At 37.9% G+C, this 1,153,433-nt stretch overlaps 2 protein-coding genes and 3 long non-coding RNA genes across 11 annotated transcripts; 3 read left to right on the top strand and 2 right to left on the bottom strand.

The window, feature by feature from the left end:
- Positions 1 to 58,145: 58,145 nt before the first annotated feature.
- Positions 58,146 to 312,277, bottom strand: SUCLG2 (succinate-CoA ligase GDP-forming subunit beta). Of its 3 annotated transcripts, none has more exons than XM_072785456.1 (11): positions 312,150 to 312,277; positions 260,986 to 261,127; positions 184,673 to 184,772; positions 183,735 to 183,825; positions 178,995 to 179,147; positions 177,160 to 177,249; positions 168,481 to 168,577; positions 155,922 to 156,083; positions 153,561 to 153,703; positions 77,910 to 78,030; positions 58,146 to 59,216 (listed from the first exon to the last, which is right to left on the bottom strand). In XM_072785456.1, the coding sequence occupies exons 1-11, from the start codon at positions 312,231 to 312,233 to the stop codon at positions 59,101 to 59,103; spliced, it is 1,299 nt and encodes a 432-aa protein (XP_072641557.1). In that variant the 5' UTR covers positions 312,234 to 312,277; the 3' UTR covers positions 58,146 to 59,100. The 3 variants fall into 3 exon arrangements, with proteins under 3 accessions (XP_072641557.1, XP_072641556.1, XP_072641558.1); XM_072785455.1 differs by lacking the exon at positions 312,150 to 312,277 and adding an exon at positions 311,421 to 311,525; XM_072785457.1 differs by lacking the exons at positions 260,986 to 261,127; positions 312,150 to 312,277 and adding an exon at positions 214,591 to 214,630.
- Positions 312,278 to 312,361: 84 nt separating this feature from the next.
- LOC140611297 (uncharacterized) lies at positions 312,362 to 329,975 on the top strand. The gene is made up of 3 exons (XR_012012576.1): positions 312,362 to 312,508; positions 317,071 to 317,139; positions 329,218 to 329,975. It is a non-coding gene; the product is annotated as an uncharacterized lncRNA (long non-coding RNA).
- Positions 329,976 to 353,862: 23,887 nt separating this feature from the next.
- On the top strand, positions 353,863 to 426,707 carry LOC140610016 (uncharacterized). 5 transcript variants are annotated; one of them, XR_012011799.1, is made up of 8 exons: positions 353,863 to 353,992; positions 354,078 to 354,146; positions 355,012 to 355,109; positions 370,251 to 370,484; positions 372,425 to 372,534; positions 383,142 to 383,290; positions 424,324 to 424,511; positions 425,888 to 426,707. It is a non-coding gene; the product is annotated as an uncharacterized lncRNA (long non-coding RNA). The 5 variants fall into 5 exon arrangements; XR_012011802.1 differs by lacking the exon at positions 370,251 to 370,484; XR_012011801.1 differs by lacking the exon at positions 424,324 to 424,511 and having other exon boundaries at positions 353,864 to 353,992.
- Positions 426,708 to 565,648: 138,941 nt separating this feature from the next.
- Positions 565,649 to 575,963, bottom strand: LOC140611296 (uncharacterized). Its single transcript, XR_012012575.1, has 3 exons — positions 575,919 to 575,963; positions 572,651 to 572,725; positions 565,649 to 565,769 (listed from the first exon to the last, which is right to left on the bottom strand). It is a non-coding gene; the product is annotated as an uncharacterized lncRNA (long non-coding RNA).
- Positions 575,964 to 605,686: 29,723 nt separating this feature from the next.
- On the top strand, positions 605,687 to 1,100,406 carry TAFA1 (TAFA chemokine like family member 1). Its single transcript, XM_072785454.1, has 5 exons — positions 605,687 to 606,133; positions 608,081 to 608,201; positions 986,681 to 986,821; positions 1,092,621 to 1,092,745; positions 1,098,324 to 1,100,406. The coding sequence occupies exons 2-5, from the start codon at positions 608,084 to 608,086 to the stop codon at positions 1,098,339 to 1,098,341; spliced, it is 402 nt and encodes a 133-aa protein (XP_072641555.1). The 5' UTR covers positions 605,687 to 606,133; positions 608,081 to 608,083; the 3' UTR covers positions 1,098,342 to 1,100,406.
- Positions 1,100,407 to 1,153,433: the final 53,027 nt, after the last annotated feature.

The raw sequence follows: 1,153,433 nt of genomic DNA, 5'->3' as shown, positions 1-1,153,433 counted from the left end.
ATAATGATTCCATCGCAACTTATTTGCTTTATGCCTTAAATCTGATTACTACATATAACAGAGCATTTCAGTGTTCATAATGGCCCTACAGCAACTGCTGCCTAACATCACAGTCAGAGTAGAGAAGACAATGGTTTTTGATTAACTAGCACATTTCTTCCCAGAGCAAGTCTTTGGTATTCAAGAAAAGGCTTCCAACAAGTTGGGCTTTGAGCTCACTACACACAACAGTAATAGCGCAACAAAACTTAAGGACGCTTTCCCAAAGTGCCTCTATCAGAATGGACTGGCCTTACTCCCAATAGAGTAAAGAAAAGCTGATGAGACAGGATCCTTAAGAACCTCTTAGAAAACCTCTGGATTTCACTGCTTGGCTAGACCCGTAGAATAGCAGATTTAGGGTAACAAAATAGGAAACAAAAAAGATCTAAAAAATCCCTCCTGAGACATGCAATGTCCCATAGCAGATTTAGGGTAACAAAATAGGAAACAAAATAGGGTAACAAAATAGGAAACAAAAAAGATCTAAAAAATCCCTCCTGAGACATGCAATGTCAGCCAGAAGCTCAGTTAGATCACCTCCACTGTTAAGAGCGAGTGGTCTTATTGCCTACTACCATCCATTCTTCAGGATTACCGGGGCAGCGAGAATAGGACAACCAATCCTTCCATTGTCTGATACTGTATCCTCAGTATTTGCCTCTAAGCCTTTTGGGTGAAGAGGTCTGTCTGGGATGCCAGGGAAAGCTTCCCAGCACCTCGTGCTTTCCAAAGTGACTGCTGTGATGTTGATAAAAACATGGAAGCGACAATGTCCACACTTATCTAGGGGGAGACAAGAGGAGAGAGAAACCCCTATCAGACAACAGAGAAGCTGTCTGCTGCTCCTTTCAAAGTACAGAGGACACACTCCCAAATATTCAAAAGCATTCTTCAAAACTCTAATTTCTATTTAAACCCACTCTCCTCATCATTTTTATTGAGATACAAGACATGTCCTCATTTGCACAGTCACAGGCACTTGTTGCAAAATCAGCTCAGTCACAAAATAACACCCGTGACATAGTTCAGAGATTAAACTTGAAATTTCCCAGGACTACAAAGCACCAAAGGGTTCCCCCCTTTCTGAGGCCCCATTTCCAGCTATTCCAAGGTGTAATGTTTCGGTGCATTCCAACAGGATGTGCTGAATCTCATTCATGGAAGTCATGGAAGTTTGGCCCTCAATATGAATATAAATATGGGTGAAAGATGTAAGTATATTGAATGAGAGGGGAAAACCACATTAACTCTCCGACATTCTTTCCAATTCTCATGGATCTTTTCCTGCACCTGGCACTGTAGACAAGAAAGTCCTTTTGTTTGTTTACTGAAACATAAATCTGCCAGGAAAGCCGAACTTTAAATTATTGTTGCATTTCTGATGGAAAGCTGCCACATAATTTAAATTTCAACAGCTCTACAGGTTTCCATATTTCTTATTTGTGGTCTGCCTCCTCACCAACGAAGTGCATTGTACTATCATTTTAATAAACAGTTTCTGAGTGAAGGTCGTTTTTCTTTGTGTTCGAATTCCATCTGTTTATTTATTTTTCTTTCTTTTTACTGACACATCCTGAGATCCAATAAAGGGCTTTGAAAAGTCATTTCATTTCAATGGTAGCCATCGTGTTTCAACAGCCGATAAAACAAATGACCAAACAGAATGATGCCTTCAAACTGCCTAAGAGGGAAGAGGCAATGAGTGAGTGACAATTCTGGTTTGTCACTTCATCTAAAGGGAAAGGATAGCATTGCTTCCTCTTGTTCAGCCAAGAAGTTGTGAGTAAACATTATTTTTTAGAAAATCAGTTTTCTTGGATTTTCTCATCAATGAGGTATTTTCCCCATAACGGTAGATAATTACCTAGTATAGTTGGGAAAATGGAATCCGTCTTCATGATAGAGACGGTACTTAGATACGGATTGAGTCCAATTGGATTCACGGTCCAAGCTATGAAGAGATGGGTATCAAGCGACTTTTAATCTTGTATGAAACAAAAAGATTAAACTGTCAATATTACGATGAACTGCCGTGACGAGCCCTGTGATAGAACCACACACTCTTAGAGTTGCTTCTAATGATATGTATGCAAGGAGTAGATTTTTCCTGATAACGCATGTAATTAGAGTACAGAACAAAATGTTCTGTTCAAATTCATGACATGCCCAACTAATAAAGGAAGAGACGATAAGGCCCTTGTTATTTATTTGCATGAAAAAGCTTCAATATAGGATATATTTTAGAGAAATTAGTTTTTAATCTAGGTGACCAGATGAGATTTTGACCCTGAACTGTTTTTTGAGTTGACCTGTGAGAATTTATGCAGAAATGAGACTGTGATGCTTACAAGTCAGACAGGCATCGCTTTTTTCATTAATTCCTGAATGTCTCATATAGCCAAGAGAAGCAGAAAATTGGTCCTTTTAAAAGCCCACCATATGAGAATTTGCTTTTATGAAACATAATCAGCAAGAGTTGATAGGAATCTTAGCAGGAATGTATTCTTTTTAAATTTAGACATTCAAGAAGTTAGATACATTGATTCAGCAGTGATGGTTCTCCACTGACCTGTATAAAACAGAAATCTGTGGTTGTATATTGTTATGAATATATTTGAGAAGTCTCCTGCTATCATACCACCAGCCTTTTCAGGGTGAATTATGGGTCACACAATGGGTACTTGAAAGAAAGCTTTACATCAACTCTTGTGCTTATTTTTCCATGATAAGGGTCAGTGTCACATCTACAGGATATATGCAAGAAATTGCTTTTAAGGGTTTAAGTCTCTTCCTTGTTTTTAAAAATAGCTAATATCAACATTTTCCATGCAATATATTATGTAACTGTAGAAATCTACACTTAGGATGCAATGAAAAATAGCTAAGCACAAGATAAAAAGCAAATGTATCATGTTGTGTGGTTAACACCACTTGAAACACTAACAAGTAAGAATAATTGTTATATTCCTCAAGTGCATACCAAATATGAAAGTACTCTGGCCTCCCTCCATTAGTAAGAGACGCCAAGTTGCTCTACCATAACATAAATGTTCAATTCTACCTAATTTTCACAAGTTCCAGTCAAATGCTCAAGCCAAAAACAGAGGAGTCATCTTCGCTTCCTCCTTTTACTTCTACTTCCAAGCCATCAGCAAGTTCTGTCAATTCTCCATTCCAACCTGTATCACAAGTGATCAATCCTTTCTGGCTCCATCTGGGCCCAGACCATCATCCCTGGTTACACCGTCTCCTTAAAAAAGTCTTTGTTCTGTTTTATTTTGTTTTATTTATTTATTTTTTGGCCAAAGTTATCTCTCTGTGGCCCCCTTTTATCCATCTTCCACAAAGGAGAGAGAAGAATCAGATTAAGCTGACCTAGCTTCAAATCCTTAATGTCTTTCCTTTGCATTTAGAATAAATCCAATGTACTAAAATCAGAACCACTGCTTCTCAGCCTACCCTTGTTTCCCATGGAGCCAATAATAATGTACCCTCTCGGCCATCCTCCAGTTCTGTCCTATTTCAAGGCCTGCTGTTCTATCTGCTGGGACTGCACTTCATTCTTCTCATTTCCTCATTCTTCAGCTAAAATAGCCTCTCCTTAGAAAGATCTTCCTTTATTGCTATATCTGGAGTACCCTGTTTCATGATTGTTTTTGTTGTGTTTTTCAAAATTTGCGGTGATTTTGTTTGTTGACTTTTTTCTTTGTCCATCTCCCCATGAAAATGTCAGTTGTGAAGGCAGGGACAATGTTTCTCTCAGTCACTGTTGTATTTACATACTAAGCCCTCCCTCAGCATTTGCTGAATGAATGTATGAACTTATTACAAATCTGCTTTTGTACATAGAGGCTGCAAAAATGCAGAGATGCAGATAAATTCCAGGGGGAAAAACCTGTCCTTGATTTGGTTCATGTTCAGGAGGCACAGATTTTCCTCTTTCCCTACTGTAACATAAATGTTCAATTCTACCTAATTTTCACAAGGGGAAAGTAAAAGTAGTAGATATTCTCACATATCACAATCATAAAGCTCACTCAAAGTGCCTATATATTTTTTATTCGTGAGTGGGTGAGCCAGATTTTTCTCTGGAAGTGAGATAAACCCTTTTGGAAGTTTTCTGTCTCTTTTGGGCCACTTAAGTAACAGGAAGATACTAGAGTCGTTAATGGTCCCAAAGTGCCACATTTATTGCCAAAGAGTATGTAAGCTGATTATACCCACTTGTGTCTATTCACCGTACAAAACAACTCTTAACAGCCTTGTGAAAAAGTTCTTGCTTGACATTATTGAAATCTCTTACATACCAAGCTACAATAAGAGAGCTGAAGAAAGCATTTTAGAACAATGAATAAGCTAAAAGAATTTTGTGGGGGCACCTGGGTGGCTCAGTGATTGAGCATCAGCCTTCAGCTCAGGTCGTGATCCTCAGGTCCTGGGATCAAGTCCCATATCGGGCTCCCCGCAAGGAGCCTGCTTCTCCCTCTGCCTGTGTCTCTGCGCCTCTCTCTCTCTCTCTCTCTCTGCGTCTCTAATGATTATTTAATCTAATGATTAAATAAATAAAGTCTTTAAAAAAATAAAAGAAAAAGGATCTTATGGACAAATGTTTAAAGGGAACAAAATATTTTACATTGCTCTTCTAACTTAAGTCCTATTTTCTTATTATTCATTGCTTAAAGGAAAACTGGAAAACAAGTAAAAAATAGTTAATGAATGAACTACCACTATACTTATTAACCTGGAAGAATTGCCAAAGGTATAAATTTTATTTCATGTAATTCAGAACTTCAAAACTTTGCAAGCATGGACATATTAAGGGACATAATCGAAACTTCATGGAAATTTTCAATACAAAATGGCTGATTTGGGGAAATATGTCTAACACCAATTGTTATAAGTATGTTCTTTCCTGCAATTAAGGATAATTAATAGCAATTTTTGTAAGCATGGCTAAAATATAAGTGAGGGGAATGTGCTTTCATGTAACCCAGGGGCAGATACTGTCAAATATAATTTATCCAGTCTATTCATATAATAGTCTATCCAGTCAAGATTAAGGCACCAGGGAGAATCCAATCTCATCAGGTAGATCTCCAAAACACTGGTCGCCCCACATGGAGGGATTCTGACCAATCAGATGCAGTCTAGCACCGGTGGACACAGAAGCATCGAGAGGGCATCTACGTTCACCCACTGGTGCTTCCCTGGCTCTGACGTTGTTCTGTAGGCGCACCATGAACCTGTGAATGTGTGGGTCCATACATCCATGTGCACACATTTTGCTTTAATCAAGGTGTCAGAGGGAGTACCGGGAGTAATATTGCGAAATTCTGGGCTTTAATGGCACATAGAGGTAGAGAGTCACCACATCTCTTTCTAGACTCAAGATCTTGGACTTAACCAGCTTGTCTCCCACCAAGGAAAGAGGTTTGAAAGTCATCCTGGGACTGCAGCTCAGGAACAACAGATGAAAAGATCTATGGGGACAGACAGATCCAGAGGACAATGCAGTCAGAAAGAGAAGTCCTCTTGCAGAGTCACAAAGGCACCTTCCTAATCATGATGGGGGAAAATCCTCCTACTTAAAAGCTAATCTGCACCTGAAACTAGAGCTCCTCCTCCTCCTCCTATTCTCCTCTTCCTTCTTCTCCTCCTCCTTTTTCTTCCTCCTTTTTTAAAGATTTGTTTATTTATTTGAGACAGAGAGAGAAAGAGAGAGAGAGAGAGAGAGAGAGAGAGAACATGCCTAAGTAGGGGGAGGAGTTAGCACACTCCCTGCTGAGCACAGAGCCCAATGTGGGTCTCAGTCCCAGGACCCAGAGGCCATGACCTGAGCCAAAAACAAGAGTCAGACACGTAAGCAACAGCCGCCCAGGCGCCCCTGGAACTCTTCTTGTGAAGCTAACAAGATTACTCTTAGGAGGAATTGGCTACCCCCGCACATCCCAGGGTGGGACAAGAATGAAAGACACTTAAAGAAGATTAGAGCTAGTGACCAAAGATCTTCAGCAGCTGCTCAGAGAGGAGAAATGAAATACTAGAGCCTCATTGTAAGCACATATGCACATGGACAAAACACATATGCACATGCACTTGCACAAACACATATCCCCACCCCTGCACACACCCACAAATATGCATACACATACACAAACATGCATGCGCACATGGAGATACTTCACACATTCACCATGCACACACGTACACATCCCTGGATGTGTGAACTCAAGCACACATGCAGCATAGTTTGTTGCCTTTATAAAATTTTGCATTCAAGAACCTCCGCAGGAATTGTTTTGGATCAGTGCTAACAAAATAGATGGTCCATAAATTGAGTCCATTCCATAGACTGGTTTTATTTGGCTCACAAAGTATTTAAGACACACTGAGTTGGTTGCCAACATTTGTAAATCAAGAAATTTTATATAAAAATCAGACTCTCATATTCTTTTGAAGATGTAAGAGGTCTGGTAGGACTGGGCCCACAGTCCTGCAATGATAAGTGGCTACAGCCGTCCCTTCAGCCTGAACCTGTGCTCTCAAAATGTGCAGTGTCCACCTCCTTCAGTCTGTTGCTTTTCAAATGTCAATGTATGTGTGCATCACCGGGAGAATCTTGTGGAAATGCAGATCCTGATTCAGAAGGTCCAACATGAGGCCTGATATTCTGCATTTCTAAGAAACTTTCAAACACTGCTGCTGCTGCTTCTCTAAGGACCACACGTTGAGGTTCTATTCAACCACACTCCCATCCCATATAGGGTTGTCAGGTGCAGCAAAGAAACAGGACACCCAGTTAAATTTGAATTTCAGGAATATGAAGTAGTTTTTAAAGTATAAGTATGTCCTATGCAATAATTGAGATATACTTCTATCAAAAAACAATTATTTGTCTGGAATTCGGATTTAATTGGGCATTCTGTATTTTCTCTGGCATTTCTACCTCCATTTCTATCTATTTTTCAATTCTAGTCCACTTTGCTGGCTACTATAGAAATTTAAATTCACCAGATCTTGAGACAAGGATTCAGCGGCACATGATTGATTGAGAAGGCTCACAGAAAGGGAGCCAGGGAGAGGGGAGACCAGGGCAGAGCTAAGCAAGGCCATGTTCTCAGCAGGACCCTAGCTTTAGCCTCACCCCAAAAAAAGCTATGAAGCCCAAACTGGACCAAGTAGTCGGTCCCACTCTGAAGCAAGGAGGTGTGGCCTTTTGTAACCCATGTTAGACATTTCCTGTCATAGTTCGCAGAGGTGGGAATAACCTTCCAGATGAGACCAACCTGCTTCACTTAGAATTGTCTGGTGAGGAAGAGAAACGTCAGCCATCAGCAACAACAGCCATCAGAGCAGGTGGGAGATGAGGGAATTCCTGACAAGAGGATCTTGGCATCAACAACAACTATAGATATCCTAGTTATAGGTAGCCTGTTGGACTACATATGGACCATCCTTCCATATTCAAAATTCACTCACGATTTTGAAATTCTAAAATGGCAGCATCATTTATTGAACTCTGCCTGTGTAGGACTTATTCTGTTTGGATGCACTACACATCACAAACACAGCAACAATAATACCTCATGTTATACATTTCTTTAAAATATATGCACAACCTTTTTCTGTGATCCAGTCGCATTAAATCCAGCAGCAGTTACTGAGCACATACTATGTGCAAATCGTGACAACGTAACACTCCGTCTTCTTCTCACGCACATCGTGGCATAAGCAGTCCAGGGCTTCTTAGCTTCATGCATAACACAAAGACTACCAAGTATTCCATTACATATCCTTGTGAGCCTTCAGAGAGGTTCATTTGCTTTCCCAAAGTCACAAAGTTGAAATGTGGATAAGTTAGAACTTGAAAACAGGTTTTCTGATACTTCCTAAGTTTTGGGGTAAGTATTCAAACCAAAGTGTTCCTAAGGGGGCATTTGCAAATAATAAACATGCATGGTCCTAGAAATGTAAAAAGAAATTCATCTAGTAAATTTTCTTTGAGACTATAAATTTGGAAATAACATTGGATTCACAGGAAGTTGTAAGGACAGTACAGAGAGACCCTCTCCATCTTGCTTCCCCAATGGTTCTATTTTACATAATTACAATATCAAAATAAGGAAACTGGTAAAATGTGTATGTTCCATCTCATCTTATCACACGTATAGATTAATGTAACCACTGCCACAATTAGGAAACAACTCTTCTATCATCACAAAGTACTCCCTTATGCTACTCCCTTATAATTACACTTAGCTACCTTTCCACCGACCCGAACACCTGGCAAATACTAATCTTTTTTTCTATCACTAAAATTGTCATTTTAATCTTACATAAATGGAATCATACAGTTTGTGTACTGAGATGGGCTTTTCTCACGTAGCATAATGTCCTTGAGTTCCATCTGAGGTGATACATTAACGGTAGTTTATTCCTTTTTATTCCTGAATGGTATTCCTTGACATGGGTACACAACGTTTTATTTAACCATTCACTTGCTAAAGGGTATTTTAGTTGTTTCATTTTTATCTATTGTTTTGTTTTCAATTTTATTAATTTCTGTGCTTATATTTGTCATCTCTTTGCTTGTGTTCCCTTTGGGTTTAACTCGCTCTTATTTTTCTAATTTCCTACATCTTTTCTAATACCACGGGTTATTTAGAAGTATGTTGTTTAGTTTCCAAATGTTTGGAGATTTCCCTGTTATCCTTCTGTTTTTTCATTTCTAGCATGAAAGACATAGTCTGAATGGTTTTAATTCTTTTAATTTTTTGAAGTTTGTTTTATGGCCCAGATGATGGTCTATATCAGTGCTATCCTGTGAAAACTTGAACAGAATGTGTATTCTGCTGTAGCTGGGAGGAGTGTTTTATCTGTATTAACTACATCCTGTTGGTTGATGGTGTTGATGATATATCTTTGTTGTTTTTTTCATTCAGCTGTTTTATCAATTGTTGAGAAACAGATATTGAAGTCTCCAGCTATAATGGTGAGTCTGCCAATTTTTTCCTTTCATTTCGTTCCATGAGTTTTGGCTTCACATATCTTACAACTGTAGCATTTGGTGCATACATGTTTAGGGTAACTGTATTCTTGGTGGGTTGATTTTTTTTTACATATACCATCCTTCTTTGTCCCTGGTAATTTTATTTGATCCAAACTCTACTTTATCTGCTATTTATATAACTAGGCTTGCTTTATTTTCTTTTCTTTTTTCCTGAAGCTATCATATCATAAAATTCACACTTTTTAAGTATACAATTCAGTGCTTTGCATTATAATCACAGAATTGTACAACCATTACCACTATATAATTTTAGCACATTTTTACCATCAGAAAGAAGCCCCATAACCATTCTTTCCTCTTTCCACCCCCTGGCCACATTAACTTTCTGTCTCTATGGATTTGTCTATTTTGGACATTTCATATAAGTGGAATCATATAACATAAGCCTTGTGTAGCTGACTTTATTTCACTTAGTATGATGTGTTCAAAGTTCCTCTATGTTATAGCATGCATCAGTACTTCATTCCTTTTTATGGCTGAATAATAATACTCTGCTATATGGATATATCACATTTTATTTTCCATTTATCAGTTGTTGGACATTTGGATTATTTGCCCCTTTGGATATTATGAATAATACTACTATGACCATTAATGTATAAGTTTTGTGTAGACATATGTTTTCATTTCTCTTGGGACTATACCTAGCTTTATAAATGGTGGATGGTACAGTAACTATATATTTAACATTTTGAAAAACTGTCCAACTATTTTCCAAAGAGACCTCACCATTTTACAATCTCAAAAGTTATGTGTGAGGATTGCCATTTTTCACATTATTACTAATGCTAGTTACTGTCTGTCTTTTTGATTCTGTTATCCTAGTGAGTGTGAAATGGTATCTCACTGTGAACATGACTTGCAGTTTTCTGATAACTAACGATTTATGTTTAGTATTTTTTCATGTATTTATTGGCCAATGGCATGTCTGTTTGGAGAAACATTTACTCAAATCCTTTGCCCATTTTTAAATTGGGTTATTTGTTGAATTGTAAAAGTCTTTTATGTTTTCTGGGTAAAAGTTCCTTATATACATGATTTGCAAATATTTCTTCCATTCTGTGAACTGTCTTCTTACTTTGTTGATGGTATTCTTGAGAGAAAAGTTTTTAATTTTGATGAAACTCAATTTATCTATTTTTTTCTTTTGTTGCTTTTGTTTTTGGGTTATACTTAAGAAACCATTACCTAGGTCACAGAAATTTACTCCTATGTGTCTTCTAAGAGTTTTTTACTTTTGTCTCTTGCATTTAGAGCTAAGATCCATTTTGAGGCCATTTTTATATGGTATGACTGTTTGCATGGTAAATATTCATCCTTTTACTTCCAATCTACCTATATTACACGAATTGAATTGAGTTTCTTGTAGAAAGAATATAGTTGGGTCATGGTCCTGCAATCCACTCTGCCAATCTCTCTTTTAATTGGTGCACTTTAGACCATTTGTATTTAATATAATTATTGATATATTACAGATTAAGCCTGTCATTTCTTGTTTTGGTTCCTGGGTTTTTTTTCTTTTTTTTTTCTTTGTCCTTATATTTCAATGGGCTACTTGAACATTTTTTTAAGAATTCCACTCTGATTTATCTACCTTGTTTTTTAGTGTACCTCTTTATCTGCATAGCTCTTTTAGTGGTTGTTCTAGGAATTATATATAAGTTATTGCATAACTTATCACAGTCTACTGGTGCCATCATTTTATCAATGTGATTGAAGAGTAAAAATCTTACCTCCCTTTACATTGTATCACTCTCTCCCATTTAGAATATAATTGTCTTAAATATATCTGAACTCTTCATACACTGAGTTCCACATGCAATTTTGTTATAATTTTTGCTTCAATTGTCAAGTGTAATTTTAAAAAGGGAAGGGAAGATGGGAAGGAAAGTCTATTATGTTTTGCCCTTTCCATTGTTCTCACTTCCTTTCTGGTATTTCAAGATTCCTTCTTTTATCCTTCCCTATATTTTTATAAAATTTCCTTTGGCCATTCTATTAGGGTAAGTCTGCCAGCAACAAATTCCCTTAGTGTCTCTTTATTTTAGAATGCTTTTATTTTCTCTTCGTTGTTGAAGGATATTTTCATGGGATATAGGATCCTGGATTGATAAACCTTTCAGCACCTTCAAAATGTGTACCACTTCCTTTTGGCTTCCATGATTTCTGATGAAAAATCTGCTGTTAATTGAATTCTTTTCCACAGTTAATACGTCATTTTTTTCCTCACTACTTTCAAGAGTTTTTCTTTGTTTTTATTTTTCTGAAGTTTGAGGATGATGTCTTTTGGCTTGAATATCTTTGGGTTTATCATGTTTGAGATTTTTTTCAGCTTCTGGAATCTGTAGATATATACCTTTTGTCAAATTTTGGAAAATTTCAGGTATTTTTTTCTTTGAATACCTGTACGCCCCCTCGCCCCAATCCCCACCATCATTCTCTTTCCTTTTATCTGAATTCCAAAGACACGATATCAGATCTTTCATTATAGTTCCTCGGGTCCCTGAGTTTCATATCTATATCTCTAGCTATATCTAAGTTTATATATCTGTGTTGTTCAAATTGGGTATTTCTATTATTTTCTTTTCAAGTTCACTGATGCCTTCCACTGTCCTCTCCATTCTTTTGTTGAGCCTATTCATTTTTTTTATTTCTGTTCTAGAATCTATATTTTGTTCTATTTCTTTGCTAAGACTTTTTATTTTTTTCATGTATTTCAAGTGAATTTATATGTGCTCAGTAAAGCATTGTTATGATGGCTGCTAGATCTTTGTCATAATTTTCAAATCTTTGTCATCTTGGTATCAACTTCTATTATCTTTTCTCTTTGAAGTTATAATCTTACCACTTCTTGGTCTGATATGATTTTTTAAACTGAAACCTTGACATTTTAAAATATTATGTTGTAAGATCTGCATCTAACTTAAATGCTCTGTTTTGGTAGGCTTCCTGTGACATTGTTCTGGGAGGGGAATGAGATACCACCTCATTGTTAACCAGATAAAGGTAGAAGTTCAGGCTCTTGAAAAACATTCTGGCACATTCCTCACCATCTCAGTGGGGAAAGGGAGAGTCATTTCCTTATGAGAAGATAATGGTAAGGATGAAGTTTTTTCATGGTGTGTGGCTAAAGTAGTTTTTTTTTGTCTTGTATGGCTTCCCTTTTCCTGATCCTTCAGGTAGAGAAACCAGGCTTTTGTTGGGGATTGTTTTGTTTTACTGCTGACGTATCTGGGTTGCTGGCTTCTTCATCTTCAAAATGAAGCCAAAAAGAAAACTCTGGGAAATCATCCCCACATCATTCCTAAATTTCAATGTCCCTAGCTGATTTTCCTTCTTTTCTCCAACTTTCAGAGTCTTCTTATATTTGTTTAGCCTATAGTGCCCAGATATTTTAGCTTACTGGTTATATATATGAACATAACATAATCTCCCTAAAAGCCAAAGTTCTCATGCAGAAAAGTTTTTAAAGCTCTGTTATTCAAATCTACACTGGCCAGATTTGAGTGGGACTTAGGATTTTTCTATGATGTCATTATATTTCCTTGTTCTAAATTCCTCTTCTACCATGGTTATAGTCATTTCACTGTAGTGTCTCATAGTAAGAAACACTCATCTCTTTTGTGGGGATCCAACCAGCCTTTGCCTAATGATTTTTTTTTTTTGCCAAAATTAGGAGCCAATTACAAACTTTTTTAAAGCCTCTCTCTCTCTCTCTCTCTCTCTCTCTCTTTGGTTCTCAAATTGTTTCAAGTTTTTGTTTATCTCTTAGTTAAGTTTAACCTTGAATATTTTATTCTTGGTCTGTTATTTAATGATTTTCAGAGTAGCAAAACTATGCTAGTCTTACATAAAATCTACATTTCTAAAATAACCTTATTTGGTAATATTAAATATAAGTCATATACAACAACCCATAATAAGTGTAAGTCTATGATAGGTGAGTTGGTGTATCCATAGGTTACCAGAGGAAGGAGAAAGCATACTCAAATTAAGATAATTAGAGTATAATTATAGAAACTATTTATGAAAAAACCTATTTGCAGAAAACTACTTTAAAAAATGATATTGCAAGAAGAAAGTGTTAATGGCAGCACAACTGACACCATACACAGGCTGCGAGGACAGAGAGAGTAGTTACCACTACCTGGTAGTGGAGACTCATGTGGAGAAGTCTGCTTTGAGAACAGCTTAGGGAAAAATGCAGGCAAGGCGACCTCAGAAGGAGGAAGAATAATTATCCAGATCTCTCTTTTCCTTCCAAGATCCTCTCAGGGTTCCTAATGGTTGAACTCCAAAGGAAGCCAGAGGACAAGGAAGTTGATGTCAGTCTGTTCAGACAGAAAGCCAGGTTAAAAAAAGGTACATGAGGAATCTAGAAGCATAAAGGAAGGTATTCAGCCTAGGTAGCTTGTTTATTGGTATCCAGGCAGGAATCAGAGCAGAGTGTTCGAATGCTGTCAGAATGCTGAAAGAATACCAGAAAATCAATTCTTGAATCCTATAAAATAGTCAGGCCAGTATTACCAATTTAAATACTTAGAAAATCATAATTTTTATAAAATTCATGCATATGAAATACTGATGATAGTTTTTATCTTGTGTCCCTAAAATCAAAATATATGAGGTAACTGAGGCTCAGTTTTTCAGAATCCTCTTGGATACATTTACTTGAGAAGGTGATGATAATTGTCAGATAGAAACCACTGAATAGCTTTTAGTCTTCCAGTTTCTCATTCTCTGCTTCTGCCATGTTTTCTGGCACCTAATACCTATCTCATACTCACTCATAATATAGAAGAGGCTGGAAAAAAAAAGGTGAAGAAGGTAGTATGTGACTGCTTTTACAGTCACACTTTCTCAGCAATTTCAGGTGATTAACTGAGTATTTGCATTCTCCAGCATTAACATTGTAATGTTTTTAATCCCCTAATATAGTGCATAATTAGGAAACCCTTTTTATTTTCAGCTTCCTTGAGCTTGCAGAACTTTAGGATCTCCTTTAAAAGCAGAATGACTAGGGACACCTGGGTGGTTCAGTCATTTAAAGCATCTGACTCTTGATTTCAGCTCAGGTCATAATCTCAAGGTCATGAGATGGAACCCTGTGCTGGGCTCTGTGCTCGGTGTGGAGTCTGCTTAAGATACTCTCTCTCCCTCTCCCTGTGCCCCACCCCCACTTATGTGCATGCCCCCCCCAAAAGATAAATGTAAATAAATAAATAAAAGCATCATGACTGCATTTTAAGTATTCAGTATGATTTTTCAGATTCCACACACTTACCATAAACTTTGAGATACAGGAAGCATCTCAAACCCCCAGATCCATGACTGATATTAATGCCAATATCTTCCCATGGAATAGAAGGACACTGAGAAAAATAGGAAATGGGAAAAGAAGATGGATTGGTGATTACAAAGAAAGGCAACAGACTATAGAATCTCTGTTTTCTTAGGGGATGCGCCAAAGTCAACATACTTGATGAGATAAAGTGTTCCAGAGGGGAAAGGCGGGAGGACGATAGGGAGAAACAACAGCCTGGAGCACGGACTTTACAAGAAAACAGAACTTACAGAGAATAAAGTGTCAGGAGGATACCATTCAGTACCAGCTGTCAGCATGGTGACAACAGAGAGGAAGCAGAGAAACGGGGTGATTTTTCAGAGAGTATTGAGCAACCAATTGAGAAAATGTAGTTAGCTACCAAAAAGTACTGATCATGAGACAATTTTTGTACTTCACTGAGGAGGCTAAAGAAACTATTGACATTTTTAGTAGATATGAGACCATACTGCATACTATTAGCATATCAAATCAACTTTGTCAGGTAATTAACTCTGGTGGAAGTATTTCATTTCTAATGTTAGACTCTTCTCATTAAAAATATTGTCTTAAGTAAGAAAAGATAGGTGGTACTTCACTCTAGGTTCAATTATTCTAAATTCCAGTCTTGTCTAATATGTCTCTTTATTGGTGGATAAAGCACATTACTATATGTTTTTATAGTGAAAAATAGATACTTTTAATGAGACATAGCAGAGGAAATTCTTGAAGGTTTTATAGTTTCCCATGAGTCTTTTAATATAGCATATTATGTTTGGTGGGCTAACAGAAAAGACTGTTATTGGAAATAAACTAAAAATATTAAAACGTTTTCGTCATTGCACTCTATGTGAAATTGACGTATAAATACAATGTTAATAGAGGTAAGTGGTTCTAGTCAGAATTTCCCAACTAGTGTACCCCGGATGCATTAAAAGTATGCAGGGATATTAATCCTTACAAACTTCAGGGCTGCAGGTTAGGAGGCCTCAGACCATAAACAGCCTCTGGTATCTTGTACACACAGTCTACATATGTCTTGACATGAAAATATTTAGAGATCACTAGTCCCTGTTATAGATTATTACATCCATAAAGATATACAATTTGTGATGTATATGAAGCTTGACCAGGACACTAAGAAATCAGGTCTGTTTATAAAAGTCTTCTTCACAATCACATATTCCATTTGAAGGGGAAAATACATTTTCCCCTCAAAATTTGCATCCAAGTTTGGAAAGACAGAGTCCACTTTCAGCTTCAGGGTGAAACTTCCCATCTGGTAGAATGCAGTGAGGGTTTGTAAATGATTCCTTAATGTGACCAGCAGAGTCAGAATGGCATTAATTTCATGATGATCTAATTCCTATGCAGCTTCGCGTCTGGAGCCTGGCAAAGATGTTTAGATCCTTGTGAAGATGACTGAAAAAGATGCCTTGTGATATATGATCTTGATACGTTGCATTCCTCTTCACCTGGAGAGCATCACTTGGGACAAGCTAAGCTACACAGGCTTTCCAAGGGAAGGAGCTTGAAAGGCACCAGAAAATCTAACCCTGGATGAAAGACATTTGATGTTAATGGTAGTTGGCATCAGTAGTAGAGGTATATACGTTTTCATTCTAAGCAATGGGAAGAATGGGGTGTGGTGGTGGGGGGAAGAATATATAGCTTTTGAAAATATAAGGCCAAAAGAGGCCTAAAATCTACACCTCTCTCAAAACTGTGGTTTGGAATGGTCTGGATATTTTCCTTCCCATGAAAACACTCACTGGATTAAGCAAAGAAATAAAATCTATCCCTTTTCATGAGGGTATTCAAAAACCTATGCAATGTTTCTGAAAGTATGCTACCTACTGCTCAGAGAGCTTCAATGGTAGCCTTATTTGTTTCCTGACACAATCACCTCAGTTCCCTGTCATTCATTGTCTTCAGCACTTGTGCTATCTGGCTCTTTAGTAACTGCACACAGCACAGTCATAATAGGAAGAGCTGAAATGACTGATGAATTCCACAGAAATAGAAACGCGTTTTCTCCTGGTGCAACTTGTCTTCAAGCAAAGTTCTATGTCCATGAAAAAAAATGTCATTAAGAAAACAGCACTACTCATTTTAATTGATGCATTTTCTCTAAGTAATCATTAAAAAGGCCAGACGATTCAGTGTTTATAAATTCATATTTTTTAGTAAGGGTGTTTGACTACTCCATAGATCTTGTCCGCTGCCTAATTGGACCTTTACAATATTTTGATTTAGTATGATTAAGTGAAAGCTAGGGTGGAACCATTAATTGATTACAAATAAATCTAAGCAAACCCAGATATTAATAACATTAGAAAAAAATGTCTTGGGTCTATATTCAAAACAGAGAACCTCTGATATGAAGTTTTACCTTTTTTAAAAGATTTATTTATTTATTTATTTATTTGACAGAGAAAGAAGGAGACAGCATGCAGAGAGCACAAATGGAGAGAGCAGCAGGCAGAGGGAGAAGGAGAGGCAGACTCCTTGCTGAGCAGGGGGCCTGATGCAGGGACTCAATCGCAGGACCTGAGTCAAAGGCAGACTCTTAACCAATGGAGCCACCCAAGAATCCCAAAGTTTTACCTCCTTGAAGCCAAGTACATCAGAAATTAAATTAAAAGAAGTAGCTCCGGGTTGAATTCAACATATCTAAGTGTTTTCTTTGGATTGTATAGCATTTTTAAACAAATTGGAATTAGTGCTTAACATTTGTAAAGCAAGAGATTTTATATTAGATCAAGGTCATCACTGGTCCACATAAAACATGGAAGTTTCCTGCAACATTAGTCTCACACCACCTCTGGCAACAGTGAGGTTGTCACCTGCAGGGACTCGTCATCACTGACCCTTTAAGCATATGTGAGCTATCTACTTTGTAAAGTTTCCTACCCAGCTGAATTCACTCATTCATTCAAATAATAATTCAGGGGCAGCCTGGGGGGCTCAGCGGTTTAGTGCCACCTTTGGCCCAGGGCGTGATCCAGGAGTCCCGGGATGGAGTCCCACATCGGGCAACCTGCATGGAACCTGCTTCTCCCTCTGCCTGTGTCTCTGCCTCTCTCTCTCTCTCAATTTCTCTCTCTCTCTCTCATAAGTAAATAAAATCTTAAAAAAACAAATAATAATTCAGACATGCATTCAATAAATATTTCCAGAGGATCTACCATGTGCCAGAAGACACTTTGCTAGATTCTGTGCTCCTAGAATATACAGTCTAAGGAGAAATGGATAGATAACAGTTTCATAACATTATGCATTTAAAAGAATGCTATGAATTAAAATGTAGAAGGGGCTATAACCATTTGCCAGAGGGTCCTGAAGGGTGCTGGGGGTAGAGGAAAAAATTTCAGAGGTTTCCTGAAGAAGCAAATCTCTAAGCTGAGATGTGAAAGACCAGAGGGGTTAACTAGGACCGGTGTGTTCTAGGGAGCGGGAACATGAGGAGGGGAGATGAAGAAAAGGGCAGATTGTTCAAGTACTTTATGAGGGAATGGCTGGTACAGGACAGCTGAGGCAAGGGTACACAGGATCAGACCAAGAATCTTGTGGGTCATGTTAAAATCATTGGCCTTTGTCTTTAAGAGCAGTGGGTGGACACCGAGGGCTTTTTCAACAAGTACATAGCAGGACTGTTTTAAAAATAACATTTAATGACTGGGAAAAGGGCTTGTAGGGAGCAAATATGGAAGCAAATGCGAATGATATGCACTAGAGTTGACCTTATAGAAAAAGCTTCACAAATTGACCTGGATGTTAAAAACCTGAATGACACTGGAAATGGCACAGGATCATAAGGAGAGACCTTTGATTTGCTGCTCCAGATCTACTTTACCCTGCTGTGTACTCGGGAGGCTGACCCACATGGACTTCATCCGCAGGCTCCCTCACCTGCTACACTCTGATTATATTCAGAATATGGGTACCAGCAGCAGCAGGAGATCAGAGAGTAGCATGAGAGAGGTCAGGGCACTTACTTACCCAGCTCCCTCTCTGCTGGATTGTTAGTGATTGTGTTCTTCTCCCAAAGGGCCTGGCTCTTGTTGGACTATATACTCTTTCTGCTTTCCTTAATATCTCCCTTTCTTTGCTCTTCAAGCTTAGGAGCAGTGATCGCTTTCCACTGTTGCCCAAACAAGGATTCCATCATTCATTGTTAGTTTCCCTTAACTTCTGCCCACACATTTCTAACTATTCTTTTCATTTAAAGATTTACTTTATTTATCTGAAAGAGAGAGAGAGAGATGGGGAGGGGCAGAGGGAGAGAAATCCCAAGCAGACTCCCACTGATTTGGGGCTCCGTGTCACCACCCAGAGATCACGATCTGAATGGAAACCAAGAATCCGACACTTAATGGACTGAGACACCCAGGCGCTCCAACAGTCTTTTCATTTAAACTCTCCTTGGTTACCCCTATTTGAATATGCAATTTGTTCCCTGCCAGAATCCTTGGCCTTAACCCAAATTATGAGCGTTAGTTGGAAACCAGTCCAGCTAGGTGCTTTTTAAAAACTCCCAATCCTAGGAACCCCTGGGTGGCTCAGCGGTTAAATGTCTGCCTTCGGCTCAGCGTGTGATCCTAGGATCCAGGGTCAAGTCCTGCATCCGGCTCCCTGTGAGGAACCTACTTCTCCCTCTGCCCATGTCTCTGCCTCTTTCTCTCTGTATCCCTCATGAATAAATAAATAAATCTTAAAAAAAACCCTCCCAATCCTAGTATCTTTAAAAGTAAGGAGACAAAAGAAATGATAATAAAATCACAATGACAAATCAAAAAAAAAAAAGCGTTTATGGGAAGGGGGATTGTAGCAGATGCTGTTTTGTAGCGGATGCTGTGGGGTGTTGCATAGATACCCTCTTCAGGCCTGCCTCCTTGGTTGCTGGCAGTGTTCAGGGCTGAAGGGTCTCTGCTGCATTGCACTCCAGACCACTCCTTTCCTTAAAGAAAGCCTGCATACAATGATTGGCACCATTGAAAGGTCCAAGGAAGTCAACTCCAAATGGGCAGCCCAGCTTCAGGCTAGCATTCCATTGCAGCTCCAAAACCCTCTCTCTGTGCAGTCCTGCTTTCCCAGCCCCTCGCAGATGTTGATCCCAGGGGCATTCCTCATACGTTTTCTACATGCTCATCTCTATTTCACAGACTGCTTTCAGGGCAACCTGACTTAAGACAGGTATTATGAACCATTTTCTTACATGGATGTAAAAACTTCAAATGTCAGAATTGTAAGTTGAGGTATCACAATAAAAAAATTGAGTTTTATAAACATTCGTACAATGTTGATACTTTTAATATGGATTTCTAAGCTAGTAAGTAGAGGTGGCCACTTGTCTTTTTATGGAGGTTACTGACACACAAATCCTGTGTTAGAAGAATAACATGCATATGGTTTCAGAAAGTAGTAGTATTTTAAGGCTGATTAAGATAAATGCCTTTTTGAGAACTGTGCTCCATGGAGCTCTATCTATCTCAGTAGGTATGGAAAGGGGCAGACAAGGGTATCTGGCATGGTATATAATTCCCCAGGATATCTGTAAGTTTAGCTACTGTTTTATCAGCTCTTACTCCATACCAGGCTTTGTGCTAAATGTCCCATGTGCATTGTCATAAGTAATACTCAAAATAACCACTTCAAGTAGATGATTTTATTATCCCTACAAGTATAGTAGAGTAGCACCAAGCCAAAGTATGTCATTGTGGGTTCAAGTCACTGACTCACCTGGGCAGCAGCTTCCACAGCTGAAAATGGGCATGATAACTGCCTATAGATGTGTGGTGAGTTCTAAATGAGATACAACAGTTGTAGAGAAATGTATCCAAGGTAAGTTGTTATGCAAAGATTACAAGTGATGATCAGTGTACTTTATGTAGGTGTGAGCGAGTGTATATTCAAGAAAGGGAGAGAGAAAGAATTGGTATTCAAGAGATTAGCAAACTGGCACAGGGAGCAACAGGGACACAGGAATCACATTTTCTATTTCAAATAATTCATTTGGCGTGAACAAGATGATCATAGGCCATTAGGAAGAAAAAAAGTGAGGCATCAAAAGGAAAAGTTGAAACACATTTTAGAGAACATTATGCTAAGTGAAACAGGTCAGTCAGAGAAAGACAAATACCATATGATTTCACTCCTTGGTGGAATTTAAGAAACCAAACAAATGAATGCAGGGAAAGAGAGAGAGAGAGAGAGAGAGAGAGACACCAAGCAACAGACTCTTAAATATAGAGAACACAGTTACTGAGGGGACATGAGTTGGGGAGTGGGGGAAATATGTGATGGGGATGAAGGAACAGACTTGTGGTGAGCTCTGGGTATTGTATGGAATTGCTAAATTGCTAAATTGTGTGCCTGAAACTAATATTGTTCTTTATGTTAACTGCAATTTAAATAAAAACATTTAAAAATAAAATACAGAACATGCTCTCTGCTGCCCCCTTTTCCTCTTAAAAACCAGTAGTGGTAATTATCATTATTATTCAAGGAAAAGTGTCATCATTTCTACATTCTATTGAGTAAACCGGTCCCTATGCTCCCTGCCAGTCAAGAGTATGTTCACTTGACAATATCCCACCCATTCTCTTAAGAAAATTTACCTGATCAGAGGAATTTCAAGCCCTTCCAGTTCACTGTAGAGTGATAAAACACTAGTCACAAAGTCAATGCATTTCTCAGCCGTGTGCCCTGGTGATTGGAGGGATTCATGTTAGTTTTGTAAGAAATATAATACATTTCATTTCTGTCATTTCGAGTGCTGGTTCACTGGGAAACATTTATAACTAAAGCCAGTGTTCCTATGTAGGCTATAGAAGAAGAAGGCAGCTCCAAAGGGGAAATATGCTGAAAACCTGCCCGCATAAATTTAAGTTAATGTTACTAACTTGGGTGGATAGATCATTGTTCACAGGCCTGGGTGAGAAAAATCAGTGTCTTAGAGCCTGAATTATAGGGAGAGGAACATTGGTTTCTAAGAAGACTTCAATTGCAAAAACAATACAGAAATTTCTACAGATTCTGTTCTGTGATAAAAAGAGATGGTTTTTGAGAGCCTTAGAGAAGGCAATGTATGAAGCTGTAAGGTCTGCATTTCATATTATACCAAGAATGAGAAAATCTCAAAGATGATTTTTCAGGAACCCCGGGGGAGTTTTTAAGATTTTTGAGAATATGTTAACTCCATAGTTTTGTCTAGATCTAGACTGAACCCTCCTCCTCAAAAAAAAAAAAAAAAAAAAAAAGAAAGAAAAGAAAAGAAAAACTTTCTGATCTGGGGATGGCCCAAATCCTTAATCATTCACTGATTTGTTGAAATACAATCTCCAGGGCACCTGGGTGGCTCAGTTAGTTAAGCATCTGCATTGGACTCAGGTCATGATCCCAGGCTCCTGCTCAGAAGTGAGTCTGCTTCTCCACTTGTGCTCTTCCTCTCTCTTTCTCTCTCAAAAATAAATAAATAAAATCTTCAAAACCACCACCAACAACAACAAAAAGAAATACAATCTCTAAGCATCTACTACATTCTGGGTTCTGTGCATAGGCTGAATACTTAATTAATCAGTTTATTAATAGAATAAGGCATAATTTTTTATTCTCAAAGTGTTCACAGACTTGAAAATCATGATATTAAGAGAAATGAGTCTTCTTTCTCTTTTCTGGACAATAGATATTTCTTGACACATGATTGTGCATTTCTCATGACAGTTACAGTGGGAGAATGGAAAGGAATTTAGGAAGGATGGAGGGAGGAGAGAAGAAGACAGAGAAGAAAAGCAAATCAACATCATCATGGCTGCTTAAATGAAGCTAAATCTTGATCCAGAACTGGGCTATGTTTGTTCCAGAAGTGATGAGCTCAATAACATTGTTGGATCTATGTTTTATCTTCTCCCACCTATAATCCTCTCCCTTGGGATAATTTCCAAAAATAAATGGCTATATGCAAGCCCTTCTCAAACAGTGTTTTTTTTTTGGGAGGGAAAGCTAACTTAAGTATCATTTAGACAAACTTTAGCAGAGACTGGGTTCATATCTATTGATCCCTGGCTAAAATTAAACTCACAAATATGTAGCAGGTACCATAGCCTCAAAAACCTACGTCTATGGGACCGGCTCCAGCCTCCTCCGAAAGTAGTTTTAATTTTTTTAAATTTATGATTCAGTGTGGTCTTGTGCACCACTCCAGGTAACACGTTCAACATTATGTCATTAGGAAAATTCAAATTTATTGAATTTCACTAGACATCTAGTAGAATGGCTAAAATAATAATATAAAAATTCTGAGAATATCAAGTGTTAGTGAAGATACACAGCAATTGCAGTATGACTGCTGAGAATGCAAAATGGTACAGGGGCTTTGAAAAGCAGCATGGCAGTTTCTTTCTTTCTTTCTTTCTTTCTTTCTTTCTTTCTTTCTTTCTTTCTTTCTTTCTTCTTTTTGAAGATTTTATTTATTTATTCATGAGAGACACAGAGAGAGAGGCAGGCAGAGAAATAGACAGAGGGAGAAGCAGGCTCCATGCAGGGAGCCTGACGTATGACTCAATCTTGGGACCGTGGGATCACGCCCCGAGCCAAAGGCAGACGCTCAACCACTGAGCCACCCAGGCGTCCCAGCCTGGCAGTTTCTTATAAAGTGTAACATACATTTTTACCCTGTAATCCAACAATCCACTTGGCCCAAATATTTTTCAGTTGATGATTAAATTAAAAATCGTGGCATATCCATACAAACATCATTCAGCAGTAAAAAGAATGAAATGCTGATACATACAACATGATGACTGAATTATACCAAGTGAAGTAAGTCAGACTCAAGACTATGTACTATATGATTCCATTTATATAACATTATTACAAAGGCAAACAACAGAGAGAGAAAACAGATTAATGATTTTCTGTGGCTGAGGATGGGGGAGGTATCAATGACAAGGGGAAAGGCGAACTGGGAAATGCTATAACTGTTCTGTCTTGATTACAAATGAAGGCAACAGAACTATATTTGTTTGCAAAACCCACTGAAATTTACAATAAAAATGATTCTGTTTTATTCTATATAAATTACACTTTAACAAACCAGACGTAAGTAAAGAGTTAGCAAGTACCAAAAACATTCTTGAGAGTTTCTTCTATTTCCACTTTTATCTGAGCTCCAAAGATATAGTTAGTTCTTTTCAGGTAAATATAGTTCAGAAGTTTATTTTCTTCTAGTATTATTAATATAGAGTTCACAGTTACACCAATGAATATACCCAGTGGAGAGCAAAACATAATTTTCATTGAACAGGAAGAAAAAAGAAATGAATGTGAAGTATGAAGCCATGAAGTTGACCAAGTTAATAGCAAAATGCCTTGATTTTCTTACTGACTAGGTATGTTGAGAAGAAGTGAATGATACAAATGGGAATAAGATACAGATCTGAGGAAGAAAGGGAAAACAGCATAAGTCAGAATCAATAAAAGTCTAAAAGAAGGTCTAGCATGAAGAATCTAGATAAATTAGCACTAATTATAGGCAGAAAAAATACATACAAGCTACATATACTCTTTTAATTCCAGTTCTTCTGATTATCTGGTTAGACAAAACCACTGTATGCCATGTATCTCTCTCTCTCTACTATAGCTTCTAAAGACTAAGAACAACCTGCAAACTGTGTTCACCAGCAGTTGTACCAGTTTTCATTCTTACCAAAGTATCGTTCACTTTTTTTCCACATCCTTACCAAAAGGTATCTCTTGAATTTTGGTGATAGTCATTCTAACAGGTGTGAGCTGACATATTACATACATAGGTGCATCAAATCAACACACTGTACATCTTAAACATGCATAATGTTATATTAACTATATCTCCATAAACCTGGGGGGGGGACCTAATAAAAATCTAGACTAGTTTTAACATCAATGGGCTTATGGGTTAGCATCTTATGGATGTACGTGCTATGACTTCAGCTTCATGGTTCTCAGAGAGGCTGCTTTGGTCAAGGTCTCTAAGCCACAATGGCCAGGTTACCAGTTTTCAGGAAACAAATATTTGCTTGAGATAGATATACAGGAATATAAACATAAATGTGTGTGTGTTTATTTTCATTCTGCTGAAGACACCATTCCGTTATCAGTTTGTTCTTTAGGGATAGCAGAACTAAAAGACTCTTTATAGAGTAGAAAAGGCATAATGATAAGCCCAGGATTTATTCCAGAGAGGAAAAAATAAATGTGATTGATATAACAATCCTCAAGATAACACATACAAGTATTTAGCAGGACTCAAAATACAAATTGAAAGAGGCCTTCAACCATACAACTCTGTTCCAATTAAACTAAACACATTTCCTAAATTAGCTGAATAGAAAATTAAACTATATTACAAGTAAATGGAAACTAGAACTCACATTTCAGTAATAGGTAATCCACACAGTTATATGAACAATTACTCATATACAAGAGTGATTTAAAATAGCATTCCTAGAAGAAAATATGAATCTTTATATTTGTAGAGTATAAAAGGTATAGAGAAAAAGTAATGTCCTGTAACCTACTGATATTCAAATGCAGCTTTTAAGCCTTAATTTAGAAATAAAACAAGCATTTTTAAGAAGCGTATCTACATTTATTTTTCAGTATTATAAAAGCAGTAATTTTATTTTAAATTTCAAAACGAAAAAAATTACTTTGAATTTGTAGTTAAAAGCCTTCCCACAAAGAAAACTACAGTCTTCACTACTGAATTCTACTACACATTTAAAGAAAATAATAATACTAATCCAGATAAGCTCAGGCAGGAAACAGAAAAGAAGGAAACACATTTGAATTCATTTCAAAAGGGCATCATACCTGATATTAAAAGCAAAGACATTATAAGAAAAGATAAATCCAGGTGAACATTCCTTATGAGCACAGATACAAAAATATTTAACAAAACATTAGTGAATTGAATCTAGCTATTTATAAAAATAATAATACCTTGTGGCCTAGTGAAATTCATCTTAGGCAAGAAGATATTTATTATTTATTTATTTTTTTATTTTTTAAGATTTTACTTATTTATTTATGAGAGACATACAGAGAGAGAGAGGCAGACACAGGCAGAGGGAGAAGCAGGCTCCATGCAGGGAGCCCAATGTGGGACTTGATCCTGGGACTCCAGGATCACACCCTGGGCCGAAGGCAGGTGCCCAACCACTGAGCCATCCAGGAATCCCAAGAATGGTTTAACTTTAAAAAATCAGTGTAATTTATAGTACTTATAGACTAAAAAAAGAAGAAAAGTCATGTGGTCATCTCGATAGATGCAGAGAAAGCACTCAACAAAATTCACCATCCAATCAGGATAAAAATACTCTATAAATCAGGAAGAAAAAAGAAGGATCTTCCTCAACTTGATAAAGGGCATCTGCAAAATAGCCTTCAGCTAATATCCATATATATTTTGTTTCCCCTAAAACAGAACAATTCAGGAATTTCCTCTCAACATTTTTGTCTAACATTATATCATTTTATTGTAGCTAGCACTATAAGGGAAAAAAAGAAAATAAAACATACAGATTAGAAAAGGAAAGCTGAACTCTCTTTATTTGCAGATGACATGACTGTCTCATAGAAAATCCTGAAGGGTCTACAAAAATGTTATAAGAACAAATAAATGAGAAACTTTTAGAAAAAAAATATAAGAGAAAAAACTTTGTAAATTTGGGTTAGGTCAAGTTCCTAGGACACAAAAACCATAAAGCATAAATGAGAACTTTGATTAACTAGATAACATCAAAATTAAAATATTAAAAGACAGTTTATGAAGTTGAAAAGGAAATCACAGACCGGAAAAAAAATACTTGCAAAAAGTGTATCTGGTAAAAAATAATTTTATCTAGGATACACAAAATAATAACATTAATAACATTATGAAAAATATAATTTAAAAAATGGAAGATATTTTAACACTTAACCAAAGAAGAAACACTAAGGCAAATAAGTACATGAAACAATAATCAACATCATTATTCATTTGACAAATGCAAATTAAAACCACAATTAGATACCATTACATCTCCTAGAAAGTTAAATTAAAATGATTAACAACACCAAGTGTTGGCAAGGATGTTGAGCAGATGGAATCCCATTGATTTACTAGTGGGAATGCAAATGATACAGACACTTCGGAAAAAGTTTGACAGTATCTCACAAATTTAATTATACACTTATCCTATGATCTAGGAGTCCCTTTTTTGGGTATTTTCCCAAGAGAAATAAAAATGTATTTCCTCACAAAGTTTTGTATGCAGATGTTCATATCACATCTATTCCTAATATTCAATAACTAGATATAAACCAAATCTCCATCAACTAGATAACAGGTAAACAAATTGTGGCATGCCTATGCAATGGAGTATTATTTAGTATTAAAAATGGATTTACTGATAAATGCAACACGTGAATGAATCCCAAAGCATTGTGCTAAAAAAGCCAGAAAGTAAAATTATTTACTTCCAATAAGGACCATACACTAGGTCCTATAACAAACCTCAACAAGCTCAAAAGGATAGAAATAATATACAATATGTTCTCTGACCATAATAAAGCAAAATTAGAATAGGGGAAATTTTCTAAATATGTGGAAATTAAACAACACACTCCTAAATAACCAGTGGATCAAAGAAGAAATCAAAAGTGAAACAAAATATTTTGAGGGATCCCTGGGTGGCGCAGCGGTTTGGCGCCTGCCTTTGGCCCAGGGCGCGGTCCTGGAGACCCGGGATCGAATCCCACATCGGGCTCCCGGTGCATGGAGCCTGCTTCTCCCTCTGCCTATGTCTCTGCCTCTCTCTCTTTCTCTCTCTGTGACTATCATAAATAAATTTTAAAAAAATTAAAAAAAAGAAAATATTTTGAGATGAATGAAAATAAAGGCACAACTTACTGAAACTTACATGATGCTGCTAAAGCAATGCTTAGAGAAAAAAATTATTAGCTGCAAATTCCTATATTAAGAAAAAAGAATGATGTCACACCAATAACCTAATCTACTACCTTAAAACACTTGAAAAAAAGACGAAACTATGTCTAAAGCAAGCAGAGGCAAGGAAACAATAAAGAGTAGAGCAGAAATTGATAAAATAGAGAATAGTAAAATAATAGAGAAAACCAATAAAACTGAAATCCAGTTCATTGAAAAGATGAACAAAATTTACAAACTTTTAGCTAGATTAACCAAGAGAAAAAGGAAAAGTCTCAAATTACTAGTCAGAAAATAAAGGGATATTACTCCTGACCTTACAGAGGTAAAAAGAACTATAAGAGAATGCTACAAATAATTACATGTCAAAAATTTAGACAGTTTAGGTGAAGTGGATACATTCCTAGAAAGATAGAACTGAAACTGACTCAAAGTGAAATAACCATATTTCACTCAAAGTGAAATAACCATGGACCTATATATAACAAGTGAGAAGACTGAATTAGTAACCAAAGACTACCACAAGGAAGTAGACCTGGATGATTTCACTGGTGAATTCTACCAAACATTTAATGAGGATCATTTTTTCACAAACTCCTCAAAAAACTGAAGAGGAGGGAACATACCTCAAGTCACTGTATGAGGCCACTGTTATCCTGATATCAAAATCAGATAAAGACATCACAAGAAAACTATAGTCCAGTATCTTTTATGTATATGAATGTAAAAATCTTTAACAAAATATTAACAGATTGAATCCAGCAACATCTAAAAGAATACACCGCAACCAAATCTAGTACACATAAAGAACACTTGGTGTTCAATAATAAAAAGACAACCCAATTTAAAGATGGGCCAAGGATCTAAATAGAGATTTCTCCAAGGTAGAGAAACAAATAACCAATAAGCACACAAACAATTGGTTAATATCATTAGTTATCAGAGAAATGCAAATCAAAACCACAATGAGATACTACTTCACATCCACTTGAACAGCTAAAATTAAAAAGTCAGATCGTAGCAGGTGTTGGAAAGAATATGAAGAAATTAGAATCCTCATATACTGCAGGCTGGAATGTAAAATGGTATAGATGCACTGGAAACCAGTCTGTTTTCTTCTCCAATGGTTAAACATAGTTACTATATGACCCAGAAATTCCACTCCACCCAGGAGAAATGGAAACATGGGTTCAAACAAAAACTTGTAAATGAATGTTTCTAGGAGTATATTCATAATAGCCAAAAGGAGAACATAACCCAAATGTCCATCAACTAACTGGTGAGTGGATAAACAAGATGTGGCATATCAATGCAATGGAACGTCATTCGGCCATAGAATGCTGTGGAGTGGAAACATGATATCCATATATTCATGTAGCTGATACATGCTATGACATGTATGATCCCTGAAAACATGTTAAGTGAAAGAAGCCAGCCACAAAAGAGTGCATCTTACAGGATTCCATTCCCGTGACATTTCCAGAACAGGGAAATCTGTGTAGGCAAAAAGTAGATTAGCAGCTGGTTGGCTCGCAGGAAATAGAGAGGTAGAAGAGTGATATCTAAAGGATACAAGCTTTCTTCTTGAGGTGATGAAAAGTTGCTAAAATTGACTATGGTGATTGTTGCCAGTACTGAACACACTAAAAAACCCACACAACAACACTGTATACTTTATATGGTGAATTCTATAGCATGTAAATTACAGCTCAATGAAGCTGTTAAAACATTTTAAAATGTATATTTTCATTTATATGAAATTCTGGAAAAGGCAAAATTATAATGACAATAAGATCAGTTACCATCAGTCACCTGAAGTGGGAAGAGAGGTAGCGAAGGGGCCCAAGGCAAATGTTTGAGGTGATGGAAATGTTCCATATCATGGTTGCCTGGTGGCTACGTTATTGCATACATTTGTTAAAACTCATCATTTGTACTTTTAAAAATGGAAGACTTTTAACGTATGTAAATTATACTGCAAAGCTGACTTTCAAAAGATATGTTAAAAAAAGAAACACCAAGCAATGTAAGTTTTTTCTAGGCTCTAATTCTCCTACATAAAATATCAATGCAAAGTAATGGCGCAAACATTTTGGTAGCCTTGCGAAACACTAAATACTTTATCTGTTTCTTTTAAAAAGCAGATTAAAAATATATTGTATTTATTTATTTATTTATTTGAGAGAGTGAGAGAGATCACAGAGGAAGAGGGAGAAGCAAACTCACCACTGAGCAGAGAGCCCTTGGATACTAAGGAATTCATTCCCTAGAATAATTCTTCAGAAACAGGGAGTTTCTGGAATGGTAACCAGACAAAATTGGTTCTTTTAAAAAAAAAGAAAAAGAAATTTCACACAGATTTAATTTTGTTTGTTTGTTTTTCCTGGAGAACTGACCTCATTGTAGCAAGCCTGAATGTCACTGTAAACAGGTTTCTAATTAAACAATCTAGAAAAGTGCACAGCCCAGGTGGCTCAGTGGTTTAGTGCCATCTTCAGCCAAGGGCCTGATCCTGGAGACCAAGATCCCTGCATGGAGCCTGCTTCTCCCTCTGCCTGTGTCTCTGCCTCTCTCTCTCTCTGTCTCTCATGAATAAATAAATGAAATTTTAAAAAACAAACAAACAATCTAGAAAGTGATTACATTGTGGAGATCAGGACTATAAACCCATGGGACAAATGACAACCCTCATTTACTTGTTTGCTCTAGCAAAATTAATATACTAAAGCTGAATGGGGTGGAATTTTAACATTTAACATTTGGGGTCCATGTGCAGCCACCATAGTTATCGCTACCAGGCAAATGTACAGTCATGCTCTCTGAGTCTAACTTCCTGGTTCTTGCTCTGCCTCAGGAGACACTCAACAGACCAACAGATATGCCAGAACTAAATAGGAAGCTGCATATCTGGCTTCAAGTCTCTGACTTGGGACCAAGACATCTGCTCATCAGAATGGCTGCCAATTTCACTGTTACATGTGCAATCTTCACCATGGACACTTTGAAAAGTCAAAAACTGACCATTCGTTTCCCAGAGAATGAACAACAAAATTAATACAGCACAATTTTAAAGGTGGTAGTTTCACATCGTGAAAATGTTATTTTCTACGATAGAGGCCAACTAGCATAATGGTTGTGAAGCCAGACCACATGGGTTTGCATTCAGGATCTACCATTCACCTATCTGTGCCTCAGTTTCTTTTTCTGTAAAATAAAAATGTTAGTAGTATTTATCTAGAGGGTTGTTGTGTGGGTTAAATGAGTTAGTAAATGTAAAATGGTTAGAACAGCACCAGGCATGAAATAAGTGTCATTTACTTAAGGTAGGCCAGGCAGGTGTCATTATTCTCATTACATAGATGGGAAAATGCGGCTTAGAAAGACTAAATGGGTCACAGAGCCAGCCAATGGCTGAACTAGAACTAAACTCTCCAACTCCTTATTCTAACTTTCTACCTTTTCTACAATATATCCTTAAATTTAGAATCAACAAAGATGGGCTTGACTCATTCAACACTAAGGAAAGCAATTACCAAACACCTGTTCACTTTCTATGACATTCTGCAAACTGCAAGAAATTGTTTAGGCTATTAGAATAGTGCTTTCAAAATGCTAGTAGTAACCTACCAGTGGGCCGAAACTCAATTTAGTGAGATTCAAACAGAATTTTAGAAAATAGAATAGAATAGGAATATCAGCATATATCAAACACAGGGCAATCATTAATTTGTAAAATTCTGGTTCACTTATATCGTTACTCATATGTGTACACATGTAGTGGGCTTATTTCCCTCTCCCACCTCCATTCCCTTATTGAAGGACTATTCATCCTTGCCCCTTACCTGTTGACATGCAGGGCTCCTAAGAGAGGGGAATGCTTCCACATTGCATTGATATTTGGGAAGGGCTATGGGACCTACTAGTCGATGGAATGTGATATATGCCAAACTTGACCAATAGCTTTCAGAACAATTATGCAATTTGGCTCAAAGGTTTTACTCTTTCTCTCTGCCATTAGCAAATATCACGATGAGGCTGTTCCTTTAGCCTGAACCTCGGAATAACAAATTACTTGGAGCAGAGTCGCAGCCTCCCTATAGCCTGGAACAGAGAGCCACAACCCAGAGCAGAGCCACTGAGAATGCACAGCCCTCATGTAACATAATGACAAAGGAAAAAAAAAAAACCTTTGTTTTGAAGTCACAGAGATTGTGAGCGGTTTCTTACCATAGCATAATTTAACCAACGATGACCAATAAAGATGCACATATGTATGGGATTGATGAGATAAATGTATTTATATATATATATATATATATAAAGATTTTATTTATGTATTCATGATATATATATATATATATATATTTAAAGATTTTATTTATTCATGAGAGACACAGAGAGAAAGACAGAGACACAGGCAGAGGGAGAAGCAGGCTCCCTGAGGGGACTCCAATGCAAGACTAAATCCTGAGACACCAAGATCACACCCTGAGCCAAAGGCAGACGCTCAACCACTGAGCGACCCAGGTGCCCCCTAAAATATTTCTTACTGAGGTTGATGGTCAAAAATTTAAAAATCACTTCACAGAATGACCATTTGGGAACCTGATTCTTTAAAAGATAAGTTCAGCTCCCCTGTTCCATTAGGTGTTTCCCTGGATTTCCCATAGATTTATGCTTCACTTTTATTTTTGTCTGCTTCACTGGACAGACAGACTCAATCTATCCCTTAAGACTTAAGCAAGTGTTCCCCAAATTATGGCATTCATAGATGAAGGGTCTTTGAGACAAGAACATCACTTCATTTAGTAAATTAAAATATGTAAGAATGCGATTGAATTTATTATTTAATGAAAATAAAACAAACATCAATGAGAGAGATGGTTCAGTAATAATAATAATAATAATAATTTAAGATATATATACTCACTTCTATAATAAGCAACATTTACCTATAGGAGAGGTGCCTCATGCAATCCATCTATTTTTAAATCTTTTATTTCTAAAAAATGATATGTGATCCTTTCTAGAAATGGTATATGGACCAACTGTATACCCATTACAGGGAGATTTCTCGGAGACCGTGACAGCTCAGTCTGATACCGGAGATAATAACCACATCACATATCCTACTAAATGCTCAATATTTAACTTCAAGGATCACAGCAAATGGAATCATAATCCACTCTAGAAAGTATTTGTTCTTTCTTGTTGTAGTTTTTGGATGGCTTTTTAAACATGCCCAGTAATATATATGTCCTTGACTTCTTTCACTGATAAGTGGGGAGGGGGACACACCAATCATTTGAAAATAATTAAATTTGCAGACTGAGATGTTTGCTCAATAATTTGTTGTTCTTAGGAAATTCTGATGTCATATCTTCAACAATAAAAAATAATGATAATGTTTCCTTGAAGTGATGGATGCATGGATTCAAGATCCTGAATAAATCAGTAAGATCTGTCATTTGAGCAACCATCTGAAGTCATAGAAATAGTTTTGACTGGCACCATGAGTATAATAAAAAATGCATTTTAAAAATCTCATCTCTCATTTTAAAGTTCATGTAAGCCTCTTCCTCCTCAACAGCAGTGCAGAAAAGTAACATTTTGAAATTGCCACATAATCTGCAGTACTCAGTGAAAAGTTAAAATCAATTGCTATGATTTAATAGTATTCCTTTTTTTTAACTGTTTCTTCAGTTATAAATCAAGATGCAGTGACATATGATTGACTACCAGCTATTTTCTGTATATAAAGTCGTGCTGGGTTGATAATCAAGCACAATCGTTTTCATTCAAAGACCTTCACTGCTTCCTATGTAGTTGGTGCCCTAATGGTTCTGATTAGAACATACATTTTCTATTCTACCTCATAGCTTCTGAATGACCATCAACCAAATAAAGTATCTCTTCTCTCATTGGTAAACAGAACAGAAAATCATCAAGCACTTCTCTCTTAGATATACTATGCATATACTGAGAAATCTTAGCCTGTTATTTAATTGTGATCAAAGCACCTGCCAGCTCACAGAAACAGGGCTTTACATTCCCCAATGTACAGCACCTGCATTATATAATGGAAGTCCCTTGGTGAAGGAATTGTGCTGGAGGTTCACTCCACTCTCCAAGTACGCATGTCACAAACTCAGGTGTTTTTTGCCATGAGGATGCAATTCCGCATGATGTTTCTGCAGTTTCGTTCCCTTCTCCGCCCTTATCCACACAATTGATCAATTTCTGGAATGGTAACTTCATGTTCCATTTATTTTTCTGACAAAATAGTACTAGTTTACCAGCATAGTATTTGAAGAGATAAAAAGCCTAAAATACATTATTGGATCATTATAAAAAATTGAAAACACAGTGAGCACTGGGTTCTCTATTGCTCCAATAAAGTCCAAGTTTCAACTGTTTGCTGTTGTACTTCTTTTTTTCCCCTTTTTTTCATTTGTTTTTATTGAAGTTCGACTTGCCAACATATAGTACAACACTCAGTGCTCATCCCATCAAGTGTCCTCCTCAGTGCTCATCACCCAGTTACCCCAATCTCTCACGCACTTCCCCTTCTGCAACCCTTTGTTTGTTTCCCAGAGTTAGGAGTCTCTCATGGTTTGTCTCCCTCTCTAATTTTTTCCACTCAGTTCCCCTCCTTTCCCTTATAATCCCTTCCACTATTTTCTTATATTCTGCGTATGAGTGAAACCATAAGATGATTGTCCTTCTCCAATTGACTTATTTCATTCAGCATAATACCCTCCAGTTCCATCCACATCAAAGCAAATGGTGGGTATTCGTCCTTTCTGATGGCTGAGTAATATTCCATTGTATATATAGACCACATCTTCCTTATCCATTCATCTGTTGAAGGACATCGTGGCTCCTTCCACAGTTTGGCTCTTGTGGACATTGCTGCTATGAACATTGGGGTGCAGGTGTCATGGCATTTCATTACTCAGTATCTTTGGGGTAAATACCCAGTAGTGCAATTGCTGGGTCATAGGGTAGTTCTATTTTTAACTCTTTGAGGAACTTCCACACAGTTTTCCAAAGTGGCTGCACCAGTTCACATTCCCACCCACAGTGCAAGAGGGTTCCCCTTTCTCCACATCCTCTCCAACATTTGTTGTTTCCTGTCTTGTTAATTTTAGCCATTCTGACTGGTGTGAGGTGGTATTCCATTGTGGTTTTGATTTGTATTTCCCTGATGGCAAGTGATGCAGAGCATTTTCTCATGTGCTTGTTGGCCATATCTATGTCTTCTTTGGTGAAATTTCTGTTCATGTCTTCTGCCCATTTCATGATTAGATTTTTTGTTTTTTGGGTGTTGAGTTTAATAAGTTCTTTATAGATCTTGGATACTAACCCTTTATCTGATATGTCATTTGCAAATATTTTCTCCCATTCTGTAGGCTGTCTTTTAGTTTTTTTGACTGTTTCTTTTGCTGTGCAGAAGCTTTCTATCCTGATTAAGTCCCAATAGTTCATTTTTGCCTTTGCTTTTGTTTCCTTTGCCTTCATAGATATATCTCGTAAGAAGTTACTGTGGCCAAGTTCAAAAAGCGTGTTGCCTGTGTTCTCCTCTAGGATTTTGATGGATTCTTGTCTCACATTTAGATCTTTCATCCATTTTGAGTTTATCTTTGTGTATGGTGTAAGAGAATGGTCTAGTTTCATTCTTCCGCACGTGGCTATCTTTACTTTCTTTATTTCTCCTTCTATTCTGAATGACAGCCTTGCTGGATAAAATATTCTTGGCTGCAGGTTCTTCTCATTTTTTCTTCTAGATTCCTGAATATATCCTACCAGCCCTTTCCAGCCTGTCAGGTCTCTGTGGAGAGGTCTGCTATTAATCTGATATTTCTCCCCATATATGTTAAGAATCTCTTGTCTTGCATTGCTTTAAGAATTTTTCTCTTTATCTTTGAAATTTGCAAGTTTCACTATTAAATATCAAGGTGTTGAATGGTTTTTATTGATTTTCTGGGGGCTTCTCTCTATATCTTGATCTGAATGCCTGTTCCCTTCCCCAGATTTGGGAAGTTATCAGCTCTGATTTGTTCAAATACACTCTGTGGGCCTCTCTCTTTCTCAGCCTCTTCTGGAATTCCAATTAGATGTACATTATTCCTTCTCAAGCTATCATTTATTTCCCTAAGCCTTTCCTCATGGGCTCTTAATTGCTTTTCTCTTTTTCCCTCAGCTTCATTCCTAAGCACACCTTGTCTTCCATGTCACTCACTCTCTCTTCCACCTCATTAAACCTAGCAGTTAGAACATCCAGTCTGGATTGCATCTCATTTAATCTATTTTTAATTTTGATGTGATTAGATCTCAATTCTGCAGTAATGAAGTCTCTAGATTCCTTTATGCCTTTTTCCAGAGCCACCAGTAGCTTTATAATTGTACTTCTGAATTGAATTTCTGACATCATATTGAAATCCAAATTCTGTATCTCTGTGGTAGAGAGTACTGTTTCCGGTTCTTTCTCTTGTGGTGAATCTTCCTTCTAGTCATTTTGTTTAGTGCAGAGTCCTTGTATGAGGGGACTGAGTCAAAAATATCAACCAAGACCTAGTAAAAAACACTCTAGATGATTCTGAAGAGGTCAGAGATCAGAAAATAAAAGAAGAAAAATACAGAACAAAATAAAACAAAAGGACCACTAAGGTGAAAAACAAATTTTAAAACAAAGTAGTACAAATAAAAACCAAAAAACAAAAACAAAGAAGAAGAAAATAGAAAAAGAAAAAAAGTAAAGAGGAAAAAAAAAGGGGGGGATGGTGGTGGTGAGGAAGTGGTAGTGGAGAGAGAATGTAGTCTATCTGAGGGGTCCTAGAGGGTGATCATCTTGGATCTTAGCGTATTTTATTCTGTATGTTAGAAGATGCTCAATCCCAAATCTATATAAACCAGCAATACTTATATAAAGCCCCAACATTGACAACCAAAGCATAAATAAGATAAAAGAGGGGGGTAGAATGGGAAGGAAGAGAGGATATAATCTCACAGAATGAACCAACACAGTATTCCAATTGGTTCTGGGTGTATGTTAGTCATGTTTTAGAGGGTACTAACTTCCACCATTGTAAAACAAAATGAAGCAGAGAAAACAAAAAGCAAAAAAGAAAAACCCATATCTCATATATCTACCAAAATTAAATTGAATACATTGAAGGGAATCCAGAAGTGAAAACTATATCTGAGACATGTAATTGTAGAAATATGAAAGTCAAAAAGGAAAAAACTTAAAAATGAAGAGCTGGTAAATTATTGCAGTTAAGGTGGGAAAAGAGAAAAAATATTGGAAATTTTTAGTCTGATATAAAAACAAGTCATAATAGAAAGAGAGAGAGAGAGAAAAAAAAGGACCCTCTAGTTCTATATACCATTTTCCCTCAGTCCTGGAGCTTTCCAGTACTGCTTGGTCAATAAACTTGCTTCTCCCTGGTTATTCCAGCTGGTCTTCTGGGGAAGGGGTCTGCTGTGCTGATTCTCAGGTGTGTGTACCTGGGTGGAGATGTCCTGCCCCTTGTCAGGTGCTGGGCTCCATGTGAGCTGTTTACCCTGTGAGGCTTCTGTTCCCTGGCGGCCCTGCCCCTCCCAGACACAAGGTGACACAGGAGGAAAAACAACAATGGCGGTGGCCAGGTCTCCAGCTCTGGAGTCACTCCCCGGGAGTAACTAACCGCAGTCTCCCAGTCCACATTGGCCTAGACGCTCCTGGGGGCAGGTGCAGGTGCGCTGATCTGCACAGCTTGGGGGCGCCCAGTGTCAGGAGAGTCCTTGCTGTCCTGTTCCCTCCCTGTTTCCACCTGTCCCAGGTTGTCTGCTTGGCGCCCTGAGATCTGGGGCCCTGTGCCACTGGACTGGTGCTCCTGGGGGCTACCTCTCCTGAAGGGAATGGGGTACGGCCACCTCTTCCCGGAGCTGGCCCGCCTAACCAACTGGCTTCTTCCAAATGCCCTGGTGGGCTGTGGGCTCTAGCCCTTTATCGAAATCGGACCGTGGTTTGTGGTGCACTTTCCCCTGGGCGCACTTCCTCTTATAGTGACTCCGGGAACCTGGAGGCTTCACTGCCCCTCCTGCGATTCTGCATGATTTCCCTGTTAAGCACTTTTCTGTCAGGGAAAACTCCTGCACGAATTTTTAAAGTTCCTGCTTCTCCAGGGCTGGGCTTTCCTGTCCCGGAGGGTTTTGCCAGGCTTTAGTCTGCTACTCGTGGTTCCCTTCCCCCACTTTTTTTCTTTCTTTCTTTTTTTTTTTTTTCCTTCCTACCTTATTAGAAGCAAAAACTTTTCTCTTTTTAGCATTCCAGCTGTTCTCTCTTTAAATCTCTGGTTGAATTTGTAGGTGTTCAGAATGTTTTGAAAGTTATCTAGGTAAGTTTGTGGGGCCAGGTGAGTTGAGGACCCCTACTCTCCCACTGTCTTGCCCCCTCCTCCTCGCTGTTGTACTTCTTAGACATATTTTGCTGTTTTGGCTGTGTGAGCAATCTCACACCTGCAAGTCTCCTCGTGCCAGCAAACACAGTCAGATTCTGTGTTCGGTCCTTAAACTTTGAACTTCATCTGAAGCTGCGGTAAATAATAAAAATGTACATAGTTTTACTTTTCCTATCACTATTTTTAAGCTTGAACTGTTTCTAGCCATTTACTCATTTTAGCCAATTGGTGGAACAATGTAACAAAATAACAGGAAAAATGCACACTTCGCAATCACAAACAATAGCAACCAAGCCATAAAATTACTTTAGCTGAAATGAAATGAACCCTATTATCCACTTGCAAAAGCATTTTTAAAAATGCTTTCACGAGGGCATTAAATGAAAAATCACTGCTGGCTGATCCCTGTTGACTAGTGTTCTCAATCTACTTTCTCACTTTCCTAATTCATAGCCTTTCCTTAGAAAATCACATCAGGCTCTTTCATACAGCCTGATACTAATACTAACACTTTGTTTATCATTCTTCTTGTTTGAAAAACTGGCAGGTACCAAAAGATCAATTAATTTTTCTCTATCATAAGGACCAGATTTTACTTTTGCTGATGGTTTATCTGTCCAAAGTCTTACAATCAATATTCTTAAAAAGTTATTGGTGGATATTCTGAATGCTGTCACTTTCCTTGTTTATAAAGAGGTAGTTTTGTAAAGTGAAAGACTCATAAAGGAGTACCTTTATATATCTTATGCTATAGAAAACCAGATGTGCCTGTTTTTAGAGGGGAAAAAAAAAACGTTGACAAAAATCCCAACAAAGATCTCCAATGCCTGTGGCCGGTGGCCATCAAACCTTCTGCATTCTTTCTAATGGAGACCATTGTGATTTAATGCTTCTCAATGTTTAATAGAATGATGATTAGGCCAAGTGGCAATTTATATTAAAATAAAAATTTACCATCAGGTATTTTAACCTTAAAATACTGTTATGTGAGAGATTTTCCTCTATGACTAAATTTGACACATGGATAGTTTTAGTATTTATATAGCTACCTAGTTCAATCAATAATGTGCCATTTAAAATATTTATCATTATTGGGGCATCTGGGTAGCTCAGATAAGCAATCAACTCTTAATTTCCACTCAAGTCATGATCACAGGGTCTTGAGATTGAGCCCCGCATCAGGGTCTGCACTGGACACATACACACACACACATACACACGTCAATCTACTCATGTGTGTGCTCTCTCTCTCAAAAAAAATTATCATTACTAAAAATACAATATGTAGTGGTAAAATTTAGGCTTTGATGTAGGATTGACATGGATTAAAATCCTGGGGTTTTGCAAATCTTGATCAAGTAACTCAATTTTTAGAATCTCAATTCAAACTGCATAATACGGGTAAGGATCTCATCATCTCATCTGCAGACATCATAATTTTATCTCCAGCATTTAATACATTCTCTGGTACATGGTTGGCATTTAATAAATATTCATCTATTGAAATAATAAATTTAATAATGGGGATAGCCCTGTATTTTATCTCATAGGGAGGATGTTGAGAGTGACACAGGATTAAGCAGGTAAATATTGAACACAGATCTAGAATATAAACATTAATAATTATTATTAGGGTAAACAGAATTCATCATACTCCTCTGTACCCCTCTGGAGGCTTTTGAAAGTCATAGGGGTGTGAGCAATAATTACATAGGGACAAAACATGTAAACTAAAACTTTACAAGTCAAACCAAGGTAGGTAGTCACCCTACCTCTTGGTGCTTTTAGGTAGTATAGGAGATCCAGAGTAGGGGTGAAGAGGTAATGAGAGATCTTTGAAAATATTTGCCATGAGTACATACATCCTTCCTTTAGGGCATCACCCAACCTTCCCATGGGCAATTCATCTCATGGGCTCTATGGTGTTCTTCCACAATTACTCACTTCCATCTTACTTACACTTTCAATAGTTCCATCTTGTTAAGATTCAGAAGTTCAGATCTCATGCTCCAGAATAAAAAATTCAGGTTCATTTTTTTGGCTTTGCAGTGTACTATTGGTGTGATCTTGAGTAAACTGCTTAACATCACAGAGTCTCAACTTCTTCACAGGTAAAGTGGTCATAATAATACTTCCCATAAAGCATAGCAGTGAGGATTAAATGAGATAATGCATAGAAAATGTTCAAGGGCCCTCTGGGCAAGACAGTGCCTTAGATTGAAGCACTGGTACACTCATTCTCCTTAATTGCTCTAAGCAATTAACAACGACAGGTGGAATACAAAGAGAGAAAAGCAATAAAATATGCTGTGGCTTGAAAATAAGATAAGCATGTCTTGAACCAAAGAGAGAACAAAAATACAAAGTACTAAATGGAGTTGAAACTGCAGGAATGTTGGACTCTGTATCTGAAGGTGGGTAGTGGCTGCCAAGAGCTAGGGGACTAAATGATATGAACAAAAGAGAGGCAGTTAGAGTCAGGTTCATTGCTAGAAGCTAGGGATAGGGCAGCAGGGCATGCTATATCATTGGTTTTGATGAGTACATGAACCTTGTATTAGATGATGCCGAAGAGATTCATTCTAAAACAAAGTCAAGAAAACAACTGGGTTGGATCATGCTAAAAGGAGATATTACCCTGCTCCAAAGTGTCTCCAACTAGAATGATCAGTGAAGTGAGAAATTCTTGAGAAGGCCACGTAGTTTGTTTTTTTAAGATGTCCTTTGTTGGGAATATAGTTCTAAAACCCTTGTTTGTATTGTTTTGATTTCCTTTATGTTATTACCAGAGGACAATAAATGCTGTGGGACTGTTTTTATTAAAAAAAAAAACAAACTGCATACCACTATGTGGGATTAAAGCTTTTAACAAGCTGGGAACCTCAGGAAGCAGCAGGACAAAGACAGGGCGTGTGAATGGAGACCAAATCAATATTCCCAGTATCAATGGAGAAGAAGGAGCCTCAAAGTGACATCATGAAGACTGCAGGTCCAGTTGTCTAATGTCAGCCATTGAAGGAGGGAAGGAGAGGGGGAAACAGAGGGAGATAGAGAGGAAGAAATAAAAAAACAAAATGGAACCTAAATCCAAAGCATTATTGGAGATAAAAATAAATGATTACACAAGGAATGATTTCCCCAAAGATATAATAATAACCATTAATTTATATACATCTAACAACATAACCTAAAAATATATAAAGACAAATTTAAACTGAAAACTTTTAACACAGCTCTATTAAAAATGGATAGATCAAGTTAATGGATAGATCAAGAAAAACTTAAGGATAGAGAAGGCTTGCAAACAAAATTATGTTTTATTTAACAGCAATATATTGATTCTGTACCAATGTATTCTTTTAAAGTACAAATGTCCCATTTATAATAACTAGGTCATAAAGAAATATCAACAAACTTAAGAGTTTCACTCTCACACAGACTATGTTCTCTGATGGTAATTAAACTAGAAATCAAGAAGTAAAAGGCAGCTAAGAAGACCACATATTTATAACATTGAAAAATCACTCTTATGTAAATCATGAGCCAAAAGGAAAATTACAGTGAGAGAATTATAAAATATTTAGGGCAGAAAACCAGTGAAAAGGCAACATAAACTAATGGGATATAGATCTTAAAAATACTTAACTATAGAGAACAAACTGATGGTTACCAGAGAGGAGGTGGGTAGGAGGATGGTTGAAACAGGTGATGGAGATTAGGTGGGCACTTATGATGAGCACCAGGTGTTTAGCTTTAACTGTTAACAGTATACCTAAAACTTACATTACACTGTATGTTAGCTAACTGGAATTTAAATGAAAACTTACAAAAACCCCAAAGTTTAAACATATATGCTCAATATCAAAAAAGGCTAAATATAAATGAATTCAGTATTTACACTGAAAACCCAGAAAAATATTTTAGAAAAAACTCCCCACAAAATCAGAAGCAAAAGAATAACAAATGTTATCAAGAAATGAGTAAAATAGAAAACAAAAATACAATAGGAAGGGTTAAAAAGCCAAATATCGGTTCTCTGAAAAACTGAAAAATCTCTAGGAAGGCTAATAAAAAAATGAAAGAATGCGTAAATAAAGAATAACAAAAAGGAGACACCACAAGTATTAAAAATTTAATCTGAGGATTAAGATAATTCTATTACCTTGGCTAGTAACTGAGGTAGGCTTAGACATATGATGACTCCTGGTGGAATGGAAAGGAAAAGGTGAAATTTTGCTCTAATTCTTTTAGGAGAGTTCTCCCCAACCTCTGTCCACTGCCCACCAGGACCTGTTCCCAAACAAGAAACTTCCCTTTCTGCCTTTGGATGTTGTAGTCTGAAGAAGTGATGCTAGGTGCTGTGGTAGCCCCAGTGGCATGAGGACAAAATTAAGGGAATCAGAGGAGCTAACAAGAATATTGCTGAGCCCCCAGAGTGACCACCCCCAGAACTAACTTTGGATTCTCATCATGTGAGATAAATACATTCCTTACTGTTTAAACTAGATCTTCTAAGAGTATTGTACGAGTTGGAGCCAAAAACATCCTGATGGACACAGCATTCTGAAAGTAGTTTCTTAATTTTATTTTTGAAATGGGAATTTGGTGCAAAATCCACAATTTTTCTTCCCGAACAGAATGAAATAATCTGAAGGGGCTTCTTTCTTCAATAGCAAATGTGCTCTGGGAGCCAGGAATGGAGAGAAGCTGCTCCAAGATGACAGCTGTAGAATCTTCTTAACCCTCTGCCTCCTTCTCATCAAAGTACTGAACAATGAGCAGGATTTACAAGTGATGTCACACAAGATGTCTAAAGAGAAAAGATCAATGGCCCATTCTCCATCTTATTAAGAAGCCAGGACTCTTGGAAAATCCAATCACAGTTCTTGATTACACATTCCCTTCTTTTCCATGGTTCTTTGAATTCCTAAATCAAAGAAGTACATTTCTTCCACAAATTCCCTATTTAGACACATCCTAAAATATTCTTGGGAAACTGAAGAGGTGTAATTCATGCTCTTAAATTTTTCAATTGCTTTACCAGGTAGCTGAACTTAAGCGTTAAAAAAAAATTTCCGACAACAGTCATTACTTGATGAAAAGCACTTTTAGCAGAGGTTTCCAAGCAAAACTAACTTTTAACATAAAAAGATGCCAATGGCATGCTTATTCAGATTTTGGTGAGTGACATGTTCTTGGAAAGTAGTTATATTCTCATTTGAGTTTTCTGTTTCTTGCTTTAAGTACATACAACTTCCTTGTTTTTCGTAACAGTACTTGAAATTGTAGTCATAGATTCTTAGGATTTTTATCCTGCAATGTGTTTAGACACACAGAATATGGGATCTATAATGCCCTGTTATTCCCACTCACCGGTAAAATATAATGTATTGCTGGTTCTTCTCTTAGTGGAGGAGCATGGTATGGAAGACTGTACTTTTTTTCCCCTCTTGTCTCTCCCTCATTTGCTAGGAAAACAACCCCATGGTCCCCTCAGATTGCTGACATTTGGTTAAGGCAGCGTGAAACAGATGAATTTTCCTATCTCCTGACAGAAATAGAAACTACATACAAGATTTTCTTTAAAAAACAGAACAGAGTGACTATAATAGAGCCTAGACTAGAAGTCAGGACTCTGGAGTCTAATTGTTCAGTCGTAGACTTCTGAGATACTGGGGGAAAAAGAATCACTCAAGAACCTCCTGGCACCTCTCTGGGCTGCACCTATAAATGGTAATTATGCTTTTCTATTATAGAACTCTCTAACATCTATTGTGATACATAACTATCTCAAAGGAGTAGTTGACAGCTTAGTTAATGCATGGAGTATAAATCACTTTGAGCTTCCGACAGGAATGTAAAATGTACATTAAATTACAAATCTAGTGGTACAGGAAGGGAAAAAGAAACCATGAATCATGAACAAGGCATGAACAGATGCCTTAAGATAGGGGTTTTATGGAATAAATGCAATTGCAACCTATAGTTGGAAAAGGAAAGTGATGCAACTGATGGAATGGGTTAATTCTAAGGCAGAACTGAGGAGACAGAGATGTCAGATTTCTGCCACAGATTTGCAGAAGGGCAGTGGTGTGGGCCCCAGAAACTCTGACACAGACCATAAGGTACGAAATGGTCTAGCCACTGCCCATTTATCTGTTACTAGATTCATTCCATTAATGATCCAATTCTTCATGCTTTCCTCTATCTATGTCCTTTGCCCATGGGGTTTTAAGCAACTCCCATCAAGAATTGGAAGTTTATTTATGGTATCTAGAGTCTGAGATGGGTCGTGTGACTTGCTTTGGCTAATGGGATATCAGCAGTTGTGATGCAAACAGATGCCTTAAAAATGCTTGCTTGTTTTTAGTTTTGTTCTTGCTTTTCTGTGACTGTGAGGACATGCCCCAGCAAGGATGCTGAAGGATGAGACACGTGTGAGGTGTCCCAGACAAATTTAAACTAGAATAACCAGCAAGAGTACAATGTAAATCACTGATTCGGCTCAGGAGCAAAATAAATGCCTCTTATTTTATGCCACTGAGTTTTGAGATGATTTGTTATACAGTATTCTTGTGGCAGCTGATTGGGTAAAATCAGCAACACTCTTCCTATCTCTCTGTACTTCAGCAACATTAGACATACCTATTTAAGAGAATGTCCCAGCATGGGATCTTTGCATCACAGTTCCCTCTCTACCTGGATTGGCCTCCTGTGCTTCTCTCTCCAGTCCTTTACCTTAGTCAGTTGCTTAGTTGAGTATATTCATTCATCATTTCTAAGCTCAAAAGCTTTTCCTTCTATCCTGGGGTAAGTAAAGTTTCTTTACAGTATATTCACGTTACTTTATACTGCAGCACTTTCTACTGATACGTCTCCTGCGAATCATTACATTCTAATTTTTGTGATATTGATAAGTCTGTCACCTACACAAGATTGCAAAGTCCATGAGTTTACCTGGTTCTCCAATGTACACTAACGCAGTGGACAATACCAAATATAGTCACTTGCACTAGTTTTTATTGAATAAAGACAGAAGTGTAGCAGATGCATCTATCCTCACCTTCTGTGGGTGGTGACAGTTAACAACTTACATCTATATCCTTCTCTAGAGGCATGGCCTTATGTGACAGTTGGTTCACTCAGACAAACCTTAGAAATTACCCAAACTAGACTTCTCCACCAAGGGAAGCCAGTAACCAATGACTGGCTAATGCAGGTATTGAATAGTCCAGCCTGCTCCTTTCTGGGTAAGACAACCTCTGTGGTATAATTCATGCTCTAGAGCTCCCATGGAACCATGCTGAGCTAAACCTCTCCTGAAATCATCTTTGTCTAGTGGGTTCCTTTGTACTACGCTATTCTTCTCAGCCCCTTATGCTTCTCTGGAAAACCTGACCTCAATAAATCACTTGCAAAAGAATCTTTGTGTCGAGTTCTGTTGCCAGTGAAACTCAATCAAAGACATGAGTTCAAATTGAACATTTCTTGCTCAGCCAAGAAGGAAAACTAAGTTAGAACTCTGAAATATCATCCACTGGGATAAATCTTTGGATTGCACCAAGTAAGAGCTCATTTTTTCTCAAAGGGTCTAGAAATTCACCGATATCTAATTAATGTTAGGGTACACTAGAGTCTCCATTGTCATTAATACTCATTCCTTCAATACAAGATTTTATTGAGTAATTAAATGTGGGAGCATATATAAAGCTTTCTCCTTCCTGGAAATGTGTATTCCCATTACTGTGCCATTATATAATAATACATTTCTCAAGAGACCAGGTAGAGAGCATGCTGCATATCTGACTAATAGTATTTTTGGTTTCACTTCTATTATGTGGGTTGCTAGTTTCAAAAGATAATTAAAAGAGAGATGCTGGTGGCTACAAAAATGCCTGTGATACAATGTTAAAAGAAAAATGGGGGCACCTGGGTGGCTCAGTGGTTGAGTGTCTGCCTTTGGCTCAGGCCATAATCCTGGGGCACTGGAATGGAGTCCCACATCAGACTCCTTGCAGGGAGCCTGCTTCTTCTTCTGCCTATGTTTCTGCCTTTCTCTCTCTTCTCTCTGTGTCTCTCATGAATAAATAAAATCTTAAAAAAAAAGGAAAAATGATACAAAACTATGCATAGTAAAATCCTAAACAGTACAACAAATCTGTCTCTCTCTGTATGCATTGAAAAATGAAGGAAAGGAAGCATACCAAGATTTGAATATTAGCAGTAATGAAAGACTTTAATTTTTAAAAAGATTTGTTCATTTATTTTGGGGGCAGGGAAGGGACATAGAGAATCTTTAGGGAGACTCACTGTTGAACGTGGAGTCCCAACACAGGGCTCCATCTCACAACCCCTGAGATCATGATCTATGCTGAAACCAAGAGTCAGACGCTTAACTGACTAAGCCACCCAGGAGTCCCTAAAATATTTAAATTTTTATTTTTTTTACATTTTCTTAAATGTCTATTTTTTAAAAGATTTTATTTATTTATTCATGAGAGACACACAGAGAGATAGAGGTAGAGACACAAGCAGAGGGAGAAGCAGAGGGAGCCCGACTTGGGACTCGATCCCGGGACTCCAGGATCATGCCCTGGGCCGAAGGCAGGCGCTAAACCACTGAGCCATCCAGGGATCCCCTTAAATGTCTAATTTTTAACACAAAGCACGACTGAAATTTATTTTAGTGGTTAAAAATAAGTAACTTAGCAAAAAATTAGAGAACTAGGGCATTTTTTCTTCCCCTAAATGAACTCAGTTGAAATGGTTAAGAAATGGTTTCCCATCTTCCACTGATGGGAAAATGGAGTAGATAGATGCACTTTTCTCTTTTTCTCCCAGTAATTACAACTATAAATCTTGCACATTATGTATTAAACAAACATAAGATGACTCTTACAGGTGAAGAAGAAAAAGAAACAAAGAAGAAAAAGCAATGCGTTTCCTGTTTTTTGTTTTTGTTTTTGTTTTTTTTACCCCACATATTCCAGACTTGGAGCTGGCAAAGCCAGCAATGTGGAAAAGCCTCAACAGAAGCCTGTTCTTTCTAGACAAAGGATAAGAACAAGAATAGCCTATTAAGTCAGAAAACACTCAGACTGCCACTTCTCTACTTTGGCCAAACACTGCAGATAACCTGTGGCCCACCCCTAGCCAAGCCAGCAAATGATGAGCAGGGAGTCTAAAATGAATTCCACCTTCACCAGGCTGTAAGGAAGCATCTCACCCTCCTGTGTCCAGGCAAAGTGCCTAGCTATTATTACAGCTGCAGCTAACCCAGGAAGACTCAGAGTTATGCAGAGAAACGTTTAAGACACTCAAATATTCAATACATTTGTGTGAAATATGGCGTTTTGTGCACTATTATGTGTAAGAAATGTTAAGGTGAACAAGTTAGCATCATGTTTCCAATCTAACACGTGTGAGTCAACGCTTGATAAAGACAAGATTTTAAATTGAAAACTTACTAAGTACACAAACCATATCAGTACGTTTAAGATAATTTAAGAATGACTATTTTTAACTTTATTCAATTTATGGAAATTACTTAAGTGCTTAGGATGGCCTGTCATAAAATGGAGAATGCTCAAAACTAAAATAAAATGTATTAAATTTGTACAGTTTGAATGTTTAAAAGAATCTTACTCAGTTTAAAAACAGATTGAAGCATGAATCAAAGGCCCATTAAAAGTGATTTGTTAAACTGGATGGATTTATAAATAGAATAAGAAGATCTATAACTTTAGGAAGTAGGCTTTAAAATTTATAACTCAATCAATTATTAACTTTCATATCAATTTAAATCTTTAAAAAATCTTTTGAATCCATGAAATCTTCCCCTAAAGACATAAAATCCCTCACATTGACATAAACATTACAAGAACACGTGGTATGCTTATCATCTATGGGAAATTCTTGCCAGGTTTTTCTAGTGTTTCATTTTCCAGCACGTTCTAAAAATCCTGTCAAGTTCCAAGGCACAGTTCTAAGGACATCTGGATTATCCACTCCTTCAGTAGAGGGTCCCTCTTTATTAATTCTGCCTTCTCCCAGCAGCTGCCATCTTGCCAGGGAAGAACAGATGTTAGATAAACATTTGTCTGAATTAAATTTAATTAGCTACATTTTTCAAGCTCTATTTTAAAATGGCGTATGCTGGGACAGTGATCCTGAAGAGGTTTTGTGTTCATGGCACACTTTCAAGTACTAGAATTTTAGATTCAGGATGAAAAGCCTCAGAAGAACCTGAAACCCACCAGCCATATTTACAACGTGAACACCAGGGATGACAACACCGAGCAGCATTTGGTCCCATCCAGCACTCTGTTGCAGTTTGGGAAGAATTGTGATGGCCTTGAACATGCTTTTTTATACACACAGGAGGAAAAAAGCTCTACCCTGTTTTTAAACGAGTCATATTTCTGAGGTCCTGGCTGGTCCTTATATTACTTTTTTTTGACAGTCATAAATTACATCTTAACAGAGGCAAGTATGGTTGACCCCGAACAACACAGGCATTAGGGACAGTGTTTTATTAATAAAAAAATCCAAGAGGGATGAAGAGGGAACCCAAGCAGTTCAAACCCATGTTGTTCAAGGGTCAATTATCCAGTTGTACATATCAAAATATAATCACTCATTTCTCCACGAATGAACACAAATGCTGAATAACTTCTTACAATCAAGTCAATATGTTTTAAAACATGCAATTTAGGCCTTAGTGGATTGTTTAGGAGCTGGTCCTTTTTAAAGACTGAAGAAATCTGCTTTACACCAGATAACCTCTCATTTAATGAAGGTGACTAGGTATTTTATAATAGAATAAGCTCTTTTTCCTGAGTTCTCATTTTAACTTGGGAAGAATGCTGAATTATTTTCCCCATTCCATCTCTCTCAACATTTTTATCCTGAGAGCCCATGTTAAAAATCATCTTTGTGAAGGAATCTTCATGCAAGGTGCTTGCAGGTCATGAAGACTCTAAGAAACAGATTAAAATCTCATTCAGGCTTGTCACATTTAGGTTCTGCTTCTTCCTAAACAGCAAGGTTTAGCCCCACTAAATGCCTTGACATAGGTCCACATACTCCTTGGCATTCATTGACAGAACACTATGTGGCATAATTTCAAATATTAGAATTTTAGACACCACACTTCAAAGATTTAAGGGGCTTCAAACAACATGCAATACACACCGTTAATACATCATGACTCATACTGTAGCAAAAAACAATTTGTGTATTGAACAAAGTTGGGGGGCATATCCATGAAACATGTACTCGTTGAGAATCACTAATTATTCCAATCCCTATTGGAATATTCTAATCCAGGCCTATAACTAAAATCAGCATTTATTCTGAAACACTACAACATAAAGTTAATGAAGAGACTTTTAAATGTTATTTAAATAGACCATTTTCGAAACCAATTTTTACTTACAGTCTGTATTGACCATATTTTCTTTTCTTTCATAATGTAATATATATGCTCCCTGAAGAGAAAGTTATTTAAAAGAACAGTATAACTTACATAAGTTTGCACTCTTATAGAAGATTTGCATTGCAAATTAATCCAAGATCCCTAACTAGAGACTGAATAAATTAATTTATATCCTTTCAGTTGAATACATTCATCTACTAAGCAAACTCTTCTCCATTTGCACTTTAGGTAGTAATTTTCTCTTGGCAACTTCATTTTTATTATACCAATAACCCATATTTACTACAATAAATTCATAAATACAATTAAATAAGCATTTCTCAATCTTAGCATTATTGATTTTGGGCTGAATACGTTTTTTGTTGTGGAGGGCTGTCCTGTGAGGCTGTTTTGCTGCATCCTTGATGCTATTGGAAGTGACTGGCATTCTCCCAGTTGTAACAGACAAAAATGTCTTCAGATATTGCCAGATGTCTTGAGGGGGAGGAGGAGCAAAACTGCCCCCGGCTGAGAACCATTAAGTTAAATAAAAAAAAAAAAACCCCACAAAAAAACAAGACACCTATTTTTCTAGCAAACGTAGTTTATATCCTTATGATCAGCTTTATATATAAATATATATATTTATATAAACTTTATATATACATGTATATATATATATACACACACACACAGATTGAGAGAGAGAGAGAGAGAGAGAGAGAGAGAGAGAGGAGAGATACATGTATAATGGATAAATTGTTAAAAAATGATCATATATAATGTTTTGTTACTGTTCCTCTGCAGCATAAACTATGAACACTATTCCACAAACAAGCCTGTCTACTTCATCATTCTTAATGGCTACGTAGCATTCCATTGCTTAGATAGAATATAATTTATTTGTTCAATTCACTACTTTCACATACTGAAGTTATACCCCAGTCTTTCTCTCTCACAGACAATAATATGATGAAAGTGCTTATTTCACTGGTTAAGATATTCTTGGGTAACACTTTCTTTCCCTAAGAATTTTAAAGGTTTTTGTGTTTCACTGTCTTCTGATACTAAAGAAGAGGCTGGAGAGAAATATAAGTCCAATATGTTTTCCTTGTGTATTTTCTTCTTTGTGCGATCAGATGGGAAGGATTCTCCTTTTATCCTCAAATTGGGAATTTCTGTCTTTAAAATATCAATTTTTGTTATTGATGCTTGCTGAAAAACAGTGGTCTTTTTCAGTATTTAGGCACAATTACACACTCTTTCCAATAAGATTTTCTCCTATTGTATTTTTAGCATGACTCATTTTCAGTTGTGGGTTTTCAGTTGTAGGGCTATCCAAGAGACCTGGATCATCCTTATGTTGGATTATCCCTAACAGTTTCTCGTAGTAGCTTTTATTTCTTCATTCCTCCCTGCATTCATTGTGAATCATACAATCTTTCATTTTACGTGTTTCAGTTTGTTTTTCAATTCGGTACCTTCTTTTTTATTGTTTTGATATTTTCATTTTAGTTACACCAATAATCCACTCTTACTATGGTATATTAACAAATGCAGTTAAATCAGGTTTTTCGGCCTTGACATTATTGACATTTGGGGCTGGAAAATTCTTCCCTATAGGGGTAGGGGTCTCCTGTGCATTGCAAGATATTTAAAATTCATTGGTCCTTGTGATTTATTAGTTCTTGAATATTGTGCTGGTCCTCAATTGGTTTTTCTCAGCTGTCTTTTCTTCCTCTAAGTCAGTCTGAGCATATTTGTGTTTATTAACTGAATTAATATTCTTCTCACATTCTTCTACACCATGAAGGTCTTCCAGGGATTTTTTTTCTATTTCTTTAATATACACTTTTCCAAAAAAAAAAAAAAAAAAGATTATTTGTATGTGTGGTGCTCTTGTCCCTCTATCCCTGTTCCTCTCTCTCCTTTACCATGTGGCAAAGACATCCTACTTTCTTTTAATCTTGCTCATGATTAACAAAAATCACTACATCTCTCTACTCTTTGTTCTTAAGTTGCAGGTGCAAATTCTCTTTGATTCTCAGTCCACCTTATCAGAGAGCAGTTGTCTACCATTCTGAGGGCTGGGAAGTGATGTTCCAACTCCTTTCCTAAGTCTATGTGCCAGTGGTAGGAATGCTGGGGATGGGTGGTGATGTGTGTACCATAACCAGGCCTATCTGCAGTCTTGGTTAGAAGAATTATGGCATGCTGTCTCCTCTGACTTTGTTACGCATTCCAGGACACGGTTACCTTGAGCTAGTTGGGAGTGTATGCTGTCATCACAATGGTGGTGAGGAGAGAGACCCTTTCGCGTGAGATCATTTCTGCTTTCAACACAGAGCTTCTAGCTTGTGCTTCAGTCAGACAGATCAGTGCAGGTGTTCTCTCTTCCTGTTTCACCTGAGGCCATCCAGCAGAGGTGCAACTATGAACATTTTTAAGTCTGTTAATCTGTACCAAAACTTTGCCCTCCAGAAAAGTTTTACCAATTCCTTAGCGATTGCCAAACTAAAGAGAAATATCTATTCCCCTATGTTCTTGCCAATCTTGCTTATTAGAATGCTTATTGATAACACAACTGGGTTTTTTGTAAAAATTAAAAATAAAACTATGGAAAGATATAGTTTAATGCATTTCAATGCATTCAAATATCTTTAAAAATGTTTTTGAAATCCACAGGAAATATTCTGAAAGTTTATAAATATCAATGTGTTCACACAAACTGTGTAACACTGTAAACCACAGAAAGCTAGAGTTCTTTCTTAAAGTGTATGCCTATGAAAGGCATCTTTCAAAGGCAATCTTTAAAGCAAATATATAAAGCTAGGGGTTATTTAAAAAAGAAAAATTAAATATTCCAAGACTTAGTTTCTTAGGTGGGAAATAATGACTTTTTTATAGACAGAGGTTCAGATTATTTTCAAAACTAATAGATTTTTCATTGAAATCCAGAAAGGAAGGTTACTACTAGTCTTTCCATGAGCACATAAAAAAAAAAAAAAAAAATGAGCACCAACTGGTAGAGTCATCTGACTATAATCATGAGATAATAGATACCAAGACCTGGAAACAAAACTGAACCTATGCTTTTATTAACACATGAAATCCTAATACAAAGTCTTCCATCTATCTATCCATCATCTATCTAAAATGATTAGAGACATAGTTCATATACTGTAAAATTCACCCTTTAAAAGTATATAGTTCAGTGGTATTTAGGATGGATATTCAAAAAGTTTTGCAACCATCACCGCCATCTAATTTCACCCCAAAAGAGAACCCTAAACCCCTCAGCAGTCACTCCTCACTCTCCTCTCCCCTCCACTCCTGGAAACTACAATCTACACACTGTCTCTATAGATTGATTTATTACCAGCATTTCCTGCAATGAAATCATACAGTATGTAGCCTTTGTGACAGGATTCCTTCATCTAGGAATGCTTTCAAAATTCACCCATACTGTACCATTTCTGCGCTTCATTCCTTTTAATGGCTGAGTAGTATTCCCTTGTATGGATATACCCTATGTTATTTATCCACTTTTCAGTTGGTAGACATCTGGATTATTTCCACTTTCTGGAAGAGTTTTCTGCAATTTAAAAAAATTTCAATGAAGTACAATTTAGTCTTTGTTGTAATATGTGCTTTTTAATACAAGGTCTTTAAAAAACTCACCCCCCCCCTTTTTTTCTTGCTCAGGGCAAATAATTATAAGGATTTGGAGCACACAAATATCCAGCACTAAAAGAAAATGGAAAACAAACTCCAAGTAAGAATCTTCAAAACTTTCCATTTGTCCTAGGCTCTGAGCTCAGAATAGATCTCTTGATTGCTATATTAATGACTTGACTTCATTTCTTTCTCCCTGAGCTGTAAGAAGAGTTAGATAAAGGAGCTCCCAGTTAAAACATCATGTCTCCATGTACTCCCTCTGTACATATAAGGGAGGAACAAGAAAAAAAAAAGACTATTTTTTCCATAGTTGGCATATGAAATCTAATTAATTTTGGACTTATTAAGTTTGACATAAGGTGCCTAAGAATTGCAACTGGCCTATTTCAAATGTCAAAATATGAGACAAGATTTCTGGGCCTAATGTTCTCCAGAAGAAAGGTGATATCGCTAACTAAATTTCCTATTGCTGTGATAATACTGTCTCCAGCCTTCATCTCTCCTGCCTTTTGTCTTATTGGGCGATCATGGTTTTGTATATTGGGGGAGGCAATGAATTAATGAAAAGGGACTTGGAACTAGTTCCCTAGAAAATAGCTCTTGCCTTATGTACTGCGTGACACCTGGAAGGTGCCATTCCCATTGTAGTCCATACAACTTGTCCAATTGCATAAGATATCTTTGAGTTTTTAAATTTTGTTTTTCAAAATATGGGGTACACTAAGAAGAAAACTGATTCAAGAACCTAGTTTGCTCAATGTCTTTGCCTCAAACATTCTTTCAAATTATCTGTGATTATAAGCAGCACAACTATTCTGAACTGGGGTCCTTATGGGTTTAAAACCAAGAGCAGTGGCTTTGGATTCAGAAGATCAGAATTTCAATCCTGATCAGTCACATACCACTTGTATGGTCTCAGTCATGTTCTTACCTTCCCTGGGAGACAATGTTCTCATCTGTAAAACAAGAATGCTAGACTCACAGTGTTGCTAAGGGGATTAATGAAGGCAGCACAGGGAAAGTTCCTGGCAGACAGTCAGCACTGAATCAGCATGAGGTTCTCTGATGTGAAAGTGATGCGTTCTAAAACTCATTAGATTTAGATTGTAAAGCTGTGCTGTCCAATATAGTAGCTACCGACAACATGTGGCCATGAATTAACTGAAATTAAGACTTCAACAAAATTCAGAGTTCAAAAGTATCATGTGGCTACAGCTACATATTGGCCAGCATCAATACTTATCATCGCCATCACTGAAGAAAGTTCTATCGGGCAGTAATGCCAGAGAAGTGATAAGATCACCAGAATTCCAGAAGCCTGAATTTTTGCCACTATGTAACTTTAGCAGAACAACTTTTATCTGATTATGTTACTATTTCCTCAATGGTGAAATGGAATTAATGCCTCTGCAGCAGCTGTGGGCATCAGGTGCACCGAAATCACTTTTCTCTTGCTTTCTTATCATCCCAGGACCTCAAGATTAAATTATGCACAATAGTCTCTAGCAAGGATCACTTTGAGGATGACTCAAGAGGTAAACTCTTTGGGAGTTCAATATTCATAGCCATGATTTGATATTATTCCAACACACCTGTAAGTAATTAAGAATAGCATATGTTCAATAGCACACCAAGCTACCTGCAGGCAATTTTGGTGGCGATGAGAAGGCACAAATTAACATAATGGAGTAAGTTTTCATTGGTAAATGGCCTTTTGTACACTGCTAAGTTCTTCCAAGGTTTAAAATGGAAAGATTGGAGATCCTATTTCCTACTTACTCACTGGTTTCACTTTAATGTCTAAATCTGTCTTTCCCTGGCTTGGAAGTAGTAATGTGTTGCTGTCATTTTTGGAGTAATACTGTATTTTTAAAATTTATCTATATAGATAGAATTTATCTGTATTTTTCTATAAAAAAACAAGTAATAAGTATTTTAGGGTCATAAAGTCTCTATCACAACCAGTTAACCTCTGCTGTTGCAGCATGAAAGCAGCCATTAATAGGAGCATAAATAGGCATGGTTGTGCTCCCAATAAAACTTTATTTACTAAAATAACCCCTCAGGTCTTAACTTGCCAACTCCAGATCTAGAAGAATATGTAAGAACATATTCTTCCTTGCTCTTCCCCACACTTTTTTTTTTTTAAAAAAAAACAAATACTACATGTTTTTCATTTATTTTAATTTTTTGAACATAGATTGCATCCTACAAATGATTACAGGCTTTTACATGTTTAATTTAGAAATGCTAAAACATAATTTTTCTTCTCAGTTTTATTAAGACCTTGAATAAAAAACCAATATAATTCTTTAGGATAATATCCTCCCCTCAGACAGCAAATTGAGAGAGATGTATATAGTATATAAATCACAAAAGAACTAATTAAAAATGATTCACAGATCTAGTCAGATCCTTTAAAGTTTCCTGGTTATTTTACTAATGTATGGATTGAATTAAAACTTAAATACAAAACCAAAATTGAGCTAAGTGCCATAATGTTGTTATTTCTTAGATGGACATTACTGTTCAACTTAGATTAAATATTTAGATGACTCAAGTAACATCTATACAAAAAAACCTAGAAACTTGTATGCCTAGGTAAAAATGTACTTCAAAGAACCAGTAAGAACTTAATAAAATAGAACCATGAAATTCTAGAGTTGGAAGCATCTTTAGAGTAATTTTTTCAGCCTCATTGCTTCATGGTTGATGAATGTGGTTGTCATCTCTTATTTTTCCTTCCCTGAAAATATTGTACTTATACATCTCCAGTTTTCCTTATGGAACTACTCCTCCTTCCCTCACACTCAGCTCTGGTAGTTTGGGTCAGGGTGGTCTCAAGTCCCAGGCCAAATCTCTGAACACAACCTCATCAGAGCCCTATGAACTCCTGGCCAGAAAGACTGATTCAGGGACTGTTTCCTGGCCAAAAATAGTCGGTCATCTTAATCCTGCTATGTTCCTTACAATTACCAGGAGAGAGTAGCTTCCCTCCTTCGTTCCTCTTCCCTCCCTTTTTTCTTTTTCTTTTTACTTTTTCTCTTTTCTTTTCTTTCTTCTTTCTTTCTTTCTTTCTTTCTTTCTTTCTTTCTTTCTTTCTTTCTTTCTTTCTTTTTCTTTCTTTCTTCTTTCTTCCTCTTTTTCTTTCTTTCTTTCTTTCTTTTTCTTTCTTTCTTTCTTTCTTCTTTCTTTCTTTCTTTCTTTCTTTCTTTCTTTCTTCTTTCTTTCTTTCTTTTTCTTTCTCTTTTTTTCCTTTCCTTTCCTTTCCTTTCCTTTCCTTTCCTTTCCTTTCCTTTCCTTCTTCTTTTCTTTTTTCATTCTTTTCTTTTCTCCTTCCCCCTCTCTTCCTTCTTTTCATTTTCTTTCTCATCCCCTCTCTCTTTTTCTTTCAGGGATGCTAAACTTGAAAAATATATACCAGGGCATGAACAGCTGCCATTTTGTCAGCTTGTGGAAATGGGCTGAGAATGAAGCCAACATCAGACAAGCTGCTCTGAAATGCTAAGTCCAAGTTCTGAGGTTTTGAGTCTTTGGATCCAACCTTAACTGTAACCAGAACCTCCGTCTTTTATAATCACAAGAGCAAAACAGTTCTCCCCCATTTTTCTTAAGCCTGAGTTAGGTTTTTGTCATTACAAGAGTCTAGACGAATATCATAGGTTAATCAATTCAAAAGAAGTGAATGTTGGTTAAGTGGGAGGGTCAGGACTTTCATCTCTAAATCTGATGCTTGTTTCAGGAGAATGATGCATAGACTAGCAAATCATTAAAATCTCATGTGCAAAGCAGTCCAAGTCAAAAGTGTATACTACTCTGTAAGCTTCTTGCATACTAAGTACTATGTTTAGACTGTCACCTCCTTTCATGATATTCTTGCTTAGAACAGGGCCAAGTTTAAAAAAATACTGATCTGATTTAAAGGAAATTACTGTTCATACTTATATACAGTACAGGAAACAGACTTAAAGGGGATCTGGAAGGTCAGAAATATAGGGAATGCTGGTACAGGTAACGTATGGAGGACTTCAGATCCACCAACTCCAATTGTCCCCAATTCTACCCCGTGTCATCAGTCATAATTTTTGGGTCAACACACATGTACCAGTGATTCATTCTACAAATACTTATGGAAACTATGCTGTTGCTCAGCACCAAGATACCATGTGAGCAACATAAACTCAGACACTTGGATCTTCCAAGAGATGAAAAAAAAAACACCTCAATTCTGACAAATAACTGTGCATTTGGAAATAAAGGGCTGTTTGCTTGTTATTAACCCTTTATTTTATTAAGATTTTACTTATTTATTCATGAGAGACACAGAGAGAGGCAGAGACATAGGCAAGGAGAGAAGCAGGTTCCCCTTGGGGAGCCCAATGCGGGACTCGATCTCAGGACTCCACGGTCTCGACTGGAGCCAAAAGCAGATGCTCAACCAATGAGCCACCCAGGTGCCTGTATTAACCCTTTTAGAAAATAATCACATGGGTGACATGATTCCTTTACCTACTCCTCCTAAGTCTTCATTAGACAACAGTATAAATAGCTATGTGAACATAGGCTTTTACAAAGGGCCTGATTTTTGTCTAATTGACAATGTATGTATTTCTTTTACCATACTAATTGGTTATCAAGTGATCAAGAACCAAATAACATCTAAAAAGACACTGTTAATATTTTTCATTCATTGCATAACGATTAAAAAAGGACATAGACTGATCAAATGTTTTTTTTTCTCCACAGCAAATATGAAGCTAGAAAAAATGACTTCTTAACTGTTGTCCATATGTGAAATTTATGAGAACAGTGTAAACTGATAACAACAACAAAAAAAAACAACAAATAGAAAAGTCTGGTCTGCTAAACATTTGTACACTAGGAGAAAAACCTTTAATGCTGGCAGATGAGCCTCACTAAATAGGATAAGTTTACACATATGCATTTCCTTTAGCATTGCACAGACTGAAGTCACATTTTAACCTGTTAGACATCTGTGACACTTACCTGGATTTCTGGTTTACATAAAAATGTTATTCTTTCCTTGCATAATCTGCTAACAGAAATGGCTGTTGACAAAGTTAAATGGAACTAAAATAATCCCAGAATAACTCAAAATCTCCAATTTTGGAGTCACGCCTAAGAGTAAAAGAGAAATTGTCTGAGGAATGAAATTGACCAAAATGAGAAATACACAAACCTTAGAGCTTACAAAACAGAGGATTTTATTTAAATTTGTGTACAGATAAAAATTTACCCAAATTTAAACATAGACATAATTCAAATTCTTTCCCACCACAAAAATGGATATTATGAGAAAAAGACACATTTTTCCCAGCTGGTAGATTCTGGAGGCAACAGGGAGGGGAAGAAAAGATACTGATACAACATAATTTGATCTTCAGCACTGTTTCATCTTGAAATGACTTAATTATGGAGATTTCCATAAGAATCAGCATTCTTTGGTTTTGACTTTGAAATAGAATCTTCTCTGACAAAATCACAAATAAGGCTTCTGGCTTTATTTTTAGTGTGAGGTAAACAGTATATTCAATATTAAGGCAAATGGTAGAATGCACGTGTGGGATATTAATGTGCGTTTTCCACTATAAAATAATATGTTTTGGAACATTCATGGATTTTCTAAGCGTGCTGGAATTAGAACTTGTAAAAGCTGTTGCAGTGTGCAATAGTTTTGAATGTCTTAGCTGTGCCTTTTTGATAATCTGCTAAACGTAATCTTTTTTGAGTTTTTTACAGTATATGATTCTTTTAAGATTAAAAATTGTTGTAAAATCGTTGTAAATGAACCAGGGTCTGATCTCAAATTCCATACATACACACTCTGTTTGGCCAAAGAGACTGCTCCCCTAAAGTTGGCAAAACAATGCCTAAGAGCAGGCTTACCATGATGGAAAAGTATGAGAACAGACATTAATAAAGACTCTAATATGTGAAATCAGATTATTTAGGCTATCTAGCTGTCTTATTCAAGAAGATGCAGATTTAAGATCTTTCATACAGTGATTCATCCCCTGGCTCATCCCCTCTCCCTTTTTTCCCAATGGGATAACCATTTCCTTCACAGTGATGAGAGAAACATTCCTTTTTTATGGCAAAATGGACTTCTTCCTCTACGGTGTCAGGACAAAGCTGTCATTTCTTAGCCACGCTGGCCACAGACTTCTTGGCTGCATCCTCCAGGTCGACGGCCGAAGTAATGGGGAGTCTGCTGTTACTGAGAATGTTCCGGGCCTCGTGGACATTGGTTCCTAGAGGTTAGGGATGGGGTGAGGATGGACAGTCACTGAAAATGAAACAGGAGGTGGTGCCCTGGGTGGAGAGTTTCATATGATCTGCAATGTCCAGGTCTCATAAACACAATTTAATTACAACTCAGTTTCAGCTTTTTATCTGGATTTGGATAATTAGATATATTTAGATGACAAATTCACTTTCTTTTTCTTTTTTTCACCTCGAATGTCTGGCATTATAAAGATGCTACCTATATTTTTTCTGGCACTTCAAAAATGCAAACAACAGTGTTCTTATAAGACTCTGAACAAAGAAAGATTAGCAACTACTTGGCCAACTGGTTTGAAAGAGGAAAATCCTCTGAAATGCTTAAATAATCTGAATACAGAATCTAAAGAAAAAACTATGTATAAAACATGTGCCAGAGAATGACAAATTGTTGTGATGTGATGGTATAGAATACTGACAGTAACACATGGAGATGCACAGACTAACTAATCTCTAGCTTTTCACCAGGAAATGAACTAAATATAAGTTTTAATCAATGTCATTGACAGGGAAGATTATGTGGCAAGATTTCTATCAAGTGGTGGTCTGACTAGAAACCAAGATGAAAGATAGGAATTGGCTGAGACTAAAAGACATTTTATTTTTTAACTGATAAAAGCTGAAATTTCTCCTGACAATCCACAGTCAAGTGGATTTCATGTGGTTCTGGCCCATGCCAGAAGTCATTCATCTTAAAGACTTATTGAAACTAAGGGTCTGAGTTGTGTCCTAAAGTTCTGTGAACCTGCCTGCCTATGGCCACAAATCCACTGCTTTGGAAACACTGATAGTATTCTACACGTCTGTTTTTGCTTCCTCCCCACTCTGTATGACAGAAAGGGCAGAGGACCTGAAAAGAGCACTGCAGCCTCTGAGGATACGTCTTGGTGTCCTACTCCTACTGGATTTACAGCATTTGATGGCCAAGCTACCCCACCCAAAGGTGTGCTTCTGCAACTGACTGCTTAGCATGCAAACTGCTTTTCTGTTCTTTTAGAGCAAACAAGCCTGTAGGAGAAATGTGATAAAATTTAAGAGTCTAATGAAATATCTCATCTTACATCATTTCCTGTGCTTCTATCTAGTTAGCAAGACAGAGCCTATTTATAAACAAAGACCTTGAAATATAGGCCTTGGAGGACCTATGAGTACAAATATAAAGGAGGCACTCAGTCAGCGGGTTTCATACAAAAAGGCAAAGGTGGAATTAAAGAGGAACAGCTGTGCTAACAAGGTGACGCAGCGTTGATTCTCCTGGGACCCTGGAGCCATCACACTGGTGGGGAAGGGGACATTTGGCACAGTGTCTTTAGTTCAGGGTTTACTCACTGCTGTTTTCCATAGCAATCTGCAGAACGGCCTCTGTAAAGCAACTTAAAAGGGAGGGAAGTTGTTACCTAAAATCCCCAGCTTCCTCATCCTGGCTCTCATCTCATGTATTAGTTGGATAGTTTGGGGTAAATCATTTAACATCTTTTAGCCTCAACTTCTTTATCTTCAGACATGACATGATGATTATCTGCCTCATACCTAATACTCCGTAAGCACTTACATATGCCAGATGTAATGCTAAGTGACTTACAAGCAGCATATGAAATCTTTATGACGACAATGCCTAGATCTTACTGTCCCCATCTCACAGATGAGACAACAGAGGCATGGAGAGCTTAAATCACTTTTCCATAGTCACAGATTGTAAGCGGCAGACAGGAACTTGAACAATGTTCTAATTATACAACCCTAAGTGTTCCCAAGATATGCCAATCTGTTACCCTGTCTATACAATGAGAATAAGGGGGTGCCTGGGTGGGCCAGCTGTCTAAGGGTTCAACTCTTGATTTCAGCTCAGGTCATGATATCAGGGTTGTGAAATCAAGTCCTGCGTCAGGCTTTGTGCTGGGCATGGAGCCTACTCTGCCCCCTTGCCTTGCCTCTCCTTTAATATGAGAATAATAATGCTGATAGCATAAGCTATGATGAAAAGTAAATGAAATAATGCATGTGAAAGGATTTCATAAATGTCTGCACATCTGTGGCAGACCTGGCTGGCTGTCCACCAAAGATTCATGCTTCTTTTCTATAGGGGACAGCTGTTGTTGGGAGGTAGCTGCCCAACCAGGAACTACATTTCCCAAGGCCCCTTGCATCTATGTGGTGTCATGTGACGGAATTCTGTCCAAAGGCATGTGCGTGGACATGAAACACAGGCCCATAAAAATTGCCAATGTGAGTCTCCAGTCACTTAGATTTCCCTGTCTGCCTTCTGGAACATTGCCAGCCAAGACAACTCTGTAAGTTATCTTTGTGCAGATGGCAATGACTCCTTCAGCATGGATACTAGCATAATTCTGTAGAATAGAGCAGCCCACTCACTCACCCTTTATATGAATGAGGAAGGACCATCTATTACATTACGGCTCACATTTTAGGATTTATCTGTTGTCACAGGAGCTAGCTAGCATTACTTTAACTGACATGTTACTTCCTAAGTGTGGTGGGCTGCTTCCAAAATGGCTCTTAGATGATCAATCCCCACTTCTGGGGTTCATGCCCCTGTGTAATCCCTTTGGCTGTGGGTAGAGCCATCTACTTGCTTCTAATGAATAATAGGGCAAACGTGATGGAATGTCATTCTAAGACTAAGTTACAAAAGCCAATGACTTCTTTCTTGCTTCTTCTGACTCTCTGTTCACTGATGAAGCAAACTGCTATATTGCCCTACAGAGAAGCCCACAAGGCAAGGAACTCAGGGCTGCCTCCAGTCAAAAGCCAAGGAGTAACTGAGGCCTTTAGTCTGACAACCCATGAGGAACTGCATCCTGCCAACAACAATGTGAGTGTGTACGGAAATACCACTTCCTCAGTAGAATCTTGACATGACCTTAGCCCTGGCTGACACTCTGAGTGCAGCTTTGAGACCGTAAGCCAAAGGACCCAGCTAAGCCACACCTAGATTCCCTACCAGAGAAACTGAGATCAACAATGTTCCTGGTGTTAAGTTGTTAAATTTTAGGGCAATTTGTTACACGTTGGCTATTTAACTAATGTAGATATAAAGATTTATTATTTCATTAATACAACCTCAGTGTTCATTTTGATTTATTTGGTAAAGTTTCAGACAAAGTCCCAGAGGTTGAAAAGTAGGACAGAGGATCAGACTGTGGCAGGTATTAAATACTGGGCTAAGGAATTCTGACACTAATCTGTATGTAGAACCTTCATAGAATCATGACACAATGTGAAGCAAAGTCCTGACTGACACAGAATGGAATTGGTCTTTGGACCAGAAGGTCAATGGAAGTTAAATATGTAAATTTCTATCTCCTTCAACAGAGACATGGACTAGAGTTCTTTGCCAGGGAAGAAATCTAAGTTAGGATAAAAAAGGTTCTTCTCTCTCTTTCCTTTCACTTCAGAGCACCTCCAATCTCAACAGACAGCCCCCAAGAACCCCATGTAGCAAGAAGCAGATTCATCTGCCTGAACATTCCTCATCTCTGACTCTGCCTTTCTTTGGTGAGAGTCCTTCCTCCTATGGACACAGATCTTACCCAAGCCTGTCAAGCTCTGTGTAACTGGACTGATGCAAGAATAAGCAGTGCCAGTAGGAGTGATAACAGTAACAAAAGCAATAATAGCAGCTATCACTTAGCAGGTGTCATACATTGTTCCAGGGTCCTAAGCATATTAGTTCATTTGCTCCTCAATGGCAACCCTGAGATAGCTACTATTACTATCTTCCTTTTACAGAAGGGATGACTGAAGCACAAGTTAAACATAAAAGTCTAGCTGACATGGCTAGTAATAGCTAGGAAATAGTGGAATAAACACTGAACTTGATCTTTCACTGGCTTGAATGATTGGCTGAACCATGGATGATCCCTTCTTAACAGGTTTTATAAATACATGATATCATTATCATCATAATCATACTGACAATAATAAAAAAAATCTCTGTTTTTCAGACATCCCACAATACTTTGAGCCTATGAACTTGTGAGTTTGGGGTTTCTAAAAGATCTTGTGAGTTGAGTTTTTGTAAATAAGTTCTTTTTATTCATTTATTTATTTTTTTGGCCAAGAGCACTGAGGCTTAATGATTGGCAGGATTTAGCCTCAAAATCCTTTGTTCTTCCCACTCGGTTGTGATTTCCCAGTGACTCTTGTATGACATTTAAAATCTGTAGCACTTTCCCACGCATGAGATCATTGAAACTTCAACGATGCTATAAATTATTTAAGAGCGAGGATCAGGTACAATTAGGGTGTCTGCTTTTTCCAACTTCCCTGTCTAGCTATACTTATTCTACCCAGTGTCTTCTGCTGGAGGAGGGACCACATTGTGATCTTTGCTCAGAGGCAGATATGGACTGTTTACAAGGCACGACTACACCTGGTCCAAGAGTGGTCCAAATACAGACGATGGTCATCAGCTCTTAGCTTCTCTCCTGAGAATCTGAATGGGTAGTATATATGATATAGGACAGAGTAGCATGAATAGGATTTAAATAGCCCTAGGTAAGCAGACAAAGGCAGCACACACATGCAGCGAGGAGTGCTGTCAAGTGCACTGGCTGCTGGAGTCATGCGCTGGAGGATGGCCTCCACGCTCCATCTTCCTCTTTCTGAGGGCCAGCTTCATTCTGGCTTCTGTTCATCTGAGCACTGCTTTTGTTTTCAAAAATTGTATTTATTTATTCATGAGAAACAGAGAGAGGGAGAGACATAGGCAAAAGGAGAAGTAGGCACCCTGCGGGGAGCCTGATGCAGGACTCTATCCCAGTACCCCAGGATCATGAGCTAAGCCACAGGCAGATGCTCAACCACTGAGCCACCCAGGTGTCCCTGATTCTGAGAACTGTTAATGCAGTTTAACTGCATTCCTTTCCATGGGTATAGATGAAATAAGCTCTTAACCATTTTAGGTCCTAGAGACTACTTGTACGAGTCACTCTTCTTTGCAACTAAGAAGCTTAAATAAATCAGTTCCTTCTTCAGGAACTGACACCTTCTTCAGGACTTAACTTAGCACCAAGTATTCTCTAATGGGGAAAAATGACTGATTTAGATATCTATGAACCTGCAGAAATGCTGGGCCTTTGGCACTGAGTCCTCCCCCAAGAACTCTTGCCTTTTCTCTGCTAGATTGACACGCAAACATTCCGAGATAACTGTTTAAATGGCATTTTTTCAGGGATGCCTTCCTTGTCACCACTCCCCCAACCCCCAAGCTAGAGCAGTGGCTTCTAAATGAGCTTCTAGAGTACCTTGTACTTCCAGAATTATAGCACTACTGGGATTGCTCACTGACATTTCTCTTGTCCCCACCAAACATAAGCTTCCTGAGGGGTAAAATTGTCAGGCCGGCCCACCAGGATCTCTCCAGACTTAGTGTAGTATCTATTATGTAGTATGTACTTGTTTGTGGACTAAATGACGATGGATGCACTCATACACAGCAAGTGTGCTTGAGGAAGTGAGATGTGGGAGGGTGCTTTTCTGATCACTTTGCTGGCCCCACATCCCCAAATAACCCGTTTTTTTTTTTTTTTTAATAGCATTAAAAGAGAAGCCCCAAACAACCTAAACATAAGGAGTTCCTGAGTTTACTTGGAGTCTTCAGGGGCTTTTCTAGTGGCCTCTTTCTCTAAGAAGGGCCGAACAGCAGCTGGCTGTGTGCAGTGCCCCAAGGACTCCAAGCTGCTGCCACTCCTTTGGCCCAGCAGCTCTGCTTGCCACCCTGCCCCAATGCCTTGCTCAAGGTTAACAACTAGGGGGGTGGGCTGGGAGGGAGAGGGTGGAACAGCCCTCAAGAAAACCGGCCCTTTTCTCCTTCCAGCTGTTCCTGCAGGGCCATATCAAAATGCCTAATTGCTTCACAATTCCAGGATCCATTAAAGTGAATTTTAATTATGCTTGCAGTTACAGTTTAATTACAGCCTTAATTATTAAGCACAGGCTAGGCATACTCAGAACCCCAGGATGAGGGAGGGAGGGAGAGGGAAAGGAAGAGAAGGAGAAAAAGGAGAGAGAGGAGGGGGAGGATGAAAGAGGGGAGAATAAAAATGAGTTGGTGGGGGGGGGGAGAAGAGAGAGAGAGAGAGAGAGAGAGAGACAGAGACAGACAGACATGAGGAATAACCCAGAGGGACAGACACATGAAAAGAAAGAGGTATAGACAAGAGTCAAATACAGAGAGTGAGGGCAAAAAGTGAGCCTGTCAATTCCCACTGCATCAGCCTCTGCCCTGATCCTGCCAGCACTCTGTGCTGGCATCCAAGGCATCCAAACTGGTTTCTCCCTGGACTGTTCTTCTGTGGACAGACCCTACTTCCTCGTTCCTATGGAGAGAGACGCTCCAAGGGAAGTGGGAACACTCAGGGAAGAGGGTCAGAAAGAAAACCAGTAGCCCTGAAAGGAGGTCACTGGAAAAGAAAAGAGAGACAGGGGAAGCCTTGGGCAAATGCTTGCTGGTGTGTGGGTTCCTTTCATTAACCCTACTCTTCGAATATTCAAGGTTGGTTTCTTCTTGATCCAGCAGGTGGCTGACACCTGCTCCCATCCCCTTCCTTGCCTTTATTTCTAAATAGAAACCATCACAGCTGCTTTAAACTCTGACATGGAATTAAGAGTTCCAAAGACAGTGTTTATGCCTGCGTACTCAATTACAAAGGAAATTGATCTCTTCCCCACATTTAAATAGTGTTGCTGACATGTTATAATATTTATTAAATGCTGCATTGCTGTTTAATGAGGCTGCAGGACAACAGTTTTAATAACCACCTGTACAGATAACTGATTGACTCACGCTGGTTCAACTTCGAGCACTTCTTAATGTCGGCTTGCTGAAAAGCTGCTAAGCTAAATGCTTATCTACCCCGATGCATGCCACAAAAATGGCAATGCATAGAGAATCAAAGGGGAATGGTTTGATGATGAAATCTTGCTCTACTGCAAGAGAATATTATAGAAAGAGTAATTACTAAATTTTTAAAGGTCTCCTAAGGTGCATGTTTTACCAACTGACTTCCTGCCACCAGGTGGAGTGAGAGAGCTGTAAACAGAGATGCAAAGCTAATTTATCAAAATCTGTTTGCTTTCAATACCTGCTAGAGAAGGCAACCGTAGTGGACAGAAATTACTGGGTTTTGTTCAGAAAGTGTGGCCCCTTCCCCCCACCCACTCAGGCCAGCCTTGTATCACAGGGCTGTGAAGAAAATTACTCTCCAGTCTGTGGGAGTATATGGGAGCTGGGTTTTTTTTTTTTTTTTTTAAAGGATTATTTTAATAGGAATTCAGGGTTTGTTTTTTTTAAAATGAATGCAATAAATTGGCACTTATTGAATATATACTAGTTGCAATCAATTAATGTCTGTTGGGTACATGAGTTAAGGGGTTCACAATTACAGTATCACTTCAACCTTCATAGCAACCCTAAAGAAGACATAATTTTTATCCCCATTTTACAGATGAGATAATTGAGGAACTGGGGAAGCTTAGGAACTTGCCCAATGTCCCCCAACAAGTCAAAGGCTAAGCCAGGATTAAGAATCCAGGTTTGTCTGACTGCAAAGCCATATGACAACCACACAGCCTGGCCTTTTAGTACTAGAAGGAATCCTAGCAATCTTTTAGGATATGTCTGTTTCTACTAGAGGAAACTGAGGCTCAAAAGTGTTAGATGATTTGCTCAGATCAAATAACCAGTGAACCATAACAGGTCTGATTCTCAGTCTGGTGTTCTAAGTCAGAGCTGTTCCAAATCAGCTAAGAATAGTTCTTACATTTTTAAATAGTTGGAGAAAAAAATCAAACGGATAATATTTTGTGATACATGAAAATTACATGAAATTCAAATTTCCGTGTCCATAAATAAAGTTTCACTGGAATACAGCCAAAGTGATTCATTTACAGGTTGTCAAAGGCTGCTTTTGTGCCACAAAGGCAGAGCTATTGTGACAGAGTCAGTATGGCCCATAAATTCTCAAATACCTTGACCCCTGCTCTAAGAAATGGAATCTCTCCCCCCTCCCCCTGAGGAGAAAGGAGGTCAGTGGAAAGAAACTAAATTCTACAAAGCAGCAGATTCCTCCTAAAATGTTCACTGTCCTTTTGCCCTTGATCCTCTTTCATTATTCTCCTTTCAAGTGACAACCAGATAGAAGAGGTCCATTTTCTTGGTGACATGTAAATTTAGATAACTTATCACATCTCTTTTGTCTTGTTATCGTACTGTTAAAATGGAATAATTTATTGAGAATCAGAGGTAAAAGTCCTGCTGCATCAGCAGTCCTCACTTGTTTGAGGCGATATGCATCCAGAACCTCACACCTTGCTCGGCACATTGTTGCCAGCCCCCAGAGGCCCGGCGTCAGCGGAGTTAGGAATGAGAGCTCAGGTAATAATGGTAGCTAACATTTACTGAGCCAGGGACCATCCAGGTTATTTTAAAACTCATCTGCTCCTACAACAAACCCATGAGACTGTCATATTTTTATTCCCATTTCACAGATGAGAAAACTGAGCCTTTTCAATAACTGAAGTTATTGTAGTTGGAGGAGTATCTTACAGAAATGCCTTGTACCTCACAGTTTAGAAAAATTAAAAATGACATAAAATATCCTACAGGGTTATATCCTGTGCACACCTATTTTCCTCCATAATTTCTTCTCCCATGGTAAGAAGAAACCACTGCTGAGGATGTGAGCATGACAGGTATTCATAAGATGCCAGCTGGAGCCACCACCTGAAGCTGATGGCTAGGATGTTGTGCATGGACTTAGGATCATGCCAGCAAGGCTGAGGACCAAGTCTAACACATATCCATTGAGGGACTATGTGAGTTGCTTACACTTTTGCTTTTAACCCTCAAAAAAAAGCATCATACATGTTATGTTAAACTGGGATAGAATGAATCCTCTGGCAAGCAAGAATGTTCTAATTCTGCACCCACTAGGAATAGGGCTAGTCTTGTAAAGAAAGGATGCTTTATACGCCTAAACATCTGCATAGACTTCATTTTCATGCCTTCCTTCAGCCTATCTCATGGCTTTCAATGTGTGTGTTTTCTAACACATGGGTGATTTCAGGAATTTTTTCAAAGGTAATTTTGGTGATGTGAGACTTCTGTCTGGAATCCTGACTCTGGAACTTTACTGCTGCCTGAAAAGGGACATCACTGCATCGCTGCTTATGATTCTACACTTCTGTGGGGGATGACTGAGAGATCTCACTGCTAATCTGTTCCTTGAGAAGTTAGACTGTCAGAGCTTAATGTCACCCAAATCTTTTTTGACTTTTACAAAACCTTTTAAAGCTGAGGCTTTAGACTCAAATTCCATGGGGAGTTTCCAGAATTCTAGGTCTCTTGCTGCTAGCCCCTTCTCTACCCACACTAGGCTGCAAATTATGCCCCACTGTCTCTCTTTGGAACGAAGATGTATCATGGCACGGCCATGCCCATTCCTTTCTCTATTGTCTATACTGCTTCTGTGCCACAGTGGCAGAGGTGAGTGATTACAACAGGGAATACATAGCCCACAAAGCCTAAAATTTGGCCATTTATAGAAAAAGTCTGCAGACCTTTGCTCTATACAATCCACAATTTTGGCCCTGTGGCTGTGGGAGGGTAAGAACTCAACTTCATCTAATGCTTTTTCGGCTTGCAGCCTCCACTTCCTGCTTCTTATACAGCAGGCAGCTGTATTTCCAGGATAACAGTGGCCAGTACTTGGCTCAAGTGCCCCCACTCTCCTTTCCCACATCTGTGGAACACAATGACCACAGAGCTCTTTTCCACTGAGCAGGGATATAGTCTCAACATCTTTCTTAGCACAGCACTGCAGGCAGCCACTGCCAATAAATAGAAGGTGGTAGGAGATGAAAGCTATTTGTCCTGCCCATTCTTGTGGGATCTTTCCTCCTAGTTAGCTCTGTCTTTGGACAGCTTCAAGATGGCACTCTTTGGGAAAGTCTTTTTTTTTTTTTTAAAGATTTTATTTATTTATTTATTCACTCATTCACTCCCCACGGGGAGCCTGATGTGGTACTCCATCCCAGGACCCCAGGGATCACAACCTGAGCCAAAGGCAGATGCTCAACTGCTGAACCACCCAGGTGTCCCTGGGAGAGTCTTATTAAAAGGACACAATGGCCACATATAAAGCAGGACAGAGAATCTACCAGTGTGTCCCTTTCCTGATAGCAATGTGTTCTCTTTCTCTTTGGTGGCTGATCAGATAGGACTTCCAAGTGTTATATAAGGAAACTGAGGCATGAAGAAATGGACTAACTGACCATTCAGAAAACACTCACAAAGCAGACAGTAGTGATGTGATATACCGAACTTATGATGTACCAGCACCAGACTGGCCATGCCCTAAAATGCCTTCCTTATTACGAGTGCCCCAAGGAAACAACTTCGGGCTCCCAGTTTTGAAGAAAGACCACTGCCTAGACTGAGGTGATAACCTGACCAAAAGGCGGCCCATGCCCAGAGCAGACTCATTACAGGGATATGCATCAAGGGGTATTTCCTTCCACACAGAGCAAAACACTCCCAGTCTCACCTTTGACTACCGTTGGCTCTATGTTGACAGTGGAGACACTTCACTGACTGGGATGTTTGAAAGAGAAAGATAGCAGATGTAGCACTGCCCCTTCGGCTGCCTTCCCTTTGGACTGTGCTCTCACAGGGAGTCCCTACTGGCCCTCTGGGTCCCTGGGGGCCTGTGACTGGGTGTGTGCCAGTATATGATCAGGTGTATCCTTCATCTTCTTCATCAGTAGTGCAAGTGATCTTTTGGTCTCTTAGACCTTTGTGCTATTTCTCACCAGATTCCCTGCATGGGGAAGGATCTGCTGGGTCCCCTGAAAGACCTCAGCAACATGGACTGGTTAAATGAGTACTTCCCTAAGGTGTGCTGAGTAGCTTTTTCTTTTTCTTCTCTGAGTAGCAGTGGATGTCCATAATGGGAAAAATTTCAGTTACTCACATGAACCATCTAGGAGTAAAATGAAAATTCAAAGTGCCAAATATTGTGGATTATTTGTCTGGAAACTTAAATATTCAACCTAAAAAAGCTTTCACTACCCTAACACTTTAGGTTAGGTCCTGTGAGACATGGGGTAAAGCTTAAGTGCAGCAAAGTTTAAGCATTCAGAAGTGTGTATATCAATTTAGGCACTGAGAAGATTTAAGGGTTGATGACAGAGCAGGATTGTCTCCAGCATGTCCTCTGGTTTAATGTGGGGAGGATGAATTAAACACTAAGGAGGGTCCTCAAGGAGAAGATGCCAGTGATGGAAAGGAGGAGAGGTGACAGACATCAAAGGAAGTGAAATCAGTCCCAGGAAAGGAGCATCCATGGGCAACAGTGAAGGAAGAAGGAGTAGAAGAGAGGCGAGGGGGCATTCATGAGGCAGAAAGCAAGGGGAGTAGAGGGGTGTGCAGACAGTGGGGGCCAGTAGAATGGGGACAGAAAGGATGACGAGGACCAGGCACCAAGAGGAAAAGAGACTTGCACCAGCACAGAATGTGTGACTCCTCCTCCTGGAGCCACATTTCCAGTGACTGCAAAACAAACTGAGAAGTGGAGAGTGGGGAGAGGAGTGCTCCGAGAGCCGGGGTGGAGGTGGCAAATAGGTCCACCTTGCCTTAAAAGGCAAAAGGGACTGAGCAAGGAAGAGCTGATGAAAAACTCGGTACAGAGCAAACGTTGGGAAATGTGCAAAGAGACCAGGGGATGTTAAAGGACACAGAGCCAATCCCCCCGGTGCCACTGCGCATCCACCTTCACTCCGCCCAGGATCACGCCCGCACTCAGCCAGGGGGTCTCTCATTCTCTGTTGACTCCGGGGGTTATCAGTAAACCTGGGGTTCAAATATCCTGAACGAAAGCTTTTTCCAGCCAATCAACCACAGTCAGTCTGCCAAGGCTGCCTTTTTGACGGGAATCAGAGGAGTAACTGCTGCCTTCCTCTTAGTTTCACACCCTCACACCATGGAGGACTCATGGGGCCATCAAGTGTGTGGAGACACAGCTGAAAACTCTGTGGCTGCCTCTGAACACTTTAATCCTCCAGGTTTCTTTTCCCCTTGAGCAGACCAAAGCATCACGTAGCAACTTACTGTGTCTGTGCTAGGAAGGATACTTGATGTGCACTTCTCTGGCTGTGGCTCCGATTCCTCAGTATTGCCGAGAGCAAGAATAAGGACCTGTCCACACAGAAGAGGCACTAGTGCCTTGGTCAAGACAGTGAGAGAGACAGGATACAATGTTTCTGACTTACAGACATTTATGTTCTCATCAACTGAAATGAGACTTAAGGGCACATGTTGAGGGATTGACAAGGATAAGGAAGGGGATTGCAGGGATTCTTGTTTTGAAAGATATTTGTAAAAAGAGAAGCAAAATGTTTATGTTCCTGAAACAAACTTTTGGTACAGAAAAATCAAACTGAAAAGATTTGGCTAAGAGAGAAAGGATCAAATCTACCAATCACATAGGCTCAGTGTTATTTATAGCTTAACTTGGAATCACAATGAACACCTGAGAGAAAAGCAAATTCTTTTTTAGACTTGAGATACAGAAGTTTGCTGCAGATTTAAATGGGACAATAAAGAAAAATGAATTCATTTTTAAAAAGCTCTTTCAAGATATTGGCAGGCCCTGATCCAGAGCAGTAAAACTGACCATACAAAACTTGAAGCTTTAGATAAATACAAAGGTGTTAATAAATATCTGTACATTTCTCAACAATTCATGGGTCGAACTTAATTAACCGCCTAGGGGACTTTTGTGCCAGGTATGTATACATGTCAAAGAGGAAAAAAAATAAACATCTCAGATAATTTGTTCTTTATTCACACTAGAAACAACTATGTACAAAAACTAAACTCCCTCATCAAAATGCAATTTCCTTGATTTACCTAGCAGTCTTCTAAATAAAAACAATCCTGTGTCTCAGCTAGTGAGTTCTGCTGTGGTAAGGCAAATTAAATACATTTAATACATTAAATACATTAAAGTTAACCATTTTCAAAGAGGAGAGTAATCCTTTTCTTACCCACTGGTAAAACAGCTAGTACTTATTGTACAGCTGACAACAAAGATTTGTCCATAAATCCTACTAGATCAAGCCTGATTTTATTAAAACTTTCCTCATCAAAATACTTCTAATACACTGTCTATGGCAATGGAGGCTTGAAAATGTGGGTCGCAAATTAGTGAGAATTATGGCATGGATCTTGGATCTTCCAAATGGCCACTTAACAAGCAAGCGAGACTAACTTCTTTATTTATAGGAAGTAGATACTACTAACAAAACCTGTTATTGGCTTTTGAAATGCCTGTTATCTTGGTCATTAAAATCTGACATCTGTTTAGTCTATACAGCCCTGTGTCAGAGATCTGAAACTTAGCAAGTTAACAAATGTTAGCAATAATAATTATTTATTATTGTAATTCAGACTCCAGTAAAATTTTTCTACCACACTTTGTTTTTACATGTCACTAAGCTTTATCACAGATGCTGGGATGATGGACACCTTTTCCCATCTTCCTTTCACTAGCTGGAAGATGGGGCACATTCTGGGAACATAAACCAGTTTTAATATGAATATGAATAAATATAATTTTAAAATTCATCAATTAAAACACAGTATATGTTGAATCAAGTTAAATAGTAACTACCAAAAAAAAAAAATAGTAACTACCACTCAAATTATCCAAAATGTTCCTGCCTCTTCATTCCAATTTGTCTTTCTTTGTCAGCACAGATGAAGAGTTGCTAGTTTAGAAAAAAAAAGTAGCATTTTTAGAAAAAAGAAGCATTTTGTTCATGCTCTCTGGTTGGATAAAATATGACTGGATGCACAGAGATTTGTGGGAGGAGCAGAATTTGTGTTCTAAACCAGAGAAAGCTAATGAAAGTTAATATTGAGTACAAGAGAAATTCCGTAAAATGTCCTGGTAGTTAGCAACTGTTCCCCGTCCGAAGCACTGAGAACCAGACTTTCTGTGACAGGAGATTTTTAGTTTTCGTTGGTTTCTCCTTTTAACTGAGCTGTACTGCAAGCAAACAATTTCAAAGGCAGCAAGACCTGAGTGTAGTTTACTGGGGGACTACAAAATGGGCTGACTTACCCATTTTTCTATCACATTACTCCTCGGATCATTTCCTATATTCCTTCATCTCTACCTCCACACGTGTTCTGATGTTAGAGGTTCGTCTCAACCAAGGATGACTGTTCTCCAAGGTAATACTCTCCCATTCTCTCTAGCTAGTTCCCACTGCTGACTTTTTGAAGTCTGCCAACCATGCCATCATTCATTCTCCTGGTCATTAGATTTAAAACCCAGTTTCCCTCTTTTTTCTCTCATTCCTTTCCTATTTCTGCTGTTGTCTACTCTACTTTTACCTCTATGTGGTAATCCTGCCTAGGTTTCTAAATTCTACCTAATGTTGTAGACTCTGCAGACTGACATGATTTTCCCACTTAGTTTTTTAGCCATAATATGTTGCTGCAAAGCCATTACTCTTTCCATGACAGCCTTCTGATCTACCACAGTCTTAGATTTCAGGTTTTACCATTATTACGGTGCCAGTTCCAACTGCCAAGTATGGAACAGATCTGATGACTTGTTTCTGATCCTTTACCAAATTCCCTCCCCCTTCCTTTCCAATGATTCAAATCTTACATATTTCCATGCTCAACTTGGAAACTCTCCTTTTATAATATTCCTCTGCTAACTCACATCTCTAAATGTACTATAATTATAGTAGTCAATGTTGAGTAAGCTTAAAAAGCAGACTATGCCAAAGAAAGTGGGCTGAGCTACACGGAATTCTGCTTAAGGGACAAATACTTTATAGGAGTCTGCATTCCCTTAGCATAAAGAGCCCTGGCTTGGTTTTTATGTAGTTCCTTTTACAGGGCCTTTATGGGTAATACCATCACGGATTTTTTTTTTTCATTTTGTTATATAGGATTAGTGCCAAGAGCAGAGTTAAAGCAGAATTCTTCACCCTTCTCTTATTTATTATGTAGTACCAACACAACACAGGACAGCCCTGATTTGGTGTGGGGCTGCTACTTCCTAGAAATCACATATAGCTATTAGTATCCTTGGTACAAAACATGTGAGGGTAAGACACATTTTTCATACAAGAGACTAATTTCCTACAAGAGGAAGAAAACACTAGCTAGGATCCCAGAAATGTCAAAAAGCTTTCCTGCTTTTTCCTCTCGATAAAAGGCCCTCGATGCTTATTATAGGATAGGAACTATTCCAGTGAAGATTAGGAGTGGCAAAGAGGTCATCATGGATATTTTTAGTCTACATAAATTTGGGGGACATATCCTTTTTGAGTTCATCTTGAGTCATCACATTCAATTCTCTATGGTACAGTGGACATTGCCAGGTATCCATATTTGGAAAGATTCCATAAGCCATGCTGATGCTTCAATGCCTACTGCTACTAAGACAGAAGCAGAGTCTATCAGGACAAACACTTGTTAACATTTTGTATATATTATTTTGTATTGTTAATTTTCCTTTTTCTTTTTGTTGTATTTCCCCATTTATCTAGTAACTGACATAGCTTTTTATTTTTCTATACATCCTACTTAATATCTAAAGCTCAAGGACCTGCACATAGTATTTATTATTTTAACTAGTGAATTAAAAAAAACCCACAAGCATCTATTTTGGAAGTGCATTAACTTAAAAGATGCAAATCTGATGATCTAACAAACTGAGAAATTCCAAATCTTCTTCCTTGTAGCTCAGGTAGACCTCTGATGCAGCCAACAGAAATTATTATGGGAGAAGACATCAGACGTGGTATTTCACATAGTTTAGCATGTGTATTATCCAGATACACATGATAAGGATAAATGAGAGGGATCATTTAACACTTCTGGAACACTAAGTGCAGTGTGAAAACAAGTGCTACTTAAAAAAAAAGTGAAGTAAAGAAGTAAAGTGGGTAACTCTCTTTTCCTATGCACATACTCACAACTAATAATTATGGGCCTCTGCTGACCACTCGGGCACACTGGGAATCACTAGAAACAATGAGCCCTCCATGGTAGACACTCATTTCTAGTCATTTCTAAGGAACAGACATGAGTCTAATCTGCTTATAGAGACTTGCTCCCGTTTAAGAACACAAGCAGAGCTGACTTTTAAAACCTGAGGACCACTGGTCATTTGGATTCTGAAAATACTGTGACATCCACATTTTAATCAGAATTATACGTATAAGATGAACCCACTAACTTCTTGATCAGTGTTCTTTTCATTGCAGACCGGCCAGTAATTTTCCTTTTATTGAAATTATTTGTATAGGGATCAATTATGTCTCATTTGCATTTTTAAGAAGATTTATTCATTCATAGGTTTTAATGTCCACTTTAACTTTGCCAAGTGCTGCACCAGCTATTTCCATTTTTCTTTGTGATTATATTTCTTTCAATACGATTTCTTTCAATTTCTGTCCATATGGTGCAGATCTACATTTGTGAGGCAGAGTGTCTCAGGAAGAAAAGACAGTGTCAGAGAGTGAAAGAAAAAAGAAATAGAAAGAGGCAAAGAGAAGAAAAAACAAACAAACAAACAAAAAAACAGACTGCAGCTATTCTGGAATCTTGACCTCAAAGGACAAGGATACACAACAGAGTCAAAATATCCCTGGACTTTATCTTGAGGAGAAGAAGGTAATTATGGCACCAGCATAGAAGTTGGGGAAATCAAGCTGTCCCAAGAATAGTATGCAGAAATCTAATCATGGGGCTGCGTGGTCACTGTAATCTGAATTTGTGGATCATATGGATGGGCCTTTTGCACAGGTTCTCACACTGAAGTGCCTGTTTTTGCTTCTCTACTAGAGTGGTTTTCAAAATGTGGTTCACCGAACTCTGGGGGAAGTCCCTGATGTAAAAACTATTTTTATAATAATAACAACAACAAAAACAATAATACTCTGTTGGCATTTGCACTGATGAAGCAAACATTAAGAGTGGATAAAATGACTGGCTTGTTACCATGGAATCAAAGCCCTGGTCCCAAGCTGTACTAATGGCCACTGTATTTTCACCACCACACACTTATAATAAAAAGTTGTCACTTGCAGGTAAGAATGTCCTTGATGAACAGTAAAAGAATATTAATTTTATTAAATGTCAACCCTTGAGCATATGTTTTTTTAATCCTCTGTGTGACCAAGTGGCAAGTATACATAAAACAAGTATGCTGCATCCTGAACTGTGATGGTTGTTCTAAAAAAATGTGCTTGTGCAATTGTTTGAGGAGCTAGTTAAACCACCCACTTTTTCATGAAATATTGTATTTTCTTGGAAGAATGATGGACACACTATGGTTATCCTGACTTAGTAACATGGTACACATTTTCTCTAAAATGAGTGAAGTGAGGCTGTCCTGACAGCCACTTCACAGAAAACATCTGATCATTGTGTGGCTGATGATAAAATTTATACTTTAAAGTGAAAATTAGATTTCTGGAAAAGTTGCATCTACTACCTTGACAGCATCCCAGTATTTAAACGTTTTTCTGATGAGAATGCTGTGATTTGAACAAATGTGAACTTTTTAGTATTGTGTGTTGAAATGTGCCAATCTTTTGAAGATCTGCATAATCCAGTATTTTCCATATGGATCAATGCGTGGCACTGCGAACCATACATGTATAAAATCCATTTAATGTGCAAGACAGATCAATGGATTTTAATATAACAGTATGAAAAGCCCATTGAAATAGTTTCAGATTTCACATGATACTAATCTTTAAAAAGAAACTACTACTCATTAACTTTAGTGTAGTACAAAGAAAATTTGCAATTATATGAAATGGTTATTAAAAACCCCTCCCTTTTTCAAATAGAGATGCCTATGTGGCCATATTTTCTTCACACATTTCAACCAAAACAGCATATTGCAACACATATAATACAGAAGCAAATATTAAGCTCGATAGTAAAGGGATTTGCAAAAATGTAAAACAGTGCTGCTATTCTTATTAAAATTTTTAAAAGACAGTTCATTTTCATAAAATATACAGCATGTGTATTTATGTGTAACATATACAATATAAAAATTATTGTTGAAGAAGTATGTTAAAAGTCCAAAGTAGTTATACCTCTTATCAAATTTCATTAATTAATTATGTTATCAATTAATACAGTGATAACTCAAAATAAACCCAAGCTCTTTAGGGTACTCAATTTTATTTTTTTTTATTTTTTATTTTTTTGGTGGGTACTCAATTTTAACAAGTAAAGGAGTCCTAAGACCAAAAGGTTGGACAAGCATTGCTCCCCCCATGATGAATAAATCTTGGAGTAACATTTCTAAGTGTTTCAATAAACTCATCTCACAAAGTGATTCATAATCAAAAGGATCCACTCTGGAATGAGTGTGAAAAATATGGAGAATCATAACAAAGGCCATTCTTAGAGAGTGGTAGTACTTACCAGCCTGTTAGGGACTCAGAGAGGTATTGCTATAGAGCATCTGTTTCATCTTATTTAAAGCCAGTGTTTCTTTATGTTGTCTTAGGAAGTTTGTACGTGCAAAACATGTCGGGCACCTGATCTTAGAGGAGGGGTACTGGCACCGTGGAAATCTATCATAACTCACCTTCCAGCCGGACCACCAGGGGCACCTTGAGTTCCAGCTCCTGACAGGCTTTGGTGATCCCATTGGCAATAATGGCACAGTTGACAATTCCAGCAAAAATATTGACAAGGATGGCTTCCACCTGAAATAAAAAATAGGAAGGTGCCCATCAAAACGCTGTTAGCCGACATTCTCAAAAATAACTGCCTAAGTAATAGAGATGATTAGAATAAGACTCCTTGTTGTTATTGTTTTTAACACAGCATATGAATTACAAGACAAAAGGCCCACAAAATGTCAAAAAAGTTAAAATTTAGTACTGAATTACTAAATAGCAATATAAAGCCTTACCATATTAACTCATATTCTCCCATCACTCACTTCTGGGAACTCAAAATGAAATCAATCACCACTCATTTATTACATATTCTATTCTGGCTTTTCATATATAATTGTCTAGAATTGTTCCTCTATGAGTAGTGTCATTTAAAATTTTATGCACTTATTTCTTTCCCTCCCTCATGCTTTACACTGAAATTTTTATCTGTCATAAGTGCCTTATGGAATGTTTCAAAAGTAGGAACTTAGTGAAGTGATTCTTTGTTGTTTTACATTAGTAGTAAAGATTCAAGCTTTTCCATCCTTCCTTAATACCTCTTTGATATGCTAGAGGTAGATTCTCAAAATCCAGAAATAGTTTAATTATCTTAGATAACAACCTTTTTTGATTAAAAAGAATGAGCCCCAAAAGAATGATATACATGATATACAAGCTCATACCACAAGTAAGGATCTGAGGAAAGTCAAGTCAGTGACTGGAATTTTTCAGAAATGTAAATTTAAACCCATCATCTGAACCTGTTTATATGCATTCCATATTCAAAGGCATGTGGACAAAAAAAAAAAAAAAAGATTCATCCTGACTTGATAAATGGGTATAAGAAAATCCTGTATAATTAACATGAAGAACAAGATAATGAAGAGAATTCATTACCTAGATTAATTGATAACACCCCCAGAAAATGGCTATTCATCAAGCTAGAGTTATCAAAATTCTAACGATGGCATCACAATTATATTAGGGTACACTAAAGCATGTATGTGTGTGCTGCATGCCATTTTAAAATCCTGTTATTTCATTATGCTAAATGAAATACACAAAACATATGAGGAGGGACAGCTGGGTGGATCAGCCAGTTAAGTATCCAACTTTTTGGTTGTTTCAGCTCAGGTTGTGATCTCATGGGTCGTGAGATTGAGCCTTGTATTGGGCTCCATACTCAGTGTGGAGTCTGCTTAGAGAGTCTCTCCCTCTGCTTCTTCCTCTACTCTCTCTCTCAATTAATCTTTAAAAAAATATGAGAAAAGAATGCCTTATATTGTTCTGCACTTCACTGTTTCAGAAAGTACCCATTGCATGAACCCTTATTTTAAATTTTGATTTTTGCCTGAACTCCATTAAGGAAGCACAGTAAAGATTAGCTTTCTGTAGCTGAAACACCTACACAGAGAATTCACATGATGTGCTCTGAGGTTACATAGCTAACATGTTTCAGTGAGGTTCAAAGTCAGTTCTCCAGTCTGCCTGCTGATTCTTCATTCATGCCAGATACTAGCATGGGCATCCTGGGCAAATTATATACCCTGTTCCAAACACGGTTTCCTCATCTAAAAAACAGAGTAACAGGATCTAGTCCATAAAGGTTGCTGAAAGGCCTAAATGAGATAATACACGTGAAATGCTTGTAAAATACTTAACGGTAATTTTATATATGTGTTTATTTCAACAAGCAATGATGAAAGAGGAGAGGTTACCTAGACAGCATGTTAGAAATAAGAAAACCTCTTTACTACAGCTATATTGAATTAGAACAGAATAGAGGCACAAACTTAGTGAAGCTCAATAGAAAGGTAATGTCTTAAGAATAAAATAAATGAGCAATATTTTTCAAGCCAATTAAAGATTGGGGCCACTCCCCAAACAGAAACCTCCCATTACCATTCACAGCAGGCTGACTGGTAAGCAGAAGCTTGCTTTCTAATGACAGCTATTAAATGCTGTTAGCACTGAGGCTTCGTACAGCAGCAGTTTCCAAATAGCTGTGGGATGGAGAGGAACTTGCCAAAACAATGGAATAAAAAACACTCAAGAGCAATAATGACTCCACGGTGTCCAAGAGAAAAACTCAGGAACTGCTGAGGCTCACTTGGGTTTGTGCAGAGAGACTAAGCTTTTCTAATAAAGTACACACTGGCACCTGTACACCTTGCCACATTTCAACGTGCACATTCTTTAAGGAAGAATTCAGATGTCAACAATTTCTTGCCTCATCAAGTTAGGGTGAATTGCTTGGTTTCATCTATCTTAAGGTAGTTATATCACACACACAAACTTATGTGAATTCACCCAAAAAGGCAGGAGTAAGGGAGCAAGAAGAAGGGAAGATCCCCAGGACCCCATGACTCAATCCTGTTTACTGGGTGCCTGCCCTGCAGTGAGTGTCAAATGTGAGCTCTGGATCTGGTAGTACTCAGTTCCCATGAGGCTCTCATATGTCAGTATCTCATACTGTTGAATGAACATCTGGCATTAAAAATACTCTTCATTTAACAACTTGTACCTAAAAGTAAGCCAACCACATGCACAGGTGCAGAACCCAAGGAAAACCCTTTTTATCCAACAGTGGAGGAATGATTAGTTAGTTGCCATTGTTAGACTCACTGAGAAATGGACTACTGTTCTTCTATGGAGTTTATTCACCTCTCATCCTGTAGCCAATCGCTTCTGTGCTCCTCCACAATAGGGCCATGTAGTTTTTCCATATGCACCTAGCACAATCCATGACATGGCATAATCATCTAATAAATAGTGGTTTCAAGAGTAAATGAATCAAATTAATTTCAATAGATGCTTAATGACCATCTTCCTTATAGCAGGTATAGACTTAAGAGCTTAGGATATGGAGATGAATAAGATATTATCACCACTATCCTCAAGGAATTCAAAGACCAGTTTGAGAGCCAGACCAGTAAGCTGGTGGTGACAATTCAAAGTGTACAGATGCCTCACAGAACTAACACCAGGGCAGGACCATCGATGTAGACTGCTATCATGCGAGAGGCTTTTTGGAAGAGGTGATGTTTTAGGTCAACAAAGAAAGGGAAAGAGCAGGAAGTCAGGTAGCAGAGAGCAGCCAGGATGCAGGTAGAGCAGTCACCCAACTTAGTTCATTTGGGACCTACAAACTAAATGTGAAGTAACCCAAGATGGTACAGGTTACAGAGTTGCAGGTGCCAGAAGCCAGGGATGAGACCTTGGCTCTTTTTGCTTATTCCTCCCCTTTCCAGAGCTGGGTAAAGGCAAGTGTTGAAAGCAGCCTCCCTCGGCGTGGGCTAGAGGAGCAGTAATGGAAGATGCCAGGAGGGACAGAGAAGATGAAGAGGGAGCACTTGAGCAAATGTGAGCTGAGAAATACAGTCCATATGAGAGCATAGAGAGGGAGGGAGGGAGAGAGAAAGTGGGGGAGAATGCAAAAGGGAGAGAAAGAGAAGAAAGAGAGTTTAACCAATACTAACAATACAGTTAGGACTTTTATAAGAACAAGGCACACGGGTACTCACAGGCTGCTTAGCTCAGGGAGAGGGGATTGTTTAGAAGCCATGCTGTGCCACAGCGCACTGAGAGGAAAATTACCACCGGGCTGGTAGGCAGACCCCACTCCATCAGAGATGATGCCACACTCTTCCACTATAAAGTAATTTGCTGCAGTCATGCACTTTAGTGGAAATCTGATTTAAGGTTTCACTCTGGGCCAATTTCTATAATTAACAACTGTAATCTGCAATCTCAAACTGAGAATGAAATTAAGATGGTCTGAAAATGAAAGCCTCGTGACATCATTATTATTATTTGGCATTTATAAAGCATGTCCAATTTTCAATGTGTGCCTCACATGTCCGTTTGTTATTACAATCACTAATTGTTGTTTCATGACAATGCCAATAGCAACTTTAAGTAGCCTTCTTGTTTTGTTTTGTTTTCCTGGCAAAAAGAATGTTAAAAAAAAAAAAAAAAAAGTTAGTGGTTAGGTCTATTTAAGTACCAAGAGACTTTCCCGGAAGATTCCTAAGTGCTTTTACGAACAGGCTTTTCCAAATTCTCAGGTGAGAATTGCAAGGGTTGCTATTTACAGTTTCAGAAAAGTTAAAGATCATCTAGTGAGGCAGATCCGGTGCCAGATACACTGCACAGGTCCCCAGGCCCCAGACGGCGACTCCCATGGCGAGGTCTGCGGCGGCTCTTGGCAGCCATACAGGTCGTCGGGCAGGCCAAATGCAGGTTTCTCAAGTGTCTGTGTGTATTTTGCTTTGCAAAGTATACTCTGGCTGCAGATTTTAGCCCACAATTAAAAGTAAAGAGTGAAATTCAAAAGAAGAAAAGCTATATAGCCTTTGATATTTATCAAGCTCCTTTCAACCCCAAATAAACAAATCAACCAAGAGAATCAGTACTAAAACCCTTTTTGGCAGAAATAATCTTTTTTGAGTGTCTGAAGAACATTAGGGAAGCCCAGACAGATAAACTCACACACACAATTATATTTTTGGATAATTTTAGGTAAGTCCTACAACCAAACTCTTCTTTGGGATTTGGTCTCAAAGGCAGCTAATGGTAAAGGATAACATAGAGCCTATGTCTGTACAGTGAAGAGTAGGAGTTTCAGGGGAATTGTGAGTTCTTTGCAACTATTTACAATATACTGTTTGAAAGTGTATTGAATGTGTACTTTTCTGGGAAAAGTGTCCATAAGAAATTGAGAGTAATAATTACAAACAATAGCTAATGTTTACCAGGCATTCAGTAGATAGGAGATGGGATTCTAATTATTTTACATATTTCAACATGTTTAACAAATGACTAGTATATGAGGTGGGCATAATTATTTTTCCCAGATAAGGACACTGAAGGTACTAAAGATTTGGAGAATCACTAGAGCTATGACTTTATCTACTATCAAGTATCTTTCAGAGCTAGCAAACCTATAGAGGGGCTACAATATACCATACCACGTTTACTATTTCACCCATTCATTTCACCCACAGCTGACTTCACCACAAGCATGGGAAGTAAGGACTACCTACCCCATTTACAGATAAGAAAAGGCAGGTTCAGAGAGATAAAACAACTTGTATCAATGATGCAGCCAGCATGTCATCAGGATAAAAGCTCAGTGTTCTTCAACATTATCCTGACTTCTAACAAAATGCAAATATTGCCAGACTGCTCAACGAAAAGTGAGGCATTTATTCAAAATATATTTTTGAGGGTCTACTCTTAGCTGGGCACTCATTCTAATCATTGAGTGGAGCCACTAACTAAGCTGGCAAAAGAGATTAAAAAAAACATGAAAATGTTCTATATTTATATCTAAAATTGCAAACTGTAGTAACAGTTATCAAGGGGAGGGAAATAGGGGGTACTCTGAGATCACAGAACAGCATCCATGTTACACTGAGTAGTCAGGTAAGCCTTTCACAGGCAGTGACATTTAACTTCAAATCTGAAGAACAGTCAGGAGGAGACTATGGAAATTGAGAGGGACAAAGAATAAGTATCTCCAGACAAGAGGTTATCATAGGCAAAGATAGATGGGTGGAAAAGAACTTGATGGATTTGAAGAACTGAATAGAACCCACAGTATCATGTGCTTGTAGCTTGAGAAGTGGAGTGGTGGGAAATGAGACAGACTGCTCTGGCTGGGGCCAAATGATGCAGAGTGTTCACTTTGTGAGAAGAAGTTTGAAAAGTCTTTTGGTTTAAAAACACCTGCACAGCCTTCAGGGATACTGGAAGGGAATGATCATTCATTCATATTTATATTAAGTTTATAAGATAGGTTTAATGAACTTCATTTTATGAATTAATTGACGGAGGCTCACATATATTTAGGGTCTCCTAGCTGTTAAGAAGTCACAGTTCAAACCAAGGTCTGTAATAATAGGTGGGCAATCTTAGGGGTGCCACTGTCATATACCACACATACAAGGGCTGGCAAACATTCTCTTAAGGAAACATCAGTAAGTATTTTAGGTTTTGTGGACCAGTCTGTGTCCCAAATACTCAACTGTGCCATTGTGGCATGAAAATTGTAAATGAATAGGTGTGGCTGTGTTCCAATAAAACTTTTTTTTACAAAAACAACAAATGGGCCAGATTTGGTCCTTAAGCCATAGTTTGCCACCTCCTGATACAGGCATGATTTGATTCATGGCTAGCATCTAGTTCACTGCAACCACCACCCCTCCTTCTTTGCATCATTTGACATCTCTTTCATATAACTTTTCATATTTTAAGTTTTCTTCCTTTGTTGTACCATGTTCTTGCCCATCACTGTAGTAGTGGCTGATTAAATGAATATGTCTATGACAACTTTAATATCATCTCTCTGAATCAAAGTCTGTACCTTTAACAAGTTCATAAGATGTCTTAAATGCCTTTTCTTTATTTTCTTTCTCTCCTTAATGTTGGCTGGAAGCAAACAAATAAGACTTCAACAACAAGCAAGACATTTTGTAATGGTTATTGAAAATAGTTAAGGACTGTACTGAGTTTAAAACATAGTGTAGTATATACATTAAGCACAGTCAGTACAACTACTGGTTTTTGCCTCTGCTTATTCTAATTCAGCATGCTAACTTGTCCCATTCCAGTAGGCAATGCTGATAAAAATCAAGCAAGCATGTTTATATTAGGCAAGATAAGGACATTTTTTTTAATCACAAGTTATTTTAATTCTGGATGTTGTTGTTCTTGGTTAAGCATCTGTTTTTGTTAAACTGCTTTTCTCTTTTTTGTTGTTTTTATTTTCCTGTTGAATTCTAATCATGTCTTCTAATCCATTGGCAGCCAACGAAGGAAAATAAATGGTGAAGGAAATTAGATGCAGCTTGGATAATTGATGTTTGTATGCCTGGCTTTAATAAAAATACTCTGCTAAATGAGAGGGGAGTCTAAATGGATTCAGTCAATAAGGAAGTGACTCAGGTGAGGAATTCAATCTTGGGTTTTGTTGTAAACTTACAAATAAGCCAACAGCTCAGTTCAACTGGGATGAGCTGCTCTGGCTTGCTTTTTCTACTTGTCGTTTGTTTTTGAAATTTGAAATTATTTTCTTTTGTGTGAATTCAAGCTCTAGGATTCGCTAGGTTAAAGCAAATGACACATCCTCCAAATTGCTAGGAATGACATGAGAACAAGAGTATTTCTTGATAAACCTCACCCTCTCACTCTGCTCTCTTAATTTCTTAGTGAGTTCACAGAATTCAGTCTGAACAATCTCAGAATCAAAATAAGTATCTTAAACATTACCCTTCACATCAAACGATATTTTGGCATTTTAAATTACTCAATCAAAATAAACCCAATCATTTTATTCCAGCTCTGCAATCAGTTATTACAAAACTGATAGCATGGAAATAGCATGTGTGGATGAACAATATTTGGATGGATGGAGAGCCAAGTTTCCACGAGGCATGACATTTGAAAACAGCCAAAATGAGCTGAGGGAAATGTGTCTAATTTTTTCATTATCTACTTTCTTTTTTCTGAATTCCTTCTCTAGTTATATCCTGCAATCTTTTCCTCACTAAAATAAGTAAAATGGTATTGAGAATCAACATGTAGTGCATGCTAATTTTCCTAGGTGCTAGTAATTATGTACTACAACTTCTAGTAAGTAACCTGATGCTCAAACAACTTCAGATAACTTATTCTAGGGCACAGAGCTCAGAAGCCAATGGAGCCATGATTTGGACCAAGCTAGTCTGACTTCAAAGGCCATGGTTTTTCTCCTCCATTGACTTTCATGATTAGTCAAAAGCCCCAGCTCTACTTTGTTTCTATTCTAAGTTTCAAGGGCACATTTCTGAGTCCTATATTCTGGTGCCCACATATTTCTTGCTTTCAAATCTCAGTGCCTCATTAAATGGATTTGAGGTAACATACCTTTTATGGTTTTGTGGACCAATGGGTTTCGGGTCTATAGAACCCAATGTTTCCTGTTTACTGATAAAAGAGTTGTCCAGAGCTTGTGGTATGCAATCCCTACTTAGATGGGGTTGTAGAGTAGTGATGATGATGGTGTATGAGTGGATCATGACCCTCAAAACCTAGAGCCTGTCCTGAAATAGATGTCTCTGTAAGACTCCTCTCTGCAGACTGATAAGCCCTCTTGCTCATTTCTGACATGTTGAAACTTATCCCTTTGCCACTATTATTATAATAAATATTAATTATTTTTAATCATGATCAGTAAAATTCTAAAGGAGAATTATGTCATTTGAGACATCGTTGTTGATACAGATTTTAAGTATTAGGTGATGGAATGGTCACTGGCAGGAATAGTAACTCTGTGGGGCTATTTGGAGTATGGTGTTGAGAAAAAGGTTAGGGCCATGAGGGAGGGATTCAGTGGGAGGGATCTGCCACCTATAAACAACGTCTGCCTTGGTAGTGGAGGGGAGAGGTAAATCAAAGAGTTATAGGTTTGTCTAACTTTGGAGCCCTATAATACAAATTTTGATAACTGGAATTGAAAGATTTAGTCTATCAACATTGCCATTCCTTTACAGAGAAAATATTAGACAGTAATGAAATCTAATTCACACCCAGCATAATCCTAGAATTTCATTAATTATGTATGTTTAAATGTATGAAAACAAAAAAAAATGAGCATCAGCTCTCAGCACTAGATAGGACAAAGGTAACTTTCATTACAAAATCTGGTTAATTTAATTTAATTTAATTTAATTTAATTTAATTTAATTTAATTTAATTTAATTTAATATTTATTTGAGGCCGAGAGAGAATCTTAAGCAGGCTCCATGCCCAGCACAGAGCCTGATGTGGGACTCCATCTCACAACCCTGAAATCATGACCTGAGCCGAAATCAAGAGTCAGACAATGAACTGACTGAGCCACCCAGGTGCCCTGGTTATTTTAACAGGCTAAAAAAATACTATAAATACTGCACCATGGAAATTATAAAAGCTATACTTTCTCCCCAGATGAGTGGCTATTAGAAGGTGAAAGCTTTCCAATGTATGTCCTGAGAAGCTCGAGGCTTACGTAATTTTATGAAAAAACTCGTATGATCAGACAATATGGGTTGTAGCCCATGAGAGCTTTAGCAAACAACCTGTGTTCTAACTTGTAACGTTCTATTTTAGTCGTTTTCTGAAAAAGACAAAGGGATGGAAATTTGATCACCAGTGAGTTCAGGAGCTGGTGTATTGAGTGTTTGGATGGCATGGGGACCTAGGGTCCTTATCCCCAAAGATACCAATCATGTCAGTATTTGGATCATTTTTATAAGTAAGTGTCTGCAAAACTTGAAGGCTTTTGTAATCAAGAACACCAACCATGAATGCCAAGGCCAGTCCAAGGATGAGATACAAATGTTTCCCTACAAACACTGGCTGGAGTGAAGTGAGCTATTGACAGGAAGCAGGAAAAAGAAAAAAAAAATATCTAAAGATGGAAATACTGGTTGTCATTATAAGCAGGCACAGGAGACAAGAAGTTAAAAGAACTGAAGAACACAGATATTTGAGGGAACAGTCTAGACATGTTTTTTATTCTTTGCAGAGACATTTCCCACATCCTTTTGAACTGAGAAACAGAACCATTGTTAAGATTACAAAAACCACTTGGACACCTAGAATGGCAAATGTAAGGTTCTTTTTGAGTGTCATGTGTTCAAAATAGCTCTTGCAAAAACTTCTATGATGTGTAATTTGGCCACAGAATTATCTGAAACTAAGAGAAAAAAATAAAAATTAACGAGGAGGTTTGGTTTTACCTGTTCACCAGGAAGCATCAAAAAGCTTAAAAAAAAAAAAAAAAAAAAGAAGAGGCATAAAATTCTCACTTAAAAGATCAGCTATTAGAATTGACTGTTAAGAAATATTTTGGTTACAAAACTGCTTTCCAAGCTTAACAGATAATTGCTTTCAAGGTAGGATACTTATTGCTCATAATGTAGTATCTATATATTATTTGTAATGGAAGTTACATTGGTGCAGATTAAGAATATTTATTGGCACATTCTTTCTTAGTAGTATTTTGTCCAATCATCTCAGATTAATGTAATGTTGATGAATGTGAATATGTATACTCCATCATCATTCATTAGAGAGTTAATATAGAGAATACCCATAAAATTGGCAACTTGGTGACTCATTTATTAATCTATAAACAGGATGTCGATCTATCTATTGTTGCCACAAAAAGTCTTCACAGGGTAGCTCTTCCTACAGGAAAGGGGGGAAATGTTTCCATGGGTGATTTCTTTGCCTGTATTCATGACTGACATCAATTAAAAAAAATTAGCTAAGCAGACAGAGCCCAAACTTAGGACCACAAAGATTCACACTTCACACCATAGAGAAATGAAGATAAATTTAGTTAATAGCAAAACCCACTGTTTCTGTAAATAACAAGTCTAGTGTAAGATGAAGGTGGCATATGATGATTCTGTGACACTTCATACATCTGTTCAGATAAACCTATTTGATTATTTAGTTTTCTGGAGAAACAAAGGATTGACAAAAATTTATATCAAAACCCCTAATGGATAAAAATGTAACTGGGAAGTCAAAATATAAGCTTCTAACTAAGATCTTAATAAGTTACAAGCTATTTACTATGTACTAAAATTTACATTAAAATTTTTTAATAAAAATTGTTAACATTTTTAAGTAAAATAAAACACATTTTAAAAACACATACATATGTTTCTTCTTATAACAGATCTTTCCAATATATTTGTGAAAATAAGTTTACTGCCAAAAATTTTGTCTGCAAGTACATGCTTCCAGTTTATGCTAAATTCTTACCTTTTGTTCAGCCCAGTAAAATGACCTCAACCCCAAACTTCACACCCAGAATCTTAAACACAAAAAAGTCATTGAAGATAATATTTCTTTGCATCAAAAGTTTAAATTCAGGTAAATTAAGCAAAACAAAATTAAACAAAAAAACCTCCAAGAAAGTTACCCATTAAAACACCTGTAATTATAAAATCAGCATCCCTTTTGAATTAGGGTTCCTCTAAATTGCCTGGGCAGACCTCGTGCCTTGTAATATTTAATATCAGGAGGAGGGGAATCTACAGAAATCATTTTCCATTTCCTAACAGCATCCGATATCATCGTCACCAAAAAACATCCTGAGCTATAGACAATATTCTAAGATTACTGATATCACTGTCTGACCTTGCTGTAATCTGTTGTGTGGAAGTCTGATTCATTTATTTAGCAGTTCAGCAAATGTCAGAATAGCATGTCTGGAGCAGATTATTTCCCACAGCCTGCTAGAAATGAAATTTAACAAAACTCTTTCAACTCAAAGTGGTCTAAATCATTGGTTGGCCACACCCTCTCCAACCTACAGTTAACCTTTTGTGGACTTCAAGGAGTTCTCCAGTTGTTAGACTTTCTCTACTAAAGGAGTCCCAAATATTCTATTCCTTGAGGGGCATGTTTAACCAACTATCAAAAAGATGTTATTTGGGACCTGTGTTATAGATTCCTGTGTCTCTCCTGACCCACCTCACCCTTTTCCACCTTGCTCCTCTAGGTCCTAGAAGCCTGATTCTAGGGACCACAGGAATGGGCTCCTTTCTCTGTCTGGCATCTGAGAAGCCTCTTCAGGTGCAGGAGGACCTACAGACAGCATATTTACATTCCTCCAGGTCACTCCCAGTGAGGTTGTCTTGAGTGGGTGTATCCTTCCAAAAAAGTCTGTGATCATCATGAGAAAGCCTTCATTACAGACTTTTTATTCTACTTAAGTAACCACTCCCTTCTCTCTTCTTTTTGTTGTAGGGATCTAAAAGGTCCCAGGCTGCTAGCCCCCAGTCTCTGTACTTTCTCTTATGGTTCTTGTACTCTCTTCCCATACCTTCACTATCTATCCCTTTGCAAATAAATTCTCCTTCATATACCATGAGTTGAGTGAATCATCATTTCCTAGTGAAATTGATAACAACATCCTATTTTGACCAATCTAGCTTGAATTTGAGAAAGGTTCATCTGAACCTTCTAGAACTGGAGGGTTGTTTGTCTAGTTTTCCTTTCTCTATAACATATCCATGGTCTTGAGTTAAATAATGAAATAAAAGTAAAAACCAAAATTGTGAACACTCTCAGCTCAAGCCATTTTAATGAGTATTATCAAATACTTCTTTCTCTGGTTCTTTTTGGGAGATGGCTAACACCTAAGAATCTGAAATTATTGCTCATTAACTGTCTGGATCTACACCCAAGGTAAAGGGATAAAAAGGAAAACAAGCCAAATGCTTTATTATCTTGGGTCCTGTCCATTATAAATGACAAATGATAGCTTGTTAGGTGAAAACGACCTTCTCAGCACTGAAATGGCTTCATTTGGTTTATTAGCTACAAACGAAAACTAAGGAAGGACCATCTAGAAAGTGACTTGCAAACCTTATTTTCAGCATAATGAAAGATAGGCTCAATAAGCCTGAATCCCCATGTGGCCTCCCAGTCTGTCTAAAAGAAGAACACAAGTAACATGAAGACAAACCTGAAAAGATGGTTAGTAAGTAAAAATGTAGGTCTGTAGCCTTGGAAAAAGATGATGTTTAACTTGCATGAAACTACACTGACCCAGTTGTAAGCAGTGGCCTCACATTTATCTCAAAAGTCACATTATTCTGCTTTATCATGTAAATAATCTGTGTCATTGAACTATTAATAGTCAACAATAAAATGTACCCCAAGGGAATACATACTGGGTTGCTTAACAACCAAGAAAAAATGTAGGCAAGGAAAGAGAAACTCCCAAACTATGTAAGATCTATATAGCTTTGCTGGGAAGTGAGCATCACCTAGTAGGGCCAGACATACATATCTACTACTGGAATCCATATAATTCAAACAAGTGCTTATTTTCTTGGCAGATTAGAGCTTCCTTTTCTCTTCCCTATACATGGACCTGCCCTTAATACCCTGAAGCATCTGGACAAAAATAAAAATCCCTTTGTTTGCAGAAGCCCATCCTTCCCCCTATATCCCTCAGCATGGACTTATTTCATGAATGTATATTTTCTTATGTGCTAAATCTAAAAGGTAGTCTTGTATCTATTTAAAGTCTGTTCACGTCCTACTAAAGTAGAAACTCCTTGGATTCACAGATGCATTTTTGTAAATGCCTTTAAGTGACTTCTTTTTGCTCCTTTTTAAGAACATCCTGAACATCATGCCAAAGTTTTCACTCTAGAAACCTTGCAATAGTCTTCTAAGTTGCTCAAGACTAGCTCAGGTCAACTCCCATTTCCTGTTAGCCTTGACTAGGTGACAGCTCCCATAATGTCCACTCCTGCCACACATGTGACCTGTCAAGTTTCCTTTCACACCATGCCATCTAGCTACCCTCCAAAGTTCTCATCAGCTAGTTGGTAAGACAATCTCTGCCCAGTCAGGTCTATCAACAGGAATTCCTGCTTGGTTTCATGCTGTAGTTCTCAATGACCATCTTTATAGTTGGATTGGGTATCATGAAGGTGGAGGTCCCTCTTAAGAAGATTATACTGTGTGAATAAACTGGAGAATGCCAGACTTTACCTGGGGAGAGGGGTTGCAAATTCAATGCCCTCCAGGGCCATGGAGGTGAAGAAATGAGTCAGGAGGGCCTGGGTTAAGACAAGAGATTTTGACTTATTGGAAAAGACAAGCTTTTTCTAAAGGGGCTGTTGCGACATAATCCATTTGATGCTGCCATGGGAATGTAGGCCTGGTATGCTCAGATCTTTGCAGTTTCAAATGACAGGGATTTGGATTTTTGAAAGACATTGAGCTTACTAGCTTACTAAAATGTATGTGAGATTTGCATCTGGCCCCAGCACTTCACCACTGGAGCTGCCTCAGTAGCCAGTCAGTCCAATGTTCTGGAAAGTCCTCCCCACACCATCATGCTTTCTTCCTGCTGTCACAGCCACCCTCTTTGAAGCTTTCTGAGTCTTCCTCTCTCCCTAATGATTTTCACATCTCTGGATGCTAAGAAATATTCTGGGGGACAACTGCTGCTTTTGTGAATGGAGGGATGTAGAATACAGCTATAAAGGGAGAAAAAAATTAAGCAAGTTTGAAGATGAGATCCCAGCAGGATTTCTTTTCTTTTTTAAAAACATTTTATTTATTTATTCATGACACACACACACACACACACACACAGAAAGAGAGAGAGAGAGAGAGAGAGAGAGAGGCAGAGACATAGGCAGAGACAGAAGCAGACTCCATGCAGGGAGCCCAATGTGAGACTTGATCCCGGGACTCCAGGATCATGCCCTAAGCTGAAGGTAGATGCTCAACTGCTGAGCCACCCAAGTGTCCCCCCACTGCAGGATTTCTTAGACTAACAAAGAGCAGAAAGAAGAGTTACAGTGTGAATCCACATATAGTAACAATTGCTAATGCCAGAAGCAGTGGCCAATAATTATTGATCACTTTTTAAGATGCCACATGGTTTTCTAAGTGTTTTAATGGGCTAACTTCTATCTTCCTATGATCCTATGAGGGAAGTGATGGTTTTTCCTCTTTAACAGATGCTACCTCAGCACAGAGATGTTAGGATCCTCCCCAAAGATCATACATCTGAAGAGTGGCAGGCAGCAGCATGTCTCCAAAGCTACTATGCCATATTCCCTGCCTTACACTCTTTCCCCACAGCACCTCTGTCACCCCACTGCAAAGTCTTGGCTCAAGTCTTTGAGCCAAGTGTTTCAAAGCCTGAAACACCTTTTCTACATATACCAATCCAACCCAAAGGGCTAAATCCTCCCATGAAGATTATCTTCTTGTGGCTTTAAAATGTGTCCCTAAATTCCTTAATATCCTCCCTTCAACATGTAGAGCTTTACCTCCTCCTGACTGAGAGCTAGCCTACGTGATTCACTTCAAATAAGAGAATATGGTGGAAAAAGCAGCTTCTGAAATCAGGTTATAAAAAGTACTGGGGTTTCTTTCTCTTTGCTCTCTCTCTTTCCCTCCCTCTTTTTTCTTTTCTTCCTTCCTCTCTCTTTCTTTCCCCCTCCAGCCCTTCCCCCCCTCCCTTTTTCTTTCTTTGTTTCTTTCCTTCTTTTTTCTTTCGTTCTCCTTGGTTGCTCACTCTGGGGAAAGCCAATGGCCATGTCATAAGGACACTCAAGCAGTCCAATGGAGGGTTCTATATAGCAAGACTCAGGACTCCCTCCTGTCAATGGCCACGTGAGAGTCACAGTGGATCCCTCTGCCTAAATTAATCAAGTCTTCAGATGACAGTAAACTCAGCTTACTTTTTTATTACAATCTCATGAGAGATCCTGAGGCAGAACCACTCTATAAATAAAACTATTTATCAAATAATCACAGGTTTGATTGCTAGCTCATAGGCAATCAAGGGTAGACTTCAGTAATGGTTTAAGCAGCTTTAAAAAAATATTATGAAACTGAGTTGTTTCGACAGAAAATATTTAACATTTTAATTTATGGCAGATCCCCAAATAAATATGGATGTAATTTTACCACTTACTAACTGTATATTAGAGTGAAGACAGTCATCCTCTGTCATATTGAGATATACTTGCTGATATGCAAGTCTGAGGAAATGACATGGGTTTATATTCAGTAAGAGGATGATTTTCTTAAATTTTATTTGAGGATAAACTCCACTGTGATGATATTGTTTTAGAATGTGTCAGCTATTTTTTGTTTTATGGATATAAAATAATTTGATATACCATTAATAACTTATTTATCTGAAAAGAGTATCTGGGTTGTTTTCTAAAAAGCTGTTACAAATGTCTTAAGTACAATGTGTGTTAAATGAGAAGTACTATGGAATTAATATCACAATTCCATCTTAACAAAATTCCAGTAAATCATCTAGATTTGTTAAAAACATTGACAAGTATAGGACTATCCACATAAAGTTTAATCAATTGCATGATGAAATCTACTTTAAAACACTGATAATTTTGATTGTGCTTAGTATAGATTCTCAAAAATGATTAAAATATGCAGTATAGTGTTACATAAGTGAAGTAAGGCAAGATCAATATGAAACATAATTATGACAGGTATCCACTAGAGGCCAGTATAATTCAGCAGAGAAGGAATTTATAATCAATCCCTATGGAAAAACTAACATTATTTCTTCCACTTTAAAGTGGAGCTCTTGTGAATTGGAGGAAAAAAATGATGAAGAAAGCTTTTCTGATTCTCTGAAGAGGAAGTTTCAAAGGATAAGAAAGATGAGTTGAGAAAGGATGAGTCATGAAAAATTGGGGAAAAGAGAATTCTTGTCTCCAAAAAAACAAAACAAAACAAAACAAAACAGTACTACCATAAAATTTTGATGTTTCAACAATGTAAGCATAAATTTTCAACATACCTGGTTTAACTATAAGCCTTTCCATAAGTGTTTTATTTGGCAATGATTTTAGAAATAATTAAAGACCTAAAATATCTATAAAGTGCCACAGTCATCTTATTTTCAGAGCAACAACCCTTGCTAGCCCCAGACAACGTCAAGAGTTTTGAAGAGGGGTGGAAAAACTGTACATTTGCAATTCCTTTCCCTTAAACAATTTTATTCAGAACAAGTACCTCCTCAAACATGGAATAATTCACATAAACTCATCTAGCACTACATTCATACTATGTAATACTTAATAACAGTACTACATCATGCTTATAATACTTTTTAACAAGAAACTGAACCAGCTTCTCAAAACTAAGAACGGGAGTAGAAATGAAAATGTGCTTCTTTAGTAAAGCTTAGACAATAATAGTGGTAGGGTCTCACGTAGGAGATTTAACTTTAAGACTGAACCATTTAACATATAACCCACAGACACGTTCTCTTCCCCCTCTCCTCCAGCAGAGGAAGGCGTCTTATATATTGTGGACATGCTGAGGAGATTAATGAACCATAAATGAGCCACTAGAGCTGGACTGGACCTGAGAGGTCAGCCAGCGACAGCCTGGACACTTTCAAAGAGAAGGAGTTTCTTCCTTTGCATGGTGGCCCATTATACTGTCAAGGCTATAATTGATTCAAAATTATTCTTTGATCCTTATATTGGGGGACCTCACTCAATTTACAAAATGATGTTTTGGTTCCTGAGGTTTAAAAGAGGGAGAAGACACAAAGATACATAACACATAATCCTGACTTTGAGGAGACATAAAATTATACTCATGAGAATCTGATTTGGACCTCTAACCCTTAAGCACTGGTCCTACCAGTTATTAGCTGTGTGAATTAGTTAACTTCTGTGGGCCTCACTTTCTTCATCTGTAAATGGGGATTACAATAGTACCTATCTCATATGGTTGGTGGCAGGATTAAATGTGGTAACTCAAGTAAAACATTAAGCTTAGTACCTGGTAAGGTAAGTACTCAGTAATTGTTATAAGCTATTATTGCTAGACACTATTAATAAATAAATTATTTGATCTTTACCAGACTCCTACGATGTATTTGTTACACTATTTTTAGAGACAGGAGAGTTGATTTGTGAAGTGCCCTGCAAGGATCAGCAGCTAGTCAATGGTCACACTAGGGTTTCAACACAGGTCTGTCCCACTAAAAAAAGCTTTATTCTGCTACAAAAGCTTTTAAACTGAGTTGCTTCAATGAAAAGTGAGGTGAACTCCTGTTCCGTATGACAGTCCATATTACCCTTTTCTGATCTAAATACAGTTAGTGCCAACAGCTAACCACAAGACCCCTACATTCCTATCCACAGTATAGCAAGGGGTCCTGGAATTGGAGATAGTGGCAGACTTTGAAATGTGAAGCCCCCAAGTGGAAACCCCCATCTATCAGTGGACTATCTCTTCTGCTCTCAGACCTCTCTTCCTGGAGTCCCAATTCCCAGTTAATTGCCACCTCTGTAGAGGCAGGGCATCCCTGTGCCTTCAACTGTACCATAGGGGAAGCCTCAAAGGTCTGTTACAGTGCTACAACATGACCTAGATACACGCTAAAGGGTTCTTTTTATATTTCCAAAAACAACCCTCCTTTAGGCAGGATGATATAGTAAAAACCAAACAACCACAGAAATAGCCACACATACACACACACTGGCCTGTTGTGTGTTCCAACTGGAGATTAATAAGAATCAAGGCTATTACTGCTTCCTGTTCCACTGCAGTAAGCCATTTTTTATCTTCAGACACCTATGGGTTTGTCAATAACCATAACTGAGATAAACATGTAAGTCAACTTTCTGTTAAAGGCATGATGCTGTGCTGGGTATTACACTGAGCACATCATAGGTATCAGGTCCTTTCATTCTCAGCACAGTTCAGCTGTTGACATTAGAGGGCCTAGAGGTCACTACCTTGCCCAAAGTCCTATGGCTGCTTGACATCTGAGAGTTTCAACCCAGGCCTATTTGACCATAAAGCCCCAACTCTTACTCAACATGGTACACGGCCTACATCCAGAGCCCCACTATTCTTCCACCTTGAGGGTACGTGAGACTTCACTACTATAGTACAATGTGACCCCAAACCCATGCTAAAAAAAAGGCCTTTTATATTTCCCAAAACAATCCACCTGCAGAAAAAACAAACAAACAAAAAAAAACCCAAAAAACCAAGCAAAGAAATAAGCACATAAAACATTTCACTGGTAGTCAGGAGGCGGACTTGGGTCTTGACTCTGCCCCAAATTAGATATGGGACCTTGGAAATGTCTCTTCATCTGTCATGGCCTCAACTGCGTCATCTGTTTTGGAAACCCCAGAGAAACGTTCCTGCATAGATGCACTAAATGTATACTTGGGTAATACATGCTAGTCATGGTGGACACCACCAGCTCCAGGCTTTTGTTCCACTGTGACCTGTTCCTGTAAACTTTGTAGTGTTGCAACAAGGAGGGATGATAGAGCTACATGGAAAAGAATGGGGATTAGAAAGCCAACATTTGGTCATCCACCTCTATGTCAAATTTGGCTTGCATGGATAAATGAAGACTGAGAAAAAGAGTTGCACACTGAAAGAATTTCACTAGGGTAGAGAGACACTGTCAGAACAGAATTGCAACTTTTGGCACAAATAGGACTGAAAAATAATTAAAGTTGGCTTTTAAAAAAAGCCTCTTTGGGTTATGTTTAGGGGCTGAATATTTCAGTAAGAAACATTTCCAATTCCTAGAATTAAAGCAGTGAAGATTTGCACATTAATCAGCTTAAATGTATGTACATTTCTCCAAGGTAAGAAGAAAAGTTTACTCAAATGAGGCAAGTATGTGCAAAACAGGAGGGTCTATCAGCTCCACCTGACTCTGAGACTAATCTTCAAAACTTTTTTTTTTTTAATTTTAAATAGTCTTGAGAATAAAGTATGCCAGGGATATCTGAGGAAAGAACATGCAACAGAAATTCACAGAGATCCTACAATGTGTCTAGCACTGGGTTGAGATGTGGGGATAGAGCAGGTTGGTAGCCAGAAAGTCACACTCTGCTGTTACTCATTTTGTAACCAGTGGTGAACTTGATCTAGAGAATGAGAAAAAGACTTCAAAGGTATAGCTCAACTAAGAATATCTCCTTATAAATGCTAAAAATCCCCATTTAACATCTACTTCCCCACCGATTTAGAATGATATCTACAGGATGACCATGTACATTTTATTGTCTGTGCACCTTATTAAAAGGGAGGGTAGCTAACACATAAAGCATCTGCAGTGTTTACAATGAAGAAGCTTCTTCATCTATACTAAGAGGGATGGTCAAAAGTCAGAAGTTCATGAGGACACCCGTGACATCAAGCCTCTAGAACTGAGAACAGGAGATAGGGCAATGTGGCCATTACCTTTGGAGACAGACTGATTAGGCTGAAGGTAGGTTTCCTTGCACTGGGCTGCCAAGGCTCACTGGGTCTTATTTAAGGATGGTTAACAGGTGTACCCTGAAGAAAGATTTCATATAGTCTCCTTTAAAGGTTAGGCTGAACTGGTAAGGATACCCAAGTCCACACACTAGAATTCTACTAACTTCATCTGGGCCCTTTCTATGCCTGTCCTTTGATTGTCTCTCCTTCACCTCTTGAAGTCCAAATACCCACAAAATAAACTGCCTTTGTCAATATGTCCCTTTACAAGATTTTGTAAAGACTGAGGTGGAACTTCCTTCTTATTTCCTCCACCGTAAGATAGACTCCTTTAGATATTTTAACATCTCTGACATTGGAATCCATCTTGGAGGGGACATCCTCATGTAGTAAAGGTGTTTTGTTCCTGAAACACTGCTATTAAAAACAGTACTAACATCTTGCAATAGTTGAGATTCTACAACAGATGAAATGCTGCATTTCTGTCATTTAGGTCTTGATCAATAGCAGGACTAATACTAATACTAACCATATACTAGCACTTCTTTTTCTTCTCCAAATTCTTAAAGACTCTGAAGGATCACTTGTGTTTGGCTCACAATTGATAGATATCATTATTTTGTTTTCTCTGTATGCAATCTTCAAGGAATGCTTGAGTGGAATATAAAAGCAAATACTGTCTCATTCAAAAAAGACCATTGAATATCTCTTAGGAAGTCTTTTGCCACTGGTAAACACAGTCCCACCCATTTGGGATAATCATGTAACTTGCCAAAACATTTCTACACAATTCCCCAATCTTTATAATATATAATGGTGAGGGAACTCAGACCACTGGGACCAAAGAAGAAGCAAACAAAGCCGGGTTGAAGGCCAAATTTTATCACTTTTTCTCACAAACTTGATTATCTTCTTGATTTCTCTTTTCTCTTCACAGGGAATTCAGGGATTCATCCCAATTACCCTTCTTTGGATGGACTTACTAAAATGTAGGATGCTGTCTCTGAGTTGCCACTATACAGATATTTATTGGTCAGTGGGATATAGGGAAATATTTAAAAGTATGGCCAATGTGTAAAATTGCCTGGGTTCAAATTCTGGCTTTATAACACACTAGATCTGTGGTCTTGGGTAAATTATGAACCTCCTCTAAGCCTCCTTTCCTTGGTTGCGAAATGGATTATAAGAACAATGCCTACAGGTAAAATAGCCCACAAGAAATGCAAGAGGCTGGCATATAATAAAAGCTCAAATAACTGTTGGGCATTGTTAATATCACCATCCCACCACCTCAGCTCTATCATTGCTCTTGCTGCTTAGTAAAAAAAATTCCAAATAAACCTCACTTCAGTGCAAGAGCAGGTATTAAGGTGATTGGAGTTTTCCTTAGCTTCTTCTTAACTAGATGATCTTAGTTATCACTCTCCTTTTTTCCAATCTGAACAATTTTTTTACCCTCTTTTTGCTGGATCATTCAGGCTAAAAGGCCTTTATTCTCTTTTTTCTACCTTTCCCGCACTTTCCCTGCCTCCAAGAATATGCTCATTATGCCTATCCAGTCACCTCTCTTTCCTCCTCACTTTTCGTCAGATAATCATTTCACATCTGATTAAGTGCTCTGTTAGTTTTAAATTTAATGCCATATAAGATTACTATGATCTATGGCTTCCTAATTGACTCATGAATTTAACTTGTCTTTCTAATTACCCAGTAAAGAGTTTCCTACTCTTATTTGGTATTGCCTTCTTGCACTGAGCAACATTGTGGGAATCCAGAATAAGTGACTGTCACTGAATTGACTCACACCTATTGCTTAACTGTATTAATTATCCCTAGAATTACTATCAGGGATCTTGAAATGAAGTAAGTCTCCACCATACACAGCAGGGCACTACTTGACATTAGGGCTACCATGGGGTTTCATACAGCCTAAAAAAGAACTTTAGTCTCAAAATGAAACCTGTAAAATGGAAATATGTAAGCTCAAATGGAGTTGGATGTATCATCAGAGAGGAATTCTAGTTCAGGAAGACCCTGCCTTCCTGTAATCTAGAACACATCACCTTTACTAACTGACTTACTTAAAATAAGTGACATACAGCTGCTATGTGAAAAATTCTCAACTATAGGATAGTAGAGAATGTTAAGGAGGTAGACTCCATTCTTGTCCAGAGGGATGGACAAGAATGTAAGACTGCCAGATTAGTATTTAAGCATACATTTTCCCAAGCTAATAAACAAATAACCAAAACAAGCAAGGAAACAAACATTAAAACCCCATCATCACTGATTTCACATGTAAAACCTAGTACCATGTTAGGTACTGATTATCACCTATGATCATTAAGGTTGGTTTATATATATATATATATAAAAGGTTGAATGGGGCGCCAGGGTGGCTCAGTCTAAGTGTCCAACTTTTGGTTTCAGCTCAGGTCATGATCTCAGGATCCCAGATGGGCCTGACAACCAGCCTCCTCACTCAGGAGGGAGTCTACTTCCCTTCTCCCTCTCCTTTTTCCTCGCCCCTGCCCCTCCCCCTGCTCTCTCTCTCTCTCCCTAAAATAAAATCTTAAAAAAAAAAAATGTTGACAGCAAATAGACACATAAGAAAGGACGTGTTGGCTGACAGACTGCTGTTGTTATTATTCACAATGCTAATAAAATCTCTGCACACAAACAGCTAAAAGTCATGTCAAACACCATTTGTTCAAAATGTAGATGTGGACTTATCTGAAATTTACTTTTGCATTAACTAAGAAAAAGAATTTGCTAAGTAAAGAAATATTGAAGTAAGATTACAAAGAACATAGTTCATACACTTAGGGAAACAAATTTTTCTCTAGCATCAAAATATCTCATTTATAAATACTTGACTCCTTAATAATAGGACATTCCTTAATGTTAATTTTATTGATTGATTGATTGGTTGACTGCTGTTTGGGATGCTTTATTTCACTGCAAAAGATAAACAAAATAGGCTATTAAAGGGAGCATTAGAGATCATTTGTAATAAAAAGGGTTATTAAATCTGACATTATTGAGAAACACTGTTATAGACAATAAATGCCTCATAATTAGAACTTATTATAGTATAATCAACATATAACATTATATTAGTTTCAGGTGTACATATAATTCAGTATTTTTATATATTACAAAATAATCACCAAAATAAGGTTAGTTAACATTGTCACCATACATAGTCCCCCAATTTTTTTTCTTGTGATGAGAACTTTTAAGATCTATTCTCTTAGCAACTTTCCAATATACAATACAGTGTTATTAACTATAGTCACCATGCTGTGCATTACATCCCCATGATTTATTTTAACCAGAAATTTGTACCTTGTGACCCAATTTAACCACCCCACCTAGCCAGTTCCAACCTCTGGCAATTACCAATCTGTTCTCTGTATCTACATGCTTAGAATTTTGGTTTTTGTATTTGTTTTCATTTTTAGATTCTACATATAAGCAAGGTTATGTGGTATTTGTCTTTCTCTGACTTATTGCATTTAGCATAATACTCTCAAGATCCATCCATGTTGTCACAAATGGCAGGATTTCATTCATTTTTTGGCTGAGTTATATTCCATTGCATATATACACCACAGTTTCTTTACCTATTCATCCATTGATGGACACTTAGGTTGTTTCCATATTTTGGTGAATGTAAAAATGTTACAAAGAACACACGAATGCATTTATTTTTTTGAATTGGTGTTTTTGTCTTCAGATAAATACCCAGAAGTGGAATTATGAATCTTATGATAGATTTATTTTTAATTTTGGAGGGACTCCTCACACTACTTTTCCCCAGTGACTGCACCAATTTACAGTGCCACCAACAGCACAAAGGTTCCCTTTTCTCCACATCCTTGCCAGTATTTGTTATATCTTGTCTTTTTATAAGACCCATTGTAATAGGTGTGAGGTGATATCTCACGATGTTTTTCATCTGCATTTCCCTCATGACTAGTAATGTTGAGCATCTTTTCATGTACCTGTTGGGCATCTGTATATTTTCTTTGGAAAATATCTATTTTGATCCTCTGCCAATTTTCTTTTTTTTTTTTTTTATTTTTTTTCTCTGCCAATTTTCTAATTGGATTGTTTGGGAGTGTTTCTGCAAATGAGTTGTATGAGTACTTTAAATAATCTCAACATTAACCCCTTATCAGATATATGATTTGCAAACATTTTCTCCCATTAAGTAGGTTGCCTTTTCTTTCTTTTTTTTTTTTTTAAGGTTTCCTTTGTTTTACAGAAGCTTTTTATTTTGACATAGGCCTACTTGTTTATTTTTGTTTTTGGTGTCAGATTACAAAAAAATCATCACCAAGTTCTGCATTAAGGAGCTTACGACCTATGGTTTCTTCTAGGAAGTTTGTAGTTTCATGTCTTATGTTCAATCTTTAATCCATTTGAGTTCATTGGGTGGAGGGGGGGTGGACATATGTGTGAAGTGGTTCAAAATGTAAAAATATATATGTAAATAAATAAAATAAATTTTCCTCTCTATAGTAAGTCAAGACCCAGGATTCTCAGATTACTGCAATTACTCATTTGAACAACAGAAATTGAATATACACTAAATGCTGGTGCTGGTATATATACCAGGATCCCTGTTTACCAGTAGAGATCAGACATTGAGTAAATATAAATACAAGTATTGTGTTACTAAGAAAAAGGGTAGGGCACTAAAAGTGTTCATGGGATGGTAATTTATAATTTAGATTGGGCTGGTCAGAGAAGGCAGTGGCAGTGTTTGAGCTCAGTAACAAGTGGGGGAAAATTAGATAAAAATGCATGAATAAATAAATAAATAATAAAATAAAATAAAATAAAATAAAATAAAATAAAATAAAATAAAATAAAATAAAATCAGTAGCAGAAGAGGTCTACTTGACCAAAGATCATCTGCCCACCCTAAATAATAAAAAATAATAGAATGACATTTGGTATGTAATTCACAATAGGATCTCTTCCTGCTTACTGATTTTATTTTATTATTTTATTTTATTTTTAATTTTTTTAAAGATTTTTATTTATTCATGAGAGACACAGAGAAAGAGGCAGAGACACAGGCAGAGGGAGAAGCAGGCTCCATGCAGGGAACCCGACATGGGACTCGATCTGGGTCCCCAGGATCATGCCTTGGGCTGAAGGCGGCGCTAAACCATTAAGCCACTGGGGCTGCCCGCTTACTGATTTTATTATAGTAAGATTGAACAAAAAAGTTTTGTCTTTTATCAGAGAAGACAGGATTATTTTTCTCTAAATAATACTTTGATGACTAGTAATAGTTGCAGTCACCTAAATCATAGATATGTATTTTATGTTTTTAGTACTCTTCTCTTTCTAGCAAAAATTATTTTCCCTTGGAAGGAGCCTACCAATTCACATGTGAAACTAAATCTATTGCTGTGAGATCAGATTTTAAAATAACTTCAAGGAGGAGAAGCCCTTAACAGGAGAGTTAACAATAGAAACGAGGTCACCAACTTAAGACCTAGACTTTTCTTTATTGTTCATGGACACAAATGCTTGGTTTCCGAAGTGCATTGTTATCAAGGAAGCAACTGGACAGAACTATTTCTTTGGGAAAATTATATCCCTGACACTAATGCAGTCAGTTCAACTTTCAAACTGAAATTACTATAAACAAGTAATAATCACTTAGGGGTCAGCAACTGGCGGCTCGGTTGGGCAGTGGAGACCAAGTCTGCTCTCCCTGGGCGGTATGTTGAGGGCAAGTGACCTTAAGAATAGCAGAAAGGGATGATGGATGGTCAGCTCAGACTCCCTTTGTCCCAATAGCATTTTTCAGCTGTCAAAAAGCGATCTAGCAGGGCCCAGAGTTAACAATGGGAGACCACCTGGGGGGCTAACTACCTATTCAACTATATCCTTTGCAGATGACAGCAGCATCTTTATTTTTATATCTGGCAATACTGAGTTGCTAGTCATTGTTCTGTTAGTTTATTAAACTTTTTAAAATAAACAAGCAGCAAGTAATTGGCTACATGGTAGAGGAGGCTGAGAATTCCTTATAGACAACAAATGATCTTAATAAATGCTAAATCCCAGGTGCTTGGGTCAGTGCTATAGGTGATAATGCTCATTTTATGATCACCAAAACCTACTCTTAGAGAAAAACTTCTACACTATGGTAAAACTATGGGCAAACAGTTGTGAAGGGAACTTTCTGTGGTCAGTTGTGAAGGTTTAGCTACACAAATGATTTATCTATTCCAAATCCGTCTAAGGGCAGAAATAGAACTGTGGTTATTTCTGTAACCCTTCCACCTTGAAGCCCCTTCCCATAATACCAAAGTCAGAGTTTGAAAAGGAATGGTATCTTGATATGCATTTATTGAACTGAATTAACTTACAAAGGATGTCAAATATCTCCTGAGTTTGCTTCATAAATTTTCAAATGGGTAAGAAATAAAATTGAAGTGGTACCTTATCATGTTGGGCAGTTGTGCTCTGAAGAAGAGGACAGTCTGTGTGTACTGTCTGTCCATTTCACTGTATTTCTAGGGGGAAATTGCTGGTAGCCATTTCCTCAAATAAAGGTTCAAAATAGCATTTCCATAAAAGCCAACCACTTTATAAAATACTGCTCTATAATCATATTAAAAATCCTAAAGTTGACCTCCAAGAAAAGCCACTTCATACCGCTTCCCCAAACCCTTGCTTAATGAGTTCATAAAAATATTTAGCTGAAATGTTACTTGAAGTTTATTTTCTTATTCCACTGACCAGGATGAAAATAACAAATTTCATTCAGTTAAAAGGAATTTTGGATGGAAGGTATGATGCTCAACGATGAAAGGTTGGGGAAGTAGAGGACAGGTGCCAATGGTGAAAATATTTTCTAGGTATAGAAGAGAGGAGAGAATGACCTGAGATGAAGTTATCGAGTGACTTTCTATGTTTAGCCACCGTGTGGAGAAGAAAGGCTATTTCTTCCCGAAGAACTGGTAAGTGAGATAGAAACTGAGTAGTGAGGTGAACTGAACTTAACATGTAAGCTGATTAAGCAAACTGCATGAACACCCAGAAGAACAGACAGTTCTTCAGGGAATTAATAATAAATGCAGAGATTGGATAAATTAAATTTAAGGTCTAAAGACTAAAGTAGGGTCTTATTAGCCAGGGATTGTAAGGTGCAGGATTTATCGAAAAGGGAATTAATTTGCAGTGAGATGCTGTTAAGTCCAGCTCTACAAAAAACATCTATAACACACACCTTTTTAACTATCTACTTGCTGGTTTCATAATTAGTTTGACTTCTATTCATAAAAAAAAAAAATGTCATTAAGAAAGCTTTCTAGGGGCACCTGACTGGCTCAGTCAGTAAAGCATCCAACTCTTGTTTTCGACTCAAGTCATGATTCAGGGTCATGGGACTGAGCCCCAAGGTGGGCTCCCCACTCAGTGGGGAGTCTGCTTGAGACTCTCTTCTCTTTCTCTCTGTCCCTGTCCACATGCATGCATTCTCTCTGTCTCTAAAATACATAAGTAAACAAATCTTTAAAAAAAAGAGAAAAAAGCTTTCTATACCTATGGGAAGTCTGTCTAATTGAGCAATAAGAACAAATCCACAAATGCCATTACAGACCCAGAGACTGACAATGTACATGGGAAGACACAGGTCTCAGGAGTGCTGATTTCACATCCTCAAATCATTAAAGAACAAATAATTGCTACATATGCAAATTGGTCACATGAAACAATCAGTTTAAAAATGTCTTTGAAAGGTGACAAAGTACACACACATACACACGTGTGAAAGATGATGATCATAACTGTTGAATTACAGAATCATGAAACTAAAATAAGTTCAATACTGAATACAGGGTACCAAATAAGGAGATATCCAAATTATTTTTGAACACTTGGGCAGGCAGGAGAAAACCAGCAGTGAAATTTTATAATGGTTGGGGAGATGGGTGATGGTGGTGAAATGTGAATACAAAGCAAATACTTCAATTTAAAAAATGCATTCCTTCTTTACTTATTATTTTTTGCATATATGGGCATATATGCCATGTGTCAGGATGAATGAAATGCAGAGGTTTCCTTTCTTTCCTCTTTCCATTCCAAATAAATGGGTAAGATAACTATATTCAGGAAGGGCTGGGTCAAGTCCAAGGTCATACATTATATTGTTCTCAAACATGCATTCTTCATGTGTCCCATCCATTGTGGGTCCATCATAACTAACTGATAATAGTTAAATATATAAATGTATGAATAATTCACTTGTGTTTCTAAATGAAGTACAAAAGATTCAAGGTCAACCCTATAATGGCTATCTTTTCTGTCACTTACCTATAAATTTGCTTGAATGGGGAACTACAATAACCTCTCTCCTCCACTGGGTGGTGTACCTACAGCTGATGCAGGTTGGAGGACCAGCTTCCCTATGATTCTTAGTAAATCACAAGTGTACTTGAATTAGCACAGTTTGCTACCTTGTAATATTGACGTCGACCCAAACAATGTACTTTCAGGATCTTTTAACAATTATTTTCCAAACATTGTACAAAGCATTGAGAGAATAAGTTTAAAAGACTATATATACATATATCCTTCAATTCTTTGCTTCAAATGCAGGTTGCACTGGGATGCAAACATTGAGAGAATAAGTTTAAACAAAACATTGAGAGAATAAGTTTAAAAGACTATATATACATATATCCTTCAATCCTTTGCTTCAAATGCAGGTTGCACTGGGATGAAGCAGAAAATATGTATTATTAACATCAGCAGTTGTTAATGGTAGTAATGATAATACGTTATCTCTATCACACAGCGATAATGGGTTTTTTATTATTAAAGTAAGTTTCAGCCTTTATTTATAGACATCAGTTAAGTGAGAGAAAATGAAAATGCAAAATTACTACACAGCTCAAATTGAAGCAGCTCTTAAGACTCAGTGGGGAAAATGTATATGCATCATCATACAGATTAAAAAGAATACACAGTATTTTAGCCCATTATAATGTCCACACATATGGGCTCTAAGGGTATAGGAATAGAAAGCCTAGTCAAAATAAAGGAAACAGTATTTTATGAGGTGACTTTTTAAAAAGGAAAATGGATTCTAAAAGCAATTGGTTTTTTTAAACTAAGTACAGACAAGAGAATACTATATGCTATTTTCAATTAAATAACCTTACTTCGAAACAAATATGCACATGGCCAAATAGGATTTACACTGACCATTTAATATAGTTTAATATTCTCTTCCTCTTGAATCCTAGAAGCAAAGCTCTACTAATATTGTCTGAAACACGACTGTATGAAAAATGGTACCCCCCAAAAGTGGCATCTGAAATTGTATTTGCTGTCAGAAGATGCATATGCTCAACTACAGATGTATTTTTGAAAACTTGGAGTTCTAATAAATTTGGTACTCTGAAGACTATTCCATTTGGTTTGACCAATTTGGAAAATAAAATAAAATGCAAAGAGTGAAGGTTAGTTTTAAGCATCACAGAAACACATGTAAGTAAACTCCTATCTTAGCAAAGCGTTTCAAGTAATTTTAAGAACAAAAGGCTCAAAGTGGGGATTAATCCCTATTTTTCCAAACACAATGCCACTGCTAATAACAAATGAACATGAGAAAAACAAAACAAAATTAAACCCCAAATCTTGCTTTGTTGTAGTTCTTATAGGAGAAAATGTGTACAGTTCTAACTAGCCTGAAGCAATTTAATGTCTCTGCTCAACAGCCCTTGTCTAGACACCCACACTACAGTGACCAGGAGCAGAGGCCAAAAGAGAGCCTCATAGGAGATAGTATCGACCACCATGGAAGGCATCAACATACTACAGAAACGACCAGAAGAGAGAAGGTAAACTGACAGTGAGAAGACAAGACAGCAAAGCAACACTGACTGCGTTTATAAAAATCTTATCACCAAATAAGACCAACAACTCAAGTCTTCACTAGTTGAAGTTTAGATCTGGGGGAAATGAACTAGCAGATATATCCTAGTAAAGTCTGTTGCCTAAGTTACAGGACTCATACTAAATTGTTACTAAATTGTCATCAATAATATTACTATGGATTAACATGGTACTTTGCCCCTGCAAGTACCAGGTAAAAATTCATCAGTTTTTATTTTGTTATAATGATATACAATCACTATACAAATTCTAAATATGACATAATTTTAAATCAAATTATTATTTTCCTTGGAAGTTTTTTTTTTTTTAATTTTTTTTTTTTATTTATCTATGATAGTCACAGAGAGAGAAAGAGAGAGAGGCAGAGACATAGGCAGAGGGAGAAGCAGGCTCCATGCACCGGGAGCCCGACGTGGGATTCGATCCCGGGTCTCCAGGATCGCACCCTGGGCCAAAGGCAGGCGCCAAACCGCTGCGCCACCCAGGGATCCCGGAAGTTTTTAATTACACACACACTCACAAGTTTTTCTCCTTAAATAAACACTTCTCAAATGCTACATGTATTTAAACACCTACATATACTTTGTCCTTTTCCTTTGTTTTTTATTTCTCTTGCTCTTTCTACTGGTTTCTCCATTATAAAAAAATACAGAATATCAGCAGGAAATAGAAAAACACATAAAAATAGACCAAATCATACATACTCCTAACACTCAAAGACAAAGAGTGTCATTATTTTGAATATTTCAAAGAGAAGACTGATGTCAGGTGTAGTTAAAATCATACTTACTGTGTGTTTAAAAAAAGAAAAGAAAGAGAGGGAAAGAATGAGAGTCACCAAGACAGAAGCCATAGCCTTTTCATAACCGAATCTTTCATTTCTCTTTGGTAAAAATGAATAACTGGGTTCAAGGAGGGTATTGCATAAGAGCATGAATATCAGAAGATGGGATCAATCATTAGAAGCCATCTTGGAGGCTGTCAAAAGCAACACTATCTTGTGCTAAACATCTTTTTAAAAAAATTAACTTATTTGTTTTAGAGAGAGAGAGAGAGTACATGAGTAAATGTGAGTAGGGGGAGGGGCAGAGGGAGAGAATCTTCAAGCAGATTCCCTGCTGACCCAACATGGGGCTTGATCTCAGGACCATGAGTTCATAACCTTAGCTGAAACCAAGTTGGACACTCAATTGACTGAGCGACCCAGGTACCCCAACATATTTTTGCATCAAAAATTGGGCACTATTTCTTAAGACCAAATTGTAGAGATGGGTTATGGGGCCAAATGGCATAATAATTTTTAAGGTACTTAATGGAGTCACCATCCTTCTGTGTTAGAGGGATACACTCTACCTGGTAATACAACTTATTCTTTTAACCATTGTTGAATACTATTCAATAATAAGTTATTATAGATGTTCTTATCCATAATAATAATGGTATCAGTCTACAACTTCTTTGTATTAAGTCTGGTTTTATATCAGGTGTAGATACTTCATTCAAAAAAGGAGGGGGATTTTACAAAACGTGACAGTTTGTAAAATACAGATTTGAGCAAGGAAAATTTTACACATCTGATACTTTGGTTGGGTATAAAGTTCTTAAGGAAGGATGATGATGAAATTCAATTATGATTATCATAACTTAATCACTACCATTATTGAGCTCCCAATGAATCCTACTTTTTCATTTTATGGATGAAGAAATGATGCTAATATATAGTATGAAGATTTTAAGGATATGTCCCAAACTTCTCTGATATTCCCTTGGGGAGATGAGACTTACTTAAGACTGGGCTGGACTTTGTGACTCCAGTAAGCATAAATGTCCCTTCTGAGATTAGATTATTAAAAAAAAAAAAAAACTGTGGCCTCTATCCTCTGTGTGCTCTCTTGCCATGTCACAAGCAGCCCTATGGAGAGGGCTGGGAAGGCAAGGAATTAAAGCATCCCACAAATATCCAGATGAGCTTGAAAGTATATGTTCCAAATACTTCAGGGCCTATAATCTCGTAAGAGACCCTGAGTTAGAACCATTCGGCTAATTTACTCCCATTTTCCAGCCTGTAGAAAATATAAGTCATAATAAGTGTTATTTTAAGCTGCTAAATTTGTATTGTCACAAAGCAATAAAAAGTAACACATAATGGGATATGCCTAAGGTGACACAGCTGAAAGTGGTAGAGTTCAAGCTTTCAACCACTTCGATACACTTGCTGTTAGGGAAGCTGGACAGAGCATTAAAGGAGTTAAGAGAAGCTTTTAGAAGTCTTCCCCTTGCTCTGAATGAAAAGAAGAGAAATAGAGTGGCAGCCACTGGCATTTTATTACTTAATTGTATCTTGGTCTGAAATATCTGAAACATTTGTCAAACCGAAGTGTCTTTAAAGGTTTGGTTACCAAAAAACCAAAAACCATTAGAGAAGATCAATCAAGTTTTTGTTTTGTTTTGTTTTGTTTTGTTTTTTTTCAGTTGTCTTCTTTCAAATCCCAACAGAATCTCCTGGTCCAGTGGTTCCCAAAGCATGGTCCTTGGACCAGTAGCCTGAGTATAGGCCTGGTTCTCCTTTGAAAGGCCCCAGAGCAGGCCACTGAACTGGAATTTCCTGAAGGTGGGCTCAAGAATCTGAGTTTTAAACAGGCTTTCCAGGAGATTTTTATGCACCCAGCAGTTTGAGAAGCACCACTCTAGATTTAAGATTTGTGAAAATGGCAATGGCTCCCCTACAGCTTTATGCCTGTTATGGCTCAAAGCATTTTCAAGATGAGAGCAAAGGCTTTGGGTGGCCTTCAGCCTAATTAAAATGTTTAAAGAGATTTAATTACTAAATGCCAACCCATACAAATGTAAAGAACTTTCCTACGGAGACTGTATGATGAATTGAATACATTTTTTAATCAAGTGCTTGGCAAGCAGTATGGGTTTTCTTGTTTGTAAACAGCTATACTAATGCTAAACATATTTATTCACAACTTGACAAGAAATATTGCCCTGTAATTAATCATTTCCCAGTCCTAATTCAGACTAAATAAAAATACAAATCCAAAATGTGTATCCCCTTCTCAATAGAAGAATCACATACATAAATAATAATTAGATATATCTGGTATATACATATGTGCAGGTCTTTTTAGGCAAAACAATGTCAGATACTGAAAGCACATTGGTCATGAAAAGGACATTTTGCATTTTTATAAAAAGATATGTAGCTAAGAAAATTACTATTCATTTTAACTATTTTTAATTTTAAGTTCGTTTTTTTAAGATTTAAGAGAGAGAGAGGGAGGGAGAGAAAGAGTGCTCACAAGCTGGGGGGAGGGATAGAGGAAGAAGGAGAAACAAACACCCTAAGCAGGGAGCCCTACAGGGGAGTGCCAGGGCCTGAAGGCAGAATCTAACCAACTGAGCCATCTGGGTACCCCTTCAATTGTAAGTTTTTAAAACCCAGATTATCTATTAATTACAGACTTCCATTAGTGGTTTTTTAGTAAGAGGCAAAAATTTAAAGAATCACCTATGTTTGATTAAAGCTAAAGATTAACATTAGTTCTTCAAACAAGTTTTAAAAATCATCATTAGCAATTAGCTACTGAAAATACATTGTACTTTGGTTCACTAGTTTTATTTAATGTATATTCTCAAGATGCACATGTTCACAGGAATTGCTCTCAACTGGATAGCATGCTAAAATTCAAGGTCTATAAAACTGAGTTAATTCTTAAAAAACTGTTTTACTTACTCCCTTCTAAGGATTTCTACCTCATTTCCCAAGTACAATAATACTAGAAGTACCATAATACACTGCAATTAAATACAAGATGCACCAGAAAACTGAACGCCAGCAATGAGGAGAAATGTTATCAAGAAAAACAATTGTTTGAATATAAAAAATAGTATGATTTGGGGGCATCTGGATAGCTCAGTCAGTTAAACGTCTGACTCTTGATTTTGACTCAGGTAATGATCTCAGGGTCCTGGGATCCAGGCCAACATCTGGCTCCTCATTCAGCGGGGAGTCTGCTTGAGATTCTCTCTCTCTCTCTCTCTCCCTGCTTATACAGGCTCTCTCTCTCCCTCTCTCTACCAGGTAAATAAATAAATCCTTAAAAAAAATTGTATGATTTTGTAAGTATGTATGACTGGGGCTTTCCCCACAATCTTTTCAATAATCATTGAGCAGCAAGTATTAATGGCAGGCACTAGGACAGATAGAGTTCACTAAAAAAGTAAATAAACTTCTGTTTTGAATGTAGGGGTGGGAGGGTAGTGTGAAGGAATGTGTGTGGGCTGGGAAGGAATACAGACAAAGACAAGCAAAAATAAGCAAGATAGTTGAAGAGGAAATCTGAACTCCCACCACTGGAATATTAGGCCACTAATGAACTATATTACAAATTAACATATTTGCCAATACAGAAGAAAATTCATAAAAACTTGAGACAGTTTGTTTTAAAAAGTAGCTAAAGTTAAAATATTCATATATTCTTTTAGTAATTTTACTTCTAATAACTTGTCAAAAATATATAAATTCATAAAGATGTAAAGTTAGTGATGTTCGCTGGAAAAAGAAACTATGGAAAACTTAATATCCATCAAGATAGGGCTTTGTAATTATCAGATATTCATTTTACGGAATGAAAAGATGCAGGCATAGAAAAGAATGAAGTTGTTTCACATATATTAACATAAAAATATCTCTATTATTAGGTAAAAATGTAAGTCACAGAAGAATATATTTAGGATGGGCCACTTATTTAAAGAACAGTTAAGATAGACACACAATATATTGACACACAAGTAAACACAGCAGTGTGTAGACTTGAGAAGATGTACAACTAAATTCTGCCTATAACTGGTTCAGGGAAACAACATACTTTTAAATTGTTTAAATGGCACATGAGAATACCACATTCCTGCATATGTGTAAAAAAAGTTTCCTCTTTTAGTGGGTAAGCTACAGTCATTCTTATTGCTTGTCTTCGTTCCTGTAGATTCTGGTGGTGAAAAAAACCTCAAATTCCATTGAGCTAGTAATGAACATAAAATCCTCCAATAGACAGATGGAAGTAATATAAAAACACTGCTTAACTTGTTGAATATTTCTTGCTTTTTGTTTTCACAGAAACACATTATTGTATATTTACTTTATAGAAGTGATGTACTTTATAATATATTCCAAATTCTATTAAGAAAATAAAATTCAATGAAGAAAAACTGACTGTGACAAACAGATTAAAATCTAATCCACAGCTAGCCTAGGTTGGTGTTATCACTCTATTATGTAGCCCCCTCTTATTTCAGGAAAATATATACATAAGTAGATATAAACATATACATACATATACTTTTCTCCCCAAAGAACTATGTCAGTGTTTTCTGAAAGCAAGTAAAGAGTACCATATCTTAAGCACTAGATGACCAAAAAGCCCTCCCTGAGAAGTTAGCTTTCATAGGCTTTTGAAGAAAATCTGAACATGGGAGAGGCATATGTGGAAGTTCAATAGTGGCCACAGGAAGCCACAAACTATGTTCATTCTGTGGCCAAAGAGCAGAAGATGAATTATTTCTAGAAAATTAATTCAGACGCTTAAAATTCTTCACTAACCAACCTTTTCCTAGAGCAGCTCCGTGTATAGTACCCCTACAATTTTTTTTTTCTAACATCAATGCACCATCTGTCTACTCTTTACTCTTTATTGAATATTTTAAAATCTAAATACATTACTCAAAAAGCGAATGGCATCACTATCAATAATAAAAAAGTTGGGGATCCCTGGGTGGTGCAGCGGTTTGGCGCCTGCCTTTGGCCCAGGGCGCGATCCTGGAGACCCGGGATCGAATCCCACGTCGGGCTCCCGGTGCATGGAGCCTGTTTCTCCCTCTGCCTGTGTCTCTGCCTCTCTCTCTCTCTCTCACTGTGTGCCTATCATAAATAAATAAAAATTAAAAAATAAATAAATAAATAAATAAATAAATAAGTTGTATGAATTACCATGAATTAAAATAATAAAAGAAATGGAAAAAATACAGTATTTTTGTTAAATTCTAGCCAGATATAACCTGCCACTGGCTCTGAGCCAAAGCAAAGTGTTAGAACCATAGTAGCACAGGAGACCTTCTTGAAATTTTCAAGAATTGAAAGGGAAATAAAGAGTGAATAAACTTTCTCATTTGTTTCAATACAGTGCTATGAACATTTTCAAGCATTTAGAGAGGTTGAAAAAGTTGAAAAGAGAACACGCATGTCCCTATCACACTGGAGACCACCAATTGGCATTTGCTCCATTTCCTTTGTCATCTGTCTTCTACTCAGGACTTGTGATTATTTAACACTGTTATTTAACCACCCAGATTTTCTCAAGAATCACCACAGGTCCCCACCTACAATTATGGAAATTCTGGACCATTCCTTAACTCCTTTGCCTACCCAGACAGGCTTGTATCATATATCCAGATGCTTCTTCAGCTTCCTCCCAGTCTCTAACTACTCCCGAACACACAAGTGCACAACTGAACTGAACAAAGGATTGCAGTTGCCAATATTTATAGGCCTTTGTCTGCTAACCAGCATGATAAAAGGTCAATGGTGGCCTGGCTCTAATGCACCCATTTGACCTCACGGTAACTCCAGAAGCTGGATTTTTGAGTACTAATTATATGCTAGGTGCTGTCCCAAGGAACTTCCCTTGCCTATCTCCCTATTTCCCCAAAACAGCTCCAGGAGGAAGGACTTCATATTACTCTCAGTTTATGAGCAAGCAAATGGTAGCAGAGAGAAATTTCTCACGTTCTTTCACTGAACCATTCTACTCTCTGTCTCAGTATGCCAGCAGCCTTGATGAAGCACATGTATGTTTCTTCCAACACCTTTCATGATTGCATGCTTTGCAATCTGTGGTTTCTGCTGCTTTAATTCCCTATACCTCTTTTATCCAAGCCTTACTCATTTGTTGAAATACAACTCAATGTCACCTCCTCAGCGACAAGTGCTCAAATATTTTAATAAGTGAGTTAAATAAATGAGTCAATACTTACAAGGTCAAGATTTCTATTTGATAAACTAAGTAAAATGCTAAATCTTTTGGCAAGCATGTCTTTAAACTGCCAAGATGAAAATATTTCTAACATCCAATTTTAGAAAGGAATGATAAAACAAAAATTCAGCAGATCCTAAATAATCTATAAGGGAGTACCTTCAAAAATGTTAAGCTAGGTACTAGCACCTTCATATTATGTTTCCCTCATGGGCAACCCCTTGCTGGTATCCTTGAATTCTGTAGGTTCTTGACACAACAACACAAAGATACTCTATTAAAATGACTCCTCTAATAGATACAAAGTTTTATTCTTTTCCTTATAGTTTTTATTTCTGGGGACAATTATATCATGGAATTAATTTAAAATGGTGGTGAAACCTCTCAGAATGTCTATGATATAAGACTACTTTTTAAGTAATGGATCATAGATTCATAGAGTGTCTGAAAAGACTTTAAAGATAGTATAGTTTGTGGTGTGCTAGTAAACTGGCTCTCTGGAGGGGTGGCAGTAGTAAGCTCTGATATGTAGTGCCTGCCAATTTCCATGGTATAAATAAGCCCACCAGGGCCAATTTCAGGTTACTAATAGTTCAACAATCTGTTCACAAAACTCCTAAATACTTAACACTACTCTTATAATCCAACTCTGTTACTGAAAGGGTAAGGAATCTAAGGAATAAAGAGGATAACTAAATGAATTGTTCAAGGTAGAGGCCCCTTCTCCTCCATAAAACCCAAAACCTCTCCAGGTGCTTCTGATATAAACACGTTCAAGAACCCCTATAGTTCATTCCCCTACTTTATGTTGCCTAGGAGGAGATCTCCATTCCTTCCTATGAACTTGGGGAATGATCAAAATATACATCGATAAATAGCACAAATTATTGTAATACTTTTATTTTTTATATATTTTAATATAATATTTTTAAGCACTGTAAATTTCAAACATACACCATATATGACCATGAATTATACCTGCTTGGACATTTTCAAAACTTTTAGGCCTGCTTTCACAAAGATGAGACTGATATGTAACTAATGCATTGATTTATTTTATTTTTTTTATTTTAAAGATTTTATTTATTTATTCATGAGAGACAGAGAGAGAGAAAGAGAGAGAGAGAGGGGCAGAGACACAGGCAGAGGGAGAAGCAGGCTCCATGCAGGGAACCTGACATGGGACTTGATCCCAGGTCTCCAGAATCACACCCTGGGCTGAAGGCAGCGCTAAACCACTGAGCTACTTGGGCTGCCCCTAATGCATTGATTTTATGTAAATAAGTGCTTCTATGTTGATTAACGGGTAGGCAAGAATTAATTCTCTTAACAGATAAAAAATACTTTTTCTTTTGTCAGTTCATGAAACCCTTTCTTACAGGTAGAAAAGAGGTAACCTTCAGTTAGTCATCTAAATTAATTATCACAAGTTCCTTATCAAGCTTCCTAAATAATTCCACATCCAACTGAGTTCCCCCTCCTTCCTTCTTTTCATCCCTTCCCACTATATTCAGATACTTATAGTCTACCAAGTAGAGACTACTACATCCCACCCAAGACATTCCTGTGTATCAGACATAACATCTAATGAATTCATCTAATTGTCATTCAGCAGCTGAAATTCTATTCCAGTCTGTGTTTTTAAATTATAGTTCAATTAGTAGCTTTGTTTACAAGTCATGAACACCATTTTAATTTTGCAGATCTCATGGATATGCTTAAGAGTCTCCTAGCCAAATCTGTGGCAGTTTACAACTGTGTGATCTCATGTTTTAAAGGAAGCATCTGGTATCATTTCCTTTTCAAATGCAAGCAGAGATCAAGGTGTATAGTAGCCCTCCTTTTCCCTTTCCTTTAAGTTCCTTAAACCTATGACAACCTAGAAATCCATCATTTTCTTTCTTCTGCATTGCCCTTCATCCTCCCTATGTTTCTTTAGTTACTTCTCAGCTTATCAGCAAGGACTGCAACACTGGATTTCAAATGTTACAATGTTTGAGTTATGTGAGCATTTTCTTCCTCAAAGGAATAATGGGAAGAAAATGTTGAATGTGACAATGTTTTTTTTTCTTTTTTTCTTTTTTTTCCTTTCTGGTCAGCTGGCTACAAATTAGAAAGCAAGGGAAAAAGAAAAAAAAAATCTTTCAACACGGTTATCCTCAGGTAGTGGGAAACTCCTAATATTCTTTGATAGAGGACGTGTATCAACCACTTGCCTCCTCAAAAGGCTCTGCCTATCAAAAATTTGTGTTTGCTGGTCACATGTACATTGGTTACAAATGGTACTTCCCAGTTCAAACACAATTCGTGCTGTGAATGTGAGAAATATGTCTAGACACACCCAGAATGCTGTAATGTACTTAGGCAAACTCCCAGGGTTGTCATGGTTACACTTTTATGTTCAGACATGGTAAGCATGTCCATAACTGCCTATTGTTCTTACACAAAACTTATTAAAAAAATAAGATCTTACAGGGCTGACAGCAGCCTTAGAATCAATACACATTGCTTAAACAAAAACCTTAGGCTTAAGCAGATGCAAATTTTTATTTTCATTTGCAAGATTTTATAAGAATTGGCTGAGAACTGAATAAAAATAGCAAAAGAAACATACCATATTATGAGCTCGTGAAGTAAGGAGATAATATCTTACTCACTTACATATCTTTAGCACTTGGAATGGTACCTGGCACATGTAGCAGATAACTTGAAGCCGAGTTTTGTGGATTAAGAGAAAAAAAGGACACTGCAGAAATCTCTGGCTCATCCTTTGAGTAGCCAGAGATCATTTGGTCCATTCCCCTGCCAGTCAGGCACTACTGTGCTTTTGATATATACTTAGGATTTGGGGTATAAATCATTATAAGCATCTTGCATGTCTGCCTAATCAACCTAATTTAAACCCACTGACTAAAAAGGCAGCTTACTTTCCAGAATCAGATTGGAGGAAAAGAGAACATTTTTTATTTCTTCCTGCTCCTAAAAATGGAAAAATACTCTAAGGTGATGTATACTAATAATGTGAAATACTTTGGTAGGGAGAGTTCGAAGAAATTAACTTTCCAACATGAACAATTTCAATGTTATGATTCTCAATGTTAGGATAAGCACTGTAATCAAAATACACTATAATGAGTTCCAGGTATAGGGTGAAGAAAACCACAGACAAGGGAGAGGTCTTGTTATGGAATGTGGCAGGAAAAGCATAGAAAATGAGGATTAAAGATTTCAAATATGGGTACTTGAAAGGGTGGACCTTTCCATTTTTGTTCCAATCCGACTGGAACTTCACAATATTCTAGGACTTCACCATACATCCTTCTCTCTGCCCTGGGCATATATGGACTACACAGCACAGTTTTGTCCAGTGCTCTTCAAATTTAAGGGGCCATTACCACTGTTAACAGTTTTAGCTATACTTCTATCATTGAAAGTGATAAGACCTCAATCAGGGATGATGATTTACTACCAAGACATCAGTTGGTACGTGGTAGAGCTACTGCAATACCAAGTAGTAATTCCTTGTTTCTTCTTTTGTAGCAGAATCTCAACAGGATCTCAATTTTATGATGTTTTTCACCCTACTTTTCAAGTTGGATTCATGTGACTGCTTTCTGGCCAGTGAGATGTGGGCAATTGTATACTAAGTATGGTGAGGGGCTTCTGGTATCCCTTTGCCCACAGTGTCACTCTTCCCCAATATCTGAGCATAAAACTCATGCTGTGTTACCAATCAAGCAGCAATTCAATGGGTCCAAAAATGTATGGCCCATTATATGCATTATCCATAATACGGGCAGATTTTAAAGAGGGAGTAACAGAACCACAGGAAAACCACATTTTCACAGATGAAATCAATGTTCCTCAAATATTACTGAACAAGTATGTGCCTACTCAGTCCCAGCATAAACTCTCATTCAAAGGTCTTTTCCGGAACACTGGATTGTATATGGATAGTAGGGCAAGATAGAGCTGGTAACAGGAACAGGGCTGCGGTGCTGTCCATGGTATGTGAGGGCACAGGAAAAACACACTCAACTCAAACAAGAGTATGGTAATTTCAGGCTTCATTAGAAGCACAGGGAGGTGAAATCAATGCAAGCCAGACAGGAAAGAATCAAAATCGGTATGGAAAGAAAATTTAATTTCAAGCTTCTAAGGAGAGACTATAAATAATGCAAAGTTTAAAACATATTAGCAAAAATAGATCATGGTATCTTTCTCTCTCAAGCAAAACAGCTAAACTTAAAAGTTGCTTGAAGACTTTAAGTTGTGAATATTTAAAAGCAAATGCACATATTTGCCAGGGAGGAAAAAGTGTCTGGAGAGAAAATATTAAAAGGAAAAGTCTGCGATGATAGACACCAATATATTAATGCTGACATGAATGGCTACAGGTGATTTTTTTCTTACTTCTTTATACCTCTATGTATTCCTTGAAAATTTAAAATCATGAATATCGAACTTTTAGAATTAGAAAGACAAATAGCCTTTACAAAAAGAAAAATATTCAACCAGTGTTACAATAATACTATATAAACACTGGACATGGAAGGCTCATCAAATTCAAACATTTCCCAAATATCCTCCACAAAACCATCTAATAATTTGCTCTTAATGAAGGATGGTGCCCTCCCAGTGAAAACTATTTTTGGATATTGCTATTGAGACCAGGGCCTCTGAGTTGTAGACTCCAGCCTGGCTTCTCAGAGTGTAGCTCTCTAGATCAGCAGCATGAAGATCACTTGAATACAGGTGAGGACTCACAAAGGAAGAAAAGAGATTTTTAATTTCTTGCTGGTCTTAAAAATGTAATGTTCTAAAGTGATATACATGGGAACTGTAAAGTAATTTTAGTGGAGAGAATATGCAGAAATAACCTTTTAACTTGAACAATTTCAATTTCATAATTCTCAATGTCATAATGATTAGAAATACAGACTCTCTAGCTCCAACCCAGTCCTTCCTAAATGAGAGGATTGAGGAATTTCCTGGAGAAATACTGAATTAGGGGCATTTCTTCTATGCCCTACTGAAAAAAAAAATGTTTCCAGCTGTTAGCAGATATCCCAGAAGTTGTACATAGTGAGGTCTTTAAATGAAGATATCTAGAAATAAAATTATTTAAATGTTCATAACTTCTATATGAAATATTTTCCATCCATGCCTACTTAGTACAATGACAACAGAACAATAAAAATTCTTAGAACTACTACTATAACAAAAGACAGCAGATAACATTCATTGAGCTTTTATGGTGCACTAGGCACAATGGGAGATGTGTGTCTTACTCTGCTATACTGATGTCCCACATTGAACCACATCACCATTTCCTAATGGCCTACTATAGTCCCTCGAGTTCTGGTTGAGTTTGTAACCTGCACGAGAATGTGGTAGAAGAGATGCTACACCAAAGTCCTGGCAGTCTCTGATTTTTCCTTCTTGGATGCCTTGAGGTGTCATGTAATAAGTCAGGGTTTCTCTGTTGGAAAGGCCATAAGAGGAGACCAGTGGAGAGACCATGTGAAGAGGTAGTGGCCCTTAGACATGATATAAGCAAGAGTACAGGGGCCCCAGCAATCACAGCTGAATCGAGCCACCAATCAACCTGCTAGCTAAACTACAGTCACAGAGTAAACATCGAGACTAGAAAAAAAAATGTTCACCTGATCACAGCTCAAATTGTTGAATTATGAGGAAACAAAAATAGTTACAGTTTTAAGACATTAAGTATTAGGGTGGTTTGTTACACAGCCATAATAACTGAAACAGTGGTTTATAGATACTCATTTCATTTCGATCTCAAAACAACCCTACAAATGAGCTATTAACAATATCCTCCTGTTTATCCTCTAAACAGAAGGGTTTATCTAATGTGAACAATGCATTTCATCAGTAATTGCAGAAACAGAGGTAGGGATTCCATGTATAAGAACAATTCTATATATTATGCAACACCCAGCAGCACAGTTTCTGATCTGAGGACAGATTATGATCAGACTCTGACTGGCAGTGTGTCTTCTCACCTGGAAAGTAAGCAAACTCACTGGATGTCTAAGGTCCTCTTCAGATCTGAAATTTCATGGCTCCACTTTAAGTAGTAGTTCTGTACTTGTAGTTCTGTATTTGCTTACATATAGCATGGACTTCATCACAGCCTATCTCACACATGCATGTGTCCTTAGTTGAACAAAGGTCAGAGTGCAGAAAGCATCCTGAGACTATCACATCCCAGCTGCCCAGGCAACCAGAATTATAGAAGCAACCCCAGTGAAGGCTAGAAGGGAAGGGTCAATGCATATTAAAACATTCAAAGCACACAGCCTCTCTAGAATGTCTTTAAACCATCCAGTCTGTCATATAGTTCAAGTCCTTTATTTTAAAAAGAAATTGCACATGTAAATATTACCTACTCCTTTTTAGTCTAATTTGTGTTTAAGAAAGTCTTCCAACATGAAAAACATATGGTTAATCACCTTTGAGACCCAACACAACAAAATAGCCTAGAAAGAGGAAAAGGCTTTTTTTTTTTTATGATTTAAATTGTTATGTGGTCAATCAAATCTAATCTATTCTAATTTATTCATATGGAAGGTCAATTATCCCAAAACTCTTAATACAGCCAGCACCTGATCTTGGTGGCCAGTGAACCATTCAAAGGGCAGCTGGTGTGTGTGTGTGTGTGTGTGTGTATGTGTGTGTGTGTGTGTCAGGGGAAGGAGTATTAATATGAACTAGTTAGCACATTTTTATCTTTTTCTCTATTTCTACTATTTAAGCTAACATGGTCTGCTTGACAAAGTACATTTAAGTAGAGGGGAAAGACACTCAGCATTATTTGAAAACATATTCACTATGGCATTTCTCTAGTTAATACATATGAAAACCCCACCGGATTCACTGTATAACCACCTGTTTGAAGGAAAACATCACATCACAAGGGCTGTAAGGTAATACTGGTACCACCTTTAGAAAAACCCAATACTGAACAGCAGAGCTCACACCACATACTTCTACTGGCACTGAAGTAGCATCAACCACAAGATAAGCAACTGGACCAGAAGTGCATCTGCTGATGGAATGCAGGCAGCAGATCTACTTCACATGCCAATCATTCTTTCCTTTGAAACAATTTCATCTTCAAAATAAGCCTAAAATGCATGTTGAGGAACAAAATACATTTGTGTCTTTGCACTTATTATGAAGGCTTTTGTTTGTGGATTTGCTCAAGGATCCAGTTTAAATTTGAGACAACTTATTTATGTTATACTAGAAGAGGAATTTACCAGAAAAGAACACAAATATTGGAAGTATTCCATGGTAAGTGAGAAGAAGTATGCCAAAGCCTTCAGTGGTAAGACTGGATCAGTCAGGAACAAAGAAATAGAGGAACATGAACATACGAGTATTTATTCTCTCATACAAAAGACAGGTGGTATGTAGGCCAGAACTATATGTCACACTCAGACACTTGGACCTTTCTCCTCTACCATGCAAAGCTACCAGCTAAGGTTATCTCTTCACGGAAGAGGTCTGGTGGAGCTCCTGCCATTACAAAGGCATTCCGAGCAGCAAGAAGGAACAGGGAAAAAGTAAAAGGCTCCCTCCTCAGCTGCTTTAAGCTTTAAAAACAGCCAGAACAGAAGTCCCTGTCTTACTTTGAGGTACTCCTTACTGGCCAGAAGGCAATCACAAGACCCCACCTAGAGGAAAGGGATGGTGAAAAATATCACAGAATTGACATTCTGTTGAGATTCTGCTACTAAAGGAGAAATACGGATTTTATACTGGATATCCCAGTATCAATTAATGTGTCAGTTAACATCTTGGGAGAAAGTCATCCCTAATCGAGGTCTAGTAATTTCCAGTGTTAGAAATACAGCTAAAAACAATGACAGTGGTAATAATATCTTAAATCTGAAGAACTTCCTTATAAAAGTTATTATATCTGGTTCACACAATAATCACATGATGGTAACAATAAAAGTGACCATAATAATTAATACTGATATCAGAAATTAGTAGCAGTATTTGTCATGCATTGAACACAAGATTTTTTATCACACGCTCTAATAGGATATTTTAACCAATCTTTATATCGACTTTGTGAGGATTCAATGAACTCCATTTCACAGAAAAGTCACTGACTTCATAGATAGGAAGTGACTTTTCTAAGGTTCTACTTCACTGGAAAGAGGAAGAAGTGCGATGGCACAAAAGCCCTCTTGATCACACTGGTAATAATCATGATCCTGGTGGGGTCATTAATAATCCCATTTTACAGTTGAGAAAATAAAGGTTGAAATACAGGAGTGCTTCAGTTTACTATAATTGTACTATAATTTTGAACCAACGGTAGGATTCTGTTTGTAAAAATGATTTTTTTTTTTTTTTTTTAAACCCACAGGCTCTTACGAGGCCCAGAGAAGAAGAGAGAAAATCTAGCTTCTCATCCTAGCTCTGTAAGTTAACGGTGATTCTGGTCTGATTGCAAAAATAATACATGTCCACTGAAAAGGAAAAATTCAAACCATATAAAAAAGAAAGAAAGGAAAATCACCCCTGATAAACCACCAATCTGAGAAAATGCAACCAATGTGAACATTTTGGTGAGCATTCTTTTTTTTTTTTAAATCTTTTTTTTTTTTTTTAATTTTTATTTATTTATGATAGTCACACACAGAGAGAGAGAGAGAGAGAGAGAGAGAGAGAGAGGCAGAGACATAGGCAGAGGGAGAAGCAGGCTCCATGCACCGGGAGCCCGACGTGGGATTCGATCCTGGGTCTTCAGGATTGTGCCCTGGGCCAAAGGCAGGCGCTAAACCGCTGCGCCACCCAGGGATCCCCATTGGTGAGCATTCTCTAGGGTTTTACTCATCCGGATTCATCGGTGCAGGTGGGAGGGAAGGACTGAGTCATTTGCCTAAAGTCTCTGAGCTAGGAACCTGGGCTCAGATTCCTTCTGCCCAAGTCCCCAGGATGTCCTCCAACCCAGGATTGTCATGAGTCTTACCTATCCCGCTGAAAGGTGTTCCTTACACAAGCATTCCTGAAAATTCGATGACAAACAGATGGTCCTGTTACAATGGACTTTTAAGAAAATTCCATTTTATGTTTCTCTTCTAAGGACCAAGTTGAAGACAAGTAAAATGTAATCATTAACAAACTGCCCATGCTGTACATGAGTCTGACACAAAACAAGAAAACAAGACTCAGGGTTTCTGAACACTAACAATGCATGGAAGCGACCTCATTTCTCATTTTCTTTTGCCAGCTCCATGAATCTGCTTGAAATCTGAAGTGGAGAGATTATTTTTTTTAAAGGTTTTTTTTTTTTTTTTTAATTTATTTATGATAGTCACACACAGAGAGAGAGAGGCAGAGACACAGGCAGAGGGAGAAGCAGGCTCCATGCACTGGGAGCCCGAGGTGGGATTCGATCCCGGGTCTCTAGGATCGCGCCCTGGGCCAAAGGCAGGCGCTAAACTGCTGTGCCACCCAGGGATCCCATGAAGTGGAGAGATTATATATGTAAGTGTCTCTGATATTTTGGCCAGTAAAAACATAAAATGCAATTAGGTTTCCACACAACTATGACAGAAGAAGCACAAAGGAAGATGGCAGTCTGAGAGGAAGGGGTTCATTTCAAAATGTTTTTCATCATATACTATGTATCCGGCACAGAGAAATAAGAGAATAAAAAAGGAAAGACCTTCCTGTAAAACATTTCTCAGTCTTAGCACTGTCATCATTTTGGGGCCGGATAACCCATTATGGCCTGTGCACTGAAGGGTGTTCAGCAACATTCCTGGCCTCTACTCACTAAATGCCGGTAGCACACCAAACTGATAACCAACAATTTTTTGTCCAAATGTTGCCAAACGTCCCTTGGGGGCCAACATGATCTTCAGTTGAAAACAACTGATTTGGTAGATACCCTCCAGTTCACCCATCTAGGAAGATTTCCAAGCAGGTTAGCAAAATTGGGAAGGGGGAGCACATCTGGGACAAGCCCACTCCTTGGTACAGATGGTAACATCATTGTCAGCAGCAGTAAGTAAGGTTTTTTGGGGCCAGATGATATGCACTTTTAAGTCTCTGACTCAGGAGTTCAGAATGTAGTCTGCAGCAAATGAGGATCAGCTCCAGTTTACAAGCAAGAACTGAGCTAAGATGCACAAAAAGCAAGTCTTAAGAGGTGAGCTTGAAGGTGTGCTGCTGTAGCTTCTGCCCTTTTATTGCTTTAATTAAACAAAAGTGGGGGATGATATAATCACAGTCCCTCTCAAACTGTCTATTTAACAAAGTGGCCAAGCAGCACTGAAAAGCTTCTGATTTTTAAGACAAATATTTTAACTCATATGAAGTATTTTGTACATTGCCTCACACATGCAGCACTCTGTCAATGTTAATTCCTCATTGCAATCACCATTGTTGCTATGTTTATTAGAAGAAGGCAGGATCATGATAGCCAAAGTCAGCATTTTTCACACGTGTCCCAAGAGACGCTGGTATCCAGAAGTATTAAAAATATCTGTATAGGTATACAGATGTGCACACAGAATTATTTTCTTTCCAAAATTTATTTTATTTTTTTAAGAAACAATTTAAGAAAAAGGATGTAAAATAGGAGAGATTCTTATCTCCATATATTTTGTTAGAAATGCTTACTTTCCCTAGCTTGTATTTTCCTATAAAATAAACACATAAATGAATTTTTAAAAAAGAGTTTTAATTTACTTATTGGAGAGATAGAGAGCACAAGCAGGGGGAGGAACAGAGAGAAGAAGAAGCCATCACCCCACTGAGCAGGGAACCCAACACAGGGCTCCATCCCAGGACCCTGAGATCATGACCTGAGTCAAAGAGAGATGCTTAACTCACTGAGCCACCCAGACGCCCCCATAAGTGAATTTTTTAATCTTTTCTTAAAGCAATTCATTTGTCTATGAGGCCACTTTTTTCCATCCTTTCTTCATGAGCTCATGTCAGCATTCCACTATACTTGAAGTATTATATAAGTCTGGAAAATACTGACCTAATCAAGCTGATGGGGACTGTTTGGAAAAGACTTTGGCTGTGGGAGCCTGCAGTTAGAGGTGATGAGTGGGGACCATCTTGAAATGAGGAGAAAGAAAAGTATCATCCCTATGAAAAGGTCAAGGAGAAAGCTGCCTTGCCAGCTGTCTGCACACATCACTCCAAAGCAAACAATAGACACAGCGAAATAATCTCAAGCAGATATTAAAATGGCCATCAGTGTTGGCAGGTGGCCAGGAAAACACATCTGCAAATGCCCAAACAATTGGGTGTCATTGGTTAGGAGTTGGAGAGCCATCCGTTCCTGTGCATTTGAGGCAATTTTCTCCCATGACACAGTATGTTTTGTCTTCCCGAACATTTAACCTCGAATTTGGACAGCAGAGACCTGGCCTAGGCCCATTCCTTTAGAGTGTGCTTGAATGGTTACTGAAAGTGACACTTTTCTAATTATTCTGTCAAGCATCCATCTCAGAAGTTCCCAGTTCCTCAGCGCTCTGACTGACAGGGCAATCAGTGCTTTACTTAAAGCATAAGCACTGACTTCCCCTGACCAGCAAGAGCTCCCTACCTGCCGAAAAGAACAGAAAAATCCACAACTGGAAGAAGGGGAGACGTTGTCACAGGAGTGAGATTTTACAAGTGTGGGAATAGCACTTTTCTACCTGGCATCTCTTTGAAGTGGGGACATTCCCAGTTCCAGGGGCATATTTCCACATCTCAACCATAAGGGCTAGGATCTATTCTACATTCACTGTGGCTGCTGCAAATGCAATCAAAAGGCTCAGGAAAAGAACCCCAAAACCAAAAACCAAAAACAGTATTCTAAGGACATTTCTAGCTCCAGGTGGACCAGAATGCTCGGGGTGGAACAGGAGTCTACACTACCATCCTTCCAACTTCCAGTCAAAACTTGTATTTCTACCTTTCTTACACACTGGGCTTTCTGAGGTGGAGGGTGGTACAAGAACTGTCACTACAGGAGAAGTTATTCTTAATTAAATTTAGCCAAATACCACTCATTTGTTCTTCTATAAAAGTTGTCTCCATATATTAACTAGTGTTCTGCTTTGGTTTTGCCCTTGGGAATGTAACTTCTGACACAATATGTAGAACGAGAAGTGAGATTTGTGGATCAGTGTATTTCAGCTGGTTTAAACGTGATGGTTAAGGTCTGTGGGAGCTGCCTTAAAACATGAGGTTGCATGCACAGCCTGGTGTTCAAAACCAAAGGGACACAAAGTAGGTAAACACATTATGTGACAAGTGAGGGCCACCAGGACAAATCAGAAGATGGACTTTGCGAAAGGACTGCCTGAAATATATTGGTGGGGGCAGGGGCGGGGAATTACCTGTAGTTAATTCCCCTAAATATAAGAAGACTACCCAAGATATTCTCAGGATCCCAAAGGCTTGGAGAAAAAGGAGGTAATTCAAAAAGCAGACAGTTGTGTGTTGCCTAGAGTAATACTAACTAGAGTCCAAACTGATCTGTTTTCTTTCTTCCTTTCTCCACAATGTGTACTCCCAGCTTTATCGCCAATTCCATCATCCTGGTGCTTAAAGTCATGCAGAGGTTTCCCATTTCATTGGAATGAAATTCAAATTTCCTAATTTGTCCTACAAGTCCTTCTGCAGCCAGCCCCAGCCTACCTTTTACCACTCACTCAGTTCTCCTCACTGCTCTACTCCTCAAACACTCACTTGTTTCCCACCCTTATCTTATGTGCTTGCTTTCCCTGCTCTTGCCATTTAGCTTCAGATTGCCATAGGTTAATTCCTTCAAATCATTCGGGTCTCAGTTTAAACATCACTTCCTCTGAAAGGTCTTCCGTGGTCATCTCATTTAAAGTAATTACTTCCTCGTTGGCGAGATCTACAAATACAGGGAGCCCGACTGGCTGCATCAGCCATACCACTCCTGGTCTGCTCCCAGCCTGTGACTAGGTGTAGAGGAACACTAAGGCAGGCCCATTCTCGGAGGACCTGAGACATCTATCACTGACTGCAGTTCAAGGACCTGACAGGCTTGCCAAACCTTCATTATTCTGCACATGAGCATGGGACATGTCCCCACCCAACCTTCCTTCCTTCTCTCCCTCATGCAGGGTCAGACCTGGATCCAGCTCAATGGCTCTCCAGCCTCCCCCGGTCCTTTGTCCATTCCTTCTCAAAGGCACCTCCCCTGAGAAAAGCCTTGCATGGTTATCCTAAGGCCCTGACCAACATACTCACTATAAACTCATTCTGTTTTATTGTCTTCTTAGCACTGGCCATTAATGGAAATGGCCTAGAAGGACACCCAACAGTGTGAATCTACCAAGCCCTCCAGGTGGTCCTGGGACATGTTCAAGTTGAGAAACAATGACCTGATATTATACGGCTAATGATAATCAGTGTATGAAGCACAACTCAGCCTTATGAATTACCAATTTCCCAGCAACCAGTAGCCTACATAACACAATCCTGAGATCATAGCTTTGCAGAAGTACTCTGCTTTACCAAATGAATTCAAATCCTTGTCAGCTTCTTACATCTCGTTCTTTAAAAATGCAGACTTAACAAATGGGTATTAACTTACTACGTAAGCTGAAGAAATATCCCGGCCACTGTTCTGACCATGGCTGAATGCCTCCATGTATCCAACAAGCTTTGTAGCTTTTAGGCAGTAAAAATAAACTTCTCAATTTGTACTGCACTCCTGCGAGGAAAGCTTAATCTGATGTTCCGCCATTACTAACATGTGCAAACGGCGGCATTATCAAGATGGCATCTGGCAAGATGAAATGGTCCTGAAGTTTGTCGTTATTGATTTCTATGTGGTAAAACCCGTGTCTTGCTCATTTTTCTCCTTTTAGATCAAATGCTATGATCTCCAGGAAGAAATGCTAACGTTTTGGTGCACAGTGATGTCAATGGCCCAGGCACCATGCAAGCGAGTGTGATAACAAGGGAATGGATTGATTACAGTCAGGGAACTCATGGACGGCAAGGTATGAAATATTATCTGGCTGAACACCCAAAATAGAAGGATGTAGCGTGCTTTACTGCTGAGGAAGGGGAGGCAGCAGAAAGTTTCCTCTCTAGCATAAATCCATAAGTATCTCTTTCCCAGGGGAAAAAGTATATTAAATCAAGTCCATTATAACTTTAGGTACAAGTCAGAATTCTGAAAAAGACGAATACTTAATGTGTTTTTAAGAACTGATAAAAGGAACTTCCACAATAAAATGAATTCAGAGACAAGGACCTTCCTTCCTAATTAATGACCTCTGGCCTGCAAGGCCACATGTAGAATTTCAAAATGTTCTCCACCACTTTGTTTTTCCCTTACTCTCCTGAGGTAGATGGTGTAAATACACTTAACTGTATAATTACCTCTGAAATCTAAGTATTACTATGTTAGCCAGAATCTCTTAAACTCTGCCAATCAAAATAAGAGCTCTGATGTACTTTTCTAATCTAAAAAATGGAGAAATATGAAGTTCTTCAGTTTCTCAGACTTTTCTTAACAGGTGCAAGGGGTTTGGTCAAAGCACGTATTACATACCTGGTTAAGCTCTAGAGAGAACAACTTTGACAGGTGAAGTGAAGAAAAAAACAGTTCCATTTCCTTCCTATGAACACAGGGGGAAGAAAAAAAAAGAGGAAATGGAAAAGCCTAGGATGATAGATTTTTCAAATGGAGTTTTAGTAAAAGGATTATGTCTTTGGGACTTATACTATTATTTTACTTTGACCAAATATAAGGTAGAATATCTTGGAGAGAGAGTATTTGAAAATTATAGAATGTTTATTCACTCAACAACTGTCTACTGAGTGATTTTGTCAGCAGAGCATAAAAGCCAAGAGTTGTTAGAAGTAAAGAATAACTAACAGTGTGTGGTAAAAGTTTGATGTCTTATCAGACCATTTAATACTCTTAACAACCACATGGAACTGTTTCTATTAATATACACATTTTACTGGCAGGAAAAAAAAAAAAAAGAATCTTCGACGAGTTAGGTCACTTGCCAAGGTCACATAGCCAAGAGGGAAAGAACTGGAATTCCATTTGAGGTTGACTAGTAAGGGCCCCCAGGGTTAAATATCACACTCTATTGTTTAACATTGAGCTGAATATCCTGAAGAATAGGATACATGTTCTTGAGAAACGTTATTAGGGAAAACAGACAGGAGGAGAAATAAGTACACTACCCTTGTTCTGCCGAGTACTACAGGAGGGGCAACTGTGTGAGATAAAAGCATGTTGGTTGGTAACAAATTCCAGAAGATAGAGGGTAGAGAAGGTAGGAAATGAGAGTTTAGCCTAAGAAAAAGCAGGAGATCACACTCACTTATATTTGTTTCCTGGCCTGATCTTTGTCCAACACTTTTCCCTGGAGTTATTCATTTATTTGCGTAAAAATATTTTGTTAGTACCTACCACATGCTGATACAATAGAAAATATGGACCCTGACTTTGCGAGGGTCAAAGGCAAACAGGGAAGGTTAAGTATTTTCAGAGATGGTCACACAGTGTCTCCCATCCCACATACTCTTCTGCACTGTGATTCTGCTACTCCCACGTTAAGAGATGGGGTCTGTTTCTCCACATCCTCCCCCCCCGAATCTGGGTAGGGCCTGGATTGCTCTAATTGAATTAGTGCTGGTCCTGATCCAGAAGCTTTCATTCCCAGACTTCTGGAAGCCAGTCACTATACACGGTCATTCTGAGACCACCATGCTGTGGAAAGGCCAAACCCGGTAGAAACAGGAGAAAAGATATGGGAAGAAAGAGGCAGAGACAAGCCCAGGAGGAATAAGGCACCAGACATGTAAGGAAGTTCCCTTGGATGTCCAGCGACCGATGGCTACAGCTGCATGGCAAACTCCATGCAAGAACCATGAAATAGAATCCAGGGAACCCGCAGAATATGAGAGAGAAGAATGAACTGCTATTTTAACCCACTATGTAGGTTTGAGGGTGGTCTGTTGGGAAGCAATGAATAACAGGAACAGAACTGAATACAAAATTACCTATAGGACTACATGATTAAATGAGAAGGAGAATATATTTTGAGAAGTCCAAACAATGAACATACCTTCAGCTTCAGAGATCAGGTCTGAGGGGTTGTGGAAAGCTCTCTGCATAACTGTAATCAGAGTGAGTACTAAAGAATTGAGGACAAGAAGGAAAGACATGAGAGGGAAAGAATCTGGGGCAGAAAGAAGAGGATGGGGGATGTGTTCATACATTCCAGGAAGGGAGAGAAGATCAGTGACCAACTGAGCCAAATAGATTAAAAAAAAAAAGACATGAGGTGGACTGTAGAGTTGGCAGGTACTGGCTCATGTGGAGCCTAGTAAATCATGGTGGCTGGTGGCTACTGTATCCCGAAAGCAATGGGAGCCAAGCAAGAAGAGTGACAAAGATCTGCGATCACTGTGGTTAGCATTGCAGGGTCTCAGGGGAAATCAACACAGGAAATGATTGGACATGAGGCCTTCAAGCTTCAAGAGCAGGGTGAAACTCAATCTTTAGCCTAGGCATCATGTTGCTGTTAGGTTCTTAGCTAAATAGAATAAAAAAATAAATTTTTAAAAATGAGTACAGTGTCCCAGAAATTTAGGGAATTCACTTTCTCAATTCAAACTTTACAATTCACAAAATGAGTTTAAGTGTATAGTCCATACATAAATTTGACCTAATTCAAGGAGTGAAATGCGGCTAAATTTAATAAACTAAAGAAAATAAAAGAAAAAGAATGGCATGGTTTGAAGAAGAAACTTAAATGAATTTTTCACATTTCATCTGGTTTCTTCAGGTCCAAGTTAGCCAAAAATGAGCACATAATGAGCTTCTTATACTTGAACTTCTCTAGCTTTCTGTTTCTTCCCAGTCTATAATTATATTTTCTTATTTCATTTACATGCTTTTCTCAAAACTGCCCATGTTTTCAATGACCACCATTAGAAAGACAGACATGCACTGCCATCATTGCTCTACACACCATCCTCATCTTACACACATAAGACAGGAGAGCTGCTTTCCACGCACAGCTGTTGCCCATCTGAAAAACTCCCTTCCTCTGCCATGAAGAAGCCTGCTGACAGGTGACAGGCTGTGTAAAAAGGAGACCAGCACTTTGCTACCTGAGGCCAGAAACCACAGGAACTTAAAATACTGTGACAAAAAAACAAAAACAAAACAAAACTTGGAGAACATTTATGTTGCTTACAGTGTTGAGATGTGACTGGTCTTCATCTGCTTTGTTTGCTTGCTTTTGTGTATCTTCTAAAATAAAAAACTGTTCAAGAAATAATGATTAAGAATCACAGTACCGGGGGGCCTGGTGGCTTAGTCAGGTAAATGTCTGCCTCTGGCTCAGGTCATAATCTTGGGGTCCTGGGATCCAGCTCCACATCAGGCTCCCTGCTCAGTGGGGAGTCTGCTTCTCCCTCACTCTTTGCCCTCCCCCCCAGTTCATGCTCTCTCTCTCAAATAAATAAAATAAAATCTTAAAAAAATCATAGTACTAGAGTGCTATTATAATGATATTAAAATGATACTTGGCCAGAGCAACCAGGGAAGTCTGAAGTTTCTCAGCTTGGATGCTGAGATGGTCACACAAAGCCAGTAAGGGAAATGATGTGCCATCCAAGCAAGGCAAACCAATGTGACCTCTATAATGAGGTGAGGTCAGAGACCTTAAATCTTATTCAGGCTGAATGACAGGGTTGAGGGCTTCTTTAGCCACATTAAATTCAAGACACTGGCACATCATAATTGCTCCTCCTTCTCCCAGGCTTCTACTCCACTCCTCTCAATCCAAGTTGCTTAATGTAATACTCCACTGAAACCAGAAAACCTCATTCTTCTGAAGTCACCTGAAAAGTAGCCAGACGGAAAGACAGAGAACATATAGTATTTACTCCACAAACGGCTCCAACTGGTCTGGTATATACTGGTCCCTCCTTTTCCAGAGTAGGATACAGATGACAGAATGGTGAAGAAATGAAGAGGAGGAGGTAGAGGAAAAGAAGGAAATTGATGTTACCAGCTTTAGGGGAGAGCCTTGTTATATGTCACACCCAGGGAGGGCCTCTTAGAGGAACCACACCACGTCTGGGCTCCCGATCTTCTGAATGAACAATATGACTCCACCCACCAGGCACTGGCCAACAAAATGTGCTTTAATGAAACAAACCAGATCTGTGAATTTCTTCCTCCTGATAGCACTGTGAAAAAAAAAAGTAGATGCACAGAACTTGTTCTCCCAGAGGCCACAATGTGATTTAGAAAACATCACACACACATATACACACACACACAATCATCCCAATTACTTCCAAAAAATATTTCAAAAAACTTCTGTGTGTTTAGAATGCCTGATGGTCTTGGTTTAAGACATATAAAATGAGGAAACATAACTTAATGTCATATTATATACTGATACTATCACTGAAAAAATCAAGTTTAGTTTTATCTCAACTACCTTTATCCATGAAAATTCATAAAGTGACTCCTTTAATAACACAGCAAATAAGTTCTTTCTTGGCCTCTAATCTGAGGCAATTTTAATACAGTAATATTTATCTCTTCAATAACTGGAAAAATTAAAATCTAGAAAATTCACATATTCATCCTTTACTATTGACATATAAAAGATCATATTTCCTTAATTGCTGCAAAGTTTATAGCAACCACAAAGTGTCATGTATTTAGTACCAGATCTAAAATCTGATAACCACATATTTATTACAAAATATTCTAGATTGTTATGTGACTTTTATACTTTATCACAGACTCTGTTTACTGGGTTGTTTTATAATGAAACATCCTTGATGACAATAATTTGTTTTTGCCCAACTGTCATTATTACAGTAAGATTTATTTAGTTTAATTATATACAGACCCTCTGAAGACATCTGTTAATGTCTGAGCATCTATTTGTTAATTGGTTTTATTTAACATTTGGGATCATTTAGCAAAATGCTTTGTTCAGGGAATGATGGAAGCCAACCAAGCTCAATTAACTAAATGGTCACCAGAGACCATTTTAGGGAAGGACAGCAAAAATATAAAGTGCTTCCATGCATAGGTATAGGGTGAAAAAATTAAATATAATCTCACTTCTCCAAGGGGGAAGAAGCCACCGAAGTTCCAATTCCACTTATAAACATATACCACAAAAATATAAAAAACGATCACATTATGGTGGTAACAACAAAAAAGGAAGCCAGCTAAATGTCTTAACAATAAGAAAATAACTAAAAATACAAGGTTGTATTCACACAATGGAACACAACATGGCTATTAAAAATCTTGTTGTAGAAAAATATTTAATGATATGGTAAAATGATTTCAGGATATCGCTAAGTGGAAAAAATAGTATGATCCCAATTTAAATTTTAAACATATATGTTCTTATAGAGAAAGAAAAAGAAAACACCGAAAGCACACAGTCCAAATTTTAATAATAGTTATCTCTGAGTTAAAAAATTATAGGTGACTTCATTTTATTCTCTATGCTTTTTTTCTATATTCTAAATCTTCCATAACAAACATGTATTAAATTATGGAACTGAATTATTTAGGAAATGAAATAAATCTCATAAGCAATTAATTCTAAAATTTAAAAAAACAGTAATGTAGAAATTATAATTTCAAAAAGAATGAGCATTAAAGAATATATTTTATTTTATTTTTTTAATTTTTATTTATTTATGATAGTCACAGAGAGAGAGAGAGAGGCAGAGACACAGGCAGAGGGAGAAGCAGGCTCCATGCACCGGGAGCCCGATGTGGGATTCGATCCCAGGTCCCCAGGATCGCGCCCTGGGCCAAAGGCAGGCGCTAAACTGCTGCGCCACCCAGGGATCCCTAAAGAATACATTTTAGACATTGTTTAAAAAAAAAAAGGCCTTTTGCACAAAGTTCCCAGGTAATCATTAAGATTCTTTTTTTTTTTTTTATTAAGATTTCATTTATTTATTCATGAGAGACACAGAGAGAAGCAGAGACATAGGCAGAAGGAGGAGAAGCAGGCTCCATGCAGGAGCCTGATGAGGGACTCGATCCTGGGTCTCCAGGATCGTGACCTGAGCCAAAGGCAGACATTCAACCGCTTGAGTCACCCAGGTGTCCCAATCATTAAGATTCTTCACTACAAAGTGCAAAGCATGTAAGGTTAGACATTGCACATTTTATTTATTTATTGGGGTAAGTTTTGTTTTGATCCAATTTCATTTTAAAAGACATTTTGTTTGGGGGTGGAGCCTGGATAGCTCAGTCAGTTAAGTGTCTGTCTGACTCTTGACCTCAGGGTCATGTGTTCAAGTCCCACGTTGGGCTCTATGCTGGGCATGGAGGCTATTTTGTTTTTAATTAAAAATAAAATAAAATAAAGTAAAGTAAAATAAAATAACAATACATTTTATTTGCGAAGGACATGAGGTAAAGGTTTTCTTCAGATAATTCTGAGTATTAGCACTACCAGCTCTGAACTCCTCAAAGCTTGCTAAGCACAGCAATAAAGATGTGAACATTGTTTAATTAAAACCATTTCCTTAAAGTAAACAAAACAAACAAGAGTTCATACTGACAAGTGCCGCTGGACTTATGAAGCCTATTCTGCTACTGGTCGTGTCCTTACTGATGGGAAAGGGTAGAGTGTCATCTTGCTGTGTCCGTTATGTTTTAAGAACCCACTTCCCAGCAGAAATTATGACAAACTCAAGGAAAGTACTAATATACTAAAATTTTCTAGAATTTGTATGCTGTACACATTGAAGAGAAGAATATTGCTGTGTTCAAATGCCTCAAAATAACACCCACGAATGAAGCTCATTTGCTGTGTTCTTGCTGGTCTCACTCTATGGATTTCCATGGATATATCAAGGAGCTGACAGAGAGGAGACAAGACTTGATTTACTTGGTGACTATAAAGGGTTTGGCCCCCTTTCAGAAGAACATGCCAAATCTTGCTACATTTGCTCAGACTTAACTCATCTTATGATATAGCTTTCTTTCATATTTAGAAGGTTTCACTCAATTCTAAGATACTGTTGCATATGAATTTTAAAACTGTTTTTAAAGAAGCTTCACTTAAAATCAGATTTAAACACATATTTCACTGGCTTAATATAGCTTTCCTTTAATTTATTTTTACTGTTTTTGTTTTTCTGGTTTTGGGTTTTTTTTTTTTTTTAGTGCCTCACACAAGCATCCAGGTCACTCACATCCTTACAGGCTTATATCAGTTCCTTTTCCACCAAAGACATCTCAACCTCAGGAAAGCCCCACTCCAGGCCTAGGAAGGGGAAAAGATGCAAGGATGTGGAATGGGAGTTCATCACTTTCTAGCTACTGACAGAGTGGTCCCCACAACCCCACATGACCAGCCTCCATCTTCCCTATCCTCAGAAACTGCTCTCCAATGACAAAATCTAGCTGCAATGGCCAATTTCCTTTTCCAGTATAAAAAGATGAGAGGAGGAAAGGGAGGAAAGGAAATTCATCATACTTATGAATGAATGAATAATAATAATGACAACAACAACAATAATAATAAAGTCCTTAAGACTTAATAGTCATGCCTCTTGCATCAATGCTAAGTAAATGTAATCGACAAAATGTCACCAAGCACATTACTTGAAGCTCCCACATCACGGCTGGGAGTCTCTGACATGGCATGAGCATTTAGCCCCATGTCACAGCCGGCAATCCCTAACATGGCAAGGACATTTAGTTAAGACCACTTCATATTAGCAAAATAGGAAGAAACATGATATAAACCCTAACTTAATCAAGACAGGGAGACTTCAACAATGAACATGTTCTTTCACTTGTAACAAAAAAAAAAAACCAAAAAAAAAAAAAACCAAAAAAAAACTTGATTTCTTCTGCATCATTGTAATAATGGCAAGAGAAACTTCCAGTTTCCCCTCCATGTAACAAAAGCTGTGTGGTTTGGAAACTGATTAAAGGTGGAGACATAATTCAGAAAGTACAGCCCCAAAAAAGGAGTGGAAGAGGAAAGCTTCCAGAGAGCAGTGGGAACGAAACAATTTGGAGGAGGTCCTAGAACATGCAGGGTCCCTACAATCTGTCCTATGATATGTCCTCAGTAAAAAGACAGGCCTTGTAGTCCTTTTTCATTAAGTGACTTGTTTAGCATGAAGCATTCAAGTCCTCCCACCACTCAGGCACATGCATTTCCTCCACGTATCCCCTGAAAACTTTTTCTTTTGAAGGCCCATACAATTATAAGCATTAGATATGGCCCAGAAGGATAACTTCATTGGGGCATGATACACAAAAATCTCTTAGAATCACAGAATTTGAACCGGCATTCTTTGTATCTTTCTCTCAACCACCAACCATACAATGGCCCTTCTGGTTGTAAAGTTGTGTATTTAAATTAAAAAAAAAAAAAAAAAAAGATCCAATATGCAAGACAAAAATTCAATTCCTAAGCCCCTGGTTTTCACTGCTTTCTTTATAATTTCACTAGAGTTTTATTTAGTCTCATCTTATACATCAAAGTCACATCATACACACATTTAATTTATACAAATCCAAATGTACAGGCATAGGAATAGAATAAGCAAGTAAGTGAGAAAGAGCCAAAATTAACGAGTAAAATATAATGGGTGATCCCAATGCTGATCCATTCAAAGAACACAAGTTCCTAACGGGGATGACAAGGAATGAGTTCCTTTTGCACTTAGGGCACTGTATAATCTAGTTGCCAAGAAGAGGGACTAGAGCCAGGCTGCCTGGATATGAATCCTTGCTCTACCATCCAAGTGTGGCCTGTGGCAACTTGTACCTCAGTTTCCTCATCCGTAAAATGGGCATGATTTAGTACCTATTTTAGGTTGTGGTGAGGAATCAATGAGTTTGCATTTGTAAAGCCCTTAAACCAGTTCCTGGTATATAGTTAATACCTATTTAAGTGTTATCTGCTGTTATTAATATTTACTTTATTCTTCAACTTTGGTACAGTTCATTTTTTTTAATTCAACAAAATTAATTATTCATTGTGCACCATATTTCTGCCATTCTGGAGGAGTGGAGCTATAGCGGGCCCAACAGAGACCATCCTCCTTGTAACAAGCTTTACAGTGTCATGGGCCAGACAGACTACAACAATACGTTCCACCAATTGTCTAACCATAGACCGTGGTGGTGAGGAATTACCATGGAGAAGGCTTAGCATCTCACCACACTACTGGGACTTTGGCTTAAAGATACTACCAAAATGTGCTGGTGACTTGAAAGGATTGCCAAAGTTAATTTTGATTATAAATATTTTTTGCCTTCGGAACTTTTTCGAGCCTCACCCACATGTGTGATATGATTCCACTGTGCAGTGGCTGCAGCAAGTAAGAGAAGCATTTACAAAGCGGGGGGGGGGGGGGGGGTGTGTGTGTGTGAAATAAGCTTGCATCCTGTACCTCCTCTGGCCCACTGTCCAAGGAAGATGTGAACACCCAAGAACATGATACAATCCCCAAAGTGGAAGAGACAGCAATGAGGTCTCAGTTTGATACTGAAAATATGAAAGAAAAGCATGCAAACCTCAATTTTTCAGTGGTGGCTGACATAAAGTTGATCCAATAGTTGGAGAAAGATATATGCTGATTCTCTGACCACAGAGCAGTCTGTAAAGAGAGCTTGTACAAAGGGCTATCAAGAGAAAGAAACATCAAATTTTATTTTTTTAAAAGAAGTGATTTTTCATTCCTCATGTATACCAAAGAGAAATTCAGTGAAGACCTTATGTCACATATCATTATAAATCAATTTTCTTGACCAAACATAAAAGTTGATTCAACATCTCCACCTTGAAACACTCTATTATCATGACATTTGTCAAATACTGAAAGATCTGACCACTTCCCTTTTCCCCAAATAGCACAAGGAACCCAGATAACAAATGAAGGTTGTACTTTGTAACAAGAATAGACAGGAGATTGAATCACAGCAAAACACTTACAAATCAAGAGAGGGGAAGAAAAGTACCAAGAGAGATTAAATGTACAGAGAACAATAATAGGAAGGAAATCTCTTGTGAAAAGAAGCAGCTGATGGTAACTTAATCGAGACAAAAATGAATTAGATCTACTTCAGTGACTGAGCTCAAGATGAGGTAATTTCATAAAGTTTATAGAAAGTCGCTTGAAAATTACACAACTTGTTTTTTGTTCTCTACTTTTAGAGAGAAGGGAAATAAGAGTTCTCCATGAGGGAACTGATCTTCAGAAAAAACGAATTTACAAACCCAGTTGATGAATGTTACCTATTAACTAGAAGATTACCCTTAATTCTCATTTGGGTAAAAAATGTCACTTTAGAACTGAAAAAGTCCCTTGCAGTTTCAGGGTGAGATTTTAACACAGAAATAAGGGAATACAAATCTTAAGACACATGGGGGATGGCAAGTGTGTGGAGAAAGAAATTAAAAGCAGAGTTAACAGAATTGAGCTCTGTGCTCCTACTACATGGCACAACAAAGGCAAGCTGGGGCAGATTTTCCGTTTTGCGACAGTAATACACATGGCATATAACACAGGACCTGCTGGGTTGTCAGCGACAGAAAATAAATTCTAACTTAAAGGGTAAAAAAGAATGAAATAGCTCTTAGCTGGGATGGAAGCTGAAGAGGCTACAGAGAGACATTCTCGCAGACATTATCAAACATGAGAATCACCTGAAGGGCTTGGTAACCTGTAGATTGCTGGGCCCCACCCCAGAGTTTCTGAGTCAGTAGTTTCAGCCAGATTTTCAGAATTTGCATTTCTGAAAAGGTTCCGGGTGATGCCACTCCTCCTAGCTCAAGCACACTTGAGGAGGACTTTGCTAGGGAAAGCTAGACTCTAGGAAGCCCTATGACTAGGGGAGTCTCTATCACACAGCTTTGCTCCTGGATCTTACTCCGCTGTCATCAGAGAGGAAGGAATACTTTTATAAGCCTCTTGGGCCACTTTAACTTTAGTTTAGCTCATGATTCCACAGGCAGGTGGCCTTTTTTATGTAAGGAGGAGAGCAGCAGCGAGGCCTCTGACTGGATTGAGGGGCTTCTGTTCGAGAAAACACCCCTGAAAGCAGCCTTATGCTAGGGATACAGCAGAGCAAGGGGCCTGGACCAGGTATAAGGGTTCTCTGCGGGCAGAAGCAGGGCAGAGAGGATCCAAGTGGGGATACAAAGAGCAAAAGAAGGCATCACCAGGATCACAGGGGATCACATGGAGAAGTATCACCAAAGAAATCAGAGTCATGGGAAAGCATGATGAGTAAAGAGCAATATGACAAAATGGTTACCGCAGACCATAAAAAAATCCATTTCAGCATCAAGATGGACCACGTACAATCAAATTCTCTTATGATACTGCTTCTTACACACATACCACCCATCTAAACTCACAGAGCAGTGCTTCTCACATAATCTGTGGTGAAGCACAATTTTTTTTTTAAATGCCCTGACAATCTCTGACTGATGTTTCTGTAAAATACAATCATATGAATTGCTAGAAAATTGATCTTCCACTTACATGTCAGGGCAATGGCAATTTGCAATAAAAGTTTCTACATGCTGATTCTGTCTCTGTACTTATTACAGACCTAAAAGAGCCCACGGACTGGTGTTTCTACACAAGCTGGCACTCCTCCAATACCATACTCTGAGCATTCCTACTCTAGACCACAGGGGACCAGGTCTCTGGGACAATTACCCAGCTAATTAAGGAAATGAATGAGCAAAGCTGTGTTCCTATAAAACTTTACTTATAAAAACAGGCATGAGGCAGAAAAACTGTAGAATGCCTACTCCTGCTATATAGACCAGTGCTTCTCAAACCCTAATGTACATAGAATCATCTGGGGATCCTGTGAAAACACAAATTCTGACCCCATGGATCCAAGGTAGGGCAGAGATCATGCATTTCAAATAGACTCCAAGTTGATATCAACATTTGATAGTCCATGGACCACATTTTGAGGAGTAAGGCTGCACAGACTCTTCTCTGTGAACCCGGAGACTAGGATGTGACATCAATATTAACAGGTTTTTTACACTAGGTCTTCTTTGAGCTTTAAAGGAATGATCATAATCAAAAGAACTTGATAAGGACAGCCTCATTGGAACCGATGACATCAAACACTGGATGCTTTCCCATTCTCTCAATTGGCTCAGGACCTGACACATAGTAGGTGATCAAGGAACAGTCAATGATTGCTCACTGAATGGAGGAATAACAAGCTGTGTCCACTAAGGCAAAGAAACAAGGATGATGGTGAGGCTCTAATTTCTGTCCTCTTGTCTTACCTAAGATGTTTTGCACTGTTTAATGCACTGGTGCAACTTACAGTAGGTGGTGATTTTAAGGTTGTATTTGTATAGGGACACCTGGGTGGCTCAGTGACTGAGGGTCTGCCTTCAGCTCAAGGCATGATCCCAGGGTCCTGGGATTGAGTCCTGCATCAGGCTCCCCGCAGGGAGTCTGCTTCTTCCTCTGCTTATATCTCTGCCTCTCTCTATCTCCGTGTCTCTCATAAATAAATAAAAGTAAAATCTTTAAACAAAAAAAAGGTTTTATTTGTATAGAAAAATAGAATCATTAGAATTTATTCTTTCAGTAAAGGTTCTCTTTTCATATTTCTCTTCTATTCACTTTTGCGGCTTTCACTCTTCTTGTTTGATTATCAAACACATCTGTTTGTGAATTTAGTCAGCAGAGTCCACATCTGGATTAACTATTTGGTAGTTCAGTTTAACGGACAAGAAGATCCACTCATAAAAAGTAACCACCAATCACAGGTCATAAAACACAGAAAAATATCAGAAATATCTAAATTTGGGCATTTCCCCTCATACCTGCTACCTAAATTCCACATTCTTGGATTACAATGACACTCTAAAGATTCTTCATCACTTATATCTCTAACTTAGAGTAATGTACTACTTGGGATTAACAAGCAAGTGAAATCTAGAAGGTCAAGGGTTAAAGCTCTAAATGGATTTTCTGTTCACTATTTACGATCTGAAGGCCTCTGAGAATTAAAGCAGACACCTAAATGTCTGCTCAAAAATATTCTACTGGAGTTCTAATTGAGAAAAAGGGATGTGTCCAGAATGCTTACAGATAACGATTAATGAAAGAACTCACAGATAAGCTGGAAGAAAAATAATTAACTTGGATTTGAGCCAGCTGCCCCTTGGGAATGCTAACTAATATGTATGTTCAAAGTGCTCCATTTCATAAGACCTCAAAGGTGAAAACAGAGCATCCCCAGGAGAGGTTCCTGGATACAGAGATAAAATATCCATTGATACTCACAAAGGACCTCTAATTGTAAGACAGTTGTCACCCAAATTAAAGTTCAGCCATAAACTATTCAAGTGGGCAAAATTTGTTTTTTTGTTTTTTTGTTTTTTTTTTAGTCTATAATAAAACAAATGACATGGCTTAGAGCACTTTGGTAAAGAAGTAGTGAGTAGTAAACACAAAGGAGAGAAGGGCAGCTCCAGTGGGTACAGATGTTGGACTAATCCCCTCCCTGGGAGCATTCATGACATTGCCTACAAACCCAGATTCCACATCCAACACTCCTGACATGACTTTCTCCAGGGTAAACATTTCAGAGAGGTCTTCTTGGACAAACCTATAAAAAATAACACATTTCTGGCATTCTCAGGTCCCCTTTTCAGTTTTATTTTTTAACCTCGTAAGTATCACTACCCAGTATATTAGTTACTTGTTTGATATTATATATTTATTTACTCACTGATTTAACTGTCTATTTTCTCTTCCTCTGAAATGGAAGCTCCAAGAGAACAAGACTTGATTTCACTCACTTGCTCTATGACTCAGCATCTAGATGAATGCCTGGCATGTAGAACATGATATATTATCATTTGGCAGATGTCACTGAATGGGTTTCTGGCCAGTTTAGTCATTCTATGGTCTGGAGAACTAGTCCTGACCTTGTAAAGGGGTTTGAGGAGTTGACCTTAACAAGCTGGGGGGAACCCCCTTCCTCCATAAAGTCAATTCTTACTGTGGGATGAGCTTTGTCAAACTTATGGCTGACACACTGACTTGTAGTATGGCTGAGTTCCTGCTTTAATTTCCTGACTCCAGTCTCCCTAGAACCAAGCTTCTGCTATAGGATGTTTTGCATGAGTGCAGCCTGGCCTCTGCACTACAGCCTGGAAACTATGGTACTGGCTACCTGTAAAATTCCCTAAAGGCTATTAAGAATTGCTTCCCTGTGTTTGTACTCTTGCTATCTTCTGTTAGCAAGCTACTTTTGGGTAAGAGCCCCTGCCCACTCACACTTCTCCCTGTAGAGATATTACCTGCTGCTGCCTGTGTCTGGCTGCTGGACAGGACCTCACCCCAGCATCTGCAGAGAGGACCTTTCATCCATTGCTTCTCTGACCCTAGGGGATAAGTCCAGTTCTAGACAATGGTCCCTACCAGGCTGCCCCATGCCATTGAAGTCTTGCCAGACACATGGCACTGGCATCTAGCTTGGGAAATTGTTTCACAAGGACAAATCATTAACTTGTTATGCTTTTCTTCGTGGCTGAGAATGTTCAGCTATATGATTTACATGGAAATAAAGAGACGTCAATATGAATTTGCTCTAAAAAGACATTTTTGGAGAACCCACTAGGTCCCTTGAACGATTAGAGTGGCTAGAAAGAATGAAGTGTATAATAATAACTGAACAAAACAAAACCAGGGACTGGAAAAAAAAAAAAAAACTCAAGGAAAAGCTATACTTTAAGCTATTTTTAAAGAATATGGAGCAAATGAAAAGTTTAATGAAAAAGCAGTAATAAGTGAGGGGGGAAGAAATAACATTTCTAGGCAGTTTTCTAGGATTTAAAAAGAGAAATGCAAAATGATTAAGTGGCGAGGACTATCAATTGTAAATACCTATAGAAAGGAAGAGGGAGATAGGGACAAATTATCACCGAGGTGGCATCTGATGGCTAGAGATTAACAAGACACCTATTTTACAATTTTGCCTGGAGTGTCTTGCTCTTTACAAAGATAGAAGATGCATAGAGAAATCAATGGATTCTTAGGAAGAATGTTAGCAAGAAAGAGCAAGGAAAAATAAAGATGAGTTTATTCTCCTACTTCTGGCAAGTCTTGTTCTGGACTCGGTGTCCTCTGATTGAACCGCATATATTAGGAGCATATAAAGAAGACCTTGAACTGAGCTGTCAGGAAGGGACATCAGGCCACATTTGGAATTCTTAGGTATTTCAGAATCTGGGCAATTCAGAATGACTGTGTCAAATATTAAAGAATGACCCATTAATCCTGAGATAATTAAAACAAAGTCAGATCAGTAGCCCATTGAGGTAGTAAATGCATAAGACACAAAGGGGTGTCTAGCTTGGCCTTGGAATATGGTGATTTTCTTTTTCTATTGCTGTGAAAGTCTGTTTTGTGCTACAAAGTTTTTCATACTCGTTACTATTACATTTATTTGTTGACTATATTGTACTCTGCTTCAGTAAACCAGACTTACAAAGTTCACACATTTTTCTGAAAGAGATTTTAAATGCCGAGTTTCTTTAAATAACCCTCTAAATAACAAGATGCCTTTAAAACACTGCCCATTATTAACATGCTGGTAGAACTGATGGTCAGGGAGACCAGCTAACAACACTGGAAGGTATGTATCATGTAACACCAGATTTTTATAAAAAGGCCATGGAAAGGAAGGACATTCTAATTATAACTTCCTAAAGAAGATAAGTATAGATAATTTTTGGAAGGGAATTTAACAAAATTATAGTAGTGGTTGTGTTATGGTAACAAAGTTAGGGATAATTTTTTAAAATCTCATACTTTAGTAGGAAATGCAAATTTCTAGAAGTGGAAAAACTAATCAATTCATTTAAAAGTAAAGAAAACTTTCAAAAAGCACAAAGTGAAGAACATAAATGTGAACATAAATGTGTAAGGAGATCAAGTTCTTATCTGAAAAGTGGAAAATTAAGTTAAAATTTTCTCAAGGTTTATTCATTTAATCCTTATATATAAAGGCAATATGTCTAAAAAGCCATTACTGACACATTTTGAAGGTTCTCAGAGTCAAAATCCTTCCCCTTAGGAAGCATATAAAAGGAAATTATGAATAGAAAGATTTTTTTCACTTTACATTCAAGCTAACGGGCTGCTGACTGTCCTTTCTTAGAAAGATAAAATGGAGTAGGTCTTTCATATAATCTCTGAAGAGCTATCCATAATTATCCAAAACATTATTCAGGCAATTCTTATCATCCACAGTAGTCATGGTCTATAACCTTACAGTGAACATGGAGTTAGCAAATACTCAACCACTGCTCCCAAGGAAATGCAGGGTTAGGTTCCTACAAGCCTCTGGTCATAACATTTTCTCAAAAGATCAATACATAACCTTATTTTCTGTGTGTTTCTGCTTAAGGATACCTTATTTAATATATACTATTAATTCATTAGTATTGAATTTATGGCCAATAGCACTCAAACTCACACGTGAACAAAGATGATCTCATATATATTTTCTCTGTGAGGTGTATCACACCAGGCATGACCTAGGAAAATCAAACAGCACTGTAGCACTACATATGGGGTCATTTTAAACAGCAAAACAGGCACTCTTCTTATTGATGATAGTCTTCTACATTCCTTCTACCTAGTGTTGTGATAAATTGGCAAAAGAGTGAAAATCTTAAAATCTGCATACATATTCACCCTCATACATCTAGGAATTCATTGTATATAAATAAACTGAACAGTATGTAAAGTTAAGAACACAATGAAGTTCATAGCAGCATTATTTTAAGTTAGAAGCACCCTGAATACCAAATAACAAAGGACTGGTTAAGTAAATTTATATATTCATACAAGTGAATACTATTCAGTTCCTGAAGATACTGTAGAGGAGTGTACAAGGACAGGAAAAAAGGTATATAAAAGCAGAGAAAGTAGATCTAATTGTGTCAATCATATTGATACTAGTCAAAAATACTACACTATGTGTTCATTTAAAACAGTATATGTAAATGTAACTTGACTTATTTTGGTACTTTTCTATATTTTCTGTTTTCCCTAATTTAATAATTAGGAAGAAAGGGGATGCTATTTAATAAAACACCCTAAAAAAAGACAAAACACTATTTATTTTTGCAAGCCACGATGAGTCAAGCCGATTTCTTCAGCAAGCCCATATGGACATGTTGTTCATTTACGAAAAACAAGACAATCATTCCTAACTCCTAATTCTCTTGCAGTGGGTGGAGGGTAGTGTAGAAGAAGGAAGAAAGGGAATTCACGATGTCTTCATCTCCTGAATGCAGTGGGGCTGAGCTCATCAGCTCTACAGCTCACCCCTGTAGACTAGAAGAATCAGAACCCTTCTCTGTTCAAAGGTCTTCATCTTGTTCTCCTGATTATTTTCCTAAGCTTACTCCCCACATCTAATGATTCCCCTACCAGGCATTCAAAACAATACCTCAAAAATAATACTAGTAAAACTTCTAGATGCTTTATCACTCTACCATTATAAGATAATTAATTCCTAAGACTCAGAGATACATGACATTAATCCTGGCCATTATCTGGTCATCCTTTAGAAAATGCACTATTTTCTAATTGTTGAATTGAACCACATCTTTTCTCAGTGCAATAACACTGAGAGAGAGGGAGAAAAAAAAAATCCTAACTCTTCTAATCATTATCTATTATTTCCAATTTATATGACATTATACTTTTATTAGTGGTTCATTTCTCTTTAATGTCTACAAAGGCTTCTCCATCAGGATTCATAATCAATTACTGAGCATGTTAGGACTAATGATAAAATTTACTAAAATATCCCCAAATCTGTTAAAATTCTTCAAATTACTTACTATGAAACAAAACAAAGTACATTCAAATCTAAATTTTGAGAAGCAGAGAAATGAGTAAAAACCTTTTTTTTTTTTTTATTTTTTATTTCTGAGAATGTGTCCGCAAGGAGTGTGAAAATAGATTAAGAGTGTTTCATTAAGGATGCATGAAAAATGCAGTCGCTATCAGAATCAACTGCCTTCTCGGGACCCAGCTCTTATTGGGAAGTGCTGGCAGGTAAAATGGAATGAGCATGTGTTGGCCAAGGACAGCCAGATATGTATGGAAATTTGGATCAACTGGACATCGGAGAAAGAAGTGCAAGACACGAGGAAAAGCAGTTTGAGGAGAGGAAGAGCAATGAGTGGGGCAGCTGGCTTTCCCTTCTCCAGCTTACATACATTGTTACCCTACATGAAACCAGGCCACAGGTTACCAATCCATAAGCACAAAATCATTTTTATTTTTCTCAAATAGACTGTTAGGTAGCCTGTCACCACAAAGAATGGCTGCCTGGACTTTTACTTCTTCCAACTCCGTGCAAACATAAAATTTTTTTTCAAAGAGGCATGTAAGAACAGGGATGGAGTAGTTATTTCAAAAATAATGTTCATGTTGTTTAAAGGATTGGGCATTATATTTGAAAATTAATCCCTACAAGTACTCCCCAAAATAAATATTCCCTCACAGATAAGGTATTTCAGCAAATATATGTGGTCTGTAATAAAATGAGTTTTGGTTCAAGCCTCTGATATAAACATGTAAATAAGTGAGAAAGAACATACTGTGTTTTTTAAAATATATTCTAAATGTATGATGATCAACAATATGTGTGTGAGGCATTGAGCACATATTAGTCCCAAAGCATATTTATTAAAACTGAAGGCATTTGCATGCTGAAAGGCATTTGCTACTGAAAATGTGGCATCCAGTTTTACTACTGCAGACTCAAATTCGAAAGACTTTTCAAGCACACACCACAGAACCAAAATAGCTGGACTCTTCTCAAACTTATACCAAAGGATATTCTGCAGTTCTTGCACACATGAATTTAATCCTTCCTCGATTAAGTTGTGTTTTCTTGGCTGTCTGAACAGAGAATTACTGTAAGCTACTGAATTGCTGGCTTACACACTTTATCCACTTGAAAAGAAGACACGAGGTAACACTGATGTCAATGAACCTCCCATCCTATAGATGACCATTTCCTCCCTCCTGTTTCAGTAATTATAAATTTAAGCCTTAGAATGATAATGAAATTGAACATTCAAAAAACAACAATACAAATTAAAGTTTTCACTGTACTTTAGAAACATCTGCCAAGTATTGACACATATATGATCTCTGATATTTAAAGCAATGCTTTGGGGTATCATTTTCATGTCTACTTTACAGACAGAAGTTTAAAGAGTATATCCTAAAAAAAAATAAATAAATAAAGAGTATATCCTAACACCTAATAAATATATTAAAAGGTGTTCAACCTCATCAGCCATGAGAGAAAGCCACAATGAATACACCATGTATCTATCAGAATGATTAAAACTGGAAAGGCTTGACTGCACCGAGTGTTGGTAAGGATGTGGAGAGACTGGAATGCCCAACAACTCTGGTGTACACCAGACTGTAAACTGGCACACCTAGAGAGCTGCTTGGTAGTATCCATTCAAGCTGAATACGTGTGTACATTATGACCCAGAAATCCTAGGTCCAAGAATATAACCCACAAAAATGTGGTCCAAAGGCCATGTATGAGAACACGTTCATAGCAATGTAATAGCCAAAACTGAGTAACACAAATGTCTATCAACAGAAAAGGATAAAGTTCTGGCAGAGATAGAATACCATATAGCAACAAGAAAGTGGAAACCACTGCTACATAAAACATGGGCGAATCTTACAAATAAAGGTTAAGTGAAAGACAGCAAACACAAAAGAGTGCACACTGTATGATCCTATTTATATTATGGCGAATCAAATCTAAGACATTAGAAGTTGGGATAGCTGTGTTACCCTTGGGGAGTAAGCAGAGAAGGAGAAGCATGGGGCAGGGGTGAACTACTGGTCTCTAAGATGCTGGTTGCCTTAGTCTGTTCAGGCTGCTATAACAAATTACCATAGACTGAGTGGTACAACAGCAAACATTTACTTTTCACAATTCTACAGGCGAGAAGTCCAAGATGAAGGCACTGGCAGATTCAGTGTCTCATGAGAGCCCACTTCCTGGTACAGAAATGGCCATCATCTAGATCTATCCTCACATGGAGGAAGGGGTGAGGGAGCTCTTTGGGTTTTAATCCCATTCATGAGGCTCCACCCTTATGATGTAATTATCTCCCAAAGGCCCTACCTTCTAATACCATCACATTGGGGGTTAGGATCTCAACGTATCAATTTTGGGGTAACACAAATATTTAATCCATGTTCTATTTTGTGACCTGGCTGCCAGGTACAGGGCTATGTTCACTTTGTGGTAACTCATCAAGCTATATACTTTTTATTTACATACTATTCTATATTTTCATACTTCAATAAGAATTTACTAAGAATTTTAAATGATACTATCATATAAAATTATTCCTCCTTTAAATAGGAAATGGGGTAGCCTGGGTGGCTTAGCAGTTTAGCGCCTGCCTTCAGCCCAGGGCATAATCCTGGAGACCCGGGATCGAGTCCCACGTCAGGCTCCCTGCATGGAGCCTGCTTCTCCCTCTGCCCGTCTCTCTGACTGTCTCTTTCTGTCTCTCTGTGTGTGTCTCTAATGAATAAATAAATAAGATCTTTAAAAAAAATGGGAAATGTATATGTGTATCTCAATTAATATAATAAGCAACTCTCTGATTAAATGGTCTTACCACAAAAAAAGAAATTATAATTACGGAACACAGTGGAAGCTAATGCTATACTGGTCATCATACTGCAACATATAGATATATCAAACACATTATACATCTTAAACTTATATGATGTTATATGTCAATGAAATCTCAATGAAAAAATTTAAAGAAAGTGAAACTCCAAATACTAAAAACAACATATGAAGCAACCCTTTGCGTTAATAAGTACTATTATTATTTCATTTTATAAAAGAGGAACCTGAGATATATAGAAGTTAAATAATGTACTCAAGCTCCCACAACCAGCAAGTGGTAAAAATGTGACTGGAATCTGGGCAGTCTGGTACCAAAGCCCCACTAAGAACCCCTTCCTTTTTTTAAACTAATACTTGGTTCTTATGTAGCACATTTCTTCCTGGATATTTAAAGAGCTTTGAAAAACTCTGTATGTTAATTAGACTGAGATCAAAGAATGATAATATTTAAAGGAATACAAATTTAAAAATGAAGCGCTTTGAAAATATGACTCTAAGTTGGAGCCAAACCAGGAAGCACAGACACATCAGGTGCGGTGACTTCACAAATGTCAATCCCACACCACTGGTTTTGAAAATCAGGCCTCCAGAAGCAACAGATTTGTTTAACTTTGGCCAACAAAGTTGGTGCGACTGTTGAGATTGCTGTCAATGGTCTTTTCCTTTTATTCATTTATGTAGGATATTTTACATACTCCAGATGTCGTTTGTACTCATTTTCTGCACCTTTAGAATTCTAAGTTTAGAATAAGAAATAAAAGCCAAAGCTTTTATTTTATTTATGATTCAGGAAAACAAAAACTTAAGGATCATATTCTTTGGAGGGCTACTCCTTAAGTGTGTCTAAATTCTTTAGAGATTACCACAAAAACCCTACATCTACTTCCTATTTTTGTGATTTTTTACTCCTTTTTAAGTCATAACTTAAAGAATACTAGTGCTTAGAATTCTGTATGTAAAAAATGATAAAGATCAGATCTATTACAGCACCAGAACAAACTCCATTGCCTTTCTCTTGTCTCCAGCCCAACTAGAAAATAAGAGAACTACAAAATATTTAATGTGAATTCAGTTTTCTAAGTGAGCTATCTTGAAAAGATTCTTGTTCTAGGCAGTTTGGTGGAGGAGCTCTGTTTCACATATATTATAAACAAATAAGGAACACATCAGTTATACAGACATTTGTGTTAGGTACCAGTAAATATCGGCATTTGGGCTAATAGTCAAAGAAAATAAATTTAAGTTTCAGCTCCCTGGCTGACAGTATGTGTAGAAATATAGGTTAACCAATAATATTGTTCTTGAATGATGACATTTATAACATTTATTACTTCATCAATAGAATTAGCTCACACATATGACAAACAAATAGTTGTTACTATCAGTTAATTCAAGTTAAACAACAACAGGAGTTTTGCAATTTTGAGTTTCAGTGTATTCAACTCACTAATCCTTACATCTAACAAGAAAATCAATACCTTTGTAATAATTAGCTTTGGGTTTTTGGGATTCTCTGCTTCTGGGCAGCTGAATGGGGTTCTACTTGAAATAATTACTGCCAGAACTACAATCAGTTTTCTTGCAAAATCAAATCAACTCATCTATACTATTTTTAAGGCTCTGTTCTCTGAAACCTGTTAAACAATGCCAGGATTGAAAATACCCATTACATTTCTATGCTTTTTATCCGTCTTTGAAATTTCAAGATTTGGAAAATTTACAGTGAGATGAGCTATGCATTCATTTTCCTGATATAGCATAAGAAAAATAAAATAACTCCCACATATCTTTCTCTACCCAAGATGACAGGCAATCTCAAAAAAAGTTTAAATACTCCAAGCATTTGAAAATATTCCATAGGGTAAAGTCAAAAATTTTTAAGAGGCTGTTTAAAAAAAAAAAAAAAAAAAAATGGCTCTGCAAGTGATTTTTCCTTCCCTTCCTGCATTTTTACAAAATTAAAATTCCAGATCAGCCACTAAGAAAAGATATTCCAAAGAAAATGCAATGATTGTCCTGGTAGATTTACTCCCTCGATAGCTCTCTATTATTCTTAGCACTGAATTTCAGTAGACACTAAAAGTTAGTTTTTTATCACAGTCGCGCTGTTCTCTGAATACTTTGTGGTTCAAGCAGTTTAAAGAGCTGTGTGTTAGTTACGTCCATGGTACTTAGAGATTTTTAACTGATAGGAAACTCTCTGGGAGGAAAATGATGCTTCCTTCAGAAAATAAGAAGGGGCACCTGGGTGGCTCAAGCCTGTTAATAATAAGCAGCCCTTGGACCAGGTCATGACCCAAGGGTCATGGGATCAAGCCCACATTGGGCTCCCTTGCTCATCATAGAGTCTGCATCTCCTTCTCCCTCTGCCCCTTCTCCCACTCTTACATGCATTGTCTCAAAAATAGGTAAATAAAATTTTTTAAAAAAAGAAAATAAGGGATAACTAAGTTAATAGCTAGAAAGCCATTGATAATATTCCTACTTAAGTAGTGAAAATAAGGTACTTATATAAACAGAAAAACCAACTGCAAACACTTTCTTCATGGCTGGGTGACTTTGGATTTTGATGACTTTGCTCTTCCTAGACAGCACTGGAGAACTAAAAATAAGCAGCTGACAATACCTCACCATTTATTTTGTGAATCAGATGGACAAGAGTTAACAAAAGTGTAAGGTTTGCAACCATCTGAGTCACAATGAAAATAGACAAACATACAACTATTACAAAACAAAATTTTATATATGTGAACCAAAAGACTATTGATGGTCCACTTATTAATGAGAAGTTTCCATATTAAGTTCAGATCACATTTCTTTAAAAAAAGAATCTGGTGTCATTTTCGTTTATGATTTTCTTAGTGATGGCTCACATTTCCCATGTCTTCAGATATATTAAGAACCAAGGGAAAAAAAAAAAAAAAAAACAAGAGAATGTCTCATATACTCTAACAGTATCAAGATAATGATTCTCAAAGGTTTTTTTTTTTTTTTTTAAGGTTTTATTTATTTATTCATGAGAGACACACAGAAAAAGAGAGGCAGAGACACAGGCAGAGGGAGAAGCAGGCTCCATGCGGGGAGCCTGATGTGGGACTCGATCCCGGGTCTCCAGGATCAGGCCCTGGGCTGAAGGTGGTGCTAAACTGCTGAGCCACCCGGGCTGCCCATGATTCTCAAAATTTAAAGTCAAATTGTTGTGGACAGACACCACCTTACAGAATTGTTATGAGACTTAAATGACATATATCAGATGTCCAGAACGTGTTAGTCTTTTCCATATAATAAACGTTCACCTAAACCTGTTGTCACAGACAACTGGGTACCCTACAGCTGAAACAAAGCATATGGGTATTTAACTTGAAAAATGTTTACTGAATCTCTGCTACGCACTAGCATAGGTATGATAGCTATACCTTAGACAAGAAGAAAAGAGGTTCATGAAACAACATTCTATGCTGCCTACCACACGTTATGAACTATGGCACAGATGAAAATTAAAAACATACAGAAGAATATGGGGTCATTTCTTTCTAGTGATACATAGTTTTATAATCCTACAATTTTCTTCTGTCTCCAACTGTATGATAATACTTGTAGCATGTATATGGAAGGAATCAGAGACTGAGTCCTCTAAGTCAAGTAAGCTAATCGCTTCAATGTAGGTTACTCAAATCATGTTTCAAGCCAACCAGTGTTTCACCGTCTGGTGCACTCCCTTCTTTTTATTTCCTCAGATCTCCCAGGACTTTGGAAGCACAGCAACTGAAATAAAATCCTGGGGGCACTTATCAGCCTTTCAGCTGAAATGAGTAAATCAATGTATACTCCAAGCAGATATAAAGCAGGATTTGCATCTGTGGCTGCAAAATAAATGTGTTGGCTTATTTCCCCTTAAGGGAAAAGGCAGAAGGAAAGGAGGCAATTCCAGAAGGAAAAGGCAATTATTAATGGTGAAAAATTAGAACATTATGCAATCTCCCTGCAAAGACAGAGGTTACCTTAGGATCAGCTGTGAGCAGTTTGAAAGCTTGATAGACTTGAGCTTCCTTTACACCACCACCAAGATCCAAGAAGTTGGCTGGCTTCCCACCTTTCAGGAGGATGATGTCACAAGTAGCCATGGCAAGTCCAGCACCATTCACTGGGAAATGTAAATGGCACACAAGACAGGATAAATTTAGCAACATGAAAGGGTGCCTGAACTATTTCCCTCCCCCATAATGGCAAAGAGAACCCTGTCACTACAAGGTCAATCTGTCCTGCCTGGAACTATGTTCAATCAGGTAAATTCATAGACTTTTAGGGTAAATCAGGAAATATGCATACAAAGAATATCCAACACAACAACAACAACAACAAACCCCTGGGAATACGAAGACAGGTTTTTTGAGAAATTAAATCAGTCTGGGAAACAGATAAAAGGGGAGAATTTACATAGTTCATTAATTTGGGCTAGTAGTAGAAGAGGGAACTTTGGGTTCTGGAAAAATACAGAACTCAAAAGAACCCAGAAAGAGAGAAGAAGGCTACAAGAATCTGCTTGAGTCTGTGAATTACATTCTTTTTAATATCTTTTAAGAGACCTGGGTAAAAAATGGAATTCGTTTAATTTTTCGCTTGCTGAGAATATGCTCCTTTGAATGTAGCATCCCTCTGGGGTAGAACCACAGGGGTCCCTACTTCAATAGGGCTCCATACTTTTTTACACTCGGTGCAACCAAGCATGTTTATAGGTTATGTGGATAAACTCAGAAAACAAATGAATAAATGAGAGCACCAAAATAATATTCTTATCCCTCTGTTCATTCTTCAATGTAATATAAGAAATGTTCACTAGCAACCTGATCATTAAAACTAGAACCAAAATGTGCTAACATCTTAGGAGCTTTTTTTTTTTTTTTTTTTTTTGTAAGAAGACAGAGTTTAAACACTGAAATTCTTGTTTTTCAGAGCTGAGTTTTATTGACTAATTGTACTTCTTTTGCTTCTTATGCTTAATTACATGAAATTACTTTCCTCAGGTTAGAAAGAAAAAAAAAGCAGACCTCCTGAACACAGCAGAAATTCTCAAGGTAAAATATACTTCACTTTTTCTGACCTTTGAATTCCCCAGGCAAGCCTCTGAACTGTGACTAATTTAATTGAGTCTGGGGCAACTACAATAAAAATGGTTTATATACGATCTTAAAACAATTTGAAATGTGTTAATCGTCGCTTTTGAGGCTGCTAACTTGGTCAAATCATGCATACTCCCACAGAGGCTACAAAGAATCTGTATTTAATTTGTTCTAAACACACCATTATATCATTCTCCTTTCTAAATGCCTACAAATATTGAGAGCGCATTAGCTTATCAAGATCAGAACAATGTGAGTGATTTGGTACATTATAGTTATTACTCCGATACAAAGCAAGAGCTCTTGGTATCACTTGTAATTAGATGTCATTTTCTATTGTATTGCTCAGCAGACTACCAGATGAGGTCTGTTCAGTTCTGAATATAATAATCCTGTTGCTTTAATGAGCTACAAATCTTTTTTATTTTAATTCCATTAAGATTAAGACCTCAGTTTCCAGTGCAATGAATTGGTTCCACCAGAAACACAGATGGGTATAAATCTCAGCTCTATAAGCTGTGGACAATAACAGAAATTATATTGCTTCTATAGACCCATTCTTATCTCAGCTGAATAAGCCATTTCCACAAATTTAGATGAGTATGATAAAATCAATTGTTTTATTAATAAACTGGATAATGGATTAAACATTTTATCATTTGGTTATCATAAAAGCTGAAACTGGAGTATAATGATTCAAGTGTATGTTCTCTTCTACTTCCTCTGAGAAATGTTATCTTAAACCCAACTTTCAGAATAGTTCCTAGCATATTAACAATGACTGGGGCAGCAAAGATTTTGATTTTTATTAAGCAAAATTTAGCTGAGATGCTTTAAAATAGTATTTCTCAGATGAGGTTATTTTACATACCAGAAGATACTTGCCAGTGTTTGGCGACATATTTGATTGTCACAATGTGGCAGGGCAGTGGGGGAGGGAGGTGACACCTAAAGACCACTTCTAAATATCTGACAATGTATAGGGCAGCCTCTTCCCCAGCAAAGAATTATCCCACCCAAAATGTCAATAGTGCCAGACTTGAGAAACCGTGCTTTAAACCAATGATCACTGAGCAAATGAACTTTGGGAGGAAACTGAATTGTTTCCCAAGACTTTGGGGCTACAAAAACTCCTAGTTTTACTGGCTACAGGGAAATAACCATTTCAGAAAGGTTCAGAAATAAATTCCTAAATTCTGCAAAAATTCACAAATTATGCTTTTGATAGAACTACTTTCTTACCAAAGCAGGCAATGTTCCCATCCAGTCCTATATATTTTAGATCATATTTGGCAGCTTCATTTTCAATGGGCTCATTCTCCGATTTGTCGTCCATAGCAAATATGTCCTTTTGTCGGAATTCTGCATTATCATCAAAGTTTATCTTTGCATCAAAACAGACAACTAAATAAAGGAAAAAAGGCACCAAATGAATATCTCTTAAGGATCTATAAATTAGTTCCCCAGGCTGGCAGGCACAGGAGAAAGAAAAATAAGATACTGTCATCTTTTTCATGATATGAGTGGGAGAAGCTATTACAGCTTCCTTGATCTTAAACTTTAGGGCTACACAAATAGAGTGGCATAGTCCCTGTCCTCAAAGGACTTACATTCTAATAAAGAGCACAGTAACGTATGCCTGTTGGTCTCTGTTTAATAAAACAATAATATAAACTGTGGTCATCCATTAAAAGTTATAGACTGCCATATGTACATACAGCTTTGATTTGCCATTTTTATTACATTTCGTATTTTTAGTATATAACCACTAATCATTGCCTTTACCTTCTATGCAAAGAAAAACTAGATTATGACACTTAATCCCACTATCCTCCTTTGTCTTTCTTCTGATGCTGCAAAGTGAAATTTCTATTTAATCAGTATCCTCGCTAATAATTCTGAAAGAGTTAGTGGGAAGAATACCAGGTTACAATCAACAGTTTTTTACTTGATCCTTAACTAACTCTGTAACTTGATTAAAAAAAAAAAATAGCCTACTTCCTTTTTGGGCCTGTTTTCTTATTTGGAAAATGGATATAACAATCCCCAATCTGCTGATAAATTTAATTTGGGGTCTGCTCAAACTGGACCATCATCCTGATGTGTGCAGGATATGATTCTTTTGATTCAGGTTATAAAACACTAAGAGACCAAGACTGATCAGATATAATGGAAGGTGGCCAGGCATTATCATTTCTACTGTCTCTATTCTCTGGTGCAGGTAGAAATCTCTAACTCTCTCAACAGCCAAGAGCCCTGGACACAGTTGAAACTCACTGGGTGATATGAATGGACCATGCAAAGAGAACTTTCCTTGATTTACGGGATATCTTCTATATGAACTGTCAGGGAGAGACTGCAGTGGGGAAAGGGGGCATGCAGGTTTCTGGAATCTTACCCCTTTTATTATATCACTTAGGGTAGAAGTCAGTTGTGTATGATGACATTCCATCCTAACCTCTTGCTTTACTTGAGAATTTGATAGGCAGGGATCTTTGACCTACAACTTTGGAGAAATTACCCATTCTCCTCCAGCATTGCTACAAGGTACCTAGTTCTTCAAAGGGAAACAACCTGTAATAATTCTCTCAAAAGCAATGACCATGGTCTGTTAATCCCATTTGCTTACATACTGTTAACATTACAATGTCCTAGAGCTACAGACCCTACGTAGAGGCTCTATACCAAGGTCTCTCTGCCACAAAAAGCAAACACTTTGATACAAATCTATGCAGAACTGGAATATTAATATCTAAGAATGCTTGGCATACATGAAAGCCCAAACCACAAATTATTTAAAGTAACACTGACTGAGAAGAGAGAGTCTTATACAGAAGTTAATGTCTGCCAGAGTCCTTGGTCTTGCCACAAAATGTCCAACCACTTTACCCACACACTGTGAATACATGGAACAAATGAGTAATTACTGTCCAGAATGCTGTAATCTTAATGATGGAATCCTACAATTACCAAAGGAATTGGCCAACGTTCTCTGCTTGCTACAAGAGCATTTTGTCAGCAGCTAATGACTGGTATAAATAATCAATAGGAAAGCAACTTCATTGTTGGCTTTCCATTAGGCTTATAAATAAATTTTAATTAATTTATTAGTAATTTCAGCTCTTCCATTACTCATTGCCAAGACTGTAACCGACACCTTCAAAATGAATGGGCGAAGGCTATCAAATTGACTTCCTAACTGAAGAGTTTCAAAAAAAAAAAAGAATTCTTGGTCAAGATCAATAAACTAGTAAATCAAAATAGGTCCTGGCTGATCTTTGCCCCTTACAAAGACTATAGTTCCAAGCTCCTTGAGAGAACATAATTAAGGCATATGTATGCAATGTTCAGAAGGCAGCCCACCCCCCCCACCCTCTGCAAAGCCAGATTTTCAAAAGATGCTTTTTCCTGAGGTACACTGTATACGCCAAGAATAGAAATGAGTTCACTATTTGAAGACCACCCTGAGAGAACTTCAGAGTTAAACCAGAGCTTGAAGATGGTGACTGTGGAATAAAAGGGATACCAACAAGTAGAAATAAAGGTGTACCTACAGGTATTAGATTTGTGGGATAAATGGCCTCTCTGCAATGGCCCCTTGCCAGTTCCCTCTCTGGAGAGAAAACTAAATGACATAACTAGGCCAATGTACATTATATCTTAGTGCTTTGGGAAGTTACAGGACTATGTAAATAGGAAGTGAGGAATTAAGAAGCGTGACCTGACCCAAAAATGAAGTATCACCCTCAAAGCCTTAATCTTTTCTGTGGGTGGAGAGGGCAGGAAGAATAAAGCACTTTAAGGAGGTACATGGACTTTTTTTAAGATACATATTTGTTATGCCTGCTTAATATTTTAAAAGGAGTCCCAAACATACAAAGTGCTCTCCTGCCTCACTATCTCGGTTTATAATGCTGTATTGTCTGGATGTTCTTCCTTGAACTTCACCACTTAGGGTACTCTGGCATCAAACACACCTGGGTATGAATTACAACTCAGACACTTTATAGAGTCAGGTAGCCATAATCACCTCTTTTAAGCCCAGTGGCCTTGTCTATAAAATGAAAACCAGAGTATCTTCTACTGCATGGTGTTAGTGCCAGTAGGGACTGTGTGCAAAGCACTGAGGAGCACAGACAGCTGGTACTCACTGGCTATTATACCACCAGCATACTCCACCTGCACAGTTCTTTCTTACACTCAGCTTCCCAATGCCGCACCCCTGGCTATAGGACTCTCCTATACTAAAAATTGCCTGTACGTGGTCCTATTCCCTTATCCTAGACTTCTGTTTACCATGAATCTAAACTAATGCCAACTGGCTTATAGATGCACAAGTTACCTATGATATTCAGAATACATAAGAATTTCCCACAGGAAACATTTTAATAGTTGGCATTTCAGGCTGTGTACCTGATGGAGCAGGAGATTTTAACCTAGTGGCTGAAGGTGGAAGAGATGACTTTGATGACTTTCAAATCACACCATAATTTTCCATAAGGCTGGGGTGGCTAACGATTGGTATAAAATAGCCCCAAATGAGAATCTCAGTCAGGGACTGGCAAAGTATAGTCCTTGGGACAGCTTGCTGCCTGTTTTCATAAATATGGTTGGATTGGAATACAACCACATTCATTCATTTACATATTTCTATGGCTACTGTCATAGACATATGCAGAGATGACTTGTTATAATAGAGACTATACAGTCATTTAAAGAAAAAGGCTGTCAATTCCTACTAAGTCATACATCCCATGTTGCAATAGCCACAGGTATCATACTCATTACAGTGAAAGAGAAACTTTGGAAAGTCCATCTAATGGCATGAAAACAAAAAAAGCGTAAGAGACAAAATAAGCAAAAACTTGCAGCTTGCACAAAAGGAGTGGATTAATCCTTGAATACTGATTGACTCTTATACGCTTATTTCCCCCTGTAAGAACCGTCCAAGTAGGCGTGTGTTAAAAATGGATTGATGGTATGTCAACAGCAGGGCAATAAAATAAACTTGCTTGCTCAAACCTTAGCTTTTTCCTTTATTAAAACAACAAACTACTCTAAAATGTATTTTTTTGAGGTACTGAACTTGGTTCAGACATAAGATATTCAATGTCACATTAATGAAACCTCAATTCTATAGAAAATTCATCTTGAACAAAGGCCATTCTGTGTACAAAGTGGGTGAAAAAACATACCTATTAATATTTATAAAACAATTTTCACCATCAAAAGCACATTGTTACATGCTTGATAGATTATACAAATGAATTTTCCTTCTGAACAAATATCAAAGAAAGTTGCAGTACTTATATTCATAGGGTGTTTTGTTTTTTTGTTTGGTGGTGTGAGATTCTGTGAGCTGCTAATTCACTAACCTAGATGAAGAACCTGACTGGCAGTTAACAGCCTCTGACCCTAGAGTTTTAATGGAAGATTGTGCTACAGAATTAAACAAAAGAAAAATACATTTCAGAGGGGAGACTCACACATAAAAGAAACATAAAAACAGCAGGAAATAAGATTGTCATAATTAGTTTGAAGAATAATCTGTCTTCAAGCAATGTACTGCATTTGATTTGTGATAAATAACCATAATATGCTATTGAAATGCGCCCTGCCAAGATGGCCTTAAAATGCTGATACTTTCAAATTAGTTCCACTTTCCATTAAATATTGATGTTCCACGAGTTGTATACTTTTTAGAACTTTTCTTGAGTTGCTATGAAAGAGAAAATAGATACAAGGCGGGAGGGGGATTTGGGTGAAGGTAGAGAACTGAAAATGTTCTTGAAAATAGAGTCTTGTGTATAAAGAGAGAAACACAGAGAAACACCCACCAACAACATGGGCACTTGCTAACACGAAGCAACAGGGTGGCTATTTAGGGAAATTAATCTGAAGCAAGAAAGGGATCTGATGTGCGAGTTAACTTTGGATCAGTCAGCATTAGTTCACATGGAATCTTGGCCAGGTAGTCACTGTTTTAAATTGGGTTTCATTCCGTTAGCTTGGTGAATGGATCTGGGCTCCAACTGTCAAAATGGCTTAGAGCAGGAATTTTTAATCTTGGGTTAAGTAAGATCATTTTCTATCAGGGGTGGGAGGTGGAGAGGCTGTAGGACAGTAACAACATCCCTGGCCTCCTCCCACGAGAGGCAAGTAATATCGTACATTTCCAGTTGTGATAAACAGAAATGGATGTTAACTAGGCTCAATGTGGTGATTACATGGAATCATCATGTTTTATATAAAATATATATAAAATAATGATAAAGAAAACCTTGCTTTTTTTAAGTTTTTAAATTTTTTTTAAGTAATCTCTGCACCCGATGTGGGACTCACACTCACGACCTTGAGATCAACAGTCACATGTTCTTCTGACTGAGTCAGCCACAGGCCCCAAGGAAACCTTGCTTCTAACTTGGGTCACATGTTTAATAAATCAATTCTGGCAATGCAACCGGACAAGCAAGGAAAAGAGTTCATTTCCCTTTGACTAATTCATTAACAGTTTAATTTCTGTAAAATTTGGTCATTCTGGTGGACACGGGATTCTATCCCTTTTTCTATTGAGAAGATGCCTTTCTCCCATACATGTGATTCCAGCTCAGTGACTGGTCTAGATATGGATATGGTACCCAAGTAGGGCCAATCAGAATCACTTGAAAAGATTGCTGGGGCTGCTGGAGAAGAATGATGAAAAATGGGAACTATCTTGGCTGCCCCTCCACAGAGTCTGGCCGACAAAGAAGCCAATTCAGAGGTAACTGGGCTGGAAGATCAGAAAATCCCTCATTCCCTTCATGCCCTAAATTAGATCGCTCCTTAGACTTCCCTGTTATATGAGGAAAAGAACCTATCCTTCCCTGACCTAGAAGCTTCTTAACAAAAACTAGACTGATGAAGGTTTCTGTCACTAACAGACCATTTTGATTCTGAGTCACTAAATTACATTACAGTCAATAGTGCCAAATTATATTCTTTAAATCAAATTATTAATCACATTGGAAAAAATAATTCTTGGACTGCAGTTCTTTCACCACAGTAAAAACTTCCCATAGGTGACCTAGCAGCATAGATGTTATCAAGATCATTGCTCTTCATTCAATCAGGTATCATCTGTTTTGCAAATATACAACCAATTACCGAAACTTTTAAAACATGTCCATTAACCAGTGGAAGACAGAAGAAATCATCTTACAAAGAAGCTTTGCAAAGGATAAATTTAAAGTAAAATGTTTGGTGTGATGCCAGGCTCCTTAAACTTCTAAATTAAGAGTCATTATTAAATCACAATTTTAATGTGAAACATTATATGCTCTGCTATTACTGATCTAAATGGAAAAAATTAAATATTCACATTATAAATATAAAGATTATTAATATTTCTAGGATATAAATTTTTTTTTTTTTTTTTACATCTCCTAAATAGAGAATTGCTTTAGGGGATTGTGACAATGATGAAGATCAATTTATACATTTGGTCATTAATCACCGTTTCCTAATTGGGTTTAATTTGACTACTGCTCATTAGAGTTATAAACCAACACACTCATTTAATTGTGATTATAATTCAATAGCTGAACTTTTATGGTACAATGAACAAATTAATAGCTAAAGATAATTTTGCTCTTAAAAATATCACATAAGACTTATGCTTTAATGAACTATATACACGGAACGTGTTTTATGATGATTTCTTCAAGAAAGCTCAAGAATTTTCCTTTCTCTTGATAATTAAAAAGAAAACTTCTGATTTCATGAGGTGTTACAAATACACCCTAGGAAAAGTTTCTTGCACCCTTATTCCCTGTATCAGAATGCAATCTGTAACTGACAACTTACCAAAGGTTTAAATGAAAGTAGTATTATAGCCTGATTTTTATCCAGTTCCTTGGCCAAATATTCTTTAAAAAAAAAAAAAAATGAAACAATCAGGTTGCTTATGTATACTAGTTTGAAAAGCAAACCATGACCTTGAAGAACTTGTACTCAACCTCTCTGTCTTTTGTTTCTCAGATTTAATTAACAGCCATTCAATGCAGCATGAATTTTGACTAATATTCTACTAAACTGAAGACTACATCTGGATCACTCTGATAAAAGTAAATTAATAGTTTAAGAGAAAAAAGGTAAAAAAGAAGGCAGTCTGGCATATCAAAATCAACACACACACTAGACTGAGAGAGACATGCGTTCAAATCCCAGCTGCAGGAACAAGCTGCCTATGGAGGAGTCACATTAATTTTTAATCCTCTATAAAATGGGCATAATAACTCTTTACTTTTCAGGTTCCTGTAAGCAATAAAAAAGAATGTATGTAAGAGCTTATCACAGTACGTGTCATATGAGTTCAAAAAAAGTTTTCTTCCACTTTGCTTCCTCTCTCTATAAAATACTAACAATATTATAGTCAAACACAATTTTTGAAATATTTATGAATAAAAGGTAGTTTGATTTTAAATAACCTATCACAGATTTTAATCTAGTGGTCACTGTGTAAACTATGAAATATGTTATTTTCTTTTTTTTTTAAAGATTTTATTTATTTATTCATGATAGACTCAGAGAGAGAAAGAGAGAGAGAGAGGCAGAGACACAGGCAGAGGGAGAAGCAGGCTCCATGCAGGGAGCCTGATGTGGGACTCAATCCTGGGTCTCCAGGATCACACCCGGGTTGAAGGTGAAGGCGGCGCTAAACCGGTGGGGCACCAGGGCTGCCCTAAAAATTTTTTAATTTATTCATTTGAGAAAGAGAACATGCAAGCAAAAGCACAAAGGCAGGAGGAGAGGGAGAAGCAGACTCCCCGTTGAGCAGGGAGCCAGACTATTCAGAACTTGATTCCAGGACCGTGAGATCATGACCTGAGCTAAAGGCAGACACTTAACTGACTGAGCCACCCAGGTACCCCTAACTTTTTTTTTTTTTTTTTTAATGAAAATGGAGAATTTATTAGAAAACTACAAGGGCCTCCACCAGAAATGCCTAAAGACTCATAGAGGGAGATCAGGACTGCCTCTCATAGAGGCAGATCAGGACTGCCTTTTATTAGTTCAAGTACAATTGGTACAATTAGAATTTTAAACAAGGCCTTAATTTTTGTATGACATTTTACTTTACTTTTTTTTATGTTTTACTTTAAATATCCATTACCTTATTTGATTTTCAGAAGAATATGAAATAATACAATAGTAACAGCTAATGCTTTTGTACCTCTTACCATATGCCAAGTGTTGTTTTAAGACATTAATTATCCTCACAACAATCTTGTAAGGTAGGTACTACTACTATTGTCCCCATTTTGTACTTTTGAAAAATTCCAATATAGTTAACAGTGTTAGTTTTAGGTGTACAATATAGTGACTCAAAAATTCTATATGTTGTTACTCAGTGCTCATCATAATGAGTGTACTCTCGATCGCCTTCACCTACTTCACATTACTTCCCTCCTCTACACACACACTTATCTCCCCTCTGGCAACTACCAGTTTGTTCTCTGTATTTAAGAGTCTGTTTTGTTTGTGTCTTTTCTGTTGTTGTTCATTTGTTTTCTTAAGTCCCACATGAGTGAAATCATATGGTATTTGTCTTTTTCAATCTGACTTACTTCACTTAGCATTATTCCCTCTAGATCCATCCATACTATTGCAAATGGCAAAATTTCATTCAGTTTCATGACTGAGTAAATAGTTCACTCTGTGTGTGTGTGTGTGTGTGTGTGTGTGTGTGTCTCTGTGTATCACTTCTTTATCCATTCATCTATGGATGGGTACTTGAGTTGTTTCCATATATCTTGATTACTGTCAGTAATATTGCAATAAACATAAGGGTGCATATATATTTTTGAATTAGTGTTTTTATTTCCTTTGGGTAAATAAATATCCAATAGTGGAATATCTGGGTCATACAGTAATTCTATTTTTAATTTTTTAAATAAACTCTATACCATTTTCCATGGTGGCAACTGCACTTTGCATTCCCACCAACAGTATAGTTGGAGCACCACACCAAAGTGCTCCTTTTTTTCCATATCCTTACAAACACTTGTTTCTTACATTTTCTATTTTAGCCATTCTGATAAGTGTGAAGTGAAATTTCATTGTAGTTTTGATTTGTTTCCCCGATGATGAGTGGTGTTGAACACTTTTTTCATATGTCTGTTGGCCACCTGTATGCCTTCTCTGGAAAAATGTTGTTAATGTCTTCTGCCCATTTTTAATTGGTGTTGAGCTGCAGAAGTTTTTTACATATTTTGGATATTAACTCTCCCATCAGATATATCATTTACAAATATCTGTCCCATTCAGTAGGTTGTCTTTTTGTTTTGTTGATGGTTTTCCTGGCTGTGTAAAAGCTTTTCATTCTGATGTAGTCTCAAGAGTTTATTTTGGCTTTTGTTTCCCTTGTCTCAGGAGACCTATCTAGAAGAATGCTGCTATGGCCAATGTCAGAGAAATTACCACATGAGCTCTTTTCTAGGATTTTTTTATTTCAGGTATCACATTCAGATTTTTAATCGATTTCAAGCTTATTTTGATGTATGATGTAAGAATGTGGTCCAGTTTCATTTTTTTGCATGTAGTTGTCTGGTTTTCCAACACCATTTGTTAAAGAAACTATCTCTTTCCCATTGTATACTCTTGCTTTCTTTGCCATTAATCAACTGACTATATAATCATGGATTTAGTTCTGTAATAAAGATCTGTGTGTCTATTTTGTGCCAGTACCATACTATTTTGTTTACTATTTTGTGGTATATCTTGAAATCTGGGACTGGGATACCTCCAGGTTTGTTCTTTTTCAAGATTGCTTTGGCTATTCAAGGTCTTTTGTGGTTCCATATAAATTTTAGGAATATTTTTTCTAGTTCTGTGAAAAATGCTGTTGATATTTTAATAGGGATTCCATTAAATCTGTAGATTGCTTTGGGTATATGGGCATTTTAACAATATTTGTTATCTCAATCCATGAGCATGGGATGAATATCTTTCCATTTGTGTCATCCTCAATTTTCCACAATGTTTCATAGTTTTTTGAGTACAAGACTTTCACCTTGTTTAAATTCATTCCTAGGCATATTACTATTTTTGCTGCACTTTTAAATGAGATTGTTTCTTAATTTCTATTTCTGCCACTTCATTATTAGTGTTGCACTTATAAATGAGATTGTTTCTTAATTTCTATTTCTGCCACTTCATTATTAGTGTATAGAAATGCAATGGATTTCTATATATTGATCTCATATCCTGCAACTTTACTGAATTCTTTTATCAGTTTTAGTAGTTTTTTGGTGGAGTCTTTTTTGGGTTTTCTATATATAGTATCATGTCATCATACAGTGAAAGTTTTACTTCTTCTTTTCCAATTGGGTTCCTTTTATTTATTTTTGTCTGATTGCTGTGGCTACGATTTCCAGTACTATGTTGAATAATACTGGTGAGAGTGGACCTCTTGTCTTGTTCCTATGTTAGAAGTAAAGCTTTCAATCTTTCACCACTGAGTATGCTATTAGCTATGAGTTTTTCAGATGACCTGTATTTTGTTGAGATATTTCCTTCTAAACCTTGTTTGTTGAGGGCTTTTATTATGAACGGATGCTGTACTTTGTCAAATGCTTCTTCTGCATCTATTGTAATGATCATAGAGTTTTTTATCCTTTCTTTTGTTGATGTAATGTATCATATTAATTGACTTGTAAATATTGAACCACTCTTGCATCCCAAGAATAAATCCCACTTAATCATGGTGAATGATTTTTTAAATATATTGTTGAATTTGGTTTTCCAGTATTTATTGAGGATTTTTGCATTTGTGTTCATCAGAGAAATTGGCCTGTAATTTGATTTTTTTTTTTTTTTTGGTGGTGTCTTCATCTGGTTTTTGTATCAAGGTAATGCTGGCCTCAAAGAATAAATTTGGAAGCTTTCCTTCCTTTTCTACCTTTTGGAATAGTTTAAGAAAAATAGGTATTAACTCTTATTTAAATGTTGGGTAGAGGGATCCCTGGGTGGCGCAGCGGTTTGGCGCCTGCCTTTGGCCCAGGGCGCAATCCTGGAGACCCGGGATCGAATCCCACGTCGGGCTCCCGGTGCATGGAGCCTGCTTCTCCCTCTGCCTGTGTCTCTGCCTCATTCTCTCTCTCTCTGTGTGTGACTATCACAAATAAATAAAAATTTAAAAAAATAAATAAATAAATAAATGTTGGGTAGAATTCACCTGTGAAGCCATCTGGTCCTAGACTTTTGCTTGCTGGGTGTTTTTCCTGGACTACCTGAGATGAGGACCTATATTTTAGGAATGTCAGGGACTAGTCTATTTTGTGTCTGACAGTGGATATTCAGTCACGTTCACCAGTCATGTCACTCTACAAGACAGTTATCATTTTTTTAAATTTTTTTTTTATGATAGTTACAGAGAGAGAGAGAGAGGGAGGCAGAGACACAGGCAGAGGGAGAAGCAGGCTCCATGCACCGGGAGCCCGATGTGGGATTCGATCCCGGGTCTCCGGGATCACGCCCTGAGCCAAAGGCAGGCGCCAAACCACTGCGCCACCCAGGGATCCCTCATTTTTTTTTTAAACATTCTTTTATTATTTATTTATTTATGATAGTCACAGAGAGAGAGAGAGAGAGAGAGAGAGGCAGAGACAAAGGCAGAGGGAGAAGCAGGTTCCATGCACCGGGACCCCGACGTGGGATTCGATCCCGGGTCTCCAGGATCGTGCCCTGGGCCAAAGGCAGGCACCAAACCGCTGCGCCACCCAGGGATCCCGACAGTTATCATTTTTATGATTCTTTTGGATTAAAAAACAAAACAAAAAAACACAAACCAAACTCCAAGGCTTAGCCCAGGTCTGTGGCCAGAACATGGCAGATCCAGAATTTGAACCCAGTCCCCTTTGTAAAACATTATACTATGTTCACCTTGGTCTACAACTTAGTTGTATTTACACATAACAGATCATCTAATTTACTCAATGCAAATCCCTATTTAGACTGCCCACATCCTGCTAGACAGCATACAGAACAGTGGGAGGTGAAATGCGCTAAAAAAAGGACAAGGTTCATAGGACTTACATTTCTGTATCTCCGTCCTGTCCACCTCATATCCCACTCTCTACCTCCAAATACACGCACACTCATAAGCTTTTGCTATCAAATTAGTAAGAACTTACAGAATCCCAGCTGTATGTAAGGCACAGTGCAAAAGGGGTAGGTACTGAGATAGAAAATGTTCCTTTACACTTCATAAGTACCTGGTGGATAGAAAACTCTTCTCTACAAAAATGCCTCCTTCTTCCACCTGAATCAGAAACTGGTAACTAAGTAAGGTGAAAGAGTTAGACAGGATGGCGCTAGGGCTTCACTGTAAGGATATAAATTCATCAGAGGGGCACAAAGTGAATTTGTACACATTTATGCAAACTAAAAATTTTCAAGCACTTCCAGCTCCATAAAATCATGTGCATTCATTACATCCCAATGCAGAGGCTCCAGTTCCTACCCAAGTTTTTACCACAGCATAAGCAAGAATGGCCCTGGAAAAACAAGGGGGTACTGATGGATGGATGTTTCTAAATAAAACAAGAAGGAGCTTCCCCTGAGGCCTGGCATTTGGTTGCAAACAAACTCCAGTGCTGAAGTTCAACGTATCATGGGAGCATTTGAAACCATGGCAGAAATTAAATTGCTGAATGAAATGAATGCAAAGGTGCTGCTACAGTCTTTTGTACAATTTAATTTATAGTTTGCATAAATAATTATATTCATTTGTTGTTGTTTTTTTTACTTTTTTTGTTACCTTGTCCTTCTGGAGTTTCACCAAAGGGATTCACTTCCACCTGAGTAGCATCAATTTTCAGGAAGAGATTGTACAGCTTCTTAATTTGATCTGCAGCCTAAATGGGATTAAGTAAAATGAAATTATACCAAAGCAGTAAAAAAACATTTATTTTGCTGGATTAATGAAACCTTAAAAATAATAAGCTATGTCTTTACATTCAGTTAGGTTTTCTGAAGGGAAAAAGAGAAAAGCATAATTATTTTAATTTCCACTGCTATTCATTAGAAGGAATTGCTCAACCTTCCTCCAAACACCAGGAAAAGACTATTATCAGGAAAACAAAATATTTTCAGTATAGCCTAAAAATGTTGTTAATCTTTTTGTACATTATCATGTCCCTATTAGCCGAGTTACGCTGCAGTATGAGCCACAATCATTAATATAAACAAGCTCCATTTAAGTAAAAGGTAAACATGATTTTGAGAGTTTATAATGATTACATTTTCCTTACTATGCTAGAATAAAACAGTTATTACATTCATCAGTCCAAACCTATAATCTGGGAAATAATTACTGAGTATATAATGGAAACTATGGCCAAAACAGGGAGATGAAAGTCCTACATAGTAAGAGTTCGGGAACAGCACAGTTCAAACTAAACAGTTTGTCCCCAAGGCATAAACCACAAAGAGCAACAATGTCCAGAGTTACCCTGATGTTATGCCCTGATTTCACTCTTCTCATGCTGCTTGAAATTCACTCACTCATTCACTCTTTTCAACCAACTTTTATAAGTGGCCTATGTCACAACATGCTGGCATTTTGTGAAGTGGGCAAGGGAAAGACATCATGAATGGGGCCTTGACACAACCCTGGTAAGCTCACACCTATAGTGAGTACAGCCTGTGATGCCACACAGCACAACTGTGCAGTCATGGCTGAATGCTGGGTATCAGTCTCATTCTTGGCTCCACCCAAAGCCTAGCCATCATTTTCCCTTGGCAACATTCTTGCTCATTGTTCCAGCCATGCATTTTTGCCCCTCAGATCCAGTCCCAGCTTTTCCCCATCCCGACTCTGAGTATCAGGGGAGCTGACCCTTGTAGGCTGAGTTTCCAAGGCTTCTGCCCTGGATGGCTCTCAGCTCACTTCAGCCAAGGGGAAGCAGTGGTAGGAGACAGGAAGTAGTGGAAAGGAGGGGGACTTCTAACCCCGCTCTTTTTGCCTTGCAAAAGCATCTCCTCCTACGGCTTCAGCAACCACCAAAGAGCCACCAGGGTTCTACTTTCTGTCTCCCAAGGTGCAGTAATTCCACTGGCTCACTTAGGTCCTCCAGTGGCAGGGAGCAGCAATTTCCTGTTATGCTTTAACTCTACCTTTCCTCTCTCTATACCCTGAAATTCCTCAACTCTTGAAGCACCATGTAACCAATCCCCTAGAATAAAGTCCCACTGTGGTGAACACTGAGAGTGTTCTCTTTGTTCTAGTATTGACTGAAGAACTCCTGGAAATGAAATTCACGTTGTCTTAATTTATTTTATGTATATTTATAAACTTTCTTAAATCCTAATTTGAAACCCAGTAGCTATGAATAAACATACATAATGAGTAAGACTGAATATTTCTTAATTCTGATTTTTTTCTGGCTAGATAATATATGTATATGATACAAAATTCCTAAGGTACACAGAGTCTCCCTCTAAACTTTCACTCAACTCCCCAGCCACAGAGCTTCTCATGTCTCATCCTGCAGCAGCCACCTTACTTTCTGGCTGGTGCTTCAATGAGAGATAGTCTATATATGTGAAAGCATGCATATTCTCCATTCATCTTTTTCAAAAAAATGAGCTTGGTTCTATACCTTGTTTCTCTACTTAACAGATTCTATAAAGTCTATATCGGCAACACAAGTAGAGTGATCTTATTCTTATAAGTGGCCACATAATATCTTACATGAATGCATCATAATTCATTTAACCTATCTCTTAAACAATAGCCATTGAGTTTCCAATAGTTTGACATTGTCTAAAATGCTGCCTTATATATCTCTCTATGTATATCATGCATGTGACTAAACATCTATAGGATAGATTCCCCAGAATGGGTCAAAAAAAGGAGTATGGAGATTTTAAATAGTAAAATTTTATTTTAAATTATCCCTGGTAGAAACTGTCACTAGTTTCTCAGCCCACAAACTAGTATCATAGAATTTGTTTCTCTATGCACAATCATCTCTACCAATCTTTGCCAGTATACCAGGTAAGAATGGGTATTTCATACAGACATTTAATTGGAACTGCTCTTACCATTTTACTTCTTTATTTTTATTATTTTTTTAAAAAGATTTTATCTATTCATGAGAGACACACACAGAGAGAGAGAAAGAGAGGCAGAAACACAGGCAGAGGGAGAAGCAGGTTCCAGGCAGGGAGCCCGAGCAGGACTCGATCCTGGATCTCCAGGATCAGACTCTGGGCTAAAGGCGGCGCTAAACCACTGAGCCACTCAGGCTGCCCGGAACTGCTCTTATTATTAATGAATTTGAGAATGATTCTATGAGCTTAAGAGACATCTGTATTTCCTTTTCTCTGAATTTTTCTGTTGAGATTTTAATCTTTTTTCTGAGTTATAAAAAGAGGGTTTTTTTTTTTTTTACATGTAGGAAATTAGCTCTTCATCTCATATAAATTGCAAATATTTTTCTCCTTTAACATTTGACTTTCACCCATGTGTTTATTACTTCTGCTACATGGAATCTGGTAGTAGTAATAATAATGTCACTCTCTTCTTTCATGGCTTCTAGCTTCAGGTCAGATTTTAAGAAGGCTGGTCCCACTCTGAGAGTGTTAAAATAATTCTCCAATTATTTTTTCAAATACTCTAAGATTTCTTTTATTTCATGTTTACTTTTTTTTTTTAAATCCAAATGGATTTTATTTGAGCTACAATGCAAAGCTGATAAAAAAAAAAACTCACTGCCAAATAGATTTGTATTTTTAGGGGTTTTCTAGGCCATCAATATGAGCTTGAAATGTAAGCTGTATGAAACAGGCATGCTATCTAACCTGGACGCTATGGCATCCACTGTACTCCTACTACAGCCTCTGCACAGAGTCAACACTCAATAAGCACTGGTTCAGTTAATGATTAACTTAATAATGAGAGACTACATAATAGAAAATAACGCTGGGTACCTGCAGATATAAGATTTTATCTCAGCTACTTTAAAACTGTCTTCTTGAAATGTGTGGGAAATATCAGAAAGGGAGACAGAACGTAAAGACTGCTAACTCTGGGAAACGAACTAGGGGTGGTAGAAGGGGAGGAGGGCGGGGGGTGGGAGTGAATGGGTGACGGGCACTGGGTATTATTCTGTATGTTAGTAAATTGAACACCAATATTTTTGTATAAAAAAAAAAAAAAAAAAAAAAAAAACAAAACTCCTTTAGTCTTTCAACTCAGTCATCCTCAGAGTACCTCCCCTCATGGCCGCAAGATGGCTGCTGCAGCTCTGAGCATCACATCTTCAATATAAATATGGGAAAATAGGGGATCCCTGGGTGGCTCAGTGGTTTAGCGCCTGCTTTCAGCTCAGGGTGTGATCCTGAAGTCCTGAGATCGAGTCCCACATCGGGCTCCTGGCATGAAGCCTGCCTCTCCCTCTTCTGTCTCTGCCTCTCTATCTCTGTGTGTCTTTCATGAATGAATGAATGAATGAATGAATGAATGAATGAATGAATGAATGAATAAATAAATAAATAAATAAATAAATAAATAAATAAATAAATAAAGGAAAACCTAGGAAGGGAAGGTGGGGGTGGTGGTAAAAGGAGTTCTCTCTTCACACACTTCTCTCTTATCATGGAGGATAATGTTTCCCAAAAGCCCCTAGAAGATTTCCCTTTATGGTTCACTGGCTAGAACTGTATCATATATCCACTCCTAGACTAACTATTGGCAAAGGGAATAATGGCCACATTTGGCTTTCACCAGTGATGATCCATACCCTATTGACTTTGCCATTCAAGTAAAATTTCTGTTGTTTTAAGCCACCAGCTTACAGTAATTTGCTATGATAACCTTAGGATACTAATACCAGGGTTACCCCTAGCATGGTATGGCAAAAAAGGGGGAGTGTGCTCGATGCTCGCTTCCAGTGGGTATCTTCCAAACTTTTTGCTAGAGTTAGGTTATCAGACAGCCATAGTTCCTAAAAGAGAGACACATTTGTCATCTCAGGAAGTGCCAGCTCACTACAAAAGAGCTCCAGAAAGTACCTGTATCTCTGCCTGTATCTCTGCCTCTCTTTGTGTGTGTCTCTCATGAATAAATAAATAAAATATTTTTTAAAAAGAAAAAAAAAAAAAAAAAAAAAAAAAAAAACTGTCTTCTTTTTTAAAATATACATTCTATAAAATGCATGATTTCAATCATTTTTAAGTGTACAGTTTGGCAGTGTCCAGATATTCACAGTGTCATGCAACCAAGCTCCAGAACATTTTCATCCTGCAAAGTGGAACTCTGTACCCATTAAATCACAACTCTCCATCCCCACTCCACTCATCTGACAACCACCATTCTACTTTCCATCACTATGAATCTGATGACTCTAGGTACCTCCTATAAACAGAATCATACCCATATTTATCTTTCTGTGACTGGCCAATTTCACTTAGCATAGTGCCCCCAAGGCTCATACATGCCTTGTCACAACCTCCCTCTTTTTCAAAGCTGAACAACTTTCCATTGCATGTATATACCACATTTTGTTTATCCACTCATTTGTCAGTAGATACCTGGGTTGCTTCAAAACTTCTTCAGTTTATATCAACCTAGCTTACCATGAAGCCTGCATTTTCTACACATTTATGCGACTTTCACTACACATTAACACAGCATTTAGTTTGTATTCACTGTTATAACTATTTATTATTGTACAAAGACAGACCATAAACACTTTTTTGAGTGGGACTGAAGCATGATTAGATTTGTGTTGTAAGATCTCTAAGGGATATGTGTTATAAAATATGTGCTGTAAGATCTAAAAGGGAGAACCAGCCCAGCTTGGAGACAGAACGTGCCTTATTCCACAGGCCATCCAGTAAATGACTAGAAAGGCTCGGCAGGGAAAATGTGTCAGTCTGAGCAGGTGTAATAATACAAAATGGCAGGCCCTGGGGCAAGTTGAGGTTAGCTCCCCAGCTTTCTAAAACATGTTCAAATTTAAAAAATAAATTAAACACAAGTCAAAGAAAACATTCTGCTGTTTACCTTACAGTCAGCCAGTTTCCTACTGCCACCTACTTCCTCAGCTCAAAACCACACTATACAGAAAATTTGTTTTCTCTTTCTTTTGCCACCAATTAATGCTATTTTAAGGTTGTTAAGCAATTAAAAAAAATTGAGATCCTAAAATCAAATATCCTTTGAGCCATATGCATAAGACCCTGACAAATTCACAAGTACCTTCAAAAATGTTTTAGCAGGTTGAAAATTTTATTATTTTTATTTTTATTTATTTTTATTTTTTTAGGTTGAAAATTTTAGAAATATTTTCATTTTATTCCAAGAACTAATATCATCAACATTCACATACGGTTCTTGAAGCCAGCCAGAGGCGCAAACCATTCTCAGAGGCATTAATGATCATTTATTAACTGCCCCCATCAAATCTTTTCATTAGCTAAAATACTAAATAAAGATGCATGTTGACAATTCACGGTGCTTGTTTTCAAAATGAACAGTATAGAGGGCAACTAAGACACACTTGAGAGATCTGTGAATTTTTTTAGTCATTTTCAGCTGTTGTGTGGCTTTAGTCTTTTCAACCAATTCTTAATTAAATGAATTTTGTCAGGAACACACACTTAGTAGTTTCTGTGCAAGGTGATAGTTTTTCATTAAGTCTAACATGAAAACCTCACCTTCAGAGACAACAGGCACGAGTTATAGGAAAGATAGTAATAACTTTACAAGGTAATCATTTTATAAGTTGTTCATTCATAAGAGCACTGGCTCCAGATACCTAAACCATGTCCTAGATGAGAATTAAGTGATTTTCAAGGTCATATTGAATCTGAGGGGCCTCAAAGATACTATTTCTTGACCAAAGAATCACTGACTGATACGCGTTTAAATATTTTCTCTTAAAAAAAAAATGTTTTCTCTTCTAGGGGAGCCTCCTCTGCTTATCGGACACTGGTTTTCTGGAATGTTTCACTGACCTCTGTGGCTTGACAAAGCATCCTAAAGCAGAGGTTCCCAAATTTACCACTCCAGCACACATATAGGCTCCTTCTTACTGTGCAAATATAATCAGGTGTCCCTAGATGAACAAATTTGAACACATCTCCGACAGATCACCCTCGCCCTCCTTCAGATTACACTCCCTCTCCCTGTAGTCACTGCTAGCAGCTGACCACTGTTATGTGAGCCCCTGGAGAACAATGGCTATTTCTCTTCATCTCCATTTCCCAGGGTCCAACAGAGTGAGCAGCACCCAGGCAGTGCTCACTTCAACTTTGCCTGTCAAGCAAATGAAGACTGAAAGCCTTTCATTTAGTGGGTGACAAAGAAACAAGAAAAAAAAAAAAAAAAGAAATAAAAAACTTTTCCTTTCTTCAATACATTCTGTTAAAAATATTATAGCTACTGATAAAAAAAATACTATAGCTACTGATGATCTCTGAGAACTCACATGTTCATCTTCCTTCCATAGGTAATTCATTTAAAACCTAGAGTGTTTGGGGTACTGAAAAAAAATGTGATTTAACCATTTAAGAGCTATGACTCTTAAAGTTCTCTTATAACATGGAAGAAAGAGGAGGAAATTATCTTCTGGTGTTCACAATGGTATTACTGCCTTCTCTAGAACTTTCTTTTATGTTCACCTCCTGAGCTGTCAAGTCAAGGTATCAGCAGATTCACCCACTCTAGATTTATTCTCCTGCCTTTACAGCTGCCTATCACCAACTCTCTAGGAATCTTTTCCAAGTGGACGTCCTGGCTGTGTTGTTGCACTTACTCACAAGTATGACAAATGTTTCTAGGGCACCTAATATATCAGCCAAGCACTTTGCTGGCAACAAAGCAGTAAGCAAGGCTGTCCCCTCTGTGGTGTAGATTAGGATCTGCAAAGGTGAATGAAATAAGTAAAACAAAAAGAGATATGCAGAGGCATATAGATGAGGTGAATAGGGTTATGGAGAACATTCTGGAGCTGACTGCAGGGAAGTGTGGCTAGAACATAGTGACCACATGAAACAGTGGTCTCAGTGACCACCACCCCTACATAAGACACCCCACAATAAATGTCAAATGCATGGCTAAGCCAGTTAGTGACCTCATTCTCAGGGGGAGAATCCAACCACTGAAGCCCTCACTCAAGAATCCACCATAACTTCTTTTTAGCAGGTCACTAACTTGGCAACTCTTTGACAGTCTTGGAAATAACAATTCCTCTACCTGTCCACTGAGTCTTGGCTCTTTCTTCTGCTAATGTTTAGTCCCAGATGTTCCTGCCCCTTCTACCATCTTGAATATTCTGCTATCTGAGGGAGTCGTTCCTCCCATGTTCAAATAAGTGCTGTCTTCTCTTAACTTAAACACATTTGTTCAAGTCTTACTCAGCTTTACCCTTCTATGACTGGCCTTATTGCCATCCTTAAATTTCTAGAGACAGAATCAATCAAAAGAAAAAGTAAAGGCAGAAAGAGTGTGAATTCTGTTTTCTTAGAGGAATGTTGCCCAAATAAATGAAAGAAAATGCTCTATAACAATTGGGAGCCCCAGGTGAACACATACATACTCCCACATACACACTCACACACACATATATACATATACATAGGCCATAGGATTATTAAGTTGGTTTCTCTTAGTAGTGGAGGAGTTAAAATAGTTTTGATTTAACTGTGGGACAAAGAAGCTTGCCTATGTAAACGTACAATCAGGGTCTGTGGGCTGGACCAAGGTCAAAGCAGGACTGTGATGCTCAAGACAGATTCTCTCCCTCAACAGCACAGAGGACAACTTCTCTGTCTTTGAAGCCAAAGCATATAATTACTAAATTGGGATAATTTAAGCTGTTTTCAGTGAAATATCACTTTCAGGTCATTAATATTCATCTCAAATCCCATTAGCTATGAAAGAATAGCAATTAGTTAAGTAATGTATATTATTAATAACAATAACAGCTGACCTTTCTGGAGTTCTGAATGAGCACTTCCTCACATCAGCATACTCGATCCTGACAACATGCCCTGTTTCACAGATGATGATCCTGACATTCAGACGGGTGGAATCACACATGCTGGTGGCACCACAGGATTCAAACTCAGGTCTGCCTGACTTGACAGCCTGTGCTTCTAACCACTATGCTGCCTAGGATAATTCATGGGCTGGCACTGCAGTGCTACAGAAAAACATTGAGGCTAACATACATAGCAAAATGCACGTGTCTGCATGCAACACTCACACCCCCACATACCTACACATATATGAACACATCTCATCAACATCCTATTCTGGAATACAAGGGAAATATTTTTCTTCATCATAAACAACAGGGGAGCAAAACTGTGACACAATAAATAATCCTGTATCCTGGTATCCTCACAAATATTAGAGGAAAGTAAGCAAGGTAGTAAACATTTTCTGAAACAAGTCATTCACAGTGGCTTCCAAATGCTCAAGTACCTGGTTTTTCAGAGGCCCAAGGAAGCCTAGATTTTCTGCCATCCGCTGAGCTTGGCTGTCCTTTATCCCTTCCATAATGTCGATTTGCTCCTAGTAAAAATGAATTAAATAAGGATAATTCAGACAAGCAAATGAAAAGATTCACAACCTCGAAAGAAAATGCTTAGTATTTATTTGCAAATGAGTAATTAAAGTGTGGCGCCTTTCCAAAGATCTCTGAGCAGGGCTACTGCAGCTGCCTATAGGGTACATTTTAATTAGCAGACCATCTAAAAAACAGCCTTTCCAAAAACTATATAATTCTTCAGGGTGGCATGCTGACAAGACAATCGGATGCCAGTTTTCACTTTTAATTACTATACAGATGGCACTGACGAATATTTAGTCAGTTAATTTTTATGACATCTTTTGGAAAGCTTCCAAAGTAAGGTTTTCCTGTCTAATATTGCTGTTAAGTTTAGAGCCTGTCATACGTAGGTTAAATATTACCATATGATTTAAATAGTCTATTGATGATGATAATCATTAATAATACCTTAGCTCTACAAAGTGCCTTTCTCTCCAAGATACTAAGTGCTGTTCATATACCTTATTTCATATATTCTCTTTCCAAATGAAGTGACTTGTTTCAATCACATTAATTTTGAAAATGGCTAGATATTACTGGTAAGGCAGCATGTAGTCTCGACTGAACTTCCAAGGTAGTTAACCTAAATAGGTGATATTGGTGAAAACATTCTGAAATCAATCACCAAAGTACTAGTACTTGATTGGAACAAAGAGGTTCAAGAAATAAAATTCTCACTTTCTGAAGGGAAACAAAACCACCTTCTAAAAGAAATAATGAATCCTCCTGCTAAAATTGTTTTCCTTTTACTTTTTTTTAAAGATTTTATTTATTTATTCATGAGAGTCACAAAGAGAGAGAAAGGCAGAGACAGGCAGAAGGAGAAGCAGGCTCCATGTAGGGAGCCCAACGTGGGACTCGATCCCGGGACTTCAGGATCACGTCCTGAGCCGAAGGCAGGCACTAAACTGCTGAGCCACCCAGGGATCCCTCTGGTAAAAATTTCTAACTTGATACATTTTTTTTTTATACTAGGAACCCAGAATTAAAGAACTAGAATTACAGTTCCAAAGACTGCAGATTTTTCTTCTTACAGCTGAGGCAGGTTGAGAAGCACTTTATACACGTCACCTCATTCTTTCTCACAATTCTGTGGGGTGGAAATTACACCCACTTCTACTTTAGTGATTGAAAAAATGAGGCTTAGAAACACTGAGACCCTTGCTGGCTGGTTAGGATTTGACCTCAGCCAGATCTATGGCTAGAAACTAAGGATGAGGTTTAAAGGACTGAAACAAATGGATAGAATCTGGATGTTTGAAGGATTCTGTTTTATATTAGCAGTACTGAGAGACATGGAGGCAGTCTCCAGCTTACATCCAGTCTCCCAGGACAGAATTCCTGGATTCTACATACTGTGACATAGGGTACAGTTAGTTAATCCAGAGGAAATGGAAGACTCACAGTCCTCCCCCATTGGTTAATTCTTGGGCTAGGCTGGGTAGAAGAAATGAGAGAGGAAGGAAAAACAGGAAGGAGGAATAAAGGAAGGGAGAGAAAAAAACAAAGAAAAAGACCTTGGATAGGGAATACCTTGGTTCTAGCCAAGTTTAACTGAGTGCTCAGAAAAGAGAAAGGACTCAACATCTTTGTGCCATAAATCCCAGAAACGAATGTACTGCTACCAGCCTCAGACTGCACATTAAATCTTTAACAGCTTGTGCAACAATAATCAATGAACACAGCATAGGCAGGAATATAAACATACCTTAAAAATAAGTTCTGGATTCGAAGCTGCCACTTCTTCAATGTCAACACCCCCCTGAGGGCTGCCCACCAGTACAGGGCCATTGCAGGATTGGTCCATCAGAATGGCCAGGTAGGTTTCTCTGGAAATGTCCAAGGCTTCAGCAACCATCACCTACCACATTAGCAAGAAAGTCAAATTAATTCAGCATTGAGCTGAGTCCCACTTGGAAATCTATATAAACTTGCCACACAAAGCAAACAGCTTCATTTTCAGGCTCTTTAAACCCAGTGAGCTAGCTACCAGAGATATGAGAGTTCTGCTCTCATGATACAGAATGCCCATTTTCACCTCCTTAATTGATCCTGCTAACTTGCTCAAGTGACAGGTATTTGGTTTGCCTCAAGGAACCTTCCTACTTTAATCTTCTTTTTTTCTTCCTTGAGAAACCCTGACACTTAAGAAAAACTCCAGGGAAGCAGTTGTTATTTTAATTTGAAACATTAACAGTACATACATCTTACTACACAGATTCTTCCCAGATTTTGCACTGGTGGAAAACCAGGTTTGTTGCCAAAAGGATTCTTTTTACAGTATGTCTGATGCTTCCCAGGTTTGTATACCTCTATCTCCTGGATCACTGTATTTTTAATTCAATTTCTACTTTATTTTAAATTATAAGTATACTATTTGCTTGTTCAAAAACAATGCAAAAGGTATCAAAAGTACATAAACGAGACAATGATAGCAGTCCCCTCCTCTGCATATTCCACCCTTGGACCTCAGGAATCAGGGTGATCAGGAGCCCAGGTGGAACCTTTGTGATCATCAAAAAAAAGCAGCACTTTCCTCTGCGCATGCCAGGACAGTGCCTGGGTAAGAGGCAAGTGGGATGGAAGGATTTTATTCTGTGCTCACTGCCTCAGCCAGCTGTCCTTTTGCTCAGCACAACCTCAACAATTGTGTGTGACAGGCCTACCAGGAAAAACCACTACCAACTTCTTATCTCTTTCCTATGAATCTACAAGCATTATAATAGTAGAGACATCCTGCATATGGAAGCATATTATATCTACTTGAATGCCTCTTTTTCTTCTTGTTCTTAATATTACAACTTGGAGATCTCTCTAAGGTCTTCTACTTTGTGACTAGATGGCACTTACATGTCAATATTCATTTAATCATGTCCCTACTGACATTTTTTTTAAAGATTTTATTTATCCTGAGAGACACACACAAAGAGAGAGAGAGAGACAGAGACAGAGACAGAGAGAGGCAGAGACACAGGCAGAGGGAGAAGCAGGCTCCATGCAGGGAGCCTGTTGTGGGACTTGATCCTGGGTCTCCAGGATCACACCTTGGGCCAAAGGCGGCACTAAACTGCTGAGCCACCGGGACTGCCCTACTGACAGACATTTATGTGGACTCCAATTTTTTTTTTTTTTAAATGCTACTTCAGTGCCTATTTTTGTACATATACCTTTGCTCATGTGTTTTAGTATCCCTGTAGATAAGGTACCTAAAAGTAAAATGGCTATGCTTTAGACTCTTCATATTTAAAAATTCAGTGAGTACCACCCAATTGCCCTAGAGAGAGATAGGCTATACCAACTGACATTCCCAATAAAAATGGTTAAAAGGTGTCTTGGATGATTTTTTTTAAAGAAAAGAATATTCATAACTAATTAGTACTAAAAGTGAAATAAAACACACTGCCTTTCCTAAAAGCAGTTCAGTAAAAGATTTGACAAAAAAAGTCAGATTAAACAGCATTACATGTTAACTACCCAGATGCCATAAAACCACTAATTTTAAGTCACATGAAATGGGATAAATATATGATGATCTAAAAAGCCATGAAGTAATGAATACAGAACTTCTTTTCAAACACATCACCAGTTAAAAATAAAATATCTTATAAGAGCCTTCATATTGATTCTCTTATCATAAATGGTAACTCATGACTATGTAAGAAATACTTCTTGGCACACAGTGTTAGGATTTTCATAGAAGCATGCTGTTTTCTAGTTCACTTTCTAATAAGAGCTAGTCTAGAAAAGGAGATTTAATGATTTTCAGCAGTTATTCTGAGAAGCAACACAACATTATAACTTTTTCAGATGTCATTCAAGAGTCCTATTCTTAATCTTCTAAAATGTTGACAGATGTGCTCCGCATTCTATCAAATTTCTATTTGTAAAGACCAGCTGCTATATCAAATGGCTTCTGTTTGGTAGAAATAACGTATCACTCTTTAAGAAAACATTCCCAGGAAAATGATGATTATCAATGGATAATTCAAGATATTTTATTTCAAGATCAGTTTTTTTGACATTACCATGCCCTCCATATAGCCCAGGATGTCAGAATATTTTAAGCATCGTTGTAGAGAGAGTCTAAATGGATTCCAAGAACATTCATCCCATGAGGACCTCAGCTGATATATTTCAAAACTATGACTTCATCTGTGACTGACACAAACAATATCATCAACACTACCTTTTTGTGGAGTCTTCCAGGGTGGAAAGCTTTTGGGAACTACTGGACCACTGAACCTGGTTGGTTGGTTGGTTTTTGTCTTTAATATCATGCCATTGAAACTGTAATCTGTAGATGAGTACCAGTGTACAAACTATTTGTAACAGGACCATGATTAGATAAGATTAAAAGTATACTTGATTTCTGAACTTCTCTCGTTGTAGGGCAGTAACCTTGGCTGGTATTGATTCGTGAAGAACATGATGAGTAGCATAGTCTCATCTACCCTATTATTATTCTAGGGAATACACCAGAAATGCACTGGCACAGACTTAGAAAAAAATATCCAATGTGTACAAATGTATGTATGAGTTTAAGCCACTTCTCAAAAAAACTTAGAAAACTAAAGTTTCTATTCTATAAAGGGAGGAGTTCTGACTGCTGTCCAAGATTTCGTAAGTTAAAAAAATCATGTTCCTTAAAGTCACATAAAAGGGTATTGTTATAGGAATGTGGTGACATAAATTTTACACAGAAAAAGGACTGAAACGATATATGGCATTATTTCAGGGGGGTGAGAAGCCAAGGAACTTTTACTTTCTAATTTTTATATTTCTCTCAGATTGGAATTTTTTACAAGTGTGAATCACTTTTACAATCAGAAAAAAAAAAAAGAATACACTACTTAAAAGTAAATCATTCTAGTCGTTTCCTGGCAATGACTCGGTGTACAAGCATGCACTTATCTCCAGCCTTTCAGAAACCTATCTACAAACTAATTTTATGCATTACCATACAGCATGAATCTGCTGTAGGTATTTTTATATGCTTTAAAAAAGTATCACAAACTCTAATCTAAAAACTCATGGAGCCATATAAAACAACAAATTCCTACAAACAAAAGTACTAATCATGTCCTCTGCAGACAAATTTTGAAGAAGTTAACACAGGTAAAGGCTCATAACCAGATTTAAAAGGCAAATAAAAGCACTGTGTTGGGCCAAACAAAAGTCAAAACAAAATACTTTTGCGTTTTAAACAGCTCTTACATCACAGAAGCCCTGGGAAAGACAAACCAGCATAACCAGTTTTGTCAGTGTGCTATCTTGACATCTATAAAAGCTTTATGTTCTCAGAAGGAGGGAACTAATGACCACCAGTATTTCCAATCTCCTTCTTCCAGATCAAGATAGACCCAAGACAGCCCCTGTCATGGTATACTAAGAACCAACTGGCAATTTTTTTTTTTTTTTTTTTTTTTTGGTCATGTCAAAAATTTTCCACACAACCCACTGTGAAAAATAAAAAACACAGAATACTACCTCAGGTCTCCCCCGCGCCAAGCACGGCACATGGGTGAGGACCATGATCTGGAATGCTGTGTCAACCAAGCAGACAGACGCTCCCCAAAATGCTGGGCCTCCATTCACCGTTATGACGGAGCCTTCTAACCATCTGTGCCTGACAGGGCCAGAGTGTGTGACCTTGTAATCACATAGGGGCCAACACTCACAAAGGTCCCTGTCTTGGTCTCTTGGTGTAATGTTTTGCTATAGCTGACTCGAAATTTGAACAAGGGCTCCTGCGTTTGTTTTTGTACTGGGTCCTGCAAATCAGGTAGCCAGTTGTGGTGCTTCTGTGCATGAAAAGGGCACAGCAAAGATGGACAGACTGATGGGAGCAGAGTTAGGTTCTGGCCTCGGCTCCACCACATAAAATTTTATGACTAAGGCAGGCCACTTTACTTGGGGGTTTGGGCTCTGCGTGTGTGTGTATGTGCATAATGTACACCCTTTGGACACGAGAACCCCAAAAAGATTGCTGAGACACAATACTTGCAGTGATAATAATGGTATTAATCTCAAAGTAGGGGAAAGGGACACTTAGAAAAGCAATCATAGCAAGTAATTCTGATACACAGGATGAAGATGTGGTTGTGGAGGAGCAGAGACTGTCCCACCCTGAGTAATAAGAGCTGTTGTACAAAGCCCTTTCCAGCTTTAAACAACACATGCCAGCGTTCTGAAAGGGAAAGCTGTTGATTCCATCACTCACCTGTACCCATTTTTTCTAAACGCTAATGATAATAAACACTAGTACTATTAAAGACCCCTTTTTACTTCTCCTTAAAGAATACCACAACCTAAACAGATTATATGAGGTTTAAAAAACAAAATAGCATATCACCAAAGTGCATTGCTTCATCAGATTGTCAAAACTGCAATATGATTTTCTCTTCTTTCTAACACATACACAGAAAATGACCCAAAGCATTTGTATTACCTTGTTAACTTTCACACCTTCTTTTGGAGTTTGTTTTGTTGCTAGATTATATCCAATCATCTGTTTAGCCAGCTGTCCTACAACTTGAGGGCTGAGAGAGAGAGAAGAAAAAAAAAATCAATGTCTATGCTGAAAATTATTTTAAAGCAGAGTGCATACTATGTCCTCATGTCCACACTGCACAGGGTCCAGCTCCACCCTCACAGAGCCCACAGGCCTTTCTGTTCATACATTAGGTGCCTAGCACTGTACCAGAGGCTCACCGAGGGAGGGAGGAAGGGAGGGAGGGAGGGGGGAGGGGAGCGGAGAGGAGGGGGCAGAGGGAAAGGGAGTTGAGCGGAGGGAAGGGGAGGAAATTTTTACTTCCCTCTGCTATCCTCTCACCAAAATAAGTTATAGTCACACTGCTGAAATTCATAACAGATTTAGATAAGAAATAAATAACAAAGACCTGACTTGGGCAGTGTGAGAAGTATTGGCCACTAAGAGCATAGGAGGGTAAGATTCAAAGTAAATAATGAAGGTTTGTAACAGGAAAGGAGAGGAAAGTGGGCAGTGCTGGGCCCCTATACAGGAAGGCTCAGATTATTAGACAGGAGGGACAACTGAAACCATTGGTGCTGGGGAGCCACTGCAGGTTCTAGAATAGGGAAGTAACAATATGGAGGCAACATTTGTGTTATCATTCTCAACATTTGCGATGAATCACTGTGACAGAAGAAGTGTTGGGTTTTCACCAATTAAGGAAGAAAAATCCACTTATGAGAGAAAGAACACTAGGGCACTGTAGTGTCCTCTACTTGTAATTCACTTTCTTTATTTGCTACCTCCTGTTCCCACCACATTCCTACCATCTTTCTCGTGCTCCCTTCAATCATGAGCAAGATCTGCCATAACTGCTTAGCCCAAAGACACAGAATTAAAATCTCCAGACTTACTCTTTTGTTAAATGAACGCCTCCTTTCAAACCGCTACTGAAGACACCTTTTCCTCTTCCTCCAGCTAAGATCTGGGCTTTTAAAACAAATTCTTTTGCATCTGAAAAAGAAAACCCAGAGCCGGTAGTGTAGTTTAATTTTTTTTTTTTTTTTTTTTTAAGCAACAAGCAATGTGGAAATACACATGCTTTCCAAAAGTGGTAAAAGCTCTCTTAAACTAACTTTGAAAATAAAGGCATAAAGAACTTCAAAAAAACATCAGTGCACCTAAAAACGAAGTCTTTATCGAGGATATTAAAATATCTCTTGCCAGTTTAATCTAATACTCAACCATTCCAAGAGAAAGCAAGGCATGTGTTCTCTTGCTCTTTTGAGTGTCAAAAGATGCTAAATAAACCTGGGCTGGAGGTATTAATTTTACTGTGCAATAATACTCTCATGTGGCAGAGGCACCAATCTGCTAGTCAGAAGAGCTAACTACCTGTCAGCCACCAGAGATGTCAAAGGGAAGGCTGGAGTACATGGGGGAAAGGTTTAGGACAAGATGCAAAGGAAGTGGTTAATAACTGTATTCTTAGAAACCAATAGATTTCTGAGTGGTTGCTCTAGATATTGATGGGACTGGATAAGGGAGGAGGAAATGGATTAAAACTGAAAGCAAGCAATATTTCTGAAATGTTGGCAGGGTAACAAAATGTCCTAGGGGAAAGTGGTGGTGGAATTTTCATTTCTCGACACACTCAAGGAAATGGGGGAAGTGTCTGCTTTTGACCTTTGAGACCTGAGTCAAAAACTCAAATATCTTATTGGGCCTGGCTCAAAAGTTGCATGTGTGAAGAAGCCCAGTGATGGAAATAAGGCCTTCAGCAAACAGGAGAGCTGCTGTCCCCCTCTGTCCCTCCGCCATGCAACCACCAAAAGAATAATAGGAGAAAAACAAAAAACAAAAGCCCTCAAATAAAACAGATTTCATACACCAAATAGTACACTTCTTCAGGCCACAACTGGCATTCTCTGTTCGTCCTTCATCTTTGTCTAAATTCAGAAAACTAAGTCAATCTTCTATGAGGCTTTAACAGTTTTATGATTTAACACACCAGGTTTAGAATCTGCAGAGTGGGTTTCAATCAGGCCTTCATCCCTTACCCTGCTGTTGACACCGGTCAAGTTACTTAATGTCTCTGATACCCAGTTTACTCAGTTGAGAAAATATGATGAGGACTTTTTTGAGAATTAAGTCATACATGTGAATAATTTACCCCAGGAGCCTGAAAACTCCTACGATTGATGAAAATGACTGTCACAATCAGTTCGTTTATTTTATTACCTTTCTGTATTGTAAAGAATCCAAAGGATTATTTCCACTTGGGCAGATATGAGTAAATAATAATGTTAATAATAATAACTTTGCTGGTGTCTGCCACCATTCATATAAGGTGAGGGCTCCATAAGTGTTGGCTATTTCAGCTATTTCTATCACTGTTCTTGTGACTCAAGGCAAGCAGGCAAAAGTTTGAAGAGAAGGAGCCACAGATGGTTTTATCATGGGAGCTACAGAAAGATTTGACATTATGACAGCATTGGGTAAGACAGTCACTCTAGCTGATATAGTCAGATTATTAGGGCTCATTTTCTTATTGGTTGGTCCTTCTTTCTCCTATATTTGCATAAACTCAGGAAACGAGGTTTCACCTTCTCTCAGCAGCAAACAGCTCCTCTGCTGCCTTGGACGACCTCCGACACTTGTTGCTGCCAGAGAATACGAACCATCGTAACATCAGTCAAAACCATGTCTTTTGATAAACTGGCTCACATAGAACTAGGTAAAAACCAAGATATGATGACAATTTATTATCAGAATCACACCAGGAAAGAAGTCATGCAGAACAAATTTATTCCATCATTAGGCTATTGTATGTGAGGATAGCAGTAAGAGCAAGGACTCTGTAGTCAAACAGACCTAAAATCTCCAACTCTGCCTATCACTTTCTTTGTAGAGAGGAAAAGAAAGAGGCTCAGAAAGCTAAGAGTGATATGCCTGTCTGTAAAATGGTTATAATGAAGTAATCTACAGTGTTAGGATGATGTGAAGAATAAATGAGACATGGTAGGTAAAGTGCTTATCCCTATGCCAGGCACATTACAAAGAAGTCAAAGTATGATAGCTATCATCACTAATTATTTTCAGCAATTAACCCAAAAAATGGCATATAGGAAAACATTTCCTATTTCTTTTCTGAAGACATAAGTGGAAAAATACTTCTTGCTGTCTACTCAGATTTTTAATTGTGATCACTTCAAATTCCTTAAAAAGGATAACCAGCATTCCATTGCTATTATCAATTTTCATATGCTTGTCATCCAGAAGAAAGAGATGCTTTTCTCTACGAGTTTTCCAGCAGCTAAACTTGAAAGCCAAACAGAATACCTAATTGGGCATTGTTAATTGGCACTGCATAGGCTAAATTAAATCAGCCTTAGGCATGAACCATCAAGATAGAGAAGCAGCTGTAGCCTCAATGAAGTGCTATCAATTACATGTGTCACCATTTGACCACTTGTCAAAAGACTCCATGCCACCAAACTGGTAGACCAAACAACTACTTGGGTTCTATGCAGCCAAATTGAGACAGGTAGCAAAAGACAAAGGAAAAGACTGTCCAGGGCAGCCCAGGTGGCTCAGCGGTTTAGGGCTGCCTTCAGCACAGGGCCTGATCCTGGAGACCTGGGATCGAGTCTCATGTCTGGATCCCTGCATGGAGCCTGCTTCTCTCTCTGCCTGCGTCTCTGCCTCTCATTCTCTCTGTGTCTCTCATGAATAAAAAAAAAAAAAAAAAGACCGTCCAATCTACGTACATCTCCTGCCACTTAACCTCAGGCCAAAAATAAGTTCACTAAAATCATCTCTTCTTGTTAAATCATAAGCGCTAAATCAGTGTAGTATGTCAATACACCAAAGAAAATCAAGTTTTTCTCATCGTCACTGAAACTCACATGAAGTAATTTAATTCAGTTATTTACTCAAAGAGCTAAAAATTAAGTGGACAAGTCCTATTGAACAGTATCTAGTCTTTTCATTCAATATTAATCAAGTTGATTTCACACAATGTTTCCATTTTATTTAAAAATCTGACTTCTCCAAATACAAAAGTTTCTGGGTTTTTCTGTTTGTTTTTCACATCACCTCCCTATCCCCAAACAAAATTATAAAAGAATATCCCAGACACAAAATCCAATTTTTATCTAACATAAGATGATTTAACCATACTTTAGGATAACAAGCTAAAAAAAGAGATGGAGAAAAAAAAAAAAAACCATGTATTGCATGGAAATATATTACCACATATATTTTTTTAAAGATTTTATTAATTTATTCATGAGAGACAGAGAGAGAGAGAGAGAGAGAGAGAGAGAGAAAAGCAGGCATAGGCACAGGCAGAGGGAGAAGTAGGCTCCACGCAGGGAGCCCGACGTGGGACTTGATCCCAGGACTCCAGGATCATACCCTAGGCCGAAGGCAAACGCCAAACCACTGAGCCACCCAGGGATCCTCCATATTGCCACTTATATACTGATACTGGACTGGACTTCTAGTTGTTAAAAACCCAGGTAAGTATTAACTCCAACTTCTTTGCCCTTAACAACTATTCTTATATGCAGCAGCCTAAACATGCAATACATTCACTTCAGTTTTTTTTCCTTTCTGGTGAATTTCTGTTAATCCACAGTGATCATGGCTAGGATTCCACTTGGTTAGATGGGAATCAGATTCTATAATGTGTAAATATTTTACGATAAGAAGGACTGTAAGTGACATATTTCATAAGCTTATAAATATGTAAGATTCTCTACCATATCACTTCTGAGAATAACATCTGTAGCCATATAGGAAGCCTAAAAAAAAACCCATGCCATGGTCTTGTTCTCTATTAGCCACATTAAAATAATGCTTTCTCAAATGTTTTCCTCTCATTCCTTACCACAAGTGTCATTCTAATTACAATAACAGTTTTTTTTTAAAGATTTTATTTATTTATTCATGATAGTCAGAGAGAGAGAGAGAAAGAGAGAGAGAGAGAGAGAGAGGCAGAGACACAGGCAGAGGGAGAAGCAGGCTCCATGCAGGGACCCCGATGTGGGATTTGATCCCGGGTCTCCAGGATCGCGCCCTGGGCCAAAGGCAGGCGCCAAACCGCTACACCACCCAGGGATCCCCAATAACAGTTTTATATAAATTTTTATAGTTCCCCAATAGTCCCAGGCTGGATAATAAACATTCTTGGAAGCGTTATCAAATCTAAAAGAAAAAAAATTAAATTCATTAAGGAAAGCATAACCTAAAGAGAATAAATAAGAAACGTTTTTCATCAGGCAAGCTTTGTAAAACTGGTTCCCTGTGCTTTTCAGGGACAGCATTCTGAAAATCTATTTATGCAAAATAATGCTTACAAGAAACAGCTCAGAATTGTAATGCAAAAGGACCTAGTAAATGTCTGAAATGTTTTTCAGGAGTATCAATAAGAATGTTATTTTCCACTATCTTTTTAAAACAGTTTAGTGAATTCAACATTGCTCTCTTTAAAAATATAACAGTTTTCTAAATACAAATGTATCATTGTATACATCAAGATCATGAAGGTGATCATCTATTTTGAGTCAATAACATTGGAGTTGTTGGGGGGGGGAGGACTATGAATTCCATGGTTCACCAACCAGAGCAAAACTGGAATATCCAGTTTTCAGCACAATTGCATGGCATAATTTCCAGCATGGAGATCACCTTTCATGAGGTTTGAGGGGATTCTTAATTGAGAAAGTTACAATGTATTTCAGGTTGATCTATCACTAGAAGGTAAGAAGGAGGAGGAGCGTGAGGCAGGAGAAAAGTCTAAGATATTACAGAAAGAGGAACCTTTATAAAGGACATACAATTACAGGGTGACAAATTAGAGGCCTAAGTGCCAATTTCCCAAAGAAAATGAGTTCATTTCTGTGATTTTATGATGATCCCAGAACCCAAACTTAAAATTGGAGAATTACCTATCTTCAAATATCTCCTGTTGATGGGAGTCCTATTTCCTCAAGTTGTAATGAGGTCACTGGGAATTAGATAATATTCCAATGACTCTTCCTATGTGCTCTGTGGCATCCCTGAGGCTAAAACAATTACTTCAACTTTATACATGTCTGACATGGGCTTGCCCAACACTAGAAAAGAGAATTTCAAATACGTAAGACATCAGAATAAACTATTTCATCATTGGTAACATCCCTTGATTGAATTAGGATTAGAGATAACTTAGCTCCCCATCAGATTGTTACTCATCAAAGATTTAAACTGCACATGCCTGAAACAGTCATTTTTAAAGTAAAAGATGGAACTATGGCCATCTCAAGGACAAGAGTTTTGTGATACAGAATGTAAGTTGTTCAGGGAGAGATTATTTTAGTGTTTTTTTGTTTTGTTTTGTTTTTTTGGTTTTTTTGAGAGAAAGAGAGAGAGCGTGCACGCACAGGGCGGGGGTGCTGAGGGAGAGACAGAATATTAAGCAGGCTCACACCCATCACACCCAGGCTCACCCAAATTGAGCCATGGGGGGCTCAATCTGATGACCCTGAGATTATGACCTGAGATGAAGTCAAGAGTCAGATGCATAACCAACTGAGCCACCCAGGTGCCCCAGGAGACATTATTTTACATTAAGAACTCCTTTACTGATAAAGCTTTTATAGAAGTTTTAAATCCTAAAGTTCCTATCAAATATACTAGTCAATTAATTCCACATTTTATAAGGTAATTATTTCATCTGGAGAATGTAGGGGGGCATGATAATACCACTTGGAGTAGTTTATTGATTATAAAGTACGTAATAACATCATCATAAGAAAACATGCTTTTGCTTTCAAGGGAACACTTTTAATTTTAGTTCCTATAAAAATTCCTAAATTAAAGTTTGATAAATCATTGTTTTTCCATATTGCCATACCTAAGAAATACTGTATACGTATTACTACATTATAGCTCCCATTAAAATCTATAATGAAAAACTAGCCTACTCTTCTGATTGTGTCACTAATGTTATTAATTGCTTTCATAACCATTAATACAGAATTCATTGGTGAAAAAATTTTTAAAGCTAGACAAAAATTACCTCAGAAAGGCTCAATTCAGTTGTAATATCTTACTCTTTCTATAGTTTAAGACTGATAAAACAATCTTACAATTTGCCTATTAAAAGATATATTTCTTTTTTTAAGATTTTATTTATTTATTTTAGAGAGAGAAAGTGTGGGGAGGGGCAGAGGGAGAAGGAGAGAAAGAATCCTCAAGCAGACTGCACTGAGTGCAGAGCTGACACGGGGGTCCATCCGAGGACCCAGAAATCATGACCTGAACCAAAATCAAGAGTCAAATGTTCAACTGACTCAGCCACCCAGGCACCCCTAGAAAAAAATATTTCTATAAAAAAGCTTAAGGACAGAACCTCCTAACACTGATGGCAAAAACACCCATATGATCTTACTTAAAGTAGCTGTATCTTATCAAAGAACTTCTAATACTGTAAGATTGCAACCATAGGACATGAAACAGATCTTCTACAAATGAAGCCATTTGAAAAAAAGGAGAATTTTTTAGAAAAAAGAAAGTTTCTTCAGAAAAAGAATTTCCAGAAGAAATCTCTACCGTGTTCAATACAGATTACAGGACAGATTTATGATATACATTGATAAAAAAGTATCTGTGTAACATCTGTGACTCCCAACAGATCCTGGAAATAGTCATGGAAGATGAAAAGCATTTATGAACACCATAGCATTTCCACAGTATTTTGTAGCATATTTAAAGGGAAAGGATAAAGGGAAACTAGCTATAAAAAATAATTTTCTTTCATATTTTCATAGGAAAGATGTCTTCAATCAGAATTCAATTAGGGAAGCAAAACCACTATGAGTTATGGATAAGGGAACTATCATAGGAACTAAAGCTGACACAATTAGTGGAGATGCTTAGAAACGGAAGGTCAGAAAAAGGGGGTGAGAGGATCACAGAAGTCACCAATCAAGAGAAAGCAGGACATCCAGGATAGGTGAATATGGGACTCATGACAGGTCTGGGTCCATGTTAATCAGTAGGGTTAGCAGATGGGAGACTAGCTAGCTGGACACAGGGCAGAGAAGAACAAGGACAAGTGGGACCCCCTTGCCAGCATCTCTGTATTTGTCCATCTGTACATCACAGAGAAATGGCTGCGTTCCAAATTCTGTGCAAACTCCTCATTTAGCCAACTCTAACTCAAATTTACACATGGAAGGGGATTCTGGGAAATGTAGTTACAGCTTAACCAAGTCTACACCGTAGAAATTACCACACATGGTAGTAACAAGCCATCTTGAAGGCAGAGTCCACAAGTGTTGCAGGGGCAGAATTAACATCTCTAAACTTCTTGGGTGTGGCTTAAGAACCCATCCTGGGCTAAGAATCCCCTCCTGTGGCAGCAAGCAGACAACCAGAAGCTATCTTTGAATAGAGACAAAAACAGACCTCTCATGGATCTTAACCAGTGATGAACAAGAGGAGGGGAAAGATGGCAACATCCAGAACTGATATAAATATAAATTCATATAACAAAATGAAGGTTTTATTTTCTATAGCAACAGGAATGACTATGAAATTTAAAATGTTATATACACATTGCTTGGCTACACCCATATTTAAAGATGTTTCTTTCTCTTTCACAGAAATATTACTAGTATTGTGAGATCTCCCACTTTCTTGATTGGAAACCTTGTCTTTTCCCTATTTTGTCTTGGTACCTCAATTTCTCTATGTGGCCCTCCATTTGGTGAGAGGTGCCATATGCTACTGTCTGGACTCCGCTCAGCTATTTGCTATCATTCTGCCAGCCATGGTCACACTACCACCAGGTTCCTCTAGGCTTCTCCCTTGTCACAACCAAGGAAGATCTTTCAGTTTCTCATGAGTGCTCAAGTAGAGTAGTTGAGTCCCTAGTGACACAGCTTTTCCCTTTACAGGACAATCTCTATTCCAAATGCACACATGCTCCAGGGGACGATGGCACAGTCAGTCACTGCCACACTCTAACCCTAGGACCTCTGTGCCCTCAAAGCTGCCAGGTCACCTCCTTTCCTCATTCACAGAGATCGTCTCACAGAGCCCCTCACTCTCTATCCAACTCTGCTCCCTAGAGATCCTTTCTCCAGACAGGCCTATCTGTCTGATTTCACAGCCAAGGAATGCACTCAAAATCCTTCTCACAGACCTCTGAGCGAATTGCAAATCAAGAAATAGGACTGAGTACCTACCTGATCCATGCTACTGGGAAAGTCACAACAGTTAAGAAGCACCTAGAATGTCTTCAGACAATTAGGAGGTCCACCTACCCAGTCCTCACAGAAAACCAGTCCCACTTCTATGAACATCAACAATGAAATAAGGATTTTTCACTGAAATATAATTAAAATTGTGAAACACTTGAAAACAACCAAAATATCCATCAGCACTGGACATATGGGGTTTGAGAAAAAAATTTTATATAACCATATAAGGAATTAATACAATACTATATGTCCATTAATGATGACTAATATATCTTTATGTGTGAATATGGGGATATATCTACATACCTATAGGCTCTGAATAAATCTTAATGATCAATATTTAAAAAAACAAATACATCTGTGACTAAGTTATGCAGTGATAATGAAGTCTACATGAACACTAACTAAACTATTATGAAGTTACCGTAAGGGGCTAAGGAGTGGTATTATGGGTGGTACATTATATCCTTTCAGTATTGATTTACATTTTTTGGTCCCAATTATCACATGTTGTCCTAAAAACAAATAAAAAATAAGAGTTTAAAATGTGACACAAACATAGGCAGTTATTCATAGTGGTTATTCTTGAATATTCCAATGTTCCCTTCTGTATCAGCCTTTATAACTTTATCATGTGGGTCAGAGATTGCCTATATTTGCAGAGGCCTCCAAAAGACATCTTCAGGAAACAAGGCTCAACATCTAACAACAGGACCTCCAAAAGTGTCATGCAAGAAAACAGAGTGGCAGGAAAATGTGCTGCCCTTTTCAAATATGTACTGAGCACAAACTCTGTGGAAATACAAAGATTAAAAAAATCAGGGTCCCTGCTTTCAAAAACTTAAAATCTCTTAAAGAAAAGAGAGAGAAACAAATAATTCCTGAAAAATATCAGGACAGTAATAATTGTTAAGAACACAGCGCAGAGAAAAGGGGACATGGTTAAGCTAGGCAGGGCCAAGTTAAGCTAGCCATAAAGGAGGGTTGAGTGACATCGCAAGGAAGAGATGGGTTTTCCAATTAGACAGGGCTGGGGAGTAAAGACATGAATGGGTCAGCAATTGAGAAGGGCTACTTTGCTTTTCCATATGTATTTGCTTGGCTTCTTAGTTATCTATTTAAGTTAGAAATCATGAGAGCATCACCTGGAATAAACCAGTAAAGCATGTCAAGATTCAGCACTGCAAATCACTCACATTTGTTATTTCAGATCCTCAGAAAACCTCTCCACATTAAAGTTCATTTACCTATATTTAAGAATAGAAAATAAATAGGAAAACACACTTATGGCCTTTGTTAAATTTAGTTACTTTTGCCCTAAGCGCTTTTAAGATCTCCCATAATTTTATCAGGATGGTCCTAAAAATATAAAAAATAAAAACATAGCAGGTAAGCTAATTCTCAAACAGAGTCCCTGTGAAAGCTCCCAAGGGGTCAGTGAGATTCAAACTGTGCCACGGTTTTAACAGCAGCAATAATAAAGGATATTTCCACCCCTCCCAACCTGCAAATAAACACAACTTTCAGATTTGAAATCTGCTACAATTCCAAATGCCAGAGACACAGAATTCCAAACAACGGCTTGGTGATGTTGCCATAAAAAGAAACCCAGGTTTTTATTTTCCATATTAAGTGGTGTATGACACACTAGAGTTCAACAGAGGCTAGGAATGACTTACCTTAAGAGAGATGAAAGATCTCAGAACCCCTTGTCCATGTAACCTACGGAGGTCCAGCATCATTTGTTATGTTGCTTTCAAATTGTATTGAGTTTTAAATTGCAGTGTCCTGCTCTTTCATTGCCTGTCCTGATCCATTCATTGTGTCTGAAATCTCTGTCTATTGCTTGAATGTTAAGCACAAAGAAGACTTTAGATTGCATCCTGGAGGGTGAAACTTTGCAGCTTCCATAAGCTGGGAAGAGTTTATATTTGGCTGACTTTCAAGGGTTATGAAGACCTGAGAAATACTTACTGTTTCCTTTTCTCTCTAAGACCGCTCTCTTTGGTTCCCTTCCTTCCTCCTTTTGTCCCTCTAATCCTTGTAAATACATCCAAGTCACTCAAGTGCACATTCGACTGTATCTGAGATCACTGACTTTATTTTCAACAGGTCCATTCAACAGCCAAACAGATCAGCATGGACTTCAAATTCCACCTCCTATCACCTCCACCTTAGAGCTACTCTCAAGGGGTGCCTAGGTGCTCAGATGGTTAAGTGTCTGCCTTCAGCTCAGGTCATGATCTCTCAGGGTCCTGGGATCAAGCGCTGCATCAGACTCCTGGTTCAGTGGAGAGCCTGCTTCTCCCTCTGCCCATACCCCCTGCTTTTGTGCTCTCTTTCTCTCTCTCAAATAAGTAAAATCTTAAAAAAAAAAAAAAAAAAAAAAAGGAAAAACTAGTTTTATTTTTTTATTATTATTATTTTTTTTAATCTATGATAATCACAGAGAGAGAGAGAGAGAGAGAGAGATGGGCAAAGACATAGGCAGAGGGAGAAGCAGGCTCCATGCACCGGGAGCCCGATGTGGGTTTCGATCCCGGGTCTCCAGGATCACGCCCTGGGCCAAAGGCAGGCGCCAAACCGCTGCGCCACCCAGGGATCCCGAAAAACTAGTTTTAAATAAGGACTTATGCACTTATATCCCTGGGAATTGCAGTGCTTGATGTATCAACCTTTTCTCTATACCTGACCTCACAAACCACAAACCTAGATCTACTTTCTTGGGCTGTCTTCACAACAATTTTTCTGATTATTTCTGAAGCATTCAAGCTAGAATAGTCTTCTTTGCTAGGACTTCCTGCATCTTAAGAGAAAAAAAATGCCTGGTTTGAGCAAGAATTCATACTAGAGGGGACCAGGTCAAGTGTTACAAATAGGAAATTAAGGAATTCATGAGCTGCTATGCATCTGACTTCCTGGGAAAAATAATAGAATTTTTTTGAGTTGACTTTGGAATCGCAACACTCACAACAACACAGAAAAAAATGCCCAAGGTCTAGCATCCACATCTGGTAAAATTCAAAGAAAATTCTGGCAGCTTTAAAGTAGTTCTCCAATGGTTTTGGTGTGGGCAGAGAAAAACTGAGTCCTGTTTCACACTTGACCAATCAAGCAGTCCAATATGAGGATACCCTCTGAAATTTCAATCATTATAAGACATTTACTCTGAAAATTCACATTTCATTGTTGCAGCTGGAAAACTAACATCTAAGTCTACTCCTCCTACCTACTGACAGCTCATTCTCCTTTCAAAATGTAGCCAATATTTGTTCTATATCCCACATTTACCCTCAACACCATAGTTTTTTACTCTGTTTTCCACCTCAGTTTCCAGAAGCATGGTATCAGACATCCAGAAGTAAACAGCACACCCACAGAATTACCTAAAATATTCTCCTTCCGGCCCCCACTGCTGATGTCTCTAAACCAAGCTGCAGCTTTTTCCAGGTTCCTGACCCTTTCTCCTGGCCTCCCAGCATGAGGATGGTACAGGTGTCATAATACATAAACATGATTTGACTGCAAGGAGGGAGGGAGAGCCTGAATCTCCCAGGACACAGGTCCATAAACCAAAAACAGGAAAAGCCCCAAATAGGAAATAGCCTAGCCTTACACCAAGGGAGTTAAGTTTTATGATGAACAAAATTAACATTGACTTAGGAATGCTACGAAGTCTAACAAAGCAGATGCCACTTCTTCTCTGAAGGGCCTTCTAGTTCAAAGGAGATGCTAGGCCAAGGGCGATCAATGGTGCCAGGGAGTGGTTCTGTCAAACTTAATGAAGCCACTCTCAGTTTTGCTAATCATACTCCTCACACCTTCTCTTTTATGGAAGTCTCTGCTGAAGAGCACACACAGCACGATGCAGAATGAGATCACCTCATTCCCCTGAAAATGACCAAATGACAGTGCCATGCACACAGTGGGCCCTCAGCATATATATGGTCATTCATTTATCCTCTTCACTCCCTTTGCTCTGTGAACTCACAACCATAGTGTTCGTTAGGACTTTTCTATGGAATGAGGTTTGTGCTAAGTGTATATTCATTATCTACATTTAACAAATAACCCAGCTGAGGTTGAGTTATATGGAGTCACACTGCTAGCAAGAAGCAGAGTCAGAATTTTTAAGCCAGAAAGGTAATTCTAGAGACAGTGCCTTAACCCCCTCACCCAGAGCCTCATTACTGGGTTTGTCTTCCAACATTCTATTATAATGATTTCCAAACACATAAAGAAGTTTAACACCAACAAGTAAACATCCACATACTCAACACTTGGATTCGACAACCGTTCACATCTCACTACATTTGCTTTCTCACTTATCTCTCCATTAGATCTGTGACTTGTCAAAGTGTGGAAAAAAGGAATCACCTCCCCCTACCACCATTTCCAAATCAGAACCTCGTCCAAAATGTTCCTAAGTCAGAGTCAGTGATATGCAAAGTAATGATTTCAAAGGGGATTTTTTAAAAATGATGAGCATTTATAACTTTTTGAAAATAACTAATTATTACATGAATTTTTACAGCAGCAATGCTTTGTAAGCTCAGAGAAAACTATCCATAATAGCTGGCACTGAAGCTATTTCCCTGCACTAGGCTGTACTGTTATCTTGATGTGGCTATTCCATTTTGAAAGGAGAAATGAATTCTCCTGGGGATACTTGCACCCTCCTGAAAAGCCAGGATGATACTTGGAGCCTTGGTCCGTGCTTAAGTGACAGAACAATGAAGACGATGATCTCTAACCCAAAGCTTTTCTGTACTGCCAATGTCACTGTCATTTGCCTAAAGTTTAATGTCGTGGGACTCTAGACTTTTGACAAGCCTGAAGGGTTTTTGAAAGAAAACCATCAGAAAGTATTTAGAGGGTAAAATCCAAAACATATCTGTGTCACAAACTAGAGTACATTACCCTTTCCCAAACTTGAGAAAATGCAGATATAAATGCCTAAAGTCTAAAATGATATAAGGCCCAAATAAACAGCAGTTATCTGGTTATCTATACGGCATAAAGGTTCAAATGGTTTTTACTTCTTTCTTTATACCTGCACTTCTTATAATGACTACTTATAACACTTATAATCAGAGAAAAACTACTAGCAGATTTAGATAAAATATATGTTTATTTGACCTGGTAAGAACAGTACCAATATTACTGCTAGGTTGGACCAGGGCTGAGGAGGAAGCTTGTTCTAACCCAAAATATGTAACTTTAAATATATGTTCATGTGTACACACATAATATATACAGAGGATAAATGAGGAATGAAGAAAAGTATTAACTCTGTTTAGATGGGGGTAGGATTAATGTTAATTTTTCCTTCTTTTGGATTATAAATCTGGTAGAGGGAACATGCATTATTTCTAGAAGTAAGAGAAAGTAAAAGCTATTTTGAAAATGCACTTATTATGCACCAGATTGTATCGGTGCCGGAGTTACACACAGAACACTGCCATTCTGCTGTACTGGCCTTGCCACCATTTCATTTCATGGGAGGAATGACTCACGATGGAGGGCAGGGCAAAATACTGCTGCTTCTCATTCTGCAGCTACTGCTCTGGTCAAAGCCAGTGTCAGTATCCCTTGGGTCTTGGGGCCACATATAATCTCTGCCTGCCAGAATTAGCTGCATCTGGTCCATACAAGTGACAGGAAGATTTATTTCTCTGAGACCCAGGAAAAGTCACTGTGCCTCAAGTCCCCTGGTTCCAAAGGGACATAAGGTGGTGCGGTGCCTTCTGGAGGTGCCCTCCAGCACCTACATTCTAAGACATACATGCAGAATTGTTAAATCATCTCCTTCCGTGTCCATAAATGTACTACCCCCCTTAAGTCCCGCCTAAAGAAGACAACACACTGGAGATTATTAGAGTGCAGTGGATAAGTTCATGAGCCATGGGTCAGAAAGTTTTGGATCAGAACTCAGACTTTGCCCCTTACTTGCTAACTGAGTGACCTGGACCAGAGAAGAGAGCCTCAATTTTCTCATCTTTGAATTAAAGCTGGTAAAATTAGCACTTACCTCACAGAGTTGCTGTATGAGTATTAAACGAAGAAAAACAACTGCAAGTTATGTAAAGTATTTAATACAGTGCCTGGCTTAAACTTACTTACTGGCTTAAACTTACTCATAGTATCCTTCCTGGCTCATAATACACTTACCTCTAAACATCAAGTTCATAGCGTGTGATGATCATAATGATGAATATGCTATCCGCTGAGCAAAATAATTTTCATAATAATAAATCTACTCGACTTTTACAAGTGTTAAGAACACATTAAGATACCTATGTCTTGTATGTTTTCCAATCATTCAGACACAATTAATAAAACGTGCTCATAGTTGGTAAGAACTGAAGAGATCAAATAAAAGGGATCAGAGGCCTTCAAGAGCAGCCCAAACTCAAGAGACATTTAGCACTGCCCTGTTTACATCCCAGATGCACTATTGCTTTTGTAAGTAAAACGACTATCTTTGGATCCCAGAAAGCATTCACCTGCCACAAACAGGCACCATCTTTTTATGTTTGTATAGTTTGTTTAGTTCCTAGGTCTCCATGGTTTCTTACTTTTTGCCTGTCTCCCCTTTGATATATCCATGGCTGTTGGCTGGCACAAATGGCCCTGGCTACCCACCACGTTTCCTGGCAGAGAAGGCAGCACTTGACTCCATCTGGAGCTGCTCAACTTCAGGTCTCACTGGCAGGCTGAGGCTTGTATCAGCACATGCCTCCTTCCCCCAACACAGATGCTAGGCCCGCTCCAGCCCTGTGGCAGCCTGCAGGGGAGGGAAACCGAGCTGGGAAGAAAGCTAGATGCCAAGCATGGCGGGCGTTTTGTACATCGGCATTGGGCTATGTGGCTATCTAACTCTAGTGTCCTTCTGGCTATTAAGACTGTAAACCATGGTGGTTGGGGTTGTTGTTACGTGTTTTAAAGACATTACAACATTCAACACTACAACAACTGACTTTGTCCCCAAAACTGTTGAAAGGACTTTATACACCACATCTCATAGTCTTTCCATTAGCCCTTTGCACAAGATACTATTCCAAGAGATGAGGACACTGAAACTCGAAGTCAATCCCTTGTCTCAGGTGACACCATGTAAACTCCAGAGCCAAATCCAACCAGGGCTGAAGCTCTACCCCTGGCAGCTTAGCATAACTGTCCATCACCTTCAGCCACTCAAGTTTGGGGGAGTCAAAGAGCTTAGGAGTCGAGAGAGGTGACAATGGTGAGACAGAAGGCAAACGACCCACTTCCACGTTGGACCTGAGGATGACCTCTACGGCAACCGGCTGCCAATTAAAATGGAAAAAGGATAATGGCCCAATAGCAGCATTAACAACAGAAATGACAGGCCACGCCCATCTGGTAGCTCACAAGGATTAACAGCTTTGAGGACAATTTCTTTTACTGTCTACACAACCAAATGTTTCTGTGACTTACTATACCTGATCATCTTGTAATAAAACATAGCCCCCTCCATTAGAGTATACCCTCAAGACTTTTATTATGCATGTTAAAAAAAGACAACAATCTGATGGACTGCAAACATCAGGGGGTAATTCTGTAAAGTCAAAGGCAAAACCGGCCCTGCCTTCTCTGTGGCATGGTTACAGCATATAGGAATGTTGACGACATAGGAACACAGAAGTGTCTGGACTCCACTGAAGAGCATCAGGGCTCCTGGATCTAAATTCAACTATTTCACATAGCTATGCAGAAGTTTAAAAACCAACCTCTCTAAACCTCTATTTTTTCACCTGCAAAATGAAGAGTGGGGGTGAAGGGCAGAGAGAGAATCTCAAGCCAACTCCCTGCTGAGCGTGGAGCCCAAGGAGGGGCTTGACCTCAAGACCAAGGAGATCAGGACCTGAGTCGAAACCAAGAGTTGGGCCCTTAACCAGCTGAACCACCCAAGCCTTCTGTGCATTTCTTTCAACAAACTACCAGTAGCCTGGCCATGAGAAAAAAATATGAAGGAGAGTCACAGAGGTGACAGACAGATACGCTGACAGTGGAAAATGAAGAGACTGACAAATAATAAAGAAATTGAAGGACAGAAGAAAAGAGAGGTAGAGGAGGGGGGGAGACAGAGGAGGAAGCAGTCAAGCTGTTTTACACAGATGACATTTTATCTTGGAATGTTGAACTTTTTGTGAATTAAGGATTCTTATTATAAGTTCCTCATGATGCAAACAGTAATTAACTCAGTTACCCTCCAAACCCTACATAAATATTTCACAGGTTACTGGGAGAACCCAAGGATGTGATTGACATACAGACTTTGCCCAATGCCTGGCAACAAAGCAGATGACTAATGAATGTAAACTACTATGGGCTTTTTGTCTTACATCCTTTGATTTGGCCCCAAACACTTTTCCAACAACCTATGAGCCTTCACATCTTCTTCCAATAAATGCCACTGTTGTTTGAGCCCCTGTTAAGGGACAATGTACTGGGTACTTTCTGTCTATATCTCTAAGCCTCCCAATAAACCCAGAATTTCGAAATTACTGCCCCCAGTTCATAGTTGAAAACACGAGTTCAAAAGGCAACAAGTGACTTGTTGAGGGGTATGATTTCCAGCCAATGCTTTTTCTATTACACCTTCCAACCTGACCATGAGGGGGATGTAAATGTTATCTTGCTGCCCAGGGCAGTAGCTCATCTGCTAAAGGTGTCGCCAGAAATCAGCTTTGGCCATCAGCCTGGCCAGTCTGTGCCAGCACTGCAATCTTGTCCACTGTAGATCTTTGGTTATAGGCACTGCAACAGAAGAATGTTACCTGTGTCAATGTGTTTGGGAGAGGTTAGGGATTCTTTGCTGCAAAGAAGAGCCCACTTATGGTTTTAAATTAAATATTTAGTTTAATAAAGTGGCACATTTTAAAAAATATGATTTTTTCCATAAGCCTTGAAGTTCAACTTGAAATTCATACCATTCTACTTATAAATTCAGAATTTTAACATTCACTTTCAAGGGAGGGTGGTTATTGATTAAAGTCCAAACAACTCAAGTTAGATACACTAAAATCCCCCTCAGCAATTGGTGTCATTTATGAATTTGAGTTTTTCTGAACATTTGAAACTGAATTTATAAATCAATATATCCATCGTCTTTTCTTTAGCATGTCCCTGGTTTGACCTAACAAGCAAAACCTTCCCTAGTACTAAATTGCACTAGTAATTCCCTGCAAGTTAAAATAAAAGATACAGCATTACAACACTGTTAATAATCTTTGTCAAACACCTTATCTTTCCAGGTGAGACATACAACAGTTATGTCCATCACACAATTAAATACTGGAATTAAACTGGAATCAATGTCGGTTACTTTGTCAAATTCCATTACACATTACAAACATGTCAACTAAGAAAATGTATGTAGATAATTATAAATTGATTAGGATTCACCATATGGGTTTTAGAGATTTTATCTTCTGTTCACTAATTCCAGAACCTTCACAGTCCCTCAACATACCACTTCCACTTCATGGTCAAACTGATTACCAGTGGCCATAACCAAATCACAAGTCTTTAACTTGTGAGGGAGACTGGGAAGGGAGTCTTTCCTCCATGCAGCCATGTACTTCGTGAAAAACTAAGGAGGCCATAGCACCTGAGAACATAGTGTGCTCATGGGATGAAGGGGAAGGTGCATGAAGGTCCTCACAACATGCCTGTCAGAGACCAATACATGGTTACCAAGGTTGGTAGGGAGGTGCCTCACATCAGTGTCTTCTCTGACAGCACCTAAAAACTGAAGATGTTGGGGTGTGTGTGGTATGCAGATAGTATAATTGGGAAATCAGTCACATTGATAGGTTATAGCACACTGATTCAGGAAATAAGTATATAAAATATAAGTGTGAATATATAAGAGGACAATGAGTGTCAGGTTTCTCAATGGGGGAGAAAAGTACTTCTGAACATGGAAAGGTGGGTTGCTAGAAAGAACTCTCTGAGAGATTCAAGGGCAGCCCTGGTGGCTCAGCGGTTTGGTACTGCCTTCAGTCCAGGGCCTGATCCTGGAGACCTGGGATGGAGTCCCATGTCGGGCTCCCTGCATGGGGCCTGCTTCTCCCTCTGCCTGTGTTTCTGCCTCACTCTCTCTCTCTGTGTCTCTCATGAATAAATAAATAAAATCTTTAAAAAAAGAAAGAACTCTGAGATTCAGGATTAAAAGTATTGATATAAACACAATGGTTTTTGTAGACATTGTGTTTATACACATGCAGACAAAGAAATGTTAAGCAAATGTGTACATGTAGAGTAGAATGCATGGACATTTATGCTTTTATCTAGCTGTAGGTGTGTGGACATGTATAAACATATCTATGTATATATACACAACCAACTGTTTCTTCAGATGGCCTAAAAATATAATACCTTAACAATAATGAACACAACCACATGGATGTGTGGTTGGCAAATATGAGAGGAACCTGATTGAGGCAACATCCATGAAGGTCAAGGTTGATGATTTGATGTTAGATGAACATGATATTGGAGGAACATGATATTGGTATAATCTCAGAATACTTCTCCACAAAATTCTAATTAATTACTAGAGGAAAATGTCAAACCTAAGGTGGAGAAACCTGGCAAACACCAGCCTGACCAGTGGAGGGACAGGTCACGCACCTCCTAATATGACCAACTATGAATAGCTGGCTATCTTTGCTATAGCATTTTGACCAAGAATGTAGGACCTGAATTTGGTCACGAAGAGACACTGGACAGACCCAGGCTCAGAGTCAATCTATAGAAGGAAAGGACTGGATGCTTCAAGCAAGGACTTGAAAGGCTGGGAAAGACGAAGGAAATGTTCTGGAGTAGAGGAAATTGGATAGATATGATAACTACATGCAACATATATCCCTGACTTAGATTCTAGTTCAGGACAGAAAAACAGACACTAGTTCAGACAGCTGGTAAAATCTGAATGGGCTTTGTAGATTGGATGGTAAAAGTGCATCAATTCCTGAGTTGGAGGACTAACTGGTGATGATGTAAGAGTTTCCTTGTTTTTGTTTTTGTTTTGTGAAATGCACACACCACAATGTTTAGGGTGATGAGGCACAAGGTCTATAGATTTGCTCTCAAATATTAACAGTTGGGGAACCTGGATAAAAGTGATCTGGGAGTTGTTTTCATGGTAATTGGAATTCTCCATAATTTGAAATTATTTCAAAATAAAGTATCAAATAAAAAAAATTCAGCATTATATCATTAAGGAAGAAAAGGAGCTCTGATAATTGAGAGAGAGAGAGAGAGAGAGAGAGAGAAAGCTCTTGCTTCTACTGCTCAGGCCACAAATCATACTACCATATCTGCATGTCATTCTTGGCTTTGTTCAACTGTACAGTCATAACCCTTCTTTCTCACTGTCTCTGCCCTAGCTGTTCGCCTTAACAACTTCATTTCCTTTCCTCTGGTCCATCCATGAGATTTCCAACCTGCCTTGTGTCCAAACCAGTCTGAGTTACCACAGGAAACACATTTGAGAATAGATAACAAAGTGTTTCTAACACCACAGTACTCACACAGCACTTAAGGGTTTCTCCACATAATCCTACCATGAGGCAGAAATTGATAAGAAGGAGAGTAACGGAAGTAAAACTCCCAAGAAACCTGAAGAACAAACATAATACCCAGGCAATGTAGGGAGCATGAGACAGCACAAATTGTAGAAGATGAAAGAGAAATGAGAGCAGGTTTCTGAAATATACCCTTACAGCACCTTTATAGGATGCACAAAGACCATCCACCATTACCTCAAAGACCTATCTGGACTGGTATTAATCCAAAAAGTTTGGTCAATGAGTCTCTCAACTACAATTCTAGACATAGCCCTTACAAGTATCAGTTAGGTTTGCAGACCTATCACATCTAGAAAAAAGAATAAAGACCAGGAAAAAATTTCCTTCCTAGTTTCATATCCATGGATTCTGTCCTGAATGACCTAGTAGCCATTTTAATTCTGCTCTAACATCAAGTCATGCCAAAGAGCGATTGTGCCTGATGCCTATAATGAAGAGAGTATGATTATTAATTTTAAAAATGAGCAGTTTTGTCTTTTTTACATCAAACTTAGAGTCCATGAACATTTATTGAAATCCTATCACTCTGTGCCTTGAACACCAAGATGTTCACTCAGGAACATCTCACTGAGTAAGGAGACAGGTAAACTAACACATTTCATTCAAAAAGCACATATGACATCAAATTGTTCACCATTTCTAGGTTTACCAAATGAAGTATCAGACCTAAAGTTAGATTTTTGCTTTAACTTATTCTGTTTTATTTTTTTAAAGATTTATGTTAGAAAGAACATAAGCAAGAGAGGCAGAGGAGAGGGAGAGAATCCTAAACAGACTCCATGCTGAGCCCGGAGCTCAATGTGAGGCTTGATCTTACAACCCTGAGATCACAATCTGAGCCAAAACCAAGAGTTGCACACTTAAACTAACTGTCCCAGCCAGGCACCCCAACTTATTCTGTGTTAAAACTGGGAACGAGGGATGCCTGAGTGGCTCAGTGTTGAGCATCTACCTCTGGCTCAGGACATGATCCCAGAGTTCTCGGATGGAGTCCCACATCAGGCTCTCTGCAGGGAGCCTGCTTTTCCCTCTGCCTGTGTCTTTGTCTCTCTCTCTCTCTCTCTGTGTCTCTCATGAATAAATAAATAAAATATTTTAAAAAATAAAATAGGGAACAAAATCAGGGAAACTGCACATAAGCTAGCTGTGGACTGCATCATTTAAATACATTGAGCTGTGTGTGATATGTTACTTAAGTTAGTGGTTCCATGGTTCATGGCTGAGCTTTGTCAGGATCACTTGTAGTGCTTCTTCATAATTTGGAAATCCACAACTGATGATTCAAAATCCCAGGAATTAGATTCAGAAGTCACTGTTTATAAGAGTTCCTCAGCGAATTTTGATGGTGTAGCCAAGGTTGCGAACTTTTCTTTTTTTTTCTTTTTTTTTTTTAAGGTTGAGAACTTCTGATTTAAATTAACTGTCACTGGGATGCCTGGGTAGCTCAGTGGTTGATCATACCTGAGTGGTATGATCCTGGGGGTCCTGGGATCGAATCCCACGTCGGGCTCCCCATGGGGAGCCTGCTCCTCCCTTTGCCTATGTCTCTGCCTCTCTCTCATGAGTAAATAAATTAAATATTTAAAATAAAATAAAATAAATTAACTGTCACTAATTCTACCATGAGTGACCTTCGCATACTACAACATTAGTTGGCAAAATAAAAATCAGTCTCATGGCTGTGAAATTCTAAGACTTCTGATTAATTCATCTGAATATGATTAAACTGCTTCTCTCTACCATGGGTTTGTGGACGGTGAGCAACTGAAATGTTTGCCACCATATTCATTATTAATGCTATTCCTTTCCCAAGCCTGTCCCTTTGACCTCTCTTTATCCCTCCTGGTCTCCTATACAAGTTTATGGTTACTTGTTATGTGCAATTACATCACGCTGTGTATGAGGACACCCCACAAGCTGCTAGCTATATTAACTTAATAATAGATTTCAGGGTGTGATTTCCAATTAATTTCATTTTCCATATGCACATACAGCTCCATGGGAAGCCAGAATTATAGAGTAGCCATATGGTGCCTCATAAGTAACAATTAAAACTAATTTTCTATTCTTTGACACTAAAAAAAAAAAAAAAAAAATCACATGGTTTAAATGCCACAGAGAAAATTGAAACTTCAACAGCATCTGATGCTCTCTAGAAAGAAGATGTCCCACTTTTCTTCACATTTTGGTCCTGATACTCCAGCTTCTAGCTTGGCAGTGGTTGGGTGAGGGCTGAGATCCCACCTGGCTTTTAGCATACTCATTTTCCTCGTGGCTGTTAAACTGGTGAAATGTCTTTGAGCGGGTATGAGAAAATGCTGGGCTTTCTCCTTCATAGTGGTGAGCAGGGCTGAAAGAAGAGCTTCCTTTTGCAACAGATGATTTCTGGTAATAGAACTTTTCTACTGACCCATTTCCAAAAGGCAGTGTCTGAAACAACACTACAAGCTGCCCAAGTGAAGAGAGAAAATAAGCAGTCTCATTGAAAGCATGTCATGTTTTTCAAGGACTGAACATAATTGTTCGAGGCTGGGGAGGGCTGTGGGGAAAACCGCTCCCCCTGGATTGTCTGACTAGTGGGTTAACTGGACGGATGGTCCTTTTACACTCATCATAGGGTATGAATCTTTCAATTTCCAAGGGTCCGGTTTTGGTAGATTCATCACTTGAAATGTTAAAAAAAAAAAAAAAAGCAAAACATATCGATACTCAATTCAGGATAAACAATGTGATGGAAAAAAATGCTCCATTTTATTAGATTTTCACAATTTTCAACTCTAAACTTGTCAAGTTTTTATGTGATAGCAAATATCATAGTGTAGATCTACTCTAAAAAACACCTTAACTGTTTTGCTGAAAACATGACTAAATCTCATTATATTTTATGAACCCCCTCTATGGCTAATATATGCAGGCAAGAGTCTCAGACACACATGGGGGGTTAAGCAAGAGGTCAGAAATCTCTTCAGATTCTTATATGAGTGAGTGAAAAATAAAAACCTGCATGTTTTTTTTTGCCAGGAAAAAGAAAGTGTCAGAGGTAACACTTGGTGAAATCATTATCAAACATTTCACCAATAAAAACTGTAATGTTGTAATGACTATTGACAGATGAATGGATAAAAATGTGAGATATATATATATATATATATATATATACATACACACACATATATACACATACATACACACAGAGGAATATTACTCAGCCATCAAAAAATGAAATCTTGCCATTTGCAATGACATGGAAGGAACTAGAGGGTATTATGCTAAGCAAAATAAGTCAATCAGAGAAAGACAATTATTGTACGATTTCACTCATATGTGGAATTTAAAAAACAAACCAGAGGAACATAGGAGAAGAGAGCAAAAAATAAAACCAGATGAAATCAAAGAGGGAGACAAACTGTAAAAGACTCTTACAGTCTCTGTTTAATTGTAGGAAACAAACTGAGGGTTACTGGAGGGAAGAGGGGTAGGGGATGGGGTAGCTGGTGACAGGCATTGAGGAAGGCACCTGATTAATGAGCACTGGGTGTTATATGCAACTGATGAATCACTGAACTCTATCTCTGAAACTAATAATATACTCTTTGTTAATTAATTGAATTTAAATAAAATAAAATTTTAAAAACTATAATGGCTGTAAAAAAGAAAAATTCTGAGTCTGTGGGTTGAATTGTGTCCCCTAAAAACTCATATATTGAAGTTCTGATCTCCCAGTAACTCAGAAAGTGATCATGGCAGATGTAAGTCATTAAAATAAGCCCTAATGCAATATGAATGGTATTCTTATAAAAAGGGAACGTCTAGAGACAGACACAAACACAGAGGAATGCCAGGTCAAGAGGAAGGCAGGGACTGAGGTGATGGTTGCACAAGCCAAGGAATGCCAGCAAACCACCAGAAGCTAGGAGAGAGGCAGTGTGCAAGGTCTCCTACACAGCCTCAGAGGGAATCAATCCTGCCCATACCAGACTTCTAACCTCTAGGACTGGGACACCACAGATTTCTGTTTTTAAGTCATTTGATCTGTAGTACTATTACAGCAGCTCTAGAAAACTAACACAGTCTACGCAGGGAAGGTAAATAAACAAGACAGCTGAGTGAGTTCAGGCCCTAACTCTCCGATCCTTCAGCTCTGTGACCTTGGGCAAGAGATTTCTCTAGATTTCCTCTCCCAGACAACAATGTGATAACAATAACCTTCTCACAGCAATGTGGCAAGGGCAATACAGAGTCTCAGCATACAGGTTAACTGCCCTGTACCCCCATACCACCAAACCCTGCCCCTAGAGGAAGCTCAGCCTCTAAAAGTATGCAGAGATCTCAGGTCATTTTTCTAGCACATCCTTCTTAGCAGCTTAATATTAACACAGCTGTATTATTTTGCTCATCTAGAATGTCAGGCTTCTAACCCTGCCAGATGCTTGGAGAACATTTAAAACAAATTTCTCTTTGATAGCTAACTTTATTTTCTATAGGGAGCAACACAACCCTCCCAGACATTTAGCATTATATTCACTCTTTTATTCCCAGAGCTACTTGCATCTTGTTTTAATGACTCCTACAAACTTACTGAGCAAAAGTACTGTAATAAGCATTTTGTCTGTTATTTTTCTGTAGTGAAGAGTTAATGACCACTAAACATATCAGTAATTTACACTTATGTTTGTGGACACTGATGATCACAAAGAAAATGAAGAGGGTTGTTTTGATATCTTTAGCTCTGTTGCACTAATTTTTAATTAAATATTGCCAACACTGAGTATTACATGCAGTATTCCACGCTAAGCAAATATTAATGCTCTCAACAACTACCAAAAAAAAAATCCTTTCTTGGGATGCCTGGGTGGTTCAGTCAGCTAAGCATCTGCCTTCAGCTCGGGTCGTGATCTTGGGTTCCTGGGATTGAGCCCCACGTTGTGCTCCCTGCTTAGCAGGGCATCTGCTTCTCCCTCTCCCTCTGTGTCTACTCCCTGCTCCTGCTCTCTCTCTCAAATAAATAAAAAATCTTTAACAACAACAACAAAAATTTCCTCTTATCTGAGAAAAGAATAACAAAAAACTTGGCAGCTGCAACATGCTATCTACACACTAACTAAACAAAAATGAGCTAGAAGATTCTATGCATATTCAAGTTTCCAGTGAAAATAAATATTTGGAAAAACAAACATTTGATCACATACTTCTCCCCTCAACATTCAATCATCATCCAATCATTCCCTCTCAGTTTCTCTTCCCCCCTCACACTATTCCCATGCCCTCCAAGAAAATGATTAAAAAACAAAAATTCTTAGAGTTTCACTTTTCAATGGTGCATACTCAAAACTGAGATGAAATGAAACAGCTGTGAGTATGATGTGCATCCTAGATTTTTGTGCTCCCGTCACTATTAGTTTAAAATGCAGACAAATACACATATGATACACATTGTGTAAACAAATCTAATGGTAGTCTGCTACCACATTACATTAGGAGTTTCCAAAACCCAGCCTTTCACTTTTGAAGTTATCAGTCAACCATGAAGCTTACAGATCACAAAGTTAGGCCCAAAGACTAGGCCAGACCAACATTTGGTTTCCTCCAAACTTTTGGCTCCCTTCCCCCTGCTTCCATTCCTTAAAAAAAAAAAAAATTATCAGAGAAATGAGAGATGAAGAGCTATTGCTCATTTACAGCCACCAATCGCCCCTGCAAAATGCCTCCTGCAGGGCAGATGACTGGAACACATTTTCATTGTGAACTCTTCCTTATGTAATCTGCCCTCGAAGTGGTCTCCCTGCATGCTTGCCCTATATCTGAGAGCCCCAAGTTCCCCAATTTACATATTCTTTAGCAAAACAGTACCCTAATTTTATGTACACATAATAAAGAAGTAGTATGATGTTAATGATCAAGAACATGGCAAATTACATATATTTTCTCACTATCAATTTCCTAGTACATAAGACAGAGAAACATCTCTCATCTCATATGGTTGTAGAAGAATCAAAATGTGCCTGTATAAACTGCCCTAACAAAACATCTGGCACAAAGTAAGTGCTCAGGTGGTTCCTACTATTCCTATTAATAGTATTCTTATTAAGGTTAAAAAGTTTGATTCATGCAAACATTAGTAGGCTGTATATGTATATACATCTATGAAAAATATATATTTAAATACTATGATTTCTAAAATGTATAAATATATAACTTATACTTTATTATTCTTAAAAAGATTTTTTTTTTTTTTACAGATTTTATTTATTTGAGAGAGACAGTGAGCAAGAGAGATAGCATAAGCCTGGGGAGAAGCAGTGGGAGATGGAGGAGCAGATGCCTCGATGTGGGACTCAATCCTAGGACCCTGGGATCATGATGTGGGACTCAATCCTAGGACTCTGGGATTATGACTTGAGCTGAAGGCATATGCTTAAATGACTAAGCCATCCAGTGTCTTATTTATTTGTTTGAGAAAGAGAGAGCCAGAGGGGGAATAAAGTTATTTTTTTAAGATTCATTTATTTATCTGAGGGACAGAGAAAGAACATGAAATGGGTGGGGAACAGAGGGAGACAAAGACAATATCAAACATACTCCCTGCTGAGCATGGAGCCCCACATGGGGCTTGGTCCCACAATCGTGAGATCATGACCTGAGCAGAAATCAAGAGTGGAACACCTAACTGACTGAGTCACCCAGGCACCTCCTATACTTGATTAATTATTAATTGAATTCAAGCAAATTCCACATTCAATATAATTTATAATATATATAATTTATACTTCATTATCTTAAACTTATTTTTATTAGTTTATTATTTATAATCATAATTATACTTCATAATATGTAAAATAAATTTCATCACATGCATTCTCTGATAAATCACTCAATACCACAAAAACAGACTGGAAATGTGTTGGGTATCTGGGGATACCAGATAGGCTCCCAAGAGCCTAGGTCAGAAATCACTGTATCAGGGAACAGTTTTTGGAATTCTGTTGTGAACAGTGAAGAAGACTGCGGTATTGCAGGGAGAACCAAGCCTCTTCTACTTTGAGTGAATTGGGTCATCTGTAAAATGCTCTCTTGTTCCTGACTCCTTGAATTTCAAGTCCTCAGTTACCTTAGGACAGTATTTTTGCACCGTTAACAAGAACAGCTGAGGAGACGGGTTCTGCAGAGATGCTTAAGTTAGTATGGTATATCCACAAACTGGGATGAATGAAGTTCCCTATATAATGAACTCTAAGATACTATTCAGTGGAAAACCACAAGGTATGGAACAGAATGTACAATACATTACTTGCTAAGCTGACCAAGCCTCATCAAAGTTCTTAAGGGACCTATATTTGAACTATTAGTGATTGCTAGAAAAGAAGAAAGGTACTAGATATCCCTGAAGTCCTCTTCTGCCAATTAATTAATGTATATGTGAAAGAATAAAGGGGGAAAAATAAAGTTTAAAAACTTCAAGATGTTTTTCACTCTAGAAAAATTAACCATATTTGCAATAGCAATGTAATCTGAGCAATCTAACATACTCTTTCTTTTTGTAAATAGAGCAGGCTCCCCACATGGGAAGTAAGCAGTCTCCATTTTGTTGGATAGTTTTCTTTCCCTTGGAAGGTTACATCTGAAGAGTTAGATCCTAGCATATACACTTATTTGAGCTGATTTACGGAGCTCACTGAATGATGAGTGGTTTCTTTTCTTCTACAATGTTTATTTCATATGTGAATTTGATTTAGATTTCCAGAAACCTATAAAGCAGTCTACTGAAATAGGGGAGGAAGTAAGCCAGGGCAGCATACTACAATGGTTAAACTGGATGGAAACCGAATGCCACAATTATAATCTCTATGCTCACCACTATAATGGACAAGAGTTCCTAAAGGAAATACTTTTTCCTGGGTGCTTCACATGCCTGTGTTATTATGTGGTTTAGAATCTATACAAAACACTTGGAGCTTGAAATCCTACTACTCTAGTCTGAGAAAAATCTCATAATTTTGTAAAAAAGTCAGTGACATAAACATACAATGTTATTTGTAATCTTAGAACTGCACTTCTCCTCCGCAGTGAAAATAAAATGTACCTTGTGTTGTGATAGCATTTTTATTCTTCCACTGGATTTTTTAAAGTAATGAAGCAGATATGAGATTTTCAATCTGTGGCATACGAAAATCAAACTAGTAGGCAATTCTTGGTCACCTAACAAAATCAATGAATACTTAAGGATAATTTTGAGAGGAATGCATTATTAAATACATGTGCTATGCGTCAGGCACTGTACTAGGTGCTGGGGATACTGAAGTAAATTAACAGGGTCCTTGCCTTCACTGGGCTTATGTCTAGGAAGGGAAAAAGTCATCTACAGATTATTTCATAAACTACTTGATGCAGTCATATATATATATACTCTAAATAAAATCTTCCTGATTTATGAAGAATAGTAATAAAAACTCTACTGAATATGGCATAGTTTTCTTTTTAATAAATGTATAGTGGCATTACAGGATGGCCTGGAGGTTTCTGTGTAAAATCCAGTTACTTTATGGATTTTAGTCTTATCCCAACTCTGCAATCCAGTATTAGCTATTAAAATACAAATGTGCCATGTGTTTAAAAATGTAATACCTTTCAACCAGTCACTGTTTTGAATCCAAACCATATAATATTGGCTACAAATAAATTGCTTCCATAATCTGTCAGTGTGAGAAATGCCACTGTCCCTGAAAAGCCTTCCTAACTCCCCAGGTAAGGTTTGTAAGCTGTCTGTCCCCATAACTTACCTATATTTCTACTACTGTGTTTATCACACTGTACTAGAGTTATTGGTCACCTTCAGTAACCTGTGAACTCTCTGTGTGCATGAACTATGTTTCATTCATCATGTATCATAAACACTCTCCCCAGTGCCTGGCACACTGCAACTGCTCCATACAGCTGAATGCATCTGTGAAATGGGGTGAGCTCAGCACTACAAGGCAGCTGTCTCCCAAAGTCGCAGAGTATATTCACTGTTTAAATTGGAAATGCCCAAAAACTCTTGTCCATCTCAGAAGCCTGCCATATCTGAATATCATTCTTTCCTCTTTGATTTATTGTGTTGTACTCTATTCCAGTTACTGTGGTGGCAACCCAGCCTAATCAGAGAGAGCACAGGACAGTGGAAGGGATTGGACTCACATGTCCAATTAAGACAAGATTTAAAAAAAAAAAAAAAAGACAAGATTTTATACTCAAAGACAAGCATTTGCAGAAGGATGCTTAAGCATCAGGCAGTTGATAAGCCTTTTCTGTGAACTCTTGGTTCTTTGAAGATGGTGAAAATTCCAGTGTATCTTTGGCCTTATAAAGTTATACCTTTAACTTCTCAGGTTGTAAATTTAGAATAAATATAGAAAAATGGTTAAGTCATTCTTATTCATCAAATAAATTTGTTTTAATACAATTATTGCAATTTTATTTGGGGTAATATTTACATGAGAAAATTTTCATCTACTATATTAATGTAAAACAGCAGACTACAACTATATAAAGTATGATCTCACTTTATAAAGTATGATCTCAATTTTGTGAAATAAAGCTATGTAAAAATAGTTAATATATATATTTTCACATAGGAAAAATCAAATAGATGAGTTTTACTTTCTTCTTTATAATTCCCTCTCATTTCAACTTTTCTACTATGACCACACATTACTTATAGAAGTTCTGAAAACAATGCACTTATTTTCTAAAATTAAAAAGCATATTTTCTTCCCAGAATAGTGGATTTTGCAAAGCAAAAACTCCTCCACTATCTTCCACTAATAATACAGTTTCTATTTTTTAATTGAATTGTGTTCATTAAAAACACATATACCAGAAGTAAAGAGAAACCATTATGTTTTTCTCCAAGCAAATAAAATTAACTTCTAAGAAATTTAAAAGATCTAATTATCTAGGATTTTAAAGATTAATGATTACCTTTATAATTATGGATGTGTTCCATTCTCCATTTTTAATGCTTCATAACTGCAGTATGTTTAACCTCCTTTGGAAGGGAGGGGGGAAAATCACTGGAAATTAACACAATATTTTTAAAGGTAAGATATGCTGCATTTTAGTATGGTGGAACTTCTTATATGAAAAATCTCAAGACTAAAACAGGAATCTGAAAACATTTTGGCAATCTTTTTATTCTGTTCACTCTTCTTTCCAATGTCACAGAAGAAAACTCAAGTCTCTGCCAATTTATTCCATTTGGAAAGAGGCTGCTTAAAGTCCACCAGAGAAACAGAGCCTAAATCAGAAGTCCCACCTTGCCCTCTGTTGAGACTGTCAGCTTTTCTTTTTGATCTTTCTTCACACCTGAAGTACATAAAATTGATTTTTTCCCCCTAGAAGAACCAAAGTAGAGGAGGGGCAATGTTTTATTAAAAGGTTCTTCATTCATTCAGCATAAACCATCTTCTTTACTTATATACAAAGAGAATCTGTCTCTTTGTTCTTCAGAAAATGTTTTCAGGCACTATCACTCTAGAAAGTTATTTCAATTGTATGTAACCCCAAAAAGATATGGAGAGGAAAGAAAAGGTGGAGATGACAACCCTATTAACTGTCTCAGCAAAGAATAAAGATGGGATTTGATTAGCTCTCTCAAGAAGCATTGGTAGAAATAAAACACTGCCAAAATGTAAAACACAGGCACTATGGAGGCCAGTCTTACGTGACTTTTGTTGCTCCTAAGTGGTAGGCCACGATGGCGAAAGAACTGTGGTATTACAGTCACTGAACATTTTTCAATTTAAGAAAAATTCACTGTTGAGCTTAAATGTGCCAAAGAAAAGGGGATTCACCTTTACACAAAAGGCAACAGAATAAGGAAAATCTGATATCCTGCAAATGAGGAAAGAGTGATGGGTGTGGTTTTCAACCAAATGGTGAGACCCAGCTGGCTCTAACTCTGAAGGAAGAGCATTAAATCAATTTTAAAGTATAAAGTAAGGAAAGGATGAAAAATAAGTAGAAGACTAAAAAGCAATATGATTCTTTGATCCCATATAAGCCTGAGATTCCACAGCAACATAGAACAAGACAAATGAGAGAAAATGTGAGAAAGCAAAGGCTTTCCATCCTGGTCTTAAAGAAAACTTAAGAGACTTCTTTAAAAAAAAAAAAAAAAAAAAGATTTTATTTTTTGAGACCAGTTTTAGGTGCAGAGCAAAACTGAGCAGAAGGTACATTTCCCATATATCCCAACTCCCATGCACAGCCAGCCTCCCCTATTTTCAACATCCCCCACCAGAGGGTACCATTGGTATAACTGAGGAACCTACAATGACAAAATAATCACCTAAAGTCCACACACTTTACATTACGATTCACTCTTGGTGGTACAGCCTATGGGTTTGGTCATGTATCCATCATTACAGAATCACAAATAGTTTCACTGCCCTAAAAATCCTCTGTCCTCTGCCTACTTATCCCTCCCCTGCCACAAACTCCCAGCAACCAATGATCTTCCTACTGTCTCCACAATTTTGACTTTTCTGTAACGAAAGTTACATAGTTGGAATCAAACAGATTGTAGCCTTTTCAGACTGGTTTCTTTCACTTGCTAATATGGATTTGTTTCTTCCAGGTCTTTTCATGGCTTGATATCTCCTTTCTTTTTAGTGCTAAAAAATATCCCATTGTCTGGATGTTGCAGTTTATTTATCCATTCACCTATTGAAGGATGTCTTGGTTGCTTCCAAGTTTTGTCAAGTATGAGTAAACCTGCTATAAACATCTGTGTGCAAGTTTTTGTGTGGACAAGTGAATTGTTTTTTAAAGAAAACTCACAAATATTTTCTGAACACAAACTATGAATCCTTCAAATTATCTTGCCTCATTCTTCCAGGGGTACGAAGCTTTTAAAAGTAAATATTAAAAGCTCTCAGAACAAATTTAGAGCTATTTGGAGAAAACATTCCGAAATCTAAGCCAAGATTATTTATGGAGGTTAAAACTACATTAGAAATATATTTTGGGATGATGACTACACTGATGAACTTTTCAATTATGACCCCCATTCTATCTAGAACCCTGAAATTCTCAAGCTTACCAAAGCAAATGCATTAATTCTTTCCTTTTAAAATTCATTAATTCAATAATTTCTTACAAGATATGAGGCAACAAAAATTACCAAAAAATCCCCCAGAATATTCCAGATCAAATTTCTAAAATCTTAGAACATAATCTCTCTAGCAATTACAGAATTTACTGTTTATTACAACTATTTGATGATTATACTAGTTTGATGTAACTATTTGCACAGATCTGTTTCCCCAACTTGACTGTAAACTGTAAGAATATGAGGATCAAGCAGGACTTACTATTTCTCTTTCTGGATATACAGATTCAAATCATATTTACTTTGGAAGAGGTGAGGCTGCTATGCAGAGCTGAGGGAGCAACACTGTTGCCCTCTTTGGGCAAAGAAGGAAAGGCTGTCATCCCAGTGGTCTCAGAGGACAGAGTATCATCAAAACAAACAAAATCCATTATTCCCTCAGCTTTAAAATCTAACAGAATTTGTTTTAAACTTGCTTGGAACATGTGACCTCTTTCCTCATTCTGATTTCTCACTTTTGGAATAGAAATTTCTATCCTATGCCTGTCCCCACATTGTACTGTGGTAACAGGTCACTTGTCTGGTTTTGCAGGTTCACAGGTGGAGAGGAATTCTTCTTCAAGATGAATCACACTCAGTCTCACTCATGGCTGATTTATATATTTAGATAAGATTTTACAATTGGTGCTGGAATGGTTCAATACATTTGGGGCTGTTTGGATGGGATGAGAATAGTTTACATGCAAGAAGGACATAAATTGAAGCAAGGGGAGACTAGAAGATGGAATATCATTGGCTAAATTATGTTGCTCCCCTCAATACATATGTTGAAGTCCCAATGAGGTAAATGAAGTAACTGGGGTGGAGCCCTATCCATCATAATTGGTGTCCTGATAAGAAGAGGGAGACACGAGGGATGGATGGGCACAGAAAAAAAAGACAATGGGAGGACACAGAGGAAAGACCCTCATCTGCAAGCCAAGGAGAGAGGCCTCAGACTGAAATGAACCCTGATGACACCTAGATCTTGGAATTCTAGCCTCTAGAACTGTAAGAAATATATTTCTTTTAAGCCACCATGACTGTTTATATATTTAATTATATATAGTAAACTGAGATGCCTCCCATATACATTATCCCTGAATTGTTACTAGCTGAGGATACATGCCATGTTCCATCAACTACAAGTGAGCACCTGTTCTTTTCTCAGGAATTGTATAATAAAGAACATGGCCATGTCCAAAGAGTAGTCTGGACTTTGCCCTCAACTTCTAAAGTAATTATGTCATTACTGATAGAGAGCATCTTTGTTTAGGGCAGAGAGAAAATACCTCTAATACTTCTTCTACCTACTTGAAACATTTAACCATGATTTTCTTCTCAGTGCACAAGGGCACACAGTCCTAATTTGCCTGGTAATTGCAATGGTTACAAGGTCAGGGCAATATTGTCCCTCACAGAATATATGGCAACGTATGGACACATTTTTTGTGGTCTCAACTAAGCACTGCTCCCAGCATATGGTGAGTAGAGGCCAAGGATGCTGCTGAGCACTGCATGATGCAAAGGACAGCCCTATAACAAAAAATTGCTGACCCAAAGTATAAATAGTGTAAAGTTTAAGAAACCCTGCATTACTTGACCATCGCTGGGTGAGCATCTGGATCCGACATGACGTCTCTAGAAAGAGTAGGAGATAGGACCCTGAATTCTCAGGGGGCAATGTTCAAATGCCACATCCACAAAAAAAAAAACACATTTATTTGACACTGAGCAAAAACGGCATCCAAACCTCTGCCCTCAATTTTCCCAATTGTAAAATGAAATGAATAATAGAATTTATTCCACAGGACTGTTTACAGGAAAAATAAAATCACACAATAAAATCAGTCAGCAAAACATCTGGACCAAAGTGAGCACTAGCTGAATATTCACTCCATGCCACTTAATTTTCCTTGCATAATGAAAACCATTTTTAAAAAAATTTTTTTGCACTGACTGGAACACTGGTAAAAACAGGTTCACAAATCAGCTTTTCTTGATTTGTTGCAGAACAGATAGATGACTCCTTGATGTCATATATCTGAGCTGCCAACGAATTAGATATTTCTTTCTATGAATAATTTGTCTTCTGTACAAATAGGCATTTTCTCTTTTTCCTTATCATCACCACACATGGTTGTTTTTGTGCATGTCCATTTTCTACAAAGAAACAAAGTTTATGTCACACATGAGAGTTATGATAGAAGCAATGACAAAAGACAATAAACCAAGCAATCCTGAGCTGGCACTAATGGGCAGTCCACGAACAACAAATTCCTCCAGTATGACCCATCTCCCAAAAGATTACAAAGCCCCAGTATTTGAAATTATTCAGGTCATAGACCCATCTATGCATGTTATACCTGTGAACAGAAAAGCTTTAATATTTTTCTTTTATATCTGTGTCTTCTACCACTTTCTATCCATATGAATTCCTCATGCAAAGGACATAACTTTCCCTCTCACACCCCAAAATCTATCATATGGCATGCTGTATGTGTTAATTCACATCTCTTAGATGGATGGGAGAACAGATGGACAGATGGCCAAATGGATGAAAAAGTATAACAGCAACTGGAGGAACAAATAAAAGAATGAATAAATGAATAATTAAAATGGTTCTTTCTTTAGCTTATAAATAGCAGTACTACCAATTTTTGCTTGAACTTACACAAAATTAAAATATGAGTGTTCTTACAATATATACACAGGACATAACTATTCGACAACAGAACTTGGTTTACAGCCATACTCTGAACAAGGAATAAATGTACTCTCCCTCTTCCTGTGAATGATACAACCCAGAGCAGTAAAACAGGCTTGACTCTTGCTTAAGAATAAGCTACTTTCCATTTTGCAGCACAGGAGTACATACTCCAGATCAAAACACCTAGGAATATAGCAATATTCATACTTAATGGAAATATCCTACTTAATCAATCTCACTGGGCAAAAATCAAAGTGCTAGCATGCCTGTGTGCCTTTCTGAAGGCTGTATACGAGATTCTATGTCCTTTCCCACGTAGGTTATTAACAGAATTCAGTTCCTGGAGTTGTCGTAAATACCTATTTATTTACTGACTATCAGCTGAAAGTTGTTTCCAGGTTCTAGAGACCACATACCTTCCTTGGCTGGTGACTGCCTTCCTTCATCTTCAAAGCCAGGAACAGTGGGTCAAAGTCCCTATCATACTCAAGTGTGTATTTCCTCCTTTCTTCATCTCATATCTCTGACCTACTTCACTTTCAAGTACTTCTATGATTAAACTGAGCCCACCCAAAAGCCCAGAATACTCCCCATCTCAGCATTCATATGTAACTGTATCTGCAAAATTCCCTTTACCATAGAAAGCAAGACAGTCATAGATTCTGGGGCTTAGAACATAGACATCTTTGGGGGTTATTTTTCTGTTTGCTGCATGATATAAATATAGATATATACATGAACGGAACAGAATTGAGAATCCAGAAGTAAATCCTTATACTTACAATCAATTGATTTCTGACAAAAGTGACAAGCCAATTCACTGGGGGAAGCATAGCTTGCTTAAAAATGATTCAACAACAAACACAAAAAGATTTAACTTAGACCCTCAAATTATACCATATATTAAAACAGACTCAAAGAGGATCATAGACTTAAATGTAAATGCTAAAAGTAATAAAGTCTTTAGAAGAAAATATAAGAGAAAATCTTTGAGGCCTGATTATGGTGAAAAACTTCTTAGATATGACATCCAAAACACACAGTTCAAAAAAAGAAAAAAAATTGTTAAGTTGAACCTCATTAAAATTCTAAACCTCTGCACTTCAAACAGCAACATTAGAAAAATGAAATGGCCATCAATAGTCTGGGAGAAAAAAAATTGCAAAACACATATCCAGCAAAGGACTTGGCTCCATAATTTATAAATAACACTGACAACTCAATAATAAGACAAAATTCAATAAAAAAAACTGGGCCAAAGATATGACCACTTTACCAAAGATTTTAGATGAATGGCTAATAAGCGCATGAAAAGATGCACAACATCATGTCAGTAGTAAAATGCAAATGAAAACCACAATGAACTACCATTCCATACTTCCTAGAATAACTATACTATAAAAGACAGAAAATAACAAATACTGGTGTGGATACAAAGAAAATGGAAAACTCCTGCATTGCTGACAGAAATGTAAAATAGTACACACTACTCTGGGAAACAGTCTGGTAGTTTCTCAAAAAGTTAAACACAGTTACCCCTATGATTCAACAGTCCCAATACTAAGTATCTACCCAAGAGTAATGGAAAAATGTCAACACAAAGACCTTAATGTGAATATTCCTAGCAGCGTTATTAACAATGGCCACCAATTGGAAACAATCTATATGTCCACCAACTGGTGAATGGACAAACAAAATGCAGTTACTATGCACTCAATGGAACAAAATTCAGTGGTATAGAGGACACAACTACTGATAGATGCTGTCAGGGATGAACCTCAAAAACATGCTAACCAAAAGAAGCTAGACATGAAAGGCCACACATCATATGACTCTATGTATATGAAATGTCCAGAAGAGGCAAACTTAGAGGCAAAAAATAGATTAGGGGTCACCTATAGCTGGGAGTGGGAATAAGAATTAACCATAAACGGCAGTAGGGATCTTATTGGGGAAGGAAGGATGAAAACTTATGATGATGGTTGCACAACTCAACAAAGTTACTAAAAATCATCAAACTGTACACCTGAAATGAGTAAACAATGTTTTGCAAAACATTTCTCCATAAAGTTGCTTTAATAACAATCTATAAAAACAAAATACAGCCATGAAATCCATGAGAAGTATCCTAGTATGAAGCATCTGATCTTGGAAAATTATCAAAATTATACCACTAACAACAAATTTAAGGATTAAAAAAACACTTAATTTCATCCAGACACATATGAAGAAAATGAATGACATAAAGTCAGCTGTCTAATGGATTCTGGGTAGCTGTTCTCTGTTCTACAATGAACTCAACTACAAAAATAGAGCTTTCCCATCATGGCACTCTACACATGAAATACAGGAATATCCATGAAGAGGGCTTAACTGGGTCTCCCTCCACTTCCATGGACATCTGAGCCCTAAAAACTTACCCTGGCTTTCTAGATAACCACACTGATTGGATATAGTGGAAAAGACATGTTTCCTTGCTATTTTGACACCAATTTGTATGAATATGTTATAACTATGTAAACATAATTATTCCCCAATCAACAGAGTGGTGAACAGAGGATAGAACTCAACATAGGCTCCCCAAGAAATCTTAACCAAGTCTTATCTGTGGGATAAGTGGCATTGAGTTTTCAGAGAAGTTGTTCATTCATAACCCAGAGACCCTCTTTAAAGGCAAAGACAAACTACACTATGATATAATTTGCATAAAGTAAAATACAGTAACATTTCACATGGGCCAGTAAACAATCTGTACAATTTTTACATAAAAAGGTAGACTTAGGAAAGTGTCCTGATTCAGAACCGAACAGTTTTAAGAAGTATTTCCCATTCACAAATGTGTTGAAACATTCTTCTCTTTAAATAGCAAATAGATAGATGAATTTAGATAAACATATTTAAATTCCCAGAGCAATCTTGAGGAGCTGCAACCATTTGGGAAAATGTCAAGAACACCCTCTGCTTGAGAAAACTGCTCTGCTATGCAAGATGGAGATTATTTCAAGGAAAATAGAAACCTTCTCAGAGAACCTTATTGAGTATCACATTTTCCCCAACTGTTGATTTTAGAGAATTTCACTTGAGAGTTATTTCCACTCTGCCAACTAAATATAAATATCTCAGGCCAAATGGATTAGGGAGAAAAAGGAAGTAAGTGGAGAAGACAGAAAATACTACAGGTTCACTTGACTCATAGCTTGAACACTTCAATTCTCACTGAGAATTGGTAACAAAATTGTTCAAATGACTTTTACTATTGATACCAAAACAGTGATTTAAAACAAAAAAAATCTCAAAATGGATTAGCAACCAGAGTGTAAACAACTCTACAGGTTAACCTGACCACGCTGGACAGGATAAGTAGAGAATCAAGTTCAACTACAGCAGTTAAAAATAAAGTTCATTTTGCAATAAAAAGAAGCCGTTGAGAAGAGAATCACAAATTCTATGAGAAAATTAAAGAAGAGTCATAAAAAAAAACCATGCTGAGCTTAAAATAAACAAGCAATACTTCTCGGAGATATCTAAAATCATGTTAGAGTCATAAATAAAAGGATTTTTAAGAATACAATCCATGCTCTTTAAAAAGTTAAGATTGAGAGAACACAGTCGGGTTAAGTCTTAAGTAGAATTATGAGCTGTTAAAAAAAAGGGGGGGATCAAAGAAAGTGAAAAAAAGATACAGAAAGCAATGACATATGAGAAGAAAATATGCTTTAAATATTACCGTTTCACAGCTACTAAATGCTAAATGAAAGACATCTGGTTACTATAATGCAGAGACTTAAAATGTGGTGGCATTTTAACCAGTAGAGATCTTTCTTACAGAATCATTTTTTATAATGCTCTGGACAAAAATCTGACAGCCTCAGAAGCAATCTCAACTGGATCTTCCTCTTCCAGTAATGGTAGGACTCTTCAATGTCTAATTAAGTATTATACAACCAGGACAGCCAGGTACAGCTCTGTTCCAAAAGCCACCTTACAGTCTAGCCAGCCATTATACTAGATATTTTATATGTATTCATTCTTTCAATTTTATCTTACTAGGTAATAGAATCAATCTCCATTTGTCCAAAGATCTAAAGGCTAAGAAGAGGGAAGGAGACTCACCTTAGTTTTTAATCTTAAGAACTTTAGGAGGAAGTGGAAGGAGTATCATACACTTTCAACCAATTGAAGAGAGCTTGGTGAAAGTGACTGGGGTGGGGGAAGGGTAGGGGGTTGTTTTGTATCTTCTTTTTTCTGTATGATTCTCTCTCTGATTTGGTCACAAAATAACATCTTAAAGTCTACCGCTTAAAAAACATCACATGGCTACTTTTCATTGAAATGACTGATTATAGGGTACCTAAGTGGCCCAGTCAGCTAAGCATCTGCCTTCAGCTCAGGTCATGATCTCAGGGTCCTGAGACTGAGCCCTGTGTTAGGCTCCCTGCTCAGCGGGGAGTCTGCTTCTTCCTCTCTATCTCTCTGCTCATTTGCTCGCTCTCTCTCTCTCTAATAAAATCTTTAAACAAAAAAAGATGATTAATTATACATTGCATAATAAATAGTATAAGTTGATTAATATAGTCAACACAGTAATACAGATTTCATATATTTCATATGTATATAAATAATTTAAGTCTAACTTAAATATATGCAATTTATATATATCTATAAAATATAAACTGTATTTTTTTTTAATTTTTATTTATTTATGATAGTCACAGAGAGAGAGAGAGAGAGGCAGAGACACAGGCAGAGGGAGAAGCAGGCTCCATGCACCGGGAGCCTGACGTGGGATTCGATCCCGGGTCTCCAGGATCGCGCCCTGGGCCAAAGGCAGGCGCTAAACCACTGCGCCACCCAGGGATCCCTATATATCTATAAAATATAAAAGGCTATTTTGTACCTAAGAGGTAAAGAAATTGATAAAATTTATTTATGAGGAATCAAGGTTTATGTCTGCTGAATTTGTCTGGTTACCTAATAAATATTTAGAGAAAATAATGATAAAAATATATGTTTTCAAAATGCCTTAGATTGACTTATTTGAAAAATAGCAGCAGGTTTTGTTTTTTTTGTTTTTTTTTTTTTTTTATGATAGGCACGCAGTGAGAGAGAGAGAGAGGCAGAGACACAGGCAGAGGGAGAAGCAGGCTCCATGCACCGGGAGCCTGACGTGGGATTCGATCCCGGGTCTCCAGGATCGCGCCCTGGGCCAAAGGCAGGCGCCAAACCGCTGCGCCACCCAGGGATCCCAATAGCAGCAGGTTTTTAAAGAAGTATATGCCAAGTATATTCTGTATTTTAGGGTAGAATCTCTAGTAAGCTAGGATGAGAGGGACAGGGCAGAGAGGCAGGCAGGAAGAAAAGGAATACAAAGTAGTATGTTGTTGCCAATGTGGCCAGGGCTTTCGCAGAGAGCACAGCTGGTTTGTTGGTCCTGGAAGATGGGATGTCACCAGAGAGGCCATAGGAACCACTGTGTCTAGGAACAACTGATGAGGTAGGAGACAGGATGAAGATGGGAAGGAAAGGCACACAAGGAATTTATAGCTTCAGGGTTTCTGTGTTTTGTCTCCTTTTTTCACAGGTCAAAATTTCACAAAAATTAATGAGAGAAACCCGACCCTCAGAAAGTCTGATGTGGTTCAGCTTGGGCCTCAGAGGGGACAGAAGGTACCCCCCATGCTTGCAAGGGAGGGAAGCCACAGAGGAGACCATGGCTCTACAAGAGGGTCCAGAAGCCCCTGGCTAAACTGTGGTTCATTCCAAAGGCTAAAATTTTACATCATGAAATCAAAAATTTTCTCAAAAAAGTAGTAATCATAAATTTCAGTATGTTATAGGTAATATCAGAATTTATATTAAAATAAAGATGACAATAAAATAGTTTCACTTCCTCATTAACAAATCTTTTTACAATTCCATTTTCAGGATAAGGGGTCCAAGTTCACAATTTATAAATCACAGCAAAATGAAGCAATTACAAGATTAAGAGTAAAAGAATTTAGAATGTCAAGTGGCATTAATTTAAGTGGGAATAAGTTCTCTACACCTAATTTAATTAATGCCAAGTGTTCATAGAACTTTGTTTTTCTGCAGTGAAACTTGAAATTGGATGAGACTAATATAGTAATCATAGTCTAATACTCTGCCCTTCAGAACTACAGGTTTTATTTCTCACCATTAAAAAAAAATCTTATCGCTTACATTGAGTGTAATATAAAATCGGATGGGGGGAGGCTCCAAATAGATCTTAATAAGCATACTGCAGCTAAATCACAAACCAAGAAACCTCCAAAAGGTTTGGTTTGGAAACCTCCAAAAACCTCCAAAAAACCCTGGCCTGGCCTCATTCCCACCTGCTGGGAAAGACTATTCTGGGAGCACAATGCTATTCTGTGCTGCTACTATCTTGATAGAGCACTCCAAGGCTTTCAAACAAACCAGGATGTTGTTAGAAAAATAAAATTTGAACACAGTATGGCAAATGTAGTCTACACCAAGTGTCTACCAGATTTCAAAGCCACCCCCTAAAAACCATGTTAGCACTTTAAAAAAAAAATTGTAGAACACATGACATTGAGTATCAAGTAAAATTGTGCCTAGTATTCTGAAAAAAGCAGATGTATTACAAATATTTACATCATAGGTATCAGCCAATATAACACAAGATTTTGAAAAACCAGGGCAGTAAAAGAGAAAGCATAATGAGGAAGGAAGACAGGCAGGCAGACAGACAGGCAGATGGACAATGAGACATTGAGAAAGAGATGAAAAACAGAAGGAAGGAAAGAGAAGGAAAGGAGGAAGGGAGGATGGAAAGAGGAAGGGAGGAAGAAGAGAGGGAGGAAGGAAAGAAGGAAGGAAAACCCATCAAACTAGACGATGCTCTGGCAAATCTCAATATATTGGATGTTCTATAATTATGTACAATCTTACTTTATTTAATCCTTATGTAATTCCACTAATGCCATATGCCAATTGACCTGTGAACAACATGGAGATTAGGAATACCAAACCTCTACATAGTCAAAAATTTACACATAACTTTGACTCCCCACAAAACTTAATTACTGAAATCCTACTGTTGACTGGAAGCCTTTTGATCACATACACAATTAATTAATAAATATTTTGTATGGTGTACCTAATTAGGTACTGTATCCTTACAATAAAGTAAGCTAGAGAAAGAAAATATACTTAAGAAAATCATAAGAGAGAGAAAATACATTTACAGGACTGTACTGTATTTACTGATAAAAACCACATATAAGCGGACCCACTCAGTTCAAACTCAGGCGGTTCAGGGGTCAATTGTCTTCAAGAGTTTAAAAAACCAAACATCTAGAATAAAGCATATTGAGGTTGAGAAGCAGCCCAGAGAGAGCATCTTTCCCCCTGTCCATGGTAATTTATTCATATCACAGGTAGGCTCTATAAACTTAAATATGAACCAAATACCAGACTTTTCTAGTAGGATCACTGTGCTCTTATTCTATAGAGCACACTGGCTAAGACCACAGGCTCTGCAGCCAAACAGAACTTTGGTTTTTTTTATTTCTTTGTTTGTTTTTGTTTATTTGATTATGTTTGGTTGACATATAATGTTACATTAGTTTCAGATGTATGAATTTCATTTTCATTTAATTTACTTGTTTTTGTTTATTTGAGTATGGTTGGTTGACACATGTTACATTAGTTTCAGATTTACTAATTTCATTTTCAATTATTTGATGTTTGGTGTAGAGCCAAGGTATTTATTTCCTCATCTGTAAGATGGATGCTGTCGAAATCTGCAGAAAATCACACCTTACAGGGCTCTGTTAAGGGTTAAATGAAATAAGGAATGTAAAAGTATATAGTATCTGATAAGTAGAAAGTATTATGGCTCCGTTGACTAGGATGTGGCCTAAGATTTCCCCCCAGGGTAAATAAGAAAATACCATTATTTTTATAATCTAAAGAACAAAATTTTTGTTAAAGATTTTATTTATTTATTCATGAGAGACACAGAGAGAGAGGCAGAGAAACAGGCAGAGAGAGAAGCAGGCTCCTTACAGGGAGCCGGATACAGAACTCAATCCCAGGACCCCAGGATCACACCTTGAGCCAAAGGCAGATGTTCAAACACTGAGCCACCCAGATGTGCCCCTAAAGACCAAGATTTAAATGTCAAATCTGTACATAATCAGAAAATTTTCTTTTATTTACAGTCATTGTCTATAGTGGGTTGAGTGGTGGTAGCTCCCCAAAAGAAGAAATTGGTAAATGCCAGGTTATTTGGAAAAAGAGTCTTTGCATCATGTTGAAGATCTCCAAATGAGATCATCCTGGATTATGCAAGTGAGCCCCAAATCCAATGACAAATATCCTTATAAGAGAAAGGCAGAGAGAGATTGAGGCACAGAGAAACAGAGGTGAGAGCAGTGTGAAGAAAGAGAGACTGAAGTGATGTATTTACAAACCAAGGAATACCCTGATTGCTGGCAGACACCACGAGCTAGAAAAGTAGCATGGAAAAGACAAAATTTCCCTCAGAAAACCTCCAGAAGAAACCAATCCTGTCAACAACCCTCACTTCAGGCTTCTAGCCTCCAAAATTGTGGAAGCACAAATTTCAGTTATTTTAAACTATCCATATTGGCCGTCAATGGCCCTAGGAAATCAACAAAGCGTCCAGGTATACTTAAATCCAAAATGAGTTCTCATCTGACCATATGAACTCAAAGGTAGCAATGTTCCAGAAGGTATCTAATATGATGTCTGGCATGGGAAAGACCCTCAATCAAAGTGAGCTTTCCTTCTACTACCATCTCCTTTTACTAGCCATGTACTTCAACTTCAATTTAGGGTACCCAAACCATGTACTGCAGAGAAAACCAACCATTCCTCAAGAGGCAACTATGCAGACTATCCCTGGCCAGGGCAATATAGATCCAGCCCTTTACCTGACCAAAAGACCACTCTGCCTTGTTCCCCACCGCCCCACCGCCCCCCCCACACACACCTCTTACTGCTTGCAGCACTTCTTCATTAACCACTGCCTGAAACTCAGCCCCCACTGACCCACCCACTGTATCTCCAGCCTTCTGGTTGGCTGCACTCCTGAACTGGCCCCCTTGGAAGGCAATAAAGCCTTTAACTTTTTCTTTACTTTATAGTTCTTTTCAGGTTTTTATATTCATAAAACTTCATTTAATCTTCACCACACCCTGTGAAGTAGACAGATTATTTTACTAATATTGCATAATGATACAGCTTTGAGCAGTAATGTCACTTTCCCAAGTCACAAAGGCACCAGAATTAGCAGGAATCGAAGAAAAATTGTGATTATCACTCCTAAATCCATGTTTTATTTTGTTTTTAACTATGTTATACAGATGCACCATTTGCTGAAATAAGATTCAATAAATGTCCAATGCAAATAAATTACATCTGGACCCTTAGAGGTGGAAAAAAATTTTAAAGAATCAATTCTCCAAAATAGCATAAAATACACTGGAACAAAACAAGAGATTACTAGACTCCAACATATAAAAGGAATTTGGGTAAAAAGTCTAGAACAGCATGAGGAAGCAAGCAGAATCACACAGAGGAGTGCTAATTCCTGATTTTTGAATACACATTGGAAAAATGCCCTTAAATGAGGGTCAAGGGCATTCTCAAGGAGACCAAATTGTGAAATTTCTTTCACTAAAGAAGAAGCCACTGGAGATTGATCTGTGTACAACTTTGCACATATTATCTGTGTGCTGGCTACGATATAAAGGAGGCTATTCATATCTTCAAGGAGCCTATAATCCAAACTCATATGTACAAAGACCTACAATATGCAGCATACAGCTAGGTCTCCAATAATATGATATAAATTCTGCAATATGATACTTCTTGCTATGTCTCTATCAGAATTAGTACTAATCTCCAAAAGACAGTAGACATGCTAGTTAAAACAATTTGAATGACAATACACATCTTCAGAGAAGATGTGGGTAAACAGGTACATGCACACATTCACTAAAAGTGATTCAATTATCACTTTGATTAAGAGTGGACACTGATCCAGGATGCCTGAGTGGCTTAGTCCATTGAGCAACTGACTCTTGGTTTTGGCTCAGGTCATGATCTCAGGGTCATGAGATCAAGCCCTTTGTCAGGCTCCAAGCTGAGTAGAGAATCTGCTTGAGATTTTCTCCCTCTCCCTCTGCCCCTCCCCTTTGTTCTCCCTCTCTCTCTCTTTCTCTTAAATAAATAAATCGTAAGGAAAAAACAAAACAAAACAAAACAAAACAGTGTAGATTGATCCAACCTCTCTTAGGCAGTAAGTCTCAAAAGACTCAAAAGTCATATCCTCAGCAACCAGCAATTCTACTCCTATAAGAATAATCACATCAGTGAAGAAGATACATGGACTAAGGATGTTCATTGCAGGGTGGTTCTATTCTATTCTATTCTAATAGAAGGAAAAATGCAGTCACCTTTAATGTTTAAGAAAACAGGACTGGTTAATAACTAAGAGTGTAGCAAATAACAATTTTATATATATTTGTGGTATAGAGAAGGAAAAAATGATCAGTAAAATGGGTAGGTAAGCCAAACTTTGTGCTTGTTTGTATGCACTTACACATCTGGAAGACCATAAACCAGACTGACAACAGTGGAAATCTCTGGGTGAGATCATTCTAATTGCTCTTTTGTAAAAAAAAAAGGGGGGGGAGTACTAAATAAGTTAATTAAAATATGAGAGATATGGGGTACCTGGTAGCTCAGTCAGTTAAGTATCTGCCTTTGGTTCAGGTTATGATCTCAGGGTGCTGGGATTGTGCCCTGTATCTGGCTCCCTGCTCAGTGGGGAGCCTGCTTGTCCTTCTCCCTCTGCCCCTCATCCTTGCTCGTGATCGCTCTCTCTCTCACTCAAATAAATAAATCTTAAAACAAAGCACAATAAACATAAATGAGCCACTCTCAAAGTGGCTTTATCTATTCTTTCAGCCACTATATGCTGAGTGCATCCTCAGAGCACTGTAGGAGACATACACAAGCTGGCCAAAGCTCTGAGTCTGAATGAATCCTGAGGCCACCAGTGGAGACATTCCCTTGATTAATTAATGATATTATCTCAACTTCCAGGATGAGAATGTTATCCTTGGGTCACAGAATTTGGAACTGGGTCATCTTCTAAAACCTACCATTGGTCAGTTTTGAACACAATCCAGTTGAACATTATAGAGTGTCAATCAGAATTTCACAACTGAGTTGTCAGAAAGAAAAAAAAATATCCATTGCACTTGGAAATGTCAAGTGTAACCCAATAAATGTCAAATAAAATTGAATTGTTTGCAGGAACTTATGGGTGTGTGAATGGGAAGCCCCAGCAAGACCCTCTGAAAATAAGATTCCATGTATTTGGTTGAGTTTGTGTTCCTGAAATCCAGGGATTTTTCTCCCTCCATGTTACCCTGCATAGTCAACTGCTACCTTCCTCTGAAGAGAACTTTATCCTTTAAATACTTGGCTGTCCAGCCATTCTTCTGATAAAACACATTTCTCACACACATATCTCAGTGCAGCAATCCAGGGAAGCAATCCATGCAACCAATGCTGGTTAACACATTCTTAAGACTTTCCTATGGCAGTCTTTTCTCAAAAGCAGACTCCAAAGATGGAGCCAAATTAATAGGGCAGAGGGCCAAAAGTGCTTACTTAGTACATGGCTGTTTTCTTTAAGCTGAAAAGGATCTTGATGACCAGATGTGGCACACACATGTCTTCTTAACATAATGTACTCTCTCTTCTGCCACATTTGTTTGTCAGAAGGACTGGGAAGTCTATCAATCACAAACTTACTTTCCCAGGACTCTTATTTTTTCTCTAAAAGATTAAATATTCAATATGTCTTTTAAAAGAGAAGAGTATGCAATATAGTGATTCTTTGCATTAATGCAGCCAGTATTTACTGAGCACTTCCCTGTGTCAAGTTCTTTGCACCAGGGATGCAATGGCGAATACTGAGCCCTAAGCTTTTGGAGCTCAAAATCAGGTGAAAGAGACAGATGAGAAAGAGACAAAAGACAAAACAGCATATAATAGCTAAAGTGTCTGGTGTGGCAGCATCTCAAAAGGGACACCTAATTTGAATGGGGAAAGTCCAAGAAGTTTCTTGTAGTATAGCCTAAGAAGTGAAGTGAGCAGGGATATACCAAAGGAAGAGAAGAATAACGTGTATGCAAAGACCCAAAGGTATTTAAGAGGCTTATGGGTTCAGTCAGGTAAAGATGACTTGTACCAATATGGTTAACCATCACACATGCATTTAAGATGTCAAAATGGTGAATGAATGAGTCATCAGTTCACTTAAAGAAAACTTAGAAAGTTAAACATTAACTTACAACACCCAGATTAGGAAACCAATTTAGGAAACCTGCTTATCTCTCAAGGTCAATCAAGCTAAGTATGTCCTTTGAAAGTTATGCATGTAATACCTGATAGTAAGTACTAGAGATATTTTGAAACATGCATGACATATAAAGAGCACATATACGTTTTGTGGAACGGCATTCCACACCCTCAAAACCACCTTTTACATGACACATTATGATTCTCCTGTAAGACAGTTTTCTACATCCATTCATTTTGATGTTCATTCTCCTCTGTTAAACTTCCATCACCTTCACTAGCAACTAGACTATCTCAGAGTGATGAATGGGGGATGTTTATTTATATGCAATGATGAAAGGGAAAATATCTTACAACATCCTTCTTTTACCTCTGAGTCCACTGTACGCCTCCCTCCTTCTCTGAGAACTCAGACTCCATCTGAGACTGACTAGTGGTCCTAGGATATTCAATCACCAAGGGCTCGTGGATGCTACCATCACTTCCTGCCATGCCACCTCTCGCCATGCCACCCCAGAAGGTCAAACTGGCTCCAGATGCCTGTCACCCATATGTCTGCCCTAATTCCAACTCAGGCACAGTGACTCTGGTCAGAGCTGCCATCATAGCTTGTCTTGTCTCCTGACTACTCTCCCTACTTCTGCCCTTGGCTTCCCAACAGGCTTGTTTCAGAAAAAACAGGGGATCCTTTTGAAATATCAGGATATTCCTCTGCCCAAAACCACTGCAAAGTTTCTTCAAGTGGAAATTTACCATATAACTCAGTAACTCTATCTTAGGGATCCACTTTATTAGTTTTCTTTTGCTGTAACAGATTATGACAAGCTTGCTGGTTTAAACAATGCTCACTTATAATCTCACAGTGTTACAGGCCTGAGGTCTGGTATAGTGACTGGATTCTCTGCTCAGAGGCTTGCTGCACTAAAATCAAGGTATTAGCCAGTTCTGTAATACCTATTTGGGGCTCAGGGTCATATTCCCAGCTCATTGGTTACTGGTAGAATTCAGTTCCTTACCCCATTGGACTAAGATTTCCATTTCCTCCACAAATGGCTCTTCATCCTCAAGTCAAAAGGGTGCATCAAATCCCTTCCATGCTTTAAATCTCTCTGACTTCTGCTATACCTCTCTGAATTCCTCTTCTTTCTTCCCCTTCTGCTTATAAGGGCTCATGTAATCCCATGAGTCTACCACATTAATCCAGAATAGTCTCCCTATCTTAGGGTCAACTGATTAGTAATGTTACTTACATTTGCAAAGTCCCTTGTGCCATGTAATGTCACAAAATCACAGGTGCAACACTAGGAATGAAAGTCATTGGGCCAAAATTCTGCCTACAATACTACCCAAGAGCATTAAAGATATATCCCATGCAAAGATTTGCACATACATGTTCCTAGCAGCTCTCATCACAACGTAAAAAATTATGAACAACCTGTATGTCCACTGGCTGGTGAGTGAACAAGACAAAATGTGATACATCCATAAAATGGAACACTATTTAGCAACACAAAAAACTAACCACTAATACGTTCAATGACATGAATGAACTCAAAAACATTATACTAAGTGAAAGAAGCAAGAACCAAGAGACTGAATATGTTGTATGATTTAATTTACAGAAAAGGCAAATCTACAAGGATAAAAGGAAATTAATGGACACCTATGGCTGGGAATGGGAACAGGATTAACAGTAAATAGATCTGAAGGATCTGATTGGAGGATGAAAACATTCTAAAACCAGACTGTGGTGAAAGCTGTATAACTTCATAAATTTATTACTCACTGAACTATATACACTTGAAATGGGTGAATTTTATGATATGTAAAATAGGACTCAATAAACTTATTAAAAATATATAAATAAAACCACTGCAAAGCAGTGCATGCAAATTGAAAGTTAGCATCCCTCCAATTGCTTACAAGGTCCTACTTGATCTGTATTTCCCATACCTCGTTGTGACTTCATCTTCTACTGTGCTCTCTTTCCAGTTAGTCACTTCCTCCTATACTGACCTTACTGATTACTCTACACACATTCCTGCCTCAAGGCCTTTCAATTTATCCTATCCACTCAACCTCTGAATTAGCCTGTCAAGGAGGCTTTGGATCCAGCTCTCTCTTGAATCGGTTCTAAATCAACACAGTCTTGACCATGGAAGGAACATGAGGACACTCACTGCTTCCCTCTGCTTCTCTTTGCTCTCCTACAGGGCAAAGAAATGTATAATGAAAAATGACCAAACTGTGAAAACCAGTGCAAGTTGAGCATTGTGATACTTAGCAAGCAAAGGACATTCTTCAGAAGAGGGCTACTCCATTATCTGTCTCCAGCTGCCACTGGATGCCAATAAGCTACTGGAATATAATAGCTGACCACATCAAAAATGTACAAATTACTGCCATACTGAAACACTTTCTCCCTACTGCCACTTTTGCTCTCTTGTCCAATGAGTCCTGGTTTATTTCAATTACTTTCATGATACGTTATCCTCAACATTTGCAAAATAATGCCAACATCAACCAACCTATATCCAAAACTAACAAAAGGTCATCCCCACTTTATCAGAACCACTTGTGCAATGAAATAAATTGCAATGTAATCCCAAAAGAAAACATTATTTCCACTTTTTAAGTCAGGCTTTCTTTTATTTCCTCTCTCTCTTTTTGTAACAAGGATAGAGAGTACTACTTGTACCATTCAAGATTTCCTCAGAGGCTATGACTACTGACCATTAGGAGAAGCTCTTTCCTTCTTACTGTGGCCAAACTCTCAACAGATTCAAAAGACAGAAATAGTACCAGTTAACCTCAGAAAGCTGTTGTACAATTTTTCAACAAGTTACATGGAACAAAATTTCCTTTATGCAAGTGCTTAATTTGCTTTTTTTAAAGTGATCTATTAATGATGAAATTTACTGATTTCTGAGAAATCAGAAATAAGCAAGCTTTGTATCAGAGTCCAATATACCAACCTCAATCCCTAGGCAATTAATCTACCTTCCTCAACTGGTCTGATTTCCATGATCCCAGTGGGGTATTTAAAAAAATATTTCCAATAAGTATAAAGAAGATAAGGATGGGGCTGCCTGGGCGGCTCAGTAAGTTAGGCACCCGTCTTCGGCTCAGGTCATGATTCCAGGATTCCGGGATCAAGTCCTGCATTAGGTTCCCTGCTCAGCGGGAAGTCTGCTTCTCCCTATACCCCTGCTTGTGCTCCTTCTCCTTGCTGTCAAATGAGTAAATAAAATCTTAAAAAAAAAATGATAAAAATGTCTCTGGACTCTCCTATTTTTTATTTGCTCTTTAGATGACCTTTTCAGATGCTCTAGAACATTTTCTGGGGCTTTTTTGTTTTTGTTATGATGGCAACACAGTATGATGATTAGGAACACACGCTGAGACAGGCATAGGTTCAGATCCCATATCTGACATAATGATGCTCAGAGATTTAAGTAACTTGCCCAAGGTCACACAACTAGTAAATGAGCAGGAGAGTGGTTTGAATCAACAAAATCTGGCTCCAGGATCTACGGCCTTAGTCACAGCTCTAAGCTGTTCTCATTTACTACTATGACTACTGCCCTTCTACCAGCACTACCAACATCATCCTCACGGTCACTATAAGAGAGTCACATGATGGACAGTAATTAATACCACTTTTAAATTAATCAAGTCAAATTCCAAAAAGCCATACTCAGCAAATGCCATCTAATAAAGAGTCACTACATGCATTCATTTTTCTAATGCCATTCTGGTGAAGTAAAGAAGAAAATGTCATAAACCTCGTTTTGCCGACTGGGGAACTGAGCTAAAAATGATTAAGTCTTCTAGCATCAGCTGATGACTGAGAGGCAGAGGGAGACTAATGAAGCTCGACTCTATTCACCTAGTATTATCACTCATCTTAAAAATATTTAAGCTTCCCAAATGAAAATAGGGAGGCCTGTTTCCAGCTGTCTGATCTACCTGGAGAAAAACAAGGCCAGGCTGGCTTGCTAAGCACATTGGAATAAATAAAATATGAAGATATGAGTAAAGGCCTATCATAAAGAATTCCCACATTGTGTCTGCAGTCAGCATAATAACTGTGGCGTTTCTTATCGCTTTGCATTCAGCCTGGGTAATTCAGTGACACTTTAAAAGTGACAGATGAACATGAAAAAGAGCTGACATCTCTTGCAAGATTTGAGGAGATGCCAGAAGGACCCTAGCAAAGTACAGTGACAGATGCAAGGGAGGATGACAGAGCTTAAAAAGCAACTAACCATTTATTATTATTTTTTAGGTTTAATTTTTGTACAAAAAAACACAACAGAAGCAACATGAGATGGCATTGAAAGAAAAAAAATTAATACACTCTTTCTTTTTTTCTTTAGAGAAGAACAGGAAAAGGGAGAGAGAGAGACAGAATCTTAAGCAGGCTCCACACCCAGTGGGGAGCCTGATGTGGAGCTCGATCTCACCACCCTGAGATCATTACCTGAGCCGAAATCAAGAGTCCAATGCTTAACTGACTGAGCCACCCAGGTGCTCTAAAGCCCTTCTTAATCAAACAGTTAACATGTCTAAATCTAGCCTAACCAAAATGAATGACAGTCAAATGTGCCAGTGATGTCAGCAGTCTCCATTCTATTGTTCTTTGGCAAATATCTTTAACTATTCAAAACATGTAAGAGAAAAAGATTCTTTAAAGATTCCACTAGACTTTTATTTAGGAAGGCCCTAAAAAGTTCCAGAGCTTTATAGTACTTACCTAAAAGTCTGCTACAAGCTTATTTGCCAACACTTCACTAAAACAAACCTCTTAAAATTAATAAATTACCTGTCAACTCCCATAAAAACAGATGGTCACTTGGAGACAGGAGAAGATGTTATCATTCTGTTTTACACAGCTGTTCAGACTAGGAAAAGATCATTTCATTTTCTATAACACAGAAGAACCTTGCCTAAGATTTCCAATATTATGCATAAAAATGAAAATTTCATGCAGCTGCTTCTATGTTACACATCTGGTTATTGCTGAGGAAACATCTTTAAGAGTAAAATAATGTCATTATAATAAATAAAAACTAAAATTGGTCTGTCTGTTTTCTCTTAACAAACATCAAGTTATTTCTCAATGCTTTGCTATCAAAAGATTTTAAATTACTGGGTATTCCTAAACTGGGACATTCTAATATGCTTGATAACACAATTAAGAACCTATTAGCCATCTATTATCGGTTACAAAGTGTACTAAGACGAATATCTGATACCACAACTGGTTCTTCCTGTTACTCCTTTCAAGAAGGTGCTTTAGAAATTTTATCAGAAATCTAACACATGAAACAATAAGTCAACACAACATTAATGTCACACATCTGAAATGAGATTTTGATTTGTTAGTCTCCAACACATTACTTACATTACTATAAATCGCATGAAGATGAAGACATTTGGCACCTAAGAATAGTTATGAAATAACCAACACCACGAGCATGTCTGTATTTATGCTCCAAGCTCTCTTGGTTCTATATTTTTAGCAAAAGACATGAAATTTGATAGCTAAATATATAGCCACTTTTTCACAATACTTGCCAGGAGCACCAATGCTTAAGTCTTTGAAATGTCCACAAAATATATCTGTGACACTCACTTATTGTTAGAGAAGGGGGATCTGTATGGCATGGGGATTCATTAAGATTGGCAAAATAATTAAAATGGTGACAGTCCGCTTTAAGTTAACTGTTAGGTAGTGAACTCCATCAGGGAATTTTATTTTTATTCCCCGTTTAATATATTTCAAAGGATCCTACTGGAACAAATTCAAACCCCTTACAGGGCCAACAATACCCCAGTAGCCTCCTAGACCCTTCTTTTTCCCCAATCTCAACTAACTTTATCCAAGCCTCCACGGTCATCTTTCTGTGCTTTGAAGCCACCACACTCATGGACATACCTATATGTCCCACCTGCTTGAGACACCCCCCGTAAGATCTTCTTTGTAGCTATACAGCCTTCATATCACAAATGTCAACTTCTGGGACACCTGGATGGCTCAGGGGTTGAGCATCTGCCTTTGGCTTAGGGCATGATTCCGAAGTCCTGGGATCAACCACACCAGGCTCCCCCCAAGGAACCTACTTCTTCCTCTGTGTCTGCCTCTCAAGAATAAATAAAATCTTTTTTAAAAATGTCAACTTCTACTGAGAAGCAAGCCTTCCTTGTCCATCAACCTTGATCTCATCCTTCAATCTCTAGCCTGCTACCCTCTTCTATTTTCTTCACAGCACTGATAACCTTCCAACATTATTTTATAATTATTTACACATTTATTTTCTATTTCCTCCCACCAGATCTTAAAGTTCTTCCAAGAGAGGTCTTATTCACAGCTCTATCTCTGGCACCAAGTACCTACACATAACAAATACATGCTGAATGAAGGAACTAACTTTGTTTTTCACCAAACTGACTAATAATGTGATCAACATGGCTAAACAACCCACTTAAATCCAACTTGTGTCTTGGCCTCATAATTAGATTTAATCATAGGATGGGGTGAGGAATCACTAAACCAAAAGGACATGTCCAGAACCTACTCTATTGCAATTCTGCCCAAATGTTCCCCAGTGTGAGCCTTTTCTCAAGATCTGGTCTTCCAGGAGAACACAGTACCCTCTATGGCGAAGGGATGGCTATTTGCAGGATGGATCTGTACATGAATGCATATAAGGCACGATACTGAATGGCACTGCAGTGACAAGAAGTACAGGATAGGGGCACTGGGCTGGCTAGTCAGTTAAGTGTCTGACTTCAGCTCAGGTCATGATCTCAAGAGTCCTGGGATCACACCCCACATCAGGCTCCCCACTTATCCCTCTGCCCCTCCATCTGCTCATGTGCTTTCTCTCAAATAAACAGAATCTTAAAAGAAGAAGCAGCAGCAGTAGCAGTAGCAGTAGCAGCAGCAGCAGCAGCAGCAGCAGCAGCAGCAGCATAAGCCTGGGTTTAGTAACTCCTATACTGCAAATTTTTGCATGGAACTCCATAAAGTCCAGTCATGGGAAATTCAAATTAGGCCTTCCAGGTCATTATGAAGGTATTCTTGTGAAGGTTAAGACATTTTATTCTATTGTGGACATATTTTAGTCCATTTCATAGACTGTTAGACTGATTTATAACTTTGTATTTGAAACATATGGAATGCAGGCCTCTATGTGTACTATTGTCCTATCTGTACTATTGATTCATCCTACAAATGTTGGGGGTGGAGCTATAGGTCCTTGATCCTGTCTCTTGAGTTATGAGAGTCTGTTTCCTCACTAGAAAAAGAGAAGTAATTCCTACCCTGCCAACACCTCCTATTATGTAAAGAACATATGAGATCATACATAAAAACCTATAGAAAGCATAATTTAAAAATATTTGTATTGTGTTCTTTCCCACATGCCTCACTATATATTCCAGCAAATGAGGACAATGATAACTTCCACTGCCAATCTCAGAGCTACTGTGGCTTTTGAGAAACTTTGGAGCTAGCAAAAGCTTTACTTTTCATTTCTCTTTTTTTTTCAGAGTATTAGGTATTCACAAAATTATTTCTCTAACCTGCAGTTTCACATCCTTCCAGAAGGAAAAAGATACCAGACTGCCTAAGAGTTTAGACATTAAAAGAGAGAAAGAACTTTCTATATAAAAAAACAACTTCTCAAATTATTCATAGCTATTTATAGCTATAGAGGCATGCCAGCTGAAAAATGCCTCTTTTACTATTCAACCCTCTGAATATAGACCTGTTTTCCAGGAAAAACACATAATATACATGAGTGGTGTGTACTTATTGATCTCTAATCAGCTGCTAAAATGAACTGAACATGAAGTATACCCCTGGAGCTGTTTGATTTCTACCAGGACATGAAGTATACCCCTGGAGCTGTTTGATTTCTACCAGGCTGTCTGTCCAGAAGCCTCTCCTCCCATCCCAAAGAAAGGATGATCTCAGAGATTTAATAAATCAAGAGCACAAACAGAACATATAAAGAAGCTAGGATAAATAAAGAGAAACTCAAAAACTTAAAGAAAGCACAAAAATAAGCTGGCCAGAGTGCAGTAAAAGTTAAAACAGGGATCCCTGGGTGGCGCAGCGGTTTAGCGCCTGCCTTTGGCCCAGGGCGCGATCCTGGAGACCCGAGATCAAATCCCACGTCAGGCTCCGGGTGCATGGAGCCTGCTTCTCCCTCTGCCTATGTCTCTGCCTCTCTCTCTCTCTCACTGTGTGCCTATCATAAATAAAAAAAAAAATTAAAAAAAAAAGTTAAATTCTAGCCAACACAGGACAAGGAAAAATGGAAAAAGATTTCAGTGGACTAAGGTCCAAAAAGGCTGCATTTTAGATGATCAAAACCATTTTACCAAATGCATTAAACTCATCAAATGGAGTATACTAATCACTATCAGAAAAATCACAAATTGCCCAAAACTAAATAATGAAAATCTGTATCAAAGTGCCCTTTAGAAGTTTACTACAACATAAATTTTTCAATTCTCTAAATAACCAGGTATTTTTAGCTCATCAGGACTAAAAATCAAGTAAATTCAGCAGAAAATTTGCCTATAAATAATAACAGCAGTATTAATTAAGAAAGTTCAAATTCACTGAGGTTACAATTTCCATGCACTGATCCAACTGTGTTAACACAATGGGTTATCACAATAACATAATGAGGATACTCATAGCAAACCTCTGATGCAAGTAATAGTATTTAGTACCTTTTTAGAAGACGAAACTATGACACAGAGTGGTTAAATATCATGCCCAAGATCTCCTGCCAGCAAATTAGAAGAAAAACCCAGGAGGTCTGGCTTCATAAGACAATCAAGAGTCCAGAGAGGTAAGTGGTAGAATCAAGAACAATCATTAGAAAACTGACACTTTTTCTGCCACAACTTCCACAAATATGCATTTATCACCACCACATACAAGAGTGCAAGGCACGGTGGATGAAAAAAATGAAGCCAACAGAATCCAGGCCTGGAAACTCACTGTCCTCGTGGAGGAGGAAGAGAACCTCATTGACAGGATCCCCCAGAGCACCATGATATACATTCTCTCATGTGATGCTTATAACATCCCAGTTATTCCCCATTCATAGAGAAAGAAACTGAGCCCAAATATGCCAAGCAAGTTATTCAATCACAGAAGTATTTAGTGGCACTGTCCACATGTAATTCAATGTTAATTCACCCAGCACCTCCAAATGGTCTGGGGGAACAGGTCCTCCTGTCATTCAAGATATTAAAATACACAGGTGGGAAAAGGGAGTTGGCAATATATAATGACAAGCATACATAGTGCTTGCTCCCTTAAAGGGAGGGGAGGGTTGCATATCAAAGCCACTGCTGAAGTTCAGGCTCTCTGAATCTTCAGCTATTCTGCCCACCACACCATGTACAATCATCCAAGACACTATATAGGAAACTTACGACATAAATGGAAAATGTAAGCCATGATGGGCACAGCCCTTGGCAAATCAAAATGAAGAGAATCAGACCCATTTTCCAATACTAATGGTTTTCACTGTAGAAACCAAGTGCTATGGTGATGAGCTGAGGTAGCCAATGCTGACTGTTAGGAAGGTTGACTTTGTTAGTGGCAATCATTTTTCTGATAGAACCTGTTTACATTTTTTTTTAAAGATTTTATTTATTTATTCATAGAGATGCAGAGAGAGAGGCAGAGACACAGGCAGAGGGAGAAGCAGGCTCCACGCAGAGAGCCCGACGTGGGACTCGATCCAGGGTCTCCAGATCACGCCCTGGGCTAAACCGCTGCGCCACCGGGGCTGCCCACATTTTTATAGGATTAGGTCTGTATAGAGTAAACTCCACATTTATCCCACTCACTTCTTTGGCAGGATTTCAAAGAGAAATACCATCTTGGGTGATTATAGTCAGGATGTATTTGCACCTACCGATGTATTAGAATATTCTTGCAATAATTATTAGAATTTATTATTCTACTTTATAGGATATTCAGATCATCATGCTCCAGCAAATACCATATTCAACTGGCCTAACACATCCTCAACTCCTTTGTCTACCACATCCCAAACAAGAGCAAATCCCATGAGCTCTACCCACAGAATATATCTCAAAGACATCGTCTTCTCTCTACTTCCTCTGTCACCCTTGTCATCCAAACTGCCATCTTTTCTCATGTGCATTATCACAAGAACAGCCTACCTTTTCCAGAAGCCTTGTTAATCCATTCACCCTGGAACAATCCAAAATAGGAAATAGCTCCATTTCCTTGGAAAATCCGGTTTGCCTTGGATTCTCTTGATTTTAGCAATGAAAGTCCCGTATCACAGGAACCCTCTCATTCCCAGGCAATCCAGGATAGCTGGTCACTCTGGTCTATGGTGAACTTTTTATAAAATAAGTAAGAGCAGGGAATTGTTGTGGTTGAATAAATCATGACCCCCATCTTCACCTTTCCCTGGAGCTGCACCCATAGCCATGTGCCCTTACAACTCCTTCCATTAGAGAGGCCCTTGATCATTTGACTTTGGGCTCAGGCAGTGGAATGTTAGCAGATGTGATGCAAGCGGAGGCTTAAAACCTGCTTGGTTAGGCTTGCTCTCATGCACACTGGCCAATTCCTATGGATATGCCCCACTTAGCCCCTTGGTCCAAGGAAGATAAGAGATACCTAGAGTGGACCTAGACCTCATTCAGTAACTTGCAGCCACACCAAGTGAGGTCCTGGATGAGCCACTATGAAAACGTTTAAGCAAGAACAAATGACTCACTGAGTTTTCTGGTGGCTTGGCATCTAGCATTGTTTAGATGCTTAACTGATAAGGATTTTATAAAATTCTTTCAGCAGCTCTCCATTTCACTTAGAATGAAACCCAAACTACTTAATCTAGGCTTACAAAAACCTGCCCCACAGATCTCACCCCACTGCCCTTCTCTAAACATCAATCACACAGGTCTGCTTTCTGTTTTTCAAACTGACAAAGCTGTCCAATTCAGGATCTCAGCCCTATCTGTCACCTCTGCTGTAAAACCTTACTCTCCATTCTTCTCATTACTGGTTGTTTCTGTTCTTACATATCAATTTTAAATCACCTCGTCAAAGATTTCCTTGACCATCCTTAGTCCTCCATGACTTTATCACTCATTGGTTTCTATCACAAAACTCCTCACAATCTACCAATTATTTGCTAATTTGTTTATTCTCTGTATTCCCACTCACTTCATGTATGCAAAATATGTTCTCAGTAAGTAACTGAATATCAATTGAGTGGTGTCCAATGGTCCAGAAAAATCTATTAATTTGATACTCTCCTGGTCTTAAGTATAAAAGATTTTTATTATTGAAAACAGAAAGTGAAAATCGATAAGACAGTAGAGCTGCAGATGATGTTTATCAATCATTGACACAGTTTTAAATTAAAAGTTGAAAAGGGATTTAACAGGGGGAAAAAGTTAGCTGAATATAAGTTTATAAAAACTGGAAAGAATTACACCAGGCTTTCAGTTGTACCACTCTTTCCAAATGAATAGCACTTAATATCAAACTCCTATAACATCGTCCTCCACTACTACACCACCAAAACTAATTTGCTTTAACCAAAGGAAGTTGAAAAAATAAAAAGTTGTTTGGTCTGGTATGAAACTACAAGCCTTTTAGCCACAGAAGTTAGAACAGAAACAACGAAAGTATCATTCTCTATCACTAGAGATCCATACTATTAGCCAAGTGGAAATTTTTAGCAATCTACCTTCTTCAGGGACATCAGTGTTCACAAAAGACCCCTTTAAATTCTAACCACTGTGAAGTTCAAAGGCACTGGATCATGACAGTGAATGTTTCTATATTGAGAACATCTTTGTAATGTGAAACACAACAGACCTAGATCCTTGTTCAGCTAATGGTTGCTGCTTATAGTATTCATGGTAGGGTAGGGGAAGACACCAGGACTCTTGAAAGTTTGAACTAACAAAATCAAGATATCTAAGAGACAGGATATCAGACAGGTTTCAAGCAGGTCTCACCACCCTTGACTGGTGGGAGCCTACCCAGTCTAGGGTGTTTTGGACTAAGCTTTAGGAAGCAAGAAGATGTGCAGACATGAATCAGAGTCCCTGGGAGAAGGCAAGCAGTTTCTTGAGTAGGGCTACAGATGCTAGAGGCCCTGATTCCTTGGCTTTGGGTTCAGACGTAAAGGCCTCGACTTTGATTTTTTGTCACTCAGAAGGACTCTATTTTTTTTTTCTGGAATTTGTAAAGCACATTAATATAGCTACTAAAGGTCCAACTCAGAGTCCAGTTTGCCTGGCCCTCTTAGAGGACTCCTTTATAAACAGGCATTGACTTACTCTGAAATGTCTTAAACAGACAATGACTTACTCTGAAATGTCTATACGGGAAAAAACAATCAAAGCACTTAACAGCATTTATTAAACATGCATCAAATTCTCAAAACAACGTCAGCCAATATATTTCCCACCACCTAACACATGCATCCAATAAATATTTGCTGAGTGTGTGAGTAAATGAGAGCCTCAGCTTCTGCTTAAGTGTGCTTTTCTCCTTGAAAGGGGGGGAAAAACCCTCTATGTATAGGTAAAACAAACCTGTCTTCTAAGACATCAATTAGGATGGTAGATGTGAACATTCCAGTTACAAGAAAAACATTTCATTTTGTAAATGGGCCCAATGATATTCTGGTTTACACATCATTCTCATGAGTATGGTTGTTAAGTATCTAAATTCTGCAGCCTGATGAATTCTGATTGGGTACCCAAATGTTTCCCAACCTGCAAAGGCAAATAGTGATTTGGGGTTTATTCCAAGTAGTATTGCTTTGAGGAGTTGTCCATAGAATCCCTATGGAAGGTGGCCATGTACACTTCCCATAGGCAGCACGCTTCTCTTTCCCACCAGTAGGTATTTTGCTGATGCCTCTGTTCATGACTTCCCACCTTCCTGCCATGGCCATGGAGCTGCTACTCCCTTAAGTTTTGCCTTCTTCCTAGACCGAGCTTAAGGACATGGCCCAACAGCAGTAGAGAAAACCTAGTGGGTGTGTGCATCAGAAAAGTCTCTCTTGGCCATTATTAAAACTAGATGGAAGGTTCCTAGGGTCGTCTATTCTCTTAATAATTTTTCCAATCTATAACTATTTATGGAATATATGTTTGACGTACTAGGAATGCAAAGATGAATGGGAAACAGCCTTGGGCCTGGAACAGAGATGCAAGCTTTGTTCCACCCAAGTGTTTTATACCCTACTCCCTGTAGTTTAATAGTGTCAGAAAGGCCTGTTCATCATCTGTTCATCCTTCATTTAACAGCTGCAAGAATTAATTATGGGATAATACTCAAAGCTATCATATTCTGTCCTCCTTAACAGGCTTCATATTAAAGACAGTTGTTATCAAAAAGTCTTCCTTAGGGGTGCCTAGGTAGCTCAGTCAATTAAACACCTAACTCTTGATTTTCGCTCAGATGCATGATCTCAAGTCATGAGATCCAGCTCCGTATCGGGCTCTGTGCTGAGCATGGAGCTGGAGCCTGCTTAAGATTCTACCTCTCCTTCTGCATCCCTCCCTGCTTGTACGTGTTCCCTCTCTAAAAGAAAAAGAAAAAGAAAAAGAAAAAAAGTCATCTTTAAAGTTGTTCTTTGAGTAAGGTGACCATATACTTTACTGTTTAAAAGAAGATATTTTGAGAGTGGGATTGCTATTAACAACAGTTCTGGAATAATAGATGTATCTATGTCTGTCCCAGGCAAACCAATAGGGATGGTCCTCTATGCTTAGTGACATGTAAGAAAATTTTAAAAAGATGATTCTTGAAACCTCCTATCCTGATTTAAATACATATAATCTATTTCTTATATGAAAAGTATTTTGTGAGAGATCAGACCACAACTGTCTCATAAGGAATTTGCTGCTTCTGGGCTATAGACCCCACAGGTCAAATTACAGCTGTTCCCCCTACCCTATGCACACTGATATGTGGAACATACTACTTAACATATCAGAAAAAACAGGAATATGACAACATCTGCACTGGTGGAAGGGACATAAATTTGGTGCAGCCATGATGGAGAACAGTACTGAGGTTCCACAAAAAATTAAAAGTAGAACTATCATATGATCCAACAATTCTACTTCTGGATAATTATATGACGGAAATGAAAAGGTATCTGTGCTGCCACATTTACTGCAGCATTATTTACAACAGCCAAGATATGAAAACAACCTAAGTGCCCACCAATGGATGAATGGATAATGAAAATGTGTGTATACACACACACACACACACACACACACACAGAGGAACACTATTCAGTCGTTAACAAGAAGGAAATCCTGCCATTTGCAATAAAATGGATGGACTTTAAAGGCATTACGCTAAGTGAAAAAAGTCAAGACAGAGAAAGACAAATACTGTACAATCTCACTTATGTGTAGAATCTAAAAAACAAAACAAAACAAAGAACTCATAGGACCAGAGAATAGACTAGTGGTTGCCGGAAACAAGAGGTGCTGGGTAAGAGATATAAGTGAAGGAGGTAAAAGGGTACAAATTTCCAGTTATAAAATAAATAAGTCATGCAGATAATGCACAGCATGGTGACTACAACTAATTTGAAAGTTGGCAAGAAAGTCAACTTAGAAAGGTCTTAGAGGAGTCTCCTCACAAGAAAATTTTTTAAATTTCTCATTATGTGTTGGTAATAGATGTTAACCAGATTTAATGTGATCATTTCCCAATATATATACATATTAAATCATTATGTGAAACTAACATAATACCGTATGTCCAGTATATCTCAATTCTAATATATAAATGTATATGACAACAATGTCTACCCATGTTTATCATGAGCCAGACACTGTAATAAGATCTAGGTCATTTCATCTACCAAACCCTACTGACATCTCATGTTTTACAAATGAAGAAAGGGAGCTCTACAGAACTTAAAACCCATCTAGTAAGGGGTTAGAGCAAGCTTGAAACCAAGGCTGTCTCCTACAGAGCCCACCTACTTAAACATCACCACCACATGTCTCCTAGAAGATATCACTGAGAGGTAACAGTTAAACTGAACCAAGATGGATAGGTGATAATGATAATGATCCCAGGTACCCATTATTGAGACTCTGCTAATCCTTATACATAAATGACTTCATTTCACTTTCTTTCTTTTTTTTATAGATTTTATCTATTATTTATTTGAGAGAGAGAGAGCACGCACACATGATTGAGAGGAGGGGCAGAAGGAGAGAATCTCAAGCAGATTCCACACTAAATATAGAGCCTGACACAGGGCTCTATCTCACGATCCTGAGATCATTACCTGAGTCGAAATCAAGAGTTGGACACTCAACCAAATGAGCCACCTAGGCTTCCCTTCATTTCACTTTCCTAGCTACCCTAGGAAGCAAGAATTACTATACCCACTTCACAGAGAAACTGAGGATTCTAGAGTTTAGGTTACTTGCCTTAGCCCACACAGCAAGCATGGAGCAGGCTCATGATGTGAATTTAACACCAAATCCAGAGTGATCTCCCCTGGGTTAGAAGGTATTCTGTGAAGGAAAGAACATGGATGAAGGCAGGAGAGAGAGTGGACACGTAACAGAAAACAAGCAGAAAGTGGGGTATGGTATGGGAAAGACAGGTAGGTCAAGCACAAGGGCCATGTGAGTTTCACCTGAATCCACTGAACAGGGAAGAGCAGTAAGGAATTCTGAGCAAGAGGAAAGTCATCAAGGGATCTAGATTTTCTCATGTTTATGATGCTCGTGTGTAGGTTATTTATAAAGAAAATATATATTTATGTGAAGTTGTTTTTCAGTGCTACATCTAGCACCTGAAGACTGGGAACAGTTTGAGTTTTGCATATCAAATACTTTCAGCACTGTTATTTTTCCCCTGTTATCCACATCCCATCTGCTTCTTTCTCCCCATACTGAAGTGACTGGTATATTCACTCAAAAGCCTGAAGACTAAAAAATATTCTAATACTTGGCCCACATTTAATTTGAGAGAACATACTCAACAAATCCCTTAGCTTGTTCCATGTTGAATGAAAGTCAAAAAATATATATAATTGAGGTAGCTTGTTTACTCATCTGGTTTTCATCCTAAGGTAGATCAAGCAATATATTTTTTTAAACTTTCTCAATTCATTTCCTGACTTTTTTGTAAGTAACCTAGAAAACTCAAGTGGAGCCTTAGTACTATTTATGAACATCTGTTAAACACTGCCAACTCCTGTAACAACTACCTTGGGGAATAGCGTAGCATCTTAAAAGCATAATTCCTTAGGAAATATTTATTCTGTTGCAATATAAAAAAAGAACGGTTTTCATTTTCTTTCAAAATTATACAACTTTTGATTTCACATATACCACCAACTCCCTAGAAATTATCAATCAACAGCATAGAAGTAATATATTCATTATCACATCATCTGACGAGCTGTAAACTAAATATAGTTTAACACTCGGATGTTATTGCAAAATCACTGAGCATTTTTATTTTTTATCTGCTGTTGATGTTTTTAATAACTGTTATTATACTCCTTTTATTATATATCAGAACAGGTGCTTAGTTTGGACCCAAAAAGAAAGAAGGAAGGAAGGAAGGGAGGAAAGGAAGGACGGAAGGGGGGGGAGGGAGGGAGGGAAATTGTTGAGTGCTTCATTTGTATAAAGCATGTGCTGCATTTGCATGCTTTTTATCTGAGTCATTCCTTGAAGTATGTGTTCTTATCCTCAAGTTTATAGTCAACTAAGTTATGGCTGAAGTAATCAAAACAGAGCTGGGGAAAGAGGTCTGTCTGTTCTGAGTGTACAGTCCATGCTCAGTCTAAGCCAGAAAGCAAAGGGACAATTTTCCTCCAAATTTTAAATGCTACAGAGAATGCTACATAATCACCAAATCCACTTTGTCCTCCTCCTAAGTGTGCCTTGAGACTCTACCTCCCAGTCTCTCTTGCCATTCACTGTGATCACCTAAGAAACTTCAGCCAATAGAATATGAACTGATGCAATGTGGTCCATCCAAAATCCCTACATGTGATCCATCATGCTCTTTCTACCTGTTAAGTGGCTGGAATGATCCACAACTGTCAGCTCATGTTTGGAAACCACGTGTTGAAGAGAGCAGAGTGAAATGACAGAAGTTAAGCACTTAAAGGCAGACCAAGAACACCACGTTGAACTTCGACATAATTAAGAAATACCTCTCTATTGTATTAAGCTACTGGGAATTTGGCAGTTTATTGGTTATAGGAGCTAGCATTATCTAACATGCCAAAACAGAAAAAAACAATCAAAATAAGTCACAATAAGAAATAACACAGCCAATCTGGGAATTACCATACAACCATTAAAACATGTTTTTTGAAAAAAAAAAAAAAAAAACACAAAACTTAAATTTGGGTAATGTTCATGTTATAAAATCTTTAAAGGAGAATTACAAAACTATATACACTGTTATTTTCCCAAATTTAAAAACACTGTCTCTCAATTATGTTTATGTACATATGTACATAGGAATTAACGTTGCTGGCTGAATGAATGAATCCATAAGAAAAATGTTAACATTAAGGCAGGTTCCCTCAGATAATAGGTTTTGAGGTGGTTTTTACTTCTTTGTACTTTTTTTTTATCAAAGTCATTGAGCACGTTATTTTCATAATCAGGAGATTTGTCTGTTTACATATAAGATCTCATTAAAAAAGGCGACTACATCCAGACAGACAGATAATACAGAGCTAGTTCCTATGCCCATTTAGCCCATGCAAAATTGTTCTACATTTACAACTCTATAAGCCACCCTCTGGACATTCAGAACTACCAAGCTATATACTGGGTGAGTCAAAGACCCCAGTGAACAATAATTCACAGGAAAATCCTGGAAAAAGAGACCACGTAGCAACATAACTTCTTTGTTCATTCACAATGAAGTAGCTCTAAAAGACAGTTATTAAATAACTCCATTAATGACAGACTGGGAAAAGAAAAAGTGAAATTATGTCAGTTACCGTGGATACATAATCATGGGCATGTGGAGATCTAATGCTATTCAGAACTAGTCCCTAAAGGAAAACATTTCCCTCTGGTTTAAATGAAGATTACATGAGATCATGCTTACTGAATGCTTAACATGATGCCAGGCACATGGCAAGGGGCCAAAGGTTAAATGTTATCACTATTATTTTTATTGGTTAAAATGTGAGAATAATTAATCTTTGTTTTACTATACTGCCAAAACTCAAGTTGAGGCAATGACTTTCAAAGTACTGTTCTCATTTATTTTTAAGGAAAATGACATATGCACTTCCATAAAGCCTGCCTGTCCACAACCTGTCTTCTCTTGCCTTGCAATCTATTGGTCTCCTGCTGTTTCTACCCAGTGACCACCACAGGACAATTAGGGAAAAGATGTTCTAGCACAGAGAAATTCTTAGGAAATGACCAGAGAAGCCCATTTATATTTGCTCAGAAAAAAGGGAAAGGACCATTTTTTAAAATGGGGGATTTCTTTGGAAAAATATGTACAATAGGAAATAATACTAAAAGCTACAAACTGTTGAATGGTTTCCTTTTCATAAAGACAGGTAAGGAAAGCCTTTAATGTCAATTAAGGTGTTTCTTTAAGGATCATTTATAAGTAAACATGATCACGAGCAGGTGAAAATTTTCTGAGTAACGATAATATTTATTGAGCATTTACTAGGTCTCAGGACCTATGCTAAGCACTTTTTTGTCTGGATGAGTTAGAGTTTTTAGCAGAAATCAACAAAAAATAACTCTAGCTGAAATACGCATGAAGTAAATTGCAGAAAAGATATTGGGGAGGTATAACAAGGAGGTGGAAGAATCAGTCTCAGAAAATAGGAAGGCATCAAAGGAGTCTAGCAGGAGGCAGGAACACAGTCAAATCTCACCACAGGAAATCACCTATCTTGTGAGGACACCATCATTATTCCTAGGAAGCAGACACTGCTTCAACCTCTGAAGGACCACACTTGCCAAGATTCTTTCTTCTTTGCATTCCTGATTCCACACTTAAAATAATGAACAGCTGATATGAAGGTAAAATAAAGATTTACTATGCAGAAATCAATGTTATTTTCATCTGCCCTTAAAAGACAATCATGATCATCATCTCAACAAAAAGGACGTGAGATCTTTTTGCAAGATCCTAACCACATAATGTGATATGACAAAACCACAAATCAAGGTTTGCCATAACATTTAATTGCCTGTAGGATTAATAGTACATGTCAATCAGTAGTCAATGGATAGAATGGATAGTCAGTTTTCTTTTTACGTAAAATACAATTCCTTAATGCTGTAAGTAATTCACCAGGTTTTAGGATGTGATTATATAAAACTCAGAGAATAAGTTATCATATTGACAAATGGAAACATGTTGTAGCTGAAAGCAATTCAAAGCTAGCCAAGTTCAATAAAAGCTCCTTATCTCCATTTTAGGATGCATGTCATTAGCTCAGAGAAGATTAATTTTTTCATTCATATTTCAATTTCTTTCCTGGCAAAAAAATAAAACTATGAGTTTCTGAATTACAATCTTCTTGCTTAATCAAATGTTGAGAGTCTCATATCAACATGATTGGAATAATTAATAAATTAAACATATTCCTAAAACTAAACAGTAATGGTGCTAGATAAGTTTCAACTATACTTATACACAATTACACCATTAAGACAGGCCTTTGAGTTACATGAGAGATAAATTCTTTCATTCATCTTTAAAGAGAAGTGAAAGGCAATGTAGAAATTTGTTATGCATACAGTAGGTATTCTGTAATTATCTATTGATTGTATACATTAAATTGAATCCATTGAGGAGGAAAGCATAATTAATAAACCTTCTAAGAAAATTGTATGCTGGGGACACAATGCCCTCCTTAAAGCATGATTACAAAAGGTAGTTCATACAAACTGCTGCAGAAAGAAATATAATAATCCACGTATTAAAAACTTAATTCACCAAACCAGATTTACTGTCTCAATCAGACATAAGTCTATTTTCTATGCAAGAAAATGAGGTCCTCACTCAGTATCTTATCGTTATGAACTGTGTTTCACAAAAAGGTTTGCATTACCCATTTCAAACAAATGTTCAAATGAACAAGTTTTCCATAACTATATGGCAAAACGTTCTATTGCCCAAAGAGATACAACAAAATGAATCATTAAGAAAATATCTGCAGATTACACAGTTTCTATAAATTGTGCCTTAGAACCTGCCACATCTAGTTTTAATTCAATCTTCTAATTTTATTAATATGCATTTTCCATCTTCAACATGCTGACTCACACATAAAAATCTCCTAAGAATATCATCATTAAGTTAGCAGAGGAAAAATGCCTGGGGAGGAGAGTAAATCTAATCTGGCCGAGCAGAAATCCTATCTTTGTCGTTTATTAGCTGTACAACTTTAGCAAGTTTTTAACTTTACCCCTACCTGCTTCCTTGCTTAGCAAAATAACAATACTACACTAACAATGGCAACATTTAGGGAAGGAAGGGAAGATGATGTCTTAGGAGGAGGTTCCCAGGCTTAGGCTGTCCCATGAATACAACTAGATAATTATTTTCTCAACCTAACTATGCCAAGAATCTATCTGAAGACTGGCAAAACAAACTCCACAACTGAGGGTAAAAGGGAAGCCACGTTGAGGAGGGTGGGAAGTGCAGAGAGACACTACCTGGGAGAGAAACAGACTGTGACTGCTGTGGTGGAGGGGAAGCCACAGTTGTAGAGACGAGAAACAGACTAGCACACAGGAAAACACACGGGGAAGGCGAATCCCTAGGGCAATTACCTTGGAGGGTGAGAGAGCCCAAATTTCATGGATGTTTGCAGCCAGTGGGACTTAAAGCCTAGAATTTTAAAGGTCAACATGCTTGGCTCTCAGAGAGCTCAGAAGACACTGAGACTTCTCTTGGAGAAAAGGCAGAGCAATAGCCGACAGACATATAGCATGGAAACAGCAATCTGAAGAGCACCTAGAATACACTGTAGAGGGATTAATTTCTCATCTTGGAGCATGGCCCAGAGGAGCAGTATTTGTGGAGGGACCCCTTCAGGGACAGGTGAGCTGGCGGGCACCATCTCCTTAATGTCACCCTCAGCAAATGCACAGGGCCATCTGTGGGAACGAGCACAGTGCAGATATTCACTACCAAACTTGCTTGCACCAAGCCCTGACTGCCCCCACTCCCTCCCCATCAGCCCTGCATCTTGGCAGAACTGCTCTTCCCAGTGCAGAGGGCCCCGTTCCTAAGAAGACTGGCCCGTACCCCTGCCCACAATACATCTCCCACCCCCAGGAAGTTTGCAGAGCCTTGGTTCTGGTGGCAGCAGCAACAGGTATCATTTCACAAACAAACCACAGTACACCTACTTAAAACTCACCACATTCAGGCCAAGGACCAAACACTACCTTCAACAGGCAAAAAGAGCCTCTGCAGACAAGGGGACTGGAAGATAAAGCAGCCAGACCAAAACAGAGGAGCACATACAGCACACACTGGAGACACTCTCAGAAGCTCCAGACCCTCAGGAACAGGGTATACCACATGGCAAAGCATTACAGGAGCTGATCTTCATAAGGCTATTACCCTCAAGAATAGGCAATATAGCTGACTTTCCCTACACAGTAAAAGAGGCACAGAGACTTAGAGGAAATGGGAAGACAGGAAAATGTATCCCAAAAGAAAGAACAAAACAAAGCCGTAGCCAGAGATCTAAGCAAAACAGAGATAAGTAACAGACCTAATAAAGAATTTAAAGTACTCATCACAAGTACACTCACTCAACTTGAGAAAAGAGTGGAAGACATAAGTAAGTTCCTTAACTCATGAGAAACACACTTGATGGCATGAACAGAGTATGGAAGAAGTAAAGGAACAAATCAGTGACTTAAAAAACAGAGTAATGGAAAGTAATCAAGCTGAACAGAAGAGAGAAAAAAGAAATATGCAAAACAAGAATAGACTTAGGCAACTCAGTGACACCATTAAACATAATAACATTTGTATTATAGGAGTCCCAGAAGAGAGAGAAAATGGGGCAGAAAATGCATCTGAATAATAGCTGAAAACCTCCCTAATCTAAAAACTTCCACAGAAAACTCCCATTAAAATCTACAAAAGTGGATCCACACCAGGACACACTGTAATTCAATAGGCAAAATATATTGATTTAAAAAGAATGAAGTCACATCTACCATGCATGTATCTTTTCCAACTACAATCCTACGAAACTAGAAGTCAACCACAAGGAAAAATCTGGAAAGACCACAAATGTATGGAGGTTAAATAACATGCTACAAAAAAACAAAACAAAACAAACAACAACAACAAAAAAACATGCTATTAAACAATGAATGGGTCAACCAAGAAATAAAGAAAAAAATTTTAAAGTACATGGTAACAAATGAAAATGAAAACACAATGGTCCAAAACCTTTAGGATGCAGCAAAAGCAGTTCTAAGAAAGAAGCTTTTAGCAATACAGGCCTACCTCAAGAGGCAAGGAAAATGTCAAATAAACAACCTAACCTTATACCTTAAAGGCGCTAGAAAAAGAACAACAAACAAAACCCAAAACCAGCAGAAGGAGGTAAATGATAATGATTAGAAAAGAAATAAACGATATAGAAACTAAAAAAAATGATAGATCAAAGAAACCAGGAGCTAGTTCTTTGAAAAGATAAATAAAACTGATAAATCTATAGTTAGATTCATCAAAAATGCTAAAAGAGAAAGAACTCAAACAAAACCACAAACAAAAAAGGAAAAATAACAAAAAATACCACAGAAATACAAATTATAAAGAAATATTATGAAAAATTACATGCCAACAAATTGGACAACCTCGAAGAAAGGGATAAACTTCAAGAAACATATAACCTACCAAAAATGAAACAGGAAGAAATAGAAAATTTGAACAGACTGATAACCAGCAAAGTAACTGAATGAATAATGAAAAGAACCTCATCAAACAAAAGTCCAGAATCAGATGGCTCTATAGGCAAATTCTACCAAACAGTTAAGGAAAGTTAATACTTATTCTTCTAAACTATTCTAAAAAATAGAAAAGAAAAGAAAATGTCAAAATTCATTCTATGAAGCCAGCATTGTCTTGATACCAAAATCAGATAAAGATTCCACCACAAAAGAGAACGACAGGACATATCCCTGATGAACATACATGCAAAAATACTTAATAAAACAACAGCAAACAGAATGCAACAATACATTTTAAAAAAATCAGTCACCACCATCAAGTGGGATTTATTCCTCCAAAGGTAGTTCAATATTCGTAACTGAATCAACATGATACATCACATCAACAACAGAAAGGATAAGAAAAATATGATCATTTTAATAGATGCAGGAAAAGCATTTGACCAAGTAAAACATCCATGCATAATAAAAACGTCAACAAAGTTGGTTTAGAGGAAGCATATTCAACATAACAAAGGCCATATATAAAAAATACACAGATATCATCATCATCATCAATATGGGAACACAAGATTTTCTTCTAAAGTCAGGAACAAAACAACAATGTCCACACCCACCAATGTTAGTCAATATGGTACTGGAAATCCTAGCAACAACAATCAGACAACAAAAAGAAATAAAAGGCATCTAGATCAGTAAGGAAGAAGTAAAACTTCCACTATTTGCAGATGACATGATACCATATATAGAAAACCTGAAACACTCCACAAAAAAACTGCTAGAACTGACACAAGAACTCAGTGAAATTGCAGGACACAATATCAATGTAGAGAAAGCTGTTGCATTTCAAATACCAATAATGAAGTAGCAGAAAGATAAATTAAGAAAACAATCCCATTTACCAGTTGTACCAATAAGATACCTAGGAATAAACCTAACCAAATAAGTGAAAGATCTATGCTCTGAAAACTATAAAACACTGATGAAAGAAATTGAAGACAACACAAAGAAACGGAAAGATATTCTATACTCATAGATTAGAAGAATATTGTTAAAGTATCTATACTCCCCAAAGCAAACTACACAGATAATGCAATCGCTATCAAAATACCAACAACATTCTTCACAGAACTAGAACAAACAATTCTAAGATCTATATGGAACCACAAAAGACCCCAAATAGCCAAAGTAATCTTAAAAAAAAGAAAACAAAATTGGAGGCATCACAATTCCAGACTTCAAGTTATATTACAAAACTGTAGTGATCAAAATAGTATAGAACTAGCACAAAAACAGATACATAGGTCAATAGAACTGAAAACTCAGAAATTAACCCATAGCTAGATGGTTAATCTTTGAAAAAAAAGGAAAGAACATCCAATAGAAAAAACAGTCTCTTCAATGAATGGTGTTGGGAAAACTGGACAGAAAGATGCAAAAGAATGAAACTGGACTACTTTCTTACACCTTAGATGAAAATAAATCTAAAATGGGTTAAAAAAACGTAAATGTGAGACAATGTGAGATAAAAATCCTAGGAGAGAACATAGGCAGTAACTTCTTTGACACTGTCCATAGCAAGTTCTAGATAGGTCTTCTGAGGCAAGGGAAACAAAAGCAAAAATAAACCATTGGAACTACATCAAAATATAAAGCTTCTGCACAGTGAAGAAAACAATCAAAAAACTAAAACACAACCTATGGAATGGGAGAAGATATTTGCGAATGACATATCTGATAAAGGGTTAGTATACAAAATATATAAAGAAACTAAGTCAATACCAGAACACAAATAATCCAATTAAAAAATGGGCAGAGGGATCTCTGAGTGGCTCTGCGGTTTGGCACCTGCCTTCGGCCCAGGGTGTGATCCTGGAGTCCTGGGATCGAGTCCCACGTCAGGCTTCCTGAATGAAGCCTGCTTCTCCCTCAGCCTATGTCTCTGCCTCTCTCTCTCTCTCTATCTCTCTCTCTCTCTCTGTATCTCTCATGAATAAATAAATAAAATCTTTTAAAAAAATGGGTAGATACGGATACACATTTTTCCAAAGAAGACATACAGATCACCAAAGGATAGTCAAGAGACACATGACAACATGTTCATCATCATTTAGTATCAAGGAAATGCAAATCAAAACCACAATGAGATACCACCTCACACTTGTCAAAATGGCTAAAATCGGGCAGCCCAGGTGGCTCAGCGGTTTAGCACCAGCTTCAGCCCAAGGCATGATCCTGGAGACCTGGGATCAAGTCCCATGTCGGGCTCCCTGCATGGAGCCTGCTTCTCCCTCTGCCTGTGTCTCTGCCTCTCTCTCTGTTTCTCTCATGGATAAATAAATAAGATCTTTAAAAAAAATGGCTAAAATCAACACAAGAAACAGCAGGTGTTGGTGAGGATATGGAGAAAAAGGATCCACTGTGCACAGAGGGTGGGAATGCAAACTGGAATAGCTACTCTGGAAAACAGTATGGAGGTTCCTCAAAAAGTTAAAAATAAAACTACCATCTGGTCCAGCAGTCACAACACTGGGTATTTACCCAAAGAATACAAAAACACTAATTCAAAGGGATATGTGGACTCCTATGTTTATTGCACCAGTATTTACAATACCTAAGATATGGAAGCAGCCCAAGTATCCATCAATTGACGAATGGATAAGAAGATGCGGGGTGTGTGTGTTATTATTCAGCCATAAAAAAGAATGAAATCTTGCGATTTATAGTGACATGGATGGAGCCAGAGGGTATCACGCCAAGTGAAATAAGTTAGAGAAAGACAAATATAATCTCACTTATACATGGAATTTAAGAAACAAAACAAATGAGCAAAGGGTGAAAAAAAAAAAGAGACAAATCAAGAAACAGACGGAAAAAAAAGATGATTGAGAGGAATCTCAGATGGGTAAGTAGGGGGAGATAAAAAGAGAAGGTTTGGTACAACTGAGAGTTGACAAATTCCATTTGGACCAGGAGAAATGGAGACATTCATAAACAGATGGCCAACAGGCAACCAGAAAGGTGGGTTCAGACACAAAGAAAGACCTTTGTGAGAAAATCCATACAGATATTCCTGGAAATCATAGGTATCACTAATATCAACATTTTCAAAATATTTTATACATATCACTATATTTTAAACACATCCAAATATGAATAAAGTAGAAAGGTAAATACATTTCAATCATTTACAAACTTCTCAAATTAAAAAATGAACTCTCTTAACACATGATCCAGAAAATGCTGATTATCAAGTGTCCCTGATTTGTCTATGAATTTGAATTATGACAGCAGTGAGTCCCTTGGAATCACATGCTGATAATGATGATGATAGCAATAAACTCTTAGGTAACACCTTAAGCATATTATCCTTCTCTGTAACTTTTCTCCTTTAAAATATAATTGTAGGGCAGATTTTCAGGGCAATCACAAAGATACATGTGTGATCCAGCTTTAACCTTAACCTCAAATCTATTTAGTAAAGCTTTTGCTATTGGTTCTTGTCTACCTTGCAGCAATAAGCAAATCAATGCTATGAAGTTTTGCCAAATTCTTCTTGTTTTGCTCTCTAGCCAATCTCACTGACTTTTTTTATGTTTTCTATCTACTCGTTTCATTTTTAACCAGCTAGACTTGGTACCATCTCTTCTTCCAATACTTTAAATATTCCCTCTGATCAAAACTGTCTATTATACAACAAAAGCCAGAGGAGACCTTCCTTCCTCCAAAACTCCTCACTGAGTAAGAGAAGCATTACTCATTCATTCAGGAAATGAGGGGCTTGGATTAGTTCTCTATAATCCCTAAACAGGATCAGAGAGGCACTCCCACGGCCACACTGCCTAAATGAGTATCACAGGTATGTACAGGCCAAGGTACAGGCACAGCTGGGTCAATCTAATCCTTTTATCCACTTTGATTTTCTTAAAACCACTCCTCAAGAACCAAAATGGCTTTCTGAAAAGTTTACTTTAATGTTTTAATTTTACTTTTATTTAAACTTGCTTTATAGTCTGTCTCCCTGCCTTTACTCTGGCCGCAGCATATAAATGCAACCTTGTTAATTCCTGCAGAGCAAAAATTATGTCTTACAAACATAGTATATAATGTCCCAACTACAAAGCGGTGGCTAAATAAATGCTTATAAAACAAACCATCAACTAAGAAGCCAATTAGTTCAGTAAGTCCAAATTTCCATTGAAAATCAGAACAATAAGCCCTCTTTGCTGTGCTGTGCCTAAGTGGGGAGGGGCTAATAATCAGCTGGCTTCCAGAATTCCCTTAAGGATCCTTGGACCTGGAATGTTAGTATGTCAGCACATACTGGAAATAATGGGGAAAATGAAGACCAAAGACCAACTTGAACTTTACATTTCTTTGTTCTCATTACCCATTCCCTAAACCACAGGAGTATAAAACAAAAATGATCTTTTCATGTATTGGAATACTAACCTTTACTGACTCTATTCCCACACTGCAAAGAGGAGCTCCCATTCAGGTCAAGGTTGAATTTTACCATTTTTTTTCCACCATAAAAACCAATCTTGATAGTTTTTGAAAATGAAACCAATTTCCATTTCTTAAACTATAAGTCACTCTCAATTTCTACACTTAGCATCTAAAAATTACAAATTAACTACCTTCTAGAATGTAAATTCTAAAAAGAAAGAGGGCTTGCTTATCTTCCACAGCTGTATCCACATGCCTAATACATGTGGCTGACAATCAATAAATATTTGTTGAAGGGAAGAATAAACATACTTTTCAACTGACATAACATAGAAAGGATCTGGCATATAAGCATCTGGGGGAACTCTGTAAGGGAGATAAAAGAACAATAACTAGCTGAAGCACCTCATTGCTTACTCTTAAAAGAGCATAGAAAATTGGGAAATTGAAATATGGAGCCTGCCTCTATCTTGTACTCTCAAACTTTTGCTATAGTCGCCTGGTAAGGGCAGTTAGCAGATGCTCCATTCTTTACTTCTAGTGGGAAGCAGCTGTCCTCCAAGGCTGCAAGCAAAGAATACATAGGTATATCCTTCTAGTGTCCGTATCTATGCTGCCCAATATGGTAGCCACTAGCTCCACATGTCTATCAAGCACCTGAAATGTGGCTAGTGTGAAATGAGATGGGCTGGAAATTTAAAATACAAATCTGACTCCTGAAGAGTAGGACAAAATCTGGATGCACACTATGCCATTGATAATTGTTTTTACATTAATTACATATTGAAATAATAGTTTAGATATACTGGGGTAAACAAAATATATTACTAAAATGAATTTCACCCATTTCTTTTTAGTTCTCTTTAAGTGACCTAGAAAATTGTTAAATACTTTTGTGGCTCACATTCTATTTCTATTGGACAGTGATAAACCAGACTGACAGTAAAGTAAGAGAGCCTGTAAACCACTAGAAGGAATATTCATGGAAACAAAGTAAGATCTGATTCCTATTTTTTTATATATAATTGGAAAATTAGTTAGATTTTTTACCACATACCAATGTACAGTCTCCCTTAAAGGCCCACAACAGCATTGGGAGATAACACACTAGCCTTGATTTCTAGATAAGGAAACCGAGGCACAAAAAGGAGAAGGCACTTTTACAAAGTTTTATAGAGTTGGTAAATGGAAGGGCAAAACCCTGACCCAAAGTCAGCCTGGCTTCCAAAGGCATGCCCTTCCCCTTCCTTTCCTCCAGTTACTCAGAAAGAACTTTCTACGTGTTCTAAAGGCTTCAACGAGGATGCCAACCATCTTTCCCACCTTACCTAGCTGTGGACTTCTGTTTGACACTCTATACCCTTTACCCTTATTTCCCCCAGCCACTAAACCCACAGATCAAGAGAACTATGTGAAATGATGGTGGAAAAATTCGGAAAAATTACCAGAGTGACATCCATCCCATACACTGGTATCTCATGAAAAAGAATCACATTTTCCTAATTGGGCTTTTTTGCCTTTGCAATTCAAAAGCTCTCCATCGTACCTGTTGCCATTAGTATAACCTGCTACAAAGAAATTTACCTACGAGTTCACTCCTACCTGTGAAGTCACTAATTTGGGCATGTGTTATTTCACCTGTTGTGAATTAGCTTACTTAGTTTCTTAGCAGCCTCCAGAGCTTCATTTGCAGTATCTGCTACAAAGAATCTTTGAACTTTGACTCCATTGTCAGACATCAGTTTCTTGCTCTGGTATTCCTGCAGGTTCAGCCATCTTCGGGGGGTTAACTGAACTGCCTAGAGAAATTGAGAGAGACAGGTAAGGATACTTAAAAATAACAAGAAAAATAACAGTCCATATATGTAGCCAGTCTTACACTCTCAAATAATGATTAGCAACACAGGTATTTTTAAAAGGAGTAAAAGACTATATAAGTTCTTCAAGCTTAATTCTACACACCCAACAAATGAATGCAGGTTTAAAGAAATAGTAAGAACTGAACAGGGTATATTATCTAGTTAACAGGAATGCACCAATGTTAACTTCTTAGTTTTGACATTGAACTGAAACTATATAAGGTGTCAACATGAGGGCAAGAGGAGGAAGGGCACACGAGACTGTTGCACTTCTTTTGCAGTTCTCTGTGAATCTAAATATTTAAGAATAAAAAGTTATTTTTAAAGATGTTAAGAACTTTATTATATAGGATATGTCTCCCCCTATCCCCGCCCCAAATAAAGTTCATAGCACTATTTTAGTAAGTGTGTGCACATCGCTAATCATCACTGGGTATCTCAGAACATTTTTTAACCTTTTGAAGTTCAATGGGCCACAGATTAGCCCACTTCTTTACCATAGTTTTTAAGGGAATCTAGGCACAGTCATTATGTACTTAATGATATTCTCTTTCAATCACAAATTTGAGGATTGTAACCTGAAACAATCATCATTAATTAAACTATTTCCTAAAAACTATACGTTCTGTATTAAAGTAACTTTCCTTAAGCATTATGTAGAAGTGGTTTTCCAATATGTACTATCAGTTTTTAATCTGTGCTGAAAAAAGTAATCAAAGAGCAGAACATGAACAAATAAACTGTTCTCATTTTATCCAGTAAGACCAACAGCATTCCCAATCAAATCTCTACAATCCATTTTTAAAAGGAAAAAAAAAAGAAAAAAATGAATATACCAAGTTTAAGCTCATTTCCAATCATGAGTCATGATGCAAAAAACCACTACTTACAGTAGGTAAGATAACAATGCCCTGAATGCACAAACCAAAAAATCAATCATGCAACTGATCACAAGATTGGTAGAGGAAAATCATCTGACACACTTCCTAGTGGCTTCTGTCCATAGCCTTGATGGATGGCCAAGAAAATATCACACAGATCATTAACAGGTCCACAGTACTTTACAACATAGAACCATTAGGTTTCAGGACCTCAAATGTGTCCTTAAAATGACCTTTTCTTCTGGAATCTCCAAGCTACAATGCATCCATGGACTTTTTCTGGACGAGAGACATTCTAAGAAGGTTCCAGAACCTTACAATTAAACTTGATTTTACTCAAGGGCAGAGCGTATCTTCAACTTCTTTGTATCTTTAAGAAGAATGTAATGGTGTTTGGCATATGGCAGATACTCAAGAAATACAAGTTAGATGGTCAAACGAATAAACCCTGCCTTTTGTCCTTTTGTTTCTAACTACAGGTTAATTTTCATTTCCAGAAAGTGACTTTCTCTAAAAATAGAAAAGTAAAAGTACTTCAGACCTTAAAAAAAAATTTACACACACTAGTAAAAAAAATTCAAATGTCGACATAATCAAGCTTAAAGAAATCTCTTTGTTCAGCCTTCCAAATACTGGTAATGATATTTTAAATGTTGAAGTTGTCTACACTTCTTCTTCAGAAATTAATAATATTGAGACAAAATAAATTACCAGACAAGCTACGTTCACATCATACACTGTATTATTTATTAATTGTATACGATTTGTTAACCTTATTTCTGAATTTTTTTTCTTACTTCTGAATTTTTAAGTCTTGATGAAACATTTGTAAAAGGAAAAAAACACAAAATTTCACACATGACCATACTCATTGACTTAAGAGTCTTAACACATCACACAATGGACCAAGAAAAATTCAAGTTTAAGGCATTTAGTAAAAGCTCCCTAATGAAAGAAAAGATTAAATGTTAGATATATACTATATTCTGGGAACACTTTTAAAAGATAGATGGGGAAGGATCAATAGATTAAGTCTATGTTGACACATCAACTTAAAGCCATTAAAAGAAGAAGAAAAAAAGAAATACAGTTTGAAAAGAGCATGTGAGAGACTAAAAACAGTGTGGTCTGGTCAATTCCTTTTCATTAGAACGCTCACCGTATTAATTTTGGATATGTTAATGCAGTCTGCTGCAAACTAATTGCAATTGATCCACAGGCCAGCTTCATAGACATATAATACATATTGACTGTTTCTGCATTGACTCAGATGAAAGCCTGCTTAAAGTCTGTTGCTCTTAAACTGAAAACCAACACAGTAAACATAGTTCCAAGCCACTGCAGATACCCAAGCTATCACTTCACAAAGTGATCATCTTACAGAATGATTGCCTACCTTTGTCAAACCTAAACTCAGAAGAGCAGGGTCCTTGACCAGGTCTAAAGCTCCAACTCAACTGCATTTACTAAGAATCTGTGGAACATCCACAGAGGAAAAAAGTGAAGCCTACCTCTGCATTTTCAGGGGGAAGAAAAAAAAAGAAGAAAAATTTACTAAGTAAGTGGATGGTGTAATGTATGCTGGAAATATTATCAACTGCTGAATAATAAAAACAATAATAAGAATAGTTTCCCCTCCTATCATGGCATATTGGCCATGTGCTAGGCATGATAATAAGCATTCATACTATCTAATTGTGAAAAGTGAAGTATTCTTTTTCTCCACAGCTGTCACTAATGCAAACCAACATATACTGCTGATCCTCCTCCTTCCAGGTACTTACTTGCCTTAGATGAAGTTAGGGGTGGCTGTGTAACTAGTTCTGATCAATAACTCATGAATATATATGATGTGTAACTCATCTGGACCAACATTTGATTGTCAACCATTTTCCCCCTAAGTTCTCTCTCTCTTGACATGGGGAATGGAATATTTACCTCGGTACTTATCTACCAGCCAGGGGTCAGTGAAGACAGACACATGAATGTGTAATGAATGTGTAATGAAAAACACTCACAATGAATGTGTAATGAAAAACAAACCTTTGTGGATTTCCTGCCACTGAAATTCTGGAGAATACTTGTTACTGTGGCAGAACGTAGCCTATCTATAGCATCCTAAGAAAACCATCTTACAAATCAGGAAATTCAGGCTGACAGTTAAGTCAATAGCCAAAGATTACAGACAGCTGTCAAGCAGCAAAACTTCTCTAATCCACAATATGGACCCACTGAGTAATACTGTTGGTTCCCTGTGTTTATATTCTGGTCCCACATTCCCAGGGGCCCCTTGATGATAAAAACTGAGACTGGGATAAGTGAGATTGTGTTCTTCTCTTCAAAAGGCCAAGTCTGCCAGGAATGGAATTCTCACAAAACACTGTCATAGTGCTTGTTAGGAAAAATGTAACTGCTTCAGGCTTTGGGAGGGAGGTTGGGAGGAGAACTATGAGTAGAGGCTCTCATAACACACTAGAATGACAGAAGTATTTGAATTCGTATGCAGAGCTACCTGTTAAAATTTTAGACAAATATCTTCCTGGGGAATCCATGTACTCCAGAATATAAACAATTGAAAGGGGTTTAAGGACCACTTGACCCAGTACCTTTCAATTGTTTCTACCAATTATTTGCCTGTTTGCCTTCCAGTCAGTCCCCAAGCTCTTTGCCAACTAGCTTCTTCCTAAATCTGAGACCCCACTCAGAGACTGGAGAGTGAGAAGAAGACCTCAGACTTTGTCTTCAACTTTCTGAGTCGGTCATCAACTCCAGCAGTACTGCCACTCTTATGACGTTTCAGATCCCCCAAGAAAGCCCTTCCTAATTTCAGCTCCCACCATCTGTCCCACCATGACTCCTGCACCCATTGGCTGGCCCCAGACACTGATAACACCATCTCCTTCCACCCCTCAGGCTCAGAGGATTCCGCTATTGCCAATCTCTAGGTTGCCTTCCCAGCCCCTCTTTGCTTGCCAAGGGTTCTAGAAACTTTGTCAGTAATTGTCTCCCCCTGTTAAATCTACTAAACAACCCAGTGCTCCACATGGCCCCTTCAAGGTAGGGGAGTAGAAAGGCAATGGCAGTGGCCCACTCACGAAGGTGACTCTGGGACCCTACTCAGGCAATCATGTTTCATATACTGGAGTTCCAAAGTATGGAAGGGTTAGCGGAATCCAACCTCTTCATTTTACAGTCAGGAAACTTGAGACCTAAAGACAGGAAGCAACCTGCCTAGGGATCCTCTAGTGAGCCAGAGGCAGGAAGATGACTAGACTAACCCCGATTTTCTGTCCTCCTTTCATACAGATTTTGGCAAAGGGACCATATTAGGAATAGCATCATGTTTTCAAAACAGCTGGGGTGGGTGGGCACCTGGGGTTAGTTCCATCTGGACTTTCCTGTTAACCTTCCCATGGCTCCCTTCTCTTCCATGTTTCTTTGCCAGAGCAAGCTTGGAAGGGAAGTGGAAAACACAACTTAAAAGAAGAGCATAGCATAAAGATTTAAGGGCCTGTGGGAACAAGGGAACAGAGGCAGAAGAAAAAGAATGAAAAATGAGGGGAAAGACAAAGAGAACCAAGAGATAAAAAGACAATGACTAATCAGGCAAAAATTCACAAGAAAACTCAAAGCACAAAATTAGACAGCTATATAGAAAAAAATGACACGACCGAAAAATCTTCCTTCGCCCCATGGTTTTAAAATTAGAGGTGTAGAGACTACTGAAATAGCAACACAGGGGAAAAAAAATCAATAAAGGGAGTAGAGAAAATGTCATTGAGCTGGGTACCCCCCAAAGGGAGACTCAGCGAGTCACATCTGCCCACTGGCTCTTCGCACTCCCTCTGTCTTTCTGCATGCAGCCTGATGTTCCACAGCAACACTTCACTCAGGAAGGCAGCAGAGTTGAGCCTTAGGAAGAGCTGAAAACCCACTAGTAATAAGGAAAATAGAAATTAAAACAAAAATGAAGGTTTGACGATGTCACTGGTGAAAGCATGGTGAAATGTGCTTCCCCATATTCTACTCACACAAAGACAACACCAGTACAATAACCTTCAAAACCAATTTGATGGCATTTATGAAAAGTACAACAGCTACCTCCTCTGAACTGGAAAGTTTCCTTTGGGTGCCCATCCTAGTGAAACATATACTAGGGATATATATCAGGATCTTCTGTAAAATGTTGTATATAATAAAGGGTAAAGTGGAAGGTAATCTAAATGCCTACCAAATAGGATATGGGCTGAATAAATCACAATATATCCAAACAATACGGTGCACTCAAAATATCTGTGGTAACACAGTAGCACCCAGTACCCTTGTGGTCCCCTACATCCTCAGTTCTTTTGCAGCTAGGGTACCAAAACTTTTAAGCAACCATAGACAATCCTCCAGGACCCTCTTCCTTGGGTGCAAGGTGCTGAAGCCATGTGTGGAGACAGTGGAGTTACAGGGTTGGAGCAGCCTGGATTACTGACTTACTGTACAGACTGCTGCCTTGGCCCTGGAACCATAAGACCCACATTTGCATGAATGAGAAATAAACCTTTGATGTGTTTACCAATGATCTTGGGAATAACTTGTAATCGCCTCATTGACTAGCCTAGACTGGTAAGTATGAACATCCTAACATTGATTATTCTCCAAGGCACATAACAACCAGTTTCTTTCAATATTTAAAGTAGAATAACATTTGTATTTCTGACACACGTATCTACACACAAAGCAACATTCTCTTTCTGTTAAGAACAGATGTAGGTAGACGTAATATATAGGGAAAAGTCCAGATGAAGTTCACCAACTTAACGCCAGTAAACTGGAGGAGAGCAGACCAGAAAGATGATAATCAAAGGGAGGTTTACCCTAATCTATAATTTTTTAAACACTTCTTATAGAAAAAATTCATTTATTATTTGTGTAATAAATGAAAATCAATCTACTTAGAGACAACACTGAGAGGAAGTAGTCAAACCTAGGCTTTAACCCAATTGCACAGCCTTGAGCATCTATTAACTTGTCTGGGAAATGAAGGGCTTGTACCCTTACTTCAATGTAGCAGAATTCTCCAAATGCGGTGTGAAATCCAGGAGTGGGGGTGGAGTGTGGGGGGACAAAGACTTGCATTCTCTGTTACACAGAACGACCACCCCTAACATAAACTCCTGCTGTGAGATAGGAAGAGGCTCTTAAACCTCATTTCAAGCTCTCAACAGCAATGACGACAGTGGAATACAAACAAGGAATTAGCTGTAAACTCAGAGGAAAATATATTCCCCTTTCGTTGCAAGCATGGCAAGGAAGGCAGATGCTCAGTGGGCTGTGGCAGGCCAAAAGTTGGTATGTGTTTGTTATATTTTAGTTTTTGCCAATGTTGTTCTGTATGTAAATTAGCACCCATAAATCTACCTTAGTCACGTTACCTAGGAAATAGTAGGCTTCAAATAAACGTGTTGGTGCACATGAAAAGACAGATATAACTCAATGTGTCTCAATATAGGTGTCACAAAATAAAAGACCTGCTTGCTTAAAACAGGCTCTAATGAAGAAGCCACTTCACTGTCACCCTATATAAGAGGTTCAGTGGAATCCTGTTTATAGGAGGAAAATTATAATAATGGCAGCAATAATACTAATAAAAATAATAGTACTGTTTAACCCTTGATGTGATTATATCCTCTCCACCTTCAGAAAGGCAACATGCTAAAAAAAAACAAGCAAGGAAAAGCAACATTGTAATAAAAGCCTAAGCCTATGGAAAAGAAGAAAATAATGTCACAAGTGGAAGAAAGCACAGGAAACCAGGTACCAACACTTTGTTACATTTTACTATATGTTCAGGCTAAAGTGTGGGACTTTCATTTGGAGTCACCTTTGGAAATACAGCATTCTCTTCTTTCCAGAACTGGAATGATTCTGACCCTTCTCCATTTAGGTTACCCCTACTTTACATAGTGTAAGGAAATGAATTAACTAATTAATTAGTGCCCTGTGGCTGAGTTCTTATGCTCTAGCAGGTGTACAGAGAGACTATGATCACTTACAAAATGGAGGAAATTAACAGGCTCATCCTCATAGGTTGCTCTGAGGATTAAATGAATTATTACGTGGAAATCAACTAGAATAGTGCCCAATATAAGTACTCAAAAGAATGCTCTGCTATTGTTATTTAATGCAGAAACACAAAGGAGAGAAAGTATAACTTGGAGACACTGAATGCAGAAACACAAAGGAAGACAGAAAGTATAACTTGGAGACACTGAACAATCCCTAAAATAAAAATAGTAGGTGATCCCATAAATGATAAAGAAGTGCCCACAGCGTCCTGCGGTTCCTTTTAAATGCATCTGGGGAAGTATTTTTAAGCTCTAATAATGGAATCTCTATACATAAATCACTCAACAGTCAAAGAAAGAGAAAGGACAGTAATTTACAAAAGGAAGGACCAGACAAAGCTCACATTTGGTAAGCAAATTAAAATGTGCATTTTTACTAAATACATTTACTTTCCACCTCATTTGAGCCAGTGTACTCCCACCTCACAGATGAGCAAATGTGAGGGTCAGAGAGATTAAGTAACTTGTCTAAGGCTACTCAGTGGGGCAAGAAAGTCAGGATTTGAATCCAAGTCTAAAAAAACCCATGAGGTTTCTATCATTTCAAATGATTATTTATTTGTCAGTCTGTGAATCCAAATCAATAAAAAGGACTTGGAATGACCACAGACAAAAACCATACTGCCATTCCTGACCTAAAAATAGTTTTCCATGTGAAAGGAGGGAAGACAAAGCAGCAGGCAAACTGAGAACACTAAGAGGTGGGGTGGTACCTAAACAAATGCTGTAGATAGGGATGTGCGGCTTCCGGAGAGCAGGGGGCTAGAGAAGCAAAGTCAAGTTTATTGATGAAGAGGAATAAGGGCTAGGGTCTTTGTAACAGATCAAACAAGGATCAAATGAGGAGCCTAAGGCCACTTTTGTTCTTCTGGTATGGTCTCTTGCAGCACTACCCCTCTCTAAGGACCCCACAGTGAGGAGGGGGGATCATCTGTAAAGGAAAAGAAAAAAAAAACCTAACAACCTATCCTACCAGGAAAGAAAAGGAAGTTCAACTTTCAGACTATCCAGAAATTGGACCATAGCATTTATTATTAAGATTAATGCTTTGAGGGTACGCTGACAAAATCTTATATTTTTAAACCAAACTGAATCCTAGCTAATACATAGCAGTGCCATGGAGTTACAGAAACTCTACACTTAACAAGCACTACTTCATTTAATTCTCACAACAACCCTACAAGGAAGAAACTAACAGAAGTCCATTTTACAGATGGGCAAAAATAAGGCTCAGAGAAGATAAGTGTTGCTAAGACTAACAGAGATGGTTAAAGGAGGGCCATTCTTCAAATGCTGGTGTGCCTGACTCCACAGTCTACTCTTTAGTGAGACAATGATGGTGAATTCCTCCATTGCCCCCAGTCCACAAAAGTGGGTCCTGAGCAATGACTGGGGCAGGAGGAGAAACAGAAGGTGGTGTACAGATTTCGCTGCAGGAAGGTACAGAGCTGTCCTGAATATGAGGCCGGAGGGATAAATGGGAAGCTCTGAATGAGAGAAAGGTTCCTGGATGGGTTTCACTAAGTCAAAAGAATTAAGATTCTCAAAGATACCGCCTTGTTCTTTTTATCTTAGGTTCAGCAAAAAAGCAGCATGTTTTTTTTTAAGGAGCAAAGAATGTAAAACTCTTTGTAGTAAGGACAAATGCCCAAAGGAGACCTCATTCCATAACTCTGTACTGCTGCCCTGCCAGCAGCAAGAAAGGGGAGGGAAAAAAATACAACCTTGATAAACATTAGCATATTAACACAACAGCAGAAACAAATGTATAAAAGGCACTAAAAATACTGAATAGCATCGTTTCAAAAAATGCCTGCCTGTCCCCTAGTGGAGAGTGTGCCAGCATGACTATGTTGCCGAGGAAAAGTACCTTCGTTTTATATGGTGAATAGAAGTGGGCAAGGTTTATTTATAGGAAGAAAGAAAACAAATTAAGGTAGAGTAAATATATACTTGCATTTAACTTCTACTAAGGAAACTGGGAGAACCTGTATTTTGTTCGTTCATTCGAACAGTTTTCCACTGGGCACTAATAACGTGGCAGCCACTATGCTTGGCATCTAAGGTATACTGGTCAACAGCACAGACAAGGTCTTTGCTGTCAGAGAGCTCAGGTCCTGGGCAGGGGGCAGGGATGAAGGACTTGAACACAAAGGTGGAGAATGTACTGACAGAATGGGAAGTGCTCTGGAGGAAATAATATACACATGGCAAATTATGTAGGCAAAAGGCACACTGTATGACCTCAGAGGAAATGTCATCTGTGCAAAGACCTGAAGACAGAAAGGCAACAAGCATGTAAAGAGCCAAGGAGAAACCTAGCAGACATGGTCCGAGGCCCTGAGGCAGGAAAGGGTTAGTAGGGGCAGGAGCTAGGGGGAAATAGGTCAGAGATGAGGGGAGGTAAGGGAGCAGGGACCAGATCATGAAAGTGCTTGGAATCTGTAGTCCCGAGTTTAGATTTCATTCACTCAGAGTTTTAAGCAGGAGGAGTGAGATCAAGTTCACATTTTGGAAAAGTCACTCTGTTTTCTGTTTAGGCAAGAGAACCAGTTACGAGAGCTGTATTACACCAGACCAGAGTCAGCCACCTTTTTCTATAAATAGCCAAATAGAAATAGTAAAGAGTAAATAGCCAAACAGTAAATCTGCCTTTGAGGCCAGATAGTCTCTGCTGCAACCCACCTTTGTCACATAAAGCAGGCACAGATAATATTTAAAAGAATGGGCATGGCTGTGTTCCAGCATAGCTTTATTTGCAAAAACAGCTTTAGCTGGGAGGCCACAGTATGCAGACCCTCAACCAAATAACAGAGAAGGGCAGTGGAGGTAGAAACAGAGAGAAATGAAGGAATTCTGGATATAGTTTGCTAATGAAGCAAAGCTTACTCATGAATTAGACTTGGGCTTTGAAGCAAAGCTTACTCATGAATTAGACTTGGGCTTTAAGATAACAGAGGAATCTAGTATTAGATACAAACATACACATGTACACACACTTGACACAGTTCACATGAATCTAGTAAATACTATGTACCTGCTAGCTATAAAAAAGCATTTCTTTAGAAACAATCTTAACCTTGAATTTTTTACCCAAACTGGCCTTTGCATCACGCTTAATTTTTCAGAGTCCCATACATCATTCCACCACACCAGAGCTTCTGGGTCTTTGATCTTATAACAATCTTCCATTATTTACTATTAATCCCAGTGGGCAAAATGCATCCCATTCTGCAGCTTCTTCCCAAGATAAAACACAGGGCCTCTCTTGATTAAAGAAACACCATGTAGGAGGAAAGGAAAGGAAAAAGGAAAAAGGAAAGGAAAGGAAAAAGGAAAGGAGAGGAAAGAAGAGGAAAGGAAAGGAAAGGAAAGGAAAGGAAAGGAAAGGAAAGGAAAGGAAAGGAAAAAGGAAAAGGAAAAGGAAAAGGAAAAGGAAGAAAAAAGAAAGAAAAGAAAAGAAAAGAAAAGAAAAGAAAAGAAAAGAAAAGAAAAGAAAAGAAAAGAAAGAAAAGAAAAGAAAAGAAAAGAAAAGAAAGAAAAGGAAAGGGAAGGGAAGGGAAGGGAAGGGAAGGGAAGGGAAGGGAAGGGAAGGGAAGGGAAGGGAAGGGAAGGGAAGGGAAGGGAAGGGGAAGGGGAAGGGGAAGGGGAAGGGGAAGGGGAAGGGGAAGGAAAGGAAAGGAAAGGAAAGGAAAGGAAAGGAAAGGAAAGGAAAGGAAAGGAAAGGAAAGGAAAGGAAAGGAAAGGAAAGGGAGGGGAGGGGAAGGGAGGGGAGGGGAGGGGAGGAGGGAGGAGAAAGGGGAGAAAAGGAAGAAGGAAAGGAGGAATAAATGAAGGAAAGGAGGGAAAGAGGGAGGGAAGCATGGAAGGCGAGCAGGCAAAGAAAGAGGAATTCGTGACATATTCAAAGGAATACTGTAAAATGGCTCAAATCAGGGAGCCCTGGTGACTCAGTTGGTTAAGCATCCAACTCTTGATTTCAGCTCATGTCATGATCTCAGGGTTCTGAGTCTGCACTGGGCGGGGAAACTGCTTAAGTTTCTCTCTCTCCCCCTCTGCCCGCCCCCCCCCCCCACACACACACACACTGGCATGCTCTCAAAAAAAAAAAAAAAAAGGGTTCAAATCAATAAGCCAGTTCTTGAAATATCTCTATGGAGATGTACTTCCAAAGTAAAACACAGGGAAAAAAACAAGTGATAGATAAGAGGAATACATAAGAGTATGCTTACTTAAAACAGGAAAAAAAATTAAGCAGTCTTATAGAGACAAGTGAAGGAGTTCAGGGTATGATACCCCAACATATGCCACTCTGGCAGCATAAGGTTATTTTGAGCTGAAGGTAACTGAAAAGCAGACACAAGAAAAATTCTCTGCTCCCCTTCTCTCTCCACCAGAAAGTGCAGGATGATTCTTAATCATGGGACATAAATCTACAGTCTTAGTCCAGAGACAGCACGATAGAAGTCAACATACCAACTTTACTAATCCTTATCTTCCATGAGTGTCCCTATAGATTTACCTTCCTACAAAGTTCAAAGTTCCTTTCCTCTGCAAATTTACTGTTATTTTGTTAAGATGCAACATAAACCCAAGTTCTGACCACTGTTTTGAGTCATGGATCAGTGAGTGTTCCTGGGGTATGTGCACCTGTTAATAAATTTGTTTTCCTCTAGTTAATCTGTCCGTTAGTAGACTAATTTGCAGAACCCCAGCCAATGAATCTGATATGAGTAAAAAAAAAAAAAAAAGTGTTTTCTTCATCTACGTAATAGAAGTTGTCATATCCAAAGTTTGGAAGGTGACATGTCAAGTTTAGGATAGCAATTCTGTTAGAGTCACAGAGCCATGGGTTTGAGGAAGGGGTACCAAGGGATTTCAACTTTATGAGTTAAACTTTGTGTCTTTTACTTAAAAATGACCTGAGCAAATGTGAGAAAATAGCAATATTTAAAAATTCTTCATACTGGACACACAGATGACGATGTTAATCTCAATATTTTGCATTTTTTCTAAATAAAAATCATTACACACTTAGTGTAATAAATTTAGTAACTACACAACTCCATAATGATGGATTTATTAATAAATAAAATGAAAGAAAGTAAAGTATAAGACACAATTTTAATCAGAAAAAATAAAAAATAAGATCTGGAAAAAAACTGAGATCATTGTGGGCCAGCAGCTCATGAGGCCTCAAGGCATTACTATACCTGCTACCAAGTTGGCACTGCCTCAACAAACCGGCAAACCAGTGTGAAGTGCCTATCCATGTGTTTAGGTACTGCCCTTGCAGCACAACAATGCTACATCTTTGTAGAACAGGTGAGCTCAGGGAAGGAGAGTAGACACTAGTTTTGATCTATGGACTGCCTAAGGTTTCTGACAAGTGTCTTGGTCTTATGACAGTTTTATGTTCACACAAAAATCTGGCTTTTGCTCACTTATGGCAAAAGTGAGAACTCTGGAAGTTACATCTTGAAAATTAGGTCACTGTTTCATCCTATAAAAAGGTCTGTGTGTGTGTGTGCGTCCGTGCACGCACGCGCACACACACACGAGTATGTGATGTCTTCAACTCTCTCAAATGAGTCTTGCTACCAAAGAGTCTCTCCAGTAGCAAAAGAGGGCTTAAGATTCTAAGAATAGTCTGAAGTAAAGTGCTAACTTGAAATCAAATTCAAAAGAATACAATAATAGAACAGCCATGGCCTTGATCAAACTGAGGCCATTAATTGCTCAACTAACCCCAGCCATCCATTTTACACATTTACACATGTATCACAGCAGACTATTATTCTTACTACTTATGAGAGTCAGAAGGAGGAATACTACATATTTTTCCCCAACTACATTAAACAAAAACATCATCAGTATGAAAAAATCTACAGAGGTGTTTTTCCTGTTCTCCACCTGGAATGAGCTTGTGATACTGAGCAAGTAAACCATAGCTATCAGTAAAACAAAATACCCAACCTTCTAGGGTTGCTGGGAGGAAACATACATGTAAGGTATGTGACAGGGCTTTGTCATATGTGTGTTCAGCATAGCCATGACAATGGGTCAAATATGACATCTCAGTGCATCAGATATACAGCACCTTGAAAGAGCCCTGCCCCCTTCCTTCCTTCACCCCCTTCAGTTCCCAGTTTGTTAGCCCTTCTTAAATTACTCCCAAAAGTCCCATCCAATAAATTCAGGGAAAGCTTGTATGGGGCAGACTTTATTTCAATCAACCCACTCATGTTCTTTCTAACAATCTAATAGTGCTTAATAGTTCAGGATACATTTGAGTTTAATGGGATTTACCTGATAGAAATAGACTTCTCATTGCTTCTTTATAGTGGCAGTTTTGAGCGACCTAGCTAACTCAATCTCACAGGTTTGCCTGTCACCCTGGCATGCTGAAGAAATGACTCAGAGAGTAGTAAATGAGCGACCTTTGCTGAAGAAATTCCTGAGACTGTCTCTTTGACATTTTGAAGGTTTGCTGTACAGAATGATAATTGGTGTCTGCAAGGTTCCAAGTCCACTATTTGTGTTTAAAAACTGATTTCATTCTTGTTGATGAATAAAATACTGCCACTATGAAAAGCTAGATCTTAGAATTTTCTATTAAGAAAGATGACAACATTATAGAGAATACCCCTTTTCTCACATTTCCATTGTCAATCCCCATTTACAGAAGAAATCACAATCTCTTGTATTAAATCCCACTGCCCTCCCCAACACTCAACATACAATGTCCTAGTTATGAAAGAAAAGTGAATACCAAATATTTCAATTCACCTTAGTCATCTCTTCTCTGGCAATAATTTGAGTTTCTTTAGCCACAGTGTGGGGCGGGGAGGGAGGATCTTACTTATATCTGTGCTAATAAATCACAGAAGCTAAATTCAAGGAAACCTTTCAGAAAACTTAATAACATGAAAATGAAACTTCAAAATAATCCCTGAAAAATAATTTGTACTATAGTATAGGATATGTGGCATTAACTTTCCTCCAGAAAACTTTTGAAAGAATTACTGTCACTCATTTGAAAAGTCCACTGTAATGACAGAAAAATCTGAAAGGCACACACAGACAAGAGGACAATCTGGTCCTTGCAAAAGAGACAATCTGACACTTTATATCCAAGTAGCAAAAAAATAATAATATTCTAACCATAGCATATCCTCTTAAAATTGGGAGATTCCATAAAAGCAATGAAATTTCCAAAATGTTTAATCCTCATGATTTTTCTTTTAGGAACCTATAACGAAATGCAGTATGACATTACTACAATTTAACAACTGGTCCAAACCAGAAGTTAACAGAGAAAGTGAGACACAAAAGAGCAAAATATGGCATTTGCTCAGTAATGTCCTGATGACAGGTTCAGGAGCCAATAGTGAGAAATGAACCTAAGAGGGAGAGGTAAAGACTTGGGTCATCTTTGCCCTAGCACGTCAGGCACGTGACCTTTTAACCTTGTTTACTTAACATTAAACGAAAGTATCAACCACCAAAATGTTTTAAGGTTGCTGGAAAGTGAAATAAAAGATTTCAGTGAAACTCTTTTTCAATGGGGTCTGAGATTGATGCAAACCCAAGGCAAGAAATGCTACCACAGTGGAAATATGGCTTTCCATTACTTTCCATGTAGCCAGATTCAGCCAGCATCCAAATGGCTACCCAAGGATGAACAGCCTAAATATCTCTTCTCTTAAGGAATTCCTTCTTTGTTTCTATGAAAGCAGACAGTCATCTAAAAATTGATCTCTAAAGATCCTGCTATCTTTCAGGCACTAGACCTCCCCAGGACAGAGAACACACCCCAAGGAAGGCTGGATGATGTAACTTCAGACCTTGTAACCAATGCCCAAAGCAATCCACTGGACAGAAAAAAAATCACCTACTCTACAGGGCCAGGCATAACACTAAGCAAAGAGGGGATACAGAAAGCAAGAACAAGAGATTGTAACAGTATGTCTAAAGAAAATATTCATGGCAGCACTGGGAAAATAATAAAGAAGATGGTGGGTTCCATGGCAAATCAGAAATTGAGAGGAATCCCTGAAGAATGGCAAGCAAATAAGAAATAGACTGAAGTAGAATCCCACAGCAAAGAGTGCAGGACAGGACTGTACCAAAAGTGAAAACAGCTCTGGTTATAATTTAAACCTTAAAGATAGAGACACCAAGGAACCAAAGAGGCACCAAGGAAATCACTAGCATGACAGATGTAGCACAGGGTATGCTCCTAGACAAAAACAGTAACTGTGGGGTAGGGCCCAAGAGATGACATTGTGCCGCAGGCGACCTCTGATACATGGGGTAAAGCTTAGCTACTGGCACCTACCATGTGGCCGCACCCCTGTACCTCTCCCATGGTTTCTGATGTTAGGCTGCTATAAGCACAGTATCATGAATAATCAAACAATGGAGGCCCACCAACATCATTGAAGAGAAGCAAACAGAAGAACTAACACCTGAGGAAAAAAAGATCATGGAGGACACAGCACAAAACCACTTTAAAAAATATAATAAATCACAGAGATAGGAGAAGTTAATATATCCACCAAAAAAATTAACCACAAATCTTAAAAATTTTAAATTAATCACTGAAAGAAAGGGAGAGGCAATATTGAAAGCTTGGGAAATATAATTAGAAAACAGATTAGTGAGCTAGAAATTGAAGAAGGAAGGTTCATGGTCACATATTGAAATATATAATTTTGCTCTCCTTACTTAGAGATTCTCAATACACATCTTATTAAAGGTTCTGAGAAGTCTAACCATTAAAAAAAAATCAATATAACTGTATTTTATACAGTTTTCCCACACTTGGGCCCTATTAGTGATGTGCCAGTTATTAAGCTATCAAGTTACTTTTTAATCAGCTTCAAAGCCTTTCTTCTAGGTGCTTACTCCTTGATGGGCTGAAACTCTGCAAATTACTTTCACCTTTGCCAGCTGGCTTCCCCCTAGGTTCCACTAATACAGGGCACCACTGGGAGACTAGCAGGCTAGAGGACAGAGAAAGCTGCTCCTTTTGGTTTGCCTGGTGTTCTATCATCACAGCCCCAGCCACAGCTCTTCACCCTAGTGAGTAGCAATTGCTTCCAAGAGCAGTTAGGTGCAGTTTATAGGTTCTGCCAAGACTCTCACACCAGCCTCAGAGTCATGGAAACCAGTGCCTCTTCCTTTCTTAATGCTCTAGGTCACCACTCTGCTCTAGGTCACCATTCTTTCTGTTTCCAAGCTCTACAAGAGCCCCATTCGCTTCCATTTTTTCCAGGCATGGTAGCTGCTTCCTGCAGTTACAATCTCTGCTTGAGTCAGAGCTCTTTTTGCCCTTCCAATATTTCCTTAATCAAGTCTCTAGGTTAAATTATCCCTGTTAAAATAACTAGTACAGTTACCATATTTCTGACTAAACCCAAAATGATAAAAGCAGGAGTAGGAAGTATGAATACAGAGCAATTTAGTCAATGCTTCTCCTGGTCTCGCACATTCTAACCTGCAACTAATATTATATACTTACAGAGCTAGGACACCACCTCCATCAAGTAAACACCTGTCATATTCAAGGATGAATGCCCAATACCTAAAGCACTGCAAGACACACAGTAAGTACTCAATTCAGTTTTTTATTGAATAAATGCATGCATGAATGTATAAGATGGACAAAAGTAGATCTACACCCAAATTCTCTCAGGATGACAGCTGGAATATTGTGGTAAGTTATTTGGGATGAATGGATGAGATGCCCAGAAGGGCATGTTTAAGCAGTCACAGAGGATCACTAAACTTTAATCTAAGAGAAGGAAGTCTAGTTGACTACAGGGCTTTTTGATGAGTGGAAAAACAGAGTTTGGGGACAGAGTTAACTGTTGCATGCAATACAGGAGAAGCTTCTCAGTGTGAGGGGAGAAGGCTGAAAAAGAAAGAGAAAGAGAAAAGAAGAAACATGAGACATACCTCACAAGAAGTGTGAGGTAGGCTGTCATGAGCTTGCCAAGCCTCAACATTTCCCTTCAGCATAATCTCAATCACTGACACTTTGGCTTAAGAATGTTCTTCCTGCCAAATATAAAAAGATACTGAGTTCTACAGCGATTTACACATTAGCACGAGCAGATATTATGGTGTTTCCTAACATCAAATACATGTTCTTTCACATCAATTCTCTATTCTCTTACACCAACTAGATGTCTAGCAATTCAACTCTATCACTAACTCCCAGAGGTAGCGCAGACCAGACAGGTTAAGAGCTCAGCCCCACAAGATGATCCCCATTTCAGACACCAGATGCAATGGGGTTCTTAGGCTACCCACACTTCTGCCCAGCCAGCTACAAATGCAGGGGTTCCCATGAACCCCTCCTCAAGTTCAGTAACTCATTAGGATAACTCACAAAACTCAGGAAAGCATTTCACATATAATTAACAAAGATACAATTCAGGAACAGCCAAATGTAAGAAATATTTAGGGAAAATTATGGGGTATGGCACAGAGCTTCTCTGCCCTCTCTGGATACACTACCCTCCCAGGCAGCACTGAGATGTGTTCACCAACCTGAAAACTTCCCTAATCTGTTTCAGAGTCTAAATCAAAGTTTCATTACATAGGAATGACAAATTAAATGACTGTCCACTGCTGAATGAACTCCACCATCTCCAGGCCCCTGCCCATACCCAGAGGCACAGTGAAAGAGGGGATGGAAAGTTCCAACCCTGTAAGTCCCCCAGCTAATCCCCAAAAACCATCTAAGGTGTTTAGAGAGGGTATGCTCCGGTGTGGCTGAAGGGGCTAGTTACAAATAACAAAAGACACTACTACCACTCAGGAAATGCCAAAGGTTTTAGGAGCTCTGTACCAAAGACCAAATATATATTTTTCTATTATGCCATGCATCATGTGATAGAAAAGTCAACCTCAGGGGAATTACAGCATTCCCTTATCCTGTAACCCTGAAGACACAAAACATAAGTGCTGTGATACAGCCATGAAATGTGTATTGTGCTTGTTAAAAAAGGATTCAGAATACTCAAAGTATATAAGGCACAATGTTCTATTTACTATAAAGAAGTGAAACCAATTTTATGAAGCACACATAAAAAAAAATCACTCCTAATCACCCATTCTACATATTTCAAAAGAAAGTTAATACAAATTCTAATTGCACTGTATTGCTTATTTTACTTGTAAGAAACATAAAGGCCTTAGTTACAAATGCAATAAGAACAGAACTAGAGGGGCACCTGGGTGGCTCAGCTGGTTAAGTATCTGCCTTTGGCTCAGGCCATCATCCTGGGGTCCTGGGCTGCCTGCTCAGGTGGGAGTCTTCTTGTCCCTTTCCTTCCACCCCATCCCCCCCAGCTTGTACATTCTCTCTCTCTCCTGCCCTCTCTGTCTCTCAAATAAATAAAATCTTTTAAAAAAATAAAGAATTAGAGAAAATCATGGTGTCAAAAAGAAAGCCAAAGGTCCAAAATGCCATTACTTGGGCTAGCCCAATTCACCAAATCTAGGGTTTAATAACCTAACTACAGTTTCAACCTACCCCACAATAAGTCTTAACCCGTCAATCAGGCATTTTCTGAAAAGCACCAAATATGTAATCTGGACCTTCTTCATCCTCCAAAGGACCATGAGGCATTTTCTATAAACATATCTCCCATCCTTCCCCACTAAGGGAAGGTGATCTTGCCTGAAACAATCCTTTCTTTTCTTTTGCTTATAACTTTCTTGCCCCACCCTCCCATAAAAACCTTCAATTTCGGAGCACCCCTCTACTTGCTAGAGGAGAGGCTGCTCATTCATGGATCGTTTAATACAGGCAGTTGGATCTTCAAATTTACAGACTTTAGTTTTTTAACAATGTAAAAATGTAGATGTTGGTGATTCTGTTACTTAAAAAGATAAAATACTGATAGTCAAAAATAACAAACATAGAATACAATGAATTTCCTTTCTTTGGAAAACCATTAGAGTAAAAAAATATTTACATGAATGCTACAAGTCTTTACTGACAATGACTGTGCAGGATAAACAGTTTAAACATGGTTTTGTAGGAAGATGTCAGGCTAAATTGTCCTTTCATTTGATAAGCCCTTCTTGACTTTTACATATTTTACTGTAAGTATCTGATATGTAAAGATAAATGGCAGTCTTCGTTCCCAAGGCATTCCTAGGGACAAGGATGAAAGATGCATAGCACTTGGATCAGTCTTCCTCGAATCTGAACTTCTGACAGATATCACTAATCAATTGCCTTCACTGACCCAAAGAATAGTCTTGACCTCAAAATCCTCATCAAACAGTGCTCTACTGGATACCATCAATAAGAGCTGAAATGGTAGGTAAAACCTACTTCCTTAGTGTCTTCATCATCTTCTGCTGTTATAACATACCACCACAGATTGGGAGATTTAATAAGAAATATTTTTTTCTCATAGTTCCGGAGGCTAGAAGTCTGAGGTCAGGCTGCCAGCATGATCGGGCTCTGGCAGGAACTCTCTTCCCAGTTTATAGACAACTGCCTTCTTGCTGAGAAAGGGATCCTCTCTCTACTTATAAGGGCACTAATCCCATTCATGATGGCTTTATCCTCATGACTTAATTTCCTCCCAGACGCCTCACCTCCAAATACCATCATATTGGGGATTAGGGCTTCAACATAAGAATTTGAGGGGAACATAAACACTCAGTCCACAGCACCTAGAACACTAAATCTTAATTAACTCCTTGGAAAATACAATATAAAGGCTTTAATATTCTGTCTCCCCACTTATGCATTGTCTGTAGCTGCTTTGTTACTAACAACTGCAGAGCAGAGTAGTCGCAACAGAGACCACACAGCTGCAAAACCTAAAATATCTACTATCTGGTCTTATAAGAAAAAGTTTGCTGACCCCTGTCCTATATTTGAGAGATAGGGAAAAACTCCTTGGGAGTCCCGAGGGGGAACCTGCATCCTTATGCCTCCTACATCAGCACTGAGAGCCCCACACAGGAGACATTTCCACCTTAGTAGCTAAGTGAAAGCATCCAAGTGTAGATACATTAAGACATTGCTTTAAGACAAAACAACCTATGGATTTTGATGAGCTTCTTTAACTGTCACCAGCCCACTAGCCCAAATGCCTTTGCTCATCAGTCCACATCATGGGAGAAGAGGATGAAGAACTTGTCTACTTCAAGAGGCAAAGGACAAAAGGGAAGAGAGGGGAAGATTCTGGTTATGCTATTTTATTTCCCTACTGAGAAGATGCAAAATAGCCCATGGATTAAATCAGTCTGTGATTCCATGACAGGAAATAAAGATGGAAAATTTCATCCAGGGACTGTCCAACCCAAGTTTTCAGCACATGTTCAACAGACTGCCACACACACTTGGCTTATGTGAGAACAGTTCCTTCTCTAAATTACAAAAGTGAAAGCAGCATAAGAAGCTCCAGATTATAAATTTCATTTGTCTAAGCCATTCCATGGCAACTCCAGAAGTGCTCTTTCTCCTCACATTAATATTATTGTTATTATCAGAATATCTCAACAGTAGACACCAATTTTCACAAATCCTCATCTATTTTAAGTACCAAAAGACTGTCCCATCTATTGATGGGGAAAGAAAACCAACTATGAGTAGACCTCCCTAGCCTCATCCCATTAATCAACAGTAACAGACCCAGAAGCAGCAGCAGCAGTTTTTTCCCCATACAACACTTGCCTAACTCAGCTTACCAGATAAAGGGCATTTAAAGTCTATTCACATTTATATAACTTATAAAATAAACTATGCACATACACACTCCACTCAAAACTGGTAGAAGTGTTTCCTTCGAGGAAGGGCATGAGGGTGTGAGAGATGTCATTTTTACTATAATACCCCATGTATCTTTTAGAATTCCATACCAAGGACATAAATTACGTTTTCTAATAAATAGTTTTCTCTGGAAAACCTGTCCAGATTCCCTAAATCAGGGGTCAGGAAACTACAGTCAATTGGACATATCTGCCCACCTGCCTAATTTTGTAAAGAAAGTTTTTACTGGAACACAGCCATACCTATTCATTTACATTTTGTCCAGGGCTGCTTTCACACTGCAATGACAGAGTGGCTACAACAAAGAATGTAAGGCCTGGAAACCTAAAATATTTTCTGTATGGCCCTTTATACAGTTTGCTGACTCCCACCAAAACCCATACCAGCACTTTCCTCCTAAGCTAAACTTACAGTCCATCATATGCCCTCATAGCATCTCTCAAAGTGCAATTATACATTTATGCAATTCATTAATCTAGCACATCCCATGAGATTATAATGGTCTCCAAGGCAAAAACCATGTCCGATACCTTCACAAAGCATCCCCATGCCTTTACAATCCTGGCACATAAGAGGTGTTTCGTAAGTATTCGCTGAATGATAGTATACTAATTAGATGTAAGGACCACTGATAAAATGACCCTCGATCTAAAACTGGGGCCACTGACTTGCTTTTACAGTAGAAGAATAATAGTGGTTCTCATGAAAATGTAAAATATGTAAAGTATGTCAAGGCCAGACACTAACAGTTCACTAGTCATGTTTCTAGACTTATACGGATATCAGCCCATCTGCCCGTCATTTATCTCTTAAACTCCAAAGCTGAGAAGTTTCTCTCTACATTCTGCCACATGTTATCTACAAATGGGCCAACAAACAAGTTCAAAAGCAGACTCTACAGAAGAGTACCTCAAAGCATAAATATTAAGCATCTACTACGTCAGGCAGCATATTGTATGGTGGTTACAGTCATGGACTCTGGAGATACAGACCTGCTTTTAAGCCCTGGCCCCAGTATGATAATGACCGTGGCCATTCTAAAGAAGGGACAGCTCCATCCCAGTGCATTCATTTGGAAATTGCAAGGTAGGAAAAGGATTATCCTCAATTATAAATGGCAAACTGAAGTAAAGTACAAGGAGACTCAGACATTTTTCCAAGAGCTCAAGGATTCAAACAAACCTTGTGGGCCCTCTGACCTTAATTACTATACTGTCAGGTTATCACCTGTCATCAGTGAGATCCATCCTTTGTGGCATATATCATAAAACTACTCACTAAAAGCTTTCATCATTATAACTATTATATCTCTATAATCATCTAGACAGTCAAGCAAAGAACCCAACTGGTTCTTCCCAGATTTAAGGAATGGGTACAAAAAATATTTCATGATCCTTCATATTAAAATATAAATCTGTGCTTGTACAATTTTGCTTTTCTACCACCCTTCTCACTAGAACCTACAAGTACAGAAGGATAAATGTACAGATACTTCATTTTTAAATTAGTGTGCTTAAGCCCAAAACCAAAAGCACGAACGAATTAATAATGAAAAGTAAGATGTTTTTAAGGTTATTCAAAGGGACACAATGATGTTTTTCTGGCTATTTCACAAGCTGATTCAGGTAAAACTTCTCTAATTCCATGCTAGATGAAGTACTTACTAGCAGAATGTATCTATTAAATATTTATTATATCAATATTCAAAAACATTATAATACACTGCAATCAGTTTCAGTAGTAAAGTCATTTTCACAGAGGTCAAACCTTTAAAACATGGAAAAAGCAAATGAATTTTATACATTTTCAAAAACCAGTTTCTAAATCAAAACCCTAATGGTTATATACCCTGATTCTTTCATTCTGTTATTTGATTTCCTCATGTCCCATAACGTATCACATAACGTAAGTGCCCAAGTCTACTTGAAATTAAATAAATATCCCATAATGAAATGTCAAGAAAATATCCAGTTTTGATAAGTATCAACGAAAGAACAATGCTTCCTATCAGTGTCAATAAGTGTTCCTGGCAATGCTAAGGCTTAAACCTCATTAGGCAAATAAGGACAAATAACATTTCAATGGAGAGTTGTTTGATGCACTGTGTGAGTTGGGAAGGGCTCTCAGAGGAAAAGCTGTATAAATGTGGATCTCATTCAGTACAGTTCCTTTCCTTCAAGGACAGACTCCTCTACAATTTCTATATAATTTTGGTTACTCTCTAATACCCTCAAATATGTCAATATTTTAGAGGTTTTGTTATATTTTGCATAATTAGTCCAGAGGTTATCATTGTGCTTTGTGTTATCTGTTAGTCCAATTTAAGTTACTCCACTGCTGGAATAAAGTGTCCATTTTATAACGTGGTGTTCAGGAGAGGACAAATTCCCACGTGTGGTCTGAAGAATATGGAACAGAGCAGAAAGACCACATCTCCATCCTTGGACACTCTCTATACATGACTGAAGCCTAACACTGTAAGAGCTTCCTTTTGTACCCACACAGATCCTGTGGCGTCTATCCAGTATACTACAGTGCTCAGTGTATCATTAAAAGTATGCCGGTGCAACAACAGGAAGCAATTTCTTTTTTCTTTGCAAGTTCTTGACTAGGACCACCACCATCATCAAGGTTCTAGTCAAGAGCATGTAGGACTCTGAGTAGATTTAAGAATTCCAGTCCAAATAAAGTAAACTATTAGTTCTCTAATAAGCAAAGTTTATTTTCACCTTTCAATCTCATTGACTAAACTCAGTAATTTGCTCCTCAACATGAATAAAAATTTCAGGAGTATTTTAGCTACAAGAGTCAATAAACAATTGCCTAGACAGAAACATATTCAGCTGGGATAAGCTAACTACTCACTCATACTTTATCCCTTTAACTAAATTAGGATTCGATCTTTAGGCCTACACTAGTACTTCCTAACCTTTTCCCTATAAAGTTTATGCCAGTAAACTTGATAGGACACAGTAGCATAAAATGGTATGTTTCACATCTACCTTGCTCAGAAGTCTACTGGAACTCAGTGTGGACAACAGCTATTGAGAATGTGCACAGGAGTATATACCATACTAAACTACCCTCCTCTTCCTCTTGGCTCCTGGCTTTACCACTTTATAGCTAGCTGTGCATTCAACCTCTTTGAGCTTTTATTTCCTCAACTGTAAATCAGAAATAATAGAAAAGTTACCATGAGAATAAAATGAGTTAGTACATGCAAAATGCTTACAAGTGCCTGTCATGTAATAGGAGCCCAGAAAATATTAGCTATCATGTTTATTATTACTGTGATTATTACAATATTCAATACTGCTTGCAGTACCACTCTGAAAAGCAAACAAAGCACATGAGGTAAGTGTGACGTTAGGATACATAAGGAGAATCTTCACAACACACCAGTGATTGTTCTGTTCAAACAGGATCTGTGGCAGAACCATCCTCCTTAAAATCTCTTACTCTTAAAATCTCAAACTCTTTCTTAGATGAGGCTTTGCATTAGTTCTAAATATTTTAGATCTCTTGCTGGCTTTCTAGACCCAGTAACTGTGAACAAAGCATATGAAATCCAAACAGGCAACTGAACAGTGGGAAGGCATGTATTTACATTGCACGTATCAGACATAAGTGAAAAGAAGAGTTCTCAATGAGGTATGATTCATGGGTAACACATATTCAGACTCAGTCTCATGGGAAGCACCTCCAGTCTTACTGCTGTTCTTTTTTACTTTGGCTAGGCTGCTTGCAAGTCAGCCTCTTACACATACCCTTCCAAGGATACCTTCTGATTTGGGCCGACTTGACACACCAACTCCAGACACACTCTCTCTGCCTCTCTCCTTTCCCGAGTACCCCCTCACCTTCCAGCTGCCATGGTTACCCAAAGCTCTGTCCTCTGGTGCTTCAGAGCTAGGTGGTTCAGAAACACTAGATTTTTCTCTTGGAATTTTAGACATCACCATGGCCTGCTCTCAGAAAACAAAATAAAACTTGAAACCTGCCCTTTCTAATTCTGACTGCCCTCCAGGATCTTATGCTTTTCTTCACTCTCCAAAACCTTCAAATAGTTGGGTTTTGTGTTTCTGTCCTGAGCATATGATCACTATGGAAAGTTAAACCTGGTACAAGCTAACATGGTCATATTGAAAATACAGCCTGATGCTAATTCAGGAGGGATTCAAGCAGAGATGTCTTTTCTATTCCAAACAGCCAGGAAACACATTCTAGAGACAGTACTGTGAGCATTCATATTGTTAAATAAAAAAAAAAAGAGTTCTTACCTTAAGATAGAAAGTCACTTCCAAAAACAAATTCCAGAGGAATGAATAAAGACTGGTCAAAGAATAAGTCTAGTTGTTCATTGTGTACACACACTATATTCACAGCTTGAAGAGATCTGAGTACCCATTGGAAGTGAGGTACTATACAGAGGCCCCATAAAGGGAAAGATTTTCATTCAAATAGGAAGGAAAATGGGAATCTGAAGCAGAGATTTAGGAAAAACAACTAGCTGATAATGTAACTTACTCAAGAGGTCAAAAGGAGAAATACGCAAGTCTAGACTTATGACAGACAACATCGGGATCAGGGATGGCAAAGAGCCTATTAACTCTGACCACCTGGGAATGGTTGCTTGAAAGCTACACAAAGAAAGTCCCAGAGGCCTTGTTTGGGCTCACCAGAAGAGTGTCATGATTGATTATTGATTTCTGCCACAGAAAGATAGAGGAAAGGGGCTGCATGATCCCACACAGAATCCAGAATCAAGAACAAGGTAATGGAATTTGAGAAGAATAAGATGGGACAGATTCCTTAACATCATCATTATTAATAACATTGAGTATCTTCAGTATGCCCAGATGATGTTTAGAGTAATTCAAATTTAAGTGAAATTAAAAAGGGATATCAGACAGACTAAAATAAAAAAGTGCCTTGAATCTTAATAAGCCCACAGTACATAAACTGCCTCTAATTAGATTCAGGAATATGACTCCTTTTGAAACCAAGCAAGAGAAAACACTTATTCAGAAGATTTCAATGAAAAATTAATAACCACTTGGTTCCACTTTATCATGCACAGACCTCAACAGTGGATTTTAAAAAACGAAAGTACAGTCTGTCTCTTAGAAATTATACTTGTGAGTCCTTCAAGAGCTAGGACATTTTAATCAATAAGGTGTAAGGGCAATTTACTGACTTACATAATGAACAAAACACTTGGTGTTCAAAATGAATGAAGCCTGTCACTGGAATCATTAAGTTTCTATAACCATACTACCAAATTAACAAAAAAGCAAGCAAAACCTGCCCTCCACTCTGATTTTCATTCTCCAGTTAACCACCTCCTTCTCTGGATAATGGTAGTTGAGGTTTTTAAAAGTTATTTAGTGTTATGTCAGTTTTTTTCAAAGAAATGTGACTTGCCCAAGATAAATACAATGACAGAAGGGGAGTATCTATGCCTCTGATTTCTGGTTCGTATAGGTTTCCCCCTGCACCATATCATGAGGATAATTAAACAGGGTATTTAAGAATGTAAATTTCACAACTGAATGAGTACCACAAAAATTAACCTAACAGTAGAGAAATTAAAAATTAACTTAACAGGAGAGAAATTTTCTAGGGTACCGATAACTTTCTCTTTGGGTTCTGGGGAGTAATGTTCATTTTATGATTACATATTAAACTACACATATGTTGTAGGGATTTCTTTTTAGTATTTTAGGCTATTTCACAATTTTAAAAAGTTTGAAATGAAAATGTTTGAAGTCTCATGGTCTCTCATTTACAAATTGGGTGAATTTAGGCAAACTACGTAGCCTCTCTAAGCTTCAGTTTCTTCTTTGGTAAAATGAGAATGATGCCAAATAATAATAATTTTATTATAGACCTCACAGGGTTAATGTGGGTATCAACAAGAAAACATGGCACTTAGTGGGCTCTGTTTGGGCTAGGCTGTCCCTGCAACAGTTCAAAAACTGGCCCCTGCATCGCATCGTTTACAAGTTGACATACATCAACACATTTCCAGGTTGCAGTTACACTTGACATTGTACCTCTTAGCTGACAGTGTGCCACTGTTCAAACTGCCACAGGGCAGCATACTGCTGAATGCAAATGTAGTCCTTTCATTGTGGCTAGGAGCTCAGGTTTGGTCCATAAAGAAAGCTAGCAAGTAGACACTTAAACATAATTTGGGATTACTGGCCATCAAGAAACCAATAAGGAGAAGTACAAGTGGAAGCCTTTATAGCAAACAGAAAGATATTTAGGGAGGCATATGGTATAGGAGAAATCATGAAGACTCTGGGGTCTACAGAGACAGGGTTCAAATCCTAGCTCTGCTACTCACCAGCAATATTGTAGTAGACACTAAGTGATTGCTCAGTATCTTTTCTAAATCATTCAGCAGTCTCAGCCAAATATGTGAACTCCACGTCTTTGACAAGGACTGTTGCAGCATGAGCATATGATGTAATCTTCCCCAAGTACCAAGTGACAAGAATCCTGATAGGAGGTTTATGGAAAGAACTTTCTCCCTCTAGGAGAATAACAAAACAAAACAAAAAAAAATCTTCTTTCTCTAGATGTTTTCTCTCTCCCACAAATGCCCCATCTTGCTTCCAGAGTGAAAGTAGAACCAATACCAAAGCCTTTATAGCAGAGAGAAGCAAAAAATCCTGGGATTTCAATCACATACATGAAGTACTGAATCACCTAACCTGGGGCATACCCTACTTCTGGAGTCCCTGATATATGCAATGATTAAGGCTTCATTACTTAGGCCAGTTTGAGTCAGAGTTTTTACTCATAGCCAAAAGCATCCTAACTGAAAATATCCAGATTCTATGGATTTCAGTTGCCTCACCTAGAAATTAGGTTATTAATGCTGAGCTTTTCCAGTTGTGGAAATTTTAAGAAAAAAAAAAACTATCTTAAGAAACAAAACAGGGCAGCCTGGGTGGCTCAGTGGTTTAGCACTGCCTTCAGCCCCGGGTGTGATCCTGGAAGCCTGCTTCTCCCTCTGCCTGTGTCTCTCTCTCTCTCTCTCTCTCTCTCTCTCTCTGTTTCTGTGTCTCTCATGAATAAATAAATAAAATCTTAAAAAAGAAAAAAGAAACAAAACATATGAACATAGGGGAAGGGAAGGAAAAATAAAATAAGATGAAAATGGAGAGGGAGGCAAACCATCAGAGAACCTAAACTCTAGGAAACAGAGTTGCTAGAAGGGAGGAGAGTGGGGCGATGGGTAGCTGGGTGATGGGCATTAAGGAGGGCACTTGATGTAATGAGCACTGGGTGTTAAATGCAACTAATGAATCACTAAATTTTGTCTCTGAAACTAATGAAAAAATTATCAAAAGCAATTAGGATAATGCCTGGTACATATTAAGCATACAATAAACATTCCCTATTTTTTCAAAACATACTCTCAAATGAGTTCTCATGAGAAGGCATTAAAATATTTCTTTTCCCTTAGTCAAAAATTCATAGACCTGAATGTTTCTTGTTCCTATGCCAGAGTCAATCACTAGATCCATGATTCTTAAGAATTAACATGGAAAATTTTGTCAAGATGCAGACTCCTGGGTTTCAGGCACAGTTTATACACAAGGGGCCCCAGGAATCTGCATTTAACAAGTATTCCCATGACCCTGATGAATAAGTCTAAGAAGCATCTTGGATCTTTCCAAAGAAACTTCAAACAGGGATCCCTGGGTGGCGCAGCGGTTTGGCGCCTGCCTTTGGCCCAGGGCGCGATCCTGGAGACCCGGGATCGAATCCCATATCAGGCTCCCGGTGCATGGAGCCTGCTTCTCCCTCTGCCTGTGTCTCTGCCTCTCTCTCTCTCTGTGACTATCATAAGTAAATAAATAAAAAAAATTAAAAAAAAAAAAAAAAAAGGAACTTCAAACAGCCTCCTAACTCTGGCCTCACTGCCTTCACTTTTGTGGCTATATTCTACTCAGTCCAGTAACCAAAGTCATCTTCTGGAAACTGAAATCTAATCACATGACCTCCTTGCTACAAACCTTCCATTGGTGAAGCTCAATTAAAAGGCTTACCTGAGCAACACAGCACAAAATAAGCTTCAGTCCTCCTCCCCAATCCCAATTATTTGTAAGACACTAAGACCCTGAGATACATCCATCAGGTTACAAAAAATCAACTTAATGAGGAGTTTCATTTAATAAACCTACTTTGATGTACATGGCATTATCTACATTTACAAGGCTCATTTTGGATATCTCATGCCTTGTGTGCAGCTGACAACTAAGAAACAAGACACATCATGCAAGCAGCCTTATATGTGTACATTTGTTCTGTGTGTGCTCATGACTTGACAGTTCCTAATACTGATGATCTCATACATACTTTGCATTGATAAGAGTAAAGAGTAAATCCACACAAAGTGCTTAGACTAGGATGTAGCATATAATATATAATAAATTATCAATTAATAAGAGCCACTACTGTTGCTGTTATTGTTAATCACCACAGGGAGTATAAATTTGTACAGCCTTTCTGGAAGGCAATCCAAAAAAAAACAACTCAAAAATGTATTTGGTTAGTAAACAAAAACTTATGTTCAAGAATATTCAACACAACATTAAAACAGTGCAACATGAGAAATAACATAAATGCCCACTAGTAAGCAAATGACAAAATAAATTAGGACATCTATGTGAGTGCAGCCTCCTTTTTCTCCAAAGTATCTGGCATCAGAAATAATACCTGCAAAACATTTTAATGCATAGGTTAGTATTCCTGATTTGATGTCAAGTGGGAGGGAAATAACAAACAAAATTATCTAATTAGTATGATTCTAATTTTGTTTAAAAGAAAACACATATATATACCTGATGCACACGTGTGCCAAAAAATGAAAAGGTCCACACTATTATTTACAATGATGTTCTCTAGGGCGCAGGTGATTACAGGAAATCTTTATGGCATTTTAATATGTTTCTGTAGTTTCAAAGTTTTTTATAATAAGTGCAAGATAAATTTTCTTATTCAGATATAAATTTAGAAATGGCATATTACCTGTTTAGACCAGACATCCAAAATATTAATACACATAGGCTTTATCCAAGACTATGCTTTTCTATCAGTCTTTGTATGTTAGCAATTTCATGTCTTCAAAATATTATTTTAGTCGTAAAAATAGTTTTTAAAAAATGTTCTCAAACTTTCAACAGAACTGAAGTTTCGGTGTAAAGCCAATTGCTACCTGTCAAGCTAGAAAACATCCTATTTTGAGATAGTTAATAAAAACTTAGCTTAGTGACAGGAAAAGCCAGACTTGGTAGGCAAAGAGACATAAAATATCCAGATGATAACAAAATACAAAGCATTTTTTTAAATCAAGAGAGTTTCTCCCTAAAATAGTTTTCACACCCAAACAAATGAAATATTTTTTAAAAGACTAAGTTTTGGTTCTGCTACCCCCTCAAACAGTTTATCTCACTGAGTCATTCGTTCTTTCATTTTATACCACAAAATAAATGCAAACATCAGGAGCCACCAAGTAAACTCTGAAAACTAAACGAAGTTAGGATTAGGACAATGACATGAACCAAAAGAGGATTCAAATAACTCTGTTCTCTATGAAGCCAATCTCACATTAGAACCAAAGCCTTTTCCAACTATGCTCATGTTTATCTGCAAGGTTGCCATTCAGCATACTAAATTCTAATTCAAATGCATGCTACAGGCTATGAATAATATACAAAAGATGTGTCAACTAAAGGTATAGGACAAAGTTCCCCAGCCCTAAAAATTAAGAACAGATATTAAATATCAACACTTAAGTTCTCCCTTACAATTTATTCCAAATCACACTTACTAAAGGGCTTCTCGGGTAAAAGGATGAAGTAATTGGTTTTTCACATGATGGAGGCAGGGAGAGGCTGGAGGAAAATGTCCGGAAGCAATATCTGATTTTTTTTCTCAAATTTTTATCTGATATTCATGAGCATTTTTTAATTAAATGAAACAGAGTATTATTCTCTCAACTTTTCAAGTTCTGATGATGCCATCAAGGTACCCTAACTTCCTCCTGGATATTTTTTTAAAAGATTGATTGATTAAAGAAAGAGAGAGAGGATGAGTGAGAGCGGCAGAAGAAGAGGAAGAGAGAGTTTCAAGTAGACTCTCTGATGAGCACGGAGCCCAACACAGGGCTTGATCCCACGACCCTGAGATCACGACCTCAGCCAAAATGAAGAGTGGGATGCATAACCTACTGTGCCACCCGGGTGCTCCCCTATTGGATAATTTAAAGATAATAATTATCCATCAAAAGCAGCAAAGTCCTTATCTTCAATTAACTATAAACCTCTGTTAACCAGCAACTGGACATACTCATTCTATAGAACTTCCATGTACTAGATGCTAGAGATACAAAGATGAAAGACACTCAGCTGCTGAAGGGGGTAGGGGAGCAATAATAGTAGTAAATACAGAAGCATTATAAGAAGTACCATTTGGGTTAAATGTCAAAGATAGTAAAGAGAGATGTCAGGAAATGCCCATTTCCAGCTGAGGAAACATAATGTGCAAAAGCATGCAAGCCCAAGGTTTGAGGGGACCTCATAGTCCAGTGCAATATAAACACAGGAGTTTGTGTTTGCATGCTGAGGCCACATACAGGAGGAAAAAAAGAGAATGGAGGCCACAGTGGGGCAAAGAGGAAACATGAAGGTTGTTAATATACAATATAGTACCTAGTTCACTCTCTTAAGACACACTTTTGATGATCCAGAGACAATACAATCAGAATGATTCTTCCTTGCCAAATTTGTATGTATGTGTTATTTATTGTAAGTTATTTAACTTGCTTTTTGAGGAAAGCAACTTCACAGCATGCCCATATGTAAAATGATAAGAAAATGTCCAACTTATTAAACAAAAAGACAAAATGCATTATTATCATTCCTAACAAAACAACTAGTACTCCTAACACCATCAACATCACCACCATTTACTGAATGCTTACTATATGCCCAGCAGTCTTTACCTCTGTAAGTCTTCACACCACTCCAGCCCCCCACCTGTTGTGTGGTTCCTTTATCAATTCAGGTAGAAAATAAAATTTTAAGAGTTTAAGTTCACTGCCTAAGAACACACAACTAGTAGGGTCAGTGTCAGAATTAGAACCCAGGTGCCTGAGCCTGTATTTTTTATTTTATTTTGTTTTGCCTTTTTATTGCTTAATTCTTAATTTTTCCCTAGCTTTACCAAGATCTGACAAAAGTGTAAGATATTTAGAGTATACAGTGTAATAATCTGATATATATATATGTGGAAGGATTCCCCCCATCAAGTGAATTATCACATCCATTTTTTTTTTTTTTTGGTGATAATACTTAAATTCTACCCTCCTAGCAAACATCAATTATAAAATACATTGGTTATCAACTATAGTCACCATGATATAATTAGACCCTCAGACCTTATTCACGTTTATTTTTTCTTATTCATGTTTAAAACTTAAAAAGTTTATACTCTTATATCATCCTCTCCCTAGGTCCCTCATCCCACAGCCCATGGCCTGTGTTCTTCACCCACCAAATTATACATAGAGCTTTGCAGTCTTAGTTACGGTATTTATTACTAAAGGCAAATGCAAAGTATTTAAATAAAACACTAATTTGATTCCATGTAACAGCCATAATCTAGCATAAAAGAAAACGCACAGATTTCTGTTCCAGTGACCATAAACAAGTTTTCACTGCCCATATAAAATGGCTCTGCCTTCTGCATTAAGACTGAATCCTTTTCAAAGTTCCTCCAAGATTCTACAAACCACTTATGTGAGATCCTTTAAACAGTCACGAGAAACTTCAGCACCTATTTTTTTTTCCTAAGAGAACCACAGAAAAGAAGCTAAGAGAAACAAATCTGTTACCATCAACCACCTGAACCCATTTCAGCAACTTTTATTTGATCAACATGCTATAAATGTTACGGAGACTATGACCAATTGGTATGCCTCCAGGTTCCTGTGGTCCATTACACTTCAAACCTGTAAGAAGAAAGCCTCTGAACAAAAAAAATATATAAACTCATTTCACCAAAATACCAAGTTTTGAGAGAAATATCTTCTTAATGAAGATAGACAGAAAAGCTCAGCCAGGATTTATTAGGCCAAAGACCATGGGAATGTTAAACCAAATGTTCAATATCTCTTTGCAGAATCTCAAATGGCCCTTAAATCAGAAAAGCTTAAAAACCAAGCAAGGCCATGTAGAAACACAAACCACTGAGTTCACATCAAAAACAAAATATATCCAAAGACCCAAGTACCTTTACCTCGCCTGAAATAGAAGCTCTAAGTGCCCTAGAATAGGAGGCAGAAGACAAGGGTTCAAGTTCCTGCTATGACCAATGCAGCACAAATGGTCTTCCACATTTAACTTCTCTGCAATGCAGTTGCTCTATTGTGTAAGAGATAATGTCAAAGATGCCTAACGATTCTAACATTCTAGAATTTCATCAGAAGAATTAAATTTTCCTACTGTTATTCTAAACCAGACGAGGAAACCAAGACATGAAGGATTAAACTAAATGTCTAGTGCACAAAGCTAACAAGTGGCTTACATGTCACTTGGAACAGACTCAGAGCAGATTCTATCAGGGCTCCACCCACATGACCTCAGATCCCTCTGCACTGTCCCTGTGTGTTCCTATCCCCAGAAGCCAGCCCCTGTGGCCCTTTGTCATGGAGTGCTGATGCACTTCCCTTGAGCTACAGAGAACCAGAAGTACCAGAATTTACATCCTGATGGGAGGGATGATGATGTATAAATAGCTCAACTTCCTTGCCCCTACTGGGGACAACTCCAGTGTGTAATGTACATACACTATATCCCAATCTGTCCTGGGGAAAAAAGCAAAATTGCCTTCGTTGAGTCTCAGCTGAATAATACATCCTCCTTATCCTTCTTCTCCGACTGGTTCAACTTCTTGATCCCCTTCCAGATATTTCTGGAAATACCTACCCCACCCAAAAAAATCACTTTTACATGAATCCTTTTCTCACTATCTGCTACCAGGGAACACAAACTGAGAGAAATTTACAGGTTACTCTGGTTCAAAGTTTTTCAAATGACAATTGCTTATAAACAATTCCTGCTACGTCCACAAAACACTAATATGATTACTAATTTCTTTATGTGGTTGGTTTTAACTTATTAAGGAACTTTATTTTAAACCTATATTGTTTGCCTAAGTAGATGGTAAAATATCAACACAATCTAAAAATAAAAAGGGTTCAGCTCAGGCTAGTCCAGGTAAAAAGTCCTGGCACAGAACCAAAAACTCTCTTTGACGAAATCTTAAGGTTTCAATGATATTTCAGAGAGACTAACTTCCTCACTATGTGATTCGCAGGTATCTGATGCTACCTCTTTGTATCACCTAATCTTGCATAAGGACCAATGGTATGCTCTCTGCACTCTGGGATGCACTGCTTTAGTAGCCACATTTTATATGCACCTTGCACATGGCGTAATTCCTGACACACAACCAACGCACAATAAATATTAAACCATTTAATGAGGAAACTGAGTCTCAGAGAAGTTGAATATCTTACCTGAAGCCACACAGTTGATGAGTGGGCTACAATCAGATACAACCGAACCCTTTCTCTCCGTGCCACCTTCCAGCATCAAGAACAAGATGTGATTCATTCCTAAAACTCACAATGACTTTTCCTAGATGTCTTCATCTATGGCAGTAAATCTAAACAAGTATATACATTTTTATTCTTATAATCTTTATTGCTCCGATTTTCCCCCAAACTCTTGGAGAATTCCATGGAACATTGCCACTGACTGATTTTCATCCACTATTTGCCTATTAGCATAACCTCTTTTTATTACTTTCCTTTTTCAACTACTGCTATTACTCTTTTTTTTTCTTTCATTATAACCCTCAGAATTGATTTTACTTTTATGTTCATTATTGTTCACTTATAATCAGCTTTTGATTGCATGCTGATTATTCTTAAATTTCAACTTTATAGTACTGAAGAAAAACAGTGCTTGTGTTATGCTTTTGATTGTAAAATCAGCTGGATTAAGTTATGTAACTGTTTTTAAAAGGCCCGTACATGAGTTTTAAAATGTAGTTTTTTGTTTAACCTTGGATGAGCTGTCTGAATAAAGAGAATGGTTAAGAGCTGGGTGAGAACAAAAAAATAATGAGGTTTGTTTTCCACTTAGGCTAAATGAAAAATACCAGAATTGACATATCTGAATAAGTAAAGCTCTGTATTTATTTCAATTTTTTGCTGCAGTTCAAAATATTTCTAGAGTTCCTATTTAGGAAGTGGTATCAGCAGTACCCACTTCTCTCAAATGCAACTCTTCTTGCTTTAAATTGATTTCACTTTCAGAAATCCTCAGAGCTTCTCAAACCAACAATGGTGAATAACGTAGTGGCAAACAATGTTTGGTGCAAAAACAAGTATATGAAGCATAAAGCAAGACGACTTGTATTCATGGTCAATGAGCTGGCTTTCTAAGCCGCTATAAAAGATGTGCATCTTTAGGAAAGCTCAGAGATGCCAAAAGAGTCCAGGTGGAAAAGCTCAAGGCGAATCAAGAAACTTGCATACCACAAAACACCAGAAGGCATTATTACATTCTTTTCCTAAGGCTGCCTGAACAAAGTACCAGTGGAGCTCCAAAAAAATGTATTGTCTCAAAGTTCTGAGAGGGAGGTGTCATCAGGATTGGTTCCCTCTGAGGCTGTCAGGAAGAATCTGTTCCATGCTTCTCCCCTAGCTTCTGGTGGTTTGCTGGCCTTCTTTGGTACTCCACGGCTCATTAAAGCATCACCATTATCTTTCTCCATGTTCAGATGTTCTCTCTACCACCATTTCCGAGTCTAAATTCTCCTTTTTATAAGGACACCAGTCTTACTGGTTTAGGGCCCACTGTAACCTCATTTAACTTGATAATCTCTGTAAAGATCCAATCTCGAAATAAGATCACATTTTGAGGTACTACGGGTTAGGCCATGAAGGCATATATTTGTTTTTGGAGGAGATACCACTCAATTCACGAAAGGCACAAATGACTAGACCAATGCGAGTGGCAACCCAAGGAGTTGCGTGGGACAACAGCTGTGACAACAGTTCTGTGTAAAGTCTCTGAAACAGTTTGCTTCTTTTTAAAATGGGCTTGGTGATGGCAATAAGAATACCTACCTCCCAGGGTCACTATAAGAACTCAAGGAGACAATCTTCTTCAAGTGCACAGCATCAGGCTTGGCCCATGAGTGTCCTGAAGAAATGTCAGGAGCCTCTTCCTACTTGTGCTCAACTTCACGTTATCCAAACAGACACTATGAACAGCCACAGTGTGGGTGAGTTCCAGAGAAACGCTACAGCTGCATTCCAAAGTGCCTGGCAAAACCCTTGGGAACACCAAACACTTCTCCCTATAATTGCCCATTTCTCAGCAGTCTCCACCAGACTAGACTGTATACATTCCTTAAAGGCAACAACTGCCACATAAGCCCAAGCTTCCTGCTAACCCATCATCTCCAGGGCCTAATAAGCATGCCTATTATGCATTTAACAAATACTCACTGGAAGAATAAAAGAATATGAATATTTAATAGAATATTAACAGTAAAGGTATTTCTTAAACATTTTAACCAGGCATGGGAAATAGGAAATGTAGCTCAAACTACACACCAGACAACATTTCTACTTAGGAGAATGTTAACACAAAATATATATTCATTGTATGCTCATGCTCATAGCAGCATTATTCACAATAGCCAGAAGGTGACAGCAGCCTAAGTGTCCATTGATGAATGAATGGATCAACAAAACATTACACATTCATATAAACATTGCATTTTTATACATAAGATTGAATATAATCCAGCCTTAAAAAGGAAGGAAATTCTGGCACTTGCTATAGCATAGACGTGAGTTAAGGGCATTTTGCTAAGTAGAATAAGCCAGTCACAAAAGACAAATATTGTATGATTTCTCTTACATGAGGTTCTAGAGTGGTGAAATTCATAGACACAGAAAGTAGAATGGTAGTTTGCAGGGTCTGGTGGAGAAGGAAATGAGTAGTTAGTGTGTAATGGGTACAAAATTTCAGTTAGGGAAGATGAAAAAGTTCTGGAGATGGATGGTGGTGATGGCTACACAACACTGTACTTAATGTGAATGTACTTCATGCCATAAAAATATACACTTAAAAATGGTTAAAATGACAATTTTGTTACATTTTACCACAATAGAAAATTAAATAATAAAAATTCTTAAATAAAAAGTAAAATGTGTATACATTCATATTTTTAGGACCTTTAGAGACTTGGAAAGCAAAAACAAAGTTTCCAGAGACATAAAAGGCATTTGCAGGGTCGAATTTTGAATCAAAACTGCAGTTCCTTTGCTACTTCCCTAATATCCCAAATTCAATCACAAAAACACTGCTTTGCATTCATAATTAATTTTACTTAAATTATAACAATGTTGCTTATTTAAAACTTCAAAGTTCCTGTAAAGGGATTCTTTTCTGACCTATTAAAAAAAAGACTTTGAAGTTTATTGGGGGGAAATAGATTCATCCTGTAGCAAAGAACAAAATATCTTCAAGAAAGAAATACTGTAACTCATGGATTACTGTAGACATAACATTATTGATATACTGCCAATATTAAGATAAATGAAATGTCATACTCAACTTGCAGCCCTTTAATGAAAAAGGAACTTAATAATTCTCTCATCTGTATCTGAAGTTTAACTCTGTAAGTTTTCCCCCACATTAAAATTATATTTTATATAAAATACAGTTATAAAATCAATTTTATACCACTCATAAAAGCCTCACCATAAACCTTTATTGGATAAAAAAGAAAGCATCCATTACATGCACAATATGCCCTGCTAGGAACTTTGGATCTGGTGCTCCAATCCTAAAAGTACCTTTGATACTGTTATTTGTAATAAGAAACACGTATTTGGTCTTTATCCATGGTCCTAGTATGGAGCTCCTAAAACTCCTGGAAATTCCTAAGTGATGAGAGTGATAAAGGGATCTTCTTGTTATGTGTACAAGGTGACTTTTGGACCCTATCTAGAGATGAGGGCTGGTTGCCCGGGGAACCAAGCAAGTGATCAGAGGGTTGGAGCTTTCAGGCACATCCCTCTTAGGGTAGGTGTGAGGGGCTGGAGATTGAGTTCAATCACCAAGGGCCAAAGATTTAATCAATCATGCCTCTGTCATGAGGCCTCATAAAAATCCCTGACCTATGGGATTCTGAGATCTTTGGAGTTGGTAAACTCACTCAGAGAACATGGAAGCTATACAACTTTACTCACATACCTTGCCCTAGGCATCTCTTCTGCCTGGCTATTCTTGAGTTATATCCTTTATTATAACAAACCAGCAGTAATCTAGTAAGTGAAATGTTTCTGTAAGTTCTAGGAGCTGCTCTAGCAAACTGACTGAATCTGAGGAGGAGGAGATCAGGGGAACCTCCAATCTATGGTCGGTCAGAAGCACACCTGACAATCTGGACTTGAGATGGGCAGGGGGAGGCAGGAGCCACAGGTTTTAGGATTTAGTTCTTAACATGTAGGATCTGATGCTATCTCCAGTAAACAGCATCAGAATGGAGTTGAATTATAGGACACCCAATTGGTGTTGGAGAATTGCTTGGTGGTGTTAGAAAGCCTACATCTGATTTGGTATCAGAATCTAAACCTTTGGCTCAGCCTCCCCAAAGGACCAATCATAAGATTTCTGCCTCCATTCCAAAGGAGCCTATTCAACACTTAGTCATTGAACCCTTCTTCATCATTTTTAAATTAGTGAGGATAATTGGTTTGTAGCTTCGCTATCACAAAATTTATCTAATTTTTCTAATTAGCCAAATAGCACATTTATTTTTCATGCTAATTATAAAAAAGTTAACTGAAAAATTCATTCTTCTTTTCTTTGTATTGTTGGTTTCAAGTTTAATGATATATCACTTTTAAAAGAGTTCTGAACTGTATCAAAGAAACACTCGCCATTAATAGTTTATCCCCTTAATCAAAAATAATTAATAACTTTCAGCTTTCTTTATATTACTTATTTAAAGCCTATGTAAGCCCTAAGAGTGGAATGAGAGTACATATTAAACATAGTTTTCCTCCCCTTTCAAAGGTAAGGTAGCCCAAATAAGTCCTTCAAAGTCCAGGTAGTTGTAACTATAGCATCTTGACAGCAATTAGGAGAGGAGGATCAGAAGACGGTGGCAACAAGCAAAAGATACCAGTTTCCTTATACAAATGTGAAGATATTTCCATTGATCAGGCGAAAACTAATATTTTCTGATAAGGCTAAAAATCTGGTCTCCACTCCTACTCAGTATTCAGGACAGGAAAGTCCTTTTCCCAAGAGATTTCATTTCATTCCTCTACTCCTGAGCACACACAAGGCACCACAAGGAGCCTCTCACTCTTCTTTCATGTTATTGCCTACCTTGATTCTTCTGACTCTCTACTCTGTTTCCATGGCTCAACTTCCTTGTAAACTGAGGCACCAAAGATTTAGAGGGAAGGTAGGGAAAAGATCTAAGTGGGCTTTTTATGAAAATAAAGCCTCTCTGACTATAGTTAGTGATAATAATACCAAAACCAATCACTGATATTTATTGATAATTTAAGACACAGTGCTAAGATGGTGTGCATGAGCTCAGTGAATGCTCAGTGCAACTGACAGGTCAGTATTACTTTCCCATTTTGCAGATGATGAAACTCAGGCACAGGGTAATTTCATCAAATTTAACAACCAACAACTTTTTTGTACCACTTTTATGTACCACTGGAAAAAAACTGCCAATCAATATATGACACAAGTGTAAAACATATCTGGAATTCAGAGATGTTGAAATGTGGGGGGAGAAAAGTGTCTTACAAGTAAAATACATAAATAATTTTCACAAGACCATTGGTTTGAATGAAATGAATCCTTCCCCCTGAATCCCAGCTGACTATACTAGGGACTGATGTGGGACCCAGCAGCCTCTGCAGGTGGCTTAAAAGATCTGCCCAATAAGGCAGCTCATTATTGAGTGGTGGCAAAAAGACCCAAACAAATTCTCTTTGGGAAGCATAAAATGGAGATAAACCAGGAGAAATTGAGTTATTTCAACTCAGAATATTGTTTCAAACAAAGCTGAAGAAGTGTTTTCTGGGCCTGTATGAAGCTTATTGTTCTATGTGTCTTAAAAATACTCATTTGGCTATTTGGATAAATGAGCTGACTTCTCACATCCCATTTTCCCATTTAATTATTCCTTCCTGAGAAATACTTTTCACTTTAATCATAAGAAAACAGCCTAAAAAACAAAGGCCACTGCCATCACCTGCAAGTCTGGTAAATCAGTCCAACACAGATCAAAAAGGTGAATAGTAAGAAAATCTTTAGAAAGTTGGAAATGTGAAAAAGAAAGCAACCATAAACATGTGATCTTAAAGAGAAGATAGGTTAGCAGCAGTTCATGAATGATGGAAAATATCATGATGCTCTAAATGGATCAGGCCACCCCACCAACACTGCGCCTTGAGCTCTGCTACTTGGGGAAGCCATGATGCTGTTCCTAAGAGCTCCCCACATCGGCCATGTGCTGTAGGACGGAGGAAGATACCTTATGCAAAACAGCTGATCTTTCAGCTGGCCCGTGATCCAAACCTGAATACAAAAGGATGCACTAGACAAATGAGATTCTCTTAATAGAAGTATAACATTATGGGAGACAGAAACTGGATAATGTTTTGGGGACAGGAGGCTATAGTGGACAAGGAAATGGATAATCAAAATCATGTGCAAGTACATCAGTGTTTATAGCAGCAATGTCCACAATAGCCAAATATGAAAAGAGTCCAGATGTTCATTGGTAGATGAATGAGTAAAGATGTGGTATATATACATACACAATGGAATATTACCCAGCCAACAACAACAAAAATCAATCTTACCATTTTCAATAACCTGGATGGAACTAGAGGGTTTCATGCTAAGCGAACTAAGTCAACCGGAGATAGACAATTATATGATTTCATTCATATGTGGAATTTTTTTTTAAAGATTTTATCTATTTATTCATGAGAGACAGAGAGAGCGAGGCAGAGACACAGGCAGGGAGAGAAGCAGGATCCTCACAGGGAGCCCAATGTGGGACTCAATCCCAGGACCTGGGGATCACGCCTTGAGCCGAAGGCAGATGCTCAATCACTGAGCCACCCAGGCACCCACTCATATGTGGAATTTAAGAAACATAATAGAGGAGCATAGCAGAAGGGAGGGAAAAATAAAATAAGATGAAATCAGAGAGGGAGACAAACCTTAAGAAACTCTTAACTATAGGAAACTGAAGGAAGTTTCCTATAGTTGGAAGGATGGAGTAACTAGGTGATAGGCATTAAGGAGTGCACATGATGTGATGGGCACTGGGTGTTATATGCAACTGATGAATCACTAAACTCTACCTCTGAAACTTAGAATATACTATATATTAATTAACTGAACTTAAATAAAAATTTTTAAAAATCATGTGCAGGCAGAAGTTATAGAGATGTAACCATGATAAGTGACCAGTTACACTACAGAATAATCACAAAAGAGCCAACACCAAGGAAGATTAGTATTGAGTTCTAGTACACATCCCTTTCAATAAACTTTTATTTTCCTTGAGATATGTCCAAGCAGGTCTCTTTCAACCAAAGAAGACTTAAGAAGCAACAGCACCCACACAAGACTACTAGCACAGAAGGGAAATAACTAAGCCAGACTGCATCCTTTCAATAGGGGCTGGGATGTCCTTAATATCAGAAAAGGCCTGGGACTTGGAAAAGCCTGTCACTGTCACTGTGTTCAGGTTTAGAAACCTGTGCCCAGTAAAGTGGGCAGATTTATGAGGTTTTCTATTTCTGTTTTATTTGCATGTTCCTTTTCTGAGACCATAACAAGGTGTCCAGGGAACACTTGGGCATAGGGACAAAGTACATGGTTCTAGAAGCAGAGATAAGCAGAGATTTTTTTTAACTAGAGTGGATCCTCACACCCTCTCCACTCTGGGATGGTAAACAGCCTCTTATCACCTTTTTTGCTTTCAGCACAGGATAAGAAGCCAGCAATGGGGACCCAGCTTGGAAACCGTGGCTCCTGCCCAGTCTATTGCCCTAATAATGCCAATCTTTCTGTCCTATCCCCATTACCGACATTTAGTCCAATTCAGTTGGTTTTCCAGAGACGGTCTTTGTTTCTGTTACACCTGCTGTCCTAGTGAATTACTCACAAGGCTCACATTCACTCTCAAGTATCTCAATTTGGCAATAAACAATAAATTATGCAGTCAAGCTAATTTTGATTCAAGTGCCCATCTTCTCCCATTTTATGCACCACTGGAAGAAAAAAAAGAAATATGTCAATCACAAGTGTGCAAAAAAGTCCAATTTTCAGAAAAACTGAAACATGAAAAAGTTAATCTTATAATAAAATATGTAATTGTCGGGGCACCTGGGTGGTGCAGTTGGGCAAGCATCCATCTCTTGATTTCAGCTCAGGTCATGATCTCAGAGTTGTGAAATGTCGGGTTTCACACTCAGAGCTGAATCTGCTTGAGATTCTCTCTCTCCCTCTTCCTCTTCCCCTCCCTCTGCTTGCACTCAGGCGCTCTCTCTCTCTCTCTCTCAAATGAATAAATAAAATCTTTAAAAAAATGTATAATTGTTACGGGTCACAAAAATAATCAATGTTGAAGGCAAGACTTAGACTCAGGCAGTCTGATCCCAGTCCTGATTTATGTACAGTCTCCTGACATAATTACTAATGGCACTGAATCAGTGCAACAGTCCCCCAGTGATCTCCATGCTTGGATTTCTCAAACCCTCTTCATCTTATTTGCAAAGGGTACTCTAAAGCATAAAACTGACCCTGTTGCTTCACTATCTAACTCTTCAATGATTCCCCATTGCCCTCAAGAACAAACCTTGACTCAACTACCAGACTCACCAGAATCAGCAGAATGGTGCCTGTCCCTGCTTAGGTTTCCAGCCTCATCTCTGACTTCTCTCCCACCTCAAAATCCACAAGACAGCTCAAAATCCCTCCTGAAATTCCTCAGTGCCCATGAGTCACAACCCTGGGCACAACCCACACCCCCAAAATGGAAATGGATCAAGCACATGGAGAAGTGGAGAAAAGAAAGGACAGATCCACATCCCACCCACACTCACAGGTCCCACACTTACACAGACCTACTCCTAATGCTTTACGATGTCTCCAGGATTGATTTATACATTACACCAAATCACTCCAATATTTTAAAATAAAAATAAATTCTAAAGCTAAACATTAGAAATTTATGCCTTCATGACTGGTGCTTAAAGCGCCTTACTTTTGGAACTATCTCTAGAAAAAGGCAAAAGCTGGCCATGACATCAGCAGACTGACCAAAGTCTGAACTCAAAATACCAGGAAACTCCATCCTCCATAAGCATTCCCCAAAGCCCCGCCTACAAAGGCAACGCAATTTCACAACTTCTCCAGCATTCCTGAAACCTAACAGCAGTGCTTTGCACTTGGGCAGACAGCAAAGGACATGTGCTAGTTGTTCTTTGGTATATGTTTTGACTACGGTCTATTCTTTAAGTGTCCTCCCACATCAAATCTTTGACGCACATCAGGTCCGGAAGCCATCACTACTAAGTCAGCCCCAAGATGTGCAAACATTTCAGGAATAAGCCACATCCAGGATGGTGCAACTGAGCTCCCCATGTGACCTTCCCCACCTTGGGCCTCTACAGACCTTCACTTCATGCCATCGTGCAATGAACAACCTGGGGCGCAGGAAGCTGGCTTTGGATTCTCTGAGCTTCAAGTTCCCCAGATAATCATCTCTATCTCACGTGATTGTTGCATGAATTAAGTGAAATAAAACATATGGAAACACCAAGCCAGTGCCTAACCCTGAGGTGGCAGCAAACAATACAAGTTTATCAGATCCGAAAATGGAAAATGTCTCTAGCTTAATAAAGGTTAAAAAAAAAATGAAAGTAAATTTAGCTTCAAATTCACCGTAAGAGAAATAATCATTGTGAGCCAACTATATCACTACAATGTCAAACATACTCTTTGTAACTATGAGAATTATCCCTTTGCAGAGAACAATAGAGTTTCAGCCAAGTTCAATAATTTGCAAAGCAAGAACCTGGCAGACCCAGCATTTCTAGGTCTATCTATTCAGTTCTATCTGAACACAGAACTCATACCCTTTGCTCCTCTGTTACTGTTTCCCAGACTCTGAAGCCAGGGGAGGAGAGGTAAGAGCCTGGAGAAGACGACCGTGCAGCACTGTTTGGTACACCTGAGTCAGCACAAGCCCAAACGACCAAAGGTGCCTGCCATTCAGGGCAAAGAGATGGGGAAATAAATGTAAGCAATCAGCATAACTGGATGGTTCTACCCAAACAGGATCCTTTAGCAATACAGTTTAATGTTTTAACAGCCTATGTGGTTTGTCAGCATGAGGCAGGTGACTCTCTGGCACTGTGGTTTAAGTAAGTGACTCTGTGACTCCTTTATGACTGTTCCCTTATATGTATCACGAAGACAGTACAATCTACTCTGCAGTAATTTTGCAAGGGTTAAAGAAATAATGGGTAGAGATCCCTCTGCACAGGTCTCTGCACACATGTAGAATGAAGAGTCCTATTATGAAAACCCTTTCACAAATAGACTTTCCACAGCCCCTTCCTTCCTCTCTTGCCTCAATAATCTGCATCACTGCTCAACCTGTTACTTTCCCTGCCTCTGGCTCTTCCGTCCCTACCCTCTCACTGAAACCACAAAAGCTTACTAACTTACACCTAGTCAGGCCAGCTGGGGAAACAGTGGTGTGTAAGAAAATCTTTGGCCTCACAGAGCTTACAATCTTATATTTGTAGCCGAGAGAGGAAGACAGACCATAAATAAATACACAAACAACACGGAGTAAACCATCAGGTAAAGTGTTATAAACTACTAAATAAAGCAAGGAAGGAGCAGAGAATAATCCCCGGGGAGAGGGAGAATCAGATAAAATAAAATAAAAAGCCCTGTCTGGAGATTTAACATTGACTTGGAGAGGTGAATGAAGGAAGGGAACACTGTCTGAGATCAGAGGGAACAGTGTTTCAGGGGGAGGGCACAGCAGGTACCCCAAAGCATGAACAAGCAGTGTCTTAGAAGACCAACAACACAGCTCTACTGCAGCACTCACAATGTCCTGGTATAATTATTGGTTTAAATGCCAATTTTGCCACCAAATGATGAGGCCCCGAGGAGAACCCCCGAATCGTCTTTTTGCATTCACTCAGCCACACAGCATTCATTAATGAAGTGCATCTCTATGCCCAGCACTCTCTTAAGCAGTGGATTTACACTGAAGAGCTGAATCAATATAGTTTCCACCTTCAGGGAGCTTACACCAAATAACACTGGGCACAGACTAATGTTCAGAAAATGAACTAAATGAACAATATTTGCTTTGTTTTTAGTTACAGAGTTCTATGTGTGCTGAGTTCCAGGCTTTGTACGGCTCATCCTCCTTCCTCCTTTTCCTAAAAGATCACCATCAGCCCTCCCCTTCGGTTACTCACCTGCCTCTCTCTTCTCTACACCAAACCGGTGGCAATGAGTCCTCTAATCTTACCGCATTCTTTCTGCCCTCTGCCTTTGCTTGCAGCCCACTACACCTGAAATGCCTCCCCACTTCTTCTTCACCAGACTAACTTGAGTATTATTTCCCAAAATTTCATTAGTATATTGATTTTACCATTTGCTCAAATGTGTACAAATCTCTCCAGTTCTTCAGGCAAAACATTTCCATCGAGTAACAGAAAGCAATAAATCAAGTGACAATTCCACATTGAGTAGTAAAGAGAAGTGAAGGACAAGTGATCTCAGGCTAGTTACATAACTTCTCTTTCTCCCCAAATTATGAGATACTATTTCAGTGACTTTCTGGGCATTGTGCCTGCAGAACTGGGCTAGGATACAGGGGCAGCAAAATTTTCACTACTCTGGGTCTGTGCACTCCATCACTTGCCCGTAAAAAGATAAGTTTCATTTACAGTAAACAAAACCAATTTGGAACACTTAAAGGGCTTTCCCTACACAGAAGGTCAATAGTTTAGCATCTAAATTATCTGAGATAGATTTCCTTTTCTAATGGTAGAAATTGCAACTGTACTTCATCTTGAAAAAATTTTTTAAATGTAATTTTTTTAAATCCTTATTCTTTTAGGCAAGAAGGCACATATACGTAAGTCACAACTTCCAATACAGACTCATTTAGCTGATAAGGACTTGCACAGAACCTGTAGTCCTCCACTTCTAAAAGCCATGCATCCATCTTTCTCCAACTACTTCCTGAAAGAGGAGAAAATCAACTGGAGCCACCCATTTTGAAGTATACAACAGCAGGGGCACAGGTTCAAGCAGATTCCTCCAACAGTACGTGTTCCTCTCTCAGTTCCTGGACAGAAGCTCTGAGCTTCACAGAGAACCACACAACAATTCTATAGCTGGGGATCGGACAGGCAGTGTTTCTCATAGTGTCTCTGCTTCTCTTAAAACAGAGCAACTCCAAGAACTTTGCCCTGCCGTTAAGAGAGGGAAAATACACAAAAAGGCAACAATACCATGTTTAGAACTATCATTAACTATTTAAACTCTGTCCCCTCAACCAAGATTTCGCCTAAGACGTGACCAATGGAATGGGCTCATCTCTGTGCCTACTGTGGCCATGCCTTGCTACATTACACTGCCATGTAACGCAGCACCCTCTTCTCCTGGCTATTTGGACATGGCAACATGGCCTTTATCTGTGAAAAGACCCCTAACAATGGTTAGATCTTTACTGGAGTGTGAATTCATGGAAGATTCCCTCTAAAAGTTTCAAAGCCAGCCTAGGTCTATAATGAGTATACCATCTTAAATGCCTTGTCTTTCTTTAGCAGCCAGGATTGAGGGTCAGATCCAACCATTCCTTACAAACTAGGTAACTTTGGGCAAGTCACTTAACCAGTCTAGGCTCTTAAAAGCTCCTATTAGAGGGGGGAAAAAAAAGCTATTAGATACTGCAAATCCCCAGATGATCTGGCCCCTGCCTACCTCAGACTATTAGTACTATCACTTTCCCTCTTTAACTACTTGAACACACTGAGCTCACTCCCACCTTAAGGCCCTTGCACTTGCTCTTTTCTCTGCCTAACATACTCTTCCTCAGAGTTTCACCTGGCTGGGTACTTGTCAATACTCAGGTCACTTAGCTGTCAAAAAGTCAAAAAGTTACCTCCAGGATCTCATAATATTCAGAATGCAGGTACACATTGCATAATTCCACTTTTTACATAAAGTACAAAAAGGAACAAAACCATGGAATGGTAGTGTAAGTCTGGAGACTGTTTACCCTTTCCAGGGTGGAGGTAGCAATAGGTAGAACACCAGGGGCCCCTCTGAGTATACTGCAAAATAGTTTTTGATCTGAATCTGGTGAGCTGGGCATGTTCAGTTTGTGAGAATTCATCAAGCTGTTCATTTAGAATATGTACATTTTTAGTACATGTGTTATATTGCAATAAAAAAAATTAGGCCAAAACAAAACCAAAAAAAAAAAAAAAAGACAAAACCCACTTTGTCAAATTGGGTTTGCCTTGACCATCTAATCTACACTACCCTTCTTGGCTAAGCTATTCATTCTCCATCCCATGATCCTGTTTTATTCTCTTCATAGCCTTTGTCCTTGGCTGAACCCATCTTATTATTTATGTATGTACAATCTAGCCTTTTCCCACCCCCGTGAAAATAAAGTATGATGTGGTCATATACTCTGCCTGCTTTGTTCATGAACCCCAGAGCAGTGGGTTCTAGAGCACTTAGAGCAGCCCTGTCCTAGGTACAGGCTGAATAAAAAATATATGTAAAATAAGAAATGGCTAAAGGGGGCCCTCTAAAAATATAACATCAATCCTAAGTCGAAACACTAAAGCTAAGAGCAGAGTAAATAAAAAATTTCAATGACATTATACCTCAGGAATAGGTGTCAAATGTTAAATTTAACTACGGGGGGGGGGGTTAAATTATCATTTTTGGGGTACCTTTGTGAGTGATTAGAGTTACTTCTCTAAGCAGAAACTGGACCTTTTACCTCCATACACCCAACAGCTTTGCACAAGGTCCAGGACAAAGTAGGTCTGAGTCAAGAATGACAGGAAATTCCTGAGACGCTAAGGATTCTTAAGTTTTGTGGGGAAAAGGGGGGGTCATGTTCAATTGTAATGTTTGGCACCGCCAAGGGAATATGTAGGCACAATATCAAGAGACGCAGATGGAGCAAATACAAAGAAGTATCCAAGAACTGAAAAGTCCCTTACAAGTCATGAGCAATGCTCACCTATTATTGTCAATTCTAAGATGTTTATAAAGAAATAATGAAAGTGTGTCAGTATTTCGAGGACTTGGATATGATATAGTTGCTACTTGGCATGCAGACTAACCTCTAAATAGTGACATAACACATTTTCATGAGGAAGTCTACACTCACCAAACAACAGCCTCGTGTAATAGAAGCAAACTGCTCTGGAATCGGCTCTGCCACAAACTCTCTTTATAACCTTGAACAAGTATTGAACTTCTTGAGGCCTCGAGGTCTCCACCTGTGAAATGAGCTGGTTGGACTAGATGCTCGCTAGTGCCAAGCTTGCAAGAGTGTCCTGGACACTATCTACTTATCTCTAACAAAAAACTTCTCATCTTTGAAACCTTGTGTTTCCAGGATAACAGGTCAACCACAAGTAATGTAAATCAGGGCACCTAGATGGGAGTGACGTAACTGATCCTTTCACCTAGTTTTCTTGCCAAACCAAGGCTATCTGTCCCCAACCAGATTCTCTAGAGTGTGGCGTCCAGGCTCTCATCTCTTGGTTAGGCAGAAAGCCCAGCCACACCTCAGCTAAATGCTTGGGTTTCTCTGCACAACTACTTGCTTTGCTTGAGTTTTCACTGCCCTGGGCCCCGTGTTTCTCATCAATTCAAGTCTACACTCATAGTTAGCACCACAGTTCTTGTTTTTTGTAACACTTAAATAATGAATAGGACTTGATCACCTGGAGGTATTCTCCTTACTCTATTACAATAGTTATTAGTGATTTTAATTAGACAAAACTGCCATTCCTTTTCGCTATCCCACCATACTGTCAAGTGCCTATTAAGGATATTACAGTAATACCTATTAGCACCTTTTAAATTTACATTAACAAAAACAGAGAAATGAGAAGTCAGGAAATGAAAAGAGAAGGGGGGGGTGGGAAACCTTACATATGTTATAATTAGCCAAAGCTTAGAGTAACTCAAAAAATCATTAGTAGCTATCTTTTCATTTTTTTCTTAAAACTATACTATACATATCCTGGTCAAATTTGCGTGAGTGGGGAGCCTGGGTGGTTCAGCAGTTGAGTATCTGCCTTTGGCTCAGGGTGTGATCCTGGAGTCCTGGGATCAAGTCCCACGTTGGGCTCCCTGCATGAAGCCTGCTTCTCCCTCTGCCTGTGTCTCTGCCTCTCTCTCTCTCTGTGTCTCTCATGAATAAATAAATAAAATCTTTAAAAGAATAAAATAAGATCTGTTACTAGCATCAATTTCCAGTTTATACAAAACTACAGAATAGCGCCTGCCTTCAGCCCAGGGCATCATTCTGGTGTCCCGGGATCGAGTCCCATGTCCGGCTCCCTGCATGGAGCCTGCTTCTCCTTCTGCCTGTGTCTGTGCCTCTCTCTCTCTCTCTCTCTCTCTCTGGGTCTCTCATGAATAAATAACATAAATAAAACAAATAAATAAATTGCATGAGTGATAATTTGCCTCTCATAAATCAAAAACGGGAAAACGAACAAGGACGCTGCTGTGTATGGCTGAGCCCCACACCTGCCCTTTCTTTAACAGGGGAAAGAGAGGGATCCCTGGGTGGCTCAGCGGTTTAGCACCTGCTTTTGGCCCAGGGTGTGATCCTGGAGTCCCGGGATCGAGTCCCACATGGGGCTCCCTGCATGAAGCCTGCTTCACCATCTGCCTGTGTCTCTACCTCTTTCTGTGTGTGTCTCTCATGAATAAATAAAATCTTTAAAAAATAAAATAAAATAAAATCTGTTACTAGCTTCAATCTCCAGTTCATACAAAAAATACAGAATAGTGCCTGCCTTCGGCCCAGGGCGTGATCCTGGAGTCCCGGGATGGAGTCCCGCATCGGGCTCCCTGCATGGAGCCTGCTTCTCCCTCTGCCTGTGTCTCTGCCTCTCTCTCTGTCTATCATGAATAAATAAATAAAAACCTTAAAAATAAAAGGGGAAAGAGATTATTTACGGAGAACCAGAAACCGGGCAATTGAGTGACTTCTCCAAGAGTCAACGCCAACTCAAAACTCCCCAGAAGCCTTCTGAACACTCTTGCCATCCTGCAGAAGGTGAGATCCTGCAGAAGGTGAGATCCAGCGGAAGGCAAGTTCCAACAGGTATGGAGCATCCATCCAGCCGAGGCCTGCAATCGGGGAGGAAGTGGGGGGGAGGGGACGTGCAGGGCTCTGCTCGGCCGCCTCTGTGACGGGAAGCCCTGCTCCCTGCTAGAGGGCGGCGCGTTTCCCACTTTCCTCCCTCAGCCCGTGCGACCCACTGAAGCGCCCTCAAGTCTGAAAAAGCGGTCACCCTGGAGGAAGCTGCCGGGGGAGGCGAGCGGCGGAGCCCAGCCGGGCTGGGGCGGGCCGGCCCGTCACGTGGTCTAAGCCGCGCGCCCCGGGGGCGAGGCGTCTCCCGGGCAGAGCCGGCCACGCGGATGCTAGACCCTCGGGGCTCCAACGCGCCCGAGGCCCGAGGACTTCTCGACGCGCCGCGCCGCGCCCCGCCAGCTGCCGTGCAGCGCCCTGGGCAGAGCCGGGGCACCGGGGCACCGGCCTCGGCGGGGGCCGGGGGCGCTGGGGCAGTCGGCAGAGCGCCCGGGCGCAGCCAGGTGCTGCAGCGCCCGCGCCGCCGGGACGCAGGCGGAGGCAGAGGCGGCGGGGAGGACGGCCGCGGGGCGCCTGCCGCGGGGCGCGCTCACCTGCCACCGGGCCGCCAGCAGCGGGGGCCGCAGCACCAGCTCCCGCAGAAGTGTCCGTGCTCGCGCCGCTGCGGGGGACGCCATCTTAGACAGGAAGCCCCGCGCCCCTGCGGCCCCGCCCCTGCGCCCCTACGCCCCGCCCCCAGCGCCCGAGGCCACGCCCCCAGCGCCCGAGGCCACGCCCCCTTTGTGATCCGAGGTTAAAGACCCGCGCACGTGCCTTCGCTGCCTCTATGTTCCTGCGGGGGGGGGCCCCCCCGGATCTCTCGGGGATGTTGAGAATTTAGTAAAAAAGCACGTCGGGGGTACCCCTTCCCTGTGGCAGGCGCTGCTGAGGACACAGTGAAGGAGGTTGACGGGTTGGTGGGATTGTTTTGCTTTTTGTTTTTTTGTTTTTTTGCTCTCCGAGAGGTCAGAGTCTAGTAGGAGAGGTTAACTAGTAACAATGAGGCAAATAAGGATTTTTTTTTTCTTTTAAGATTTTGTTTCTTGGGGATTCCTGGGTGGCTCAGCGGTTTAGCGCCTGCCTTTGGCCCAGGGCGCGATCCTGGAGTCCTGGGATCGAGTCCCGCATCGGGCTCCCGGCGTGGAGCCTGCTTCTCCCTCCTGTGTCTCTGCCTCTCTCTCTCTCTCTCTATGTCTATCATAAATGAATAAATCTTAAAAAAAAAAATTATTTAGGGATCCCTGGGTGGCGCAGCGGTTTAGCGCCTGCCTTTGGCCCAGGGCGCGATCCTGGAGACCCGGGATCGAATCCCACATCGGGCTCTTGGTGCATGGAGCCTGCTTCTCCCTCTGCCTGTGTCTCTGCCTCTCTCTCTCTCTCTCTCTCTCTCTCTCTGTGTGTGACTATCATAAATAAATAAAAATTTTAAAAAAATTATTTATTTATTCATGAGGGACATACAGGGAAGGGTAGAGACTCAGGCAGAGGGAGAAACAGCCCCTCTCCACCCCCGCCCCGCCCCGCCCTGCCCTGCAAGGAACCTGATGCAGGACTCAATCCCAGGACCCATGAGTGGAAGGCAAGGTGCTCAACCGCTGAGCCGACCCAGCTGCCCTGCAAATGAGGACCTAAGCTACCTATCATGAATAGGCAAAGCAAAGAGGACTTTTAGGGCAGTGAAAGTGCACTTTATGATATGATGATGATGGATGCATGTCAGCACGTGTTCATCCCAACCCATAGAATATAACGACACCTGGAAGGAATTTGTAATATGAACTAAAGGCTGTCAGTGATAAGCATGTGTCCGTGTACAACTACGACACACAATGTATTCACGTGGCCGTTGTAACAAATATACCACCGCTCTGGGGGAGGCTACTGACCAGCGCAGAGGCTCGGTATTTGAGTTGCAGGGAAGGGAAAGTGAGAAGGGAAATCTCTGTACCTTCTGCTGAATTCTGCTGTGAACCTAAAGCTGTTCTTAAAAATATAAAGTCATAAAAATAGTTTTAAAAATACTGTCATGGACAATTGCTTAGTTGGGAGTATAGCAGTTAAAAGGGAGGAATGTGGGGCTCCTGGGTGGCTCTGACAGTTGAGGCTCAGCCTTCCACTCAGGCCCCCATCCCACCCCCTGTTCCGCAGGGAGCCACTTCTCCCTCTGCCCTTCTGTTTACTTGTACGCTCGCTCTATCTGCCTCTCTCTCTCAAGTAAATAAATAAAATCACTAAAAATAATTAAAAGGGGGGGAATGTGGGGTGCTGGGTGGTTCAGTGAGTTAAGCTTTTGCCTTCAGCTTAGAACATGCTCTCAAGGTTCTGGGATCAAGCCCCAAATCCTGCTCACTGCACAGCAGGGAGTCTGCTTTGCCCTCTCCCTCTGTGCAACCCCCCTGCTTTTGCTCCCTCTCACATACTCTTTCTCTGTCAAATAAATAAATGAATTTTTTTTAAAGGAGGGGAGGATCCCTGGGTGGCTCAGCGGTTTAGTGCCTGCCTTTGGCCCAGGGCACGATCCTGGAGTCCCAGGATCAGGTCCCGCATCAGGCTCCTGGCATGGAGCCTGCTTCTCCCTCTGCCTGTGTCTCTGCCAACCACCCCCCCATGTCTATCATGAATAAAAATAAATAAATCTTTAAAAATAAAAATAAATAAATAAAAATAAAAAGGAGGGGGAGAGGGGATGAAATATTTACCTCTAGTGTTTTCTGCATGAGTTCCATTTTCAAATAAGAAAAGAACCCAAGATGATAATGAAAAGTCCATCTTTATAAAGAACTCTTCATAAAGAGGAAAAGAGAGGAGTCCAGAAATCACCAAACTATTATCCTTAAATAGTAATTAATGCAGGCCACATTCATCAGTGAGCAGAATTATTCAAAGGAGAGTTTGTGTGAGACTTGGCAATGAGGAGATCAGGCTGTTAAATCCCTACATCCCTAAAACATAGCATTTTAGTATTCTTGAGGCTAGAAGTCTGAAACCCAGCAAAGCTGCACTCCATTCCAGGGACTCTGAGAGACAATCCATTCCATGCCTCTTTCAGCTTCTGGATGCTGGCCTGGGGTTCCCGGGCCACATCACTCCAGCCTCTACTCCAACTTTACTAGATTCTGTGAGGCTGTCCCCAAACCCCCTCTGCCTCTCTAAATATACATATTTGCAAGTATGCTTGCATTTAGAGTCCACCCAGGTAATCTAGGGTAAGTTCTTCCTCAGATCCTTATATTCACCACATCTTTTGCCACTTTATACAAACTAATATTCACAAGTTCTGATATTTTGATGTGGACATAACTTTTAGGGACCCACCATTGATTCTACTGCATGAGTCTTCAGATGGAATGCACTTTGAAGCACATGGCATCACTTGCAATGTTTTCTTGCCATTAAAGTTATTTGAGTTTAATAAACACTGTGGAATTTATGATCATTTACAGGAATACTGGGGATAGAGATATAACATGAACTGACTCTCTAATGAGGGAAAACCAAAATGTGGAACGGTCTTAGGACACCAGCTATGGGATTTTTGGGTGTAAATCAATTGCATTTGAAAAGGTGAAGGAGGATTGTTCTAGAGTAAAAGAGATTTAAGAACATAACCTTAACTAAGGACATAATTTGTGATCCTTATTTGGATTCTAATGAGATCAAAGCAACTCTAAAAAGAGCTCTTTGGGTCAATTGGGAGAATCAGATTTTTGAGTAGTAGATGATCTCAAGGCATTGGAATGAATTTGATTAGCTGTGGCAATGGCATTATAGTTGTGTCAGGCATGTTTTCCTTAGGTCCTGGCTGTGCCCCCTACCCCCCACCCCGCCCACCCCAGCTCCATGTTCACTCCAGCTGTTGCTGTGGTGCCCAGGGTCCTGCAGGTGAAACCTGATGGCACCTTCCCTAGGCTGCACCACAGATCTCTCACTTTCTGCTCTGGGCTGTTTGGGGCTTCTCTGATGCCTCCTGCAGGACACCAGTGGGAAACTTTCCACCTATTCTGTCTGCTTCTGAAGCATTCCATTGCAAACCTGGCAGTGTAAAAGTGTTAACACCCCCCCCCCCATGTGGCATCCCAGACCATGACATGGGAACCAGTGGACAAACATTCCCCATTTCAGTCACTTAATACACAATTTGAATGAAATCCTGTAGTTCCTCAGAGGTTCACAATCCAGCCCAGGTGCCCACAGGTGCATCCTTGCATTGACTTTGCCTCCTCCTTGCTTCCACCTTCTCAGTTCCACATTGTTCCTTGGGCTCACTTCCCAAAATAACAACTTGCATGCAAGCCCTTGTTTTAGGCTCTTTTTCTGGGAGGGATCCTAGACTGGGAATGTGGTTATGACAGAGAGTGATCATTTAAAAGGCATGCATATTGAAGTATTTAGAGGTGACATTTCGTGATGCCCAAGCTTTATTTCAACAGCATAAAAGCAGGAAGAGAAAGAAAGGGGGAGATGAAGCAAATGTGGTGAAATATTAGATTGTTGAAAGTGTCAGGTCAATAGGAGAATATTCTTGTGACATTTCCTCCGTTAGAACATATCCGTCCTCTTTACTCAACAGACAAAGGAGGATTTCAGTGCTGTGTCTCTGAGTTAGGAGAGTGCATTCAATCTATAATTTCAATAAATAACAGGCCATATCATTTTTTAAAATTTACTTTGCTTTATACTACGTTATTTACAGTAGATTCTTCCATTGATATTGACATTTAATTCCCAAGGATTACTGATATATACCAATACCATGATATGATAGTACCAGGCACATTGAACTTGCTTTATGTTTCTCAATTATACCTCATCACAACCCTGTGACATTATCTGTCTTTCTTCACTTACACCTCTTACATTTACTTTTTTGCACAATCTTCCCTCCTCTCATACTGCTTCCTGGTTGCCCCTTTGCTCCCCCTCCTTTCTCTTTGCATTTATCCTTTAATTTTAAAAATGAAACTGCTAGTTGGTTTACAAGCAAAAATGGGTTTATTCAGAAATAGCAGAGAATGGCAATACAAGGCAAGAAAACTACAGCAAAAATTATAAGCCAGTCCCCCAGACAAAAGAGAGGAACGTTCTTTTATAGAGGAAAGGAGAAGGGAGCTAGGAGACTGATTAAAACAAAACAAAACAAGCATTGGAGTAAACTGGGAGCTGGAATTAGAGTGGCTTCTCATTGGCTGACTTGTGACTATCTCTCATTGACTGGGCTGTTGCCAGGAGCAGAGGAAAACCTTTCTTCCCCCTGCTGGGTAGGAAAGTAGTACCTAAAGTAGTATCCTGAGCAAGGTCCATCTCTTTTGATTTGATTTGCAATTGACCAGGAGTGGTGGGCATGACAGGTCCCTTGACAGCCTCCCAACTATACTTTAGTGACATTTCCTTTTATCAATCCTGTCTCTCTCTTTCTTCCCTTCACTTTCCCCCCTCTTCCTACCTTTCTTAATTGCAACATTTTTTTTTCTGCAGATTAGCTTGCAAATTTTATGGCTCAAATTCAAATCCCCATTCAACCACATCCTATCTGAGTGACCTCAGGTAAGTTACTTGAGCTCTAAGCCTAAATTTGCTCATTCATAAAATGAACAAAGCACTTTAGTAACAGTGCATTGTAGCAGTGAGGTAAGTGCTTGTTTGTTTACTGGGTTCAGTCTCTGGCAGATGGAAAGTAATCAAAATTGTTTTCTATTATTATTATCACTGTTACTTATTACTCTATTATTTTTTAAGATTTTATTTATTTATTCATGACAGACACACAGAGAGGGAGAAAGAAAGGCAAAGACACAGGCACAGTCCTGACGTGGGACTGGACCCAGGGTCTCCAGGATCCGGCCCTGGGCTGAAGGCAGTGCTAAATGGCTGAGCCACCCGGCCGCCCTTATTACTCACTTTATTTTTTTTTATTTTTATTTTATTTTATTTATTTATGATAGGCACACAGTGAGAGAGAGAGAGAGGCAGAGACATAGGCAGAGGGAGAAGCAGGCTCCATGCACCGGGAGCCCGACGTGGGATTCGATCCCGGGTCTCCAGGATCGTGCCCTGGGCCAAAGGCAGGCGCTAAACTGCTGCGCCACCCAGGGATCCCTATTACTCACTTTAAATGTAACAGTGACTATGACCAATGTGATTGCCACATCCATGGTGTTTATAATGGAGCTATTGAGAAAAATGAAACATGAAGCTAGTAAATGGCAGAACCAGGGTTTAAATTGAGACCTGAGGGATCCTTGGGTGGCTCAGCAGTTTAGCACCTGCCTTCGGCCCAAGGCGTGATCCTGGAGTCCCAGAATCAAGTCCCACATTGGGCTCCCTGCATGGAGCCTGCTTTTCCCTCTGCCTGTGTCTCTGCCTCTCTCTCTCTCTCTCTCTCTCTCTGTGCCTCATGAATGAATAAATAAAATCTTTAAAAATAAATAAATAAATTGAGACCTCTTTGTTTCCAGTTTTTTAAGATTTATTTCTTTTTATTTGACAGGGAGTGAGGGAGAGAGTGGGGTTTGGGGTGGGGTCAGAGGGAGAGAGAGAAAGGGAATCTTGAGCAGACTCTCTGCTCAATGAGGAGCCCAACTTGGGGCTTGATCTAACAACCTCAAGATCACAAACCTGCACTGAAATCAAGAGTCAGACACTTAACTGAGTCACCAGATTCCCTTAGACCTGACTGTTTTTAAGTGTCAAATGACAAAACTAAAACTTAGCAATGAGTTTGATGTCTTTTGTTCAAGGGGAAATAATCCATGGATTGAGGGAAAACAGTGCTTCACAAGCAGTGGCCCAAATTTCTCGAAGGGTTTAGGGCAAAAGGGAGTAAGATGTGCTGGGACAAATCCATAATTTCACATGGTTTCTACTCCCCTGAGTGGATAGGTGAATTCTTCATGCCTTTGACAGGAAAAGTGAATGATATAATTAATAATTGCATAATGTCTTGATGATTTTTTGAATAATGCCAACTATTTAGCATGATTTTAGCCAAAATTTCTTTTAGCTCAATAACAGGTAGCATCTCTTCCTGATCTCTGGGTTGTGGTAGGGTATGGTGAATGGGTCGGTGAAACAATAGAAAAAATATATCATTCTCTCCTTTGATTTCTGACACAGAGCTACAAGAACCCATAGGAGAATCTTTTATTCCCACGAGGCAACTCTCGGTGGGCTCTTGGATAGCCCCAGGATGAGGGCAGATCACCAGAGAGATTAAACCATGATTGGAAGCTTGGAGATTTCAGCCCACCTCCCATCTTTTGTGAAGGGGAGAGCAGCTGGAGATTGAGTGAACAATTGATTGAGTCTACATGATAAATCCCTCCATAGAAATCCATATAGTACTAGGTACAAAGAGTGTCCAGGTTGGTGAACATAACCACATGCTGTAGGGAGACACCCCCAACTCCATGGGGGCAGAAGCTCCTTTGCTCAGGCCCTTCTGGACCTCACCCTATGATTCTCTCCATCTGGCTGTTTGTCTGGATTCTTTATCACATCCTTTACTGCATTATATACCAATAAAAGTAAGTAAATATTTCCTTGAGTTCTATGAGCTGTTCTAGGAAATAATCAAACCCACGAAAGGGTTTATGGGAACCTCTGATTTATAGCTGGCTGGTCAGAAGTACAGGTGATAACCTGGGATTTATGATTGGCATCTGAGGTGGGGAGCAGGGTCAGTGTTGTGAGACTGAGCCCTTAACCTATGGGGTCTACACTCTGTTTAGTGTCAGAATTGAATTAAATTGAATTCTAGGACACACCCAGCTGGTTTCAGAAAGAATTACTTGGCATGTGGAAAACCTCAGTCCATTCAAAGGGAGAGTTTGCCGTTCTAAGGAAAATCAGATCAAATTACTAAAGACAACTGACATGGAAGTATGATTTATTATTAAAGTATTTGATTATAACTCAAAATACAAATTATATTTCTATACCAGGGGAAAAAAAGGGAAATCTATTTGAGTTCCATTTCTGAAAGGCAAAATTTTGTGAGTTCAACCTGGGATATTTCCTGTGGCCTAATTGGATAAAAGCAATTCACTTGTTTGATCCAATTCCTTGTAACTTGTCCATCTGACTAATTTCAAATGGCAAGGGCAGAAAGGCCTAGTTTGAGTGTATACCAGGGTTTTTAGTCAGGACTCCTTTTGTTGTCAGAGGCAGAAACTGAAGCCAAACCCATGGTATTTACTGGCTGACAGAAAACACCCCAGAAGAAGGGGCATCTGGGTGGCTCAGTGGTTTAGTGCCTGCCTTTGGCCTAGGGCATGTTCCTGGAGTCCCAGGATTAAGTTCCACATTGGGTTCCCTGCATGGAGTCTGCTTCTCCCTCTGCCCATGTCTCTACCTCTCTCCCTCTCTCTCTCTCTCCCTTTCATGAATAAATGAATAAAATCTTAAAAAAAAAAATCCCAGAAGCAAAGAGTGCCCATTCTTAAAGATAACTGGTATCATGGACGCAAACATCATGAGAAGTCTGTCTCTCTCTTGGTCTCTGGTCTGAGTTTCTCTCAGCTTGGCTTCTTTCAAACCCCCCACCCCTTTTTTTACATGGTGAGGAACTTAGGAACTTGGGGTTCTAGTATCACATCTGTAACTTTTCTTGATTAGATGAAAGAGAGCCCTCATGTCCCAGCTCAAATTCTAAAAATAGCTAAGATTCTGAGGCAGACCATTGGAGTCTCAGTTCCATTCCTGAATAAATCTCTTGGGCCAAAGAGACTTGCCATGCTGCTTTGGGTTGGGTTCAAGTACAAGTGGTTTGATTAAGGAAGTTCTCCCAGTGGGAAATGTTAAGGGAATGGGAGAAAGAAGAAGAGGAAAACAGTCAATTAAAACTAATTTCAGATGAAGTGCTGGCCAACCCCTGATCTCACAGGGAGCTCTGGAGCATATTCACATATCAGAGTTTGTCCCCATCTTGAAAGAAGGGAGCTGGGGTTTTGCCACTGTACACTAGTCATTGACCATAGGTTACCCTGAGGAAATATAATCTTCTAGATATTTTTAGCTCTGGCGCTCTAGAGGTGAGACAGCTCCAGTACCCCAAGGGCAAACCTCTGAAGAAGGTTGCAGGTATTAGCAATTTGTAGCATAGGCCAGGGAAGTTGGGGACTGGGCATACAACATTGACTAGTATTGTCCATATATCCCCATCCCTGAGTGGCCAAAGTGTTGATCTTTGTGATTGGCAGCTCCAAGGAGAACCATGTTTTTGAGTGGAGAAACAACAGTTTACTGAAAGAGGGACGATCCTATTAACTAAATAAGAAAGAGGTGACAGGCAGGCAGAATAATGAATGTCAATTCTGTGTAGCCTCAACTCATTTGGACTCACCAAATTTAATCCCAAACAAGTTGAGTCAAGGTCATATAAACACACACTTGGAGAAGGAATTATTACATTCACTGAGCATGTCACTAACACTATTTTTGTTAACAGCTTCATCAAGGTATAATCAGATACAATAAATGGCACATATTTAAAGTGTAAGTTTGATAAAATCTGACATATGTGTACACCCATGAAACCATCACAACCATCAAGATAATGAGCATCCCCATTGCCCCAGAAGCTTCCCTTTCTTGTCCGTCAGTGCCACCTCTCCTGATTTCCCCATCCTCAAGCAATCACACATGTGCTTTCTGTCATGATAGATTATTTTGTATTTTCTAGAGTTTTACAAAAATGGAACCCTACAGTATGTGCTGTTTGTTCTTGGTCCAACATAATTGAGATTAATCATGTTGTTTTGTGCATCATTCCTTTTATTGCTGAGAAGCATTCTGTTGTAAAAATACAATTTGTTAATCTATTCAACTATTGATGGAATCTAACACTTTTATATATCATATACATTACATTTATATGTCATATTCTTTCATCATTTAGATTTAATGCCCATTTTACAAAAGAGGCATTTATGCTCAGAGAGATGAACTAAGTTACCTGATAAATCAGCTCCTAAGTAGTGGAGCTTAGATCTCAGGTTTTGGGGGGTTCTTTTTGTTCTTTGGCAAAGCCTATGTTTTTTTCCACTCTTTCCATTCATCTGAGAACATAGACACCACTTGATTGTTATTCACTTTAATTGGTAAAATGTATATTTCAGAAGTTTTCCAAGTTTATACTCTTGCATAAGAGCCTTACCTTTAGCTTTGATGTTTCTTTATGCCATAACTAGGAAATAGCTCTCTTCTCTCTTTCCTCTTAAAATTAATAAAATAAAGTAATTCAGTAGGATGCTCCCTAGAGATTGGCAATGATTGGTCATTTTTACTCTACTATACCAAGTCATTTGTCCATTTCATTATTGAGCTAAACAGCTGATGGTTTAAGAAGTCAGCACTAAGTGCATGCCCCATACAGGTGCCTTGAGATTTCAGAGTAAAATGGGAAATAATACTAGACAAAAGCAATGGGAATTTCAGCAGACTTCTCCATGACAAAATCTCACATCTCACTTCTTAGAAAACACCACTGCACCAACACTAGCACCTTAAATTTATAAATTTACATTTTGGACTTGTGAATGTCAAATCCCCCAGTACAGTTGTAAACTCTTTGAAAAGCATCCACCAAACCAACTCTATAAAATCTGGATATCCAAACTCCAAGTTTTAACTTCACTCAACCCAGAGGGTGTACACTCTAACTTGCCAGACCTAAAGTCTTTCGACAAGGAGATGCCTAAGAATACAGTTTGAGAGATTTTACCTATGTTATAATAACCTCATAAAGCAGTGGGAATTGAAGAGCTCGGCAGACAATGAGCCAGAGGGAAGATGAGTAGAGTCTGGGTTATTAAGAATGCAGCAGATTTTGTTAGAGTTCTTCCCACATCTCCTATGTCCTCACCCCTATATTCAGAAGGCTACTTACTGAAATCCCTTCAATTCTCCCTGGCTGAGGTCATTTGTCTGCCTTTAAGAACAGGCTTGGCCAGCATGCAGGATAAGCCAAAAGTGTAGAAAGGTTAATTCCCCTAGAAGCAATCCTCAACAAATAACAGATTATTGATGGATAAATACTCCAGTTCCCTTGTGCTTGGGTGGGATAATTCTAAAGGTATCCTACTTTGTCTCAGAGTTTCTCGCCTGCTTGATAAATCACCATTATTGTCTTCCTTCCCTTCTCTTTCTTACTTCCAACACCTTTATCTGTGCTTCCTGGAATCACTTCCCAAGTAAACTTCTTGCACCAAAATCCTTGTCTAAGAGGCTGCTATTGGGGAAAGCCAAACAAAGGCAGACATTAACTAGAGTAGTAACAGCAACCACTGTAACAAGTCCACAGCATATTGGGTTCAAGGCTTCATATATATTAACCCATCCAATACCCATAGAGAATGTAAAAAAAAGTAGGTGTTTTTTATTCCCCTTTGACTGATGAGGAAATCAAGTCTTTGAAAAGTCAAGAACATTACTCAATTTCATGCATTAAATAGCTGAGTCAGGTCTTCCCCAGGTCTGAGTGACTCCCAACTCTGTTTTATACACTATCAAAACTCACAGGCCAGCCCCCTTAGAGTCGTGGAGTGCACCATAATACAAGCTTACTTTGTGGCCCTCGGAAATGCCAACATCTTTTTCTTATACGGTTGATAGCACCCAGGAAAGGACTAAGTATATTGTAGCTCCCAGCAGAAACTAGTAAAATCAGAAAAATTTTTTTCTTTATTTGTTGTGCATCTTTTGAAGCCTTGACATGCATTTTAAAATGAGCATTAGCTCTCCTAGCTGTGTTTGCAGAAGTAATATCAAAATGATACCCTATTCACGTTTCTGTCTACCATTTATTTTGGCCTCACTGGTGTGCTGATGAAATTACTATAAGTGAACATTCTCATTCTGTGCTTCTCATTATTGAGGAAAGAAACTCAAGGAGTTCCCAATATATTTTATTTTTTTAATATGATAACACACACACTGTTTTCCTTGTTCTTGTATATATGCGATTTATCTATCAGAGCAACTTCTATTTCTTATTCATTCTTATTCTTATTTTTCATGCATATGCCAGAGAGAAGGAATTTTAATCACTGAAGTAGCATTTGTATAATAAAAGTGATCTCCGCAATTCCTTCAGTGAAGAGCAGGAATAAATGATCTATAGATTCTTAATGCATTGCTCCAAATACGAGTTTCAATTTGCGCAGAAGTTTCAATAAATTGTTCTGTGTCCCTAAAGACCTGCAGATGCCTCACGGGATATATTGTAAAGGATTCCATTTAGAAAGAATTTTATGAGTAATATATTCTCTGCACTTGTCTCTCCTCTGTTAATGGCTAACGACATTGAATAATATAAGCATGCTGTTTTTCTTTTCCTTTAATAAGAGGTCTAGCATAAACGTCACTCTGTAGTTTTTTTAATTTTTCAGAATTCAGCACAAACTTTTCCCTTTTTTTATATTTAAATTCGATTTGCCAACATACAGTATAACACCCAGTGCTCATCCCATCAAGTGCCCACCTCAGTGACTGTCACCCAGTCACCCCATCACCCCATCCTCCTTCCCTTCTTCCCTTTTGTTCATTTCCCAGAGTTAGGAGTCTCTCTCATAGTTTGTGTCCCTCTCTAATTTTTCTGACTCAGTTCCTCTCCTTTCCCTTATAATCCCTCTCACTATTTCTTATATTCCACGTATGAGTGAAACCATATGATGATTGTCCTTCTCCGATAGAGTTATTTCATTCAGCATAATACCCTCCGGTTCCATCCACGTCGAAGCAAATGGTGGGTATTCGTCCTTTCTAATGGCTGAGTAATATTCATGTGTGTGTATATATATGTGTATATATATATACACACACACATATATATATAATGTATACACACACACACACACACACGCACGCACCCCACATCTTCCATATATATACCACATCTTCCTTATCTGTTCATCTGTCGAAGGACATTGTGGCTCCTTCCACAGTTTGGCTGTTGTGGACATTGCTGGTATGAACATGGGGGTGCAGGTGCCCCGGCGTTTCACTACTCAGTATCTTTGGGATAAATCCCCAGCAGTGCAATTGCTGGGTCATAGGGTAGTTCTATTTTTAACTCTTTGAGGAACCTCCACACTGTTTTCCAGAGTGGCTGCACCAGTTCATGTTCCCACCAACAGTGCAAGAGGGTTCCCCTTTTTCCACATCCTCTCCAACATTTGTTGTGTCCTGTCTTGTTAATTTTAGCCATTCTGACTGGCGTGAGGTGGTACCTCATTGTGGTTTTGATTTGTATTTCCCTGATGGCAAGTGATATGGAGCATTTTTTTCATGTAGCACAGGATTTCAAAGCACAGCACAACAGGAGTTGAGACCAAATGAGAGCTTACACTTGTACAACAATTAACTCTATACTTAAGAAGTAGCATCACTACACTCAGTTTTTATCTGTGGTACCTTTACAATATGCCTATGGCACAGTATTATTATTATACCCATTTCTTAGGCCATAACCGAGGCTTAGAAAGGGTAAGTAATTTATTGAAGGTCACACAGTTATTACAATGTTTTAATGTTACCCACAAGTTTTGTCATTTTGTACCTTTATAACCCATTCTACTTAGACTTATCATATAGTCACTGCCCTACAGTTTAGTCTAAACATCAAATATTTTGTCTTTAAAACTTGGCACTTGTTCCAAAGGCATTAAGTAGTTTATGCTTTACATTATGTGGCTGAAGACTTTTTATTTTACGTTGTTGGATATAAGAAGTGGTAACCCGTATTTTTGAGACATCTCAATCAATTTTAACCTATTAAATGATAACATCAAATTTTTCATGTTTTTTGTTGTTTGGGTAGTTAAAAAGATCACAGAATTTACTTACATATGCTCATGATTCATTTCTGGCTTTACTGTGGTCTGATAGTATTGATGGAGGACTGTTTAAAACATAAATTAATTATCATGCATAGAATAAAGAACTGTTTTTCCTCTTAAATTTTAATTTTAGATTTTTTTAGCCTAAGGAGGTTACGAAGCTTCATGTCTGATATCCAAAACCTTCATGCAAGTCTAACATCAGTAGAGTATCCTTTTTGAAATTGTTTTTAAAATTTCATATGGAAAAGGAGAGAGAGGAATTTATCACCCATTTTTACCTTGTTTGGTTTCTAACCTGTGCCACGCATGTCCCGGTATTACTTACTTTCATTGTATTGGTGTAACAGCCATGAGAAGCAGATTCTAATGAACCCTAGATTTTTCACCAAGGCTCTACAAGGTCAGGGAACTTGCCTAAGCTGATGCCAATGGGAAGAGGCAGGATGGTGACTGGAATCCTGAACTGCCAAGCTTGATGGCCCAGGGATTTTTCCATTCCAGTGTATCCCAAAGCATGGATGGCCCAGAAAACTAATTTTAAGAATGATGATAAGTATTACATGAAAATAAGGTTTTCATATAGGCCAAATTAATTTGGGAAACAACAAAGTTAGCCAGAGTTCTTCACTCCAGGAGTTTTTCAGAGCCCATTATATGCTAATTCATAAACTCAGTCTGGATGGTGGCAAGCAAAATTCTAAGATAGTCCCCCAACATTACAACCCCTGGGTCCTACATAATCTCCTCCCCTTGAGAAAGTGGGATTTGTGAAACTGATGGGACATTACTCCTATAATTAGACTATGGTATATGGCAAATATGAATAATCCCAAATCAGTTGACTCAGAATTAATTTAAAAAGCTATTTTCCTGGGTGGGCCTGACTTAATCAGGTGAAAGCCCTTTAAAGAGAAACTGGGATCATCCTGCTGACCATGAAAAACAAGTAGGCATGTGTAATTACCTATAGAGAGGGCTCTCTCTAGTTGCTGAGGGCCTGAATCCAAACTCCAAAAGGAACTGAATTCTGGCAGTTAGCACATGAGCTTGGAAGAGGCCTGAGTTCCAGAAAAGAACACAGCTCAACCAATGCTGTGATATTGCTCGTGTGAAAATCTGTGCAGAAAACCCAGCTAGGCCAAGCCTGGACTTCTGAGCCATGGAAGCTGTGGGCCTTGTTTTATGCTGCTAAGTTTGTGGCAATGTATTATGCAGCGTTGAAAACTAATGTGGAGAAATAACACTTAATTGTCAAGAAATCTTTTCTTTCTAACATTTCTTCCCCAGTGTATCTCGTAAGACTGGTGTTTCTTAGGGCTTCTAGGTGATTCAGTCTGTTAAGCATTGGACTCTGGATTTCAGCTTAGGTCATGATCTCAGGGTCATGAGATCAAGCCCCAAGCTGGGCTCTGCACTGAGTGGGGAATCTGTTGAGATTCTGTCTCTCCCTCTGCCCTCCCCAAATAAAAATGATAAAAATAAAAAAGACTGGTGTTTTGTAAAATTAATTTTTAGGAAATGCTGCATTTTAAATGACTTTCATCTCTCCATTGGAGAAAGAGTAGTAGTCAGCATACAACATTTGCTTCCAGAAACAGACAGACTTTGTTTCAATTAAGAGAAGGGACACGTGCTCCTTTAGGGGACCAGACTCTGCAGGATGAGCACTGAAGCTGATAAAATAACAAGTACAAAGGAAAATGGCAAGGTTTAAGTTTTGCAATGGTTAATTTTCTACATCAACTTGACTGGGGCACAGGGATTTGAATTTGGTTAGGCATTATTTCTGGGTGTGTCTGCAGGGATGTTTCTAGATGACATTAACTGAGTCAGTAGACTGAGTAGAGCAGATTGTCCTCCCCAGCATGGGTGGGCCTCGTTTAATCCACTGAAGGACTGAGTAGAACAAAAGCCTGAGTAAGAAAGAATTGTCTGTCTCTACTCGACTGTCTTCAAGCTGAGACATCAGTCTTCTGCCTTTGGCCTCAAACTTACACTGGAACTTACACCATTGGCTCTCCTGGTTCTCAGGCCCTTGAACTTGGACTATAATTTTGTCATCAGTTCTCCTACATGCCCAACTGGCCAACTGCAGATTTTTGCCTTCTCAGTCTCTGTAATCTTATGAACCAATACATATACACATATGTATATATTTATATTTGTAAATATAATGTATAAATATAACTATTCTGTTGGTTCTGTTTCTCTGGAGAACTATACTGATGTGACTGGGTTCATAGTGATGGAGAGTGGTGGGAACCTAGAGCAATGAGTGGCCACTAGGACAGTTCTTCATATGGTGATGTTTATCCTGGGAAATCATTGCAGTTTGAGGCACTCCCCTTTTCAGCCTGACCAGTTCTGAAATCTAAACCATCATTTCCCTAGATTTGATGAGTGATACTTTCCAAAAACACTGTAGGAATCCAAAATGCCAATAATGTACAATGAAAAGCATAAAAGTCGAAAAGACCATTTTGAGTGGGCCTGATTAGGATATATCCCTCTTGTAAAAAAGCCTCATTTGTGATGGTTTGCATATGAAATTAAAGAGAGAGGAATGCCCCGGTAACTCAGTGTTTGAGCATCTGCCTTTGGCTCAGGGCATAATCACGGGGTCCTGGGATTGAGTCCCACATCAGGCTCTTCATAGGGAGCCTACTTCTCTCTCTCTCTCTCTCTCTCTGTGTGTGTGTCTCTCATAAATAAATAAATAAAATCTTAAAAAAAGAAAGAAATTAAAGAGAAAGGGCATATCCTAGATGATTCCTAGGTTTCTGCTGGCAAACCAGATGGCTGGTTGGTGGTAGCCAAGACTGAAAAGGGGACAAAGGTTTAGTAGAGAAGGGTCATTGGTTAAGTCATATTGACTTTAAAAAAAATGTATTTATTTATTCATGAGAGACACAGAGAGAGAGGCCGAGACATAGGCAGAGTGAGAGGCAGGCTCCCTGCAGGGAGCCCAATGCGGGACTCAATCCCAGAACCTCAGGATCATGACCTGAGCCAAAGGCAGATGCTCAACTGCTGAGCTACCCAGGGGCCCCTAAGCCATATTGATCTCAAGATGCCTTTGAGATCTTCAAAAAAGAGATGTCAAAAAAGGCAATTAAATATGTGGTCACTTCTAGGCTAGAAGTATACATATTGTGGAACACCTGCATAAATGTCATCACTGAAGCTATGACCATGGAGGAGATTGTCCAGGGATGGGAGAAAAAAGAAATTCTAAGATTCCAGAGGAATTCCTATAGTTAGTGGGCTGATGGAGGAGGATAAACCTGAAAGGGTGACAAGAATCTTCTGTAAAAGCATAAGATGATGAAGTTTGAGCTCCTACTCGAAGGATAATTAAGCTTCTGACTAAAAATAGTAGGACAGACATTCAGGGATGGAGGGAACGTAATGAACTGAATCACTCAGGACAACGTGAGCAGGGCAGATATACGGAAGAGCAAGTTACACAGTTTGATTGTTGAGCCTGAGAGGGAGACAGAATGACAAAGGAAATGGTTGCCATATGATGAAGAATCTCCAAAGTCGCTGTTAAAGTTTGTATTCACTCAGCAGACATATAGTTTTTAAACTTGGGAGGCTGAGTGTCATGGCTCTGGACATCCTGTCTACACCTTAACTATAGCACCTTGGCTTTTTCTTTTCATATATGGCTAAGACAGTACTTTCAGATATAAATCTGTGGGTTTTTTTCCCTCTGTATATCGTTCCATTCAAATAGAGATTTGCTTTGTGCTCATTGCCTGTTTTGTTTTTCCATTCATAGAGGCCAGGGGTTGGAAACATAAATTGCCTAGAATCACCAGGCGGGTAATGTAAACAGATGAAGTGCATTGGATGCAGGAAAATCAAGAAACGATGAGGTCTGCGGTCAACTGGAGAGCACTTTTCTCCTTTAAAGGATACGGATTTGAGCTTAAACAGAAATACTGTGCAAGCCACACAAAGCTTGTCTGGGCTGTAGTTACCCCAAGTATTATATGTTTATGACCTCAGAATTAAACTTGGAAGAAACAGGTAAAGAAGGTAGCAAAAAATTAAAAGGCACAAAATTTACAGGTTTACTAGAATATGCTAAAGAAGCAAACAAGAGATTGCAGCTGCAACACTCCACACCCTAAGATGGGGGAAATTCCTCCAGACTTGTGGGGGGACACCAAAAGGAGAGTTTAGAGGGTTCCTGAATTCCTCCTGTCTGGGCTGCCAAGGAAGTAACAAGACCTCAAGGCAGTGGCTGTATATGGGCAGACATGATGTCTGCAGACGAGCAAGCAGAAGAGAGCAGAGAGCCTTTACCCTGGAAGGGTCCAGGTGCACAGGGACAGTGAAGCACTCAACAGCAACTCCTTGGGACCCACATATGAATGCAGACCAGAGAACACCCTCTATCCTTAACTTGTTGGCTCTGTGCTCAACCCTGGAAATATAGAGATGGACACAGTTTAGGCTGAAGTGGTTTTCTTGCTTCTAGAAAAGTTGAGGGACTATGGTGCCTGGGTGGCTCAGTCGGTTAAGCATCTGCTTTTGGCTCAGGTCATGACCTCAGGGTCCTGGGATTGAGGCCCATGTCAGGCTCCCTGCTCAACAAGGAGTCTACTTCTCCCTCTGCTCCCAGCTCCATGCACTCTCTCTCTCTTTCTCTAATCAATAAATAAAATCTTAAAAAGAAAAATGAAGAACAGTCAGAAATTAAGCTAAATTGTTTTTCTATTATAAGAATAGTTATGACAAATTTCACCCACCTGAGCCTGAGCCCAAGATTCATATCTGTTTTGTACATCCCAGAGTTTCAGAAGCATTGTGCCAGTGTGCTTAGATAGCCTTCCACCACAAAGAATTATCCAGCCTAAATGTCAATTGTGCAGAGGTTGAGAAAACCTGGGCTTTGTGGAACATCCTGAGAAAAATACTCCCATTACCATATGAAACATATATCCTTAGTCTGTGTAATGATACAGACTCTTCTATAAAATATTTGTAAGATTGGACAGTGAACTTTTTCAAGTCAACTATTTTATAGCTCTGAATTTCTAGAACTCAGCCCATCAAAGATGCTCAATAATTACCCAATGAACAAAAGATGAAACTATAGCTAGCATTTACTGAGCTCTTACCATGTGTCAGGCACTTCTTTAATATCTGACTTCATAACAACTTGAAATTAGATACTATTTTTATCACTTCATTTTACAGATGAAAATAAGAAGCTTGGAGAGGAAAGTCACTTTCTAGAAAGAAAAGGAGCCAGTACTGGAAACCTTATGTATCTGACTCTAATTTTTGTTTTATTTTCCATCACACGGCACCATATCTCTTTTAACATGGACCCAAATTGTGTTGGCCATAATCAAATTTCCAATTACCCAAATGCTGGAATAAATGCCTTTATAAGCTTCATAAACTACCCTACCCCCCTTTTTTGTTTTGTTTATTGCCACTCTCTAAACTTGCTATTGCTATATGCACATTGAATTTATAAAGTACCATATTAGTCAGGAACATTCTATTTTTTATAGCACAAACATTTCCAGATGCATTTCTGGGATTTATGCATTAATATCATCAGTTGGATGGTGTGTTTCATATTATTTCAGTAGATAAGAAATCCTTAAAGGGAGGCTTGATGATAACAGTGCACAAAGATTGCCACTCCTCTCCCCATTTAAAAAAAATCCATTCTATTATTTGGGGGTGAAATGTAAACCAGCACATTTTCATTTCATTCCCTGCTTATATTGTTCTCTCAGTAACTTTTTTCAGGAGGGAAAAAAAAGTTAACTGAGATGGGGAAAATTCAATAGCAATGTACAGTAGACTCTGAAGAATGTATACTGTCACTTACCACCATTTGGCTGTCTGATGGTTGATTGCTTTCTGAAAGCTTTAAGAACAGGAGATCAATATGCTGCAAAAGTCTGTTTTAGCATTGTGAGAACTTTTACCACACTCTGGTGCTATCAGCAGGTGGCTGGAATAGACTAATCCTGCAAATAATTTGTTAAAACAAAAAAAACAACCCTTCCACATTTGCTACCACCTGGCCCCAATCTACCTTTCCCAACTTATCTTTGTCCCCACCTACATGCTGACCTCATCATACCAAATATTACTGAATGAATGTGCCCTAAATATTCACCTTCTAGGATGTTCAGATCTATTGGTCTCGAGTATTCTACTCTCCTAAGTGAAGACCAATTAGTTCTTCAAAACCAAATTTGAATGCCATGTCATCCGTGAGGCTTCTCCTCAGCTGATTCTCTCTGACCAGCCATCATTCATTCATTCAGTCATTCACTCACTCAACAAAGATTTCCTTAGCTCTGTATCAGGTACTGTTGAGAAAGTAGCAAAGAACAGAGATGGTTCCAGCCCTACATGGAGCTTGTATCTTAAGCAAATCCAGGAAAAATTAATTACTGCCTTCCTTGGATTCCCACACTGTTGCTTTTTGTTCTCTACTTGTATTCTATTATGTCATTGTTTTTCACTATGGGCACACCCCTAAACATCATGGGCAATTCAATATCTTATTTGTATTTTTGTTCCCACAGTCACATACAGTCCCTCCTACACATGTTATACTTAATCAACTTGCGTGTGGGAGAATCAGATTTTTCTATGTGATACCTCAGAAAAACCTAGTAGAGGAATAAAAGACTCCTATGGTTTTAAACAATTTCCAATGCCAATCTCTCCCTTTTCTTCAACCATTGTTCCAGATTTGTAGTAGAAAAATAAGGAAACAGAATTGTCCATATAAGAGGACTTACAGTTTTAACCATGGTTCCTTCTGGTTTTAACCACCCCAGGATTTAACCTCATTTCATTCTAGACTGGTGCTATCCAATACATCTGGCCGTTGAGCATCCGAAGTATGGCTAGTCTGAGTTGAGATATGCTGCTGGTGAAATCCGTGGATATCTGATAAATACTTTTGTATTTAATACATATCAATATGTAATATTTTAATCATATTGGATTAAATAAACTGTATTATTAAAATTAATTTTACTTGTTTCTTTTTACTTTTTAAAATGTAAAAGGTTTGCTATTAGAAAATTTTAACTGCCTTTGTGGCTGGCAGTATACTTCTATTGCTATATATTTCTACTGGACAAGATGTTCTAGATTCTTGCCCTCTACTGAGAGGCAATTCTGACCTAGAACAATTCCTTTTGGGAAGCTCCTATATCCTTCTGGTGTTTGGGGTAAAAGTCCTTCATGCTGGCATTTTTTATATCTACCTTGTTTTACCTGGTACCTTGGTGTCCTAACGTAGTATCTACTACACAAAATACAAGGGCCTGATTCTTCCCTTTGTTTTCCCCAAGACTCTTCCTGTCAGCTCTGCAAGGGCTTCCTAGTTTTCCTCTTAGAAATATCTGGTTTTACATGTTATCTGTGTCTTTCCCTGGGGTAGTCTGTCTGTTTTTTCACTTAACCTTAATGGTAGAAGAGCTGCAAATGGGGGAGACCAGCTCCCTCCCAGGAAGTAAAATACAGTTTGGTATTTGAAATAGGTATTTCCTCCACATTTATTAATTGATTAAATGAAAAATTTTAAGACCCTGAGCCATATTGCAGTTCATATCGTGGGAAATGAAACTTGACTTTATTATCCTTCTCATGGCCCAAAAGCATGGGAGGAAACCATGTTTTCTTACTGTACAGCTCCTACTCTTGCAATGCTACAGGATTTTTCAGAGATAGAATGTTGCGGTAAGCCTCACAAGGATACAGCTTTTTTGAAAAATAAGGAAACAGAATTGTCCATACAAGTCCACTCAGTGGGTAAATATTAGTTTTGTGGACCCAGAATGACTTACCCAGTACCCAGTTATTCATAATTTTCCTAGGATTTAAAATCTCAAGCCATGAAAATTCTCCTGCAAAAAGACGAAATGAAGGGATCTCCTGTAGGATTACTTGTTGCACATAATTCATGCCTCTCAGGGGGTTTCAACTCAATACAGTGACACAGGAAGATCCTGATGATTTCCTCAGAAGAAAACCTAAACCTGGCTGAGTGATGAATATACACTGGGTCAATGAGAAGAAAACCACACTGAAGCAAGTAGGAGAAGTTGGGACACACTTTCTCTATTATAGATCTTCTGGGTATTGCAACCCAAGACAAGGAGAAAACTCAAAACCTGGATTTCCTTTCCAAGGACCAAAGGGTTTGACTTCCACATGAAGAACCTCAGCTTTTAGGACCTGTGCTTGAGACATGACCCCTAAAACATCTTACTTTGGAAATGAATAGAATTTGTGTCTTAAGACCTATAGGATTGTAGTGATCTGAGAGAGGTCCCAAAGGGTCTAGGCTCTTGGACTTGCCCTCCCAAGGACTCAGCTCAGTACCTCAGATTGCACCCAGACTTAAAGTGAAGAAAGCTCATCTACTTATATTGAAGTCTCAGCCAGAAGAGCAGGCATCTAATTTAGCACACACATCTAAGAGCCTTATGCAACACTCTGCAGGAGTGGAGACTGGCATTGTCCAACTTGGCACTCTCCCTCTGCTTTATGCCAGTGTCTCCCAAAAAAGAGAGTATATACTTGTCTGGTGTCCCAGTTTTTGCAACTGCTGCCCAAGGGGACACTGCCAGATCACCTGATCAATGGAACTTATGCTAGTGGTCCTACAGGAGTACATATATTTGCATACTTTAAAAAGTTGCTACCTGAGGATCCTGCTTCCAAACAGCCTGAATCTAAGGGCTGAGATAGTTTTCCTGAGGGACACTAACAGATCTTGGCACATCCACATAATTAAAAGCTATTAACAATATAATAGGCCACTTGGACAAGCACAAAGATTTGAGAGATGATGAGTGGGGCAGGGTTAAATGATAAGGATCACCTCATATGTAAGGTCATTCCTTCAAGACTGGGAGAGGTGGTGGTTTTATTTACTGTATAGAGACCTACAGAGAGTCAAGCAAAATTAAGAAATGGAGAACTATGTTCCAAATGAAAGAATAAGAAAAAAATTTCAAGAAAAAACCTTAATGGAATGGAGACAAGTAATTTATCTGATAAGGAATTCAAAATAATAGTCATAAAGTTGATCACTGAACTAGGGAGAAGAATGGGTGAATATAGTAAGAACTCCACAAAGAGATGGAAAATATAAGAAAGTACCAGGTAGAAGCCACAGAGCTAAAGAATACAATAACTCAACTTAAAAATATACTAGACGGGTTCAACATCAGACTAGATGAAGCAGAAGAAGGAATTAATTGACCTGAAGACAAGGCACTGGAACTCACCCAAAGTAGCAACAAGAAAAAAGAATTTTGCAAAGGTAAAGATAGCTTAAGGGGCTTATGCAACAGCTCAAACAGATTAATCCTCACCTCATGAGAATCCTAGAAAGAGAGAGGGGGCAGGGATCAGAAATCTTATTTGAAGAAATAATGGATGAAAACTTGTCTGATCTGGGGAAGGAAACAGACATCCAGATCCAGGAATCTCAGAGAGTTCCAAATAAGATGAAACTAAAAAGACTCACACAAAAAGACATTTATAATTTTTTGAGAAGAACTGCTAATTAAAAAAAAAGATAAACTGCTAATTTTTATTTAATGTTGACTCTAAAATTTAAAGCATGATAAAGAGTTGGAGACTAAAAAGTAAGGAAAGGTTATATATAATTTTATATACTATATCTATCTATGTATCATTACATTACAATAAAACAAATAAAAAGAATAGCCTTCCTATTCTATTCTGATAGTGAAATGGGTGGTCAAAAGGTACAAACTTTAATTTATAAAATAAATAAGTCCTGGGGCTATAATGTACAACACAGTTTCTATAATTAATAACATTATATTGTATATTTGAAAATTGCTAAGACAGTAGATGTTAAAAATTCTTATCATAAGAAAAACTTGTAACTATGTGACATGTGATCATTTAATATATATATACTATATATATATACAGACATATATATGACATATAATAATTAAAATGTCAAAAAGTTAAAGGCAAGGAGAGAAAACTAAAACAAGCAAAAGGCAAACCACTTCTTATGTACAAGGAAACCCCTCAGATTATCAGCAAATTTTTTGGCAGAAACTTTACAAGCCAGAAGAAAGTAGCATGATATAGTCAAGGTGCTTAAAGGAAAACTCCAAACCAAGAATACCTAGAAAAGTTATCATTGAAAATTGAAGGAGAGATAGTTTTCCAGACAAGCAAGAGCTAAAGGAATTCATCACCACTAAATCAGCCTTACAAGAAATGTTAAAGGGTCTTCCTTAAGCAGAAAAGAAGAATTAAAACCAATTACTAATTGGTAATGAGAAAATATATGAAAGAATAAATGTTATTGGAAAGGTAAATATTAGTAAAGGTAGTAGATTAATCTCTTATAAAGCTAGAATGAAGGTTAAAAGGCAAAAGTGGCACAAAGAATTATAAATACAATAACTAGTTAATGGATATACAAGCAAAATGTGACATCAAAAACACAAAGCATGGGAAGGGAAGTAAAAATGTTGAGCTTTACAATGGGATCAAATATAAGTTACAAATTAAAATAGACTATTAGAGATATAAATTGTTATGGATAAGTTTCATGGTAACCACGAAACAAAAACCTATAGCAATATACAAACAACAAATAAAAAGGAATATCAGCATACTACTAAAGAATGTCATCAAACCACAAAGAGATCAAGAGAAAAAGGAATATAAAAGAACTATGGTAACAGCTAGCAAACAATTAACAAAATGGCAATATGTACATACTTATCAATAGTTATGTTAAATATAAATGGATGAAACTATCCAATCAAAAGGCATAGAGTGGCTAAGTAGGGTTTTTTTGGTTGGTTTTTGTTTTTTTGTTTTCTTAAGGCCCATCTATATGTTGCCTATAGGAGACTAACCTCAGAAGTAAGGATACAGACAGAGAGTGAAGGGATGAAAAAAATATTCCATGCAAATGGAAATCAAAAGAAATCTGGAGTCACTTTACTTTGACAAAATAGACTTTAAAACAAATACTGTGATAAGAAATAAAGATAGGCATTACATAACAATAAAAAGATAATCCAAGAAGATATTTGTCAATATTGATGCACCCCATACAGAAGCACCAAAATATATAAAGCATTTAAAGGAAATATTAATAGACTTAAAGGGAGAAATAAACAGCAATAGAATAATTGTAGGATATTTTAATACCCAACTTACATCAAAGGATAAATTATTCAGACAGGAAATCAATAAGGAAACACTAGCCTTAAATAACACATTTGGCCAGAAGGAATTAACAGATGTATATGTAATGTTTCATCTAACAGCAATAGAATGCACATTCTTCTTAAGTGCACATGGAACATTTTTCAAGATAAATCGTGTTAGGCCACAGAAGAAGTCTTAATAAATTTAAGAAGATTTCAGTCATATCAAGAATCTTTTCTGACCACAATGGTATGAAATAGTCAATCATAAGAAAAAAAAACCCTGAAAAAATCATAAATATATGGATATCAAGCAACATGCTGTCAAACAACAAATGGGTCAATGAAGAAATTAAAGGAGAAACAAAATACCTCAACACAAACAAAATGGAAATACAACTTACTCAAATATATAAGATGCAGCAAAAGCAGCTCTAAGAGGGAAGTTCATAGCAACAGGACCACCTCAAAAAACAAGAACATTTTCAAATAAACAATCTAACTGTATACGCCAGGGAACTAGAGAAAGAAAAAACAAAGCCCAAAGTTAGTAGAAGGAAAGACACAATGAAGATTAGAGCAGAAATAAATAAAACAAACTAAAAAGACAAGGGAAGATTGATGAGACTAAGAACACATTCTTTAAAAAGATAAATAAAATTGACAAGGTTTTATCTAGACTCCACCAAGAAAAGAGAGGACTCAATAAATAAAAATCAGAAATGAAAGAGATGTTACAACTGATACTAAAGAAATACAAAGGATTATAACAGACTACTATGAACAATTATACAATTAAGCAAATTGGGCAAGCCAGAAAAAGTAGATGAATTCCTAGAAACATACAATCTATCAAGACAGAATCATGATGAAATAGAAAATCTAAACAAACTAATTAGTACTAAGAAGACAGAATCAGTAATCAAAAACCTACCAGCAAACCGACATTCAAGACCAGACAGCTTCATTGATGAATTATACCAAACATTCAAAGGAGACTTAACATCAATCTTTCTCAAACTCTTCCAAAAAATGAAAAAAGAGGAAACTTCTCCAAATTTATTTTATGAGACCCTGATACTAAAAGCAAACAAGGATGCACAAGAAAAGAAAACTACAGACCAATATATCTGATAAACATAAAAGCAAATCTCCCCAGCAAAGTATTAGCAAGCCAAATTCTACAACACAATAAAATGATCATACACTATGATAAAGTGGTCTTTTTTTTTAATTTATTTTTTATTGGTGTTCAATTTGCCAACATATAGAATAACACCCAATGCTCATCCCATCAAGTGCCCCCCTCAGTGCCCGTCACCCAGTCACACCCCCTCCCCCGCCCACCTCCCTTTCTACCACCCCTTGTTCGTTTCCCAGAGTTAGGAGTCTGTCATGTTCTGTCTCCCTTTCTGATATTTCCCACTCGTTTTTTCTCCTTTCCCCTTTATTCCCTTTCACTATTTTTTATATTCTCCAAATAAATGAGACCATATGTTTGTCCTTCTCTGATTGACTTATTATGCTGAGTGAAATAAGATAAAGTCTTTATTCAAGGGATAGAAGTATGGTTCAACACCTGCAAATCAGTGTCAAATACCACATTAACAAAACAAAGGACAGCAATTATGATCATCTCAATCGATTCAGAAAAAGCATTTGACAAAATCCAACATTTATTTATGGTAAAAACTATCAACAAAGCGGATATCGAGGGAACATATCTCAGCATAACGAAGACCATATATAACAAGATAACATCACACTCAATGGCCTTTCATCTAAGATCAGGAAAAAAACAAGGATGCTCACTCTTGCCACTTCTATTCAACATAGCACTGGAAGTCCTAGCCAGGACAATAAGGCAAGAAAAAGAAATAAAAGTTTCCACATTGAAAAGGAAGAAGTAAAACTGTCTCTATTCACACATGATGTGACGTTATATAGAGAAAACCCTAAAGACTCCATGAAAAAACTAAGAGTGATAAATGGAGTCAGCAAATTTTCAGGATTCAAAATAATATATAAAAATCCGTTGTGTTTTCATGCACTAATAGTGAAGTATCAGAAAGAGAAAGCAAGCAAGCAATCCCATTTGCAAGTGCATTAGAAAGAAGAAGAAGAAGATACCAAGGAATAAATTTAACCAAGGAAGTAAAAGACCTGTATATTGAAAACTACAAGAAATTAATGAAAGAATTTCAACACACAAATAAATAGAAAGATATTTTATGCTCATGGATTAGAAGAACCAATAACATTAAAATGACCACACTATACAAAGCAATCAACAAATTCAGTGAAATCCCTATCAAAATCCCAACTGCATTTTGCAAAGAAATGGGACAAGAGATCCTAAAATTTATATGGAACCACAGAAAAACCCCAAATAGCCAAAGTAATTTTGAGAAAGAAGGGCAAAGATGGAGGCATCATGCTCTCTGATTTCAAACTATACAAAACAATAGTAATTAAAACATTATTGTATTGACATAAAAAACAAAAATATAGAAAAATGGAACAGAATAAGAGGGCCTAAAAATATATTTCAATTAATTTACAACACAAAGGCCAAGAATATGCAATGAGGAAAGAACATTCTCTTCAATAAATTGTACCGGGAAAACTGCACAGCCACATGCAAAAGAAAGACCTGGACCACTGTCTTACATTATATACAAATACTAACTAAAAATAGATTGGGGGCTTACATGAAAGACCTGAAATTCTAAAACTCCCAGAAGAAAACACAGGTGGTAATCTCCTTGATTTAGGTCTTGAAATTTTTTTTGAATCTGACAAAAGCAGAAGCAACAAAAGCAAAAATAAATAAGTGAAACTCCGCATTACTGAAAAGCTTCTGCACACTGAAGGAAACCATCAACAAAATGAAAAGGCGACTTACTTAATGGAAGATAATATTTGCTAATTATATATCTTGTAAGGGGTTAATATCCAAAAACTACAAAGAATTATATAACACAATAGCAAAAAAACAAAAAATCTGACCAAAAAATGGGCAAATTTGAACAGATATTTTCTCAAAGACATACAGATGGCTAACAGACACATGAAAAGATCCTCAACACCATTAATCATCAGGGAAATGCAAATCACAACCACAATGAGATATTACTAGTCAGAATGACTAGTATGAAAAAAAAAAAAAGAAAGAAGTGTTGGGCAGGATGTGGAAAAAAGGGAACCCTTGCACACTGTGGGTGGGAATGTAAGTTGATGCAGCCACTATGGAAAACAGTATGGAGGTTCCTGAAAAAGTTAAAAATAGAACTGCCATGTGATCCAGCTCTTCCAACTTCAGGATATTTATCTGAAAAAAATTAAAACATAACTCAAAAAGATATATGCACCCCTCTGTTCATTGTAGCTGTATTTCCAATAGCAAGATATGGAAATAACCTAAGTGTTCATAAATGGATGAATGGATAAAGAAAATATTGTATATATAAACAATGGAATATGGTTCTGCCATAAAAAAGAATGAAATCTTGCCATTTTCAACAACATAGAACTTGAAGACATTTTGCTAAATGAAATAAGCCAGACAAAGAGAAATATGTGATCTCTCTTGTATGTCGAATCTGAAAAAAGAGAACAAAACAAACAAAACAAAAACAGAAATTAAACTTATAGAGAGCAGAGAACAGATTGGTAGATGCCAGGGGAAGGGAATGAGGGATGGGAGGAATACATAAAGAGGGTACAAATATATTTTAAACATTTTAAAAGGAAAAACAAAACACAATTCAATATGAAATATTTCCTTTATTCAATACTCCACTCATCATGAGGTTATACTGCACACAGGCTGTCATTATTAAAGCTTCCTGGATGAATCCTTTTGAAAATATTGCTAAGAAAAATCTTTATTGTATTTCATAAAATGTCAAATGATTGTCCATAGATGATTGCCTTGCCCTTTTAATTCCTAATGCATAGTACTATCATCAAGCTGGATCCCCCCCACCTCCCCGCCCCTGCATTGTTGTTTATTCCATTTGCCTCCTTGGCAAACATGACTGCTGTTATTTTCCTCAAATGAGTTTAAATTGTGAATTACATCAGTTCATCACAGCCAAACCTCTTCTTGATTGCAGAACTCAAATGTCCCCCCTCTAAATTAAAATGAAATTCGTAAAATGCTGCCAACTGTTTTTCCAACTCTTCCAGAATGGAATATATCCAAAATGCTATGGAGCATTCTGATAGATTACACCACATTAAGATACATAAACATTTAAAATCACTTACATCTTATTTGCTGTTTGGGGGAAACTTTTATATTGAGTCATGGAGGTGGTGGGTGAGGATGAATGTCTATCTGTTGATTGCTGTTTGTGTTCCTTGGAAGGTACGGATGACTTTTGTGAATTTTCAGAGTACACCACTGAGATTTCTGTCAATTGTGATTAGGTACCAGAGGCTGCATTGCCTATGAGAGAGGACAGAGATGTTAGGGATGGCCATTTAAAAATATTAACAGTTTATTTTTTTAGAGCAGTTTTATTCAGAGCAAAATTGAGAGAAAGACACTGAGATTTCCCATATACTCCTTATCCCCACTCTGGAAAACAGTATGGAGGTTCCTCAAAGAGGTAAAAATAGAGCTACCTTAAGACCCAGCAATTGCACTACTAGGTATTTACTCAAAGGACATAAAAACACAGATTTAAAGGGGTACATGCATCCTGATGTTTATAGCAGCATTACCAGCAATAGCCAAACTATGGAAAAGAGCCCAAATGTTCATCAACTGATGAATGGATAAAGAAGAGGTATATATATATATATATAAATATATAAAAAAAAAAAGTGAAATCTTGCCATTTGCAATGACATGTATTATCTAGATTGTATTATGCTAAGTGAAATAAATCAGTCAGAGAAAGATGAATACTATATGATTTCATTCAAATGTGGAATTTGAGAAACAAAACAGATGAACATAGAGGAAGAAAAAAGAGAGAAGGAAGCAAATCATAAAAGACTCAAGTATAGAGAGCAAAGTGAGGGTTGATGAAGGAGAGTGGGGTGGGGGATGGGCAAAAGACAGGATGGGTATTAAGGAGGGCACTTATGATGAGCACTGGGTGTTGTATGTAAGTGATGAATTACTAAATCCTACTCCTGAAATTAAAAAAAATAAGTAAATAAATAAAATACATTTTTAAAAATGTCAGTACATGTCTTGCTAGATTTGGAGGGCAGCCTAACAAATGTAAAGCATTTCAACCAGTCTCTCAACAATGAAACTGTTGTGAGGATCCACAAAACAACAGTATCCAAGCATCACATAAACAAGGTCCATGGTCTTGGATTTCATGAACTAAAAGAAATTTCAAATTTTGTTTTGATGGAGCTGAAAGCAAGCTGACAAACTTTTATCTTGTTAAGTGAAGACAGTGAGGAAGAATGCCAAGCCAATGGTCACTGACTCTTATCATTTCATTTAGAAGAAATAAATTTTGTGACAATAAAAAAGGAAGAGCATAATCTAAGAAACAACACTATCCTTTAATTTTTTTTTTAATTTATTTATGATAGTCACACAGAGAGAGAGAGAGAGAGAGGCAGAGACATAGGCAGAGGGAGAAGCAGGCTCCATGCACCAGGAGCCCGACGTGGGACTCGACCCCTGGTCTCCAGGATCGCGCCCTGGGCCAAAGGCAGGCGCCAAACCGCTGCGCTACCCAGGGATCCCATATATATGTGTATATATATATATATATATATATTTTTTTTTTTTTTAACCATCCTTTAAATTAAATGAATCCAGCTTCGTGAAAAAAGTCCTCACTTTTTTCATTTCACTTTGAATGGTAAACAAATTCATCTGAAGCAGGCCCTGCTTGAACTGATGAATCTTTAGGGAAGCCTGGAACCCCTTTCCTTGTTGATTATTGTAAGCCATGTTTCTCTCCTGTGGCTGGGCTCCTCTTGTTTTCTGAAAGATCGACCTGTCAGTCTTATTAGGGAAATATGATGACAGTGAGGCTTTTTCTTCCTCTATAGAGGTTGAGTTTAAATTCCCCTCTTTCAAATGTGTGCCTGTCAGGCTTTGGTGCTTTTGGATCTATTTTCAGTGGCTTTCCATCTGACCTGAAAACACACATATGGTTGCTTGTTCACTGATGTTCCCATCTGTACAGCTCGGCTTATATTCTCAGATTCAACACACTTTATTTTCTCTTCTCATTTTCAGAATATTGCACATGAACTCCCTGAAAATGTTATCATTTTTAGCTTGTTTATGATTTTTTTTTTAGAAATGATGGTGGCTGCAGGCATTAATTTCTGCTCCACATTTTGCAAGGATTCTCTCCTTTAATTTTTTAGGTAATAAATCCTACAAAGTTGCACCATCGGTTTAGCATATGTATCAACAGAATAGTTCATTCTGTAACCATGGAAAAACACATGGGATTGTCTCCTTAATAGTGGAATACTTGCAGGAAGACTGTCATATTGTTATAGAATTAGAATTCTGTACTAAAAAATAGCCTTCTTGATAATATATAGACTAAGATCCTTAGTGTCAGGTAAGAAAATTAATATCCAAAGATGGGAAAAATTTACCATTGGTCACATGGAGAGTTAGACTTTGGAAAAATGACTCAAAATCATGTTGCAAATGATATTGTTATTGACTGAGCCATTAAAAATGTTTGTTATTCTAGAATTATTTAACTAGTATCGTACTTACGGTTTTGGGTTATGGCCCATCTACAATATAAGTGTGATTGTCCTGAGACTTAAGGATATTGATTGACATGAATCTGGGTTGAGAGTCATAGAACGGAGTCAAGAAGAGAAATAGCCAATGAAACATAAATGTTATATTTGTACCCTGACCCCAGTTCGTGGTTAAACATTAAGCACACACTGGCTGTTCACTGCATAAAGGAGGCAGTATCTGGTAATGGCTAACGTTCTGAACTTTAGTGCTAGAAAAAAACAGAGTTTGAGCCTTAGCTCCAAAACTTATTTGTATGAATTTCAAAAATTTGTTTAATCTCTCTAAGTCTTAGTTTCTAATCTCTGAAATAATAATATTAACTTCAAGGTGTCACAACAGTTAATACTATGATAGTAAACAAGTAGAATGTGAATTCTTATTGGAGTAAGGCTATATCTAGAAGGCTACTGCTCTGAGAAATTTTTGTACAAGCAGGATTCTAACAGAACTTTGTAAAGTGAAAATTAGGTGATCAGATATGACAAAATTGTAGGGAGAATTGTGTAAGAATTGTGAACAGGACGAAATGTATCATGGAACCATACAGGTTGATTTATGACGTCATACATTACAGTATATGGTATTTGAGGATACATGACAGGGCATGGCAAACTATAACCCATGAGTCTGCTGCCTGTTTTTGTGAATAAAGTTATTTTTTAAAGATTCATTTGTTTATTTGAGAAAGAAAGAGAGGGAGAACATGAAGGCAGAGGCAGGGAGCAGAGGGAGAAGAAGAGAGAGAATCTCAAACAGACTCCTTGCTGAGCACAGAGCCCCAAATGAAGCTCTATCTCATGACACAGAGATCATGACCTGAGCCAAAATCAAGAGTCAGACACTTAACTGAGCCACCTAGGCACCCCTTTGTAAATAAAGGGGTTATGTTATTGGAACATAACTATGTCCATTTATTTAATATCATCTATTGTTACACTGCTTTTGTGCTACCAAGGCAGAGTTGAATAGTCATGATAGAGACAATATGACCCACAAAACCTAAAATATTTAATATTTGGGCACTTACAGAAAATGTTTTCCAATTCCTGGTATAAAATGATGCTGATAAAAAAAAAAAAAAAAAAAAAAAAATGATGCTGATGCTACAGGTTCACTTTCTTTTTTACTGGGAAGGCAGCAAAGCAACCAGCATTTGCTCCTCAGTGTTCTGCATATACTAAGCAACCTATACATTCTGTAGTGTGTTTATACTTTCAATTTCCTTTAACTTTAGTAAAAATAAATACAGAGAATAGTAAGGTACCCAAAGTACCATCTAACATGGGTTATGTAAAGAGCCAATTGCATTCCTAAAACCTGATTTGTGAAATTTCTTTTCCAGCACAAATCTTATTGACTTAGCTCAGTGGTTCTCATCCTTGAGACGGCTGGGCCCCAGCACCCCCAGACTTCTGATTCAATACATCTAGTGTGGGGCCTGAGAATTTGCATTTCTACCAAGTCCCCAGGTGATGTTGATGCTGCTGGTTTGCAAACCACCATTTAAGGAATACACATGTGTGGACTGTGCACAGGTTGATTGGATTGCGATCTCTACAAGGCCCTGGATGTATGCATTTTATTCACTGAAGTGTGTTCATCCTCTGTCACAGTGCCTGGCTCATCTTTACCCAGCACTCAATACATGTTTATCAAATGGTTGAGTACAAAGGTACTATCTGTTCTACAACCATTAGGAACTGATGAATCCTTAGAAAGGACATCTAGTAGGAACCTGCTCAGGAGGAAGAGCCTTGTTGAGGTGTCAGCACAAGACAAAATTTCACCTGGATTACATCTGGACACTCATCTGGTGTGTATACCCAAGTCCTTCACAGATATATGAACAAATCTATTGCAAAAAAATGGGCACCCACTTGCAATTTTCCTCTCCATGAATGCTGCTTTGTGAGCTAGACCAGGGGTCAACAAACTTTTTCTTAAAGGACCAGATCATAAGTATTTCAGGCTTTGCAGGCGAAGAGGCAAAATTGAGGCCATTATATAGATACTTATACAAGCATTTAAAGTGCAATCCTTTAAAACTATTCTTAGTTTGAGGACCATTGAAAGATGGGCAGCTGGCTGGATTTGGCCTCAGGGGCTGTACTTTGCCAGTCCTTGAGTTAGAAAAGAAGATGGGAGGGATATTAGGATGGAGAAAAGTTCTGAGGGGTAGGAAAAAAAAGTTAGAAAGGCAAAACCTAAATAGAAATTCATTTTATTCTTCTCCTTGGGCCTGCTGTAGACACTGGCATCTAGTGCTGCAATAAACATAACATTATGTAGCCAATTTCGAGTTTAACTCAGCTGAGCTCATTATCTCAGTTACTGGTCTAAGTAATCTGATACAGCCAACAGCTCTGCTTCAAAGCATGGATGAAGAAAATGCATGCTCTACTTCATTATCACAGATATATCCGGTCCTTTGCATCTGTTTGCAGGCTGCCATGGCTGAGAAAGCTGCCTGGTGTACCTCAGAATCCATTGCGCATGGTGCATCATCCCACCTCAGAGCCTGTCTGTGCCTGGGTGCGTATGCTCACTACTGTTCACACATCCATATTCGCCCTTTTCCCACTCACATCTTTAGTGTCCTGGAAGCACCTGGTGGAGTCCAGCAAAAACACAGGTGGCTGCCAGTCATGGTGAATCGTGTCCAATAGGTGAGAAACTTGGCTCCAAGGCTCTATCACTGGCTAGGTCAGTTTCTGCAAAGATTATTGAAAAACACAAATCCTGCTTGGAACCCCTTGTGGTATGCTCTGAAAGACAGACTCTTTTCACTTTGTTTTTATTATTGACATCATTGCCAATCCAGGTTGGTTTCCTGGGTAAGTAGATTCTAAGAGATTAGGACACAGGAAGTTTATTGGGTGCTACCCTTCGGATCAATACCTGTTAGGTAGTGAAAGAAGTGGGATTGGTAAGAGAATAACTTCTAGAGGGGCTTGAGGAGTGAACAGTCAGTAGCCAACCTTCTCAGCATCTTAAGGAATGAATATTTCAGTTTTATGTCTGGGAAGCACATCACAACCTCCACTAAATATTTTTCTAATTAATTTTTTCCAAAAAATTAAAGTAATATATTTCCACACATATTTCTATATATATATCTCTAAGCAATAAGGACATATTTTTAAAAATATACACATAATACCAAGATCATACTCAAGTTTAACTATTAATAATTCAGGTTCCAATTGTCTTGTATATACCATAACTATATAACTATGCACCACTATATATGCCTATATATCATACAACTATATATAATTGTATAACATATCAGATAACTACATATAGTTACACATAATTAGTTAATTTGCGATTTGTTTGATTTGGGGCTTAAGTAAGGTCCATAAATTATAATCAATTGATATCTCCTAAATCTCTTTTATTTTTTTTTAAGATTTTATTATTTATTCGTGAGAGACACAGAGAGAGAGGCAGAGATGTAGACAGAGGGAGAAGCAGGCTCTCTATGGGGAGCTCGATGTGGAACTCCATCCCAGGACTCTGGGATCATGCCCTAAGCCCAAGGCAGATGCTCAACCACTGAGCCACCCAGGCATCCTTCTTAAATCTCTTTTAATCTGTAGGTTTTCTTTCATTTTTTTCTTAAAATTTATTCGTGGAATAAACTTGGCAAACCTCTGTCTTACAGAGTTTCCCACAATAAATCTTCATTTAAAATAAGACTTCATGATTATGAAAGTAACAAATGTACATTACAGATAATTTAGAAAATACAGAAAAGTATAAAGAAGAAAAAAAATAACCTTCTTGAAACCTTTCCGATGGATTAACACTGAAAATATATGGGCACATTTCTTTACAACAGTGTTTCCTAAAGTCCGTTCTGCTCCCATGATATGCCCCTCCAAAACAGGATCAGCCGCTGTACTGGTTTTCTATTGCTGCTGTAACAAATTTCCACAAACGTAATAGTTTGAGATACCATCTACTTTTTATCCCATAGCTCTTTCAAAACTGCTTCTGGTCAGAAGTTTCATGAGCTGAGCTGGGTCCTCTGCTTAGGGACTCACAAGGTTGAAATCAAGGTGCTAGCTGGTTGGGCTCATAGCTGAAGTCTCTGAGGGTATGGAGTGGTGGGTAGAGGGGGTAGGAAATCTCCTTTTTGACTCACTCAGATTGTTGGGAGAATTCAGTTCCATGTGGTTATAGGATGGAGGATCCTATTTCTTTGCTGGCTTTCAGCCAGGGATCAGTCTTAGCTTTGGGGGAAGGAGATAGAAGAGCTATCTTGAAACATTCATTGGAGTGTACCATGGAAGAAGGCTTATGCTGGTTTTGGAGAATCCTTAAACAACAATCCTTAAACTCTAGCTTTCATTAGCACTACTTGGGAAGATTCTTAATGTAGATAGATCCCTAGGCTCCATCTGCAGGAGATTCCAATTCAGTAGGTGGGAAGTAGGGACACGAAGTTGAATTTTATTTTTTTTTTGAAGATTTTATTTATTTATTCATGAGAGACACAGAGAGAGAGAGAGAGAGAGAGAGAGACAGAGACAGAGACAGACAGAGATAGAGATAGAGAGAGATATATATAGGCAGAGGGAAAAGCAGGCTCCATGCAGGGAGCCCAATGCAGAACTCGATCCTGGGACTCCAGGATCATGCCCTGAGCCAAAGGCAGGCACTTAATCACTGAACCACCCAGGAGTCCCATGAAGTTGAATTTTAAACAAACTGCACAGCTGATTCTGATACATGAATTTCAAGGAACTTATTCATAGGTTTGTTTATACATTTATTCATTAAAGATTCATTGAATATCCACAATACACCAGGCACTATAATAAGTTTGGAGATACAGCAGTGAATAAAATGGACCAGTTTCCTGACCTCAAGGGGCTTATATTCTATTTTATTTATTTATTTATTTATTTATTTATTTATTTATTTATTTATTTATTTATTTTTATGATAGTCACACAGAGAGAGAGAGAGAAAGGCAGAGACACAGGCAGAGGGAGAAGCAGGCTCCATGCACCGGGAGCCCGACGTGGGATTCGATCCCGGGTGTCCAGGATCGCACCCTGGGCCAAAGGCAGGCGCCAAACCGCTGCGCCACCCAGGGATCCCAAGGGGCTTATATTCTAAAGAGGAAAGATAGACTCTGAATAAGTATGTTAGGAAAATATGTAGTATGTCAGGTAGTGAAATAGAGAAAATAAAAAGCAGGAAGAGTGTTGCAGGGAGGGAGATGAAGCTGTTTTTCAAATGGGTGATGTTAAAAGAAACAGCTAAATGAAGGGAGAAGGAGAGCAAGCCATGTGGCTTCTGCAGGAAGCAAGCTCCACTCAGATCAGCAAGTGCAAAAAACTTAGGGAAGTGTATGCCTGGAAAGCTTAAGAAATAATAAGACACCAGGATGACCTTGGAGACTGAGCTGGGGGGAGAAGAGCTGATGCTTTTGGGTGAGTTGAGATACCCCGTTAATACAACAAGACCAGGAGGGAGGACAGAGTCCTTTGGAAAAGCAATGGGTGTACATATTCCAAGAAGAAAGCACTTTTAGTCAATTTGGGGAGGTTATGTTCAAGTATGTTGATATGTCTGTTACAGGGAGAGTTCAAATACCTAACTGGGGATTGAACCAAGCCACTGGGTCTTGAACCTGGCTGCTGAACCTTGGGGAAGTAGAAGTGGACATCTGCTCTCCACCTGTATCCTTGCCCTATTCTCTATTCTTTGTACATGGATTCTTGTCTTTGATAAATTATCACTCTACTATTTGCATTTTTGATGGGATTGATAATTGAATGGTCTGTCCTTCCCTGACCAAAAAGTACGAATGTGACTCGGGTTAGGTCAGTCACACTCTTTCCCAGTGGAGTTTAATTTCAGGTAGAGTGGCACATGCATGGATGACAGTAAGGCCCAATTTGTTCTGTTTCTCAGTGGAGAAACCACCCTTGAGTTGTTGCTACTCAGGCCCTTGGAACTGTCCCCGTTCTTATGGGTTTAAAGGCCTATGTTTTCAGCTTTTCCTTTGATTCTGTAAGCCACATCATAATATTCCAAAATATTTATTTTTCCTTAAGTAAGCTAGAGTTGGTTTTTGTTGCTTGCACCAAAAGAGATTCAAGAAAATACTTATGCCCAGGCTTCGCTCCCATACCACTGAAGAAGAATATACAAGGAGCAAAATTCTAGGATTCAGTAATTTGAAAAGCCTCTTCAGGTAACACAGCTTCAGTATGCAAATGCTGGACTAAGTGGAATTCCAGAGAGGCCTCTGCCCTGAAACTCTGTGCCTTCCCAAGCTTGATCCTGAAGATGTGGATTTAGTTAGCCTAGGGATTTGTATGATGTATTTAGTTTTATTACCATCATCATTATTATTATTACTATAATTATAATAATAATTATTATTACTATAGTGATGGCTGTTTTGAATTGGACTGCCTAAAAGTACTTGACGAGGGGAGACTGGTGCCTTGGTTGTTGAGAATCCCACTCCTGATTCTGCTCAGGTCATGATTTCAGGGACTTGAAATCCAGCCCTGAGTTGGGCTCTGTGCTGGGCATGGAGCCTACTTAAGATCTTCTCTCTCCTTCTCCCATTGCCCCTCCCTCCACTTTCCCTCTCTTAAAAAAAATAAATAAAAGCACTTGATGAGATGATTGCTAAAGTACCCTCCCTCCCTGTCCCCTACATCCTAGCTGACAGTTCTGGTTAAAAAAAAAAAAAAAAAAAAAAAAAAAATCATGCCACAATGCCAGCTGAGCAGCCCTGAGACCTGTTCCTGTCAATGTCTGGTGCTTTTCCCAAGTTCTTGCTGAAATTGCCTAAAATGATTTTGCTTTCTTTCCTTAGGGTTGGCAACTCCTCCCCTCCCAAAAGTCACCCCAAAACACAAAAAACTCCACCAGAAACCTTCGATCACTGCTTTGTGATCAAAGAGAAAGATAGGCAGAAGTGTGTGGGGTGGTTCTACATTCCTCTTGGGACTCTGGGATTTCTTAGGGATAGTAAGAGTTTATTAAAACTGCTTAGGGGCGCTCCGTCCCTGTGGCAGGCACTAGGGATTAAACAGAAGAAGGTTGACAGATTTTCTGTTCTCACAGAGCTTGGAGTCTAATGGGGGAGATAGATATTAATGATGCAAATAAGGATTTAAATTACTATCATGAATAGGCAAAACAGGATTTTTAGGGCAGTGAAACTACTCTTTATTATACTATAATGGTGGATACATGTCACTATATATTTGTCCAAACCTATGCAATATACAATACCTTGAGTGAATCTTAATACAAGTTATGGGATTTCAACTATCATGTGTCAATGTACAAGTATGATATACAATTTATAAATGTGTCATTTGTAACAAATAAACCACTCTGCTGGAGAATATTAATCGGTGGGCAGGCTAGGCATGTGTTGCATAGGGAGGGTAATAGGAAATTTTTGTACCTTCTGCTCAATTCTGCCTTGAACCTAAAGCTGTTCTTAGAAAAAAATCTTAAGCTTAAAAATAAAAATACTACCATGGCCAATTCTTTACTTGGGAGTATAGCAATTAAAAGGGAGAAATGAAATATTTATCCTTAGTGTTTCCTGCATGAGTTGCATTTTAGAGTAAGCAAGAGCCCAAGATAATAATGAAAAGTCTATGTTTATAAAGAACTCTTAATAAAGTGGGAAGGAGTAAGAGTCCAGAAATCACAATTCTGTTACCCTGAAATAGTAATTAATGCAGGCCACACTCATCAATGAGTGGAACTATTTAAAGGAAAGTCTGTGAGGAACTTGACAATGAGGCGATCATACCTAAAATTTCCCATCTCAGAATTCTTAAGACCAGAAGTCTGAAACCCAGCAAAGCTGCACTCCATTCCAGGGACTCTAGGAGATAATCTATTCCATGCCTCTTCCAGCTGCTGGATGCTGGCCTGGGGTTCCTGAGTGAATGGCCACATCACTCCAATCTCTGCTGCATCTTCACTAGATTCTGTGAGGCTGTCCCCAAACCCCCTCTGCCTCTCTAAATATACATATTTGCAAGTATGCTTGCATTTAGAGTCCACCCAGGTAATCTAGGGTAAGTTCTTCCTCAGATCCTTAAATTCACCACATCTTTTGCCACTTTGTGCAAACTAATATTCACAGGTTCTGACATTTTGATGTGGACATAACTTTTAGGGACCCACCATTGATTCTACTGCATGAGTCTTCAGATGGAATGTACTTTGAAGCACATGACATTGCTTAAAATGTTTTCTTGCCATCAAAGTTATTTGAGTTTAATAAACACTGTGGAATTTATGATCATTTATAGGAATACTGGAGATAAAGATATAACATGAACTGACTCTCTAATGAAGGAAATCCAAAATGTGGAACAGTCTTAGGACACCAGCTTTGGGGGGTTTTTTTGAGTGTAAATCAATCGCATTTGAAAAGGTGAAGGAGGATTGTTCTAGAGTAAAAGAGATTTAAGAACATAACCTTAACTAAGGACATAATTTGTGATCCTTATTTGGATTCTAATGAGATCAAAGCAACTCTAAAAAGAGCTCTTTGGGTCAATTGGGAGAATCAGATTTTCGACTGAGTAGTAGATGATCTCAAGGCATTCGAATGAATTTGATTAGCTGTGGCAATGGCATTATAGTTGTGTCAGGCATGTTTTCCTTAGGTCCTGGCTGTGCCCCCTGCCCCCCACCCCGCCCACCCCAGCTCCATGTTCACTCCAGCTGTTGCTGTGGTGCCCAGGGTCCTGCAGGTGAAACCTGATGGCACCTTCCCTAGGCTGCACCACAGATCTCTCACTTTCTGCTCTGGGCTGTTTGGGGCTTCTCTGTTGCCTCCTGCAGGACACCAGTGGGAAACTTTCCACCTATTCTGTCTGCTTCTGAAGCATTCCATTGCAAACCTGGCAGTGTAAAAGTGTTAAACCCCCCCCATGGGGCATCCCAGACCATGACATGGGAACCAGTGGACAAACATTCCCCATTTCAGTCACTTAATACACAAGTTGAATGAAATCCTGTAGTTCTTCAGAGGTTCCCAGGAATACATAGGAACTCATAGGTTCTCTATGTACTTTTAAATGTTAGAACAAAAAGTAAAACATTAACATTTTTGCAAGAGTTCTGAGACAGAAGAATGGAATGTTCTGAGAGCCTATGCAGAGAACTTGGCCTAGGCAGAGGATCAAAAAGACTTTTCTAATGAAGTGGCTTTTAAGCTGTGACTTAAAGGACAAAATGGATTTTTCAGACTCTTTGTCTCAAGGCACTTAACGTACCTGAGTGTACCTTCCCACAGTTTCAGGATGGCTTCTGGAATCTTACTTAGCACTTTGGATACAAAGCCTGCCACCCATGTCCTTCTAGGGCTGCATTCCTTTTTAGCACTTACTCTTTCCAAATGGCCCATTTTCCCCAGTGTTGAATCTCTGCTGTAGGTGGTAAATCATTTTGTGTGAAATATACTTTCATCTGTGGCCACCTACTGCATCTGTAAGTGACTCTTTGAGACATGATTGTTTCTTTTCTTTCTTGTGAATGGTAGAGAGGAAATGGGAGGGCTATTTCAGGGTGGTCCAACGTGGAATGAAGTGCCTGGTAAACCTGACTGAATAAACTGACTTCCTTGGCTATTTTTGTCATTGAAATGATTAGATCTATTTGATGCCCACAAATCAAGCCAGGTCCTCAGTGCTGTCATTTTGTACTTGTGAATGAAGCTGCGGGGAGAAACACTTCCCCTGTTAGAGCACATCCATCCCCTTTGCTCAACAGACAAAGGAGGATTTCAGTGCTATGTGTCTGAGTTAGGAGAATGCATTTTGCCTATAATTTCAATAAATAACAGACTAAGTCATTCTTTTTTAAATTTGCTTTGTGTTATACTGCCTTATTTACAGTAGGTTCTTCCATTGATACCGACATTTAATTCCCAAGGATTACTGATATGTAGCAATCCTAAGACATAATAGTATCAGGCACATTGAACTTGCTTTATGTGTCTCAATTATACCTTACCACAACCCTGTGATGTTTTCTCTATTCTTTTCCATTTTCATTAACTTTTTCCTTCAATTTTCCTTCCCTCACATCCTTCCTCCTGGTTGCCCCCTTCCTCCCTCTTCCTTTTCTTTGTGTCCATCCTTTAATTTTAAAAATAAAACTGCTAGTTAGTTTACAAGAAAAAAAATGAGTTCTGGGAAAGCAGAGAGTGGCAATCCAGGACAAGGAAGCTAGAGCAAAAATCATAAGCCAGTCCACAAAACAAAGAGAGGAACATTTTTTTTTTTATATAGGGTAAAGGAAAGGGGAGCTGGGAGACTTAAACAACAACAAAAACAACATTGGAGTAAACTGGGAGCTGGAAGTAGAGTGGCTTCTCATTGGCTGACCTGTGACTATCTCTCATTGGCCGGGCTGTTGCCAAGAACAGGGGAAAATCTTCCCCTTGCTGGGTAGTAAAATAGTACCTAAAGTAGTATCCTGAGCAAGGTCCATCTCTTCTGGTTTGATTTGCAATTGACTAGGAGTGGTGGGCATGAGAGCTCCCTTGCCAGCCTCCCTACTATATTTTAGTGAGGTTTTCCTTAATCCTCTGTCTCTTCCCTTCATTTCCCCCTCCTTGCTACCTTTTTTAATTGCAACAATTTTTTTTTTCAGATTAGCTTACAAATTTGATGACTTGAATTCAAATCCCCATTCAACCACATCCTATCTGAGTGACTGCAGGTAAGTTACTTGAGCTCTAAGCCTAAATTTGCTCATTCATAAAATGAGCTTAGTAACAGTGCATTGTAGTAGTGAGGTAAGTGCTTGTTTGTTTACTGGGCTCAGTCGCTGGCAGATGTAAAGTAATCAAAATTGTTTTCTATTATTGTTATCACTGTTACTTATTACTCTCTTTAAATGTCGCAGTGACTATGGCCAATGTGATTGCCACATCCATGGTGTTTATAATGGAGCTATTGAGAAAAATGAAACATGAAGGTAGTAAATGGCAGAACCAGGGTTTTAACTGAGACTTGATTTTTTAAAAGATTTATTTATTTTTATTTGACAGAGAGTGAGTGGGGTGAGAATGGGGTATGGGGTGGGAGTCAGAGGGAGAGGAAGAAAGAAAATCTCAGGCAGACTGTCTGCTCAGTGAGGAGCCCAACTTGAGACTTGATCTCACAATGCTAAGATGATGACTTGAGTCACAATCAAGAGTTGGACACCAACCATTGAGCCACCCAGATGCCCCTAGACCTGATTGTTTTTAAGTGTCAAATGACAAAACTAAACTTAGCAATGAGTTTGATGTCTTTTATTCAAGGGAAAATAATCTGTGGATCGGGGAAATACACTGCTTCACAAGCAGTGGCACATTTTTCTGGAAGGGTTTAGGGCAAGAATGAGTTTGACACAGCAACATGGAAATAGGGCTTGGTTGGCTAGGAGATTGGAGATCTCCTTATAGAGCTAGCAGGTCTTACTTTTCCTTATAAAGCTAGTGGGTCCTGTTTTCTTGGGTAAGGTAAGCTAGCTAAAGCTAAGTTGGAGGTTTGTGTTTGGTGTGTTTTGAGCTTCCCTGACTGGAAGATATTTCTCCCAGGAGCTGGCTGCCTTTGGTTTGGATTTATGACATGGGCTGGACCACTGGGGTGGCCTCTGTTTTGTGGGTCCCAATATACAAATGAACTTGATCACAAGGTAAGAGCCTTTTTCATTACTTTGTTTAATGTTTTAGACCCAACTATCAAGATTTCTTTTGAAAGTAGTTTCAGAATTCCCAATAATTGTGTGTTGTCATAGCTATATTCCTAATTTATGACATAAGTAATGTTCCTGCCCTCCAAGAGTTGATTCTAATCAGTTATACTTTGATCATTGAATACAATTCTCTTAGCTACATGTCTCTTTTCTGGAAAGTCTAACTCAAAATAATGTTTTTCCAAGACCTTGAATATTTAATACAAAAATGTGCTGAGACAAATCCATAATTTCACATGGTTTCTACTCACCTGAGTGGGTAGGTGAATTCCTCATGCCTTTTACAGGAAAAGTGAATGAGACAATTAAGAATTGCAGAATGTCCCAATGATTTCATGAGTAATGGCAACTCATTACTCATGGATGAGTAAAGGATGATTCTGACCCAAATCTCCTTTGGCTCAATAACAGGTAGCATCTCTCCCTGTAGCATCTCTTCCTGATCTATGGATTGTGAGGATGTATGACGTATGGGTCTGTGAAACAATATAATATAATATAATATAATATAATATATATATATATATATATATATATATATATATATATATATATATCAGTTTCTGCCTCGATTCCTGGCACAGTGCTCCTAAAACCCTTGGAACTTCTTACTTCCATGTGGTAACTCTTGGTGGGCTCCTGGATAGTCTCAGGATAAGGGCAGGTATCAGAAAGAGTAAGCAATAGTTGGAAGCCTAGAAATTTCAGCCCACCTCCCATCTTTTGGGAAGGGAGAGTGACTGGAGATTGAGTGAACAGTTGATCAGGTCTACATGATAAATCCATCCATAAAAATCCCTATAGTACTGTGTTCGAAGAGTGTCCAGGTTGATGAAAATAACCACATGCTGTAGGGAGCCGCCCCCAACTCCATGGGGACAGAAGTTCCTATGTTAAAGACCCTTCTGGACCTCACTTTATGATTCTCTTCATCTGACTATTCGTCTATATCCTTTATCATATCCTTTATTGCATAATAAGTTGATAAAAGTAAGTAAATATTTCCTTCAGTTCTATGAGTTGTTTTAGCAAATAATCAAACCCAGGAAGGGGTTCATGGGAACCTCTGATTTATAGCTGGCTGGTCAGAAGTACAGGTGACAACCTGGGATTTATGATTGGCATCTGAGGTGGGGGGCAGGGCCAGTGTTGTAGGTCTAAGCCCTTAACCGGTGGGGTCTGTACTCTGCTTATTGTCAGAATTGAATTGAATTGAGTTGTAGGACATACCGAGCTGGTGTCACAAATAATTGCTTGGTGTTGGGAAAACCTCCACACATCTGATGTCAGACGTATAGTGAGTGTGAGTAGAAGAAAAGCACCCAGACTGTTTTCCTACACAGGCTCCCATGGCCACGTCTACACTGTGTTCACACTGCACAAATAAAGATTCACACACATGAGTCACTACTCGCTTATACTTTTTATGCATTCATCTAATATAACACAGCAGTTAAGAATGAGGAACTTAGAGCTACCAATACCCATTCTTTATCTTTTACTAGCTGCGTGACCTTTCAAAGCTCATGTTTATCATCTGTAAAATTAACAATGGTAATGCCTTCACGGTGTGATTGTAAAGAATTAATGAGAAAATTCCCATAAAGTATTTTGTGCAGAGTTCGGTATATAGGAAAAAGTTGTCATTATTCATTTATTTGTTTAATATTTTTTTGAAAACCTAGTATGTACTGGATATAGTCCCAGTAGAGATGCAAAGGCAAGCTCTATTTAATTTACCCTCAAGGAGTTCACAGAAGATTATAAAAATATTTTTACATAGCAAAGCAGAATTATGGTAAAAATGATTATTGCTCAAAATGTCCCCATCTATTGAGTTGTACTGATACATGTCAATTGTGTAGTTTGACAAGGCATTTAATTTGGTCTTCTGTAGAACTGTAACTGGTTGCAAATCTGACAGTTTCCTTTTACATTCCATTCCTGATGCTTCCATTCATCCTGAAAGATTATCTTTCAAGCAACACTGTGCAAATTGTATGTTAGAACATTATCAAATAACCTAATGCAATTAGAGCCAATCGTTGCTGATGTGATCAATTTCAAAACCTCTAGCCTTTGAATATAACACAGAATAATTTATGGTTAAACTCCACTGGATTTTTCAAATTAGATTCTGTGTTATTTTAGCTGAGTAGGAACTTACAGAGCCCCAAGGCGCTAAGAAAATGTAAGCAACTGAAAAAGAGAAAGAATGTAGACTGACAGCTTCACTAAAAAGTGATCTAATATGAAATTTCACGGAAACTGAGCAATCACAAAGTGTTATGATACCACATAATTTCAAATCAATACTGACCATAAACTGGGTTTGTTAATTACTACAATTTCTTTCTGCTGTGCAGAGATCAAACAGGGAAGAGAAAGAAGATGGTCATAAACTGAAGACTCAGAGGGGTGTATGCCAACTTTACTAAAAAAATATTTGCTGGCTTCAGGGAAAAGCAGTCCATACCCCAGGATTAACAGCATCTTTACTCATCAGCAATGTTAATATGAGAAGCCACACGGCTTTCATTTCTTTATTTGCACAAGAAAGAGTATTGGAAAATTATTCTGTACCTTGGATTTAAATATCAAAACCAAAATGGCTTGGCTAATCTGGGTTGGTGCCTCAGTTTCCTTTTAGTGAACACATAAATTTAAATGAAATACTTCATGATACATTTGGAGGTCCATTCATCTGGAAAGCCAAGTAATTCATAAATATGACCTGTGAAGATGGGGTTTAAAGAGCAGAAACCATATGATGCTGGAAATTTGCTATTTTCAGGGATAAACAATATGTGCATCTTTCCTGAGTGCTGGTTTGTTAAACCTCCTTCCTTCCTTCCTTCCTTCCTTCCTTCCTTCCTTCCTTCCTTCCTTCCTTCCTTCCTTCTTTCCTTCCTTCCATTATCTGGGTTACTCAAATCTCCACACCCCACCCCACCATTTTAAAAGAATTGATCCATCTTTATCTAATCTGAGTAGTCTAGCACCAACATACACCAACATTCCAGACTAATTTTGCAGCTATTCCTATTGAACTCATTCTTCTCTCTGGCTCTTTAGGACTGCTTGCTTTCCCCTGATCACATCTTACTGTGATCACGATTTGGCATTCTCTATTTACTTTCTGTTTTTGTTTTGTTTTGATATGTGATAAAGTCCTACTCACCCTCTAAGACCCATCTCTAGTATTTCCTCCTCTCTAAGGCCCTGGCTATATTCCACAGTTACATTTCCTGTTTATGTTATCCTACAGTTATTCGTTTGGTTCAGTTCTGCCCATAAGGACTGTGGACTTCACAAGGGACAGGACTGTATCTCATTCATTTTCATATCTCCAGAGCCCAGTACAGTCCAGGAACATAGTAGATACCTCATCAATGTTTGCTGTATGCAAGGCTTCTTTATATGGTGATTAGCACCCTACATGGAGATGTCTAGCTAAGAGGCAGTGCACTAAAATCCAGCTTGAAATGGTGTGTACCCTGACATAAGCCTGTAACAGCCCTAAGGAGGAACATCTATTTTGTAATTTATTTACCAAGGAGGTCCCATTTTTGCAAGTTCCATAGGGGCATACTATGTGCTAATAGCAGACCTGGTTGGATAAACAAACAAGTAAATGAAATTTCCCATAATCTTCTAGAGCTATTTAAAAAGAAGAAGCAGAAGCAGAAAAAGAAGCCACCAAAGAAGCTTTTTCACTGGACTAAAACTATTTAGTCTGCTTATGAAAACTGATTAGATTGAATAGGTGATTGCTTATTTCTTTATTCTAGTCAATCTCTAACCAATTCTGTGAAAGATTAATCCTGATGTCTGTGTCTTAGGCTGATTACTCCACTGCCAATGGCATGTGAATGATGTTATTTTGAACACGAGTATTGTTTACAATGATTTTGTGTGCACTGTCCATCTCTCCCCTACAGATTGGTGGCAACTCTTGGACATTCTGCAAGAATGCTGAAACATGTCAACCAAGAGTCCATTGGGTGTCATCTAAGTATCTCCACTCTCAGTAAGAGAGGATGGCCCTTAGGTCTAGTTATGTAAGAGCTATTACAAAAAAAAAAAAAAATTCTAGGCAAATTATTGGCTGTTTAGTTGATTTAAAATAAGTACTTTAGAGTGGATTTGTTTCAGCATACTACTCATTTGTATATTGTAATACACCATTATATATTCTAAGTAGACCAGCAGGGAATGTTAGATATGAGTTCATTCTTTCATTCACTCATTCATTTACTAAAAAAATTTACATTTCTGCAATACTTTGTGTATAGTAGGTATTCAGTGAATATGACTTGAACTGAATTTATTCATGTATTCATTCTTGCATTGATATTTATGGGACAGTCACCTCAGGCCAGACGCTCTTAAGTCCTAGGGATATATTGGTGACCTATATATCCGGATAGAGACCAAATAGAGCAAAGACCAGATAGTCTTTGCTCTCATGGTGCTTAAAATAATTGATCTATTTATAGATTCCCTTCTGAATGATAGTTACCCCTGTTCTTAAATGTTCTAGTGAATGAGGCATTTTATGAATAGTTTTCAATCCTTGTTGCACTTTAGAACCACCTGAGATGCTAATGCCTGGTCCCTAACCCAGGCCAATTAAATCAAAATCAGTGAGGGTGGGGTCCAAGCATAGCTACTCTTCAAAGCATTCCAGGAGATTATGTCACACAGCCAAAATTGAGAATGCTTAAGTGTCTCTCTACCTTTTGGTGTTATCACTGTTATGGATTAAACTGTGTCCCTTCTCCCTCAAAATTCATGTGTTTTAGTCCTAACCCCTAATTCCTTAGAATGTGATCTCATTGGGAAAGAGGATCTTTAAAGATGTAATCAGGTTAAAATGAGATAATTAGGATGGGCTCTAATTCAGTAAGTCCACTGTCCTTATAAAAAGGAGATATTTACAGACAGATACCCATATAGGGGAATACCAAGTGAAGGGAAGGCAGAGATTGGGGGTGATACTTTTTTAAGCCACAGAATGCCAAGGATGTCCAGCATTTTAGAGGCTAGAGGAGAGATATAACCGATTCTCCCTCAAAGCCTCAGAGGGAACTAATCCTGATGACCCCTTGACTTGGGCTTTTAGCCTCCAGAACTGTGAAATAATACATTTCTGTTGTTTAAACCCCCCAATCTACTGTATGTTATGACAGTAGCCCTCACAAACAAATACAGTCATTTTGATAACTGGAATGTTTTCACAGAGCTAACTTAAAATTTTACAGTTGCCTTTTCCTTCCTATCCCCTCCTGAAAATGGGCCAGCTCCAGCTTCTGATCCCTGGCAAGATACATGTGTTGTATCTTCTCTTTCTATGGTAGGTAGGTAGGTTATCTTCCTTAAGAATCAAAGCATTGAAATGTAAATGACTGACCTGTCTGGAGCCAGAACCCTGTAGCCTGACTCCATGATGAATAATCAATGTGCAATGATTCCACTTGCCAAGAAAAGCTCAGTGGATGGGAGCTGCTTCTGGCAGATCGATAAAGCACTTGAAGACACTTGTTTCAGCGGCTCTTTACATTCCGCATCATCATTTGATTTGCTCCGACAACATTCAAGTCTTGCCTCTTTAAGTTATTGTTTTAGCAAATTCAATTTACAATTACTTTCAATATAAAAAGCTTAAGAGATCCAGTTTAATGCCTTATTAGCTGTAAAATCAACCACTATTTCAACTGCATGGTATGAGGAGCAGTGAAAAGTCCTCCATTGCCTAGCTAAGTTTCCTTCTGAATTTGTAACCATGACGGCATCTTCAATCGCAGAGCTGTCCTGTTAATGCCTGCTTTCAAAGCTCCAAATCACTGGACCCATATTCGAATTACACTTCCCTCCAGTATCAGGGATTCCTGGGGTAAAAACAAGTTAATTTGAAGATATTACTCCCAGCAGAGAATTTTTGCTCCTCCAGTATGGATCCATGCAACAGAAACCTTCCAGAGCTCATAATGATGCAGATTTTATTTTTAAATCAAGGGATGAAATGGCCATTGCAGCCTGCTGGCTTTACGGGAGCAGGGCAGAGAGAAGAGTTTATTGCCGCACCACTTGAATTATTTACAACAATGTGTTTTTGTGTTTAGGGATAACTAAATGTTAAAAGTGGAGTAAATCCTCTTTAATGGAAATATAACTGACCTTCTTACTATGATGCACAAGGTCCTTCAAGCTCTTTCAGGCACCTGCCCCTTGGCCCTCTTCTTCAGGAACCTATGCCTCGTTCATTGCCCTCCTGCCCCTGAGCTTGCATGGCAAGCTTACTTTGTCTGCCTGGCTTCTTTTCTTTTAACATTCAGCTTTCTGATGAAATGTCACCAAACCAGACAAATCTTCTCTACCCATCTTCTCCCAACTCTGCCCACTTAAGTCCCCCTTCATCCCTTTATCTTGCTCTGCTTTTATCACTGCCCTCACCTCTCTGCATGTGAAATTATTATTTTTCACACTGTTTTTAATCTTCGGTCCTTCCCTTCTCTATCTTCAAACAGTAGAATGTAAATTCCATGCAAAGGGGACCATTTGATGCTTATCTCTGTTTTTCCAATGCCAGTGACACACAGTTGGCACTCAGTAGACCGTTCTTGATGAATAAATAGCTAATGCTGTACTTTACTTATTGCTACATAACAAACTACCCCTAAACTAAGCAGCTGAAACCAAAACCTATGGATCCCCTGGGAGGTCAGGCAGTTCTGCTTTCTGGTTTGGGTGGATTTGGCAAGCACACCTGATGGGGCTTCTTGCCACATATTCTTTTATTTCATATTCTTTCGTTTCTTCAGGCAGGGTGGTCTCAGGGTTTTAAAGATTTTTACTTATTTATTTATTCATGAGAGACAGACAGAGAGGGGCAGAGACATAGGCAAAGGGAGAGCAGGCTCCCTGCAGGGAGCCCGATGTGGGATTCAATCAATCCCAGGACCCTGGGATCATGCACTGAGCCTAAGGCAGACGGTCAACCACTGAGCCACCCAGGCGTCCCAGTGGTCTCAGCATTTTATTTTATTTTTTTTAAGATTGATTTATTTATCTATTCATGAGAGACAGAGAGAGAGAGAGAGAGAGGCAGAGACACAGGAAGAGGAAGAAGCAGGCTCCACGCCGGAAGCCCAATGCGGGACTCGATCCCAGGACTCCAAGACTGCGCCCTGGGCCAAAGGCAGGCGCCAAACCGCTGAGCCACCCAGGGATGCCCGGTCTCAGCATTTTAAAAGGATGAGAACAGAAGCTTCTAAGTCTGTTAAGCTTTGACTATGGAACATGCACAAAGGGTGCAGAACACAACACACTTTTGCCAGATTCTGTTGGTTAAAGAAAGTTACAAGGCCAGACAAAATTTAAGTGAGTGTAGAGATAGGCTTGATAAGAAGAGTGACAATGGAGTGTGGGCATAGGGAACATCATTCATTATGGGGTCATTATGACAATGAACTGCCCCAAACACCAAAGGATATTTTTGTGCAAATCCTCCATCTGACCTCTATGTGAGTACAAGTTTTAGGGATGTAGAATTCATGTCAAAGGCATTCTTACCTTAAACATTTTCATTTGACAGCCTCTCATAATACCCCACAAGCCACAGACACTGAATAAAAGCTTCACTGTTTTCGCTGCTACAGCTGTATTTATGTTGCTGTATTTAGGATAAGTTTTACTTTTTACACTCATATCAGTCATTCTTCAAAGACCTCAGGTACATCATTTCAAGAAAATGAGAGTAGATTCTGGAATAAATTATATTGATTTTAATTTGGACATTTTTTAATTGCTTTGGCAATTGAAGAATTGATCTCAACAAGACAGAGCAAAAGTAGATTAGTTGTACTGAATTTATAGTGACCTTATTAAAAGACATAGCTGTCATGAGAAAAATAATTTTACTTCCTATTTCACTACAGATTATTTTTTCTTTCAAAGGTTTTGTGGCTTAATATAGTAAGTAAAAGAGATAGTGAATTTTATTTAGCATTGTGCCGAATGGCTTGAGGGCATTTAAAAAACACATTTCTTAGAATATTTCTCATTCAGATGATTGTGAAGCTTATTCTGATCAAGCAAGTTTGTGACATTATGTGATGATTTTTATGTTGACTAAGCAACATTCCAGCGGCCAACTAACATTGAAATTGACTTAGATCTTTATTTTCTGAAAGAAATGTTGAAATATAAGTCACTGCTCAAATTCTTAAAACAAAACATAACAAAACACTCAAGTGTGATTTAGAAAATTTCTTTAATACGTGGTGGTGGGGCGGGGTAGGTAAAAAAAAAGAAAAAGAAAGTTTCTATAATGCAGAAGGAAATAGAGAAGAAAATAAAAATCACCTGATCTCCTGAAATCTCATCTTGACTGTTTAAGATATAATATCCAATGTTTAATTAACTTTAGAATTTTCCATTTTTAATTCAGAAAAGAAATAGATTTTGATACATATTCTGAAAATTCCTTCACTATCCAACTACAGCCATCAAATAGACTTGGGTAATACAGAATCCCTTGTCATCTGAATTTGCTGTGTAAGCTCGCAGTAATCAAGAACCGATTTGAATAGTAAGCATACTTATATATAGGTTATTTTTCTCTGAAGAAATTGGTATCCTACTGATCCCATGGTCCGTGTTGCTTCCAAGCTACTTTTTTTCACTGAAGAATATATTGGGAAAGGAGGATTCCAACTGGGAGCATGATTTACCAATCTAAATCCCCCCCCCCAAACACAGAACAATTATATAGCAAAACCAAAGCCCTTGGAGAATACTTAGCACAAAGCCATGCTACATGGTCTCTTTACAAACTTCACGTGCAATCCATAGAAGGAAATGTGTATATGCCAACAAGAACTATGTCATCATAAGTATTCTGTTCTGAGCATTATTAGGTGAGGTTGGGATTCAGGGAGTTCCTATAAATACTTCACAGAGCAGCAAAGAATATATTTAAAAATATCATATCACCTATTTAGGGGCAGCCTTTAGCCATAGCGTTGTCATTCTATATTGCCCACATTCTTTTAAGGTTTAGTTTACTAAACTAAAAAACAAACAAGCCCCCCCCCCCCCGCAAGATTTAGTAATTGTTGAGTAATCTGTCTTTTAACAAGAAAAGATTTATTTATTTATTTTAGTGTGGGGGGGGTGCAAAGAGAGAGGGAAAAAATGTCAAGCAGACTCCCCACTGAGTACAGAGTAGGACATGGGGCTCCAAGATCATGAGCTGAGCTGAAACCAAGTGTCTGACATTCAACTAACTGAGCCACTCAGATGCCCTCCCTTCTGTTATTTCTTTATAATACAAATGATACATGCTAATTTCAGAAAAAAATTAAATACTTACTAGTAAAGGGATTAAGATTACCCATGCTTCCAGTTTTTGGCAAAAATTGTTATTTAATGTTTTGTTATATATTCCAGATCTTTTCTATGCAAGTAGATTATTTTTCCAAGCCACATAATGATTTATATATTGTTGGTAATCTGACTTTGTCTTTTAACAATTTTTTAAAAAGTAATTCTCTACAGTTTTATTTTAAATGGTTTTGTAGTATTTTATTATGTGGATGTGCCATAGGAAATTAACAGAATTAGCTATTCTGATTATCTTCATTTTTTTTTTTTTACTTTCACAAAAACACATCTGCACATTTTTTTTGCTAACTTGCCTAATTGCTTAAGTGAAAGTAATTCATAGACATGGGATTAATGGAAGAAAAATATATGCATTTTAATGTTTCTCAATCAAATTGCTAGTTGCCATTCAAATTGTCCCATTTTATACTTTATTTAAAGCATATAACAATGCTCTATTATCCACAAGTAATGGATTTTTGGTAAGTAATGGATTTTTCCCATTGTTATTTTAACATTCACTTATTATTAATAAGGCTGAGCATGTTTGCTATTTTATATTTATTGTCTACTAATAGACCAAAGGAAGAGTTAATAGTAAATTAAGAGTAGAGCACTTATTAAATTAGGATATGAAGCACTTATTGACTGGCCCTCAACTGATGATTTACTATATTAACAGAGGAATTTAAAAATAAACTTTAGCTTATCTACGTTGGAATAATGTGCAGCTTTGAAAAGAATACAATTGTCTCCTATGTATTAAACAGAAAAAAAATTGTAAGAGACATTGTTAAGTGATAAAAAGCATGTTGCAGAATAATCCATTCAGTAAAATTCCATTAATGTAAAAAAAAAATAAGGCAGAACTTAGTGTTTTTATAATTAAAATTTGTTTATTTAATGATTTAAAATAGAATATATTGTACATTTTATTTACTTATTTAAATTAAAAATGTCCAAAAGATTACCTGTGCTGAAACTCCCTTCTTCCTCTGTCTCAGCCCCTTGATTCCCCTCCCTGGGGATTGTCAAGTTTGTTTTTTCTTTTTAATCTTCTTAGATATGTTTCCCTGCATTTAAAAAAATAAAAATGAAAAAAAATGAATGCATGCAATACACAATGTTCTGTACTTACTTTATAACTTTGATAGTGTATTTGAGACCTGTGATGTATATATATGAAGAGTCCCTGTCTTGGCCTCAGAGATTTCTATTATATGAATGAATCATTTAGTAGTCTCCTAGTAATAGATACTAAGTTTTTTCCTAATCTTTTGCTAGTACTAAAAATGCTGTACATATACTGTATGTGTGTATATATATTTATATTTATATATATTATATACAATATATAAAGTAACATAAAGTAGTATACACCATATCATATAATATCATATATATTTTATATATTTAATTATAGAATTTCAAAATGGATTGAAATATCTGGAAGCTTTAAAAAAAATAAGGACTATTGCTGTGGAGAGAGTGTAGAGAAGGGAGTATGCCAGGGAGGATTTTACTGCTCATTTCATTCACTTTTCTGATTGCCTCATTTTTTTTTCTATTTTACTTCTTTGAATTTTAAGATAAATTTAAAAATCATTAGATTAAAGATGGTGATTTAGACTCAGGATCATGATTTGGATTTTAAAAAATTTTTATTTTGTTTTGTTGAGAGGGAGGGAGGAGGGGAGGGGTAGAGAATCTTTTATTTATTTATTTATTTTTTTAAGATTTTGTTTATTTGAGAGAGAGAGAGGGAATGAGTGGTTGTGGTGGGGGGAGTACAGAGGGAGAAGGAGATTCCCCACTGAGTAGAGAGCCTGAGACAGGGCTCAGTCCCAGGACCCTGATATCATGACCTGAGCCAAAGGCAGATGGTCAATCCACTGAGTTGTGCAGGTGTCCCCAGAGAGGATCGTAAGCTGTCCCAAGCCCAGCACAGAGCCAACACAGGGATAGATATCACCCTGAGATGATGACCTGAGCTGCAATTAAGAGTCAGTCGCTTAGTCAACTGAACCATCCAGGTGCCCCTGGACAAACTTCTTTGGGAAGTTGGCACTGAAAGGAAATTGTAACGGAAAGTCCTTCATTTCCTTTTTTTTTTCCTTCTAAAGATTTTATTTATTTATTCATGAGACAGAGAGAGAGAGAGAGAGAGAGAGGCAGAAACATAGGCAGAGGGAGAAGCAGGCTCGTGCAGGTAGCCCGATGTGGGACTCCATCCCAGGACTCCAGGATCATTCCCTGAGCCAAAGGCAGATGCTTAACCACTGAACCACCCAGCCATCCTGAAAGTCCTTCATTTCTAAACCAGTTCCTCCTCCTTCTGGGACTATTGGTTAGGCAGATACATAATTAGCACACAGAGTTAAGAAAATAAGTTTTTGCCTTTAGATCCTCAGTTTTGGAAAGAAATCAGGTTTAAAACTTATTTCTTTTCTTTTTGACTGTCAAATTCCTCAGCTGGAGGCCAGGATGAGTAAAGGCTAGTGGGCCAGAATTTCTGTAGTTGAGGGAATTACACACATGTAGGCATTTAATATCTATGTAACATAGGATCTAGAGACACATTTGTAAATCAACAAGTGAGTCCCCATGAACATAAAGATAAATACTTTTAAAATGATTAATCTTCTTACATGTTGACATCTAGACTTTTTACTGGATCTTAATATTTCATATTGTAATGCTTGATCAGATTGGATATTGAACATTAGAAAGAGTATGAGCATTTATGAAAAATGACATAATTTATTTTGTGAAACCAATTGCAAATACATGAAAACATAGAGCTTGAATCAATTCATCAAGAATATCAATAAGCTGATAAAGCAGGGGCATTTTCATTTCAATCATAATTTTTAAGCCGTATTCACAGAAAAATTACTTATTAAAGCAGCCATATGTGTGATTAATGGGTTGGTAGTGGTACTAATTACTCATTAGAATGCTAAGACTAAAATATCCTAGGACTTGAAAAAATATAGTGATTTTCATTAAAAGTGTTGGCTAGGTCCCAAAGTCTCAATGGGCTCCTATTTTGAGCTGTAAGGACATGATTTTGATCTAAAATGAAAGACAAATTATCTTAGGAAGATTTAAATTGACACTAACATAATGAAATCCTTCTTTTGTGTATTTTTATATGAGAGATGTATCTCAATATAGTTTGAGATAAATAACAAGTTCGCACTGTTTACATACATTTTAAAAGTTAAATCTTTGGAACGTGTATTTTTTTTAACCCACTGAATGCTTGATCATCTATAGATAAATATTTCTTCATTCTCTGTTTTACAATGGTGGCCTATTTGGCTATTTAAGCAATAACCAAACTTTAAAATTCATAAATTCAATTGAGCATCAAATTAATAGCATTAATCATCATTAGAAGACAAATAGTGCATGTAAGAATGACTTTCTTGCATACTAAAAATATTTTTTCTGTCGTTACAACTGAACACTGCAGCTCAAAGTGTGTATACAGGTACAGGGAAACCTGCTAAGTAAAGGTAAATGTTCTGAAACAAATTTTACAAATATTGCAATCCAAAAGAAGCACCTTATTTTATGTTTTGGATGCCATGATCATGTTAAAATTCTAAGTATTAGCTATAATCTTCACACAAGTAACATCATTAATTTTCATGAGTGAACAAAACATCCACTGTACAAACTTTCATTTTAATTAAGCACCGTAGTGTTTAATAGTGTGCTGTGAATCACAGTGGTGTTTGCTTTTGACGACGGATACAGAGAAGAAAACTTGGTTCTTGAATTTTCATAAAAAATTTTAAGAAAGATTCAAAATATATTAAAGAATAACTTAAAAAGATTGAAACGCCAAGTTAATGTTTTGAGATGTGAGAGAATTTGATCTTGTGAGTAATGGGTCTGGTGAAATTTTTGCCTGTGTAGGAAAAAAGAGAACTTAGCAATTCTAGCACTTCCCTATTCATAAGATATTAGAGAAAGACATCAAAAGCTCCCACCCACCAATAAAGAATAAGAAATAACAGAATGGGGTGCCCCTGGGTGGCTCAGTGGGTTAAGCAACTGATTCTTGATTTTTGGCTCAGGCCATGATCTCAGGGTCCTGGGACTGAGCCCCACATCAGGGAGTCTGCTTGAGGATTCTCCCTCTTCCTTTGTCCCTTTCTTTGCACATACGCTCTCTCTTTCTCTCTGTTTCTCTCTCTGGAATAAATGAGTAAATCTTAAAAAAAAAAACAGTATGATGTGAAGAAAATATGGACATTAATTTGGTTCTTTTGCTATAGATAAATCTAATTCAATGTATACTTTAAAGTAAAATGATTTAGTATAAATAGTGAATAACATACACATTTAGTTGAATGTATAACAATGCCCAGTATCTTTTCTTGTAAAGCTTAATTATCATTTTATTTCCTTTATATTTTAGGGAGCATTTGACTAAAATAATTTGCCATTCTATAGTGACAGTAGGTCAAGATTTCATTGGTAATAGAAAATGGCAATAATTATACTTGAGATCATCAACATTTGACCTCTGAAAGACCCACAGAAGAATCTGTTCATCATGCAAGGCTATTATTAAAACTATTGCAGTACGAGAGAATAGCACCTTTGCTGCCTGAATATGTGAAGTGGCAGGGAGGACATGTATGGGTTTTAGCATATGGGTCAGGTGATTTTAAGGTGAATTGTGGTTGTGATAGCGAAGAACCTATGATGTAATAGCTTTGGATGAGTGGGCATAGTGAACTGAGGCTTTACTATGCCCACTGAGCCTTAATGAGCAAGATGTTAGTCTCTCTAAATAAAGTATCTTAGTTTTTACACTCTTCTCTTCCAGGGGTAGGTGTTTCCTGGAGCTGGCCTCTAAATAATATTTGTTCTTAGTATTTTTGGATGTAGGGAAAGTATGCCCATTCCAGAATTGTTTAACACGGGGTCAGGAAAGAACATAGCGTCAGTACTGTTCAACCTGGGAAGAAGGAATATGTTGTGTGACAGGCAGCCTCTAAGATGACCCCAATGATTTCTGCCTGTTAACTGTCCATGCTCAAAAATAATCTTCCCCTTTGAGTGTGGTCTGGATTTAGTGGCTTCCAATGAACAGAATAGAAGAAAAATGACAGGTTGTTACTTCTGAGATTAGGTTCTAAAACCCCATGATTTCCGTATTCCTACTCATTCTCTCATTCCCACTTGCAGTGCTTGCTCTGTCTGAGGGAAACACACTGATGTGTTACAAATAACCCCAAGGACAGGCCCATGTAGCAAGGAAGGGATGTTTCCAGCCAACAGGTATAAAGGACAGGAGTCCTGCCAGCAGTGTGCATGAGCTTGGCCATGGATCCTTCAATAATGTGTGAGATTACCACACACAGCCTGTGAGAGGGGTGTCTGTGCCCAGATTCCTGACCTTCAGAAGCCATGAGATAATGAATATTTGCTGGTCTAGTTTACTATGTTCAGGGGAAATGTATTATGTAGCAATGGATAACTAATGCATGTTGGTTTCACTTTTCAGGATGCAGGAGTATACTTTCACCTGAAATTTCCACTTATTTCAAAATAAGCATATTTATTAGCTCAAATGTTGGTTATGTTCACTAATTATATTGTAAAGCAAGAGACTTAAGAGAGATGCATCACATATTATGTTCATTACAAAGTTTTCTTCATTCTGCTCTGTAGTAACAGGCCATATTTGAAGTGGATAGTAACTATCCTATGGAGGGACAGTTGCAAGAATTAATGCTTTCTTGATGAGCGCTGGGTTAGTGCTTTGTAAAGAGTCTTGAAGTTTCTGCTTCATCTTTGTCTCTGGCACTTGGTGGGCCTCAAGTCTACTTAGAAAGGCATGTCTGTATGCCCAGGACCTGCTTCAGATGCAGTGTTTCCCAGCCTTCACTTCAAAGCAGCATTGTGGTGAGTCCTGACCCCTCCCACTGTCTGTGGTTGCCCTGCACACCACCACGCAGACTAGGGGCTTGTAGGGAACAATTTTCTCCTCTGCCCAGGGAAATTCAGATCTTGGGAGGTGGACATTTTTTTTCAGAACTTTATCATTGTTTCAATTTAAAAGAAAAACATGTAAAGAGTGTTCTGAGAAATTTACAAAGGGACATATGATCACAAGCTGGGACAAGGAAAACTGGAGTCGAAACCCAGACAAGATAAGACTTCTGGGGCACTTTGTAAAGGGACAGTTGCCAATACTATGCTGAAAAGTTTCAAGACCTCAAGTTTCTCCTCACCACTTTTAATAAGCTAATGAATCCTACCATTTCTGGCGGGGAAGAGAGGCAGGCAAGAGTAGTCAGAAGACGTTTTGCATGTTTCTCGGTTGACTTTGTCTTAAATTTGGATTTAGACAGAGCAGTATCTAAATTCCATTTCTTCCAAATATTCAACTTACTTTGGGCCATACATACTTATTTTGATTCTTTGCTTTTGGGTTTGTGGGGTTTATAAGCTCTTTTCCATCTTTATTTTTCATTACTCTGTCTACCAACATTTGTGCCCATCAATTACCCATCTGTCTCCCTGATTTTGCGATGTCTGTAAACATGTTGAACAAGGAAAAAGAAACTAATAGCCCAAATGACATTGGGCGACTGTCCAAGGATAAATATGTATACAGCAGGTACTATGCAATTAGCTTTGCCATGCACTAGCCCATTTGTCCACATAAGAGCTAAAGGACAGGACAATACTGTCACCCCTTACTACCTGGGTAACCTTGCTTTTTCTACTTTCTGGGCCTTGTTTTCCTTATATGCAGTGTCTTCTGCCAACATGGGGAGCTTAACTGTTATATAATTGACACCGAGAGCCTTTGCAAGTCATTTCTAAGGTCTTTATTTATGAAAGCCAATAGTTCATATGGTGGGGACCCTTTTGATGTTTTCTAATTTGTTATATTCATTTTTCATGAATGGGCTGTTGCTAAGTCTGTTATAAAATACCTTCAGAAAAGCTTCGAACCCCCAAATGTCTGTATTCCCATATTGCCCTGGGGCTGAGGCCTCAAAGCCTCAGTGTGAATCATTCTATCAAAAGGGAAATAAATGTGTTGAGTCTTCATTAGCTTAAATTCTAGTGTTTTAAGAGTCTCCCGAGTAATTCAGAAATTCTAACCAATTTTTTTAGGGGCCAAATTCAGGATGAGGGCATTCCCTGGGGGCAGGATGTATTTAGAAACTCAGCCTTAGAATAGACAGAGTTTTGTGAATGAAAGTTGGTAACCGTAGGCACCTGGGCAGCCAGAGTTTTAATTAAAAGACCAGATCATAGTGCAGTGACTCCCAAATTAGCTGTACATTGGAATTACCTGAAGATCTTTTTAAAAAGACTGAAGCTGGCTTCTACCCCAGACCTTCTGACTCCACTGTGTGGAGTGTAACTGGCATCAAGATTTTTTTTTTTAAAGTCACCATCACTACTAGTATATAGCAAAATTTGAGAACCACCCAGAGTAAGCTCAAGGCTTAAGTTTTGAATTCAAACAGATCTTAGTTCAAATTCCCATTTTACCACTAGACTACATGACTTTGGGAAAGTTATTCAACTCTTTTGGTTTTCTTTCTTTTTCTTTTCTTCCCTTTCTCTTCTTTTGTAAATTAGAGATCATAAGAGCACCGGGCACAGCTATTATTAACATTAAATATATACTTAGCACAGTGTCTAGCACATAGTAAGTACTCAGAAGGTATTAGCTAGTATAACTACTAATAGAGTTTCAGTGTTAGAAGTAGGCTTGCTAGTGGTCAGAGGGGAAGCACACTTAGGAACCAAGCAAGACAGAGTGAGGTGGGGGGAAATGTCACTTCTCTACTAACCTGGCTTCTCCCTACCCCGGTTTCCAGGAATCAAGCAGTGGGAATATTTGAGAAAGCTGTCATTCTCCAGGGGTTCCGACTTGCAAGGGCTCAACAATCAACTCATTTGACTTATTACCAGGATGTATGATTTTGAGGTTTGTGTCAAAGGAACAGCCTTGTTATGGTTGTTCTAATTAAAAGAAAATTATATAATATATATTTATGCATATATTTTTAAAACAGGCTTAGCTTCTAATAACTAAACAAAGGAAGAGAAGGGTAGTCTAATGACTGATTAAATCATTTTCGGTGCATGTTTGACTGAAAACTTATGGCTCCAAATTTTTTTTAAAAGATTTTTAACTTATTTATTACACACACACACACACACACACACACACACAGAAACAGGCAGAAGGAGAAGCAGGCTCCATGCAGGGAGCCTGACGTGGGACTCCATCTCGGGTTTCCAGGATCATGCCCTGGGTGGAAGGCGGTGCTAAACCGCTAAGCCACCGGGGTTGCCCGGCTCCAAATATTTTAAATCTGTGGTTAAAACAGCTGAAAATATACCCAGGACCATCAGGATTTAATTTGCAGATAGATATGTATATTTTAGATTTATTTCATTTTTAACTAGAACCAAGCATTTTGTAGATACTTTCACACTAATGAAGTGTCTTTTTAAATTAAACTTTTTATTTTGAGACAATTGTGATAATCTCAAAATGTAGGTAGATTCACAGGCAGTTGTAAGAAATATCATATACCCTTTACCCAGTTTCTCTCAATGGCAAAATATTGCAAAGGTATAGTACAATATCACAGCCAAGATATTGATATTGATACAATCAAAAACAAAACATTTGCATGACCACAAATTTATTCATGTCACCCTTGCATAGACATACCAACCTTCCTCCTGTTCCTACTCCCTCCTGAATGCTTGGCAAACATTAACTGCTCTCCATTTCTATAATTTTGTCATTTCTAGCATGTTATATGGATAACATTATATAGCATGTGATCTTTTGGAATTTACTTTTTCACTTAGCTTAGCTTGGTATCCTGGTAATACTAGTTTCACAAAATTTTCTCAACAAAAGTTGAGAAATATTTTCTTCTCTTCTATTATCTGGAAGAGACTGTATATAGTTAGTGTTACTTCCTTAAACATTTGATAGAATTCTCCAGTGAAATAATCTGGGCCTGGAGATTTCTTTTCTGGGAGTTTTAAAATTATAAATTCTATTTCCTCAATAGCTATAGGGCTATTCAAATGGTCTACTTCATATTGGGTATGCTGTGGCAACTTGTACTTTTTTTTTTTTTTTTTAAGGATTGATCCCTTTCATACAAATAGTAAATTTAGTTGTTCATAGCATTCCCTTATTTTGCTTTTGCTGTCTGCAGGATCTGTAGGCTATCCCCTGTTTTGTTCCTGCTATTCGGAATTTGTGCCTTCTGTCTTACTCTTTGTCAGCATTATCAGATATGTGATTTTCAGATATAGTCTTCCATTATGTGGGTTGTCTTTTCATTTTCTTGTTAATGTCCTTTGAAGCACGAAAGTTTTCAATTTTGGTGAATTCCAACTCATCTGTTTTTTTGTTTGACTGTTTGTGCTTTAAGTGATGTACCTAAGAAACCACTGCATAATCTTAAGTGATGAAGATTTACACTTATGTTTTTTTCTAATACTTCTATAGTGTCAGCTCTTGCATTTACATCTTAGTCCATTTGAGTAGTTTCTTATGAGTGGTGTGAGTTATAGGGTTCAATTTTATTTTTTGCATGTGAATACCTTTCTTTTGATAAATATTTCTAGGACATACATTTTTCCATAATTTTAATTTCATTTGTCTGCAGTGTTTATAAAGATTTTGTTTACTTATTCATGAAAGAGGGGGAGAGGGAGAGACACAGGCAGAGGGGGAAGCAGGCTCCACACAGGAACCTGATGTGGGACTCGATCCCGTGACCCCAGGATCACGTCCTGGGCCAAAGGCAGGCACTAAACCTCTGAGCCACCCAGGGATCCCAGTAGTGTTATATTTAAAGTGAGCTTCTTGTTCAGCCATTATTTTCTCATGTATTTTGTTAGTCCTGCATCTTTTTCCTATCCTTCTGGGATTCCAATGACATGATCCAATGACTAGATCTTTTGTTGTAGCCCCATGGATTCCCGAGGCTTAATTGATTGATTAATTAATTAATTAATTAATTTAAAAGATTTTATTTATTTATTCATAAGAGACACACACAGAGAGAGGTGATGTGGGACTTGATCCCAGGACCCCAGGATCACGACCTGAGCTGAAGGCAGTGCTCAACCATTGAGCCACCCCCTATTTATTTTTTAAGTCTATTTTCTTCCTATTAAGGTTGGGTAATTTATGTTGCTTTATTTTCAAGTTTAATATTCTTTCATCTATCTTCTCCAAGATCCATCTATTTCACCATTTTCATCCCATCCACAGAGGTTTTAAATTTTGATTATTATGTTTTAGGTTTAGATTCCATTTGTTGTTATTGTATTCAGGTTTAAATTTTCCATTCTGTTTTTCTTATATCTTCTATTTCTTCATTAAGATATTTTATTCCTTTGCTGAGACTTTATGTTACTTGATCACCAAAACATTTTTATGGTGGCTGCTTTAAATGTTTTCTCATGTGATTCTAACATCTATGTCAGCATTGTGTTGGCATTTATTGATTTTTTAATTAAATTCAGGATATTCTTGGCTCTTAGTATGATGCATGGCATTTTTTATTAAAGCCTGGACATTTGGGGTTTTATAAATATTTGAATATTTCCGAATCTTATTTAAGCCTTCTGTTTTAGCTGACTTTTCCTGACATTATTAGGTAAGGTGGGAGTTCCTGCTGTCCACTAGTGTTTTAGTGTGGATCAGGGATGCTTGTTACTAGTCTTGTGGTGATGAAATCTTGGCTACATACTCTACCTTTTGTTACTGCTTTAGCAGAATGTTTGGGGTGTTTTGTTCATCCTGGCAGAGGTGATATCTAGGTTCCCACATCTGCTTTTGCTGTTGCAGGCTGGGAAGGATCCATGGTGGGTTTTTTTGTGATGTGTGGCTGGAGTAGAGTAGTTATTTTCTGAAAGCTTTCTGTCTTGCAAGGCTGCCCTTTTGCTGGCCTTTGTCTGGAGAGAGCAGAATTTAGTTGGAATTTCTTTTGTCTGTGCCTCTTAGAATTTCTGGATTGCTGATTTCTTCAGTCTAGAATATATAAAGCAAGACAACCTCCCCTCCAAACTCACACACATACACACACACATACCAAACTTGAAAATACCCAAACAGAACAAATCCAGAAAACTTATCACTGTGTGTTCCTTAGGTCCAAGAGCCCCCACCCAGCTCATCTGTCTTCTCTTTACCTTTCTGAATTTCCTTATGTTTCCTCCTTATGTAATGCACAGGATTTTTAGTTGTACTTAGCAGGAGGAAATAAGAAAATGTATTTCTACTCCATCTTTCCTGTGATGGAAGTCCCTTGAACTCTGTCATTTTAACAGCTAATAATTTTTTATTCATTATAATGTGCATTTTGGTTTTTTAGAATAGACACGAGACAAACACAAATTTTCTTCTCATGTGTTCATCGCCTAGTCAGGAAAGCCCTCTAGAACATGTATCAAGCAACCTTTGGCAATAAAGTTAGCATCACATTCTTCCAAAAGGAATATGTTGACAGATATGTAACACATACAATTCAAGGCTGGCCTTATACTGCTGCATTTAAATCTGTGCATATTATGCAGTTTTTATATCTTAAATAGCTTGTTAACATACTACCAGCAACCCATTCCATTTGGAATTAAAACCTTTCTGTAGACATTAAGTAGCTATAGAAAAAGCAGAAATCAGCATTTTAAAATTGGTTTATTTTATAACCAAATGTCAACTAATTACTCCAGTAAGTTGAAAATTCTTGCTTATATTAAGCAGGGTTATGTTCATTTTCAGAGAAAAAAAAAAATCCTGTGTCATAAAATCTCTCTCTTTCCCTCCCACCTCCTTGTTATAAAAAGTTAAGTGTTTCCTCATCTGGGTTTTACTATAGGAGTCACATAAATGACCAGATTTATTAAGCATAGACTTCTTGAGAGCATTCAGGAAAGTGAAGATTACAGCCTTCAATCAATGAACAACTCCTTATGGATCTGCAAAGCCTGATCTATTAGCCCTGTCTGGGGCCACTGCCAGAAGCCTCCTTCAGGGAATTGTTTGGCTCTGTCTCTTCTCAACCAGTCTTTCCTTTGACTGGGGTTATATCCAAGGCATGCCTAGATTTCCTGTCTTCTGCTCTCGCCTCAATTTATTACATCACAGGAAATCCCTTTCTTACCTGTCCCCATGCTTTTGTTTAGCACTGGTCCACCATTCTTTTCTCTTCCACCTCTAGTTACTTCAGAACTCCTAGAATCAGTTACTTCTTCACAAATATGGGAGCAAAGATTTCGAGAGACTAAAGTGGTTTCGTTAAGACATACATATTAATAGTGAAACAGAGGATAAGAACTCCCATTCTATAACAAAAAATATTTCTATCTTTGTTACATTTCTAGAATTTCCTCTCTCTCTCTCTCTCTCTTTAAGATTTTATTTATGTATTCATGGGAGACAGAGAGAGAGAGAGGCAGGGACACAGGCAGAGGGAGAAGCAGGCTCTATGCAGGGAGCTTGATGTGGGACTTGATCCCGGAACTCCAGGATCATGCCCTGGGCCAAAGGCAGGCGCCAAACGGCTGAGCCACCCAGGGATTCCCCCCTCTTTCTCTTTTTATTAAATTTCTATAATCTCCCTAGGGGCAGGGAAGGGGGGAATAAAATATCACTAACAATGGGTGATCAATGGTAAGAATTAACCCATATCAAGAAAAAGAAAGCCATACATAGATAAACAAAATATGGCAAAATAGCTAGAGCCTTGTAATTCAAATTCCCTTGGAATTATCTCGAAGCCAATTCACCTGGTGTTGGAATCTGGAGAGAGATTGGATAGGTTCCCCTTGGTATTACCAAAGAAGTAGTAAAGCATAAGCTACTAGTTGACATTTGTTGTAAAATAAACCGACTCTTTTGCTTGAAAGTGACAGAAAGCCAACTGAAAAATGCTTGAAATAAAGAAAAAATCACTGGCTCATGTATTCAAGAAATAGGTTTCAGACACAGGTTTTTAAAAGTTGTGGTCAGGAATATATCTTTGAATAGTCCTTGGCTTTGCCTTGCTGTGTTGACTTAATTTCCAAGTAAGCTCGACTTTTAACATTTATATTATTTATTTATTTATATTTTTAATAAGCAGCACCAGGCTTGCATCTTACAAGCTCAGACACTCTTGCGGAATTAAGGTCTTTTTTTCCCCAATAGTCCTGGTAAAAATCATGCACATTTTCTGACTGGAACTGCTAAGATCAGATGCTCAACTCTGGACCAGTCAATCAGCAGAGGACTGGGATGCTCAGACTAGCTTAAATTCCTAGTGCATTTCTTAACCCCAGAGATGGAATCCGTTCTATTTAAACTACATAAATTCAGAGTAAGGTAGGAATATTTGCTCCAAAAGTATATTGAGATCCATCAGCAACAAAGGAAGGAAGGGATACTATGAAGGTAGATCAACATTTATCTATTGCCCATAGAGGAGATCTTAATATAGCTAGAGAATGAGGTCAGGGAAAATTAATCCCATGAACACCAAAACGTTCCTTGCCATCCCTTGTTTAAGTATCCCTTCTGAGTTGGGGATAGGATACTTAAGATTCAGATTTCTTCCAAAATCTGCTTTAGAATCTTCCTAAACTTTTCATCTATCACATCCGTTTTGTTTTAGGATTTTGTGTGTCACCTTTGCCCAGAGGCCATGCTAATTGTCTCAGCCCAATTTTAGTATATGCACTGTTTTTTTTTTATTTTTATTTTTTTAGTATATGCACTGTTGAAGCAAGCACACACACCCTTTTTGTTTTAAACCTATCCTTTTTCAAAGCATGAGCCTTCAAGACACATTTTTTTAAAAAAGAAATTATTATCCAATTTTATTTCTTCCACTTTGGTTAGTCATGTACATCAAAGCAATATAGACCCTTTGTGAATATACTTTATTTTAGCAAAGTTACTGTCTAGGTAAGTTTGAGAGGATAGGCTAGAAATGTAACCATCTCTCACAAGTATTTTTTTAATGGAAAAATGAATTTCATGTTCCACACAACTAATTTACAAATGAACCATTGGAATACAATCCATTTGCAAGCACATACTGCTAAGAAATCTAGCAGATGCATCAATGAACTTTAATTACATAGGATCACTTGATTAACTTAGTCTTCTTCCTCTATTCCAATAACCAGGTATCTTCCTGGAGCAAAGTTAAAGCAGATATGATATTATATATGAGTTGGGGATAGATGACCTCGATATAACCATGCCTTAAACAGAACTCACTTCCCTTCCTGATGAGTATAGGAAGAGGTTAGGAAGGTAATCTCATGTTAGTGAATTTATCAGAAAATCTTGTTTCCAAACAGATTAAAAGGTTTTTTTTTTTTAATTTTTAAAAAATTTTTATTTATTTATGATAGGCACACAGTGAGAGAGAGAGAGGCAGAGACACAGGCAGAGGGAGAAGCAGGCTCCATGCACCGGGAGCCTGACGTGGGATTTGATCCTGGGTCTCCAGGATCACGCTGTGGGCCAAAGGCAGGCGCTAAACCACTGCGCCACCCAGGGATCCCGATTAAAAGGTTTTAATGACTCTTAACATAAGCATAATTTTTGAGCTGATGGTTTTAGAGGAGCTCTTTAAAGAATATAATTCTCAGAAGAGAACTTCTCAGGGGTTCAGAAAAGCAGTGTTTGTTATTAGTCACTCTCGTGTGCTACCTTTGGCTTCCAGACTTGCAAGACTGATGGCACTAATGTTAACTACATTTCAACCTTTTGGAGAGACTCCATCCATCCATCTATCCACTGAGTATACACAGGTATAGGATTCTGAAAGATGGGGCCAGGCAGGCCATTGGGCCCCAACCCTTAAGCTTAAAGTAAACTTGAATTTTGACAGATGTGAAAAGCTATACATATTCATGGGAGTAGCATGAGGCCTCATCAAAAATGTTGAGCCCAGCTAAAATCTGAGGGGTCCTAGAATAGCTAAGTAGAAGGTTGAAAGAACACCCTCAACCTGAATCTAAAAGTTGCTTGATTTCAAGGGAAATTCTCAGGAAGTGGTATAGATGTTTTTGTGGGAGAAAATGGAAACAAGTAAGAATGAGTCTCAGGACTCTATAGTCCGATGGGGGAGATTGATGTGGAAAATTTCATTATAATACCAGACAGAGAAAAATAGTTGCTATGCCGAAAGTACAAGCTTTGGGCCAAGGGAGGATTCATGAGAGCTATGCCCTGCATTCTTGACCTTGTCTGTAAGCTTGACGGCCTTTGGCTCCTACCACCTCTGTGGTGAATATCTTATTCTGTATGATTCTAAACAAGGAGAACCCCCTTAGCCCAGAGATTCACAAACTGGTTAATGGTTAATGGTACCTCTAGGCCAAAAAAAATGCTCAAGAGTTTTATTAAGTAGTTAGGTCCAAACAATTTAAAATGTATAACGTACTTATGACCTAAGAATTTAGTAGCTGTTTGAAAAAAATACACATACACTGAACAAAAAAAAAATGCCTATTTCATTTTTAAATAGTCACAGCTATTTACTAATAGATGGGTGTGCCTGTTGGGTACTGTACCACTTCTCAAACCTTGGTGCTAAATAGAACACTGCCACCCTTATTTCCTGTTGGATGGTGATTTTTTTTTCCCTGGCATTGGCTTTTTATCACAGAAGCTGCTGAAAACTCAGCTTTGCAAAGGTAGGCTGTCATCAAAAAGAGATGGAACTAATGTTGAAGCTGTGAAATACCACAGCTATAAATTCATGCAATGGTGACAGATCTTGAGGATCTCTGTTCCTTTTACAAATATGAAACACCATGCAGTGCTCTTGTGTTTGCTCTAGTGGCCCGTGCACAATCTGAGAACTCAGACCTTGCCTATCCTTTCTCTGTTTCTCCTAGTGATATCCTTGTCCTCCAATCCCCAAGTCTTATATTTGTGTCTAAACAAGGAGCATTCTGCTGAGTCAAAAATATGGACTCAGAGAGTTGCCAGTAAACTAAATCAACATCAGTTATGTTAAATTGAACTATACCCATGGTGATGAAATATCAAATCTGAGGAGGATAACAGAATACACTTACTACTTAAATTTAGAGTCAGCGTAACTTGATGTGTTTGTAGTTTTCGTGATTCAGAAGCACCTCCAAGTCTTGAGATCCAAGATTATTCATTAACATGGTTTTAGTGAGTTCAGTGGGGCCCAGTTTATAGATTTATGTTATCAGAATGCCAGTTTTATATTAGCTGTACTATGTGCAATATATTATTTCTCTAATTCCAGTAACGTCAAATTGGTCTAGAGCTGCAGATGACTTTAGAATAACTGTGTTTCCTGGCAGCAGTGAAAGAGAGTGAGACATAGGTTTGTGGGAACAAAACATTTTCATGAAAATGGAGACCCAGTAGATTTGCCAAAGTTTGTTTGTTTGTTTTTTTCAGGACAGGATGCATGAAAGGGATTAATGTTTCTGAAACATAATGTAGTTTTTTTTTCTCATTTAAGTAAATCTTGCCCGATGATCCCCATTAAATCCCTAGCATCTGTTGGGTTAGAGAAAGGACAGGTACCAATCAGAGCAAAGACATCATTGCTGGGCTCTGTACCTCAGAGAGAATATTTTGGAGTTCACACAGTAATTGGAAACTTTAGTAAGCATAAGAAGCAATTGAAGGATTGCTAAGAGATACTGAGTCCTTTTACAGAAACCCATTCAGAGTTTCTGGTTCAGTGGATGTTGGGTGGGCCCCCAGAATTTGCATTTCTAATAAGCTCCCAGGTGATATTATCGTTGATTTTCAGACCACAATTTTGAGAACCACTGGCCTAAAGTGACCATAGTTCTTGAAAGTCCAATGTACTGAGAAAAGGGTTTTGTAAATTTCAGAGCCTTCATTTCCATATCAAAAGCAAAGCCTAGAGCTCCAAACCTGGAGTTTTATCACAAATAGATATTAGTAGAAACCACCAGCCATGGTGGTGCTGATGCAGAAAAGTGATAAAGGATTGGGATAGGAGACAAAATGATAATAAAGAGATGGAATATTCTCACCCTCCCCTTTCCCAGCACCACCTTAGAGTCTAATTTAAATGGCATGAAACAACAATCATTACCTAATATGAGGAAATTGAGTATTATCCAAAGATGGTGTCCACTTTCTTGCCTTGACAGGTGTCAGACTGCTCATAAAAACTCTGCTAGGGTGTTTCAGAGTTCCATTCTATTACTATTAGATTTTTCCCTCTGCATAAAAATATTCTAACTGCAGAATCCCAGGGATAGCCTCATGAACAGTTTTGCATACATGGCAGTGAATTCACTGGAGACTTTGAATAAGATATTCTACTGCTGAATGAATCAATGTTTTCCAAAGCATCAGGCATCTCCCCATTCCTTTTTTTTTTTTTTTTTTTTTTGTGAGCACAAGGTTTGACAGGGCTTTTAATTGTTGACAATCTTCCTTTTGTTTCCCACTGAGGACAAAAACTATATCCTTTTTGCAATGGGCACAACCCTGTAATGGCATTCTCTCCTATTTGGATATGACAGATACCCTCGCAGGAGCTAAACTCATTTCTGCACAATGTACTTGAGACTTGGAGAAGTAAACCACAATTTATCTCCTCTAAATAGCACTCCCCATTTCAGAGCATAAGGCAGATAACCTCAACGTGAACTTTGCCTATGGATGTTTATCTGCAGCCTCCAAGTAATATGGATTTATTCTGGTAATATACAGACCATTTTGCAGATAATGTCGAGAGCAAACATTTTATTACTGATTTCTTGTAAATTACACATGGCTGTGTTTTAATGGATTTTCCTTCCAAGCCTCAGTCTCATAACATGAGTAGTTATACAGATTTTTATTATGATCTTGAATATTGACTTTTAATTATGCACTGGTTAACAAAACAAATAAGGCTGTCATTTCCATCAAGGGAGCACTAAGGATAGAGGGTATCTTTTGACATCCCTCCTGCCTTCTCATCCCAGTACTACTCATTTTAACATCACCCACACCAGGCATAAAAATGTAAAAATCTCACATTACTTTAAGAAGACCCTGGAGCAGTTTTTAATTACGTTTATCGCGGAGGATACATGGCTTACAGTAATGATAGTTGAAGGGCACCCTAACAACCATATTCAAGGGTAAAGAAGGCTGTTCCAAGAGGTATATGAGACGTTTCCATCTCAGTGGAAGATTGAGTGGAAAAGAACACATTTAAATTGAAGCCAAGAGGGATCCCTGGGTGGCGCAGCGGTTTGGCGCCTGCCTTTGGCCCAGGGCGCGATCCTGGAGACCCGGGATCGAATCCCACGTCGGGCTCCCGGTGCATGGAGCCTGCTTCTCCCTCTGCCTGTGTCTCTGCCTCTCTCTCTCTCTCTGTGACTATGACTATCATAAATAAATAAAAAAAAATTAAAAAAAAAAATAAATTGAAGCCAAGAAAGGTAGACAATGGAATGAACTTCCTGACCACAAGAATATCTGGGGAAACAAGTCATTAAAAAATCCAAGAACTAAACTCCACTCTTTCTGATACATTTCAGTTCTTAAGATGGCCTTATAGAAGATGCAGCATCTGACAGCAATGGCCCAAGAGCCTTGCACATCTGAAGTCAGCATCTAGAAATGGTGACCCCTCTAACACTGCTCCCATTCTAAGACTCAGTGAGCTCATCCTTGGAGATAAGAAGAGGTGATGAGGAACTTCTATCAGATGTGGTATTTTTAGATTCTGTTTCTAAGTATGAAGAGGGTTAAAGGCTTTTGAATTTCTTTCCTGGCTATTCAGGCAAGAAAATAGGTCAAGAGCTCAGTAAGACCAAGGAGATCAGTGGTTTATTTCTGTATGGCAGTTAGCACTCTCCTTAACCCTTTCTCCCAAAAATATCCTGAAATATATCCTGTGAGGAAATATTAGGAGTGAAGATAAAGTCAGGGTATTGAGATCTAAATGAGTGTTGGTTGTTTAATAAATTGTGGTGAGAGATATGAATGAGAGAATGAAAATGAAATTTTGATAATGGTATAGTTGGGATCAAATCAGGGTAATATATTTTTATTGAGAACTATAGAAAATCAGAGTAAGGAAGGACCTCAGAAATGAAATTTAATCCATTTTTAAAAAGTAAAGGGGCAACTGAATAATGGTTTGTTTTTTTTGTTTTTGTTTTTTTTCTGTTTTTTTGTTTTTTTTTTTGATCATCTGAATAATAGTATCAGAGCTGGGAAGTAAAGCCAGTACAAACGTGTTTAAATTACATTATACTCTTTTGGGAAGCCAATTCTCTCTGCAATTTGTCTTATGGAAAAATCTAGAGGTTTTCCATTTGTTTGCTTTTCATTTGTATACACAACAATAGCCAAAACCCTAAACCGGATATTTGGCTTAATCTGGGAAAAATAGAAACTACTCCATTGTTTTACCTTGTATTAAAAATTCTTCCATTACTTCTGTCAACTTGGTAAGTGAAGTAATTAAGATTGTGTTAATTACTTTAAAATTTTTTCACTACAGAAAATAGTTTTATCACTGTTATAAGGTAACACTTTCTCAGACCATAGCTAACAAGAAAAGTTGTTGCTGAAATACATATCAACTACTCCGTGAGTCAATGGGGTTCTTCAATTTTATCAGTTGACTGTTTCCTGACTTAGTTGAAATGGAATGAAATCTTCACCGTATTGAGAAAGATTGGGAGTCCATGGTCACTTTGGATGGAAAGTACATATATTTTCAGAGCAAAGATGAGAGTGGGCCATTTTTCTCAGCATTAAGGTTGTCTTAACACTTTTGGAGAAAGAAGCAACTGCCCCATAAAATTTCATCCACTCTGGCCAATTATCAGAAATTCTTTGTATCCTGATAATAGAATCAACTCTCCCTGAATAAAAGAACACAAAGAGACTGCAACCTGAGGAAGCTATGTTTATTTCAGAGTCTCGAGGAGCCATGTGTTGTTAAACAAAATATAAAATGTGCAATAAACTTTAGGTATAAAGGACTTTGTTGGCTATAAAGTTTTATTTTACCGCTGTCCTCCTATGGCTAAACACGTTCAAGATCAGTAAAATATTAAAATATTCAAGATGACAGAACATGAAGCCGAATTCCAGAAATGCAGCAGTGAGAAAGGATGACGAGGGGCAGATCTGTATCTGTGGCTACACTGTCATCTGTATAAAGCCCATCACTTCAGCATGTACTTAGTTAAAAAGGACACAGAGCATAGAGGGAGCATCCTTAATTGATCATCTCCATTACTCTTCACACAGACACCAGTTGAAACTGAGAGTGACAATGTTAAGCCAGAATCTTGTTACAGTGAGTAGAATGCAAGCACTTCCATCTTAAACAGTAAGAATGTTGAAGAATTTTCCTGAGGCCCAAATTGTTGTTTGCATAAGTCTGTGGTAGTTCAGAAAAATGCATACTGTTTTTGAATTTCCCTAAATGCTCAGGGAGGCAAGGGTTTTTATTTTTAAATAGAAAACCCCTTACATATTGTCTAAAGAAAGCCTTTGTTACTGAAATAAGTCTCTCAGTGGAAAATTATAGTTTTCACGGGGAGCTATCCCTACTAATCAGACTCACGGCTGGTTTGGACATTGCAAAATTGCATTATATTCCCTGAGGATAGGAATTACTAAGTAAGGGAAGCCAACGCTTAAAAACAAGATGATGGTGTTTTCCACTGAACCACTTGCAAAATAGGAAAATTAGAAAATTCTTTTGGATCTTTTGTCAGACTTGCGAACATGATTAGGATGGCATTGCCAAAAGCCACCATTTTCATTTCTGTTGGAGTATCACTGTTATATTTGAATTTGGTTTTTCAAGTTCTAACTTTCTGGTAGGTACATTTGGTTTATTGAGGTTTTCACTGTTCCTTGCTTATATAGGTATTGTGTGTGTGTGTGTGTGTGTGTGTGTGTGTGTGTGTAGTTCTCATTATTATATCCTCAGCTTCTAGCACAGTGCCTGCCCACAGTAGCCTTTTAATCAATGTATTTTAAGGGAAGACATTTAGACTTCTTACTTTTGTGTCCTATTTATAAAAGTTATAGTTATTCATTATAGAAAAAAAATTAAGCGATAATGGAAAAATAGAAAAAAAACTCACTCATAATCTTACCATCTAATTTGGATTAATTGGTGTTAATATTTTGGTGTGATTCCAATTACCTAATTAGTATTTGTATACATGCACACACACAAATAGACCCAGAAACACAGAATAACATACATATATCCATACATATATACCAGGCACTCAAATTGGTATCAAACCAAATATTTGGTTACATATTCTCTCTCCCATGTAAGTTTGTTTTAAAAGATTTTATTTACTTATTTATTTGTTTGAGAAAGGGCACATGAAAGAGGGAAAGAGAGAGAGAGAGTACAAGCAGGGAGAGGGGCAGAGGGAGAAGCAGACTCCTTGCTAAGCTGGGAGCCCGATGTGGGACTCCATCCCAGGACTCCGGGATCATGACCTGAGCTGAAGACAGATGCTTAACCAACTAAGCCACCCAGGAGCCCTCAATTTAATGAGTTGAGAAAATATTTCATCTAATATAAAATTGTTTATAGAGTTCATACGATCCACTCACTAAACTCTCAAACCATGAACTTTGCAAACTGGAGTTGAAGAAGCTTCCCTGTTTCTCCTACCGGCTAGTAATAACACTTACTGAGCACCCACTAAGAGCCAGAAAGTCTGCTAAGCTCTTGATTCACAGTATCCTGTTTTAATCTTTACAACTTTTTTTTTTTTAAGATTCTATTCATCTATGCATGAGAGACACACAGAGAGAGGCAGAGACATAGGCAGAGGGAGAAGCAGGCTCCCCAGGGGGAGCCTGATGTGGGACTCGATCCCACCACCCTGGGATCATGCCCTGAGCAAAACGCAAATGCTCAACTGCTGAGCCACCCAGGCGTCCCTCACAACTTTTTGAAGTAAATCCTATTTGGATGTACCATCTATCTATCTATCTATCTATCTATCTATCTATCTATCTATCTATCATCTATCATCTATTATTTCTATCTATCATCTATTATTTGTCTATGATTTGTATTTTTTGAAATAAAATTAATATTAACATTATATAAATTTCAGATATACAATAATTCTATATTCATTCCATCTTCATTCATTACACAGTGATCACCTCAAAAGTTGAGTTACCATCTATCACTCATTGCACCATCCCCACTGCCTTCTCTTCTGGTATCCACCTATCTGTTCTCAATGTCTATAAATTTGCTTTTATTGTTTTGTTTGTTTGCTTGCTTTGTTTAGATTCCACATACGAGTGAAGTCATACTGCTTGTATTTTTCTCCTGATTTATTCCACTTAACATAATAGCCTTGGGGCCATCCATGTTGTCACAAATGACAAAATTTCATTCTTTTTATGGTTGAGGAATATTCTATTGTATTTCTGTACTATTTCTGCTTTATCCATTCTTCCATAGATGGCATTTAGGTTGTTTCCATATCTTGGCTAATGTAAATAATACTGCTATGTATATAGAGGTGCATATATTTTTCCAAATTAGTGCTTACATACTCTTAAGATAAATACCCAGATATAGAATAGCTGGACTCTATGATTGTTCTATTTTTAACTTTTTGATAAATCTTCATATTCTTTTCCATTGTGTCTGCACCAATTTATATTCTTACGAACAGCATACATTTTCTCCACATCCTTACCAACATTTGTTATTTCTTGTTTTTTTGATGATAGTCAGTCTAGCCAGTGAGAGGTGCTACCTCATTGTGGTTTTGATTTGCATTTTCCTGATAATTTAGTGATGTTGAACATCTTTTCATGTGCCTGTTGGCTATTGGTATGTGTCTTCTTTGGGAACATGTTTATTCATATTCTCTGTGCATTTTTAAATTGGGTTGTTGGGTTACTTTGTTGCTGTAAGTTTTATGAATTATTTATATATTTTGAGTATTAACTCTTTGTCAGATACGTAATTTGCTTAGGATCTTCTTTTTAAAACCTGTAGAGTATAAGTAACTCACCCAAGTTCACCCAGGGGTAGGTGGCACAGCTGGGTTTCAAACCCAAGACTGTGAAATCCAGACCCTGAGCTCTGAAATCCTGAGCCTAGTATTGATTTGGCTATTACATAACTGTGTTACACATCTGAACACATGTTTAAGCCTCTCTCCCTTTTGATTACTTGGTCTAGTTGATCATATTTCTGAAATATCCCATTTTCCATTTTCCCATCAATGTCTTAATTGTTTTCAATAAGGGACAGTTTGCCCTCCATGAGACATCTGGCATGTCTTTTTTTGTTGTTGGAGTTTGAAGGGGGATACTACTGGCATCTATTGAGTAGATGCCAGGGATATTGTTAAATATCCTAAAATATACCCACAGCAAAGAATTCTCCTGCCCAAGATGTTATTAGTAGCAAGGTTGAGGAGTCGGCCTTAGCTCATTTCCACCTCTTTTGTCTAATGATAAACAGCTTCCTAATTAGTTTCTCTATCTTAAGTTTTGCTCTCACACTGTTGCCACTGTTATCTCTTTGAACACAGATAAAACCATGCCACACCCTTACTCTCTTTGGCTCTGTAGCTCGTGAGGACTGCCTGCCTATGCTCAAATATACATTCAAACAGTTCTAGATTTTAGGGCTTCAGGAAACTGGTTTAACCTCTCTAAATTTCAAATCCATTACCTAAAATAAAGGAAAAAGAGCTACTCCTAACTTTGATAGGGTTCTTGTGAGGTTATCAATATTTCATGGCTGGCACTAGCTAAGTCCTCAATAACTCTTATCCATCATTAAGAAAAAACTGTTGAAGGTTTCCCCCCTCCACATTCATTCACCTATTCATTGGTTGTAATACATAGTAGTTAAGATAACGAGCTCTGGAATCAGATTTCCTTAGTTTAGAATCAGTTTCCCAAATCAAATTTATGTAACCTCAAACAATTTACTTGGCTTTATGAAGCCTTAATTTCCTTGCTTCTAAAATAAGTATAGTAACATACAATTGATAAAAGTATTGTGAAGATTGAATATGGGTACAGTAGCTACCATGTTGCTGGCTATGTATAGGCCCTAGGTAGGTAGGGGTTACTCTCACCTGGCTTGTATTTTCAGAGCATCTACTCTGTGATCGATCCTCTTCACATTGTGTCTGCCTTCTAATAAGTGGTGCAAGTGCCTGAATCTCTCATTAAAGAGCTTGTTTTAGGGCAGCCCAGGGGGGGCTCAGCAGTTTAGTGCCACCTTTGGCCCAGGGCGTGATCCTGGAGTCCTAGGATTGGGTCCCATGTCGGACTCCCTGCGTGGAGCCTGCTTCTCCATCTGCCTGTGTCTCTGCCTCTCTCTCTGTCTGTCTCTCATGAATAAATAAATAAAATCTTTTTTTTTTAAGAGCTTGTTTTAAAAAGGTACTTTTTTAAAAAATCTCCACACCAACACTCCAAATATAGATGATAATAATACCATTTCTGTCAACATCTGCCTGTCTTTCATGAAGTTCTGCTGGCCAGTATTTCTTTCAGAAGATACCATGTATGCATCCGCTGATGTGGGGATGTATGGTCAGTCAAAAGGAATCTGATGTTCTTTTGCAGTGGAAGACTCTCCTCCATTTCAAACGCACCTTTCAAGCTGACTTTCTGGGAATGATACAATAAAAAGAAATCTCTTCAAGATTATGATAATGGCTCTCAACTTTCTCCATTACCCTAGAGCTGAAGGGATGATAGTGACATATTTCTGTTACAGGAGGAACTCAATGGCTGCTTAATTTTACATGTGAATTTTGAATGCTTTGTATTTGTTAAAATCCAGATTACATTCTTCTCACTAAGCAAGTGATCCAATGTGATTAGTATAATACATTCTCCTCTGTTGCCCAACATTGCCAGAGGCAAGGTATTACTTAGGGAACCAGCCCCTTCCCCCCCAACATATACACCCTTAATGCAAAATAAATAGATCTGTAAAATCATTATGGAGCTAAAATAGCACTTAGAAATGTCTTTTTATTGTGAAAAATGGCCAAATAAGAGTTGTTGACTATTTGTAGCCCTGTAATGTAAGTCAGATAAATTGGTGCCCAGAAGTCTGACATTTCAAAAGCCTGAGAATATGTTGCATTTTTTCTGATATGTCATTTTTGTAATTCCCCCCACTATTTTCCTGTAGCAAGAAGCAATTCCTCTGTGCCCAGGCAGTTCAATTAGAGCATTGTAAAAGTTGTCAGAATGACTTCAACATAAGTGCCCCTGAGCAATAGGTATAATTTTGGAGAGGAACAAGTTCTCTTACCACACTGATGTGGGCACTTGTGTTAACTAATTTGGAAAAAGAATGCACCATCTGAATTTTCTCAATTCAGTTAACCTGCCCAGAGACTTAGAAACATTCTGTCTCACCTAGAGTGGGTTCTGTGCTTGGGTCCGCTTAGCATCCTTGTGGGCTTCTTTAGCCAATAGCACCCTCTCTGTGTTCTCAATGTGTATATATTAGGTGGCTCCACCTCTGGGTGGTTGAGAAGATACCCACAAAGATATCCTGCCCAAGCATGGGCAGGCCTTAGAGATTGACCTCTAGTGGATAGAAATGACACAGTGTAACATTTGAGACCAGGTCAGAAGTCAGTGAACTTTTTCTGTAAAGGGCCAGATAGTAAATATTTTTTAATTTTTCAGGCCATATCCATATTGTCTCTGTCACAACTACACAGCTCTGCCTCTGTAACATGGAACACAAATGCTTCCATACCCTGCTCATATTGCTTTGTATAGGGATGGATGTGCATCTCACTTTGATTCAATTGGACTCAATTTCTTGATCCTTACAATGAGAAAGGGTGGAGGAGCTGTCTTTTTGCTTTGCTTCTTAAATGGATGACATGTAAGCCTGGGGATATTAGTGTACATTCTGATACCGTACAGGAAGGATCTCTCCATGACAATAACCAATGAAAAAGACAGCAGGGGAGGGCAGGGAGAGAGTGAATCACAAATGGCATAATTTGAGTACCTGTATGGAACTATTATTGAGGGTTAACCCTGGGAATTTCAGTTATAAGAACCGACTGTTGTTGGTGGTTGTCAGGAATGGGGGATGGAGAGTAAGTGAAATGGGTGAAGGGAGTCAAAAGGCACAAACTTCCAGTTATAAAATATGTAAGTTGTGGGAATGTAATATACAGAATGGCAACTATAGCTAACGATATTATGTTGGATATTGAAAAGTTGTTAAAAGAGTAGATCCCAAAAGCTCTCATCACAAGAAAAAATTCTGTAATTCCATAGGGTAATTAATGGATATGATAATCATTTCTCAATACATATTATATATATAATATATTTATATATATTCACATACCAAATCATTATGTTATACACCGGAAAATAATATAATGGTACATATCAATTATACCTCAGTAAAAAGAGCCAATTGTTGTATTATATATATTCATATATCATAAATGTATAGATTGATGAATTTTTAAAGAAATAGATGCAACCATGGGAGCAAGATCAAGAAACCAAAGTTCACAGCTCTCCCAACCCTGACTCTTGCCTACCTTCAACTAGTCCCCAGTCCCCAGGGGTAATCGCTATCTTGAATTTTGGCAGCATAGATAGTTTTTCCTTTTTTAGTGCTTTGTACAAATGTAATTAGATGCTATATACTCTTTTTCATCTGACTTTTTTTTTAAAGATTGATTGATTGATTGATTGATTTATGATAGAGAAAGAGAAAGAGAGAGAGGCAGAGACACAGGAGGAGGGAGAAGCAGGCTCCACGGGGGGAGCCCAACGCGGAACTGGATCCCGGGACTCCAGGATCGCACCCTGGGCCAAAGGCAGGCGCTAAACTGCGGAGCCACCCAGGGATCCCCTCATCTGACTTCTTTTATTCAATATTCTGTCTATGAGATTTCTCCATGCTGTAGTGTATAGATTCAAATTGTTCATTTGCATTGCTGTATAATTTTCAATTGTGTGAATATTAACACAGCTTATTTATTCAGTCTGGGTTTGGTAGGCATTTCCAGTATTTTGTCTATCATGAATAGTGATGCCCTGAATATCTTTGAACATGATTTTCAGTGGAAATTTGCACACATTTCTACTATGAATGTACCTCATAATGAAACTGCTTATAGGAAATGCGTATGTTAGGCTTTATTAGAAATGCCAAATGGTTGTGCAAAATAGATATTCTTCCAGCAATGTCGGAGAGTTCTGATTACTCCACTTTCTTGTCAGCATTGAGTATTTTCCGTCTTACTCATTTTTATTATTCTGAGGGGGTGGTGTAATATTACATTATGGTTTTTAACCTACATTTCCCAGATGTAAGTTTATAGACCATTTTGATATCTTCTTTGATGAAGAGTTCAAATCTTTTGCCCATATTTCTATTGTGATTTCTCTTTTTCTTATTGATTTATAAGAGCTTTTTATATATTCCAAATTGTGTATTCTTTTTGAGGAAATATAGATATGCCAGTACATTTTAAAATGTAAGCTTGAATTGAGACTTCATTACTTAAAACTGACTTGTTACGAATATGATGTGGCTGAAACATTGTTCGGATACAAGAACAATAGTCTCTTTTCTGTTCCATGAAAGGAAAAGACCAGACATGATTGCTTGGTTGAATGATAGTTAAGAATTATTCTGACTTTCCTAGGTAGATTTTTATTATTAACTAAAACTTCATCACGCATGAACATAGAGTGGCAGCCCATGTCTCTTTCTCTGCTAAAATGGGAGAGTCAGAGAGGAAGGGATATTTAATTTAAGATAGACTGCATGGATAAATTCCCTGCATTTCCTATCTTCTCTATTTGTATTTTAAAATAATTTGCACAAAAAAATAAAAAAAAATAATTTGCACTAGAATGCACTGCACTGTTGCTCTTTGCTCCTGTGTCCATCAGAATCTCTGATGGCCTTCATGTTGGTTCTTAATGGTCCTTCAGAAGCCCACAAGAAAAAAACTACATTTCTGATGGAGCAGGCAATGGAGCTTCTAGGGTATAAGATTCTTCAGGGAGTTCCTAATCTTGTCAGAAACTCTCAAATTCTTCCTTTCTTTCATGATTTTAGCAGCAAGATGTAAATCAAGCACAATACTTCTAATCAGTGGAGGAAAAAAAATCTTTTCTATTCTCTTCAAAAATCTACCTTCATCTCCAGATAGCACATGTATATGTTGGATTTTTGAGGCTTTCTCTCTCTACACAGCCTTATTATTAATTCACCCTTCAAGTTCATGCTGGTAGGAGAGTCCATTAACAACTAAAAAAAAAAAAAAGTAGCTAGGATACTGGGAAGAAATGGAAAATGACAAATCAGTTAAAATGGCAAATCTAAAATAAACATTTGTTGATAAATAAGACCACATCCATCACAGGATTATTAATATATTTGGCTTTTTAGAATTCAGATATACTGAAGGTCTAAGAGATTAGATGATGCACAGGAAATATTTTATTAACCACTTTACTGACTTGCAAGTAGATTTTATACCAATCATAAAAACATTAATCAGTGCCTCCAAAGAGTTAAATTTGAATTTTCTGTTTATAAAAGTAAATAATGAGATAACAATTACTTTCAATACATCAAGCATGGGAACCTAGTTTAATTTGCCTTCTGAACATGTTGTCATTAAGTCTTAAGATCTGTTAAAAGTGGGTTTTCGCGTGGGGTATGGCTAGTATCTTACAGGAAGTGAGGCACAAAGGATTTAGAGATAAATATTAACTCTTCCTTACCCATACTCCCCAGCAGACAGTCTAGTAAAAAATTACAATCTTTTAGGGTTGATGCATCATTCTGAGGAGATCAATTTCATTCATGTAGTTATGCTGATACTGCCTATAGTTTATCAGGCATGGTGAGGTGCCTTGCCTTTACCTTGGTAAAGAAAAACAAGATGATCAGATTGTGAAACCTGTCAACTTTGATATCTGATCATGTCTAGAGAGTTGATGGCCTTGCTTCTTAGGATCATAGTCAACTGCTTTGCATCAATAATTTAATATGGGAGCATTTTTGAGATGCTACACTTTCCTGTCATGCCTTGCTGTGCCAAATATCTATCTTTCCATATTCATTATGACCTAGTAACTCAGTGGGCTTAGTTACACTTGTTTTAATTAAAGTTTCTCAGGAAGGAACTAAGAGGGCTCATCAGCTTAAAATACTATCTGTGGGCAAATTAGAGAAATGTTAATTAAAATTTAAGCATCTAAAATAGTTACCTAATTTGGATTCATTGCAGTAAAATTTGAAAGGAATTTCCACATCTGAATTTAGGTACTAGTTTTTAAAAATCTGGTATTCAAATTTATATTAAGGGAAGGATTCAAGATGGCATCATTACTACTTATTTGGAGGAATGGGAAAGAAGTAAAGAGACAAAGAGCAACAAAAGAAACAGAGGTTAGTAATACTGACCAAAAGGATAATAATCCTGCCACCTATACATTTGCATAAATGTTGATTTACCTACAGACTAATCCTCTGGCATTAGATTGAGCAAACAGTGTAATACCCATTATAGAAAAAGGGATATTAGATGATTTGGCTAAATTATTTTTAATAATAGGGCTAGGCCTAGAATTGAAGTCTCTAAATTGTCTATTTGAATAGGTATTGAAAATACATCAAAACAAAAGCAAAACCTCTAGAAAATTAAAATAAACTTTGAGAAGCAAAATAATTATTATTTGCTTTATTTTTACTCAATTGATAGTAATATCACGTAGAACTAAAGTTTGTTTTGTTTTTATACCATGCACTGTGCTAATGACTCTCTATGAAGCAGGAATCATTCCCACTTTCCAGGTAATTTGTCAAAAGTTACATATGGTGACCACCAGAGGAAATATTATCAATATTCTATGAATATTCTATGAACAAACACATAAACTAATAACAATAAAAGCTCCTGTAAAACCTAGTGCCAAGATCTTGGTTTCTAATACTATTGTCCACACAAAAGAACAAGCATTTTTTAGAAAATGGCTGATTCAGGCACGGGGGTAGGAAATAAACAAGATAAGCCTGGAGCATTTTGTGGAATCAGGTTAAGTAAGTGCCCTGACAAAAGAACAAACCCACAATGATAGAGGTATGTCAAAGAGATATAGAAATTAATTAAAAGAGTTCCCAATGGCCCACAATGTACAATTTGAACAACAAAATAAAGTAATATTGGGTTATAGTCCAAAGTACATGACAAATGTCTATGAGTCTATACTGATACAAATTAATGATTGAATAAATAAATAAATTGGAGGAAATAGATAAATGTCCTGTGCAGAAGATTCTAAATATTATACACAGATACTTTGCTCTCAGTGAGGTAGGTCATAACTCACCACTCTTTAATTGTGGGCCATGCATAGTGATTTCCTTCCAAAGAGTGTGGAAAGAGGGAAAGTAACTTTACAGTGGAGAAACCTGACAGGCACTACCTTACGCTAAGTGATCAAGTTTGACATTATCAATAATAAGTCATGTTGCTGGCATGTACCCTTGGTATAATGCAATGAGAATGGCTTTTTACCTCTGTGGTCTTTATTCCAAAAACTCATAGCCCCAGTTTAATCATGAGAAAAACATCAGACAAAACCCAATGGAGGGACAGTCTACAAAACAAGTGACCAGAGCTCCTTGAAATACTCAAGGTCACTACAAATTTGGCTGAGAAATTGTCCCACTCACAAGGAGCCTAAAGAGATACAACAATTTCAGGGAATGTGACATCTGAGATGGAATCCCAGCATATAAAAAGGATACTAAGTAAAAACTTAGGAAATCTGAATTAAGTGTAGTATTTAGTTAATAATAATACATCAGTTTGGGTTCATTAATTGTGAAAAAAATACCATCCTTATGTAAGATATTAACAATAGAGGAATGATATGAAATACATAGAAATGGCTGTACTATCTTTGTAACTTTTCTTTTTATCTAAATCTATTCTATAAAAAGTTTTAAAGGTTTATTTCAAAAATCCTATAGCCTTGGAATGAAAAAAAATGAGAGGGATCCCTGGGTGGCGCAGCGGTTTGGCGCTTGCCTTTGGCCCGGGGCACGATCCTGGAGACCCGGGATCGAATCCCACATCGGGCTCCCGGTGCATGGAGCCTGCTTCTCCCTCTGCCTGTGTCTCTGCCTCTCTCTCTCTCTCTCTGATGACTATCATAAATAAATAAAAATTAAAAAAAAAAAAGAAAAAAAAAAGAAAAAAAATGAGAACAGCAAACCAGTCAGAAGAAAATTCACTTATTCACTAGTTAATTCATCCATTTACTGGTTTGCTCATTTATCAATATCTTTCATTATTCAACAAATATTCTTTTAGGTATACTTTTTGGCAGCATAGCCCTAGATTGTAAAGACTCCTCAGTTCTACAGTGGTCATCTCCTTTTTCCACTTACTGGCACTACTCTAGGAATAAATTTATTCCATGTTAAGTAGTAACTGTGTAGTACACTGATGCCATTTGGTAGAATCCATGAAAGAGATAAGAGAAGTATTGGAAGTAGGTGGCTACTTGAAGATTACTATGGTTGGAGAATTTCCTATGATTGAGTTCTGAATAAGATTAAATTGCATAGATCAATCCATTGAAAAATGGTTTTAATTATTACCATTATTTTTTGACTACATGTCTTCCAATGCGCTGTAATATTACTCAAAGCTTACAATGATTACCTGTTACTGGTTGACTACGCCATTATCACATTCTGATAGTGGCAAATAATTAAACCACTTTAGAAAGCTCACCTTTTTGGCCTTCAAAATAACTCAACAGAAGTCGATCTCGTTTCTTAAGTCCCATACTTTAAAAGAAATGATTGAATTATTCTCATGGTCACTTTCCACCAAGAGTATATGCTGATCATCAAACTCATTTTACCACCAAAAAACATATTGAAAACAAAAATGAAGTTCTTGAAGCACTTAGACACCCATTCATTTTATAGTGACCACTGCAATGTTGATGAAGGAAAACTAGAAATACATCCTCAACTTGATGATCTAATGGCTATTCTCCAAGTGTGCAGAAAAACCATGTAGCACAAATCTGTTTTTTGAAAATATGACATTGTGTTCTTGAGGACTTAACATGGAAATGATCTCCAGTGTAAAATCTGTCTGAGATGTAGGGAACTCTCTACAAGGAATATTGGATTATTGCACCCTGTAGCTTTGAAAACCATCCTTCTTGGATGGCAGCAGAAAGCTTCAATATACTTGCATGAATTATAGATGATACCCAGTACTCTTGTTAAAGTAGCTACAGGATGCTTTTCTAAGAAAGACCCTTCAGCCTGTGGATATTGTTATGCATCTGTCACACTAAAGATTTTCCTTTGGAAATACCTTAGTATTCTAGACATTTTGTAATAAATTGAGAATAGTACTCAAAAACTGATTTTCTTTTCTAACTCTTTAGTCTTTTTCTTTTAATTCTCAGAGAGGTACAGACATGTATTTAACCTGAAAATGAAGTCATGGCTTTTAAACAATTAGCCCCAAAGAGGAATTGATTTCAAAGAAAGGCTGTCTATGAAGGAGTGGGAGACAAAACCAACATTGATTCTGGAGTACAGCTTTTTAACAGTTCAGACTTTTAGGTGCCTTAAAATGAACATCTTTATAGTCAGTAGAGAAATGGGGTAACACACAGATGAGAGGCTCAAAATCAACAGGCTCCTTTTTAAAGACATACTGCTAGCTTAATTCACACTCTTTTCCATACTTTTTTTTTTTAATTTTTTAAGATTTTACTTATTTATTCATGAGAGACAGAGAGAGGCAGAGATACAGGAGGAGGGAGAAGCCGGCTCTCTGCAGGGAGCCTGATGTGGGACTCGATCCCAGGATCCCTGGATCATGCCCTGAGCCAAAGGCAGATGCTCAACTACTGAGCCACCCAGGTGTCCCTCAATAGCTTTTTTTGATGTTCTGTCTAAATACTAACTACAAAAAATAAATAAATAAATAAATAAATAAATAAATAAACAAACAAACAAATAAATAAATAAATACTAACTACACACATATCCAGCATGGACACTTATACCATGAACTTTTATCATGTTACCTATTTTATTTAGTGACAGACTAAACAAATAAACAGTCAATGGGATTTTAGGAAGTACCTATTATTTAAAAGCCAATGAAATAAAATCAGGGATCTCTGGGTGGCGCAGTGGTTTAGCTCCTGCCTTTGGCCCAGGGCGCGATCCTGGAGACCCCGGATCCAATCCTACGTCGGGCTCCCGGTGCATAGAGCCTGTTTCTCCCTCTGCCTATGTCTCTGCCTCTCTCTCTGTGTGACTATCATAAATAAATAAAAATAAAAAAAAATAAAATAAAATCAGACTCCCTGAGTATTTAAAGAGAAAATCATTTAATGGAAAAATGGGATTTTATACTGTTAATCATACTCATTTTAACTGTAGCAAAGTTTTACTTTTTAAGGCCTTAAAATGATTTTCCCATTAATTCAAAGTTGATAGCATCTCCAAGGAAGGGGATCAAGTAAATGTGTATGACATTAGATCATGTAGATTTACAATGATGGCTTTTTTTTTAAAAAAACAAAATAAAGTATAAATAAAAACTACACTAGATTTACAGTCTTATTAAATTACATTATTTTGAAAGGATATTATGGAACAAAGTTACACATTGGAAGTATGCAGATACAATTAGTTCAGAGAACACTAGAGATTCTAGATTTTTCTTGGGTTAACAAGTTGTATGACCAAAGGTAAATAACTTAGCTTCTTTAGCCTCAGCATTCTCATTTGTAGTTTTTCATAGACTTGTGAATGATTGACTTTTAGAATAATGGAGTTAAAAGAAACCTGAGTTTAATTCCATGGCATTCTCATGAAGCCTTACTATAAATATCAAGAGCTATGTGAATTGGGACCAGAAATATACAAAAAATGATTCCAAAAAGAACTAAAAAATGAATGCTTTAAGAAGGTAATGTATGGAGTTCTAGTTTCAGCTCTTATATACCAGGTGCTTGACAGTCACTTGCCAACCCTCCCATCTCTACAAAAACAAAAAGATGAACAAAATGAAAATCAATAACTTTTCTTAGACTCATCAGAGTATTGAATTTAAGGCAAATCATCATCTCAAAATCTGTAGAGATAAAGGAATACAGAGAATCAAAACCAAGATTGACTTACCTGGAACAGAAGACACTGGAGCCATAAACTGGTAGGAATGAATTTGCCAAAGGCTGAGTGGGGATTAAATTGAAACTTTAGGAGGCCCAATCTTTTTTTTTTATATATAAATTTATTTTTTATTGGTGTTCAATTTGTCAACATATAGAATAACACCCAGTGCTCATCCCATCAAGTGCCCACCTCAGTGCCCGTCACCCAGTAACCCCCACCCCCCACCTCCCCTTCCACCACCCCTAGTTCGTTTCCCAGAGTTAGGAGTCTTTCATGTTCTGTTTCCCTTTCTGATATTCCCCACTTATTTTTTCTCCTTTCCCCTTTATTCCCTTTCACTGTTTTTATATTCCCCAAATGAATGAGACCATATAATGTTTGTTCTTCTCCAATAGACTTACTTCACTCAGCATAATACCCTCCAGTTCCATCCACGTGGAAGCAAATGGTGGGTATTTGTCATTTCTAATGGCTGAGTAATATTCCATTGTATACATAAACCACATCTTCTTTATCCATTCATCTTTAGGAGGCCCAATCTTATGGGAGTTCTCAAACTCTCATGGATTTCACCTTGGGGAAGCTCACCAGATTTTCATGGTGAGGATCCTAGGAAAAACACCCTCAGGTTTTGCTCAGGTGGAAGGGGAAAATTCCTCTTTTTGAAATACTCCCAGGGCATTCTCCATAACAAAGGTTTAATCTTCGAGAGAAAACAACTTTACCAGAACCTTATTTGACCTGGGGGAAGTGGGATTAGACCACAAAGGTATGAATTAGAAATCAGTAAAAGAAAGCTGGAAAATCCCAAAATATTTAGAACCTAAACCACCTACTTTTAAATAACACATAGGTCAAAGAAATTTCAAGAAAAATTTATGAATATTTTGAACTAAATGAAATGGAATATATAATTTACCAATTTGCAGGATACTGTGAAAGCAGTGCTTAGAGCAAAAATTATTGCATCAAAATTATAGCCTATGTTAGAAAGTTAGAAATTATCTAAACTTATACCTTAGGAAAGTAGAGAAAGAAGAGCAATTAAGCATAAAATAAACAGATAAAAAGGCATAAGCAATCAATATAGTTAAAAACAGGAAATAAGTAGAGAAAATAAATGAGACAAAAATCTTATCTTTGGAAAGATCAATAACATTGATAAACCTATAGTTGGACTAACCAAGAAAAAAAAAAAAGAGGGAAGACACAAGTTGCTAATATCATAAAGGAAAGATGGGTCATCACTATCGATACCATGGGCATTAAAAGGATAATAAAGGAATATTGCAAACAAATCTATACTGACAAATTTGGTAATTTAGATAAAACAAACTAATTCCTTGGAAGACACAAACCATCAACACTCATGGAAAGAATAAGATTATCTAAATCTGTATCTATTAAAGAAATGTATAAATAATTAGTATCTTTCAAAAAAGAAAGCACCAGGCTCAAGTGGCTTCCTAGTGAATTCTACCAAACAATTAAGGAAGAAATGGTACCAGTTCTCTATAATCTCTTCCAAAAAACAGAACCACAGAGTATACTTCCTAACTTATTTGATGAGGCAAGCCTATCCTAAACATATCCTTGGTATCCTAATACCAAGAGCAGAGAAAGGTGTTACAAGTAATGAAAACTATAACCAACTACACATTATGAACATAGGATGCAAAAAGTTCTCAACAATATATTAGCAAATTATATCCAACAATGTATAAAAATAATTATACATCATGATAAATGGCATTTATTTCAGGTATGCAAGACTGGTCCATCATTCAAAATTCAAAATCAACTAATGTGATTCATCACCTTAACTACTGAAAAACCATAATTATATTGACTCATGCAGAAAGAGCATTTGACAAAATTCAGCATCCATTTATGATAAAATCTCTTAGGAAACTAGGAATAGAGAGGAGCATCTTCTATTTGATGTAGAACATATTAAAAAATACAGCTATCATCAAACTTAATTGTGAGAAACTGGATGCTTTCCTTCTATGATCAGCAGCAATGCAAAAATGTGCCCTCCTGCCACTCATATTCAACAGCCTACTGGAAATCCTATAGCACAAGAAAAGGAAAAGGAAATAAAAGGTATAAAGATTGGGAAGAAAAAAATAACTTTGTCTTTGCAAAATAACATATAAACATGTCTATTTACAAAAGTCCCAAGAGTCACCAGCAACAAACCCCACCCTCCAAAACTAATGAGTGATATGGCAAAGGTGTAGGATATAAGGTTAATATACAGAAGTCAATTACTATTGTATACACCAGCAATTAACAGTTGAAAATTGAAAACATTATGAAATTTAAAAACTATTTATCAAAATTGAAAAATTATATATCATATAATTCATATTTACACCAAAAGAAAGCAGAAATACTAGATAGAAACCTAACAAAATATGTATGAGGTCTATGCTGTATATGGAAAACTATAAAATTCTTAATACAAGAAATTAAGAAAGACCTAAAAAAATGGAAAGATAGTTTATGTTCCTAGATAGGAAGACTCAATATTATTGAGAAGTCAATTCTTCCAAAGTTGTTTGTAGATACAAGGTAATACCAGTCAATGCCCAGCAAGCTATTTTGTGGGTATCGGCAAACTGATTCTATAGTTTATACGGAAATATAAAAGACAGAAGAGCCAACACAATACTGAAACAGAAAAGAGCATAGTTTGGGGACTGACACTATCTAACTTCAACTGATACTATAAAGCTACCATAGTAAAGACAGTGTGATATTGGTAAAAGAGTAGACAAGTAGATCAATGGGACAGAAGAGACCAGACATAGACCCAAACAAATATAATTTACTAGTCCTGTACCATATGCAAAATTCAATTGAGACATGATAATCTTTTTAATAAATATTCACTGAAAAATTGGACAACTATAAAAATTGGACAACTAAAAAAATTGTAAAAAGAATGAATTTAGACCTTATACTTCTCACAAAAATTAGCTCAAAATGGATCATAAGCCTAAATATAAAACTAAAACTATAAAACTTTTAGAAAATAATATAGGAGAAGATCTGGTTGACCATGGGTTTCACAATGAGGTTTTAGATGTAATATCAAAATCATGATCTAGGAAAGAAAAGTTTGTTAGCTTGCATCTTATCAGATTTAAAAACTACTTCTTTGTAAAATACTTTTTTTTTTTTAAGTTAATGAAAAGCCACAGATTGGGGTAAGATATTTTTAGAACATATATTTATTAAAACATATATCCAAAATATAGAAATAACTCTATGTAATAGGCAAAAGATCTGAACAGGCAGCTTATCAAATAAGATATACGACTGGCAAATAAGCATTTAAAAAAATGCTAATGTCATTAGGGAATAGTAAACTAAGGCAATAATGAGATACTTCTTCAATATATATATTATAATCGTTAAATTCCAAAAGAATGGCAATACCAAATACCATTAAGAATTCAGACCGATAGGAGCTCTCATGCTTTACTGATAATAAGGTAAAAGGATACAGCCACTTTCTAAGATAAGTTTGTCCGTTTCTTATACAGCTAAACGTAGTCTTACCATATAATCTGCAACTGTGCTCTTAATTAAGTTGAAATCTAGTTAAGTTGAAAACATGTACACACAAAAACCAGCATACAAATGTTTATAGCATTCTCCCCAAAACTTGTAACTTCAGAATAATTGTGAAAAAATATCTGACAAAACCCAAAAGAGGAAAATTGTGCAAAATACTTCACTAGTACTCTTCAAAACTATCATGATCATCAAAACAGAGTGTCTGAGAAACTCTCCCCGCCAAGAGGAGCCCACAGAGATAAAATAACTAGCTGTAATGTAGTAGTCTAGATGGGATCCTCAAACTGAAAAGGACATTAGGTAAAATTAAGGAAATCTGAAAAAAAGTATGAGATTTAGTTAATAATGACACATCAGTATTAGTTTTTTAATTATGACAAATGTACCATATTAATGTAAGATATGAATAGTAGGGGTAACTGTGTATAGGACTTGTTGGGGAGAATATAGGAAATTATCTGTACTATCTGCTCAATGTTTCTGTAAATCTGAAGCTGGTTGAAAAATCTATTAGTAAAAAGCCCTTTATTATCATTGAGGAAATTTGATACGTAATAATATTAATTTATGGTACAGCTTAGAAGAGTAATTTACATTTTGGTTGTTATTTTATAAAATTCTTAATTTAAGTACTGCTTCAAAGATGAACTGATCTACCCAGCTCATTCATAATGTTATTTGATTTACAAATATTTTACTTGCAAATATATAATTCTATGGTATTACAGCTGTTGGGCAAATTGAGGTATTCCTGAATGGAAATGATTGATGTACACAGAATTTTTCAAGAGAATCCAGCTAAGTACTTTTTGTGTGTGATGCTTAGAGGACACAATTTATTAAAAATTTAAGCATCTCCTCCCCAAATTCTGTACTTGTAGGTTATTGTAATCAGTGATGAGTACATATACATTGAATTCTACATGGTGGTATAATCAAGACATCTTGGATGAATTCTGTTATGAAATAAGTTATTTTTAAGTAGTGTTATAAGTTTAAATCTTGATAGGCTAATGTACTAAAAATGAATTATACAAATTGCTTAATTTTCATATACTTTCTTACCTATAAAGTGGGTTATTAAGAATACTAACCTCTTTTTTTTCTGTATAAATTAGGACAATCAGTGTAAAGCTCTTAGCACCGAGCTTAGCATTTTTTAATATTAGCTGTTGATACTATTATTACCTTGTAGTGCCTAAAACATGTAAGGGATTAAAAACAGCATAAGAGATTTATAATACTTTACATTTGCAGAGACCCTTTGGGCTTTAAATGCTTGATGCATGGGAAAACACGTTAAAAACCTCTAATGTTCTTTGCAAAGGTAAGAAATTAATATTTTCTTAGGCTTTCTGCAGCTCACATCAACGTCACAATGGTTCTGTAAGGTCTTCAGGGAAAATATTTGTCTTGATCTTGTAGATGAAGCATTGACATTCACAGGATTTGCCAGTGTGGCCCCTCGCCTTGACTCTGCCATCTTGGACAAGTCACTTAGCCTCTCTGTGCATCAGCTTCTTCAATTATAAAATAGAGGTATTGCCATTTACATTTGGGATGGTTATTGAGTGAGCTAATGCACAGTAATTATATATAACAAATATTGCCTATTGCCTATATATTATGTAATAATTATATAATGATTAATAATTATTTTTATTATAGTAATCTTAGAAAGTAAAGCATGAAACTAAGTGCTTAATGTGCATTAGCTCACTCAATATTAATATTTATTATATATAATTTATATTATACAATATGTATTATATTTTTGTTGTCTATTTTTCTACAACCACGTTCAGATTCTCAAGGGCGGGCATGAGTGAATAGATAATAGAGACAGGATTACCATCTAATTTTCATCATGCCAGACTGATTTTGAGCAGAAGATTGGGGCTTCTAGATCTCAGATTTTATTTATTTGCTTTTGCATTTATTGAACACCTTCCATAGCAAGACTCTGGATGAGGTAACAGAGACCTACAGAAAGATGAATACAACCAAAACTTTGCCCTCAATGAGATAACACAGCTCTAAGAAATAACTTAAAGGACATGTAGGGAGAAGATGTAAAAATGTTGTAGGAGCAGATGGGTTCACTTTATACCTGTAACAGGTAAGAAAGCACACTGGAATAGGTGGCCTTTGAATGAAGCTTTGAACAAAGAACAGAAATTAGTGTGGCATGAAATTGTGATTTCAACTGGGTGACAGACCGTATTTCATTCTTCCAATAATTATCAAAGAAATCGTTAATTTAATAATAAGGACAAATGAGCTATAGAGTCTATCCTGCTACTACATGTGTTTCCACAATGCTAATTAGTTCAAATGCAGTTGTAAACAGGGAATGAGGTCAGTTTAAACACGAAAGCAATGCTGGAGTCATATGTGCTTTTTCTTTCGTAAGAGGAGCTAGAACAATGGGAGGGACTGTCCTTTTCAGCAGCAGGAAAAATCTTCAGTTCTATGCTCTGCATACAAGAGACCTCAATTTCATTTTATTTTGCCTCACTTCTTTTTCTTTTTCTATTTCTTTTTTTTCAATTCCATTTTAAAGAAAATGAAAAATAAATGCCTACATCCAATGTCCTCCCCTTCGATCTTGCTGAGCTCTTGTCTTGTAACAGGCTGCCCGTCCTTCTGTGCCCACCTTAGCAGCAGCCCTACTCTCTGTGGGTACTGATTCTGCCCACGAGCCAGCATCGGTCTCATTGAGCTGCCTTATTAAGTTGTTCAAATTCTCTTCCAAGGTACCAATTGTTGTGGTTGTTGTTTTATTAATTTGGTTATGAAGTTGAATAGATTTGAAGCACCCTTAACTATTTTTTTTCCCACAAGCACATTGCCTTTCATTTCTATTTTATAGAAGACAGAAGTTTTGTTCAGAACTCATATATCATGTTCCACCTAGTACCACCCTTAGGTCCTGGTAAGAGGAAACCTCTGGGCCCAAGGTTTTAGAGGCCTACCTCTGGCTCTCCACAAGGGGAGAGTTCTTGTGGCTAGAGGGATGTGTCTCCATGGAGTCATGCACTCTTCGTCTAGAAAAAGCTGTTGGTACCTCACCTAGAACTCCCTGCCCAGATGGCCCTTATTCTATTTACAGAGCCTGCATGAGCTCCTAACTGAATCTCTCTTGCCCGGGATAGACCATGCTGCCAGCAGAGCAGACCTAAACCTGCATAGTATTTGAAGGCAATTACTTGCAGGCAGTGCTGATGGGGTGGGGTGTGAAAGGGGACTTCGTGGGTGAGAGAAGGGTGAGTATACTGATTAGGGCTTGGGAGCTGGAGGATGGCCTTCCTCATGCTACCACTTTCTGCTTCAGAACACGAAGGACTTTGAGAATTCTAAAGTCAAATCTGATCTTCTGGGTCTTTACAAGAATATATTTGTCGATGTAAGAAGCAAGAATGCATTTGTTTTACATTTAGTGTGCTAGGTGAGATTTAAATATTTAGCTATATGATCTATGGGCCTTGATTTGTAATCTTACTCTGGACCCTGTCAGTGCTAGGATGGGCCTTGTTAAAAGCAAAATTACTCTTGCTAGGAAATTGGGCACCAGAGACATGAACTTTCCATCTGGTTTGAATGAACCTCCAACCTGGCTAGTAAAATATAATGGATTTAAAGGAAATGGTAGTGTAAATTAGAATAGTTATTTCCAGTGATTTTCACAGCCCTGTTGAGGGCGTTTTATTATCATTCCTGTTATTACGCTGCTGATCAATATCCCTCACCTCCCATTCTGGTGAAAACAGGGCTGCCATTCCCTTACCAGAGGTTACCTGCAATACTCACTCTGGACCAATCACTATCCAGGACTTTCTTGACTGGGTGTAGCAGGATCACTCTTCCTTTCCCATGGACATTGAGTTATAAAGCAGTGACTCCAGCTCTGTGGGGTTGTGTGCACTCCCAGGTGAATGGCCTGAGAAAATAAGGCCAGCCAGAGAGAAACAAGAAAAGGAGTAAGAGGGAGATCCTAGTTGTCATCTAGTGCCATCCAGCCTAGTACCTGGCTTTTGTGCTTTGTTCTTGTATTATCACATTGTTTAAATTAGTTTCAGATGAAGGTCTCACCAGCCAGAATCTTGACCAGCATGAATACCTATTGGCCATAGAATCTTAGATCATTGCATTGGAAGTAGAAACCTCTCAGTGATTCTCACTCATTGATCATATTCAATAGTGGTTTGACACCACCAATCATTAGTGGGGAAGGGATTTTGCCTCCAGGAAAGGTTTGGCAACTCTGGGACATTTTTAGTTGTCACAACTAGGGAGGAGGACATGATTGGAAAGAGACTGAGGATGTTGCTACATGTCTTAAAATGCTCAGGAGAGGTCCATATGACAAAGAATTATCTGGCCCCAAATATTAGTAGTGCCAAGGCTGAGAAGCCCTATGTTAAAATAAACTGGGAGAGAGATAAGGGAGCTATATTCTAATAACATTTCTGTCCTTAGCCACTGTGCAACCTTGAGCGACTTATTTCACTATTTTGGGCAGACTTCCTTGCCTACATTACTTGAGGAAGGTGAAATGAATGGTTTTTAGGGTTCCCGCATCCCCAGCACTTATTGTGACTTATTATCTTTTACAAAAATGTGGTTTGTTTCTCCTCCCTTGCCCCGTTTTCTATTAGTATAGTCTCCTGTATAAATTTTCATTCCCTACAGTGCTTATTGCATTCATCCTTTTCTTCAAACTCATTGCTGTTCAAACCCAATCTGCAATCTGCAACCTACAGAGTTATCTCGAAGGACTCTACATAAAACAATGTTCAAGAGCTTTAAACTCAGAGTGACATTTAAGGATAGGAACAGTCAGATAAAAAGCTAAATTTCCGTTATGCTCTAAAATGAATTCTCTGAATCTGCATTTCTAAAGTCTAGTGGAAATGGTTGCTTCAGTCATTATGCATGCCAAGGTAAATCTCCACAGCCAGGAGGATTTCATCGAAACCTTTTCTTGTTTCTGTAAGCTACAAAATATTTTCCCCTTCTTTGATGATGAACTTCCCCTTGAAATCTCTTTTTATTTTGTGACAAATATTCTTGGCAACATGCTTTACCTCCCAAGTCAACTAATGACAAGGGCGAGGTGATAGAGTCTTCTGCTGGGGAATGTGAATGGGGTGTGTGTACAAGGTTATATGGTTAATCACATCAGTGGAAAATCTTGAGCCAGCAAGATGGCTATTGGCACTCAATTACATTTGAAAAAAAGACATAATCATTCTAGGATTAAAATGCATTATAAAATAGATATTAAAGTGAGAACAGTACAGGAGGGATCATGAAATCCAGGGATGGAAATGAGTGGAGAAGTATTTATCTCTGGAATACCTTCAGCGTGCTTTGTTCTCTGCCAGTAATGGGGGAGGATTGAAAAACTAGAACACAGCTCTTACTCTTGAGCTTCTAATTTACTTGAGAACACAAACCATATATGGAGCAATTAGAACAAAAATAATGCAGTGGGTGTTGTGGAGGAGTTTATGAATTTGGTGAGGGAGTTGTACATTATGAAAAGGAACAGGCAGGATGGGGGGGGATGTTGTTTAGACCTGAAAGAATAGAATTTTATCAAAAATTTAACCAATATTTCCTGTTATGAAAATGCTGTATTCATTCACTGCAGATTTTTAGTTAGTTTATTCAATAAATACAGGCTGCCTTCTATATCATAGGCAATATTCCTATTATGTCGTGAACAAAATTCACACTTAATGAAGGAGACTGACAAATGAAATAACATAAATAATTTACAGATGACATAAGTTCTGTTGAAAACATAAGTAGGGAAAGGAACAAGGAATTTCTGGTAAGATGATATTTAAGCAAACCCCTAAGTAGTGTGGGAGTTAGTCATGTGGATATCTTAGGGAACAGCATCCCTAAGATAGAAGAAAAGCCAGTGCAGAGGCCCCATGGCATGGGTTTGACTGGCATATTTGAACAGTAGCAAAGAGACCAGCAAGGTTGGAGCTTATGGATGGAGGGAAGGGAAAGTAGCAGACACAAGATCAGAGACGTACAAGAGGAGTCAGATCATGCAGGACATGGAAAGTGTTGTCAAGAGTTTTGACTTCTTCCGTGGTTGAGCTCCTTTGTGTTTGGAAGCTGTTGAGAGGTTTTTAAGGAGAGAGATATCATAATCTGACTTATGTCTTAAAGGATCATTCTAGCTGCTGTGTTAAAATAGGCTGTAGAGGAACAGGGAGGCTGTAGAAGCCATTTATGAGGCTATAAGGCTCATACTCTATGTGAGAGATGATGGTAGCAGTAGAGTTGATGAAAGAGTGGTCATGTTATGGAGATATTTTTGAAGGCAAAGGCAACAGAATTTATTGATAGATTGGGCATGAGATGTAAAAGAAAGATTAATCAAGGAAAACACCAAGATTTTTGGCATGTAAATTTTGGAAAGCCAAAGCATGAGAACAATGCTATATTTCTCCAAATGCACACTATAAATATCTGTACTTCTTCAATTATTCAAATACCAGAGGTCATATATTAATTGTTTTCTGGTATACAGTATGGGGCCAAGCATAAACCACTTCATTCATATTTGCTCACTGATATTAACATCTTATTGGGACCCACCCAGAGTTGGTTGGAATCTGGTTAGTTTTGGTTTGCTTCATTTCATTTTTATGAGAATTCAGCCTTTTATGAGCACTTAGAAGTTGAGGTAGGTCTGTCCACCCACCTTCTTGTTTTAGATGAACTTTTTATTTTTAGATAACCTTAGATTTACATATAGTTTTAAGAAACAATAGAGAGAGATCTTGTATATCCTTTGCTCTGTTTCTCCAAATAGTAAACTCTTGCAAAACTGTCCAGTATCACAACCGAGATATTAACTTCGATGCAGTCAAGCTACTGCATCCAGCACCATGAAGATCCCTAGTTTTGGTGCCCTTTTAAAACTACACCTATTTCCCTTCTCCTGCTTTCTATCCTCAACCTTGGCATTCATAGTCTCTCTACTGTATGCTGTTTATACCACACTTAGAATACTACAATCACTGTAAGAAAAACCCCATGACATTGGAATGTGCTTAGAGAAGACCTAAATAGAATGGGAAGACCCACAGAAGCATGATATATGAGAAAAAAAATGACTGAGAATATTTATCATAAAGAAAATCAAATGCAAACCCTCTCTTTTATAAATTTTGAGGGGTTACCCCATGTTTTGGGGGGTTTTAGAATTTTTTTGTTGGACCAAAGGATACAGCTTCTTTAAAAGAGATTCCATTTTCAATTTTAGGAAGAATTTTTCAAATTGAGGAACACTACTACTGATTACCTCAAAAGGTGGCCAGTTCTCTCTTGGCTCAAGTAAATAGAAGGAAAACAATCACTAGCTAATAATTCAAGATTTTTCTAGGGGTTTGAAGTGTATAATTTCCTTTCAACACTGACATTATGTCAAGTTTTTATTTTTTTTCTTAGAGGCTACATTTAATTTCGTTTTTTTTTCACTCATTTTTTTTCTAATTAAAAAATATTTTACGTGTTATTATAGACTAAGACTCAATTGTAAGAAATAATACAGGAAGATTTCATGCACGTGCCATGCACCAATTGTAACAGTTTGCAAAATTATAGTATGGTATGATGACTAAGATTTTGGCACTGATACAATTCCGTAGCATTGTTCAGATTTCCCATTTTATTTATGTTCATTTGTGTGTTCTATGCAATTTTGTCCTGGGTTTAGGTTCTTGTATTCACCATCACAGTCACCATACTGAAGGTCTCAACACCACAAGGTTCTCTTAGGTTACTCTCTTCTAGTCATTTCTGCTCCCTCTTGTTATCCTACCACTCCACTCTCCCCACCGCTACCTCCTACCCCTATTGCTGCTCCCAACCCTAGACACCACTAATCTGTCCTCCATTTTAAAAATCTGTCATTTTAAGAATGTTACAAAAATGGAACAACCTGTATGTATCCTTGTTTTACTCAACATAATTCCCTGAGAGTCAGTTGGATTGTTGCTTATATCAGTGGTTTGTCTCTTTTATTGCTGAGTCGTATTCCATGGCATGGATGTGCCACAGTTTGTTTAACCATTCACCTGCTGAGGGCCATCTGGGCTGATTCCAGTACTTAGCTATTACAGATAAAACTACTGTGAATGTTCATGTACAGGTTTTTGTGGGTAAATACAAATTCTCATTTCCCTGGGAAAATTCCACAGGAGTATGGCTGCTGGATGTATGGTAGTTGCATGGATAGCTTTTTAAAGAAACTGCCGAGCTCTTTTCCAGAGTGGCTGTACCATTTTACATTCCTGGTTTCTCTCTCTTTTTTTTCTTTTAAATTGTGGTTTACCTTTTGTTTATGGAATTCTAATTGGGCTAAATGAATCACAATGTGGGAAGGATTTTAGAAACCTTGCTGGGACATAAAAAATGTAAAGTATGTTCTGTGCTAATTTGGAGAAAAGAAAATCCTGTTTAACTAAACCCCTCATATAATAAGGTCATAAAAGAGGCTACATAATAACACAGAGTATAGTTCTTTTGGATTTTCAGAAGGCTTTGTTAAAATTCCACGTGACCCAGCTCTGCTTAAAACCAAAGCCATGGGGATTAAGGGGGAAATATAAAGAATCAGAGGTCTAATTGACTATGAGTTGAACAGCCCACTTTATGCCTGGATTCTTGTGTACTTATGGCTGCTTATAGCATACTCCACCTAGAGTTACTGAATGCTCTCCTTGAGGTTGTTAGCTTTCCTGGACCTGCCTTGATGTCCTAGGACAGCTAGTGTGAACAGAATGAGATGGGTTGCAAAGGGAGGTGAGGATATTGAGAAAGAAAGTATCACACTTCATTCATCACATCCTATCAGAGGGACTTTGGGGAATAAAAATAGATTTTAATCATTGTTTTCATCCTGGAAACAGTGAGCATTTATTATTAATTATAATACTTACAATTACAGCCACTATTGTTGAGTGTCTACTATGTGCCAGAAGCTGTGCTAGATAAATTATATACATTATGTGCAAAGTTAAACCTGCAAAGGAGTTATTTTATTTCTAATTTATAAATGAGGGAGCTTAGGTCATCATCGGGAGTTAATCACATGCATTTATTAGACTACTCCATGAAACTGATCCAAGAAATATTAATAATTTCCACATTGCCATTACTCTAAGGACCCTCAACTGCCATTTTCACTTACTCTTAATGACCTTTCTATCTATGGTGACTCATTACTGACTGTAGGGGGCAGGAGAAGAGTTGGGGAATAGGTGGTAGAGGTACAGTGGCTAGGTACACAGATAATAATCGTAGTTATAATAATAATATTCTTATTATGCTATCATTTATTGAAGTTCTGCTATATGTCCTTTTTGTTATAGTATTAACATTTTGCAAGTGCAACCATGAAATCATTTAACATTTACTCTTAATTTACGTAAAATAATGGCATTGGCTAGAGAGTGCCAATGGTGCTTAATAAACTTTTTTTTTTTTTAAACCTGGCTTTCGGGATCCCTGGGTGGCGCAGCGGTTTGGCGCCTGCCTTTGGCCCAGGGCGCGATCCTGGAGACCCGGGATCGAATCCCACGTCGGGCTCCCGGTGCATGGAGCCTGCTTCTCCCTCTGCCTGTGTCTCTGTGCCTCTCTCTCTCTCTGTGACTATCATAAATAAATAAAAATTTAAAAAAAAAAATAAATAAACCTGGCTTTCTGTTATCCTTCTTTTATAATAGGAAACAATGTAATTTTGTGAGGTTTCTGTGGAAATAACCGTAGCTTGCACTTATAGCTTGACAATGGCCTTCTATGGAACAACAAAGGCACTCAATAATTATACCTCAAATGAAAAAATAAAACGCAGAGTCACATGGCAGGGGCAATAAGAATGAGACTTAAAATGGGGAAAAATGAAGATAAAATTCTTGAGTTGAATTTATCGGGCACACATGAAATATGGGATGGCAAATGGTGCTCCACTGTTTTATTACCACTTCTTGGGGAAGGCCTGTGTAATTCATTTGATGCTTCCCTTCCTGTGACTTATGCTGTCATTCTGGAACCATGGTAATGGAGGTTTACAGCACTTTGAATCGACATATATTCTTTCTCCACTATTTGTAATTCTTTCTACCTTTGCTGCTTTTCCAGGGGAGAGGGTTAATCCCCAAAAGGCACCACATAGGGAGATGTTATAAGTGACATCATTCCAGATAAACAATGTTAGAAATACAGTCAACCCAATGTGCATTGCACAGTGAATTTGTGCGTGCCATTTAGCCGCTGGCCTCCAGGAAAGTATGGTATGCCCGGGACTGGAACTGCATAGACCCAAGCTTTGCAAAATGAACTGTATTTGTTTTCATCAGAATACCCTCCTTCTACTCTCTTCTAATCAGAAAAACATTTAGTGAGTACTCACTTTGTGGTCAGATACATGTAACCTCTTTGTCTTCATGATACATTTAATTCCTCCCAGATCCTATTAAGGAACAACTATTATTGTCTCCAGTTTTCATTTGGGGAAAACTGTGTCTTAAGAAACATAAAGAGTTTAAGATTGCATAGCTAGTAAGTGTCGAGGCCTCATTTACACCAAAGACTGTCTGATACCAGCAATTGTACCCTTGTAACCATATAACATGGTCTCCTACATGAAACTGTGCTCAACACCTTCTTACTTACCTGGCAGATTTAATAGTCATTCCTAGTAGCCAGCCACCTAGGGAGTAGTGTTGATCCTATAGAGAAAACGTGGGTAATGTAGTTTATAACTTGAACAGGATCTCTACATGTCAGAGCGAGTGCCAGGGAAATAAGACACTGGTTTATTTCTCTGCTTTTTTTCCAGTCTTTTATTCTGGTCTTAAAACAGCTTGGTTGTAACTAATAAATGTTATTGGGTGAATAAATGTTCATCCAATATACCATTTTTGACATAAATAATGTAATGTTCCAACAATGCAGGAAGTGCCTTAAATAAAACATGTGAATGCTGGGTCTTTCTTGTAATAATTTGAAAAATATCAATAATGTTGTCAGTTTAAAAACAGAACATGCTATCTGGCCTTTTTATCTCCTGGCTATGTTAGAAAAGGAAAAATGTCCCCCTTCGTCATATGAAAAAGTGTACTTCCCACTACCATTGTCTCAAGAGTTGCTTTAGGAGCACTATATTTGATTTAATTAATTTATTTTTGCCCTATATTTAATTTTAGAAATGAGCATACGAATATCTGTGTCATGTTTCTAAAATCTTAAGGAAGGTGATATGATTTAGCCAGTAAGAACACTGGCTGTAGAATCAGTAAGATTACTTGAATTTTAATCTCAGCTGACAGACATGGGACCACACACTTCTCTCCCTCCTATGAACCCCTGTTTTCTCATCTGTAAAGTGGAGATAATTCCACTTACCTCAGAAAGTTGCTATGAGGATTACATAATACATGGGTATTGATTTATTAAACAACTTATATTTCACGGAGGTACAAGCAGGAAAGAGCTTTATTCTTTTTTCCCCCCAACTACAGTTTTTAATTCCTTGCTACTTAAAGGCTACTGAGTTGGAGCCCATGACCTTAAGTAACAGTTAGCGATAAGAATAATTTCACCTTGGTAATTATCTGAGTTCGAGTTTCCCTCACGAAATGACCTTGACACAAGAATTTCGGTGCTGTTAGTCTATCTGGAAAGTGGCTCCAGGTAGTACAAGTGAAAAAATTGGGAAAGAGAGAAGAAAGAAGAGAAAAGAAAAGAAAAAAAGAAAAGGAAAAAAAAAACGTATATTATGAGCAGGTGGCTCTAATGAGTAACTGGAGTTCAAAGTCTCTGAAATACCTCCTGGAACATACTGAGAACATTCTCTTTGGAGGAAGAGGAGAGTGTAGTGGATACTGCTGCCTCCCTACCTGGATCCCTTTACTGGGGCAGTGAACACACCCTCTGGTTACTTTGAGCACTGAATGGCCCAGAGCTGCTGCCAAAACCTCATTTCGGTTTCTCCTGAGAAATGTCCTTGGTTAAGCCTGCCTTCTCATTCCATTTGCCAATAGTCATTGACTAATTGATGTAGGGATAAAAGAAGGGTAGCCCTCTGCCTCATGAGAGAACAATTCTGCTGGGTAGTTTATGCTACAGAGCTCACCTCCATTGATGGTTTACGCCAAGGTTAGACTTACCTGTCTTGCCTAGCTTGACTCTTTTCCTGTCCCTATTCTCGATTGTTTCCTCCTTTATAGGTTTCTCTTGGGACCTCTCCATCCCTGTATTTGAATCTTTGTCTCAATATCTGCTTTTAGGGAACTGACTTTAAGACAGGGACATTCAGGGCAATTAGTGAAAATGCTCAGTTCCCATTGGTGGAAGATTTGGTGATACTGATGAGCTGCGGCCTCTGTGACCCACATACAGCCTTTTTTTTGATGGCTTTCCCTGTTCCACTCATGGAGCAATCTTTGGTGTGGCCCCATCAGGATGGTTTGAGCCAGGTCACCAAGTTATTTGGTGCGTGGAAACCTTGCCATGCTAAATGAGCAGGCTATTCCCACTGCTACTCTTCCCTCTCCATATTGTGTGGTTGGGTCCAGCCAGCCTCCTCTCCCATCTTCAGAAAACTTCAAATAGGAATTGAATATCAGCTTCTTGTTTCACATATGCTACCAAATTTAGGGGTCATATGTGAAACCCCTTTAAAAATCTTGTCAGTGAGCCCTATACTGGGAGGTAGAGGCAGGAAAAGATAGGGTGGTAGGGGAGTGAGTGTCAGAGAACCAGTTCAGCTACCTTTTTTTTGAATAAGGGGTTACCTGCTGCCTCTTGGGACTTTGACACTTTGTTGATTTCAGGAAGCCGCAGAATGCATTCTGTGTAATATTCTTTTATATATTTAAATTAATACTTAAATGCTAAATGGTAGCAGTTATTTTAATTATAAAATCAGTTTTTTTAGCATCTTTGAAAAGCCATCACATCTTAGCATTTATTTTAATGATGTGACTTAGAATGTTTGATAAAAAGACCGCAAATCTAAGAATCAGGAGACATGGGTCATTCTCCTCTCAGCCTTGTGACCTTTCCCAAATCATTTCACTTTCCAAGATTTTTTTTTAAGATTCTATTTTATTTATTTTATTTTATTTTATTTTATTTATTTATTCATGACAGATACAGAGAAGGAGAGAGGGAGGGAGAGAGAGAGAGAGGCAGAGACACAGCCAGAGGGAGAAGCAGGATCCATGCAGGGAGTCTGACATGGGACTCAATCGATCCTGGGTCTCAAGGATCAGGTCCCGGGCTGAAAGGCTGCCCCAAGATTTTATTTTTTTATCATGAGACACACAGAGAGACAGAGACATAGGCAGAGGGAGAAATAGGCTCCCTCTGGGGAGCCTGATGTGGGACTCCATCCCAGGACCCTGGGATCACAACCTGAGAGCCACACAGGTGCCCCACTTTCCAAGATTTTGATTTCACAGTCACCACATTAACCGATTAGGATAATAAAAGATGATTTCCAGGGTTGTCATAAGTCTGAAATGAGGAAATGAGGAGAAACATGCAAAAACATATTTGAGACTGTGAAATAATGAAATATAAGGTAATAATTAATAAAACAACCCACTTTTAAGGGAACCCACCAAAAAGGCAGTTCTGTCTTCCTTTTATATACACCACTCTGACAAGCTGCTGTGGCTGAGACCTGACTCATTTTTGGCAAACAGATGCCATGCTAAATGATGACAAAGTGATAAACATATGTAAATATTTCATATGGAATTGAAGTCAATATGGACAAATGCAAAAGATGTAGCTCCAAGACTGGCAAAGCTGGGCTATGCATAGTTACAGCAGAAAAAGACATGGTTGTCAGAGTGGACCATAACCCAAAATAAGCCTTAGTGTTGTTATTTAAAAGCTTACCAGAATTATTAATAGTCATGGACCATAAATAATTTTGCCATTTGTCTCAGACTCCATGATATAGCTTACTTCAGCCAGTGTATAGTATAGAGGAAAACAGGCTGGTTTCTAATTTCTTCTCCTGGTGACATTGGACTTACCAACCACCTCTTCATGTTCTCTGTTAGTCAAATTGACATGTTTGTATATCTGTTATATATATATATACAGATGGTTACAAATGATGTGAAATTCTGTATGTGAAGGTGTTTTGAGAAGCACAGTTATGCTGTAGTAGTGTACGGTAATAGTTAACAAGTGATTTAAAAAGATGGAAAATCCTAGAAAAACTGAGAAAACAACATGGAAAAGAGAAAATCAGAAGGTATCTTAATTTATGACATCACCATGCACTGTGAAGAAGAACAAATGTCTTTAAATTTCAGAGAGAGACAGACAGGAAGGCAGGGAGGGAGAGAGGGAGAGAAAGTTTGAATGGGCTCAATGAGACAAAAACAAAAAAAAAAGAGTCCCAGTGTTGGACTAGATGAGCACAGGAGACTGTGCACAGTGCAGTTTTGAAAGCATGTTGGGTGTGGTATGGGCACTTACTTGTCTTGTATAAAGATGTCACTTTTATGACATCTCACAAGTATTACCCTTCTAAATAGCCCATGGGCAACACATGAAATCAGCCACTTAAACAAAAATCAGCAACAAGTCACACCATTCCCGAAAAATGAAAAATCTCTTTATTATGAAAAATTTCAAACATAGACAAACAGAATGGAATATTGAACCTTTAATACAGCCATCGCCCAGCTTAAATATTATCACCATTCTAAAAGGACAATTCCTTAAAGAAATATATTCCTTTTAATCTTAAGAATTTTACTTGGCAATGATTTAAAATAAGAACAGTACAGATAGACTAATATAGAACAGTATAACATAAATAGAGTATTTTTAAATAAGAATAATATAAAGAATACCCAGAGACCCTTATCCAGGTTCACCTGTTCATATTTTATTTCTTTTCTTCTATCATTGGCACACGTGCTCTCTCTTGCTCCTTCTCTTTAAAAAAAAAAAAAAAAAAAACCTATTTATTTTTATTTATTTATTTATTTATTTATTTATTTGGGAGAGAACACGAGAGGGGCAGGGAAAGAGGAAGAGGGAGAGGGACTAGCAGACTGAGCATGGAGCCTGATGTGGGGGAATGAGGGCTCCCCCACAACCCTGAGATCATGACCTCAGCAGAAATCAAGAGTCAGACACTTAACCAACTGAACCAGGTGCCTCTCTTTCTTCCTTTTTCTTTAACATTTTCTTTTTCTTTTTCTCAATAATTTTAGCATAATTTATACTTGTCATGGACATTTACCTAAAAAATATTTCACCATGTATTTCCTGAAAATAGAAATATCCTCTTACATAACTTTACACAACCTCTTATATAAGTTATCAATTTCATAAATTTATATTGATATAATTTTATTATATTCCAAGCATATTAGATTACCTTATATATCACATTTTTCCTTTTTCACACAGGACTCAGTCTAGAGTCAAGTATTGCATTTCATTCTCATGTCTCTTCACCTCCTTTATTTTTATGTTTTTTTAAAAATATTTCATTTATTTATTTGAAAGAAAAAGAGTGTGAGCATGAGTTGGGGGAAGGGGCAGAGGAAACAGCAGACTCCCCTCAGAGCAGGGATCCTGATGGGGGCCTGGATCCCAGCACCCTGAGGTCATGACCTGAGCCGAAGTCAGCTATTCAACCAACTGAGCCACCCAGATGCCTTCTTTGCCTTCTTTAATATGGAACATTTCCACAGCCTTTCTTTGTTCTTTTATAATGTTCATAGTATAAGAAAAATCTATAGTCCTGTGATTTTCAATATACCGGAATTTCACCTCCTGGGTTCAAGTTATTACTACATATTTTATTCTTTTTCATTTAAACTATAAATGGAATTTTTAAAATTTTTTGATAATTATTATAATGTATATAAATACAACAGATCTTTATGTGTTGATTTTCTATGCTGCATCTTTACTAAATTCACTTATTAGTCTTAACTTTTTTGGTGGAATCTTTAGGGTTTTCTATATATATATACTGACAGTTTTACTTCTTCCTTCCTTCCCATATGGATGGTTTTTATTTATTTTACTTACCTAATTGTTCTGCCCAAGACTTCTGATACTATGTTGAATAGAAATGGTGAAAGTGGGCATCCTTGCCTTGTTCTTCATCTTAGAAGAAAGGCTTTCAAATTTTCACCACTGAGTGTGCTGTTACCTGCAGGCTTGTCATGTATGGCCTTTATTATGCTGAGATACATTCCCTCTATATCCACTTTGTTGAATTTTTGTCATGAATAAATGATCAAATGTTTTTCCTATACCTATTGAGATTATCATACGATTTTTATTCTTCATCTTGTTAATGTGGCATATCACACTGACTGATTTACAAGTGTAGAACCATCCTTGCATCCCTGCAATGAATCCTACTTAAGACCTTGATGAAAGAGATTGAAGATGATATAAATAAATGGAAAGATATTACATGCTCATGTGTTGGAAGATTCAGTATTATTAAAATGTCCATACTAGCCAAAGCAATTTACAGATTCACTGCAATTCCTATAAAAATTCCAATGACATTTTTCAAAGAAATAGAACAGGTAATCCTAAAATTTGCATGGAACCACACACATACATGCAAAACTCAAATAGTTAAAGTAACATTGAGAAAGAAGAATGAAGAAAGAGGCACCAGGCTTCCTGACTCAAACCATACCACAAACTTATGGTAATTTAAACAGAATGGTATTGACACAAAAAGACGCATGGATTAAGGGAACAAAATAGCCAGAAATAAAACCATGTATATATGATCAATTAATTTACAACAAAGGAGTCAAGAATATACAATGGGGAAAGCACAGTCTCTTCAAGAAATGGTGCTGGTAAAACTGTACAGCCACATGCCAAAGAATGAATCTCTTCTCATGCTATACATAAAAATTAACTCAATATGAGTTAAAGATTTGAATGTAAGAGCTGAAAACTTAAAACTCCTAGAAGAAAACATAGGCACTAACCCTCTTGACATAGGTCATAGCAATGAGTTTTGGAATTTGACACCAAAAGGAAAAGCAACAAGAGCAAAAATAAACAAATGGGATAATCTCATATTAAAAAGCTTCATCACAACAGAGGAAACCATCAACAAAATAAAAAGACAAGCTACTGAATGAGATAAAGTATTTGCAAGAGGTATATCTGCTAAGACATTAATATGCAAAACATATAATAAAGAATTATACAACTCAATAGCAAAAACAAAAACAAAAACCCAAAAACAATTTGAGTAACATGCATAGAAGATCTGAATAGACATTTTCCCAAAGGAGACATACAGATGGCCAACAGGTACATGAAAAGATGCTTAACATCATAATCATGAGGAAAATGCAAATCAAAACCACAATGAGATAACAGCTCACATCTGTTAGAATAGCTATTATAAAAAAAACCAAGACATAACAAGTGTTGTAAGTATGTGGAGAAAAGGGAACCTTGTGAACTGTTGGTGAGAATGTAAATTGGTGCGGTGACTATGGAAAACAGTATGGAGGTTCCTCAAAAAATTAAAAACAAACCTATCAGAGGATCCAGCAATTTCACTTCTGATTATTTACCTAAAGAAAACTGAAAACATTAACTCAAAAAAGATATACACACCTCCATATTCACTGCATCATTATTTATAGTAGCTAAGATATGGAAAATACTAAATATCCACTGGTGGATAAATGGATAAATTGTGGTATACACACACACACACACACACACACACACACACACACACACACAGAGTATTATTTAGCCTCCCAAAAGAAAGAAGTCTTGTCACTTGCTTCAACATGGATGGGATTTTAGGGTCCCGTGATGGTAAGTGAAATAAGTCAGACAGAAATACAAATACTGTATGATCTCTCTTACATGTGGAATTTAGAAAGGAAAAGAAAAAACAAGCTCATAGATGCACAGAACAGATTGGTGGTTGTCAGAGCTGGGGTGGTGGTGGTGGATAGGTATGGGTGAAGGGGGCTCAAAAGGCAAAAAGAAACAAACAAGTAAACAACCTCCCCATCGCCTCATAAACTACAGTCCTCTAACATGTGTGTGTTTTAAAGATTTTATTTATTTATTCATGAAAGACAGAGAGAGAGAGAGGCAGAGGGAGAAGCAGGCTCCATGCACGGAGCCTGATTGGGACTCGATCCAGGGACTCCAGGATCACACCCTGGGCTGAAGGCGGCGCTAAACCACTGAGCCACCCAGGGATCCCATTAATAGAATGCTCCTCATTTGGACTTTGTCTAAGTTTTCCTTATCATTAGATTTAAGCTATACATTCTTGTCCAGAGCACTGCATAGGTAGTGTCTCAGGTATCACAGTGGGAGGCAGGACACTCATCTGCCTGTGTTTGGGAGTGTTAATTTTTATCACTTTGTCAAGGTGCTGTCTGATTTCTCCACTATACAACCGATATTTTTACCCTTGCAGCATGCAAACAATCTGTGGGAGATACTTCAAGAGCATGTATATATTCTTCTCCTCACCACATTATCCCTTTAGATTTTAGTATACATTCATAAATCCAATTTGTAAATGAGTGCAAAAATTCTGGTTTTTCTAACCCAGTGCTGCTTCCAGATTTATTAGCAGCACATGGCATTATGCTATCAGCAAGAACCTTCTCTTTCCATTCATTCATTCATTCCTATCTGCTATCAATATGGAATAGTAAATTCCTTCTTTTTTCCAAAGTGGTTTTTAATTGATTACTATATTTAATTATTTTGGTGCTGAAATTGTCTCATATTTGGCTAGTGGGGGCATTAAGCTAGCTTCAATGTTCTTAGAAATTTTGCCATCAATTCTTTGAGTACTTACTTTCTCACATAATAAGATGTGCCAGGCTCATCCAAGCCCTGGTATCAGTCATTGCTTTAAGAATTCCTGGTTCCTTTCAGTGGGGAGTTATTTAGCTACCTGGCTCCAAGCACTAGGCGTGCTCATTGCTTCTGGAGTGTGGCATTTGGCCTTCTCAATGTACAGAGCTAGGAATTATACGCATGTAACCACACGTTTATATACCAGTGCTCATATTGTACATATGTATGTGTGTATATATATGTAAACATGTACACATATACATGCATATACACATATACACATTCATATACATATCTTTGAAATCATGAATTTCCATCAATATCGTCAATTTCCAAACCACAGGGTTCTTTCTGTCTTTCCCCATTTCATGTATTTTTTTAAAAAAAGATTTTACTTATTTATTTTAGGGAGAGATAGAGAGTGCAAATGGTGGGGAGGGACAGAGGGAGAGGGAGAGAGAGAATCTCAAGCAGGCTCCACACTGACATGGGGTTTGATCTGATGACCCTGAGATCATGGAATAAGCTGAAACCAAGAGTCAGAGCCACCCAGGTGCCCCTCATTTCATGTCTTTATGTACCTTCCTCACTGGAACACCTGGCTCCCAAATTTATTCATTTGCTCAATCTTATGATATGTCTAAAAGAGTTTCATAATTGCTTGGCCCCTACCATTACAAAGAACAACATTTATTAAAAACTGCTCAGGATTTGTTTGCAATTCTTGCCCTCAGCCCACTCCATCCTACCCTATTCTGACACACACTGAAAGTATATAGTTACTTGGATTAGCTTTTCCTTCCTTCCTTCCTTCCTTCCTTCCTTCCTTCCTTCCTTCCTTCCTTCCTTCTTTCCTTCTTCACTTCTTCTCTTCCTTTCTCTCTTTCCATGTTATTTTTTTTAAATTTTAATTCAGTTTGCCAACATGTCATATAACACCTAGTGCTCATCTCATCCTGTGCCCTCCTTAATAATTGTAACCCTCTATGTCACTTAAGAGTAGTTATGACATTCATTTCAAATAAAATTGAATTTATGTGGTTAGGTTTGCTTTAAGTTTTAATCTTCTTCCATCTTCTTTTCTCTTCTTTTCTTTTTCTTTCCTCCTTCCTTTCTTCCTGCTTTCCTTCCTTCCTTCCTTCTTTCCTCTCTTTTTTTTTGTAAAAAATTAAAAGCTTCAGATAGTCTATATACAAAAAGGAATATTCAGAGGTATTACTTCTTTCCATATCTCTTCCACTTCTTTTCAAGCCCAACATAATAATGCATATGAACAAAAATATGCACACTTAACATATTGATATGGTATCATATACAGGAACCAGAAGAGATTGAATGGAGTTAAGTGTGAATCAATCAATTGACCAAGATGGGGCCTTGTATTATGACTTGGTGATGGTGATGTACATGACCTGAGGGACCTGTCTGACTGCAGTCAAGTGCTTAAAGTTAAAATTTTTTTTCCAAAGCCCCAAAGACATAGAGCAGCAGCATTGCCCAATGTATGTTCTGCAGAACACTAGTCTCATGAGACATCCACTAGGGAAAAAAAAGCTCCTGGTCAATTTAAAAATGGGTAACATTACACATTCTGTTCTCTTGGAATTCTTTCACTCAAGAAACTATATTTCTATGAGTTTGACTTTTTTTTGTTTGGTGCACAGGAACAGAGTAGAAAAGTGGTTGCTGGGATCTGAGGGATGGGGGAACAGGGAGAGCTTGATAAGAGTGAACATTTTCAGATGAATAAGGTCTGAAGAGCTAATGCAAAACATACTGACTATAGTTGGTTATGCTGTACTGTATAATTGAAATTTGCTAAGAAAATAGAAATGTAATATTCTCACACACATACAATAAATATGTCAGGTGATGGATGTGTTAATGAACACATAGGTCAATGACCTATTATTATAGGTCATTAATAATTAATTATAATTATATAATTATATTATGTAATTATAATTATATAATTAATTATATCATTAATGTTTATTAAAATAAGCATACATGGAGGATTCTTTTGTGATGTATGTATATATCAAATCATCATTCAGTACACTCATTTATCTTTCAGAAGTAGTCTTCAGGGGAGCAAATTTTGGGAAATGTGGGTCTATTCTCATTTATCTTATAAGCATTTACTGAGCACTACCTTTGTTCTGGGTGCTGTTTTTGATGCTGTGGATAGACAGCCAACAAAACAAATGAAGTACCCATCCTTGTAGAATGTATATTTCAGATGAGGCAGACAGAAATACCACATCTGGCAGTGACATCTAGTATCCACTAATGTATCCACTCAGTAAGGAGAAAAAAAGCCTGCCAATTTCCTTTCTTCCTTTGGGAAGCCTTCAAAATGACTTCAAAATCCTGACCCCAAAGGGAAAAAAAAGTGGAGGAATAAATGCCTCAACCAACCCAGATGCTAAGCATCAGGTCAAGAGGGAACATAGCAAGGGACTTTATCCTATGACTTCATCTGCATACATCTGAGCACAAGCCAAAAATTAAGGCTATAAAATTTAAAAAAAATCGAGGGAAAAATTCTTGAGTTTTTAATCATATTCCCATGTTGATAAAATATTTATGAGCTCTCCTTCAATTAATTAGAATAAACTATGTAACACTGCAGGAAACAAATTGAAAATTTAATAAAGTAAGTTCACTTCCAATTTCTTTTGAAGAAAGAAGCTAATTATATTTAGTTCTGTAATTATAACTTTAATTAAAATATAATGCAAAATATTCCATAAAGTGGAAACTGTGCTGAGTAATAAAATGGGGCCTTTAAGACAATTTGCTCTTTAGATGAAAATTTATAATCTAAAATGAAGCCTTTAGTGTACTATTTTCCAAAAATTTCATCCTTTCAGTATAAATGTAATTTAACAACCTTCCTATAAAGATTAATCAATGTTTATTTACTGTTTTAAATCTGTTGCCTTCTGTTTATTAGGTGCCAAAAATCTTCTTTTCCTTTGTTTTAGCCGTTTTCCTTTGTAAGGAGACACTGCTATTTCCCCCCCAGCACATCCCTTTTGAGTTCAGACAAGGCTTGAAACTTTCAATGACTTGAAACTTAGAAGTGCAGATGCTCTTAGAAGTGCGCTCACATATCAGTCCCCTTCACCTGGCTGGCACGGCGATGATTTGATTGCTCCAGGCAAAAATCCAGGTAAAAGGAAATTTAGATCTTCTGAAATGAAATTAGGAAAGTGATGAAATAACTTTCTAGTGATGTTTTTAATAATTATTTGCTCTCAAACACCTCTCCGAGGAATACAGTTGACTAATAGTGTGCCCAGACATCAGACTTAAATTGCAAAGTCTCCTGGAATTCAGGGCCATTTGCCATGATGTTTCATATCCATTTCTAAAGGCCTGTTTGACTGCTCCTTAATTTGAAAGCTACTCTGCTTTTACCCAAATCACAGAGGTTTATGGAAAGGAAATGCCAAGCTTGAGAAACTCATACCTTTTCAATTCAACATCTCTTTATACTTTAGCATTCAAAGAAGGATTCACTTGGTTTCATCTGCATCGATTTAAAACGACTAAAAAATATTTATTAAGTGCATACTGTATAAAATTGTTACACTTTCTGTGCAAAAATATCTCCCTGAGGAGTTGTTAAAAGTCAGATTGCTAAAAAAAAAAAAAAAAAAAAAGTCAGATTGCTGTGCTACACCGCCTCCCACCCTCATGATCCGAGTAACTCCCAGTGACTTTCATTCAGTTACTTTGAGAAACATTGGGTGTTTACTGGCTTCTAGAGTTGAGTAATACATCCTTAACTCAGAGAACTTAGCACTGTAGTGGCTGGTGTTGAGTGAATGAGGGAGCACCAGCAATCAGTAGTTCTCTCTGCTTTCTGTTGGGGCAGAGCTTGCTTTGCTCTGCGGGAGGAGAGTAGAGAGCTGAATAAGTAGAGACTGAATAGGGAGAGAGGATCGTAGGCAGTTTGCATGTGGAAAATAAAAGACCTGTTGCCTATTATTGGGGCCACGGGAACTTGCAGGTGGCTCCCTTCATTACCAGATATTCAAGCAAAGATGTTGACTGGGGGCTGCTGTCATGCAGGGCAATGATGCCTTCCGAGTTGTTCTCTCTTGCTGCTCTGTATTAGGGCTTTAAGTACCCATCCAACAGCACTCAAGAACATTCCAGAACACTCTCTTGATCTTTCCAGAAAGGACTGGGGGCTTTGGGCAGGGACTTTATGTCTTTCATCTTGATCTCTTTCACCGTGTCTCGCTTAGGTTCTGCACATACTGCTTGCTCTCATTTTTACTGCCTGTTTAATAGTAATCAATAAAACTATTTTGAAATACTATTTGGAAAAGTTTGACTCGTTCTCATAAGTCACACCACAGCAGGAACACGTTTAAAAGTGCTCATCAGCTCTCCTGCTCTTATTCCAACCTACATCCCTTATACAATGAATGTGAACAGGTTGCTGAGCATCTTTTCATATATTTTGCTGCAGGTAGGTTTTAATGTTTGTAAACCAAATGGTATACTAAAGACAACACTCTGTGTCTTCTCTTTCAGGTTTTGTGAAAGCATGCACTTGCCTACAGAGCCTGTCTGCTGTTAGCACAGAAACCTAATGAGGGTGTTCTACTGGAGGTGAAATATATGCCCATTACAGCTCCAGAATATCATGGTTGGAAAAGGGGGATGCTTCCAGGGTGTATTTTACCTCTCAGGGGATAGTTGACAATGCCCGGAGGCATTTTTCGTTGTCATAACTGTGGGGGGTGCTTCTGGTGTCTAGTAGGTAGAGGCCAGGGATTGCTGCGAAACATTCTCCAGTGCTCAGGACAACCTCCTCCTCCCCACAGGCAAAGAATTATCCCACCCAAAATGTAAAAAGTGTCAGGATTGAAAAACTCTGGCATGGAGGAACTTTGAGGACCTTGACCCAAAAGGAAAAAGGAGGGGTTTGTTCTCATGCTTGTGGGAAACCCTGCTGGGGAAGAATATAGAGCCGTGTATCTTGACTACACAGTGCTTTTCCATTCATAACATGCTCTCTTATTATTATGGATTATATGTCTGTGTCCCCTCCCATCCCCCAAGTTAATCTCTTGAAATCTTAACACTCAGTGTGATTATATTAGGAGGTGAGGCTTTGGGAAGTGATTAGGTCAGGAGGGTGGAGCCCTCATGAATGGGATTCATGCCCTCATCAAAGGAACTCCAGAGAGCTCTCGCTCCTGCTCTCTGTCCACCGTGTGAGGACACAATGAGAAGTCAGTGGTCTGCATCCCAGAAGAGTAGCCTCATCAGAATCCGACCATGCTGGCAATTCTGATCTTGGACGTCAGCCTCCAGAACCATGAGAAATACAATTATGTTGTTTAAGCCACCAAGCCTATGGCTCTTTATTATAGCAGCCTGAACTGACAAAACATTTACTTCCTCTCCATTCTGGTGCTTATGAATCAAGTACAATTTATCTCTTTAAGCCTCAGTTTATCGTGGGTTAAAAGGATTTAATAACAGCATCAACCTCACAGGGCCACTGCAGGAACTCAAAGAGATGGTGCACCTGAAAACATAGCTCTTTGCTGGACCAGGACCTGCTCAATAGGCATACGTTGTTTAGGATTCAGGGTTTTAATGGGTAAACAGAAATCATTCCATGTATTCTGGCATAAAAAGACTGAATTCAGAGGATTACAGGTTTGTGTAATTTTTGGCAAGTGTGAGGGAGGAAAGGTCAGGAAAGCCATTTTTTTTAAAATTAAGATTTTAAAAGATTTTATTTATTTGAGAGACAGAGACATAGAGACAGAGAGTGAGCACACCTGTGTGCATGAACAGGGTTGGGGCCAGAGGGAGAGAGAGAAACAGACTCCCCACTGAGCAGATTCCACCGCAGAATCCATCCTAGGACCCTGGGATTATGACCTGAGCCGAAGGCAGACGCTTAACGGTCAGAGCCACCCAGGTGCCCCAGACAGCCCCGCTGAGCTGCTTAGCCTGCCCTACCAAGGGGGAACCCCGGAGTCCTGCAGCAGTGAAGTAAGTGATGCTGAGAGTTTACTCGGAGGCTGCCACCAACATCACATCTGTCATAAGGCCTCTTCACGGCAATTCACTGCTTTTCCCTTCTGTTCCCCACATCTTCTATAATTGATTCTTCCTGGCAGAAGCCAACTGGAAGGTGTTCTGAGAAACAGATTTGGGCAATTGTTCTGGCTTCTTCTGTGCAATGCAGAAGACATCCCAGAAGGGATGGCAATGACATCAAAGTGACAACAGACAATTTGATGGACTTTGTTGGTGCTCTTATCTCTGTGGATCTTCAAAGTAGGTGTTATCTTCATTTTTTAGATGAGAAAATTGCCACTCAGGGAGGTGATATGATTCTTCTCAAAGTCCAATTTATGGCAGACCTGGACTCCAAATTCAATACTCCTCCTATACCATCCCCTAGATGTAGGCCAAAAAAATTAGCTACCATTTTGGAGTCATAAAAAAATGAAAACCTTATTTTTCAAAATGTTTTCCTCTATGGGATTCAATATCTTTATTATTCACTTGGGTTAAAATGTGAAATCCTCTTTTAAAGTAACAATAAAGTAATAGGGAGGAGTAGCCATAAAGACATTATTGATTATTTATACCTTAGACAAAATATCTTCTTCCTTAAATTAGGGTATTATGTCAAAAGACCCTACTGTCCCTGTGGCTGGTTTCACTATAAAGGAATGGCTTGGAAAGAGGATGGGTTTTAGATCTTGACCTGGGTTTTGTGATTTCTTTCTAAGTGACTTTGAGCAAACTATTAGACCTCCCATGCTCTGGTATTCTCATAAATAGAATGTAGATGACATCATATATCAGAGATGTGATAGGAGGATTAACTAAATAGGGTAATGTTAAGAGGGCATAGAGAAAGCTCCTTATGTCTTTCCACACTTGTTTGAAAAATATTTGAGGTGCCTCAGTCTGTTAGCATCACAAGGATAGATGAGATCCTGGCTCCCATGGGGTGTGTAATCTAAGGTGTTTGGTAGGATGACATTATACACAAATAAATAACATATTAGTGAGATAGCACAGATCTGTACAATCACATAGAGAAAAAAACAAAACAAAACAGAGTAATAGGCCAGAGAGTAGGAGTGTAGAAGGGCATTTTAGATGAATTAATCCATCCTGAGGTGGTGGGTATTTGATCTATGACCTGAAGCATTAAATTAATTCTTTCTTTAAGTATTTCCTGAAAGACTTGCTATGTGCTTGGCTGTTTGAGACACGAGAGATAAAGCAATGAACAAGACTGACAGTCTCTGACCTCAGTTCTAGTGAGGGGAGATAAACAATAGACAAATCACCTAAATAATCAATAATCATATATATAGTATCTCAGAGGGTGCTCCATTCTATCAAAGTAAAGAGATAAGTAAAATAGAGTACATGTCACTGCTAAGAAGACATTTGAGCAGACCCTGAAAGAATCAAAGGTGAACCACGAGAATATTTGGAGGAAGAGCAATCTAAGCAGTTGGAAAAGCAAATGCAAAGGCCACGAGGCAGGGCTATGCCTATTTTGTTCAAGGAAAGCTAGGATGCTAAGTGAATGGAGTAGAGGGAACAGGAGAGAGGGTGGTAGAAGAGAAGCTCTGAGAGGTAAGCAGGGGTTCAGACCATGTGTGGCTTTATAGTTTATTGTAAAAACACTTTTTCTTTGAGTGAAATGGATGATTCTTCCTATGGAAAATAGACTGTAGGGAGCAAGTGTGAGAGCAGAAACACCCATTCAGATGCTAGAGCAATTATCTAAGTGAGACATGATGGTGACTTGAGCCAGAATGGTAGTAGTGATGGTGGTGATAAGAACTGGGATGCTAGATAAATTTTGAGGGAAGGCCAACAGGAGGCATATATTGGAAGATTGGGTATTGTATAAAAAATAAAGGAAGACTCATGATTGTCTCCAAGATTTGAGGCCAGGGCAGTTCAGAAGGTGGGGTTGTCATTTATGGAGATGGAGAAGCAAGTTTCAGGGTGAGAATCAGAAGTTCTATTAAGGGGCAGCCCGGGTGGCTCAGCGGTTTAGCATGGCCTTCGGCCCAGGGCCTGGTCCTGGAGACCCCGGGGTCAAGTCCCACATTGGGCTCCCTGCATGGAGCCTGCTTCTCCCTCTGCCCTTGTCTCTGCATCTCTCTCTCTCTGTCAGTCTCTCATGAATGGATAAATAAAATCTTAAAAAAAAAAAAGAAGTTCTATTAAGGTCTTGCTACATTTAAGAAGTTTATTAGACATTTATAAGAAAGTGGAATTCTTAGTTTTATGGAAAAAGTCAAAGATAAAGATCTAATTTGGGGAATTGAAAATATGTAGATGCTATTTAAATCCATGAAACTAAATGAGATCACTTATGAAGAGGTCCTAGATCTAAGGTCTGAGGTACTGCAATTCATGAGTGGTGTAGATAAAGGGAAGCCAACAGGAAGAATCATTAGTAAGGTAGGGGCCTGCCAAGGGAAGGAACAGCTTCAAAAAGGAAGATTGGTTAATTGTGTCAAGTGCTGTGAATAATTCAGGTAAGACAAAGACTGAAAGTCCTTGGATTTAGCCAAGTGAGGTCATTGTGATGTTGGCATGAGCAGGTTTGGTGCAGTGATATTAATATAAACTTGATTGAAGTAGAATTAAGAAAGGGTATGAGAAAAATAATTAAACTCTCTTTGAAGAGCAAAGAAATGGAAAATAACTTGGAGATGGGGGGCAGTTGTGTGGTGAAGAGAGGGTACACTGTTACTTCAGAATCATCAGAAGTTCAAGGTGCAAAGGTGCTGCAGAATCTCCTGGAGGGTTTGTTAAAATGAGATCACTGGACCCACCCAAATTTCAAGAGTGCATCAGAATCTCTTGAGGGGCAGGATGGTGAAAACAAAACACTTGGGCTGACCTCTAGAGTTTCTGATTCATTAGATCAAGGGTGGGGCCCCAGAACTTGCCTTTCCATCATGATTTCAGATGATGCAGATGCTGCCCATCTAGGGAACACATTTTGAGTATCACTGCTCAGGGGCATTGATTCCTTTGCTGACTCTTCCATTTAAAGTAGCACCCTATCCTTCTATGTCTTTTAACCACTCTATCACTATATGATCTGCTTTATTTATTGTTCACTAAATTCCCCTAGGTATAGTCATTGTAGGAGAGGAGATCTCTCTGCCTTGTTCACCATTGTTCTTCCTGTGTATAATGCAGTATCTGGCATACAGTTGAAACTAAAAAAAAAAAAAAAAAAAAAAAATTTGTTTTCTTGGAATATATTAATAAACGAAAAAATGAATAAATGAAAAGTTCAGCATTGATAAGCATTGTTTTATAAAAGTTTGGGGATGTTTAATGTTCCCTCGGAATTGTGTGTAACGAAAAAAGTTTTATTTTTCCAAATGGCAAGTGAAAATATTAAGAGCTAGTTAAATTTCAACCTCTAAGACACCCTGGGGGACCTGAGCTAGTTATTTACATTTCAAAATTCATGGTAACGAGCCCAGAGATCCCTAATGTGGCTATTATGTGACTTTTCAAATATGATCACATAACTTTCAGAGAAAATGCTGCTTGGAAAGCAATGGATCATTTTGTCATTAGCTATTTACATGTAGGTAGCCAACTGTCACCATTTGAGGAACTTCCATAGTATAAGAGAAAACAGTAGAACCCTGTTTGGTCTCCAATGCACTAATTAGCCTGTAAGCCAACCCATTTGAAGCAGACCTCCTCTAACAGCTAGGTTTTGCAGGAGAGACATTTAAGCCCTATTCACTTGGAAGAATTTATCTGTCAATCCAAGTCTCTTTAAAACAAAAAGAAAGACAAGCAAAACAGGGCAGCCAGGTTCCTGTTAAAGTTTTTCTGAAGAGTGTTAAATGAAAACATCTCTGTTTGATATTCATCATTTTGCAATGACCATTTCATCACTCAGACAACATGAATAAAAGATATTACTTTTAGTCATTAGCAACTCGGTCAGGGAAAAGAGAAAAATTGGGCATTTAAGAACATTTTACTTTTCTGTCACTTCAGACTAAATGACATTCTTAAATGATGGCTAGTCAAACCTACAGAATCTATTAGTAACTTGAAAATAAGTGTGAAGGGATGCCAAAACCCAAAGGAATCTTAAACTTACATTTATCAGGCTTGTCACATCATTGCTACTGGTAATAAAAGCATTTTTGTTTTATGTTGCGATGTCTACTGAGAATAATATTTTTTTGCACCAGAGTAAAAAGTGATATTGCAACATTCATCACATTCTTCGATATAAAATGCCCTAAAAACGTTGAAAATTGACATTCATTATTTTAAGGCTAATTTAAAAGCCTGGTACATTTATAGAGGTTGTCTTGGTTGCTTTTTATAAAGTTCCAGTATTCAAGAGTCATTCAATTTTTAAAAGCATTTCCTCACACAAATTTTATGGATTTTGCTGGGTTCCAGCCATAATGCTCAGATTTTAATGGTGGTGGTAGTATCTGATCAATTTAGTGGAGCATTTGTTTTCTTAAAATCACTTAGTGACTGGTCCTGTTACATTATAAACAACAACAACAACAACAACAAAAACCCCACAAAAAATTGTCATTTTTCAAGTTCTATAAGATTTAATCAAAGCCGAAACGACACTTTCTTCTATCTGACCTGCCCCCAACTCACGGTCTCTAAGGCACTGATCCAATGAGAGAAAACTCAATCTAAGAGATAAAAGAGAAACCAAACTCTAGGTACAGTTGAAATGGTTTGCCACATTTATATGTACATTGATTTTTACATGACTGCATTCAGAAACAAAATACCATCTTCTGTGATCAATTCATTCAGAGTTCCCTACTCAGATAAATTAAAAATAAAGTATATCCAAAACAGGAGCTCTCTCTTTTAGCTGGAGTTCTGAAGCATCTCTCAAGAAACAAATGTGGATTTATACCTTCTTCATCTGATGGGCGGTTGGGACAACAGTTGAATTCTCTGAAACTATTGGAAATTTGAATAATAAAGTGGGTGCAAAAAAAATAATAAAGCGGGTGCAATTTCTCATGGAAATTCAGGTTTAAGAAAAATTGCCACATTGAAGAAGGAAAGATTCTAATTCTGCCACCTAGTCATCTTCCAAATGTTAGCAGAAATAGTGAGGTATCAAATCAAATAACTAACATTTTTGAGGGTGCTCTGGGGGTATTCATGTACCTCTCTCCATGATTGTGACCATCACTTGAGCTAGTGTAGTATTTCCCAGAGCATAGCATTGCATATTGATTTAAATGTATATTGATTTAATATACAATATACAAATGTATATTGATTTAAAGAGGTACACGAGGGGCACCTGGGTGGCTCAGTTGGTTAAGTGTCTGCCTTCAGCTCAGATCATGATCTCAGGGTCCTGGGATCAAGCCCTGCATTGGGCTTTCTGCTCAGTGGAGAGTTTCCTTCTTCCTCTCTCTCCGCCCCTACCCCAACGCATGTGAGTATGAGCTCTATTTCTATCAAATAAAGTCTTTTAAAAATAAAGAAAGAAAGAAATGCCATGGAGTTCTATCTCTGCAAAGCCCCAATTGTTATTATTTTTAATTATTTTTACTCCTAATAATTTTTTATAAAGTTTATTTATTTTATTTAGTAATTTCTACACCCAGCTTGGGGCTCTAACTCATGACCCAGAGACCAAAAGTTGTATGCTCTTTGGATTGAGCCAGGCACCCCACTGCTAATAATTCTTTTTTTTTTTAAGGGGGTAGAGGGGCAAAGGGAGAGGGAGATAGACAATTGTTTTTCTTTTGAAGATTTAATTAATTAATTAATTAATTTATTTATTTATTTAGAGTGTGAGCAGGGGAGGGGCAGAGGAAGAGGGAGAGAGAATCTTAAGACGGCTCCCTATCAGAGCCCAATGTGGGGCTTGATCATGACCCTGAGATCATGATCTGAGCCAAAATCAAGAGTCATATACCTAACTGAGCCACCGAGCCATACTGAATAATAATTCTTAATGCTGTTTTAGCAAGAATTATTATAATAAGTAGGTGATATTCATAGTTGTGTGGAACTCTCTGTGTTCTTCCTCTCTCTCTCTCTTTCTCTCACATAAATAAAATCTTTAAAATAATAAAGGGGTACATGAACCAATTTTATTTTACTGCTGTTGGGGAACATGATAAAAAAACATAAATGACTGCTACTTTGGAATGTGGGTTCTGCTTGCCTTTCCTGCCCAGAAGCTGCTCCAAGGACATAGCCTTGAATTAGTGGTGTGAGGCCAAAAACATCTGCACAGTATACATGACTGAGCCCAATTAGACACTCTAGAAATTCTCAAGATTTGGAGGGTGGGTGCAGAGATCCACTCATCTTACTGTTGAACAAGACAAGCCTCCTATGTAAGTTCCTTTTGCTCTTATTGAGATTGCCACCTACCAGCCTGGAGTGGCTTGCCTTTTTTTGCTCTCTGCATGTGGAGGCAGATTTAGATCACCCCAGGAAATCTTCCAAGAAGGTTGTGAACCTACAGCAGGTTAAAGATTTATTTTTATGTGTATTAAAATATTGCTACAAACTCTTTTATTTTGATTTCATAGATAATATTCTTAAGGCAAAGTAAAGAAAAACCTGATTTAAGAGAAAATTTTAAGGAGAATAGTAGAATGGTGTACTCAAGATAAAGAAATGTAAAGGACCAAAGGATAGGAAATACTTGTAAGACATAATTATTTTTCTTTCTCTTAGGATATCCATTAGCTGTGTTTAACATTTATAAGGTATTTGGAGAAAAGGATGAGAGGAAAGAAAGGGAGGAAGGGGAAGAAAGGCTTGGCTATTGGAGAGGTAGAGCTAATGGAATTTCATGGAGTGAAAAAGAGGACACATTAAAAATTGTGAAAAAAAGACAGGCATTTGGGTGGCTCAATTGGTTAAGGGTCTGACTCTTGATTTCACATCAAGTCATAATCCCAGGGTCATAGGATTGAGATCCATGTTGAGGTCTGCACTCAGCAGGGAGTCTGCTTAGGATCCTCTCTCCCTCTCCCTCTGCTTCTCCTCCATCATGTACATGCTCTCTCTCTCTCTCTCTCTCAAATAATAAATAAATAAATATTTTTAAAAAACTGTGAAAAATTGAAAACATGTACAATAGCATAGAGTATAATATACTGAGCACCAGTGTACAATACCATCACCCAACTCAATGATAATCAACTCATGGCCAATCTTGTTTCACCTGCATCCTCTCTCCTCTCAGATCATTTTGAAGCATCCCAGATATTATATCATTCCATCTATAAATAGTTTACAAGTATCTTTAAAATATAGGGACTCATTTTAAAAAGCAAAGTACACTTCCAGTTTCTAGTCTGGAACTTATAAGTTGCCACTCTGTCCTAAGAAGTAAAAAGTCAAATAAACTGAAAAACCAATTATTTTATCTGTGAGAGAAGTGAGGGTACAGGCAAACCACTACCCCAATATTGGAGAGGCAGACAAGCAGATACAGAGAATCATAATTACTGGAGCAGAAACCTACAAGCAAAACTCTCCTCAGGAACCAGTGCCAGGAATTAAAACCTGAACTATTCTTGATGAATTGCTGGAAGCTCAGTGTGGATGACTCTGAGAATTAAAAAAACTCCAGGATGACTATGGATGACAGTCAAATCCCCACATTTGTGTGATTTTGGAATTTGGAATTTTGTGAATTTTACCTCCTCCAATAGCTCTATCAAGTTCTCACAGTAAATATTTGAGAAAAATCCCCCCATACTTTCAGCAACAGGGAGGGAAAAGGAACCATTTTGAAATACACAAGAGCATTCTGTTCTTAACAAAGCCTGCCCTCAAGAGCCTTAACAAAGGCTGTATTTTACCAGAGCCTAACTAATCTAGGCAGAGGGAAATACCCATCCTCAACTGGCTCTAGTTTTCCATTTAAGGAAAGGGAAATACCCAACTCCAGCACCCTGTAGCCATCCTACATCACCTAAGTAAGGGGAAATCCCTGAGAAGCACATGCCCATCAAAAGATTGAGACTACTCATAGGACCATAGAATATCTTCCTCTCCTTCCATTATTTGTCCATCAGTAAAGGCCTGCTTATTGCAGTCTCTTTTATCCAGTACATCCTGTACACTCTTCAATAAGAAATTACAAGGCATACTAAAAGGAGAAAAAAAGAGAGTTTGAAGAGACAGAGCAAACATTAGAACCACAATCAGATCTAACAGGAATATTAGAATTGTCATTCAGGAATTTTAAATCTATGATTAATATGCTAAGTGCCTTAGTGGAAAAAATAGACAGCATGAAAGAATAGGTGGCTAATGTAAACAGAGAAATGGAGATTCTAAGAAAGAATCCAAAAGAAATACTAAATACTGTAACAGAAATAAAAGACACCTTTGATGGCTTCCTTAGTAGTCTGGACATGGTGAAGGAAAGAATCTCTTAACTAGAGGAAATGACAATAGTTACTTCCAAAATTGAAAAGTAAAGAGAAAAAAGATCACTGGAAAGAAAACAGAATATCTAAGAACCATAGAAGATTTATAAAAGGTATAACATACACATAATGGGAATACCAGCAGAAGGAAGAGAAAAAAAGAATAGAAGTGATATTTGAAGCAATGCTGAGTGAGATTTTTCCCCTCAAGTAATGTCACACATCAGACCACAAATTAGGAAATTCAGAGAAAATCAGCCAAGATAAAAGCCAAAAAAAAAACATATACCAAGGTGTGTCATATTCAACCTTCATAAAATGAATGAGAAAAAAAATATCTTGGAAAAACCATAAAAAACAAAAACTTGCCTACAGAGAGCAAAGAGCAGTTTATATCCTGCCACAAGCCTATGGTTTTGCCGTAGCTTGCTTGTCCAGGATTGCAATTTTGTTATTCTGAATAAACCCATTTTTTAGTAAAACAAGCAAACAAACAAAAGAATTTCATCCTACTTCTCAAAAACCATGCAAGCAAAGAGAGAGTAAAATATTTATAGTGTTATCAGAAAAAAAAACCCCATCAGCCTAGAATTCTGTACCTTATAAAAGTATCCTTCAAAAGCGAAAGAGAAATAATGACTTTGTCAAACAAATAAAAATTGAGGGAATTTTTTGCCAGTAGACCTGTCTGGCAAGAAATGCTAAAAGAAGTTCTCTAGACAGAAAGGAAATGATATAGACAGAAACTGGGATCTGCATACTAAAGGGAAGAATATCAGAGAATGAATAAGTGAAGGTAAAATTAAAACTTTTATTTTTATTCTTCTCAACTGATCTGACACATAAGAGTTTATTCAAATAATAATAGCAAATGTATTCAAATATAGATACATATATATTTGAACTATATAAATGAGCTATATACATAACAGTAAATGTATTTTGCAAATAAGTCTAGACAACCATTAAACTATGTTTAAAATAAAAAGTATAATTGATATGCTTAGACAGGAGAGAAAATGAAATCATACACAATCTCCAAGAAAGGACAAATGGCAGGAAAAAAGTTGATAAAAAATAGATAACAAAGAACAAGGGCAACACATAGGAATCAGTAACAAATGTAGTAGATATTACCAACTATCTCAATGCTTGCTTTAAATGTCAATACACCAGTTAGAGATTACTCCTTACTGACCCTGGACACCACGGAGTAAGCATCGTTAAAGTCTCCCCTCCCACCGCTGTCATGTCTAAGTCAGAGTCTCCCAAAGAGCCTGAGCAACTGCAGAAGCTCTTCATCGGAGGTTTGAGCTTCGAAACAACTGATGAGAGTCCAAGGAGCCATTTTGAGCAATGGGGAACACTTACGGACTGTGTGGTAATGAGAGATCCAAATACCAAGTGCTCCAGAGGCTTTGGGTTTGCCACGTATGTCACTGTGGTGGAGGTGGATGCAGCCATGGATGCAAGGCCACACAAGGTGGATGGAAGAGTTGTGGAACCAAAGAGGGCTAGCTCAAGAGAAGATTCTCAAAGACCTGGTGCCCATTTAACTGTGAAAAAGATTTTTGTTGGTGGCATTAAAGAAGACACTGAAGAACATAATCTAAGAGATTATTTTGAACAGTATGGGAAAATTGAAGTGATTGAGATCATGACTGACCGAGGCAGTAGCAAAAAGACAGATTCTGCTTTTGTGACATTTGATGACCATGACTCTGTAGACAAGATTGTCATTCAGAAATACCATACTGTGAATGGCCACAACTGTGAAGTAAGGAAAGTCCTAATCGAAGCAAGAGATGGCTAGTGCTTCATTCAGCCAAAGAGGCTGAAGTGGTTCTGGAAACTTTGGTGGTGGTTGTGGAGGTGGTTTCGGTGGGAATGGCAACTTTGGTTGTGGAGGGAACTTCTGTGGTCGAGGTGGCAGTCTAGGTGGTGGTGGGTATGGTGGCAGTGTGGATGGCTATAACGGATTTGGTAAAGATGGAAGCAACTTTGGAGGTGGCGGAAGCTATAAGGATTTTGGCAATTACAACAATCAATCCTCAAATTTTGGACCCATGCAAGGAGGAGATTTTGGAGGCAGAAACTCTGGCCCCTATGGTGGTGGAGGCCAATTCTTTGCCAAACCATGAAACCAAGGTGGCTATGGCAGTTCCAGCAGCAGCAGCAGCAGCTATGGCAGTAACAGAAGGTTTTAATTACTGCCAGGAGACAAAGCTTAGCAGGAGAGGAGAGCCAGAGAAGTGACAGGGAAGCTACAGATTACAACATATTTGTGAACTCAGCCAAGCACAGTGGTGGCAGGGCCTAGCTGCTACAAAGAAGACATGTTTTAGACAATACTCATGTGTATGAGCAAAAAAGCTCGAGTACTGTATTTGTGACTAATTGTATAACAGGTTATTTTAGTTTCTGTTCTGTGGAAAGTGTAAAGCATTCCAACAAAGGGTTTTAATGTAGATGTTTTCTGCACCCATGCTGTTGATTGCTAAATGTAATAGTCTGACCATGACGCTGAATAAATGTGTCTTTTAAAAAAATAATTAAAAAAATAAATGTCAATACATCAATTAAAAGACAGATATTACCAGAATGGTTCAAAAATATTAGACCCAACTTAAATATAGAGACACATATAAATTTAAAGTAAAAGGATGGAGAAAGATATACCAAGCTAACACTAACTTAAAAAAGTGAGGGTAGCCATGTCAATTTCAGATAAAGTAGACTTCAGAGCAAGGAAAATCAAGAGGGATTGAGTGGGGCATCCTATAATGATATAAAGGTCAATACTCCAAGAGAATATAAGAATTCTTAATGTGTCTGTATCTAAAATCTGAGCATCAAAATACATGAAGCAGACACTCAGAACTGCAAGAAGAAATGGATAAATCCACTAACATAGTTAGAGACTTTAGCATCCTTATATCATCAATGGATTATCTAGCAGGCAGAAAAAGTTGAACTCAACAGCACAACACAACTGGTTATAGTGGACATTTATAGACAACTTCACATAACAACAGCAGATTACACATTCTTCTTAAGCTCATATGAAACATTCACCAAGGTAGATAACATTCCAGGCCAGAAAAGATGCCTTAACAAATTTTAAAAATAGGAACTATACAATGTCTGCAGAATGGGATTAAACTAGAAATCTGTAGTAGAAAGATAGCTGTGAAGCCCCAAATACTTGGATATTAAATAATACACTTCTAAATAACACATGGGTCAAAAAGGCAATCTCAAGAGCAATTTTAAAAATATTTGAACTAAATGAAAATAAAAATAAAAATACAATTTTATAAAAATTGGTGAGATGCTATGAAAGCAGGACTTAAAAGAAAATTTCTAGTATTGAATGCATATACCAGAAATAAAGAAAGATCTAAAAGCAATAATACAAGCTTCCCCCTTACAAAGTTAGAAGAAGAAAAATAATTAAAAAATAATAAATTCAAAGAAAAAATAATAGAGATAAAGGAGTAGAGCAGAAATCAATAAAATTAGAAATAGGAAATCAATAGGGAAAACCCAGAAAACCAAAAGCTGATCCTTTGAAAAGATTGATAAAATTGATAGGCCTCTAGCTATGTTAACTGAGAAAGAAATGCAGAAGACACAAATTACTAATATGAGAAATGAAAGCGGGCAGATATCAGTACAGACCTATGAACATTAAAAAGATAATAAAATAGTATTATGGATGACTCTATACTTATAGATTTGATCATCTGGATGAAGTGGACCAATTCCTTGAGAGACTACAATTTACTAAAACACAAGAGAAACAGGCAATCTGAATAGGCCAACATCTGTCAAAAGAATTTGAATTAATAACTAGTAACATTCCAAAATAGAAAGAACTGGGTTCGTTGCTGAATTCTACCAAACATTTAACAGAGAAATGATACAAATTCTCTACAATCTTTTCCAGAAGGTAGAAGCAGAGTGGAATACTTCCTAACATCCTATGAGGGTAGCACTAACACTAAAATAAACAAAGATATAACAAGAAAACTATGGACGAATTTCTCTTGTGAACAGATAAGAAATCTTCAACAAAGTATTAGCCAATTGAGTCCAACAACATATAAAAAGAATTATACAGCATGACCAAGTAGGATTTATCTCAGGTATGCAAGACTGGTTCTGTATTCAAAAATCAATGAATGTAATCTATCACCTCAACAAGCTAAGGAGAAAAATCATATTATCATATTAATAGATGCAGAAAAACGTTTTACCAAAATCCATTACTTATTCATGATAAAAAATCTCAGTAAGCTAGGACTAGAGGATTGTACTGAAAGTCTTAGCTAATGCAATAACATGAGAAAAGGAAATAAAAGAAATACAGATTGGGAAGGCAGGAGTAAAACTGTCTTTGCTTGCAGATGACAATATTGTCTATGTAAAAAATCTGAGGGAATCTGTAAAAAGCTCCTGAAACTGGTAAGTAATTATAGCAAATGTTATACAGAGGTCAATCACTTTCCTATATACCAGCAATGAACAAATGGAATTTGAAATTAAACACACCAGCATTTATATTAACAACCCTCCAATAAAATACATATAATCTAGCAGAATATGTACAGAATCAATATGAAGAAAACTATAAAACTTTGATGAAAGATACCAAAGATGAACCAACTGCATGGAGAGAGATTTCATACTCGTGAACAGGAAGATTAAATAGTGTCAAGATGCTAGTTCTTCCCAATTTAATCTATACATTCAATATAATCCCATTCAAAATCCCAGCAAATAATTTTGTGGATTTCAACAGACTCATTCTAAAATTTATAGGGAGAAGGAAAGGATCCAGAATTGCAAACTCAATATTGAAGGAGAAGAGCAAAGTTGGAGGACTGACACTACCTGATTTCATTACTTATTGTAGAGGTGTAGTAATCATGGAAATGTGGTATTGATGAAAGGATGGACAAATAGATCAATGGAACACAATACATATGAAAAGATGCTCCATATCACATGGCATTGGGAGAATGCAATGAAGACAACAATGAGATACTGCTACACACAGATTAGAATGGCCAAACTCCAAACACTGACAACAAGTGCTGGTGAGGATGTGAGGAATCAGGAACCATCATCTATTGCTGGTGGGAATGCAAAATGGTACAGCCACTTTGGAAGACAGTTTGGCAGTATTTTACAAAGCTAAACATACTCTTACCATATGATCCACAGTGTATTCCTTGGAATTTACCCAAATAACTAAACATTTATGTCCACACAAAAACCTGCACGTGAATATTTATAGCAGCTTTATTCATAATTCTCAATACTTAGAAGCAACCAAGATGTCCTTCAGTAAGCAAACAGACAAACTGGCAAATGCTGACCATGGAATATTATTCAGTATTTTAAAAAATGACCTCTCCAGTCATGATGCGACATGAAGGAACCTTAAATTCATACCCCTAAGTCAAAAAAGCAAATCTGAAAAGGCTACATATAGTATGAATCCTACTGTGTGACATTTTGGGGAAGGCAAAATTATTTAGGACACTAAAACACACTACCAGAGGACAGGTAAGAGGAAGAGATGAATAGGTGGAGCTCAAGGGAATTTTTAGGGTGGTGAAACAATCCTGTATGATAGTACAATGGTGGATACACAACATTCTACATTTACCAAAACTCAGAGAATGTGCAACAACAGGAATGAACTCTAATGTAAATTATGGACTTTGGTGATGATGTGTCAATGTCGGTTCATCAATTATAACAAATGTGCCACTCTGGTGGGGGATGTGGCTACCAGAGGAAATTGTTCGTGTCTGGGGGTGGGAGGGTGGCTGTATTTGAGAACTCTCTACCTTTCTGTTCAATTTTATTGTAAGTCTGAAACTGCTCTAAAGTTCTGCTTCGACGTGGATGGAACTGGAGGGTATTATGCTGAGTGAAGTAAGTCAATCCGAGAAGGACAAGCATTATATGGTCTCATTCATTTGGGGAATATAAAAAATAGTGAAAGGGATTAAAGGGGAAAGGAGAGAAAATGAGTGGGGAAATATCAGTGACGGAGACAGAACGTGAGAGATTCTTAACTCTGGGAAATGAACAAGGGGTAGTGGAAGGGGAGGTGGGCGGGGGGATTGGGGTGACTGGGTGACGGGCACTTGATGGGATGAGCACTGGGTGTTATGCTATATGTTGGTAAATCAAACTCCAATAAAACTACACATATACAAATATTATTAAAATTTATAATAAAATTATAAAAAATATTGGTTAAGTTATCCAACTATCTTGAAATAAGACATTTGCATAAAAAGAAAAAATAAAGCAGATCTAAAAATAAGTTTATTAATAACTAAAAGTGCTACTGTAAGCCTTATGGCAAATAAATGCAATACTTCTAAATGCCATGAAACATCCACTCAATGTCTCTGACTGTCTTTTGGATTTTTGATTGTTACAGTTTGCTTGAATCGAATTCTAAATGAGTTGCATAATTGCCATTATTCAATTTGTATTGGTTCTTTTTAATTTATGGATAATTCCCTCCCTCTATTACATTTTCCTTAGTATTTATTTGTCTAATTAATGCAAAGTTTCCTTGGTCTGGATAATGTGGACTGTAACCTCATGTTATCATTTGACTGGTTTCTCTGTTCACTTGTATTTCTGAGTGGGTGATGATATTACTAGAATTATAGATCTGATTAGATTCAGTTTTGAGTCAAGGGGAAAGAATATTTGAGATGTATCCTATGCACCCATCAGGAGCCCATAAGGCACAGATCTAGCCTGGTTTTGTGGCATTAGAGACCATTGATGCTTATCGAAATCATTATTTCATCAAATGTTATAAAATGATGATACTCTAATTCTATCATTCCTTCTATAATTATTAGCTAAAATACCTCTATAAAAGGAGCTTTCTTGGGGTGTCTGGGCTCATTTGGTTATGTGTCCAACTCTTGGTTTTGGCTCAGGTCATGATCTCAGGTTGTGGAATTGAGCCCTATGTCGGGCTCTGTGCTCAGTGAGGAGTCTGCTTCAGATTCTCTCTACCTCTCCCTCTCATTGACCTCTCTCTCAAATAAGTAAAAACACAATTAAAATCTTTTTTTTTTTTAAAAGGATTTTCCCCTCATCAATTATTGGTTACCTGGAAAAACAGAAATACAAGAAAAACATACAAGAAAAACAGAATACATCTTTGACTGTTCTCCCCTGATTTATTAGTTTTCAAAATAATGGGACTGCTTCTCTGGCAGTGACTAACAGTGTGAGAGTTATCGCAGCCATTCTGTTTGTGGCAAAATGGTGTCACTGAATTGTTCCTTGAGTCAATTAGTTGTATTATAGCGATGTACTGTTATTATTTATTATTATTTTTATTTTAATGAAAATAAAATTTTTAAGCTATTGCAGAGCCTTTAATATTGGAACTTACAAATGTCTCTAGGAGGCTGGTGTGTAAGATATGAGTGAAGGGGTTCTGGTGAGGGTTGTGGCCCAATGGGAGTACAGGTTCTCTCTGAGTGTAGCAGCTGTGCTCCAGCCAACAATATACTGTGTAGGAAGTTTTGTGGTGGGGGGCGTAGTATAAATCTTCAAAAGAAGCTGATCATCTGAATCTTCAGGTGATGTCCCCTAGCTTCTAAGGGTTGTCAAATAATATAGGATTTAAAAACACCACCACACAAGGTCAAAGAAAACACATCTGCAAATGTATCTAAGCATATGGCCTGCCAACACATTATTTATGCTCTAGGTAATTTTATGTACTGTTTTTATTTCTATTGTCTTCTATACTTTCCTTTTGGAAATTGAGGGAACACATGCCCTGCTCTTTTTTCCCCAGTCTCCCTCCAAATTCTAGATTGTAGTCCTACCTTAAGAAGAGCTGATCTGGCCCAAATTAGTCACTTTCCTGAAAGGATACTGGGGCTCAGAGAGGAGAAATGTCCTATATAGAGTCATCTAATTTTGCAGATGATCTAAACCTTGAATCCAGATCTGACGTTGGCGTAGTGCACCTTCCATTGGGCACCACAGTCTTTTAACAAAGACTCCGTCACCATCACCACCTCTCCCCCTAGAAGCTCATAGGCCTCTCACTGGTCCTGTTGCTTGGAAGCAGAGAAGGAAAAGGACACTGATAGCACTGACCCAGAACCTGCAACACTCTGGACCCTGTCCTACCTATGTTCTATTTGTTACTGTAATAATTAAGCATCACATGAAATCCCCAAGACACAAGTACTATTAACTTTTGGCACTGATGAAAAAAACAGAGACTCAGAGATTTAAGTAACTTTCTCTGGGCTGCAAAAGTACTAAGTCACAGATCCATGTCTGTGTGACCTTCAAACCTGTGTTTATTTCATAACCTCACACTGCCTCCCACCTCCAAGCTCCCAATGACACCCAATGTCATTTGCTTAATTTCTGCAACACCATAACCTAAGCCAGATGGCTTCAGTGGTAGTGCTGCTTTCCTAGAGGACAGCCAAGGACCACAGACAGCATGCTGTCCTGGAGCCTTTTCTCTCATCATTGCTACTAGGCTCTTTCCACCTCTTCAAATTGCCTTCTTGGAACTTGTTTACTCTCCAGAAAAAATTCATGGCCTGAGTTAGTGTCCTGGCAGGAGACAGACAACATTCAAATGGGAAATTATCCCCACTGTGTGGTGTATCATGAGGGGATCATTACATGAGTAAGGGCAGTGTTAGGAGAAACCAGAGGAGATGGAGAAGCACCCTGTGGCTAGCAACAGCAAGGAGCAGCTACTGCCACGCAGTAGCACCAGAAGTCTTGGAAGAATCCGGCCCCTGCTGCCTCCTCATAGTCTAGTGGGGAAGAGCTGCAAAATAAATGCAGTGAAGCCTCTCCCTTCCATCCATCTGACCATCCATCCATCTGACCATCCATCGATCCACCCATCCACCCATCCACCCATCAATACAATACAGGGAAAGGCAGACAGTGGAACTGGAGGGGCACACAAAGAATATCCAGATTACTCCTCCTGTTTTTCTACAAGCTGCTGCCACTGCAGTAGAGAGGAACCCGGTTCTGAAGGGCACCTCTGTTGCAAAAGATCAGAATGCCTCCATCTCATTCCCAGCTTCACTTCTGTCTCCCTGGCTGGAGTCCCAGCCAGCTTGCATCCAGACACACCTTCAGCTCTCTACTGGCAGACGTGAGAGTCTCTACCATCTGGGTCAGGAAGCAGGGCTTTCAAGTTCATCCTCTAGTACCTGGGGTAGAAAAGCTCTATTCTTTCCCAGTACATATGCACTGTTAACATCTGTCCATTGCTCTTCTTTCCAGAAACCTGACCTGTGTTTTCCCTCCACTCTCTTATTTTCTCTGGCTCTGCTCTTTCTTGAACCCCTAGGGATAATTCTTTCCCAAGCCCCTCTGCTTCCAGCCCCAGAGTGCCAGCAAATCAAGTTATTTTCATTTTATGAATATGCATATACAAAACCCAAGATATTTTCCAAAGAAATTGCAAATTTGATCTGCAGAAAACGTGTTGCTATTTCTGCCAGTGGCTAGAAGCATTTCTAAATTACACCAAGGGCAAGCTAGTTTTGTGCTCTCAGAAAGCATTTTGCCTTTTGGGGGCAGAACTACTTTTTCAGGATGCTGCTGTGGCTTGGAAAAATGGCTTTTCACTTTCTGAACTACAAAAAGTTGGGTTTTAGCCCTCCTTCAAAATACACAGAAAAATGATGTGTGACTTTTTTCAGGTAAATGGGTCAGTTCAGTATTTTGCTTCAGAAATTCCCTCGGTTTCTTGCCTTGACCACATCAGAGCTAGCATTTCCTTCCTCATGTTAAGACCTCTCTCATGCAGTCAGCAAAAATGTTAAAATTGGAAACTCTAAGTTTCTGACAGCTTTTTCTTTCTCATCTTATGCTTGCCGCAGGTACAATCTTAGGCATGCAAAAGAGTATCTAGTTTGTTTCCCCCTCATCTACAGCAAGGTACAGAAAAGAACAAATGAAAAAGACAGACCAAGAGCAAAGGGTAGGAGTCTTAGCCATGGAATCACTTCCCAAATTGAAAGCTTATGCCAGTCAGACTTCTCTGGCAGTTAACTAAGCTAGGCCAGTATAAAGTTACGTACGTGGCTGCTCTCCATGCCTTCCATTCCTTTCCAAAGTAGAAGGACACCCGTAATTGCAATTTTTCTCTGCTCTTCCCATTTCTGCCACTGAAGCAGCATGCACAGTGGTTAAGAGCACATGTTCTATCTGAAACACAGATCTGGGTCTGTGCCTTGGCTCTGCCACTTGTTAACAGCATCCTTAACCTCACTGAGTCTTAGATTCGATTCTCCACCTATGAAATCAGGAAAATAATAGTCCCGTTGGAGAAGAATTCTGAGATTATGAAATGAGGCAGTCCACGTAAAGCATTTAGCACCATGCCTGAAATACAGTGAGTGTTCCATAAAGGGTTACCTATTACTATGAATTTCCATTTAGCTCCAGAAGTGTGCCACCTATGGGATTTATCATCGCTCCCTCGGATGGACTTTGTTCAAAATTTGATAGACATTTCCACCGAATTTCTGTCTTTAGCATCCTCTGCACTAATGTTTTGGTTTCATATCCTTCGAAGAATTCTCCAGGCCCTTCCTTTAATGAGTGCCATATTCTAAAACTCTCTTCCTTTTCCTTAAAGCCACTCATACACTGAAGTGCTGGCACGTCTGATAGATGGCCACAGCCTCCTGGGTCCTCTCCTTCCAAAATAGTTAAGTCTCCAATCTGCTTTTGAGTGTCGGCAGGTTTTACCTTTCCTCACGGATGTTCTAAGACTCAGCCCAACACCATTCTGTTACATGCTTTTAGAAAGTGCTCGCTTCATTTTAACTAAATTCTGTGTTCTCCTTCCCTCTTTTGTCTCCCGTCCCACTGCTGCTCTGTCTTGAACTACATTCTGATCATTTTTCTGTGTTGTTTGTGCAGAGGCAGAATAGAAATCCTAATCTTAATTGCTAAATGTGCTACTTACTTTTTACTGGAATTATTCAGCATGTATACTGAGGAGTGTGGACTTTTTAATTTCTAGTTTATTGGTGAACTGAAAAAATCCTTTAAAAATAGATCAAAATAAAAAGTTTTTAACTTTGAAAACAACTTTAAGGGCATCTGGGTGGCTCAAGGGTTGAATGTCTGCCTTCGGCTCAGGTCATGATCCCAGGGTCTCGGGATCGAGCCCCACATTGGGCTCCCCACAGGGAGCCTGCTTCTCCCTCTGCCTATGTCTCTGCCTCTCTCTTTCTGTGTCTCCCATGAATAAATAAATAAACTCTTAAATAAAAGAAAAGAAAACAACTTTAAAATTTAAATATTTTCAGTTAATTAACATGTAATGTATTATTAGTTTCAGAGGTAGAGGCCAGTGATTCATCAGTCTTATATAACACCCAGTGCTCATTACATCACGTGGCCTCCTTAATGGCCATCTCTCAGTTTCCCCATCCTCCGGCCCCCTCCCTTCCAGTAACCCTCAGTTTGTTTCCTATGATTAAATCTCTTATGGTTTGTCTCTCTGATTTCATCTTGTTTTATTTTTTCCTCTCTTCCTCTATGACCCTTTCTCTTCTTTCTTTCTTTCTTCTTCTTTCTTTCTTTCTTTCTTTCTTTCTTTCTTTCTTTCTTTCTTTCTTTCTTTCTGTTTTTTTTTTTGGTACCAGAGTTTAGGATTTTTAATTTGTCCCAAAGTTGCTGAAGCAAAAATCATGATAAAACATTCTGCTTTCCTTTACACCCCCCAACGCAAAAAACCAAAAACTATTTGTAGGAAAAAATGATTTTGTACATGGGAAGAAACAATATAAATTCAAAACTTACAGATAAGGATTAGCTCTATCTCTCATCTCTTTAAAAAGTTTATATGAATATCCAGTCAAAAGCTCTGCTTTGTTTCTTAAGTTCCACATATGCATGAGATCATATGATAATTGTCTTTCTCTGACTTATTTTACTTAGCATAATACCCCTTAGTTCCATCCATGTCATTGCAAATGGCAAGATTTCATTTTTGATGGCTGAGTAGTATTCCAGTGTGTGTGTGTGTGTGTGTGTGTGTGTGTGTGTGTGTGTACCACATCTTCTTCATACAGTCATCAGTCAATGGACATTTGGGCTCTTTCCATAGTTTGGCTATTGTGGACATTGCTGTTATAAACATTGGAGTGCAGGTGCCCCTTCAGATAACTACATCTGTATGTTTGGGGTAAATACCCAGTAGTGCAATTGCTGGGTAATAGGGTACCCCTATTTTCAACTTTTTGAGGAACCTCCATTTTGTATTCCCTCTGGAGGGTATTTTTCAGAGGGCTTACTTTGAATGTATAGAATTTATAGATTGCTAAATATTTTTTCTCAACTTCTAGTTTGTCTTTTTATCTTCTTAATAGGATCCTTAGGTCCCAGTCATCTCTTCATTGCCCTTAGTTCTATAGATTTCCACCTCACCCCCTAGAGTTTTAGTTTCACTTAGTGGGAGAAATAGGAAACTACTCTACTCTTTCTTCCCAGAAGCATAAATGACACAGTTCTTTTTTTTTTTTTTTTTTAATATCTAGGCTTGTGTCATTACATTAGCCTCAGGTACATGTATATATTTCCATTAAAATGAATTAAAATAAAAATTTCACCATTTTTGTCACAGCAGCCACATTTCAAGTGCTCAATAGCCACATGTGGTAAGTGGCTACTATACTGGACAACCAGGTGATAGAATATTTCCATCAACATTAAAGCTCTACCAGGCAGCACTGGCCTAGAGTACATACCTAAGAGCAGAGGTGCTGAGATGAATAGTATAAGATTCTTAGCATTTATTAGGTAAAGCTAAAGGTGTTTTCCCAAGTATTATATTGATTTATACTTCCATTAGCTGTGGGTAAGAATTCCTATTGTTCCACATTTGTGGAATGATGAGGTATCATTTTCACATTTACTAGAGAGAATAGATATCTTTTTAAGTGTTAATTGGTCATTATGAAAGAAGCTGTTCAGATATGATGCCCATTTTTCTGTTGGGTTGTTTATCCTTTTCTTCTTTATGAGAATTTAAAAAATATATTGGATGCTGATCTTTTGCCACAGAGAGGGACTGAAAGAGTGTTCTCTGCTTTGTAGCTGTCATTTCCTCTGTGATATTTATTAGTTAGTATAGGATAGGGTCTGCTGGGGTAACAAATAAACCTTGAATCTCTGTGGAGGAACAAAGTCTAGTGTTAGCAGAGGTCCTCCATCTTGAAGCTGTCCCTTAGAAAATACTTGGCCTTCAGAGTTGCTGAGATAAGGGAAGTATAGCTGGAGGACTGCACAGATTATTTTTGAGTGCTAAGCCTGGAAGTGGCTTATGTCATGATTGTTCAAATTACATCTATCATGAGGTCCCGATGTAATGGAAGGGAAGGTAGGAAGTGTAGAGAAACACGCTGATATTTGAGGGTACTCATAATTTCTGCTTCAGGATGTTTTAAATGAACAGATGATCATCACTTTAAGGTAATGGAACTTAAGTCTCTTTCTTCATGGTTTCTACTTATGTAATGTTTAAGAAATCCTTCCAAGCATGCACGTGTTGGGGAAAGAGAGGAGCAGAGGAAGAAAGAGAGAGAGAATCCCAAGCAAGCTCCACATCCAGCACGGAGCCTGTCATGAGTGGGTCTCTGGGGGATCCATCTCATGATCCTGAGATCATGACCCTAGCTGCAATCAAGAGTTGGACACTTAACTGACTGAGCCACCCAGGCACCCTGCCTTATTTTAAATATTAAGTTTTTATAATACTTGATACCTGGTAAGGCAGCTACCTCCATTATGGGATGGGCTGTTTTAACTATTCTTAGTCTTTGCCCCACTATTTAAATTTCACAATCTTCTTGTCAAGTTTCAAAGTAAAACCTATTGGGAGTGAATATATAGATCAGTTTGGGAAGAAGTGATATCTTTACAATATTGAGTCTTCCTGTCTATGAACCACGGTACATCTCTACATCAATCTATTTAGCTCTTATTTAGTATGTTTCAATAAAGTTTCACAGCTTTTTGATGTTGGTAATGTCTTGTACATTTTTGTTTTGATTGATTTGTCGGTATTACTGCAAATGCTATCTTTTAAAAAATTACATATTTCAAGTGCTTTCATGTAAGGGAGTTTAATTTCCTTTCTATATATGTACTCTTTTCTATTTTTAGACATTTCCTCCTGGCTTCCATCCAGAAACAAGGTTTAAATAGATAATTTTATTTTCTGTTCCTAAGAGGTACAGTTTTTATTTCTGGTTTATTTGCTGAGGATGTGATTTTTAAGCTTAGGTATATGTGTAGATCTCTTATTAGGCCTCCCACTCTGAAAGATAGTTCTCAAGTTTTCACTCCCTGTGAGGCATTCTAAAGTGAAGCCCAAAGTTATCTGGGCTTAGAAGATGCCCTTGGGGTAAAAGTGAGCTGTCTATCCTCTGCTTACCATGTTGAACTTTTGTTTTCCCTTAACTGCAGGTCTCTGGAGAATCCTTATCTTCTTGATGATTTGTTAATGCAATAAAATAGATGTTCATGTTTTTGTTTATTGTTATTTAGTTTCAGTCAACAGGATTAGTTTATTTAATCTGCCATGCTGCCAGGAACTGAAATTGAGAAAGATATACAAATACATATCCCCTATACTTTTTTAAAGGATTTTATTTATTTATTCATGAGAGACAGAGAGTGAAGCAGAGACATAGGCAGAGGGAGAATCAGATTCCCTGCGGGGAACCTGATATGGGACTTGATCCCAGGACCCCAGGATTACGCTTTAAACCAAAGGCAGACACTCAACAACTGAGCCACCCAGGCATCCCCTCCTATAATTTTTTAAAGGATTAATTTAAATGACTTGGTTCAATTGAATCACAAATCTCTGTGGCCAAATTATTGCTATTCAAATTTATTTAACTGATTACTACCCCTCCACCCCCATTTTTCTTTCTTATTTGGCTGTTAATTTAATATAGTGCTCTAAGAGTTATGGTCAACAAAGTTATCTTATCCTTTTTGTTAGATAGATTGACATTTTTAAAAATTTCACTCAGCCTCCAAACACTATGGTGTTTGTACTGTACATTTTGAGATAGAGTTGATGCTAACCTTGATAGATCTTGCAAAGTCAAGTTGTCTCTGGTATAAACTCTCCTGCTTTTTCTGCCACTTAATCAACACTTGGCTATTAAGTTTCTACCACAAATCTGTTATGTGGTAATGGAAAGCTTGCTCTGATAGCCACCGGGTATTAAACCAGATTTTCCCCGGAGTGAGAATCTGACTAAACAGATCTCCTATGATTATCCTATTTTTGCCCTCCTTTTCACAGATTCCCTATAAACATTTCTCAGGGAGGGAGACTAGACCGTATAGTTAATTGCTTGAGATTTCTCTGTAGATGGTCTAGTCAACACACAAAACAGAGATAATAATTTAAGCTCTTACTAAAGTTCAGCAATTGAATTAAGGAAAATTTAAAATGATCAATATATGTGGTACTGTATCTTTATAATTAATATTAAAACACTTAAAGCAATATCCCAGTTTATTAACTTCCTCTTTCTTGATAAGTGAACATTATGGCTCACAGGTATCATATGGGTATATAACCTCATCATTAGAGATCTGTTATAAATCTTGTTTTATGATTTCAAAAAATTTAACAAGTATTTCTCATGAAGTTAGTATCTGCCCAGATCATTAAAACACTTCCCCTTTGAGTGGTTGAAAAAGTTAATTGATATTTTTTTGCATAAGAATATATTTTAACATAATTGATCCCTGTTTGCTGTTGAAAAAGAAAATAAAGACAAAGAAATAGGGAAAAAAATCTGTTATTTCATTACTCAGAGAGAACCACTATAGTACTTTCAAAAATGTTTTATTATAAAATAGTTTCAAATTTACAGAAAGGTTGTAAAAGTCACACAGGAAATTCCCATATACTCTCCATCTGAATTATATATAAGTAATAATATGTAGACTATACACAAAAATTCATATTATATAGAGATCATAATATTAATATTTGTATTATATATTTCTATATTCTGCATGCATATATTTTATATAGATAATCTGTCTTTTATACATATATTTATTATTATTTTACTGAATCATTTGAGTGTAAGTTGCATCTATCCTATCCCTTTACCTCTGAGTTTTCCCTGATATATTTTCTAAGAAAAAAACCATTCCATTACATAGCCATAATTCAATGATTAAATTTAGAAAGTTTAGCATTAATAAGATACCCTTAATTAAAATACAGTCCATATTCAAATTTTATCAGCTTTTTCAATAATGTTCCTTATAACAATCCCCCCACCCTGATCCAAGATTCCATTTAAAATCATGTATATAATTTACTGGTTATATCTCTTTGGTCTTTAAATTTGAAACATTTCCTTAGCTTTTCTTTATCTTTCATGACATTTATGTTTTTGTGGAGAAGAGGCCAGTTGATTTCTAAATGCATCTCAATTTGTCTGAATTTCTTAATTTTGAAAGGGCTTGGAAAGAGTTGTATAAACTCACTGTCATCCTTGTCTTCCCATTTTCTCCTGAGATCCTAATTTACTCTGACTTTTGTCCCTACTGTTCCTCCAGATTGCTTTTTTTCATGTCATCAGTGACCTTCACGTCATGAAATTCAATGGTCAATTCTCAGTTCTCCCCCTATCCAACCTTTTAGCAGAATTTGCTAGAATTGATCTCCTCTTCCTTTTTGAGAGTATCATGCTTTCTGTACTAGGTTTGCTTACATAGCTATTTCCTTTATCTCTTTCCTCAATGATCCCTTTTTCTGAATAAGTTTTACTGGACTCTCCTAATCTTCCAGGGCCCTAAATGATGGAATGCCATATGGCTCAGGCCTTAGATCTTTTTGCCTTCTTCATTCAATTTCAAGTTAGTCTCAGCTACATAGAAAATGGATTGAAAAAAATCACTTATATGTCATCCCAAATCTATGATACCAGCCTAGATTTCAGTCCCAAACACCAGATCATATATCCAACTGTTTGCCTCCCATTTGGAGCTCCAATAGGCATGTCACACTCAACATGTCCTTTACCAAAACTCTTGAGTATTTTTCTAAAATATGCTAAAACCTGCCAATCTTTTTGCTCTACTGAGAATGAAAATCAAAATTCCTAAGCATTACATAACATGATTTCCCACTAATTTGCTTATTTCATATTCTATGGCCTCTCCTTTTGCTTGCTGTATGCCACCTAACCAAGTATACTTGTACCTCAGGACCTTTACACCTGTAGTTTCCTTTGTCTGGAATCCACTTTTCCCAAGTAACTGCATGGTTTATTGCCTTACTTTAGGTTTTTAAGGAAACAATCCCTTGTCAGACAGGGGTTTCCTAACCCCCTTATACGATGAAATGTTACCCACACTGGCCCTATCACTCTTTATTCAGTTTTCCTGTTTCATTTTTCTTGGTTGCACTTATTATTATCTTAAATATAGTTTTTCTCTCTCCTCTTCCCTCACTGGCAAGTAAACTCCATGTTCATAGAGATTTTGCTTTGTTTTATCCTCTATACGCAGCTCTTAGAATAGTTTTTGGCTCACAGTAGGCATTATGTAAATATTTGTGAGGTGAATGAGTTAATATGCTCTCAGATTTTTTTCTACATATAGAACATCTACTTAAAGGTTGTTTGGATAATGCTCTCTCTATGGTTCTAGTAACTGCTTTCTTACTTAGTAATATATCCTGAATATCTTTCATCATCACCAAATACAGATCTAAATAGTTTTTAATAGTTTTTAAGAGCATTCCATATTATGGAGGTGCCATGACTGATTTATTCAAACTCAACTGATGGACGGCTGGATTGTTTTCAATTTTTTGCTATTTCAGACAACTCTGTAATGAATAACCTTATACTGAAGTCTTTTTGTAATCCAATTCGTCAAACAACTATTGAATATCTGCTATATGCAATTCACTGGTCTGAACAATGGGATGGGAAAACAAAGACAAATACGACATGGTTCTTGAATTCTGGGAACTCATGACCTATTCAGAGAGACAGATGATGATAAATAAGGATCATATAATTTAGACAATTATGAGTACTGTAAGGCCAGTAAAGAAACATAATGCACTAGTAGATCTCAGGGATGGGAACTACCAGAGATAAAGGATTATGCAGAAAAGCTTTCTGGAAGGTCTATGTATTTTAAACTCTGCTTTGATAAAGGTTTCATTCAATTGCCAGAAGAGTTGGAGTAGAGAGAGAGCACCACATATCAGAAGTTGGTGGGAACTATTCTTAGATAACTGAGCTCTAGTTTGGCTAGAACAGAAGATAGGTGAGTGATAAGGCCAGCCAAGTAGGTGGAGGGAGGAGCACATAGCAGATTAAAAAACAATCATTTGACAAAGGACACAGGGATAGAAAATAATATAGGAATGGATCCATTTGACTTACCTATCAAAATTTTTCCTTTTTGAAAAAAAAGTTTCTCTTACCTTTTGGGAATGCAGGTTCACTTTTTCCAGATGTTCTAGTATTTGAAGAGAAGGTGAAAGGTCTTGCTAAAATATGAAACTTCCTGACTTTAACTGCTAGCCAACAACTCATATTTTTTTTTCTCAAAACTTCTTTTTGTGAACCGCAAAAATAAAAACAATGATAATGTAATTTCTAGTCCATCTAATGGGCTGTATCTATTCTGTCACTCGCCAGTTTGTAAATTCTGCCCAAAGAGACTATGTCCTCTAATTTGGTGAACTTCCTTCTTTTTGGACCTTGAACCATAGCAAAAAGTTCCATTTTATATTGCACCCTAGTATGAACACACATACACATATACAGATGAAGCAAAACTTTTAGAAAACAATACTTAATCCCAATCCTAATCTATTTAACTGAAAGGAAAGCACTCTGATTCTATCTCAGTTTAGTCTATTCTGTTCTAAAAATATTTGTCTTGATTTACTAAATTAAGTCAAGACTTTCTTACAAACCTTGTTAAAAACACCATCCGGACTATGATGATTCTTTTGCCATCCAAACCTGTGTTATTTTGTAATATCTCTTAAGAGTTGCCTCCTTAGGTGTTTAGGATTTAGAGAGCCAAATAGAATATAAATAGCTGTGGTCAGGATCTACTGTTTTTTCTCAGATTCACAGTCTCAGCAAACATAGCAATTATTCAACAATGGGATGCTAGGGCTGGGAACTCTGCAAGTCTCCATAAATCAGCTTTATATTCTGAATCTCAATGGCTTTGGGTCTGAAACCCTTTACCTTGATTTAGCTGGAGGAGATGGTCAGTGGGTTTCCACAAAGAAACCATTTGTGACTAGCTTGTTTAGTTTTCACCAACAATGTGCCCATGAACCTCACCTCAAAATTAAGATCCTCCTGATCTTGAGGCCACATTAACTCAACAGACTAGTCTTGGCTCCTACCCCAACTTCAGTCCAGGCTCCAATTGGTGGATTTATTGTGAAGAACAAGTCATAAAAAGCCCTACTATTTTAAACCCTTCTTAGTAACCTGGTTACTAAGAAACACAAATGATTATAGTTACCTTGAAATTAAATGTAGCCTAGAACATTCAATATTTGTCAGATCATGTGCAAATGAGCTACTGTATTCATAATGGATGTGTCACTATCATAAATATGACAAAAGGACATTTTCAAAAAGATGATTATCCACACTGGCAGGAGAGAAATACAAGCTCAAGAAATTAACATTCTTACCACTGCCCTGTCTCTCTTTGCTTTGCATTATTTAGGGAATCTCTGGTGACTTGACTAAAGTCCTCCCTGCCCCCCAAACCTGCAGTGTGCTGAGCTTTTGGAATATACACCACCCTGATATCAAAGGAAGGACCCCTGTTGGATGAGTTGACATTTCCCCTCTCATCTCTGGGTTAATGGAAAGACCTGTATTCAAAGGCACCTTTGTCTCAGCAGGAGCACCGTAAGACATCTTTGGTATTGATTTATATTGGTTGCAGGTACATGCTGGATCAAAGCAGAGGAGAATGGGAGAAAGAAGCCAGATGCAGAGTAGATCTAAGGGGAGAACTGAAATATAGAACTTTTTACTTTGTATAGCTAAACTATGTTATAATAACTGGCCAGCATTTATTATTTATTATCAAATTCTTTATATTTGTGTTATATTATTTATCATAACATTCATTATTTATTATTATGATTTATTATTGAGTACTTAACACACACAAAACCAGTGGTCTCCAATCCTCATGCTCATGTGAATCTCCTGGGGAGCTTTATAAAACTACTATTGTGCTGGCCTTACCCCCAGGACTAATCTAATTGGTCATGAGTGTGGCCCAGGTGATGGCATGTTTTCCACAGCTCCCAAGTGATTTTAATGTGAAACCAAGGTCGAGAACCACTGTGTTAAATATTGCTTAAAAGCTTTTTATTCAATCCTCATAATAGGTCTATAAGGTTGCTATTATCATTATCCTCAATTTTCAGATGAGAGCATAAAGGTAAAGAGAAGTTAAGCATTCTGCCCATGGTCATACAGACTAGTGAGGGGTGGAATCCAAATGTGAATCCAGGTAGTTGGATTCCAGAATTCAAAGCAAGTTTAATGCAAAGATCAAGGGAGCAAAGAATACTTCCTGCCAGCTATTTGGGGCAAAAGTAACAGGATGACTATAAAGGAAGAAAAGAAGGAGAGAAGTGAGATGTTTAAAGCAACAGCAGAACTGGCCTCACGGGTATGCAATGTGTGTTTGTGCTCAGAAGGATCTCATGCTTGGCTTAATCCTCTGATGCTGCTGTCTTGAAACTCTTAGTACATTTTGAACAAGAAGTCCCATGTTTTCATTTTGCACTAGTCCCCACAAATTATGTAGGCTATCTTGAGTAGCGGACTCATGGAAATAGAACAGTGGACATTTTCCCTAGTTTGAATCATGTGTGTAATGAGGTGGGTGACTGCTTCCTGGAGTAATTTCTATAAAGCAGAGACCACCCTCTTCCCTTCTTTGAGAGTGCTGTTCCTAGAGCTGAAAGAGCCACATGTACAATCCTGACCAGGGAGCAGCACAACTCTGAGCTGCATACACCCAGATGCAAGAGGTTAGTGGGCACAAATAAAAAACAGCAATGCTCTAAAAGATAAGTTCTTCTATTTTTCTAAGTAATCATTGATAGCATTCACTGAGTGCTTTCTATGTTCTAAGCAGTGTTTTACATGATCTATATGCATTGTTTCCTTTAATTATTGCCACTCAATGAGATGAATACTACTATTTTGTCCCCTTTTTATGGGTGAAGGAAATGGGATACAGAAGTTAAATATCAGCCAAGGTCACAGAGCCACATAAGAGGAGGAACAAAAGTTGTAACCAGATCTGTGCTCTTCCCCTCTATTCTGTGTGGATATTTGGAATGTAATGTATCAGTTCATTGTGTGTTCACCTGAGTTTCTGACCACTGCACACTCCAGAGATGCTCCTTAACCATCTTCTTTCATAATTCCTTTACATGGAAGGAGGTGGATACTGTAGGAAAGATTTTTTTAAAAATCAGGAGCTAGGAAGCCCATGTTCTTGTCCATTTCCATCCCTGCAGAGTCTTAGTGTCCTTCTTTGTAAACAGAAAACATATATGAGTTGGGTTGGAAATGAGGGTTAGGGGAGATAACAGCTACTTAAATTATTAATAGGATTGTCAGAGGATGTTATGCAAATATGCTGTTATTAAATTTATATTTTCCAGTTGGATTTTGACATTGACATCAATGTTTTTGTATCTACACCATGAAAGACACAATGTGTGGACTATTTATTGAGTTTCCAAGTGTGACTTGTGATGACTTGGTCAGCTATCTCCTCTCCTGTTTGAATCCACACTTCCTTTAATACTGAGAACCAAATCTCATCTATTTCACTAACTTCTTTTTCTGGAATTCTATACAACCGAGTCAACGAAGATGGTGATTCTAAGAGTAGCTAACTTTATGGAGCGTTTCTGATATGCTGGACACAATGACAGCACTTATTTGCATTAGCTCATTAAATTTAAACTTTACAACAACTCAGTGAGATAGGTAGATTTTACAGGTGAGAAAACTAAAAATAAGGGAGAAGTAATAACTTATTCAGTATCACCCAGATACCAACCCTAGAGCCAGGATTAAACCCTATATTGTATGGCTGTAATGCCCAGCCTCTTAAACACTGTCAAGGTAACCCATTTGGTTAGTATTTCTATTATTCTGTAAATATATTACGTGTACATATTTATGTAATGTACAAATATTAGATTTGACTTATATTGTTATTACATGTTGATATAGCTCTACTTATGTAGTACTTGCCTTACATTGTTATTGTATGTTGATTTAGAATATATGTCATGTTTTAGCTTCCAAGCTCCTAGAGAAAGCTATATTTTAGACTTAATGTCTTCTATAGCACTTAACTTTGTGTCTTTCATGGTGTAGATGCAAAAACATTGATGTCAATGTCAAAATCCAACTGGAAAATATAAAATAATAGCTAATCTCATGTCAACTTAAACATCTACAAAATATTTTGTATGTGACCATGATTTTTCTTGGGTTGACATAAGTTCTTTGTTGCCCATGCTTTTAGAATTTTATTTAGAAAAATAGATTAGTTATAGTCCCAATAAAAGAACAGTTAATGTTATTAAGCATTTTTTCCCACATCCCAGGTATGGGATGACTTTAAGCCATTTAATATTCATAAATGTAGTGAATATATCACCTCTTCCTGCCTAATTTACCCTTAGGTATTTACATTTCTTCCTTGTAGTACCAATGTTTTAGTGAAAGAGGGGCTTGTCTCCAGCTCCCAGATGGAATCTGATTTGTCTCCCATCTCTTTGATAGTAACTGGTATAGGAACTCAGGCCTAAGATGACCAACCATTCCTGGACAACATAATTGGTTCAGGAAATGGCTAATGACTCAGTTCAAGTAAAGAGGATAGGAGGGGATGTTTGCTGGGGGCATTCATAAAAGAGAAAGCCACTGAAAAGGATGGCCTCCCTTGGCTGTGTACATTGTCCTGGCAGACCATAGCAGCCTTCTCACTACCAGCTTAAGCATGAAAAGAGAGGTAAGAGAATTCAAGGAGCAGCCAAGCCTGGGTCCTGATTAGTCTACGCCATCCATGGAAGGTTTCAAATATGTGAGCCTCTAAATTCCCTGTATCACTTAAGATGGGTTTTCTGTTCCTTATCTCCAAAACCATCCTAACTCTCACATGAATATTGGCATGCTATGTGTCAATATTAATATAAGAGGATACACCAAGAATCAAAATATGGTAATAATAAAAATACTTACTTGTGACATTTGCAGAATGCTTAGCATTTAAAAGAGTGCCTATTATGCATTTTAATCTCACTGAGTTTTTAGAAGCCTAATAAGTTAAGATACACAGAGACGATCTTCTTATCTAGGTACATCTTACCTAGAAGAGAGGTTCTAAATATACAGGGAGAAAATTGTGCATAGTCAGAATTATTTTTGGGAAACCCATCCTTTGATAAGTACAACCCAGCCAGCCACCTATCCCTTTCTATTCCAGCATTCATTCCAACAGTCAGAATTATTTATTGAGTGCCTTCAGTATGCTACATACAGGGCACTGAGTGATGAGAAGGTCTCTGATATCATGAAAGTTACTTTATGGTGGGTGAAACAATTTTTAAGTGAGTTAAAATAATTATAGACTGAGGTAATTATTAGAAAATTGGGATTGTAGAGATTAACAAGGAGCAAGAGGCTTTTATGAAGGTAGTCAGGAAAAGGTTTTCTGAGGAGCTGACTGAACCCTGAAGGAGCAAGAATGAGCTAATATTTTGAGAAGTAGTCAATGGAGCATTCTAGGTGGAAGGAAGAGTAATAACGGCAAAGACCTCAGTTGGGAAGATGTTTGATGTGTTTGAGAAACAGAAGAATGGTTTACCTAGATGGTAGTGAGTGATGCAGAAAGGGTAGAAGATGAATTCACAGAAGTAGGCAATCATTAGAATATTATAAAAGTTTTTTTATAGTGCATAGGGTTGGAATTTGGATTTTATACTAATAGAAATAGAGGGAAAATTATTAAAAGGCTTTGAGCAAGGTAGTGGCATTCTCTGATCTGAGGTTTAAAAAGAATCATTATGACAAGGTCTAAGAGAAGAAAACAAATGTGGGGGCTATTGAAGTTCAGAAAATAGTTATTGTGGTGTATGGTAAGGTGATGGTAGTGAAGGAGAGAAATGGTTTGAAATGAAATGTAGTTTGAAAGAAGAACCTACAGAACTTGGTGATGCTTGGATGTTGGGCATGGGTAAAGGAAAGGAAGGCGTCAATTAAGTGTTTGCCTAAATTTCCTGGGGTAGAGAGATGCCATGTACATGGAGAGGACTATAGCATGAGCACTGGGATGAGAATTAAGAGCTAGTTAGAACCCATCAGGTTTGAGATGCATAGTTGACACGTTGTACAGTTGAGAAAGAAGACACAAAGAACATGAATGCCCTGTCTGAAGTCATATGACAAATAAATAGAGAACCTAAACTTGATCCCAGGTATGTCTGAAGATACAGGTGCAACTATTAACCTACACTATTTTAACAGTGACTGACCAAATGAGTTGTTATTAGGTTGTAAAACACCTTACAAATAGTAATGAATACACGCTTACAAGCTTAACAATAGTAGCAAGAGCTTTTAATTGTTTGTGAGCATCTCTATTGACAAGCTTCACGGAGCCAAGATGGGAATGTCAATAGTGCTACAAGGCTAAGTTGGTTGATGGAATTGAGTAGCAGGTATTTCCTTTCTTTGCTACTTTTCCTGTTCTTTGGTTATCATCACTGCCAGTAGTTCAACTGCAGAAATCCTTTGGTCAGGTAACTGCTGAAACTGTACACAGTAGTCGTGTTATGTGACTGAGTTCCCTAGAGAGGATACGACTAGTGGGTGAAGTCAGATAATGACACAGACTACTTTCGCCTGGCATTTGCAAACTACCACCTTACCATGAAGAAAACTGTTTGATGTTTTAATTTTATTGAGTTCTGTATGAGCCTCCTGAGTTAAGTTATACAAGTATAGTTACAATTACTTTCACACTAGTACTTGTATACAATTACTATTACAGTCGAGTTGCATCTTACTTGGCAGTTGGGTTTTAAAGTACATAAGCAGAAAATTGTGTCTAGTCAAAATTACCCCTGAGAATTCTTTCAAAAAGTCCAGCACAGCTAGTTTCCCCCACATATTAAAACTTGTTGCTCTTTCTTCCATTTACACTTAGTAAAGTGGGGTGGCTTCACTTTGGGGCCATGTCATACCAAAAAATAGAGACGCACTCAGAATAGCAAGATGCTCATTTCTTCCTTCCTTTTTTTCTTCTTCACCTTCTCCTTCCTTCCTTCCACAAATTTTATGGCCTCCCACATGTCAGGTATTAATGAATACGGTGGAAATACAGTGATGAACCAGAGACATAGATTTTTGACCTCATGAAGCATATAGTGTAGCATCCATTGCAAAAGGCCACAGGATGCAGGAACAATAGTCCAGGGCCTCAGCCTTACTTTTTTTTTTTTTTTTTTTTTTTTTAAGGCTTCTAATGTCTCCATTGCTCAATCTTTTGCTATTGAGACCCTTGATTCCTGGTCAGTATTGCATGGGCATATCTGTTCATAGGAAGGACCTGCCTTTATGTTATTCAGATTTTACCTTTCCAACTTCCTTGGAGATTCTATTATATTCCTATAACTCAGGGAGGGGATTGTCATTGTTACTGAGGATAAACCTATTTAGGTGAATGTCCCCCTGCAGAATCGTTTATCTTCCCTTCCAATTTATAGTGCAGCCATGGCTCTAGTCCAAAACATAGTGATTTATTAGGGTCTCTATTTAGGACTGTGTTTAAAGACACTATGCCCTACATGGTGGGATTGTTAAAGTAAGAAATTCCCATAAAATTAAATTTAGAGCAGAACAATTGGTGTGGGGGAGGATAGTTGTCTAAAGTACATATAGTGTTTACTGTGAGATGATGGGACCCTTTGTGTCATGTCAGGCTGCCCTCTTCTATTACTGGATAAAAGTAGAAAGTTTAAGCAATATGACTTCACTTATCTGAATATGCTGTATTATAGAGAGGCTTTAAATGTTCTCAAGTGGTTGCCTCTGTAATTTTATAATGACTTGGTTTAATGTCATGGTCATTGAAGTTTTTACATCTAGCTGATATAAACTATGAAAGGAAACCAATGATTACTTGCAAACAAGGACCTTTCACAATTTTTTTTTTCTTAAAAAAGAGACATGAAAAAATGTAGTCTGTATCTAAAGCAGTACCTTTAGGTAGAAAGAGTACAACATTTCTGTGCCCCTAATTCATATGGAATCTGGGACGTGCTGTCACGTTTCTGGGCCTCAGTCTTTGTCAGGATAAGTCACACTAGCTGCAATAACAAACAACCTTGAAAGCCCAGTGATTTAATACAATAAAAGTTTATTTCTCCCTCACTTCAGTCTAAGAAGTGTGTTTTGTAAGAGTGGGTTCTGGCCTTTCCAGGCTTGTGGATCCACCATCTTTAGGAGATAGTTTTAAATTAATACTATTTAAAAGTTTGTTATTGGCTAACACCATTGCCCTTGTGAGGAACCTATCTTTGACACTAAACTTGTTCTTTGCTTTTAGGGTTTTTGCATCCTATCTTCCTTCTCCTTCTGTGGCTGACTACAACTTTAACTTGAATAGTATGGAATGAATCTTAATTCTGTTACTAAATTACTAACTTCCCCCCCAAAAAATGCTTAGGTGATAACAGACCACTAATTATGTAACTTTTTATGCTTCTTAATTTCTTAAGTATTTGAAATGACAAATGTGGTAACTTTTTAATTCAGTGATTCTGGAAGTATTCTTCACAAAACATCAGACACAAAAACAAAAGTGTCTGGTTGCTTCAGAAGAAAAAGTTATTTTTTCCTAAAAGTACCTTCCCCAATTATTTTATAGAATTCCCCCCCCCCTTTTTTTTTAATAGGCAGAGACAGAGAGCAGGGGGTAATGGCAGAAGGAGAGGGACGGAGAGAATCTTAAGCAAGCATCACGACCAGCACAGAGCCTGATGAGGGGCTTGATCTCATAACCCCAAGATTATGACCTGAGCCAAAATGAAGTGTTAGATGCTTAACCGACTGAGTCACTCAGGTGCCCCTAGAATTACAATATTTAAAAACATATATACATTCTTCTTTCTCTTCAAAGGAAAAGAAACTAAAATACTATTTTTTTTTCTTTTGGAATATCTGCCAACATCTCAAGGAACATATTTTGGATAATGCCATTGTAGGTATTAGGGAGAATTAGAAGATTGTAAAATATGGTAAAGAAATGAAGAAAATTGTGTTTGGGGTGGATTAATTTGATAAGTGTATGGAATAGGTCAATAAAGGAAGGGACCAGAGATACATGCAAATGCGCTTGGAATCTTTAATTAAAAAAACAAACAAGGGATCCCTGGGTGGCGCAGCGGTTTAGCGCCTGCCTTTGGCCCAGGGCGCGATCCTGGAGGCCCAGGATCGAATCCCACGTCAGGCTCCCGGTGCATGGAGCCTGCTTCTCCCTCTGCCTGTGTCTCTGCCCCTCTCTCTCTCTCTGTGACTATCATGAATAAAAAAAAAAAAAAAAAAAAGACTTTAAAAACAAACAAACAAACAAAAATAACCAGTAAAATTTAAAAAAATTAATGAAAATCAAGGGACTGTTGCATATACTAAATACAAAGAAAAAAAATAAAAGGAAAAGAGTGAGAGAGAATGTGGTGGTAGAAAGGGCTAACCAGTACACAGTTCACCCCTGAACACCATGGGGGTTAGGGGCACTGACCTCTTTTCTCCTGCAGTCAAATTCACACATAACTTTTGATTCCCCAAAACTTTAGCTATTAATAATCTTCTGTTGACCAGAATCCATACTGAAAACATAAACAGCAGACTAACACATTTAATATGTTATACGTATAGTGTATTCTTACAATAAAGTAGGGAAAAGAAAATGTTATTTAGAAAATCATGAGGAAGAGAAAATTATTTATAGTACTGTATTTATTGAAAAAATATTCAGGGATCCCTGGGTGGCTCAGCGGTTTGGAGCCTGCCTTCGTCCCAGGGCATGATCCTGGAGACCCGGGATCCAGTCCTGCGTCCGGCTCCCTGCATGGAGCCTGCTTCTCCCACTGCCTGTGTCTCTGCCTCTGTGTCTCTAATGAATAAATAAAATCTTAAAAAAATAAAAAATATTCATATAAGTGCACCCATGCAGTTCAAACCCATGTTATTCAAAGGTCAACTGTATAAACTAGAGAGCAGAGTGGTTAAAGGCAACGGTGTTGAGTTACACAGCTTGGGCTTTTTTTCTTGTCTCTTCCCTACAGACAGAGATATAGAGAAGGTCACTTTACCTCTGTGACCCTGAACTCATTCACTTGAACACACAGGCGTAGTTGTGGTGTCTACTGATAGATTAAAGAGCAAGTAAGTACTTACAAAAGATCCTTTATTTTTCTTATTGAATTTGAATTACTTTCAGAAATTTAAGATGAAAATGAAATTTTTGTTATAAATAAGACATTTAGTAATTTAAAAACATTAAAAAAATCACAGAACCCCATTCTTCAAGCTACTATGAGTGATTAACATATCATGATTAATAAATTGCTGCATTTGAAGGGAAAAACCCATCCACTTGCTCCTATTCCCTTTCCATCCTGAAATGTTACTCAAAGAAGCTGTGTAGAATGCCAAGAAATCTACAGTTTGTTTTTATAAAAAGAAAACACTGGATAAAACCAAACCACCAGCGACAAATTTTGAAATAAACTGAAGAAGCTATGGTACAAGCAAAAGATATGATTCCTCACATCTAAATAGAGAAAAATGAATATATCCTAACCAATGTAAAGCATCTGGAACTCCAAAAAAGCTGAATTCTATAGCTAGAGGGGTGGAAAAGTGAATGATCAATATGCCTAACTGTCAATATTAGGATTTAATTATTTTCATTGTTCCTAATGAAAATTCAGTTCCATAATATTTATTATCACTCTACAAGGCAGGTGCTGGGTCTTATTCACTGTCATTCCCCAGTGCCTCACTCAACATGTGCCACTTAATGATGCTCAATAAATACCAGAGGGATATATGAATGATGGAGTCAGCGAATAAAGGAATGAATGTTTGCATGAAAGGGGGCAGTACTTGGTGGAAGTGGATAAATAGTCTGAAAAAGAAACACAGAGAAAAGCAAATACAACTTGGCTACAAATATATGCCTTAAATGAAGGAACAAAACTTCTTGATTTGTAAGAAGCAAGACAGCTGAATTATGTGATTCTCTTTTGGTTTAAGAAGCTAGAATTCTAACATTTTGTGAGTTCGAACATTCTATAAATCTTTAAGCTTGGTTCCAGACGGCATTAATGGTAGTGCGTTTGATAGAAATTTGGAATTCAGGAAGGAAGGCCCACTTGGGAGAATATAAAAATACATGCTTTGGGGCCTATGGTTTTTGAAGATTGGACACTGGAGCAGAACTATCTAATAGAGAGCGGGAGATATGGGATGAACTAGAATAGATAAGGATTAAATGTGTGGTTCTTAAATCCTTTTTCTCTAGGGAAATATAGTTTTATGGCAAGAAGTGGTTGACTAGCTGAGCACTTTTGATATGCCCTCATCATCAGTCATTATGTTATACACAAGGAGTAGCGAGCACTGGTTAATTGAGTAAATTGATCACATGGAAGTCAGTGAATAGAAATTCTAAAATAATGACAATGATAATAGCTCACATTTGCTGAGCATTTATAATGTGTCAGGTACATTAGTGTTTTCATATATTTTTGTATTTAATTCTTCCAGCACTTCTGTGATTCAGATCAAGAACTGGCAAACTTTTTTTCTGTAAGGGCCAGATCACAAATATTTTAGGCTTTGTGGACCATATAATCCCCATCATAACTACTCGACTCTGTGATTGTAGCAGGAAAACAATCATTGACAGTATGTAAATGAATGGGTGTGGCTTTATTCCAATAAATCTTTATTACACAAACAGGCGATAGGCCAGATTTGCTAACCATGGATGTAGATCATCACTCCCATTTAATATCTTCTAATCTGCAGAGCCAAGACTCCAACTCAAGTCTGTGCCAGAGCCTGCTCCCTTAATCACTCCATTATATTGCTTGAAATCAAGCTTCAGAAAAGCACTCTCAGCAGAGAAATGATGACTGGATTGGATAGGAAAAATAGAAGACAGACAGACAGACAAGATGGCAAAAAGTCCAAATATGATCCACCAACCTCCAAAACCAGGGAGGTAAAGGTAGTGATGGATAGAAGAGAATGAGTAGAGGTCCACTTTTAGAATCCCTGTTATTTTGCAATGAATGGAATACAAATTGGTGTGCTAGAATTGGGAATCTGTATATGAAGGTTGCAAAGGATTATGTGAAAGCAGCTCCTGACCTGTGGTTGTATATTGGGGCTAAGAAGAAGAGAAAACATTGCTGCATCCAGATGAGCCAGCTCTGCTTTTGTGAATCAAAAAGCTGCTTCTTCCCAGGAATGAAGAAAATACATGTAGTATAACCATCAGTTCAAATTCTTGAACAAACTCTCTGTCTTGCCAGAGCTTCAACACTGTGTCATTTACAGGGCCATCTTCCCTACACGAGCTAGCCCTGACCTTGCAGTTAATCAGGGACTCACTTGGGTAACTGCTTGGCAGTTGCCCGCAGGAGCTCCCTGTAAATCTATGACAAACTGTGTCCCTCGCATAAACGCTCTCATAGCTATAGACTGTTTGAAGGGCCTAAACGTACTTTTTACACATTTTTAGATTAGTGCTGAGGCTTTTGCTAGTCATGTCACCTATCATTGAGAGAGATGCCAGAGTCTGCAAATGGCAAAATGCCCAAGCTTTTTGCTCTCACTGGAAACAAATCCTTTCTTTTTCAGTCTCTTGTCTTTGGTCCCTACATGGTAGCATTAGCCAGGGTCCACCTTGAATCAGAGCTGTGTATATATATGATGGCCTCCTTACCTAGACTGCAGGTAAATTGGGAACCAAAGGTGGCAACTCATTTGTTCTTCTAGGCTTAGAGTTAACATAAAGGAAGTCTGCTGGTTGAACCAAACATCAGACTAAAAAGGCCTTAGAAATCTCATGAGGACACAGGAAGGAGCTGAAATATCATGAGACTTATAAACATTTTTAGAACCACTGCTGTAAAGATGAAGATGATGTTCACATTTTTACAAGATATTTACATGCCAGAGGAATTATGAAGCTAGGTATACTTTCTTCTATTGATAAAAGAAATACTGAATTGGAGACATTTGTTAATTTTTTAGTATATGCATCTAAAAAGATTTCACCTGCTTGGAGAGTACAGAAACTAGGGCTGCTACAGAGGCAGAAGGAACATGATTAGTCACAGTAGATGGTGAAAATGAAAGGCAGGTTTCCAGTCTGCCTTACAGTGAAAGCACAAACTAATGACAGGCTTGGTGAATCAGCACACCCACCCCAAAGTTTGTATGGTTTTGTAGTTTGGGATTTCCCAAGAACACACCTTGAGACATGGTTTTTGGCTTATTTATTTGAGAAGTAAACCTAGAAGCTCCAGTGAAGTAATGGGGGAAGTGAGAGAGGGCATAGAGGAAAGGCCATTGAAAGGAGTGTTGATGAGCAGTTTACAGATATAAACAGCTGAGTCTCAATATTCCTGGCCACTATCTGAGGAATCATCTAGAAAACAGGTTAGAAGTGCTTGGCTATTCGTTTACTAGCTTCTATACATCAGTAGTTGAGATGTTCCCCAGGGCACGAACTAAGTAAGCTCCTGGGGCACCAAAGGAAGTCCCACGTGGCAAAGTAAAAAAGACATTCGAGGTGGAAGATGGCCAGCCCTCCAGGAACTGTCCACTGTAGTGGCAGGTAAACTCAGAACTGGGTTGGGGATGAGTTATGGGGCAGGGCGACCCATCAACAGCTGCTGCTCCATGTTGGAAGCTGGATACAAAAGGAACACAACACTAGAAGAGCCGTCTGGGTGGTGAAGCCCTGGTTGAGGCACTCACGGTCTAGGGTCAGTTTGGTGTCTAGGGTAGAGTGAGAAAGTCATCAGTGCCACACTCCAAGGTCATTCCACTTAATCCTCACAACTATTCCATCATATCAGCTGGGGAGGAAACAGAGTCATAGGGAGAAAAGCATAACTTGTCTGAGATCATACAGCTACCATTGCAAGTAATGATGCTTTTGTGCAAAGAGAGCACAACAGATTGTCAACACGTGGTTGCTATTCTTCATATATAGGGAGATTAAGAATATTATAATAATAGTAACAATAATGACAGTTCCTTGACTTTGTAGAGCACACGTCAATGTGCTTTCTTAAACATCGTTTCTCTTGTTTCATTCATTGGGAGGTATCTCTACTTTCTTTTTACAGATGGGGAAGCTGAGGCTCCAATGAGCAATCATTTGCCCAGGAAGCCACGTAATTGAGTGCAGTCCAAGCGCAAGTTGAGTCTTTACCTAGCGTGCTTTCCCCACCTCCCCGTGGGCGGCAGAAGATGAATGTGTCATGCAAACAGTGCAGCTCATTTTGCTTGTAGGTATATGCCTCCTCCTATTCAATTCCCAGGAAACATATCTTGAGGTTAAAGGATCTGTTTGCAGAAGTTTTGGAAAACCTCACTGTTGCAAAGGTAAACACGCAGCCTTAATGCATATTCCAGTCTCCCTAGTTGCAGGATGGAATTAGCAAACAGTTGAGGTAGCCACCTGCTATCCTCTAGGGGGGAGGAAAGATTTAGAGGGCACGCGAGAATCTGGAGAAATGGTTCCATAGAGAATTAAGAACCTTTGTAAAGAAGTCTCTGGTTGTTGCAGCTGGATGTGTATGGATTTTCCCTCAGGGTTTAAAAGAGAACAAAATGAGATTTTACAAAATATTTAGGTAGTGACAGTTTGCTGATCTATGCATTTGAATTTCGTGCACTTTCTCTCATTTTGAAATGACTAATGGTAGAATTCTGAATGGCATTATAGATGAATATTAGAAATTTTGACTCTACACAGTTGTCCCTAAAACCTACAGAAATGCGTAGTTCTGTCAAGGCAGATAATATAAAGCCGGAGGATGGGATGGGTCACAGTCCGTGAATGCACTGAAGTGCATTTAGTTTTAAATGCACCATCAGGTCAATCAGGTCATCACCTTTGTGTATTTGACCATTCGGGCTTTTTGTCTGATATTATGAGAACAGTGAATGAGAAGTTGTTAAATGCCAAGCCTGGATTATTGGACTGTCAGAACGACATAAAAAAGCCAACCCTTCTTGGGGTTCTATCTGATATAAAAATCAACCCAAAAGGGATGAGAGCCCAATGGTAAAAGAACCCTGTTATTAGAAACAGGTATCAAATAACGTTACATAATTGCTCACCTGGATTCGATGTATTTTACAAAGCACCAGAAAAAGATTGTGGGTGATTAAGGCTGCATCAAGGTGAATTTTTACACAGTATACATATGCTGAGCAGGGCTGCAGTATTCTTTGAGTTGGCTCTTTTGGTTATCTGTTGTTGCCTAATGAAATATGCCAAACTTGGAGGCTTATACAAAAACTGTTTTATTTATGTGCTCCCAAGTCACAGTTCAGCTGCTCCACTGGGGCTGGAGGCTCTACTTTTAAGACGGTGTCATTCCCATGGCTGGCAGGTTGGTGCAGGCTGTCAGCGGGGCCCTCTCCTGGGGCTCCTGGCTGGGGCCTTGGTTCTCTTCCACATGTGCCTGTCTACATCACTAGGTTGGACTTCTCACGGCATGGCAGTTTTAGGGTGATCAGATCTAACCAGATAGCAGGCTTCCCCCACTATACAAAAGCGAAGCCATAGACTTTCTTAAAACTTAAGCACCAAACAGGCACATCACCATTTCTGCTACGTGTTGTTCGTCACAGAGCTGGTCCAGATTCAAGGAGAGGGGCAAGAAATGGGCATGAATCCTTGTAGTGTCCTTCATTAGGGGCCAGTAAACTACATTAACTCTGTGTATTATAATTGAGGACCAGGTTTTACACTTTCCTTTGGGAATTCGATTTGTGCGCAAAGATGTGAAATTGATGCCCTGTCGGAGCTATCAGGGATAAGGTGTGTACCCTTCCTTGTAAGTTTAAGGAGGATACAATTTAGAGAGAAGTGTAGGATTAGACATTTAGGAGCCGCTGAACTAGTAGTGTCTGACAAACTGTTTTTAGAAATCCATAGCATTACCTGTTTGCATCCATGTAGTGCCATGAACAACATGAGCCCTATTAACTGCTTGAAATGAGTGTTTAGCATAAATTATTTGAATAATCCCCCCCCACCATGCCTTCGAAGGAACAAGCAATGGAGATTATAGGCGATTTGATTTAAATGCGTAATACTAAGTCCTCCATTTCTCTGGAAGGATTGCAGAAACTTGACTAAAAACTTTAGCACACCATTATCATTCAGCATGATGTGCACAGCATCCTTTCTTCTAGGTGGGGAACAACCATAGCCTAGGAACAGAGGAAGATCTCTGTCATTGAAATTCAGAGTTAAATATTAGGGAAATAGTCTTCCGTCAAACATAGTTATCCTCCCCAGCATCATTAACATTGATAATTTGTTACTTAAGTCTCTGGAAACGTATCAAAGTTAGGGTCTCTACCCTTGCTAATGGGACTTGTAAAGCAAGTCTTGGAAGTTCATATCCTAAAGCAATGTACCCGTTGATCAAAGTTTCAGGACCTATGAGTTTAATGGTCACTCTCATAATTAGGATTTCTGCCTGATGTTAATTTCCCTAGGGACTGCCCAACTTCTTAGAAGAGATATTTCCTAATTTATGATACCTTGTTAGTGAGGGCTCTGTAGCATCAAGGAAGATTGCTAAGCATATGTAGTCTGAGTAATGACAAAATGAGGGTAGCCAACAATTATTGAGCACTCCCTCTCTACCACCCACTTTTAAAGTTATTATCATAATCTCCAGTTTTTCAAGAGAAAACATCGAAATATATAAGAATTGTATAAATTTGCAGAGCTGGGACTCAAACCCACACAGCTTTACTTCCAGGTCTGAGTGCTTGACTCTAGTAGGACCACCTGTAGTGGCCACCATTCTAGGGAGGTGGGTCTCAAGTGTGGTCCAAGAGCCAGGACTTGTGATATTGCAGAATCTTGATCCCACTCCAGATCGATTAGATCAAAAACTCTGAGGGTGGGGCCCAGCAATGTGTGTTTTCCCCTTCCTGGTGATTCTCATGCATGCTCAAGTTTGAGAATCACTTATTTTAACTTTTCCTTCGAGAAAAAATGCTATAAGTCACAGGATTCACTGATGAATGCTATGACACCATGGGCTTCTCAAGGCATCTAGTACTGAACAAATATCAATGTACTACACGGAAATGATCCATATCCAATGAACATTCCAGCTATAGTGTGACAACGATCATGTCTTTCACTGTTGGCTTGGAATCTGGATTGGCTGTGTTTCCCAACTCTCCAGTTGATTCCATACTTCGGTTTCCTCCTCATATTAAAATATAGATAATGATGCTTGCTTTCGTCCCTCACAGAAATAGTCTAAGAATTAATGAGCTATATTAAACTCTTTCAGTTCCTGGAAGAAAGGCAGTATATAAACAGTATATTAATATTTTAAACAGGTTAACTTTTTCTATGTGAATAAAGGTCTTTTTTTCTTTTGATGATCAAACATGTTGCCTTTTCCCAAAAGAATTTTTTGATTTTTAAATTTCTTCTTTAAAGACACCAGATTTCTTTCTCAATCCCAGAGGAAAGAGTAGCAAGATAAGAAAGCACTTTTTCTGAAAAGAGCTGAAGTTTCTAAATCCAGGTTTTACAAGTGATAAGAGGCAGTATGGTTCTATACAAGGAACACTGAGTTAGAGATCCAGTACGCCAAGTTTAAGCCCTCTTCGTTACATTTTAGGACTGCAGATTAGGGTGGCCTCTTCTTCTTTCTTGGCTTGAGTTTATGGAACTGTAAAAAGTGACAATATAGCACAGAATTAAAGAATACAGGTGCTGAGTTCAGAAAACCGAGTGCGCATCCTGACTTGGCCATTCCCCAACTGTATGACCTTAGGTTAGTTACTTATCCTGTCTGATTTTTCATCTTCTCATATACATAATGAGGACAGTGATAGGATTAAATAAGGCAATAAATTTAAAATACTCAGTTCTGTGCCTGGCACTCAACAGTAAGTGCCAAGTGTTTTGATCATTAATAAAAATTCAAGTCTAGTTTAGATGATCCCAAAGAGGCTTGCCACTTTGGAATTTTAGGATACCTTCTGGAGGTTTCTTTGGGTCTCCAGTTGCTTTCTTTTCTAAGGATTCAACATTCATTGTGTATTTATTGAATGCCTACTATGTGCCGGGATCATTTGCAACACTAGGGCTAAATGGAACGTAGGTAAACGTCTTTGCCCTTTAGCAGTTTACATGCTAGGGGGAGCTGGTCTTTCTTGATATATTCCTAGTACAGAGAAGTACTCAATACATTTTGGTTCCATCAAATTGAATTCGTTTTTTGGACTGCAAATTTTCAACACAGACAAGAAACTGTTTCTCTTAGCCATCACCTATTCAAAGAGATAAAGATTTCCCTTTGATGAGTGCTCTGCTTATTTATTTATTTGTTTTTTTTATGAAGTGATGGCTTACCAGTCTGTACGTGTATAAAGAATTATGGGAAAGAGGTAGGCGTCTCTACTTTATCTTGCCTGACTTGGGGGGAGACTTGAAAAATTAGGGTAGGTTGGGCAGGAGGGCTCAGCAGCTTGTTTAGCAAGAGGCAAAAGGCATTTGGAAATCCATCTCTTCAGTTGCCAATTCCTGTTTTTTAGGTTAGGAAGAAAGGGGTTTTGAAATTCAGCTACCTGTCTACGTAAAAAGGTATTTATCTAGAGATTTCAGGACATCTGAACTGATGCTGCTCCAACCTGCTGGGAGGAGGGTGTTGTTAAGCCTTCCTGGACTCAGACAGCATCTTCTCCTGATACTTTGTCTCCATGGCCAAGGAACAAGAGTAGAGATCTCAGTGGATATAAAGATTTTAAGCAGGAAGGAGCACACTTCTTTTATTTCTTACAACATAAATTAAACATTACAGCAGACATCAGGCTGGAAAAAGTTACAGGAAACTAAGGTACTTCCAGCACTTTATTAATGCAGTCTGGCCATGGGTTCCGAGGGGTGGTGAGATCACCAGCAGGTATGGAGCCCTGGGTGATTTGCAGCCAGCCCCACAGACAGGCTGGGGCTCAGGGGGGCAATTGTTCTGGCTCCGGATGCTGTATCATATCCAGTCTACTTAGGTCTGGAGATAGAAATCGGAAACATAGACAGAAAGACAGGACCAAAGAGCCTTATCAGCAACTTGCAGCAGTACCAAGCTCTGGTCTAGACAAGCTGGGGAGTGTCAGGACTAGAAGCCAGGCTGGGCTGGAGAGGAAAGTGGCCAAAACTTTGGTTTTGTGTGCAGGCTAGAGTTGCAGGCTGTGCCAGCATGCTTGCCCACATGCAAAAGGGGGTGAGGCCAGCTGGCAAAAGAAGGTCAAGTCCAGATTATTAGGGCAAACTGGAGACACTTTAGTGTCCAAGGAGATGTTAGTTTCCTGGGTCAGCCATAACAAATGACCTGAATCCTGATAGCTAACAAAAGATATTTAATCTCTCAAAGTCCAAAGCCTAGAAGTCTGAAATCAAGGTGTTTGCAGTGTTGATTTCTTCTGGAGGCTCTGAGGGAGAAGATGGTCCATGCCTCTTTTCCAGCTTCTAGTGACTACATGGAAATCCTTAGTGTTCCTTGGCTCATGGATATATCACTCCAATCTCTGCCACCCTCTTCACATCAATCATCTTCCCCTCTTCAGATAAGTACACCTGTCACTGGATTTAGGGTCCATCCTAAATTCAGCATGATCTCATCTTGAGATTCTTAATTATATCTTCAAAGACGTTTTTACCAAGTAAAGTCACCTTTATAGACTCGGGTTAGGACTTTGTCATATCGTTTAAAAGGCCACTATTCAACTCACTATAGTAGATATGGAGTTGGAAAACTCGGGTCTAATCCTAATTAATAATAAGACAATAACTACACTTTAAAATTTTTTTAAAGATTTATTTATTTGTGATAGAGAGAGAGAGAGAGGCAGAGACACAGGAGGAGGGAGAAGCAGGCTCCATGCTGGGAGCCTGACGTGGGACTTGATCCTGGGACTCCAGGATCGTGCCCTGGGCCAAAGGCAGGTGCTAAGCCACTGAGCCACCCAGGGATCCCCGACTACACTATTTTTTAACCGTTTGTCAGGCACTCATTCATGAGCAACAGACATTTATTGATCATCTACTGTATGCTGGGGACTCTTCTAGACTCTGGGACCTCAGTAGTAAACCACACTGGCAGAAATCTCTGTCCTCATTGAGGCTATACTCTAGCAGGAGTGGGTGGAGACAGACAAGCCAATAGTAAAGAAACTGAAGTGTATGATATGTCTGATGGTGGCAAGCACTAAAGAGACATTGAATGAGGGAAGGTGAATAGGAAGTTCTAGGGATGTGATAAAAGAAGATGGTCCAGGAAAGCTTTAATACAAGCTACCATGTGAGCAAAATCTTGAAGGAGGGAAGAGAGTTAGCTTGGTAGACACCTGGAGAAAGAGTTTTCCAGGTAGAGGGAATAGTCAAAGGCAAAAGGACTCGGGGCTGCAGGCTGGAGTGTGAGTAAGTAGGCCAGCCAGGCAGAGGTGAGTAGGCAAGATGGAAGGGTTGAAGTAGATGAAGTGGAAGAGATGACAGCAGTCAGCTGGCTCTCCAGTGGAAGGGCTTTGGCATTTGCTTGGAGTGGAATGAGGAGCCCCTGGGAATTCTGAGAATAGGTGTGACCTGATGTGGTTTGTTGACCAAAGGATCACTTCTGTATTTGTCTTGAAAACAGACTCCTGTGGAAGCAAGGGCAGAGCTGGGAGGCCCTTGGTGCTACTGTCCTAATCCAGAAGAAGGATAACTGGGGCTTGGCCAGGGGAGACTGGGAGAATGATGGAGTTCTGCATGTATTCTGGAGCTGGGATTGCTAGAATATGCTGGTGGTTGAATCTGAGAAATGAAGGAAAGGAGTCAATGATCCCTCCAAGGTTTGGGGCCCCAAAGCTGGAAGCATTTACTGAGATAGAGTCAGACTAATCACTGCACATGCATTAGACAACCCACTGCTCAGCCCCAGTAAGGCTGGTCATCCCATTCTACCCATTTTATAAATGAAGTAACCAAGTCTTTCAAAACTTTAGTAAACTTTTAAGACCATAAGTACCTGAAAATAGGACTTCGACCCAGATCACTGATAATTATCATCCCAGACTCCTAACTCCCAAAGCCCCAGCTTTAGCTTCTATAAAGAGGTTCTTACTGTCTTAACTACATCCACAAGGTTATAAGGGTTGTATGAAAGTAAATATAAATATGCTTCATAAACTACAATGTTCTATATAATTATGCATGCTATCACTATATAACAAAATATTCCAAACTTTGTGATATAAAATAACTATTATTATCTCTCATGGTTTGGGAGGTCGACAGGGATCAACTTGGTGCCTCTTGCTTAGATGTGTCATGTACTTGCAGTCAGTAGTGCTGGGCTCAGAGTCATCTCAAAGGCTGTTTGCACATACGTGGCTGGTGGGTGATACTAACTGCTGGGTAGCCTCATTTGGGATTGTCGGCTTGAGCACTACACATAGCCTCTTCATGTGGCCTGGGCTTCCTCACAGCATGGTGGCTGCATTCCAAGAGCAAACATCCTTAAGAAGAAAAATCAGGTAGAAGCCATAGTGCTTTTTTATGATGGAGTCTGGGAGGTCACATAGAATCATTTGTGTCTTACTGTATGGATTAAGGCCGTTACAGGGTTCCACTAGGTTCTAAGGAAGGGATATAGACAACACCTCTTGATTGGGGAGTAGCAGAGTCACATACAAGTCATATATTAAGAGAAGCATGTGGGATGAGAGATATGGTTGTGACCATCTTTAGGAAATATGACCTACAATGAAGTGGAAGATATTGTAAGGGAAGTTCATCAAGGCAAGAGGTTTGACAAAATTAGACACACTGGGTTTAAAGTAGGCACAAATAAATGGAAAGAGAAAATTAGAGCAGATTATTAGAAACAGCCTCCCAGAGTGGCAGCATAGTAAGCAGACAACATCACACAGTCAGATGATGATGGATATCTGGGCCCAGATCAGGAAAATTCTGCTCATTGTTGCATTTTTTCCTATATTTTTATATGATTTATTCCTAGATTTATAAAAAAGGGCCCCAAATAATAAGGTTATAGAAAAAAAAAAGCTATAAGGAAACATATCTGGAACACAATTACTCACCTTCCCACCCTACAGTCAGTACCAGTGTAAAAGTGCTAGCATTAGATCCTGTTGTCTGCCTGGATGGGGGCCAGTACAGAAGATAAGGGCTTTGGGCCTGGAAATCCCACAGACTTAGGTTCCAAGTCTTTTAGTTGAATGATCTTGGTCAAGTTACTTAACTTCCTTGTGCATCAACTTCCTAATATGGAAAATGCTGATAATTATGAAATAATCATATAATGTGCCCCAGGGGCTAGAAAACAGTAAGTTCTCAATGTAGATTAGATTGTAAAATCACTATTAAATAAATGTATTATTGTTCTTACAAAAATGGTCTCACAAAACCAGCAAGCATGCTGTTTTGTATCTGCTTTTGTCATATGACAATTTTATTTTGAACATCTTTATGACTCTGGAAATAGAAATCTATATCATTCATTGTCTTTATGAGATGCACACTGCTCTATTTTAGACATGAATTGCAATTTGTTTAGCAGTTTCTAATTGTTGGCTGTTCAGCTTTCTAAAAACTTAGTTTTAATGTATCATATATAACACTGTAAAAATCGACTTTAATATTCGCTTAATTATTTTCTTACTTTTTTTGGCATATTTGTTTAATAAACAAATGAATGTTGACAAATTTCTAGAAGTAGATTTGATGGAATCAAACTGTCCCATTCAGGATGTTGTAAAATTTATTTTTTATTATGTAAAATATCAAAACAAGAAAAAATTAGAATGGATTGTGTAATGAATATTAATATACAATTATCATCTATATTTAGTCTATTAACATTTTGTTACTTGAAAAATAAAACACATCCATCATGACATTTTGCCCTAGTCCTATAGTATGTTTTCCATAAAATGTGGACATTTTCCTATATAATCATCATATTAGCATACATAACAAAATTAAAATAATAACAAAATTAAGTATACTACTATCATCTAATTGCAGCTCCAAAGTGAAGTCTTCCTTAGGAGACAGATGTCTCAATTAGAAACATTGGCTTTAGCAGACCCCACCCACCCTTTTAGTAGGGACCCAAGGGTCTGCTGTTTAGTACAAAGCTTCATTAGGGTAAGGGGGACCACTGTAAATTAGTGCCACAAATGACACTCTGGTTTAATGGAAACAATGGCCTGATGTCCAACATGAGAGATGTTTTGAGAGATTTCATTCCACTCCATTTAGAGGTGGTGAGATTCTCCTGGGCACATTGTTATTCCTGCTGCTGGGGTGGATGAAACAGCTGCATTGTCACAGATGAGCATTGAAATTCTGGTTCTGCCTGTTAGTAGGATGACTTGTTACCTTGAAAAAAAATCACTTAAAAACCCATTTTATTCGGCATTCTGATATATGCCAGGGACTGAGTCCTTTTTGGGGGGCTCACCTGTCTTTCACCTGTTGGGTATGAAGATAACTGCCACTGAGACGTGAGCCGGTCTCTTATTCTCCAAGACAGGGCTTCTCAAATACTTATGTACATTCGAATCACCTGAAGAGCAAGGAGAGCTGATAATAACCAGAAATTCTCTTGAGATTCTGATTCAGTAGCTGAGACCCAGAAATCAAATCTTTTTTTTTTTTTTTTTTTTAACAGCCAGATTTTGAGTCAGACAGTCCAGGGACCATCATCGAAGAAATCTGATCTTGGAGCCTCAGATTACTTGTCAGGGAAAGGTAACACTTTATAGCAATTGCTATGTGCCAGACATACTTTAGACACGCTGACTTTAAGCACATTGACTATCAATCCTCATAGCTACCCTATGAACTAGATAGTCTTTGTGCCCTTTGTAAATACTTTTTACAGATGAAGGAATCAAGGCTCAGAAAGGTTAAATAACTTGCCCAGTATTCACATTTCCACGAGGCAGCATAGCCTGGATATGATCATACATGTAGAATATGATGGTATAAAACCTAAACTGATGTGTAAATTCAAAAATTCTTAGAGTAAGAGGTTACTACTATCTCGTGGTGTGCAAAGAATATTTTCCATTATGGTTAAAGAAGAATGTCTGAGGTAATCTGTTATTCTATTGAAACTAAGGTCGACTCTCCAGAGAGTGGATGAATACTTAGCAAATAGCACTCAATACTGGCCTGTTGAATGAATAAATAAATATGTTCTAATATATTCCAATACCCTGCAAATGTTAGTCCTTGAGCCCTTACACAGATACTTCTATGTGTCCTCTCTTGATTTTTCTTCTTGGTCCAGTTCTGCTCTATCTATACAATACTATCAGTTGGAGGTCCAGCTGATCAATCATGGCAGCCATGCATTGCAAAGTGACCTGGCTGCCTTTGTTTCTCCTATCCATCTGCCATGTTGAGATGGTGGGAAAATCTTTGAATTGGAGCTCTTCCATTCAGAATCCTAATACTGATTGAGTCACTGGTCATTATGAGACCATACTCTGGTCCCTTAGCCACTTAAGGCTTCTACTTTGCTCACATAAGAATAGTCTTTAAAATCACAGGTTTGCATTTAAATTTCAGCTCTGACAAAAGAGAAATGGGTTAAATTCTTTGATTGTGAGTTGCCACCTGTATCAGGTGAGGTCAATGTTGTCAGGAATTAGCAGTGAAAGCTTTAGAGATATTGTGCCTGTGTTTGAGGCTCTGCTCAATTGCTTCTCTGCCAACCTTTCCAGATAAGGAATTACTTACCTTATCTGGAAAATGGGACAAATAATAAAATCTACTTTAGAAGATTAGCATGAGGATAGAAAAAGCAATAGAGTAAAGCATTTTAGCAGAGTTTCCACCATATAATAAGTTAGCACTAATACTAGCCATGTTATTGGTATGAAAATTAGGGCAACATAACTACTCTTTTGGGAATTTGAAAGAATATTTGTAAATAACTGATATTCTCTAACTGCTCCATAAGTAGGGATTGTTAAGACTACTATCGCTATGCCATGAAGTTAAATTCAGAGATTTACAAGACTTTCCAGCACTAACATTCTGTGATTTTTAAGAAATGAAAAAATTAATGACCTGCCATTTTAACTTTGAGAGATAGGGCACCCACCATAAAAAATAGCCATGTGAAGTTTCTGAGGCTGTTTAGGAAATGAGGAGCTCTGGACTGAGAGCTGCCTTCCAGAAAACAAGCTGTTGGCTTTAGGGGTGAGGATGGGTATGGATGTTTCTAGCGAAAAATTTCACTATCTGAAGATTAGACAAGATCATTGAGATTTGCTATTCTTTCAACTAATGGGAATATCTGTCCTTTTGAGCGCTGTTATATTATTCAATCTGGGGATAAGAAATACAGAATTTTCATAGAGCTTTTAGAAACCAAAGGTGAGTCTTTGTACTATTGTGAACTCATTGTGGTGAGCTGATCCAGCTTCTCCCTTGCACCTTAGGACGGGCTACTGTGGTAGGGTTGTCAGATAAAATAGAAGTTGCCCAGGTAAATTTGAGTTTCAGGTAAACAATGACTTTGTAGTATAAATCTCCCTCTCTCTCTTCATATATATGTGTATATATATATAGACAAGTATGTCCCACATATTATAAATATTTATTGGCTAAATAGGGCAACCATAGAATGTCCTATAGGACAGTGCTTTTCAATCTTTATTATGCATATAAATCACCTGAGAATTTTATTAAAATGCAGATGCTGGCTCAGGAGTTGAGATGTTGACACTACAATTTTGAGAATCACAGCTGAGTGGCAACAGTGAAGGGTAGAGTCTCTGAAACGCTGAGAGTAGAGGAATCACCACTGGCCACTGATTGAAAATAGACACTGCCATAACAACACACTACAGACTGGGTGATTTAAATAAGTGTTAAATAAGAGCTGGAAATTTAAGATCAAGGTAACAGCAAGGTTTCGTTTCTTCTGAGGACTTTCTCCTTGACTTGAAGATGGCCACCCTCTTTCTGCCTCCTCACATGATTTTTTTCTTCTACCTGTGTGGCCTTGATCTCTGAGTGTCCTAGTCTCTTATAAGGACACCCAATCAGATTGGACTAGGACCTGCCCTAATAGCCTTGTTTTAACTTAAGTATTTCTTTAAAGTACCCATCTCCAAATAAAGTCACATTCTGAGGGAGTAGGGGTTAGGGCTTCAACACAGGAATTTGGGGAGGACACCGTTTAGTCTTTAACTGTATCTGGGACTCCTGAGACAGAGTTTCTGTGGAAGGGGTTTTCAGAGACTCATCAATTTCACCAGCTAGAAACGCTGGTTGAAGAATAATATCCTAGGTAAGTTTTACCAGGCAACATTTGAGCATGAATCAGAATCACCTGAAGAACTTGTTAAACCCTCCAAGTTTCTGATTTGAGGGGCAAGGGTGGAGCTCCTGAGTCCACTTTTCTAACAAGCAGCCATTCTTAAGAACTACGACCTTAGACAAATCCCTAAAGCCCTGTGTGAACCAGGGACAGTGGTAATGTACTCCTCATGTGGCTGTAGTGTGGATTTCCTGAGATCAGGAGGCAAAAGCTCTTGAGGATCTAGAGCCCTGGATTAGGTAAAAATGAGTTATAGTGATGAATTTTCTACAACCTGTGAAACACGAAACAAAGTCAACGTATTTTCATAAACAGAAAAACATTGATTTTAAAACAACTTTCCTCTGATTCTATACTTGACAGTCAGTGAAGTATATTTCATTCTTGGCTCCATAGTGGTCTTTATTGAATCACACATTATTAAATCCCACAAGGCCATTTTCCTAGATGTTTTGGAGCTCAGAGACCAAATCTATATACGTCTGGGATGGAAAAGAGTTGAATGGGCCTCAAATTGTGTGATTAAACCTTCATTCTCCTAAGAAAGTGTTTCTTGTTACAGCTAAAATTCCTGAGCCATGAATTGCTTCGTTGGTTGTGTTAATAAATATGTAAACAAAGTCTTGCACAAAGAGAAATCAATAGCTTTAATTTTTTTTTACAGATCCCTAAAGTATTTATGTGACTCACCCTTTCTGGCATTTTAGAGATCTAGAATTTATCCAATTCAGATAAATAGAGAAGTCTTGAAAAAATGGACTTTTTTTTTTTTATATGGCAGTTTCATAAGGGTGTCCCATTCAAAACCAATAATTTTAATTTTCTCTTTTTTCTGAGATGAGATATAAGTGATTGGTTGGCAAGCAATTTTAAAGGTCTTGTTTGTAATAATAGGACCGTCGATGATTTTATTGTCATTGGTAGTAGGTTGGTGCATATCTTGGGAGTCCAAGAAATCATCTGAGAGATTATTTATGCTGTTGTGTGATCTTAAACGTGTTATTTTCAGAGTTTCATCTCCATTTTAGTGCACTGGGTTGAAGAATGCTAGCTACTAGGACTTACATGAGAATTAAATATGTGCAAAGTCACTGCTGTGAATTCAATGAAGCATAATAGCTTCATATGTGACAGGTGTTTTGTTACTTAGATGTTAACACACTGGAACATGTTGTCATTATTATTTTTTGTTCATTTTAACATTTCCTCCTCCCTTTTTTTCTTCCTACTTGAACAATCAAAACATGAGGCCTGTTTTCAATTAGAGTACTTTGTCCAGAACCATTGTAAGCTTTTTATTTATTTTTAAATTTGAAATGACAAGGAAACTGAGACCCAGAGTTTAAATATCTAGACCAAGATTAACCAGCTGGCTGTGACAGATCAGAATTTAAATTCAGAATTTTGACTGCAAATGCCATTTTCTTGGGTTTATGCCCTTCCAGTTCTTGGATTGGAAATCCTTAGGTTTCAATGTTGAAAACTGACTGATACAGGGAAAATATACAATTCACTGCTGCTAATTTAGGAGCGAAGCATCCAGCTGATTAGTAGGTCTCTATATCTCATTGAAAATAGTCTTTAGGGGATCCCTGGGTGGCTCAGTGGTTTAGCACCGCCTTCAGCCCAGGGTGTGATCCTGGAATCCCGGGATTGAGTCCCACATCGAGCTCCCTGCATGGAGCTTGCTTCTCCCTCTGCCTGTGTCTCTGCCTCTCTCTGTGTGTCTCCCATGAATACATAAATAAAATCTTTAAAAAAAAAAAGAAAAGAAAATAGTCTTTAGCTATTGAATATATTAATTCTGCCAGAGATTTATCAGTTTTATACATTAAAATTCCTGGTTAAGAGGTAAAGTGTGGTGGAAAAGTAGAAGTCTGTTGAAAACTGAGATATAGTATTCAAAAATCTAATCAGCCTGTATCCTGGGGTGTTAGCCTAAGTGTTTACCCTTTAGTTGTTGAACTGAAGTTCTGGACAGCTGGGGTAGAGGTTGGATACTTGAGAGTTTAGAACAGTGGCTATTTACCAGCAAGTATTTAAACTGTTTAATCACTGGCATAGCAATACCAGTATGAACAGTATGGATATCTACCCAGGTTGAAGGCCTGGGTCCCTAAATAGCCCCCTTCCCTTGGATAGTTCATGAAAATTGATGTTCCTGGTACAAAGACAAATTTGCAGCACCAAATTTTTTGTTTTTCTGGGCTACTAAGAGCTGTGAAATAAAGGTTAAAATTAGGGTTTTAAACTAAAAATACCAGCTATTCTTAATCATAAGTATGCATCATCATTGCCTATGCAGTTTTCCCAAAATTCTTGCCTTTGAATTTTGCTATGATTCTGATTCAGTAAGAGTGGGCTGTGTCCCTGGAATCTGCGGTTTTAAGAGTCTTCCCTAGATGCATCTGCTATATTGGATATCTCCTATTTTACCCTCTAGATGTGCATGCAACTTTTTTTAAGTCATGCTCTAGTCTCAGGAGACCAAGCTCTGTGGACTACCTTGGTGAACTCCCTTGCTTTCTGGCTTCCTGCTGGGAGCAGCCAATGGGAAGCCATGGTGGGATATAGGAGGAGGCAAGCAGAGAGAGACTGGTCTAGTTTATTCCCTTGGCTTCTTCCTTAAGGGATCACTTTGGACTGGCTTTCACTTTGACCAAAGATCACAGCTCCTTCAAAGATGGCTCTCTTTGGATATCTTACTATCCAAGTTCTTATAACTGTTCCCTCTTTTGACCCCTTCCATCAAAGGGGTGTGACAGCTCTGTTGGCACTAAGATCAGGGCACTATCACACCTCTTACAGTTTTCTTACACCCTTCATAAACATTTTCGTTATTAAAACTATCCCGTTTATTCTACTTGACTATGCCATTTATTTTCTGGTGACACCATTATTATTTCTTCTTCTTCTTCTTCTTCTTCTTCTTCTTCTTCTTCTTCTTCTTCTTCTCCTTCTCCTTCTCCTTCTCCTTCTTCTTCTTCTCCTTTAAGATTATTTGTTTATTTTAGAGAGAGAGAAAGAAAAAAAGAAAGAAAGAACATGTGCAGGTAGAGGGAGACAGAAAGGGAAAGAGAATTTCCAGCAGACTCTCTGCTGAATGCAGAGCTCAAGGAGGGCTCCATCTCACGATCCTGAGATCATGAGCTGAGCCCAAACCGAGTCTGATGCTGTACTGATTGAGCCACCCAGATGCCCCTGTGGGACCCTTCTAATAGGCTTTGCCTTATCTAATTCCCCAACCTTTCATTGAACTTAGACGATCTTTAAGAAACCTACCATTACCAATATTCTGACTCTATCCACATAGCTCAGAGAAGTCAGGGGGAATTCTTCGCCAGTTGATCTCTCTAAGGTACAATGAGAGGTATGGAAAACCAGTTGGAGTTCTAACATTTATCTTCTAACATTTTGTCCCCCTTTGTGTGAAATGCCTGAAGAAACTCTGGCCAATTCTAGGTAGCAAAGAACAAATAAATTGAGGATAATCCTAGAGACAAAGCACTTAAGTAGCCTTTGTAAGTTTTATTCAAATTGTACAGGTGTTTGCTCCCCAAAAGAAATACTTTAAAGAGGCCTTAACCAGGTCTCTGTTTGGCAGCAGAATTTTATGACTCTCAGTATTTGCATGGTCAATTAATCCCTTAAAGTGATGACTAGTAGGCAATTTATTTGGACGGTATAAGAGGCTAATTGGTAATATTGTTACACAAAATCTTGTGGGCAAAAATTATGCCTGTCTTTTAAAAAATGTGCCTTTGGTATTTGAAGGGAGAGCTCTAGTGCCTTGGGCCTCAGAGGAATTCAGCCTGCTGATGTCAGAATTAATGAAGAGTATGGAAACTTAAGTGTAGGATGGATGGAGTGAAAATGCATTAAAGATTAATGACATTAGACTAGTGGGAGAGCCACATTTTCTGGTGATCAAAGACTCTGAGGCTTTCATCTGAAGTGCCTGGAAGAATGTTGAACATCTTGGAATTTGTCATATAGCCTTTGGTTAAATCTTATCAGCCTGCTATTCAGTAAGGTGCTCTGAGAAATATCCCCCTACCCTAAAGCTCTGATCTGTTCATTCATTCAACAAATGTTTTGAGAATCTACTCTGTGCCAGGAACCCTTAAAAAACCTGAACATGGTGATGAAGCAAACACATACATTGCCATCCAATGTAGTGACATGGACACATTTTCTTAAATAATGGAATGAGAACACATTTACATTCTGAGGCTGAGTAATTACATTTCTTGTAATATTCTGTATTAGGATAACAAGAAATCCTCCAGTTGTAAAATATTCCAAACATTGGATTAAATATAATAAAGAAATATTTGAATGTGGGAAAAAGTCAAGGAAATTCTCAGAAGCTAGAAGAAAAAACCCTTAAAACAAGAGAGGAGTGTATGTGCTGCAGTTCTGGTTGCTCATGTGCAGAGCAAGAGGGGAAGCCTCTCACAGGTAGCACATAAAAGGCAGCAGTTCACCTAGAGTGTGAATCTGCAGACACATAGAACAGTAGAATTTAAGCCCCACAACTAAGGTAATGTTCTGAAGGAAAACAAGATGGTGCTCTGAGAACATCCAGCTCAATAATCTGGCTACAGTTGGCCAGCATGTGTTATGGAAGCTTCTCTGGAGACACCGTGCTTGGAGTGGGGTGTGAAGGCTGAGTTGGACTGGTACAATGTAGGCCACAGGTAAGCAGTCCTCACAGAAAGATGACCCTTTGAAAAGTTGTGTGGGCCAGAGTGGTCATGGTTGTATGGGAAGAGTGGAAAACCATACTGTGGCTGCAGGGAGCATAACACAGGGAAATCGGTGCAGTTCCCTGCTGGAAAGCTAAGCTCCTAAAGGTTCCATCTTTATAGGCAGGATTTTTATCCACATCTGAAAAGCAGTGGACAACTACTGAGGGTTTTAAACAGTGTCATAACATTAGGATAGTTATTTTAAAACCTCCTTTTGCCACTTTGTATAGTAGGGAGTACAGCAGGGGAAGAGGGGGAAATGATCCTGGCAGAGAATACATGGCTTAAACCCTGGTGGGGGACCAGAGCATCATGAACAGAACATCATGAATTGCAGGGGTGGAGGGGAGAGAGCCCCCAAAGAAGGTTGTAAGACTTTGTCCAGGTCTTTGATTTTATGTCTGATGTTTAAAAAAAAAGTAGACAGAACACTTCACTCTGGCATGAGCAGGAAACCTGTGCAAGTGCATGGATTTTTCTAGTTGAAGCATTTAGACACAAAACATGAAATACAGAATAACAGAAATAACAAAACAAACCACCATGACCATCAAAAATTTGTTTTTACAGGGACACCTGGGTGACTCAGTCAGTTGATCCTCTTGACTCTTTGGTTTCGGCTCTGGTTGTGATCTCAGGGTTTTCGGATAGAGCCCTGTGGGCTCTGTGCTGGGTGTGGTGGCTGCTTGGGATTTTCTCTCTCTCTTTTCCTCTGCCCCCCACCCCTAGCTCACAAGCTATCTCTAAAACAAAAATGGTTTTTGTTTTCATGGAATGAAGGATAAAAGTTTATTTGCATTAAGTTTGAGAGGAGAAGTGTTTGTAGAATGTAGCTATAAATTGATATCAGGATGAATGCATAGCAATTAAAAAAAAAATAATTCGTCCACCCCACCCTAATTTCTCACCATTGCACCACCATGAACCATTTTTCCTCTGGCTGCATCTCTTTCCCTAATGACTAAAATCCTTCCCCTCCTTCTTTCCATGTTTTTATTTGGAAAACTTTTATTTCTTTCAGATTTTAACTTAACAACAAAAATTAACACCATTGTCAAGTTATGTCTCATGGCTGTGCTAAGCACTTCTAGGCAGACAATTTTTTTAGTTCTTACAGTGACTGTGAGGTAGATGCCTACATTCCCATTTGCAGATGAGAAAGCAGACTCGAGTAAGCCAAATTACATGGTAAAAGGTCCAATAGTTAGTAACGGTAGAACAAGGATTTAAACCCAAGCATTCCACACACAGAACAAACAAAGAGTTGATTCAGGCAACTTTAAATTGATTATGTGTCACCTGGGATCTTGTTAAAATGCAAATTCTGATTTTTTGGCTTCCAATTTTGTTGATCTGTGGGCCCCACTTTGAGTAGCACTAGTGTATGAGAGGAATTCTGTGAATATTTATTAAATGAAGCCATGAATGAAATAATTCAAGGAAAGATGTGTATGTTAATGATTTATTTGTTTGGAGATCCAATTTTTGCTTTGCATTTACAGTTGTTTGAGTAGTAATTTTTCAGTTAAATATTGATTGAGCACCTGCTATGGATGAGGCACCATGGAAGATGCACACATGAATGAGATGTGACCTCTCTTCTGGGCTGAAAGCCCGGGATGGCACTGTTCGGCAGGCAAGGACTCTGGCTCAGCACAAGGTTCCTGGAGTACACTCACTCCCAGCCAGCTTTCTGTACTGCTAGTCATCACGAAACTAACTACCAGTGCCAATCTTGGTGCTAAGAAGTATTTTACATGTGCCATTTCACTTGTTTCCTTCAACATCCCTAAACTCTAGATACTACTGCTTTTCCCCTTTTGCACATGGAAAAGCTGTGGCAGAGAGCAGTTAAGTAGTTTACCCAGATACACAGCAAGACTGCTGACTGGAATCAAAGTGGTTCTAATTCCAGAGCCCCATTTCTTTATCATTATGTTCTTGGCATCTGGAACCACAAGCAGCAAATATAGAGAGTTAAAATGTAAAATAAAGAATATTCTATAAAAAACACTGGAATTTTCAGATAGGTAGAGATTTCCTTTTGTCAGTCTTGCTTCATATTTTTTCAATGTAAAAGAAAGAAAACATTACAGGTAATGTTGACATTCTCTTTACCACTCGATATTCCCATTTCCTCTCCCACCATCTTCTAAGTTAGGGAGGCATACTTCGAGTCATTGTTTTCTATTTCTGGACTTTTTTTTTTCTATTTTCTGTTTTATATTTCCTTACAATATATTTGGTATTCAAAATATTCAGAAATTACAATGTGCTGTACTACATTTTTTTCACCTGTCGTATTTTTGATAGCTGGGTGTGTTGCATGATAGCCTTTTCATTATAAACTCTACTGCATTCCATCTTAATTATCTATTCCACTATTGGTGGATGTTTAGGTGTTTTTTACAATACAATTTCTTGAATGCTGGTGTAAACATTCTCAAACAGTCCTCTGGGAAACAAGCGCAAGAATTTTGTAGGGAATATACCTAGGAATGGAGCTGTTGGGTTGTAGATTATGTCCTTCATAGAAGTTATTGGTAGGTTGCCAAATTATACTCAAAAGTGGTTATAGCAGCTCAGTTCCTTCCAGAAGCATACACTGTTATCAACCTTTATGAGGTCAGACATTTTTCCCCCTATTTGAGAGTATGATATGAAATGATATGCTATTACTATTTTAATTTGCAGGATTTGGTTGCTAGTTGAGCTCTGTGTGTGTGTGTGTGTGTGTGTGTGTGTGTGTGTGTATGAGAGACTACTGGGTTTCTACTTTACCTGCTTATATCACTGGCTTATTTTTTTCTAACTAATTTGTGGAAGATTTTACCTGTTCTGAATACTGTTTCCTATTTATGTATGCATTACAAATATCTCTGTGTATTCCTTTGCTTCTTTATATTAATCTTACACTATAAGTTGATGCTTTTCATTTTAGCAAATTTTGTTTTTTCTTTTGTGAATTGTACTTTTCCTTTATTCAAGTCTTCTTTGGTAGAGGCAGCATTGCAGAATGTGTTTAGGAGCTTTGTTTCTGGAGCCAGCCTGCCTGAAATGGGTTATCACCTCCTATCCTATCCATCCTATCATTCACGAAGACCTTCAATACATTGTTGAACAGTAGAGGTGATTGGAAGAGGTGGGGTCAGTGGAGTTCTTTGTGAAGTAGCAGCACTGTCATGACTGGGAATTAGAGAATTCCTTTTTAGGTCTGCTCTCCCTAGCAATCACTGAAGTAAGGATAGCTTTTGTTGCTAGTACTATATCCTCATATGGATTTTGGTCAAGTGATAGTTTGCAGGGAGTAGTCATATTATATGTGAGGATAGCAGACTCAAGTCTGAAATGCCATAAACTATTTTAGGTCTACCACTAATCTGCTGTTTGATTTCATATGCTTTTTGTTTTTGTTTTAGTTGTCATTTTATTTATCAATGTCCCTCACTAGATTCATGAGGATAATGCCCAAGTCAATATTATTCTAAATATTATTTTAGAACAATATTGTTCTAAAACCTAAACTAGTATATCTGGCATTTTTAAGGTAGATATTTAGTAGATCCTAGAAAGATTAAATTAATGATCTCACTTTACCTCTCTGTTTAATAATATCTGTAAAAATATCTGAACTTGCTCTACCTTCCACAATGAGTTGTGAAGATTAAAGCAAATCATGTGCTTTGAAAAGCTACCCACAGTTCATGCCAGCCACAGTTCATGGTAGATAGTAGCAGGCAAGGAATCATAAGAAGGTGGTATGTTTACCTGTTTCCAGCACTATAATTTGAAATCTATGAGAATAGGAATCTTGTCTGACTTGTTTGTGGCTGTGACCCAGGCCCCTGGGATCCCGCCTGGAACAGATATTTGTTGGATAAATGGAGTATAGTAGACTTTAATCAGGATATCTTTAGTAGACTCAGAGAAAGTAAAGGAAACTCTAAAGTCGAATTTAATAGTCTGCTGTGAGAACGTATATATGAGTGACAGCGTATATGGGAAAAGTAGAAAAGAAGAAAGTAGAAGAAAAAAATGGATGTGAAAACTGTAAATGCGAATGAAGGAGACATTGTCTAGGATGTAAGAAAACCCTAGACTGAAAAGGTCAATTCGATGTTTGGGGTTGTCTTTCAAACTGAACAAGATCGATTAAATGACCAATCTGATTGCATAAAATTCGTCGTTAAGATGGTAAGGGAACCACAATTTAACTGTAAATGCTTGATTTAGTATTTGTAAGTCTATGAAGAGAGATGAGAGCCAGAAGTCTGCAGCTCTCTGACCTTTTGCATTCTGCAGAAGTGCTTTAAGAGTTGGATAGTTGCCTATGCTCTGAAAACAAAAATAATGTATCCTGAAGAACTTTGAATTTATACTTGGATTCTGTCTATCCTAACATTCTCTGTATTCTCATAAAAGGGGCTTTAGTGGGCATCTGTTGTTTTGTTTGCCTTGCATCTATTTCTTTTCTTCTCTCTTCTCCTTTCTTCTTCTCCTTTCTTCTTCCTTCTTCTTCTTCTTCTTCTTCTTCTTCTTCTTCTTCTTCTTCTTCTTCTTCTTCTTCTTTTTCTTCTTCTTCTTCTTCTTCTTCTTCTTCTTCTTCTTCTTCTTCTTCTTCTTTTCTCTCTCTCTCTTCTTTTCTCTCCTAACAGTATCCCAGTTTGTTCTGGGAAATAACTTCCTGGTCTCATTCATTTGATTTGTGTTAGGATGGAGTACTTTTCTATTTCCAGGCACAGCATTCCAGGGTCCAGGGGTGACACAGGCCAGGGAAGTCAACATAGACCATTTTTCTGGTCACAGTGCTTGACTCAGAGATGGAGCACAAGACCTGAGATAGGCAAAGAACCTCAATGTTGGGACTTTGGATCTAATTGTTGTGAAGGGGAAGTCATCCTTCAACTATGGCTGCTGCAGTGACTGTTATTCAAAAGAAAGAAAATGGGACCCCTGGGTGACTCAATGGTTGAGCATCTGTATTCAGCTCAGGGCATGGTCCTGGGGTACTGGGATCAAGTCCCACATGGAGTCCCACATCGGGTTCCCGCAGGGAGCCTGCTTCTCCCTCTGCTTATGTCTCTGCCTCTGTGTGTCTCTCATAAATAAATAAATAAAATATTAAAAAAAAAAAGAAACGGAGAGAGAGAGAGCGAGAGCGAGAGCGAAAGAGAGAGAGAGAGAGAGAGAGAAAGAAGCTGCCCCAAAGAAGAGGACCCAAAGAAAATGAAGAAAATAGAGAAAAACTGAATCCTGATGATATTGAGCATCTGAATCCTTTCTTACTTGAAGCCCTTCTAGTCATTTCAGTCAGGTCAGCCAGGAAGTTCCTACTTCATTGAATTTCAGTGGGGGTTCATTTGCAATTCAGAAGAGTCTTGATTAATATATTTTGATTTTTAAAAAAACTTTTCAATGGAAATGACTCTAGAGAGCAAAGTCTTCAGACCTGGGCTAGTTGAAAGTCAGGAGGATAAATCATACACCTTTTTCTAGGTAATCAGTTACTGAAAATGCATATTTAGAAAAGTAACTTCTCATTGGTGTTTGTGTATCTGTAGCTAGAGGTAAGTGCATATCTATAGCTAGAAATAGATGATCATGAGGTTATTTCTAGGTCAAAAATTTTAAATTCTGAGACAGCTTTTCTTGTAATGACCTCATGATTTCTCTTACATTTGCTGAAAGTTTCTGAGACCAAGGCCACCTCTTATAAAGTTCCAGAATATACCCTGCCATTCATCCTCCCATCTCTTATCTCTGCTTAAGTTTCCTAATGCTATGATAACAGAAGGAGGCACTGTCACTGTGATGGTGATGATGATGATGATGATGATAATGATGATGATGGTGATGATGAAAGTAGCTACCATTTTGAATCCTCACAATACCAAGAACTTCACATAAGCCATTTACCTTAATCTTTCCAAGAACCCAGTGTGGGAGGAATAAACATGCAATATGTAATCATTGATCCAGCGTAAGAATCTTGGGTTTGTTCAGTTTAACTTTATCCCACCTGTCCTGAAAGCAGAGATAGCCTCTCCATCATTACCCTAATTAGTGTTCAAAGAGGTGCCTAAGAAATTGAGAGGTATATTCATGAAGTGTCACTGGGCCAAATGAGTTGAAATCTCCCAAGTCTTTTACCACAGATACCTATCACTCCTCCTGGGTGTTTATAGGTGATGCTGTGTTCTTTTGGCTTTCAAGGGAAGATCACCTGACAGGTTCTTCCTTCAGTGATGGCTGAGCAATTAGGAATGAAGGTGATAGATTATCTATATGATCCACTAGTCTATGTGACAATGACATTCCAAGTGATCCTTCCATCAATTTGCATATCTAGATCTTCCTGGGTAAATGATATTCAATCTTTTAAGGCAGCTGTCCCTAGGATCAAATTCTAATCTCCCAGAGCTTTTAAAAAAATTTTAAGTAATTCTTCCACTTTCCTTTGATCTCTCTGCTTCCTCCTCCTTCTCCATGTTCTTATTCTTTTCACAAATGTTTTCTCTTCTTATTCTTTCACATTGACAGGAAAGAGTCAAACTCACAGTACAAATTATTAGCAACCAAAAACCAAGATGTCTTTTCTTCAAAATCAAGAACATAAACTTGAACCCAAGTGAGAAGGTGAAAGGACATTCTTAGAATTAATCTTCCAATTTCATAAAAAATGAAAAGAAAAAAGAGTTGACTTTCCTTATTAAAATATTACACATGTTCTTATTCTAAGACCATTTCAATCCTCATTTTACAGATTAGGAAACTGAGGCTCAGAGAATTTAAGTAATGAGTCAAAGAGTTAAGAAGCTATGGAGTCAAATCTAGATGATGCTGAGAATCAAATCCTTCTATTATCCACTGAGCTTTCAGGAAGTGAGATGATATATTTTGAGAGAATGATCTTAAAAAAATGTTACAAATAATGGCTTTTCAAAAAGATTCTCTTTTCCACAGGTTGTTAGGGAAAGAGCCAACACAACATTTAGAAGTCCATGTAAATCTCTAAAATGTATATAGCCAATGCATAATAGTCCTTCATCGTGAACATTGTTCTCTGAAATTTGTAGTTTATAGACAAACCCCCAGGAATTTGTTTCTGTTCTCAGTTTAAAAAGGACTTTTGATATGGTCTGTATGTAACTTTACTGATTAAACTTTGCAACCAAAACCCATTTATAATGCCTTCATAGCTTTATTTCTCAATAGCTACTAGGCTATGTAATTAACTATTTTAAATAATTTTAGTCCTTATATAATAGACATGAACATACTACTTTATGATCCTGTAGAAAATGGAAATAATTCTTTACATATAAACTGCTATTGGCTTTTCACATTTCCCATGCAAATTTTTGGTGAATAGAAAATTTCTCCTCATCAGTTCTTGGTATGTCTTTCTGTTTCATTTCATATGTCAGAATATAGGGGGAAAAGGGTGTGTATTTAATATCATAAGAGAATATGGCCACATCCAAAGTAAAATAGTTAATTATTTATGCAAGGTTAAACTTGCAAATGAATGACTTACAAACCTGATAGTGAACCTGCTTTTGATTAGCAATATTTAACTATAGAAACTGGATGTCACTTTGTAGTGAAAGTCTGACTTTCAAAATAAGGAAGTGCCTGATATCTTGTTACATAACTACATGTCTTTGCTAACTGGTATAAATTGTCACTTCTAAGTTACTAATATTTTTTCTGTCATACATTTTCTTTTATGACCTGAGAACTAAGGTATTGGATGGATGGAAGTGCAAATGTTTCATACTGGAGCTTGATGTAAATAGTCTATCAGTTGCTGTACACTGGATGTTAGAAATAGTATGGATATAATGTGTCAGGTTCAACCTGCTGGACTCCAGGTAATATTAGAAATGCTTCTCCATATTCTTTACATAAAGAGTGAGAAGGGTTTTGTTTTGTCTTGTTTTACTTCAAGTTTGTCATAAAAGATCCCTTATGATATAATGGTTGTACCAAAGTCGAGAGAGAACTAATGTGAAAAATGCCAAAATGAAAATGAAAATCTAATGTGACAAGCCAGAAAGGTGGAGGATTCCCTTAAGATTAATTCTGGTAACAACAGAGGTCAAGAGGAATAAAAACAATCCAATGATGATATCAGGATGATTTGGATTAAAATCTACTCAGAATGGGAGAAAAAGAAATAGAAGTCTTAGGTGACAACAAGCACTGCTTATGTAATGTAATTGCTTAAATAGATATTGCAATCATAGATACAGGCTTTAAGCCACTACATACAGTATTGTCAGGTTATATTTAGAACGTAAACTCCTTTCCCAAGGCAGTATTGGCAGCTGGGAGTAGTCTAAAATTCTAGAGTGGCTTTATCCAAGGAGGACCTGGGAATGTGGTCCTCCACATTGCAGTGATGCAAAGACCATGTTTTCTTCTCCTATAGCCTGCTGATATTTCAAACTCAATATGTTATAAATGGAATTGAATATCATTCTCCCTCAAACTTGCCTCTTCTTAGGCATCCTCTATGAAGTTGTAAAGGGAAACACAGTTGCTGGGATGAAAAGGGATAATGTACCCCTTAGCTTTGAGCCTGGCATATAGTAAGCTCTCTGTAAAGGTAGCTTTGTAGAGAGCTTAAAGGTATAATGATTACTATGTATCACTTCATTTACTCCTTTAATAACTTCTTAGGTAAATACTACTATCACTTCCATCTTCAGATGAGAAAACTGAGTGTCACAGAAGTCAGGTGAGTGAACCAAGACAGTGGTTTGTAGGCTTCAGACTAGGTGGCAAGTTGAGGTCTCTCTGACCTCAGAGAAAGCATGTTGTGTTAACCAATAACCTTCACTTCTTCTCAAGAGTGTCTAATATGATTGGATAAAGACAATGAGTGGGTAGAGGTTATGATTCTCACATTTTTTCTAGCTGGTCCAACAGACTGCTTTACTTTGGGTTTTTAAAGCTTCCAACAACACTCTGTCACACCTTGAATGTTCTTCTCAACTGGAGAGAGAGAGAGAATTGCATTCTCTATTAAGTTGGAAACATGGCCATATTCTATTTTCTGAGTGAACTTTTTAGCACTTCAAAAATGTGAAGTACAGTTTAATGGTGTTCTGGCTGTCACTGGAATTAAAAGTCGAGTGCTATTGTGTGCTGGGTTTTGTCCCCCCTTTGGCTGATATTTAGAGAAGTAATTATTCTACTCGAGGGTTGCAAGGATGTGTGTACCCTGAAACAAACAATAAAGATAGACCTCTTGAGGGGTGCCATGGATTATTTATTTCCCTTTAATATTCTTAACTGAGAACAACTCACTGCCTACGTTTGTTGACCCACTTAAACTTTTTCCTTAATAGAAAGGTAAAAAGACCTTAGATCTAACTCTCCCAAATTTATATCATCACTAAATCACACAGTAAACAACAAAAAAATATCTTCTGGTCCTTAAGGTTGCCAACATGGGGGAGGAAAATCAGAGTTAGCTATTGCCTGGCACTGATTAAACACCCTCAAAATGGTCATTCTCCAAAGAGGTTCATGGGGTAGACCAAACAGATTCACAATTGCCCAATGAGGAATATACTCAAAGAATATATATTCTTTGTCCTCTCCTTTTGGCCATACCAAGGCATACCAAGGGAGACATCTTTCCTCTGTTTAGATTTTTTTAAATTAAACTTTTATTTATTTATGATAGGCACACAGTGAGAGAGAGAGGCAGAGACACAGGCAGAGGGAGAAGCAGGCTCCATGCACCGGGAGCCCGACGTGGGATTCGATCCCGGAAATCCAGGACCGCGCCCTGGGTCAAACAGTCATTATGAGCTAGGTTCCTGCAGGGGAACGGGGGTGGATAAGAGGCACAGATCCTGGCCTTGAGGCGTGAACCAACTAGAATTCATTCTTCCGTATTATTAACACAACTCCTGGTTTGAGACATTCAGGAGATGTTTAGGAGACACTGGTTAAATTGATATGCTTAAGAATGAGGCAAGAAGGTGATGAAGCATTTATTTCTGAATTATCTACACCTGTGGCATATGGAACAGGAGCAGCAGCAGTTTTAACTCCTAAGTTGGGAATACTGTGTTCTGGGAGACATGAGTCATATAGGTAAGAATGGATAATGGGAATTGAGCTATAAGATGGCAAGGAGTTGTGGGACTTGTGGTAACTAAGGACGGCACACTGCCTCTAAAAGTATCCAGATTCAAATCTCTGAAAACAAAACAAAACAGAACAAAACAGTGCCAACAGGCTTGTAGTCTGCTGGTTGATGGGCTCTGATTAAAGAGAAACTGGGGCAAGTTTAGAGGAAAGTATCATGAATATCAGGGGTTTAATCCTATCTAATGGGCAATTCTTGAGCTAGATGCTTTGTCCTATGTAAGTGAGATCTCAAATTCTATACTATTGAATAGTATCTTCTATCTCAGATATCCCTTTATATTTGAGATAGAAGATACTATTTTCTTCAGACATCTTAAGGACAGACCAGAGTGGCATATGACTTAGTGTCTAAGGCTAGTATCTGGAACTCAGAGGGAGAGAGAGGTTTTGCTTGAATAAATTTGCTTGTGTTTTGCAATGGATTTTGTTGAATAATGAATTCCTGTCACTGACAGTGTTAAGACTTAGCATGAAGAACTTACAGCTGGCATGTTGAAGAGGGGTTGAAATAGAGGATATTTATGATCTTTGTCAGTTTTTCTAATTAGTGATTCCATGAAGGTCAAGGTGCAGAGAGACATTCTATGTGCATGGATAAGTGTGAGCATCTTTTTTGCAAACAATTCTTCACAGATGGAGTAGATGAGCACTTTGTCCGCCATGTCAGTGGACATGGGTGTGTACTGGACATGTACTGAGTGAAGGTACAGATGCCTTCAATGTTAGGGACCTTTCAAATCTCAAGTTGGACATGTGTAGACCACTGGAAAAGTATTACGTACCTCATAGCTTAACTGTCATCAGTACTGATGAATATTTAGAAAACACATTCACTCTATTATTAAGTAAAGAACACCTTTAAAGTCTAGAGAAAAAGAAATTAATAGGTCATCTGTCTAGTGAATTAGGTATATATCCTAGCATAGCAAATTACCCTAAACCATTGTGGCTTACAATAATAATGATCATTTATTATTTCATGACTTCTGTGTTTCTAAAACCCTCTGAGTAGCCTGGCTGAGCACTTCTGATTCAAGGCATCTCATGAGGTCATAATCAACATCTCAGCATTGGTAGGCTTGACTGAGTCTGGAAGATTTGCTTCCAAAGTGACTTACTCACATGGCTGGCAAGTTGGTGCTAGTTATCAGTGAGAAACCTCGGTTCCTTCTACTTGGCCTTCTACACAGGTCTGTTTCAGTGTTTTCATAATGATTAACTACTTTCCCTAGACTGACAGATCTAAAAGAAAGCAAGGCAGAAGCCACAGCATCTTTATTGACCTCAGAAGTCACACTCCTTTGTTTTGTAATAGCCTATTGGTTTTACAGGCCAGTCCTATTCATTGTGGGAGGGACACAAGGTCATAGAGAAAGCAGGAATCACTAAGGACTATCGTTGGAGGCTGGCTGCTACCTCTCATCAGCCCCACTTTTGTGGATTTATGTCTCAAATATTCATCCACATTTGAAGTATCTTAGTCAAGGAAAGTTTCATCACAACTCTCTGTTAGGGTTTTGGAGTTTTTTGTTTGTTTGTTTGAGTTTTTCATTCTCAAGTCACTCATAAGGGTATTTCAAAAGACAGCCTGACAGCTTCCATCTTGGATCTCTTGGAGTGCAATTCCTCATACAGTCTTTTGTGATTAACAAGCAAAAGACAAATGAGTTGGGGAAAAACTCCTAAAAGAAGATATTGAACAATCTATTATTACTGGTATTTTGTTTGAAATTTTTAACTAAGGTTGAAAGTTTTTCAGTCCTTGCAACTTCTGGTATTTATATATATTTTATATATAGAATAGAGAGATATATTAATGGGTTATCCAACTAGTGAATTATACTTATGAATATGAAACTCATATTGTCCTTCATTGGCTTCTGACATTTAATGTACTGTTCAAATCCTGACCAACTTTACTATTTTCTCAGTAAGAGAGTCATAAAGGGAAGGTTTTATTGAGTCCATTCCATCAGCTTTTTGATGGGTTTACTAAACTTATCAAAGAATTGCTGTGTCAGAATATATCACTTTTTAAAAATAGGTGCTTGGATGAGATATTTTTGTTTTCCTGGTTACAATTTTGCAGTACTGTTGGTTGCTAATTTTTTTTTTCTCTTCTACCACAGATTGTTATAGTATTTAACGTTTATGTGTTCTCTCTTAGTACCAACTGGGGCCATGGCCAAAATTCTGATTGAGAGTGGGTGGTGGGGTTGGAAACTATATATATGATGGCTGAACAGCTGTGATAATCTATGTTTTTGAGGCAATAATCATGAATAATGCAAACTTAGCTATTAAAATAGAATGGGGGATGACATCTTGTTGGGTGGGAATTTTAAGGAAAAGTTATAGTTTTAGAGTTATAATGATAATACCTATGGCTAGGTGTCAACATTATTACTCACTGTGCACTCAGCTTGAGGATAAAAATGTAACATCTTTAATTTAACTCCTGAAGAACAAGTGACAGAAAATCCATATGATGTCTTCTTTGAAAGGTCTTTCCTAAATTGGGTCAATGCTCTTGCTGAATGTTCCCATAGCTCCTTTTATTTATCTACTGTTAGCAGTTATGATGACTCATTGACTCCTTGGTATCTCTCACAAGAACATTGACTCAATGAGACAGGGTCACTATTAAATTCCCAGCTACTTTTTCCTTTTGGGTAGCAACATAGCCAACCAGAAAGCCACAGGCTTACTGAGTAGAGAGTTTCTTTTCCTCAATATTTCCACCACAAGTACCAGGCACCTAAGCACTTCACTTTGACGAGACCATCTGTAGTCACATGTTCTCTAAGCAATTCACTCATTAGGGGTACAGGAATATAGTAATTGACATGAGCTGTCTAAAAAGACCTGCTAAGGATGTGGAACTTGAAGCCTTTGGCTACTGACTTGGCTTAGATAAGAAGAGAGAAGGGGGGAAAGCATCCCAACCAGGCAAACTGTAGAAGCAAAGAAAAAGAAAGGATATGGAGAAACCAAAGAGGCAAGTAACTGGTGGAAGTAGCATTTGAACCCCATTTTTTTAAACATAAATAACTCAACTTACCATCATGCCACATTGCTCTCTTATAAATGCTATTTTATGCCATTCTTTACACCTTTATATACTAAGGCAATTTCAAACACTGGGTAGGGTAAGACATCTCCAACCATCTGGAGAAGGCAGAAGGAGTTGATGTTTTTAGCACTACATATATTGGTTGAGCAGATTTTACCCACCTGGGTGATAAACTTAGGTATAACAATAAAGCTGCTAAAGCAACAAAAGAAAGATAACAAGTGACTTAATGTGATTTCTGAAAATAGAAAGCAGATATATTAATCTATAAAGACAACAATTTTCCTGAAATGAATCTTAACGCAGAAATTAACCTAAGGTTCTTACACAAAAGATATTGAGACAAAGTAGTATGCCATTGCTTAATCCATTGCTGTTCAAAGATTCAAATGTTATTGGTTCTTTGGCTATACAGTGTCCACAACAGATATAAGTAACAGGTATCTCACATTTCATTTTCACTAAGTGATCATATGCCTTTCAACCCCTCACTTCCATAATGCTGGTATTCTTTCTGTCTTTCTCAAACACAAACACATGTGGTGTTCATACATGTGCAAAAGCAGAACACCCAACCTCTCCAGACAAGTGAAATATTACATGATGCCTGATGTATTTAAAAGAACATTCTATGAAAAAAAAAAAAAAAAAAAAGAACATTCTATGTTGGTGTTTTTGCACTTAGGTCATTTTCCCTGTTGAAATTTTAAATGCATGCAAAATATCATTAAGTAGTTCAAAATATGATTTATAATTAATTGCCACTAAGATTTACTGTAAGCCTTACTATGTGTCAGCCCTGGTGCCAAGCACTTTACAAGTGTAATCTAATTTAACTGACCAGTATTTGTATGAATTAATATTGGTCTGGATAGAGTAGAGGCAATTTATTCACCTTCTTTCTTGGAATCCACATTAGAAGCAAGGTCATTACTTCCTTATCTCCCTGTTGAATTAAACTAAGAGTCTAGGACATTGGTTTGTGTTTCCTCCCCAGATCCATATCATTCAGGATCTGTCTGCAACTATGAGCAAGGTGGCTGTGAGTTTCTGTCCCTGCCAGATGTTTCAGGCCATACTTTGAGGCAGAGAAATGTGTCCAGAGGAGCAGTCACCACTTGTACTTATGCCCTTGTCTTCGGCAGATCAAAGTAGCTTTATTGAGCAGTTGGGAAATGTTGGGGATGTGCTCTTGTTGGGATAGTGGGTAGGGGCCCTCTCTTAACACAATGGTTAAAAAAAACAACAACAAATAAATTTTGTTTACACCTTAGTCCCAAGATTTAAAAGACCCAAATACTCAAACTTTCTAAATTGTAAATATTTAGGTAATAAGTGGTAAATAAATTCCCTAGAGTAAACTGGCCAAATTTGAAACACTGGGTTTCTACTTAGTAAATAATTCTTATGCTGAAACACAAATTCCCATTTCCCAACTGCCAGTGAGACCTCAGAACCATAACCATCCTTAATTTGTTTATGTTTTTGTGGGTTAATTGCAATAAGGTACTGTGGTATGGATTTTGTTTTAATATTGACACGGTAGCCTCAATTGAAATAATTTCATCATTCTATTTGGTCAGATATATTTCCAGTTATATTACATAAATGTTAGATCTCTGAGTATAGTGATGGTATGCTAAATGTTCATCAAATAAAAGAAGTTAAAAAAAAAATCCAAAGAACTACCAGTCTGGGATTTTCACCTAGAAACATAATAATCAAGTTCTATGACTTGGCTTGCTCCACAGGAAGGTGGAATCACTTCTGGCCAGCTGTTGCTTCTGCAACATCTTGGCTGTCACTGGCAGGAGAAAATGCTTTTCCTTCCCTCAGGCAGAAAAGAATTTGGAATTTGGGGAAGCATTGAGGAAAAGGTCAAGCCTGATGGGAAAGGGCATATGAAGCAGCTGGTGAATGCTACTTTTGCTCCTATGAATCGCTGGCTACTTCGTATTTTAGAAAACATCTTTAAAAATCTCTGAAGTTTCCATACAAGTATTGGGCATTGTTATTCAAAATTCACATTGTAAGCCATGCGCTGATGGCCTCAAAAGTTCGTAACAGATAACAACTTCAACTTTCTCAGATAAGGTGGAAGAATGAGTCACTTAGCTAGTGAATGAACCTAGCTAACTGTCCAGCTTCAAGATCACAATGGGGCTGTGATATTTGACTGTTTCTTATATTTAGTAATACTTACCAACTGGTAAAACCATAACAGCAATGTTGTTTCTTTGGGAAATGGCTCCCAGGTGAAGGTGAATTGGTGTAAAGATTGAAAAGTGGGTAATTGGTGAAGTGAGGATATTCAGAGGAACCATGTTTCTTGATGTGATTAAAAAGGAAGCAGTCACCCTGTATTCATTAGCTTGAGCATCTGTGATGATCTCATTATGTATTTTGTTCTCATCATCAGGACATGGATGTCATTTAATGTGTGTGCTTTAGTAGACAGTTTTATTTTAGTGTAAATAACAATATGCTTAGTGGACTCATCACCATTTGGGATGTGACAAAATAAATAAAAAAATGACTTAGCCTTCAATGATCCTCATCTTTTAAACACTTACCAAACTTGTCACCGGTGTCTTTACCCAACTATGACACTTTATATTTTCCAGAATTAAAATTAGAGGGAGAGTTAAAAGGGAAAAAAAGAAGAAAGAATCAACGCAGTGCTGGTTAGAAGCCAACCTTGCACCTACAGACAAAGAAATAAAGACAGAGATGACATCATTGAAAATGAATAAAGACTTTCAAAAAGTCTCTTCTTCATAAAAGCAATGAGAAAACTGGAAAACATTATCCAAATCAACTTTTTCAGAACTGTGGAAATAAACAAAGGCTTGCAGCAATCTAGGGAATGTTCTGAATAGAAAGGTAAATCTTCACAAGAAGAGTGAGTTTTGTTACATTTTAACTTGCTCTATTCCCATCTCCCTCTCTATAGCTCCACAATAACATGAAAACCAACAGACCACAATCTTGGTGAAAGAATAAGGGGACAGAATGTGGCTGAAGCTGCTTCAAAGCCACATTCCTGAAGAACTGTCATTGTTTCACCTCTGATGGTTCCTAGGATGACCCCAGTTATAAAGCTGTCTTTATTTGAACTGACTTACAGCGTTTGCACTGAAGAAAGCCTTAGTGAGGAAAGACTTTTTCCAGGGACATCTGTCAAAAAATGTGTAGGGGCGATTGTTTAACCTTGTGGTTTCCTGAGGCAATGGACAACAGTTGGGGCAAATAATAAGCTAAACCAAAAAAGCTTAACAGAAAGAGCTGGGAAATGAGAATTTTCTAAAAACTTTGGAAAACTCTCACGTATTTCTGGGAATTTGGAAAGCCATACACTTATGTAGGGTTGTGCACATTCCCAGGACTGCATGAATGCTCAGGAAAGACCTGAATTACATATCCTAAGCTCTCACCTCTAGCTGACCTTGACATTCTGTGCAAGCATGAAGTAAAGACTATGGTAAAGTTACCATGTGGCTGACTGAGTGTTAAGATATACTTCAACATGCAGGGGGGATCTGGAGGGCATACTTGATTAAGTGTCTGACTCTTGATTTTGGTTCAGGTTGTGATCTCAGGGTCGTGGGATAAGAGCCCACTCTCAGGCTCTCTGCTCAGTGTGGATTTTGCCTGAGATTCTTTCTCCTTTTACCTCTGCCCCTCCTACTTGTGCATTCTCTCTCTAAAATAAATAAATAAATCTTTAAACAAAGAAAAGATGTACCCTAACATGCACATGGTGCTCCTCAGCAAAGACTAGGATGCCTATTAGTTTCAAGAGTTTAAAATCTCTGTTTAATAATTAGCAATCAAAAAAATAATAATAATAATAATAATTAGCAATCACCAAGCTAACTGAGCAGAAATTTCATTGATCAGATAAAGCAAAGAATATAGATTTTACAGAATTAGTTCAGAAACATCACTAGACAAACAATAATAAGCAGCAATAACAAGCCAGGGGTGGAGACTATGATTTTCAGAGTTTCCACATTATTTATTTAAATGACCAGTTTTCAACAAAAATTGAAAAATTGACACATGCAGAGAAGCCAGAATGTATAGTTCATTGACTCATATATAGCTCAGCTCCATCTCCTGATGAACAGATAAAGAAGATATATATATATACACACAGAAGATATATATACAAAAATAAAGAATATATATATATACAGATAAAGAAGATATACACACAATAGAATATTACATGGCCATAAAAAAGACAAAATCTTGCCATTTGCAACACATGATGGAGCTAGAGAATATTATGCTAAGTGAAATAAGTCAGCCAAAGAAAGACAAATACCATGTGATTTCACTTATATGTGCAATTTAAGAAACAACACAAACAATGGGAGAAAAAAGAGAGAGGCAAACCAAAAAATAGACTCTTAACTATAGGGAACAAACTGATGACTACCAGAGGGGAGATGGGTGGGGGAATGGGTTAAATTGGTGAAAGTGATTAAGGAGTACATTTGGAAAGAAAGAAAAAAAAGAAGGAAGAAAGGAAGGAAGGAAGGAAGGAAGGAAGGAAGGAAGGAAGGAAGGAAGGAAGGAAGGAAGGAAGGAAGAGCTCAAACACAGGAAAGAAGCAATTGATTAAATTCCCTGAGAAATCCCAGATATTGGACCAAGTAGATAAACATTTTATTTTTTTATTTTTTATTTTATTTATTTATTTATGATAGTCACACACACAGAGAGAGAGAGAGAGAGGCAGAGACATAGGCAGAGGGAGAAGCAGGCTCCATGCACCGGGAGCCCGACGTGGGATTCGATCCCGGGTCTCCAGGATCGCGCCCTGGGCCAAAGGCAGGCGCCAAACCGCTGCGCCACCCAGGGATCCCCCAGATAAACATTTTAAAGTGGCTATTTTAAATAAGATCAGAAAACTGAGAGAAACCATGTTTGTGAAGGTAAAGAAAATATGAGAACAACTTCTCACCAAATAGACACTATCAATAATGACATAGAGGTTATAAGTAAAGAACCAAATAGAAATCCTGAAGTTGAAAAGTGTAACTGAAATTTAAAAATTCACTGAAAGGACTCAGTGGAAGAACTGAGTAAATAGAATAAAAAATCATTGAATTTAAAGGTAGGACAACTGAGATTTTCCAGTCTGAGGAACAGAAAGGAAAAGGAAGAAAGAAAAGTCAACAGAGCTTCAGAGACACAATGGACATTCACATATATTGACAGACACACAATGGGAATCCCAGAAGGAAAGAAGTGAGTAAAAGAAAGAGTATCTAAAGAAATAGTGGCTAAAGCTTCCCAAATTTAGTGAAAAGCATTTATTTGCACATCCAAGAAACTCAATAAGAAGGATACCCTCAAAGATTCATACCTAGATAGAACATATTCAAACAGTTGAAGGCAGACACCAACAGGAAATATTAAAAGCAGCAGGAGAGAAGTGACTGCTTATTTAAAGGGATTATCAATAAGATTAATCACTGATTTCATGCCACTTCATCAGAAGGCATGTGGGCTAGGAACAGTGTGATGGTATATTCAATGTGTCCAGAGAAAAAGACTGTCAACCAATAAATCCATCAAAACTATCCTCGAAATATTAAGGAGAAATTAAGGCCCTCCAAGATAAACAAAAATTGAATTGCTATATTTAAAAATTCACTAAAAACCTAAGTGTAAGAACTAAAACTTAGAGGAAAACCCAGGCCTAAATCTTTATGACCTTGTACTAGGCAATGTTTTCTTAGTAATGACACCTAAAGGACAAGCAACCAAAGAGATAACAGATCAAAGGATACCATAAAAAAAAAACCAAAAACCAAAAACCAAAAAACAACCCCCAGAGTAGAATAAAATCTTGTGCACACACACCCAGACACCCAGACACACACATATACACACGCCAGATAATATACTGTTTTCTTTTATGTGTTAGCTTTTGTATGTGATATGAAGTGGTGTTAAGCTTCCTTCTTTTGCATGTGGATATTCAGTTGCCCCAGCACCATTTGTTGGAAAGACTATTCTTTACCAATGGAATTATATTGACACCCTTGTTGAAAATCAACTGGCCATAAAGGTATGAGTTCATTTCTGGATTTCTAATTCTATCCCCTTAATTTATATGTATATCCTTATGTCATTAGCACACAGTCTTGATTATTATAATCATTAAGCTTTGATATTGAGCTTCAGAGGTATTTAAGATACGGACTTGGGAGAAGTGATCATCAGTTTAACAGGAAGCTGACACAAAGACACACATTGTATCTTTACGTTTGATGCTCCAACTGGGAAATTTCCCACAATGCATTTTACAAATCGATCCATATTGAGATGGAAAGCCAGCAATGCAAATTTGTTTGACGGAATGAACAGAGAAACATCATGTGGGAGTGTGTAAAACTTGAATCACTCAAGTACCACCGCAGCATTTTTTTACTTAGACACTTAGAACTTTTTGATCATTTTTTAAATGACTTGATTCACTTAAAAGCCTAATTATTTTATTTATTTACTTATTTTGATAGCCTTGAGGTTTTTAATCTTTTTTAATACTTATCATGCCATGAATTCATAGGGAATGGGTTCCAGCAGCTCAGGCTCCTTTCCTTTGGTTCTCACAAAGTGTGCTTCTCCAAGTGGAGCAGGCTGGAGCTTCAGCTAAACCCAAGTACCTTTCCCTTCGACTTCCTTATTTTCCTGATCATTTTCCTTTACACACTTCAGGAAGCTGTCTTGGCTCTTCAAGTGCTTATTATACTTTGTGTTGGTCATTTGGCAAATTACAAAAGATGGAGGTTCTGGCCTAAAGGCAAATGCCTAATTGTTCTAAATGACTGATCTATATTAAACACATAATGTTATCTGTGAAATCCTGGGTTTTAAGTGTTAGCAATATTTCTCCTAATACATGTTAAATACATAATTATTAAAAATAAAGATTGTACTCTTAACACCTAAAACTTTTTTAGGAGCCATAAGGCATATGAATAACCAAGTTTGGGAGACACTGATGTTTACAGAGAGTCTTCTTTGGATTTATTCGGCCAGATTTCTAATTCATTATATTAGTTTTGGGATTCTTGATGAACAATGCAAAATTCAGTGACCTTATTTGAAAAATGTGAGCAAAATATGTCACCCACATTAGCTACTGAGGCCTTCATTTACCAAGGGACTTCTGGAAGACTAATCTTAGAATGGCCTACCAGAAATTACATGGCCAGGTTGTTGGTTGTCTGTTGTTGTAGATTGAATTGTGTCCCCCAAAAAGATATGTTGAAATCCTATCCCATGGTACCTATTAATGAGGTCTTATAATAGGGTGTTTCTAAATGTAATAAAGTTAAGATAAGATCATACTGGATTAGAATGGGCCCTAAATCTAATGACTGCTGTCCTTTTAAGATGAGGTAAATTTGGATTCATACACATCATGAGAATGCCATGTGACAATGGAGGCAGAGATTGGAGTGATGGTTCTGTAAGCCAAGCAACACAGGTATTGCCAGAAGCTAGAAGTATCAAGGAAGGATTCTTCTTGAGAGCCTTTGGTGAAAGCATGGCCCTATGACACCTTCATTTTAGTCTTCTATTCTCCAGGCTGAAAAAATAAATTTTGGTTATTTTAAGCCACCTTGTTTATAGAAATTTGTTACATATTTCTAGAGAATTAATACAACTATCTTTTCTTTTATATGCAAGGTAGATGAAGGTAGGGATCTCTTATTTTTGTTCACTGCTGATTTTCAGGTCCTGGACCAGTTTCTCACATTTGGCAAATACAGTTGACCCTAGAACAACCTGAGTTTAAATTGTGCAGGTTCACTTACCCGTGGATTTTTTTTCAAATAGACTCAGGGTAGTAAATGTATTTTCTCTTCTTTTATGATTTCCTTAATAACTCTCTTTCTAGCTTCCTTTATGGTAAGAATACAGTATATAATACATAAAACATTAAAAATATGTGTCGATTGATGGTTATCAGTAAGGCTTCCAGTCAGTAGTAGGCTATTAGTACTTAAGTTTTGGAGAAATCAAGAGTTATACAAGAATTTTTAACTTTATGGGGTATTAGCATCCCTACTGCCTGCATTGTTAGGGTCAGCTGTACTCAGTTCATATTTTTTTTAGTGAATGAATCATTAGACTTCTTATTGTATCCTATCCTATTATTGTATAAACCAAGCCCAAAAGAGTTTAAGAAACATGTCAAAGATTACACGGCTAGTAAATAGTGGACTTGGATTCAAATTTAGGTAATCTAATCCCAAAATATCTGTCCTTTAAACCATACTCTGCCTACTACAAAATATAGAATGGGAATCAAATGATGTCATAGAGTCCCTTGAAGCTGAGAGCTATGGTTCTCTGATAACATTTAAGCTTTTTTTTTTTTTAATTTTTATTTATTTATGATAGTCACACAGAGAGAGAGAGAGAGGCACAGACATAGGCAGAGGGAGAAGCAGGCTCCATGCACCGGGAGCCTGACGTGGGATTCGATCCCGGGTCTCCAAAATCGCGCCCCGGGCCAAAGGCAGGCGATAAACCGCTGTGCCACCCAGGAATCCCAACATTTAAGCTTTTTAGAGATCATTGCTAACTATCAAGTCATTGCTTGGAAAAATATTTATTGAGGTTAAGACCCTTAAAGAGAAAAGTAATAACAACTACTTTTCATTTTTTTGTTCAGTAAGCCCTTACTTTGAACCAGAGCCCATACATGTTTTACTTGATAGATCACTTCATATATTTTTATATTATCATAACAAGTTGAAATAACTATCATTTCTATTTTACATATGAAGAAACTGAAACCAAGTACAGTCGTACAACTTGTGCTGAATGTCACAACTAGGAAGTAGTCAAAAGTAGATTCAATCCAGACTTTGAGTAAAAATCTCTCTTACCTGAAATGCTTGCACCCTCCCCTGACATATTGCACCCTTTCCACAAGTCATAATTCAGCATCTTGCAGCCTAGAAAGCCTTTCTCTAAAGTCATAAATTTTATGGGGTGTTCCTTATATGTACCACTCATCTGGCACTTCTCTCTCCTCAGCAGAGTCCTAGTTCACCTCTAGAGCTACCTCATTAGCCTTCTATGCTTACACATAGCAGGTACTAATCCACATGGCTTGAACTAGTTAATGGTGTCAAGGAAGGTGCTGTGTAGGTACCTGAGCACATTTTCCAAATTTTCCATGATGACCACATTCTGAACTGTTTCAAACTACCATGTTGCTTCCAAACTTCTCAAAAGGTTTTAAATCATTCTGCTACTATTTCTTGGGGGTGCTTGTTAAAAACACATTTTACTGGATTTCATTGAATCAGAGTATCTCTGAGAGGGTTCTTCCCAAGTTCAGCATATGTTCTTCCTGTTGTCTGCAGTGTCTCCTCTCAATTTAATGACTTCATTGGAAAAATTCTCTTTGTGTTTCATGTGTTAGCTTGGATGTCCCATCTCTAAGAATGTTTATTTTCACCCAAGGCCAAAGGTAAGATGCTCCTCCTTTTCTTTTTAAATTTTATTTATTTATTCATGAGAGACACAGAGCAGGAGAGACATATGCAGAGGGAGAAGCAGGTTCCCTTTGGGGAGCCCAACACAGTACTCGATCCCAGGACCCCAGGATCACTACTTGAGCCCTGAGCCGAAGGCAGACACTCAACCACTGAGCCACCCAGGCATCCTGATGCTCCTCCTTTGTGTTACTTTTGAGCTCTTTGGTATTTAATACTCTATATGCTCTAATAGTCTTGTGTCTTTACTTATAAGCCTGTTTTTCACACCCTGTGAGCTCCTTGGGACCAAGAACTTTCACCATCATATCCCAAGTACTTACACAGTCTCTGGCTGTGTAAGTTGGTCAATAATAGACAAATATACAAATAAAAAGAGATAATGAAATTGACGAGCAGTTAGCAACACGTAATTTCTACTCAAATTTCTGCCAAGAACACACAGGGACAGAATATTTCTTCTTTAGTGTTAGCATAGAGATCACATTTTGTCCCCCACACTCAGCTATTTTCTCAGTTGCAGGATTTGAGTTAGAATTAATAGTCATAGAAAAGCAGAAGGAAACCACAAGGGTTGATGGGGTTGTTTGTCTTACTCATCTAGTTTGAAAAGGATACAAGTGCAGTAAATTTAGATGTTAATGGGACAACAAGCATAGCCTCCTAAATAGTTCTGGGCAAGGTTGACACGGCTTCTGTTGAAATGCATGAAGAAACCCAGTAATGACAAACACATAATTTTGCAAATCACAATATTTCAAACAAAACACACCCTTTTGGCAATACAGGCTAACTACAAATTGAGGGAGCCAACATTTCTTTCTTTTAAAATCTAGGATGTTTTCCTTTTCTGATACCACATAGCAGGTGTTCCATTCATTCATAGGCTCTTAAATGCTTATAGATGGGACTTAAGTAACTAGTAGCCTTCACACTCATGTATGTGAAAAAGAAAAAAAGATGCCTTCTTTTCCTTTATTGTTCACATGTTTACACAAATCTGCCTTTGGAGAGGATGGAAAAATCTGCTTTGTTCATTCACTCCAACAGTGAGTTAGGTGCTTTGGTGAGTTGATGGTTTGTAGAAAGATTCTTGATTCATCATAGAAAATATTCTTAGGTTGGTCTTGAGTTTGTCTCTAGTCAGTTGGCTTTTGATAAGACACCTGATTTCTATTACTTTTTATGTCCTTATTTGAGAGGAACAAAATTCTATCTCCTTTGTTAGCTTATACCTTTTTCCTGAGGATTTAATAAGATAATGTACTAATGAGGGCTTATCTTCTATGTAATAAGAAGACACTTAATAAATACCAAGAATAAATAGATAAGTAAATGAACCAATGTGTATAAAGGAGCTTTGGAGGTATAGAATTACCCAAGAATGTGAAGCCTGCCAAAGGGTCAGAAATCTCCAAAATTATTTCTGCAGGATTCAGGCTTTTTCCTACTTAGCAGAATTTGTAAATCTCATCATCTGAGCACTATATGCTCTGTCAGACTAGTCCTGAGAGAAAAGGGCCATGTATTAGATAAATTTTGATGAAAGGAGAAACAGGAAGGACTTGCCATGGGAAGGAATGATTGGAACCCAGGTGGCATGTTCCAGGATGGGCCCATAGATTGCCATACCTTATGATCTGAGGCAAAATTTAAAAAAAAATTTGAAAAAAAATTTTTAAGGTACTACGGAAGGGGAGGGAAAGCAGAGAGGAACTTAAAATGAAAAGGCAGCTTCTTGCACCAATTGAGAAAATTTCTAACTGATATAGAGGGTTCTGTGCATTGGGCTTTGGGGTCATAACCAGTGGTGTGCTGGTTAATATTTAACAATTCTTCAGGGGAAAAAAAAGCCAAGATTATAGTACTAGCTGATTTCCATGATGTAAACACACCCACTGTGGCTGATTTCCAGCAACTGATGGTTTAACAACGGGCTCATAAAATTTCTGAAAATTTCTGGCTCAGCTCTCATGAGCCAGTATAAGCCAACTCAGGCAAAATAGTGAATAAGGTAACTACGAAGTTATAAAAACTTTTTATAAAAGATTTTAAAGAGAAGAGAGAATTTGCTAACAGACTAGCATGTTCTCATTACCTAGCTTCAGTAATTATCAAACCATACAATTCTTGTTTCATCTGTATCCCACCTGCTACTTACATCCCCAAATGGGTTATTTTGAAACTTGTACTTCAAATGTGTCTCTAAAAGATACAGAGTCTTTAAAAGTGCAACCATGGTACAAAAAATACTAACGATAATTCTTTAAAACCACCAACTATACACTTGGCATTCAAATTTGCCTGATTTCATGTATTTTGGGGGGGACAATTTTTTTGACAATCTTTTAAGTCTCTTTTAACCTATAAGTTCCCTCTTTCTTTCTCGACTCTTTCTTTATAATTGATTTATTGGGGAAACCAGGTCAATTGTCTTATAGTTTTCCACAGGCTGAATTTTGCTGATTTTACTTCCATAGTGTTGCTAACGTGTCCTCCTATCCCCTGTCTTTTTTTCTATAAAGCATAATTGGATCTAAAGGCTTGATCTGATTTAGGTTTCTCTGTCTTGCTCTCTTGCTTTATATGTGGAGGTAGGAGAGACTACATGTAGCCACAAGGATCTTTCATGCAGCTGGGTGGAACTTTCCCAATTTCTCCTATCAGGAGACACATTGTGTCTGATTGTCTCTCTTTTAGTGATATTAAGATTGATCAGTGGGTTCAGCCTGAAATGGATGACATTCAATGTTGCCAAAAAAACAAACAAAACAAAACAAAACACACCAAAAAAAAAAAAAAAAAAAAAAAAAAAAAAAAAAAAAACCTCACCCCAAATCTGAATTACATATTTTCTTTCTCAGTCTTGAAGATGCCTTTTCACCACAAAAACATAAATCAGTATACAAGTATAAACACTTACTAAATCAACCCATCTATTTTATTCATGATCACTTCACATTTGAAAGCTCTTGCTGTGTTTATTTTCTTTGAACTGAATCTGGGGCTTTGACTGGGAAGCTATAAATCCGGTTTTTGATGAAATACGACTTTGCCACTAATGCCAGATTGGAAAGCATTCCTTGCTAATTTTTCTTCTTAACATTGGTTTGCTAAGTAGTGAGCATTCAGTTTCATTCCTTTCCGGGTAACGCAACCAGAAGTCTAGTTTCAACCTTCTAAAACCTTTTCCACTTTAATGTTTAATTTTTGACGGACATCGTATTACTGGGATGTTCAAATCTTCCAGGTTGTCCGGGCAGGATTCGAGCGTGCCTGAGGTGTGGGCAGATGAACAAGCTCTATCACCTGGAGTTTGGCTGCTTCTTCTAACTTTCTCCAGCTATTGGTTAGGCCTTAATACACTTAGAAGGTTGCTCTTCTAATTTGAACTGTGTGAGACTTTGGCTGGAGGGTAGTTCTGTGTCCCAGTGATAAAAGAACACATAAAACAACCCAGTGCCTGATAATTCTCCCTGGCTGTCAGTGAATCATGTCTAATAGCATCTCCATGCAGTTTGCGCCAATTTGCTTGCAATGGCATCCTTTTCCGTGGGCTTGCTGCTCAGCAGGCCCTGAAGCAATCTATGAATAACTTCCCAACAGATGCTGTTTATGAATTGAAGCAAATGGCTTCCCTGTTTCTCTTTTTTCTCACTTCAATAATTTTCAGTTACATTACGATGAATATTTATAGTCCTGTAGCAGTGCATAAAAATGGAGAACAAGCAGACCTGGGCATTGTTTCCTACGTGAGTGCTGTTCTAATGGGTTTTGGCTGACTGGTTTTAATAATGTTCTGCTGATGGGCTGAAAAGAGGATGCAAATTGTAGATCAGTCATTTCCATTCAGTGTTTTAGCAGGATGGGCATTGATGGAGCACTGGCTGCATCCTCGCACACATACGACACCCTAACTTGCCACAGCATCCTGTCGTGCAGTGTGTGCCTCCTCTTTATACTTCGTTTGAGTAATTTCAAATACTTGACTTCAACAGGGACTCTGACACTAATGTAAGGGCTCATTAGGTTTATTTCACCACTCTCTGCAGGTATTACCATTTGTGACTCGAGTGACTAAGTGCATTAGAAGCTGCAGCCCAACTAATGTAATATTCCTAGGAATTAACACGTGAAATCACAGGGAATATATTGGTTTTGATTTGCTGGCTTCTTCTATAGAAAGGGACTGGGACACATTTTTACTCTAAAAAGGCTTTTCCAAAATGTCTCATAATTCCACGTTTTCTTAAATATCACAAAAAGGAGAGGACTCCTATCTAAATATACCTCCTACATTTGATTCTAAGGGAGCTACTCTGTCTTCAGTGGCTTATGTTTCAAGTAGCTGATACACCTTACTTGCTTTTTCTATTTACAATAATGAGTTAGTTAACTAGCCTATATTTTCCAAACCATTGGCTGTGTCATATTGGCCCACATACAAATAATTGCCTATTTAGTTATTTGCTTATAAATAAGAATGTTGAAAATGATATGTAAATATGTATATGCATACACAGTGAATATATATTGAAGCCTCCCAAAATATTCAAATTGTCCCATTTTCTACTCTTGCATTATGAAATACTCACCAACTCCTGAAATGAAACCGTATTTATTATGCATGCAAACCCACAATATCTTTACCACCTATCATTTGTATGCTATACACAGAAGGTTGTGCTGTAACACAACAATAAAAAATAAAAAAGGCAATTTGAAGAGGAGTGTGTTTCTTGCTCTAACTGCAAAAGATGCCAAGAGTGATTTTCCTCTGAAAAGAAGTATAACCCACAATCCTGAAATATTCTGAAAATTAATGAAAAGCTGAAGAATTTAATATTTGATAGAGCAATGTTATTTTTTAAAGAAAGTAATACATAGCACAATGTCCCAAAATGATATCCTGACAGAAAAATACAAAAATAAGACGCTCTGGAAAGGTTTCCAGGCCTGAAGCAAAGGGACTAAGAATAGATTGAGGTTCCTACTTGTATAAGAACAACTCACCATAGTACTTTTCTATTTGTTTTAAATAATAGTAAAACATTGTATAAGTAATAAACGCCAGCAGTACAAGAGGCTAATGTGAAAATTGTTCTCCTTTCTAGGATGACCTCAGTTAATGGAGACTTGTTTATAATCTTAGAGGGTATATTGAATATGTAGCAGTCATACAGGGACAGCTTTTTTCAAGGGCAATATGTTTTCCTTCACTGTTGGAAATTTCTAGATTTATTTATTTATTTTTTGTCAGTTGCTTTATGGTCAATAACTGTCCTGATTTCTAGGTGGGCAAGCCTCTTATTCAGTTTGTTTCTTCCATAGTATTCTTCACCCAAGAGTAACTTAGAGTCTCCTAAGTATGCCTTTTAAAAGTCAGAGGAGGTTTGGAGGACGTTTTCACTTGCTGACAGTCTTCTTGGTAGTGGCTACAACATCAGGAAATTAGTCCGTTTCCTAGTACAGTGGCACTGCAAAAACATAATTTGCGTATGGAAAGTTGTGTGTGAGAAACTGAGAACTGCAATGTTCCAAGGTTACACTAGCTCTGCGGAGCTTTGAATCTAGGTCTATGTGACACCAAAAACCATCCTCTGGACCAGTGTGCTCTACCAGCTTGTCACAGCATCTCCCTAGCAGCTGGAGGTTGGAAGAGCCCACTGAGAGAGAAGGCCATCCATGACATAGGTGGCATGCTCCAGATTAATGAGACATTCTAGTTCAACCTGTTCCTATCAACTGATTCCCCCCGTTCCGGACTGGAAGGGCTGTCATTATTTCCACATCAGATGGAAATTAGGGTAGCAGGGATTGTAAAAGTTATTTGTATGATGCTTATATCTGTACCTGCCCAAAAAGTCTAGAAATGTAGAGAAATATATCACTACTATAATGTAATCAAAGAAATCTTCAAATTATAACAAATAAAATATTATCTATGTTTCTAGACTTTGTAGACATCCTATAGAGATAACTTGAAGAAAAGATATTTATTTTCTCTTTGAAAGTGTACTTTGATACATTGTGGTATTAAGTATATTCTCTGATTCCCACATCCATGGTGACTAAATTGCTTTGTTACGTTTTTTCATATCTATACTTTCTTATCCTGTCTCATCTGTCCTGTCATATCCCACACCCTACATAATTCATTTACCCATCCATCCATCTCTTCATCGATTTGACAAATTATATTTGTTGAGCAATTACTGGCAGGCACTGTAGTAAGCACCAGGGATCCCTTAGCAAATAAGATAGAGCTTGAACTTACCCCAAGGGAATACTACCTCAAATGGGGTTTTAGACAAGCATAAAACTTACTGTGACACAGTGAGATAAAGTTAGAATAAGTAAGGGGATAATACATAAATGTGCCTAAGTAGATGGGTTTGGGGTGGGGGAGGATGGTATATAAAAAGAGACCAGGGGGCTTCTGGGTGACTCAACTGACTCTTGATTTCAGCTCAAGTCATGATTTCAGGATTGTGAGATTGATCCCTGAGTCAGACTCCCCACTCAGTGGAGAATCTGCTGGAGATTCCCTCCTCTCCCTCTGCCTCTGCTCCTCCTCTCACTTGTACTCTCTTTCTAAAAAATAAATAAATAGAATCTTAAGAGAGAGAGAGAGAGAGCAGAAGAATAGGTAAGAATTGCCAGTAAAATGTGTAAAAATGATATAAAAATCTTCCAAGCAGGGACCAGGCTGTGTAAGGGCTAAGTGGAAGAAATGATGACGGCCTTGTGAAGAAATGAAAGACCTGTGTGTCCGGTGTCAGAGTTTAATGGGTGATTGGGAGGACTGAGTGAAAACAGAGACTGATAAAATATCTTTAAAGATGAAGATGAGAGAGGTAACAAAGTCTGGTGGGGCATGATTTTAAGAGGCTGAGAAAGCCATGGTAAATATCTTCAGGCCCATTATTCTGAAGAGTAGTGGGAAGCCAAGATGGGTTTCAAATGGAGTAATGACATGAAGTTTTCATTTTGGAGAGATCACTGTGAATATAGCATGGCAGGTACATTGAGGAAATGAGACCATAGGTGGAAGGGTACTTAGGATGCTGTTGTGGTCCATTTGAGAGGTGACAGTGGTCTGAACCATGGGGGTCCAGAGAATTAGACAGACTAGCATGTTTAGTGGGAAACCACTGTATTGCTTACTAGCACTTCCCTGAACTTGGTGTTCAAGACGCTTCCCATTATAGACCTTGCTTCCTTAGTTAAACATTGAGATCCAACAAGGTCAATAGGATTCTTCATTGTCTCCTGAAAAAACTTCCTCTTTTGTTCTTCCTGCCGTTTTATATTGTTCTTGTTTCCTTTGTTTGTCTTATCCATATTATCTGTGAATCTTTTATACAAATTTGTATGAATTTATAAATTTCATATGAATTTGGTATATCTTGAAGCACTGTGGGGAATGGTGTATATAGGTTTTGATGTTAGACCCACATGGCTTTACATCCTAGCCTTGCTACTAAATATCTAAGTGACTTAGGAAAATCTCTTAACTTCCTGGGCTTCAATTTCTTTCTTTCTTTCTTTCTTTTTCTTTCTTTCTTTCCATCTCTTCATCGATTTGACAAATTATATTTGTTGAGCAATTACTGGCAGGCACTGTAGTAAGCACCAGGGATCCCTTAGCAAATAAGATAGAGCTTGAACTTACCCCAAGGGAATACTACAAATGGGGTTTTAGACAAGCATAAAACTTACTGTGACACAGTGAGATAAAGTTAGAATAAGTAAGGGGATAATACGTATATCTTTCTTTCTTTCTTTCTTTCTTTCTTTCTTTCTTTCTTTCTTTCTTTCTTTCTTTTTTCTTTCTTTCTTTCTTTCTTTCTTTCTTTCTTTCTTTCTTCTTTTTTCTTTCTTTCTTTCTTTCTTTCTTTCTTTCTTTCTTTCTTTCTTTCTTTCTTTCTTTCTTCTTTTTTCTTTCTTTCTTTCTTTCTTTCTTTTTTCTTTTTTTTAAGATTTTATTTATTTCTTTGAGAGAGTGAAAGAGAAGGAGCACGAGTAGGGTGAGGGGCAAAGGGAGCAGCAGACTGCCCTGCTGAACAGATATCCTGATGTGAGGCTGGATCCTGGGACTCCGGAATCATGGCCTCAGCCGAAGGCAGATGCTTAACCAACTGAGCCACACAGGAGCCCCAAGTCTCAATTTCTTTACAGTTAAAATGGGCATCATCATATTTACCTTTCAGCTTTAGAGCCAAACACTCACCTACCACAATAACCTTAATGACCTCTGATGGTTCATTAGGCCTGGAAGCAAGTCCATGATTTATAACAAGCACCTTCAGGGAATTCTAAATCATATGTGAGAAATGGGGCATTAATCTGTGTCCCTTTTTAATTCAGTGTAAATATAAATTCAAACACTTTAAGGTAATCTAAACTAAAAATTCCATTGTTGGGAAAATCAGACTTTGTAAAACATTAACACCACTTGGTAAGTAAATTAACACCAATTGGCAATTACATTCAAACCTTATATTATTTTAAGTCAATAACAAGAGTTAGGTTACATGTAGGGATCCCTGGGTGGTGCAGCGGTTTGGCACCTGCCTTTGGCCCAGGGCGCGATCCTGGAGACCCGGGATTGAATCCCACATCGGGCTCCCGGTACATGGAGCCTGCTTCTCCCTCTGCCTGTGTCTCTGTCTCTCTCTCTCTCATTCTGTGACTATCATAAAATAAAAAAAAAATTAAAAAAAGAGGTTAGATGTAGTTAAAAATGATGATTGTCCCAGTCATCATAAAAGCATGCATTTTTAAAGAGCACATTTTAAACACCACAGAAAGTAACTCACGGCAATTTCTCATGAAATTACTTTTTTGTTTCTGGACAAAGTGTTCAGGGCCAATCAAAAACCAATCAATATAAACACTAATGTAAATCATAATTAAGTATCACAAACAGATTCTTGTCCAATGTTAAGTGTATTTATAGAAACAAAAATCCAAAGTAACACAAACCAAACCATTGATGTATAGAGGGTATACGCTGGTGACATCCTTACAAACTTCTGTAGAATTTTTATGGTTACCAGCAACTGACTATAAGTGCCTTAATTGGGGTTGCAAAGGCCGGAAGTGTTAGTTTTGTGATATTTTAAAAGGAGTTTAGGTTTTAATGTATACATGATTCATTTCAGCCAATTCTTGATATTCCTTTGTTATATTGATAGGCTCGTGTGGTTCTGAGATTTTTCTGTAGGACAGGGAGGGAGACCTCTGAGTTTTATGGGGCTGTTAGAACTTGAAGGGCCGGTGGACATCTCTCATGTGTCCTCTGAAGTCAGCACCTGTAAGAACTTAGGCAAAACGAGAACATAGATGCTGTCCATTTCAAAGCTAGGGTTTATAGGAAAAACAGGCAACAAAAGCTTGGAATAATTTTAGATAACATGTCTAATAGGAAGCCATCATTTGGGAGGTAAACAGGGATGCCATACTAGATGAGGAATGCCAGTTCTGTTGTGCTTCAGTGAGTGAACATCATTCACACTGAGAAGTAGTTATTCCCATAGTACATAATATAGAAAATAATGGGTAAAACACCAGTGCATTCAGACCTTATAGGAATGTCATGATGATTAATTTGTTGATAAAGGGGCTAAGCATTTAGAAGGAAGATATAAATTTATTGGATCTTTGTACAGGTAGTTATATTTAAATAAGAGCCATGCATTAGAAGTATAGCAACCCTCCTAAGCTTTCAGGATTTCTAACGAGTTATTTAATTTTTTATACTTTTAATGTGCTGATTGATCAATAAAGTACAGATAAAAGGTAGTGTACAAAGTTACAGCTTATATTATTAAAGAACACAAATTTAAGCTGATGACTCTAGATTGTTCTACTTAAAAGCAAATTTGTTTCAAGTCACCAGCTGTTTATTTTGTATTTTGTTCTTTGAAGGTAATTTTCAAAGGGATCTACATATCTAATGGAGGCACACAGAGATCACTGTCTTTAAAATTGAGTCCATAATGTATCGTCATGTCTCAGTCTGAATTTGACTATGTAAATGATTTGTGAGCTGTGGGCTCTTTGCTTTCAGTAGGCATCTGGGAAGGCTGAAGACATGTGTGAATCCGACCTTCTAGACACAAAGCACGGCTGTACCGAAATCAACTGGCAAGGTTTGCCTGTCAGGAACAACAGTAAAGTGCTTGTTCCTCTCTACTGCTTAGCAAGTCAAGTGGCAGGATAAACCGTTTCATCTGGTTAGTCTTTTGCACTTAGCCAATCCTCAGGCTAATTTTACTTTGTTCCTAGCATTACTTGTGTTGGAAAAGGTCCCCTTAAGTAAATTGTGATTTAAAATTTTGATTTCTTAGGTATACTGGTAATCCTTAGGGGTGTATAGTTCTCTTGGGCTTGGAAGATACACCTGGAAAAAAATGACAAAGTGTTTCAAGATCTAGATTTCTTTGATTTTCTCTTTTTTACTATATATGCAGAAATAACTTGCTATAGTGAACTAGCTAGCTATGTGAGTTCTCTTTCTCTCCTTTTTTTTTTTTTTTGGTCCCAGCTCTCCTCAAGCTGTTAAGAACTATTTACTGTATCTACTATGAGTAAAGTGCTATGCCCTAGCAATTTAAATATATTATCTGATTTATTCTATGCAAGAACTCTAGGAGAAAAGACTCTGCAATGTTTTCCTCCTTTTATAGATGAATAAACTGAAGCTCAGAATGATTAAATAATTTGCTCAAGACCATAAATTCAATGTTTGAATCGAGGTATGATGGATCTATAGAAAGTTTTTCTATAACCTATGAACCCTACCTACTAACTCTGTAGACCTGGCAGGTGATGTTATTTCTGTGGGTGCATTTTTGCCATCTATACAGTAAAAAGTTCACAGTAAGTTACTTCCAGGGCTTCCTGCAACAATATAAAATCTTGATTCCATTATTTCAATACTCTTTACAGAATGTAATTTGGTATAATAACTGTAATTTTTTGGTCTCATCACTATTCAAGGGGCTTAGGCAATAAATTACTAAGAACTTTATTAGGACCTGTTACAGAGGGGGGTGTTGCCTCCTAGTGAGGTTTTCTTGTGTCAAGAGCCTGGGAAACAGCGTTTTTTGAATGTTTCTGATATACTACTCCTGTCCACAAAGGTCAAACAAAAAACTCCTTCCAAACTAAGAAGTTAGCGGCAGATTAATTAATTATAAAACTTTTAATACTCACATTTTATTACAGGAATGTCAATGGCAAATTTTTTTAAGTTGATTGCAAGGACTGATTTGCAGTGAATGTAACAATAAGCTAAAAATTTATTTTTAAATGATACTTGTTGCATTTCTAGGACCTACCCTGGGAAGATAAAAAAACAGAGCCCTTTCTTAACTCAATTAAGAACACCACAAGTGATATCTCCATTTCTCTGTGTTTTCTCCCAGCATGAGATGACTCAGCCAGAAATAGCGTGATAATATCGCAGATGTTCCTTTGCTCGGATAGCTGGTTATTGCTTATCTCAATGATATTTTAATACAAACACACAACTGTTCACCCTGTTTTATGGCTGTCAGAATTTTGCTTCATATTTAACAAATGGAAGTTTATGAGCAGATGTATCATTGACTCAGATTTACTTTTTCCCTCATTATGTTGCATGGAAAAGCTAACTGCTGGAGAGGGTATTAGCTGCATCTGCACGGAGAGACTATTGGATTCAGGTTGTTCATCTGGTCTGTCAGTTCTCACCAGCTTCCTAGCCCTGTGAGCTTCATCCTCCCTTGTTAAGAGCAAAAGATCAAACTTTGATTCTAAGATCACACAAATATGTTCTCCATTCCCAACAATGAACAATGTTTCATAGCACCACATTCTCCCTTTGTTCCGGGTACAACTTGACAGAAATACCCAGACCTTTTCCTCCACCATCATTGTGCACAGATGATGGCATGTGTATGGCTCGATGCACTCAGCAGGGCTTTGGAACCAGACACACGAGGCTTTGAGTTCTGACTCCCTACTGATTGAGTGATGTGACCTTGGTCAGTTCACTGACACCTTGATCTGGTCACTTTTGGTCCTTCAGCCTCATCTTGAGCTTCTATCTAATCTCACTTCCACCACATTGGTCTTCTAACGATTTTCCTGAAACAAGATGTAGGGATTGTCCCCTAGTGGGCCTGAAGCCTCACTGGGAGGAGGTTGATTCACCTGGGAAATTCATCTTGAGGGGCATTGAGCAAGGTGATGGGCCATTGGCAGTCACTTCCACCTGCCAGAAAGTCAGTCTCCAAATCTATGGAGGTGAGGTAGAAGGTTATTGAAACAAACAAACAAAGCTGACAAGTGAGACTGGCAGTCTGAGAGCCTTCCAGAGGACCTGCTGCAATTCCTATTCCAATCATAGTATGATCAGCAGCTGGGAAACTTCATAGACACAATTTAGGCCAAAAAATTTTATAGCTCTTACTATGAATGTTGAGGAGTCTGGTTCCAGGCCAAAATCCTATTTATGATCTTTGGGACCCACCCAGAGGCAATTTGGGCTTTGCCCAGCAGGCCTGATCATGGGGAGCTGCCCTCCCCACACCAGAGCTAGTGCACACAATGCCAGAGCAGGGCATTGCACTTTTCAAGGACTCATGAACCTGGATCAGCCATGCTCCAATGCATGTCTGTATTCCTGTCCTAGACACCCCTGCTGAGATCTCCTGATCAGGGCTCATGGCCAAGGCATTTGTCTCTACCCTGACTTGTTACCTTTCCCCTTAGACCCTTTGCTCCTCTCTCTCTTCCTGCGCCAGCCCATGGGCCCATGAAAATTCAGAGCTCCTCAGCCATGAGACGAATCCTCTATCTGCATTGTCCTCCTCCACCCCTTGCTCAGTACACTCCCATGGGGGAAAATGAAACAATAGGGAGACCGCCCCTCTCTTGTGTCTTACTCTGTCACAGTAAGTGTGTAAAGGCTTGATTGTTACTGTCCTATTGCTCATTGTATCCTAATCATCCACCTCGCCACCTGATTGCTGAACACACATGCCACTGTGTTTCCTGTTCTGCACACTTGAAAAATAATATTAAGAAAAGCTAACATTTTCTAAAAAATAATTCAGTACCAGACACTGTAATTTAAGAGCTTTACAAAAATTAATTTAACAAAATTTGAAAGTAGTGACCATTTCTATTCCCATTTTGTAATTAATCTGAGATAACAAGGGGTTAAATTGCCTTCTCTTACACAGATAACTGAGAAAACCAGGATTGAATCCAGGTGATGTGGGTTCAGAGCCTGTACTTCTAACTTCTAGGCTAAATGACTTGTCCTTTACTTCCTTTACAAGGATCTGAATCCTCTGTCCATGATTCAGATATAGTCCCATTGATCATGTGACTGTGCTGCTATGATATCAGGGCTGTTATTTCCCTCCTTGGAGCTTTAGGGCATAAAGTCCACCCATACATTCATCTGTTACCTTCTATTCATCTGTCATATTTCAATTTAAGGATCATTTTCTCCAAGAAGCTCTCCTTGACTCCACTCTGCATGTATTCTTATAGCATCCTGTACTTCTTCCCTGAGCACTTATCACAATTGCATTCAAATAATTATGTGTTAACTAGTCTTCTCTGCTAATCTCAGGTTCCCTGCCGTTAAAGGTCATGACTTTCCTGGTCATTATTGTACCTCCGCAGCGAGGTGCAATGCAAAGCTCATCACAGAGCTGAATGCAAAAATCATGGCTGAATATATCAAAATTGTCTGTGTATAAGTTTGTTCCTTTATAGAGAAAGAAGAAAAGAACTATGTTATAGTGCTTTTGTGAAGATATACCTAGGTATTATTGCATTATAGATATGATATATCTAAAATGTGTCATAGTATGTAGAGCAGTGCTTGGCATATAGCAGTTGTTCAATAAATACTAGTTATATTCCATATGACAGCAATAGTATTCTTCAAAATGTTTTCTTTCCTTTCTGTGAGATGATTATTTATCCCTGATCGTTTAAAGTCAGGCTAGCCCTAGTGACTTGCTTTGGCAAGTGGAAGTGGTATATGTCACTTTTGAGTAGAAACTTTGAGAATCATTGGTGGTTCTTCAATGCTCTCTTTTTCCCTTTGTCACGAGCCCAGACAAGTCCCAGACATGGGCTGTTCCTTCAAAGAAGAAGCATGCATGAGATGACATGCAACCTAGCCTCAGCTGACCTAGACGTGAAGCTCAATCAAGAAATAAAACTTTGCAAGCCAATGGGATTTTAGGCTTGTTTTGCACAATAGTAAAATTAGTAGGAGCTAACTTATATATTTAGTCCAATGTCAGTGCCAATACAGCCATGTGTATATATAGCAATTCTTTTTGAAAGTTATTTTTGAGGGCCCTTACTTCAGTATCAAATGTTCCTGTAACAATTTGAGACACACACCTGGAAGGATATGCAAAATAAAGGTAAGAGCTAGTATTTGCCATTGATAATAATTTAGGAACTTTTATAAGTGCTTTTTAAGTATTAACCCATGTAATCCTCAGAAACTTTGTGAAAACAGGTAGAAACTATGATACCCTTTACAGAGGTGAGGAAACTAGGGAAACTGCTCTATTGCAGTCAGATTACACGTTCCTATGCCACAGAATTAATGAAAGAGCCAGGGTTTGAGCCCAAGTGTTCTCATTTCAAAGCCTATACTTTATCACTATACTACCTGTATCACATATAAATTTACAAATGTGCATACACAAGTAGAAAGACAGTCTAAAATGCTAAGAAGAATATATATCAATGATTGAATCTGATTTAGTTTCTTAATATAGAAAATGGAAGAATGGACTGTATTGAAATTCTTGCCAGATGTCAAGTTCTGCCATTTTTTATTTGCTTTTCTTCCATAAGATGAATAGTATGATTCAGCCAAGAAAAGGATCAATCCCCTTTATTGGAATTTTCCACTTGTCCTATAGGAGAGTGTAGTGGACCAAAAATTCAAATTTATAGATGCTTGGAAACACACCTTCATAAGAGTTGTTCTCGAAGGGGTTATTCAAACTCCTACTTCGTTTACTGACTTAATGAAGTTTCCAGGTGTCCACAGTAAATACCCAAACAACTACGCTGACATAGGTTAAATGGCCCAGAGTTGCAAGAAAGTCAACACTCAAGTGAGTTTTTTATGATAATTCATGGAAATATTTGGGCTTTCATTTTGTGGAAAGTGTAAAGAAATGAATATAAACACATTTTGAATCATTTAGGAGGTGAATGAAAAGTTGAGGGAAAGCCAAATGTTGGAGTATTTAGAAGCAATGAATTTTGAGTTCATCCAGGTCTAGTTTCAAATCCCAGCTCTGCTTCTGGATGATGCTGAAGCATGCCACTTCCAGTCTGCAAGTTCTGGTTTCCTTATCTATAAATTAAGCATGATGAATTCCTAAATTATATGGTTACTAAGAAAACTAAATTTAACTTTGTCTTTATCTAGCATATAATAGATGCCCAATAAATTAATAAAGAAGCTATTATTTATAATTAACTATTAAGTAAGGAACAGATTTCTTAAAAGAATAATTCTACATTATGATATACTGGCTAGGTATTTATTAACCCAGATATCTCCCAGTGGACTTTTCCATGGATGGGTAACATCATGAATGCACTTAGAAATACTAGCTCTTTTAAAAGATTCTAATGATATTTGGCAAACAGGTAAAGCCCAGTATGCCCCAACTATGATTCAACACAGATTCTAAGCAGGGCCCAGATAAGTGGATATCTCAAGGAAGAAACTATATTAGCATAACAACAGAATCAGGTAAAGCAGAGACAATAAAATAGAGCAAAACAAATAGATTTTATAAATGTAAAGTGAAAACCAAACCACTCTGGCAATTACAGCTTTCATATGATTTATGCCTTTAATTTGTCTAAATCAGTGACCCATGGAGTATTGGCATAAAAATTTCAAATTCAGCAAAAAACTAAATCACTATAAGGAAACAGTGAATTTTTATTAGTTATCTTTCTTTCATTGACTTCTCCCAAACAAAATGAATTCTTCCTGGAGTGAGGCAAAATGAAGTATTATAGTTTATGAAGATATTATCGATTGGTGATTCTTAGCATCCAATATGTCACAAAAACAGAGAAACAACTTGTCTGTGAAATCGACAGTGCAAAATTACTATTCAAGAACTTTTCTCCTTTTTTCTGTTTAACATTAACACTAGATATCACTTTTATCCAGTAGAAAGCAACAGAAATGGATTCTGGCTAACTTGGGTTAAAAACAAACAAACACCTTCTTGGGGTACCAGGGTGGCTCAGTCAGTTAAGCATCCGACTCTTGATTTCAGCTCAGGTCATGATCTCTGGGTTGTAAGATTGAGCCCTGTGTTGTGGTCTGCGCTGGGTGTGGAGTCTGCTCAAGATTCTCTCTCTCCGTCTCCCTTTGCCCCTACCTACCTCCACCCCTTATTCACCCATGCACCTGCATATTCTCTTTCTTTCTTAAAAAACAAAACAAAACAAAACAAAACACCAAACTTCTTGGAAAGATAAGGTGTAATTCAGAGAGTCAAGATAATAATAGATAAATATCCAGTCCTCAGAAAGGGTAAAAATCAATGCCATGGATTGAGGAGGCATGGACATATGACCAGTTATTTCAGGTCCCCTCAGATGTGGTGAAGTAGCTCCAGTGGATTCCAGTCTTGAATTACCCCACTTAAAATTCAATACTTGAAGAAAACGTCTCATTGTTCATTACTGGCCAGAGGAGGGTGAGTTACCTTAACAGCGTTCTCAGTGAGGAGGTGTTCCCCACGTTAGAGATATCTCCACCAGCTTCCAGAAATGATGACAGTCCTGCCAACTGAAATCTTGATTTTAGCCCATTGAGACCAATGTTGGATTCCTAACCTACAGAGCTGTAAGATAATACATTTGTTGTGGGTTAAGATACTATATTTGTGGTGATTTGTTATGGCATCAATAGAAAATTAACACAATAATACTTTTATTCATATAAATATGACCCAATTATTACATGTGACATGCTTGTATTAAAAAAAGACAAGACATGCTTGTCTTGTCTTGTATCCTCATATCAGAAAGTGAGAAGTGAGATCAGGAAAGCAGAATATACTAAGAGATGGTTGTTCTGTGTTTGTTTTTAGATTCCATATTTGTTTACTTGAAATTCATTCATCATAGAGCCAATTAAGTTAACTATTTTCTGTATTATTGAGGTTCTAGCATCTAGGGACCCTATAGAATGTGGAAGAGATGTCCCTTCCAAGGCTGGCTAATTCTTAAAGATAGCAGAAAGCTCAAGCAGGAACAACACATCCCTCATATGCAAGCCAATCATTCCCAAGTCTATAGCTACAGCCACCTCCTTTTTTTAGCCCTAACACACCAAGCCAATATTTCCGTGCCCTAAATCATCCCAAGGCTAGGTACCAGACAGCCAGGGACAGTCCCTGTACCTCAACTGTGTGCCCGAATTATTCAACCTAGCCAATTCTAAACCATTTATTCTGTCCTGCCTTGCCTTTCTTGTAGAAACCCCAATAAAACCGGGGGCTTAGACTTTCCCCTCACTCCTTTCTTCTTCTTCCTGGCCATCCTCATGCTTTTCCTATGGCTGTGTGGCATTATGTGTCCCTCTTCTCTTAGGAAATGTAAATAATAAATTCTTCTTTCCATAACTTTGATCTTTCCATGTCATCATTTGGCCAGCCCACTATACATTAAATCCTGTGTATAATTTTAGAAGAATGGCAAACATCATGCTGCCAAGTTTTGTGAATACCCACCTCTGGCTTATATAAGCAGTTAAGGTTGGAGGGAAATACAAGGAAAAGTGTTGGTGTTGTGCACCCCTTTGTTTTCACACTATTCCCTCATGGGGGAGGGAAGGACTGTGTATCTTTCTACCTAAACCCAAGTGGGATGTGATGCAAGAGGACTACTAAGGGGGATGGACAGCTGTCCCTTCTTGCTTAGGCCTGTGGTGGTGGTTGGGGGGAGAATAAAAAATGGTATATGCTTTCACAGAAGCATTGTGAAAGAGATTCCACCCAAGAGAACTCCCAGGATGAGCCATATAACCTGAGAGAGGAATAGATAGCAGTAAGTGCAGGAATAGGATGAAAGTTGCAAGCAGCTAGATGGAAAAGATGCATTGCTGGTATCATGGGACCTACAGTTAGAAGCTCCTCATGGGAGAGTGTCCCCAGCTCGGACACTAAACCCCAATATATTTCTGGGTTAAATTCTTCATGCTTCAGAGGCCTATCTGGGGAGGATGCTGTGGATGATGGGCAGGGGAACAAGAGAAGCCAACCGCAGTCCTTTATTTTTTTTTTTTTTATTTTATTTTATTTTTTTTAAATCTTTTTTTTTTTTAATTTATTTTATTTATGATAGTCACATAGAGAGAGAGAGAGAGAGAGAGAGAGAGGCAGAGACACAGGCAGAGGGAGAAGCAGGCTCCATGCACCGGGAGCCTGACGTGGGATTTGATCCCGGATCTCCAGGATCGCGCCCTGGGCCAAAGGCAGGCGCCAAACCGCTGCGCCACCCAGGGATCCCCCCAACCGCAGTCCTTTAATCACTAGAGACTTCTCTGTTAGAAGTAGATTGAACTGGAGAAGGAGAGTTACTTTCCCTTTTACCTTCATTTTTTAGTGCACTTTGTGAAAGTAAAGCCTTCCTTTCCCAGCATCCCTGGATATAGACTGTGCCAACTGGATGCTCCAGAGGAAGGTTTCAGAAAGCAGAAATAAGGTATATAGGTGCACTTGGCTTCTGGCTCCATCTGCATGCACCCCCTGTCTGGAAGCCTTGAGTTTTCCATTGATGTGCTCCAGTGAGTAATCCTGAGATTATGGTTTCAGGCTTGGGTGAAGGGCATGCCATCTGTCTTCTTGGCACAATGTGGATCTAGGAAGCAGGATGTTGGCTGTGAAAACCAGTAGTTGTAATGGCAGTGTTTTTTCTAGTATCTGTGTTGGTTCTGGCCTGGAGTTGGCCCTCTAGGTAGTTTCCCAATGCCCCACCTTCCTGATAGTGGTGGAGGCCAAAGTCTTATTTTGAACCCATTCTTTTCTCTTCTAAAGTAGTGTTTCTCAACCTTCAAGAATAATGTAAAATTAAAGTTAGAATGTCCTTTAGAAATGAACTTTTTAGTTACTGTAATGAGCCTGTTCTTGTAACTAGAAGGGATAAGAGAAGCTATGATGCTTCTCCAACTCTTTAGGTAAGAACAAGAAAGGGTGAGCACACAGTACAAGTCCACAGATATAGTGGGAGGAAATATTTCACCATTATATCCTGTTTAGTCCAGCTTTTCTCTGGTATCAGTTACACAAACAACAGAGTAATTTGTAGACCCAACGAAACAAATCTAGTACTAAAACAATGTCATTATAGAGCAGATACCCTAATTAGAAACACTAAGTAAGAGAATCAACATTGAAAATTGAATTATTGACATAGAGGGATGACTACATATAATCATTGTGAATCCTGATGAGATTAAAACAAGAAAAATGCTAGCAGATAAAAAAGAAGACTACAACAACCAGCTACAAATAACTGATCTCTCTGAGGGGGATATGCCCCTCAAAACAAAAACAAAACAAAGCACCCACACAAAAAAATGCATTCAAAGATATAACACAAAAGAATTTCCTTGACACGAAGAAAGAACTGTATCTGCAGATCAATAAGCACATGTTGATCCAGGAACACATTCAGTGTTTCAGGTTTCTAAGCAGAAAAAGAAAATCACACATTAGAAGAAATTTGGCTGGCCTCAGACTTTCCCATAGTAATATCCAATGCTAGAAGACAAAAAGAATGTCTGCAGATTTTGACAGAGAGAGAGTACCACCCAAGGAATTATTACCCACCAGACTGCTCTTATTTCCAATGGTTACAGACAGACATTATGAAACATCAAAGAAATTGGAGAAAGTAGAGTCTATAAGCCCTTGTTGGGAAGAAAAAAAAAAATGTCTTGAAAACGAAAGCCAGCCAGTTGAGAGACCAATCAGACTAGGAATTCAGGAATGATAATGCTGGAAATGATCAAATGTCCAGAGGGTGGTCTTGATTGGATTTAAATATAAATTTAATCTTGTCATAGATATGGAAGAGGAACTCTGTCAACATCCCTGCTATCCTTGTTTTATGGTATAGTTTGTAAAAATGATGCCTTCCTTTCTTAGCATCCCTTGATTTAGACTGTGGCAACTGGATGATCCAGAGGAAGGTTTCAGAAAGCAGAAATAAGGTATAGATGCACTAATGGCTCTAGCTTCATCTACATGCATCCCCCTGACAGGAAACTTTGAGTTTTCTGCTGACATGCTCCAATGAGTAATCCCAGATTATGGTTTCAGGCTAGGGCCAAGGACATGTCATTTGTCTTCTTGGCACAGTGTGGATCTAGGAAGCAGGGTGTTGACTGTGAAACCAATAGTTGTAATGGCAGTGTTTTTCTGGTATCTGTGTTGGTTCTGGCCTGGAGTTGACCCTTCCGGGTAATTACCTAATTCCCATCTTCCTGACAGTGATGGAGGCCATAAGTCTCATTTTGAACACATTCTTTTCTCTTCTAAAGTAGTGTCTAAAGTAGTGTTTCGTGTTTCAATAGTGTTGAGTAACCTTCAGTAATGTTGACATTTTGGGTCAAATAATTTTGTTCTGCAGGCTGTACCTTACATTGTGAGGAGATGAACCTCTATCTATGAGGTGCCCATAGCACTTGCCGTCCTCCTCCCCAGTTATAATAACCCAGAATGTCTCCAGACATTGCCAAATGTTCACTGGTCACCAAAATCACCTCCTGTTGGAACCACTCACCTAAAATTATGCATCCTGTTTTTCTACAGCCCTTTTGATTTTCTTGTTCCATTCTATATTGTATAAGATTTGAAAAAAAGAGGGGGAAAAAAAGGAGGTTTCAAATAGTTTCGGAGAACAAGAATTTGGAGCCAAGAACATGGCATGGCTTCCTGTCCCTGGAAGAGTAGGGGTCTGTTTACGGAGACTGAATTACTTTCTACCTGGGTATGTAGCATGAGCAGTGGCTGGACACACTATTACCTCAAATCCTTATTCTGTGATTCTTTTAGGATTCTTCAATCCCTATAAATCTTGAGGTGCTGGTCTTGGGATGTTAGAAAGTCATGTAGCAGAAGCATATTCTATGTAGGGAATTTACTTGCCTCCCCTCGATGTTCAGCACATTATTTTGTAAAGTTTATTTGTATGATTAGTAACACTCTAATAAGTACAGTTGTTATCTTATATTTTGATAAATTATAAGATGATTATCCTTTATTCTAATTTACTCTCTTTCCTCTATTGAATTTTCAGTAAGATTTTTATAGCATCATTTTTCAAATTATAAATTATAATACAAGTTCATTTCAGAAAATCTTAAAAGATAGAAGCAATACAGCAAATATTACCTATAATCCAAATGGACACAGGGGCCAATTATTTGTGTTTTTTGGGGTTTTATTTAAATATTTTCATTTACATTATTTTTGTATATGTGCATGCATATGTTTGTGATCATATGCTTTTCAAACAAAATTGCCATGTTACCATGGATGATCAGTTCCTATCCTGCATATTTACATAACATCATCATGAAAGTCATAAATTTTCTTCCCACCAAGTTTGTGCTTTTCAGAGCCAATCTTCTTCATCTTGTCTGTGCCTTTCATTTCTTCAATAGGTATTTATCAAGCAGTTCCAATGTGGCAGATTCTAGGCAGGAAATAGTTCCTGCCCTCAAGGAGCTTTTCAACATAAGACACATGAAGAAACAATGTCGGTGTCATTTCATTGCTGCCATTGCCACTGAAGCAGCTTCTTTGCAATTATATAAAAATAGATATTGAGCTCCTAATCACACAAAGGACTGATTTAGGCAGGAAGCTAGAATTCTTAGGCAGACATGCCAATACAGATACACATCTCTAAGTAGTGAGCATTCACATTAATCAGAGATTAAGGACAGTACAATTTAGCAGAAGAAGGTAGGGATTGGTAACTAATTGGGAGGAGGAGAGCTGGGAAAGTGATCAGAGGCCCCGCTCAATCAGTTATTTGCTTAGCCAAGCCCCAGGGAAATTTTGAAGCAAAAAATTTGTAAGAGAAAAGGACCAACTAGTGGTACCAGCTGGTGGAACATATTTTATGCAGAATGTTACCTGTTGCTTTAAATTTCAGTGCCTATAATATTTCTTAAAAATAGAATAGTAACCCAAAGGGGAGTTAGGTGCGGGATGGGTGACATAGGTGATGGGAATGAAGGCATGCACTTGTGATGAGCACTGAGCGACATATGGAAGTGTTGAATCACTGTATTGTACACCTGAAACTAATATAACATTAGTTATATGTTATATGTATGTTAACTATACTAAAATTAAAACTTTAAAAAATATTTAAAAAAACAGAACAAAGAAAAGAGAATAGTTAACTATATTAGTTATAGTTAACTATACTAGAATTAAAACTTTAAAAAATATTTAAAAAAAAAAGAACAAAGAAAAGAGAATAGTAACTGAGGTCATTTGCATCCATGCCCTGCTTTCAAGCAGCCACACCCTTCCACAATCACAGACATGTTTGGCTTGGACTCCGCAGATGGGTGGAAAAGTGCTGAGAGTTAAAATACTGAAAGTTAGGAAGACTTGAAATCTCACTGCAATTTTCTATACCCAAGATTTAAATGAGCTAAACAATAGTGCAGTTGGCTTTTGCTGACATATAATCATGAAATTGTGCTGCTCAAAGATACATAAGAAAGAATCCTTGACCAGAGTCCTCTCTGTGAGAAAGAACCGTGCATACTTCGTGTGGATCCATGGGGGTGATCTGAGATCCAGGTTAGGTCTCCTTGTTCCTGCTCAACCTACATGTACTCTCACTGTGGGTGTCAGTTGCTTGCTTAGCTTCCTATTAGAATGGCCCCAATGGAGGCTCCTGTTCTTATGATCCTGAAGTTTTATGAACTTCCCTCCTCTGGGGATAGAAACCAGGTTACTGTGTGAAAAGCATTGTGCTCGCTATGGTAGAAGCCATAGCAGTTCCAGTCCTAGCTCTGTACCCACAGACCTCTGGCTTTCCCAGCAGCTACCCAGAAGGTTCAGGGAAGATAATAACCCATAAACCAAAGTTACAGGAAAGACAATAGGCCATGGGGGAAAACTTTGGCCAATAAGTGATGGTAGAGGGAGACATGCCAGCAGATAAAATGCTGCTACTCATCCCTTTGAGGGAGGGGGCATAGCACTGTGGCATGGCTTCTGAGTGACTTGAGTGGCTGTGCTGTATTGGTGGGAGGCTGAGGCTGTCCTTGAACACTCCACCCACCTTCCCCTACTCTTTCCTAGAATTAAACAACCCTCCATAAAGTGTGGACACATTTTCAAAAAATATGTCCTACTGGGCAGCCTGGGTAGCTCAGCCCTTTAGCACCGCCTTCAGCCCAGGGCCTGACCCTGGAGACCCAGGATCAAGTCCCACGTCTGGCTCCCTGCATGGAGCCTGCTTCTCCCTCTGCCTGTGTCTCTGCCTCTCTCTCTCCCTCTGTGTCTCTCATGAATAAATACATAAATAAAAATCTTAAAAAAAAAAGTCCTACTGATCATGATTGGATAGTTACAGATAATTCTTACTTTTGAACTTTATTTAATTTTGAAAACATAACTAAGAAATTTGTAGACCATCTCCTTGAACGTTATTGCAAAAACAACAGATTTCACCTCAAACTAGCAGTGATCCCATAGCAGACTTTAGTGGCAGCAATTTTCATACAAGTTCACTATGCCAGTGGGGTAGAAAGGGTGGAATTCAAGACCATCTGTGGTTGAAGCCTCTTAGAGTACTGTGTTATAGATGCTAGTGTTAGGTCAGTAGGCATCACTGTTGGGGGAAAAACATAAATGTTTTTATGAGAGGGCTCAAGACACCAAAACATAAATTCTCTGATGGAAGTGGGCTTTGGGCATTCCCAGTCCTTAGCATCTGACCCTGCAAAATACATCATGGGAAAAAAAAAAAAAGAAAATAACAATGCATCATACTGTGGCATACCACCTTCCAAGAAGTCAACTGGATATTTCTATCAAGGTATAACATTTACCTGTTCCACCACATTTTCCAAGATGGGAATGGCACCAAGAGGGAAAACTCCTCAGGTATAAATTCATCATACGTGCTTGATACTCAATGGGATGTTTTCACATTAAAATAAGATCCCTAAAGCAAGCACTAACATTGTACTTCATGAAGTAAATTGAGGATATTGGCTGCTGAGAAATCTTTGAAAGACTATCTTGAGGTATGTAATATCAGTATAACTATATTGCCAATTTCATTCCTGTCGAATAGCTTAAAATGCCTTTCAGAGGCAGTAAGTTAAATCCCTAAATCTTATCCCCTGTGGATTTAGGAAGCAAACCAGAGCTCCCACGTCCAGGCCACTGCTTTATCTGTTGGGGCAGAAATTTCAGCACCAAAAAAAATTTTCTTATTCCCTGCTATAGTCCCAGCCCTCAGATTACTTCACTGTAACTTTTCTTTGGCAGCTTATTTCCTTTGAGTGGTTGTTTATTATAAAAACCAAAGGGAAATAAAAAAATGTATAAATTTTTTAAACTACCCCTTTTCAACTCCCTCATTATGGTCCACTGAGTTTTTAGAAGCATGTGCATTAGTGGAGTGTTTGCAGTATTCACGACTTGAACTTCTAATTTATGAGCTCTTAAATGTACACTAATCATCAGCACACTAACTATTAATATTGTACTCTGAGGATTTTCCCTCTACTATTCCAGGCAAAAGGAATATTCTTAAAAACAATATTCATTGACTTCCATAAATAGGCAGGTCAAGTTGGAACATGGGTCACTGGCATTGATGTGTGGATGGTAGTATTATTAGAAGTTATTTACTACATGAAATGCCAACTTTGCCAATTTTTAAATGTTAATGGCCTTATGGTGAAAAAGAAAGGTTTATGTGCTCCACTGAGGGATTTCAGAATTTTGTAATCTTGGTGTAGAAATGGCTTGATTGTCCAATAAGTCATTTTTACTTCTCTCTTAATTATACATGTTTACAAACTTTTCTAAATTTGAAAGCAAAACTTTCTGGGATGTTGAATATAATAATTAAGTCTAAAAGACTGAATGTAATATGCTGGGTTTACTGATTTTGGGGAAGACAGATTTCTCTGTTGATCCTGGGGGAAAAATGAACCAAAATAAATTTTAAATGGATTATGCGGATTTGTCTAAGCAAATCCAGAATGTTCAGCTGCATTTATAGGAAATTCTAATTGACTCACTGTAACTTGAATGTATCATCTTTAGCAAATTAGAAAGAGTTGCCCAGGGCCCAGCTTATCCTAAGTGACTTTGCCAAAATGTCCATAAAAGTTCTAGTTCATTACTTAATTTTTTATTTATTGTATTTGAAACTACTTTTAAAAATGTTTGACTCCAAATGCATCCCATCTTTGGATAATATGCATTAGATGTATGTTACCTTAATTGTTGGCATGCTAATTTCAATATTCAGGAAGCTAGCCTTAAAGTCTTTATTTTAAAATATGGTTAAAACTTGCTTAAATTATTCATGAGATGCTACTATAGTTAATAATATGTTATATGCATTTTATTTGTATGGATGATCATCAATTCGAAATCATTACCTAATCACTTGCTTGATAATAGAAAAGCTATATGCTTTCCTTATCACAAACTACTTATGGTTTTAGGAGATTTAGGGAAGTGTATTACCATCACAAAGTGTAGAAATTCCTGTGACTATGCATAATATTCCATTTGTAATTTTCATTCACCTCTTGGAGAAACACATTTTCAGTGATGATTAAGTTGTAAGCTAATAAAAATGCTGAAATAACTTAGTAATTATAGAAGATGACTAACCACCCACTAGTACAAAGAAATGGAAAATAGACAAAAATTACTCATGTTAGTATTATCAAAGATAATCATTGTAACTTTGGTATATCTATTTTTAGTCTTTTATCTACAAAGGCCCTGTTTTTCTATTTAATAGTTCTATGTTCAAATATATAAAAATCCCATTCTACATTGTACTAATTTATAGGTTTTTTTCTATGTAATTTAAATTCCATAATGGTAGCATGAAGATGTCAGGTAATTCCTCCTACAGAAAACAGTTTAAAAAATTCATATATAGAATTTGCCATTTGTATATCTTCTTCAGTGAAATGTCTTTTTATGTTTTTTGCCCATTTTCTGATCAATTATTTAAGGTTACCTATATATTCTAGATTTGAGTTCATTGGGAAAATGCAAGCAAAACCACAATGAAATAGCCCTGCACACCAATTAGTATGGCTAAAATAAAGGATAGTACCAACACCAAATGTTGGTGAGAATGGAAAAACTGATGCTGATGGGAATGAGAAGTGGTATAGTCACTCTGGAAAACACTTTGGTAACTAATATGCAAAATAAATAAATAAATAAATAAAACTAATATGCACTCTAAAAAACTAATATGCGATTACCCTATGACCTAACAATTATACTCTTTAGTATTTATCCCAGATAAATGAAAACTTATATTCACACACACACACATGCATACACACATACCCACAAACCCAACGAGTCATACACAAATATTCATAGCAGCTTGATTTATAATAGCTGGAAACATCCCAGATGTCCTGCCACAAGTGACTGACTAAACAAACTGGGTATGAATTTATTCTAATGAATACAACTCAACAATAGGAAGGAAATAACTATTGGTAAATGCCACAATCTGGATGAATCTCTGGGAAATTTTGCTAAGTGAAAAAAGTCAATCCCAGAAGACTACATATTGTATGATTCCATTCATGTAACATTTAGAAATGACAGTGTTCTGGAAATGGAGTGCAGGTTAGTGGTTGCCAGGTATTAAGAAGGGAGGAAGGCGGGAGGGAAGTCGATGTGGTCAACACAAGATATCCTTCTGATAGAACCATTGATATCTTGCTTATGGTGATGAATACACAAACCTACACATATGATAACATTTTCTAGAATAAAATATGTATGCACACAAACAAAACTGAGGAGATATGAGTAATATCAGTGTATTGTATCAGTGTCAGTATCCTGGTTATGATATTGTATTGTAGTCTTCCAAAATATTACCATAGAGGGAAATTGGGTAAAAGATGCTTGCGATATCTCTTTATTATTCTTTATAGCTTCATATTAATTATAACTATCTTAATAAAAATTACCCCAACCTTCCTTACCAGTTGGAAGGAGCAGATGGTAGAGTTCAGAACATGGGTGAATTTGACCTTTAAAGAAAAAATTCTGAAAGTGAAAGAGGTGCAGAGGTACTGAAATCCAAAATCTGAGTATAAACTCTCCCTAAATCCCTAGCTTACCACAAAACTACATATGCTTGAAATAAAGGAGACCAAAAAGAACTGAAATATAAACTAGAGGGTCAGTTACCATTGCAGTTCAAAACTGCTGCTGGTAAGGTTTTGAGTTTGCTGCAATTTTGACCAAAGGTATTTTCTAAATCACATACAACTTAAGTGGCACAAAGTAGAATCCTTCCTGATCTTAGATATCAGAGGTATGAAGTTTAGTTTGGAAAAACAACTGTAAACTTAGGAGAAAGCCCCCAGCAAAAGGGAACCACAGAGAGAATGAACCCTAAAATCTGAGTGAAAAAGATATCCCAAATCTTTGGCTGACAGTTAAACTATGTATGCACAGGGGACTCCCAGGGGTCAAGCCAAACAAGCAGCATCTGGAAGTCAAAGAAAATTGATCAAATGCCAGCTGCTGGACATAGCAGGGAGGACCATTTCACAGTTTGATCTAGGAAAGTAAATGACCCACTAAAACAAAAAAATAAAACAAACAAATCAGTAATCTTCAGTGTATCCCAGAGACACTACAAGACGTGATCTACATCACATAGCTTCAAACCAAAAATTTAACTGTAGTTTTAAGCAACATGTAGTTTTGATCCAAAATGTTTTCTTGCCTATGAATGACAGTTAGTAGATACTGACTCTGAGTAAGCCCTGATGATATACTGAGCAAAGATTTCAAAGAGGCAATATTAAATACATTCAAATAATTAAAGGAAAAATAATATTAATGAGTAAACAAATAGGAGATCCCTCAACGGAGAAGTATAAGCAATAAGAAAAAAAACATAAATTCCAAAACTATAAAGTATGATATTAGATATGAAGATACCATTATATGAGCAAAATAGAAAATTAGAAATACCAATAGAAAATCAGTGAAATTAAAGTTAGATTATTGAAAATTACCCAATATTAACAGATGAAGAAAATTATTTAGTAAAAATGAACAAAATTTCAAAGAACTATGGTGCTGTATCAGTGTAATGTATGTGTTAGTGGGGTCCCACAAGGCAAAGAGAGTGAGAAAGTGATAGAAAAAAAATTTGAAAAAATAATGGTCAACTTTTCTGAAATTTGTGGAAAAAAAAACCTTTAATTTAGAGATCCAAGAAGCTCAAATAAGATAAACACACACAGACACAGAGCTATCCAGTTTCAGTATATCACAGTGAAACACCTGCAAACCAAGGATATAGACAAAATCTTGAAAGCAGCAAGAGAAAAAAGACACATTACATGCAGCGAACCAGTCATCTGATCAACAACTGACATTACCAGAACTGATGCAGGCCAGAAGACATTAGAGTTATATGTTTTATTCCTGAATAGTTTTTTTTAAAGACTCATTTATTTATTCATGAGAGACACACAGAGAGAGGCAGAGAGATAGGCAGAGGAAGAAGCAGGGTCCTTGCAGAGAGCCCGATGTGGGACTCGATCCTGGATCCTGGGATCACGCCCTGAGCCAAAGGCAGACGCTCAACCTCTGAGCCACCCGGGCTTCCCTTATTTCTGAATAGTTAAAGTAAAACCGAAAACTGGAGGCCAAGAAAACCTATAGCTAATGCAAATATTCTGCAAATATAAACATGAAATAGAGTTTCTTGACAAAAACCTAGAAAATTCATTGCTAGGAAACTGGCAAGACAAGAAATACTAAAGGAGCCTCTTTAGACTAAGGGAAATGACACCAGATGATAACATGGATATTCAGAAAGAAGTAAGAAGCACTGGAAAAGATACATATGTAGTAGAATATAAAATATTATACCAGTAACTTTTTTCTCTTCTTAATTTTTAAAAAAAGGCAATGTGGAGTTGATGTAACATATATGAAAACAATAGCATGAAAGAGAGTAAATGGAATTACACTGTTTCAAGATTCTGATATTCTAATAAAAAAGTAATAATTCAATATTAAATACAATAGACTTGAGTTAACAAAGCATGTTGTTACTGCCAAGCATCTAAGAAAAATAAATGCCAAGAAATATAGCTAAAAGGTGACAGAGATTATAATGACATACTAAAATATTTCCAAAAAGCCAAAGAAGATTGCAGAAGAAGAAGAGAGGAACAAAAGCAGATGAGACAAATAGGAACTCAGTAGCACAATGACAGATTAAAGTCCTGTTAGTCACATTAAATATAAGTAGATTAGCTATTCTAATTAAAAGACAAAGCTTGTTCGATTGGATTTAAAAAGATCAACTATATGCTATCTATAAGAGATGTGCTTTAAACACAGAGACAAAAATTAGAAGTAAAAGAATGGGAAATAATGCAATATTCAAATAATAAGCACAGGAAGAGGATGAATATATTCATATATATTAGACTTTAAGAAAAGGAATAGTAGTAGAGACAGTGATATTTAATTTAAAAAAGATCATGGGCAGCCCGGGTGGCTCAGCAGTTTAGTGCCACCTTCAGCCCAGGGTGTGATCCTGGAGACCCAGAATCAAGTCCCACGTCAGGCTCCCTACATGGAGCCTGCTTCTCCCTCTGCCTGTATCTCTGCTTCTCTCTCTCTCTCTCCCTCTGTGTGTCTCATGAATAAATAAATCTTTAAAAAAATTTTAAAAAATATCAATACAATAGGAAGATAAAACAGGTATAGAAGTCTATGTACCTAATAAGATAATTTCACAATATACAAAGCAAAAATGACAGAACTAAAAAGATAATTTAATAATTATTAGTAAGTATAGTTAGAAGCTCCAACACTCCTCTCTCAGTAATTGATAAGACAAATAGAACATCAGTAAGGATATAAAAGACTTGAATAATATGAACCAATTTGACCAAACTGATATTTTTTAAAAAGATGATACTGTGACAGCAGAATATACAGTATTCTCTTGAACACCTGGAACATTGACCAAGACACACCAAATGCAAGGCCATAAAAGAAGTCTCAGTAAGTACAAAAATATTGAAATCATACATAGGATGTTCTCTAACTATAACAGAATAAACAGAAAAGAACAAATATTATGATTCCACTTATATGTGGTATCTAGAGTAGTGAAATTCATAGGGACAGAGAGTAGTAGAATGGTGGTGTCCAGGGTCTGAGGGAAAAAGGAGAATGGAGAGGTTTTATACAACGGTACAGAATATCAGTTTGGGGAGATAAAAAAGCCTTAGAGATGAATAAGAGTAATAGTTATACAACATGTGAACATATTTAATGCCACTGAACTGTACATATAAAATGGCAAAATTTGTTATGTGTTATTTACCACAGTTAAAAAATAAATTATAAGAAGAAATGGAAATTATTTTGCAGGTAATAAAAGTGAAAATAAATCACATTCAACTTTGTGGAATGTAGCTGAAACAATGCTCAGCAGCACTTTTATAGATTTAAAAGTGCTTATATTTAAAAGAAGAAACATGTCAACTCAAACTCTAAACTTGCACCATAGGAAACTAGCAAAAAAGAGCAAATTAAATTCAGTAAGAAGTAATTAAAAAATAGAAATAAGAGCAAAAATCAATGTAAGGAAATATTGTGAACACTTTTATGCCAATAAAAGTTTCATACTTTCTATGAAATGGACAAATACCTTGAAAAATACAATTTACTAAAAACAGTCTCAAGAAGAAATAGAACATCTGAATAAGCCTATATCCATTAAAGACATTGAATTCATAATTTTAAAATGTTCAAGAAAGAAAAGTGTAGAACCATGTGGTTTCAATAGTGAAGTCTTCACTTAATGAAGGAAGCGTACCAGTCTTTCACAAACTTTTTAAAAAAATAGGAGAGTCCACTTGCCACATATCTTGAGAGGCCAGTATTACACTGATACCAAAACCAGATTAAGATATCCAAGGAAAAGAAACTACGTACATAAAATGCAAAAATTCTTAACATAATCTTAGCAAATCAAATTTGGCATTATATAAAAGAAAAGATAATCACAAAGAAGAGAGTATAATACCAGGAATTCACGATTTGTTTAACATTCAAGTATTAATGAATATAATGTATCGCATTAACCAAATAAAGGGAAAAAAAAAAAAGACTATTTGATCATCTCCATAGTAGTAGAAAAAAGTTAACATACATTCGTGTTACCAAAAACTCATAAAACCAGGATTAGAAAAGTGCTTTTTCACCTTGGTAAAGAACATCTACAAATATTCACAGCAAGCATTATACTTAAAGACTGAGCATGATTTGCCTAAAATCTGGAATGACTCACGAATGTTTGCTTTTACCTCTTCTATACAATGCTGTTACTGGTGGTCCAATCAGTGCAACAAGACAGGAAAAAAAAACAAAACAAAACAAAACAAAAAAACAAGAGGCATCTATATTGAAAAGGAAGAAAGAAAATGATCTTTATTTGCAGATGACACTATCATGTATGTAAGGATCCTAAGAAATATATTTTTAGAGCTATTAGGCTAATAAATTAAGTAACTTTATGCAGCATGGCAGCAATATACAAATATGAACTCTATTTCTAATACAAATAATGAACAGTTGGAAAATGAAATTAAAAGTACAGTTGCATTGACAATGACACTTAAAATATGTAGAGTTATTGGGAATTATTTTAGCAAAGATTGATGTGTAAGATCTGTATACCAAATATCACAAAGCGTTGCTCAGATAAGTTAAAGATGAACTAAATAAATGGAGAGATACCATATTCACAGATTGAAGACTCAATGTTATTAAGATGTCAATTCTCCAGTGTAGATTCAATTCCATTTTTACCAAAATTCTATCAGAATTTTCGTAGAAAGTGACAAACTGTTTCCGAATTTATGTGGAAATAAAAAGGGGCTGGAATTGCTTACATAATTTGGAAAAGGATAAAGTTGAAGGACTTGTACTACTTGATTATAAGCCCTAGTATAATTCTTAGTATAAATCTACAATGAACAAAACATGCTATGGTCATGGTTAAAAAATAGATAAATCGGAAGAACAGAATAGCTTCTAAAAATGAATACATACCTACATGGTCAACTGATTTTTTTACAAAGGTGCCAAGTTAATTCAATGAGGGAAAGAAGAATCTTTTCAATGAATGTTCCTGTTACAGTTGGGTGGTAGGCAAAATAATATTCCCCACCCCAAGGTTGTCCACATCCCAATCCTCAGAACCTGTGAATATGCTTGAGTACAGAGTAGAGAAGAATGGAGATTACAGAAGGAATTATATTTGTTAATCAGCTGACATTAACATAGGAAGAGTATTATCCAGGTGGGCCCAATAATATTATAAGCATCCTTAGAAGAGGAAGAGGGAAGAAGAGAGAGCCAGAGAGATGTCAGGGTGAGAGAGACTGGGCCCGATGTTGCTGGCTAATTTAAAGATGGAGGAAGAGAGCCATGAGTCAAAGAATGTGGACAATCCCTGTAAAGGACAAGGAAATGGATTTTTCCCTTAAAGCCCCCAGAAAGGGACACAGATCTGCTGACGACTTGATTTTGACTCAGTGAGATTTATGTTGGACTGTGAGATAATAAATTTGTATTGTTTTTAAACCAGTGCATTTGTGTCAGTGTGCTGCAACCATAGAAAGATAATATAATTGAATATCTGTATGGGGGAGGAGGAGAATCTCAATCCTTACTTTATACTTAAATTAAATTAAATCTCAACCCTTACTTTATTCATAAATTAAATGGTAATGAATCATAAACCTAAATGCAGGACCTGAAATGATAAGACCTATGGACAAAAACAAGGGAAATATTTTCATTTTTGCATTCTTAGTTTTTTTTTTAAAGATTTTATTTATTTATTAATGAGAGAGAGACAGAGACAGAGACACAGGAGGAGGGAGAAGCAGGCTCCATGCAGGGAGCCTGCTGCAGGACTTGATCCCAGGTCTCCAGGATCAGGCCCCGGGCTGAAGGTTGTGCTAAACTGCTGAGCCACCTGGGCTGCCCTGCATTCTTAGTTTAACCAAAGATTTCTCAAGTATGATGCAAAAAGCATAAACCATATAAGAGGAAAAATTGATAAATTGGACTTCATTAAAATTTAAAAACACTTTCTTTTTGAAAGACTTTAAAAAAAGAAAGGTAATTGACAGATTGGTAGAAATATTTGCAAAGTCATATATTTGACCAGGAACTTGTATCCTATATAATGAACTTAGAAAGCATACAATCCAATGATAAATGGGCAAAACTTTGGACAGACCCTTTAGTGAGGCAGAGACATGATGACCAACAAGCATATTGGAGATGCTCCATGTCATCGGGCATTTGAAAATTAAATTAACAACAACAACAAAAACCACTGGACACCCATTAGAATGGTCAAAATTAAAGACTGATATTAAGTCTTTGTAAGAAAGTAGAGCTAATGAAACTCTAATTCACTGCTGATAGAAATGCAAAAATATTATAGCCACTTTGGAAAACAGGTTGTTGGTTCCCTCTAAAGTGAGATGTATACTTATTTTTATGACCTACTGGCTTTTCTTTTCTTTTTTTTTTTTAGATTATTTTTTAAAAATGTTTATTTATTTATGATAGTTACACAGAGAGAGAGAGAGAGGCAGAGACATAGGCAGAGGGAGAAGCAGGCTCCATGCACCAGGAGCCCGATGTGGGATTCGATCCCGGGTCTCCAGGATCACGCCCTGGGCCAAAGGCAGGCGCTAAACCGCTGCGCCACCCAGGGATCCCACCTACTGGCTTTTCTTCTGGTTATTTAACCCCCTACCAAATGAAAAAATAGGTCTATCCTAGGATTTGTAGTGTTCCTATGAATATTTATAGCAGCATTATTTGTAACATCTAAAAATGAGAGTAAAGTAAAATTTCCATCACCTGGTGAATGGATAAACAAAATATGGTATCTCCAAACAAGAGAATAATATTTAGCAAGAAGGAGCAAACTGATAGATACAATGATGTAGATGACTCTCCAAGTTATGTGCTAAATGAAAGAACTCAGATGCCATTCATATGAAATTCTAGAAAAGGAAAAACTATAGTGACAAAACAGAGTTTGAATTGGTGGTTGCCAGGGGTGAGGGGAGTAGATTGATTGGCAAGGGGCAAGAAGAAAGTTACTGAAATGGGGAAAATGTTCTGTGTTAGGTAGGTGGTAGTTACAAGGCGGTATTTTGGGGTGAACTTGTCAGACTATATACTGAAAATGTGCATTTTATTATATGTAAATTATACCTCAGTGAAGCTCTTAAGCAATTAAAGTATAATGAATTTATAGTATTTATCATGTTTAAGCTCTAATATAATTAATACTAATCAATAATAATGAATAACACTTGCTGACTTTACTCAGGGTTCACACTTCCTGATTTTACTCTTCTTAATTATCAGACTCTGTTTCCTTATGGCAGTATTGGAAATAACCGAGATTGGTCATTTAAAACACATCACCTGATGTGCATGGGAACCAACCAACTGAAAGGAGCACAGGCCAGTGATGGAGAGTCCTGGTGTAAACAGCAGACATAGGTGAATTGGCAAGTAAATTATATACTGTTCCTGGAAATAATAACAGTAATGTCTACCTCAAGATTGTTGCAAGAATTAAATGAAGTGAGGCATATGAAATGTTGAGTAGAGTGCTTGACCCACAACTCATCCTCAATACAAAGTAGTTGCTAGCTTCGTAAAACCTGTGCTTTTTCCATGGAGAAATAGGCATCAAGATGGTAGCAGTCAATGTTGTTTCTGCCTGGCCGGCGTATCTTCCCTCTCTTCAGGTATTTTCTTTTGGGTAACTGCCCTTTTCCCTGTGAAAGAGGCCTTGGTTAGGCAGTTAATTCTAGGCAGGCATTCAGGCAGAGCTAGTCATGATATTTGATCTCTGTACTTCAGTGATTAGATTGGGAGGAGCCCTTGATCCAAGCCAGGCTAATTAGAAACTTATCTAGGACCTAATAACTCAGGGATGAAAGTCAGTGTTAGGGTTGCTCATTGCTGTTTTTTGTGCCTTTTCTGTGGAAAAGTTAGCTAGAAACAGCAGCCTTCCCCATGGCAGAAGAGTAAAAAGTAAGTACAGCAGAGCCCTAAAGACATTATGCTTCTGGAGTCAGCTGAATATTTAACTTTCCTGTTCTGTGAGTGAATAAAATATTTCCTACACATCCCTTTTGCCTACACTGGTTTGATGTGAATTTACAACCATTTACAACCAAAAGAGTCCAGTCTTTCAAAGTTTGGTTTTAGCAAGAACATTTTTTCATGCATACAATCGTTTTTATCTTTTTGGGTTTATTTGTTTGTCTTGTTTATTTGAAACGTTAATTTTTATAATCTGTTAGTGAGGAATGATGAATTTTGTATGTTGCATGATAAACCAGATTGAAAAAAAATATTTTTAGTTCATTGTGTACGAGGCTATGTGATATTTCAGGCATTCAGGCCCATTGAGACAGTTTGCATTTGAACTGGATATTAGCAATGCATACATACATCCTTGGCCAGTCTTTTGGAACAAACCATGACAAATTTTGGAGAATTTTATTTTATTTTATTTTATTTTATTTTATTTTATTTTATTATTTTTTTTTTTGGAGAATTTTAAATGCTTACTTAAACTTCGATGTGTTGATAGCTCTGAATCTGATAATTGGCCTTTATCACATTTAATATACTTCACTTATGTTCTTTAAAAAATCCTTATTGGTGGGTGTGCTGATAATTTCCTTTTCCTAGGAAATGATGGCATTTGAATCCTGCTTCTGCTGCTTACTGGCTGTGAGACCCTGAGCATGTTTCCTAACCTCTCTGTGTCTATTTCCTCATCTCTAAATGCTGGGTGATAATTGTCCCTATTTTGCAGGAAGTTTGTAAGGATTAAATGAAGTAGTCTCTGTAAAGGGCTTAGAAGAATGCCTGAAACTTAGCAAGGGTGGCCCAATTGTTTGCTATCACCATTGTCATAATTATTTTCCTTATTGAAGTTGTTTTGATAGGGTGAGGAGGGGCATTTAAAACATAGGCTCTAAAAGTTGCTCAGAGCTATTGTTGTGAGTGACTGGAATAATGAATTAATTAGATGAGAAATTTAACTAGTATATACCATAAAGTTATTCATTCCCAGTGCATCTTCCTTAGCATGAATCTTGCCTTGGATGTGGGTCAAATGAAATTGATTCTCAGTTGCACATACCAAAGCACACATAGTAACCTTATTTACCTTATGATATTGGGAAGTCTGGGTCCTCATAGGGGTCTTGCTTAGGTAATTATAGTTATCTCTTCTGTGAGTAAAATGTTGACAACAACAACAAAATCTTAGCCATAAAATAAAAGCGTTTCTACAATGAATTATAGCTTTCTCTGCCATCTTAAATAGTATTTTGAACACAATTTTGTGTTTTGTGTAAGATATCTTAGTGTTATCTTCTTTTGCTATTACTGAATGGTGGTATCTTGAGATGCCCTTACTAATCCTAGCAAGCTGTGCTTTTTGAATACTTATATCAGGTGCTATATTATTTTCTGACTTGCTGAAAGTGTGTTTTAGCTTTCCTTTTCTTTCTTGTTTTTTTTTATAATAACTTATGTACCAAGAAATGAAATAACTAAAATTATACCAAGTATGTCTAAAATAGGAGTAAAATATAGGGCACGTGGGTGGCTCAGTTGGTTTAGCATCCAACTCTTGATTTTGGCTCAGGTCGTGATCTCAGGATTGTGGGATGGAGCTCTGTGTCAGGTTCTTTGCTCAGCTGGAAGTCGGCTTGATATTCTCTCCCTCTGTTCCTCCCCCTGCTTGCTCACTCTCTCTCAAATAAATTTATCTTTCAAAAAATAAAATATGAGTAAATAAGTTAAGTCATAGTGAGTATACTTTTCTAAGGTAAAACACATTAGTTGGTTTATATTATACATTTTAGTGTCTCAGGGATCTGTTTGGGGTCTCATTTATCCCAATCTCCTCACCTTTCCCGTTGAATTCCACATATGGGTTTGTTTAAAAAAATGTTCTCGATCTGAATGAACTAATTGTCATGAGGCATCTGATTATTCCATAAGCCCAACTAGGGGTACCATATTTATTATTAGTTTCTAAAATAGGTGATATGGATCATTTTTCTTTTATTTGAATATATAGTACATTAACAGGAAAGCATTAGGATTTAAGGTTAACAAATTACTAAATACTGTCTATAATATGCCACTTGAATATACCATGGGTTTTTCAATATCGTAAAAAATTAGTTTTTGATATGGATTGACTTGGTGTTATCGTCTTTGCTAAACATTCAATATGCCCAAATTTGCATTTAATTCTTATTAAATGTGCAATAGAGTCTCCTTTTATAGTGACTTAAACATAAGGCAGAATTGGGGGTAAAGGCTTCACCAGGACCTTTTGTAATCAGAAATTAGTGATAATGAGAAAAAAAATGGATCTATCACTTGTGGTCAACTATATACTAGCAGAGTGAATTTCCTTTGCTTTGAAATGCAAGCCATTATTTAAAATAAAGGATGAGAGAAGTGACACCAACAATATAAAGACTTAATGTAGAGCTTTGAATTTTTTTTTCTCACCATTTAGGTTATAGGAAACATCAATGGAGGCAATTGCTAGTATGCTTCAGAGGAGTCTTTCAAAATATGGAGAAGTCATAACTTTCAACATTAGTTTATACAAAGGGGTCCTATCTTGCCACTTGTAAGTCACATATTTCTCATTTTATATTAATAGAAGTTATACCTAATTATCAAGGGTAGAGTAGATTTCTAAATTATGGTCTCTTTTAAAAGAGTTATGAGTATAACCTCTATTAACACTGGGGAATGTTAAGAAGGCAACTCTGAATATTGATATAAAAATACGTCCCTCTAGTGGAGGGTTATATTTTATCCATAACTGAGTAATTTTGACTCACATGACCTATATTGAGAAATAGATTTAATAGTAGAAAGATTGTAGATTGATGGCTCCCTGCCAGGCAAGAACAGAAAGTTCAGAGCATTAACAGTAACTGGAGGAATAGAGGACATGATGTTATTCCCAAAATTATCAGGAAGAGAAAATATAATAGAGGGGGGAAATAGTGTGAACTGTTTCCGTCCCTTAGCTCTCTGGATGTACAAGTTAATGTTTTCTTGAATGGAGTTTTCATATCAGATTTCTTTTTTGAAACATCCAGTGTTTTATAGGCTCTCATCTAATGTGAAATAAACCAAAGTTCTTATTTATTTTTGTTAGCAGTCACTGTGTCTTCAGCATATAATTCTCTAAAGCCTATTTGTTGGTGTTCTAAGAGAATGGGCCACTTCATCCATGATAAAGCTAGAGTACACAGTAATCTTCCTATTTAAAGTCCAAATAAGAGTGTCTTCCAGTCCTTAGAAGTCAGTTAAGGGTCTTTCTCTAATAAAATTACTCCTTCATGTAATTGCTGCTTTAGGGAGTAAGGGATCTTTGTTCTCTTCCTTCTTCCTTTTCCTCTTGTCCCTCCTACCTGTGTGCTGTTCCACACTTCCTCTTTCTGTTTCCTTCCCCATCCTTCCCTCTCCCCTTCTTCCTCCATCTTTGCTTTACTTCTACCTTCTCTCCCCTTCTTCCACCCACGTTAGTTCCTATAACATTGCTAAAAAAGTTTCCCAAGTTTTAAGCACTTTGAAATTTTTATGATAGAAAATGCATCTGAAATTTAATCTGATTCTTTAAAAAAGAATTGCAGATTCAACTTCTTGTAATAAGTTTTATCGACTTTATATTTTTAGGACTTAGCGTCATTTGAATTAGGTGGTAATATGAAAATCAACGGACTGACAGACAAAAGAAAACACCAAACAACCTATATGTCTTCAATATGTCATGCAATACAGACAGAAAGGTTTAAAAGCTTTTAGGAACTGTATTACTAATGATCACATATTTAGATGTGTTTGTGGTGCATTACAGTATTTTTAAGAGGAATTTTAAAAATGGCAAACAAGCCACAGACATTCTTTTGAAAAATGCAGAGTTCTCAATTGTATAAACTTGGCTTCTGAGTAAATATGGCCTTTATCTCTGAGCTCAGGACTTGTATCTGTGCCATCACCTCCTGTATGATCTAATCATTTCTGAGCTTTGGGTGTATAAATCACACATTCTGACATTTGGTAGCATAGATGCTTTCCTTAGCATCTGATTTTCTTTTAAGGATATAGACTGATTTCCAATGAAGGCATTCTTAGAAAATATAAGACTCACAATATCATTAAGTCAATAAAATGGTTTTTAAAAAAGGAATTATACATGTAAAAGAACTTGATTCAAGTTGAAGCTGAATCCTCTCTGCCCTTTCAAATTCTGGGGCTGATTTTATTTAAATCAGTGACTACTGGCAGAGCTAAACATGTGCCATGAGTCCATCAAATGTTGGTTTAAAGAGAAGAGTAAAAAAAAAAAAAATAAATAAAAAATAAAGAGAAGAGTAAACAGTCTTTAATGGTCTCTAATTTCCCGGCACTCATACCCAGTCTCTCTCTTCAATGAAAGGAATAAAAAAGTTGAGGCAGTGCCTGGGTGGCTCAGCTGATTGAGCACCTGACTTCTTGATTTTGGCTCAGGTCATGATCTCAGGGTCATGAGATCCAGCTTGCCTCAGGCTTCACGCTCAGTATGGAGTCTGCTTGATATTCTCCCTCTGCCCCCCATGTCAAGTAACTAAATAGCTCTTTTAAAGAATTGGAATTTGAAGATAAACTTGGAAGCTATAGCAGTCTTCTAGACACCAGTAGACTTGCCTTCCCAATTACTCCATAGCAATAACCTCTGTGTACCTTGAGTGGGCTTGTCTTGTTTCAGGTTTGTCTTAAAATCTGTATTTAGTGATATGAAGTGATTTCCAAAATAAACTGTAAAATGCAAAGGAGCAAGGAGGGAGCAAGTATACATACACACACACAAATGCACTCATGTATAATTTTGTGTATACATATACATTATGTATACAAACAGATTCAGTGTCTCTGAAAAGATGCATAAGAAATTGGCAATGAGATTGCCTTTAGAATGAGACAGAGGAAGAAGATGAATTTAATTTTCACTGTATGTACTTATTTAAATTTAAAAAGAAGTTTAAAAGTGCCTTCCTTCATACAACTATACTAAGCTGGTCTTAAAGCCGATCTTCTCAATTAGATGTCTCCTAATTATACAGCAAGTCTGAGATAAATTGCTTACACTTTGACGAGAATCTCATATATAGATAACAGATTAAATAATTTATTTATAATGTGACATAGAGAAAATGACCAAAGTATATTGGTAATTAGGGTCTAAGTATTGGCTTTGTCACTGTAGGTCTACTGGGGCTGCACTGAAAAAGAAATATAGAGGGTTCTGAAGTCAATAAGACATTTTTATAAAACCAACTGTAAGTTTGTGTATACGTATGGCTCATAGAAATCTTAAGGAATGTCTGAGCATATAAAATAATATACAAGAATACTCTACTCTTATTTGAACCTCCAATGGCAACTCATGCTCTCAGTTTAAAGGAAAATTTTGAAGAACTGATGAGAAAACATATGGTCTTTAGCAGTTAGATATGGTTGAGTAAAAGCCACCCATAACAATGACTTAAAATAACAAGCATTTATTTGGCTCCTAATTCAGCTAGACAGTGCTAATGTGCTGGTGTGTTTGTGGTCCTTTGGGAGTGGCCACAAGAAAACTGCAAGCTGACTGCTCATGAGTTTAGGGTCTTGCACATATCTGGGACCTCAAGTGATTAGAATTAGCTGGACTGACCCCTTACTTATATGGTCTGTCTTCCTCCCGAAGTTGTTTTCATGGCCAAGAGGTAGTCCCCAAAGACAAAGTGATAGCTTGCATGACCTCGTGAGGCCCAAACCTAGAGATAGCATTCTGCCTCTGTTGCTGCATCCTGTTGGGCAAGCATGCCACAAGTCAGCTCAGGTGCATGAGACTGGGGTAGACTCCACTCCTTGGTGGAGGGCCTTCAAAGCCACTTTGCCAGGGATATGGGTCCTAAAAAGGAAACCCCCGTAGCCACATAGTTTTGAGCTTTGGGCCAAGGGCCCTGAGTTGGGTGAAATGTATATATTTTTAAAGTAAAAAAAAAAAAAAGTTTCTCCTGTTTATAAAAGAGTAACATTAAACTTTGCTTTGGGAATGTATCATAGTAATTCCATATCATTTATTTACTTCCACCTCCTTATACCACAGCAGTAATAGATGTCATTTACTGAACACACATTATGTGCCAAATACTCCACTACTCATAAGGTACTTTACATACATTTACCTTTCCTTTTTAACACTACAATATAATAAGATAGATATCATTCCCATTTTCCAGACAAGTACACTCAGATTCATCAGTTGACAGTAAGTGGCAAATCCAGCCACAGATTCCAGATTTGTGTGACTATAAAATTCAGATCTTTCCATAGTACAGTGCAGTCCCGTATCTGGGATTAGTTTTTGTGAATTCCAGTATTGGCATACTGCATTGGGGTCAGGGATGGGAGATAAGGGAGAATGAAAGAGAAAATAATTTAAATAATATGAGTAATCCAACCGGCCATTTTATCCAGTAAGAATGCATTCTACAGGAACCCTGAAGTGGGCATCATAAATCTGTATCACCTCAGGTCATTAAGAGCTCCCAGATGCATGTGAGGCTGATGTGTTTCTGATACTTTTGCCTCCTCTTAGTAATATGGCTTTAAATGCAAGCTAGTTTCTTTAACTCATGTTAAATCAGAGGAAAAACGACTGAATTAGTGATAGAGGAAAAACCGTATATCCTGTACAGACTGTGGGTTGTAATTCCATCTTTGGTGTGACACACTACTCAGGACCTTTCAAAGATAATTCTGAGTTTACATACTTTTCATTCTAAGAACAAAGTTCTGGCATTAAACCTCAAATGGTTGCAAATTCAGTTTACTTTGTTTTATTATCTGGAGGAGTGGATTTTCATGTTTCTGTAATAAGATGGATTTCTAAAGTGGAATATAGAATATTTATTCTGCAATTTTAGTTGTGTTAATCCAGTTAAGTCTATCCCCAAAATAAATGACAGAACTATCATATTGCTATGGCTATGCAAATGCTATGAAAATCTTACTAACTCATTTTGTAGAAGAACTAGATTTTGCTTTGTGTTTTAAGACTGAGTCACTAGTTAATTTACAAAAAAAAAAAAAAAAAAAAGTATTCCGCAGGGAAGGTGATAGTTCTGTTATTAATTATGCTTAGCTAAAGTTAATATGAAAAACATTATATAAATTGAAGTGAGGAAATACAATTATCACAGCATTTTATTTTTTATTACTAAATTTTTATTGAAATTCAGTTTACATAGAGAAATACACATGCATATGAAATGTACAGCTCAATATATTTTCACGAATTGAACAAACCTGTGTGAAGGGCATTCATAACAAGCACATTACATGATCCTTGGGCTTCTTTTCCAGCCATGACTCCTCCCACCTCTCAGAGTAGCCACAATTCTGACTTTTGAACAGTATAGATACATTTTTTCTACATTGTACTTTTTTTTTAATTTGCACTTTATATAATGGAACCATACGGTATGTAATTTTTGTAGTCTGACTTCTTAATTATTTTTTTGTTGTATAGTTGACATGTAATAATGTATTAATTTCAGGTATTTTGCATTTGATTTGACATTTATATACATTAGATAATGATCACCATGATATATATAGTGACCATCTGTTGCCATACAAAGCTATTACAGTACTATTGACTATATTCCTTAAATTTGACATCCCCATGACTTATTTTGTAACATGGAGATTGTACCTCTTAATCCCTCTGAACTATTTTGCCCATCTCCCCATCGTAGCAACCACCAGTTTGTTTCTATACTTATATTTGTTTTATTTGTTTATTCATTTGTTTTGATTTTTATATTCCACATTTAAGTGAGGCCATATGGTATCTTTCTCTGACATATTTTACTTTGCAAAATATCCTCAAAATCTATCTATATTGTCACAAATGGCAAGATTTCATTCTTTTTATGGCTGAGTAATATTCCATTATATATATATATACTGTATCTTCATCCATTTATCTAGTAACAAATAAATATTGCTTTTATATCTTAGCTATTATGAATAATGCTGAAATGAATGTAAAGGTATATATGTCTTTTCAAATGAGTGTTTTTGTTTTCTTTGGATAAATGCCTAGAAATTGAATTGCTGCATTGTATGATCTTTTTATTTTATTTTTAAATTTTTGAACAATCTCTATACTGTTTTCCATAGTGGCTGCATTAATATACAGTGCCACCAGCAGTGTACCGTGATTCTCTTTTCTCCATATCCTCACAAAAACTTGTTTTTTCTTGTTCTTTTGATTTTAGTCATTCTGACAGGTGTGAGATAGTGTCTCATTGTAGCTTTGATAATCCCCTATGATTAGTGATATTAAACATCTCTTCATGTGTCTGTTGACCCATCTGTATGTCTTCTTAGGAGAATTATCTATTTAGATCCTCTGCCCATTTTTACATCATATTGTTAGTTTTGTTGTTGTTGTTGAATTTTATGAGTTCTTTACATATTTTAGAAATGAACTCCTTATTGAATAGATCATTTGCAAATATCTTCTCTATTCACTAGGTTGCATTTTCATTTTGTTGGTTTTTTTTCTGTGCAGAATTTTTTTAGTTTGATATAGTCTCAATAGTTTATTTTTGCTTTTGTTTCTCTTATGAGAGGAGGCAGATTCAGAAAAAGATTGCTAATGCCTATGTCCAAGAATACTCTTTGTGTTCTTTTAGGAATTTTATGGCTTTAGGTCTTATATTAAATCTTTTTTAAAAGTTTTTATTTAAATTCCTGTTAATTAACATGCAGTATAATATTAGTTTCAGACGTACAATATAGTGATTCAATACTTCTTAATCCCCATTGCCTATTTAACACATTTCCTCCCCTCTAATAACCACCAATTTGTTCTCTAGATTAGGAAACAAAATAAATGAGCATAGGGGAAAAGAGAGTGAGAGAGGCAAACCGAGAAATAGACTCTAAACTATAGTTAGATCTTTAATGCATGTTGAGTTTACTTTTGTGTCTAGTGTAAGAGTCCAATTTCTTCCTTTACATGCAGTTGTCCAGTTTCTCCAATATCATATACTGAAGAGACTCTTTTGTCCATTGGATATTCCTGGTTCCTTTGTCAGAGATTAATTGACCATATTCTGGGCTCTCTGTTTTATTTCATTAATTCATGTACCTATTTTTGTGCCAGTATCATATACTGTTTTGATTATTATAGGTTTGTTAGTATTGTTTAAAATCTAGTATTGTGCTCCTTCCAGCTTTATTCCTCCTCAAGATTGCTTTGGCTATTCTCTGGTTTCATACAAATTTTAGGATTATTTGTCCTATATGACTTCTACTCAGCACTGACTTTGTAAGTTGATCCATGAAAGTTCATGTCATTGCAGATGGCCCATTCTCATTGCTGATGAATAAATACTTCATTATTAATCAATTCCACTAGGATGAACTTCTGCATAGTGTCCATGTTGGCACTATGAGAAATAATGCTGCTATTAATACTTAAATACACGTTGTTATATAAACATGTGCCTATTTCTGTTGTGAATACACCTAGGAATGGAACTTTTGGGACATAGATTTAGCATGTTTTCAACTTTGGCAGAAAATGTCAGTTTTCAAAAGTGGTTGCTTCTTCATACACATCAGAAATATATGACAGTTCCTAACACTTGGTATTTTCCACCTCTTTCTTTTTAGTCACTGTGATTACCTCTTACCTACAATATTGTACTAATTGAAGTTTCCTATGATCAATATGTGTAAGCAATTGCAAAGTATTAAGTTAATAATTCCAAGACCATAATTATCAACAACAACAACAACAACAACCCTCTGATTATTACAGGGAAGATGTTGTTCTTAACAGAGTTACACTGCAGCTCACCTTTATGGAAACAGAACACAAAAACATTAGGGGCACCTGGGTGGCTCAGTGGCTGAGTGCCTGCCTTCAGCTCAGGGCATGATCCTGGGGTTTGGGGATGGAGTCCCGCATCGGGCATCCTGCAGGGAGCCTGCTTCTCCCTCTGCCTGTGTCTCTGCCTCTTTCTCTGTGTCTCTCTAAAACAAATAAATAAAATCTTTAAACACACACACACATACACACACACACACAGTCATAGATTTAACTTAAAAGTGAAGGCAGCTGGTTTGTGTTCATTTTTTTGGCCTTCTTCCTCATCTTATCCAAGGGTTAGTAATGACTACCCCACGCTTTATATTCATTAAAAAAAAAAAAAAACCTTTTTAGTGCAATAATCTTTCCTTTTTTATCAATGTATCCAGTGACTTTTAGTTTTCTTTCCTAAATATGATCACGGTCTGATGAAAGTTAGAAAACAATCCTTTAAAAGAGTCTGTACACGACAATACTAACACCAGTTCTATGTAGAAGAAACACCTGTTGTTTCCTTTCCTTAGCATATGCTCAAGTTTCCCTATGTATTCAAGTTCCCCTTTTGCAACTCAAGAAATAAAGCATTTCTCAAATAACAAGCCTCTAGAGAGTGTAAGATTTTTGGAGAAGTAAAATTTTCGTCAATATTTGATTAGGGAGTTATGATTTATAAAGTCAATAGTCGCATTTTTGTGAATTGCTCAATAAATTATAAATAGATAGGAAAAAAGTTAAAATAACACAAGTTATAGGAAGACCGTATTTATTATTCTACATAAACAATAGTGGTAAGGCTTTAAAAGTTGGTGTTTCTCAATTGTTAGTATTGTGTTGCAAAGAGCTTTATAAATCAAGAATATAGCCATTTTCAGATTATATTCGTAATTTTGTTTTGATTGTATGAGTTGGTTCATTTCTATAACCTTAATGGGAAGGTGACAAGAAATATTGTACCTTGTACAGTTTAACCATTCATTATTTTAATTATTCCTTTAAATAGCCATGTAAGAGGAGACTATTCATATTCATATACAGGTCATGACTTTTCTGAACAGTGTATTTTAATCTTATGGGTGAAGAGCAATGAGTATGAGCAGAATGTCTTTTAAACGTGTTGTGGGGCAGCCTGGGTGGCTCAGTGGTTTAGTGCTGCCTTCAGTCCAGGGTGTGATCCTGGAGACCCGGGATCAAGTCCCACGTCAGGCTCCCTGCCTGGAGCCTGTTTCTCCCTCTGCCTGTGTCTCTGCCTCTCTCTCTCTCTCTGTCTCATGAATAAATAAATAAAATCTTTAAGAATAAATAAATAAACATGTAAGCCATCTTTGGGGGAAGACCAAAAAAAAAAAAATCACCTAAAATAAATACCAAACAATATGGAAAACATTAAAATTTCTAAAGAGAAGGAAACAGTAAATGTAACTTTTCTTAGGTATTACCATATTAACATGTTTAGCATCCCATGTGGCATTTAGGTTCCCAATAAATGATAATCAAAAGAGAAAATAACAGTTAAGTGTTGTTATTAGTTCTGTTTTACAAAAGAAGATATTGAAATGCAAAGGAGTTAGACAAAATAATTTACCAAATCACACAGGTAATGTGGTTTTCAGATGGAGGATTCAAATTGTTAAACAATAGAAATGCCACCTTTTAATTGACCTAGATATGCAGAGTAACTTAGTGAAGGCAAAGTGATCAACATAAAAGAAGAAAGGGATTGTGACAAAAGCAGGAAGAGGTCCTAGAGGACATGACCTCAACAAACAAACTTTGCATTAAAGGGACTCAGAGATATCTCATGACATTGAAAGCTTAAGGTTCAAATGTTGGAAGGTGATTCATACTTAGAAAGGAGTATGAGAATTTGCCAGGACAGAAGAGATGTTGGCTCAGGATTCTAAGTTCTGTGATGAGATAAGAATGATAAGCACTACTTAAATTACTCTTGATATATATTTTTTTAAATTTTTATTTATTTATGATAGTCACAGAGAGAGAGAGAGAGAAAGAGGCAGAGACACAGGCAGAGGGAGAAGCAGGCTCCATGCACCAGGAGCCCGACGTGGGATTCGATCCCGGGTCTCCAGGATCGCGCCCTGGGCCAAAGGCAGGCGCTAAACCGCTGCGCCACCCAGGGATCCCTTGATATAATTTTTTTATAAATAAATAAAACATCTTGTCTTACTCAGCTTGGGCTACCAAAACAAAATACAATAAAATGGGTGATTTAAACAACAGAAATTTATTCTTCACAGTTCTGGATGCTGGAAGGTAATACCAAAGTGCTGGCAAGGCAGGCTTACTTCTGATGCGTCTTTTCTTATTTTGTAAGTGACCATCATATCCTGTGTGATCACATGGATTCTCATTTGTGAGATTGCACACAAGGAGAGAGATAGCTCTCTTCCTCTCCTTAAGAGGCAATCTTAATCAATACTAACAGATTAAGGCCTCACCTAAGTTATTCATTTTAAAGGTAGAGACATATTTGTCCATCCATTCCCAGCCTCTCATTGTCAGAAGTAGTCCTATAGACATTAACTGCTTCACCCTTCCAGAAATTAAGTAGCTTCTTATAGGAATTTTATGCCATGATGTCTCATCATAAGTTTTCAAGAAGGAAGCAAGAGGGATATGGAGTGTGGCAAAAAAAAAAAAAAAAAAAAAAAAAAAAAAAAATCACATTGAAAGAATTCTTGAAGCTATTTAATGACATTGAATGAGGAAAGGATAAAATATTAGAAAGGGATCAACCCTTAGAAAGGAGTGAGTCACTGGGTTTGCATCCATCAAAACTTGGAAGAAACCGGCATCATATCAGTCACTGGAGTGAAAGATGGGACAAGGGGAATTTATTTATTTATTTTTAAATGTTTTATTTATTTATTTATTCATGAGAGACACAGAGAGAGAGAGAGAAAGAGAGAGAGTGAGAGAGGCTGAGACATAGGCAGAGGGAGAAGCGGGATCCATGTAGGAAGCCTGATGTGGGACTCCATCCCAGGACTCCAGGATCATGCCCTGAGCCAAAGGCAGAAGCTCAACCAATGAGCCATCCAGGAGTCCCAACAAGGAAGATTTAAAGTGCTGTAAAATAGGTATCATATATATAATATAATCATATATAATATATATAATTTATCTCTAGATTTCTTAAGAATATGACTATCAACAGTGATTAGATGAGCAGAACCTGAAATTCCTAGATTAAATTTGTGGCCCCTGAAAGGTCTAAAGTCATCCCAGACTTGTCACAGCCCCTGGCTCTCAGCAAAAGCAAAAGCAGATTCTCCATGATGCAGTTTCAGTTTCCTCGGGGTTGCCACCCACATTCCCGTTTGATTAAGGTCAATCCATAGGAACTGATAAACCACCATAAGCAAGTCAGCAAAAGGAAGTAAGTAATCAGATTTAAATATCTAATTATTTGATATAGGAATATCAGACATAGAGTATAAATTACTGCATGAACACTTTAAAGAAATGAAAGATCTAATAAAATGAGCAAGCAACTTTTGAAGTTATTAAAAATAGCCAGATATTTGATAAGTTAAAGTCTACTTTTGCATCCAGTATGGCCAGCTTTTTAACATTGATACTGTTGTATAAAACAAAGAAATATGGTTTCTATATATAAATATATACAGAAAAAAATTAATTGGAAAACTATTAGGGAAATGATATCACTAAGATGGCAATGTTGTTCCTGACTTTGCTTCTCCTTACCAGAAGGGCAACTAACAACTATTAAAAAAATCCAAAAAAATCCTGGAACACAGGGGGTGAGGCTAAAGCAACTTGCATCACAGAGAATAAGACAGACTGCATTAGAAAGTTAAGAGCAGCAGCTACATGTTGACCCTATTGTCCCTTTCACAGGCCAGCACAACACCATGTGGAGAGATCTTCCCTGAGCCGTCAGTGTCTCAAATGCAACTCAAAAAGAGAACCTGGAGGTACAACCAATAACCAGCATCATGGGTTGCTTTGCAGTAGTCCCTACTCTGATCTTGCACCACAGGAATTGCAATCTGCAGGAAATCTGATTGTGACAGAGAAGATGGGCAGGGCTTGCAAGAAACTGTACATGGATCTTGGCAGATCAAGTTCATACTTGCAGTGCCCAAGTTATATCCTAGCCGACAACTTTGTTCACCTGTAGAACCAAATTGGGAGCTTAATCTAACCAGGGAAGACAGCAGAGTACAGATGTGTATGATTTGGACCCACAACCAAGGAAGTTTGCCAGCCCTAGAGGGGCTGAGTTAAGACAGCAAAAAAAGAGCTTTACCAGCTTTAGAGAAAACATGCCTCAATATAATGAAGGCCCCTCTAAGATCAGGAGCAAAACAAGTGTGCCTCCTACACCACTCTTATTTAACATAGTACTAGAAGTCCTAGCTACAGCAATAAGGCAAGAAAAAGAAATAAACTTGTCAGAATTGGAAAGGAAATAGTAAAATTTTCTCTATTTGCAGATGCCATGATTTTATAAACAGAAAAATCATAATCAACCAGAAAACTGTTAGATCTAGTCAATGAATTCTGTCAAGTTGTAAATACAAAAATCAGTAGTGTTTCCATGCATTAGCAACAAATTTTCTGAAAAAGAAATTAAGAAATCAATCTTACCTGCAATAGTATCAAAAACAATAAAATGTTTAGGAATAAAATTAATTTAGGAGCTGGAAGATTTCTACTCTGAAAACAGTAAGACATTGATGAAAAAACTGAAGAAGATACAAATAAATGGAAAGGGATCTTGTGTTCATGGATTAGAAGAATTAATATTGTTAAAACGTTAATAATACCCAAAGCCATCTAGAGATTCAATGCAAGCCCTATTAGGATTCCAATGACATTTTTTACAGAAATAGAAAAAATATATTAAAATTTATATAGAACCACAAATGACCCTGAATAGCCAAAGGAATCCTGAGAAAGAAGAACCAAACAAGAGGCATCATACTTTCTGATTTCAGGCTATACTATAAAGCTATAGTCATCAAAAGAGTATGGTATTATCATAAAAACAAATAGACCAATGGAACAGAATTGAGAACCCAGAAATAAACTCAAGCATATACAGTCAACTACTATTTGACAAGGGAGCCAAGAATACTGAATGAAGAAAAGACAGTCTTTTCAATAGATGGTGCTGGAATAATTGGATATTCATAAGTAAAAGAATTAAATAGTACCCACATCTTATACCATTCACAAAAATTAACTAAACATGGATTAAAGACTTAACTATAAGACTTGAAACCATGAAATTTCTAGAAGGAAATTCAGGAGTAAAACTCCTTGACGTGGGTCTTGGTAATGATTTTTTAAGATAGGTCACCTACAGCACAAGTAACAGAATGAAAAATAAACTACATCAAACTAAAAAGCTTCTGCATAACAAAAGAAAACATCAATAAAGTGAAAAGACAAATTATAGGATGGGAAAAATATATACAAACCATATATCTAATAAGGTTATATTCAAAATACATAAAGAACTCAAACAAGTAACAGTAAAACCCCCCAAATAACCCAAATAAAATATGTGCAAAGAAACTGAATAGACATTTCTTCAAAGGAGATATACCAGTGGCCAAAAAATACATGAAAAGGTGTTCAACATCGCTAATCATCAGGGAAATGCAAATCAAAGCCATAATAGATATCACCTCACACTTGTTAGGATGGCTATTATTTAAACAACAACAACAAAAAAGGCAAGTATTGGCAAGGATGAGGAGAAAGGAAACCTTTATATAGTGTTGGTGAGGAGGTAAATTGATGCAACTGCTATGTAAAACAATATAGAAGTTACTAAAAATATTAAATATAATTGCCATATGATACAGCAATTCCACTTCTGGATATACATCTGAAGGAGTTAAAATTGGGATTTTCAAAAAATATTCACACTCCCACATTCATGCAGCATTATTTGCCATAGCCAAGAAATGAGAGCAACCTAAATGTCTTAACAAATAAATGGGTAAAGAAAATGTGATATGTTCATACAGTGGAGTACTATTCAGCCTTAGAAAGAAATCCTGCCATTTGTGACAGCATGGATGAACCTGGAGGGCATCATGCTAAGTGAAATAAGTCAGACATAGAAGGCCAAACACTACATAATACCACTTATAAAAGGAATTTAAAATAGTCAAATGCATACAAGCATAGAGTGACATGGTGGTTGTCAGGACCTGGAGAAAGGAGGAAACAGGGAGGTATTAGTCAAAAGATATGAAATTTCAGTTATAGCAAACTATTAATAGAAATAATTTTCTTTAATCTTTTAAAGAGTACCAAAAAACCCCTACAAAACCTTAGAGCAAACATAATTCTTATTGTAAAACAGTAAAAGCCTTAACTTTAAAACTAGGAAACAGCCAAAGATGCTACTTTTACTGAAACTATACAACCCTATCCTGGAGGTCCCAGACTAAGCAGCAAGGAGAGAGAGAGAGATACAAAGAGTATAAGGACTGCAAAGGAAAAAAAAATACATTCATCGTTTTTGGCATGTAAATATAATAATAGAATTTTGTAAGGTGGGTAAAATACCAACAATAAAAATTTGCATTTATATACACGACCAAAAACTCATAAAGCATAACTTTGAAAGGAAAACATTATATTAGCAACAAAGAATATACGGTATTTAGGAATAAATTCAATAATAAATGTTCAAGACTTATGTGGAGAAAATTGCAACACTTTATTAATTTAATTTAAAATATAAACTAAAATATATAATTATTTTTATAGAAAGTTAATGCTGTAAAAATGTTAATTCTTCCAAGTTGATCGATAGACTAGATGAAATTTTAGTCTGAATCTCAACAGATTGAACAGATCTCAACAGCTGAATCTCAACAGCTCTTTTAAGAAGAGCTTCACAAACTTGTTTTAAATTTTAATGGAAGATCATCTGCCCAAGAATAACCAAGAGATTTGTGAAGAAAATGGTGAAAGTATTAACTCTACCAGATAGGAAGAATGATAATAAATTTATGGTGATTAGCCTAGAATAGTATGATAGGCAAATTGACCAATGGCACAGACTCAGAAGAGATCTAAAAGAAACCCAAACTTTTATGCCCTTTCATATATGTTAGAGCCTTGCAAATTAATGGAGAAAAGATGAAACTTTCAGTAAAAGGTGCTGGAACAATTAATTATCCAAACAGAAAAACAAATAAACAAACAAAAAACAATTCAACAAGATGGGATTCCTACACATGCCCATAAACAAAATCAGTACTTGAATTAAAGACTTAAGTGTAAAGGTAGTATTTAAAATTTTAGAATATGGGGATCCCTGGGTAGCTCAGTGGTTTAGCGCCTGCCTTTGGCCCAGGGCATGATCCTGGAGTCCTGGGATCGAGTCCTGCACTGGGCTCCCTGCATGGAGCCTGCTTCTCCCTCTGCCTGTGTCTCTGCCCCCTCTCACTCTCTCTCTCAGTGTCTATCATGAATAAATAAATAAATAAATAAATAAAATTTTTAAAAATTTAGAATATAACAAAGTATCTTCATTGCTTTAGAGGTTAAAAAATTTTCTTAACACAAAAACTGTTAACCATGTATTAGCCTCTCATGGCTACTGTAACAAACTACCACAAACTGGGTGGCTTAAAACATAGAAATTTATTCTCTTGCAGTTCTGGAAATTCAATTCTGAAATCAAGTGTATCTGCAGGGCCATGTACCTTCTGAAGCCCCCAGGGAAGAATCCTTTCTCATCCCTTTCAGCTTCTGGTGGTTGCTGGCAATCCTTGATGTTCTTTGACTTGCACCTCCTGCCTCTGTTGTCATGTTGTCTCCTCTCTCTGTGTGTCTAATTTTTCCTCCTATAAGAATTCCAGTGATTGGCTCAGGGCCCACCCTAATTGAGTGTGACCTCATCTTAATTTGGTCATATCCACAAAGACCCTATTTCCAAAAAAGGTCACATTCACAGGTTCTGAGTGGACAAGATTTGGGAGAACACTATTTAATTCAGTAAAACCATGAAGGAAATTACTGATAAGTCTTTTGGCTATTTAGTGTAAAAAGAATGAAAAGATAACATAAAAACATAGAGAAGATGTTAGTAATATAAATAATGGACAACTTTATATACATATGCTGTGTATAACATATAAATACCTGGTATGAATCAATAAGAAAGATAAATAACCTAATAGGACAATTGACTAGGATCATGAATATGTAGTTCACAGAAGAGAAAATATAAATGGTAGACTGTCTAATGAATATGTGCCAAACCTTCTTAGTAAGCAGGGAAATTCAAGTTAACATCACAATAAAATATTATTTTACTTGTGAGATCTGACAATACCAAGTCTTGGTGAAAATATAGCATAATATATCTAGGAATAAACTTAACCAAAGAGGTGAAAGACCTGTACTCTGAAAACTATAAAACATTGATGAAAGAATCTGAAGACAACACAAAGAAATGGAAAGACATTTCATGCTTATGGTTTGGAAGAACAAATATTGTTAAAATATCTGTATTACCCAAAGCCATCTACAGATTTAATGCAATCCCTATCAAAATACCAACAGAATTTTTTAGAGAACTAGAACAAACAATCTTAAAATTTGTATGGAAGTGCAAAAGACCCCAAGTAGACAACAATCTTGAAAAAGAAAAACAAAGCTGGAGGTATCACAATTTCAGACTTCAAGTTATATTGCAAAGCTGTAGTGATTAAAACAGTATGGTACTGGCACAATAATATAGACACATAGATTGATAGAATGGAAAAAAAAGTGGAAAAAAAACCCCACACAATTATATGATCAATTAATCTTCCATAAAGCAGGAAAGACTATCCAATGGGAAATGGATAGTCTTTCAACAAATATTGTTGGAAAAAAACTTGACAGCAACATGCAAAAGAATAAAGTGAACCACTTTCTTATGCCATACACAAAAGTAAGGATTAAAGACCTAAATGTGAAACCTGAAACCATAAAAATACTGGAAGAGAATAGAGTCAGTAATGTTGCTGATATAGGCTATAGCAACACTTTTCTAGATATATCTCATGAGGCAAGGGAAATAAAAGCAAAAATAAACATTTGGGATTACAGCAAAATATAAAAATTTCTGCACAGTGAAGGAAACAATCAACAAAAGTAAAAGGCAACCTACCAAATGGGAGAAGATATGTACACCTGACATATCTGATAAAGGATTAGTATAAACATATAAAGGACTGATGAAAACTCTTCATGTAAAAAGCAAATAATCCAATTATAAATGGGAAGAAGACATGAAGAGACAGTTTTCCAAAGAAGACATACAGATGGCCAACAAATACTTAAAAAGATGCTCAATAGCACTAATCATCAAGGAAATGCAAATCAAGACAACAATGAGAAATCACACTATTCTGATGAACGACTAAAATAAAAAACATAAGAGAAAGTAAGTATTGGATAGGATGTGGAAAAATAGGAACTCTCTTGCGCTGTTGATAGGATTATCGACTGGTGCAGCCACTTTGGAAAACAGTAGGGAGTTTCCTTAAAACGTTAAAAATAGAACTACCCTATGATTTAGCAATTGAACTACTGGATATTTACCCCCAAAATACAAAAACATTAATTCAAAGGGATACATGCATCCCTATGTTTATTGCAGCGTTGTTTATAATAGCCAAACTATGGCTATTATAGTTAACAGCCTGTGTCTATCAATAGATGAATGGATAAGGACAATATGATATGTGTGTGTGTGTGTGTGTGTGTGTGTGTGTGTATGAAATATATATAATGGAAAATTATTCTGCTATAAAAAAGAATGAAATCTTGCCATTTGTAACAATATGGATAGAGCTAGAGAGTATTATCCTATATAAAATAAGTCAGTTAAAGAAAGACAAATACCATGATATCACTCATATATGGAATTTAAGAAAAAAAAGAAATGACAAAGGGAAAAAAAGAGAGAGAGAGAGAAACACATAAACCAAGAAATAGACTCTTAATTATAGAGAGCAAACTGATGGTTACCAGAAGGAAGGTAGGTGGAGGGATGGATGAGATGGGTGACAGAGATAAGGAGTGCATTTGCTGGGATAGGCACTGGGTGATGCATGGAATTCTTGAATCACTAAATTGTACACCTAAAATTAATATAACACTGAATGTTTAAAAATAAAATTTGGGTCATCTGTGTAGCTCAGTCAGTTAAGTATCTGCCTTCAGCTCAGGTCATTATCCCAAGGTCCTGGAATCCAGCCCCCATCCGGCTCCCTGCTCGGTGGGGAGTCTGCTTCTCCCTCTTCCTCTGTTGCTCCCCCTGCTTGTGCTCTCTCTCTCTCTGTCAAATATAAACAAACAAACATACAATAAAATAATGTAGCATAATAGAAAGTCTCATACTTTACGTGTGAGATTGTTCATAAAAGCATTATTTTTAATAGAATAACATTATAAGTAGCCCAATATTCTTCAGTGGGATAATAGCTATATAGTGATATATTCATTAAATGCACTATTGTACAACAGTTTAAAAAGTGAATTAACTATAGGTACACATGACAGCACAGCTGAGTGTTCAAGCAAAACTATTTGACATATTATATAAATATCAATATAATTTTTTAAAAAACAAGGGAATGATAAATATAAAATTCAAAATAATGGTAACCTTCAGGAAAGAGGCAGAATGTTAACAGAGAAAAGGAACATACAAAGTTTGGTAATATTCTAGTTTTGGGGTGGTAGGTTCATACGTGTTCATTTTATTAGGCACTCTATTAGGCGCAGATGCCTGTTACATATGTTTTGTGCATAGCAAATAGTTCATGATATAAATAAAACAAAATTCATATATTTTTTAAGTGTTATGATATGGGAACCCAGACACATTCAACACTTTGAAACTAGCCCCATATTCACTGCAGTGTTGATGGGCCAGGCTTTAAGCAGTGTTTGGAATGTACTAGCATGGCAAATCTTGAAATTCCTGGAGTCCCACTGTCTATGGTGGAAACCTGACCCTGTCATTTATAAGCTATAGGATTGGGGGAAAGTTTCTTAAGTTCTCTTTACCTCCATGTCCTTGTCTTTAGAATGAGAATCAAAAAAAGCTCTGCTTTACAAAGTTGTTGTGAAGATTACGTGAAAGAATGAGGCAAAGCTCTTAGTACACAATTGCTTGAACACATAGTAAGTGCCTAGTGAATAGGGCTTATGGAGATTACATCCGAGGTCTAAAATGTGGTCACCCGTGTGCTCTCTTACACTTCTGCCATCACCCTGAGTTAGGCCTGGCCTGTCAGTAGCTGCTTTTCTCTTTGCCTGGACTCCAGAATAACACACCTGAGCCCAACCCACAATGAGGAGACAGGTCAAGTGGGTCTGCAGAGTTGCCTGTCACAGCCCAACTTGGATGGGCCAATGCCCACTCAATTTGCAGTTAGAGAACTGAGAATAAATGTTTTTAAGACTAGGAGTCTTGGAGTATTTTGTTTGCAAAAGTAGTTGACCGGGGGCTCCTGTGTGGCTCAGTCAGTTAAGCATCTGACTTTGGCTCAGGTCATGATTTCAGGGTCCTGGGATCGAGCCCCAATTCGGGCTGCCCCACTTAGGAGTCTGCTGCTTCCTCTCTCTCTGCTCTTCCCTGTGCTCTCTCTCTCTAACAAAAAAGTAGTTGATTGATACATGAGATGTTATTATTGTTTTTTGTTTTTTAAAGTCTTTTTTAAGATTATTTATTTATTTATTCATGAGAGACACAGAGATACAGACAGAGGGAGAAGTAGGCTCCTTGCAGGGAGCCCGATGTGGGATCATGCCCTGGGTCAAAAGTAGGTGCTCAACCGCTGAGCCACCAGCTATTATTGTTATAGTAAAAATTATTAAAGTAGTTCCCGGATACCTGAGATACTACTGCTATAATAATAATTATTATTGGTATTGAACATTTTAAAACGTTCCTATTTCTACAGGGTTTACCTCACTCAAGTTTTAACTAGACAGGTTATATTTAGTACCTTAAAACACTGGGAATTTTTAGTTTCTCTCTTGAGCAGCTGCCTTGAGCATTGACCTCATCCCTCCCATAGCTCCAGAACACATAGACTTGGATTGGCTTTGCTTCGGCATGCTATCGTTGTCAAAAAGACCTGACAAGAGAGGAGATACACCATCCCTAGTTCAGTAAACGGTCAGCCTTGTAACTAGCTATTTGACATCTCTCTTACGAATGTCTGTTTATTGCTAGAGCATCACATAGTTCATAAAACACCCATACACAATTTGTCTTATTGATCTGCATTGCAACCTGTCTGGTAGCCAGGGTCAGGATTATATTGCCTCCTGTGTAATAAAGGGTCCTAATCTCAGAGCAGTTGTAGTGACTTGCCCAAGGTCACAGAGCTTTTAAATGGCACAACTGAATTCTAACCTACAACTTCTGAGGCCAAATACTGGCTTTCTTTTGCCACATCATAGATGCCTTCTAATGCCTGCAATTTTCTTGCTTGAGAATATATACTTTTCAATAGATTGTGTCACCAGCGGATGGGTCATTTTCTTATGTCACACTGGTGCCATGAAAAGTGTGCTAAGGCAGAGGTAGCAGCAGCCTGGCATTCTTACATCAGCCATGGGAAGTCAGACAAACGGATTCCAAAAAGTACCTTCTGAGACTGTAGGTCTTTGTTGATTTCTCAAAATTGTGTTTGATTAGAAGATCTGAAGGTAGGGGGTGCAAGATAGGTTTAGGGACAACTCCTCACCTATAATCACTTAGAAATACCTGAACTCATTCACTATCCTAGGCATGAAAGACTGCAGAATCAATGCACCAAGCCCTCTTTTCATAAACTTATTTGTAAATTAAGGTATCACATAAAATGAGTTGATAAATGAATTTAACATATTTTCTTTAAAACTTCTATACAAAGAGGAGAAAAAAAGTAATGGAGGCTTTCCATGGGATTGCCTCAGAGCATTATCAGATGTTCTTGTCTGTGAAATTCTTTTAAGTAATGTTGCATGACTGCACACACCTTATTTTTACTAAGTAAGATTGTAAGAGTTTCTGAAGTAGTTTCTTGTGGGAAGAGAACTGGCTTCTATGATTCAGTGTTAGGGGTAAAGGCTCACCTAAGTTGCTGTCTTTTTTCCACAATTTGCTGGTTGGGTGATTTTGGCCAAGTGACAAGATCTCTAGACATAGGTTTATCATCTATAAAATGAGGCAACTAATAAGACCTTCCTTGTAGTTTCTATGAAGATTAAACAAGATGATTCATACACAGTGCTTAGAAAAGTAACTGGAACTAGTAGGTGCTCAAATGCTAGCAATTTATTGTCAATTGCTTCTCAAACAGACATTAATTGGGTGTGACCTTTGGCAAGTGACTTCATTTGTGTCAATTGCTTCATTTGATCAGAATATGATACAGATTGTTTTAACTGAGTGAGATGTGGTGGGTAAGGGATTGGATTTGAGTCAGATTGCTTAGGTTTCAGATTCCATGGGAAAGTACCAGAACATCTCTAGGCTCATGATGCCCTTTGTTGTTAAATGCTAAAAACAAGAGAATCTACCTTAGAGGGTTGTTCAGGAGATTGAATAATAAAATGAATGGAAAACACTTAGAACAGTGCCTTACATGTGCCAATACTTAAAAAATGGAGTGATAATATAACAGTGAGGGAGTTGGAATAAAGAGCTAATGTTTATTATGCCTTTCTCCCTTGGTTTGAAAAAATTGACTCTCTAAACCTCTAATGAGAATATTTTAGAAGCAAGCCATTGACATCTTTGTGCTATTAGCTGCCTGTCTCTGGGTTGTCAGTCTCTGGCTCCTGCTGAGTAGCTTGGCCTGCCCTTGGCTTTGGGTCCTTGCTCCCTAAAGGGGCATGTTTGGGACTGAGCCAGAGTCCACACATACACAGTGGGTCCCACAGCTCACAGCTGCTGCCAATCTGTTGCTTAGAACACATTCTCCTTCAGAGTTCCTCTTAGCTGTCATTCCAGAGGTGTTTGGATGGAAGATGCCTCTCAAAAGTTCGTTCCTCCTGCATTAGATTCTACATTTCTGACAATTATGGAATCCCATTTCCGTGCATCCCTTGCCTGAGCCCAGAAACATATTATCATCCCTGATTCCTTATCTGTACCTGGAATACTTTTGTCTTTCATCCCAGCCTGTAAAAATCCAGGCCTATCTTTAATGGTCTAACTAGAAACATTTCTTTCTTCACAATTAATCATAAGTTCTCTCCTGCATCTAAACTTCTCACAACCTTTCAAAAAAAAAAAAAAAAATCCAAACTCTATGATAGCCTGTACGATTCTATATGATCTTGTGATCTGATCTTGTCTGCATCTCTGAATTACCATCTCCTGCTTCTGTGCTTTAGTCACACAAGTCTTCTATCTGTTCCTTTAGGATTCCAAGTTCATTTACTGCCTTGGTACTTATTGTTCAAATCTGCCTGGAAAACTTTCCTCCAAAATCATTTTATGCTCTTTCTCTGCACCCCCCCTTAATTTTAAGCCCTCAAAGAGGACTTTCCTGGCCATCCAATAAAAAACAAAACAAAAAGCCCACTTCATCCTGGTCATTCTTGCACAGGGGTTCAGCTGGAGGTGATTTTGCACCCCCAGGAGATTGGCAATGCCTGCAGGTATTTCTGGTTGTCATACCTGAGAAGATGCTGTTGGTACTTAGAAGCCAGGGATGCTGCTAAATACCCCACAACAAATAATTATCTGGCACAATATACCAGTAATGCTAAAGTTGCAAAACTCCATCTAGCATGTAGCCTTGTTTTATTTTCTTTAAGGAATCTGACATTCTTTGAAACTGTCTCAGAAAACTGTCTTTTCTGGTTTTACCTATCTCCTGATTTAGGATGCAAGATCCAGGAGAGCAGAAAACTTGTCTGTCTTGGTCATTGTTGCATCTCCAGTGTCTGCTATGATGCTATGATGCCTGACACTTGATAGAAGCTTTAAAAGTTTTAGTTGAATTATTAAAACAATCTGAATAAATTTTGACAGAAATTTACCATGTGTATTCCTTAACCACACTGGGCCATGTGTGTTGTGCGTGTCTGTGTGTTGGTTGTTTGTGCTTGTTCTTGGATTAGTTTGTGGAAGGGATATAACTCCACAGTGACAAGCATGATGAATAAACATAGGTTGGCTGAAATGAACTCATTAAAAGAAAATGCCCATAGTAAGTGTATTTTCCTTTTCCTGTGTATCTAAGTTTCCATGTAGCAATCCTTTGTATCATGGGCTTCTGGTTTTCTCTTTCTGCTCTGCTGAGCTTGCTACAGTGTTCTTAGTACATTTAATGCTGATTTTATTTATAATGTGTTTTTAGCTACCTAAAAAATGAATAAAACTCAACATACATTCTCATAATTTCTGGGAATACATTAAAATTCCCAACACCAGACTTTTGTACCCCAAGTTAGCCAACTCCTTTTTTTCAGGCTTTGGAATGTCACCCCCACCCCCATCCTACTTCTGTGTGTATGCAGTGTTCAGAATCCTGAGAACATGTTAATGATTTGCGATTAAGTCTAAAGTGTCATTGTATTAAAATTTGAAAGTGCAGTTTTCTGCTCTTTTAAAAACCAGACAGGTAAGAGCAAGCTCAATGAAATGCCACTGATGTTTCTGTGGTATAGTTCTCCTAAGAACAGAATAGGCCACAGTACAGTGACAACAATGTGTGTAATATGCATTGGCACTGTCCTGTTTGGGATAGTTTCAACAATTATTTTAAGCTATAAGAGAATGCAGAATTGGGCCTTACTTGTTATCATGGAATTGGGCACTATGCACCCCTTTGTCTGAAAGAGAGCCAGCCAACTGTATCCATGTGAGGCTTGTTAAGCTACTGTGCCTTCATCATTCCACACTTCTCCTGCAGTATCTGTAAGCAGAAGACTAGATGCGTTCCTGATTCATGAAAACAGAGAGCTGTGCTGTGGATTTTCCCCCCTTCCTCTGGAAAGGAGGGTAAGGAATTCCAGATCATCTATGATACTGGGTCTATGAAATCAAGCTTGCTGTGTTAACTTTTCTATATTCCTACTAAGTCTTTTTCTGCTTGTAAAAAACGTACATTATCCATCTTCTCTGATGGTGAACTTGCCTATTTTTCATCTTGCAGTTGTCATTTTCTACTTTATGTATTTTGAAGTTACATTGTTAGGTTTTACGAGTTTAGTTTATCATATACCTTCTTAGCGAATCAAATTGTTAATGTGCTTAGTATTGAATGATTACTATTTGTATGAAATTATTATTTTTGTCCTAAAGTTTATTGTGTATATTATGATTACTTCTATACCCACTGTCTTTCAGTTAATGTCTACCTCATATAACCTTTATCTTTTAACCCCTCTGAGTCTTTAAGTTTAGATTTGTCACCTATAAATGGCAGATAACTGCCGCGGTTTTTAAAAACAGGCAATTTTGAATAACTAGGCCAGAGAATTTCCTAGAACATTAAGCCTATTTATATTAATATGATTTCTAATATATTTGTACTTATTGATATCATGTTATTTATGTACTGTAAGTCTTGCTTTTCTTTCTTTTTTCCCCCCTTCTTTCTTATTTTAGATTGATGAAATTTTGTTTCTTTTACTCCATTTTATCCCTTAATTTTTTTTGGAACTTCTATGTCATATATCGATTATTGTAACTTGCCTGCCTATCTTAATGACATCTGAAGTTAATCAGTATCTTTATCACACTACTGAATAATAAGAACTTAGATCAGTTTACTCAGTTCATCTTCCTCTAGACTTACATACTACCATTTTCTATGTTTTAGTTTTAATTCCTCTTAAATTAGACATTATTATTACATTCTTCACTGTTAGTGATTTTTTATTTACCCACATATGTACCAGTATCTTTTCTCATATTTCTTTTTGCAACTCAGTCCTTCCAATGTGATATAATTTTCCTTCTGCTTGATACACTCTGTTCGAGTTTCTTTTAGAGTCAGAATCTTCAATAAATTACTAAGCTTTAGTGATACAACTCTTACTCTCAGACTAGTGTATGTGAACAAAGTCTTGATATTATTTGTGATTATACCTTGAAGTAAACTTGACTGTTTTTCTATTTGAAGTTTCTGGATTCTGTAAATTAAAGGGAAAGGAAACAACACAAGTGGAGACATTTAAGAAACAGAAGCAGGGATCCCTGGGTGGCACAGCGGTTTGGCGCCTGCCTTTGGCCCAGGGTGCGATCCCGGAGATCCGGGATCGAATCCCACATCGGGTTCCCGGTGCATGGAGCCTGCTTCTCCCTCTGCCTGTGTCTCTGCCTCTCTCTCTCTCTCTGTGACTATCATAAATAAAAATTAAAAAAAAAAGAAGCACAATTATCACCACTAGGTTGATATGGTGTCATTTTTGCTGATTAAAATTGGTCAATATCAAGAAGTTTTATGGTTTATTCTAATATTATAGTTATTCATATATGGACATACAAATGCAGAGAAAATGAAACCCCAAGAATGGAAATAATCTTACTTATGTTGCTATATTTTAATTGATCCAAACTGCCTTTTTATTGGCGAAACTTTATAAGAAAATATAAATTTGAACCTAAAATTAACTTAAGCTAATAAAATATCACCTTTAGTTTATTTTGCATATTGAGGTTCTACAAAATATTTCCTTTGAATATTGAATTTGAATATTGGTTTAACTAAACCAAACCGAAGAATGAAAGATTTTATCATAACACATGTGTTTCTTTATCTATTTATTATTCTTTGCTGTAGAACTTTATACTGTTGTTGTTTTGTAAATAAAGAGTAGATATTCTCTGCTTTATCTTAACTAACGAACACAAAGTTTTTGAAAAACCTTCTACAAAAATGTGAGTTAATGCAGACTTTTCTCTCATGGATCTATGCCTGACGTTTCTCTCACCAAAAGTGAGGACTATGTACAATTTACATTTTTAACTGCATCTGAAATTCTGTAACTCCTTTTACATGACACAGTCATGTACTCTTACTTACAAGAGGATTTGATGTTTGCAATAAACCATTCTAGAATAGAAGAATTGTTATCAATCTGGCTAACAATAATAATTAATTGTTAAATTAATTGTTAAGCTGTTACTTCTTAAAATTTCCTGTTTCCTAGTAAAATACAATCTCTTTCTAGTTTACCTCTTTTATTGACACAAAGTGTTGGCATAATGATGTATTATGATAATATAATCAAAATGGCTTTTTTTCTTGCCTATAATATACTTCCATTTCATATAGCTCCTGGAAATATAAATCAATCCCCATTATGTTTTTATGCTACTTCCTTGATCTTTTCATGTATTTTTTAGAACTAAAGATTTAATTTTGATGAATAAATAAAGTAAGGGCAACTGTTAAGCAAATTTAATCATTATGTAACTGGTCCATAATTCTATTTTTAATAATTTTATAGTTTAATGATTCAACTAAAGCTCATTTTGTTAGAATTATTATTCTATGGAAGGATTATTTAATATAGATTTTAGTTTAAAAAGAATAATAATGCCGTTATCATTATCATTATCACCAATGTTATTTCAACAACAATCATAGTCATTATTCTTTATATCATATTCTTCTCTACCAATTCACTTTAATTATTTCATTTAATCCTCAAAATGTGATGCAGAGAAGTAAATAGAACATGTAATATTCACCATCTTAGAGATGAGAACAATGCATTATATGCATTTTAAGTGACTTAATCAAGCTAATACTGGGTTCTTGGCTTTCTGTCTCTGCCTAGTGTCCCTCCCCCATGCAATCCCAATACTTTTGAAACCCAAACCAATCACCTGGAACAAGCAGTGAATTCTATGTAACTTACAGATAACTTATTGACACAAATCTTGAATCTCAAAATAGAAATAAATACATGATTTTCATGGATTCATCTCTTGTCACATCTTGCAATTAGCTACACTTTGGATAGACTTAAACCTAGATAATCTGACTTGATAGCCACTACTTACACATCACTGTTGAGCACTTGAAATGTAGAGAGTCTCAATGGTTGTTAAGTATCAAAAACACTAGATTTCAAAGAACTGGTGCGACAAAAAGAAAGTAAAATATCTCAGTAATTTTTAGTATTGATTATATGTCAAAATGAAAATATTTTGTATTTACTATGATTAACATATTAAAAGTAATCTCACTTATTTAAAAAAATTCTTACAATGTGTTTATTAGAAAATATACAATAATATATATGGTTCTTATGCATATTTCACATTATATTTTTATTAGACAATTCTATTGTAGAGTTTTCATTTTTCTTGGGTATATTCCCTTGATTTTATTCTTTATTTAGTATGTTTTCCCTTTTAAAATGATTGAGACTTTTATGTGTATTTAAGCCTCATATTAACATAGTCATCCATTTATTTCCTATATTTGGCACTCTACACTCTAATCTCGACCCTGTTATGCTATTTAAAAATGTATTAAATCTTCCTAAATATTTGAAAGGACTTTCAAATTAGAATTTCAGTTGTGTTTTAAAAGTCTAATGTGTTCTAAAAAAAAAGTATGAAGGGAGAGGGAGAGGGTTAGATTACAAATCAATTTTATCCCATAAACATAGGATAAAACTGATTAATAAACTAAAATTAATGATAAAGTAAACTTAATGATAAAGTAAAATTTTACTGAGTAATTACAATGGCAAGTTCTGCCTGAATTTATTCTCTACTGTAAATGTAATATATATATTTTCCCTATGTGTATATATATTATGTATAATACATAGAAAGTTGTTATATTAATTATAATTATGATATATATAACATGTACAATTTATATTAAATATATATAGTATATATTAGAATCTTATATTAGGGAGAATATATGCATATATATAAAACAAAGATATATATGTATATATATATATATAACTTTGTCAATGTGTGTGCTTGTGTATATATATGCGCATATACATGGTTTTCAAGGAACAAATGAATTAGTGAACATACAACACTTAAAACTGCATGCTATAAATAATAAATATTAGCTTTTATTTTCTTACAAATTTTATTTAAGAAAACCCACAGATCAATACATTCCCAAATTATCCATGGCATTAAAGAAATTCCTAGGGAGTTTGGTAGAAATTATTAATAAAAGAGAGTTGGAGAAACATATTGAAATACCTTATTGTCCTTCCACACCATTTAACCTAAATATCCTTTTAGAACTGTACTCTTTTTTATCCTTTTGGAACTGTACTCTTTATATTTCTATTCTTCTTAGAATTTCACTACTGAAGGGGTGCCTGGGTGGCTGAGTTAAGTGTCCACCTTTGGCACAGGTCATGACCTCAGGGTCCTGGGATTGAGCTCGACATTGGGGCTCTCTGCTCAGGAGGGAGTCTGCTTCTCTCTCTATCTCTCTCTCTCTCTGCCCCTCTCCCTGCTCATGATCTCTCTAGAGCACACACATTCTCTGTCTCAAATAAATAAACAAAATCTTAAAAAGAAGAATTTCACCACTAAAGAGGAAAGGATTATTATTTAGTCAAACTCCTTTACCCAACAAATGAAGAAGATGCCACCAAAAGAAGTTAAGACATTCGTTTTGCACTCAAATAGTCATTTAAGAGATGCAAGAGGCATTTGCCAGAGGCCAGGGCTATGTAAAAGTTTTGAAGACAGTGTCTTATTTAATCCTCGTAAATGGCAAGCAAAATAAATATTGTTACTTGTTCCATTGCATGAGTTTGAAAATGAGAGCTGGGAAGAAATTGCGTCAGTTGTCTAAGGTCACACATCAGAAAGATTGACGGTGAACAAACCCCAGTTTGATTCCAAAACTTAGGAACTTGACCTTGTGTTGTGTTGCTTTCCTTGTTAGTTTTTTCATTTGTTCGTTTTTAAAGCAAAGTGGCAAAATGGGGGATTACTAACTAAATATCCCTGGTCAGTCTTGGGTGAAGGTGAATTTAGGGCATGTGTCCCCTCTGGACTCTCACTGGCAACAAATGACAACAGGGAAAGCAGGAAGCCCAAATTTCACAGTTATGGAACCCCAAGCAGACACCTCCATAGAACCCCTTGATCCATTCACTTCAGTGGGAATGAACACAGTAGACAAGGAGATAACAGTTATGATGGACAAAATATATAGACACACTTACTTGAGGGACATGTAAGTTGATTTAAGGAGAAAACAGAGACAGAATGTGAAATGGGTTGTGAAAAATGACTTTTTGTGTCTTCCCTGTCTAGAGACAAAAGAGCTTAACTTTAATTTTTCAGCAGAATGAGGAAGTTATAAAACAAATCTCTGGATCTTTAGTGTGACAGATTCAGCGTTAATGGATTAAAAATAATTTTAAAATTGGGTAAGATCAATCAAATGAATTAACTACCTATTAAGTGAAAACATCAACTTTTCTCTTTATTATTACACTGTTGTAAAATTTTTCTTGAGTAATTTATCTGAAGTAGTATGAGGTCTACTGGGCTTAATGATTTCAACAAATTTGATTTTGGAGAGGACATGAATTATTCGGGTCCTTCCAGCTACCACAAATTCTCCACAAATAAATCATTCAATCCTAAACTGAGGGAGTGGAAGGAAGAATGGAAGATGAAATTTATTCAACCAAAAGTATTCTTCTGCTTTACTAGAAACAATGAGTACAAAATAAGATAGCTCTAAAAAATAGTCACATGAGAAGTGGCAACTCCTGGTAAGAGTAAGTCTATTAGTTTCCTATTGCTCTTAGACCAAATTACCACAAACTTAGTGATTCTAAAAGGTAAAGATTCTTTTATCTTACATACAGTTCTGTATACCAGAATTCTTACTGGACTAAAAGTCAAGGTGTCTGCTGGACTGGGGTGTTTCTGAGTGCTTTAGAGCAGAATCCACTTCCTTGCCTACTCAGCTTCTAGAGATGATCTGCATTTCTTGGCTTGTGGATCTGTTCCTTTATCTTGAAGGCCAGTGGTGTAGCATCTTCAAATCTGTCACTATCTGTCTGTCTGTCTGTCTGTCTCTCTCCTGCCTCCCTTTGCCATTCATTAGGACCCTAATGCTCCAGCCTTCACCACAGAGACACAATTGCCTTGTGCTGTCCATTTCTCCCCTGTGACCAACCATTTGCCATCCCTCTCTTCCTATATCCCTTACCATCAAATATTGGTAGCCACAAATTCTGCTTTAAATTAGTGTTATTCTCTTCAGAGAACTTACCACTTTATTGTACTCCATTATCACCCAAGAAACTTTACCTACCAGGAAACATTTTTCTGAGATACAATTTATTTGGTCATCTGTCCTCTTGGATCTTTTGGCTAACCTACATTCTTGCAACAATTCCTTTGGATTCTTTCTTTTTATGATGGTTATGTGTCACCATTGGTGGTGTTCATTCCACCCATACCATATATTTTTTATTATTCATAGAGCTACCTGGTTGAATCCTACTTCCTTTTTTCCATTTTGCCAGTTGCTCACAATGTCTGTGTGTATACCAACACATACATTAAATATCTGGATGTATACATATGCTAACAATATCTGGGTATGTGGACAGACATCACAGTTTCTGAATGTGTATACAAATACACATATATAATTATATGTAGTGTATGGAGATAAGTATTTGACAAGGATACACACACTTAAGGGAAGAATTGTACTGTCTGTTTAGACAGTCTGGAAGATGAATTTTATGGAACCAGTTGTGGTGAAATTACATGGATAACATAACTGTTTCAAAAGACATTAGTGGACAGAGACCAGTCTCTAAATACTAAACCTTGGTCTCTGAGAACCAGACAAGCCTCACTAACAGAACTAAATCTTATCACAAGATCTGAGGAATATTTAATCACCAGTGAGTTAGTTCATAGAAGCAATGTAGCTTTATATTAAAATGAATCACTACTGGTGAATTAATGGTACTTATACCATGTACTTAATCACTTAATATAAATCACATTGTGAAATAAATAAACCTATAAGCATTATAGTCAGATTCAATAAATGGTAATTTTCTTATGTTGAAATTTGGTAAATAATTTGATAAATCTCCTACCAGAATCCCATGGAATTCCAAATAAATCAGTAGATTTTTCAGTTTAGCTGTTTAGTACTCGTAATGAATTCTTAATGTCTAACAGCATCTACTGTTTACATTTGCCTGGGGTCTCTAAAACTTTATGAGATGAAATGATTTTTCTGGTCCGTGGTGTATAGTTGTCATAGAATTAAAGTGTTTCATGAATTTCATATTGAGTAAATGACTTCCATTCTCCAGTCTCTTGTGGGAAAGGAGAAATAGGTGGAGCTGCATTTAATAGTATGCTGTCTTGTCTAGATTGAATTTGTTATGAATTACATGGGTCGCAATTGTACTCTCATGTGTCCTTAAAACAAGCCACAAATTCTATGGGACACATATTTTGTTCTTTGCTGAACACTGAGTATATAAATGATGATTTAAGGGCCCAAACTGAAGTCGGTATAAGGCTACAAACATTATGTTAATTTTGCTTTGAAACATAAAAGAAAGCTTGTTTTGAATATCCTTAAAAGTTTAATAAGAGTGCCTTTCAAGGCATTATAGAAAAGCAGCTCACAGGAAAACAAATATGGATCCATTAGCTTTTGCTAAAATGTACCCAGATATCCAATTATGAAATTCTTGTAAAGTCAATGATTTTCTCCTTTTAGGATCACTTAAAACAAGTGATAAGAATTATATTGTTATTTAAATAGGGAACATTCATGTATCTCAAATGGATTTCTGTCTAAACTTGGGAGATTGCAAAACTTAAGTATGATTCTATTTGAACACTTTGGAGAATTCATCAGGAGAAATCAAACAGCAGAGGAGTGAGTTGGCTGGCTGGCCTCTAGAGAACAATCAGTCACTAACCTTTTCTATGAATTCAGATAACTAAGTTCCTTCAGCAAATCTCTACCAAGGTCTTATCTGGACTATACTTTGTTCTGGGTACTGGGGATACAGTGCTGGACATGGTAGGCAATGTCTCTGCCTGCTGGCATTTGTCTTCTTTGGGGTGACAAACAAAAAACTCACTTACAAATTGATATGTAATATGTTGTCATGGAGTTATCTATAAGTGCTATGAGGAAAAGCCAGCCAAGGTCACGGCCCCAAATGATAGAAATAGAAATGTCACCTAATTGCCCCAGGTTTAACTTTTCTCACAAGGAATGTTACAAGTTCTATTTGCACAGGAATTTAAAACAGCTTATAAATATACACAAGGCACAGAATAATTACATAAATATTTGAGGAAGTGGGGCATAAGGTTAAGAAAACTATTACGTCCTGGGGTTAAATTAGATTGGGGAAATGTAGATCTTATAGTCGGTACAATGGCTGCACAGGAGCCACGAACTTGGCGCTAAATCTTTTGTTTAAAGCAACGAGAAATATTCAAACATTTTATTAGATTGCTTATCACCAAAACATGAATACTATCCAGGGATTTGTGAAAACATTTTTCTGACTTAGAAAGATTTCTGGAACGGAATGGATGCTGTACCATAGAGAGGATGACTCTTTGATATGGTTCAGAGAAGGCCAGTAGTGATGACTTGAGACCAGTTTAACAAAAGTAATTAAAGATCAAATTATCTCAGCCTGAGTGTTTTTTTTTTTTTTTTTTTTGGACTTGGGGTATGTGTGTATGTGTGTGTGTGTGTGAATGATGTGGGGAAATGTCTTAGACCTCTTTGAGAATTTAATGACAGCTGTAGACTCCGTTGCCTGAGTATGCCCACCCATAATTTGGCACACAGTATCAGTGTGTCAAGGAGTTTCTGAAGACCAAGCAAAAATCCCAAGATACCCATTTTCCCTTTAATATAATATTAGAAAAAAAGGAGAAAAATAGTGTTTTAGGCTCTGGTTTAAGAAAAAATGTCATGTGCAAATATTTTTTGGCCAGTTATTAATAGAATCATGTGTTTTGAAAATTAAGATCTTCTAAGAAAAGTTAAGGAAGCAAGACACTGGCATCTCTGCCAGTCTGTTAACAGGTTGGACAAGTCAACTCTCACATTGCACCTAAGTCCATTGCCATTTATGTCTACACTGTGTAGGTGTCTATTTTTTCTTTCTATTTTATTCACTTTTATATTTTTAAGCAACATGGAAAGGATTTCTGTGACAGTGTGATATCTGCTTGTCAGTATGATTTCATGTCCCAGGAAATTGAATTAACTAGCTAACTAATAGAATAGAATGGAATATACTTTAACAAAATCCCTCTAGTTTAGCCAAAATTGAAACTCAAATCACAGAAAGATCTGTCATAACAGTGAAGAAAAGAGGACCAATCCAGATGGATAAATCTCTTAATTGCAAAGCATTGGTTTTTAACACTTTAGTTGGGCATCATTAAGAGGATTTCAAATAATTTTAAATGAATCTGAAAAAAAATGCTCATTGTGACATGATGGAAATTTACCCATTATTTTTCAGCAGATCATTTTCTATTGCTTTTGTTTTTCCATTTTCTTCCCCTTGGTATTCAAAACCTGTATTGGAAGCCAAAAAAGCAGAGCGTGGAGGAGTCATTAGTTACCATGGAAGAGAAGTAAGGTCTCTGCATGGGGCACACAAATCTTTGGTACTCAAGTGGTGGTACGAGTTAACAAATTGTAAATGCCTACTTCTGTTTTAGAGCCCACCATGGTAATACTCAGTAGGAGAGAAAAATACTTTTTTTTAAAAGAACATAATTTCCTTTAGTGTAAATTCCTCTTCAGGTACATTACATAAGCCTTTGTTTTATGTAAGTGGATCTTTTGATATACAGTGGGAGTGTTTCTCGAAAGTTCAGTACCCGTGAGACATTTCTAATTCGAGCTCTGTTTTCACAGAGAATTTGACTACATGTTCAAAAAACTTTTAATTTGTGACTTGCTAGTGTGCTGATCATTGCTTAAGATAACCCATAAAGTATATCAAATAAATATATCATTAAAAGCTCCTGCTTGGGAATATTGTCTGAGGTTGCCCACATGTGAAGCAGCTTGCAGCAACAGTGCCTGAGATTCAAGGTGCCTTCCCTTATGACTGTTCATTTAAGCATGCAGTCAAGCCACAGTTAATGCTCTGTTCCCTGATATATTGACATGTTGTGACTTCGTCTTCCCAATCTTTCATTTTCATAGTATAACATGTGGTAAAAATAGTGTGTGTGGCAGAGTTGTGATAAGGATTAAATCAGTTGATGTGTGTAAAACACATGGAACAGCTCTGTATATAGACTGCTCTCAACAGAGCTAGCAATAATGAGGCCCATACACTTTCTCTCTTGATTGGCAAATTCATATTTCTCTCTGTACCTCAGTTCAGTTCTAGTTGCTCTGAAGGATAGCATCCTATCTTTCTGATGAGTCCCAATTTTGCACATATGCTTCCATGAGGTTTTTGTTTTTGTTCTTTGGTAGTCTACATGTAATTGCAAATGTGATGGGTGGTTCCTATGATGCTATGGCATCCTACCTAAAATGCCTCCAGGATCTCTCTACTCTTCTGCCTCAAGGCTTTTTCCAGAACTATGACCAGTTTTTAGTACTCAGGGAAGGTAACACCCATGGCAAATCGCAACGACCTCAGGATGAGAGTCTATATATAAATGTTCCAATCCCTTTGTTTTTGAAGACACCCATTCTGAGACACATTCCACATGGTTCTCAGGTGGTCCCGGGTAGGAATGAGCCTAGTTTCTTATAGTCATATCCACTTCAATAATTCTGCTTAATTGGCTTTCTCTGCTCCCATTCTTCCTGCTTCCTGGGATCATCTCTCAAATAAATTAACCAAGACTTTGTCTCAGGCTCTCCTATAGCAGAATCCAACTTGACATGCAAAATGCAGCTTATATTTTCACTCAGGCTATCTCAATTGTAGTCTCCAAAATTGGTGAAAATTCATCCTGTTATTTTTTTGTGTGCTGCAGTGACAAGGAGACAAACTGAGAAATCTAATTTTATTTATATAGAAAATCCATAAACCTAAGTACCTTTTCTTGAATATTTTTATGAATCTCCACATACTAAGTAAATAAATACTTAAGTACCCAAAAGAGGCTTACTTTTTAATCTTATTAATCACTCAATCAAAGAAAAAGCTACTTATAATTACATCCTCACTTGTCTATTTTCTAGATTTGGGTATTGAGGCAGTTGTGATTTATGACCAATGAGTAATTTCATGTAGAAGCTGTGAATGAATGGAATCTATGGGAGAAATATAAATTGAAGGAAAGGAAAAGAAGATAAATATTTGTCCTATGGCCTGGTTGATTGCTCGGCAAGTCCAACCATGACTTCTGCAGTTCACCATGTGGCCAATTGAACTGGCCAGTAATAGAGCATGCCTTGATTTAGGGCTACATAGTTCAAATCTCAGTTAGCTACGCCTCCTCTGCAAAATCAGTTTGTGTTGCTCTGTAGATATTTCTACATATCCTGTGTCTGTCTTGCCATCTCTCCTTGGCATTATGAATGCTTTATTTAATTTTTTCCTTGGCGGGGGCATGCATGAGATTAGTAGTTATTTTTCAATGAGAAAATTAATTAAGATAAGACTCTTGCAACCTGATCCTCCCTTTATGGAAACTTTGTTGGAACAATAATCCCCAAAGGGATGAATCTTAACCAATATGGCTTTCTTTGTACAAACTGATAGCTTTCGACTGGATTTAGCTGGAAGATATGGTGGTTTGGCCTACACAGTGATGATGATGATTTTAATTTTAATTACTTGTCATTTAAAGATCAAAGCAGGGCTTCTTATGCCTATTTTACTTGATTTTTTTATTTTAATTTCAGTGTGGTTAACATACAGTGTTGTATAGTTTCAAGTGTACAACACAGAGATTCAACATTTCCATGTCCAACATTTCCACTCAGTGCTCATCCAGATAACTGTACTCTTACTCCCCTTCACTTATTTCACCCATCTCCCCCATGAACCTCTTGTCTGTTAAACATCAGTTTAAAAATCAAGGTGCTTTAAACACAATAAATATTCTGAGCTTCTGAAACACTGGAAACTAACAAACCCATGTCTCTATTTCTAGGATGCAACATAGGCTGGAGCTTAGTATCAGATATCCTTTAGTTTGAAGTCTCCATGGTCCCTGCACACCCAGACACTTCTTGTTCCTTGACTTCTGTTTCCCTTGTTCATCTACTTCATTCATTGATGAAACCTACCCCCTGAAAGATTTGAATTTGGGTCAAAGTTGTAACATCAGGGAGAACACAAATTAAAAAACACCTTTTTCAAAGCCAAAATAAGTCTAGGATACAATGGTGCTCTTTAAATCAGCTAATTCTAGAGTTTACTGGGACCATCATGATTTGGTCCAAATTCCCTTAACTTACTAATATGAGAATTGAGAAACAGAGAGGTTAATTTCTACCTTAGGGTTATATAGCTCATGATACAGTATGTCCGCACTCAAGTGGTCTAGATAAGACTCGGAAGATGCTTCCTTTTTTCTCTTGCAATAGAAAGACCATAGACTATGTCTTTCTCCAGGATTTTGGTTATTTTAAAAAACCAAAATTTTTAAAATCAAGGTATTTTTTAAAAACCCAGTTACAAAACTGAGAATGTCTTTCAAACAGCCAAGAAATGAAACCATTATGTTTTGAAGCAGTCTGGGTAGATGTTATGAGTGTCTTGTCAAGATGATAGATCAATAGGAAGGTGAGAGCACACATTGAGTGAAAAAAGAATGTGTTAATAGAAATCAAATGCTTTAAAAAGGCTGGCTGTATTATTCTCTTCTAAATATTACTTTTTTTGGTCATTATTAACCCTAGTATTTTTTTTTATCCTTCACATTTGAAATTTCTTCCACTAGAAGATGTAGGCTTTATATAAAAAGATAATATATATTCTAATCTATTTTAGGACCTTCTTAAAGGTCACTCTGGGAATGATCTGAGAGCTTTAACAGGACATATGTACTACAGTCCTCATTAGCTACTCAAGCAAAAACTCTTAAAATTCAAAGAATTCTGAGTTGGTATTAGGATGGAGGAAAGGGACCCTTTTCTCTTTCAAAAGCAATCCAAGAATTCAAAACTCCAGTGGTTGGCCTGTAGAGCCCATTAAAAATTTCAAGATGTGACATGGCCTTGATTGCTGAATTGGCTGTGCATGGAGGTGAGAGGAGAGGAAGCTAGTGCTGCTCAGAGGTAATATAATCCATATTAAATAAAAGCTGTTCTCTAAGAATGCCAAGCTTTCAAGGAACCAGATAACCTAGGTCACTTTTTTATGTGTTTGTTTTTTTGTGAACTAACCCATATGCTTCTCTTACCTTAAAAAAAAAAAAATCCCCTGGGTCATATGTAACATATACTAGCTTATACCTACTTTCAAATACAAATACTTTCAAATACTTTCAAATAGGTGTTTCACATTCTTCCAGTACTCTCATAACTGGTCTCTCTGCTTCCACTTGTCACTCTTTATAATCTATTCTCAACTCATGAGCACAGTGTCCTGCTAAAACAGAGGTCATATTGTGTCACCCTATGGCTCTAACCTTGTATTAGCTTGTATCTTACTCAGAACAAAGATCTAAGTCACTGTGATGCTCTACAAACCTGATTCACAAAGGGTGGGCCTTGGACCAACATTATCAGCTTCAGAAACTTGTTAGACATGCATATTATTAAGCCTGACTCCAGATCTACTGAATCAGAAAGTCTGGGGGGATGGAGATGGGCCCAGCAATCTGTGTTTTAACAAGTCCTTCAGGTAATTATGATAACCAACTAAGTCTGAGCACTATTGTGCTACAAGATTCCATGGTACGTAGATCTCATTACCCCTGGACTACATTGATTATACTCCCTCTCCTCACCCTACCTCAGCAACTCTGGCTTTCTTGTAGCCACGTGAATATAGTAAATCCACTCCTACTTCAGTGCCTTTGTACTTGTTGTTCCCTCTGGCCTGGATAGACAGAGGTGGCTCTATCATCAACCTCAGTTCTTTTCTTAGATGTCATCCTCATAGTTGAGGCACCCTTTTAGCCCCCCACTATGTTAGTTTCCTGCCATTACAAAATGTCACAAACTGGGTGTCTTAGGACAGATATTTATTCTCCCATGGCTCTGGAGGCTAGAGGTTCCAAGTCAAGGTGTCAGCAGGTAATGTCACCTTGGAGACTTTGGGTAGAATCCTTTCTCGCCCCTTGCTAGCTTCTGGTGGTGGTCATAAATTTTTGCTGCTCTATTGGCTTGTGACTGCATCACTCCAACCTCTACCTCTGTCATCACATGACACTCTCCCTGTGTGTCTTCACATTATCTTCGTAGAAGGACACCAGTCCTATTGGATTATGAGCCCCACCCTACTCCTGCATAACGTCACCTTAACTCATGACATTTGCAAAGACTATTTCTTTTTAAGATTTTATTTATTTATTCATGAGAGACACAGAGAGATGAAGAAGGAGAAGCAGGCTCCCTGTGGGGAGCTTGATACACAACTGTATTCTAGGACTCTGGGATCACAACCTGAGTTAAAGGCAGATAGATGCTCAGCCACTAAGCCATCCAGATGTCCCTGCAAAGACTATTTCTAAATAAGGTCACATTCTGGGCCTTATTATTAATGTCATTGCCAGAGAATCCCCTTGAGTAATGGAATTAAGTGAAGGAACCGATTAGTGAAGTAAGTTAAAATGTGAGGCTTTCACCTTACACCTAGGTTTGCATTTCTGCTCTGCTACTTTTGAGTCATGAAACTTCAGAAAAGGTATCTAACCTGTCTGAGTCTCCGTTTTCTCATCTAGGAGCTAGCATTAATCTTCCAGAGTTGTGAGATTAATATAGATAAAGAATATAAACATTTGACACAGTGGCTGATCCACAACAGGCGCTCAATATTAAAGGAAAACACAAATGCAGATGTGGAATATTTAAGTTTGGTGGATCTCTGCTTTTTCTTTGGCATCTGGGAATAAAAGAGATGGATCCATAAAAACACATTGATCCAGAGATCTGAAAATGGGAAGCAACTACACAAATCAAGAGATGGTCAAAGGTGTCAGGAATGACAGAGAAAATGACAAACTTCACTTTCATTTCGCTTTTAGGGGAGCGTCTCAATTTGATCAGTTATATGAGATTGGGATGACAAATTTAAGACAAGTTTCGTGACACACCACAGGGAAGTGAACCATAATATGGTTTCATCCTGGTATTGTTAAAATTAAGCAGAATGGCTTTGGAGCCTTTCTCTTTAGCAGCTTGCTTAACCATGTTGCTTACAAAAGACAGCAGTGAATTGAAACTGAACAGTAAACTGTGCTCTCACCATCTGTCTTGAAAGAAGTATGACATAGGAATAGCTGTCATTCTGACTGTTTATGAAGCAAAACCACTTAAACATTTTTCCAGCCTTGGGTTGAGCCCTCCATGAGGACTGGGAACCAAACAATTAAAATGGCTCCGGAGGTTATTTCCAGGGATTGCATTTCCACAGTGATGTTTAAGCTGTTCAATGATAATTCACGTTACTTTACTAGATTAGGCTAATTAAAACACTGAAGATAAGTTACCTGTCCTTCCATTCTCTCTTTTCCTTCAAGTTTCCTTCAATTGATCATTGAAATTTGGATAGGCTGTAGAGGTGACCCTATCAGCCAGTAAGTAACTACTCTGGTGTTTGCTTTGCTAACCTGGTGACTTAAAAAAAAAAAAACACATTGGAAGCCACAGTCCAGTTTGAAGCTGAGAATAATAACATTGTTTTTAAAATTCTGGACCTAGACAAGCAAAGTGTCCTTTTTTTATTTAGAGCAATTATGTCTTTGATATTTTAGAGATGGAGACAGGGAATGAATGAAAAGCCCAAGGACCCTCCATCCTCCTTTGCTAAATTCTCTAGCCTTCTGTCAGGATAGTTTGCTGGCCCATTTCTGACTAAACATAGGGATCTTTTCTTACAGGTAAAGCATTTGATATACATTTTTCCTTTCTGGAAACATGAGCAGTGGCCTTTTTAGGTCAGATATATAGGTCTACATTATGGATGGCACACAGTGCCTGCTTTTATAAACTGATTGCTGTTCTGTCCTTGCTTACCCTAGAGCACAGAAGATGTTCAATCCAAACAGGCATATTTCTGCTAAATGACCTTTGCTCAGCCTTACATTTGTTATAAGTTTATAACATGTCTACAGCATTGGATTAAACTAGGTTTGGCATCTATTTGGTAATTCTTTGAGCAGATTTTTTTTTTTTTTAATTTAAAGCAATACAGAAGAATTCTGCTTTACTGCCAGTACCAGGGGGACTGTTTTATGAGGAGACATAATTTGACTTAGAATATTCCCCCTTCTTCTAACAGTGTGCTGTATTTTAATAGCGTTCCCATATATTATGCAAACGAAATGTTTTACAGACTTGTCACAGATGGCAGTTGGAAGTGACTATTGGACGATCACTCCATACCACCCTCTTCTTAAAAACAACAAGCTTGATTTGCCTCCCCGTGGTCCCTAAGTTGAAGAGCATAAGCCACAGAATTAAGAAAAAACTTCTGAAGAGTTAAGCAGGGGTGGAAAACAGAGTGTTCTTTAAAGAATGACTAGGAAAAATTGCCTTCCGGTGTGGTTCCTGAAGAAAAGAATTTCATGCCTCCACTAATAAGAATGATGATTTTTCACAATAGATTATGCATTGTGCTCCCAGGAAGATAGGAGGATGGGAAGCCAAGTGTTTGCAAGCTTTGGGAGCTATTATTTCCTACAAAGTTGAGTGCTTCTCATTAGCAAAATTGTGGGTCACACATTCCCGTTCTAGTCTTCTCTTTTAGGCCTCCCCAGAGCAATTTTAGAGCACCTCCAAAAGGCATGTTTCCCAGCATCCATTTCTGGCTGCAGTTGCTTTTTACAACACCCCATGCAGGTAGCTCATGGCCCTCTGACCTCAATTTCCTGAAAGCAGAGCCTTTCCTCCATTTGAAAATATTACTCCTATTTCTAAACCTGGTCACCATGATCATTTCCATGGAGTTCAGCTTATCATTGAATGAGTCATGCTTTGTTTTAGTGAATGCAGTGTGGCTGAACAAAATCCAGTTAAGCTAGTTCAAGTAGAAATGGGAACTGTTGATAAGACATGGAAATTTCATAGACCTAGGGGACAGGAAATAGTATAATGTCAGGGCCTCATGGGAGATAAAACTGGAGAGTGAGTCTGGATCTAAACAGCTTTGGGAGACTCAGCAGTCACATCGCTGACAGACTTCATTCAAGTTTTTTGTCATTATTATGCTTTGACAGCCTTTCCTGTGTTCTCGATTTTGGGCCCTGCCACCAACCCATATCATGTTTCACAGCTCCAAATCCAAGTTCCTTGGAAGCAAATCTGTTGGCCTGCTCACCTTTTCTCTTTATTTCCCACATTAGTGGCCAGCCTATGGTTGATCCTTCTTTGAATGAGGTGATGTATTTATTTCTGGTCCAGTCAGATGCAGCTGGATTGAGGTACACTGAGAATATGGAAGAAGAGTCACATACTCTTGGAATATCAGAGGCTATGGGCAGTGACAGGTAGTTTGGGAGAAGGGTGTGTGTATATTTTTTAAGGTAAGGTAGTCATATTTATTCCCAGAGACCTTTATGGAATAGACTAATGTGGTATATCAGCAAAAGTAGAGTTTTTTGAAGAGGCTAACGGTGAGCAGGGTGTTTTCACTGAAGGCATACAGAGTAACCACTTTTTATTTTGCTGGGAGTCTATGCCTTACAGCAATTAGAAAATAAGAGACTTAATACACATGTCCAGTGTGTATGTGTGTGTGCACACACATGTGTGCACACATATGCTTATATCACACACATACAGTAGGAACAGAAGAGGAAGTAGTAAAAATTTTTAGTGCCCAGAGAGACCTTACAGATTCTCTGACCCAACCCACACATTTCATAGATGAAGAAATCCAGACTCATAAAGTCTATATCACTAGCTTAAGGGCACACAGCTATTAAATGACAGAAAAGAAACTCAGATCTCTTGAGTCCTCATTCAATGAGCTTTATAATCCAGTTCTATTATATTTTTGTCTCCACAAAGAAAGTCTTTATTAATTTAAACAGGCCTAACTATATATCATACCATGTCATTGCATGGTTTGCTTATTACCTTTCTGGTTCTAGCTCAAAGGTCCCACCACAATAGTCTACTTGACCACTGCCTAAAGTCAGTCCCACTCTGTCACCCAGGGTTTCTAGTGTTATTATTTTCATAGCTTTATTTTACTTGCCCTAGTCTTTTTTTTTAATGTTTATTTATTTATTTGAGAGAAAGAGAGAGAGAGAGAAAGCACAAGCAGGGGAAGGGGCAGAGGCAGAGGGTGAAGCAGATTCCCCACTGAGCAGAGAGTACAACTCAGAGCTCAATCCTGGGACCCTGGGATGGTGACCTGAGCCCAAGGCAGGTGCCTAATCAACTAACCCACCCAGGCACACCTGCCCCAGTCTTTAATCATCTCATTGATTTGTTTCCTCATTTTTCTTCTTCACTAAAATAGAGGTTTCCATGAAGAGAAAGATCATTTCTCTTCTTCACCCCAGGTCCTGCAATCCTGCCCAGCATAGTGAACACACATAAATAATGAGCCACACCTGTATATATTAAATAAACAGAAATAATTAAAAAGATAAATATTTGAGTAAAACACATAGACCCTTTTCTGGTCACATGTTCCTAATTATTGAGGTCATAAAAAGTTTAATAACCTTACGATATTAAGTTTTTCTAAAGGTCTGCATATTCTTGTATGCCCCATCACAATTTCAAAGTGAAACAAAACCTGGAATTCATAACAAAGGGAGCCAGCAACATCTGAGTCAGATGTGACTTTACCTGTGTGGGTGTATTCCACATAAACTGTGAGTGTGTTCATGACAGAGTAACTTGGCTTCGAAATGCTGCACCCCAAATACTCTCTTTGTTTGTGAATGTTCCTGTGACTCTCTGACAGCAAGAACTGTTCATTCTTATTTCTGGCTCTTGGCAGCCTACAGATGCTTCCTGTTAGTGCTCCTGGCAGGTTACTGGTGGGGCCTGTTGTTTATTGCCCTATCTATCAAGTCCTATTTATTTTTAAAATAAACTTTAAGTATACTGTAAACTCCCTTCACAAACAGATTTTTCCTCCTCTTTTACACTTGACAAGCCTCTAAAAGGAATAGTAACTCTGTCTCATAAATATTTGAACCTGAGCCTTTTAGGAAAGAATTATACTTCAGGTACTCAAGAACAGGAATGGTCTCTGTCTAAAATCTCCCTTATGACTACTCATTCTCTCTCTCTCTTTTTCCCTTGGTCCCTTGTTCGTTTTTAATTGTATTATCTCATTCCTGCTTCTCTGTCACCCTTCCCTCCCCTCAACCATCCCATCCTGAGTCCAATTCTCTAGTCAAAACCACCATCCATATCTTGCTTAAACACTGGTTATTGTAAATGTCCTTATCAAAAAAGTTCAAGTGATTTCTGTTTCCAAGCTCATCAAGGCCTAGATATCTTTCTTGGTCCTCCATCGTGCAACCTACTATTCCTTTCATTGCCAAACTAATATTTTCCACCTCAAAGCTGATGAGTAAAGATATGGACAAAGTGCAACATAAAAGAACGTGGAATTTGAAGTCATACTGACTCAGGTTCAATTCAAACACTATTATTTGTTAGCTGTGGCTTGAGGAAGTCTCCCAAGTTCTCTCATTGCAAAGGTGAGGACTCATAACACCTATCTGGGTAAACATTCCCGGCATTCTCTAAATATTTCCAGATCTTCTCCCTCTGAACACATTTCACCAGTTTTTTTTTTTTTCAATTTACGCATAGTTATGGCTTGTGTTGGCTAATAAAATCTGAGTGGAAGTGATGTGTTTCATTTGTGAATATTTTTTAGTCAGTGTGTCATTTGCTATGGTCTCCTTCTTAAGTGAATCAAATATGGAAATGTGTTGAGAAGGAACCTTTATCAGCTGGGGTCTTGGCTGTCAATAATAAGCAGGGTCTTTCCCTGATCCACCATGGATATGGGGCATGAGATGTTGGGCTTGTTTATTACTGCAGCAAAACGTACCCTATCCTGACTGATATATTCACTTTGCAAGGTTGTCTGGAGGATGAGTGAATATACATTAAGTAACAAGGTAATAGTCAGTCAATAAATGGTAGTTGTCTTCATCATTAATATTATCCTCACTGTTGCCATTGGTATTGTGGTTAGATTGTATGTGTTCTTTCTGATTCTGTATTTTTATTTTTCCCATTATCTTACTTTGCTATAAATATATACTTGCATTTCTGGCCATTCAGTAAATTATAAAATCTTTGAAAAGATCAAGATCTTTAATGTGTCCTTGTTTGGGCATTCTCAGGTATGGTATCTGCTTCAACCATATAATATAGTAGCCTAAAAGCAGCTATAGATAATACATTTTAAAAAATGGGTGTATTGGTCTTGAGATAAAACTTAATTTACAAAAACAGGAGACAGACTTTAGTTTGCTGACCCCTGATTTAGTCTATTCCTATTCTCCTCCTTCCTTCTGCTTTTCCATCTTTTGTTCCTCATTTGTCTCTTTCTCATCTGAGTGGGCCTGTACTCCCTGCTGCCACAGGCAGACTTTTTCCTTATTTCAGACAGAAATGGCCACCAGTAGCCACAAGTTTGTGTCATATGGGAAGTAAACCTCTTTCTCCCTAGTGTTCTTCTTGGGTAATATGCCCACATTTAGACCAATTTCTGTTGACAGATTCTGGGAATTCCTGATTGGGCAGGCCTGAGTCATGTGATTACCCCTGTGATCAGAGAATACTTGGGACACTGTGGCTGATGAAGCTTTCAGTACCACCAGGGTTAGGGATGGGAGAAAGAGGGGTGCTGGGCAGACATAACAGGATGCTCCTTACAAGCCTCTTTTCTCCTACATATGCAGAGAAGCAGGAAAGAACCAAGTTCAGAGGGCCATCCCTAACTGTTCCTCATTGTGTAGTACACTTGATACTTTATAGCCAGTCTCCATGTTATTCCTGAAAGACCTTGTGTGTGGTCTGGAAACAAAAGCACTGGTTGGGGTTTCTGAAGGATTGTAAGTGAGAAGCAGAAAAGAGAGCAACCAAGGAAGACTCTTAAGTCTCTGTTGTAAGCACTTGTGTGAATAGAAGTACCCTGTATTTAGATGGTTAAAAATCATTTCTCAAACTGTGGTGGGGAGGAGGGCAGGATATGGGGAAGCCGTGATACGGATAAACCCCAATTGACTTATAAGTATTTTTCTAATCTGAGAAAACTCACGAAACTTTATAAAAGGTAATAAACAAAGCAATAGGATGGTATATGAGTCAGGATTCTCTGGAAGCTCTCCAAATTCCTCTCTGCAACATGGGGAACATCTGCAAATTCCTAATATGAGATGTCATAATAAGGGGAAAAAAACTTATTATTCCTGGCCATATAAATTCTGCTTAAAGGCATCACTGGCTACCACAGATATATGTTGGGCTCTCAAAAACTGAGTCAGTTTGATATACCAATACTTCCTCTATTTTTACTTGGCTCAGAAAATTTAATGAAATTATACAAATCCCTGAAATCTAATATTTTTATGTGATAAGATTGTGTAAGAGGAGGGGGTGGAAGCGAAGTTTGGAAAATGTGGTGACAGATGGCAAGTGGGCTCAGGCACATAGTGTTCCTATATATAGGGGAGGGGACAATCTGGTTAATCAAGGGGAGGGGGGAGCATTTTTAAATTTAGATTCAAGTATTTTATATATTCAGCAACATAATTTACTGAGGCAGCCTAGCTGGATAGAACTTTTAAATATTTTTTTGGTTGGGGGTGGGTTGTGTGATACATATTTTCAACAGTTTTACATATTTTTTATGACGTCTACATTTAAAACTCAGATGATATCTACATGCATTGAGTATGTCTTTTAAGAGAGTGCTGAGAATATCTATTTCTAGAGAGAGTTCCTTCTGAGGAAATTTGATGACATTTTAAAAATTAGGGTCATCATAACTAATTTAGCAACACTAGAAAATTAAAGTGAATGTTCACAATGAAGGTAACTTTCTAGTTCAGTAGAATGAACAACAGATTGGCAATGAGGACACTGGTGATTGAGACCCAATTCTAAGTAACATAAGGCAAGGTAGATTGTGTCATCTTGCAGAAGTCATTTCAGTGCTTTGGGTCTTAATCTTCTTATTTTTAAAATATGAGTTTGGGAGCACCTGGGTGGCTCAGTAAGTTAAGTGTCTGCTTTCAGCTTGGGTCATGATCTCAAGCTCCAGGGATCAAGCCCTGTGTCAGGCTCCCTGACAGCAGGGAGACTGGTTTTCCTTCTCCCTCTGCCCTTCCCCCCTGCCCCCCACTGCTTGTACCCTCTCTGTCTTTCAGATAAATAAATAAAATCTTTAAAATATGAGATTGGATTAAATAATCTTTGGGATATTATTAGTTTTATATCTCCAATATTGTAGGAATGCTCTGTTAATTGGGATCCTTTTGGTTGTAAGTAACGAAAGCCCTTCAAAGTGCCTGAAACTAATCACATGGTAAGTCTAATATTGTATGGACTTTAAGGTGGTTTGATTAAGTAAAGGACATTTCTTACCATGTGTACACTTGGCTCTCTATGGTATCAGCCTCGTGCTAGGCTGGCAACCCTTTAGGATCTCCAAGTGCCTGTTAATGACTTTGAGTCAATGACCTGCTTCATCGTTCAGATCTGAACAAAAAGACAAAATCATTTCCTGAATCTGTCTTAGAGGAATGGAGAAGTGTCTTTACAAATCTCTCCTCACATATCATTGGCACAAATTAACATTTGTGCTCATCTCTGATCATGGCCAGGGAATGGGGCTGCCCTGAGCCATATGGGAGATTCCTCAAACTACCAGTTAGCCCAAGGGATTGTGGCTCAATGACTGAAAATCAGGAATGGGTGATATATATAAGGGAGGCAACCATGAAGTTACTAACCATTTCTTGCTTAGAAAACCTAAGTTTCACATAATCTATACAGTTAAATAAGAACTAGGAATAAAATCCAAATTAATAAAATAGAGGTTTACATGGTAACTATGATCATATCAAGCACTTAGTAAGCATTCAATAAAGATGCATGTATTGGGCTAACCTTAAATTGGTTAAACACAGAGAACATGCCTTGTAGTTGGCAACTAATTAACAGAAATCATATTTCTGGAGTTGCTATAGTGACCAGAGGCCCACTGCAGTAAGTTTTTGTTTTAGTACAGTCATTTTCAAAGTTGGCTGCAAATTGGAACACACAAGAAGCTTTGAAAAATACTGTTGCCTGGGTCCCAGCTCCAGCAATCCTGGTGTGATTGATTTGGAGTGGAGGTCTTGACATTTAGAGATTTTAAAACTCCCCAGTTTATTGTAGTTCACAGTCAAGACTGGAATCTCTGGTTTGGGGCATCCAAGTGGGGCATGCTCAAATACATTCTACCCCTTAGAGTCACATCCAAGTTTCCCTTCAACTCCTTTTTCTTATTCCCTTCTCTTCTACTCTAAACTAGTAACTGCTAGATTCTCCTCTCTAAGCCGGGACTCCCAGAGATATCACATGGTCCCCATTACAGTATGAAAAAACCTGAATGTGAGGGTGGAAACCAAGAGTGGGGAAGGCCTACTGTCAATATGGTGTGTTAGGAGAAAAGGACAAAAGGGTAGATGAGAGAAAACAAGAAGTAGTGCAAAAAGCCTTTCTCTCTGGCACTGGGATGTGGTTGGTGATGCACATTTAGGCATTCTCAGACTCAGATTCCCACACAAACACCCATACACACACAGACACATCATCTGAAATTCTTCCCTGCCTCCTCCCTGCTCAGCCCACTGCCAACCGCTTGCTCAGAATATTGCTGCAAATTCATAGAACACCTAAAACATGAATAAATGAGAAATGGCTATGTTTATTCATTCACTCACATTTTCATTTACTCATCTATTCTATAAATATTGATTGAGCACCTACTATGTGCTAGGTACACTGCCAGATGGTGAGTGAGTAGTGATAAATAAAACAGGAGGCTATAGCATGTACAAAGGCCCTGCATCTGGAAGGTATTTGAAGGATGCAAGATGGCGTAATGATTATCTTGTTCAATTCTTGAGCTCTGTTCTTTGAACTTTGTTCATTGAATGAATACTTGTTGGATGAATGAATATCTGAATGTGTTACTGAAAGAAGATCAGAACGACTGGAGTATGGAGAGTGTAGGAGTGGGTAGGGAAGACTAGAATGATACCTAGGTTGGAAATGTGGGGTATAAATTGGTTATGCTGGGCATATAGTCTATGGTTCCAAAACAAAATCAGACATTATATCCTATGCGTTGGAAAACTATTGTGTATTTTCAAACAGAAAATGATAAGGACAGGAAATTAAAGGAATTAAAAAGAGTCATTTGGACAGAGAATAGGATTGTAAGAATGTTCCAGAAAGAGGGAATGGGATGTACAAAAGCTGGGAGCCAAAAAAGGCATAATATGTTTGATAAACAGAAAGGCAAAGGCTTTATTTGAAGATAGAGAGATGAAAGATAGTCTAGTGGCGAGACAAATGAATAGACAACTATGAAAAAAATATATGAATAGACAAATATGCTGGAGCAAATGCACTTGACATTGAATCTTATAGGACTGCAGAGGAAGAGTGTCCAGTCTAGATTTGGGAAGCCAACAGCTTCTTGGCCTTTTGGCTAAGATCAAGTGTAAACTTGGGAAGCCAAGAAATACTCCATGGAGAATGAAATATCAAAACCAAATCTAAAAAAGTGAGTTGATTTAGGAGATGGAAGGGGAAGAAGAAAGGCAGGGAGAATTGGAAGGAGGAACAGAATATTTCACACAGAAAACATTGAATCTCCAAAAGCATAGAGAAACATCTAGAAATATAGATCTAGGGGCATCTGGGTGGCTCAGTTGGTTAAGCATCCAGCTCTTGATTTCAGCTCAGGTCATGATCTCAGGGTCATGAGATTGAGCCCCACACTGGGCTCTTCCCTCAGCACTGGGTGTGGAGTCTACTTGAGATTCTCTTTCCCTCTCCCTTTGCCCTTTCCCCATTTCCGTTCATGTTCTCTCCCTCTCTCTCAAAATAAAATCTTTTAAAAATTTAGAGCTAAATCTTAGTGATACAGATTACTCGAAGTTAATTTTAAGAGTTTATAGACTTAGAATGTCAGGCACTCTAGTACAAATCCTAATAATAATCTTTTGCATTAGGTATCAATGAGGCAATTTAAGGGAAGTTATTTGCATATGATCTAACAATTAGTAAGTGATGTGGCTGAAATCCAGAGTCCAATCGTAGCATTTCTATTATATTGTTTTACTGACAAAGTCAAAAAATAAAGAAGTCGAAGGAAGGAGGCTCAAGGAGATACGGATTATTTTTATATGTAGATACAGAAATACACATATACACTTCTATTTTTCTGTATTTTTTTCCTATTTCTGGAAGATATCTTTTCCATAATTAAAATTCAAACCAAAAAAAAAAAAAAAGATAATCAGCCACCATATTGATACTAAGACAAAGACAGGAAAGGAAATTTAGTTGAAGACAAATTAGATGCAAACTTAGGGTGTCAAGAAAACTTAATGGAATTTAAGCCCACACCAGGCAAAGAGGATTTATGTTTGTCTGTTGTAGTTAACCAATGGTATCAGGTGGGATCCTTTAGAAAAAGAAAAACATTCCTACAGTTAATTCTTTGTCTTGCATAGCAGGAAATTTACTGGCACAAAAGTAAATTCAACCACAGTTTACAAGCAACAAAGAGATGTGGAATATTTAGAGAAAGGAAAGTACTTTACATTGGTTATGTAGATTAAGGTCATCTTTAAAGGGATAATTACTGACATCAGAAAATGTGATACTTTCAAAGAAAAAAGCAAATCATAAAATGTATAATATATTAAAGTACAATTTTTAGAAAGACAACAAAATGAAATGAGGATGTTTGGAAAAGGATTTATGTCCACTTAAATGTGAATACTGGTAACTTTTGTGATAGATTATAGATGACTTTAAATTTTTTCTGTTTAGATCTTGAGTTTTCTGCCTTTTAAAACTATGAACGTAGGGATGTGTGTGTGGCTCAGTGGTTGAGCATCTGCCTTTGGCTCAGGTGATGATCCCTGGGTCCCAGGATTGAGTCCCCCATTGGGCTCCCTGCAGAGAGTCTGCTTCTCCCTTTGCCTATGTCTCTGCCTGTCTTTCTCTCTGTCTCTCATAAATAAATGAATAAAAAAGAAATCTTAAAAAAATGAACGTATTGTGTTCATTTAAAAAACAAAACAAAACAAAAAAACCCCATAGACCCAGGATGGAGTCATTTTGCTAGACCAAATCATCAAACCAGGGCTTAATACCTAATCTAATTGCAGTTTCAACGTTTCCCAGAAACGCAGTCTTAACGGAGTCAGGAATCAATGGTCAGCATTAACAGTCAGCATCAATGAGGTAATCTGTCATAGAGGCCTTCTCCATCCCACCTGGTAGGAAGATGAGTTAATCTACCTAAAAAGACCCCCTGCCCTTTCCCTAAGGGAAAGTGATTGCTGCTTGATATAATCCTTCCTTTTCTTTTGCTGGTAAATTCTTTGCCCCACCCTCCTTTTTATAAAACCTTCCATTTTGGACATCTCCTTGGAGTTCCCCTCCACTTGTTAGATGAGATGCTGCCAGATTCATGAATCATTTAATGAAGCAAATTTACTTGGTTGAATTTTGCTCTTTAAAACTTTATAAGTAGGAAAAAAAATCAAAGTACTTCAGTCCAAAAAAACACATATGAAAACATTATTAGCTTTAGTCAACACTAAATATAATCTAAATAAATATAAAAACACTAAATATAATAATCTTTAATATTCACTCCCTTTTTCTCATTATTATCCTAATTTTTCTTTAAGGACCACACCTGCCTTTCTGCATGCATCTCTTCTGGGGGAAGCTGATCTCTTTCTCTATTTGGGCATATGCTATGTGGTATGGCTCTAAGCCTAACGATGTGGTCTTTTCTCCCTGCCAAGGTAATTGGCTCAGTTGATAACAAGGAACAGCAAGTGACCCAAGTTAAACTAAAGAGATAGAAGTAGTTTGCTTGGGGAAGCTCAGAAAGACTCTTCCTTGCTCATCTGACAGAACTCAAAACACTCCTTTCTGTTGCCCTTATGTTGGTGAAGAAGCTCATAGCCCAGACAGCTGTTGGCAGCTACGTTTGATCCATGGAGAGGAGCCTGCCTTAGAATGGACAGCTTAAAAGGCAGAGAGAGAGAGTTGAAAATGAGCTAGGTCCTTGAAGGCTTAGTGGAGTTCCTGAATCAAACCCATGGAGTTTGGGAGGTAAACCCTACTTGCGAACTCTCAATTGTAAGAAATCATACATCTTCTTTATTATTGTTTTTGTGTTAGTTTCTGTTAACTGAAACCAAGTTTATTCTGTGTCCTTGTTTCTATGTTATCCTTGTCCTGGAAGGTTACTGTCAGGTAATTTAAGATCTTTCTTCCGGCTTACAGGAAATTATTTGATGTCACTGGTTTTATTTTCCTGGACCTAGCTGGCATATTTTCTGACTGTGCTATCCAATACAGTATCTACAAACCATATGTGTCTACTTAAATTGAAATTAATTAAGATTAAATTAAATTAAAATTTCATTGCCTCGGTTGTACTGGCCACATTTCAAATGCTTAATACTTACATGTGGATAGTGGCTACCATCTTGGCTGACATAGACATAGAACATTTCCAGGATTACAGAAAGTGCTACTGGATAGTGCTGACTGAGAGAGAGAGAGAGAGAGAGAGAGAGGCAGAGAGACAGAGAGCCATTAAATGAGGAGACTTGTGTTCTGATGTCCCCCAGGCCCCTAAACTCAACATATTCCCTTGGGTAAGCTTCTTCCCTTTCTTAAGTCTCTTTTATTTCCTCTAGAGGAGAGAGGTTGAACTAGCAGGTTTTGGTGGAGGGTCTCTTCTAGGTTTAATGTAATGAAATTCTAAGTGCTTTCTTTTGATTTTTAACATTTGTAGACTTTATTCTTCAGGGATCAGTTGTGAGTTCTATCATCAGATCACATTCAGATATCAAATACTGAGAACCAGGGCTGAAAATTTAAGACAGTTTCATTTCTTCTCTTTTAGAGAAAAAAAAAAAAGTCCGACAGAAATTTAGATGTAGGTATGTATTATTTTAAACAATGTATGGGCCAATTTCCTTGACTTAGTTTCATACTAATTGACTACACAGAACGAGGTAGTCATCCTGAGTATGTCACCACTTTATAAAAACATGCTATTGGTTACCAAAAGAACTAGCTTAAAAGGTACTGGGGAAGGCACACCATCTACTTATTTCTAGAGAAAAACAGCTATTGTACATGCCATCTTGATAGTGAACTCATATTTTACTTTTGATTGATCTATTATCATTCACTTATTTATGCGAACATTTGAGTGTGTGCTGTATGCCAGGTACTGTATATACCCAATTCTGAAGATACAGTAGTAAGTAAGATACTAGTTTTCCTTGTTCTCATGATAACTCTAGTAAGGAGATGAAGCATGTATCAAGCAAGCAATTCCAGAAATAGTTATTTAGAGTGCTGGTTAAGACTGTATAGATGATATCCTGAGGGCTGCAAGAGCATGTACCAGGGGGACTTGATCTCTTTTGAGGCAGAAGACTACCTGGAAAAATTTCCCTGTCCCATTCAATGACCTAAGAGAAGGCTGCAGCGGGAGTCAAGAGTAAAAGTATTGTAAAAGATGAGGCCAGAGGAGTAGACAGGGGCCAGCTGATGCAGAACCCTCTCAACCATGGTCATAAATTTGGGCTTTATTTTAAGCACAATGGAGAACCACAAAGAGGTTTTTAAATACAGGCGTGGCATGATCAACATGCATGTCAAACACACATCCCCTGTTGCTACAGAGGGGGGACAGATGGGTGGGCGGTGCACATTTGAAGGCATAGGAAAGTACTACCATAGTTTAGATGGAAGATGATGGCAGCCTAAACAAGGTGTTTGAATAAAGAGGGAGAGAATGGTCAGATTTCAGGCATAGACAGGAAGTCAAATTAATAGAAAGTGATAGGATGTGAGATTTTTTGGAAAGGGAGAGGGGAAAGACAGTCTTCATTTCTGGCTTGAACCATTGGGATTAGGCAACAGTGATGATGAAAACAACTATGGATGTACGAGTTTTATGAACCCTAGAACTCATATTATTGTTTTTATAATTATCATCAAAGCAGTCATTCTCATGACCTTTATGTGCTTATAATATATGTTCATTTTCTTGTAATAAAGAGACAACTTGGTCTCTAACATAACAGTTTGTTTATTACTTTGATTACAGAGAAGAAAAAGAAGCTGTTGTTTCAAATTTCTCTTTGTTCTAAAGGAAGAATAAAGAGATGAGAAGTGGAAGAACAAAAGAAATGACCTTATTCTTTCTTTTTCTTCTGCCTGGAAGACAGACAAGATAAGCAATGAGGAATTATAATTGATAAAGTAATTGTGAAGATAGGCTGCTAGAGGTGAAAAATGGGGTAGCCTTCTGCATGAAGGTTATCTTTCCTTCCAGCCTGAGAAAAATTTTGTCTTCCATTTCCCTTTTCTTTCAGTTCCTGAAAATTCTGCCTTATGTATCCAGATCCAAATATAGAACTAAGCATCACTAGTTTTACAGAAAATGATTTAGCCTCTGTTCATTCTCTGTTACTATTAATGATTCTTATTCTCTATTGAGCAGTAGCTTGGCTTTTTTATTTGTTTCTTTGCTGTTGTTTTGTTTTTTACCTTATGGATGCTATGGATTTTTAAGAAATAACTTTTCTCTTCTTAACTTTACTAGATAGTAAAAGGAAGTTTAGAGTCAAAATAGTGCCTCCTCTGTATGACTTGATGGTTTACAATTCATGTTCAAACTTGACATCAGGCTCAACTTTGTTTACTTGGTCTTTTCTCTTTATTATGTAAATTATATTGTTTCTTGCTAATATTGCTTACCTATATTTGTTTGATTAGAGCTTAGGTTCTGGGAATCAAAAAGATAAGTATGAATAATCGTCCTTCAACCTTATTAGAAGTGTGAGATTAGTTCAAATATTTCTCTGAAATTTGAATTTCTATCCATAAAGTAGAGATCACTGAAATATAGATCTGTTAGCACTTTTGTAAGTATTAAATGAGGCACTGAATGTAAAGGCTCAGCCAGGGATTGGTATATAGAAAGAGTCCCCCCCGAAATGGGTATTAATACAATAGCATCATCATTATTATATATTATATATATTATATATTACATCATTTATCATATATTATATATTATTACATATGATATTATTATATATTATATGGTATATTTATATATTATATATAACCTTGATGGTTGATATTTATCTATTATTATAACTCCTGTTTTCTTATTGTACCTCATCTGCTTTCTCTTCATCATGCTTTTCTTCCTCTTAGCTTCAATATATTTTGAAGCAATGCAGATATAGAACAGAGAAATAAGGCAAGTATATACACATCATTTAGGCCCCAAAAATAAGACTGACAAGCTAGGCATATTGCTGTCTATCTGGTATAGGGCACATAGGACTGCTTGGTAGATTGGAAAATTTCAGGTGAGTCCTAGAAAAAAATTGTAAAATAATACAAATGATTTACATACACAAATGGGAGAAAGATAGGGTAACATTATTACTTAGCCAAGGGAAAAGGTATATTGCCTTCTCATGATCACGATTTAAAATAGATGTTTTCAGCCAACTGATAGGTAGCCCCAATGACTACAGATAAAAAGAAATTGGGCTTCAGTGCTACAGAAGGCATATAGAGAGAAGGTGCTCTGACAATGATCCTTTCATCCATGCCTCCATTTTCATTAGCCAATTGAAATGAAACAAGAAAAAACATCAGGGTTGGGAAATCACAACCAAAATGTGTTATTTCAAGAAATGTGATTTAAATGGTGTACATGTAAACCACTTTAATTTGGATCAGATTGAAACTTGGCATGTTTCTTAGTCCAGATGTAATATATTTAAATTCCTTTAGTTGTTTTTCATTTTAGAAATATGCATAGACAAAGTGTTGCATGCCTCAAATTTTTGTCCTGTATATTTGTGAATTAAAATTAGCCAAATCATTATTAAGTCGACTGTTCTTAAGCTGAAGTAAGATGTCTTTTCTTAAAAAAAAAAAAAAGATTTTATTCATTTATTTGAGAGAGAGAGAGTGAGAGAGAGCATGAGTAGGGGGAAAGGCAGAGGGAAAAGTAGACTCCCTTCTGAGCCCCTAGTGTGCTTCATCTCAGGACCATGGTCAGGACCATGACCTAAGCCAAAGTCAGATGTTTAACCAACTGGGCCACCCAGGCACCCCGGAGAGCTTTTATTTCTAATGCTAAGAAATGAGAAATGTGGTAATCAGGAAAATGAGGGATTTTCTCCTGGTACTTTATGCCTGGATAGGAGAGTTGACTCCTTCAGTGGGTTTCCCAGGTAACTTAATAACACAAAGTATAGGGCAGCCTGGGTGGCTCAGCGGTTTGGCACCACCTTTGGCCCAGGGCATGATCCTAGGGACCCGGGATCAAGTCCCATGTTGGGCTCCCGGCATGGAGCCTGCTTCTCCCTCTGCCTGTGTCTCTTGCCTCTCTCTCTCTCTGTCTCTCATGAATAAATAAATAATAAAAATATTAAAAAGAAACCCACAAAATATATGTCAGGTTTTTTTTTTTTTATTTTTAAGAAGACTTTTACGATCATTTAGAGAGACAATAAGGAGTCTCACTCCATAGGATATAGTTTTCTACCAAGAAATCCCCTTTGGACATTTGTTCTCAGTCCTCTTCCTGAACCTCTAATATATAGGTGTCTCTGCCTCTCTGTCCCCCACCACTTTCTTTCTCCCTCCTGGTTTTCTCCTTGTTATATCCTCTATCTCTCTATCTCACTTTCTATTATAGAGGGTGATTTGCTGAAAATTCTTGGCTATTTAAGCATTCTGAGAGCTTTGGCTTTTACCTCCAGTTATTTTCATTGGGCTTTTCTTTGGAATAAATGTGGGTTCCTCCACGGGGCAGGGTTCTAATGAATAGACTTTTCTCTGTTTCACATAAACAAATGTGCATGTACATAGATACTGTATTTGAAATGTGTATCTTTAGGAGTATTGCCTGAATCATGGTTTGAACACCCAGTTGCTTAGTTATCTTGAATTAATGCAACTGGATGAGCCAAAAAAAATAGTGCTATAGTCCTTTGTCTTTTGCAACATTGTGCCTGCGTGACAAAATAGTTGAGCAGGATACAGCCACATGAGTGATCAATTTGTAACTCTTGGTTTATAAAAATCCTAAGGGATTCCAGCAGCAATAATATAATGCTTTGGGTTTATTACTGTTCTATTAAAAAAAAAACTCCAATGTATTTCTATTACAAGGGGCTCTAAGAAAGCAGGAACTTGGTTTGATGTGCAGACTGCTGTCTCCTCAGAGCTTAGGGCAGCTAATAGAACATAAAAATTGAATTCATACATTCAATGTAAGCTTGAATCCTCGTCAGAATACACTAGGTTATGCTACAATAACAAATAGGTACTAAATCACAATTGCTTAAAGAACAAAATACTTCTTATTCACTGTGTATATCCAATATGGGCTGGTAAGGAAAAGGAGGGCTTGTGTCCTTTGTGGACACTCAAGGATCCAAGCTGACATCCAAGTGGCTAGTCCCTGTTCTGGAGGCAAAGGGTGGTGTTCAGCAATTCAATGCTCCAGCCTCAAAAACACACCATCAATTCTGCTGATACTTCATTGGCCAGAACTTTATGACTTGCTCAACTGTAAAGGAATCAGGAGACACAATCGTACTATGGCCAGATGGTGGAAAGGCCCAACTTCTTTGAAAGGTGTGATGGTAGTTTTGCTTTCACAAAATAGTTTGGGGGCACCTAGGTGGCTCAGTGGTTGAGCATCTACCTTTGGCTCAGGTCATGATCTCGAGGTCCTAGGATCGAGTCCCACATCAGGCTCCCTGCAAGGACCCTGCTTCTCCCTCTGCCCATGTCTCTCTCTCTCTCTCTGTGTCTCTCATAAATAAAGAAAAAACAAACAAAAAATAGTTTGGAGGATAAACTTAATTGCCTTAGATGACAATATTTGTTGATGCTTATATTATTTAGGACAAAGGGTCATTGGCTGCAATACAATGGACTACAAGTTATTTGGAAGAAAAAAATGGAACTATGCTATGTTAATATTCTTGTCCCATCACACACACACACACACACACACACACACACACACACACACACATATATATATATATATATATATAGAGAGAGAGAGAGAGAGAGAGAAAGTCACTTAAGCCTGAAAGAGCCAAACTTTCTTCTAGTCTTTTTTTAAAAAAAAAAAAATTATTTATTTATTCATGAGAGTCTCAGAGAGAGAAAGAGAAGCAGAGACATAAGTAGAGGGAGAAGCAGGCTCCCCGCAGGGAGCCCGATGTGGGACTTGATCCTGGATCCTGGAATTATGCCCTGAGCCACCCAGGTGTCCTTTCTTCTAGTCTTTAAAAAAAAAAAATTAACAATGCTTATCTGAGTGCCTTGAACATAATCCTTTAGTACATCTTTCAAATTTATTAGATTGAATTAATTTGTAGATAAGTAAATATGTTTAGCCTTAATTTAATTCATAGAAAGGAAGAATATAATGGTTAGTTCTTTTAAATGGTAGCCTTTATTAGTAAATGTGAACTTCCTTTTAATTTGACTCCATTAGCATAGCAAAAACAACGCCCCCCACCCCCCAAAAAAAATGTCATGGGGTGAAGACTATCTTCTGCACTTCTGTATTTCAAAAGCCTGGAATGTACTCAATATATACCTGAATGAATAATACTTTTTTTTTTGAGATTATCTTAATGGTAAAAAATGAGAAAATGTAATGGTTAATTTTGAGGAATTATTTTAACCATGAAGCATTTCTTTTAAAGATTTTATTTATTTATTTATTTATTTATTTATTTATTTATTTATTTATTTGAGAAAGAGAGCATAAGCAGGGGGAAGTACAGAAGGAGAAGGAGAAGAACACTCCTCACTGAGCAGGGAGCCCCTCATGGGGCTCAATCCTAGGACCCTGGAATCATGACCTAAGCCAAAAACAGATGATTAACCAACTGAGGCACCCAAGGGCCCCAACCATGAAGTATTTTATATGAGTGTCTAAGACATGGGGTCTTGCATCAGATCATTGGGGTTTGAAACCTGCTCTATCACTTACTAGCTATATTACCCTGAACAAGTTTCTTAATCTTCCTGTTCTTCTTGGGGTTCTTCATCCATGAAATGGAGATAAGAATAATAATACTTATGGGGTTAGGAAAAAGGATTAAATTTTACCTTGTAAAAATATACTATAGAGTAGCACTACTCACAGTAAAGGTCTAATAAACATTAGCTGCCACACTGCTGCTATTTGTGTCTTGATACTGCACAGCTGGTGTATGATTTCTGTATACATCACCAACACAACAATAATGAACCACAGAAATGAAACATGCACGACTAACTAGATCTTTGGTGTTGTTAACGTGTGTGTTGTGCAGTATGAAAGACTAGTAGGGCAGACTGATACATCTGTAGGATCTCTCACTCTTTCACTCTATGTAACATGAGAAAGGTGATGGTTTCCAAAGTCACATGGTAGCATCAACTATTCTTTACTTTTTTTTTTTTTTTAAGATTTATTTTTTTGAGAGAGAGAGGAAGATAGTGGTGGAGGTGCAGAGGGAGAGAATCTTCAAGCAGACTCCATTGAGTGTGTAGCCTGACGTGGGCCTGGATCCCATGACCTATGAGATCATGACCTGAGTCAAAACCAAGAGCCAGAGGTTCAACCGACTGAGCCACCCGGTTGCCCATTCAACCTTTCTTTATAACACTTGTGCAAGGCAGGGATAGGTAATCTGAGGTATTCAAAAGGTTTGTGAGAAAGGAAAGTTATGAGAACTACTATAAAGTACCAAAAAGTATGAAAGACTAGACAGTATGATCTATGACAGTGGAGATCACATCAATCTTGTTCTCTGCCTTGTCCTCATGCATCTAACACATAGTAGGTACTTTATAAGCCATTCATAAAGTAACTGAATGAGTACCTCAAGAATTAGTGCTCATGGAGTCTATAAGTGAAAACTAGGTCACCTTATATGCATCGTTAATGTTTAGATACAATCACACTTTTGTTTCTGAGGAAGAGAGTGTCCTAACCATAGTACTAGGAACAAAATGCTCAATTTCTGAGTGTTTCCTCTCCACACCCCAGCACGTTATTGGAGGGAGAGGGAAATTTTTAAAAAATGCTTTGAACATATTTCTTTGTCAAAACCCAGTCTTCGATGCTGAAAATGACATGTTTCTATTTATCAAACATGTTCAAAAACCTCAGAAGGTTTTTATTGGGCTTATGCATATAAGCATCTATATTGTATTCCAAGTATGCCATATTCCCACATATAGCTGCCAAAACAATCGACAGACTTAAATTTGTATAAGCCTAACAATATTTTTGGTTAAAGTACTGGTTCAAAGAACACGAAGAGGTAAGAAATGGCCTGTAGTTCACTTTTGCATTTACTATTGGAAGCCTAACACCCATGAACACTATCACAGTCTTGCAGTATGCCTTTTCTTTTGTTTCTCCTTCCCTCTTTACTCTTTTGGCAAATGAACGGTATCGGGAAAAGCTCTAATACAACATACCAGGCAATATAGTGTTAAAGTGCTGCTTGAGTTGCTGAAGAGTTAGTGGGCAGGCATTACAATTCACTGTAGCTGTAATAGAGGGTAATGTCACTTTAAGACATGTGATACTTTACAGAGGAGGGATGTATTGAAACAGACTACTGCTACTTACAGCACCGTATAGCAGCCCTGCTCCTACATTTTGCTGCCTTACTCTGCCCCGAATGCATGGGACTGGGGATGTTCCGTCATTAACTATAAACTGATTCTCATCAGGATCACTTCAAAGGTCTCATCAAGCAGAGGTGACGCCAGGAGATGATTTAAAGGTGAAAATGACAAGGTTTCCACCCCTCAAACCTTGGCTCCTTTTCTGACAATACAGGCTGAATGAACCTGATGTCTTCTTTACTGTGGAAATAGCATTGGAAGAGAAAAACATATTTTTTTTTAAATCCTGATAAAGAAGATTATTGGGAAGCTCTTAAAAAAAAAAATCTCCAGTTGTGCACAGATGGATTTTAGAAAGTGTTAGAGCTTTCCAATGAACACTAATAGAGTACTCTGCTCTTGGCTGGATCTTTCAGGTAAGAAGCCTCTTTAAGGATTTAAGATTCAGAAAGCAGATTTGTAACCTATTCAGTCATATCTAGAGAACTGTGTAAGGCTGGATGCATTATTTAGTGGAAAACACCTATTAACATAGAGACAACCTCTTGGTGAGAGAGTGAGCAAGGAGAGTGATATGCAGGAACCTTGCTTGGAAGTGATACTGAGAATTGAAGAAAGTTAAATTAAAAAAAAGGGAAAAGAAGGAAAATACTGCAAATGTGAAGTCACAGCAATCTTTTTAGGTGCTAAAAGCTATGAAGGTGAAGAAATGAGCAAGAGAAAGCAGAGTCATTGAAAAACTGTTAAGTTTTGATTGTGGTAGGCTTTTTTTTTTTTAAAGTTTAGATGAATTCCTAGTGCATTTTAACTGAAATTCGCAAGTAGTCCATGCATGCCACAGTCACCTCTATTTTGTCTTTCTATCATTTGGAGGGTATTTTGAAAAGGCCCCTAAACGCATTCCTAAGATTCGCAGAAGGGGTGTTGCTATTTATCTCTTTTGAAGAGAATGCATCTATGTTATACTGATTGTTCTGAAGACAATGAGGCTAAATCTGTTGTGTACAAAAGTAAACAGCGGGCAGCAAAACTAATTATAAAGTGAATGGTCCATCTGAAACACAGAGTGAGGCATGAAAGGCACCATGCTGTTGCAAATAATGTTTTCCTACTTTGCACTTAATTATGGTTGTCACCATTTGTCTATTATAGTCCTTAACCCCCTTTTAAAGACTGCATCTCTCTCCTAAAGCCCAGAAATTATCTTGTATTATGTCTGTATACACACATACATACAATGTATATTCCTGCTTTCTGAACATCACAGTTTTTGAAAGAGTGCCAATTTCCATGGATAAAGAAACCACGCTGGGAGGTCACTAGCAGATTTTGAATGTATAGTTGAAATACTTATAGTGTGTAATTTAACAGTGGAAAAATTCTTAAAAGGAACAATCCGGTTTGCAAAGCTCTCTAAGAGAAAAAGAATATACTTAACTGGATTCTCGTGTAGAAAATGCTTCCATATCACTGGCTGAATAAGGACGATGCTTCAAGTTTGATTAATTTGGCAATATGAAATGCAGCATAAGGTGTTGTTTGAGAAATTGGACAATATGCAGCGCAGTTGAGCCTCTGTAGCTCTAAGATCTTTATAGGTGCAGATAAGACTGTCAAAGTTTCAGCGCCTGAGAAAAGGTATATGTTCATCCATAAATACATACACCACCTGTGTATGCATATTCATCAACACTATACAACACATGCCACAATGGGATCTTGGGAGGCAAAGTAATATTGTAAATTATGGCTCGCTCTAGGATAGAAGCATAGATCTTGCATTTGAAACTCATTCTGGCTGAAGACAATTCCTTCTGATTTTAAGTCCAGCCAAAAAGACCGGCTCTATCAGGAGATTACAACATGCCTCTGAGAAATGATTACTTAGTTTAGAAGACAGCAGAATGATTAAAAATTCATGACTGTAGAATTAAAAAAAAAAAAAAGAATCCACTCTTTCCTTTCAGGCTTATGTCAGACTTACAATGAAGTTAGAACGAACAGGAGTATGCAGCTTTTCAATGCCTGGAATAACTATAGTTTAAAGATCATCGTGTAAAACAGGATGTATAGTCAGGATACTGTGTTTCAAACCGCCTAACCGGTAGTCAAAAACTTTATTTATGTGTTTTGGCAGTCCTTGGAGTTTGGTTTTGCAGAATTTCAAAAAGAATTCGTGATCTATTGGAGAGGGCTTTCCTTTAAGCCCACTTCATGGCATGACCTCTGCTGGGTTATTAATTCCAGCCGGCAAAGTAGAAAAGGGGACATGACGTCCGAGACCCTCCTTCCTCATCAGTGGGACTGACTGAGCTGGGGGCTTGAAGCTGGGGGTAATCGTTGCTGTCTCATGTTCTCTTTAGAGAATGGCAATGGTCTCTGCGATGTCCTGGGTCCTGTATTTGTGGATAAGTGCTTGTGCAGTGCTCCTCTGCCATGGATCCCTTCAGCACACTTTCCAGCAGCACCACCTGCACAGACCAGGTAAGTGCCCGGCTAGCTCCACTGCAGCCTCCAGTCTCGGCGCTGTCACCTTAACAGATGGTTGAATGTAAGTGACAGAAAGTGCTAGAGTGCGGGCAGCTTGCCTCTGAATTCCAAGACATATTGTTGGCTGGATGCTTTGGGAAAAGGTGAGGGGGATACTAAAATGCCTTAGAAGTATTTCTTACAAATTTCTCAGTAATTAAAAAAAAAAAAAAAAGATTTCCTCTAAGAGCCTCCCTACACTCTTCCTCACACCTTAAAAAAGTCTAAGTCATTGGTTTTTGGATACTTTGGCCAATAGCAAAATAGTCTGCTGACGGTGGGATAACTTGCAAGGCGGCTTTTTAGAGAGGCTATTTATGATGTTTGCAACCAGTACAATAATGTGTCTATACTCCCGGGATATCCTATCCAGTGTCCATACTATAATAATGTCGGTGTGTACATGGCTAAGAATTTTTTGGGAACGTTATTGCCAAAACTAACCTTGGAAGTCGTTTGTTGATGAAAAAAGAAATGTAAAAATAACTTACTATTTCTTGTGTGGTTTAATTTGTCTCCTTTCCTTTCTCCCTTCCTTCACTTCCAGTTCTTCCAGTTTGTTCGGTGGCTCTCTCTCTCTCTCTCTCTCTCTCTCTCTCTCTCTCTCCTTCTTGGCACTTTCAGGAACAAGTTCCCTTTAGCCTGACCCCCCCACCCCCCAGCCCAATATTGAATTTTGATTTCCGGACGCATTTGGCTTTCTTCGTCTTTCTGTTTAAAGTGTGTTTCTGACCCTTCCATGGCCTCACTCTTCAGTCTGGATTTTATTCTCTTTCTTTTTGCCTTTCTCAGCCCTCCAGCTCGAAGGTCCTTACCCTCACTGGTTCTCTGAAAAGGTTTCCTTCCATATTCTGTTTGGCGTCAGCCTTGGGATTCATTCACCGCCCCCCCACCTGCGCCCCCCTCCACCTGCGCCCCCCTGCACCTGCGCCCCCCACCCCCCCCCGCCCCAAATCGCCGAGTGCGGGCTCTTGGGACTGGTTGCACCGCCAAGCGCCTGATCTTCAGGTCTGAACCACTGCCAGCCCTCCACCCCCTCTCGGATGCCCTCCTGGCCTCCTCCCAGTCCTAGGGCCGGCTCCCGCGGCGCGGTGCGGCGTCCACGCCTTTGCCTTCCCGGGTGCGCAACCGGCCCGGGCAGCGGTGCTGGGCTGGTCGGCGTCGTGTCCAGCCACACCTCCCGGGGATCCGCGGGTGGTCCCGGGGGCCTCCCCGGGGCTCTGCTTCCAGGCTCCGGGCAGGACGGAGAGAGCGAGGGTGCAGCCCGGGGTCCTCCCGCGCGCCCGCACCCGGCTGCAGGGAGCGCGCCAGCTGGTTAGCGGCGGGAGCCCGGGCACCCTCCCCCCAGGAGGGGGAGGGGGAGGAGGAGGAGGAGGAGGAGGAGGGAGGATGAAGGAGCAGGAGGGGGAGGGTCTGCACGGCCGGAGCCCCGGGAAGCATCAGGCCCGCGGCCACCCTCCCTCCCCGCGCCCCGGGTCCCCGAGGGAGGGCGAGGGGGCGCTGCTGGCCCCGCAGGTGGGCGTGGACCCCGCTCGGCCGCCCCCGCCGGCGGGTGCAGTTCTGCCTCTGGGGTGCTCAGCCCCGAGTCCCAGGCTTCGGTGCCCAGGTGGGGGCAGGGCGAACGTGGGTTCAGGAATCTCCGGCTCAACCTCCAATCGGCTAGTCCCCCAGCCTGGGCTGGCGACAATGTCTGATCCGTGTCAGTCCTGCAAGGAACGCGGGAAATCTGCCTTCATGGTAATACTTAACAGTAAAGAATTCCTAACAAAAAAACAACGATCGGGAGTGTTTTAGGGACCTCTCACGTGGTTCCTCTCCGTGCGCACAGAAGGAGGTGTAATGCCCCCCTGCACCCCCAGCAGGCGCCGCCCCCCACCCCCACCCCGTGCACCGCCCCCAATCTTTCTGTTGCCCGGGAGACTGAAGTTCTGAGGGATCGGGTGACTTGTGTGAGCCCGCACAGCCAATAACTGCCACTGGAAGTCAGGTCGGCCTGATGGCACCTCCCTGGCCTGTTTTGCAAGGAGGGCATCCTGTCTTCCAGGGTACCAAATAATCATACCAAGTAGCCTCTTTGGGGGCGGTGCGAACCGTTTCCCGTAATTCGTGAAGACTCCCCAGTCATGTCAATCCATGGACTCTTTTGAACTGCAAACCCCTTCTGAAAGGTGGGCACGGCAGACCTGGTGAGAGGTGGCACGTGGTGACAGGTGACAGCAGTGCTCGGGACTGGCCCTCATCCCTGTTGCTTACCATACAGTGGCATGACCTTGGGGAAGTCAACTTTTCTCCTCTGGGCCTGATTTCCCATTGAGGGGTATTGTGGGGTGTAAATAAAATAATCTGGTGACAGTGCTTTGTAGACTGGGAGGTTCTTCATAAATAGCGGTAGCTCCTGACATCTCCACTTAGTAGACTACAAAGGTACGTGTCAGAGATGCTGAATGAGTCAAGGTTTGCTGTTCATAGAGCTAATAGTCCACATAGGACAAAAATTTTGTTTTCATCTCATGATTTTTTTAAAAAAATCTGTGCTACGGGGCTAGACTATATCACCAAATGCTGCATGTCTTTTAAGCTCCAGGTGTGTAGTTGTGAAACAGAGTACACTTTGCATTGGGCTTTCACTTAGACGATCTCTGTTCATCAGTTAATACAGGAGATTTTTTTTTTGATCTGAGGTTATGGCTCAGCTACTTGTAATAAGTAAACTCAAACTTTATGGGGCTGGTTACCAAAATATTATAACTTTCAACTGAGAAACGAATTATTAAGCTCTGACAAAAATTGAATTCTATATTTGTTTTTTCCACTGTCTACTGGTAGAAGTTGCTTTTTATCACCGAGGCCTGTTTGATTTGTATGTCAGATACCCCAAGAAATTGTAGCACAGAACCCAGTTTCAGCCCCAAGTGCTTATACTTTTGAGGTCTATTTCAGATTCATTGATTAAATTAAGAAACTACACACACACACACACACACACACACACACACACACATATATACTCTTTTCTAGATACAGAAAGATTAAAATGATATCAAACTGAAAGTCCAACGGTTCTATGTAATAGGCTTATTCAACTTTCTTGGGTTTTCAACAATAGCTGCAAAGATTAAAGCGATAGATCTTGGACGCAGCAATATCCTAGATTATTTCAGTCAGAAATGCAATCTCCTTTAATACAATCTGTTTTGATTTTAAGAGCAAACTTATGCTTTTTTTGATGAGAGTTGTGATGTTTCCCTTTGTGGGTCTTCAATCTTCAGGGACACTAATGAAATGTGTATGAAAACAAGAGAGAAATCAGGGCCAGTTATCTGTGACAATCCACCCCTAAATGAGCAAATAAATAAATAAATAGCTGGGTAAATGAGCAAAAAGGAAAAACATAATCTCATTTTCTCAAATCAGTTAAAACAAGTGACATGATGAGAAAAAATGAGACACGGGGCAGACCCTGAGCTTTGCCACATTTGCCTAAGCTTGAAAAATCGCCTCTTTCATAAAGCAGGAGCCGCCGGACACTGTATGCATACCAAGTATCCGGGAAATGTGAAAAATGACAAATCTTTCCCTGAGAGCCCTGAATGGGGCGAGAGTGAAGGCTTTACAGCTGCCTCCTCACCTGCTTAGGAACGGCTGGCCCCCCTCTTGCCAGCCTCTTAGGGGCAGCCTCGCCATCCCCTACACAGTAAGATTGATGGTGTTCCTGGCCCAAGCAGCCAATTTCAGTCTCTCAAGAAATAATCCACTACACTGACAGATGAGTGGAATTTGATGCGATGTTCCCCTCACCAGACTATGCTGCACCTGGATGGCACCAGCCAGTCAGGGTCCTGTAGGGGAAATGGTGAGAGATTTGGGCCAATTTCTGCTGTCAAAACAAGAAATCGGGACCAGTTTCTGTGAGGCCGTGAATTTGAGATCCGTCTTCTCAATGCAGTGGGTTAGTACACAAACAGAATGAGAATATGTTAACTAGAAAACGAGCTGATTTTAATAGATTCCCCTCTAGTCCCTAAGTACTTTCTATTTTTCATATTTATGGTATTAGGAATGCACCATTTATTTTCACTTACTCACTAGTTAAGAAGGATTAAAACAGTCGATCAAATGGCAGTGAAATTCCAGATTACACAAATGAGTAAAATGTGCCGTAGATTAACAGATTTGTAATTTCAATAATTTCATATTCGGCTAAATCAAATTTTTATTTTGGGGATGATACAGGAAATTAACAACTTGAAGAATACCCGGGACTTATATATTATTATTAGTAATATATATATTAAAGCTAGAAGGGGACACGTAATTTTAAAAAGACAGACAAAACAATGAAAACCCAAAAGTGGTGTGTTCCCTTGTTTCAGGTTATTTAAATAGACAGCTTCAACTCTTTATAAGCATCAGTTGTTGCATAACAGGTGAAAAAGGGTGAATGGTTTGCTGGTTGTAACTTTCTGATTTAGAATTAGTTTTTCCCCCTTATGGATATATGAATTATGACAGTAATTTTAATGGTTACTTAATTTCGAGTGTGTGGGTATGTGTGTGCGTGGGGGGTTGTTCTTGAAACTTAATAAAATATGGATCATTTCAAAATACTTTAGTAAGAAAAGATCCTTGGGATTCCTTAGTAATTTAAAATTATAAAGATAAATTACATGAGACAAGAAGTTATAAGTGCCTAATGAATCATTTATTCTCAAGTCACTGCTATTGTATTGACAGGTGTGTATGGAAATGATATATGGAAAGATGACTCTGAATAGAATTGTCTATGTAAGTTATACTTGGCTTGATTTAAAACTACATTAAGCAAACCATGTATTTAGAAGTATTCATTTATGACTTAATTATTACATAGTGAATATCATCATCCATTTAAAGGTGTGATTTTTTTTGTTAAAATATTAAAAAGCATTCTTGTATATCTTATACTGATTTCTACATTACTACTCAATATTTATTGAAAGCCGCTTAAGGAATATGCTTTGAAATACAAAGGCACATTACAATAAAGGATTGTTTTACGATTGTAGTATAAAAGAAATCATCAGAACAACGGTGGTTGCATATTGGCTTTTTAAGAATTCTTACCAGTACTGGATTGCTAAGTGTAGTGAATTGACCTAAGGATTAGAGCAGACAGGTTGTTATTTGGTGTAAGCTGGTGCTAGTGATAATCCATTGATCATCTGATTGATGTTATTGACCTTGTCTCAGAGTCAGAGTGCAGCTATGGACATTTGCTAAGACCTCAAAGTATCAAAACCAAGTAGAGATATAAATGAATATTTCCTGTCACTCCCCTGAATTTATAAGAAAATTATTATAGTGCTACGTAAATCTTGTTACTTATGTGAGCTCAAGCCTATGGTCTCAATTCATAGTTAAGGAAAACAGATCTTATACCACCCTGAAAACAAATATTTGGAAGTGGCACATGTGAACATTAGTCTTCACTTGTTAATTTCTTAAAGTTCATTTAAGATGACAACTTGAACTTTTTGAAAAACTCTTCCAGTTTTAAACTGTGTGAAAATCTCGAAGCTTGAGTATGCAAATCGGTGCACCATTTTTTGAAAACAATTTGGCAGTGTCTCCCAAAATGTAAAATGTGCAAATCCTACACAATTCCATTTCGAGATGCTTATCCTAAGAAAATGATTGGACAGGTGTGAAAAGAATGTATGTAAAGATTTAGTTAATTTAATGGCAAATAATTAGGGAGGGGTTTATTTCCATCAGAAAGAGATTGGTAAAATAAATCATTGTGCACTGGGCAATGAAATTCAATGTAGCCACTGCAAAGAAATAGATGTGTTTATAAGTACTCTTAACGAAAGATAACCCATGATATACTACTGAGTGAAACAAACAAAAACAAACACCCAAAACAAAACCATGGAACAGAATACCCAATTTCAAAATAATTTCAGAAAAAAAAATATTAGCACAGGCATAAAAAGATGTCGGAAAGGCTATAAAACATTCAATGTAATTATTCCTTAAGCCTGGTGGTAGGATTAGGATGATTTTTTATTGCTTATAAATTATGTGGTTTTTGTTTATATTTTTTATTTTCCTAAGATTTATTTATTTGAGGGGCACCTGGGTGTCTCAGCCGGTTAAGTGTCTGCCTTTGGCTCAGGTTGTGATCCTAGGGTCCTAGGATCAAACACCCTATCAGGCTTTCTGCTCAGCAGGGGGCTTGCTTCTCCCTCTCCTTCTGCCTGCTGCTCCCCCTGCTTGTGCGCTCTCTCTTTTTCAAACTAAATAAATAAAATTTTAAAATATTAGCTATAGAGAGTTTTATGATAAAATTAGAAATGTATCAATGTTCTCAGTTTAAGGAGAAAGAAGAAGGGATGGGTAGGAAGGTGTCATGAAGTCCTTTTCCTTTTAAGAGCCTTAATCCAATAAAATGTCTAGGCCAGCATTTTCCAGTTCACAAAATACTGTACCCTCAAGATGTTCCTTGGAAAAAAGCTATTAAGTGTCAGTGTCTGATATGTTCGACTCTTGGAGATTTGCAGTGCATATAAGTGTATACAAGTTCTGGTAAGATTTGCCGACAGAAAACCTGATTGTGTTTAACTAAAATTTTCCAAACATTTTTTTCTTTATTTGGGTAATATCTAAAGTTCCTATTCTTATCACATGCATTGAGAAATGTGAGCCACTGCACTATCCATCTTCTTTTCTCTCATTTTTAATAAGGAACTTGACAGGGAATAGGTATTCAAAAAATATTTGTTACATTAAGGAAAGAAAGAATGAATGTTCTGGTAAAATCTTAAGCTCTCCCTCGTTTATTACTGCTTGTGGGATAGATGCATATGTACCTGTGTGTGTGTGTTTATGATTTAGGGAGACCTCAAGTGTAGAGAGTTATGAATATTCAAATGTTAGTATAACATACGTATGATGTGTGTATTTGTGCAATATCTTTGTGTAGTTATTAACTCTATATACTATTTGACAGCAGTTCTGTTAACCAAAGTAACCCAAAGAATATGCTTACAAATGTAGTAAAAAATTAAATCCCTGAAGTTTTCAATCACAGCATGAGTTTTTTTTTCTATAGATTTAAAAAATATTATAAGCGTGGTCTTAAGGGACTGAAGAGAAACTTCCCTTAGCAAATAGGAAAAGGCCTTCTGCTTTCAAATTCTTTGACATCAAGAGAAAAATTCACTTCATCTTTGTAGCAGGGAGAAATAACAGCAATTTTTCCTTCCTTTGGGGTAAAAAGAAAATGAATTATTTTGTTAACTATTTGTGTAAACTAATTAGATTCTCTAAAGTTAGTGTCCTCAAAGCACTTAGAGAGAACCCTGTTATCCTACTATTTCTTTCTCCTTCTGCTTCTTTATATAATAAGGGTCCAGAGAAAGAAAATAGAATTGATGTAATCACAGGGATGTTCTCTCAGAAGATGGATAGATACCCTGAGTGATGTGACCATTCATTAAGCAGGTTCTTCCTCCACGAAGGGAAGGAGTTAATCCAAACCTCACCCTGAGTCTGGAGGGGAGGAAGACCTAGATCTTCAGCCAAGGTCATTATTCTACTGAGGTGATATTACCTGCATTTCCCTTTGCTGTGCCCTTAATAGGCCTTCTCTTTAAGGCATGCTGCCATTTCACCCAAGAATAAATGCAAGCTAACTGAGCTTGCCTACACCCAAAGGATTTTTTGTTTTCCCCTCATGTGGGTGAAGAATGGATGGATTGAGTCATAGGCTTTGAAGTGAATACAGAATGCCAGCTCCCAGGTTTAGTTGAGCTGCCACACAGTGAGAGGAAAAAGGACTTCAATGCTCTTGAAATTGATGATGTATCTTAGATCTGGGTCAGCAGGCCAGTAGGTCATAGTTCCCACTGAATAAATGTTGTGTAAGTATTCAATAAATATTTTCTCAACAATAGGGCAAGAACTTCACATCCTTTGAAAATGCAAATACTGGCAGGAAAGTGGGGCATTAAGCCTTTTTTTAATATTGAATGACAATGAGGAAGGAGCACCACAGCAGGGGTAGGACACTTGGAGCATTCAGGGTCTCACAATGGTCAACTGCAAGACTCCAGTAAAAGGGTAGAAGGAAGCAGTGGTTTTCTTTCTTTTTTTCTTTTTCTTTTTTCTTTTCTTTTATTTACTTATTTATGAGAGATGCAGAGAGAGGCAGAGACATAGGCAGATCCCAGGACCCTGGGATCACAACCGGAGTCCCTGAACCGAAGGCAGATGCTCAACTGCTGAGCCACACAGGTGTCCCAGCAATGGTTTTCATACTGTGCAGAGAAGGTCCAAAGAGGCCATCTATGAATCCCACGAACACGAAGTATATTCTTGTCCATCACTGATGGACAAGGCAAAATACCTTCGTACACCAGCCAGTTAACAAAAGGATTGGACCAGCCCGGGAACGATGTAGCAGCTGAAGAGCATGTGCGCTTTGAGGGCACATCCCATGCTTAGCTATGCCTGAGATGGGCTCAGATCATCCCATGGTTTGGAGCAAGCTGGAGACTTAGAATTTTAGGTGTAATTTCCTTATCTTTTAAATAAATGTCAGGTGGGCCAAACAAAACTCGACTCATGGCTATATCCCACCTGCGGGCTTTTAGTGTGTGACCTTAGACAAGATTATCTTCAGCTCCAAATTTTTTTGATTTCTAATGAATTTATCAAATCCTTTTATGCAAGCAGGGTAGAGAGAGGTGAAGGCAGTGGGGCTAAAAGGAGAATTTTATGCACGTCTGTCTTGACTTGCTTTAAAATTGTGCCTGTGTTTTTGTCCTACCCTGACTTATACCCAATATGCTAAAGTGCTGAGTCCCTAGGCATTTTGTATACAGCTACTAACTATAAACAGAGCTACTAAGGGAGTCTGATAAACAAAGAGCATTTATATAATGAAGCCAATGGCCTGAACAGAGGTCTCATTTGAATCTTAGCTAAAAACAAATTAATTTTCCTTTAAAGTTTGGCAGAAAGAGTAAACTATAAATGTAATGAAACAGAGGGAAGCATCAGGCAGCGTAATGTTGCTTGTATAAAACCCTTAATTTAATACTTTATTAAAGTTCTCAAAATCTAGTCTGCAGTCCATTAGTGGGTTATAAATTTACCTTGAAACTCGACATTGGTTTTTTTTTCTGTTTTTGTTCTTTTAAGATTTCATGTGCATTTATTTTGTATATGAATACAATCTACTTATTAGTATACCAACTGAATTACCATTCTATTAGAATGACATGTAACTAAGGTTTACTGAGCTTCTTTAATTCAGTATTCTATTAATAAAATTGGCTGCCAGCTCTTGGAAACATTGCAAAGAGCCTGCATGCAAATAATTAGAATTCATGCAATTTTGGGAGGGATAATTTGTTACCAGTGTATCTTGAGTGTTGTTTGAGTTGTTAGTGATTTTGAATTGCTGTGGTCTTTGCCTTTTAATTATAAATTAGTGTTGGTTTGGTTTCATCAGTATCAATTAAATTTGCTGTGGGCTGTTTCATTAACCCTATAGTCTGTAATGATGCATATTTGCATATTTTGGATTTTATATTTACCGAAGAATAGGCTTTAAGACATTCCTGAATTATGGTTCAGAAATTATTTAGCTATATCCATATTGGAAAACCTGTATATGTAATCATTCTTAAACTTATTTCTATGGTGACACTTACATAGTGACATTGTTTATATACTGCCTGTAAATGTATGTAACATAATTCTCAAGGTAAATGATATTTTTGGTTTATTTTTATATCCATAGGGCATCATTTTATAATATGTGAACATGTTAATAGGCTCATCTTATTTCATAAAAAAATTAATAGTTCATAAATGTATCTTTCCAAGTATTTATTAACCTAGTATTTTTCCACTGGGAAGTAGAAACAGATAGGAATTTGGTATTTCATCTCCTTGATATGCTATAGACAGGAAAGTTTGAATATCACTATTTTATGAAATTGTAACAAGAGAGTACATATAACTCTGGATTAAAGAATATGTGGCATAGCAAAAAATAAAAATAAATCTTTTTTCTGAAATAAAATGATAAGATGTAAGACAGGAGAAGGTGCTTTTTGGAAGCTACTCTGATGAGGTCTTATTAGGTGAATTGTTTTTGTAGCTTCTTATATCTCTTTATCTGATGAAAATGCGAGACGCCATGTACTGGACATGTGCTTGAGAAACTAGGTCACTGGGTGAACATTTGTAGGGCAACATTTTTGACAGCTACTCCCAGGATTGTTTGGAAGTAAGAGCAGATTTATGGCATACAAGCTGCCAATCTCCAGCCCTCCATCTATCACAGGCTGAGGTAATCAATCACAGTGACTTTTCCCATAGAGCTAGGATGTGATTTCAGAATCTTTCTCAATCCTTCTTCAGTCACCGCCTATCAGTTGATTGACATTGGCATGCAAGTTGGGAGTCTTTGACCATCTCCGTCATGGATTCATTGACTGCCCATCTCCAGAGTCTGTTTCCTCTCCAAAAAAAAAGTACATGCCATAAAGTATTTCGTTAAAAAATAAGAAAAATAACCAATTGCAATTAAATCAAAATTTAAATAGCCGCATGTGTCTTGTAAATACTGTTTAAGATAGTGAAGCTTTAGACAATTCTGTCTACTTGAGACAGTTCTAAAACTCTTTATTTCCTCTAGAAGTGTTTTATTCCTTCCTCCATTCTTCTGTATTTCTGTCTAAGATGCAGAGTGGCTTCTAATATGAACTCTAACCAAACGGTGCTCTGTGATCATAAAGCATGAAGCCACTTGTTCTGAGCAGAGTGGATTTGGGAAGCCCTCATGAAGGGAGTGATTTTGTGTTGGGCTTGGAATGTTGGATAGGAAGTCATCTAGCAGGAGAAGATGGAGGGTGGCTGGTTCAACCAAAGGGAACAAAACAAGTAAACCTAGAGGCAGGTAGTGGAGATATGGCAGGCTTGTGACTTGGATGGCTCTTGGCCCTAAACCAAGTGAAGAAACTTTGTATTATTACAATTAAAGGGAAGGCAAGATTTATTTTTTCTTTGTTACAGTTTTGTAATCTAAGGATCACCTTATCAATGTACACTGATGGTCACAGGTGGAGAGCTAGGTAAGATGGAAGAAAAGAGTCCCAGTATCTACCATTAAAGTCTCTATGGAAAGCAAGTCAGTTAATGAACAAAAATCCAGCAACTGTTCTCTGGCTCAATTCTCTGAGTCCCATAAGGCCTTTCATACCTTTGAATTGTTATTACCTTTGTGTAAAAAAAGACAAAATATGTTCCTACCATTGATTTTTAAAATCTGGTTATTATGTCAGAGAAAACTAAATATCTCAAAATCAAAAACTGAGGATAATCATTTTTATTTATCACATACAACAAATTTAAAATTCGTTATTTGACAAATGTGTATTGACTTACTAGGTGCAGAGAACTACACTTCCACACTAATGAATAGTGATGCCATTTTATTATAATCATTGTTTTAACCCTGCTCTTACCAATAGATTGTCAGCTCAGAGAGGGTAGGGAGCCCAGCAGTCTTGGCAATGTGTGACACAGAGTCTGCCACATGGTGAGGGCCAAATAAATACCTGCTGAGTGAATGAATGACTGAAGGACCCTAAGCATTTGATGTTTCATTGAATCCTCATGATAAACTTGTGAGATAGAACATCTTTCCCTTTTGCCAATAAAAAATATCTTTTTTAAAAAAAACCAAGTTAATTAATTTGTTCAAAGTCATCTACCTTAGGAGGGCAAACTGAGAATTTTTCCAGTCTCTGAATAACAGCTTGTTTACCGAGTATCAGCTGTGGGTATGCCCTAATGGGAGCTGATTCTTATAATATGGCATATGATTGATAACACAACCCTACATGGGTGGTACTATTATCTCCATTTACAAAACACTGCAAGATTGTGGATAATAGTAATAGAGCTGAAAGGAAAACTTAGGTTTGGCCTTGATTCTTACTCATGTGCTCTTGCCATCACAACCAAGTACTACTTTAGCACTTAGGAATATCAGCAAGCTGCTCCTGGTTAATTTAAATTACAAAACAAATTTCTCTGTTGAGGGGCAATGTTCTGAGTTAGCAGGCAACCGTGTCTTGGGCATTCAGCTTGGCTATATTATGCAATAATTTTGAGTCTTGTGGCTAGCTGAGTACTGCTTTGGTCTTAATTTTACTGTGCAATAGGATTGGCTGAAAACATTCTTTCCTTACTGGAGTAATAGCACCTCATATTCAAATATTTTTTACAGTCTCCTGGTAATTTTTTTTTTTTTTTTTTAGATTTTGGAGACTCTTTTTGTGCTTCATGTGACAAAGGAACAACATAGGATAAATCTACATTTATTAGATTCAGTTTTAGTGTAGATTTTCTGTTTTACTTCAAACGAAGTTATAAATCATTCACACTGGAAAAGAATTCTCCCTAACTGCAATTTAACTTTTTGATAAGTTTTTTTTTTGACATTTATCATGTTGAGACTTTATAAATTATCTAGAATATTGTAAAGTGGGCTGACCTTTCTAGTAAGTGGTTTGATCATTTACAGTAGTGTCTTTTTGCTAAAATACAGAATTTGCTGTCTTTCACATTAAACTTGCTAGATCCATGGCTCAGTAATATGCTAGGTAGAAATTGCTTAAATAGTCAGATCTGAAGTCTCCCTTTGAGTTCCTCTCATCATCAAAATAAATCTCTTTCTGTTTCCCCAAAATATCCCTGTGTGTAGTGATGGCAAATTCCTGACACCTAGTCCATTCTTTCTATGGTTATACCACTGCAGACATTCCTAATTAACCCAGATTCAACCTCTGAATCTTTCTGGATATAATACAATCATTGAGTTGTTAAAAGAGATAGAGATGATTTCAAAAACAACCACAACCACCCCTCAAACAAACATCATTTAGCATCTGTTATGTTGCATACTGTGCAAAGTGACTTACATGGACTTATCTGTTTAATTTTGTGATGAAACATATTCTCCATTAAGGGTCTAGGCTGCTTTTATATGTAATTTAATTCACCTCTCAAGGTAGGCCATGTTTTCATTTAAAAATAATGATTTAAATAATTAAGCATGTTAATACATATAGAGTACATGAAACGGTTCCTGCAACAGGGTAAGTACCCTTTAACTCAGAGTAAGTGTGGTATCTACATGCATCTTTGAGAATTGGGTAAAGAGTTGACATGCCTGCAGATGTTTTACCTGATGTCACCCTCTTTGCCACCAGTTACTTTTGGCACAAGGAACCTATAGAGATAGGAGCATCTTTGTGTATAAGGTAAACCAGGGGCTTACCTCCTACCTCTATCATTATTACACTATTAGCTCTAAATGTGGATGAATAGTGTAGTTCTCTCTGCCTCTCCCATAAAATGGGGATTCATGTTTATAAAATCCCCACTTTGCAGGTTTGCATAAAAAGTAGAGCTGATGTCTGTTCTATACCTGCCATACAATAGGTATCTAGCCTAGGGTATCTCATCATATCATGTATGTATAGGAATGTCAAAATAAAGATGGTAGAGAAGTGCTCGATACTAACACATACATCCAGAATATTTTATTCTATAAAAAAGGATGCACATAGAAATTTTACAAATTGAATTTATTACTAATTTTATGATTACAGCTGAGTCTTTTGTTTAATAAAATCTAGGTACTTAGCACAGATTAAAGATACAGATTTTTAAAATTAAATTGGGGCAGCTTGGGTGGCTCAGTGGTTTAGCACCACCTTCAGTCCAGGGCAGGATCTTGGACTAGGTGCAGATCCCAGGGATCGAGTCCCACATCAGGCTCTCTGCATGGAGCCTGCTTCTCTCACTGCCTGTGTCTCTGCCTTTCTTGCTCTCTCTGCGTCTCTCATGAATAAATAAATAGATTTTTAAAAATTAATAAAATTAAACAGAATTTTATTTAAATTCAATGAATTAACATATAATGTATTATTAGTTTCAGAGGTAAAGCTCAGTGATTCGTCAGTTGTACATAACACTCAGTGCTCATTACGTCACATGCTCTCCTTAATGCCCATCACCAGGTTACCCTATAACCCACCAATCTCCCCTCCAGCAACCTTCAGTTTGTTTCCTAGAGTTAAAAGAGTCTCTTATTTCATCTTATTTTATTTTCCCTCCCTTCCCCTATGATCCTGTTTTGTTTCCTAAATTCCACATGTGAGTGAAATCATACAATGATTTTCTTTCTCTGATTGACTTATTTCATTTAGCATAATACCCTATAGTTCCATCCACATCATTGCAAATGGCAAGATTTCATTTTTTGATGGCTAAGTAATATTCCATTGTGTGTATATGTGTGTCTTTATCCATTCATCTGTCGATGGACACCTGGGCTCTTTCCGTAGTTTGGCTATTGTGGACATTGCTGCTATAAATATTGGGGTACAGCTGCCCCTTCGGATCACTACATTTGTATCCTTTGTGTAAATATTAGTGCAGTTGCTGGGTTGTAGGGTAGCTCTATTTTAAACTGTTTGAGGAACTTCCATACAGTTTCCCAGACTGGCTGCACTAACTTGCATCCCCACCAACAGTGTATGAGAGTTCTCCTTTCTCTGAATCCTCACCAACATCTGTCATTTCCTGTCTTGTTCATTTTAGCCATTCTGACTGGTGTGAGGTGGTATCTCATTGTGGTTTTATTTGTATTTCCTGATGCTAAATGATATTGAGCATTTTTCCATGTGTCTGTTGGCCACTTGTATGTCTTCTTTGGAGAAATGTCTGTTCGTGTCTTCCACCCATTTCTTGACTGGATTATTTGTTCTTTGAGTGTGGAGTTTGATAAGTACCTTATAGATTTTAGATTTTAGTATGTAATGCTTGACCATGTGTTCTAAGTTGGTACAAATAGATCAATACTTAGAGCATCCTTCCTTCTAACGGCATTTTCATATGTAATTACTGATGAGGGTGCTATAATCAATAAGTTTGGTAGAGTCTGTGTGATACAAAAAATGGTGAGGTTTGGTTAATTAATTTAAACATCTGGCCAATAACTCATTAATGGGAAATATTCCAAAAGTCAGCATTGATGTTCTGTGTTTCTCAGAATGGATTATATCCTTATAACTGTATTAAAAGAGCCACCAGTCTACTGAAATCTGATAGTATTTATCTGTATTTCCTCAGGTGTTTTTTTCTTTCCATTAACTCTGTTCTTATGGTAACCTATGCACTCTTTATCATAGGGCCCATCAACTACAGAAAGAAACCCAGGTATATACTGATAAACACATTAATACGTAAATGTTCATGGGCTTTATCCGGTACCATTTATGTGTACTCACATGTGTACCCCATATTTTCTACTATGAATACAAATCTATATCTATGTATACAAAGGATTGCCTAAGTATCACAGGGTCTAATATTTTGAGACTTAACAAAACAAACCAAAACCAAAACCAAAACCAAAAACAAGTACCATGGTTAGTTTCTTATGTTTTAAGACACTAGGGAATTCAAGTTAGCATGAGAGAAGAGCCTATACAGTTAGAAACATGGATTAAAGATATTGTAAGATGGTGATAAATTTGCAATTAGTGTTTCATAGTCTCTTAAGAACTATACCCAATAGGCAAGAGCTCTCTTCTGAAGAGGTCAAAGCCTCACAGAAGCCTTGCTCAGTTATTTGATAAAACTTTATTATCTCTTTTTTACTGTCCTCATTAACATACTTCAAAACCGCCGTTAAGTATTTCTGGCAAGCAGAGCATTGAAGTAATTTTACAGTAGTGTAAAGGATTTATTAATTTTAATCTTTTCATGAGTCTATTTATATTCAATTGTGACATTAATAGGTTGCCAAAACAAACTAGAGTTAATTGTATTTAATTAAATTGTTGAAAACAAGTAAGGGTAGTTTATTATTATTGTAAGCAGAAAGCTCTATTGATGTACTTGTTTGTGTGAATAAGATCTGGTGTAAAGTTCTTTCTTCTGGGTACGGTATTATTCATCAACAGAAAGCAGTATAAAAATGCTAATTAAAGAGAGTTGTCATTATAATAGAACATTTGGAAGGGAAGATTCACATAATGTTTATAATCTTAAACCTGGTGTTGGGTAAGTGTACCGGGGTTCTGACCAAGGGAAACATCCCTGTCTTTTTACTGTGTTGCCTGAGGGGCTCCAAGACCCTCTTTCCACCGCCCCTTCCTTCCTTGGGGGAGTTGTTTCTTGGTGGGAAGAATCTAAGATATGGGTCAAGGCTTTGGTTAAAAAAAAAAAAAAAAAAAAAAAAAACCTTAGATGAGACCAGAAGAAATAGGAATACCAAGAATTAGGGGTGAAGTTTGGACAGCAAAGAGTCCAAGATAGCAGCGTTTATAAAGGCAGATGCATAATCTTAGGAAGATCACAATATCAGGGAAATGGCAGTCCTTTGTCATGGATTAATGCACGTAAATATTCTGAAGATGGCAGAAGATCCAGTTGAAACCGACTTTGGGAGAAAAAAATATAATTTATCCTTAAAAAATTAACTTAACTCCTTAATTGTGTCTGATGTACTTACACATTAAATATAGATTTTTATTTAGTAGCTACTAGGTGCCTGGTATTGCTAAGATTTCCATATTCTTTCATTAATCCTTGCACTTCCCACTGGGAGGTGGCTACCCTTATTCTCTTTTTTCCACTGATGAGGGAAATAACATTCAGAGAATTTAAATAACTTGCCCGAAGTGTGCAGATAATCAGTGTGAGGCCAGGATTTGCACTGGGGTAATCTGATTCCAGATCCCAAGCTCTAAGTGACTATACTACTAAAATTCTTTACTTCTGCCAGTATTCTTTACTTCAGTCTTACTTGACAAATTCCTGTCCTATAAGTAGCAGGATACTGTAGGCAGAGAAACTTAAGGCACTTTTGCCACTTGGTAATGAAAGGAGGGTGGAAGAATTAGAAACAGTACCTGCACCCGTAAACCCATGCCAAACCAAAACCAGAAACTCCTCCTATCTAATATGTCCAATGGTCATGGTGGAAGACTTTGTACTGCCACTAAAATTGCCAAGTGATTTTAATAAAACTGGATTTGAATAAAAAAAAATTGTTTTTTTGAATTGTTGTCAATTCAAATTGTCAAACAATTGAATTGTTTTCATTGTGATGAACAATATTAAGATGGAAATAAATGCCCCTCACAATAGGTCAGGTGATACATTGCAACCAATCAGGCTCCAAATCTCCATTGCTCAAGGCAATCTTGTATTTTAGCAAAGTTTATATCTGACTCATGCTCTGTTCCCTGAGGTTTGCTAGAAGCTATATTTCATGTTATCTTCAATCCAGAATTAAGAGCAGTATCTATTTGAAATAGTATACTGTTATCATGGCAGAAAAAAACAGAGTTTGGGAGGTAGGACCAGCAAATACATCCCTTAGCCTGAAAGTGATGCCTGTCACTTCTGCTCACAACTCATTGGCCAGCCCTTGGCCAGATGGCTCAACTCAATGGTAAGGCCCCATAAAATGTGTTCTTATCACGAGCCCAGAAGGCCAAGAGTGGGCAATGTTGGCTGTGCAGCATTCATGGCAATCGAAAAATGCTTAAGTGGTTAGGAAATGGTATCTTCTTTGTCATAGTACTTTTCCACTCTCAGATATCCAAGTTTATTTATTTCTTTTACAGATTTTATTTATTTATTTGTGAGAGACACAGAGAGGGAGAGGCAGAGACATAGGCAGAGGGAGAAGCAGACTCCATTCAGGGAGCCTGATGTGGGATTTGATCCTGGGACTCCAGGATCACGCCCTGAGCTGAAGGCAGGTGCTCAACCGCTGAGCCACCCAGGCAGCCCACAGATATCCAAGTTTAGATAGCTTAGCTTATTTCAGTATTTGGGGAAGGGTCCAGAAATTTGAGTCTCTTGTTCTAAAAACAAGAGCATAATTTAGCTAATGAGTCAAAAAAAAAAAAAAATCAAAACACAATGTGACACCAAGCACCCAGTTTTGTTTGTTTCTTCGCACGTAGCTGACTTTAGAATAACTGGATGTTACCAGGCCCAGCTCCACAGCTGAGTGAATGTGAAGCAAACCTTTGAGACATTGGGAGTTTCTGACCTTTTCTTCCTCTGAGTCTCCTTCCCCCAGCAAACACCTAAAGCTCATGCTTTGCTCCATCTCTCTCTTTCCCTCCCTCCACCCTCTCGTTTGTATGAATCTAATCTGTGAACTGATTTTCACTGTTAAGAAGGGTCGCCTGTGAATAAAAGGTCAAAGCATTCACTGCTACACTATCTGGGATGCTGCTGTTTTCTTCAGATAAAACTTTTATAGGGCACATTGAGTAAGTAGGTGATGTTTTTACATTATCCTCGGTATTTTTTATTCTTATTTTCATTTTAATACTGTATCTGTTTCTAGTTGTCGGGCAGAGAAATCAGTTATGGATCAAATGCACCCATTTGTCAAGGATTAATGCATATAAATGCTTTTATGACAGCAAAAGACAAAGGCTTGTAAAGGTGGATGCTGACTTTGGAAGAAAAAAAATTAATGAAGCTAGGAAAAAGTGATAGCAGGGAACATTGCAGTTCTAGGTGCTAAATGACTTCTTTTCAAACCCTAGGAATACAGTAATATTATTCCTCTTCCCCTTCCTTTAATAAAGCATTCTCATAATCCATAGTGACCTCAGCTGAAGAAACATTATTTTAGGGTGAGCTAGGTTTCCTGAGAGCTGTTTTTGAAGGTACAGTGTTTCTCCTTATTAGCCAAAAGAAAGGGGGGAAAAGACTGTGTTGATGGGAAGAAAAAGCTGTAATTCACTATTGTGAATCTAGAGGAGGAAAAGAAAGAAAAAGGAAGACCAGCTTAATCCATCACCACTTTATCTGTCACAAATGCCATTAACAAGTGTTGCTTTCCCATGGATGGTTCAGGAAGACAACAGTCACATAGCGGGGTTAGTTTTGTGAAATGTGGTTTCAATGTCTGACCTTCCACCTCTCGGAAGTGGGATAAGGCTAAAGCAATTATTTTGTCAAGATTTTAAAGGACTTTCTAGATTATCTCTTTGCCGTACACATGCGTGCGCGCACACACAAGCACGCACGCACACACACTCCTTCATATGTTGTTATTTTAATATCATACTTAAGTATCTTAAGAGTTGGAAATTACCCTAGCAATCATCCAAACCAAATTGTCATCGGACACTTTATTTGCCTCAGGATACTTCCTGCCGAGTGGTGATTGATCCACTGGTTGAATCTTACCACCATATTGATTTGGGGCATGCTGAACTTGGGCAGGGCCTAGTCTGGTCTCTGGCCTAGGTGAAATTCTTTTAATTATAAACCTGATCTACCCCTGGCCCCAAAACTCTTCCTTTCATAGTTTTCTTGATCTCAGTGCATAGCCATTCCTTTCTTTTGTTCTTCACATCAAAAATCTTGGAATCTGTCTCAACTCCCTTGCTTCAGATTTCACACTTAATCTATCACCAGAACTATGTCTCCTAACTTCAGAATATATCTAGACACCAACTTCTCACCATCTCCACTGCTGTTCCTGGGCCAAGGCACTGTTTTCCTGATGTGGATTATTACAGAAACCTGCCATGGTGTCACCTAATCCGAGTTCAGCTACCTGTCACGCGAAAGATCATCAATCAAGAGATGAGTTTTGACTGGAAAGAAGTTTGGGCTTTATTCAGGGGGGCTGGTAACCTGGGGAGAAGGAGGACTCTTGTCCAAAAGCCAACTGTTAGGTTTCTGCCTGGCCCAGTTTTTAAAGAGGTTTAGGGCAGTTAATCAACAAAGGAATGTGGTGGCCTGCAACATTTCTGGATTGTGTGCAGACCCCATGATACCAGCTACAAACATTATCTCAGTGCCTCCAGGTTGTGCGAGGGTTTCTGGTTCTTGTTTTGCGATGTGCAGGAGGACTGTGTTCTGCCCGCAAAGGAGGGCAAGGTCTACAGACACACAAAGGGAGGTCTGTAAAATCATTTGTATCATCTAAAAGAAAGGAAAAAAAAATTCTGGGCTAATCAGAAGGCCTAGACTGCTTCAAACAGACTTATTGGCCTGGGAAAGTTCTGGTCCTTCACTCCTCAAGGACAGTGGTCTACAAATCTCAAAGAAAGCAAATTAATTCTATTATACATCAACAGCCTTAGGTCAGCAAGAAAGGAGTGTGTTAGCTTGGAGCAAGTTAACCCTTAAAATGGGCTGGAGTGCTGTCCTGCTCTCCTGCTTTCACCTTTGCCCCCCCTAGTATATTCTCCACAGGAAAGCAGAATAGTAAGGTTGACAAGGCAATCAGATTTTGTCACTCATCTGTCCAAAACTCTCAGTGGTTTCATATTTCTCTCAGGGCAAGCCGATGGCCCTACACAATGTGTCCTCACACTTCCCCCAATATCTTGGTGACATCTACTATTTTCTTTGCCTCCTCTCCTGCATCCACACTGGCCTCTCTGCTATCCCTTTAAAGACACAGATTTCTATGTTCTTTGGCTCTTGTCTGCCTGTTGTGTGCTTCCTCGGATATCTGCAAGGTCCACATCCTTGCTCCCTTCACGTGTCTACTCAAATATCACCTCTCTCATCTGACCACTTAATATATTTTAATTTCACCCCTCTCTCAGATATTGAGAGCCCCCTAACCACATTCTACTTTCTGCAAAAGCATTTGTTGACTTTTAACAAACTGTATCATTTGCTTCACTATTAAGTGTCATGTTTATCTTTCCCCATTAGGATGTGGGTTCCATAACGGCAGAGATTTTCATCAGGTCTGTTACCTGATGCATCACATGGCACAAGAAGGCTTGTAAGAAATATTAATTAAAATATTAAATTAAATTCTTTTTTAGTTTTGGTGGCCTGGCCTGTTGAATTGCATGACTCTCTTGGCCATGGCAGTGAGCCTGGGGATTGGCCTGAAGCTCACGGCCCATGGCTATACCTTATGACAATAACCTGAGAAAGTAGGAACTTCCATTATCTTCATTTTTCAGATCAGGGAAAAGAAGTTCAGAGAGATTATGGAAATTGCCCAATGTCCCACATCTAGTAAGTGACAGAGCCGGGATTCAAACCCAGGCAGTCTGAATCTACAGTCTGTGCTCCTAACCACTGTTCTATACTGTTCGTGCACATGTGTGTACCTTGTTTCTGGAAAGAGGTACACAGTTAAGTTGTGATGTCACTCATAAGGAAAATTAATAACATTCTCAGACCCCGTGAAAGGCAATTTCCTGAATTTCCCCTAGGATGTGGGAAGTTTCTTGCCTTTTGTGGTAGCATGTTTCAATACTGGATAAGCTAAAATTATTAGCTAGAGTTCTGTCCCCTGATACTCAGTAGAATATTGAGGAAATTGGGGTTAGGGTAGTATACCTGGATTGTTTTAAATTTTATTATGGGAGGGATCCCTAAGTGGCTTAGTGGTTGAGCATCTGCTTAGGGCATGACCCCCGGGTCCTGGGATCAAGTTCCGCATCAGGCTCCCTTAAGGGGGCCTGCCTCTCCCTCTGCTTGTGTCTCTGCCTCTCTCTCTATGTCTCTCATGAATAAATAAATAAAATCTTTAAAAAATTTTTACGATGGAAACAGCAAGCTCACTGTGTCTTCTATAGAAGAGCTTTTCAGATGTAAAGATATCTTTTCATCTCTTATGTTATCTTATATCTATTATTATATTTCTCTTTGGTCATTCTCTTTCCAGGCTAATTGATTGTCATATGAAATGATGTAGCTGTGGGCTGGGACAGGACGATCAGTTCTGGAACCCCGTTTTATTTAAACAGCCCAAGGTCACAATAGCTCTTTCAGCAGTTCTACTACCCTGCCAACTCAGATTGAATTTATCATCAGTAAGAACCCCTAGGTGTCTTTCACACATGCCACAGTGAAGACACATCTTGTTCAAGTCTCTGTTTTCACAGCTGGCTACTTGGACTCAAGTGTGGCCTTTAAATTTGTCCCTGTTACTTTCCATCTTGTTAGATTTCAACCTTCATTTCACGTAATTGGAAACTTAAAAAATTCCAGTTCTCTCATCGGATATATTAATTGGACTTACCAGCTTAATGTTTTTGAGAGAATAACAAAAGCTACAAGTTAGATATGAAAAAATTAATTTCTAAACATGAATTGAGCACTGTCACATTCCAGGAATGGAGATAGTGTGATAACATGTCATCATTTTGTGAATTTAAGAAGGTTTTTAAGCTGCTTCTTCCACACGTGAGCTGGAAGATGGAAATTTGAGGGAAAATATGATTTAGAGAGATAGTCAAGCTCTGATAGTTTGTTTTAGAGCAGTGGAGTGTCATAGAAATATAATGAGAGCCATGTATATAATTTAAAATGTTCCAGTAGCCACATTTTAAAATTTTTATTTTAAAAAATAAAACTAACTCTAATAATATGTTTTAACACAACATATCCAGAATATTATTTCGTTGGTTTCCTGTGGTTGCTGTAACAAGTTACTGCAAATTGGGTGGCTTGAAACAATTGAAATTCATTCATACACGGTTCTGGAAACCAGATGTTCAAAACCCAGGCATGGCCATGCTCTGGGGGCTCTTGGGGAGAATTCCTTCTTTGCCTCTTCCAGCTTCTCCTGGCTGTTGGTGTCTCTTGGCTAGTAGCCACATCACTACAATCTTTGTTTCCTTACTCACGTTGTCCCCTTTTCCATCTGTTAAGTCTCTCTTGTCCTCACTCTTAAAAGGGTGCATGTCATTGGAATAAGGCCTACCAGGATAATCCAAGATATGTGACTCCTCTTGAGATCCTTTTTTCCCCTTATTTTTTTCCTCTCAAGCTTCTCAATCATGTTTGTTTTGCCAATAAGGTAATAGTTACAGATTCTGTGGACGAGGACAAGGGCATATCATTTGTAGGGCCACCCAACCCACTCCAATGATCATGCCCATGTATAATCAATATAAGGACTTGTTAATGAAATGTTTGTCTTTCTTTTTTTCTGTACTAAGTTTCTGAAATTTGGTATGTGTTTTATACTTGTAGTGCATCCCAATTTAGACACAAAATTTTCATTGGATACAATTGATTTCTATTTAGATTTTATAAAATTTAACAGTGAAAAAAATCGATTGGCATACTTGAGTTCTTCCAGGCATATTTAAGTTTTCCAGTAAGGGTCACCTAGGTGACTCAATCAATTAAGCGTCAGGCTCTTGGTTTCAACTCAGGTCATGATCTCATGGATCCTGAGATAGAGCCCCTAGGTAGGGATTTGTACTCAGCAGGGAGTCTGCTTGTAGATTTTCTCCCTCTGCTTATCCCCCCACTCTCTCTCTGCCTCTCAAATAAAAAAATAATCTTTTTTTTAAAAGATTTTTCTTATTTATTTGACAGAAGGAGAGGCAGAGCACAAGCAAAGGGATCAGCAGAAGGAGAGGGAGAAGCAGGCTCCCTACCCAGGAGATAGCCAAACATGAGGCTCTATCCCAAGACCCCAGGATTATGACCTGAGCTGAAAGGCATGTGCTTAACTGACTGAGCCACCCAGGAGCCCCTAAATAAGTTTTTTTAAAAAAAGTTTTCCAGTAAGAAATCAAATATTAGTTTTAAAATTTAAATAAAATAAATTAAGTTAAAAATTTATTTCCATGGTCTCACTAGTTACATTTCAAGCTCAGTAGCCAAATGTAGCTAGTGGCTATACTGTGTTATACAATGTAGGGCTAGAGCTTACTTCAATCATTAAGATTTGATGATAATATATAATAGCTGCTGTACTCTGTTGGGTAATGCTGACTTAGCATTAAGTGGTATTAAATGTTGTCATTTATGGTGCAAGTATTTTTTAAAAAATATTGTATTTATTTATTCATGAGAGACACACACAGAGAGAGAGGCAGAGACGCAGGTAGAGGGAGAAGCAGGCTCCATGCAGGGAGCCCGATGTGGTACTCAATCCCAGGTCCCAGGATCATGCCCTGGGTCAAAGGTGGCGCTAAACTGCTGAGCCACCTGGGCTGCCCCTGGTGCAAGTATTTTTGAGCACCTAAACTACATCAGGACTTGGGAATACGGTAATAAACAAGATAGACAGGACCCTCTGTTCACCCCCTGCAAGTTTCTGTAGGAACTCGCATTGGTTTTCTTGCCTTGCCTATGCTCCACAGGTCAGATGTTTGTATGGGATGATAGATAGGGAAACCAATGGGAAAATACATCTGAAGACAGTTGGTTAAGAAGCCAGTTTACCTGAAAGTTTAGTGTTCAGAACCTCAGCAGAACTTTGATTTCGGCTTTTATCAGGCTTGATCTGAATGCCCTTCTAAGTTCCTCTAATTAACTTCTTTTCAGGACGTTACTTGGTGTTTTGTAAGATGAAGAAATAAGAGAATATATTTAAAATGTCAAGACAGTGAGTATAACTGGAAATAAAATGGATACCATTATTAATAATGGCAAACAGTAATGTCACATCAGTAATACAAGTTATAAAGATAAAACAAGTTCATGCTCTCTCTCTTTTTTTTTTTTTTGACCAGAATGTAACTTAATGGAGTTTTAAACCATATATCTTTTATATAGTGCATTTTGCCTGACAGGTTTCCCAAATAAGATGCTGATTGTTTGCTCTTAATGGCAATCCTACGCTGAAATGCACCCTTCTTAGGAAGGGAAAGGATGTCCCCTTTTTAGTGGTTTTAAAAAGACCGCAAGTCAGCTCATATATTACATTATAACAGTTTAGATTCAATACCAGAAAGAACTGTACCAACATAAAATACTGTGGCTGTTGAGATGGTCAGGCTACTAAAACATGTTGCTGATATTTGGCCAGCAAGTGTCAATTCAAATCTTTGAAACTATTTTCTCACCCACTTCAGAAGTTCCCATCCAGAATCAAGTCCCAGGAAATTTTTAAGAAAAAAAAAAAATCCTGATGCAGGAATATAAACTAGAAGGTCTCCATTAGGAATATTTTAATACAATCATTTTTTGGGAAAAAGATAAATATTCAGTACAGATTATAGCCTGGGATTATCCATATTGAGAAATTGATGTCAAAGTCATATTCCAATGGGATGTCTGGTAAGCCTGTGTCTTGTCCTACTTGAATTCTGCTTTCATTCCTCCAACACTTGCATGGTACTGAGCTAGATAGAGTTTTAGGAACAAAAAGGAAGATGAACACAAGTAAACCTACTCACCAAAGGTCTTATGATGTAATGTCTAAAGACCTATGTTAAAAGGCCGATGTCTAAAGAATAAATGATAACATCAGGCAAGGAGAAGTAGGTGCTGAATAAAGCAATGAGGAAGAGAAAAGAGTAATCACACTACCTTGTTTTAGGGGGAGAGCCCAATTGTGGAGTAGATGGCAAGGGAGTGATCCCAGAAGAAAAATAATAATAATAATTCCATGTGTCAAGTTGTTCCTGTTTGGATGAGCTTGCTATAAATCCTGAAGCCTTGCAATGAGGGCCAATAATTTAAAAGAGTAGTGAATACATGAGATGTGTGATTTCAAGTCTTATTTAACAAAACACTTTAGGGGGCACCTGGGTAGCAGTTGATTAAACCTCCAACTCTTGGTTTCAGCTCAGGTCCTAATCTCAGGGTCATGAGATTGAACCTTACATCAGGCCCTGAGTGGAGTCTGCTTGAGATTCTCTCTCCCTCTTCTTCTGCCCCTCCCACTCCTGCTCTCTCTCTCAAATAAAGAAATAAATCTTTTTTAAAAAAGATTCATTTTAGGATTCATTGTGTAAACATCCATTCCAAATAATGCCAGGCTATGCTACTTTTGTCAGAGGGTTAGTTTAGATGACTTGTGTTTTCTGTTAGATTTCCCATGGCCTCTATTTTCAGTCCTGATCTAAATACAGCTTGAGTTATATATCCCATTGTGATAAACTGCACCAGAATCCAGGAGCCATGGTTTTCATACCTAATCTCTAAATTATACCTATTTGTATTTTCTTATAGATTTTCCTTCCCTAAGCTGTAGAGTTTATTTACTCATTGTACACACTGAAAATTGAGTCTTGGTATTTTTTTCCTTTCTCTGAGATTTCAGCGTGTTTCTAATCTTAAGCCTCATGCAGGTACCCTTATATCTTGTCAGATTGTTTTTGGGTTTGGGTAGGCTCACCTTCGAAAACAACCCAAGAGCTTGTTTGGTCTGTACCTGAAGTTCATTAGTTGAAGCTCTCAAAATTCTTTTGAGTTTTTACAGTGCTTTAGAGGGTAGACAAGTGCTCTCTCCACGTGAGCAAGTTCACTAAAATACTGACAGAAGATATGCAGGAAGATGTGCTAAAATTATCAAATGATGGCAGATCTAGTCTACTGTTGTTTTGACCTCTTATTCTTTTTTTTTTTAATTTTTATTTATTTATGATAGTCACACACACACACACACACAGAGGCAGAGACATAGGCAGAGGGAGAAGCAGGCTCCATGTACTGGGATCTCGATGTGGGATTCGATCCTGGGTCTCCAGGATCGCGCCCTGGGCCAAAGGCAGGCGCTAAACCGCTGTGCCACCCAGGGATCCCCTGACCTCTTATTCTTCATCTTTTCCTCACCCTGTGTGAGTTGTCGATATCTAGCTCCCACCCAAAAGCCGGTCTCATCCCATGAGCACATCCAAAAGAAACACCAGCTGGATGACAAAAGTGTTAGAAGGTAACATAGGCCTTTGCTGACATAGCTTCATAGAGATAATACAAAGGTAATTACACTTGTAACATAGAGGGAGACTTTGCTAAAATCCTCCTAATTTTTTTTCCACTTGTATTTTTTAAGGCGTTCACAATGCAAGTATTTAGCTTCTGACATGAGTATTGACTTTGTATAATATGTTAGATATTTTTTTTAAACAATCTCCAAAGCCACCTGTGTCCTTATCCATGTTTTTCTAAACCCCAGACCACTCCTCTCCTAGTCACTTGGCCTGCTCCCCTCCCCACACCCCCTGGCCCTCTCTTGGCCTCAGCTTCTTCCATCCCAGACTCCTCTGCTGTTTTCTTCAGGGGAACCCTAAGCCATTTCTCAGGCATAGAAGTCTGTTCCTTTGGAGCTTAACCCTCATACCCTCCTGCCCATGTAGCAAAAGGATCATCCTCAGGACCCACATATTCAAAAACTTGAAGAATGTTAACACTTGTTAGTTAATCATTGGTTCTGTTGCCCTTCCTTCCTTACTTCTTCACATTATTCCGTCTGTCTTCCCCTCCCAATTCTTTATTCTATCCCTTCCCCTTCCTGTGTGTGATACCTTTTCATTTTTCCCAAAACTTAGAGGAAAATACATTTATATGTATGCTTTATATGGTCAGTAAAAATATAGAATTAATATAAAAATATATACTTAATATATATACTAATATGTATAATTATATATGTGTAATTATATAAAATACTAAATATATATGTATATAATACTAAGTATATATACTTAACAGTCATTTAGGAGGGTCATGCCTAGTTGTGAAATACTTTTATGATAATGAGAAAGTGACTAAATTGCCTTCAATTTTCAGCAAAAATAGATAACATCTCTTGTAATTTTCCACATTTTTCCATTGACCTAGTTGCTGTTTGATTGTATGAAATTGGGGACTCATACATTTTTCTATGTCTGAGCTTTCATACTCACTTCCTTTTCTGCCAACTTGCTCAGCTGTTCCAATCTTCACCTTCTCCCTGTCCTCACAGTTGGGGACTGTACTTTTACTTTCAACACCTGACATATCTGGAACAATCTATCCTGAAGTCATTCATCTTTATATCTCTCTTTTTGGAGCACTGGATTACTAGTGGCTTATTTTTAAATTTTTTTTCCACTTGTGTATTTTTTTAAGGCGTTCACAGTGCAAGTATTTAGCTTCTGACATGAGTATTGACTTTGCATAATATGTTAGATATTTTTCTTTTAAACAAGGATAGTCTCCATTCAATTTTAATACTCCTGATGGCATGGTAATTTTTTATGCATATAAGCCAATATAAAGAATTTTTTGAATATAGGCCACATTTATTCTTTTCTAGAGAAAGTAACTAGAATATGTTTCCTTGTCAAAAAATCTTTATTAGAGGACATCTTTATTAGTGTATAAGTGCTGGAAATACAATTGATAATCTCCATGGTGTTAGAATAGACATTATATTTGGGTTTCCAATAGCTCCTTTAGGTTTGGAGTTATGTGTGTTTTCCATATCAGTCCTTTGATAGCAGGCTGGGCAGGTAACCGTATGACTGTGAAACAACTAAGAACATGACCAGATGAAAGAGGAGCAAAGCGATGTAGTCAGGAGCAAACATAGTCCTTGGGATCCCCCACCTTTGACCTATAAACTAGAGACAGCAATGATTTTTGTAGGTAACACACTGCCTCCTTGCTAACCCATACCTACCTCTATTGCTCATGACCTAATTTATAAATTGAGCCAAGTAAATAATACCTTGAACTTACAGCAAAAATGAGGCCATGTGATTTTAACATAAAAAAAGACTTAAATGCCCTAAAATACTTCCGTCACTTGATACATAACGATGGTAATTGTAATGATAATGATAATCAACTTAAGAGTAGTAATAGCTAGCAAACAACACTGATCATGTTCCAGTGTTTCAGGCCCTAGTCTAATCTCCTTACTTGTGTACATTCATTTAATCCTCACTGTGCACATACAAGATCTGACGGTTATTAATCCCATTTGACATAAGAGGATCCTGCAACACAATTCTTCAGATCTCACCCAGCAATATCACATGCCTAGTATGTAGCAAACAGTGGCATCAGAGACCAAGCAGTCTGATTCCAGAGCCCAGGCTTTTAAAGATGACCTTGAATTGAGTCTATTCCAGCCTGGCCTAAAAGAGTTTCTTGACAGAAGTTGCTCCTTTCAGCCTTTGGTTCTTGTGTTCCTGGGACCAGAGAATGAGAAAGTCACTATTATCTTTTCATGTCTCTGGTGAGTAAGGACAGTTTTTGTGTTAGGATGTAAGTAAGGTCCAAAGCCCTTCTGTCCCTGTGCACTTCTCCCTGTTTAGAAGAGAGAAAGACTACGGACACTTATAGGTTGAAGAGAAAGAGAATGCTGGGATGAATGCTTAATTGAACACATGGGCAGGCAACTATCTGATACTATCTCAGAAAGAAGAAATAAAAAAAAAAAAAAGTCTACACTCCAAAGCAAGCATGGTAGCTCTGTTCGTTATTGAGTACATATCCATCTGTATGGTGGCCCCAATGTTGGAGGCATCTTAGGGCTTATTCACAAAGTCTTTATTTCTACCTGAAGATTATGCTTCTGGGTCACCCATCCAACAGTCACAGGTAAGCCTTCTGATACAGTGGACCTTGGTATCCCCTCTATTCCACAATGACACTAACTTGACTTGTTTTTTTTTTTTTTAAGTCTTTTAAGTATAATTCCCTTCCTAGCTCTTGTCACATCTCACAAGATTTTCAGAAAACAAGCATCCCTTGGATTTGTCATCTGAAATCAGACCTTTCTTTCCAGAGATGGGTAATCCAATCTAGCCTGTGGTCTTATCAGCCCAATGACTGCAGTTTCTTACATGCAATATGAGGGCATTTCTCACTTAACATAAAGCTTCTATTTCCTTTATAATCACATAGTTTTGTTTTTAAACCCCAGCCTCTCTCTATATATATAATTTCTTCATATTTTTCCTTAAGTTGACTAAGTATTTAACATATTTGCTAAAAAGAACGTAATCCATTGCAACTATATCATTACTACTAAATTATTTTATCAAACTAGACATAGTTTTTGTTTATCTATTTAAAAGTCCCACCTTCACTTTCTAAGCATCCCATACCAAGATTCTCTAACTAGAATGACCAAATCCAAACAAACAAACAAACAAAAAAAGACAAACAAAAAAACCTGGCAATACTCAGTGTTGGTAAGGATGTGGAGCAACTACATGGAAATGAAAAAGTGGCACAATTTCTTCAGAAAACAGTTTAGCAGTTTCTTATAAAATTAAACATTTGCTTTCTATATGACTCAGGATTCCGACTTCTAGGTATTTGCCCAAGAGAAATGAAACTTATGTTCACACAAAAGCCATACATGAATATTTATAGAAGTTCTCTTCACAACCATTAACAAGGGAGAAATACTCCAAATGCCTAGTAATGAATGAGAGCACATTAACAACACTGTGGTACATCTACACAATGGTAACAGCATGATTCATCATGCCAAGTGAAAGAAGTCAGACACAATAGGCACCATCTTGTGTGATTCCATTTATAGGACATCCTGGAAAAGACAAAATTACAGAGACCAAAAACTAGTCAGTAATGTCTAGGGCTAGGGTTGGGAGTAGGACTGGACTGCAAAGGAAATTTGGGGGACTGATAGAAATGTTCTATTGATAGTGGTAGTAGTTATTTGACTGTATAGATTTGTCAAAACTCAGAAGAGTTCACTCAAAGGAATGACTTTTACTGCAAGTAAATTTAAAAATAATGAATAAAATATAAAACCAGAAGATGTCCTGGCATATTTATAAGTTGATTGGATGTTCTGTATAAAGTCATGGAGACTGCCACCTCTTCACTTGGACCTTCTCTCTTTTGAATTAGGTAAAAGTCTGTGAGTCTACCAATTTGAGGGTGTGACACTCTTTGAATGTAGTTGACATTCAGATGGGGAGGGCCTGGCAAATTTCTGCAAGGTTAGGCTAGTTGTACAAGTATTGGTGAAGACAGACCACTTACCTTTATTCTCCTCATCTATCTGTTCTTCCCTTCAAATCTTAGCCCTTTCCTCCCAACTAAATGTTAGAGCATGAAGTCTGCTTGGTGGAGTCCTCCAAAAGGTATTAACTTCTAGGGCAATGCCTCCCATTCCTTTGCTGGTATGGTTTCCAGAAAATTATGTAACAAAACCATTTCCTTAAATGAGAAGAAGCTAGTCTTTTGTCATTCCAACATGAGGAGGATTTTGAATACTCATCTGTCACATTGAATTTCCTTTTTATTTTTTTATTTACACAATTATTCATTTATTGAACACTTCACTAGCACTAGCACCACTAGATGCCAAGTCCTGGGCCAGGAACTTAGGAAGTGGAACTAAGTAAGCCCTGCCTTCTGGAGTCCCTAGTCAGATGGAGCAGATAGATGTGTAACTATTTGATGCAGCACAGTGATTACAGCAATTGCAGAGAGCTGCAAGGGGCAGCGATTAATTTCTTGCTGGGGGAGGTCAGGGAAGAATTAATAGAAATCATGGTAGCTGCACTAAGTTTTAAAAGATAAGTATATATTTTTTTTCTGAGCAGAGAAAGGTAGGAGAAGGACACTCCAGGCAGAGGGGAGAACAAGTAGAAAGCAGTGAGGCATGAACGAGCAGAGTGTGTTCCGGGAAACGCAAGTAGCACAGAATTGCTAGAAGGTGACATCTAAAGGCACTTGTGTCTGGAGATGATGCCGAAGACTTGAGGACCAGGTTTGCAGTCTTTTACATCATGCTGAAAAATTCAGACTTTCATCTTACAAGTCTGTGATGGGTAACCCACAAGCCATGGGTCCCATGCGACTCTACTGAAGCCCACAGTCTAGTTTCAGTTTGAAAGATCAGGGAGCTGCCCTCTTGCTTCTGCTTTTCAAAAATGTCTAGGTATTAACTTTTTATGTGTAAACAGCTTTACTCTTTCCCAATGACATTCTTCTATTCAATAAAGGAGGTAACCCATTTTTGGAAGAATATATAGTACATGCATGGGATTTGGTAAAAACTATTTTCAGTGTTAGTGGGAAAAAAATTCAGCCTGTAAATATTCTAATCTTTTCCTCCAGTAGGTGGAAGGGATCCTTTTAAATGATTTTCAGAGAAGAGACACAGTGAGATTTGCATTTTAGAAAGATCACCCTAGAGGCAATGTGGAGAGGGAAGGTCTCTAGCAAGATATATTTTACAGCTCCAGAGTCTCAATTTAAGCAAATCCTTTTTTAAACATCTTATGGCCAGACAGGACAGAGGAAGAAAACATATCATCACTGTAGGCCATTCTATGCAAGTGGGAATGCAATCCCCACAAAATTGTGTGGTCTCTCTCCTTCTCTATGACACAGACGAATAAGGAAAAGAAACACAAAGAAAACCGCAAAAAATCTTTCCATATAATTGCATAAAATCCTGATGTCATTTGAATTATTATATTATACATGACTGTCAACTGATTGTGCCATTAACAGACCACAAAAGCAGCATTAGGAAATTCCAGAGCAAAGCTAAATTTTGCCTACAGTATATTTAGCCTAATGTACTCTTGTTTTGCCTCGTGGAATACGTTACCATATTTTATCATAATTTTAACGACCGTCATTGTCACATTTAAGAACAATAGATCATGGAGTCTGAAAAGTCTTCCTTATGACTTTTTAATGAGTCACTTTGGGAAGGTGATGGGAAAGAATGGATTTAGAAAATTGAGGCAAATAATTAAAAGCTTTTGAAAACCAAAGTTTCGTGTAACATGGATCTTCAGTCAATGTTGGGAAGATCTAGTTTCAGTAAAATCAATGTAAAGTCCTCTGTTGAGCTCAGTGTGACAATTTCTGTAATGCTTTGCTTTATCAGCCCTCTGTTCTGGACTAGAAGCTGCAGGAGGCTAGGGGGCATGTCTCTCTCCACTTAGCTGAATCCACAGCATTTGGCATAGAGTATGGACTGTAGCAGAAATCCAGTAAGTGGCCATTGGAGGAATGAATGATGCCAGGATGGCTGCAGTATTGACTCACCACTGAGTGGTTCAGAACACTGATGGGATGAAGGAAAGGCCCGCTAGAAACTTCCCTGGGTCAGGTGGAAATTGTGCAAACCTTCTGAATTACAAGTCATTTAAACTAGAGGCCGTCTCTTAAAAAAAATTTACAACTACACAAGGGTCGATGCTTGCAGGAAAACATTTACGTTAAAATGGAAAAATAAATAACTATAATTCCTTGTAGATGTTTAGCCAAGATGGTTTGGAATGAATCTCACTACCCAGAGATTATTATTGCCATTTTGTTATGTAACTTCCCATCTTCTTTACAGTGAGTCAGTATGTTTGTTTTTGCATTTATTCTAATAAAAATGAGATGCTATGGTATCTCCTGGTACTTGGTCTATTTTTTAATTCTGATTTATCACAAATATCTGTCTTATAAACTCACATATAACTTGAAGTGCACAAGAGTTTGCGTTAGTGTCTTCCTTCTTCACCAGACGATAAACTCTAGGTGGGCAGGACCTATGCCTCGTGGTCCTCACTTCTGTAACCACAGCCTGCATCAGCAATGGTTGATTGATGACTACTGTTTTGTTTGTATTATTTGCATGGTTTCTTATCTTCTGAATATACCATCATTCATTTGTTTAATCTTCTACTGTTAGTTTTAAGCTTTTAAAAAATTCTTATGTTAATTCCAGTATAGTTAACATACAGCGTAATATTAGCTTCTGGTGTACAATACACTGATTCAAAGCTTCCATATGTCACCTGGTGCTCATCATAAATGCCTTAATTCATCCCTATCACCTATTTCACCCATCCCCCACCTCCACCCCCTGCTTTTCAGAAATGTCTAGGTATTAACTTTTTATGTGTTAACAGCTTTACTCTTTCCCAATGACATTCTTCTATTTAATAAAGGAGGTAATCCATTTTTAAAAGAATATATAGTACATGCATTGGATTTAGTAAAAACTATTTTCAGTGTTAGTGGGGAAAAAAATTCAGCCTGTAAATATTCTAATCTTTTCCTCTGGTAGGTAGAAGAGATCCTTTTAAACGGTTTTCAGAGGAGAAGAGACACAGTGAGATTTGCATTTTAGAAAGATCACCCTAGAGGCAGTTTTTTCTCTATAGTTAAGAGTCTGTTTCTTGGGACACCTGGGTGGCTCAGCAGTAGAGCATCTGCCTTTGGCCCAGGGCGTGATCCCAGGATGCTGGAATCGAGTCCCACATCGGGCTCCTTGTGGGAGCCTGCTTCTCCATCTGCCTGTGTCTTTGCCTCTCTCTGTGTCTCTCATGAATAAATAAATAAAATCTTTAAAAAAAAAAAAAAGAGTCTTGATTGATGTCTCTCTCTGTATTTTTTTCCCTTTCCTTGTTCTTTTTGTTTCTTAAATGCCATAAATGAGTGAAATCATATGGTATTTGTCTTTCTTTGTAGAGTTTTAAACTTTTTTTTGAGCCGTTTACCTTTCAGTGTTTTTCACAAGAACATATGTGAGTGATTTCACTCATGTTAGTATTAGGAATTGTGCATACAGAATAATACATAAATATATTCACCATGTAAAACTGAAAACATTACAAATAAGGCCCAAGTACTCTTTGCCAACCACATTTCCTTGCAGGGAGAGTCACAGTGATCAGTGGATTTGAATCTTTCTAGTTCACTTTCTCAGCCTTTCCATAACATATATGCATTCATAAAAGTATATACTATCATTTTGTTAATGTATTTTATATATAACTGATGTACTCTTACTATTTTACACATTTTTGCCTACCCAATGATTATATTGGATTTCATCTTTTTTTAAGAAGTTTTTTTTAGTTTTTTTGAGAGAGAAAGAGCACAAGTTGGGGGAAGGAGCAAAAGGAGAGGGACAAGCCGACTCCTCACTGAGCAGGGAGCCCTATGTGAGTTTTGGTCCTAGGACCCTGAAATCATGATCTGAACCAAAGGCAGACACTTAACCCACTGAGCCACTCAGGCACCCGTGGATTTCATCTTACACAATAATGGACGATTCATTTTTCTTCCTTCATCTTACTTTTAAAAAAATAATCTCTATACTCAATGTGGGGTTTGAATTCATGACCCCAAGATTGAGAGTCACATGCTCCTGACTGAGCCAGCCAGTGACCCCCCTTTCTTATTATTTTAAACAAGTTTTCAATGGACAGCTGGATTTCTCCAGATGCACACCTTGAAATAAGGATTGGGAGGCAAATAGTTTACTTGGAGGTGATTGGTGATCTCATCTCAGAAAAGACAAGTAGAGGAGTGGAGTAATAAGACAGGAAAGAGAGGGAAGCTAACAGTGTTGCTTCCATAGCAGATCACTGCTCGGGACAAGTGGGACTCAATCCCACTGCGGCCTTCTGGGGGCTTATGTAGAACATGCCTCAGAGAAGTCATATTTGAGGTATAAACTCTACCAAGTCCAAGTTATCATTGGCTGTGGGTTATTTCCGGGGTACTGACTACGTAGCACTTCCAACATGTCCTGTGATTGGGCTGAGCATGCCCCTGCATTCATGTCCTTAGGAAGCTCACAGGAGGAAGCTGCGGGTGTGCAGGAACGTTGACTGCTGAGAGAGTGTAGACAGTTCTTGGAAAACATCTGCTACAACATCCATGTACCACCTACTTGTGCATTTGTGTCCATGTTTTAATAAAGATTTTGGGGAAAAAGTTTCAAATTATTCTTTTAGCACTTTTACTTGGACCTTGCGTCGCGGTTCCTCCCTTTTTTAATGAAAAATCTTCAAGGCAATCTTACTCACCTGCTCTGTTGTTTGGTTCCATGCATAATTATTTTTATTCCTTTTTAGCTTCCTCTCCTGCTGAGTCAGCCATTCACTTTAATTGTCTTGAAACACTCTCTGGCTTTCCTAATAAACAACCCAACTCTGTAACATTCTCCCAGGGGAGCTTCATTGCTCCTATAGGTGGCTTTCAAGTGAATTGAGTCAAGAAACCCAGTCACTGCTTTTAAGACTCTGAAGCTGAATGCAACCTGTGTGCCCAAGAAAACGTCTCTTTTTAGCACTAAGCAGGGTGTATTTTTGCTGGTGCTCCAATGGTGGATTAACGATTTATCCATAGCTACTACAACTTCATCTTGAAAGGGTGTGATGGTTTCCTCTAGTTCAGTAGCTCAAAAAGCATGGACATCAAACCTACAGCCTCAGTATCACCTGGGAATTTGTTCAAGGTGCACATTCTCAGACTCTCCCTCCTCCACATCTACCAAGTTGGAATCTCTGGGCTGGGACTTAGCGATCTGTGCAACAAGCCCTCCTGGAGATTTTGATGAGCACTAAACTGGGTCTGCAGTTGTAGTTATTTACAATTTACATTTGTCCAAGTGTTTGTGGCCAATTAATTTATATCAAATAAAATTTCTTTTTTTGAAGAAGATAGCAAATTCCTACCCTTTTAAACAACTCTTTCCTTCTTTAATAACACATAATTAATGAAGATGCCAGTGCCCTCAATCTCTGCACATTTATGGCTTATGCAACTCAGGAAATACAGAATATTATTTTGAAAGTCATATTAAGTCAATGCTTCTGCTTCTGCCAATACATCAAGGATTGCTGCAACCATACATATTGATTATTTCATGATTATATCTTTTAAATTATTTTCATAAAATGGCATGATAATATTTGCAAGTATTATGGCTAGTAATTATAAAAGCATGTGCTTCACTATGAAGAAATCTGTAATTCAAAACCACAAAATTTATCCCAATACCTCTTCTTCCCCTCCAACCTGTGTCATTGTTCATATTCCCAATAGTACCTTATTGAAGTTCTTTGACATAAAACATATCTTTCTTGCTTGTGAAATAATCTGGTTAAAAAATAATGAACTAGTTTATTTGGTTTACCAAAATCCAGTTTATTTCATTCATTATTTTTTAGCCAAATTATTATAATTCATACAGATTATTTCATGCATCTTTGTTCTATCCCTGTGAAGGACACATTTTTTTGGTCTCCCATTTTCCCAACAGAAATAATCTAAATGTGGAGAAGTTTAGAAAATGAACCTGGATTGAAAAGCTTTGGACGGGATGAGCACTGGGTGTTATTCTGTATGTTGGTAAATTGAACACCAATAAAAAATAAATTTATAAAAATAAATAAATAAATAAAATAAATAAAAAAGAAAAAAGAAAAAAAAAGCTTTGGAAGCTAACATTTTGCTTGTTTTATCATTTGGTCTTTGAAAAACATATATCGAGTGTCTACTGCGTTAGGCATTATGATAGGTGCTGAGGCTGTGTGTGCACATAGGACAGACACAAGGCAAGCTTCCAGTCCATGGGCAAAAACTCCTTGGTACTCTCTTCTGTACAGAGCAGCATATTTCGTGTTTTATAAAAGTTGAACCTGTTTTTTATAAAATGTTTTTTATCTAGAAGTTCAATATCTAGAAGATAAAATTTGAGTTACTTTAGTGAAAGGGAGTTTAACAAACCCAAGAATGTATGGTCCATTGAATATAGACATGATTCTGAATCTTCCAACCTAGCTTTGGGTCTTTCACATGGTTTAACTAGTGGTTGCAATCATATATCACAGAGAGCTTTTGCTAGGTATCATCAGTGTTGTCATCATAGTCACAGATTTTGAATTATTTGCCAGTATTCTAAAAATTCAGAAAAACCTAGAATTCCAGCCTTTCCAGAAAAATTGGCAGATCTGGTTACAAGGAGCCTTCATTTTCCCATAATTGGCTGAAATTTACCATAGACCCCACATCTGCCAGTTTTATGAGAGCTCTTCTCTTATTCCAATTTATGCCACTTGCCTTGAGTTTGTAGGATGTTCTGTTCATAGTCTTAACTTCCTGTCTGAGAACCTAGACAACACATGCTATTCACACTTGTTTGAGATCATAATAGTCCTTTACATTTGTCTAGTGATTATATTCCTCTGGGTTATGCCTAGCAAATACTGTTTTCAACTTTGATTTATGGAAACATTTATTTTACATATTTATATTTAAATGGCTAAACTTGTGCATAACCTAGATATTTGTGTTTACTCATTTAATCCTCACAACACATCTCTAAGAAGAAAACTACTTTTCTCCTGTTTTACAGATGAGAGATACAGAGGCTGGTGACTCTGGTTCAACTCCCCAAAACTTTAGGTGTACATTAATTTCCATTTTAACCACCATTTTTTGTGCATTCTGAGTTTATGTGTTAATAGGAGAGTGCAGTGTTTCTGTAAAAACACCCAGCAGGTTCTGACTTTGGCCACCATTCACTCTGTGACTCTGGTACTACTTGCTGAAAGGGAAGTCCATAATGGTGGAGGGAAAGAAGGGATTGCAAAAATTTTCTTCTCAAAAATCTCTCATTTATGTTCACTTTAAATATTTCAAATTTACCTCCCCTGAGTCTCTGAATTCTTCTATTTGAGGTGAGCAAAGGAGAATTTTTTAAAGATTTATTTATTTATTTATTTATTCATGAGAGAGAGAGAGAGAGAGGCAGAGACACAGGAGGAGGGAGAAGCAGGCTCCATGCCAGGAGCCCGAGGCGGACTCGATCCCGGGACTCGATCCCGGGACTCCAGGATCGCGTCCTGGGCCAAAGGCAGACGCTAAACCACTGAGCCACCCAGGGATCCCCTCAAAGAAGAGTTTTTAAGAATTGATTGGAAGATTAACTTTCTGAAAGAATTTCCTTCAAAAGTTAAGAACTATCCAGATAGAATAGTCAATAATATTGATTTTCTAAGAAATTACTCATAAATTTTTATTTTTGGTGAAATATGCATATACTTATTTTAATGTGTGTTTTTATGAAAGATAATGAAATGATGAACCAAGCCAAAATACACAAGCATTAGTTTATCTTAGAAACCTACTCATTTTCTTTAATAAATATCAGAATTCTTCAAAGTAAGTTGATTTTGCTTTTGCTACTGAAGTAAAAGCTGAATCCACAACATGAAAAATAAAAATGCAAGTTCATTATTCATAGAATTTTCCATGAGTTCTTTTTCACTGGACTCTAAAAGTAAGGCTAGAGTTTTACTTCCCCCCCTCTCCACCCAAAAGAGGCTAGGGCTGCTTGTAGGATTTAAACTTTTCTTTTTCTCTCCTAGATTTCTTTCTTCTTGGATCATTCTAATATATAGGCTCTTTTATGCTACTTGCTAGAGTCAAAAGCTGCCCACATTGTTGCTGATGGCATTTATTTTGGAGTATGTTATTTCTAAGGGATGCACATGGGGATTCTTCAAGGAAAACTTATTTCTCTTTTCTAATCTAGAACCCCTTCCCCATCTTTCCAGCCACCCTTTTCATTCTTAAATAAAGGTGAGAAAACTCAGCCCTGCATTTTAGGATTCAACCCTTTGAACATCATGTATTACAAACATGTCATGCCTTTAGATTTGGATGGGAATCCTTTCTATCAGTTTTCTCATCCATTCATTTAATCATTCATTCTATTTATTTCTACTTCAGGTGCTCAAAGAATTATGTACTCCTCCCTTGTAGCACTAATGCCTACTATATTTTTTTTACCTTTGTTTTTGTTCTTCAATTACCATTTCATTCTTGAACCCTGCACTGTAAAGTCAACAATAGTAAGGACTTTTGGCCTTTTATTGTTCACAATTGAAACCCTAGCATCTAGTGAACTACTTCTTAAATATTTACTGAGTGAATACATGGATGAGCACATTCTGTGCTCCCCACTTCATGGCCATCCATTTTGCTCAGAATAAAATCTGAACTTTCTAGAGTGAGCTGGGAGGCCCTGGATAGCACACCCTTTAGTTTTTTCCTTGAAAAGTCCTATTATTTTCCCTCTGCAAACTTTCCTCCAGATTTTGAGCCATGTTCTTTTATGGTTAAAGAAACATATATATTCTCTTCAGAGAAATTTCATTATTTTACATTGATATATTGATATTGCTAGCTACATAGGAGACAAAAAGGGAAAGTAAGTATGGTGTTTAAGAAAGAACATGGAGTTTTGGAATTCAGAAGTTCAAACCATAGACCAGTCACTTACTAGGTGTTAGACCTTGTTAAGTCTTTAAAACTTTCTGGATCTCATTTCTGAGTCTCTAAAATAGGAATAAATACTGTTGTTGCAGAAATGTTGTGAGAATTCAACATAAAATGGCAAAGTACTTGGCATATAGAAGTCTTTGAGATAGTAATTATCATTATCATATGCATAATCTTATCAGTCAGCTATTGCTGTGTAACAAATATCACATAATCACAGGGTATAAAATATTGGCTTTTTTTCCCCCTCATGTTTCTGTGGATTGACTGAGGGCACCTTACAGCTGATCTTAGCTGGCTCACTTATGCAACTAAGAGTCAGCTGATCTTGACTAGGAGACTTTGCTCTGAGTTGTGGGACCAGCCAGCTCAGACTTATTATGTGTAATATGAGCACAAGAGAGGGGAATGATGGCACATATGATTTGTATTTATTATGTATCATATATTATTTATTATTCAGCTCCTTGACGATCTCTTAAGTCTTTTTCAAGTCTATAGTTTTTCATTTTATTATTTTTCCAGGATTTATTCCATTTCAAAAATGAAGTGCGTAATTAACAAAGGGGGGCATTCTTGTAGTGAGAACACCTTGTATCCTAGAGAAGATTTCATTCATAGATGATTATAAGCTGTAAATAGTCTGAGGTAGTGTTCCAGTGGTATTGTCATAAATTAATTACTAAAGTTTTGGGAATTAGTTCAGTGACAGGTTTTAATTAACTTGCCCTACTGGCAGCAAATTTTCCCTAATAAGTTTATAGTTCCTCTTAGATTTACAGTAATTCTTTCATTTTCCTCTTCTCTCTATTATTTATGTAAGCTATATTCCCATGGAAGATACTCACTTTTGCAACCACAGTGTTGGATGGCATACAGTTATTTTGGCAGTGGTTTTCAGGATTTGAAGCAAATCCATATCCTCAGTTAGTTTCTGTTCTACATGAAAAATGGAAACACAGGTCTAGATAATTTTTTGGAATTCTCGCCTATGATAAATAAGTTTATATTTAAGTGACTGATTGCAAAGTGTAAAATAATTCATCCTCAAAACAAAGACATGTTAAATAGACTCTTGAAAGTATTGTAGCTTCCTTAATCCCAGAACTTAATTCTTCAGATAACTTTAGGGTGTGACATAGGTACTATCACCCTTTTCAGTATAGGAAGGAAGCTTGTGTACAGATTCAAGATGACCCTCATCAGGTGGTGACATAAGTTCACATATCTGAACCTAGGTATGAAATAATTCTGAAGCAATCTGCCAGTTGAAATAAAGCACACAGAAAATGTGAGGAAAAAAATAAATTCAAGAAGGGACTCATCACAAAGAAACAACACAGTAGTCTACTGAATTTTCATGGAAGGCCACAAGGGAGAGTTTCTTTTATATGGGTAGCAGGTACTTTTTAATGAGGCCTGAAAACCCTCATCTCTGGAATGCATTAGAATTAACAGATTCTGTTCTTTCTTTTGGAATGCCATGTAATTTCACTGGATTCAAACTGTAGTGGGAGAAACGTCCCTTTCTAGTAGCAGCCAACTGAGTTGTTTAAATAATTTGGTTACAAGGAACAGAAACTCAGTCAAGTTATATTAAGTAATGGGGATAGGGATGTATTAGAAAAATTTACATATAAGGAACCAAGGAATAAAACTATCAGGCTTCAGGAAGATACCAGTTATTGGTTGATTCTAGATTTGTAATGGCACTGCAAACTTCAGAAACCTAAACTCCAATACCTTATTTCAAGAGAGGGGGACTCAGTTACTGTCAGGGCCACTCAGATTATGTGAATGCATAAATTGGCCAGGTGTTTATGAGGGATGATTTTTATAGCTGCAGCAGCCATCTTTTGACCATGAGGCAGAAGCCAAGGTAATGGCAGAGAAATTAACCCAGAGCCTAGATATCATACAATCACTAAGGTAACAAACCTTTGAATGCTTAGTTTCTTTTCTTTCCACTTTATGAAGTATACCTGCTGTTTTTTGAATACTCTGTTACTGCCAAATAAATGCATTCTGGTAGTCTCTCTGAAAATCATTAATACTGAATAATATTATGTTATGATTATAAGAATATATTGGGCAAGACAGATACATATGGGATTTATGAACCTTGGAGATGGGCTTAAAGCAGAGCTGCCACTTACAGTTGCACAGCTTTTTCCCTGTGCAGTTCTAGAAAGCACCAATCACATGGTCCACGATGTATAACTCTACGTACTGGTTCTGGCTTAGGTCCTCATTTTCTCTTTCTAACCACTTGTATTCCCAGAAATGTACTTTTTATAATACATAGATTGTTAAAAGGAAATAAATTCCAAACCTGTGCCTAAAGTGCCTAAGGTAGGGGCAAGTGGGTGTCTCTACTGAAGTCTCTACTTCTGGAGTCTCTACTGCTCTCCATGGGAGCAGCCTTTACTGCCACTAGACAGGATGTATGCATGAGATTCCAATGCCTCTCATTATTTGAGGACTGTAGGCTGTGGATGAGGAATTTTGGTAGTGGTAGATCAATCAAATGTGTGGGGTTTTTCTAATCCCTAAGAGAAAAGAGAATGGTAGTCTGTTTTTACACTGACAAGGAATAGAAATATGATTTGTGTTGGTGGGCACATAAGGATTCTGCATCTCAGTAAATGGAATCTGGACAGAGCTTTCATATCCATTAAAAGGCCTGGGGAAATGATAATTCTGATTGTTTACTTGGAGCTTGAAGGAATATTTTGGGTAAGGGCTAGTAATGGAGCATAAGCAAAGGGAGTATATAGATGTTACTTTCTAAGACTAGAGGGAGGAAAGTTTGCCTCTGTCCCTCTCTCTTGCGTATTGGCACAGAAATTGACTGTCCCTCGTAGATAAAGAGGGGAAGAAGTTGAGAGAAGTCATTCTTCCTGAAATTACTTTTATTTCTCTCCAAATGAACTCTGAGACAGTGTTCATGATTCTTTATTTCTCCTGCTATAGAAAATAGAACAGAAATATTAAGATGCTCCCAAAGTGGCTATTTCTTGGGAGTGTTTTGTTTAAGAGTGTGGGCTCTGGAGTCAGATGGCCTGGTTCAAATCCTGACACCGCCAATCACCAGCTGCGTGAATTTAGGGTAGTCACATAACCTCTCTGGGCCTTAGTTTTCTGCTAAGAATAAAATGACATATCTTAATTTTAATTCCCCCAAACACAGATTCTGACATAGGAATTCAAATGCAAATAGTTTATTTGGGAAATGTTTCCAGGAAACATGGGTTGGGAAATGGGGAGGTAAGAGAAGGAAAGGAGAAAGTCAATAAAGGATGCTTTATGAAACTACTATGGGGAGCTGGGAATTTGGAGTGAGTGTAGAAAAGACTTCAGATTTATCCCAGTCTAGGGAAAGGACTCTGAGAAATTTATGACTAAGCTTTGATGGTTGCTTATGTGTCATTTATTTCCTGGCACTTCCCACTCTCCCTGTGCTTGGGCCAAATGTGATCCCAAAGCAAGGAAAGAAAAGTCCTTAGTGTATGGGTGTAAAAGCCCAGAGGATATGGATATGGCCTGGACACTAACAACATCTGTGGTGGCACATCCTCATACCTCATAGGGATCCTCTGAGTATTAGATGAGTTTACATGTGTGTGCTGAGAGGAGTGCCTGGCACATGGGAAGCTCTCGCTCTGTACTGGTGCCATTCCTATTGTTGTGCTCCAAAGAGCCCTATGGGAAAGAGCCAGGGCATGGAATTGGGCTGGATTCGAGTTCTGGCTTTATCACTCACCACTCAGGAACCCATATTCTCAGACTCTAAAGCAGGGATGGGCATCAACAAATTTGTTGTGTGAAGACTAGGTGATAAATTTTTTCACTTGGCGAGCCCTATGGTGTCTGCCTTGACTACTCAGCTTGCCTTTCTAAAGTGAAAGCAGCCTTAAAGAAGACATAAATGGATGAGTATGGCTGTGTTCCAATGAAACTATACTTACTAACCCAATGAAACTCTACTTACTAAAACAGGTGATGGGTTGGATTTGACCCATAGACCATTGTTTCTGCCATGAACCAAAGTATCTTTTTCCACAGCTGTCTCATGTGAGATAAAGAACAGACCTCACTTTACCAGAGATAGAGCATGGACATTAAAAGTAAAGTCTGTATCAGTCTGCCTGGTTTTGGACCTCAGCTGGTGTACTTTCTGCTTTGGCGGCTTTATGCAAAGCATTTATTCTTTCCAATCCTTAGTTTTCTTGTCTGCATAATGGATATGATAATATCTACCTCATAGGGTTTTTGTGGGGAAGAGATGAATTAATCCATATACTATTTTTAGCATAATGTGTGACATATAACCAGAACTTAATAAATGTTTCCATTACATTCATTTGAATTTCTACTACTACTCTGCTTTTTCATTGGAAGAATCCACTGGAATTCTACTGGGGAAAGATATCAGTGTATTTCCTAAGATTCTTGCTAAGATTTGGATCTGGCACAAACATTTACTTGTTACATTTGAATAAACTATTAGAACTGCATGAGCTTAAATCAGTAGTTTTTAATGAGGGGTGATTTGTCTCTCAGGGGTAATTTGGCAATATGTAGAGATTTTTAATTTGTCCTAACTAGGGAAGAGGGGCCTCCTGGCATCTTGTAGGTAGAGGCAGGGATACTGCTAAACATTCCACAGGATAGTTCTGCACAACAAAGATTTATCTGGCCCCAAATGTCACTAGTGCTGAGATTGAAAAAAAATCTGGTTTAAACTGGATATGTCACTTCTGAACTTTTACCCTCTAACATTTGGTACTGTGTATGTCACAATATTTCAGATGATTTTTAAATTGTCATCATGATTTGTCAGGTTCATAGGCTTCAAAAAGATGCATGGAAATATTTTGTCAAGATAAATAGATTTAGGTACGGAGTGTTATTTTTTTGAGTGACACTATCATTTAAAAAAAAATACACCAGGTGCCTGGTTGACAAAACCACATACTTCATTTTCTTCTAAAACAATTTTAACTGTTGAAGAATCTTTTTAACAATACAAATGATGTTCTTTATATTCTATATCTTTCTATCAATCTAGGACAGCATTTGAGATGATAAAGGACAGCCTCCCAAATCCGTCATCTTTGTTGTGATTTAAGGAAGACTTTTCTCCATAAATTACCAAGGTATCTGGCAATGAGAAGTATACAAGGCTATTATTTATACCTGTTTAATTCTCAATATTATGACAGCATGATTTTTGAAATGGACTAACCCAATTCAAAATGCTTTCTGTTCTGAATTTCACCACATTGGAGTGATTGTTAATAGCTCTTCACTGTCGAGAAATCACCATGAACTCTTCTTTTTAAGTGTTGAGATCTTCTTTCAACTTGACAGATGAATTTGCTACAGAATTTTTATTTTAAAAAATCCACAGCTCTAAATAGGCCATCTCCATCAATACATCCCTTCTCAATGACAGCCTCTTGTTTGGGGCTCAGCTTGTACTTGAATATCCCCATATTTCCATGACCACTTGTGTCTTCCAAAGTCCTTACACTTTTCTTCCATTCTTTCTTAGTCTGTGCATGTGGAACCTTTGGGTTATAAAGAAAGACATCTTTTACTTTGAGGAAATAATCTCCATAAAGCGGGACACAGAGCCTTAACTGGGAGCTCTTAAACTGTGCACAACTTATACACTTTTACAGGGCATTCCTAAGTTATATTCAAATCAGGCTTGTCCCCTGGCTTTCTATCTTGTGAGATTATCTCCATTTATTTTATATGTTCTTTTGTTTGATCATTTATTCAACAAATATTTATTGATTTCCTTCTACGTGCCTGGTACATCATTGAACAAGACAAAGTCTCCAATCAGGTTCTGAGTTGTGTCTAGCATTACACAATTTTCAAAAAGGTAAAACCATGACTTCCACACACACAAGATGAGTACACACAAAAGATTTTACTTAACTTATTAATTAACGAGGGAACTAGTAATATTTAACAACTGGTTCAAATGAGAATAGGATTTACAAAGATGTATCACCTCTATTGCCTCAGATTCATGTGCACTGCCACAAGCAGGACTCCTTTGCCTTGCTCTGCAAAGAAAACATTGAGTTCACTATCACCATCCATAATTTAACTTTTTCTTCTCAGAGTTGCAAAAGGGACTGGTGCGAGACAATGAAAGATATATAATCCATCATCTAGCCTTCCACAGCAGTTAGTTTTGGTTCATTTCAAAGTCTTCACTATTTCTCCTAACCCTAGCCCAGACAACTTTCAAATATACAAACATTACAGATAATGAGGACAGAAATGAATGACAGAAATAAAGTGTGCAGCGAAAGAGGATGTTTGGGTGGGAGTTGGGACCTTTTTTAGACCACAGAGCCAAGGAAAATTTCAGTGAGAATTGTTTCTAGTAGTACTCCCAGTAGATTGCCTATTTAAACTTAAACAGATTCCATAAAGATCTTATTCTACAGGTGGTAAAGTCCACATTTAAGGCCTGAGTGTAAGCTGCTAGTAGAGCCTCCTGGTACTTTTTCCAATAGCAATAAAAACAAAATTCTATCTACCTACTAGACTCGTCCATCTCTTTGCATTCCTCCTTCCCAAACTTGGTGTCCATATTTTAATGTATGTATTTATCTCATTTTTATCCAAAAGAATCTGTCTCTTTTCTTCATTTTGCACAATTTCATTTTACAATAATTTATGTGGCATAGAATTACCCAGAGGGCAAATTAAGCTTTCAGCAACACAGGGCCACCAAAAATGAGAATTTTAAAAAATATATTTATTTAAAAAGTAGCCATTAGATAAATCAGAACTTTTTCTGGACTTCACCTATTTGACATTTTGGTGTGCCTTTAACTCTGATTTACACCAGGGTTTGCAAACTCTGGTTTGTATGGTTTACAAACATGGGCCAAATACAGCCTGCTGCCTTTTCTGTAAATAAAATGTGTTTAGGTCACAGCTACTCTCATTTGTTTACATAAAACCTGTGACTACTTTCACATTACAACAGAGGTGACCAATTGTGATGGAGACTGTGTGACCTGCAAACCCTAAAATACTCATTATCCAGCCCTTTATGGGCAGAGTTTTGCCCCCTCCTGAGTTAATCTTTTCATCCATTCATTTGTTTATTTATTTATTTAACAAATATATGAAGTAGTTACTATATGCCAGACAGTATTCTAAGATCTGTAATCACAGCATAATGGGAAACACAGTTTTATGATTCAGAAGCTTTTAATCTGTTACTAGATGCATTTTTTTCTTTTAATTTTTAGGATAATCATTTAAAGAATGTGCTGCAAAATTTTAGTAATGAGGTATTTGCCTCCATGTTTTGGTTTGAATTCTCCCAAAAGCAGACTCTCAGATAAGGATTTGGGTATGAACATTTTATTTGAGTGGTTGAGGACACACCCCCAGAAAAGGAAGAGAAAGCAATCCATTGAAGGTGTATTACTAAACCACCTGCCACATTGGGAGACTGGAGCTTAATCCCGAGGGGAAACTCTGGGAAATGTGCAAAACACACACCTCAGAAATGGCCCACCCAAGAGACAAGAGAGTGGGAGTATTTGTATACCAACTCTCAAGAGTCATTAATAGAGGTCTACTTGTGTGTGTGTGTGTGTGTGTGTGTGTGTGTGTGTGTGTGTGTTTGCAGATGTGTGAAGTGTGTGTGAGGTAGGATGAGGGAATTTTAATTTCTTAGCATTTGTGGTTTTTCTCTTGTGGAATGTGCCTTTATATCTATAAACTCTCTCTCATCCAAGGTTTTATTTTGCTCCCCTCCCTTATCTCACAGTGTAGCACTCTCAAGAGCCATTACCAAGCATGTTTACCATTTCTACAAATCTTTATCAGCCAGATTCTAAAACTCTGTTGCTGAGTAATTCTTCTCTTCCTGAAGCAAAGTTAGTACTCTTCAGTGAAACTTAGCACTCAATATTGACATATGTGAGAAGGTAGGGGCAGGTCTCAAAGAAAAAAGTATCATCTTGCAAGGCCTTTTCCTATGAGAGGCCTCTGCTTGGTCTCTAGGCAAGGAGAGAATATAATCTTCTAAGCATGGGATGTGGATGACTTCTACATCCCAGAGGTCCAGAACAATCTGAGGGTTCAAGTGTCTAGGGCACATTTACCCAGATCTGCCTATCCTATATCTCATGGTCCCCCCCTTTGCTCCATCAGTGCCTGCTTGTAACAGAGCAAACTTGTCAGGGCTGTGACTTAAACATTCCCCATAATGATTCTTTCACATCAGACCCTGGCCCTGATTTTCAGTGTGATCTTCCCTTAGCCTGCAGAAGATGAGTTTCTTTAAATGGTGTTGGAGAGATATGCTGTCTTTCCCCCTGTGCCCTGGCTTGGTGTTCAGCTCTCTTAAGCTCTACCACTTTCTTTTTTTAGCTTGCTCATGGTACCTGACACCACCACCCAATCCCACGGCCCTTCATTGGTCATTACCATCATCTCTCTCAAGTGTTTGAGAGATTGCACAAATCGGTGCCACCTCTTCCATCTGTCCCATCCCAATTCAACCTCAAGGGAGAGTTTTAATAATTATGATATCATAGCACACCACTCCACTTACTACCAGCAATGGTGATTGTGTTGTCATTTTGCCAGTGTAGCAGTAGAACCCGATTCAAAAGACTTGTTTCCTAGAATGACTTTGTATTCCTTTTTTTTTGTTTTTTTTTTTTTGTTTTTTAATAAAATAATTTTTATTGGTGTTCAATTTACCAACATACATAATAACACCCAGTGCTCATCCCGTCAAGTGTCCCCCTCAGTGCCCGTCACCTACTCACCCCCAACCCCCTCCCTCCTCCCCTTCCACCACCCCCAGTTCGTTTCCCAGAGTTAGGAGTCTTTACATTCTGTCTCCCTTTCTGATATTTCCCACACATTTCTTCTCCCTTCCCTTATATTCCCTTTCACTATTATTTATATTCCCCAAATGAATGAGAACATACACTGTTTGTCCTTCTCCAATTGACGTACCTCACTCAGCATAATACCCTCCAGTTCCATCCACTTTGAAGCAAATGGTGGGTATTTATGACTTTGTATTCCAATGAGGGTGACAAGTCCATCCCGGTTTGCCTAGCACTGTCCCTGGTTGTGGCACCAAGAGTTCCATGTCCCGAAAAAGTCCTCTGTTTCAGGCAAATGTAGGATTTTTTTTTTTTTTTTTTTATTTTTTTAGCACTGCCTTAGTTTTAAAATTCGAAATCCCGTCTAGGAAACCCCTAAATGGGTTGGTCACCTTATTTCCAACTGTCTTATTACTCCAGAGGCAGATCCTGAGGTCGATTCAGGTTTGATTCAGAGGTATAGGAAATAATATGATATGTTGAAGGGAAGACAGCCAATCACAACAACCTTGTTAATCCAGGTACCACAGTGAGAAGTCAGATCTTACTTTCATAGGAAACTGAGAAATAGGGCAAAACACACACATCAGAAATTTCCCAGAAGAGAAGTAAGGACACTGGGAGGTTTACATACCAATTCCTCAGAGTTTTTGGGAAGGGCTGCTCCTGGAACATGTTAAATTCTGGGCACTTCTAGTCTGCTGACCAGGGTCATGGTATTCTTACCATAGTTTCAGAAACAAACAAACAAAAAAACGCTCAGGCCCAGGAATGCAGCGGTGGGTAGCTTGTATTTGACTGGAGACCCTGAACGACCTGGAAGATATGTGAGGCAATTCCACATTTGGTCTTTCTACTCCTGGCAGTACTTGGATCCATTTATGACTCATGTTATGTTGACTTTGTTATAGTGAGGGGGTGGCTGGACAAGACTCACAACAGGAGGTTTAATGAAAAAAAGCTACAGTCCTGGCTGTTAGACCTGAGCCACAATTACAATTGCAGTCTGTCATCTCTTCTGTCATGTATTTTAGATCGCCTCACCCTTGGCCAGCAATCCTGTCAGTCTTTATTGTTCCCCCAGGGAAGGTAGGGCATCATTTCCTGGATCAGTCAGTGTATAGTCTACAACCGTAATTTGGGAACCAGGGATGGAAGTCCATAGTTTGCAGATTTGCCACTGTGATTACTCAAATAATGTCTAATGTTTTATAGCTAGAGATGTTACAGTTAGTTATATCATGCGGCCAGATACCATCCCTTGAAAGAGCTCCTATATCCACCCAAAGCCAGCCCTCTGTCAGTAGTGTTGGAGGAGGTGATACCATGTATATTCCTCACTCATTCTGTTGCTGACCACACATCATTTTACTAGCTTGATGAAAACAGCATCAATTTTACCACCTCACTTAAACATGGAACTTTGTCACAGAAAAGATGGTAGGGATGGAGTCAATTTGCTTCCTTGCCATTTTTATGTATTAGAAACAGTTCTTTAGTTGTGATGCTATAACTTAGCCATTGCGAGGTGTGGAAGGCAAAATAATTGCTTTCCCAAAGATGTTCACGTCCTAATCCCCATAACATATGAATACGTTTCCTTACATGGCAAAGGGAATGTTGCAGATATGATTAAATTAAGAGTCTTGACATGGAGAGATTATCCTGGATTTTTGGTCAGGTTCAGTGTAATCACAAGTGTCCTTATAAGTGAAAGAGAGGCTCCAGTTAGAGTTAAGGAAGGAGATGAGAGGAGGGACAGAAGCAGTGGTCAGAATTATGTGATTGTGGTTTCAAAGATGGAGAAAGGAGCCATGAGCCCAACAGGAGGGCCCATTGCCTTCAGCAGGAGAAGGCAAAGAATGATTTTTTCCCAAGAATGTCCAGAGGGAACACGACCTCACTAACACCTTGATGTTAGCCTTCTAAGACCTGCTTCAGACATCTGACCTCCAGAACTATAAGGTAATACATGTATGTTGTTTAAAACCACTAAGTTTGTAGGAGTTTATTACCGCCACAATAGGAAACTAATAAACAGGGTATAAGAGATTGAAGTTATGGAGCTAAATAAAGTAGAGGCACCTATATTTGGAGCTCAAATGGAGGCACTGCTGTGTCTTTTTCAAGTGGAAGTCTAGTGTAAATGTTAAAAATCCAGTAACTGAATTCACATTCCACGGCCCCATCACTTAATTGCAATATGACCTTCAGAAAGTTATGTAACTACTTTGTGCTTGGTTCCCTCATCTGTAAAATGGGTGTTGTAATGATATGTCACTTATGTTGAACAAGATAATTTATATAATGAATTTAAAAGAGTTCCTGGAATGTAGTTAGGAGCTCAAAAACATTGACTAACAGTGCTGGTGATGATCTCACAGTTTACAGAGCGTTCCATATGTATTATAAGACTTCAGTCAATCCTGTGAGATTGTTTACTGCTTCTCTCCCTCACCCATTTCCACATAGACCGGAGTATCTGGGGAGAGAAAATGGATATTCACAAGGTCTCTGAGGCATTAATAGGTGCAGTTAACAATGTCTCCTAGACCAGTGGTCTTTTTCACTTTGGAGTTGATGTTGGAAGTATAATGAAATTGGTGCTGAACTCCAGAGGTACAGGATGAACAGGTGTGCCTGAAAAGTGGTGTGTGTGCAACTCCACATGTTTAGTGTCTCAGAATACAATTAGCTTTTGTTTGTTGAAAACTACCTAGCTTTTAATCTTTTAGGAACTTTAGAGTTTGATTACTTTCAAATGAATAGGCCATGGGGGAGGGAGGGGAGAAAAGGGTCATATAATATTCTCTGCTGCTCTCTCTCTGAGTTTAGTCACTGCCTAGAGAGCTAAGGTCTGGTGGTAGAAAAACATCCCCAGTTGAGAAGTTTCAGGATCAGAGGCCACCCAGTGATTGCCAAAGATGGAACCAAATTGTGGAACTGTTCACTATTATATACAAAATCCACACATGTTAAATGAGTAATACATAATTGTTTCTGTCACTTTCGGGGCATGAATCGTATTGAAGCACCTCTTCTTGCACCTTCATATTTACTGCAGGAGCTGAGAAAAAGTATTGGAGAAAATCCATGCTAATGGCTTGAAGCATAAGACCATGTGATAAGGAATATTGTACTCTATGCCCTTTATAATAATAGCAGTAACAGCTAATGCTCACTGGGTGTTTGGAAAGTGCCAGGCACTGATATAATCCTGCTATGTATAAAAATACATTTACTCCTCACAGCAACCCTGCAAAGAGGAGACCAGTAGTTGTCTGATTTTGTACATGAAGAGATGGAGGCAGAGAGGCTAAATAACTTGCTTAAGGTCACAGAGTTAGTAAGTGGTGGAAGTGAGATTTGAACCCAAGTGACCTAGCACCAGAGCCTACATTCCTACTACCTTGGAATGTAGAGAACAAACCTCAGAGACCTCAGAGAGCAGCACAGAGAAGAGATGGGGGATTTGTTTGTTTTGTTTTAGAGACAGAGAAAGCATGAGCAGGAGTGGGGCAGGGGCCGAGGGCGAGGGCAAGAGAGAGAATCTCAAGCAGGCTCCACACCCAGCACAGAGCACCCCCGACATGGGGCTTGATCTCAGAACCCTGAGATCATGATCTGAGCTAAAACCAGGAGTCAGACACTTAACCGACTGAGCCACCCAAGTGCCCTGAGGATAGATGAGTTTTGAAAGCAAGAAGAGAGGATGCAGCATAGAGATTACAGACCTAGTTAAGGTATCATCATAGTGTCCCTAATGACTGTGGAAATAAGGGGCACTCAATATATGTTTGTGCAATGACAGAAGGGGGCTGGGACGTAGGGAAACAAATTGAAAGAAAATGCCCCTCCCCCCCCCCCCCCCCCCCCCCCGATAACCTTTATCTATGCCACAATTTAGCCAAGGGCCAGCCCTAACTAAATAAATTAAGATTCTGGGGAAATAAGGTCTTTGAAAAAAAAAAAAAAGAAAAGTGCTTGTTTGATTTACTGACTCAGTTGGGAATTATTAACTCAAGTGCCATGGTGGAGTGAGTGTAATTGTTTTTACTCATAAGAGCACCTGAGCCTAAATTACTGGGTGCAGATAAATCTATTTCTGTGCGGTAGTGGGGGGCTCTGTGGGCTTTGTTCCTGGCTTCCTCATCTGGGCACCAGATGAACCAGCTATTCACATCCTATTCAGGAGACTAAAGTGAGAGAATTTGTTCAGAATACTCAAGAGGGTGTGCTCCTCTGATTATCAGGGTTTGCCCAAGAAAAATTGGGAAGGAAAATTTTGTCTTTGATGCCTTCGTATTGTCCTGTAACCAATGTGTGTGTGTGTGTGTGTGTGTGTGGGGGTGTACAACAGATCAAATTACCTCAGCCTGCCTTCAGCAGGCCTCTTACACCAGCTGGTTGGACTGAGTATGTGTTGGCATTGGGGGTACAGAAGACCAATGGAGCTTCATCTTGTTGTTACCCCCAGAATGGGTATTTTTATTTCAAAAGATATTATTTGAGGCCATGACACCTTACCTTGAAGGGCTAAAGCTGGAATAGTAGGTAGAATTTCATACAGACAAGCAGGAGGGTGGGGGAATATTCTGGACCAGCAGGTGAACTTATGGGCCTTTCATAGAAATTGGAAATCGAGAGATTGTATTTTTGTAGTAAACTCCCATCTGGCATAAACTCCCAGCGTTCCCCTGGCCCCTGTAAATGTGGAGAAAGGTTTTCACCAGGACTGCTCCTGCGCCAGCTCTCTCTGGAGAGGTGGGTCTTTGTCATGGATGTCAGGCACATATGCCTTAGAGGAAAGATGAAAGACTTGGGGTGGGGGGGGGCAGGCTGGAGAGAGACTGTATAATTTTATTGAGCAATATTTCTTCTTTAAATGGGCTCATGGATAATTCAATTAGGTGGCTTTTGATTGCTCTTCTTAGCAGGAAAGCTCCATATAATGAAAATGTGGATTCTTCAGGTCCCACTGTCACAGACCATCTTGTCAGGATGGATGATTCAACTTGATCCCTTAGTGCATTTTGACACAGGTTCAAATTTGTACTGACTACATGTTTCTCTTCTGTGTGTGTGTGTGTGTGTGCTCATGCGTGTGTGCTCTCTCTCTTCCTCTCTATGGATGTTTTCTTCAGCTTTGTTTGGACAGGGAGCTAACGGTTGTAGAAAGTAAATATCTGTTTCAACTCAGTGGACAGTAGCCAGTGAAGAGACAGGGAAACTTCCCAGCAGGAAGCTCTGTGACACAGCACGTGTGACTCCATCATCCTTATCACTGTTCTGTGCAGATGGCATATATCCAGGAGCAGAATTTGAGGACATTTATTTAGTCTCAGGTTGAAAGAGGTTTTGCAACCTGATCATCAAAATGGCATAAATAAACTTAAAAAAAAAAGATGGTGCTTGATAAATTTCTCTGTTCATACGGACTTTCCGTAGCAAGAATTCTACACTTAATTTAATTTGTGTGCCTCAAGGAGGGTAGAAAAAGCAAGATAAATCCTGAGAAAGGAGACTGAATAAGTTCAATGTGATGGGGCTGTTTCTTTAGGAGCAGAATCTAAAAAGGCATAGTGGGAATCAGCGTAGGGATACTCATTCTGAGTAGAAATGGCATAGCCATGCACAAAATTAGAAGGGGGCCAGGCATCATAAATGTGCACTTGTTTATCACATCCTTGAAAACTGAGGGTTTTGCTCAAAGCTTGAAAGTGGTGATTTAAGACTAAATAACGGATGCATTTTGCACAGGTCATAAGCACTATTGATCATGTGCAGCTTGAAAGAGAAGTAGATTCCCAAGAAGAGCAGATAAATAAGTGAAGAGTAAAACTGTAGTTGATGATTAAAGGTACATTAAGAACATTCAGGAAACATCTCTATTTTTGAGGATGAGGTCATCTTTCTCCACAAAACACCCTTTGGGGAAGAAGCGGGAAGTTGAAGCACTGGTATAAGATTTTTTTTCTTTTTACGTTCCCTGGACTTACTACATTTATCTCTCATCTTGGCATTTTCCTCTTTATGGAGAAAGGTAAAAATCATATCGTAGGCAATATAGTTTCTCTTCTCAAACTCATGGTAAGGGTTCCAGTGCTTCCAGCAAACACATAGTAGGCACAAGAAAGTGGTATTTTACTTTGGAAGCTGTCAATTTATCTTTTGTTACTACCTGTTAAGTCAAAACCCCTTGGTTGATGGTCATTTTCTTTCTTTCTTTCTTTCTTTCTTTCTTTCTTTCTTTCTTTCTTTCTTTCTTTCTTTCTTTTTTTTTTTAATACTTTTGTCCTTGGTAGATTGAGCAATCTCAAACCAAGATGCTTCAGAAGGGGCCAGGTAGACAAGTCATACGGAATATTGAGAAGAATCAAGGGTACTAACTAGGGGGATGCTGGGGACTGTGGCAACCTGGAGGTCATATTCCTTTGTGAACAGAGGCTGCTGCTATTCACTTTGAGCCAATAGTTGCCATGTGGGGCTTTAGACCATAAGTTATGATTTTACACAAATATTTTCAAGATGCCAGAAATATGGTCAAAGAAAAAAAAATTTTACCATTTGAAATAATGTTCAGTCCCTGAAATACAACACTGTGCTGTGATTTCTAGAGAATAATATTTTGGGGGTGGGGGTGGTTTATGCCAAATAAATAAACAGCAACGGCAAAGCATCAACAAAACAAAAGGCAGATTCTTAACCAAACCAATTCAAATAAAATCAACGAGTAATTAACATCTTTCTGTACATGTAGTACCATAGGGTTTGTCCACTGAAAAATCTAAACCAGAAAGCAAAACATGTACTCTCTGCTAGGTACGCATTGAGAATACTTCAGTTTAGAGTAGAAAAGGATGATTCATAGTGGAGGTAACATTTGACTTATGATTTGAAATATGAGTTAAGAGTAAATATATGTATATATATGTATATAAAGGAGTCCTAATGAGTTGTATGAAGGGAGGGGAAACTCCATCATATGAAAATTTTCCAACTGTCTTTCTCGGACAATGGCAGCATCACGTTGATTTGAGTAAAAAGCTCATGAAAATAATTAGTCGAAGGCACTAGTTGTTGAGAGTCTTAAATGGGAGGCAAAGGAGTAAGAGCTTTATCTTCTAGTAGGTGGTTGCTAACTCAAATGTCCACAGAAGCCAGGCAGGTAATTGAAAAAGAAAAAATTATTTTGGAGGTGGGGAGGGCACTGTATCTAGGTAAGAAACAGGCTCAGGTCCAGTGGATTGCTGCCATGTAGAAATGTAGTGCCAGACTTGCCCATGAGAAGTCTGAAATCTAGGTTTTTATTTGAAAGTTATGGTTTATAAATGTTGGCAGCAAATTCCCATTAAAAAAAGTGTGAATCAAAGCTTATTTGGAAGCTCATATATAAAATAAACCTAAAGCTACTAGGTGTGGGAGTGAGGGGGGTAAAGGTTACTTATGTCCTCGTCTGAGTTGACATTCTTTCCCTTCTTGAGCCAGGGGTGGGTCTCTCACCTAGAGCATTTTTTTTTTTAATATAAGTGCTGTCTGTAATGGGAGACCACTGAAGATATAATAAACTTGGCATGCCCTATAATTACAAATATGTAAAAAAGTGCACATGGACAAGAAGTACAAAATGAAAATAGTTTTTGCGGGTAGAAAAGATGATTTCATTTCAAATGCTTCCTAATTATAGCGTAAAATTTAAATTAGGAAAACATTAATTAAAAAATCTTTTTAGAGGTTTAGAAATTTTTTTCCTCCAAATCAGTAGTTTAAACCTAAGAGCATTCAGAGTATATGTGAACTTGAAAACAAAGGCATAATTACATCTTTACTTCTATTATCCTCTAGTTGAAGTGCAGCATTTCCTTCCATTAGGAAATGTTTAACAACCTACAGAAGCATAAGTTGTACCTCTATGACTTTGTCACCAATCCAGATCCCAGATATTTTCATAGTGTTGAAATGCAAGTGGCTTGAAATGAAGCTTATTACTACAGATACATAGAAATCACAGTTGCTAGCAGACCCTCGGTTGGATCATGCAGCCATAAAGAAGCATATATACAAACTACAAAGTCACATGTTTAAAATTTAATATTTCACTATAATTAATTCCATTTTTAAAAATATTTTATTTTTTTTTATTCATGAGAGACATAGAGAGAGAGAGGCAGAGACACAGGCAGAGGGAGAAGCAGGCTCCTTCTAAGGAGCCCTACGTGGGACTCAATCCTGGGTCTCCAGGATCCCGCCCTGGGCTGAAGGCGGCGCTAAACCGCGGAGTCACTGGGGCTGCCCTAATTAATTCCATTTTTAATCCCATATTTTATTTTAAAGTTTAAAAGCTTTACTCCGAGCAGTAGTTCATTGGCTTCACCAAGGTGTCCACAGAGGCTCTTGACATGAGAAAAGTTGAGAAGCCGAACTCTGAACAGTGGTAGCAGGAGATAAAGAGGTGACTCACCCTAGGATGAGTCACTCTAGGATGGCTTTTCTTGCTACAAGCTTTCTTACTTGGGATAAGGACAGCCCTTCCAATCAGAGTTTCCTAATGCTTATAGGAATTCAGGAGTAGTTGGGATCATTCATCGCTATGACACAGAACAAAAATTGAATTAAAAATAAAATTTTTGAAAACATTATGATACTGAATCAGGCCCTTGGGTTAATGGAAATTGACAAGAGGACATAATGGGAGTCCCAGGCAAGGCTTTGCGGGGACTTGTGCTTGAGCACAGGGGAGGCAGCACAAAGGGAAAAGCCCTCAGGCTGCCTCTCCATAGCAGGTCTGGAGAGGTCCTCAGAGGTGGGAGAGTCTAAGGCAGGAAAAAGGTGCATCTAAACAGGTAGGGATGGGGATTTCTTTTGTGCTGGTGCACTTAAAAGGCCAAGCTTCTTCATGCCTCACACGTCTAATCAACATGTTGAGTCCCTACCCTTGTGTGTGATTTTTAGTGTTCTACTGAGTGAGAAAGTAGGCAAAAGGTCAGCCCTGGGGTCCATCTTGGCACAGATTGGTTTGGTCCAGCTCTCTCAGGTTACCTTTTATGTGAATATCCTATTTCCACATTCCATGAGATCTATTAGGAGGCGGGTGGCTCAGCAAATTCTTCTGTAGACCTAGCCAAGGAACGCTGGATTCTGTGGTTGAGGGGACCTTAGTCCAGTCTCTACTCTGTTTCAATTACATTGCAGTATGTAAAAACAGAGCCAGGGACAAGTAACAGAATGTTGCTGTGTGGTTGCCTGTAGTCAATGAAAGTGAAGAGAGAGAAGCACGATGACATTAGACCTAAAGATGGTCAAGCTCGATCATGTAAAAACTGTTTAAGAGCACATTTTCTCCAAAAAGGAAGTAAAGCATCAGAATTCTGGATAGTTGCTGGGGGGCAGGGAGGACTCTCAGCTCTTTTAGAAAAACTGTCTTTGGAAGCGTGTTTTTTCACCTGTGTGGTGATTAAAGGACAGAGTTTCCATCTCCCATGGAAATGTACTGACTGTGACCAAATTAGCTTTGAATTTGCTATTATTTAAATGCAGTTTCTTGTATTTATTAAAATGAAGTGACTGTCATATTAAAATTGAAAAGGAGCAGTTGCACATGCAAATTATTTCTAAAGTTCAACTGCTGCTAAATGAGACGCGGTGCTCCTAAACTTAGAAATGCTTAACATAAATTATGACCTAATTAACATTTGCATGGTAATCCGGACTTCCTACAGCTTATTCTGCTAATTAACACATGACAAATGAGCACACATTAATATTTTATTGTAACATAACTTGTCCAAGAAAGCTTCTTAACTCCTTGGAAAACATTTTGTGTGGATTTTTTTTTCCGTTTTTTTGCCTGAGAAGTATCCTATTGTGGCTTATGCCATTATATAATTTTGATGATAAAATTGTTTCATGTTGTAAATTTAATAAGAGACACAAAGATGCAAGCTCTGAGTGTCTTTTTTTTCTTTGTTTAAATTCTTTTTTTCTTTACTTTCTGGAAATATCTGCATTTTTGAGAAAAAAAAATTGCCTTGTTATGTACCTCTTAGCTAGTTACCTCTTGCCATAGTAAGTGTTCATTATATACTCATGATGTCTCCTAGAGCTGTGGGGTCATGAGTAAAACCAGATCCATCACTAGTGCAAATGGATTATAAGGTCATGGATTTAGCACTTTACAAGTGGCTTCCTGTTGGTCATATATTCAATTAGTTTATGTTGTCATTTATGTCAATTGCAACAGCCCTGAAATTAGTTAGGGGAAGTGCTTTCACCTCCAAGTATCCGTGTCTGTTGCAACTTTGACTGTTGTTGGGTTGCTGTTTTTGTTTTGATGTGTTTTCCTGGCATATTATAGAGGTTTTGGTTTGTTGTAGTTTGTTTTACTTATGATTTTCTAAGAATGATTGCAAAATGTCTTCTTACCTGATCATATTTGAATATGTGGTCTTTGGGCTCTCAAATAGAATGAGAGCAATGGCTATGATGGGCAATGTCCTGAGTCTTTGGGAAGCACATTAGAAGGGTGCATAGTGTTTGTTTAAAGATATCATTGTGGTAATTGAGTAATCATTCCTGCTTAATGCGTGAATCATAGTCATGGTCTCCCAAATCTATTGCTTTTGAAAGGAAATTTTTAAGATTTATTTATTTATTTTAGAAAGAGAGCATGAGTGGGGGTGGAAGAGAGGGAGGGGGAGAGGATGAATCCTCAAGCAGAGCCTCCACTGAGTGCAGGGCCTGACGTAGGGCTCAATTCCAGGACCCTGAGCCAAAACCAAGAGTCAGACTCCCAACTGACTAAGCCACCCAGGTGCCTCTACTTTTGAAAATGTTTTACCCACCCTTTTGTGTTGGATATTTTCCCTCACACCAACTAATTCTTCAAATTTTGGGGTGTCCTACAGTTCAATCGACTTCCAGCGATAATTACTTGGAGTTAACACTGACCCTACAAGTTAAGGACTCAGTCTCATAGGACTACCCCCACTTCACATACTAGTCACAAGTTCCAGGCCTCCTGTACTTCTGATGAATAGACTACAAATCAAAGTTTCCTACAACCCCCTTCCCAGGCTCCACAGTCTGTTAGAATGGCTCATAGAACTCAGCGAAATACTTTATTTCCTATTACCAGTTTATTATAAAGTATACAAATGAACAACCAGAAAAAGAGGTACATAGGGTGAGGTACACAAACTTCACAAACACAGGAGCTTCTATCCCCATGAGAGTTGGGGTGCCCCATGCTTGTGGCACAAGAAGGGATTTTTATAGAGGTTTCATTTACCTAGGCATGATTAATGAAATTGTTGGTCATTGGCGATTGAATTCAATCTCCAGTACCTCTCCCCAACTTGTAATAAAGATTTGAGGCTAAAAGTTTCAGCCCTCTAAACATGTCTTGGTCTTTCTGGTATCCAGCTTCTATCCTAAAGATACCTAGGGGCCCTGAGCCACCAGTTATCTTATTAGTACACAAAAAGACACTCATCACTCTGGATATTTCAAGGGTCCAAGGAGCTCTTGTGCTAGGAACCAGGGATGAAGACCAAATGTGTATCTGTTGTTATACCACAATATCATGACTGTTGACTTCCTTTTACTTAGAACTCACAAAAGAGCCAATTAAAGTGCTGGAGAATGCAAATTGTGGGTGGAGACATGTACGTGTTCCATCTAATCTATTAATAATATGTACGTGTGGGTGTATTTATTTTTGTGTGTAAGGGGATAGCTATAGAGATATATACATATATAAATATGTAAATATATAGATGTACATGTATCTGTGCATCTATCTCTCTAAACTGGAAACAACCCAAATGTCCCTCAACAGGGAGATGGAGAAATCGACGGTTTAATATACATGCAATGGGGTACTACTTGGCAATGAAAAGGGATGAACTATTGACACATGCACCAAACAACATGGCTGAATCTTAAATTAATTGCGCTAGACAAAAATGAGCACATATTTTATGATTTCATTTCTATAAACTTCTAGAAAATATAAACAAATCTAAAGTGATAGAAAGTGGATCAGTGGTTACTTGGGAGGGAGTTATAAGGAGAGATTTTTAAAGGGGCAAGAGGAAACTATCTTTATTGTGGTAATGGTTTCACAGGCATATATGTGTATTTGTGTGTGTGTGTGTGTGTGTGTTAAAATCTATCAAATTGTACACTATTTACAATTCGTTTTATGTCAGTGAAGCCATATATATGTCTATGCATTTGCATATGTGTGTGTACATGTGTTCCCATTTCTGCAGATAAAAAAATATTAGCTCCATGAAGACAAAGGATTTTCTCTTTTACCAACTGGTATATTCCCATCACCTAGAATTGTCTCTGGCATTTAGTAAGTGCTCAGTAAATATTTGTTTAAAAAAATACAAAAAATGGGTATATACCTCTCAGCAGATATAAATATTCTGTTCCTTCTTTTGAATGTGTATTGTCTAAATATTATCATCATCTTTTTCTCTCAATAGAGTATGAACATTTCCAGATGACTCTGGAAAAAGTAAAACAAACAAACAAACAAGCAAAAAACCCCAGATGACAAAGAACTGAGCAGCACCCCAACGACACAGAATAAACAGGTAGAAGGAGAATCCAGCTGTAGGTTAAAAGACAAGATTAGGTAAATATTTCAAGAGAGGAGCTGACCACAGAGAGTTAACTTCTATGTTTCAGAAGAGGAAACCTCTGATGATTCTCAGAACTATAGTAAGATTATAGAAAGGCATAACGAGATAATACTAAAGGCAGGATATCCTGGGACCAAAATTTGATGGCTTTAGAGCAGAGAAGAAAAGAAGCAAAATACTAGGGAAAGAACTGAAACTAGAAAAGGAGAACTCTGGGGGTGTTTACAAGCCATATGACTTTCATGATTCTGGATTTCTGTCAGTGAACGAGTAACAGGTTTCTTGGAGGCACATGGTCTTAACTGAAATTTATATAAAAATAGTACTGGTACAGAGTCTTTAATATGGTACCAGGCAAAGATGGTCAATACCACATAGAATAACTAGGAAATAAACTTTCTGGTTAGATTTGACTTGGAATGAATGGCATAGAGCTTTATAATAGAATCAAATTGCTTTCATTGTACTGGCCAGGATTTAAGTTTGAGCATCAAGAGTGAGAATATTCTTCTTCAAATTTACCCCAAATCTACTTTCTTGTGATATCTATATTTAGGTCCTTGTTTTATAGTCTGTAACCACTCTAAATACGTCTAGGATTTACATGTTCAATTGGTGTAGACCATTTTAATGATCCTCTGAATTTTCTCTAGGTTCAACACCCCCTTATCCATTCTTTGTAACATAATTCATATTCTCTCACCAACATTGCTGTTTTTTACCCCATCATCGTCACACACTGCTCCCTTTGTCACAAAAAATTGACTTTCATTGAAGAGTTACATGTCTTTCCCTCTCCCAAACTGCCGGCTCTATGAGCATAAGGAGTATGGTCATCCTGTTCTTCGTTGACAACATTTGATCAAAATGTCTTTCATCGCTGAGTGCTCAGAAAATATTCACCAAAAGAATGAATTAACAAGTTGTCACTGTCTTCTGGACACAAAATTGGATCCAGTTCTTTAGATATGGCCTGCCTTTTGAAAAATACGAACATTTTACATTTGGGATTTTATAGTTCTGTCAATACAGCCCAAGTACTTGCTATTTTTTAATATCATGTTTTCAAATTTATGGCCAATTTACCATTCACTAGTTATTGCCAATTTATACTTGAATTTGTGGTGAAACTATGTTCTTAAGTATCTTTTAAATGGGCTGCTCTGAGCCATGTTTCTTGTTTCATTCTTGTGCGGCTAAATTTGGATACTAAAGTGCATGACTTGGAGCACCTGGGTGGCTCAGGGGCTGAGAGTTTGCTTTTGGCTCAGGTAGTGATCCTGGGGTCCTGGGATGGAGTTCTGCATCAGGCTGACTGCAGGGAGCCTGCTTCTCCGTCTGCCTATGTCTTTGCTTCTCTTTGTGTCTCTCATGAATAAATAAAAATCCTTAAAATAAAAAAGATAAAGTGCATGGCTTGACAGGTAATACAATTACTTAGGTTTAGAAACTAGCGCATTGCCCAGCACATGTTAGGAATTTACATTATTTGCAGACACAATGGTTTTATAAAATTGTTTTTATTGTGTTATTAGAGCAAGTTTGGAATTTGCATCAATATTAATTATAAATTGCTAAGCATTGTGTTTATCCATTAATGAACTTTTCTTCCTTCCTTTCTTCTTGTCTTCCTCCCACTTATTCAACAAGCATTTATTGATTGACAGTTCTGTGCTACATATAGTGACACAAAGTTGAATGAGACTCTGGCTCTGCTGTTGAAGAACTGGCAGAAAGATGCATAAACAATTTTAATATAATTAGGAACATAATCCTTCTAATAAAGGAATTGGGAAATGGTTAAACAAAGGTATGAAGATAGATGTGATTACGTTTGTGACCAGCATCACACTTCCTGTTGCTTCTTCTTTTAGTGGCCATCCTCTCGATTTTTCAGATGGCAGCAATGCCTTTGATAGTTGGGAGATACAACTCATTGCAGGTCTCCTGGCTTTGGTCACTGGTTACTAGAGATTGAGAACTAACCCATACTAGGCAAACACTTCTGAATAAAAGATAGTTTTAGGGGCACCTGCATGGCTCAGTCAGTTGAGTGTCTGACTCTTGGTTTCAGCTCAGGTCATGATCTCAGGGTCATGGGATTGAGCCCTGTGTTGTGCTCCTCGCTGAGCGTGGAGCCTGCTTGGGATTCTCTCTTTCTCTTTCCCTCTATCTTTGCCCCTCCCCTCCTTGTGCTTGCTATCTCTCTCTTGTTTTCTCTCTAAAAAAAAGGAGGGGGGTGTTTAAATTGACTACTGAATGTCAGGTAAGTTAAATAACTGGTTTCCCTATGTGATGCAATATAAAGTAACACGATCTGGAATGAGAATCAAGGTTATGCAATCTCATGCTCAAGATGTCATTTTGTCCATCATGAACTTTAATGCACTCCTCACGGGGTTAACTTTATTGTAGATCTTCTTTTCTAGAATCAGACACCTACTTCTAGCACAGACAGATTCTTCTTGTTTATAGTAGCTGGCTAGTTCTGCTGTTCTGAGTCTTGAGACATCACAGTATGACAATGCTGATGGCTCTAAGCTTTTAAATCTTTAATCACTCCAATTCCTGTACTTGGGGTCATGTTACTTAAGAAGGCGCCACTATTCTCAGGAATAGAGCTGCTAAAATAAAAATTATCTGTGTCTTTTCTTCCCCTGTGGTTTACCTAAAACAAACCCCAAAGAACATGGAACTGGAAACCACAAACTTCTTATTTCCTCCAAAATTATTCTTTTGTCTGCTCATGAAAGACCCCATGTGTTATAGTTTTAGTAACATGCTTGATGTCTCCCTTTTTCCATCTTATTTCATAGTAAATAGAAAAGTTATTCTTGTGTATTCTCTTTGGATCAAACAATAACAAACGATAATGATAATAGTAGCTAACACTTTGAGCATTTACCATGTGAGAATCCACAAGCTAAGTATCTTACACGTATTATCTGATTTAATCCCCCACATTATTTCACCTAAGAATAAACTATGGAGGTTGTCTGTAATGCAGATTCCTGGCTCTGCCCTTAGAGATTTTAGATCAGTAGGTCTGGGGTTAGGGGCAAGACTGCATTTTTTGGATGATTTTAAGAAGAGGAGTAACTTGGGGATGCCTGCGTGGCTCAGCGGTTTGGTGCCTGCCTTTGGCCCAGGGCATGATCCTGGAGTCCCAGGATCGAGTCCCACGTCGGGCTCCCTGCATGGACCCTGCTTCTCCCGCCCTGCCTGTGTCTCTGCCTCTCTCTCTCTCTCTCTCTGTATCTCTCATGAATAAATAAATAAAATCTTTAAAAAAAAAAAAAAGAAAAGAAAAGGAGTAACTTGAACCCTGCAGTTTTTAACACACATGTTGGATCATCTGATGAAGATGTTAGTAGGTCTGCCCTTTGGTGTATATGTAATATAATAGATAAATTACTAGGATGGAAAATAAGAGCCTGGGTCTGCTAGGTGGGGTAATAACTGGTAAATCAGGGAAAGCTTTCTGGAAGAGGTAAAAGTGAAGTGATAAGGAGTGGAACTCTGGAGTCAGGCAGCCTGAGTTCCCATCCCAGCTCTGCCTTTTGCTAGTTATGTTACCTTAAATAAATTACTTTGTTTTTCTGTGTCTCAGTTCCCCAGCAAAATGGGGATAAAAATCATACTTGACTCATGTGGTCTTTGGATGAATTGAAAGTGTTAAGACCGGGATCCCTGGGTGGCGCCGCGGTTTGGCGCCTGCCTTTGGCCCAGGGCGCGATCCTGGAGACCCGGGATCGAATCCCACATCGGGCTCCCGGTGCATGGAGCCTGCTTCTCCCTCTGCCTATGTCTCTGCCTCTCTCTCTCTCTCTCTCTGGGACTATCATAAATAAATAAAAATTAAAAAAAAAAAAAAAGAAAGAAAGTGTTAAGACCTGGCACAATGTGCCTGGCACATTGTAAGTGATATTTAATTATTTCCTCTCATTATAGTTTTGTTATACAAGGGTATAATCCTTGAGCTGAGGCTTAAAGGATGAGGAAAAGTCTACCACGTGAATTACCAGATGTGCATTAGCAGGTAGCATTCCCAGCAGAGCAGGCATTATGCACAGAAGCATAGAGATGAGAAACAACCTCATGTCGCTAGAGGAGAAAATCTGGAATATGAGGCTAACGAAGTAGGCAGGGAGTCAGATCCTAGAGGCCCTCGGTTTATATTGTGGATTTTGAAGAGATAGAGAAGTTTCACAGGAGCATCACAGAACGGTATTTTTAATACCACTCTGATGGATCTGCAGAGCTTGGGTTTGAGGGAAATAAGATGACAGGCAGGGTGACTAGTTAGGAAGACCTACAGGGATCCAGGTGACAGATGGGAAGAGATGAACACACACACTAAGGAAAAGATGAAGGGAGAACATTTTTAAAATATTTGGGAGATAATATTGTTCTTGATTTTTTTTAATTGTTCTTGATTTTATAGCGACAGATTAACAAGAAGAGAGGGGCAAAAGTCCAGTTTCTGTCTTGGGAATTGGATGAACGGCAATGCCACTAACTGAGATAAAGCATAAGCGAGTATCTGCAGATGTAGAGTTCCATTTTGGACTGTGGAGTTTGTGGTACCCATGTGATGTCCACATAAAGACATGCATTATCATATAGCACATAGCATATAGCAGGTGGACATTAAGAGTCTAAAGTTTGAGTCACTGGTTTGGTCTGAAGCTTGGAAAACATGGCCTAATATATGCAGAAACTCTGGTAAAGTGAAAAAAAAAAAAACCCACTACAAATATAAGGCATTCAGAGCAGTGCTATCCTATTGTTGCCATTTTCAGCAATAATTAGTTTATGTTAGAATACAAAGAAGTCCAATGAAATTTTTCTGAAAAGAAACAATATGCTCTTTCCCCAGTTCATTAGAAGGATTTCTGAAGAAAAAACACTGTGTTCAGTGACATGCATCTAAATTCAAGACCTCCAAAGGAAATTTTCAGACAGGCCATCCTGGTTCTTGGTTAATTAGAAAATAAGTAGATAAACCAACAGAAGCAATCTTTGGGTAGACTTTTCCATCTGTTGTGGGTTTCTGGGAGGATTGTTTATACCTATGGCTTTATTATCAGAAGATGGCATGTTTATGGATTTATAGAATATTAGAGTTAGAAGCAGCCTGATACCATATTATATGTGAAAAAAAAAAAAAAAGAGGTCCCTGCTTTGCTCCAGATTTCATAGCAAATACATGTAGGACCAGGCACTAGGAGTAAAGTCCCCTGGACTGGGGCAGTGTTCCCTTTGTTCCCTTACAGACTCTTATTTTTCCATATTGAAATGCATATATCTTTGTGCCCCTTAATTCTGTTCTTCTCTTTTTCCTATTTACCTTACAGCTGAGGAGAACATAAATTATGAAAAAATATAGCACTATTGGAGTCGATATGTTGGCTTGGGAAGTTCTTCTCAGTAAAACATAGTATACTACTTTTTAAGCCGTCCCATGAGGTTTGGATAGGAAATTCTGTTGGGGCAGTGCCTGTGTGGCTAAGTCGGTTAAGCATCTGACTCTTCATTTCAGCTCAGGTCATGATCTCAGGGTTGTGAGATGGAGTTCCGTGTTGGGCTTTGTGCGTGGCATGGAGTCTGCTTGCAATTCTTTCTCTCTCCCTCTCCCTCTGCCCCTCCTATTGCTCACTCTCACTGTCTCCCTCTCACTCTCTTTAATAAATAAATAAACAACCAAATAAATAAATAAAATGTTAAAAAAGAAAGTTCTGTTGGATTAAAATGTTTCCATATGTAAAAGACAAATGTCACATCCTCATGCTCATTCTTTTCCTAGCGTGTATTAATTATAGTAATAGTAGTAGCAGGAGTGGTTGTAGTAATGACAGTTGAATGGTCATAGGGAAATTAATAATGATGGTGAGGATGATGATATTACATTTATTAAGTGCTTTCTGTAGGCCAGGTACTATATGCATAAGAGGCTATACAGAAATGTAATTGAAAACTTAAACATTCAAGTTCAAATTCCTAGGATTGTATCCTAGTGCAACCATTTCCTAGCTATACGACTTTGAGCAAATATTTCAACTCTTGACATCTCAATTTCCACATCAGAAAGATAAGGAAAATAAAAGTGCCTACATGAAAGGGATATGGTAAGACTAAAGTGAAAAAAAAAGTATATAAAGCATCTGGCAAAGCTACAATCTTAACTCTATCGGGGAGGCTTTATTATTATCCCCATTCTATGTATAAGCTAACTGAGGCTCAGGGAAGTGAAATAATACACAAGTCTGACTTATGGTAGAGCTAGAATTCAAGTCCAGGTTTACCTGACTCCCAAACGTATTCATAACTGTAATTTACATTTTTAAAAAAAGATTTTGATTTATGTGAGAGAGAGAGAGAGAGAGAGAGCAAGTATGCATGCATGAGATGGGGGAGGGGCAGAGGGAGAAGGAAAAGCAGATCTCCGCTGAGCAGGGAGCCTGATGTGGAGCTCAATCCCAGGATGCCGGGACCACAACCTGAGCCGAAGGCAGATGCTCAACCACTGAGCCACCCAGGTGCCCCTGAGCTCTTGAAGTCTTGTTTCCACATCTGTAAGCTAGGGCCAGTGATCGTGCCTAAACTCTTTCGGTTGCTTGAGGACTGAGGACGGAGGGATGGAATTCAAATGAAGAAAATGAAACAGTCTTAAAGCATACTCCACATTGTTGATGATGGCGACAATGACGATGACGATGATCATGATGTGCAGTGTGATGTGCTAATTTGTTGCTGTCTGCCTTTCCCACTACCCAGCGAACACCTTGAAGGTAGGACTGAATTATATCTACGTGTGTCATCAGGGACAGTTTTGGCTATCTTGAAGGCATTTAATAAATACAGGACCAAGTTGAATGAATTAGAGTTTAAGAGCAACCAAGGTCCAGCTTGCCATTACTGATTATGTATGCTGCTGTTTGACACTGAGGCCATCACTGCCCCTCTTGGCTTATCCATTTTTTCCATATATAAAAAAGGGGTGTCCTACCTGCCCTTCAGAGATACTGTAATAATACATTTAGCACTTAATGGCAAATTGTACCTTAATTTGTGAGGGATTAATATTTAACATAATGGTATTCATCATCTACCATTTCACTTTTTTTTTTTTTTTTGTAGTTGCAAAATGCCGCAGCATAAAAGAACCCAAGTGAAAGAGGTTTGAAAGTGATACCTTATGTTATGCTCATACGAAATGAGAGAGTGCCTCTCGAATCAGAGGAGGGCTCTATCTAGCAAGAAAAAAGCATTGCAAGCAGTAAGAAAATTAATTGAGGCACTTTTTAAAAAAAAATTTATTTATTTATTCATTCATGATAGACATAGAGAGGCAGAGACACAGGCAAAGGGAGAAGCAGGCTCCATGCTGGGAGCCCGATGTGGGACTCGATCCCGGGACTCCAGGATCACGCCCTAGGCCAAAGGCAGGTGCTAAACCACTGAGCCACCCAGGCATCCCCTAATTGAGGCACTTAACTGCACCAAGCTCCCAAACTTCACCTATTAATTTCAAAGCAGTTACATATTTTAGGTGATACCTTTGTCTTTTTTTGACTTATCTGGACTTATTATCTGTTTTCTATAGTTTTTATGTGAAAATCATTTAAAATAAAATTATATGTCAAAAGGACTGGTGGTGAATACCCTAAAATGATCATGCTGTGTGAGGAGTGAGATCATAAGTGTTTTCTCTGTCTCTAATTCCAAACTTGCTTTAATTTAGTCTCTTTCGGTGGCACGGAACAGACTTACTCAGACCGGTACAATTGTGTCAGTGCTCGTGGCCAGTAGGTCAGTGGGACTCCCTAGAGCACCTGTGATCAGACATCATCACACCACAGAGGCTCATGGGAAATGGAAATGAAGGAATAGTGTCCCGCAAACCTCATTAAATAGCTCCCTCTTCCTTCTGGCAACTACAGGCCTCAACGACTTTGTTGGTTTGGGCTTGGTGTATTTTCTTGCACCTGGTCCTTTCTCAGCCAGCCTTCATTCAATCTTTGCTCAATATTTTTCCCTCTCAGCTTTTGCTCTCTCATGGTCTCTGCTTTTTCAAAGTCAGCTCACTCACCAAAACAGAGTACCTCAGTAAGTTGTCCTATAAGGCCCCGGAAGGTTATCACCATGGCTGACCCTTGTAAGAGACTAAGGATCAAAATACTACTTTCTGCAGAGCTTCCAAGTGAAATTGACTTTTATTTTAGCTTTTATTATCTATTATCAGGAGTATATCCATCTATTCTAATCATGTGTATTTCCGTCACATATTTACAATTCACTGGAACTCCCTAGTCACTCAGGGATGAAGAAAAAGGTTTAATAGAACTTTAGATATTCTGTAGTTTTAGTAGTTTTTTTTTTTTTTTTTAGAATTTATTTATTTATTCATTCATGAGAGACAGAGAGAGTGAGAGAGAGAGAGAGAGAGAGAGAGAGAGAAACAGAGGGAGAAGCGGCTCCACACAGGGAGCCGGATGTGGGACTCGATCCCAGGTCTCCAGGATCATGCCCTGGGCCGAAGGCAGGTGTCAAACCTGCTGAGCCACCCAGGGATCCCCAGTTTTCGTAGGTTTTGAATGAACTCCCCCAATATGAAGACTTTGATATTCTTATGGGATATAAGCATTCTCCTGGGTGCTGTGCTTCCCCCCAAATCTCTTTCCACACTTCCTGGGGATGAAGCTGCAGCACACCAAACATCCCTGCCTGAACAGATGTGCCCAACGTGGAAAGCTCTAGCCGCAGGTCTTGATCTTTATTGCAGAAGCTAGCAATAATTCTGGTATTTGAGAAAACCAACATCTGATACTTGATGAAATTCACAATTCTGCCTACTGCCCTGAAGCCGTTTTCTCTCTTCACAAGAGGCACAGCCCATTTATTTGCAAAAACGAAAATGGCCAGTCATTAACCAAGACATCTGGAAGCAGAGGATTACCTGATGTTCTGATTTGGTTAGTAGTCCAGGATGAAAACCTCTGAAGGTCACAAGGTCGTTTCCTCTCCTGCCCCAAAATGTTTTTTGCTCACAGATACTTCCAGAATATGACCCAGGTTGTTGAGGGCACTGGTCAGTGACTTCATCTAGAGGAGGGGATTGACTCCCTCTTCAGGATGCCCATTACTGCTTAGAGTTCCAGGTCTGCTTGGAAGTTCTTGGAAATGTGAATTTTTTTTGCCAGGGGGGTGGGAGGGGTGGCAGTGTTCATCACAATCGGCAGAGCTTCCTGTCTTTCTCTTTGCCGTTTCATTTCAGCAATGTGAGCTGTGTATTTTATGTCTCCATGGCCTGATTGTTGTAGGTGTCTGATCGTTGCCTGTTAAAACAGCATTCTTGCTTCTCATTTTCACTTATTCTTTAGGAGCTGCATAAAAAAGCATTCTGGCTATAATTTCCCCTTCTGATTTCAAAATTTATATCTGACCTGGTGGCTTTTTAAAAAATTATATTATGAGAATGTGGAGAAGGGAAGATAACATATCATTATTTACTTCTCATTTAGTCTTACTAAAGAGCAGTGGCAGCTTGATGCCAATAATAATGATTTTGAAGTTGTCAGATTTGTGGTCACATAGCCTATTGTGATGTAAACCCATTTTCCCAGACAGTAGCCCAGTGGAGAGAATTCTTTAATGTTATCAGATAACAAAAGGCTTTAGGCAGTATTCTCGTAAATGATTTACAAAAAAAAAGAATCTTTCCCCTTGATCAGGACCATTGAGGTTAACATGAGATGTTAGAGCATTATTTTGCTTACAAGATCATCGTTTTATCAAAATAAAAAGGGTTTTCAACAAGATACCCCACAAATCCCAAGACAATAATTACATCCTTCGAACTGGAAATCTTGCATGTTTGCAGACATTTTAGAGTTTGGCATTTGTGGCTTTTCGCACACTATGAAATATTTATGCATTGTTCAAATAACCCTGCTTAGTTACCATTGGATACCTACTGTTGTACAGAAATTGCATTTAGAAAGGAATTCAATCTGATTTGCAAAATCCATAAAGCTTTCATACCCAGATACTTCAGTAGAAATCCTTTTGAGACAATAGTTGAAAATGCTGGGAAATAGATGTTCATTTGGTTTGGAGGGCTTTTTGTTATTGTGGTCATAAAGGAAAATAATTACCCTCACTATTTTGCATTTCATTTAGAGGATATGACGTTGCCAATAAAATTTAACTCGCTGTGCTAGACATTTTTTTAAAACAAGGATTGATGTTCATTTAAGCAATGCATTTTATTAACGCAAAGACATAAAAAATAAATTATTTATGACTTTCACCTAGAGAAAACATTTTAGAAAATACCCTTTCGGATCTTTTTGTCTTGTTTTTCTTTCTTTACTTATCACCTTTTCATCCTTGCTTCCTTCCTTTTCTTCCTCTTTCATTCCTCCCCCTCTTCCTCCTGTTCTCCCTCCCTTTCTCCTCTTCAACCAACCATTTTTGTATTTAAAACATAATAGTATATTAAACACAAACTTTTTATAATTTGCTTTTGTAATGAAGCCGCATCTTTTGAATGTCTTCCAAGCTAGTAAATACATTTCTACTTCATGGGTGTTTTATTTCACTGTATAAACGTTCCATAAATTATATGTCAAATCTCTTACACTGGGCATTGATACTTGTTTCTAAGTTTTGTCTATTATAAACATTTCTGTGATAAATGGCATTCATTCACTCATTTATTCAATGAGTATTTATTGTGCTAATACTATGTGCCAGATTCTAGAACTACAATGATATTAGACACAGCTCATGTTTCTGTCTCCCTATCTATGCTTCTGTGATAAATAAAATTATTTAATTTAGTTTGGAGTAACAATATTTATTTTGACAAGAACAGTTTTTATTATAAGTTAGAAGGTCAATATTTTTGGTTATTATTTTCCAAGGTCATTAAAAGATTTTATATAGGGTAGCTCAGTGGTTGAGCATCTGCCTTTGGCTCAGGTTATGATCCCAGGGTCCTGAGATGGAGTCCTGTAGAGGGTGGGGGTTGGTCCTTGCTCAGCAGAGAGACTGTTTCTTCCTCTGCCCTTCCCCCATGCTTGTGATCTCTCTCTCTCTTGTCTCAAATAAAATCTTAAAAAAAAAAAGATTTTATGTAAATAACGTTGTAATACAGGTTTTGAAATACTATATACCCAGAGCATCATAGCCTACACTAATTTAACTAAAAACAATATAGCAAATGTATTATCTGACTGTCTCCACAGCCTGAGTCAAATGGTAATATCAGGCAAATACACAGAATTTATTTTTCCATTGATTTTGGTTTTATTGATCACTTGTGGTTTTGACACATACAGAGGTTTCCACTCCTAGCCACCAGGTAGGTGGGGACAGTGTGACATCATGTATATAAAGCACTGGCCAGGAGCCGAGAATTTCCAGTTGATATTGAGCTCAACTGCTTATTAGCTACTTAACCTTTGGAGGTCATCAGATATTCCTGAGCTTCAGTTTCCTGCTCTGTAAAATAAGAATATATCACTAAATAATTTCTCAGTTTCTATCAATCTAGCAATCTTTAGCCTGTGGGTTTTTCAGTATTTCTGCTGGAAGTTACCACTGAAATGGTCTGAGATCCTAATACAAGTACTGGTTCCATCAATCTGAGCTATGCTGAGAGATAGGGGTGACAAAATAATAAATACAATGAGAGCTTTGAGCCAAAAAGTGATTTAATATTTAAAGTTTTGGAAGATTATTATCACTATGGGTGTTTGAATAGACAATAGAAAGTCACACATGGAAGTGGAAAGACCAATTGGAAAAAGCAATTCTGGTTGACAAGGTGAGAGATAACAGTGATATCACTGGAGATGGTGAGAAATAGTCACATTCTTGCTCTGCTTTGGAGGTAGATCTATTTGGATATGAGGATGACTGGCATGTAGGGTGAGAGGAAAGAGATGTTCTGGATGACTTAAAGTTTTTGGCATGAGCAACTAGAGAGATGCTAGTTGTCAGTCACTGAAACGTAGGATATTGAGGAAGAAAAGGTTTTCATGGAGGTGGAGGGGAGGGTTTTGTACATACTGTGTTTGAGGTGCTTACTAGACATATAGCTGGAGATGCTCAAGTGAGGACCTGGTTATGTGTGTCTAAAACTCAAGAGAGAGGCCAGAGCTAGCAATTTAAATTTGGGGATTATGAGCATTGGCTAAATGATCTTAATCAAGGCAATGAATCTTGCCATGCCTCAATTTAATCATTTGTAAGATGGATATAATGTTTTTTAATAAAGATTAAATGAGGTAATATGAATTTTATAAAATTTTCAGCACACTGCCTGTTGTATAGTAAGTAGATGATAATATTAACTCTTCCTCTTCACTATGATGTTACATGGATGGATAGATTGGTGATGTATTTATTAACCAATATTAACACCTTTAAAACCCAAGTCAGAGGCTTGGCCCATCTTGGAGAAGATGGAGAAAATGTATATTCATGTATCTTCAATGTAGAGTATGGAGGATAGAGGAGAAAAAGCAGATCCTAAAATTTATTAAGATTAGAGGTTGAATAAATATGTGCTATTAATTACACTTTTCAGGGAAATCAAGCCATGAATCCCAGGGTCCTTATTATCATGGTTGACTGTGCCAACTCTAATCTCTGTGGTTGAAGTGTGGTCCTGACCCTCCTTTGCCTAGATGGAAATGTTAACTAGAAAAGCCTTGTATAGTCCTTGACATGCTCAGAGAGAATCATTTTAATAATTTAGCCAACTGTATTTACATGGTCCCTCGATGTCTGGGCTAGGCCTTGTTAGGAATAAAGGATAAAATATTAAAGAGAGAAATATAAACAATCCTGGCTTGAATTACAATTTCTAGTTAAAAAACATGTTCATGATTCACAGAAGCTATTATATGTGTGATGTCTGAAAATGAAATTGGCTGGCTGACCTCTCAAGAACCCCTCATAAACACTAAGTGAATATTTCACCACAATGACCAAGACTTTGCAGTTGAGATTAGCAGGCTGGGCCCATCTACTCACTAAGAATTCCCTCGATCATTGAATCACCAAAGCTATGAAGAGCAATTAATGTGAACCAGACATCCTACTAGCTGAGAATTTTAGTATTTTTGGAGTTGTGATGGTAGAGTTATCTGTCATTGGTTGACAACTCAATAGTCCTCTTTAACACATGAAACAAACAAATCCCTGCATGACAGATGTTTCATTTTTTTAAAATTAAACATTTATTTTGAGGTAGTTGTAGATTCACATACAGAGAGATCCTGTGTACCCTTTACCCAGTTTCCTCCAGTGGTACTATCTTGCAAAACTGTAGTTAATATCACAACCAGGATATTGAAAATTCATTTTTACATGAAGATTTGAATTCTTAAGATTACATTGAGATTTAAGTCATTGGAATTATAAATGTAAGATTTGAAACTACGACTCTGAGACATGCAAAGACATCTTAGCTAATGCTGTTTTCCTATTTTTTTTACCCTATGCTATTTCCCCCAGTTGTGACCCTATGGGTCTGGATAGGGCTCCTGTATGTGCTCTGGTAGTAATGTGTACCTCTTCTTTTGTAACACTCAGCTCACTAGTAATCCTTGTTCAGTATCAGCTTTCCTTTTGACTATAGCCTCCCAGGGCAAAATTACATCTTTATTCACTACTGTTTCTATGGCACCTGGCAAAGTGTCTGACACCAAGAGAGGCTGGATGAATTTTATTTGGATGAGATAATCAATTAATCTAATCAGCAACAGGTCATAGGAAACTAGGACATTAGTGGTGATGATACCAAAAATCAATGTGAGGAAGACCTTTGTTTTTCTGAGCCCAAATCTGTTTTTATAAGTTTTCCATCCACCAAATAACCAAAATACATATGTGTTCTAACACATGGGACAAATTATTATTCTGTGGAAGAATCCAGTCTGAGTTAAATATCAATGAGCCAAATTCCTGAAATGTCTTAAAATCAAGTCTGAAACAACAATCTGTTCCAGATTAGCTATCCTGATGAACACTTTTTTGGTTCTCTAATGTTGTTCTGATCAGCTGGACACTTGTAGCTGAATGACTTTCCTTCCTAAATGACAATATAAGTTAATGCTTCTTTAAGCCTTCTCTGTGATCACCCAGGACACCCACAGACTTCTCTCTAGGGATGATGGAACATTGATAATCGGGCATTTTATTTTATTTAATTAATTAATTAATTAATTAATTAATTTGATAATCGGACATTTTAAATAGCTTGGCAGATTATCTGAAACAAAGAGTCTGATTTTAAAAAAAAAAAAGTATACCCTAATGGCTAGATCTATGGACATGAGGTATATCTTAAAAACTTCTTGATGAAAAGTTTTGCTTTTTGGAGTCTGGACTCATTGGCTGACTTTTTATAAATTCTCGTGTCTTCAGTGTTGTGAGCTATTAAGATGTAATGTAATTATCAGCATCTGATTTAAGTGAAACCTTCCAAGATTTCTCAGTCTGCTGGGTGCTTTGTTCCTTGGCACTGAATAGTCACTTGGGATAAAATGATGAACCAGCTAGACATGGTATCTTTCTTTACAGAGCTTATTTCTAATATAAGGAACAGATGAAATATCAAGCAAGCAGACCAATTAATTAAATAATTATCAATTTGATAAACTACTACAAAGGAGAGAATAAATGACCAAATGGAGAAAGGGAAAAGCAGCCCTGAGAACTAGATTTTCTGTATTGGACATAAAGAATTTCACAGATCATCACCATCAGGAAGGCCTTTCTGTGACTATAATTGATCAAGACAATGACTGTAATTATTTTTGAACACAGACAAAAAACATGAACAAACCACCAAAATGACTAAGTTAATATGAGTGACTGTTACTGCTTTACTAATTAGTTTTAGGCTTGCACTGTGTTCTCATTGTCTAGCTAAGAATTATTCACATACCCATATCATAAAATTGTCCCAGCTTCCTGCCGTCCAATGCAGAGCAAAGTCCCATTTCTTTGAATTGTATCTAAATCACCTAATCCGCAATTCTTTTTTTTTTTTTAATCCGCAATTCTTTAACAAGCCTTCCTAACACCCTCCTTCCCCAACCCACTCACCCATGGTGTGCACCATGGAGCTCTCCCTCTTTGCAATAAGTCAATAAACTCAACATTGTTCAATTAAAAGTGTGTTCCTCTTGTTTTTTGGCTTGAAGGCATTGGCAAATGAATGAAAGACAGAACATTTTTCTGATGCCTAAAGATTTCATCACTAATTGCATGGCTGAGTCAAGATTTGGAATAAGACCTACTAAAATGTAAATAATCATGAAAAGAGAAATAGCTTAGTATAAGTAACTTGTGACAGAGAAAAAAAAAAAAGTTCCAGAGGCCCAAATGATAATCAGAAAGGAAGGCACTGGACAGAGGGAGATAAGCATATGACTTGGGAAGAGGACTGCGTGTGTCTAGGTAGACCCTATGAAGACTAGGATCCTGCATGGGGAGAGATTTCAATTTATTCAAAGGAGAGTTTTAGACAGATGAGTGATCTCTTGTAATGGGCAAAAAAGGAAGAAAGAAATTGAGCCATGTTCTGCCAGTAAATTCTTCCATCTCAGGTATATCTTTCTTGGGGCTTATTATGCAGTTTTCCTCAAAGAGCTTGTAGGTATATTAAGAGGGAGAAGAACACTTCATGCTCCTCCCCACCCAAAACAAACAAAAGACCAAAACAAACAAAACAACAGCTGTCAGAAACCATAAATGGAAACTCTTAGTATCTGGACACCTACCAGAACAGCAATTGCACTCCCCAAATTTGCCGATATGAAATCAACTGGCTCCATGTGCATACAGGATAAAGCGGGATAAATCCTAATTGCTGAGCCAGTAGCCCTTTTACCCAGGGATCAAGATTTATGCACTACAACTCAGCATTATTGTCTCTAGCTGAAAAAGTTGCCTGGGAATAGCTTAAGTTTAGGTATTTCATTCACTGCTAGTTTGAAATAGTCTTTTTCAAATAAGCTCTGTCTCTTTTGGATAGATATTCACAAATTAATGGTTGAAAGTCACTTTCATATATGTTTGTTTTCTCTCAAAAGTCTTCCCTGTCTTTCTCCAAAACCCAAGATGGCACTAGGTATAGAAAAAAGCTTTTCTGTACTCGTGGTGATGAAGAAAGGAAATCTGGTGTAAGTATGAGTGTCAGAACTGTCACCTGGGTTCTTATGTAGCTCCCTCAAGATCATTTTTGTCCAGCCTAGTGCCTAAACATCTTTCTTTTTGTGTCTTTTCAAGTTCACAGCTGGTGATTAGTGTTCTTTTCCCCTGGTGGGTCATAGCGGCTGTCCTTTCTGCCTCGCATTTCCCATGCTATAAATTGGTCTCATCTGGCTCCTGATGGCTCAAGAGATCCTTTTGCATCAATCCACCTCATTTCAACTATGAGAAAGACCTTACAAATTATCCTGGTGTTTCTGTGGAAGGTTCTTGATTCTCAAATTCAGCAACCATTTGTTGTACCCAAGAGATACTTTCAGATTTTTTTTTAATCATAAGGGATCCATGAAGCACCATGGTGGATTCTGGGGCGATGGGTCAGTGTGAGGGAGTCACTTCCTAACTATGTCATGTGGCCATTTATATTGTATGGCAGCTGCCTCATATCAGAAGGGTACACACTGGTAGTAGCACTTTGCTGAGTTACACGTGAAAGGCTACTTACAACATCCTATGTTGATATATTTTATGTTTTTATAACTTCCTCTGAGGATTGATCTCCAAAGGTGGAAAGGGCTTGATGAGAAATAAGAACCCTAGTTTCTGACCTCCCTGGGAGGCATTCTCTATTCCCTACTTAGATGTGAACTTACCCTATGTTCTATTCTGAGTTTTGTCTTCCTTGGCAAATAGGAAAGCCCTGTGCATATGGTCATCAAACTTGTCTCTTGATGTGGAAAGGGAGTATTGAGAATTTTTTTTTTCTCTTTTGACAAGGCCTGACTGTCAGGACTATTATCTTGTTACGGACTCAAAATAAATCTAATTTGACAGTCAACATGAAGCATGGATTTTGTTATTCTAGATGATGCCTGCCCTTTCTCGGAGGTACTGAAACCCATTAGGGAAGAGGAGAGAGACCAAAGTATGGTGATTTAAGATGAATGAAAAAATATATCAGTTTAATATTTTCAAAAGTATTATACTTATCAAAACTCTAATTCCATTCAGTCATGATTTCCAAATTTGTTGGTTTAGGGGTGTTCAGATTATTCATCTCCTCTGGAGCGACGAATCTTTCTTGAACATCCTAAAATTTGTTTATTTATTCAGTTTATTACTTATTATCTCACTTCCTCTTTTAGAATATAAAATCCACGAGGGCAGGAAGTCGATTTTTCTTCAGTGCCGGGCACTTAGTAGGGTCTCATAACTGTTTGTGGAATAGATAAATAATGAATGAATAAAAGAAACAGACTCCCTTTTGCCAAATTAGCAACAAATATTAAAAAGAGTCAGGTCCTGTGCATAAGTGAGAAAGTATGTTGCCTTAATAGTACTCATGGAAGAATGCTTTGAAAATGTCAGATACTGAGGTTACAATGTGGAACAAACAGATGTGTGTCAGTTGTCATGGAAGGAGAAAGAGGAAGATTGATTTTAATCCTGTGTCTGGCAGTTACTAGCTATGCCCCTTGTTTAACTGCCATGAACCTCAGTGACTCTTAGGTTCCTTCTGTTTCACTTTCTCAGGTATCAACCTATAGGATGATATGAAAAATCAGAGAAAAGAAGGGAGGAAAAAAGAAATTGAGCCCTGGTCTTCAACAGTAATTGGAAGTTGCTTTAGTTCTTGCTGGCCATTTTCCTCTGGTTAATGAGGAGTCATCTGATAGAATAACTGTCGATAGTCCCAGAGAATTACTCCTACAGCAGAGTGTGCAAGGCCACCTATCACAAGAAATGGGCTGTGACCCTCTCAAGAGGCCCTTTGCCCTTCCGTAGCTTGGCCTCAGGCAAGTGGCATTCTGGTCCCTTGTCATCAAGCCAGGGAGATCGGACTGGCTGTTTTTCAACGTGTGTTTACAGCTCCCTGGATACTCCTGCCCGCATTTGATAGAGCTTTTAGGTTCTAAACTCTGCTGCTTACACATTCTCTCATTTCTCACTTCCCATGAGAAAAAATTCCTGGATCTTGATACCAGTTCCAATGGAAACCTGCCTGAGTCTAAGTGACCTTACCATTAATAACAGTTTTTACTATTCACAAACATTTTTGCAATGAGATAACTTTGCCTGGTGTCATCCAAGCTTTTAACACTCACACTTGAAGAGCTTTTTTATATTAGTCTTGGAATTCACTGGCTTTTCCTATCAGTGGGTTTAATCTCTTATTATGTAATATCAAATCCCTCCTTCCCTAGTGGGTTGTCTTTACTCTGTAGAATTTCCCCCCCAAAATTCTCATGATAGCTATCCACAAACATTAAGAATTTTTAGCTCCCCAACAGCTGGGCTGAGGAAACATTTGTAAACCATGGTCCCTGACCTATAACAGATAATCGGGTGATGACAATGATGGTGACAACAATGATGATGATGATGTTGAGATAGTTACAACAACAGTACTAAACAGATAGCATTTATTGAGCACCTACTAAGTCTTAGACATGAAGTTAAATACTTTCTGTACATTAATTAATTTAATCCTGGCAAAATTGCCTATGAATTAAGTAATTTTAGTATCTCCCTTCTATGGATGGAGAAACTGGGCTCAAAGAGGCTAAATGACTTCCAAAGGACTAGAGCAGATTTCAGAGAATTCCCTGCCTCTCACTGTGATGAACATGTTTTGGATACATTATCTTTTTCAGTTCTTCCAGCAACTCTGTGAGGTAGGCACACTAGCTATATTTTCCAGCTTTGGAAACTAAAGCTCAGAGAGGTTAGGTTACTTCCCTAAGGCCACCCAGTTTGTAAATGGCAGAGCAGGGATTTGGAACAACAAAGCCTCTACTCTTAAATTCCAGACTAAACTATTTAGGAGTCTGATATTTAACAAGGAAGACACTCTCATTAACATACCTGAATAATCCACAAGCATATGTATATACCTTACACCTTCAGAGAATTATAATCACAAAACACTTTTCTATAGCTTAGAAGTGAGAGTTTGGAAAAGTTACCCTGAGAGATAATGGTGAAGAGCAATCAGATGGATTGGTGGGTTTTGAAGACACCTCATTACCATCTAGCAGGTGTCTGCCCCCAGGCGTACTTAGCAGGTAAAATGGTGTCTGGGGAACCCAGTGAATGCTTCTTTCACTAAATGTGCCTTTCTGTCTACACTGTGCTTGTGTGAACTGAGGGATTCAAAAACAGATGCTCTGAGATTATTCTTATTAAAGCAGAAGCATTGTCTTTTGTAGCCATAGATGCATTTCCCGTTCTTGTGTTCATCATGAGCACATCCTAAGACAAATGATCATCTGATACGCAAGCACAGTAGAGATCATAATGGGGGTATAACCCAGGGTTGGGTTTCTCATGATTATAATTACAGAATCTCAGCTCCATTAACATAGGTTTTTACATATGATGCTTCATTCCCATAATAAACCTCATTTGAAATGAACACCTTTAAGCCTCAGGGCCACAACAATTATGTGCAGGTTGAAGAGCAATTAGTTCCCACTTATGTTTGAGTAAACAAAATAAATTATTGCCTCTGTTTGTTTTCCCTCACAATCCACGTTTGATCCTGTGTTCACTGCACGGCATACCAAAACTAAGTATTTCTCATTTGTCCTAAAATAAGCATTGAGTGAAATCTCTCTTTGTGTATAGTTAGAGCTTGTATTCTGTTGTCTCACAACAATTATTCAGTGCCTTGAATTCAAGTAGTTTTAATTATCTCATTGATTCAGTAAGGACAGGAGAGGGAGGAAGGCAAATGTGTTTCCTGCCTTTATGTGGCTTACATTCCAACCAAAAGCTAGGGTTGGCTATTTTTTGTCTTTTTCGGTGCGATGCCCAGTGTCTAGGACTTGGTAAGTGCTCAGTAAATACTTGTTCTGTGGATACATTCACAGGGAAGTGTAGTAGGGGCTATGATAGAGGGGTTACCAGAGAGTGGTGGAAATGGATGGCACTAGACCAGTTTCTCCTGAGGAGGGGAATAGAAAGCTGAAGTGCAACCTCTCTCCGCCATTCTTGACAGCTTCCCTGAGAATAAACCCTCACAGCATGATGGTCTAGAACATGCCTCCGCTGTCAGGTAAGTATGGGTGTATATCCTGTTTCCTTACTTTTTATGCATGGAAATGTTGGCAGGTGTCTCTCTCAAACCTCAATTTTTTTTTTTTTTTTTGTAAAATGGCAAATGAATCACATGATGCTCTTAGTGACCAGTGCATGTTAAGCAGCCAAGAGCTGTAATTGCCATTGACCATGAAAGACCAGTTGGGTTCTCACTGCACAGAAATATGTTATTCCTATCAAAGGAAACTTTGCAGTATCTTAACAGAATCATGAGGAATTTCAATAACTGAATGTATCAAGTAGAAAAAGGAAGAAGAAAATATCACAACCTGCCAACTTTAAACATTTTAAAGTGTTGACTGTATTTTAAATGTTTCTCTTACATTCATCCAAATGGCTAGTGTTACCTTACAAAGAGTAGAATTTCCTCACTCGTGACTTGGAAGTAGCTACTGGAACTCCATGAGTTTCAGTTCCCAAGGCTATAAAATGAAAAGTATAAAAATAAATTTATAAAGGCATTAACTTCTATATTTCAGTGCATTTTTAGGAGACCTATGTCTGCCTAGGGCATGGTTAGACTGCATTAAGTTCAATTCATTGCTAAGCATTCCCTTGTAGGGCTTCGTTCATGATTCCAGCTATCTGTTTACCAACATCAATCTATTATTCTGTAAAGGGATATTTCTTGATATCCCTTTCAATGAATCAATAAGGGGATATTTCCTGAACGTGTACTGTGTTTCCGGTACTGAAATCAGTAATGAGGGAGATTTCATCCCTCTTTTTAAGATACTTCCAGTTTAGGAAATGATGTAGGAAAATGCATATCACTGTAGCCTAAGTCAGAATATGGTAAAATCATAAACATGAAATAAGTCTGGGAAACAATGTCTGCCTGAATTTTCACACCTTACCAGTACCGTGTGTTTAGTTACCTGCCTAATCAGACACTGGATGTTTAGGTACTGTTTTGGCTAAGGGAGAGGAGGCAGGTGAGTTACTGAAGGGTGGTAAGATCTCCAAGGCCTTGGATGCCAGATTAGAGAAGTGATCCAGTAGGAAGAGCTCTCCCTGTACATTTTTGGAGCAGGGAGATAAGGGGAACATAAACAGAACTACACAGCAGCACTGCCCAGGTCTTGAGAGAGGGTGGAGACTGAGAAACACCACTGAGAAGTGAGGTTACTGCTAAGTTTTCCTGGGGGTGGTTTCTCTTAGGGGATTCCAGACGTTTCAGCGAAGAGCCATTTGAGACACTGGCAACTCCTCCTAACATCCAAGCTTCGAACAGCTCATGTGGCTCTGCCTATGTTGCCAGTTACTCCTAAAGTATCCCTCCAGAAACCCAAGTAACACAGATCTCAAAGTGGATGACTCTGAAGTGGAGAAATTTGCATGAAGAGTGCTAAGTGGGCCTACAGTTTTTTCTTTGTCGTGGGAGGGGTAGGGTCAGACTAACTTCAAAATCAAGTGCTTTGTCAAAGACAAAGATGCATCACAGACTCTGTTCTACTTTCTAGAGATAAAAGTGTTACATAGTAGCCAGTAATTTTTTCTCTTCTTTTGACTATATTCTCTATGCCGTACCTTTTATTGCCCTGACTTATTCATTGCCATACCTGGAAGCCTGTATCTCCCCTCACCTTCATCCACTTGCTCGTTACTCCATCTCTCCACTCTGGCAACCATCAATTTGTTCTTTCTATTTACAGATCTAATTCTGCTTTCTGTTTATTCCTTACTTTTAAATTTATTTTTAGATCCTATATATATAGGTGAAATCATATGGGTTTTGTCTTTCTCACTCTTATTTCACTTAGCATAATACCCTCTAGGTCCATCCATGTTGCTGCAAATGGCGAGATCTCATCCTTTTTATGGCTAAGTAATATTATGTATACATATGAGTCACATATAAACATACTGCATCCTATTCATTCATCTATCAATAAACACTTGGGTTGCTTCCATATTTTGGCTATTGTGAATTGTCCTGCAATAAACATAGAGGTGTATATATTTTTTCAGATTAATGTCTTAATTTTCTTTGAGTAAATGTCCAGTAGTAAAATTACTGGTTCATGTCGTATTTCTACTTTTAATATTTTGAGGAACTTCCATCCTGTTTTTCACAGTGGCTGCACCAATTTGTATTCCCACAAAAAAGTGTACAAGGGTTCCTTTTTCTTCACATTGTCACCAACACTTGTTATTTTTTGTCTTTTTTATTCTAGCCATTCTGATAGGTGTGATATCTCATTCTGATAGGTAATGTGATATCTCATTATGGTTTTGATTTGCATTTCTCTCATGATGAGTGATGTTGACCATCTTTTCACATGTCTGTTGGCCATCTGTATGTCTTCTTTGGAAAAATGTCTATTCAGGTCCTCTGCCCAATTTTTAATTGTATTATTTGGTGGTATTTTGTTTTTTTTTTGGTGTTGAGTTGTATAAGTTAAATATTTTGAATATTAACCCTTTATCAGATATATCATTTGCAAATATCTTCTCCCATTCAGTATACTGCTGGATTTTTGTTTTGTTGATAGTTCCCTTTGCTGTCCAAAACTTTTTATTTTGATGGAGTCCCAATAGTTTATTTTTGCTTTTGTTTCCCTTGCATTAGAGCTAGTAACTTTGTGACATTTTGAGTGTGGAAGTTGTCATAGCTTTAGATGGAAATGCTTCCTTTTTTTCCCACTGTCTAATTCATTCAGAGTACAGACATCAAAATTGGCTTGAACTGTGAGGCTGATGGGATCTCTTAAAGTTTAGAAAGCTATAAACTCTCCCATAATGAACCTTCTAAAACCACTTTCCAATTCTTTAAGTACCCTTTGCTTAGGATTTAAAAGCCTGCTGTTTTACTCACTTAATTATCTGCTTCTCAGGTGACTGTGATATTACAATTTTGCAACATCCTGTAGCTCTGCCCAATCATTCAATTATGTGTAAAGCAGGATTTTTACACAACCCTAATTACTAGGAAAAGTAGGTAGAGGCATTAATGTTAGTTAACTAATAATACATATAGAAATCTCTTAAGATATTTTTCCCATATGAAATTGCTATATATACACGTAAAACTTTAGGTGGGGCTGACTCTTGGGTCAGTACTCATTAAAAAACAAGACAGTCAACTTGCTGTTATGTATTATGATCATTACAAGTTTACTGATCAGTTTCTGGAAACATAGGAGAAAGATGCCTGGACTTAAAGATACTCTCAATTAGTAATCTACTTCAACCACTTGCCTGGAATGAAGTCACATTATCCCTCTGATTCTTAGATCAGGTTCATCATTTATAGTCAATACAACTCTGAGACCCAGGACAACTGGTCTCACTCTAGGCCTTGGGCTTTTTGGTCCAGCTCTAGCTTCTTCTGGATGTGTCCCTCCCTATGAGAATCTTTGAGCTAAAGGATGTATCAGTCAGAACCCATGGTCCCTCCACCCCCAACACACATATACATACCATGCTCTGGTATGTGAGACTTTCAGATTCTTAGCACAAGTGACCCTGAATCTATTTTCAGTTTCCTTCTCCCATGACTTCATTATCCCAAAGTCTGAAAAGGGTGCTAGGGGTGTGCATATATGGAGGCACCAAGGAGTGGATATTTCTAAGGTGGAGAAGGAGGGCTTTGGTGTCCAGAATCATGTGCTTGACTCTTTGTAGTGCAGACTGGAGTCTGGCAAGGAGAGGCAGGTGGGCTGGGAAGGAGGTCTCCATTTGTTCTCTTGACTCAAGCCCTGCAGGTTGGGGCAGGTTTTGTTAGACCTGTCAATGCCCACTCTTTAAAAAGAAGGTCAAGGAAATTAGCTGCAGGAGGACAGCATAACATTTTTGAGAAAAAAATCCTGGAAGGAAGGGGTGAGTATATTTAAAGGTTTTCTCTTTTCTCAGATCTGTTTATTAACTACCTATCACAGTGATTGCACACCTAACAATTCATTCCTTGAGTTTGGACATTGAATATTAGTCACAATATGAATAATTATTGGGAGGGTCCTGATAATCTGTATTTTTCACTAGTGGCAATTGATATCTTTGTATGCATTCATATGATTAGCCAGTCACCTAGCAAGGCTCAGAGAACTCAGTAGCCACCATTATACCATACTGGTCATTAAGAGGCTTAGGAGATTGCCAGGATTCATATTCATATGGATCTACTTTTCATTTAGATAACTACAAATATGATAAACTTGCATCAAATAATTCCAAGGATAATTCCTAAGAATTATTACCTCAGTCAATTTGGTCTTCATTTTTTTAATGTATGGCTAAATACAGAATTTTTTAATGAGAAAAATATATATAAAAATTGTGAAATATGTTAACAGAAAAAATTCATCACTTTTATACTGTGGTTTAAAATGTCACATTCCTAGAAATCACTTTAAAGAAAATGAATTACCTTTAAATTTCAGTTATTTTTACACAAATTGCACTGAATTTTTAAAGAGTCGGAGTAAAGAAACTTAACACTAAATCTGGGGTACACAAGCCATGGCCTGCAGGCCAAATCTGGCCCACTGCTTGTTTTTGTAAATAAAGTTTTATTGAAAGACAGTGAAGTTCATTTGTTTGCAAATTTCTATGGTTGCTTTTGTGCTACAACAGCACAGTTGAGTACTGGTGATAGAGATCCTCTGGCATGCAAAAAGTAAAATATTGACTATCTGGTCCTTTATAGAAAAATGTTTGAGGACTCCTGCTCTAAACAATTTGTACAGACTGGAATGTTGGCTAATATACAGTTCGATAACACATTAGAGTTCCCTAATATTGGAGACTTTCCAAAATGGATGAAAGCATAGCTATGTCAAAACAATATTTGGACTCCAAAATGTTCAGCCAATTAAAGAAACATATTTTATCTTATTTCCACCTGAATTGTTTTGAAAATGTTTGTAAAAATCAAGGTAAGGTTATTTCAATCCTATGGTTGCTCTTTAAGCAAAAATGTTTATCAAATGAACTTTCTAATTGGAAATGAAAGACTGAGAAAACCATGAGGGGTTTTGTGATAAAACCCAGAATCAAGTGTTTACTTTTTTCTCTACAATAGAACTAAAATGGGAAAAAATAAATACCAAAGTGCATGTGAGAAATATACTTTTTCTAAGTAAACTTATTTTAAGTAAATGAACAAACAAACAAACCTACTCACACTTGTTCTCCACTAACAAAGGTCCATTTGCAGAAGCCCATCTCTTGTTCATAAGGGGACAAAGTGATGTTTTCCTACCTTGATTAGATTGTTGGGTAGTGTCTTTGCAAGAGGTAGAATTTCCCTTGTGTTTGAGCTGCCTCCCTATGTAACCCAGGCCTAATCTACCTGGTGTTCACAGATTAATTTCCTAAAGCCTACTGGACAGGATGTCAGTTCAGGAGGCAAAGGGCAGTAGGGAATGCAATTGTCACCTGGTAAATTTGGTGGACCTAACTCAATCACAAGTTTGGTATGTAATATTTTATCACGAGGCATGCCTTTTTTGAAAGGAATTTATTTATTTTTAAAAAGATATTTATTTATTCATTCATTCATTCATTCATTCATTCATTCATGAGAGACACAGAGAGAGAGGCAGAGGGAGACATAGGCAGAGGGAGAAGCAGGCTCCCTGCAGGGAGCCCCATGTGGGACTTGACTTGGGACCCTGGATCAGGCCCTGAGCCACCAGGCGTCCCTTGAAAGGAATTTTATTTTATTTATTTATTTTTTTTTAATTTTTTTTTTTTTAATTTATTTATGATAGTCACAGAGAGAGAGAGAGAGAGAGAGGCAGAGACAGCAAGCTCCATGCACCGGGAGCCCGACGTGGGATTCGATCCCGGGTCTCCAGGATCACGCCCTGGGCCAAAGGCAGGCGCCAAACCGCTGCGCCACCCAGGGATCCCTTGAAAGGAATTTTAAAATGGCAAAAAGGAATGCCTTTGTGATTAACTTTCACATGCAAAAATTACAAGGTAATAAAAATGAAAGCGTATTTTTAAAATGTTGCTAGAACAATTTGAAATTCTCAAGCCAAAAGAAACCAAAAACTCTACTCATGCCTCACATCATATACAAAAATTTACTTGAAATATATCAGAGACTAAAAGTAAAGCCTATAACTATAAAACTTCTAAGAAAGTGCTGTCCAAAAGGAAAAGTGTGCACTGGTGAGAATGCCCAGTAGCTGCCCTAGTGGATAGGATAGTCACTAGCCAATGGAGTTAATGAGCATTTGAAATGTTCATGTGAATGAGGAACAGAAGTTTTAACTTTATTTAATTTTAATTCACTCGAACTTAAATTTAAATAGTCATATCTGGCTGGTGGCTATTGGACATCTGAGTTTTAGAAGAGATTACAGGAACAAATATTTGTAACTGGGGTTAGGCAAAGGTATCTTAGATAGGATGCAAAAGCACAAACACTAAAAGAAAAACATGACAAATTGGACTTTATAATTTTTTTTAATTCTTGCTTTTTAGAAGACAGGGGGCAGAGAATGAAAAGACAATACACTGGGAGAAAATATTTACAGCCAAATACCCAATAAAGGACTTGTATCCAGAATATGGAAAAAAATCCTCAAAATGCAATAGTAAGAAAACAAAATGGGCAAATCATTTGAACAAATACTCCAACAAAGAGATACAAAAGGTAAATAAGCACAAGAGATGTTCAACATTATTAACCATTAGAAACTCAAAACCACAATGATATATAATATCACACACCTAATATAATGGCTAAAGTGTTTTTTTTATAATTTTTTATTGGTGTTCAATTTGCCAACATATAGAATAACACCCAGTGTTCATCCCATCAAGTACCCCACTCAGTGCCTGTCACCCCCACCCCCCCTACCCACCTCCCCTTCCACCACCCCTAGTTCATTTCCCAGAGTTAGGAGTCTCTTATGTTCTGTCTCCCTTTCTAATATTTTCCACTAATTTTTTCTCCTTTCCCCTTTATTCCCTTTCACTATTTTTTATATTCCCTAAATGAATAAAGTTTTTTTTATATATATAAACTGAACAATACCAAATTCTGGACATGTCACATGTATGTCCACCCCCATGTTACCAATACCATGTTGGAAACTTGAAATAAGCCAGAGTGAAAGTATTGGGTTAAATGAGAGTAGCTTGACATAAAAGATGACACTGTAGGTGATTCTACTCATGTTACATTCTGGAATGGGCAAAATTATAAGAACACAAATCAAATTAAAAGTTTTAGTGGCTGGGAGTGGGAGAAGAGGATTAACTACAGAGGGATGCAAGGACAGTTTGGGGGTGATGAAACTATACTATGTATACCTCTATCGAAATATATAGAACTATACACTTAAAATAGATGAATTTTATTGTACCTAATTACACCTCACTGAGCCTCACTTTGAAAAAGCTATTTCCTGTGGGAAAGTATCTGTGCTGTACTTTTGATTTCTTGCAGAGAGATTGTTCTGAAAACTTAAATGAGAGGACAGCTGTAACAGATAAGAGAAGTTGAGTGGTTGATAAAAGGTTCTCTTTCTTGTCTCTGTCTCATTTAAAAATGAAACTACAGGGAGGCCTGGGTGGCTCAGCAGTTGAGTGTCTGCCTTCATTTCAGCTCAGATCGTGATCCCCAGGTCCTGGGATTGAGAACCACATTGCGATCCCCACGGAGAGCCTGCTTCTCCCTCTGCCTATGTCTTGGCCTCTCTCTGTGTGTCATTCATGAATAATTAAAATAAAATCTTAAAAAAAATAATAAAACTACAAACATGAATTAAACTAAATATTTCCCAAATTCACAGTGTTTTATTCCAATAGGCTTCACATTGCCTCAATTCTTTGAGCATGAGACTTCCTTCTGAATTACCAGGCATGCTGTAATTGCTATTAACCCATCAAATGGGTTTTCAGGGACATGTCATATCTTATATCATACTAAACTTGGGATTTTCCCTCCTGATCAAGTTCCCAGGAGTGGCTTGTTTTCATATAATTTCTAATACTCAGACAATAGCATCAAATAAAACAGTCTAGTTTTAAATCCAAGTTCAAAGGCCTAAAGTCTTTTAGCACATAATTTAATGTCTATCCCAATTTACTTCTTGTGTTTTTATTGATTTTATAGCAGCCCTTGGATGATTCCGTCCTAGCCATTAGGGTACTAATTCTGTTAAACACTTATTAAGAACTAAATTACCTATTCGTGCCTCACTTTGGAGATGCAATGCTAAAATGTATGGGTGAAGAAATACAGAGATTAACAGGCTGGTAGGATTTTTTCTAATCATATTATGTTCCAATATTTCTGGGCAAGTTTTTCAAGGTTTTTGTGCCACTGAAAGTAAAATCAGCTTTAGTAGATGATTATTGTATAACTGTAGAGGATACATGTGTCAAATAGTGTATAATAGCTTATTATTTCTGTCCTCTGAAGTGTTTGTTTTATATTATAAAAAGTAAACTTGCTTGAACAAGGGCTGTGAGAGCTGTTTTTGAGTATGGTATACCAGTTGAGCTGACTTGTAATGAGTAATATTTTTTAAATGCATCAGTAGGTCCTAGACCAAACAAAACAAAACAAAACAAAACAAAACAAAACAAAAAACACCAGACCAGAATATCTTCAAATTAGGTAACTTTGCTCTCTAGAATGTTCAGTGTAATAAAGCCAAGGAAAGGTAATAGGAAAAATGTCTGATTTGAAGATTTTTTTTATGCAGTAGAGCTAAGCATTACAATATGCTCTAGCTGCTGGCTGCTATGCCTATCTATTGGCCTTCGGATATCACAGCATTGCTTGGTAAGTGGTACTTTCCTGACAGAGCTTGCCAGACTAGACTTGAAGTGAGAAGAACAAATTAATCTAGACAGCATAAAGCTTTACAAGTACCTTAGTAATTTTTGACACCTTGAGAATAATGTCATTGCTGATTAGATGAAGATGTAAAAATACAGCTAAATGAAATGATCAAAATTAAATAGGATATGATTTTTTAAACCCGAGTAGCTTTGTTGGGTTTTTCCTATTATTTAAACAATATAATACTTAAGTATTAGAACATAGCAGGGATTAGAAATAGGAAATAATAGTCTTTTCCCAATGCCAATTTCACTCTGTAGACGCAACTTCTGTATATATGTGTATATTTAAAGAGATATTTTAAAAATGAAAACTTTATTGTATTTATTTAAAAATGTATTTGTATTTATTTATTTATTTATATAAAATGTATTTGTATTATGTATTTATTTAAAAATGAAAACTTTATTCTATTTCTACATTTTTAATGGATGATTTGTCATGAACTTTTTCCATAAAATACCTCTAGCTCTTCCTCAGGGCAGCATATAATTAGGCTTTAAGATACATTATAATGTACTCAGCCAAATCTCTCTTAAAGAATATTTAGGTTTTCTATTTTTTTTACCTATGATAGTGCACATGTTTGTACCCAACTATTTGCTCACTTAAGTGACTGACTATTTCGTTGGATACGTTGCTAGAAACAGAATTTTTTTAGTTGAAAAAAATGCTGTTTTCTTGGGAAGGAACCTGGATGATATCATGAGAGGTTTGTAATGAAACATAAAAGGATACAAAATCAGATTGCTTTCTGAAGGGTGAATTCATAAGACCATGACTAGATTAATGATTTATGTGTGACATCCAGGGCTTTGTGTTTTCAGTTTCAGCAAACGTATTTAAAATACCTTCTAAGTACCAGCATTGTGCCACATGCTTTTATATGTAATTTCTTTTTGTTGACTTAGTGTTTTTTTTTTTATAGATTGTGACATTCAAGCAGTCTCCTCTATTAAATAAAAAAAAGAAGCCTTTTCACATTACCTTTGACTGACTGAAATTTGTTGCATGAAATAAAAAGAATACTTTCCAAGAGTGGTAAATGCTATGAACAAAATTAATGTAGTAATGCAGAAGGGAGTCACTGAGGGAGGGGAACTTTAGTTGGAATAATAAAGACTTCATGGAAGGGAGAACATTCAGGGAGAAACTGAATGACCAAGAGGAGCCAGCCATGAGATATACCAAGGAAATTGTTTTTGTTTGTTTGTTTCTTTGTTTGTTTGTTTCTTTGTTTCTGATAAAGGAAACTACGACTACAAAGAAACTAAGGAAGGAACAAATTTGGATTATTCATAGACTAAAATTTAATCTAGTATGCCTAGAGAGAAAGGCAGGGGCCAGACTATGGAATACTTTGGAGTTTGAATGTTAGAGAAACAAGATAGTTCAAGTTCAGTGGGAAAGCTACTGGAGAATTAAACTGGGGGCATCATAATCTGATTTATGTAATTATGTGGCTTATTTTTAAGTAAACTCTACCCCCAAGATGGGCTTGAACTCACAACCCCAAGATTAAGAGTCACATGCTCTACCTACTGAGCCAACTAGGTGCCCATATGTGGCTGATTTTAAATGTTTGGTGAAATGGCAAAGAAGGCACAGGTGGAAACAAGGAGACAAGATGGGATTATAATTGAGGTCATGCCAGTAAGAGGTGATGGTGCCTGAGAGCAATCATGAATTAAGTATATATTTTGAAGGTGAAATACAGGACTCACCGATAAACTGAATGTGGAGTGTGACACAAAGAGATAGATTGTGACCACCTTTCAGTCTAGAAGAGAAGGTTCTCAGACAGAGAAGGACTTTCAACACCTCCTGGAGAGATACAAAAGTTGGAGTCCAGAACCTACCAGGGGTGGAGTCCATTACAGACCTTTTTGCTTGGTCCGGAATCTTGATAAATGGCATCCTGAGAAGATAGAGGACAGGACAAATTTAAAGATTGTAACACATTTAAAAACTGTAGATTATTTTAACAGAAATATATCAATAATTGGAATAGGTACCCCAATTAAAAGCCAATTATTTTTCAGGTGGTTATTTTTCTAAAAAAAAAAAAAGGCAAATAAACTCCACGAAACACTAATCAAACATATCTGATATGTTAATATCAGATAAAACTGCTATCAGGCAACATTACCAGAGACAGAAAGTGAAATGACATCATAAGAAAACATTTAATTCACCAGGAGGATCTAACAATTCTAAATTTGTGTGCACCTAGGAACATGGCTCAAAATATAGAAAGGAAAATGGGGACACCTGGGTGGCTCAGTAGGTTAAACGTCTGCCTTCAGCTTAGGTCATAATCTCAGGGTCCTGGGGTGGAGCCCCACGTCGAGCTCCCTGATCAGCAGGGAGTCTACTTCTCCCTCTTCCCCTCCACCTGCTAGTGCTCTCTCTCTCTCTCTCTCTCTCTCACTCAAATAAATATAAATCTTTACAAAAAAAGAAAAACTGGTTACAGGTCATGAGCAGAAATAATTATACAATTGTAGTGATTAGGAAATTGTGGCAAATGTACTTTATTTTTTTCATAATACATGTCCTTTTCACTTATTTTTCATACCATTGTTCTGGTAAATAAAGACATCGTTATGTGGCATGCCTATATTCTGTACTTGACTCATTGCTTCTTCATAATTTTGTTTACATTGTTTTTCTATCCCTCTTTACCCAGTAAGTTAGTAGGTAGTTCTGGAGACTTGGTTTAACTCAGATTCCATTTATTTTAGACTATATTTGTTCCTGGATGGTGCTATCTACTTTTTATTGCAACTTCTCCTGAGGCATATGATTGATCAGTGGCTTCTGGTGAATAGTAGAAAATTTCAACACTTCTTGCTCAGTAATTAATATAACAATCCAACCAAAGATGGAAAATCCAGTGTATATATTTACTGCTATATCCAATACCTGCAGGAAACATTTAAGCACAAGAAATATTTTTAAGCACATATATTGTATTTACAAAAATTTACATTATTTTAGAATAAGTCTCAACAAGTTTCAAAAAATTAAACTTACAGAGCATGTATCCTCTGACAAGAGTTTAATTAGAGTTTAGTTAATGTAGAAATTGAGAACATAAAGGTAACAAGAAATGCCCAAATGTTTGAAAATTAGGCAGTACACTCTTGAATAGTCCATAGATATAGAAAAAAATCATAATAGAAATTAGAAAATATTTTCACTTGAATGATAATGAAACTAGCATCAGAAGTTGTGAGATGCAGCTATAGTGATGCTTATAGGAAAGAAATAGTCTTCAATGAATGTGTTTGAAGAGAAAGTCTCTTCAAATATATATTTTTATTGCAACTTTTCCTGAGGCATATGATCGATTGGTGGCTTCTGGTGAATAGAAAATTTCAGAAGTTTTAAAAAAAGAGAGAGAAAGCAGAATAAATTCAAAGAAAGTAGAAGGAAAGAAACAGTAAAGGTAAGAACTGACATTAACAAAATACAAAACAAAATAATGAACATTTGTGTAATCAACAGTTAGTTTTTTGGAAAGATTAATAAAATTAATAAACCTCCAGTGGGCTTAATTTTTAAAGGGAGAAGTAATATCAGGAATAAAAATGGGGGACCTCTAATACATCCTATAGATATAAATTTAAGGAATGTATTATGAGCTTTATGCCAATAAATAAATGCAAATAAAAAGGAAAAATTTCTATAGAAATACAGTTACTAAAAACTGACACAAAATATTCATACTAAGTATGAATGGCCCTACAGCAAAGAATGACATTCAATCTGTAAAAAAATAAATCTTCCCAAAAGGAAACTGATGATTGGATTGTTTTGTTAATTCAATTTAAGGAAGAAGTAACAATAATCTTAAACAAATAATCTTAAAACATACAAAGTTGCAACAATCCCAGCTCATTTTAGGAAGTATGCATAATCAGCCAAAGCCCAAAAAGGGAATTAAAGAAAAGGAAAATTATAGGGCAGTCTCATGTTAAGTATAGATGCAGAAATCTGAAACAGATGTTAGAGACTGATTCCAGCCAAATGTCATGCCATGTAGAGTGTATTCAGAAATTCAAAGTTGCTTAATAGTGATTGATTTTAAGTATAAAATACCACATTAACAGAATAACTGTATTTCAGTTAATGCAAAGGAGTGACAAAATTATTTCATAGTTCAAAAACTCTTAGGAAACAACATAAAGAGAGTGTCTGTAATGCATTACACTCACCAAAAACACTGGTAGATATTATACTTAATGATTAAATGCTGAAAATTTCCTCTTTGTGTTTAAGTTACTAAGTTATGGAATAATTTGTCAGCAACAATTGACTTATACAAGTAGGCAATAGATAAACAGGTACTGCGGAAGAGCACATATAAATGGCCAATAAGCATTGAGAAGGAGCTCAATCTTGTTATTCATTAGAAAAAATATATGACTACAATAAGACTCTTACCAGAATGGCTAAAATTAAAATTAACAATGCCAAGTGTTGATAAAGATATGGAGCAACTGTAATATTCCTATGATTCTAGTAGAAATGTAAAATGATACATACACTTTGATAAACAGATTGACATCAGCTAATACAACTAAAAGTATAAGTACTTTATGGATTAGGGATTTCAGTTTTAGACATATATTTAAAAAAAACATATGCATCTATATTCTATGAGACATATATAAGACTTTTCATATCAGCATGATTTATAATAGTCAAAGTGAAAACAACCAATATCCATCAATTTATAAATGGGTAAAGAGTGATATATTCAGACAATGGAATACTATACAATTATTAAAAAGAAAATTACAGTTAAAACAAGCAACATGATGAATCACATATATTGATTACACAAAAAAGACATAAATAATATATATTATTATATAGTAATATTATAAAGCTCAGAAATAGTCAAAGATAAACTATAGTATAACTTATAGTTCACCAGAAATAAAAATATTTTAAAAAAGCAAGGAATCCAAAAGTATAAAAGTCAGGATCGTGGTCACATTTATCAGAGATGGAGGAGATTCTAAGTGCCAGAGGGCAGCCAGGAGCTTTCTGGAATGCTTGGCAAAATCTTATTTCTTGGCTTGAGTGAAGGTTATATGAAGGTTTGCTATATTTATTATTACAAATATGTTTTATGCACTTTCTATAAGCATATTATATTTCACAATGAATATGTTAAGGAGACAGGCATTATGAAGAAAAAGGCTGGTTGACCAGATGGCTGTAAGTACCACCTTTTGGCATTTTAAAATTTTAAGTGTTAAAGTAGAATATCCATGCAGCAATATTGACAATCCAAATAATGAGCCCCAGAATTAGTGAGAAATGACATTTGATGGACCAGGTTGAAGTTTTGATATGCTCTGAGTAGCAACTCACATTAGCCAAAGCACCCCTTTGAATGCTTTGCTCCTTGTTCCTGGGTGGCTTCAGCTACCTGTCCCTCAGTTTTACAGACTTGTCAACAGAAAACACAGCAGGATGCAAATCAGGAGGTCCTATACTTTATCAGTTTATTCTTATGTGCTGTTCCCATATCTCATATTTTATGACAAGAAGATTGTTTATTAATGTAATTCAAAGCCTGTTGAGTATATCTGAGGATGATTTAGAATTGCTTGTAATACTGTGTAACATGTGTCCTATTGTTACCACAAAATATTTCTGGTGAAAACAATATTTGGGGACAAATTACCCTCTGGTATTGATAATATAAAACTATCCTCTGATGAAATATATCAGTTTGAGAAATTCTTAAAGAATAACACGGGATTTATATCATACATATAATGCAAACATATTTAGCTCTCTTCTATAAAAGGCGTGTAAGCATCCCAATTAGCTGTGCTACTTATGAACATGTGTTGGCCTTTGTGTGTTGAAGAGCCTAGTTCATTACGAGAACATTGATTCAGCTTAGTTATTTCTCTCTTTTTCTCTCAATGATATTAACAATAATCTAATTATTATCAATCATACTTACAGAAACAAAGGTTGTTTGGCAGGGGTCTCATCTGAAGAACTTTTTAAAAAGTAATGCTCCTCAATCTCTATCCTAGAGGTCTATGTAACTAAAATTTTCCCAAATGAAGCCCGGTAGTTTGAATTTTTGACAAGTTTTTCTGATAGTCTATTGAATTGCCAGATCTGAAAACCTTTAGTTTGGAAGATGTTGGAACAATCCGTCATTAAAAGAACATAACTTCCTGTCACTCTAATATGATCTGAAACGTATATATGTATGTGTGTGTGTGTGCATGTGTATAGGTATGTATACTTTCCCCTTGCTTCTCTACTGGAATATAAGATTCATGAAAACAAGTCCTCTGAGCTTACTTCAACATTACCTTTCAACATATGGAACAGAATTTAGTAACTATGTGTATGGGTTAAACCCAACCCACCTGTGTATTTTACAAATAAAGTTTCACTGGAATACAGCATTGCCCATTAATTTACATATTATCCATAGCTGCTTCATGCTATAGTAGAAGGGTTGAAGAGTTGGAGACAGAGATAGGCTTTGAAAACCTGAAATATTTACTATCTGGTCCTTTACAGAAACAGTGGCTGTTCCCTGATCTAGAATGATGGCTACAATATACTGTGTTCTCCATAATTGTTGATTATTGAATGAATGAAATAATCACTTATTAGTGTCTCTAAGCATCTCTCTTTTGCCCAGATAAGTTTCTTTTTACATGTTATTTGTAATTGTTTTATCATACTGTGGTCTGTCTTTGGAAACTTCCCTCATTGCATTATTAAGTGACTTTCATTGTCTCTTGGAGCCAGTCTGGGGTTTGGGTTATGCTAAAGTACAATGAGATATGAGAATATATGAATCAACTTAAACATACCTTCTCAGGAGCACATTAATTACATATATGAGATTTGTTCCAACTCTCTCATTCTTAGAAAAGTGGCAATAATATATCAGATTATGAGTTAAATGAGAAGCCAAGTTAATAAGGATAGAATGTGGTGTGTTAGAGTGGATAGTATTATTTATTTAACCCCCAGTTGGATTTAATGATAGGTTGTCAGCATTCAAGCATGGAAGTACACTACCTTTGAACAGATAGTTAACAGAAAGTACAGTGGACTGGTTTCTAAGTTTGTAATTCCATTAGCTATTTATAAACTTGGGCAGTGGGCTTCTTCTCCAAGTTAATATTCCTCAGTTTCTTCTTTAGTAACTCAAAAAAGCTGGGTTACTTGATGTTCATTGTTCCTTATTGTTCTATTGCTTTATAAATAATAAAACTTGAGAACAGGAATTATAGCAGAATCACTGCTTAGTGTAAGGGTTTGGTTTTAATGGTTTTCATTACTTTATAATAAAAATTTAATAGTCAGAACTAACTTTGATTTTTTCTTTAAGTTACTTGTTAGTTTTTTTTTTACTAGTGCTAAAATGCATATCACATAAAATGTACTGTCCTAACCATTTTTAAGTGTGCAATTCAGCCAAGTTAAGTATATTCACACTGCCATGCAACCAACCTCCAGAACTTTTTCATCTTTCCAAACCGAAATCCATACTGTCCAAAACAATTCAGTATTTCCCTTGCTCCCTCTGCCCCTTGCAACCATCATCTACTTTCTGTTTCTATGAACTATTTGTTCTAAGTACTTCATATCAGTAAAATCATGAGGTGTCTTTTTGCCAATGGCTTATTTTACTTAGCATAATGTCTTCAACGTTCATTTGCGTTGTGGCATGTATCAGAAATTCCTTTCTTTTTAAGCTGAATAATATTCCATGTGGGTATATACCACATTTGTTTATGCATTCATCTGTCAATAGATCCTTGGGTTGCTTCCACCTTCTGCTATTATGAAAAATGCTGGTATGAACATGTGTGTACAAATATCTCTTTGAGATCCTGCTTTCAATTCTTCTCAGTATATTATACTCAAAAAGTGGAATTGCTGGATAATATGGTATTCTATTTCTAATTTTACAAAGAACAGCCATGTCATTTTCCATAATTATTATACCACTTTGCCTTCCCAGCAACAGTACACGAAGGTTCTAATTTCTCTTGCCAATACTTGCTTTATTCTGTCTTTAAAAAAGATAGTAACCATTCTAATGGGTATGAAATCATATCTCATTGTGGTTTTGATTTGCATTTTCCTAATGAATAGTAACTGATGTTGAGCATTTTTTCATGTGTCATTGGTGCACCTTCTCCTGAATAGATGATATGTATTCAAGTCTTTTGCCCATTCTTTAAATCAAATTGTTTTCCTGTTGTTGAGTAGTAGGAATTCTTTATATATTTTGGATATTAATCCCTTATTTGATATAGAATTTGTAAATATTTTCTCCCATTCTGTTGGCTTTCTTTTCATTCTGTTGACTGTGTCCTTTAATGCACAATTTATATTTTTATGGAGTTTAATTTATTTATTTTTACTTTTATTTCCTGTGCTTTTGGTGCCATATCCAAGAAATGATTGCCAAATACAATGTCAAGAAGACTTTCCTTTATGTTTTTTTCTAAGAATTTGTATTTTTAGCTTGTATATTTAGGTTTGATACACTTTGAGTTGATTTTTATATATGCTTTATGGTTAGTATCAAACTTCATTATTTTGCATGTGGATATTTAGTTTTCCCAACATTGTTTGCTGAAAAGACTGTCCTTTGTGCCTTGCAAAATCTTGGCAATATTGTCCAAAATCAATTGACTATGTATGCAAGAGTATTTCTAGGCTCTGTATTCTATTCCGTTGGTCTATGTGTCTGACTTCATGCCAGTACCAAACTCGTTTGATTGCTGTAGCTTTATAATACATTTTGAAATCAGTAAGTTTTAGACATCAGCTTTGTCCTTCTTTTTCAACATTGTTTTGCCTATTCAGGGTCACCCATATAGTTTAATATGCACAGTTTCTTGCAATTCTATAAAATACATTTATGAATACTACAGTTAGAGGTTAAAAGAAAGAAAAAAAGGAGATCTAGATGTAAAATGTCTGATAGGAGTTTTCAGTCCATTCTTCTTTTAAGAAAACTATGATATCCTTAACCCTGGGGGGTGAGTGAAGAACACTCAAATGGCCCCTTTTGCTTGCAAATTTTGCCAGTCAGTTTTCATAATGCCTCCACAGCCGTAATATTTGTGTATAGATCTGTTTACCCTACTAAGAGTTACAGAGATGATATTGGTCTCATTGTACCTGAGGCTAGTTTTATAGCTTTTGGTTAATAGGACATTTGAAGATACCACTGTCCATCTTCATGTTTCTGTGTGGCAGGTGTTTATTGTGGGCTTGCTCTTTTGTGAAAATTTATGGAAGAAACTTGCTTTTTCCATGACTCTTTGGGGGTGATTATTCTAAAATGTATGATAAGAGATATCCTCAGGGAACTCATTTCCCTTAAGAGGATAAAAAGGATTATATGGAGTCCTAAAAAGGCTAATACACTTCACTCAAGTACCTATCAACTTTAGGAATGTGAGGATTTGGCTTTATTTTTTTTATTGACAAATACCTGAAAAGTTATTTTGTTTTTTCTTTCTTAGAAATAAAGAGTGAATGTGAGCCGTGGGGGAGGGGGGGAAAATGCATGCTCAGCGGGGAGCCCAAGATGGAGCTTGGTCCCATGACATTGAGATCATGAACCAAGCCAAAAGCAAAAGTGGATGCTCAACCTACTGAGCCACCCAGAAACTCTGAAACCCAATTAACTCTAAAAAGTTAATTAAAAGCCCTTTAAAAACTTTATATGTGGCTTGGATTGACAGCTAAATTGCTAATTCAAACCCTGCATGGAGTCAATAGTGTCTTCTTTCTTCCACTAGTTTTTTTTTTTTTTTTGTCTTAGCTATTTCCCATTACTGAGTCAGCAGTATTGGGATGACAAGCCAGAGTGTAAATTTCTCCAAGTCTTAATAAAAAAAGTATATTTTAGTTCCTTTGCTAATAATGTTTCAATATGGGCTGAAAAATGCTTTTTATAATGCATTTCATCCTAATTATTCATAGGACACAATTTGATTTAGAATTTTCAAAAGTACTGAATATATGTACAGAATGTGAATAATTATATATATATATATATATATATATATATATATATATATATCCCTCACTTAGGACATTCTAGCTAAATAATTATTAAATGATAGAGAGGAAATAAGAATATTTTCTTCTGTCTTCTGTTTTTAAAAACCCTACCAGAACTCATTATTCTGTGTCAGTGGATCTTTCACATATTCAAGCTTATTTTTGGTGTTCCAAGAAATCTGAAGTTCACTAACAAGGTTTTTGAAGAACACTATTGAACTGAATGTACAGGCTGTAATTGAATAGGAACAGTATGTGTCTGGAGTGTGAATGAACCAGCTGGGATACTAAGTTCTCCATGGTGTTCCTAATGCAATAATCATTTGTTTTCCAATTCTCCAGAATGAAGCAGCGCTCATGGTTGAATATAAAAATCCTAATATAAATGGACATAATGTATTACTTTGTTCAATATCATACCTTTGTTGTCTAGATCAGTTAAAATACATACACAGTGATTTCTAACAACAAACAACAATGATTTTAAAATGGAGTGTCCTTCCTTCCCTTCAGAAGCTTCAGTATGATCCTTGATATGAATTTTGTAGGCAGTCATCATTTGGAAGCATAGAGGAAAATTAATTGCAGGATGCTTACCACTATATTTGAGTCCTTTGTATCTACAATACCAGCTAATGTTACAGAGTACTCAACATGTGCAAGCACTCTGCTAAGCCCTTAGGTATACAGTCCCTTTGTATTCGCCTCTGTCTCATGAAGTAGATGTGCTTTGTATCTCCATTTTACAGAGAAGAAAGCAGAAGTCTACTAATAAGTCATGTCTCTGGGCTTCAAAGTTCATTTCGTCCTATTCCAGAGTCAAATTTTTATGATGCTTTTACTCTATTTGGGGCTCCCATACAACTATTCTTTATATTATTTAGTTCTAAGGCTTTCTGTATAATTTAACTTCCCTAATGGTTTTGAAAATTTCTCATTCAATTATGCAGCCAGTCTTTCATCTCCTCCAAAGCAATGACACCAATAACTGGAGGTAGGGAGGAGGTTGTCCTTATAATGTATAGATTTCATCATATTTATAAACACACTGGCCCGGAGGGAGTTCTGTCTTCTATGCAATATAAGTTATAAAAGATTAAATAATCACATATGTCCCAGGAGAAGTGCTGGTTGGAATGGAATCATAAACGAGATGACAATAATAGAATGAAAAGATTATATGGAGCTAAACATAATGTGCAGCTTAAGCAAGCCACATGACAGGAACACTTAGTCCTGTATGAGGAGAGAAAATGAGTTAAATATGAATTTAGGACCATATTCTGATGGAAACCAATGTCAAGATAAACCTAGTAGTTTGCCATTGACATATTTTATGTGTCCATTGTAAAATGCAAAGCCTGGAAAAAAGCAAGTTGCTTAAAATTCCATAAGCAGAACTTGAAATAAATGAGAAAGTTATTTATTTTTATATTAAGACTTCGTTGCTTTTATTCACCTTAACTTACTTCGTGGCATTTATATATATATAAATGCGTGTGTGTGTGTGTGTGTGTGTGTATGTGTATTTTCATGACTCATTGAAATTTCATGATTCACTGGGTAGTGGGGGCTGACCCACTGAAAATAGCAGGAAAGAAAATAAAAAGGTTTAGAAGATTCTTTTTCTAAAATACTTCTGTATATTCCTTCCTTCCTCTGTTCCTCCCCTCCTTCCTTCTCTCCCCACCCAGACAGCTCTCGCACAAGAATTTCCTCTTGCCATAGGAAAATATGTTATTTCTTTCCCTTGGCAACTCTCCATCGTGCTCATTTTCAGGTTCACCTCCTCAGATGCTAAGATGCATTTTAAGTACAGAAAAGTTAAGAAGGTAAGAGGTACTCACCAGGGAATAAGGTTGACAGGAAGCAAAGAAAGAGTGGGCTGCTGCCTTTAGTATATCATTTAAAGGTTTGCCAAAGGCTCTATTTCATTTAAATATTTCCCCGGGTGCCTGAGGGGAATGATGTCTAATGGGAAGAGATGGATGAAGGACTCTAAAGGTGAAAAGGGAAAACAATTTGCTTAGGACCCCTCTAGAGGGGTCCTGACTAAGATAAAACAGAACTCTTCCTATTGTATCCCCAAGACAACATGGTGGATGATCAAGTCTGCAGTGGGACCTCCAGGTCTGGTAAGACTACTTCACTTGTCTGAAATATCAGAGGTCTGTTCTTGATAACAGTTTTAATTAAATAGTTGAACTTATTTCATTCAGTATGAATTCATCCCTACACAATTAGCACAGTGGCTTGGTCTGAAGTTGGTTTAATAACCAACTGGTATAATTGTGTTTCCACTAGAATTATCTCTAAATCCACATAGTTGTTCACCTGAAATTTCGTTGTAGATTTAATAATAAAGAGTGGTTATCTGTATTGATACTATGGGTTACCCTTGCTTTCTTAACCAGCTGTGCTATGAGAATATTTATACAATTTTAAACTATGATAAAGAACAATACTTTAAGTGTGTTTGATTCACTAGAAACTTTAGGGATTGCTATCCTTGAGCTCTCTTGGGCTTTAACACAATTTCCTTACATCAGACCATTGGACAAGTCAAGTGTGAGAGTCAGGATTCTTGAATGCTTGCAATATTTGCTGATTTGCTGACCTATGCTAATCACCATGCATAGAGGTTTTTTGTTTTTTTTTTTTTTCTTACAACAAGTTAATGTTGCCTTTGGCTTAATTAATTAAAATTTTAATTGTACTGGCTATAAGCTTCACCACTCAATGGTAATAGGGGTTTTATAATTAGTATGGGCTGAAAAAGGAGTCATGTTTCTTCATTTATTTTTCTTTCTGTTCCTATGCTCTTAGCAGTTGATATAGCCTCTGACCATCTTTGCTTTCTGAAACATTTCCTTGGGTAAGATTTCCTGTGGACTGGCTAATATGGAAGATGCTTTCACAGGGCTGCTTAGAGATATCCCTATGTGGCCCATGGGGATACTTAGTAGGTTGTGACGTCTCTGAGACTGTCTATAAAATTATATGTGGATGTGCATTTGTGAGGGAAATCTGTTCATAGGCTCATGAACTTTTAAATGGAGCCACAACTCTCTAAGTTAAGAACATGGGCTCCTTTCATAAAGGGTATATGGCAGCGGAGGAAATACTGGTAATAGCCAATGCTCTCCATGTTTAAGAGACTGTGCTACAGAATTTACAAATATTATCTAGTACATTAGGCACCACTATTGTAGGTAAGAAAAACCAATGCTTTGGAGAACTTAACGAGAGTCAAGATTCAAAGTCAGCAGGTCTGAATTCAGAGCCTGAGCTCCTTGCAACTTCACTAAACAGGGGTTCTGGAATCTGCTCTATGATCAATCTGCTATATCATCTATAGTATATCAATACCCAAAGGAATGAGACTTTTGCTCCCTTGGAGCATTGGTAAATATGAGTAAGGTGATAAGGACAAGGGGTTAGGTGGGTTGAGGTTGGGGTCTTAGTGGATGAACTCTGTATTTCTTTTCAGTTCTAGAATAGAAACAAAGCCTGCCTCCAACAGCCATTGACTGAGGCTCTTATGATCTCTGAATGCACTTGACTGTAGAGAAGTAATAGATATGAAAAGGATGTAGATGATTGATTGGAATGAGGGGGAAATGCTCAGGTTTTCCATTAGGCTTAGAGGGATAGAATGATGTAGTGAGAACAAACTGATATCTGACTGTGGATTTTAATCTTTACATTGTGTCTCACTGGCTGTATCACCCTGGGGATACCTTATAAATTCTTCTAACTTGAGTCACCTCATCTATATAATGTGGATAATAATTATAATAATCCCATGTCATGGAGTTAGTGTGAAGATTGAAAGAAATGATATATGTAAAGCATTTAGAGCCTGGCACCTAGAGAGAGTCATCTGTGCTGCTATTAGTTTTTTGGTTTTTATGTTTTTTTTTTTTCCTGCTATTATTACTACTACTACCATTTTTTGTTACTGTTTTGGAAATGACCGTTTAAAGTGCTTTAAAAAGGAACAGTGAATCTCATCACCAAAACAGTTTATTTGGTCTTGGCTGTGGTCTTAAAGATGTTCTAAATGTGCTAGAGAAACATGGTCCCTGCCTGAAGATGTGCATAATTTGAGATATGGAAGCCATGTGGCTTTTTAAGCTCACAGACAGGATCCCAACAAAGAGCCAGTTAGTGAAGCAGGCCCTCATTGAAAGCCTCTTAAGTAAATGGCAGTCATTTGGTTTTGGTGTCCCATGTTGCACTTCCCCAGATTACCTGTCATTTTAGCCACAGCTCTAGTGGGTGGTGCCTTTGGGGCTCAGATTCCCTTCACGTATGGCAGCCCATGCCTCTGGTGCATTCGATTGTCTTCCTGCTTTCTGATTTATGGTTTTCTACCAACACTGAGGGAGCCCACTCAGCCTGTGGTAAGGGTAGCAAATGAGGATAGGGACTGGTAGGTAAACACTGCAGCCTTCCATCCCTCCTGGTGGACAATTCTACAAAGCACTCTGTGTGCTTCTCAAAGGCCCCAGTGGATTCTCAGCAGCCCTTATGGCCTACAACAGAGACCTTCAGAACACACTCTTATAACTGACCTGCTCTTTTATTCTACTACTCTCTCTGTTCCCTTGTTCTTGTCTTGCAGAATTACTTTCACAATAAACTACTTACAAATAAGTCCTTGTCTCGGGCTCTGATTTCTAGGACCCAAACTAAGACACATATGCTATTCTAAAACCCTAATGCCAAAGCCAGTGTCATTGTGCAAATGTCCCATAAATTCCATTTATTCTATTCACTGTCAAGCTCTCAGTGCCTAGTACACCATAGGCACTCAGCCAATCCTATTGAATGATTCAATCAATGACCAAATAAATAAATATGCTTCTTAGACCTTGATAATGAGCAGACCAGTTGTTCAATGCTCAATTTTCTTTACTAAATGCTGTACAGCAGCATGGCAACAGGTTGTCAGAGCCTTCCTTGGAGGGCTCTCATGTCTCACCTGGTTACTTCCATGTTTATTAGTCTTGGAAAATATTCAGTTCTCCTCTGTAATCCTGAAGGAAAACAAGTGATAAAGTTGATGGTGATCTCTGTTTTCAAAAAAATATATATTTTCAAAGATAAATATGTTTTACATATCAGGAAATATTCATTGATTTTTCTGTTACAGGCCTTGCCCCTGGCTGGGATAGTAGAGAAAGATGAATTCCAAGAGGTAGCTCACAGACCAAATGCGTAGTCAACAATAACAATACATCATGAGTTGATATTTAGACACTAGGAGTTTATAATCTGAGACACACCATGTTAGATGGGGGGTTCATTTGACTCACACACCTCACTCACTAACAATAGTGACCCAGCAGTCCTCCCAGACTGACTTGAGAATGTGGAATGCTCTTCACTGTGTGGCGTGTTCCTGTTTCACCACAAAAAAGCATTTTTTGTGAACTCTTCAGTCTGATAGGCTCATAATTTCTGGCTTTCTAAAAGGGGAATATTTGAGTGTTAGGGATTTAATCTGCAGAATCTGATGAACTGAGTGTTTTTGGATATTGGTTTAGAATAAGGATATTGCTACCTAGCCTGAAAATATAAAATGTATACAACAGGGCTTCATTGCAAGAACAATTAATATAAACTGAAAATTCATGAGTGAGCTTTATTAACTGATTTTTATGGGATTAGACCACAAGCAAAATTCAGCAATCAGATTTCTGGAGGTCCTGAGTAGACCTGTAAACCTGGTCACTAAAGAGAAGGATGCGTTTACAGATAACCCTTTTAAAAGTCAATGAGTCTTATTTAGTGATTAATTAGAAAATATTAAGGCCATTGACAGCATATGAGGGACAGAAAATGGATAAAGGGCAGAACATTGGAATTAAACTATGTAAAAGAGGCAAAACTGAGAGGTGTTAAAGACCTCACCTAGCTGTCACAATGGCTTTTGCTTAACTTTTTGTTAGGTTTAAAACTGCTTTACTTGTAGTATAGACAACATAAACAAAGGGAAAATGGACTTGGAAGAGATGAAAGATGTCTGGATTAAGAAGAAGATAAAGAGATATTAAGTGGATCTTGAAGAATTGGGCTAATGTCTTTGGGTGGACTATGACATTGTTGCTGCTACTGCTACTGGTGATGGTGATGATGGTGGTGGTGCTGATGTAATGATGATGGTGATAGTAATGGAAGTGATGATGATGGTGGTGATTGATGATGGTGTTAACATTGAGGGTGGTGGTGATGATCATGTTGGTGCCGCTAGTAGTGCTGATGGTGATGATGATGATGGTGCTGTTGATAGTGGTGGTGTTAATAGTGATGATGGTGGTGATTGAAGGTGGTGGTGATTGTGGTGATGATGGTGGTGATAATGATGATAGCTAGTGTTTGTGGTCCAGGTACTCTATTTTTCCTTAATGCTCATAATCACTTACTAATGTGTATAAATATGATGATGATGGTGATACAGGTATTAAAGCTGAAGAAACAGGCTTAGACAATTCACAAAAAGTACTAGAATCAAGAACACACAAACTCAGACAGGCTGACTCCAGAGGCCAAACACTTTATTCCACATAGTCATTATGCTAATCTAACATCCTGTGTCTCAATTTAAATTCCTCAGGATCTGAGACCATCCAAATTCAATTCTAAGCAAGACCCTATATCTTACTGCTAAGATGTAATGGATAGAAAACTGTGCCCAGACTCTAAAGTTAATGGCTAAGAGGCAAGACTTTAGCCACAACTTTATCAGCCAGAAAACAATTTTATTAAGTAGACAAGCAACTCACAGAGAGACTGTGAACAAGATGATATGGTATTTTAAAGGTCAAAAACTGGTTTCTTATAGATTTAACTAAGGCAAGAATAGGCATGATTTTAGATCAGCAGCTTTATCCATAATTAGAACAGACCCCCTCCACACACATGCACCAATATCATTCCTGATCATCTACCGTGGTCTCATGATCTGTTTTCTCCATGCTTGTTCCGCACCTGTTACTATGTGGGCATGCTCCATGGAAAGGAAATCTGTGATACTTAGAGTAATATCTTGGGAATCATTTAGACATCCAGAGTTAAGTCTTTATGTCTCACTAGGATTCCAATTTTCCTCATATTGCTCAGGCTCAGTGAGTTAAGTCCAATTTGAGTACTCCCAGAAAAAAAATAATAAAGTCTTTTACTGTAACCTGACTTATAAAAAAAAAAAAAAGATAGTCTCCCTAGGTTAAGTGAAAACGTGCAGTTCTTGTGCTTTGTTACTTAAACCTTGACTTTGACATCAGAATAAATCATGCTTATCAAAACTCTGAAAAGGGTGAAGATTTTCCTTATCTTTTGGTACCCAGCATCTCCTCAGGAGGTCTTTGCTCCCTTAAAGATCCCAAATGATACGTACCACACTGTACAAAATAATAAGCAAGGACAAACATTTAATAAGGACTCCCAAAGTGCCAGGAGCTGAACTAAGTGCTTGTATTGTCCCATTTCATCCTCATAACAAACCTAAGAGTGGGTGGGGGGTTTTATTATCTGTCTAATGCAGGTGAGTTAGCCAGGGCTCAGAGAGGTTAAGTGACTTGCCTAACATAACACTGTTGGTAATTGGGAAAGCCAGAATTGAAACCCCTTGACTCTCCTGCCCTGCTCTCTGCTGCTCCTTGTGGTTAGAATTATAACAACCAACTAGCCAGTTGTGCAATGAAAAAACCACAGGGAATAAGAGGCACAGCATGGGAAATATAGTCAATGATGTTGTAATAAAGGTATATGATGACAGATGGCAGCTCTACTTGTGGTGAGCACAGCATAAACTGTAGAGAAGTTGAATCACTATGTTGTACACCTGAAACTACTGTAACATGTTAACTATATGTGATTTTTTTGTTTTTTAGTGAGCAGTTGGTATAATGGTTAGAAGTGCACAGGTAGGTTACACATTGGTTGGGTGCAGGTCACATCAGTTGGATGCAGGTCACTCAATTTCTTCAAGACCAGTTAAATAGGGATCAAAATGGCTACTTCACAGGTCTCTTCTATGGATTAGAGGAAACTGCATTTCTAAAATGTCTTACCTAAGCATCTTTTTTCTTTTTATTGTGTGATCAGTACCTTTTATTTTTGGTACCTAGGTAAGATGCTGGCTTCCTAAACTGGTAATTCTTCTCCAAAGCACTGATAATTATGTGTGCAATATATTCTCCTTGCTATAAGATTCTGAGTTTTATTTTTTTTTTAAGATTTATTATTTATTTATTTATGATAGACATAGAGGGAGGGGGAGAGAGAGAGAGAGAGAGAGAGAGAGGCAGAGACACAGGCAGAGGGAGAAGCAGGCTCCATGCACCGGGAGCCCGACGTGGGATTCGATCCTGGGTCTCCAGGATCGCACCCTGGGCCAAAGGCAGGCGCTAAATCGCTGAGCCACTCAGGGATCCCCAGTTTCTGAGTTTTAAAAGGTCTTCTAATGTTTTAGTAATAGTCTTTCAGATCTTGGTAATAGTGTTTACCAGACTGGGCTCCATGGCAGTTGCAACCAGGTGGTCCGAAAGGAAAAAAAAAAAAAAATCCTTCTTGAAACAATTTTGAGAAATAAAGTATAATATTGGCAGCTAACATACCCCTTAATCACTAAAGGCTCTGATAAGTCCTGCTATATAGACGCCTATACCTGTATTTGACTATGCAATGCTTATTTTCATATTTCTTAGAACAAATATGTTTGTCTTGGGAAACATTGGCATGGGGACTTAAGGACTTTTGCTTTATTTATTATTCATTAATCAGTTAATTTCTCACAACAGCTTTGCCAGGTAGCCAGGGCAGACATTACCCTGGGATGCATCTCTGGTTAAAGATTTGGCCTATAGCAAAGCAGCTGCATATTTAGGAAGCTGGAGCTAGAAGCAAAACTACCTAAAAGCTCTATCTTGAATTAGTTTTGAATATAACCAATTATCTTTTTAAATTATTTAATTCCAGAAATTTCAGGCACTTGAACAGCTTGCTGCTGACATTTGGGGCATTGAAGCCTTTGAGCAAAAAGTACAAGTGTTTCTTTCTCCAAGATAGCTCAAATCCTCCCATCTATTTCCATTTCTGGTTTTGCCACATTCATTTGAACCATGTAGGCCTCCACAGCAGCCTCTTAACTATTCTCCCTGTTTCTCTTGTTCCATCAAATACAAGCCACAGCAGAGCATGGTGCTCTCCCTTACAATGCTCTAAAACCTTCCCTTTGCTTAGAGCAAGACCCCGAGTTTGTATTCTGGTCTCCAAAGCTCTTCTTATTTGGCTCCTTTCCACTTCAACCTCTCCTATCTCAGTTTCTCTGTCTAGTCATAGTTTTCTTCCTCAAGCACATCAAGTTCTTTTCTGCCTCAGAGCCTTTTCATCTGTTTCTTTGGCCTAAAATGCTCTCTACACTAGATCTTTGCAGAAATGGTTCTTCTCATTCTGAATATCTCAGCCCAAATATTACCTCCCTATGAAAACTTCCCTGTCAACTGGTCTCCAGACCAGTTCTAGCCCATTTCACTGTCTTTTTCCTTCGTAACACAGTAATTTTCTTGTTCATCCACTGGTTGACTTATTTGATGTCAACCTCTCCCAATAAAAAGCAAGTTCCATGAAGGATAGAGACCTTTTTGAATTGCTCATCATTTTCTCCTTAGTATCTGCATTATGCATGGCACATAATGGGCTCTTAATAAATATTTTAGGAGAAGGCGCCTGGGTGGTGCAATTGGTTAAGCCTCCAACTCTTAGTTTCAGCTCAGATCCTGATCTCAGGCTTATGAGATCAAGCCCCACATCAGTCTCCACACTCAGCAGGGAGTCTGCTTGGGATTCTCCCTCTCTCTCTCTCTGACCCCCTTCCATGTGCTCTCTCTCTCTCTCAAGTAAATAAATCTTTTCAAAAAATCAATATTTTAGGAAATCACTGCATGTGGAATGAATGAATTGGTGAATTATGATCGTTCAAGATGATTATTTGCAACATATATGACTGGTCACACATGTGATCTTTGAAATGATCATGAGGTAGTGTTTCTTTCTTTCTTTCTTTCTTTCTTTCTTTCTTTCTTTCTTTCTTTCTTTCTTTTTTTTCTCATCAGTGACTGTTCTGGTTCCTCTTGGGAGATCCCACATTCTCCCACATTCTGGATGATGTGTAATGTCACCTCTCTATAATCATCCCTGGACACACACTCATCCCAAAAAGGAGAGTCTGCCTCGAAGGTGACTGTCAGAACTGTTTGAGCTGGCCAATTAGTTGCCTCTGTTCTCCCTGGAGGAAGAGCGTAGGTTAATTGCCTTCACGTCTCACCCTTCTTGCATTTTTATTTTTATTTTTAGACTTCTCACCACCACCATGCGGCTGCCCTTCTTCAATCTGCTGCTGTACTTATTAGTGCTGCTCTGAGGTAGATTAAGCAAACTTTTTAGCTGTTACTGTGGGCTGTTAAATCCATAAAGAATGAATACAGTTTTCAGCTATTGAGCAGGCTGAGTTGAGTGGTTTGGGAGTCTTTCTGCATGGGCCTGGGCTGCAGAAAACCTTCAGCATTCAACCTAATGCTTTAGTATCTTTGCAGCGTTGTGGTTCCGGTTCGAGATGGAATGACAAGGGAGACATTTCTGGTGTCACTGTGGTAGGATTGGACCTTTGGAGAGAATAATATTGGGACTGAACCTCAGAATAGGAATGGAAATGTATTGAAATGACCAGAGCAATGATGATGACTAGAAAGGAAACACCGATTGATTGATTGATTGATTGATTGATTGATTGATGTAAAGGGAGAGCTAAAATGACTGTTCCTGTGGAACTGACTTCTGATTGAGTCATACAACCAAAGCCACCAATATTTACTGATTGAGTACATCTTATGAATCTGATAATATGCTAAGCTTTTAATCTATAACCTCATAGAATCTACCCAACAACCAGATGAGATTTATTTTTTTTACTCACCAAGAGAGGTACTGTGGCTTTAGAGAAGATTATACTGCTGTAAAGGAATGACTTCTAGAATGGCATGTACAAGAGGAAAAAGTAAGTATGCAAACTAGGCACTGGGGTGGAGGAGAATTTGGAGATTTCAAAAGCAAATAGAGCCAATAGTCTAAAAGTGAGTGCTTTAGAGGAAGGAGGGAGTTAAATCAGAAGATCAACACTCAAGTTGCATTCAGACTCTAAATGGAATGAGTTTCTGCAAGGACCTCTGATGTGTGTGTTTGTGTGTGTGTGTGCGTGCGTGTATGTGTAAAAAGTAATTTCTTTGCCAACTGTGATTTAAATATCTACATAACTCCTTTGTTAGCCACTATCATTTAGAGTGATACATTTAATTCTGGGTGTTTTTTCAGGTTGAGGAACAGTTGGTACTTGTTGTCAGTCAGTGTCAGTGGCCTGCTGGAATCTATCCAAAGGGTATTTTCCTATAGTTAAAGTATTGAAATTGGGTTTAGCTTAAAAAAAAAAAAATGGCATCCAAAAAGTTAGACCTTCCTTGGCTCTTCTAAAATATCTATGGTTTAAGTAAGCAACAGACTTCACTGTTTACCTGGAAAAGTTCTGGGTGTCCAGGGAGTTAAAAAAGGAGATGTAAGAGGCAAGGCCTCTAACCTCCAGGAGATTATTATCTTATTGGGAAGACAAGAGCACGAATTCTGACTCCTTTTTCTTTCTTATTTTAACACCATGGAGGTTTTAATTGGGGCCAGTTTTGACTCTGTATAACAGAAGCCCTAAATGCAAGTGGCTGGAATAAGATATAAGGTAATTTTCTTTTACATAACAGGAAACTAGGACTTAAAGAATTGTTGTTTCCAGGTATGTGAAGTTTCTTAGCCCGTGGTTTCTATCTTCTAAGCTGCTTTGTGCTTATGACTTGTCACTCGCCTTTCAGCCATCTGATGAGTGTCTAGTCATTAAGTCAAAGCTGGTGAAAAGCAAAAAGACACATGCCAGCCAAATAAGATCCTTTTAAAAAGCTTTGTGGAAAGCCCTATCTAAAGCTTTTGATTACATCTCACTGGCCACACATATCTATACAGGAGCCTGGCAAGTGCTGTTGTTTAGCTGGGCATGTTGCCACTTGTTAGTAAAGAGGCAGGGAGAATGGATTTGTCTAGTCATTGAGCGATGTCTGCCATAATACATCTCCGGGGTACCTAGCCCTGGCCAAACAAATCCTATCATTTCTTCTCTGATATTGTCCCAGTATTCCATGATGGGGCACATGGTTTGCATGGCTGAGGTCCTGCATTTGAATTTTGGCATTTCCTGAATTTTGGGCAGCATGGAGGAAGAAACAGAGTCTACAAGAGTCTGTAAGACCCAGGTTCAAACCATCAGCTTGGCTATGGTATAGAAGAATAGGCTTTGGCAAGTGGCTTAACCACTCTAAAGCACTATTTTCTTGTTTGTAAACCACCATGAAATTACTCCGAGGATCAAACACAGTTATGAATATAAAGGATCTAGCCTTATGCTTGGAACATAATAGATACTTAAGAAATGTCAGTGGTATTTGTTGCATGCTCAAAGCTGGAAGCTGATTCTTGAAGGATAGACCATGTGGGCTTGCTGAATAACAGCATTTATTTATTTAAACAAGTCTTATTGAATCACAACCACTGCTTCTTTGTTCCTTTCAAAATATCAAGATTTTCTTTCCACTTTACATTTACATAACTGTAGGTATGATGACAGATGCATGTTTCATGCATATTTAGGGTATGTGTGTATATCTCATGTGCACATAAATATATTTCCTTTCATTGAAACCTGGGCTGTTATGCTGAAGTCTAAGGAACCTAAATTTACTTACATAGTCCTTAAGTAATTTTTAATCAGCAGAGAAAAAGCCTGGACTTCAGAAAGAAGAACTGCTATATATTCCTCTGATTTGGGCCAATGCTTTTTTTCAAGAATGAGAGAAGATATAAAGATATAAAACTAAGGCAGCTCATGATGGATGTTTATTTTCTTCACAGTGGGAGAGGTCAGGCATTAGAATTCTATGGGTCTACCCAGCTATAAGTAAATCCAATACATTGAAACCTCACTTATGAGAGCAAAAGTCTTTAAACAGAGGATTTTCATTAGGGTTCTCTTAAATGTGACAGTGTCTACATGCTTTTGAAGTGTGCTTTCATTTGAATCCAAATAGCCAGGACTCAACTCTTCTGTAAAGCAAGGCATACCCACAAAAGAACAGAGCCTTTCCTGGAGACCAGCAGAATCCTGCTGTATTTAAATTAGTGGGGGCAGAAATTATGATTGCTCTGGGGCTGCTGTAGCATTTCTGCTGACAAGCTGCATGCCACTTTTCTGTAGTGACTATTCTTTACCTGGAACAGCTTCTCCATGGCAACCCCATTCATAGAGTGCATTTGTTACTTCTTTCTTTTTAAAATGAGCATGTTGGGAAGGAAATGAAATATATATGTTTTGAGTTCCTAAATGGAGAAAGGGTTTGGGGCAAAAGCAGAAGATTTTTTTTTTCTTTTTCTCAATTTGTCTCCTTGGATGGATACAAATCAAAAAGGAGTAATTAAAAATCACCTGGTATGTTGGATTCTTTCTTCCATCAGTGAGCATCCTGATGAGCTATGGTTTGGATCAATTAATTTGTACCTCAGTTGATACTAAGTTCTGGCCCAGTGGTTTGCTGAAATTTCACAGGGTACTTTCATTCTGCTTTTCACCTGTTCATTAAGGACTGCCATCAGCCACTCAGGCCCTGAGGATTTGGCTGAGGGGAAAAATCTCATAATAGTGTTTTCAAGGATAGAAGTTTTCAGAAGAGAAGAGTGAAAGCACCAGAATGATTTTTCCACTATGTCAGGAATTTATTGTTTTCTAAACTTGTTTCTCAAGGTCTAGAAATAAGAGTCCTTTGTAGGACTCTTTCTTTTCACATGGAATATGTTAAGAGACTCCTATAAGCAGAAAGAAACAACAAAATAAACAAAAATCCTTATACAGCCACTTCAAAGGATTTCATATAAATATCTTGCTTATTTTCTTCCAAATCTTGATTTTCCATTGTTCCTTCAACTTTATGATTAAATGAAGTAGCGAATGTCCCATCAGATTACGTTCAGCCAGAGAAGAGTTTGGTTTTATTTTTTTTTTTTTTATTTTTTTTTAAGAGTTTGATTTTAAATCAAGAAAGCATATCCTACATTGCAGCATGTGTATAAGCAACAATAGCAATAGGACATAGGACTGTCCAATCCTGCCCAGTAGAAAGTCCACACTACAAACTCCATGGTGTACAATCAGTAGTATTAGTAATTGATCTACTGTTATTACCAATAGTTGGTTTCCATAATAATGAAGTTGCATTTAGTCAGGAACTGAATCATTGCAAATTTTTTCAGGTGCAATTAGGATAGATTTGACATTACTGGAAGTTGCTAGGACTGCTAGGATTGAAGCTCTAAATGCTATCATCCAAGGGAGAAATTCTGAATGAACCAGGGTGTGAAAACTCCTCTGCTCTGTGAATTACTGCCCTAGAGTGTGGCCACATAGAATCGGGTTATATTTGTCCTATATTTTGGATTTGCACTGGTGTACCTTTAGAATTCTGGAAACCACCAATGTATTTTAATTGTTAATGAGTTCCATTGGGAAATGAATTTCTACTATGTTGTTACATCTATCATTATACATACTTATTTATGTTAACACAGGCAAACATTGACATACCAAATACCAGGTCAATTAACCTTAGAAATTAATTGTGCATTTAAATAGCAGTAAGAGGAGAAATACACACCATTGGAAATTAGAGTTGGGGATTGGTTCTGTAAAGTGAACACTGTTTCAATAATATGTGGGGATGAATAATTCCCCCTGAAACACCAAAGCAATAATGTACTGTAAGCATTGCTTTTCTCTGTAGAATTTGCCAGGAATTCAGTGGGAGACAAGTAACATTATGGGGAAATATTGATTCACAGTAAGCACAATGAGTCTTGTTATGATAGAGACAGAGCTTGTGGTCTTTTCTCAGCTTTTTTTTTTTTTTTAAACTAAATCTATGGAATTGCTAATTGTAATTGGGACATTTAGATTGCTTTTTTTTTAAAAAAAAAATAGGATGAACTAGAAAATTTCTTGGGCCTCAACAATTTTTTCATGACTAGGATACACTAAAAAAAAAAAAAAAAAAAAAAAAAAAAAAGTTGCGCTCCTACAGTTATGCCAGACCTAACTTCTACATTTTGATAGTGCCTGGAATCTGGTATAGGAATCCCTCCCAATCAATAACAAGCCTCATCTTATCTCCACTCACCTCCTCTTCTATCTCAACTCATGTCCACACGGGAAACTCAACATGTAGTAAAGAGTGGCTGGCTCATCAGTGGCTGGCTCTTCTGCTTACTAGCTGTATGCGATCTTGGACATACAGCTCATGTTTTCTTATCTGCAAATGGGGAAAATAATGGTACTCAACCCGTGGGGTGATTGTCAGGCCTAAATGACGTAATGCATGTAAAATTCTAAAGAAGTCCTCCCTAAATACTAGGTGTCAACCCACACTATTTTCCTGTGGTACCTTGGACTCAGTTTCACTCTTGCATCTTAAATTGCAGTGACAAACACATAGCAGATATGAGTGAAAGCAGTCTCAGGTTCCAGCCTATCACATCATGTCTATTCACATCTTACATGAGCAGGTAATTTGGAGATAATAGCACTTGACATTAATCATCAGAATTGATTCAAAAGATAGCAGCTGATCTGGTGCCCAGGGCTTTTCTTTGCTCATTATATAGAAAGGTGATGTGATCCTAAAGCTTTGAAGGAAGAGGACAGGGTCTTTTTCAGAGGTGGTTGAGTATGATGTTCTTTTGCTAGAATATCAAAATAAATTTCCTTTTCCAGAAACTCCTTCAGTTAAAACTACTGCCTTTTCCAGTCAAGAATCATACCCTTTCCTCTTCAGCCATTGTGAATGCTCTCCACTACTTTTGGATTGCCCATTTCTTACTTGGGGAAGGACATATATCATCAACTCCCTCCCCACCCACCCCAACTCATGAACATGTTTTGATTGCCTGTTACTTGTGAGGCCCTGTGCTGAATTATCTTTCTGCCACTTACTAGAATTATCACCTTGGTTGTTTCTGAACCTTTCGTGCCACCATCTGAAAAATGAAGATTATAATGATATTTACCTCATGGAGTTCCATACAAAGGAATATACATGCATTAAGGTACATATTTAAAATAGTGAGGGGCATATTGAAAGTGCACAGGGGGCAGTAGCCAGTATTGCTATGATCTCTATTTTACAGAAGAGGAAATAGTGTCTGGACAGTAAGACAATTTGCATAGGGTTGTAGAGCCCATTCTGCCTACCTTTAAAATCTTAGCCTTTATTCTCTTATTGCTCTGCTTTCTAGCATCCACCCTATACAACTGTGAGTCCAAATCCTATCATCCTTAAAAGCTTTTTATTGTCAAAACCTCTTTCAGTCTAGCTGTACATAATTAACTCTCACTTAACCCTTGCTTAACTCAGTTTCATGACCCCCAATAACATAATAGGAGGGAAGGAGAGAAGTAAACCTTTTATGAAGAAAGATAACCTAGGTGATCAGCAAGTGCAGTGGATGCTTCTGTTTTTGCCTGACTAGCATCTATTTTGCCTTTTCCTGATTATTCTTCAGCCCTGTCAGTCTACCTGGTTCAGTTGTGGTGCCAACCATAGGGGAAGGCAACCAACCAGCCTGACAAAAACAAATTTAATCCTAAGCCTTTTACCAGAATGATGGGAAAGATACATTTTGGTCTCTTGGCCTTGATAGTGAGAGGATATATGTTTGGAGCTCCTGGGAGTCACCCCTGCAGAAGGCCTTGCTGACAGCAAAGCCAACATGAAAGGAAACAAAGCCAAGAGATGGAAAGACAGATTTCCTATGGCCTCTTTTGATCGGCTGGAGATCACCTGGCCTGAAGCTTTCCACGGGCTTCTCATCTGTAATGACAGTCCATAGATGTCTTCCTGTTTCTTCTTTTAGGCGGTTTTATTTGACTTTCAATCACCTGCCATTGAAAGAAACTAGTTGGGTGATATTTATCTTCATTATGAATTATTTGCCTTCCTAGGTCACTGTTACTTTCTTGTGAGCACTTGGCATTATATGAGATTCCATCAGTTGTTCCTGAAGAATCTGAGGTCACTGACCTTACTAACTTTTGGGTTCTGTCTTTCTACCTCTAGATTAATTGACTCCCCTACATCTTGCATATCATATTGGGAAAAGGTGAAAAGTTTCCTAAGACAAGGAGAATAGAGATTATTTCCAAGACAGTCCTGTTTTATACATGAGGAAATACTAATAATTGATAGAAAATGTCTTTATATCTCATTCAAGCTTCTCAAAATCTAAAAAGGGAAGTATTATATCAATCTCCACTGCTTATGGGGACAAGTAAAGCTTGGAGAAGTTAAATAAGTTTCCCAAGGTCACACGGTTAATGGCTAGTATATATGGAATTTAAAACTAGATGATCTTATTTGCATGTGACAGAAATATGAGCTGGAACCTTGTAACCTTCTTCATGAAGGGCCACCTTTAATCCAGACCCTTATGCTTTGATGTGCAGCCCAGAGCTCTTTCCTCAATTCTGTTTCCATGGTGCATCCTGCATCTATACTTCTTGAATGTTCTTGCATTTACTGGGGGTGGGAAGTCTTTCTCCAGACCTCAGTTTCAAATGCTGCCCACCCAACCATCTGTGGCAACAGATTTGTGTGTTATCAATTAAAGTCTAAAGGAAGTTGGTGAAACCTCCTACTCTAACAGGATGGGCTAAAGCAGTTCCTGTTAAAACAGAAATGGGTTGTGTCTGTGATATTGGTAGTTGGTAGCTATCCAAGAGCACTTTAAATACACCCTGTGCCATGAATTGCTCAGCTCTGATACTCTTTAAGACTTTCTTTCAGTGGTGGCTCATTTCCAAGAAGTGGACTGCTACATAACTAAATAGGGTTGCCCTTGTGGAAAGCAATGCAACATCTACAATTTGGAGAATCTGCCCCTATGATTTTCACTTTGGGATTCACTTTGGAAATCACAGTTACTTTTTATTCTACAAAATCTTCACACATATGGATGCCATGCCCCAATTACAGTCACAAAGATTCCTTGGTTTCAACTATTCTGGAAGACTATCCGTATTTTTGAAAGGCCTCACCCAGGGAATGCCAAAATATCAAGTATACAAAATAACCTACAACTTCAAGATAGACTATCTCTAGCACATGCCCTTAATCTTATGAAAATCCATCTAGCAGTTTTTATAAAACTAAATAATTTAAATTTTTAGATAGAGATTTTCAAAACATATATTAAGCATCTACTACATGTCATTTTCTGTGGTAGATGCTGGGAGAATAGAGATTAACCATAAATGGTTTCTGCCCTCATGGAATTTTCTGTCTAATAGCTAAGCCTAGCTAGTCAGTAAAGGGTCACTCTGACTTTAAAAAAAAAAAGAAAAAAGAGCTCTACATATCCTTTATATGCCTTATGAAGAAATGTGTTTCTGAAGCATAGACCTTTAGTCCCACAATGCGTAGGTACTGTAATGAGAAATATCATGTTATCTACCTTCCCATCAACACTCTGACAGCAGTATGCAGAAAATGATTCCTTCGCCTTCTCTATTCTATAAGTTTCTCAACTTCAGCATATTCAATTTGAGGGCAGATAATTTTTTGTTCTGGGACTGTCATGCTCATTGTAGGGCGCTCAGCAGCATCCTGGGGCTCGCCATTCTAGATGCCCCTAGTAAACTCTCCGGTTTCCTTTTTTTCTTTCTTTCTTTCTTTCTTTCTTTCTTTTTTTTTTTTTTTTTAGGTTTTATCTATTTATTCCTGAGAGACAGAGAGAGAGAGGCAGAGACATAGGCAGAGGGAGAAGCAGGCTCCATGCAGGGAGCCCGACATGGGACTCGATCCCGGGACTCCAGGATCACGCCCTGGGCTGAAGGCAGGCACTAAACCGCTGAGCCACCCCGGGGATCCCCTCCAGTTTCAACAAACAAAAAAGACTTCAGAAATTGTTACCATGTCCCCTGGGTGAATCGGTGGTTAGGGAGGAGGAAGGGTAAAACACTTTCAGCTGAGAACCAAAACCAACAGAAGGTATGTAAAAGTGGGGAGATGTTTTCAAGTGTTGATCCACAGAAATACCTGTTTTCCAATATTCCCTAAAACAGAATGAACTTATTCAATCGTGGTCCATATTAATGGAGAAAGGGGAGTCATTCCTGGAGACGGAGGAGTGAACTAACTGACCTCTCAAAATCCCTGCTGACCCTAGAATTCTAGGACAGTGTTCATCTATGACCTGGCCTGATGCCTCTCTTTCCCTGTCCCTTTGCCTGTACTAATGATAGTGCTTGTTAAGCAGCCCCACTATCCACCATGCCCTTTATGTCAGCAGGGAGCCTGGAGGAGACTTTCTTTTCTTTCTTTCTATTTTTTTTTTTTTTCTGAGAAAACTTGGCAGAAACATTTTTTTTTTTAAAAGAGAGAGGGAAAAAAATCAAATTTAAGGATTGTAGAAAAATAACTTTCTGTACTCTTAGGTACCAGAATCAACCATTTGTTAGAATCAAGCGTCTGCTAAAGTGTGAAAAATTGTTGGAAGGCATTTTCTAAATTTTGTTATTGTTGTTTTATCAATTCATTTTTGTGAGCCCTCTCATTTGCTGTCTATTGGCTGTCCAGGCCAGGCTGGCCAACTGAGAAGTGTACCTACCAACTTTTATTCGTAAGGTCCTGACATTTACCTGATGATTGGAAGGTGGCTATGCTACAGTGAAAGGAGCTCAGGCTTTGAAATTGTTAAGACCTCTTTTTGAATCTTACCACTATCACTTCTAGGCATCAAGATCTCAGGAAAAGTTCTTGAATTTCTGGGACTTACCTTGTCCCTAAACATGTAGGTGGTAAAACTCTCCACTGGACTACCATGAGGATAAAACAAGAGAGTAGCTATTTGCAGACTGTATAATGCCTCTGGAAATTATGTGTTACTATGATCAGACATTGTAATCATGTAGCAAGTCATTGTCTACATGGGCAGTGTTCCTAATTTCAAATTGGGCAAAACTAGCCCATGTCCCCTAAGAACACATTTTAGCCATACTTTTTATATTAATCTCTCCTTTCATGTATGATCCCTGAACTCTCCTGTAATTTCCCAACTCAGTAGTCTACCCTAGAGATTTTTTTTAAACCCCATTTTACTGTAGTAAGAGCATGGTCTTGGAATTAGATCTAGAGTCCAATCCTAATGCTGTTATTTTCAACTCCTTGACCTTGAGCATGATATTTTTTATAAACCCATAGCAACCTCTATTTCATCAAAAAATGAGGATAATAATAGATTATATCTTAGAGTGTTGTCATATTGGTAATGTAAAATAATGACTGTAAAGTGACATCAAGTTGCTAGACCCCATTAAGTTCTCAAAAAGTATTAACTGGTATTGATGAGCTTGAATCAATTAGAGCTCTTTGACAGAGTTGATGTATGAAGTCTCTGTATTGGACATGGTATGGTGTCAGTTTTGAAAATATTTCTTTGGTTGACACAACCCAAAGGGACAGCGTCTCCTCTATGTTCTTCATGACTGATGCCTCCTGGGGGTATACAGCCGCAGTCTGAGCTTTCCCTGTCTGCAAGAAGACCCACTGTTGACAGACTGGTGAAGTTTTCCGCCACGCCAGAATGATGCAACCCAGAAAGGGATTGGGAAAAATAGTGGAATAGACCAAGACTTCTTAAGTTTTAATGTGCATATGACTCCCCTGCGAGTATTGTAAAAAAAAAAAAAAATGCAGATTCTCTTTCTTTAGGTCTGGGATGGGCCCTGTGAGTCTGTCTTTTCTTTCTTTTCTTTTTCTTTTTCTTTTTCTTTTTCTTTCTTTTTCTTTCTTTCTTTCTTTCTTTCTTTCTTTCTTTCTTTCTTTCTTCCTTCCTTCCTTCCTTCCTTCCTTCCTTCTTTTCTTTCTTTCTTTCTTTCTTTCTTTCTTTCTTTCTTTCTTTCTTTCTTTTCTTTCTCTTTCTTTCTTTCTCTTTCTTTCTTTCTTTCGTTCTTTCTTTTTTTCTTTAAGATTTTATTTATCTGAGAGAGAGTGAGAGCAAGAGGGATCACAGAGAGGAAGAGGGAGAAGAAGACTCATCTGCTGAGCAGGGAGACCGATGCAGGGCTCCATCCCAGGACCCTGAGACTATGACCTGAGCTGAAGGCAGACACTTCACCAACTGAGCCACCCAGGACCCTGAGATTCTGCATTTCTAACAAGCTCCCCAGGATGCAGCCAAGGCTAGTGCAGGGACCACACTGTGCAGCGAGGCTTTCAACTAGGAAGTTTGTCTTAATAAAATCTTTCTTTAAATGCAGTCCTTTTCCTTCGTAGGTGCCTATGGCTCCTGCTAGATTCACTTCTCTCTCAGAATTCATTAGATCAGTGTGAAATAAGTGTCCTAGGAAACGTTCAACACCGAAAGCATTCTGGAGTAAGATAAATTAGCTAAACACGATCAACTATAGCTCCCCATCTTGGAGAGCCACATGACGTGTGAATGCATTAAAAATCCTGAGAAACCCTACTGTAAGAACAAACAAACAACTTTTACATGGTTAAATATAGAATTTCCCTTACCTATTTTCCAAGTGTCTTTAGATCAGATCAGTTACATCAGAAACTTGGGAGTACAACCTGAGCATCAATCGTTTTTAAACTCTCTCCAGGAGATTTTGATGTAGAGTGGACACTTGGACAGCAGTGTAGGAGGAAGGAAATTCTGCTCACAGGGCACGCTTGGCCACAAAGTCAGCAGTGGAAATAGTCCATCACTTTGTGATCAGATACTACACATGGTCATTCCTGAAGTTTTAGGCCTACAGTCATATAATAGATTTCCTGTTGAAACAGACCTTATGTGGCTTAAATCAGGCTAGGAACATGGGGACACTGGAGCTGACACACTGGGTGGGGATAGAGCACAAGGTCTTTTAAACACTCCCCAAATGCCTCCCTGCTATTGAATGCATGTCTGTAGATACATTCTGTGTCTGTGTCTACTTCGGTTCAGACCTAAGAATTTCCTGGCAGCCCTTGAAATATTTGAGAGAGAAATGTTTTTCACAGCCACATTGGACATAAGTTCCACTGCTGGCTCTCTTTTCCACTTAAAGATAGACTATTAGCAAAGACAGTGAGCTCCTCTGGGTGTCGTGTTCCTTGGGTATCAAATGGGGCTCGCACCTGCACGACTCCTGTTGTACAAATTAAATGTGAACTTGTGGAGATAAAACGCTTGGTAAACTATTATACCAACTGCAGATAAAAGATTACAAAATATTCTTACTGTGAAAGAAAAATGTCATCTCCCTTTCTGAGAATTAGGTAAACTGTTTGGTATCTTTGATTATGTGCCGCAGAAATCCATTTGGGGAAAAGCAGGACTCGGCACTTTTGCCGGTCTTCTTGTATTTGACTTCTGCTGAGTGCCTGGGTGCAAATTGGCTCTCTGCGGAAGAGTCAGGAGCAACTTTATTATCTGGTATGTCTAAATAATCGCTACAAAGCAATTTGCTAATCTTCCTTCTCTTATAGATTACTTATTATTTCTGATGAACGGATCATCCCCAAAGATGGCCCCATATTGTGCTACAAATTTACTCAACTGATAAAAATATGACCTTTTTATGACCATTTGAAGTAACACTGCAGTCTGTACCTTGCTGGAAGCCTAACGTACTTAATCTCCCTCCTCCATGTTGTTGCAACGAGCATTTTCTACCTGCTGGGTTCCTCGTTAATGGGCAATAAACTTCGACACAAGTTCAGATGAGTTTGTCTAAGAAATTTTATGTGGTCATTACTGTGTATTTGCATTGTCCTATCTTCCTAAATTTCAGAGATAGGAACCCACACCAAGGCAGACCCACGACTTCTCATGTGTGAAATGATGGGTACCTGAGAAAGTTGGTTCTGGGGAATGTTACAGAGATTTCAGATAAGCATTTGGTCTGTATCCCTGTAGCCTGACAGCTAGGTCTCCATCACATCTCCTGCTGCGTCCCTCCCAACTCTGGTAGCCTTTAAAGCAGCCTCCTTATTCATCCTCAGCAAGTGGCAGAGAATTCCGTGTGCCTTCTGGGTAGCCCTCTTCGGGGAGGAAGAGCTAGAGCAATGCACAGGACATCTCTTTATAGGAAGGGTTTTTATCAAGATTACATTTATTTGAGTCCAAGATGCCTTGTAAAAATCTCATCCTCAATAGCATCTGAACCCGAATATCCAAATGAGAAAAAAAAAATTCTTCTAAGCAAGTGAAAAGCCCAAGATGGGACTTTTACACAAAATATATTTTAAAATTAGCAATATTAATTACTTTTATCCATTCGAGGTCAAGTTGCTGTTATGACTATGTCTACTACTGGCTTGAATGTTGTGCGTTCATGTGTATCTGGAAGTAAACTAGGCATTTTCACATGCATTATCTCATTGTCCTACCAACCTTGTGTGATAAGTGATGTTTTCAACTCCATTTTATGGTTCCGGAAACTGGGGCTTGGAGAAATTAATAATTAAGCATTCACTAAGCTCTTCATGCCAGCCATTACTCTATGCACTATACATATATTAACTCAATCTTTTCTTTTTACTTCTATTTGCATTTATTTCATGCAGAATTTACTCTGGGGCCATATGTTTATGTTTCTTCAATTTCTTCTGGGATATCTCTTTCTTCTGTGCAACCTCCTCTTCTGGTTTAGGAACAATCTGCTCTTTTTCAGTAAGGATCATCTCAGTGTGGCTGGAAGAGCTCATGTCTGGGTGAGTCTGACCATGAGCCCTGTAATTTCCACACTGCATCTTGGAGGCCTTGTGTACCTGGATGTGATCAATGACCAGAGAATCTCACATCTAAACTTTTCAGTTCAGGGGTGCCTCAGTGGCTCATTGGCTTAAGCATCCGACTTGATTTTGGATCAGGTCCTGAGATTGAGCCCTGCCCTCCACAGCTCAGCAAGGAGTCTGCTTGGGATTCTCTCTCTCCCTTTTGCTCTGCCTTCCCCCCTCCCCCCCCCAGTTTTCTCTTTCTCTCAATAGATAGATAGATAAACTCTTTAAACCCTTAAGTTCAACATTACTGTCTGCATTTTTAAGCATGTGCAATAAAAAATTTAGCACTCTTTTGGGGCCATCCACCCTGCATCCAGTCCCACTGTTTCGCTTGAGCACACCTACCAACTCCACCATTGAGCAACAGAATGGTATTCATTGTTTCTGCAAAGTGACATCCTTCAGATACTTGGTGGCTTTTCAAACATGCATATCCCCGATGGCCTGGGCAGTTTCATGATTTGTGTTCTTAAAGTGAACATGAAGATTTGAACCCCTTGATTTTCTTGATTTTATAGGGTTTTCTGGGTTAAGTGAATAGCAAACTATTTTCAGGGATCACCTCAGGTCACCTATGGGAAGTGCTATGTTTACTCAATCTTAATGAACTCAATTAAACAGAATGACTTTGTGAGGTTGGCACTTTTGTTATCCCATTAGTGGATGAAGAAACTGAGGCAGTGTTTCTAAAAACTTAGCTCCTGTTTCTAGATTTAGGTAGCAGTGTCAAAATTGGACTCAAAGCTTGTGTGTAAGCACACTTCCTTATTAACAGGGAGCCAGCAGTTGGAGACATGACAGGTAGAACTGGCGGCTAGGTTGTCTGCAATACCTTGGTTCTTTACCCTGATGTCCAGCTCCACCGAAAAACTGTAATTTATTTCACTTGCGATGCTATTTAAAAATGAAGCAAAATCTCTAGTGCTGAGAGGCAAATGCTGTAATCATCTGCATGACTTGATTCTCTATTCCAGTAATATGAAAATTGTCAATTATGGATGAATTATGGATGCTACAGATACCTGTAATTTGTGGCTGCAGTTTTGTAAACACGTGCAGCTGCCTTTAATTTTATTTTACCAGTCGTGTAATTCATTAACACACACCTGTAGTTACCTAAGATACAGAAACTAATGAAGCCGGGTTCCAGTTTCCACTGTTTATGTTTTGTATACCTCTCTGTTTAATTACCACACTCAGAGTTGAGAAATTGGTTAAAAACAGATGCATCACAAGAAGGAGCCTAGTGATTATCCTTTAAGGATGTACTCGAATTCCCACCTCAGCCATTGACTTAAATCATTGCTTTATCAGCTGAAACCCAGGCATTTTAGAAAAGGGAAAAAATTGTAGAATTGATTTTTCTGCAACTGTTATGGCAGGATAGTCTGATCATTAAAACATGGATTTTGGAGATAGCCAGTGGAGATGCTTCAAATCAGAGCCTTGGTTGGTACTGGTGGATACTTGTTGCTCCACCATGTTCTTGGGCAAAGGCCAACCAAGTCCTCACCTGTGAAATGAGGGCGTGCAATATTGGCTGATGAGAAGTACTTGTTTTAAACCTTCCTCTTGTTTTGTTTTTTGCCCCCAGTGTATTAAATTTGATAGGTTAAAAAAAATTGATAGGTTGAGTTGTATATGATTTTTACTTCTCCTCACTGTCACATTTGTGGAAATTTCAAATGTTTTGTATGGTTTTTTTTTTCTGCAAAAACATCCTCATCTTGCCAGGTTTTTTTTGTTTTTTGTTTTTTGTTTTTTGTTTTTTTAATCAGGATCTCCAGTGAGACAGCAGTAGTAATAATAATAGTACAATAAATAAAAATAATAATGGCTACATTTTATTTTATTTTTATTTTTTTTTTAAAGATTTTATTTATTTATTCATGATAGTCACAGAGAGAGAGAGAGGCAGAGACATAGGCAGAGGGAGAAGCAGGCTCCATGCAGGGAGCCCGATGTGGGATTCGATCCGGGGTCTCCAGGATCATGCCCTGGGCCAAAGGCAGGCACCAAACCGCTGCGCCACCCAGGGATCCCAATGGCTACATTTTAGAACATAGATCATTCATCAAGAATTCTACTAGACGTTTTATGGCAGTTATTTCATTGGGCCCTCAACATAATCAAAAAAGATTGGTTTCATTTTTTCTCAACTTATACACTAGGAACAAAAGTTCAGTGACTCACGACATGATGGCTCATCTAATAAATAGGGTCCCTGTAATTTAAACCCAGGATAGTTGGCCCTTCTTCAAAGCCTGTCCTCCACATCAGGATGCCATACAGACTTATACCTTATATGGATATCCTCTGTATTTCTTCTGCCATGTTCACTACTAACATCTCTCCTTCTATAGCTATACCTGTTATACGAGGTACAAAATGTTTTGTGATGCTCTACTAGTTCCATTGCCTTACTCAGGCCTGTGTTTGGGTAGTTGTTATTTAAGGTACAAAATACCTTTCAGTGTGGAGACTAAAGCTATATTGGCAAACTTAATGTCCTTAGTGGTTTTTGGCAAGATAATAGGTAGGAGAGACATTTTTTTTTTTCCATTTTCTTGGTAGTTTCCTGCTCTTTTGTACACCAGAACATTTATCAAGCTGAAAATTAGAACCTGCTTCCACTTTTCCACACCAAAATTCGTATGCCCTATGTCTCATTACTACAAGGTCTTATATGCTGTTGGATTCTAAGTAGTAATAAATGGTTTATCTGAGAAGCCAATCCATGTAAATGAATTACCAACAGATACCATTTATAGGAGCCTTACTGATATGATAGACTCTGAGCTAAATTCTTTACAAACATTATCTTTCAAAACCCTCTATGTTGGCTTTATTATCTTCATTTGTAAATTAGGAAGCTGAAGCTAAGGAAGCGTTAGCCATTGTCCAAGTATAGTTGGTAGGCAGCAAAAACAGGATTTGAAATTCATTTGTATATTATTTTAATCCCTCAGTTCTGATCCAGTTGTCATAGTAATATTTCTTAAAATGTATCAGAACCTGTATCAGAATCATCTAGGCTGCTGGTTGAAAATGCTGAATTGTGGAATGTTTGAAAGACTTCCTAAAACAGAATCTAACCATACATGGCTTAGGAATCCATATTTTTAAAAATGTTCCCAAATCTCCCTGGAATTCATATAAATTTTACACAAGTAAAAAAATCATACATTTTGGAAGTTCCTTTAAGAAGTAACTGCTACTACAGTTACACAGGTACAAGTTAGTGAGACAATTTTGGACGACCAAAAGTAAATCACTGAATACTACATCTGTGAAAATCTGACCCTGATGCTATTGGTTTAATTCAGTCTCATGATTTTAGACTTGATTTTAGAGAAATCTAGTTCAAATAGGATGAAGCATAAAAGGGGATTCATTTGATTATGTGCAATACAGTTAGATCCAGGTACTTAAAAACAATCACCATGAATCCCCTTCTCTCCATGTTTTGAGGCTCCTCTCCTCGTTTTGGCTTTATTCTATTAGCCACTTCCAAGTGGTGATGAGGTGGCCCCCATCACCTGCAGGCTTATATATTCTACCAGGTTAGAACTTCTAGTGGGAGTAATACATCTTTGAATATAATCCCTCCAAAAACCCTACGAATTGGGTACAGATACTACCATAACCTCCCTAAACCAAACAGAAGCTAGGAGGATGGCAGGCTCCCCAGATTTGGTCAAAATGGGTCCTTTCCACAGTCCTGAACCTGAGAAGAAGAGGCAGGGAGAGGGGGAATCAGCCACTCATGAACCCCATGAACTGAGAGTGAAGGAGGATTGGTTCTTAAAGGAACATTGGGTCTTGATACTACAGGAAAGAGGAATAAGTGGTGAGACAGAAAATCTATGGATATCCTTCTCACCCCTAAATGGATAAAATGAGCTATACTCTAGTCACAGCTCAGCTGTCATTTCCTCCCAGGTGATTAGATGTAGCATAATTTTCTTAGCAAATATTTTTAAATGTCACCAAATCTAGCGTGATCCAGTGCTCAAGTATGTCTCTATACAGATCAATAGTGAACTATTCACATCAAAATCAATTAACATTCTAATGAATTTATCTCCCAGGTGCTTCAAATCACTGAAATGGATAAAGTGGTTTATTACAGGTCACAGGACACTTTCAAGGACCAATTAGAAACCACTGCAGGTTGGGGAGAACAGGAGGGTCGTGACAAGAAACTGAAAAAGTGGGAAGATAGAGGCTGGAGAGAATGAAAACTTTGTTGGGAAAGCTGAAAGATACAGATAGAAATGAGGATTTTTTAAGATATAATTTGAAAATCTTGTTTACAGCTTTGATGGTTTTTGAAACTGAGCTCTCAAAGACAAGTTTGTTTTGCTTGTTCATATTCTATTTATTTTAAGCCTCCAGGTATTAGCATCATTCATATTTGCAGTGAGGACCTCATGGAGGTGGTTAAGAGTCAGATGGTGGTTTGACCAATCTGTGGGTGAGATCAATTCTCATGGTGAGATGGCTAAGGGACAGTCACTCCAACCATGGCATGCTTCTTGAGGAACCCTGTCATATGACTTTTTGAGTTACTTAGCAGAACAACCCATGGTGTAAAGTATTTGCCTTTTAGTAACTCCTTTTGCCCACCTACTACCTAGGTTGCTACATGAGAATTCTGGCTTTTTGTAGCAGTAAAGCCATGCACGAATTCAGGTATGAGTTGCATTATATTCTTTGTCTCAAATCATGAAATCTCTTTTTCTATCCTCCGCCTATTAGAGCTGATGAAAAACTCTATGTCAAGCATTTTATTAATGAGAGTAATTAATATTAGCCATTCTAATAAACAGCATTCAATTCTTAGTGGGTTAATATCATATAAATTTATTTCTCAGTCTTTTCATATTCTGATTACATATTTGGCAAATGACTTCTCATGTGGTGGTTCAGGGATCCTGTATCCTTCCATCCGTTCTCAGATTCCCCTACTGTGTCCTATGCATGGGGTCAGCAAAGAGAAAGACCATGACGCATCACCTGAAGGATTTTAGAGGCCTAGGAGCTGTGTACATCATGTCTGCTCATTTTCCATTGGCTAGACTGAGCTGCAAAGGATCCACTATAACTGTAAGGAAGGCTAGTGAAGGTCATTTCCCTGTGTGTCCAAGAAAAAGAAATAGATTTTATGGTACTCAGCCACTTCCTACTATATAATCTTTACTGGGGCCTCCTTTTGCTTCTAGATTATAGTAAAATCTAAGTAACTGATTGCAAAATGGGGCTCCATTAGCTTATTATGATTGCAGCTACCAACCTTCCCATCCTCTTACCCAAACTCTTGCCATTTCTTTGAGGTTCATGTTTTTCCTCTCACATGCCCATATGGGGAAATATGGAAATCCTGATGTCCTGGGTTCATCTCTCTCAGGGGAGTGTATACCTATCTACCCAATGTTCTCACTAGCATTCGAGGCTTTGCCAGAGAACACATACAGATTTCCATACAAAAGTCTGGAGACAAAAAAAAAAAAAAAGTCTGGAGACTTGCAGACATCCTTTCTTTTTTCTGGTCTGGGGGTGGTTCTCCTCTCTCTCGCCTTGGACTTATGCCATTCTCATATAACTTCTCTTCACCAGCCTTCATCTTCCTCCTCTCCCCATATTAGCTCTCCAATGCACTTGGGACATTTAGTTTCACTTACATTTTCAGCCCTATTAAGATTCTGAAGCAAGAAGCATGGAAGTGATTGGCTACCACTGTGGAATGAAGATAGGGGAAAATACCAAGTGAAAAAATATAAATTAGGGGCATCTGGGTGGCTCAGTGGTTGAGCACCTGCCTTTGGCTCAGGTGGTGATCCCAGGTCCTGGGATCAAGTAAGTACCACATCAGTCTCCCCTCGGGGAGCCTGCTTCTCCCTCTGCCTCCTTCTGTGTGTCTCTCATGAATAAATAAATAAAATCTTTAAAAAAGAAAAAATATATAAATTATAATTCCACTAAATGATTTTTGCCATAAATACATGTTAAAATGTCTTGCTATATTGTTCATCAGAGCCATGCCTTATTGCATTTAATCATCAAAGCAACCCATGAAATAGATGACATTTCTCTTTATTTGAAGATGTGGAAACTGAGATTTGAAGAAGCTACATTATTATGCTACTGGTTCCCAGACACGCATTTCATTAGGTATAGCACATGACAAGAGCACAGACTCCAAATGCTGAGTCTTTAACAACTATAGCACACTATAGGGGAGCTCTGTGATAGAGCCTCAGTCGAAGCTTAGCCAGTCTCCTGAACTTTGTCAAGGTTAGCAGACAGTGGTAGCACATTAGCATTTATCAAGGATCAACTTTGTGCCATGGACAGTGCATCAATCAATTCATATATTCTGTTTTGCTTCCTTTCTTCAGTGTTAATATGATCCCCATTTTACAGATGAGGACATGGAGGTAGAGATTGTCACTTGTCCTATTAATTAAGGTTGGAGCCAGAACTCAAACCCTCATCCCCACAGTCTCATTGTCCACTATCTACCACACTGTCCTGTACCTCACTGAAGACCCATCACACCATGACCCCAGGAGGAGGTCCCCTCCCTCGTGAGCCAGGAGAGGGATAGCCACACTTTTCAGTCTTAGGCCGCAACTTAGAAATTAACAAATCCTTTCATTAATAATGGGTAAATAGGACAAGTTGGCCATGCACACGATACATGAGGATTAAATATGATCCAAACCTGAAGAAAATACTTACAGGAACCTTATTCATAGCTACCTTTCTTTATTTGCTGCAATCCACCACATCCCAGTTTCATGAAATAATGATGGGGGGTTATTAAGCTTGAACAACTTAAAGTTATATAATTAACTGCAGTCAGCTTCAGATACAATTACTAATTGATCCAAGCCTGCCAGCCTAGCACCTGGCAGCAGTCAGGAACACAAAAGCGATGGCAGGCAGGTAGTTGCAATAGTTTTTTTTTTTTTTCCCCTGCTAAGTACTTGTTTGGTCTAAACCCCAGGGTCAAGCAGGCTGCATTTGGGCCAAGACTATCATTTCAAATGCTGAGTTCTTTTGAAGGAACTAAGCTGTGGTGGAATAAGGTAGTAGCTGAGGATGGGGTGCATAAAGCTCAAGCACCGGACTGGTGTTACACAGAATCAAAGAAGAACATCCGGGATCCTCAGATGAAGTCTCGAGAAAGGGAAAGACTGTCAGACCAGCAGCCATGTATCTTTGAGGTTTTTGACTGTCTGGCTCGCTCTTTCTAACCAGAGTTTCTGGCAAGCAAGGAGCAAGATCCAAAGGTAGGCATGCATTCTGCATTTATAAACAATGTCCAATGGTCATAATCACTGGATTTGAAATCAGATGGAGTGTCTTGTTTGCTTGCTTGCTTGCTTGCTTGCTTGTTTATTTTCCTCTGGATTTCTTATTGTGAGGTTTCAGGAAATTTACGTGATTTTCTAGGCCTCAGTTTCCTTATCTGCAAAATGGATAATATGACTGTCATGTCCACCAAATGAGAAAATGCATAAACATTGTTTATTACAGTTATTACAGTCTGCTGTACACTGAGTTGATTCATTAATGTTAGCTTGTTTTATCTGTATTGCATCCAAAAGAGAAAACAGTTCAGTACATTTTGAATCAGAATGACTGACAATGAATAAGCTTTGAATTGATAAACATTATCCTCATTTTCATTTCTATAATAATAGTAGCTATAATCTTTTGAGTGTGAATAATGTGCCAGGGAAAACATTACATCTAGTGCTAGCTTTGATTTATGTCCTCCTTCACCTCGAGATAGATACTAACCCATTTTATGGATGAAAAACTGAGGCACAAAGAGATTATGTGACTTTCCGGAGATTTATGCCTATTTTAGCTAGTAAGTGAGGAAGATGAGTTAGAACTCAAATATACAATTCTATCACCATTAACAACTGTTTTTTTCTGGCTTTATAAACCCTGAGGGAAATGTTCTCAGGTTCTTTTTTACAATGTTAACAAACTTTTATGTTGCAGTGTTAGGTTAGCCTCGCCTTTGCATTTTAACTCAACTTTATCTCAGAAGCAATCAGTATGGTATGGAAAACATGCACTCAAAGCATATTCAGAAAGGGCCTGGGAAAGCTATTATTTGTTCATTACATTTATCTTGCTGGCTTTTTTCTATTTTTGTTTGTGGTCTTTGCACTTTAAAACCTCTTCTTGAGCATCCTGTCAAAACCATGCAGAGGTCAGTGGCAGGTAGGAAACTTTCCTAGGTCCATGATCTTAAGTGAGAAAGTAGAACATTGTCAAGAGGTATTAAAAATAACTGCAATAATAATGTTCACTTTCGCAAAAACATCTGATAAACCTTTTTTTTTTTTTTTAAACTAATTTCTGCCAACTGCGATAGAGTGGAGGGGAAAAGTCTGGCTTAGAAGGCGCCCTAACGGGAGAAAAATATAGTTTGTTTATTATAAAACAGTTTCGAGTCCTTTGGGACCTTTTTTCCAATCAATGGAAATGACAAAGAAATCCTATGGTCTCATCTCCCAGGTTTTATGTTTCCCATTTATTTAACCAAGATAATAAAAACTCTTATGTGCTCTCTTTAGTCATTTCCAAATAGAGCTGGTATTTTTAGTTTATCTCCTCTTTAGAATACCTCTGGCTGCAAATTTCATTTTAGAGCTGTCTTTAGCATCAGCCACTGCTAGGTGGATAGCTGGGCATTACCTTTGGCTTCCTTATTAACAAAAATAAGGCTCTTTAGTTTGAAAGTCGTGACTTATAATCATGAAGAATTGTGTTTTTGGCTTACAGAGAGCCACTGAGAGCCAGGCAGCTTTCACATTGGGTCTCTCCACCGTGAGATCCATTCTCTCCACCTTAGACTTAACAAGTTCCAGAGATCAATCAATACCTTTCAGTGAGAATCAGCTGAAATTGAAATCTGTGATGAACCTTCCCCGAACCCCTCTTAAAAATCTGCCCCGAAGAACCACCTGAATATCGAAATCTCAGACAAACAGCTTTGCTGAATCTTTAGTCTCCTGACAGCCCGAGATTGACAGGAAATAGGCTTCAGGTTTCAGTGAATCTTTACATTGGCATGCGTCCTCCTGAAGCCACTCTGCAGCAGTTGCCAGCTCAGAAGTGCCTGCCCACTTTACTGTGTGATCCAAGAGGCTGGCTTCCCAGCATTCCATGGGAGTCCCTACTTTTTATTGCTAACTCTGCGGTCATTGAACGTGTAATGTATACAGTATAGTGGTATGGCATCTTATGCTAGGGTTGATTTCAAATTCCACCTGTAACACTGTGTAAATCATATAAATAGCTCATCAGGATGATGCAAATTTATCTTCAGTGAATCTTGACGATATGGATACTAGATACTTTGTGGCCATAATTATGCCAGTTGGAAATGGCTATGAGGGCTCATCAATCAGAAAGTCCTACCCAGCCGAGTTTTCAGGATTGAAGTTTGTTTACTCTTTTCTTCCATTCAGTATATGATGAGGTCATTGGCTTGCATAAATGGTCATGTTGTGTGAAAACTGTAGTGTTTAACCCTGGACTCGTACGCTGTGATGAGATAGCTTACATTTGAGACAACCTCCAGGATTTACAATCACATTAAATTATTCTTTTCCTTTTCCTCTTCCATTTGCACACTCATTTTTTTCTTTTTCTTTTTCTTTTCTTTTTCCAAAATAAGCACTGTTGATTTTATATAATTTAAATAAATATGCTAAAACTGCACGTATGGAATTTGTATCAGGACAGGGCATTTTGCATATAGAGAGGTAAGGAGAGAATCCTGCAGTTACTGGAATGGGGAATACCTGCACCTGCCGAAATCAGCCAAGCCAAATGGTGACTGAAGGAACCAAACACCGGGAAAGGGCTTTACTTTTTGGTTCAATCACCTATTCATTCAACGAGCAATTACTGAGTGCATCCCATACAAAAAGCATTATTCAGTTTATTAGGAACAGAGATGAGACAGATACAGACTGGTACGAAAGAGCTCCCAGTCTTGTCTGCAGGAGGAAAGGGGTGGTAGACAGCGTGGAAGTCACATGACTAGAAGGAATCTGGAGCAGGACTAAATAGAGGATGAGAGTAGGCAGCCTGGAGGTGTTGGAAGAGCCCCTTGAGACCAGTGTGGTTTTAATCCTCTAGGGTAGAAGTCAGCCAACAACAGCCCTGGAGACCATATCTGGCCCACCACTTGTTCTTGTAAATAAAGATTTATTGGCACACAGCCACACTCATTTGCATAAGTGTTGCCTTTGAGCAGCTGCTTTTACACTATAACGGAAGAGCTGAAGAGTCGCTGCAGAGGTCAGATAGCCCATAGGACAGAAATTCTTTACAATTTGGACTTTTATAAAAAATGTTTCTTAATCACTGATCTGGAGGTAACAGATATCTCACATTACTTTTGATTGATAAAGTAGCTGAAGAAAGAGCCATTACTTTGGTTTCATAAATTTAGTACCAAGGATTCCCCAACTCTTGTCTGCCTATGTTTCTTAGTGAACTAGATCAGTCTATTCACATTAGGACTGTCATTTTTCCCACCTGAATCAGTAAAAGCTAAGTTTATTTTCTCCTTCCCCTATGGCTCAAAAGTGTGGATGCTATCAGTATTCTGGTTATTAAATTACTTCATTTAAGTATTTTTCTGGTCATTCTCTGAAAGTTCCATTAACTGTGTACATACCAATCTGACATAGTGAAATTCTGAAAACACTCCAAGTGGAATATTTTGAGACTAGGCAAGAATCAAAAAAAGGAAATATAATATACTCTTGCCTGAATGATTATGTTATCTGGAAAACCTAAAGTGCTTTATAGTGCGCTCTGTGTCCAGACTCAGAATGAGGAATGACAAAATTTTTAGATAAATTGGTTTGTAAAATATTTATGTGCACTTTAGTGGCACAGACAGGAGGTAATCTGTTTTGTATTGAATCAGCTTGGGACAGAAAAAAAAAGCACAATGTTAATGAGATTTTTTAAAGCCACTTTTAAATTCATGTTGGCAAAAGACAAATAGTCAAGACTTTTAATTTCTATAAACTTAACAGCTAGAGAACAAATAAAGCTTTATTAACTTAAATAAAAGTAGCTTTTCTTTCAAGGGCATAGCAACTTATTTTTCTTTCTGTGTAATCTTCTGAAGGACTGCTCTCATCTATGTATTGATCAGCCTTTTCCAGTGTGTTCAGTTGGATTTTAACTAAGTACTGTTGATTTTGGAGGGGGAAAAAGCATAGGATGCCTGTAGGTTGATAGAATGGGTAAACATTTGATGTGGGAGTTAACCAATAAGCATCCTCATACCAGTTATGTTATGGTCTTGCTGTACAACGTTGGGTAGACAACATAACCATGTGGACTTACTTTCTTAATTACTAAAGTAAAAGTAATTAAGTCACCAGTGATGTAAAACAATTCTACTGCCACTTCTGTTGCTTTCATTATGTCAGACATCACTAGTCGATCCCTGTACATTCTTTCTCAAAAGAGCCAGTCTCAATGTTTCTCAATGCAGTATTCTGAACAGCCAGTGTCAAGAAATAAGAGCTGCTATATAAATTTAAATGATTTGCCAGTAAACAAGTGGATGATCTCTGTGTTCTACGATGGTGTGTAGAATTATGTTTTTTCTTATATATTTTCTGTAGTTTCAAGCTTCTGGTAATAAACCTACATTTTATATATAGAATCCAGAATAGTGAATTGGTGGTTCTTTGTGGGGGGACAATAAAATTACAAAGAAAGTTTTAACTTTGCCATATCCTGAAAAAAAATTTGGGAGGTATAGGTGATAGAGCCATTATAATTGTTCAAATACATTTAACATTGATCACTGTCAAAGTGTGAGTCCTATAAGCAGCTCTACTTAAACACTATATACTCTTTTTGAAACCCAGTGCATAATAGACGACCTTGTGTAATGTTCAAAAGATTGTGGAGATAAAGAAATAAATCCCCAGGTATATTAGTGTCTTGGTATAATTGTTTTTATTTTATAAACCATATTTTGAGATAAATATTTTTGTTTGTATTAGAAAAGAAACAACTTTTTTACCTGGGATCTTTATAGATCTTGCTTTTCTCTGGTCCCAGTTTTTTTTTATAATGGGGAGTAGGTAGGGGTGTGTGTGTGTGTGTGTGTGTGTGTAAATCCCTTGATATCAAACAATGGAAACCACAGCAGATGTTGACATATCAGAAGGTGTCCCTGGAACTTCCTGAACTCACCGTTATGACCCAGAGGTGAAAGGCCCAGTCTCCATTTTTAAGGAATCCATAAAATTTGTCACTTCAGTGCAAAAGCTTGTACTGGGCTATGATATCAGCACTATTACAGGAGTATTGCATTGCTTTTCTTCGCTGTTACATGCTATCTTTTTTTTTTTTTTTTTTTTTTTTTTTTTATACTGGTGACCTAAATTAAAGAGCATATTTTGAACCAAAAAGGGAAAAGTCTCTTCATCTGAAATGGTTTTTTGCCATGGCTCTTGAGGCACATACTTGCTACTTTTCTTGATTCCCTCATTATTCAGTGCCTATCTTGGAAGATTGTCAGGAAAATTCTGTGAGTCATGAATGTAGGATCCTAGCAGAGTACCTGGAAGTAGTAAGTACCCAGCAAATGATACCTGTTACTTTTGCTTGTGATTTTATCATTTCCAGTTTCTTGTGTGTTTTAAATATATCTTCTGCAATGAATATTAGATGAGTATTTCAATTCAGCTCAATTAAAATCTAATGGCTTCCTTTGGCCCCTAGATCTATGATTTTCTCTGGCCCACATTGACACCACTTACTAGTCAAGCTCCATGATCTTGAGAAAGTTACTTAGTTTCCTTAGATGTGAAATGAGAGTGATAGTAGTTTCTACCCTTAAAGTCGTGGGAAAAATTAAATAACATGGTACAGGTAAAATGTCTCAGCATAAACTAAGTACTCAGTATTATTACATATTCTCCCCCCTTTTTTTTAGATGAGAAAATGAAGGTTGTTAGTAGTATTCCAGGGGTCTACCAGTTTTCATTCTAACCACTCTCACTCTTGTTCTTATAGTTTGTTTCCACACTTTCTTCCTTTTGATGGTTTCCTGGAAACTCCATCACAGTGATCCTTTACTCACAACCTCTTTAGTGTAAATTACTCTTTCACCTACTTTAAAAATAGCTTTTTTTTCCTAATTGCTATGTATGTCTTAATGAGGCTACAAAATATCACAATTTGTTTAAAATAGGAAACAGACTTTATACTTAGATTCTGTTCAATGGCTGGGGCCTTGCAAAGAGATACCCTCCAAGAAAATATATTTTATTTAATTAATACCTCAGGGCCTTCCTGCAAACACATAGCCATAAAATCAAAGCCACTCAGAGGAATAGAGCAGTGGTTCTCAACATCTGCATTCATAAGAATCATATGTTATTTTTCATATCAGTGCAAATTCTTATCATTCATCCTGTTTAACTGGGCCTGCAGTGAGACCTAGGTAACTTTATGTTTAACAGTTACCCTAGAATTGCACTGTCTAATCCAGTAGCCACTAGTCACACACATGATTTGTGTTAGTCTATTCAGGCTGCTATGCCAAAATATCACAAACTGAATGGCTGAGAAATGTTATTTTTTAGAGTTCTGGAGCTGGAAGTCTGACAAGCATGGTCAGGCGAGGGCCCTCTCCTGGGTCACAGACATCTTGTGGCTTCACATAACAGAAGGGAGCTAACCCATCTCCCTGGAGCTCTTTTCTAAGGCAGTAATTCCATTTCCTAAGGCTCCACCCTCATGCCTTCAGAACCTCCCAAAGGCCCCACCTCCTAGTAACATCATCTTTAGGGATTAGGATTTCACCATATGAATTTGGGAGGAACACAAACTTGCAGGCCACAAATTATTTAAATATTTAAATTAATTAAAACGAAATAAAAACTAAACTTCAATTCTTCACACTAGACAGATCTCAAGTGTTGAACAGCCGCATGTGGCTAGTGACTATATAAATATTTTCATCACAGTAGAAAGTTTATTAGAAAGCTCTTCCTAGTACTATTTTGATGAACAAGAATTCTTCAATAATACATTAAGAAATGTAGGAATAAATGCAGAGCCACTAAAATTTTGTGCTTGGTTAGTTCAACTTGAAAAATTATAATTATTTATGTCTTAATAATATTGGTAATCAGAGCAGCTATAACAGCAGAAGAAATACTGCAGCTCCCATTGTCTTGGGAACATTTTGGTGCTCTCTATCAGATGCATTACATACATTATTGCCTTCAAATCTCAGAGTTCATATGAACTGGTATTATTATTCCTGTTTCATAGAAACGAAGACAAAATAACTTACAGAAAGCCACTCAACTAGTAAATAGCCAGGTTGAAGTCTGGCTCTGCTTCTAAAACCATATCTCCCTGTACTTCCTCAGCTGGTTCTGCCTATATATAGGCATTATGCTGGTTTTAATATCTGAAATTGATGCTGTACTTTGTGTTAACCATTCTAAAAAAGTATGCTAAAGGCTGAGTCAACCTGATGATCCTTAAACTGAGGCTTAAATCTTTCAATTCATTGACCTCCCCCAACCTAGGTGGAGTATCACATTCCTGCATTCCCATAGTCCTCTCTGCTTACTTATCTCTATCTTGCATAATTCACTCTGGGCTGACATCACTTGCTGTGTTGACTGCATTTCCCTTGTAAACATGGACATTCTTGAGTATAGAAGCTGGATCTTGATCCTCAGGGTATTTCAGCTGGTATAGGGTGGATGCTAAATAAATTTCTGATGGATGAGCTAATTAAAGAGACTTAACTCTTGCCAATAAACTGGAAGATCTACTAGAAGGATGGGAATGACCATGTAACCAGTGTCTAAATCTGCCAGGTACTGTACTAAAGAAAATCCTTCTGGAACAAGTTAGGCGTAAAGAGACTAAATCCAATCTAAAGTTCCATAGCTCAAATTCTTAGGTCTATAAACTGTATAATCCCTTTTAAATCTTCTGACCTTATCTCCCAATCTTCCATGTATGCGAAAATCTCCTTTCTGCTGACCGCTGGTGAAATGTTTTAGCCGGATTGCTGAATGTTCTTCTTTTTTATTTTTTAACAGATATGCTAATCTCAGGAATGATGCATTTCAGCTCTAGCAGCATTAAATTAGTATCCCATTGCCTTTATGCAATTTACTGCTGAGTCAGCACTGCCAGTACAATCTCTCTTTTCCAGGGCTTCTAATTTGGTCATAAAAATTCACTCAGAGTAGAAACTTGTCATAGGAAGTCCTGCTTCTGAATGCCACTTTTTTCAAACAGAATCTTAAAATACATTGTTTGATGTATGTGAACTATTGTGGAGTTTACAGATACTCAAATGGAATTCTGCAAAGGGCCTTTGAGGCATTGTAACTTAAGTTGTTACTCGGAATGTTGACACTTCATCATGGAGGTGTCATCAGGCAAGTTTTGAATAGATCCCTTTGTCCTGCCTTGAGTAATTGCCCTGGGTATATCCTGTAGAATATTTCCCATTTTTGTAAACTCCTCAAATTCTTCTTCTTGTAGCACTTCTTTATTGTTACACTCTCTTTCCCCTTTCCATTTCTTTTTGCTCTTAGTTTTTCACACCACGATCTCCTCTACCACATTCATTGTTCTGCAGTGTGTGTACGTGTGCGTGTGTGTGTGTGTGTGTGTGTGTGGTGCAAGGGTCTACATGGGGAAATTAATATCTAGTGTTTATGGTTAGCTCTCATAGACTTATCCACTTTGAAGATTGTCTATATTTCTCTTTCAATTCTACTTTTCCCATTCAATTGAACTATAACAGATTGGTTCCTCTCCCTGACTCCAATGTATAGTTAATGATTGTAAAGGCCTTTGTAGATTCTCTGAGGTATATCATTTTGGGAATGTATTTTATTCTCTAAACTCCATAAAATATCTTTAAAGTCAATTATTTAAATACTGCTCTACACATGCCCCTATTTTGAAATATATGGGTCCTTTTCCTTTCATTCTTTGAATAAACAAAGACTAGTTGTTCATACGTGAACTCTTCATACACTCGTTCACAATGGATAGTGAAAAGGATTAAGTTCAGGCCGCAGTGCAGCAGCCTGAAAGAGAATTTGAACATGGTCGAGATCCCAGAAGTCTCTGCTATTTTGTACATGGAGAACTATCAACTGCTAGAATTTTAGAAGTTCACCTTCTACTTGATGATGACTCTCCGAATCAACCAACACTGCTAACAGTGGAAAATATTGGTAAATTTGCAACAAACTCTCCCTGGCATAAGGTGGGAGCCCCCAACACCCTTTCTGCTATTAGAAAAACTACCTAATCAGTAGCAACGAGACTCCCACACACAGATTCTGTCCCTTCCAAGTCTGTCTAAAAGCCCTAGATTTAGAAAAAGACCTTTTAAGGCAACACTTTGATCTTAAGCTATCTCAGGATAAATAATTCTACAAGTTGGCCAACTAGCTTTTGAATATAAAATGTATGGATGTAGCTAGAACAATAAGCTTAGATAGTTTTATTTATTCAACAGTGTCTGTTCGATGCCAGTTACATCGCTCTGTTCTATAGATGCAAAAGGTGAAGAGGATGTGTCTTCTACTCTCCAATTACCTACAGTCTGTTATGCGAAACATATTTCTTACTGGCATCCTCTAGTACATTTTAGTATTAAAATAAGGTCTATTTACTCAGTGAATTAAGTGTTTTCTTCGTGCCAGGCACTATTCTAGGCAAAGGGAATAGACTGATGAACTAAAAAGACAAGATCCCACCCTCCTATCTCCCAGGAAAGAGAGAGTGCACCAGTAGTCACACTTTGAGGGCAAGTGGCTTTGTATTGCTCACTGCCATATCCTCAGTATCTAGTACAGTGCCTGGTGCATAGTTTGTACTCAGGAAATATTTGGGAACTTGAATAAAAATAATCAGGAGTAAAATGAGGCTATGAGTGCCACTTTGCATGGCAAAGTGATCACAAAGGACTAAGAAGGGACTAGTTCATTCTGTCCGCAGCAGCAAGAGAAGTCTAGACTGACTTGGAGTTGTTTGTACAAGGTAGAAGAGTAGAGAGAAGGGAAGCAGCAATACCGGAAGGAGGAGGGAAAACCCCAAGCAGAGGCAGGTGTAAGAGACCATTATGCATTCCAGACCCTGAAATTTAATGTGACCCAAGCTGAAAGACTAGACAAGTGGATTGGAACTTGACTGAGAAGGTCTTACTTGCAAGGAACAAGGTTTGGCTATCTTATGGATTAGTGACATCTACAGGTTTTTAAGCAGAGTAGATCTTGAACCCATGTGCATTTCAGAGTTCTTCCTTTCCTGAGCCACCTCTACCACCATCACCGGTAGTATTTTTTTCCTTTCTGTTAGTGCATTTTGCCCCTTACCTGTCAGCCAATCAGATGAATTATCATTCCTTTGAGGTTTTGTCAGACCAGTCCTTTATAATGAACAGAGTTCGATCCTGTGTCTCCTTATTTAGATAGTAATTAAACAACTTGGCATCTTGAGACCACAAGTAAGGAAGCGCCACCTTTCTGGAGCAGCTAAAGAGATGCATTGCACAGGGGTGAGAGACTCACAACACGATCCGACACATAAAGAAAGCCAACAGAATCTGACTTCCCACATTAAAAATTAACAATGTGCAATATACAGCAAAGCCTGCCACAGTCTTCCCTTGTGAAGCTCATAATGGGAGAAAGCACCCTCCCCAGAGGATTAGAAGGGAACATTTTTATACAGAGGTGCCAGTTTAATCATCAGAGGAAAGTTCTGTGTATCAACGCGAGGGCAGAACTCTCAGGAAGAGGCTGGAGGTTTAATTGCCCATTTGTGAGTCCTGAAATCCCGTTATAGGCTTGTATAAAGGCCAGGGGAAGTACATCCGCCACGAAGCCTTATGCAGAGTAGACATGCAGTAAATATCTTCTGAATGATAAATAAGATCACGGATGTAAACTAGCCACCTCTGGCAGATGCCTCAGCAGTAAGAATATTCTCGATATCCTTTGCAGAAGTTTGACAGTTTATAAGGGCTTTCACCAATGCTGCCAGTTTTGTCTTTAGCACTATCCAGCACAAGACAACAATTTTCACCCCGATTCATGGGGATCCTAGCAATGTAAAGGAAACCATTCAAGGTCACATGGCTAGGTAGTGTTGTGATTGGGATTTGAACTCAGGTCTACTGAATCAAAATGTAGAATGTTCCTTCCATGCTCTGAGCACATAAAACCCATACAATAACATTCTCCTTCTCAAGGTGTAGTCTTAGATGACTGCTTCAAAGTCACCTACTAGGAGTTAAAATGCAAATTTGAGGGCCTTCCCCAATCAACCTCTCTTGAAGTAGGATCCCAGGAATCTGTGTTTTTCACAATAATGCTTCAGATTTTGAGAACTACTGCCCCAAAGAACACCTAACCTAGGCTGAGAAACTTAATGAAAGTTCCAGAAGTCTAAATGATTCCTCAGATAAAGCTTAAAAACAAAGGAGAATCCACATAAATATTTCTAAAGAAACTGCAAAATGAAAGTTGGAGATAGGTCTAAAGGTCACTTTCAGTGTCCTTGTTCAGGGGACAGAGTCCTCTATCTCTCAGTTTTTAACTGCAAATTTTTTCATCTTAGGGAAAATTGATGACTTATAAATTTAGAAGTTTTTGTGTATTTATTGATCATAATCTTCATTTTTTCCCCAGTTTTATTTCTTTTCAAGTACAAAAGAAAATAGGTTTGATTTGTTTAATTCAGTGGGAATCGCTACACATTGTTTTAGGTTCTGTTCCTCTTAGCCTGGGGGCATTTATTGTAACTATAACTTCCTTAATCTCAAAATTTGGTGAATAAGTGTGTGCCTATGAATCAATTTAGCATTGTTAGAGCAAATCATTGACTGAAGTTTCATAATGTTCAAGCAAATAATGTAGTAAACCACATAATCATTCCAAGTTGTATTTTTTTAAAAGACTTATTTGAGGAAGAGAAAGAAAGAGCATGAGTGGGGGGAGGGGCAGAGAGAAAGGGGAGAGAATCCTCAAGCAGACTCCATGCTACGTGCACAACCCAACAAGGGGATCAATCCTAAGACCCCAAGATCATGATCTGAGCCGAAATCAAGAGTCAGAAGCTCAACCAACTAAGTTACCTGGAGCCCCTCTGTTGTATATTTATGTATTCGCCAACTTTCAAAACAAATAGTTAAAAACTGTATAACTTTACATTTCCAGAAAGACTTATAATTTACTAAGCAATGTTTCTTTCAAATATTTTTAAGTTTTAATTCCAGTATAGTTAACAAACAGTGTTGTATTAGTTTCAGGCATACAATATAGTGATTCAACACTTCCATACAACACCTGGTGCTTATCACAAGAGCACTCCTTAATCCCCTTTATCTTATGCCATACCCACCTCCCCTCTGGTAACCATCAGTTTGTTCTCTGTAGTTAAGAATTTATTTCTCAGTTTGTCTCTTTATTTCTTTGTTCATTTGTTTTGTTTTATAAATTCTACATATGAATGAAATCATATGCTATTTGTCTCTCTCTGACTGACTTACAAGCATTATACTCAAGCATTATACTCTCCAGTTCCCTCCATGTCTTGCAAATGGCAAAATTTCATTCTTTCTTTATGGCTGAATAATATTCATATATATATTATATAGAATATATATAATAATATTCAATATATATTCATATATATTGGATGAATATATATATCCCCCCCATATCTTCTATATTCATTCATCTATCAATGGACGCTTGGGCTGCTTCCTAATCTTGGCTATTGTAAATAATGCACTATAAACTTAGGGTAAATTAACACTAATTGAATTAGTGTTTTTGCATTTTTTAGGTAAATAGCCAGTAGTACAATTGGTGGCTTTTAGGATAGTTCTATTTTTAACTTTTTGAGAAACCTCCAAACCTCCACAGTGGATGTACCAGTTTGCATTCCTTCCAACAACGTGTGGGGATTCCTTTTTTCTCCACACCCTTGCCAATACCTGTTGTTTCTTGTGTTTTTTATTTTAGCCATTCTGACAGGTGGGCAATGCTATCTCATTGAAGTTTTGATTTGCATTTCCCTGACGATGAGTGACGTTTAGTATCTTTTCATGTGTCTATTTGCAATTTGGATGCCTTCCTTAGAGAAATGTCTGTTCATGTCTTCTCATTTTTTAATTGGATTATGTTTTTTTGGCCATTATAATGTGTTAATTTCTTTATATATTTTGGATACTAACTCTTTATTGGACATGTCCTTTGTGAATATCTCCTCCCATTCAGTAGGTTGCCATTAGTTTGTTGATTGTTTCCTTTGCTGTGTAGAAACTTTTTATTTTGATGTCCTAAATATTTAGTTTTGCTTTTATTTCCCTTGGCTCAGGAGATCTAGGTAGAAAAAAGTTGCTATGGCCAATGTCAGAGAAATTACTGTCTGTGTGCTCTTTTAGAATTTTTTTATAGTTTCATGTCTCACATTCAGGTTTTTAATCCATCTTGACTTTATTTTTGTGTATCATAGAAGTGGTCCAGTTTCATTCTTCATGTAGCTGTCCAGTTTTCTCAACACCATTTGTTAAAGAGATTGTCTTTGTCCAATTGCATATTATTTCTCCCTTTGTTGAAGGTTAATTGACCATATAATTGTGGGTTTATCACTGGGTTTTCTTTTCTGTTCCATTTATCTATGTGTCTGTCTATTTGTTGTACCAGTACCATACTGTTTTGATTACTATAGCTTTGTAGTGTACCTTAAAGTCTGGAATTGTGATGCTTCTAGCCTTACTTTTCTTTTTCAAGGTTACTCTGGCTATTTGGAGTCTTTTGAGGTTCCATACAAATTTTACTAATGTTTGTTCTAGTTCTGTAAAAAATGCTGTTGGTGTTTTGATATGGATTGTATTGAATCTGTCAATTGCTTTGGTAGTGTAGACATTTTAACAATATTTGGTCCTCTAATCTATGAGCATGAAATGTCTTTCTATTTATTTGTGTCATCTTCAATTTATTTCATTAGTGTTTTATAATCTTTCACCTCTTTTGTGAGGTTTATCCCCAGGGATCTTATGATTTTTGGTGCAATTGTAAATTGTTTTCTTAATTTCTCTTTGTACTGCTTCATCATTAGTGGATAGAAATACAACAGACTTCTGCACATTGATTTTTATCCTGTAACTTTACTGAACTTCTTTATTAGTTTTAGTAGTTTTTAATCAGGTTTTATACAGTATCATGTCATTTGCAAATGGTGTAAGTTTTACTTTTTCCTTAGCAATTTGGATGCCTTTATTTGTTTTTGTTGTCTGATTGCTGTGGCTAGGACTTCATACTATGTTGAGTAAAAATGCTGAGATCCAATATCCTTGTCTTGTTCTCAAGCTGAAGGGCAAAGCAAAGCTGTCATTTTTCCCCAATGAGTGTGATGTTTTCTTGGGGTTTTCATCTATGGCCTATTATGTTGAGGTTTGTTCCTTCTAAACCTACTTTGTTGAAAGTTTTTATCATGAATAGATGTTGTACTTTGTCAAATGCTTTTTCTGCATGTATTGAAATGATCATAGGGTTTTTTATCCTTTCTCTTATTAACGTGATATATCACATTGCTTTTTCACATTGAATAAATCACCTTTGATTGTGGTGAATGATTTTTTTTAACATATTGCTGGAGTTGGGTTGCTAGCATTTTGTTGAGTATTTTTGCATCTATGCTCATCAGAGGTATTGTCTATAGTTCTCCTTTTTTTGTAATGTCTTTATCTGGTTTTGGTATCAGGATGATGCTAGCCTCATTAAAATTTGGAAATTTTCCTTCCTTTTCTGTATTCTGGAATACCTTGAGAAGACTATGTATTAACTCTTTCAAAAATACTTGGTAGAATTTGCCTGTAAAGCCATCTGGTCTTAGACTTTAGTAGATTGGGAGCATTTTGATTACTGATTCACTTTCCTTGCTAGTTGTCAGTCTATTTAAATTATTTTGATTGGTTATAAGTGCTATCTGGCTAATCTCTATTCTAGTATAAGAATTAAATTCAAAAGACACTAGTTTTTCTTCAAATCCTGGTAACAGATTATAATTATGGCCAATAAATTCTGGTATCAAGGATTTAACAACATTTATGGGATTTAAAATTTTGTCTACCATGAAGTTGAAAGTCTTTTTTAAAAAAACTTAATTCAGGGAATATAAATATGCTTCTGACCTAAGCAATTGAAATAAGCATATTTCCCTTAATATGAGAGAAGGAATTTATTGGGACTAATAAGTGGACAATTGTGTTCTAATTTCTCAGACATAGGCAAGAGTCCCTGTCAGTTCAGATTCCCTGTTGGAGAAGTTGGATATAATCTCTACCTTTTCTTAATTCCCAGAATATATAATCTTTCTTTCATTTATGATGTATCACTTGAAGTAGTATTGTTACTGGAATGCCTACCTTTTCCTCTATAATACATTTGTACTTCTTTAAGGGAAGGGTCATATTTTTTAACACTTTGTATCTTGTACAGTGTCTTAAGTAAAATATGTATTATTACAGCAGTGTTCTCAAACGATTCATGTCTCTGAGTATTTGTGTTCTTCCTATGTTGAATGAGAGTTGGCTTGAGTGGCCAACAGAATGTGTCAAATTTTGGTGATGTGTGACTTGCAAAGCTGAGTCATAAAAGGCACTGGAGTTTCTTCCTTATTTTCTTGGATCATTCACTCTGGAGGACACCAGCTGTCATGTCATGATGACACTCAAACAACTCTTTGCCCATTTGGAGTGCAACTGAAGCCCCTGAATAAAACCCAACACAAAGCTACTAGCTTTGTGATTGAACCACCTTGCAGAGGACTCTTTAGACCTAGTCAATATCTGACTACAACATAATGGAATCCGAGCTAGAATCACCCACCCAAGCAGTTCCAATTTTCTTTACCAGAGAAATCACATGGCAATTGTTGCTTGATCACATAGCCCTGAACAGCTGTTTAATAGGTAGGATTTTTATGACTAATACATAATAGTCATTGCCTTAAGCCAATAACTTTTGAGTAATTTGTCACTCAACAATAGAAAAAAAATACAAAATTTTATGACCAAAGGCAAGAGCATGACATGAAAGATTCAAATTATTGGATGTATGCCAGATGTCATAATGATCATAATCTTTATCTCATTCTGTTGGTTATATGAACATTTTAAGGGAGAAATTAGTTTTTAACTAGATTTTAGAAGAATAGGGTATAGTGATAAGGTGGGGAAAACAACTCACAGTTGTGGTAAATTCTCAAAAGACTAAAGGCTGGCTACCTTCAGTTGTTGGTCAGAAGTTTTGATATCCTGGTAACGAGAAAGTATGTTAGTTGCAGAAAAGGCATATTTTGAAGGTTAAGAAAGACCTGTCAGGGAGCCCTTCCAAAATGGTGGAATAAGTAACCTCTAAAAATCTACTTCTCCATAAAAGCAGTAACAATTGTTTAATTCTCTAAATCAACCTCTATAAAAACTTGAAATAAATTAAAGGCTTCTAACAATTTCAGTAGTACCTTTTCAAAGAAAGCAGCTGAATACCAGGAAGAAAGTCAAGCTTTGCCACATCTTAAATTGCCTTATTCCCACTTCCCTGTCCCAGATATGCAGTAGCTGTGGAAACCAATAACCTCACAACCATGGTATTTATGAAAACCAATAGTCTGTCAGGCATTGGATGGGGCAAAGCAGTTTGGGTTCTCTCAATAACCATATCCCCAGAGTATTTTCACTATTTTTCTTATCCAGGAGCAATTCAAAAAAAAAAAAAAAAAAAAGAAGGCCTCAGGGCCTTCTTTTACATAGTCTAATGCAGATTTGTCTGTGAAAACAGCCTTATCCCCAGAGTATTTGTCAAAACAATCAGCTGTGATTGTTTAATCCTGAGGCAGGGATATGAGTGACTGAACAAAAACTTGAAAGGAAGAAATGAGATTTCCATAGGGGCATTTTAAATGTCCCCAAATATTTAAATGTTCCAACAAAGCCCCAGATGATGGCACACAGGTTCAGGGCTGTACTAATGTCGAAATAAACTGAGACGGCCCTAAACTCTGTTTAATCTCTGGCTCATGTTGAGACTCAGCACAGAGCAAGAGGGGGAAACTAATTTGGAGTTATAAAATGCCAAAACACTGCAGGTATGTCCCAAAACATACACAGATACTCAGCAAAGACTGGAAGACTTACTGGTTCAAGTTATTTAAGGAAATCTCCATCTTGTTGCTAGCTGACAACTAAATTAATCAGGCAGAGATGTGAATGGCTACATACACACACAGAATTCAGACTTTACATAATTATCCAGGAAATTTATTAATCCATCATTAATAACAATAGCAAATGCTATGAATGTGTGATAGAATAATGCCCCCTCCGCAAAGATATAGATGTTCTCATCATCAAAAGTTGTGAGATCTGGCAAGGATTGTTGAATTAGCCAACAGCTGGCTTTGAAGAGATTATCTTGAATTATCTAGGTGGTCTCAATTTAAAGGTTCTTTGAATGTGGAAGAGGGAGGAAGAATAATTAGTGTCAGAGGGATAAAATGTGGAAAAGATTCAGAGCTACTAATAATCTTGAAGAGGTGATAGGCCTATGAGTAAAAGAATGTAGGCAGTTCTAGAAGCTGGAAAAAAATGAAAGGAAAGAAAACCGTCTATCACAAAGCCTCCAGAAAGGAATGTCGTCCTTCTAATACCTTGGTTTTAGCCTGGTGAGACCCATTTTGGACTTATGACCTGCACACTGTAAAATAATAAATCTGCATAGTTTGAACCACTAAACTTGTGGTAATTTGTTTCAGTAGCAAAAGGAAAGTAATATGGAGTCAGGGAGGACATGCTTTTCAGAGTTGCCAAATTATATATTTAAAATGACAAGTTACAAAAAATAGGAAATTGTAACCCGTACCCTGGAAGAGAGCCAGTCAATAGAAACTACCTCAGAGGAAGCACAAATGTTGGGCTTAGTAGACAAAGATTGTAAATAAGCCATTAGAAACACTTAATGAACTAAATTAGAAGTGTTTAATGATATCATGTCTAAAGAATTAGTGAAAAGTGAGAAAAATGTTTCACTGAATTGTCAAAGAGACCTTATAAAAGAAAGATACAATTAGAAATTGTTCATTTGTTTTTTTTTTTTTTAAATTTTTTTTTTTTAATTTTTACTTATTTATGATAGTCACAGAGAGAGAGAGAGAGAGGCAGAGACACAGGCAGAGGGAGAAGCAGGCTCCATGCACCGGGAGCCTGATGTGGGATTCGATCCTGGGTCTCCAGGATCGCGCCCTGGGCCAAAGGCAGGCGCCAAACCGCTGCGCCACCCAGGGATCCCAGAAATTGTTCATTTGAAAAGTAGAACAAGTGAAATTAAAAATTCACTGGGAGGGGGGAACTTTCCTGGGTGGCTCAGATGGTTGAGTGACTCCTAATTTTGGCTCAGGTCATGATCTCAGGATTGTGAGATAGAGCCCCTTGTTGGGCTCCACTCTGGACATGGAGTTTGCTTAAGATGCTCTGTCTGTCTCTCTCTCTCTCTCTCTCCTTCTGTCCCTCCCTCCCTCTCTCCTTCTGTCCCTCCCTCCTTCCCTCTCTCCTTCTGTCCCTCCCTCTCTCTCTCTCCTGTCCTTCCCTCCCTCTCTCCTCTATCCTTCCCTCCCTCCCTCTCCTCTGTCCCTCCCTTCCTCTCTCCTTCTGTCCCTCCCCTCTCCAAAAAAAAAATAATAATAAAATTCATTAGAGAGAATCAACAACATAACTGATATGGCAGAAGAAAGAACAAACAAAATTTGAATATAAGTCAATTTAAATAGTCCAGTCTGAACAGCTTAAAAAAGAATGAAGAAAAGGGAACAGAGCCTCAGTCTGTGGGTACCCCATCATATGTACGAATATACAGATAAATGAGTCAAGAAAAGGAAAGGAGAAAAAAAGTATTTGAAAAAAATGATGCCCTGAAGATTTTTAAATTTGGTTAAAAAACATCAATTAGTACATTCAAGTTCTTCAATGAATTCCAAGGAGGATAAATAGAAAAAGACACATACCTACACATGTGGTCAAATTATCCAAAGACAGAATAAATCTTGAAAGCAGCAAAGAAAACAACTCATCATGTACAAGCCTTCTCATAACATTTAACATCACTTTGCAGAAACCGTGAAACCTAAGGGTTCCTGGGTAGCTCAGTTGGTTGAGAATCTGACTATTGATTTTGGCTCAAATCATGATCTCAAGGATGTGAGATCAAGGCCCTCATCAGGGTTTGCACTCAGCAGGGAGTCTGCTTGAGATTCTCATTCCCTCTGCCCCTCACCCCCCACCCCAGGCAAAATAAATTAATGACAAAAGAAATCACAAAGCCTAGGAAGTGGTAGGATGATGTAATCAAAGGAAGAAATGGATAATTCAATAATAATAGAGACTTCAATCTTCAATACCACTTTATTAATAATGGATAGATCAATAAGGAAATAGAAAACTTAAAAAAAATGCTGTAAACCAAGTAGATTTAATGAGCATTTATACAACATTCCAACCAACAAATAAAATGTACATTCTTCTCCCAAGTACATGTGATACATTCTCCAGGATAAACTATACATAAGTCCATAAAACAAACCTTGATAAACTTGAAAGGATCAGATTCCTAAGTTTATTCTCCAACCATAAGATGATAAAGTTAGAAATCAGTAACAGAAAGAAATTTGGCAAATCCACAAATATGTGAAAATTAAGCAACATATTCATGAGTAGTTAGAGGTCAAGGGAAAAAAAACACTGATACTAAATCACATATACTAGATTAGAATACAGCACATATATTAGAATGATACAGAGATTGGCTTGACCCCTGTACTAGAATGACATGCAAATCTGTGAAGCATCCCATATTAAAAAAAAAAAAAGCAATATGAGTGAAAGTTAAACCTCAAGTAAGTAGAAGAAAGAAAGATTACAGTAGAAATAAATGAAGTGGAAAATAGACATGGAAGAAAATCAACAAAACCTTGTTCTTTGAAAACTCAACAAAGTGACAAAATTTTACCTAGATTGTCCAAGAGAAAAGAGAAGACTCAAATCTCAAATTGCTACAATCATGAAACAGGGAGGGAGGAGATATCACTAATGATATTATAGAAATGAAAAGAATAATGAGAAAATAATATGAATAATTGTAAGCAAATTAGATAATTTGCATAATATGAACAAATTTCTAGAAAGACACAAACTACTGAAACTGACTGAAGAATTATAAAATATGAATATCCCTATAACAAGTACATGTTTTAAATTAGTACTCAAATAATTTTCCCCAAAGAAAAGTCCAGGCCTACATGGTTTCACTGGTGATCTACAAAATCTTAAAAATAAATATATTAAAAAAAGTGATTCGTGAAGGCTTCTAAAAAGTAGATAATGTTTCTCAGCTTGTTGTAAGAATCCAGTAGCATTCTGATACCCAAACCACACAAATCTCAATATCCCTTACAAATATAGACATATCCTCAGATAAAATACTAGTAAGCAGAATCCAGAAATATATGGGAAGAATTATACTCCATCACAAAGTAGAATGTTTCCCTAGGATGCAAATTTGATTTAACATATGAAATATACCATATTAATAGATTAAAGGACAATGTATGATCATCTCAGTAGATGCAGAAAAAATAAATGACAAAAGTCAATACCCTTTCTAAAACCAATCAACAAAGTAGGAACATAAAGCAACCTTCTAAACCTAATAAAGTATGTCTGCAAAAATCCCACAGCCAATAGCACACATAATGGTCAAAGACTGAATGCTTTCTCCTCTAAGATCAGGAATAAGAGAAGGATGTCTATTCTTACTACTTCTATTCAACAATTGTTCTGGAGGTTCTAGACACATTAATTACGCAAGGAAAGGAAATACATGTATCCAGATTGGGCATGAAGAGGTAAAACTATCTCTGCTGATGCCATGATCTTTTTTTTTTTTTTTTAATTTTTATTTATTTATGATAGTCACAGAGAGAGAGAGAGAGAGGCAGAGACACAGGCAGAGGGAGAAGCAGGCTCCATGCACCGGGAGCCCGACGTGGGATTCGATCCCGGGTCTCCAGGATCGCGCCCTGGGCCAAAGGCAGGCGATAAACCGCTGCGCCACCCAGGGATCCCTGATGCCATGATCTTGATATAGAAAATCCTATGGAGTACAATAAAAATCTATTAGAACTAATAAAATATTGTTAGAACTAATAATTGTATTTGACAAAATTCTAGCACACAAGGTCAATATTTTAAAAAGTCTATTGTATTTTTATATACTAGCAATGAACTCTCAAAATTAAGAAAGCAATTAAATTTACATTAGCAACAAAAATAATTATTTTACTTAGGAATAAACTTGAAGTGCAAGACCTGTACACTGAAAATTATAAAACTGTTGAAAAAAGTTAAATGTCAAAGTTAATTTAAAAAATCATATGGTCATGATTGAACTAATGTGAAGATGAAAATACTTTCCAAATTGATCTACAGAGTCATTGTAGTTGGTCAAAATTCCAGCTACATTTTTTACATTTTGAAAAGCTGATTCTAAAATTCATATGGAAGTGCAAAGGACCCAGAATAGCAAAAACAGGATCCTGTGTTTCTGGCATAAGGATGGAAATTATTATATATATATATATATTAATAATATATATACACATATATATTAATAATACACATACACACATATAAATAATATATATATACACACATATATATCAGATGTAATTTTAATTCTTAAGCTATATGTATATATATCTATCTTGTGTGTGTGTGTCTGTATGCAATAGTAATGAGAATCCAGAAATAACTCTAAGATTACAGTTAATTGATTTTGGTTGACACAGGGGTGCCAACCCAAGTCATTGATGAAACAATGGTCTTTTCACCATCTGGATAGCTTCACGCAAAAAATGAAGTCAGACCCCTACCTCACAACATGTGAAAAAATAATTTATAATGGATTACAGAACTAAATATAATAGCTAAAACTATAAAATAGTTTGAAGAATATGGAAGTAAATATTTGTGATCTTGTATCAGGCAATAGTTTAACAGATATGACACAAAATGCAGAAATAATAAAAGAAGAAAAGTTGAATTTGATTTTATCAAGTGTCACTGTTATCAATAAGCTTGTGTTTCAAGGGACACCATCAAGAAGTGAAAATATAAATCTGGAGTGGGTGAAAGTATTTTCAAATTGCATACTTGATAAATGTCTAGTGTCTAGATTATATAAAAACAACTCTCATAACTCAACAATACATTTTTTTAAATGGGCAAAGAATTTGAATAAACATTTCTCCAAAGAAGATTTACAAATGGAAAATAAGCACATAGAAAGACATTCAAAATAATTAGTAATTTGGGGATCCCTGGGTGGCTCAGCGGTTTAGCCCTTGCCTTTGGCCCAGGGTATGATCCTGGAGTCCCAGGATCGAGTCCCACATCAGGCTCCCTGCATGGAGCCTCCTTCTCCCTCTGCCTGTGTCTCTGCCTCTCTCTCTTTCTCTATGTCTCTCATAAATAAATAAAATCTTTTTAAAAAATTTCAGTTGCCAAAATAATTAGTAATCCGAGAAATAGAAATGATTGTAAATAATGAAATGCCATTTCACACCCATTAGGTTGATTAAAATAAAAAGAATGACAATAGCAATGGGGAGCCTGGATGGCTTAGTTGGTTAAGTATTTGACTTCTGCTCAGGTCATGATCTCAGGGTCATAGGATCAAGCCCTGCATCAGGGCCCATCCTCAGCATGGAGTCTGCTTGTCTTTCTTCCTCTGCTTCTCCCCTTGCTCTCTCAAATAAATAAATGAGCTCTTTACAAAAATGAGAAAAGAATTGGAAAGGATATGGAAAAACAGGAACCCTTATACACCTATACATTGCTGGTTGAATTGTAAAATGGTACAGACACTTAGGACAATAATTGGGCAATTCCTTGGAAAAAGTTATCATTATTGAAGTATTTTTGACATACAATATTCTTTCCAGTGTACATCAAAATAATTTGGTATTTTTATACTTTATAAAATGATCACCAAAATGACTCTAATTACTACCTGTCACCATACAAAGCTACGACAATATTACTGACTATATTCCCTGTGTTGTACATTAACATCCCCATGACTTATTTATTTTATAACTCTGAGAATGTACCTCTTAATTCTCCTCACCTATTTTGCCCACCTCCCCAACCCCTCCCCACTCTGGTCACTAAGTTCGTATCTTGCACCTATGAGTCTATTTCTGTTTTATTTTTGTTAGATTCCATATATAAGTGAAATCATATAGTATTTTTGTCTGACTTATTTCACTTAGGATAATACACTCTAGGTTCATCCATTTTATTGCATATAGCAAGATCACATTTTTAAAAAGATTCTATTTATTTCAGAAAGAGAAAGAGAATGAACATGAGCATGAGTAAGGGGAGGGGCAGAGGGAGAAGAAGACTCCCAGATGAGCAGGGAGCCCAATGCAGGGCTCCATCCCAGGATCCTAGGATCATGACTTGAGCTGACACAGATGCTTAACTGACTGAGTCACCCAGGTGCCCTGCAAGGTTGCATTTTTTTATGGCTGAGTAATATTTCCTTGCATATATGTATACTGCACCTTCTTTATCCATCCATCTTTTGATGGACATTCAGGTTGTTACCATATTTGGCTATTATAAATAATGCTGTAATGAACATAGGGGTGCATATATCTCTCTAAATTAATATTTTTGTTTTCTTTGGGTAAAAAACCCACATTTGGAACTGCTGAATATACTGTAGTTCTATTTTTAATTTTTTAAAGACAATCCCTGCTTTTTTCCATAGTGCCTGCACCAACTTGCATTCTCACCAACAGTGGATGAGATTTCCCTTTTCTCTACATCATCACCAACATATTATTTGTCTTTTTGATAATAGTTCATCTGATGGGTATGAGCTAATATCACATCATAGCTTTGATTTGCATTTCCTTGATAATTAGTGATGTTGAGCGTGTCCTGACATACGTGTTGGCCATCCGCATGTCTTTGGAAAAATGTGTATTCAAGTCCTCTGTCCATATTGTAATCCAGGTTGTGATTTTGATAAGTTGTGTAATTTCTTTATGTATTTTGGACATTAACCTCTTATTATATACATGATTTGCAAATATCTTTCCTGTTTAGTATGTTTTTGTTGGTTTTCTTTTGTGTGCAGTAGCCTTTTAGTTAGATATAATCCCACTTGTTTACATTAGCTTTTGTTGCCACTGCCTGAGGAAAGGTCCAAAAAAATACTGCTAAGGCTAATGTCAAAGAGCTTACTACATATGTTTTCTTTAAGGAGTTTATGGTTTCAGGTTGTATATTCAAGTTTTTATCCCCTTTTGAATTTATTTTTGTATACAGTGTATGATAGTAGTCCAGTTTCATTCTTTTTGCATGTAGCTATCTAGTGTCTTTATTTCTGGGCTCTCTATTTCTTTGATCTTTGTGTTTGTTTTCATATCAGTATGGTACTATTTTGATTGCTTTAGCTTGTAGTATAGTTTTAAATCAAGGGGCATGATGCCTCCCCCTTTGTTCTTCTTTCTCAAGATTGATTTGGCTTGCTCAGGGACTTTTGTGATTCCATATAAATTTTATAATTATTTGTTCTAGGTTTGTTAAATATGTCACTGGTATTTTGATAAGAGTTGCATTGAATATATAGATTGTTTGAGGTAGTATCTACACTTTAAAGATATTCTTCCAGAGGCACCTGGGTGGTTTAGGCCAGTTAAATGTGTCCCCTCAGCTCAGGTCATCATGATATGAGGGCCCTGGATTGAGCCCCACTTTGGGTTCTCTGCTCAGTGAGGAGTCTGCTTCTCCCTCAGACTTTCCCTCTGTGCTCTCCCTCTCTCAAATAAATAAATAAAATCTTTAAAAAAATATTCTTCCAGCTCATGAGCATGGTTTATTTTTCCATTTGTGTTGTTTTTAATTTCTTTCATCAAAGTCTTATAGTTTTCAGAATGCTGCATCCTACAGATTTTGGAAAGTTGTGTTTTCATTTTTATTTGTCTTAAAGTATTTTGTGATTTACTCTGTGATTTATTCATTCACCCTTGGTTGTTTAGTAGTGTGTTATTTCATCTCCACACATTTTCTAATTTTCTTCTTGTGATTGATGTCTATTTTCAAACCATTGTGGTTGGACAAGATGCTTGATGAAATTTCAGTCTTCTTGAATTTATTGAAATTTTTAAAAGATTTTATTTACTTATTCATGAGAGACAGAGAGAGAGAGAAACAGGCACAGGCAGGCATGGAGCAGGCTCCATGCAGGGAGCCCAACGTGGGACTCAATCCCGGGTCTCCAGGATCATGCCCTGGGCTAAAGGTGGTACTAAACCGCTAAGCCACCCGGGCTGCCCTTGAGATTTGTTTTGTAGCCTAACGTATGATCTATCCTGGAGAAAGTTCCATGTGTACCTGAAAGAAATGAGTATTCTGCAGTTTTGGAATAAAATGTTCTGTATATATTAAGTCCATCTGGTCTAATGCGTAAAGGTTAGTGGTTTTTTTTTTTCTTACTGGATAATCTATCCACTGATATTAAGTGGGGTATTAAAATCCAATAGTATCCTTGTCTTACTGTAATTTTTTTCCTTAATGTCTGTTAATATTTTCTTCTATGTTTAGGTGCTTATATATTGGATATAAAAATATTTACAAATGTGTTCTCTTTTTCTTGAACTTGTCCCTTTATTATTTGTAATGTTCTCTTTTGTCTTTTGTCCCCCGTCTTTGTTTCAAAGTCTATTTCATCTGATACAAGTATTACAACTGTAGCTTTCCTTTTATTTTTGTTTGCATGGAATATACTTATTCATCTCTACTCTCAGGCGGTATATTCTTTAGATCTGGAATGAGTCTCTTTTAAACAGCAGACAGTATATAGTTGGATCTTGTTTGTTTGTTGATCCATTCAGCCAAACTTTTTTTTCCATCTGTCTTTATTGAAGTTTGATTTGCCAACGTATAGTGTAACACTCAGTGCTCATCCCATCAAGTGCCCTCCTCAGTGCTGTCATCCAGTTACCCCAACTCCCCACTCACCTCCCCTTCTACAACCTTTGTTTCCCAGAGTTAGCAGTCTCTCATAGTTTGTCTCCCTCTCTAATTTTTCCCACTTGGTCCTCCTCCTTTCCCTTATAATCCCTTTCACTATTTCTTATATTCTCCATATGAGTGAAACCATATGATGATTGACCTTCTCCGATTAGCCAAACTTTCAACTGGGGCATTTTTTTCCTTTTCCATTGAAAGTAACTATTAATAGGTATGTACTTATTGCTGTTTTGTTACTTGTTTTCTGGTTGTTTTTGGAGTTTTCAGCTCTTCTGTTGATCTCTTCTTCTGTGCTTTGGTGGTTTTCTTTAGTGTTATGTTTAAGTTCCTTTCTCTTTACTTTGTGTGTATCTGTTGTAGATTTTTGGTTTGTGGTTACCATGAGGTTCATATATATTGACCTATATATATAGCAGTCTATTTTAAGCTTATAGCCACTTAAGTTCAAATACATTCTAAAAATACTACACTTTACTGTTTACACACACATACACATAAATGCAAACATACACATCTTTATGCTATTGATCTTATATTTTGCATCTTTGTATTTGGTATATTCACATATTACTTAATGTAAATAGAGTTGTTTTACTATTTTTGTCTTTTAACCTTCATATCAACTTTTACAGTGGCTAATTCACTGCATTTACTATATATTGACCCTTAGTATTGAGATTTTTTTTTCTTTAATGTATTTTCTTATTTTTAATTTTGGCCTTTTCTTTTTCACTTCAGAAAGACCCTTTAACATTTCTGGCCATGCCTGTTTAGTGGTGATGAGCTCCTTTAGTTTTTGCCTGGGAAACTCTTTATCTGTCCTTCAGTTGTGAATGATTATATTGCTGTGTAAAATATTCTTGGATATAAGTTTTTCTCTTTTAGCACTTTAAATATATCCTGCCATTCTCTTTTAATCTACAAAATTTTGCTAAAAAAATCAGCTGATAATCTTACAGGGTGTCCCTTGTACATAACTCTGTTTTTCTCTTGCTGCTTTTCAGATTCTCATTTAACTTTTGCCATTTTTATTTATTTATTTTTTTAAAGATTTCATTTATTTCTTTTTGAGAGACACACACACACAGAGAGGCAGAGACACAGGCAGAGGGAGAAGGCTCCATGTAGGGAGCCTGATGCAGGACTTGATCCTGGGACTCCAGGATCACACCCTGGGTGGAAGGCAGGTATTCAAACACTGAGCCACCCAGGGATCCCAAGCCATTTTTATTATACCTTGGTATGAATCTCTTTGGGTTCATCTTATTTGAGATATTCTGAGCTTTCTGGACCTGGATGACTGTTTCCTTCCCAAGGTTAGGGACATTTCAGTAATTTTTAAAATAAATTTTCTGCCCCTTTCACTTTCTCTTCTCTTTCTAGAACCTTTACAATGTGAATGTTCGTATGCTAGATGTTGTCTTGGAGGTTTTTTAAAAATTTCCTCAGTTTTAATACTTTTTTGCTCCTTTTGTAGTCCTAACTGAGAAAATTCCACTGTTTTGTCTTCCAGATTGCCAATACATTTTTATGTGTCATCTAATCTGTTGATTCCCTCTGGTGTATTTTTCATTGCAGTTACTATTTTCTGGTTGGTTCATTTTTATATTTTCTAACTCTTTGTTGGAGTTCTCACTCACTGTGTTCCTCTAATTCTTTTTCCAAGTTTAGTGAGCATCTTTATGACCATTACTTTGAACTCTTAACTGCATTTCATTAGTTTTCCCACACTCCTGGGCTTTTATCTTGTTTCTGGAGAACATATTCCTCTCCTCTCCCAGTCTACCTCTCCCAGTCTGGAAGGAGAGATCTTGTTTAGGAGTATCCTCACATAAACCATGTTCATTGGGGTTTTAAGGGCAGGCTAGAGCTAGAGCGTGTGTAGGCTGGGGAAATCCCAGGATGCATTGCATTGAGGACAACCTAGTGGGTCAGCTGGAGCTTATTCTGGCAGGATAGCAAGAGCTGAAATGGGCCAAGGCTGGGGTTCCTGGGTCTCCTTTTGCTGGATCCACCCTCATGAGATAGGTGGAACTGGAATGGACAGGGGCTGGGTGAACCTGAAACATACTTCACTGGGGTCAAGTTGTCTTATAAGACAAGCTAGAGCTAAAGTGGGTACAAGTTGATGTGGTCTCTTGGCATGCTGCACTGGGGCTGCCCTGGTGGGTGACTGGATCACACTGTGCCAGGGCTTTCTTAATTGGTGGCTGAAGCTCTAGTGGTCATTGACCTCAGGAGGCCTTGGGATGTCCATACCAGGGCTGCCTTTGCAGGATGGCTGGGCCTAGAGGTGGACATGAGAGAGGAGTTTCCTGAGGTGTGTCTTCTGTGGCTGCCCTAGTGAGACAGCTGGAACTGGTTTAGGCATGAATGAGAGGGTTCCAGGGTGTGGCATACCAGGCTACTTTGGAGGGACAGCTGAGAGGGCTGTAAAATGGTGCTCTTCAGTGCCTCTGACTCCAAAGAGAGTTCCAGCAGTTAGCTAGTCTCTGTCACATTCTCTAGGGTGAGGAAATAGATTTCTTTTTCTTATAGTCTAGTTGCCCTTTAACCTGCCTTTTTTTCCACCTGTCCCCCAGGGTGGGTAAGTCTGTATTCAGGCCTCTCAGGGATATCCCTCCCTATTGCAGGTTGTGGCACTGGGGATGGAGTTCCAATTATCATGTTTCACTCTGTCCTACCCTTCACTATGTGGACTCTCTATCACTCATTGTGCAGAAACTGTTGAAATAGCTCTCAGTTGTGCTTCAGGGGGAATCACTCTATATGTAGGTTCAAATTAGCTGTTTGTGGGAGCAAGTGAGTTCAGGTCTTCCTATGCAACCCTCTTGGACTGCCCTCTGAAATGCTACACGTAATGTTACCATGTAACCCAACTCCTAGTTAATGCCCAAGAAGATTGAAACCACATCCACTCCAAATCCAGTACACAACTATTTATAGCACCATTACTCATAGTAGCCAAGAGCAACACAAATGTCCATCAACTGGACAATTAAATATAATGTGGTTGATACATTAAAAAGAAATATTATTTGATCATAAAAAGGAATGGAGGGCTGCCACATGCTTGAACATTGAAAACATTATGTTAAATGAACATAGCTTGTCAAAAATGCCATATAATGTATGTTTCAATTTTATGAAATGTCTAGAATAGGCAAACCCATAGAGAAAGAAAATAGATTAGTAGTTTCCAGGACTTGGAGGTAGGGAGAAATAAGGGATGACTGCTACACTAATTTTTATGGGTTTTTTTATCAAGGTGGCGATATGTTCTAGGATTAGGTAGCAGTGATGTTTGTACAACTCTGTGAATATACTAAATGCTACTGAATTTTAAAATTAAAAGTGTGAACTTATGGTATTATATTTTAATAAAGCTATAATATACTTTAAAAAGGAAAAATCTTTTGAATTCTTAAGTAATATGTCATTAAAACTATAGTAATTTGGGTTAAAGGAAGCAGTCTTAAATCATGAACCGGCACAAAACCAGGAAATCATTGTCCAGATGTGTGCATTGAGAAACATATTCACCTTAAACTCTCAGTAGGGAGGGGCACCTGGGGGCTCAGTGGTTGAGCTTCTGCCTTTGACTTGGATCATGGTCCCAGGGTCCTGGGATGGAGTCCTACATCGGGTTCCCCATGGGGAACCTGTTTCTTCCTCTGCCTACATCTCTGCCTCTCTCTCTGTCTCTGTCTGTGTGTGTGTGTGTGTGTGTCTCATAAATAAATAAAATCTTTTTTAAAATTCTCAGTAGAGATATCTAACAGCCCTATCAATTGGGGCAATACAATATCATGGTAGCACACTGCTGTGGACCAAGAATAAGGAGAACCTAGCCAAATTCTAGTTCAGGTTCTGACTGCAAGTGTATGTGTGCTATTTGACAATTTTATAGTTCTGGAGTAATATATAGGGTTCAAATTAGAGCATAGGTTGAACAGGCTACCTCAGGGCAATGTCTTCAGGAATGTAAAATATAGCTCATGCTGGAAGAAATATGAGAGTCCAAGAGAGTAGAGGGACCCCAACAAGATCAAATATATTGTATAATGTTTTGCTTGGCTAAAAAGTTTAAAACTCCGCAGACTAAATGTTTCAGAAATGTTTTTAGCTGTATCACTTTAAAGGCTCTATATAGGAATTTCCATTTAAATACAGTTCTCTGTGTCTTTTAAATATTTTCCTTGAAACCCCTGCATTCCTCCTTTCCCCAATAAAATTACACTGAATGTGAGGGTAGACAATATTCTATCCGAGGTGCCACAAACATTGAGTGCATATATTTCCAGTTAGGCTATATGTTGCTGTATTATTTGTTTTATTCAAGTATAGTTAAGATGCAGGGTTGTATTAGTTTAATTATAATGATTCAACAATTCTGTACATTTTTCACTCATCAATGTAAATTTTAAGTTTTTCATATATTTTGGATATCAATCCTTTATAGAATATATCATTTATAAATACCTTCTCCCATTCAATAGATTGCCTTTTGAGTTTTTTGGTGGTTTTCTTCACTGTGCAAAATCTTTTTATTTTAATATAGTCCCAATAGTTCAATTTTTCTTTTGTTTCCCTTGTCAAAGGAGATATACCCAAAAAAAAGTTTCTATGGCTGATGTCAAAGAGATCACTCCTTATGTGTTCTTCTAAGAATTATGTGGTTTCAGGTCTCATTTTAAATCCATTTTGAGTTTATTTCTGTGGCCAGTGTCCTTTTTTTTGCATACAACAATCAGTTTTCCCAGCACCATTTGTTGAAGAGATTGTCTTTTTCCTATTCTCTATCTTTCTTCCTTAATTGACCATAGCATGTAGGCTCATTTCTGGACTCTATTAAGTTCCATTGATGTATGTGCCCATTTTTGTAATAGTACCATACCATTTTGATCATTAGAGTTTTGTAGTATGTCTTGAAATCTGGGATTGTAATACCTCCAGCTTTGTTCTTAAGATTATTTTGATTATCTGTGATCTTTTGTGGTTCCATACCAATTTTGGGATTATTTGTTCTGGTTCTGTGGAAAATGTTGGCATTTGGGTAGAGATACTACATTAAATCTGCACATTGCTTTTGGTAGCATGGATGTTTTAACAAAACCAGTTCTTCCAATCCCTGAACATGGAGTATCTTTCCATTTGTTTGCATCATCTTCAATTTCTTTCACCAACATTTTGTACATTTGAGAGTATAGACCTTTCCTTGGTTAAATTTATTCCTGGTACATTATTATTTTTGGTTCAATTATAAATCTAGGACTTCCAGTGCTATATTGAATAAAAGCAGCGCGAGTGGACATCCTTATCTTGTACCTGATCTTATAGGAAGACTCTCAGTTATTTGCCATTGAGTGTTATGTTAGCTGTGGGTTTTTCATATATGGCCTATATTATATTGATGTATGTTCTCTCTAACCCCACATTATTGAGAGTCTTTTTTATCATGAATGAATGTACTTCATCAAATTCATTTTTTAAAAAATCTACTGAAATGATCATAAATCTTTTATCCTTTCTCTAGTTAATGTGATGCATAACATTGATAGATTTGTGGATATTGAACCACCCTTCCATTCCTGGAATAAATCCTGTTTGACTGTAGTAAGTGATTTTTTAACATATATTGTTGGATTTGTCTTGCTGATATTTTGTTGAGGATTTTTATATCTATGTTCATCAGAGATACTGGCCTGTAGTTCTCTTTTTCACAGTATCTTTTTCTGGTTTTGGTATCAGGGTAATGCTCACCTTATAGAATGAATTTGAGAGTTTCCTTCCTCTTTTTCTTTTAGAATAGTTGAAGAATGAGTATTAACTCTTCCTTAAATGTTTGATAGAATTCACCTGGGAAGTCATCTAGTCTTGTAGTCTTGTTTGTTGGGAGTTATTTTATTACTAATTTAATGTCATTGCTAGCAATCAGTTTGTTCAAATTTTCAATTTCTTCCTCATTTAGTTTTATAAGGTTATATGTTATAGGAATTTATTCATTCCTTCTAGGTTGTCTATATTATAATTTTTATAATATTCTCATAATTCTAAATAATTTCTGTGGTGTTGGTTATTACTTGTCCTCCTTCACTTCTGATTTTGAGTTCTTTATCTTCTTTTATGATGAGTTTGGCTAACGGCTTATCAGTTTTGTTGATATTTCAAGGAACCAGGTCCTGGTTTCATTGATCTGTTTCTTTTCTTTTCTTCTTTCTTTCTTTCTTTCTTTCTTTCTTTCTTTCTTTCTTTCTTTCTTTCTTTCTTTCTTTTGTCTCTATTTCATTTATTTCTACCATAGACTTTACTTCTACTGGTTTGAGCTTTGTTGGTTCTTTTTCCAGCTTCTTTGTTTATAAGATTGGGTTTTATTTAAGATTTTTCTTCTTGAGATAAGCCTATCTTGCTATAATCTCACCTTTCAGAACCACTTTTGCTGTATTCCAAAGATTTTGGACTGTTGTATTTTCATTTACAATTGTTTCTATGATATCTCAATTGATCAGTTCATCATGTTATTTGACCCCCCTGTGTTTGTGTGCTTTCCAGATTTTTTTCTGGTGATTGAATTTCTAGTTTTATAATGTTGGAGTCAAAAACTATATGTGATATGATTTCATTCTTAATATATCAAGAACTTGTTTTGTATTCTAACATGTGATCTATTCTAGAGAATGTTCAATGTACACTTGAATATGTATTTTGCTGTTTTAGGATGGAATGTTCTGAATATATCTGTTAGGTCCATCTGCTCCTATGTGTCATTCAAAACCACTGTTTTCTTGTTCACTTTCTGTCTGGATGATCTATCCATGGATGTAAGTAGAGTGTGTAAAGGTCCCTACTATTATTATATTATGTCAGTCTCTTCCTTTATGTCTCTTAATAGTTGGCTTATGTATTCGGTGCTCCCATTTTGGATGCATGAATATCTGCAGTTGTTATATTCTCTTGTTTGTTGCCTTTTTCATTAGGTAGTGTCCTTCTTTGTTTTTTGCTACAGTCTTTGCTTTAAAATCTATTTTGTCTAATAAAAGTATTGCTACATCAACTTCCTTTTTCCTTTCCATTTGCATGATAAATGTTTTTCCATTATTTCACTTTCAATCTTTCACTTTAGCTCTTATGTGAGTCCCTTGTAGGCAGCATATAAATAGGTCTTGCATTTTTATCCATTCAGCCACCCTATGTGTTTTGATTGGAGCATTTAGTCCAGTAACTTTAAAAGTAATGACTAGTAGATATGTAATTATTGCCATTGTGTTATTTGCTTATGGTGGCTTTTATAGTTATTCTCTGCTCCTTTCTTCTCTTGCTCTCTTCTTTTGTAGTTTGTTTGCTTTCTTTAGTGATATCCTTGGATTCCTTCCTCTTTATTTTTTGCATATCTCTTACAGATTTTTGATTTGTGGATATCATCAGATACCATGTGTAATATTTTATGCATATAGCAGTCTATATTAAGTTGATAATCACTTAAGTTTGAGCCCTATATGAAAGCAATACTTTTTATTCCCCTCCCACATTTTATGTATATTATACCATATTTTACATACTTTTGTGACTCCCTTAACTGATTTTTATAGATATAATTGATTTTACTGCTTTTGTGCTTTAACCTCTGTACTGGTTTTATAAATGATTAATCTAACACTTTAATTATGTTTGTATGTAGCTGTAATTTTTTCCCTTTCCTTTTTAGGAAAGATTTATTATTTTGAAAGAGAGAGAGCATGGAGGAGGAGCAGAAGGAGAGGGAGAGAGAAACCCATAGAGAGCAGATTCTATGCTCAGAGCAGAGCCCATTGTGGGGCTCCATCTCAGGACCCTGAGATCACTACCTGAGCTGAAACCAAGAGTCAGTTGCTTCACTGACTGCACCACCTGGGTGCCTCTTTTTTCCCCTTTCCTAATGTTCTTACTCTGTCTTATGGCCTTTTCTCTTAACTGAAAGAATTTTTTTGAACATTTCTTATAAGATTGGTTTGATGGTGATAAACTCCTTTAACTTCTGTTTTCCTGAAAAACTTTTTATCTCTACACCTATCCTGAATGATAGCATTGCTGAGTAGAGTATTCTTGGGTGCAGTTTTTTTTTTTTTTTCTTTTAGCACTTTGAATATATTATGCCACTCTCTTCTGGCCTGCAAAGTTGTTGCTGAAAAATCAGCTGAGAGCCTTATGGGGTTTCCTTTGTGTTCTTTTGCTTTTTAAAAAATATTCTATCATCACTTTTTGCCATTTTAATTATTATGTGTCTTGGTGTGGACTGATTTTGTTGGGAAATCTCTGGGCCTCCTGGATCTGGATATCTATTTCCTTCCCAGATTAGAGAAGTTTTCAGTTATTATTCCTTCAAATTAATTTTTGTCCCTTTGTTCCCCTCTTCTGCTTCTTCTGCAATCCCTATAATGATAATGTCATGCTTGATGATGTTACTGAGTTTCCTCATCTATTCTCATTTTTGTCCTTTATTTCCCTTTTTTGCTTTTTGGTTTGGTTGGTTTTCATTAATCTATCATCCATCTTGCTGATCTGTTTCTGTGCCTCTTCTAATTTACTATTGATTCCCCTTGTGCACTTTTTATTTTTCTTATTGAGTTCCTCATTTCCGATTGGTTGTTTTATATTTTCTATCACTTTGTTGCAGGTCTGAGATAGTCCACTCTTTTCTCAAGTCCAGTAGGTATCTATGATCATTACCTTGAATCCTTTATGAGGTATATCACTTATCTCCATTTCATTAGGTCTTTTGCTGTAGTTTTGTCCTGTTCTTTCATTTGAGACATATTCCTCTGTCTCCTCATCTTGTCTAAATAACTCTCCATGTTTGTTTTTATGTATTAGGATAGTAATTGATGTCTCCTGATATGAAAACTAGCAGCCTTATGAAGAAGAGATCCTGTGGTGCGGCACAATGTCTGCTGTTTAGCAGGGACAGGTGCTTCAGGGATGTCTCCTTTGTGGGTTGCGTGTGCCCTGCTCTTTAGGCAGAGCCACATTTGCCTTCAGTCTAGTTGAATGCAATGCACCTTTGCCTTTTCTAGGTTAGGTGTGGTCTCTCTGTTGTTAAAGGGCCACTCTGGGGTCATCATAAAGTGATAGTGGGATGGTGTCAATAGTCAGACCAGATGCCTACTCTCAGCCTGTTTCCTGATGTTCCAGTTGCACTGAACTGCAGGGTGTCCTCCCTGTATTATCCCCTGAGAGGCTTCTGTTGGTGGGGACCACAGAGAAACTAGATGTCTGCCCCTCGTCTGTCCACTGGGGCTACAGTTACACTGACCAACAGGGTGCTTTTCCTGCCTTGTCCCAAGAGGCTTCTGTTGGTGGGGAGAGACAGCAATCAGGCCAGATGCCTGCCGGAGCTGCAAATGTGCTGATTGGAAGGCACACTCTCTGTAGTGCCAGTTATAATTTTTAGCTGCTGGGACTATAAGTATAGTGGGATGTGTGGTTATATTATCTTCTCCTCAGGGCAGGACTCACTTTGGAGTGGTGGCAGTCCCTGCCAGGGCTACTTGCATGATGAGACTAGGTAGGAGCCAGTTGGGATGGATTGCCACCAAACAGAATGGATTGGTTGGGAAGGTCCACTGGAGAACACAGGGGCTGGGCACGTGGTATTAGCAAGCGAGGTGTTTGAGGATCTAGGCCAGGAAGCTGGGCAGAGAAATGGTTCCTCCAGCTCTTTTGTTCTTGGACAAGTCTCATAAAGATCCCTGCTCCTCCAGAATATATTCTAAGATGAGTAAATAAATCTTTCTGTAAACCCCAAATACTTTCCAAACTATTTCTATGCTATATCTTGGTGGGATTGTTATGTATGTTTAAGGTGGTGGCTCCATTTTCTGTTGCCCTTCAGCTCTCCCAGAGCCAAGCTCACCAATTTTTAAACTACTTAGAGTTAAACCCCACTGGCTATAAAAACTCAGGAAGTTAAACTCTACTGGTTTTCCAAACCAAATATTAGAAGAACTTGTCTTTTCAGTACAGGACCCCTGTGTCTGGGATGCTTGGTGTGGAGTCTACTCCTCTCCCTTCTCTGTGAACGTGATGTCCCTTCCATCATTCCTTAGTTACCCTGGAAGTTTTGTGCCCAACTGCATCTCTGCCCTTCCTACTCTTTTTGATATGTCCTCCTTCCTATGATTAGCAGAGGAAAGTCTCTTCCATCATTCCAGGGGTTATTTTCTGAATTAGTTGCACTGAGGTGGCATCAGTATGTCCAAGGGATGAGGTAAGTTTAGGATTCCCTACTCTGCCATCTTCCCCATCCCTCTGTGTTGTTGTATTATGAATATTTCATTTGATATCATGTCAAAGTTATAAATAACACAAGTCATTCAAGAGCCACTTTGCAAATACTTGAGTGGCAGTCCACACATAGAAATATATGTATTTTCTCAAGTTAGAGATGTAATTCATCTAATAAATATGACAGAATGTATATTCATTTCTACAGGGCACTTAAGTGGCCTCTTCACTTTCCTGTGCCAAATGACGTTTAAGTTTCCCAGTACAATGAAATAAAGATACATATTTTGAGTAAATCCTGTAAGTTTAATAGTGGTCTTATGTGTCTATTGGTTTTCTTTTGTTTTCAGAGTAGAAATTGGAATCTGTAGTCACAGGATGTGGCCTAATATCTCCTATGTGATACTTCTTAAAATGGACTTTTAGAATTATTGCTTTTGAGCCAACTGTACTCCTAAGGTTTTCCTGAAAGGGGATGCAATATCCTCATGTTCCAAAAGAGCATAGTCAGTCATCTTAAGACAAGTTTACAAAGAGAACCAGAGAAATAGCATATTGTGAGGTTCCTTGTTTTATTTTTACCTAGATTTTAAACATAATAGGTTTTGTGTATTTAGGCAGAGAGTATACTTTGAAATCCTCAAACATTTAAGAAACTTTAGGATTCAAGTCTCCTTTTCCTGAGAGAACATTTAAAGAATGGTATATGTAAATCTACCAATGTTGGTTTTCATGCTGCTTTTTGTCTTCTCAGCATTAATTTTACTTCTGAGTATTCTTTGCCTAAGTTAACAATATGGTATGTCCTATTGGTTGTTTGCCTTTCTTCATGGTATTTTTAAGCTACCCATTCAGTGCCAAAGTCATTGATTTTTTTTAGAGGCATTTTGTTTTGTTTTGTTTCATTTTGTTTTGTTTTGTTTTGTTTTTAAACAGCACTAGAATGAATAGTTAAAGGATGTTTAGATAACAAGTTACAAGATTTTTAATTTTTTAAAAATCCTATCTCCAACTTGTAAGAAAACACATATTTCTGGGTGTGAATCTGTTACCCAACATATTTTCAAAGTGATTTTGAATGTTATAAAAACAGTACAGTGGTAACCCAAATCTCTTTTAGAAATTCCATTCCGAATAAATAGTGATATGGACCACCAGCTTGTGAGAAATGCATAATCCAAGGCCCTACTCCAGATATACCAAATCAAAATCTAAATTTTAACTGGATTGTACTTCATAAGCACATTACATTTTGAGAAGCACTGGTTTTCACAGAACTGAAAAGTGGTGGCTAGTATTTCAGTTTGAAAGTCAAATTATTGCTGTGGATGACAATAGAGGAAATAATGTAAACATAAATACAGTTTATAAGTGATCTTTTTCTCCTTTTTAATCTTGATAAGTTTTTAAATTGGGAAGATTTATATTATTTCAAGTGTCCTTTGTAATGGCAAATGTTATTGCCGTTGTGATTTCATATACATTAAAATTTACATAATTCATATTTGCACTAAAACTACACACACACACACACATAAACACACATCTACTAATAATCCATTCCAAAAATATCCCACTAAGCCCTGACCACTGTGTTTGTACATTTAGACAATGCTCCTTCTGGGATTCCCAGGCCACATAAAATAGCAAAGAGTTCATTAGAACGATGTCACCGGCGTAGCAATAATTAAGGCTGTATCAGCAATTTAGAGGTTTATAACTCTGCTGTAAAGTTGTGCTCTGGGATGAAAGTCAGCACAAAAGCTCAACCTGGGAGTAGATTGTTTGCCGGGTCTGGGAGGAATGTGGGGGAAAATTGATTTCATTGTTTGTGATTCACTATACTGCTCATCTGATTCTTGGTGGCATTTGAATTAAGATGTTTTATGGACTAGTGATCATGGAGAACTGGTGTTTTCACTGATGTCTTCATAGGCCTTACTCCAACTGTAACGATTACAGTAACTAAGATGGTATTACTGTTTATATTACATAAATGGGGACAAATATGCATAAGAAAGCTATTAAAAGGGAAAAGGAGTAATTCTAATTAGGCAGAAATGGTAACATATTTCATCGAAGGAGGATATTGTGAATTCCTAGGTTGCTTGTATATTTCTGCCAGGGAGACACCAAGGCACGCTCCTGTGAGCTGCTCTGGATTACTTAATTGGTAAATCAACATTAATGCTCAGAAAAGTTTGGATCTAGCTCTTTTAGAAAACTGATACTGACATTTGATTTCTCTTAGATGTAGCTGCAGAGCTAGTGGCTAAAGGGAAGCCTCACTAAGTAAAACAACCCTGGAGCTCTCTGCTCTTTCAGCTCCTTTACTGTCACTTTGCTCTTTGGAAGAGAGAAACTTGCCATCCTGAGACTTCTAGCTGTAGTAATCAAGAATATAATAGGAGTGAGCTCCTATTATAGTCAATTTGTGACTAGATACATTGTCATCTTGGGTACAAGTTTAAATGTGGTTTTAGGCAGTTATCTAAAATGTAGTCCTCATATAAATAATTAGGAACTCCTGATTTTCAACAAGGGATTTAATATTAATGGTGTGTGTAATAGTTACAAGCTGGAACTCCTGAGTAAGATAGAACTGGGTTCAGATACTGTTACTGCTCCCTTTACTATATGTCTGGGCTTTGGGCAAATAACTTCATACTCTGAAGCTTCTGTTTCTCTTTCTAAAATGTGGTAGTGATTATAGTAGTGACTTCAGAGGATTGTTACAAAATTCAAAAAGATAATCCTGCAAAGCACAGTGTCTGGTACATGGTAGCTATTACTGTGTTAAGTAACGCAGAGGCCTAACCAAAAAAGCTTTTCAGTTTGTCATTTATTTATTGATCCACTTGCTCATATTCCACATATTTATTAATTGTTTTTGTGTGCCAGATAATCTAATTAGATACTGGGTACAGTGGTGAACAGGGTAGGTAGAGTCCCTTGCTCATTTAACTAATAATCTAATGGAAAGGACGCAATCGGGTAAATGATCGTTAGTTATGACAGATGTTAGGAAAGAAGCAAGTGAAAGTTTGAGATGGAGATTAGCAATGGGAAGAGGGGCACGATCATTAATTTAGAGTATTCAGAGAAGGTTTCCAGCAAACAGGGTCTATAAAGCTGATAACTGGGGGGCAAAGAGTGTGTGGAAGATGAGCTCAGGGAAAAGCATTCCTATTGAAGAGTCAGTTGCTGTGTATGCCTTGAGGTAGAAAAAGTTTGGTAGGCATAAAGAAGGCCAATGGCTAGACCATAAGGAAGATGTGGTATAATGATGAAATTAGTTTGGAGAAGAAAACAAGGGCTAGGTAGCACTGGGCTTTGTCACCAGGTGAGAACTGTAGATTCAGTTTAGTATGTAGAGAGGAGCCCTAGAAGAGATCCTGTTGTAAGGCTTACATTTAAAAAGGGGCTTCAAGCTGCCCTCTGGAGAATGGCTTGAAGAAATCAAGTGTCTCCCCGAGCTTCCTCCTTACTGATCAAAGGGAAAATCTCCAAACTTCCATATCTGGAGCTATTTTGTAGCTGATGAACTCTGGGACGTTAGATGTTTTCGTTGTCCGTGCATCAGGGACTGGGGAAGATGATGCTCAGAAGGCACTTACTTGGTAAGTAAAAGCAGCTTTTTATAGTAGAACCACTCAAGATTGCATTTACTGCTGATTTAAAAATCACCTCATCATTCATAATTTCATTAGGTTATAACTTACTTCCAGGAAAACCATATTTTATATCTCACAACCCTCTGCACAAAAACACCACTTTGGGTATTTTTTAAATTTAAAATTCAAGGACATGTACCAGATCAGCAGATTTCTCTTGATTTTTCTCCTCTCTAGGTGGAAAATATTTTTAGGCATGTTACAACAGAGTAATACTAAATGACCTTCAGAACTTAATTTGAGTGCATAAGTATCACAGAGTGAATGTGGGAGTCTCATTAGGATTTTTGTTTTATACCATGCTTTTTCTGCTTATTTGGTCCATCTTTTTGCTCATTTTACTCTGGCATGTATTTCTAGAGAAATTGGAGTTGTAAAAATTGAATTGAGGGTTTTCTTTTTTTGCATTCCATGTGTTGCTGAATTATTAAATAATAATGTAATAACAAGCACTTATCTAGTGCTCTATTCAAGGACTTATTTGCAACTCTGCCCCTGGAGAACACTGGAAATGTTTCCTCTGTAAAGTTTCCAAAGTAACATCATCCAATCTGTCTCTTCTTGATGTGCCCCAACAATGCTGGAGTTTTCATTTATTAGTTGTCAACTAAATGAGTTGGATGATAAACATCTGTGAAGTAGAAAATTGTTTCTCTTGCACTGAGTTTGAAGTCTAATAAGGCAACTTTGCTTAAATGCATGCTCTTCAAATGTGGAAGGACAGCTTTCTGCATGTTCTTTGTCTACCTCACCCATTCATTTGTGTGTTTATATGAATGCAAATAAATTATCAACCATGGGTAAACACTATAGACAAGTCAACCAGTACACATCGAATTTTGGCACCTGATTAAGATGCCAAAGAACTGAGAACATAAATATTTTAATTATCACTGTGAGGCTCCTATTGAGTTAGGCAAATTGTAAGCAGAAATGGCAGAGGAGTTTGTAGTAAATAAAAGATGAAGGATACCAAACAAGAACCTATAAAGGAGTTTTGTTTGGCCAATCTGTGTTGTCCCAATATTTGAAATTCAGATGATTTTAGAGAGAAACTGGGATTCACAGTATCCCTTGAAAAATTGGTCATTTGGCAAAAGTAGTCCCTCATTCCTGCTTGGCCTAAATCAGCAGGAACTAAGTAGTACTTGCCCTTTCAAAGAGGAGGCATATTCCCCTCATTATTTCTCTTAGCATCTCACATGCTTTAGGTTTTTGCAGTCCTTGCTATACCTCTGCAGCCTTTTAAGTGTATGATCATTAGAACACTAACATCACTTACGTGGTAGGCAGCTTCTAAATGACCCCCCAACCATTGGCTGCTCCTAGTTGGCATGCCCTTGTGTGATCCCCTCCCTTTTTATGTGGGCTGGAACTTGTGACTGTCTTCCAAAAAAAAAAAAAAAAGTCGACAAAAGGGATAGGATCTTCTGAAATTAGGTTATAAGAGGATGTGACTTCCATCTTGCTGGCATTCTCTGTTTTGTCTTTTTAGCCTGCTTGCTTTCATGAAGCAAGCTGCCACACTGACAAGGCAAACTAAGTAAGGAAGCAAGGGTGACCTGGGGACAAGAGCCAGTCAAGAACTAAGGCCCTCACTCCAACATCCCACAAGGAATTGAATCCTGACAACAACCAGGAGTGAGCGTGGAAGCAGATCCTTTGCTGGTTGAGCCTTCAGATAAAACCACCATCCTGGCTGATCCCTTGGTTGTAGCCTGAGAGACCCTGAAGCAGAGAACCAGATAAGCTGTATCCAGATTCCTGACCTAAAGAAACTGTACTGTGTTAAGCTGCTAACCTCAGAATAATGTGTTAAGCAGCAATAGATAAATAATATATCTTACTACTTCAGAGAAAGATGGTGCTTTGAGGAGCCCGTATAAAAAAAACTTTCCTTGGGATTATAGAAATCAAAGCACTGAATTTTTCTATTCCCATGACTGTAGTTTTAGCATAATGACTGACGTTGGAGGTGTACTCAGTTGCTATGAAATAAAAGGTTGCCAATGGCGAATTGTCACAAGAGACTTATACTGAAATGTTGTTCATATAATATTACTTTCTCATGTAGATCTTCTTTTAAGCCCCTTTAGATGTGCTTTCAAATATTCTGATTATCAAAAGTATGTTTCAGATTCAAAAAGTCTGGACACTATTGACCACACCAAGTTCTCAGAATAACACACCCCTACAGGAGACTATTAGCAACTGCCGATTTGTGGGACAGGTTCCCCTTAGTAAGCATCAGGTGAAGAGCAGAGGTTGCAATTCCTTCATCTGTGAAGTAGGGTGAAATCTAAGTTATGAAAGAAGCAGGACAGGGCTAAGACACAGTCTTCACTCATTGGGCTGTGATTCTTTGCTGAAAAGCTATAGAACCCTTAGTGCGTTACTCAGTATCACTTTCTTAGTTGGAAAACAGGGTACTGTGCATTTCTTTATTCAGGAAGCTTTATAAAAGCCCCCATATGGCACCTGTTATTGTGTTCAGTTTAGAGATAAAAATTAATAAGACATAGAGTGCTATGCATGGTATCTTTAGCTTCTGAGATTGTGATATTTAGGTTTTAAGTGCTGTAAACAGTGCAGTAGTATTTTATTAGAAACTACTTTGACAGGTTAATGTATTCAAATACTGAAGTGGAAATTAGGAATGATGAGTGCTAGGTTGTTGCTTCAACTTATACCTCAGTTATGTCTTAATTTTTCTGCTTCTATATAATACTGAATTTTTCAGACTAACCTGAACAACTTTTTAAATTGATTAATAATATTCACATACACATAATTCAATGTGTGTTTTATGTAATATCTTTCAGTCCTCAAACCATTTCTTTTTATAAACTTTGAATTCCTGTATACCTTATGTAAAACATAGTGCTTTATGCTTTAAATACATTTATTAGCAATGTTGGTGAACTTAATTTCTTGTTGGATAATAATATCATGTTTTATAAATGTATCCTCTTCATGCATATGATGGTGATAAATATCAGTTGGATTTAGTTGAAAATAAAAAGAAATATAATTTGCATCCAAGTTCATGCAGTTGTTAGATAAAATGTTAAAAACATAAATCATCAAAATCATGTTTCTCTATCATCTCTTGTTTCAATAAACTCTTCCAAATAATCATCCCATTATAAATTCCTTGCAGTATTCAATACATTTGACCTAAGGGATAAGTATATAGTTTTATTATCAATCAGTAGCATCACCTGGCCCTTGCTTCTGGTGAAAATGGTGGTTTGAGACAGCTTTCACTCTTCAAAAAATCCATTGACTAATCTTGCCCAAGTTCACCTTTTAAAGTTTTCCCAGAACCACTCATTGTCCGTTAAGCATGCAAAGTAGATCAAAGGTTAATGATTCTTAATTGGGCTTCATTAAGTGATAATATAAGATCTCGAGCTGCTCATTATGCTCCAGAATTGGACAGCAATGTCATAACATCAGGAAATAATGAACTAGAAGACATGCATTATCATGCATTAGAACACTCCAGCAACTGATTATGTTTCAGATACATTGTCTCAAGTGAGGTATAAAGTGAGGTGCATATTAATAGCTTGGTCAAGTTCCCATTTTGAGAGTGAACTATAGTTTCAATATAATGAAGACTTTCAGATGTGAACTGTTATGATTTGGGAAGACTCTATTGGATCCTGTTTATATTTTGTTCCTATATGTTAGCTGCCCTCAACCGTGAGAGACAAGGTTATTTGATCATTCCACCACTTGTGCAGCCCACTTGAAGCATAGCTTTTTAATCATGCATCACTTTTAAATTTAAGTACTGTCCATTCCTTCATTCCGGTGTGGCAATTTCAAACCCACTTTGGTAATACAAGGGATTAGGATAGCATATTTGCTCCTAAGCACATTTTATTTAGATCAGAGTCAGTTCTGTAGTTTTCATTTTGCTCAGAGAATGGGAATCCATGCATACTGAACGGTCATACTGTAGTCAACATGTCAGGGAAAATGAATGCACAAATGTGTAGTGTAATTCCATGTGCTTCAGAGATAACCACAATGAGGGATAATGAGCTAACCTTGGTCTTTGGTAATGCAAAGCTAATATACTCAAAAAGATATTGCCCTTCATCACAGTTTAATGTAATTGCTCCTAATCCGTAACCTGAACAATAAACTCAAACATCTTATCAAACACTAACATTAAGCTCCTTGTCTCCAGGATGTCAATATGACATTTTACATTCATATGCCTCAGAGAGGAGCTGGACAGACAGCAAAAGTGCCTCATATACAGTGTTCTTCCTGAACTTTGCTATGAATTTCTGTGAATAAGGAATCAAATGACTGAGTTGATGCTAACATTTATAACTCAGATGATTGACAGAAGATGGATATGGTGATGAAATAAATCACTTCTACCAGGCACATGACAGTAATCTAATCCTAAATCCTATACAAAAGCAAGTAACAGATTTGATGGGCATTGCAGGGCTGGAGGCTTAGAAAAATGTTAAGAGTTCATATTTTGAAAACATTGCATTTAGAAGCTGTATCAACATATTTTTCACATTTAAGACAATAAGTTCTGTGTCTGCACACATGGGTGTATGTGTGAGTGTGTGTAAAAGAAAAACAGAATGAGAGTGATTTTATTTTTGTAGGTATGAAAATTATCTTTTACCTTAATAAAATAACCTGAATGTTGCAAGTATATTTGGGGGGATGTCATTCCTTCTATCTCCAAATGAGTACTATTGATTAGCTCCTATGTGTACTGGGAAACTGGAAGCTCCCATTTGTTAACAAAGCAGGTGCTGAATAAATATTGGATTTGAGTAAATGAGCAAAGATTAACTACTCACTCATGTGGAATTGTTCTAGCAAAAGAAAGATAATAGGTCCAAAGGATATTGACTGGCATGTGTATACACTTAATCTTTCTCAAAGTAACATGTGGACCACTCTTTCACTTAAAAAAAAAAAAATGTTGGCTCCTGAATCCAGTGTGATAGAACAGATTTTTCAAGGGTGAAAGCCTGGGGAAGTGTGTTTTATACAGGCACCCAGGAAATCATCGTTCCGCATTCTTCATTTGAATAACCAGTGGTATAAATTCAATTTCCTGTTTTCCCCCCATTAATCAACTTCTTAAATATTTAACTCGGGTATGTGACAGAAACTTTGCCCAAACACTTTTGCGTGAAGCTGCCAGACTGGTAGGGTGACAGATAACAGAACACACAGCACACAGGCACATAAACTAATCCATGTTGGGGCAGCAGGAAGGGAAGCCCTGAAGATGTGGAATTTGAAGGGACTTGACGGATGTATAGGAGCCAGTTGAGAGAAGGCAAAGAAGAGAAGAGACAGAGAAAGGACATTTGCAAATAAAGAAAATTCTGTTTGTGGGCCAGAGTCAATAAAACAGGGTGGATTTGAAACACAGAATGATTTAAGGGCCAGAAAAGAAACTGAAGGCTTGTGGCACAGAAGGGGCAGGATGGAGGTGGGAACTACCTGTGTTTATCAGTCTTCTGTACTTTCATACCACATTCATGGTTTAGCCCTACCTGAGTATACTTACACTGTTATTTCCTTAATATGTTGCTCTGAATCTAATCATTTCTTGAATGCATCTATTTTAAAGAAAGACTTCATATCACTATATGAGTGCAGCAGCAGCATCATCTAACATAATTAGAAGAAGGTCACTTTTTAAATGAATTAAACTGAAACAAAGTTAGGTTATTAAATGCTAAGTCAGTGTTGTTGCCATCTGAAGATAGTAAGCATGAAGCCTGTTCTTTGTCAAGAAGAGGGAGGAGCTGGTATTAGGAAGAAGATAAAGCTAGCCTAGCACAAATATGAGACCCTCTCCTTGTAAGAAAATTTAAAAAAAGTTTCTCATCATGCAGTCCATGGTTATTTAGTGCCTGAGCCATGGACCACCCCTTTCAAGTAGGATCTACTATCATCTTGAAGGTCTTCTATAATATATTTCCTACTCTTTGGGAATAATTATTTTAAATCACAAAGATTTCAAATTTTGCCCTAAGGGCAATTAGAAACTATTAGAGGACCTCTAAACAGCTCATGGTATGTTTCCCTAACTTGTCCACTGAATACCCAGAACAGCCTGAAGCCAAAGCAGCAAGTTGAAAATACCTTTGAGTTTTCATGCTCTGTTTTCAACATTCAAGTGTGATTTTGTGCTCTATAGCCTAATACAGCTGTCTCTCATAATAATAATGGACCATTGGGTAAGATGGACCATAATGGACCATTGCAGTAAGAGTAAGAGCAGATACTAGGCTTTTCTTTACTTTCTTTTTTTTTAAATAAATTTACTTTTTATTGGTGTTCAATTTACCAACATACAGAATAACACCCAGTGCTCATCCCGTCAAGTGCCCCCCTCAGTGCCCGTCACCCATTCACCCCCACCCCCCACCCTCCTCCCCTTCCACCACCCCTAGTTCATTTCCCAGAGTTAGGAGTCTTTATGTTCTGTCTCCCTTTCTGATATTTCCCACACATTTCTTCTCCCTTCCCTTCTATTCCCTTTCACTATTATTTATATTCCCCAAATGAATGAGAACATATAATGTTTGTCCTTCTCCGATTGACTTACTTCACTCAGCATAATACCCTCCAGTTCCATCCACGTTGAAGCAAATGGTGGGTATTTGTCGTTTCTAATGGCTGAGTAATATTCCATTGTATACATAAACCACATCTTCTTTATCCATTCATCTTTCGATGGACACCGAGGCTCCTTCCACAGTTTGGCTATTGTGGACATTGCTGCTATAAACATCGGGGTGCAGGTGTCCCGGCATTTCATTGCATCTGTATCTTTGGGGTAAATCCCCAACAGTGCAATTGCTGGGTCGTAGGGCAGGTCTATTTTTAACTCTTTGAGGAACCTCCACACAGTTTTCCAGAGTGGCTGCACCAGTTCACATTCCCACCAACAGTATAAGAGGGTTCCCTTTTCTCCACATCCTCTCCAACATTTGTGGTTTCCTGCCTTGTTAATGTTCCCCATTCTGACTGGTGTGAGGTGGTATCTCATTGTGGTTTTGATTTGTATTTCCCTGATGGCAAGTGATGCAGAGCATTTTCTCATGTGCTTGTTGGTCATGTCTATGTCTTCCTCTGTGAGATTTCTGTTCATGTCTTTTGCCCATTTCATGATTGGATTGTTTGTTTCTTTGGTGTTGAGTTTAATAAGTTCTTTATAGATCTTGGAAACTAGCCCTTTATCTGATACGTCATTTGCAAAAATCTTCTCCCATTCTGTAGGTTGTCTTTTAGTTTTGTTGACTGTGTCCTTTGCTGTGCAAAAGCTTCTTATCTTGATGAAGTCCCAATAGTTCATTTTTGCTTTTGTTTCTTTTGCCTTCGTGGATGTATCTTGCAAGAAGTTACTATGGCCGAGTTCAAAAAGGGTGTTGCCTGTGTTCTCCTCTAGGATTTTGATGGAATCTTGTCTCACATTTAGATCTTTCATCCATTTTGAGTTTATATTTGTGTATGGTGCAAGAGAGTGGTCTAGTTTCATTCTTCTGCACGTGGATGTCCAATTTTCCCAGCACCATTTATTGAAGAGACTGTCTTTCTTCCAATGGATAGTCTTTCCTCCTTTATCGAATATTAGTTGACCATAAAGTTCAGGGTCCACTTCTGGGTTCTCTATTCTGTTCCATTGATCTATGTGTCTGTTTTTGTGCCAGTACCACACTGTCTTGATGACCACAGCTTTGTAGTACAACCTGAAATCTGGCATTGTGATGCCCCCAGCTATGGTTTTCTTTTTTAAAATTCCCCTGGCTATTCGGGGTCTTTTCTGATTCCACACAAATCTTAAAATAATTTGTTCTAACTCTCTGAAGAAAGTCCATGGTATTTTGATAGGGATTGCATTAAACATGTAAATTGCCCTGGGTAACATTGACATTTTCACAGTATTAATTCTGCCAATCCATGAGCATGGAATATTTTTCCATCTCTTTGTGTCTTCCTCAATTTCTTTCAGAAGTGTTCTATAGTTTTGAGGGTATAGATCCTTTACCTCTTTGGTTAGGTTTATTCCTAGGTATCTTATGCTTTTAAGTGCAATTGTAAATGGGATTGACTCCTTAATTTCTCTTTCTTCAGTCTCATTGTTAGTGTATAGAAATGCCACTGACTTCTGGGCATTGATTTTGTATCCTGCCACGCTACTGAATTGCTGTATGAGTTCTAGCAATCTTGGGGTGGAGGCTTTTGGGTTTTCTATGTAGAGTATCATGTCATCGGCGAAGAGGGAGAGTTTGACTTCTTCTTTGCCAATTTGAATGCCTTTAATGTCTTTTTGTTGTCTGATTGCTGAGGGTAGGACTTCCAGTACTATGTTGAATAGCAGTGGTGAGAGTGGACATCCCTGTCTTGTTCCTGATCTTAGGGGAAAGGCTCCCAGTGCTTCCCCATTGAGAATGATATTTGCTGTGGGCTTTTCGTAGATGGCTTTTAAGATGTTGAGGAATATTCCCTTTATCCCTACACTCTGAAGAGTTTTGATCAGGAATGGATGCTGTATTTTGTCAAATGCTTTCTCTGCATCTAATGAGAGGATCATATGGTTCTTGGTTTTTCTCTTGCTGATATGATGAATCACGTTGATTGTTTTACGAGTGTTGAACCAGCCTTTTGTCCTGGGAATAAATCCTACTTGGTCATGGTGAATAATTTTCTTAATGTACTGTTGGATCCTACTGGCTAGTATCTTGTTGAGAATTTTTGCATCCATGTTCATCAGGGATATTGGTCTGTAATTCTCCTTTTTGGTGGGGTCTTTGTCTGGTTTTGGAATTAAGGTGATGCTGGCCTCATAGAATGAATTTGGAAGTACTCCATCTCTTTCTATCTTTCCAAACAGCTTTAGGAGAATAGGTATGGTTTCTTCTTTAAACGTTTGATAGAATTCCCCTGGGAAGCCATCTGGCCCTGGACTTTTGTGTCTTGGGAGGTTTTTGATGACTGCTTCAATTTCCTCCCTGGTTATTGGCTTGTTCAGGTTTTCTATTTCTTTACTTTCTTTACTTACTTTCCATCCTACCCTCACCACTCCCATAGTAGTGCACAATAAACGTGTGTAGGTAAGCAGCCAAATTCACTGTGTTTATAGTATGGCTTTTAGTGGTCTCTAACACATGCACTTTTAGGGTTGAAAATCATAGATTTCATGCATTTAATTCTTTCTCATACTGAAGGAAAATATTATTTGGAATTACCAATAGATATTTCTTTTTTCTTTAAAAGATTTTATTTATTCATGAGAGACAGAGAGGCAGAGACATAGGCAGAGGGAGAAGCAGGCTCCCTATGGGAGCCTGATGTGGGACTCGATCCCAGGACCCCAGGATCCTGCCCTGAGCCTAAGGCAGACCCTCAACCACTGAGCCATCCAGGCCTTCCTAGGTTGATATTTCTACATTTCAAATATGATTCTAAGAAGTCTTTGGTGGCATCAATTACTAAGGGAGCAGGGCTCTGCATTCCCATTACTCCATTTAAAAAATGCAATTCAGGTTTTCTATTTTACGTGTTGGACTCTGTGTCAGATTTCCATTGCTGAGAAGAATCCTTGTCTCATCTCCACTTGGAGCTAGAAAGAGTGTTGCTTCTTCCATAGATGTCTCTAACCTCCTATTAACCTTTCTTTATGCAGACACTTAATCTGCCTGGGCTATTTCCTTCCATCTTTATTTTTTTTAATCCTTCCCCGTCTCCCTCTCTTTCCCTTCCCTTTTCTCCTGCTTCCCTCCCTGTCTTTCTCCCTGTTTCCTATTCATTCATTCATCAAATGTAGTATATGTTAGACTTTTTACTAAATGCTCAGGATGTATTGAATTTCTTTAGGCTGCTGAGAAGCTCAAACTTTTGAAGACAGCACATCAATTTCCCACCTTGCTAAAAACACACCACTATGTCTAGTCCATAAAATGCGCTCCTAAAAATCATCTGTCCTTCTCTCCTCTGGGTAATTAGCAGATTTCTGAAAACATGGGAAACTTGTTCAGACTATGAATCATGCCAGTTTCCTAGATAACCACCACATCTTCAGGTCTGCACTCTGTTTCAGGCCAAACTTTTATGGAAATTAGGAATATCTGTGCAATAATGAAGCGTTGAATCCCATACTAAATTCATCTTGCTTATCATTATTTGGTGTGGATAAAGAATAAAACATGAGCATTGCTTCTTTGTCTACTCCCCACATAATTTTAAATCATTTTATGTATATAAGCAGTCTTTCAAAATATCTTTAAAATTTTTATTTATGCAAGTATTACACACAAAGAAGTGTGCAAATTATACATGTAGAGCTTAATGTGTCATCACAAAGTGAACATACCAGATCCTTAAGGAAGATATGATCAGTGACTCAGAAGCCTTTCTCATGCACCTCCTATTTGCCTCCACTCCCAGCCAAAGGTATGATCATAACCTAACGCCCTACAGATTGGTTTTGTCTAGTCATGAACTTTTGATGATAGGCTAATGCACTGTGGTCCCATTTGTTCTGTGGTCTGTTTATGAAATGAATTATGTTAACTGGTATGGTTCATTACTGCATGGGATAATTGTATTACCATTTCTAGAAATCCTCTGTAATACTGAATTTCATTTTGGGGCTATTATAAATAATGATGCCATGAACTTTATTGTATGTGTTCTGGAAACATGTATTACTCTTGGATACATACTTATTTGTGGGATTTGGGAGCACGATATGCAGAGCATTAGTTTAGTTTTAATAGAAACGGCCAGGCAGTTTTTCAACATGTTTTACACATTTATATTTATGCTCGGAGCAATATATACTTCTCTGAGCTAGACATTCTTGGTAGCACTTGATTGTCCAGTATTTTTATTTTTTTATTTTTTATTTTTTACCATTGGTGAGTATCACACTGACATTTTGCCTTTAATTTCCATTTTATTAGTCACTAATGAAGTTGAACACTTGTTCATGAGTTCTTGGCCTTTGGAATATTCTGTTTTGTGAGGTTTCTGTTTTAATTTCTTGCCCAATTTCTACTGTGTTGTGTACCTTTGTCTCTCTAAGTTATAAAATAACTTATATATAAGTTAACATATATAAAATATATATTTACATATAAAACATATTTATATTTAAATTTATATAATATATAAAATTTATATAACTTAAAAAATAACTTATATATGTTATTTTATATTCTGGATATAAGACCTTTGCTATCTGTGTTGTCTATTCCATTCTGTACATTGCAACTTAATTGTCTTATGGGTGTTTGCTTCCTTGTTTTAAACCTAACAAATTTTTAACTTGAGCACACTCAAGTTTCCAAGTACTTTTTTGCATCCTGTTTAAGAAATTCTCAATTAGCACACCAAATTTCATGCTGACTAACTTTTTTGAACATTGGTAAGAGCAAGTTTTTAATGTGATTTCCCATATCAGAGATTGGTCAATTATTTTAGTCATTTGGCTTTCATACGGAGTTTTTAAATGGATTGAAATCTCTCTAGATATTTTTTGTAAAGTCTTTTGAAACTAGTGTCTGTTAGATCTGTATTAATATTTACAGAAGCAAAGCTGGCTCTTGCAGTGCAGTCTTTGTGTTTCCATTAAGCATTAAGTGGTTTAAAAAGAAAGGACAGTAGATTTTCTTAGTTCTGAATTCCATGCTTCTTTGCACTGAGAATAGAGCCATGGAAGGTAAGAAAAGTTGATATTTTGACACTGACCACTATTTTATATGATGGTTCTTTTAATTAATTTTTATTAATACATATATTCTTTGTGGACTGTCATTTCTATTTCCTTAATAGATAAGGGGCCAGGTGGCATAAGGAGGCTTATGAGCATGCTCAGGATTTTTTATATCTAGATAGTAGTCATCAATTTTGGACAGACTCTCAAGTTGGAGCACCACTCACTAGTGATTATATTCTCAGGGGCTTATTAATACCAATTGAAATCCATGAAGAGTGATCTAAAATCTTGGAATGTAAGATTGTAGAATGGAAGTTATATATGAAGGTGGGATCTATGTCTTATTCATCATCATATTCACAATGGTTAGGCACATAGTAGGTGCTCAACAAAAGTTGCTTCAATAAAAGGAAAGAGAGAAAGAGAAAGAAAAAGAGAAAGAAAGGAGGAAAGGAAGAAAGGAAGTGAGAAAGGAAGAAAGAGAGGAATAAGGAAAAAGAAACTGAGAAAGCAAGAAAAAGGAAGATAGTTGTAGTAGACACAGTAATTAGCACTGTCTGTCCCATCCTTGGCTCTTTCAATTTAGCATACTCACTCACATGCCACTGTTTTCTGGCACAAAAAAATCTTGCCCCAGAGAGCAAATTTGTTTTTAAGTGTTGCTTCATATTGACCTTCAACCCTCCACTTGTTCTAACTACTCTATTTATGAAATAAACAGCTCTGTAAGCCTGGTTTAAATATCAACTCTGGGTTGGCAACCCATTTCAGTTGACCCTTTTGCATATTTAAATATGGCTGCCCACTCACAGCCCTGTCCAAAACTCTGATTTCCTGGCCTCATTGAGAGCTTCTCATTTCTACCCTGGCCCTTTAGAAATCCACAAACTGAGCCAACAACAGGTACTCTATTAAGAGAAAGAAAATAAAATTATAGAAGCTATATTTTATATTCAGATAAACATAGACTGAATGAGGACTGATCCACTTTATTATGTGACTATCCCCTTCATTCAAATTATTTAATCTCTCTGAGCCTCAGTTTTCTCATCTCTAAAATGAGGGTAATAATTTATTCCTCCCTCATAGGGAGGTCTTGAATATGAAATGAGACAGCGCAGGACAGGGTCTGGAACAAAGGCAGCTGCCATTGCTATTGCTCTTGTCACTTCTGTAATTTTTATTGACATCATTGGTGATCTTGGTCATCTACACTGGGAATTTCTCCTGGCATGTGAGTGAATTTTGGAGACCCATTTACAGAGCAGAAGGTTGCTTGGTGAGAATGAATTCGAACAAAGGAAGCTGGTGAGCTTCATAGATGTTTATATCAGGTTCCAGGGGCTGGATGGATTCTTTCTTCACTTGAAGGAGATTCTATCAAAAGAACTGCTATTGTGTGGAAATGGCCTGCTCTTTCCTTTGAATAATGTCAGAAGGAGAGATACTAACAAATTCTAACATTTTGTCATTCTTTTTTTCTCCCTTAGTATTCATTGTCAGCCACCAAAAGCTTCTTTTATGGCTACATTATACTGTAGTGAAAGAAATGATTAATTAGATCACAGCTTATCTGGGATTCACTACATTACAGCTTGGCAGTCTTTCTGATACGGGGAGGCTGGCCACACTTTTGGATAAGCTTTAAGTGCTACCAGCATGTCATTAGGAGAGCATTTGCAAATATTTCCTGAAGATGCTGCCACTCATCCATCTAAACCTGATTTTTATGAGTTTTGTTTTCTGAAGACAAAGTATTGAGCTGGGAATAGTCCCCTCATAAAGTCTGTCACCCTAAATGAGTTGGAAGGGGTTGGTGAGAGCAGAATAGGAATTCACCAGAGGAGCTGTTAATATATATTTTTAATATATCTTTTGGAGCCAGGAAAATATAAATTTTTCATTGATTCCTAATTTAGTATGTATCTGGGGCTTCCTCAAACAAAATAATATGAACTTTGAGCGAGACCAGAGTTCAAATACAATAAATAAAGTATCTATCCCAAGACACGGTTTTAACAAATACCTCTCACTTCACATTGACATCCTAGTTCTTTCAGGTCCTGCCCATATTGCAGTACTTGTGTTTTAGAGACTTTAAAAACATATCAGCATAGTGGGTTGAATTCAAAAACTTAGCTTCAGCCAGTGTGAGGTGTGGACTTCAAACATGCCCTAGGGAAAGTCCCATATGAGTGGTCCTCACACTGCATTTAGAGAAGGGACTAGTAAATGTTGTTTTATGATTAGTGTGTAGTGTGTCTATCTTGTTTTTTAGTTTGTTTTGTTCTGTCGTTTGTTTAATTCAGTGGCAAACACATTATGATACTTTTTTCTTTATCTACATGGTGTACTTTCTCTTCTAATAACCCTCCTATGGGATCCCCAACAACCAGGCAAAGAGCAGAGTATATACTCAGGGTAGCATGTGTCATTACCTTAGACCTTAAAAGTGTTTCCCCCAAGACACATAGGACTATTATATTGGAAACATTTTTTAGTCTGTTCAAGCAGTGCAAAACCCTGATAATCATCAAAATAAAGTGAATCACCTGCACAGGTAAGTTGAAATTTAAACTTGTGGCGTCACTAAAGATGTTAAGCCAAAATTGTACTCACTTATTTTCGTCTTTGTATCTCTATTCATTTGGCTTTAGTGTTGTTACCTGTAGAACTGATAAGAGTGAGGTCTCTGAGGAAATCCTATAGATAAGTCAAGTTCCCTATTAGTAAATTGACCCATCAGCTCAGCCTAATTCTGTAGTTGCCACAGGTTGTATTATTATTATTATTATTATTACAGCAAAGACAGTAGAATCAAAGACAGAGAAGACTTTTTTTTTTTTTTTTTTTTTTTTTAGCAATGGGGATACTACTTGGCTTAAGGTCCCAACATGACAGGGAAACTTTATATCATGCAGGTTAGAGGCAAATACTCATAGGACCCCAAGCCAAATGACAATGGGCACTTTGTTTTCACCATGGCCAATTCAGGGATCCTGATTGCTGTAGCATTATCCAGGACCTGATTTGATGGTATTGGAATAATCTCCTCAGTCATAATAGTCAATGAATTAATTACTTGCTTCCTTTTCATTCAACCATTAGGTGAATTCTCATTGTAAGGCTTCTTTCAATGTTCTTGGTTTCTCTGCTTTGCTTTGATCTCCACTTTGTTCCAAAGCCCTGCCTAAATTTATCATTAGCTTTAATTCCTAAATAATTGTTTTCTGAGCTATGAGAATTGTGTCACTCTAGCCCAACAACTATTTACTGAGCGACTACTATATGCCAGATACAGGGGCTTTAAGAGATTAAGCAACAGCTTAACATTCTCAACACCTTCTATTCTCATGAAGATCACTACAATTAAAAGTAAACAAATGTCTTTTAGGTATAAGATGAGTAAAATCTGAGGGTCCAATATATAACACAATGACTATCACTAATAATATACTTGAAATTTGCCAGAAGAGTCTATCTTAAGCATTCTTACAAAAAGAAAAAAAAGAAAAATAACTTTGTGAGGTGATGGATGCATTAAATAACTTGATTGTGGGAATCATTTTACAATACACACACATCAAATCATCATACTGTACACTTTAAATATATTAGTTTTATTTATCAATTACACTTTGATAAAGCTGAAAAAAGTAAACAAATGTGATTAAAATTATAATGAATATTTTAGTAGGGAATCAAAGGAGGCTCTAAAAGCATATAGCCAGGGGCTTCGTCTAGTCTAAGGAAATAAAAGATTTGGTCCGGGAGGGCATGATGGATCATTTGAGACCTCATGATTGAGAAGGAATTAATTCAGGGACAGAAGGGCCCATGATATAGTTGAACAGAAGGAACAGAGTGTAGAAATATGCCCAGAGAGGCCCAGGATGGCTGAAAAACAAATAGTACAAAATATAGTAGAAAATATCTTTCAGATCAGGTGATAGGTGGCAACAGACCATTCAGGGCTTCTTGAGCCTCCTTAAAGATACTGAGCTTTATCCTATAGGGAATGAGAAGCCATTGAAGTGTTTTAAGTATGAGAAAACAGCCATAGGACCTACCTCTTGCTCCTAAATAAAAAATAAACATTAGTATGTGTCAGGATAACCGAGGATTCAGAAAAGTCTTTTTTTTTTTAAAAGGTTTTATTTATTTATTCATGAGAGACACAGACAGAGGTAGAGACACAGACAGAGGGAGAAGCAAGCTCCATGCAGGGAGCCCGATGTGGGACTCGATCCCAGGACTCCAGGATCATGCCCCAAGCTGAGGCAGAGGCACTTAACTGCTGAGTCACACAGGCGTCCCAGAACATCCTTAACTCTACATATCATGCTATTAACTATGATGCTTAGGGGGTGGGATCTGCTAGGAGAGATATACCTCATTTTTATTTAAGGTACTTCCCTGTCATTTAAATATAAATTATTTTCATATTAAAAAGGGTTTTTTCTAAGATATCAGGTTAAAGAGATGATAAAGCATTGTGCATTGTGTCTTAGCTTCTACATTTTCAACAAAAATGTCAAGAAAGGGAGCAGCAAGTTAAATAGAATTAAGTAAAGAAAACATGCCCAAAACAGTTACCTTTGAAATATAACCAAACAGCAAGAAAACCACAAAACAGACTATGTCTTCTTGCAATGAGACTTCTTTCCTCAGCATGAATTGATACTCAATAGTTACTTGCATTGTCAAGGACAAGGACTTAGGCAGAGTTAGGTTTGTTGAGTCTGCTGCATTCTTGAGAATGTGGCTTTCATTATGATTTTGAAGACAACATTTTTTCCCCAGGCAAAAACATCTCTGAAATGATTATGTGAGTCAATAGGAAAATATGATTTTATTTACAGAAAGTATATTTTTCCCAAGTTTCTCAGGTTACCCTTAGGCTTTAGAGCTGGGTTGCAAAAAGAGGAATAGATCTTCTCTGTATCTATTGTATAGGGTAGCTGTATTAGCCAGGTTTTTGTTCTAACGCTGTGTAACAAGCAACCCTCTGAATCCCAGTTTCTTATGACTGTAAATATTTATTTATAGGTTCATTGGTTTGCCTTTTTCATGAAAAAAAATTCACCCATGCCGAATTTGGTTGTGATAAATTGTATTTCAGTCTTTGTGTCAGGTTAACTTTGGCTTTGTGTGTATTCATTCTGAGACTCAGGAAATATTGTTGTCTCTGGGGTGTGTTCTTCCTGTGGCAAAGGCTAAAGCTCAGGAGAATTGGTGGTTCTTGCAATACCTCTTAAAAGCATGGCGTAGAATTGAAATACTATCACTTCTGCCCACTGTAAGGCAAGTTAAGTGGTCAAGCTCAAAGTCAGTAGGATAGAGATGCTTCTAATAAAGGGACTCACTACGAAGTTACATGACAAAGGGTATGTACAATTCTATGACAGGGAGAAAGTGAGGCATTGGGAATAATAATCTAGTTTACCTTAGTGGCTAAAGTATCATTAAACTGGAATCACCTTTGCTTTCTCCAGTTAGACTATGCCATTATACAAATTTCAATCACTATGGGAAAAAAAAAAAGACTAGAGAATTATCTCTACTGATACACTAATGGCAGACATGATGTCAGTTGATTAAACAGTAAATCCTTTGCTATCATTATCAAAGATACATTGCACTCAAAAAAATTAAATCATATGATCAAGCAGTATGATTTTTTTTCCACATAAATCCACTTAAGGTGTTCTTTAGGGATAAAGAATATTTGTATGCAGTAAATCAGTTAGCAATTATAAAATTAAAAATGAATAATTTCCAGAGATGGTACAACATCAAGAGCCTGTTTCAAGAAACAAGTTTGTCATTTTTAGTAACACAGCTAATTTATTTTAACCAGGATTGAGGTTGAGTTAGAAATAATAAAGTAATAAAAACAAAGAAATAAAACAGAATAATAAACAAGTTAGGAGTATTATTTTTAAATGGGAAAACATGGGGGTAGACTCTAATAATACTCAATACATTTACTCTTCAAGTTCCCTTTGATAAAGGGATACTGCTTTAAGAAATGGTAATGAGGTGGTCAGGACTAACAGTCATCTTATGGTTAACTAAGCTAAAAAGAAAAACCCAAAATGGATGTTTTGTTGGGTGTCAGCTATGTATCCCATGTACGTAGATGCTCTTTTATTACATTTTGCAGATCTATTACTTACCTGCATTGACCTCCAGTTATGTTCCAGAGGTTTCGATATTAATAATTTACAATTCATTGTGCAAATGGGGAAGTCAGGATGACAGAGTGGGTAAGAGCCAGACTTGGGAGACTTTACTTAAGTTTTGTAATTCTCTATGCCTCGGATATTTTTTATGTAAAGATGGGGGTAATAATAGCACTTAGTCTCAGGGCTGTTAGGAGAATTAAAGAATGAATACTTAGATACCTAGAAGATTGTCTAGCACATGGTTAGTGTTTTTTTTTTTAATAAATAAATGCTTGTTAAATAATTGAGCTTAAAGGTAGAGGATGCAGGTGGATCCTGAGTGGGAGACCTGCTTACGTCTTTTACTTGCTGTCCTCTCAAAAGCTACATTGAAGTCCTAACCCCCAGTATCTGTGAGTGAGATTTTATTAGGAAACCAAGTCTTTGCAGATGCAATTGGATTAAGATGAGGTCACATTGGATTAGACGTGGCTCCTAAATCCATGGACTAAAAGAAAAGTTGGAGTTATAACACACACACACACAAACACACAGGAGGAGGAAGGCCTTGTAAAGATAGAGGCAGCCATTGGAGTGATGCAGCTGCCAGCCAAGGAATGACAAGGATTGTCGGTAACCACCAGAAGCTAGAAAGAGGTGATATAGGTGGGAGCCTCTGAAGGGAGCATGATCCTACCAACTACCTGATTCAGACTTCTAGCTTCCAGAACTATGAGAGAATAAATGTGTTGTGTTAAGTCACCCAGATTGTGGTCATTTGTTATGGCAACCCCAGGAAACAAATATGCTAGCTGTGCAACCAGAGGCAAAGCACTTCAGTGTATGAAAACTTCATGTCCTCTGCTTTAAAACGACAGTGACAGCAGTAGCTGTCCCATAGGGCATGAGGTCTTAAATATAAAGTGCATATTACAGAGACTTCCATATATCAAGTATTCATTACAGGTGTGGCTTTGTCATCGACATCATCACCACCACCACCACGATCATCATCAAGAGTGGTAATTGTCTTCTCCCAGATTTCTCTGTCATACTCACTCTTTGAGTCCAGCCACTTCATTTCCTATAATTCTGTTTAAAGTGGATGTGTTCCCTGCGTGCTAATCTGTGTCTGGGTCCTTGTGTGGTTTTCCAGTGTGTCTTTTTTTTTTTAAGATTTTATTTATTTATTCATGAGAGACACAGAGAGGCAGAGGCATAGGCAGAGGGAGAAGTAGGATCCTCACAGGCAGCCGGATGCAGGACTGGATTCCCCAGACTGGGATCACACCTTGAGCTGAAGGCAGATGCTTAACCACTGAGCCACCTAGGCATCCCTCCAATGTTCTCTTGATGGCAGAGGAGGACAAGGGTGTGTTTGAAGGGGTTGGGATTATAGCCTGAAATAGCCCAAAGCATTTGGAAATGCTCTTTCGAGCTTCTACTAAATTTGGGTTTACCCTGTAATTTATGTGCATTTGATTACATATAAATACGGGTGCTCTGAATTACTACCTAAATTGCTTAATTTCCTTCTAAATCCTCAAGGGGAAAGTTTATGCCCTAGGAGGATATAACATAAGGCTTCTTGTTCCTATTTACTCCTCTAGTCTCAGTACACTACCACAAACATCTGGGCTTGTTAACATTTTAGTTAAATAATTAGAGTTTGAGATGCTTATTACTGTGTCTTAGCTGGAATTCCAGATATGATCTTTCCATTTTTAAACATTAGTACCTAGAGACCAGCAGTTCTCAACCAGAGGTGATTTGCTCCCCACCCCCTAGGGGAGATTTGACAACAACTGGAGACATTGTTGATTGTCATAACCGAAGATGCTACTGGCCCTTGTGGGTAGCCAGAGATGCTGTACAACATCCTCCAATATACAAGACAGCCCCACACAGTAATAAATTATCTGGTCCCAGATGTCAGTAGTGCCAAGTTTGAGAAACTTTGCTCCAAACCATGCCTATGATGGTCATGTTGTGTTTGTATCAGGCCACAGAGATTTCTACTTTGCATTGAGGTCATTATCACATAATACTTGATTTTTTTTTTTCCAACTCTGTCTCTCCACACAGGTCCATATTGTATGTGTTTTGCAGTTCCCTTTAACTCTTAGCACTGATCTTGGGAGGTAGTAGATGCTCAATAAATGTTTATGGATGGAATCTATTGCTATGAAAATGTTTTGTACCCAAGTCACTCCACCACTCAAAGATATATATACATATATATCTCAACCCCACAAATAGATAGGATTTCAGAAACATAGCTCTTAGAAGGTGGGTTATACATCAGAGAGCTGAGGTTTGGGGGAAAAAATGATCCTCCAACCAAGGACAAGGTGGAAGCTGGTCAAGAATAGGGACCTGGTTCTGACCTTCTCACCTGTGTATGAACAGCTCTCACCAGGCCCAGACATTCCTCTGTTCTGCATAACCTAGTACTTTTCCCCCAGGCCCTCAAAAAGGGTAGAATGGTAATGAATTTCCCATATCAGTGGGTAACTTGAGTTTAGTTCATTGTTCTGCACTCCTTTCCTTCTGGAACCACTCTGTAATTGCGTCCATCTCCAAGAACTCTCATCAGACCCTCAGTTCTCACACTGCAATTAAAGCTGTCATCACACAATATTAGAATAGCTTTTTGGTATGTCTGCCTTCCCCTCTCAAGAGTGAACTCCTGGAGGGCTTGCGTCTTACTTATCTTAATTCTCCCAAGTGCCTGGAACACTTGGCATGTTCTTGGCATGTGTTTGAATGGGTGAATGAATCTTACAGACAGTCAATGTATAAATCAGTCATTCAGTTTGGACGATACTTCTGTGGGTCTGTAATTGTACTGACCGATCTTTTTCCCAATGTATAGTCACTGTTATTTTAGCTCAAGAAATGCAGGTCATGTTAATTTAAAGAAAAAAAGGGGGAAATTTATTACCTCAAATATTTTCAAAGACCCTAAGTGTAGTTGCATGTGGGGAGCAAAAATCATGCAGTGAAATTTCTGTCTTTCATTCCTCCTCCTTCTCCTCCTGTTTTCCTATGTTACATTTCCTGTATGATTGGAACCAGGTGTTCCACCTGCTGGTTTCAGCACTTCGTGTCTCTGTCCATCTCACAGATGGGCTTTCTCAATCTGGTGGGCAAGACAGCCACCATCAATCCCCGCTGAGTAATCATGCCCTGTACTTTCTTTAGAACCTTTCTAGGAAGAACTTTAACTGCTTCACTTTGGGTCATTTATCAGTAACTGAACCGATCACTCTGACCACATGGGTTGGATCATTTGATCAGAGCCAACCATAGGACCAAACCGCTAGCTGAGAGAGTTAGGGAGAACTTCAGCTAACTGTATAGAATGGATTTCAGAGGAGAAAGGGTATTTCATCACTAAGAGTAAGTGCAGAAAGAACTGCTAGACAAGAAAGCATAGTGGATGCCCAATATATCAGATATCCTATCACTGATTCACCATGTGTTGCTTCTTTCTTCTACAAGGCCTAGAGTCAAGCTTTATACCCCAGCAGTAATTGGTGAATATATATAGTCACCAACTGAATAAAATGTGTGATAATTTACTATGTTAGGTATTGCCAACACTCTAGTTTATTTAGAATGATTTGCCAGCACAGTACATGAAAAATTCCATAACCCATAAATAGGATATTTATGCACTGCTAGAATGTTTCCCGTAGCATACTGTATTGCTTTTCTTAACAATAAAATGATAAAATTTAGGAGAACTAAGTGGGCATGGTGTAGATTATATGCTTTCATCAGATCAGGTATATCTTTTGAAATTACCTGACTTTTACCTAAGTACAATTTATGACAGTTAAATCAGAAGGACAAGCTCCTTTGAGGTTGGGGGGAATGCAATGAGCATTCAAACAGTCGAAATTCAGGACCATGGTGTCTTTATTCTCCATATAAGTGGCAACATCTAATTATAAAGAAGGAATTGTCAGTACCTTTTAAAAAATAATTGCTGGCAGGATAGTTGTATTAAATCTAACTTTAGTTGACAGGGACTACTTAAAATTATTTTACAGAAATGTGCAATCAGACAAGGCTTAAATATATCTTTGTCAAAACAGCAAGCAACAGCTCTTGTTTAAAAACTTAACAAATATTGTACCTTCAGGCTTTGGTGGTAAACTTGGTTCCAAATTCATTGGTTAAAGAAAAGTATTTGGAAAACTAAGATCTATAAGTTACATATTGTTATTTTGCATTCTGGCTTTAATTGTTCCTGAATATAGTGGATTGAATGCTTCCAAAACTTGAATTGCGTGTAATTAAATATAATGTAACTTCAGTTTTTCTATACTGTTAGCTCAGTGGGTGCAGGGATTTTTGTCTCCTTTGTTCAGTACTACATCCTCAGGGTTTAGCATGTAGAAATGGTCCAATAAATATTCAGTGAATGAATAGTCTTTTAAAATCCTCATGTTTCTTAACAATGTAGACTTAAATATTGGACATATATTTCCTAGAACCATTGATAACACATATTCAATTTATCAACACATATTTAATAAGCATCTACTGAATTTTAGTATAGTATTCTGTTCTAGAGATTAAATAACATAATTTCTGGAGATTGAATCTAAATTCAATCAATAGCTATTGAAATTATCTTTAATGAGAAAGGGAGCTTACTGGATTATGTTTTTGGAAGTCCAGAAAAGTAAATATGTCCTCAGGTATAGCTGGATCCAGAGATCCTAATGATATAAGCTGGATTTCATCTCTCTCTTTACATTTTTCATCTCTACTTTTCTCTGGGTTGGCTTAATTCTTATATGGAGTCTCTTCACCTGGTTTCAAAGAAGGTCATGGGAAAGCCCAGTTTCACCTGGCATTACAGGTAGCAATTCCAGAAAAATCAGTCAATTTCTCCATCCCCCACATCCACATGAATTCCAAGAGTGACTCTGGTTATCTCTCTTTCATGACATAACTCATTTCTGAACAAATACTTGTGTCTAGAAGGAGAGACTCTCTGATAGATGAGCTTGAATCATGTGCCATCACTGGGGCTGGGAATGTGTAATTGGGATGGGCAGCCTGTGGGACTAACATGAAGTGACAAAGAGGTAGATCCCAGAAAGGAGGACAATATAAAAGCAACAACCACAGGACAGGACAAGACAGATGTCCAGATGTCCACTGCATTCCCTCTAACAAGCTCTCTGTATAGAGGTTGATTTCAGCAGTAAACTTTTCCAACTCCCTTATGAGCAAACTGAAATGCTCAGGATGAAGTGATTTGCTCAAGGTCATCCAGTGAGTTAATGACTAATCTATGAGATAACTAAGATCTACAGTTTCCTGGTTGAGAGCCTGTTTCCACTGTATCATTTGGGCTCCCAGATGCCCTATAAACCCACTTCCTTTTTTTCCCTTCACTTCAAGCATAACTATTCCCATTTAGTAAATCATATCCTATTACAGAATTATAAAATAGATTGGCCAATTGCACTTCCACATACAGGATAAAACTGACCTTGTATGTTATGTGTGGGGATTCCATAACTTGGGTAAGCCCAAGAAAATGAACCATGACTTAATAACATTGCAGTGCAAGGATTGTGTGACGGAGGACTTCTTTTAACTTATTCTGTAAGATACGGGTGATTTTTAGACATCACCCTCTTCCCGAGATGATTAAAATCAGTTCAGTAACAGGGGTTTGTGCTTTATGAGCTGAAACTCTTAGTCGATAAACCCAATGGAAATTGTTCCAAGGATCGGGGCTCTTGCTGTGTTCATTTCACAGCCCCTCTTCACACAGCTAGTATCTGCTGTGATATTCTAGACTTGTCCTCAAAGCTTGTGAAGAGGTAAATGACTGTGAAGGAGGATAGGAAATGGAAAAGAATATCCGACTGGGAGTCCATCAGGGCTCTGTGACTCTGGGCAAGGCACATCATCTCTGAGTCCCACTTGCTACATCTGTAAGAAGTAGATACTTAAAGCACACATGCTGGGCAGTTCCATCAGTAACTGGTAGTTTATATTGCTATCATCAGGCAAACGTGAACTTAGCCCTGCATTAGATTCACGGAGACTGGAAAGTATCCCGAGATAATCTTTTCTTCAAACCACTATATTTGTTGGTAATTGATGTGAATTTCCAAAGGAACAGATTATAAGCGAAATACAAATTATTACAAGCTGTGCCCCAGAAAAAAAAATAAAATTAATGTTTACCTAAGCATGAGTAAAGAAAAAAAGAGCAATTATTCCTAGAATTGGTCCCACTCACACGAATGAGAAAATATTAGGTGGCAAAATACTAACCCGGAGAAAGGGGGAGAATTAAACCCTGCTCAGATTTTGTCTTCAGTTAAGTAGAACTTTCTGGAAACATGCAGTAACATTCTGTGGTTACAGTGCTTTGGAATCCTTTGCAGTGGAAGTGAGAAGGTGGTCACCTTGACACAGCAACCATATGATTAAGGGCATGGTCTAAAATTTCCCTTTCATTCCACATGGCACATGGAGGTTGGAATGATTTTACATGTTTTCATTTTTTGTTCTATGTTTTATTTTAAAACTACATAACCAGTCATCTTTGGTAAGTAGTAAAGAAATTTGGGGTAGATTTTAAACTATGTCTTACATGATGAGATAAGAAAGAGATGCACTGTGTTTGTTAAAGGAGTAGGATAATGGCTGATTCGAATTTACTTCTCTGTCAACATAAAGAATATGATACTTTCCTGGAAAAAAATGTAATATGACAGCCAATGACAGATAATAGCTAGTTGACAGCCTTACCATAAAATAAATGTTAAGGTTTCTTCTCTTTACTGTGCCTCTGATCATGAAAGGCTATAAAATATGTGTTGATGATAAGTTACTCATGTTTTATAAAAATATAACAATTTCCAAATGATATTATTCAGGGCTCTTACAGTCTCAGATCGAAAAATCAGCTTAAATTGGTTTAAGCAAAAAAACAAAGAGGATTTATTGATTTATATATGAAAAAAATGTCTTCAGGCATAGTTGGATCTAACTGTTCAACATCACCATTAATCATGCTCCAATTTCTAAGCTCTGCCGTCCTCTGAGTTGGTCTGTTGTCTGGCAAGGTCTTCCCGTGTGAAGACAAAAGAGCTACCCCACCCTCTACTCCCAGTTCCTGATTTACATTTTATCACCTTAATTGCTTTGAGCGCAGAAGAACCTTTTTTTTTTTTTTTTCCAAGTGGTTCCAAACACAGTGCTGGCTTTGTATCTTATTGGGCCAACTTGGCTACATCAATACTAATTTAACATCAATAAAACCCATAAATTTTGTGTACAAAGTATACAATAAATTAAAGGTTTAAGGTCAAAGTTAATATGAAAGTACATAAGGACCACCCTGAGTCTTACCAACCTGCATGATTAATGGTTTTGTTTAAAAAAAAAAAAAACAGGTACTTTTCAGCCCCATATTAGCAAAAAATTGAGGATACTGGCCACTCATGATTAATACGAGGTGACTCCTTGGTAATCAAGAGCCATAAATTTACTGTTGTCTAAAACTTTCCTATTCTTCAAGGAAGGGTCCAAGATCTTACACATTACACTTTCTTTGTGTTTTCCAAATTAAATGACATTAAAATGTCACAGTTAATTAAAACCAGTTCTGTTTCTATAAACCATCAGATAAGCTCATAAAAGTGAAAAACAGGATCACATTCTACAGGGTAGCCTGTGCAGTAGAATGCCATTGCCACTTGCACTGCCTTTTTTTCTTATTGCCCTACTGAAGTGACAAACTGCACAGAGTAGACCGTGATCGTGAGTGTGTCATGCTAATTCTCGGGGCCCTACCCCAGACTTGCTGAATTCAAAACCGTGGAAGTAGGCTCCTAGCAGTCTATATGTGGTCAAGCCATCTATGGTGATTCTGATACACACTAAGCTTTAAGAACTGTGGCACCAGTTATGGGGTGCCTAGTTGGCTCATTCAGTTAAGCATCTGTCTTTAGCTCGGGTCATGATCTTAGGGTCCTGGGATCGAGCCCTGTGAGTGGGGAACCTAACTCCACCTTCTCCCTGTGCCCCTCCCCACCCTCCACCTCTGCTTGTGTTGGCTCACTGGCTCAAATAAAAAATTAAATCTTAAAAAAAAAAAAAAAGAACTACCAATTGGGAACCAATAAGCAATTTGTTGTCATAGTTTTATAACAATAACAATTCTATAAAAAATTTTATTCTGGGGCAGCCCGGGTAGCTCAGTGGTTTAGCGTCGCCTTCAGCCCAGGGTGTGATCCTGGAGACCCAGAATGAGTCCCAGGTCAGGCTCCCTGCATGGAGCCTGCTTCTCCCTCTCCATTTCCCTCTCCCTCTCCCTCTCTCTCTCCCTCTGCCTCTCTCTCTCTCTCTCATGAATAAATAAATAAGATCTTTTAAAAAATTTTTTATTCTGCTAGTATTAGCACTAGCAGTAGTAGTAGTAATTATTAATCTCTTACCGTATGCCAGGCATAATGCAAATTTCATTTGGTGATCACAACTCTCAAGTTAGGTACTCTTATTACCATTTTATAGAAAAGGAGATTAAGACAAAACAGGTGCTTATTCAAAGTCATACAGCAAATAAATAGCAACACTTCATTTTATCACCCATTCCGTTCTCTGATTTTGGCACTTGGAGAGGTACTCTCTCCAGGTAGCAATGGAATAACAACTGACTTCATATTCACTTTAACATAAACCCTGCCCGTTTTTATTTTGAGTTGTATGGGAAAAGAAAATACGTGATTATTATTATTTTTATCACTTTAAAACATTTTCCATAGTAAGATACAACTTGCCAGTCACCACTGGGTAGGAAACATAAAGGTTGGGAGATATCCCTTCTATCTGTTTGGGACCTGTGCACCTCTACAAAGCTGGTCATTTTATTTCAGTAACTCGAGCATCAGCAGAGCCCATCATGTATTTAAAACGTTAGAGCCCACCATGTTGCTTGGCTAAGTGGTGTAGCTGGCAAGGTGGTAACAGCAAGCCGAATCAGTGCAGTATATCTAAGCACGCTTTTTCTCTTGGCCCTGAGTCCTTTCTGGATACACGGTTTGAGAAAACATTTTCAGTGCAGGTGGGGGCATGCCAGATTTGAGGAAAGATCTGAATTCTTCTTGCACCCTGCCCTTCATTGTCCTGCTTAAGTCACTGATCAGATGAACCTACTCAAATAATTTGAATCCTTTCATTTAGGGAATGGCTTGTTCTTGAGCTGAGCTCTGCCCCAGCAAGGCCACATTCTTGTTTTGAGAATATATAAAGCAGTGTCAGTACTTCCAAACAATATCATAACTCCTATCTTTCAGTGTCCCAGGAAGCTCACCTCCCTGTGGAAAACAAGAACCAAGGCAGCTCTCCTGGTTGCAGGCACATGCCTGTACCTGTGCTGCCCTTCTCTGCAAAACTCCCCCCAACCTATATGCCTGTGTTGTAACTGCAGTTGAAAGATGGCTTCCAAGGTCCCCACTCCCTGGTGCGCATATCCTGAAGAATCCCCTGCACTTGAATATGCCTGGGACTTACCTCATCGGGTGAGCCCCTTAAAAGAGGGTCTAATGGTCAGAGACAGAAAAATCAGAGAAATTCAAAGCTGCAGAGATATCTCCTCCTTTTTATGCTGTTTATTAGATAGGGCCTGAGAGAGATTGCTGGGTGCTGAGGTCCTCAACCAGCATGTAGGAAAAAAAATCCTACAGCTTAAGGAAATGAATTCTGTTAACAACTTGAAGGAGCTTGGCAGCGGGTCTTTGCTAGCAAGGCTTCCAAATAAGGACCCAGATAGCCAGTACCTTGATTTCAGCTGTGGGAGACCTGAGTGGAGGGCCCAGCCAAAACACGCCAGCTTCACGGAAATAGCAAGATGATAAAGTTGTGTTTTAAACCACCATGTTTCTGGTGATTTGTTATGCAGCAAGAGAAAATGAATACAGCCTGGAACATGCTTAGCCCTCCATCCAGAATATTCCATCATGTAGCGGCAATTTCCAAGACAATTACACAAAAACTAGATAATGTGGCTTCATAGCAAAGGGAAAGCAACACAGAAATGCTGAGATTCTCATAGACAAGGGGTAACACATCATATTGTCACTGTCCCTTCTTGCTTCTTAACTAGTTTATTTGCCATCTCCCCAGTGCAGTAGTATGTCATACATCTGCTCTCTACAGTCTCAGTGCTGAGTTCCCGGTTTCCAGTGTGTTTACACATTGATTCAGAATTGCGGTAGTATGTTTTGTTTCTGGAATTGTAGAAATATTTTCATTGTATCAATAAGTACCACAACATCCAGAAGATGAAGGCTTTTTTTTTTAAGTCTATATCATTTATCCCAAAGATGAAGATTCTTTTTTTTTTTTTTGTCCGTGTCGTTCACATTTGCTTTGTGGTGTTGAAGAACCAAATATTTTTGTTTTGTAATACAGAAACAACTATAGCAAAAAGTTTAAAACATCTAATTTATTGTCTCAGATTGAAATTCAGGAATACATAGTCCAAAGTAATGGACATGAAACCTCTAGTAAGTGAAATTCTGGGCCTGTCCTTTAAACTCACATATATCAGTTTTAATTGTTTCCCTATGTATTGACTTAAAGATGATTTGAAAGAACGAAAGTTCATCATCACAAAGATCCTTTTTTTTTTTTTTTTTTTTCATTTTGCTGCCCTGGTTCTGTAAAGAGCTTGCATTTGAGAGAAAAAGAAAGGAAGAAAATAATTGGAATTATCTCTCCTATTACCACCACATCCTATTTTTAAAGAATTGCCTATTATTTAACACTTTCCATTTGTTTTACCTTAGAAGATTGATTCTGTTATCAGAACCTGAAGAAACTGAAACTAACTTAGAAGGCTTTGTCACAAGTATCTTGACTTAAGTCAGGAAAACCAGGCTTGTCACAGACCTTCAATTTTAGGGTCTTTCCTCTAAAATGAAAGGTGATCCAAATAGATGTCAAGTCAAGAGGCCATCCTGAGGGTTCAGGTATAATCAGCAAGATTATCAGCATTAATACACACTAATGACATACTTTAGTGATCAGCAGCTTTGCTAGCTGTTCATCCATTAGTGAAATTTAGTGGGTCTAGTCTTTGACTTGCTCCCAAGGTGATTGTGCATTTTGAGATTACCTAATAAAATGAAACATCTTGAAGTTCTACTATGTCAACTATCTACCCTTTGACCTGGCATAAGGAAAAAAAAGACATTTTTAATGTCCAGTATATAATGTTACAGCTTCCCAGGGCTCAGCAGGAAATAAATACCCAAAACTTCCTCTCTGTGCACAGGTACCTATTCTTCTCTAATCCCATTCAGGTACCCACCCTGCTATTGCTGCTGCTAGTTATCATTTCTATATTTATTAGTTTCCAGACTCTATGAGATAGTATATCGGTTAGCTATTGCAGCATAATAAATCACCCTGAAACTTAGATGCTAAAGCAACAACAAACATTAGTTATTTCTCCATTTCCACGGGTTAGTCGGAATAAATTATATATTTCTAGATCAGGGTGTCTCATGAGGTTGTAGACAAAGTAACACTTGGGGCTATAGTCATCTGAAGGCTTGACTGGGGCTGGAGGCTCTCATTGTGAGATAACTCACACACCTGACCAGCAAGTTGATGCTGGCTATTTGAAGACAGTCTTAGTTTCTTACCACTTGGCCCTCTCCATGGGACTGCTGGGGTTTTTTCACAACCCTGCAGCTAGCTTCCCTTAAAGCACAGGGTCCAAGGGAGTGCAAGACACTAATAGCTTTACACTTTATAACATAGTCTTGGAAATCATGCATACCATTTCTGCAATATTATACTGATTGTACAGGTTAGATTTACTCAGTGTGGGAGAGGATTTACAAGAACATGAATACCAGGTCATAAGAATCAATGTGGCCATCTTGGAATATGATTATGAGATGCAGGTATACCACACAATTTTTGCTTCCAAACTATACTTTCTGTATGTTATTCTCAACTATTAAGTAATTTTCCTGACTTCCAAGATGTGACAGAGAGCAGATTCTGAACATACTGACTAATGCCTTCACTTTTATTATGCTTATATCTGAATCTGCCTGAATCTCAGTATTTAAAAATATTTACTTCCATATTACTCTTTGCTAGTCACCATTCTGAGCACCAAGGATGCTGTGGAATTCGAGGTAAACAGAATGCCAGCCATCATGGAGCTTATATTCTAGGCGGGACAGACTCTCAACTAGTAAATAGATATTACAGTGAGCATTATAATGAAAATGAATAAGCACTGAGATAGGAAATAACTGGAGAGTGGTGGCTATATGGTATATGGTAGCCATAGATGAAGAGAGAGTATTTAATCCAAGACCAAAAGCATGATCAAGGAAACTGTGATGTCAAGGTGAGGGGTGGGGGAACAAGACCAAGGAAAGGGCAAAGGCAGGAGCTGTTAGGGAAAGAGCTTGGCCAGTTAAGGAACTGGAAAAAAGATTGGAGTAGGTAAAGCACAGTAAGTGGGGAGGAGAGGGACAAGAGATGAGACTGGAGAGAGAGAAAAAAAAAAGTCGCATGAGCCTTGTGGGTCACTTCTAAATGCAATGGCAGCCATTCAGACATTGACAAGTTTTTAGTAGAGAAGCAGCAGGATGTTCTTTATGTCTTGGTTTGATCAGTCTTGGCAGTAGGTAGTAAATGGATGGTCCATCTCATCTGTTGTCACTTTCATTCTTCCTTTTGTTTTCTTTCCTTGGTTCTGCATGTGTGTGCTCAGCCTTGTGGCTGAAGGTAAACATGGAGCTGCAGGACGGGCTGGCTGCATGCCATTCCAGCCACAGGGGGAGCTGTCATCTTCAGGATCTCGCGGGATATCCCACATTCTCTTTCAATTACCTTCCTTATTGTTTAACAAACATAACTTTCTAATGGTGGTACTTATAAAAAAGACATTTTAGACAGAGGAAAAATTTAACATAAACCTAGTGAGGTTACCAGTTTCTTTGCATTTCAGTAGACGTTGGTACCTGATTCTTTTGGGTGATATGATCAGTTTTAGTATTTTGTTGTCAGCTAATATTAAAAAGGCAGGGCAGCCGGTGGCTCAGCAGTTTAGTGCAGCCTTCAGCCCAGGGTGTGATCCTGGAGACCCGGGATCAAGTCCCACGTCAGGCTCCCTGCATGGAGCCTGCTTCTCCCTCTGCCTGTCATCTCGGCCTCTCTCTCTCTCTCTCTCTCTCTGTATCTCCAATGAATGAATGAATGAATGAATGAAATCTTTAAAAAGGCAAATCGAGCTATTATAAGTAAAACATGAATTTGCTAGATGACTACCAGGAGACTTGGAAAATTGAAGGGGATGTTGGAAAAACTGCTTTTAGAAAGAAACCACACAGATATCAGTACCTGGCTATGATTTAAGATCTAGGATCTAGTTCACAATTTCTTCAAGCTGTCACTTCTTGAATGAATTGGCTCTGCCACTTATTGCTGTTTTCCTTTTTGCATCATTCTCCTTAACAGTAGAAATCTTGAGATCTCATTAAAGTAGCTTGAAGCTACGTAGTTCAGAGGAGAAGTAATATTCCAGAAGGAAATCAGGGTGTCCTTACCAAAAGTGATACCTTGCCTTTACTTTCCTTTCTCCTACCTCCAAATTCCCTACAGGGTGAGGCACAGGAGAACATTGACCGTATGGGAGATATTAAATCATAGGGGAAATTAACGCTGTGATTCTATCAATCTCACACCCAGCCAAGAAGATGCCTAACTTATATGTTCAGGGTTATTTGATCAGTAAATTGTGAAAAGTCATACACCACATCTTTCTGTGTAATATCTCCAGTTTAAGAATTATACCCATGGTAAATGTTTGAGACCAGAGGGTATGTCTGATACCTTAAATATTCTTACTATTGGAGCCATCAGAAAGTTTTGCTTAAATCTAGAAGAGCCTTTAGCACATTCTTCCAATATTGAATCAATTCAACCTTGACTTTAATAAAAAACTTTTTGACTTTTGTCCACTCTTACCTCAGATGAGTATTATTATACAGAAAACATATGGCATATAAAATGAGTTAACTTCAAAGTAGGTCATATTGTTACCATCAGCTGTATATGCATGTGTCTACTGCACTATACCATTGGGATATATTCAAGCTGTTTCTCAGTGGATTCTGACTCTCTCATACAAACATATTAGTATTGATTTATTGGATTAGTTGTTAGAAAGAACAGATCTGCTAGGCTACTGGTTCTTTCCTTAGCATACATTGGCAACTCAGCATTCAACTTGGTCCAGATGCTTTTGTCTTTCCTTCTCATTCCTTCTAGTTATTTGTAGAATACAGTCAAACATTCCGGGAGCAATATAGCTTAGTGAATCAAACTCTATGAATAGAAGCTGTGATGTTTTGTCACTCTCCTGGCCATGTGGCATAAGTACAACTTTTTGGGTAGTCTTCCAAAATCCTCCCATCCAATGCCTTTGGTGCTATGAGGTCTTTGCAAGAAATATAGCATGATGAAGTTCTTGCCTTCTAACTACATGATTTCCATTGAGTAGAAGGGCTGTGGGCTTCAGAGCAAAGCCTCTGGATTCAGAGAGTCCAGAACTCAAATCCTTAGGTCATTCTTCCCCACTGTGTGACTCCAGACAATTTAGTTAATATTTCTGGGCCTCTGGTTTCTGGTTTTCAAATATAATAAGAATAACTGAGGTTAAGTGATATAATATTTGTTAAATTCTTGTTACCATGTCTAACACACAGCAAGAGATCAAAAAAATGTTTTAAATTACTAGCAACAGCTTCACTTTTCCCTTTAAACATGCCTTACAGGATGTTCATAGTCTCCGCATACACAAGCCATCTTTAGGTGATTTACTGCACTCATAAGAGAATCCATTGCACCTGCCTTTTAAATAATAAATGCCAAATGTTTTCTTTTGAAGATGGTAAGGAGAAAGAGACACAAAGAGTAAGTGGGGACTTCTCTATGATCTTAACTCGTGTCCTAATAAAGAAGAAAATTATAGTTTTGCTTAGAAGTTACATTTATCATTGCTGATCTGTGAAATGAAGGGCACTCAGATTTCTGCATTATTTAATCATATCAATATAAAGCTCCATAAAACTACTTTACATTCAGCCCCACATCTTTAGTCCAGTATGCCAGGGAGGTTTCACTATGAATTAGTGTGCTTATAACTGAAATCAAAGCCTGAGGTAGTAAGCATCCCTAAGAAGAATATTAAAAACAGCAAAACCAAAACAATAACAATAATAGAAAGATAGACTGTACTTAACATGCCCAGAATACTTTCCATGCATTATCTCATTTAATCTTGACATTAAATGACATAGTACTCAAAAATTGGGAAAAAAATATGCTTAGAACATAGGGCCTGGGGGTCAGACAACAGCTGAAATTCAGGCTTTGTGAACTTGGCCTAGTTATTTTTCACCTCCCACTTTTGCCATTTAGAAAAACATGAGTATATTATTTTTGAAAAATGGATGGTTAGATAAAATCCAGGTTGAGTTGGGTTTGATGCTAAGTTTTTAGATACAACACCAAAAGCATGATCCTCCAAAGAAAATAATAATAAACCAGACTTTATTAAAAGTAGAACTTTTGCTCTGTGACAGACTTTAAGAAGATAGAAAGACAAACCAAAGACTGGGTGAAAATAGATACAAAACAAACACCCAGCAAAGGACAGCAAGCCATTAGAATGGCTTAAATCCTAAGATCTGATAACAATTGCTAGCAAGGATGTGGAGCAAGTAGAAGTCTCATCTGTTGCTGGTGGGAATAAAAACTGGTACAACCGCTTTGGAAGACAGTTTGACAATATCTTACAAAGCTAAACATAATCTTATCATATGATCCAGCAATCATGCTCCTAGATATTTACCCAACAGATTTGAAAGTTTATATCCACACAGAAGCCCGCAGGTAAATGTTTATAACAGCTTCAATATGTGAATGCGTAAACAAACTGTGGTATATCCATACAGTGGAATATTACTTGGCATCAAAAGAAGTGAGCTTTCTAGTCATGAAAAGACAGGGAGGAAATTTAAATGCATATAACTAAGTGAATGAAACCATTATGGAAAGGCCACAGTGATGCATGGTTCCAACTGTAAGGCATTCTGGAAAAAGTAAAACCTTAGAGTGAACGGATCTTTGGGGCCAGAGATTCAGGATAAGGCACAGTTGAATAAATCAAGCATAGGGGATTTTTTTAACGCAGTAAAACTACTGTGTCTGATACTATGCATTTGTCAAAACCCGTTGAAACTGATAGAACAAAGAATAAACTTGAATATATGCAAATATAAAAAAATAGTTCAGAGTTCAAAGTAATCCCAGATAAATGTAGACTGTGACAACAGCAAAACTAATCATATTAAAATATATGAAACAACCTAATTGAGACAGGTAGAGTAAAATAACACTGACAAATAGTCTTGGAAATACATAGAGTTTGTAAAAAAAAAAAAAAGATGGTAAAAGAAATTGTACATAAACATGTACTACAGTTGATAAAGGTGTATCCCAAAGGACCATGGGCTAAATGTGTATGTATGTGGATTGATAAACACATAAAAATGTCCTTGCAGTAGCAATGAGCACACTTAGCATCCAGATCTTGATTTCTAATAGTATTATCTAATAAAAGGACCCAGGGCTCCTTGCAAAAGGGGCTAATTCAAGGACTGGGGCAGAAAATAGACAAGATGAGCCTCGGGCATCTTATAGTGACAGAATGCAAGGAAGTGCACACACCAGAGGTAAACCCCACACTGATGAGGTCAGAGGGACACAGGTATTCACTGAAAGAGCTCCCAGTGAGCAAAACTGGGAAAACAAAATAAAATGGCAGTGGATTATAACCCAAAGATTTAAAAAGTTCATACTGATATAAACAAATGAGTTTACTGATATAAATAATTAAACACAGAGATAAGTGGAAATAGACAAATCTATGTAGAGTTCCAAGTAATTTATTTAGATGCTCTACCTTCAAGGAGCTAAGGCATGACTCCCCACTCTTTACGGGTAGGTAGTGCACAGTGACTTCCTTCTAAAGTGAACAGTGTGAAAATGGGACAGGAGGAAAAAGTAACTTTATGGTGGTAAATCTGGGAAAACAGTACCTCAGCCAGGTGATTAAGGTTAATATCATCAGTGATACCACATTGATAGTATGTGCCTTGGATGTAATAAGAAAATGATACTTGGGCTCTGTGGTCTTCCTTTTTGAAACCCATAATTGCAGTCTAATCAGGAGAAAGACATCAGATAAATCTAAACTGAGTGATGGTCTACGAAATATATGACCAGTACTCCTCAAAACTGTCAAGGTCATCAAAGACAAGGAAAGTCTGACAAATTGTCACAGCCAAGAGGATAAGGAGTTAAGGTGATTAAATGTAATGTATCCTGGATCGTATTGCAGAACAGAAAAAGGACATTAGGAAAAAAACCAAAAGAAATGTAAATGAAGTGTGGGTTTTAGTTGATAATAATGTATCAATATGGAATCATTAATTAGAACAAGTGTACCAGGGATCCCTGGGTGGCGCAGCGGTTTGGTGCCTGCCTTTGACCCAGGGCGCAATCCTGGAGACCCGGGATCGAATCCCACGTCGGGCTCCTGGCGCATGGAGCCTGCTTCTCCCTCTGCCTATGTCTCTGTCTCTGTCTCTCTCTCTCTCTCTCTGTATGTGACTATCATAAATAAATAAAAATTAAAAAAAATTAAAAAAAAAAAGAACAAGTGTACCATACTCGTGTAAGATATTCATAGTAGGGGAGACTGGGTGTGGAGTCTTAGGAGGTCTGTACTATTGTCATGGTTTTTCTGTAAGTCCAATACTGCTCAAAAAAAGGAATTTGTTTTAAAACTGGAGAAGTGGTGTGATAGTTAAGATAATGTATAGTTCAAACATTTTATATCATTCTTACAACTCCTGAGATAAGTGCACTTGTCTCTTGTCATCTTCACAATAACCCTTTGCAATGCCTATTATGTGTTAACCTTTTTTTTTAAGATTTTATTTATTTATTCATGAGAGACAGAGAGAGAGAGAGAGAGAGAGAGGCAGAGACACAGGCAGAGGGAGAAGCAGGCTCCATGCAAGGACCTCGATGTGGGGACTCGATCCTGGATCTCCAGGATCATACCCCAGGCTGCAGGCGGCGCTAAACTGCTGCGCCATGGGGGCTGCCCTGTGTTAACCTTTATTATCATTATCGTTTTTATTTTGAAGGATATTTGGACCCAAGGATATCATCCCCCCCTTCAAGGGGATGTAGGGTAGGTGGTGCAAAAGGTGAGGGTGAACCTCAGAAATGATATGCCTAATGCTACATAGTTGCATTGCATGGCTTTCTGGGAAGTGTCCAAAGGGCTCAACATGTCTTCAGGTCTGCTTAAGGGCAGAAGGATCTTTATACAATATGTTCCCTGGAGATGTAATCTGCAACCCTCACGATTTGTTGTTTCAATTTTCTGGCATTAATTCAATGTAAAACATTCTAGCCTTTCAGGCTCCAACTGTCAAAACTCAATGAAGGGTCTTAAGATTTCCATTTCTATTTAATTACATACATGTAGACTTCAGATGATCTTCTCCACATTGAATGGCAAATAGCTTTAAAATATTAACTGAGTTCTAAAGTCTCAGCTTAAAAGAGGATCAAATGCGATGTCTTAATATACAGGTCAATTCATGCCTTTTTTTAGGGCAGAAGATTTCATTCTCCATGACCCAGATTTCTGGTTAGTTGTGATTAATTTCCAAATTACCACAAGTGGGTGGGGAATGAGTAGCAGCTGCTCCTGTCAGTGGGGGCATTGATCTTAAGGTTTGCTGCAGTGCTTATGACCCCATTGTCCTGAAGTTTTACATCTTCTATCTTTATGTCTTTGTCTAAATTTCAAGCCTGACCCTATAGGTATCCAATTTGTGAAAATTAGTAATAGTAGCAGCTACTGTCAAATATTGCAAGCACATCCAGATAGACGACAGAGAACCCATTCTCTGGAGTGCCAGAGAGTAAAACTTCTATAAGATTAACATTTACACTGAGCTAAATTTCTCCTTAATTAACCTGAGGAATATTTTGATTGTGAGGTGCTTAGATCTCTGCCTGCAATCCTTTGCTGGAGTATCTGAATTTGGGGTGGATGGAATGAATGGCCCCTGGATTTCTGTCACACTTTGAGAGTGTACAGTTGTATTCCTCTGGTACCTTGAGTTTCTTATTGCCCATGACCATCACAAAAACAACTTCATTTCATCTTCTCAGCTCTGAATGTGAAATCCTTTTGAGTGTCCTTGATATCACTCAAGGATTTCTAAATAGTACTATTCAATTCCTAAGCATCCTTTTTTTTTTTTTTTTGAAATTATTTTAAACCAAGATGTTCTCTAAAAGGATTTATAACTTACCATTAGAAATCCTCTTCATTGTATTTTAGCCCTTTAGGATTTTGTAGGGATTACTAAGGGGATTTCTTTTTATCACTAGGGAAATATGGCTGCAGCTATTATGTCTTAAAAAAATAAATCTTAGGCATAGCCTGATAGTGAGAAATGAATTTATATTCCTCTCTAGAACAGGTTTCCTTATAACCCAAAGACATCTTAAAAAGTATTTTAATTTGACAAGAACTATAAAAAATAAAATAAAACCCAGAGGAGTTAAATCCACCTGGGAATGCAGTTTACAAATGTCTACATTATTGAACATCAAAACATAGTTTGGAATGCACCATACTTAGGAAGTAGTGACTTTATAGCATTGTTACTCCTCTTTTTCAGCTCTACCAATAGCAACTGTGCACAAATACAGGTGTCTTCCTAACGTCTCACTCTAGCCCTGCCTCTACCATGGGTCTGTTTCATTAGCTTTCTTGCTGGCTGTCCACCAAGGGGTCCCTCTCAGGAGCCCCTCTCTTCTCACACATAGCTGTTGGCTTTCTCCAGGCCTTCTAGACAGCACATGTCTTATGCTTCACCTTTTAAATGGCTCACCTGATTTGCGTAGGTTCATCCAGGATAAACTCCCTTTGGATTAACTCAAAGTCTGGTGATAGGTAACCTAATCACGGGAATGCTCACGGATCCTGCTCACACTGAAAGGAGGAGATCCACAGGGTGCCTGTATCAGAGCATGGGCAACTGGGAGGCCATCTCCAATACTGCCTGTCGTAGATGGGTACCGGTTTTGGCTTCGCATCAGTTATGAGTCTGGGGATTATAGCCCGTTACCAGACAGATAGGAGACCTTGTTCGTGTGAAGCAAACAGATACGAGAGCTATCAAGGTCATCAAAGCCTGAAAAGTTTTTGTCCTCCTCCATCATTTGTGGGTTTTATATCATCATTTACAAGTTTTACAGAACCCCACTTAATTATCCAAGTCACAATAGGAACTATAGTAGAGCACAAACCAGACCCTAGCAGCAAAACATTCTTAATTAGAAAAAAATGCTATTTAGTTTCTAAATTCAGTTAATGTTTACTCTGTAAGACAAAATATTACATGATCACAGAAATAGGTGCCCTCAAAGAGCTCATATGCTTGTGACACAGTTATTCAAATATTGTCTGCAATACTAGGCTGAATCAAGTCCATGCTCAACGTGAGATCTGATGGAGGTCGATGAAGAAGTGATTAATTCAAACCAGGTTAATTCTCACAGGAATGGGGGCATTTACACTGAGACTGGGAGCAGAGTAGGGTAAGACGTTTAACACTCGGTACAACTTGAAGGTGCAGAGAGGATGTCATTTCTTTAAGTAATGTATAAACACAGGTCCTTTACCTTGTCAGTAGTGAAGGAAAAAAAAAAAAAAAACAACTGTGGGTGAATCTCCGGTTGAGATAACTGGTCTGTCTCATCTTTTAGTTCATACAGTCTCTTTGGGACAAGTTCAGTCTCCTGTACAAGAATGATCTGGGGGCACCGAGGTTGCTCAGTGGTTGAGCATCTGCCTTGGGCTCATGTCATGATCCCGAGGTCCTGGGATCAAGTCCCACATCAGGCTTCCCACAGGGATCCTGCTTCTCCCCCTGGCTATGTCTCTGCCTCTCTCTGTGTGTCTCTCATGAATCAATAAAATCTTTTAAAAAAAATCTAGAAAAAAAAAAGCATTCAGTTCTCATTTCAACGACCACATCTGAAATATTCTCCAAGATGGCACCTGGGTGAGTGAAGAGGTATGGCTTTCTCAGTCTCTTAGTAGAGAAGAGGTTGAGGTCCTTGAGTCATGGAGTCCTCTGGCTCCTATCTACTGAATAAGGTCCCTTCATCTCTCTTTAGCTTGTGCACTTTGGGGATAACTGCCAGTATTGTTGACTTGCTCTCTTTTGGTATGACTGGAACTGGTGGTGCTCCCAGCTGACTCAGCCTTATGCCATCTCCACTGGTACCATGGATGCCTCTGCAGACTGCCTGTGACCTCCATCTAGACCCAAGTTCAGCCCTAGCGACAGAGCTGCCTTCTTCTTGGTGTAGCACCCCTGTTGGAAGCTCCTGAGCAGCTTCTAGTCTGATCTCTATCACACCAGAGTCAGGAGTGGATCAAGAAGGATAAGCCTCAGGACTTCCATCTATGTGTTCTTGTGACACACTGTGTCCACAAATTGACATGGGAAATGGCTCAGAAGACCATCTTGTTCCAGCAACAAATGTCCTTTTTCATTTGCCTATCTAGCTAACTCCTCATTGGGCTTTGGCCTAGATTTAAGAAAATCAGGACCCAACTTTGTTCTCCTTCTCTTGTCTTTCCTCCTTCCCATTATTTCCTTGGGCCTTAAAAAAAAAAAGGTGGATTTATCTCTTTTTTTTTTTTTTTACTTGTATGGATCTTCCTTATATAGGGGATCCCTGGGTGGCTCAGCGGTTTAGCGCCTACCTTTGGCCCAGGGCGCGATCCTGGAGTCCCGGGATCGAGTCCCACGTCAGGCTCCCTGCATGGAGCCTGCTTCTCCCTCCTCCTGTGTCTCTGCCTCTCTCTCTCTCTATGTCTATCATAAATAAATAAATAAATTAAATAAATAAATAAATAAATCTTTAAAAAAAGAAAAAAACCATAACAACAACAACAAAAACAAACAAACAAAAAAACCCATAACACAGAGAGACTAGATTGCCTTTTGATTGTTTTTTTTTTTTTTTGCCTTTTTATTGTTAAATGAGAAACAAAATAATTTTGATTATATTTTTCTCAAGAAAATAGCCTGGCTTGTGAGGCGGTTGTTTTGCAACAAGGTTGATTTTTTTTTTTTTTTTTTTAATGTCAGAGGCAAAAAGTTACCTTTCTCCTTGTCTTGCTTCTGTTCCTACATTCCTAATACCCATCCTCTTCTACTTCCCAAACAGGTGGATGCTCTGGAACAATGGGGTAGAAGTAAATAAAAGTTAGTGAAAAGAAGAAAAGCATCTTAATGTTTTTGAAAATCATATTTCAAAGAAGGTTAAGTGGCAGTTCAGCCAGCAGAGTAGGTAGGTAGAAGGGAATGAGCAAATCTACAGAGGGGAGATTCTCAATGAATATAATACACAAAAACAGGACATGATTGTGCTGTTTTGATTCTTTTAATCCCTTCAGATACACCATTAAAAATCATAGCATTTGCAACACAATTGAAATGCAAAAAAAAGCTACCTATTTATGTAGTTGGAGGAAAATTCACGGTGTATTTATTGAACTTTGAAATATAATAGAGAACAACACCTGGGAGGTGCTTTGGGGCCAACTCTGGAGAGTCTGTTCCCTCAAGATGAATAACTGCTGGTCTTGAGTAAATCCAAAATCCTCTAACTTTTTCATTTTAACTTTTAGGATTTTATTGAGAGTGAGAGGAATGTGGAAGAAAGTCTGACTCTTTGAAAGTGTGTGGTTCTGATTTGCAGGTTGAAAGTGAACACATGCAGTGCCGTGTGTTTTTAGAACTACCACACGCCTCAGGAATAAAGGCTCAGGTGGGTTATCTCGCCCTTTAAAGCAAACTTTATCTGATGTCATTGAGAAAGAAGTCTGTCTTGAGATAATTGTTCTTTTCACAAGATAAATTTCACACCAGATAGGAAAGCACTATATTGTCCTTTGCATCTCCTTTTCTGACGTATCTTTATTTGCGGGGTTTAAGGCAATTAGAGTTGGTCTCTTACCTAATTGTCTCTCTCTCTCTCTCTCTCTCTGACAGCTTCTGAGTTCTATGAAAAGTAGGGCCATTTTCCTCTTTTTTTTTTTCTATACTTTTCACCTTCCCAGTGCCTTGCCTAGCTTTTGTTTTTTGTTTTTTTTTTTCCACCTGGAGGGTATTCAATATCTTTGATCCATTAATTTGGTTGAATTAACTTCCCAGAGTTGATTTGTGTAGAATCTTTGTTCCCTCTCAGGGTGGCAGATTAAACACTCATTCTAATGGAGGAATCATTGTTCTAAGTCACGCCTTAAGAATTCTTTTTTACTTTTTTTTTTTTTTTATGGAGGGGTAGGGAGTATCATTTTTTAAAATACGAATCACTTTCTATTGAACACCCTTGATTATGCTATTTTTTCATCCTTCAGATCTTCATTTCCCTTTTGAAAGGAAGCAAGTCTTTCAAACCCAAGTTTGGTGACCGAAGTAGGGGATCAGGATGGATGGTTCTCTTTCTGGCCAAGATAATCAGTGTGATTTCCTTGGGGGCCTATTAAATGATTTTTTAAGGCAATTTCCAAGTACTTAAGGGAGAGATCACTTACCAAGCCTCTCAATATTTCCACATGCACTTGCAGGGAAATCTCTGCCAATAAGCAATCTGGAGTACCCACCAAAGTTTGTCGTTTATTTATTTTTTCAATAAATAACCACATATTATGTCCTAGAAACCATGCTATTTTATATATATTGTGTTATTCAGTAGTATCATCTGGTATTTACGACCGAGGTATAACTTAGCCCTAGAAATAAAGCACTCAAGACCATTGCTAATTTTCCTTGGTGAGTGGGCTCATGTATGCACTTCCATGCACATGAATCTCTTATACATTTTTCTTATCGTTGCCATGGCTCTGTAATAAAAATCTAAGTCTTTGCAGAATTTTACCTACAAAGGGGTAGATGCATGCAACTCTTGAGAGACCCTCCAGGTTCCCTAGGTGATGCCCCAAATATTTAGCCATTCAATAGTTTTCCCCTTTCCTGTTGATGGGATGAAGAAGTTTAGACAAATGGCCATATTTTATCAGTAATGGTTATTTACCCAGAGCCCTGACAAATGTTGGGCAGGGCAAATGTAATTCATGACATACCTGAAGTTGTTAGTGGTTTTAGACTGAAATTGGTGATTGATCAAAGCTGACTGGGCTTCACCCTGCTTTATTTTAACTTAGGCATTTAAAATGGAATGCAAGGCCATACAACCATGTTTATGTGAATGCCCCAACATCAAATATATTAATTTGACTAAACCTTAATCCATTGTTTTCTTTGTCCAGAATGCAGTTAATGAGAATAAAATTTATTGAGCACAAATTTTATCGCCATCAACCATGCAAGCCTTGGCAAACTGCTAGTATTTTAGGGTATTTTATGTCTCCCTCCCTGGCCAATGTTTTCTGGTTTGCTGCTCACATTCAGCATAAAATCTAAAGTATTTAGAAAGGCTTAAATGCATGTCTGAAGCACCTTCAGTAAACGAAGGTAGATGTAGATAAATTGAAGACTAGCTTTTACCTAAGGGTGAAGACTAACACTGGCTCTGACCTCCTTCGGGTAGGTGTCTGTCCTCATGGCAGTCAGAACCCCCAGCTAATTTACCTCTCCTTCAAACCTCAGAAGTTATATGATCACCCACTCTTTAGGGTCCAGGCTCTGAAAGAGGGGATCCCAAAAAGCCAAATAAATTTTAATCCTCTTGTTTTAAAAATGTTTGCAATCTAAGCTGAAGGACTACTAATTTAACTTTAGTTTCTGTGGCAAATCCTTTGGGATTCTACAAATCCAGGAACTAGACAGGTGTTAAACTTAAGATGAGAGCTTTTTTCTTGAAAACTCTGTAGCTTTTATTTAAAATATTTTATTTATGTATTCATGAAAGACAGGGAGAGAGAGAGGCGGGGGGGGGGGGGGGGGGGGCAGAAACACAGGCAGAGGGAGAAGCAGGCTCCATGCAGGGAGCCCGACGTGGGACTCAATGCCAGGTCTCCAGGATCAGGCCCCGGACTGAAGGTGGCGCTAAACCACTGAGCCACACGGGCTGCCCCTCTGTAGCTTTTAATAGGTGGGACAGTGACAGCTTAGTAAAACAAACAATATTGGACGGAATGGTCATCAGAGTCACCCTTCTGAATGAAGTTTACAAGCTTTTGTTTCTGGCAATTCCCTTCATGGTTCTGGTCCTCAGTTTGTCCTTCTTTGAAATGAGGCATTTCACCCAGTGATTTCTGCAAGATTTTCAGCTTCTATGAGTAGTTAATAATAGAAAGAGGGAATTCCAGATTGGTAGTGGGTAGGGGAGTGTAAGACATTGCTGGGGTGGGGGTGGGGCTGTGATGATTTCCTTGGTATTTTGCATTTCAGAAACCCTTGGCTTCTGGCACTATATTCATTGTTTGGGTGGAATTTATTTCTCTGGGTTTAACCTACTGTAGTCTCACATGTAAGAGGAGGCACAAGTGGGAAGTTTCTCGACAAACTTTAATGTCTAAGTGGGATCCTGTGTCCATATATACATAGCAACTAATACAGGGTCATTTAAAATAAATTTACCCACACCAAAGGAACCATTGAGAGCAACAGTTAAAATTTAGATGGCCTTACAGTTCTTGCCTGTGGTAGCAATATGGTGCCACAGAAGGAGGGCCAGCTAGTGGCAACCTTGAGGAGGTCACATCTTCTTTAAATGTGTCTGCCCTCTGTGCCTTGGGGCATGGACACCAAGAGTGACAGGACGCACATAACTCCTAAGCACTTACTGTGTGCCCAGCTCTGCACCAAGCATCCAGCATGCAGAGTACACGGCAGCAGGGTAAGAGAAGTAGGGTGTGGACTCAGTCTCTCGAGGTTCAACTCCTGCCTCTATTCTTCCTAATGGGAGAACTTGAGCAATCTAGTTAACAGTTCTAAGCCTGATTTTCCACATCTTGAAGTCTTCCTTGTCTTTATTCTCACTGACAACTTGTAGAATCTTGAGCAAGTTTTTAGAATGTCTCTGAGCCTCAGATAACCCATGTGTGAAAGGGAGGCACCATTTCTCTGTCTCAGAATTGCCGTGAGCATTGCATAAACACAATCCATATGAAAACCATACAACAATATGGCAGGATAAGATATTGTTTGTTATGTAAAAATTTATGGCATAAGGTTGAGACATGACTGAAAAAGTCGTTTTACAGAAAGTATATCACAGTGCTCATTGGGCATGCAGTCATTAGGAGAATTGAGATTCAGGTCCCACTTTCAGAGTTCAATTTACTTAGGTTCAAAGAAAGACCGAGTGTTAGAAAAATGTGATATTTTTTTTTCCTTTTGGTCTCAAGAGATGTACATTTTCCCACTACTTTTTATTACTTTGTGATCAGACAATTAAAAACAAAGGGTCAGGTTATAGCTCAAAACGAAATGATTTTGCATCGTGTACAAATGCTTTTCGCTCAGAGGCAGGCTGAGGTGTTCAGAAGTGTTTGACACGCTTTCATGCCCATTAACAAAGGGAGAGGAAAAACCCTATTATCACAACCACAGGGTTTCTGACCCTCTGCTCCATGTTCAGATAAATAATGCTCATGCTTCTGAGGGACATTATTTTATATGGGCATATGAATTATCATTTCAAAATGTTTATTTGGCCTCTGTGTGTGTACCCCCACCATGTATTGCCATCTCTTTCATGCCCTTCTGTGAGGATCTAACATAGGGGACACCAGTTTTACTTAACAAAAATAAAACCTATGATATATAATCCTTGACCTCAAGGAGCTTGTAATTTAAACAAGAGAGGAGTTTTAACCATCTCTTCCCCTCCCCCTTGCCTTCTTCTTCTTCCGATGAAGTTCCATTGTATGGTACGTTTTATAGGAGGTATTTAGGAGTATTGTTATTTATGACTCTCAGCTGTCCTGAGATGTAAACATAGCATGAAGCATTATCTTTCTTTTGGAAATCTGAAAAACTGAAGCTTAAAAATGCTTTACACCAAGTCACGGAACCAGTAATTCTCAGACTGGTCCCTTCCAGCTCAGCCACTCCTGATAGCAGAGCTTCTTCATTCCAGCACACCTGCCCTGCACACACTTAGGAAAACAGTCCCTGGGAAAGGCAGTGACTGCTAACAAGTGTCCCCAGGAAGCAGGCTAGACATTTGGAGGAGCGAACAGTACCCAACTCTGTCCATAGGTACTGCGGGACACATAAAAGGAGCTGATCTGGTCTCTGTTGCCTAGAGAACATTTATTGTGATGGGGGAACCAACATACATAGGGAACAAGAGGCCGTATGCCTGGAGTCAAGCAGCTCTCACTACTGGTGAAACTCAGCCTTTAAATATTTAACCAGAATTTTTTTTTTTTTAGCAGGAGGCAAATATTTCCAGTAGGTCTAGCTCATACACAAACATTACATGTTTCATATGGCTTCATGTAATATATCTGACAAATGCAAATTTTGTATATTTCATATAGAAAATAGATACTTTTTAAGATGTAGATTAGCTTGTATCCTGGCAATCTCTGTTTAGGTATCATCTAACTGGAGTAGAACTAAAAATAAATCACATGTTATTAGATAATCTCACAATACATCCATTAATTTCCCTTCCTGCTAGAAAGCAATGAAATTGTGGTTTAAGCTGTGTTAAGAACATTACATGAAAAATGAGGAGAGGGAATAAAGACAGATTAGAACATAATTACGGGGGCTGGAATTCAGCCAACAAGCCTTGCCAAGTTGGAGACCACCTATCTCCAGGTGAACTTGAAGCATGAGTACTTCAAACTCAGAATGCCACCTCCCAGATAGCAGGACTCCACACCATGGTATTGGGGGAGATATTGCATCAAAGAAGACCACTATGTACAAGGTGGGGGGGAAATTAAGTGAAAGGCTGAATGGAAATGGAAAATACAGTGGTCACTTCTGTATTATAGAAGAGAGTGTTGTGGTTTTGTTCCAACTTCGGTCAGAGATATTAACTTTCTCTCTGCAGGTCTGGCTTAAATCCTTAGTGAATTCCCAAACAGGGTGTGAATTTATCACTCAATATTGGGAGCATCTGGGGCTCTTCATTTTATTAAAATGATTCTTTTTTTCTCACCACAGATGCTCCACGGAGCAAGGTCTGTACATTATAAGTGAAAAGTGATTCCCCAAAAGGAAATCTTTTATCACTAGCTGTAACTTAGGGTTGAACACATACTTTATTTTGGATGCTGCCTTGTGGAGAAAGCAGCAAAGGGTTGAGTGTGGGGACAGGTTGACAAGTGAGCAAGCATCCAGCTTGCAGCTGGACCTCCTGGATGGGGAGATAGAACACAATCTAATCTAGCAGATATATTTGAGGTTGGCTTGTCTGTAGAAAGGGAGAAAAAAAAAAGTAATCACCTGACTGGATAATTGTGAAGATAAAAGAAGATCATGATGTAAAGTATAATCATATCACCTAATAGTATTAACTAGTATTAACTAAGTTAATACCAACTCCCTAAGTATTAACTAGTACTATATCGAGGTTGCCTGATAACTCGACTCAAAATGTTTTATAGAAAATACATTTTTATATATTTTCTGACCTATACAGCAGGACCATATGGCTCTATACTTCATTTTTCTCTGGCTCCAGTAGTAAGTAACTGTATCAGTTTACGCAAGTTTACTTAATTTGAAAGCAACAATTCTTTGCTTCTTAGTAAAACTTGCTGGAAATAAGCCAAAACTTGAATAAAACCATCTGATCTGATGTCAGACTTGAAAGGAAACAGACCTGGATGGCACCTCTCCTCCGCCCACACTGAGTCTTACTCACAGATCTAAGGTTAAGTGAAGGTTGTAAAAAGGAGGAGAATTGGAGAAAAGAGGAAGGAAAAGGGACACTGTGAGGATAAAGGTAAACGGATTCCCCCAAAAGAATAAATTTTGAACAAGAGACTCTCCCTCCTCTACTCCCATGCCCACCCACTCCTGCGCCCTTCAAATATAGCATCTGATACAACTTTTCAAAAACAGGTGACTCGATATTCATCACATTCTAGAGATCTTGGCTACTGGTTTTAGATTTTCGAACCAAATAAAGCACAATCATCTTGGCAACACTTTGTGTTAGAGTAGATTTGAAAGTCATACTGAATATTTCCTCACTGGTTTTCTTCATTGGCAGTGAAGCACATATTTAAGATTTCCTATTGCTCTTTCTGATTTTTTTCAGTGTTCAAAAGCAACAGTTTGACCTATGCAAAATAAACATATCTAAGAAATTCTTATATGTTAGCTAAAGAAATGTAAGTTCTTGCTGGAATATCTCACTCTAGAACAGGAAAAGTGCCTGCTGCTCTATAGTCTGAAATAGCTCTTAGCCATTCTCACTGGTTTATGGTTGAGTTGGGGCAAATACCTCACAGTCACCAAAGCAGTAGCACAAAATAATACCCTTTTTTTCCCCCAAATGATACCAAATACTTTCTTATTGTAGGAAATGTAGAAACATAGGCTAGAACTACTGCATGGCCAAACTAATTGTCACGTAGGCAGTTAAGTTTTTTTCTTTTTCCCCATAGGAGGAAGTAGACTAATAAAATTATGATCACTGTCATGTGACTTGTTCCCAAGGTAGATTCATTAGACCAGAATAAATGTTCATTCTTGCAAGTTGGATCTAACTGTGTCTTGTTTGAACTCCTCTACTTACATGTGCATTTTAAAACATGTTAGGGCTCAGCTTCTTCATCTTATGGGCATATGAAGCTTCATTTTATATGGGCATATGAATTATGGGAGCACTTATAGTACATGCCTCAAACAGCTATTTATGAAAACTAAATGTGATAATAAATGTAAAGGGTTTAGCACAGGAGAGAAGGCAGTGACTTCACAAGTAATTGTTTAAATATAATTCATTCATTATTTACAGAGTGCCATATCTAACCACAAGAATCTTACCATATTTAGCGTATTTTACTCAAAGACCATAAGGGGTTGTTTGTTTATATTTTTAACTGAAATATGTGTGTGTGTGTGTGTGTGTCTGTGTGCGTTTGTATATTTACACAGAAAGACGCTAAGTGGAAGCTTTGGTGCTTTCCACCAAACCCAAAGATAACAACTTTTGTACACATATATTTTATCTTACATTTTATTATGAGCATTTCAATATCCGGAAAAGCAGGAAAATTTAATGATAAACACTTGTTACCAACACCCAGCTTGCACAATTAACATTTTATTATATTTGCTTTATCATATATCAACAAATTCATTTGTCCTTCAAACCATTTTATTTTTGCTGAGTTTTATTGAGATATAATTCATATACCATAAAGTACACTTGTTTTAAACACACAATTGATTTTTAGTATATTGACAGTGCACAACCATCATCATACTCCAATTTCAGAACATTTCCACTTCTTCAGGAAGATTTCTCCATACCCATTGACCTTCACCCCCTCTCCTAACCCTCAGCCCCACACAACTACCAGTCTGCTTTCTGTCTCAATGAATTTGAAAGGCCACAGTTTTAGCCAACAGAGTTTGGATTCATGGGGTGCTCCTATACTATGGTTCCCAGGATTACAAAGATATTTGAAGAAACTGTCCAACACCAGAGTGCCCTTATTCTATTTTTCATGAAGCAGAGGCTATATGATACACAAAAATATTTCCCTGTAATTTTTTGTTATCTTTCTTCTCACTCTGATTCCTCATACCTAGAGGAAGAAATTGTTCCCATTTTATGGATACAAAAAAAAAAAAAAAAAAAAAAAAGAAGCAAGAAAGAGGAGGGGAAAAGCCAGAAAATGGCCCAAAGATAGGAGACTCGTGCTGTTCATCCCTTTGCTGACTGCTCTGAGGCTGGCTTTCTTGAATATCTCTGTACCTGCATGGAACGTCGCCGGTGGGGGAATAGACACAGATTAGCCAGCAGCTGATATTTCTGGGGGTTATCAGCTGGGGTGGTAATTGCTTGAACAGATTCCCCACTATGGCATTTGAGAGCACAGTCAAAGAACAGCAGTGGCAGGTGTTTGGAAACTGCATTTGGAATTGGCCTCCTACAAAAAGGAGCTAGATGCTGACTTCGTGGGTGATGAGGGAAGTCGAAGGCGTTCGCAGAGGGAAGTTGCTTCTGTGGCAGGTTTCCAAGCAAACAGATTTAGGTTTCTTTGACATTAAAAATCCCCTAAAGATATATAAGGATGGGGAGCAGGCAATTGGAATGCCACCCTCACATGTTGAGAATCTTCTCTTTTGGAGATAAAATTGTCAATGCTCACCCAACAGAGAGTATTTGGGAGTTGTCAACTCTGAGTGCAATTAAGGTATAAAAAAGCACCAGTGCTTCCAACAGGCTGTACCGTCACAGTTGCCATTTTTCTATTTCCAAAAAGATTGGCTCCTGACTCATTCACAAGTGACACTGTTCTGGGTTCCTTTTTCATGGTTTTCACCTGGCCCACCAAAGTTCTGCTTGGCCTTCCAAAATCGAGTCTTCTTGGCTTAGCTTCTTCACCAATAGGTTAATTTCTCCCACATTTTCTATTTTCTGGAAGCTAAACACACACACACACACACACACACACAAAACAAACAAAAACAGTGTAATTGGTGTTTGAAATGCACTTAGAGATCCTCTGATGATTTAGTACCTGTAAAGCAAATGGTCAAGGGCATCAAGCAGTGTAGTTTGAGTGTCTGATAACTTCTCTTTGGTAACTTGCTTTGAATTTCAGACGCAATGTTCATGCTCAGTAGACACCCTTGAATGAATGAATGAAGAGCACAGGTGAATACTCTATTGTCTTTGATAAATAACTAAGTCATTTCTCTATGCCCCACTGTGCATATTTGCCTTCCTCAGAATTTTGAACGTTTTGCTCTCAAAGGGCAATATGCATTTCATTTCAGTTCAAGGCGAAGGGGCTGTTTGCTATTGCTATGAGGATCATAAGTATTCTGCTTCTAATATTGCTATTTTGGAGAGAGACTTTGAGTTCCACTATTTAGGTAGAAATCTTACTCAAATCCAAATAAGTGAATTCTTTTGAGGTAAACACTTCCCCCTCCTACATCTTGCCACATTAGTCATGGAAAGCATCTTAGAGATCATGCCCTTAGAGACTGGGGTTCTTTAGGAGTAATTACTTTATCTCCATTATATTGATAGCAACTCTAACATCTACCACCTATGAAATCCTGGGCATGTTAATTAATTTCTTTGAGCACCAACTGTCTCATTTATAAATCACGTATAATGACTTAAAGAAATAGGTGTATCATGAGATTAAATATTGGCTTAAAGGTTAGTACTTACGCAAAATAAGTAGCTCCTGATGGGAATGGAGAACTTTTGTTTCTCTCTATCCCATACCTATTCCCATTTTTCCCAGAGAGTCTGGGGAGTCCTTATGATTTAGTTGGTGCTGATCACACCTGTGTTTTGTGGATCAAGCATTCCTGACCAATAAATGCTTCCTGTGATCCATAGTAGTCCAGTGAGACTCAGACGTGGGATGTTCATACCTATATTGGTAAAGAGAAATTGCCTTTCAGCTGCAATTAAAGCTGGAAGTATAAATCTGGAGCTCCCAAGAACCACCACATTCACTGAAACTTCTTGAGAAGTTCAGAGCAGAGAAAAGCAGAGCTGAGATGTAGCAAAGAGAAAGATGGAGTTCTTACCACATGGGTTGACTATCTTCTAGCTACCTCTGAAAGAACTTTTCTATGAAAGGAACTATAAATTTCCCTCATTTGTTTAAATTGTCATGAGTTGGGTTCTTTACACCCGCAATTGGAAGTCTTGATTAATGTACTGCTGTGTTTATGAATAGTAAAACTACCATAATATCACTCTCCTCTGCCAATCTGGTATATAAGGTTGATGCTCAATAAAGGCTGAATATCTGAAAGCTCATAGTTAAGTACAGTAGAACCAAGGGAAAGGATCGCCTCATAAAAGAAATGGGAATTTTGAACCATCTAATTATTCACATCTCATTCCTCAAGGCATGCTGAGTAATATTCTAAGCTTTTTGTCACATACATACTGGTAAGATTGTCTTGATTATAGGCTGATTTCAATAATTCATAATTCAAAAAATATATTTCCATGAACTGGATCATCCAGAATGCAATTATGAATTACTATCCTTCCTGGAATTAAGAAATGGCATTCTTGTATAGGCCAAAGTGTGAGGCTAAGACCAGTTAAATACATTCCCTTTCATTATTTGATAATGCACTCTGTAACCATGACCATAAAATCAAGATGTGCTGACAGGAGATATTCATGGACCCAACTTTGGAGGTTCTGATTTACTGGGTATACAATAGGGGAAAAAAATAACAGAGTAGCGTTGCTTAAAGCATCTCTTACATCATATACTTCAGTTGCAGTCTCTCATATTCAGAGCGAGTTAATATTATTCATTGGAAATTGTTCATCTTACGGTGAATTTTAATTATTTCTGAAACTAAGTGTCAATTAGACCATTCCTATCTGGTCACATAAATACAGCTTCGTGAAATGACATCACCACTGAAACCACTTCCTTGGACTCCCCAGATGAGTTGTGTTGAGAGGTAGCACCTTCTCATGAGCTCATGATCATGGAATATTGTTTGTGGAGGAAAATTGGCAGCACATCAATAGGAGCTCCTAAAATGTGTGTTGGAATTAATGTGGCCTCAACAGGAATCTCAGAGATGAATTAGCTACTCTAATAAAAATTAGCCTGTGCTCACTAAACAGTAAACCATCGAATAATATCACAAGCATATGTTACCATTGTGGGACAGTATATGTAACATAGACTATTGATCCTCAAGTAGCTAAGAGACTGCCAGTTGGTTTATTTCAAATACTACCCACACAAGTGTAAATAGATAACTGGGCATGTATATAGGAATTCCGGTATTCATGAATGTAAGTCATGACTTTCTGGGAATGCTACATCCTTGAGGCAGATTATATCATAATAATAAACATATCATTGAAATCTTTTTCTTTTTTTAATTTAAAATTTCTCTTTGTTGGTTTTTATTCAATTACAAATGTATTCCTAACTCATCAAAAAAAGTAAAAGCATACCCAAAGATGCTGAATTAGTAGGGGTCCAATCAGAAAAGAGAAACTACACAGTAACTGGAATAGGAGGTTTAATATAAAGATTTACAACCCATAATATGAGATTGGAGTATCAAGGGATTGGCTACCAAGATTTAAAGAGAACCCTAGCTAATAATGGAATAGAAGGTGTAATGAGCATTCACTACCTTTAGTGCTCTCACCCTAGGAGAACCTTCCTCCAGCAGGCTGAGATCCAGACCTTGTTGGGTTTCATGGACCTTCTTAATTTTACCAGCTAATTTTCCCTGTTGGTTGCATGCACTGGATAGAGGAGAAATTCAGGATTCCCTAAGAAGAGGGATTGGCAACTTGATGCCAAATGTCAGGTCATGTGTTTCCTTCAGGTGAATTGTCCGGGAATAAAGCCTTAATTTCCATATGCATAATAAATTTCTGTGATCCATTAATGCAGCTAATTTTTGAAAATTTCATTTTTCTGACCATGACAACTTGGTAGGGGGTTAAATGAGACTTTAATCAAATGCTGGCAGAAAGTGACTAAATACCAAAGGGAAGAGTGGAATTGTTTTGTTAATTCTTTCCTTTGCCAAATTGATGGCTGATGATTAAATATTTTGTAATATCTTAACAGAAACATGGACACTGAAGGCAGCGATGATATTGAATCCATTTTTTTTTTTTTTTGGTCTCTCTTCTCTCCATGGCCCCAATCAATGCTTACCTAATTTTATGAGAGAAATCTCACTCTGAAAGAAAATATTACTTTATTAATGAGTATTCAAATTCATAGATAAAGGCTATTTTGCCTCAATCGATACTTTAGTTTGAAACATGTGAAAAATATATGGAGTTCTTTTGGGGTCAAACTTTAAATCATATCCCACTTTAAAAAAATGTGTCGTTTATTTAGGCTCATTTCCAAGGTTTTCCCAAATGAAAATACTGTAGCTAAATATTGCCTTTTGCATATTAAATTTTACTGGAGACTGATTCCATGAGGTACAGATTAGAATCATGGTAAGAGTGTGTATTTATACTTCTTTGGGCCAAAATAAACTTTTATGGCTACTTCAGTTACATGAGAAGTAAGGAAATGCTCTTCAGGTTCCATTCTCCCCTTTACCCCACTTTTGTCAAGAATATGGTATTAATAAGTGTAATGAAGAAAAACAAAAATAGGAACCAAAAAATTAGTACAGTGTCAGCAAATTTTTTTTTTAATTTTTTATTTATTTATGATAGTCACACACAGAGAGAGAGAGAGGCAGAGACATAGGCAGAGGGAGAAGCAGGCTCCATGCACCGGGAGCCCGACGTGGGATTCGATCCCGGGTCTCCAGGATCGCGCCCTGGGCCAAAGGCAGGCGCTAAACCGCTGCGCCACCCAGGGATCCCATTAGAAAGTTTATGAGTAACTTATTGGAACTCAGGAGTCCTGAATCTAAACTCCAGTAGTTGCTTAGAATTAAGGTGCTTGGGTTTCTATTCTTCAGTTAGCTGTGCTGAATTTCCAATTTATGGTAAAACAGTTAACCATTTGTTCTTCCCTAATGTTTGGTAAGAGGATATTTTTTTCCTATTTGTTGCTCTTTACCCAGGAGAGGCACCTGAAATTCTGTATGAATTATACCTCCCACCTCACCCTAGCTCCAAATAAAAACATTCACCTTGATGATGATATTCCTGTTATTTGGAGTTGGGTCCAAGCCTTTCAGAGTTCTCAAGGCACACACAGAAGGGTTCAAGTAGTGTTGAGTGTAACTTCTAATCTCTCAGAGGCTTAGTTGCCAAAACAATTAGCAGGTTTAGTCAGGGGGAAGGAAGCAGTCCATCTGCTTCCTTTGTGCCATTTAGAGCAAACAGCCAACTGATCACCAAATCCCTCAGACAATTAGTCAGAACCATTTGCGGCCCCCATGTCCCCATGACAACCTCATTGACACATTCATAGATGAGAAGACAGATGGTTTTGTTGGAAATGAACTTGCCTTTTAAATATATAATAGCACCTTATAAATAAATAGTGCTTTACCACTAAAAGGCTTTCTCATGCATTCTGAAATCTGATGCTCACAGCAGCTCTTTTGTAAAATGAGTGATTTTACAAATGAGACAACAAAGAATTAAAGAGGTGAAATGATTGCCCAAGTTCGTATATGGGCCAGGATCAGAACTTTCCTATCTTTTGACTGCCAACCCAGTGCTCACTCTGCTACACTTTTAGAAACAATAGAAGGAACGGGTTGCTCTGGGATATTTTATGCCAAATGATCTAAGAATACTCCCGATTTTCTCCTCAACTAGTCCAACCTACTTTCTGGTGTCCCTTTAAGAGACAGAAAAATAGGGGAGTTGCTGAAGAACACAAAAGCACTTCATGTGCAGCTAAGCATGTGCAAAATAGTAAGTCAGAAGTCTTATCATTTCAGGGACACCTCAGGGGTTTTTCCCTCTCTCTTGAACACAAAAGCAATTCTAAGGCGATTGTCATTGGTCAACTACATGGGACACGGGAAAGAGAAACAAAGAGAGTGACAGAAGATAAATGATTAAGAACATCACAAAGTTCTTCTTTCTTTGTTATCACTCCAGCTCCACAGAGAGACGTAATATACACACATCGTGTCACATTGGTGTGACCTTTTACTACACAGCAACCCTGCACACTGGTAAACAGGGACATAGACATAATATATCCTGAAATCAGACCCCATCAAGTGTGTATCACTCTCCTTTAGTAGGGAGCGAGGTAGTCTGGGAATAAGGAGAGGCAAAACCTTGGTTGTATCACTCCTTTATGGGTGAACATGCCTTCTGAACCTGATTTGCATTTTATAAAGAACTCTTTCCAAAGAATTCATAGACCATCTCTTATAGATTTGAACTGCCATGGGAAAAAAAAAGCAGATATGTTTCTATTTCTCAGTCTAGGCTTTGTTGCGTGAAGACAGAAAGCAACATAGCCATAAGTAGAAAATTGTAAAAAGTATTAAGGACTTCTGAGTTTTGGCCATACTTACCCACCAAAGAAAGCTTTGAGGCTCTGCTGTGGATATTCTCATATCTTTCTTCGAGAGGCAGAAAAAGATCTCCACAGATATAAACCATCACAGAATATTTTTGGCTTGCCTTCTGGAAATTATTGTATAAAATTCTATGTCTTCACAATGGTTAGGTCAGTTATGACAGGTGTAAGGAAAATGTTGGGGTTGAAAGCAATAATTGTATTTTTCATAAAATAGACTATCAGTTCATGTAAAAAGTTTCGCTGCTTGACCCTATTAGAACACAAAATTGGTCAATTCTCTTTACTATAGATTTAAGCAGAAGGAAGAGAATACAGTGATTATTAGGTGATCTTCTGTGTTATTTTTTTGTGTACCCTGAGATGACACAATTATCTTCCATGATTATTTTTGGGCAAATATTGTGATTTCCATGGAATTTTTTTATGGCTCTCTACATTCAATGCAAGAAACTATGATAAGTCCATTTCTCGATGACTTCTAAAGAATATTTTTAAGCTTACAAATGAAGTAGTGCAAAGAGAAATAGAACTTTAGAAAAAGACCCAGAACACAACCCTAACTCCAAATAGATGTGCTTTCCAAGGATGTAATAATTCTTTTCCCATCATGGGTTGGGTGGGATATTGCTGTGTCTTTATTTCCTCTGAGCTGATTATTAAATGTCCCTATTGACTCTATTCAGGAGCCCCACCCAACATTATGCCTCTTTGGGGGGCAAGTGACTAAATGAGCAAAGGAAAGGGTATGGCAGGCACATGTGCATTACATGCAATTTAATGCTTGATACAAACATTTTATTTTTTTCCTCCCCAGCAGAACCCAGATTCCAAAAGGTGAATTAATTTTGGATCCAAAGCCAAAAGCAAGACCAACAGGAAGCCTAGGGTGTGAGAAAAGCATTTTTAAAACTGGCGATTGGAAAATCATGCAGCTTTGCAAATTATCTGAGTAGTGAAAATCTGGATAACACTTTTAAATTTTAGAAATAAAAATTTGGATCCAGGGGTTTTGTTTTGCCACTCTATCATTTAATTGTGTTTTAAATTTAAAAAATTACTACACAGCAGTAATTTTGTCAGTAGATTGGCAAACTGGATGCCTTTTAGGGTAGCAACTGGAGGATGGCAGGAGATCCCTTTGCCATGAATGATTTTGAGGAATCTCTTGTTAAGGTCTAGTCCCTGTCTGTACTCTATGTTAAGTGTCCCTATAAAGCAATGAGTGGATTAAGAAGCATTTCTGTTTGTATGTTTTTAGAGAGAGAGAGAGGAGGGGGGCAAAAAGGTGGTAAAGGAGGGAGAAAATCTTAAGCAAACCCCATACCCAGTGCAGAGCCCTATGTGGGGCTCAATCTCAAGACCATGAGATCATGACTTGAGCTAAAATCAAGAGTCAGAGGCTTACCTGACTGTTAAGCCTTAGCAGGCACCCTGATAAGAAGGGTTTCTAATAAACCCCTTCATTCCTGCATATACACAAGAATTTCTAAAGTCCTCACTGGTACTTTAAAAAGTTTGCTCTGTTCAAATATTCTTCTTAGACACCTCTTTGCACAATTTGTTTATATAGCAAATCCCTTTTTTCTTAAATATTAAAATAGAGATATGTAAAGCAACACTCTGTTATTACAGGTTCTAAATTATTGGAATCTAAATTGATGAGGTTTTACTGTACATTAAGTATAGTACATCTCTAGCACTTGTGCCTAATGAATTTTTGCTTCTAGTAATTAGGTGTTATTTAATTATAGTTAGAATCTTTAATATCACCTAGTTTAATCACCATATTAAAAACTATTTAGAGAGTTGAAGTGCTTTGCTAACATCACAAATTTAGTTATAGAACTGAAAATGTGATTTCTTTCTCCTATTTCAGTGTTCCTGGTGAGAATTAAGTGCAGGCATATATTGTTATATAAACTGTAATTCTGATGTGGACTACATGACATATATCGCTGTATGTGTTGTATGTAACACTTAGCATATGGTAACTCTTGAGGAACTATGGGAGAAGTGTGTGCATGAGCAGTGGAACAAGTGTGATGAAATAAACTCCATTCAACATGTCCTATCTCTTATTTTAAATTACTCTCCCAAACAGCATGGGTACCCATGAGCTTCAGGTGTCACACTGTAACTTTACATAAGACCCCTCTGAATTTAGTGCTGTTTCTAAACTGATAATATAGAATGCTACTTGGAAAAAGTCTGGAATATGTGGTGCACACAAGCAGTGCTTCATGAATGCGTTTTTGTTTTTAAAATCCACCTTGTTCCTCAAAGTTTGTGTTTTTGTTAATAAAACATTTTATAATGTAAAAAAAAAATGGCAGCATGAAAATGCCTACCTAAAATGCTAAAACCAACATAGCTTTTCTAACTTTTGATTTTCAAATAATTACAGATTCACAGGGAATTGTAACAAATTTTATGGGGAACCTTCACCCAGCAGCTTCCCCAGTGTTAACCTTGTGCATGATTATAGTACAGTAGCAATACCAGGGAACTGATACTGATGCAATTCATGGAGCTCATTCAGCTTTCACCAATTACACATGCACTCATTCGTGTGTGTGCATAAGTACATGCATGTGTGAGCATGCACCCATATGTGAGCATGCGTGTATACCTCTATCCAGTTTTATCAGATGTGTAGCTTCATTTTACTGTCATCACAAGGCTGCCTTGTGTTACTCCTTTATTGCCACACCCACTTCTTCCTCCCATTCCTAGTTGCTCACAACTGCTAATCTGTTCTCTATTCTGTAGTTAGTAATTCCGCAAATGCTATATAAATGGAATTATGCAGTATGCCACTTTTCAAGAGAAATTATTTCCATTCAGTAAAATTTCCTTGAGGTTTATTCAGAGTATTAGGTGTGTCCATAGTTCATTCCTTTTTATTTCCAGGTAATCTTCCATGATAGAGATATGCCACAGGGTAACCATTTACCTGTTGAAGAACATTCTGGGTAGTTTTAAGTTATTGGTTACTGGGAGTAAAGATGCTATGCATGTTCTGAGGAGAATAATTTTTCATTTCTCTGGAAAAAAACAACCAATAGTGCAATTTTTGAATCATATGGTAATTCCTTTTTTTAGCTTTTAAAGGAGCTGCGAAGCCATTTCCTAGTGTGGCTATACCATTTTGCATTCCCAATAGTTATGTATGAGTGATCCAGTTAGTCTGGATTCTGACCAGCATTTGATCTGATTACTATTTTTTATTTTAGCCATTCTGATTAGTGTTCAGTCATACCTCGTTGTGGTTTTAATTTGCATTTCCCTAATGGCTAATGATGGTAAGTATCTTTTCATGTGCTTATTTGCCTGAGGTATATCCTCTCCGGTGAAATATCTGTCATTCATTCATCTCTAGTTAGACTGTTTTCTAATGTTGAGTTTGGGGAGAACATCATTTTGTAGATAAGTGTATTATATGTGATTTGCAAATGTTTTCTTTCAGCCTTATCTCCTTAATATTCTTTTGCAGAGCAAAACCCTCTCTTTGCTGAATCAAAGTTTTTAATTTTGACAAGGCCTAATTCCACAGTTTTTCTTTTCAGTTATTGTTCCTTTGACATCAAGTTTAACCACTTTTTGCCTACTCTTAGACTTTCCTTATTTACTGAGTCTCTAATTCCTTTTTTAAATCTTGATAGGCTATTTTCCTGGACATTAAACTATAGTAATCATTTCCTTGTGGTTTACATGTTACACCTTCAATTTACATATATTTCTAAGGTCCTACTTTTCATTTCATGGAGGCTTGCTTAAATGTTGCCTATTAGAGCAAAGTGAATGAGAGGGTCACCTAGTGCCATATGTTGCTCGGGAGGAAATTGGTAGGAGTTTGTTTTTTGTTTTTGTTTTGTTTTATCGTAGTTCTACTTTTTTTTTCCATAAACATTTGGTACTTGGTCACCTTTTGTAAATAGGAAATTTTGTGTGTAGAGCAAAAATCAGAAGATGAATTGTTTTGCTTCCTCTACCGATTACTTACCAAATGACCTTGAGCAGCCTCTAATTCTAAACCTGCCCATCTTGGTGGGTGCAGATCACAAAGGAAATAAATGCTTGTCCTTGAGAATTAGCTTTCATTGTTTTACTGTTTTTTACGATGTATCCGCTGGTTTTTTGGAAACAAAAATAAGTATGTCAGTCTTTTACAAGAGCCAAAGTAGGCCCAGCTAGGGCAGTAGGCAAGACACAGACATGGGTAAAAGTTAACGTGGCACAGTTTCCAGAAATGGAAGCTCTTTGAGGACAAAGGATCTGTGTGTCTCATTCCCTGCCGTATCTCCAGGGTCAGCAACAGTCTGGCATTCTCCTCTGTCTGCTATTTGCGTTCCTGCTTCCGTACCTCTGTGTGGAGGTGGTAGGGTAGTGAAATTATTTGAGGTGACTTGGAACCTCACACATTCATACTAAGGCAACCACCCAAACCCCAGCCATCTGTTGCCTTCATTGTGCCCAAACAAACCTCCCAAATAGTCTCAACCTTCCTGGGGAAACGAAATTGGAACAAGCAAAAAAGAGTTTGGGATAATCTTGGTCAATCTGTTTTCCCTCTCTTGTTCTCAATGTTCTCTGTAGAATGAGGTAATAACTCCAGATCTCACTGTTGTAAATATGTAATGAGATTATACAGTGAAAGGACTTTCCAAATGATAGATCACTGTTCCTGACCTAAGGATTGTTGTTGCATAACAAGGAGTGGTACATGGTTCTCCTTCTGTACAAATTGACTGGTTCAAATCTTAATGATAATGCCAGGATTAAAATACTTGGAAAATGGGCAAGTCTTTATTTTTTCTAATGAGGGAAAAGAACAAGAGAAATAATGGGTAAATCTGGGGATTCTGAAGGATAATAAAGATTAAAACATGGAATTAGAAAACAGGAAACCATGGAATTAGGCCGCTTGAGTTCAAATACCCATTGAGTTCAAATGCCCATTGCATTTCTTGTTGCCTCGGTTTCTCTGTTGGCTAACTGCATAGGACAATGATTCTTACCTCATGGGGTTGATGTAAGAATGAAATCGAATTACATAAAATTATTAGCGAAATGCCTGGCACGTAATGAACTTCATTGCATATGAGCTATTATTAAAATTTCCAACTACCCTATGTACCTCTTACCTGGTTCTCCTTCCTTCCTCTTCTGAATTGTGAAAGACAAGTATAATTAAAAACAGAAAATTTTGTTGTGTATCATCTTGAAGAAAGTCCACCTGGAATATTCCCTTAGATACTAATGAAATCTCTTTGTTTCACATGCATCCTCTGGGAGAGATTGTTTAATTCCTTCTCCTCCTGCTTTAAGGACAAAAAAAAAAAAAAAAAAAAAAAAAAAAAGCCCCCAAAACAAAAAACCTGAAAAATAAAAGCTACAACATGGGAGGATTATTTTTTTTCTTGTCTCACATGTCACCAGAGCTAACACCTGTCCTAATTCCAGCCCTGGTGAACTCCAGCAGGCCTCCTCATGCCTCTGCATTTGGAACCTTGTCAATTTCAGGGTGATTTTTGCCTGAAGCCACTTCAAGTTGATCCCGCTACAGGTTTTGCTGAGGGGCCCGGAGGTGACAGGCTGGGCAGGATCCTTGCACACTGGGACTCAGGGTTCTGTAGGGCTGCCAGCATGGTCTGGGTAGTAGATAACTCTCTCCCCAAGCCCCGCTTCCACCATGTTAATTTGCATTTTCTGAATATTCCCTCCCTTCCCCCCTGCAAATTCCTTTTAGCCAGTGACCCAAATGCAGCCGTGCATGGGAGAAAGGAATATCACCATGTCTGATTTTTTTAAAAAACAAAAAAGCAAAAAGCCCCTGCCGCTTGGCTTCGGACTCTGCCCCAGGATGTGAAGGGGAAATTCTTGCCACTAGATGACCGAATCAAGCTCCGGTGGACAGCTTGGACTCAGTTCGCTGCAGTGTTTCTGCACTGAGCCTGAATCAATTAGCGTGATCACTCTTTTCTTCATTTGTGTGGAAAGGTGTGGAAATTCTGTCGTGGTGAATTATGTAGTATAACTTTGGAAAGGTGCCTTAAATTCTCAGGCTGTGGTTTGTAGTCTTTAAAAACTGAAGATAATTTGAATATCAAACTAGTCTTGGCTGAAGGGCAGAGTTAAGGGTGACCCCATCTGGAGTACGCAGTTGGAAAACTGTTGGGGACAAAGACATGTGATTTTAAGATCCTTTTAAGACCTGGACATTCAAAATCGGATGAACATGAGCCTTGAAAACATAACTGACTTTCAATGCATGCTTGTCAAAAGAATATCTAAACTCCTTGTGGGACACTGGGTGGCTCAGTGGTTGAGCATCTGCCTCCAGCCCAGGTCGTGATCTCTGGATCCTGGGATCAAATCTCGCATACTGCTCCCCGCAGGGAGCCTGCTTCTCCCTCTGCCTCTCTCTGTGTCTCTCATGAATAAATAACTAAAATCTTAAAAAATTAAAATAAAATAAAATAAAATAAAATAAAATAAAATCTTTGTGAACCACTAAAAATATTCATTGTCATAATTTCTAATACCTTTATACAGTGCTAATATCACACAAAGCTTTATTTGTAAAGTCTGAGGGTGGGGCTACTTGTTTTAGGAATCCAAGAAATTCTCAGTTTGGTTAATACAAAACCCTAACAAGAACCACTAAGTGCAAACACTTGATAAAGCTATGTAATTGCAGATCATTAGTGGGGAGGAGATTTCAATTTGCCTTCAGGCTTGACGTTTCTAGGAATAAAATTAAATTATTGAGAAAAGATTAAGAATGAGATAAATCACTTGGAGAGAAAAAAGTTTGTAAATGACGGAATGACGGAAACCAGACATCAAAGTAAACACCTGATTAAAGTTGGCATGCCTAGTTAGAAGATAGCCCACACACAAGCCAGCTGCCTTCCGAAACCCAATTCAAATTGGTTTAAGCACCAAAATAAAATAAAATAAAAATATAGTAGCTCAAGTGAGTACAGTAATCCAGAAATAAAACCAGATCCAGGAACTCAATGATGTCATTGGAACTTGGTCTCCCCCAGTCCCTGATTCTGCCTTTCTTACTCAAGTTTCACTTACAGGACAGAACCTTCCTGTCAAGTCAAGATATTTCAGAAGCTCCAGGCTTCACATCCACCAGGTCGGCACTTCCACTTGGGGGACAATGTCTTTCCCAGGTGTCTCAGCAATAGCTCTGAGACTGAGTCTGCATTAACCTGGTTTGGGTCACATGACCATCCCTGAGCGATTCAACAATTGCCAGGGCTCGCTTCCAACATTGCTTGTCCCTTGTATCAAACAGCAGAAGAATAAAATAAAGGTGTTTCTCCAGGGGAAGTTGAGCTTCTGTTAGGGGAAAAGGTAGAATGGCCGCTTAGGAAAGAAAAACATGGTGTCCTCTACCATCCAAGGCAGGATCTGAAAGGCATGGGATGGGAGAAGGTAAAACTGAACAACTCGAGCCCAGAAAGGAAAGCAAAGCTGGGAAAAAAAAAAAAAAATTAGAAAGCCCCCCAGCCCCTGAGATCCACTTCACTACTAGACATAAAGAGTAGAATTAAATTAAGGCTGCCCAAGGTAGAGAAGGCACACCATTGCCCTGACATGAAGCCCTATCTAGGAGATATGCTGGTGTTCTGGGAGTACTCTCTATGGCCAGATGCAGAATGTCCACTCCACTGTGGGCCACTTGAAAATGATACATGTGTTTCAGTCACATGTCCTCCAAAGACACATAGCTGAATTGACATCAAACAATGAAAAATGGCCCTCTAAATATTTTTTCAGGTTTTTCATCTCCCAAACCTATAGTGAGACCATTAATACAAAAGTATATAATAAATTCATTCTGGAGAAAAAATATTTCAGTGAACAACCATGCCCGGCCTTTACATATAGTCCTATCCCTGCTTCATTGTTCAGTATAACGATTCTAATTCAAACTTCTCTGCCTGCTGTGTAACCCCGAGTGAAAGTGGCTCTAAGTTTGCTTATCTGTCTCGTGGGGATAATAATAATACCCTTTGCAGAGGTTTATTATCTCAATACATAACAGACAGTAAACACACTTTGTGATTATTATTCAGGCATTTTGGCCTCATTTGGAAATGGCCTCAAAACTTTTTTTTTGCCTCAAAATTAATTGGACATCTTTGCTTATAATATTCCAAGGAGGTATAACACACCAGTGCTCAGTATTAGGGATCTGGAAACTAGATCAAGAGTTACACTACTCCTAGCTCAGCCTGGTCTCTGACACAGATTTTATCCAGAGGGTGGCCCCTACTTTGCCTATCTAGGCTCCCTAGGAATAACCCCTAATACTTCCTATTGTCAAGAGACTAGCTCTGTTTCCAAGTTATCTTGCTTACTTTAAAATTCCCACCTCTTATTTCTTTTTTAGGTGCCCAGCCCCAAAAGCAAAATGAAAATTACTTGAGTGGGGAGTGAGACAGGGATTCAGAGAAGAAAAGGAATTTTCTAGCCAAATTGGGCAAGCTTAAGTGATCCTTTAGTCATTTTTCTAGCAATTTTCTTATTCCCTGAAGCCTGACCATGCAGGACAAGGATCTATTTTCAAGTCAATTACTGTTCATAAAGGGCATAATTACACAAAAATCAGAAAAAGAACCCTATTTCTCTTATTATGGTAATGGAATGGTGATTTATGAAAGAGCCACAATACATAAGATAGAAATGGCATTTGCTTTCTTTTGACTCCTCATTGCTTTTTGTTTAATACCATACCATCTGCAAATCTCCAATTTATCAGCAAATCAATAAGTGGCAGTCTATAGATTATCTTTAAGCAAGAAAACAAAATATTATTTTATAACACACCACTATGGCCAATCAGCTTCTCACTGAATTCAGGTGATAAACCCTCAAGAGTTTGGGTAGTGATGGTGGATACAGATTGAGCTGCACAGAGGCCTGTTCACAATCTCAGACTCAATCCAGGGCTCACCCCTGTTTCTTGCCCTTCTTGATATGTACTATCTTTTTCAGCTACTTTTTTATTTTATTTTATTTTATTTTTATTTTTTTATTTTTTTTTTAAATTTTTTTTTTATTTATTTATGATAGTCACAGAGAGAGAGAGAGAGAGAGGCAGAGACACAGGCAGAGGGAGAAGCAGGCTCCATGCACCAGGAGCCTGATGTGGGATTTGATCCCGGGTCTCCAGGATCGCGCCCTGGGCCAAAGGCAGGCGCCAAACCGCTACGCCACCCAGGGATCCCCTACTTTTTTTTTTTTTAATAGTGCTTTACACATATCGTCTCATTTTATCTACATACTACTTCTCTGTTCACAGTTCTGCTATTCTCTTCTTTTGTTTTTCACTCCATTCATTCACTGAATGCCCACTCTAGACCAGGCCATATCCTAAGTACTGTGGATGTAGTGATGAAGAAAAGAAGGGCTTTCATGCTGTGGGGGAGAAAGATATTAAGTGAAACGAGAAGAGCTGGTAGTGGACGAGGAGGAGTCAAGAAGATGAAATCTGAGCAGAGACCTAAGTGAAGCAATGTATGAGTGAGCTCAGGGGAAAGTGTTCCATGTGCAGAAACCATCATAAGCAAAGGTCCTGAGGAAGAAACAGTGTTTGTGAAGAATGGCACATGGCCTCTATGAATGGAATGTGCTGAGAGAGGTAGGAATGCGAGGGCCTCTTAGGCCAGACAAAGACGCTGGATTTCTTTCTGAGATTAATGAGAAGCCATATGTGGGTGAAGCAGAGGAGTGACATGCTTTACCTGTGAGTAAACTGAAACTAAAGGGATGATATATAACTAACTAATGGGACACATAACTCACTGATGGAACACATCTGGGAAGCCCATAGCCAGGGCAGGGCTTATATGCAATTCCAAAGTCTTAATCATTTATAACCATAGCATAGATTTTTAGTTGTTCAAAAGATAATTTCATATATACGTACATATATATATATATTGACTTTATTGATAAGCCTAACTTTTGAATCTAACTTGCTTCTTCTATAGACATGCCCTCACTCAAAATTTCAGCTGGCTTGTTTCTTATCTTGTTCCTTCACCTAACTTACCTCTGATCCTCCCCTCCAGTCACAGATCCAGGGAATTATCCCTTATAAAATTAACGGGCTATAGCCCTACTTTTCTATTGGTCCTGCCATTCTACCAGCTTCCAGCTCTGTATACTCTCTTCTCCGGACTCCTGGCCCCTCAGTAATCTAGTATGAGCCTATCGTTTCAATCTCATCCCTCCTTATTCCTCAACATTTCAGCTTTTTCATCTATGGGTGATATGTTGACCATAGCTCTTTTTAAAAATGTTTTTACTTACAAATTAAATTACTAGATTCCCTTTTAGAAAAATCAAAACTCAAAACATTAGATCCATGTTCCCACATGTTGAAGCAGAACAGTGGCTGTCCATTTGGTGGAAGGGAATGACCTCTCCAGTTCTCCATAGTCTGCACTGCTCTCTATAGTCACACAACCACAGACATCACGCATAACCTGTCTGGTCCTTACAGACATTGAGATAAATTTTGGCAATAGATAAGAATAGTAGCTCTAAATACTTTCTGGAGACAAAATACTGGGTTGAAATTCCAGCTCTACTTACTAAACTTAAAATGTCCACTGGTTATTTAACATTTCTTTGGCTGTTCTACAAAATGTAGGTAATCGTGATACCTAGCTTACATCCCTGGTGTGATGATTAAAAGAATTAACACATCTAGAAACATTTAGCACAATGGCTGGACACAGAAAGCACTCAATAAAGGTTGACTTTTGATATTGCTATTTATAGCAATCTATGTCAGTTAAGTTGGTATAGTTGTCACTTTGAACATGCCTTGTAGAGTCTCATCTCCCTGCTCTTGTGTACCTTCTTACTCATTTCCAAATGGCCTATCCAGTCTACTGGGATCACTGATGCCTATCCATCTCTTAAGGTCTACTTCAAATCTTACCCCTTTGTGAAGCCTTCACTGGCCACCCTTGCTGGGTTTCTTTTCTTACTGCCTCCTATTTCTCTAGCTCTGATTTTGTGTGCTACCCATTGTACCCTCATATATTCCTTTGCATTGCTTTCTAACTGTCTTGTGTTGATATTTTCTCTAACCAGATTGGAGAATCCTAATGGAGATGTATGGCAGGTGAGGATTGGGTCATGTTTCAACCTGATGATGGATAGTTGGCACCAATGCTTATAGTATAACATTTATCTACTGAACTCTCATGAGGGAAATTTTATCAAGATACTTTTCTTGACCAACAATACCAAGTTAGAAGGTCATGTTTCTCTTTAATCAGTGGAATGTTAAAATAGGTAGCCAGGTACAAATAACACAAATGTGGCATTGAAATAGTTTCTTTCACCCTTTCTAATAGAGGTTGATATGGATTGAAGGTCATTACTGTGTGACAGTAGGTCCAAATTGAAGCTACAAACCAAATGGTCAAGTTTGTAAAAAATGACCAGGGAGTCTGTTTCTTTGGAGTTCTGAAAGGAAACTGTATATATATATAACATAGAGAAGTGAGAGTGGTTTGTATCAGGCCTTGGTCTTCAACTCGGATAAAAGATACAATATGAGAATTCAAGTAATAACAGGTTATGTGATAGAGATAATGAAAATAATTACTAAGAAAGTGTGAAAATCAATTATACCACGATTGAATTATTGAAAATAGGTGGAAGATGCAAAGTGTACTTTTTCATAAATGTCAGTGAATTCCTGCCTAAAATACAGTAAAATCTCAGAAGAATTTTTTTTAAACCTGGAAGGAGGATACTTGTGCCATCATTTGCATAAGTCTCTGAAATAAAACACTATTCCATATGCCATCATGGTGGGGAGTAGGGCTATAATTACCGAAGCCACTTTCTAAATACTACTGCTGAAATCCCTCCATATGGGAACCAAAGAGGTCTTTTGATGGATAGTTATTACTGCTGTGAAGGAAAACTAAAGATAAGTAGGAATATTACAAATCATCCCAGGTTTTAGTTGTGGGTCTACCACAATTAAGTCCTAGTTTTCTGAATGTAATGACCTTCTAGAACGTTCATGTCTGATTCTCCCAAGGACCATGGTGCCTGTCAGGCAGGCAGAAGGGAGTAGTGAGATCATTTGATTGATCACAGAATACCAAATTAATTCTGCTGGCAGCAAGCCAAAACCCACAATGCCAGCCTACACAGTGAGATGAACAGAAAATGTAATTTGATACCCTGACCAAAACTCGCCCTGGAAGTGGCAACTACTTGGCCCCACTGAGAAGGTGAGAAGGAAATGAATTTTGTAATGAATTACTCGTCACTCAAAGATATTTGATTTTACAATAGGAAATAATAACTCCAAAAAGCGGACATTTTGCCAAAACAAGGAAGCAATAAATCAAATAAGCTCTAGTAAAAAAAAAAAATAGTTGAAGAATATTCATGGATCTTTAGGTCATCTACAATTCCAAACTATTAGATCAAAGTAAAGCGATTCAATCTGAGAAATGTGACGAGTGAAGAAGGAATAAGGAAACCATGTGGTTTTCAAGTAACCTATTAAATATTATTTTTGTTCTATGAGCTTTGTCTTACAAATCTAATTGTAATTTTGGCTTGTGTCCAATTTAGAAGAATGTAATCCATTTACATTTATTGGTTTGGTTCTGATTGCAAGTAATCATTAAATCTGGGTCATGCAAGACATTGACCAACTCTTTGTTGTACCAAAGAACTATTGAGAATTGAGGACCTTTTTAAAAGGCTTAATGTACAATTAGCCGTAACCAATATTTTTCCTTAAGTGTGACATTTATTGTGAAGGAATCTTTATACTCCACTTTATTTCTGGTAGTGTGAGGTAATTATTGTCTGTAAGTCCATTCAGAGGATGCCATGATCAATGGCTGCAACATAAGGAATGGTTAAAGGAAAACTGAAGCCCATTCTAGAGATCTGTATAATTTTTTACTTGTTTACTTACCTGTTTTGTCAGAAATGATAATTTACTTGCTTAAGGGACCCAGAGCTGCTTGGGATTTTCTGTTGTCTTACATGTCTACAGCAGGGATGATTGGAGGCAGACTGATAGAAAGTGAAAGGCTACTCCAGCTTCTCTGGCTAACAGACAGTTAAATCTGTCACAACTGAGATGTCTGCCTTAACAAACATATTTTTATTAAGAAAAATGGGGTTAATGAATCCATTTACTGATGATTCATTCTGCTAGTGAATCTATTTACTAATAATTCTTTCCTTTGGAACAGTAACTTTAATTGCTACAATATGAACTATCTATCAAAGCTAGAAAATTGAATTAAAACATTTACAGAATATTAGATTCTAGTATCAGGCCAGATGGCTACTCCAGCTACCTTTAAGTTGGGACATAACTACTCTTTCAGTTATGGAGTAAAATACAAGAATTTTTATTCTCACTTGGTCACAGATGATTTCTGGCAGCAGTTGTTAGTGCTTGGTTGCTAAAGGGTTTCCACATTTTTAAATATACTTCTTTACTTCTTCCTTTAGCCCTGAGGGAAATGCCAAGTGTTTTCTCAAACCAAAACTCCCTTGGTCCTGAGGTATGTCATACTGGTTCAGAGCATGTAGATTAGCTGTGAGACCAAGATATGATTAAGTACTTAAAATATTTGTACCTCAGTTATCATATCTATAAAGTGGGGAACATAATTGTACCTATCTCCTTACATTGTAGTAAAAAGTTATTTTATTTTATTTTTTAAATATTTATTCATGAGAGACACAGAGAAAGAGGCAGAGACATAGGCAGAGGGAGAAGCAGGCTCCCCAAAGGGAGCCTGATGTGGGACTCGATCCTGGAACTCGATCCTAGGACTCCAGGATCATACCCTGAGCTGAAGGCAGATGCTCAACCACTGAGCCACCCAGGCGTCCCTAAAGTCACATTTTAAATAATGCTTGACATGTGATCTTATTTATGTGCTGTTACTGTCTCTTTAAGAGAATATTGTCTCTTTCTGTTAATTAGCAACACTTGCTGATAAAAGTCTGCAGTGTCTGAGAGCACCTGGGTGGCTTAGTCAGTTGAGCAGAAACTCTTGATTTCAGCTCAGGTCATGACCTCGGGTTGTGAGATCAAGCCCGCGCATCAGGCTCTGCACTCAGCCTGGAATCTGCTTGAGATTCTCTCTTTCTCTTTCCCTCTCCCCCCAACCCCACTCATATTCATATGCATGCTCTCTCTCTCTCTCTCAAATACATAAATAAATCTTTTAAAAACAAAGTCTCTGCATCTATCATAAGAGATAAAGATGACATTGAAAGCATTTGTATAATGTTTTGAATGTTTTAATGTAGATAGTCTTACATATAATTTAATGTACCAGACCTTAGTGTTGTGAAGAATGTTTTTTTGCAGACTTTGGGACAGAAGGACAGTAAATTCAGCTGGAGGGTTAGTTATAATATAAATCAAGCTGGGTAATATGGGAAAAGAAGACTGGAGGAGTTTTGATGTTTGTTTATACGTTTATCGAGTGGGTACAATGACTCCTCTCTCTCCTGGCTGCCACCATCTCTCTTCTCAATTTTTGCACAAGCCACACTGGTCACATCTCCTGAATGATTGCATTTTTCCTCCACCAGTCTGTTTTCCACACCTCAGCCTGCAGGATGACTTAGGATATCCACCACCTCATGTCACTCCAATGCTTAGCATACTCGCTGGTTGGTCTTTAGGTAAATAGGAAGTATCAAGCTCCTGTCTGCCTCTCTAGCTTCATCAACTATCCCCTCCTCACTCCATGTCTCTGACCAGGCCATCCTTCTCCTGGTCCTTGAACACATGAAGTATTTCTAGCCATGGCACGTGTGCACATGCTGTTCTACTATGTGGGATACCTTCCATTCACACTTCCTACTTCTCATTCCTGTTCATCTTTCAAATCTCAGCTAAATAGAACTTTCCTAGAGAGCATTTCTTTGAAGCCCAGCCACCCTAACTCAGAATTTAAATTAGTCTCCCCTATCATTAATCTGTTTTTCTGACAAAGCATACTGACCTTTTCCTTGGAATAATTTACTTCAATTTGTAGTGTCACGTTTTTCTATGTATTTGTTTAAAGCATCTGTCTTCCCCTTATGTTAGACAATAAGTTAATTGTAGACAATTAACTCCATAAGGGCAGGGACTGTGTCTGTTTTTCTTTTCTTCCTTTTTTTTTTTTTTTTCTAAACACTGTATCTGGATACCCAGGATAATGCCTCGGGCACGGTTGGTGCTTAATGAATAGTTGTTGAATCAGTGAATGCATGGGCAAATGGACACCCATTGTGTGTCAAGCAGTGAGTTAAGTGCACAATACTCATGATTTTATTTCCTCCTCACAATAACTTCTTGGGTTGATTACCATTAGAATTGCCATTTTGCAAGTAAGGAAATGATCTATCTTCATAGAATGGGCAAAGAAGGGAATGTTTGGTTCCTCTGAAAATCAGCTACCCTTCCCTAGAATATGGAACTTGCTTCCAAGGAAGAGTATAAATGGAAGAAAAACAGGTAAAAAAATGATAACTGTATTTCCAGTACATAGATCTGGAAGGCACCATCTTAACCAAGTGATCAAGGTTCATATAACAAATAGCAAGGCGTTGATATCATGTACCCCTGACACGATGAGATAAGAAAGACACCTCACCTGGTTGATATCCTTCCCCAAAACTCATAATCCCAACTCAATCATGAGAAAATATCACACAACCTCAATTTTAGGAACATTCTACAAAATACCTCTTCCCAACTCTGAAGATCATGAAAAACAAGGAAAGGTGGAGAAATAGGTATCAGAGGAGACAAAGGAGACATAGATTCTAAATACAATGTGTGATGCTGGAGAAGGAAAGGGAAAAAAGTGAAAAAAAAAATAGTGACATTCAAACAAAGTTCTACTTTAGTTAATAGTAATGTGCCAATGTTAATCTTGCAGTTCTAACAAATGAATTGTGGTTATATAAGATGTTAATAATAGGCCAAACTTAGTAAAGCTTATGTGAAAGCTCTCTCGAGTAGTTTTGAAACTTTCTGTTAACTAATATAATTCTAAATTAAAAGGTTAAGTAGCCAAACTGAGTTAGAAATCAGGACTGATGTTTTGCTAGTATACCCTGGTTGTTTATGGCTGCCAAGATTGAAGTTGATGTGGTGTGTTGGTCCTGATTGGTCAGAGCTCCTGTATCGCATGTTGTCGACTATTTTGAATATTAAGGGTATGTTATACTGTCTCTATTCAAAACAAAACAAACCAAGCTTTCTGTTTTAGAGTACTTTCTTTAAAATATTTTGTTTCATAACAGTAAGAAACTGTTTTGTGACTAGTCATTTTGTTTAATGAAACGCTTGTCATGGTGAATCTAGTGTTCAGTATTTCCACATCAAAATTTCTGATAATGCTAATTCCAACAGAACAAGAAAGACCACCTACTAATGGTGTGACTATGGAGTCTTATAATAACTTGATGCATTGATGCCTAATATTGGAAGCCTTCTAGTCCAACATCATTTAGGGCATATTTTGCTTCAGATATCATCAAAGATACCCCAGCACGATTCCAGGCAAAATGCAATTGATACCAGCAGCACCTGGGAGCTTTTTAGAAATTAAGGATCCCAGATCCTACCCCATACTCAGAGTCAGAAACTGCAGGTTATCAATAAGATCTGAGGATCTAACGTATAGCACATTGATGACAGTTGATAACACTGCCATGTATAATTGCACCAAGAACAAAATAAAGGTAGATATGTGAGGGGATGGTTATGTTAACCTGGTGTGGGAGTCCTTTCAAAGTGTATATATACACCAAATCATTATGTTGAACATTTTAAATATCTTACAATTTTGTCAGTTATACCTCAATAAAGCTAAAAAAAGGACGTGAAGATTTTTTCAATAATTATTAAGATATGCTATAATAACATATGTCTCTTGTATAAAATTAGCATGTGTTGTGAAAATGGACATAAAAATTGGGGTCGATTTTATATAATATGGAAGTTAGAGACTCACAGGCTGTTTAGCTGGCAATGCAAGAAACAGGTTCAATTTAGTATAATTTCCCTCACTCCAATTTTTATTTTCACCTCATCATGGTTCCGTTTAATATGAAAGCTTTTTTAAAAAGGATCTCATCAAAAACCCTTTCTGAGGCTCTGTTCACTTAGATCTCAATATCCTATTTAATTTTTCTTGGCCATTATTAACATGTGTTGATTTCATTCTCTTTGTCTTAATCATTTCTTGCTAGGAAATCTAACCACAGCATTCTCACTGTGTATTCCAAAGGGGCCCTGGTCCTGCTGCTTCCAGCATCAACCTAATTTAAGAGGCCTTTTCATGTGAAAATGACTCCCCATCATCAAGGGCAACTGGTTCGTTAATTAAAGATGATTTAGCGCACTCACCCAGCATCCCACCAAGACCAGCCTATTGACTCCTGGCAAGGTTTGGCCACGTCACACTTGATGTTCCCAGTGGGAATTTCTATGAATTCTAAAATCTCGGAAAGATGTTTTGATCCATCCCTCTAGGGAGAGGAACTTTTCTGGGGCACAGATGCAATGTGAAGCCTGAACTAACTGAGTTCATCTCCAGGCCTTGGAAGGATCACATGAACATGAAAAACACAGCTTTGCAGCCAGTTTGAAGTCCATGTGAGGCTTGCTACAGAACTGGCCCAAGACAGCCAAGTCCCTCCACTCCTGTGGTCTGTGAGCGCCACTGAGGGACAAAGAAACTAAACAGGCCCCCTCGAAAGTTCTGGACTGTAGGGTTGTGAGACATGGCTAATGAAAGCCCTGGGTCTGAGTAGCAGTGGGCCATTTGTCCAGGACACTTCACACCTCTCACTCCTCTAGTATATCATCTTAAAGGTTTAAACCTGCAAGTCAAAGTTATGAATATTCAGAAGAAAAAAGATTAGACAGTCAGTGGAATGAATGCTAATGTCCTGAGTTTCTAAATTGACCAGCACTGTTCCATGAGTCTCCCCAGACGCAGTCAGCAAGTTCCTATTCCTCTTGCACATGCCAGGCTGCTGCACTTAAGAACATAAAACATTTCCTTTGTGAGGAAGAGAAAGCATCCGTGATAAGGATAATGTTAAGGGAAAGTGGTCACTGTTGGGGCTGAATTGAGACAGAAGTAGGACGTCATCTTTTTCATGTGGCGCAATTTCATTTACAGCCAGGAGGGCCATTTACACCTTTACAGCACGTAGTAAAGGTGTCCCTGCAGGTGGAAGAGAGTGAAGTTTGATTTGGGGCTTAACCGAATGAGATGGAGATCGAAAAAGCCTTTAATTGGAGAGATCTGTATCACATGTGTTACGAAATTGAAGGTTTTCTAAAAAATGTAATTCATGTCCTCACCTCAACGAGGAGGCACGGATAGGCTGACCCTAAGTAAATCTCTGCCTCCCGCCAATATCACTGTTCATGATCCCGACATTTGGCTCATTTTTTAGGGTTTACAAAGAGGTTTCGTGAACAGCAACGTATTTAATCTTCATACCTCTGTGGTGTACACAGGATTGTCATTCTCCCTTACCAAATTTGTTCTAGGTGTGAAATTCTACATTTCAAGAACACAGGGCTGCCAACTATTGGGTATGGATGGGGAGCACAGGGCATCACAGGGGACACAGTAAGCGACCGTGCCCAGAGCTGGGAATGCAATTTCTAGATGCTTCCAGACGTGCAGAGAGTGAGAAAGGAATGCCAAAGAATCTGACCACCTCTGGCCAGCACCTTTCTGTCTTCTGCAACCATCCTCCCCAAGGGGTGCAGCCCAGCTCCCAGGGACAGGCGTGTGGTTTTAATTGGCATATTGCCATTATCTGAAGGTCCTCATCCCGCTTGACTGGTTTTTAGTGGGGCACATCCACTCTTGGGCTTGGTCAAGCAAAGGAGGCATCTGTGGATTAATAGCCATAGGCTTCTCCTGTAAATATTGCCAAAGATGCAGGGAGCATTGCGTGCTGGTAAAGGCAGATTTCCCAGTGATAGTCATCCCCTGTGCAAATGATGCTCCTTCCCAGGGGATGCAGAAACACAAGGGAAAGCTGAGTCTCCCCTCACAGGAAACATCTGTTCCCACCCATTTGTGTACACTGGGCATTGGGACACACAGATTAAGACCTACCACACCCATATTTACATGTGTTACTTCATTCAAACAAAGCAGTCCTGTGTCAGGGGGCCGGTGGGTATACGGTCGTCATTTCAGACAAAGAATCTGAGTTCTAAAAGCTGAAGTGACTCCAACCAGTTTTACAAAAAAAATTGAATCTGAAGGCAGAACTTCAAGTACAGCCGTGGCATCCCAAAGCCTGTGTCTCAAGACCTGTCTGGCTGTCTCAAGACCTGTCCTACCCTAGAGATGGAAAGCTTTCTCTCGCCGCCTTGATCTAAGCGAATTTGTGTAGCAAAATCGTGGGAACTTTTCTTCATGAAGGGCTCATTGATTATGGCAAGATTTCTCTGATAACTCCTGGAAATTTCGTTCTACGCTGATCAGGTTATTTGAAGAATTTTCTTTTCTTTTTTTTTTTTTTTTTAGGACTGAAGGGGTGGGGTTGGGGAGATCCAAGCCTTACGTTACTCTTTCTGTACCTACCTTTTCCATTGTGCCTTTTCTTTTCCTCTGAGTGCTATTTCCATGTCTCTTCTTATTTCTTCAAATAAGTAGTCTGCAATAGGAAGGCTACTAGCATGTGATAAATCTCTCCTAGACAATTGTCAGCTGTTATTAAGGCTGCTAGATGCTACTGTGAATATGAACTGGCAGAGATAACTCAGTTCTGGAGTTTTTCATAGTCATGAACTCATTAGAAGAGCTATAGTCCCTTGCCACTGGCAGTCCAGACAATGCATTTTACTTGTTCTTTGTGTTGAAATTTTCTGACGCTGTTTAAGAGGTAGGAGGTGAGACATATTTTCAGAATCATTTTGTTGCTCTCTTTTATGATACCAGCTCCAAAAATAAAGTTCTAAAGTATTTGACGGCCATTACATGGCCGCCTTCTTCTGAGAAGATGCCCCAAGTTTGGGATCCAAAAGGTAATGCTCTAAAAAAAGGACAGCCAGGTCAGGATATAAGAAACTGAGAGGGGAGAGAGCACCGTTTCCATTTCAACAAGGAGAGATATATTTTAAGGTGTTGTCTCAACGTTGACATTTTGAGGTTTAGCAGATCCAAACCAGAGACCAAAACCGCCTGGCCCCAGTGACTCATGCACCGTGGGTGCCGAGAAGTGGAGGGCAGTAGGGGGGCAGCTCAATTGTCAGCTCAATATTAGAGTCCCTGAGATATTTTCTTCCTGTGCTACTTGACCTGGCTTTAATGGACATTATCATCATTTCCCCCCTCCATCTCCCCCCCTCACTGGGAGAAAATACGGTGAAGAAAATAAAAGGTGAAACTGATAGAAAAGAAAAGAATGAATGAATAGTAGGTAGAGGCTAGACATCCTGACAGTGAGAGAAGAGGGTCAAAGGAAGCCCTTTGGTTTTCTTCCGGAAACTAAAAATACGCGCCTCTTGCCTAGTTGACATTTCTCCTCTGTTTTCCTTATGCATATGCTGTAGGGGATGCTAATGTTGCTTAACTGGCTTGCACCCTGCACTTTCCTGCTGTTAGAAAGAAACCAGTCAGTTGGGTAATCATGATAATTAAAAAAGATGTAAACTTTCAGAGTGGCTGACACTAACTCATTACCCTAAGCTGTCTTGCCTGACTGAACTAACATTAATTCTAATACCCCATTACATCAGGCACATAAAAGTTTCCAGCTAATGCGAATATTTCTTCCTCTCTTGCTTTTCTCACCTTAGACTTCCCTCCCTCTCTCCTACTCTCCCCCATTCCTTTCTTCTTTTCCTTCCACTTCGATCAGGCTAGCTCCCACTGATGCTCATGCTACCAGTCTAAGGACCACACTTGGATAACCTGTTCCAGACCAGTCTATTGCAAATCTGGGTGTATATATGCACCACTTGGTTGGGGGGGGGGGGGTTGCTTACTGAAATGCAGATTCTGATTCAGTAAATCTAGAGTGAGGCCTGAGATTCCACTTTTCTATCAGTGTTCCTGGAGATGATTATGAAGCAGACTCCAGGATTACGCCCCGGGGAAGTTTCAAGACAAGGGTCCACTGCTTGCTAATGCTATTAGAGATAACCGATTTTTTTCCAAGCCAACGGTTCTATCAGAGTCTGTCGCTCAGATCTTTCTTGGGTGAAATAGTCTTGTGTCAACCCTGGGAAGCCGAGGCCTTTCCCTGGTGCTGGAAGGCAGTCTGTGGGGAGCCACATCTCAATCTCTTCTTCCCCTCGGATATGATGCAGAATTGAAGTGACTCCAACCCCTTGTGGTTCCAGCAGAAGTAGATTTGAATCTAATGTCTATGGTTTTCTAAAGTAACCTCTCTAAGCCCCCGGCTTAAAGTAAGGATGAAACTAATCATAGCCTAAATGGTTTTGTGGGTGGCCTCAGTGAAGGGTTAGCAAGCATCAGAACACGGGAGTTTAGACATGTGACCTGTTAATATTTTGAGGTGATTCTTGTCACATTTGGTGTGTTTGTGTTCAGTAAGTAAGATGAGAGAACGTTCCAAAATTGCTTAGCATTGTCTGTACTCGGAGTTAGGAAATAGTGCGATCTTACATGGAAAGTTGGACAATTCTCAGGGTTTATACATGTGTCTTGTATTTATGAAGCACTGATTGCTCTGTCAGTACAATCATTTGGAACTTGATTCCTGTAGGTACAAAGGATTTTTCAAGTGGTCCAGATTATCTGTGGGCCAAGTATGAAAATATAATCTGGAACTACTAAAAGATCCAGCCAAAAGTACACTCTCACTTGGCTTGGAGTTTCTAACATTAGTGTTGATCCCTAGAGGAGAGGTAAAAGGTAACTATTTCCTGGGAGGTGTGATAGCCCCACCCACCAGCAGATACAAGACATATTATGGATTAAACAGCAGAGGAAAGTCAACCTTCAGTTCAAAATTAATTAGGGAAACACATGACAGCCATTTGGCCAATATGAGCTATTTAGAAAATGAGTTCAGAATGATGAGAAAAGACAGTATTTATTGTCTTTATTGAAGATTTATTAAAAACATTGATTTTTGGTATACATTAATCAAGAGCCTGTTGAAAATAACAGAAGCCTAAGCAAAACAACCTCACACCCACCTGCCCCCCAAAAAAGAGGTAGAATCTTTTGGATTGAATTGCTGCAGTTCACAAGGACACAGCTGGTTTGAGAGATGGCAGGATGCTGGAGATCAAACAGTTCCCTCTTCATCTCTTGGTGTTGCTTTTTTTCTGGACTGGTTTAAATCTTAGGAAAGAACCCTCCACAGGTAGCAAGGATGGCCACTAGCCATTCCAGGTATACTTTCCACAAGGGCATAAAATTCCAATGAAACAGAAGTCCTGCTTCCCAAGCAGACCCATGGAAATCCTGAGATTGAATTTTGTAGGTAGAGCTTTGTCGCACACTCGTCCAGGAACCAATTATGTAGCCCCGAGAATGGAACTGTGTCCTTCTAATTGGTCAGGCCTGGGCCATGCACCCCACATCTCTAAGAATGTGATAAAGATAATGTTTCTAGTAAAATCAAGGTGTTATTTTATGAAGAAGAATCAATGAATTGTGGGCTGGAAAAGGAATTGATTTCTAAGATCTGAGAAAGAATAAAGGTGATATATTCCTTTAAAGAACTTGGAAAATAGAGAGTCCAAGCCTTTGCAAAAAAGAGGATGAGCATTCCCTGGTGTCTATCAGAAACAAGGTGTTCTTGGCAAATACTCCACAGCTTCCAAAGGGTTAAGAGTTCAGAACTTAGGGATGGGGGAATTATACCTACCTGTATTTACTCCCGTGTTTATGTGTGTTTTTGTGTTTTGTGTGTGTATAAATATATACAATGACCTTATTCACCTCAGAAATGCGGATATGATGCCAGAGAGTTTTACTCAAATGATTGAGATGTGGCTAAGTGATTTTCAAGTATATAGCTATTTGCACTCTGTAACTATAAGTAGATGCTCAGGGGAAAATTCTCTTTCCCCGATCCTATTGACTTATGGAGATGTATGAGAAGATCCAAGCTCTGAGCACAGTGAAATATGGCTTTGTATTGCATTTGCTTTCTGCCAAAGATAAAAATCACTTTACATAAAAAGAGCCTTATTCTCACCAGGTGATAAGCTCCTTTTTTTTTTTTTTTTTTTTTTTTTTTTTTGTAATAAAGCACATCACTCTGGAAACCACATTCAGCTCCTGTGGGCCCCTGGAGTGCCCTTCAAGGAGAGAGGGAATAGGGGGCTTCACACCATCTACTTGGCACCAATATGCCCTCAGGTCATTCTCCTGCTTGGGCACATGCTTTGTGTAGGAAGCCTCGGCTTTCTCATGTCTTTAGTAACTACAATAAAGTAAACTAAAGCAGGAGAGTTGTGAGGGCAAAATAAGATTAAACCTGTTATGAGGCACCTGGGTGGCTCAGTTGGCAAAGAATCTATCTTCAGCTCCCAGGGTCCTGGGATCAAACCCCTCATCAGGCTCCCTGCTCAGCAGGAAATCAGCTTCTCCTTCTTCCTCTACCCCTCCACCACTCATGCACTTTCTCTCTCTCTCTCCCTCAAATCTTTAAAAGAATAAAATAAACCTGTTAAACATATAACACAGTCTTGGCATATTATAAGGGCACAAACAATTGGTGATAGGTGAGTATGTGACCCTTTGGTGTACAGGAATATAGTAAATGGAATATAATTTCATGCAAGTCAGGCAAATGGCACCTTCTTTCTGTTTTTGTAGAAACTAAATTAAAAAACAAAATATATGCTGGGTTAAGAGAATAAGCAGGTTTTTTTTGGTGACACTTATGGTAACTCATGTGTTTTGGCTGTAGATGCCTCATCTATGAAATACAAGATTCCAAGTAGACTCTTTAGGATCCTCTCAGACTTAAAACTCAGAGATTCTCAGTAAAAAAAAAAAAAAAAAAATGTTGGTAGCTTTAGTTTTTGTGTACTTTCAAAACACAGTGAATGTTTTGAAACAGAACTAAACTTTACATCAAGCTAAGCAATGATTTGGTAGTGACTGAAACTGCTAACATATTAAAATTTGCATTTATTTTAATACCTTCATCCTACTATGTTGGATATGCATTTGGGTGGAGGTCAGAGCTTTGGATTCAAGTCACATTCATGCTTTTGTCCTACAAGGATGAACTGAATGCCTGCTCTGTCCCTTGCTCTGTGATCAGCAGGGGGTTATATTTTAATTGGGGGAAGGGGGTAAAGATAACAAATTATTATGACAGGAAATAATAACAAATTATGCTATATATTATGAAGGAAAGAAAGAGACCAAGAGGAACAGAAATAGTACTAATGGTGGCAACCTCATTTTCATATAGCAAGGCTTCTAATTAAAGGAAATAAGACCTAAGCTAAGTTACAGAGTAAAAAGAATACAACCATACAAAGGAGGGAAAGAACATTCTGAACTGGGGGAAAAGCAAGTGGCCCTGGGTTAAGTAAGGTCTGGATATATTTGAAGAACTGAACAAGTATGGCTGAAGCAAGGTGAGTCAGGGAGAGAAAGTAATATATGATTGCAGAAAGGAAGGGACCAGGTCATATGTGGTTTGTAGTGTTGACAAGAGCTTGTATGTTTTGTGCATTGTTTTGTTGTTACAAGCGACTGGAACGATCTAAGTCATTGTTTGAAACCACTCTTACTACTGTAGGGAAAGAGATTGGAGGATGCAAGGGTAGGTTTAGGCAGTAAGAAGGCTGTTAGAGAAATCCAGGGAAGACACAATGGGAGACTAACTGGAATGTCGGGGGAGTAAGGGTTATGACATATCATGCACAGGAAGAAACACTTCAGCCTTATGAGTGTCTAGGTAATTTGTTTGCATTGCTTTCCATCTCTGGAACTCAGTTTCACTATAACAAGGGCATGCAGAATGCAATCTCTAAGGATTCTCATAGATCAACATTTTATTCTAGTTTATAAATATCTCTAAGCCAGATGAACTCTTCCATCAAATCTGTTGGCTTAGGTCGGATGCGGTGATTTGCTCTGACCAGCTTTCCAGACATTCCCCAAGGCAAAGACGTGGGAATATTGATGTACCAAAGAATAAGAAATTGGTGAAGATCTTATTGAAAATTGTGGGGGTGGGCTGGCCTTGACACAGTGCTATTTTCTTCCTTTTACAGTGGGAATGGCTTCAAAATCGTCCACTCAGGTGCACAGATGAATTTCCAATTCCAAATTCAAACTATAAATTTCATAAGTCCAGCTTATACATTAATTAAGTTTCACTCCACAGTGTTTAGGATGATGGTTTTCTTGGAGAAGTGCAAAAGACTTTAAAAAAAAAAAAAAGCCGTGATGAAAGTGTTATTAAATGAGGAATTAGAAAGAGAAAATTCTCCAACCTCCTCCGACATTTTTTCTTTCTGGCATTCAGATAAAAATGGTAAATTAATAGAAGAACAAAACAGTGTGGGATGCCAATACATTCAAGAAAAGCCAAAGTTCATTTCTGCTTGCAGATTCAAATGCTGCCGGCAGATCAATGTGAGCTTCATGGTGTGATTTGCAAAAATCGTTCTGCAACTAATATCCTCAAGGACAAGACCCAGCCTGCTTTGGCTACTCCAGGAGTTTGTCTGGTTTGCTGCAGGAGGCAATATTTTGTACTTGGAGGACTTTGGGGGACTACACAGTTATGCTATCCATAAATCATATCATCATGGACCTCACAAAAGTAGAGTTTTAGCATTTGCATTTTTTTCCACGTATAACTGTGTTGTGTGTGTGTCAACAACCTTAGTCAGAAGTTCGATTATGTGCTTCTGCTTCAATTTAATGAGATTATGATCATATGTACATGCTCACTTTCTCTTTTCTTTCTTTCCTTTTTTTTTTTTTTCCTCTTTCATTCCTCTTGAGTTCCATCCTCTGGAAGTGGTTCTGTTATCAAGGGACCTGTTTTACATTTTTGTTGTTGTTGTAGAATTAATATTTAGTCCACTTGCAATTTGTAGAAATGCAATAGAGGTGGGATCCTAAAGTTGGTATTTCTTGAGAAAAGCAGACCCGGTAAGTGTTATTACATATTTTATTAGATTTAATTTTTCAAAACCAATTTTAGGATGCAGGATAGAGTAAGTTAATCAATATATATTCACTGAACACATAACATAAGGAAGGAATTATGACAAGCCCTGGGGTGACAGCAGTGAATCGGAAGCCAAGGGTCCTTCCTTCATAGGGCTCACCATCAAAAGAGAAAGCAAGCAAAGGATGCCAGTAATTCAAATGTAGTTAAGTGGGGAGAAACATGGAGGGCCAGCTTGCTGGGCAGTGGAAGAAGTCATGCTTAAAGACAACTGCTCAAGAATGAATAGCTGTTAGCCAAGAAGAGATGGGAAGAATTTTAGAGAAAAGAGAATCCAAAAGTTGGAAGACAAGCCTGTTCTTTTTTTCAATTTATTTGTTTGAGTATAGTTGACACACAATGTTAGATCAGTTTAAGGTGTACAACATAGTGATTGAGCATCTCTGTACTCCACGCTATGCCCCCCACAAGTGTAATTATCATCAGTCACCGTAAGATACTATTACAGTATCATTTGACTCTATTCTCTATGCTGTGCCTTTTATTCCTATGGGAGGCAGCATGTTCTGATGAAGGAGCAGAGCTATAACAGTGTGCTTAGAAAGGAGAAAGAAGGAAAACAGGAAGGTTTCAAGACATCTGAGGCCTTGAAGAATTGTGGGACGCTTTTCCAAAAGTCATAAAAAGTCACTGTTGGGAGAGTGACTGCTACACAAGTAAGCAAGACCCTTTTAGAGGAAGAATATGAAACAGGGCGATGAGACACAGAAAGCTTAGAGGACATAGTAGCTCAGATAATCAGGTATGTCTCTAGGAAGGGGCGACATTGGAACAAAGACCTCAGTGGCACAAAAGATCCAGAGATTTGAACAAAGGATATTTGTCCTGCAGAGGAGTTAACAGTGCAAAGACCAGGAAGCAGGACTGCGCTGTTAGTTTACTGAATAGGTAGAAGGGAATGGTTAACTGGAATTTGGAACCAAGTCCATATTAATTTCACTGTTCCCCAGTGCAATCATCTGTCTGGACTCCCTGCTTCCTGAAGTGGAGTGGCATTTTCCATTTTCTCTTTCACTATATTTTAAATACCTGGGCATGGGGATCATATCTGCTCATTCATTTCTGTGCACTCAGTGCCTGGGAAAATTTCTAGGACTCGTTAGGCACTCATAAAAATTTAAGAATCTCTAAGATAAAATGGCCATATATCTAGTATTACAATTCTAGGACTAGAAAGTAACAGTTCACATGTTGAAAATCAGCCAGTTAGTAATCTAATAACCCAATTTTTAGGAATCTAGAAGTCAGAACAATCAAATTACTTGTAGGGGTAGATACAACCCAAGTAAGAAGGCAGGGGAAAAAATAATATAAATCAGGGTTTCTCAACCTCAGTACTGTTAACATTTTGGACTGAACAATTCTGTTCTGTGCATTGCTTAGCAACATTGCTAACCCCTGCCCACTAGATACTGGTAACACCCCTTCATTGGTGACAACCCAAACTGTCTCTATATAATGCTGCACGGCCTGGTTAAGACCACTGGTATAAAAGTATTAATGCCATGACACTTTCTAAAATGTTGTAGAAGTTGTACCACCCAGAGAAGTGTCAGTTGATTTGTGTGCAAAGTTTTCTCAAGAGGTGTAAATGCGTCCCCTGAATTGAAATACGGTACATCAAACACGCATTCTTAGCAGCAGCTAAACAAAGATGCTTAATTTTTTATTATTTTTTATGGTTAGTGTTCAGACATCCATCAATGTAAAAGAAACCACTTTCAAAATTTTTCTTTATAAATATGTAATATAATTGTAGAGTAAACCTCCTTTATCATTCTGATGGGGGATCAGACTAATACTCATCTTGTATATTGAGTTTTATCAGGATTTTATTCTATTTTTTTAAGTAGTTTGTGGAGGGAGAGAGATAGGAGAAAAAGTCGATTTGCAATGTATTGTAATCTGTGAAATAACAAAGTTCCACTTTATCATTAAGATGTACCATACAGTTTTCCTATATAGTTTTAAGAATTTTTTTTAAATTTTTTTTTAGTTTTAAGAATTTTTAAAAAGTGCTTTTTTTCTGATCTTAAATATTCAGAGAATATAGGCAAGTATACAAAAGAAAATTAAAATCATCTATAATCCAACAATCTAGAGGCAATTATATATATTACTCTTTAATAGATTCATTTATTCCCTCATTAAATTATGTGCCAGACACTGTGCTAAGGCTAGAGATTCATGGTGGACCAGATGTACAAGGTACCTCTTTAGGGGAAGCCTATTTGCATATATATTAGTATGTATATTCTCCCTCTACTCGTACCAGATGTACCTGGACACCTGGCTTTGGCCAGGAGCTGTTTAAGTGCCAGAAACCTGAAAAATATGAACTTAACCAAATTAATAACTTTATCTTATTTGTCTAAGAAATTTGAAAGAGAACCACTCTGGGCTCATTCAGTGAGTCCACACTTCTGCTGGGAACCCAGACTCCTTTGGTTTTCCATTGTGCTATTGCTAAGCATAGATCCATTGGTGCAGCACTTACAAAACAGCTGCTCCTCATTCTAGCTATTCATCTGGGTTTTGAACTGGAAGAGGGTGAAAGGCAAAAAGCCAAAGGAAGGGCCATGTGAATCTGATCCCATAAACAAGCTGTCTTGGAACTTAAGAATTTTCCCACGGATGCCTCTCTATCTCCTGGCCAGAACTGTGTCACATGGATCAAGATGCAAAAGGTGAAAAGAACTGTACAAAATTGTACAAAGTTAAAAGTCATACCCATATTTCCAAAAGTAGACATTCTCTTTCCCTGAGGTAAGCGTTAACTGTTTAGAATTAGACTTCCACATACTAGCATATGTATACAAGGAGAGTCACACACTTAAAGGCCGATTTTTCTTCCCATTGGCAACCTTCCAGATCAATATGTTTAGACTTTAGCCATTGAGAAATAATAATTGTACCATAGTCCATAGAGTGAACATTACAACTATTAAACTGTCCTTAGTAGATAGACTTACTCCAAATTGTTAATAAATAAAGCCACAGTGTGTATCTTTGTACTGTATCTATATACAAATGGATGACTTCTTTTGTAAATAAGCTTTCTAGAGATAGAATTACTGGGTCAATATATATGAAACATTTTCAAACATTGTAATATTTACTATCCTATCAAATTGCCTTCCAAAAGGTCATAATTGTTTATACTCCCACCAACAACATAGGAAAGTTTCCTTTTCCACATTTGCATCAACAGTGGATGTTATCAATATTATTAGTGTTTTCTAACTACATAGGCAACAATGAATCACAGGATGAATTTACTTTGAAACTTTTTATTATAAAGAATTTCACATACACTCAAAAGTGGAATGAATGGTAAAATAAATTCTCATTACCCATCATTCAGATTGAACAGTTACCAGTATATGGCCACACTTGTTTTATCTGCATAGAGTTTAATCCCTTTCTTGTTGTTCCTCCCATTTCACTCCTCCCACTTTTTTCCCTTCTCTCTCTCTCTCTTTGTTTTCTTGCTTCTTCATCTTTTCATTCTTACCCTAGTATCAGCTTTGACTTCTTCAGTCTTATGTATTTGTTCTTACAGCATCATATCCATGAGTCAAGTTATCTATCTATAGGAATAATAAAGAGATAGATAATAGAGATAATAAATATGTGGCATGAATCTCCTTACTTTTCCCCTTCTGTACCTTGGTAGATATTATTAATTGAGCAATACATCTTTTTGCGGTAAGCCCAAGTGTATCCTTACAACTCTTCAGCACAGTACTTTAGATTAGTGGTTCTCAAACGTTAGTATGCATAACATTACCTGGAGAGCTTGTTAAAAACACATTGCTAGATTGCTCCTCCATAGATTTTCATTCAGTAGGTTTGAGGCAGCACCTATGATTCTGCATTTCTAATAACCTGCTAGGCGATGCTGATGATGCCTATCTATATATTACACTTGAACATTTTTCTAGACCAAGCACTTCCATTGCTGTGCATATGAATCACTGGAGATCACATTCAAATGCAGATGTTTATTCAGTAGGTCTGCTGCATAGCCTGAGATTCCACTTTTCTAACAAGCTTCCAGGTGCATTGCTGGACCACGGACCAAATTTCAGTTTGTAGATCTTCAATGGCCACACTGCCAGAGATGGTTTGTAAAGTGAATTGATCGTCTATGCCTGACCTAGAAATAAGGGCTTTCTTAACCTCAAAGAGTCCTAAATATCACTGTGTAGAGTAACCCAAGACTGGCTACAAAATAATCAACAGGGAAAGTTTTCTTAAAACTTAGATTCCCCCAGTGAGAAATTGATCCACTGAATTTGGAGTGGGGTTTGGGAATTAATTTTTCAGACAGCTCTTTTGTTAATTTGGGGGCACAGGTAAGTTTTGGAGACACTCACTACTTTGTATGCCATAGATGATGCACAGGTGTTCTTTCTTGGATTCATCTGGTCTTTTTTCCCCAACCATCCATCTTATCAAGACACATGTATTTGCATTGACCTTTTACATGATGATGCTGCATGCTGTGGGCCATGCAGAGATGAATCAGGTGTTGAACGAGAGATGATCCTATCTCTCTAGATCTGAAAACCTGGTCAAAGATACAGATATAATAACACACAATCAGCCCCTATAGGAAGTCAGAGGGAAAAAAAAAGGTTGCTTTCCTTTCTCTGTTACTCCTTTTTAGAAGTTAAATTTAAACATTTACTCAATAGAAAACCCCCCTTTACAAAAAAAATCTCACAAAAGCATAAAAATGCCAAAGTGATGGTTTTCCATGTAACACTAAGTCATAATACGGGTTTTACACAGGGGTTGTAGTGCAGATTATTAGCTAGGTCGGTAAGTATCACACAACATGTTGTTCATTGCACAGTATATACGACAGTAGGAAATGAACACCACCTAGAGAACCATAACTTTGTTCATTCTTTGACTTGGGGGAATTTCAATTTGTAGCCTTAATGATATACAACTGTAGTTTCTGCATTTTAAGTAATGTGCCAATTGCAGTCTTGTTTTCCTAAATTCTCATTCTATATGGCTTTCTATACAGGGTGTAAAAATTACAAAATGCTAATAATGTAAGTGATATGTTTACCATCTGCTGGATGGTGCTATTCACTGTCATTAAGATTCTGAAAGAACCGCTTGAGAAAACAGAATAATGAAGAGGAAAAAGAACTGTAATCAAGCATAAAAGGACTTTTCAAAGAGGGAACAGAGACATCTTTCAGCAGTGACCTTTCTAACACCGATGTCGGACTGAGACTGTAATTGTCCATCATTCTTTTCAATGGTCAATACTCTGCTCACCACAACTCATTCTTTCAATACCATCGATCCCTTTAACAACCTTGGCTGGCAATCACTCTTTGTAAGTTACAAAGTTAGTGGCATTCTTTCTGCCCTGTTTTGTGGTTCACTGTTAGACAGTCTTAACATTCTGTGTGTTGATGAATGCAGCCGGATAAGTGAGTTAGGATATTCCACAGGTGGTAAAGAATGGTTTTGAGGCAGGATATCATACTGGTTAAAAGGATGCATGGATATAAACTGGCAGCCTCCTATCATTGTTAGAGAGTCCGACCTCTGCTTGTAAAGGAGTTGCCCATGCAGGTACTCTGGATTTGGTCATCTATCCCCTGCTGCACGGTAGGATGGTTAGAACTATTCCAATGCTGCTGTGGAACTTACTTCTTATTCATTTGGAGTATTCTTAAGGACTAAGAAACCCATACAGTTTCTAATAAAATATGTTATAAGATGTTAGAATTTTCAAGTTTATATACATTGTCCCCTCCAATTCTTACAACAGGTCTATATGATAGGCACGATAAATGTTTTATTTGAGGTTTTACAGATGAGTAAATTGAGTCTTGGGAAGGTTAAAGACAAGAATGGTCACAGCCTGGCTGCCTTATGCATAACAAAGAAACTTAAAGTGCCACAAAAGGAAATGATGTTAGGACCCTAAGACCTTCATTTTCTGACTCAGTTCTTTTCCCATTATGCCATTTTGTCCTTGACATTATCTTTATATGACATTAAGATCTGATTTTTCATGTTTTTTTAAATCAAAAGTCCTGAAAACATGCTGTGACATCAAGCCCTAGAACCATGTTATCCACAATGTTTTGATTTGTGAGGGGGGCACCAATTACCACATTAACCATTCTAATGGAGCATTTAGCTGCTGCTCCAAAAGAAAGACCAGGAGAATGCAATTATACTTAATTCTATTTATTTACAGCACAATAGTGAATATAGGTGAATTGCAACCAATTTAGAGTTCATATTCAGATTTTTCAATCATCTGGGCTGTTGTTTACACAGAATCTGTCATGAGCTCAAAAATTCAATTAAAAGTGTGGAGGCCTTATACTTGATGAGATGGTTCTGTTGGAGTAAATGAATTTCAATTTTTTTTTTTTATTCCATGAGAAGTTTTTACTCGGGATACTTAAAAGAGTGGATGCATGTGTGGCATCATTATTTTACCTGTTTGATTTCCATTAAAATAAATTATCAATACTTCTGGTCGATCCAAGTGAGTGACTTCACTTTGCTCTCTATTCCTGATGGTGATGATCATGGACAGGTACTGAGAATTTCCTGTGCATCAGACAGTATTCTGAGTACTGTGTGTATACCTATGCATAACCTTCCCGACTACCTTGTTGGGTAGTTCCAGTTATTATTCCCGTTTTACAGATGAAGAAATCGAGAATCAGGATAATTCAGTGACTTTCCCATGTTTGCACAGCAGATAAATGGTAGAACTGAAATTCATACACTGGTTCTCCAGTTCCAGCGCCCACTCTCCTGGAGACCAAATTATGCTGCCTTTCCTGGTGTTATGAAGCAAAGCTGTGGGCAGCTGCATGCACTGACCAAAGAAATCTCTTCTGACCTTGGTATACTGTGCTAATTTAAAATAATATGCCTGACATTACTTGGATTCCTTCTCATCAGAATCATTCAAACCAGCCCTTTGTGCATCAGGATAATGAAAACTATTTCAAGGGCATTTCCAATGTGTAAGCTACCTTTTTAAGGCTGAAGATAGCTGTTTCTTAATAAGATGGCAGATCGTGTCCATATTTCCTACTTCCTTTCCTAAATATTTTGTCTGCATCATATCGACGCAGTGTGCTAAACACTCTAAGCATCTTATGTATATTACCTGATTCAACTTTCAGCACAGACTTATGAGGTAGACACCACTGTGTCCTCATTTTACAACTGACGAAACTGACTTAAACATGGTTGTCCCAGCTCTAACAAGTGGTTCAAAATAAAGCTGGGGTTTAACTTAAGAAATCTGACTCTATTTTTTCTTCTTTAGCTTATCCTCAAAGGAATCGTTCATGTTTACCCATTTAAAGTCCGTAATGGAGTACCACTGTCACAGAAATTGGTGCCACATTTTTTAAGGATTTTATTTATCTATCCGTGAGAGACACAGAGAGAGGCAGAGACATAGGCAGAGGGAGAAGCAGGCTCCACGTGGGAGCCCGATGTGGGACTTTGTTCCAAGATCATGCTGAGCCAAAGGCAAATGCTCAACCACTGAGCCACCCAGGTACCCTCAGCGCCACATTTTATAAAGCTAGAGGTTCTCAGTGTCCTATTAGGTTATGAATGCCATAAGACAAATAAAAAATTCTAATAGTATTTAAAAGACAGCCATTAGTGGATGAGTCACTTAGTACAAAATCGAGAACTTTCTACATTCATTCCCTAAGTCATGACATTGTTTTTTTTACAGTTTTATTTTTTTTTTATTGGTGTTCAATTTACTAACATACAGAATAACACCCAGTGCCCGTCACCCATTCACTCCCACCCCCCGCCCTCCTCCCCTTCCAACACCCCTAGTTCGTTTCCCAGAGTTAGCAGTCTTTACGTTCTGTCTCCCTTTCTGATATTTCCCACACATTTCTTCTCCCTTCCCTTATTTTCCCTTTCACTATTATTTATATTCCCCAAATGAATGAGAACATATAATGTTTGTCCTTCTCCGACTGACTTACTTCACTCAGCATAATACCCTCCAGTTCCATCCACGTTGAAGCAAATGGTGGGTATTTGTCATTTCTAATAGCTGAGTAATATTCCATTGTATACATAAACCACATCTTCTTTATCCATTCATCTTTCGTTGGACACCGAGGCTCCTTCCACAGTTTGGCTATCGTGGCCATTGCTGCTAGAAACATCGGGGTGCAGGTGTCCCGGCGTTTCATTGCATTTGTATCTTTGGGGTAAATCCCCAACAGTGCAATTGCTGGGTCGTAGGGCAGGTATATTTTTAACTGTTTGAGGAACCTCCACACAGTTTTCCAGAGTGGCTGCACCAGTTCACATTCCCACCAACAGTGTAAGAGGGTTCCCTTTTCTCCGCATCCTCTCCAACATTTGTTGTTTCCTGCCTTGTTAATTTTCCCCATTCTCACTGGTGTGAGGTGGTATCTCATTGTAGTTTTGATTTGTATTTCCCTGATGGCAAGTGATGCAGAGCATTTTCTCATATGCATGTTGGCCATGTCTATGTCTTCCTCTGTGAGATTTCTGTTCATGTCTTTTGCCCATTTCATGATTGGATTGTTTGTTTCTTTGGTGTTGAGTTTAAGAAGTTCTTTATAGATCTTGGAAACTAGCCCTTTATCTGATATGTCATTTGCAAATATCTTCTCCCATTCTGTAGGTTGTCTTTGAGTTTTGTTGACTGTATCCTTTGCTGTGCAAAAGCTTCTTATCTTGATGAAGTCCCAATAGTTCATTTTTGCTTTTGTTTCTTTTGCCTTCGTGGATGTATCTTGCAAGAAGTTACTATGGCCGAGTTCAAAAAGGGTGTTGCCTGAGTTCTTCTCTAGGATTTTGATGGAATCTTGTCTCACATTTAGATCTTTCATCCATTTTGAGTTTATCTTTGTGTATAGTGAAAGAGAGTGGTCTAGTTTCATTCTTCTGCATGTGGATGTCCAATTTTCCCAGCACCATTTATTGAAGAGACTGTCTTTCTTCCAATGGATAGTCTTTCCTCCTTTATCGAATATTAGTTGCCCATAAAGTTCAGGGTCCACTTCTGGATTCTCTATTCTGTTCCACTGATCTATGTGTCTGTTTTTGTGCCAGTACCACACTGTCTTGATGACCACAGCTTTGTAGTACAACCTGAAATCTGGCATTGTGATGCCCCCAGATATGGTTTTCTTTTTTAAAATTCCCCTGGCTATTCGGGGTCTTTTCTGATTCCACACAAATCTTAAAATGATTTGTTCTAACTCTCTGAAGAAAGTCCATGGTATTTTGATAGGGATTGCATTAAACGTGTATATTGCCCTGGGTAACATTGACATTTTCACAATATTAATTCTGCCAATCCATGAGCATGGAATATTTTTCCATCTCTTTGTGTCTTCCTCAATTTCTTTCAGAAGTGTTCTATAGTTTTGAGGGTATAGATCCTTTACATCTTTGGTGAGGTTTATTCCTAGGTATCTTATGCTTTTGGGTGCAATTGTAAATGGGATTGACTCCTTAATTTCTCTTTCTTCAGTCTCGTTAGTGTATAGAAATGCCACTGACTTCTGGGCATTGATTTTGTATCCTGCCACGCTACCGAATTGCTGTATGAGTTCTAGCAATCTTGGGGTGGAGACTTTTGGGTTTTCTATGTAGAGTATCATGTCATCGGCGAAGAGGGAGAGTTTGACTTCTTCTTTGCCAATTTGAATGCCTTTAATGTCTTTTTGTTGTCTGATTGCTGAGGCTAGGACTTCCAGTACTATGTTGAACAGCAGTGGTGAGAGTGGACATCCCTGTCTTGTTCCTGATCTTAGGGGAAAGGCTCCCAGTGCTTCCCCATTGAGAATGATATTTGCTGTGGGCTTTTCATAGATGGCTTTTAAGATGTCGAGGAATGTTCCCTCTATCCCTACACTCTGAAGAGTTTTGATCAGGAATGGATGCTGTATTTTGTCAAATGCTTTCTCTGCATCCAATGAGAGGATCATATGGTTCTTGGTTTTTCTCTTGCTGATATGATGAATCACATTGATTGTTTTACGGGTGTTGAACCAGCCTTGTGTCCCAGGGATAAATCCTACTTGGTCATGGTGAATAATTTTCTTAATGTACTGTTGGATCCTATTGGCCAGTATCTTGTTGAGAATTTTTGCATCCATGTTCATCAGGGATATTGGTCTGTAATTCTCCTTTTTGGCGGGGTCTTTGTCTGGCTTTGCAATTAAGGTGATGCTGGCTTCATAGAACGAATTTGGAAGTACTCCATCTCTTTCTATCTTTCCAAACAGCTTTAGGAGAATAGGTATGATTTCTTCTTTAAACGTTTGATAAAATTCTCCTGGGAAGCCATCTGGCCCTGGACTCTTGTGTCTTGGGAGGTTTTTGATGACTGCTTCAATTTCCTCCCTGGTTATTGGCCTGTTCAGGTTTTCTATTTCTTCCTGTTCCAGTTTTGGTAGTTTGTGGCTTTCCAGGAATGTGTCCATTTCTTCTAGATTGCCTAATTTATTGGCGTATAGCTGTTCATAATATGTGTTTAAAATCGTTTGTATTTCCTTGGTGTTGGTAGTGATCTCTCCTTTCTCATTCATGATTTTATTAATTTGAGTCTTCTCTCTCTTCTTTTTAATAAGGCTGGCTAATGGTTTATCTATCTTATTAATTCTTTCAAAGAACCAACTCCTGGTTCTGTTGATCTGTTCCACAGTTCTTCTGGTCTCGATTTCGTTGAGTTCTGCTCGAATCTTTATTAACTCCCTTCTTCTCTTGGGTGTAGGATCTATTTGCTGTTTTTTCTCTAGCTCCTTTATGTGTAAGGTTAGCTTTTGTATTTGAGTTCTTTCCAGTTTTTGAATGGATGCTTGTATTGCGATGTATTTCCCCCTTAGGACTGCTTTTGCTGCATCCCAAAGATTTTGAACGGTTGTATCTTCATTCTCATTAGTTTCCATGAATCTTTTTAATTCTTCCTTAATTTCCTGGTTGACCCTTTTATCTTTTAGCAGGATGGTCCTTAACCTCCATGTGTTTGAGGTCCTTCCAAACTTCTTGTTGTGATTTAGTTCTAATTTCAAGGCATTATGGTCCAAGAATATGCAGGGGACAATCCCAATCTTTTGGTATCGGTTCAGACCCGATTTGTGACCCAATATGTGGTCTATTCTGGAGAAAGTTCCATGTGCGCTTGAGAAGAATGTGTATTCAGTTGAGTTTGGATGTAAAGTTCTGTAGATATCTGTGAAATCCATCTGGTCCAGTGTATCATTTAAAGCTCTCGTTTCTTTGGAGATGTTTTGCTTAGAAGACCTATCGAGTATAGAAAGAGCTAGATTGAAGTCACCAAGTATAAGTGTATTATTATCTAAGTATTTCTTCACTTTGGTTAATAATTGATTTATATATTTGGCAGCTCCCACATTCGGAGCATATATATTGAGGATTGTTAAGTCCTCTTGTTGAATAGATCCTTTAAGTATGATATAGTGTCCCTCTTCATCTCTCACTACAGTCTTCGGGGTGAATTTTAGTTTATCTGATATAAGGATGGCTACCCCTGCTTTCTTTTGAGGACCATTCGAATGGTAAATGGTTCTCCAACCTTTTATTTTCAGGCTGTAGGTGTCCTTCTGTCTAAAATGAGTCTCTTGTAGACAGCAAATAGATGGGTCCTGCTTTTTTATCCAGTCTGAAACCCTGCGCCTTTTGATGGGGTCATTAAGCCCGTTCACATTCAGAGTTACTATTGAGAGATATGAGTTTAGTGTCATCATGATATCTATTCAGTCTTTGTTTTTGTGGACTGTTCCACTGAACTTCTTCTTAAAGGGGAATTTTAAGAGGCCCCCTTAAAATTTCTTGCAGAGCTGGTTTGGAGGTCACATATTCTTTTAGTTGCTGCCTGTCTTGGAAGCTCTTTATCTCTCCTTCCATTTTGAATGAGAGCCTTGCTGGATAAAGTATTCTTGGTTGCATGTTCTTCTCATTTAGGACCCTGAATATATCCTGCCAGCCCTTTCTGGCCTGCCAGGTCTCTGTGGAGAGGTCTGCTGTTACCCTAATACTCCTCCCCATAAAAGTCAGGGATTTCTGGTCTCTTGCTGCTTTAAGGATCTTCTCTTTATCTTTGGAATTTGCAAGCTTGACAATTAAATGTCGAGGTGTTGAACGGTTTTTATTGATTTTAGGGGGGGGGATCTCTCTATTTCCTGGATCTGAATGCCTGTTTCCCTTCCCAGATTAGGAAAGTTTTCAGCTAGAATTTGTTCAAATACATATTCTGGCCCTCTGTCCCTTTCGGCACCCTCGGGAACCCCAATTAAACGTAGGTTTTTCTTCCTCAGGCTGTCGTTTATTTCCCTTAATCTATCCTCGTGGTCTTTTAATTGTTTGTCTCTTTTTTCCTCAGTTTCCCTCTTTGCAATCAACTTGTCTTCTATGTCACTCACTCGTTCTTCCACCTCGTTAACCCTCGTCGTTAGGACTTCTAGTTTGGATTGCATCTCATTCAATTGATTTTTAATTTCTGCCTGATTAGCTCTAAAGCAGTCATGAAGTCTCTTGAGTCCTTTATACTTTTTTCTAGAGCCACCAGTAGGTGTATAATAGTGCTTCTGAATTGGCTTTCTGACATTGAATTGTAATCCAGATTTTGTAACTCTGTGGGAGAGAGGACTGTTTCTGATTCTTTCTTTTGAGGTGAGGTTTTCCTTCTAGTCATTTTGCTCAGTGCAGAGTGGCCAAAAGCAAGTTGTATTGGGAAAAAGAGAAAAAGAGAGGAGAGAAAGAAGGAAAGAAAAGAGAAAGAGAAAAAAAAAGGGAAGAAAAAGAAAAAAAAACGAAAAGAAAAAAAATAAGAAGAAAAAGAGAAAGAAAAAGAAAGGAGAAAAAAAAGGGGGTGGGGGAAGGAAACAAATCAAAAAGCAAAACAAAACAAAAACAAAACTAAACAAAACAAAACAAAACAAAACAACAAAAAAAGAACCACCGGGGAGTATCTTCTGTTTCTGTGTACTTTAAGTCCCTTGGCTTCTCCTGGAAGTTGTCAGTCTAGCTGGTGTTCTGGGGGAGGGGCCTGTTGTGCTGATTTTCAGGTGTTAGCAGTTGGGGGAGCTGCTGTGCCCCTGCCTGGTGCAGGGCTCGGTGGGGGTTGTTTACCCCGTGAGGCCGCAGGAGGAACAGCCCCAGTGGCGGGGCAGCTCTGGAAACCTGGATTCAGCTCCGGCAGGAACTCCGTCTGCAGGGCCTGGAGGCTCCGGGCGGGGCCGCTGATCTGCTCAGCTGGGGCAGGAGCGTCCTCGCTGTCCTGGGCCCTCCCGGCCTCTGCCTGTCCCGGGGGAGGCGGGATCCTGGGCTGTGTCCCGGCGCCCTGTGCTCCGGGGCCTGCGCTGGTGGATTCGCGCTCCCGGGCCGCGCAGCCCCCTCCGCGGAGCCGCCCCCGAGCCCCTCCGAGCTGCTCCTGGAACCGCGCAGCCCCCTCCGCACGGAGCCTCTTCCTCTGCCCGAGCCCCTCCGAGCTGCTCCCGGGGCCGCGCAGCCCCCTCCGCGGAGCCGCCCCCGAGCCCCTCCGAGCTGCTCCTGGAACCGCGCAGCCCCCTCCGCACGGAGCCTCTTCCTCTGCCCGAGCCCCTCCGAGCTGCTCCCGGGGCCGCGCAGCCCCCTCCGCGGAGCCGCCGCCCGAGCCCCTTCAGCTGCTCCGGGTCCCGCCGGGCCCCGCTGTGCGCGCTGCAGCCCTTAGGGAGCTCGGCGCACTCTCCTGGGCGCGCAGTTGCTCTGTTACTGTCCCCGGGAACCCGAGGAGATCCTCGCCCTCCTGGGTCCTGCTCCAACTCCCCGCGAGCCCCTTTCCCCCGGGAAGGTCGGTGCAGCTCCTGCTCCTCCGGGACGGGGCTCTCCTGTCCTGGGGACACTCGCCCCGGCCTCAGCCCGGCTCCTCGCGGGGCCTCTCCCCCTCGGAGGCCTTTGTTCCTTTATTTCCTTTTCCCCGTCTTCCTACCTTGATAGAAGCGCGAACTCTTCTCACTGTAGCATTCCAGCTGGTCTCTCTTTAAATCTCAGGCCGAATTCATAGATTTTCAGGATAATTTGAAGGTTTTCTAGGTAGTTTGGTGGAGACAGGTGATTTGGAGACCCTACTCTTCCGCCATCTTGCTCCTCCCTAAGTCATGACATTTTAACTACCTTGCATTCTGATGTGTTATTTTGAGTGTGAGAGAAAGGAATGTAGTTAGAGCAAACTCATGGAATCCACAACCGAGTACACATATAGGGAGCACAGTCTGCTCCCTGGAGAAACCATCCATTAGGAGTATCACAGCAGCATCATGACTGGAAGGAACTGTCCCAAAGCATTTCACCTTTGAAGAGGAGAACTGTTGGCCTTCATTCCCTAGTGAGTGAAGTATTTGCTCTATATACACAATTTCACCACCTTTTCTTTCACTGATTCAATCTGAAGTACACCAAGTTCCAGGTTAGCTGATTCTAGGTCTACTGTGCCTAAACCATTGGTCAGCTGGAAGAGCCTTCAACTTTGAGCTTGCAAGTAGATGAATGGGTTCAGTTTGTTGTCTGGCATATACTAGATCTTTGGGCATATGTATGTCAAATTTCTCTGAACCTCAGTTTTACTCATAATCCAATAGGAATTTTATTTATTTATGATAGTCACAGAGAGAGAGAGAGAGAGAGAGAGAGAGAGAGAGGCAGAGACACAGGCAGAGGGAGAAGCAGGCTCCATGCATCGGGAGCCCGACGTGGGATTCTATCCCGGGTCTCCAGGATCGCGTCCTGGGCCAAAGGCAGGCACTAAACCACTGCGCCACCCAGGGATCCCAATAGGAATTTTAAAAAGTCATATTGTATATACATTTTAGCTTTTGGTCAATTTTGGAAGATCATCTCCTTCCTTTTAGCTGTGATTCCACTGTATCGTAAAATCCTCAGGACAATAGACAGATATAATCTATTTTATGATGACAGAGGAGTAATCCTCAAATGGACAAACCCTGCACATAAGCAGTAATGCTTGAGACTGTTGTGCCATACCCATTTACCTCTAGAGATTTTACAACTAAAGCAAAAGGTCAGAGAGCCTTGAATCTGCATATGATATCTTTTGTTCTTTCTTTTAGCCTAACATACTGATTCTTAAGCTTTAGTATACACAAGTATTACCATTTAGGGTTATAGACACCAAGCCACTTCGCTCTACTATGTGGGAAATGCAAAGGATTTTTTATTGTAATTTATGCATATAACTTTAATCTCTATCCTCCTTGTAAGATAAAACTCTAGGACATTACTGTATTCCTAGGTGCATTCTGGCTCAGGCATTTACAGTGAAAGCTTCTAAATGCTCCTGAGCCTCAGTTTTATTTTCAGTAAGATGGAGTAACAAAACCCAGCTTGATCTATTTTAATGACTGAATTCGATTCAAGACTGTATCTACATTAAAGGTCTTGCATGATACCTGACACATTGTAAGTACTTGACCAGTGTTACTTTCCTTTCCAGAAAACCCCTCCCTACCACCTTTTTATACCATAAAACAGAAATGAGTGTTCTTCCCTGGGTTCAAAGGCATACGACTGTTTTCATTTGCCACTAACTTACTTTTACACATTGTATAGCTGCCCAATTTGCAAAAAACTATTCATTAGTTGAATCCTCTTGGATGAATGGTTGTACATTTTCACACATCTTGTTAGTAAATACTGTAAGTTAAAGGTTGGATATATCAACTGTAACCAAAAGCCAAGATGGAGATTTCCCTGGGAGAACACCTGTTGCCCCATGTGATGTTATCTGTAGCTGGCCATGTTGACATTAGTCTTTTGATATTGAGTTTTTATAGATGAACATATCAGCCAAAGAATTTTGAAAGAGGGAAGAATTTGATGAGATTTTTGAGTCTTTCCCTTTCTATGTTTCTCAGCCCACCAACCTTATTTACTGATTTCAGAAGACATCACTTGAAAGACTGTGTTCCTACTAAAGTCTAAACACTTATGAAAGTTATTGGATTGTTAATTTTTTTCAGCACTTGAGAATTAAAAATAAGTGCTAGCACTGTACATTCATCAATCACTGCCCCCAAATTTTCAGAATGGCCAAAATTTTTTAAATTGTTGTGTTGATGAAGATGTGGAATAACCGGAAATTTCATATTTTGCTGGTGAGAACATCCAATGGTAAACCACTTTAGAAAACTGGCAGTCAGGCACCTGGGTGGCTCAGTGGTTGAGTGTCTGCCTTTGGATCATGATCCTGGGCTCCTGGGATCAAGTACCACATTGGACTCCCCTTGGGGAGCCTGCCTCTCTCTCTGCCTATGTCTCTGCCTCTCTCTCTTGGTGTCTCTCATGAATAAACAAACAAAATCTTAAAAACAACAACAACAACAACCTGACAATCACACTGGGTGTTATACTATATATTGGCAAATTGAATTTAAATAAAATATTAAGGGATGCCTGGGGGGGCTTCAGCAGTTCAGTGCCTGCCTTCAGCCCAGGGCGTGATCCCCACATGGATCCTGCTTCTCTCTCTGCATGTGTCTCTGCCTCTCTCTATATATACATGTCTCTCATGAATACATAAATAAAATCATAAATAGATAAATAAAATGGTAAAAAAAACCCTGACAATCATTAACAGAACCTATGCCTGCTCTATGACTCAGCATAAATTCATATGATATGGATGCTTATGTCCTCAAAAAGATCATGCATGTTTATCGTATCTTTATTTAAAATAGCTGATTCTGAAAACCATCCAAATGTCTATCAACAGGAGAATGGGTAATCATGATATGTTCATACGATAGAAGACTACACAGTAATAAAAAAGAATGAACTACAAATACATTTGAAAGCATAGATGAAACTCAAAATCATTAGGATTCATGAAAGAAGTGAGGTACAAAATAGTCTATAATGTATAAATTCATTAACATGAAGCACAAGGATGGGCAAAACCAATCTATGCTGATGGCAAAATAGTGTTAGCTTCTTGGGGGAGAAGGTAGCTGATGACTGGAAGGGGCACAGGGAAATGTTCAGGGGGATAAACATGTTCTGAATATGGATTTGGATGGCACCAATATTTGACATATGTGTGTTTGCACAAACTTATTAATATGTGCTTTAAAGATTTGTAGATCTTGTTATGTTCACAGTATGCATAAAAAGCTCCAAATAACCTATATATTATCTTAGATTTATTAACATATGTCACAGGAAATTAGTGATTTTTATGAAAAACTTTCTGAATACCCAGTTTCTTCAACAGACATGTGACATGACAAAAGCGTGTAAAGAGGCAACTATTGCAGATTTAAAATTATTTAATAGACCCATCAGACAAATGCGATTTATGTGGATGTTAAGTCCTGGTTTTAAAAAAAAAAAAAACAACTGAAGGCATATTTTGAGACATTGGGGGGAAAATTGAATAGGAGCTGTTTGTTAAATGATATTAAGGGTTTATATAATTTAGTTGAGTGGGATAATGGTATCATGACTCAAGATAAAATGATAGGGTGTCTGGGATTGGGATTAAATATTTCACACAATAAAGTAAGAGCAAACAATTATGAAACAAGAATAACGCCTAAATGATGAATTCTGGGATTGGGATTAAATATTTCACCCAATAGGGTAAGAGCAAACAGTTATGAAACAAGAATAACACCTAAATGTTGAATTTTAGGAAACGAAGTCTACTTTCATGACTTAGTTGACTGAAACAACTAGTACAAAAATAATAAAGTATCACGATGGGATGAGGGCTGAGTTAATGAGTCTGTTTTTGAACCACAACTTGATGTACCAGTGACCCTTTCAAAGAGGAGATTGCCAACTATGTGGGCCAAGAGCTCATCACTGAGGTCTGGACTGGAGAGAAAGCTGTAAGGATCCATACTCCTTCCATTTGCAGCTCTGGATTTGAAAGAAATCAGATAAAGGGAATATTTTGAGTGAACCAAATTGCTGGCAGAAGCTGAAGACCCTTAATATACCAAGAATAGAGAAAGGGAATGGAGAACCTAGACCAGGCTAACAAGGATGATGGAGGGTGAATTGAGGGGGGGGGGGAGGGGGGAGAAAGCAGAAAGCCCAGGAAAATGGAGGAATTGAAAAAAGCATCTTTTGAATTTCATTCAGCAAATACTTTCAGAGCACCTCCTATCTAACCACTGGAATTGAACCTTTGAGAGGTCATTGTTGACATCTTCTTGGGTCTGTCCCCTGGACAGGGGACTAGGAGACAAACAGTAATGCGAGCAATCAAGATGCTGAGTATTAACTCTTACCAGAAGGGTAGGTAGGAGAGAAAGAATGGTAAGCCCATGAGGGAAATTGGAAGCACTCTGGCCCTTGTGCCGATGGACCAAGAGGACACCATCTTACTGGGAGAGCCAGGCACCCGGGCATCACACTTTTTAACAGCTCTGCCCTCCATGCTCTGCTGCATTTCAAGCAGGGAAACTCAGCAGTGACAGGGTCCTGCAGTCAACCGCACTACAAAGAAAAATGCCAGGAAACAGCCATTTCTCTGGCCTAGAATTAAAAGTGACCTGCTTTCATATTTCCTTGGGCTCTGCATGCCCAAGTGGAGACCCTAATTTGCCACGTCTCAGCCCAGAGTTAATTTACTCTCCTTTTATTTTTCCTTATTCCTTGAATTATCGCCCTCCTGAAAAACCATGTGCATAATGGAAAAGCTGACACCAGCCAAAGTGGAGTGTAGCGGCCCAAATGAGGCTCCTATTATTGCCCTATTACACGGGGAACAGGCTTCCCTTTGCCCTTCATTCATCACCTGCAAACTATGAAAAGCTAATCGAGCCGCTTTGTTTTAATGGCAGCTGTTCTGCCCTGACCCGCACTGGTCTCCCACTCTGCTCCATGAGCAAACAGATGAGTTCCATTTGGAGTTGAGGTTATTGTGCATGAAAATTACAGTTAGGGGCAACAAGATTTTTTTCTTTGCCTTCATGGGACAGGGAGCATTGAGCGCTGCTCTCTTTCCCTTGAAGTCCAGAACAGGAACACCTGGCTAATAATGGGTGAGGCCTGCAGGACCACCTCACCACACTTTGCAGACTGAAGGGCCTCAGCTGCGCATTGTCCCCACTGCTAAAGCTTTAAAGGTCCCTCTTAATGTTCCTATGTGCATTTTAAGTGTGTTGATATATACCCAAGGAAATGATTGCAATAGTGGATGCCTCCTAACCCACATCACACACTATATACACTTCCAATTAGAACTATTTATTATCCCCCCTCCACTGTGCCCTGAAGCAAGGCCCATTTGTGAAATCTAATTATGCCTGTGTGTTTCCTTAGATAAGGGACACTTTTAGATCTTTTAACAGGCACATTTCTCATGTCTATAGGATTTTTGTTTGGTGGTGGGTTTGGTTGGGTTTTGTTTGGGCAGGGGGGTATTTTCCTGAGAGCCTCCAGATGATGAGAGTCCTTAGATTCATTTATTTTTTTTAAATACCAACTTTCAGAGGACACTGTGGGAGACAGTGTAGACTCCCGTTAGTGAAGCCCTGTCCTTGGGTCCTGAAAGCTTTTGCTCTCATTTCCCATTACTTTTCTCTCTGGTCATGGATGATCTACCCTCTCCTTGCAGGGCTGAGAGTTCATGGCTGTTTCTAATTCAGAATTAGCAAATAGAGAAAAATATGCTCCTTGAGGTAATAATTCTCCCACACTTGCTGCTGCTCACCTGTCACAGAGTAAAACAGAACGTGGCTCTAGGTCCGCGTGTGATGCCTGACATTGCCACGGGCACAAAAAGAATCTTTTTTTTTTTTTTTTTTTTTAAGCAGCTTTGCTAAGATGGAGCTATCCTTGGGCTCATATTTGTGTTGAATCTAAAGGAGTTGGTGAAAGCAGAAATGAGGCAAATAAAATGCAGATCGGCTCTGCGAAGCTTCCATTTCGTTGGCTCAGCTTAGTGGAGAATTGGCCCATGGAAGATTATGTCACCATTTGCAGAGTTAGTGTGGCTGTTTGTCAAGTGAGACTGGAATTCTTTGTATTTTGTATTCTTACCTAGCTCCCATTTTTAATGATGTCTCTTCTCATTTCTCATCCAGGCGTTTTTCCCTCTCTGCTCTCAATGCTAATGTCTCCCTGTCCTGTTTTTCAAATTAAATATCGTATTTAAAATATTAATACTGCTTGCTCTTTGATTCTTTGTTTATTCGTCTTATGCAAAACGCAACAGTGAGGTCTCCATCTGTATTAAATGCTACTGTATGGGTAGATACAATGAGTTATTAATGCCTGTTCCATGATATGGAGAGCGGGGGCTTTATATAATCATGCAATTCTTATTCAAAAATGCTCTGCTGGTACTACCCTGTAGGGAAAAAAAATGAAATATGTCTATCTTTTCAAAGAAAAAATGACTTGCTTTGTGAAGACCATTGTAGAGAGAACGAGGCATTTAAACTAGGCCAAGTTATTTGAGTCCCCAAGGAAGTTAGCTCATGTCTTAAAAGTATTTGGGTATGTAAATTTTTGTAACATTTATTGAAATAGAAACCACATACCATAAACATATAGCTCAGTAAATTATCACTAAGTATATAACCACTACTGTGGTCACAAAATAGTATATTTTTAAGGTGTGATGTTCATGTCTCTAGTCCATATTCTTTGGATGATTTCCAGTTTTTGTGTGATTTATAGCTGTTGTTTATATACATTCTTTGTAAGGACTAGGTATGAATTCTCTGTGTACTGTATGTGCTAATAAAAGCCCACCATGTAGGCTGAATTTTCAACTGTTTGATTAGTCTTTTGATGAATAGAAGTTCTTAATTGTATTGTGGTCCAATTTATTAAGATTTTTTGCTATGGCTAATGCTTTTTTGTATACTATTTAAAAAATCTCTCCCTATCCATAAAATCATGGTCTATACATGAAGGTAGTCTCTACTTCTACTTCCTAGAAGATTTACTGCTTGTCCTTCATAGTCAGATCTATATTCACCCCAAAATTTATTTTGGGTGTTAGCATGAGAACTATGGGAAACCACTAGAATAATCTTAGGAGAGGCTTGGCATGTCTAGTTTATATTTGATAAAGGCCTTTCTGGCTGCCCTAGGGAAGATGGACAAGAGTGGAAGCAGGGAGAACATTTTGAATATTCTGCTTCAATAGTTCAGTCAAGCAATGATTATGTCTTGGATTTGGGTGGTAGCCGTGAACATGGAGAGTAGTGGTTGGATTTGAATTATATTTCAGAAGGTGAACCTTCAAATTTCACAGGTGGCAATGAGGGAATAAAAGGAAGTTAAGGATGCCTGCTTGGTTCTTCACTTGAGCTACTGGGTAAGTGATGGTATTACTGATTATGACTGTGTAGACAAAAAAGAAGAAGAAAAGATCTGTAGGGCAAACTAAGAAAATATGTTTTATTCAGGTTAAGTTTGAGATGATTCATCTTAGTGGAAATGAGTGAATGAATGAGTGAATCAGTATACTTATACTTGTACATGGTAAGTCAGTTCGTGGTAGAACTAGAACACCCAAGTGTTTCGACCCTACGTCTAGGACTCTTCTCCATTATAGGAACATAAACCACAAAACACTCTGTTGAACTTATTACAAAATATTATAGGAAAACAAAGTAATATCTGGTCAAGTAATTATACTAATTCCTTTGATAACTTATTATACACATTACTTAAATCTCAAGATTTAATCCTTAAGGAAATTCTGCAAGAAAACAATACTAATTTAACCTTATTTAACCTGGTATTTTTCAAATTTATTTTTCTACAAAAGTATTTTTTTGAGGAAGACCTGTTAGTCTTCCTCAAAACTAGTATTAGTATTCTGTGAAATAATCTTCAGGAAAAGTTATTCATCAGTCTGCTATCATGTTAACACACATCTACACACACTGAAGACTTACCGCAATACTCAAAAAATAAGCAACCGGTAAACATTATGCTTGATCAAATTTGTCTATTTCTGCAATCTTATACAAGTGGTAAAATGTCTTTTAACTGCCCTTTGTGAAGGGCAGCTCCCTTGTGTCATAATAATTGAAAATTAAGAAGTTACAGAGTCATAATTAAATTGTCCCCTTTCAACCTTTGTTGACTGAAGCTGCATATTAACCACATCCCATACAGACAGCAGTAGCAAGAAATATTCTGAACACCAACTGCTACAAGATAACATAACAAGCTTTGACAGCTTCCTAATTACCTGACTACCCAGTAGTTACAAACACTTAAATACTGTAGCAATTCTTCTCTTTGCAGGTAAGTCAAAAGGTATATCTAATTTGCTTTTTAATTGATATCTATATTGCTGCTTTTAAAAGAATGTATACTCCCCAGTATGTTTAACTATTAATTTGTACCCTTTGATCTGCATGTAAGAAATAATTATAAAAAGAAATTACTCGTTATCAAGCACATGGATGTCAAGCGCAGATAAATCTAAAATTGCAAATCAAAATGAATTGAAACTTTTAAAAAACAAACTCTCCTTTCTTCTTGCAGATCTGACTCACTTTCAATTTAATTTCAATTTCAATTACATGTTGTATTTCATCCTAAGCTTTGTTTTTCTCACCTGTAGAATGGGGAAAATAGTGAGTTGAGGGTCATCAAATACAAATGATGCATGTAAAGGGGTTAGCACAGAATCTGGCCCATATAAAATGTTAGAGGAACAGTAGCTCTGTCCATCTCACTTCTAAAGACTTTTGGGTTTGACAACAATATGAGCTCAACATATATTTGTTCAATTGAAATAACATTAAACTCAAATTGAAGTTTCCTGTTTTAAAATTTTATTTATTTACATTTTTTTTCATTTAAATTCAATTTGCCAACATATAACACCCAGTATTCATCCCATCAAGTGCCCTCCTCGGTGCCCATCACCCAGTTACCCCATCTTCCCACCCAACTCCTCCTCCACAACCCTTTGTCTGTTTCCCAGAGTTAGGAGTTTCTCCAGTTTGTCTCCCTCTCTAATTTTTCCCTTTATTACATTAGTATACTAAGAGAAATTTAGAACCAGAGTCATAGACCATAAGATACCATCTCATCTTAGACACAATTGGCAATGTAATTATGAAGTCAATGGACCTACAGACTTCTTGAGACCAATGTGATAGCTTCCATGTATATACAGTACTCCTAACCTGCCTACTGCTGTGTTTAGCCCTTTATAGGCATGATCTCAGCTAATCTCCATAACAGCCCTATAAAGTAGGCAGTATTTTTTATCCCATTTTAGAAGAAAAACAAAATTAGGCCCAGGGACTCCAAGACAAAGAGCTAGTAAGTGATGGAGGTAGATTTTTGACCTAACTTTTTTTGGCTGTAGAACCCACACTCTTAGCCACTCTAAGTATTACTGTTGAAAGAATCTTACAGAATAGATCATTGTACAAAGGAAGGAGCAGAAGCAGAGGAGGATCTACATGTAGGTAGTGAGTATCAACAGAATATATCCATTCCCTACAGAAAGAAGCTGGATCATGTTTTAAAGAATTTTCAAAGTATTATAACCCGAAATGATGTTTTGTCTTCCTAAAACCACAAATGCCACTAGATCGAATACTTCCTTCCAAATAAACATATTTATTTAGAGAATCCTGGGTCAGCTGCTAGATAAGGAATAACAGAATTAAAATGCATTCCCTGCCTTTAAAAAGCTTATAGTCTAGTGAGGAGATAATATGGTGGCAGGTGTATAATATTTTTTCCATAAATATATGGGAGGTGGCTGCATGAACCAGGGCATTTCAAACTAGAAAAGAATATAACCACTGGTAGACCATGAGGTAGCAAAACCATTCTTAAGGGAAATGAACAAGGAGAATATGGACATTTGTGGAAGTGTTTTAGAAGAGATGGCTCTTCATCTGGATAGGATTAAAATAGATTAATTGGACAGTTTAGCTACTTTTGTACACAAGAAGATGAAAACGGCATGCACTCATCATTTGTTCTGAGGAAACTCAAGGCAGTCAGCCTTTCTGGAAGTAGACTGACTAGGATGTGAGTGAAAAAGCAAGTTCCCAGGACAGGAGTTTACATTTGATGGAAAGGAAGCTTTCCAAGATTCTTTAATAAGCGCAGAATTCCTTTGGCTTGTAGCATTGTAAAGATCCTAACAATGATTTGAGTGAAATTTCAGAGAAATTTACCTTTTAAGGTCTTCAGAACATTATTTGTGGAATTCCGCAAATAGGGTTTCAATTTAAATTGACAGCAGGCCCTCTTTCCTCGCCATTTTCTTTCCCAGCCACAGTCAACCTGGACATCTGTTTTAGTTCCTTTCTATACTAATTACATCCAATGTGGTATATTCTTACAGTTGAGTTAAGCATATTTAGATCACAGTTAGCTTATCTAGAGATTTGAAGAAGGACCAGATGTCTGTCCACACTTCCCATACCATCTTCTCTGGCTTTTCTTATTGGTCTTCTTTTGCTTGTTTACCAAACATCTTCCCAGAAATGTTTCAAAACTGTTAAGGTTTGCATATGTGTGTAGTTTGGGTTTCATGTGTTCACAGTCTTTTTCTCCTCTCTTTTTTCCCCATCTTGTGAAAAACAATGATCACATCCCCTTTCTCATCCACAGTTTATAGTAAGAGGCATTTCATTGATTAATTCCCTTCTCTTCCTTCATGGGTTCCAAAAGCTACGTGTTCAATCTCATACCTTCTTTAAACTGTTAGTATAAAAGAGTAGCTTTCTTTAAAAAAAAAATACCTTAGGTTTACATTAACAGCTGTAAACTGATAGCTAAAAAACTGGAAGATTCAATTCTTAATAGTCCAAAGGTGCTTTCCTTGGTATCGACTAGATTACAGGTTCACAGTATTTACTTAGTATTGATGGATAAGGGCTCAAACCTCAACCTTGTATTTTTCTAATATACAATCACAGGCAAACTGTCCACTCCTAGTCTATGGTTAATGTAAGCATCTATCTCTTTGGGTTTCCATAAAGGATTAAGTGAGATATTACATAGAACAGGACACAGCTTGTTGCCTGGAACATGGGCTCAATCAATGTTAGCAATTATTTTCTTCTTAAAACTTTTGTATCACTTAGTGTCTAAAGCTTTTCAGTGGAAATGGAAGATAGGGCAAAGAACCTGGTCTTTGGAGACCATTGGGGAAACTAAAGAGCAATTTCCAGGTTGAGAACTGGGGTGAGAAAGTAACCTTTCATTTCATTTTTGAGGCCTACCAAGGGATGCTCCCTCTAGCCCTCTTATGAAGGAGGTCAGGGAGAAAAGCGAACCTTGTCAAAAACACAAAGAAACAGAACTTGATCAAAGCAGAGAAACTCTCTCTGCAACACTATCGATTGAGATTTAAGATTTTTTTGTTCGTTTGCAGTGAAATTTTTTCAGAGAAACATTACCAAAATGTACTCTCAGCAGTTAAGAAAATTGTGTCTAATTTGATTCTTGCTCAGGTCTTCCCTTCTTTTAGAGACTACCTTACAAATCTGTAATTGTCAAAGTATGCAATAAACAACAAAAGAAACCCTCAAATTTTTATCTTCTACACATAGTTCTCCCAGTGATTAAGGGATTGATAGGACAATGTAATCCAGAGCAACATTACCTACGATCGGTAAAATGTGAGTCATGTATATAATTTTAAATTTTCATGTAGCCACATCTTAAAATAGTAAAGTGAAATTTGTTATATTTTATTTCATCCAGTACATCCATAATATCATTTCAACATATAGTTAATATGAAAATTTGTTAATGAGGTATCTTGCATTTTTATTTTTACACTATGTCTTGAAATCCAGTGTGTCTATTATAATACCTCCATATTCTGATATTAAATTTTCAGTGATAAAAGTAAATCCAGTTCTGCCAAAACATATTGGTTGTGTGTATTTTTATTTTTTTAAATTAGGCTGTGTTTAGAGGAAAAACATTGTGTATTATTTTTATTTTTTAAGTTATATAGAATTACAGCTCCTTTTCCTGAGTGACACAACCACATTTCAAGTGCATACTGGCCACATGTGGCTAGGGGCTGTCATATTAGAAAGCACAGGCTTATAGGGAAGAATATGAATTGAGAGTCAGAAGTTCTAGATTCAAATTCTATCTCCCATTTATTCACTTTGTGTCTTTGTGCAACTTGCTTACCTCCTCCAAACCTCAGCTTTCTGGCTTTACACAGCCCCTTAAGTTGTTTAATTTGTTCTGAGAGTTGAACGAGATCATGTAAGAGAAAGAGATATAAAACGAAATGTAAATATAAGGTATTTTAAATTTGATGATATGGAGGGAGTTAATTATTTAGGCATTTCAAGTCAGATTCTACATTTGTGAGGGTGAAACAAATCATCTTCTTTATTACTAAGATTGATTATAAATCCTAAAGTTAGGATTCTGTGGGTTGGTGCCTTTTGAAAGCAATTCTTTTTCCTGCTTTTTGCTAGAAAAATCAATGCTTTCATCTTGATTTTAAGTTCTCAAGATATAGTTTTTAAATATAAAAGAGGACTTGAGGTTTTTGAAGAAGAGTTTAAGTGGTGACGTGGTCACAGTGCTATGTGTGTGTGTGTGTGTGTGTGTGTGTCTGTGTCTGTGTGTTTGTGTGTCTGTTTCTGTGTTTGGAAAAGATACACATCACATTATTAAAGCTACCCCAGAGAGAGGCTTTTCTGTTTTATTTCAGAGGCTTCTCTAGTATTTCAGTTTCAAACAAAGAACATATATTATTTCTGTAATAAGGATCAGGACAGATGAAAAAACTCATCTGATAAAAAGCAGAGGGCTCTGATTCTACATTCATAAGAGATCAAATTAATTATCTTTGGAGAATGAACCCTATTAACACTTATGGGAATTGATATGGAGAAATCAATAAATTGTAGCTGCTTTACATAGTGAAACCCAGTGCCATAGAGTCTGTATGAGCCGCCTCCCCACTATACAATCAGCTCTGGCAATTGGGATCACTTGCCCTCATAACTTTTTCCTTGATTACATATTTGGCATCCATGTTTGTTGTTCCTATCTTAAGCATTGTAAAACATATGCATGTCTCTCTGTGTATATCCTCTTGAATTTCAGTCTTAGCATCTCTGGGGGATTATTGTCTATTTGGTTGAATTGTTCCCAAAGCCCCCTAAATAAATTTCTGTCACCATGTACCTTGAAATCTCTACGTAGACCACAGAATCCCAAACATTACCTTGGATTTGATGAAAATCCATCTAGATGTTTCCATGCTAGGAAGCCACAGAAAGAATCAGCTTTATGTATTCAGATTACTCTTGAAGAGAATACAAGGTAACAAGTGATTTTTAAGGGTTCAAAAGATCCGGGATCGAATCCCACATCGGGCTCCCTGCATGGAGCCTGCTTCTCCTTCTGCCTGTGTCTCTGCCTCTCTCTCTCTCTCTCTCTCTTTCTCTCTCTGTGTCTCTATGAATAAATAAATAAATAAATCTTTAAAAAAGTAATAATAATTATTGAATGCTTACTTTATTTGTTCGGGTGGCTATAACAGCATACCACAGACTAGATGCCTTAAACAACAAAATTTTATTTCTCACAGTTCTGGAGGCTGGAAATCTGAGGACAGGGTACAAGCACAGTAGGGTCCCCGGTGAAGGCCTTCTCTCTCTTTGTAGATAGCTGTGTTCTCATTGTATCCTCTTATGGCAGAGAGCAGAGAGGGCAGTCCTTTCTCTCACATCTGTTCCTACAAGGGCACAAATCCTATTAGTGAGGGCTCTATGACTTAATTACCTCTTAAAGGCCCTACCTCTGATTGTACCACAGTGGGGATTTAGGCTTCAACGTGTAAATACAAACATACTGTCTACAGCACTTACCATGTGTAGACACTGTGTTAGAAGGTCTGGTTAATGGTGAACAGACATGGCTGCTGCCCTTAGGAGGCTTGTTATCACTGGGGAGACCTGTTCATCAAATAACCAAATGGAAAAATTTAACCATAGCCAATAGCATACAAAGGTGGAAGAAATGGTGAAATTAGAGGATTTAGGGAGGAAGTAACCTAAGTGGAGAAGTCAGGAAAGTTTCTATGATTGAACTAAGACCCAAAGCATGGTAAAGTGCTAACTTGACCATGGGAGAGAAGAAGAAGGTAGATCTCCCAAGTCAGTGGAACAGCATGTGCTAAAGCCCTGAGGTAGAAGGTAGCAGGGCACATTCAAAGAAGCCAAAGAAAGCCCATATTGCTGGAGCTTAGAGAACAAGCGTGATATAACACAGAAGGGGTTAGGTGGGGGGCCAGACCCTGCCGGACTTTGTAGGCTCTATCACAAGTGTTAATGTTTATGCTAAGCCTTTAAATATAATCTGATCTTTTTTCTAATACCAATTGTAATAGGGTATTCCTTTTCATTCAAGAGACTGTTGGGACTACTTAGACTGTCACTACCCTATCTTCAATTTTTTTAGCAAGCCAAGAATTAGGATGGTACCTTCCTCTTAGGTCTTGAGAACAGCGACACTCAATTCTTCATCTTTCCCTGGAGCCACTGGTGAGATTTACAGCAAATTAGATCATAAGATCCCTTTCCCCCATTCCTGGACATTCTGATCCCACAGATCTAGGACGGGCATAGCCATCTTTATCTTTTAAACTTTCTATTAGCCATTCTGATGGACAATAATGTCTGGGAAAAATTCAGTTTTGTGTATCACCCTTTTATTTATGGAGAATATCAACCTCAGTGGAACAGATGAGATTACCAGACACTTCTGGAAATTAGCTAACAGAGGAGAAAGTTTCCAGCAAGATTTTCCTCTACTGATACCAATGAGCTTTGTGATATTTTAGTTTTTGAGTTTTCTAAGGCCTTCTATATTAATAATATTTCTATTCATTCATTTCCCTTCTTTCACTTGCGTTGGAAAATGTTGATTCTTTTTAAGTTTGCATTTACTTTGTAACCACAATAAATCCATTCTTACAACAAACTCAGTAAGTCTACCTTTTCAGGTTGTGCTATTTTTATTTTTTTCTCATTCAGTAAGAATTTACTATCATTCAAATACTTTAAAAAATATTTTATTTAATTATTCATGAGACAAAGAGAGAGAGGCAGAGACACAGGCAGAGGGAGCAGCAGGCTCCATGCCGGAAGCCCGATGTGGGACTTGATCGCAGGACTCCAAGATCACACCCTGAGCCAAAGGCAGATGCTCAACCGATGAGCCACCCAGGCGTCCCTCATTCAAATACTTTCTTGCAGTCAGTATCATTTATACTTTCTGAATACTTCAGAAGTAAGATAAAGATGTTTCCTCTCATACCAAATTAGTTCATTGAATCTGGAATTTTTGTTTTGTTTTGTTTTTTGTTTTGTTTTGTTTTGGTTTTTGCCTGTCCTTAGCCGTTGATGCTTTTCCATCTGTGATGTAGACCGAGGTATCTGCTCTTGCTATAGCCTTCCCTGGACAGCCCGTGCCCACAGTCACTGATAAACAAATATTGAGCCAATAATATAGCTATTGTGGCAGCGGCTGGAGATGGACAGCAGTCCTGGCAGAGCCCCTTAAATGCTTCTTGTAGAAATTTGAAACTGGGGTCCAATGTATCTAATTAGTTTGGACTACTTGGAATAAGAGGCCATGTGGGAATGGGGCTGGATGTGGCTATAATGGCAATGAACAAATAGTGGGCATGTCATCTGCTGAGAAGCTGTTAGATGAAGGAAGTCAGGGGAATGGGATGAAATGGAAAGAACAGGAAGGCACAGAAGAGAGGAAACTGAGATTGCAGCAGCGATGGACAGACTAGGAGCTAATGTGAAATGGATAGAAAGAGGGAAAAAACACAGAATGGATGGAAAATTGAAAAAAGGAGACTAAAGGAAAGAAGAATGTAGACGAGATGCTGAAGCAGAGAGACACAAGGAGGGAGAAGTGACGATACAGAGACAAGTGGGCCAGAGAGAAGACGGGCAGGAAGACGGGGATACAGAGCAGTTGCTTTTACTCTGAAGAGTTTTATCCTGCCCTGAGTCCATCCACCTCTCTTTCCTACCCCTGAATTCATTATCTGGTTGATAGTTAGACCCACCACCACCCTTTTTCTTGCAAATGTTGTTTATTATTTATCTTTTCTCCTCTAGTTCATTAGAAGTTTATTTAGAAGTTTTATTTTATATCTCTTTTTCAAAATGCTGATTCTTTGAAATGCTCCACTGACTGCAATTTGTTTTGTTTTCTTAACTTTGTTTTGAATGAATTTTAGACTCACATAGTTGCAGAAACAGGACAGAGAGTTCCCATGACCCCTTGCCCAACTTATCCCAGTGATAACCTCTCCTGGAATCATAGCACAATTAACGAAACCAGGAAATTGATATTGGTGCAATACTAGTAACTATAGATTTTATTTAGATTTCACCAGTTTTTACATGTACTGATTGGTTTGATTTGGTTTGGTTTGGTTTGAGATGTATAGGCCAATGGAATTTTATCACATGTATAGATTTGTGTAACAACTACTGAAATTTGTCACATCTTTTTCAAAGGTGATAAATTCATGTGATTAAAAAATCAAAATAATGTTAAAACATATTCAGTGAAACATTTAAATCCCAACTCCACCCCCGTTTCAGGTTATTCCCTGCCTTATAAATGGTTGCCTTTGCTATTTCATGTTTGCCTTCCATTCACCCTTCTTCAAAATACAAGCAAAATATACATAGTATGTGTATCTTCTTTATGTAAAAGTTAGGTCACTCATGTAAAGACTTCTGCCCTTTGCTCTTTTTACTTAATGTATGTTGGAGATCAGTTTATATCCTCCCAGGAAGACTTCCTCATTCTTTTATAAGTGCACAGTATTGCACCGTATAAAGATTGCACCTTTCATTCACTTAAGCATTGTTTGAGTGGCTTTCTTTGCCAAAAAAACAAGCCACAATATATATCACAAAACAAGAGTCTCAGAAAAGCTCAAGGGAAGCCTTCCAAATGTGTACAGCAGATTGGGACACCTCTCTCAAGAGTTGAGGGGCAAAGTAGCCACCTGACTGGGGACAGGAGAAGTACAGCAGAATTAAGGGCAGGAGTACACCTCTGTAAGACTGAAAAGATGGATTTTTTTTTTTTTAAATCGAAGAGAACATCACCTGCGCTATTTGAGATAACAGGGTCATAACTGAATTAAAAGCTGGCTTTGGAGACTCAACAGCTCTGTACAAACTGTCAAAAGTCTGTCAGATGACTGGCAGTTGGTGCTTATGTGGGAAAGCAAGAAAGAACATCACTTACCTGTCTAGGCCAAGTTGAAAGAACGATGGCTTCAGAATGATAGGATTAATTAAATATACATATTTCTGAGATCCAACTTCTTTTGGTATGTTTATTCAACAGTGTATTCTTAGGTCAGTGTAGTCTGCTTCAGTTTTAATTATTTTTGTATCTTATGTGATAATCACAAAGTATTCAGAATTTGTTCTAGAATTTCTCTTAAGCATATGTCCATGTGTGTATAAACACAAAGATACATCCATTTAAGAAACATTCAGGGATCACCACCAGACATCAGCTGTTTTTGTTTTTGTTTTTGTTTTTTACCATAATTGAAAAGAAAGGAGAAGTACCCTTGGTAGGAGTTTGAGTAGTCAAGGTACTGATTACATTAGACTTCCACTTGTCAGTAAAAATACTAAAATAGAGAAGTATTTATTTCTCTGCCTGCCCGGTGATCTTTTACTGCTTTAGAGATTCCAAGAGTTCCCTAGAAAGACCATTAAATTCACTGAAGAATTTTTTTGAGCATCTCTTTTGTGTCAGGCACTATACACATGTCCAAGAGAGACCTCCTCCTTAAAGAATCCCCTGGTCTCTCACATCAAAATATACCATGACTTAGGGGCCAGGCTGGTTCAGTTGGTAGAGCACTGTGACTCTTGATCTCAGGGTCATGAGTTCAGACCCCACAATGGGCAAAGAGCTTAGTTGAAAAAATAATATATATATATTTATATGTCATATAAACACAGACACCTTTATCATGATATCCTCATGCAGAACCTTTCCAAATAACAGCTAACCACTCTGGAAAATGAGTGGCATTTATGTGCTGGGGGAGTGCTCATTGTCACTTATATCTCCCTTTCTCATTTTCTTCTTAGTTTTTTTTTTTTTTTTTATTCATTGGTTTACTTATCATTTACTCCCACATAGGAAAAGGAAGTTCTAAGAGCACAGAGTCCTTGTCTGTCTTGTTCACTCTTGTATCCCCGCATCTAGGACAAAGTCAGGCACAGAGGAATTACTCTCTAAGCCCTCTTTTTTTCTTTTCTTTTTTTTTTTTTTTTAAGATTTTATTTATTTATTCATGAGAGAGAGAGAGGCAGAGACACAGACAGAGGGAGAAGCAGGCTCCTTGCAAGGAGCCTGATGTGGGACTCAATCCCAGGACCCTGGAATCACGACCTGAGCGGAAGCGGAAGGCAGATGCTCAACCGCTGAGCCACCCGGGTGCCCCTAAACCCTTTTCAATGACTAGGAACAGAGAGAGCAGAAAAGACCAGCTGACCAAACATCAGGAGACCTGGATTCCCATCCCTGCCTTGATATCGCCTCCCTACAGAAGACAGCAGGGAAAATCGTCTTCTCTAAGTTTTGGTTTCTCCATTTATAAACTGGGAATAACAATTCAGGCCCAAAATTCAGATTATGGAGTCAGAGTGCTGAAGTTCTATCCCAGCTCTACTCCTTATGAGCCATGTATGCTTTGGACAAGCTACTTAAGCCTTTGTACTGCAGGTTTCTTATTTTTATTTTTATTTTTTAATTTATTTTTTATTGGCGTTCAATTTGCCAACATATAGCATAACACCCAGCGCTCATCCCGCGAAGTGCCCCCCTCAGTGCCCATCACCCAATCACCTCAACCCCTGGCCAACCTCCCTTTCCACGACCCCTTGTTCATTTCCCAGAGTTAGGAGTCTCTCATGTTTTTTCACCCTCACTGATATTTTCACTCATTTTCTCTTATTTTTAAAATAGAGAAAATATGAGTGATCTATTTCATCAGATTTTTGGGAGGACTACACATTCCCTTCACAGTATATAGCAAGGTACCTGGTATGTGATAAATGCTCAGTAAATATTAGCCTCGCTGTTATCAGCATTATTGTGATAATCAAGTAAGATAGTGAAGGAAAGGAATTTCTCCCCACAGGGAGCCTGCTTCTCCCTCTGCCTGTGTCTCTGCCTCTCTCTCTCTGTCTCTCATGAATAAATAAATAAAATCTTCAAAAAAAACCCCTGCAGGTGTAGATTTCCAAATTACCAAGTTACTTCCTTCAGAGACACACAGCTCCTAGAGCCACAGTGTTTTTAACCAAGTTTGTAGATATAATGAAAATCCTTCCAAGTGCTGGCACAGACACATGACACCTTTGGGGAAATGGAGCTTTTGATTGACCCTAACGTGATGCTTGAAAGTTTGCCCTTACTCTAACGAGATGGCAAAGAAAATGCCTTTTGGTCTGACTCTTCTGGTTATGAATATTCTTTGGAAGAATTTAAAAATAAATAAATAAATAAATAAATAAATAAATAAATAAATAAATAAATAAATAAAATTAATTTAAAAAAAACAGGCAAAATTTTTAGAGGAAGCTACCAGTTTGCTGAGATGTATTTGAAAAACAGTTTAAAAACCACCATCCTTCCCTTTATTAAAACTTTATTTAAGAAAAAAATTAGGGGCACCTGAGTGGCTCATTTCATTAAACATCTGCCTTTGGCTCAGGTCTTGCTCTGACCTGAGTCCTAGGATCCCTGGGTTCTGGGATCAAGCCCTGAATCAGGCTCCCTGCTCAGTGGGGAGTCTCCCTCTCCCTCTGCCTCCCACCCCCGTTCATGTTCTCTTTCCTTTCTCTCAAATAAATAAATTTTTTAAATCCTTCAAAAGAAAACAATTTAAAACTTTTTAATTTCCCTGTTGCCTTGGGTATATACTCACTAAAATTTCAAATATTCAGTCTGTATCTGCAATATAGTGCTTGTTTAACAAAGGTAGACATTGTATTAGTGGAAAATTGAAGTGCACAGTAATAGTTTTACCCAGGAAAAGTAAGCAGAGCCATTTTAAAATGATAGAAATCTGAACTGGAATACTTAAATATGGTAAAATGAAGGTGTATAAAAGCATGTGAAAGCATGCTGCCATATTTTTAACCTGTCACATATTAAAGTAGAAAATATCCAATATCTGTGTGATTTAAGTGATATATGCCTGATGTATTTGTAGAAGAGAAGGTTGCATTTAGAATAAACGATCCAAAACTCAAATACTGCTGTTTTATTTCTAAACTCCCAAGTCAATATAAGCAAGTATCTAACCACAGTGAGAAACCTTTTGAAGCTTCTTTATAGGTGGAGTGAGCTAAAAGGTCTTCCTGGTTATCATCCTATTTTTCTGTTATTGCTGGTTTTTTCCATATGTAATTTTTTTCTAAATAATAAGAATGAGAGGTGGGACTTGGATCTGCAACATGTCCTATGCCCCCTCCATATGCTGGGATGCCCATAAAGTCTGAGGAATAATGCCTTATTCCCAGGATCTGTACTAATAAGGGAGTGATAACCATTCCTGTAGTACCCAGGAAGGAAGATAAAACTTGTGAAGCACTGTTTCAATTTATTCTTTTCAAACAGCCATTGAAATGTAGTAAGAAAAAAAAATTTTTGTTACGTACAGAAGTTGAAGAGAAACCTGCCAAGCCCACAGTGTTAAAATAGAGATCCAAGAAGATACAATTCCTCTCCATGTTAATGAGTCATTTGCTTAGTCCTAAGAGGAAGTAAAAGTGAAGTTACTGGGGGAAAAGTTGGCTAAGGAAAGTTTAGTTGATTGGTTGGTTGGGTATTTTCATTTGCTTTGTGTATTTCGGCTGGCCAAGAAAAGAGTCAGTGGAGTGGATCACATAACTAGTAGTAGCTCATCTCTATCAGGGTGTGTCCATTTTGCACCCCTACCCACCCCCCACCCCCCACTGCTAGGAGGGCTAAAATAAAATAGGAAAGACTCCGTGAGTTCCCTAGGACTGCCAAAACAAAGTATCATAAACTAGGTGGTTTAGCACAACAGAAATTCATTCTCCCACAGTTCTGAAAGCTAGAAACATAAACTCATTGTGTTGGCAGGGCCAGGGCCATGCTCCCTCTGAGACTGTGGGTAGAATTCTTATCTCTCTCTGGCTTCTAGTTGTAGCCATCAATTTCTGGCATTGCTTGGCATGCAGCAGCATGTTATTTCTCTGCCTCTGTCATCACATGGTGTTTTTCCTGTCTGCCTATTTCTTCTGGCCCTTTCCTTTTTTTGTAAGGACACCAGTCACATTGGATTAGAGCTCACTCTAATGACCGCATCTTAATTTGATTATATCTGCCAAAGTACTATTTCCAATTTCCAAATAAAGTCACCTTCACAAACTCACCACCTGCATCAAGGTAGGCCTTTAGCATATCTTTTTTTTGGGGGGGAAGGGGGTATGCATAACAGTCAACACATAACAAAGACTTAGGGAAAAGGGAAATTCCTTGAGAGCATATTTTTCTAAAAGAGAAGTAGTAGGCATTTTAGATCCCTGGGAAATGTAGGAATATACTAATAAATTCTCTAGCTAGAGCACGTAATTACAATGATTCTAGAGAGGGGGTGTGGTAAGAGGGTGGAAAGAAGATGCCTCATACTTCTACAGAGTTTAGAAATATCACCAGGAGAAGAACATATGTAATATTATGGGCATTGACAGGTGGGAGTGGAGTGATTAAGAGCACAAGTAAAGAGGCAGAAAGGCTGGTTCACATCTTGCACCACCACGTACAAGCTGTGCGAACTGGGGCATGTTATAGAATGTCTCCGTGCCTCAGTTTCCTCATGCAAAATGAGAATAATAATAGCACAAGGCAGTTGTATTAAAATAGTAAATAGAACACCTAGGGTCATACCTTGTGTGAGGCATGGTTTTAATACATTTGGCAACAGTGAATTAGGGTGGCTACTAAATAAAGCCCTTTGATGGTTGAGGAAGGAAAGGGAGGAAAGCAGAAACAGGGTGATTTCATATAAGGACTAGAGGCCTGAAGTTGCTCTTGCAGAAAAAATATAAACTAGTGAACTTCAGATTCCAAAAAAAGATCCAACTGTTGGATCATGGCTTATACCTGGTGGTTGCATTTCTTTGAAGTTATATTGCATTGTATGTCATTCTTCCTGGGTGTTTTTCCCCCAGGAGTCTTAGTGGCCAAAGGGAAATAACTATTGGGTTTGACTTTGCAAAAAAAAAAAAAAAAAAGTAATTAAATAACAATATCAGGTGCTATAACTTTGAAACATGCAAGACTTAAATACCATCCAAGTTTGCCTGAGTTTAGTTTTCATACTTGTAGAAACATTCTTTAGCTCAAACATCTAGTTGGTGTGTGTGTGTATGTATGTATGTGCAAATGTGTAAAATGTATTTTGACTGAACAGTTTAAATTTGGTGTCATGTAAACCTATTGAGTCTCCCCACTGAATAGACCTAGACCTCAGGGGAGCTACAGCTAGTTTCTGGGACTATTCTTATGGGAAAATCTGTCCCAACTACAGTTGTTTGTGTTCAGCGTCTCAACAGAGGAGCAGGCTCCCCTGGACCAGGTGCCTCAGATAGCAGCTACACCAGCTGGGTTGCTATCACTAGTGCTGAACCTTCAGGGCCTAAGAGAAGGGATCTCCACTGGAGTGACCACATTCCAGCACCGGCCTCACCCCCATGTTTCCCCAAGAGACAAATTATGGCTTAATTTGCATATGTTCCACCAATTTCTGCCAAATATTTGCATGCCTTTTTCTGTAAATGTTTGGTGACATTTCAAGGCAGTGTAATGTAACTATTAAGAACATGATCTTTAGACCAGCAAGGACTGGTCAAATGCCAGTTCTATCGTATGACATGGGAAAGCTATTTGACTGATATGGGCTTCTATTTCTTCATATGTAAAATGCTAATAACAATAGTATAATTAGGATAGTGTACGTTAAACGTTTAATACAGTCCCCAGCATATAGCAATGTGCCTAATCAACATTGCCAACTGGAGCTATTATTTCTCATCCCACATATGCCAAAGCCAGAGTACATTTTATAATATAGTGATGCAAGCAAATTATTTAGAATATTTATTTATACCTCATTATTCAAAAGTTGGGAATTATTTGGGTTAGTGTGAGTAAGAAATAACTGTCTCATCTTGGAACTCACAATGAAAAAGGAAATGCCCAGTTTGAATAATTTTTCTAGTACCCCATTGCCAATTTACGGTGGTTTTGTAGGTAAGACAATGACCAGGTATCTATAAATACAGAATAGCTGCAAATCCCACAGTTCTAGAAATATGATATTTAGAAAAGTAATACCTACTACATTCAGCAGGAACATTCAACTACACATATAAATAATATACCATTCTAATTGTCTCAGATTTACTGGATGTATGATTTTTGCCCTGTTCTCATTTGTGGCTTGTATTGGGAATTTACCTCTACTTTTCCTTGGAACAATTTTCATATTTTATCCTTATTATCTGATGGTTACTTTGTTTCGCTGAGCAGGGCAAAACATTTGAAAGGGCTGGAGATTTGAAGCCTATCCCAGACTCCTTTCTTGATTTGGCATGTTCATTTTATCGGGGAATTGAAGAATTCATGAGAGAATGGCTTCCCTGAGACTGGAAAGACATTGTGAGTGGTGAATTCCATGCAAGAAGGTGAGCATGAGGTCAGGGTTAGAAATATGTAAAGATGCATTAGAAATGGATAATCATTGCACCAGAGACTCATAATTGCTCATCACTTCATTGGATTCTAATATGACTATGTTAGCCTTCTTAACTGTTCCAAAATAATTATCTCCCTTCAAAAGAAAGTGCTCGCTTTTAATATTGCCCCCTTTTGATTAAACACGTGAAATCACTCCCTGAAATAGCAAGTATAGTAGGAAGTTAGGTGATCTGAATGGAAATTTCACTTCCTAAATGGGAAATAAGCCTCAAAATTTTGGAACATGCAGCTACTGAAAACCTAGGGGGCGCCTGGGTGGTTCAGCCAGTTAAATATCTGACTCTTGATTTCAGCTCAGATCATGATCTCAGGGTTATAAGATCAAGCACTGCATGGGCTCTGTGCTCAGTGGGGAGACTGCTTGAGATCTCTCTCTACCTCTCTGCCCCTCTTTCCTCCTCTCTCTCTCTCTCTAAAAACAAACATACAAACAAAAAAACAACCCTAAGATATACACACCAGTCATATTGTGTGAATTCAGAGGCCCCAGGAAGGCTTCATACCTCAGGTGATTCTCACATACACTTCTTGATATTCAAAATTGTGCCTATTTTGTTCCATTCTGTCGTCATGAAAATGCTCCCACTCCATAAGTGGTCAGACTCAGTTACTGGTCTTTTTTGTTTGTTGGTTTATTTTGTATAGAAGTACTTGTATTCATTTCGTAATAAAAATAAATACATTTTTACTTTTATTTTTTCTCTGTACTCCCTCCTACCTTCCCAGTGAATTTGCTATCTCCTACACAGGCTGCATAAAATGGATGGAGTAGTAAGTAGATTCTTTCATGACAACGCAGAAAAGATAAGCTTCTCTTAAGCTTCTCCTTTGCCAGCTTGTTCATAAAAACCCCATCAACACACTAAAATTAAAAAATGGTGGGGTTGTTTCCATCACTCCCCACATTAGCATGGGAAACAAATGATTCCATCAAGAGGATAATGCTCATTTATTTTGAGCATATGCTCATCAATGACACACAAATTCACACAAAAAAAATGCTATCAGAAAATACTAAGTAGCCCAAACCATCACACACACACACACACTTCTGGATGTAGCAGGTGGTTGAAAAGCATTGGTTCTACTAAAATAAAATCTAAATTAGTAACAATACCCTAGCCTACATGGCTCTAATGATCTTCTTCCTGCCTACAACTCTAATTTTTATCACCTTGATCCCTCAGTATGTTAACTGTCATACCAGTTTTTTCCTATCCCTGAAATGCTCAGCCTGCTTCAGAGCCTTTGACCTTGACCTGGAATTCTCTTGTCACGGATCTTCACATGGCTAATTCTTCGTCACTTATACCTAAGCTCAAAGTCTTAACCAATTTAAGTTAACCCTTACTCCAGCCACTCTAAATCCCATAATTTTATTTTACTATCTTCATACAGCTTATCATACCTTGGAGCTTTATTTGTTAATTTGCTTTTTTTATTCGGGGATGCCTGGGTGGCTCAGTGGTTGAGCGTCTGCCTTCGGCTCAGGGTGTGATCCCTGGTCCAGGGATCGAGTCTCACATCAGACTCCCTGTGAGGAGCCTGCCTATGTCTCTGCCCCTCTCTCTGTGTCTCTCATGAATAAATAAATAAAATTTTTTTTAAGAATTTGCTTTTTTTATTCATTTTTTCCACTCTACCATAGCTGTGTGAAAGGGGAAAAATATACCATGTCTATCATATCCTCAGTCCATATGATACCAAGAATATAGGTGGTACACAAAAAATTATTTGTCAAATATAATAATGTGTAATTCAGTAGTAAAGTAAATAATCATAGTGCATGCAAAGATACCTAGTATCTTGAAGAGGAAAGGAAGAAAGGTTAACACTTACTAAGCACCTACTAAAGCTAAGGTATCATCCTTAAATTATCCCACTTAACTCTATCATATAATAAGGATTTCACAGCACTAATAGCCAAGATGGATCTGAACCCATGTCTATCTTATAACAAAGAAGTGTCATTTACCATTATGCACAAATATTGAAAGAGACCCAGCATATGTAAAATGAGGGACTCAAAGACAAATTTACCTAACACTTTTCTCTTTGGCCACCAGAAATGATTATCTGCGGCTGATTACTCCATGAGATTTATATCCTTTAGACTTTTGTTAGCAGTGGGAGAAATCTCCACTTAAATCTGCTTGAGAAAAATATACAAAATAAGATAAATAAATGTATCAGCCCACAAAATTGAACAGATTGGAGGGATGGCTTTAAAAGAGGCTTGACCTAGTGCTCATATTATGTCAGTAGCAGCCAGTTTTTTCTTCTTGATTTCCACACTCTACTTCCTTGGTGTTAACATGGCAGGTGGGTAGTTCTGGCAGCACCAGACATTATGTATTCTCTTTCATGTCAGTGGGAAGAAGGAAGTTTGTTCCCCAGAAGGCAAGGCTGCTGCTAGCCCATATGGCACATTTGTACAAATTAGAAAAAGGGTACCCCTTTTTTGAGGAAATTTCCCAAGTTGGTGTATGATTTATCAATCATTATCAGAACATATATGAGACACTCTAGAAAACAATGCAAATTATATTATTGAAAATAATAGAAAGGTACTTTTTTTATCACAAAAATTGAGAATGCAAAGGCACTGTGATACATTAATTGGTAGAAAACAATTACATGTCTTCCTTTCAAAAGAACAGATAGTTTCAAAGATGATCTGCGCCAACAACAAAAAAAAACATGACTTCACCGTCTTTGTGGTGAAGGTGGAGACTGCAAGTAGTTTTCATTTTAATTTTGAGACACCCAGTTCTTGACTAAAGACCAGTACTAAGTTAAATGATCTTATAAGTTTTAAAATGAAAGCCTATGGAAATATTTCTGGTGAATTACTACCATGAGTATCTTGGTACTACAACAAGAGTCATTCTGAATGTTAGAAACCTATGTGTAAGTTTAGCTCCTCATCCTCCGATGTCCCCTCAGTATCATATGCCTTACTATGTTCCTCAGCCAATTTCAAGTTTATATTTTACACTCTTGGAATAGTTCTTGTTCACATTGCAATTTTTCAAATTACATCTCAACTAGCAGTCTCATAAATGATTATAAACTTGTATTTTAAGGCTGATTATGTTAATGTAAAATACAGTGTAAAAAGAACTGTATTTTAAAATTTAGTTCTGGATCACAGAAAGTGAACAAGAATGGTTTTCATATTTGAAATTAGTCTAATATCTTCTATGCTGGACAACTCTGTTAATGCTAAAATATTTTATATTTATGTATCTTTAATTGTATATATTTTTAAAACATCACTTCATTTTTCCTCAAATATTGTATTTCTTTTAGGACTTTCAAGTGCTTTATGCTGAATTTTGGTTGCTTATCATGTTGCTTATAATATTAACTTTGTTTATAACATCATACCAAATTAATACTAGTCAAATACATTTGAAAGTAAATAGTTTGGGGATTATTGTATTGTTTTGCATTCCAGAATATGTCTACTTTTTAAGCTCCTTGCTTAGAATTGCAAATTATTTTTGATTATGCTGGATTGGCTGAGTCTCTCAATTCTCCGACTTGCTTATCTTTCACCAGTCAAAGCATAAGGATCTATGTATACCCTCTCAAAATAACAGTCTTTACTTTGACTTGCTGGAAAATTGTCCTAATAGGCTGCTTCTCTTAGAACAAAACATCTTGGCACCATCTTCCCTCAATATTGTTAAAATAAATATATAAATCATCTATGCTGAAGTTAACAAAGTTATAAAAGAAGAAACGAAATGTCACAATAAAGAAGGTGTATCTATATGAATGGTGGCCCCTCAGATCTAATGTCCTTCCTTAGGGTACAACCTAGATGACTGTATCTAACCATCTTGGAAAGAGTTGGGATATAGGGGAGCAGTACTCACTCTATTTGACCCTAATAGCCAGGCTTAGGTTATCACTCCACACGTGTGCCTGGTGCACAGACTGTTCTGGTGGCTGGTACATGGATTATTCTGAAGTGCTTTGCTTTTATTCTTAGGGACTAGGTTTAAAATCATTCTTAGTGGAAGCCCATAGGCTAGGGGTGGAGGGATGGTTTTGCTTTGAGAAATGGCATGAGCATCAGCCTGCAGAAATAACAAATGTGCTTTGCATGTTTGACTGCAAAAATAAGTAGAAATGTAAAAGGAATCCATTTTTCAACATTAAGCAAACCCACAATTTCTACTCCATTATAAATGAGTATCCCTGCATAGGATTAAAATGACTGCAGTCCTTCTTGTCTACTTTTGTAGGCTTTAGAGTCCTGTTCAGTTTGGTATTTGATGGTTGCTTTTCTTGTGATAGCCCATGAACTATCTTTTTGGAAAAACTGCCCTGCATATTGAACACCTGGTCCAATTAAATAGTGATAGTTGACATGTGGGTAAGTAGGCAAGTGTACACTTCTTTATAAAATTCAAATAGGAACACCTGTTCCTGTTCATAGCGGAGCTGATCATATGTTCAGAGCTAAGCTTTATTTGGATACTTCTCCACAAAGGAAATTAATATCTGCCTTTTGCAGCCGAGGTACAGCAAAGTCACACTGCTGACACATAATCCTTCCTGTCAGTTCTCTAGTTCCCTATGCTCTGATTCTCCTGCTATTAATGTCCCACAAATTGGTGTCTACAAATAATTCTTCCTCCATCAAAACCACATATCATGGGACAAAATTAAAACGATTGACAAATTCTTCTTTTGATGAGATTGATTCTTGGAGGACAGAGCATTACTCTTCAGTCTGCATGAGTGTGGGCCTATACGTGCACACACACGCACACTCACACACATGCGTACACACACACACAGTCACACACATGCACATGCACACACGCACACACACAAATGGCCACAAAATGTGCTAGAGGTATTTTTCTGCTGGTATCAGTACTTCATTTGTGAATTCATTTAGCAAGCACTTTTATATTCCAAATCTTAAAAGTTCTTTTTAAATGCATGACCTATAATGAGAGAAGCGCAGCCTGACCCCTTCAGGTTAATGAAACGGAGGAAGCCCCAGCACAGAAACGATCCCAGTAATACATGAAGGAGTACTCGGGTCCACAATTTGGAAGAGTTGGCTAAAACTCGACTTACTCTGGTTATTTTTGGTTCTCAGGAAAGTTATATAGATAGTGATTGTATTAGTGCCATATATATAATATATATAATATATATTATATATAATATTATATAATATATATTAGTGCCATATATATGTGTGTATATATATATATCTTCTTTATTTATAGGATTTCAGTAAATAAGACACCATGGAATGTTCCTCCCTGGATATCATGAAAACTAGATTTTGCAACTATTTTTCTCAAATGGGTTAGTTCCACTCTTCCTGGAGGAAGAAATGGCTAACCGACATGTCCTTAATCAGTTCCACTGAGCGATTAGATTTTATGATTTCTGATTAGAAAGTGATAGGAGAGTTGTAGAATTACAGAATTAAGTCAATTCCACACAAAAGTGTCAGAAACAAGTTAAATGCTTACCAGACTGGTGGACACATCTTAATTCTGTCATGTTCAGTTGTTGCCATGGAAGACCATGGAGCTGCGAATGGTATAACTGGGCCATCCTATTCCACTGAGCTGTGCATGGAAGGGGCATGAGCTTTGCGAGGACAGGAAACTTGATTTTCCCCCAGAGCCCTTTGGAATTGAGTTAATGATGACTTCTTGCGTCTTAAAACCCTAGTGATTTCTCTCTGAAGATGCATTACTCAATTCACTTTATTCTTCTTATGCCATATGGGCACAGCTCTAAAAATCAAAAATTTCCTGAAACTTCCTTAAATAGTTTTACATACAAACTTTCAACTATCCTAGAATCTGACAAATCAAATCATTTTAATGAACCACAGCAAACAGCTCATGTTGAAACAGCTGTAAGCACAATATGCAAATCGTGTTTACTGGTAGCTTATGCTCCAGAGAAATAATCTTTATATGACTGCTTTATTATTTACAGTAGTTTCGAAATTTAATTTTTGTCAACATTGACAGATGCCATCCATGTTAATACTTGGACTGCTATATATGGAAAAGGCTAAACATATGCGGAGATCTCATGTTTGTGAGCTGATAATGTGGTTGACAAATGGGTTTAACAATATCCAGTCATTTCTGAGCGGTCCACGAAATTCACCTGAGGTCTGCAGGAACAGTGAGGAAGAAGGTCAGAGGAATATGAATGAAGAAGGAAGAAAGCAGTGGCTCTGGAGAGCAGAGCATATAATGAAAGCATGACAGAGGATGAGTAATTATATTTCAGAGCCAGATAATTCCCAGAGAATATGTGTGTATGATAAAAAGAAGTTTCTAACCTTTCCAGTTGTAATTAAATGAGGGATTCACTCATCTAAGCTGAGTAAAGACTATTTTGTGCCATCACCAGGCTAATGCACATATTGAAATGATGTGTTTTAAATATGCATTTTACTGCTTGGCTTGTAGAGTTGACAAAACCGAACAATACCTTGGGGGTCAGGAGGAGGCTCAAACCTCACTAAATAGTTAAATAAATTACAGAGGCCTGGAAAATTCCCCTGCCCTGGACTAACTCAGAATTTACCCTCTAGTGGAAAGGGAACAGAACTAATTCTTTACCAGTACTGTTTCATGTTGCTTTAGATTTAAATCTCTGGCTGATTAATGTGTTTATAATGTTTGCGTTTTTCATAATGTTCTCCTTTGAGGTTGCTAACTTGCAGTGGCCTGGTCTTTTCTCTCTACTCCTGCTGGCATTTTCTTTCAGACAAGGCAAAATATCAGGTACAGAAAACATTGAAAAGCCTTATAGTTTTGGTGAGGTGATTAGAGTACAACTAAATTAATTCAATTCCCATTTTTTTTTTCCAACGAATTATTTACTGCCTATTGTACATGCCTGATGCTCCCCTAGGCACTGGGTGGAGTCCATGCCTACAAGTGTCTGGCACATAGTAGGTCTCAGTAAATACATGTAGAATGAACCCAGGAAGTAAAACTATAGGCCAGTCGGTTAAGCATCTGCTTTCAGCTCAGATCATGATCCCAGGGTCCTGGGATTGAGTCTCACATCAGGCTCCTTGCTCAGCAGGAAGCCTGCTTCTCTCTCTCTCTGCCGCTCCCCCTGCTTGTGTGCTCACATTCCCTCTCTCTCTCTCTCTCTCTCTCTGTGTCAAGTAAATAAATAAAATCTTTAAAAAAAGATTCTTAGGTAATCTGGTCTAAGCAGGCTTATTTACCTAAGAATTCATTGAATTTAAGCCTTTGAATGATGCCCTCTTCCATAAAGATGCACCATGTAATGTACCCACTAATAGAAGGCATGGATCACAGTATTTAAATTCATAGGTAGAAAATAGAATTCACAACATGAATAAATGTCCACTTGTTAAAGGAATTACTCTAATGCAAATTTCTCAGCAGAGAGCATTTTATTTGAAGACCTCTCCTCCACCTCCCCCTCTTCCCTCCCTACTTATGCACATTCAGTAAACATTTATTTTGAGGTGTCTTGGGTCCCATTAGGCCAGCTGAAACTGAAGTTTAGGTTCACTTTAAGGACATATGAGAGATAAGTTATAAAAAGATTTAATCCCACAAAGAGATTTGATCCTTGGGTATTGCTTCTACGCTAGTAGAATCCATTTCAACATGCGTGGTTTTTAAAGCTAGAAGTTGAGCTAACTTAACAAAAGTGGCGACAGTCACAACCAGCAACAGCATAAGTGAGATAACTGTAAATCTCTAGAGCAGAAATTTTCAGCCGGTGTTTGTTTTGCCCTCTCCCCCAGGGGACATTTGAAAATGTCTGGAGACATGATTGTCACGACCAAAGGGAGATACTGTTGCATCTAGTGGGTAGAGGCGAGAGATGCTTTGAAGCTTCCGGTATTACAAAGGACAGCCATCTCTTCAACACATCACCTGGCCCCAAATGTGAATTCTCTGAAGTTGAGAAGTCCTGACCTGGCTGCTCCATCCAAAGCATCAAGGAGGGTGGGTGGCTTATAAAAAAGTGGTCATTTTGTCTAATATTATCACATAGATACGCACTAGCAATGTCTGTCACTGTTACAAGTAAGGATTTTGATGAAGTTAAACTCATTCTGGGCTTTGTCCCTCAGGTAAAATCATTTTTTTTCACATTCCCATCTCAAAATTAATTCATCATCCTTGAAATAGAGAAGTATCTTTTTTTCTTTATAGTTCAGAAGAGACGTTTCCATATGAGAAGGATTAAATCCTTCATTCTAGTTTAGTATTCCTAAGATGGAAGGAACCAGCTAAGCCATGGTTTGGATCTAATTTATCCTACTGAGCTATTTAAAGTCTTCATTATCATAAAAATAATTGGTATTTTCATAGTAACATTAGAATGGTTGTTAGCTTTGATAAAGCAAGTAATGAGAATACTACTAGAGCAGAGTTTCTTCAAAAATAATGATTTCACCTGAATTTCACCTGAATACCTCATGTCCATTTTGACAAAATATATATATCTTATATATGTTATCAAAAGAAAATATAATATATATTTTACATATATATACATATGTAAAAAAAAAGAAAACCCAAATCCTTCGGTGCTTACAATTCAACCATCAGTTTTGCTGTTTGGGTTGGGGATGGAGGGAAATAATTAATCAAGCTCTTTCTCTTCTTCTTCATATTCCACATCAGTTGAGAGATAATATAAGAGATTTAACTGAAGAATATAATAACACGTTAGCTTTATTAATGATAAAGCCAGGTTGGGAACAAGGCTTAGATAAGTGGCCACCATCTGGCTTCTATTTTTCCCTGTGTGTTGAATGCACCCGCTGTGTGGGCCTGGGGCTTTCTGCCCTCACATCCCCCTTCACCCTTGCCTGGCTCTACTATGTGCAGTGAGGCTGGCTATTGCTGGCTGCATGTCCTTGGCCCCTGTGCCAGCTGGATTCAGACGGTGGGAGTGTTGATGGGGAGTTGGAAGGGATTAGGAAAGGAGAAACAAGTATTTCTCCCCCTTTGCCTCTGCAATGTCCTCGGTCTCCTCCGTGGTTCCATATCCTGCCAAAGAGACTGCCATGGATCCACATATCACTGAGAAACTCTGGGAATTAAATCCTAATAAATGCACCTCCTTCTGAGCTGGGACCACAGGTGGCTCTCTGATACTGCCAAGCCCTATCTCCTCTTTGGCTCCTCACCATTTCTCTCACTTCTTGTATGCAGTTTTCTGACAAAGCCATTTCCAAAGACTCACAGTTGGGCTCACTTAGAACTCCATGCTTATCTCCCACCCAGAACTCAAGATTGGACCCCAAGGCAGGAAACTGAGGAGAGAAAGTACATACCCTAAAAGTAGGTTCTTGCCTGGTGGGAACTGCAAGTGTTCCTGCTCAGTTTCTTCCTCCAGGCTCTCTGGTCAGATAAGAACCTCTTTCCCACAGAGACAGAGAAGGTACTCAGAAGGAGCTGAAGAAGGTCTACTCCATTTATCTCCCCCTGGAGAATGGAACAGAGGTCTCCAAGTTTGTTCTACACTGGGGACAATACAGATCAGAGTCACAAGAATGGGCTTCAAAACCTGTCTGGGTTCAAGCTTCTGACCTGCCTCTTGCTGCCTGTTTGATGCAGGGAAGCCAATTAATCTCTTTACTTGGTGTCTGCATATAAAAGTAGATAAGGGCTACTTCATAGGATTATCCTGAACCCTATTTTGTCTAATACACAGAAGTTATTAGAACATTTGTTGGCACATGGAAAACCCCTTACACAATTGGCTACTAGTACTATCCCTCTTGGTCTGCCCATGAAATGGAGATACAAAGAGCCCCTACTTTATAGGTTAGTTGTAAGATTTAATGGGATTAATGCATGTGCCTGGCCCATAATGAATGTTTAGTAACTTTACTATTGTTATCTCATTTGGGGGTGTCTTTAATCAATATTCCCCTTGGTGGTGGAGCGAAAAAAGAGGGAAGTAAAAGTATGTTAGTAAATTAAACATTTGAATATATAAGAACCAAATCCTGAAGATGTTTCTTTTTACTTGTTTTACTCGAAAGGTAAGAATAAACCTCAAATTTGTATGAGACTTAGGTAAGACTGGCATGTAAAAATAAAGATTGCAATTTTAAAAATGCTAGGGATTTTCAGGAAGCTGCATGCTCTCTAAATATTTGAGTCATAGGAAGCCATTGTTGCTTTTAATTATCTATCATGTCCTGCCTGCCTACCAGGGCCATTCCTTCCCAGAGCCTCCCCTCCTCTGACCTCTCCTCTCCCCCACCCCACCTGTATTTATTCATCCCCATAACCTCCTCCCACCTGGCTTTCTATGTTTATAACCTCTGTCAGCCCACTCCACAATCCATCTGGACTTAGAAGCCATAAAAACCACAGGGAGACATTGTCTACCATTTTAAAGGGAATAGCCAACTGCAACTCCAGGGTTTTCTGCAGGACCCTAAATATGAACAATCACTTTCTTCTCTCTGTGGCTAATGTCATTCATAACAGACATATTTCCATCCTAAAATAAATTCCCATGCATTTCAACTATATCCGTTCCTGAAGGCAGAGAGATCTTTTTCCACAGCCCTGTGTACAATTGTTCCAGAACCTCACAGAGTACTTTAGAAATACAAAGGACCTTTACTAATTATTCCTATGGACAGAGGAGGCTACTTTTCTAATTTCATGCACCTGGTGCCAATATGCCAACATCACCTACATAAGGGAAATTTTTCTGTGATTTTGTATTATAGCAAAGTTTATGGAATGCGTTCATGTTTTGCTTCACACACTATAATTGTTATAATGTAAAAATAGTAGTTTAACATACTAATTGAATTACTTAAAGGTTAATCTTTAAGTAAAATTAATACTTCAGTAATATGTGCTGAGTTTGTGTCCTTCCTCTTCCTCTCAGTGCTGTCATATATTCTTAGACACACACATTATTCAAGAAACCCAGAGAATCCTTATTAATTTCCACAATCCTAAGACATCAGTGTAATTGTCTCTAGTTTATTCAGATCCACAGGCTTGGAGCAGTGTTACAGCTTCCCCAGTCAGGTTTATATAGAGACTAAGTTCAGACAAGAGTTAAGTGAGTTAGGTTAAGTCTAAGTTTCTGCCTTTACATCACACAGCTTCACTGCTTCTAGGACAATCAGGGCCAGTTGGGCTCTAGGATCATAAACATCATCTCTGCAAAGTGGTGCCATTGCTTATCTTAAAAGATGTTTTGAAAAATAAATAGCACATCAAATCCTCACTTAATTTTGCCAAGCATTGTCTCATCTTGGACACTGGCCTCCGTGTGACCGGGGCTGTCTGTTCTGTCCGGGATCCAGGTGAACTAACTGTATGTTGGGGAGAGGCACTACCTCCTTCAGATGAAGGAAATTAGGATTTATGCAGCCACCTGTATAATGTCATAGCTGCCACCTGCAGACCTACCCAGCTGTGCAAAATTCACTGAAATGAATAGATTAAGTGGCCAGAACTTGGAAAACGCCTGAAGATTCAGGAAATAGGAGCCAACACAACTGCAAAGAGAAACTGGGGAGAGCTAGAAGTCAAACCAAACAAAATCAAATGTTGAGTTTTATAAAGAAAGGAAGTGAGAAAGTCTGAGTTAACCACAGGTCAGTAGTTGACAATTTTCTGGGCCAAAATTTATTGAACTGCCCATCTTTGTATGTGTAAATAGGTAATTGGGGCCATCAAAATGATCATTTTTAGGGCACCTGGGTAGCTCAGTGGTTTAGTGTCTGCTTTTGGCTCAGGTAGTGATACCGGGGTCCTGGGATCGAGTTCCGCATGGGGCTTTCTGCAGAGAGCCTGCTTCTCCCTCTGCCTATATTTCTGCCTCTCTCTTTGTGTCTCTCATGAATAAATAAATAAAATCTTTTAAAAAATTATCATTTTTCAAGGCTGCAATGCCCATAGTTATCTTAACTTGAAAGGGGAAGAAATGTCAACCGTCAGAAAATGAAGGTGAGACAAGAGATACAGTGTGCTTATTCCTTTAGCCTGGGAGAAGATTTGGAATTCATTTCTTGAGAAATGATTCTCAGAAGCAGCATGACATAAGGCATTGTTTACCAAATGCCAGCCCTTGGTGGATTTACTATGAAGCAAATGAAACTTTAGCTTTGGAACCCTCCACAGGCGCTGAACCCTATATTGTGTTTGGAGTGGGATGGGGAAGGCAGATTGCAATCACAAGTAATTTCTGTCAAAGCATCTCTGATAAAGCCCCTAAAGGGATAGCAGAAGAAGGGCACCTACATCTCTTAGGTCTCCAGGGATTCTTCTATTTCTTTTCTCGTTCTCGGTAGACAACAGCTTGTCTGCCTAATTTTTTGTTTTTCTTACCTCCAAGTTGTATAAGCTTTCAGCTCCCCAAAACTTAGATCTCTTCCTGGTAGTGCTGGTCCATGACAAAGGTGTTGCTAGACAGGGATCCCTGGGTGGCTCAGCAGTTTTAGTGCCTGCCTTTGGCCCAGGGCGTGATCCTGGAGTCCCAGGATCGAGTCCCACATCAGGCTCCCTGCATGGAGCCTGCTTCTCCCTCTGCCTGTGTCTTTGCCTCTCTCTCTCTCTCTCTCTCTGTGTCTCTCATGAATAAATAAAATCTTTAAAAAAGAAAGAAAGAGAAAGGTGTTGCTAGCCAAAACAGGAAAAAATATAATGTAGAGAATTTTCATAAAGCCAAACTAATTCTATTAATCATTCTTTTGTGAGGTGTTTTGTTTTTGTTTTTTGTTTGTTTGTTTGTTTGTTTTTCATGCAGGGAGAGGGAGAAAGTATTTTCTTATGACGTTTTGCTGATAAAGGCACCTTGTTTGGGGAATTTTGGCCATAGAGAGTAAATGGTCATTTTTTTTAACTACCTTCAGGTAATAAAAATATATATATATTTGAAAATTCTATGTCTGTACAGCCCAAGGGTGTTAAAGAATATCAGGAACACAACAAGAATACCAGGAACAGCCACAAGGCAATAAAAGCAGGGCTGTTTACTGGGAATGGCCCATGATCAAGAAGTGTAGGGAGCTGTAGCAAAACTGTGAGGAAGGGCTTGGCATTAGATTTGGCTTGTTAGGTATTCGCGGGAAGCTTCATTGGTTTTGCTGTGGAGGGGGTGCTTTCAGAAAACGGGAACATTTCTGTGATTGGGTATCATGACAACTCTTGTAGGTAGGTGGGAGGAACAAAGTGGAGCTAAAGCAGTAATTAGTAAAGAAAGGGAAGTCACTATAAGGCAAAGGGGAGGTTTGGTTATTTGTTGTGGCTTGGCTCATGTTCTTGATTTTTTTCTGTTCTCAGATATGATGAGAAAATGATCTTTTTTTCTTACTCTTCATCACAGTCACAGAGTAGCCTTATCTGATGTTGGTTGGTGTTCTGAGAAATTGTTTGTATTTAACAGGAAAATACCATGGCCTCACTGTTAGAGCCAGGTCTGCTCCATGCTGACACTAGTATACCAGTCAGGGTGTTCATCTGTGTCTACCTTTCCCAATCTCTCTGTCTCATTTCTCAATATCACAACTGTTCATGAAATCTGAGTTTGCGAACCATTGCAACAGATAGAAGACTGGTCTTGAAAAACATGGGCTTGAGTTTCTAGATGTGTGACCCTAGAAAAATAATGGCACTAAGCACATCAGTGTCATGAGTTATAAAAGGAAGGTGGACTTAAATATACATTATTCAATATCAGGTCCCCTGGTTAACAGTGTGGGAGGGGAGCCACATGGTTTAGTTTGAATCTTGACCCCCACATATTATGTGACCTTTTGGGATACTCAATTGCTTCCTCATCTCTAAACTGATGAAGATATTAGTATCTATTTCTAAGGATTGTTTTGATAATTTCAGCAACATATGTGAAGATTTAGAGCAGTGCCCAGCACTGAATAAGTGCTCAGTATTTATATCTACCATATGATGGTGATGAGAAAGACCACTCTCATTGTGAACCTGTAATGTTCCAGATGCTGAGTCGGGCATGCTAGTGAATTCCTCACTGGGAGCTACAATGGCAATGAGCTTTGAGATGAACCAGTTGAGGTTTTAAGATCTCTTGTTATATTAATCACATGTAGTATTTGACTTTTATTGCCTTCTCCATCACTTTGTCTGCTTCTCATAATTCTGTGAAGATCCTAAAGTTGGGTAAGTCATCTGAGCCTTAAGAGGCTAAATAATGTGCCCAATGACACATACCTTGATGGTGATGAAGCTATCTTGAACACAGATCCCAAACTCTCAACCACTCCTCTGTCATCGTGGTACTGTAACAGACACAAACAATTGATTATGGAGCAGTAGATATAATGATTTTTTTTGGTCTTAGCTGTTGAAGGGGATCATTTCAGATAGACTTAGGACAAGTTAAAGTGTTGAGAATCCAAGAAGATGGCTATTCCTAAATATGTATATTTATATACCATATAAATATATATATATGAAGGGCCTAGCAGAGTTTACTGAACTTTCAAATCCCAAATGCTGTTTTCCTGAAGCTCCTTTTTTGTTTTTGTTTTTTTCTTCAAATTTTTACAAGACCAAAAAGGAGCTGAAGTTTCCAGGCTGGTAAACAATATTGAGTTTCCTATTTGCTGATGAAAAGTGCTGAATAAAACCAACTTATGCAGTATCCCTTGTATCACATGTTTGGATAAGCATCTGCCATTGTTTTCAGTGAGTTTTGACTGTTGCAACCTTTGGCTTATGTCACTGACACTGATCTTGGGAAATTAAACCTGGGAAAGGGAAGGGATTGTAACAGAATAGAATAAGAACCATTGGGAAATTGTTGGGTTCACTAATCATATCTGTAACATGTATTTCCCATTTGAATTATCCATTTATTCACATCAGTCTTGGGTATGATTACCTGATTATTTGCATTCACCACATCCTTGCTGCTGCCCTGAATAACCCTCCTCTATCTGTGCTGCCTTTAGCTAACTGCCCCCTCTACATGGCCAGTGGATCATGAGAATCTGATATTTGAAAAGATATATAAACTCTCACCATGAAGAATAAAAGAGTAATCATGGCAAAATGAAAGCAAATTAGAATTTAAACAGCTGTTATTACGGGATAGAACAATTCAGAGGTATTTACATATGGTCTCATTTAATCCAGCTTTGGGAAGGAGGAATTAACATCTTTGAAAAGATAAAGAAATGGGACTGAGAGGTGTTATGTGACAAACCCTAAACTGTAAAACAAAGTTGGGACATCTTACTTCAAATACAGGTGTCCATCTTCTGGACACTATGTTGCCAAAACTGCTACCTTTTCCAAGGGTATTTGGATACAAACAGGGAAACTATTTTAGGAATTTTAGGCCTTAAACTTAGAGTTTCAATAAGAATAAATTTTACAAAAACTTGAAATTAAAATGGATGTACAATCAAGGAGAGGCAATTTGAGTTAAGTATTGGCTATGATGGGGATCCCTGGGTGGCGCAGCGGTTTGGCGCCTGCCTTTGGCCCAGGGTGCGATCCTGGAGACCCGGGATCGAATCCCACATTGGGCTCTCGGTGCATGGAGCCTGCTTCTCCCTCTGCCTGTGTCTCTGCCTCTCTCTCTCTCTTTCTGTGTGACTATCATAAATAAATAAAAATTAAAAAAAAAATTTTAAAGTATTGGCTATGATACTAAACCAACTTGAGTTCAAGTACTGGCTTCACCACTAATTAGCTGCATGAAATCTGGCCAAAGTATTTAACATCACTAAACTTTAATTCTCTTATTAGTAAAATTGGTATACCTACACTAACTTGATAAGTTTATTGAGAAAATATGAAATGGGTTAATTCTTTTTTTAAAATATTTTTTTTCTTTATTTATTTATGATAGTCACACAGAGAGAGAGAGAGAGAGGCAGAGACACAGGCAGAGGGAGAAGCAGGCTCCATGCACCGGGAGCCCGACGTGGGATTCGATCCCGGGTCTCCAGGATCGCGCCCTGGGCCAAAGGCAGGCGCCAAACCACTGCGCCACCCAGGGATCCCGAAATGGGTTAATTCTTATAAATCCTTGGCACAGTGCTAGGCCCAAAAGAAGTAGTCATAAAAGGGTACTTTTGTGTTAGGGTGTTGCTTTGTCTAAAGGTCAGTGTCATTTCTTTGTATTTAACTAAAATGTGTGAAAATCTTCAGCTTCTCATTAATGATAGGACTTTTCATTGAAGAAATATTTTTAAATGGATGATATCATTCAAAGCAAGATGTAGGGTTGCGTTACTTCATCATCAGTCTCCATCAGGAGAAATACATGGACCAAGGCAATCTACAATCTAGACATCCTCCAAATTCTTGAGAAGTAGTACTATAATTTTTATAATATGAGGAAAGTTTTGAATGGAGACATCTGGATATTGAAACAACAAATTGATTACTGGGTATTAACTCTTAAAATATGGTGTCTTCAAGGGCAGTTACTTAATATAGGTTATCAGCCTGTGAATCTGTTGTTATAAAAAGATACTCCCCCTTGCTGCTGCCTAGGATTACATTTTCCTCATCTGGCTCAACTGGAGAAGTATCCTCAACTTCTCTGTTTTATACATGTCTAGTTTTCATGAATCAGCTTGTTGGTGATCAACAGAGATTTTGTGCTGCTCTCACAAATGCATTCCCCAGTGTCTGTCCAGGGCTGTGTAGAGTGTTGAAATTACCAATTTCATAAAATTGCTTTTGATGTTGGGTAAGATGCTATTTTTATTGAACATGGCAATTGCCGCCCCAGTTTCAGAAGGATAGTCTCTTCTTCTTGATGATCCTATTTAGTTTCAGATTTGTGTTTGGGGAAAGTAGTTATTACCCAGCTTTGAAGCCCCTTGAGCTGAAATTGCTGGGGATAGTGTCTGCTGGGCCAGGAAGCTAGTCTAAGCATTTCAGCTATTTCCTGCGAGGTATTAACAAGACCATGTGGTCGTCCCACAAACATTTCAACTTCTGTGGATTATCACAAATTGTTCAGGGCATTTTCCAGGAACTTGTATAAACCAGAAGGCTTATATGGGGCATGGATACATTACCCAGTTTTTATTGTGTACTTTACTTTGGAATTCACTCTGTCTGAACATCAACACACAGATTACACTGATTCTTGTACACTCTTTATTTCTTCATTTCAGAAAATAAGCTCTTTATATATAATGAATGTGTACTTAGCATTACAGCTCCAAAGAGGAGAGAAATTGAACTAGAAATCAGAGCTTAATGGTAGGGAACAGTGGCATGGAAGTGAAGAAGAGAGAGTTACTGGTAAACAAAGAGGGGAGACTGAATGTAATGAAATAGAAACCATATAAGAAGGCAAGCATGGAATGGTAGGTTGGTCCCAAGCTATGTGAAACACAGGGAAAAAATAATGTCATGATGTGCTTAAGTACTCTGATGCTATGTCTTTTCATCATGTCTCCCAAACCACCTTGGAGAAGTAGAACATCATCTTGTGGCCATTCTTTTTTTTAAGGACTTTTTATATTTTATTTGAGAGAGAGTGGGAGGGAGAGGGAGAGAAAATCTGAAGCAGACTCCATGCTGAGCTCGGAGCAGGACACGGGGCTCGATCCTGTGACCGTAAGATCATGACCTGAGCTGAAACAAAGAGGCAGACACTTAGCCAACTGTGCCACCCAGGTGCCCCTTGTGGCCACTCTTAATGACTAATCTACTATGTTTGGTGTCTCAGCTTCCAAAGTCTGTCCATCTTGGATTATCTGTGCCAGCACAGCCACTCAAAGTAAGTTCTGTCACAGGATAAATCTGTACTAGGTGCCGATGGTTAATGACACTTTCCAGACTGGTTTTAAAGCTCAGAGGCCATAGTTGTTGACTACCAGAGTCTTTCTGCTTTGCTTGAACAAAACTCCCATGTGGTTACTGATTTGCTTTGGTTTAAATGCCCTCATCTCACATGATGGCCATTGGTTTTCTATAAGCCCCTGGCACACATCTTCAGTACTAACTAGCTGCTGGGAAACTCTTCTATACTTTGGAAGCATTTTATATGTATAAAATGAAAACAGGACAACCAGAGACAGCTTGTGCCAGTATAAGTAACCTCCAACCTACTGTGTTTACGATAATGCTCCATGCAGAGAGATGGAGATATTTCCATGCCCCATAAATTTAGAATACGTAAACAAGTTAATTTACCTAGTCTGTGTTAAATTTCCATTAGTCTTGGCTTCTTAAGTTAAAAGTGACAGGACCCCAATTCAAGCTTGCTTAAGCAAAATAAATAAGTAAATACATGCATATATAAATTCATGTAAATAAAGTATCCATTAGTACCTAATTGCCAATAGAGCTTGATCCAGAGGCTCAAAATGTGTCAATGGATTTTCTCACTCCGTCAGTACCACTTATATGTGTCAGACTAATTCTTTCTTTTTACCACTGGCTTTGTCCTTGTAGTGTGATCAAATGGCTGAAAGAAATTACAGGTTATACCCTTGTTATGAGTCTAGATGCTAGATGTGTTTCATTTTGTTTTGTTTCTGCCAGAGTCCTCATTAAAACAACAACAACAACAACAACAACAAAAACTGGGGCCTTAGACTCCAGTTCAGTTTTGGTCACCTGTCATTCCTTGAAGTGATAGAGTCCTTGGACTGGCCAAGCTGGGTCAGGTGCTCATTTCTGTGATTGGAGAGTCAGGTCAACCTCACTGCACCACAAAAAATGCATTACGTACTATACAGAGAATTTTGGTAACCAAGTAAAGAAGGGACTCTGGAAAGAGAAATATGCCAGGCCCCCTCTATGTGTTTTCATTTTGCCTTGAATAAGCCCCATTTTTATTTCAAACGCATGTAACAGTAATGATCACTTATTGAGTGCTTATACTGCTTTACATGTGTTATCACATTTAATCCCCAAAGCAACCCTATGAAATAAGATATGTTATCAATTTACAAAAGAGGAGACTAAAGCTTGGAGAAATTAAGTAAATTGTCCAGGGTCATACAAACAGCAAGTAGTAGAAATGGGATTGAAATCAAGTGTAACTAAGGTAACTAAGTGTAACCTTCTAATCTTGTTTATTTGTTTTATTTAACTTTGGAGAGTTTTTAGCCCTGAGATATTTAACTGAAAGCCAATCTTAATGATCTTAGTCTAAGAGGTTCTGACATTTTCTACTTTCAATAGTTAAATGTCTTTTTCCCTTACCAGATTTAAATCCCTTGGCTATAGAGAATTTCATTCGTGGATGGTTTGTTTTTTTGTTTGTTTTATTTTTTGTTTTTTTGGTTGTTTTTTGTTTTTTTGTTTTTTGTTTTTTTTCAGTTTAAAAATGGTTCCATACCCAAAAGAATTGAGAACAGGTATTCAGGGGGCACCTGGGTGGCTCACTCAGTTAGGCATCCACTCTTGGTTTTGGCACAGTTGTGGGATCGAACCCCAAGTCGGGCTCTGCTCTTGGTGTGGAGCTGGTTTCAGATTCTCTCTTCTTCTCCCTCTACCACCTCTCTGCTTACATGTTCTCTCTCTCTCTCTCAAATAAATACAATCTTAAAAAAAAAAAAGAAAACGGGTATTCAAGCACTTGTACAGAACGTTCATAGCAGCACTGTTCACAATAGCCAAAAGGTAGAAAAAATCTGAAGGCCCATCAACTGAGGAGTGTATAAACACAATATGGTGTATCTATGCAATGAAACCATAAAATGGTTGAACCATTTTATGGTTCAACCATAAAATGAATGAAGTCCACATGACAAAGGACATACGTTAAAAACATTGTGCTAAGTGAAAGAAGCTAAACACAAAGGCCACAGGTTGTATGATTACATATCTAAAAAACAATCACAACAGGCAAATTCATATAGAAAGCTTAGTGGTTGCCAGGGGCTATAGAGACAAAGGAAAAGAGACTGACTACTTGGGATATGGGGTTTTCTTTTGGGCTGATGAATATGTTCTTGAACTAGATTGTGTTGATGGTTGCACAGCACTGTAAATGTGTGAAATGCCATTAAATTGTGCGCTTTAAAATGGTTGAACTGGTGAATTTTTGCTCCATGAATTTTACCACAAAAAAAGTCCAAGCATGCACATAGTAGGTCCTCCAAAAATACTTGTTGAATAAACAAATGAATGGATACCAATGTGATATTAGACCTTTAACAAAATTATGGAGTAACTTGGTCATGAAGACTCTGCTCACATCTTGCAGAGAAATATGCTCTTTTTGATACACTGAAGCCATCTTCTAGGATGCCATTAAGAAATTTATATGGGTAAAACCATTCATATGTGTTTCACCTCTTGATTCTTTAAGTTAGACAGCATATTGAGTATATTTTGATGCAATGTTGATGTGCTATATTTCAGTGACTTCTTTGTTGCATTTGTAGGATTTGTGAGACAGCTTTAGAACATTCTGAGGAAGATCCTTAATCAGAAGGTCATGAATGCAGAATGCTAGCTCTTTCAAATGCATCTATATTGGACAAAATTCCATTGTATATTGTATAAATCAGGATAGACTGACAGTGCTTGTGCATACAGATCACCTGGTGATTTTATAAAAATGCAGCCTCTGATTCAGTAGTTTTGAGTGAAATTCTGTATTTTTAATCTCCCAAGTGATACCAATTCTGCTAGATCATACACTTTGATTTTTGCTATGGGAATAAATTAATTCTGAAATCCCACGGTTTTGACGTTTACGCTATGAAACTTCTATGTCTTACTCATGTTATATATCTGATGAAGTTTTAGTGAGAAACTTAGCTCTATGGAGTCACTCAGGCTCTTCTATCAGAGAAAATCTGCCATCTTGTAGTTGAACCATCATGGATGGGAAAGGAGAGGGTTGGAAAATTGAACTCCAGCAATTAAGCACTTGGACCTCAAGGTGTCCTGTGTCGCTTTTGATCATAGTTGGTTAGCTAGAACTCATCCCATGCACATGCCGAAGTTCAAGGGAGCAGAGAAATGTAACCTTCTGTGTACTCAGAAGTAAAGCAGAACCATGTATTAGTGAATCTTAGTAACTTGTCATGTTGAGGGACTGTGCATGGGATTTCATCAGGTGAACATACTAGTTATTCACAAGTTTCAGAGGAAATACATTTGCCTTGAGGCTTTAGTTACATGCTTTCTATTTTGGAGTGATTTTTCTTTCTCCTCATAGGATAGGCTGATATAATAATTTTTCTAGACTTGATAGAGTTTTGGAGCCAAAAAGAATTATAGAAGTTATTTCTAATCCTTTTATTTGTAGAAGCATAAAAAAGAAGGGTAATCACTTTTCTTTCCAGAAAAGGAATAGTAAGCCTAGAATTCAGTTGTTCTGGCATATGCTTTGTGAATTTTTTATGGCACCACTGCTCATTTCTTACTCTGATAAATGGCAAGTGATGGATGGGTTATCCAGAGAGCAACTTTTCCAAATCCAGGGGTAGTACACACGATCTTATAAAGCATTTGGTACCTTTTTACAATTTAAAATAGTTGAATTAAAATGGAACTTAGATGCTAAGTAACTAAAATTTCCAGGCCATCCCAGTGGTTTTTAGGCACAATGAGACCAATATTTTTTTAAATTGGAGAATATCCTACAAAATTTAAGGACATATAGTTTTACATACACAAATACAGATAGTGGCACCAAAAGACACATAATCACATTCCAAATTTGGTAGGTCATTGAGTCCACTTACTGTAAGAATTTCCATTAATTCTAAAAATTACAGGATAAATAATAGATGATGTCAGTAATCAGAACAAACACCAGGTTGTCTTTGAATTATTTGCTCAACAAAAAATGCCCTTAGAAAGGAAGAAAGTCACATGATATGTTGCTGGCAACATGGAAGGTTTAGTTCTGGAAAACATCCCATAGTTGCTTTGTCAAGTTTTGATTTGTAACCCTCCTTGGCCATTCCTGAATCCTAGTCTACTGCTTTCAGCATTTGTTGCATGTTCCCCTTTCTCCTTAATATACTAAGTTGGAAAAGCAGTAGGTCATTCAGGAAGGAGAGCTTGCAGCCAGGCAGACCTGGGCTTGAATCCCAGCACCACTCTTTGCCAGCTGTGTGGCCTTAGGTAAAACAGTTTATCTCTCTGATCATTGGTTTTCTAATCTTACAATAAAGAACATAATATCTACTTTGCAGGGTAATTATGAGGATTAGAAACAATATATGTAAAGCATCTAGCAGAAGAAGGTTCAGCTCATTGTATGTATGCTTAAAATGTTGGGTATGATTGTTAGAATGCCATGTGAACTGGGCTCTCAGCCTGAGAGCCTTAGCTCTGACATCCTGCCTTCCAGAACAACACATGTGAGCTCTTGTTCTCATACTTTCAGGATCCTCCAGACAGACCTCCCTGTTACTACTCCTATCTCATGTATTTTTGTCATGCAGAAACCTGGCTTTGCCACAGAAACCTAGGAATTGCTATGTCCCCTTATTTTTTTATGAAAATCCAGAAATATGTTTATGTGAAATTTCCTCCTTTTTGGCAACTACCAAGTAAAACAAATCTATGAGCCAAAGAAAACACATGTTTGGCTCATGGACTACTAGTTTGTGACCTCCTATTAAGTTAATTCAGTATTCTTCGAGGTACAGTCCTCACCATATCTGCTTGCCTATTACCTGGTACAAATGCAGAAAGAAGGAAAGTCCCAGATGTCGATCCAGACCACTGAATTCTATAGACCACTGAGTCAGGATTTGAGTGCTGTGCACAATAGGCTTTATAAAGAAGTTTTCCACACAATTCTGTGCCCTGTAATGTTTGACACCATAGATTAGTTTAACTGCTGCCCTTTGTTAAGTAATTATGAGACAGTATCTGGGAGGCACAAGGACTGGAGATATTGTGGCTTCTGTGAGGAATCACTACCATATGAAGTGATATATGCACCCACCTAAGCTTTACATTCTTTATTATTTATCTATTTTCTCTCTAGCACCTGAAAAAGAACATTAGAGTATGTCTGAGACACTAAGTCCCCAAACAATTTCATTAATTCACTGAAGACCATATGGTTGAATTTTCTAACCACTTAGTGGTTTTCTGTCAAATTAGATTAGCCTGTGTTCCAGTACAAAGCTTAAGGTCCTTTGGCTTGGAGTTCATTTAATGATGTGAGTATTTGTTTTTGCTGTATAAGCTTATGTTGAAAACTCTCCTCCCTGGTGAGCTCTGGGTTACCTGGTATGGATCTTTAGTGCTTGTTGTTAACAACACTGGGATAAGGCCATTCCTTAATTTTTACTCACGTAATGGAACTCATCCATCAAATTTTACAGAGACTTTTTGATGTGGTCAGTGCTTAGCAGTGCTCAAAAAATAAATTCCTGTTCCAAACCTGTGTTTAATTCTCAAGCAATTACCTTTGGCTGTGTTCTACAGTCAATATTAAATATGTTGTCTTGCAGGTGATTTTGTTTTATTAGTGATTTCTGACTCTAAACCAAAAATGCTTTTCATTTCTCTTCCAGACTTCAGTTATTATTTTTGTCAACAGTAAATGTTCAATAAATGCTATTAAATAAAAATGATACTTAGACCTATCAATTTTTTAGCTTTTATTATATAACAGATTCTATGTCTAGCCCTTTATAATGGATCATGTTATGGTGAGGATTCCCAGTTCATCTTCACCAAAACAGAGGCTAGAGGGGTTGTAAATAATTGAACCATGATTCAAAACTTTGCTTCTTCATCCCCAAACCTGTACATGGCTGATTTATACAAACCGTCATAACCAAAATTTCACATAATTTCTTTCTCTGCCTAATGTCTGGTAAGTACATTAGTCAGCTATTGCTACCACACTACCGCATACTGCGTTATTTCAGAACTCATCAGCTTATGGGGTGCTTGGGTGGCTCAGTCAGTAAGCATTTGACTCTTGATTTCACCTCAGGTCATGATCTTAGAGTCATGAGATTGAGCCCTGAATTGGGCTATGCACTAAAGGTGGAATCTGCTTAAGACTCTCCTCTCACTCCACCTCTCCCTCTGCTTATGTTTTCTCTCTCTCTCTCTCTCTCTCTCAAAAACAAAAACAAAACCAAAAAAACAAAAAATCTCATTAGCTTAAAGTAAGCATTATTGTTCACTCATGGGTCAATGACTTGCCTGGAGTTTGGTTGATCTCAGCTAGTCTTGTCTGAGCGTGGATCAGTCCATACATTGGGTACAATTCTGTGCTATGTTTCTCATTCTGGGGGTCAGGCTAAGGGATAGCAGCTTCCTAGGGTTTCTCATGGTCAGTGGCAGGAACAAAAGAGAAATCAACAATGATTCTTGAGGACTTGGGATAAGAAGAGACACACTGTGGGTTCTACCCACATTCTGTATGTACAATACCATTAGCAGTGCCATGGGAAGTATAGGAAAATGAGTGTGAATACTGGAAGAGGAGCAGATGCATAAAGAATTACAGTAGTGATTGGATATATCAGAACAACTCTTTTCTTCTCACTGTTAAAGATATGGGATTGGATTCTAATGAACACAGCATTAAAATAATTGTACTCATCTACAAAGTGTAACATGATTTTATTTTTGACTCTTAATAAAGCTATTCTATCACTTTACAGTGTTTTTATCACAGAAAACTTAGTCATAAATATGTGGAGAATTGTATTCTTAGAAACTGGGGCTTAGCATATATCATGATTACTGCATAAAGATGATTATGGCAATATGGAGGATAATAGCTAACTATATTTGACAAAGAAAGTAATTTAAGGTCTAATCATTATTGAATATATTATATATACATGAGAAATAGGAAATTTGTGTATTAAAAAGACATCTTATTAAAAGCTCTTTTGATTTTGGTGAAGCTAGTATTTATAATCCTCTTGTTCTAAATAGAATCATACTTTTGCTGAGCACAGCTCTACTTAGACATTGCCAGTATTTTTGAATATGTAGTTACTGATATTGCTCTTAATGTGGATTTTCAAGGAAACAAAACATCAACAAGAATACCTCAATCAGGGCAGCCCCGGTGGCTCAGTGGTTTAGCACCGCCTGCGGCCCAGGGCCTGATCCTGGAGACCTGGGATCGAGTCCCACGTTGGGCTCCCTGCATGGACCCTGCTTCTCCCTCTGCCTGTGTCTCTGCCTCTCTCTCTCTCTCTGGGTCTCTGTGAATAAGTAAATAAATTCTTAAAAAAAAGAATATCTCAATCTACTTTTTTATTCTTCTTTGCAAACTATGACTACCCTAGTGTCTACTCACTGGTATGTTGAAAAAACCAGTTCTAAAAAAAAAAAGTTTTGATTTCTCATGTTTGCTAATTTCTGTGATGTAAATATTCCTACCATGGCTCCTTTCAATATCCCAGTGGCTTAAGAACCAGCTCACAAAATGTTACTCTTAGCCAATTCCCATGAGCCTCTTTCAAAGTAAATTATACTACTTATTCCATTAAGGAATTTCTTATCTCTCTTATTTTTCTCTGATTATTCTTTCCAATTGCCTGAGTTTATTTTCTGACACCATCAATGCAATGCATCATGTGTGAGTGATAATCAGTATGAAAATATTGTGCTCAAAGCCTTGAAAATAGACCTCTGTGTTTTTAATGCACATGCCAATTACATATTCTACATAGAGAATTACATGATTTTGTAGCATGTCATCTGCTACATGTTCCTTATGGCTGAAGAAAGAAAATAATGTTTTCTTTGAACTTAAATTGTCAAAGTTTCAGTGGACCAAAGAAGACCCCTCCTTTTCCATCTGCCATTTCGATCTGCAATGGGCTACATGAAATCCAAATCAGTAACTGCAGATTACGACCACACCATGGCAGGAGAATGTGGTCAATATGTGAGATACCTGTGCCTTCTTGCCTCTTTCATGTGAACGGACATGGACTTGAATAGAGAAAAGTAGTCCCTCCCTTGCCAGGTACTAAGCAAAATAATTAAACTAAGTGAAGACCTTTAAAGTGTCTCCCTGTGATATCCTCTTTTTTATAGCCCCTGACCCTGGATTCTCACAGAATATGAAACTACACCTCATATTCTGTGTACTCTCCTTGTCTTCTCTTCACATGAATAGGAAAGTGCAGTCACTTATACCTTAGATACAGTAGAGTCTTTGAAGAAATTCTAGGGGAAACTACATATCCATTATTTTCTCTAATTCACTAATTCATTTATTACTCATCAGTGGCAGACTATATGCCCTACTTATATGCCAGGAAACATGCAAAGGTGAATTAAATCTTTTAACAAGTTGTAATGTAATGAGTAAAACACGGATCTGACCTATACCTGCGTTTCTATACTATCAGGAGGAGAGTGCTGGGCACATGGAGATCAGTGCTATAGGTCCAGATCCATTAAAACAGAGATTTTGTCAGCAGGGATGCTGGGAGACAGAGAAGCCTTTCTAGAAAAGGTAGCATCAGTAATAGGTAAGATGTTACCATATGTGTTAACTAATTAATTTTATTATTTTTTATTTTTTTAGAGATTTTTTTATTGATTTATTTAAGAGAGAGAGAGAGCATGTACATGAGCAGGGGGAAGGGCAGAGAGAGAAGGAGAAGCAGACTCCACACTGAGCAGGTAGTCCAACCCAGGGCTTGATTCCAGGACCCTGAGATCATGACCTGAGCTGAAGACAGATGCTTAACCGACTAAGCCACCCAGGCACCCAACTAACTAGATTTTAAATAAAAATTTGAAATTAAAAAAAAAATTGATAAGATGCTAACATATAGAAGTTGAGAAAGAGTTAGATAATGTTCCATAACAGGAAGGGTTGCAGAGATAGAGGAAAAGAGATTATACACCAAGAAATCCTGGTTATTCAGTTTGCCTGGAACCTAAAAGTAAGAAAAGAAAAGACATGCGATAGAAGTGTAGCCTTGATAAAAAGGCCTCCGGTACCAAGGTGGTTTGGGAATTAATTTCATTGAGAGTGGATAATTGAGTGAGGGCCTATTATGGGAATGGGAACTTGCTAAAGAAATCATCCAGTGGTTACCACCTTCTCCTAAGGCCAATTCCATGTGTTGATGGATGGATGGAATGTTTCCACCCTTCTAACCAGGGCTTCCTGAAGCTCGGTGGCCTCCAAAAGACATGACAACTGACCCTGGCAAAAACAAGATAAAGGGAATAAACCCACAACGTAAATGCTGCCCCTGCCCACCAACACCTTGATAATCTATCAGAGAAATTTGAGATCCAAGCCAGCTTGGAAGTTGACCTAAGAAGGTGCTGGAAAACCTAAGGTTTGCCACCTCGATGCAGAACCACAAAACAGTCTCCCTGTTGCCTTTTGTTTCTTTTCTCTGATCCTGCTTAGAACTGATGAGAGCTTCAGCAGAGGGTCTTTACTCAGCTCCCAAAGGCTGCCAACTTGTTTATTCCCATACACCATGGCAGGAAGATGGAGCAAATAAAATGCAACTAAAACATTAGGTACCATTCAAATATTTTTTTCTCTTTTCTTAACTATACAAATCCCGTAGAAAATAAGATTTTCATGTCTTAATTGTGATACCGAAAGTGTCTTTTATTCTCAGCATGCTTGAGATAGCAAAGTAATTTTCGAGCTGACTGTGATTGTCTCAGACAGTCATGATTCAAATATTTAATCTAAAGAGAATATTCCCAGAGTGCTTCTCTCATCATTTCTCAGTTCTGTTGAGAATAAAAGCCTCAACTTTATGTGATCTGATATTATTTCCATTATTGGTATTATGCTGTAGGCAAATATCCTTCAAGAGACAAAGTCTACTTCCCTTGTGCTTAGCGCCTTACACATCACAAAGGCCCAATCTGGCCTTTACAATATGAGTTGCTGCTACCTTGTAATCTGTGGAGAATTTAATAACAATAATTTCACTTTATGCAGTGCAGCCTTTAAGACTCAATCGCAGATTCTTCACATAGTCCAAATATCTTTTATCCTTTCTGGGCCTTTTTTTAAAATGCATGGATCAAATTTCCTATAGGTTAGTTGTTTTAACAAAGTGCTATCAGGTGGCTAATGTAGGGGGGTTGGAGGGAGAATCTATAGATTGATTACCCAGGGAATTGGATGAAAGAAACTTACTTAGCAAGCTGCTGGCATCATTTTGAGCTTGCTCATTACCCATAATGAAGAAAATGTCATGGGTTAACTCTGTGCTCTAAATGGCTGGCATTTTCATGCATCCCAAATAAATAAATGTTACCTTTTGAGCAGTTGTGTTTTTTTTTCCCCTCCAAGTAGAGACTTTAGACACTTGTATCTAAGTCTCTTGGAGAGAAAAAGAATGCAGATTCCTGAGGAATGCCTAATAAATCAGCATATCTGGGGATAAGAACCAATAATTCATATTCAGAACAAAAGAACTCATGCAATTCTTATGCACACTAAAGCCTGGGACCCACTGGTTTCTGTGCTTGGTGGTTGCACTACTGAATTTTATCCCCACAAACCTTACTATATATATTAGCCTCCCCAGATTATAGGTAAGGATAATGAGGATGGGAGGAGCTTAAGTGCATGCCCTCAAACTGTGAGCACTACATTGACCTCGCAGAGCCCTGCAGGATATTTTAAGGTTTTGTGAAAGATACCTTGAGGTTTAACATCTCTCGAATACTGAGCCAGCTACTAACTCAAGGTAGTTCACTTTCGAACTTCATTTCGTTTGTACTTTGGGCTACATATTCTTGATGGTGTTGTAATCTTTGTATAGCTAACTTTGCAGCAATTGCTGTGAGCAAAAGCATGTACCGTGAGAAAATCAATGTGGAACAAGAAAGATGAGGGGTAAAAAAGATAAAAAATAAAAATAAATTAAAAAAAAAAGAAAGAAGAGTGGTGGGATCTGATCTGATTCTGATGTCTATAAAGTTGTGCTGCAATATTATCTTATAATATTCTGTAATATATACATATTTATGTGAATCTTCTGAATGTAAAAATCTGTATTTCATATATAATATTTATATATTCTATTCCATATCTATTTTATATATAAATACAGTAAACATATTTAAATACATTTTGTATTTTAAATGTGTTCCATATTTATAAATAAATATCTAGGGATCCCTGGGTGGCACAGCGGTTTAGCGCCTGCCTTTGGCCCAGGGCGCAATCCTGGAGAACTGGGATCAAATCCCACGTCAGGCTCCCGGTGCATGGAGCCTGCTTCTCCCTCTGCCTATGTCTCTGCCTCTCTCTCTCTCTCTCTCTCTCTCTCTGTGTGACTATCATAAATTAAAAAAAAATCTATATATTTTGTGTATATTAAATATGTAAGTATGTAAAATATTTATATACCATTTTATTATATATGGAATATATCTTTTATAATGTTTAATCTTTCAAGTTATGTATATCATATTTCCAAATGGCTCCTAAGTTTGTAGAACAAAAATATCTATGAAAAGTTCATACTATCCACTTAATAGCTAGAAAGGTGGAGTACTGGTTGGGCCTAGCATATACCATGAAGAAACCACAGAGACACTGTTGATACCACGTGACCGGACAAGGTTCCGGAACCCCGGGTTAAGACCTGAATTTGTGGAAATAAGTTAGGAACCCAAATCTGCCTATCTCTATGTGCCGGGTCTCTTCACCATGTTTTTTGCATCATAATTTCATCTGGGAGCTCCAGAGCCACAGGTGTCCATGTGAGCCAGCTCTCATGCCATCTGCTTCTCAGGTCTGAGTTGTTAGTGTAAGCATCCCCCTCCTAGACCAATGGTCAGAGTGAGCTGGACAGCACATTACCTTGGTTCAGCTCTGACTTTGCCCCTAACTATTTCTGTGACTTGGGCTCCATCACTCAACTTTTCTGAATTTCTAGGTTTTAGTTTGTTCTACCACAGCTAATAATGAAGATAAGAAGGAAAGAAGGAATAAATACCTACAGGGCCTTCACCCTGCAGGTGCTCCCTGCGTTGTGTCATTATTTCTATTCAATCTTTAAATGTCCCTGAGTCAGATTGTTATCCCTGTTGAACAGATGTCCACACTGAGATACAGGGAGGTGAGATGACACAGGCTTTTCACCACCCAAACTTGCACTCTTAATCACTGACTATAAGAGAGATAAATAAATTGATTTTAAGTTCCATTATAGTCTTTAAAATATGAAATTAGCCTCATTCATATGTATATTTTAGGAGACTGATAATACAGGGAGTCTCATAAAATAGTAGCCTTCACTAACAGTCTACACCGAGTCTGGAAGAGAGCTTCATTTCAGACCCCACCCAACTGGTGACCTCTCTGGACACTCTGTGTGCTGTTAAATCTCCACAGGCCCTTCATCAAGGCAAGGGACCACAAGGAATTGAAACAAAGTGTACAACCAGGGCCAGAAGTGATCTCCATGGAAGTCCGGGCAAATAGGCCTAGAATAAACCTGAACCTGGGACCAGGCAGCAGCTGCTTTTTACTTCCCATCTGCCCTTAGTCTGCTCACTGCAGCCTTTCTTTATACACCAGGACAAATACAGAAAGCTGCTCTTTATTCATGAGAGAGAGAGACAGAGACAGAGACAGAGAGAGAGACAGGCAGAGGAAGAAGCAGGCTCCATGCAGGGAGCCTGAGGTGGGACTCGATCCCAGGTCTTCAAGATTAGACCCTGGGGTGAAGGTGGCGCCAAACCGCTAAACCACCTCAGCTGCTAGAAAGTTGCTCTTTTACATAGGAAAATCCTCTGATTCAAGGAAAATAGAAAAGGGATTAGCAGTACTCAGAGTGTAAGAAGTCAGAGAAGAAGGTGAGAAAGAGGCAATGTATTGACATAAATCATAGAGTGATGTTTCAGCTTGACGAGGAGACCCAGGAGATCATGTTTAAGTATTTCGTTAAGGCAGTGAATACTATCTTGTTCAAGTTTTGACTCTTGCCTAGAAAATACTACTCTGAGAGCTAGAAATTCAAAAAGAAAAACTAAAGTAAAAATCAGGCCTCAGTAAAAAGTGTTGTGTTTATCAGATGATAGCTTTTGAATTTTTTTCAATGAAACTTTTGGAAAGCCAACGGTATCCCACTGGAAATTCATACAGTATTTTGGGGGAGGGGAGGTAGAGGTGAAAAGGGTGAATCAGCATATACACTGAAGAGACTTGACAAAGTAATGGCTGGCTTTTTAGTTGCTTTTGTTGATTCAGTTGCCTTGGGACCTTACTACCTGAATATAGATTGAATTTGTCTCATTGAAAAGCAAAAATATTTAAAAGTGCTTGAAGATGGGGAATCTACCAAAATGCAATGAGGCTTTGTATGTAGATATTCAGCAGGGGCTTCTGTTTACCCAGCATTTTCCTTCTCTGAGTCTGGAATCACCACCATCCTACTCACAAAGGGACCTCCCATCATAAATAGCTCCAAACAGCAGTACTTGAATGGACTCCTTAACTTATTTTTATCAAGTCAGCACAAGAGTTGATTGCAAATGATCAAATATTTTTCAAACCTCTAATGTCTGACTGTTGTTATACACAGTGCTTGATAGATGTTTTTTCATTTAAATGGCAAAGCCATGGTTAGAGGTTTCAGTCCACAAAGTAACAACCCCAAATTTAAATCAATTTTATTATAAACATAATATAGTTATATATTTATTATGTTTATGTTTTTATTATATGTGATTCAATATTTATGTTTGTTATATAAAATTATTGTATATACTATTTATGTATAAACAATGTATATAAAATATATAGATGAAATACTATATAAATATTAAAATGTATAAATATGTATAAATATATAAACACAAAACACATACAGGTGCATCACACACAAATTACAGGCAAATATTCCTGATGAATATGGATGCAGAAATCCTGAACAAAGTATTAGCAAACCAAATTCATCAATATGTTAAAAGGATCGTACACCATGAGCAAGTAGAGTCAAGGATGGTCAACATCTACAAATCAACCATGAGATACACCACATTAATGAAATGAAACATAAAAATCATCATCCCAATAGATGCACAGGATGCATTTGACAAAGTTCATCATCCATTTATGATATAAAAACAAGTGGTTATAGAAGGAGAGTACCTCCACATAATAAAGGCCATATATGACAAGCTGATATCTAATATCATACTTAACAGTTAAAAGCTGAAAGCTTTTTGTATGAGATCAGGAACAAGACATGGATGCCACTTTTATTCAACACAGTATCAGAAGTCTTAGCCAGAGCAATTAGGCAGGGAAAAGAAAAGTCATTCAAACTGGAAAGGAAGAAATAAAACTATCACTATTTGCAGATGATGTTATTTTATATAAAAAAAATTCTAAGGACTCCACAAAAAAATTTTTTAGAAATAATAAGCGAATTTAGTAAATTTGCAAGGTGCACAATCAATATAAAAAATGCACTTTTATTCATTAACATTGAAGTATCAGGGTAATTAAGAAAAAAATCTCATTTATAATTCTATCAAAAAGAATAAAATATCTAGAAATAAATTTAAACAAAATGTAAAAGACTTGCACATAAAAAACTATGACATTGGTGAAAGAAATTGAACTAATTGAAAATCAGATATTCTCTCTTCATTGATTCAAAGAATTAATGTTGTTAAAGTGTCCATATTACTCAAAGCAATCTATAGATTCACTGCAGTCCCTATCAAAACTCCAGTGGCATTTTTCACAGAAATGGAAAAAACAATCAGAGAATTTGTATGGAACAACAAAAGATCTCAAAACTCTCTCTGTTTCTGTTACTGAGAAAGAACAAAGCTGGACGCTGTTCACACTCCCTGATTTCAAACTACTACAAACTTACAGTAATCAAAACAGTATGATATTGGCATAAAAACAGACACATAAATCAATAGAAAAGAATAGAAAGTCCACAAGTAAAGCCATGTACATTTGGCCATATGCATAGTAATTGATTCCAAAGGAGACAAGAATATACAATGCAGACAAGAGCATTTCTTCAATCGGTGATTGGGAAAACTGGACCACTATTGTATACCATACACACAAAGTAACTCAAAATTGATTTAAGAATGTAAGACCAGAAACCATAAAATTCCTAGAAGAAAACACAGGTGGTAAGCTCCTTGATACTGATCATAGTCATATGTTTTCAGATGTGATTAGAGAAGCAATGGCAAAAAAAAAAAGAAAAAAAAAAAGGCAAAAAGAACAAATGGAACTATGCCAAAATGAAAAGCTTCTGCACAGTGAAAGCAACCATCAACAAAAAGCCAACCTGCTTAATGAAAGAAGATATTTGCAAATTATATATTCAATAAGAAGTTAATACCCAAAATATATAAAGAACTCATATAATTCAATAACAAGCAAAAATGGAGAAAAGTAAATACTCTTGCACTGTTGCTGGTGGTATATGCTGGTGCAGCCACTATGGAAAGCAGTATGGAGGCTCCTGAAAAAATAAATAACCACAAGGACCATATGATCAAGCAATTCGACTCCAAGTATTTATCCTATAAAAGCAAAAAAACTACCAATTCAAAAAGATAGATGCACTCCCACCCTCTTTGTGGCATTATGTACAACCATTGAGATATGGAGGTAATCCAAGTGCCCACCAATAGATGAATGGAAAAAGAAAATGTGATATATATGAAATAATACTAATTAGACATTAAAAAGAATGAAATCTTGCCATTTGCAACAATGTGGACAGATCTTGAGAGAATTATGCCAAATGAAATGACTCAGACAGAAAAAGACAAATACTGTATGATTTCACTTTTAGAATCCCAAATCCAAACAAATGAACAAACTTGGGGATAGATTTGGCCAATAGGACCAGAGTTGGCTGATTTCTACTTTAAGATCACTAGCTTTGGTGTTATTGTGTGTGTGTGTGTGTGTGTGTGTGTGTGTGTGTGTGTGTAAGAGCCTTAGCTTTAATCACAGTATATATTCTAGCAACCGTCACCTGTGATCTGCCTTTTGAAAGGGTCCATTTTGAAGTAGCTACTTTTATCCTCTGCACCTTGTTCACTGGTAACATCTCTGAATAGCTCCACTCCTGTTGAGACTCTTTCTCTGTATTTCTCTCTACTAGGAATGGTGGGCTAGAAGATTTTCAGGTGCGGAATGGTGTGGACTATGGAAAGGGCACCAAAGTCAGGAGATCCGGGTTCTATCCTGATGCAACCATTTACCAACTCCATGGTGTTCATTTCTCAGAGCATGTATATATACTCTCTCTATAAAACAAACACACCCCACAGTGTTACTGGAAAACTGAAAGTAGAAAAAAACAGAAAGTTTTTTATTCTAGCCTGTACTTCTTGCAAGCTTTGTATCATCTAGAATGAGTTACTTTACCTCTCTAGATCTCAGGGTCTTTGCATAGAAGGTAGGATGATACCCTATAAGAATCAAAGAGATAATGTATGTTAAGTGCTCATTATAGAGCGTTGTGCACAGTAAGTCTGTGCTGACCAGTGTTTTTATTTGTCCATATTTATTACGATGGAATGCCTCATGAGTTCTAAGTCCGAACACAGATTTAGACACCATTACGTCTGTGTTTCTTGATGGTATATTTGAAGTTGCTTGTCTTCTACCATCAAATGTATTTGACTACTTGAATAACAGTTTTATTTCATTACACACATGCTTTTTTGAGCTAGAAATTGGGGGGATGGAGCACCATTTGCAAGCTATTTAAGACCTGTCTTTGGGGATCCCTGGGTGGCTCAGTGGTTTAGCGCTGGCCTTCGGCCCGGGGTGTGATCCTGGAGTCCCAGGATCGAGTCCCACATCGGGCTTTTGTGTGGAGCCTGCTTCTCCCTCTGCCTGTGTCTCTGCCTCTCTCTCTCTCTGTCTCTGTCTCTCATGAATAAATAAATAAAAATCTTAAAAAAAAAAAAACCTGTCTTCCACATTTTATTCCTTGGCTGCATTTGAGAGGGTGGAGGAAGGGAATTTAGGCTGTAAGACCCAACTCAGGTCTTTTGTCTGAGCTGTTATTTAAGTTTGGCTCCTAAAACACCAGTGAATTGTAGAGGATTTCCATCTTGCTACACTTCTGAAATATTTCAACCCAAGCTTCTTTATGACCCTTGTTTTCTTCCTTCTCTCTTCTACCCCCAATACCTCTGAAAGCAATTTTTAAAACTCAACATGAAATGTAAGAATGAATTACTGCAATCCTCCAACAGCCACAGGGATCACGTTCCTGCATGAAAAGTATAATGGTTGGAAAAAGTGCAGTGGAAAAGATCAAGGACTCATATAAAATAGAGGGTTAGGGGAAAGCAATAGGAACAGCTTTTGATAATTTTAAAACACTGTTCATAAAAGTTCTAGAAGGCTCTGCTTCTGAAACAAACTGGATTTCTGATGTTAAGACCTTCTTAGAAGACTGATACCAAACTGCTTCTTGTTCATTACAAGGAACTGATGAATTTTTCTTTTTGGAAACTTCTCCTGAATCACATTCTCCATGTACTCAGGAAATTTTGCTGAAATTTTGCTGTGATGGGCATCACAAAATTTGAGGTAGAATTTCCCCCACTGTACCTTTTCTTTGAGGCCTTTTTATTTCTTAAATCTGGCTCTATTATCTTCAAAATCCTCTGGGCTTGTTTATTATTTTGTTGCCACAAGCAAAATGTTTTCTAATTGCCAAAATTCTCCATCAAATATCAGAGTTCGTACGTGCTCATTTCTTTGGACATGATACTGTTTTATGAAAAGGCCTTACAGAAATGACTGCCCTATCTCTCTGTCTGCCCTATCAAGTCATATTCTCACCCATACAGGCAAGAAGAAGGGCAGGGTAAACAATAATGACTGTTCAGCTCGTCCACATATCTGTTCTATTTGGACATGCAGTGTTTTTAAGAGTTTGAACTGGCATTTTAAAATTTCACGCATAACAAATCTAGATCAGGGATCAGGAGATTTAAACTGTAAAGGGCCAGAGAGTCAATATTTTAAGGCTTTGAGGGCCATAGATCTCAGTCACAAATATTTAATTGTCAGGGTAGGGAGAAGGCAGCCACAGGCGATACTTAAATAAGAGTGTGGCTATGTTCCATTGCAAAGGCAGATGGGTGCGGGGGGTCGGATTTGGCTCTCAGATCTTAGTTTGTAGAATCTTGATCTCGATTCTCATCTTCTCTTGGGGGCCAGAATGGGGGAGCAAGACCAAAATAACAACTATTCTTTCTAGACACAAAATGAGCTATAAATTAGCCACAATCCCACTACCTCCTATGAAACTCCCAACCCAGTTGGTTTGATTCATCAGTGATACTTCTGTAATCTCTGTAGGATCCAGTCTATGAGTGGTTTAAGGGATATAAACTGGATTATTCACATGCAAGTATATTGGTATATATGCCAATTGGTATATATTTAGCATGCATTATTTTCAAACTCTGGTGAGCCAAAATATGGATGGTAAGACTGCAGTTAGGCAGAAATTTGTATGTTTTCAGTCAGTGATTAAATTGGCTTTGTTTGATAGAGCATTACTTTAGAAGCTGTGAATATAATCTCTGATCTAGAACAGCTGAGAGCTTAATGTTCTGCACAAATTTGGAAAAACAAAATGTCAAGTATAGTGTTATATATGATGAAAGCTAGATGCTGTTCTCATTTAAATGTTTTATTCCACTGTTTAGAATCTAATGACAGGACAGGGCTGCACCAAGTCTGGCCCCTGGACTTTCAGCATCAGAATCACAGGGAGTAGGAAGGATGTACATTAATAATTAGGTAGGAACTGCAGATTCTTAGGCCAGCTCCAGATCGCCTCAATCAGCCTCTCAGGATCTGCATATTTAAAAGGTCCCAGTGTGTTTCTTTTGTGTGGTGGAATTTGTAGGACTGCTGCAAGAGGAGGTAAGTACTGATCTAGTACCTCCTGTTTGTTTTTTGGTTGCAATTTAAACCCCCTTTTAACAGAAAAGCAGCAGGGTGCCTCTTCAGAACAGAGTCAATTATATGGAAGAACATTTATTCCAGGCACAATTAAGCATTGATGAAAGATTGCTTATGTGTGGCAAAAAGAGCTCTGTGCAGGGTCTTCTAATAACTAGCTGTGTGGCCTTGAACCAGCCACTTAACCTCTCTGGCCACAGTGTCCTAACCTAAGGGCAGAATTGAGGGCATTGCTAAATGACCACTGACCCCTTCTTGCTGGAACACTGACTTTAAAATTCCATAAAAGAATTATTTGGCTGGAGCATATGGTCCTATCATATTTTGCTACTGAGTTAGAAGAAAATTATTCCTTCTTATTAGGTGACTCACCTTTATTCCCCCAGAGCAGGGCTTCTCACCCTTGGCGGCACGTGGCATGTGGGCATCCCATAGAAGCTTTGAAATCCTGATGTCCAGGCTGTGCTCAGATCAACGAAATCCAAATCTCTGGACGTGGGACCCTGGCATCAGTATTTCTTATTAAAGCTCCCCAGGTGGTTCTAATGTCCAACCTAAGTTACCAACTGTGTAGCCAAAAATTACTCGATTTCAAGAGTGACCTGAAAGTGTGGGTTCTTGGGCCACTGCTGTCCCAAATATTCTGATTAATTAAGCTTGAGATAGGTCCTAGGAATCTGTGGGTGTTTTTTTTTTTTAAGATTTTATTTATTTATTCATGAGAGACGGGGGAGGGGGGTGGTGGAGATACACAGGCAGAGGGAGAAGCAGGCTCCATGCAGTGAGCCTGACATGGGACTCGATCCTGGGTCCCCAGGATCAGGCCCTGGGCTGAAGGCAGCGCTAAACTGCTGAGCCACCCAGGCTGCCCGGAATCTGTGCTTTTAATAAGCAACCAAGGTAATTGTTGTGATCTGGTAAACTTGGGAAAATACCACCCAGAGAACTGCTTTAGTACATGAAGCAGAGGTCAGTGTAAGGGCAGGATTTCTAAGAGTATTAAGGAGTAAGGGTTGTAAAATAGGAATAAGGATACATGCTTGTGAGAGAAGCTGGAGAAGTGAGGGTCTGAAGGCACTAGAAGATGTGAGGAAAGTTCCTAACCAGCCCTCACAAAGCTCTGGTGAAGGTGGACCAGTTGTAGCTTGCATGGGAATATGGAAAAACAGGTACCCTAACCACTGGTGGAGAGGCCCATGGAAGGCTCTAGTCCCAGAATCTCATTAGTTCTGAGGTCACTGGTGATCTGCAGGGTCAGCAGCCTCGGAGAGAGGAGGGCAACCAGGAGTCCGCAGCTTTCCTTGACACCTCTAACTGTGATAGACTTCGGAATCTCAGACTTCTGTTGTGTTCAAGATTGACTCAGAGTCACAAAGCAAAGAATCTGGAAAGCTTAGCTCCATGCTAGCCAAATTGATGCAGTAGTAAACCACAACACTTAGAAAATGGCTTCTTTGCGGTTGCCTGGGTGACTCGGTTGGTTAAGCATCTAACTCTTGATTTTGGCTCCGGTCATGATCTCAGGGTTGTGGGATGGAGCCCCACATCAGGCTCCACGCTGGACATGAAAACTGCTTAAGATTCTCTCTCTCTCTCTCTCTCTCTCTCTCTCCTTCCATCTCTTAAAAGGGGGGGGGGCTTTTTTTCCTCTTAAAATTGTAACTTTTCTCACAGAGGTTACTCCCTTATTCATCAGTCCTTGAATTATACCCAGTGCAGAGAAGAGTACACTCTATAAGTTTGTTATCCTCTTTTGCTGGAATGATCCTTTATCCCAGGCTCTGATTTTTCACTCATCTCCCACCTGCTTTTATGCAACTCACCTAAACCTTTTGGTCCACTTTTGGACAAACAAGTCTGTATTCTACTTTCTTAAATCCTCTCTATTCCCTGCAAGTCACATGGTCAAGCTAGACTATGCAAGCATCTCTTTGTTTCTTTACTGAAGACATGTTTATCCTGTTGGCCACTTACAGGTGATCCCAGCCTTATCGTTTTCTGCTTGGCTGCACAAGTATAGAAGGTGACTGGTGTGGCACCAGCTCTCTAGTCATAATTCTTACTTGGTGGTGTGAAATTTTCTTGATGCTTTAATGGAAGGGTGTTTCTAAACTCGGTTTATGGGTAAGCACATTGTTTTGTATTCATAGCCACTGTTTGCGGCATAATCTGGCTTTTCATGCAACAGTGGCTACAGGGAGGTAGGGAACAATAGGAGGAAAGCTCTAAATATTCAGGAAAAGGCAATGAAGAGAAAAATCAAGCCTGAGGCACAGAGCCGGGGAAGAAGGCCAGGGGGGAAGGAAGAAGAGGAAGCATCTCCATCACTAGCAAGGTGGCACATTTCTGTCACATGTCTTGCCACATGTGATGAACTTCACAAGTAAAATCAGTAAGGCTTGCTTTATTCCAAGTGTGGACTAAAAAATGGAAAGTTCTATTACAATTCAAGAATTAATCAACCCTGGCCTGAGCAATATGAAATAGGGTTTCTAGCCAAAACACTGTAACTGATTCATATGACTTTGAGCAATGTGTTTTTGAGCTTTGGGCCTCTGCTTCCGTATCATTAAATGTCGAAATCAGAGGGATTAGAGATGACATGTTAGCAGCCCGTGGGCTACATACATATTAACTGACCCTCTAGTTTTGGCCATGGGTTTTTTTTTTTTAAACTAAACTGCGATTTTTTAAAAAACTGAACTCCAGACTTTATTCAGATTTCATTTGCTTTTTTTTTAATGTCCTTTCTCTATCTCAAGATCCAGTTTAGGGTACCACTGTGCCTTTAGTACAGAATTTTTTTTATTTGAATTGTCAATACTTAAAAATTATAAAATATTTTACATAAAAAATTTGGATTTCACACCTCCCTTGAAAGCTCAGGGGGATCTGATGACAAAAGTACTGTGTGCGGAGCTTTATACACTTGACCATGGCAGTGATAAGCAGCAGAGTCACCACTGCCCCCTGTAGAGAGGACATTTGCCCCTCAGTTTGCATCAGTGTCTCCTCCTCTCTCCACTTCTTCCCAGACAATAGGACTGGGTGACAAGCTATGCTCACCTGGCACCTTCAGTGGTAGTAGGGTTGATCAAGAGGCTATGAATTATTCAACTGTACTCAAATCTCTGTGAAGAGTGAGAAACTAAAAGACAACCTGAGAGCACAGCATCTAAAAACAAAACAAAACAAAACAAAAAGGCAAGAACAAATTTGAGGAAATCAAGACACATTAAAATAACCAATCCACTTCACTCATTTACATGAGCTTCCGGGCCACTGTACCTGGGGTTGAAACCCTAGGCAAGAGCAGCTTTTCGGGTCCCTTTCATTGTAGCCATTTGAGGAAGTGGTGTTTGCAGCCTGGCAAGAATTTTAGGGGAAGTAAAAGTTTCCTGCAAACTGGGTCCATAATGTTTTCCTTTTAAAGCCTGTCTTCCTGAATGCAGGATTCCTGAGCCCTGATGAGCCCTCAGTCATGTGGTGTGATTTTCATGCTCTCTCAGTTCCTTGAATTTGGGTCTTGTGAAGTCAGATTGCAGTGTGGTTAAGAACATGGGCTTTGAATTCAGGCTACCCTGTTTCAAAATCTGGCTCCACTACTTTCAAGGGGTATGGCTTGCAATTAACTTCCCTTTGTCTCCGTTTCCTTTTCCTTAAATTGCACTAATAAATAGGACCTAACCTCTAAAGTGGTTGTAACAGATAAATGAGATAACTTACATAAAGGGATCAAAACAATACCTGCCATGTAGTATGTGCTTAGTACACGGTAATGATTATTATTACCATCGTTCTATTATCATCATCCCAGTATGCTGACTCCACACAGTAGCCTCATAAAAAAACCCTGACCCCAGAATGCTTTGCAGTTATGAAGATTTGTACATGGTGAAGAGTATTAGAGAATACTATTTTGTGGACTTGATTAAGCATACTTTATATAACTCCAGGGAAAAATTAGGACCAAGTAAGTAAAAGTTAGAGGGCAACAGATGTTAGTCCAAAAGAATGAAGGCCTATCTCTTATGTTCAGAGACAGAAAGCAATTGACTAGATGACACTTAGGTCGTTCAAGCAAAGACAAGATGATTATCTGCCAGGGATACTGTAGACCTGTTGTCCAAATTCATAGCCATGAGGTATGTGTGAGTATTTAAATTTTTTACTTAAAATTAAATGAAATTTGGGGCACCTGGGTGGCTCAGTGGTTGAGCATCTACTTTTGGCCCAGGTCATGATCCTGGGGTCCTGGGATAAAGTCCCACATTGGGATCCCTTCATGGAGCCTGCTTCCCCCTCTGCCTATGTCTCTGCCTCTGTGTGTGTGTGTCTCTCATGAATAAATAAAAAAATCTTTTTTAAAAAAATTAAATGAAATTTAAGAAACAGCTCCAGTATCACACTATCCGCATTTCAAGGGCTAATAACTAAGGCCACAAGGGGCCAATGGCTCTCTTATTGGATAGCACAGCCTTAGAACATTTCCATCATCACAGAGAGTTCTGGTGAGCAGTATATTGTAGAGAGAGATCTTGCACTGGAGTTCTGAATCTGATTACTTGGAAAAGGTTAATTCAGGAAGCATGGAACACATATAAGAAAAGAACTGAGATACTGAATAGTATAAAGCTTACTTACCCAAGGACTCCTGGATTTCAGACTCATGCATAGCCCCAGGCAAACCACCATTCCTGAGCCTCAGTTTCCCTAGCTCTATAATTAAAACTTGCCTCAGAGGGTGATTATTAGTAGATATAGATAAAATTCAGGCTTAGCACCTGGCAAAAAGCAGAATGACATACATATGCTTGGGTTCTTTTTATTATTATTATTGGAGTTCAATTTGCCAACATATAGCATAACACCCAGTGCTCATCCCATCAAGTGCTCCCCTCAGTGCCTGTCACCCATTCACCCCTACCGCCCACCCCCCTCCCTTTCCACCACCCCTTGTTCATTTCCCAGAGTTAGGAGTCTCTCATGCTCTGTCTCCCTTTTTGATATTTTTCCCACTCAATTTTTCTCCTTTCCCCTTTATTCCCTTTAACTATTTTTTATATTCCCCAAATGAATGAGACCATATAATCATATGCTTAGGTTCTTAAGCTGAAGGGAAGGGCTCATGTAAAGCCAGCAATCTCAATGATAGCAAAGCATCTACTTTGTGTCAGCCTCCCCCCCAAAAAACCAATAGCACAGAATCATGTACCAGGCTTCAAGTCAGACACCTTGCATATAATACCTCATTTAATTCCCACCATCATCCTGGGAGGTAAGTACTCATACTATCGTCATATTGAGGAATCTGAAGTTTAGAGAGATTATGTGATCTGCCCATGGTAGTAAAGGGGGTGGATACAGAATTCAAATGCAGAGTCTTGTGACTCAGAATAATTCTAATTTATAGTGATTAATATATATAATATATATTATTATATTTGACAGTACTGTGCCAAGAACATGAATGCATCATCTCATTTAATTCCAATAGCTATTTTATAGGTGAAAAGTTTTTGAAGAATTAAATGCCTTGTTTTTAACAATTCACCCAAAGGAATGAACACAGCCTATTTGGACTCAAGTGTCTCTAATTTTAGATGTTTGTTGTGCTCCCAGCCTAGCCTCCTCCTTTATAAGACAGATGAGCAGAATCTTTAAGGGCAATGTCACTGTGGCCTTGCCCATGCAAAGAAAGATACCAAATATTTCTGTCCCATTCCCAATGATACTATAATCCCTCAACAGACAAGAATTTTATCTGTAACATTTGTTTCTTCTATGTCTCTCAGAACTGAACAGAACACACAAGGATTAAATAAGTATTTGTCCAATTACATGGAGCTAAATCTTCTAAAAGGACAAGATTGACCAAGAAATGATTCTTATTTAGCAACTTACTTCAATGGAAACTTGTCCATTTTCATGAAACAAAACATATGCTCATTATGTATATATTTGTTATCTCTCAAATGATGGATAGATGGCTGTTGTCATGGTGAAAAGACCTTCTTTTCTCAGAAAGGTAACTAGGACCATACGGGAGGCAAAAAGCATTTGGCTGATCTAGGACTCACCAGTAATTTGTTTTGTTTTGTTTTATTGTTGTTGAATTCTTAAAATGCTATGATGGCATTTATTTTTTAAGACAGTTTTCACCTCTTCTATTTTAAGAGATCTCCCCACTCTTGTCAGTTTCTCTGCAAGTTTCTCTGCTAGGCCAGCCATGGAGAAAAGGCCAGTGAAATAACCAGTTAAACAAGTGTTCCTGAGACTGAGGCAGAGGGAGAAAGCAGCTGTTGGCAATTGCATAGTTTCCTAGCTTTCTGAATCTCCATTGTGCAAAAGGAAGCTTGAGGGTAGAATGACCAGGCAGTTTTATGTCCCTGTGGGAGATGTCAATGATCCTTGAGTTTGTGGATTTCCAATTATATTTGGTCTGGTTCCCAAGAAATTATGAGGCAGATGTTCCACTTTAGATTTTTGAATCTTGGACATTGGAGACAGGGCTATTCTTTGAGAGATGATGGAATGATTTCAAATTATGAATGTCTTCAAAGTTTATGTGCAAGTGCTTAGATTTACTTTACATGTTGCTTTTTGTGCTTCGTTGCTGTTTTTACAAAAGTATTACGGATTTATTAAGGAGACGGTCTTATCAGCAGGTTGTTTTGGCGATATTTTCAGGGAGCCAGCATTCAGCAAAGTTGTTTATTCTTATCATGGTAATAAAGCTGGAAGTTAAAGATATGTATCCAGTCCTATTCCCAGTATTATTATTAACAGGTGTCTTTTCAGACATTTTTCTCTTTTTTTTAAGATTTTATTTATTTATTCATGAGAGACACAGAGAGAGGCAGAGACATAGGCACAGGGAGAAGCAGGCTCCCCATGGGGAACACGATGTGGGACTCGATCCCAGTACCCCAGGATCATGCTCTGAGCCGAAGGCAGATGCTCAACCACTGAGCCACCCAGATATTCTGATGTTTTTCTATACTTATATGAGCTCTCTATATACATAATTTTGCGTTGCTTTTACCAAAAAAAAAAAAAATGGAACCTTTCTACTTCTATATCTTAATTGTCCTTACTTTTATGTCCCAGATACTGTTCCATGTTTTCTTAGTGAGTTAATAATAATATTCATAATTAAATTGCCACGAACAGCCAATAATTATAAAGGACGTGCTATATATCAGATTCTGTACTAATATATTTACATTTACCATCTCGTTAACATTTCAATTAACCTGCGGCATTATCCCAGTTTTAGCATTACTTCCATTTTATGAGAAGGGAACCTGGAACTTAGAGAGGTCCAGTAACTAGCTCAAGGATACAGAGCTGGTGACTGATGGACCCTCTCAAACACAATGAAAATAGGGCTCACTTCCTAAATGGTTGAATATTATTCCATCATATGGTTGTCTCATTACTCCATCACAACTTCAACTCACCCAATTCCTGTTGAGATTGCTCTCATTCCCACCCCACACCTTTAGATAATCCTCTGTCCCTATCACTGCACTCCCCACAGCCCTCAGCTACAGTGAATGCTGATGAATGAATGCACACTGTTCCTCTTTGTATAGCCTTCAAATATAAAGCCCCTCTGGCATATATTAGTGATACTGTTAGGGTTTCTCCATATAGTTGTAGAAAACTCCATAGCATTATGGAGAAGACAATAATCCTCGCACAACTTATTATTTTAACTTCTTGACCCCCATTGAGTGATCTGAATTGATTTTCTATTTCAAACCTAAACCTATCTTTAGTCCTGCCTACAGCAGAAGCTACTTTAATAGGGGCACCTGGATGGTACAGTCAGTTGGGTGTCTGACTTTTGATTTCAGATTGGGTCATGATCTCGGGGTTGTGAGATGGAGCCCTGTATCAGGCTCTGTGCTGGGCACAGAATCTGCTTGAGGTTCTCTCTTACCCTCTGCCCCTCCCCCTGATTTCTCTCTAAATAAATACATGCATAAATAAAATCTTTATTTGGCAAATCAATCAATCAGGTTGGCAGCTAAACTTTGTGCCCAATGCACAATTTCCCTACTCTTGAACCAGATACACATCAATTATAAGACTCTTCTCTTGGAGATACCTCCTTTTTTATTGTTCATACATGATGCATGCATAAAATTCTTCTTACATGTTCTGTGGCAGAAGGCAAATCTTTTTGGAATCATGTTTTTCAGAAATTGCCAAACAGATTCCAGGAATTCTTGGATTAGCCACCATAGTAAACAGAATAGTGGTCCCCCCCAAATTTCTACCTCCTAATCCCTGGAACCTGTGAATATGTTGCCTTAAATGAGAAAGGGAGACTAAGGTTGCAGATAGAATTAAGGTTGCCAATCTGCTGACTTTATGGAGATTGTCCTGGATTACCTGGGGGGCCCAATGTAATCACAGAAGTCCTTAAAAATGGAAAGGGCAGGTAGAAAAGAAGACTGAAGTGGTAGGATGTGACATGGACTCAATCTGACATTGTTGATTTTGACATCAGAAGAAGGGAGTTATGTGGCTTGAGAAGCTGCAAAAGACAAGGACATGGATTCTCCCCTAGAGGTTCCAGGAAGTAACACAACCCAGCCAGCTCCTTGATTTTAGCCCAGAGAGACCCATGTTGTACTTCTGAATGATAGAATGTAAGATAAGAAATTTGTGTAGTTTTAACCCTGCACATTCGTGGTAATTTGCTACCATAGTAATAGGAAAGACATACAACCCCTAAATACACTTTCATAGATTACCAAATCATGGCTGGAGCTGCATTTTATTTCATTGTCAGGAGCTGCATTTTATTTCATTGTCAAAGTAGAGGGTTTTTTTCCATCAAAGGAACCACCTATTTTAATAATGAGCCATTTTGTAGATTCTGTTAATGGGGATCTTGATATAATACACATTAACAAAACATGGATAAACATGGAGAAAATTCAAGTCTTCACTCCCTTATAAAGTTTTACATCAAGAAGGCTCATGGGTTTATCATTCCTGTTGGTAGTTGTATATGTTTTTGGACCCCAATTTATATTTATCAGAATTCAGTCCATGCCCCCATAGTATTTACAGCCATGCAATATTGGTAAAGATTTCACCCCTTCTTGAACAATATGATTAAATAACCAACTTCAGTGGCTCTTCCATTCCATGCCCCCTTATGCTAAATGACATGGTAATTTGGCAGAGACTATTTATTCATCACATCCTCTTGGAGGCGTACAACATCCAGAGGATTCTGACTGCACCACTAATAGCAGCTGTTTTGAGCAACTGCTTTAACAAATGCAAAGCATTTATGGTTAACAATTTAAATGCTTAGGAGAGCATAGGTGCTTATTCTCTGTGCAAGGTTGTTTGCCTAGTTATGGCCGTAATATGTGACATGATATACATCATGGGGTCCCAGCACTGTTGTTGGCATAACTAATTCAAGTTTTTCTCCCAGAGCAGGATGCCAACTCCACTTGTCACCCAACACACATTTACAAACAAAAAGGCCGTGGGTGGATGGAAAAGGGCAAAATTCACATTATTAGTTACTCAGCAGCTATGTCACTTAGTGTAGATTTTTCAGATCACAAATGTTCACTCAGCAGTCTGAAAATTTCAAATCAGTATCACTAATATTGTCATAGTTAGTCATTTAAAATACTGCCTGTATATATAAGTATGACATATGCTACTATTTAAATTCACAGCTTGGTCTCATATGAAGACACAACAATGCTAAAATCACTGACTCATATGGAAATGCTTACATTTTATGCTAAAACAGAAGTCACTGTACTATACATTAGCACGTTGACAACATATTGCAGCCATGAAAAAGACTTTATAATACTCTAATGAAAACTAAAATTTATTAATATCAGTTATTATTCATTGAACATTAGAGCTGGCGAGAGTCTTTTAAATCAATAAGCTTAATGTTCACAAGAAATAATGTTTCCAGTCTTTTCTGTTATGATGATGGATAAAAGTTTGGTACAGTTTTATGCTAAAGAAGTAATTTTTAAAAAGAGAAGTAATTAGATAAGATACAATTGTGTTGAAAACTCAAACTTAATTACCAATATCTGAAGAATGACCTCGTGTTAGTCTTCTTCAAGAATTTGAGTAAGGGATCCTTGGGTGGCGCAGTGGTTTGGCGCCTGCCTTTGGCCCAGGGCGTGATCCTGGAGACCCGGGATCGAATCCCACGTCGGGCTCCCGGTGCGTGGAGCTTCTCCCTCTGCCTATGTCTCTGCCTCTCTCTCTCTCTCTCTCTCTGTGACTATCATAAATAAATTAAAATTAAAAAAAAAAAAGAATTTGAGTAATTGTAGGTGGGTAGTCCATCTCCACTAGCTGCCTCCAATAAGTGTTGAGCAAAACAATAAATAGGTTAAATTGTAGCACATCTGTCTTGGGCAAGACCTAAGAAAGATTCAACATGTCTGAACAGGCACTATCTGTAACCTTTAATGTTGGGTGATTTTGTATTTTACTTCATTTATTTGTGATGCAAAAAAAAAAAAAATCTGTGAGGTATGTATTATTATTCTGTTTTACACATGAAACTTGGTTTCCCAGAAGGTTACAGACTTACCTGAGTTACAAAGTTGATGAGGAGAGATGGATAATCCCAAATCAATTTGGATTAAATATTATGAAGTAGCTAGTATTACCCTACTCGGTACTGAGAAAACCAATCCTCAGAGAAGCTGAGTGACTTTTCAAAGGTCTCATAGCTAGAACATGGAAGTGTGGCATACTCTTGACTTCTAAGCTATATTTATATTGTCCTACCCACAGTAAGGTGAATAAATCTTATGTCTTCTAAACATTTCCTGAGAAATAATAATTAGAAGGAAACATAAAAAAGAAAAAATGTTGTAATTTTAGAAATGCCTGATTTTCTTTAGAAGATCTATCCTGGTTCTTTTTTTTTTTTTAAGATTTTATTTATTTATTTTAGAGAATGTGCATGCATATGTGAGAGGTGAAGGGAGTGGGGAGCAGAGGCAGAAGGAGACAAGGGGAAAGTATCTCAAACAGATTTTGTGCTGAGTGAGAGCTCATTGTAGGATTCTATCTCATGACCCTGAGATCATGACCTGAAAGAAACCAAGAGTTGGACACTTAACTGACTGACCCACCCAGGCGCCCTTACTTTGGTTCTTTTTAGCATTCACTCATTTTATTGCCTGGAACAGCCAATGAAATTCTCCAGTGCATCCCAAAAGAAAGCCAATAGTTATAATTTTTTTCATATGGGTACCCAAATGAAGGCATTACTGTATTTTTTAAGGTACAAAAATGCCAACATAAGGTTTTTACCTATTTCCTCCACTCCACAGAGTCTTGGGGATGGAATGGCCTCTGTCTTATTCAACATGCCATGAAAACTGCCTCCAGCTGATGGATTTAGGGTGCTCAAAAGCATGACTTACCAGAAGTTAGGAGTCCTGGAAATGAAGATTACACTGCACGCTTGAAAAAATTGCTCATAGGAACAAGCTGAGAATTATACCTAAAGGGGATGGGAGGGGTAACAACAGAAAGTGAAATGAGAAATGTAACTGGAGGTCTCGTTACTATTTCTTACCTCAGCTTTAGGTAAGTTAGCTGTTAAGACAGAAGGACCTGGCAATAAGCATATCCTATAGTGTTTGTTTAAAATATGGATTCCTGGACTCCAACCCAGAGTTGCTGAGTTTTGATATCCCAGGGAGTGGCTAGGTAATCTTGCTACTTCACAAGCACTATGAGTGGATCCTAACAAATTTAGGAAACAATGATTCATGGCAATTGATACCCATCTCATGGCCTAGATAATGTGTGTGAGTCACGAGTCAGAAGGCCCATCTCTAAACGTGAAGAAAATACAAAATGGTAAGAGCACCTAAACGGGATTTGGGCAAAGAGGTCAAAGATAATTAAGAGAAGGATGAATGTTAAGGGACGCCTATTTCTAGAAAAAATATATTTATCTTATAAACTTACAGGCATATAACATTATAACATCTAAGCAGGTTTCCCTAGAAACCTAGACATATACCTAAGAATATCATCATAAGACCACACATTCTTCAATTCTGTTTTGCCATTGTGAATTTGGGGTGAACTCAACTGAAATAATAACAAAAATAGCTAACCCTGACATATTGCTTACTATGTGCAAGGTGCTATTCTAAAGACCTCCTCCTACATGATAATTTTCATGTTAACTTTTGAATCTTTGCAACAACCCTCTTCTCATTTATTAGATGAAGAAACTGAATCACAGATAATTTAAGGAACTTATTAAACTTCACACAGAAAGAGCCAGGCAGGGATTTGAACCCAGATTTCTAGCTGTGGAGAGTCTGCTACAGAAAACTTTTTGGGGGTGGGGTGGGGTGGGGTACATGACAACCATCTTGTCTACGAAGAAACTTGTGCCCTTGATCTTGATCATAAAGCTGAAAGACATTTTTGTTGAGCCATAGGGTAGAAGAGTAATGATTATTATACTTGTTTTTGGTGTAGCAACTAATATATACTAAGCAGGTGCTGCGCTTAGCTGTTCATATGCACCATTTTATGAATGGCCCAATGGAGTAAGTATGCTTTGATCCTTTTTGCAGATAGAGAAACTGAATTTCTTTCCTGAGATCCTCAGTAACTGGTAAAATTACACAGACAGTGAATGATAAAGTTTTTAACGTAGGTCTCTCTGACTAGAAAGCCCATTTTCTGGGCACTGTATTGCTGCTTCTTGTGGAATCAATATTGGTACTCACATGAGTTCAGACCCAAGAGTTATACATGATTTCTAACACAAGGATTGGATTGTGTCTACTAAAGTCACTTGAAAGTATTTGTGGAACTTCCAAATTATAGAGGAAGGCAAGCAATTTGGATGCTCCAAAGATGGAATTAATGTAGGAAACATTTTGGCCAAGGGAGAGGTGCAGAGGGGCAAGAGGGAACACGGATGCAGAATGTAATGTCAAGGATGTGAATTATCATGTAGGACATTTCCAGTAAAGATGGGTAAGTATCCTTTCCCATCTCCCTCGTGAAGTAGTAGCTGAACCAGGGAACTACTGCAGGATGAGTGAGTATAATGGTTTGAATCCTGACTTCCAAAAAGGGCAAGAGGCACTGACATTGCTATGAACACAGAAGCTCAGAGACTTCTTTTAACCTCCTTATGGGGATCCCCTGTTTTCAAATCATTACATAATGTAATGTTGATTGTTCTTAAGTGGAAAGATTTAAAATGGAGAAATGTAAGGACAAATGTAAATTGGGCAGAAATGTAAGGACACAGGAAGTAGTGTAATATAATGAATACAAATGTGTTTAATACCTTCCTTATAGCAAGGCAGTAGGGACAGAGTTTCAAAATTTTTAGGCAAGATAGTGCAAACTCAACCTTGGGTTTCAGACAAGTTCCTTAACATCTCTAAGCCTAGATTTTCTCTTTTATAAATTGAGAAGAAGATGAGTACTTATCTAGGGTTGTGGGGATTAGATGAAATAATTAATATGAACTGCTTAACATAGTGCCTAATGAATAGTATATGCTCAATAAATAGGACCTGTTATTATTAGAAGCAAGATACAGAATGAAAAACCAGGAGACCTACCTATGCCTCTAAAGCCAGATCATATTCAAAGATGTTTATAATCTGACCTCTCTCGTCAAACTATACCCTGGACATTGACCATTACTCATTCAAAGCATTCAGAATTTACAGTTTCCATTTCTTCTAAATTAATCTTAGTTTCCTTACCTCTTAAACAAGGATAATGATACGGGTAATTTACCTCCCCAGGTTACTTTAAGTGCTGAATGAAGTTCGATGTTAAAGTGCTTCAGGCAATGCCAATGCATAAATGGTCAGGTTGTCTATTTTTTAAGTCACATCTGAAGCTTTAAGAGAGACGTTTCTGGCACAGAAGTCTCCCAGAGTCTAATGTCCTCTCCTTCCCCCTTCAGAAGTTATAATTCTTGTAAACATCCTGTGCCACTCTTGAGCAGCAGCCCCTTGGATTTAAGTTGATACTGTTGTCTTAGAAAGTATGCAAGATCTCTTTGGGTTTTAATAATGTTGTAATGGTGGGATAAAACAGAGCATAAGGATACAAAAATTAGATCAAATGACCCCCTAACCCTCTGGTCTAGTAGCAACTAGGTCACAAGCCATGATTTTTCCCCATCAGATGGTAAAGGATAAACAAGTTAAGAACACTGCAAGTCACCTGTAAGGGAGGAGCCAAGGATGGAATAGCTGGGTTCTCCAGGTGATGCCCCTAAAAATCTGAAGAAACTCAGGCTAGGATTCCTTGGTCTGCTGTCTCAGACACACATTAGCATCACCTGAGAAGCTTCTTTAAAAATCACTGTAGCCCAGCCATACCCCAGAGAAAATATAAGGCTCCCTGCTGTGGGAAGCATGCATTTGTTTCTTTGTTTGTTTTAAAGCTCTCCAAGCAATTCCAATGTTAAGGGTAGGTTATGAAATGAGGTATAAAGTTCTAATAAGGCAGATTCTAGAATAGCGACAGAAAAAGGGCAACTGCCTAGATGAAGGGAGTGGCTCTATTGTCTGCAAAACTAATGTTCAACATTAATGGCTCACTTAGCTGCTGCCTGTTCCTGGTGGCGAAGCAAATTAATTCAAATCCAAACAGTTTATTTATATGAACACAGTCCCATACATTTATTTGAATCCCAAGTGATAGTCCAAAAGCTAATTACAATGAAAAATACACCATCCTATGTATAAATATACATGCAATTTTGCCAGTTAGCTGCCTGGATTTTCATTTTGTTCACATTTCCAAGTGAAAAAGCTAGGAATTCCACTCACCCCTCTCCTCTCTCCATTCCCTTCCCCCACCCTCCTGTCTTCCCCTCCCCCCACTCAAGTACCAGACAACCTGGTGGCCTTTGAAAAATGTGCCTAACCTCACTATTTTCTCTTATAATCTCTTAAACTAAATTTATTGATGAAACAAACCTAATAGATTAACATTAGTTTAATATAGGTTTTCTCGGCAATCCAACCTTCTGTCTTGAATTTTGTAAACAAGAATAGCACTGAGCATCATAGAATTTGGTTCAAGAAGAATAGCTGTTTCCCAGGTCCCAATGAGAGATAATGTGGGAAGCCACAAGTACCAGTGACTTCATTACGATACCATAAAATTATTTCTGATGGACCATAGGGCCCTGACATCTCTCTGTCCCAGTAAGGTAACACAATCAAAAGAAAGAAAACCCCATTATACAGAACATTGACAGAAGTGTCTCATAAAGACAGCTGGCTTGTCAATCTGACAAGTAACTTATGAGATTTTTAGTGTTCTCTGTGATGAAAAATTGAGATTCTAAATTGTTTCTTCTATTCCCTCCTTCAGTTCCTCAGCAACATTTTTAGGTTTCCTTCTTTGACCAGGTCAAAGAGAGAAAGGTAACACAAACCCTTCTCATCTGTGCCACCATTGTCTCCCCCTACAATCCCTTCGCCTGGACCCAAGGGAAATTGGGGACTACAGATCCTTGAAATCGGCTACAATTTAGGAGCAGTACCTCACCACACATGAATGCATTCTGAATTCCTGGTTTATGCCTATTCTCTCTTGCTCTTCTCCTTTATTTCCTCTGTGAGTAACTTCATATTAGGACCAGGACAAATGTGTGGTGGAGAGTTAAGAAATCATTTAAAGAAAACATTGAATGAAAATAAAGCTTACTGTGTAGGAGTTACTATATATATATATATATATATATATATATATATATATATATAGCATAACTATAGCTATTTTACTACTTGGTATAAACTTCTGATATTATCAGAATATATAGCATGTGTTTGGTTATGGCAGAGGCTTCTCCAAAACAGTTTTTGTAGCTCCAATACTGTCTAATCAAGAGGAAAACATTCTGGGCCATCAGTCTAGTGTGTGTATGTGCATACAACCTATACATGCAACATACCCCCCAAACAAAACTAGAACTGAAGAATCTAATATGTAAATTGTTTAGTAATGGAAGGCTGTTAAAGCAGCAACCACTGTACCAGTTGAGATGAACTTTGGACAAATCCTTGAATCAGAATATCTTTTATCATGAATGTGAAAAAAGAGGTGATGCATTGGCTTGCGTTACATGTCAATACATTAATGGTGAAGTTCAATGAAATTGGAAGAGAAATAAAGTGCATTTTTAAATTTTGTATTCTTTGCAAAGAAATCATGCCTGTAGTGAAGGTATATGTATTTAAACAAGTAATTTAAATCAGCGGAACCTTTATGAGAGCCAAATACAAAACTAGTTCTGTCGACCACTTTACCCAATTGGTTATGAGGCATCAGCAGTCCCAGTTCAAAGACAATATGGTCCGATCTGGTTTCTGAGTGATTTTTCTTCCTTTGCCGATTCTATTTTTATAGTGCTTGTTCCATTGAAATCCTCAATTTCTTAGGGATTTGCCATCACTCACTCTCACATTGTTTTCAATCTCAATATAAATTGGCTCTGCCTCTTGCGTTGTTCCTACAAATATTCTTCTTGTTAAACAAGAGCTTCTCTTTCTAGGATTCTTATTAAGAACAAACCCATGTCCTTCTCAAAATATTTGCAAGTGCTATACCTTCAAAAGACAGGAGAAATCCTCCCTTAAGACCATACAAAAGAAAATAAGACCACCCATAGGCTTTTAAAACACACAAGAGATTTAATGGTTGAATAAATATTTGTTTTAAGTTGCAGAACATTCATGGAAAAGAAGAAAAAAGTTTTGTAGCCTGAATTTAACCAAAGTGAAAGAAAGAGGTGAGCTTTAATTGCAAAAAATCTAAATGACTTGTTGACTACTCAAGGAAATAGGTGTTACAAATGTGATAGTAATTTTCTTTAAGTGTGTGGGGGAAGGAAAGTGATGTCAGAAACCTTATAGGGAGGACGCCTGGGAGGCTCAGTGGTTCAGCTCAGTGGTCTGCCTTCAGCCCAGGGCATGATCCCAGGATCCCTGGATGGAGTCCCACATTGGGCTCCCCACAGGGAGCCTGCTTCTCCCTCTGCCTATGTCTCTGCCTCCCTTTCTCTCTGTGTCTTTCATAAATGAATAAATAAAACCTTAAAAAAAGATAACCTGATAGGGATTAGAAGTTGTCTTCATGAAACCATGTGGAAGAGCCACAGAAAAACTCTTAGGAAATTGGAGAGTAGCTGATATCCTTGCTACACCTCCTTCTTTTTTGTTTGTTTTTGTTTTTTAATTGTCTGGACTCCATAACCACTTGGTAATTTGTGGAGTGTGAGGGAGAAGGCTGAGAGCAGTCAGAAGTGATGCTCACAAAAAAAAAAAAAAAAAAGAAAAAAAAGAAGTGATGCTCACACATTTCCCCTTACTTAGCATGTTAAGACACCTGCCAGTCAGTTCCAATTTCTAGCCAATGAATGAACAAACGGGGTAGCCTGGTCCAGTGGAGGGAGACCAAAAAAAATCTATCAACTTAATTGACTGTCACCATGTGATTGAATCTTCTGGTTTCAAGAAAGTATTTGGGGGTATAGACTTTCTAGCACACTGATTTTTTTCCTCCCCTCTCCCACTCCTTAGTTATTTTTCTCCTTTATTTTTTTTTAAATTTTTTAAAAATTTATTTATGATAGTCACAGAGAGAGAGAGAGAGAGGCAGAGACATAGGCAGAGGGAGAAGCAGGCTCCATGCACCGGGAGCCCAACGTGGGATTTGACCCTGGGTCTCCAGAATCGTGCCCTGGGCCAAAGGCAGGCACTAAACCGCTGCACCACCCAGGGATCCCTATTTTTTTCCTTTAACTATAACGGTAAACTAGTATAATCATCTAGAAATCAGTGAAGAAAAGGCATGAACAGGTCAAGCAAGCCAGAAATATTTTATATGACTTTTTGACTCTTCTGTTAAGGGAAGAGCATAATTTTTTTCATCTCCTCATCAGATACCTCTCTGGGCCTTTGTTTCTTCATCACTAAACTACAGATAATAATTATTTCTCAAGGGTTTTATGAAGCTAAAATGCTTGCAGTCACCTAATGCAGGTGTTGCAACTTCAACTGCATACAGGATGTAGAATATTTAAAAGTAATCCAAATGTCCAATTTGGAGACAGAGGGAGTGGTGGGGAGTATGGCAAATAGATGAGTACATGACACTTTTAATTGAAATGGGGGTTACTGGTCAGCCTGAGCACCAGATAATTATTCCCATGGCAGCACAGAAGCCCAATGTTGTCAAACAATCTGCTACTATGCAGAGACTGGAAACCTGGATTCTTACATGAAATCTGATGGTGACTCATTCAAGCATTTGAAAAACTTGAGGTAGGCCAACACTTAATGGGGAATGCTTTGTAGGCTGTTGGAGACCTGCAGTCTAACACATAGGAGGTATTTAATCGTTATGTTTCATACTTTTATCTAAATTATAGGATAAATATTTCAGTTATTTAAGATGTCCCCATAGGTTGAAAGAAGTGATCAAAGAAACACAGAAATTAGGTATCATTTGTTTGTTTTTGCAATACAACAGTAACGGTGCTGATAGTTTTGTGGTCTGGCCAACCCCAGAAGAGCAGAACTTTGCACTATTTGGAGCTCATCTAGAGCCTCTTAGAACACAAAAGTTTGTTATCATCTAAGATGTACTTGCAGGTAAAGAGTAAGACTGCTAGGAGGCTAATCCAGACCCTAATGGAGAAGGCTCAGTTCCAGACACTAACAGCATGGAAGCCCAAACTCTGAGTTCATGACCACTTTGCTGAAGACAGCAGGTGGCTTTGGATGTGGAATTCCCCCCACCCCCCAATCTTTGGTGCTGCTGTGGGTGTGTCCTTGAATGACATTTTTTTCTAAATGCGAAGCATGTGACACATACAAATACACATTATGGACCTGGCAGGTGATATGAAAATGCGGGGTAAAGGAATTTCAGGGTGTAATACAGCACAGCCTATTGTCATACAGAGGAAAATGAAAGCTAAACTGGAAAAATACAATTTGGAGAAGGAACCACCAACATCTGATTCAGCAAAGGTTGAATTAATACAATGAAATAGCACAGCCAATCAGATGGGGGGGAAAATCCAGCACTGGAGAAATCAGTGAATAGAAAAAAAAACAGAACTAAAAGATACAAAGGAATAGCCTCAGCAAGAAAGTAAACCCAGGGCTTTGTCGGAAAATACGGAAGTTATTTGCAAAACTGTCGAGGGTTATAAAGGAAGCCAATGTGCAAGACCCCTGATCTGTCTGCAGGCAAATCTCACACTGGAGATGGAAATGGATTTATGTGGCTTCACTCACTCTCAGTGAGGGGGAAAAATTGGCCCCTCCATATGTAAAGTGCAGAGTTACTATAACCTTGTAGTTTTAAATTGCAAGTTTCCACTACCATTTATGGAGTACTAGGATGCTGGTTATGAAGAAGGTACAGATCATGGCCTTGCAAATTGCCGCCACCAGAAAATTGCGCAAATGGCCAACCCCTCTTACAGGTGGTTGAAGAATGAGCATGAGGGGGGAAAAGCATGTCTATGGACATTGCATTTAAAATGATGGCAAATAGTGACCACTGCAGGACTGGTTAGGGTAGCTCACCCTCAATGGGGTCTCCACATACCAAGAAGTTTGTTTAATGTCTCTAATGCTCTCTCAATTTAAGCCCTATAAAGACATGGCCATCACTTTCTTCACTGACTGGGGCAGTGGTCCCCCTTAACATGGTGTCTGGAACAGAGTAGCGTCAGAAAAAAATACTTGTAGAATGAATGAATAAGTATAATAGAGTAAAAAAAATGAATTCAGTAGTTCGAGCTGGTAACTACTATGTGATGAATCATTACCGTGTACCTGACTTTTACAGTGTTAGTGGTTAGGATTCTGTAAGGGCAGGAGATAGTCTGGTTTTCATTTCACAGATGAGAAAACTGAGATTGACAAAGAGAGAGTAACTGAATTAAAGTCATGTGACTGCTAAGTGGCAGAAGCAAGATTTGAACCTGTAGCCAGTTCATTCTCAAAGCAAACTCCTTTCTCTGTAAGCCTTCTGTTAGTTTGATACAGATAGGCTTAGGGGAAGTGTTCCAGCTACACAAGGAAATAGAAGACTTAAATCCAGGTTATCTCCTCTAACCCGGCTGCTTTTTCTATTATAACGCAGTACCTGTACCTGCTTTGTTTTCCTCAGCGAAGCCAACAATACGTCTTGAGTGTGTTTTGCTCAGCAGCCACCAGCACACTCTGGTTGTGTAATAAATGTTGATGTCAGAGCTACCATAAGAGACAGAAGTCTTTTCATTTCACATCAAGACGCGAGTCACCATCTGGAAGACCAGATATGCCAATCTTAATTTCAGGCCAGATTTTTAAATCTAACTCCAGTGTGAGGGAAATGCTTATCAGCATTCAAACTGAAAACTTGGGTCATTCTGCCTAGCAAACATTCATTTTGTTAGGACCCTTTTTCATAAGTAAAAGCAAATGGATTCTGCAAACAGCTAGAGCCCATTTCTGTATTAGTTCAGACTCTTGTCTGACAGGAATAGAAACCCACTTGAGCAAGAATAAAACACGGGGAAGGAAATTTATTATAAGGATATACAGTGTCTCCTCAAACCTGAAGGCAGGAATGCATCTAAGATGCAGAAATAGACCAAAGTCAAGGCCTTTCTGTGTCTCTCTATTCTGTAAACTAGCTCTTTCTGCTTCTCCCACCAATCAACTGAAACTAGGGAGACACAAGCTCTATTTTATGAATATGGTTGCATGCACTGTAAGTATATGGATAGAACAGAGCAGTAAGGGGCTGGTCTCTATAAAAAAAGAAGGGCTTTGTTCTTAGCAAACCAGTAACTTTTAATTGTCCTCCATACTATTATCTCTATATACATATAAAAAGAAAAATGTCCCTACTGTGTACAATCTCCTACAGAGTAGAATTTGGACTGAGAGTGTACTGATGGTAAAGGTTTTAATAGATTAGTATTACTTTTGATAAATTGGCTCTTTGAGTACTCTAGAATTCAGTATGCCTTGATGTGTAAAATGACTACTGAAAGCTCCACAAGCATTCTGTATTCTATAACCACACCCTGACTATTTCTAAAGATCACCACGACATGCCAGCATCATGTTAAACATTCACCTTATGATTTGTACTGATGAAAGTCATTTACTTCCAGGTCTCCTAGTTGTTAAGTCACTTATTATGCTTCCTTGTGAGATTAATGTCTCCATCCCTGCTAGGAACTCCAGCTTAGCCTTTTCATATTATCTCAACGATCTCAGGAGCTCTGTCTCTATACATTCTTTATGGATTACATTACTTTCAACGCCTCTTATCTCCCTGCCTGCAAAATCGTCCTCCAGTGGAAAAGTAAAAGAAAAGCATTATCTCCAACCACCTTTCTGTCTTGGCTATGGCATCATAGACTCTCCATAGGCTAATCACATTTCAAAATGATTGTATTTGGGGATGAGTTTATCTGGTGCTGATCTTATCAAACCCAAATCTTTGTAGAAGAAGGTCCTCTTTTGACATGACTGTACCAGACTTTTTTTCAGGGCTCCTACCTGAATGCTGATCCTCTTACACATAAATAGCCCTCTGGTCTCCTGTTTTTCAATCTGTTTGCTGATCAGCCATTGTCATCAAAGGCGAAAGCGTCCCTTTTTTTTCCAAATAGGCTTGGTTTCTATTGTGCATCCTACTCCAGACAGTGATGTTATCATTTGAAAATGTCTATCAGGACTTTCTATTTACCCAGCAAATAACTTCTAAACCTGTATCGATTAAAATATAGCTCATTAAAATCAAAGGATGTGGCTTATCTACATAAGGTATAATTGAAATTAACTCAGTGAGTATGTATTGCATATGATATGTACAACTCACTTGAGCAAAAGGAATGGAGATGAATCAAATGCCATCCCTGACCTTAAGTTAATTATGGTCTATACATTCTGTATATAAATAAGCCCAATCAACTCTCACATCTGGGAAAAGTCGATATCAGATTAATTAATAGATGATTTCCAAGGACCACTATGAATCATTTTTCCCTGTGTAACTCAATTCAATAAAACAGATATAAGGACTGCTCCTTCATTTTTAACATTCTTAGCTAACAGTAGTGAATTTTTTTGAGTGTTCTCTATATATCAGGCCCTGTACTAAGTAGTTTACATACACAAGTGATTCATATATGTGGCCAAGTTTGAGACCCTTAATGTAGCCCACTATATATATATACACCAGATTATTCCAGTATATACTTGAGGATAAGCCTTTGTGTTTAGCTCCATCCCAGTCCAAAATTAATGAGAATCTCCAAACAAGCAGCCCAGGCAACTCTATATTTTTAAAGACCACTAGATACGTTCACCAGTGAGAGTTCGAGTACCAGTATCTTTTTTTAAAAGATTTATTTATTTTAGAGAGAGAGAGCTCATACACATATGTGGGGGGTAGAAAGAGAGAGAGAAATCATGCGCATGCAGGGGGAAGGGAGGGAGAATCTTAAACAGACTCCACACTGAGCATGGAGCCCCAAAAGGGGCTTAATCTCACAACTCTGAGATCAGGACCTGATCTAAGTTGTATGCTTAATCAACTGCACCACTCAGGCACCTCGAGTACCAGTATCTTAATTAGTTGATATTTCCCATTGACCTTTCACTGCATTTCAAATTTTATCTTTTGTTTGTCTTCTGGTCTTAAGCAGGATATAGACCTTTGAGCCCCAAGTCATCAGTTTCCATCAATTGTGTGACAGTACTGAGCTGAAAAAGGACATTTCAGTATAGAGTTTAATTGCCTCAGTATTTTACCTTGGAATCTAATATCTTGGGGTTATATCATGGCACTAGAATTTACTAACTAGGTGAGCTTGGGCAAGATAACCTCTATGAACCTCAACTTTCTCATCGATGCTAATGAGAGAGCCTACCTTACTGGACTAAATGAGATAATGCATACTTCTGATGTGTTACAAAGAACCAGGAAAGAACTGCCTTTCCCATTGTCTCCTGTAGAAGGGAAAATCCTTGGCTTGTTATTTTTAAAACATTTCCAGTGACTGTTCCTTAGGATAAATCCTGGTCAAAGAGTAAAGTTCTTGATATATCAAGTTATTATGTGTTTTTATTTATTTTTTGGATTTTTAAAATATTTTATTTATCTATTTGAGAGAGAGATTGAGAGAGAAAGAGAGCACGAGAGAGCGCACTTGAGCGGGAGGAGAAGCAGAGGGAAAGGGACAAGCAGATTCCACACTGAGCCCAACTCAGGACTGCACATGGGCTCAATCCCAGGACCCAGAGCTTATGTCTGACCTGAGCTGAGATCAAGAGTCTGGTGCTCAACCAAATCAGCCATCTAGATGTCCCAAGTTATTATGTATTTTTAAATGAATTCTTGACTATGATATGTAGATTTGTAAGTGGGTACACTCCATAATAAATCGTTCTTAATTAAAAAAAATCATTCTTAAGGTTCTCTTTGACCTAAATAATTTAGATCAGCCCTATCCATCTTCATCAGTTATCAGCATTAGTTCATTTTCCTTCCAATAATTTAATAGCATTGATTTACCTGCAACTCATAGGAAGAACATGTCTCCAAGGAAACTACATAGTGATGGTAAAAATCAAAGATAAAGCCAATTGAAATTCCTCTAAATTCATGACCTGCCCAATCTAGATCATAATTATGGTTGATGTATTTCCTCAAAATTCAAATATATTAGTTTTGTTTGAACTTTAGTTATAGAATGGCTTACACCTCGTATATATAGTTGAATTCTAACAGGAGTGAGTAGGTAATAGTACCGTAATGAGTGGCTAAGAGGACAGACTCAAAGACCTAAGGACCTGGATTTGAATCCTAACTTTTCAGCTTATTAGCTAAGTAACTTTGATTGGGTTATTTAACATCTCTGGGCCTATATAATTTTGTCAAAATGGACATAATAGTTTCTACGTTATGACAACTTGAGCAAGTTAATACATGTGACGCACTTAGCACAATGTGTAACATATTTTAAACAATTTCAAATACTTGGTATCATTAAGTTTATTTATAATATTGAGATTAAGCATATCCATAAACCATTGCAAATTCCAGCCTACAAATCGACTTGAGCTCCCCTGGTTTTGTAGATAAAGTTCTCTCAGAACACAGTCATATTCATTTACATATTGCCAGGCTGCTTTTGTGCTACCGTGACAGTCTGAGTGGTGGTGAGAGAGACTGCTTGGCCCCTGAGTCCTAAAATATTTACTGTCTGACCCTTGACAGAAGAAGGTTGCTGATCTCTGCGATAAACAAGGCACTGTACTAAATTTAATCCCCATAGCATGAAAAATATTTTCTTCCAGTAACACTAGGTAGGTACTATTATTATTCTATTTTGCCTAAGGAGAAGCAAAAATTCAGAGTTAGTATGTAAACTGCCTACAGTCACACAACTAGTAAATGGTAAAGATGATATAACTTGAACCACTTTTTTCTGTGACTTGCAATTTGCATTTCTGACCATATTTCTCAGATCAAGGTAGGCCATTCTTTGATGATAAACAGTGCTGTGGTGGCTACTATTCTTTTACTCTGTCTCTAATGTCATACATGGATGGTGTATATTTGAAAAGTCCATGTTCAAGCCAGTCAGTTGCATTTCACCTGCATGGAGAACTCATGCAGGATCATATGCACTTGATCTAGGTAGACAAGCCTGAACAAAGCCAGCCTGGTGACAGGTATGTCTCCCTACCCTCACCTTTGTTGAAGACAATCCTCCCCTTTTGGGAGAGGACGCTTTGCCTTCCCCAACAGAGTTGCCTCCACAGGCCAGCTGTGTAGCTGACGAATTAATGTTACAGACAGTGCCTTTCTTTCTTCTATTAGCCTCTCGTATATCTGCTCTGTAACCAATAGGTGTGGAGCCAATGGAAATGCTGGGTGTCTGAAGCTTTGCCTGCTAGAAGCTTATTTTGTTTAAGAAGGTACCATTTTTCTTTCATTCATTTTTGAAATATATTATATGCATAAGAATTAGGTCCTCGGAAAAATTTCCCAGGAGATCAATTTGCAGGAACCTTTAGTTTAGAAAGAAAGATCATTCTCTAGTGCGTATGTTGGTTTGATATGGAAATACATACACTTGCCCTACATCTAGATTACTAGCATGCTTAGAATTTTCTTTGTAAATTCAGAAGTTAAATCTATACACCCTGTGCCTTAATGTTCCTTTTTTGGTGCCTGCATATAGATACTTTCCTAAGGGCGAAGCCCTTAAGCCAAAGAAAACTGTGATGGAATGAATCTTAAATCTAAACCTTCAAAAAGCTGTCTTTCTTGTTGGCTGAAGGCAGGATTAAGAATTCTGGTGGCTGTAAATCCAGACATTGTACTTCCAGTGATAATTAGTTTCTTACAGATTTAATATCTTCTGTGCAAGACTCCACATGGAAGTCTGTAGTTCACTTTGTGATGGGCATCTATTCCAAAATATTAAGGAAGACTTTGTTAGATTGTCAAGTGATTTTTTTTTTTTTTTTGGAATTTTCCAGTTACATAGAAACATCTTCTTAGGATCATTTATTAAATAAAAATTAGGTTGGAAGAGCCTAATTTGTACTTAGTTCTGATTTTTTACATTAAATAGTCACATCCAGATAACTTTTATGTTTGGTAATTTGTGCTAGTATACCATGGAAATTTTATGTTTCAGTGAAGAGTCCTGGTATGATTTTACCTTGTGTTCAATCTTCAATAAACATTTACTTAGAAATAACTCTGCGCCTGACGCTATACTGATGCTGGACAAACAAAATAATAAGGGTGTATTAGGTCAATCTATTTTCTCAGATTTTCTATTTCTTTTGTGAGTCTTCTTTCTTCTCTCACCCAGGACGTCATTTCTCTGCCATATAGTTAAGGATCCCCATACAAGGTCATCAGTAGTACATGCTGCTTCCAACAGTGACATGAAAATTTTCTCTCTTTCATTCTCTCTCTTTCTCTCTCTCTCTTAAGCAGAGTAACTCATGGTTGCTTTCTGTGACCACAGCCTTGGGAGGTTATTTCTAATATGCACTTCAGTCAGCTCTATGTTTTCATACAAAACAATAATTGTATTCCTTTTGGTATCTAAATCCTTTCTGACCATATCATTAAAAATAATTCTTGAGATTCAAGGTAACATTTCCCTATCCCACTATAGGAATTTGTGTTATTTTGTAAAAGAATATTAATCATTTGTCACATAATAAGCATACTTGATATAGTTTGAAGAGGCATATTCAGTATTTCAGTATGTTATTATTTTTAACTTTACATTACCTAAAGTTAGGGCAAAAGGAATATTGACTGGAAGAGATATGGTATGGGGAAGGCGGGAGATTCTTAGAAGGGGCTTAGAGGAGGATATGCCACCATAAATACATATTACAATCACATTTAAATCTTAGCTTTGTAAAGAGGTAGTATGGATTTAAAGAAAAAAATGGTTGGAATCACTAAACTAGGTACTGGACTTTTATTAATAAAATCCAAAAACACATTAGTAATTTTAGTAGCCATATCACACAGAGGCCTCATTCTAAATTCACCATCAATTTAAACCTCTCTTTCTTTTTGAAACCACTGCTGTTGCTAAACCTCTTTTCCATCTATATTTATGGACTTCTTTCTTATATGTCATACCTAAAGTTTATTACTTCCTTCTTCTGTATTCAGCTCATTATCTCACCTATGAATTTCTTTTTGGATCTTCCCACCAGTATCTTAATTTGCTCCCCTTAATAAGTCCCCATCACCTTCAGATTTAGATAGCATGCCACCTAGATCTTCATTGTACCATATTGCTCTGGACCCCTTGGGTCCCGTATTCCAACACTATGAAACTGGCAAACAACTCCACTAGACCAAGTCTATCTTAATAAAGACATGCTCCTTTTCAAAAAGTTTATGGCCATTTGATTTTTTTGAAAAAATATAAACTTAAGCAGCAAAAAGAAGCCTTCTGAATGGGCTTTCTAAAGCTTAATAATTAGCCAACAATTCTATCACAATGGGATATAGATCTCCATGTGATTAGCCACTGATGCTCTAGCTTTGCTTCAAAAATCTGTTTTGTAGAAAATTAGGTTGTAATTGTTTGCATTGTTAAGTGATATTTATCTGGGAAACCAGCCCAAGAGAATCATTGTACATCGGTGGTTTGGTAAAGGGCTTTTTATTATGTGAGTTAATAAGCCATAATACAAGTCACTTTATTCGTACTTTTTGCATGACCTTTTTCTACAAGGAAAATAAGAAAACTATTCCTGACCATGGACCAAAAGGTTCAAGTAACTTTTTAATTAAAAATAAAATTGTTGGGGTACTTGGCTGGCTCAGTGGTTGAGCTTCTGCCTTTGGCTCAGGTCCTAATCCTGGGGTCTGGGATCGAGTCCCACATCGGGCCCCCTGTGGGCAGCCTGCTTCTCCCTCTAAAGGCCTATGTCTCTGCCTCTCTCTCTCTCTGTGTCTCTCATGAATAAATAAATAGATAAAATCTTTAATAAATAAATAAAATTGTCTATTCTCCCAACTAACACCTCATCTGTGTGGATAAGGACTATTCTGTATTTTCAAAGTTCATGATCATAATTAATGCAAGGGAGGAGACAGTTTCCTTTCTTCCCTTTCTGGGTATTTTTGTCTAATCTATTAATTAACTTACATAATTAACAGAGAAAAACAAGTTGAATTCTGTTTCTATAGGAGCCCCACAAAGATGGGAGAGACAGGCAATGGAGGCTTGCATGCATCCTGAGCTAAGGAGAAGGGGATAGGAGTCTGGGGCTGTAAGGAGAAGAAGATACTTCACAGGAAGATGAGAAGAGCAGATGTTTGGTAAAAAAAAAAAAATGCTTGTCTAAAGTATCAGCTCAAAATAATCCACATGCCAAAGTGGCACATTTTGGCAAGGCTCATTATGAACCCCTTCAGTAGCCATCCTTGAAAATATACCTGAACAATCTCTCCTTGATGATCAAGGAGATCTTATGCATAGTTGTAAGGCTGTGATATGCTTTGCCTTGACTTTTCAATTATTCTTTCTAAACCTAACTATAGTAGATATTTGACTGGGCTTTCTAAGCTCATGTTTGTTTGGGTTTTTTTGGTGGTATTTGTTTGTTTGTTTTAACCAGCAAAAACATATAGAAAGCTTTCATCAGCTTGGCCTCTTTGTAACCAACAATATTTTATTCATTTTTATATCATCTTCAATAACTACCATATTTTTTCTATCATGAATAAGACTGCACTGAGTATCTTTGTGCATAGAACTTTGTAAACTTTTGCAAAGATACTGGTAGAAAAGACTTCTAGAATTGGTATCACTAGGTCAAAAGGTATGTTCATTTAAATAGTGATAAATACCACCAAATTCTTTTCTTTAAAAACAAAGTATCTGTTGATATTTCCTTTTTTTTCTGTTGATATTTCCTAATTGCTTTTCAGGAGTGTCTGTTTCTACATGCCCTCATCACTTTGGATATCTGTCATCATCATTTTTACCAGACTTTTTAGGAAAAACTATTTCTAGATTAACTAGTTTTCTTGTTTTAAGAGAAAGCCTTTGTTTTGTTAATTTATTTCTTTGTTTACTTTAGAGTGAAAAATCTTACTGAGATGAGGATTTTAAAGTGGGAAAGTCAAAGTTCCAGAGTTTGCTTCTCTCTTTTTTAAAGATTTTATTTATTTATTTATTTATTTATTTATTTATTTATTTATTATTTATGAGAGAGCACATATGTGCATGAATAGAGGGGAGGGGTAGACAGAGAGGGAGAAACAGACTCCAAGCTCAGCATAGATCCTGACATGGAAATCCAGGACCCTGAGATCATGACCTGACCTGAAGTCAGATGCTTAACCAAAAGAATCACCCAGGTGCCCTCAGTGTTTGATTCTTTTTAAATAATTTTTAAAATAGAAATGTACATTGAGAAAAGCACACAAATCATGAGTGAATAGCTCAATGAGTTTTCCTTACCTGAACTCATCCATGATACTACAGTATACATCAAGGAAGAGAACATTACGAGCCATCAAGAAGTATCCCTAGAGACTGCTTCTACTCACTGCTCCCTCTCCCAAGGTAACCACTCCTCTGACTTCTAACACCACAGGTTATTCTGGCCTAAAACATGTAAATAAAAAAACTTTCATTTAAATTCATGCATATACCATATCCTCTTTGATGTCTGGCTACCTTTATTGACCATTGCATGCAGTATAGATGGCTCCTTCTCATTGCCATGTGGTATTCCACAGCAGAATCACACCACAGTCTGGTTCTGCTGTTGATGTACATCTGAATTCTTGCCAGTTTGGGGCTATTAAGAATAAAGCTGCTTTGAGCATTCTTGGATGTTTCTTGAATGAATGCACTCATTATGCTTGCGTATATAGCTAGAAGAAGGGTGACAATGTTCATACAAGTTTAAACATCCTTTTAAAACACAGCTTCAACCATGTCATTGTGCTCCATGTCCCTAAGACCAACTGAGAACTTTTAAAATGGATTTTTAAAAATTTTACACCAGGTTATCTTCTGACCATTTCCCTTATCCTCCTCTCTAAAGCACCTTCCCCCAAGGTGACCTCAGGAATCTTCAGCCATGCCAACTGCATGCCATTTTGCTTACCTTTTTGTTTTTGTTTCTTATTTATTTATTTATTTATTTATTTATTTATTTATTTAATTTATTTATGATAGGCACACAGTGAGAGAGAGAGAGGCAGAGACACAGGCAGAGGGAGAAGCAGGCTCCATGCACTGGGAGCCTGACGTGGGATTCGATCCCGGATCTCCAGGATCGTGCCCTAGGCCAAAGGCAGGCGCCAAACCGCTGCGCCACCCAGGGATCCCTTGCTTACCTTTTTGAATGATACACCTGGAAATTTTTCAGCTCTCCTTTGCACTGTTGGCCAAGAATATCTTGCATATCTTTCAGGTCTTAAGACATTTAGAAACCTTCCCCTTCCCACCAAATTTGGTGGGTTTTCCCACCAAAACCTTCTTCTTTCAGGTGTTTATCATAATCATAGCATTTATATCTCTGTGTTGATTTTTTTTGTCTGTCTTTCCCACTGAACTGTAAATACATTGAGGATATTTACGTTGCTGTATACTCCTGCCTAGCAGGATGGTGGCAAACTGTAGGTAGTCATCAAAATATTTGTTGAATGAACTAATGATTGTGTAAAGGAACCAGTGAAAGTAACTCAGATGCCTCAGCACCTGAAACTGCTGGCTAAAATCAGGACCCTGAAATCTTAATCCTTCTACTTGAATTTCTAGAAACTCTTCCATACATGTCTTTTCTGTACTTACTCTCCACTCCATCATGGCTTACTTCCCAAACATACACTGCACAAAATAAGTGCTAACAATTTTAGACCATAGAACAATAACTTTGCATCACTTCACTACCACAAATATCTGTACATGGAAAACTGGGTGAGAGGCTCCGTTCCTAACCTTACTAACTGCCCTGGAGTAAGTCTTCCTGAGTTTCAGTTTTCCTATTTACAAAATGGGTAATCATAGAAACTAATTCTTAAGTGTATTGTAGGATCAAAAACAAAACAAAACAAAACCGAAAAAAACCCTAAAGTCTGGAAGGTAAGCCACTGTGATCTACCAGTGTTCATGGTCACTATTACTCTTACAACTTCAGGCACACTCTCAGAGATGAAGAGTGGGACAGATCAGCCTCTCTTCACTTAGCAGCAAAAATGTTAATTTCTCTCTGTCCCTCACTCCACTTATCAGATGCCTAAGAAAAGAGTTGGAGTTTAAAGTCAACTGCAACAGGGATTGGCAAACCTTTTCTCTAAAAGGCAAGAGAGAAATAGTTTATACTTTGTGGGCCAGAGGGCAAAATTGAGGGTTTTATGCAGATACTTAAATGGTTGAGAGAAAATAAAGTTCCACAAAATTTTTTATTGCCGAAATTAAGATAAAATGATAACAGAGTGAAATGGATTTTTCTCTCTCATCTTCCAAGACCTAGAGCCCGAGCACCCTTCCTCATGCTTTGAACTTCCTAGATGCAGCTTCCTGTGCTTGAAAAGGGGAGAGTGAACGAGTAACAGTTTACATGGTGCTAATGCTCACTCTTCTTCTTAGATTTGCCCGGAGTGAGTGGACAGAGCTGGGAGTCCTGCATTTCCTTTTCTCTACTTCCTCTTAAATCTTCTTGCCTCCTACACTGTAGGCATCTCTCCAGTCTGATGAAGGAGTTAATGATTTTTTCTAAGGTCAATTTGACCCAATGTGATTTCTGACTATTACTCTTTATGGTTTTTAAAAACCTTTAACAACCATATCCTTTAACAGATATGGAAACTGAAGGTGGGAGTGATTGAACAAGAATTCCACAGTCAAATACCAGAGCTAGGAATAAAACTGCACCCTGAGTGATCTGAATCTGTTCTCTTGGCTGCTGAGTTGTTTTGTTTTGCTTTGTTTGTTTGTTTGTTTATTGATTGATTGCATGCAAGCAGTGGGAGGAGCAGGGGAAGAGAGGGAGAGAATCCCAAGTAGACTCCACACTGAGTGCAGAGCCTGACATGAGGCTCCATCTCACAACCCTGAGATCATGACCTGAACTGAAATCAAGAGTCAGAGACTCAACCACCTGAGCCACCCAGGCAGACCCTGGCTACCCCCTTGCTTCTCTAAGCTTTCAAAAATGATGTGCTGAAAGAAAAGAAAAAAATTGGTGGGTTCAGGGTGAGAAATTAGAAGGTGAAGGACAGGATGGAAACCATTCTAAATGGACACAAATGTCTAAACAAAACTATAGAGAAAAAGAGGAGGAGGGCATTCTCTCTGTAAGGCTCTTCCCACAGACTTTGTAGGTTCACAAGTATCATCCGGAAATCGCTTTCTTCCAAATGTCTCCATACATTATTGACTCTATCAGAAACTTGGTATGAGCCAACTAGGCCTTCCCAGTAGCTGCAATCCCCATGTTGACCCCATTAAACTGAATATAATTTGCTATGAAGAAGAAAACTTTAGCCTTAGGTTGAAATTTATGTACTTTTTGGCCAGCTTTTCCCTAATGTTATTTCATTATAATCATTAACTCACATAACTGTTTTTAGAAGGAACTTGAAACTTTAGTAACCATATTCTGCTTTTTCAAATTATCACTCATAAAATCTTTGCTGAAAAACTGACACCTAACCAAAGAAGAATGGTCATTTTTTACAGGCTTCTCACTGTATTCTTTATGTATGACTTACCTAAAAGAATGGTTTATTATTTTAAAGACTGCATTATTTTACATTAGGTGGGAAAATGTCTCTCTCATGTCTATATAACTTAAAAGTATAAATTAATCTATTTCTACATATTGCTTCTACATTGCTCAAATGACAGTCAATAGTTTGGCCATAAAAGTGGCCATAAGTGTTATTGGCCAAAAGTGTTAGGTTCACTTTGCATTTCTTTAGATTAAGTTTTTATTCATATCACCCAGCATAATTAAAACAGTGGAAGTGCTGATGACTATGGTGTTGTACAGTTGGAGTCAGGCTGTACTGAGCACTTCATATTTATTACTCCATTTATTCCTCACAGTTACCTTATGAAGAAGGTGTTCTTATAACCCCATTTTACAAAGCTCAGAGTGATCAAGAAATGGATATGTTTTATATGATGTATAAGCAGCAGAATTGGGATTTGAACCCATGCTTGGCAGTTACTGAGCCCAGGACATTTTGCTGTAGTATTTTGCCAATCATTTCATGGCTCTGCTATTTGGGATTTCCTAAGGACAGAGCCTTAACCATCCAGTTGACTATGAGTCAGTTCAATTGATTGTTGAACTATCAGTTGAGTTATTTGGACTCCACCTACAGTAGAAGTTACAGAAAATCAGTATCAAATTGATTCTTGGGGCACCTGGGTGGCTCAGTTGGGTAAGCATCTGTCTGGCTCAAGTCATGATCTCAAGCTCCTGGAATGGAGCCTACATTGGGCTCTCAGCTCCAGAGGGCTGGTTCCCAAAAGGACTGAATGCCTGATTAGAGGGTTGGGACTTTCAGCCTTATGCCTTTACTTCTGGGGGAAGAGGGACTGGAGGTAGAGTTAATCACCAATGGCTAATGACTTAGTCAGTCACATGTATATAATGAAAATTACACATAAACCCCTAAATGGCAGGGTTTGGAGAACTGGGCTGCTGAACACATCAAGATTCTGGGCAGATGGGTGAAAGATCCACCCAAGACACTCCACCCCTCTCCCATACCTTCTCCTATGCATCTCTTCCATTGAGCTATTCTTGAGTTGTACCCTTTATAATAAGTCAGTAAATGTAAGTAAACTGCTTTCTTGAGTTCTGTGAGCCATTCTTGCAAATTATTGAACATGACACAGGGTCTTAGGAATCTCTGAATTTACCACCAAGTCAGACAGAGGTGCAGGTGATTTGGGCACCGCATTTGTGACGGATGCCTGAGGTGAGTTCATTCTTGTGGGACTGAGCCCTTCAATCTGTGCAAACTCCAAGTGGTTACTGTCAGAGCTTCATTGAATTGTTGGATATCAGTTTCTGTTGGAGAGTTGGAGACATGGCATGAGAAAGAAACCATAGAATCCCCAATGGCCTTAGCACATACAATAAAAGGAAGAGGGTATATTGGCACATGTAAAAAGTTCAGATTCAACACTGGCCACTCAAATGTGTCATGAGAGCTGGCTCCCTTGCTATCACTTCTCTCTACTTTTCTCCCTGTTGACTTGGTCTCACCCTGAATCCCCCCAAAGGTCAGCTCACATCTTCAGGCCCAGCATAAAGAATTCTGCTTTGCACCCAGTACTTCCACACAGCCCTCAGGTTTAGTCTGGCTGAACCAACTTGGATCACAGGTTCACCCTCAAACCAATCTTTGTGGCTGGGATGGACTATGCCATTTGGCCTATGCTGGGTCACAGTCCCACCTTTCGAGGCTTTGTTCACCTGTACTGCATGAACTGAAACTAAGGTGGGGTGGTCACTCCCCAAAGGATTTAATGCTGTTAATTGGCAGAAGGGGAAGTGAGTCATAGGCAAGCAAGAACAGAGGGTTTCAGCTACAGAAAGTGATAGTCACCATTATCCCCATTTTGCAGATAAGTAAATTAAGGTTTAGGAAGTTCAGAGTGACATATCAATTTGCCTGTTAATAAAACATAAAGTTAGTGTTCCAGCCAAGAATTCTCAGGGTAGTCACAAAACCACAGTGCATTTCTAGAAACTAAGTCTCTATAAGTAACAATTTTCAAGAGGAGTTTGTTGCTTCTGCTTATTATTCCAACTCTGATAAGAAACCAGGAAAAATTATCCTGGTCATTTGACATCCTTTTATCCAATCCTCACAACTTAAAATAGAACAAAGAGATATAGTTAGATAGTAAAGTAAAATTACTAAAATTCTTTTTAAAGCTAGCGATAGCCTCCCTAATGTAATATTAACAATATTCTATATAGAGATAACCATGGTGTGACATCATGTCACCCTTGCCACATAACGTAGCCTAATTACAAGAGTAACATCCTATCAGATTTGCTGTATTCTGTTTTAAAGTCTGTAATTTAAAAGTTCCACCCTCATTGGGGTGTATGGGTGGCTCAGTCCATTAAATGTCAGCTCTTGATTTCTGCTCAGGTCATGATCTCGAGGTCCTGGGATCAAGCCCCATGTGAAGTTCTGTACCCAGAGGGGAGTCTGCTTGAGTATTCTCTCTCTCTTCATCTGTCCCTTGCTCTGCTCGATATCTTTCTCTCTCTCTCTCTTTCTCAAATAAATAAATAAGTCTTTTTAAAAATTTAAAAGTTCCACCCTCACTGAACAGGAAGAGAATCTACAGGGCATGAACACAGCCACTCTGGAATCTGTCACTGACTCCATCATTAGGTAGATCTTCATTCAACTTGTCCTACCAAAAATACGTTTCCCATCACTGCAAAAACAAGTCATCCTTGTAGCACCAACAACCTGTATCAAATAGTTCTACTCCACCAAGACTTACCTAGCTCATTAGGACGAAGGTAGTATTTCCTGGTTCCTTAGAAACATCCAGTAATGATCCATACACTTTCATGACATTTATTACTTTCCATTTTGAAATACCGATTATTTTCTATGTCTAAACTCTTCAACTAGATCTCTGAAGCCAAGGACTATTACTTCCTTTCATTATTTACACATCTTACATATAGTTATTCAAATCCTAACATATACCAGTGTATTAGAACTATATTGTGTGTCAGGTAACAGAAAACCCCAACTGATGGGTGGATTAAACAGATTGGCAGGTGGTTTATTTTTTCTTATGCAACAAATCATTTGAAAGTAGAGCTTTTTTTTTTTTTTTTTTTTAAAGTAGAGTTTTGGTGACATTGGTTTGATTTTATGTTGTTGTTTTAGCCTTCCTTTCTCACTGGCACATGATGGCTACTGTAATATCAGCCCACAAGCCTGCATTTCAGGGAGGAAGAAGTAGAAGATGGTAAATAGGGAGGGGTAGTTGATATGTTAGGAAAACCAGGTTTCCTAGATAGCCTCACTAGACTTTAATTTGTAACCCATTGATAACAACTATGTCATGTTTCCACCCATAAATAAAAGGAGAACAGAAAAATATTTTTGAATGTGTAGTCATTTGGCCACTCTGATCAAAATACTTGTTCTAGTTCTATGAAAAAGAAGTACTGAGTTGGCGATGTGGTTTTCCAGTTAGGCATTATGCTGGGCATTCAGGACACCATGATCAATGAAAACATTTTTGGCCCCTTTTCATACAGTTTTTTACTAATTAGAGGACACAGTCATGAAAAGTATTTGTTGAACACATGTAAAATTCAGTTGTAAATGTGCTGAAGTGAAAAAGGTCACAGTGCTGTGAATGTTAGGAATGGAAAGGAAGAGATATGAGTCACCTAATTAGGGAAGTTAGGAAGGCTTCCCTGAGGAAGTGGCACTTCAGGTGGTTCAGTTTTAGCACCTAACAGAGAGTCCTCCATATATAAGTTCATAGAAAAGAAGAAAAGATGATTGCTGAAAATCTTTTGATGCCTATATTGTAACAGTATTTCATGAATCTGTTTATTGCAAGTAGCAGAAAATCTAAGTTAAACTCAATTTTTTTTTATTAAAAAAGGCATATACTGACTAAAGTTCGGCTTCACCTTCAGGCACAGTTGCATCAAATATCACCACCAATGGTGTCAGGAACACTGCAGTTTTCCACTTGGCTTCCCTCTGTGTTGGCTCCATTCATTTGAGGCCTTTCTATCATGATACTAGTGGCAAGCTCCTGATTTATATTGTTTTATCAGAAACTGCTGTAGAAAAAAAAAAATTACTTTCCAAGAATAAATGTTTTGCATTTGGCTCTCATTGTATATGGCTTAGGCCAGGTACCAGCCCTTATAGCAATCCTTCAGTCTCTAGAGAACACATGATACACGTTGCCTAAATCTCGTGCCTTTTCCTGAAGTGGAGATAGAACCAGCATCCCCAAAACTCCATGATCTGGCAATGGGGAAGAAGACCATTGACTTCTCATGGAAAACCAGGAAACATTCACCAGTAGAGGTGGGAATGTTTGCTGGGCAGGCAGAAAGAACAGGGCCCTACCACAGAGGAGAAATGACTTATGGCTTTAATGACTGCCTCAGCTGTCAAAAATAGTAGTAGTAACACTAAGAAAAACACTTATTTTCTAAATGTTAATTATAACTACTCATACAAACTCGTTCTACACTGCTGACATGTGGAAACCTGCTTTACCCAACCCAGAAGCCAAAGCTCGCTCACTCTGTGGTTTGAAATCTCTTAAGAATGAAATTCCCAGAGAGTGGGTGTTTAGTAGGAGTAACACCCTTCCCTCAGCCCTCAGGTCTATACTGCATGCCCCACTGCTCATGCGTTCATACCTCCCTTAGTGCACTAACCTGCTTAGAGAAGGTACGCTAAGTGAAGCTTGTTTCAAGTGCAGATGGTCCCAAGTAGGTTAACGTGTGCCCAGTGGCCAGACTAAGTGGTCTTCGGATGGCCTTAGACTTCTGATCACATCCACACAGCCAGGGACAAAATGAAACCTTGTTTATCATCTTGATAAACAGTCCCTTTCAGTGCCTCTGGACGCTGTATGTAACTTGGTAGAGTCAAATACTATTAAATTGTCATCACTGTCAAAAAGAGAAGTAGTAAGTTTTTCTACCTGAATCATAGTTAATGACTTCTACAATGTGTAACACAAATCAGAGTTTCTGTTTGTCTTCTTTGCCCCTAAATGTGTGTTTTCTGCTCTCTCTGGCTGTGAATGTGAGACACAATCTCATGATATAAATAAATATATCCTTGTATTATTACCTCTCAGCTAACCCAATAAAATATAAAGATGACAGGGCTCAGATTCTTGGCTCAGATGAGGTTTATGCATGGAGGAGGCTTAAGCAGCTATATCTCGTCCTAGTTCTCCAAGGAAGGCACAGATTTGAAAGACTGTATTTCACAGATGAAAGCCTTAGAGATACTGCCATCCTCGTTACTATTAAACATATTTATGGAAGTTATTTAAACACTTTTATGGGGGCAAAATCTTCTTTTACTTTAATCATCTGGAAGAATAATTTATTAGGTAGATTAGGCTAGCAAACAGATTGACCAACAAATCACCCTCAAATCTTGTTGGCTTAAGACAATTTTATTTCTTGAACGGGCAACATGCCTATTGTGGCTTAACAGTGGAGCTGTGTTTCCCGAAGTCCCTCACAATTAGAATTGCTGGAGCAGCCACCATCTAAAACAAGGGAATATGGGTGGACAAACTGTGGTCCAGAGGTCCTATCTGGCCCACCATCTATTTGTACCACCAATGAGCTAAGAATGGCCTTTACCTTTTTAAATGCCTTTTAAAAACCCTAAAAGAATATTTTGGGACACATAATAATGACCTGAAACTCAAGTTTCAGTTTCTATAAGTGAAATTTTATTAGCAGACAGCCACACTCACTTGTCTAAGTATTGTTCATGGCTACTTTTGGAATAAAATTGCAGAGTTTGGTAGTTAACCACAGGGACCAGATGGCCCATAAAGCCAAAAATATTTACTATCTGAACCTTTTTAGGGAAAGTTTGCCAACCCCTCTCTAAAATATTTCTGGGTTGTCACACCAGCAGGAAGAGAGCCTGGGAGAACCTAGCATAGAGAATTAAAAACTCCACATGGAAGTGATAAGTCACTTCAGGAACACAGAAATAGTCGCACGGCCCCACCTCCCACAACGGGACCAAGAATACCAGTAAGCCCAGGAAGAAGAGAGCCAGAGACAGTCAATTAGCAGTTCTGATGGGTGCCACGGCTAAAACTAATAATAGCAAGAATATTAATAGCAGGAAATTGCATTATTCTTATACTTCAGGCACTGTTCTAAGTGCTTTGCCAGTGTTCTCTCATAGAGCCTCACAAGCTCATCCTGACTGTACTATTACCTTCCCCATTTTACAGGTGATAAAACTAGAATGAAAAGCTTAAATGATTTTCCTGAGGTAAATACAGCTAATAAAGAGAGAAAGGCGGTATTACAGCTCAGTCAACAGAGCTCCAAAATCCAACCTGAACTTTGTACTCTTAACCATGGTACCACACGTGAACCCTCTGGGACTCACAGAAATCCCACCTCTTGCTACTCTAGAGACCACTTCCTGACAAAACCCTTAATTATAAAAATTGGTAGATGCAAAATGCTAATTTTAATGTTTGTAGAACAGATTTCCATAATGCTTAACAGTTCAATTAGGAATTTGGGAGTAATTAGCTCGCGGATGGATATGGATGTTCATGTGGTTTGCCTGCAGATACCGAAGGAAGAGCCTGCAATTTAAGATCAGTTCCTGACTCAGCAGGACGACCTACTGGTGGGCATCAGACCCTAAAGTGAGAATGCTTCTTTCAAAGGAGAGTATTTTATGGCCACTTTTTTCCTTGATTATCTCAAAGTGTATCTTAGTCTTCTTGTCTTTGTTTCTCAGCCAAGTCAGAAATGTTGTTCCAAGGGCATTTTCGTTGTTGTTGTTTAGCTTGAGGAAAAAATGTCAAAGAACAGTTATGGTTTAGAGGTGATGGATTTGGAGTCATCACATTGCCTGCTTTATTCGGTTGGCTGTACTTTTATGTTTTCCTAACGGAGGAATTATTTTGTTTTCCTAATAGTGTTATGTTTCTATTAACATCCATTATACTCACCTGCAAAGGATAATAGGAGAATCTCATTTTAAGAGAATAAAACAAGTTTATAATTGTTATTGGACTTCCATCCCAGAGAGTATTTCTGCTTGTATGCCATTAAATAAATGCTGTAAAGAAACAGAGAAAAATGAGTAAAGACATAGGAGCAGATAGGCAGGGATTCAATAAAGAGAGCACATTAGACCCACCATTGCATGAATGGTCCAGACCTTTGACAGGAGGTCCTGGAGACTGAAAGGTAAATTCTTCCATCTTTCAGCCTTTCACAATTCTATCTTTCTATCAAAATCCATGCGAGTGGGGCAGCCCTGGTGACTCAGCGGTTTAGCGCCTGCCTTTGGCTCAGGGCCTGATCCTGGAGACCCAAGATCGAGTCCCAGTCGGGCTCCCTGCATGAAGCCTGCTTCTCCCCCTGCCTGTGTCTCTGCCTCTCTCTCTCTCACACACTCTCTCTCTCTATCTCTCAAGAATAAATAAAAAAATAAAATATTTTTTAAAAAAGAAAAAAAAAATCATGCTAGAAGTTGTCTTTATTTTTTTAAAAAAACTTTTAAAAAATATTTTATTTATTTGTCCATGAGAGGCCCAGAGAGGCAGAAACATAAGCAGAGGAAGAAGCCGGTTCCCCATGGTGGGCATGGTGCGGGACTTAATCCCAAGACTCTGGGATCATGCCCTGAGCCAAAGGCAGATCAACCAGTAAGCCACCCAGGCATCCCTAGTATCATCTTTAAAATGGGGTTTAATTTTTTATGTTAATCATAAGAAAGTTAGCTTTTATTTATAGTATGCCTACTGTGTGCTATTTGGTGTATTAACACACAATTTTCTAATTCTCCTAAAGTCTTGTAGAGTTGGGCATTTTCCTTATGAGGGACCAGAGTTTATAAATAACAACTTTTTCTAGTCACCCAACCAGTAACCCAAATTAAGTTATGTGAAATATAATTTCAAAATTATCATATTCAACCTTTAAGGTCAGTGTTTCATGTAATTTTAGGGAAATTACCATAGCCAGAGAAATTGCTGATGTAAAATAGGATTGCCTGCCTCTTTGATAAAAATTGTTTTTGTATCATTCGCAGCCTGGAAGGCTTGCAATGGAGAAGGAAATCCTGATAACTTATCACCCAGCTGGACCAGTGATTTTGGTTTAGGCAAAAAGTTGGGGGAGATCCAAGTGGGATTTAGGTGAAGAACTTTGTACATTAGAGGGGGAAAATGGAATAGCTATTCCTCTAAAAGCTTCATTTCATTCTAACCCTTGCCTTCATCAAAATAGTAGAATACAACTTATTTATTCCAGATCATTTGATATCCAAACCATCACTTGGGTTATCCTCCCTAATGCTATCCGAGTCATCCTTGTTGGAAAAGAGTCAAAGTTCTATAGTATTTAAAGAATACTAAAGAATCAAAGGTGTTCTTATGAGCTTATTGGTGTTATCTTTGGGGAAAATTTATTTGCATGTTGTTAGAGCAGTTTTTAAAAGTGATTTCTACAGTAGAGTTTCAGCGTATCCAATGTGTAAGCCATTTTCTTCCTTAAAAAAAAAAAAAAGAAGTCTGGGGGACAGGTGATATGTTTATTGTGGTAATATGTTACTTTTAGCAATCTTGTTCTAGGGGAATGGGGGCTTAAATGTTTCCAGTCATTGGCCTGGACTGAGAGTAGGGATATAGGTGTGAGGAATGGTCCATGTTAGTGAAATGAGGGAAAAATGGAAAGGATCATTTTTTCTCCATAATAATTCTAATTCCAAAAGTATTACTAACAGCAGAATGCCTTTCAGAGCTTACACTGAACGAGATATTATTAAAACTGCCTATACTTACTTAATTCTTAAACTCTTTTCATCCTCTGAACAACTGAAATTAATGCTATTTTATTATCCACATTTTATAGATGAGAACCTTGAGGCACAGCATGAAAAATGATCAGAAGCAACAGATCCAGAACTTGAATCTTGGCAGCCTAACTCTAGAATCTGTGATCTTATTCATTATGCTATATTGCCTCAAACAGGGATGCCCAGCCCAGAATTTGTTCTTTTTTCCTACATTCATCTGTCTTCTACATACCCCAGAGCCCTAGGAAGGAGGAGATGGTAATTTGTTTAATCTGAAGCATAAACAATTCAAGTATACATTTTGTCCTCCTTGACCAAAACATGCTTAAGGATCCATTAGTGTCTCTCTTGTCAGTGATTTACAGACCGAGACGCTTGGAGCTTCCTTCCAGTCTACTGGGTCAATAAAGCATTTTTAACAGTCTTAAATATGCATTTCTGACATCTACTACAATACATTCCAAAAGAACTATTTATAAGGCCTTGATCAAGACATCCTATGGGAGTGAATTAAAAAAACAACAACAACAACAACTGTACTTTGTCTTAGACATAACAGCTTTTAAAGAAAGGGACCATTTGCCCTGAAGTGAATATGGAAGGATCCAAATAATGATGTCAGTCTTAACATTCCTTGATTACGTTTTATTCATTTCCTCTAAAAGTTGCCCTCAACTATAAGCAGATATATCCTGGCTTAACTATTAATAAGGACTGAAGTTTCCTTATGATTACTCTTAATTGCTATTTCATGTTCTAGTCATTTCACACAAAATAAAAAACTTGCCTTTGTACATTTTGGCTCTACCCCAAACCAAAGTTCCAAGACAATTTTTCTAGAAGGTGTATTAGAAGGTCACTTTTTGGCAAAAGCTACATCTATCTTTCAAGTTCGTTTTCTTAAAAGAGCACATATGAATATTTGAATAGGAAAAGTTCCCCCAAAGAGGACTATTTTATTTTCCAACTTTCTTCTTTTCCCTTCTTTTATTTCCTCTTTGTTAACTCGTCTTTCTCCCCCTCACTTCTTTCTTTACTTCTTTCTTCCTCTGATTCCTTCCTTCCTTCTTTCCTTCCTTTGATCATTCAGTCATTTAGCAAATGTGTCAATTCCTACCCTTATGCCAGGCACTAGGGATAAAGAAATAAACAAGATGTGGTCCCTGCTATCAGAAAGTGTCCAGCCCAACAGGATAGACAAACATTGCTATTGGGAGATGCACTGCAAAAGAGAGGTTTGGCTTGCAAAGAGATCATACCATGGGAATCCAAAGCTAGTCTTTGGGAAAGGTTCATTCAACAAATATTTACAGACCAAACATAAATCAGATTCAAAGCTGAGCACTAGGAATAGAGTGATAATAAAAAGAAAAATTACTGCCTTTACCCTTTACAGGAAAAGCAAGACATTATTTGAAAATGTCAAAATAATACATTGTGAATATTATTGTGGGAGAATGTGAGATTGTGGAATCACATAGCAGGGGAATCTAACTGCCAGTATAGTTCAAGGACACCTAAGGAAGACCTGAAAGATGAGTACAGGGATCAAAAATAAATAAATAAAATAAAAATAAAGTATAGGGTTTAGACTTCTATCCTCTCCCTTTTTATTTTTAAGATTATTCTCTTCTATTCCAACTTTATACTCTCCCCTAGCATTTCCTTTCCCAGAAAACCTGGTGTTGTGATAATTTTGAATTGTTTGGCTATGCTTCAGCATTGACATGAAGCCATCAACACGAAACTATATGACTGAATGTCAAATTCCTTGGCAGACAAAAAGGATCGGACATTAGCAGTTTCCCATAAGTGCCCATTCTTAAATGGCTGACCCAGTTTGTAGCCCAGAGCAATCCAGTGGCTTGGTATGAGCTCTATTAGATGACCATTTGGGGAGCAAGCAGGGTTTTTATGATGCCAACCTTCAAGTTTTTAGCCATCTGCTTGCCAGTTATTTCTAACCTCATCATCTCTTTCTATCTTGACATATAATTGTCATCAATGGGGACTCTTTTTAAGAGAAACATTACCCTTAGCAATTCATCTCTGTGTTTCCTCACTTGTGCAGGGCAAGACAGTGATGTATTGAGCTGAGAAGGAGGGATCATTGCTTGGAGCATATTGGGCTTGGCTTTTTTTTTTTTTACTACTCCAGCTCAGAGAGAGTTGCTGCTGCCAGAAATAATCTTGAAATGCTGTCTTTCCCCCCTTTTTTGGATATTAGAAACTTTCTCTTCCTGTTAAAAATAGGTTTTGATAATGTGCTCAGAGGTCTGACAAACACAAGAGAAAAAGCAGGAAAGAAAGTAGAGAGCTGTTCCATGGAGGTTCCCTGCAGGGGACTTTGCTGTTGCCACTAGGGTGAACATAGACAAAAGGGAGTGAGAAGCAAGGCCACCATCTAGAAAATTTATGGTAGAGGGGGACTGAGAAATTGATGTTCATCTAACATATATAACATTTTTTTTTTTTTTATGATAGCCACACAGAGAGAGAGAGAGAGAGGCAGAGACACAGGCAGAGGGAGAAGCAGGCTCCATGCACCGGGAGCCCGATGTGGGATTCGATCCCGGGTCTCCAGGATCGCGCCCTGGGCCAAAGGCAGGCGCCAAACCACTGCACCACCCAGGGATCCCACATTTTTAGACTGACCTATGTTAGTTGGGTAATTACTGCATTTACCTTCTACTCTAAAAGAACAATGAGACCTCTTATAAAATGAGATTTAGGATATGAGTCTAATTTCTTATATTTTACCTCAGATGTTTCCCATAGACAAAGTCAAATAATGATATGAGCAATAATCTGGAAAATCTGAGTAGTACAGACAACATTTATACTGGCCTGTTCTTTATGCCACACTCTTCACCTTTAGCTAATAGGTCACCTCACCATATTACTTGCCTTACTTACTACAGATGCTGGGTGAAGTCCAGAAAAGAAGCTATTTTCCAGATAATCCATAAGCAAAAAAAGGGAAGCTCAATTTTCTCAGCACTTAAATGACTGCTTTGAGAGGCCATAGCTCATCTTGAAATCATTTTGACTTGGATTGAGATAAAATTTAGGACTGGATTGGTACTGGCGCCAAAGCAAAGTCTGAAAGACATTTACATGACAAATATTATCATTATGCTTTTGCAATAACCTTGGCAGTTAGGTTTGAAAGGACAGTTCACTAGGTAATATTTAAAATGCAGATAAAAAAATTTGAAGGAACAATTTTCTAGTTTCTAGGAATGGTTATGACAAAACTTACCCTTCCCTTTCATCAGCAGGACAAAGCTGGGGAATGTTTTAGTTTTCAGTCCCCTTTTTCAAGCAACCAGCTAACAAAGACAATAGATAATTAGGACTATAGTTCCAGAACATCTTGAAAAATTCTCTCCCTGTTGTTATAAGAGAACTGAGCTATTTCCTGTCAATGACCTAATATTTTTATTTCATCAGTACAAGTCAGGGACCAGATTAACTTGCTCTGGTTGTCTATGGCTAGGTCAGTCACAAATATAAACTTTTGGATTCAGATTTGGTCCAATCAGGCATTCTAAATTTTAGGGTCCTCTGGGTTCCAGGACCTACTTGCATATTCCACATTGACATACCTAAGCAGTTGGTATAAAATGAAGCTGTAGCTGAACCTGTCAAGACCAAATGAGGTTGTTATTTAGAGCAACGTTTCTCTGGCTTCCTGTGTGCAAATCCATGAGCCCATGGAAGACCTGGTCTGGGGTCACTGACTTTACACACACAGTATGAATGAAAATGGAGTACTTGTCAATTTCCAGTCACTGAGTTATCCTCCCTTTTTCAGAGAAATTTCAACATATATGCCAGGATGGGACTGGGGAAAGAGCACTGTGTATGGGATCAGAAGATCTGGCCTCTGGTCCACATGCTGCCAAAGAATAGGTACCTGGGTTCTTAACACATAGGCTAGCTTTTTACTAATCTCGATCTCAGTTCCCTTCCCTGTAAAATGGGAATAATCATAATTTCATTGGGCTTTAGTAGCCATAAAATGAATTAAAAGTTTATAATGTATCTATCATGGTGCCAGGAACATAGTAAGTAGTCAAGAAATGGCTAACTCCTGTATTACTAGAGTTATTACCACTAGTAATATAGCTGTGTCACTTGCTAAACCCTTATCAAATACTAATAATATTATGCCAGACGGTGTTTAATAAATAAACAATATCTGTCCTTGAGGAGGTTATATTGGGGGGAGAGGGCACATAAAAACAATAAGATAATAAATAAATTACATGTAGTAATTGAAAATTACAAATATTCGGGATCCCTGGGTGGCGCAGCAGTTTGGCGCCTGCCTTTGGCCCAGGGCGTGATCCTGAAGACCCGGGATCGAATCCCACATCGGGTTCCCAGTGCATGGAGCCTGCTTCTCCCTCTACCTGTGTCTCTGCCTCTCTCTCTCTCTCTCTCTGTGTGACTATCATAAATAAATAAAAATTTAAAAAAAATAAAATAAAATTACAAATATTCTGCAGGTGACACAGGCAAGGACATGGAGCAAAATAAGGGAGATCATTAAAGCTTTCTAAGAGAATTATGATTTAAATAGGGTAGTCAGGTGAGGCTGAAAAAAATGATATCTGGGGCAAAGATGTAGAGGAAGCGAGGGAGGGAGCCAGAGATTTGCCATATTCCATGTAGGGCATACTTTAACTTGTCAAGAAGGCCAGAGAAGCCTCATATTTAGAGCAACCTTCTGGTTTTAGAGTAACCCTCAAGAGGGACCACACCTGCCATGTTCAGGAAATAGCTTAGAAGGAGACCAGTGTCCCTAGAGCAGAGCAATGGAAGGAAAGGTGGTAGCAAATGGGGTCAGAATGTAATTGGGGGAAGAAGTGTGAGTTGGATATTTAACTCTGATAATCTTTGTAGTAAAGTGTTGACTTCCTCTTGGAAGTTCTTCATCAATAAAGAATGACTACTTGTGGCAAGATGCACAAAAGCAAAGCTCTGGAGTCCAGCAGACTAATTCACACTTGTGTAATTTGGGGAATGTTATTCAATCTCTCTGAATCTCAGCTTTTCATCTGTAAAGTGGGGACAAAAGCCTTTACAGTTGCTGAGAGGTTTATAAATAATGTAGGTAAAGTGCCATGTACTGTGCCCAGCATCCAATCGAAGTTCAGTAAATGTCAGTGAGCACTGAGCTGACACAGAGCAGTTGCTTTGGCTCATCTACAAGGATGCTAGGAGAGAATGGCTTTGGGCCTCCAGTGGCCACCTCATTGTCCACATTATTTAACTCAGAGCAATAATTTGGATGACTGGCACATCTGTCATTGATGTAACTGTAAATCAAATGAGACTCAAGATGTATCCTAGAAGATTTTCCATAGCTTGTGCCATTTTCACTCATAAATGTTGCTCTAGTCTTGTATTAAAGCCAAGTGGTAACTTTAGAATTGGTGGTATTTTCATGAAGTATAAAACCAGCAATTAACTGAATTGACTAAGGGTAGTCGGAGATGACAATTTTAAGTTAAAGCAACCTGATTGCCAGTATCTGGGTTGAGGAGAATAATGTGATTAGCCCTATTATTTCACTAACTCTAATCCCAATAAAGGCAACAATGTAATACTCTTCCCATGATCCAAGGTCAGGCCCCTTACTTCCTGCTCATAATTTTGCGTTGTTTCTTCTGATTTTCCAGCTTGCACTTCTCCAACCCCTCCCTAACAGAGTGGCCAGGGTGGTCACTTCTGAACCATATCTAGTTCCTGTCAGTTCTTGGCTTCAAAATCCCTATTAGTGCCTTACTGAAACAGAATCACACTGAGTACTCTTTCTGGAGAAGGAAGCTTTCTCCAGTTGAATCCCATTTCAGGTCTTTAGTTCCATCTACTAGAGCATATTTTTTTTTGAGCATATTTTTTTAAATGCCCTGACCAGCTTCTTAGAGAAATCTGGTTCTAGGACTGGGGTAGGAAATATTCAGGATGAGCCTGGGGCATCTTGTAGAGTAAGAAAGGAAGGAAGTGCTCAAAAAAGGTGAGGAGGGGGCAGTGCAGGGGGACAGGACACAGAAACCAACTGAAAGAGCTCACAGTGGCCAGGGCTAGACCATTCTAAGCAACAAAATAAATAATGTAGTATTGGATTATAACCCAATGTGTGAAATAAACATCTGTGCGTCCATACTGATATAAATGATAGAAGGTGGATGGGAGGGAGGAGACACATCTGTCATGCAGACGAATTCCCAGTAATTTTAGTAGATGTTATAACCTCAGAGAGGTGAAGCATAACTGTCTACTCCCTAAGTGTAGGCTGCACATAGTGACTTTGTCACACAGTAACAAAGAGGACCATAGAGAAAAACACGGAGGAGAGTGATGTTACAGTGGGGTGATCTGACGAGCAGTACCTTAGCCAAGTGATCAAGGTCAACTTCAATAGTGGCAAGTCACTATTAGTGTGTACTGATATGATATGATGTGATGAAAATGGCACTTTACCTCTGTAGTCTTCCTCTAGAAATACATAACCTCAGTCTAATCATAAGAAAAGCATCAGATAAATCCCTCTTGAGGAACATTTTACAAAATAACCTGAGCAACGCTTCTCAAAGGTCATCAAAAAGGAAAAAATGTCTGAGAAACTATCATAACCAAGAGAAGCATAAAGAGATAAAACAACTAAGTGTAATATGGGATCCTGGATGGTACCCAGGAACACAAAAAGACATTAGGTACAAACTAAGAAGATCTGAATATAGCATAGACTTTAATTAATAATAATGCATATTGTAACAAACCTAGCATACTCATATAAGATGTTAATATTAGCTGAATAAAAATAGGAAATAATAGGGTGTGGCATGTGGGAACTCACAGTACTATCCTCACAAATATTCTATAAACCTAAGACTATTCTATAATTAATTACAAAGTTGTGTTTTAAAAAATACCCCAATCTTTCACGTTAGTGAAATGGTTTTCCTGCATCATGACCTGTTGAAGTTCTACCTTTCAACTCACAACTTAAGAAGCTTTTTGAGTTCCTCAGAAACAAATGGGTGTCCCCTTCGACCTATGTCTACAGAACTTGGTACTTGCCTTATGATGTTCATTTTAAGTTAATTTACTTATTTCTTCATTCATTTAACTAACAATTATAGTGTGCCTACAGCAGTTGTTGACAATAAGGCTAACGTTGACCCTGACCAAGCTTTCAACTTGCTTGTGGTCATAGACTTGTAGAAATAGTTGTGTAAGGAAATGTGTGGAGTGCCAAGAAAACCAGCAGTGGTAAAAGTAAGGAGATGTTCTCAAAGGAACTGACCTTTGCATTGAGTTCAAAGAAGACTTAATGGAGTGAATTCATTTGAGTTGTGGGTGGGGGGATGGAAGGATGGGAAGTAGGAAGGAATATTCTAGGACAAACCATATATGCACAGTTACTGAGGCAGAAAGGAGGGTGACATTCCCAAGGAAATATATCAACATGCTCAGATACGATCATAGGTAGCACATGCGGACTCTCCAGTATGTGTCAGGCTCAGTGCTAACCCCTATACATGTGTTGTCTTGGTTTTAACTCCTGTGAAGCAGGTGTTAATATTGTTCCCATTTTACAGATGAGGAAACTAAAGTCCTCAGTAAGTGGCAGAGCTGAGATTCAGGGTAAAACAGGCTGGCTAGAAAGCCCAAGCTCTCCTCTCCCACTGAGGGGAGGCCGAATTAGTCCACCTTGAAGCAGAGACTCTTGTGTTTCTTTCCCACTAAACTGGGATGTCTCAACCTGGACACAGATGACATTCTAGACAAGACAATCCATTGCTGCACTGTGGGATGTTTAGCAGCATCCATGGCCTTCACTTGCTAGATGCCAGTGGCCCCTACCCTCCACCAGTGATGACAACTGAAAATGTCTCCAGACTTTTCCAACTATCACAGATGGGGAGGGTGACTAGCAAAATCGGCCCATCCCCACCCCTGCCTTGAGAATCACTGCATTCTATTGTGGGTTCTCAGGATAGGATGGAGCTGGGTCTTAGGTCTTTCCTGTCTCCTCTCTTCCTTTTCCTCCTCACCTTTTTCCCAGTGTTTCCTAAGGGCCTACCATGTATGGACTGAACACATGTCCCTAACAATTTATAACATAGTAACTTATATATAATGGTTGCTTGACAAATGCTTGCTGAATTTATGCCAACTCAGTCCTAAATGTTCTGGATCCATTCTTGTCAAATAAAATACATTCTTCCTGAACATAAAACTTGATATTGGGAAAGTTAATTCCTGGTTTCTAGTCACTTGGAGTATCTTTTTGTCCCTGCAGAACTGTCCTACAACCTGGCAAGAGCCACCTGAATGCTCACCAACATTCGACAGATCCAGCGGTGCACCTGTTAAGAACTAGTGGAGAGTGACATACATTAGGTTGCCAATAAATGTTGAATGCATGGCTGACCTGTAACAATTAAGTGAAGCCATATGCCTAGCTCTGTAATTTGAGATGCCATTTAAAGCACATACCTATTTTCTCCAGCAATTCCTTCTATCATTTTTGGATGAGATCTGGATTTGGGAAATGACTCCCGATTTAGAGTTTTTTATTCAGCCTCCTTGAGAGTGGGCAGGCAGTGGGAGGGAGAGCTAATTTTTGGGCAGTTTTCCTGCCACTGTAGGTCCTGTATCGCTGGAGTGTCAGTTGCTTGCTATTAGTAGGAGGGAGCTCAGAGAAGTCTAAATGGAAAGATAACACAGGAATGAGCTCCCAAAATATAACGCATTTAAATCAGGTAGGCTCTTTATTTTGCGTTAGCTCCAGGCATGGCATCGCTTCACTGCTTCTCAGTATATACAACCTAGAATCATCGCCTCTTGAGGGCTATTCATTGGTGTTCTTTGTTGCATTTGAAACATAGCGCTGTAACACCTGTCTTCTCCAGGACTGTGCAACCCTAGCATAGAGTCTTGTATACATGTGTAAATAGATGTTACACAGAGTGGGTGGGAGAGAATCCCACAGTAATTATACTTCTCAGAAACTATTTCTATAATTTCTCTCCCTTTCCCCAACCCCTCCACACATACCCCCACAGGGCTTAATGGCCACTGAATTATTTCTAATCAGCGTCCCTCTTCTTTCCCTCTTGCCAGAAGGAGGGACATGTGAAGTGATAGCCGCACACAGATGTTGTAATAAGAATCGCATTGAGGAGCGGTCACAAACAGTAAAGTGTTCCTGTCTACCTGGAAAAGTGGCTGGAACGACAAGAAACAGACCTTCCTGTGTCGATGGTAAGTAGCTGGTTTTACATCCCTCTTTAGGTGTTTATCTAGGTGTTTGCTGTCTGTGATAGATTTCATTGTTTGTTTGTGTCACCTATATATGGTTTAGAATAATGAACAAAGTACATCCAGAGCGCTAGAAGGTTGTACAAATGCCAGTCCTCAGCATAGTTAGAAATCTTGTTTCTCTGGTTTTGTAACATACACATAACTTATCTTAATGTTTTTCTAGAGAAGAGTAAGGTAAAAGAGCTTTCCAAGTTGAGAAATTTGAGGGTCCAGCTCATTTGGGAAGTGATTTTGGATTGAGGTTTTATATAATGATGATGGAAATAGTGGTACTAAGGATAACAATACCTAACATTTATTCAGTTCATATTTAATGAGCATTTACTCTATGGCGGGCACTGCTCTGGATGCTTCATATACATTTGTAAGTTAACAGAGGCACTCTCAATGTCCAGTGCCAAGCACTGTCCTAAACACTTTTCATGCATTATTTTTTTTACTCCTCCCAACGATCTGATAACAGTTACCTATTACTTTGTAATGAATTACCCCCAACAACCATGCAGCTTGAAACAGCGAACATTACCTCATCGCTTCTGTGGGTCAGGAATTCCACTTAGCTGAGTGTGTCTGGCTCCAGGTCTCTCATGCAGTGGCAGTCAAGATCTAAGGGCTTGACTGGTGCTGGAGGATGGTTTCAAGATGGCTCACTCATGTGGCTATTGGCAGGTGGACTCAATTCCTTGCTGTGGAGACATCTCCATAGTTGTTCTGTGTCCTCACAGTGTGACATCTGGCTTCCCTCAGAGTGAATAATCCAAGAGAACAACATAAAAGCCACAGTGACCTTCTTTTTTATAATCTAGCCTCAGAAGTTACACTTCACTGTTTCCACAATATCCTGTTGGTTATTTAAGTCATCCCCATTCAGTATGGGAGTGAGCTAGAAGGTCTTTCAGGCCAGAGGACAGGGATCATTGAGGCAGATACACTTTTCCTCCCATTTTAAATATGAAGAAACTGCAGCTTAGAAGGGTTATGGAATTGGTCTCATGACTGACAAGTTGTAGCTTGGCTGGCTCTTAAGCCCACAGTAACTGACTAGAATACCAAGTCTTGACCACCATCTTTAAAACAACTTTATGGGCAGCCCATGTGGCTCAGTGGTTTAGCGCCGCCTTCAGCCCAGGGCGTGATCCTGGAGATCCGGGATCGAGTCCCACGTCAGGCTCCCTGCATGGAGCCTGCTTCTCCCTCTGCTTGTGTCTCTGCCTCTCTCTATGCGTCTCTCATGAATAAATAAATAAAATCTTTAAATAAATAAATAAATAAATAAATAAATAAATAAATAAAACAACTTTATATGTTCAAATAGTGAATCCAAGTTTCAAAAGGACCAATATCCCTCCCCATCTTTATCGTTCATAATTTTAGAGCCAGGTATGAGATGATGTTCAAATTCTTCAGTAAGAAGATCAAGACTCTGTTTTTAAGTAAGGAAATCAGTACTCAAGTGAATCACTTGCTCAGAGTCACACAGTAGCAAGTAGAACCTGAATCTCGTGGCTTAGAGTCCGTCATTCTACCTCTAGAAACAGATGGAGCAGTACATCTTCTAGATTGGCTTGTGTTACATATTTTCATTAGGAAGTATGGTGGTTAGAAAGAGAAACACAGTCAAGCTAGACCAAGTAAAAAATTTTTTAAGAAAATAGAAGAATCCTGGGAAGTCCAGTTACCAGAAACCTCAGGAGATTCATTAATTCTTTCAGCAGCATCCATCATATTTTCTTTGTTCGTGGGACACACTATATCTGATCTCTGTTGCCCTCATTCTCCTTCATGTGGACTGGCTCCCTCTTCTAAGATTTTAGTTTTTGAATCCCCATAACTTAGTGGCAGGTGAGAAGCTTTTATTTCTGTGATGTCAACTCTGATCTGATATGGCATCACAATATAGCCCAAATATATTTGACTCACTTTCTGTATTTTAAATGTATTCTCCAAAAAGACCAAATATAACTGGCCCAGCTTAAGTCACAGTTAACCTTTGCCCAAACAACCATAGCCAGAGAACTGTACATGTAGCTTGTACAGCAGCCCCTGTGTACCATGTCAGGTCAAGTTTTCTTTTTTTTTTTTTTTTCTTAAAGAACGTGAAAAGGCCAAATTTGGGGATATACTATGACCAGTAAATTCTCAACTAACACATTTCAGGGGTCATTTGGCACTATCTCAAGATATTTTTAGTCTAGACGTCTCTTGCAATTAGGGGGATGTTTTGTTTTTTTTTTTTTTTTAGGGGGATGTTATTCACACCTGGTGGGTAGAAGCCAGGGATGCTGCTAAATATCCTATAATGCACAAGACAACACCCACAACAAAGTATTATCCAACACCAAATATCAATAAAGCTGAGGTTGCAAACTTGCACTATGATTATTTCTTTTGTTCTAGATCACAGTCAACATGGTAAGACACCTCCAATACAGGAAAGGCAAGCAGTTAGACTAGAAATGCCACTTCGTTCACTTGCAAGAAGAAACTCCTGGCCTTTGAAGCCAATAAACATTATGAAACCATGATAGTTTCTCAAGTTGTCTGCCAAAGAAAGCATTGAGACTGTTAATTATGAATCTCCATTTTGTTTCCAGTTCATTTTTATCTCTAATGATCTAGAAATAGAACTGCCTTCAGGATTTGGATGTAAGACACGAAGTTTATGCTGGCAGAGGGGGGAAATGGCATTTGGCCCTAAGTTTCTATGAGAAGTCAAGCCACATAATGGTAATATTCTATCTCTCAGAACAAGCTTGTTTGACTTTGGAAACTGTGAATCCTTTAGTGCAGTAGATTCAATCAACAGGGCTCTGGGTCCCTATCTTCCAAACAAAAGTGAATAAATTATAGAGTATTCTACAGTGTCATGTTGATGGTTTATAGATTCTATAGCATTCCACTCTTCCGAAATCCTTGAATCCATTGGTATGCGTGAGAAAAGTCTGTATGTTGCTATGATCAAAATTGTTTTTATGCCCCAAATCTCTACATGCAAATGAAAAATGAAGCATAGATATAAATTAATAATTCCAGTGTAGTTATCAAGATCACAAACTGTGCAATTAGACAGACATGAACAGAACTCGGCTATACCAGTTACTAATAGAATTACCTTGGGCAAGTCACATATGCTTTTTAATTTGTTCCTTGGCTGTGAAATGGAGATGATAATTATTTCTACTTGTGGTGGGGATTAAGGAAGTCATGTGTACAGTGTGTTTTGTGTAATATCTCTTTAAGTAAGTGAGTACCATTCAGTATTCACTAAATGTTGATGTGTATTTCCTATCCTACTAGTAAGTGTGGGGGTAATGCTTAGAAAGACACATTGTGGGCAGCCCAGGTGGCTCAGCGGTTTAGCGCCGCCTTCAGCCCAGGGCGTGATCCTGGAGACCTGGGATCTAGTCCCATGTCGGGCTCCCTGCATGGAGCCTGCTTCTCCCTCTGCCTGTGTCTCTGCCCCACCCTCTCTCTCTCTCTCTTTCTCTCTGTCTCTAATGAATAAATAAATTTAAAAAATCTTTAAAAAACAGAAATACACATTGTTTTACAAAGTTTTTTTGCATTTTAATTTAACACAGTGACATTTTACCCACCATCTTTTCCCGGAACTGCTTCTAACTAATTATCCTGGATGTCACTAATGCTGGTAAATCATCCTCAGGAATGCATGTTTCTTAGAAGAGTTTTGAAAACTACAGAAATAATTTATACATTAAAATTGCACATGATATTATTGCTTAGAGATTATCATTACTTTGTAAGAAAACATGTACACGTCCATTTAGGCTTAACCCATCATTAAAAAGAAATTCACATGGTAGGTATTTTATTGAACTAAAATGTTATAACACAGTTTTATCAACAACTTGTTTCACTTAACATATGGTAAACATTCCCCAAATTAAAACATATTCTTCAAAAACATTTTTGTTGATAGCTATATAGGTTTTCAGGTGTGGATACATTTCCATTTATCTAACCATTTCCTCCACTTGAGCACATATACAATGTTTTGCACATTTCCCTTTCGAAGCCTAAAAATGGATAGAAGCCGGTTTCTCTCCGTGATAGCAGTTGACAGTCCATGCACCATATTTGTCCTGAATATATTCTGTTGTGCGTAGTGCATTTCCCATGTAAAGTGCTCCAACTGCTGTTACTGACCTGCCTCTGAAATTACAGTTCACTTGCCTTCCATGGTGTTTTAAAACCCGGAGAACAGCCATGATTTTAAAATAAGCATATATTCTGTCATTTTAAGATTCAAAATCAGAGACCAGATGATTTAAAATGGGACATCCATTTTGCAGTATAATCTTAGCAACTTATGCAAAAGTAGAATACAGGATATTGGGAAACATTTTTAAAGAATGGGCTTTGAGTTTAAAAAGGATATTCTGGGCAGCCCTGGTGGCTCAATGGTTTAGCACCTCCTGCAGCCCAGGGCGTGATCCTGGAGACCCTGGATTGAGTCCCATGTCGGGCTCTCTGCATGGATGGAGCCTGCTTCTCCCTCTGCCTGTGTCTCTGCCTCTCTCTCTCTCTCTCTGTGTGTGTGTCTCTATGAATAAATAAATAAAATCTTAAAAAATAAATAAATAAAAATGATATTCTATTGCCTAATAAGTGAAAATACCAGTCAATAGCTTAAATTTTGCACGTTATTTATACATATTTTGAAAAGTGTTATACCCTTGCACTTGTGCCTAGTACTTTTCTGACCAGATATTAAGTCATTACATTGATGTTTTGTTAAATATTCTCTAACCCAAAAGGAGGGCATCTTCCTTACTATCTTTGTTAACAATAATCAAAATGATGGCCAAAATCTTCTTGAAGGCTTACCCTGTAACCATTATTTGAAGTCTGTACATTCATTTAATTTGAACCCCAACTCTCAAAAGTGTCTATTATTCCATTTTGCCAGCCAGAAAATTGAGGCACGGAAATGTTGTGACTTGCACAAAAACATGAAGCCAGTAGCGGTCATGGCCACTGAGTAATCAGAAGCATTTCTATAAATAATGGTTTCTGTTATACTGAATAACTGAAGCATCATTGTTTAAGTCTTGAGGCGATAAAACAACTGGTTTATGGAGAAATTTTCATGCAGTTTTCTCTATTTAGGATTCTATTCTCATTTAATTTATGTCTATTTGTAACTTAGGCAAATATGTGAAAAGCATCATTATAAGTACTGGTTTGTAGAGAAGATCTTTTAATTCTCTGTGGATTTTAGCACCAATCTAATTAAGAAAAGTCTACATGATAAGTTCATAGGCCTTTCCTTTTCATTCAGTGTAAATTCTGATCATTTCTCTGACTGATTGCTACAAACATTACCTGGTGTTCTCGTCTTTTTATACTGGATACCAGCCAAAAGTGAATAGCTTACATCACAGAATTTTTTAACTTTCACAGCTATGGAAATCCCACATTTTTTGTTCATCATTAGGATTAGCATATAGTTGTGTTAATACAATGAAAACATCATCATACTCCTGCCTATTTCTGTGAAGACAAAAACCCATGGCATAAGAAAATGTTTTGCTCTTGATTCATCATACATAGCCTATGATGTAAGAGTGAGCAAGCAAGATACATAAGGACTCAGACCCAGAAAAAGAGACAGACTTACAGGGAAGGAGACAGTGAGGTAGGACATACAAAGAGGGGATCCCTGGGTGGCTCAGCGGTTTAGTGCCTACCTTTGGCCCAGGGCATGATCCTGGAGTCCTGTGATCGAGTCCCGTGTCAGGCTTCTGGCATGGAGCCTGCTTCTCCCTCTGCCTGTGTCTCTGCCTCTGTCTCTCTGTCTATCATGAATAAATAAATAAAATCTTAAAAAAAAAAAGAGGGACAAAGAAAAGAGAGGTCATAGAAAAGAGTGATCAAAGGGAGATGAGAGACAATGAATGCTTAAAAGGTATATTAAAACATCTCTCTATAAAATGGCTTCATTCATTTTTTTCCCCAAACAATCATTCGTATTCACCCCCATAGTTTATAACTAATTTAAACAAAATAAGATTTCTTTGGTAGATTGAGACTTTGAATTTTTTTTCAAGTTGCATTATATGAGATTCCAGAACCAGAATATCTATAAGAATTGGTTCTGGAGATTGCTCCTTTGGAAAATCCATGATAAAATTTTCTTGACCACATACCATCATATTCCCTAGAGACAGCCACAGTGGAGAAAAATGTCTGAACTGAAGGAAATTTGAAATTCAGCAATAGTTTTCTATAGAGTAGTATGAGATATATGTGAGAAATACTGTATATAATAGCCCCTCCTTAGCCATCCAAAATATGATAGCATATTAAAGGCTCTAAGAAGTTCTGCACATGAAAAACTTGTTGCACTTTGACCCATCACGTCCCAGACTACTTGGACTAGAGAACCTTTTTCTCTGTAACACTTATTTGTGCCCTGTAGACCCAATGTTCCATGAAATGGACTCTGGGCCATGCTGGAATAGACTATCTAGACTGTGTTTTCGTTTTTGTTTCCAGGAATGCATTTGAGGTCTTTTGAGACTGGCTGATAATTCCTATGCCAATAGCTCAGTGTTTTTCCTAAGACGGGCTAACCAAACATTGCACAACGGGTCTTGGTAGTAATGTGATTTATAATATCTCTGTGACATGTCAGGCTCAACTACAGTTTGGAAATCATCTAGGGACCTTCCAGAGCAAACATTGTATGAAAAAGCTTAAGCCCTTATTTTTATTCACAAATATTAAACGTTTTAGAGGACAGGGAAGATGACCTATTTTGGTTTCACCATTTGTTACTTGTCGTCCATACACAAGGAAATATCAAAATAATGAATTGCTGTGGTGGATCAGGGATACACGACCCAGCAGCAGTCCGTGGTCCCTTCATTACCATCTCTGTTTGAAGCCTGCCTTGTTCTTTCAAGGCAGACTCCAGCTTGTTTAATAGACGAGATGGTGAGCCCAGTTGACTTGATCAGGAGGCATTTCTGGAGGGAGATTCTGTTCTTGAAGAGGGTCTACTTGAGCATCATTAGTAAAATTGTGGTACATTCAGGCATAATTTCTGAAGTATATGAATGTTCTTTTGCTCTCTTACTGGGCACCTGATCCTGCCCAGGTATGTGAGAGATCCAAGTCTCCATTAGCAAGGAGAAAGGAGAGGAAGGATGTAAAAGCACTGACAAAGCTTTTTGTACCATCTAATAAAAGGTCTGTCTCTGTGTTTCTTCCTTTGCATAATAAAGAGAACAGGAATTCAGTCTTCAGATAGTCCCATACTTTTGAAACTAGGAGTGTATGTCTTTTTTTTTTTTTTAAAGCAGCAGTTGCAGCAGTTGCCAACTCATAGCCCACCGGCAGAAAGTACCTTCAGACCTATTCCATAGGTTGGTAGAGTCATGAAAAAAATTGACTGTGTGCCTTTGGGTGGGATATTCCAGTTTGTACAGGCCTCGTCCCTTTCTATTACACACCCGGCTCTGGCCCATTCATGTGACCTGTCTGATCCTTAACGTTCAAGGAACCCCTGCTCCTGCTCAGTCATTTTCCTATTATGCTCAAGTTAAAAAAAAAAAAAAAAAAACTTTCTGGAAAAAACCTTACTCTTTGGTATAATATACATAACCTGACATAAATAGAAATGTGTGTACCCCAAAACAGCAAGAAAGGAAAATAAGAGTGATTCTTCTCCCCGCTTTCCCACTGATTTTTTCACATCTTCATCGCCAGAAGCAACCACTGTCATCAGATTTATGTGAATCCTTATAGAAAATATCCATGGGATGCCTGGGTGGCTCAGTAGTTGAGTGTCTGCCTTCAGCTCAGGTCATGATCCCAGGGTCCTGATCGAGTCCTGAATCAGGCTTCCCACAGGGAGCCTGCTTCTCCCTCTACCTATGTCTCTGCCTCTCTCTGTGTGTCTCTCATGAATAAATAAAATCTTTGGGCGAAAAAGTCCATGCACATGCAAGATACACTCATATACAACCTGATAAAATGGTGTTATATAATTTAATGGTTTTTTTTAGCATAAGAAAATGGCTGGTAACATGGAAAAAATGTTCAACACCACTCAATTGAAGAAATGTAAATTAAACACTGAAATGTAACATTTTATCAATCAAATAGGCAGAGATAAAAAGTTTGGTAATAACCAATATTAAGGAAGAAAGAGAAAAATTACATATAAATCATACTCGGTGATAAACGACTTACAAACTCAATTAGTTAGCCACTTTTCTTTATTTGTTCACCAAAAGAGAAGAAGATAAATAGGAAATTTTGGAATGAGACTGAATGTTTGGGGAACATAATACAAATTACATGCATTATAACTGCACACAGTGACTTTATTTAGCAACAATTCTTGTATACATAATGCCCTCCATTTCTTCAATAGGATCGGGTTCGTGCATCAGGATATCATGTAAGAAATCTTTTGAGGATCTTGATCTCATTTCTGTGGGAAAACTATATGAAAGTATATTTAGTGCATATACTTGGGCATAAATACCATAATTCCCATTTTAAAGTCCATTAATGTAGTGACTTGGGAGGTACAAAATTCTCTGCACAAATATTTGTAGCGGTGTGCATGTCATATGTGTGTGTGATCATGGTACAACACACCTCGAATTCCTGTCCGTTACCTTGTTGGACTGTACTTAGTTACAGAGAATTCCAAATTCATCAAGAAAATTTCCCAAAAGTAGTTCCAAAGCCATTGTTTTCCGTTATTTCCAAAAAGGCTTCGGTGTTTTCAAATACCTGTTCTTGTCTGATATGAGAGCACTTTTAATCAATTCTTATTTTTTTCAGAAAGTGGAAAAATGTTGTTCTAAATCTAAGGAGTCAGCTCCTCATCCCCCTAGCTGGGCTTCAGCCTAGATAAGGCAAGATTTCAGGGTCCTGTGTTATTAATGTGCTGTCCATATGAATAACGAGCAAGCGTTGTGAATTATTTCACACTTCTAGGAAAATCTATAGCCCTGTCCTTCTGCAACAGCACTGGAAGCTGCTGAGGATATTGGTACATTTCTTTGTGGAAGGTTCTGATAACTTCATCTAAGGATGTGGTAAAACTTATGTCTCCTTCTGAAGCCTGTGTAAAAATTTATACAGATGAATAATATTTTGAAAAATTAATGATGTATTCCTCAGTCCACCCAAGCTACTGGAATTTTTGAGGACCTACCCCCAACCCAAACAACAAAGCATAAAACACACACAAACCAGAGAATAGATGCCCAGATATTTGGTGTTTAAGTTCAAAGCCATTCCAAAGACTCAAATATATAATAGAAAAGTTCATTTATTCCTGCCCCCAAAGTACAATGATGAGTCACCTTAGGGAGGGAGAAAGGAAGGAACACTTGGGTAAGAAAAATGTGGTCCACTGGAGGAGCAAAAGATATCTGTCACTCACTACCACCAGGACATATGTCACCACCTACAGATCTACCTATCCAACCACCAGCCAAGAGAGCGCTGTACATGATAGCTCAACACATCCACAAACAGCAGCTAACATATTGCACTCTGAATGTCCAGCAGAGTCATAACCACCAATGTCCTAAGTCCTCCTTAGGCCTTCATGCTACATAGGTGACCTCCAGGATGCTTATGAATTCCAGGAAGTGAGAGGAGAGACTTGGGCTCCTTAATGGGTGGACTAGACAAAAGAAGGAAATTTTATGCACCAACTACATAAGACTAGATTTCTAACTGAGCTAGGACATTGGTGCAACACTCTCACCTTCCTCAACCTACCTATTTCACTTTTAATCCTTGATATTATTTGGTACTTTCATTATTGCACCCTTTATTTATTTATTTTAATGTTTTTAAAAGTAATCTCTATACCCAACATGGGGATCAAACTCACAATCCAGAGATTGAGAGTTCCATGCTCTACCAACCAAGCCAGCCAGGTGCCCCTCATTATTACATCACTTAAAGAATTCAATGGACTCACATTCAATACCAGCTAATATTACTTAGGGCTGTAAAATGATTGCATGGTTTACCAGGCATGCATTGAAAGGAAGGTCCCATTTCTTCAAATTTAGAATGGCCTGTATGTGCCTGCTCAGAAGTTATCATTCATCATCTCCTTTGGTGCTTACACATCAATTTTGCTTCGTGCTGGGCATCTGTTCTCATCCATAGGGGCTCCAGGGAAAAGTGAAGTTATTGTGAGAGTAGACAGGAATCCAGGAGCAGAGATTGCCAGGCCATGCGTGTTTATCATAGCTGTGTCTCACAGATGATGTCCCCTTTCCTCTTGGGCCCTCTCTGGATATCGGCCTCATTCTCTTTCCTCTGGTCATTAGGGAGGTTCAGTCTGTCAGTGTAAGCTAGGAATGGTCTTGTCAGCTATATGGAACATTAGTTGGAGTACTAGTTTAAAACTGCTAATTGCACCAGCTTAAAAGTATTGAGTTCTTTCTCTATGCCAGACCTTGTGTACTGACAGGCATGTCTCACTTTATTGCACTCCACAGTAACTGTGTTTCTTACAAATTGAAGGTTTGTGGCAACCCTGCCTTGAGCAAATCTATCAGTAACATTTCTCCCATAGCATTTGATCACTTTATGTCTCTGTGTCATGTTTTAGTAATTTTTGCAGAATTTCAATCTTTTTCATTATTGTTCATATTTGACATGGTGCTCTGGGACCAGTGATCTTAGATGTTACTATTGTAGTTTTTGGGGGGCAGCATGAACCATGCTCCTCTAAGATGGTGAACTTAATCTATAAACGTGTGTGTTTTGACTGTTCTACAGACCAATTCCATTCCCCTAATCCTCTCCCTCTTCTTAGACCTCCCTATACCCTGAAACACAACAATATTGAAATTAGACCAATTAATGACCCCTAAATAAGTGAAAGGAAAACGTCATATACCTCTCACTTTAAATCAAAAGATAGAAATGATTAAGCTTAGTGAGGAACACATGTCAAAAGCCAGGATAGGCAGAAAGCTAGGCCTCTTTCATGAAATTGTTAGCCAAGTTGTGAATGCAAAGGAAAAGGTCTTGAAGGAAATTAAAGGTGCTATTCCAGTGAACATATGAATGATAATAAAGGGAAACAGCCTTATTGCTGACCTGGAGAAAGTTTCAGTGGCCTGGGTAAAAGATCAAACCAGCTCTAACATTCCCTTAAGCCAAAGTCTAATCTAGAGCCAGGCCTTAACTCTTCAATTCTATGAAGGCTGAGAGAGATATGGGGAAGCCACAGAAGAATAATTTGAAGCTAATGGAGGCTGGTTCATGACAGTTAATGAAATAAGCCACCTCCATAATGTAAAAATTCAAGGTGGAGCAGGAAGTGCTAATGTAAAAGCTGCAGCAAGTTATCCAGAAGTTCTAGCTAGGATAATGAAGGTGGCTACACTAAACAACAGATTTTCAATGAAGATGAAACAGCCTTCTAGTAAAAGAAGATGCTATCTAGGGCTGTCATAGCTAGAGAGAGAAGTCAATACCTGCTTTCAATACTTCAAAAGACAGGCTGATGGTCTTGTTAGGAGCTAATGTAGCTGGTGACTTCAATTTGAAGCCAATGCTCATTTACCATTTTGAAAATCCTAGGGCCTTTAACAATTATGATAAATCTCCCTACAATCCAGTAATTCTAAACTGGGTATTTACCCAAAGAATACAAAAACACTGATTCAAAAAGATAAATGCACCCCAATGTTTATTGTAGCATTTACAATCAGCCAAAGTATGGAAGTAGCTCAAATGTCCGTTTATAGGTGAATGGATAAAGAAGGTGTGTGTGTGTGTGAGTGTGTGTGTGTGTGAGTGTGTGAGATATGGAATATTATTCAGCTATAAAAAAGAATAAAATCTTGCTATTTGCAACGACATGAATAGAGCTAGAGAGATTAATGTTAAGTGAAATAAATAAGTCGGAGAAAGACAAAATACCATTTGATTTCACTCATATGTAAAACATAAGAAACAAAACAAAGGGGAAGAAAAAGAGATAAAACAAGAAACAAACTCTGAAACTGTAGAGAACAAACTGATGGTTATCAGAAGGGAGGTGGGTCAGGGGATGGGTGACATAGGTGAAAGAGATGAAGGTACGCTTACCATGATGAGCACTGAGTAATGTATAGAATTGCTAAGTCAATATATTGTATGCCTGCAACTAACATGACACTGTATGTTAACTGTACTGGAATTAAAATAAAAAAACTTTTAAAAAACTATGCTAAATCTACTCTCTGCTCTAGAAATAGAACAACAGAGCTTGGATGTTAGCACATCTGTTTACCACCTAGTTTGTTGAATTTCTTAAGCTCACTGTTGAGACCTGCTCTTCATAATAAAATATTTTTTTCAATATACAGCTCACTGTCATTGCTTCTGATCATCCGAGCTCTGATGGAAGTGTAGAATGAGATTAATGTTGGTTTTGTACCTGCTAACACAATATCCATTCTGCAGCCCATGGGTCAAGGAGTAATTTTGACTTCGCAATCTTGTTTAAGAAATATATGGCTGTGGCTGCCATAGGTAGTGATTCCTCAGATAGATCTGGGCAAAGTAAACTGAAAACCTTCTGGAAATGATTTAGCACTTAAAATGCCAATAAGAGCAGTTGTGGGGCACTTAGGTGGCTTAGTGGTTGAGTGTCTGCCAGTTGGCTCAGGGCATGATCCCGGGGTCCTGGGACTGAGTCCTGCATCGGGCTCCCTGCAGGGAGCCTGCTTCTCCCTCTGCCTATGTCTCGGCCTCAATCTCTCTCTGTGTCTCTCATGAATAAATAAATAAAATCTTTAAAAAAGAACGTTTGTGATTCATGGGAAGAGGTCATAATACCAACATTAACAGGACTTTGGAAAAGTTTGATTCCAATCTTCATGGAAGACTTTGAGGGGTTCAAGGCTTCATAAGAAAGTAATTATAGATGTGGTAGAAATAGTAAGAAAGGGCAGCCCTGGTGGCTCAGCGGTTTAGCGCCACCTTCAGTGAAGGGCGTGATCCTGGAGACCCTGGATTGAGTCCCACATTGGGCTCCCTGCATGGAGCCTTGGAGCCTGCTTCTCCCTCTGCCTGTGTCTGTGCCTCTCTCTCTCTCTCTTTCTCTCTCTCTCTGTCTCATGAATAAATAAATAAAATCTTAAAAAAAAAAAAGAAATAGTAAGAAAGCTAGAATTAGAAGGAGAGCCTTAAGGTGGGACTGAATTCCTACAATCCCATGAGAACACTTGAATAGATGAGGAGTTGCTTCTTATGGATGAGCAAAAAAGAAAGAAAGAAAGAAAGAAAATAGGCCTCTTGAGGTGGAATCTACTCCTGGTGAAGATGCTGTGAAAATTGTTGACATGTTGCAAAGGATTTAAAATATTACCTAAACTTAGAGGCAGATTCTGAGAGAATTGAGTCTAATTTTGAAAAAAGTTCTACTGTCATCAAATAACATCACATGCTATGGAGAAATCTTTTGTGAAAGGAAGAGTCAATCCATGCAGCAAATTTCTTGTCATTTTATTTGGAGAAATTGATACAATCACCCAGTCTTCAGCCCTCAGCCATCAACATGGAGCCAAGACCTCCACTCACAACAAAATTACAACTCATGGAAACTCTGGTGATGGTTAGCTTTTCTTTAGCAATAAAGTATTTTTTAAATTAAGGCATGCACATTGTTTTTAGACAAAATGCTATTCCACATTTAATAGACTACAGTATAATATAAACTTAACTTTTATATACACTGGGAAACCAAAAAAATTATTTGACCTGCCTTATTGCAATATTTGTTTTATTGTGGTGGTCTGGAACTGCACCTGCAATATTTCTGAAATATGCCTGTATTAATTCATGTAACTCTTACAACAGCTGCCTTATGAGCTAGTTGCTATTATAATCCTCAGTTTATTGAGAAGACACCTGATGCCTTAAAGAAGTTAAATCATTTCTTCCAAGACATGTTAACAGGAGATCTGGGACCCCAAATGAGGAAGTGCTAGAAATGACAGATAGAAGATCTACTACTGAGAAGCATGGGGAGCAAAGGTTCAGAGTACCTGCTTACTTCTGTATTCCCTTCCTCAGAGAATGACCCCCCCATTCGGGCATGCTAGGTGCTGACTTAAGCAACCCCTCCAGCACATATGTCAATATTTTTCACATCCCATGTATCTCAGATCCTTCCATCTCTCACCATTCCCTAATTTCATAACTGCCATAATTGAGACTCTTACATCGACCATAACTGTGTCCCCTGAACACCCATACCCTGTGTTGTCCAACGCTGACTTTGTTATCCAATTTGAACTACCAACTCCACAGGTCCTCCCTTAAACCACCACACCCAAAATTAATATATAGCTTCCTCTGCATCCCTGAAGCATCCTGTAAACAACATTTACTGTAACTTACCATATTGTACTATATGCTTTTGTTGACTTGTGACCTTCTCTGGTAGAGAGACTCATGCATTCACTCAATAATTAGTTTTAGAACATTGAATGCCAAACACTTGGTCATATAATGATGAACAAAGCCCTTGTTCTTATGGAGCCTACAGTCCAGCAGGAGAACATACCTCAATCTAATCGTACGTAAAGATGTTCAAGTAGAAACTGCATGTTCAGAAGGAAATGAATTCAGTCTTTGGAGAGGATATTATAACAAAGAATGTAAAGGAGACCAGGAAGCTGAGACTTCTGTGAAGAAGTGACAGGAATTTGGAGATGTGAGGTATGACTCAAGTTAGCTGGGTGAAGAGCTTTCCAGGCAGAGAGCCAGCATGGGCAAAAGGCTTGGGTTTTGATCAAGAACTTGAGAGAAAGCCATTGTGGCTGAAACCCAAAGAACAATAAGATCATATGCGAGAGGAGGCAGAAAAGATAGATGAGGCTAAGCAGTAGTGTTAAAATTGAGCTGTGCATCTCCAGTTCCTAATATAGTTCTTTTTTGTTTAATTTGAGTGCAGTTGACACACACTGTTACATTAGTTTCAGGTATACAATGTAGTGATTCAACAAGTTTATGCATTATCCTAATAGAGTTCTTAAAACTGATATGTACTAATCAAATTCTCAGAGAAGGCAGCGATGCAGTGACTATTGTGGGAAATTGGATGGTAAGTCAACCTGGAATTTTGTGCATGAGGAGATGGCACCGAGAGGCCTCTACTGAGATAGAAAAAAAAAGAAACCCTCCTGCAGTGTCTGACATCAGATTGCAAAACCTCGATACTCACACTTCAAACAATAGCAAAGCAAAGCAAATCAAATAGCCTTTTTGATATTGCCGCCTTCCTCACATGCTGACAGTGTCGCTCTCACCTGAATGTCTGACACTCTCTCTGTTCCCAACCACTCACACTGCTGAAAGAATCCTCATAATCACCACCAAATCGAGTCACTGCTTTTCAATTCTATTGTCTGACAGGAGATAACATTTTAACTAGTCGGTTCTTTATACCAGGAGGGGCATTAGGGCAAAGGGTTTATTATTTGGAACATATTTAAACATGGTGGCTAACTATAGACTGATGTCAGTTTATTTTCTTCCTGACTAACTTGTATCTTCTTTGACTCCATTTCTGAATTGAAAATGCTATATTCTATGTAGGAAAAAAAAAAAAAAAAGGCTCTGAAATACCTGCACCAAAAGAGGCCTGACCACACTCCGGTCCTGAAATTTGGGATAGTGTGAAAAATGTAAATGAGCTTGCAGGCATTAATGAATCTATTTTGTGAAGAACATTATGGAGAAATGGCTGTTTCTCATGTGACCAAGTTCTGCTCCCTTCAAAAGAGCCAAGCTTATGTTTTTGAGAAACAATGTAATAAAGCCACATGTACACTATAAAAATTCTTTACTGTACTTAACAGCCCTTGTAGAAAAATTGTAATAATAACTATGCAAGTTGAAAGTTGTTGGGGCACCTGGGTGGCTCAATGTTTGAGCATCTGCCTTTGGCTCAGTTGGTGATCCTGGGGTCCTGGAATGAAGTCCTGCAACCTCTCCCACAGGGAGCCTGCTTCTCCCTCTGCCTATGTCTCTGTCTCTCTCTGTGTGTGTGTCTCTCATGAATAAATAAATAAAAAAAAATTTTTTAAAGCGTGCAATGTCAAAAAGTTGTTGAGAATATCAAATGAGATAATTCACAGAAATAACAAATTTGTAATACGTTGTCCAGGCATTTCATGAGTCCTCAGTGATATTAACTTTAATAAATTTATAATTTAAAGAAAAAGGTTTATTTAATCATTATTTATTTTAGAGAGAGAGAGAGAGAGCACACAGAGGGAGAAAGAGAAGCAGACTCTCCACTGAGCCAGAAGCCCGATGTGGCGCTCGATCCCAGGATTCAGGAATCATGACCCAAGCCAAAGGCTGATGCTAAACCAACTAAACCACCCAAGTGCTCCATTCATGATTATTTTAAGAACACAATATTAAATTTAGATTTTCATGTATGAGTGTGTATCTAGATTTTGAGATAAAAGCTGAGTCAGAACTACAGTTTTGATTGAAATACCAATAGTTATTGTTTGATTACCTCCTTATTTGATTACCTCCAACTATAAAACAAGGCTTTTGAGCTTCTAAAAAATGTGAAAAGCAGGTCAGATAATGATATAGAAGTCTGTCTCCAGAGGAACATATAGAGAAGGTTGAATGTGATGCTTGTTTTCCATTCAGAAAGGAAGATACTGAGAAATCCTCTTCTAATCCCAGTCCAAGTAAGAGAAAAACATCATTTTCCAAGTTCCTGCTGGTACACATAAGCATCTCTGACATAAAGGGTCTCAATATGCATGATCAATTTTGGAAAGGAGCAAGAAGTATGCATTCCCTCAAAGACAAGGCTCCTTAGAAGTAGATGGACTTAAACATGGCCTTTCGTCTTTTCTCAGTATTCACAGGAGAGCTGCCTTTTCTCTTCTCACTATAGACACCCTCTCTAGGTGACTTCATTCATTCACTCTCATGGCTTCAAAGAATTAGATAGTTGCTATCTAACCTAATCCATTCTTCCAAACTCCAGGCCCTTTGTTAAGGCAATTATTAGACATCACCATTTGAATTTCTCAAAGACACCCAAATTCAATATGCTCAAAATGGAACACACATTTCTACCACCCTAGTAACACAAGCATAATCCCTACATCAGTGAACAGCGCCTGCATTGAAATGGACTGAATGTTTACATCCCCCCCAAATTCATATGTTGAAATTTTAAGCCCCAACCTATGGAATGAGAGAACATATTTGCAAATGACATATCAGCTAAAGGGCTAGTATTCAAGATCTATAAAGAACTTATCAAACTCAACATCCAAAAAACAAATAATCCAGTCAAGAAATGGGCAGAAGACATGAACAGACGTTTGTCCAGAGAAGGCATACAAATTGCCAACAGACACATGAAAAAAATGCTCCACATCACTTGGCATCAGAGAAATACAAATAAAAAATACAGTGGGATACCACCTTATACTGGTCAGAATGGCTAAAATTAACAAGGCAGGAAACAACAAATGTTGGTGAGGTTGTGGAGAAAGGGGAACTCTCTTATACTTTTGGTGGGAATGCAAGCTGGTGCAGCCACTCTGGAAAACAGTGTAGAGGTTCTTCAAGAAGTTAAAAATAGGGCTACCCTAATTTTAGTGCAATTGCACTAATGGGGTATTTACCCCAAAGATACACATATAGTGATCCAAAGGGACACCTGAACCACAATGCTTATAACAGCAATGTCCACGATAGCCAAACTATGAAAAGAGCCAAGATGTCAATCAACAGATGAATGGATAAAGAAGATGTCATATATACATATAATGGAATATTACTTAGCCATCAGAAAGGATGAAATCTCACCATTTACATCAGCATGGGTGGAACTGGAGGGTATTATGCTAAGTGAAATAAGTCAATTGGAGAAAGACAATTCTCATATGGTTTCCCTCATATGAAGAATATATGAAACAGCACAGGGAAAGGGAGGGGAAATGGAATGGGAAGAAATCAGAGAGGGAGGCAAACAATGAGAGACTCTTAACTATGGGAAAGAAACTCAGAGTTGCTGGACAGGAGGTAGGTGAGGGGACGGGGTGACCGGGTGATAGACATTAAGGAGGGCATGCAATGTGACGAGCACTGGGTATTATATGCAATTGATGAATTACTGAACTCTGTAACACTAATGATGTACCATATATATTGACTAATTGAATTTAAATGTAAAAAAAAAAAAAAGAATTTATAAGCCACAAGGTGATGGTACTAGGAGGTAGGGCTTTGGGGATGTAATTAGGTCATAAGGGTAGAGGCTTCACAGTGGGATTAATGTCCTTATAAAAGAGGCCCCAGAGACATCCTCAACTCCATCTACCATGTAAGGATACAAGTTGACCATCTGCAACCTGGAAGAGAACCTTCACCAGAACGTGACCATGCTGGCACCCTGATCTTAGACTTCTGGCCTCCAGAACTGTGAGAAATCAATTTCTGGTTATAAGTTATCCAGTATATGGTATTTTATTATAGCAGCCTGTAAGAAGTAGGATATGCATCTGCTGCTTAATCAAGCCAACCTCTTGGGAAACATGTTTGCCTTTCCTTACTTCCTCACGGCCCATTTCCATTCCACCCGACTTCCTTGACTCTACTGCCTAAACATCTCTCCATTATTTTCTCTTTTTTTCCATCTGGACTTCTTTTTTTAAAAGGTTGTATTTATTTATTCATGAGACACACACACACAGAGAGAGAGAGAGAGAGAGAGAGAGAGAGAGAGGCAGAGACATAGGCAGAAAGAGAAGCAGGCTCCATGCAGGGACCCCAATGTTGGACTTGGTCCCCGGACTCCAGGATCAAGCCCTGGGCGGAAGGCAGGCACTCAACCCCTGAGCCATCCAGGCATCCCTCCATCCACACTTCTAACAAACAAGCTCAAGCCATTGTCCTCCCTTGCCCTGGTTACTGAAAGGTATTCTTTCTTATTGCCTGAAGGCTCTATTATGTATGGCCTTCAGTAACTAATTTAATTCCTCCTGATGCATGCTACCAATGTGTTCTATTCTTCACCTTTTGTAACAGAATTCCCACTTTAAATTACATTTCAAGGGACACCTGGGTGGCTCAGAGGTTGAGTGTCTGCCTTCGACTTGGGTGTGATTCTGGGGTCTGGGATTGAGTCCAAAATCGGGCTCCTGAGGAGAGCCTGCTTCTCCCTTTACCTGTCTCTGCCTCTCTCTCTCTCTTTCTCTCTCTCTCTCTTTCTCTCTCTCTCTGTCTCTCATGAATAAATAAATAAAATCTTTTAAAAACTTATATTTCAATATATCTTCACTGCTATCCAATAGACACTACAAGAAGGTCTTGTTCAAGTTCTACTGCAGTGCCTAGCACAATGCCTGGAGTGGATACTCAAATAATTTGTGCCTTTTGCTCCCAGGTATAGTGGGGTCAGACATATTTGTGTTCCAATCCCAGCTCTGCTACTATTCTAAACCTCAGTTTCCACATTCCTGAAAACAGGAATTATAGGAAGACAACTTCATGATGTGATCATGAGGATGAATATAGGAAATGCATGTACAGCACTGAACAGAGAACTAGTTCTCAATAGTTATTGGTTCTAAGAATCAAGAAGATTGGTATAGATTAAAGATCCCCCCCCCCCACCTCTGCTGGACCATCTGTGGGGTTTTCTACTGTTGATATGGAGAAATAAAGCCAACACAGTGGCTTTCAAACTTATTCTTGAATATGTATAGTTTATACATAACAGGACATTCTTCTGGCCTCCATATTCTACAAATTCAACTGAAGTATTATACTCCTTTAATTTTTCTCCATGGTGAAAGCAGAGGAAAGGTGAATCCTTGTACTTTGTGGGGGTGGGGGCAATCAAAAGTCAGGTAGTTTTTAACTTCATGGAAGAGATAATCACTATCAACAAAACTAAATTGACAACTAGTTCTTTTAAATGTTTACTCAACCCGAAATAAACTTGAGTTTGTGTGCTCTGTTACTATTACATTGCCTGTGTTGTGTGCTGTGTTGACTTGGGATGCTTTGCACTGTTTGCTTTTGCAGCAATTAAAGGACTATGTTCTGTGGAAAGTTAGAACCCCATCCCTTGCTTCTGTACTTCTGTCTAAATGCTGCCTCTTTTAGCTATGCACTTGTTCTAAGCAACACTCCTCAGAAGACGGTGTAAATATTCTCTGCTACTTATAAGGGCTTGTGTATAAACAGATTCATCCGTAGAGACTCATCAGATTCTGCACTTACAATGATTGTTTTAAAGTCAATTAAAGAGCTTGACATTACTTACCCCTTTCCTTGTGTTTATATGATGAGAACTTTTCAATCCATTTTAATGCAAACAAAAAAGACCTCAAGCAGAAATATATTCCATCTTTGACTCCCCCTATGTTCCAGTGGAGACAAAACATATATAAGGATTAAGTTTACACAGAACTTTTGATCAAAGGTAGAATTATTCTGTATTCTGTATTCAATGATTATTCAGACAGGTAAACTCTACAAATGACCTTGCAGCCTCCTGGCTGACTGACTGACACACAGAATTTTGGTATATCTTTTAGATTTAACACAATTTGTCTAAAACCTGTCATTTTTGATGATTTCATCTTGTAGGATCAGTAGAATTCAAGAGAAAAGTGTTTAATACTACCTCCTGTGTAAACCAAAAATGATACATAAAATGGCCCAAGAAAATGCCCAAATTGGAAAACTCATTCCACAAAAACCGACTCATCCTCTCTGATCTTAAGCATAAGAGGTAGAATAACTGAGAGGACATGGACCCTGCTTTAATGACTGTGAGATCCAGGGGAGACAAGAGTAAAGAGGCGATTTCAAAATTGTGTGATTTGTGCTGTGATGGGGATTAGCCCAGCATACCCTGAGAGCAGAGGTGAGCGTGTTAATCCATGGTGGGAGGGCTCTGGATAGTTTCCCAGCAAAACTGACATTCACCCTGAGACCCTGATTATCTAGGTACGATGATGTGAAAGAATGCTCAGGTAGAAAGAACTGCACATGCACAAGTCTGGAGTCAAGAAAGGGATCTGATGAATCCAAGGACCTGAAAGCAGTTTGGTGTGCCTGGGGAGAGAAGAACATAGGACAGGTATGAAAAGATGTGAGACCAGACTGGTCACCAGGGTGAGCTCATGCAGCACCCTGGTAGCCATACTGAAGTGTTGGAACTCCATCCCAAACAGAGAAAGTCAGGCATTGAAGGATTTTGTGCCCATAAATAACATGGCTAGATTTATCCTAGAGTGTATCATTAGGTAGCAAAGGAACTAAAGAAGTTGTTTCTACTATAATTTCTCTTCATAGGACTTGGGCTCATATTTCTAACTGATAGAATAAACCCAAGAAAGGAATGCCAGAAAGGATGCAGGTCAATTCTGATATTTGGGTCAAAGTTCAGTCAGCAAAGGTGCATCACAATTTTGCTGGCAAAAACTCAGAGTGGAGATTATGCAAGTGGAAGTGACTTGCAGAGGAAATCCTAGCATTCAATTAGACATATGGCTGGAAAGCCCTGCATTGTGCATATTGAGAAGGTCCAAGGTGGGATTCCAACATTCTTCAGGAAAACTTTTGGTGTGCATCAGGACCTCTATGGCAAGGTGAGAGTTGATTCCACTGTGGGAGAAAAAGTGAAAAGGACTGAGATTATGCTATCTTAACTATGTAAGGGATACCCCATACTAGGAAGGTTGAAGAATACTATGCATTGCAACTTCGCTGCACATTAGAATCACCTACACAGGTTCTTAAAAATACCAATGTCTTGACCACACCCTTAGTCATTTCTTTTAATTGGGCTGGGGGTGGGGTGAGGGTGGGGGGCACTGGGCATTTGTATTTTCTTAAAGCTCCACAAGGGATACTAAATCGCAACCAAGTTCAAGAACCAAAGGTGTAGTGGCCAAGAGCATGGGCTGGAGAATAAGGTAGTGTGAGTTAGAATTCCAGCTCTTTTTGGAAATGGAATTATTTTTGCACTTTCAATTTTTCATTTATTAGCTTTCTATAATGCACTAAAGGTGGCTTATGTAGATATAACTAGCAGGGAAAGAAAAAAAAAAAGAACATTAACATGAAAGAAATTTAGCTCTTCCTCCTCTGCTGTTTCCTTATCTGTAAAATGGAAAAATAATAGTGTCTACCTGATAGGATCAGTGCAAGGATTAAATGAATTAACAGGTAAGGTGATCTACAAATACCTGGCAGTTAAGTGCTCGATGAATGTGACCTACTGTTCTTCACCCAGATGCAGTTAATAGGAGAAACAGGGACAGAGAGACAAAAATCACAAGGCATGTTCCAAGGTCACCAATTAGTTTGGCTGGTGCCTTGGGGAGTAATAGGAAAAAACATTTAGAAAGGCAAGTTGGGGCCAAATTGCTTTCTTGAGTTCCAGGCTAATGTTCACATTTGAGCAAGTGTTCATTAATTGATCATCTAATAACGTGGTCCCCAAATGTGAGGCAAGCAGGTGTATATTGTACAAAATAGAATTAATTAAAGGTTGCTCAGAGTCCATTCCAAAACTTGGGCTCTGATGTGAGTTTAACACAAATGTGGAACCAACAGATGTCTCTGTGAAACGCTGAGATTAAATCAGCATAGAGCTTCAAAAATGAGCAACAAATTACTGGGTATTAATAATCCCTGGTGCTCAGGGAGACAGATGCTCATTTTTGTGATACCTTGGCTCTCATTCACAGATAGAGCCAACTCCACTTCTGTTGTCCAGATTCAGCCCACTTTATTAGGAACCTCTAAATGGTGCTGAAAATGGTTTCTGTTCTTTTCACTTTTCATTTATAAATATTCTGAAAAGATTAAAGGTAACTTACGGGGATGCAGCCAACACAGTATGGGAAGATAAAATGTAATGTACACATGAAAGGAGTTAGGATCCAGGGAAAGCAAGTGTAGGAGACTTGAAAGGAGGCCAAGAGGATAGTGAACACATGGAGAGAAGGTCATAGGGACCTATAAATATGCCAGCAGTGGGCTACTAATTGGCCTTAAGCCTTCTAAGCCTTGTAGGCAATGCAAAGAGGGAAATGAGATTGGTTACAAGATTGCAGAGGCTCCCAGCTTGCTCCAGGCAATTACTTAGGGGAGGAAGAGCTATCCCTGACACAACAACAGAGAGAAGCATCTCTAGGTTTAAATAAAGAGGGTACCATATAAAATAATAGTATATACTGCATACCCCAACACCCCAATAGAGTCTGTGCCACATAGTGGCTGCTAATACATATTTAGTGAGTGAATGGAAGAAAGAAGAAAGGATGAGAGAGGCGTGTACTATATATCCCAAAATTCATGGAATGCTTTGCCAACATTCCTGAGTGTGGGCTGATGGCCTCCCACAATTCAATAAAAGTAGTTCTAGTGGTTGTGTAATGCACAGTGACCCGGATCAGGCCTCAGTACTCAGCTAGCCTGATTTTAGTACCCAGCACAGAGAACAGATTAACTGTCCCACAGGCAAACTCTTCTAAAGACTGCTCTCCACCAGGCATCTCATAACAATTGAGGGGCAGAAATGTCATGTTATACTCCTGTGCGACTCCAGCTGCTTGATTCAGTGGCTTAACGTGACAGAAATTTGCTTCTCACTCACATGAAAACTGTTTTCATGGATACGAATGGCAGGTAGCTCTCCTCCATGTGGTGATACAGGAAACCTTGAGTCTTCCTTGTAGCTCTATCATGTATGGCTACTGGAAGCATCAAGTGACAGACAGTAGAGAAGGCCCACCTACTTCTTATCCCCTTGGCCCAGAGATGGGGCCCATCATCTCAATCATCTCTACTCACATGGTGAGTGGTCCCACTTTGTTGTAAAGAACCTGAAAAATAGAGTTTCTAGCCAGGCAAAGCAACCTCTTCTTGGTCACGTCTTTCCTCCATGAAAGAAGAACATGGAGCTCTGGAACGCAGGTAAGTGTCTCCTCCACAATACCTATCTCCAGCCACCAAATATCTCCCCATACACAGAATACACCCTTCCCCTCATCGGAAGAGTTAGCCCAAAGTCCAGAGTCTCCAGGTTATGAGTGGTTTCTTCAGGTCTGGAGGAGACTAGTCATTGTCTGGCCTCCTAGAAACCATAGCATGCCACCCCACCCCACATACCAAATATATAGGTGTTGAAGCAGGGATAGAAACAATGAAAAACTCCCTTTCAGAGGAGGAAAGAGCAGGCACCATTTCCTAACAATCTGAAATCCTGCCCTACAGGTATTGTAAGGACACCTGTTCTGGCAGTGTGTGAAGTACACCCTGGTCCTTCCATGACCCTGCTCTGCCCCAGGTTTTCCTTGTCCATTATCCTCCATGGCCTCATCTGAATGAAGTGCCAGGCAGTGCTTCCTCCTTGGGGCTCCACAGCATTCACAGCATACGTCTTATTCATAGTCATTTGGGAACCCAAGGGTTGTTTCAAGATCAGATGGCTAAATACTTTAAGTCTTAGCTTCTTTTTAGGGTAACATAGTTCTTTCAAATATTCAAAAGGCTACTGACCTATTTTCCCCCATAACCTCTAGCTACCAGTAATCATTTCCAGTGTTCTTTTCTTTTCTCTTTTCTTTTCTTTTCTTTTCTTTTCTTTTCTTTTCTTTTCTTTTCTTTTCATTTCTTTTCTTCCTTCCTTCCTTCCTTCCTTCCTTCCTTCCTTTCTTTCTTTCTTTCTTTCTTTTCTCTTCCTTCTTTTTTTTTTTTTTTAGAGAGACAGAGAGAGAGAGTATACAAGTTGTAGGGATGGGGAGGGAGCAAAAGGAGAGAGAGAATCTCAAGCAGACTCCATGCTGAGTGGGGAACTCTGCACATAGCTCAATCTCACGACCCTGTCACCATGACCTGAGCTAAAAGCAAGAGTCAGACATGGAGTCACTCTGAGCCACTCAGGTGTCCCTCAAGTTTGTTTTATGTCTTTGCTCTCTCACCCTTGTGTGATGCATTATTTCCACCAGAAATGGCCACAAGACCCTTTCTAAATGAAGGGAATCTGGGAAATACAGTCCTTGTTTGGGCTTTCCAGTCATGTTGTGACACCATGGCAAGATACAATTCCTCAGTGAAGAGCTGACCATTGAACTGTATCTCCCTAAGAATATTTGCAGGAATATGAGTACTCTGTATGTGAAATGTAAATTGATGCTGCTGCTAGTTCTTCTTTAAGATGAATTTGTGTTCATGTCCCACCTTTACCATTTATAATCCTTATAATCTCAAACATTACTTTACTACTTTTGAGTCTCCTGTTTCATTATCTATAAAGAACAAGGTTGTTATTGAAAAATAAATTTATCTAATCTTACCAATAACCTCCCAATAATTTAAAATGTGTAATAAAAAGGGACTCCTGGGGGACTCAGTGGTTGAGCGTCTGCCTTCCACTCAGGACATGATCCCAGCATCCTGGGATCGAGTCTCACATCAGGCTCCCCACAGAGAGCCTGCTTCTCCCCCTGCCTATGTCTCTGCCTCTCTCTGTGTGTCTCTCATGAATAAATAAATAAAATCATTAAAAAATAAAATAAAAGTGTGTAAAAGTTATCTTGATATTATAGTTATTATCTTTGTTTTAGTTTTTGTCATAATACAATGGAAATTAGATAAGATTTGGACATACTGATATTTATATCCTTAAAGCATTTCATACTATATATATATATTTTTTTTTTTTTTACTTGGAGCATTTAATTTCCTTTACTATAAAACTTGCTGATTTACAATACTCCTGCTTACCAAATTATGTATAGTACATTGTCTATTTCTGCCATCTTTAATTTTGCATTTTGGGTAAATGATATCAACCACTTCAGTCCAGTTGGAAGAAAGTCTTCTGATTGCACCAAACAGTGCATAATTTGATCCCAGTTTGCATGGTGGTTGGATGTGCACCTTTGTAGAATTTAGCACTGAAGGATTATCTGTTTTACAAGATTATTGTTTTAATCAGTCAGCAAATGAACAAATGATCTATGCAGTGAAGTATGGGCAAACTAATTTTCTCAGAGGAATTCTCCATGGATAATTTATATTGAACAAATATATAAATACTGATGCAGTTCCAAACATTAAAATTAGCATTCAGCATAAAAATTTCTTGAAATGAGTTCTAGCTGTTAACTGGGTAGGAGGGAATTCTATCTGGATCAGACATATGGTCCCTTAGGCTAAAGTGGTGGTTCTCATGCATCAGAATTACCTAGAGGGCTTTTTAAAAGACAGATTTTTGGACCTCATCTTCAATATTTCTGAATCTGTACATCTAGACTCAGAAATGTGCATTTCTAAAAAATCTTCAAGTGATGTTGCTGCTCTGACTCTTGAGATCTCACTCTGGGACCCACTAGCCCAAAGCAGAGCTCAGCAAACTACATCTTGCACCTCCAATCTGACCTACCATCTGTTTTTGTAAATAAAGTTTTATTGGAACACAGCCATGATCACTTGTTTCCTCATTGTCTGTGGCTGCTTTCACACTACAAGGGAAGAGATGAATAGTGGTAAAGAGACCATATGGCATGCAGAGCAAAAAAAAAAAAAAAATTAATATCTGATCCTTTATGTAAGAATTCACTAACTCCTGGCTGAAGAATAGGTAAGTGAGTGTATAAGAGAATGGCCCCTTCCCTTCCATCTGTACCTCATGTAAGTTCCCTTTATTGCCTTGGAGTTCAGGATTAGTCTGTGCTCACCAAAAGCACAGTCAATTATAAAGACAAATCATTTATATATGCTTGTCATTAAAGAGTGAAAATTAAAAGGAATTGAATTACACACTTCAGTACCCAATTTCTGCCAGATGGATAGAAGACTTACATCTAAAAGGTATCACAAAGTCAACTTTCATCTTAAACCCTTCACTCTTAGAAAAGACACAGTGGAAGCTTAATCTTTTGAGATGGCAAAGGGGCTCAATGAGTGTGATGAATGGTTCACTGCTGTGTCCATTTAATTTGACATCTGGGCCCAAGGCATAAGTAGTGAAACAAGGTGTCTGTTGGACAGAAGTACATCATCTCAATGTTATTGCCACTAGATGAGGTCTTCAGTGGAGTAGTCAGAAGGGAAGGTTTGTGTCATTTTGCCGACCCCTTGGATCTGATCACTGTGCTTTACTTAGGGCCATCATTTATCTGTCTGTTGCATTTTTTAGTTTATTCAACAGTAAAGGGTAAGCTGTCAGATTCTCTTGGGTGGTACTTGGTCATTTCTAGCCATTTGGATAAGAAACTTTAAGAGGATTTATATGATATTGGCATGACATCGTATACATAAACAGTGAGGTCAAAAAAAAAAAAAAAAAGAAACTTGCATTTGTGGAGTCTCCCTAACTATGTCATGTAGTATTCTTATATTGATGCTTATAAGCTCCAAGACACCTCATGGCAGCCTCATGATATTCATGGTAACATTATTCTATCCTATAGATGAAAAACAGCCTTCAGGGACAAAAAGGACTTTCTCAAGTTTACTAGTGAACGCCATAGTCAGGGTTTGTGGACTAACAACCAAATTGTTGCTATTTCACTCTGCCCACCGTAAATTCCCTCCCTTAACTTTTCTGAATGTGATAATCACATTCATCCATAAGCCTCATTTACTTTGGCTTCACCTGTTCCACTAGCAAGTCTCTGGTCTACTCTATAGAAAACACTCTTGCATCAAATTCCTGCAGCCATAGCTTCCAAACTCTCTAGCTTCTGGTCTGATTGTGGGCAAGTAAAAAGAGTTCATTCCAAAGACACAGCCAATATGTAGATAAATGTAGCTGATAGTTGAAATTTTTTTAAGTATATGTTTTTCATAGAGTAGTATAACTCAAAAACCTGGGGAAATATGCCCAGGCCCATAAACTGAATAATTCCATGGCTGGCAATTTCCACTTCTTGAGTCACTTCCAATTAATTGTTAGTGGCTACTGCAGTGCTATATTGAGAAGAATTTTGAGACTGTGTTCTGCTATAGAAGGAAAGACTATTATAAATAGTAATCATAAGAATTAGCACATATTGCATGACTTGCCAGATACAGAACTGAACACTTTAAAAATATTAACTTGGTTACTCCCACAACAATCCTATAAAATTGGTACACATGAAGGAACAAAAGCACCAAGGTTAATGATTTACGTAATTCATGTTCAGTGTTATTAAGTAGCAGAGTCCAGATATGAGCCCAAGAAGGCTATCAGAGTCTGTGAACGGTGTGATCATTTCTGCTAGAGAGAGCAGGAGTGTATAAAACAGACCTCGCATCCTAAGGTACTCTCCTAGTGAGGGACAACATAAGAAGATAGTCTCAGAGCTTTTTAATCTGTTTTGTGCCATGGAGATTTTAAGAGTATTGTAAGATCCACAGACCCCCTTCTCAGAGTAATGCTTTAAACGCATAACAAAAAAATGCATGAGATAACTAAGAAAGTCAAATATACTGAAATCTACTTGTTAAAATATTTTTAGAAGTGAATTTGTGAAAGAATAATACATATGCTCCTTTATTAATGCAGTAAATAACAAGATCTACCCGTGAGTCTAATAGCCGCTGTAGTTTGAAATAATGAAGGACATAAACAATATTTCAAATAATCTGCAACAACTGTACTGTAATATGAAAATCTTGGTGGTTTCCATTTGTGACAAAGTCTCAGGTCCTTCTGATTCTAGTGTGGTTTGTTACCTTCTTCCATAATTGAAGGAGATGCTAAGTTTCAGTTAAAGGTTAATGAAAGTAAGGATGTCATTTTTATTCTGCTGAAGGTCACAGACCCTCTTATTTCCATATACTGAAACTTGGAACTACATTAAGACTAGTTCTGATGTTGTAAAGGGAAAACTGGATATGAGAGGCCAAAGAAGTAGAATTTAATAACTTCTTTGTAATTATATAACCTGAATAAGTCTCCCAACCTCTCTGAATTTCATTTTCTGACTGAAAAATGGGAATAAACCTCTATCATACAAATGATGTAAAGAAAAAACAGTAACTTGGTTGGAAATGACTCTGTAAGGTGGGAAGGCCTCTACTAGTAAATTCTGAGAGATCCTGATTATTCTTTGGGCAGCCACTGCCAGGGTAGTATAAGAATTTGAGATGTCCATTACTCAGCTTTTATTCATACTGGGAAAAAGAAACAAACAAACAAACAAACAAATAAATAACCTTTATTGACTGCCTCCTGTGTGTCCACACTAGGATAGGGCTCATGCTGCTAGGGTATGAACATGAATGAGACAGGCACCTTCCTTCAAGAAGATTGGAATATATGGGAAAGACAGTCACATCTCCACAAAACAGTGAGGGAAGTGCAGTGAGAGTGTGGTGCAGGGAGAAGAGCCAGGGAAGACCCTACCACTGCGGGCAATGATGACCAAGACTTAAGGATTGACTAGAAGTTGAATAGAAAGAGGTATTGGTGTCACAGCTCGAGGGGGCAGCATAACAGGTAGTACAGAATAAAATAAGAGCTTGTGAATGCAGGAAATGAGACTCATTTCACCACCTCCAGAGCATGAAGAATTAGAGAGGAGGGAGCTTTTGGATAGATAAGAGGCAAGAAGGAGGGACCAGAACATGGACGCTCTTACCTGCTGTGCTAAGGCTCTTGGAGAGTATTCTGTAGGAGATGGGAGACTCTAATGTCTTCTGAGTAAGTGATTTACATGATCTAATTAATGTTTTAGAATGAGATTGCAAATCCATGACCCTCTGGAGAAATCTAGCCAACATACTTGTTTGGCCAGTATATTGAATTTTAAAAATTCTTCCTATATTTAAAAATCAGGAGACTACCCTGCCTCCAAAAAATTAAAAGATACAGTATTTCTGAGTTCATAGTGTGCATGGTATTTATTGGCCACAGCTGACTAGCAACTGTCCCATCTAGATTGGACAGGGCTTCTTCAGGTGGCCTTGATTCCACCACTCTGTTTTTTTAAGGAGCTAACACTGACCCCAAATAAGTGAGGTCATTTATCACCAGGAGCATAGCATTTTTTCCTATAGTAAAGAACTATTTCTCTGTACCCATGTCTCTGTTGAAAGGGAAAAAGTAAAAGACCAAGAGGACCACATGTTTCAAGAAAAATGAGAAAAACTATATTTTCTTTCTTATTCTAGCATGCTTTCCACTTTCACAATACCTGCCCAAGCTTGACATTTGAATTTGCAGCCTCTCTTACTAGAGACGGCATGGATTGATGGATTCCTGGGAGATGGATTTCATGGAGCAAACTGGAGGCAGGGAGAACAGTTGGGAGGTTTCCATGATGGGGATGGCAGGATGAGTGAGAGTTAAAACTATGGTGCTGAGGTTGGAAAAGAGGGGTGGAATCATGCAATCCATAGGTGATATAATCATAGGGTTCACAATTATTGACTTGGAGGCTAAGAGAGGAGAAGAGTGATTTCTCTTATTTCTACCTTGTATATGGAGGCTGGTTGTGGTTCAGTCAACTTAGGGAATAAGAAAGAAAAAGACTGATGTAGGGGGAGGATGAGATCAGCTTGGAACATCTTGAGTTGGAGGTAAAGTTGGGACACACAGCAGCAATGTTGAGCAGAAAGTTGGATATGTGAGCATGAAATCAGCAGAGAGATCTGGGTGAAAAGTTTGATTTAACTAGTCAGCAGCAGATGGTTGGTAGGTGAAGCCATGAGAGTAAATTCCATCACTCAGGGAAAGCCTGAGGTTCAAGAATGGCTCACGGGCAGATGCCCAGGGAACAGAATATTTAAGGAACATATCCCACAAAATCAACCTAAGGGGAAACAAATAAGACAAAACACAACCAGACAAGAATAAAAAGAATCGAGACATAAGGGTATTATGGAGGCCAAAGGGATAGATTTTTGTTTGTTTATTGTTTGTTTTTTGTTTTTTTAGAGAGAAGGAGTCCAGAGGGAGAGAATCTTAAGCAGGCTCCACATCCAGAGCAGAGGCAAACATGGACCTCGGTCTGACAACCCTGAGATTTTGACCTAAGCCAAAATCAGGAGTCAGACACTGAACCAATTGAGCCACCCAGGCACCCAAAAGGAATAGATTTTTAAGAAGTGTCAAATGCAATACGAAGTGAAGAGAGGATGGCCCATTCATTGTGGAAATTTGGAGTTCATTGTCCATCTTAGTGAAAGCAACGTCAGTGAAATTGTAAGGACAATACCAGCTAACAATAATAATTACATAGTACTTAATACACTGTAGGCAGAGTCCTAAGTGCTTTAATTTTAACTTATTCAAAACAATAATCTTATAGGGTACTGTGGTTTTCCCAATGTTCCAGTGAGGAAAATGAGGGACCGAGAGGTCACAAAATTTTCACAAGATAACACAGCAAGTAACAGATAGAGGCCAAGTTTCAAACTCTGGTAGTATAGCTCCAGAGTCTAGGCTCTTGATTTTATTACTATTAGGCTCTTTTTTTCACACTGCAATGGGTAATGAATAGAGTGACCCAGTTTATGCCTATTGTCGCAACATCCTGTCCAAAAAGAAGTGCTCTCTAGATAGAGATGATATCTGATCACCCCAATCATGCAGTGAATAAGCTGCCAGAAATACTGTAGGCCTAGACATCTCTTTGAACCACAGTGTGTGTTACAGTTCATATAAGCTCTTAAGAAATATTTGTTAAATGAAGGTATGAGAAATGTTGAATGTGAGTGGTAAAGGGAAATTATTACCAAGAATGGTAAAAACTCAAACATGTTAATAAGATTTAAAGGGATTTGTCAATAGAGGACAAAGTTGTAGTAATACAGTATGACTGATCCTCCAGTCATGTCTCAAAAGCAGCAGAAAGAGATGGTGTTGGGATCCCTGGGTGGCGCAGCGGTTTGGCGCCTGCCTTTGGCCCAGGGCGCAAACCTGGAGACCCGGGATCGAATCCCACATCGGGCTCCCGGTGCATGGAGCCTGCTTCTCCCTCTGCCTGTGTCTCTGCCTCTCTCTCTTTCTCTCTCTGTGACTATCATAAATAAATAAAAATTAAAAAAAAATTTTAAAAAGAAAGAGATGGTGTTAAAGGTACTTCTATGGGCAGCCCTGGTGGCTCAGCAGTTTGGTGCCACCTTCAGTCCAGGGCGTGATCTGGAGACCCGGGATCAAGTCTCACGTCGGGCTCCCTGCATGGAGCCTGCTTCTCCCTCTGCCTGTGTCTCTGCCTCTGTGTGTGTGTGTGTGTCTCTCTCATGAATTAATAAATAAAATCTTTAAAATAAAAAAAAATAAGGTACTCCTACATCACAAAGAAAATAAAGGCTATTACTATCATTTCTCTCTCTCCATCTGTATATTCATCTGTAAATTCGGCACGTTTATTGACTCCTAATAATGTTCTAAGCACAGAGAGGTTGACCTTGTTTTATTGCTTATTTTGTTTTTTGAGTATAGTTGACAATGTTACATTAATTTCAGGTAAACAGCAATTTCACAATTAAGTTATACATTATGCTTCTTTCACCACAAGTTAGCTGCCATCTACTACCATACAATGCTATTATAATACCATCGACTAAATTCTTTATGCTGTGCCTTTTATTCTTGTGACTCATTCGTTGAATTACTGGAAGCCTTAACCCATTTTGCCCAATCCCCCATGCCCCTTCTTTCTGGCAACCATCAGTTTGTTCTCTGTATTTATGTCTGATTCTGCTTTTCCTTTATTCATTGGATTTTTTTTTCAGATTCCACATATGAGTGAAAGCATAGAGTATTTGTCTTTTTCACTCTGCCTTACTTAGCATTATACCCTTTAGGTCCATCCATGTTGTCACAAATGGCACAATCTCATCTTTTTTATCATTACATAATATTCCACTGTGTGTGTATCTATATAGAATATATGTATATATGTGTGTATCTACGTATGTAGATAGTTGTATATTTTTATGAAATGTATATGTATCTATAAGAAATGTGTGTATATACACACACATACACATACATCACATCTTCCTTATCCATTCATCTATTCATGGCATGTAGGTAGCTTTCATATCTTGACTATTATAAATAATGTTGCAATCAATATAGGGGTTCATATGTTTTTTTGAAATAGTGTTTTTATTTTCTTTGGGTAAATACCCAGTAGCAGAATTATTGGATCATATGGTATTTCTATTTTTAATATTTTGAGAGGCCACATACTGTTTTCCACCATGACTATACATAGCAACATTTTTCTAAATATGTCTTGTAAGGCAAGGAAAACAAAAACAAAAATAAACTGTTTGGACTATATCAAAATAAAAAAGCATTTGCATGGAGAAGGAAACCATCAACAAAGCAAAAAGGCAATATATTGGATGGGAGAAGATACTTGCACATGATATACCTGATAAGGGGTTAATATCCAAAATATATAAAGAACTTACACAGCACCAAAAAACCAATCTGATTTAAAAACAGACAGAGGCTTGAATAGACTTTTTTTTTTTTTTACAAAGTAAACAGGAAGATTGACCACACACACACACACACACACACACACAAAGAGAGTAAAATTCAGCCTCTAAGATGGGGGAAATAGAGGTGCAGATGTAAACAGATGTAAAATGAATAAAGACACAGGACGGAAAGTTGAGAAAGACCAAAGTGATGAATTAGACTTGCTCTCTGAGGCAAGGTCAGAGCCATTTGCTAAGAGAGAGTTGTGCAAGCTGGAGGAGAGGGGTGGAGGTTTAAAACAGTCAATAACCATGAGGCAGACGGTCAGCTGGTAACAAAAGGATTAAAGGGCAGTTCTGATGGCCTGACTGAGGTTGGAGACCAACCGTTGTATGGGGAGAAGACACATTTAGTGCTGTGTCTGCATCAAAGTTTTTCTGGACCCGTATGATGGAGGCATGCAACTGTGAAGGAATCCAGATGGCTTATAAGAAAGTGGTGCAGATAATCACCCAGAAAGGAGCATCAGAGGGAAGGGATGATGGGCTGGGAGAAAATAAAAGGACCAAGTGTGTGAGCGCCTTGATGTTGGGGAAGAGTATGGATGGTGGGAGGAAGAGCCTGAGAAAGCGTAAAGGACAACAGGGTGTGGTCAGAGAATCAGAGTTTAACCTTGAGGAGCCAAGTACTCTCTTTTATACCTTACTTTTCATCGGAGTGTAGCTGCTGCTATCAGCCACTTACTTAGTCACTAAACACAGAACTTGTATTCCGCTCCAAAGCAGAGATTTTACTCTCAAGATAATGCCCCACCTTATGTGTTAATCAGCCTTGTGAGTTTATTGTGTCCTGTACCAAAATGAAGACTTGGGATTGGTGTGCCCCAGTCAGAGAGGATGTTGTTGTCTTCCATCAGGGAGACATTCGTGGGCATGTGTGAAATTGATTGTAAATCACTTGTGCTGTTTTCTACATATTGAACATGCCCATTTAACATATTTAATGTGTTTCTGACATTTACAAAGTGTCTAGCGAGCTTTGGACCATCATTATTTAAAGCATTTTACTGAAAGTACCCCTGAGTAGTTCCTAAACACTACATTCTTTTTCAATCGATTCTGAATATCCCTGAAGAGGGAATTGTAAATGTTGAATACTGTAGTTGTCAATCACGGGCTCATCTACTCTCCTCTTTGAATGATAATGTAAATTCATTTGAAACACTATGTGTAGCTAGATACTCATTTTTCCCCCTCACTGCTATTGGCATTGCTTTATTTCACTAAGATTGAAAAACCGGATTAATCTCTAGAGACATAAGCGCTCGCTAACCTTGAGTTACTCGCTCAAGATTTTCGAATTCTTTTTAAGAAGGATGGGGTTTGAGAGGGTCAGAGGTGGTGCCCAAAACCCTCTGTCTTGACAAGAAAGCCATTGCAGACTCCTCTCACCCTCATGTAACTTGTGCTGGGGAGTGACAGGTCTTATATTAGGATGTGAAAATGTCTCCAATCAGAAAATACAGCATGTTTCAAAAATGACAGAAATAGCTCATGTTATAAATGCAACTCTTCTTCAAGCCACTTTTCACTCCCATTCTGATAAAAATGCAAGCTGTGGTCCTGTCCTCAGTGGCTGGTGCATGCTAGGTGCCCCAAATGAGAGGATGAGGAGTAGGCTAAACCAGCAGGTGAGTGCATGTATGGAGCGGCAACAGGCACTGTCCCTGCAGAACACAAGTACAAATCTCTTTGTCTTCAATTATATTTTGATACATTCTCTGCACAGAATATCAATGCTATCTAATGAGAAAATGTGCAGCTAGGCCATTTGGCAATGGGCAACAGATTTTGTGTAAGCATCTGGCATAGGAATAATTTGACAAACAGCAATATGCCAAAATTGTGTTAGATAATTTTTAAGGAACTATTTGTCAAGCCGAATACTCATTATTCCTGGGATGTTATTCATCAACCCCATGATTTAAATGACAATTAGATACAAGTCTTTCATTGTAGGCGAGGCATTCACATTCCCTATAATCTCCTACATACTTACTCTTTATCGATAAAGATGCAGCAACTTCTGTGGCTTCTCACCTTGGCACTCTGCTGGAAATCTGAACTTAACTTTTGGGCACATCTGAGTAAATAAAGCTTAAGGAGAAAGACTGAAATGAAAAATTAATTCTTTGCACACCCTCTGGAAGTAGAAGCAGGTTAACAGATGTTTGTTATCAATGGGGCACCTAGGGCAATTTGTAAATTTATAGCAGTTCCTGCAATTGTGTTGTTACAGGAGCCTGAGCATTCTGCAGCTTCATATATGAGCTCTACCATATTCGACCCAATTGCAAAACTATGTGGCAGCTTTTCTAGGCTTCCAGCATTTTCTTTATAAGAAATAGGGTCACCATATGTATTTCATCTCTTAAATGTTCTCTGCTTTAAACCTTTGTGTGCTTCATCCACTCTGTTGCTTCTACTGAACTTGATTCTATGTGCCCCTAGTGGAACCCCTTGGTCCCTCCTTATTTCCCCAGTCTGTCATCCCCAGGTTGGTCCTGGTGTTCTTTGTCCCCAGTGTTAGATCTCAGTGTCAGGTATTTCGAGCAGCCTTGCACCAGAACTGTGAACTTGGCAGCCTATAGCTGCATTCCCTCACTGATCCTATTTGATACAGCCCTTGGCTTTGGTTTGGTGGAGGAGCCCATTACCTTCAAGCCCATTCCTAAACTTCTGAGAGGTATTAGAAGCCTTGGGCTGTTTGAACATTACAAAAAACCATTCCATCCATCCACACCTGAGCTCTCAGTGGCAATTCTTTGTGACTGTTGTGGCTAATCCCTAACAGCTGTTGGTTCAGGCTTTTTTTTTTTTTTTCTTCTTCCCTGATCCCCCCACACCCACCCCTGTCCTACAACTCTTCAGGTTGCATAACAGTTAGTGAGAATGTCTACTTAAAATGCTATCTCCCTAACACCACCCCCAGAGATTGTGATTCAGTAGATGGGGGTGGGGATCCAAAAATCTGCATTTTTAGCAAGCCTCCTGGGTCATTCTGATGAAGTTTTCCTGTGAATCATGCTGACCATATCATCTTGGGTAAAGCAATGAATCCATGAAACATTTTAATCTCTGGTTTTATTGTAAGAATTAGTATGTAGATATTTGATAATCCATGGTTACAGCTTTGGTTTTCACCAGGATCACTTGTTCACTGTTCTATCACTTCCAGGAGGACCTCAGGAAAGGTTAAATGGTCTACCCAAAGACATTGACTCAATTCAATACTGGGACATAGGGTTTTCATTCTAAGTTTATCATTCACCCCAGTCTTCCAAAAAGGCTCTATAGGTTCTCAACAGGGAGTAAATCACATAATGGTAACTACCATTGACATCCCCAGATATCTTATGTGAAAATACTCCACACGTAGGTCACTAAGAGTTGCTTTGATGAGAATCTTACATGGTTGGAATAGATATTTTTGGAGAGGTTCTATTTTTTAAAAAGTGTATCACTACTTCTATAGGAAAGGGCAAATCATGTTATATTTAGTAGTATCTTAGATACTTTCCCTGGAACATAGATTCTAAGACAGATTTGCTTGCAAAAGGTATACTGAGTAAGGGCCTCAGCATCTGCACCTGTGGGAAGGGTAACAGGGATGACAGAGGCAGGAGCTGGGCTGTGATCCAGTCACAGATCTCCAGCCATCCCATCGGGATAACTCTTCAGAATTTTGTCCCTTAGGCAGGGAAGTAGACCTTTCTCTCCCAACATCATTGAATGCAGGCTAACCCCTGGGAGATCATATGACTTTGGTCAAGGAGGCTCTCTTCGGCTGAGGGCAGTTCTCAGTGAGCCATCAGCTACCTCAGGAGTTGGGAGAATGAGCATCTTGATCCAAAATGGGGATCCTCTGCAAGTAATAAATTCCTAATCTTTAAGATAATAAGCTTCAGTAGCATTTAAAAAGAAAAATAATAGACAAGTTTTAGAATACTAAGGACACCTAATGCTGTTTAAAAATCCATATACTTTGATCTTGAATTCAGAATCTGTATCTTAGAAATAAATTCTTTAAAGCAGGGACTAATTTCAGACATGGTTTTTTGTCCTCTTTCTTTTAATGCACTAGGAGAAGTAAGCAATGATTCAGAGTTGAATGTTCATTTTTGCAAAATACAAGTTCTGAGAATTGAATAAATATAACTAAATCCTGGTTCTGAGGACAAAATAAATGGAACTAATACTAGTTTTATGGGAGCTAAATGAAAGTGTTTGCAGTTGATAGAAGGTATTATCTCATCTTTGAAATGAGTGATAAGATCAATACAAAGAAATCTCATTGCTGCTTTTTCCCTAATTCCCTATTTGCCCATATAAGACTTTCATTTTAAGATGCCCCAGTCAAATGTCCATGAAGTAATATCATCCCCAGTGAAATAAAAGAAAACGATAAATAAAGGTAAACTTCTCATGTGTAATCCAAGATTCCTGAAGCTTTGGGAAACAGAGTGAGGCTATGTTGCGATTATTATCTCTAACATGGAGCTATATTATCAATATTAATTTGTTCACATTCACACAATACTTAATCACTGTTTTGTGGTAAACAAATGCACGTAAGGCCCTTTACTGGGGCTAGAGAGAAGACTAATTACTCCCTCATCTCTGAAACAATGACTTTAGGGTCTCTCCCCCAGTCTCCAAGTGGGTTTAAAAACAACCTTTTTAGATATCAGAAGGAAAGGGGGAATTAAGCTGTTTTTTGTTGTTGTTATTATTGTTTGTTTTGTTATTTTAGTGCTTCTTTCTACAATAGTGTATTTATTTATTTTTATTGGAGTTCGATTTGCCAACGTATAGCATATCACCCAATACTCATCCCGTCAAGTGCCCCCCTCAGTGCCCATCACCCAGTCACCCCAACCCCCTGCCCACCTCCCTTTCCACCACCCCTTATTCATTTCCCAGAGTTAGGAGTCTCTCATGTCCTGTCACCCTCAATGATATTTCCCACTCATTTTCTCTCCTTTCCCCTTTAATCCCTTTCACTATTTTTTATATTCCCCATATGAGTGAAACCATATAATGCTTGTCCTTCTCCGATTGACTTATTTCACTCAGCATAATACCCTCCAGTTCCATCCACATCGAAGCAAATGGTGGGTATTTGTCGTTTCTAATGGCTGAGTAACATTCCATTGTATACATAAACCACATCTTCTTTATCCACTCATCTTTCGATGGACACCTAGGCTCCTTCCACAGTTTGGCTATTGTGGACATTGCTGCTAGAAACATTGGGGTGCAGGTGTCCCGGCGTTTCACTGCATCTGTATCTTTGGGGTAAATCCCCAGTAGTGCAATTCTACAGCAAAAATTTAGCTGGAAAGTGGTTAGGGTGGTATTAGTTAAAATGAAAAAGGGAAGAAACAAAGTGTATGTTTTCAAATGTCAGAATTCCAAATTTGGAAGGAGATTTTAGCTCATTCTGCCCATCCCAGCCCATCTGATGCATCAAGTTTTTCTCTTCTTACATCGTGGAAGGAATCCATGGAAGGATGATTTTATTTTCCCACTCACCACTCACTTGTTGCAGTCTGGTTCCTCCACGAATAAAGGATTTTTATTTTTCAATACCATGACTTAGATCCAGGGAAGAGACAGACTTTTAGCATAACAAGGTGCAGGGTAGATGCCAGCATGAACATAACCATCCAGTAAAAGAAGGTGAGCTATATTTTTAGATACTGCATTCATAAGCAAGGTCTCTGTGAGAGTATCTTTCTCTTCTCTACATTCTAGGATCAAAGCATCCCTTGCCCCTTCCCAGAAGTGGGGCCTAAAAACACAGAGAATGAATACACACCCACGTAGATGCCGGGGAAAGAAGAGGCAGGACTTTGTGTGGCTTGCTAACACATAGGTTGCTGAATCCCACTGCCAGAGTTTCTGATTCTGTAGAGCTGGGCCAGGGCCTGAGAAATTCTATTTCTAACAAGTCTCCAGGCGATGCTGATGCTGCTGGTCTGAGGACCACACCCTGAACAGCACTATACTAAAAACTTAAAGATATATACTTTAAAATGTTTTTTTAAAAAGGAAGATACCTTAAAGTGAAATCATTCCCCTAAACCCAAGAGGTAAAACATAAAAGGATCTGCCCTCAGAGCCCAAGACAGAATACAAATAAACTGGCCAGGGTATCCTGAAGGGGTCCACACCAATTACACCTCACATGTATATGCATGTACAGATTTTTAGCTAGTTGGAACTGGCTACATGACCCAGTTATTTTTTCCTAGCAGCATCTAATCTGCTCTTGGCTTCCCTGGCTATTCTCACTGAGTCCTGGATCCTGGTAGGAGTACCAGCCTGAAGAGGGATGGAAGCCTTGATCCATACACCTCCCCTACTTTATTTCCATACTCCTTCCATAACAATGGTCTCTGTGGTTTTTGTGGATAGTCCAGTGTGAGTGCACAAGCTTGCCACAACATATCATCATCATGTCATTGAGAATGAAAACCTATCTCATGTATTATGTTCATCTATTCTCAAGCAGAATACAGTTACTCTTGAGGTCTCATTTGCCTTTCTTCCACTGGAATCATGGGTAATTTTAGCAGTGCTGTCCTGGGACTCAGGGCAGGACAGTAGATGCATCCTTCTCTACCGGTTTTGGTTACTCCTCCCATGGCAGAGTTCTGGGGGCACTTTTGGTTATAATACACAATGGGTTAATAACTTTGGAGAAAAGAACTAGTGACTCCTAGAGCCGTTTTCTGGGTTGCCACGAGGATCCATGATAGCAAAAGAAATCATACTATGAAGAAGTAAGAAAGTCAGTGGTTGTGAGGCATTGATAGGATATATTTTAGCCGTTAAAGATACACATTTGAAGTCTTTGGGAAAATTCTCATTACAATGGTAGATAAAGAGGAACTTAGCAAAATAGAAGATATTTTTCTTTATATTTTTGTGTATTTTGAAGTATTCATGAATGCATACATGTATATATATATATACAAAAAATTTTTAATAAAATATAATTTAAAAAGAAATAATAGTTGGGTTAACCTGATAGATAAAAGATCACTGATATGTCTTGTGGAAAGTAAGATATTCTAGTTATCTGTATCTTATTTTCACTAGTTTATCTTAAATTGTATCATGAGGCAAGTCCATTGTTATAGAGTGACTGTTTAAGCTTTGGGCTCATCCAATATGCTAATATCTTATGATAAATGGAATAATCTCCTTTGAAAGTAACCATTCATTTTTTTCAGACTTAATCATGACATATGCCCAGAACTTCTTTCCATTTTCCGACAAGCAAATTAAAATTCCATCACACACACACACACACACACACACACACAAAGAGGCTCTTATTGGTAGAGAAAAATTTACCTTTTGTTATGGGTGTGGCTTATATTCCATTTCCAGAGTTCCAAAATTGACAAGCACTAAGGTAAACAAAACAACTCAAAAGGTTTGTTATTTTCAATTTCAGCAGCCTCTATAAAAATATGGATTAAACTGTTGTAAGCAACTGTTGTCACTCTCTCACTTCTTTGTATGGTACCTGCTTCTAACTTCTTTGGTTTCTTGTGATTACTATAATTTTGGCTGAAAAGGCATCAAAGAGTTTTCTAGCACATGGAGGAGGGCATAGATTTCCATCCAGAGTGACACATTGATTGAGTCAGCCAGTAAATTAACAGCATCAGAACACCATTAGATTTTAAACTTAATTGGCTTCTTCTCTTAATTTCTATGCATATAATCAATAGATGCCAGAAAAAGTTAAAGGAGTTATTCAGCAAGCATCTATTTCCTGGAGCATAATGGAAACACCAGTTTCATTTCAAGTTAATACAAACAACTTGTATTTCAAATGCAGTCAAAGATTTTTATCAAAAGGTTTCATTTTAGTTTGTTTTTTTTTTATTAGCCCTCTTTCTTGACAAGCAAATGGGAGTTTTAGTTGTGTAATCAGTTTAGCTTTTTCCCCTGGATCTTCCCCCAAGTACCCCTGCCTGCTTAATTGTCTCACTTATTGTCTTTATATTTGTCACTTGTAAACTCTCTTTCTATTCCAACATTGAATGTGTATCCTGTGTTCCAGATTTATACAGAAAAGAACACCTCAATACACAATGCTAAGCATGTCTTCATATCCAAGAACAAGCTCTGCCATTTGATGTTGAAAGTCATATTGGGCCGGGTTAAAATCTGATGACATGTTTTTTGGTGAGATTGGCATTTAGTTTATTTTCCTTGAGCTATTTCTGCTGAATTATGAACCATAGCTTAACGGCAATTTCATAGCCTCTGGAATAGCCCCGATGAATAAAATACATATGTTACTGTGTACACACACACACACACACACAAACACACACACACACTGGGTTTAAGACAAGTTCAATGAGCTACATGGATTAAAAGTGATGCTATTTATTAAGTGAGTGGATAGTCTTATGCTTTCCATTCATTTCATAAATAACAACTAAGCTTTGCCTTGCCCTTCATAGATTTGAGTCAGTACTCCCTTGATAAGGTAGGATGTTATTTCACTTTTATAGGCAAAGGAAACTTGATTTCATGACATTTCTATTAGCCAGGTGGGGATGATCTCAAATACAACTACCATCACCCAACTTTTTGTTCATTTGTTGAACACCCACCATGTACCAGGTTGTGGTCTATGTAGGTAAACAAAATGGATAACAATCTGGCTCACATTCACCTTGCAGTCTAGTGGGAGTAAAACAGTAAATAAAAATGGAAAATATATAAATGTATTAATGAGATAATTTCTGATTGGGAAAATACTAAGATGAAATCAAAAGCAAGTAAAGGTACAGAAAGTTGAAGGGGAGGGAGTTCTTTTCCACTGAATGGCCAGAGAAAGTCTCTCAGGGGAGTACATTTGAAGTGAGACCTGAATGAACAAGAAGGAGCCAGTCAAGTAAAGTCTCATGGGGAACCATGACAGTGGCTTCATAACCTCCAGGATAAGAATGAGTTTATAACATTTGGAGAGTACTCCAAAGACTCTTCTGACTGAACACTGGGAGGAGAGAGTGACATGAGATGTTGGACTGTGAAAAGCAGGATCACACAGCATAGGACCTTGTAGGACACAGTCAGAGGTGTGGATGTTTTCATCCCCGAAGTGGGAAGTTTTGGTGAGTTTTAAGCAAGGGCAGTAACATATTCTTTGTTTTAAAAAACAAACAAACAAACAATGTTGCCAGCACCTGCTGTCCTACTGTTTAAGAATAAGTTGAGTTGGGGATCCCTGGGTGGCTCAGCGGTTCGGCGCCTGCCTTTGGCCCAGGGTGTGATCCTGGAGTCCTGAGATCAAGTCCTGCATCGGACTCCTGGCATGGAACCTGCTTCTCCCTCTGCCTGTGTCTCTGCCAATCTCTCTCTCTCTCTCTCTCATGAACAAATAAATAAAATCTTTAAAAAAAATAAGTTGAGTTGAAAGTAGAGGGATGGATGAAGGGTAGAGCAGTGATGACATATCCTTTCTCTCTACCTCCTCAGGTTGTAGTTCTGTATATTTAGAATAAATATGGAGCTACGTGACTTGCTAAATATAAAAGTAAAGGACAAACTAGACAGATCCTTTAACTGCTGACGCAGGCACTGTTTTTACCCTTCTTCCTTAATCTATAGAATCCTGATTTGGGGCAGCAATCTGCTCAGGGAAGGGCAATTCATCCCCCAGTCCCAGGAGATGAGTTATGATGTCCTAAGCCATATGTAGTAATCCCAGAACCCTTTTGCTAATGATTGGTTTAAAGAAGGGCATGTGGGCTTATTCTAGAAAATGGATGAGAAGATTTTTTGTGGGGTGGGGTGGGACAGGAGAGAACTAGAGATCTTCTCAAACTTCTGTAAGTATTATTGCTTCCTGATACAAATAGAGATAATGGGAAGCCCCTGCCTCTTTATGTCTTAAGTACTGTTAGGGTTAACTGACATTATACTATGTAGAGACCAAATCTAACATGCAGAGGATCACAAATCAGAAAGAGCCTCAGAACTGTATAGAGCATCAGAACTGTAGGACCATCCATGTCTAGTTACTTCTTGTTGTCTTTTATGCTTAAACTACTTTTGAGCTGGGTGTTCTATTTATAGCCAAATGCATTCTAGTTGACACACTTGTGTATAAATTTGCCAAGTCCTTCCCAGTTCTTCATAATTGACATAATTAAAATCAGGAATGAAGCCCAAAATAGCAATGATTTAAACAATATAGCAGTCCATTCTCGGTTAAAGTCTAGATGTAGGTATTCCAGGGCTAGAATGGGTCTTTAATCTTGTTTTGTTACCATTGGTGAACTCATTACAAAGTTACCTTGTAGGACAAGTACATGCTCCAACTCCAGCTCTTAAGTCCATTTTCTACCAGAAGAAAAGAGAAAAAAGAGAAGGGTAAGGCTTTTCCTTTTAAGGATAATCATTTTCACCTCCATCACATTGCCTTTCATCCCATGAATACTCCTAACTGTAAAGGAGGCTGGAAAATCTCTTTTGGCTTAAGAAGGTCTGAATCTAGTTAAGACTTGGAGAACCAGTTGCCAAAGGAAGAAGATAACATATGGAGGAAGGCAGAGACTACATGCAGTCTCTCTGCTACAGACAGCTGTATCTAAAGACGAGAAGTTATAACTGTATTGAGAACTGATCATATCGTGTATTCCTATCATCATAGCTACCATTTATTGAGTATGTCGAGCTCTGCATTTGAACTAGTTGCCAAATATTCCACTTTTTGCTCTATGTCTGGTCACATGGTAGAGTCACACACTACCTGGTACTCTAGAGATTGGGAAAGGCATGAGTGTAGTCACATACTTCACTTCTCAACAAAGCATTACCTACTGATGCAAAACTACACAGAATTTCTCCTTCGCCACAGTAGTTGGCCATGTCTCAGAGAGTGGCTGCTCTGTTGGTCTAATTCCCACACTATGAGAAACAATGAGATAGAGCAGACACATTAGCCAACCTGCAGTGGGGACACATAGATGGGAAAATAAGCCTTTGTTTTAAGCCCTGAGACTTGGATATTATTTTCATGGTGTAACCCAGGAATCTTGACTGACATATGTGTGTTCTCTTCAATTATAAGATCCCGGAAATGTAAGCATTACCCTTTCTCTTTTTCATATGCCCAGAGAAGGTCGATAACATACCAATCTCGAAACACTGGATCTTGCTTAGGTATAACTTGAGTCTTTCTCGTTCTTCATGCTCCATTACAAATGTTAAAATGTTCATCCTAATGATAAATACTGTTGGACAAACTATGTTTATATTTTTCAAGGCTGTCTGGACCCTCACAGTCCTTGATTTGACTAGTTTCACTAGCTCACTGACCACTGAACAGTCATACTAAGAATGTGTTTAAGAGTAGGCAAATAGGCCAAAAATTAAAGAGGTTCATAAACCTTATATATAATATAGTAAAGATTTAATAAATAGTCTCTGTCTTTTGAAAAGTAAAGATAACTATATACCTTACTGCAATGTCAAGAAAGGATTAAATAGTGCCTCTTAAATGCTTCTAAATTTTCTTCCAGTGCCACAGGACATTTCCACTTTTTGATACCCTAACATATAAATAAGTCAAGGAGTATTAAAACAGGGTTTCAAAAATTATAAAACATTTGAAGATTTGTATTTAAGAAGTTTTAGCTTTTAATGCAAGATGAAAGAAAAATAATATAATTGTGTTATTCACACCTTAATAATAGGAAATATAAAAATTATTAATTCGTGGTACCTAAACCAGGGAGATAATGATTTAGAAATGGCATAAAAGTTTAACTATATATGACAGATACATTTTTCTTCAGTCCTACATTGTGCCTCTGTGACTATGTATAAAAAACCTCTCTGGAGATATTTTCATAAGTCTAAATTGGGGTTCTTTGTATTTATAAGACATGAGCCAAAAATCCACCCCCAATCCCTCAATGACAAGCTTTGCTTCCTGTATTTTGCATTTCCAAGGCTGAGCACCTCTGCTGCTAGATTGTGCCAAGACAGGAAGAAGGAGACGAAACTCAAATCAGTCACATTGACCACTTGTTATCCATTCCTGTCAAGGATTTGGCCCAAGAGGGCACTGAAACTATTGGATAAAATGAAGTTTTTAGATTATCAGTGGATTTCAATTACAGTATTTGTACTCTCCGAGACCCCTATTACCATCAATAGTTGAGAGTTGGCAATATTGTTGAGATTTATGATGCTTCTTCACTGGTTAGCTACATCCAGTGTGGAGCTCACATTAGCGCTTTTCCATTATCTTCAAATCTGGTTTCTAAGAAAGACATATGCTTGCTGCCTGCATGACTTTAAAAACTGCCAACTCATCAATAGCTATATCATTTTTAGTAAGAAATGAATTCCACAGTGTCAAATTATTTCTTGTCAAAGTGGTTGATCCACTGGAAAGTCATAGGAGGAAAAAAAAAAAGAGGGAGAGATAAGATGAGCAATGTGCCACAATGGCTCAAGTTGAAGTTCTTTTCCAATCAGGTGTTTAGAGCAGAGCTGGAAAAGGCTTAAAAAGTTGGAGAGAAGAATGCATATAGAATATTTTGTTTTAGTTTTATTGGATGTTTAAAGAAAGAATTTGACAAAAACAGGAGACTTAATTACTCTTTAAATGGAAAAGATGCATGTTAACAATGGAAAACCATAATTCATTCATCATTTCTTGCTAGCTTTCAAGACTGGTTCTCTTATTTTCTCTTTTGAAAAGTCAGAGAGAAGTTCAGTCAGACATTGGGAACCTCACTGGTTGTCTTCCAGAGGCATTTTCACTTTCCTTCTGGGCCAGATGTTAAATAACTTGGACTCAAATTCTGGTTCTGATACTTATTAGTTGCATACTTTGGACCATTGACTTGCAATTGTGTAAGTTTCAGTTTTCTTACCTGGGAAATAGAACTAATAACATCACCTGTAAATAACAATAGCATTTATGGGATTGAACTTTAAAAATATGTATAAAGTTCTTGTGATAATGGAACTTACTGTTCAATACCTTGACTATGGTGGTTGACACATGAGCCTGTAACATGTGTTGAAGTTGTTTAGAACTACACACAAACACACACACACACACACACACACACAAGTGAAACTGGGAAATTCTGAATATGTTCAGTAGATTGTATCAATAGCCATATCCTGGTTGTGATACTGTACCACAGTTTGGTGAAATGTTACTATCAGAGGAAACCAGTAATGGGATCTCTGTATATTATTTTTTATAACTGCATGTGACTCTACAATTACCTCAATTTAGAAATAATAAAATGCATATAAAGCAATTAGCTCAATGCCTGGGACATCCTAAGTCCCCAATGAATAATAGCTACTTTTAAGCTAAGTACCCATTTATCTAATAAATTACTTTGACTAATAACATTGGCTTCTTGTATGGAACACAATGTGAAAAATGAGGAATGGTGTATCAGTCAAGCTTTCAACAGAAAAATAAAAGCCACTCTAGAGATTTTGAAGCCACTCTAGATGTTTAATGCAGGAGCTACAGGCTTAAACAACGAATAAGAGGGATAAGGTAGGAGTAGTAAAGAAATGGCTGGGAGACCACTTTGAAGAAATCTCAAAGTAATCACAAACAAGACAGAACCAATGAGTCCAGCTGCTTTTGAGACCAATATTTTTTATTTTCAGGAGATCCCACAGACAATAAAGTAAGCCACTGTCCATTATGTCAGCTACCTGAGAATCCTCAGTAGCCCTGAAAAACTGTTGATCTGAACTGGCTAAAACTTCCATCAGAGAACAATGTTTTTTATTTCTTGTCTACCTTCCAAAACTCACTCAAAAGCCTCCCATTGAATGTATCTAGCCAGAAAACATATGAGGAATGGAATTCTAATTCTCAGCTTCTTCCCTGTGACAAAAAGGGAATAGAGAAGGGGATGATGAAGGTTAATGATGATGATCATGATGCTCATGGTGATGATGATTGTAATGATTGTGAGTCTATGACAGACAATCCAGGACAGATAGAAAAAGAAGTTTCCGTCTTCTCTGAATGTATAAATTGCAAAATGGATTTTTTCCTTAACTTTCTCATCTGTTTTCATGTTTAACATATATCACCAGACACAAAAGATCTAGTGGTCTTATTTGTGGGTGACATTATTTCGACCATGAAACTTGCCAGGTAGCAATAGGCTCACCTATTTGGTTTGCCTCCTTCTCAACTATAATTGACCAAAGGTAGAATAATTACTTGAGATAAAGACCCTCATGCCTGCAGTCTGTCTGCTGTGATAGGCTACATGAGAAAGTAGCCCCAGGCAAAGAAAACATTAGTCTAAGACTTGGCCACTGACTTCCAGTTTCCTACAAGCACAGAAAAGACTCTACAGAGACCTTCCAGACTTTAAGGTAGCATAGTCCTTCCCTGACCCCAGTCACTCTATCAGATAGGTCATAATGTTGTTGTTTATCTTCCTTGAATTTATCATAATCTGTGATCATTACATTACTCATGTGCTTGTTTATTTTTTATCTCCTCTCCATTAGTATGTAAACTCCACAAGGGCTATAACCTTTTCTAATTTGTTCTGCTTTAAATCACCAGTGAATAAGAGCACTAAAAATGGAACGTGGGAGATATTTCTTGAATGAAGAAAGGCTTCATGGAGAAGGTCATCAAGGGCAAAGTAGATTAGCTTACAAGTTAGTATGATATGGTGCATTTGCATCTAAATAAGTAAAATGCTAAGCTCTCATTGTAAGTCTTGACTACAATTTAGATGCCAAATCATTTCCTAGGCACATTTGATAGATGTTTTCTAATATAATGCTATTATTGTTCCCATATATAGATAGCAAAACAAAGCATAGAGAGATTAAGTAACTAAACTAAGGTTGCTAAAATTATTCAAAACATAAGTCTGCATGTTTCTAGAACTTGTATTTTCACCACTGTTCCAGGCTAAATAAAATCTAAAAAGAAAAAAAAGAAAGAAAGAAAGAAGAAAGAAAGAAAGAAAGAAAGAAAGAAAGAAAGAAAGAAAGAAAGAAAGAAAGAAAGAAAGAAAGAAAGAAAGAAAGAAAGAAAGAAAGAAAGAAAGAAAGAAAAGAAAGAAATGTCTACTCATCCATATGAGAATCTGAGGCTTTACCTTAAGGTTGATTTGCCATTACTCAGAACCGTGATAAGTTGGCTGGAGCAAGCCAGAGCTACCTAGCTATCAGAATTTATCTATATCCAGAAGCTTTAGAACTTGTTTGATAAAAGGCACCAGAGTCAAGCTCAGTAAGGTATGGACTCACCAGGCAGCCCTTGGTCTCTAGTGATCAAATAGTTAAATGCAGCTTTCAGAGCATGGTTGTCAAGAGAACCAAGTTTACATAGATGTATCATGGGCTTGGCATCTTGGCTTCAGAAATCCTTGAAAATTATTTCCCTAACTATATCCCCAATCATTTCTGTCACTCTTCCACAGAAAGAAAATTCAGACAGGGGTCATAAATAGAAAGGCATAAAAGAGATTAAGACAAAGGGACCCAAATAAATCATCATTAGGATATGGTCTCTAGAAGAGGGGGAAAAAAAATAGTATAAGAAGGAGAAGTGATGAAAGTGGCAAAGATAACTTTGATTCCTGGGACAAAGTTCTTGCCTATCACATTACAGTAGCTTTGTTTCTTCACTATGACTATATTTTTCCTCTTGAATATTAGAAATGTGGAGAATCTCTCATAGCTGAGATGAGATCTGTTGAACCGATTAGCTAAGGTCCTACTTCCTTACCAAAGAAGCTCTGTTCCTTTGAGTTTACCATCGATGTTAAAATCGAAAACCCATCTTGCTCAAGGTCAGATGTGAAAAGGTACTGTCCCCAACTTGTAGAGAAACTTTTTAAATGTTGGCTTCTCATTTTGAAGAGCTTGACCTTCAGCTGTTAAGTCTGAGATAGCCACAGTCTTCAGAAACTGGCAGCCATTTGACACACTGAGAAAGTGGTTGGAACCTGTCTTATCTTGCACAAAGGCTACGAAAGAGAAGCATGGAGCTCCCAACTGATCTTTAAAAATACAGGTACCAGGCACTGAAGAATTTGAGATGACATACAATCTGGAGAATTCAGGTTTAATCATTTAAATTTACAGTATTCTCCATTCACTGCAGATTTGAAAATACAGAGTTAGAATGAATATTTCACATGATTAAGAAAACTCGATATAGCATTTTTCCAAATTGGCTTAGGCTGGCTTTATAGCTAGACACCTGTTGATTATTCAATAGTTGAGGCTACAATACATGGTGTCATCTAGGATCTCACCTAAATTAACCTCAAGTGGATTATCTTCTAATATCCGTCTTTTCAAATTCATAGGCATTTTTCCCAGGGCCAAATATTTTAAAAAGAAGATATCAAACACAATAACCTGAAAAAAGTGACACCAATGTTATAGTTATTAGAATTTTTAATATTGGTGATATAGTGAAATAAGTGAATTCTATCACAATAGCATTGTTTTTGCTGTTGTTGCCTTTTTGTTATATAACAAAGATACTGAAAAGCTGCCAGAATATATACTAAGTTGAACATACCCATGAATCTAACATGAGATGAAGGAACAGAACATTCAGCATTCCAGAAGCCACCTTCTGTTTCCTTTTACCTCCTACTTTCCCTCACAGATATTAACTATTCACAGATATTAACTATTCTGATTTCTAACACCATATATTGGTTTTAACTTTTTTTGAATGAATGGAAAAGTTTGAACTTTTTTTTAAAGAAAATTATATACTATTTCCTCTTTTATGTCTGCTTTTTAAACTGAATTTGTGGGTGAAATTAATCCATATCCTTGTGTACAGTAATTGCTTCTTTTTTCTCATTGCTATATAGTATTTCACAGAATGAACATACCATACTTTATTGATTTATTCTACTTTTGATGTGTATTTAGGTAGCTTCCAGTTTGGGACTATTTCCAATAGTACATTTATAGACATTCATATACACCTTTTTTTGGCAAACACATGTGACTATCTCTGTTGGATATAAACCTAAGAGTAGAATTTCTGAGTAAAAGAATATACACGTTTTCAGCTTTAGAAGATGCTATCAGATGATTTTCCAAAAATGTTGTACCAACTTAGACTCTTACCAACAGTATATGAGAGTTCAAATTGTTCCATGTGTTTGCTAACAATTGGTATTATCAAGTTTTGGGGGAAAGGGGAGTTAAATCATATTGTTTATGTATCTCACTTCATTTTAATTCGAGTTTTAGAATTTAGCTTAGAATGAGGAGTATGGACCATCAGTAACATGGAAACAGTTCTACTAATGGCTTGGGGATCATTCATCTATTCACAGGAGACTTGGATCTTGTGTTTTATTCATCAGAAAAGGGGGGCAATTTTTAAATCACAGAACTTCAGAGGTAGGAGGAATCTTAGGGATCAAGACTGAGGATGGTCCTTGGAGGTATGAACAGACATATTCCCTGTGACTTTGAATTCTCACAGGTTACAACAGCAGTATTTGTTGTCCTATTAGGTACTTCTAACTTTGCTGCTTTTTTTGTTTAACAAATCAGAACATGGTATGACAAGCTGTCAGAAGAACTGAGGAGAATTCTCAGTGATGCTTATCCTGTGCTCGGGACACTTGTGTATATAAGTGGTCTGCTCATGCTCCTCAGTGAGAAAGTCAATGGGTTCTTCCTAAATGAGAGATCAGCAAGGCTTTCAGAGATCCATTTGAAAAAACAACATCTAGTGACTTCTATGACAGAGAAGTAAGAATTATTTTCAGTAAGACTTAGAGTCTAAGAGACATGAAACTCTTTTTCAATGAATATTTATCTACCTCTCATAAGAAGCTAAGAGCTGAAAGAATCATTCTTCCCTCAAATTCTGGAATCATATCTTTGCCATGGTAGTTTATAAGCTATGAGAAATGATGAATAAATATGTTTATGTAGATTGAACCCATCAATTCTAAGATATTATTTCAAATGGTCCTCAACTTCTGTTCCACTTTGAAGCAACCAGCACTTTTTTTTTTCATTTACATAAGGACAACCTGAGCTCTAACATGTAACTGCACAGTGATTAAAAAGTTTTATTTAAATTAGTGAATATTTTCCTGAAAAATGCATAAAAGTGTCATGTATGCAAATACCCAGCTCTGTAGTTCTATATTATAAGAGAAAAAGAAAATTCTAAAAACGAAATTAATATTATGAAACATTTAAAAACATTTTCTCAGAGCAGTCACCTATGCATTAATATGTGGTATATGAATGTATATATGTATATAAACATATTTAAGAATATATATTGCTATATGCTAAAAATGAGAGTTCCCTACACACATATACTCTTGTGTACTGATACATATGGATATGAATACATGTTTATATTCCTTATAAAAATGGTAACTCTAAGCACTATGTTATATCTTTTTCTCACTTCTTAGATTTTACAGTTTTTCAATGTCTTCAATGAGAGTTCTACAAGGCTTTTAGGAACCAGTGTCAGTACATTTCTCTTATTTGGGAAATGGCTACATAAGATACCAATACAGGCATATTCCATAATTCAGCTGAACACTCTCTTCTTAATGGACCTTTTGGTTCTTTGCTGCTTTTTTCCCTTTAATACAATGCTGGAATGAACAGCCATATTTAATATCTTTATTTAACATGAGATCATATTTGTAGAATAGATTCTGAAAAATCTACATGAGTGGTTACATAAATTCTGAAAATAATTCCAGGCAATTTTCACATGCTTGTCTCTGCAGGTAAGCATGATAAGAATTCCACCCAAATAATAGAAACCAAGAGCAGAGGAGGCATTGTCATGAGCAGAAGGAGTAAAGGATGCTTCATAGGCCAACAGCCACAACAACAAACAGCATATGCATCTGCACATGCTTATATTGACATTCACACACAGGCACATACACAAACTCATAGACACATATCTCCACTTTAGAGAGGAGATAACAAATTATCATTTGCCCCATTTTCCACAGTGACATAGCTAACATGGTGTGAAACAAGCCTTTCACTTCTTTGGTCTTAGATTATCTCAAAATTATATCAGAATAAGATACATGGCTTTCAAAGTGTGTTTGGATGCATCAGCATCATCTGGAAAGTTGTTAGAAATGTAAATTCTCAGGGTCTGCTCAGAACCAACTGAGTCAACTCTGGAGGTGGGCCCACTAACCTGTTTTAACAAAATCCTCTAGGTCATTCTGAAGTACACTGAGGTTTCAGAACCAGTGACCTCATATGTTCTATGAAACTTTCAGATTCTCATGACTCTATGTATCTCATTCCTTCCTGTTAGATTGTGAGCTTTTTGAGAGCAAGTAGTCCAGTAATCCAACTATTGGTCAGTAATTGCTGATTCTCTTAACAAATACTGAGGGCATGTTTTTATAAGAATATCTTGTACACTTGGCCACCTTATCAATAATCATCTTTTGAACCTAAATGGCTGAATTCTAATATCTCTTTGATTACTAGATTTGATTTTTACTCTCAGGTCCTGTAACAACAGAGCCATGAGCTCTTTATTCAACTCAGGAGCATTATCTGAATTCTGACTTTATTGGGTGCTGTCAGAGAAATCTGAAACATTACTGTAATGATAGACCTTTGAGAGTCTATAGACAGTGGATGTTTTAACGTATTAGTTTTCTGAAGAATTTTACAATAAATGAGTGATGGCTTGCTCAAATTATTAAAACTAAAATAAACCCTCTATCCCAAAGTCACTTGTTTGGGGACATAAAAGAGTTTTAGAAGAATTGGGTAACTTCATATACCACTTACTCTACCAGTAATGCAACCTTTAGAGGTAGGTATTATTCAGATCTAGATTCTGTTTTAACTTGCTGCTTAACTTGGACAGCTTACTTAACATTGCTGAAACTCTTCCTTTAGCCCTCAAAATAGAATATCACTTACCTTTAGGGGTGTTGAGAGGCTGCAACTTGTTAATTTCTATAAAGTAGATAGCACAGTGTTTTTAAACACATAAGCAAGTATCAATAAACAGTATCATTTTAAATTGGCCTAAGTTTCGGATCAATAATTTAGAAATTTGTTTTTAGATGAGTGATTCAGAGAAGGGGGGAAGAATTTCTAGACATCAAGTTCCTTTATCTCTTTCCCTACTGCCATGGTCCACCCCTCCTGTCATCCCTCTTCATTTCACTCCAGAACACAGTAAGGGCTTTCTGTTTCCATGCAATGTTTCCAAATTTACTCTACAAGTCACTACCAGAGTAATCCCCCTAAAATACAACCTTTGTATACATATGCCTTACTCAAGAAAACAGTGAATAGAGCACATATTCATGAACATTTGTTCAGCACGTGTTGGCTCCTCCTGTATGCCAAACACTGTATTTGGATACTGTGCATACAAAGAGCAGGGTCCTGTTTCAATAAGCTGGAAGCCTCTGCAGAAGAGAGGCCAGTTAACCACTTATTACTATATGGTGTGAACACTGCTGATACAGAAGAAAGCCCTGGATCATGGAAGACCAGAATAGGTATAAGACGCAGCAGGAACAGTGGTGAAAGGATCAGTGAGGACTCCCAAAAGAAGATGTTGGCATTTTCACCAAGACATAAAGGACTGGACAGCAGACATCCATGATTTCTATCACAGTTCTCATTTTTTTACTCTCCTGGTAATATGTCTTGATTTTCTTCAGAAGATCACATTCCCTGCTTTCTATCTTCTGGTAGAACTGTCTGCAGACCTCAGTCAGTAGGCTGACAATTAACCTAGTTCTGAGCCAATTACAACAACACATTCTTTAGCCAATGTGAACATTTTAGGCATGAACATATGGCCCAAGTAGAACCAATTTGGTAACAGTCTCCCTTGGACCTCTGGAACCTTGCAGTTTGGGGAGCTCTTGGAAGCCTTCTTGTAATCTACATGGAAAACCCACCTGTAACTACAGCCAAAACAGAGAAGGAAGAACAGAACAATGAAGAAAAAGGAACCAGATCCTTGAACATCATTTAAACCCCTGGATCTGGTGGTGACTAAAGTTAATTCTATTCCAGATTATTTAGTTAATGGAATCACTGAAATCAACTTCTTTCTTAAACTAGGTGTCTCCTGCAACCAAGATAGGGTTTTGCCAGATGTAGGGAAGAAAGATATTTCCAGTCAAGGAAACAAGTACAAAAATATACCCCCAAGAGAAGGTGGTGGGAGCAGTCCTCTGCATGTAGTCTTGCTTGGCTGCAGCATAGAATAGGACAGAGGAAGTGACTTGAGAAGATACTGGTGAGACAGATAAGGTCCAACTCATAAAAGATCTTGCATAACTTTTGAAAAATTATGTAAGAGGTTGACAAACATTTTTATAAAAACCAGATAGTAAATATTTTCTTTGTGGACCAAGAGGCCACCTATGGTCTCTTTCACAAATATTCAACTCCACACTTGCAGCATGGAAGCAGCCAATAAACAATATGTAAACAAATTACCATGGCTGTGTTTGTGGGCTATACAAAATGGGAGGCATAGAGAGGCATGGCAGGAAGGTTGATCTGTTGGCCTTGGTTTACCGACACCTGATGTATATAATGCTTCATGGGTACAAACGCATTCAAGAATTGTCCGTTGATCTACTCAATGAATATTTATTGAGCACCTGTTATACAACAGGCTCTGTTGAACCTCTATTTGTAAAGCTACATTTAGTGCACACCCTACCCTGTTTTTGTCCCAGTTGATGTGAGTCAGGATATGGTGGGGAAAGAAATCAGAAAACAAATGACCAACAAGATAATTTGAGAGATAATGGTTTGGAAAATATCTCTCTGAAGAAATAAAAAAATAAAAAAATAAAAGAACGATTCTTTGGGGCTGAGACAAGTGAATGCCCAGGAGAGAAGCCTTCAAAGAAGAAACAACAGCAAGAGTGAAGACTTTAAGGGATGAATGTCCTTCACATATTTTAAAAACACCCAAAAGATCAGTGTGCCTGGAACCTAAAGTTTATAGAGGAGCACAAGAAGAGGTCAGAGGGCTGGTCCCCTAGGGCTTTATAGATCCTGGTATAAAGCTTGGATTTTATGTCACGGGAAATCATTAAAGGATTTTAAAGGACCACAATCTGATATTTTATGATAGTGCTGTTCAGTAGAAATATGTAAATCACACATGTCATTTTAAATTGTCTAGTAGCTACAGCAAAAAAAAATGTAGAACAAAACAGGTGAAATTAACTTCAGTAATATTTTCTCTTTAATCCAAATGCATCCAGGATATTATAACTTTAAATGTAACCAATATTAAGAATATTAATGAGATATTTTAATTCTTTTTTCTTTGTATTAAATCTCTGAAATGTAGAATATATTTCACATTTAGAGTGCATCTCAATCAGAAGTAGCCACATTTCTAGGGTTTGATAGCCACTTATGTTTTATGGCTGCCATATTGGATATTGTTGTTCTAGAGCTCACTCTGCTGTGTAGGGAATGGATTCTCCAGAGTAAGAATGGAAGCTAGGGGACAAGCTAAGAGGCCACAGCAGTGTTCTAGGTAAGAGTAGCAGAAAGAGATTAATTTAGAATGTGTTATGGAGATAAGACCCAATGAATTGGATTTGAGAAGAGATGTGAAGAGATGAATCAAAGAGGATTTCTATGGGTGGGCATAAACAACTAGGTTGTTGGTTCCATTTTCTGAGTAAACAAAGCCTAGGAGAGAACTAACCTAGGCAGAAGCAGAATGAGAAATTGGGTTTAGATATATTAAGTTCAAGATGCCTATTAGGCATCCAGGAAAGCAGTTAAACAGCATGTTTCTGTCCCAAGGATCCATCATTAATCTTATAGGCAGAGGTATTTTCTCATATTTCAAATTCTTTGGAAAAGCAAGTTTTAATCTACATATGCTTGGCCCACATTCTCCCCTTTTTCCTTTTCCTCCTCCTATTTCTGAAGAGATTGATTTCACTTTGCATGAGATGCTACAGTATTTTCCATTTAAATAGAAACCTCAAATAAATTGGATTTAAAATTTTCTCAGGGAAAAAAGAAACAATTTGCTTGCTGGGGTTTAATTTCAAGGCAAAAATCAAAACCAGGGATATTTTAACCTATATCTTGATTACCTTCTATGGTGGCTCATGCTCTTGCAAAGGTAGAGGGATTATTGGAATTTCAAAGAGGTGGATGTGGCTGTATCTACACAGGTGAAGAAGCCGTGAAAGGGCTCCAGTCCCCAGCCCTCAAGCCTTTAGGGCTTCTAATCCACCCAGAACAAATGACTGTCTTTTCTCTTCTTAACGATTTCCGCAGCTACAGGCTACCAAATCTCTCCAGTAGTCAGTGCCAATACTTTATCATCCACAAGCCAGCTGGGAGGAAAAGGGGAACGCTGTCAACTCGCCAGCCAGCTGGCTTTACCAGATGTTTAACTGATTCCAGCCAGTTGTTTTTGAAGTAACCACTTGTTTGAATTAAGTTGCTCTACCCCAAACCACACTACACACAGAAGAGTGGCCTAAATAAATCTGAATGTTTTTCTACTTTGCCACTGGCTTCCTTAGAGAATTGGGAAAAGTCAATCCTTTTTCCCCCCTACTGACAAAGTCAAGATTTAGATAAGACTGGTGCACCTGATAGAAATTTGCTGAACCACTCTTCGTACAATATTGAAACCCAATGTATCCTAAACATATTTATGGGGACCCTCTAATATATTTTCACTCTTCTCCTTTTCTTGGCACTCCAATAAATACATAAATTATAGTCGTCGTGACAGGCTTTGTGTCTACCTAATAAAGAATTTTATTCAATGTACATTTATTTATTCAGATGATGCAGTCCCCTCCCTGGCCACTTGCCCAAGGGCAGTTCACCACTGGTTAGCACATTGAACTAAGATTTTTAGGGAATTTTCATGCTGAAATTAGCATTTTGCTACAGTAAAGAGTTACTGTAAGCTTGCAATCACTGACTTCACTCCAGGCACTACTTGAAAAAATTTAACCTGTAATCTCATCAAATTGGGTAATGTGAAAGCCCTTCCTTCATCACTATGTTATTAAAACGGATTTCAGCTGCCTAACAACTAGTTGCTAAATAAGAAAATAGAAACTAGTATTTGGGAGATTGTTGCTTTGTTTTGTCTACATCAGAACTAAGGTATTGGGAAGACTGACCAGGTAGGTGATTGTTTTGTTTTGCCTCCAAACTCGTTTTTCAAATTTTAGATTTACAAGCTATCAGGCAGGGCATACAATTTCCAGTTCATTATGGGTCTGGCCACTCCCTGTGATCTGAAACATGACACTGTTCACAAATTCAGGCCATTTGCCCACCCCTCGGAGCATTTCCTTTTGCAGTTCCAAATCTACACTGTGCTTTTGCTATAAGCAGATCCAGGGCTTTGAAATCAGACATGGATTCAAATCTCACTCTTGCTATTTACTAGATCAGCAATTTGCAAAAAGTGTCTTAATCTTTCCAGGTCTCAGTTTTCATCTATACAATGAACATAACAGCTCATCCTTTTAGTAGGGTAGTAGTGCGGTAGTTAGTGTAAGAGATGATGTGTTATACTCACCCACAACATAGCAAAGCATTCAGCAATGGTGACCTCTCAAATCTGTGACAAGAACCTTTGTTTGATGTTGTCAGCGTAGCAATCATCCTTATAAAAAAGCAATGGTTATGTTAATTACCCAGATGTCTTGATAGCTAGGCATTTGGACAACTGAGTTACCTATTTCTCATCTGTCTGCTTGGCATCTCATCATCAGAACCTGTGCTTACACTGCTTTTCAGAGGCACTCTGGCATCACCCTGTGGGTTGTTGATGTGCTTATTTTTGAAACCATTTAACACTAAATGTGAGTTTATTGTGATCCTTTATTTCCAGTAAATTTTGACAATAAGCCAAGGACAAAATGAAATAAAATACAATAAATTATAGCCCTTTGGGATCAATTAACCCAAGCAAGGTCATTCTTAAAGTTAGGAAAAGATGAAAATGTTATGAAGGGTCAGAAAATGTTTGAAAACTTCAGAATTTAATTGCAAATAAGATAGAATGTCAATTGCCCAGAAATGTGACCTAAATCCAAAATATTATAATATCAGGAAAGGTTTGAGGAAATTGGGTGGTACTTTACAGCAAAGTTCAGGTGGTTCTAATTACAGTCAGAAACCAGCAACATTTTGTTAAGCATCATATGAATTTCTTTCATTGTTTGAAATCTCTTTGTTTGACAAAAGAAAAAATAACCATGTTTGCGTTTTAATTTTTCACAGCCAGTTAATTATGCTTTGTTAGATGAGCCACAAATTGTGGCATATTTGTGAAGGTGGAAGTGTACATTTATCACTATAAGTGTTGAAACTTCTGTCAGGGTAAAACTGTTCTCTCTACCAAAAAGGGTAATGTAATATATTATAAATTAATCTCATTAAAACATTTAGATGTTGTGGATGTTTCTTTTTCTCTTCATTGGCTTGTATTTGAGAATTTCCATAGAAAGGAAAATGTGCTTTAACATTCACAAGTGAATGTCCTCTTTGTGGAACCCGCCCTCCCCCCAGTGATAATCAGTGACCAGTAGTGATGGATATGAGCATATTTCAGCACATACCAGTATTATAGATGGAAGCCATTATTTGTGGCTTTTAAACATAAAAACTTTAGAGCCCATCCAGCCCCAAATCCAAGTACTATAGTTACTCTTGAGCAAATTCCTTGAATTCCCTGAGCCTCATTTTTTTCCATCTGTATAATGGCAATAAAATACCTCCATCAAAGGGTTTTGTAAAGATTAAATGAGATGTTCTTTATTCATTCATTCATTCATTCATAAACACTTTGGTTATTTCCGTTATATCTTGGTTATTGCTGCAATGAACGTAAAAGGGCAGATACCTTCTTAATATCCTGTTTTCATTTCCTTTGGATATATTCCCAGAAGTAGAATTGCTGGTTTATATGGTAACTTTATTTTTATTTTCTTGAGGAAACTTCATAGTGTTTTTCATAGTCACTGTACCAACTTGGGCTCTATACTACCAACCGAGCACAGAGGTTCCCTTTTCTCCACATCTTCACCCACTGTTGTTATGTTTTTGTCTTTTTGATAATAGCCATTCTAACGGGTGTAAGGTGATGTTTCATTGTGGTTTAGATTTTCATTTTCCTGATGATGAGTGATAGTGAGCATCTTTTCATGTGTCTGTTGGCCATCTGGATGTCTTTTTTGGAAAAATGTCTATTCAGTTCCTCTGCCCATTTCTTAAATCAGAATATTATTCAGCCATGAGAAAGGAGGAAATTCTGTCATTTGCCCTCAAGGGCATTATGCTAAATGAGATAAGTTAGAGTAAGACAAACATTGTATGATTTAATTTATATGTGGATCTTAAAAAGCTGAATTCACAGAAACAGAAAATAGAAAGGTAGTTACCAGGAACTAGAATGTGGAGGAAATGGGAAGATGTTGGTCAGTGGGTACAAACTTGCAGTTAGAAGATAAATAAGTTCTGAGGATCTAATGTACCACGTCATGATTATGGTTAATAATACTGGATTGTATATTTGAAAGCTACTAAGAGATTTCTCATCACAAAAAATAAATGAATGAAAATAATGAAATAAGTGATGTGATGGAGGTACTAACTAACCCTATGGTAGAGACCAAATTACAATACATAAAGATATTAATTCAGCACATTGTACACTTTAAACTTACATAATATTTATGTCAATTATGGTTCAATAAAAAAGATTAAATGAGAAGGTACATATAAGATAATTAGCATGATACCTACAATATGGTAATGTTCAGTATGTGCCATTTGTTGTCTCACTGTTATTAGTGGTGGCATCAGAGCTGTTGCTATTTATTGATTGTCTTTCTTTGCCTTATTTTCTTCATCTCTAAAATGGGATCACATACCTTGTGGCATCACTGTGAAGATTAAGGGAAATCATGGCTCTGTTCCAATTAACACCACCAACAGAACTAACATATATTGTGCGCTTAGGGATTTGACAGATGCAGAACATGATCCTTTACTTTCATAATGTCATGTAAGTCTCATACCTTTCATATTATTACCCCTATTTGGAAGATAAGGAAACTGAAATTTAAAAAGATTGAGCTAACTTCACAAGTCACATCACTAGCAGAAAGGTTGAGATTTTGACTCCCACATATCCAGCTTCAAAATCTTTTCTTTTCAACATTTTATCATAATACCAGAATTTACAAACTCAAATTGCTTTGAACCTAGGAAGGTAAATGGAATGAATGAAGTAAGCTGAGTGGAGACTATGCTACTAGGGAAGAGCCTGGCTCATGTAAATGGGTAACCAACACTCATTATTACGAATGATTGAGAATCCATTGCCTATCAGGTCTGTGATCCATCAGGAAAAGTCTGAAACCTGGATCTTGATATGAAATCTCCTAATTATTAAATGGTTAGAGATAATTCAATTTATTTTTAAACATATATATACACATATATATATACACATGTATATATATATACATATATACACACACATCTGTAAGCCAAGTTCAATTTGCAATGCTGACTCTTTATTATTCCCTAGAACAGTGGGTTTCAAAGTATAATCCATAGACCTCTGATGGTACCTAAGACACCTTTCAGGAGGCTGCATGTTCAAAAGTATTTTCACAATAATAACCCAACATTTTTCTTTCCATTATGCTGACATTTGCATTGATGATGCAAAGGCAATGGTACATAAAACTATTATTGCCTTACTATGAATTAAGGCAGTTTCACCAAAATGTACCAGTTTTATTCACTGCCACACACTAACAGATAAAATCTCGATTTTATCTAAGAATGTCACTAATACAGCAGGAAAATTTATTCATTTATTTCATCCAAACCTTTGAACATACTTTATTTTCATAGTCCATGTAACAAAATGGCAAACTCACGTGAAAGCCTTTCCTGTAAGAGAAGGGTTTATGTAATAATTGATCAAATGGTAGTCTGAACTAGCCACCATTTTTATGGAGCATCATTTTTATTTAAACAAAAAGTTGATCAACTATGTTCATTCAGAATTGGTATTTGGCACACATTTTCTTAAAAAAAAAATGAGCCTGTCACTTCCAAAGTAAAACAATTGATAATATTTGTTTCTAGTGATAAAACTTAAGCTTTCAAGTGAAAAATTAAATTTTGGAAAACTTTAACTTGATGGATTCCCCAATACTTAAAGACTTTCTGATGTGATTGGGAGTTATCTTAACAAATACAATTTTTTTTATATAGTATAATGACATATGTCAACATTTGGAAGGTTTATTTAACTCAGTGAACCAATATTTTCCAGTGAACAATTCATGATATTACAGAATCTTGCTTGGAGATAAGATCATTCAAAGTGAAGGATAGATCAATGAATTCTTCTGTAATTGAAAATGAAAAGTTCATTGATATGGCTTCAGAGCTACAGTGATGTTAAACTTAAGAAATGACTACCTTTTAGTTTTGAGTATCAAAATATCTACAATTACCAAAAGAGGGTCTGATGATTCTATAATATCATCATATAATATAATCCCCTTTCCTACCACATACCAATGAAAGGCTGGATTTTTTCATATACTTCAAGAGAAAACATATAGCAAGAGATTGAAAACAGAAACAAATATGAAGTTCCAACTTCCTTCTATTAATCCAGACATTAAAGAGATTTACAAACTGTATAATAAGTGACACTTCTTAATTATTTTGTGTTGCAAAATATAGTTATTTTCTGTCAGACTGTGCTACTTATGTTAGAGTGAAGTCTTTTATTGTTAGGTTTAAATGAGTTAATTTTTTTCAATTTCTCAGTTTAATTTCTAATTCTGTAAGTATCAATAGATATCAACAGATAAAATTATTTGATATTCTCAACCATTTTTAAGGGTATAAAAGGGTCCTGGGACTAATAAGTATGTTAACCACTGCTCTGGAATAGTACTACTCAAAGTGTTGTTTATGAATGAGTTATGTTAGCATCACCTAGGAAATTGTTTAAAAATGCATTTTATTGGGCCGCATCCTAGACCTACCAAATCAGGATCTCTGAATGTGGATACTAGGAATCTGAATTTCAACAAGACTTCCAGATGATTATAAAGTTCACTAAAGATAAAGCATTGTTCTATATCAAACTGTGTTCATCCTCCACCTCATTAGAAAAGAAAAGAAAGAAAAAAAAGAAAAGAGAAGAAAAGAAAGGAAGGAAGGAAGGAAGGAAGGAAGGAAGGAAGGAAGGAAGAAAGAAAGAAAGAAAGAAAGAAAGAAAGAAAGAAAGAAAGAAAGAAAGAAAGAAAGAAGGGATCCCTGGGTGGCGCAGCGGTTTGGCGCCTGCCTTTGGCTCAGGGCGCGATCCTGGAGACCCGGGATCGAATCCCACGTCGGGCTCTCGGTGCATGGAGCCTGCTTCTCCCTCTGCCTGTGTCTCTGCCTCTCTCTCTCTCTCTCTCTCTGAGTGTGACTATCATAAATAAATAAATTAAAAAAAAAAAGAAAGAAAGAAAGAAGATAGATAGATAGATAGATAGATAGATAGATAGATAGATAGATAGAAATTAAGAGCATACCCTCAGGTTATGCATAATTATTTATTAGTCTGTATATAATAAGCACCTCTGTGCTAATATACTGTGAACACTAGACAAAAAACTGAAACATGCAAACACACACACACACACACACACATATACAAATGCTATTAGAGGATGAGATGTTTTCTATTCTATATTTTGCACCCATAGAGACTGGTCCACATGAGTCCCCAGTTATAATTGTGTTGCTCTAGAAAAAGGCTAAAGGCTTTGTAAAAACTCACTTTGCTCCTGTGATTGAGCCTTGATAAATTAAGAACCATTGTCTCTTTCTGGCCCTATTCTATTTCAAACAATGGCCATTTCTGCATCAAGCCTTTTCCAGAACACTCAATGCAGGTTTCTATGTCACTAGACTTTCTTTTGTGAAAGTTAAGGCAGCAAAGCCTGGGAAAACCAGACTATATAGAGAATTTCTGAGTGAGTTGCTTCTCTGAGTCTGTATGGCCTCTTCTCTCCTTTAGTTCATCTGATCTCTCCATGAATGAAAGAAGAAACCAATGAATGAATCAGAAAAGAGTATTTGTTTAAGTTCTCTGTTGTTTCACTGTGGACTTTCATTCTTGACTTTTTTTGTGGATGACTTTTTAATTGTGATGCTTCAAGATAAGTGACTTTGGAATTTGAACCATAGTTTCATCAGGATTGTTTCCTTATTTATTTTGTAGAAAACGCAGAAGATCAGAGAGGAAAGGCAACATTTTGGGGTTTTGGTTGTTGTTAGAGGGAAAGCCTTAAAATAACACTATTGTGAGAATGTATTTCCACCTTCAAGCTCTGTGTGAACTCAACCTTAAAAAAGGAAAAGCTCTTGATTCAACATGTAAAAGGTGTCATTTTAATATTAGCCTATTCAGGATGAGCTGGGGTAGTTTTTGAACATAGATTTCTTGGTTTTATCCCAGACCCACTCAAAATAATTTCTAAAGAAGACTGAGAATTTGTTCTTTGGGTTTTGTTTTTGTTTTTGTTTTTGACAAATATATCAGGTAATCGGGCAAGTTTGGATACTGAGTGATTGAAAAGCTTGAAGACAGATTTAAGGATAATGAACCATATTGCTAATTGCATATTGTAAAGCATGATACTTTCCTAAACTGAGTGACATTCTCTGGGGGTATCATGCACAGGGGGATGAGACAATATCTGAAATTTATGTTGAGACTTTTCCCAAAAGCACCCAATCAAGTTAAGTATGGTGTCATGGTTTAGAGCTCCCATTTGGGAATCTGATGAACCAAGATTCCATTTCAATCTCTTATTTCACTTGCCATGTAAGTATTTGTGGGTTTAGCCTCTCTAAGATTGAGTTTCCTGAAAATTAGGATTATTATAAACCTTTTAGGATTTGTGGTAAGAATTCACTCTAACACCACATCTACTATAAATTTCAGACCTATAACTTACTGCCTTGGTGATCAAGACGTTGATCTTGATAATTTTCAGTTCCCTCCTCTGTGAAACAGAGACAGTAGGAAGAATTACCTGAGTCCTGGTCTGCTAGTTGATGACCAGTATCCATTCTCTTCTTCATTCATAGAAGTCACATTTTATGCTAAGTATCAAATTTCACAACTAGAAAATATATATCCCAACCTCCCTCATAGACAAATGTGGCCTTTGCAATGTAAGTTCTATGTCTTAGAAAAGTCTTCCAGAGAACCTTTCTCCCTTCCACCATTTGCTGCCAGAAAACAGATGTGAAGGCACCAGTGGTCATCTTGGATCATGCAATGATCTTGAAAATAGGAGTTATTCCCAATGAATGAATTCCTACCTTTCTAGTCATTTTCCCTACAAGAAGCCTAAACTTTTTAAGTCCTATTGCAACCACATTAGCACTTTAAGGCCATCCCTAATTGATCCTTTGCCTCATAGGGTCACTGTAAGGATTAAAACTAGATAGAGCACATGAAACACTTTAACCAGTGCCTGGCACATAGAATATGCTTTTTTTTATGATAATTTTTATTTAAACTGGGCTTGGAATCCATAGGACTTTCCAAAAGGATCATGCTGATTTTCCTCTTGACTGTGGACAATGGGGTTTTCAATGAGGTTAAGTGATAGCCAGTGTGAAAAACAAAGGAACACAGCAGAAACTCCATTAACTGACCTCTAACCAGCACACTGGTGAACTCATACTCTCCATTCTCTCTGTAAAAATCCCATTGGAGGCCAACAACAGATTTTTGGATAGATGGTAGGCTACTTTTTCATTTGAATACTATGGTCTCACCACTTAGTAAGATTCAGTGTTTCCGAAACTTGTTCATGCATATAGTATTTTCTATTGAAATGTGTAACTCAATTAAATATTATATAAAACTAATGAAATATGAGATGGAAAAGAAGAGTTAAATGCCTTAAAAAGTTTAAATAAAAAAGTAAAATTACGCTTCACAGGTGGGAAAAATCACCTAAAAAGTATTCTTGGGAAATATTCTGTGCTCTGCGTTAAGTTCTCACTTTAAATAAAACAAAACCTGATATTAAAGATGATGCAGGGCAGCCCTGATGGCCCAGTGGTTTAGCATTGCCTTCAGCCCAGGGCATGATCCTGGAAACCCAGGATCGAGTCCCACATTGGGCTCCCTGCATGGAGCCTGTTTCTCCCTCTCCCTGCGTCTCTGCTTCTGTGTGTGTGTGTGTGTGTGTGTGTGATGAATAAATAAATGAAATCTTTAAAAAAAATAAAGATGATGCATAATAAATATAGTTTATGCAAGGGTAACTACTTAGAACTTCAAAATCTAGACTCTAAGAAAACTCCTTGGCCTTAAATTTTTAAATTGGCAAATAAGTATACATTTAACCATTTTTAATTACACTGAAATGTATATAAAGTATATGTATCAACTTGTTATTTATTGTTGGAGGTTTCTTGTTCATTTATTTTTTTAACTGAAATTTTCCACTAATTTACAAACTACCATTCTCCATGATTTTGGATTAGGGGGCACATTTTCCCATCTACAGTCTACACTGCTGCAGGCATAGCCTGAGGACAAATATCTAAAGCAACTCAGGGTTGATTGTGAAGGAACAGAAAGATACATGCTCCCCTGGCTCCCATGTGGATCAAGAAAGAAAAGAAACCGAGGAAGGAATTTACATCAAAGTAAGTTAGGCAACTCCAAACTTCCCTCACAGGCTTAAAGGGAAAAGTGATCTCTATGGACAGTGATTTAAGAGGCATTCTTTGAAGTGCTCCTGTTTGTTCTGTAGGATTTTCCCACTTGACTCTTGAAATAGAATGATAGTGAAACTTCTTTCCTCAAGCAAAAAAAAAAAAATTTTAAAAACTAAAAAAAATAAAGACAAACAGCAGATCTTCTCAAATCAGATATCACTGTGTCTGTGTTTTGTCTAAAAGACACTTGAAGTTGTTCTCCTGTGAGAATTGGGATGAATATATATAGCAAGGCTTAGCTTCTTAGTCCACATGTTCAAGGTTAAGAGTACCAGGTATGAATAAATTAAGAGAAAAGATAGCATGTTAAGATAGATAGTTTCCAAGATGGCCTCCATCAGTTTCTTCTCTGTGTGTGCATATTTGCTTCTCTCCATGTTGAGTGAGTCTAATCTCTTTTCCCTTCAACCCTGGGTATTCTTAGTTTGCTTGACCAATAGAATGTGAGAAGTCAGGTTTGGAAATTCCAGGTCCTTGAAGTTTTGCAACTTCCCCTGGTATCATGAAATGCCCCTCCTGGGATGATCCTATCAAAATTCAGCTTTAAGGCTGTGAAACACCCAAGGCTCATGGAGTGCTCCTCCAGTTAACAGTCTCAAAAAGCTCCTAGCCATCAGCAGCCTCAGTTGTTGGTCCCACAAGTATGCCATCTTGGATATTCAAACCAATCAAAATTGTAGATGACTAAAGACCCCAGTTGATAACTGATTGCAACTTCATGAAGGATCCCAAACAAGAACTTCACATCTGAGCCCATTCAACCCACAAAGTTGAGATCGCATATTGCTGTTTTCAGCTACTAAATTTTAAGCAATAGATAAATGTAAGAGATGTTGTCAAGCACAGTGGTCGAGAGCAATGCATTCTGAGTGCTAGGACTGGGTTGATCTGTATCCTGACTTTGCCCTTATTATCTATATAAATTTAGAGAATTATTTATTACTTCTGTGACTCAATTTCTTCATCTCTGTGGTATGGGTAGTAATATTACCTATCTCATGCGGTGGTCCTGAAGTCCACATATGATTATGCTGCATATTAAGAACATGGCATAGAGTAACGCACAGACATCATCATCATTATCATCATAATTATCTTTACTGTTACCAACATCAACACTATCACAACTCTTAATAATTGTTGTTTCTCACCAGCTTTTGGGAGGAAAGAGAGAGAGATTTCCAACTTGGTATTCATGAAAAACCCAATGGAAGACCAAAACCAAAATGGCCACTTTGTACAGTGCCTTTTACATAATAAATACTTGGCATATATTAGCTATTATTATAATGCCTCTTTTTTTTCTGATTGTAAGTGTTCTTAAGTAAACTATTATCTATCAGCTACTCAAACTTTCAAGCTATGTCTTAGACCCTTTGTCTCCAAGGTAGTGGTTCCAAGAAGTAACAATATTTTAATGATTTAACATATGTCCTTTAATTCATTCAACAACTATTTATGGAGTGTCACAATATCACAGACCTTATGATGGGTACAGGCAGTTTGGCAAGGAAGACAGACAGATATTAAACAAGTTATTATAAGGGTATAATGAGAGTTTAAAAAGAAAGGCAAGATAAGGCAATGCTTGCATAAATTAGAGGGATCAAATGTGATCTGGGATTAGGAGGTATCAAAAAAGTCCTTTCTGAACAAGATGACACCAGAAAGGATGAGTGGAGATGCATGAGCAAGTCTAAGTGACACTGTTGGGTGGGTGGAAGTGTGAGGTGGTAGTATGTCCAGCAGAAGGACCAGCCTGAGCAAGTGTCCTGAGCTAGGAAAGAGCACAGTTCCCCCCAGAAATAGAAGACAGAGTGTGGCTGGATATAGTGAAAGCTTGAGAGGAGCCTGGAAAAAAGGCAGGCCACTCACTAATTCACACTCAGATGAGGATTTTGACTTTTTTTCCCAGAAGTAAGTGGAATTGTAGTGAAGGTTTTAAAAAGGGAAATGATAGAATCAGTTTGGTGTGTTTGTTTGTTTGTTTGTTTGTTTGTTTAGATAGCTGCAACTGCTGCGTATGGAAAGGATGGGAGGGGTATGTGTGTTAGAGAAAATAACCAGCCCAGGAGGTTTGGACTATGGAGGAGTGGCTTGGATGTAAAGAAATACTCTGTAGTCATCTGCCATTAGATAATTATCCCCAGCTGGTGGTGAACGAATTGCATTTTTCCAAAGGATCCACTTAGGTCTGATGATACTTTAAGAAACATCACCTATTAGTGACTATGATTACTAATTTCTTGCTTGGCACTTAAGTATGTTCTTCACCAACCATGGCTTAAAATGTAGCTCTAGGTATTGTGAAATACTTCAGAGATTCTGAATCAGAGTTTAAATCCTGGCTCAACACTTCCTGGTTGTTGTATAACCTTGGGAAAAAAAATCACTTCTCTGTGCCTCTTTTTTCTCATTTGTAAAATGGGGATGAGAGTACTGTCTACTTCACGGGATTATAGTGAGGATTGGAACTAGGGAAAGTATTTGTGATAGCACCTGGAATGAAAGAGTCCTTATGAAGAATAATAATTATTATTTTATAGTCATCCATTCCACACTTACATACTGAACTAGGCACTGGGATTCAAAGACAAATTAGCTAATGTCTCCAAACTCATAAATCTTATAATCTGCAAGTGTTGGTTTATAAATCACATGGGTAGATGGGTGTTGTGAGCCAACAACAGTGCTGCATCCGTGCGAAATAAGAATACCAAATTAGAAAAGCACATTGTGGCTAGGTGGGACCAAGTAGCTGCATCTCCCTGTAGCAGAGTTTATTATTTTAAGAAAATGGGCCAAGGTGACCCCTGATTGAAAATGTGGTACTTAAAAGCCCAAGATGTCACTAGAAATGCAAGACAGCTTGAAGATGCAAAGATCGTTTTCTTTTGAAAGCTGATTCAACTGGAGGATTTTTAAAAGCCTATTTTGGATCATAAAAATGTCTCCAGAAGTTTTTTGGTGGCATTTTTTTTTTTTTTCTGAGAGAGAACTATTTTAGTGGCCACCATGTAGAAGGAGACATTTGAAGTAGAGCCTATGTCTGGAGGATCGGCTGCCAGGGTGATTGACTTTGAAACGGTCTTCAGGGACTTTCATGGATACAGGAGATATTTTTTAACACTTACTTGGAAATAGAGCCTTGAAAGCCTGTCTTCAGCAAACGGGATTTTTGACATGTATTGGTTAGGGCCTAGAAGTAAATTTTCCCTCTCCTACTTTTGCAACAGACTTTTCCCCTTATCCTGATAGAAGTCAAAATAGTCAACTTCTTGTCATTAAAATGGAACTGTAGAAGTTATTGAACAGATACATTATCTCTCAACTCTCATAAAGCAGTCTGGGTATTAAAATACCTTTTGAGATCCATGCAGAATTTTTATTTATACTAAGCAACTCATTTTATTTGTCAGGGCCAAACTGATAGGAATAACAATTATCTGAGGCAGTATTTTCCATGAAAACTCTTTATATGTTAATTCAAAAAAACCCTACTGTTTATTGAAGCATTCAGATGATTTTAAATATGTTTTGGCAATAACATGACTTAACTGAAACTTGAATTCTTAGGAGGGAGGCTATTTTTGCTTTTTGTTTTTGTTTATTGTTTGAAAGTTTTTTTTTTTCTTAGAATACACTACAAACTAAATTCTTGGATTCATATATTAAATTTAGAACATAAATACTTTTAATTTACCATAAAAAATGTCAGTGTGGTAATAATACACTTTAAAGTTTTCATAGAACTAAAGTAGTATTTGGTAAAACCCCATTATTTTCATAGTTGGAGAAATGAATATATGAATAAGGGACGTGATTATGTCACAGTTAGTTAATGGAAGTGAAAGATTAGAAAATTTATATTTGTCGGGATTCTTTTAGTGACAAGTGACAGAAAGCCTCATTTTAACTGGCTTTGTTTCTTTGAAGAAGCAGAAGGGATTTTCTGGCTCACATACAAGTAAAGTCATGTGGTAAAAATCACTAGCTGGGAGGAACAGACAAAACACAAGGCACAGTAACAAGTAAACTTCAAGTTTCAACAAGGTATAGTCTCAAATGATGTCATCATGCTCGATTTCTATCCACCTCTTGGTTGTGTCTTCCAGTGTGTTGCCTTCTTTCCTAGGCTCTTTGGGGTGACCCCAGATAGCTCCACCCTCACATTTTTCCGGGTTTAAGTGTCAAGGGGGAAATGAGTCTCTTCATAAAAATCTTGAGATCAGCGTGGTTTGAGCTGATGAATTTGGCTTAAGTCATGTTGTGTTCTAAGGCACTGCTTCTCAAACTTTCCATCATGAAGGACTTTTTAATTTTTTTTAAATCCAATCTGTCATGGTTCAATAATTTTGTGAAATACAATTAAAAATGAATTAACATAAAAACGAAAGCAAAAAATAGACATATAGACCACAAGCCCAAATTATTATTAGATTTCACAGACATAAGATCATTCTGTTAAATTGGTATAAAATTTTCTAAACACTTACTCTTATTCTTGTACTTACCTTGTTGCAGACCCATGACAAGTGCTCTAAGCCAGGGGTCAGGAAACTATAATCCACATACCAAGTCTGTTCCTCTTCCAGTTGTTAATAAAGTTTTATTAGAACGTAGCCATGCCCATTTGTTTATATATTGTCTAGGTTGCTTTCGTCATTTAATAACAGAGTTCAGTAGTTGGACAGAGACTATTGCCTACAAAGACAAAGTATTTACTATCTTGCCCTTTACAGGATAAAGTTTGCCAGTTCCTTTTTTTTTTTTTTTTATGATAGTCACAGCGAGAGAGAGAGAGAGAGAGAGGCAGAGACACAGGCAGAGGGAGAAGCAGGCTCCATGCACCGGGAGCCCGACGTGGGATTCGATCTCGGGTCTCCAGGATCACGCCCTGGGCCAAAGGCAGGCGCTAAACTGCTGTGCCACCCAGGGATCCCAAATTTGCCAATTCCTACAGCAAACACTCACTGTGACCAAAATACCATGGTTTATGATTGGACAAGAAAAAGTAACATGCTCAACTCATGAAGCACACACATGGACAATAGGAATGGGATGGTTCTCCAAAGAAAATTGAAATTGAAATTCAGCTACCAAAAGAAAGAGAAAATTATCTGTGGAAGCTAAGGACCTTCAAGTACAGAATTTAGCTCTTTCAACTTTTCATTTCCTCTTTCCTTGATCCTACTTAAAATGGAATTACTATATAAAATGAATGCAAAATCAAAATATGCCTTAGGTGAAGTCAGACCATAACCAGGAGTGGATAGAATTTGTCATCTCAAATCCTTTGAGGAATGAATAGGAATAAAATATGCAAAGGAATAAATAAATAATTTTAAAATGGTACTATAATAAGAGAATTGATCATACCAACCATGATAGTTTATAAAATGATCATACTTATAAAATACCTATTTAACTCTAATTTCTAGAAATGGAAATAATAACAATTTGGAGATTATATTTATTTGGAAAATATTTAATAAGTATATACCACAAATATCTAAACACTGTGCTAGAGATTGATCTTTTCAAGTGACTTGCAGGGAGGAACAAATATAGTCAGTGGGTAATTAAATAAAATAACTTAAGGTTTTACCTAAGCTATCATTTGACCTTATCAAAAGGAGCGGAGATAGAAATCAATAACGGTGAATCTCCTTTGGCAAGGAAGACATCTATGAGAAAGTAGCACTGAAGCAAAGTTCCACAAATGAGGAACAACCAGCTAAAAGAAATAAATGTACAAACATTCCCAGCTAAGGGAAAAGCAGGTGCCAACTGCAGCAGGGAAGTCTTGATCTCTTGTAGGAAGAAAGTGTGGTTGACATGGAACAAGCAAGAATAAAAATAGTCCAAAAACTTTTGGAAAGTTAGAGACTAAGTCATTCAGGCAGGGCCTTAGTACATAGAAATTCTCTACTGAGTAATAAAGTGAAAGATATTGAAGGGTAGTAAGCAGGTGGATGGCATGGTTTGATTTATTTTTTTTAATATCACTTTTGCTGATATATATTGAATGAGTAATAATAATGATGATGATAGTTGACTCACATTAAGGGCAATGTTCTAAGCAATTAAATATGTTAAGTTACTTAATCCTTACAGCAAGCCTGTTATTAATTTCATTTTACGGAGAATGATGATAATTACTTTTTTTACTGTCTGGTAGGAAAAATAAATTTGAGTCTCCTTGTGCTTTAAAATATACAGAAACAAAGACTGTCATCAAGTACTAAATACCTGGGCTACAGTGCCTAAACATACGGATTTGTGATAATTAGTCCTAATCATTTCAGACAATTGATGGATTACCAACCATTGAGTAGCTGGATAGAAACTGAACATATTCCTGGAAACACAGATGAATATAGACTGTCAGACTAATAATCATAGACAAGTAGATATAATCTCTACCACTACCAATACATGGAAGACAATGGAAAATTATATTTACTTCAGAGAGGACCCAGTTTCCTTTGCCTGCATGCTTCTCCTTCCCTGACTTTGACACTTGTACTTGCATTTGCCTTATTCACCTTCATCCTTGCAAACCAAACAGCTCCTTCTCAGTGCTGTCAGAAACAGAACATGAAGAAATCTATAGTGTTGTTAGAACCAGTCTTGACGAGAGCAAAAGACTGAAAATCAAGCCTTAAAATCATTCTAAGACCCAAAAGAATTGAAGATTTATATTCAAACCCAATCACTTATAAATGTTAATAGTAGCAAATTCATATTAGTCAAGTCAAAATAATCAGATGTCCAATGATGGATGAGTAAGTAAAAGAAATGTGATATACCTATATGGTGGAATATTATTCAGCCATTAAAAAGGAATGAAGTGCTAATCCATCCTACAACATAGATGAACTTTGAAAACATTATACTACATGAAAGAGCCAGATATAAAAGGCCACATATTGTATTGTCCATTTGTATGAAATGTCTGGAATAGGCAAATCCTTAGAAACAGAAAACATTCTTGTGGTTGCCAGGGGCTGTGGAGAGAAGGGAATGAGGAGTGATGCTTAGTGGGCATAAGGTTACCTTTTAGGGTCATAAAATGTTTTGGAACTGGATAGTGGTTATGGTTATACATTGTGAATGCACTAAAATCTGCTGAACTCTACTCTTTACAATGGTTAAAATGATGTGGTTTATTTATGTGAATTTTGGCTCAGTCACTTTTTAAAAACTATTCCAAAAATCATTCCTGATAGGAAAGCCTTTCTGGCAAAAATCAAGTATTTGTGCATTTCCCCAGAACGAGGCCTCGTTTTCTGATAACACATATTTTGGAAAGGAAGCCACGGAAACAGCCCTGATGAATTTATCTCTGTGTTTGAATTAAGTGCTCACTGCTGACAGAACAATAAATAGTTCATGGTGATGATGATCCATGGCCATGGCAATCATCATCATTATACCATCATCATCATATAATCTGGATAAATTTGGTAATAACAGGAGAATATTTAATCCCGTGTATAGAAAACTCATTTTTTGTGCATACTTGACTTTTTTTTTAAATAAAAGGAGATATATTTAAAGTATAAACTCAAGATGAAGGGACAAGGGAAAGATAAACACGTTAGTCTCACTTGTATACAACGAAAGAAAAAGAAAAAAGTAGATCTTTCTAGCTGTGGAGTTTGTACATTCCCTTAGTCTACCATAGGCATTTTACTGTAAGGATCTATCCTATACAGCCAAGCTTCTCTTGCCCAACTCACCAAGTGGAGCTAGAGGGAAACTGCTTTGCAGGCCTTTGTTTTGATAACCAGCAGACTCCTTTGCTGCCATCCTAACCTGAGTTGCTCTAAGCACAAACTGTTCTCAGAGCAGAGAGTATAGATTTTCCTGCCACCACCCTGTGAGGGACCTCCTGTGACTCAGGTTGTGTTCCTAGAACATCTTAACTATGACTAAACTAGGATCCAAGAATGCCAGCCATGTGGTTCCTCTGGTTTCTGCCACTGGGTCTTTGAGCTGACTTGATTAGTTTCACCTGAGCCATAGAAGAGCACAATCCCCAAAGTCCTGTAGCAATCCCGGCCATGTCAACATATTCCAACTGTCCTCACATCTGACTCCATCTCTTTAAAAGAAAAAAGAAATCCTCTATTAAATCTATGTTGTGGTTATCAATCCTTTTCTTTTCCCTCTACTATAAATTTACCACCCAACCTCTTAACATTTGAGGTAATGAGCTATAAAATGTTCCCCATCTGCATTAATAAAAATATCAATGACCATAAAATCTCTCCAATGATAGAAAAGCCAAAGGACAGTAGTTTCACCCTTGTGCTGTGGTACGCAGCTCTACCACAGTCCTTTCAAGGAATTTATATATGGTCAAGAAATAGATATTATTCCTGCTGAAATGGAGGTAATCTGCTCAAAAGCAAAGGTTATGAGAAAAGACCCAGATTATAAAATTTGTGGATTCTGTGGAATGATAAGAACAGAGTAATACATCTTGCTGCAAGTAAAAGTAAGAAGTTCCGAATTCTGTTAAGCCACACACCAAAGGCCAAGCATGTTTACTGAAACATGGGAGGACACCTGCCCAGCAGAGTCATAGCAGCAAATGCTTCTACTCAAAAGTGAAGGCTTTGGAGGGTGCCCTGGTACATAACAAGATAACTGCAGAGGCAGAACCAGTTTAATCCCTTCCTGGGTTTAACCACTGTGTTTAAGAGTGTTTAGCTCACACAACAAGCTAAGAACCACAATACAGGGTATAGTCATACAGATGCAAGCTGTATTCTTCCAATGTCTGCTTTTGTCTTTTAACAGGTTTTCTCACACTCATGACATTGGGAAAACCTTATAATCATGTTGATAATCTTATAATCACACTATTCAAGTTTAAGGTACTCATTATAAATCCTCTGCCACTTTATATTATTTTTCTATTTCTGCATAACAAATTACAAATCTAGCAACTAAACACACATATATTAACTCAGAGTTTTTGTATGTTGGAAGTTTAGGCATGGTTTAGCTGGGTCATCTGTTCAGTGTGTACCAGATTGCAATTAAAATCTGCTGGGCTGTGTTCTCATCCAGAGGCTCTGGTTTGTTTTTGTTTTTGTTTTCATTTTATTTATTTATTCATGAGAGGCACGAAGAGAGAGTCAGAGACACAGGCAGAGTGTCCCTGAGGGAAGCCCAATGTGGGACTGCAGGATCATGACCTGAGCCAAAGGCAGACGCTCAAACACTGACCCACCCAGGTGCACTCATCTGGAGGCTCAATTGGAGAAGAATCCAGTTTCAAGCTTATTAAGTTATTTCCTTGCAACTGTCTGATTGAGAGACCTAGCTTATTATTGGATGACAGATGGAAGTCATTTTCAGGTTCTAGAAGCTGCTTATCATGCCCTATCACATGGTCCTCTCCATTGGCATTCACACATGATGGCTTCTTCAAGGCCAGTAAAAGAATCTCTGGTCTACCAAGTTAGAGTTTTATGTAATGAAACATAATCATGGGAATGGCAATCCCATCCCTTTTTGTCATATTCTAGATTTTAAAACCAAGTTACACGTCTTTCTCACATACAAGCAGAAAAGATTGCACAAGGGCATGAATAATTAGCAGTCACCTTATGGTATGTCCCCTATACACCATATATATGAAAAATCTGCCTTATCAATTTATATTCCAGGGTAGTTTCCAGTATCTGAGAGCTGGTATAAACTTTATACAGGCATAATAAGGGCAATATTGAGCTCCATTGCTCTGTGTTTGGTCATGGTCTGATTGGTTCACTGATGCCCATTAATTCAGTGTGAAATAACTGTCCTTGCATTGACACAATGTTTTAAAATTTAAAATATTTGTCATGGAAGTTAATTTTTCAGGTTGCTCTAATTTAATACCTCATGGTGACCATTTCAGTGAGTTTGACAGATGAAATATTCCTGAAAAATGTCTTTCATTCTGGAATGATTGAAATTTACTCTTTCATTTCATTTGAATCATTCCCAAAAGCAGCCATCTTGCAAAAAAATCAGAAGCATGTGTTCCTATGACATTAAAGTATCCTACATTGTTTTTTTTCTGGGCTAGAAGGGTATTTATAATGGCCACATGCAAGGCCTGTGTTCCAGGAGGGGTTTTGTATATTTGAAGTTCTAGCCCACACACAGCAAATCCACAGCTTTCATGCTTCCATTCTGTCACTCATGGGAGACACTGATAATCGATCAAAGAACTCTTTCTCCTCAAGTCTAGACCCTGCTTTAGAATCTTAAACATTGTACCCTAGGCAGCCACTATCAATAACTGGATTGGAACAGGTTAAAATCTATTGGCCATCCTTGGTCTGGATAGCCACCTGACTTACCTTACCATAGAGCCACATTTGGGCCCCCAAAATGAGTTAAAGATGAGATAATCTGTTTAAAAGCAAGTACCAACCATAGACTTATGAAAAACAATGATGTTATGGGGTGGGGGAAGAGATACCTGTTCTTGGCACTAAATAGAAAGGAGGTGTTGTTGAAATATTATTTATATGGAAAAAATGAGATACGTCAGTATGCTTTGCAAATTATAATCTATAATTACTAGGTAGTCAGATCATAGCAAACAAGTTCAGTTCAAACTAGTGGCTAGAATTCTTTAGCTCTTCTGCCCTTCAATATACCCTCTATACTTAAAATTCAGTTGAGCTGTACTGAGAAATCCAACATCCATAAGAAACATAGCTGCCCTACTAAATGACTATGGGGCTTACAAGGTTTTTAAATTCAACATAAATGTATGAAAGGTAACAGCATACATTTTCCATAAGAAAACGCTGTCCAGAAGAATTGTGATATGGTAAAGATACCTGTAGATCAAATACCACACTCTTAGTATATCTTACTATGTGACCTTCATAGGAACCTCTTAACTCCCTGAACCCATTTATCCCTATGAAAAATGGCAAAAATACTCAGACTGGGCAGCTTAAAAGCAACAACAAAAATTTCTCACTGTTCTGCAGGCTGGAAGTCCAAGAAGAAGGTTTATATTTCTGATAACATCTCTCTTCTTGACTTGTGGATGGTTGCCTTCTCATTATGTCTTCACATGGTCTTTTTTTTTTTTTTTTTTTTTTTTTGCCATGTGAACAAGGAAGTAGAGGGTGGAGCAGAGAGTGAGCTCTCTGGTGTCACTTTTTTTTATAGACATTTATTTATTGGGGGGGGAGGGGCAAAGAGAGAAGGAGAAAGAGAATTCCAAGCAGACTCCTTGCTCATCGTGGAGCCTGATGTGGAGCTTGATGCAGGACTTGATCCCAGGACCCTGAGATCATAACCTGAGCCAAAATCAAGAGTCAGATGCTCAACCAACTGAGCCACCCAGGCACCCTTGGTGTCACTTCTTATAAAGACATTAATCCTATCATATCAGGGCACCATCCTTATGACCTCATTTAGCCTTACTTCAAACAGCCACATCAGGGCTCCCACTAATAAATTTGGGATTACACCAATACTCAGCATAAAACAACATGAAAAAATCTGAATTGTCCAGAAAGACATCTTGGATTTGCTTTTATATTTTTAAATAGCATTTCATGAGCTTTCACTAGGTGTCTACCTCTTCACTATCTCAGTTAATCTTCATAGCAACCCTATGTGGTAGGTACAGCCATTATCTTCACTTTTGAAACACTTCAAAAAGTCAAGAATCTGGTCCAGTGATACATGACTAATGAGAGTACCATTCATTCAAGAATATTTTTGTTCTTTTGTGCCAGGAACAATCCTAAACACCTGAGATGCACACATGAATGAAACAGAAAAAGATCTCTGCCTTTGTAAAGTTTGCATTACAGTGGTGGGAATTAGACAAAAAAGAGGGAAAAAAGGAAAAAGAAGACAAAAGGAAAGAAAAGAAAGAAAGAAAGAAAGAAAGAAAGAAAGAAAGAAAGAAAGAGAAAGAAAGAAAGAAAAGCAGTAATTATTAAAATAAGAAATTATATGTTCATGAAAAAACAGGCTAGCTGATATGGGATCCAGAGTGCTGGGGGAAAGGGAGGTATTTAATAACATTAAATATAATGGTACAGATAGAGCTCACAGAGCAAGTTAGAGTTGAGCAAGCACTAGAAGGAGCTGTCAGAGTTGCCCAAGCAAAGCCATGGGATGGGGATGAGAGGCAGCAGAAAGAGCAAGAGCAGAGGTAGGAAGGCAGGAGCATGGTAGGTGTGTCTGAGTATCAGCACTGAGGTCAAGAATCAAACAGCACTCTGTCTACCCTCCGAATCACTGTCATAGAGGCCTCTAGGTATTAATGTGTCCCTATAAATCTCTACATACAAAAAAGAACTACTATTTATTGAATATATATATATATATATATATATATATATATATATATATATATTCTTCTGTATAACTGTCACAAACAAATTACCAAAGGAATCTGGGGACAATCTGTATTGTATGGTCTGCCGGGAAAAGAAAGAACACAAGTTAATATAAGTGGCCTTGCTAGAGTTCATTTCATGTTCATTGTACCCTTCACAAAGTAGAGAGAAAGACACTTGTACATTTAACTGAAGGACACTGGGCAGATTTCCTTCAAGATCCTATGCAGGTTTATCTGGCAACCCTGTCTCTTGAATTCCACATACCATTCTTCCTCTAAGTAAAGCAATTATCAAGACAAAATGAATATATTCTCAGTTTTATATGAACAAAAAAGGATTCAGAGAATTAACTGAATTTCAATTTAAATCATGTAAAATTTAGATATGCTTGTGGGCAAGGAGTAATGAGATCATGAAAACTGGGAGACTTTAAGAAAACAATTTTAATACTAATTGTTTTTAAAACCCAAAGCCCCTTGAAAGGATAACACTGCATCTAGTCATTTTCAGCCATTAACCACGTCCAAGTAATTTATTGGTTCAATCCTTTTCAGAGAATGACAGACTAGTAACAAGAAAAAGCAAAGGAAGTTTCCCAGGATATGAACACTGCCAAGGAGGCAGACGATAGAAGATAAACTGGAGGGAAATAAGATCTTAAAGGGAGAATAAAATAAGGCTGAAGGGAATTGGACCATTTTACCAGGGCACCTAGCTTCACAGGGCTGTTACAACTCATTTATGCCCTTTCTGGACTTAAGGGGAAAGACCCATATTATATGTAACTTCAAGTCCCTATTATCTAGGATCAAGTCCAAATGCCATTATCAGGCCTTAGAAGATTTGTAATCCTCTCCCCATCTTTTAATTTCATGTTTCCTATCATGTTCAGGCATTTGCAAGATTTGATCCCTCTGCCCCCAGTGCTCTTTCCTTCCCTACTTTGCATCACTGTCTCCTAACAAAAATCTTCTTTAATTACCGCCTCAGGCTGAGTCTGACCTGACCTGAGTCTCTCACCTGTACTGCCTTAGTATCCACTGCTTGCTCTACAATAGGGCTCATTACACTAAACCATAATCTCCTGCTAACTTGATTGTCACCTCTACTACATTCTGAGCAACAAGGGAAGAGAACAGTGCTTTGGCCACCTCTGTCTCCTCAGTGCTTAGCATTTTGCCCAGTACTAGTAGACTACCACCTGCTCAAAGGATCGCCTACCCTGCCTTGCCCCCCACACGCTCATATACAAGATACACACATATATCACTCTCTTTGATATTTTCCCTTCCACTCAAGGATTCCCAAGTGAAAGCTGACATCCAGTCTTACCACCTTGAGCTACAGGCAGCACAGTTTAACCTTCCTGTCTTCTGAAGAATAACTTGCTTACTTCTTAACCCAGAGAGCCACCCCTGGTTGACTGGTCCAACATCACATTTCCTTGTTATATACATCTCAGGGCAAAAGCCCTCAGCTCTCTATGCCCCAACTGTCCATAAGATATCCGATTTTATATTATGTCTAAAATTTAGATTTTTGTACTTCTTAGAGTAAGGAAATGGAGACCTAACAAAAGTTGAGTAAGTCAAACAAGGTGATGCAGCTCATTAATGACAGAGTAAAGGTGTACACTAGGGAATTCTGACTCCCAAGGCAATGTTCCTTCCACTGTATCATTTTGCATAAATAGAGAAAAAAATGAATAAAACAAAAATAAAAATGCAGGAAAGTGACAGATTTATTGGGTTCTACAAAAGAGTAAAAGGCAGTAATAGGTAAGTTATCACTCTTCTTTGCCTGTCGGGTAAATATTAGGTACAAATTTGCTCCCTAATGTAAATCAGCTCATTAGGATACTTAAGATTTCATACCTTTTGATTTTAAATATGGACTTGCTTATTCAGAAGAACAAGAAGAAGGTCAAGTATCTATTGTATTGATTTTCCAGAGCACATATTAAGAAGATCCAGATGCAAATGCATCTCTCCACTGTGTTAGCTATTTCCTGAAAAGGGGGGAAAAAAACCTCATTAGATCATCCGTAATCATATTTCACTTGCTTTGCACATTCAAGATTACAGCCATTACAGTTTTTTAAATAAACATATAGTATAAATATCTGGCTAGCAATAAATATGGAAATCAGGCTCTGCCTCTTGCTACGATGAATTTAAACATGAAGGAATAGGTATGAAAACAAATGTGAAAATAATACTATTAGCAAATGCAGTTGCCATAAATGTTATTAACATAATTATCTTTGTAGCTTCAGTAGGTTGCTAATCACATATTTCTACTGGCAGACAGGTTGAAATAACTTATTCCTTCTAGAACTTAGGAATATACTTAAAGGTAACCATTGTTCTTATATCAAAACAATACAACCTGAATTAACTGAATAGAGGAAATGGGTGTGAAATGGATGAATTTCATGAGTTTTTCATGCTACAAAATGATTCTGAAGAATCCTTTACTTACTCTAAGAAAGTAAATCTTAGTATCAAAGGCTATTTAGTAAAAAGAAATACATACTTTCAAATTTTAAAAGAATACTAATAGTTAAATTCAGATTAATATTCACCAAACTTATAACCGCTTAACCTTTTCCTGGTAGTCTTAGTTGCCATAGATAATTTGTTGAAATTACTTGTCTTTACTATGATTCTCAATATAGTTTACTTATTCAAATTAAAACCAAATATAGAATTATAGTAGACAACAATAAATATATAAATGATTTCCAATATTTGACTGAGCACTTGTTATATACCAGGAATATTTCCAAGGGATATAAGTGATGATGGTGTCTATCATCATCATCATTAATAACACATATATTGATCCCTTATAGATGGCATGCCCTCTTCTAAGTTCTTTCTATATTAACTGTTTAATACATAATCATCCCAACAATGCTACCAGAAGGGAACACTCTCTGGGAGTGACCTCTGGTAATGTATATAATAAAAAATAATAATGTGTAATAAAATGATTATTGTCTTAAACTGCTTAGTTTTGGGGTTATTACACAGCCATGAAAAAGGAGAACAATCTCTTTGGCCATGATGATTGGTTCAGAGATGAGCTTGTGTCCTGAGTCAACCAATGGCATTCAGTGGCTTAAGACAATAATCATTTTATTACACGTTATTATTTTATTGGTCAGTAATTTGTGTAAATGTCCACAGGGTGATTCTTCTGTCCCATGTGACATTATCAGAGATCACTCCATGGTGTTCACTTGGTAACTGGGCTGGGCTGGTCTGGAAGGTAAAAAATGGCTCATTTACCCAGGCTTCAAGTGGTTGGCTGGAAGGACTTAGCTGACATTAGCAATGTGCTATCTATATCCTTTTCTGCATGGTAGTCTCAGAGTAGTTGATCTTCTAGCAAGATGGGTCAGCATTCCCAGAGAGAGGATTTTAAGAAGCCTGGGTGGAAGCTACAAGGCTTTTCGTGACCTCTTTATGAAATCCTAGAACACTACTTCTGCTATTTTCTGTTGCTCAAGCAAGTTACTAGGGCCAAGCCAGTATCAGCAGAAGGGAAATGATAGTTCACTTTCCAGTGAGAAGAGCAACTGATTTTTTTGCAGCAGTCATTCATCTACATAGATCTGGAGTGATCTGCTTAGACAAGCCTGGTCATATGGTTGCTCTCTTTCTAAAGGTTAGAGTCAGCTCCATCCAAAGCATCTGACTGACAGTTTGAGAAGAGTAGTTCCCCAAAGGAAAAATAGGGTATTATGGCCAGGAAACAAGAAAGCAGATGCTAGGTATATAGAAAGAACACACTATGTTACAAACTGATGTTGGCATCACCAAATCTGTGATTTAAATAGCATTGTGGAATAAAAAAATATGCCAAAATTTAAAAAAATACATCAGTCTCATAAAAGTTTGAGTTATATCCTAACTCAGCCATTAATTAGCTTGGGCTAATTACTTAAAATCTGAACCTTCCTGATCTATAAAATGTGGAGAATAATAACCCATCCCAGGGTTGCCATGAGCATTAGGGGAGTACTTTATATAAAGTATTTGAGGTTTGTTCAGATATATTTTCCCTTCTTTTTCTTCCCTGATGAAACCTCTTACACTGTAGCCATGAGCTCCTCTTGAAATTAATACCCACTTTGAGAGTGGCATAGAATGTAGTAGCCTATGGAGTTCGGAATGTGCAGAAACCAAGCATTGTTTACAAGCTGCTCTGGCCATCAGTTCACCAAATCCAATTCACATTGTTCACTTTGATCAATACAAGCAGATACAGTTTGGTCTCTGTTCATGTGAGTGAGTGCCTCTATTCATCTTTTTCCTGTTTTATCTTCAAAATTCATTTCTCTCACAATCCTAAGCATTCAAGGCCATTGGTCTTGTAAGGAATGTTGGAGGTTGCTCAACCAATCTTAATAATGAAATTTGGGACTGAATTTACCTTTTCTCTTTTATTGGTCATCACTGATAAAACTTGATTGCTTAATATTTTTTCCAGACATTCAGGTCTTGGAAACTGTCTTCCAAATCCAGTGATTAAATGTGTCTTAAAATACCAGACCGATGACTTTTCAGTCTGGTGCTTTTCATCATGAAGACACAGCTGAAACTGAACTGTCCTTCAAGAAATGTTAGCCTTGATTTATACATTATTTTGTAGTGCAAACATCAGCTGAAAATCTTAAGCTACTTATGTTGCAGATTTTTTTCATATTTTATGGTTTCATTTACTTATCTCTTCAATTAATGTGTCTAATTCTTGTATTTGATCTCAATTAAAAGTGGTCTTAGATTCAAAGCAAACAGGATATTGTGTGACATCTAAGGTTAGAACTAGTTCTTATTACCTCCTGCTATTATATGAGGCAAAAAAAAAAAAAGATCAAGAGAGAGAGAGAGAGATTGTTTTATTGTGTTTGTCTGACATCTTTAAAGTGAAGATCTCAGTTTGGTACTATCCTGTCTTTAACACCACTCTAAAATTTACTTATCACCAAATTTTTAAAACAAACTGAGAATTTCACCTTAAGACAGCAGTATCCAACTAGATTTGGTAAACTTACTTTGTTTTGTTTTATTTAGACCTCACAGCAAATACCAGTTTTCCATTTATAACAAGGAAATAATAATGTTCCCTTTTTATATAAATCTGTTTAAGTAAAAGAAAATATTCCTAGAAGTGACACACCGTGACTTAAAACTCAGGCAAAGCTCTTTACTTGGCTCATGGCCTCATATAGTTACTTTTGCCCTGGCTCCTGTTTATAAACCAAGGATACCAGCTTGTCTTGCAGCCTGGGTGCAGGGAAAGCTGTGCAAGCCTGTAGTCAAGTGGTCTGCAGGAGAGAGACAAATGCTGAACAAGCATCCTGCAGGCTACCTCTGATGGAGATCTGAACAGAAGGGAATATTCAGTGAGGCCAGACTGCTTGCTTCTATCAAATGAATCAATTCATCCCCAGAACCATCTACTAAATTGTATTTTCCAAATGCAGAAAAAGGGCCCAGGAGGGGAAATCCATCTGATGGAGATATAGTATCACCTGAAATGAGAGAGCTGGTGCTAGATCCAAAGTGATTGTTTCCATTATCCTTGTGGCATCTTTGATTTGTCACATCAATTGCATTTGTGTAAGGCTTAGTTAATTAAGAAGACTGTGATCAAATTTCACAATACCTAAAATACCAGCCTCACCTGTCCTCATTCACAAACATGCACTTGTGCTCTAGAAATGCTGAATCGCCAATAGTTCTGGGAATATAGCATTCTAGCTCATACCTCTGGGTTGTGCACAGTGTGACCTGCACTGAGATTACTCATCTCCACTTTGCTTACTTTGCAAATTACTGTTCATCCTTCAGCACTTATCTCTGGTATCACTTTCCTGACCTCTAACCAGCTCTGAAGAAAGTTGCTTTGGCTAATTCATGCTTCTGCCTCTTACTGTGTGAGCATGGACAAGTTATGTAACCTTCCTTTGCTTTGACTTCTTCCTCCCTATAATGGGCTAATAATGGTGCTCACTTTTCAGAATTGTTATAAGGATTAAATTATAGAATCAATACAATTCAATGAGCTCACTGCCTGGCCTACAGTAAGTGTTCAATAGGTGTTTTGATTTCAAAGCATTATTTATTTTATCACTGCATTGACCACATTGATTGATTACATTTTATTAAACTGAGAGCTCCTTAGGCTTAGGTTATGGGCTGAAATTTATTCAGTTCGTCCTTATCCCCAATATAGTACAGAAATGCAGTACATTTGCGTTTAATTGAACTACATCTGGAGGAGGTCAGCTGATGCTGTTTTGCAAAATAATAATTAAAAGCTAAAGTTTGTATCAGGCATTAAACTGAGGCTTTATGTGTATTAATCTCTTTAATTCTACAATCTTTTAAGCTAGGTCCTATTACTATCTCTAGTTTAGAGATTAAAAACTGAGGCAGAAAGAAGTTCATGCTTTTCCTAAGATCATACAGTAGTTAGGATTTAAAGCAAGGGAGTCAGACTCCAAAGATTTCTCTTTTAACAACTGCACTTTAATGATTTGCTACTCAGAAAATTTACATAATAGGTATTAGTCTACATGCGTATGTGTAATATATTGTTGTTAATTTATTTCTTTTTTTTTAATTTTTATTTATTTATGATAGTCACACAGAGAGAGAGAGAGAGAGAGAGGCAGAGACATAGGCAGAGGGAGAAGCAGGCTCCATGCACCGGGAGCCCGACGTGGGATTCGATCCCGGGTCTCCAGGATCGCGCCCTGGGCCAAAGGCAGGCGCCAAACCGCTGCGCCACCCAGGGATCCCTGTTAATTTATTTCAAATGATAAACTTTCCAGTATAAGTCATAATATCACCACCAGTTGCATTAGCCCACGTACTAATTATATGAATCTGGTTCGTGCCATTTGTCAGTTACAAAAGCACCAAACTGACTTGAGCAAAACAAGGAATTTCAGCGGTTTGCTACTGAAAAGTCCAAATACCAAATTAGGCATATCTGGACTCAGACCATCAAGTAGTACTCAAGACTGTCTCTTGGTCACCATCTTTGGCTATTATTTCCTATGTGTTTTTGTCTTTTTTCTTAAACAGAACCACTTTATGTGGGAGTCCTGAACACTTCAGATTTATGATTTACCAGTGTAGCGAGCTCATGACAAAAAATACCTTTAAGAGCCAAAGCCTCACAACTGAGTTATTGGGTAGTTTCATTCACATCTGAACCAATCATAGGGCACAGGGGGAGGAATATGCCAAGACATGTGAGTAGGTCCCATGATCACATGAATTGAGAGAATGTGAGAAGCTTGTTTCCCCAAAGGTAAACTCAATTGGTAAATTTAGGGGGGGAAATGAAATTATTTATGGAGAGGCCAAAATAACATACAAGAACAATATTAGTTTCAGATTCATTTTTATTTTCCATGAGACCTGCTTCTTGAGTCTTTATAGGACAACAGTTTTAGCAGTGAGTATAAATCAAACTAAATTTAATTTTTTAATTCTAATTTCTGAATATCAGTAATTTTTCTTCAACTACCAAATAGTATGAGTTGACACATGTCTACATTTTTCAAGCTGCTTAGGTTCTTGATCTAAATTACAATCTAGAAAGGGGCTAATGAGAAGATTACTGATGATGGCCTTTCAGTTTTCTATCAACTACATTCTATAGCATGATGCATCTCAGAATTAATTGATATTAGGATGTGTGTGTATTATGCATTTACATACTTTGTGTACTTTACCTTTCTGAATCTAAGAGGAACATTATTCAAGAAAGCTTGCATAGTGAGACTCATAATTGAAAAGAAGTAGTTTGGGTATATTCCTTCCCATAGAAGGAGGCTCTTGCAACCTAACAAAAATCTATGATATGAAGCAGTATGCCTTTACTGAGAATTTCATGTGAAGCCATTGTTGCACTGGTGATTGTTTTTTCCTTGAGAAAAGTTGTCATCTCAGAAAGTGAAATGAAAATGGTTTTTGAGCTTGGCACTTGGGCTAGATCCAACTTAAAAAACTCAGAACATAAAAAAAAAAAAATTTCTTTAGACCTATCTTCTCCTCAAATCATATCAATTCAAAAATATTTTCAGGCTCTGTCCCCATGGCTCAGACTCAGGTAGAGATAGATTTAAGTTTGCTGCAGATAAGACGGAAAGTGATTTTAAACCAACAAATAAATAAATATTAGAAGTTTTTTAGGTGCTATTTTCCCCCTTTTTCTGATGGCTGATTTTTAGCCCTCTCCCGGTTCCTTTCTTGTGCTACAGCAAGCTTCAGAAAAAAACTCCACGATGAAAGCAATTTCTAAATGCTCTCTTCTTCTTGCCCAAATAGTGGCAGAGACATCTAAATGAATCTCAATAGTTTAGTAAAATTGAATATAGCTTCTCTGGACCATCATAGTTAGTATTACTCTATTGTGAGTGTATCTGGGTTGTAATTAAGAAAACTCAACATTGCCACAGACACTGAAGTGCTCTGGGAAAATGCCTAATTTACATAAAGCTATGCCAGCTCTCTATCTTCTGCATCTGGTGCATTGTGAAGGATGATGTGATTGTACAGACAAAATAGGGAAATACATAATGAGGACAGAGAACCACTCTCAGGATTGTCTATAGGTCAATTGAATATCTGAATTTTAATGCCAAAAAATCATTCAGCTGTTGTAAATATCTAGTACTATATGGATAGAAATGTCAGTGATCTGGCATTGGTGCAAAGAAACTACCACATTTATCCATCCATCCATCCATCCATCCATCCATCCATCCATCCATTTACCCATCCATCCATTTGATTCATTCATTCAGTTAGTCCACAAATATTTATTGAGTACCTTCAGTGTTACTTAGGTTTATGTTAGGAAGCAAGTAACAGATACCCAATTGGAATAGCTTGAATAATGCACATGAATTTTTCTTGTATAACAAGAAATCCAGAGGCATTGGTTGGTGATATTGGTTCTTTGGTGGCATAAGTGCCAGCATTGCAGCAGTTTTCCTGATATGATAGACACTGAAGTTGCAACTGCCAGGAAGTGAGAGGATTGAGGACAGCCAGCAGTGATTTTGTGGAGCTGGAGTCAAGAATGACCTGATGGTCAGCAGAGTAATTAATCCTGGAATGGTTGCTCTCTACTCCATGTGACCTTTCATCATTTTCAACAGCCCCAAGCACAAGTACTTTCAAGCCTCTTCATTTGTCATATTGGCTAATCTTTAACTGGCCAAACAAATTAAATGACCAAACTCTGATAGAAGGGCTGGGGACTAACCATAAGAGACTCTTAACTCTAGGAAACAAACTGAGTTCACCAGAAGAGAGGCGGGTGGGGGATAAGGTAACTCAATGATGGGCTTTATGGAGGGCACTTGATGTGGTAAGCCCTGGGTGTTATATGTGATTGATGAATCACTAAACTCTATCTCTGAAACCAATAATACACTACATGTTAATTAAATGAATTTAAATTTAAGAAAAAAAGAAGGGTTGGGGAAATAGATACCACTTCTTTAAAAAAAAAAACTTTTATTCAAATTCCAGTTACTTAACATATAGTGTTATATCAGTTTCGTGTGTACAATATAGTGATTGAACACTTCCATACCCAGTGCTCATCGTGATGAGTGCACTCCTTAATCTCCACCATCTAGTTCACCCAACCCTCCACCCTTGATGGGAGGAGAGGAAATGTCACATTGCAAAGGACTGCACAACGAGAGAGAGTAAGATTCTTTGGCCATTTCTACAGTCAGAAAAGGGGATATTAGTATCACTTGACATAAAGAGATGATCAATACAAAAATTAAAAATGAGCCAGCATCACTACATCAAGATCGCTATTACAGTAAGATTTTCAAACCACGACAACCAATACAACCATCCCTACCCCCTTCCCAGATTCTCAGCCCTCAGACCGAACTTTGGGTTTACATTACATCCTACTTCCAATTTAACTAAACTTAAAGCTTTTCAAGTCAGAAGAGGAGGGGACATGTGGCTCAAGGCAGTACAACTATAAGGCTGAACTTTTTGCACATGGCTGCATCTGAAACATTGCTGTCTTTATATTAGGTTTCCTTTGATTTTATAGCTTTCTGGATGCTATCATTGACATGAATAAAATAAATTGTGAAGTGACAGTATTGTGAGTTTCTTTCCCCATGTATGTTGGCAGTTTCTAAAAGCTTATTCTAAAAGTTTAAATAAAGTATCTGATTTTTAAAATCGAAATATAATTGACATACAACACCTTATTAGACTCAGGTGTACATCATAGTGATTCAATATTGTTATACATTGTAAAATGATCCCCATAATTAAGTTTAGTTACCATCTGTCACCATACAAAATTGTGACAGTATTACTGACTACATTTCATATGCTGTACATTACATCTCCATGACTTATTTATTCTATAACTAGAAGTTTATACCGCTTAATTCCCTCATTTTGCACTGCCCCCCGCTCTTCTCCTCTCTGGTAATGAGCAGTGTGTTTCCTGTTTCTAGGAGTCTGTTTCTGTTTTGTGGTGTTGGTTGATTCATTCTTTTTTTTAGATTTTAGATGTAAGTGATATCATATAGTGTTTGTCTTTCTCTATCTGACTTATTTCCCTTAGCATAATACCCTCTCTGTCCATCCATGTAATTGTCAATGGCAAGATTTCATTCTTCTTTATGACTAATATTCCATAGTATATATACCACATCTTCTTTGTTCATTTAACTATCAATGCACATGTAGGTTGCTTTTATATCTTGGCTATTGTAAACCGGTGCAATGAACATGGGGGAGCATATCTCTGTTCAGACTGGTGTATTGTTCTTTTTCTTTTTAAATAAACACCCAGAAGTAGGACTGTGGAATCATATGGTAGTTCTAACTTTTAATTTTTTGAGGAATCTCTGTACTGTTTTTCATAATGGCTACACCAATTTACATTCTCACCAACAGTATCCTAGGGTACTTTTTCTCCACATCCTTGCCAATACTTGTTATTTCTTATCTTTTGAGACTGGTCATTCTTACTGATGTAAGGTGATATCTTACTGTGGTTTTGATTTGCCTTTCCTTGATGGTTAATGATGTTGAGCTTCTTTCCATGTGCCTGTGGGCTTTTGAAGTCTTCTTTGGAAAAATGTCTCTTCAGGCCCTCTGCCTATTTTTTGTTTTGTATGTGTGTGTGCGTCGGGGGGTGGGTGGTTATAGTAGGTTGTGCACATTCTTTATGAGTTTTGGGTATTAACTCCTATTGGGTGTATAATTTGCAAATATCTTTTCCCATTCAGTAGATTACCTTTTGGTTTTGCTGATGGTTTTCCTTGCCATGCGAAAACAGTTTAGTGTAATCCCATTTGTTTATTTTAATTTGTGTTGCCTTTGCCTGAGGAGACTGGTCCAAAAAAAATATTGCTCAGAATCTTGTCAAAGGATTTACTGCCTGTTATTTTCCAGGATGTTTGTAGTTTTAGGTCTTAATTCAAGGCTTTAAATCCTTTTAAATTATTTTTAAAAGATTTTATTTATTCATTCCTGAGAGACACACACACACAGAGAGAAGCAGAGACATAGGCAGAGGGAGAAGCAGGCTCCATGCAGGGAGACCAACATGAGACTCTAACCTGGGATCCCGGGATCATGCCCTGAGCCAAAGGCAGACGCTCAACCACTGAGCCACCCAGGAGTCCCCCTTTTAAATCATTTTTATGTGTGGTATAAGATAGTGGTCCAGTTTCATTCTTTTTCATGTAGCTGTCCAGTTTTTTTCAACATCAGTTGTTGAAGAGACTGCCTTTTCCCCATTATATATTCTTTCCTCCTTGGCCATAGATGAATTGACCATGTATTTGTGAGTTTCTGTAAGGGTTCTCTATTCTATTGACCTATGTATCTACTTGCATGCTAGTACCATACTGTTTTGATTACTATTACTTCATAGTGTAGTTTGAAATCAGGGTGCATGATGCCTCCAGCTGTATTCTTCTTTTTAAAGATGACTTTGGCTATTCTGGGCTTTTTGTGGTTCCATAGAAATTTTAGGATTCTTTGTTCTAGTTCTATGAAAATAATGCCATTGGTATTTTTTATGGGAATAGCATTAAGTCTGTAGAATGCTTTGGTTAGTGTGGACCTTTTAACAATATTAATTCTTCCCATCTGTGACCATGGTAGTATTCTTTGCCAGGTAGTATCTCAATTCTAAGCTTTTCCCTTTCAGCTCTTTAAATATACCATGCCAGTCTCTTCTGGTCTGCAAATTTCTGCTGAAAACTCAGCTAATGGTCTTGTAGAGTTTCCCTTTTATGTGACTATTCATTTTTCTCTTGTTGTATTTAAGATTCTTTCTTTATCTTTAGCTATGTCATTTTTATTATAATGTGTCATGGTATGGATCTACTTGGGTTTTCTTGTTTGGAACTCTGTACTTCTTGAAGCTGGATGTCTGTTTCCTTCCCCAGGTTAGAGAAATTTCAATGAACATTTCTTCAAATAAGTTTTCTACCCCCTTTCTCTTTTTCTTTTCATCCGGGATCTCTATAACGTGGATATTAATTTTATAAACTCTTTTTTTCTTTTTGCTGTTCTGATTGGACAGTTTTCATTGCCCTGTTTTCCAGATTGCTGACCCATTCTTCTCTGCCGTCTAATCTGCTGTTGATTCTCTGTGGTATATTTTTTTTATTTCAGTTATTGTATTCTTCAACTCTGACAGACTCCATAATATTTTTTAACTCTTTCTTGAAGTTCTCACTGCATCACCCCCATTCTTTGGTGAGTTCAGTGAGCATCTCTATGACCATTACTTTGAACTCTCTATCAGGTAAATTTTTACCTCTGCTTAATTACGGTTTTCTTCTGTAGTTCTATCTTGTCCTTTCATTTAAAACATAGTTCTCTGTCTCATCATTTTGTTTGACTTGTATCTGTTCCTATGAATTAGGTGGAACAACTATCTCCCTATCTTGAAGGAGTCGCCTTGTGTAGGAACCTCCCCAGTGTTGACTTAATGTGCTGGCAGCTTTGACAGACCTGCTGGAGCAAGAGCAGGTATAGGCCAGGGAAGTTCCAAGGTGTACCACACCAGGGCCATCCTGGTAGGACAGCTGAAGTTGATGTAGTCATGGACCAGGGCGTGTTATAACAGAGCCACTTTGGTGGGACATTTGGAGCCAGAACAGGTGTGGGTCAGGGGATTCCTGAAACTGGCCATATCAGTGCCACCTTGCTGGAATGGCTGGAGCTGGAGTGAGCTGATGGCTTAGGGCTCTTTGGGTTGCCCTAGAAGCCTGGCTAGGGTGCCAGGATTCCTGTTATCAAGGTTGAGGGTGAGTACAGGGAATGGAGCTTGCTAGTGCCTCCCCCTCCTGAGAAAGTTTTAGCAGTTCCTCACCTTTTAGTAATCTAAGCTTAGTAAATGTATTTCCTTCACTTATAGTCTAGTCGCCCTTTAAGATACTGTTTTTTTTTTTTTTTTTCCACTGTATCCCAGGACAGGCAAGCCAGTGAACTGGCCCCTCAGTGATGTACTTTCCTACTAGAGATCATCACACTGGAGATGGGATTCCCATCATTTACATCTTTCTGTCTACCCTACTCTTCTTTTTTTATATATATAAAATTTTATTTATTTATTTATTCATGAGAGACAGAGAGAGACAGAAAGAGAGAGAGGCAGAGACACAGGCAGAGGGAGAAGCAGGCTCCATGCAGGGAGCCCAATGTGGGACTCCATCCCGGTCTCTAGGATCACACCCCGGGCTGATGGCGGCGCTAAACCGCTAAGCCACCGGGGCTGCCCTACCCTACTCTTCTTTATGTTGTCCCCCTATCATTTGTTGTGTAGAAACTCCTCCTAATTGTTCTATGTGTATGTATAGAGTTGGTGTACCCATGGGAAGAGGTGAGTTCAGGGTCTTCCTACATTGCTACCTTGAACATAATTTCTAAATGTTCCATACTATTGAAAGTAAATATTTAGAAATGAGGACTTTATAACATTTCTTCAACTTTAAAATTCATGTGAAAGCTCTGGCATGTTTTTATGTAACTCAGACTGCCTATATTAAGTGATGCTAAGCATAGAGCAAATAGTCTATAAATATTTTCTGATAAGGGAAGCTAAACCCTTCCAAACCATTCAGGCATTTCCACAAAAATAGCCATGCTAGTTGTGTGGTATTCTGTAGGGGAAAATAAAGCAGTTGATTATTATTTTCCACTTCTCAGGGGGCTGGTGAAAGAATGCATATGCTAAAGAGGTTTTGGGCAGTTCTTCCAAATTACAGAAATAGCCAGTTATCAAATTATTTTGCCATTTCAAACACATACGCAAGAATCAGATTAGATCCAAGAGTGTTCTATGATCAAAGTTTACACATTTCATCCTTACATGAAAATCAGGTTATTTTTTCTGAAGTTAAATTAATTATAATAAACCTGAAGGTATCAAAGTCTCCCACAGAGACTATCTGAGCATAATCGCATTAGAGCATAATGTTCTCTTATTTTATCATACATCTATGAGACAGGCATATAAAGCATTGAGAGCCACAGGCTTTTCGTCCAGGACTCACCCCTCCCAAGATTTCCATGCTCTCAGTTGTAATTTACTCAACCACCATGACATCCTAATAAAATAAGAGAAACAGTGTGTCTTGTTCAATTCCCCAGGATTTGGCTTCTGAGGCAATAGGTGAGTTCAGGGATAGAGACACCTCTCTTTTGCTTGCTATCAATTTTATAGATCTGAAGAAGCCTAAGAGGTTTTATGTGCCCTGTTCTTTCTCTCTTGTCTAAAGTCTCCATCAGTGCCAAGAGCATCTCACTGGGAGTTTGAACTTTCCTTTAATCTAATCCATTTAGAAAATGACTCACAATTTATTGAATAAAGTAGAGAAAATTGATACCTTTTCATTAGGCTGACAAAGTCTTTTTCACTGTTGGCATCTGAAATGTGTTTTCTATTTAAATTTTATTTATATCAATCTTCTCTAGTGGGAGCAAGATTAAAATGAAAGATCATACAATCAGTGTACAACTTTCACATTACTGCCAAGATTGTAAGCCCTCGTTTTGCAAAGGAACTTGATGCCAAGAATTTTCTGGGAATAATTTAATATTTGGGATTAGCTGTAAAGTGGAATCAACCAAAAGTGATATTTTAATGTATCAATAACAGTAAAAGTTATTAGTTAACATATGAAAGGAAGAAAATTTACACTACTGACGTTATTTGGTAATGGTAAATCTGTAGCAATTTTAGCAAAATTTTAGCAAAAACTGTATTATAGAATGTAATAATAACCTCACAAAGTACTTTTTCAAATTGGGAGAATACTTGTATATAAATATATTCCTCCAGTGAGCCATTTCTAAACTGTAAGAACACAGAGAGCTAGCACTCAAAAGATATATATGTGCACGTGGCTTAAAAGTTTCTTATAAAGGGTGCCTGAGTTGTGCAGTAGGTTTAACGTCCAACTCTTGATTTCAGCTCAGGTCATGATGTCAGGGTCATGAGATTGAGCCCCACAACAGGCTCCATGCTCAGCATGGAGTCTCCATGAGATACTCTCTCCCTCTCCCTTTGTCACCCCCACCCCCACTTCTCTCTCTCTCTTTCTCTTTCTCTCAAATAAAGGAACAAATCCTTATTTTTCAAAGTGCCTATAAATATCTTTTTAAATCTGATTTTCCCTTTGATTTAAAATATAGAGACATTTTGGAGATTTTCTCTACGCCCACATCCAGGTAACAGTCCCTCCATTCTGTTTCCATAAATGTAAATGGATCAAATAGAAGGGACAACCACCAGGAAGCCAAATTTCAAAGGGACAAACATAAAAGCACATTTAATTCTGAAATAGCAAGATTCTCCATTCTCCATGCTGAGTATGCTAAACTTACAATGTATGTGTGTAGTAAGTACATTCCATTCAGCAAGGACTTCCAAGAAGTATCAATTTACACTAAGGAATGTAATATTCTTTTTGTCCTCATTTTCGTTTTGGCTTAGAGCCTTTGTTCTGTCTGACCTCATGATTCTCTCCTCAGGTGTTACAACCCTCTGGGTTAGATTTCCTTGAGGAGGAATTATTCACAAGGAAATTGAGGTTTTGCTGCTGCTGCTGTTGTTGTTGTTGTTTTTGTTGTTGATGTTTTACTATGTCAGGTCTACTCCACAGATAGTCGCCATGGACTATGAAGACTGACGGTTCACTAGGTTTACTAGCTGGCTAAGAACATGTTTCTGCACCCCCAAAAGACAAACAAAATCCATGCTCTACTAAAATCATTAAGAATTCTAACCAGGGGGATCCCTGGGTGGCGCAGCGGTTTGGCGCCTGCCTTTGGCCCAGGGCGCGATCCTGGAGACCCGGGATCGAATCCCACGTCGGGCTCCCGGTGCGTGGAGCCTGCTTCTCCCTCTGCCTGTGTCTCTGCCTCTCTCTCTCTCTCTCTCTCTCTGTGGCTATCATAAATAAATTAAAAAAAAAAAAAAAGAATTCTAACCAGGGTTTTTGAAGCTGTGCAGAGAAATGAGTATGTCTGGTGAGAAATAGCATTATTACAGTTTCTTGACAGTTTATATATCACAAATGCTAAACATTTTTTTAACCTTTTGACTCAAAAATACCACTTATTGGAATTTACCCTGAGGAAATAATTAAATACTTACTTTTTGCAAAGGCATATGTGCAAAGGTGTTAATATAAGCATCCTTACTCATAGCAAACGACTAGCAACAAAAAAGACAAATTTCCAATCATTAGGGGGCTGGTTAAATAAGATGTACCCTAAAAAGGCATATTGTTTATACCTTAATATAATAATGCATTTCTTATATTTATAGACATGGAAAAATATTTATGATTCCATGGTTAGATTTTAAAGAAGAGTAACAGACAATATGTGTGGAATGATCTTACTTTTAGAAAAAAAAATTGTATATGTTGGTGTATACATTTTTTCAACTGTTTAAAAAAATGTATATTGATGACCTGACAGCACCATTCCTTCCACTTGGGAATATAAATCCAATCTTTATGGAACTTATAGTCTAATGGGAGGAAAGGACAAACATCCAGAAAACTACAAATGTGCGAATTCAGGGAATAACACATACTATAAGGAAAATAAAGCAGGCTATAAAAAGGAAAGTGTTAGGGTCAGGTGGGTGTGGATTATTTTAGATAAATTATCAAGAGAGGCCACTCTAAGACAAAACAGAACAAAACAGGTGAATTGAGGCTCAGTTGATGTCAATTCTGGGCAAACATGCCCTGGACAGAGAGTGAGCCAAATCGGAAAAAAGACTTGTAAGTTTGCAGAAGAGTTAGAAAGGTAGAGAGATTGATCCAAAATGGAAGGTGGAGGTGGGGCTGATAGAAAAACATGGATGGAGAAATGGGAAGAGCCAAGTGATAAGAACCATTGAAGGCTATAGTAAGGAGTACAGAATTTATTCTGTGTGCTGGAACCATTGGAGAGTTTTAAGCAAAGGAATGATATGAAATTACTTAGATTTTGAAAGATCACTCTGGACCCTGTGTTAAGAATAATCAGAGATAAAGTCTGGAAAACACATAACCAAATGTAGCAGCTTATTTCTTCTTAATGTCATTATTTTTTTTAAGATTTTATTTATTTATTTGAGAGAGTGAGTGGGAGAGAGAGAGAAAGAGAGTATGAACTGAAGGAGAGGCAGAGGAAGAGAGAGAGAAGCAGGCTCCCCTGAACAGGGAGCCTGATGTGGGGCTTGATCCCAGAATTTGGGGATCATGACCCGGAGTTGAAGGCAGACACTTAACTGACTGAGCCACCCAGATGCTCCCTGCTTAATGTCACTGTGTTTACTTTCCTTTTGCTAATTACCTGTATGCTTTGAATTTTAGAGAAGAATATATATTACTTTTAAAATAAAAAACAAATGTTTCTATGGATGGCAAAAATAACATCATAAGGCATGTGTTTGGACAAAATTACAAATCACACTCTACCATAAACTTCAGGGTTGCTCTTAGGTGTTTTATTATTTTTTTAAGATTATTTTATTATTTATTCATGAGAGACACAGAGAGAAAGAGAGAGAGGCAGAGACACAGGCAGAGGGAAAAGCAGGCCCCATGTAGGGAGCCTGAAACGGGACTCGATCCCGGGTCTCCAGGATCACACCCTGGTCTGAAGGCAGGTGCTAAACTGCTGAGCCTGCCCAACTCTTAAGTGTTTTAAACATAGAATGTTAAAATGAAAATATGGAATGTTCAGTAGAAAATTTATTTAATAACCATTATTTTTGTGTTTCTTCCTAAACATATATTTAAAATTACATACGCAAATGAAAAACTATAGCTGAATTTAATTCTAAAATAAAAGCACTGATTTAGTGAAAGCAAGACTAACATGCAGTGTTTATAAATGGGCACAGGGACAGAGTTATCATGGACTGAGAGTGCAGGATAAGCCAGGGACTCCAGCTTTGGTGTAGAACACACAAAGAGGAATATTAGTATTGGCAGGAATAGGGAGCACTCCCTTGAGTTGACAAAAAGTCTGAATATTCCCTGTCACCAGAGCAGACAGCTTTTTTCAAAGCAGTAGACACTGTAACCCTGCATTCTGATAAGAAAGCTTGGAACAGCCTATGACAAGCAAAAGATTTGTTTTGTGTTTTAACTTAAAGCTCATGTGAAGTTAGACTCTACCGCATAATATGTATACTTATTTGCTTTACTATGAAAACAATTTTGTTGGTTAAGTAGTTATTAAATTACCTCAGCTATGAAGACTTTTTTAGTTTTTGAGTGCAGGTGACTCACAATGTTGCATTAGTTTTAAGTGTACAACATAGTGATTCAACTTGTACATACTTTATGCTATACTCACCACAAGTGTGGCTGCCACCTGTCCTCATACACTGCTATTACAATATCATTGACTATATTCCCTATGTGTCTTTTATTCCCATAACATTCATTCCATAACTGGAAACCTGTGTCTCCCACACTTTGCTTCACCCATTTTTGCCCATCTCCCACCTCTTTTCTCTTTGGCAACCATCAGTTTGTTTTCTGTATTTATAGGTCTGCTTTTGCCTTCTTTGTTCTTTTTTTTTTATTCATTTGTTTTGTTTTTTAGATGCCACATATGAGTGGAATCAAATGGTATTTGTGTTTCATAGTCTGGCTTATTTCACTTAGCTGAATACCCTCTAGGTCCATCCATGTTGTTGCAAATGTAAAGATCTTACTCTTTTGTGGCTGTATTATAATTATATCCTGTATTTGTGTGTGTGTGTGTATGTACATACCACATCTTTTTTTTAAAGATTTTATTCATTTATTCATGAGAGACACGGAGAGAGAGGCAGAGACATAGGCAGAGGGAGAAGCAGGCTTACTGCTGGGAGCCCAATACGGGACTCAATCCCAGGATCCCTGGATCACAAACTGAACCAAAGGCAGATGCTCAAACACTGAGCCACCCAGGTGCCCCCATACCACATATTCTTTATTTATTCATCTATTGATGGACACTTGAGTTGCCCCTATATCTTGGCCATTGTAAATAATGATGCCACCAACAAAATGAAAAGGCAACCTATTAAATGAGAGAAGATATTTGCAAATGATATATCTCATAAAGGGTTAATATCCAAGATGTATTAAAAATATATACAACTCAACATCAAAAAAAATCTAATTAAAAAATGTGCAGAGCAGTGAGGGTGACAGAACATGAGAAACACCTAACTCTGGGAAACAAACAAGGGATAGTGGAAAGGGAGGTGGGCAGGGGGTTGGGGTGACTAGGTGACAAGCACTGAGGGGGGCACTTGACGGGATGAGCACTGGGTGATATGCTATATGTTGGCAAATTGAACTCCAATTTAAAAAGAAGCTCAAAAAATAAAAAAATAAATTTAAAATATGTGCAGAGGATCTAAATAGACATTTTTCCAAAAAAGATATAACTATGGCCAACAGACACATGAAAAGATCCTCAACATCACTCATCATCAAGGAAATGCAAATCAAAACCAAAATAAGATATCACCTCATACCTGTCAGAATGGTTTAAACACACACACACACACACACACACACACACTCAAGAAATAACAAGTGTTGATGGGAATGTGGAGAAAAACAAACCATCATGCGTTATTGGTGGGAATATAAATTGGTACAGCCGCTGTGGCAAATATAGAGGTTCCTCAAAAAATTAAAAATAGAAATACCATATGTTCCAATAATTCTACTATTGGGTATCTTCCCCCCCCCCCCCAAAAATGAAAACATTAATTTGAAAAGGTATAAGTGGGGATCCCTGGGTGGCTCAGTGGTTTAGCACCTGCCTTTGGCGTGATCCTGCAGTCCCAGGATCGAGTCCCGCATTGGGCTCCCTGCATAGAGCCTGCTTCTCCCTTTGCCTATGTCTCTGCCCCCACCCCCCTCTCTGTGTGTGTCTCTCATGAATAAATAAAAATAAAATCTTAAAAAAAAAAGGTATAAGCACTCCTATGTTTAATGAGGGCTCTTCTTGCTGCCATCACCCTGACAATCCAAATCAGATCCACTCATTTGTTTCCCTAGTATCTGGCTCATAATTTATCTGTATGTATTATCACATCATTACACTTAGTGTACACCTCCCACAATAGACTATAAGCCACTTCATGGTAGAAACCATGTCTGTTTTATATTTATTTAGGTCATTAACAGCAGTTAATGAATACCTTTGAATAAATAAAAGATAACTTTTGTCTTCAAATACCTTCAAGGGAGATAAATTCCCCCAGTTTGAAAAGCACTGGAATAGAATTTGTAGAAGGAAAGCAATACTAAGCAATCACATCATTAGTTTCACTTTTGTCTCTGAGATATATTGTAGGTTCTACAAATAAATACAGTCTAGTTAGCAAAAACTGAATATATGCATCCCACAATTAGTATAAACTTCCATTAACGATAGGCATTAACTCTCTATGAAAGTAATTGGTTGGATGCATACATAGCTGGCTAGAGGACACATGGACAAAGAAGAGAATAATTGCCACGCGTTGAGTATAAAATTTATTATGTATTACACTAAGATGTTGAGCTCATCTGAAATTTAGTATAACCAGTTGTGATTTTTATTGACTGCCTTTATAACTCAAGAATCTGAAACTTGACATAAACAACTTTCTGAAGCCATTCTACCAGTGAGTGGTAGACTTAAAGATTCAAACCCAGGTCCCTCTATCCCATATCAAAGAGCTTAGAGTCATAACCATTACTTAATGCCTCTATACACTGGACCCTATCCTTAAATGATAGTTCACAGGAAAGATGGAATTTGGAATGACTGCAGGCCACAGTATTCTATGCCTTTAAGTTTCTGTTTACTTTGATAAAGACAATAACACAGAGGGAGTCATGGCAGGTCTTTTGAAGGAAAGCATTGTAACAACTGTTCCAACAACCTGTGCATAAAGGAAGGCAGGAGCTGTCCCAGCTATGTCCCCAATTCTCCTGGAGTTCCAGCCATTGCCTAAACTGCATGACAGTTTGCACAAAAATGAGCCTGGAAATTTGTCTTGATTGATGTACTCATAACCTACTTCTGGGAACATGAATGAAATCATATGTCCCACCATTTAATTTATGCTTAAACTCTCATAAGTCATAGAAACAAGCTGAGACTTTGGCATAATATTGAAGAACAATGGTTCACTCTCTCACTTTGTGAAGAATTGCCTTTTCTGTTTTGGAGTGATTTTATTCTTTGGAGTAATAAAAGTGATGATGCCAATGATAATAATAGCTAATATTCATTGAACATTTATTGAATGCCAGACACTCTGCTAAGTGCTCTGAATGCACTTTCTCATGAAATCCTCCCAATCCTTTGATATAAACACTATTCTTTTTTTCTTTTTCTCTGTTTTTTTTTCCTATTCATTCATTCATAAACTATAAACCTGTCTTGAGTTAGTCTGTGCCATTTGAGGATAAATGCAGCAGGATCCCTGCCCTCCAGGAGCACACTGCCTGGTGAATAGGCAGTCTTATGAGCTAATAATTTGAGTCCAGTGTGGTTAGGGTTACAGTTGATGTAGTTGAGTTATTGACCATATGGTTTCCTCAGTTGTTCCTAACATCACTTTCAGCTCTGCCCTTCTTCACAATTCTGGAGTAGGCATCCAAAATCAAGACCTATCCCTTCTGTGTGAATGTAGCTGTGCTTATGTGGCATTTCAGCTGTTTGTTTCTTCTTTCTTCCGTCTTGTACATCCCTGCCAAATCCATCTTCCCCAACCACCTTGTTAATCACATCTTCCCTTTGCACACAGAATCTAGAATATTCAGTGCCTTATCATTCCTTTAAGGGGAGAAGAAAAAAAGCTTGAGCTTCATGCTTTCAAGAACTTCCACAATCTTATCAAGATTTCCTCTTCCCACTCCCCAGTGGGAGCCTGCTCTTCCAGCACAATAATGTACTACCAAGGAAGCACTTTGTTTATTTATACCCCCTTACCATAATGTATGCCAAAATGCCAAAATAGTGCTGATATTAAGAAAGTCTGAGCTACATTAGGGCAGGGACTGTGTCATGTTCATTATTTTATCCATCTTACTAAATCAGGTAGTCCTTTGACTACAGAAAGTGCTCAAAGAACGTTTACTGAGTTGAAACCCAAATATTATCCATTGAAATGATAAACAAGGACTGCACTTCTTCAACAAGATAATTTGTATTTGCTGTATTTATTAAGCCCCTTGCTTAGCAGTACCTAAGTTCTGTTTACATGGAAAAATGCCTCAATAATAACAACAACTAATAGGACTTCTGGTCTATTTAAGGTTTATCATTGAAAGATGGGTTGATTCTCCTTTGACAGTCTCCCTTTTGCTCTGTAGCAACATGACCTGGTATAAGGGTGAAATCAAAACTCATGATTAAAGTAGTTTTAGTGATTTTAAGAACCTCTCAAAGAACGGTGAACATTCTTGAAAAAGTTGAAGATCAGATATTTTCCTGAATATGGCACATTCATAGAGAGAATTCTCTGCCTATGTCTCTGTCTCTGTCTCTGTCTCTCTCTCTGTCTCTCATGAATAAATAAAAATAAAATCTTTAAAAAAAGGTATAAGCACACCTATGTTTAATGAGGGCTCTTCCTGCTGCCATCACCCTGACAATCCAAATCAGATCCACTGATCTGAACCCCAGGGTTAAAAGGGAGACTCTTTCATAATCACCACATATAAGAAAGAGTTAGGTTTTACAGCTGATATTTAATTAACTCAGTTATTCTAGGGGATAAAAAGTTGTCATAGAATTTAGGCATCTACCTCACAAGTTTCTTGTGGCTTCAAAAATTGTTCACTACTGGGGTTTTCTACTAAAACGTTAGAAGTAGTAAAATCAAGCAATATCTATATAGCCCTTCAGTCTAGGAAGAAACAAGCGTCATGTTAACTGGCTCTTACCCACAATATTTTTTTAAGTTAACTTAATTTTGTAAGAAACTGGATGCTTTGTGTTTTCAAGTGTTTTGTGTTTACATGAAATTTATTTTCAACAATAATACATGAGAGAGAATTGATTCATTCACTCAGCAGTCAGTAAATGCTTTTTGAGAGTTCTGTGAATCCTGAACACAAAACTAGAATGAGTTAGGACTATTATGATGCAAACCAAGGATTCTATCATGAAGCAGGTCTGTATTTTAGTGTTAATATCCCTATGCTTCCTACCTAGGTAAGCTTGGCAAAGTGATTTAACCCCTCTGGCCTTCGGTATTTTCATCCATATAATTGGTTCAAAGTAATACCCACCTTTAGGATTGCTATGAAGATTAAGATAATACTTTTAAAGTTTCTGTCTAACACAGACACAGAGGAGGCCATCAAAAGCTTCCGTTATCATTTTTATTACTACACTGACCATTATAATTCAAGATATTTAGAATTATGTGTGTTTACATTTTTCTTATTATAAGTATCTCTGTAAGAAAAATTATAAAAGCAGTTAAGTAGCATTCATATTAGCTCACTGTATTAAATCTAATCAATCATTCCTCCTGCAATAATCTGAAGGTTTTAGGTAGCTTCCTCTAATGGGAGAAGAGGGAGCAATTTATAAATCCTCTCTGTGATTTTCTTAAAGTTATTGCAGGAAATATGAGTATATGAAAAAATTAGGAAACAAGACTGTAGCTTGACCTAGGACATGAAGTGTTATATATTAAAATAACCCATGTAATGCATAAATCAGAAGCAAAATCAGTCTAATAGCATCTTTAGAAAAGCAACACCAGAAGAATGTACTAGATTCTAATAAATCAGAGGGTAATATCGAAGCATCAAACTCTGTTTAGAAGAAGCAAGTGAAATATGAATTTTTAGAGATTACAGGCCAGTCTGGGGGACTTTTCTATTCTTAGAAAGCCTTTTGTTTTTCCTTGTGAGCCAGTGGACTTTTACTACCTGGAATTAAAGGTGATCTGTGGGTTTTGAGATGCCTTCTTTTTCGTATTGTCTACATTCTCATTTAGAAGATATGAACGCCTAAGAGAAAGAGAAACTGCTTTGTTACCTCGCAACAAAGTAGGTCAGCTCTGAGAGGGCAGAGAGCAGCCTAAAGAAGAAGGAACAGGGTCCTTCCGAAGGAAGTAAAGATGCTAAAGCTGACCTTACTGGCAGTTGTTCATTATTTGTGTGCTTCTGGGAAAAAAAAAAGTCACAAATGCTAAATGGAAACTTTTGGGAAAGGCAGTTTCCCCTCAGAGCTAAGATCAGAGGGTTTCCATTTGTGGTGTCGATTCAGGGCAGCAATAGTGAGATATTAGGAGGGATTTTAGGGGACAAGTGTGGGAAATGCCACCAGCCTTTTGCTGACTGAGTACTAGCCGAAAGGAAGCTTCAGACTGTAGGCTCTCAATAAACGCTGCCAAGTCCTGACTTTTATCTCATGTTACCGGAAACCTTGCAATTTATTTTTGTTCCCTTTCGACACTACATGTGTCTTTGCTGCCAAAATACACGCGTCTCTTATTTACTGTTGTCACTTGTTAATTCACACAAATGAGGTCTCTTTTACCTGTGAATGGAATCTTGCCCTATTCCACATCCTTGTACAGAGCCCTGCCACTGAAAGGGAAGACATTCTTGGGGCACCTGGGTGGCTCAGTCAGTTAAGCGTCAGACTTTTGGTTTAGGCTCAGATCATGGTCTCATAGGTTATGAGATCAAGCTCCGCATCAGGTTCCACGCTCAGCAGGGTCTGCTTGAGATTCTCTCCCACTGTCCCTCCCCCCATTTGCACTTGCTCTAGCTCTCTCTCTCTCTCTCTCAAATAAATAAATAAATCCTAAAAAGAAAAGAAAAACACTCTTAGCTCTCATAGTCATTTTGTACCCTACAGAGGATTTGCGTCTTCTGTTACTACTCCCTGTTTTGCCAAAATATCACATTATCTTGCATACGGATAGGCTATTTACAAGATTTTACTTCCTATACTTGTGTGCTATATTCCAATGAAGATACATTTTATGTCGTTCAGTCTGGTCCACACATAAGGTATGAATCAAACAGAGGCAAAATTACCCTTGAAAAATTCCTTAAATTGGCTGAATAATAGAGTAGACATGATTTTGCATATAAAATCAAATCTTTGCGATTCATACACTGGATTCCAAAGGAGGGAAAGTCCAAAGTAAGGGTAGTATAGAAAGAGGAAATCTTGAATGCAGGCAGATGGCTGGATGTTTAAACCATTCTGCTTTTAAGTTAGTAAGCTAATCCTTTTATGAAATGCCTAATTCCTGATGAGTGGAGAATTTCAATGTGCTCCTGCTTCATTGGTGGGGGGCAGTATTAATCCATTTCATTTTAATATGAATCTTCTCTGATGTTAACAGATATCATCTGACCTCTTTGTCATTGTGAAGAGGAAGCATTATGATGGGAATTCTTCTTTGGGAGGTGAAGAGCTGGTAATTATCAATAGAACTAAGGTTCCAGTCCAGTATGAAAATAGCCAATTGAAAAGTGCTGTAAAGAAACACTGGTAGACATTTTGAGAATTTTGGATGGCAGAAATAATTCTTCACTCATTAAGGAATTAAAGAATATGTGGAGCTTCTTGATTTGTGCAGAAAGTGCATCCAGTCATTTTGTTTATAAAATCTTAATATCAAAACAAAACCCAAAACAAATGTGTGCTATAAACACATCCACTAAATTCACTGCCAGCTTCCTATTGTGCTCATCTTTGATATTACCCTGAAAAGTAGGGCTTTTTTTTTTTATCAGAGGCTTAACTTTCAAAAGTTTCACCCACATCATATAAACATCATATAAACATCAAAAGGAAACCCAACCCATATCACATACCTTTGATTGTAAACAGATACTTTTATTTATTATTACTCATGGTTTTTATTTTACAGGTTTTGTTTATACATTCAGTCACTTTGGTTTTCTTCTCAAAGCACTATAGTGGGGGATAAACCCTAATGCTGGGTACATAAACTGGCTTGTCTGAAGGAATAGCTCTGTCATTCTGAAAAGCAGTTAACACTTTTGTCTCCTTCACTGAAAAGAAATAGTACAGGTCATGGGTTTGTGAAAACTAACACAAAAGTTCCCCCAAAAAGTATGTCTCCCCACTCCATATGTTTTCATCCTTTATCATATGAGGAGATTTTTGACAAAATGTTACTTGATCAAAACAGTCTGCATAAAATTTTATTTGTGATGTAAAACTGGTACATGAAAATATTACTCTTCTTCATAGAGAATTCTTAGCCAGTCATAGAAAGTTAAAGAGAAGCTAGCGGGCTTCGGAGAAAATTGACACTTCGGGAGGGTCACAGCCCCCATGCCCAAGTTGCTTGGATGAATGCAAACAAATTTGTTTCCTGTTTTCGTGCAGCTTCCATAGTGATTGGTAAATGGTGGTGTGAGATGGAGCCTTGTCTAGAAGGAGAAGAATGTAAGACACTACCCGATAATTCCGGATGGATGTGCGCTACGGGCAATAAAATTAAGACCACAAGAGTAAGTTTATTACTTTCAAATGTCCCATGCACGTGACCAACTGTACTGTTTGCCTTTGTGTTCTACAAACAGCCCCCAGAGAAACTTTGAACAGGAGATAAGAAAGCCTTTTTCCTGACAGAAAACATTCTTAACCACTCATATCCATGTCCATCCATCAACAAGAAGTTAGAGATTGAACTTGACTTTTCCATACTGGCCAGTTCATCGTTTCTGTGACTGGCTCATAAATAAAGCTAGGTTGCCATGGCCAAAGGGAAGAGGAACAGTAATTATTCAAATAATTCCAGCCAACAACAATGGCTTTCAAAATAGATTATAAAATAAGAGTCTTGCCTAATTCATCCACATGGTTTTCTGAAAAGGACTGTATTTAATACAAATAATTTAAAGAATTATTTGATGATCTTTTAAAGAAGTGAAAGGTTTTGGTGATGTGGATTGTCGTTCCTTGGTTTCTGTGGTAAAATAATGAGTTATCTTCAAAATATATAACAACCTGCATATTGAGGCCATCCAACCCATCAGAATTGATGTTGAAATACTGCAACAGGTTGGAGAGGACTGGCTAGGCCACCATTGACCTAGTAGATACTAAACAATAGGAAAGTGTAGAAGTTCTAAAGGGGGCATGGTGGAAGGGTTGCTCAGAGCACTCAAGACAGTATTTATTCAAATATACTATAAAACTATGTCAATATTTGAACAACTAGTATGGTTACACATATGTATATCATGCAACTGTGAGCCCTATTATGCATGTTTGTATTTTAGTGCATTGACTGTTGTTGAAAGCTAGCTCGACCAGTTATAAATTCCAACATGTTGAACTTGTAGCCTTCCACAAGGGTGACTCAAATTTAAAAGAGCATCTCTGATTCCCACCCCTGTATGAGTCTTAAGATGATCTTTCTTCTCAGCATTATCTTCTTTAGTAATAAAATTGGTACTTGCAGCCTTGTGATGCAGAAAACATGATACCTTATAAAAACATATTTCATATATAAATAAGTGGAGACTCTTTGTATATCAAATTTAGTTGCCCACATTGACCACAATAAGGTCAATTGACCTTATTGACCACAATAAGTGGTAAATGGCTCTACCTCCTTGGCTCAAGGCCAGGAGAGGTTCCTCAACATCTTAGCTTGTTAACATGAATTTTCATGCACCTGAGATGCTCAGCATGATTGTCATATTTCAATTCAAAGAAACACCCTCAGAAGATATTATTCAATAATGAACCCAGCTCATGCCATTTACCTCCAGAAACCATCGTCATTAACTGATGGTGAGTGGATTTCATGTTTCCCTTTGCTTATATTTTGTCTGAAATTAATTTTAACAAGCAATACTGAAGATGCCCTCACAAGTCAGTTTTAAGCTACTCTGAATCATGGCTAGTATGATTGAAATTCAATCACCCTTATTTCAAGCAGGTTGCTGATATACTTTCTGCCAAATCTCCATTTCCTCTTATAAATGATAACTGATCTCCCTTATTGAATGTAAGTCCTGCTCTTATGGTTCCTCCAGACCTGAAACTCAGTAAAGAACAATAACACAAGTCAAATTATTTCAGGATTTGAATATCTGAAATTCCAAGGGTACCAACTGGGAAACTCTTTGGAAGACAGAATGTAAATAAACAAAACACAGAAAATGTTAATGCTATTTTTTATGACTGTGTAACTTCCTTTGATTTGGTCTCTATAGAGTATATTCTAAAACATGTTGTAAATACTTCCTAGACATTTTCTGTCCTCGCGGAAGTACAGCACAGATCTGATCACAGTAATAGAGGTTGGAACACACTGAGTTTGCTACTGTCCTGGGTGGGCTGAATTCAACAAGACAGTTGAGTATACAAGAGAAATAAATCGCCCATGCAGTTGGTTTGAAAGCAGAGGATGTACCTGTTCTGATGTGTGTATCCATTTCAAGGGCGGAAATAAGAGATTGCTCTACAGCCATGTGAGCAACACATCACTCAACTAATAAATCTCAACTCTGTCTTTAGAGAAGAAAAAAGGAAACACTAAAAAAGCTGCACGTTTTACACCTTGAGAAGACTCAGACACTACTACTGACTTACATTTTCTCCTCACTTTCTTACAAAGAAATTCACAGTGAAACACACACTTAAGTGAGAGCTAAGTCCCACTGATACGTACAGGAGCTTCCATTCTGTATAAATGTCATGCTAATATCAATCCTTATGTAATATCCTCCAAAATAGGTTTTATATTAATTTTTCTAGTATGCTCTATGTGTTTTTCCCTATCAGAGTATAAATACGTCTACATACTTCAAATATTGCCTCTGGCAGTTTAACTTTTAACACAGTTTAATAGACAGATGTACTTTAATTTTGAGTTATAGGTTTTCATTGTTCTGTTCTTATCTAGGAGGTAATCCTTAAGGTAAAAAGTTCGAGTTCTTAAGGAAAAGGAAAAATAAAGAAAATCATCTCTTTGGTTTTCATGTATAAGACTGATTTATGAAGAGTGCTCTCAGAAAAAAAAAAAAACAACAACATAAAAGAAAAAAAATACTTAGATTGTTAGTGACAACTGAGAGTTTCCTTCATCCTGCTAATTTTTTAAAGTGACTCTAATATGAAGAGATTTTCAAAATAGTCTTGAGGTATCATTTTTCCTTATATAGGTTTTTTTCCCCAAAACCTTGCTATTATGCATTACTTCCTAAATAATCATCCCGAGTCAAAATTCTCAGCAGTCTGTGAAATGTAGATAAACAAAAGATATTTCAAAGTGTGATCTAATTCAAAGTTTCATGATGCTCATTTTTTAAGAAGGGTAGAGAATAGAAATTCATTGCTTCATTTAAAGGACCAGACACCACAGAATGGGAACGAGTCAGGGTAACAGGCCAGTCTGAAAGAAAACCTTGGGAAAATTAGATCTAGGTGACAATATGACCTACAGAAGGAAGGAGAAAAGATAAGTAGAATCAGGCACAGGCTTCCCTTTCAGGAGATTAGAGAAAATAAATCTTAGGAAAAGAGAAAGCTTCCTGTATGTCATTTTACAGAGAAAAAAATAGTCACCCTTGAGAAATTTTCCAAACCCAGCATGGGGAACAAGAAAGCTGGTGATAGAAATCCTCCTGGGAGAAGCCTGGCACATTTGGGTGAAGTCTCATGGCTAAACTTTAACCCTATTCCTGCTTGACCATTGCTTCAGTTATTCCATTAAACTACTGTCTTGGCAGTCTGTGGCAAGACTCACCAATCCAGATTTCGACAGGAAAACTTTTCCTATGGTTTTAGAAACCTATTGGTTTATTTCTTTTCTTTAAACTTATTTATCCAAAATATAAGTTTGGAAGTTGGGGATGGTATTGGGAAATTGGCTCTGTAGACTCTGGATTTGCCAATCTCCATAATCAGGTAAGCTAACTCCCTATAGTAAATATTACACTTAATATATACGAAATACTAATGTATAATATGGCATAATATGTATTTGAAAAAAAGAAAGTTGGGGACACTATATCCAAAGCATTTGGGAATACTCTTTGTATTCAGGAATGATGCCTTAATTTAGAAAGACAGACCTCTCCCTGGAGAAAATACGTGTTTGACAGTACTGTAATAATTCACATGTAAAAAGTGAACATTCATTGTTTGGGAACATAATGAGGAAGGGAATAAAGTGAGGAGAAAACCAAAGTCAATTGGAAGGAAAAATCAGCAGGTTAAAATAGTAGAACGTTATCTGGTATAATACCTGGGGACATATGAAGCAACTTTGGATCTCCTTCAACTCAATATGTTAGTGTCTTTTGGACTAACGAGAAAATGAACAGTTAGATTTATACAACATAGAGTCAAGTTCCCTTCCCTAAAAGGGCAAATTAGCAAGCTTTAGACTGCACACCTAACTAAAATGGCTATCTTGTCAAGTTGATATTTCATGCAAATCCACTATGGTCATTTGTCCACACCCTCTGGGGCCCATCCTCCTAATGGTGACTCTGAACTTGCATATCTCCATCCATCTCATGGATGATGACTGATTCTCATCAGTCAATGTTTTTTATATTGTGAGGGGTAAAGTACTAGCTTTGACATATCCCAACTTTATCACTCAGCATTCCACCAGGTCTGAAGTGTTACAAAAGCCTTTACAATCCTGATTTCCAGACTACTTTGCATGAACTACCTTTTAGAGAGAAGGGTAGGAAGATGGAGCCAGGTTAGTGGGTGCAGGGGAGATGGATTTGGAAGTTGCAGGAGGAAAATAAATCAATTTATGCTGTCACAATTGCCCTTGGGTTAGAGTGAACTCATTCATTTCTTTAACCCATAAATATATTTAAGCCTCTTCCATTTAAAGTTAGGGTATTAAAGTTTGGTGGATGTGATAGTAAACAGGACTGAACTCCTGTTCTTCCATGAAGGATAGGGCCTAAGGTTGGGGATGTGAAGGGGTGAGAATGGCAAGTCAATAGAGACGAAAGAAAGGCAGTTACAATTCAGTTTTGTGAATGTCACTTTCCCCTCCTTTTGGTGAGAAGACAATGGAAACAGGAGGTGACAAACACTACTGGAATGTAGAAAACCAAAGTTTGGAAGAATCTGTTAATTTATATGGAGATGATAAAAAAAATAAATGTGTGAAGATTTCTCACACGTGCTGCCCCTGGCACAACCAACTTTTGAAATCAAACTTTTACTACTGTTCCTACCCAACCTTGAAAACTTTTCATGGACTCCACCCCTGGACTCAGGACACTCAATTCCTGAGACTATATATGATGAAGAAAAATACCTAAGTCCTAGAACTCTAAAGTAGAACCTTCAACTCTATTACAATCATCATTTCTGCCCCAAACCGGTGACTCTCCTTTTTAACATTAGAGTCTTTGGGACCATATTCAAATATATTAAATGGCATCAATAATGGTGGGAGCATGCTCTTGGTTGCCCTTGAGTACTGTGTCATTGAGAGGAAGAGTTCCTCACCCAGAAAAGGTCTCCTATGTTCCTAAGAAAATGAGTTCTAACCTTGGCAGTGACTTTACCTTATGCCACCCCTCTACATGTTACAGCAGGCCAACTTGACAAGGTCACAGAATGACCCACCCAGTTCAAATTCAAATCAAACAGACACAGGACTAACTACATAATCTAAAGAGCCCAGTGCAAAAAATGAAAACAGAGGCCTCTTGTTCAAAAATCAGTAATAATTTCAAGACTGCAATAGCGGGTTATTAAGTGAAGTGTAGGGCCCTTCTCAGCACAGGGCTCTGTGTAACTGCATAGGTCACATACCCATGAAGCCAGCCATGGTTATTCGTTGCTCCAAGAGTCTATCTCCTCAGCTGTGGCAAAATAAATGTAAGGAATTGATAAAAATATGATGGCCTGTCAGTGTGCCCTTTGATCATCATTTGAGAACTACGGCTCTAGACTAACATTTTTGGCTAAAGATCACTTGAAAGAAGCAACATACTAAAAATTCAAGATGTCTTCGTTTTCTGCCTATTCACCTTTCTTTGTGCCTTCATTTTGTTCTTTCTCCCTGAAATTTCTTTCTTTCTTTGGTTTCAGATTCACCCAAGAACCTAATGGAGCATTTGTTATAGTAGCAAAGGAAAACCACCTCTGCGGAAAATACATTTTAAGAATTTAAAACATCTTACACATTACAAGCCAAATGGATTTCTTATTTGCACTTTGACTGGTTACCAGATAATCACAGTGCTTTTACTGTGTGTCACGAAGTACCCGATAGTGAGAAGACCTGTGCTTTTGGCAACACCATGGAAAGTGGATTTAAAAAATAGGGTTTTCTCAACGAAAATTTTTGGGATTATGAAGAATGATCAACTATCTTCTAATTTGGATCTATAGTTACTTTGTACCATTTTAAATATATGTATATATATAATATTTTGAAATATTATATATTCTCTTCAAGAAATGAACAATACCACAGTTTGAGGCGGCTGGTGTACCTCTTTGAGTTTGGATGTTTTGTTTTGTTTTGTCGCGATTTCCTTTTTTTATTGGCAAGGAAGAAGACATGTGCCCTTTTGAAATTTCAACATGGCACTCACACTGGAAGGTCAGCTACAGGTGGACTCCTGGAATCTGAGGCATCATAACAATACTGAATCAAGAGCTTCCTTCTGTTACTACTAGATGGCCCAAGGAAGAACATCGTCCTGTTTTATTGCTTTCTACCCTGTGCAATATTAGCATGCAAGCCTGGCTTACATAACCATACTTTATATTCAATTGATATATAATAACCATTCTAACCTCTTCCAGGAAAGTATTTTTAGAACTACTAGCTTTTCCACAGATAAGACAATGAGGATTCTTGAGGGAGCTACTCCACCATGCTATTAAGACTCTGGCAAAATTATGGTATAATATGGATCCCTGTATTAATAAGTTCTGTAAATACAATGTCTTAAGGCTTTGTATAGCTGTCCTAGACTGCAGAAATGTCCTCTGATTAAATCCAAAGTCTGGCATCATTAAGTACATAGTGCTGTAGCAACAAGTCTTATCATGGCACCTCTTTCTATGTTTGATTTGCTTTTTCCAAGAGTATTCAGATCTCTTCTGGTGAGACAGGAAGACCATTAAAGCAGTTAGGTTTCAGAATGATCTATGTGACCAAATGCTAGACAGCCCTATTAAAGTGGTAAACAACTTCTTTCTAAACCTACTTGTCCTATTTATTTGCCATTTATTTTTTGAGTTAGTTTTATCCAAATCCAGAGAACACTTAGAGACTTGTAGTCAGCCAGAATTTTTTCCATGAGGTCTTTGCTGCCATCACAACCAGTATTTCTAATCATAGTATTTTGAAAATCAGAGATTCATTTCTATAACTCCTGTGTTCTTAGCCTTCAAGATGAAATGTCAAATCCCTTTATTGGGCTTCTGTACTGGTCATTTGGATGATACACATGGGGCTCACTTCCCCCCCAAAAAAAGAGATTTTTATCCATCTTCTCTTTTTAAAATTTATTCTGATGATGATTATAGAAAGGAAGTATCTCTTTATTATCTACCTGGGGTAGTATAATAGTACTATAAATTCCTGTTACCTAACCTGTCATATTGCAAGTATATCTATTTTTTCTCCAAAGCTTTCTCTCTGGAATATATGTTGTTAGGGCCTCTTATTAGATCACCAGCACAATTGGTCCCCTAGTGTGGATTTTTAAAGTTAAACCTCAGGTAAAATCCAGAGGTTCCTTCATGTCTACCAACATAGCTCGAAGTCTGATTGAATATGTAAATAGTCTAATCAGATAGATTGATTCTGTACCTTGAACGCCTATAAAAGCATCCAGAAACGGACATGGAATCCTAATTGCAAAATCTAGGCTTTCCAAATACTTTCACAAATATTTGCCAGTAGATAACCATAAAATTCATACAAACAAATCAGAATCTCTTGAATTTATGGTCCATATTCATGTACTAAGTAATATATTAGCAATTGACTTTCACCTGTAAACTTCAGAGTAAAACCTGAGGTCATAAATGCAAAGAATTATCTGGAACACTACTTCCCAAAACGAGGAGGAAAAAAAAAAAACCTCCGTAATCAAATATATCGAGGAAAAGATTTTAAATAAAATAAAAAAGAAGTATTTACTGAGAAAATTTTCAGAGCCTTTAATACACCAAAAGTGATGTATGTCTTCAAGAAAGACTAAAGCATGGGTTGCCAAGTAAAGAGCTTCCAGAATTCAGACATGTACGATGGTTACTTGACTCATGGATGGTACATCCTTGGCTAATGAAAAGCTACAAGGAATTATTTCTGTGAGATATATTCACTGCCCTGTCACATCTTTGATTTTTTTCAACAGAACCAGAAATCTGAATTTTTATATAAAATCTCCTAACACTTTTTTTTTTTTTTAATTTTTTTTTTTTTTTTTTTTTTATTTATGTATGATAGTCACAGAGAGAGAGAGAGGCAGAGACACAGGCAGAGGGAGAAGCAGGCTCCATGCACCGGAAGCCTGATGTGGGATTCGATCCCGGGTCTCCAGGATCACGCCCTGGGCCAAAGGCAGGCGCTAAACCGCTGCGCCACCCAGGGATCCCTCCTAACACTTTTAAATAATATTAACTAATATGAGATGTTTGCCATTAAAAACTCTACAAGCATTATTATTGCTTTCCCTTGGAAAGACGTAGAACAGAGAAAGGAGGGAAAAGACCACATCAGAATCAGGCAACTATCCAATAAAACTGCAAATATTTGTAAATGTCATCAAATTCAATTTGGATTTATCATGCTCTTTCTACAAATATGTGAACCATCAAGTTGTATTTAAACTGGACCCACCCCAGTTAGGGGGACTCGGTAGCTACCCCATGCCTACATCTATTTGTTGTTTAAAAATTTTTATCATGTATTGCTGGTAATAAAGAGCTCAGTGTGGTATAACTAATAATGATTTTGAGCTTGTACATCAAGTATGGTAAATAATGTTGTAGCATAACTAGAGCAAATGGAAAGGGTTTCATCCAGAACCTGTCTCTTGGTAAGAAGGAAAACAGGACTCATTTTGTAAGACAGATTTTTGAGTTAGGTAAAGCTTATTTGTTGGCTTTTTTTTTTTTTTCTTTTTTGCGTGATTAGATTTATCTGTTAATGGATTTGGCAAGCACAGTGAGAAGTTTTACTACTAGGCTTTTTTCCATTATGAAATGATGAAGAATGTTTTCACCAACACACAATTCAACATCTTTTTCTGCTTAAATCCAATGTAACTTTCACAAAGCAATACAGTGATTTTATAGTGCAGTATATTATGCCACCTTGCCATTGTCACTGATATAAGTTATGAAGGATATAAAAATTGTTTATATGAGGAGATCCACACATTCCTCACCTACATAGGATTTGCACTCCGTCCTGGAAGGTTAAATGACATGTCATAATATGAGTTTTTCTTTTAATTAAGTTTGACACTTCCATTTCAAAATCTACTAAGGTTTGCCTGACAAAGAAGTGTACCATTTCCCTTTTCATGAACTGTCTGTTTTCCAAATAAAAGATTTAGTGGCTAGTAAATTTCAGGTCTCAAGCCACCTCCATCCAGTGTATAAATATAAGAGAGCAAGATATAAGACGTACTAAGGAAAATGAGGACTCTGGTCTAGTGACAGCAGTGAGAGAATCAGATGTCCTAGTGCCCATGAGCATCATACAAAGTGATAAAATAGAATCATGTTCACACTTCAAAGTAAATTAAAAAGAAAGGCATTAACTACACACACACACACACACACACACACACATACATACACACATGCACACCTCCTGTTAAAGATTTAAAACTTTTAGGTTGAATAGGTGGGGTTTTTTCCTTGTAGAGATCTTAGGGGCATATCAGTGGATGTTGTGGCATGCTCTTATGTCATTGGTCTGCAAATGGCTCTTATTTATTTATTTATTTATTTATTTATTTATTTATTTATTTCACTTTTAACAAAGTGTTAAGCTCTCATGTATTTGTTTTGGCAGCTAGTTGCGTTATTTTAAATAATAATAATAACCAATCATCAAATATGAAAACCAGGACCCCAGCTATAACTGACTGCATGTATAGACCAGATAGTATATATCCAGCCCTAACTCCCACCTGTTCAGAAAAGCTGTAATGCAAGATTAGACTCACATCTGGCATGTGCTGAGGAAAATCTGAGGCCAGACTTGCCTTAAGACAGTGGTTGTCAACCATTTAGCCATGGTACATGGACATGTGCCCATACATCATGGAGTGAGCAGAAGTGGCTTCTTACTATTAATAAAGTCTGCAAATACATCTTAAAGGGAATTATAATTGGCTCAAGGGTAGTTCTCAAACAAGTCCTAAGAGGCCTATGTGCCAATAGGAACTTGGCAGGTAGCACAAGTTAGTTAACCAGGATCACTTGTTAAAGCCTAAGCATATAGTGGTGAGGCTGGAAACCTACAAGACGAGGTTCCAGGAGCCAGCATTTGGTCACAGACTACTGTTGTCCTGTAGCATTAGGGAGCCAGGGTGGCCCAGTTCTTCTGTTTTGTTTGTTGTTGTTCTTGTTATTGTTGTTTTGAGAAAATCCAGAAACTCAGAGGCTTATATGAATTCTCCAAATTTTAGATATTTATAACCCATTGAATTTGCATTAAAATGAAAGGGCTAAAGACTCTGTTCTGTCCTATGAAATACCAATTTACACGTCTGGTGTAAATTACATTATTCTCATGCATTTGCATGTGCATATCCTCCAGTGGTAGAAAAAGCAATGGTGATAGAGCTTGTTTGAAATTCATTGCATTTAACCTGCAGACTGTCTTACTTTCCACTGAGAATACCGTGGGTACAGCAATAGACCTCAAGTGTCCTCAACTGGGGGCATGTCACAGTTGCAAAAAGGGGTCAACCACTACTAGAATGGAGTTAATTGATTGAACTTCTGTAAATTCCAACTTCTTGGTCACAAGCTGGTATGGAAGCAAAATTTAGGGACTGAAAGGAGGCAGCGTAGGGTCAGCAGATCCCACCATTTGGTGCTAAGAGATATAAGAAGTGTATACTTTTAGTATGAAGAATGTTATGAACTGGCTGCCCTATCACAATGGCCTCTTCTCTCTGCTTCCATGTTCCACACACACCTTCCCACACATGCGGATTCTTGATTTCTTTGTCTTCTGATCTGGGTTCTCCTCCAGATTTAGAACTTCTCAAGGTTTCTCACCCCTTCCCCCACTGCCATTTACTTGCCCATTGACACATTTCTTCTTCTCTCTTTCACATTTCAGGACGATAAAGCACTGAAAGCATTGAAAAGAGCCCTAAAATTGTAAGCCAGAACCCCCCCCCCCATTTTCTCCACTTATAACCTAGAAAAGCCTGTACCCTCTCTATCTGAATTTTAATGTCTATAAAATAGAGATTATACACAAAGTTTAAAGGTTATGGGAGGACTAGGGAAATAGAGAAAGTGGAAATGTTTTAGAAATAGGAAGCAGCAGGTAAGCTATGGTTATTATACTCTTCTCAGATTCCTATGATTGTGTGTCACCTAGATGCTAGCCCCACTCAAGGCAAACAAAAAGACAAAGGTAACTAACAACCAAAGTATGATTTCATACTCTCTTTCTAGAAAACTCAAGGACTAGACTGATCTTGTTCAACTTTGTAGGATTTACCATTACCACTGTTAATGTTTTTAAGCCACTGGAAAATATCAATATAACTTACATTCAAGCATTGTCATTGGCACAAGCAAGCAATTGTATGTCGGGGAAGGCACCTTGCTGGTGTCCAGAATGTTCATTCAGAACTTGAATTGCTAATGACCTGAGCCATCTGCTGTGTAAGACAATTTTCAGCAACTACACACAGTGCCATTACCTGGCTATTTTTTCCCCACATCTGGCCTCTTGTCATTCAGGCTATAGTCTTAGCAGATTCACATACGACCCTTGTTACTGCAGAAGGATGACCTTTCCTTGTCTACTTGTATAGCTACCACACTAGTAAAAACTGCTCTCATTCATTCATTCACTCGTTCATTCAATTACCAAGTATCTGTTGAGTAGTTACGATGTGTCAGGCATAGTACTAGGTACTGGAAATAACTTCAGATGTTACATTATTCTAAGGGAAACAGACAAAAATAGTGAACAAATAATCATAAATCATAATAAAAGAAATGCAAAAGAAGCCAAGAAAGTAAATAATGGGAGGGAAACATGAGCTTGCCAAAGGATAAGCAGTGTCTCTTGGTGGGTGGAATTTAGTCTAAGAACTAAAGGGTAGCAGGAAACAGCTACACAGAGAGCCAAATGGGGAGTGAGCATGAGTAGGGTGGATGTTGCAGGTAGACAGATTAATGTATGCCAAGACCTTAGCCAACAGAGACTTCTATTTGTTTGCAAGACTGAGGGAAAGTCTCTTTTAGTTTGCTGTCAAAGCTGAGTAGTTCAAGCAGTGGCATGAATTTGAGGAAATAAACTTAGAATCAGATCATGGGGGTACACAAAGAGTTTGAGTTTTACCTAAACTGTGGCAGGAAGAGATGGAAAAGGTTTTTAACCAAGGAATGACACAATCTAACTTATACTTACACCAGACACTATTGCTGTCCATCCATATCCTCTCCTTGGTCCTATACATGAGCAGGGCAGACCAGATATCTCAGGGAATTAGAAGAGCAACCATCAACCACTGGCATATGGAACCTAATGTAAAAATTTCCCAGCTTTCTCATTCCTAAGTGGGACAACTCTGAGGCATGTTCTGTATCATGGTTTCCAGTAGAACTTTAAACAGTGTGCAAATGTTCTTCATTTGCAGGCAGAAGAAAGCAGTTTTGATGGTCAGAAACAGTTGAAGGACATGCCGTTTAGATTTGTGAGAGAATAAGCAGATCAAGAATGAAAAGCTGTATTTAAATATTGGAAGTTCTGTCATTTAGGGAAGGGATTAAATTAGTTTCTAAAGAGTGTTCCTAAAGAGAATTTATGTTTTTAAAGATTTTATGTATTTATTTGAGAGTGAAAGTGCACACAAATAGGGGGGAGGGTAGGGACAAGCAGACTCCTTGCCCAGGGGCACACGATTCCGGGACCCTGTGATCATGACCTGAGCTGAACTCAGATACTTAACCAACTGAGCCACCCAGGTGCCCAGAGTGTGTGGAATTTATAACTACATATATTTCAGTTAAAATAAGAACAATTGGATCCCTGGGTGGCGCAGCGGTTTGGCGCCTGCCTTTGGCCCAGGGCAGGATCTTGGAGACCCAAGATCGAATCCCACATTGGGCTCCCGGTGCATGGAGCCTGCTTCTCCCTCTGCCTATGTCTCTGCCTCTCTCTCTCTCTCTATCATAAATAAATTTAAAAAAAAATTAAAAAAAAAAAAAAGAACAATTTACCCAATAGATCTTTCACAGTAGGTAGTGATTTTCTTGTTGTGAAGGGTGTTCAAACAGATGAGAACACTTAGGAGTTCTATAGGAGGATTTATGCTAAAACAATCTTGTACTTCTCAGAATTTGTGATGATCTGAGTCTGATTTCTTATCAGGAGAGTAGAAATAGAATTCGAATTTTTAATATTAGATTCTTATGATGCAAGAATTCATAAATTCTCAACACCAACTCTGCCTGTGTACAGATTACTTGGTTTGGATGTCCAGGTGTCCTTTAACTGCCCCTGAAGTATTGCTCACCAGCAAAAACAGGTCCTCCTTTCCAGTTTCAGGGACATCTGTTTCTTCAAAGCAAGTTGGTCGACAAGCAAATCCACTCCATCGCTAACCTGCCAGTTACAACAATAATGAGGTGACGATGGAAGTGACTTGGAGTCATAGGAATTTTCTAAGAAACCAGCATCCCTTTGTTAAGGAGCTGTGCCAAAAGTTCATTCAGGTATAACCTCAACCGAGAGGATGAACCAGTCAGAAGTTTGATAGCAGGGAAGCAGACCAAAAACAAATCAGTCAAAACCAAAATATTCCAAGGCAGGAATAGGTTCAAATATGTAAAACAAAGCAAGTCATTCAATATTTTAGCCAGAGATGTCTCCACCACCTTTACAATGGTTTATCAGATTATAGTTTATCATCTCATTAGATATGAGATTTTTAGAAGCAATTAATATGTATGAGTAGTGGGATATTCAATAAATGAAAATTCATCTGGACAAAAATCTCTCAACTCTTATTTTACTTTCCCATTTCAACATGATGCTTATGATCTCAGTGCTCTTTCTGAGATTGCCTAAATAAAAGACCCATCAGATATTCCTTTGCTCTGGGAGAAAGTTGTGTTTTGGGAGAAAATTGTTAAATGGGAACAGTCAGTGCTAACTCAAGAGGTGCCACATCCATGTCAATTAATTTTTCCTTCTAGTACATTTACCCAGAGTCCAAGAACAAAATGTTCCAAATACTCCAAGTGCTGAACAATGCTCCATGCATGCAAATGTCATCAAATAAATGTGGGGCCTATGTCAGAGGGGCATCACCCTACAAAATATTCTCTTTATAATCCTATCCTAATACAGTGATTGTCAACTCCAAAAGGTCCAATGCCCCCTTCAGACATCATCTAAGCCTCCTGAAATGAAATTCATGGATAATATAACTTCCCTATACATGTAACTCCAAAAAGTTAATGTAATTCACAGGTATAATATAAAAGAGAAATGCAAGAAAATTGACTTATAATAAAATATTTATTTTAATCTGTAAGTACTCTGGCACAAACTGTCAGAAGACATAATGAAATAAGGATTGGAGCACAGGTATGAAGACTAAGTTTAGATTTAAAGTATTAGATACTGTCTAATATTTTAAAGGAAGTATTCAGATACTGTCGACGTATTAGATTTTAAATTATAGACAAAGTGAAAATGTATGTGTACAAATATTTTAAAATACAGACGAAGTAACAGAAAAGGTGTGTTTACATAAAGCCAAGAATGCAACATCTATAAATAAAAACTGAAACAAATAGGTTTATTGCTGACTCGAATCCACAATCCGTGTTCCTATTGCTAATGTGATTCTTCTAAAAGAATGATTAATTATTGGTCAAACCAGGACAATCTTTCCCCATGTACATGTTAGTTACATTCCTGAGTAATTTTAGTATATATCAAAATCATGCCCACACAAACGTCCATCAATTGATGAATGGATTAGACAAAATGTGATTCATCCATACAATGGAATATCATTGAACCATAAAAAGGAATGCCATACTGATCCATGCTCCAACATGGATGAACTTCAAAAACACTGTGCTGAGTGAACGAAACCAGACACCAAAAATCACATATTGTATGATTCTGCTTATATGAAATGTCCAGAATAGACCAGTGTCTCGGGACAGAAAGGAGATTGGCTGTTTTCCAGGGGCAATAGGGAGGTTCATTGGTTGTTTGGAACTGATAAAAATTGTCTGGAATTAGTGGCAATTTAAAATCTTTTTCTTTTCTTTTTCTTTTTTTTTTTTTTTTTTGCCCATTTCTGTTTTTCTTTTTAGGGTGTAGTGGACACAGAGTGTTACATTAGTTGTAGTTGTACAGTATAGTGATTCAATATCTCCATACATTATGCTTCATTCATTCATCCTAAGTGTAGCTGCCATTTAGATATACAACCTTTTGACTATACTCAAAGCCATTTGACCATACACTGCTTTAAAAGGATGAATTTTAGGGCTTTGGTGACTCAATTGGTTAACCATCTGCCTTTGGCTCAGGTCATGATCCTGGGGTCCTTGGGAATGAGCCCTGCATTGGGCCCCCTGCTCTTCCAGAAGCCTGCTTCTCCCTCTGCCACGCCCCCTGCTTGTGTTTTCTCACTCTTTCCTCTCTCTCTCTGTCAAATGTGTTAATTAATTAATTTTAAAAAATCTTTAAAGAGGTGAATTTTATAGAATGTTAATTATGCCTCAGTTTTCCAAAAGTGCAAAAATTTCTCCTTTTGAGTCTGAGTTCACTTCAGGCTCAGATCATCACAGTTTTCACTTACATGAATGTTCACCGCAACATTAATAATTCTTTGGAACAATAATTCTGCCTTGAGCAGAAATATCTCATGCATTTCAACATATAGCATCTCTCCTTGCTCACCACATAGTAGAAGCAGCCCACAACCCCTGTAACAACCAAGAAATCACTGCACACATCTCCACATGGCCCAGGAGGGTAAGGTATTGCTCTTGTTGAGAACGACAGTTGAAATAGCATGTAAAAATAATTAAGATGCATAAATACTTGGCATCACACTTTGCTGGATTTCCATCTGACAGCCAGCACTTACCGCCACTTAGAGACCACTTCAAGGCCTGTTCTAGCCGTATCTGTTGGTCCTTTCACTTGCCTCTCCCTCCTACTCCACCCAACTTTTGAGACAGCAGTGCAGAATATATTCCTATCCAGTGACCCCTGAAATATCTGTGGGTTTCGGGTTGGATTTTTTCCTAAATACAAGTTATTCAGGTGTGTGTTATTTCTCAGAATTATGCAGTGTCTCTTAAGATTCAGTAACGATACGTTTCTCAGAAGGAGTTTAACAACTTTATAGTTCAGTGGTGCTTTGAGGTAGAGGGTGAAAAGCAAAAAAAATAAAAATAAAAATAAAAAAACAGCTTCCGAGGTATCAAGGTATTTAGGAGTTTTTTCATGTTTCTCAAAGTTTTCTTTATTCTTGCTTACTTTTCTCCATTTAACAGCAGTTAAGAGGGCCTCGAGGCCTGGGAAAGGCTTCAAATGTGCAACTGAGTAGCTGACTGCTTGCAGGGATGAAGCGGTACCGTGGGCCGCTGGCATCACAACAAGCAGCCAAGAATCTTTTCAGTTGTTCTTTTCATAAACTGTTTTTCTTTTCATGGTCCCTTCCAAGTGCTGAAGGCTTAAAACCAGGATCTAAGTCAGTAATTCCTAAACCAAGTTTTGGAACACGCAAGGATATCTCTGATGGTTTTGAGGAGAGTCAAAAATTCTCAAAAGACTTTATTTTTTATTTACAGTCTTTTTCAAAATAAGATATGCCCCCAGAGTAACATAGAAAAGGTGGGCAAATGCAACCCATACTGTCTCAAAAATAGTATCCCGGTCGGCTGGTCCCTGGCCAGTATCACCGTGAGCGTGCTTTCTGCAGACTCCCATGAACCATTGCGTCATGTGGGTTGGAATTTTGATGAAATAATTATTCAGCTCGAACATTGACTATAGTCCCAAAGTGAGGGGAAATGAAGGCATTTTATTCAAAAATGTCATTCTCTTCCTAAATGCCATAGTGGATTTTTCAATCCCAGAGTAGGATGTAGAGACATATCTTGTATTTTTTTAGGATCATTCCTTTTGGCCTCCTAACATAAACTCTGCAAATTCTACAACTGGAAATAAAAACTCTTTTTGTCAAATATTTTATCTGAAGGTAAAATTAGTGATCTCTTTGAATAAAGTGAAATCTATCTTTATCCTCAGCATTTCACATTTATTCAAGATTATCTCTAAAAATCATAATAGATTTGGGTCAGATTAACCATATTATTAGAAAAACTCAAGACAGGCTAGAAGTCTTAGAGATCACCTTCCAATTAGCAAGGAAATAGTGGTCATTATGTTGGTTTTATAACATCTGAGATATTTCAAAGATTTCAGTAGCATTTGAGACGTGTGTGAATGTAAGACTTGGATTGTACAGAGGGGGCTTTGAAGTTCTATGGATTTCGGAGTTGGCAACTCAGAAATCTAATTTAAGCATTAGATAGATAAGTGAGTCTTTGAGGCCCTTTCCCTACCCTCTCTGCTTTGAGAATTGCCAGTTCTAAAGCCAACATGCCTGAACATGTATGAAGATGTGAAGGTCCATTACTTGTTCCATCCTGGAACTATTGTTTTTTTCTTTTTTAACTGTGTATTATAGAAAAGTTCAAGTATAAACAAAAGTATATAGAATAGTATATTGAAAATTTGTTTACCAATAACCTAGCTTTAACAAATACTACTATGTAGTCCATCTTTTTTTAATCACATGCCCACCAACACCCCCACCTCAGATTATTTTGAAGCAACTCATATCACCTCAACTATAAATACATCAGACTATAAAAGATAAGGCATCTTTTAAAAAGCATAATCACAATATGCTTTATATCAAATATCAAAACTAATAACAATTAACAATGAATCATTAATAGCACCAAATACCAAATCAGTGCTCTCTGTGCTCTTGTCTTATAATTTTCAGTAAATTTCTTGAGTCAAGATCCAAATATGGCTGCAAATTCCATAACTAACAGATTAATATATTTCCTAAGTCTTGCAGGTTTCCCTTTGTCTTGCTTTTTTTACTTAAAAAAAAAGAAATTTGAAACAGTGGATTGCCTCTATCATGTAGAATTTTCCCAAAGTCTTTACTTTATGGATTACATCTTCATAGGCTGTTTATTTTTTTGTATATTTTCATTGGAGTTTGATTTGCCAACATATAGCATAACACCCAGTGCTCATCCTGTCAAGTGCCCCCTTCAGTGTCCATCACCCAGTTACCCCATCCCCCACCCACCTCCCCTTCCACTATCCCTGGTTTGTTTCCCAGAGTTAGGAGTCTCTCATGTTCTGTCTCCCTCTCTGATATTTCCCATTCATTTTCTCTCCTTTCCCCTTTATTCCCTTTCACTATTTTTTATATTCCCCAAATGAATGAGACCATATGTTTGTCCTTCTCCAATTGACTTACTTCACTCAGCATAATACCCTCCAGTTCCATCAACGTCAAAGCAAATGGTGGGTATTTATCATTTCTGATGGCTGAGTAATATTCCTATATATATATATATATATATATATATATATATATATATATACCACAGCTTCTTTATCCATTCATCTGTTGATGGACACCAAGGCTCCTTCCACAGTTTGGCTATTGTGGACATTGCTGCTAGAAACATTGGGTGCAGGTGTCCTGCTGTTTCACTGCATCTGCATCTTTGGGGTAAATCTCCAGTAGTGCAATTGCTAGGTCGTAGGACAGGTCTATTTTTAACTCTTTGAGGAACCTACACACAGTTTTCCAGAATGGCTGCACCAGTTCACATTGCCACCAACAGTGCAAGAGGCTTCCCCTTTCTCCACATCCTCTCCAACATTTGTTGTTTCCCGTCATGTTAATTTTCCCCATTCTCACTGGTGTGAGGTGGTGTCTCATTGTGGTTTTGATCTATAGTTTCCTGATGGCAAGTAAATGACCATGTCCCTTGAATTTCCTATAAGTTAGTAATTAGATCAAGAGGCTGGATCAGGTTCACATTGTATTTTTATATTCTTTCTTTGCTCAGGTAAGGCATCTTCAGTAAGAGGCACATAATGTCTGGTCGCCTCTTTTTGTGATGTCATTGATCATCAGTGATTGATTTCCAGTTGTTGATGATCACCATTCATTAATTTCTTAACAGTTAAAAATAGTGATATTTTTAAGTCTATCATTCCTTCTTTATTAACTGGAATACTTGTCCTAAAAGGAATTTTTTTTCTCAGCATAATCTAGAGGTACAGAATTTATAAGAAGGCATGATAAATGGTTGATTCTCTTTGTCAGCTTTCAAAATATTGAGATGTTTTACCAGTGCATTTTTTTGGTATCATTATGACTTTCTGGAAGTCAATATATTTGCTATGTTTTAATTCTTTGCATGCATTATCCTTAGTGAAGCTCAAAGTGCCCCTCTTCTGCCATCTGAAACTTACTGATGTCTTTTCAGGGACTTAAAAAGGCAAACCAGAAAGGAATTTTAGTAGGAATTCCAAGGGCTTCCTAAGCAGCAGATTAAGAGCTCCTTCTCTTTGTAGAGTGCTTTACAAAGTATAGAGTGCTTTACACTCTTTCTCTCATTTGGACTCATCCACAGTCATAGTAATGTTGGGGGTGGTATCTCAGATAGTACCTGGGGTAACTATGTTGAATAGTAGGGGTCACACAGCCCAGATAATTGAAGCAGCTCTGCCAGGTCACCAGGGCTTCTTGATCGTAGAGCTATGATGAGATATCAGATGTTCTGATTTCAGGGCTCTTAACATATATATTAATAAAGTTAACCGCATTATCCTTATTAGGATTAATCCTGTCACAGTCTTAAGAACAATCTTAGACAACTTCTAAGATACTTAAAGATGCAAACGTGTGATTAAACCAACAGTTACCCTTTCCCACAGAACATTTTCATGCTATGGGCCAACATGGTGGATGATAGCATATTTTCTTGATGAGAATCACAATCCATGAGATCCATCAGAAAGTTCATATCCCAGGATGAAAGAAGATTGAGAAAGTGTTGCCAAGTAAGCATTTTGTAGAGAATGGATCTTATTTTAACAAGTCCTTCTTAGTCAAGCATGGGTAGGGAGAATCTAGAGTTAAAAAGAGGAAACAAACAAACAAACAAAAAGAATTTCAGGTTGGACTAGCTTTTCCTGGGAAAGGATAAAACCCTGTGATAGGTATCTTACTACTGTGCATTGTGCTCTAACCCAGTAAACTGGATCGCTTTCCTGCATTTCCTGCCAATTGGAGACCTAACTAACATAAGCATAGTATCTTAAACATGTTTCAAGTAGATTAGCTGCAATCATGGTGTTTGAAATGGTCTAATGATCCCCAACCATTAGTGTTTTCCTCCATCATAGGTTGGAAGTAAATGGAAATTTGCTGAAAAGTCAGGCAATGATTTTGTTCTCCTAGACAATAAGATGAAATACAATTTTCTTAATGACTCTTTAAACAGTTGACTGGGAAAGAAAAAAGTGACCATGACTCAAATTAATTTGAAGGCAAGTCTTTCAGTGAAAGAACAACCATAGATGTTAGTAACGTCTCTCCATGTTTGTTCTCTGTTACTCAAACTGCTGTGTTCTAAATAGATAGGCAGGGCCTTCCAGGTTGTTTAGTGGGCTACGTGGAAGTAAGTAGATGCCATAATAATATGAAAACTCTGAATGAAAAGTGAAAAGTAAAATCAGTCTGGTTTTAAAAGATGTCTATGTATGTAAGTTTCTTATGCCAAATAGCTAAATCATGGGTTGGCATGCTTCTTTTTTCTGTAGAGGGTTAGAAAGTAATTGTTTTAGACTTTGCAGGCAACTACTGAACTCTCTCTTCACCACTTGAAAGAAAGTATAGACAACACATAAACAAATTAACAGGGCTGTATTCTGATATATTTTATTTACAAAATTATTCACAAGAGTAAGCAGCAGACTAGATTTGGTGTATGAGCCATAGTTTCATACCTCTGATATAGATGGGGAAAGAATATTTTGTTTTCTTTTTATTTATTTATTTTTTTATTATTAATTTATGAGAGACACAGAGAGAGAGAGAGCCAGACACAGGCAGAGGGAGAAGCAGGCTCCATGCAGGGAGCCTGACATGGGACTCGATCCTGGGTCTCCAGGATCACATCCTGGGCTGAAGACGGCGCTAAACCGCTGAGCCACCTGGGCTGCCCAATATTTTGTTTTCATGTGAGATTTTAACACTTAGTAGCAGATGTGAGAACAAAGGTATAGATTATGGAATATTTTTCTAGAACACTAGCTCCAGTAGGAGATCACAGCTCAAATGTCTGCAGAGTGAAAACTTTCAGTTACATGAGAGGTATACATGTGTTCAAGATGTTTGGAAGTGGTGAGATTATATAGTTTGGCAGGAAGAGCCTGTTACCCTCTACCCCCACCCCCTGGTACTCAGCCATACCTGACCGTCTCCATGTGGAAATGCCCAGTGTCTCTATCTCCTCTAATGATTTGGTGAAATCTCCCTGTTTTAAAGTGTTGGAAAATAATAGAAAAATCTTAAGACAATGCATGGGAAAACAAAAACAAATCTCAGGGTGTCCAGAAAAGTACCCATCAGATATGTAGTAGGTTCTCAGTAAATATATGTTAGAAGGGAAGAGGTAAGGTAGTGAGGGAAAGAAAGAAGAATAGAGGCAGAGAAGTAGAGAGAAAACAAGAAAAGGTAAAAGTTGGAAAAATATAAAAAAGAACCATGTGACCAAAACAATTCCTTAAACCACCAATTTTCAAATTCCAAGCAAAAGGCTATGTCCATTCAATCATATTTGGCACCAGCACTGCTCTGATGACAAGGTATGTACTAGAAGACAGGAGATGTTCTATATTTATGTAGCCAAAATGATATGTGCTGTTTTCAACCTAGCAGAAATGAAACAAAGTGAAAACCAAGACCCTGGAGAAAGAAATCCTGATTTTCATTCAAGCCCCCCATTGTGGAAGGCAGGCAACACTCCTCTCCAGCTTCAGTGCCATAGCAGTGTTCCCTCCCTCGATGCATATGAAATAATCTGGGAGTTTTATAAGAATGCTGGTGCACACTCTCAGAACCCAGAGATTCTGACTTAATGGGTCCAGTGTGAAGCCTAAGGTCTTGATGGTTTTTATTTTTTAATCCTCTCCATGCTATTCTAGAGCACAGCCAGGCTGAGGAACCACTAGTCTTGACATTAAGGATATTCTGTAGTATTAGGATGACATTTAAGTCTACAAAGAGTGGACAATGAAGAATTGCTTCAGATGACCATTGAGTGATGTCTCCAATAAGGGATACATGGTGCATTGAGTCATCCAGCAAGTTGAACAGTTAACATGATTACCTCTCCCATCCTTCCAAAAGTACCACTTGACTTGTGTCTTAGATCAGTGGTGGCAAACTTAGTTCACTATCTGCTTTTGTATATAGCCTGTGAACTAAGAATGATTTTTACATAGTTAAATAGTTGAAGAGAATTTTAAAGAAGAATATTAATGATATATCAAAATGATAAGAAATTCAAATTTGAGTACCTATAAATAAAGTTTTATTGGAACCTACCCATGCCTGTTGGTTCATATATAGCTTATGGTTGCTTTTACCCTACTATGGCAGAGTTAAATACTTGCAAAGGGACTGTGTGGCCTACAAAGCCCAAAATATTTACTGTCTCACCCTTTACAGAAAACCTTTGCTAACCCATGTCTTAGAGGTATAGACCCTTTTATTTGCAAAGAGTAATAAATATAACAAGCAATCTCAAAGTGTCAATGGGTTAACCCAACAAATGTTTATTTCTTCCTTGTGTCACAGGCTCCTTCAATGGGGTACTGAGATTCTTAACCTTTTTGTTCCCCGGACCCTTTGGGAAGTCTGGTGAAGTCTGTTAATCCTTTCTCAGGATCATAGTTTTCAAATGCATAAAATAAAATATGTAGGATTTAAAGAAAATTATATTGAAATTCAGTAATCAAAATATTCTTCAATGTGATATAGTAATATATATGCCTCTTTTTTTTTTTTAATTTTTATTTTTATTTATGATAGTCACACAGAGAGAGAGAGAGAGGCAGAGACACAGGCAGAGGGAGAAGCAGGCTCCATGCACCGGGAGCCCGATGTGGGATTCGATCCTGGGTCTCCAGGATCGCGCCCTGGGCCAAAGGCAGGCGCCAAACCGCTGCGCCACCCAGGGATCCCTATATATGCCTCTTTATTAAAGCATTCAATAAATAAATCTAGTAACAGGTTTAATAACTATCACAATTTTAAAGCAGTGTTAAGAGTAAAATATTTTGAAATATGTGCAGTTGTAGTAAATACAAAATATCTGGGATTTCCTTAGGTGAATAAAGTCATAGGAAGGTCTTCAACCACTGTGATTATTTGCCTACATTCATAATAGAAGAAAACGCTACATTTAAGTGAAATAGAGTTACAATGCTTTTCTAATCAAGCAGTTTCATGAAACTAGAGATAGTGTTTTTCTTTTTCTTTTTTTTAAGATTTTATTTATTCATACATGAGAGACACACACAGAGAGAGAGAGAGAGAGAGAGAGAGAGAGGCAGAAACACAGGCAGAGGGAGAAGCAGGCTCCATGCAGAGAGCCCGATGCAGTACTCAATCCTGGAACTCCAAGACCACATCCCGGGAGAAGGCAGGCGCTAAACCGCTGAGCCACCCAGGGATCTCCAAGATACAGTGTTTTTCTAACCAAGCTCATGGACTCTGAATTTATCCATAGGTCACAGTTCATGGACTCAAGGCTAAAAATGCCTGAAAGTCTCTGTCACTTCTGGGCCCATTGAAAATTCCATTTGAGCCTCCACTTCCCATCAGCAGACAGGGAAGGGAGCAAGCAGAGAGGACCATGCTGGAGTTGTTATGGGACAGGTGGATGTAGTATTAAATACAGTAGCCCAGGATCCATTAAGTAGAAACCCAGTTTATGGCCCCACCTACCTGCAAGGGAAGCTGGGAAATGTAATCCAGCTATGTGCCCAGGAAGGAGAGGAGACCCACCTGTGAACCCCCAGCTGTTCTTCACCACAGCCTCCTCTCCAGACCCCTTCACAGAATACCTGGAAGCTACATTGCTCTGCTTTAGCTGCCATAACAAAGCACCACAGACTAAGTGGTCTAAATAAGAGAAATGTACTTTCTTATAGCTCTGGTGGCTAGAAGTCTAAGATCAAGCTGCTACCAATTTGATTCCTGGTGAGAGCCCACCTCATAGCTAGTAGATGGCCACCTTCTGACTGTATTCTCACACGGTAAAGAGAGAGAGTGCGCTGTCTGGTGTCTTTTCTTATAAGGATGCTAATCCCATGGGATCAGGGCCCAACTCTTTATAACCTTATATAAACTTAATTATTCCTTATAAGTGTTGTCTGCAAATGTAGTCACACTGGGAGGGTAGTCCTTTAACAAATGAATTTGGGGAGAACACGTTTCAATCCATAGCAGAAGCCATGTGTAGAGTTCTTCTCTAAGACTTGGAAAGAGGAGGATTTTTTTTCAGAGCCTTCCTGGTTGCTTGATCTTAATACGGTAAACAGCTCCACATTTTTCCATTTTCATGTTTTATCCCAAAGCAACAGAGCATTACATTAATTGACTTGTCTTATTAATTCAATAAGCCGCTTCTAGGATGAAATGCTTAGCTATGCTTGTTTGTTTCGGGTCCTTTTTGGTAGTTGGGAGAAAGCTTCAAGGCTCAAATCATTCTGCTGTTCTTCGCAGTCACTGAAAATTTTTATGCACTGGTGAAGATTTGCCGCATTTGGAATTACTACAAACCACTAGTTTCTCATTATATTATAATTTAATTCACACTTTTTAGGATGATAAGAAAATATTAGGTAGTTCACATATTGTAGTAGGATATTTGCTCACAGACAGCTAATACTGTATTTTAGTGTTTATTTTAAATGGCATTCAGTGCAGTAAATTTGATAGCATCAGTTATAGCTGAAGGAAACTCTTGTATGACAGTGGTAACTCTAAGCCTGAAACAGTGAAATGTTGACTTCAGTCAAATATTTTTTTGAACATAAAATTAGGCAATCAACTGTGTAGTGAAAACTTCCTACAAACAAAGGGGGGGGGACTAGATACTTGATTATCAAATCCACCTTAAACTAACATAATGTTATATGTCAATTGTCTCTAAATATTTAAGAGACAGAAAGCTTACAGGATTAAAATCAATCTCGATAGTGACTTTTAAAGGACTCCCAGATTTACACTGTTGGTTTTCTTTTTCCCAAAATCCTTTGATATGGCACCAGCATGGTACAGATGGGTGCCTAATGTTTGTTTTTAATGACATTTATGTTGATAATGATAAATATGCTAGTTTGTGAAACCACATGGGATAGGTACTAAAGTATGGTGAGATGTTTTAAACAATTGTGAGCAAATTAGACACTAATCTCAAGGGCAATTTGAAATTTCCATTATTATTATAAAAGTAGCATTTTAAAGCAAAAGACAGTCTCCTTTCTCCACAAGGACACAGACATGCAAGTTTTATTTGGCTTCTTTGCAAAGAGGCCATTGAACAATAGGTTTTTGCAAAAATCCAAGAAGGTTTAAAGTGTTTATTCTAAAAAACTGTTTGATATGTTGAGCCTGCAAAGCATCTCATACCTAGACAAGTGGGTTTAATATGAATAAATATTCGTGGCCCAATGCCCACTTAAGCCTGGAATAAAATGTGAAATAACTAAATATTATTTTAAGCTTTCCTCTCGTGTATTGTAGCAGAACCTGATACAAATTAAAGATTATTGCATTAGGTAAAGGGGTTTTTATTGCAAAGAATTGACTTTTTAACAGGTTTTCCTGTACTAATATTATGAAATTGATAATGATGGCAAATATAAAATTAGTAGCTATGTGATTTTTCTTAGGACATGCTCTGTTAGCCCTAGGAAATCACAAGCAACTTCCTTGCTTCCATGCAAACAATAGCAAAAGGACTGGAAGCACATGAATCCATGCATTCGTTCATTTGAATATTTAGTTATTCATTCATTTAAAATTCATTCAGTTATTCATTTGAATATTTAGTTATTCATTCATTTAAAATTCATTCAGTTATTCAGCAGATAATCTTGAACACCTACTATGCGCCAAGCTTTTTCCCATTCATTTATTTTATCACACATTATTTTTTTGCCCATACATTTCAGGAATATGTTTCCTGAAAACAAAAAATTCAAACAATAGAAAGTATATAAAGGAAAAAAACTCCTAAAATCTCACTTCACTCTTCTCAATGCCAGTGCCTACACCATAACTAACCAAGCTCTAGATTAGGAGTCAACAGCCAGTGAGCCCACAGGCTAGATTTTATTTTTGTACATTCAATGAGCTAAGAATCTTTTTACATTTTGAAAGGGTTATTTAAAAATAAAAACATGAATAATATGCAGCAGCAACTGTTATAGATCCTGCAAAGCCTAAAATGTTTCCAGTCTGGTCTTTTACAGAAAAAAAAGTTTCACTACTGGCATAGACTTCAGACACTTTCCTAGGTATGCATCTATGTTTGTACATACATAAACACACAAATAGAGAAATCTGTAGTTTTGTGTATTTTTACTTTTTCATTGCTCTATAACTTGATTTTTTACTAAATAGTATATCTTGAAAATTGTTCTATGTCAATATATTTACCTCAACTTTTTTTTATAACTCCTAACAGCATTTCATACATGTTGTATGTTCCCTGCCTCTATAAAGACATTGCCTCTCTTCAATTAGGAGCAACCCTTCTCTGAAAAATCTCCCCCACACATCCTCACTTTAGCCTTCAATCATATGTCCCCATCTTCCATTTTAAATATCCATCCACTCATCTATTTATTCTACAAATCTTTTTTTTTCTTTTTTTAAAATTTAAATTCAATTAGCCAACATAGAGTACATCATTAATTTCAGATGTAATGTTCAATAATTTATCAGTTGCGTATAATACCCAGTGCTCATCATACCCATGCCCTCCTTAATGCCCATCACCCAAGTACCCCATCCTCCCACCCAAGTCCCCTCTAGCAACCCTACAGCATGTATTGGGTACTTGTCCAGTCCCTGATGATTCAGTAGTGAAATAAACAGACCAAACTTCCTGCCTCATAGAGCTTGCATTCTACAAGAAGGTATGGAGCCAATTAGTAAAATATAATATGAAACAAGGAAGGACAATATGAAATGAGGCTTGAAATTGGGCTTGAAATTGAAATCAGAGGTCGTAGATGGCCTCAGTGAGAAAGTGATTCTTGAGAACAAACCCTTAGGAAATGAGGGTGCTAGCCATGAGAATATCTGAAAGGAAGCATTATGGACAGAAGGAGCAGCAAGTGGAAAGGCCCTGAGGTGGGCACATGCCTGGTGAATCTGAGAAAGCTAAAAAATGTCAGGAAGATCAGTATGGCAGAAGCAAAGTGAATGAGGAAGAGAGTGGTGGGAATGAGATCAGAAAGGTAAGGAGGACCTGCATTATGTAGGAACCTATGGGCTACAATGTAGAACCAATGGTTCTACAATGTACAACCTATGGGCTACAAAAGCCAAAATGAGAATTTTGGCTTTTAATCTAAGTGAGATGGGAGCCATTGTAGGATATTGAGCACAAGAGTGATGTGCTCTAATTTTCTTTTAATAAAATAATTCTGGTTGCTGCTTTGAAAACAGATTATAGAGGCAGAAGTACAAAACTAGAACCAGTGAGACCAGTTAGGAGACTTTGATCATAATCTAGGTGAGATATGATAGCAGCCCAGAGTAGGGGGTGGAACTGTGGATGTGTTATGGAGTGAATGTTTGTGTCCTCCCAAAGTCATATGTTGAAATCTTAACCCCCAATGCAATGTTATTTGGCAGTAGGGCCTTTGGGAGATAATTAGAGTTAAATGAGATCATGAGGGTGAGGGGCTTATGATGGGATAATGTCCATGTATAAAGAGAAGGAGATTCAGGATCTTTCTCTGCTCTCCACCATCAGAGATTCAATGAAAAGATGGCCATATGAAAATTAGAAAAAGGATCTTCCTCAAGCATCAGATCTTCTGGCACCTTGATCTTGGACTTCCCAGCCTCCAGAACTGTGAGAAATACATGTTTGTTGTTTAAGATCCCTAGTCTATGACGAGTTGTTATAGCAGCCCGAACTAATTAAGACAGAGTAGTAAGAAACGGATGGTATAGAAAGCCAGAGGAAGGGAAAACCAGTTTTGAGACTCCAGTATATTGATCAATAGGTAACAACCCCTCATTCCAAAAATGATGACACTGCATTACAGGATAGATCTTCAGACCTCAGGGAAAGGCCAGAGTCAGCCTAGAAAATATATCTTAACTTCTGGGATCATGTCTTATATGGGCTAAACACCCTTAAGGGAAGGGTTTATTAGTTATTTTAAGATCAAGGCCATGTTTTCACTGTCACCTTAGGAGGTTAGTTGGTGGCCATTTGTGAAACCAGTCAAACTGAGAGAAGGAAGCAATGTTTCTCTTTGCAACTATTCTAAGAGAGAATGTAATAACATGTGCAATTTATTTAAAACAAAAATATAAAAAGAGTCTGACTATAAACCAAAGCACAAGGAAGTTCCCAGAAAGTAGGTAGATGAGAGCAGAGCTAAGGAAACAACCAACCGTGATCCCACAGGCTCTTAGCTACCTTCCAGGAGAATGCTGGAATGCTGGAATGATGGAGATGCTCTGCTGGTCACTCAATCTTCTCTTCTTAGGGGCTTGACTATCTCAAGCTCTCAGTGGAGGCAACACACCAGCATTCCTCTGTTTCTCCAACTGAAGGAGTGTTGCCTTTCTCTTTCTCCTTACAAATACCAATAAGTTGAGGTGAGTTCTACTGAGTTGAAATACTTTCTCAGAAATGTAGGCTCAGGGGCATGTTCCAAGTCAAGAGTCTCAAGATCACTGTGTGGGGGGAATCTAAAATCCAGAAGTTTCTATGATTTTGTTAGGACTTTACTTCTTAAAAAATAATAATCCTTGGATATGGAAATTGAGTTTAATGTATGCTGATGTATATAAGACCATTTCCCCCTTAATGTGAAGCTCAATTAAATTGGAAAGTATCAGGAAAATTAATTAATTTCTGTTTCCAAGGGAGAAGCCCATAATATGTTTCAACCTCTGGAAGAAAAGAAATCTAATAATAATATTAAATACAGCCACACTACTAACACCATTATATTGATTGAATTCTTTTGGTTACAAATAACAGAAACATAGGGTGCCTGGGTGGCTCACTGGGTTGTCTGACTTTGGTTCAGGTCATGATCTCAGGATCCTGAGATCATGCCCCATGTCAAGCTGCATGTTGAGCTCCATGCTCAGCATGGAGTCTGCTTGTCCCCTTCCCTCTGCCCCTCCCCTCTGCTTGTGCTTTCTCTCTCTCCCTCTCAAATAAATAAATAAAAATCTTTAAAAAATAAATAAAACAAATGGCAAAAAGACCCAAACTAGCCAAAAAGAGAATATATTGGCTCATCGAGGTGTGAAATTCAGGAGTGGAGTCAAGCATAGATGATATTGACATGCCAGGCATAGCAAATTCCAGGGGCTCAGATATGTCTGGCTGCCTTTCTTCTCCCATATCTAATTTCACTTCCAGTAATGCATTGGCCTCATTTTCATTCTCCTGTCATGCAATTGGATAGATGACAGCCAGCAGTCCCATGTATAGGCAGTCTTTCTTATGATTTATTATCTAAGCAAAGGGGATGCATCATCTTCAGATTTCCAGCAGAGATGTCCAAGGAGGACTATGATTGGCCTCCTTAAGTTGAGTATCCATCCTCGCATTAGTTATGCAGCCAGAAGAAGGGAGTACATTGCCCAAGAGTGAATTACATGAGCATCTGTAGGCTCAGGGAACAGGGGCAGCCATACACAAAGTCATATAGATGGTAGGAGAAATTATTCCCCAAAGAAAGTGGAGTAGAGAGGACAAAGATATATGTGTCCACTAAAAATGTATTTTCTACAGAAACATATATTCTGTATATTCTAATATTCTAACTGAAACATACTTTCTGATTACCTATATTAAAATAACCACATTTGAACAAAGATAATGGATGCATACATTTTATGCAGAAATATCACTTTTTCAAGCTAACGAATTTTAACTTTTTATTGAAGTGTAACATATATACATATATATAGAAAAGTAAGCCTTTTGTGAGTGTCCAGCTTAATGAATTATATGGGAGTATTTCATTTCTTCTCATAAGGTTGAGGAGTGTTTCCCATGTTCAAAAACAGCTGTACAGTTTAGTCTAAGGAATGAATAGTATGATAGAAATGTGCTGGGGAAATATTCAAGAAGGTAGGGCTGAGAGGAGACAGGGATGAGGACTGCCAACTGTTGAAGGCAAGCAGGCTCTGTAACTTATGCAGCATGTCTTCCCCCCAGCTGGGTCTGACTTTGGGTCTAACTCATGCACAATAGTAAAATCTTTGTCACCAAGTATTTATTAGGATGAACTATTGGCTCAAGAAGAGATAAGAGAGACTCATTACGTCTTTTCATAAGATATCACTGCCTGATTCTCTACAGGTAGAGGAAGATGCCACCAAGGAGCTATGTATCTGTCCTGGTGTGATATGCAGGTCATCAGATGACTTCATCCAGCACTGTTATTACACTAGGGACTTATGATTCCTTTCTAATTGTTAGACTAAGATTAATTTTTCCCCACAGTGTTGTAGATGTCTCACATTTGCCTTCTTTTTATTTTTTAAATTTTTAAAAGATTTTATTTATTTATTTGAGAGAGAGAGAGAGAGTGCACATAAGAGAGGGAGAGGGAGAAGCAGCCTCTGCTGAGCAGGGAGCCCGATGCAGGGCTCAATCCCAGGACCCCAAGAGCATAACCTGAGAGAAAGGCAGACGCTTAACTGACTGAGCCACCCAGGCACCCCTACTTGTGCCCTTTTTTATCTACTTTCACTGTTTTTTCCTCCAGGCTAACTTATATGCATGACATCACAGGTTTCCATATTTCCTGGCTGTCATTTTGGTTCAACCAACCGAGAACACAAGCAGGGAATTGGAAGGAGGGAAGAAAACTGAAGTCAAGGATTCATCCCCAGATCCCGCCCTGCAGGGTTGCATGGGATATAATGGACGAAATGTCACCTGTTTGCGAACCCGAACTAGATAAGCTACAACATCCTCTCTCTTAAAACCGTATTTTTCCTTTCACTTTTTCTTTTCCCATTTCTCCTTTTTCAATTTACCTTACTTGTTTCAGTATAGGAACCACAAGTTTCCTTTGCCTTTGAAGCTACTCTTCAATTTCTTTCAGACTTAAGTTTGCAATCTCAGATTCTCAATAGATGATATTGACATGCCAGGCATAGCAAGAATAGATTCCATACTGTTCTTTCTGGATCTCACTAGCTGGGGTTTGGGAGTATTCTGTGTTTAAGGCTATCTGACTCAAGTAGGGCAAGTTCTCCCTTATAAGGCCTCACAAAGGACATATCATATGACTCCTATAACCTGAGTTCCTTCCATCCATTTCCTTCTCACCCATTCCACATAAGGAAAGATACCAAGATGCTACCACAGCATCTTCTGCACCCAGAAAGGCAGATACTGTCTCTGATACACTTTTAGAAAGCAAAAGCGGATTACATTTATTTCCCCTACCAAGACAAACAACAGTCTCTGTCACCAGCAACAATTACTCTAGGGTTCATTTCTACACAATGAATTTCATCAGCTATATTTCGAGAGTGGCAGTATCAGCAGGGCTTCACTGAATCATCAATGGCTGTTATTTCATCTACTGAACACAGAGAAGGGCATAAATCCACAGCCATAAAGACGTTCAGTGGTTAAACAGTCTCTAGCATATAGGAGTGCTAGATTAAAGAATGAGCTTGTTGAGAAACTATTATATTGGAAACTGGCTCTCGTATGGATCACAGAAGAATGAGATTGGATAGACAGATTGGGCCTTCATGGGCCCTAAGTTAGTTTTTAAGGATCCGAGGACTTCATCAAATGATGGCTTCCCTTATGAGATGGCCCCAGAGAGGTAGAAGTGAAAAACTACACAGCAGGTAAAACAATAACCTTTGGTGTCTTAGTAGCTTGGACTGGAATCCTCTTTGTCTACCTTACGCCTTGGGTAAACTTGGGCAAGTCACTTAACTTTCTAAGTATACACGTTTCTTTCTGTATATTGAGGTTAATGATGTGCCAAGTTGTAGGTTTGTTGGGCTCATTAAATTAGAAAACCTCTGGAAAGTAATTAGCATAGTGCCTGGCATAAAGTAAGTACTCAAGAAATTGCATTTTAATGATGAAGATGATGATGACAATGACAGTAATAATCATCATTATTGGTAAGACTGCAGGGCATTTTACATTATTTCTCTCAAACAAATCTTCTCTATTAATATTATATACATATATATAATATTTATTTATTTAGTTAGTTAGTTAGTTATTCATTTACTGTGCCAATGAAAGAGCTACCTTTCTAAATACCCAAGCTCTTCATGACCCTCCCCCTCTTAAAGAGCACTCCTAGTCAACCAGGCAAAGCTGAAACTCTCTAAGGTATCATGCAAGGCATTCACAATCTGTTTCTCTCATACCCCTTCCACCTCGTATCTGGCTTCTTCACACTTTTCATGTTTTACTGCAGCCATAACAAGCTTTCGCTATATCCCAACTGCTCATGATGCGATAGCTTGCATATTCTCTTCCCATTGCCTGTAATGTTTTTATGGAGGTCTTAAGGCTTTAATCAAGGATCTCCCTGCTCATATTTGTTCAGTGCATCTTGCATACCCAGCACCATGATGGTCAACATCCTATGATGTGGTATCATTATCAGGCATAAGAAGGAATATGGGGAGCAAAGCAGAGCTCGACAAAGTGACACCATTTCAAGGATGTATGTCCATCAGTGAAGTGACACCCATCCAAGGAAGGATACATATCTTGGAAATGGAAGAGTGAGAATTCAAGTCAGGACATTCTGACTCCAAAGTAACTGTATCAGTCTTCTATTACTGCTGTAACAGATCAACAAAAATTATTATCATATATTTATAGAGGTCAGAGGTTTAAAATGAGTTTTACTGGGTTAAAATTAAGTTGTCAGCAAGCTACAGATGAGATGGAAGCTCTAGAAGAGAATCTGCTTCCTTGACATTTTCAGCGTCTAGAGGCTGCCTGCATTCCTTGGTTCATGGTCCCCTCTTCTATCTTCCGAGCCAACAATGTTTGTACCTTGAAATCACTCTTTATCTCTGTCTCCTTGTCTCTTTCTCTGTCTGTCTCTCTCTCTCTCCCTTTTCTCCTTCCCTCCCTCCTTCTTTCTCTCTCTCTCTTCCCCTCTCTTTGGGGAACTCTGCTTCCCCATTCACATCTCCTCTAACTTTTACCTTCTTGTCTTTCTCTTAAAAGGACTCTTGTTATTCCTTTGGGCTCACCAGGATAATCTCTCCATCTCCGTTCTTAACCTATCACATCCTCAAAGTCCTCCCTGCCATGTAAGGAAACATGGTCACAGTTTCTGGTCATTAGAAATAGGTATCTTTGTGAAGGCTACCATAGTAGTGCTCTTAATTTCTATATTATCTAGTCAACCTTTCTGAAAAGTTGCTCTCTTTAACTTTTCCATGAACATTTCCATGGATCAGAAGCTACTCCTTTCTTGGGTTCCCACAGCTTTCTATCCGTACTTCTCATTTTGTTGTTATCATATTGCATTAAAATTAGCTCTTTACCTTTCTGGCTTCCTTAGTTGAATGAGAGCTTCTCAAGAGCTTTATGTACCCAGAATGTAGCCCAGAATCATGAATATTTCAGGCCTTTACTAAAAGTTGGTGGATGGATGAAGGGTGAAATTTTTGATAATCATTAATGTCCCTATTCATAGATAATGGCATCCATGGCCATTTTAAACAAACACATTAATTAATATGACTAAAAGGATGTATCCAAGGTTTATATATACCAAAAGTGAACACTATTCTGGGAGAGTTGAGGATGCCTTCAGTTCATAGAACCTCTTCCTCTTGATGCTTGATTTCTTTAGCCATGTAGCACTAGAGTGCTACCTACCTGTTAAATGCCAGGCCCAGGGATATGAAGGTAACTTACATTCTTGCCATTGTGGAACTAACAGTCTTAAAGGCAGACATATATGAACCCAACAGTGGATCGATGCTGATAGGTGTTCTTCTCACATATGAATGAGTCATTTGCCAGATCTTACTGGACCGTTTGCAAGGCCATGTTTCCATAAAAGACTGTTTGCAAAGCCATGTTTCCATAAAAAATAGAAATATGGGTGTTAACATCGCTGAAGAGGTAGTATCATGTAAGAGTTAAGGACACTGGTTAAAAAGCCAGAGACTTGGGATTAAGCCTTATCTTTGCTGCATAGTGGTCATGTGATCTTATTTAAATGATCTCATTTAATTTTTTCAAACTTCTACCCCCTTATCCAAAGCAAATGAAATCAGTATCTCAAGGAGATATGAACATGCACTCCCATGCTCATGTGAGCATTATTCACAATAGCTAAGATACGGAAACAACATAAATGTTCATCACCAGATGAATGGATAAAAAATATGAGATATATAAACATATGTACCCACATTGGAACATTATTCAACCTTACAAAAGGAGGAAATTCTGGTATTGTAACAACATGGATGCACCTGGAAAACATCATGCTAAGTGAAATAAGTCAGGCACAGAAAGACAAGTATTCTCACTTATATGTGAAATCTAAAACAGTCAAACTCAGAAATAGAGAGAAATGGTGTTTCCCAGGAACTGGGAGAAGAAATGAGGACACATTGGTTAAGAAAACAAAGTTTCATTTACACAGAATGAATAAATTCTGGAGATTTAATACACAGCATTGTGACTATAGTTAACAATACTATATTGTATACTTGTAATTTGCTGAAAGAGAGGATCTTATGTGCTGTCACTGGAAAGAAAGAAAGGAAAGAAGGAAAGAAAGAAAAGAAAGAAAAGAAAAGAAAGAAAAGAAAAGAAAAGAAAAGGAAAGAAAAGAAGAAAAGAAAAGAAAAGAAAAAAGAAAAAAGACAGGGAGAAGAAGGAAAGAGAAAGAAATAAAGGGAAAGAGAGAGAGGGAGAAACAGGAGAGGGGGAAAAAAGAAAATCCAAGAGATAGGTGTGTTAATTAGCTAGATTGTGGTGATTGTTTCACAATATATACATACATCAAAACATCAAGTTGTACACCCTAAATATATATAATTTTTTGTCAGTTATATCTTGTTACAGCTGGAAAAGAAAGAAAATTTCCATTTTGTAAACAAGCACTAATTATTTCTATGATGGAGAGGAAAACAAAAATCATATTAATATAGATTATTTTGGTCTGCATTGTATCTGTCTATGAATAATCTGTTTAACTACTTATTAAGCTATAAATATATTTTTATAAATCTAGTTAACATTTACATATTTTATTAAGCACAATAAATGCCAGAGAAAATTGAATTTTAAAAAAGTCATCCCCCTAAAAATGGGGATTATGAGCCACCTATTTCATAGGGATTTTTGAGAATTAGATGAGCTTTATGAAGAGCTTTGCTTAAGGTCTAGCATATTCTTTGCTTCCAAGAAAGGCTAACTTTAATTATCACTTTGAATAATCCTTTATCTTTTTTTGAATGTCAAAAACAACCTATTATTCAGTGTAGCAAAATAAAAGTGTTAATTGAAGTCCTACTTACTACTTCCCAGTGTAGCAGCTGACCATCTATTCCTCAATGAATGAACACCACTTGCAGAGGACAATCCACTGCTGAGAACAAAGATGACATCCTTAGCCCCCAAATGGAAGAGTGAGCAGGAAAATATGTTTTCTTCTTGTCCCCAGATTCTAAGCTGTAGCTGGAGTAAGGGATTTGAATGAGAAGAGAGAAGACATGTTGCAGGAGCCATTTACTCTGTCTCTTTTTCCTGGAATCAACCCCAGGTGATGGATAAAGGAAACCACCTCACAACAGATTTTAATTTGAAGATCTAGGAATAGAAAGGATTGGCACCCTGCCAATTTATTCTCAAACTGTAGTCATAGTAGTCTCAAAGAGTTGAAAATAAGGTGTTATGGAAAAGAGTAATTCTTTATTCCCTATGGATCCTGAAAAGATAAAGGATAACACTCAGATCTATAGAAGAGATCTGAAGGACTCAGGTTGGTCCAAAAAATCTGAATGAAATTGGGAGCAAGAACATGAAGGATGAGGAATAACCTAAAGGCCTCAAGATCAAAGTTAAAGCAAAATTTTAATCATCTCAACGGACAGAGTAGTAGGGGCCAATGACCCTACGTCATGAAGGGTAAAGTGCTCCATATTGGATAACACACTCAAGACTCAGTCAAGACAAGTTGTACAGTTATTAAAAAATCCGTATCCCACTCCAAAATATTTCCCTGCATGAAGTTAGAATAAGACCAAAATCTATACTTATCTCCCCAGTGGCATCTTGCAGCAGTTGTCTTAACCCTGGAGCATTTAAAATCAGAAATGAATTAGGAGGAAGAAGCAAACCTCAAGATGATTGTGTGAGATCTTCTGAATGAGCCTGAGTTTTAACCTAGAAGTAACAAGTAAAAATCTCGGGACTGGGCTGAGACATTCTTAGAAAAGATAGGTTAATTTTCCTTTCTAAGGGATTCTTGAGTCATAAAATCAAAAGTTTCCATAGAAATAAAGTTAATTTTTACACACCTGAGACTGTCACCTTAGGCTCATAACCCACCAACATTTGCCTTTCAATAACTCATTCATTTAGGCTGAATCTGGGGAATGTCACTGAATTAATCATACTCGTGACAACTGTGTTTAGAAGAGCTCAGGTTGTATTATATATTAAGTGTATTCCATTAGCAGTACCATGGGCATGGAACTACTGACAAGATTTGCTGGAGGATTGTGTGATTTAATACCAAATTCTTGCTTAAGGAAGTATGACAAGTTGAATCTCTAAGTTAATCACCATTTGTTCAGGTGCTCCTCCTTACATGGAGGTCTCTGTGAAAGAACAGAAAAGAACCACAAGGGTTGAAAATAATATTTCTTCACATGCTATCTTGAAACCTAAGAGACAACATCTTGAAGTCCAAGTGGTTACTGTGTGAGCCAATGAGTGGCTGAAAGGGTTGGCAAATTCTTTTCTGCAAAGGTCATGCCTTAGTTAGCTTGGGCTGCTATAACAAAATGCCATAGACTGGTGGCTTGTAAACAACAGAGATTTATTTGTCACAGTTTTTGAGGCAGAAAGTCTAAGATTAGGGTGCCAGCATGGTGGAATGAGGGCTCTCTTCAAGGTGACAGATACATTCTTCTATACTCTGGAGCTCTCTGGGGCCTCTTTTTTAAGGGAATTAAGACTTCAACATATGAGTTTTGAGGAAACACAAACATTAAAACCATAGCAGGCCAGATAGCACGTGTTTTAGGCTTTGCGCGCCCATAAGATCTCTGTTGCAACTACTCAGCCCCACTGTCACAACATGAAATCAGCCATAGGAAATACATAAGTAGAGGAGTATAGCCAGGTTTAAATAAAACTTTATCTGTATACCACAGTGAGCAGCTGGATTTAGCCCAACCTCTAATCTAGCACCAAAGAAAGTTGATCTGGCTACCTGGGGCCTCAAATGTGAACATACTAATGGCCTGCTGTATATAGCAAACAGAAATAATAGTGATGATGGTTGATTTTATTTTCTCAGTTACTTAGGATTTATTTCCCTTGGTGTCATTTGGGAACCACCCTCACCCCTATCCTCCATCCACATGCATTTGCTTTGGCTGGGTTTTGGGCTCCATGAGGAGAGAGCATGATCCAAATCTAACCAATGAGGATACCAATCCTCCAAGCCACAGGGACTGATGCAAATTGTCTAGTCAGAACAAGGTTTGTGATATGTTCAACCAGAAGGAATCCCCCAGAAGTAGATCTAAAGATAAAGATCTGTGTGTAAATGGTTTATCTGAGAAGTGATCTCAGGGAATATTGGTTGATGTTATCAAGCAACTTACAATGGAGGGGAACTGGACCTACCTCGTGATGGACAGAGTCAGTGTAGAACAGGAACCTTCATATGAGCCACCAGAGGGGTACACATCAATCCCTGTTAGTCGCTGGTAGAGGGCTCTTCCTTGATGTGTTCATCCCTGTTACACCTGGCCTGTCCTGTGCACCGGCAGAGTGGATGTTTCAGTCACAAAAGGATATGTCACGCAAAGAGGTACAAATGTTAGAATTTGGAAGTCAGTTCTGGTGGTCTGAAACAAGACCTGAGGACAGGACACCTAGAGCTTTTGCTACTGCAGAATTGGGTTAGTCTCCCTATTAGGGTTCTGGAGAAAGCGGGGGCTTCTTTGACTCAGTATGAGCCTGAATCATACTGTGCCTGAAATCACACCATAGATATTTTAGTTATGTGAGCCAATAAATTTCCTTTTTGCTCAAACCAGTTTGAGTCAAGTTTCTTACCATGTGAATCAACAAGAACTAAATAAAGCATGTGGGAAGTTGGATTTTATTTTCTACTGATACTGATTCATCACAAAATCTGAAAAATATTTTGAGGTATATAGAATTCTAAAAATATGATAGATATAGATATATAGACATAAATCCTATACTATAAAACCTCTATTATAGATCGCATATATCATATGATATCATCTATATCTGAGTCTCTACCTATATGCAGTGGTGTGTTAGTGCAGTCAGGAAAGAGGTACATAAATATGTTGGTTTTTAAATAGTACACAAAAGGTTAAATAAAAACATAATGAGGGTTCTCAGAGAAAGGTCACCAGATCCTCACAACCCTTCCATCCACCCACAACATGTAAGCCTAGGAATATCTGCTTCCATGAAGAGAAGCTAATGTGCAAATTGCCCCACAGACTCTTAGGAGTTATATAATAAGAGACAAATGTCTATTCCTCATAATAACTTACTTTTGTGCACAATCTCTGTGCTGGAGGTTTATCTCTCTTTTTCATTTTTTTCCACCCTTATTTACTAAATGGAATTAAAGGATTAGAATTGAGATGGTCTGGACAAATAGAAGAGGATAAGAAGATAACAAGACCAGGAAAATCAAATGTAGTCTTTTCTGGGAAAGTCAGAGAGTCAAGGGAGTAAGCAAAGGACAACACATGCTTATGAGTGCATAAGAATGGTCAGAAAAAAGATTAAAAGAAATTATTTGTAATGCCTAATGCATACACTCACCATTTTAGTGTGTGTTCTCGAAGGAAATAGAATATTATGTATTTTTTTCGATTGCTATTTCATTCAACGTGATTTTGGGCCGATCCACACTTACACAAGCTAAATAAGTGTGTGAGACCCTATTGAATCTGTGACCCACGTGGTCAGTCTCTGGTATCTTTTTCAGGAGGCACAGTTCAACAGCCCAGAAATGAATTAAGATGGATTCTATTCGTTTATTTACCATTTCTGTGGGATATATTCCATGCTAGCCACTATTCATGCCACTAGTGATTCAACAGTTAACAAACTAAGCAAAAAGAATACTCTCATTGATTTTACAGTGAGTGGAGAAAAACAGATGATAACCAAAATAAAATGTATAATGGGTTAGATGATGATAAGTGATATGCAGAAAACACAAGAGGACTGGGAGCATTGGGAGGGGAAGGCCACTTTGCGATAACGACTTCTGTCTAAAAGTGTGAAGGAGGTAAGGGATAGGCAGTTGTCTGAGGGAAGAGAGCAGCAAGTGCAAAGGCCCTGAGGTGGAAGTGTACTGGGCCTTTCATAGAACTATAAGGAGGCCAGTATGATACTAGAGAAAGGGTCAGCCAGCTTTTTCTGTGAAGGACAATATAGTAAAAGATTTCACCATACTGTGTCCATAACAACTGCTCAGCTCTGCCATTGTGGTATGAAAGCTGCTACAGACCACAGGCCATAGTTTGCTGATCCCTGGTCTAAAAGAATGAGCAGGTATAGTGATATCTGAATGAGTAGGGTCTTATACATCATTGCAACAAGTTTGGATTTTACTTTATATATTAGTCAGGGTTTCCCCAGAGAAACAGAACCAATAGGGTGTGTGTGTGTGTGTGTGTGTATTTGGGGAAGGCAGAGGGGGAGAGAGAGAGACTATAAGGAATTGGCTCATAAGATTATAGAGACTGACAAGTACTGAGATGTGCAGTTGCCAAGCAAGAGACCCAGAAGAGTTGATGGTATAGTCCATTCTGAAGACCAGCAGACCCAAAACTCCAGGAAAAGCCAATATTTCAGTTTGAGTTTGGAGGCAAGGGAAAAACAGGAGGTCTCATTCGATTTGAAGGTAATCAGGTGGGAAGCATTCCCTCCTATTGAGGAGGATCAGCCCTTTTGGTCAATTCTGCTTTTCAACTGATTAGATGAGCCCCCTCCCCCCACTAGGAAAGGAGATCTGCTTTACCCAGTCTATAAATTTAAGCATTAAACCCATCCACAAATACCTTCACAGAAACACTCAGAATTATGTTTGACCAGATATCTTGGTACCCTGTGGCCCAGTCAAGTTGACACATAGAATTAACCATCACTACCACATTTAATATGGAATAAAGAGCTACAGAAGGATTTGGAGCAGTGATATGGTATGACCTGATTACACCTTAGCTATATCACTCTAGCTGGTGTGCTGGGCAGACATAGGGCGACCAACTATTTCAATATTCTAGGCAAGAGATAATAGTGGTTTGAACAAGGTGGTATCAGTGTAGGTGGTGAGAAATAATCAGATTAGTTTTTGACAGTGGCACTGAATTTTCTGATCATGCAATATTAGTGAGGGAGAAAGACTACAGAAGGGGGGACTCTAAGACTTTGCCCTGAGCAATTTAAAGGATCAAATGGTCCCCAATTGAGGTAAGAAAGATGATAAGAAAAGCTGGTTTGGGGAAAAGATTAAGAATTCAGTTCTAAACAGGTGATGTTTAAATGCTTATTAGGTATGCAAGTGACAAAGTAGATGCAATGGTCTGAATGTATGTCCCACCTGCTCCCACCCCTACCAAACTCATGTGTTGAAATTCGAATCCCAAATTTGATGGTATTAGGAGGTAGGATTTCTAGGAGGTGCTTAGGTCATAAGGGTGGAGTCCTCATGAATGGGATTAGTGCCTTATAAGAGACCCACAGAGACCACTACTTCTGCCATGTGAGGATTCAGCAAGAAAACACCAGCTATGAACCAGGAAGAGGTATCTTAGGAGAAAGTGACCATGCTGGCACCTTGATCTTGGACTTCTAGCCTCAAGAACTATAAGAACTATTGCTTTCATGAGAAACCTGGTCTGTAGTATCTTGTTAGAGCAGTCTGAATGAATGAAGACACTAGGGTAGGCAATTGTATGTACTTGTCAGGTCAAAGGGAAAACAATTCCATCCTTGCCTGAATTCATGAGATAATTTGAAAGATCCAATTCAAAAGTTTCAACATTTACTCTATCCCCTTTCCTCTTCTCTTTACGTGCTTGAAACTCTTTGGAGCTCTCATTTGCCCACTGTCTGCCCCCGACCTGCCCTGTACATGCTCAGCCTCCCCTCTTCTCCATGGCCTCACTGTGCAGATTTACTGATCTCTCACCAGGTCTTACTCCACCAGTGCCCCTCTGGGTCTGCCTTTCTCAGCCCTTTATCAGATCTGCATCCTCAGGTCTCCTGGCTGGGGAAAGGCAAGGAATGGATTACAAAGTGGGTGGAGAAAGAGAGTCTTTGGGTTGGAAATTATCCATCCTTTTTGGAGTCTATGAAAATAAAGTCTATGGACATCCTATGGTAAATAATAGCAATAACGATTATGTATGTATGTATGTATGTATGTATATATTATCGGCCATAAGCGACTAATTTTCATTATTTCAATGCTAATTTAATAGAATCATAGAATTTTAGAATTTTATCAGATCTGGAAGTTCAAAGATCATTTTGTCCCATCCTATCTTTTATAAAAGAAGGAACCAAGATCAATAGCAGTGAACTAATTTGTCTGAGCTTCACTTTTTCTCAGAAAGCTATTCCTCTATTAATCACCATATCAGTATAGTGTGTATCTGGAGATATGTATAATTAGCATAATTTATGGAACATCTGTAACATGTAGCTTTATGGAAAAGCATTATGAGAAGGTCTTTATATTCACCATTTCATTGAATCTTCACAACTCTATGAAGTAGTTAAATGAGCCTAGTTTTACAAATGAGTATCCACAAGGCTCAAAGAGGTTCAATGACTGGCTCTTCACCCAGCTAGGCAGTGATGGAGTTAGGGCTAGAAACTTATCTGAGTTCTGGGCCTTTCTGTGCACAGAGCTACCTTTCAAACATGAATCATTGCATGTGTTGGGGTGAGGGTGAGGGGTAAGGATGTTCCACAGTAAATGGTTATTTGTTCTCTCTCATTCTGTTTCAATCTGCTAAGGACACATTTGGGTGTCCCAGAGATTGACCTGGCTTGCTTCATAAGCTTGACTTTCTCTGAATGACCCAGCTTTGTCTTCCCGCACAGTGTTGTTCTTTGACTGGTTTGTTTGCAAGAATTTGTATGTCCTATAAGTGGGAATGGTAGTAAGAAGAAGGAACTATCTTGTTCTTTTTTTTTTTTTTTTTTTTTTTTGGAACTATCCTGTTCTAAAGAGAGAGAGGAAGAGTGTGCATAAGAGAGAATATACAACCCCTATGCTCCAGTATTAAAAATATAAAAATCAATTACAAACATGAGTTTGAGGTGAACAAGTATGTGACCAAGTATTAGGAACTTGTGACAACCAAACATAAGGCAGTAATTGTTGCCCACACCAAACTAACTGTACTTAAATCAACAGAAGGCACAAACAAGCCACGGGTCTGCTCCTACCATGTACATGTACTGTGCTATATTTTCCAGCCATATAATTTCTTCCAGGGTGAATTCTAAATCCCCCAATAGCAGAGGCTAGAAAATTCTTCTTCTTACTAAGGAGAATTTGCTAGTAGGGAAGAAGGAAAAGTAATGGAGCTTTCTCCAAGGACACAAACTTTTATTTTTAATTTAGCAGATGCTAAATTCATGTTTTCACTTATTACTCCTTCTGTTTTGTGTGCTCTACTTTAAAAATTCTTCCTCCTTTTGTCAAATATATCTCATTCTTCAAGGCAAGCATAAAGGCAAGGAAAATTTGGGCAAATACAAAAGGACTCTGAATCAGCCTGATGTTTTAATTCTTATTGGAACAGTGTATGGCATCCACAGATCCTGTCCCTACCTTTCCTATATTTTCCCTCAGAAGGTTTGGATAAAGGGAAGGCAGTAATTGTCAAGGAAACACGATTTTACTTCTGGAAACATCGACCAGGGTTTCTCAGCTTTGACACTCATGCCATTTTCAACCAGATAATTCTTTGTTGTGGAGTTTGTCCTGTGTATTGCAAGATGTTTAGCAGCATCTCTGGCCTCTGCATAGTACATACCAGTAGCACCCTCCCTCCAAGTGTTTCTGGAGACTGATTCCGTGGCTGGGGGAAGGATATATAAGATGAGTCTAGTGTGTTTTGTAGTACCAGGATAAAAGGGAAGTTATCAAAACATACACATACAAAATTAGTGGCAGGGGTATGTCAAAGGGACACAGTAACCAAACAAAGAGCTCTGGACAGCCAAAGCTGAAACAATGTGAGCAACAGAATAAAGTAACACTGGGTTATTGCTCAAACTACAAAATATGTATTCATGAGTTTGTATTGGTATAAATAAATTATTGAACAATTAAATAAATGAGGATAATAAAGTCTCCTCTGCAGAAGAATTAGAAGTAATTATATAGATACTCAGCCTCCAAGGAGGTGGTATGTAGCTCCACACTCATTAAGTAGTGACTTCCTTTTGAAGATTACAGTATGGAAAGGGTGATTTAAAAAGCAGCTATAGGAAAGAAACCTGACAAACACTACTCAGCCAGGTGATCAAGGTGAACATCAATAGTGATAAGTCATGTTGACACTACATACCCTTGACATGATGAAAATCACCCTTTACTTCGTGTTCTTCCTTCCAAAACCTATAACCCTGCTCTAATCATGAGACAGGCACAGACTCATCCAAACGGAAGGATGTTCTACAAAATATCTAACCAGCACTCCTCAAAACTGTCAAGGTCATCAAAAACAAGGAAAGTCCAAGAAAATGTCACAGCCAAGAGGAGCCCAAGGAGTCAGATGACTAAACATAGTATAGTATCCTGGATGGGACCCTGGACCAGGAAAGGGGCATCAGATAAAAGCACATGAAATCTGAATAGGTTATGGATTTTATTTGATAGTGATAAATTGATATTGGTTATTAATTACTACAAATGTACCATGTATGTTATTAGCATGAGAGATGTTTTTAATAGGAAAAGCTGGATGTGAGGTATGTGGAAACTCTCTTGGTACTTTCAAATCTTTTCTGTAAACCTAAAACTATTGTAAAATAAAGAGCTAATCTAAAACAGTGTCTCCTGATCTTGGCAAATATCCCCTTGGATGCAAAATCACCTTCAATGGAGAACCATTGCTATAGAGTACCTGGGTTCAGGTCCCACGTCTACTACCTTCTAGCTGTGTGGCCTGGGGAAAAATCCTTAGCATCTCTGAGTGTCTAGAAAATGAGGATTATCATAGTACTCACCTCAGAAGATTGATAGGAGGATCAAGTGCAGTAATGTAACATGCAGACTGACACTTAATAAATACTTGATAAATGTCTGCAATCATAACGCTAAGGACAATCATTATTATCAATTCACCTTGTGTGAGTGATGCACTACTAACATGTTCCTATTTGTTTCTAGCCTATCAGCCTCCAGGAAAAAAAAAATGAGTTTGAGGGTAATTTGGGTTTAGACAAATCTCCTTTCTTGCCTTGAGGAACAGAATGTGCCTTTTGGAAAATGACAGACTTCCTTGAACCTGCAGGCTTTCTCAGGAAAGGCCCAAACGATGATGGACAGCAGCATTTCCTGCCCTAATACTGAGGCAGCCCACGCAGCCTGCATGAGATTTACTTTGGTTAGACTCATTTATTGAATCCCAGGGTGAGAAACGCAGCATGATGGCAGGAAGATGAAGCCGTCTGTCTGGCTGGAGACCAAGGGTAGGAGAAGTGAGAAGAGAAGGCAACACTGCATAAGGAGCCAGCCCCAGATTCTGGATCTGTTTAGGTGAATTATCCCTGTGGAATGTTTCCAAACTATCCTTTGATTGCTCAATACTGGGGATTTTTAAGTCATCTAAGCCTTACTTTGCATGTCCTGGCCTCAAAACTAGTTAGATGTCATGACTTCAGCTATTAGGGAGCTTAAGGCTAAAGCAAAGAGGAGAAATACATACAACTATACTTTTGATAGGACACCCGTGGAAGGAGACCGAAGGCTACCATTCCAGCCCCTTGTCACTGGAGCTAAAACGGGAAGTTCAGCATTGGACAGCCATGCAGCTTTCTATATACATGTTGATGAAGAAAAGTATAAACCTTAAAGTCAGATTAACTTGTATTCAAATTTCTCCAGCACCACTTTCCAGATGGGTGACTGTGGGCCAGGCTACTCTACCTCCCTAAGCCTCCATTTCTTCCTCTATAATATGGAGATAAATGGGAGGCATAAATGGGAGGATTTTTATAAAAGAAAATCAAAAGGTCCAGATGGTAACAATGGTCATAGAAAAGATGAAAATCCTGGATGGACTGATCCTAGAGAGTGATACTTCCCTGGAGTTCAGGGACACAGGGACGACATACTGTACTGCCTAAGAGATTCTTAGTTCTCTCTAGCCTGGGACTAGTTAGACCCATATGCCCTTTGAAATGAGGTCAAGAAATATTGATGTCATAGAATGGAATCTGTTCTATCACTGAACCCCTGTGTTCAGTTAACAAAGAATAATATTTGAAAGGCCAAGATATGGAAATAGTTCAGTCCAAGTGGTCTTTATAGGGAAGATATGCTGAGGACGAGTAGCTCCAAAAGGGACAATATGTAGGTCTTTGGAGGATCAGCTATGTACTGTTGGATTAACTAATATCCAGTTTCTTAGAACATGACCCTTCTCTTGGACCTTGACCTTTGAGATCCTGATTTGAGCCCATTTTCCAGGATTTGGTTTCATTCATTCAGAAATAACTATAAAGGGCCTGCTGTGTGCCTAGGCACTGGGAATATAGTCCTGAAAACAAGCATGGCATCACCTGGCATTGTAAAGACAGGAAGTAAACAATAAATAAACAAATAAATAAACAAACAAATAAACAAGTGAATAATTAAGACAGCCTCCATCATGAGTTCTACAAAGGAAAGAAATCAGGATCAGGGAATAAGAAGTGACAAAATTTGAGGTAAACTCCAACCAGGGTTGAGGAAAGCCATCTCTGAGGAGATGATACTGGAGATGAGCTCTAAAAGAAAAGAATGAGCCAAATGCATAAAAATTTGTAGAATTATTCAGGCAGAGTTGGTAGCCCAAACTAAGGGTACTCTTCAAGGCTTCTTGCTATTGATCACGTGTGTCTTACCCAGATCCAATAACCTAATCTCTTTCCACTTAGGAAAGTATCTTAGACTCCTCTCGTGAGTGCCATTTGTTTACTTCTTTCAGTCCCTTGTGCATCTAATTACTTATTAAGCGCCTACTACTTGCCAGACACTAGGAATAACTAATGAATGCAGCAGACATAATCTCCATCCTTATGGAAATTGAGTGTACAGATATAATCCTTAAAGTATTTCAGTGCCCAACTCACCAGAGAGTAGTACTAGTTCAGAAGAATCCTTCAGAACCCCTACCTCAGAAATAGCTTATCTCATCAGGGAGTCAGCCTATTGCTGGTAAACCTCAAAACCTGATAGCAAATGGATTGGGGAACACTGGTCTTTAGAGCAGAAAAGAACTTGGCTGTGAATCCTAGGGCTGCCACTAACTAGCTGCGGGACCTTGGCAAAAGCACTCCACCTCCCTTAGCCTTAATTTTCTCTCTAAAATAACATCACTTTGTGAAACTCGGCAGTAATATCTAGCACATAGTAGACTCTTCATAAATGAGTAAGGTGTTCTTTTGACCCATTTTTTGTTGTCTTTTTGAGTATGTGAGCTGTAGTTGTTTTCCTGAAGAGTAAAACTATGTAATCGTATAAAGAGAATAAATATCATATTCCCTTACAGCCCAAAGGAGTATTTTGCCCAAAGTTACCCGTTCCATTTTCTAGACTAACACATTCATTCTCAACCGAGCTTACATAAGCATCCCCTTCCCTGACACCTGGATTCTCCAGTTGCCTATACAATAATGTTAGTTAAATACTTATCGATTATTTGCTTGGATGGCGTGTAGAAAAAGGTTATTCTTTTCACACTGTAGACAGGGACTATTCTACATGTAGACATGTAGAATCCATGCAAATATTCTGAAAACATAAATACCAGATCTTCTCCTTTGGCAGTAACCAGCTCACATAGGAAAATGGAATTGATCAGTGTTGAATTATGCCAAACTGACTGTTCTCTACCAAATATAGAAACTAGCAGCTACTGCATAATATTACCCCATCAAATTACTGCTCAAAGTAGTTTAGCTCTAATTATGAAAAACAACAACAACAACAAAAACAAAAACAGATGTTCCCATCTCTCACACATCCTGCATCTGCCAAGGCTCTCAAAGAGCTAGTCAGGGGAGACCCTTGGGTGAAAATGAGCCAGCCATTGGGTTTCACAGTCACCTCCTGGAATCAGGATCAGTGGTGGAAATAGAGAGGTGTTGTGTGAAGGTCAGTTTCTAGCTACGTCATGCCGCAGCCCATAACTGGCAGCAGGAGCAACTGCTGATTTGTACCGAGGCCCCAGGAGTTACTCAGCTGTATTAAACTATTAGGGAGAAGAATGAAAATCGAAATAGATCGCATCCATTTGACATGGGCTGCTCAAAATGCGTTCACTGGGAGTGTTAAATTCAATATAGATGACAAGGTCGGATGAGATCCACTGCCTTATTCCAAGCAGATTAACGTTCAAGTGCTCACCACAGGATATTACTGCACACTTCATTAGATTATACTTCTAACCTGAAACAATAACTGTTAAATTCCAAACTATATCTGAGTCTTGCCGATCAGGCCTCAGAGATACCTTAACCTTGGGAAGGGTAGCTGAATGGGAATTGATTTGTCACCTTCTAAAACTTGCTATAGCTAAGAGTTCACAAATTGACACTCAGACGACATACTCTGAATTTCTGCAGTGCTTTAAACTTAGCTAGAGACTTGTACTGTTCAGTGCCCGGCCAAAATTGCTGCAGCCCTTTACAATATCACATTGGAATCTCACTCACAAATAGGACACTGCCCTCGCTCCAGAAGGTGGTTTACGTTAAAATTATGTCTGCTTTGTGACCCTGAGGCCAAATTTGTCATCAGCTAACTTTGGCCAAAATTCATTTTTACCTGGACCATTTTGAGGTCGTAAAGTTTTACCTAACCAGTGAGACCGTAACCACAAATTATCAACCCTTCCAATTCTGTGTTTCACCTTCACCTTTTTGTTGCCTTGTTCTTATAGGCTGGGGGGTTATGGCCCTTGATCAGTCTTGTGCTTTCTTTAAGTGACAACATTTTACCCAGACATTATTTTTCACCTCCCTAATTCTACAAGGTATTATATGTCTTCCAGACAAGGGAAATGTTTTCATGATTGCAAGCAGCACTCAGTCTTTGCTTCGGAGAATGAATTCATGCATTCACTTAATAACATTAGCTGAGTAACTGCTGCTTTCAGCCATTAATTTAGGGCCTAAGGCTATGTTGATGATACTGAGGGGATCTTTGGAGCTCACATACTACTGGGAATGAGAGACAATAAGTAAGTAAACAAAATAACTAATTTCAGATCATGATTTAAACAGAAAGGTCAAGAAATAGAGCATCTGAGTAGACAGGATGACCACTGACTGACTGGCTTTCTAAGAGGTGGCATTTGTGCAGAGATCTAAAAAGATTTGGGGGAAGAATATTCCAGACAGATGAAACAGTAAAGCCAGGGCCCTGGACACAGGAACAAGTCTGGTTGATTAGAACAGCAGGAAGAAGCCCAGTGCAAAAGAGATGAGGGCCCATAGGTGGGCAGGGGCCAGATGATGTGGGACCTCCCTGACCTGGGTCATGAGTTTGGGTTTTATTCTCTGAGTGTTGAAGAACCATCATAGGATTTTAATAAGAGAAACATATGATCACATTTAACCTTTATATGATTAAATTTGAGCTTATCTGTAGTGAATCAATCTACGGTTTTTTGCTTAGTAATAATAGCTTACCAATAGGTTTTGGTAGGGGCACCTGGGTGGCTTATTTGGTTAAGCATCTGTCTCTTGATCTTGGCTCAGGTCATGGTTTTAGTGTTGTGAAATCAAGCCCCAAGCTGGGCTCTGCTCTCAATGCCAGAGTCTGCTGGGATTCCCCTCCTCTCTCCCTCTGCCCCTCCCCCCATCTGAATGAATGAATGAATAAATAAATAAATAAATAAATAAATAAATAAATAAATGATTTTAAAAAGTGGAATAGGTTTTGGTAATTAGATAGTTCTGAGTTCAAATCCCACTTCTACCATTTACTACCTCATCATGGATAAGTTATTAAATTTCTCACATTAAAGCCTTAAAGGCAAAATAGGTATAATAATAGCTTCCTTCTTGCATAAGATCATATACACGTATAATACATAGAAAATCTGGCAAAGGTCACTTTTTTGTTGACTAATTTATTCATTTGTTTGTCTAGTCAACCAATATGCATGTAATCAATGGTATTCTCCTTCAAAGCCCTGCAATTTTTTTTACCAGCTACATTTTATTATTTATTAATTTTAGAGCATTTGATTCCCCATCATCACTCTCTCTTTTTTTTTAAGATTTTATTTATTCATGAGAGACATACAGAGAAAGGCAGAAACATAGGCAAAGGGAGAAGGAGACTCCCTGTGGGGAACCCGATTTGGGACTCTATCCCAGAACCCCAGGATCATGACCTGAGCCAAAGGCAGATGCTCAACCACTGAGCTACCCAAGTGCCCCTCCAATTACACATCTATTAGGCTATCTGAAGTTGTCCCATAGCTCACTATGCTATTCTTCTTCTAAAAAAAAAAAAAAAAAAAAAATTCTCTTTTTCTCATGGGTTTCATTTTGAATAGTTTCTATTGTTGCATTTTCAAGTGCACTTTTTAATGTGCAGAAGTTCCAAACTGGCCATTCCTCAGATATTGTTGTGCTTCCTCAAATCCCAAAGCCCTACTGAGAACTTAGAACATGAGGTCCCAGATTCCCATTCACTGGGTAGATATTGAGCTTCTCTCACTACAGCGTTTAAAAGATAAGGCTTCCTAGTGGTAAATTCATGATTTTCTATATATAACAGAAATTCTGGCCACACATGAAAGCATTTAAGAGACTGAAAACAACAATAAATCAGTCTATAATAATTATAGTCCAATTCTGTTACAACGGGATGCTGCTATGGGTGCTGATGAAAATAACCATTGCTTTATCCTCTGTTGATAGTCCTTCAATGTAGACTGTTTGAGAAGAACAATGTACTTCCCTAAGTTCCCCTTATATACCCACAAGGCAGAGTTCTTGAATATTCCAAGAAACCCAAGACTCTTTCTTCATGCCGACTTAATAGCATGATTTGCCTCTTTTTTTGGTCTCTTCTTTCTTTCTTTTTTTTTTTTTAAAGATTCTGTATTCATGAGAGACACAAGAAGAGGGAGAAGCAGGCTCTCCATAAGGAGCCCAATGTGGGACTTGATCCCAGACCCCAGGATCGTGCCCTGAGCCAAAGACAGACACTCAGCCACTGAGCCACCTAGGCGCCCCTATTTGGCTCTTAAAGTTGGCTTTTCTGGACTCTACAAGGCTTCCAAAGTCTCACTCAGCACAACTTAGTATCTGACAGAAATTATAATAGTATGTACCCTCAGTTGAAACATAAAATTAATTGGACACAGTGCTCAAAATTAGAAGACAAACATGCAAAGGATTAATGGCACACTAGTAATGTGATATTCTTTTTTGAGAATCGCTAAAATAAGGATTGTCACTGGACTCCTGATTTTTATTTGAAACAGCAATAACCGCTCCTGGGATAATATCACACAGACCGTGATATTGTCAGTACACAAAACTCCCTGCTTAGCATTTGATCAAAATTTTGCAAAGTCAAATAAAGCTCCGTGATTTCCTGAAAGCTGTCCGTGTCCTAAGCCATTGTATCTAGTCAAGTTTGTGAGTTATGAAAAGATTTCTCAGAATGATACTTCTTACAAATTCAGACTAATGAACACATTTCAAGGTCCTCGTGCCCAGAGCAGGACAAATAAAGTATGAGGTTGAGAGGCCCTATGAACAGTGCTTCCAGACACCACTTTGTTCTTCCAATGAAAACCCTGACAGTATGTTCAGCAAATGTTTCCTGAAGTGACCACGAAACCAGCGTGTAAGATAACAAGGTGGTGCAGAAATGAGGAACTGCTGGTTTTTAGCAGTCACCTTGATCAGAGCTCTCATATTGTGATATCCATTTTTGTTCTGTCGTCAGACGATGTCACTTAAAAGTGCCATTAAAGTATTTCTTCCCTTTCCCTTTCCAGTCATCTCGAGAAGAATTTAATATAACATGTTTCAAGACATCCTTCTTTGTCCATCTGTAGGATGTGCTTCCTGAGAGTTGTTTTCATATAAGGAACAAGGAAAGCATTTATTGAGATATTATTATAACAAGTACTTCATCTGCATTGTCTTATATTTCTCCTCAATAGTCCTATGAAGTAGGTACCATTATTTGATCTGTTTTATCAACAAAGAAACTAAAACTGGTAGAGGTTAAGTAACTTGTCTCGAGTTATTACTGCTATATTTTGGAGCTAGAAAGTAGATCACAGAAACCAAGGACTGGGTTTTTCTATAGTTTCACTGATGAAGCTTTATTCCATAGTCACTGGTGTGCCATATACTAGCACTGGGGAAATCAATCATGGCCATCAGAGCCTGGATCTGGCAACAAAAATAAAACCTAATAGAAAAAATCAAGTCTCTGCCTTGGGAAAGGAGGGCTTACATAGCAGGTTGAAGGAGAACTTAACTCACCAAGCAAGGTTTTGTCCTTTTAGCCTCCAAAAGCCCTCCTTCCATGGTGTAGGTGGACTTCTTCACTTGGGGTAGCATTAATTACTGATTGCAAATCATGTGACCTGTTTTGATAATAGGCAGTTAATGATGATATAAGCATACACTTGAACTATCCTTTCAAGGTTGAAAAGAGTATGCTTTAAATAGTTCCTGGCCTTTCTGCCTGGACTACAGAACAAACTGAGCCCAACCCCCAGCCTAGAGCCAGGTCCAGCTGACCCACAGCAGGAGGCAGAGCTGCCCAGATGAACACAGCCTGGAGCCTGAAGCACTGACCCAGGTGCATGGGGAATATGTAATTGTTATTTTTAATTACTGAGCTTGGGAGTAATTTTTTACGTGACATGATTGTGGTCATAGCTGACTGATAAAACATCACAAACATAAAGTAGGGGGTCTTTTTCAGTTTCCATGCAAATTCTTTGGCAGCCTGTCAGTATTCTCCTTCCGAACTTGTTGGGCTACTTAACCACGGTGCAACCAGTTCTTCTACTTGCATCAAGTTCCAAGTTCTGTGCTGTTAAGCCCAGTGATTCATGGTATGGATCCATCATTCAGTTCAAAGGGAACAGCAAAGCATTTTAGTCATGGCCTTAAGGGAGAAATTGTGACTGATCAAAACAAATCCTGAAAAGGTTACAGATTATCCCCAAAGTTCAGGCCCGTGATTTGTGTACACATTTCCAAATTATATGCCCATCAGAGTTTGAGAAGCCTGGAAGGAAGAAACAAAAGAGAAGTCTCTATGTAGATACCTGGACATTTAAACATCTCAGCATTTGACATAATGAGAAAATCGTTAGCAATAAATGAGGTATGTGGGAAAACTATAAAATGTCCCTTCTTGCTCAGAGTTGATGCCACTTTCCCACTAAGACTCCCCAATATTAACCTGTTTGAGGAGATGATAGAGTAGAATCTGGATGTGAGAGACAGGTAGGTCTGGGAAACTGTGAAGTGTATTTTCAGTTTGTAGATTAAATGCTCCAACTGCAGCATAATTTCTATTTTACCTGATAAACTCATAGAAATGTCAAAATAATAAAAGAATTCTCTTTCCTATCCCCTATGCCCCTGTAGGGTCTTCAAGTAGTGCTCCATCTCCAGTACTGCACAGGAGCTAGGAATGTAGATACCCTAAAAGGATACTTTGAGAGTCTTAAACTTCATCTCAACCTACAGAAGAACAATACCTAGAAATCCTATCCTCAAGTCTATGGACTGACTATCAAAAAAATTAATCAATAAATAAAATAAACTGCTCCCTAGCAAACATCTGGCAAATTTGAAGGGGGGCCCAATGTGGCTTGATGTCATCACAAAATGATGCTTTTACCTTCTGCAGCAGAGGGACGGTGCAGTGAATTTCTCATAATGCCACACTTATTCCATTTAAAGAGCATTTTACTGAGGTTCTATCCTTCCTACATTTTTGGCATCTGATTGTCTTTCTTCAATAGAAGGCTGGTAAGGACAGATGGGTAGTGTGTGCACCTATATATGTGCTCTGTGTGCAAATGTGATGGATTTCTTTATGACCTACTCAGACGTGTATGAAGTTGTGTCAAAAATGTATCTTGATCATTTATTTGTTTGTTTGAGAAATTGAAGCACCTTGTAAGCTTTGACTTAGATGATTAAATGGTGTGGGCAAGTCATTTAGCCAATAAAACTCAAAAGAACTTTCCAATGGAAGCCACTATCCCCAGAAATATCCAGAATGTACTAGGGGGGAAAAAATCTTCCAAAGGAAATGATCATTCTTTTCACTTGCAACCCTTCATCTACTTTATCGTATCTGAACCTTTCCAAAAGCTGGGAGAAAGGGAGGCAGAGGCTATTACAGCTTTCCAGCTGAAGGAATTGAGTCTCAGAGTGGTTACCTCCTACCTCGGTCCCAGAATTAGAACTTGAAATCAGACTTCTGTCCAAGCAAATGCTTTCTACTTGAGTGTACTCATATCTACTCTAGCAAACCGCTGGGGTCAACATTTTTATTGGCCAGAAGATGTTGCCTTCACGGTGTGAGTTTCTCCTACCTCAAATCACATTTTTGTCTGGGATGCAATTAATAAGGATTCTATTTTTAATTTTGGAATATACCCATTTCTGCCTGCCATCATTCTTCCTCTCTTCCAAAGCGCAGCTCAGAAGTCACCTCCTCTATGAGGTCTTTTGAGAGTCTATCACTTCCACCCAACTAGATATACTTTACCTCTGCTTTCATGCCCTGTTGGGTTTTGTGTTTCGCCTTTGGACATATATGCACCTGCTACTTGTTTGCAAACATCACCAGGATGCCCTTTACCTTTTGTACCACACCTCTTTCCTTTTGCCAACATCTCACAATTCAGATTATTGTCAGCTTTAAACGGGGGTGTGGGGGCTGAGGCATCAAAGTTCTCATCTTAGCGGAAAGGAATCACTCTGTTAGCCCTGAGCCAACTCCATCTCCCTCATATAAGCCCTGGGAATCAGGAGAGCCAGAAAGAAAAGACCACCATTCAAAATTCCCTAAGACCCTCTCTGGTAATCCATAGCATGACAAAATGTACAGACCCTGGTCTGCAGACCGTGGAATGGAACTGGCTTTGAATCTCAGCTCTGCATCACTCAAATTAGGTAACTTTGGGTAAATCACTTAATCTCTTTGCCTCCATTTTCCCATGTGTGAAAATCTCACATAGTTTTTGTAAGGAATAAACAAGTCAGTGTATATGATGGACCTGGTATGCTATCTGACACGTAGTAGGGATTCAATAAAACAGTAGTTTGTGTTGCTTCTCTTTTTTGCTGCAGTTCTTACTAGTAAGATAGCTAACCCCTATTACCTCTGAGGAAACATTAGCTCTTATATCTCACGCCCTTTATCCCCACAGCCATCCCTGCCTTCTCCCCTTCCCAGCTCACTCAAGGAGGCTACCAGCAGGCTTCACGGTGTCATGTATCACTAGTGAATGTTGGAATCAGCATGTTAATTTACACTTGCCTTTGTTCCAGCCTTCCCACCGGTCTGCCTTCTAGATGGATGAACTGGAACAGAAATAAGGAGGCAATGTTTTTTCTTTACAACACATACCAAAGGGAATTTTTTTAGTCTTTTGTGAACATTGAACTCTACTTCAAACTCAACGTGAGTCTCAATGAGAGAAATCATTCATGGGAAAGATGGGGAGGCTCCTGCACATCAAAGCCAAACCAAACTACAGCTGGTGCCCCTACAACTCTTTCCAGAATGAGAAAGCAGCAGTAGACAAACTGAAGTGGTGGGAGATGGAGTGGGGACCAGGGGTGACAAACACCCTGGCATTTAAATGACATCGAGAGGTTGAAACCAAAGAAATTCCAACCTAAGACAAAAATTCTGGAGCAGAGGTAACTTTTCACACTTTAAACTCCTTGTCATTCTCATATGAAACCTGCAAGCCCATATTAAGAGACAGTCGCCTGGAAATTGGAAGTGCTAGCGATGATGAATAAAGTTACCTTACAGAGAAGTCTTTGAGCCAAAGCTGGCTTTTCCCCCCCGTTTAGTTTATCTTGTAGGCGTGTTAAGAATGGATTGCTGGCTCTTAAATGTAGCTTATTATTTGGCTGGTTATGCAGAGTTGCTATTTTGGACTGCCTCTGAGTTTCTGGCTTTCTGATGGGAAATTTAATAGCTCATTAAATGCATACCTACTCATTTCTCCCAGCCTTACTTTCTGCTGTTTTAATGTGCACTGAAGAGTTTGGAGATGTACCCTCAATTTAACAAATAATGCTAGATAAAGATCATGCTCCACCAACCACAGCAAAGGGTTTTTAAAAAAAGAAAACACAAATTGAGTTCATAATAAGTATATGAACTATTATTGAAACAGTGCCAAATAGTTTCCAAACCTCTTTTATATGCCTGATCTCATTTAATTTTTACAAGGTAAAAGTATTCATCATCCACTGAAAAATGGCTTTTTAGTTTCTACCAAAGTGCCAGGCATTGTGTTAAAATGTTGGGTTGAAATTTAAAGTTGCATCATTTATCTCTTCATTTCAGATGAGGAATCTGGCTTTGGGAATATCAAGTGACATTGCCAAGGTCACAAGTTAATGAGCAGAAGTATTAGGTCCTCTGATTCCAAATCCCATGTTGATTTTCACAGAAGAAACTTATAGCTGAGGGGGCCTTGGAGATTATACAATTCAATCTTTTTACTTTGTACATGAGGAAAATAAGTGTTCTTCCCAAGGTTACAATTTACAAATAGTTGAATGGGAATGAGAACTCGTGTCCCCCAATGCCTAAGACATTGCTCTTATGCAAAAGGGTAATTTAAGATTTACTGTGAATTTTTAGGTCATTTCTAAAACCCTTGCTCTTCACTGAAGTATATTATCAAAATTCTTTCTCCAATTCACACCCCCTCAAAGGGCCTAATCTTAGAATAGAGAGGAAGGCAAGGGAATAAATGATAATTAATAGTAATGATAAACATTTATAGGAAGTACTTTCTTATTATATACCAATGTAGATGTTAATAACTAACGGATTTGATCCACCCAAGGGTATAAGTAGTTAAAGGACCTCCGTGCAAAGAATTATTCACAAGGTTGTTATAAAGTGCCTGGCACACTGAAGCTTAATTGACATTTTAGGAAGAGAAGGAGGGAAGGAAGGAAGGAAGGAAGGAAGGAAGGAAGGAAGGAAGGAAGGAAGGAAGGAAGGAAGGAAGGAAGGAAGGAGAGATGGAGGGAGGGAGAGATGGAGGGAGGGAGGGAAAGAAGGAAAGACAGAGGGAGGAAGGAGGAAGGGGAGAAGCTAGGAATTTTTTTTCTGTTTCACTAAGTTCTTTTCCCCCAGTGCTCAGCATATAAGAGATACTTAGTAAATAATTATCAAATGAGGGATGCCTGGGAGCTCAATGGTGCTCAATGGTTGAGCATCTGCCTTTAGCTCAGGGTATGATCTTGGGGTCCTGGGATCGAGTCCCACATCAGGCTCCTCACAGGAAGCCTGCTTCTCCCTCTGCCTATGTCTCTGCCTCCCTCTCTGTGTCTCTCATGAATAAATAAATAAAATCTTTAATAATAAATAAATTAAATAAATAAATAAATAAATAAATAAATAAATAAATAAATAAGCAAACATCAAATGAATGAATGAAATATTGTGACCAAACTTGTATCCAAGTTGACTTGAGGTACTTGAGTCAATGTTGAAGCTTCTTGAAGAAGGTGATGAGCATGACCCAGTTGGCAACTCCCTCTGGTCCCTCAGCATTGCCTTTTGCCTCTCCTCTCTATGGGCAGAGTCAGCTGGAATCCAAAGTACAGATTGGATTCTGAGGTGTCCCAGTGCATATAGAAGAAAATGTGGACTACGTAAAAGGTCCTACAGGTGCTGTAACATGAGCCTCCTCTGCTTATTTGTCCTGCAGTAACAGATGTTACTCTCCCCTTCTCCCTCATAGCCATCCGGCCACACAGGCCTGCTTTTAGTTCTGGAATGCACCAGTTCATTCCTGCCTCCAAGCTTCAGGGCCTCAGGACACACCTTTCTTTCTTCCTGGATGGGTCTTGCTATCTCCACCTAGCAGATAACTCCTCATCCTTCAGTCTCTGGAGAAATGAGCAGAGCAACTCACTTTCCTCAGAGCAGTTCTCTGATTCTGTGCTCACCCAGGTCCCTCTTTTCTCTTCTTTAAGGCCCAGGTACCCTTCATGACACATATCAATTTGCCATCACACATTTACTTGTGATTGGCTATTTAATAAGCTCCACTGACTGAGAGACTGTACGTATTCTTTTCACCACAATGTCCTGGCACATGGTAGCAGCCCAATAAATATCTATCAGATGTATACATTAATGGCCTACTAAATCCTTTAAAATCTCATACTGTTAATGTGTTCTCTTAGCCTGCATTCAGATCTCTGAAGAGCAGGCACTTGTCTTATTTATCTTTGTTTCTCCCACAGTACCTCACACGGTCCCTGACACAAAGCAAATGTTCAGTAATGTTTATAGAAGAACCATCCCATAAAGGAATAGAATTCAGTATTATTACTGATACTCATGAACAGCTATTCTACAGAGGCTGCTAACATCCTTGATCCAATGAGAATAATTCTCCGTCTCCCTGCCTGCCTCGTTAAGCAGGCTAATGTGCCTCTGTAGCTTTGCTGAGTCTTCATTTATGTGTAAAGCTGTGTTTGTGAATGTTATTTTAATTCAGGTGTCATTAGTTTAGAAAAGCTCTAACTAGCCCCTGAGCAGGAGTCTCCAAAAATATCAGCAATCTAACTGATGACAGCTTCCATGGAGACTAGATGTCTTAAGAAACTTGAACATAAATTGAGGCAAAAGGATACAAGTGGCAATGACATTCTTCTGGCCACCAGCCATCATCCTCTGGATAGCAAATACTTTAACTATTACAGTTTTAAATCTAGACTTTTCTTTTTTTTTTTTTTTTTATTTTTTTTAATTTTTTTATTTATTTATGATAGTTACAGAGAGAGAGAGAGGGAGGCAGAGACACAGGCAGAGGGAGAAGCAGGCTCCATGCACCGGAAGCCCGATGTGGGATTCGATCCCGGGTCTCCGGGATCACGCCCTGGGCCAAAGGCAGGCGCCAAACCGCTGTGCCACCCAGGGATCCCTAAATCTAGACTTTTCAATGGGATAGTGGAATACAGGAATAATGGTGATATCCTGGAGATTATCAGCATAGTATTTGTACCAGGAGACCCTACCTGCCTTCGCAATCACCCCTCCACATAAAGAGTTTAAGGGAATTGCACCTACAAGGGACAGAAGGAGGAAAAAGCAAAATACTGAATGACTGTTACGTGGATCTGTACCTGCTACCCAACCCTTGGCAACCCCCTGGCAAGCTGAGCTGGAGTATAGGGATATCCTTATGTGTGGCCTGCAAACAAGCAACATCTGCATCACTGGAAAATCTGTTAGAAATGCAGAATCTCTGTCCTCCCCCCAAAATTACTGAACCAGAATCAGAATTTTAGCAAGTTCCCTCCAATGACTGTGTGCACCTTTATCTCAGAAGTAAGCTAGAGAAGAGAGAAAAGCAGAGAAAGAGAGCTACATCCAACTGCTGTGTCTAATGTGTTTGCATATGCCACCAGCTCCTGTCTAGCCAACATCCCTTCGAAAGACACAATTAGGTTGGCAAAACTTGAAATTTGTTCTTCCAGTGTGGTATATCATGTGTCATGAGAGTCAAATCCTGACTCAGGACTGACTCAGAGAGACTAGCTTTCGCAAGGCTTTTATGAACTTCCAAATGACAACCAGTAAGAAACTTGCTCCCACTAATTCCTTCAGCCAAAGGCCATAAAGGCCCACGTCCCTGAGACAGAATGGGGAGAGGTAGAGGTGGGAGAAAGCTTGTCACTTAATATTTCAAAGATATGAAAATAAACTCCTTAGAACCCAATAATAGAACTGTAAAAATATAAATTCCTAGGCAGGAAAACTTACTTTTACTTGCCTTTCACACCTATACCCTTGCTTACACTGGGCTGTAACTGGTTCTCAGAACTGAAAGTAGGAGTGAGGAAGAAAATTACACTAACTTATTGGGAGGGAAAGAAAGACAAAAAAAACCTCATTATGCCTTTGTCTGACTATCCACAGGGATCTAGTTTTGTAGATGCGAGACAGACATTAGGGGTAGAATTTTAGATATAAAATGTGCTTTAGTTCATTCAATATCTATTTAATACTGAACTTTCTTAAGAGTTTTGATTCTATCCCTAAATTCCATATGTATAACCTCTTAACTTGCAGTGACTCTATCCACTAGTAAAGTTTTCCTAAAGTACCCTAGAATCTGACCAATAAAATTAGTATTCCCTTTTCTTGGGAGAGGCAACAAAAAAGATGATAAAGAGAGCTAATAAGCTCTGGATGCCATGCAGGGTATCATCATAAAGGCAGGCTTAAAGGGGAAAATGAGTTCCAAAGGGCATTGCATAGGTGTGTGTGTGTGTGTGTGTGTGTGTAAAAGAAGAATTACACAAGAGACTGAGGTATGGAGAAGTATCTATCAATTTCAGACACTGGAGAATTCCTTCTGAGTCTTTGTCACACAGTTAAATCTGCCCTAAGCAGAGAGGAAGATAGTGTCTTCTAAATATATTTTCATACAGTAGTACATATTTATCACTTTTCCAATGTGTTTTCTTCACTCCCATCTGAATGAGGAGCTGTCCCAAAGGATGCTTGCACTTAGATACATAAATTCCCATTATCCTGATTAGCATGGTTTTACCTTCTCTTAAAATTTTCAAGAGGGGTCTTAAGTGCTGACTTGGAACCTTGAGGGGCAGTAACCATATTAAACATGAAGTTGTTTTTCCTCTCAATTAACCAGTGAGACATTTAAACCCTAAAAAAAAAACTTTGTAACTTTTAATCTCATAGTATTGCTAATACATAGGTGACATATGAAATAAGAAAATAGCTTATTTAAAAGAAATATGATTAGTAATAGATTTAAATTTCCTCTACCTACACATTCCTCATCACCT

The sequence above is a fragment of the Canis lupus genome, chromosome 19, assembly GCF_048164855.1.
Source record: "Canis lupus baileyi chromosome 19, mCanLup2.hap1, whole genome shotgun sequence".
Taxonomy (NCBI): Eukaryota; Metazoa; Chordata; class Mammalia; order Carnivora; family Canidae; genus Canis; species Canis lupus.
The sequence above is the reverse complement of the archived record's forward strand: the minus strand, read 5'-3'. Positions and strand labels throughout refer to the sequence as shown.

What these genes read in the sequence shown, in the direction of transcription:
- TAFA1 (XM_072785454.1), top strand. Translation starts at nt 608,084, where the DNA reads ATGGCAATGGTCTCTGCGATGTCCTGGGTCCTGTATTTGTGGATAAGT. An exon ending in GCACCACCTGCACAGACCAG is followed by an intron (nt 608,202 to 986,680) that starts GTAAGTGCCCGG and finishes CCCTCTTGCCAG; the next exon opens with AAGGAGGGACATGTGAAGTG. An exon ending in CAGACCTTCCTGTGTCGATG is followed by an intron (nt 986,822 to 1,092,620) that starts GTAAGTAGCTGG and finishes GTTTTCGTGCAG; the next exon opens with CTTCCATAGTGATTGGTAAA.
- SUCLG2 (XM_072785455.1), bottom strand. Translation starts at nt 311,510, where the DNA reads ATGGCAAGAGTGTTCAGAAGGCTTCTGGGGAGTTTTGAGTTGGCGTTG. An exon ending in TGAAACTCCAGAAGGACAAG is followed by an intron (nt 156,084 to 168,480) that starts GTAACAAAAAAA and finishes TCCTTTATTTAG; the next exon opens with TTGTCTGTTTTGATGCAAAG. An exon ending in TGCTCACAGCTGATCCTAAG is followed by an intron (nt 78,031 to 153,560) that starts GTAACCTCTGTC and finishes TTTTTATTTCAG; the next exon opens with GTGGAAGCCATCCTTGTCAA.